Below are 1,153,433 nucleotides of genomic sequence, written 5' to 3' on the forward strand. Positions count from 1 at the left end.
ATAAAAAATCAGAAGAGAAAGTTATAATTATTTATAGATTATATAATTAGCCATATGGAAAACTCAAGAAAATAAAGTTGAGAAAATCCTGTTACATGTGACAGCACAGATGAACATTGAGAACATTATGCTAAGTGAAATAAGCTGGTTATGAAAAGATAAAAACTGTGTTCTCCCATTTAACGAAGCATCTAAAGTAGTCAAACCAATAAAAAGAGAAATTACTGGGACACCTGGGTGGCTCAGCAGTTGAATATCTGCCTTCAGCTCAGGGCATGATCCCGGGGTCCCAGAATCGAGTCCCACATTGAGCCCCTGCAGGGAAGCTGCTTCTCCCTCTGCCTGTGTCTCTGCCTTTCTCTCTGTGTCTCTCATGAATAAATAAAAAAAATCTTTAAAAAAGAGAAATTACAAGCAAGTAGCTGGGAAGGGGGAAATGGAATTGTTACTCAATGGATGTAGAGTTTTAGCTTTGCAAAGTGAGAAAATACTATAAATCTTCTTGCACAACAATATGCATATATTGTTATGAAACAAGTGTAAATATACTGCTGTACTATACATTTAAAATGCTTAAAATTGTACATTTTATCTTATGTGGCTTTTAAAAAAGATTTTATTTTTATTTTATTTTATTTCAGAACCTATTTAAACTAACTATAATTTTCTAGGTATGTCTAGCAACATTTTTCTAGATATGTATCCTTAGGCAAGGGAAAGAAAAACAAAAATAAACTATTGGGACCATATCAAAATAAAAAGCTTCTGTACAATGAAGGAAATGACCAACAAAACTAAAAGGCAGGGATCCCTGAGTGGCGCAGCGGTTTAGCGTCTGCCTTTGGCCCAGGGCGCGATCCTGGAGACCTGGGATCAAATCTCACGTCGGGCTCCCGGTGCATGGAGCCTGCTTCTCCCTCTGCCTATGTCTCTGCCTCTCTCTCTCTCTCTTTCTCTCTGACTATCATAAACAAATAAAAATTAAAAAAACATTGAAAAAAAACTAAAAGGCAATTATGGAATGGGAGACGATATTTGCAAATGACATACTCTTTCTTTTAAAAAGATTTTACTTATTTATTCATGAGAGACACACAGAGAGAGACACAGACACAGGCAGAGAGAGAAGCAGGCTCCCCACAGGGAGCCTAATGTGGGACTCAATCTCAGTACCTGGGATCATGACTTGAGCCAAAGGCAGACGCTCAACCACTGAACCACCCAGGCTTCCTGCAAATGATATATTCAATAAAGGATTAGTATACACAATATATAAAGAGTTTATACAAAACAACACCTAAACGAACAGACATTTTTCCAAAGACATCTGGATGGCCAACAGACACATGGAAAGTGGCTCAACATCACTCATCATATCACTTCAAACCTGTCAGAATGGCTAAAATCAACAACACAAGAAACACATGTTGGTGAGGATGTGGAGAAAAAGGAACCCTCTTGCACTGCTGGTGGGAATGCAAACTGGTGCAGCCACTGGGGAAAACAGTATGGAGATTCCTCAAAAAGTTAAGCACAGAACTATCCTATGATCTAGTAATTGTGCTATGGGGTATTTATCCAAAAAATACAAAAGCATTAATTCAGAGGCATACACGCACTTCTATGTTTATTGCAGCATAGCCAAATTATGGAAGAGCCCAAGTGTCCATCGATAGATTAATAGATAAAGAAGATGTAGTTACACACACACACACACACACACACACACCACGGAATATTACTCAGCCATAAAAAAGAATAAACTCAAGTCATATGCAATGACATGAATGGAACTAGAGAGTACAATGCTAAGTGAAATAACTCAGTCAGAGAAAGATCAAATACCATGTGATTTTACTCATTTGTGTAATTTAAGAAACAACAAATGAGCAGAAAGGAACAAACTCCTAACTATAGAGAACAAACTGATGGTTACTAAGGGGAGGATGGCACAGGGATGGGTTAAATAGGTGATGAGGATTAAGGAGGGCATTTGTGATGAGCACCAGATGTTGTATGTAAATGATGAATCACTAAATTCTACACCTGAGACTAATATAACACTCTATGTTAACTATATGGAAATCAAAACAAAATTAAAAAATTAAATAACTATAAAACTTTACTGAAGAACATAAATAAAAACTTGAATAAATGGTGAGACCCATTCATTTGGGGAATATAAAAAATAGTGAAAGGGAATAAAGGGGAAAGGAGGAAAGATGAATGGGAAATATCAGAAAGGGAGACAGAACATGAGAGACTCCTAACTCTGGGAAACGAACAAGGGGTAGTAGAAAGGGAGGTGGGCGGGGGGTGGGGGTGACTGGGTGACAGGCACTGAGGGGGGCACTTGATGGGATGAGCACTGGGTGTTATTCTGTATGTTGGCAAATTGAACACCAATAAAAATAAATAAAAAAAAAATAAAAGAATACCACAAAAAAATAAATAAATAAATAGTGAGACCTGGCATGTCCTTCTGAGATAAGGCTGATTACTATAAAGATGCAAATTCTTCTCAGACTAATCTATAAATTTAATGAAATTTCAATAAAAGTTCCAATTAGATATTTTAAAACTCAAATATAATTTTAAGACATCCAGAACATGAAGGTCTGAGAATAGTCTAGAACATATTTTAGAAGTATTATAAACAGTGCACAGGATACAGAGGTTGTTGTTCTACATGTTAGGTATTAGAACATATTATAAAACTATAGTAATTTTAACAATGTGGCACTGTGCATTTTCATTTTCAGAAAAGACAGGAAATTTTTTGACACGGAATGAAAGTTCAGGAACTTACTTAAGCATATAACAAACTTGATATATGATTCAAGATGCTGAGGAAAAGATCTAAGGTCCATTATCAATAATTTGAGCTGAGACAACTCGCTTATCTTTTGGGGAAAAAGTTAAATCCTTATTCTTTATGACATATCCAAATAAATTCCAAATGCTCCATGTATTTAAGTGTATAAAACAAATATTCAACTACTCATAGAATGGAAGAGGACTTCACAAGGTTGAATTCTGATACAGCTCTATAAGGAAAGGTTGACAAGTTAATATAAAATTAAAACTACAATGAAGAAAACATTAGGAACTTAATGAAAAGAAGCAAATGACAAGAGAAAACACATTTACATTACAATAGATCACCAAAAGGGAAAAAAAACCCTTCTTACAAATAAATGAAATGAACATTTACATAAGGAGAAATTCATAATATAATTCATAGAAATAGAAAATACACATCAGAAAAGATATTCAACTTCACTAGTAACTAAATAAATGCAACTTAAAATCAGAATTTGGGAGCCCCTGGGTGGCTTAATTGGTTAAGTGGTTAAGTATCCAACTCTTGGTTTTGGTTCAGGTCATCATCTCAGGGCCATAAGATGGAGCCCAATAATGGGCTCTGTGGTTAGCATGGAGTCTGCTTGAGAGTCTCTCCTCATCCCTCTGTGCCCCTCCCACTCATGCTCTCTCTCTAAAATTAGTACATCTTTAAAAAAAATCTTACAAAAAATAAAATTGGAATTTGTTTAAATCTTAAAAGCATTATCCACAGTATTCACCTTTGTTATGTTGACGGTAGATATGAATTCATACAACTTTAACAGGAAATCTGATAACACCCACTAAAACATCAGAAATATTTATATCTTTTGACTCAGAAATTTCCATCCAAAAAACTTACCTTAAAGAAAACATTGTTTGGGGATCCCTGGGTGGCTCAGTGGTTTGGCACCTGCCTTCAGCCCAGGGTGTGATCCTGGGGTCCTGGGATCGAGTCCCACATCGGGCTCCCTTCATGGAGCTTGCTTCTCCCTCTGCCTCTCTGTCTCTCATGAATAAATAAATAAAACCTTAAAAAAATAAAGAAAACATTGTTCAAGTGTGCAATCTGCAAGGATGTTCAATAGAGCATCATTTATAATTACAAAAACTTGGAAGCAGCTGAAATATTACATTGGTTTTAAAAATGTTTGAATGTACACACAATTTCATCCTTAGCAACCATTAAAATGACAGTGTAGGAAAGTATTTAATACCATAGAAAGCTGTTTATTTATTTATTTATTTATTTATTTATTTATTTATTTATTATTTTTTAGAAAGCTGTTTAAGGAGAAAAGTAGATGTACTATGTTACCATTTGGAAAAATTAACAAAAAATACAAAGAATGGAAATATACAAGTCAAAATGTTAATAGTGACTTTTTTATATCTGTATTATCTAAATTCTCAAACATGAAAATTTTCATTTAAAAATGATCTAACTGCATTGCTTACCTTGCCTATGTTGTTCTTATGTTACAGAGTAAATCTAATTATCTTCATGCATATGTGATTTTGTATGTCAAGCTTGGGCTATTTTTCTCATAGTGTATTCCAATTATTTATCTAAATATCTATATCCAGTAGACCATGATGGCCTGCAGACTTATTTATTTTCAGTATGTAATACAATATTCCTTATATGTGATGAATAAATACTTAAATTTGAAAAAAAATGATGCTTCACCAAATAAGAGATGAGGGTGACAAATAAACATGTCAAGATGCTCACTTTCAATAGTTATTTAAAGAAATACAAATTAAAACTAGAATGATATACCGTTTCATGGCTACTAGAATAATTGAAGATTTCTAAAATGACAAAACAGAGTTCTAGTACGATATATGAGAGATCTATGAGAGCTCATTGCTGTCTCATATGTCACTGGTAGGAATGCAAAATGGGAAGCCACTTCAGAAAACTTTGGCAGTTTCTTATAGGGTTAAATACACAATGCCCATAAGATACAGGTATTTATTCAAGAGATGTGAAAATACGTGTCTGCACAAAGACACGTATGCAAATGTTTATAGCAATTTTATCCATTGTCGACCAAAACTAGAGGTTAGCTCAGATGTCCATCCACTTGTGCATAAATAAGTTGTACTATGCCCCACACAATGGAACATTGCTCAACAATGAAAAGGAATAAATAATAGATACATGCAACAATATGGCTGAATCTCAAAAGCATGTTAAATGATGGAAGATAGACGTATGTTGGCTACATCATATATGGTTCTATCCATATGTCACTTTGGAAAAGTGAAAATCATAGTATCAGAAATCAGGTCACTGGTTGCCAAGGACTAGAAATAGTGAAAAGGATTTAACTTCAAGAGCACTTTCTGGGATGATGAAATATTCTAGATCTTGTTTGGCCACATAATTGTACATCTTTATTCTTACCAGATGTGTGGCTACAAAAGGGTGAATTCTGCTGTGTGTAAATTATACTTTAATAAACTTGACTTATAAAAACTTGACATACACAAGGTGCACTCGAAGTGTGCATATAGGCATTAAATGTGAGGAATTGCTATTTTACTCATTTTTAAATCTTGTTATGATTCAGGAGAGGCAAAAAGTCATGAGTGTAATAGCAATTCTGTATACCAATTGCGTGTAGGCACCCTTTCCATGAACTATATATACAGCTTTGTAATTCTTTTCTTTTACATATGTTGTTTAATTATATTAATAGAAACGTAATTTTATACCTAATAAACATTTCAATTTGTGTTTTACATGTCTTTGCTTTCTTTGTTTCATTTGCCTAGTACTTCATTGTTACTGCATTTGATATATTTATAGGTCTGTTATAGATTGAGAATAAAACAGAAAAACTGGTTCTTCACAGACACTTCTAGAAGCACCATTCTGGAAGCAGGTGTAGAGCCCCATCTGTGTCTGTGTGTGTTGATTCTCTTGCAACTGGCTTGGATCGCTGTCCATCCTGTAGACTCAATCTCCTCTTCATAAGCAGGTAATAATTCTAGAAATTCCACTGCGTCTCAAGCACAAGATTATTTTCCAGTCCAGCTCCACTGGCAATCTCTGACTAATTCTCAACTCTTTCTGAAATTAGTGTTTGTGGGAAGAAGTGGGAATGACTGGACACATCAAACTTTAACATGAAGATCCTTCCAGTGTTGAAACCCTCAGATTTTACCAAGGATTTGTTTAAAACAAACAAAAATAATGCTCAGGGTGTTTGCCAGAGTCAATACACAGAGAAATCTCCTTACCCTAGTCCTTTTCACCAATCCTAGACACTTCCTTCAATCTAGCCAAGAGTTATAGATACTTATTCTTTATTGGGTCCCTGCTCATGTAATAAGTTTATAATAGGGAAGATGAAGAAGGCAAAATCTGTGTCCTCTAAGAATGTAAATTTATGATAAGAATTGTTCTTCAAAACGGTGATTTCAAAGCCAGTAAGATCAATAATTATCAGGAAACATTCAGTTGGGTTTTCTTCCTTAGGCAACAAGCAATTAGATAATTGTTTATTATTTCCCTCCTAATGAAGTCAAGGATGACTTACTAGGTTTCTGGGGGAAAAATTTTTTTTTAAACAAAAATAAAAAAACTTCACAAACAACTAAAACCAGGTAGTGGGGAATTCTATTCCCCATGAAAATCTTAATGTAAAAATTTGAAAATAGCCTTTAAGAAAAGTTCAAAATAATATTCAAAGTATTTGGGCAACATGAATAATGATCAACATGTTTTCTTAAGGACAGCATAAAAAATTTTAACCAAAACCAAAATCTGGGTTTCAGATTTACCATGGAATACAAGCTTCATTAAAGATGATCCTATTTCCAATATCTCTTATACCCCCTGCAATAGTAACAAAACAATGTGAGCAAGCAACTGAAATGCCTGCCATCACACTCTGAAAGTTGGGCTTTTTCTAAACATCTTCATTTAAAAGTTCTCCAGTTGGTGTTATTTACTGTGGTCAGGCGATCAAATAGCAGGGTCTCTCACCTCGGGGACCCAGGGTGTAAATTAGAGAGAAAGCACAAGTGAACGGAGTTTGGTGGTCACTTGAGACCCTGATGGACATTTGTCTACCTCACAAAAGCCTCCGTACAATTGGGCTCAATTTGTCACAACTGACAGTTTCTGCTCTAAAGAGGCCCAGATCTGGAGTGGCACAGATGTTATAGTTTTTCTCATTCCTCCATTTGGAACATGGATGAAACTCACCCAGCAGAGCTAATCCTTCCAAGAAATCTGCACAACCCCATACAGGCACTTTTTCTATCTCTTTTCTTCCCATCTTCCCTGTGTTCAGATCAGTTTCCTTAGGGAGAGAGAAGCCCCTCCTGCCACTGCCACATCTGAGCAGCAGGAGACCAACAGGACACAATCAGCTCAGGAACCATTAGAAGGGGCTAAAAAATGCAAGCTGAGGAAACATCCCCACAGAAGTCTCTGAGCCGCTGGGAGGCAGACCCCAGCCTATCCATTGCTGTATCCCCTACCACAGTGCCCAACGTGGTTGATCTCAGAATAGGCCCTCCATAAATGTGACTTGGAATTGACAGAGGAGCTTGACATGTCACCTTATATGTCAATGAACCCATCTCATTCAAGTCCCCCTTACCCTAGTTTCAAAGAAAACCCAATTTGTAATCAGATATCTACATCAGGGCCATAAGAAGGTACAAGTGCAATTGTTTCTTGTGGCAAAACTCATCAAACTCCTGTGCTTTTTGTTCCCAGAAAAATGACCAAAGAAAACAAAAATTGTTGTGTAGGCACCTTGCAGTGAGTACAGTTTCCATATAATTGTCTTAAGAGTAATTGAATCTGTCCTTTAACAACTCACAAATTATCTCCTGACAACTTGAAATAATAGACCTTTTTGTTAAAAGGAGAAAGCTTGTGGAGACCAAAGGTTAAACAGGTCTTTTCATCATGATAAATCACTGGTTAATGAGGTCACTATTGTTGGGTATTATGACCATTCCCTTTAATGCCATTACCTCCTGGTTGTAAAGCTGACACTACTAATGGTCTGCTTTCTTTGAACTTCTCCACAATATTGACTGGCTTCTCAGAGCAGATGTTCCTCAGATGAGATGGCAAGACGGACTACAATTCTTAGTCATGGAAAGAGTTTCAACCAAGCTTATGGAATCCAGACGGTCCAGGCATTTGCAGAAGGGCAGTAAGATGTAGCAGAAAAAAAAAAAAAAAAAAAAGGACACAGCTTTAACTTGGTGATAATAACATCAATTTGCCAGGAGGACCCGAGGCGATGTAATGTGAACACCTAGTACCAAGAGCTTAATGGTCATTAATTAGAAGTAAGGTGATAGGAGCAATGAATATTTGTATTACTCCTTACACATCACAGTAGCATACACCATCTCCCTTATCCTTATGAAAACCCTGTACGTTGCATACGCTATTATCACTTTTAGATAAAGAGGCTGAAACTATCTTCCTAGGTCCTGCAGATACCAAATGATAAGGAAACACCGACTTCACACTTCTTGCTCTCCCATAGGGCCATTGCCACCAGGAGAAGAAACTAACCCGTTGTGCGCCAGACAATGTAGTATTAACATCCACTTCCGAGAGTTCCTTTCCAAATGCCAGTTCCACAATAGAGTAGTTCCTCCTTTGCATTTGATGACTGAACAGAAACACAACCATCTAATTTTCACAATTGAAAGATTTTAGGGATTAATGACATAGGGAACAGAGGCACACAGGCAGGCAACATAGCCACACTTGCAGCCAGGTGACAATGAATGCATCATCAATGTCAAATTTGCAGCAGCGTTCTCAGAGCAGAATGGCCTCCACACTTTTTTGCACTTTTGCACTTTTTGCACTTTTTGAATAGCAAAGTCTCCCTTCCTCTTTGTTGTTGTTGTTGTGTGGTTTTGTTTTGCTTTGTTTACCTGGGTCAAAAAATGAATTAGTAATCCAGATATCTTGTCAAAATGAAGTCAAATACGTGTGATAGCTTCCAAAGACACACGTGATTAGTATTATGTAGGCAAGATGTACAGGTATTTCGGCATCAATTATACATCCTATTCAACACCTACTGTCCACCGCCTTGTGAGAGAAAACAACGGAGCAATGCAATTGCCGTCACCCAAGTGCTAGTAGGCACTCAATAAACAGGAGTGGAGTTAAACTGAAAAATATTTGTATGAATTTATACCATTTTTGTTTCATAAAAACTCGAACCATTGAAATAATTTAAATGTTTTACTCTTTGAGTTGCTAAGAAAGAACTTTTTTTCCCAGGGGAATGAATATGGAATCACCAATGCTTGCTGCTTTTTCTCCTCTAGAAAGTAATTACATTACATCCACCACTTTAGCTGACCTTTATTTCTTCAACCTTGAGTCCAGCCAAAACAGTGTGGGTTTGTGTTGCTTTTGAGAGGACACTGAAGATTCAGAGAGGAAAAAAAAGTGATTAAAAAGAAAGAAGAGGGATGCCTGGGTGGCTCAGTGGTTAAGTGTCTGCCTTTGGCCCAAGGCATGATCCTGGAGTCCTGAGATCGAGTCCTGCATTGGGCTCCCGGCATGGAGCCTCCTTCTCCTCTCTCTGCCTGTGTCTCTGCCTCTCTCTCTGTGTGTCTCTCATGAATAAATAAATAAAATCTTTAAAAAAGAAAAAAAAAGAATTAAAAAACAAAAGAAAAAGAAAAAGAAAGAAGAGGCAACAGAACCATCTGCATCTAGCATACTGGACTCTCCCTAAAGACAAGAACTATATTTTATTCACTTTTCTACCCAGCAGATAGAAGAAATTCAATACATGTCTGGTGAATTAATTAACACATAAAGACACAAATGCATGAATGAAAACTTCACATACACACTATAGATAATAGCTTAATTACTTTAGACTTTCTTCTCTAAAGTGGGCTCACTTCAAGTGCTTAATATCCATGGGTCAGTAAGGTGGGGAATCATCTTGTCTATTTTGACAGATAAAGAAACAGATCCACAGAGTAGGGAACAAATGACACAAGAGTGAAATATTCACTTCAACAAGATTTTGTTCTATTTTTTTAAATTGTGAAAGGGAGACCGTTCAAAGTAAAATCGATCAAGTTAATGCAAGAGGCAGTTTCGGTTGTGTGTATTCCCGCAAAGAGGAAAGGGGATTCTGTTCTTGGAAAAAGAGTCAAAATCTTCCCTTTTGCACAACAAAGAATGGAACGTGGTATTGAAACATTAAGTTAATCTCCCAAATGCTTTGTCTCTGCACCACCAAAGACACTGAAATAGGGGAAAACTCTGGATGTCTGGACTCCTATATCAAAGCCCTAATAATTAGCTCTTTTTCACTTTTTTTTTTCCACAACCCTGGAACCACAGGGGGGATTAGGCAAATGTTAATTAGTAGGGCTTAATGTCCAAACCAAAGCTCAGACCAGGCCTTTTCAGCATTCAGATGAAATCCGAAAAAAAGTCAGGAACACTTTGCAATGCTTTGAAATATATGAATATTAAGTCCTGTATTGGTAAAATGGATATTCTGCTTGATTTCATTTTTTCACCACATTTAGGTATCACAGAGAGTCTAAACTGGAGATTACATCCCAGTAATCTTACTTTCACGGTTTGTAGAGCCTCAGTCTCTAATTAAACAAGTGATTCCAAGAAGCTTGGGATGAGTCAGTAGACAGTGATATGCTGGCAGGATGACGATTTACATTTCATTTGAACTCAACAACATTCTTGCATGGTGTTAGATCTGGCTGGTATAGTTATTCCTCTTTTAGATGAAGAAATTGAGGCTCAGAGGTAAAATGAGACTAGGACATACAACTACTAAAGAAAGACCCTCGCCTCTCTGCTTCAATGATTATGCAACTTTTCCAGTCCACAGCTCCATTTGGTGGTCAGCAGAATGGGATTTCCAATGTCTGCTGCCCCTTAAAATACCTCCATCTACTCTGTGTGACAGTATGGAGGGGCCAGATAGCTTCAACTGTAACTCCAAGGATGATCAGCTCATGGGGTATCAAGAATGCACTACCCACGAGTGGTCAGCTAATGCTATCTCAGAAAAGATATACTCCAGGAAAGGCCAAGTCATTCTTTTTTTTTTTTTTTAGGTCAAGTCATTCTTGATTGATAATTCATACATTGCTACTTGGTATAGGGGGAATCAAACAGGGGGATATTATCAGTGGAATACATATCCTGTTAAATAGTGTCATAAATGTTAGGAAACAGGTTCTCATTGGCACAGTGAGAGGCATTCAAGTTTCAGGGATGGGCTAAAATAGATTAGGGTCCCTCCCCATCCTTCTGTGTACAAAGTATAAGAATCTACTGAGGTTATATCCTGAATCCGTAAGGAATGGTAATCATGGCTTGCCTTCTCCTCACATGATCTATGCTCCCGGGGGCCTCACACACTCAGAGAGGTATTCACACCTGCAGCAGCATCGAGATCCAAGATCCCCATGACACTATTTTCATGTCACGATCTTAAGCACTACTTCTTGCTGCTTAATCCTTTTTCTGAATCTGGTCCCCCCAACTTGCCATCAATTTGTTGAACTACTTTGTTCTTTAAAGCATGTTCCTCTTTGGATTAAGTTTTCCAGAGATCATTTCCTGTGGCTTACAGCCAAGAGCCTAGAATGATTTACCAAACTAAGGCCTTATTTACCAATAAGGGCATCCCTGATGCCCCAGGAACAGAGCAAAATGGAAGAGATCCAAATACCCTGAGAAGCTTGCCTTTGAGGAGGTGTAGAAGACAGGTTTATAATCCATCAGACTTGGTGGCTCACCGCTGTGGTCACCTAGTGCTTACCTTTGGCCATAACATTGCCTCTGTCAACAGGATAAATTCTGATCTTCAAATTCACGGTATTCCCAGCATTTAGCATAGGGCTTGGCAGGGAGGTGGGTTCAATATGTGTTTGCTGAAGAAGTGAATGAGTAAATGAAAGAATATAACACAATGTGTCACTGGGGGGTCAGTCTTCCCTGATATTTCCATGCTGATCTGATCAGAAAAGGCAGGATTGATGCTTTATTCTATCTCTTTATTTATCAGTTTTTAAACTAATGAGTTGGTTCTTCCAAAGATCACAGATGAAGTTTTATTTTTGGAATTTTTTTAAAGGATTTATTTATTTACTCATGAGAAAGATGGAGAGAGAGGCAGAGACATAGAAAGATGGAGAAGCAGGGAACCCTGGGTGGCGCAGCGGTTTAGTGCCTGCCTTGGCCCAGGGCGCGATCCTGGAGACCTGGGATTGAATCCCACGTCGGGCTCCGGTGCATGGAGCCTGCTTCTCCCTCTGCCTATGTCTCTGCCTCTCTCTCTCTGTGTGACTATCATAAATAAATAAAAAATTAAAAAAAAAAAAAAAGAAAGATGGAGAAGCAGGCTCCTCCCAGGGAGCCTGATGTGGGACTCAATCCCCTGACCCGGGATCATGATGTGAGCCTAAGGCAGACGCTCAATCGCTGAGCTACCCAGACATCCCTGTTTTGGAACCTTTTGATTAACATTTTGAATTATGAATTTAATTATATTTAATGTGTTCAACCCATTGCTGTTATTAGTCTTACTGATCCTCAAATCATGTCAGCGTTGGCCAGTAGAACTCTTCAAGACTCTTAGCCTAATTAAGCAACTGCAGACAATTTAAGAATGCATTTGATTGTCAAGGTAAGTTGAGTTTGAGAGTCAGATCAGCAATTGTTTAAAACTTCTTTTTGGTCTTCTGTATTTTTCAACATTAAAGATGCTCTTTTTTCATTTTAAGAAAGTCATAAAAACTGCTCTGTGTTTAGGCTGGTGAATGGTACTCGTAAGTGTCTATATCTGTGTCTACTTTGGCCTAGAGATGAAGGAGGTGCAGACCAGAGCGCCCTCCTCCTGGTGTTTCCAGTTGGAAGTCTGGCTGATGCTGGGTCCCTGGGTTTTTGTGTCACCTGGCCTGCTGCACTCAGGACAGGAAGGGAGAGGGACAGTCTCACCGGCCAGGAGTTTCAGCGTTGTTGTCCTCCTCAGCAGCTGAGACAAAGGAGCAATTTTTTATGCTAATCGGCGTACATGAAATGAGCACTTTTTACAAATTTGACCCTCGCCTAGTAGAGGGTCTTTCCAACACAGTCCTTTGCAGGCCATGGCAACCTGCAAATATTGGGCAGTTCCAAAGCTATATCCATGAAATGACACAAATGACAATCACACAGACACAATGAGACCCTAAGGGAGTGCCACTGAGGTTGAAGGATGGTTAAATTAATTAAACAAGGAGACCATTAGACTCTGGTAGACTCTAATGCTGTGGCAACCTATGCAAGCAAACCAGAACCTAACTCTAAGCCTATAGACGCCTCAGGGTTGTGGCATCAAAACCTAAGGATAACTAATCAGAAACAGTCAACTAGGCTTTGAACTATAGCCAATCAAACAATTTCCTTGCTTTGCTTGCGCCTCCTCCCTGAAAGTCCTTCCTTGGCTCCTGTTGGTGGAGCACTCCTTTTTTAAAATTTAGTTATTATTTTTTATTATTTTTTATTTTTTGGTGAAGCACTCCTAACCACTTCTGGTTTGATGTAGCCCAACTGGAATCACTGTTTTCTCAGATAAACTCTTAACATTTTTATTATGCCTCAGTTTATCTTTGAACAGGAAGGAAAGATCACATCCCTTTCGATAAGGGGGAAATCAGGAAAATCTGGATGGGGGTGGGGGTGGGGGGGACAGTTGACTCAGAACATGAAGCAAATGCGTAAGATTGTGACAGATGATGTAAATAAGGCAGATGAACAAAGGCCACCACAGTGGTAGGGGAGCAACACGGGCAAGGGCAAAGCAGGGAATCTGGTGAGCCCACAGCCTGCTCGGCAGAAGCGTGAGCGCCTGGAAGGCTGGGAGGGGATCTAGGAATTGGTGACACATTGTGAAGGACAGAGAGTACCCACCAGAGTCTGGGTGAGTATTTTGCCTTTTCAAAGGACTTGCCTTATGCTGGAAGCCTTCCCCACATAGTTGTCTCGTGTAGCTCTGGTTAACGTGGGCTCTCTGCCTCTGATTTTGGAGACAACTCCCCTCTACTCCAATATGGATCATTCTCTCCTCAGAAAGGTGAGTGTATTAGTTTCATTCCCACAAAGACAGGGCCTGCTCACAAATGCATAGAGCCCCGAGATGTTGAAGAAGCAACTGAAGAGATCGCCAGGCCAGGTGGGTTTTATCAAGTCCTCCAGCACCTGCACGCAGTTTGGACCAAGGCCCCACCAGCTGGGTGCCTCTACTGAAGAATGTGGCTGTACAGGCTCTGCTCACGTATGGGGTTTCCAAGTGAAAGAAGTAAAATTTGTAAAAAAAAATGCTCATTTCAAGAACGCTGATTAGCATAAAATTGTTCCTTTGTCTCAGCTGCTGAGAAGGACAACAACGCTGAAACTCCTGGCCGGTGAGACTGTCCTTCTCCCTTCCTGTCCTGAGTGCAGCAGGCCAGGTGACACAAAGACCCCAGGGACTCAGCATCAGCCAGACTTCCAACTGGAAACACCAGGAGGAGGGCGCTCTGGTCTGCACCTCCTTCATCTCTAGGTGAAAGTAGAAAACAGGGCCTGGACACCTGGACAAAACAGAAAATACTCCTCCCCAGAGTGCAGCTTCTGCTCTCATTTAGGAGTTGAAGGTTAAGACATCAGATGCTTCATTTACTCATTTTTTCTTTCATTATTTATGCATTGGCTTCTGTGCCCTAGACACTTGCTGAGTGCTGATTTGTCCAGGCTCTTGAGAAAGAGATGGGAAATCACGAATCAAGTCAATGGTTTTTCCAAGAAGAACTTGGAAAAATCCACCAGCCCCATGATGCCAACACCTAAGTACACATATGTGATTCCAAAATGCACAATTTTCCCACATTTTAGTATCACTCAAATAGGGGTAAGTCCTATAACTAGTCACACCTGAAAATAATACATGGCAGGAATTTTTCTTTCTTGGTGGTATATAAAATAATGATGTGTATAGCAATTGAGAGTGTCTTGGATTAGGGGGAAAAAAACCTCACAGTGAAAGTTAATGACAAAACATTTGAAATGGATACACAAAGAAAAAAAAACCTGATGTTGGCAAACTCTGCCCATCTTAAAAGAATCTCTCTCCCCATCTTAACCCACCAAAGAAATATTTTCCAGAAGACAGAATTTCTTTTTGTCCATCTGAATATGAGACTGTATTTAAAATTCCCTAAGAGCACCTGGATCTAGCAAAACAGCAGGGAAACAGAATCAACTTTGGGCAGACAGACTTGGTACTGAGTTGTATTTCTGATACCTACTATTTGTTTTCCGTTTAGAAGCCCTCTTTCCTGATCTGTTAAAGGTAGATGACAACGTTTCCTTCCCAGAAGTTGTGGGGTTAAGTGAGATAAAGCATGGTACATAGGAGATGCTCAATAAATGCTACTTTTCTTTTTATATAGGATCATTTTTTATACTGGACATACGGCTCAAAAAAAAAAACAAAAACAAAAAACACCTCATTCAATCTGCAAACGATGCCCATCAGGTAAGAAACTGGTAACTTGAACAAGGTCACACACCTGGTCAAAGAGACTTGGCCGAGTTTCCAAACAGCCTAGTGCCCTATTTTCCAGGCAGCAGCCAACTCCATCAAAACCCTCATCACAGGCCCCAAGCCCCACACACTCTGGTTCCTGAAGAGCCACAACCTATTCAAAAGACGAAGCTCAGAATAAACAAATCCAAAGAATGACATTAAAATGGCTAGGCTATTTATAAGACATTGATTGATTCTAGTGAACATCTGTGGGAGTTATTGTGTCAAAGATGCTGGGGTCATAATTAGCTCTGATATGATCCCATGCCTGTGACCCTCTTCCTCTGACATCCTCTGGGGGCCACCAGTCCTGGCCCGACACAGCTGCTCTGCAACCCCAGTTTGCAGCTATATTGACACAGCCATTTTCATGGTAGGCCTGTTGTAAATTTGTTGCTACATGGTGCGTCTGCCCCAAATTGCACGGTGTACGTAAATTTTTGTGTGTGTGGCGGGCCTGGCACGGGGGTTGGGGGGGTACCGGGGCTGAATGGAGCGTGTGATGGGGCAACCCGCAGGAGACCTAACCCTGATAAATTGTTTACTTGTTAGCGATGGGGCTCAAGAGTGGGCCGGGGGCTGCAGGCTCAGCGGGACAGACGTAGAAGGTGGACCCACGCCAATTACCAGCCATTGTGGCGTCCCACCCCATGATTGACACCAATGTCTCCCCTCTCACCATGGGTCCTTTTACTATCCCGGACCCAACACAAGCCCCACTGTGCTAATACCATGGTGTCTTCAATTTCCTCTGCTGCCAGCAAAAATTAACCTAGGCCTTCGGTCTGTAGAAAACCTGAGGCCTTTATTTTATCATGCATTTTCCCCCAGTTTTTCAAGGATGAGTTAAAAAATAGAGGTTGCTAAGGCCAGTTGGGCAACAAAGGAAGCAAAGGGACAAACATTATCTTTGGATGACTGACTTCAAAGTTAATGATCTTCCCCACTGAATCGCGCCCTCCTCTCCTCAATGAGGTCTATGCCATCAGATAAAGAAGCGCTTCTTTAATCCACTAACACTTCTTTGTCCCTTTGTGGCAAAATGATCATTTCATCAGTTTCGGGTACTCTCTGCCCGGAGAGTTTTTAGCCTGAGTGATTCAGAGCAGGAGAGACAGAGAAGGGTATTTCTCTACTTCATTTTTCCTCAAGTGACGGCTGAATAACTATGCAAAAAAATTAAGGCATAATGACCCAGCAACAGTGACAAAACCTAATTAGTCACGGAGGCCACTGGGTAATGAGCCGCAAAACCCGGCTCTTGAGTGTGTAATAACTGTATTTTTCTCCATTTCTTCCCCTTTAGTCACAGCCTTGTGTGGCATTTTTAACAAACTAAAATGGCACCAGATGCAACAGGGTTCAGACATTTTAACTTGAATTAAGAAACCATATGTTCCGATAAGTCATGGTCTCTTCTTTCCCACAGACTAGGTCCTCCATCTGTGAGGTAACACTCCGGTGGCGAGGGAACGATGGCCATTGGGATGATAACCCCACGAAGATGACTGGGTCTTGGGGTTGGGAGTGGGGCCTCCAGAACCCTCTCTAGACAGAGGTTCTGGCTCCTGCAGGCGGCCTGCACATTCCAGACGTGGGGCAGACACAGCCCGGAGCACAGTTAGACTGAGAAGCTTAAGTAGGAAGAGAAGGTGGGAAGGAGCAGAGGTGGGAAGGACCCTGTGTCCAAACAGCAGAGCCCGGAAGGCTGAGCATTGCCTACAACCATTTATGACAACATTATCCACTTTCGAGTGGTTTAAGGCAAACATAAACCACGTCTGAGACTCCTAAGAACCCTGGGGTGTAGGACAGGCCTTATCACCTCCATCTTTTTGAGGTGAGGCAACCAAGGATCAGTGACATTCGCAAATGGCCTTAACATCCGGTTAGAAATGAAGACCTCAAGATAGGAAGCCACATCCATAGTCATTATCCCAGTATGTTTCCTATGTTTGCTGTCATTATTGTATTATTGTATTGTATTGTACAATACATTATTGTATTGTATTATTGTCATAATAATTTCCTCTTAAAATCAGAAAATGTTTAAAGGGTAGAAAGTTCACATATCTCAGAGTGTGGCATGATATCTCTCTTTGCCCCACCCCCCATGCCCCTAGATCCAAAGTCACCTAGATAAAATGTCATTAATACATAATCTTAATTTTGAGCAGGGCATCATCCAGGGTGTGCCCCTGGCCCCACTCTGGGTTTAGTACAGGAGCCTTCCAATCCCAGTCCAGCGAGACACTGCTCCACAGTGTCAATATGTGTTTCTCCTTGGCTTTCTGCAAATGTCATCTTATTTCTGGCTGTCACCAACTATGGCACTGCAATTGGGCTTATGAAACAGCAGGTATTATGATCTTTGTTCTCTGAGAGACAGGAAGGCTGACTTCTTTTGTCACTCTCCATATCTAGCGGACCAAGAAAAAGTCTCCCGAGAATGAAGCCAACTCCTCCTAGACGTCAGGAAGGACCTCATTTCCTCCGGAACCTCTGACCAGGGAGTCACATGAGAGCATCTTGAATGCGGAATCCCATGTGGAATATGGGGTATAGAATTAACCAGAGAGTGCAGACACAGGTTTGAACAAAGACCACTACTTCTTTGGGGTATTTTAAAACAGCATGCATTAAAAAAGAAAATCCAGCATCAGTTTTCTCCCTATAACAGGAAGAACACATAAAATGAACAAAACAAACACAAACAAAACAAAACAAAAATTCCAGGACTGGCTATACCAGTCATGGATTTATAAAATATAAATTATACTTTTAACTCCCCATATAATTCTGACACAGCAAGGCCTGGTGTCTGGGACTGTGTAATGTGACAACTCTTGGTCTCTTTAATCTGGGACCAGCTGTATAATTCGCTAGGCACAGGGCAAGATAAAAATGTGGGGTCCCCTGTTCAAATATTCTGAATTTCAAGTTGGCTAGAGCAGGGCATTCAACCAAGTGCAGGGCCCTTTCGAGCACAGGGTCCTGTGTGACTGCACGGGGCACACACCCTTTAAGCCGGCCCCGCAGAGAGCTGATGCGTAGGGATCATGTAGGAAAGGCATACATTCGACCACCGTGAACAGAGAAGGCCGCCCAGCATTATTCCAACTTCTCACTCATAACTGCTCAAAGTTGACTCTTTCTTCTCTAAACTTTGAACTTGAGAAAGTCTACTTTGGCATCTCAGAAGTACTGTATGGAAAACGGGGGGTCTCACCATGCAGACAATGCCATTTCTTCTTGACTCTTCTCCAAACTTTCATCTATTCTCGTCCCGGCAAGCTTGGCTGCTCTGTTCATTGGGCCTTTTCCTGCACTCAAGTCAAGTCATTATCCTCTTTTTATATACTGCACTTCGTGCCCTTGTGAACCTGTTGAAAAATACTGAAAGAGAGTTGAAAAGTACCACTGGCTCCTAAAAATAGTGCTGACTAGGAGGCAGAAAGGGGGAACTCCGGTTTTATTCAGTGCTAAAGATAACACCACCAGAATGATAGACTCCTCCGAATTGTTTGTCCCCACTGGCCATTGTCCCCTGAGCACTGAATGAGCCTCTTAGCAGCTCATGAGGGCCTGTCACAGGTAGGCACCCAACAGGGATAATTCCCAGCCTATGCTTGACTGCCCCTTTATAGACACTCACTCATGGTTCTGAAAGGGCTCAGACACTGTTGAATAAACTCCTACTCGCTTCCATAAACTTTTTCTCCCACTGAATTTTCCGGGGATGTGAGCAGCTTCCCAGCCTCGCCGGAGGATGCTTCTGAATGCACTCCTGTTCTGAATCAAAGCCTGACAGCCAAGCCTCTTTCCAAAACCAGAGAAAAAAACGGGGCCGTCCATCCCCAGCACGAATCTGTGCTTTCTTCTGCAGGTGAAGGCCAACTCCTGGCACCTCAGGCCTTCTTCCTCTTCTTCTTATGGGTTTATTTATTTGGGTTGGAGGAGACTCTTTTTTGCTCTCTGGGGGGAAAAAGCCTCTGTTTGTTGTCTGAGCCCTGTCTCTTTTGGTTTTGAAAAAGAAGGGCATCCCTACAGGGCATAGAGACCCGGAGGCATGTTTGTCTTCAGAATGTCCTAGAACAGCATGAGCTTTAGAGCTGTATGAAGCTGGATCTGAGTCCAAGCTCTACCTCCTACTAACACGTGGGGCCTTGGGCACGTCACTTGCCTTTCTGAGCCACAGTTTTCTCAACTATAACACACAGCTAATAATCGGCTATCTCACAGGCTCTTTTCTTTCAAAGGCTAAAACAGATCATGTATGTATTTAGTAAGATGCTCAGTAGGAAACAGAGGTCAATAGAAAGATAGATTTTATTATGATATTATTCCTCTGTTTTTCTTATGGTGTTCTTCAGATTTACCAGACTCTTGGGAGCCCTTTTAAGCCAGACACTGGATTCTGAAGGACATTCACCCACCTGCCGTTCAGAGCCCTCTAAATTGACTTCTAATTAAAGGAGATAATACTTCTTTCTTAATACTTATAACCCAACTCCTTAAAGTGTCCTAGATAGATGCATGTTGTTATATTTCTGTCTTAAAGTCACTAAGGAAACAGGCAGGAGAATACTTGGAAAGGAAATCATATGAGACTTTTATTTTTATTCTTTTGATTCTGTAGTCCTTGCTCATCTTCTATTTCATTGGGTGAAATAAACAAAGTGAATGCTTTGCCCTCCTCTTCCAAAAAGATAGAGAGATTCTTTTAGTCAGAAAGAGGAAGATGAGCCCAAGAGTAATGGAAGCATCCTCGTCCTTCCCTTCCCCCAGCATTTCCCTAGAACATCACTGATAGACAATATGCAAACTTCAAGGAGATCCATCTCTGAGATCTCAGTGTTTAAATACTAAGCACTTCCTTGATTAAACCAGAGGGGGTTTAATCTACATGCTGATTGGTGTGTGGATCTTCAAAAATCAGTAGGGTTGGGAGCGAGAGAGGGGGCTGCCCCACTGGGCCCATTAGCATTCTTTTTCTAATAAGAATAAACACATTTGTGCAGGATTCTCCCTGGGGCAAAGTACTACCTGGATTTCTGGGAAGTCAAACCAGCATGAAACTTGGTCCTTGTCCTCCCAGGGGTCACAGCCCTGCTTCTCGGTTGTCTTCTCTCACAACGCTATAATGTTAACATCCCCTTTATTTTGAAATATAGGTATTATCATACATGATAAAATCTACCTACATATATAATTTTTAAAAAATAATGATGCCCTATCAGTAATATAAAGGAGAAATAAAAATAAAATAATTTGTAATAAAACAACATATATTTTAATATGTGAATACTAAAGGTATGTTATGCTACTGCCTAAGAGAGGTTAGAAGTTTTCATCTACATATAGAATCATCATAGATGTAATTGGTATAAAAGCTGACTGTAATGTAATAGCTGCATTTGTTGGAGACTCCAATACCATAAGCAACACTGCCATCAGTAGATGTAATTTTCCGAAATGTTGAAAAGTTCTTGGCCAAAGACCAGGCTAAACAAAGCATAATCATCTTTTTCTTCCCCTTGTTAAACAATGGTCATTGTACTCCTGGAAAATTCTCCACATGTTAAAACTGTGCAGAGATCGCTACATGTCTATATTTAAAGCAGAGTTAGGTTTGAACCTTATGGATAATTATAAACAAGTGTTTAACTTTCAATGTCTACCGGAACATAGAAGAGTCTTGTGGGTTATGGGGTAATTTTTCATTGCCTGGAACTGTTTGTGCATTGCCCCTGCACAGGAAATAACGGTAATTCTCTTCAATCAATGTGATGATGATCAATCTCCACATGCATAAGTTTCCAAAATGCCTCCTAGGGACAGAGCCACACCCACTGAAAACTGTTAGCTTAGAGTTCAGTTGAGGGGGGAAGTTCACACCCCAAAAAACGATCAGTAGTATAAGTAAGCATCTGTTAAGTGTCAAATTAGTCATTCAGAATAGACATCAGGTACCATTCAAAGGAGGGCAAGAAATCCATGGGTTCAAGTCATCAGGAAATCCTTTACAACCAAGCATGGTTTCAGAAAAAGTATAGATTTTGAAGTCAGTCGCCCTGGGTTCAGAATCCCAACTTTGACATTTACTCCCTGGGCGAATATGAGTTGGTAATTTAATTTCTCCTGTAATTTAACTTCTTCTCCTACTGTAATAACTACAATAATTTAACTGTAGAATGAGAGTAATAATACCTCCTTTGAAATATACGGAGAAAGAATTAAATAAGATTGTATATATATGTAAAGTATCCAGGAGACTACCTAGTTCATGGCTGATGCCAAAAAAATATTAGCTGTCATTGGTATAAAGAAAGAGTCACTTCAGCTGTTGTCTGAAGGATGGTAGGAGTGAGGGAAAGGCAAGGTAGGCACAGCATGAGAAAGGCCTGGAATTTGTAGGATGGGTTTTGCAGCAAAGTAAATACTTTAGTCAGGCTGGCAAAGACAGTGAGAGTGGGAGGCAAGATTGGCAAGGTGGACACAATTAAGAGTGTGAAGCCTTGAATGCTTGGCTAAGGAGGTTGTCATTTGTTCTTGTTGGCTGAGAGAGCCAGTAAATGTGGACCAGGCTGAGACACAACTGGGGTGACAGCCAATAGCAGACAAGCCCAGCAAGAGCCACAGCCCCTCTGCTCTAAACAGGCCTATTCTGTACCACATACTCTACATGAACTGACATGAACTAAGGTGGATTTGGACTTGAGGGCAGCCTGTCCGTGACCATGGACCATGGACCATGACTTATGCTGTAAAAGTCTGCTAGTGAAATTGAGTTGAGCTCATCAGATTCTTCTTGAATCTTCCCAGTCCCTGAAGACTGGGAATTTGAAAAGAAAACAGGAGCAGAGAAATCTCAAAGCACACCTGAGGCCGGGGTATCCACCCGGACCATTGGCAGACTGAAGTCAGAAGGAAGCCAGGTGACAGACAGCTAGGAGACTGGCTCAGATATAAACAGAAGAGGCAACGTCATTACGAGAAGCCACATGGCCCGTAAGAGAGATGCAGAGAACAGATACCTGTGCTACAGGTAGTTTTCCGGTTCTAATTTCAGTTTAGGTGCATCCTTACAAAAATTCCCCTTTCCTTAAGATTAGTCCAGTGGGTTTATGATCCTACATGCCCAAACTTCTCTAAGCACAGTAGTATTTATTTCTTCTGGAGGTTCCTGGAAAAATTGATTCCAATCCCTTTAAAAGTCTTATGCACATTAATACCTCAACTTTGGATGCAGTCCAGTTGTAGAGGGATATGCCAGGGTATAATCTATGACACCATAGAAAGAAAAAGAATGGATTCTGACCAAAGAACATGATAGTAAGCCTTAAGTTTAACTTCCGCTTTTGCAACAAAAATTTACTAAAATTATCAAAGAAAATCAACTGTTATGAGGAAAAATCCATTTTCTCAGTGGAAACTAGGGAGTGGGGCTGTTCATGTGTCAACAACTTTAAGGAATTTCTTCAGATTCCTCCATATTTCTGGAGGGACCAATGATACGCCATGTGGGAAAAAAAAGACTGTCAGAGTTGTAAAGGAAGAGACCTCCTCTGTGGAGCCCAGATAACAATCCCGAGCATGCAGCATTTCTTGCAGAAGTCAAAAAAGGGACAAGTTTTGAGTTTGTTAAAGCTATAAAAGAGCAGAGTGCTATAATCCAAAAGGGATCAGGATCCTTCCATAAGAGACCATACCTGACATGGATGGATGGTCTCTTGAAACACACAGAAGAGTCTGTTAAAGGTAGTTCTTGTAAGTAAGAGAAAAAAATGTGATGAGGTTCATTTAGACAACTCCATCCAAGGAAGAAACAACTCACACACAAAAGTAAATATCCCTGCTTTGTTTGGCACCTCTGGTGGCTGTGTCCTTCTGCTCCATGAGGTGATCAGTGAAGACAGAGATTATGGGTTGCCCTTCATAGCCATTCTCCTCCTCTTCCTAGGTAGTGAAATGTTTAGTAGGGTTTATTGCTGCTTAGAATAAAAATAGAATTTCTAGCCTTCCTTCAGTTAGGATTCAGTCATGTGATTAAGTTCTGGCCAATGGGATATAAGTAGAAGTATCACACGGCAGCTTCCATAAACCACCTTTAGTGTCTTTTATCACCTTTCCTCCCTTTTGCTACTGGGAATGTAGGTGTGATGGCTACAACTCTACAGTGGGCCATGGAAATAAGGAATACACCTTTATAGTGACAAAGCTACAAGGAGCCTGTGTCCCTGAAGCCTTTCCAGTCTTAGACTGGTTATATCCAGATTTTTACATAAGACAGAAACAAATTTCTGTCTCATTTAAAATACTGTTATTTCATGTGTTTGACTCCGACAAACCTAATTCTAACTGATTCAAAGAGTAAAACTATGTAAGTCAGGACTGTGAGCTTTCTCCTTCATCTGAGCTTAAAGAGCTATTATAAAGGTTACACATAATTAATCAGGGAACTTTCAGTACTGGACACAACTTTCCACTATAAAGGTGAGCAAAAGAAGAGAGCTCCTTGCATTCACAGGAATATTCAGCAGTTCAAAAGAAAGAATCAGGGGATCCCTGGGTGGCTCAGTGGTTTAGCATCTGCCTCCGGCTCAGGTCGTGATCCTGGAGTTCCAGGATCGAGTCCCGTGTCGGGCTCTCTGCATGGAGCCTGCTTCTCCCTCTGCCTGTGTCTCTGCCTCTCTCTCTGTGTCTCTTAAGAATAAGTAAATAAAATCTTAAAAAAAAGAAAGAAAGAGCCAGTAAAAAGGAATGAGAAAATATGGAGGACCAAGAAACAAAGGAGAACTACAGGAACGACTCCAACCTGTACTGTCAATAAGCTCTAGAAGCTCTTGCATCTATAAGACAGGACAAAATCCACAAAAAAAGAAAAAGAACCTACATGGAGGAAAGTTCTCTTAAATGAAAGTATCACTAATGGATTTTAGAACATGTGGAAGGCAATAAACCACAGGTTTGGAACTGCAGAAACCTGGGTGTGCCTGTGTTGTACATCCTAAGCTTTTAATTCTTCAGGTTTCCACAGGCATCCCACTCTTCCCAGCATCTGACTTCACCTATTTCATGAAGAATATTAAATCTATTAGGTGTGAAATCTCTCCAGCTTTTCTCTACACACCTACACCCAATTCCTATCTACCTGTACTCTCACCTAAAAACCCTCAAATCTGAGAGGAAAGTGAGCAGGAACCTTCCTGCTTCAGGGCCAGTCTTTCATCTCTACCCCCTTCTCTGATTTCTCTAAGATTACAACCTTGCTCTTCCTCTGTCTTCTACCTCATTACCCTTTCATTCTTTGCCAAGTCCTTCTGTGCAGACTGTGGTAAGGTTCAAATCATCCATCTTTTTCATAATCCTGCAATTCTTCTTTTTCTTTTTTTTTTAAGTAATCTCTCCACCCAATGTGGGGTTTGAACTCATGACCCTGAGATCATGTGACTCTTGATTATGTGAATCTACTGACTGAGCCAACCAGATGTCCCCCAAATCCTGCAATTTTTCATCCTCTACTAGTATCATCTATCACCTCCTAGCCCAGACATGGTCCCCAAAGGAATAGGTGACACTGCTTCTATTTTCTCACTTCCTAAGCACTGTTCCCTAAATAAGTTGTTAAATAAATTGGTTTTCCCTGTTATGAAATATGTTAATTATAGAAATTTTGAAAAATGTAGAATGATACATTAAATAAAAATCATCCATTGATTTGTGACTCAACAATTACTGTGGCTATTTTGGAGATTTTTCTATGCATCCAGTCTTTATATAGTAGAATATTAAATCAGATCCTTCCTGTAATTACAGTTTTGTAGGCCTTTTCTCACTTTATGTAATACTTTGTAATTTTTCCATGCCATCTAATTTTCTACAAAAATATATTCACTTAAAGACTTGTACAAACATGTTCATAGCAGCACTATTCACCACAGCCTAAAAAAGATAAATAACTCAAATATTCATCAACTGATGAAAGGATAAACAAAATGTGTTCTAGCCATACAATGGAATATTCTTCATCCATAAAAGGGAATGACATACTGATGATATATGACACAACACGGATAAATCTTGAAAACATTACATTAAGTGAAAGAAACCAGGCACAAATAGCTCCACATATTATATGATTCTAAATACATGAAATGCCCAGAATAGGAAATCCAAGACAGAAAGTAGGTTTCTGGTTGCCAGGGGCTGGAGGGAATAGGGATGGGGAGTAATGTTTAATGGAGTAGAGAGTTTTCTTTTGGGATAATGAAAATATTCTGGAACTGGATGATGGTAATGATGGCACAACATTGTGAATGTAATAAATTCCATTGAATTATACATCTCAAAATGGCCTTAAAATAGTCCATTTTTGGATGCCTGGATGGCTCAGTGGTTGAGCATCTGCCTTCGGCTTAGGGCATGATCCTGGAGTCCCAGGATCGAGTCCCACATCAGGCTCCCCTCGAGGAGCCTGCTTCTCCCTCTGCCTGTGTCTCTGCCTCTCTCTGTGTCTCCCATGAATAAATAAATAAATGAATAAATCTTTAAAAAAATAAAATAGTCCATTTTAAGGTAATATGTATTTTACCAAAATTTTAAAAATGATACTCGATGGCTACAAATGATTACCTTGCATGGCCACACCATAATTTATTTAACGATTCTTTTATTGTAAACTATTTAAGTTTTGCTTTTAACTCAATATTACACTAAAGTTATTCTGTCATTAATCTGACTCAGAATGTTATAAATGACAGCTGGCTGGATATGCATTTTTAAAATTAGGTTACAGAAGTGTTAATCTACTCCTAGTATTCCAGGCATTTTAATCAGAAATAAGTCCTCAGTTTATCAAGTATCTTTTTGACCTTCAGTGACTTAGATTATCATACTTTTTTCTTGTTTGGCCGTAATATATTTTACTTATGTATTTTCTTATAGCAGACTATTCTTGCATTCCTGTTATACAGCTTACTGGGCCAAAAGGTGCAGTTGAATTCTGTGTACTAGCATTTTCAAAAAAATTATTCCACCCATATTCATAAATGAGGAGGTCCACAGCAGTGTTTCCACGCTGGTGTCTTAGAGTATCTGCAGAACATCAAACACATTTGGAAAACATTTGGGGAAATGCCTTCAACAGGGTCTGTTTATAGCAGAGAGCCTTAGAACCTTTAATATGCAAACATGCATTGTGAATCTCCCAGGGAAAGATATGAGAATTTCCCACATTTATCTGACTACAGGACACATTTTTCAGCTTGTACGTATTACTAGAACTGTGTTCCATAATGTGGAAGTGTGTTGCATGCAATACCGTTGGGAAATTCCAGCTGTATTTTTCTTGAGGGCTAAATTTGAGCATATTAATACTTTGTTTACTTCATAAAGTTGGGCACCGCTTTATCTTTTCCTGTGCTTTGAAACATATGTATTCTCACTCTGTCTCTCTCTCAATCTGACTTTACAAAGGCTTGTCTTTTTTATTGATTTTATCCAAGAACAGTTACTGCTTGATAACTGTAAATTCAGTCTCTGTCTTCTCTGATCCGGTGACTTGTGTTTTCATCTGCATTATTTCCTCCTATATCATCTAGTAGCCTACCCGGAAAATAGAAACCACAACAGTTTATGCAAACAGAGAGAATGTATCATAAGGAATCTGTAAAATAAGGATGCAAAGACTCACAGGGCAGGGGGTGGCCTCTGGGATGGCACAGTGCCGGGAAGTACAAACACAGCTGCCAGGCCCGGAGAGCAGAGGTGGACTTCGAGGTTTTAGAAGCTGGCACCCTAGAGGACGCAGCTCTGGGAAATTAGGGCCTAGTCTCTGAGGAGGGGCTGCTCAGAGGATCTTGGAGGGGGTATGATGATGTGGGCTCTGGGAGTGAGGATGGAAGCAGGAAACCGGCCACAACACAGCTGCCCGGTGTAGGACCTCGGTGAGGTGACAGGGAGAGAAGCAGCGAGCAACAGGGGACGCACATCACTCCCTCCTCCTCCTCCAGCTTTCCAATCTCCCCCCAAGTCCTCCTTATAGGTGCCCACTAGCAAAAGGGGAATGTGGTTTCCAAAATCCAGGTCCAGCATCACAAAGCAGGGCATAGAAGGATGAGCGTGGAGCAGAGACGGGACCTTAATGGCCAGTGCCCCTTCCTTTGCTCCCCTGTCTGAAAGCTGTCTCCTCTCCTCCTCTTCCTTCCTTGCATATTTTGTTATTAAGATATAGTTCACACGCCATATAATTCACTGCCCTCTTTTCCCACCCACCTTCCCTCTGGCAACCGCCAGTGCATTGCATTCTCTGTATTTAAGAGTCTATTTTCTTTGGTCTCTCTTTGGCTTATTCATTTGGTTTCTTTCTCAAATTCCACATATAACTGAAATCATATGGTATTTGTCTTTCTCTGACTGGCTGACTTCACTTAGCACTATCCCCTCTGGGTCCATCCATGTTGCAAATAGCAAGATCTCATTCTTTTTTTATGGCTTAGTAATATTCCATTATCTATCATCTATCTATCTATCTATCTATCTATCTATCTATCTATCTATCTATCTATATCTATCTACCTACCTACCTACCTAACTCACATCTTCTTTATCTGTTCATCTATTGATGGATACTCGGGTTGCTTCCATGTCAGAGACAAATATCTCCTAAAGGAAAGGGAGATGGAAAGACAGCTATCTGATCAATTCCCAGTTTCTATGGAGCTTAGTTGTACTTTCTATATTTTGTTACTGTGAGATTTCCTTGCCTCCTTTTTATAAACTTCCTTTAACTTTCATTAGTTTTGGTGGCCTTCTGTTTCTTGGATGAGCTCTGATTAAAATGGGGCCCAGAATAGATGCATATTTATCTGTAGCATAATGGATTTTCCAAAGAGGGAATGGCAATATCTCCTATACCATACACTCTTCTGGAACCTTGCTATTCTCAGTTAAAGGCTGAAATCTATGTCCTCTCCCACTCAGTATGGGTGGGTCTTGGTGACTGCTTCAACCAGTACTATGCTATGGAAGTGACACTACGTGAATTCCAAGGTTAGGTCGTAAAAATGTCTTGTCTTCTTGAAACCCAATTCCACACTGTAAAGAAGCTGAAGCAATTAGCAGAGAGGCCCATGGAGAGGAAAGCTGAAGGCCCCAGGCCACAGCCCCAGCTGCACTCCCCCCTGACAATCAGCATCAACTGACCAGCCAAGTGAAAGAGTCATTTTGAAAGTGGATCTTCCAGTCCTGAGTGAAGTTGCTCCAGCTGATACTTGAAGCATAGACGGAGCTGTTCCTACTAAGACTTGCCCTAATTGAAGATTCTTGAGAAAATAAATGATCATTGTTAAGCCAAAAAGTATGGGGCTTTTTCCTCCCCTTACGAATAGATAAGTGACACAAATAACACATTAGACCATAGTTATTCATTATTACATAGTTACTCCTTAGCAGGGACCTAACAAACTGGACATGGAGAAAGAGGCTGTAGGATGAGAAGGCAGAGAACAAACAAAGAGACAAAAAGCCGCGTTATGGTTGTCCAGAGAGTGCATTTTGACACCTAAAAGGCAGTTTAACAAAGAAATGGATGGAAAGGGGATAAAGATTAGAAAAGAGGAGGACTGTGGTTTACTTCCCTACGTTCATCAGCAGACATCCATGAGTGGCTTGGAGGAGATGAAGGAGGTGGTGATGGGAAGTACGAGACACTGGCTTGAACTATAAACCCCTACAGAGTATGCCCCCTGCCTTTTTCATACATTATTGTATCCACAGAGAATGGCACAATGTCACTGACATAGAGGTGTTCAATAAATGTTTTAAATTAAATTTACAAAAAGGAAATTTCTTAGTGCCCTAGTCATAATACTTGCTTGTAAAGAACAGAGATCTCACCAAATTAATTTAAGTCTAGGTGAGTTCAGTGTGAGGATAAAGGGGGGATAAATTGCTATAATCAAATTGCAGACATACAGCAGGGTCTCATGAAAACAGAAAAAAATATCCGCTGTTTCCCCATTATCTGGAGCCATGCGGATCTCTCACCTTGGCTTCTCTGTCCATATCTCATCTACTCTTCTATAAATTACTTTCCTCTGTCAAGCTTTTAGTTTCTATTCTTCCCAAATACCACTTGCATGAGGTTTTGAATAGTCATATAGGCTCCCTGACACGCCTACAGCTCCAACGACCAACAATGAAGACTGGCTCAATCTCTGCCTAAATTTCAACTCCCAGGAGAGAGACTCTAAACAGGTAATCTTGGGCCAGGTGTCTAAGCAGTTGTGACCAGACTGGATTTATGCAGTTCTTTGGGCTTCCTCTTCTAAACTGTGAGTGAGCCAGATTTCCTAAGGTGGGGTATTGGTGGAGGGGAAACGGTGATGCTGTGACATGGATAAGCACAGAATTAAGGGGATTGCTTTTCACCCTTCAAAGCTTTGGGCCACAGTCCATAGTCCTATGAAAATGGGTTTAGTATCTAAAACCAAAATATCCATAGAAATACCATCAGTAAGCTTCTATTAATTGGCATCACCTCTACACTACCCATTGTCACTCCCAGACTATTAGGGCCTACAGTCAGACAATGATCAAGATTGAAGTCTCTCTCTGATGGAGAAGTGCAATTAGCAATCCCCTTTCTGAACTTTCCAGGACTCCAACCTTCTAACAACATGCATAGAAGGACATAGGAACCAGTGTGTTAATTTGGATTACTCTGCCTTGTTGAAGAAGAAAAGAGAAGAGTAGCTTTCTGCAGCATACTCATCTAAGGCTCATGGTCTGGAAGGGGCTTCAGACTCTGCACGGGTCCCCTAGTGGCCTGAAGGGAGCAAAGCTACCTCTCATGCCCCATCTTATTCTTGAAGACTAGCTCACAACAAAGAAAATCTGGTTAATTATTTTTTACTATTTGAGCCACAAGTGAAAGAACACATAAGTTACAAAGTTAGATCCAGAAAAAGAATGACCTAAAAATAATATATTTTAATCGTCGCTTACATATATTGTTCTCATGAAGGGTGATCAACAGTCAAGTTGAATAGTTTTTAAAGATCGTACTTCTTTCATTCTGGTATTCTGTTGTGTGTTTTAATTAGTGTGATGATAAAAACCTCAAAAGCCATAATGTGGACTAAATTTACAAAATGATTTATTAGTGAAAGCTCCTGAATGCCAAATTTATATCAGATAGTTTTCAAAAATGTCTATAGCTAATGTATCATTTTTTTCTTAAAAAACAAAACCAAAAAAAAAAAAAAAAAAAAAAACACCAGAAACTCCGGTTCTTGCATCAAAATACTTTTAAAAAAATCTTTTTTAAATCTTTAAAGATCCAGGCTGTTGGTTAACTGAGAGAGTGCCTGGGTTGATTGACAGTATCTGTCAGAGGCAATGAACTCCACTTCAACGTTGCCTTTATGCTGGTGTGTCAAGTTGTTCAACTGTGACCCTTCCATCTGTTCCAGCTAATCTGAAAGTCATTTAGACCCGCTTCCCCATTCATTTGAAACACAGCACATTCTCCTGTTAACACACATATGCAAAGTTGTCTGCTGTCAGCAACCTATGGGTTTTTTTGAAAAGTCTCACTTACAACATCTGTATAAACATTTACACAACAGAAAATCCATTTATTGACTATTACTGCCTCCCTAACTTAATTTTTTCAGACATTTCTAAGTATAGGGTCATTTGGAACAGACATTTAGGAGTTTACTTCCTCAATTTACTTTTTAAGCAGGAATGATCACTTGCCTTTGACATGTCAAAAAAAATCTTTCTGTGTTATATCTTAAGACTTCTTAAGAATTCATAGTCTTATTTGAAACGGAAAATGCTTGCATATTCTCTGTTTTTAAACAAGTTTGGAAGGATGTAGTGAAGTTCATCTACTGAATAGGAATCTCTGGGGTGGGGCTCTGGGAATCTGTATATTCAAAAAGTCCTCCAAGTGATTTTGAGAATCAACAGCTCCGGTTAGAATCAACACTTTACTAAGATGCCTTATACTGCATGATTCTGCTTTCTTATTTGTATGACTCATGATCCTATTAAATAAAGTACTTAATGGAAGGTTAAAAAAAAAAAACAAAGAAAACAGAAAAGCTTATTGATTTACATGGATGTTTCTTCGCATTATTTGTAAATTGGAACTGCATTTAGATGCAACACAACAGGAATACTCATGTTATGCTAAATGAATTGAGACTTCCTTTGGTCCAGAACTTTAAATTTGCTTTGCTTTGCTTTAAACTGGCTTCTCTGTCCAGATCTCTACTGTATTTTTCAGGTCTGGCCTCTACCGTGACATTGAATCTCTATGTGACCTTGAATAAGTTAGCCCTGAGATGCAGTTTGTATGCAGTTAAAGATAATCTCTGAAGTCCCTTCCAGCTCTGGCATTCTCTAGGCATCTTAAACAAGTTCTATAAATCCTTTTCCTTTCTGACAAAATCACCTCCAGCCCAGAATATTCATTATCTCCAACCATACGCAATGGGAGCCCACAAAGATACAAGCTGATTAGGGTATTTTTGGAAAGTACTTCTGAGGTATAATTGCTTAAAGAACCACTGTTGATGAAATAGTCCTAAGATTTATTTTTTATTATTTTTTATTTTTTAAATAAGATTCATTTATTTACTTTGAGGGGGGAGGGACAGAGAGAGAGAGAAAAAGAGGGAATGGGAGAGAAGCAGACTCCCCTGCGGAGCACAGGGCCCCCAACATGGGACTCAATCTCAGGACCCTGAGATCACGACCTGAGCTGAAATCAAGAGTCAGATACTTAACTGACTAAGCCACCTACACGCCCCTTTCTAAATTTTAAAAAATAAGATTTTTTTATTTTTAAAGAGAGAGAGGGCACCTGGGTGGCTCAGTCAGGCCATGATTCTGGGGACCTAGGATTGACTCCCACATCAGGCTTCCTGCAGGGAGCCTGCTTCTCCCTCTGCCTATGTCTCTGTCTCTCTCTGTGCCTTTCATGAAGAAATATATAAAATCTTTAAAAGAGAGAGAGAGAGAGAGAGAGAGAATGAGAATGTTCCTAGAATTTAAATTTATACCTCTAGCTCTAATAGTTTTTTTTTAATTGATCTACACACAAAATATTCCATTGTCTCCTCTGAGGTTGTAGTTCCAATTTTCAAAGGTCATTTTTATTACATTCATTGTCTTTGTCCATTTCACCATCTCTTGTTTATTTTTGTATTTTCTTAAAGATTTATTTATTTATTCATGATAGACAGAGAGAGAGAGAGAGAGAGAGAGAGGCAGAGACACAGGAGGAGGGAGAAGCAGGCTCCATGCCGGGAGCCCGACGAGACTCGACCCCAAGACACCAGGATCGCGCCCTGGGCCAAAAGCAGGCGCTAAACCGCTGAGCCACCCAGGGATCCCTCTTGTTTATTTTTTTATTTTCAAATTCTGTTATTGAGATCTATTGACAAATATCATTATATTGGTTTCAGGTGTACAACATACTGCATATATCATGAAATGGCCATAATAAGTCTAGTTGACTCCATCACTACACATAGATATTGACAAATTTTTGTTTTATGATGAGAACTTTCAAAATTTACTCTCCTGTTCATTTTTGTATCTGATCCTCTTGCTGTAGTTAAAGATCATGTAAGCCTTCTGATGAGTTACATGATCTTGAACAAATCACTTAATCTTCTCCAGCTTTAGGTTTTTCATTTGTAAAACTGAAATCACATCTGCTTGAGTAGAAAAGGAAATAAGTTTCAAGAACAAAAGGAGGTGAGGCATGACTTTTAGTTGTAGAGATGCCATTACTACTGTCTTTGTCATAATTATTAACACTGCTGCTGCTCACAAGTTTGTCCTTTTCTGTATCACTTTCATAAATAAAATACCCATCTAATAAATTACTGTTTGGGACACCTATGAAGAAAAATGAAAGGGTATTGTAGACATGTGTATCAATAGCTTCAAAAACAACTTTTGGCACAATAATTTTACTTTTTTTTTTTTTTTAGATAGAGTATCTGCACATAAGCTGGAGGGGAGAGAGGTAGAGGGAGAAGGAGGAAGAGAATCTCAAGCAAAACCCTAGCATGGAGCTCCACATGGGGCTCAATATCATGACCTAAGCTGAAATCAAGAGTCAGACTCTCAACCAACTGAGGCACCTAGGCAACCCACAATAATTTTTCCTCTAAGAATGTATCAAAATACACATCCTATATGTTGTAGAAGGATGTCCATCAAAGCACTGTTTGTAACAGTCTATATTAAAACCAATCCAATGCCCATGAGAATCCAATGCCACAGTTATTTTCTAGTCATCACTGAAATACTTTGTAGCCAATCAAAAATGGTGTTTTGGCAAAGTATTTAATGACTTAGAAAATGCTCATATACTACACAGGAGCAAAAATAAGGTAAGATGCAGACTTGCATTACAGTACGATTTTAGTGTTATGGCAAAACACATTGTCTAAACAGATCTCAAAGAAAAGATATATTGATGTATTTACAGCATTTGTCAAAATTGGGAGCATAGATAACTTACATTTTCTACTTGTCTTTGTTTTCTAAGCTTTCTTTTTTAAAATGCATTATTTTTGCAAAACTAGAGTACATCCTCCCCTCCCAAGTTTCAAATTATGTATTCAATCACCCATCAAACACCTATTGAGTATCTCCTGTGTGTCTTTGCCTTCTGTTGGACATTATGGAGACAAGAAAGTATATAGCGTGGTCATAGGCTTTAAGGAGCTTATAGTCTAGAAGGAGAAATTGTTTCTTATACAGAGAAAGGCAGTAATGAGAAATGGGTCTTTAGAATAGCACAAGTGAATTGCTATAGAAATGAAGAGAAGTTTCTCTGCAGATATAACAGATAAACTTTAATAAGTCCTGCAAGGACTGTTATTGAGGTAATAAGCAGGTCACAGGAATATTTTGATCTGATTAGAGTCTCACAGACTATATCTTCCCAAGGAAACGGGATATTTTAGTTTAGTTTTTAACTACTCTAATGCTCTTGTCAAATTAAGTCCCAGCCCATTTTGCCTAAATAATAGATAAAATTTAATTCATCAGCTATCCATTGTTTGTTGGTGAGATACCCAGGAAAGAATGTGAAAAATCTTCAAATAGCATGAGGCCACCAAAACCATATGAGGGCATCTGGAGTCATCTAGTTACTCTTACTGAGTCCCCTAAACTCAGGAGTACAACTCCAAATAGAAAGGAGCTAATGTGAGGAGAAAAAGAACATTTTTTTATCCAGTCCAGTATCCTCTACCTAAGGGGGACAATAAATAAAATATAGTTGGAGCCTGTAACATTGGATCTATAATAGAAATACAAATAAAATTGTTCAGAGCTGTCTACCTTCTATCTTCCACAGCATCATCTTCTTATGATTAGACTGGGGCTAGAATATTCCATTTGGATGAGCATGTCTAAGTTTAAAGCATAAGGGTGATGAACTTCAGTTCCTTACAGAGGCCAAGCAGGTCATGTAGATATGTGGACTGGACAGACACAAGACACTAATGTGGAGATGCCCCAATAAATTGGAGAGTATGTGTCTCACCTAAAGGTATACAATTGAATATAAAAGGCACCATGCTGGCCCAATAATTTTACATCTGTAGGCTAGATTTATCTCCTTATCCTGCAGCTAGTTTGTCCCCTGCATAGAAGGGCCCATGGAGAAGCACATCCATTAGCCCATTATTCATGGTTCTAGATAGGGGCTATTGTTTTCCCACCAATTCCAGTTTCAGTTTTTGGAAATGATTCCTCCTCAGTGAGGAGCCTGGAATAAAGAGAAGCTGAGAGAGAGCCCCATGTTACCAGAGAGTCAGACAGGGCATAAGCCTTCATCAAGGAATATAAATAATGAGGGAAATCACACCAAACCATCAAAGGACTGAGCAGGAGTCATTGGTCTCTTTCTGGTGTCTCCAGATCATGAGACAAATTGCTCCATGCCACTGGCTCTGACTTGGGACAACTGTGCCCCCAGGGGCCATTGGGCAATGTCTAGAGACATTTTTGATGGTCACAACCTTGGATGAGGGCTGGGCGTGGCATGTGACTGGCATCTAGTCAGTAGAGACCAGGGATGCTGCTAAACATCACACAGTGCACAGGACAGTCCCCTACAACAACAACAAAAAATGTTAGCAGTGTGGAATATAAAGTGAGGGGCCTCTTTAAAGTGAGTGGTCAGGAAAGATATCTGAGGAGGTTACATTTGGGGTGAAATCTGATCCAGAAGAATAATCTTCCCCAGAAAGATCTGGGGGCAGAGTAGACAAGCAAGGGAAGCAGTAGGAGCAAAGATGCTAGGTGGGAACAAGCTCAGTATAGTTGAGGACAGAAATCCAACTGTTTCCCCTTGCCTTGTTTGCCATGGAATTTGCTGGACATAAAAATTAACTGAAACACAAATTTTAAATTCTTAATAGTATCTTAGCAATCATTTTATAAATGGAGAAACTGAGGCTCAGAGCATCAAAGTAAGGTCACAGAACAAATCAGTGGCAGAGAACATAGATCTGACTTCCATTTTTGCATCCTTCCGGGGCATGGTGGTTTCAACCATCCCCGATTTTGTTTTCTCTCCTCTTTCTACATAACATTTCTCTAAATAAAACTTAATATGCAAGTACTTTATGTATTCTTTTAAAAATGTGCTATCTTATAAAAGTGTACTGAAGTCTCTAATCATCACCATGATGCCCTAAAAGAGATATGAGTATCCCTGTTTTTACAGATGGTAACTTGGAGATTCAGAGAAGTGAGCATCTAGTCCAAGAGGACAGAGTTCATGAGCAGAAACAAGATGTAACCCAAATCTGGCTGGCTTTGAGTTCCTCTCCTGTGCAATAGGACATCTTGCAAATGTCACCCAAGTGGTTAGCCAGGGAAGATCTTCTGGAACTGTGGGCAGAAGAAAGGGGACTCACAGCTGACCATCAGGAGCACTCCATGATGCCATGTAGAAAGAAACTGTTTTTCAAAGGTTAAGTAGCCAGGGCCTCATGGGGTGTGATCCCCATCCCTCAGGTTTATTGAGGTATAGCTGACAAAATTGAATATATCAAATATATACAACATGATTTAATATACGTATACATTGTGAAATGATTTCCACAACCAAGTTATTTAACACATCCGTGACCTCTCATAGTACTGTGTGTGTGTGTGTGTGTGTGTGTGTGTGTCTGTGTGGTGGGAACATTTAAGATTACCCTCTGAGCAATACACTATTACTTACTGTGGTCACCATGTTGTATGTTGGATTCCCAGAACTTACACATCTTATAACTGGAAGTTTATATCCTCGGACTAACATCTCTCCACTTCCCCTACCATCCAGCCCTTGGCAACTACCATTCCATCCTCTGGTTTTGAGTTCAATTTTTTAGATTCTTCACATAACTGAGGCCAGACAACATTTCTCTTTCTCTATTTGGCTTATTTCACTCAGCACACTGTCCTCCAGTTTCATCCGTATTCCCCAAATGGCAGGATTTCCTTCCTTTTATGACTGAATAATATTCCATTGTGTATATATCACATTTTCTTTATGCATGTATCTGTTGACACTTAGGTTATTTCCATATTTACCTATTGTGAATGATGCTGTAATGAATATGGAAATGCAGATACCTCTTCGTGAAACTGATTTCATCTCCTCTGGATATATAACCAGGAATGAAACTGCTAGATCACATGGTAATTCTATTTTTTTTTTAATTTTTATTTATTTATGATAGTCACAGAGAGAGAGAGAGAGAGAGAGAGGTAGAGACACAGGCAGAAGGAGAAGCAGGCTCCATGCACCCGGAGCCTGATGTGGGATTCGATCCCGGGTCTCCAGGATCGCGCCCTGGGCCAAAGGCAGGCGCCAAACCACTGCGCCACCCAGGGATCCCGGTAATTCTATTTTTAACTTCTTATATTTCTCCATACTGTTTTCCATAATTGCTATACCAACTTGTCTCCCGACCAACAGTGTACAAGAGTTCCTTTTCTCCATATCTTCATTAATACTTGATATCTCTTGTCTTCTTGATAATAGTCGACCTAACCAGTATGAAATGATATCTCATTGTGGTTTTGATTTGCATTTTCCTGATAATTAGTGATGTTGAGGATTTATTTTTAAAGATTTTACTTATTTATTCATGAGAGACACAGAGAGAAAGAGAGGCAGAGACACAAGCAGAGGGAGAAGCAGGCTCCATGCAGGGAGCCTGGTGTGGGACTCGATCCCAGGTCTCCAGGATCATGCCCTGGGCCAAAGGCAGGGGCTAAACTGCTGAGCCACCTAGGGATCCTGATATTGAGGATCTTTTCATGAACCTGTTAGCCATCTGTATTTCTTCTTTTAGAAAAATGTCTGTTCAAGCCCTTTGCCTACTTTTTAATTGAGTTGTTTGTTTTTGGCTATTGAATTATATGAGTTTGTTATATATTTTATATGTTAACCCCTTATCAGATATATAGTTTACAAATATTTTCTCCTAGTTTGTAGGTTGCCTTCTATTTTGTCGATTAGTTCTTTTGCTGTACAGAAGCTTTTTGATTTAATGTAGTCCCACTTGTTTATTTTTGCTTTTGTTGCCTGTGCTTTTGGTGTCATATCCAAAAAAATCATTGTTAAGATTGATGTCAAGGAGCTTTCCCCCTATGTTTTCTTCTAGGAGTTTTATTGTTTCAGGTATTACATTTAAGTCTTTAATTCTTCTCAAGTTAATTCTTGTGTATGGTGTAAGATAAGGGTCCAATTTCATTCATTTGCATGTGGATCTCTGGGAATGCAAGGATAGTTTAACATATGCAAGCCAACAAATGTGATACATCATATTAACAGAATGGAGGATAAAAACCATATGATTATCTCAATTGATGCAGAAAAAGCATTTGACAAAATTCAACATCCCTTCATAATAAAACTCTCAACAAATTAAGTATAGAAGAAACATACCTCCATATAATAAAGGCCGTATATACAAGTTCACAGCTAGTATCATTTTCAATAGCAAAAAGCTGAAACCTTTTCTTCTAAGATCAGGAACAAGACAAGGGTGCGCACTTTTATCAATTCTATTCAACGTTGTACTAGCAGTCCTAGCCAGAGCAATTAGGCAAGAAAAAGAGGTGAAAGTCATAATATTTGGAAAGGAAGTTAAATTGTCTTTGTTTGCAGATGAAGTGATCTAACATTTGGAAAATCCTAAAGATCCCACTAAAAATTTGTTAGAACTAACAAACAAATTAGGTAAAGTTACAGAACACAAACTCAACATATAAAATCAGCTGTATTTCTAGACACTAACAACAAACTAACTGAAAAAAAGATTAAGAAAAAATATCCCACTAATGGCTATATCAAAAACAATAAAATAGGGCAGCCCGGGTGGCTCAGTGGTTTAGCGCTACCTTCAGCCCAGGGTGTGATCCTGGAGACCCAGGATTGAGTTCCACGTCGGGCTCCCTGCATGGAGCCTGCTTCTCCCTCTGCCTGTGTCTCTGCCTCTCTCTCTCTGTCTCTCATGAATAAATAAATAAAATCTTTAAAAAAAAAAAAACACCACCACAACAAAATAGTTAGGAATTAATTGAGCCAGAGTTCATAAAAGATATATACATTGAAAACAGTGTAAAGACTTTGATGAAAGAAATTGAAGAAGACACAAATAAGTGAAAAGGCTCTGTATTCTCAGATTAGAATAATTAATATTGTTCAAATGTCCACACTACTCAAAGTGATCTACAGATCCAATATAATCCCTATCAAAACTCCCACAGCATTTTTCACAGAAATAGAAAAAAACTACCCTAAAATTCATATGGACCCAGAAAGACCTCAAAAGCCAAAGCAATCTCAAGAAAGAAAAACAAAGATGGAGTCATCACACTTCCTAATTCCAAACTATATTAAAAAGCTATAGTAATCCACACATCATGGTACTGGCACAAAACTGACACACAGACCAATGGAACAGAGAGCCCAGAAATAAACCCACACCTATATGGTCAACTAATATTTGACAAGGGTTCCAAGAACACTCATTGGTGAAAGTATGGTCCCTAATAAATGACTGGGGAAACTGAGGTGTGATCTTAAGGGCCAGGGAAGGACTCATCACATCCATCTCAAACTCACCACACCCGTGTACGCACTCATACTTTGAATTCCTTAGCTTGAACCAGAGTCAGGTATTCTAGAACAAAAGAGTCAGCTTTAAATCTATGTCTCTGAGAGACTTACCATAGAGGTTTTTCATTCTAATGCTGAAGAACAAGATAGACGGGTACACTTCTGCCAGCAGACAGGGTTTGATGAGCTAAGGAAAGAGACAGTATGGAGCTGCTAATGCTGACATGGACACCGGGATGCCTGGGGGGCTCAGCAGTTGTGCATCTGCCTTTGGCTCAGGGCATGATCCTGGGATCCAGGATCGAGTCCCGCATTGGGCTCCTTGTGGGGAGCCTGCTTCTCCCTCCGCCTGTGTCTCTGCCCTTCTGTCTCTCATGAATGAATAAATAAAATCTAAAAAAAAAAAAAAAAAAGCTGGCATGGACATCAGATTCATCCCACTTCACCTCCCTGCCCCAGAGCCAGCACAGTAAAGGCTCTATCAACACTGGCTGAGCTGAGTGGAATTGCATTGGATTTACTCACCAAAAGATAATTACACGTCAGAGAGTTACTGGGACAGGCCTGGCTTATGCCTGTTGTCCCGGCATAATTATTCATAGCAGCCCCTTTACGCTCACACTGTCCCAAGTAGGATAATACATCATATGCTCAGGAGGCTCTAGGGCCTATGTCACACAGGAGCAGGGCAGCCCAGGGAATGTGAAGGGTGGCATCTGACTCAGTCTCAGCCTCTCTCCACCTAGACTCTGCCTATGGGGCAGTGAGCCAGCCAGAAAAACAGAACAGCAGTCAGCCAGGCGGAAGAAAGTTCTACTCATTATTTCCCACCATGTCCCTAATATAGCCACTGGGGACAATTATTGCTTTTCTCTTTCATTCCCACACCTTCTGGGAATGCTCCTTGACTGTGCTTAGGAAACCCCACTCCCATCACTATGAAGCCATGGGGACTCAGGCATGAACATGTGACCCAGGCTGGTCAATCATAGCATTCCAAATCCTCCATCGCAGTGTTTGGTTCAAGAATAGGACTGGAAAAAAAAAAAATAGGACTGAAACCCAAGCCTGGCCAATTACAGTTCAACGCTGGATTGCTCACATTGGAAAAAAAAATTATCAGCTACAGGATGCCAGATAACCCCAAAAAAGCAGAAGCTGGTCTGACTGCTGAGAAGTTAAGTGAGAGCCTGGTGTCACTGGCAACAAAATTTCCATCGCCAGAGGAAATCCTGCCCAAGAATGGGGTCAACACAGGTGAAAGGCGGAACAGAGCACAGGAGAGAAAGAGATGAACCGTAAAGACAGTTTTTTAATTCCAGCATCCAGTGGGGCCCAAAGCTAGCATTACCCTAAGTTTCTTTCTTTCTTTTTTTTTAATTTAAAGATTTTATTTATTCATTCATGAGAGACAGAGAGAGAGGCAGAGACACAGGCAGAGGGAGAAGCAGGCTCCATGCAGGGAGTCCAGTGTGGAACTCGATCCCAGGACTCCAGGATCATTCCCTGAGCCACCCAGGCATCCTGCCCTAAGTTTCTTAGGAGTGGTAAACTAGTAATTTCTTCCCCACCCCCCTTAATCCAATATAAACTGGATTTCTATCTCATGGAAAACAATGACAATCCTGGCTAATATCAGTGCACCTTTATGACTTAAGAAACTTGAGAACATGGGGCAGCCCTGGTGGCGCAGCGGTTTGGCGCCGCCTGCAGCCTGGGGCGTGATCCTGGAGACCCAGGATCGAGTCCCACGTCAGGCTCCCTGCATGGAGCCTGCTTCTCCCTCTGCCTGTGTCTCTGCCTTTCTCTCTCTGTGTCTATGAATAAATAAATAAAATCTTAAAAAAAAAAAACAAAAAACTTGAGAACAGATGCCAAGCAAGAGGAGTCACAGATTCCCAGCCTTGAGACATGATCGTAGCAGTTCATTCTGAGCTGAGCAATGGGCTCACTCCTGACGAGAGCTGCCCACGCTGCTTGAACTCTTCCTGTGATGCGAAACTCGCTTCCTGAAGCGCCCTCATCCGTGGCTGGCGGACTCAAGACACTCCACCTGAGCTGAAATCTTTCCCCCTGCACCTTCTACAAACAGCTTCTGAGTCAGTCCACTGCAGCCACCGAACACGCCTGCTTGCTTTTCCTTATGCAATGCTTCGGATATCTGAAGACAGATCTCTTGTTCCCCAGAGACAGCCACTCCCACAAGCCATGGTTCCAGAGCCTCCATCAGGTGTTTGGACTCCTTGGAGGTCTCAGAGAATGCACTCCCACCCTATAATCATAACCATTATCGTAAGAGCCAAGATAGATTAAGCATGTATTATTAGCCAGGCATTGTGCTCAATTTTTGCCACAAGCTTTATCTCAGTTAATGCTCACAACCACCCTAGAAAATGGAACCTAGGAGAACTGAATTCAGACTACACTCACCACGACACAACATGGCTTTTATGACCTGTGGCAAGGGGCCTTATGTTGCACATAGGAACTTGGGTAATGACTCTGCATCGTATTGCATGTGTACAGATAGCTATGTAATGCCAATACAGTATCTATGGGAAAACACCTAATACTGCTTTAAAGCCACCAAATTCGTGGCAATTTGTTATAGTGGCCACAGGAAGCTCACACAACTGCTAAGTAGTTTTGGATACTAATTGATTAAACCAATGATTAAACTGTATCACCCAATATTTGGCTGTAATATTAAAAAAATGTAAAAAAAAAAAAAAAAGCCCCAAAACACACCCTCTGCATGTAACCTCTAACATGTAGACCAAACACAGGATTCATCTATGTCATTGTCAGAGCGGGACTCTGGTTTCACAATAGCTATTACCAGACAAAGGGCTCCGTGGTTCAGTAAGGAAGTTTGGGAAATTGTGAGTTGAAAATATTTTTTAAAGCTTTTCTACCACAGGACTTCTCAGAACCTTTAACACGCTAATGGACACTGTGAGTGTCCAAGTAGGATGTGGTCTTTATCAAGCTTAGTTGATTATAATCATTCCAACCCTCAGGAACACACTTCTGAGGACGAGTGTTGAAAAGACCACAGTTAGAAGGAAAATGTGTAGCCCGACCACCTCATGGCCCTGATTATAACACTGAAGTCCAGGGCAGTTGCTTTGCCAAAGTCCTACTGCAGGTAGAGGCACCTGCAGAGCTCTAACCCAGGCCGCCTAACGTCCTGCCCAGTATTCCTCCTACAAAACATGCTGAACGTCTGAAAAGGAAGTGCTAAATGTTATCTTTAAAATAAAGGGAGGAGGGTTCTCCAAAGACGACTCTATTGAAAGGGACATTTTCTGCAATGAGTTAGCAGCTTATAGAATGCAGCAATGAGATATGAGGAAAGGTGGATTTTTTCCTGTCTTTTGTTATTGGCATTGACCCTGAAGGCCCTTAGTCCTCCCCAGAAGCTTAAGGGGCTTAGATCAAGGGCAGATTTTGAAATTGAATTTATTCAGATTAAGCAAAACCTCCAGTGAGAGGATTTACTCCCCACAAGCTGTTGCCAAGTTGGGGCTGGTGGGGCCAGGCCCATTTTCCTGAGCCACAGTCGACTCATTCCCAGGTTGCTGGCAGCCAGTTTCCTGGGACATTAAACATTCAGTTTCCTCGGGCTCCTGGGTCCTTCTCCGTTTCTCTGATATTTTCAAGCAGGGTTCTGGTAGGCTGCAGATTTTCTAACAATTGTACAAGGAGCTGATCCCAGGGAACACAGCCAGAGACTCAGAGTCTAGAACAATACTCCTTCCTTATCGGTTAGCATCTGACAAATCACAGTGAGCTCGTTCCTGGCGGGGACGTTTTGCCATAACACTCAGTCCCGGACACAGGGGAGCAGTCAGGAGCCCTGGGTTATAAGAAGCTGTTTGGGGGTTTTCTTTTAATGTCTCACACCTCTAGTTTGCCAGATGCTCCTTTTACTCCCCAAATCTGAGAAATTGTCACTGATTTTGAGACATGGATGTGGCTGGGCTAACAGCTGCAAGGCTACCTCTCGAAGTGGGGGTTCTACTCCCAGGACTCAGCATGATCCCCCCCTCTGTGTGCTCTGCCCTGGACACTGAGTTTCTCTCAGCATTGGGGAGGCCTCAAGTCTCAACTTCTCTTTTGTGTCTGTGTTGTTAAAAATAGCTTTTATGGGGTTTTTTCCTTCTAAAAAGTAATATATGTATTTTTAGAAATGTGAACATACAGGAAAAACATAAAGAAGAAAATAAAAACCCCCTATAGTCTCATCACTAAGCGATAGAGGGCATTAACATTTTAGGCTTCAAGTCCTTTTTTTTAATTATTTTTTTAAGATTTTATTTATTTATTCATGAGAGACACAGAGAGAATTTCACTTCTCTACATGCTCTACATCCTCAGCAGGACTTGGATTTGATTGTGATTTTTGAGAGTTTTTTAATTTTTTAAAATTTTATTTATTTATTCATGAGAGAGACAGAGAAAGAGGCAGAGACACAGGCAGAGGGAGAAGCAGGCTCCCTGCAGGGAGCCCAGTACGGGACTCGATCCCAGGACCCCAGGATCACGCCCTGAGCCGAAAGGAGACCGTCAACCACTGAGCCCCCCAGGCGTCCATTAAACTTCTTGACAGGGTGTTGGTGAGTACAAATGTTGAGGTTAGTCCCTCTAATCCCCGAAAGATGGAAGGCAGCCTGTACGGTTCAGGGCTGCATCAAGTACAAAGAGAACTGACAACAGTGTATTGAGCTACTATTTCCAGAAAAATCTTTGTCAATCTGGATAGGGTCTGAGAACCCCACGGAACAGGTGAGAAAACTGAGTGCTGGAGGGTAACTGCCTTCCCCATAACACCCGGCATCCCACAGGGAACGTGGGGACCAAGAAAACCATCTTCTGCTTCTCAATTTAGTGCTTTCTCCCCTCACTGTAACAGTTATCTCACTATCGAAGGAATTATAGTAATAAAATTCAATTTGAGTAAGAACATTTGGCTACGCCGAAAACTCAAAGCATGAGGAATTTTTATGTAGTAATTATTTGGCATTATGGACAAAGGGTCACATAAATAAAAATTTCCAAACTACTAACAGCCAGCTTTTTAGGCACAGAGACTTTGAGCTTAATTTTAACCAATTTCAATGGAAATTATTCTCAATATGCCATTTTAAAGACAGGCACATTTAATAACACTTAATCTCCTCTTGATTCGAAGTCATAATTATGAGCATCGGTTTCTAGTCTATGCTGTAATACAGTGAGACCTTCTGGGGTTGATAAATTGTAAAACCCTGAATGGCTCCAGACCGCTAAGCTTTCATCGTTTTATGTTTGCTTTATATGGATTTTCTGTCTCCCCCTTCACAATCAAGCTGTCAGCTATTATTTCTTGCTGTTCCCAATATGTCTGAGACCCTCTCTTCATTTGTTTCCCATCTGCTATGCTGCTTTTAATCTCTCGTGTGCTGGGTAGCAGACACCCGTGTTTGTTAGCAGTATTTGTAATATAAGAGTAAATAGGCTCTGAGTGAGTAGTGAAGGGCTCTCAGTCATGAAGTTAGTGAGCAGACTTAGGGACATATATTTTGATTGCTCGGAAGCCTTTTTAAGTTTGCTTTCTCTTTAGATTGGCAAATAAATCATGATACAGTACAGCACTTAAAAAAAATAGAAACAGATGTGAGGAATTCGGATACCTTTTGCTTATTCTACGCACATCGGTCTCTGCACCTAAATCTCTAAGCAATAGAGTGGGTTCTGGGTTCTTACGTTATTTCTTTCATTTCTTTTAAACTCCTAAAATCACTTTCCAATATAAAATTGGTCTTTTCTAAACTCCGGTGGAGAGCAAATGGGAATACAGCCGTGAGGGCCTGGCAAGTAGCGAGGACAAGGCCTGGGTCAGGGCTGCTTCTCCCCAGCAGCTGCAGTCCTCAACGAACCTTGCCAACACTGTCGCTTCTTCACTTGTCGCTTGCGTGTTTTGGGGAGGATTAAAACAAATTTCCAAAAAAAACACAAAAATTTCCCCTTTTCCAAACTTTTACCATTCTTTTACACACTCAAGAAGGAGGATTTTTCCTCCTCTGTCACAATGTTTTCTTCCAGATCCTAGATTTCTAAGAATACGCTCACCAAGACTAGACAATTACGTGAGGCCGACTAGTAAACAGCCAACATCCAAGCCCACGGGATTCTGAAATCATTTTTTAAAGCCCCCATTAGAAATGGTGCTGTGGGAGCAGCAAGGGCTGGAAAAGCCAAGCGATTTGCAAACTTATGCCAAGATGGGGCATTTCTCAATGCCAACACCTGCTACGGAGCGATTATCAAATTATCCACAGCGTAACTATGACCCTGCGAGTTGACTTTCCTTTTCCCCCCACTCCACGGTCGTTTGTATTTACCAGTAAACACCCGCAAGCCCCACACGCTGGTAAACCAAAAGGCCACATTGAGCAACTCACATGGGAGCTAATGAGGGGCTGTAATGAGACCACCAGGCCGGCAACGTTGGAAGGGGGCATGACCACCTGCGCGGGACCTCCACACACAGGATCTCGCCTGTGGCTGGAAATCACTGCACAGGAAGGCTGTTCCCTGGGAGAGGGGCCCTACCAATGAGTTTTTCCCCCAAATGTGTGACACTATCAAATAAAAAGTGAGGTTCAACTATAGGCCTAAGGTTCCCTTCCATTTCATCCCGCCGCCCCCCCCCCCCCCGCCACCACCTTTCTTTCCAGCTGTCAGTTTTTAAAGTGTATGTTTTAATTTTCCACGGTTGACCACATCCAAAGCTGTTTTAAGGGGCATGGGATTCTATTCTTCTCTAAAATCTATATGCAGCCGTGGATTACCACAGCTGGCTCTGGTAACATTTGCAAATTCTAACTTACTATCTAAGACTATTTCTAAGGCTATTGTGAGTGACATTAGGCCCGCTTCTGGCAAGAAATCCTCTAGTTGTAATGTATACCATCTTAAATGGTCTTTTTGTGATCATGGTCTCTACCCTTAAACAAATGCGGGGCATATTTTCCCTGATGGGTGTCCCAAGGAGAGCTTGGGAAGAAATGATCATTATCAAGGCGGTTCACCCAGACACACAGACTTGCTTGTTACCGTATTTAAAGAAGTGGCCACAAAGAAATAGTCATTGGATTTACAATAGGGGAAACCTAGTATGCATTTCCAAGGAATCACATTTTGGGGAGAATTACAGAATAATTACACATATGCTTAGATCACGAGCATTCAATGAAGCGGACAGTATTTTGAGGATTTAAGATGTTGGTGTTGTGGTCGTCTCTAAGAAACCGGGATAATTCAGACATTCAAATGCAAAACCGCACCATTTGGAGAGTGTAATGCGGTCTGTTCTGGTCACTGTTACAAATTCGGAAAGGATTCCCTGGCTGCAGACATTAGAGGCACTTAATACTTAAATCTGTTTCCAAATGTAAAGCATAGAACAAAAGTGCTGGGCATTAATGAAACGTATCCTAACACTGGTGTGCTGACACATTTCATTAAAGTGTCACTTTGGGAGAGTAAAAAATAATGACAAGAGCTTTGCTGTGTGCAACTCGATAAGGTCCTCAGATAAAATATCATTAACTAATAACACATTAAACATCCATTTTAACACTATCAGGGTTTTCAGATCGGGCATGAATGAATTTCATGCCTAGGATGTTGACTATAACCAATTACTAGAAATGAATCTCTTTTATGGGCCTAAATACTAATTGTTTATTCATGTTAGTTTTATTTTGACTGCCGGGAAATTGGGTATTATTGGAAATTATTGCAATTATCTTAAGAAAAATACTTTAAAATATCAAATGTCCTGTTTACATTTCAGAACAGCCATTGGTTATTTTCTGAAGGAGTATCTTGCATTTTAAAAAATACAGACTTTTCCCATTTTTTTGAATGACTGGCAAAATACTTGTCCACTAAACTCTAAAAAGTTCTAAGTGTTCTTCTAAGCTCCAAATAGTTTCTCTTCTTTAGACAAAAAAAGGTAGATAAAAGTAAGATTTCAACAAATTCAGACCAAAACTCAATATTTCATCATGTTGTCTAACAAAAAGACCTGCAATTTGATGTTCCAGTTTTAAAGCTAAGTAGTTTTCCATTCAGGAAAATTTTCCATGTGTAAATATATGTAATTCGTATTTTCAGTAAATTTTTGAAACTTCCCCCTCAAAGACCTTGTGTTCAAGGTATCAAAATAATAAGAACTTTGCTATTTTGGTTAACTACGTCAATACTCTTAACTGACAGATTTCTGTTGGATGCTTTCCAACATTTATAGATTTGTTTGATTTTGTGCACAAGAGTCATTCTATAAAATGTAGCAAGGCAAGAAATTCTCTCAAGCTGGGCCTCTGCAGCCAAGAATCGAGTTGCAAAATAACACAAAACAGAAGAGATGAAATAGAGAAATTAATCTAAAGCAAAACAAGAGAACTGCCCAAGAAACTTGGAGCTGGCAATCTCGCAATGTGAAAGGTTAATCACAAGATTTAAAATCTAATCTTGCTTTCAAAGGCAGCTCATGTAATTGCATACATTGTAAAGGGACATGAGAACAGTGGGAACAGAAAAAAAAAATTTAAACAAGCAGGCTTGATATAAGCCGTAAATTTAATATGGAGAAAAGCAGAAAATTAGCAAGAGCAGGCGCAGACCTCAGTAAAGGGTCAGCCAGGGAACTGGGACGGTAGGAATGGCCCCCACTAGACACGTCTAAAGAAAAGGGAACTTTAGTTTTGGATAAGTATGTATTTGAATGGAATACTCTCTAAAGATGTTTTAGATTAAATTGCACTCGTTCATGTTGTCCAACAAGTATTTATAGGGGGCCTGTCCCGTGCTGATACTGTAGGAATGCAAAAATAAATTGGACACCAGAGGAAGAAAGTCATAGATAGCTCCCTGGAACACAAAGCAGAAAGTACTAAGTGAGAGTTGAGAGGTGGGAGATGTCACTCCGTAAAGAGGATGCCATGTAAACGCTATCTGGAAGGATGGGCAGAGCTTGGCCATATGCAGGTGGGAAAGCGTGGAGGATGTGCAGGGGCCAGAAATGGTTCAGGCTGACTGGTAGCAAGGTCTACTACACACAGGAGCACGGTGTGCTGGAAAGGGACGTGTGGTAGAAGGCAGAGGACCTGGAGGTCCTGATGACTTCTCCGGAAAGTGAGAAACTTTTTAAAGTTGTTGAATCCCAGGAAAAGTGAGATGCTAACGGTGTTGGAGAAGGTTAACCTGGAGGAGGTTGGGGTGGGGGGAATCTAAAGGAGGAAGGAGAAAATGTAATCTCAGCAGGATATATTTCAGGACAGCAAAAATGAGAAGTTTGTATTCTTGGGCTAGAAAGTGTGGAAAGGATATGAGTTAGGTGTTTCTAAATTTCAAGACTGTCATTTCTCGCTAATTGGAAAAGCACTGAGGGATATACAGTTTATCAAAGAACCGTGGAAGCCCCTGGCTGGTGCGTATTCCTCAGGCCAAATCTGCTGGTTTCCCCAGAGAGAGAGGCAAGATCTGGGGTGCACGTCAAATGCCAGGGACTGAACAGATAATATACCCCCAAGGGTATATGTAATTCCTTATCAGATCAGAAATTAGGGTGAATCTCAGGCCCAACCATAACATACAACTGCTAGCCAATGTATAAGCAGCCTGCATGTGGAAGTGTGCTAACCAGGACAGAAACTTCATGAACACCAGGAAAGGGAAGCAGGCCTCACCACGTCAGCAAACATACTGAAAAGCTTTCAATTATAACCCTGTGGTGTTGGAGTTGAGGAGAGACATTACTAAAGCAGATAGTGTACCAGTGAGCAAAAAAAAAAAAAAAAAAAAGGTTTTTTTGGTTTTCATAGGGGCATTTGAAAAAAGTCTGTTATGTATTTCTTTATACTTTTCAAACTGACTTTTAAAGTATCATTTAAAATGATACTATTTCATTTCCCCTCAATAACCCCATTATTTTCATTTTACAGAAAGAGTTACAGAAACCCTGAGAGGTTGTGTGGTTTTCCCACAGACCTCACAACCACTCAGTAAAGGAGTGAACACCCAGGACACAGGTCTCTTGAATCTCCCTCCACTTCAACACCTGGCCCCCTCCTAATTACAATCAACAGACGTTTATTGGGCATCTATTCCACAGAAGCCATGCTTCTAAGTCTGAGGAAAGCCTCATGGTTTCCCGAGAGTTTCAACAGAAAAATCCTAGCAAGGTTTTGGGTGCTGAATGAAAACCTGGCTCTCTTCCCAGCATTAGGGCCCCCTGGTGGCAGGTAAAATAAGAGTTACAAGTTAGTATGTCTTGAGAAGCTTTTGGAACTAGACATTTTGAGAAGTTTTTAGGCTATGACTTTACGGAAGGATAAGAACACTGAAATATAGAAAATAATTTTTAGGACTTGTCTAATCCTGTCTCTCACATGACATATTAAAAAAATGATGTCCAGAGAGATTGAGCAATGTGTTCATGGCAGCACAGTAACCTAAGCTAGCGCTTCTTTCCAGTAAGAAAGGCACCCCTTGGCATCTTCCTTATTCACATTTCTCTTGGGGATTAACATTCATGTTACAGAAGAAACACTCTCCTTAGGAAGTACGACACAAAAAGTATAAGCTCCTGCTATTTGCCCAAATAATTATACAGATGGACACCTCCTGGCTCCTGCTTTTAATAGTTGCATGATCCATATGACTTCAACCTCCTCATGCCACTCTGAGCCTCAGTTTCCTCATTTGTAAAGTAGGAGTAGAGATAGTTCCCAGCAGATAGGATTGGTTTAAGGATTAAATGAAATAATGCAAGTGACACACTTAGCCCAAGCCTGGCATATAGTAAAGCTTTGATATACAGTTATTATTATTATTATTATTATTATTATTATTATTGTTACTATTGATTTAATTAAGATGAACTCTAATTTATATGTATATAAGAAAAGAATATCAATAGTTATCAATAGAATGCTTACTTGTACATTTGATGTTTAATTTATAAATGATAATAGCTGCTTTTTTTGAATGCCTCGATATTTTGCAAATATTATGAAATTAACTGACAAGAAACTAATAGGTCACTATTTACAGATGAAGCCTTTGAAGTTGAAGTAGGTACCATAACTTACTGACAGCCTTATTTCAAATCACTGGCAAAACCTAGTTCTTCAAGTTAAATCCAGCATTCTTTTCACTGTGTGACTAATAACTATGTCATTAAGAGATTTTTGTTTGTCTTTATGTCTTTTGGGATTGTTATATGGAACAATCCCGAATTTCACATGTGAAAAATTGAACATAACATCACCTGATGGGCACTTCACTTAGCCCGTAACTTTATATCCCTTCTGAGTCTCACATTTTTTGAAATACAGTAGGAAAAATAAGATCCTTCCCAAATAAAACTATTGGAAGTTTTCAAGATTCTTTAGAGAATTCAATCAAAGAAACGTGGTGGATATATGTTTTTCTAATAAATGCCTTGGCCCTGAATTTCTGTTCTATATCCAGAAGCTACATTAACTGATCTTGACAGAGGCATTTAAAAGAATGTTTGCTGTATCCACGTTCACAGTCTCAGGAGCCTATGGAACCTACAACAGAATGTGAACCTCTTACGTCCATGTAATTAATTATTAAGAGCACTCTCTTTTACTCTCAAAAGGTTGAAGGTTTAGACAGTAAATTATACAGCCATCCTACCAATAAAGCATTGAGTAAAGACAATTTCCTATCTTCTTTGAAATTAAAAAATGTAAGGAGAGGGGCATCTGGGTGGCACAGTCAGTTAAGTGTTTGCCTTCAGCTCAGGTTGTAATCTGGAGTCCCAGGATCAAGTCCCAGGATTGAGTTTTGGGATCAATTCCCCTGCTTGGCAGGGAGTCTACTACTCCCTCTGCCCCTGCCCCACTTGTGCTTGCTCTCTCTCTCTCTCAAATAAGTAAATAAAATTGTTTTTTAAAAAAGAACATTTAAAAACGAAATAAATGGAAGGAGAATTTGGACTAGCCCTTTTATCATAAACTATCATGAAAACTGGACAAAATATATGAAACAAGTACTTTCAGACATTGAACAACAGTCAGCTCAGGATTATGAGGTAAGCACTACGATTGTCCCAGATTTCTTCCCATAGGCATTTTCTAAACTTCAGTGCAGATACAGAGAATCAAAGCAGAGCACAATAGTCTCACTGAACAAAGGGGACAGAGGCCAGATTTCAGATAGGCTGAGACAACCAGAATTTGAGGGGGAAAAGTATGGGAAAGAAGCAAGGTACATAGTAGAAGATCCCTATAAATCTGTATGAGGTCCCATGGAGCTCTGACTCAATATTAAACTGCACATACATAGGGCAAGACACCACAGTCCAAGCAAAGAACAACTGCTGGAGTGCTGTAAGCTGAACAATACAGCACAGGGTTGAGAGTTGAGTTCTCCAGAGTGGTGAGACCTGATAGAACACCAAGGACATTACAGAGAGATTCCAAAAAGATCACTACTTAAAAGTAGGATTAAATTAATCTATAGGTAAAGGTTTTTCTAGTCTCACCCTAATAAAGCCTCACTTAAAAAAAGAAAAAAAAAGATCTTTACAGAATAAATCTGATCTTCCAGAAAAATAAGTACCTGAAAGAATAAAATTGAACATGCTTTAAAGGAAGACCACAAGATCCAGAATCTCAAAGATGTAGCATCCACAATGTCTAGAATATAATTTTAAAATTACTAGCCTATGCAGAGTCAGGAAAATACAATACATAACCTGTTAAAAAGTAAATCATTTAAACAGACTCAGAAATAAGAGAAAAGATGGAAGAAGTAGAAAAAGATCTTCAAACATCTATTGCAAACAAGTTCAAGAACTTAAAGGAAAACATCAACACAATGAGGAGGCGGATGGAAACTATAAAAGTGAAGTAAAAGGAAACTCTAGACTTTAAAAAGGTAATTTCTGAAATGAAAAAAAAATTCACTGGATAGACTTACTAGAAGATTAGATACTGCAGAAGAAAATACTAGTGAATTTATCATGGCATCCTAAATTATCAAAACTACTGCAATAGAGAAAAAAGGCTTAGAAATTTAACAGTGCTTCAGTGAACTGTGAAACATCAAGCAGTAATTGAATTTCCAGAAGGAGAGAAGATGGAGTGGTGGAAAAGGATAAAATTTGATGAATTGTGGCTGGAAATGTTCAAGGTTTAATTAAAATATATTAATCTACACACCCATAAAGCACAATGAATTCCAAAAAGAACACAAAAACACACAAGGCATATCTTAATCAAATTGCTGAAAAATAATTATAAAAAGACTACCTTAAGAGCAGTTGTGGGAGAGGGGAAAGACAATGCATATACAAGAATGAAGAGAAGGATAATCATTGATTTCACAATATAAACTATGCAAACCAAAAGATAATGGAATGACATTTTTTTAAATGCTGAAAGGAAAGGAAAAATGATGTTAAATCTGTATTACTAATATCACAAAAGCATCAAAAATATGAAAACCCAGGGATAAGTTTAACACAAAGGATCAATCAGCACAGTAAAAACAAAAAACCTCCGAATAATGGTAAAAATTAAAGAAGCCCCAAATGTTTATGGATCGGTAGACTCAGTATTACTAAAATGTCCATTTTTCATAGATCTATATATTCAAAGCAAATCAAATGAGCAGGTTTTTTTTTTAAGAAACTGAAAAGCTGATTCAAAAATGTATGTGGAAATGCAAAATAACAAGAACAATTATGACAATTTTAAAAAAGAAGAGTTAGAGGGCTTTAGTACCTGACTTTGACTCATAAAATTACAGCAATCAAGACGGTGTGCTAGTTGAGTAAGGATTGACATAAACAGAGAAGAAGAAAGAGGGTTCACCTGATTTTCAAAAATGGTATCAATAATATAATTCAATGGAAAAGAAAGGAATTCATTTCAACTAATGATTAATGGTGCTGGTACAACCGGATACCCCCAAGAAAATGAACTTTAACCACTACCTCTTACCTATACAAAAACAAACTCAAAATGGATTATAGGTTTAAATGTAAAAACTGAAACTATAAAATATCTAAAAGAAACAGAAGAAAATCTTCACCTTCTTGTGATAGGCAAAGATTTCTTTAACACAATACAAAACCACTAGCAATAAGAGAAAAATATTAACAAGTTGGATTTCACCAAAATTTAAAAGTCCGATTTTCCAAAAACACAAAAAAGAAATATCAGTCTTCATACTAGGGAAAAAATATCCATGATACATTTTTTGACAAAGGACTTGTGTCCAGAAAAAATACGAAGAACAGTTACAACTCAATAAGAAGAAAACCTACTTTAAAATTGGCAAACGAGAGACACCTGGGTGGCTCAGTGGTTGAGTGTCTGCCTTTGGCTCAGGTCATGATCCCAGGGTCCTGGGATCAAGTTCTGCATCGGGCTCCCTATAGGAAGCCTGCTTCTCTCTCTGCCTGTGTCTCTGCCTCTTTCTCTGTCTCTCTCATGAATAAATAAATAAAATTTTTAAAAAATTTAAAAACCTCAAAAATCACAATCAAATCTGAGTCCTGTTGAGGATGTAGAGCAAGTGAAACTCTCATACATTGTGAGTGGTACAACCACTCTGGAAAATAATTTGGCAGGATATTATAAAGTTGAACATACACTCTACATATAACACAACAATTTCACTCTTAGATGTTTCCTCAAGAGAAAAGAAAACATGTCCAGAAAAAAATTTACATATGCATGTCCATGGCAGCTTCATTCATAAAATTCATAATATCAACAAAGTGGAAATAACCCAAATGTTGTCAAAATCCAAATAATGTTATTATCAGATAAATGGATAAACCAATTCTGGTATATTCATATCGCAGAACACTGCTCAACCATAAAAAGGAGCATAGATCTCAAAAATATGACATTGAGCAAAAGTACTCAGCTGTACTCAGTATGATCCTAATATATGGCATTCTAGAACAGGAAAACTGAATCTAAAGTTATAGAAATTAGATTAGTGGTTGCTTGGAGGGGGATGGGGTGAGATGAGTAATTGACTTGGATACTTATGAGGGAATTTCCGGAGGTAATAAAAATGTTCTTAGCCTTATTGGTGGGTTAATCAAAACTCAATGAATAGCACATTTTTAAATGAGTGCATTTTATTATACCTTAATTATGATACAATAGTCATTTTTTTTATAAAGGGGAAGGAAAGAGGGGGAAAAGCTATGGAACATTATGCAGCTATTAGAAAATATGGTATATAAATATTTTGGAATGTAAAGATATAATATTAAGTGAAAAATGAAAGTTGTTGGATAGTACCATCGATCACTGACCATTGATTTTGTGTGTTTATATTGTATATATCACATTTTGTTTATCCATTCATGCATCCATGGGCACTTGGCTTCCTTCCATCCTTTGGCCATTGTGAATATGCCACTATGAACACTGTTGTACAAACATCTGGCCAAATTGCTGTTTTCTATTCTTTTGGGCATATACCTACAAGTAGAATGCTGACTCATGTGGATCATATAATTCTATGTTTAATTTTTCCCCCTCTTCTGTAAAATAGGTATGATAATCTCTGTTCTGTCCAAACCCTTGGGCTACTGGAACCAAATATAAAACCCCTTTATAAGTTGTTAAACATCAAATTCATGTAAGAGATTATGAGAAAGTACTTATGAGGAAGAGTACAACCCTAAAAATATGTGTCATATTTTTAATAAAAATTAAGAATAACTGTCATATTTTTAATAAAAATTAAGAATAACATTTTACTAAATAAATGTTAATAAATTAACATTTATTGAGTGCTTACATGTGCCAAGCACTGATCTAACCATTTTACAGGTCTTAGAAAACTTAAACCTCATAATAATCTTTTGAAGCAGGCATTCCTTTTATCATTTAAGATGTGAGAAAACCAAGGCACAGAAAAGCTACAATAACTTGCCCAGAGTCATACATACAGCTGATAAGTAGAAGACTGAGAAACAACTTCAAGGAGCAACGAATTTTCCCCACATGTCCGAGTTCTTTCAATATTCAGTAGGTTTTATCATACTTTACAATGACAAATTTTAAACTTTTTTTTAAAATAAATTTTTATTTATTTATGATAGTCACACAGGGAGAGAGAGACAGAGCAGAGACACAGGCAGAGGGAGAAGCAGGCTCCATGCACCAGGAGCCCAATGTGGGATTCGATCCCGGGTCTCCCGGATCGCACCCTGGGCCAAAGGCAGGCGCCAAACCACTGCGCCACCCAGGGATCCCAAATTTTAAAAGAATAAGTGCATTTATCTCATCCCAAAGCCACATGAGTAGTCTAGGAAATGCAGAGATAAATAAATCCGTTATTATAAATGCTACTTAAGTTTCCCCATCCATGGCTTCAACTTCGATTCTGGAAGGAAAGAAGAATCCAGATTTTTGAAGCTGACATTGTAGGGCAAAAAAAAAAAAAAAAAAAGGCTTTGGAGAAGATTTCAGCTTCCTTGTTACCTGAGGAGAGTGGGCCAGGGGAATGGGTGGGTGGAGCGTGGAAGGTGGGTGGTAAGTCTGTCCCTGACATCAACACGAAAGAAAGCAAAGGGAAGTCTACACCCAGAGGCATGTTCAGGCCAACAGGAGACACACCATATTTCTGATGAGGTCTTCGCGCCTTACTTGTCTTCAAGTGAAAACTGGAGCCATGAAATCCCCGTTTTGTTAACACGAAGATATGGTAATGCCAAGCATTCATGACCATAAGCATGGAAAATTGATGAAATTACAGTCTGTTCGGGGAAGTAATATGGGGATGAGAGAGAAATCCTTGCCTGTGTCAGAATCCTCATGGCAGCTTTTTTTAAAACAGGTGAACATTTTCTTCCTCCCTCTCTGCTGGAAAACATCCCTTTGTACAATATGCCAAGTGGCTGCTCATGGAAAAAGGCCAAAGGAAAAAAGAAAATGACACAAATAATTGAGATATTTTTACAGGCATGTAAGTCAGTGAGCATTTCATTAGTATCTTTGCAGCAATTTTCTGCTCTCAAAGAAGTAGCCAAATTGAAATTCTAGCCTACTACTTACTTAATGAGCAAAAGAATGTGATTATGTTGCCATAACATTAAGATTCGAGACGGTCATGTGACAGGCATGAAGAAAGTCAGGGTTAAAGAATCGAAGTAAAATTAACCCGGCCTTTTCCCATGAACGCTTCTCAACAGAATTCGTCAAAAAGTCATCAGTTTTTCATGAGCTACTAACAGCCAGCCACAAAGCAATGTTCAGAGCAACGCATTTCTAGCATATGCTGTACTGAAGTCTCAAGCAATTGAAAAGTGTTGCTATAGGTAATCACAGAGCACTCTGCTTCCATCTTAGGTATTATTTCTCAAGGTTCAAGGCTACCTCAAGGCTAGTTATGGCTGTTTACTAAGTCAACCCCAAATTGTGTAGCTTAAACAATTTTAGTTCTCATGAGTTACATTGCTGTGGATGAGATGTGGCTGATCTCAGGTTCACTCATAATGTCCATTGTGGGTTGACTGGTCTACCTACAATGCCTTTGGCCGGTCTGGTAGGACTTTGCCCCGCCCTTACATAGTGAGACATCCTCCAACTGGCTAGGCCAAGCTTTTGTTTAAGGCAATGGCAAAGTTCTGAGAAATAAGAATAAAAGCAAACAAGGCTTCTTGACATGTAGCCTCAGAACTGACACAAGGTCTGTTTACCACCCTCTATTGGCCCCAAATAAGACATAGGCCAGATTCAAAATGTAGAGAAACAGAGTCCATCTCTGGATGTGAGAAACTGCAAAATAACATTGCCAAGGGGAAGAATAGAAGCCACTATAATAATCCACTTGGAGGGGTGCCTGAGTGGCTCAGTGGGTTAAGTGACCAACTCTTGATTTGGCTCAGGTCATGATCTCGAGGTTGTGAGATACAGCCCTGCCTTGGGCTCCATGCTTGGCATGGACCCTGTTTGAGATTTTCTCTCTCCTTCTCCCTCTCTGACCCAGGTGTATGTGCTCACCCTCTCTCTCTCTCGTTTTCTCTCTCTCTAAAAAACAAACAAAAATAAAAACTATTTGGGAAAGGGTTGCCACAAATTGATAAATAGATTGGAATCCAGAAGTACACTGATACTCTATTATTTGACCCTTGGGATGCATATCCCTGAGATAACAAATGCTGAGTTAGGTTCCCAAGTTAATCAACAAGTCTACTATTACGTAAGGCTGAAGAAACAACTATGCATTGTCAATGTAATCTAAAAATAGATAATGTAGTTGGTAGTAAAATCTTTCACAAAGATGAAATTAGCATGAAATCAGAAATTGCATTTTATTTCTTGGATAAAGGTGCCTTAGGAGAGCAAGTTGTGTTAGAGGAGGATGACTATACAGATATTTGGAACCACTGAGATAGTAAGTGACCTCTGAGAAAATTAGGAGTGTCTTGTCTCCAATCCTTTCTTCACCATCTACTACCCTCACCGTTCTGTACCCAACAGACAGAAGTAGTTGGGTCCTAAGCCCCCATCCCACTCCAATCTCATTTTTGTACTTAACTCCTGAGAAATGCAGGTAACTGGAATAATGCTTAGGCTGGAAGCCTTGAGCCCAATGAAAATTTTTTGTGATGATTCCGAGGAGAACTTCTATTCACTTTCAAGTGATCAGAACTTAATGTCGCTTATTCCTTTCTTAAAATTTATTTATGTTTCAAACATAGGGAAAAATACAGAGAATCCCATAATAAACACTCCCATATCTACTGTCCAGCTCTACACAATCCTAAAATTGTTGTCATGCTTGCTTTATATTTCTTTTGAAGAAATAAAGCATTACTGACACAGTTGTCCCTGTGTTTCCCTCCCTGATCACAGTCCTCCCTCCTTCCTCTCTCTCCCTTCTTCCTCAGAAGTAACCAGTAACTTGAATTTTTTTTATCATTTATCAATCCAATGAATATTTTATACTTCTCCCTCTCTGTGTATTCATAAATACTAGTATATAGCTTTGTCTTATAAGTTTTAAGCTTATAGTTGCTATCATATTGTACCTATAGATCTATATCTTGCTTTATTCACTCAACATTTTTATTTTTCTTATTTTTTTATTTAAGTAATCTCTACACCCAACATGCAGCTCCAACTCATGACCTGGAGATCAAGAGTCACATGTTCTTCCAACTGAGCCAGCCAGGCGCCCCTCACGCAACATTTTTACTTTTATTTGTATTTATTTATTTGTCTTTAGAGAGAGAAAGAAAGGAGGAGGACAGGCAGAGAGACAGGAAGAGAGAGAATCTTAAGCAAGCTCCACACCCAGCACAGAGCCTGACACTGGGCTCAATCTCGCAACCCTGAGATCATGACCTGAGCTAAAATTAAGAGTCAGACGCTTAACTAACTGAGCCACCCAGGTGCCCCTTAACATTTTTAAAGGACTTTTCCATGTTGATGAACAACACTCGTTTACTAATTTTCAATGTTGAAGAGTTTTCAATTGCATGGGCTATGCCAGATGTGTTTTTCCATTCTCCTACTGACGGACATTAGGTTGCCTGCCATTTTCTCTGCTATAAACAATATTTTAATTAATATTCTTGTGCAGAATTTTGTATAATATGTACAAGAATTTATCTGGCATATATGCCTAGAAGTGGAACTTCTATATCTTAGTGTGGATCTTCAGCTCTATTAAACATTACCAAATTACTTCCACCAGCCGTGTTTGGGAGTTCTTGCTAACTCACGTCTAGGATTGTAGAATTGACAGTTTTTCATGTTTTGCAACTTGATGAGTATGGTACTGTATCTCAGTTTCTGAATTTTCCTCATTACTATGGAGATGAAATTTTTTTATGTTTATTGAACTCCTTATTCGTGAATCACCTGTTCATATCTCTTGTCCATTTGTTATTGTGTCATTTTTTCCCCTGTGGCTTTGTAGTCCTTTCAATGTGAATATCATTAACCATTTGTCACATATTTAACCATTTGTCACATAAATTGCAAATACTTTTTCCTTCTCTCACATTTAGCCTTTAACCAAGTTTATGGTGTTTTTGTTTTACAGAAACCTTTGTATTCCAGTGCACCAAAGTCTTCCCTAATGTTAATCAAGTGCCATTTTCCTTCCCGTCCCTTCCATCTTCACTACTCAAAATGTGCTCCACAGACCAGCAGCATCAATATCATCTGAGAATCACTGCTTGAGTAGCACCGTTCCAGTTCTCTCCCCTCTGACCCCCTCCAGGATGATACTCCTTCAGTTATTCCCTCTTTCTCTTGCATCATCTGGATCTTTGTCTCTATCTTTCCTGTTAGGATACAAGTATGCTCCAGTATACGCAGTCTCACACATTCCTTGTTCCAAATTCTCCTCCAGCTGCTGCTTCATTTTTTTGCTCCCTTTTTGGCAAAGCTTTTCCTACCAGCTGTCCAGATGCACGGTCCCCTCTTGATCAGATCTTGATCTCTCTCTAGCTACTTCTATCTGGCTTCTGCCTCCATCACTCCACTGAAACTGACTGTCAAAGTCAGCAGCAAGATCCCAACCGAAGAATCCAAAGGTCATTTTTCAATCACCTTAGATGATCTTTGAGCAGCAGTGGACCCCACTCTGCTTAAAACATATTTCTCTCTTTGCTTCTGTGAAACCAGACTCCTGATTTTCCTCCTACTTCACTGGCTGTTCTTTCTATGCTTCCTTTTCTGGTTTATCTTACTTTCCCTAACTCCTTACATGTCAGAATGTGGCAAGGTTTGGTCCTAGTCCTTTTTCTCCAGATGCATGTTCCTCCAAGGTTGCTTCAGCCATTCCCATGGCTTAAAATTGGAGGCATAACCAGGACAAGGCAGTAGGTGCCGCTCATCTCTGGTACAAGCAATAAGAGAATGCATGGTCTATAGAGATTTTCAAAACAATATGCCAATTATGCATGGGTCTGATTTTTAGTATCACCAATTCCAGATAGCATCAGTCATAAAATACTCCTTTTTTGAGGGAATGCTGTCTTTTATTGATGTATGTTCTAAACACTGGTTTAATTATTGTTGAGTTTTGATAAAAATATGAAATTTCAAATATTTGCATTACTTTTCTTTAGTAAGTGGGTATTCTCCATGGAGTTTGGGGGAAAAAAAAAACATTTATATAGTCAGCCCTTCTCTTCTCCCATAGAATACCTGCAGACTCAGTTGTGTGAATTCATATCAAGAGAGGTTCATAATACTTTGAAGTTATTCAATCTTTTGTCAGATACAGTTCATGTCTCTTACCCCTGGAGTATCACAGGAATATGTGGTAGGGAGTAGATTCAAAATAAGCAATGACAGCAAAGTGACTATAAAAATGACAAAATCAAATCAGTTATTTCATCTGTCATTGTATGTGAACATTCAGAATATTTGTCTTCCAAATTTAAAACATTAAAACTGAGTGTGAACTACAAAGTGTAATACTTTTGTTGGTAAGTGTAAAATAAAATTCATAAATATTTTACTGACTTTGGAGAATATCTTTAACATGAAAATGCAGTCTTGTCATTTTAATTGTTAACTTTTTATCTTAAAGCTAAAGACAAATCAAGAAAATGTGAGTATCGCCCATTATTATAGGATTATTGTGAAAAAATATTTTTGTCATATAAAGGAGGGAGTGTTAAAAAATGATCCACTCTGGGTATCAAGCAAATTATGTGTGCCACCACTTGACATACTGATCTATGCAAGCATTCCAAATTTCTGTGTCTAGCCTAGATGACTCCTAACAGCTCCAAATTAATGTATCCAAGTGACTGCCTAATAACTCTATCTGGATATTCTACAGACATTTCAAAATTAGTCCTCTAAATGGACCTGTTAGATTTTATTCCCATCCCATCACCCCAGCCTGTACCCCCTTCCAGGCTTTACAGTAAATGATACCACAATGACCTACCCAATTATTAAAGCCAAATTCCAGAGGACATTGTTGATTCTTCCCTTTCCCTCATATCCAAGTAATCCCCAAGGGAATTATACCAGTATCATCAGAGTTCTACAGATCTTCCTCAACTTACATTCCAATAAACCTACTGCAGGTTGAAAATATCATAAGTTGAATATAAATCTAACATAACTAACCTACTGAACAAAAGAGTTTAATCGTGCCTACCTTAAACGCGCTCAAAACACTTACATTAGGCCACAGTTGGGCCAAATCATCTAACGTAAAGCCTATTTTGTAGTAAAGCAGTGAATGTCTGACATAATTTATTGAATACTGTACTGAAAGTGGAAGACAGAATGGAAGGAAGTATATGGGTGTCTAGCCATGTGACTGCAGGGATGACCAGAGCTGTGGCTCGCTGCCACTGCCCAGCATTATGGGGGAGGATCCTACTGCATATCACTAGCCCACAGAAAGATCAAAATCCACACTTCGAAAATACAGTTTCTATGGAATGCACATTGCTTTCACACCATCGTAGAGCTGGGAAATTGTAAGTTGAACCATCGTTAATTGTGGACCATCTGTAAGCCCAAAGCTCCCAGACCCTCAACTTTGGCACCTACCTGTCCAATCCATGCCTCCCATACAACCCCTGGACCTGGTGATGCTGATGCCTCTCAAAACTTTCAGTGACCCCCCATTGCTGAGTGTCATTACTGTGTCCTGCGAGCATTTCCTGTCCGCTTTCACCCTCACTCACTCTGTCACTCAAAGGGCTTGCCTTGGATTCCCAGACACCCCACTCCTTCCCCCACAAGTCAGAGCCTTTGCACTTGATCTCTCCTGGTCCCAGAGAAGCCTGGGATGATTTTATTCTACTCTTACAAGGGCTCATTCATTGTCATCCTTCACTTGTAGTTTTTTTTTCTTTAAGATTTTATTTCTATATTCATGAGAGACACAGAGAGAGAGGCAGAGACATAGGCAGAGGGAGACGGCAGACTCCATGCAGGGAGCCTGATGCAGGACTTGTTCCTGGGACTCGGGGATCACGCCCTGAGCCAAAGGCAGATGCCCAACCACTGAGCCACCTAGGTGTCCCTTTACTTGTAGTTTAAATGCCACTTCTTCAGAAGCAGCTTTCTTCCACCTTATATATACCCATTATCAACTTAATACTGCTTATATGAAGCCAAAATATGAAAAGACCCCATATGTCCATCGACAAATGAATGGCTAAAGAAGATGTGATGTATATTACTCACCCATCAAAAAGATTTAAATCTTGCCATTTGGAATGATGTGGACGGAACTAAAGTGCATTATGCTAAGAGAAATAAGTCAGAGAAAGACAAATATATGATTTCACTCATATGTGGAATTTTGAAACAAAACAGGTGAACGTAGGGAAAGAGAAAGAAAAATAAGATGGTAACAGAGAGGGGGAAAAGCCTACAGTTCTTTCAACTCAGTGATAAAACTTTCTTACTGTTGGGGATCCCTGGGCGGCTCAGCGATTTAGCGCCTGCCTTTGGCCCAGGGCAGGATTCTGGAGTCCAGGGATCGAGTCCCATATCAGGCTTCTGCATGGAGCCTGCTTCTCCCTCTGCCTGTGTCTCTGCCTCTGTGTGTGTGTGTGTGTGTGTGTCTCATGAATAAATAAAATCTTAAAAAAAAAAAAACTTTCCTATTGTCAACAGAAGTCCTGATTGACAGTTACTCTTTGATGAACTAAACCACAAGAGAACTTAATGAAATGAAATGAAATGAAAAAAAATGAAAAAAAACACAAGAGACTCTTAACTCTAGGAAATAAATGGAGGCTTGTTGGAGGGGAGGTGGAAGGGGGGATGGCATAGCTGGGTCACAGGCATTAACGGGGGCACATGATGGAATGAGCACTGGGTGCTATATGCAAATGAGTCACTAAATTCTATCCCTGAAGCTAAGAATACACTATGTGTTAAATAAGTTGAATTTAAATTTTAAAATTACTGTTTATTTGGCTCCTAGTGAATGGTTTCTCTCCGTCATTATAATACAAGCTTCAAGAGTGCAGGTCTGCTTGTTCACCACCATCTCTCCAGTGTCTAGCACAATGTGGACACACATTAGACACAGGGTACACCCTTGTAAGAGCCAATTAATGAGCCCTCCTTCCTACTTACATCTATATGATTGTTGCAGAAGTTGCCATGCTTTTATGTGATTTTCCCCACTGGTCCAGGACGGACTATCTGGCTCCCACTGAAACACTGAATCTCTGCCTCAGGAATTTTGAAAATGGGATTGTAAGAGTCTTTCAATCCCTCTCAGGTAGATAAAGTTGCACCACAAAAACCCAGGGCCTCTCAATGGCTTTTTTTTTTTCACTGTGTAAGCCAGAAAAACAAAGGCAACAAACTGGCAGAGAAATTAGTAAAGCAGATACGCATAGAACAGGAAATGCAAAAGACAGAGAGTGTCCTAATGCCATTCGTGTGCCTGGTCCTAGGTGCTCTGAGGCTGCTGCAGCCCTGTCCTTGGCATCCACTAGATATAGCAGAAGCTACACACTAAAGACCCCTTTGCTTATGTTTGTTCAGATTGCGTTGCTCTCACTTGGAACCTTAAGAATACCATAAAAGCATACTTTTTTCATCAAGAAGTCACATGGATAAATGATGGCTATAAATTGCTGTGCTCATCAAGTGAGCAAGTCGAGAAGGTAAGGTTAAGTAGGTGGACATAAGTCAATGTCATTCTGAAAAAAAGGCATTAGCGATCTGACTGGCATTTACCAGCCAAAACAGACAGCAAGAAAATAAATGATCAAAGGACGCACTGGGAAGAGTCTGGTCTAATGGGCAGGAGGATGATGGCAGCAAGTAAGAAGGCATCCTCAGGAAGGAGCCAACGGCGGGGGGTGGGTGGTGATTACAGCACATGCCCTTTGGTAGACTTGGTGTAACAATGATGAAACTAGGTGATCTCACATCCTAGAGGACATTCATCCATCAGATATTCATCCATTAGATATTCACCCAGTCTCTCCTGTATGCAGAGTATTAGTAGGTCTGCATAGCTGGTTTGGAATGCAGTCTGCAGTGAACAAAAAGTGGGTAGGAGTGGTGATCCAAAATCCAGGCCGCAGCTTTCCAACTGTGAGCTTGTAGGAGCTGCCCAGAGGGGCCCCTGTTTAAAGTTCACACAAAGAACAGTAGAGGCCCTGAGGCCCAAAACTTCTTGAGAATGATCAAGGACAGGTCTCGCCTTTAGAGCACTCTTGCACTAAATCCATATGTTTTATATTGCAAAAGTCTTCCCCAGTAAGGGTCCTTTGGGCTAAATCTTGAACTATTTCAGGAAGTCAGGCAAGAGGGCTATGCATTTTGAGCAAGGGGACATCATGTATAAAAAACCATGACACGGGATGGTTTGTGTCAGGTTCTACAATCAAGTCAGAAAAGCTAGAGAAGTGGGTGCAGAGAAGAAATGGACAGGAACGATGCTAGAAAGGAAAGAATCCATCAGGAAGGGCCTTGTGTTCAATACTAAGGAGTCTGGTCTTTATCTTCTAGTCCACAGAGGCACGGAGGGGATGTAAGCCAGAAAGTGACCCGAATGGGGATGGTGGATGAATTAGAGAAGACTAGGCCTGGAAGCTGGGAGAGTAGGCTGGTATAACAGTCCAGGTCAGGGCTGATGGGGGCCAAACCAAAGCAGCGGCAAAGGCAACTGGCTGAGTGACATTTAAGGAGCATAATGGAGATAATTTGGATACCTTAGGTTCCCAGTTTGCCTAAGAAGTTTCAATTTATCTGTTGTCCTGGCCTAATTATTAACAGTACTCCCTTAGATTTACAAAAGTGTCTTGATTTGTGGGTTAAATTACATGCTTTCCCTAGGTATAGGACACAAAGGAGAGAGAGGAGAGTCTAGGCTGCCCATTGGGATCTGTCCTAGACAGCCCTGACCTTCATCATTCTAGTTAGTATTGTGGGGAATTGAAAAAAGAGCAAGTTTGGGCCAGAAAATACAAGATGATCATATACGGGCTTTAAGACGCTAGTAAGACACCCTGGGTGGCTCAGCAGTTTGGCGCCTGCCTTCAGCCCAGGGTGTGATCCTAGAGCCCCAGGATCGAGTCCCATGTCAGGCTTCTTGCATGGAGCCTGCTTCTCCCTCTGCCTGTGTCTCTGCCTCTCTCTCTCTCTGTCTCTCATGAGTAAATAAATAAAATCTTTAAAAAATTTTAAAAAAAGAAAGAGAAACTAAGGTTTCTCTTACATACATACATACATAATGTTTCCTCCCAAATACCAAGTAAATAGCTTTAAGTGTACTAAAATATAGTCTATAGAATGCTGTAACTCGGAAGACCGAAAGAGACTGAGACCATCTGTCTTGGTTACGCAATTCTTTCCCCTTAAATCTTCCTCTAATCCTCAAATGTATGAAGTCCTACATCAGAAACTCAAAATCACTGGTGAAAGTTGAGGGTACACCCACAACACACGGAGAGCAAAACCAATGGATTTCACCAATGGATACTGACAAAGAAATTCGGTTTCTCCTACCAAATCTTTTCCCAGTGGAAACCTTCCTACCTTGGATAGAAACGTTTTATAGAAATGTCAGTGTGCCCAAGCTCCCAGAGAAGGGATTTAAATTATATACCATAAGTCAATAAAGAAACTTTTCATGGAGTCATTTGAAGCTAAAACATAAAGGTGAAATGTTCACAGACTGCAATTAAAAAGTACTTTCCGCATTCTGGATTAAAATAAAATGAGGGCAGCCTGGGTGGCTCAGCGGTTTAGCGCCACCTTCAGCACAGGGCATGATCCTGGAGACCTGGGATCGAGTCCCACATCAGGCTCCCTGCATGGAGCCTGCTTCTCCCTCTGCCTGTGTCTCTGCCTCTATCTCTCTCTCTGTCTCTCATGAATAAATAAATAAATAATCTTTAAAATAAAATAAAATGAGAGGACTAACATAAGATAAGCTAAGAACTGGTTCCTTTTATGACCTTCACCACACACTCTACAGCTTCCTAAAATTTAGCACACTTCCTTAAGCAATCCCCACTCCCCCAAATACACACACACACACACCACTGATATGTGGGATGAACTTCAGGATAGAAACAATTTGTCACAGCACCAGCTAAAACTGGAAGTGTCAGCAAATTGATTAGACTCATTACTACAGGCTCCAGCACCCAACAGAACCATGATGACTGTGCCTTCTTACAGCATGGACTGGGGAGTAATAACCAGGAGAACCTGAAGGCCATGCAGACCAACAGCCCTCACTCATGGCTGGACCACTGGAGACGGCCCGGCCCAGCCCCCACCAACCTCTTCTTCTGACATGACCACTCTGCCCATCTTGCCCTCCCTATTACCCGCCTCATCAGACTCTATTTGCACCTGTACAATCCAAACCTTACACAGCAGTACCATCATGATCAATGAAGGAGAGTAGAGAGTACCAGAGAGTAGTTTTGCTCAATGAAATGCTTTTGAATTCCAGTGGTATATCTCCAACAAGGAGGGCAGAGAGTCCTAGATGTGCCCACTTCTCTCTTGCCTTTAATTAGTTATGGTTTAGAGAGGAAAGAAATTAGGGGCGGAGGATGAGAAGAGGGACTGAAAGATAATCTGGTTGAGCCCCTCAATTGACAAATGAGGAGATGCTAGCAAGAAAAATTGGCATAAACAGGTTTGGGAATAAACAAGTCACTCTCCGTAAGCATACAGCTCACGTGATGAGGGTAGAGTGCTCGGCAGGCCAAGAGTGTTCACGGGGCTGTATATTTAATAAAGAGAATGGAAGAAAGAATAAAGAGAGTGTTTTTTCAGAATTAGAGAAGTGACAGTAGTATAAGAGTGCTTCTGTAGGGGCCCTTTCCAGCAACATCATTCTACCATCCTCTTCCGCCTTGACCTTCAAAACTGATTTTTCAATGAAGGCAATGTCCACACATAGACCAGATTATTTAAGAAAGAGAAAATAAGGGATCCCTGGGTGGCTCAGTGGTTTGGCGCCTGCCTTCAGCCCAGGGTGTGATCCTGGAGTCCCAGATTCGAGTCCCACGTTGAGGTCCTTCTTCTCCCTTTGCCTGTGTCTCTGCCTCTCTCTCTCTCTCTCTCTCTCTGTCTCTCATGAATAAATAAATAAAATCTTTAAAAAATTAAAAAAAAAAGAGAAACTAAGGTCATACATAATGTTTCCTCCCAAATTCCAGGGGATTAGAGATCCTGAATCAAAAGTGAGGCTCAGAGGTTGGGGGCCTCTCAGTGTCGGTAATGGTTAGTTTTATGTGCCACCTTAGCTAGGTATCACACTGAGTTATTTAATCAAATGCCAATCTAGGTGTTGCTGTGAAGGTGTTCTGAAGAAGTGGCTAACACCTAAATCAGCTTTCCTTAAGGAAAAGGAGATGACACTTGACAATGTGGGTGGGTATCATTTAACCAGTTGAAAGTTCTAAGAGAAAAAATGGGTTTTTTTCTGAAAAAGGAATTGTATCTCCAAATTGCAGCATCAATTTTTGCATGAGTTTCTAGCCTGCCAGCCTGTCCTATGACTGCAGATTTGTTAGGTGCCAAGATTCTCTACTATATATAGTATATATAGTAGAATATATATGTATAGAATATATAGACATATAGAATATATGTCTATTCATGTATATATAAATATATGTACACACACGCATATATACATAAATGTGTGTATATTTGCACGTGTGTGTGTGTGTGTATGTGTGTGTATCCTATGGGTCTATTTTCCTGGAAACCCGTGGTGCATAAGAGGTTAGCAGGGAATAGGAGGAAGTTGATAATGTCCATTCTCGTTACAGGCTTAGTTTCTATCTCAGAAAGTAGCAAAAAAAGTAGACCAGGGGCTTTGACTTTAAAATTCTGTAGGGTTTAGGGCAGCCTGGGTGACTCAGTGTTTTAGCGCCGCCTTTGGCCCAGGGTGTGATCCTGGAGTCCGGGGATCGAGTCCCATGTCAGGCTCCCTGCATGGAGGCTGATTCTCCCTCAACCTGTGTCTCTGCCTCTCTCTGTGTCTCTTATGAATGAATAAATAAATAAGATCTTTAAGAAAAAATTTAAAATTATGTAGGGTTTAAATTCTCTGCAACATCCTCAAGTTGGCTACTTTTGTTATTTCCTGCCTGCTTTCCACATTATCAGTCATAAAATAGGTCGGTGCCAAAATGTCACAGCTAGTTTCAGATGTGGCATACAAGGGCAGGAGGCACCCTGCCTCCAAAAGCAGGAGGCACCCTGGTCTCTAGCTGCACTTATCAAGGAGAGAATTGCAACGGAGGAGAGTTCAGGGGGAGCACCTCAAGTCACAAGAGCAGGGGGGAGAAAACCATGACAAGGGGGAGCAAAGCATACAGGAAGGCAAACCGATGCCAGGTTCTAAGGCTTAGTGGCAGAGAGGCCCCGGATGTCTCCCCTTCCTCAAGAGTCCACGATCTCCAGCACTGGTGAGGGGGCGTATAGACATCATCTGAATGTCTTACTCTATCTCAAGTTTCTGTGCTGACTTACTGCACTGACTTGTAGGATATTAAGCATCTTGCAGCAAAAATCTACAAACGAGGCTGACAGGTGCGCCCACAACAAATTTAAGCTTTCTCAGGCAGTCAGGCTAAGAAAGCATTTATGTGTTGGGGCCAAAGGGACATCTTCAGCTGGTGACCCTTTCATTTTCCACTAATTCAATTTGTGTAGAAATAAGCATAGCTCATTGACTAAATCTGCCTTTCTTTTGGAGAGGAACTTGATATGGCTTGAAATTGCTAATTTAATTCTCATCTCCTCTTACAATCAGGAAGCTATATTTTTACTTGATTAAAATGAAGAAATCTGAGATCTGGAAAGGACTGTAGAATACATCAAGTTTAGCCTCTCCATTAATGGGGAGGCTCTGGAAGAGCGCAGAGGAACACCCGCAGAAGACATGGCAGGGAACGAGTGGCGGTATCAGAACCTATAGAGCGAGAGCAATCTAAGGTGCCCTGATGGACTGTCTATGCTGTGCAGGGTCAGGTGAAGGTGAAGATGGATGTTGGGGGTGACAGGGTGGATGCCCCATCTGCCAGCAGGAATGGCCCTCTGGTGGTCAGGTGCACGCTCTCCTGGGAAGCCCTTAGCACTCTCTCCAGCCTCTGCTTAAATACTTCTGGTTGATGGGGGGGGGGGGGGGTCTCACCATTTTGTTAGGCAGACCCCAAACAAAAGTTTGTTTTTGTCTTTCCCAGGTAGAATTGAATCTGTTTCCTTGAAATGTCATACCCGTTCCCTCAGTGGTTCTCACCTGGGCTGACATTTAGGCTTACCTGCAGAACTTCTTAAAAAATTTCGGCTACACACGAGGCCAGTCAAATCAGAATTCCTGAGGGTTGAACCCAGGCTAATGGCTATTACCTACAGCTCCTCAGAGGGTCCCATCTGGAAGCCAACTTTGAAAACCTCTGCATATGGCCCAGTTCCTATGTCTGACTGCTAGGGCTGCCATCACCAAATGCTGTAGACTCCATGGCTTAACCAATAGAAATTAATTTTCTCACAAGTACAGAGGCTGGAAGTCTAAGATCAAGGTGGGGGCCTCCCTCGTTGGCTTATAGATGGCTGTCTTCTCACTGTGTCCTCATGTGGCCTCACATGGCCTTTCCTCTATGTGTATCCCCGATGTCTGTCTCTCTCTCTTCCAACCATGCCCACCCTATTATCTCATTTAACCTTAATCACCCCCATAAAGACCCTGCCTCCAAGCACAGTCATGTTGGAGGGCAGGGCTTCGCAAATGAATGCAGGGGGATGGAGGACACAATTCTGTCCATAACAGTTTTGCTCGCTGACCAGAACTGTCTAAGTGAGAGCACTTACACAGCGCCACAGCACCCCAGTGTGCCATGTCAGCGTGTGGGGTGGCCAGTTGGATTCTGGGGCCATCAAGGGCACTGTGCAGCACCCATGCATCCTCTGAAAGAAGCACCACTGAGCAGGGCCAGATGCCATGACCAGCAGTCTCATGAACCCCCAAACCAGTCAACAAAATGAGCTGGTTTGGTCCTTGGATTGAGCCAAGACTCTCTCCCTTGGCAGAAGAGCACCTACAGAGTTCCAGGTGACCAAAGAGCATAGAACACAGGACAAAGCAGAGACAGAGGCGACATAGGTGTGGCTCCAGGTGGTGGCTTCTACCCTCAACCTTCACATATATCAGAGGACATATTGTGACAGACGAGCTAGTGGCAGACAAGCAGATTCTGCAAATTAGAGCTTCATTGTTATTTTGAAATACTAGCTATTTAGGTGCCTAGAACAGTACCTGCCCTTAGCAAGCCTCAATAAATAGTTGTTCAATGAACAAACAGATAAATGGAAATATTCTATTGGATTTTATTATTTTTTTAAAGATTTTATTTATTTATTCATGAGAGACACAGAGAAAGAGACAGAGACACAGGCAGAGGGAGAAGCAGGCTCCATGCAGGGAGCCTAATGTGGGACTCGATCCCAGGACTCCAGGATCACACCCTGGGCTGAAGGCAGAGATTAACCACTGAGCCACCCAGGGATTCCCTCTATTGGATTTTAAATCCACTAGAAATACTATAAGAGATTTCAATAAAGACCTTAAAAGCCCTTAAGTTTCATTTTAACTCTGAAAATGTTTGAATGGTTGGGAAAATATTTTTAGTTTTATCTCCTTTGTGAAAAATGTTTTATTGTCGTAATTTTTAAGAATTTGAAGAGCCTGTCATTAAAGTCTTTAAAAAAAAAGATTTTATTTATTTATTTATTTATTTATTTATTTATTTATTTATTTGGGAGAGGGAGTGAGTGAGACAGAGAGAGAGAGAGACAGAGCACAAGCTGGGGGAGAGGCAGAGGGAGAGGGGTAAGCCAACTCCCCGTTGAGTGGGGAGACCGACGTGGGGCTCGATCCCAGGACCTTGGGATCATGACCTGAGCCAAAGAAAAATGCTTAACCAATTGATCCACTCAGGCACCCTTCATTAAACAATCTTGATCAGAAATGTGTATAGCTACTTCAAGTTTAAAACCTGATACAAAAAAAAAGTCATGTTCACTGAGGTGACATAGCTCATTGTTTCCAAGTAGTGTTCTTTTTTTTTTTTTTAGATTTTATTTATTTATTCATGAGAGAGAGAGAGAGACAGGCAGAGAGAGAAGCAGGCTCCATAAGGAGCCCAATGTGGGACTCCATCCCGGGACCCCAGGATCACACCCTGGGCCAAAGGCAGGTGCTAAACTGCTGAGCCACCCAGGGTTCCCCATCCAAGTCGTGTTCTAAAGCAAATTCCTCATTATATTTTTTAAAAAGAATTTATTGGAGAGGTATTTTTAAACATATTTGCTATATCCTCCTTAATACTTTGTATTTTATTTTTCTTACCATAATTACATGATATAAAAGAAATATAATGAAAAATTTCACTAAACTTCACATAGGCATCGGCAAATCTCCTCTAGTTTTCTCACTGTATCTTACAAATGTTATTTTTTACGTGTTATAACATGAGGAAAAGTAAGGAGCCACTGCCTTTTACTTCTACTAGGAAATGATACCGCCATCGAAATTACTAATCTTAACTGGGAGTTACCTGATTTCTCTTTTTCCTTCATGTTCTAACTCAAATCCTCCAGCCAGTCCAGTTTTGGCTACTTTTAAAACTGTCCCTTCTTTATCCACTTCTGTCTCCAAGGCTTCTACTTGGACTAGGCCACCATCATTTCTTGTCTGGATTTATTGCAAAAGATTTTTTTAAAGATTTATTTATTTATTTGAAGGGGGTGGAGGCACAAAGGGAGGAGAGAGAAACTTAAGCAGACTCTGAGCTGAGCGTGGAGCCCACCACAGGGCTCGATCTCATGACCCTGAGATCATGACCTGAGCTGAAACCAAAAATCAGATGCTTAACCGACTGTGCCACCCAGGCGCCCCTGGATTATTGTAAAAGATTATTTTTTAAAAAAATTATGTATTTATTCATGAGAGACAGAGAGGCAGAGACACAGGCAGATGGAGAAGCAGGCTCCACGCAGGAAGCCCAACGTGGGACTCGATCCCGGGTCTCCAGGATCACACCCTGGGCTGAAGGCGGCACTAAACTGCTGAGCCACCCAGGCTGCTCATTGTAAAAGATTCTTAACTGAGCTTCCATTTTCTGTATTTCTCGCCTTTCTCCAATTCCTTCTCCACATGGCAGCTAGAGTGTTCTTTTAATGTCTTAGTTAGATCAGATAGACTAGACTCCTTCCCATGCCCTAAAGGCCCTCAAGATCTGGCCTTTGCCTTCCTCTCCAACCTTGTCTTTAGAGGCCTCCCACTCTTGCATGATTTGCTCCAACCACACTGGCCTTCTTTCTCATATGTAGGGAGAGAACATTCTGGGCTAAAAGGTCAAGGCCAAGGGAAGATACTAAGCAAGCAATTAGATGGATGAAGAATCTAGAGTTCTGGGAACATCTGAGCTGGAGCTATAACTTTGGGAGTCTCATAGGAAGCCACAAGGTAGAGGAGACCACCAAGGAAGTGAGTTTAGAAAGAGAGAGTACTAAAGACTGGTCCATGTCCACAGCAGTCAGACAACAAAAAGGAATAAAAGGCATCCAACTGGGTAAGGAAGAAGTAAGACTTTGCACTTTTTTCGCAAATGACATACTATATATAGAATATCCAAAAGACTCCACCAAAGAAATTACTAGAACTGATAAATGAATTCAGTAAAGTCACAGGATACAAAATCATCATACAGACATCTGTTGCATTTCTCTACACCGATAGTGAAGTGGCCGAAAGAGAAATAAGAAAATAATCCCATTTACAACTGCACCAAAAATAAGATAAGAATAAACCTAACCAAAGAGGTGAATGATCTTGCACTCTGAAAACTATGAAACACTGATGAAAGAAGTTCAAGACGACACAAAAACATGGAAAGACATTCCATGCTCACGGGTTGGAAGAACAAATATTGTTAAACTGTCTGTACTACCCAAAGCAATCTACACATTCAATGCAATCCCTATCAAAACACCAACAGCAATTTTTGAAAGAACTAGAACAATCTGCATGGAACCACAAAAAACCCCAAATAGCCACAGCAACCTTGAAAAAGAAAAGCAAAGCTGGAGGCATCACAATTCCAGACTTCCAAGTTGTATCACAAAGCTGCAGTAATGAAAACAGTACTAGTACAAAAACAGACACATCGATCAATAGAACAGAATAGAAAACTCACAAGTGAGTTTTATTATGGTCAACTATATATGGTCACAATTATATGGTCAACTAATCTTCGACAAAGCAAGAAAGAACATCCAGTGGGAAAAAGTCTCTTCAACAAACGGTGTTGGGAAACCAGAAAGTGACATGCCAAAGAATGAAACTGCACCACTTTCTGACACCATACACAAAAATAAATTCAAAATGGACTAAAGAGCTAAATGTGAGACCTGAAACCATAAAAATCCTAGAAGAGAGCCCACACAGTAACTTCTTTGGCGTTAGATGTAGCAATTTTTTTCTAGGGCCCCTGAGGCAAGGGAAACAAAAGTAAAAATCAACTATTGGGAATACATCAAAATACAAAGTTTCTGCACAGCGAAGGAAATAATGAACAAAACTAAAAGGCAACCCATGGAAAGGAAGAAGATATCTGAAATGACATATCCAGTAAAGGCTTAGTATCCAAAATATAAAAAGAGCTTATAAAACCCAATGGCCCAAACCAAATAATCCAAATTTTAAAATGTCCATGTCCCAATCCACGAACATTTCTCCAAAGAAGACATACAGAAAAAAAAAAAAAAAGAAGAAGAAGACATACAGATAACCAACAGACACATGAGAAGACGCTCCTTACCACCTACCATCAGGGAAATGCCAATCAAAGCTACAATGAGGCATCACCTCACACCTGTCAGAATGGCTAAAGTCAACAATACAAGAAACAGCAACTGTTGGTGAGGATGTGCCAGCAATCGAACCCTCCTGTGCTGTTGGTAGGAATGCAAGCTGGTGCAGCCTCTGTGGAAAACTGCACGAAGGATCCTCAAACAGTTAAACATACAACTACCCTATGATTACCCCAGTAATCACACTACTTGGTATTTACCCAAAGAATAAGAAAACACTAATTCAAAGGGGTACATGTTTATAGCAACATTATTTACAATAGCCAAATTATGGAAGGAGCCCAAGTGTCCACTGGTCGGAATAGATCAAGAAGAGGTGGTGTATGTGCATGTGTGTGGGGGGAGTGTTATTCAGCTATAAAAAAGAATGAAATCTTGCCATTAGCAATGACATGCATGGACTTAAAGAGCATAATGCTAAGTAAAATAAGTCCGACAATTCCACTCATGTGGAATTTCAAAAACAAACAAGCCAAGGGGAAAAAAAGAAAGACAAATCAAGAAACAGACTCTTCACTATAGAGAACAAACTGGTGGTCACCAGAGGGGAAGGGGGGGGCGATGGGGGAAATAGGTGATGGGGATGAAGGAGTGCGCTTGCTGTGATGAGCACTGGCTGATGTATGGAGGTGCGGAGTCACTCTGCTGTACATCTGAGACTTATGTAAGACTGTTAACTAACTGGGATTAAAATAAATCTTAAAAAAAAAAAAGGGAAGACTGAGCCACGGTGTTTTCTCATCCTTTAAAGGTAAGGGAGAGGGATCCCTGGGTGGTTCAGCGGTTTAGCGCCACCTTCAGCCCAGGGTGTGATCCTGGAGACACGGGATCAAGTCCCACGTCGGGCTCCTGCATGGAGCCTGCTTCTCCCTCTGCCTGTGTCTCTGCCTCTCTTTCTCATGAATAAATAAAAATAAATAAATAAAAGTCAGGGAGAGGGAAAGGAACCTGCGAGAGAGAGAGAGAGAGAGAGAGAGAGAGAGAGAAGTAGTAACTCGGGGCCTAGGGGGAAACCCAGGAGCCTTGGGAGCTCTCTGAGAAGCCTGTTAGATATATGCATTTTCAGAAATATCCATTAGAGTTTTCAGTACAAAGATGGACACCCAAAGTCTGGGTTTTTTGTTTTGTTTTAAAGCAAGCACTCCCAGTCTTGCTCCCATCAGAGAAGCCTAGGAAGAGCGTGGCCCAATGGGAAGAATCACCTTGGGGGGGGGTACGCTTTTCAAGCATTTACCTTTCAGGGACCTCACCCCCAAATACAAGGAATCTGAATCTCCAAGGGACTTAGAATTTGGAAGTTCATCATCCGAACGTTTTAATTTCTTCCTGGGACCTGCTCTAAAACAACCCACACAGCTTGGCTTTTGAAGCAAGGAATCGGTAGTTCTCTCTCTTCATTTACAAGGACTGATGTACCATCCGCACCCCCTCCTGCGCGGGAGATGCGCTCCCTAAGCCACATGGAACGAGCCCGGCCTACGGCGTAGGTTCAGGGCCTGGCAAGGCCTCAGGGGCTTGAGCTGGAATTAAAGCCAACAACCAAACAAGTGGGAATCCCCGCCGGCCGAGCCAACTACCAGGGTAGCTCTCCACTCAAATTTCCGGGCTGGCTTGGCTCGGGGCAGCGCACAGCTCACGCCCTGCAGCTTCTGGAGCTTCTGGAGCGTTCTGGGGCTGGCCGGGCCGCGGTGGGTCTCGCACCACCCGGGCCCCGGTGTCTGCAGCCCAACCTGCTCCACGTGGCTTTCGGAATTCCGTGAGCAGAGGCTCTTCCTCAATGTCCCTCCTCGGTTAAAGACCCTCCCCGACCACTTGATCGAAATGGGAACTTTCTGCCCTCCCCGACTGAAAGCATCGGTGTCGGCCACCTGATGGGTCCTGGGGGTTAATTAGAAAATCCCCATCAGGGGTTCAGAGGCCACTATCAGCTGTCAAAGTCCCGCATTCCGGGCTCTCCCCTCTTTCAAGTGCAAAACAACCTGCGTCTGAAGATGCGCCGGGATGAAAGGGCGCGCGGGGCGCGGGCTCCGGCGGCCCCAGGCGCGGCCCCAGGCGCCCCCCGGCTCCGCCCCGCCGCCCTGAATGCGGCCGAGCCCCACATGAAAGTCCTAATCTCCCCACCGCATTCAGCCTAAAGAGAAAAGGGCTTCCTTTTAACCTCCCCCCCCCCCTTTGTGTTAGGACGATCCTGAGAGCCGCGGAGGCTCCCCTCGCGCCCGGGAGGCCTCGACGGCACAGCGAGCGGCTGCGGGGGCGCCTCGGGCCTGGGCGCGGGAAGGAGCCTCGCGGCCCCTCGGCTTCCACCCCAGACCGGAGCGCGGTGCTCCCCGCCCCTCTGCGGGCACCTCGGCCGGCGTCCCCGGGGGGTGGGGGCTCCGGGCCGCGGCTCCAGGCCGGGCGCAGGCTCGGGCCCCGGCGCGCGTCTCCGGCGACCCCTGCGCGTGGGAAACCCGCGGCCCAGCCCCTCCACTCCTCTAGGGGGAAAGTCTAACAGGCACGACCGCCCCTTGTGTATTTCCTCCAAAGGGCCGCCCCGGAGGTCCGCGGTGAGCACCCGCGGCCCCTCCAAGGGCGCAGTTCGGAGCCCCACGCGCTGGGGGCCTGGGGTCGGCGCCTCGGTCTGGGGCCGCCCTCGCCCACGGGTTTCCGTCCGGCGGCAGGAGCTCCACGGGGCCTCGGGGCGCAGGGGGGAGGGGGGAGGGGGGAGCGGGGGAGGGGGGGCTGGAGGGAGGCGCGCACGGAGAAGGGGGAGGCGCATGGGGGGAGGGGGGAGGCTCACTCGGGGAGGGGAGGCGCGTGGGCGTGGGGGGTGTATGAGGGAGGCGAGGGTGGGTGGAGGAAGGCACGTGCAGAGGAGAGGGAAGGGGGAGGCAGGGGGCAGGGGTAGGGTCACGCGGGGAGGAGAGGCGTGCGGGGGCGGGGGGGGAGTATGGGGAGACGAGGGGGGAGGCGCCCGGGGGGATGGGGGAGGCGGGGGGGGGGAGGCAGGGGGGAGGCTCACGCGGGGAGGGGAAGCGCGGGGGAGCGGTGGGGGGAGGCTCACTCGGGGATGGAAGGTGGGGGGGCGCGGGGGGATGGGGAGGCGAGGGGCGGTGGAGGGAGGCACTTGCAGGGGGAAGGGGAGGCTGGGGGGAGCAGGGGGAGGCTCACGCGGGGAGGGGAGGCGTGGGGGGGGTGATGGGGAGACGGGAGGGGCGGGAGGCGCGCAGGGGGGCCCCCCCGAGCTGCGCCTGCGGTGCCTGGTCCCTGGTCCCTGCGGGGTCCCGGCCGCCTGTCCCGCCCCCTCCCCGACGCTGGTCCGCCCAGCCTGGCAGAGACATGTCCCTGTCCGCGGCAAAACGGGCTTTCCTGTGACGTGTCTCTTTCACAGACCTGCCTGTACACCGCCTCCTTCGCTCGCGGACTAGTCCTTCCTGCGGTGGGGTGGTCCCCAGGACGGGGACAGGCGGGGTGGGGGTTTACAAAGGGGTCTCAAATTGGTAAGTCTGAAAACACAGCCTCCAGCAGGGGTGGGGTGGAGGCGAGCAAAGGCCACATAGCACCTAAAATTATCACACGGACTCTGGTTGAGTGGCCTGCAGTAAGATGAGAAGCACATCCAGCGACTGGAAGCTTCCTTCCTTCTCATTTGCCGCTGGCAGAAGGCAGGTGTGGAGAAGGCTCCCCGCATCCGGTTCAGGCTGCGCAGGTACCGGCGCTGAGGGAGAGCGGGCTCCGCTGAAAATGCGGATGAGCCTTCCCCATCTGCATCCTAACCACGGTCCATATTAAAGAACGGAATGGATACGTGCCTCATTGAAGGTCTCTAAATTCTTTTCCAGTTCTAATCTACAAATAACGTTATTATGTCATTTTCCTAGTAATTCAAGTGAAACTATCTTTTTTAATAATCATAACTATCTGGATAAGTACACGAATGCAATAAAATTTGAGTACCAAGTTTAACACTTCTGAAAAGTTCTGTTTGTGCAAAATCACACTGCAAACGCACAAAAAAAATGCTGCATTTAAAAGAACGCTAGTGCACATTATTCTATAAAGTGAACAAGATCTTTCTAAAGGGAATGAATGCCCCCCCCATTGATCTGTTTTGTATGTCTGATTTTTCATACATCAGAGTTTTTTGAAAACCAGACATAGATTTCTCATACACAAATGTGGCTAAATTCATAAAATACTCAAATTAACAGTTTTTCAGAACCAAAGACAAACTGAATAGGTTGGTTGGCATTTCTTTTTTTGTAAGCAAGAACAAGGGGAGTCTAAATGTCATTTTTCTGATTCTGTCATAAATTTTAAATCATGTTGGTTTTAAAGACACTTGACATTTTCTCTCATTAAGGAAAATGACAAGAAATATAAAACCTAAGGATCTCTCTCCCGCCACTCCTTCCCCAGGATATATCTTGAGCAATGAAAGAAAAGTCACTCAGCAAAAATAAAGCTCTTTTGAACTCCTTCACAAAATATGTGTCAAATTTACATCTTCATGAGGAGGAAATAATCAAATTTAAGTATCCTATATTGTAGCTGAACTACGAGTAATATATCTTTTACATAGGTCGACTTAATGCGGCTCTTTGAGGAAAAGTTTTCATTTGATTTTGATGCTTTCTCCAGAGGTTTTAGAAAAGGGATAAAGGAAAAATAACAAATGCAGTTGCCTCTAAATTTCAATTAAAGCAAGGTGCAAGAAGAACAAAGTCGCAGGATATGCTGATATCCAAGCTTTGTCAGAACGATATCAGAACTCAGCAATTTGAAAATTAATTTGTGAATCTTGTCACAAATTGGAATGGTATTCCTCATCTAAACATTTTCTGCTTAAGAGAAAATGTGACCTGGTATAAGTCACCTGTTGTGCTACCTACCCAAGTCCAATTAGGCAAGTCTTTGGCCTTTGTGGGAATAATTATCCACATGAGTCATTAGTTTCAACTAACCGAATCTGAAAACCTCAGTCAGAGTGGTCTTTTCATGCTCACAGAGTCAGCAGGCATCTTGCCTCTCATAAAGCCTAAAATCTAGTAAGCACATGCAGAATAATTCACATCACTGCCCCCGAAACCCTTTGAAGCAAATAAACAGAAAAGAAAAGAAAAAGAAAAAGATTAAGATTTGATCTCAATTTAAACATGTTAACAGCAACCCTATATTATTCCAGATTTTACCCAGCTGTTTTGGATCTTTAGTGAATTTGAACAAGAGAGCCAACCTGTTTTAAGGATTAGAGGACATAAAGGTTCAAAAAGAGTCGAACCCTTTTCTGAACTACACGTCTCCTACCCTGCCTTCTCGCTTGGCAGACTTTTAGGATTCAGCATCATTGATTTGTTTCTCACTTTCTTTTGCTGCCATATAATTACTTCCCAAACCAGATCTCCCATATTCTTAAAAACCATAAACATTATGGGTCACACAGGGTGGCCTCGAAATCATTTGCCTCATGGGCACTGGGATTTATCTCTGAAGGCATTCATAATCATCTATGTCAAGTGCAATGAAAGAGAGCTTAGTTAGTTTTACTCCTTTTTTAGGAGTAAAACATGAGAAAGAAAAAAACTAAATATGACCACATTTGGGATAAAGTTGCAACCACTTGTCAACTAATCACTTCCCTAAAAAGAATGAATTTACTTAGTTTTCCCAGAAGTGTAGCAAAAAAGACATTCTCATGTACAAGAAAAGTTAATGTTTCGTAGAAGCTGATTCTGCAGATTGGGTTCACATGGAAAGCAAAAGGCAACTAAGTGTAACAGCAGGTAAAGAAGTTTGAAGATGAGTGACTGGAAGGGAACTCTTTGTATGAAGGATCAATCACTGTAACTTTGCTGATCAGAAGGGAGTTTGTCATTCCAAATGGATTAATCAAACTCCATAAAAGATACTTCAGGAGCTCCAGTGAAGGGTCATTCTCAAGCGTCCTTAATTTTGGGGTGAGAGTTGAAGTGCCTGGATAGATACACTTCATTAGTTTGGGAAAGGGAGAAATAAGGGTTTGGGGATAGAAGTGTACAGAAATATTTATTGAAGAATCCTACTATGCAGGTGATCATTACAAGAATTTTCTCTGACCCCCGTTTTTACACATGAGTAAAATGAGTTTGGAAAGTCTAAGTTGTGTTTTTTTTTTTTAAGATTTATCTATTTATTTATGATAGACATAGAGACAGAGGCAGAGGCACAGGAGGAGGGAGAAGCAGGCTCCATGCCAGGAGCCCGACATGGGACTCCATCCCCGGACTCCAGGATCCTGCCCTGGGCCAAAGGCAGGCGCTAAACCGCTGAGCCACCCATGGATCCCCAAAGTCTAAGTTTTTTGAACAAGGAGGATAGCGCCTACTTGGTGAGGCTGAAATTCTGATTTGGGGCTACTCTTTCCAAAATACCATGCTGCCGAAAAATATAAATAAATTACCATGCTGCCACTCTAATCAAGAATAAGGAGACACATATTAAGTGTTCATGGAAAGTAGTATATAGGATGCCTGGGTGGCTCAGTCAATGAAGAATCTGCCTTCGGCTCAGGTCATGACCCCTGGGTCCTGGGATTGAGCCCCACATCGGGCTCCCTGCTTAGTGGGGAGTCTGCTTCTCCCTCTACCTCTGCTCCTCCCCTGCTTGTGCTCTCTCTCACTCACTCTCTCAAATAAATTATATATATAATAATAATAATAATACTATATTACTACTACTACTATACTACTACTCCTACTATATATATAGTAGTATATAGAGAATTAGGTATTGCAGCTTCTTTTTCTGTTACCTGTTCTTGCATCATGCATTTCAGCAAGTTAATAAATATTCATTAAGCATCTTTTACTTTCCACTACTCCCAAAAGATATTTGGTAAAGGCTATATGCCTTGCCCACAGGTTCACAGAACCCAGGCAGTCAAACTAGAGTCCAAGCCCTTAATTAAGCATCATTCTTGACTGCTACTGTCGTAATCTTGCAAAATAAGTGATCTAGCCAAAGAAGGGGAGAACCTTGCACCAAGTGGAAATGATAAGAGGATGTGTACTTCCTAACTCAATGGGAAAGATGCCATTTGGGCAGGATTCTAGAGTGGCAAGAATAAATAATTGATAATAGCAAGGACGATGGAGACATCCAGGAAAACGGGATTGATTTCCTACAAAGCAAAAACAATAACATTAGTACTTCCCGGTTAGATTAAGAATAAGTGGAAAACTATGACACATGCAAAGAAACAAATAACATTTGGAAAATTTAGAAAATATAGAAAAATTGTAAGTTGAAAAGAAAAATAATCCATAGTCCTGTCACTCAGATTTTTGGTAACATACATATATATCTAGATATGTAGTCTACATGTATAGGTGCATTTTTTTATTTTTTTTAAGATTTTATTTATTTATTCACGAGAGACACAGAGAGAGAGAGAGAAAGAGAGGCAGAGACACAGGCAGAGGGAGGAGCAGGCTCCATACAGGGAGCCCGACGTGGGACTCAATCCCGGGACTCCAGGACCACACCCTGAGCCGAAGGCAGGCGCTCAACCGCTGAGCCACCCTATAGGTGCATTTTAAATGGAATATCTTATACACAATCTTAAAATTGACTTTTTCATCACTAATAATTATGTCAGATGCATTCTCTCATCCCATTGAAAAGCCTTTGGAAACATTCTTCTTTTTTAAAAAAAAGATTTATTTACTTATTTGAGAGAAACAGAGAGCACATGAGCAGAGCGGCAGAGGGGGAGAGAACCTCAAGCAGACTCCGGGGTGAGGGCTGCGTGTGGAACCTCATGCAGGGCTCCATCACACGATGCCAAGATCAGGACCTGCGCCAAAACCAAGTGTCAGTCACTCAACCAACTGTGCCACCCAGGCACCCCTAGAAAAATTACATGTCATAATTTATCAAACCAGAATTCCTAGGTGTATAGTTGGACACCTAGTAACTCTATTTTTTGCTACTCTAAGTTGTTTCATGTTGCACCAGTGTTTTGTATCTTTGTGGATATCTCTGATGATTTCATCAAGACTAAATAACACTTTTCAGGCTCCTGATACATACTGTCATAGTGTCTTCTAAAATGGTTGAGTCCATTTACCCTCCATGAACAAGATACAAGAACAATTTTTTTCAGTACTAGGGAATGATATATTTCTTTAAAAAATATTTTATTTATTTGTTCATGAGGGACACAGAGAGAGAAAGAGGCAGAGACACAGGCAGAGGGAGAAGTAGGCTCCCTGCGGGGAGCCTGAAGCCGGACTCGATCCCAGGACTCCGGGATCACGCCTTGAGCCAAAGGCAGATTCTCAACCGCTGAGCCACCCAGGAATCCCAGAAATGATATATTTCTTAAAATGTTTACAAACTGAATGGAGAAGAGAGAACATGTTATTACTTGAAGTTCCTTCATTATTAGGTTGAATATTTTAACTGGTTTCTTGATATTTTTGTCTTTTATGCATAATCTTTAGGTCCTTTGCCTTTTCTCTAATTGGAATATTTGACTTGTTGATTTTAAAGAGCTCTTTGCATATTAGGAATATTAAATAATTACCAAAAAAAGAATGTTAAATAATTGCATAGAACTACATTCTGACCTGTTTTTCAAGGCCCAGACCAAATTATGCATGTTTCATTGTGCCTTTCCGGACTCCTTCAACCCTAACTCCAATCTCCTGCTGCTGAAATCCCCATACAATATTCAATACCAAATTATACACTATTTACAATCCTTTAGAGCTTTTGCCTTTGTCCTCCATAAGAACCTTCCAGAGGAGAGTTTGTCTTCTAATAACTACAAAGATGACCAACTTGACATCTCTGAGTTCTCAGTGTCATTAGCTATGACACTTGTAATTTAACAGAAGGTGGAACTGCAGGTTAGCTCATACCATCAGCTACTACATGGTTATCCTAAGTATTTGACCAGACGTTCTGATTCTTCCTGCAGTGCGCCTCCCAATTTTCACGTTAGGATGTTTAAATTGAGATAAAAACCTAACCTTATTTTGGGGCACTTGGGTGGCTCAGTCAGTTAAGTGTCTGCCTTTGGCTCAGGTCATGATCTCAGGGTCCTGGGATTGAGCCCTGAGTAGGGCTCCCTGCTCCGTAGCAAGTCTGCTTCTCCCTCTCCCTATGCTTCTCCCGTAAGTTTTTGCCCTCTCTCTCTTGCTCACTCTCTCTCTCAAATAAATAAATAAAATCTTTTTAAAAATCCAAACCTTGGGCAGCCCGGGTGGCTCAGCAGTTTAGCGCCACCTTCAGCCCAGGGCATGATCCTGGGGTCCCGAGATCCAGTCCCACGTCAGGCTCCCTGCATGGAGCCTGCTTCTCCCTCTGCCTGTGTCTCTGCCTCTCTCTGTGTGTCTCGCATGAATAAATAAATAATAAAAATCATTCTCTCTGTATTTACAATAGCCAAATTATGGAAGGAGCCCAAGTGCCCATCAATCGATAGATAAAGTCAATGTGGTATATATGTATAATGGATTATTACTCAATCTTTAAAAAGAATGAAATCTTATCATTTGCAACAACATGGATGGAGCTAGAGTATAATGCTAAGTGAAATAAGACAAAGACAAATACCGTATGATTTCACGCATATGTGGAACTTAAGAAACAAAACAAATGAATAAAGGGGAAGGGGGAAAGAGAGTGAGATAAACCAAGAAACAGACTCTTAACTATAGAGAACACACTGATGGTTACCAGAGGGGAGGTGGTGGTGGGATGGGTGAAATAGGTGAAGGGGATTAAGAACTACATTTATCATGATGGGCACTGAGTAATATATAGAATTGTTGAATCACTGTATTGTACACTTTTCACGAATATTACACTGGATGTTAACTACACTGGAATTAAAATTCTTTTTAAATAAGAATTTTTTTAAATAAATAAAATAAAAATCACTCTCTCTGAAGTGGAGAAGACTCCAAGGATGGCTTAGAATCTAGAGAGGAATCTGAAAAGTCATTTCTTACTGTATGTGGTGGGGAGGTGGGGAGATAAAGAGGATCATACTCCATTTATGCACAAGGTATTATTTTCATGTAATCCAACGTGACCTAGCTAGGGAGAAAATGAATAAGGAGAAAGAAAAGGCCATTAGAAAAGATGAAATTCATGCCTCCTTTCTGGCGTTGGGCAGGTACGTGTTTTAGAAAGGCCTCCAAGGTTCTTCTAGAGAAAAGGCCTGATTTGAATGTTATTAACATGGCTGGACTTCCAGGCCTTCTAAAATGGTCTTTCATTTCCATGTGAATATTGGAAAATGCCCTTCTTGGGAGTGGGGAGTGTGGGCAGGGGGGACCAGACCTCTTTGCCTACATCTTGGCTAATTTACATGCTCTCCAATGGAGGTCATATCCATATGAGACCCAACCTCTGTCAGTTTTGCGGGTCCCTTAACGTGAGAGCCTTGAAGCCCATTGAGAGCTATTCATACTTGGCAGATTGATTTCTTTAGTCATTTTGTCATAGTAACTGACAATTCACTGCCATCCAAGTGTATCTGGGAGCACAATGCCCACATAAATATTGTTGGCAATTCTCAGCATATCCCTTTGTGGAAATAGTAGGTTAATTTACTTCTGCTGCTCGACTTTCTATAGCCATGTGTCAGAAGATCATTTCCTCTGCAACCATATAGCTGACAGACCTAGCAGGGTTGTTTCAAAGAAGTAGAGAGTTCAGAATCCCCCATCAGTGACTAATAAAATGAACCAAAACTCCCAACCCAGGTTAATCAGGAAGAGGAGACAGGAGGTCAACAAGAACACAAAACCTTTGATGAGAATCAGGTGCAGCCCAAGTCCTAAAGCTATTCTGGAGCATTTAGAGAACAGAAATACTAAACAGGAAAATATCTCTACTTAAAAAAAAATTGCTTGAAAGACAAAGGGTTGTGCATCCTTAATCACACCAGCTGATTTGAAAAGTGTGTTCTGGACTCTGCTGACGCTCAGGGCAGGTGGGACACTTCCCAAGAGCAGTGCAAAGAGCTCCAGGGTGGTCTTGGTCTACAGAGGATTTTCTTATTGCTGCCCTCGCTGTTAACTCAACCATCTCTGAACGGAGAGGTGGCTGCAGGTATGACACGGCAGAAAGAGCAAGGGTTTTGGCAGTAGACATTCCTGGATTTGATACCTGGCTCCACTGCTTAGCCAAGGAGACCTAAGTCCCTTAACCTTTCTGAACCCAGTTTCACCACCTGCAAAATGGGACTACAAAGGTACCCACTTGATGAGGTGGTCATAGGATTAAATGAGAAAGATTATTCGCTTGATAAATCTTTCCTGAGTTCCTTCTCTGCGTTAGGACTGGGAATTGAAAATATTTGAATTTAGGACTGGGAAATGAAAATATTTGAATTTAGGACTGGCCTCTTTCTTTGATTTTAGTGCATCCAATCAGAATGGAAAATAAAACTGCTTCAACATAAGAATTGACTTTCAGGGTTGTCTTGGAAAAGTCAGGGAGGACTTCTCAGAGAAGACAGCTCTGGAGATTTGAAAGTAGAGAAGTCTGCCAAGGAGACTGGCAGAAAGGAGACACCACAGGCAGACATGAGGGTGATACCGCTCTTATTGTTGCTGGAGTATCATGCGCAAGAAGCATGTGACAAAAGACAAGGCTGGGCAGGGAGAGGACCAAATCATAAAAAGCTTGTGTGCCCAATGCAGAAAAGTTCAGGTTTTTTTTTTTTTTTAAGATTTTATTTATTTATTCATGAAAAACAGAGAGAGAGAGGCAGAGACACAGGCAGAGGGAGAAGCAGGCTCCCTGCGGCGAACCCAATGCGGACTCGATCCCAGGACCTCAGGATCATGACCTGAGCTAAAGATAGATGCTCAACCCCTGAGCCACCCTGGCACCCGGCGAAGTTCAGTTTTTATCCTGCAGTCACAAGGAGCCTTGGAAACACGCCTGCCCCGTTGAGCACTGACACTGTCCCATGTGCGGTGCTCAATCACTGCGATACTCCTTGTCCTTGTCAAAGCTGAGGTCACCATGGGAGTGGATTTTTCCACTTAGTTCCTGGCGATGAAAATAGTGAACCAAGTTCATGTGCGGATGTGTGGGAAGGAGGGTGGCAGATAAACCCTTTGAAAACTTCTAAGAGGCGTGGCTCCACGTCCAGCTGCTTTCTTTACCTCTCTGAACCTTTCTCTGTCTCTGCTATGTAACACCTGCCAAGCTTCAGTGTAGACCTTTTACAGCGTAAGGGATTGCCTGCACCTTGAAAAATTAAATGCTACCTAAGGCTACAATCTGCTCCAATTTTCTCCTTCCTGTCTCCGGACTGTGTGACCAGGACACTTGAGTATCTGAAGAAGCCCAAGCTCCAAGAGAAGGGAGCCCCAAGCCTCCCAAGCCCAATCAAGCAGGATGTAAAATTCCCCAGAGAGAGATGGTTCCAGCCCCTAGTTCTGAGGCCCATGTAAGGAGATTCAGGACTCTTTGGGTACAAGGAAGACAAATCCCAGAAATCCAGACCTCGGCAAAGTCACATAACCACTGGCAGCTCCCGCTTCCTGACCTCAAACAAGGGCATCAGTGCTAATATTCGCCCTCTTGCTGCACGGTGCAGCAAGGTGTGTGATGACCGGGTGTCCGCGTTATCTACTGCTGCAGGACAATCACTCCGAAACATGAGGTCTTTAAACCACAGATTATTTTTTTCCCACCTATCTGCAGCCTGGACAGGGCTCAGTGGAGACCACTTATCTCTGCTCCACATGGCTGTGCCTCTAGGGCCACTGCATGGCTGGGGCTGGGATCTCAGGGGGTCACGGGCTCAGTGCGGACCGTCGTCTGTCCCAGTGCTACCTCGTGGTAGCAGGTTAGAGGACGAGTGTCTGCGACCGGCGGAGCACCCGGCCCAGCACACCGTCCTAGGATCTGGCCTCTGGTCAAGTAGCATCACTTGCTGCCATGTTGCATTAGTCACGACAGTCACAAGTCCCGCTGGGGTTCAAGGAGACGGGCACAGGCCCCACCTCTCCACAGGGGGAGTGCCGGGGACACTGTAGGCCTGGGATACAAGAGATGTTTGGAAAATACCATCTGCCAGGTTGTATAGAGGAACCAGCTTCGTTAAGGATAAAGCAGCATATGGATGGGGTTGCTGATACTCAAGCCTTCCCCTCCAGGGCTGTTTCACATATTTAACAAGTACTATTATTATTAGACTCTTTGTCTAATATCTATTGATATCTACTAAATGCAGGCACTGTCGAAAATGCTTTCAGGGGCACCTGGGTGGCTCAGTGGCTGACCATCTGTCTTTGGCTCAGGGCATGATCCCAGGGTCCTGGGATCGAGTCTCGCGTCGGGCTCCCTGCATGGAGCCTGCTTCTCCCTCTGCCTGTGTCTCTGCCTCTCTGTGTCTCTCATGAATAAATCAATAAAATCTTTAAAAAAAAAAAGATGCTTTCAGGTGCGGGGCTTTGTTTTACCCACATGACAAGCATGAGAAGTAGGATTCATGATCTCTATTTTAGAGTATAGTGGGACTCAGGGCGTTTAAGTGACAGCTTTCATTTGTTCACTCAGTAAACAGGTATTAAACATCTACTTTCTGTCAAGCAACAGGCTTAGAGGGAAATAACAGTAAACAAAAGAGACATGATCTCTGCCTCATCTAATGGAGGAAAAAAAATACAAAACCAAATAATCGTAAAATAAGTTGACTCTCATTGTGATCAACACTATAGTGGCGAGACACCCATGTAGACTGGAATTCAGGGAAAGCTTCCCTAAAAAATAACATTTTAAAAGACACCTGAAGAATGAATGAAATGAGATAGGCGTGGGGGTGTAGGAGAGCTTTCCAGATAGGGGGAGCAGGCCATGCAAGGGCCCTGTGGTAGAGATAAAGAGATACAGCTCGAGTAGAGACATGAGAATGAGCTTGCTTTAAGATGCAACCAGATGGATAAACAGACAAAACAAAACAAACAAAAAGCCACAACAGGGAGCACCTGGGTGACTCAGTCGGTTAAGCATCTGCCTTCAGCTCTGGTCATGATCCCAGGGTCCTGGGATGGACCCCACGTTGGGCTCCCTGCTCAATGGGGAGTCTGCTTCTCCCTGTGCCCCTACCCACCGCCCTCCTCCCCCCCGCTCATGCTTGTGTGCACTCTCTCTCCTCTCCTCTGAAATAAATAAAATCTTAAAAAATAAAAAAATAAAAAAAGCCACAACAGCATGCTGAGCCTTGTCCAGTCATATGCCAAAATCTGCAGACTCGGGTCCTGATCCTAGGGCTTCTGAGCACCCACGAAAGGGCTACCTCTAACCAGGACAACTGCCCGAATTGCATTAGGCAGAGAGCCACCATCCTGCCATCTCTAACAGATTATTATCCAGGTTGGGATAAGCCACATGTTTTCTCACTCAGGTGATAGGTGTTGAAGGGCTACATGTTCTTCCCCTGTGATCAGTCTCTGTATAGTACTGAAGCGTGGAGACTCAACAGACAATAAGTGCTTATTACTCAGCTAATTATTCCCAGCATGATAACGAATGATGCAAACCCCCTCATAGCAAACCCCCCAAAAGGCAGATACCCAGGGACTGATCTAAGAACAAGGAGGCTCCCTAGAATCTGGATGGCACCTTGGGGGGTGGGAATGAGAAAGAAGAATCTTTTCAAAGCCTCAATTTTACCTTTTGTGAAATGTGGGGGATTTTACTCAATTACTTCCTGTCTGGTTTATTAAAAATTAATTGCCCTGAATCTAATACAATTAGCTGAGTGCTGCATCCCCATGCAGGGACAACAGTCTGCTGTTTTTGTAGAAGAACCAGTAGGGTGAGGAGGGTAGCTCGGCAGGACTCCAGGGAGAGAGAGTCTCAGTGCAGAGTTGGACAGTCAGAACAGGATGTTTGCAGATTAAAACAGTACATATATATTTTTACAAAATATATTTTATATATTTTATTTTATATATTTTTACATGCTTCCCGTCAGCCTTCTGGCTCTCCTGCCCAGAGGCTAGAATTGTTTCCAAAAAGTTCTGTTTAGGCTTTTGAAAGAAAACAGCCTGGTTTCTCCTGGCAGCTGTTTAGGCTACTAGCGGCTTAGAAGTAAAAAAAAAAAATTTCTCCTTCTTTCTTTAGCAGAAGATAGGTGACTGGGTACTCAGCTACTACGAGAACAATGTTTTTTGGCTTTTTTGTTTGGAGATGGGCACTATGTACAAAGCATTCTGATTCACACTATCATTCATAATTATCAGGTTGGTTTTACTGTGGTTTCAAGTAATAGAATGATTAAACTATGATCCTCTATATAAATCTCTCCCCATGTGTTTATTCATAATTTAAAAAACCCAACTCAAATGACAGGCTTAGAATTACTCACTGAAGCCTGATAAAGCGAGCTTTACAGAGTTAAACAGAAAGGCCACCGCTTCCCGGATCGATTTCAGCAAACGGCTGAAAGTTTCATATAGTAACTGGGTCATTCTTCTGGGAACGAGCCCATAACTGTTTTCATCTTAAGCAGCTATTATTGACAAGCTACACCTGGAACTGCCAGGCACTCATAAGGATATTGTCATAACCTCACCACAAATTGCTCATCTGAGATAAAATCTGGTGAAATGATCCCCAACTCCCAAACCATCCAAATCGCCCCAGAGATGAAAGTAGGCTAGAAATAAGAAGGCAGTCAGGAAAAGAGATGCTCTTTGGGCAAAATATCCTCACTGTGGTCTTCCCTTTAGTGATCCTTTCACTGCACGGGGGACCTTGAACCCAGGAGCACCTGCTGATGTACTTCTGTCTACGACATTTCACACCACAGCCACCTAGCTTTTCTGGACATGCATCTGAATTCCCTATCAAGCTTAAGCACCAAAGTAGGTTATGCTTAAGTGTCATAAGGTGCTAATAAACTATCGTGAAAGGCTTAAAAAAGAAAGTGCATAAACAGATCTGATGCAGTGGTTAACTTGCTGTTTATAACTGAAAATACCAGAGAATGTAATTATGTTACATTGTTACCAGCATATTGAAATTTCCTGATATTTTCAGACTAACCTGTGTAACAGCTGTCGAACCAATCAATCAACACGCTGTTGACCCGATCTTCTAACTGGGAATTATAAATCACACATGTGGCAGCCCCGGCTGAGGTACGAACTTTATGGGAAATAGGGGGGAAATCCAGTGAAGGCCAGATGATCCCGGAGAGACTTCCATTAGCTGGTCCTAAGCAAAGGGCCTAAAAACCCTGTAGTCTATGGCCCTTGCTGTTTCGGAGACTACCTCTGACCATAAGCCAATCCTGTGATTACATTTTAACCAGCCCTCAGGGGCACCTGGGTGGCTCAGTCGGCTAAGCAATTGCCTTCAGCTCAGGTCATGATCCCAAGGTCCTAGGATCGAGCTCTGTGTAGGGCTCCTTGCTCAATGGGAAGTCTGCTTCTCCCTCTCCCTCTGCCCCCTGGCTCCTGCTCTCTCTCTCACTCTCTATCTAAATTAATAAATAAAATCTTACAAAAATAACCCAACCTTCACTTGGTTACACATGAGTAAATAATTACAATGTGAAAAAGTCATATGTCATAAAAATAATTATTTCCCATGGAGATGTAAATAAGAACTTAAGTATTATACTCATGGGACTAACATCTATACTTGGGCAAAACATCCATTCACCTATTTATTCTACCGTGACTTATCAGCCACAGGCTTGGGCTCTGGAGAGAAAGTAATAATCAAGATAGACACCATCACTGCCTCCATCATGGAACTAGATCCTGGGAGGAATGAATTCAGTGCACTTGTAAATTTAAGTGTGATATGTATTCTGAAAGAGAAATGCTGGATGCCATAGGACCAAATTTTTCTAGTGAGTGCAATTAGGTAAGGTTTCCTAGGAGAAATGGCATTGAAGCATCTGATGTTACCAAGAGGAGGTGGGGTAGTAGCGGGTCCCAGGCAGAGAGACCAGCATATATAACAGCCCCATGCGGAGAAAATGCCTTCTAAAACTGTTGGGAGAAACTGAAGGTGGTAGATGATATCCCACACTGCAAGAGTGTTGGGGGTAGGGAGGAGATGAAAGATGAATCTGGAGAAATTACCAGCCCCCCCCCAAAAAAAATGTGCAAAATTGCAGGCCAGGTAAAGGCATTTGGATTTTGTCCTAATTTCAATGGGAAGTCATTGAGTGTTTTTAAATAGAAGAGTGACAAGAGCAGATCTGCATTTCTATTCGCTTTAAAGATTTTATTATTTTTAAATAACCTCTATGCCCAACATGGGGCTCAAACTCACAACCTCGAGATCAAGAGTCATATGCTCTACCAACTGAGCCAGCCAGGGACCTCCAACAGATCTGCATTTTTAAAAGACCCCTCTGTCTACTGAAGAATGGAAAAGGGTTGGATCTGGGCCAGAGAGGATGGGGAGTAACCCTACAGAGGCTGTAGGGATAGCACAGGTAAGAGACAATGCTGATATAGACTAGGGCAGTGGCATTTGTTCTATTTATTTCTCCAGACTAATATAAACCACAATCTTCATGTTTTTATCTCATTATATAGCTTAATCAAACTATAGTAGACAAGTTTGACTAAATATTTTCATAGAATTCAATCCAACTATATTAAATGGATACAAACCAAGTGCTAAAATATCTAGATTTATAGAGACTTCTATGAAAATGGAGAAAAAACATTTAGAGAACTAGGGGTATATTACCTTGGTTCAATTATATCTACTCCTGAATCTAAAATTGTATGTATTCTAAATAGTAATGAATGAGAACACCTTCTGTAGCCTTTCTTTTCTTCCTTTTTCTTTCTTTTTTTTTTAACCCTATTACTGCCTTAGTAATGCTTGTTACTCACATGACATCCCAAGCTTGGGTGGAGCCAAAAGTCTTTACCTTCAAAAAAAGCCAGTGTAGGGTTCTCTGGATCTGATTCAATCAGTGAAGATTAAAAAAGTAATTAAAAAAAAAAAAAACAGGAGACAGGATTACAAGAGAAAGCTTCTCTAAACCCACCACTGGGCAAATGATTCAGAAGTAGTCCAAATAGCTAAAAGAATTGATGCTGGATTTAAGGTAGGGCACTAAGAGTATCATGTTTCCTATCAGATTGTGTTTAAATGTTGTATATGTTCAAATGGACTATTTCCTATTAAAACCCTAAACAAGAACAGTCATCAAACTACCTTCGTTCAGTCAAAATACTCACTATCTACCATGCACACGACAAGTTTTTACAGGAGTGATGATGTGAAATCCATTATTCTACATATTAACATCTATAACAGATTACAAAGTAAAAGGAATCTTAAAAGAGATTTTAAAGAAACGGGCTTCTTAAATCACAGCTATGATGAAGCTCAGCAGTTTTGAATACTAGGAATGGACAAATAAGAGCTGAAAATTTAAAAAGTCATAACTCAATACTTCTTATTAAAATTTGGGAGTGTTGATAACCAAAGATGATTCTAGAAATACTTACACGAAATTAAATATGTACTTTAAGGGAAAGGCTTGGAAAGTGTATGCAACATTATTAGGGAAATAAAAATATAGGCCAATATATCAAATTTAGTGTTAATTCAGAATGTTAACTTTCATACAAAATAGATCACCTCAGCAAACCAAATAGAATCTATAAAAATATAAATATTGCACCCTGTGGCCTAATTTCAAAATAACCTTCGTGGACTATAAACTTCTCAAGGGCAAAGTTGAGGTCTTATTTATACTTTTGTCTCTAGATTCGGGAAAAACCTTGGGTAAATTACTAAATCTTTAAAAGGTTGAAATACACCTAGTCTGGGAGTTCATTTATACTTAGCTATACCTATTACTTAAAACGATTGTTATGAAAGTTAGGAATGAGGAAAAAGCATAAATATATTTTCAAGATGAAAATGTCTTAAGAACCATTCAATCTTCAGAGCTCAAATGATAAAAAGTACTTTGAATTCCTGACCAAGTCCAGATCATCTGGTCTCAACATTCAAGGGTATTGATTCTTTGTTTTTTTTTGTTGGATACACAGTCTTCTTCCTAGAACATCTAAATCATATAATTTAAGGTCTGACTATCCAATTTGTAAATGATCAAAATCCATTTCCTGTCCTCATCTCTCCCCCACCCCCCGCCTCGTGGCCACTTTTCTGTACCTTTGTTTAATTTATCTATCTTCTTTTCTCCAGACTGGCATAGTAAAGGAAATTCAACTCAGTCAGCCATTCTCCTTCTACCTCTTGCTTTCTCTCTCTTTTCCTCTCCTTTTACCATTTTTGTTCATCTTTATTTATATCAAAGTAGTATGTGCACAAAACTGTAAGCATTCAACGGTACTACACAGCTTACATAATAATCCTCAGCCCCCTCCCATCGCATTCACTCTCCACCCTCTTTACTTACTCCCTAGATAGAACTATTTCCATATATTTTTAAGCAATTTCTTTTGGTATTTGCCTCCATGTGTCTAGACAGTTCACTTCTAGTTCTATTAATTGATTTGCACATTTTAGACATCATCTGTTGGATTTCTGTAATGGACGATGAAGGTTCACCCTTCTTGCTCAATGCTTCCCACCCATTCTCCTACAATAATTATGTCACTATTTTTGGTGCAATCACCATTACATGTTTGCTTTACTACAAGTGTGCAAATAGTGTGCATTGTTGAGCTAGTATTAGACTATAGTTAATTGCCTTTATTGTGCAACTTTTTATTTTTCCTATAGCTAATAATTTCTTCTTTCTACTTTATATAGTTCTCTGAGCTATCAGTATGCTCTTCTAAAACTCTCCCTCCAAATTACAAAACACCTCTAAATACTGTCCTCTTGTTCACAGAGTCCAATGAATCAAATGATCATCAGTTCCCTGACTTCTCCTGGGCCCTTGCACCCACATGCTTCTCTCTATATCCTAGTCCTGCTGCCCCAGACCTCTCTTTGTTTCTCTCCTTGGTTGGATCCTTTATTTCTAGGACCCTATATCTTCTTCCTTGGTTTATCCCCCTTTGATAAAGCATCTTCTTCTGAAGCTTCCAGAGAAAAATCAAAAGGAAAGTCTTCTCACTGTTAAGAATCCCACTTCTCATTTCTGAGAATCTTGCTCCGTCGCAAGCTCCTTTAAGGCAGAGACCACGTGCTATTTTTCTTCTTCTTCTTTTTTTATTTTATTTTTTTTTCTATTTTTCTTTTTAATCTCCCAGGTGGTACGCTATCTTTCCCCTTCTGTCATTACTCATCACTGGACCCTGAATTATCTTGGTCATTTATCTTTTTACTAATTTATCATTGTTCTGCCTTGTGTTCCTTATTTAACCAATGTGTCCTTAGTTCATGGTATCTGCCCACCCCATTCATACATAAATGAATAAAAATGTGCAGAAAGGGCATGAGTTTGAGAGTTGGACAGACTTGTACTCAAATATTAGCTTTGTACCTTAGTTCCGAGACTCAGAAATTTACTTGACATTTCCATTTTCTCATTTGTCAAATAAAAGTAACTACTTCTCATTTGTCAAATCAGTGATGATGCTAATGTATTTAGGGTTGAAATATGATAATATAACTTCCTTTCAAATGGTTCAGCTTCCTCCTCCCCAAGTACATGTATATACACAGAACAGATGGGACAAAATGGTAAAAATTAGGGAACACAGGTAAAGACTACACATTGTACTTTCAACTTTTCTCTAGGTTTTACATTTTTCAAAATACAAAGTTAAGAGGAGAAAAAAAAGCACAGATATCTCAGAGGGGCTTTATTAGAATTAAATAAATCTGATAATAAAGCACTTAGCACTGTGCCTGGCACTACCAGATGCCCAATAAATGTTAATGTGCTTTATTCTCTGGAACTAATCCTGACCACCTACAGTGGGCCTCCTTTGACTTCACAACCCAACTCCAGAAACTTCTCACTCAACTTCAGTCCAAATTGGTAAGCTGAAAAATGTGCCTCCCCACCATGTATCTGTTAAATACTTGGAGACTGTGAATGTTACTTCATTTGATAAAAGGCTCTTTATAGATGTACTTAAGTTATAAACCTTGAGATGAGATCATTTTGGATTATCTGAGTGGACTTTAAATCCAGTGACAAGTCTCCTTACAAGAGATACACTCAGGAAAAAAAGAAGAGAAGGGGGCAATATGAAGACAGAGGCAGAGATTGGAGGGATGTAGCCACAAGCCATGAAGCCAAGGGATGCTGACAACCACTGGTAGCTGGAAGAGGCAAAGAACGTGTCTTTCCCTTAGAGTCTCTAGAGAGAGCGTAGCTGTCCAGCACCATGGGCTTGGACCTGTGGGCCCCAGAACTATGAGAGAAGACATTTCTGTTATTTTAAGCCACCACCTTTTTGGTAATCTGTGATGGCAGCCCTAGGAAATGCATACACTCTCCCTGACCAAGTTCTCAACATGTGTTCCTATTCAGGCAGCCAGGCTCCTTTGTTTCTCTTCTGCTCCCCTGACAGCACCTCTGTCAGCTGTTGGCTGCAAGATCTCTCTGATGCCAGCTACCTGCTTGTCTCTCTTTGCATGGGACTTAGCCTTCTCTCAAGCCTCATTCTGTGAGGTCTAGTTCCGTGGCCCCTGGGGTCTAATCATCTCTGATCTAATTAACTCTATCAACTACCATGCCCCAGATTTGACATCTTTAATATTCAAAAATAATGAGCATAATAATCTATGGTGAAAAAAATGAAACAGTGGTTGCCTTTGAGGTGGGAATGCAAAGTAAGGAGGGAAGGGGTACAAGAGAACTTATCAAGGGTTATAGAAATAGTACAGATATTGATAAGAATCTGGGTTACATGGATGCTGGCATTTGCCAAAAGTGATCAAACTCTAACACTTAAGATCTGCATATTTCACTACCTGCAAATTATTCCTCAACAAAAAATAAAAAATTAAAAAGAAAAAGAACAAACCTGGAGTACCTGTGTGGCTCAGTTGGTTAAGTGGCTGCCTTTGGCTCAGGTCACGATCTCAGGGTCCTGAGACTGAGCCCCGCATCAGGCTCTCTGCTCCGTGGGGGTGTTTGCTTCTCCTTTTCCCTCTACCTCCTCCCTGCTGCTCATGCTCTGTCTCTGTCTCTCTCAAATAAATAAATAATAGACTTAGAAGAAAATGAGGGTCATTAGTTTAGTTCAGGGTTCCTCACCTTTGGCACTACTGACATTCTGGGTTAGACAATGCTTTGTGGACGGGTCCTAAGCACCAAATAGCAATATCCCTGGCCTCTCCTACTAGTTGCCAACAGCATTCTCCTGGGATCTACCCCCACAAGATTTGCAGCAACTAAACATGTCTCCAGGTCTTGCAAATGTCCCCTGGACATTGAGAATCACTGGGTCAGTTAATATGTCATATGTGACCGCAGCCATTCCATGCAGAGTGACTTGTGTCCAATATGATAAACTTGGGAGGGCCAAGTGAGTGACCTGCCGAAGAGTCTTTCCCTGAAAGGAAAAAAAAATTGGTTGCCAAGGATGTGAGCATGATCTGATATTTCTGTGCTTTTCAGTTCTGGTTGTAAAAAAGTAGAAAGATGACTATAGAATAAGAATAACCAAAATGGTAGTACAGCACCAGTTATTTTAGTAATTGTCGTGGGGGTGGTGACATAAAACCAACGATAACTAATATTTACATGTAGTATATGTTTTTAACTCCTAAGCAATTTATGTTTTAAAAGGTCACTGTCCCTGCTAGGTTGAGACTAGGTGGATTGGAGAGGGAACAATTAGAAAAGTCCTATTTATTTTCAGCCAAATATGGATGCCTCTACTGGCCCCAGTTCTACTTGCTTGGGGCCAGGTGGAATGGGCCTGTGTTCCTTCTGCGGGATTTTGCAGTCTTCAGAACCCCTCTCCACTTTCTTCTGTGCCTCTCCCATGCAGTTACCCAGGACTGAGTGCAGTGTCACAGCTGAGACCCACCCACAACAAAACCACAGTGTTCCAGGTTCCATGCCTGAAGCCTGAGATCCATTCCTAAGCCTGAGCAGCAGCTAGGATGAGCCTCTGCATGCTGCTGCTGCTCACAGGGCTTCATGCCCTGTCCAGCCTCAGGGACTTCTCCTTATCCCATCAGTTTCACCAAGCGAGCCCCACAACCATTTTGGGTCCCCCAGTCATAAGAGCTTCCCAGTAATGCTCAACCGGTCAGAATACAAGGATATGGGTGGGAATGCATTCCTTTTGTTTCCCTGATATGTAAGAAGATGTTGAAGGGAATGAGAATTGGTTCACTTCTCTCTCTGTGTAGCAAGTATAATTTTATATGTAGAAATTTACCATAAATAAATAAATAAATAAATAAATAAATAAGAAATTTACCAAGTGGCAGCTGGGTGGCTCAGTTGGTTAAACGTCTGACTCTTGGTTTTGGCTCAGTTCATGACCTCAGGATGCTCACCCTGGAACCTGCTTGAGGGTTCTCTCGCTCTCTCTGCCCCTACCCCCATGCCCTTGCTCTCTTTCTCCCAAATAAATAATATTTTTTTAAAAACTTACCAATACTTCTCTTTCAGAAGTAAGTATATCTTTTGACTTGTATCAGGGAAATGCAGATTAAAACAACAAGATACAACTACATACCTATTAGAATGAACAAAATCTGGAATCTTGACAACACCAAACACTGCTAAGAATCTGGCACAGGGCAGCTCCGGTGGCGCAGTGGTTTGGCGCCGCCTGCAGCCTGGGGTGTGATCCTGGAGACCCAGGATCGAGTCCCATGTTGGGCTCCCGGCATGGAACCTGCTTCTTCCTCTGCCTGTCTCTCTCTCTCTCTCAATAAATAAATAAAATCTTTAAAAAAAAATAAGAATCGGGCACAATAGGAACTCTCATACATTGCTGGTGGGAATATAAAATGATACAAGCCCTTAGGAAGACATTTTGGCGGTTTCTTACAAAACTAAACATATTCTTACAATACAATCCAGCAACTGTATTCCTTATAACTTACCCCAAAGGAGTTGAACACTTGTGTTCACAAAAACTTACACACAGATGTTTATAGCAGATTTATTCATAATTGTCCAAATTTGGAAACAATCAAGAGGTCCTTCTGTAGGGAAATGGATAAACTGTGGTACATCCAGACAATGGAATATTATTCAGTGCCAAAAAGAGATGAGCTATCAAGCCATGAAAAGACATGGAGGAACTTTAAATGCATGTTACTTACTAAGTGAAAGAAACCAATCTATATGATTTCAACCACATGGCATTCTAGAAAAGGCAAAATTTACAGAGACAGTAAGAAGATCAATGGTTGCCAGGGATGGGTGGAGAAAGAGATAAATAGGGAGAGGATTTTTAGGGTAGTGAAAATATTCTGGGTGATATTATGATGATGGATATATGTCATCATACATTTGTCCAAGCCCATAGAATGTGCAACACCAACAGTGAACCCTAAGGCAAACTGTAGCTCTTGGGTAACTGTGATGTGTCAGTGTAGGTTTATCCCTGGAAAAAATGTATAATTCTGAAAAATAATGTTGGTAATGGGGGAGACTATGCATATGTGGGAACAGGGATATATGGGAAATCTCTGTACTTTCTTCTCAATTTTGTTGTAAATCTAGGATTGCTCTAAAAAAAAAAAAGTCTCTTTTTTTAAAGAGGTTCACCCAGGGTGAGCTCAGTTAACTGACATCCAACTCTTGATTTCAGGTCAGGTCATGATCTCAAGGTTGTGAGATTGAGCCCTGTGTTGGGCTCCATATTCATTGGGGAATCTGCTTGAGATGCCCCCCTCTTTCTCTCTGCCCCTGTCCTCCTTCATGCACACTTTCTAAATAAACGAATTAAATATTTTTTTTAAAAAGAGGCTCACCATTGTTAATAGGAAATGGTGGATTAAAAATCCTAAAGAAAGGGGGTCCTATGCGGGGTGGAATTGTGTGAAACAGCCTTTCCCTCTCTGTTATATTAAGCTCTTGTTCCTTGATATTCCTATGTAACAAAAGCATTTGCTAATTGTCATCCTGGATGTATTTAAATAAAGACAAAGTGAAAGAAATATTTGTTGAGCATCTCACCATCGGCATTTCTTTTAGAGCATGAGGTTTTTATGATAAAATTTGGAATTAATCATGCAATCAATTAGAGAAAATAAGATTTGCTGTGCTAGTGTTTTTAAAGTATCTACATCTGGAACTTGTAGAAATAGAAGCATTTTAAGCCAACATGGCAGCTTCATTTGAATGGCTTTGGTGCTTTATTTGTCACAACAATAGATGATGAGGGAATAAAGGTAGTAAGAATGAGTAAGAAATACTAGAGATAGTATCTGTAGTCCTATGAAAAGAAAGCTCTTTATTCTTGAGCAAAGGCTGGAAGTGATCAAAGCTGGATTTGCAAAGTAATGTTTATAGCAATATTTAAAATTTCTTTCCTATTACTGAAATGTCTGGAGGAAAAATAACTTTGATATTGAAAATGTGAAACTCATGAATCCTTAGCCTCCTTTCTTCCATTCTGTTTTTATAATGTAGTTTCCTAAAATAATAGCACTGATCCCATTGGCACACCCACCATCACATACTGAGCCGGGCTGTGCTAAGCAGGTACTTACTAAACAAATGTACCGAGTCAAAATAGGTCATGAGTGGCCTGACTTTTATAAACCAAATTACTTTGTTTCTCTCTGGGATGGCAAATAGGCCTGAAATTCTTTTCAGAAATACCAGTGAAACTGAGTAAGTCAAAACTGAACCTGTCTGTATGTTTTCTGAAACTATGATGTCCTTCGACCAGAACCTGAACCCATGGGATATTTCACTCGGGGCAGACTGCCTCTTCCCCCCTCTGAACCTGATACTCCCATATGGGCCTAGAGCCAAGTCCCCCAAAACAAGCACCAGAAAAGGGCCTCAGAAGGAGGTGCTTCATCCTGGGAAGAGTTAAACTTCTTGCACGAATGGGCCTTGCTTCGACTCCAGAACACAGCTCTGGGAGCCCCAGAGGGGGCTTTTGCTGCTCTGACTTCTCACACACTCTTCTTTCAAATGAATTTAAACCTTTTCTTGTCCAAATCCCTACAGAAGAAAAAAAAAAAAAAAGTAACGACTCTGCAGTTTTTCTACTATTATGCAAATAAATTAATCAGGCAATGCTCCTGTGAGAATTAATTTATATTTGAATCCAATGAGGCCTGGATGCTTGCTAACTGAACCCCCAGGCCAAAGCCTCAGCTAGGTAGCACCTCATATTATTCCTTTGACGAAATGTGAACTGACATAAATACTATGGCCCCCTTTCAATCCGATTACCCCGTTACTTCACATCAATGCTACCCCAGCCATCAGATTCTGGCGTCTTTCCTTTCACCGGCTCCAGGAACAACAGACAACCCCTCCTTGATAAACAAGCACCCACGCTGCCACCTCGTACCCCCACTCTTAACCCATCATCCTCACTCAATGGGCTCTATTCGACAAGGTATTTTATTTTGTTTGTAGGAATCAAGGACTGAAAAACAGTTCAAAATCAGGCCTGGCTGAGGCTGTTCATTCAAAGCTGCCCTTTCACACAATCACTAAGAGCCTGTGGAAATAACACCCCTGAAGTATCCACCCTTTAATGGACGTCATTCCCTTGGGACGCTCCCCCCTCACACCCAACGGACTTCATCTCCCTCCATTACGTCTTATGGGCTCTTTTTAAAACACACAAAAAACAAACAGCAGCACAGGTTTCCCTTGGCTTGCGTGACCTGAAGCTCAGTCAAAATGAACCTACATTTTAAACCATACCTTTGTACTAAACTCATGTTGACAACCACTAAATTCTTTCCGTTGCTCTGCATAGAAACATAAAAAAAAAAAAAAAAAGATTCATTTCGCTCCCCACCCACCCCCCTAAATCTGCCCATTTAAAAAGCTTGGCTAAGTAATCCACCAGGTGGGGGGAAAGCTTTTCTATGGGGGCAGCTCAGTTTCTGGAGCCCCTACCTTGGTAATTAGATTAACAGGCAAATGTGAACAGCGGCAACCAAACACAGTCCCCACTCTTCATTCTTTATGCCATTTATTGCATGTAACTGATAGCAAAATATCTTGAATGGTGGCAGAAAAAAATATGGATTTGTGAACTGCTCTGTGCTGAAAGTGGAAAAGAAAGAAAGAATACAAAGCAAGCTTTATTTAAAAAAAAAAACAAAAACAAAACTTAAAGTAATTGTGATACTTGGTTTTTTTGTTTTTGTTTTTGTTTTGAGAAAAGGGCAGAAGTCATAAACTCCCCAGCTCATAAGCTACAGCTGTTGGTATGTTTGTTAGCTTTGCAGTTAATTAGTTTAAATATTTCGGTGCCTCCCTCTAGCACTGTCTGACATAGAGGACAGTGACCCCAGAGGCAAGACTGGTCTTTGGCCAACTACCTTCTGTAAGCACAATCCTTCGGCAGGCTCGGGATTTGAGAAACCCTTTAAAACATATTCTTTTTTTTTTTTTCTTTAAAACATATTCTAACTAAATGTGTATACTAAGAAGCCATTCACTTTTTAGAAATAAGACAAAGCAAAATAAGTAAAAGAATTGAAACATATGAACACTCACTCAGCAACCTACACAGAAAGTTATGGTTTTACCAAATGCCTTTCATATTTTTTTCAAAGCAACTTGCTTTCTGCTGTGTGAGGGGAGAACGTCTCTGTTTTCATACAGAGTAGACTTCTCTTCAAAAGAAAAGGAGGCACTGTGTGAATTTATTAGATTTGGTGATGAATTGTCACTAAAAGTGACACTCTCTTTTCCTTTCCCCCTAGCCCTGGTGCCTTTGCCCGAACATCTAAAATTTGCTGCCTGGGATCTGCCAAGTACAGGTTTAGAGGCTACTCAAGGATATACTCAAGAATATATACCATACTCTTACTCAAAAATAAGTGCAGCTGCTTTCTTCCCTTCCCTTGGCCTGGCCGTTCACTATTCGTTCAACAAACACTCCTTCCGTATCTCCTGATTGCTAGATGTAGCCACGGCGGCAGGCTCTCTTGCACTTAGGATGCTCAGGGTGGTAAAATCCTCACTCCACATCCTTCCTTTACCTACAATTTGGGGCTCCAGGAGTCTTCTGCTGCAAGCTCAGCCCTACTCAGTCCAGTCCCTTAACAGGAAACATCTAGAAGACCTAACTCATGAGCTTAGGGGATTCAGCATTTAGTCACCCTCCTTGTTGTTGCCTTCTTCATGTAACAGATGTCCCCAGACTACCGATATTGACCCCTTGCCCCCCTACGTGCCTGTACCGACCCTTTGTCTTCTTGTTCTTCAGTCCTTGCCCAGATCACCTACCTGTCCAGAATCAGAATCATTGCAGATACAGGGCCTGCCCTCCTCTAACTCCGTGGTCCTCAACCAGTCCCACTTCAGACTCCATGGAGGCATTTGGTTGTCATGACTCAGGGGGTGGCCCTAGCATCTCGTGGGGAGAGGTCACTGCTAAACATCCTACAGTGACCACATGGCACCCCAAACAAAAACTGAAGTTGAGAAACCTTGCTATCATCAGTCCCCTCCCCAATCTCATAGGCAGTGAAGGCTACTGAGTAGGAATGTGAACACGGAGTCAAATCTGCCTCTGCCACAACACTAACTACATGATGCCCGGCAGGCTACTGTCTGAGTCTCAAGTTCCTTTGTCTGTAAAATGGACTTGTTATGAGGAGACAAAGAAATTATACATCTATGAAGCACTAGCACAGCACTCACTAAATAGAAGCCATAATTATTGTTGAAACTATATTATCATCCCTAGAAATGTACCCCAAGATCCAATCCCCTGAGTCCTGTTACCTCCTATGAGCTTTCTCCCCACTGCCGACAGCTCTCACAGATGCTCTCTGGAGGCATGGATCTACCACTCTTGGCTCCACAGTCCTGGAGGCATTGTTAATTAGTAGCAGAATATTTTTCCACAAAACCCAGAATTGGTTTTAGAATCCTTCACTACACAGTACTTTATTTTTTATTTTTATTTTTTAGAGGCAGGGAGGGGCAGAGGGAGAGAGAATTTTAAGCAGGCTCTATACTCAGTACAGAGCCTGACAAGGGGCTCGATCTCACGACCCTGAGATTATGACCTGAGCTGAAATCAAGCTTAACCGACTGAGCCACTGAGTCCCCTCTATGTAGTGCGTTAGATGCAACTGCCATCTGTGAGATTTGGCACATGAACTGAAGTTTATTTGCCATTCTTAATTCATATGTTATCTCTTACTAATTAGAGGATATCTCTTGCTAGAAATACAGTGTACCCTATCACTGAAAGTGCTTCAGTAAGGCTACACGAAAGGGATTTCATTTTTAATATACATGGGATTTCATGGATATTAGGATAACCATCTTGGCAGCATGAGACATACATATCTGCAATCCATATGTTCACAATACAAGGTATGAGGGAGATGATTTTGATGAGCACATTAGTCAAGACAGGATAAATTCTCTGATAACCCCAAAATATTATAATAAAAACTTCTTTCTTATCTACGTCACAGTCCAATACAAGATAGATGGTTCCCCTCCAAGCCATGACTCAGGGATCTGCATTCATTATGCACTGTACCTCTCCCACTCCAATGTGGGACCTCCATGTCCCAACGGAAGAAAAGAGAAAAAGAATTGTGTATTAATTGTGTATGAGATTTCATATGCCAAGCCTGGAAATAATGCACATTACTTCTGTCCACACTCCATTGCCCAGAACTGAATCTATGGCTCCATCTAAGTATGAGGAAATCTAGGGAATGCTGTCTGTATGTCCATAATGAGGAGACAAATGGGTATCGGTGAGCATTAGCAGTATCTGCAATAATCATTAAAAATGTTTATATAACAAGGGTGCCTGAGTGGCTCAGTTAGTTAAACATTCAGCTCTTCCCTCTCTCTCTCTCTTTCTCTCTCAATCTCTCTCAAAAAAAGGGGGGGGTGAGGTGCCTGGGTGGCACAGGCAGCTGAGCTTCTGACTCTTGGTTTCTGCTCACATCATGATCTCAGGGTCCTGAGATCAAGCCCCGAGTTGGGCTCCTCACTCAGCACAGAGTCTGCTTGAGACTTTCTTTCCCTCTCCCTCTGCTCCTCCCTGCTGTACTCTCTCTTTCTCTCTCTCTCAAATAAATAAATAAACCTTTAAAAATATTATGAAACAGGAGTCAGACAGTAGTAAAGAGCAGCTACTAGGACTCAGTCATGAGTCTAACTTTGGGTAAGGCATATTCATGCACTATGCTTCAACATATAGTAATAGACACTATTGCACAGCTAAAGTCACATCCCTTTACCTTTGCTATTAGGGATCTTTTCTGATCAGAAACCCAATACTGGGATGTCTGGGTGGCTCAATGGTTGAGTGTCTGCCTTTGGCTCAGGTCGTGATCCCGGGGTCCTGGGGTTGAGTGCCGCACTAGGGTCCCTGAGGGGAGCCTACTTCTCCCTCCACCTATGTCTCTGCCTCTCTCTGTGCCTCTCATGAATAAATAAATAAATAATCTTAAAAAAAAGAAACCCAATACCTATATAATCTCCAAAAAAAAAAAAAAAAAAAGAAACCCAATACCTATATAATCTCCCCCCCCCAAAAAAAAGAAACCCAGTACCTATATAATCTCCAGGAAACTGACACTTTATTTATTTAATTACAAATGGCAATTCCATTTTCCTTACCAACAAATGGCTTAGACATGAGCAACTGGCACTATTCTGGCCAATGAGACAGGAGTAGACATCTTCCAGGCAGGCTTCTGGAGAAGACTTTTTCTCTGCTAATAAAAAGGAGAGAGGGGGATCCCTGGGTGGCGCAGTGGTTTAGCGCCTGCCTTTGGCCCAGGGCGCGATCCTGGGGACCCGGGATCGAATCCCATGTCGGGCTCCCGGTGCATGGAGCCTGCTTCTCCCTCTGCCTGTGTCTCTGCCTCTCTCTCTCAGTGTGACTATCATAAATTAAAAAATTAAAAAAAATAAAAAATAAAAAAAATAAAAATAAAAATAAAAAGGAGAGAGAAGACAATTCACCGACTCTCCTTCTACTGAATGTTATCATTTGCATGTGATGCCTGGAGCTGGGGCAGCCATTAGAGACCACAAGGGAGCCTGCCGCAGAGGACAAGTCAACATATTAAGGATAGCAGAGCAGGGAGACAGAAGGAAACTTGATTTTTAAAAAGAATGTATTTTGAGAGAGAGAGCAGGAGTAGGGAGAGGAACAGAGGGAGAGGGAGAAGTAGACTACCCACTGAGCAGGGAGCCTGACGTGGGGATCAATCCTAGGACCCTGAGATCGTGACCTGTGCTGAAGGCAGACATTTGACCAACTGAGCCACCCGGGTGCCCCCAAGAACCCTGGTTTTTGATACCAGCAAGACAATGAAATAACGAACTCTGGTCCTGTTGTGCTTCTGGAATTCTTGCTTCTCGTTGTAGTTTCCTCTATTTTTGAATAGGTGTTTTGCTAATGCAGCCAGAAGTATCCCGGCTGACAGATATGCGTGAGACACATTAGATATAAGCTCTCCAAAATGGAGCCAACCCGGACCATTTATATATAAATGGTTCATATATATCTACCTCAGAGCAGGGATAAGAGCTCCCCTAACTCTGGGCCCCTTGCCCCCACAAAGTTCACTCTTTAAAAATCTAATACCTAATAAAGTAGGTGTTTGAAATACTGCTTCTATTTCTTAAGATTATTGTGAAGATCAAATGACTTGATAGAGAAGCACTTAGAACAGCACCTGAAATTCAGTAAAGGCTAATATATACTCATATCATTATTACTAGTCGTAGTAGAAGTAGAATTTTTGATTTTTATAAACTAAGGTAAATTGTATCAGTTGCTGAATGCCCTTTCATCGTCAGTTTGGCCTATGAGCAAAATGACTTCTTAATCCCCACAGTACTTCAAAACAGAAGAAGAGGGCTCCAGACCTAGACTTTAAAGAACAGATTAGTTTCTTCAACCTGCAAAATCCCAACACTTTCTTTAGAGGTCGGTTCTGAGTCTGTACAGAATAAGGGCTATGAACATAGGTCCTTGGGTCAGATCGAGTTCCAAGCCTCGGCTCTGGTATTAACCGTGCGTCAGGATCTAATCAAAGAAGCAGAACCAGTAAGCACTCTAGCATATATATCAGATATGTATCAAGAGCAGGCTGGGATCCACAAACACAAGCTGGAACCCCACAAGAACAGGCTGGAATCTACGTCAGTCCCTGCTGCGTCTGACCCTGTGGGTGTGGATGTCCTGCAAAAGCCAGTGCCCTTCTCCAGGGGGGTTAACACACACACCTGGCTCAGGAGTCCAACAATCCAGAGAAGGTGGAGGACCTGCTGCCCCGCTGCTGCCTCACACCAATGAGGTGAGCCAGCGGGATGGCTACTGCTCTCCATCCACCCTCCAGACTGCTCAAGACTGTTTTGTGGCCCGTCCTGACTGGGACCATGTGGGAAAGGGAACTCTGAAAACTGGATTTCCGCCTAGTCAGGGTGACACGATGCAAAGCCCACACAGTTACGTGATTAAATTTTTCCAAGCTTCTGTGTCTTCTCTTGTAGATCCATGAGGATGATAATAGGATTCACCTCATAAGGCAGTTTTGAAGATTATTTTAAATAATGCACGGAAAATACTTAATACAGTACTAGGCATATTGTAAGTTCTCAAGAAAGCAAACTATGACTGTCATTATCATTATGCTGCTGTCATTGTTGTTTGGTGAAATGTCCTTCACTGACATTTAAGAGAAAATCAGGCACAGGATTAGGATATATAGTTTCCTGAGAGGAAAGGGCACTAAATTCCTTATGTATATAAATATTGGCCAGTCACTGTTCTAAGCGACATTTTAGAGAAGTATTATTATATCCATTTTAGATGAGGCAGTTGAAAAAAACTGAAGAATAAAAGAATAAAAAGGTTAGGTAACCAGGCCCAAGCTAGCAAAGTGATAATGGATGCGCTCTCACTCTCTCTCTCTCTTTCTCTCTCTCTCACGCCAAGAAGAAAAAATGGTCAGGTAATCAAAACTGAGGGATGAGAAAGTAGCATTTAAACTGCAATCTGAAAAAATAAAAATAAAAAAAATAAACTGCAATCTGGGGGATGCCTGGGTGGCTCTGCAGTTGAGCATCTGCCTTCAGCTCAGAGTATGATCCTGGAGTCCTGAGATCGAGTCCCGTTGTCGGGCTCCTTGCATGGAGCCTGCTTCTCCCTCTGCCTCTCTCTCTGTGTCTCTCATGAATAAATAAATAAAATTAAAAAAAAAAAACAAGTCTTGCAATCTGAAGGATGAGCAGGGGTTAACCAAATGAATCAAGCAGAGAGAAAAATACATGCAAAGGTACACTGATAAGAAAGAGTCTGGCATCTTAGAGGAGGGAAGAGAAGGGGGAAGCAAAACTGTGGTAGAGGAAGGGAGGGGAGGGGAGAGTCCCCTTCCTACTTCATCCTAAGTGGAATGGGAAGATTCGGGATGGCACCAGCTGTGTCTGTCTTGTTCACTCCAGTATTCCCAAACCTCGAATCATGCCTGCTGGTACACAGTGGAATTTCAGTAAATGTTTGTTGATTGAAGGAGAGGATGGGGTGATAGATATGATTTATATGTTAAAATCTCTAGTTGCTGTAAAGCATGCACCCTCCCTCTCTCTGGTTCCTTCTAGTAACACAAACTGGCTACTTATTTTCTTTCTCTTGGCAGCCCTTCAAATACTTGAATATGGCAGTCATATCCCTGGAGTCTCCATTCCCCCGAGCCAACAGCCTCAGCTTCTTGACATCAGTTTCCCATATTCAGGAGCTCTAGTCACTGCTGTCCAAAGAACTTGTGCAATGATGGAAATATTCTATTTATCGGTGCCATCCAATATGGTAGCCACTAGTCACAAGTGGCTACCGAGCATGTGAATGGTGGCTAATGTGACCAGGGAACTATACGCTAAATTTTATTTATTTTTAAGCTTTTAACTTATATTATTTAATTTTTGTTTATTTAACTAATTTCTATTTGAATAGTCCCACGTGGCTAATGGCTACTGAATTGGACAGCACAGCTTTAGCTCTACACTCTGACTCTTTTTCTGATAATAAGATGGACATCTCTATATTTTCTCTGAGCTTCCCATTTTCTTTACCTTCCTTTCTACCAGATTTAGCCAATTCTGATACCCCATGCCCTATAATGGGCTTCTGACTCATGTCAGCTGGTTTAGTACCCAAGGCCCAAAGATAAGCTGGAACCCCCTTTTTTGGGGAGGGAGGAACACCAGTTATCGGAGTAGCAACTGTTTGCTTTCTGGGTCACATAATTTCTCTTAGTGAAGAGTTCATTAAGATACATGTTTATACATATAGTTTCTGTCTAAGAACTTAAGTGGGGGTTGGGTAGGGGTCTACCAGTAGATTAATTCATTACACCATAAAAATTGAGCATTTTTTTCATCTAACGCTGTGAGACCAGTAGTTAGTATATATGTGTTACCCTGCGTGTGGTTCCTATGCTATGGAATTAGCTCTCTACCAAACATATTTGATCAACTAAGCATATTCATTGGGAATATCCACTAATGGCCAACAATACCAACTGAAATCATCACCTAATCATTCAAATCAGCAAAGAGGACCTAGGAGATACGAGTGAAAATCAGTCTTTTGGTAAGATCTGGAGCTTCCTAACTAACTACCATTCAAAGAACCAAACAGTATAAAATGAAGAGCTATGAATGATAAGACCTTAGAAGAGGTTAGAAGAGGGATCAGTGAATACACTACACTGAACTTTGGAGCAGGAAAGGTCCTTTTAGGTGAGACAAGACAGAGTGTTCCCAGAACTCGAAGGATTCATCACTCTGTATATATTCTCTGAATGCACGTCAGATACCAGGCACTTGGACACAGAGTCAAAGGATACAGTGTCCATCCTCAATGAGTCTATGGTCTACAGGGAGAAACAAATATGTAAATTATTCCAATAGGTACAGTTGCCAGATTTAGCAAATAAAAATACAGAATATCCTGTTAAATTTAAATTTCTGACAAATAATACATAGCTTTTTTTGGTATAGGTTTATCCCACATAATTTTGGGACATACTTACATGAAAAATAATATTTATTTGTTTGAAATTCAAATGTAACTGTGCATTCAATATTTCATCTGGCAACTCTAAATACAAGGTAATAGATGCAATGATTAAAGGGGGTACTAGGTACTTACTACAAGAAAATATCCAAGGGGTGCAGACCTCAGAGTACATGTAAGAGGAAGGTTACAGAGAAAGTAAGTCTTAAATCAAATCTTTTCCAACCAGCAGAAGTTAGCCAGGCAAAGAGAGTACAGAAGAAGTAATGTGCACAAAGGCATGGGAGTTTGAGAGAGCAGGGCACACTTGGGAAAGAGTAAGTAGCTCAACGGGGATAGAATAAATAATGGGTTATAATCTCAATTAACTAGAACAAAAGCCAAAGTCAGAATCCAGAAGAATTTCACAAGCTAAGGAATAAACAGAGAAAAGAGAGTTCATGAAGATAGCGAGAAGCATTCTAAGAAGGAAAAAGAAAACCGTGAGGCCAAGAAAGAGAGAGAAGTGCAGTGACAAATGCTACAGGCAGGCCAAGTAAGATTCGTTCATTGACTATGCCAACAGGGATGCCATCAGTGACACTGACAAAAGCCATTTCAGTGGGAGGTGATGGTGGCAGGTTGAGAAAGGTCATGGAGGTGGTTTGAATAAGAGAAGCCATGGTAGATGTTGTATTGAAAAGGTCTGACTGAAAAGAGTACCAGGCTTAAACATGGACAAGCAAGGAAGCTGTCTGGGCCTTGAACTTTAAAGAGGGCCCAGTCTGTCTCCTCTTCGGGTCCAGCTATGTTCACATGGCTGAGGGGACATGCTCACCTAGAGCCTGTTCACTCCCTTTTAGGCCTTGGATTTCTTACTCAAATGCAACCAAGTCTGTTATCAAAGACTACAAAAACCTCTTCCTAGGTCTCTCTTTCCAAGAGTCAGTCATGGCCCTAGCATGTTCATCCTTAAAACTGAGGCACAGATCAGGGGCTACTATTAGGCATGGAAGGATATGGAGGGATCTTGGACATGTGCATTAAATGTCCACACTCACGGATGCATGATCATTTGTGATATAGGATGGAGTGAGCATGGGAAGTGAAGTAGAGTGTGTTACAGGCTTCCACCTTCCATCTTATCTCAGGCCTTACAGAAGTTAGAGGAAACATGTATGAAGGACTTGTTAGTGATGGACATAAGGCCAAGAGAGCATGCTTTGGGAAATGAGCACTGTTTGATGTTTTGTTTTGTTTAAAGTAAACTCTATGGCCAATGTGGGGCTTGAACTCACGACCCTGAGATCCAGTCACATGCTCTACCAACTGAGCCAGGCAGGTGATCCCAAAATGAGCACTATTTGAAGGAATCTGTGGTAAAGGAGATACAGAAGCTATAGATAGAATAATGAAAAACAAGGTCCTTGCATCAGTGAGAAGTTCAGCAGCAAATGTTTCCAAGAAAGAAACCAATGACAGAAGTGTGAACAGGGTTAAGGGACTAAAGGAAGAGATGTTAATGCACCCAAAGACTAGCAACTGTGAGACACCATTATGTCCCCTTATATCTCTAGGCCTGAAAGGGCAATAGATTGGCAAGATAATATTGCCAGAGCCTAGGCAGCTTGGGAGCTGTGGCTATAGTCACCTGTAGAAATTCAATAAAGCAAGAAGAAAACAAGAGCAATACATACCCAACCTTTCTCTCCTTGGTGGCCATTGCCTCCCATGGACTGAAACCAACCAGAAGAAATCAGCCGGCAACGTATCCTGGGGTCAATGCATTCCCTAGAGGCCAGCTTCTTAATGCAAAAGCAGGTGGAGAAGGAAGTAGATTAGGAAGGGCAAATAAATAACTAATACTGTCCCGAAGGAGGCAGGAGAGCCCGAACTGAGTGGAAACGTGAATAGAATGGAGAGCAGGTTGGCAGGAAGGAAATGGTAGGCATTTCTGCCGAATAACCATCTCTTTTTCTCTCTGCAGTTAGAGAGGATGAGGGTAGGCAGGCAAGGGAATGTTTGGGATCAACTCTCACAGATGGCAGTTGGCTTAAGGCCTTTGGGTACGACAGGTAATACCCTAAGGCTTTTTGCCTATCCTTTCTCAGTGTGAGAGGGATGTCATTCTCCTATGCCTTCCTCTCCTTCCCCTACACGAAGCAGAGTCACAGAGCAGATAAAGTCATGGGGGATTTTTTCCTTCTCTCTTTCCTGAAATAACCCCTAGCACCACCTCACCCTGGGGACCACAGACCTCCAGCAACCTAGAAGCCCACACGCTTCAGAACACTTCCTTCTCAAACTGTGATTCATGATTCAAAACTGCCTTCCTGTCCAATAGGATTCTCCTCTGACCAACAAGACTCCCTATCTGTTAGAAGAAAAATAGTGTTTAAAACTAATTTTCATCACGTTGTAAACAACTAGTAGTCTTACCTCTAATCCTCCCATGGGTATCTATCTGGATTTGAAAAATACTTCTTTGTCCCCAAAGAGCAATCTCTAAATTTCAAACAGAAAAAATGAGCTGAAGAATTTGGGATGTTTAGAAACAAGGATATTTCTCTTTCTACCCTCTCCAACCCACTGTCCGTAAAGCTCCAAGTGACTCCTCATCTGTGTTTCAATACACACCATCTGGGGCACCTGGGTGGCTCAGTGGAGCATCCGCTTCTGCTCAGGTAATGATCCCAGGGTCCTGGAATGGAGTCCCCCATCGGGCTCCCTGCATGGAGCCTGCTTCTCCCTCTGCCTAAGTCTCTGTCTCTCTCTGTGTGTCTCTCATGAATAAATAAGCAAAATCTTTAAAAATAATAATAATAAAACACACTTTTTTAACATATAGAAAGGAAAAGGAGAAGGTGAAGAAAGATTCTGTTTCTGAGATTCTGAGAAGGGTGTCTCCGGGCGTAGGCAAACATCTTTATTCCCTTGCAGGCTCTTAAATGTTGGACAAGATGGGGATTAATAGCAAGACAACACGCCCAGGGTGGATGGGGCGGGGGTGGGGGGTGGGGGGGTGGGGGTGGGCAGCTTGAAGATTGATATAAACTTGGCAACATCACTTCTCACACCCGCTCACAGTAAACTAGACCAGTGTTCCCGGGAGCCCCCTGCCCCTGAAGCTGTGGGTGGCAGTGGGGGCTCCGGGATCTGTCACCCGGACCGCCCAGTCCCCGCACCCCGGGGGCCACCTGCACCCCAGCACAGAGCCAGCCTCGCTGGGAGGAGTCTGCTCCCCATCCCGGAGTCCTTGGGGCATGGAAAGAAGAGACATGCAAACTGTCTCTCCCGCCTCGACAGAAGGGGCCCTTTCAGGCGCGGACAAGGGTCCTGGGTGCCCCACCCAGCGCCCCACCCAGCCTCACCTCCATCCAAGCGTCTTTACGCAGAAGGACCCCGGGCCGGGAGTCCACAGCTTCAGCTTGAGGCGAGGGCAAGGGCGTTGGGGCGGCGGCGAGGAAGGGGTTCAAGGAGGAGCCCCTGGGAGGCGCCGCCCAGGACCAGGGAGCGAGTCGGGGAGGATCACCTGTTGGACACCTGGCGGCCGGCCACACCTGGCGGCGGGCCCTGCGCGGAGAGGAGCGCGCTGGCCGGGCGCTGCGGGGCTGGCCCCAACCCCGGTGGCCCCAGGCCTCTGCTCTCGGCACCTAGTGGATCCCGGGACCAGGCGCAGTCCTCCCGGGCTGGCCGCTCCCTCCCTCCCCTGGCCGCGTGCGCCCCGGGCACCCAGACAGGGCCTTTCCTGGGGTCTGATGGGGCCAGTCGCTGGGAGCAGTGGGGCCCGCGGTGGGGCGGCAGAGAGCGGAGCCTTCAAACTTCAGAAGGTCAGCTCTGAAAGGGCCTCCAGAGAGCTCGCCGGGGCGATCGCTCTTTCCACTCAGAGACCCAGGAGACAAGGACTGTCTCTAAGGACACCCAGTAAAACGAAATGGATCCACATGTGAGTTCAAAGGATATTGAACCCCGAAGGCTGAGGAGAACTGGTCCAGCCAGGAGAAGCGAAGGCAATCTAGTTGTAAGGCGAGAGAGTGGGAAACATTAACTTTGCAAAGAAACAATACAAAATTGATTTTCCAGACAAGGGGGTGAAGGGGTGGTGGGGAGCTGATGGAGAAGAAAAGTGCTCAAGGCCCGGCTCATCTCAATTTAATTTTGGTGGTTTGAATAGGCCGGGGTGGCCTGGGCCGCCGCCTCACCGGGTTGGTATCGCTGGGCCGCGGTGTCCAAGGCCAGAGTTAAACTCCCGCCAGGCGGCCACTGCTCGGAGCTGCTCTACAGAGATCCTCTTTCTTCGGGTTAAAAAAGAAGAAGAAGAAAAAGAAAACACAAAAAACCCACAAAAAAACACAACACACAGTTAACCACCTGTCAGGGCTGAGGATACAATGAGGCTCCTCGAAAAAGAGCTTTTCATGCATGCGTAATATATTTGTTCAGCTATTCACTTAATGAAGCTGATAAATGTGATGCAAGACAATAGTCAAGTTAATCTATTTAGTAAAATGTTTTGAGACTTTCAGGCTACGTTAAGGAGGGGAGCGTTCGGCGACATTTTCATTTAAATGCGCTCATCTCCTCTCTTAGGCTGCACAAGGGGGTTCAGGCAATCTATGTGAATATAATTTCTTATAAATGTGTCTTTAATGGGTTTAATTCACCCTTGCCAGCTGTTTTGGGGGCTATTTTGTAAGAGCAAAACAAACGTTTCAGGCTTGGAAAGCTAGTTAAAATTAGTTTCGGTCAGCGAGGCCAAGCTATATTTCCTGCAAACCATCTGCTTGATTGGCACAATAGACGGATTTTCAAGGAAGGGGGGGCTGGTGAGTGTGAAAGGAATGAGGGGTGGGGGAGACGCTAGAAAGGGCTGGGGAGGCCGGTAGTTCCTTGTGGTCTATTCTGAAGGTGAACCCCTTAGAGGTGTCTTAATAGAGCGGCTTGCCCGGAGGGCTGGGGCGGCTAGAAGGCTCTTTCAGCCCACACCTCGTCGCACTCCTCCTGCGCCCCGCCGGTCAGCTCCCCCTTTTTCCGCAGGACCCAAGCAGCCAGGCGCCCATTCCTCCTGCCGGGGCTGCCCCGCGTCCTGCCAAACCTGCGGGCGAGGCGAGCTCCACCCGGTGGGCAGCTCCAGCCCAGAGCGCCGCGGCTGGGGGGTTTGAACCCTTGCAAAGTGCCACCTAGGGGTCCCAATGTCCCCGAACCTAACGCTTCTTAACTTTTTGGAAGGCCCGAAGTCCTAAGCCACACTCTCTAGGAGAGCTTGGCGCGTGGGCCTGGGGCTGGGGGACAGGGGAGGGGGGGATGACAGTAATGAAGGACCCAGCTTCTATTGAACCTGATACCTTTAAGTGACATGTTGGATACTTGCATCTAAAGGGAACCTGGAAGACTGCCTATATCTCTTTCATAGTGACTTTCATCACCAAGGTTCCCAAAATCTGTGCACAAGTTCCCAAAACAACAATGTGCCTTTAGAAAAAAAAAAAATCTTCAGGCCTTCTCTGCCTCAGGTACTGTTGTAGGCACTTGGGTGGACACAGTAGATAGGAAACATAAACACATAAATGACACTGTTCTACAATTTTTAATTATTTCAAGCTCCCAAAATGATGCCAACCAGTTCACAAAAACTCCTTGGACTTTCACATCAGCTTGCCTTGTCCGAGCTGGCTCTGGCACATCAGGACATGAGGAACGAGGCAAGAATGATACGGACGGCACAGAGGAAAGGAGGCAAGAATGATGCGGATAGCACAAGGGCACAATTCATATTGTGAATCTCATGGACAGGATGTGGGATATGGGACAGGGAGAAATCCAGGATGACTCCAAGGTGGATGGTCCACATAAGCAGAAGTGGAATAAAGAAGTCTATCATGGAACACTGGGGTGGAGGGGAATCATTATGTTTCCGTAAGTTAGATTTGAGATGTCCATCAGACACAGAAGTGAAAAGACAACACCGAAGGGTTGAGCGGTCCGAGAGCGCACCCTGCGGCCCCAGGGAGGCTCTGAGGCTGCGGCCTCCTAGGCCCCCCGAGTCCGGGCGGTCTCAGCCCGGGCTCCCCCTGCGAGCAGCAGGGCCGGGGGCGCAGGCGAGGACCTTGACGCCGGCCCGGGCCTCGGGCTCGCACTTTTCCACCCGCGTTGTTTCCCTTGAAAGAGAAAATAGGCAACCCGGCTCTGGGAGAGAGGACGTGAGTGACTCCTTTGAAATACACTTGAAGATAACGACATTACCATGAATGGCAGGACGCACAAAACCCCATGGGCTCAGGTCAAACGGCATTAGTCACAGGTCTTAGCCGCAGCCGCGCGCCGCGCAGCCCCTTAGGCTATCGAGGGGTTTGAACAGACGCGTCCAAGGAGATCACTTAGAGTAAGATCCTTTCGTCCGATTTCTTGCTTCCTTAGGATTTATTTTGCCTTTTCACGGGGCGGCCAAGCCCTCGCCCCCGCCCTCACTTGTCCTCTCTGCGCCTTAGGAATGCTTCAGGGGGCTCGGCGGACAGACCGCTGGAGGCAGGGTCCACGTGGTTCGCAGCAAGGGGTTGCTTCCAAAATGTCAGGGCCCCCTTTTTAAAAGCAGAGGAGTTAGCAGCAGTTAGTCTCTAGTAAGGCAGAACGAAGGGGAGGGAGGGAGGGAGGGAGGGAGGGAGGGAGGGAGGGAGGGAGGGAGGGAGAGAGGGGGGTGTGCGCGCCGTAGTGGTGGGGGGGGGGCACGGAGCGTGTCGGTGGGCAGGATAACAACTAAAAACTACACCCAGAGAAATGCCCCAGGAGGAGAAGAGGCCTAGGGAAGAGGATGGCGCTAGGAGGGCTCCAGGCTGGCTTTGCGTTCTTAGCGCTCCTCCTTTCCCCTGCAAAAAAAGCCAGCAGACGGAGGCGCTACTCCGATCCTCCGGAAGACTGGGCCGGAGCTTCCTTGGTGGGTAATTCAACACCTGTTGTCACCACCTTCTGCTCCCGGTGGGAGCAGGAAAGAGGGAGGGAGAGAACGTAGCGGGAGGAGGAGGGAGGAGGAGGAGAATCGGAGATGAGAAGAGATGGAGGGAGAGAGTGCAAAAACCAGAGCCAGTCTTCCAGCTTCCAGAAGGCAGTCGGGGACAGGGCTAGTGGGGAACTGATTGCGATGGAAAACTTTGTCTTGTGGCAAGATTAGAATGCAGGTGTTCAAACAGTTGAGACTTTGCTCCCCTGTTTTATTGCAAAACTTCAAAAAGAGAAACTTTCTCGAAGCTCTCCACAGAGGTCCCTCGGTGGTTTCTGGGGACTCCAATTAACCCGAGCAATGCATTTCGCATATTTAAAATAGCCGCTTATTTAAAAGTTGTTCCTTTCCTTAGAGGTTTTCCACCGCCTGCCGCCCCATGCGCCTCCATAAGCGTCTTGGGCTCAGAAACTCCATACTTGCGTCATCTTTGAGCATTATAATTCGGCTCCAGAGCCCGGCCCTAAATAACTTTTTAATTTGAATCAAGGGAGAGCTTTAGCGGGCTCCGTTTCTGGTTTAATGTGATATAAATCGCAGATGCACTTTTATTGAATGGTTAAAGCAGCGACATGGAGATCATCAACACAAAACGCCCCGAACAAAACCATCGAGAGAAATAAAGCTGGTTAATAAGATTTTTGAGAAAGCTTTGTGTTAAAAAGCAAAAAGGAAAACCAGCTGAAGGTGACAGTTAGTTCATGGTTAATAGGATCAGGGCGGCCTGGCGGGGCTGCACACTTCTCTTTGGGGAGGTTCAGCCACACCAAAGAAATGAATGGGACGTTTAACACATCTGTTATCTCGCCGAACAGAGAAACGGGGGAATCGAGGCTCAGCGCCACCCCAGCCCCAACCCAGAGTAAAGCGCAGCACCGTCTCCAGGAAGAGTCTTGTTTGAGGCCCCAGATTAAGCATAGGCGCTCCCGTGGGCCAGCATCCTTGGGAACGGCGGTCTCCGTGCTGCTTCCCCGCGCTCGTAGGCTGCATGCAGTTCATTAAGAGGCTGCAAAACTTTGGCCGAGTTCAGCGCCCCGCATCGGGCAGAAGCTCAACTTTCGCGGCTGTGGTTTGAAAGTCCAGGCTGTAAGTTTCAAAGGCAACTGCTGAAGGCTCCTGGAGGTTGGAAGGGGGCCAGCGTAGCGTCCCGGCGTTCAGGTGGCCTGGCCCGAGGCTGCTTCCCGCAGGAGTAAACCCCCGGGGGAGTGGGATACCACCACCCAGCCCCGGTGCCTTGTAGCTCTCCGATCCTCCACCACGCGAGCTCCCCAGTGCTCCTTGGCGACACTTCTAGAGAAACGTCGCTGAAAATCGTTCTCCAGGTTGCTGGGAGTTTGCAGAAGGAGACGCCTTCTTATCCTTCAGGTACCTACCAACTCTCTCAAACTCCATTAGTTGCCCCGACACGAAATAAAGCCAAGACTTCCCCCTCCATCCTGATGGACCCACATCCAATAATCCCAAAGCATGAATTCCAGGCTCCCAGTGTTGCTCGAATGGCACCCCACAAACTCTGATTTTCCCCACCCCTCACATCTGCTTTATGCCTCAGCTGGAGTAACAGAGCGTATAGGGCTAGAGACCCAAGAAGGGAGTATATTTTCGTGTTCACTGACTTCAAATTTTCCATTGCCCACCCCACAAGGGGGAGGGTTATTTTACTGATTGCCTGGAGATGAATTTCTATGAATATTTATTGATTTATTTTCCAGGCTCAGCAGGGGAGCTGCAAATAAATTTAGTGCGTTCTTTAAATAATTCCTTTTCTATGAGGCAAGATGTCATCTGAAACTTCTAAATAGGCATTTAATTAGCTCGGGTGTTGCTTCGGAACAAAAACTCCCGGCGAGAGCTTTGGGGGCACACTGTATTGCAAAGAGGCGGTCGATATGCAGAATTGATGCGCGCCAGCCTTTGTTGCCGGCCCATTGTGCGGGCCATGCTTATGAAGACTAATCCAATCATAAATTGCACCCCTGCGCCAATCAGAGCGCCCAGAGCCTCCGGCGAATGAAGCTCGAGTGGAGAACTTTGTTGAACTTCATTGTCAGAGCTGTCACTTTTCAAAGCGCTTTAACGGGCGCGCCACTATAAAACCATCACCTCGACGGGAGGACCACGGAGGACTCGCAGACGCCCAAGTGGGATCTTTACTTGGAGACGTTTGCCCAAGAGAGAGGGCACCGCGGGGGCGGGAGGGGCGGGAAGCGAGGCATTTACCCTCCGGCCACTGGAAGAAGGGTTATTCTGCCCGCCCCGCGCCTAACATGATGTTCCCCGGCCTCCTCGCACCCCCCGCCGGGTACCCCAGCCTCCTTCGTCCCACGCCCACCTTAACGCTGCCCCAGTCCCTGCAGTCGGCGTTTTCTGGCCACTCGAGCTTCCTGGTGGAGGACCTGATCCGCATCAGCCGGCCTCCCGCTTACCTGCCTCGCAGCTTACCCACGGCCAGCATGTCACCCCCTAGGCAGGGGGCCCCCGCGACTCTCACAGACACCGGGACCTCAGACCTGGGCTCCCCGGGTGCGGGAAGCCGACCGGATGGTTCACCGCAGACAGCCGCCTCCCCTGCCACCGAGCCCACGTTTCTGAAGTTTGGGGTGAATGCCATCCTCTCCTCTGCGCCCAGAACCGGTAAGTGAGCGCAGAGCGCCGACGGGTGGTCCAGGTGCGAGTCCTTCTGGCTTCGGGCACCCACTCACACATGGGCGCACACCCCTCCGCAAGATCCCCGAAGCCCCACGTCGTGCAGTAGGAGACTTAGGTCCAGCCAATTCCCGGGAAGGAAAGCTCCAGGTTCGCGCCACCCTCATAATGAACTTGAGCACCTGTAGTGGGAGAGAGCGCCCGCCCCTAGGTGTCTGTGTTTCTGCCCTCCAACTTCTGGAAGCCAGTTTTTAAAACCCAAGACAATATATTTACTAGCTTAGCTAGCATTACGGACCTGCAGTTCTTTTCTTCCCCGCCCCAATACCATCTATCTTGTTAGTGCCCAGGATGAGATTGGGAACAGGGGGCCCGGGACTCTGAGATGGGTGGGGGGAGTGGGGTGACGGGGGCGATGAGTGGAAGGATTTCCACAGATGGCGCAGTGTTAGGAAAAGATGTCTTTTACTCTGCCAAAACACTGAGGAAGATGCCTATGAAGGCCGCTGAAGGGTTAATCATATCATGTTTCCAATGTTCTGTACAATAATCAAGTACCTAATCAAATTCCCTTTCTGCTTCCCTCCTCTTTTCCTTCCTCCTTTATTCTCTGCCAGAAACATCCCCCGCCTTGCTCCAGAGCGTTCCTCCCAAGACCTTCGCCTTTCCCTACTTTGAAGGCTCCTTCCAGCCTTTCATCAGATCTTCTTATTTCCCAGGTAGGTCTCGACCCCCTTCCTGGGGGGCGGCGCCCCAGCCCCAGCCCGTCGCTCTCCCTGCTCCGAAGCCATATTTCTCCGTCCACCCCTCGGGGTTATGCTCTGGTTCAGAGGTTGCGAGGCGTACAACATTCACGAATCCGTCGCGCCAATTTGATGCCCTATTTAGCACAAGCAGTGACTGCTTGACACTTTGCACCAATTCCCTGCTCTACAAATTAGCAGGAATTGTCATGGTCCCAATTTGAGGCGGTTCCCTTCCCGGCGAGGAGCTGTTGGCATCCCTTCACGCCGCCGTTTTCCCACAGAGTCAGTGCACTTGGCCACGATTCCCCACAAAGGTTTCAGCACCATGACCAATTGGTCAGCTCCTCCGGGCAGCCACACACAGATCGGCCCTCGCCCCTCCAGCCGCCCAGAGACACCTACCAGCCGGGGCTAATTTCTCTTTAAGACCCATTCAGGGCTTCGGGCTTTTCACAAGACCACATGGGGTGCCCTCTTGTGTGGGATGCCTGGGGTCGCCCAGGGGGAGGGGGACTAGATCCTCCCACAACCCCAACCTTCTACTTCCAACTTGATTTCCCAACCTCTTCTCTGATACCCTTCCCCCACCGCCTTATCTTTTCAAAGACCTTGAGCTCGCAAAAAAACGAGAAGTCTGAGGGAAGGCCCTGTAACCGGGTCCCAGTCTAAAGGAGAAACACCTTAAACAGTGTACTGTAGGTTTCCATGCTGGGATCCCAGTGGTGGCGACTCAAAACTATTGCTCAAAGACTCTGCAACCGGTCAAGACCCGGGAGGAGAGGAGAGCCTATAAAGAGAAGAGAGACTGGGCATGGGTGGTGGGGGATGGGTAAAACCACAACTCTCCCAAAAATCAGCAAAAGAAACAAGCAATTGATTTTTAAAAGGTGGAGAGTGAATTCACCAACAGCCCCCCACCACCATTCATGCTGCTGCTGATAATGGAATTTGCTCCCTTTCTCCCTCATCTCAATGCTCTAACAAAAACAACCCGAGCTTTATAAATAGCTTTTCATGTCCATTTAATGAAAATGATTCCGGGAAGAGAAGCCTCTGCCATCAGTATTCTCCCAATGGTCTTGGCCTGCAGTTGTGTTTAGTTTGAAAGTGTAAATCTCTTTTGTCCCAGTAATATATGGCTTTCGCTGCTTGTCCTCAGTCTTTTTCTGTTAGTTCATTACTACACAATTACCATTCACGCTTCATTAGAGTCTCTGTTTCTTTTTGGGTTTTTTCTTTCCCTCCCTTAAAGCAAAACTCTCCCCCTTTTTATCATGCCAATACCCATTGGGGAGCGGTCAATGTGCTAATTAGCTGCCACTTTTCATGTATTCTGGCCGAATTCTTTACGTTTTGTGGGGGAGGGGAGGAAAGATTAATATGAAAAAGATGAATGCTGATTGGATTTTTCAAAAAAAAAAAAATCCAAAGCGGATTTTCTTCTGTCAAATCAGTAAAGCACCTCATTTTCATCTACAGAATGTAAACGCCTCCAAGGTGATAAAAGCTGAAGGGGGAACCCCAGCGGCCTCAGCTGTACATTTTATTTTTATTTTTAATTTTTTGTAATTTATGTTTTTCTGTTGCTATTTTAGCCGATTTACGCAGCTGAGACTGTCCTCCTGAGCCCGTTGAATGGAAAAAAACGAAACAGGCTATTGTGGGGGCTGTTTTCTGTGTTTCCGTGGTTTTACCTAATCCGGGTTTGCTTGGTTGAAAGGCAAAGTTATTTGGGCGGAAAGCGCCTTTCACTCTCGCAGGTTTGTAGGTTCCTGGCCTATTCTCCAAGGGGAGAAAGAGGGGAGCTTTAAAGAGATGAAGGGATCAGAGAGAAAAACCGAGGGAGGCCCCTAGGGAGGGGCAGAGGCTGCGGCCCACTCACCCCCCCCCCCGCCCCCGCAGCATCCTCCAGCGTCGTGCCCATCCCGGGGACCTTCTCCTGGCCGCTGGCGGCCCGCGGCAAGCCTCGCCGGGGCATGCTGCGCCGGGCCGTGTTCTCCGACGTGCAGCGCAAGGCGCTCGAGAAGATGTTCCAGAAGCAGAAGTACATCAGCAAGCCCGACCGCAAGAAGCTGGCGGCCAAGCTGGGCTTGAAAGACTCACAAGTGAGGGCGATGTCCCCCCCCCCACAGCCCCAGTCTCCACGCTTCACCCCTCCGCCGCGCACCTACACCTGCGGGGGTGGGGGTGGGGGGTGGCTTCTGAAACCGGCTAGGTCCCATTGTGCGGATGGGGAAAAGTGAGGTCTAGAGAGGGAATGCGTGCACCTGCCGGCTTCCTCGGGGCCCCGGGTCCGCCCCCTGCACCCCCCTGCACCCCCCACCCCGCGGCCCTGCGGGTCAGGTGCAGGAGGAGCGGCGGGGGGGGGGTCGGGGGGTGCCTTAGGCGCTCTGCCTGCGCTCGCCTCACCTCTGCTTGCCTCCCTCCACCCCACCCCCCCCCGCCCCAGGTGAAAATCTGGTTCCAGAACCGACGCATGAAGTGGCGGAACTCCAAGGAGCGCGAGCTCCTGTCCAGCGGGGGCTGCCGCGAGCAGACCCTTCCCACCAAGCTGAACCCGCACCCGGACCTGAGCGACGTGGGCCAGAAGGGCGCGGGCGAGGACGAGGAGGCCGAGCGCCCCCGCAGCCCCCGCCGCCCCGCGCCCCCCGCGCCCCCCGCGGCGCCCCCGCCGCCCCTGCGCGCCCCGCGGCTGGACCGGCCGCCGCCCGCCTCGCCCGCGCCCTCGGGCAGCCCCGGCAAACCCTCGGACTTCTCGGACTCCGAGGACGAGGAGGAGGGCGAGGACGAGGAGATCACCGTGTCCTAGGAGCCCCCGCGCCCCGCTACTGCCGAGAAGCGCTCGGGGCCGACAGCGGGGGCCCGCCCAGCCCCCCTGCAGGGCCGGGCCGGGGCGGGGGCGCCCCCGTGGCCTTCCTGTCCCCCACACCTCCGCCCACAGCTCTGTGGTCCTCGCAAGGCAAGTCTAGCTCCTGGTCTCGGCCTTCGCTTTGCACCCGAGCGCAGGCCTGTCTGGCTGGTTGCAGGCTAGTCCAGACCCAGTGGGGTGTTCCCCGGCGAGCCAGGCCCCGGAGGGCTTTAGCAGCGAGCACGCAGCAAGGGAGGAAACCCTTCACCGCAGGGGAAACGCAGTTAGGAGTCACGACATCAAATACGGGAGCTGTGAGCTCGGAGGCCGCTGACTTCCTCGGTGGCTCCACCTCCCTGTCCTAGGTGGGAGGGCCTCCTCTCCAGGGGCTCCGGTAACCCAGTCTTTCCTAGGCGGCTCCCTCAGGAATGTCAAGTATGTTTTAAAAATTTACACACACACACACACACACACACACACACAAACACCTCTTCGGGTCTAAGGCACAACACGAATATTGAATCCTTTCTGTCATATTCCAAATGCTCCCTGGGCCAAGAAGGGAGTTGTTGAGGGAAGAGGCTGTCTCTGTTTCTGTATGCATGTCCTAAAGCTTTTCCTTAATAATTTCCATATCCATAGTATATGCACCAAGCACTCTACCTTGTGCCCTTTTATTATTTCTGGGGAGATTTCACTGACCTGCAAGGCTCTTGAGCACTGGACATGATGTGTGCAGAGAGAGAGAGAACCCACAAGCCTCTTTGATTTTGTTTTGTTTGTTTTGTTTTGTTTTGTTTTACTGAACTTTGCTGTCTTTGCACAGCTTTAACGAACTGTACACTGTTTTGTACACATGTGTTGTATGGATATTTTATACCAATGTTATTGTGAATGACTATAAAGGACTTGACTAGACTTTCTCTCTCTCTCTCTCTCTGCAATGGCTTTTAAACTTTAAAAAGGTAGCTGTTTAATTGCATAACTTATAAAGAAATACCTATTTTGTATTTTACCTTGTACAGATTTTTATATATGTATATATGTATCAAATGAACAAATGCCAAATAAAAAGTAGAATGGACACAGTGGTCAAGTGATCTCATTAATTCACAGAATGTCAGAGCTCAAAGGGATAGAGCTTCTAGTCCAAGTGCTACTGGAATTTATGGAAGGTAAGCTGATATTCAAGAGGGGTTGACACATGTCTAAAGCCACCCAGCTGCTTCGTGGCCAAGCTGGAACTAGAACCCATCTCTGACTCTCAGGCCAGTGCCTTTTCCGCTTGCCTGTACCATAAATAACCATATTTGCTATGGTTACAAGTAAATAGCTCCAGTAAAGTGGTACTAAGTTGAGTCTGCAGTAATCCTTCTCCTCTTCTCTAAGGACTGAAATGAAGGACTAAAAGAAATCAGCAAAAGGCAGTTCAAGCGGTTCAAGTTATAATACTTTTCCTTTCCCTCCTTAAAGGCTGTAGAGTTCCAGGAAAGCTCAAAGTTGCTCCTGACTTTTGTGTATAAACTGATTTTCTTAGGAATGTCATCTATAGCCATGACTTGGGAGCCCAGGTACAGACTCTGGGGTGCTCATGTGAAACTAAATTCCTTTAAAAACTGGCTTTCAACAGAAACCATTCATTTAACCAGCAACTGAGGAGTAAGGAACATCAAGTAGAACCCTGGTAAGGGTTTCTGTGTGCTTTAAGAGATTGGTCTCTTATTAGCCACAGAGACTCACATTTCTTTATTATCCTAACCCATACCCCAACAGTCGGGGGGGGCGGGGAAGTTAAGCTTAAATTTCAGTAGTTCATATCATCTTTGAGGTTTGAATTTTTCTATTCTCAGTGTAATTCTCTTTCCAAAGAACGCAAGGCCTCCCTCCACATAAGGGTTCTGCTGTGTTCCCCTGGCGGGCCTGTTCCTGACACTGGTGATCACTGTTTTCATTATTGTTTACACATGATCTTGGGAACTTGGAAAAAAAAATCTCCTCATTGTCGTAATTACCTTAATCCAGGAAATATTCCATGTTTTTTCCCCAATACATATGAAAGTACCTAGCATGACATTCTGTGCATGGTAGGCATATAACATTTTAGACAAGAAACTCTCTACTCTGAGTAATTCGGGAGGTTTTCTCCTTCCCCCCTGCTCTTGCCTGGACTTCCAGAGATGGGATTCTGACCAGAAGTGGCCCACTTTTAACCTCCCTTCTAGCTCAAGCCCACATTTCTTATTTACAGTCAAGAACTATTTTCAGGCATGGGGATGGATTAGTGTCTACATTTGGAGTCAAAGTACTTTGGAGGCACGCTCATGTTCATTGCAGCATTATTCACAATAGCCAAGAGGTATTCACATTCACGTCATTCACATTATGCACAATAGCTTCTGTAACCCAAATGTCCATCGATGGATGAGTGAATAAAGAAAATGTGGTATGTACACACAATGGATTATTATTCAGCTTTACGGAAAGAAATCTTGTCACATGCTCAACGTGAATGAAACTTGAGGGCATTATGCTAAGTGAAATAAGCTAATAATAAAAAGACAAATACTATATGATTCCACTTATATTAGGTATCTAACACAGTCAAATTTATATAAACAGAAAGTAGAATTGTGGTTGCCAAGGCCTGGGGTGAGGGGGAAATGGAATTGTGCAGTGGGTACAGAGTTTCAGTTTTACAAGATGAAAAAGTTCTAGGAATTTGTTGTGCAACGATGTGAATATGGCTAATATTATTAACTTTAAATTAAAAATGATTAAGGTGGAAAATCTTTATATGTGTTTTTAAATATCAATCAAAAAATATATATATATATTTTTAATTTAAGTACATTGGAAAATGTACTTAATCTTTATATGTGTTTTTAAATATCAATCAAAAATATATATATATTTTTAATTTAAGTACATTGGAAAAACAACTCACATGTTAGAAGAGTTAAAAATCCAGCAATGGGGATCCCTGGGTGGCCCAGCGGTTTAGCGCCTGCCTTTGGCCCAGGGCGCGATCCTGGAGACCCGGGATCGAATCCCACATCGGGCTCCTGGTACATGGAGCCTGCTTCTCCCTCTGCCTATGTCTCTGCCTCTCTCTCTCTCTGTGACTACCATAAATAAATAAAAAAATTAAAAAAAAAACAATAATTAAAAAAATATCCAGCAATGGTCAAAATTAGGACCAAATGAAAAAAATTGTGATAAATAATATTATCATAATACAATGTTGAATTCAAGGCAAGAAGCATTCTATGATGTAAATAAAGTTTTTCTATATTAAGAAAAGTTAATGGGGGACCTGGCTGGCTCAGTCAGTAGAGCATGCAACTCTTGGTCTCCAGGTGGTGAGTTCAGGCCCTGTGTTGGGGGTAGAGTTTGTGTGAAAAAAAAAAAGAAAGAGAGAACTTCCTCTTTTCCACAGCTGGCATCATGGAGGGTACAGAAGAGAAGAAAATAGGTTCCTGCTGTGAGAAAACCCTTAAAAATAAAAGCAAAGGGATTTCACAGAATTGAAGATAAAGTATCTGAGAAAGAAGTTTGCCCAAAAGATGCTTCAAATGGCAGGGAGGGGGCTTATCTATAAATCAGCTAAGCATTACCACAAGGAATTTAAGCAGAGTCTCAGAACTGAGATTCAAATGGGTAAGATGGCAAGAAAAGCTGGCAACTTCTACGTACCTGAAGAACCCAGACTGGCATTTGTCATCAGGAACAGAGCCAAAAGGTTTGAAAGGTGTTGCAGCTTCTTCATCTTTGCCAAATCATCAATTTTTTGTTGTTGTTGTTGTTAGGTTCTCCAAGGTGTCGATTAACATACCAAGGATTGTGGAACCATATAGAGCATGAGGGGACCCAAACCTGAAGTTGGTGAATGAATTGATCTACAAGCTTGGTTATGGAAAAATCAACAAGAAGCAGATCGCCCTGTAAGAGAACGCATTGATTGCTCCATCTCTTGGCAAATACAGCATCATCTGCATGAAGGATCTGATACCTGAGATCTATTCGGTTGAAAAACATGTCAAAGAAGCAAATAACTTCTTATGGCCTTTCAGTGATCTTCTCCACAAGGAGGCATGAAGAAAAACATCATCCATTTTGTAGGAGTTGGAGATGCTGGAAAGAGGGAAAACCAGATCAGTGGGCTTATTAGAAGGATGAGGAAGGTATCCATCATGATTACTTTTTAAAGTCTGGTTAATAAACAACTACTTTCCGGTAGACCGGGTGGCTCAGTGGTTTAGCTTCGCCTTCAGCCCAGGGCATGATCTTGGAGACTCTGGAATGAGTCCCATGTCAGGCTCCCTGCTTGGAGCCTGCTTCTGTCTCTGTCTCTGTCTCTGTCTCTGTCTCTCTCTCTCTCTCTCCCTCCCTCCCCCACCCTGTATCTCTCATGAATAAATAAATAAAATATAAAAAAAATAAATAACTACTTTCAAATTGGGAAAAAAAAGAAAGAGGGGGGGTAAGAGAGGTTAGAAAAACTCAGAAAAGGCAAAGCTACTCTGTAGGTTTTTTTTTAAAAAAGTGTATGTTACTCCCTGATATCCACAAAGCTTTACGTCTTGAGAACTACCTGTGCCACATTTCGGCTCATTATAGTGTCTCTTTTAGCTGAGTGTCACAAGTATGAGGACCATGTCCATTTTGGATACTCTTTCCCTAGTGGCATGCATAGTCACTAATGCATACTGGGTGGTTGATTTGTGTTGAGTAAATAAGTAAATTAAAAGGAGAGACAGAGACACTCTAGAGTCTAGACCATAGTCTGGGGATTACAGATCTTTCAGATGAGTTGAAGGATAACTTAGGTCAATGATTAAGAAAAAGAGACCAAATAAACTAGTCAAATGTGTTTTTCCACGTCAAACCAATTACTTTAGTCCCAAAGACTTAAACAGTTGTTATCTATCACCTGAAGAATAATAAATCAATACTAAACCATGTGGCAGGCAGGCAGTCTGCTGGGTAGGAATCTCACCAAAATGCCGACCATGATTCAGAGCTCTGATGTGCAGCATTGCTAACCGCCTGTTGGTTCATGGAACATACTTTAAGTAGCAAAGACTCACATGAATTGTAGTCTTACAGGAACCTGTCTAAGGTAGATGCTATTATCCCCACATACAGATGCCAAAACTAAGGCTGGGAGTTTGGGTGATTTTGCATGGTTACCTCAGCCGGAATTCAAATTCAGGTTCATCTAACTCTACTACGCCATCCTGCTCCCTTGACTAAACCCGCAAAAACTCACTTAACTAAGCCCCAAACGATAAGAACTCTTTCTCATAGAGCTTTATGCTTTTTGATATTCTGAAGTTACAAGAAAATAAAAAATCAATGGCTCTTTAAAACTATTATTATGCTCTTAAGTCTCCCACCCTACCACCGGCCTTTCTCTCTGTGGCCTAAACCAGTGATCCTCGAACTGTTATTAAAATCGCTTTATACGCTCAAACATCTAAAAGACTTTTTGTAACTATGGGTTTTATCTATCGATATATTCCGTATAAGAGATTGAGGCTGAGAAAAATAAAATATTTGTCACTTCATCTGAAAATAATTTAATCAAATAACAATATAAATGCCATGCTTTAAGAAAAGTATATATCACGAAATAAAAAAGAAATAAAAGAGTACCATTTGTTTTACATTTTGGCTAATCTCTATAATGGTTGGTTTAAGAAAAGACAGCTGGATTCTTTTATCTATTTCTTCCATCTGTTGTGATATGAAGGAAATTTGTCTTCATATAGATATGCAATTGGAGAGGGAGGAGTATTTGTACAGCTTTCTTTGGTAAGTGCGGCTATTCTTTGATGCAACAGCAAAACGTGACAAGCGATAGTTTTTTGTTTTTTTGGGTTTTTTTATGCGATAGTTTTTTTAAAGAATAGTTGCAAATTGGAATCTAAAATCCTATCGATGAACTTTCCAACTCTGATACACTACAATTTATCGGTCTATCTTGCATTTTGTTTTTTTGTTTTTTGTTTTTTGTTTTCTATCTTGCATTTTGAATGGCTGTTTTGCCCATGTATGATTTTATAACATCATGCATTGGCCATTTGGAAAATATTGGTTCACTGAGTTATGCAAATATTCTAACTGTTGACACTTTCATGTATTATCAAATAGCACATTTGTTCATTTTGCCTCCCATCTCCTCATCAAAGTCTTTTAGTATTGAGAAGCTGTCATGTTCATGCTGGTAGATACGAAGTTTCCAACATTTAAATTTTTATCTGAAAGCCCAACTTTTATTTTTGAGCAACAGTGGTTTTTTTTTTTCATATGAAAGTCTCACTTCATTAATTTTTGAGAAAATACCTATGAGATATTATTGTCAGTCACTCTTTCAAGTAAAAATGGAGTTCTGTGAAAAATGCGGCTAGTTCAAACAATTGCACAAGTGCTAGTCCTTGAAAAAATCATCACACTTCAGCATGCTGCAGAAGTGCTTTATGCACACTTCTCATTTCATCATGCATATTAAAAAATCATATATCTTATACCTATTGAAATTTAACGACAATAATTTTTACTGCCCCATCCTTATTCTTAAAACTGGCCCTCAATGGGGGGAGGGCAGTAGAGAATGTAGTGGCCACTAGAATAGTTTAACACCATTTCCTTGATTTATGCTAAGGTGTCAGCAGTTTTACTGACAACTGCTTTTGCACAATCAATAAAATGTCAGTATAGTTGTTCCAGGATAAAGCAAGAGATTCAGAAAGGCATTCCACACTTTAAATATTTCAGGAACACTTATGTTTGCTGTCAAGAATTCATGTAACTTCACTGATTATTTGTTGTTGTGGATACTAGACAAAGATAAGCAGAAAAGAAAGTCCAGGCACTTCTGAAGATTTGTCCCTTTCCTAAGCAAAAGTACAATTTTGCAGATCATTTGTTAACTCAGTCTCAGATGAGTTACTCTGTCACTGGAATGTGGCACTGTCATCATTTCTTTAACTGACTTTTCACCCAGCAGTGTCAAGTGTACAGGGTTTTAATTAGTCTCCCAGCTACTGAGTGTATACTTCCTTAGATAATGCAACATGCGAACTTACTCTGTAAGGTGCTTCAGTGGCCTTTTTGCTGTAACAAACAATTTCTAGTTCTCTCTCTCTCTCTCTCTTTTTTTAAAGATTTTATTTATTTATTCATGAGAGACACAGAGAGAGGCAGAGACATAGGCAGAGGGAGAAGCAGGCTCCCTCAGGTCCTCCCAGGACCTGAGGATCATGACCTGAGTCAAAGGTGGACGCTCAACCACTGAGCCACCCAGGGACCCCTTTAGTCCATGTCTTAAAAATTCAATTCTTTTCTTTAAACTCTGAATGGTTGGTTTTGAAATGATAGTGTGATTTCATTGGAACCATGATACTATCCCAAAATGGTCTCTTGTGTAAGACAATAAAAGTAAATTACTGACATCCATAAAGCTGAGAGGAAGAATAACTTTTGATATATTTTCTTTCTTATTTACAGTTGCATCCATTTTGGGGGGATTTCTTTGGGGGTATTTTCTCCTTTCTGTGAGTTAGGGAAACCCCTGATATGTCACTGTCATCTGTTTTATGTCTTTGGAAGTAGACAGTGCAGCTGTAGGTTGAGAAAGGGAGTCAGTCTTCTAGTCTCCCTTTCAAAAGCCAACAATTCAACCTTAAGCATAAGAAAAATATATGACAAACACATTTTCTTTTACTTTAAAATGAAATATAAAACTCTAAAACAACAGTGGTTTTTAGTAAAATCTTGCAGTGTAGGACATTTTCAAAAAAATTAAAATAATTATTGCTAAACAAGACAACAAAGTGTGCTCACTTCTTGTGTTTTGGCATAAACTCAAATGAAACTTGGGGTTTCAAGACAACAGTAACTGGAAGATAGTGAGGTTACTGATGCGACAGCAGGTATAACTGAAGAGGGTAAGCAAGAGCATAGTAGAAGTACTGAGGAAAAAACAGTTAATCACTAAAAATGCACATCAGGGGCACCCGGGTGGCTCAGTGGTTTAGCGCCGCCTTCAGCCCAGGGCATGATCCTGGAGACCCTGGATTGAGTCCCACCTTGGACTCCCTGTGTGGAGCCTGCTTCTCCCTCTGCCTGTGTCTCTGCCTCTCTCTCTCTCTTTCTCTGTGTCTCTCATGAATAAATAAATAAAATATTAAAAAAAAATAAAAAATAAAAATGCACATCAACCTAAATCCATCTTAGAAAATTCTCAGATACACGGAATCTACAAGCACATGTTCCCTCAGCCACCAGAAGGAGACACCACGGCACGCGTAACCTCTGGAAAGTCCCAGTGTACAGCTACGGGAGGGTCCTGGGGACTCCCGAGGTTCCCCAGATCACACTCTGAGAACCACTTCCTCAAACAGACAAAGTGCTTAGTGAGGAGGGAGGGCAGAAAAAGATGAGGTCCCTACCGCCCCATGTAGGAGCTCATCTCTAGCCACACCCAGGCTTTCCACACATCCTCATTTCACCCCGTCCTCTGTCAGCACTTCTTCCTGAAGGAACCCCTTCTCCATTGGCGTTCAGCCCATCTTTCTCATTGGCACCTTTCTATAAGCACTTAAAGATTTATTTATCTGTTTTAGAGAAAGAGCATGTGAGTGTGGGGAGGGGCAGAGGGCTGGGGAGAAGCCCAAGCAGACTGCCAGCTGAGTGAGGAGCCCACGGGGGGGGGGGGGGCTTCTCATGACCCTGAGACAAAACCAAGAGTCAGATGCTTAACCAACTGAGCCACTCAGGTGCCCCTCTACGAGCATTTAAACATGACCAAGCCTATACCTTCCCCCAAACATACTCTAAAACCTCTCTTTGCCCCATTTCCCTCTCACCACTGCCAGATGTCTCTCAGCCCCTGGAGCGAGCCCGCGGAGCCTCATTCTGGGACTCTTCACCTCTGCATTTCCCCGAACTGTCGATGTTCCTCAAAGGTTCTACCCTTAGCCCTTGCTGCTTCTACCTGTACAAGCGATGCTGGTGATCTTCTCTCCCCTCTGGATCCAGCAGACCTCTGTCTGACGATGAGTCCCAGTCTCAAAGATCTCTCTCCTCAGCTCCAGACCTAGATAGTCAACAAAGTTTGGTTACCTGGCCTTCCCAAGGACTTGTTTGATTCTACATGCCCAGGACTAAGCGCTGTGTCTTCTAGTTGCAACACTCCATTCAAACAAAGCAAAGCCAAACAAAACACTCTTGCCCCCAACTCCATGGACGCCTTCATCTCTCTTGCTCAAAAAACTTGCTGGAAAACCCAAGTGCTGTTCCTGATACCTCCTTTCTTGTCCACTCCATACAAAGAATCAACCACTAAGGCCCGTCCCTTAAGTCTTTAATAGATTTTCTACTCTTCTTTTCATTCTTAATGGTATTATCTGAAAGAAAAGCTATTTTATTTTTATTTTTATGTGCTAGATGCAGATTGGCATTTTATATATATAAGTTCCTTTAATCTACACTATGACTTTTTAATCCCATCTTGCAGATGAGGAACCAGACTCAGAGATCTTCCTTTATTACCCCCTTTCTCCAGTGCTGAGAGCATCCAGAGAGGCTTCATGGAGAAATTTGACCAGAGCCTTGAGGGATGGTATGTTTTTTTATGGGATAGGAAGAGAAAACCGCATGCCATACCGGTTCAAGAAGGATTTATAAGAAAAAGCAGAGGGAGGAATGTTTCTGGAATGTGTTTGCAGACATGCATGTTGTAAGGAGATAGTTCTACTTAAAGGCAATGAGTTAAAACAAGCAGCTGTGAAGCAAAACGTTTCCAAAATGCCTCTTTGCCTTTCTTTTTTTTTTTTTATTTATTTATGATAGTCACACAGAGAGAGAGGCAGAGACACAGGCAGAGGGAGAAGCAGGCTCCATGCACCAGGAGCCCGACGTGGGACTCGATCCCGGGTCTCCAGGATCTGCCCTGGGCCAAGGGCAGGCGCCAAACCGCTGCGCCACCCAGGGATCCCATGCCTTTCTTAATATAAAAGACTAACAACAATTAGGCTATCAAGTCCTAGCGTGCTGGGCATAACGCTAAAGCTTTCATTTACTTTGCATGTAACCTTTTCTACTATCTTTGCTACTGCCTGCTTGGGAGTATCAATATCTTCATGTGACAGAATGGGAAACTGAGGCTGAGTTACTTCCCGGCAGCTATCCAGATGGCAGAGATTCAAGCACATTTCCCTTAGTGAAAACTAAGGGCAGAGGCATCATAGAACCCAAATCCCCACCCCTTCCCCCACCAAGGCCTGCCTCTACCTGGGGCCCTTTCGGTAAATATTTACTCCTTTTCCTTTAAAAAGGTGTCTTTAGTTGGAGCCTCAAGATCCGAATTTGGAAAGACAGTAATAACTAGCACTGGAAATGGTTTTCCTGGCAAAGCCTGACATAAAGTCTGCGACTTTACACTCTTCAGAAAGAAAAACGTGTCCCTGATTTTAAGTTGATGGCTTAACTTGAAAAGAAAAAAAAAGACTTAAAAAAAAAAAAAAGAAAAAAGAAAAAAAAGACTTTTTTGGTGTTGGTGCAAAAACAAGCCCAGTTAAATGCAGCATGGAGTCCCAGTTGGATGCCGGAACAGAAAAAAGACGTTGGGTAAAAACTAAGGTCATTGGAATAAAGCACTGACGTTAGTTAATAATAATGTATCGATATTGGTCATGAATTGTGACAAACACGCCCCAGAAAGGTAAAGTGTCAGCACTAGGGAAAATGAGTGTCCAGCATAGGGGAACTCTCTGTACCATTTGTGCAGCTTTTTCTGTAAATCTAAAATTATCCCCAAGTAACATTTGTAAAAAAAAAAATCTAAATCTGTTTGCATAGATGTGTTGATAAGGAGAAAACATGGCCACATTCTACATAGTTTAAACGGCAAAAATACTGTCTGAATCCAATGCTCATAAAAAGGAAAAGTGGAGTTTCCATTCATTCTTTGGTAATCCAAAGCAACAAAAGTGTGCACTCCACCCCCTGCCTGAACTCCGTGGGGCTGATGATTCTATTATTTAACCCACTCATCCTTACTCACCCCCCCACACACCCCCCACCACCAGGATAATGCCTCCTGGAATTCTTTTTGGCACAAACATCTTGTTTTAGTACCATGTTTAGACTGTGATGGAAAGAGGATTATTTACACCACGTAGGCATCCCCAACGTGAAAGGACAGGCCACCCCCTACACTTTACTCAACTTTTCTGTAAATACCACACCCCAGCAATCACTAACAAACTAAGCAAAACAGATCAAGGGGTGAGAAAGCTGAGTTTTTTTTTTATCGTTCTTAGCCAAAAGTTTCATTTCAGCTAACAGCTGTCACTAAACTCCTCATTCTCAAGTCAAAAGGACTTTTTTTTTACTGGGATTGATGATTAAGTGGTGCTAAGGTTTGTATTGCAAGAAAACTCGCCGTTTAAAGCTGTAGTGATGGGAGGGGGGGAGGTGACCAGGAAGGAACAATGATTATTGACAAGGCCTTGGACAGACTAATTTACAGAGGCCTGTTTTATGTACAAGTATTTGAGAAAGTAGGTTCTCATACAAAGTTCTCACTCAAGATTTCCTTGCCCCAATAGTAAACTACCCCGCACGTTTGTTCAGAGCTTTAAAATTTTACCTCACATCATCTCATTTGATTTTTACAACAAAAAGTTGTAAAAATCTTACGAGATAATCAGGACAGGATTTATTCCCCCCATGTTCCATAGAGGCTCAGAATGGTTGACTGATTTCCCCAAGATGGCACAGCCTTTATATAATAAGGATGGTACTTGAACCAAGATTTCTGAACTGTCAGTCAGGGCTCCTTCATTTCACAAGTATTTATCTATTGATCTATTGATTGCCTCCTCTGTGTCTAGATGTCTGGTTGTTCCTGAGGATAGAGCAGTACTCAAAGTAAACACGGATCTTGGTCTCCGCACGCTCACAGTCCAGTGGAAGAGGAAGAGAATAACAAGTCAGTGAACAGTTGCGTATATAATGACAGATTGTGATAAAGGCCACCAAGAAAATAGGGGGCAACGCTAACCAGAGAACGTCTCTTTAAAGAGGTGGCACTTAAAAAAATAAAAAAGTAAAGAGGTGGCACTTTAGCCGAGACCACAAGGAACCAGTGGGGTGTGTATGGCAGAAAGAATGTTCCAGACTTCTGGTTACAAAGGCTGCAAAAGGCTTGACGAGGTGGAAAATGCTTGCAAGGAGCTAAGAAATGGGATGTGGTTAAAGAGAAAGATGGCATGGACCGAAATGGAGGTGGGGAAATGGGCAAAGAGGGAAGCCCGCAGAGCTTTATGGGCCCATGAAGGGGCTTAAATTTCATTCTACTTGGGTCAAGAAAGTACAGAGGGTTTTAAGTTTGGATTGACATGACTGTATGTGTGTATGTGTGTGTGTGTGTGTGTGTTTTAAGTCATCGGTGGGCAGCCCGGGTGGCTCAGCGGTTTAGCGCCTGCCTTCAGCCCAGGGCCTGATCCTGGAGACCCAGGATCGAGTCCCACGTCGGGCTCCCTGCATGGAGCCTGCTTCTCCCTCTGCCTGTGTCTCTACCTCTCTCTCTCTCTCTGTGTCTCTCATGAATAAATAAAATCTTTAAAAAAAATTGTCCTGAATACTAGGTGAAGAAAGGATTGAAGACTGATCTAGTTCTATCTATAGGCAAGAGTAGAAGAAAAAGGATCAGTTGGCATTAGTTAGGAATTAGGGTGGCCTGGACTAGGGGAGTGCAGAGAGGGTGGAGAGAGACTGGAGGCTAAAAGGAGAACCAACAGACTTTAGGAGTGGATTAAATGCAGGAGGGGAGGGAGCCAGAGGAATGTATTATTCAGAAAAAAAGCCAGCCACAGACCATACACGGATTCATTTATGAAAAAGAAAAGATGTATTTGTCAACAAAGATCCTAAAGAATATATAGCCTGAGTTCATAAGTCAGTTTTGAGTGTAAGAAAGAGACAAATCCCAAATGATAATGGTTTACAAAAATATGCGTATTTCTCTTCTATATACAAATATAGCGCTGGAATGGTGGCTCCAAGCTCATCAGCGTCTCAGGCCTTCTGGATCTTTCCGCCTTCCTCAATACCCAGTTCCCACCTTGGGGTCTGTGATATTGTGATTTATAGTAAGAAATATGTATTTGGTTTTCAGCCCAGAACTCCTAAAATCCTTGCAATTTCCTAAATGATTAGGACGGTAAAGGTCTTTACACTAATGAGGTGACTTTTGGAAAGCAACTAAAGATGAGAGCTGGTTGTCCAGGATGCCAACCATGTGATTAGAGGTTTGGAATGTTCAGTCCCACCTCATATCTGGGGGAGGGGTGAGAGGCCAGAGACTGAGTTTAATTTCCCATGATTTAATCAGTTGTGTTTACATAATGAAGCCTCCATAAAACCCCAGAAGGATGGGGTTTGGAGAGTTATGGGTTGGCGAGCATGTGGAGATTTGGGAGAGGGGTGAACTCAGAGACAGCACCCCCCACACACATACCTTGCCCTATGCACCTCTTCCACCTGGCTCTTCCTGAGTTATATCCTTTTGTAACACACTAGTAATGCAGCAAGTAAACTGGTCTCCTGAGTTCTGTGAGCCACTCTAACACGTTAATGGAGGGGGCTGGGGGAAGCTCCAACTTAGAGCCAATCAGTCAGAAGCACAGGTCACAGTGTAGACCTGCAGTTGGTATCTGAAGTAGGCATAGTCTCACAGGACTGAGCCCTTTACCTGTGGGATGTGACGCTGTCTCCAGATAGTATGAGAATTGAGTTGAATCGTAGGGTACCCAACTAGTGTCATGGAGAAGCTCCCCCCATATTGGAGGGGCCCAGTGGCTGCTCTGACTCTGGCCATCAAGCTGTTGAAGGGAGGGGTGCCTGTGTGGCTCAGTCCATTAGTGGCCTGGCCAACTTGCGATTTCAGCTCAGGTCATGATCTCATGGGTTGTGGGATTGAGCCCCACAGGGGGCTCCGTGCTCAGGGGGGAGTCTGCTTGGGATTCTCTCTCTCCCTCTCCTTCTGCCCCTCTCCTTATTCTCATATGCACATACTCCTCTCTCTCTCTCTCTCTCTCTCTCTAAAATAAATAAATACATCTTTTTAAAAAGTGGAAGGGAGAGGGGCCCCTGGGTGGCTCAGCGGTTGAGTGTCCGCCTTTGGCCCAGGGCATGATCCTGGAGTCCCGAGAACGAGTGCCACACTGGGCTTCCCGCAGGGTGCCTGCTTCTCCCTCTGCCTATGTCTCTGCCTCTCCCTATGTGTGTCTCTCATGAATAAATAAATAAAATCCTTTTTTTAAAAAAAGTAGAAGTGAGGAAGGAGAAAGGCATGTCCTTTCCCTCAAAGAAGAGTCCCTGCATTTGTACCCACCAATCCCACTTCTCCACCGGGAGCCAGAACTCACTCACAGAACTGCATAGAGCTGCAAGGGGTGGATGTATAATCCAGCTTCGAGGTGGTTCTGTGACAGAAGATGAAGGGGAGATTAGGTATTGGGGCAACTCTCATTCTCTGCTCCACATACCCAACTGTCTACAGTGCCTCTGTTCAGAAAGCAGGTGGTGGGTGGGGATGGAAGGAGATTTCATGTTTCCCCTTATGGCTAGGCCTTGCTTCATTTGTCCACTTTGTGTTATTTGTGCACTTTGTTTTTTTTAAAGCCAAAGAAGGGCTGGAGAAGGATAAGGGGCAAGGCACCTGGCTGGCTCATTGGTTGAGCATCTGCCTTTGGCTCAGGTCGTGATCCCGGGGTCCTGGGATCGAGTCCCGCATCGGACTCCCTGCATGGAGCCTGCTTCTCCCTCTGCCTGTGTCTCTGCCTCTCTCTCTCTCTCTCTGTGTCTCTCATGAATAAATAAATAAAATCTTTTTTTAAAAAAAGGAGAAGAAGCTTGTGCCAGCACCAGGTAAAATAGAAGGCACCAGCAAAGGAGATGGAAAGGAGGCAGCCCTCTAGCTGGGAAGGAGATATGTTGTCAGAGAGGCAAAAGGGAGAGAGGTTTCAAGTAGGGGCCTGCCAATTCTCCTGAAATTTCTGAAACAGCAACAAAGATGAGAATAGAAAGTGCTAGACTAGATAGAAATCATCAGAGATCCTGAGAGCAGAACTAGGTTTGCTTGACACATGGGGGTGTAAGCCAAGTGGAAGGGACTTGAGTAAGAGATGACCCAGAAATAGCCAAATGTACATGAAACCTTGCTGTTTGATAGAAAAGGTGTTTCAGATCCACGAAGAGAAGATGTGCACCTCCTTAAAGTGTGTTGGGATGACTGGCTCTCCAAAATGGTGCATATTTCTGACCCTTTGCATTCTATGCAGAAATTCACTCCAAAAGAATAAAAAACCTGAAAACTCAAAAAAAAAAAAAAAACCTGAAAACTCAAAGGTGAAATGCAAAATGTTCAAATGATTGGGAAAATACATCTATTGTGGATGCACATGGATTTAGTAAAAGTCTAAGACCACAGCCAGGATATGTATATACCCAGTTCTTGCCTCAAAAGCAGCAGGAAAAGAAATGAAAGAAAACAGAGAGCAGATAGGAGACGTGAATTTTGTCTTTTTTTTTTAAGATATGAAGGACATTTGACAGTGTTGACATTGTGAATTCTAAATGGTGACAACAAGGTTTATCATACTTTTCTCAGACCAGTGTTTTAAGACACGGAGACATTTCCTAATTCTGAAAAATTCAGTAAGAGAAGAGGAAGTGGGATAAAATTATAGGCCAGTGTCTTAGTTTGTTCAGATGGTTGTATCAAAAATACCATAGATGGGGGAGGGCTTATGAAGAACAGGCATGCAGTTCTCGAGTTCTGGAGGCTGCAAGTCCGAGGTCAGGGTGCTAGGGGTTGTCAGGTGAAGCCCACTGCCTGGTGCAGAAACAGCTGTTTTCTCAATCAGGAAGACAGCTTCCTCACAGGGAGGAGGCAGCAAGGGAACTTTCTGAGGCTCCTGTCAGAAGGGCACTAATCCCATTCACGAGAGCTTCACCCTCATGACACGATCACCCCACAAAGGCCCCACCTCCAAATATCATCACGCTGGGGTTTAGTTCTCAACCTATGAATTTGGTGAGGGCAGGGAAGCTGGACACCTCGTCCATAGCCTACAGACATGCAGTTGATAGCAGCCGGGTTCTTAAAAAATAAAACAGCAGAACACAGCATAGAACGGGATCGAGAATCTCAGTGTAAATCTCAACGAGCAATGCTTTATGAAATGCTTGTTTCAGATGCATAGTGTGTGTGTGTGTGTGTGTGTGTGACTCCGTGCACGCAGGTACATGTGCGTGACGGGTGTGCTTACCCAGTAAGGGTGTGCGTGGCTTCGTTGAACAGATTTCTTTGGGTTATAGTCAAAGGAATCTGAACGCCCCTGTGATGAGTGTAGACAAGTTTTCAAGCAGAGCAATGGAACAGCAGCTGAAAGGTGTTGTTCAACAGGGGAGGTTTTTGTTTGTGTTTTTTTCCTCTATATCTTAAGTCTGTAGATTCTGGAGCATATTTGTGAGTTGATGAGAGAGAAGTCAGTAGAGAAGCAGCGTTTGGGAATCAGGTTGGGGTGGTGGGTGGGAGTGAGGAGGAGAGTGGGGTGTGTGGTTGGACAGTGAGAGGTGTACACCCAGCAGCTCTGCTGGGCACTGCCCACACACACGGGGGAGTGTGTGTGTGTGTGTGTGTGTGTGCGAGGATGCAGAGAAAGACGGACACATTCCCATGCCCTGTAGCCCATGCCGTGGCTGACAGTCTGTGATGAGGCAAAGCAGCCGCACAGAGCAGGCTGGCCGGTAGGCAGGACAGAGCTCTGATGGCAGGTGCTTCGGGGGTTTAGGAAAGGCGAGAGGTGAAAGTGACCTAGGAGGTGAGCCTTCTCAGGGGCTGTGGACCTTGGGGTAGACTCAGGGATAGATGCTGAATAGGGCAGGAAGCAAAGGGGCATTGGGGAAATGGGATTTCCTGCAGAGGGAAGTGGGGAGAAAAAGGAAGTGCGTTGCTTTGGCAAAGGAGAACAGAGGAGAGACAGGCACAGGGCTTTAAATTCCAGTGTGGAGGTGGGGACCGGGACCTGGCACCTGGCACTCTCCTACTCAAGGTCAAGTTACAGGTAGACAGGGACGCCTGGGTGGCTCAGCGGTTGAGCGTCTGCCTCTGGCTCAGGTCGTGACCCTGGGATCCTGGGATCGAGTCCCACGTCGGGCTCCCTGCAGGGAGCCTGCTTCTCCCTCTGCCTGTGTCTCTGGCCCTCTCTCTCTCTGTGAGTCTCTCATGAATAAATAAATAAAATCTTTAAAAAAAAAAAGTTACAGGTAAACAGGGTAATAACATCTACATGCCTCTTATTGCCTAGTAGGTACTAGTCTACCAATCATGCATTTGTTTCTTATTCATCTGAACAACCCTAAGTGGTAGGTTTTAGTTAAAAAAAATTGTTTTACATTTACAGGTAGTGAAACTGAGGTGCAAAGTGTTAAGAAGCTTGCTGGAGGTCACACAACTAGCAAGCGGTAAAGCGGAGCTTCAGGTCTAAGCAATCCTGCCCCAGAGGCCATGTTCTTAACCATCACCAGTCTATACCCGCCTCCGACAGTTAGCTGCTCTGGGGCAGATGGCACATAGTTATTAGGGACACGACTGGATCACAGAAGGAAAGGCATCATTTGGAAAATAACAGAAGAGTCCCTTCCCCCATCTTTGTCCTATTGTGCCTCAAACGTTTGTTATTTGGCCTAAACTACACCCACAGGTCATTTGTTGAGCACGCGCTGTGTGCTGGGCACGCTATGGAAACTGGCTAGGGCATTGCCCGTGAACCCCGTGTTAAGCACGCTCGTATTTCCTGATTGGGAAGCAGAGCAAGACTTCCTTGATCTTGGACTAATTTTTAAGCTAAGATGTATCCTCAAAGAGGCAATACGTTACATGAGTGAGAAGACAGAGATCTTGGTTCACATCTCATCTCTGCCGTTTATTGCTGTGTGTACCTTGGCTAAGATACTCATTTTTTTTAGACCTCAGGGTTTCCATAATTAACATGGAAGATTATTGGCAGGGGCCCAGGAAAAAGAAAGAGAGAAAAAAGATCAGCTTGCTTAATTGGCTCTAAATGGTCTTATTTTGAACCATCAATTAGCATTGAGTAGGATTACACATTTCTGTTGAAGTAAGAAATGAATACAAACCAACAAGTCACCGGGCAGCTCACCTAGGATGGAAAGGCCTGTGGTCAATGCCGTGGTTCTTCATCAGGTGACCACGCCTGAAACCTGAGTCCGCTGGCGTGGTGTCCATGCTCTGCAGGTAGATGATTGCATACTAATAACTATTTCATACTCTCTTACCACTTTGCATCATCAACCTCTCTCATATTTTAAGGTTCCCTATCATTGGGAAAAAGGAGGTTTTCCTCCTAAATTCTTTCCAGCGGTCTGCATGGCAGTGGAACTACTATGGCCCTCCTACCACTGCAGCTGGTCATCACTCATTTCTTGGCTCACGGCCACTTAGGACTCTTGGACTCCTCTTCTCAGTAAGACACCCCCACCTCTCCATGGGCGCCGACGGAGGAGCACAGTGGACCGTGCTTCCGTGACTGCCCTGTCCCTGGGTACTGCACACCCCAACACCTGGAGTCAGTACAGGGGAAGGCATCCAGCTGTACAGCAACCAGGATGCCCCCTTGTCCACGGGAAAAGCAGCTGTACTAGCTAGGAGTGCTTTGGGATGCAAATCTCACTAACAGTGGCTTCAGTGGTAGGAACACTTATTATTGCCACACAAGAAAATCAGATACAGGGTGTCTTTGTGTTGAGTCAAGACCCATCTTCTGTTTTGCCTCCTACTCAACCTTCCTCAGCATGTTGGCTTTTGAGGTATCTTTTTTTAAAATTGAAAAGTAGTTGACATATTAAGTTTCAGGGGTACATCATCGTGACTCATCAACGGTACACATTATGCAATGCTCACCACGGTAAGTGCGGTTACCACCTGTCACCCTACAAAGTTGTTTCAAGATCGACCATGTGCCTTAAGCTGTTCTCTTCATCCCCAGGACTTATTTATAACTTATTTCATAGCTGGAAATTTGTACCTTTTAATCCCCTTCACCTATGTCACCCATCCCGTACCCATTTCCCCTTTGACAACCACTTGTTTGTTCTCTATGATTCTCTTTTGTTATTGTTGTTTGTTTTTTAGGTTTCATATATAAATGAAGTCACGAGCTATCTGTGTTTCTCTGACTTACTTCACTTAGTATAATACCCTCTAGGCCCATCCATGTGGTCATGAATAATGGCAAGATCTCATTCTTTTTATGGCTGAGTAATATTCCATTGTGTGTGTGCGTTTCACATTTTCTTTATCCAATCATCTGTTGATGGACACTTGGTTGCTTCCGTATCTTGGCTGTTGTAAATAATGCCACAATAAACATATGGGTGTATATGTCTTTCTGAATTGGTGTTTTTGTTTTCTTCTGGAAAATACCCAGTGGAATAACTGGATCATATAGTATTTCAGCTTTTAGTTCTTTTTCATACTGTTTTCCATAGTGGTTGTACCAATTTGCATTTCCACCAGTAGTGCACATGGGTTCCTTTCTCTTCACATCCTCACCAACACTTATTATTTATCTTTTTGGTACTTTTTGGTACCATTGACTAGCATGAGGCGATAGCTCATTGTGGTTTTGATATGCATTTCTCTGATAATTAGTGATGTTGAGCATCTTTTCATCTATCTGTCAGCCACATGTATGTCTTCTTTTGGAAAAATGAAATGTCTATTCAGGTCCTCTGCCCATTTTTTAAGCAGGTTTTTAATGTTTTGTTTTTGTTTTGTGTGTGTGTGTGTGTGTGTGTGTGTGTGTGTGTGTGTTGAGTTGTATAAATTCTTTTATGTATTTTGGATTCTAATCCCTTATCAGATATTTCATCTGCAAATATTTTCTTCCAGTCAGTAGGTTGTCTTTTTGTTTTGTTGGTTTCCTTTGCTGTGCAGGAGCTTTTTATTTTGGTATAGTCCCGATTGCTTAATTTTGCTTTTGTTTCTTTTGCCTCAGGGGACATATCTAGAAAGACATTGCTAAGGCCGATCCTAAGAGATTATTGCCTGTGTTTTCCTTTCAGGAATTTTATAGTTTCAGGACTTACATTTAGGTTTTAATCCATTTGGAGTCTATTTCTGGGTATGGTGTCTACCCAAACCCAAAGAAAGAAAGTGGTCAGTTTTATTCTGTTGCATGTAGCTGCCCAGTTTTCCCAGCACCATTTGTTGAGGAGACTTTCCCTGTTGTTTGTTCTTGTCTTGTTTCTCACAGAGGAGCTGACCATGTAAGCATGGGCTTGAATTTTTTTTTTTTTTTTTAATGGTGGGAATGTGTTTGTTGCAGCTCCAAGCATCGCTTCACACAACAGCTTTCATAATAGAAAACAAGAGGGACTATGGCCAAGAGAACTTTTTTCCGCTCACACGAATCTCTTTTACCTCAGTGGAAAGTCCATCCCAGAATCCTCCAGAGAACATCTTATGACCCGCTGGACAGAACTGGACCGTGTCCACGCCTACCTCGTCCACACCATGCCCATCACAGGCACAGGAGCTGCCAGCATGGCTTTGGCCACTTGGGATCACTGTCTCTGGTTGAGCACATTGTTCCTGAATGAAATCGGGGTTCTGTTAGTCAGAAGGGTAGGGTAACTATTGGGTTGACAACCACCAGGCTCTTCTGCAGCATTGAAGAACTTAACTCCTTCTCTCTGCTCTTAACCTTGCCCCTAACTCTACCTCATTATTATATTAGGTCTCTCCTCACAAAGCCTCCCTCTAGGAGCCCCTGGGTGGCTCCGTGGGTTAAGCATCCAACGCTTTGACTCTTTGCTTTGGCTCAGGTCAGGATCTCAGGGTTGTGAGATGGAGCCCGGCATCTGCATCTGCTGGACTCAGTGCAGAGTCTGCTTGAGATTCTTTCCCCCTCCCTCCCCCACCCCCTCTGCTCCCCACCCACCTCTGCGGGTGTGCACGTACTCTCTCTTAAATAAATAACATCTTTAAAAAAAAAAAAAAAGCCTCTCTCTTCACACATGGATCAGAAAGCTTCTTTTGAATTTTTGCAAAATTACTCCTTACCCTTAGGGAATGTTCTTCACTTCTAGGGGCTTCTCCAGTTTTATAGGATAATCCCCTCCCATCACCTGGAAGGAGGAAGAGAAGAGGCATCTGCCTGACAAATTGGGGAGGGGTGACTGGCCACTCCAGGTCCCTGAAGGGGGGGTTGCGGGGGAGAGAACTTTGATGCTCTCAATTTTTCTGTGACGTCCAGGAAGAGTCCCTCCAAATGTAGTTTCTACAAGTGGGAGCTCACCTCTTCATTTTCTCAATTCTGTTAAGAAATGTTGAATCCACTACTGTCGCTCACACACACACACACACACACACACGTGTCTCCTAAAGACGGACACCACCTCTCAGGGGCGGTGACAGACATCAGGGCAGGGGGGCTGGGCTGCGGGGGACTGCGGGGGGCTGGGGACTGCAGCACCCATTGAGCGGGCTCCAGCTCACAGTTCCCACGTGGACTTGCAGCTCAGACTGCCTGCCTCATAAGAGAACCTGGGAATCTAGTATTTAAGTGCAATTTCCTAATTAAAAGAAAAAAATGCTTAGCAAACATATCTGTAGGCTATTGCAGGATTGTAAGCCACTGGTCGTGGAGGCCTTGTCCAGTTCACAGGAAGGAAGATAAATTATCTCCTCATCTGGCCGCTCATCCTGCCTCTGTGGAGTCTCTACTTCGTGACACTGTAGAACTGTACGCTTCCTCTCCTTTTCCGCAGCTTCTTTGAAATGGTCCCTTTCATGCTCATCTGGCAAAAAGAAAGGCCTAGGGCTGAGCCCTACGCGTCCGAGCATCATGCCCCTAGCCTTCTGGGATCTAAAGGGACTCCCAGACGCCGGTTTCATTCAGTCATGTCATAGTTCATCGCCACTGGCATTTCTCCTGGGGCTCCGTTTTCTCCCATTACCAGCAGGAGCTCCTTGGAGGCAGCTCTAGTGTCCCTTCGCTAGGTGTCCAGGGGCCGGAGCCCTCCTGGGCTTCCCCGCACAGCGCATCAGGGCTCACCTTGTCCTTGTCCTTTTTCTGCCCTCCGCCTGGGATCAGCCACTTTTCCAGGTTTATTTTTTCTGAGTGGAGAATCGTATTTAGAAATAAAAGATCTGGCTGCCAAGTCAGCCTCGTTGTACTATAACATCATCACTTCTGAAGGCAGAGGGAGAGTTTTGCCAAGAGAAGTGGGGCCAGGTGAAGGACTGGCATTGCGTGGGCTTGGCTGCCCTCTCGTGGCCACCGTGGGGCATGAGAGGCGGCCCACGCGGAGGAAGGGCTGGAAGGAGGGAGGTGGGTCCCCCAGACCTCAGGGGAAGCCCGGGGCAGTTTTTGTCATGCTTTCTGGGCTGGCGGTGATGAGCCACACTGGAAGGCCGCTGAGCTGCTCCAACCTTTCATTAGACAAATGGGAACACTGTGGCCCTGAGAGTAGGCCACAGGACATCTCAAAGGCGGGCGGTCACTCAGGTCCCCAGACTCCAACACTCTTTCCACCGTGTCCTGCCTGAAGCAGCCCCACCAGGCAAGCTCGACTCCAGACACTACCTGGACTCACCTGCCAACCCGGGGAGGGGATCCCTCTGCTGCTACTGTATCAGGTGGTCCTCCCGCCTTCGCTTGGACTCCCACCCGGTTCCATCCTCTGAGGTGCCCCCAGCTCCAGCTTCTGCTGCAGCAGACCTTGCACGGCCCAGAGAAGCCGAAGCTGGGAGGACAAGGACAGTGGAGGAAGCACGTCCCTGGATCTGTGAGGCCGGTGTTAGCCCCATTTCACTCGAGGCGGCTTGAGGCACAGGGAGGCGGCCTTAACGTGTCCAGGCCCACACATCAGTAAATGTCGGGGTGCGTGGAAACCGTGCCTTTGATTTACAGGTTGAGGAATCGACTTCTGAGAATTCAAACCAGGAGCTAGTGGTGGGATCAGGGTCAAAACCTTAATCTGGGGCAGCCCCTGTGGCTCAGCAGTTTAGCACTACCTTCAGCCCAGGGCGTGATCCTGGGGTCCTGGGATCGAGTCCCACGTTGGGCTCCCTGCATGGAGCCTGCTTCCCCCTCTGCCTGTGTCTCTGCCTCTCTCTCTCATGAATAAATAAATAAAATATTTTAAAAAACCCACAAAACCTTAATCTGTTCGTTTTCAAGAACTGCATTCACAGGATGCAGTGGCCAGGAGGGCAGCCTGGGCTAGCGTCTACTTTCTCTAAACCTTATTATGAAGCACAACTTAGAAGAAAGTGCCCCAAAAGCAAAGGCACATGCAGCTCAATGATCTCTTACAAAGCAAGTGCTTGTGTGATCACCATCCAAGTCATCAAATAGGATGATGTCGACAACCCAGGGCCCTTTAATTCTCCTGACCGCTGCCCCTGCTCCATAGCTTACCGTCTATGCAGACACCCACCCCGGGTGGTGTAGCGTGCACTTTGTAATCATACTTTTGGCAGCTTTTCCTGTCTGTCTGGTCCTCTCAACATGCACCCAATATCTACCCACAGGTCTTTTTCTGCTGTGTGACACTGACCTATCACAATCTTATTTGTCCTTCCATGGTCGGCAGATGTGTGGGTTGTCTTTTGTTATAATGAACACAAGAACTGCTACGAACCACCGTGTACCTATTTCTTGGTAGGTGAGAACTTCAGCATATCCTTTTAGGGGGACACAATTCGATCCATAATAATAATTAAGAGTGGAATTGCTGAGTTGTCTTATCAGGTCCTGAGAAAGGACTTGAGTGTGGCCGGCTAATCTGTGCTGTGGTGTCAGGAAGCACGACTGAGGGCAGCACTGGGACCAGGGCGAGGTAAGTGAGGTGTCAGGGGTACAAAATTTAAGGCAGACTCACTCTCGGGGGTGTGTCCTCACAGCAGCTCTGAGGGCAGGAGTAGACGAGATGTGACAAGGAAGGGAGAAAGCTGATAAAGAGCTTCTTAATTGTCATGATGGGCGATCGGGGCTCAGTCCCATTGGGAGCCTCTGAAGAGCCCTGTCGCCCGCTTGTCCCACAGAGGAATGGGAATGCCGGGCACTCTTCCACTGACTCCTGGGCCTTCCTGGTCATAGATCATCCCTCAGGGCACTAAAACTCCTGTGGGCTGCTGTGCCCTGGGGCTGAGGGAGCTTCAGGGGCGCTGGGGAAAGGTCTCAGGCAGGGCAGCAGGACACACGGGGGCTCGCAGTGGCATGCTGTCAGCACGCCAGGTGCCCACGGCAGGCTCAGATGGATCGAGGCATCAACAGCATCTGCTACAGCCCACACCTTGCAACGCTCAGGCCGCTCATTTGGTGCATCGAGTCCATCGTGCTACAGACCTACGTGCCCCTGCACCCATTGTGCAGCCCGATGCGGGGCTGGATCCCAGGACCCTGAGATCATGACCTGAGCCGAGGATAGATGCTTAACTGACGGAGCCACCCAGGTGCCCAGGTGCCCCTGTATTAAGTCTTGATATCTGGTAGAGAAATCCCTCTTGGCTTTCTTCTTCATTGGCTATGCTTCGCCATTTGCATTTCTAAATAGATTTAAAGCCATCTTGTCAATTCCATAAAACTGTGTTGGTCTTTTGAGTGGGATTGCATCAAATCTATAGTTCGTTTTGGAAAAACTGATATCTTTCTAACATTGACTCTTCTAATCCACAAACATAATCTCCCCTTTTCTTTGGGTTTTCCTCAATTTCTTCCCAACTTTTTATATATTTCTGTATAGAAGGCTTGCGCATCTTACATTTCATTTATTCCCAAGTATTAGATATTTTTGACGCTCTTAAGTACCTTTTAAATTCTTAAACTTGGGGATCACTGGGTGGCTCAGCGGTTTAGCGCCTGCCTTCAGCCCAGGGCCTGATCCTGGAGACCCGGGATCAAGTCCCACGTCAGGCTCCCTGCATGGAGCCTGCTTCTCCCTCTGCCTGTCTCTCTCTCTCTCTCTCTCATGAATAAATAAAATCTTAATAAATAAATAAATTCTTAAACTTATGGCTGCATATAGATGTTGATTATTTTAATTTTTTTTTCAAGTAGGCTCTACCTCTAATGTGGTGCTTGAACTCACAACCCTGAGACCAAGAGTCACGTGCTCTACTGACTAAGCCAGTCAGGTGCCCCAGTTCAGCTGGTTTTCATGCATTGATTTTGTAACCCACTAAAGTACTCAACTCATTATTTCTAATTATCTATCTGTGAATTCTTTTGGATTCTCTAAGTACATAATGTTATCTGTGAATAAAAAGTTTAATTTTTTCCTTTCCAATCCTCTTGCTTCACTCCACTGGTTAAGGGTCTCTTACTGTGATGCTAAGTGGTGACAGGTGTCATCTTTACCTGCCTCCTAACCTAAATAAAGAATATTTTACATTTTATCATAAAATATGAGGCTTTCTGGGGAGCCTGCAACTCTTGGTCTCGGGGTTGTGAGTTTGAGCCCCACACACTGGTGTAGATTACTTAATAAAATAAAAGATGCTCTCTATAGTTCCTACTTCTATATATTCCTTGTAAATATTTAAGACCTGCTGATTGCAGCCTTGTGAGAAACTCCAAGTCAGACGACCCAGCTAAACCACATCCAGGCTACTGCTTCACACGAACTGAGAGAAAACGTTTGTTGTTTTAAACTAAACTTGGAGAGTTACACGGCAGTAGGTAATGGGCGCATAGACCTCCCCTCCCACCTAAGGAGACTGCAGCATCATGTGGCAGAAGGGGCGTGGGTTTTAGAACCCAATACAATGGTTTTGAAGTCATCGTACCCTTTACATATGCTGATCCTATTACCTAGAAAACATCAGAACAGATTGTGTAGCAATGGGTGGAATATTTGACATGGGAAATCTTAGAAATTCAGGATATCTGGTTGCTGAACCATTGTACCAGCAACCCTTCATTTTTTTTTTTTTTAAGATTTTATGTACTTGTGAGTAAGAGAGAACAGGAATGAGGTGGGCAGAGGTACAGAGGGAGAAGCAGACTCCCCATTAAGGGGAGGACTCGACCCCAGGACCCTCAGGTCATGACCTGAGCTGAAGGCAGGCACTTAACCGACTGAGTCACCCAGGTGCCCCTTCCCCTTCATTTTTTTTTTTTTTTTTTTTTGGCAGGCACTAAAAACTACCTGTGTTGAACATCTGGATTCTCTCTCTCCCAGTGGTTGGGCCACTGCGGTGCATTATGGGGGTTGTACCTTATGAGTTCGACCTCTCACGTCACCGGCAGTTGAGTTAGCTGTGGAGAAATTATTTCCCATCGAGCCCACAGGCCTCACTTCAAGCCTTTAAAATCTTTGTGGCTGCTGTTAAAAGCAACTGCTAAGAGGTGATATCATCTCCCACTGCCTATGCCCTGCAACGGATGCCAGCTGCTCTGTGGAACGGGGCCCCTAAGATTAGAGGCAGCCCGGTGAAGCAGGATTTGGATTTGGAAGATGGGGCTGGAACTCCACCTCCTCTCCCTCTTAGCTGACAAGTGGTTTTCTCTGGGCCTGTTTTGTTCACTTGTAAGATGGAAGTAAGAATATTTATCTCCTTGGGGTCCTTTTGCAGATTATACTGGAGCATTTGGGAAAGCAATTTGGCTATTAATAGATATTCAATATTTTTTTTTTTTTAAAAACACCTTTCATGTGCCAAAGCTGGACACTGATACAGCTTGCTGCTCCCAGCGTGGGTCATGTAGGGCCCAGAGCACGGGCATTGCCTGCACGTTGGTGAGACATCAAGACTCTGGCCACACCCTGGACCAATCAAGTCAGAATCTGCATTTCCGTAATATCCCCAGTGATTCATAAACTTGGAGAGGAATCCAAAGTTGTGCATTTCCAGGAAGCTCCACACAAGTAGCCACAAGTCAGATGAGAAGAAGGAGGAGGGATACAGATGGTCTAGTGACAAAGACAGGTTTGCTAGGGTTTGGGCCTCTCCCTGTTTACTGTATCCAAGGAAGAACGGCTCGCTGTTGGCGTGAAACTCAACTCCCACAAAGACTTGCTCTAGCACAGAAAAGCCAAACCACTAATCTGAATAAATAAGCATCAATTTTATTGAATCATGAATAATTTAAGACTGGTACAATCATCAGCTTTATTCTCTATGACGTGGGGCATGATCTCCAGTAGATCGATGGCAGATCCAAAAACCTCATGACAAATGAAAATTAAATAGGGAGGACGGGAGGGAAGGAGGAAGGAAACATACCGTACACAAAATACTCAATTCCTAGTTTTCTCTTTAAAAATGGCTAGAAAAAATTCATCAAAATGCAGCACTTTAATCGATTATTTACAATTTCTATGTTACAGTGAAAAAATGTACATCTTATAGGACATATTTCATAAACTGCTCCACTGGAAACAACTAGATTAAAACAGCAAACCTTCCATTTAATATCCACAAAGTTGGATTGTTTTTTTTTTTTCCTTTTGAAGTAGATTTACCACCATCAGATCTGAGTACACGGAATTCCGAAGTTGAAGCATCAACAGTAAAATAAAAAATGTCCCCAAGACACAACAAAGGTCTAGGCAAGTCTCGTTCCTTGTCCCACCCCTACCCCACCCCCAAACTTAAATTAAAAGATATTCCCATCTCATTTATGGCCTGTATAATTCTTGGCAGTTTGGGAAGAAGACTTTTGGCTTCCACTGGTAACTCAACGTAAGTGTTGCATAGAATTTCATATATTTTCAGAAAGTAGCCTAACTGTAGAAAAAGGCAAAATGGAAGCATTTCGGAACAGAGCCCTAAATGAGCACAAAGTCACTTTGTCAAAGGTGAGCGACACTAACGTAAAATATGACCGAAAGAAGAAATGTGCGTATCAGACAACCCTGCTTCCCGAAACTTGAGGAAGGACACGGAGTTGTGAATCACACGAGGGCTACGCGACTTCAAATCAACTGGTCACTAGTCAGGCAGCAGCAGAGACAAGAGGTCTCGGTTCTGAGCCTGGACCTGGTGGGAGGGAAGTCTGTAGGATAGGAGAGGGGAGGAGACAGAGAAGGTGTCCTAAAAACAAAAACAACAAAACAAAACAAAAAAAGGGTTTCAAATGATATTGGCAGGTGTCTACTCACAAGGTGACTGGGAAAACTGCCCCCAAGGAGAGGTCTATTTTACCTCCTCCCAAATTCACAGTATGAGCGTGTAAGGTCATCGCTGGGAAACAGATTGAGAAGGACCACTCTGTAGGTTTACCAGAAGGCTCAGGCTGTGGCCCGTGGTCACAGGCTAAATCCATGGTTGAAAATTTTTTTATGGAAAAAACAAAACAAAACAGGACAAGACACACTCACACACCCAGATGGCTAATGAAGGCTGCACGCGATAGCGTCTGAGTTTACGGAGATTAAATGAGCAAGGACAGCACGGAGAGGTCGTCCGTTCACCAGCTAGTGGGGTGCATCCTCCTTTTTCCTTTGAGGAGGAAGAAAATGGGTGTCATCCAACGTCATGCGAGCCGTTTCAGGTCAAGTTCTCGTGGTGAGAAAAATGAGACAAAGTGTACAGAGATGGACCTTCAGGAATAGAAATGTGGAAGTTGGAATAATAAAAAACCCTGATCGTGAACAGAGACACCCCCACTGGGGTCCAGTAGATTCTCCCTGTAAAGCAGAAACAAACCAACTTACAGATTTACCACTACTCTCTGTAAAGAAACTACCAGTATGTTGAAGACACGTGCTAGCAGGGTATGTATCAGCAAGGTCATGCGGACTTGTAGGAACTTTTGCCTTTTTCTGCGTCTGACAGATCGCTGTCCAGTCAGAGTGTTAGCTGGAGACCGATAAGAACCTAAAAAAAAAAATTCATCTTTTTTTTTTTTTTCCTTTTTCTTTTACCCATGGTCACGCATCCACACAAATGAGTCTTTCGGATGAGAAAAGTCACCGCAACTTGAGTTCGCCTAACGAGTAGATGACTTTTTTTTAGCCCTGTTTGCTCTGATGGGGAAAACAAAACAAGAAAACAAAACAAAACAAAACAAAACAAAAAAAAAATCATGGACCCCAGGCAGGCACAACACTCGTAAATGAACACGGTTAGTACAAAACCAGTAAGGCATCGCTTTGGGAAGGTCAGCACCGAAGAGGTCAGGCAAGACTCGTCCGGACGGAGGCCGGGGCTTCTGGAAGGGAGCGGCCTCCGGCCCCTCGTGGAGTTGCGTCACGTTGGTTCTGAGGAAAAGTGCAAGTCTTGTGCGAGGGGACCTCAGCACCCCACCTGAGGTTGGGGCTCGCACGCCTGAGGTGTCGATGTGCGTTCTGAAGCCTCGAGGACGAGAAGGCAAGGCCAGGTCCCGGCTCACCCGCGCGTGCAGGGTGGGGTCCTGGTCCACAAGAGGGGCCACGGCCACCCCCGGCCCCAGCAGGCCGCGGCGAGGGGCACAGCCGTGAGCGTGGACGCCCGGACAACCAGGACTCGGCAGGACCAAACCGAGACTCAACTCCTGCGGTTCTTTCTTTCACCAAAGGACTGATTCTGACCAAAGGTGGGGTGGGAGGCAGGGGGGTGGAGGGGGGGGCGGTCTTCCAAATCAAAGAGTCAGGAAAGGGAGAAACTCCCCCTCATCTGCAAGGGGGTAAACCAGTTCTCCGAACAGACCAGCTCCCGCTGTCCGCGGTGCTTGGGGGAGAAACACCTGCTCGGCCGCTCGCGCACCCCACTCACGCTCAGCTCAGCAACCGGCTGGAGGCCCACGGCCCCGAAAGGTGCGGCCGAGCTGGAACAGGTGAGGACACCTCTCGGGCAAGGAGAGCACCATTTAGAAGGCAAACCCGACCGGCGAGCGTGCTGGGTGTTGCCCTAAGGGTCGCCCCGCGCGCGGGCAGCTCTGGGGTCTGGCGGGGGTGACCAAGCGGCGCCCCAAGTTAGCACCAGCTCGCCCGGGGGGCCGGCTGGGTGGCAGAGGGGGCGTGGGGGGCGCTGGCGGCGAGACCGGCCTGGAGGGTCGGTGCCGAGGGGCGGCTGGGAGGCCCGCCGGTGGGCTTGGTGGGCTCCGGCCTCCTCCGCTCCGGGAGGCTCACGGCAGGATGCGCTTTGCTTTCAGGGCTTCACGTGGCTTCTTGGGGTGGTTTTGTTTTTTGTCTGCTTGTTTGTGTTCTTTGTCCCCTTTTCATCTCAACGGTGATGATGCTTCCCCGAGAAGTGTTCTTCAGTGTCTTAGGGAGGTCACAGCAACAAGGCAAACGATAAGGGAAATGAACAGAAGGTAGTGCAGGTTCTCACTGTGGAAGGAAGTGGGGCCGAGGCGGCGGCCTGGGAGGCCCGCACCCAGGTCGAGGCTGGCGGGTGAGGGGTTCCGGGGAGCCCTGCGGCTCTCGTCGAGCTGCGGCCGGGGGCTGGCTCAGGAGGGCATCGTTGGGATGGGGCAGGGCACGCAGGTGGAGCAGGGCCAGGGGTGGGGGGAGGCGGGCCGGCGCCACGGCTGGCCCCTGTCACAGAGTAGACTCCAGGGACGAGTCCAGGATGTCGTCATGATGGCTGTTGCTGTTGGAGTCGCTGTCATAGCTCTGGGGGCTGGAGTAGTTGGCGGCCTCCTGCAGCCTCATCAGCATGTTCATCTGGGGACAGGGAGAGAGGGGGAGAGGGAGAGCGTGAGCGGCCTCCAGGCTGCCAGCCCTCCACCTTGGGCCTTCTCCAAGCTCGCGCTCCATCCTCCGGACTCCCCCTGGGTTGCAGCCCACAACGGAGGCCGTGGACACAACACCCGTGGCCTCTGGGCCCGGCTTCCAGGGTCCAAATCCTGCCTCTGCCATGTATGAGCCGTCTAACCTTGGGGAAGTTACTTTTTCTTTTTTCTTTTAATATTGTCTTTATTTATTCATGAGAGACACAGCGAGAGAAGCGGAGACACAGGCAGAGGGAGAAGCAGGCTCCCCACGGAGGAGCCTGATGCAGGACTCGATCCCAGGATCCGGGGATCAGGCCCTGAGCTGAAGGCAGACACTCAACCACTGAGCCACCCAGGCGTCCCCAAATGCCCTCCTTGGGTAAGTTACTTAATCTTTTTGTGCCTTAGCTTCTTTGTTGGCCACGTGTGAATAATTGTACGTGTCCTACGACGTGGTGGGGGTGGACTGAATTAACATACGCAGAGCACAGAACACAAAATAGGAAGTCTTCTGTGAATACAATATTTATTTTTTATTTGGAAACAACACACTCTACCCAAGTGCGGCCCTCAAATGGGGTAAAGATGCCCCGAGCGTCCCTGCTGCTGGAACAGGTGCATTTAGCGCGGCTGCCATGGAGGCACATGGCTCCCCCTTTGGGGTACACCCAACCCGTGGGTACTTCTGGCTCTGGCCAGAGGGCGGCCTGGAGCCGGCAAGGCAGGGCCACCACGGGGGAGGCAAAGGACGGCACCAGTCACAAGCAGAGCCTCCAGGCACACAGAGGCCTAGATTTCAAGGAGGGAAACTCCGGGCCAATGACCTACGATCTCTGAGCCCCCAGACCCTCATCTGCAGAGCACCTGGATCTCCCAGGGCTGAAGTAGGGAATGAAATGACAGGATGCGCCTCAGAGCCTCAGCATAGGGCCTGGCGTGTCGCGTAGTAAGTGCTCAATAAATGAGATCTGCTGTTGTCCTCACCGTTGGACTTAAAGAGTTTAAAGAGTGTTCTTAAACCTTCCCTGTCTACAGTCTGTTGGTTATTTGCAAGTGAAAGGGGGGAACGAGGAACTAATTTTATTTGCAACGGTAAATTGTGTATTTTATGTGGCAAGGAAGCTAGAAAGTAGAGTCTCTCTGAGCGAAGGCCATGGAATCCAGCTGCTTCCTAGCCAGCTGCCCCTCAGATGCCGTGCGGTCTCCTGGGTGAGCCAAGGCACAGAACCACCATCGGGGGTGCCTACCTGCACCGCCACGACCGGGGGAGAGGTGGAGCCGGAGTACAGCGGGCGATCCTTTGCGGCTGCGATCGTTCACTCATCAAACGGCCCCAGTGTCCTTACGTACGTGTTCTCGAACAAGAACGAGTCAGTCCTATTTTCCTGGAGGCCTCAGTCTCATGAGCGAGAGAGAGGCCAGTAACCAAGAGAGCTATTCTAACAGAGGGACTTCTGGCCCTGGGCAGGGACAAACCCCAAGTATCTATTTGATAAGTGGCACAGCTCGCTTCTGGGGACCTGGGGTTGGAGGGCGAATTCTGTGTGACTATCTCAAGAGCTTCAGGTTTTACCTAAACGCCCTTAAGTTGGGTCAGTGACACAAATACTCCTGAGTAAGAAAAGAAGGCCTGGGATGAGGGAGTCCTTCTTCCCTCTAGGTATCTCCTAAATTTTATTTCTATGTAAGGAAAGAGCTCTTGAGCTTGCGGCCATAAGAATGTCTCCAGGACTCTGGTTTTAGCCATAATTAATGTTAGACATGGGCTTTTTAAAGTCTGATCCTTTTTATCTGCAAAACCATTGCCGTAAATACTATGCATTAGGTTGTGCGTAGTAACACATAACAACTCCCGTTTGAAATATAGTCCCTGTTTGGGACGCCTGGGTGGCTGGCTCAGTGGTTGGGTGCCTGCCTTCAGCCCGGGGCGTGATCTTGGAGACCCGAGATCGAGTCCCACGTCGGGTTCCCTGCATGGAGCCTGCTTCTCCCTCTGCCTGTGTCTCTGCACCTCCCTCCCCACCTCTCTCTCTCATGAATAAATAAATAAAATCTTTTTTAAAAATGTAAGATACTTGGGCAGCCAGGTGGCTCAGCAGTTAAGTGCTTGCCTTTGGCCCAGGGCATGATCCTGGAGTCCCAGGATTGAGCCCTGCATTGGGCTCCCTGCATGGAGCCTGCTTCTCCCACTGCCTGTGTCTCTGCTTCTCTCTGTGTATGTCTCTCATGAATGAATAAATAAAATCTTTAAAAATAAATTAAGTTAAACATTGTTCCTGTTTAAAAAAAGAAATCTCCACAGGACCACAGCTCCTGCCTGCCACTCAGGAGGATGGCAGACAAGCCAAAGCAGTGATGATGATGATGATGATGACTATTATTATCTAGCAAATCAATTAGTCATTAAGGACAGAACAAGTCAGCTCTCTTTGCATCCTGCTGCATCCCTTATGAATACGTTCTTTCATCAAGTAATGCCAAGTTAACATTTTCTGCTGTGTTTTTCCTCTTGCCTTGGCTGCCAAGGGAGCTCAAGGGTAACGTGAAGGCATGATAATGGTCACTTATGTAAGGGAGGCTCTGGGAGTTGTGCTTCCACCTTCTTTAATAGAGCTTTTGATTTATTAGGCTTAATTTTGCAGTATGACCGTGTGTGGGTCTCAGGCAGGTGGAGAAGGCCGTAATGACGGTGTCACCGTCCCTAGTCCAGATTCTCCTCAGAGGGCCTCTACCTGCTTTCACCGCCACGGTGGGGTAAACAGCAAGCTCAGGCAGTGTGCAAGGCTTTACTCCCGTCAAGGACCTGGGGACCCGTACTCAGGCTTCCCTGTCCTCGAACCTCTCCTGGCCTGTGCCCCCCGTCAGCTGGCTTGGGCTTCTGCTCCGCAGCCATCGCAGCCTCTGCTTTTACCAGTGGGAGAGATCAGTGGGGCAGGACAGTGCCTGACAGGGGTGGCACTCAAAGCAGACGGGACGTTTAGGTCGGGGAAAAACCCGCATCTGTGACCTTTCACCTTATACCAGAACAAGCTTCAGAGGGTCAGAGGCTGGAGCAAAAAACCGACACCATGGACGATACTACTGGCCGAAATGTGACTACCCTGGGGATGGGCCCCGCCTTCCAAAGCATGACCCTGGCTCAGTCCCATCTGTACTCCCAGCATGCCTTGTGTCATGACCAATATATAGTAAGTGCTCAGTGAATGCTGAGCTGCCCTGGGGGCTGAGGACTCACCAGCGGGTCCCCTTCAGCATCGCTGGGTGGCATCTGCTTGCTTGCAGACCCTTCCCGAGGCATGGAGTAGCCGTCGAAGCCGACATCCTCAGGCCGGAGCTGCAGCAGGGGAGGCCACTCGTGCTGCTGTGGGCTGGCGGCCCAGGGGTAGGTGTCCATCACCCACTTGGCGGGATCCTCCCAGGGGGCCCGCCTTCCATAGAGCTGAAAACAGGCAAAGAAGGAATAGTCAGAGAAGTGGCCCGACACCTCTTCCGCAGCCCCGGCTTTGCAGCTTTCTGAGGAACTCCACAAGCCCAGCATCACGCCTTCTGTGACGGGAGGAAATCCACTCCCAGAATTCCAAGGAAGGAAGTCACCCAAGCTACACACCGCTTGGCGTGCTAAGACTGAAGCCGACACGCCCGAGGGGTCACAGGTGCTGGCTTGGAGTGAGGCTGACCTGGGCCCGCATCTTAGCCCTGCCACTGCCCCGCCGTGTCACTCTCAACTCTCAGCGTTGCTGACCCAACCCGAAAAGTGGCCTCCACGGGGCGGGGCGGGGGGACCCCGTGTGATTTGAGGCGGTTGCCAACTCCTGTGGTGTAAATACTCCTACTATGGCCAAACTACCCGTGTGGAATTGCTGGACTTGGAGCTGGAAGGGGGTGCTGACTGCGAAGACGACCTCCCACACAGGCGGAGCGCTGGGCATCCACACCGCAGCGGTTACCAGCGGCCCCGGTGCGACGAGAGCCCATTTCTGGAAGCAGCTCGGACTCTCAGGGCCCCTCCAGCAGCTCTGGGCACTTTGAAAGCAGCGCACTGTTCAGAGGGTATGCGCGGGTGTCGGAATTTTAAGTCTCTCCCTCTCTCTAGTACTATCCTTCAAAACTGGCCATGACAACTAACAGAAAACTACTTTATCACTTAATTTAAGGCCTTTTCTTAAGCCTTAAATATTTAATGACGAAATTATTCCAGTGACTTTTACTATCAATGCCAGGAAACCTGTACCCTCTTTCGGGGACAGAAACCCCGGCTGCAGCACCTCCCCAGGCGGGGCTCTGTGGGAGACAGCCAGGCGTGTCTTCGTCCTCTCCCTCTCCGAATGCCACCACTGCACCCACATCTTAGAGCTGACGGGGTGTCTGCAGGGCTTTACAAATATCACGTCTACCTACCAGCTGACTCCAAGGGGAAGTACTACTACCCGAGTCCCCCAGGTGAGGGGACAGGCCCAGGGAGGAAAGGCTGCAGAACGGGAATCCGAGTCTGTCCCGCTCCTCGCGCCACTGAGTCTGAGACGTGGGAGGTGTGCTGGCTGTGGCTCTGGGAGGCACCCCCTCTACAGGGCGCCGCGGGGTATAAAGAGCAAAGACTCCCAGACCACAATGTCGGCTCCTTCTGCCCTCCCACGACTCCTACAGGTGAGAGACGAGAGGGGACTTGCTGAGAGAACACAGCTGAGCTCTGACTGTCCGGACAAACCACATCTATCCAGGTCAGAGGCTGCCCCAGCTGGAAGGAACTGGGGTCACCTGGCCTCACCTACCAGGTGGGGTTGTCAGGGCCTAAGCAGAAGCGCCAGGCATGAAAGGTTATGGAGAAGAGCTGGATTCAAACCCAGGACCTCAGCTTCCTTCTCTGGGCCTTTCTTTCCCGCTCCACCCCTCCTGACCGAGTCCACTTGGTATCTGCAAGAGCCTCACGACTCCGCCAAAACCAGAGCCGGGAGATGCAGACCAGGCTGTCCACCAGGTAAGGATGTGTCAACGTGGCTGACTCACGATCGCCCACGGCACCTCTGACCTTTATGTATGATTTGTCGGGGAAGCCTCCCACCCTGGCGGCCTGGCACACGGGCTTACCCACCGCTCCCCCATTAGCGACCGGCTCCTGCTGCACTCAAGACGCACGCAGCCTATGACCTCACTGCTTTCTCAGACACTTGCACCCCTCCCGTCTAGCACCCCGGCCCTGTCTGCCACTAAATCTTCCTTATCCTGGGGCAGTGGTGAGCTTCAGGCCTGAGAATTCAGTCTGGTGTTCTAAAGGCAATTCACAGTCTGGGCGAGAATGGATGACGTGAAGGTGTGCGTGTGTGCACATGTGGCTGTGCCAGGAGGGAGAGGACACACAAGCACTAGGGGGAGATTCAGAACGGAGGAAGGCTGTCCTCGATTAGAAATATTTTTGCAGTTTTAGAAGTTTCTCTCTCCAAAGGGAGGATTGGGCCACTTTTCCCAGGCCAGATCTCACGTGTGAGGCTGAACCAGGGTCTGACTTCTGGAGCCAGTCTGGAGGAGGAGAGGCTCAGGGCTGCAGAGCAAGAGGCTGAGACGTGGAGCTCGTCAAGTCCTTAGACATAATATGGCCCATCATATTTTTAAATACTGTCTCTTCCCCTGACCCTACCACTGAGTAGCCGGAGGACCTTCGGGGCTCCGCAGAAGCCAGCCGGAGAAAAAACTCTTCTAGTCTAAGCTTTTCAGATCACAGGGAACCTGAGGCCTGTAGACAGGAGACCTGCCCAGGGTCTCAGGTCGGGTCATCTGATTCATGGCCCAATGCTCTCTCCTTCCAGCAGGGGAACACAGGTCTCTGGAGTTGCTCCAGACTTTAGACACTTTAGACTAAATGTTTATAGTGATAGCTCCAAGGGGGAGCAGGACTGGAAACTGAGTCATAAGACAAATGTACGTCAGGCACACGTGAACATCATCTGCAAGAACAGAAAATATTTTTACAAGCCTCCACACTTGCCACTCGACATGTTCGAGACTGGGTGATGAATGGCTGGGTAAGTACCGTGGCAAGCAGAGGAATGATCATAAAAGCTCCCCCGCCCCATCGCGGAGCCCTGAGGCAGCTCTGCGGAGCACCGGAGACAGCTGGACAGAGACAGACAGATGGGACATTCACTTTCCCTTAGGCAGGGAGGGGCCTGGCATGCCCACTGACTCAGGGCTCAGACAATGAGAACTAAAACCTGGGCCTCTGTGAGCCTTCTGACTCCACAGAATGTACGGAGCTGCCAGGGGCACATGCCTACCGGCCCTGAGCCACAGTGCGTGGTCCTCATGGGCCCTGCATGCACATGTCAGGAGTCAAGGACCCTGCACATAATGAGCATGGACTCAGAGTAACCCAGGAGCAGTGGGGAATCAGACATTTTTTTTTTTTTTTTTTTAAAAGAGGAATCCTTTTGTTAAATGAAATCTGATGTGGAGAACCACTCTACAGAATACAATACTTTGTTCCCTGAGCTACCTGAGGCTTCTGGGAGTGATGGGGTTCCTCGGGGCAGCCTGAAAATCACAGAAGTAATGGAGTAGTCACCAGACCTGGCTCCAACGATGGCTCATCACACCCCACTGAGTGAACTTGGATAATCACCGAAAACTCTCATGAGCCTGGTCTTCTCATCTATGAGCCACTGAGTACTCACTGGGCCGTTAGAACTAAATGAGATCAAGCACATCGCAGCGTCCAGCAAGTAGCAGGCCCTCGGTAAGTGCCAGCAGACGTTCCTTCAAAGCCAGCGGCCTGAAGAACTCACCAGGTTTCCTCAGGAATCAGTAGATTCTGGGGTTTTCCTGGGCTTCTCGGGATCGTGAGGTCACAGGTTAGGGCAAGGTGGCTCACCTTTGAGCAACGTGGTACAGCGCTAACTCTGGCTGCCTCCCCTGCTTGATCCCACACTCTTGAAAGATGGTCTTTCAAAGGACCTCACAGCAAAGGGAAGCAATGACTTCTTGCCTCACGTTGAACTGGTAAGTCCCATGAGATGTGGCAGGTCTCTGTTCCCTGCCCCCGATGGCCTGTTCTAGAGCCATCCCCAAATCCTGTCAACCTGTTGCCTCCTCGCTCTTGGTGGGAAAGAGGCCCAATGCTCCTTTGCCGTGAACTCCAGGAAGGGCAGCTTAGACTCCACCTTTATAGCCGTGCCCCGAAGGCCGCCTTTGAAATTCAGGCCCAAAGGAGCAGGGTCTTGGCGCGTCCATCCTTGGTGAGGACCAACAAGGGGCCAGTTGATGCGTAGTTCAAGGCTGGAGCACAGTCCGTCTCCACTCCCGGCTTGTGCCTCACTGTGCATGGGAGGCCCTTGCGCAACAGAGCCCACGGCTTCTTCCAGGCACACCCTGAGGTCACTCCCTATCCCTCATCACAAGATAAATTCGGAGCAAAGCAGCAGCAGATGAACAAATGAAAGGTAAGGCAGAAATAAGAGGAAATGGAGGAAATGGTGCGCTTCCACCCCTAATTCCCTCTAATTGCGAGCCGTGTGGGGGTCTCCCGGGGAAGCCGGGCACACCGCAGCCCCTGGAAGTCAGTAATAGAGAGGAGAGGGGCTTCTGAAATGAAACAGACTTCCAGAATCCAGCATGTGGGAGATGCTTTCAGTGGCCTAAGAAGAGGAGTGACTGCATGGCTGCTGAGGTTTGTGGCCTCACAGATCATCTGACTAAAGACTAACTTGGGGTCTGTCGACCCAGGTCCCTGAATTTACCCACCCAGGGAGGTTCAAAGATCTGAAACCCCTCAGACCTCTCTTCATGAAAGCCACATGACGCAGGAGAAATGCTGCCATCAGTGAATGAGCTTCACACACGGCTAACCGAGGACTTGGGGCTGACCAAGTGACCGCCTAATTTCTTGTTACGTCGCCTTCACTACGCACTTCTACATCTACACAGTGGCCTGCATTTGCAGGACCCGTGTTCCCATTCAATGAAACAGCAGTCACAGAAAGCAGAGTACATTCTTTGCCCAGGTCTTCACGTCCCGAGCGCCTCTGAAACCATCGGCGCGGCTGCCTGTCACGTAGCAGTTGCATATTCGCCAGGCTTGGCCGGACGTACACAAATGACGAACAGAGACTGCAGCCATTCCCGGGCTCCACCCTACACGCACGTAGGCGTGCCCCCTCCTGTGTCCCGCACCGGCCCACGGCAGCCTCTTGTCTCTCCAACTGCCCAGGAGCCCCTGGGAACCGGGCTGCTTCCTGGATTCTTCAGCTGCGCCCGTCGCCTGCTCCAGCTGCCTGAAGGCTCCACAGCGACACTGTCGCAAGCTCCAATTTAGTGCTAAGCCTCTGGCATTCAACGCTGGGCTGAATGAGAAGTGAAGGATGCTGCCCTTCCAGCTGCAGGGCAGGGACATGCAGCCTCGTGGGCCCCAGGGGCATATGGGTGGGGGAGAGGTGGGGTGGGCACGGGTGTCCTGGTGGCAAGTGCTGAGTGCAATGGGGCTGAGGCCTCAGAACCTGGAATCCAAGCTAGAGGCCCGGACTCAAATCCCAGATTCCTTAAAGTGTCACTTTTATGACCTTGGGCGAGTCACTTACTCTCTTGGAGTCTTAATTTTCCCCTCCTGAAAAATGGAGGAAAAAAAAAAAAAATCTCTGCTCAAGACCCAGGATTGATGCAGGGCTTGAGCTGACCTGCAGACAGGAGAGTATTTTGCAAACTGTACGCTTCCATTTCTTGGGCACTCACTGTGCTGAGCACTGCGTGGCCGGGCCTGCATCTAACCCTCGCAATCACGCCTCGCGGTGGAGACCGCTGGCCTCCTCTCCCAGCAGCGAGGGCGCCGCGCACAGAGAGGCTGAACCGCTTGCCTGCGGTCACACGTAACAGTGGCAGAGCCAGGATTTGCATCTGTCCTACTCTGTGCTAGCCTGATGGCCTCCCCGCGGAGGGGTAGTCACGCCATGTCGGTCAGACGTCTGCAGGAGGAGGTAACGGCAGCTCCTCTGGTCCCCAGGACAGTCCCGGCCCCCCACCCGGCCTCCCAATTTTGAGGAGGCTGCTAGCAAGTGTGCCGCTCACCTGGAGTCCTTCTCTGACGGCTTCCAGGAGATAGGGGATAATGGAGTAGTTCCACAAATCGGTGAACCATACCCTCGAGCCATCCACATCGATGGGGCACGACAGGAAGAGCCGGGGGCCTGGGGACCACAGGGAAAATCAGTCAGAGCCGAAGTTGGGGGTTAAGAGAAGCCATGGTCCGAACAGACCCCGCAGGAGGGACCCCATGATTTTCCAGATGATGGCACAAGTACCAGCTGCCGGGTGGTGGGCACAGGGCAGGACACCTGGAACCCGTCACCCCACCCTCGGATCTCTCTCCCCCAGAAAGTCATCCAAAAGAGAGGAGGGGCTTTATGGAGGAAGGTGTTCACCGCAACAGGATTAACCCTGACTGCTGGCAAGAGAAGCACATTCCGTGTCCGAGAGAAGAGAAACGGTTTACGCAAATGGTGTACAGCCCCATTCGATTATCCTGCAGCCTTTGAGAGGGACTGTGAAAACGGAGCAGCAGCACAGTTGCTCAGGAGACAACGTGAGATAAAAAAGAGCATCCTGGGCAGCCCGGGGGGTGCAGCGGTTTAGTGCTGCCTTTGGCCCAGGGCCTGATCCTGGAGACCCGGGATCGAGTCCCACATCGGGTTCCCTGCATGGAGCCTGCTTCTCCCTCTGCCTGTGTCTCTGCCTCTCTGTGTCTCTCATGAATAAATAAATAAAATCTTCCAAAAAAAAAAAAAAAAGGGCATCTTGTGTGCATGCTATGTTTGCCACCACACAAAGCATATGCTTCTGGACGAGGGCAGAGAACAGAAGCTCAAATTAAAGCTAAGATGGTGGGATGATCGTCGTCTTTCCTTCTCTGAACCCTAAGCTTCAGGAATGTTGATGGCATTTTATTTTTAAAGTGGAGCCAATGTCGCCGGGTGGTTTGCGCTCGGGGGAGCCTCGTGGTGGGGGCTCCTCGCCCAGCCGGCAGTGTTTACATCAGCCCGGGCGGGATGCGGGTCTGTGCTGCTGATGAGCCCCGGTGCACTGGGCAAAGAGGGGGACAGAGACACAGCACCCAGGGTAGACGACCGGCAGTCCGGGGTCTGCCTCGGGCTGTGATCCTCCCTCTGTCCCCTTCTCATCCATGGCGACAGTGCGGCCTCTGGCTGACTTGCACCTGCCAGTGCTGTCCTGGCCAGGGCCCCAAGGACACTCATCTGAGGTGGCCGGAGTGCCAGGAGCAGTGCCTGTCCCCCCACCCCAGCCTCCCACCTACCTATGGTGACGTCTGAGGAGCTGTGAGCCTCCAGGAAGCGGTTGAGGTGATGCCAGACCTTGGGAATCCAGTCGATGATTTTCACCAGCTCCATGTTCCGCACCCGCCCACTGATCTCTGTTTCCATGAGCTTCCGCCTCAGGAACCGGCCTAGGAAGCCCTTCACGGGCTCCGTGTGGTTGGCACAAAGCACCCACCTGCAGGAGAGTCAGCAATGCTTTTCAATGATGAGGACTGACAAAAACGATCCCAGCCTCCCCAAAGCTCAGCTCCTCAGATCCGGAAGGCGTCTATGTTACTAGGACAGGCTTTACTGTGCACCCAACACTGCTCTGAAGGCTGCACACACAGCGGCCCTGTGATGGAGCTGTGACCGCCATCCCCCTTTCACAGACGGAGATGCTGAGGCACAGACAGGTTGCACCACTTATCCAGGACCAAAGGGCTACTTAATAGAAGGGCTAAGATCAGAACCAAGATGGTGCAGCTCCAGAGTCGGAGCTCTAACCACTGAGCCTGCTGCCTCTCGTGCTGGAAGTCAGGCCCTGGGCTGGCCTCTGGAGCTGCAACAAAGACTAAGACACAGTCCGGTTCCCCAGAAGCACACGGTCTAGTGGAGGAAGTAGATAAAGCAAACAGAGGAAGGAAACGTGGCAAAACCGGGCAATCAGAGAAGACTCTCAGAGGAGGGGAGGTCTGAGACCAGAGGGGTTTGGGGTGGGGGCAGAGACCATGCTGTGGCATCTGCACAGGCGCATGGGTATTTGGGGAAACTTCCAGAGAGTCAGCGTGACCAGTGTCATTCAGTGTTCAGACTTGACCCGCCAACCTAAGGAGTCTGATTCCATTTTGGAGGCAATAGGGAGCCACTGAAGGGCCTCAAGCATGAGGGTTTTACGATCAGATTTGAATTCTAGAATGCTCACTCAGCTGCCGCTGGCACAGCAGATGGCCTGGAGGGAGCCAAGTGCGGGCAGGCGCGGGGGTTACCCCAACAGCCTGCTGGGAGCTGTGGCGGTGGGGCGGGAGGAGAAAGCATGACGAGACAGGCCAGCCTGGATGCAGAGGTGGCCATGATCTCAGGCCTGGGGGAGTCGACATTTCTAATGATCACAATTCAGGTCCACTTTCAATAGATTTCCCTGAGAGATGCCTGCAGAGTGGCCAGGGGCCTACCACAGAGCAGCTTCTCAGCCGCATCCAAGGGCCCAGGCAGGAGAGGGGGGTGGTGCGGTCACCTGGGAGTCGGTGCAGGGCGTCCAGCCACGGCAAGGCAAATGGCAACGCGACTTTGTACCACGGAGCTGGACAGTCCTTCCTCATCCCCGCAGGAGGGCAGCCCGGCAGAGAGCTGGGCCACAGACCCAGCTCTGAGGGGACATTCATAAGTGACGGCCTCCACTGCTCTGACCCCCTGGGGCGGAGAGTCAGGGACACCCGGGCTCCAGTCTCAGCTCTCCACTGACCCTCCCACGTGAGTCAATTCTCTCAGCCTGCCTGTCCCCATTTGCAAAATAAATCTAACTGCTTGCGGCTGTCCAGGGAATTAAAGGAGCTGGCTGGGGAAAATGCTCAGCACGCTGCCCATTGCCGGCGCTCGAAAAGCAGTCCCTTACCTGAAGTTGTGATGAAGCTGCAGGTTGGGAGTAGAAGAGGTAGCCTGGTTCATTGTGCCAATTATGTAAGGGCTGTGGGGACACGGAGGACAAGAAGGCTCTGTGAGTCAAAGGCAAGCCAGACAAGGTGCTCACGGAAGCCCACGACACCCGCATGTCCACGCAGATAGCTGTTTGCCTCCCCCGCCCCCCACGCTGACCCCGGGCTGCACGTGCACCGTGCCCGCACCCCCACATCACATGGCTGCCGTCCTCTGGGGGCCATGAGGTCCGGAGCTGCCCTTTACCATTTATGGTCCTTGCAGTTAAGCAGCCCGTTGAAGATCTCGCCCAGGGAGCTGACGTGATGCAGGTTGTCCAGGATGATGACGAGGGGCATGTCCGCAGCATTGTTCTCACTGGTGCACTGGTCAGCAAGGTTGGACAGGTACTGGCGCAATTCCTGTGAACGAATAAAGTGGGTGAATGCACCCCAATAAAGATGTACATGCTCAGAGCCTTCACTTGGCGGGTCCCACAGCTGCGGAGGCCCTGCAGGAGGCCGTGTGGTGAATGTGTGCTGAGTGCCCCTCTGCTATGCAGCATCTATCTGGGGGCTCAGGAGACGTGGGGTGGGCAGGGGGTGAGGAAGGCCTGGGTCCTGCCTCCTGGAATTCACTAGGTAATAGAAAACCTGCCTTGGGCAAGAGCGCGGTGGGGTGCCCAGGCATGGTTTTGTATTCCTGCTCTATCGCTTCTCCAGAACTGTTCTTTCTTTTTGGGGGGAAGATTTTACTGATTTATTTGAGAGAGAGAGCAAGGGTGCACATGTGCTTGCACAAAGTGATAGGGGAGGGGCTGGGGGAGAAGCAGGCTCGATCCCCCTCGATCCTGAGATCATGACCTGAGCTGAAGGCAGATGCTTAACCGACTAAGCCACGCAGGTGCCCCAAGAAGGGTCATTTTTCTTGATTTTGCTTATGATGCGCACCTTCCAGTAAGCTCCCAAGGGCAGGTGCCTCATACGCTTCTGTACTTCCCCTGCACCTTCCTGAGAGCCAGAAGCCGTTGGTGGATCAATACAGCAAAGGACCCCTCCCCACTCACAGGCAAGCACTGCTGATTAGTGCCATCACAGACGGACAACCAACAGTGCAGGGGAGAGGGTCTACATGCAGAGGGGGCTCTGGAAGGTCTGGGTCAAAGGGTAAGCTCCGGGCTGAACTGTGGAGAAGAGGTAGGGGATTGGCTGGAGTTGGATGCAGCCCAGCACGGCTGGGGCGAGGGGTGTGTGTCAGAAGAGAAAGGGAAGGAAGATAGTGCAAAAGGAGAAAGGCTGAAATGGCGAGCGGAGGACCGGCCAGGGACCAGCATGCCTGCCTGCTAGTATGACCGTCACAGCAATAGCGCCCAGGGACTTGGAGCCTCACGTACAGAATTTCCGTAGCCCCACAGTGAGCTTCTTGGGTGGGCCCTGGGATTATCTCCATTTTACCAATGAGGAGGCTTGGGCACATCAAAATCAGGTGCCGGCCTGAGGTTGCACACACCGAGGGGAAGCAGCAGGGCTGGCTCCAGACTCAGGGCTTGCCTCCATGTGTGCCTCCCTTCTAAGTCAAAATGTGGCTTGCTAGCATCGGAAAAAGCCCCACTATTTATGCTACTAGTAATTTCTTCCTTTAGCCTCCTTTCCACAGAGGGCTCCTGGCTTCGGGCCCCTGACAAGCACAGAGCTTCCAGAGCTTTCCTTCCCCTACTCAGGCTCGTGGGGCACGGTTGGTGAGCTGGACTCTGCAGAGGGTGCTGGTCAAGGGGCAGGTGAGAGGGGGCTGAAGTCTAGCCTGGGCTCGACCCCCAGCCACGTGCCTGGGGTCCTCCTCTCACTGGCCCCAGGAGGGGGTGCCTTCCCTTAGCAGAATCCCACAGAGACTCTGGGGACCGGTACTCCGACAACTTCTCTCTATCCTACCCCTCCGTCAAAATCACCCAGCAATCCTGTGAACGGCACAGATTCCCGGCTCACCCGGGAAAAGCGATCATCTGGGAATGAGGTCTAGGAATCTGTCTCTTCGGGCACGCCAGGTGATTCGGAGGGCGGGAGAGTCATCTCCCAATCACCTTTGGCTCACCGGTCCCCTTGCTGGGGGCCAGCCAGAGCGCATGGTCCATCACCTCCCCACGTGTGAACAGTGAACGGGCTGAGAAAGCACTTGAGGATCTCGGCCCGGGACGTAGGACCAAACGTCTCTGCTGGTCCCCGTGAAGCAGGAGTGAATCTCTGTGCTGCCTCTGGAGTCCACCGCTCTGGACCACGTGAGCGGTCCTAGGCACGTGGCCACCTGCCTCGAGCCCAGGTCCCTCTTCTGTGACACGAGGGTAGCAACACCCTCTCCCTTGAGGCTGTCAGGAGGCCGTGCGCTGGTCATGGGCAAGCGGGTCTGTGAGGCGGGCTAGGATCATTAGTGTCATTGCTGTTCCTCAAGAGCATGTTTCATTTGGGAGAAACAACAGCACCAGGTAGGCACATGACAAATTCTTGGTAAACGGATACGGGTGCTTCTGGGGCGATCCTAAGCGTCAGAGCCAGCTCGTAGCGGGCAAGTGAGAAATGAACGAGCTCGCCTTATAGAGGGCACTCGGCGCGGGAAGTTGTGGGCTAGAGCCTTCCCTCCGCCACCCCACCCTGACGTCCTTCACCAGGCTCTCACGACCCCAAGGGAGAGCACGTGGGCAAGGCTGCTCTCCCATTGGGGCGCCGGCGGCATCCTCCGGACGACCCCCTCACCTTGCTGGACTTGTGGTCCACGTTGAAGGTGGCGATGACACCGTCTGTCAGCTCCCGCCCCTCCCGAAGCACCAAGTACTCGGACAGCCGGTTGGCCAGGTAGGTTTTCCCGGTGCCGCTGGGGCCGGAGAGGATGATCCGCCGGTGCTCCACCAGCAGGGAGACATAGCGCTGCAGGATGGGCTTGGGGATCAGAGACTCGAACACCAGGGAGTCCAGGCTGTTCTCCGCGAGCCCTGCATTGGAGAGGGACAGGAAGGGTTTGGAGCCACCTCTGTGCGTGCCACCCGGGACTGCCTGTCTCTTTCCATGGTGGCCACTCCTCTGAGACTGCTGCCCACCCAGGTATATGGGAGGCTGGGCGCTCGGCTCACGGGCACCGTGTGGGCTAGCACCTGGCTAGGCCTCCGAGGCTGACTTGCCCAGACTCAGACTCAACTTCAACACCCAGGCCCTCGGGCGCTGTCTGTTTTCTGCAGAATTCCTAAGACTCTGGGCTCTGCTTGCCTGTCTGAATTCACCAGGCTGCTGGGGTCTGCCCAAACCAGACCTGAGCCTCCCGTGTCTGCCAAGACCCTGGGGTCGCCCTGTCACCCTGTTCTCTCTTGTGCGCCACGGACCACTGCTGCCCACGCTCAGATATGCCATGAAGGTAGCAACACTTTCATCTTTATTTTATTTTTTTATAAGATTTTATTTATTTATTCATGAGACACACAGAGGCAGAGGGAGAAGCAGGCTCCCTGCAGGGAGCCCGATGCAGGACTCAATCCTGGGACTATAGGATCATGCCCTGGGCTGAAGGCAGAGGCTCAACTGCTAAGCCACCCAGGTGTCCCCACTTTCATCTTTAAAACAAAGGAATGTAATTGGTCTCAGGGATATGAGGACTATAGGTGAAGGCTGAGATGCCACCCACCAAGGGCTCAGAGCCTCAACAATGTCAAGAGGAAATGTAGCTTTCCCCTTTCCTACCTGAGACAACTCCACCAGTCAGGGCTGCTGGCTTTTTTATTTTAATTTTTTAACATTTGTTTAGTCATTTTTAATGAGACAATGTGCACATGTGCATGTGGGGGTAAGGCCAGAGGGAGACGGAGAGAAAGAGAACCTCTCCTTTTCTGCTGAGTGCTGGGCTGGACCCCACAACCTGAGATCATAACCTGAGCCGAAATCAAGAGTCAGGATGCTTAACTGAGCCACCCAGGTGCCCTGGCTGTTGGCTTTTTTATAAGAATTATTTTCTTGACATCATTCTCAAGAGAAGATCCATCCAAGGTTACTTGTCTGAAACCTAAGATAATTCTGTTAAAACTCACCTTAAGAAAACTAGTATATGTAGGTAAAAAAATAAAAAGCACTTATTCTATTTTTTTTAAAGATTTCATTTTTAAGTAATCTCTATAACCAACACGGGGCCTGAACTTACATGCCCGGGATCAAGAGTCTCATGCTCCACTGAGTGAGCCAGCCAGGTGCCCCTATTTATTCTGTTTTATAAGGGCGTATTATAATTTGACATAATTACTCACTTTGACTAATTATTCACTGCAAACAACCCCTCAAATGCATTTATATGCTTGTATCTAATCCTCCCCCCACGCCCCCCCCACCAAGAATGGCCACTATATGCGAGAGAGTATTCCAGAATGACCATGATGAAGGTTTCTAAATGACTTATCTTCTGGGTACAGGCCTCTCCTGGCACTGAGCTAAGTGTAGCTTACACTGGTTGAAACTTGATGCAAAGTACGTAAGGCAGGGTCTCTTGTCTAAACCTAATAATAAGAGAGGGGAAAACCCACAAAAACATCCCTCTCTACATATGTGCTGCTTTTTTAGCCTTTTGCCCTAAAACCCCCTGGGAGTGACTGCGCTGCTGATGAACTCACTTCAGGGCATGCCCAGTCACACCCCCGCCCCAACCCCGGGGGACCCTGGAGGGGACCATCCACAGCCCATGGATCTCTCAGCTCAAACTCTTGCATTGTTTACAGTGTCCTGAAGGCCTAAGTTTCAAGCACTGCCAGAAAATAGAAGTCAGGTGTTGCTTAAAAATAAACCTGAGCTGATCCCTCGAGATGCCGCACCACCTGACATGCTGACGGTTGCAGATCGGGCTCTGGGGGAGCGGGGAGGGTGGCACATTCCCCCTTGACAGACCACCTTGTCACGGTTCCTACAGAGGTCTGGTGTCTGCAACAGAGGGCTCCTTTCACCCCTCAGGATCTGCAGCTGCACCTACAAGTGACAATGCATGCTCCCCGGCGTGGACCAAATGCAGTCTGAACCTGTGACGTGTTCAGGCTTTCCCTGAAGGGTTCTTGTAGTGCAGCCCTGTTTTGGTGTGCCTGGTACCCCTTCCTCCTGCCCCTCATAGTCTGACTCTTCCTTCTTAAGGGGAGGTTATCCCAGGTGGTTCAAGAGGCGCTGACCCAGCACCTGCAGCCACCCAAGGTGCGGGCTTGCAGCCAGGCTTGGGCCAAACCCTCTCCCTACTCGTAATGACCGGGTCAGTGACGGCCATTTGACTCAGGTGGGCCCAGAATCATCTTGAAGAATTTTCTGTCACACTTTTCCAGAAGGACTTTCTCTCTCTTTTAGGTTGCCAAGCCAGAAGGATGAAGCAGGGCTACCAGGGCCATTTTGGCAGCCGCGTGCAAAGAGCTCAGAAAATACACAAGGCGGGGGCAGGCCTGGTTCTCACGTACTGTCGGGATGCCCGGATCCAGCAGTGTTTGAAGTGTATTCCTGCATTTTCCAGGTGCATTTAGAATTTCCGCTAAAGTTAATTTGGGGTAGGTGCCTGTCCCCTGCAGCCTGAGGCCACAGCTGTGCAATTTCACAGAAGGCTGTGCGTGAGGCTCGACTGGTAACATTAGACTTGTCACTGGCAGAGCCGGGTGGAAACTGCTGCTCCTAAAGAATGGTGGGGTGCTTCTGGAAAACCTTGCAACCAGGAAACAAGGTTTGCATCAAACAACCCCAATAGCACGCTGTTAAAACTCTAGTCCAGAGCTGCGCCTTATGGGGAAGTAAGAAACGGGACACCCTGAAGGTTGAGCTTTGTGCAGTGTTTATTAATCTATATTTTTGCGGGGGAGTTCATAAAATATAGGGGAAAAAGGAGTTCTGCAGTCAAATACATTTATGTCAGATTAAACAGCCTTCTTTTTTTTTTTTTTTTAAGATTTTATTTGGGCGGCCCGGGTGGCTCAGTGGTTTAGTGCCGCCATCAGCCCAGAGTGTGATCCTGGAGACCTGGGATTGAGTCCCACGTCGGGCTCCCTGCATGGAGCCTGCTTCTCCCTCTGCCTGTGTCTCTGCCTCTCTCTCTCAATCTGTGTCTCTCATGAATAAATAAATAAAATCTTAAAAAAAGGAGATTTTATTTATTTATTTGATAGAGAGCCAGAGAGCAGACGTGGAGGGAATGGCAGAGGGAGAGGGAGAAGAAGGTTCCCTGTCAAGCGGCGGCCTGATGCGGGGCTCGATTGCCTGATCCCGGGATCATGACCTGAGCTGAAGGCAGACACCCAACTGATTGAGCCACCCAGGTGCCCCTTAAACAGCCTTCTTAATGGCAGGAGTTGGCATATCTGGGGACGGAGTTGGTGCATCAATACACTCCTGTCTTCCTGTCCCCTACACACAGTTGGGTCTAATGATGTAGTTTTCTAGACTTATTTGGCCAGGAAACTTTTTCTCACCCCCTACCCCCCCACCCCCCCAAGATACGTTGTGGGCCTTGAGTTCTTTGGAACACACTTTGGCCTGGGGCCTCACATCCCTGCGTGATGAGGCAATCGGAAGCACCAGCAGCACGGTGCGTGGGCAAGAGAAGCTCCCACCTGTAGGACGCGAGCACATCCAAGGCCGGTTGGCAAGAATAACCCACTGGTCTCCGTGGAGCCCTGTTTCATCAGAGTTATTAAGATTCCAACATCTCAGAGTCATAAGGCTAATGGGACCTTTTGTTATATAATTTCAGCAATAAACTAAACCTGTTTGCTTCCGGTGGTGGTTGAAAAAGCTAAAGACCGTTGAACTTGCTTAGGTAAGAATGACTGTGGTTGCAGGGGGGAGAGAAACCAACCCACGCACATGTGGGCAAACAAAACTGTGGCCACGGTTTGCTACGCCAAGTCACAAAACAAAAACTGCAATTCCTGAAAACTCCGACCGACCTCCGCCATCCGCCGGATTTACCTTTGACGGTCACGGAGATGGTCGTGTTCTCGCCCACCAGATAGCCACAGGGCAGAAGCTCGGGGGTCTCGGAGGTGTTGCTGCGCTGGATCTCCCCGATGCTGTAGCCCAGAACACTGTCTGAGTTCAGCCCCAGCTGACTCACGGGGTCGACGTGGATGATGTATTCCTGGGAAGAGTAAAATCAAGACCCCATCAAAGACGTGGCTAGAAATCCGCCTGTGACTCATGTTTTCTTTGGGTGATTTATGACCATCTTCTTTCCCAGTTGATGCCTGGGTTGAAACCTGTGGAACGAGGGGAGGGAGGAGCTGACTTTCTACGGGGAGGATGCCCGAGGATCGCAGGCCTCTTCAAGTACAGATTTATTTGGTTAGTGACGTGGAGGGGAGCCCTGACACAATCGTGGACGTTTAGTCTGGATGAACCAGGCACGGAGAAGTGAGGCTGCTTTTCCTGAGTTCAGCTGAAGTCCTGAAGACACCAGGGCCTGTGACCAGTGCTCGAAAACTCACGAGAAAGTAATTCTGACGCCAAATCTCTCCACCAGCCCCTTCTCTTGGCCCAGAGCAAAGACCACGTTGATGACGACAAAGGGAGCAAACCCCAGGGAAAAAAAAAGGAGTTCTGCAGTCAGATACATTTATGTATTTGACTCCAGGACTGCACGAAAGAAGCAGCAGGAAAAATTGTGTTTAATTTGGAAAGTGTGCCCTCTGAGGTGAGTGACCAAAAGGTTTTAGGGGTCAGTGACCTTGGACCGAAGGTCTGTGGGCAGGAGGTGGCTGGAAGATGATGACGTGGAATATTGGTTAACAGCCTCTCTCCCTTTAATGGTCTCACTTCCTCACATGTGACGCCCCACAGGCTGTCTCCAGCCCAAACTGTTGTCTTTTTAAGCCAAGGATGTCCCGACTGCCCATCAGCAGACTCGAGGTTTTGGGTCCAGGCAGCGGGATTGGTCTGCCCTCAGCCATTCCCATCTCTTGCCCGGTCACATTTCCACAGCCCTCCAAGATGGGGAATGACCTTTGGCCAGAGAACAGGGCTTCCCGCGTGTGAAGCCACCAGCATCGAGATGCTAGAGATTGCACTTGTTAACTCGGGTTTTAAAGTCAGACCAACAGAACTAGACCAGCAGGGCTGAGTTCTGGCTCTGTGACCTTGGGCAAGTGACCTGCTCTGAGTCCTGCTTTTCCTCTAAATGTGAAAATAATAGGGCCTTCCTCACAGGCTTGGAGATAAACTGGGATCACGTTAGCAGGGTCTCTGGCACCAAAAATGCAGGGTACGAATACTGCTCAGGAGACATGATTAGCGAGCACTTATGACTGCGGACTCACTTAGGGACAGCAGAAAAGAAAGTACGAAAAGCTTCTTCCCGAACACCTTGCGCTTGCAGGTTCATCTCCGTACTCCTTAGTTATTCCTCCTGTGATCAACACCCACCCACTCCGGTGATGTGATTAGAACAAATGCAAGAATAACTTCAGTACCATCTTGGACTCTGGCCCCTGAACAGATGTTACTGTCGTGTGAAGCACAAATCACAGGCTCTGTGAGGTGTTGGCCAAGTTGGATCAAATGAAGAATGGAAATTTGCGGTCTTCGCCCTGCTCACAGGGCACTCACTCCAAAGCATATTCAATAGGACACAACTCTAAGGTGAGGGGAGGATTTGGACATGAGCAGCTCACCACGCGAGGCTCAAATAATTGCTCAGGGCCAGGGAAACGGCTCTCACTGGCTGGCCCATCACTGGTCTGTACTCACCAACCTCCTGTTACCTAAGTGGCCTGGGGACAAGTCCCAGCAACGCGAGGACAGGGGTGGGGAGCAGGCCCAAGGAGAGGCCCCGGTCAGGACACAAACTGCCCCCCCCCTCCCTCCCTCCCTTCCGCCCCAGGCCCCACTTTGGGCAGACCACTGCAGCCAGCCTCTCAGACACTTACTTTGAACAGTCGTCTAACCACCCCATCGAGCACATCCCACTTCGTCTTGCCACTAACTCCAATGCAGCCAATAAGAAAGAGGTGTGGTCTGGAATCCTAAAGGTAAGGAAATGCATGCAGGTGAAAACCAGGCGGATCCTTTCTGACACAGGTTAGCAAGGACTCAGATTGCCTTAGAACTCCACCAATGGTTTGAGAGGGGAATAAAAGTTCTATTTGTTACAACACCAGATACAACGTAGCTGGAATACAATAGTCTTTAAAAAAAAAACAAAAACAAAACTTTCCCTGCTGTCTTGGAAAAACAGCAATCCGTGGGTCAGGAAGAGAGGACCTCCTCTCTGGAATCTAGAAGCGTCTACTAGAGGTGTACCTTGGAGAGTGCACAGATCACATCGCTTGCCTGGAATGCTTCTCCCCTCTCCTGCCATCTCTCCTTTTCCAAACCTTGCTTGCAGGCTCACCTCTTCCAGGAAGCCTTCAGTGATTAACCCACCAGGCTCACGGTGCCCACTGCTTCACTGGTTCTACATATAACCTATCAACGTATTCTGTACTTGTTTACTTTTAGGTATTTAGGTCTATCTGTAAACCAAGTTTATCTCCTTGCTAGATCTTAAACTCCTTCAGGAGAGAATACATTCCTTTTTTTTTTTTCCTTAAACAACGCTGATTGCTTTTCTGCTAATTAAAGGTTAAATCATACTCAATTTAGAAAACAAGTAAAACTCTGAGAAGTTCACAATAAAGTATCTTTTTCCTACTTCTTTTCAACTTCGCCCAATAGGGCTCTCTGCACAAGGGGGGCAGGGGAGGAGATAACTAATCACAATGATTAAAGAAAAACTAATAGAACATTCCATCTTGTTGGATTTTAAAATCTCAGATCTGATGTGCTCATAAGGATACGGAATTGGAAGGGTGGGTGCAGGGAGTGCGGGCGGGGGTGTATGTGGCAGGTAAGTAAAAGCAGCCGAGAAAAGAGCACCAGTCTTGCCATCAGAAGACCCGGCCTCACCAGTTGCCCTGTCACCTGGGCGCCAGGTTCCTCAGTTACAAAACGGAGGTAACCTGGTCTGCTGGACCGATTCCTCTGGATGCTGTGGTGATCCAGAACAACACAATTTTTAAAAGGGACTCAAACTTTTATAAAACGTGACATCTATCTGTTCCTATTGAGGATCCCTAGAACAATGCACATCCCCAGGAACCCCCACCTGAATTTTTTATAAGGATGTTCTAAGGATGAATTTTTCCCCTTGATAGTCTTATCACTCCACTAGGTAAAGCTCTGAAAATGGATCTCTTGGGACGTCTGGGTGGCTCTTGAATGTCTGCCTTCAGCCCAGGGCGTGATCCCAGGGTCCCAGGATCGAGTCCCACGTCGGGCTCCCTGCATGGAGCCTGCTTCTCCTTCTGCCTGTGTCTCTGCCTCTCTCTCTGTGTGTGTGTCTCTCATGAATAAATAAATAAAATCTTTAAAAAAAAAGAAAATGAATCTCTTCATATTTATTTTTATATATAAAAAAATATATATATTTTTAGGCTAGATGAGGAGGAAATCATGGGCGGCTCCAAAACCTGGGTCTACCCCCTTCGACAAGAAGAGAGAGCCAGCCCTACTGTGGAATCCTCCTGCCAAGAGTCTGGCTGTAGATGCTCCGTTGCGGTGGGCACTGCGGGTCCCCCCAGGACTCCTAGACCACAGGCAGCGGGTCGGCACGGATGCTGGGAAACAACAAACAAGAGACTGAAGGGGACTTGAAGTAACGACTCCGGAAGTCTTTCCCCGCTTCTCTGAGAGAGGGTCACTACAGCATCAGGTGGATTTAATCAATGACTAAAGATTGTGCCAACCCCCTACCCCAAAAAAGCCCCTGGGGTGGGTGTGGCGTGACCTTCCTAGACCCCAGCAGGGAACAGGAACGACACAGAAAACTCAAGATTCCTCAGTCTCGGGGAGTCAGGAAGCCCGCCAGGATGCTTCCCCTTAGCCACCCGCGGGGCCTGGTCCCCTCGGCCTCCCACCTCGTCGGCGGCCTCTGAACACTGGACAAAACTGGTGCTCCTGGTCGGCTGAATTGGGGCAGCTTGCTTCTGTGCGAAGTGCTTTTGCAACACGTTAGATTCAGAAAAGCCATTCCTGACGGAGGTTAGCGCTTAGTTCCGCGAAAGCGCGGCACGGGGATATTTTTAGTACTTTATTAGACTTTCCAAATGCAAGAGGGAGGGAGGGTCATCTGGTCACTCTCGTCGTGTCAAACGCTGCCGGGGATGACGGGGAGTTAAGGGAAGCGTTAGGAGAACCCCCGAATCACCTCGGGCGCTCAGGTGACTCGGTCTGACGATGACATCGCTACGCTAGGCAGTTCTACCTGCAGAGGGGACACGCAGAGCAGGGAAAGGCATCCAACTAACCTCCTTCCACTTCATTTCCTCCTGAAAGCTGACAACTATCTTAACATGCCTGCCTCCTTCCTTCCGAGCCGAGCATTCACCAGTGTCATCCAGCAACATGTCTGCGAATGGAAAACATCAACAGCCTTAGGCACATGGGGACAGCAAAGCCGGCTTCCTGACACCCCCGCTGCTTGCTGGCACGGCAGCGGGACAAACCAGGTGTCGGGGTGCGGGGGGGGGCGGGTAGGGGAAGGGCAGAGGGCAGAATGGAGAATGCAACCACAGAAACCGATGGTGGACCGACCAAGAACCAGCAGGCTGACGATGTCCCTTGCCAAATGGAAGTGCGAGGCAGAGGCTCAACCAAAACGACAGCAACGCGGCATCATGGATAAGAAATCAAAGCGTCGGCCTCGATATGCTTACAAAGAAAACCTAGACCGTGTTCGCTCATTACTGTGCTGGCCTGGACTCCGTCCCGAAGGCAGGAAGACCACAGAGCGAGCCACCGCCCCAACTGGGACCCGCTGCTGTGGGGTTTCTATGCAGCATTCAGCTTGCAGGTCAGCCTCTTAAAAATGGACCAAACAGAACTCAGCAAGGTGGACAAGAGGATCCAAGCTCATGGCCCGGAGAAGTGGGGGCACTGGAGCAAAGCATGACAGCAGTCTAACGGCTGAGCTCATGTCGGTAGCAGACGCACACCCAGACACACACGCACCCCACGTGCACGCACGCCTGTTGCCTCTCCGTTTGATCTGTTCATCTGCTTATCTCGGGGCTCGTGCTTGGAGACTGGAGAGCCCGCTGCAGGCCCTGACCTGCGCCCAGCCCGGTGATGCCACTCACCCAGGCTGGTTGACTCGGTGAGGTTCAAGCTGTGCTGCGAGAGGCCCATGGACTGCCTAGGGGAGGCAGAGAGGGACACCTGGGAGGGTGCCCGGCTGCAGCCACTGCCTTGAGACTCTGACTTCAGCCGGTCATTCTCGGCTTTCAGCTTCTCTATTTCACTCTGCAAAGAGGAAGGGAGAGGCTCCCTTACTAGGTGGATGTAACGCGAACAGGTGTTTACCGCAGGAGGGACCAGAGAGCCCCCCACCGCCATCAAGTTGGGTATCCCAGCCGAGGCCCGGTCAGTCACACCATCGGAGAGCTTTGGCCGTGCTTGCTGCTCTTGGGTGCATACGAGACCTGTCCGGCAGGGCGAGGGCCATCGTTTTGGAGAGCTGGCCTTCGGAAAGACCTCAGCAATGTTTCCCACAGCCTGCTGCCTGAGTCTTAGCTGAAAAAGAGCCTTAGCATTCAAGGAGTTTGAGAGACTCTGGGCTTGACGGGTTTCATTCCTGCAAGACTTAGAGCCCTTAAGAACTGCTCTGCCTTGTGGGCCTTGCAGGGGGCACAGAGTGCAGAGCCTTCCTAAACAGTGGTGATCCAGGAGCTCTCCCTCCACAGAGCCTCTCGTGGAACATGTGTTCTGTGGCACCTCCTTTGGGAAATGCTGGTTCTCCAGCGAGGACCCATTTGGCAGGGCCCACAGGGCTCTTTCATCCTTACAGATATTTAGGGAAGACCTACCATGTGCAAAGCCCTGGGACTACCTCCAGAGAAAGGGATGCAAAAAAAAAAAAAAGAAAAAGAAAAATGAAAAATGAAAAAAGAAAGAAATAGCCAGAAGATGCAGATGCCTTCCAATCCAGGGTGGAAGGTGAGGGGCTGTGAGAACACATCTAGAGGAATTCAGTTGAGAGCACTAACTCTTCCAGAGGCGGGATCTGGAAAAGCTTTGCAGAAGGTGAGGCTAACCCTGGGGGAAGGGTCTGATTCGGCTGGGCAGGTCATCCCCTCGGAGGGAACGTTAGGAAACAGAAATTCCTGGTGCAAAGGGAGCAGTGAGGGGCTCCCTCTGACTGATGAGTCTGGGAGGTGAAACTGGGAGGCCTCAAGGGCCAGGCGAAGGAGACTGCTGCTCGCAGGAGGCGATGGCAGGGCCCCGGGAAGTCAGAGGCGGAGAGGCTTGGGCAATACCTGGGAGGGCACGGAAAGAGAAGGAGCCTTGCTCCTTTTGGAAAAGCAAGAGGAAAACGAAGGACCAGAGGAGAGCGGGGAGCTGCGAGCAAGGGGGGGCCCGGGCTCACCTGCATCCTGTTCATGGCCTCCCGCAGCTGGTCGAGCTGGTGCGCGGAGCTGAGCGCTTCCAGGCGGATGTCGGTCAGCTTCATCTCCTTGTCCCTCAGCTCGTTCCGGAGCTGCATGACTGTCTCGGCCTCACTGTCGATGCACTCGGAGATGCTGCGGGGAGAGGCGCTGCTGAGGAGACCAGCTCGGAGCTCGTGGCTTCAGGCCTCCCTGGCCGCCAGCCTGTGTCCCCCGCGTCCCCTGGCAGGTTTGTGCGCCTGTCACCCTGTCTGAGCAGCCGGCCAGCGCCTCCCGGGGCGCCAATGCCAAGGCCCCCGAAATCCAGACTGTGTTGCTTCTCTATGCTCTTTGCAGCACGCTGGCAATCAGGGTGGCTTTGGCGTGCCCCTCAGCCAAATTCCAATAATCTGGGATAAACAGGAGCCGGCAAAAGACAGCGGGAACCTTCCGGGTTTAAAACCGCCCCTTCGGTCCCAATGTGTACACAGCTGGGCCTCTATGGGGACACCGCATGGCCCTTGAGAGCTAAACCCACTCAGGGAAGGAAGGTCAACTGTCTGTTTTAAAGATTAGACACTCTAAGGTCAGACAGCTGAGGGGTGATTTTTATTTGCCCAAAAGTGAAGGTAACTGAAAGATTTGGGTGGAAGAGGTTATTTATTTTTGGTCACATTCTAAACCTCATTTCTTTCTTTCTTTTTTTTTTTTTTTTTTTAAGATTTTATTTATTGGGTGCCTGGGTGGCTCAGTGGTTGAGCATCTGCCTTCGGCTCAGGTTGTGATGCCTGGGTCCTGGGATCGAGTCCTGCAGGGAACCTACTTCTCTCTCTGCCATGTCTCTACCTTTCTCTCTGCGTCTCTCATGAAAAAACAAAATCTTAAAAAAAAAAATTGTTTATTTAAGAGAGAGAGAGAGAGAGCATGAGCTGAGGGTGGGGAGGGTCAGAGGTAGAGGGAGAAGCAGACTTCCTGCTGAACAGGGAGCCCCATGTGAGGCTCGATCCCAGGACCTCGGGATCATGACCCGAGCTGAAGGCAGATGCTTAACCGACTGAGTCACCCAGGCTACCCCTATAACTCAATCTTTTAAAAGTGTCTTAAAAAAGCAACATTCTTTCCTTCCCCTACCTGCCCACACTGCTTAATAAGCTCATGGCAAAAAAGAGAAACATGTCAGATCATAAGAGAGCGGACAGGGTGATATGACAAAGTCACAGATTTATGTGAAAATTGTACAACAGGGTGGCTCAGTGTCTACCTCTCCAGCCGCATGTCAGATCTTTGTCTTAAGAGGTGGCCCCTCTAGGCTGGGTTCCTTAGGTGATCAGTTAGTTTTGCTGTTCAGATACCTGGCGAGTCAGCACTAAGTGGAAGATCATCAAAGTCATGATGAATTGCCATGTTAGACAAGAGGACTTTCTTAAAAAAAAAAAAAAAAGTCTGTTGATTTCAAAGATCATTGGATCTGGTGTCAGGGGTGATCCAGAATAAGCAGGTTTGACATTTCTTGGACTGAAGATAGAAAAAATGAAAAAGAAAAAAAAAACCCACGTTCATAAAGTTACAAAGCTGAAGCTGATTATCTCCGAACGACATGGTGAGCACGTGGTCTCTGCAGAAATAATCGCGCAGCCCACTCTTCCAACACCAAGCCCTAGATTTGAGGCCAAGAAAAGCCTGACCTGTAAAACTGGTTGAGGGTGTGGAAATGTTCACTGCCAGAGGGAAACCATTTATAATTGTTAAAAGAGATGTAATTGTATTTTGGGGGCAGAAAGGACTAGAAGAAAAATTTAACACCAGAGTGGCCAAATCGTTTCGTTGTGATTTTCTCGACCTGCCCCTGAATGGCTTCAAGAGATGCACAGAGTAGAAAGCTACCTCCAGTTTTTAAAAGTTGTTGGCAGCCAAGGAAATGTCTCAGCTACAAAATCTTCCAAAACCCTTTAACAAATTCCTGAAAATCTTCTGAGTATCTCCACTCTATGCCTAGGGCAAACTGAGGCTAACAGATCTGGGATAAGAGGCTAGAAAATGTCTTGAGAATTCAGATCCTCCTCCCTTGGCCCTCCTCTCTCTGTGCTTTGACTAGCCTATGGTTTGTAGGGTTTAGCTACCTGGTCATGCCTTTTCTGGTCTGCAAGGTTTGCAGTGGGGGCTCGCAAACACTGGTTTCTTTTTGAGAGAGGAGTATGGTTTCCTGGCTTAAGTGGAGTGTAAAGTCTGAACAAAATTCCATCGTGACACTCCAGTCTTTGCTAAACCACGCCCTGCACAGACCTCGAAGGCTCCAATTCATTGCAGGGACTAGTTAGCTTGGATTCACACCATCAGTCTGCTGTATCGGGCCCTCTGGGGCAGACGTTTTGCCCCAGTCACCTTCACATGGTCTGCACCTTTTCCCCAGAGAGCTTTTGCAATCAAAGAGACACAAGACTTCCTGAGCACCCACTTTGTGGGATATATCACATGGGTGACCTCGCAGAGCTTGGCCAGTGACTTTACATAGAGAAGCAAACTAATAAAGTCTGTGTTGAGAGTAAGTCCTCCAGGAGTACTGTGCTCCCCCCAAAATAGCCCCGTTCTCAGGAACACACAACCGCAAGGTCACACGGGAGGGATGTCCTACCCAACACAAAGATGACGTTGAAAATCAAGTTAAGATTTAATTTTCCAGCAATCTTGACACCCAGTGTGGGGCTTGAACCCACAACCCCAAGATCAAGAGCCACATGCTCCACTGACTGAGCCAGCCAGGTTTCCCGAAAATCAAGTTCCTCTGCAGCAGGCCCGGCTAAGTTTTAGTCTCTATTCCTAGTGCTCAAGGCAGCACCTTTCCCTTGGTTCCTTCTGCACTAGGGTTCGGTTGTCTTCTTCAGGTCTCCTGCATGGCTGCCGGCTGCTCCGGGACCCGGGTTCTCTGCATCATTTCTGGAGCCTGATCACACTGATCGGCACATAAAAGGTGCTCAGCAAATGCTGACTGCCTACACGGACGACTGCGCCAGGCATCTGAACCTTACTAGTAATTTACTCCATCCACTACTAACTCCACAGAGATGTGATGTAATTATCTCCTTTTAAAAGGGGGGAGGCTGGGCAGCCCCGGTGGCGCAGTGGTTTGGCACCGCCTGTAGCCCAGGGCGTGATCTTGGGGACCCTGGATCGAGTCCCACGTCAGGCTCTCTGTATGATGCCTGCTTCTCCCTCTGCCTGTGTCTCTGCCTCTCTCTGTGTCTCTCATGAATGAATAAATAAAATCTTTAAAAAAAATTAAAAAAATAAAAACTAAAAGGGGGGAGGCTGAGTCCAACAGAGATGAACATGCCCATCATTAAAAAAAAGAAAGAAAGAAAATAATAAGGACAGAACCTGGGGGTGGGGGGGTGTACTTAACTCTAGAGCTCATGCGCCTGAACTGTATCCAGCAGGCACTCAATACGTGCTCATCTGCTTCGTGGGCTACTTATTGAGGCAACCTGATGGAGGTTTTCTGCTACTCAGTCCCTAACGTGTTACTCCCCAATTTCCACTGTCTGGGCTGGTGGCATACCTAATTTCAAACGTCTCGAGGGTGGGAAACACTGCCTTCCCACACCACCATTCCTTTCGCCCACAGGGTAGGAACTTTTCTGGGCCCCCGACTCCTCTGCCTTGGGTTACTTCTTTGAACTTCCTCTCACATCTAGATTTGCACATTCTTACAAACCCTTCAAGGTTGGAAAGAAGCATTTGCCCTCTGCCCACCCTCTGGAAAGCCAGACCCAAAACAAACATCTCCAGTGTGCACAGATGCTGTGGAATGTCAGAGAAGGGCAGCGGAGCCCAGAGTCGGCCCCACCCGATCCCTACGGGGAGAGCGGTTTGGAGGGAGCGTTCTCGCAATGGCCGCTGGGAATGCTGCTCAGCCAAGTGCCTCATCCACTCTCCCTCATCCTCCCCGGCTGCCCTGCAGCACTTGGCCCAGCTACCACCCCCCTCCCAGCAGTTTCTTTTCTCTGCTCCCAATTTCCTCCCACCTCCTCCCATCTCACTGGCTGCTCTTCCTTTCTCTTCAGAGCTCCCGGAGCTCAGCCCTTGGCCCTCTGGCTCCTCTCCATCTCTCTTCAACCCTGCGGAGAATCCTCTAGTTTCCCATATCCCAGTACCATCTGTGAGCCCACGTCTCCTGGATCTCTGTCTCTAGGAGTCCCAGGCTGGTTGGCATCTCCACAGGGATGTCTCCTGAGAAACTGGGCCTTAACATAGTCCAGCCAGAGCTCCTGATGTCCACCGTGCCCTGCAGATCTCAGCTGGCATGTCACCTCCTTTCCTGACCACCCGGTCCCTCCCACCCATTCCAGAAGCAATGCTTCCATATACTCAGGTACTCAAGTTGCAAATCTAGGAATATTCAAGGATTACTCTTCCCTTTCCCTCACACTTTATATCACCTTGTGCTGTCAGCGTGCTTCTAGAACACATCTTAAATCCATCCAGGGCTCACTACGACCATAAGTCACCATTTGTTTCACCTAGTATTTGAATGTCTGCAAATCCAGCAGTATCTACCTCCATGTAGCTTATCCTGCATGTTTTTTTGGGGTGGGGGTGGGGGGTCGGAGAACAAATAACTTGAGGAAATCTGCACGTCAGGTGGTGATGTGTGCCATGGTGAAAAATAAAACAGCGGAAAGGGGGATGATGGGGAGTGCAGGCTGTGGTGGGGGTGTTATTTTATGCAAAGTGCACAGGCAAGGCATTAGTGAGAACTAGAGCAGGGACTTGAAGGAAGAGCACATCTGAGGGAAGGTGCACCGGACAGAGGGCACAGAAAGGGCAAAGGCCTGGGGGTGTGTGAATAGAGTGTTCAAAGGACAGGAAACAGGCCAGAGTGGGGTGGACGGCGCTGCGGGAGGTACTCTTAGCTTCTTGTGTGGTTGCCTTACTTCCATTCCTGTTCCCCTGAGTGCCTTATCTGCAGAAAGGAGACTGATCTTTGTGAAACAGGAGTTCAGATGATCTTCTATTCCTGCCTAAAACTCTCCAAGGATGGGGCACCTGGCTGGCTCAGTCAGTAGCGCATGTGGCTCTTGATCCTCAGGTCATGAGTTTGAGCCCCACATCAGGTGCAAAGATTACTTAAATAAATCAAGCTAAAAGCAAAACACCTCTCTCCATGGGGTACCTGAGGGGCTCAGTCAGTTAGGCGTCCAACTCTTGATGTTGGTTCAAGTGAGATGGAGACTGAGCTCCGCGTCAGGCTCTGCACTCAGCAGGGGAGTCTGCTCAAGATTCTCTCTCTCCCTCTCCCCCTCCACCCCTATCCTGCACTGTCTGTCTCTAAAACAAAGAAATCTTAAAGACAAAACAAAAACAAAACCCTCTCCCATCACGCATAGAAACAGATGCAAATTTATTTTGACTTCAAAGATGCCCATGTTCTGGGCCTTACCTCCATGGCCTCCTTTCCTGCCACTTTCCTACTTCCCATCATGTGGCAGCCATGCTGGCCACATGCTGGCCATCCCTCCTTCCCAGACGCCCCCAGCCTGTCTGTTCCCCACAGTCTATTTCCTTTCCCTCCTGGTGCAGACGTGTCACTTATTCCCTTGTGGGTGGGACGGCCCCACTTGGCGGACTGTCTCCTCCAGGCCTGACCCATAAAACTCTCCTGCACTCTCTCCCCTCTCCCCCCGCCCCACCTGCTGGCTAGACACAGAGTACTCAGCAGAGGAGTCAGGACCTGTGGGATGGCTGGCGCACAAGGTGGAAGGAGCCTTTCACGGCAGGCCACCTGCTGATTGATGGACAAGGAATATCTGTGTCGAGTTCAGTGTGAACCAGAGATAAACAGTCATATGTCAACCCGCTGAGCTCTGGGACTGCATATGTTATAGCAGCCAGTGTTACCAACCAGAACTAACCAGTGGTCTCTCTTAGCATGCAGATCTCAGCTGGCATGTCACCTTTCCTGGCCACCCCGTCCACGGTGGCGACTCTGTATCCCAACACACTATTTTAATTCCGAGCATTAACCCTTAGCTGATCGTTTTCTAGTTTATTTGGATTTGTTTAATGTCTGCCTTTCGCCGGGGCATATAGGGTCTACCAGAATAGGAACCTCATCCGTACACGGTTGTAACCAGGGCCTGGCATGGAGCAGGAGCAGGAGCTCAGAAGTGAAATGAGCTATACTATGTTGTGTTCCCACTGATTCCTAATCCTAAGGGGTGGGATACTGCTTAACATCGACTTTGGTCTCTACAGAACACGGGTTGTGACAGCCAATGTTTAAATCCACAAATAATCAGTGAGGAGTCCCTTTTTCTCCTGGTCAGAGGAACTGAGATGTTGTGGGATGGCATGTTGTGAGTCATAGGCGACCTTTCCCCTATTTGCCTCTTAGGCACCCAGCAGGCAAATAGGGCTCACACTTTAGGGGATTTACCTAATTCTTTACACAAGAACACAGACCTGGGGCAGGCATCGCAGGGACGCACTGCAAGCCCATCCTCCACAGCATTCCACCCACCCTGGTTTGCACCTCGCTCACACAGGAAGCGCACATCCCCCACGGCCACCCTCTCACCAGTGCTCCTAGAGAGAAGAGGAGCTATTAAACTAATGAAGTAAAATAGCGGCCCCCAGCAGAGCCATGCTTCACGGGTTGCTGAGAAGTTGAGGTTCTGTGCTGTTTCCTGGCTTCCACTTCCTGTCCCCTGTGCTGTCCAGGCAGCTGCTGGGCTGCAAAGACCCAGCCAAGCTCCTTGCCCACACTGCCCGCACCCGTCTGGCAAGCCAGCCTTGGGACATGTGTATGGCTGCTGTCTTCAGCAGGATGGCCTGCTGGCTAAGTGGACTTAGGGACAGCTCCATAGACTTGGCCTCCTGAGACTGAAGGAGAAGGAGAGGAAGGAGGTCCTTCTTGCACAGTATCTGAGAGGGACCTCACAAGTATCCAGGGAAGTAGATGTAATTAATCTCATTTTCACCAGTGACAAAACTGAGGTGTTTACAACCACCTTCTGTCTTGTCCAACTCCAGCCACACTGGCTCTCTTCTGGGCACCATCCCATCTCACTAACTGTCCCACCTGAGCTCCAGTTCTTGTTTCACTCTTGGCCTGGTATACGGTGGTCTCCAAGGGAATTCAGTCCTATGGGGCAGGGGCAATCTTTCTCACTGCTACAGGGAGCTAGCCGTGCCATCCTCTAGCTGACGCCTGGGTCCCCACCTGTCCATCTCAAGCCATTCCTGAGGTGCTCCTGCCTCTACAGTCTGGGCTTTCTGTTCTTTAGATGAGGCACATGACTGTCTCCCTACACCCCTGATGATGCAATGATCAGTGGGGGGCTCACAGAAATCATGGGAGGTTGGCTGGGCAAGAGAAGATGACTCTTTCCATCTACGTACTTAGTTGCCAAGGAGAAGAGCACCTAAGCCAATGTCACATGAGCAAACACCTGTCTGACTTAACAGAAGCAGCTGTGTTCCTGAAGAGCTCTTTACAAATTGACTCCTTTAAAATTTACTAGGGGAGCCCCTGGTGATGAATCATTTTACCAAATACAGAACCCTTCGATAAAGAGAATTATCAGAGTCTTCTCCATTTTTTAAACTTCCGGTTGCTGAGTGCTGACCTTGGAGAAAGAGTCAACATCAAATTCTGATCAGAGAATAGTGTAATCCCTAAGTCTTGTCACGAAAATGAACTGGAATGTCAGCAAAAACTGTTAACACTCATCATACTATCCTCTCCCAGCAAGATGGTTGTAGCTCTTTCCCATCCATTTATCTCGTCCGATCCTCAGGATAGGATAAGTAGCCAACACCCAATTTGACAAGTAAAAAAATGGAAACAGAGAGGTTAAGCACTTGCCCATGGCCACCCACAGTGATGTTCCAGAACAACAGTGGAAGATTCCTTTCTCTTTCAACCTCTCTAGTCCTAAAACATTGGAAGAACGTGCCCAGTCCCATGAAAGCAAGATGAACAAAACCCCAGGGAGCAGATGTATACTAACAGGACACCTAGCCTGGAGGGTTCCTAGGGGCCAAAGGCATCGTCTGGCCAGTGAGCATCCCACACAGACAGACTTACAGGGAGTTGGAGTGGGAGCCCCTCAGCAGTGGAGTGGAACCCGTGGAACCGTTGTGTGGTAACTTTGGTGAGGAAGGCAGTGAAGAATCTGTCATCTCCTCGATGTCGGAATGAGAGGATGCAGACTTGGGGGACTTCTTCTTCCCAAAGGCTTGCTTGAAGGAGCTGCGTAACTGAACACATGACACTGTCAGCCTGGCCAGGGCTGCAACCGACCCTCAGGCCTTGGCAAAACAGAGACATGCAGACAAAAGAGCAATTAATTCTCCCCCCCACCAACCCCCCGTCCCCCCACCAACGACAAAGGTTCCCAACAGCTCTCTGGAATCAGTGCAGTAAGGGAAGAAGAGTTATCTGGTGCTGACAGCTCAAAGGACTGGACCTGTGGGTGACATTCCATGCCTACTCCTGCTTCGAGGCTAGATGCCAACAGCAAGACAGAGCCTGGCTCAGCGGATGGATGTCGAGAGTGTGAGGTTATGCAGCAACAAAGCAGGGTGCTCAGACACGGTGACGGATGCAGAGGGGATTAGTCAGATCAATGGATGGGTTAGCTTGGTATCTGACATTAGCGTTGGTCTTGCTTACCTCATTGACCTGCCAGGGAAAACGCAAGCAAAAAAATGGGGAAGGGGAAGGAAAAAAGACAATTTTTAACAGAGAAAGCCAGTGACAGGGAAAGCCTCGGACTTTTCAGACACGACATGGCTCATATATAAACACCACACACAGAGGAGTTTTCCAGGAGGAACACGAATCTTCCAGAGCGTTAGAAGCATCTTCCTTCAATTAGGAAAGGAAAGGAATAGCGCTTCTGGAAGTCCCTAGGATCCGAGTTCTTCCAGCTTCTTTGGCTGGCTGAAATGACTGCCCCCAACCTTCCTGTGCTTCTCACCCTTCTGTCTCTTATCAGCCATCTCTCTGTCCCTTAACTTTTTTTGGGGGGGAGGGGGGTATGTATGTGTCTTCTATTCGCAGCAAAAATAGCTTCACTGCTGCACTAGTCCCAACACGGCCGTACAGCCCTCTGATAGATCTACTTAGGAGTTCCTGCTGTACTTGCCTACACCCAAGATGATAGAATAAGCAGGGAATTAGTCACCTCACTTGTGACTCAAAAAGTAAGCGCTGGTAAGAAATTCATTAACTATATCGGGAAAACGGAATTGGAATATGACAAATTCCCCAAATCATGGGACAGATCTACAAACGCTAATGAGGAAAGAAGGAATTAAAGTGCAGGGTCTTCTCTGAAAGCCGTGATAAGCACATATTTTTCTAGACCAAAAAAATTAAGTTTTGTCTTGAGATAAGGTCTTTTAAAAAGTGATTTCCCGGGGGATCCCTGGGTGGCTCAGCGGTTTGGCACCTGCCTTCGGCCCAGGGCGTGATCCTGGAGACCCGGGATCGAGTCCCGCATCGAGTCCCGCATCGGGATCCCCGCATGGAGCCTGCTTCTCCCTCTGCCTGTGTTCTCTGCTTCTTTCTCTCTCTCTGTGTGTGTCTCATGAATAAATAAATAAAATCTTTTTAAAAAAGAAGTGATTTCTTTTTTTTGTAAAAATCTTTCTTTCCTTCTGAAAACATCCTGGGGGTTTTCTTAGCCATTAAGAAATTTTGAAACAGGCCACTCTGACATAATTAATGGGATATTTTTTTTTTTTTTACCCATCAGTATTACATCTATAAGGAATGGCATGTCCAACATGTGGTTGATTGATTGAGATCCCATTTCCTACTTTTCATCCTATTTCCACTTCCAGAAACAGAAGGACCTGGCACATAAACCATCAACCTAAATCCTTGCACCTACCTCTGGTACAGGGCCAGGTAGAAGAGGAGATTACAAAGATTAGATAGAAGTAAGCTTTGGGATCGTCTGAGAATGCCAATTATCCATCTTCCCCAATTCTACCGATAACCAAGATCTGTCTTCATGCAAGTAAGTAAGTTTTATTTCTTGAATTGGAGAAAATGGGTAAGCACTGTTTTTCATACAAAATAATTCTCTCTCATCACTTTGATAATCAAGTCAGACCATATTTTGCCAACAGTATATTAGAATCAGCAACATATGTTAATGCTCTTTAAGGCATAGCCAATGAGTTGACTGCAAGTCATTAGCAACAAAGGAAAAACTTGGTCAGAATAATGAGAGGGCCACACTGAACTGGCCTTACGGTCTTCCAGGGCAAGTCATCAGGAACCGGAATTACTCCAACCTCAACTGCTCTATTGCTAGACCTCGCCACCCATCCAAGATAACACAAAATGAGGGAGAAGGGTATGGAATGGATGAGGACATTGAAGCTACTATGAAAACACGATGTCGTCAGCACTGATGGATGGGGCCCTTTGAGCACTAGCCCACTTCAGATCAACCTGGGATATCCCTGCACTGAACACAGGGAGCAGCAAATGTCAATCCTCAGCCCAAAGTGAACTAAAAATAAGTTCGAGGGAGAGGGTGGGTGGTGGTGGTGCCGGGGAGCGGGTCCTGGCTGGCTCAGTCGGCACAGCACGCCACTCTTGATCTCGGGGTTGTGAGTTCAAGTCCCACATTGGGCACAGAACCTACTTGAAAAAGACTTGGGTGGGTGGGTGTAATATCCCCAGGAAAATAGGAAAAAAACTGCTCAAGACACCACTGTACAGAAATTCAAGAGGCTCACTGGGATTATGGAAATGTGGAGAAACAATGCATTGGAGACTGGGTCTATTAAATTTGCCATTTTGAAGTACAACGCCCCAGTTTAACACCTTTCACTAACACCTAATATCTACATGATGAAACTTTTACTTATAGGACACGGTCAAAAAGTGTTCAAAGAAAATTGGTTTCATGCTATCATTGGCAACTGTGTAAATAAACAGATAAGGGTCATGGATAACGATGGGATAACTAGTAATACCCACTCCCCCCCCCCCCCCCCCCAAATAACTAAGAAGAAACCACTCAAGAGTAACTTGGCTCTATTACCTGGCACTTTGTGGCTGACATATGAGGAGGACGAAATGACACATATATGAAATGAAAGAGGAGTATGTCACATAAAGTCTCATGAAACAGAAAAGCTATCAGGTGGTGGTAATTTCCTAGGTCCTGGTGTTTGGCTGAGCACAACACTGAATTTGGTAGAAAAAGATCCACAAGCTTCTTTGGATCCACTCGCAAAGCTCTATGCTCTGGAGTTAAGAGCTGGCCTGGGGGCTCCTTCTGGGCTGGGGAGAGGGGGACTCTGGCCTGTTAGCACCCACCAAAGTCTTTGGATGTACACTCACCCAATTCTTTCTCTTCTTTTTCTTGGAATCACTCTCGATGTTGCTGCCCACACTGGAGTGGCTGGTGGCACTGTTGATGCTGGAGACGCTGTCAGAGGAGTGCTGTCTGCGGATGCGGAGGTCTGCAGACTGGGAGGTACCGTTTCCTGGGGACCCAGGCCAGGACATCAGCAGCTGTGGCCTCGAGCCTGTTCCTCTGTCCCCGGGAATGACTCTTACACCTGGATCCAACACACCTGAGGACTCCTAGGTCTTTCTTATTGGACAGCACCTTCTGCTCTCAGCTGCTGGTTTTATGATCCTGGAGCAGGTGCACGGTATGCTCTTTTTACTTAATTAAATGAGGGCCCATTTTACCCACTTCACCAAACAGAAGTCAGAAGAAGCTCTGAGAAAGAGAACTCCCCTCCCTGACCTCCTCCTACACCCTGACACCAGCTCTCTTAAGCCTAAGATAGGCACCCGATTATGTTTTAGGGGGACTGTGGCACAGTCACCTGTGTTGTCTGGCTGCCCCTGCCCCAGTCCTCTCTACTCTCCTGCCTCACGAGCCTTTCTTGGCCCCTTGGAAATGCCGAGCCCATCTCATCTCAGAGCCTTAACGTGTTAATGTGCATTAGTCCCTCTTCCTTGAACGCTCTCTTCGCTTACTCAGGCTGGCCAGCTCTTGCTCATCCCTCCCATTTCAACTCGGTCATCACTTTTCAGAGGGCCTGGTATCCGAAGTAATGGTGATGCCAAATAAAGGTTGCGGCCGGTTTTCCACACAAAGGCGCAGCCTACTCTTTAAGAGCACGGGGTTTAGGGCAGCCCGGGTGGTTCAGTGGTTTGGTGCCACCTTCAGCTCAGGGTGTGATCCCAGGGTCCTGGGATTGAGTCCCATGTCAGGCTCCCTGCATGGAGCCTGCTTCTCCCTCTGCCTGTGTCTCTGCCTCTCTCTCTGTGTCTCTCATGAATAAATAAATAAAATTAAAAAAAAAAAAAAAAAAAGCATGGGTTCCAGAGAGACCCACGGCTAGTCCCACTTCTGCATCTTACTAATCTGCATCCTCTGGACGGGAATCTCCTCCCTGCAACTCAGGGTTCTCATCAGTGCACTGTGGAGAGGACCAGCACCACACTCAGGAGGTTGTCATGGGAGGAAAATGAGATCATGAACAACCGACAACATTGAGCAGCGTGCTTACAACACAATGAGTGTTCCACAAACGCTAGCTGTCACTGGGCCTTCTACCATTACCGTTAATATCGCTACAGCGGGAGGGAACTCGTCCTCACGGTTCCATTCCCGCCCCAGGTTAGGACGCATGAGCACAAAGCAATTTACTCAGAAGTTCCTCCCTGGACAAACATGGGATGCTCACTCCAGCTCAGCCCATGTCCACGTATCAGAGCGTAATAAGGGCACAAGTGAAGTGAAGTGAAACACTTTTGATACTTTGCCAATAGAAACAGATTTTCGTCCATTTTTGAGATACATCAGGGAAGAGGCTGAGCCAGGAGAGCGGTCTTCCCAGAGGCCTGGAGTTAGGGATTAAAAGTGTTTGCCTCCCAGGCCCTGTGTGACTGCCACACACACGCACCCCTGGGCAGGGAGGCTGCACTGCATGTTGTTGGGGGACGGCTCTAAGGGCAGGAAGGTCATTGGTCTGGAGGCTGCTCCTTCCTTTACCTTTGCAATTGAGCTCCGGTGTGTTAATGACCCCATTAATGGCAGCCTGGGCAGCTGCATTCTGTTTCTTCAGCAGCTCGATGGTTTTTCTTAACTCATTCAGTTCTGAATCCTGAGGAACAGAAAGAAATACTGGTTATCCTACAATCATTCTGTACAGAATTCAAATGAAGGACAATTCAGTTTCAGCCCAGGAGCTTAGGGCATGAAGGAGTTCCACAAACCCTGTCCCATACATTAGGGTGGATCAATTTTCAATGGGCACAGAAGCACATCAAAGCAGCAGAAATGGGGGGGGGGGGCGTCTGGGTGGTGCAGTTGGTTAAGCATCTGTCTTAGGCTCAAGTCATGATCTCAGGGTCTTGGGATCGAGCCCTGCATCAGGCTCCCTGCTCAGTGGGGAGCCTGCTTCTCCCTCTGCTCTGTGCTCGTTCTCTCTCTCAAATAAATAAAATCTTAAATGTAAAAAAAAAGTAGGAGAAATAGGATTGCGAGGTTTGTCACTGATGCTGCTGCGATCTGGGTCATATCTGCACTCAGAAGAGTACAACTCTTTATGATTTGATTCCAATAGCTCATATACACCAAAATCTATACCATTCTCTAGAACAAAAGAGAGTATTATTTTGAGGTTATTCATTCCAAGCAGGGAGGAGAAAAGCATCCTTTCTCGCTTTACCTTTTGCTCAGCTGTCATGGTCAAACTCTGGAGCCTGATTGTCATGTTTCCAAGACTCTGCTCAAAGGCTGCCACCAGGTGAGCCTGGGGGAGGAAAGACACCGTCTTAGTGACATGACCTTGCAAGGGAAGAGGGCCGGATGGGCGCTGGGTCTTAAAGGCTAAAACCCTCATGGGGGCCAAGTGAGCGAGCAGCCATCTAATTCTTCAGCCCCGGAGCCCCACTCCCCACCTCTCGTTGGGATCCAGTCATTCCAGCTTATCATGTCCTTAAAGATCCTGTGCTTCTTCCCACTTTACACATGCTTTTCCCTCTGCCTGGAATGCTCTTCCCCACCCCCACGTCCTTGTCTGATTCTACACATCCTTCTCAAGAGATCTCGGCTTGGGGCACCTGGGTGGCTCAGTGGTTGAGCATCTGCCTTTGCTCAGGGTGTGATCCCGGGGTCTTGGGACCAAGTCCCACATCAGGCTTCCCAGAGGGAGCCTGCTTCTCCCTCTGCTTGTGTCTCTACCTCTCTCTGCATCTCTTATAAATAAATAAAATCTAAAAAAAAATATAGAGATCTCGGCTCACGTCTTCATGACACCCCCAGACAGGTTGGTTCCCTCATGGTCACTCTCAAAAGGACGTGGACTGCTGGTCTACGTGCACTCTGGTATCACGCTTAGAGACACATGTGCTCTCACAACTGCTGCTTCACGTCTGTCTCCTCTGCTCCACTGTGCTTTGTTCACCAAGTGCCAAGCTCACAGCAGAGGCTCATATTGAGCGTGTTTGTAGAACGGATGAACAAAGTGGTTGGCATATTTTGCTTGTTATAATCCTGGTTAATAAAAAGCCACTGAAAGGCCCATCTGCTACCTCCTTGGAGAAACCTTCCCCTGTTCCTCCAGGGAGTTAGGACTTTCCCCCAAGGCCGCTCTCTACTTTTATATACCTCTCTTAGAACACGACATCAGACGCACCATTATTTTATACAGCACGAAGACATCCTGAGAAATGCTGCCAATTACAATCAAAATATGCATCCCACTTTCAGAAATGTTTAAAATGTAGGGGAAAAAAAAAACGTGTATCTTAGAATTGAGCAATGCGATGTTTTCCTGTCTGCTCCTTTCTCTGCAACCCTCTTGGAGGACAAGATGCAACCTGTGTCCTAACATGAAGCCTCCCCCTTCCTCCACAGAGCAGCAGGTGCTATATTGGTTGGTTGACTGAGGATGCTGATAATATGGTTGAAACCAAGACAAAGAAGGGGCAAGTGAGCTAATCCTCCTGACTGCAGTTTCTCCATCTATAAAATGGGTGCAATATCCATTTTCCTCCCAGGGTTATTGTGAGCAGTAAGTGAAACAGTATTGGTGAATGCAGGTCTATGAACACAGGAGTGAACGGACACTTTGGGGACGGGGGGAAGGAAAGGAAGAGGTTTGGAATTGGGAAAGTGACGAAAGATAGGATGAGAACACAGATGGGGAGAGACCAGGAGAGGGTTCTAGGAACAGGGTGGGCAGGTATAGGAGAAGAGCTGGCAAAGGAAATGTCTTGGGAGAATGGAGAAGTGAGATCTGATCATATGGTATGAACATTCTAGAGTAAAAGAGGACTGACGATGTACTCCATGAAGAATCAAAAGTGAGGTAACGGCCAGCGTATGGGTGGGACATCGGCCTGGGTCGTGAGGAGGGTCAGCAGACATTTCAATTTAAAGAGGAGAGCTCAGAGAAGTGAGTCCGAGGCCCCTGTCACTAGACTTCATCAAACAGGAACAGTTGAGGATACAACAGGTCTAGCATTCACCATTGGGCCTTTTTTTTTCCGACAGCAGCAGGAGTCAGCAGAGCAGGACTGCTTGTAACAGAAATGTGAAGTGGGCTGGCCAGTTTCTTTCTAATGGAGTGCCCTCTCCCTATTAAAAATTGAGAAAATGCGGGATCCCTGGGTGGCGCAGCGGTTTGGCGCCTGCCTTTGGCCCAGGGCGCGATCCTGGAGACCCGGGATCGAATCCCACGTCAGGCTCCCGGTGCATGGAGCCTGCTTCTCCCTCTGCCTGTGTCTCTGCCTCTCTCTCTCTCTCTCTCTCTGTGACTATCATAAATAAATAAAAATTAAAAAAAAAATCTTTAAAAAAATTGAGAAAATGCTATTGCATTTTAAAATTAAGAGATGGGGGCACCTGGGTGGCTCAGTGGTGGAGCAATTGCCTTTGGCTCCGGTCATATTCCCAGAGTCCTGGGATCGAGTCCCACATCGGCCTCCCCAGAGGGAGCCTGCTTTTCCCTCTGCCTGGGTCTCTGCCTCTCTCTGTGTCTCTCATGAATAAATAAATAAAATCTTTAAAAAATAATAAAATCAAGAGATATGCTTTAGTTTAGCTTGCCCGGGAGACTATGACAGAACAAAAGCTAAACAATTCAAGACAGTTTACACAGTCCATGAAGGATACAAGGTCAGGGCAGGAGGATGCTGAGAATTACTGCTAACCTTGCATTTCAAAGGAACGCCAAGGTCAAATCTAAATGGCCAAATTTTCATTTTCTTCAATTGTTTGATTGCCACCCCGAATTCTCTTTGTGGGGACTCATGCTTTCTATTCACTTAAAAACAAAAGCCTGACCCCAAGAAGACTGCTACTGGGGAAGTGTGTTTGCAAACTCAAGAAGCCATGTTTTCTCTGAAACAAAACAAAACAAAAAAACAGAGGTTCACATTTTGCTGTCGAGAGAAAGGACAGACTCTGGGTCACGAGCAACTGTGAAAACACGGGCCGAGAGGCAGTCGGGAGCCTCGTTCGGAGCCACACAACAGACTCCTTACCGAGTGCCATTCTCACATTCCCAGGAAAACAAACACGGATGGTATAAAAACACCCAGAGAAGGTGGCTTTGAGTAGTTTGTCCTAGAAAAACAAACACAGCTTGGCCTGTGAGAAAGATGGCAGACAATAAAACACGTTAGCACTGCCTGCGGTGTGTGGTGAGACTAAATATTTACTTTAAAACAATACTGGATTCAGTGGCTTTTGTGAGGAGCAAAACACACTTTTGGAATAATAATAATGTAAGGGAATCTCACTCTGACTCTTCTGGAACAGGGGGTAGAGTTCCACACGGCCCCCTGTAAGGTCTTTGGGGCAGCAAGAGTTCACTGGAGGAACTAACCCAAGTTTTTTGACTATTTTTTTGAGCACTGAGCAGTAAGGGACACCAGCTGACAGCAGTAATTCTTAAGGGGGTGGGGGAGTAGCTCTAAATCACCTGGGACAGGGGCTGCTGTCAACCTCACATTTGGATTATATCCAGATTGGCCCATTGGGTCTGGGGTTGGTCTTGGATTCGAATGGTACCCAGATGAAGGCTACTCACTGAAGAATTCCTCTGGATTTGCTTTTTTTTTTTTTTTTTAAATAAGAACTAAGCTTCAAAATTCAGATCTCACATCAAGTTTTGATGTTCTTTGATAGCATCACTGACGGCAGAAGAAGCAAAGAGAATTAAAAAGGATAATGAAACATACAGAGGCCTGATGTGTGAGGGTGTGGAAAAAATTCAAAGACTCCCAGAAATGTGAGAGAAGTCAGGAGAATGAATCGCAGTGAGAGAAGTTACGACGAGTTACTGAGCTTGTAATTAAGGTCAAGTGCTGCACGGGGCACTCCGTGTGCGGACTTTAGAGAGAAACGGTTTCCTTGGGTGGACTCGGGCTTAAGCCAGGAATTACCTGGGCAAAACCCCCAGGTAAATGATTAAGTCGAGCACTGACTCAGCTTCCTGGCCCCGGGAAGACAACCTTTTGAAGTTGCCTTTCATCTGAACAGCACGCTAAGGGGGTAGTGCGGGCTGCTTTCGGACAGGCTCGCACGCAAGTGTCTGTGGTCTCAGCCCGGCGTGCGCTCCCGGCAGGAGGCCTTGCTTCAGGGGCATCTCCACACCTTCTGCAAATCTCAGGCTCTGCCTTCGGAGCCTCAGCCCTCACCGGCTCACAGCTCTGCCGCAGGCCTCCTTTGCAGACCAGGAGTCTCCACCTCCATGCTGACCCCCTAATCATCTAACCACACCACGGTCAGGTCAGGAAGCTTCGGGAAGAGCAAACCGAACCGCCTCTCCTCTGCTTCAAAGGCACTGATGGGGCTCCACTACCTTCAGTGGGAAGCCCAAACTCTCCCCTTAAGAGCCGAGAGCCTCCGTGATGTGAGCATGATGTGACCTGCCCCTCGTTCTTCTTCGATGCCTCTCTTCCCCTCTAACCTGGCCTCTTCCCCCCATCCAAGCCGGAGATTCTAATTACATGGAGCTACTTACAGTTCCTAAAGGCACCAAGATCTGCACCCTGGGCTTTTGCACAAAAACACGTTTTTGCACAGTGGTTAGAATGCTGCCCTTCTCATGCATCCTCCCCTACGCAGCATCCCTCAGATGTCACCTCCTCCCCCAGAAGGCCTTTCCTGACCTCTCCCCCACACCACAAGACTGACTGAGGTGCTCCTCCTTACATATTCCCACAACCTTCTCCCTTTATCCCTCTCTTAACGGTCACCATGTCATAGCAAAACTGTTTTGTCTCTCTGCTGTGCCAGAGAAAGAACACTAAGATGACAGGGACTGGGCTTGCTTTGCTGTTGAACCCACAGTGCCCGGGGCAGAGCTGGCACTCAAACAGTTGTTGAATTGAATGCTGGTTGGCAGCACTTCCTTAACACGTAATTGTGTATATTATAATTATAGAACAGTCAGCTATTTATTCGGAGCCTTAGATTTCTTTTGCCTCGCTCCCCCCCACTCCCAACCTCTAAGATGAAAAGTTTCAGAAAGAGGAAGAAAAGGGAAATGAACAGTGCTGAGCACTTAACATGTTCCAGTACTGACCACATGACAACCCAGAGAGCTAAGCGTTACCATCCACCGTCGTACAGATGAGCGAATGCAGGCTCGGAGGTTAGGGAATTTTCCCCGAAGCACAGGGCCGAGAAGTGCCAGGGCTGACGCTCATGCTCACGATGCTAAAGCCATGCTCGCGGAGGGGGACAGGCAGCCGTGACATAACGGCTGTCAAAGGCAGCAGAGGCTGCCCCCCACGACCCCCCCCATGGCTACACCCCCCCCCCATATCTGTACTCACATTTGCGGTCAGCTGTGTGGTCAAAGCTGAAACCTTTTCCTGGGAGGCATCCAGCTCCCGCCGCAGTTTGCGAATCTAAAGATGGCAAGGGACAGAGTTACTTGCTCTAAGAGCCCATCCTCAGGTTGAGCGGGGTAAAGTGAGTGATGACAGGGAAGGAGGAAATCCACCCAGCAAACTGTTCCTTACCTCTGACTGGCATTTTTCTTCTGGCTGTAAAGAAATCATAAGGGAAATTAGACCAGTTGAGGAACAGAGAATGGTGCAGATGTAGCCTGTGGGGGACACCAGAGATTTGAATGCTTACAGCAGACCTGAAGACTCATTAGTTTCTTTCCGGGTGTATTTTTTCTGGATAAACTGGTTCAGTGAATTTGACCAATGAGAAAGGCCAAATACGAACAGCATATTATTATGAGAAATTAGGAGGAATGAGAACGATACTCCAATTATTTTGGCTGTGAGGAGCCCCCCCCCCCCTTCCCTGCTCCCTTGCGGAGATGCTAAGGTCAGGTGTGCTCAGAAGGTGTGATGAGGAGGGATGAGCCAGGGTCGGGACGCCCAAATGTAGCAAATAAAAATACAGGTTTAAGTACATCCCATAGGTACAAGGCACTGGGCACAACTTATACTAAACAATTATGAGTCGTTTGTGTGAATTTTGTTATTTGACTACTGGGTGTTCTGTAGTAAATCTGGCGATGCCAGCTGGGGGCAGGGAGGGCTGCCCATGGGTTAACCACCCGTTGTATCCCTCCTTATCTTCTCTCAGAAGCGCCACCCCAGGAGCAGCGGCAGGGCAGGAAGGCCTCCAAGGTGGGGGAGGCGGGGAGCCCCGTCAGCCAGCCTGGCGACTCCCCAGGCTCTGAGCACCTTCCTGCTGCCCCACCTCAAGGCCTGCAGTTACCTGTGACTCTGGGAAGGAAGGGTAAGGCCTGGGAGGGTCTTCCAGACTGGGCCCTGTGTCTGTGGATGGCCCAGCTATGTGCCAGCCAGAGACCTCAGGGCCACCCCACCCCGACCCCTCCTCTCCCACAAGGGGAAATCACAGTGGAGGGACCCTTTTGTTCTCCGTAGGTTCTCATGGCGGGTGGTCCATAAAACACAGTCCACATTCTGGGCAATGGTTGGAAGTGTTCCTACCTTCTGTCCACCCCATCATTTGCTCTTCCCTGGGGGTGGGGCAGTGACTGGGGAGCCAGGAAGGCAGTGGAAATCAGTAAAGACTCTGTTTTGTCCTTGAGTCCTAGATGCATGTCCCATCTAATTCTACTAGTGATAAACCTGCCATTTAAAAAAAATCAGCAGAAAAAAAAATAAAAATAAAATAAAAAAATCAGCAGGATGCCTGGGTGGCTCAGTGGTTGGGCATCTGCCTTTGGCTCAGGGTGTGATCCCAGTTGGGGATCAAGTCCCACATCGGGCTCCCTGTTAAGGACCCTGCTTCTCACTGCCTGTGTCTGCCTCTCTGTGTGTCTCTCATGAATAAATAAATAAAATTAAAAAAAAAAATCAGCATCTGACTCTGACTCTGGTGTCTACTTCTCTGTTAGCTCAGAATGCAGAGCGGTATGATTGGTTAGACCCTGCAGACCCTACGTCCATCAGCCGTGGTAGGTGGGGAGCTGGTTCCTGTCTGATGTCTCTTGGCCCCCTGCTCCCGACCCCACTGCCCTGACTCCTAATCCTGCCCAGGAGGGCCCTCCCTCCAGCTGGCTTCTAACAATGGCAACTGGTTTTTAGGACTATTGGGGCCAAACCATTTAATCCTTGCAATAAGCCAACAAAGTAGGTCTGTATTCCTTTTGAGACACAGAGAGGTTATAGCTTGCCTAAAGTCACAAGCTGGACAATCTCCTCATCTAAGGAATGCTTTCAGGGGATGCCTAGGTGGGTCACTGGTTGAGCATCTGCCTTTGGCTCAGGGTGTGATCCCAGAGTCCTGGGACGGAGTCCACTTCAGGCTCCCGATAGGGAGCCTGCTTCTCCCTCTGCCTATGTCTCTGCCTCTCAGTGTCCTCCATGAATAAATAGATAAAATCTTGAAAAAAAAAAAAAAAGAAGAAATGTTTTCAGGAGGACACTGGGAGATGTCTTCAGGGCTTACTCTTCCTTCTCTGAGACTATTCACCCTCTTTGTCTATCTGTTCATCCACTCAGGCCCACTACCACCACCTATCACACAATTATAGATTTCCTACCATGTGCCAGGCACAGTTTTAAGAACGTGGGTTACAGCTGTGAACATGACCACCGAGCCCCTCACCTCATGTTGCTTACCTTCCGGTAATAAGTGACTAAGCCCTTTCCACTCATTATTCATTGACTTCTCATAACACCCCCTTGAGTAGGTACTAATACTATTCACGTGTATTTTCCAAATGAGGAAACTGAGGCCCAGGGAGGTTGCCTAATTTGCCCATGGTCACAGCTGTTAAAAGGTGGAGCTGGGAGTGGACCCAAGGTAGTCTGGCTCTAGAGTTGATGATCTTAATGGGCACATTCTCCTGCTCTTTTACTACAGCCCCAATCTCATGGAGGCCTTCCAGAAATAAGGCCCCTGACTTCTGAGTCTGATCCAAAGAAGAAAGTTAATGGTGAGAATGTCACAGCTATCTAACATCTGGGAGGCTACTGGAGGTCTGTCAGCAGGCTGAACCACCCATATAGGAGGAGCCCTACTCCTCAGCACTTCTGTCCACGAGCCTCCTATTCCTTCCCCATCCCTGGGCCGCTGTCACTCAGCCCACCTGTCTTTAGGCTTGGGCTCCAGTTTTCAACCGCAGCCTGAAAAAAAATCTGGTGCTTTGCATCTTACTCCCCAGCTGCTGCTCTTCTGTGTACCTGGGAACTCTAAGCGAGGCTGGGAGCCTCTCTCCATTTAGCAGTTCCCCTGGGAACTCAACTGCTGCCCCCCTACCATCCAAGAAAGCCAGCCTAATGCCAAATGCAGCCTCTTGGAGTTTCTCTATCCAAGGGCTGGCAGTGACTTCTCCATGGCAGTTGCTTACCATCATGTTGCCTTTTCTTTCCTTTGTAACTAAAATTACAGGCAATTTTTAGCCAGAATGAGAATTCTTGAATATCCATGAATTACAGAGATTTCAGGGGATAAAACCCATGAACATTGAACAAGAGCCTTTAAGACACTCAGCCTTTAAACAGGCTCTTTGGTCTGGGTTGGTAGCAACGTAGGAAATCCCAACAATCTCCTTTTAGACAACAAATAGGAACTTGTTCACCTTAACATTTACAGAAGTGTCTGAGTTTCAGAATTCTACTATTTCCAAGTGGCCAATAATAGATAAAGGACCACACATTCATGCTTGATGTGATGCCAGATACAATCTGGAATTAGCAGACTACTCAAGCACAAAAACATTTAAATGTTAGGAGCACCTGAGTGGCTCAATTGGTTAAGCATCTGCTTTTGACTCAGGTCATGATCCCAGGGGCCTGGGATCGAGCCCTGCACTTGGCTCCCTGCTCAGCGGAGAGTCCACTTCTCCCTCTGCCCCTCCCCTTGCTCGTGCTTTCTCTCCCTCTTAAATAACAAAACTTAAAAAAAAAAATTAAAAAACCATTCAAATGTTAGACTATTTTTTTTTTATAAGAGTCTGCAAAAAGTAACCTATATGTTCAGAGAAGGCACAGATAAAGGACAGTAAAGGAGAGCCTTCGACATGGTCAGTGTCAGAAGTTGTGGGCACCCCGAGACCACCCGGCTCCCTGATTGCAAGGACAAAACTGACAGGTACCTGGAATAGTGAGGTCATTTGTACAAAGTCATACAGTGAGAAAAAACGAAGATAGGTTGTGGGTCTCTTGCTATCTAGTTAAACATGGAATTAAGGATCATTCTTAGGTCCTTGGTAATGAGCATACTGCTATCAACTCAGAAAGAATAATTTGAAATTTCCTGTCCACACACCCAGAACGAGAGCTACTGAGAGACCCCTGACTAGGTGATCTTGCTCGAAGACAGCGGAGCCAGGAAACGCGAGGGACGTTCCTACACCTGAACTCTCATGGTGGGAGAAGCTCATGGTCTTTCCCTCCAAGGCTGGCCGATGCAGCCCAGCCCCTGTTTTTCACTCTTCCAAAAAGAATCTAATCTACCCTCTCTGTGTTAACAGGAAACTTTGGCATTTCCACCAGGCACGGTGATGTCTGCAGTAGCTACTCTGCACCAACCCGGGGAAAGCGGAGTCCCCCCAACCCTGGGTGTCCTTGGTGCCTCTGGTTTTCTCCTTCAGCTGCAGGCTCCTCTCTCTACCTACATCCTGTCCTTGGGGCTTAGCCCAGAGCCTGACAAATGCATAGGACCAGGAAATCTTGTTGGAGAAGTAAATCTAGGTTTCAAAGTACCATCTTGGCACCCATGGCACAGATTTTCCCTCTTGAGGAAAGGACTTAATGTATGTACTAGTTGACAAAATGTCCTCTCTATGCTTTCTCAGTAGACAAAGGCTTTAATACTTCCCCTCTCTAAAGTCACTATATGCAAAGCCTTTAAAATGAAAAACAGGGTTCTGTGATGACATTTCAGACAAGATGACTGGCCAAAGAATGAGGTGTTTTGGAGGTGGGGGGGCAAGGTGGGTAGGAGCAGAAGGGATCATTTCAAGGTCCTTCAAATCAGACCACGTCAACAATCACTAAGGTCTATGTGCTCGCCATAGGCCTAAGAAAGAACAGTCAGGCCCTGGTCTCTTTCACTTGATTCCAGGGTGGCCTTTAACCTATAAGGGCCATACACAGTTTGTCCTGCTCCATATATGTAGCCCAGGAGCCTGGCGTTGCCAAAAAGTGAATTACCAAAACATCTGTCCTCCACGGATTTAAAGGGTTAAAGGATTTCCAATTCTCAATTAATAAAATTACTTTTTCTTATAGGAATTCCCAAAGTTTTTAAGATCAACAATATTACACACATAGCTATAAAAAAGCAAGCACCCCTGAACAAATCCAGAACGATATCTGATTACATGTGGCTTTTGTTCAATAGACCACTCATTGATGATAGCCAACACTTGTGAGCTTGCTCTGTGCACTATATTCAATCCTACGTGCATTTCTTATCTCATTCGAGCCTATTTTCTGAGCACCTACTATGTGCTAGGCTTTGTTCTAAGCGCCAGGAATAAAAACAGAAAAAGTCCTTGTCCTCAAAGGGCTTATATTGTAGTGAAATGTCATCTTCCTAACACTGGATCCTTATTATAGCTCCACAAGGTAGTGGCTGCTCTTCTCTCTACTTCACAAAGAGTCAGTTCCTGATTTACTGGTTGATACGTTATAATCAATAGCTGTTTGCGAATTTCAAATCTTGTTCCCTAATTAATCGAGCTCCTTCCATCAGAGATACTTTCTCTAGGAGAAGCGATTTTTTTTTTATCTTATTCTCAACCCTCTTGATAAAGGAGCCCCAGTTCTCATGCTCACAGCCACACAGCACTGATTTATACTCACTGTAGAATAAATTGATGACGTGCTGGAAACCAAGGAGAGCGAGGATCCGTGAACTATTAAAACAAAACAAAAAGAAGGTGAATTGCAGAGCTAGCTTCGATGGAGCCAAAAAGGGAGAGAGGAGGAGAAAGTCAGCGTTATAGGACACGACCAGGCAATTTAATCTCACCTTGACCCAACTTTTCCTGGTCTGGCAATAGGTCAGGGTCAAATACGGAATAATTTGCTAAGGGAATCTCTTTTCCTTTACCCCACACCCTCACTTTGCTCCCCTGCAAACTCTAAATCCCTTTTTCCCCCTGTGAAAATAATACATGATTACTAAATACAAGTTTTCAAGTACAGAGACGTGTTAAGAAAACATACTCCCTGCCACAACCTACACAGCTCAGAATTCTATTACCCACAGGCAACCTGTTACCCGCTCCATTCCAGCACATTTTACTCCCTTCTTTGTTTCTAGTGTATTCCTTTAGGCTTGAGACTGTGTTGCATAGATGTTGTATACCCTGCTAGCATCCGCCACTCGTGTATGCACAAAGATGAGCCGATTATTATGAACACAGGAGGCTGGCTGTGGGCCACAGTGCACTAAACTCATTCTAGATGAACACTTGGTTAGAAAACATTATCTACCGAAATAGAGATTTTTTTTCTTTTGGTTTCTACACAAACAAGCAGTGTCCTCTTTCCTGTGTCTGACTGGGACTTTTGACTTAGAACCACAACCACCGTCATACCCTCTTCACGCCCCTTCCTGCCCCCAGCCCAGTGGAGACATTCCACTGTCTTTATATAATTTTAAGTCACGGTCTTTTCCAGGACTAAGTATATTCTAACTGACTTCTCTTTCTGGAAACCAGATTCTTTAATGATCTTTTCCCTTAGTAATCTCTCAACAACTTTTTGAAAGACAAGAATATGCCCGTGGAGACATCAGAGACGTTTAATTGGGCACAGCTTTCCTGACCACGAGTGGAATGCTCTACCCCCCACACTTAGCCATCCCCGGTGGACCAGCTATCCCCTGTGGTCTGAGACTGGGAGGCTTGGGAGTAACATTCCCCGAGTGCTAAACGGCTTGCACTTACCACCCAAGAAGTGAACTCAACTTGGATCAGCATTCGGCAGAAGCTACCTGCCCACAAGATACCCGACAAACAGCTCAGCCCACGCCCCGCCCCACCCACGGTCCCAGGGGCCTCCGTGCTGTCTCCCTATAAACCTCCTGACCTGCTCCTCCTTTCTGTGCTCCTATCATGTTCGGAATCCTGCACTTCTCTCCCGAGCAGGCCCTGCATAGCACTTGGCTGCCTCGGAGTCTCCGCCTGTACAGTGCTGTTGGTTTAGGATGCTTCTCATTTCAGCCCGTTCTTGACCTGCCTGTCTGGCCCTCTTCTCTCTTACTTAGAAGATGCCTGCTTTTCTGAGGCATCTGATGCCTGCTTTTCTGAGGCGATCCCTACGCCATTACTCACATCCACCTTCCTTAGCAATGCCAAGGGTTCTAGATCTCTTCCTCCATTCTGCCATCCATGACTTCTCTGGCCCATGCACCATAAGGAATCAGTTTATGGTGTCAATGGCCAATAATGGCTTTCAGTGTTAACATGTAGACACATTAGCAGCCGCCGCTCATGCCCCAACCTAGTGGCCTGATATTCTAAAGCGGTTAATTTATGTTAGCCCATGAGACGGGCAAGTAGGGGCTACTTTGGATTATATTGGAGGCCCATGGGGGAAGAGACGGGGTAACACGTAGCCACCCTTAAGCTACACCTTTCCATCACACCACCTGCTCAGCTGGCACAGGCTGCCACATAGAACTAGGCTGCCCAAAGATGGAAGTTTGTCTCTTCTATCTGTCCAGCCCGTACACACACACTTACGGACGCTGCCTTCAGCAAAATCCTGATGCAAGCCCCGGGCTGCAGGCAAACGGTGTATCTGGCAGGCTTCAGTGGAGGTAATTATTTTTCTCTGTAATTAACTCCTCTCACTTGGTAAATAGCAAGAGCAAGGCTGTGGTCCAAAGAAAGATTCCTTGATTTCCAGAGTCAACACTACACTGAATGTGGCTTGCCCAAACCATGGCAGTTGGCCTTGCTCCAGCTGAGCTGAACCAAATCAGAGCCTGAGTTACGTGGCTTGGATACTCTTGGACAGCAAAATGCACGTGAGACTTACAAAGACAGAACAGCAAAAGCACACCATGTCTTTTTGCCCTATACCTGTGCCTCTAAAATTCTGAAGCCAAGAGGAACACAGAGACTTGTCTAGGCCATCTCTGCCCCTGAGGAATTTGAAATCCAGAGAGGTCTGGTAGACCAGGTGGTTCAGCGGTTTAGCACCGCCTTCAGGCCAGGGCGTCTCCCTCTGCCTGTGTCTCTGCCTCTGTGTCTCTCATGAATAAATAAATAAAATTAAAAAAAAAAAAAATCCAGAGAGGTCAAACGGCCTATTTAAGGTCACACAGCATTCAGAAACAGGATCTGCTGACCAGAAGTCTGCAGACTGGGGGGGATCCCTGGGTGGCTCAGTGGTTTGGCACCTGCCTTCAGCCCAGGGTGTGATCCTGGAGTCCCGGGATCAAGTCCCACATCGGGCTTCTTGCATGGAGCCTGCTTCTCTCTCTGCCTGTGTCTCTGCCTCTCTCTCTCTCTCTGTGTCTCTCATGAATAAATAAAATCTTAAAAAAAAAAAAAGAAGTCTGCAGACCGTTTTGCCCTTAAGAGACCTGATTTATGGGTTTCTGAAAGGTGGTTGTTGTTGCTTTTTATTTTTTTGGTAAAGGCTTTTGGTGTGTTTTAGAATGGTTTCCCCAGCCCCTCATCCAATCTACACAGATATAAACTCGGACCAAATGAGCAAGAAACACATGTCTGAGAAAATCATGATTTCACCCCTGCCTAGAGCACAGGTGATTACACGTCCACTCTGAAGACAGAACAAAACAACTGGGCATAGCATAGCCAGTAAAGCAATCAAATGCCCCTGATGCCACACTTGGCATCTCACATGTATCTTCAGCTTCATACCAATCAAAGCACTTTCTCATTTATAACTATTGCTTGAAGCGACCCTCAATATCAGAGAATTTGTAGGTAATATTCCCAGACAGGGCAGGAGTTTCTATCACTAATACACAAGTGATGTGGCCCAGCACACACAGCTAGTTAGGAGCGGAGTCTGCGCATCTAGCCACTGTATCCTTGTTCTTGCTCCACTGCTGGTACTATCAGGTATGACCAGGGAGAAGTAGACACAGTTCTGATGCTAACAGGCCACCCCCTGAACCAGCAAAGGAAACCAAACTAAAATCTGAAAACACGCTGATGAAGGATCAGAGTCCACCTCACACCGGTAAGAAAGCCCAGCTGTGACCAAGGCAGAGCCAAAGGTAAGGTAAGACTGAACAGGAGAACAGAGGGCTGAAAATCAAGAGTTTAGGACCTAGTCCTGGTGACACAAAGTCCCCAAAGCACTTCTTCTGGCTTCAATTTTGCCAGAAACAAAGCAGAGATGTAATGGCCCTTGGGGAGAAGGATAAAACAAAACACGACAATTATAACAATGGGTACCATTGACTGAGCCCTTACTGTAAACCTCTTTCCAAGTCGTTTTGCATTAGATGCTTTCCGGGATTTATCTCACCTAATCTTCACTTCAAATCCTCTAAAGCAGGCTCAATTATTTTCTGCCGTTTAGTGAAAAGGAAATAGGCTGAACAGAGTCAAGTCCCTTTCCCAAAGTCTCTTTGCTAGCAGTAGACATGTCAGGATTTCAATCACAAGTAGAACTCTGGGGCTGGAATCCCAAGTGAGTTGCAAAAAAAAAGAGATTTATTTATTAATAAGCTCCTCTGTTCCTATGGATTCCATATGAACTGCTTTATTTATTTATCTATCAATCAATCAATCAATCAATCATCCATATGAACTGCTTTAGATTACACTAGCAATTAGGGATGATTAGTAAAGTCCCTGGGCAAAGACCTCCATTTTAAAAATGCCTCAAGCATCTCCCTGAATGTATACTATTAAAGTTGACTTTAAGATTGCATAATGCATCTGATGGAAATTAATTTACCTGAAATAACTTTGAAAGGGTGCATGTGGGCCATGCCTGTATCTAATCTACATATTTATGACTCCCACTTCCTTCAAAATGGAAAGTGCTAATTAAATCCCACAAAAACCTCACACAAGTACTTGTGCTAATTCTTCTTAAATTTCTATCCTGCTTTCTGGCATATGATATACCCAACTGACTCTTACTTACAAGGAGGTTCTGTTTGGTCCAAACAGTAGATGTAAAATTTTCCCCCAACTGTCTCTACAACACTGGGGTTTATAAATTCAAAAGGTGGGAGGAGCCTTTACCCAATGGAATTAAAAACACCTAATTGCACGAGCTCGATTTTGTTTTCGTAACGTAATACCCCTGGAAGAAATAAAATCAATTTGATGCACAATTTCCCAAAAGATAAAAATGTTACGTGTTCCTAGCATATTGACAGCGGTTCCTACCTCCTAACCCCTCAATTTGATTTCCACCTCTGCCCTTCAGTTCCACGTCACCATGAATCATTAGGGTTTACAAAAGTCTAGACACTGCTTGTGGGCAAGCATTTTTTATCAATGTCACTTTGACATCCCAGATATTCCACAGTTGTGCTGCCTGACAGCTTGATTCCAGATGGAATAAATAAAAGCTCTCTGATGATGATACTGTAATGGTCCTGGATCTTTATGAGGCGAAGTGTGCTTGTTTGGACAAGTTTCAGTACTGAACACGGTTCACTCAGGTACACACTCCATATGTGAGTTGTCACCAGGAGGGCTGGGGAATGCTCTGTGGCCGTGCTTGGCTAGCACACTAACTAGATGAAAGTTCAAGGCAGACCTGCCTACGCCTTCACCTTGGGGTCCCTGTGCCCACCACCATGACTGCCCTGGGTGGTTACAGCACTCATTCCTAGCTCTTAAACCCAGTAAGGGACGCCTGGGTGGCTCAGCAGTTGAGCATCTATCTGCCTTTGGCCCAGGGTGTGGTTCTGGAGACCCAGGATTGAGTCCCGCATCACGCTCCGTGCATGGATCCTGCTTCTCTCTGCCTGTGTGTCTGTCTGTCTGTCTCTGTCTCTCATGAATAAATAAATAAAATCTTAAAAAAAAAAAAATCAACCCAGTAAGACCCTGTCAAAGGACCTCGGGCCCCAGCCCTCCGAAATCCTCTGTCCCAGCAGGTTCCCATATATGGATTTGCAGACTTGCTTGCTGTCGCTCACTGGATGTCTCTGGATGCAAGTGACATAAATCAGGGTGAAGGGGTGAAGTGGCTAGGAAGATGAACCAGGGGGCAAGCGCCCTGTCACTAAACTCTTCACAATTTTTGTGAACAAGTATGCTGGGCAAAAGCAGAAGGCTTTATTCTGTGTTTCTGTCCCTCTCAACTTGTTTAGAGATTTCTTAAACAAGACAAGCTTGTTCTCTCCTCTCAGGAGGATGCTGGGCTTATATTTTTCTCCCAGGGGCTGAGAGCAGAGGGAAGCACTCAGGGCTCCCTTCTCTCCCACCTTCTCTTCTGTTACTGGCAAAAAAAAAAAAAAAAAAAAAAAAAAAGGCACTGGTTGTGGGCTAAGGGCTATGGCCTTAGCCTGGACTCCAATTGCTCTGAGAGTACCCATCCCCTATCTGGGGAGCCCCAGGTGCCAGGACATCACTGCTGACGCAGAGTCTACAGGCTAGGACATGTTATAACATTTTCAGGTTAACGTTCATACCTATCGTTGAATTCTCCTAATTCCATGAGCTGGGTACTAGTATCATTCTCATTTTGTTAGTAAGAACACAGAAGCACAGAGAGGTGAAGTCATCCAAGATCACATACCAAAGAAATGGGTGAGCTGGAATTCAAACTCTGGTAGCCTTGCTCCACATTTTTTAACCACCACTCAATGAGTACTGACACCAATCTTTGGGAAGCTTTTCGGGGGTGTGGGGCTGTCCCCCCATAGCATTATGACTGCTTGCTTCCTTAACTCACACCTTGAGTAAAGGAACAAGGGGAAAGAGAGATGAACTAAGTGAGGAAGATGGCTGGGAAAGATGTCCACAGCTACTTTCTCTCAAAATTCTGATTAAAATAAACAAAGCACAAAAATCCAATCCAAAATATTCACAGTTAGCGAGCAAAGAAGGAAAAAGGGCATACATGAAGGGAAAGGGTATAACCCAATAAATTAAAAAAAAAAAAATTGGTGTGCTTGAGAAATAGAAAATTCTGGAGTAAAAAGAAAAAAAAAAAAGAAAATTCTGGAGTGCAATGGAGAGGCTGGCTGCCCACAGTCCTCAGAGCCACATGGGTACGTTAGCACAGGGAAATGAACTAACTCTCTCTGCCAGGATGGTGAGCCAGCAGCCGAACCTCAAGATGGAGGCCCATGCCAAGAAGTTGTGGCCCAAGTCCAAGACGGAGAAGCTGAGAGTGAGGCTCGGTCAGCGCCAAGTTCACTCATGTTTCTTCAGCAAGCTTCTTACCTTTAGTCCTGAGAGGTGAATGAAGAGCCAGACCCTGCTATCCAGAGTTCCCCAGCCCCAACCCCCAGAGCGAGAGAGCTAGAAACACGGACAGGTGGGCTCCCGGGTCGTGAGCTCGGTAGGCAGGGCCACTGACACCGTGGGTGACCTGAGATGGTAAACCTCCCTGCTTACCTTCTTCAAATCCATCCCGGAAGGAGCCTGAGCGGCTCATGGTTCTGCTCTTCTCATCCAGGGACATGGAGCTATTCCGGAATCGGCTATCGGTGTAGGGGTCATACTGCCCGTCGGCATTGGAGAGGCTGTGAGTCCTCAGCATGGTTGGGTTGGACAAGCTCATCTGGGTGACAGTGGTGGGACTCGCTGGAAAGAAAGGAATTGAAAGGTTGGAAAAATTCATGCCTCTGTTCAAATCCCGGATGGGGACGACAAGGGGACTGCTTAGTATCGGCCATATCAGTTCCCGCCAACTTCCCTCCCTTGTCTGTTTGCAAGAAGGTTGTCACATCAGCATCTGAATAACACGCTGAGAGCTAAAAATAAGGGAGGAAAGGTGGGTCACTTCCAAAGCAAGGCTCTCGGCCTCAGCTTTCCAACTTGGCACGTTCTGACAAGCTGGTGTCACCTTCCAGGCATGAGCTAATTACTCCCTGGGCTCATCTGGGACAACTCCCTCTAAAGGCAAAGCCTAAAATAGTCCAACGGGGCTTTTGATCAGATGGGAAGCATTTGTGCATGACAAGAAAGTCCTGCCTCAAAGAGCTACGGCTGGGAAAGAACAATGTGAACACAGGTCGCACGGCCTCCAATGGTTCATGCTTGGTGACAGTGCCTAAAGAGGTCCAGCGCCAAGGGGCACGTCCACCGTGGCCCGAATAGGCTTTTTAATGACAACCTTGTCCATTTCAGTAACATACAGTATTCCCAACAGTATCCACTGAGTTAATTAAAAAGGCAAAGTTAAGCCTTGATTACAAGTCACACCTGTCCTTACAGATCTCCTGTTTAGGGGCACCTGGGTGGCTCAGTGGTTGAGAGTCTGCCTTTAGCTCAGATCATGATCCCGAGGTCTTGGGATCGAGTCCCCCATTGGGCTCCCTGCAGGGAGCCTGGCTCTCCCTCTGCCTGTGTCTCTGCCTCTCTCTCTGTGTCTCTCATGAGTAAATAAATAAGTAAATCTTAAAAAAAAATTTAAAAAAGACCTCCCGCTTATTATTGACAATATTCAGAAAAGGCTGCCCCTCTAAAGAGAAAGACGAGAGTGAGCACGGTTTTGTTCCCCTGCATTAGTCTTTGGAGGCGCAGTGCCCATCCTTCCCGGTGATGCTAGCCAGGAACGAGCTTTCCTTTTTCCAAATACATAGAGTACTCAGTACCTGACTGTTGTCGGTTTTTAACGTGGTTTCATATAAAGCTTTGGATTGTTCTTGCTCACCCTGTTTATGAGTCTGTGTGGGTGTGTTTGTGTCTCTGAAAGAGAATCCATTAACATGTCAGCAGCAGCTGTGTTACAAACTCTTTTCCTTTCCCCACTGTGCCAGCCAAAGCATCATGTCAGTAGGAGGCATTTCCAAGAATACTTGTTCACTCACAACCTGATCTCTGTTTTCCAGCTTAATGGAGCAATGCGGGTGACCAGACACGGGATATGCTACTACTCTGTCAGATGTGAACCTACGTCTTCAGAGGTCCTAGAAACAGAATACATTCCTCTCAAAAATGGAGTGGTTTAGGGACGCCTGGGTGGCTCAGCGGTTGAGCGTCTGCCTTCAGCCCAGGGTGTGATCCTGGGGTCCAGGGATCGAGTCCCGCATCAGATTCCCCGCAGGGAGCCTGCTTCTCCCTCTGCCTGTATCTCTGCCTCTCTCTGTGTGCCTCTCATGAATAAATAAAAAAGATCTTAAAGGAAAAAAAAAATGGAGTGGTTGGCTCTTCGCAGTAACCCTACCTGTATCAACCACGTACATAAATTACTGATTAGAGTACCAAAATCTTTTCTACTTTCTCTCTTTCCTTTGCTGTCAATCTCCTATAATTATATTACATTGCTAAGGGCTGATCAGATCCTGAGAGTGACGGGACCACATGTGGATGGCCAAAGGCCTCCTTCAGGTTAACCTCTGCCCGTGGAGCTGATGCACACAGCTATAGCTAACGATCAGTGGCTACTCACCAAGCTGGGAAAAGTTGAATCTTGTTCCAGAGGGAGACGTCACGCTGGAGCCAGAGGAAAAGGGGGAATTGGCGGCGGTGTCCTGCAAGCCTCCCGCGGAGTGGGACCGTAACCATTCTTTTGCGTCTTCTTGTGTGCGAAGCTGGGAGGTGGGCGCATACCTGCACGGGCAGAAATGACGCTGGGATTAACTATGCACAGCGCGTATGAAAATGAACTCCGTGGAGCTGATGATCAATAGACAAAAAAATATATGTATATAATACAGATCCAAAGATGATGTTAAAAAATAATAATAATAATCACATCACTACACATCCTGAAACTTAGGAAGTTTCTCCAAACCCTTGTTTTGCTACTTGGGCCGCCTTTGGGGAAAACTGCAATTGCTTTCAGTTTGGAAGGAATACATAAAGGGAGCAAGATCGGTAAATGCTCAAAGGAGCCGTCCCTGGGCGTTTCTGGAACATGTTGATTCATGACAGTGTCATTTCAAAGCCCCCATCTTGACAGGACTGAAGCAACAAAGGAGCTGCTGTCAGAGCTTTGAGGAAGTTTTCATTAGATAGCTCAGGGCATCTGCATCCTCGAGCGCAACTAAGTGGCCGTGGGTATCCCAGCATATCAGAAACTAGATGTGACCAAAGGCGTGAGGACACCGATGCCTACAGTGTTTGCTGTAATGTTAGCATCAGTAAGTCTCCACAAAAAGAGCCCTGCATCTGGGCGCCACAGAAGTCACGGGGCCCACCTCCTCACTGAGTGTGTAACGTGTCTGGTAATGATGTACTGAATGTCTCCAATGTGCTGGGTGCCTTCCCAGACCTCTCGCCAACACCTCCCACCCCCCCAGCAACGCAGAGGCTGTTATTCCCATTTTCCATAAAGAAGGGGAGGGTCTGCCTCAAATCACGTGCTGAGATTTCAACCCGTTTTGTGTCAGATTCCAAAATCCATGCTCTTCTCATTGCGCCCACAGGCAGCATCTCAAATTTCCCAAGTGTGCAGTGGCCAGAGTGCCCTTGGACTTATACACAGATCACCGTGGGGCGACTACTGATTATGGAGACAGAGGGATTCTTTTGACTCAAGAAAGAGCTGTTGGCGTCATGGCATAGGACCTGAATGTGTCGGGGAGCTAGAAGGGAGAGGCAGAGGGAGGGGGGCAAAAAAATTTTGCTACAGGTGATGGACAGACAACTTTCTAGGCCACATCAGTTGCATAAAGATAGCCTAGCATGTATCTCTATTCTGAAATTTCAAAAAACAATTTTAAAACGCCAGAGCTATGGGATGCCTGGGTGGCTCAGCGGTTGAACGTCTGCCTTTGACTCAGGGTGTGGTCCCAGTCCAGGGATCGAGTCCCACATCCGGCTCCCTATGAGGAGTCTGCTTCTCCCTCTATGTCTCTGCCGCTCTCTCTGTGTGTCTCTTTGAATAAATAAATAAATAAATAAATAAATAAAATCTTAAAAAAGAAAGAAAAGCCAGGGCTACATCATTTTGATAGAACAGATCTACTGCAAAAATTAAATATGTGTGTGTGTGTGTGTGTATATACATACATATATATGAAATTGCAAAATGTTACTATTTAGAGGGGTTAGTTAACTTCCTCTCAGGAAGCAGGGCGGCAGTGTCAAACTCATCGTGAGAGTGGCCATGATCTAAGGATTAGCATGGGTGCTGACAAGAAGCCGTCACAGGCATGAAGAAAACTGTTAGCACAAAAGGCCTTGCCAACTCCCCCCTTCTATGGCCACAGTACTGAACTTCCTCCCATAGGACGTCTTGTTGGGGGATTTCAATACTTTTATTCTTAGATTCTCAGAATTGGCTTTACTCGAGTTCCTACTGAAAGGCAGCATTGATACCTACCTCGCATTACGGTTCAAAACACTCTCAGCCTTAAGAGCTGCAAATTATTAACTACAGACACACATGACAGCAATGATACATTTCATTCCAAGTTTTTGTTTTGTTTTGGTTTGGTTTTTTTTTTTGCAAAAGCACTTAATGCTCGGTGCAGGGTGAAGCAAATGCTACAAAGAACGAGGTGTCTCAAGAGCAGGAGAAATGACAGCTGCAGCCTTCATACAGTAGGACCATGGGGCAGGCGTTAGAACCGGAGTGCCTCTGGTTGGCAAAGTGAAGGAGATGGCATGAGCAATGGTCACTTACAGCATCTTGTTTAACCAGGACTTGCACCGAAAAAAAAAATGAGCCATGACTTAACGAGGATGAATGGAAGGACCTTCCTTCCTGGTGGTCTTTTCTTCCTTTACACCAAAGCCAATCACACCCATGTCTTGTCAGCCACCAAAAACCGACGTGGTTTTCGATGAGAGTATTTAGGACGTGCAAAGCATCTGCCTTTAGCAATTTTCAGTGGCCCGAAAAGTTAAACATTTCCCAATTTGGGGGAAATATTTCTCCCCTTTGCCCTTGTCCTGGCTAACCAACATGCTGTAGGTCATGTCCTTTCTTTAGAAGACAGCCATGAACAGGATGGTCATAGTGAAGTGAAGAGCTCATCGATTAAAGCCGCTGGCCCCAGGAGTAGCAGTAACCGCTCGCTGGGCTTGCCCAGGGGTGTTCTTCATGAGATGGTTTTCACCACAGTAAGCCTGAGAAAGCACAGCCTCTGCTCAAGCAAAAAAGCCAACAGATGGAGCAATGAGAATGAGAGGGTGCCGGGGGCGGGGGGAGCCATCGTTCAGAGGGTCCTGCTGCGGTGGCCAAAGCGGGGACCCCAGCCCAGCCCAGCCCGAACCCCCACCAGCCATGAGAGTCACGCAGCCAAGCCCCAAAGCCACACCAGATGGCACGGATGGAAGGAGGAAACGCAGATACCTGAGTCCTTTTTTAGGCAAAGTGTTCCTATCAAGGTGCGGGTCACTGTAGGAAAGTCAAAACAAAAATGAGAACTTGAGAGAAGCACAGGGAAAGCAGGCAAGGTAAGGCGGGAAAGGCTGAGGGGCCGGAGACCTGGAGCAAGAGACTCACTGCACCAGGGAGTGCGCCCCTACCCAGCTGCGCATGCAACACATCCATATCCACGGAAAACAGGAGGGACCTGATCCTGGGCCTGGCTGGCGCCAGTGCCTACCTTAGCCCGAGTACCAGGAGGCCTCAGCCATCCACTGGGCCCCAACTCTTCCTCCTCCCTTGCCACGGGGGCAAAGGAAAAACTCAGGGGCTGCCCCAGGTCAAAGCAGAGCCCACACCTTCTGCTGCCCGGCCACCCACCCTTGTACCAACACCGCTGCTCCTCGGAGAGGGCGAGGCCAGGTTCCCTGCACCCCCAACTCTGGCCTATACCCAAATGCCACTGACGATGACTTCAAGTGAGAGAAGGGACTTGTTGGAGGGTTTCAAGAGGCCAGCACCCTGCATATTTGGAATTCATCTGTAACAAAGCGAATTCCAGGTCCCTTAGTTTGGTGTAGCCAGGAGCTGAGCCCTGGGCCCGAGTCGGGGCACGTTACAACTTGCTGGCTGATAAAGTCAAGGCATCTGGATTTCCAAAGAACAAGGGTTGAAAGGGTTGGTCTGTGAATCTGACAAAACCAGAGTTTTTGCTGTTGACGGGGTGAAGAGGATTTTCATTAATTTTTTTTTTTTCTTAGCATGAGACAACATCTGGTTATTACGTTTGGCCAAGCTGTGGCTCCCCGACCAACTGAAGGTCAGGCTCCATCTCTGAGGCCCACCTACAGGGCAGCTAGGGGCAAGCAAGACTCTTAATCTCTGAAGCCTCAACACTCCACATAACCTTTTCCATTAGCGTTACAGGAAATGGGCACACGGAACACAACAGCCCGCAAGACGCAACAGCCAAACTGCAGGAAAGGACTCTGGATGGGAAAAGAGCCAGCTGCGTGGGGAGCAGGGGTGGGGGAGACAAAGGTGAGGGCCAGGCACCGCACAGTGGGTGGCAGGTGGGTTCTGGGCCGGGAGGGAGAGGGGAGAGATGGGGGGGAGCGGTGGGAAGCCGGGGAGCAGGAGCATGCCACAGGAAGGCAGAGATGCAAGTGAGGGCCCCCGCATCCCAGTGCAAGCGGCTGAGCTTCCTTCCCACGCTGGGGAGGGCGAGGCCGGCCCGACGCCACCGCTCCCAGGGCTTCAGCGGACAGTGGCACAAGACCCTCACTGGCATGTCTGGGGTCACAGGGTACACCAGAGCCACGAACACAAGCAGAAGCCTCAGGCCGACAGCCTCACACAAGACGTCTGGCTCGACACGGATGGGCAGAGGAACCCAGAGGCTCGGTGGGGTCCCCGGCCTGCGACGTCATTACCTGTCCTGTTTCCTGGGCAGAGTACTTCTGCAGAACTTAGGGCTAGCAGCAGGGGAAGAGAGAGGGCTAGAAGTCCAGGCAGGTAGGAAATAAGAAAAGGAACATTAAATGGGAAGCAAGGGGAGGTGTCGTCACACACAACGATTAGAACATTTTGCTCATTCCCAGTGCGGATCCCGGCGTTCTCGCCTACGTGGAGAAACTAGACACGGACCACGCTGCGGTGAAATCGGAGGCTGCTTTCGGTTCCTCGATGTCCCATCACTCTGGCTGGCGGCCCTTCCGTAGGAGGGGGTCTGCCCTGGTGACCACCGAGTCTACCTGGCTGCCTAAAAGCTCTCCTGCCTCCCCCTCCGGGGCCCCGGCCGGCCACCTACTCTGCCCGCACCGTGACGGGGGGAAGGGAAGCAAGCAGCTGGTGAGCCAACAGGATAAAACGGAAGGACCTCAGAGGAGGAAGGCCAGTTCCGATGGAAGGATTGCATCCGCCCCCCCAGGAGACCTCCAGCAGCTCCAAGCGCGAGAATAACCACACTGGAAGAGGTCAACGGGGAGGAGAGCCGAGCCGGATCCCACCCCAAACTGGCTTCCCCGCGGAAAGAGGCCAGAGAGAGCGAGCCATCTCCCAGGCAGAGGTGGATGAACACCTGGGACGCCTAACGTGACCCTCGGCCTTCTGGAAGGCGGCCTCTCTGGGAGGTCCAAGCGCGCGGCACCAACCTTTCCGACAGTGTGGTCTTCACGCTGTTGGTCCTGACGAAGGGAGTCAGGGAGTCGTCTTTAGAGGAGGCGATGAGGCCCGTGGAGGAATTGTGGCTCAGCCCCCCTCCGCTGCTGAGGGAGATGTCAATGGACTCGCAGCTGGTGTGCAGGCTGCTGACGGACTGGAAGCCCAAGCCGTCCTTGCTGACGGCGGACGAGCTGCTGGCGTTGGTGCCCCACGTGAGGCTGTTGGAAGGGCCCGAGTGGGCGGAGCTGGGGCTGGAGGCTAGAGGAGACTGGTTCATCTCCACATTCTTACTGTAGAGAGGGCTGCTGCTCCCGCTGCTCAGGACGCCGCTGCCCGAGGGGGACTCTAGGTTACCTTGCTGGGTCGAGGCGGCGTGCGGATTGGAGATCACCACGGAGTTTTTCATGCTTTCTGCTGTGGCAATGGGCACTTGCTTGTTAGGCTTCCCACCAAAGAGTCTGTGAAGAGACAAAGGGTTGGGCAAGTTGAACGGCCGGCGATGAGACGTGTGGAGCTGTTACAGTATCGGGGCGGGGAGGGCAGGTACAGGTGCGCTGGGAATCCTGGGGACGGGGCATGTAATGGGGCTCCACTGGGGACGGCCGCCAGGCAGGGGCCCGCACAGCGGCGTATCACAAGGCTCCAGCGCCAAGTTCTAGGCTGCAGCCGAGACCCCGGGGGCAGCGCGGATTAATTTTCTATAGGTCTAGCCATGGTGGTCCCAGATCTTGCCTCCCTTTATTTCCATAAATAGAGTAACCAGAAAATTGACCCGGCCTGGGAAACATCTAGAGGAAGAAAGAGCTGTCTTAATCATCTTTGTATCTGAAACCCCGGGGCGTGAAGCAGTTTATGACAGTTCAATCCCAAGGGTTTTGGCTGCTTTGGTCCCTAAGGAGGACATGAACAATCGAGAACATGAGTCTAGGTCTGGATGGGGCCTGGGAAAAGTTAGCGTTCACAGATTTCTCCTCCAGTGAATGCCCACCTACCTGAAAGATGGGAGGCTAGTGCTAATCGAGGATCTACACAGAAATCCTGCTGGGGTCACAAGACGTTAAGAGTAGACACCTTGCGGGACTACTCAGTGGTTGAGCATCTGCCTTCGGCTCAGGGAGTGATCCTGGGGTCCTGGGATCGAGTCCCACCTCGGGCTCCCCCAGGGAGCCTGCTTCTCCCTCTGCCTGTGTCTCTGCCTCTGTCTCTCTGTGTCTCTCATGAATAAATAAATAAAATCTTAAAAAAAAAGAGTCCTTGGGTCTTGGGAACAGAAATGTCATTCCATGTCATCGCCCCCTGCCGATGACCAAAACCAGATGATGTTAAAAATCAGAGAATGACCCACGTGTCTCTCTCTTCCTTTGGCCACAGGGCTCTCTAGAACAGCAGAATGGTCTAAAAGTCAAAGGGCGGGTACATGCTCTCGTAATGCAAGTGATCCCCTCCACCAAGGCCTCGTGGAACGTCTATCTCTGCAGTGATGAAATGACTACATATTATGGCAGGCAGGCTGCCTTGCACCAGCTACTTGACGGCGTGGTTTTCTCTGGGGGGTCCTTACGAATCCCAATATCGTAAGAACAAACACACACATGATCAATCCTCACTACAATATCTGGTGAGAGATTAGAAAACGTTTTTTGCCTGATGACAACCAGAGAATGAGATATCCCCTCGTATACTCTTGGCTCTGGCATGCTTGCATACTTCCAGTAACAGGAACCTCACCACTTGTGAGGGCGACTTACTCCATCGTCAAGCACTTCCAATCATTGGGAAACCAAAATCTGATCTCCCCTCTTCATTTTTACTCGTCGCCCCTAATTCTCTTTCGTGTAATTACACAGAAAAAAGACCAATGTTTTGTCTACTGGTCCTTCAAATCATTTGAGGAGAGCTATCCCTTCCTCTAATGTTTCTCTTCTCTGTACTAATGCAGAGAGAAAATTGAGAAAACCTCTTAATGATTTAGGAAAAATGTAATTAACAGGAATTGGCCAAAAGTTTGCTCAATGTCAAGCCTAAGAATCTGCATGCATTTTCAAGTATCCTATTATAGTAGCCTGAGGGTCTAGTAAAATACCTTTGTAGTTACTAAAGGAAATCTATAATACCAAAGAGAGAATATTACATATCATACTCGAGGCAAGAAGCAGAGAAAATGTTCATTTACAAGGCAATCTGTTAAAATAACAAAGAGCAGCCCAAGAGGACCTTTCCCTGAAAAAATAATCATTACTGAAATTCTAATAATCAAGTCTAGACAAAGAACAGTGAACCGCTTCATTACACCTTTCACATGGCATGCTTCTTCTGAAGTTTTTTCAGACATTCCTATTTACCCCCAAATATGTACGTGTGCACATAATTTTTATTTTTCACTACTTAATTTTCTATCCAGGACTTACATTCTTTCCTAAGATAAGATTATTTCCTGGGGGCACCTGGGTGGCTCTGTGGTTGACCGTCTGCCTTTGGCTCAGGTCGTGATCCCAGAGTCCTGGGATCGAGTCTCCCTCTGCCTGTGTCTCTACCTCTCTCTCTGTGTCTCTCATGAATAAATAAATAAAATCTTAAAAAAAAAAAAAAAAAAAGACACTTCCTGGGAAGGTAAGATAAGCTCTGTCCTATGCAGCTGGAAGTTTGAGGATGGTCCAGCAGATATAATAATGAGATAGGAGGAGCAAGCAAAACTCATGCACATTTAAAAAGGAACTGTTTAAAAAATTATAATATTTTCACATACAAATTTCCATTCAGTGTGGAAGTGTGGGAAAGTGCCTTTTTACAGAATAAGAAATTAATTTCTCTTTTTTCGGAAACACTTCTGCTTTAAAAGGTATGTGTGTGGGGGGGTAAAAGAAGCTAAAATTTCAGAAACAAACTTGGAATTAAACATGTAATATTGGTGCTCGCTTCGGCAGCACATATACTAAAATTGGAACGATACAGAGAAGATTAGCATGGCCCCTGCGCAAGGATGACACGCAAACATGTAATATTGGACACCTGGGTGGCTCAGTGGTTGAGCGTCTGCCTTCAGCTCAGGTCGTGATCCTGGGATTCGAGATCGAGTCCCACATTGGGCTCCCTGCGAAGAGCCTGCTTCTCCCTCTGTCTCTGCCTCTCTCTCTGTGTCTCTCATGAATTAATAAATAAAATCTTAAAAAAAATAAAAAATAAAAAAAAAGAATCTCAGCCACAGAACTAATAAGATAAGGAGGGGAAAAAAAATCCTGTCTTCCCCTCATATACCCACCCGGGTCTAGGGGTATATTAACATCTCATCTTGGATGGTAGCTAGCTTAGATGAGCACCTGCTACGGGTCAGATATAGAAACCGAAACAGAATTGTTAAGAAAGATACATGGCGGCTAATTAAGGTGGACCCAGGATTCGAACTCAGGGTGACTGATTCAGACACTTAGGTTTCTCATCCCAACTTGGGAAGAGAATCAGCTGACTACAAAATTGCTGGCAGGGTCTGACCAAACAGAAGTGGAGAGAAACAGAGGCTGTTTTCACCAAGGAGCAAAAATTTAGCTCAGGATGTCATTCCACGTACGCCAGTTGTGCTCGGCACCATCTACGCACTCACCTGCGGAGCGTGGGAGAGGCCACATCGGGGTACTTAGCCCCTGGCTGCAGAGTAGCTTGGGCCGCACTGGACATGGGCTGGGCAGCCGGGTTCACCTTCACAGAGTTACAGGAAGCCACGCTCTCGTTGTCGGAAGAGATGCCTTTCTCCTTATCCGTCTGGTTGACCAGACCAGGCAGAGAGCTGCCCAGGGCCGTCTTGGAAGGCTCCCTCAGCTTGGGCACCGGCAGGCCCGCCGACTTACTGCTGATGTTGGAATCTATGCTGCTGGTACTCGATCTGTTCCCAGCCCCGTTCCGGCTGGTGGACTTACTGGGCCTTGGCAAACTCCGGTACTGCAGGTTTGTCCGGGAGCTGAGAGCCAGATACCCATCATCCTGATTCTGAGCCCCGTCCATGCTCGTCTTCCGGCCAGTAGACCGACCGACCAGCGCAGACGACTTTGGGATTTTGCCCAGCGTGGCTGACCTGCTGGTGACAGTGGCCCCACTGGCTGTGATCATGGCCAGCCCAGCGGCCGAGCCACTCTGCTTCTTGAACCCAAAACTGTTGGCATTGGCAGAGGGTGTCCTGGAACTGCTGGAGAGGGGCTTTTTGGACTCGTCGCCACTGCTGCGGCCTGCGTCTGACGGGGAGCGCTTCACCTGGGAGGCTTTGGGAGACAGCCTTCCTTTCTCAGACACCTTTGCATCATCTGTTTTTCCTGAGAGAGAAAGCAGCAAGGTTAGCCTGCAAACCAAGAAGCCAGCTCGTACAGCTCCATCTGCTTAAAATCCTCCCCTCCTCCAAAGAGGTGGTTCACTTTTTATCCTTGGGGAAAGCAGTAGCTCTGGGAGGCAAAGGAGAGAGCTTTTTATAAAGATAATCCCGTCTACTACTGTCACCGTGAGCCTTCTAGGAGATGTCAGTGATTCCACTTACTCATTTGCAAAGCAGTCTCAATTTACCCAGAACAAAGCAAAGCCAGCCAATCACGGAAAAGTTTGGGAAAGAGATCCTGCCTTTTACTGCCCTTTCTTCCTCCTCTGTCCACTAAAAAGCTGTCCTTAACATTTTCAGGGGGCACCCCTGCCTTCCTGCAAAAAAACTACCCTTGCTCACACGCATCCCTAAATCGTGGACCACGTTAACTCGACATAAAGGCAGCTTGTAAACTCGTGTCCTTAAAATGCCTGCACGCAGGTGCGCTGGCTCTTCCTCAGCCCACGGTCAAAGCAACGCAGGTCCTCGGCCCCTGAACCATCCTCAAATCCGAGGTCTGCACCCTCATTCCCGGCTGGGAAAAGGTAGGGAGGGGAGCCTTTCCGAAAGCTAGTTAGGAGCAGAGTGCAAACTCCAAGTAGAGAGGTATCTGAGGGGACTTAAGGGGACTTAAGTCCCTGTGGGTTTTGGTCTGCAGACCGACAAATGCGGACGCGAGGCGGCGCAGCCTCTTACTCACCGGTTCCTGGGGTCTTGAGTGCACCTGCTGGGGCAGCCGCCTTGGTCCTCGGCATGGTGATGCCCACCTGAGCTGTCATGCCTCGCCGCCACGAGCCCGTCTGCGAGATGACCGAATTCTTCTTGCCCGACGTGCTTTTGTCAGACTCGTCGGACACGTCCGAGGGATTCCGTCTCCACTTAGACCCTGGCTCCATCTTTATGCCGCTGTCTGAGCCTCCGTCTGACTTCTTGACGTCATCGCCCGACCACAGGGAACCCCTCTCCACCTGTGAGTGCTTCTCAGCGTCGGTCTGCGGATGAGACTCTGGATTAGTCCTTTCGGAGTCCCAGGCCCGGGGCCCCGCAGCCCAGGCCGGGAACGCCGATTCGATGACAGGTAACTACTCGCAAAACGTCTGGGCCTCTACGGGCTGCTGATCTTGCAAGAAAGCCGGAGTTTTCTGGTTCAAGGCAAGTACAGAGTATAAGCGGGTCCTGGAAGGGAGGGAGGGTGGGGTGGGAGAGAGCAGGAGGGGCCAGGGCACAAAGGGGGACAGAGCCCCTGGGTGGGCGGGGTGGGGAGAAACGTGAGCAGAGGTGGCAAGAATTCAGCCACCAGCTCTCCGCCACTTGGCCACAAGCGTCTCTAACTCCGGAGACCTGTCTTCATCCAGCCTCCAGCCTCCTGGCCTGTTCCCCTTTGTTCTGCTGTCTTCCTATCACTCCACCCGCAGCAAGATCTTTGAATATAGCACAGCGCCCCAGTCTAACACACCGACCGACCCACCGAGCAAGCAAGCGAGGGTGGCTGCTAGCTTCACGGTGTTCAGGGAGGGAGGGAGGACGGGAGGGAGGGAGGGAAGGAGAAAGAGAGAGAGGCTGGCAGGAAACAAATCCTCAAAAGCCACGTCCCCCCCAGGGCTAAAGCCAGAGGTGCCTGCTTCCACCCCGCTCCATTTATATGCCACTGCATTCGTTGCTCCTCTTGTGGGATTTTGTTCAGACAAGGGATATAATTAGCTAGCTTTCTTTGGAAGAGCCCTGACCTGCAGGCCGTGGAACCCAGGAGGGGACAGAAGCATGATGTTAATGATTCACTGCAGTGAAAAGGCACAAAGCTAACCAGAATGCTTTGGGGGCCTCCCCAGGGGGTTGGGGCCCCGTGTGAGGGGATGCCAATCGGGAGAACCGGTGCAGTGAGTGTGGTGGGTGGGAGTCAGCAACACTTTAGGGCGGCCACGCGGAGTTTCAAGTCCTGTATTTGCCGACCTAACTACCAACAACGGGCAATGCCAGCAGGGCAAGAAACCAGAGTGATTACCGGGCAAGAATGGAGCCTGATGCCTTTCACCCAAGAGTTAGCAGGACCTATGCCTTCCTCTGTGGGTATACCGCCGAATGGGACAAAGCTGAACGCAGACAAGCAGCCCCAGTGGAATAACCTGTCGCCACCATGGCCTCTCTCTCCTTCTAAATTCCACTCTTCCATCGCAGCCCCCTAATGGGTGACTTCGCTTGTGTGGTCATTCAAACACAGAGTTCCCTCGGGGGATGAGGCACCAGAAATAGGATGGGGACAAAGCACTCCCCGACTGGGGGAAGCTCCCCCATTCAGGTCTGGCAAGGGACACAGGCAGGGTGTCCCCCCCATCTGAACACAGAGCAGGAGCCCCCTCAAGGCTTGATGCGTAAAGGAGGGAACCAATGAACACATGCCTTTCAAGCTACAGCGCGCTTCAGCAAGATGATCTCTGATCCTGACCACTCTGGTCAAGGAGCCTAACGACAATCTCGGGTTCACAGATGAGCTGAGGCTAGTTAGCCACTCCCTGTCCCAACCAGAATCTCCTCGAAGCCCCCTGTCTGCCAGGCGCCATGCTGGAAGGTCTCAGGATCTGCAGGTGAGATGAAGTCCCATCCCTTTTGGGGTTTACGATCCGGTGAAAGAGGCAGAGGTTGGATAAATAAATACAAATAAATGCATAATTGTGAATTATGAAGAATTCTTGAAGAATAAGGATAAGGGGTAGGAGAAAGAAATACATTGATGTAATTTAGCTGATGAGGAGGAGGATGGGGGACGGTGGTCAGGTAAGGAAGGCCTTTTTGAGGAAGTGCCCTGAAGAGTGAGAAGAAACTTAGTGTGGAGAGTTTAGGGAAGAGCATATGCAAAGGCCCTGAAGCAGGAAAGAGATTGGCTTTATTTACTGGGTGCTCCTATATGCCAGGCAGACTTATGGGGGGGCTGGGAATACTATAATGAATAGGAACAAGTACAAGTCACTACCTTCCTGGAGCTTATGTTCAAGCACATTCTGACACATTCCAACACACTCCAGGAGTACGGGAAACTTAGCACGCCACCACATTCCGGGTTCCTGTATTAGCTATTCTTCGCATGTTCCCATACCTTATTTTCCCTAATCAAACTGTAGTGATGCTAAGAGTAGTGGCAATGACAGCTAGCGTTACTAAGCACTTACTATGTGCTAGGTACTGGGCCAAAGGAAGTGCTTTTCACGGATCCTTTAATCCTCACCAAAAATCCATGAGGAAGTTAGAGTTCATAGACTCCATTTTACATAAGAAAACTGAGGCACAGAATATATTAAACAGGGAATGCCTGGGTGGCTGAGCAGTTGAGCATCTTCCTTCAGCTCAGGGTGTGATCCCAGGGTCCCGGGATCGAGTCCCACATTGGGCTCCGTGAATGGAGCCTGCTTCTCCCTCTGCCTGTGTCTCTGCCTCTCTCTCTGTGTCTCTCATGAATAAATCAAATCTTTGAAAAAAAAATAGAAGCCAGGACACTGCCCTCTTCGTGCCCACATGCCCTGCAGATCAAGAAGCTAAACTGGCTCAAGTGTCAACTGCAGTCATCACAGAAGTGACTATCGGCATCAGCATCATCACCTGCCACTTCTCTTGCTAGGGAGGCGCCGTGTCCTGCACACATTACTGGATCATCTAACCCTCTGAGCTTGTACTATAATCCATACTTTAGAGACCAGGAAAGTACAGGGGTGAAGAAGGAAAGTAAGTTGCCTAATGTCACAAGCAGCAGCACCGGACGGAGCAGGTGAGCAGAAGGGGCGCCCCTCCCTGCCCGCAGCCAAACCCTAACCCTGCATCAGCCCAATATCCAGGGAACATCTAGAGAGCTCCAGGCTCCCCCGAGGCCACACAGGACGGGAATCCTTGCCACAGGATTCAGAAATTTGCTTGAGTAAGCAAAAATTAAACTCACATGGAATGTGCGTTTCTCACTCCTCCCCCTGTATATTATAAACTTCACAGGCAGTGAAAATGAAAGGAATTTTGATATATGCTTCTCTGTACCTTGGCACCTGGAATGGAATCTTCCACAGACTAAAAGGAAATACTGAATGACCAAGGACATGAATGGATAGATGATGACGTGGGGGAGAGAGAGGTGTTTAAGTCCTCTGGCACTAACACACTGCCCTAGAAATAAAATGCTGCAAAATATAAAATGAGCTGCAAAATACATTAAGAACAGTCAAGCCTTGGTTACTGACATGAATGGAGGAAGGAGGCAGAGGGACCGGTAATCCAGAGGGAGGAAGGGAGGGAGGGAGGAAGGGAGGAAGGGAGGGAGGGAGGGAAGGAGGGAGGAAGAGAGAAAAAAAGAAACTTGTGAGCACCTACTGGGAATGAGACACTGTGAGAGCACATTCAGGTAATGTGTTTCCATGTCACTACCACACTCATCCTTCCAGACACCTCTAATTCCCATGATTTTACGGACTAGGAGGCAGAAGCTTGAAGAGGCTGATTGGCTTATCCAAGGATGCCACAGAACCAGGAGCTCAACCCCAACTTCATTTTTTTTTAAAGATTTTATTTATTTATTCATGAGACAGAGAGAGAGGCAGAGACACAGGCAGAGGGAGAAACAGGCTCTCCTGCGGGGAGACTGATGCAGGACTCGATCCCGGGACCCCGGGGTCACGACCTGAGCCAAAGGCAGGTGCTCAACCGCTGAGCCCCCCAGGGATCCCCTCCACCCCGACTTCATTCAGAGTCTTCACCTTCTCCCTGCCTCCCTGCCTCCCTGGTGTGGCCGCCCAACTCCCAGTCCCCAAGGGGGGTCCGGCAAGGGGCCATCGCACCTCCTGCAGGGACATCCTCTGCCCAGCGGAGGAGCAGTGATCGGAGGCCAGATGCCAGAGCCCTGGGCACGGGTGTCCCCCCCGAGGGCACCCTCAGCGCCCCTCAACACCCTGGGGGAGGACACTCACAGACAAAGGGGACTTTCACCCCTGGAGGACCGCTCCTCTGCCAGCCGCTCAGCTCACCAGGCTGCTCCTTAGACTTCGGGACCACAACCCCCGGTCCTTGGAGGGGTTTCCTCTTAGCTGATCCTCAGCAGCTTTTCCAGAACGCCAACCTGGCCAGGCTACCTGTCCTCAACTGCTCTCAGGGCAGCTGCGCCAGGCCAGGTGCTCTGGTCTGGGACGTGCCACCTGCCACCCGGCGGATCAGGGGAAACCAGTGTGACAGAAACGTGAACGAGCCTTGGGGAACGATGGCAGAGCACATCTTCCCGTTGCCTGGTGCTGCTCCTGCTCCGAGAGGAGTAATGGCCCTTAGCCTTCCTCGGAGTGGTAGGAGGGGAGGGGAGGGAGGGAGGGGGGAGGAGGGGAGGAGGCTGCCATTTACACGGATTCAAATATTTGGAGATACTCCCTGGACAGGAACAAAGGGATGCCCGAGAAACCACCTCCCTAGGAAACTCAGTTAACTATTGGTGCGAGTCTGCATTTATCTTATTCCAAGACCTGCTTGCTTAGTTTTTATTTAACTATTTTCAACTCAGGTGGTTTTATAGCAAAAAAATAAATAAATGCACCAAAAAATAAACCACAACCCAATGAATATTAAACTCCTTACATGCCTTGAAATTAACCTCCTGAACCTGATCAAAAGACATGTTTGTGGAGCCTTCTTGAACCTTTTCTGACGTGCCATTTTCTAGATGAAAGCAAAGAGCTGGTCAAGGAGGAAGGGGTTCTGGCGTTGACCCAATCTGAGTATATCAGATAGGAAGTCATCTGTAAATCCCAGATGCTTGCTCTGTATCAATGTGGAGAACAGATGCCAGTTCCAGCTTTGTGGGAGGGAAAGAAAGACAAGGAGATTTTCTAACACTGTGTTGTTGGCTCAACCTGCTTTGAGAAAAAAAAAAAAATCGAGAGGCTTCCTACCTCGAAAGTAAACAAAAGAGAAACCTAAAGATTTACTCCTCTCTCCCTCCCTCCCCACCTTCTTCCTCCCTCTCTCTCCACCCCTCTCCAACCCTGTCTATGGGTCTCTCTCCTGCCTTCCCTCCCCACCTTAGTATCTAAGGAGAGTCTAAAAGTTTGGTGGTTATTAGTCTTAGAAATTAGAAAGACTCTCAGAAAAAAAAAAAAAAAAGATTCATGTCCACAGAGGATAGGAAGGCTGGTGACTCTCCTGACAGTTGGCAGGGGGGGCAGGTGGCAGGGACACAGGCCGGCTGGCCATTTCTAACTGGAGTCTCATCATGGGTCCAGCAGTGATCACTCTCAGGTCACGTGGCTTAGGTGATTTTCTTTCTGTCTTAAACACCCTTGCATTTACTTATTTTTTAATCTAATGTATATGTTTATTTATATGGTGGCATGCATGTATGCTTCCTCATAATTGGGTTAACTCCTTAATTAAATCGATAATCATGTTTCCTTTTCCTCCTTATAGTCCCTAGCAGCTGGTAAAATATTATGCGGTAGCTCTTAAAAACATCTTTTTTTTTTTTCTTGGCTTAATCACCCTTTTAAGTTGAGGTATAGCATTCATATGCTATGTGCACAACCTTCAGTATGTTTTCTAAAATTAATACCCTTCCATAACTATCACTCAGATCAAGATACAGAAAGTCATCAGCACCCCCAAAGTCTTGCGCCTCCTTCTTTCGGGTAGTGTTTTTTCTTCCACCACCAGCATCAGCACCACAATTCGACTCTCCCTCAACAACAGTTAAAAATTCTGGCGAAAGGGCAGCTCGGGTGGCTCAGCGGTTTAGCGCCGCCTTCGGCCCAGAATGTGATCCTGGAGTCCCAGGTTCGAGTCCCACGTTGGGCTCCCTGCATGGAGCCTGCTTCTCCCTCTGCCTGTGTCTCTGCCTCTCTCTTTGTGTCTCTCATGAATAAATAAAATCTTAAAAAAAAATTCCGGCGAAAGCACAAATTTTCAAGAAGTCACAGGCAATCCCAGAGGTGACACCCAACGTATTTCCTCAGGCAGCCAGATGCCCACATTTCTGGTGGGACACGAGTACTCCCACACTCTGACGCATTCTTTATTTAGCTCTGTCCTCAAACAACAAACAACGGCAAAAGATACCTTGGAAAGCACAGAAATTTCCAAAGACTGCTCCTCTCTTCGCAGAGAAACAACTGAGAAAGGAAGCGGGTGTGGAAAAGATCCCATGCCACAGGAGCCAGCGCCACCACGGCTGACCAGTCCTCGGGCCCGCCGGTCCCAGCCTGGGGCCTGCCTAGGCGGGTGGCACCTCCCTCTTCCACTAGTGAAGTGGGCTTGCTAGAACCAGCCCCTCTGGCCACCCAGGAACGCTGTGAGGGGGAGCGAAAGCACCCACATGAAATGACTTCAGAAGCAAAGAGAAAGTAGCACGGTATCCGGACAGGAGATCTCAAGAGTGTTGAACACTCAAACCCCTCGGGGGCTGGCAGGTACGCGGAGGGTGCAGCTGGCCAGGAGCAGCGGTGGCACTCTGGGGCAAGGGCTCCCTGTCTGAAGGGGACAGACACTTGGATACGTGGTGGCTGTGGCCACGTGGAGAATGTAGGCTCGAGAGAGCAATATATTCTGATTTTTTTAGGGGAACCACAATCTCATTTTCATGTGAAATAATGCGATTTTTAAATTTGACCAAGGAATCTGGTCTGAAAAAAGAATGCTGCCATAAGCCAAAGGACAAATATCAGCACGAGGACGCGAGATTCAGACCAACAGTTCCCAACCTCCGGTCAGGACATGCTGGTCTCCCGGGCAGGGTTCTCAAGGTGTGCTCCCACCCCATCACTCTGGAGAGATCGGCATGTGCCCTGGACAGCAGTGGCTCGCTGTGGCTAGGAGGGGACACACACTCCAGGCGAAGAATGACCGAGTCCAGCCTCCTCTTTAAAACAAAACAATCCCCAAAACCAAAAAACAGATTCTGAAGCTGAGGTCCAGCAAGGAAATAGGGCTTTATCAAGGCCTTCACAGAGACAACGAGCACTCCCCATCCCCATCTCCAGGGCCCCATTGCCTGACCGCCCCCCTTCCTCAGCAGGCAGAGGTCGGGGCTAGTGAGATGAGAGCACAGGCCTCACTCATCTCGTGGACCTGGGGATGTTCCTCTCCCCTAAGGGGCCCCCTTGGTCCACCAGGCCAAGGCTCCCTGCTGGCAGGGGCACCGCGGGAGGAGCCCATCGCTTACCTGCACATCCAGGTTTTTGCGAGAGGAAGCAGGGGTGTTGGCATAGGAACTGATGGAGGAGCTGGTGTTGATGTCATCGGTGCTGAGGTTGTCTATGGTGTCGCTGATCCCGCTGCTGACGGAGCTGCTGTCATCCCAGCTGCCGAGACAAACACACCCTGAGCACTGGAACCACACGCTGGGTCAGCTCAAGCCAACAATACGGACCAGTGCATGCCATCCCCGAAGGCACCTTGTGTCACAAAGCCCCAGCCAGGGCCCTTTTGCCCCCAGTGTGACTCATCTCAAGGGCACCATCCATCCTTGTTCTGGACTGGCAGCTGGATGAAGAGGCTGAGACGCACATTACCCTCTAACAGAGGGTGCTCTCTTGAGCAGAGGGGGCTGCGGACTCTATGTACCTCCTACCCCATCCTCAATGCCATCCTGGGAACTCTGTGGAAGCCAAGGGCTATTTCCCAGACCTAGTGGCACAGTGGTGGGTGTGGGGACTACGGCTGGAAGCACTGCGGAGCCTCAAGAGCAGCACGCTCCCCGGGGGCACGGGAAAGATGAGCTGCTGGATGAAATTCTCAGGACTCCACTCCTGGAGTGGAATGCCAAGGGAAGGAAAGCTACCCAAGCCGGCAGAAACCTGTCAAGGCCCTTAGCACTTCTAACTTGCAGAGCACCCCAGGGTACACCTAAAATAGAGTTTACGTCCCCACCCACAAATCCAGAGGCTACCCCTGCCCCTCAACTCAAATCTCCAAGCAATGGTTTTTCTTCTTTCTCTTCCTCATCTCCCACCACCACCAAGTCCTTCAACCCATCACCTGGTCCTAAGCACCTCTACCTGCAAAATGTACGCCCCCCTCCCCCAATGCACTGGCCACCACCTCTGCTGGCGCCCCATGCTTCCAGCTGCTCCCAGGTCTGCCTGGGTTACTGCAAAGAGGCCACTGGGCTCCAAGGCAACTTCTCCCTACCAATCCATTCTCCTCACAGCAGCCAGGACCATCTTTCTGAAACACAAATCACATCCTATAGCTCCACTGCTTAATACCCTCCAGGGGCTTGGCAGACACTTAAAGCCCAAGCTCCTGACTCTGGCACTTAAGACCCTCTGATCTGGCCTCCCTCCTCAGTCCTGCCTCCTGCCCACCTCTTCATCGCCGGCTGGCTCTAGTCACATGGGCTCCTGCTCCTTCTATGCCAGCAGGGTTATTGTGTTCAAGACTCTACAGCCGGTGTCCCTCTTCCTGGACACTTGCCCTTGCCTCCTACTCAAGTGTCACCTGCTCAGAAAGGCCTCCCCTGGTCCCAGTATCTACAAGCCCAACCTCCCCATCCCAACCAAACCTGCTACATTTTCTCATTTGTTTGGCTGCAGGGTGGCAGGTATATAGCAGGTGCTCAGAAGATACTTGTGCATTTAAACTCAGGGAGCGAGGGGCACCTGGCTGCATCAGTCAATTGGGCGTCTGCCTTCAGCTCAAGTCATGATCTCGGGGGATTGAGCCTCACAACAGGTTCCCTGCCATGTGGGAAGTCTGCTTCTCCCTCCTCCCCTCTTTCTCAAAGATAAATTAAAAAACCTTTTTAAAAAAACCTCAAGGGAGTGAATAATTGAGTACAGTACAAAGTAAGCTTCCAACATAAATGTAACTTGATCTACTGGATCCAGTGGGGAAAAAAGTAAGTATTCTCGCTTATCTATTGTACAGGTGGAAATGCTAAGGCTTAGAAAAGTAGGAAAGGCAGGGTGCCTGGGTAGCTCGGTTGGTTGGGCGCCCGACTCTTAGTTCCGGCTCAGGCCGTGGTCTTGGGGTCGTGGGATCAAGCCAGGGTCATCTGTGTACTGAGTGCCTGAGATTCTTCTCCCCTTCCTCTCCCTCTGCTCCCCCCACCCCCACGTGTACTATCTCTCTCTCTCTCTAAAATTAAAAAAAAAAAAAAAAAAAAAAAAAGGTTAGAAAGGCAAAGTTGCACTAGACCAGACAGCCAGTAAAAGGTGGAATAGGACCGGGATCCAGCCGTTCTGACCCCAGAGCCACCTTCTTTACTGTGATGCCAAACAGCTTTCCATTATGTCAACTTCCAGAACAGACATGGCTCACTTTCTCAGGAGGAAGCCGAGGTTTGGAGGGCCTCCCCACAACGGCCAACTGCACATTCCTGTCTCCTGCTGCACAGTGATGCTGCAGCAGTGTCGACCTCACTTTGTGGGCCATGTCCCCTCCACTTTCAGGCACACAGTGCATGCTTATTAGACTCCTCTGGACCGAACTCATGTGGAGAGGAAAGACAGGTGACAGACAAAAAGTCACCCCCAGCTGTGGGCTCTGAGCTCAGCCCCCTCCCCCAGCTCATTCTTGGACAAGTCTCAACATCTATACCTCAGCTTCTTCGTAGGTGACGTGTGGATCATACCCCTAGGCTGGGAATCGTGTAAAGCTCAGAGAGCATGACCCAACAGATGGAAAAGGACCCAAATCTGTTCTCACGATTACCAAGAAGAAAAAAAAAAAGTCACAGGAGTCTTTAATTGCATCTGCTCTCTGGGGTTAGCAATTTAATACATCTAAAATGTCCTATAATCCAGGGAAGAAGAAAGGGGATTGAAGAGAGGAGTGTGGCTGGCAGGGAGGAAGGCGGGAAGTTAGCAACAGATGCCCATGAATCCAAGCCCTAGAGTTTTTGCTTTGAAATTGTACCCGTTCCTCCCGTATGGCCTTTCAACACCAAGCTGTTATTGCAGAGGGGCATGTGGCACTTATTGTACACACGATTCTTCTCACATCGGTGCCTGGAGCATCTTGGGGCTGCCCTGACTGAGCAGGCCCAGACGGGGAGAAGCCAGTGATTGACGCCATGGAAGGTGGGAGTGGGGACGCCAGTGATGAGGACGGAGGGGCAGTGACACCGAGGTGGCCCCGGCTGAGCAAGAGCTGTCTCTGTGCCAGACACCAGCTGTCCCCGCATTCGGAGAACCAGCCATGTCTCCCTCATTTCTGCATCTCTTGGGATACTGGCAAGTCCATTTAGATATAAAAATCGGTTACTCCGAACTTGTCCTTTCCCCCACATTTGGGGTGTAAGTACTTTTCTACGGAGCACTTAGTACTGAAAGTACTTCAGGAGATGCTCTGGGATAACAATGCTGCCCTCACAAGGGAATGTGGGCCAGATGCTGGCTCTTCTGTGCCCCTCTTAGACAGTTGTCCATAAACCTCTTCACAGCTGTCAAGGGCTGGAATAATCTCTAACTTGGCCTCAAATCCTCAAATTATATTCCCTCAACCTGTGTGACCACACAGGAGAGCTGAGAAGAATAAAGTGCAACTCTGGAAGAGATGCGGATGGGGCTTGAACCTCCAGGGGCCACTTCATCCTCACGTGCCTGGGAAGGCAGCTAGTACAGAGAGAAGCAGAGTCAAGAGGAATGATGTCATGTGAGCACCCATATCCAGCCGTACCTGAGGCCCTGGGAAGCCAGAAGCACCTCTTGGAGGCTAAAAGTGAGAATCAATAAATTCCTTTCTTTTGCTCAAAACTAGTTTGCTTCGGTTTCTGTCACTTGGTATACTGGTGCTACTAAGGGGGAACTGCCATTTGTCTGTAAAATGACTCCAGACAAGTGGCTGAAAAGTCAGCCGGGAGAAATGTAGAAAGTATGCAGAATTCATTCAGGCAGTAAGAACATTAGTGCATCCAATCAAGTGGCAAAGGAAGTTAGGTACAACCTGCACCCGGGGTACCAAAGTCCAATGACCCAGGTCCGGGTGAGCAATGTCGAAAAGGGTTACAGACATGGATTACAAGGGAAATGCGAAAGGAACACAGAGGATCTGTGTTTGCTGTGTGGTGAAACGAGATTCCAGCCAAGAGGCTCCAGGGACCCGGGTGACGCAGCAGAAAGAACTACAGTGTATTCAGCTACGGCTCTGGAACCATCATTCTGGAATACGACGTGACCATCCTTGCATCTTGCTCTTGAATCCAAATGAGAAACACCGTATGATGATAAGCCTATTCCCTTTCGTTGGGATCAAATGGCTTTAAATCCTCGGGAAGTTTTTAAAAAGAGGAAAGGAGATGAGGAAGTAAATCATAACATGAATACTTAAGTACAGGATGAAATCTCTGTGATCACTAGGATAAATCTCTGTATATTTATAATACTTAGAAGAATATGGGGCATATTAAAGAAGCTAAATAAAAACAGTCCTCTGATTTCAATTGTAAATGAGTCCTGATTTCTGATCTGAGATTTTTAAGATGAAAGGTTTAAGGATTGGGAGAGAGCCTGTAAAAAAGAATTACAGTGTTTGAGAAAACTTAATTTATGACATTTTAACTTTAGTTTATTTGATTTGCCAGAGTTAAGTGCTTACAAAGATTTTGCTTGTTAGGCTGGTAAGTCCACCCTGTCAGATGTTTGAAGAGCTTGAGGAAACCAAGCATGTTAAACTTATGAATGCACTCTAAAATATTTAAGGAAACTTAATTACCCAAGTTTCCAAACAGCACTAATTGTCAAAATTCAATTTGTTCAATCTAAATTAACAAAGTACTAATCAAACAACAAGTGGAAATCATCTTAATTGTTTTACAAAAATACTTGATTTATAGATGAGATGTGTAAGGAAACCTAGGTTTAAAAATCAAAGCTTTAGGGACACCTGGGTGGCTCAGTGGTTGAGCATCTGCCTTCGGCCCAGAGTGTGATCCTGGAGTCCCGGGATCGAGTCCCACATTGGGCTTCCTGCAGGGAGCCTGCTTCTCCCTCTGCCTGTGTCTCTGTCTTTCATGAATTAAAAAAAAAAAAAAAAAAATCAAAGCTTTAATAAATGGAATAGTAAAACCTAATGAATTCTAAGATGTTCTTTTGAGGCACAAAAGCACTCCTTAGACATTTAGAAAACTATTAGAGGAGGGGCACCTGGGTGGCTCAGTTGGTTAAGCATCTGCCTTTGGCTCAGGTCATGATCTGGGGGTCCTGGGATGGAGCCCATGGGCTCCCTGCTCATTGGGGAGCCTGTTTTTCCCTCTACCTCTGCCCCTTCCCCTGCTCATGCTTTTCTCTTTCTGTCTCTCTCAAATAAACACATAAAATCTTAAAAAAAAAAAAAAAAAGCTATTAGAGATTTCCTTTTGAGAATGAATTAATGATTTTTATAAGATTGACCAGAAGAATAAGTGAGCCCAAGAGAGCACACCTCCTCTCTTTACTAATTTTTCCCACTCATGTTCACCTTTGCTCTGCATTGCAAGACTTCTAAAGCTACTCCAAAGCTGCTCCCAAAATCTCAGGGGGAACACTGTATTCGACATCCTTGGGAGATGAGCAGAGCCCAGCAGAAGCTCAGGCTCTCCTCCTGCCTCACAGGCTATATGGTAGGAAATTGAGAGGAACATGGGATACAGACCTTGGATGGTTCCCCCCCCCCTTTTTTTTTTAAATTTCAAGACAGCATATTATGTTTATGTCCTATAAATTTTTTGGCAGAGACAGCTAGAAGATGCCTCCACTGATTCCTCAGAACCATCAATGCAAACACACTGCTTCTCTGCCAGATGAGGCACGCCCCTTTTTCTGTACTCCATGAAATGCCCCCATCGGTGCAGTCATACAATGACACAACTGAAGTTACAAGTGATCAGATATGAAAACCTTCACCTACTTGGAGCCAGTGGGTGGGTGGAAGGATGCCATCAAACATTTGCCATTGTCCTTCAAGACTCTTCAACTCAGTATTTTTGGATTCTGAGCCAGGGACCTTGGATTCATTTGTTCATCTTACCCAGTCGGCCAGTACCTCTATGTGTCGGGCATCATGTGAGGCACCGTAGGGTACAGCGATGACACCCAGTTGTCCCCACCCCTGACAGCGAGGGCAGTGGATGTGACACACACACAGACACAAGCCCAAACACAAATGTAAATGTAAAGCAGGGAGAAGAGCAAAGGGTACAACTAGAAACTGCACAGGTTCCACACATTTCTACAGCCTCTGATATCTCCTCAAGCCCCCAGCCAGGTGCCAGCACAGGCAATAGGAACAGTCTGCAGCGTGCTGGATCCCAGGCCCACCAACGCTCTCTGCTACGCCACAATCTCTTCAAGGCACGGAAGTGGCAAGAGCAAGGGACCAGGGGAGCCAGGCCCTGACCGCAGCCCTCCCCAGAACTACTACAGAGTTTGGGTACCTCATTTTCTCTGTAGGCCCCAGACTTCCATATAATGAGGGAGCTGGGTGCAGCCATCCCAAAGGTCACTTTCTAACTGACATCCTAAGAGTTTAAGCTCAGAGAAAAAGTTAGTACGGTGGCAAATGGGCACATGGAAGGTGCCTATGGTGGGGCGCCTGGGTGGCTCAGGTGATTGAGCATCTGCCTTCAGTTCAGGTCATGATCCCAGAGTCTTAGGATCAGGGTTCCCCCCACTACATTGGGCTCCCCACGGGGGGCCTGCTTCTCCCTCTGTCTCTACCTCTCTCATGAATAAATAAATAAAATATTAAAAAAAAAAAAAAAGAAATCGCCTGCTAGCCAACCTAATCACAAAAGAATCTCCACCAGCTGACAGCAATCAGGTGCATCAAGAAGAGACCCTATTTTGGCCAAAACCAAGGCCTCAACTGTTTGCCACTTCTAAAAATTCGGATGTGAAAAGAGCCTTGAACAGCAACCAGAAAATCCATTCAAAAATGGAAAGATCCCTAAAGCCAGGAGGCTCCTGTTTCAGTCTTACAAGACATGGCTGACATCACCTTGTCAGGAATTCAAATGCCACTCAAAAGGCTTAAAGCACAATTTTAACAACCAAACACAAGCTATCTGCTATGAAGAACGCAGGTGAAAGCATCATAAATTATTTTAGCTCCTCACACTCCCTGTTCTCCTCCCTGTCGTGGGGAGTGCACATTCCACAGAACCAAGGAGAGAAACCTGCCTCCTCCAGTACACCCCCTCCCTGAAAAACCACCTCTAAATCTGGACCCATTTGTAATAACAAGCTCTTCCGGGCAGTATCCAAACTGCAGCAGGAATTTGTAATGGTCCTGAATTACTGTGATTTCATAACTTCATCTCCCATGAAGCAAAAAAGCAAAAACGGAATCCCAGGGTTAGAGGGATGATTGAACGGATTTTTCCACTAGGATTTACACACCCATGCGTGAGGAATCCTGGGTTTCAGCAAAAGACTCCAACTCTGAGGAATTACCGAAGGTTCTGGAGGGTCATTACACTCCTCGAACGGACGCCCTGTGAGATAATGTTGTTGACTCAAGGGAAAGACATGCTAACCAATGTGGTAAAAGAAAAGAAAAGGAAAAATCAATCCCGTTGCAGATACAGAGGTGTTCTCTGCTCACTGATAAACCACAGCAGGTTAGCAGAGAGGAAGTACTGGCACTGTGGTTCTCAAAAGCAGTCTTCACAAGCAGCAGCTCCTAACAACCCTACCCCCAAGCCCCAAGACTGGGTCCACTTCCAGAAGGCCCCCAGCGCCCTCAGGCGCAGTCTGGGCCAGCCCCTGCCCCCCCTTCCAGCCTCTCTCCCGGGGGCTGAACGCACGCTGCAGAGCCACCTTGCAGCAGTGTCCCGGCCTTACCTGCTTACTTTTCAAGTTCTGCCCCAGAATCACAGCAGAGCTCCTTTCCCGGCCCCGTGCCCCTCGCCAGACAGCTGTATTCAGTTGCAAAAGCCCAGACTGGTGGAACTCGTTTTCTGGCTATTGTTCAAGGCAATTGTTCCCGTGAAACCCCAGGGCCCAAGCGGAATGAGATCCTTTGGTGTGGATGAGTGAGCAAGCCCAACTGGAGGCTTAGTAGTAACCCCTGGGGAAGGGAAAGGTTTTGGCTACCTTCATTTCCCACTAGACAGGTATGTTAACTATTTCCTTCCCGGGAGGTATTCTCAAGAGCATCACCTCCTCCGGCCACTGCAGGAGGGCCTACTAAGAAAATCCACCTTCAAAGAATGCAAAGAGCACTCCTGCGGAACCCCGCCTTTCTTTGCCAATCTGGGAATGATAATAAGAGAAGCAGCAACTTGGAAGTTCAAAGTTGTGCCAGACCTCATGCTAATTACATGCATTATTTCACTTAATCCTCACAACTCCGTGATACAAATAACACTCACTGATGGCTTGTTTATGTGCCAGGCCCTGTTACTTACATTTTCTCTGGGTACTAACACTATACCCATTTTAGAGATGAGACTATTGAGGCTTGGAAAGAAAGGCCCAAAGGTCATAAACTGCGAATGTTTACAGATCCAAGAGTGCGCAACCACCTTGTTCATTTATTCATCTGACTCACTTTACTCCACACCCATCAGGTGTACTGTAATGACTTCAATGTTTTCCACAAAAACGTTGCAAAAGCCCAGACTGTATCCCCAAAAAAAGGGATACAGTTACTCGAAAAAAGCCACAAGCAAGCCTCTTCTCTCTAGATTTCACCTTCTGAAATCAGCCTACAATGGTTTGCAAAATGGCCCAGAACTTGAGTTTGAATGAGAGTACGGGTAGAAACAAATCCCAGTAAATTTAGTCTCCTCTAGCAGCGGGACAGGGGCCACGAAGCCCTGGAGGCTCCCAAGGGAGGCAGCACAGCTCTAGAGAGAAAAGAAAGCAGATTTATTTGAACCTTGGCTCTACCATTTAGTTGGTCGGAGCACCCTCCCCCCCTCACCCCCCCCCCCCCCACTCTCGCTTCTGCTCCTCAGGAAACCCAGGCTGCCTTCTGTGTGATCCGGTGCTAACACCAGGCCTCATGAGCTTCTTGTGGGGACCAAATCAGATCTGCAGGCACTCAGGAGATAACCAGCTCATGTCAGCTGCAGCACAGAAGCTGGGGAGCCTGAAAAGAGCCGCAGGAAGGAGATACAGGCCCAGGTTACGAAATCGATGATAAAGTACTAGGGCAAGAACTTGCTGTGGCCACTGTGTCCCAGGGGAGAGAAGCAAGCTTCTACAGACGGTGCCAGGTGCAAGGCCAATCATTTGGGGGGGAGAAAGAGAGAGAGAAACAAGAGCCCCATAAAGAGGGCTGTGAGGGGATTTAGCAGCATTCAGAATGCCAGGGGTTGAGTTTCACCCCACAGCACCTTTGTCCCGTTTTGGTAACTCATTCCCCCGGAGCAAGTAGGTGGTCCCCTGAGTAAGCGTGAAATTCCTCCCTTTGGCTCCAGGGGCTGGTGGGGCTGGAAACCCCAGAGGGATGCCTTATGGCCTCATTGTTACAATAGGCACCGGCGTGTCTGCTGACCTCATCTACACAAAGCCCTCTCTCCTCCAAGGCTCCTCCAGAGAGGGCTGCTGACGCTTGGTCCACTGCCGGCCAGCTTTTGCCAAGAGACCGCAGCAAACCCATCCTGGTGTTCTCTTTACCAGAAGATGTGTGCTCCCCAAACACGAACAGACTTCAGCACGGGAGATATAGCTAAGGCAAATCATAGCCAACACTTACACAGAGTGACAACTCCCATCGTGGGATCTGGGCACCTCGGTAAGTACTCTACACACACTATTCACGCGCTCCTCTCTCTTACCCTATGAGGCACAAACTAGGAATGTTCCCTTTTCGTAAGTGTGGAAACTGAGGATTCTAGAGGCTAGGCAATCTGCCCAAGGTGCCAGAGCTAATAAATGCAGCTGGACGGCAACTTAGATCTGCCTGACTCTAAAACTCAAGCTCTTCATAACCACATTAATTCGACCAAAGAGCAGAGGGAAGGATACTTTAAAGTGGATCCCAGTCCTATAAGAATTTACAACTCCCACGTGGTACCCAAAAAGCCCAGGACACTTTTTAATGCAATCACATTATTATTAAAACATCTCCAAGAAGGCAAAGAAAAGGAGGAAGAGGCAAATCCCAGACAGGGCATTGGCTGGCTGCCTTAGGTCTGAAGTCGGTGGAGAGGGAAGTGGAATCCCACCATTCCCATTTCCTACCCCACCACACACTCTCACACACACACACACACACACACACACACACTCATGCTTAGTTCCCTACACATCTTAAGAGGTCTGGGAACCTGAATGCACAAAACAACTATAACCACCTTGGGGCGGCTGAGAGAGGCGGCTGGCCCCCAGAACCAATCCAGCCTCATTTTGCAGTTTGTCAGGGGCCTCTTCTGGGGTAATGGGGAAGGGAAGAGAAACACTTCCCACTCGGGGCGCCTGGCTGGTTCAGTCTGAAGAGCATGCGACTCTTGATTTCAGGGTCGTGAGTTTGAACCCTATACTGGGTGTAGAAATTATGGAAAATACAAACTAAAAACTAAAAGAAAAAAAAAAAAAAAACGAACCAGAAATAACCACTCAAAATCAGCTTTGCAACCCAAAAGCAGTTCAGACCTAGCTAATTAGCCAAGCCCAGCACACATGTGAGCTGCTAGTGCCAAGCTTGGGTCAGCATTAACATGCCGGGTGAACAACCTCTCCCTCCAGGACTCAATAAATCCAGCCTCTCGGGAGGCAGTCGGAGTTCCAGGGCACAGTCCCAGCAGCCCAAGGCCAGCTCCGAGGCCATCAGCTGTCCCAGATTTGACTTCTACTTGGGCTCCTGCCTTGCTGACCCAGGTACAAGCACAAATCCAGTCACAGGTCCATCCACCAGCCCAGAAGCCTCAAAGAGATCAGAGAACTCCCAGGTGGGTCCTGCTGCAAAGCAGAGCTGCTTCTTAAAATACCCCCCACACCCTCTCAGAAACAAGCAGAATCTGAAAAGCTCAGGAAGGCCACGCTTGCCAGGATCATGTACACTTTGGTGAGTCCTCTGCAACAAAAAGTGCCCTTCATTCAGCTGAACCCACGTTTAAACTTGTAGATTAAGCCATGCTGAGCCATCTGCCAAGCCCAACAAGGAAGGCAGAGTGGTGGGTAAACCTAGGTTCCCATGCCAGCTTCGCCTCTTATTAGCTGGGTGACCTAGAACGAGTTATTTAACCTCTCTTAGCTCCCACTGCCATGCCTCAAAATCGAGGTAATATCGCTGGCTTTGCAAAGAAAATTAAATGAGACCATGTCTGTGAGATGCTTGGCTAGCACTAGGCGATAATGAACATTGTTTTCTCTTCCCCTTGTCTGGCTTAAAAATAGAAACGTTTCTCTTTGGGCAGCTTTTATAGCAGCCCTAGCGAACAAGAAAAGTACTCATACTTAAATCTCCCATGCTCTCTCTCCTGGAGCCCAGTTTCCAGAAAAAAACCCACCCAGTAATTTGCAGTATTAGTAAACACAACCGCAAGTTCACCCGGCTTCTTAGATTCCAAACAAAACCTCCAACTGCTAGGCATTTTCATCAGGGCCCTCCGAACCACCGCAGCCCTTGCCGGGGCCCACACCGCCTCTCTCCAGCTCTGCCTCCGCCCTAACTGAAAGGTCTCCCTCCAAAAGCCTGGAGTAAGGATTTAAGGCAGCTGGGTGATCACCAACCGGTTTTTCAGTCTCAACAGCCTAAGATTTGATAAGACGGTCTGGAAAAGATTGACATTACTCAAACGTCCAGGTGGACCAAGGACATTTATTTGGGTTAATGCTCTGGGCTGCCCCAGAGCTATCAAGGCTAGAATGAAAGGAGCCGTGGTGGCTGAGAAAAGGATGCTGGATGCTGGATTCCTGGCCTGTGGCTCCCCCACCACAGAGCAACCCACTCCGCACCACCCCCCCCCCCCCCCCCAGGATTTTGGCAGCTACACCACTGGTTGCCCTGCTGGGTTTCCAGTATCATCCAAGGAACGGTAAGGCTGGACACACAGCACAACCCGCCCCAGGCCCCAGAAATTTTAGGAAATCATCCTACCTGGTCAGGTTCCCAGGCCAGAGCATTTCACTACATTGTGGTCCTTAGAGAAAGCGGACAAAGAAGCCGAATGAATCCCCCGGTGGCAACTCAACCCGCCAGCCAGCAGCCAGCAGCCAGCAGCCCGCCAGCCCACGTTAGGCCAGGGAATCCCGGGCACCCAGCAACTCCGCTACGAAAGGACCAGTCAGACGGGGATCACTGTTCCCCAGCCCGGGAAAGAAATCCGATCCACCAACAAAATTAACCCCTTAAGTGCCGAAGGAGCGAGAGGTCAGGCCCCAGCGCTGGTATCAAGTCAGCTGTGAAAAGTTTCAGCGAAGCAAAAGCTAACACCGAACTCCGAAACCATTACCGTAAAGCACCTAGTGGGAGGGCCTTCGCCGTGGTCCCTGGGGAATCTGCAACAATGGGTCAAGCTGAGTAACATCTAAATGTGAAAAAAAAATTTTTTTTTTAAATCCCCGTGGACTGTGCCAAAACGTTGGGGAGAAAAATTTTTTTTCAGCCAAAAGTGCTACTATCAACAATGACACAAAATCACTGATAACACTTCTTAGCTTATTCCACTGACAATTGAAAGGGAAGCATTTGATTGAAATGATCAGCCTACGAAGATAACTTCTGAACCTGAAAGGGAAAAGATACCTATCTGTACAGTAAGGGATGACGTATATAATTCCCGGAGATGTCAATTTTGATGCAGTGCCAACAAAAATACGCATTAATTCCTGATGCTACTTTTATTTTCAAAGGAAGCTCCGTCTATGCATCGCTGCTTTAAACATTACGGTACGAAGGCTGAGGGGAGGTGGGATGGGAGAGAGTCCCAGTTCTGGGATGGGAAGGGGTTGCACCGACTAATCCCTATTAAAACCTGTAATCAAGGAATTCAGAAGGAACTAAGTAAACAGATGCCGTGAACAATGAACAACTGTTTTACTCTTGAAAATTCAAAAGCGAAATTATGTTATATCCACAAGCTTTTATTTTAAAATGAAGAAGGATTAAGATGCTCTCCAAAACTCCAACTCCCTCTCCAAAAATCCTACCAGTTGGCTCCTGGCAGCTTTCAAAGACTTTCACGAAGAAAGGCTCCCTTCCCACCCCCACCCCTTGGCTTGGGCAGCCTCTCCAGAAGGATGGGGGCGTAGAGGACTGTGTGTGTGCGCGCGCCTGTGTGTGTGCACGCGCACTGGGGGGGCCGGGTAGTAATAATAGTGGCTCCAAGCAGGGTCTTGTGTGGTTAGAGTTTGCTCAGCAAACAGAAGCCTTTCAAAGGGGAACGAAGAGCCATTCCTCCCCCAACCAAGAGGGAGGGAATAAAGGGTCAGCTTGGAGAGGAAACAGGGTCTAGTGGGGCTTCCCAGGTGAATGCAAAGGCAAACGTGTCCAGGAGCATAGATTGTAATCTCGAAGGGGTCCCAACTGAAGTTAATCATTCACATCTCATCTCTCAGGGTCCTCCCCCGCTTGGAAAAAATGTTGCCAGCATCTGCAGTGGGGAGTGGGAGGCAGAGGCGAAGGGGTGGGGGAAGGATGAATTTGGGAGGCGGTGTGGTTCAGATTTATTGAGACAAAAAGTGAGGATGGATCCAAGCTCTGGCTGACAAAGATGTTTTAAACCATTTCGCGTATCTTCTGCATCGTCCCTGGAACTGGATGTATCTTCGTAACATGGCTTGAGAATCTGGCTGACCAATGTGTTAATTTGGGTGGAATGGGATGCTGACTATATACGTGGAGACCAATATATATGTATATATACGTACACATACAAAAGATTTCCACTGTTAGCTGTACTTGTTCCTTGTCCTTATTTTGGGCAAATATATGTAAAAATCCAGATTAACCACCAACACCAACATAAATTAAGGGCAGCCTATCCATTCAGTCATTCATTCAACTAACAGATATTTATTGAGCATGTGGTATATGCCAAATCACTGTTCTAACTGCTGAGGATACCATAGTCAAAAAATATATATAGACAAAAAATTCCCTATATTAATGGAACTTACCTTTTATTTTTATTTATTTATTTTTAAAAGATTTTATTTATTTATTCATGAGAAACAGAGAGGCAGAGACACAGACAGAGGGAGAAGCAGGCTCCATGCAGGGAACCCGGACATGGGACTCGATCCTGGTCTCCAGGATCACGCCTTAGGCTGAAGGCAGGCGCTAAACCGCTGAGCCACCTGGGCTTCCCTGGAACTTAACCTTTTAGTGGTAGAACTATAAATGAGAGAAAATATAAATTACACAGTATATTAGTGATAAATGCTAAGAAGAAAAAGTAATATAAGGAAGATGATGTGATTTGGGCGGGGGGGTGTTGTCTGAAATTTATCATAGGATAGTAAGGGAAAGCCTGCGGGGGGAGGGGGGGATGATTGTTACTACAGACCTGAATGAAGTATGTTAGTTGGTTATGTGAGTATCTGGGGGTAGCCCTTCCAAGAGAGGAAATGGTCAGTGCAAAGGTCCTGAGACAAGATACAACTTGCACATTCATTCCAAGAACCCAGAGCCAGGTGTGGCTAGAGCAGAGAGGAGAGTGAAGCAAGGGGAACCTAGGAGATCAGGTCAGAGGGGCCAAGCGAGAGGGAGATAGACACGAAGAGAAAAGGATGCTTAAGGAGAGCCTGGTGAGTTGCTGTAAGCATCTTGGCTTTTCCACTCACAGAGGAAAAAAAATTTTTTTAAGAAATCTTTTTTTTTTTTTTAAGATTTTATTTATTTATTCATGAGAGAGACAGAGAGAGAGGCAGAGGGAGAAGCAGGCTCCTGGCAGGGAACTCCCAGGCCCCAGGATCAAGACCTGAGCCGAAGGCAGACGCTCAGCCACTGAGCCACCCAGATGTCCCATCACAGAGGAAACTTTTTACAAGGTCAAGTTTATCACACAAGATGATGTACTGGGTGTGTGTGGGGTCATTTCTCAGTCCTCTTTCTGTGGTTAAAAGATTCACATCTTCAACACCAAACCCTCTAAATTCTTTGTAGCTAGAGGTTCAAATTTAGCCAGGGCTTTCCCAGGCTATGAGAGATACTAATCAGTGAGGTTAAGAGATCCAACCACAGAGGGAGGGGGAAAATCAGAAGGTGGGTCATCCACCTCCTTGAGAGCGGATGCCCTTTGGCGCTTTTCAAAGAGCCAATCCTCCTGTCACTTCTGACCCTGACTTCTAAACAGGGCAAATCCCAAAGACCTTCAAGAACTCACAGCCTTTTTCTCCACAGAAACAATGTTATCAATGCTCCCAAGGTTCCCAGGTTAATTCATAGGGCCATGTTGTAAACCAAAAAGGCGCTGATAAACCCTGCCCAGGTACTGGAGAGTAGAAGGAAATATTATGTAATGAGAGAAAACAAAACCACTGAAGTAAATCTAAAAAGCCGCTCACTTAGGTCTAACGAGTATTTTATTAAAGCAACAGTAAATCAGGGTACCTTGCTCATCTCCTCAACATCATCAGTTTTGCCCTTATTAGCTCTCTCCCACTGGCCGACTCACCAAACCAAACACAAATCCGCTTCAACCCCATGTCCCAGGGACGCCAGGGTGACTCAGTGGTTGAGCGTCTGCCTTCGGCTCAGGACGTGGTCCCAGAGTTTCAGGATCGAGTCCTGCATCGGGCTCCTGCAGGGAACCTGCTTCTCCCTCTGCCTGTGTCTCTGCCTCTTTCTGTGTGTCGCTCATGAATAAATTCTTTAAAATCTTAAAAAATAATAATAATAACCCCATGTCCCAATTCTCCTCCTGGACCACACCAGTCTTTGCTCCATGTTCCAACAAAACACGCTGTCGGTACTCCGGCTCCTGTGGCCTGTTCCCCCTCCAGTCACACTCGGTCCCCACCACTGCAATGGAAAAATGTTTTCTTTCTCCCGAGCGCCGATTGCTTCATTCCTGCCAAAGCCCGCGGCCTACACCCTGCTGGAGTTTTCAGAAGCACGTAGCGTAGTGGGCAGCTTGCTCCTCCTTGACTGGGTGCCCTGGGGGCTCCCCCGCCTGCATGGGCACCTGGTTTCTTTCTCCCTCACTGCCTGTGCCTCGGTCTCCTTTGCTCACCTCTTCTCCTCTCCAGATCTCGAGGGTTCTGGCCCTCGGCCCCTCTCTTCTCTACCCGGTTTTTTCCTAGGGGATCTCACCAAGGGCTTCACATTCTAGACACAGACGGGCAAGTCCCAAGTTTGATTCTCCAGCCTGGCCCTCTTGGGGTACGTGATGCATCTCTAATCTATCGCCCCTTGTACAAAACTCTTGCTTCCAAATGCCAGCTTGTCCGCACTCCCTCTCCCAGAGTCCTCCCGTCTCAGCCAACGTACAATTGTCCTTAGCCATCCTCAGTTCTCTCTTCCCTTACTGCCTTCTATATAATCCATTAACAAGTCCTTTTGGCTCAATTCCTCCCCAGTACCCCATGAACCTGGTCATTAGTCAGTATCTACGGGAAGAAAGCTGTGGTCCACGCCACCTCCCTGATCACTCAGCCTTCCCTCCTGCCCTGCTGGGCTCCATCCTCCACACAGCAGCAACGGGCACGTTCTTCAAGTGTACATCATGTTGGGTCGCCTTCTGCTCAAAGCCCTCCAGTAGTTTCCCAGGGAACTTGGAATAAAATCCAAATTCACTTAAAAGGTTCTACATAATCTGGCTCCTGTCTGCTCCCTCTGCCTCTCTGCCCCTCTCCTTCATTATGTGCAAATAATACAGGGCCTGGGCCTTCCAATGTACCACCTTCTTCCCATTTTAGAGGCCCTGCGCTGGGGCTCCTTCCTCCTGGAACGCCCTCCTCGTCCTCTCCGCAGGGCTGCCTCCTTCTTGTTCAGGTCTTGATTGGGGGGTCTCTTCCTCAGGGATATCTCCCTAGACTCTGGCCCAGTTACTTTCTACCCCATGATACTTCCTGGGGCTTACCAGTTAGCACATTATCTTCTTTGTTGAGGAGGGATGTTTGTATTTTTTCAAAAGTAAGCTCCTCGAGGACAGGAGTGAGGCCTGCTTTTGTTCTGAGGGATCTCCTCCCGGTGCCAGTGGAACCACTGATGTGGTCTTGGACCAACTGGGTACAGGAGGATTAAACAGGGCACTGAACACTCTGTGCGGTCTCCTGGGGACTCCTGGTATTTTCAAGGACTTTAGCTTCATGGTTCTTAATGTTTTATTTGGCCAAAGACCCCATTTAAGAATATGATAGAGGAGGGGCACCTGGGTGGCTCAGTGGTTGAGCATCTGCCTTTGTCTCAGGTCTTGATCCTGGGGTCCTGGGGTCAAGTCCTGCATCAGGCCCCCTGCAGGGAGCCTGCTACTCTCTCTGCCTGTGCCTCTGCCTTTCTCTCTGTGTCCCTGGTGAACGAATAAATAAAATCTTAAAAAAAAAAAAAAGAATCTGATAGAGGGGTACGGGAGGGGTGCAGCAGTTGCTTAAGCATCTGACTGTTGGTTTCAGCTCAGGGGTCATGGGATTGAGCCCCATGTTGGGCTCTGCACTCAGTGTGGAGCCTGCTTGATTTTCTCTTTCTGCCCCTTCCCTGCTCTAAAATGAATAAATAAATCTTAAAGAAAAAGAATCTGATAGAAGCAGTCTCTATCCTGTTACAGGTCAGCCTCTCTGTAACAAAAATGCATACAGACGTCCCTTTGCACTTAATTTCAGGGGATTCACTGACCCCCTGAGGCCTGTCCATAAACCCCAGGTTAAGAGCAACTGCTTCTGAGTTTTATGGCACTGACTTCACACAAGGTCCAGTCCCACTTTTATCCTATGCTTGTTTCCTTCTTTCAGGAGCTAGTCTTAGACTCACTTGTGTCACTTTCCACTGGCTTGCTAATAACAAAACAAAAAGAGAAGGCAGGCAGGCTCTCCTGGGTGGATGAAAAGAAGGGGAAGAGGTTAAAAGATCCATGCACACAAGAAGCATCTCATTCCTGCTGTGGAATTTTACGGAGTGTGATGGGCCCTAGATGATGGGAAGCGGAGAAATACTCTGGGGGGCTTTAGCCTTCAAAGCACAGGAGTTAAATTGGGAGTTTATGATTTTAACAAAAGTCATAAGAAACTAGGTAGCTTTGGGATAGAAAAAGAACAGCATTCAACAAATAGCCACCGAGTATCTAACCTGCACCAGACCAGACTTTAGGAAAAAGAGGGCAAGTGAAAGAAAATGTGGCAGCTCTGATGGGGCCACAGACTCAGAGGAGACAGACCAGGAAAATCATTCTGGATGTTATGGTAAAAGCGATGAAGGAAAGAAACAGGGTGCTGGGAGACGGAGCCACAGGAGGCGGCTCCTGGAAACAGAGCGGTCAGGAAGGCATCTCAGGAAGTGATATTTAAGCTAAGATGTGAAAGATGAGGGGGAGCCAGCCAGCCAGCCATGCCGAGGAGGGAAGCCAGGTGTTCCAGGAGGAGGGGACGTCAAGTGCGAAGGCCAGAGAAGGCCAGCAGGAGGGAAGAACTGTGTGTCTGAGGGACCGAAGGGTGGCTAGCATGTTTAGAGTGTGGGTGGGGAGGTGTTAATGGACAAGCAAGGTCAGCCCCTGCAGAACTCCAAACCCATTAGTAACAAGTGATCCCAGTGAGGCATCAACAGAGAACTTTGGAGATGTGGTCAGTGTGCCGCTGCCCCTCCAGCCTTCTTTCTCCACTTCCTCAGTTCCTTTCTGGGGTGCAGAATCTGCAGCATAACTAAGAAATCTGCCTTTCCCGTGGAGGTGCTTGTGCAGACTCTCTGCTTCCCCTTGTTCCTGGGCCCAGCGGACTCTTTGCACATACGTGCAGTAGGGTCCTGCCCTATTTCTCCAGTGGGGAGCTGATACTGCCCTCCAGTCTCATTACGGAGGGAGTGAGCTGCATTTCAGCTGCAAATCTTTCATCTTGTGGACTTGGAGTTTCTGTCACCTTCCACTGGTTAATTCTTGAGATTGTCTGGAGCCCACACTTGTGGGTCCTCACATGTAAAAGTAAACATACTCCTCGTCTTTAAACAAAAGGCTTGGGCAGCACCAATGGCCCAGCGGTTTAGCGCCGCCTTCAGCCCAGGGTGTGATCCTGAAGACCCGGGATCGAGTCCCACGTCGGGCTCCCTGCATGGAGCCTGCTTCCCTCTCTGCCTCTCTCTCTCTCTCTCTCTCTCATGAATAAATAAAAATCTTAAAAAATAAATAAACAAAAGGCTTTATTCATCAGGAAGAGTAAGTATCCAGTCTGTTCTTCCTGTTTACTCCCCTCCCATTCCAAATCTGAAACCCAAGGCTTGTTAACAAATCTTGGACAGGGAGGCCTGGGGGATGTGAACATTGGTTTCTCCATCTTTGGCCTAAAATCGAAATGCAGACATGCCATCCTCCATCCTCCATCCGAGGTGCCTTTTCTGACAAGATGTCTGTTGGTCAACTACAAATCAATTCCAAAATGATGGCTTTTCCAACAGAGGACACGAGGCCCAAGTTATTTTCAGTGACAACAATAATTCAAATGTATAGACTTTACCACCTACAGATCTCCCCTCATTTAATTCTCACAGCTATGCTAACATGTATCATTATCCACAAATCAGAGAAAAACAGACTGGAACTCAGAAAATTGACTCATAGTCATACAACTGCTAAGAGACAGATTGAAGACCATATCTTCAGATGCTTCGAATCTTGTTTGGCCGCCAGGACACCACATTGCTTAGGGTAGTGAACATTTCCAACAGATCCCACTAACACATTTAGTCGGCCAGGGCCACTGACAGGTTATCCCAAAGTCCTTCAGCCGCTTCTAAACACTCTTGGGCTTGGTCTGATTTAGATCTACTCTTACCAAATTCCATGATATCATGGCTTCTGCTGTATTTGAGGGGGCCATTCTCTTTAAGATACTGGCTGGATGTTGACTTTTATGTGCCAGGCATTGTGCCGGGTTAAGAGGGGTATGCAAAAGAGAGGAGGCCTGTCTCCTTGTCCTCATGAAGCTTATAGTCTGGTATGGGTGGGAGTGTCAGGCAGCCAAGTAAAAAACATACACATTTCACTGCAAACCATGAGGTATGCCATGAAAGAAGAGTAAAGCTGTGAGAGCATCTGACGGGAAAAGAGATTACTGTCTGTAAAGTCAGAAAAAATGTGTGCCTAGGCTGCCTGTAGAGGAATGCTGGAAGTTGACTCTCTGTGAAAATGTCCACATTTGTGCCTAGATAGCGCTTTCTATCCGGTAAAAATCCAGATTATCTCATAAAACCCCATCCAAACACCGCTGGCAACCAACAGCAGCCACAAAGATTCCTGTATCATTGTGCCCGTGGCTGATAGGAATAAGAGTAGGTTAGAAAGTTAGTTCCTCTAGTGTTTAGGAAACAGTTCAGAGCTAAGGCTTTCCTGTAACTTTGGTAATAAATGTGGTTATTTAGAAAAAAACATGAAAAAAACAGAAGCCCAAAGGGGCAAATCCATGCAGCAATTTGTTCTTTTAATAAACAGAAAAATTAAAGGAAATTTAAAATCATGTCATTGGCTATAAGGAACTATATTTCTATAATGGTGTTATAGGTACATAGGGAAAATCCCAAGACTTCAAATACTTATTTTTGCAGCTGCAAGATTCTCTCTATTAGAATGGATGGGTAATGAATACAATATTTGTAAAGTCACCTTTTGGCTTTTTCTAACGTGGCTCCAGCTACAAGGACATCCTTGAATGTGTCTGTGGCAGGGGGAGATAATGAGGGAGAGGGGTAGGCGGGACTGGGAAGGAGACTGGAAAGGAAACGTGGAGGGTAATGATCACGGGCAGCCTTGAGCAGACTGTGATGTAAGCCCCCCCGCCCTTGACCGTGGCAGCCCTCACATGTGGAGGGGACCGCAGAGCAGTGGAGAAAACACCACACAGGGGCTGGGTTTGACCAAATCACTTCCTGATGGTAGCCCTCAGACTGCTTGCCAGTTCAATGAGCTGGCTGTCCTCCCGAGGCCACCCCGAGGTTCTGGAAGATCCCTCCCCAAGCACCCACATTCTGTAAGTCTATATCCCTAGTCTCCCACTGGAATTCCTTTTCAAAAGAAAGTTCTTTTGCCTCGTGGATTTGAAGGACTGACCTCCCATCTGTCCCCTGCTGGGGACAACCGCCCTTGAACTTACTGCAGACCTTCTGGGTGTCAGGTGTTGCATCAAATGATAAAAACCTCATCCCACAGAACCCTTCCGACAACACCATTAGGTAGTCCCTCCCTTGTAAGAAAACCTGTTCTAGACTTTAGCTTTGGTATTTCATTGTTTCCTTTGTGAGTTTATAGGGGCTATAAAATAAGTTCACAAAACCTTTCACGATCTCTAAACCACAATCTTGTCTAAATCAAAGGGGGAAAAAAAAGTGAGTTTGGCAAAGAGCCCAGCTCATTCTAGGTATTTGCCTAGTCGTGACACTGGCTGAAAAGTTACAGACTGCTTAAGAATTAAACTCCTTCTGTTTGACCACGAGTTTCTGAGAGAAAAACTGTCCCGAGTGAGGGAAATAAAATAAAACAGAGTGACCAGCACATAGTAACTGCTTACAAATTTTGCTATGGGTACTGAAAACCAGCTGTGTGCCAGGGATTATACAGTGCTGATACTAAAAACTCACAATACCCCAGTAAGATAGATTTTATTATCTCTGATGATCCACAACTCTGAGAGCGGAGGTATGTTGTTCAAAGTCATGCAGCTAGGGACACCTGGGTGGCTCAGTGGTTGAGCAACTCCCTTCGGCTCAGGAAGGGTCCCGGATCGAGTCCCACATCGGGCTCCTTGCAGGGAGCCTGCTTCTCCCTCTGCCTGTGTCTCTGCCTCTCTCTCTTTGTGTCTCTCATGAATAGATAAATAAAATCTTAAAAAAAAAAAAGGTCACGTAGCTAAGAAGGGCTAAAGAACAAGTCTATCTGATTCATAAATCCGTATCCTTTAGGATTTTATTTTAAGCTCTCGTTTTCATTGAGTTCTTATTACGGAGGTTACTGTGTTTAAATTCTCTGGTCTTGTTTAATCCTTCTACCATTCCCTATGGAGTAGGTATTACCATCACCAGTCTACATGAGGAGATGAAGAAGCAGTGGGCTAGATAACTTACCCCAGGCCCCACTGCTGGTAAGAACCCACTAAGCAGAGTCCATCACTGAGACACCCCCCCCCCCCCCATTATCTCTGAATTGTTGCCTTGCACCAGGTATTTGGCACACTGGAGACAATTTTCATGATCTCACCAAAGCCACTTTGCTGGTGGAGCATTAAGAATGCATCGACAACCTTTACCCCTTGGTGCCCTCCCCTTCCTCGGTCTCTACGGAAGTAGGTGACTCCATGGGTAGGTAGCATCACAGTCCTAGTTCCCGACTTTCATTAAGTTCAGAGAAAAAGATAAAAACTCTCATTCAGTTCAGAGCCCAGTGCCAACTGATGCTACATTTGTAGGTTCAGCTGCGGGCAGCTAGCTGGCCTTAAACAGAAACTCCATTCTCCAGGCAACCTTCTCTCTCAAACATGGTACCAGGAACAATGGAGTATGGATACAAAAAGCGTGTGAATGGTTCAGGGCAGCCCTGTCACTAGTAGCCAGAACATACTTGAGCCTATGTTCTCCTACAATGCCTCAAGAGCCTCATCTGCACACACAAATGTCAGAATTATTAGGAAAATATAGAATACAGGCTTTATTTGCAGCCCAAGCTAGTGTGCATCCATTTAGTCCCAAGAATGGTCTTTGCATTGTTATTTATCTGAACAAAAGGAGTGGAACGTTATGAACATCTATCAGGAGGGAAAGAGTTAATCCAACTGTGGCTCCTTTAGAGAACAGAATGCTGTGGGGCCATTAAAAATGATATTGATAATCCTGATATAAAAAGATGTCCACGCTGTAGTGTCAAATTATAAAAGTAGATTATGAAACACTTCTCCTCTTTCAGAGGTTGTGTGGTGCAACTATTACAATTAAAGACTACAGAGGCATGCTTCCTGGCTCTGCACTCCTGGCTGGCTGACTCTGGACATGTTCCTTAAGCAGCGTCCATATCTGTTTCATCATCTGTACAATGGGTTCTTACTCCTAGAGTTACTGGAAAAATGGAATCAATATATGTAAAGAGCTTAGGACAGTGTCTGGCTCATAGCAATTGCCTGGCTCATAGCAAGTACTAAAGAGATTTTTTTGATTCTTTAAAAAAAATAAAATGATGGGCAGCCCCGGTGGCTCAATGGTGCAGCGCAGCCGTCAGCCCAGGGTGTGATCCTGGAGACCCGGGATCGAGTCTCTGTCAGGCTCCCTGCATGGAGCCTGCTTCTCCCTCTACCTGTGTCTCTGCCTCTCTCTCTCTGTGTCTCTCATGAAAAAATAAAATCTTTTTTTTTAAAAATAAATAAATAGAATAGAATAGAATAAAATAAAATAAAATAAAATAAAATAAAATAAAATAAAATAAAATGTGTAAGTGCTAACACGAAGAGAAAATTGTCTGGGAGGCACTAAGGTGCTAACAGTGGTCACAGCATATCACTTCATCATATGATATTATGACCTTGTATATTTCCCCCCTGTTTGCATATCTCTATTTTCTATTTTCCCATAATAAAACAGAAGCTCATTTTTTTCTAATAAGAAAGAAAATCACATTTAAATTTTTTTTTTAATCCTAAGCTTTCATGAGAAACAGAAACTTCACACAAACTTGTGTTTTAGAAAAGCCGTGGGTCAGGCTGGGTAATGCAAGACCTGGAGTCTTTGCAAAACTGCATGGTGTTTCCTGGTCCTTTCTAATTTGGTGCCCTAATAGCAAGAAAGAATTTGCACCCTAGCACCTTGGGCCTGAATATGCACAGGCGGGGCTGGGGAGAGGAAGAGAGCAGAGAGAGCAGAGACCGGGAAAGCCCGATTTCATTTAAAGCAATCCACTTAGTTTAAAATGTCAGGAAGTTTAGTGGATTAAGGGTATTACGGCCGCTATTCATGAAGGTGTTTTGTTAGAACTTCCAAATAGCAATCTGATGAAATAAGACTTGCACAGCCTTAAAATGAAAGCCTGTTACAGTACTTAAAGTTTCCTAGAGAAGAAAAAAAAGAGAAGAAAAAAGACCCCCAGGTATTAATTTACCTAAAGAGCAGCTGCCTGGAAGATACTGTAATGTATCCTATGCAGCCAAGCTATAAAAGAGGTTATCCGTCACAGAACTAGGAGGTGGGAGCCCAGATCACCCAGTGGTGGAACCGCAATTAACAGTAATGAGAGGTACGTCTGCACTCTGATAAGAGCCGCAGCTGTACACATATTACTGCGTCCCTTAGAAAATCCAAGGACATTTAAAGCTGCTGGAATCCAAGAGGCAGAAAGTGTGCTTGGTTTCAAAATTCAGTTTTTGTTTTTTAAAAAGTGGCCCACACACTTATCTCACGAGTGCAACTGGGATGGGAATGTGGTGGCAAATTCTAGGGATAAAATAAAAAGAGACTCACTTACTGAGCCCCCATCACACGGCGCGCCCCGCTAAGTCAATGGGCTAAGTCCTCCGTCTCACATACATGGGGCAAACAGTCTTGTCCACAGGGCTCTGAATCACATGATAGAAAAATTCTGTTTTTCCCCACTGTTTCTTATGAGATCACACGAGGTACCAAGGGACAAGGCTCCGTCACAATCGGGGGAAGGTCAGGTGAAGGTAAGAGCTTTTAAAGAGCATAGGAAATATAGGAAACGGGGGAGGGAGGTTGGAGATATGCAGACTTGGGGGTGCATTCTGGCTCTGCAGACAAACAGTGGTGTGAATGAGCTCCTCTACCTGTCTGAGCAGTTTCCCCATATAGCCTGAGTATTGAGAATACATTGGTGATAGGACAGGTCCTTGCTCTCAAGATGCTTCAAGTATAGACGAAGTGGCAGGGGAGCAGCAGACATTAATAATATGTGTTTGGCGCTATGATGAAGAAGAATTCAGGAGACTACAAAAGCAAAGAGGAGGGGTGCCCGGGTGGCTCAGTTAGTTAAGCATCTGCCTTCAGCTCAGGATCTCCAGGTCCTGGGATCCAGGCCTGTATGGGGCTTTCTGCTCAGCAGGGAGTCTGCTTCTCTTTCTCCCTCTCTCTCTGCCCCTCCCTACCACTCATTCTCTCTCAAATAAATAACTAAAATCTTAAAAAAAAAAAAGCAAGAGGAGGTCACCCAACCTGGTCTTGGGGATTGGGGTGGTTAGGGAAGACTTCCTAGAGGAGATAACATTTAATGTGAGCACTGAAGGATAAGAGCCACGCTGTGGGTGAGATGGGGTAAAGGTGGAGAAAATATTTTATGTAGAGGGAACAGCTTCCGCAAAGGCTGTGAATGGAGACAGAGGACACTATTTTGGGAAACGGCAAGTAGTTCAGGGTGGTTGGAGAGAGGAGAAGAAGGGCTAAGAAGAAATAATGGGGCCAGATATCACAGTAAGCCTCGTAAGGGAGTTTAAACTTCATCCTGAGGGAGACCTGGGGAGCTAGGATGCATTCATTGCTTCTGGAAAAGCCTGGAGAAGCAGGGATGCAAGTATACAAAGGAAAATCACCCCACCTCTGTTTCCCAGGTCAGAAATCTCCCTCTACTGCTCGCATCTTGTTCTTTTGGCAACCTCAGCATTTTTCAACTACATCCACCCCATGGAAAGCTCCAAGTCACAGCACTATCTCAGAGCTCATTTGCTGTAGAATCTCGAGTCTGCATTCTTGATCTCAACAAGCACCCACCTCCATGCAATTTATTTTCAATCATCAGATCTCAAATCTTAAGCAGGGATGGATATCTGGTAACTTGAGGTGACCCTAGAAGTTCAGATCTGAAGGGAAAACGTAGGAGCCACTGGGCTCTACTCCTGCATTTCATGAGTGAGAGCAAGTACCTTGCATGAGGTCACAGAGTTTAGTGGTAGATCCAAAGTCAGACCTCAGATTTCCAAGCCCTGACTCATGCTTTACTCACCTCCCACTTCTCGCTCCGTTTAGACCAGAGACGCCAAATTCCCATCCCAAAGTCAGAGAGGTCTCACGCACACCTGTGCAGCCAGGCGGGGACATGAAATCCCATTTGCCAGTAAACACCCGGGAAGGAACGGAAAAGATGGTTGAACAGGATGGAAATGATAAGAAGGGAAGCTGGTTAGAGTGATCTTATCCACTAAAAAAAAAAAAAGGAAACAGTAACATCACAGCAGTTGAGGAAAAGAATCAATTCCATTTACGCCGAGCGCTTTAAGGTAATGAAAAGTGCTTCCAGCATTACCCTATTTCAAGACATTTATCAGATGCCAGGGAAATTAAGCATGTGCAGGCATACACACCATTCTGTGCAAACGGTTTATCTAGCAAAATAACCAGGGGGAAGAATAGATCTGAGGAACTTCAATTTTCAAAGGCCAAGTGGATCAAAGCAGCAGAAAAAGAAATACTAAATTTAGTCATCCCCCACGCCGGGTAATTTCTTTTCCAGGTCTGAGTTGGCTGCTGCACGGACACAGCCATGGTGTGAATGATCATCTGAGCCCCTCTTTATCTTTGCCTGAGCAGAGTCCAAAGGGTCAAGCTGGAGGTGCTGATTGCAAGCAAGCTTTGCTTGTGCCCCTGAAATCTCTGTTGGCTATTGGGTGGGGGCGTGTTGGGGGGGAGGCGAGAAAGCTCTGGAAGTTTTTGGACCTCAAGAAGTAGCTGAGGAAAGGATAATAAAGGTGAGAGAGAAAAAGCGAATAGACAGATGCAGACAGACACACACACACCCATTTTAGTGAAGCTGAACATTCACTATGAGAGAACATTAGAAATGTTAATACAAATTTAAGTAAAAAAAAAAAAAAGAAAGAAAGAAAGGGGGGGTGGGGGTGAATGGGTGACAGGCACTGAGGGGGGCACTTGATGGGATGAGCACTGGGTGTTATTCTGTATGTTGGCAAATTGAACACCAATAAAAAATAAATGTATTTAAAAACAAACAAGAACAAGACGAAAGAAAGAAAGAAAGAAAAGAAAGAAAAGAAAGAAAAAGAAAGAAAGAAAGAAAGAAAGAAAAAGAAAGAAAGAAAGAAAGAAGAAAGAAAGAAAGAAAGAAAGAAAGAAAGAAAGAAAGAAAGAAAGAAAGAAAGAAAGAAAGAAAGAAAGAAAGAAAAAGAACGGGGCGCCTGGGTGGCTCCGTGGTTGAGCGTCTGCCTTTGCAGGGCATGATCCCGGGATCTGGGATCAAGTCCCACATCGGGCTCCCTGCATGGAGCCTGCTTTTTCCTCTGCCTGGGTCTCTGCCTCTCTCTCTCTCTCTGTCTCTCTATGTCTCTCATGAATAAATAAATAAATGTTTTTTTTTCTAAAGATTTTATTTATTTATTTAACGAGACACAAAGAGAGAGAGGTAGAGACCCAGGCAGAGGGAGAAGCAGGCTCCATGTAGAGGGAGCCCAATGTGGGACTCGATCCTGGGTCTCTAGGATCAGGCCCTGGGCTGAAGGCAGCTCACCCGGGCTGCCCCAATAAATAAATCTTAAAAAAAAAAAAAAAAAAAAAAAGAAAAGAAAAGAAAGAAAAAGATCTAGTAATGGAAAAGCAGAGTGACTGATTCAAGCTGAGATCCTGGAACACTTGGGTTCTGCTCCCCTGCCTGCACAAAACACGGCTCCTGCGTTGGACGGTCTCGTAGGACACGCACAAGGTGTAAAGCACAACGACCTTCTCCCATTCTGTGGACATAAAATCGTTTGACGAATTCTAAACAGCACCGTAAAACGAAGAACCCCAGGTGCGCAGCGGGGTGCAGGGGTTCTGCTGCTGGCTGACCTTGGGGGAGGCTCACAGCAGAGGTGCCGGCCAGTGACGGTTCTGCCTCCGGGTGGCCGGCACCCTGCGCACCTGCTGCGGCGGCCACCGCGCCAGGCTCCACGGAGAGACGGCCTGGCCTGCCTTTCAGAGGAGAACCGCTTTCTCTTCCAGGACTGGCTTTTGTCCTCCAGCCAACCTGTCAAACCTATCTTTCTCCTGGTGACCACGGATACACCGCGCTAAATTTAGACTCTGAGAACATTTTCAAACCTATCATCTCACTCCAGAGAAGCGCAGATCAGTTTCTTTCCTGGAAATAATACAGCCACCCAACCAGTGGGGGGTAGGGTGGGGGGGGAGGGGGGGGGAGGCGAGGCCCCAGGGCGGCCCCGGCGTCCTCTCATCTTCACCCTACACCTCCAGAAGAAATTCCTTCCATGCATCCTGGGTATATGGACAGTGAGCTTCATTTTGAAGATTTCTGGGACAGGAAGTGCCGCCATTTTACTTAACAACGGAATTCTTCTGTTTCAGAAACCTCATGGCTACCAAGTCCTTACTAATGCTTTCTGGGAGACAACAAGAAAGTGATCTTCGGAGACCGGGGTACCAGCCTCAGCCGCACCTCTAGCTGTGTGCAAATGATTTCACCTCTTTGTCCCTCAGTCCTTCATGTGTAAAATGAGCCTGGGTTGTCAAGAGGATTAAATGAGCAGATTTGGGGGAAGTGCCCAGCTCGTGGTAAGTACCATGTTGACGTCGTTGGTTGCCGTTACCACCGCTCTGACCACCGCCACTGCTGTTGCTGTGGCGTCAGGCAAGCTCACCTCTCAGAGCCTCGCCTTCGTTTCCTGACTTGAAAAGTGAAGGTTGCATGGAGTTCGCAGGAAGGGGCCTTGCAGGATGAGAGGAGGTAAAGTCCTCGGAGCGTTTCGCCCACTTCCAGGCACAGGGAGTGCTCAAAAATGTCGGTGGTCTTTGCCTGTGAAAACCTCTCTTGTTCCAGGTGGGAACATTTCCTCCTGTCATGTTGTTAAATAATGATTCCAAAATAAGCAGAACCACTTGGGATTGAACCTATTCACATTTACTGGGTTTCTAGTATGTGATGCTTTGAAAGTGTTTGGACAGCCAGCCAGGGTCTCTATTGCCAGAGGGCTTAGCATCTGGTGAGAATAAATCAGGAGACACTTCTGTTCCTGCCCTACCCCGGAGCTGAATCTTCCTTTAGAATAATAGCTACCATTTATTGGGTTTATCACAGGTAGGGCTCACACCTACCCCACCAAGAGGGACCTCTATTATCTGCATTCACTACCTCTAAGTCATTGAGTGAGTAAGTTGCTGAGCTGAGATTTGGTTATCCCAACCAAATTACTGGGGTAGGGCCTCAAGGTCTTGCATCAAAAAAGCATGAAAAGAAAAAGAAAGGCAGATGAAAAACTCAGACTCTGACAGCCCGGGTGGCTCAGCGGTTTAGCACCGCCTTCGGCCCAGGGAGTGATCCTGGGGACCCAGGATCGAGTCCTGCATCGGCTCCCTGCATGGAGCCTGCTTCTCCCTCTGCCTGTGTCTCTGCCTCTCTCTCTCTCTCTCCCTGCCTCTCGAATGAATAAATAAAATCTTAAAAAAAACAAAAACAAAAAAACCCTGACTCCCCAAAGCCCATCTGGTAGCTTCTGGAACAAGGGTCACCACCAGTACCAGCTGGGACTGGGGCTAATGCTTGGAATTTGAAAAGCAACTCAGCGGATCCAGCAGCTACCTTCCTTCAGCACCCCGTCACGTTGCACGGAGAGGGAATTTGGGAGAACAGCAAGGCCTAGCTTGTCAGGGAAGGAGGTTCTGAAAGAATTAACTGTAACCTGATTAGAACATCAAAACGGCCCAGCATTGAAGACCAGGGCTCTGTGTTCCATTACGTCTCACCATTTCCTCAGGGGCAGGAGGGTAGTCTGGCCAGGACCCTGCATTTGCAATGCTGCCTGTCTCCTAGGGGTGCAGCAAGCTTCATGGGAGGGGAAAGGCCAGGACTTCTGTGCCCATTTCACAGAAGGAGAAACTAAAGCACCAAAAAGGTGTGGATTACACTAGAAACACAGATTCTGAAACTCAAGGTTCTTCTTCAGAACATTTCAGCCTGGTAGGCTCCCCCTTTGACACGTAACACAGAGGGTACTAATTCAGCCTTTCCAGGTGCCATGGAGGAGACTGTAGGGCCAGCGCGGGAACAAGAGCAACTGGGAATTCCAGGTGAGCTTCTGGATGGCCAACAGGTGTCTCCACCATTGCACTTCAAAGAGCCCTGGTGTTTCAGAACCAAGTCTCAAGGATTCCTGGGGTTTGCCAACAAGCAAAGTTGCCAACTCACTTACACTAGATAGAATTCCAGGTGCTTTTTTTTTTTTAATTTTAAAAGATTTTATTTATTCATGAGACACACACACACACACACACAGAGGCAGAGACACAGGCAGAGGGAGAAGCAGGCTCCATGCAGGGAGCCCAATGTGGGACACGATCCCAGGACCCCAGGATCACACCCTGAGCTGAAGGCAGGTGCTCAACTGCTGAGCTACCCAGGGATCCCAAGATTTTATTTATTTTAGAGAGAGAGAGAGACTACACGAGCAGGGGGAGGGGCAGAAGAGGAGTAGAAGCAAACTCCCTGCTGAGTGCAGAGCCCAACATGGAGCCAAATCCCAGGACCCTGAGATCACAGCCTGAGCTGAAACCAAGAGTCAGATGCTCAACCAACTGAGCCACCCAGGAGCCCCAGGTCTAGCCCTTCTAAGCCATCAGGAAAAGAAATGGGCGGGTAGGTAGACATGAACCCCTCACCTTTCCTACCTGTAGGGCCTGGTGGCCTCCTTCTTGGAGGCAACAGGCAGAAGCAGGTGTGATTCTTCTACCAGTTGGACTTAAGTGCAGTTAGCTTAAAGACGGAGGAAGTGGTTATAGATAGAGTAGGAAAGGGATCCCTGGGTGGCACAGTGGTTTAGCGCCTGCCTTTGGCCCAGAGCGCGATCCTGGAGACCGGGGATCGATTCCCACGTCGGGCTCCCGGTGCATGGAGCCTGCTTCTCCCTCTGCCTGTGTCTCTGCCTCTCTCTCTCTCTCTCTGTGACTATCATTAAAAAAAAAAAAAAAAAAAAAAAAAAAGATACAGTAGGAAAGACAATGTCCCACATCTTGTACTTGGAGTCGCCTGACCCTGGGGATGGCCCAGGGCAAAGAGGAATCATTGGAGACAATGCAGAAGCTTCTGTTAGGGGGTCAGACAACTGGGTCCTAGTCCTGCTTACTGTGGGACTCCAGACAAATGACATAGTCTGAATCAGTTACATCATCTAACTTGAGGATGGTGGTGACAGCTTTCCCCTCATAGATGGGTATGCAGATGAAATGGAGCAGCAATACAGATCTTGTTTGAATCGAGGCCCATCAATTACTAGTTCTATTTAACCAACTATAAGCTCAAATCTACCAGGCTCTGGTGGATACTAAGGCACTGCATATTTCAAGCACCTGGCATAGGGGATGGGAGGAAGGCAGTCGTTTTTTTCCACTCTCTATGACCTCAGAACCCCAACTCTTTCCTCCCTGACCTCCCTCCTAGTTGCATAAAGGTCTGGATCTGTTCTTTCGGTGCCTGCTAGAGGATTTGTTGCTTAGGGCAGAAAGCATTTCTCCACCCTCACTTCCTCCCAGCTCACAGGACAGCTGCTCCCACCCTGGTTTACGACCCATTTATGGTGGGACACCCTGGTCCTTGGGTGTTTGTGTAGTGTTTAATCATTAGGAGGTGGCCAGCTCTGACACCGTGAGCCGCAGAACATCTACAAATAAGTCAGCTATTTGCTTCAGTCCCTCAGTATCTGTTTTCAGGAGGCTTCTCTTGAAGGACACAGGCATGACCCCTGATGCAGCCGGGAGCTGGGGGAGGTACTCCGGAAGGGTGCAGTGGGACACGACTACCAGGCCTTTAAGTGTCAGACTGAAGCACCCGCCAGCCTGGGAAAACAGTCAGCTTTCAGAGATGGGACTTCGTCTCCCAGAGATGAAATTCCTAGGCATTCCTCCTTCTCCGTGTCCCACTTCTCTCCCTGCCAAACCTGGATTGCTCTTTCTCCTCAACACTCACAAAGCCCAGCTGTTTTCCAAGATGCACCTAGAAGTTCCCTCCTCCAGGAATCCTTTTCCGTCTGCCCTTTGCTGTAGTGCTCTCGTTCTGAACTCTGAACCAAAAAGCACCGATATTCCACTGTTGGCACTACACACTCCCTCAGCTGCCCATGACCTGGTCTTTGAGACAAGGGAAAAGGTTGGTATCTTTAAAGAAGGCTCTGCTCCAGATCTCGGTGTCCCTACAGCACTAGCACAGCACCCCATACACAGTTTTTGGCAAGTGCCGTGCCAGCTGGGCAGGCCAGCCACACCCAAGTCGTCTTGTCAGACTTGCGTCTGATCCTCATGAAGATCTCTGTGCCAACCAGTGCTAAGATGAGAAATACAAGGGTGTTCGTAATGAAAAAGCTGGGGAAACATGGCTCATCTGGTCAAAACTGGGGTTCAGCTCAACAAGTATTGACCATGGACTACTACTACATGCTGGACATTGTATTATCAGGTCCTAAAACCCAGAGATAAATAAGATAATCCCTGCTTTCAAGCTTACTGTAGAGAAAAATAGAAAAAAAAAAAAGTCAAGATTTTGTTAGAAGTTAAAGGATTGCATGAGGTCCTTTGGGAGCACCAAGGAAGGAAACTTATTAAGTCTGAGAGGCCCAGCTGGGGGTCTTCAGAAGTGAATGCAGATAGAAGCCTATGTGTCAGTCTGGCAAAGTAGGGTCAGGAGAGGGCATTCCATGGGCAGAGACTCAAAACACCATGGAGTATGCTGGCGAGCGCTAAGAGTCTGGTGCTGTGGATTATGACGTGGGCAGTGAGGCTGGGGTGGCAGCAAGGGCCAAGGCTGGGTGGATCTCTGGAGGCTGGCACTCTGTCCTGTCTGTGATGTGGGGCCACAGAGGATTTTAAGCAGCCAAGTGATGCACACAGTCAGATCGCTGTGTCTATGCTGGGGACGATGTGCCAAGTAAGAGGACAGTGGCCCAGAGCAGATGGACCGTGCCAGGATTCACAGCACATGAGAAGATGCCAGGAAATGTGTGTGTGTGTGGTGGGGGGAGGTTTGGTGATGAGGGACAGAGAAAGAGTCCCAGCACTCTGGCTTCCACTTTGGTGGAGTTCAAATCTGCAATCTGGAAGCTGACCTCAGTGGCACCAGAGTGGCTGAGTCATTAGCATGACAAGTGCTGCTTGTGGACACAGGAGCTCTGCTACAGACTTCCTGCCGGGACATTCAAGGCCAGGGCTGCATTAGCCCCACCAGCTTGCTGGCTGTGCTCTCTACCCCTTTATTCCAGATCATTAAGAGCACAGCCCTCTGGGAGGCTACCTCGGGCCTCTGTTTAAAGTGAGAAGCAAGGGCATTTAATTGCCACGGCTAGACACCCTACTTGACTCTCTTCCCCCCTCCCCAACATACCCCCTGCCCAGCTCAGTACCCCAGACCCTCCCACAACAGCTTCATCATCCCACAGCATGTGTCTTGAAACATAATCAGAGCAGGATCCAAGGCCCTCCTCAAATTATGGCTCTGATCTTTACTTCCAAAAGCGAGCGGGAATTATAGCTTGGCTCAGAGAGATGTTCAAATCCACAGGGTCATAAATCCTTTCATGTTCTGTTTCAAGAGCTTTGCTGGGGATTTTTACAGGTTTGCACCTCTGATGTTGTTACATGGTGGTTAGTCTGCTGGTTCCAAAGACTGGGACTTCCTGCCAGGATGCGGTGTGCTACTTTGGCTCCTGCCACGTACCCATTGGGGTCTCAGGCCTTAGATGGCATCTTCTGCTTTTTCTCCTGACAGAGCATCCCAAGTACAGGAGAAGCAGGGGGACCAGAGCTGAATGAGCAGAATCATAAAGACAAGGGTACACTGAGGGATAGAGGGGCTGATGGCCGTGGTGCTGGACCTGGGGCTGCAAGGATTCCTACTTCCATCCTGGCTCCCCAATTTAGGCACGTGCACCTTTCTGTGACTCCCTTTCCTCACCTGAGCAACTGGCGTTCGAATTCCTTGCTACATAAAGCTTGCTGTCATCCATCGAGGGTGCGGACTGGGCCCAGCCACTATGTGACACTGTCCCTGCATTACCCCCATTCATGCTTCAACAGTTCCATGAAGTGGGCTCATTATTTTTTATTTTTCAGATGAGGTCACAGAGGCTTAGGATGGCTGAGTTAACTAACCTCTCATGTAGCTGAGAAGTCACGAAGCTGAGATGTGGAAAAGCTGGAATCTAAACATGTCAGGGGGTCAAAGGTTTGAGATCATTTTTCCTAAAAAGGTAGTAGACCAGGTCAAACCATTCAGTCTCCCGCAGGAGAAGCTGCTGGATACCAACAAACCCAGTTTTTGAAGGCTGGCTGGGGCCACAGTTAACTTATTCTGAGGCCTGGATGAGGACTCAGTGGGAGGGTTCACCATAAGCCAGAGAGCCCCAAGGCTAATTTTGTGCCATCATGAGTTGTTTGCTACTGCTAAGGCCTGATTGGCCAGTGCCTTGGTCTGGTTGGTCAGTCAGTGCCTTATTCTGGTTAGAGGATGCCTGTATCACATGGTTTTAAATATCTTGCATATTAGCCTGAGAGCTGGACAGTCATTCGCCCACTCATACATAGCACATGTAATGAGCAGCCCTCTGAGCCAGGCACCGTGCTAGGAAGGAGATGCCCTTGCCAAAAGAAGTTTGTTTTACTAATGCTTATGGTCATATGGGGAGTCATAATATACAAATAAAAATACGGGATGTGAAACACACTGAATGCCCTAAAAGACACTAACAGCGGAGACCTTTGTGAGATCGAGTGGTCAGGGACAGCACCTCTGTAAGGAGGGTGATGTGTGAGTTGAGACCTGAAGGATCCGATGATGAGTCAGCCTTAGTAGAGGCGAAGGAAGAGGGGTGGGAAGCACAGGCCAGAGGGAGGGAACCGCCTATGCAAAGGGTTTGGCAAATTCAAGGAACTGGATGGAGGTATGAATGAGGGAGGGGAAAGTGGGAGCAGGTGAGGCCAGAGAGATGGGCAGGAGCTAGAACATGTCCTATTTGGAGGCCATAGTAAGGAGTCTGGGTGTTTTTTTTTTTTTTTTTAAGATTTTATTTATTTATTCATGAGAGACACAGAGCACTAGAGGCAGAGACACAGGCAGAGGGAGAAGCAGGCTCCATGCAGGGAGCCTGACATGGGACTTGATCCTGGGTCTCCAGGATCAGGCCCTGGGCTGAAGGCAGGTGCTAAACCGCTGAGCCACCCAGGCTGCCCAGGAGTCTGGGTTTTATTCTCTGTGCAGTAGGAGTCCACTGAGGCTAAGTTTTAGGGAGGGGGCAGAGGGGATCTGACATATGTGTTAAGAAGATCCCAGTGGCTAGAGAATGTACTACATGGAGGCCACAGAGAAGACAACAAACCCAGTCAAGAGGCCACGGTGGGAGCTCAATGAGAGATAAGGGCAGCCTGGACCCATGGGATAGTAGATGGGTGGGGGGGATGGAGAGGGAGAGAAGGAGAGGGAGAGAAAGAGAGGGAGAAAGGGAGAGAGAGAGAGATTTGAGAGCATTTGGAGGGACTATGCCCAAGATTTGCCAATGGATGAGATGGAAAAGGAGAAGGCGTTTAAATATTCAGTAAGTCTTATTAATGATCCTTAGGATAATTTTTTTAAAAAAATATTTTATTTATTTATTCATGAGAGACACACAGAGAGAGGCAGAGACACAGGTAGAGGGAGAAGCAGGCTCCTCACAGGGAACCCAATGCAGGATTCCGTCCTAGGGCCCCAGGATCACACCCTGAGCCGAAGGTAGATGTTCAACTGCTGAGCCACGCAGGTGCCCCTGGTTCCTCTCTCTTAATTTGGCAGGGGAAACCACACTCCACAAAGCATATATTTTTTAAGTAAGCTCTATACCCACCATGGGGCTCGACCCCAAGATCAAGAGTCACATGCTCTACTGACTGAGCCAGCCAGGTGCCCCAGGGGAGACCACATTGCAAAGGCATGTTTCATGCTACTAGAGGTGAGGGGGAGAACCCAAGGGTATGAGAGACACCCAAAGGGACCTGTTTGGGGTGATGGGAGGAGGGGAGACGGCAGCCCAGGGAAGGTTGGAGCCAGTCTTGGAGCATGAGTGGAGGTTAATTGTGTAGAAACCTGGAGGTTATTCTTTCTCTTTTTCTTTCTTTCTTTTTTTTTTTTTTAAGAGGAGGAGGAGGGGAAGGTAGAAGGGGAGAGGGAGAGGGAGAGGGAGGGGTGGAGGGAGAGAATCTTAAGCACGCTCCATGCCCAGCATAGAGCCTGACATGGGGCTCGATCTCACAACCTTAGATCATGACCTAAGGTGAAATCTAGAGTTAGATGCTTAACCAGCTGAGCCACCAGGCCAGCCCTCAGAGGTTATTCCTGATTATTCCAAGAGAGAGCTATATTCTTGGACTAATTGTCATTGGCACGCCCCCACACCCACCTCATTTTAGAGACAGACATCATGATGCCCTGGAGAGAATATTGGCTTTGAAGTCAGACAGGCCTGGGTTGGAATTCAAGACTGCCTGTGTGCCCCTGGGCAAGTCACGTATGCTCGCTGACCCAGACTCCTCAGCTGTGAAATAAGGATGACTCCTGTCCTGTTGGGTCCCTTGGGATGTTAAAGCAAATACAGAAACCATCTGAGAGAAAACCTGGAACACAGCAGGTGCTCGGTGAGTGGGGGCTGTTGCTGCTAATGAGACTCAGAGCACAGACTGCAAACTGCGCAGACTCCCAAGGAACCTCCCTCCCAGGTATACCCAGAGCTCCTGTGGGTTGTTTCCATGCTGACTGTGGAGAAATGGATCCCTTCTCCCCACAGCAACTCCTACAGTACAAGTCCACCCTCCTCTGCCCCCACGGCACTCAGGCAGCGGAGCCAGCTCTGGCAGACCGGAGGACACCAGAGGGGCCCCAGTACTGGCCCCTAGTCCACTTGAGCACCCTGCAAAAGGCAACACAACAGACCCATTGCAACCCACATGCCCTGTGGCCCTGCTGCACGTCTTCATCTATTGCTTGCTCATCTACAGCAAGCACGTCATGAGAGCCCAAAGCAGAGGCCAGAGGGGACTGTTTTTCAAGCCCCAAGTCGCCACTGAGTCACACTCAGGGTAAGCTGAAGGAAAGACGGGGGTCCATGCCCACCGAGCCATGCAACCACCTCATTTCCCTCAGCCCCCTTTAATCTCCTCCGCGCAATCTTGCAACATCCCTCAAAATGTCAGTCTCCCTTCAGATCTCCTGTCAGGCAATTTTACAGTGCCGAGCATCACAGATTAATTAGGGAGATAAATCAAAGCGCACAGTGGACAAGGGCTGCCTCGGAGCAGACAAAGCCAGCCTCCTCTCCCCGCAGTAGAGACACAACAAAGCCACAGGGGTCTGCGACTCAAGGCAGACCCTGCAGGTCCAGGTGTGATCGCTGTGACAAAGGCAACTCTTAGGGCTCTGCTGGACGTTTTGGCATCCCTAAAATCCTCCCAAGCAAGGGACAGAGCTCCCTCAGCAGTTGCAGAGCCTGGCCTGACGCCGAGCTGCACTCTGGGTGTTCCTCTTGCTGCGCTGTCCGATGGGGGAAAACAAGACCTGGGAAAAAGATGGTCTTTCAGGTCAGCAGCCCAGAGGCTGCCACCTGTGCAAGTACCTGGACTGGTGCTAGGCACCGAGAAGATGCCCAGCGATTGCTCATGTAGCTCCAAGGGAGGTTCACCTCTGGAGGGCTGGAAACCCAGCCTTTGAACAGAGGAAGAGGCAAACACGATGACTGAAAGCAAAGGCTTTGTGCCCGGAGAGACCTGAATTCAGATCCCAAAGTTGCCCCTAATAGCCCTGGGACTATGGCGAAGGAATGTCACCTTTTGGAGCCTGTTCCCTTATGTAAAACCCAGTTTTCTCGTGGGAACCCACTCCAAGTGCTGCTCGGCTCTCTGGGACTCTGGCGTACATCGCGGAGCCTGCCAACTGGATGAACAATCACAGTACAGGGAAGTCACTCCAAGTCCCCGACACCGCCCGATCCCAAGGCTGACTGCCCCCACTCTGGACGGGCAGCTCCCACTCTTTGTGCTGATTTAGGGAACAACGTACATCCAAGACAAATTAAATCCTAAGTCAAAACACCCACCCAACCAAATACAATTCACTACTTAATCAGTCACTTGGGATTTTATCTCAAAGAAAATAAGACCACAATCCCCTAAGCTTCAACTCCTAATATGATTTTGGGGATGCTCCAAGTTAGAGCAAAATCCATTGCAGCGTACGACAGCAGAATTCCTCCAAAGTGCCAGAAAGGTCCACGGCCCCACAACTCTCATCCACAGCTCTGGCCACCCCATACTCCCCCCCCCCCCCGCCCCCTCTGGAAGATTTCATTCTGGCCATCAACTTTGGGCATTCCTCTGTATCTGCCATCGGCAACAACCACCCTCCTCTCTCATTCCTCGAAGTAAAGTGCGTGGCAGCTTAGTAGAGGCTTAGCTTTGAAGTGTGGTGAAGACAGACGCCTTGAGGCTTTCTCTCCTCTGGAAGAGGTCTGCTAGCAGAAGTGGGGGCGGAGGGGTGGCCCACAGCCCACTGGGTCTGCACACACCAGAGGCCTCAGGCAAGAGCCACACTCTTCATTGACATACCACCACACGATGACACCTGTCATCATGACTACCCGAGATGAAAAGTTCCTGGGGTCCCTGCCTGTGCAGATGAGCTACACTCATGAGTCATTCTGTTAACCCTGCCCTTCAAGTGATAAACATGAACAGTGACTCACAGGAGCCTGGGGACCTTAGGATCAGCCGGTCTGAAGGCACACAAAGAACCATGGGTGCGTAGGAGAAGCATCTTGCGCAAGATGTTCAGAGGTGGCAGAGCCACATCTAGGATGAGGTCTTCTGGTTCCTAGAGCACTCCTTCCCTTCCTGCATGGGCTCCGTTCATCAACATCATCAAACAGATAATGTGCTTTCAGTAGAGTTACTCTCCAGTTCATCCTTCCCAAACTCCCACTGAGATGAACCTGTTCCCTAAAGCTTGGAGGACAGAGTGGTCACTGGGTCACTAACGATTTCCCTGAGCCTCAGTTTCCTCTGGCAAAGGAAGAGGATTACAAATGGGGACTCTGACGGTCTCCTCCCTCCCGCCCCCCAACTTTGCTCTGTAAGATCTACTCAACTAGGCCTGGCTTGGGAGAGGCAGCCTGGAAAAAACACATTTACATGCAAGGTAACCTTGGGTAAAAATTCTGAGCTGGCACAGCCGTCCAGCGTGACCAGACTAAAGTTCACATCATAATCAGGGACATTTCACAGGTGAATGTAAGGACAGCCTATCCACAGGGCTTATTGAAATCAGCTCTTGCATTTCAGTAACAGAAGTCAAGGCTAGGTTGCTCTTCAAAAATGACAAGGGACATTAAAGGAAACAAGCCAAAAAAGAAATCTCAAACAGATGATGAGATAAGCGGGCCTCTCTTGACACTTAGGATCTTCCAAATCAACACCAGCAAGAAAAGAAACCTCCTCCAGTGTTTTATTATGATAACAAGTTTAGGATGACGTGTAGCCCCCAGGAATATTCCTGGTCCTTCCTGCTCCCATACTGCTGGCACTTGGCACAGTTAGCTGTGATGGCTTATTTGGCTTCTTTTTCTTTTTTTTTTTTTAGATTTTATTTATTTATTCATGAGAGAGGGGGGAGGGTGCACAGAGACATAGGCAGAGAGACGTAGGCAGGGAGACATAGGCAGGGAGAAACAGGCTCCATGCAGGGAGCCTGATGTGGGACTCGATCTCAGGTCTCCAGGATCACGCCCTGGGCTAAAGGCGTTGCTAAACCGCTAAGCCACCCAGGCTGCCCTTTTTTGGCTTCTCACCCCTCTACTTGATCACAAGCTTCTTGAGGGCAGAGAGCGGTAGACCATGTCCTACTCATCTTGAACCCCCAGGGCCTGGTACACAGTAGGTGCTCAGTTAATATTAAATAATCACTGGCATTCTCTATAAGCTGTCACATATCAAAACACAGTCCAAATACTCTGTTGAGATGCAACTGAGTCCTCACTATGGCAGCACATATCCTAAAACTGGAAATGCAACTGACCCATAGCATTGGTTGCCTTAACCAGCTCCATCATCATACACCTCATCTACGTGCTCACTCTTCCCAGAGAGGAGCTACTGAATGCCATGGGTAGTACTGGGTGGCACACTGCCTGGCAATGCATAGGTATAAAATATATCATGAGGGGATCCCTGGGTGGCTCAGCGGTTTAGCGCCTGCCTTTGACCCAGGGTGTGGTCCTGGAGTTATGGGATAGAGTCCCGCATCAGGCTTCTGGCATGGAGCCTGCTTCTCCCTCTGCCTGTGTCTCTGCCTCTCTCTCTATGTCTATCATGAATAAATAAATAAATAAAATCTTAAAAAACATATATATATAATGAACTGCATGATACAGAACTGGTTAAATAATGAGGAGGGGGTAGTACTGAGCTAGGACTGTTACTTACATGTAATAAAACAATGATAGTCACCAGTACCATTCACCATATGTCTTCTGTTCTCATAAGCACATAGTAGAATTGTGCTTTTATCCACCTTTTTTTTAATAAATTTATTTTTTATTGGTGTTCAATTTACCAACATACAGAATAACACCCAGTGCTCATCCCGTCAAGTGCCCCCCTCAGTGCCTGTCACCCATTCACCCCACCCCCCCACCCCCCTCCCCTTCCACCACCCCTAGTTCATTTCCCAGAGTTAGGAGTCTTTATGTTCTGTCTCCCTTTCTGATATTTCCCACACATTTCTTCTCCCTTCCCTTATATTCCCTTTCACTATTATTTATATTCCCCAAATGAATGAGAACATACACTGTTTGTCCTTCTTTGATTGACTTACTTCACTCAGCTTTTATCCACCTCTGAATTTAAGTGTAGCCTTGTGATATCTGGGGCCAACGACAAACCAGTGCAAGTTACCACAGGCCATTTCTGGGCAGAAGCTTTAAGAGATAGTGTATGGCTCACCACACTCTCCTTCTTGCCATGGTTTGCCAGTGCTTGAAATGATTAGTGCTCTGGCACCCTGGGCCCCAGAGTGACAGTCATGTACAACATCGCCTCCTACTGAGCAGCAACGGCCAGACTGGAGCTGCTTGTTACACAGCACAAACGATCCTAGGCTGACTAAGGCACAGACTTGCTCAAGTACCTGGATTAAAACACACGATGCCATTTTCTGTTGCAGGGCACAGATGTAGCCAGATTCTGACTTAGGGATGTGGGCCTAAGCTCTGGGTTGCTAAGGGAGTAAGCACAGTAGAAGGTGCCCCATTTTGGCTTTTCTCTTTGACCTCCCATTCTTGCTTTCCTATGCTTCTAGAGGTCTTCTCATACTTGGAACGACCACCAGGTCTACAGATTACCTGTAAACAAACACTGAAAAGGTACCAGTTTGGGGAAACATACTTGGGGAGAATGGCCATGCTCCCCACCCCAACGCACACACATGCACAGTCAGTGTGCTTCTGCCCAGTGTAACCTGGAACATGCTTACAAAGTTGGACAACGCTGGGAGTAAAGAGTAAACAATTCTCATGGGGCCACTATACTGCCCTTTTTTTTTTTTTTTAAGTGAAAACACCGCATGTATGTGAAATGCTACCCCACAGACTATTCATTCTCTTCTCTGTACAATCCCTCTGGGAGAATTCCTTTGTGGCTTAAAGTGCAGATGGTTTGCTTCCTGTCAGCACCACCCTTCTGCTCAGCACAGGTGGCCCCTGCCCACCCATTCCACAAGCAGCAGCTCTTACTTAAAAAGGAAGCCAGTGGCACCAGCAGCAAAGAGGCCTTTGGGAAAAGCCAATGCAGTAATTACTACCCTGTTACCACGGAAATAGAGATTTGCCTCTAAGGCTCCTTTTATGAGCTTTAAAATGAATGGGACTCTCACTCTCTCCTACTTTGTCTCCCTTCGCTGTCCACAGCAGGAGAGAATGGGAAGAGGGATACAAAGGAGATGCAGAGAGGATCATGGATGTTGGGTGCTGTGCTAGAGGCACTGTCTTGTCCCCAGAAGAGGAGCAGAAGCCTTAAATGCAGACCTAACACAATGCTCAGGGGCTCTAGTAGGTGTAACAGGCCGTCAAAAGAGGGAAGGAAAGATAGGAAAGACAGAGGAAGAGATGGAGGAGAGTGAGAGACCAGCTGGTCAACCCAAGCAAGGAAAGAAAGATCAAGGCAAAACAGTCTGGGCAAAGTCAGAAGGGAAGGGGAAGCAAGAGAGAGTTCACTCCACTTAGGCTGCTAGGAAGCTTGGTGCTAACTACCACTAGAATGTGCAACCACCTAGGACCTTATGGTGAATTTATCTGTATTCTCAGTTCTCTCCTCCCTCCCCTGCATGTCCTATTCTAACTCACCTCCCCACCCCACGCCCCACATCCCAACTCCATTCCCTAGTGCATCACTGCTTGAATCTACAATTGCACTTCTAGTATATGTGGTTACTCTATGTTGTCAGCAAAGAAGAGGGCTTAATTTTTTTTAGAAGAGGGCTTAATTACTAGTTAATTAATTAATAAAGAGAAAAGAGAGATGTGCCTGGGTGGCTCAGTCAGCTAAGCATCTGACTCCTTTTTTTTTTTTTTTTTTAAGATTTTATTTACTTATTCATGAGAGACACACAGAGAGGCAGAGACACAGGCAGAGGGAGAAGCAGGTTCCCTGCGGGGAGCCCAATGTGGGACTTGATCCTGGAATCCCAGGGTCATGTCCTGGGCTGAAGGCAGATGCCCAACCACTGAGCCACCCAGGCATCCCAGCATCTGACTCTTGATTTCAGCTCACGTCATGATCTCAGGGTTTTATGATCAAGCCTGCGTTGGGCTCCACACTCAGCACAAAGTCTGCTTGGGATTCCCTTTCTCCCTCTGCCCCTCCCCCGACTCACACTCAAATTAATTAATTAATTAATTAATTCTTTAAAAAAAAAAGAGAGAGAGAGAGTTGCACAGAGATAGTCCAGCTTGCTGAGTGGTTTGCAGGACGGAGGAATCCTCAAGAGTATCTATCTTTGCTTGGTACTTTACCACCACTTCCGCCACCTTCACCTCGTGTATTCCTCACAACCGTCCTGGGGGACCCCTGTGAGTACCGTCTTTATGTTATAGAGACAAACCCCCAAACCTCAGAGAGCTAAGGGACTTGTGTGGGAGTGAGGATGGGAACAAGGGTCTCCTTTCAGCCAACCCCGCCTCTTCCCTTCACTCCAGGGCTGCCACAACAGGGTGGTTTCTATAAAGTGCTGTCAAAAGCACCTTCTACAATGATGGAGATGTCCTGTCTACACTGCCTGGTGGGGTAGCCACGAACCACATGGGGCTTGAGAGCACTTGAAATGTGTGACTAGTGTGACTAAGAAACCCTGCTTTTAATTTTTGTTCATTTTACATTTCAATGGCCACATTTCATTGGTGGCTCTTATATTGGGCAGTGCTGATCTACATTCTCTCACTCCCAGCACATGACTGTAGGGGAAATGGAGTTCAAATGCAGACACCTTGAGATGGCATGAAGTGGGATTAAGAGTAAAAGAAGGAAAAATTCCCCCTTGCCTTACTGGTGAGGCATTAGGAACTCACAGTGCGGGGCAGACACAGAGGGGAGACAGTGAGTAGGGAGGGAGGAAGAACTGGGGGGACTTCTTAAATTATGGCCTAGCCATGGAAGCCTGTCAACCCCCAAGCTCTGGGTAGAGGAACTCCAGCAATGCCTCAGGGACCACAGAGTGGTTAGCCAGGACCAGGAAAGGGAACTTTTCAATGACTGCAGAATCCCTGCAGATGCTGGGGACCCCTGGATTTCTTGGATCACTAAAGGGAGGTCCTTACCCAGGGTCTTGAAACTGTGGGTTCCTCCCCTGGCCAACAACACAAGTTTACAGGAGATCAGAATTTAAGAAATGAACACCTCTGGTCCAAACCCTCAAGGAGGCCACGATAAACTGGCTCAGTTCTGCATAAGAAAAGGTCTTTTTCCTTGAGGTCTGAGACCAGTGATGGGAAAAACCGTGAGAGCAAGCCCACCTGCAGTGTCTAGGTGCCAAAAGTCTGGGATGAGGGGAGAGGAGTCATAAAATATCCCCCATTTCTCTCTTTCTCTCTTTTTATTTTTATTTATTTTTAAAGATTTTATTTATTTATTCATAGACACACACAGAGAGAGAGAGAGGCAGAGACATAGACAGAGGGAGAAGCAGGCTCCATGCAGGGAGCCCAATGTGGGACTGGATCCCAGGCCTCCAGGATCACACCCCAGGCTGCAGGCGGCGCCAAACCCCTGCGCCACTGGGGCTGCCCTCTCTCTCTTTTTAAAGCTTTTACTTGTTTATTTGAACCAGAGAGAGGGAGAGAGAGAAAGAGAGTGCATACATTGGGGGAGGAGCAGACTCCCTGCTGAGCAGAGATCCTGACACAGGGCTCCATCCCAGGTCCCTGAGATCTTGACCTGAGCCAAAGTCAGATGTGTAATTAACGGACTGAGCCACCCAGGTGCTCCCCTTCCTCTCTTTATGAAAACTGTTTTGCATGGTTCCCCAAGGTTCTAGTCCTTGCATTTTTATTTTTAAAAAAGATTTGAGAGGCTCACAGAAAGAGAGTGCATGTATGCACACAGGCTTGAGCAGGGGGGAGGAGCAGAGGGAGAGAAGTAGACTCCCCGCTGAGCGCTGAGCTGGACTCCAGGCTGTATCTCAGGACCCTGACATCAGGACCCAAGTTGAAATCAAGAATGGGACACTCAACTGACTGAGCCACCCAGGCATCCCATGTGCTTGCATTTTTAATGACTAGAGGCTCATTTAAAAAGATGACACCAGGATAAGGGCCCAGAGCCAGGGATAGAAAAACCTCTGTCCTGAGGACTCCCTAAAAAGGCAGTTGTGTGAAGTGGTTAGAACATCTGGGAGGGCCTGGTGGGCCTGGGGTCAAATCCAGGTGGACACCTGCCAGGTATGTATGTGACCTTCACCATGTCTACTGACCAGACCCGCCCAGAGCACCACTGCTTCAAGCCTATGAAACCAGGAGGATACCTCGTCTCATAGCAGTAGGGTTAGGAGGAAACGACATTATATTTGTAAGGTTCTTGGCACAGTTCCTAGCAGACAGGGGTCCATCAGGAAATGGTGACTATTTTGGTTTTTATAATTTTCTGGTCTGTAGTAGTTTCCTATTGCTGCTGTAACAAATTACTATAAATGTGGTAACAGAAACAATAAAAATGCACTATCAGTTCTGAGGGGCAGAAATCCAAGCTGAGGGGTGCCTGGGTGGCTCAGTGGTTGAGCGTCTGCCTTTGGCTCAGGGTGTGATCCCGGGGTCCTGGGATCGAGTTCCCCACTGGGTTCCCTGCAGGGAGCCTGCTTCTCCCTCTGCCTATGTCTCTGCCTTTCTCTGTATAAAATCTTTAAAAAAAAAAAAAAAAAAGAAAGAAAGAAATCCGAGCTGAGTTTCATGGACTACAAGCACAGGTGTTGGCAGGACTGTGCTCACTTCGGTGGCTCTAAAAAGTCTGTTCACCTGCCTTTTCCCCCTTTATTTTTTATTATTATTTTTTTCCTTTTCTCCTTTAGAGAGGCCATGTGCACCCTTTGGCTGGGGCCCCTACCTGTCTCCAGAGCCAGCAACTGGCAAGTGGAGTCCTTCTTAACAGCTCATGGCTCTGCTTCCTCCCCCACCCACCTCTTTTACTTTTAAGGACCTTGTGATCACACTGGGCCCACCAAGATAATCCAGGCTAATCTATGCAAACATCGGCTGATAAGCAACCATAATTCCTCCTGTCCACGTGGTATAACATATCCACAGGCTCTGGGGATTACGCTGTGGGCACTGTGGGGCCATCACCCTGCCTTCCATGGGCTTGGAAGGGAGGGCAAGGGAGTCGTTGCCATTTCTGCTTCCTGTCATCTGCACAAAGCAGGGGTTTTGTCTAAGAAACACCTGGGTTGGGGACCTACCACCACCTGGTAAGGGCTCCCACCAATTTCATCTGCTGGCCGGGGACCCCTGGCTGGATTCAACTCCTCTCTGCAAGTCAGGCCTGAATCTGTGAATACACTGCTTGGTGCCAGGAGGCTGCCTTGTTGCACACAAATCACAGAGCCCAGCGGTGCCCGGGGCTCTTGCGGGGAGCTTGTGACCTTCCCGGTGAGGAGGAGGACTGGGCTTGGCAGGCTGGTGAAATACCAGGTTGCATAGTTACATCCTCACACTGTGGGACTCTCAATTCAAGCTGAAACTGGGGCAGCTCCGAGCACCGCGGTCACGGCCCCAGCGGCAAACGGTGAAGTTTGTGCGGTGACCCCGAATCCTAATTGAAAGTGCAATCTCGATACCTAAAACATTCAGAGTTTGGAGGGCAATGAAAACCCTGCAACCAGAAGGAACAGAAACAGTTGCTTTTTCCTGCTTGGTTTCTTGGCATGACATCAGAGGGCAACTGTCATTTTGTTCAAGTCTCAGGTTGACATTTTACGGCCCAGCACTCGTGTTGTGCTATTTTTTTATTACTGCTTCAGTTAATAAGGGCCAGTGGGGCCCCATAAATATTCTAATGGTTTAGAAGAAAATTACCAAGTCATTCTGAAGCCCTCCTGCCGACCTAAAGGTGCACAAGGAGCCTGATTTCTGTCCTCTCGCCCTCAGGGACACTGGCACGAGCGGGGGACACCACTTAGAAGCACGGCCTGGTGGGGAGGCCAGCAAGGGCCCGAGCGGCACAGCGATGCTTCGGAGGGACGCCGAACGGTTCTTGGGAGTGGAAACTGCCAGGGCTAAGCTTGAAGCTCTGAAAGCACTCAGCTCTCGGGAGTTCAAGAACTTTTGATGGGTTCCAAGGGGACAGCACACGGGAGCTGGCAGGAGCTCCACAAACCATCTGATGGTCTGTGAGGCCGCTGCCCTGGCTCCCCGGGTCCTATTTCTTCTTCCCCCCAGGCTGCCAGCTCAGGGACCTCCATCCAACTCCTCTTTATTTGCCTGTTATCGGGGGCCCGTGACTTGAAACAAGCCACCTCTGTGTGTCCCCTTTGATCCTGCCCCCTCGGCCGGCGGGCTCTAGTTTGCTGAAGTGGCCACTGATGACTATCAGGTAAAAGCTGAAGTCCCAGGAGTGGCACCCCCACAGAGCGACAGGAGCTCAAGGGCAGACTTGGCATCGTGGACTCACTATCATCCTTTCTGACTCCTCCGACCCTGGCTGGTGACACACAAGACTCCCAAACAGACACGGTCCCTATCTCCCAGGCTCCGAAGGTACATATTCCTAATCAGTTACTTTTAATAGCCTTGAAGATACCCCAGCCACATCCTGTTGCAAACAGCCACGGGGTGTCTGGGAGGTCAGCGGCCTCCCGCCCGCTCCGAGCTGCTCTGCTGTGCTCTGGATGCTTCTCCTGCGGGCGCCGTGAGGCGAGGGGCCCTCCTTACACGCCTCTCCTCTCGGCTGCCGTCTAACCAGGCCTCGTCCCTCAGTACTTTTCCTCTTTCCTTCGTAGAAGTCATGCAGTCTGCTTCCGCTGCCTGTGTGCGAACCCTTCAGGACTGGGCTGTCTTTTTATAAAGAGTTTCCTAGAAATATCTCAGCTCTGGGACCTTCTTTTTTCAGGTTAAAAGGGAAGAATTCTGGAAAGGTGGTGTATTTTTTTTTTTGGGGGGGGGTCCATATTCTTTCACTTGTTTAATTTAAATAACTTAAAGAACATATTTTTCATTATAGGGATAAGAATACAATTACCTTGACCACAGCCATTTGCTTGCTTGCTTTTTTTTTTTTAAAAAGAAAACAAACATAACCTGCACACCATCTGTGATATTATTCCTTGATATTTCACGTTAAATTGTCTAATGCCGACATTCATCTTTACCCTAAACAGTACTTGCAAAATCTTGGGTTTGATGTATTAGTTATAAATTTTTTTAATAACACAGTTAAAACGTAAAAGAAATATTTCCCTATCTACTGTCTAAAATTATTTCCCATACCACTGATGTTAGTTAGCCTCCCACTTTGGGAAACACTCATCTAGAATATAGTTTTTGGAAGAGATTTACCTGAAGAATTTAGAGCAACAAATGTGCTACTACTTCAACTTAGCCAAAGATGAAGCAATTCTACGGTCTATTTACAGTAACTTTAAAGATGAATGAAATTTCACATATTCTAGAATAATGTAAAAATATCTCACTGCCTACAGGTCAAAACTTACATGAAATAGGAGATTCGTAAGCATTATTAGATCCCACTTAAAAAAAAAAAAAGCCACTTGAATTCTATCTCTAAAAGCTGGTCAGTTATCCTTTCAGTCTTAAATGATCACATCTGAGCATTCCAGTCTGGGGAGAACCAGAAGACACTGTGTTATCCAGTTGGTCCCATCAAAGAGGCTGAGCTGGACAGGATACCATACACTCTCTATCTTTCCAGATCCCACCCCAATCCTCCATTTCCCAAAGCAGGAACAAGCTCAGCTGTGATCTATAATAATTTCATTAACCCTGCAATGAAGCATTAAATTAAACTGCCTAGTGCACATTCTTCTTTTGCTACAAGGGAAATTGTACCTTGTAAATACTGAATTTCATGCTAATAGATTTACTAACCAGCTACATGTTTACAGGAGACTACAAATAAGCAAAATAACTAGGCAAATTGTGAAATCTCCAGTGGGGGTGTTACAACAACAGATTTTCTCCCTGATAATATGTCCTTTAAAGAGTTTAGTTATGGAGCGTTTTAGCCTTCAGAAGAACAGTTCTCTAGGGCACCTGGGTGGCTCAGTTGGCGAAGTGTCTGTCTCTCAGGTCATGATCTCAGGGTTGTGAAGTTGAGCCCCGTGTCAGGCTCTGTACTGGGCGTGGAGCCTGCCTGAGATTCTCTCTCTCCCTCTCCCTCTAACCCTCCCTGTCCTCCCTCCCTAAAAACAAAAAAATAAAAAACAAATTAAAAAGAAAAAAAAGAAGAGCAGTATTTAAAAAAAGAAAGAGCAGTTCTCAAAGGGTTCACCTTTCTATGGAATTTCCAAACCAATACTTTTAAACAAATTAATTACAGGAAGAAAGCTGACTTGAGTTGGCACTGTGGTGAAGAGCCTTTGTTATCCCTGGCATAAATCACCACCCTGGACACTGGGAGACTCTCAGAAGGGCATATTCAAGTTAGTGGCAGAGCCTGGGCCAGATCCCAAGTTCCTGACAACTGATTCAGTGTTCTCTACACCAGCCCAGGCTTCTCAGCCTTCCTGGACAGAAGGATCCTCTTGAGCAAATCCCATTCCTGGGGGTGACTTCAGCGTCTTTCTCCTTAGTGTACTGCCCTATTTCTCTTAAGCCACAGAACCGCAGACATCACTTAGCTCTTAGTAAAAAGTATATCCAGCTAAGAGGCCAGGAAGAAGCTGGGTTTGTGCTACAAGTGTGTGCGTTTCTGGTATACAAGGATGAACACCCCAAAATGTATGGCGACTTCAAACACCTGCATCTAAATTCCACGTTTTGTCTCATCAACACACATGGGGAAAGAGGTCAAGTAAGCCAGTAAAAATCCTTTGTGATCAGGTCATTAAAGGGTATCGAAATCTAGAAATACAGCATGTCAGAGCTGGAAGGGATCCTGGAGATCATCCAGTCCAAACCCTTTCTTTGATAGATTGCTCAAAGCCATAGAATCTGTTGTGTGTCAGAGTAAGGATTACCAAATAGTCTTCCGAAGCTCTTTTCTTGTCTGATGGTAGCTGCAGCCAAGACCAGTCAAGGGCTGTAGTGTCAGCTCCTCGGCATGTGGTGCATATACTACACCCTTGACCTTTGCTGCCTATTTCCAGGCCACAGGAGACTCACAGTGAAGCCAGCTCAGCCAAGGCCAGGAGTGCTCCCTCCTGCACACAGGCCTTCTGTGTGTCACCAGGGACTCTGTTCCAAGGTACAGTACCTCGAAAGCTGGCTAACAGGGAGTAAAGCAGGTCCCTGGGGCCTGAGAAACCGACAAAGATGCAATAGCAACAGTCAAAACAACCCAAACCACCTGAGCCTGAGCTCCCTCTATTCTTCCTGTGAGAAGCAACTTAACCAGAAGCAGGACCTGAGAAGACTTCGGCAGTGCTCTCCTACCTGCTGCACCAGCTCCTCACCCCAGGAACGCTTTCAAAGGCTCCCAACCCCTTCATGGGGCACGGCAGGTGCCTGTCTGCTCTCAGTAGCACACCCTTGCTTCTCAGGACACTCTGGAATGATCTCTGCACCTGGACAGTCCCAAGTGGAGCAAACTCACCTGTCGGCATCTCCAAGGCCCAGGGAGGTATTTCTTTGCAGGGTCTCCCGCACCACAGCCATCCCATCAGGGAGCCGGTTCAGGCGACGAGTGTAGAGGCCAAGTCCACCATCAGTCATGTACCTTTAACAGAAGCAGAGGATGATGCAGAGATATGGTCAAGGGCAATTCAGGCACAGTCTTGTTCACATCCAGAATCATTGCATGGCCATCCTGTGCTCAAAGGGGGAAGGAACTGAAGCTTTCTCGATGCTCTGTCACTGATCACAGCCCAGGAATAACTCAGCTGTTGATTCAACTCAAAGGATCACCCACTTGCTAGCAAAAATAGAGCTCGACTTAATTAACCCAAACTCATAGGAACCTATGAAGCAGAAGGGAACTAGTGAATAAAATTAACTGTCAGATGTATTCATGACCTCTTTTTTAATTTGGCAATTATACAAGCAGGTGTTTCACCTAAGGAATGTGAACAGAACTGATAATCGTTAGCAAATCATATGGAAAAAATATTACAGTACGGTACAGTGGAGAAAGTAGGCAAGCTTTTAAAAGAGATGGAAAGAAAACAGAGGACAGATGAGCCACCTTTGCCGTCATGGGCAAGTTGCTTCTCTGGGACTCTCATCTGAACTATGGGAATATCACAGCCTTCCTACATCCCAAGGCAGACATGAGAATTAGCCAGATAAGGCATAAGAAAGTGCTCTGCAATTCGTGTAACACCATATACATGGGGTTGTCATCATCTTGAGGCATCTACAAAGGTGAATTTCACCTTTGATATCGATGCCTTAAGAGTGTTGTCACAACTCTCCAAACAACACTCATACTAATTAAGTCTTCCAGTTTTCTCGGTGAGTCCATAAAGCTATCTTCTGACGGAGTCAGTACTATCAGAGGAGGGGGGTCCCCGGGATTTCTTCTGTATAGATAGCCATCTGCTACCCAGACCAGGTCCTGAGAGCTTAGCCACCAGTAGGAGGCAGCGCGGGTACAAAGCAGCTTTACTTCATCTACCCTGCCTCCTTCACAACATCCCATAAGGGATATTGCTTGTGCCATCACCCCCATCTTCAGAGGAGAACAGGAAGGCAAAACAAAACCTGGGCAGAGCAAGAAACTAAACCCAGATCCCTTTAATTCCTCCATGGGCCCCATCAGATAGACCTGTAAGCTGTCTGAAAATGTAGGTGTCTTACATTTCAAGTGAAATGACATGTATTAAGAAGATCACCAAGTGGTGATTTTCCTGAAATGGTGAACTGAGCTACATCACAGAATGTTTCACTGCATTTGGTCTTTTAGCTTTAGAATACATGAGGCATGAGGTAAATCCTAAGGGTTGTCAACTCTTGACTTTCTTCTACTTCTAGTTTGGGATCTTTTGCGGATATATTCTTAGAAAAGTGGAATTACAGGATGCTGTGGAGGTTGCCCACCACCAGTAAGTTTTAGTTAGGGGCAGAGAAAAAAGTTCTCACTGGAGCATCGTGGGGTAAAAAGCTTCCATAAGAGTCAAAAGAATTCTCCCTTAGGGCAGCTTCCAGGACACCAGGGCTAAGTGGAACTTCTCTGACCTCCTCCCCCCCATCCCTGCTTTATGACACTGATGATCACAAACAATGCAATGCCAATGTAATGTAAAGTTTGAGTTGTCAAGGCAATTGTTTGTGGTTGTGCCAACAAAATGACAACAGATTAGACTGAATTGTTCACTCTACTGTGTCATCTGAAAAAACAAACAAAAATTCTGTGAAAATACGAAAAACCACTCCATTATACACTTTTATTTATTTTTTTATTTTATTTTAAATATTTTATTTATTTACTCATGAGAGACACACAGAGAGAGGCAGAGACACAGGCAGAGGGAGAAGCAGGCTCCATGCAGGGAGCCCAACATGGGATTCCATCTGGGGTCTCGAGGATTACGCCCTGGGCGGAAGGCAGACCTAAACTGCTGAGCCACCAGGGCTGCTCCATTATACACTTTTAAAAGGGTGGATTTTATGAATCGTATCTCAATAAAACAAAAAACCTAGAGATTACAGCTTATAGTTAAATAATTATTTGTATAATTACCTTTTAGTGCTTATTTCCTACACTAGACAGTAAATTCCTTGAAGGCAGGCACTATTTTTACTATATCCCATGTGCCTAACACATATTAGGTGCTTACCACAAATTGTTTTTGTTGAATGAAGACCAAAGACACAGCCATAGGATGGGATTTAGCAAAATCTTTTCAGGAGGACACCAATTACAGGTTTGCTTTCTGCTTTTTATATTATTTGATTTTTTAAGATTTGATTTTTTAAAATAATATCTACACCCAATGTGAGGGTAGAACTCATGACCCAAGATAAAGAGTCACATGCTCCACCAAATGAGCCATTCAGGTGCCACTTCCTCTTTTTTTTTTCCAAAAATAAAGCAATTCTTTTTTTCTTTTGAACATTTGGTTTTTGTTTTTGTTTTTTTTTTTTTTGGTTTTGGTTTTTTTAGTAATCTCTACCCCAAACATGGGGCTCACAATCATGACCCCAAGATCAAGAGTTACATGCTCCAGTGACTGAGCCAGCCAGGCGCCCCACCCAGCTTTTCCTTCCTCTTAAATGTCACCAAACATGAACCTAAGATATATGGAAAGGCAAATTAAACTTTATCTGCTGGTTTACCCATCCATCTGTCCATCCAACCACCCACCCATTCAAGGTGACCCAGAGTCCAGTGGTAGGCACCGTGTACACATCCTAAGCCAGCACAAGGAGAAAAAACCCATTTACATCAAGATGCAGTGACTTTGCCAGAGGCTAAGACTTTCTATTTCAAATGTCCTTTCGAGGAGAATTCAGGGGAAGCTCTTCAAAACACAGTCTGTTGCACCATTAAGTAAGGCAGTTAATTTTGATTTCAGCAAAGCCCATCCAGCCATATAAACTAAAACTTTTCAACTGCAGGGATCTTGTCAAAGGACAAACAAATTCATTTTAGCATTCATTTCCCTGCTGGATTCTTATTGCTAGTGAAACAACACACACAGTTAGGCAATTAGACGCACCCAGGCGTGTAGATGAGGCCCACATGTACACAGCCTTCGCTTTCTGTGGAGGCGCAGGGCAGGGCCTAGAGAGTATTCCACAGACGAATGCCCAGACGTGCCGCAGCCTCCAACCCTGTAATATCCCAGCACAATGTGGTTTTGTCAAAAATGAAAACCAACAGCGGTGGGAAGGCCCTGGAGAGATGGGACTGGATGTGTCACCCTGGCCTGCCAACTGCTGCAGGAAATTCTGATTTTGTTTAGGGCAAAGAGGAGGGAAAAGGCAAGGATAAATCAAATCCTCTGCCCTCCCAAATGCACAGAGAACTGAAGAGCCAGGTAGCTGAATGCTGCTAATCTGACCGTGATCAAGCTTCATTTCAATTATTTCATTCACTGTGTGTGAGAGCAGCTGGGGCATGGGTGGGGGGGTGGGGAGTGGGTAAAAATGGTGAGGAAATGGGGAATGTACATCTTTTCCCAGACATTTGTAAAAACACATATCCAATCATATATTTTAAAAATAATATTCTTAAAAATTAATTGTTTTATGCCCTCTCACTAGGAGACAGCATAGCATTGGAGATAGTTGTCACTACAGCAGGCTCACACTCAAGGATCTAATTTATTTATTTAAAAAGATTTTTTAATTTATTTATTCATGAGAGACAGAGAGAGAGAGAGAGGCAGAGACACAGGCAGAGGGAGAAGCAGGCTCCACGCAGGGAGCCCAATGTGGGACTCGATCCTGGGACTCCAGGATCGTGCCCTGGGCCAAAGGCAGGCGCTAAACCGCTGGGCCACCCAGGGATCCCCCTCAAGGATCTCAAGGATCTAATTTAAAATATTTATTTCTATGAGCAGCCCAGGTGGCTCAGCGGTTTAGTGCCGCCTTCAGCCCACGGTGTGATCTCCAGACCCAGGATCGAGTCCCACGCCAGGCTCCCTGCATGGAGCCTGCTTCTCTGTCTGCCTGTGTCTGTTCCTCTCTCTGTGTCTGTCTCTCATGAATAAATAAATAAAAATCTTTAAAAAAATAAATATTTATTTCTAAATTATTACCCACTGATTCCAATAGTCTCATTTACAAAAAGCTCCCTATATATTTTTAAATAAGCTTCTACGCTCAATGAAAAACAGAATTTTGGTTTGACCCACATTTGCGTAGAACGGGCTACTGACTACATTAACACAGACTGCCTTCATCAAGTCAATCCCTTACAAAAGCATCATTACAGGTGAAACAGTCACTGGTGTGTCCACCTGAGTCGCTGGCCCTCGTCCAGCAGTGATTAGAAGGCTTGTGCTCAGGACGGCAGGGGTGGAGGTGAGGAAGTGGTGGCCGCCTGCCATCTCTGGGAGCTTTAGCAAGGCTCACACTGGGTAGAGATGAAAGGACTTGCCTGAGGTCACAAGGAGAGGAAGCAACAGATCCAGGGACTGGATCTTCCAGCACCAACACTGTAAGGTTCCTTCTCCTTGTGGAAATAAATAATTGATGCTGGAGCCTAATGATGTGCTGGTCATATCCTAATGTTTGCCTCCTGGGGTCCTGACTAAGCCAACAAGCAAATCAACAATTTCTACATTATCCTCTCGAGTTCTGCAGTGATGGGTGCAGGGGCTCTGCCTCCAGCTTCCACGGCCTTCCTAGAGGCCCCCGGATGGAGCCTGGGCTAATACGTAAGTTGTGTGGAAAATGTTTCCTTTTCTAGGCTGGGGATCCCTGGGCTGGCCCAGGAGCATAGGAACAAGCAATAGGGCTCTCTTGTTACGGAGACCTGGGTTTGGGCGCCGGAGCGGCTCGGTTGGTTAAGCATCTGCCTTCAGCTCAGGTCATGATCTCAGGGTCCTGGGATCGAGCCCTGCATTGGGCTCCTTCTTGTCAAAGGACAAACAAATTCATTTTAGCATTCATTTCCCTGCTGGATTTTTATGGCTAGTGAAACAACACACACAGTTAGGCAATTAGACGCCTAATTGCTGCTGCTCCTTCTCTCTCTCTCCCTGCTTATGCTTGCATGCTCTCTCTGTCAAATAAATAAAATCTAAAAAAATAAAAAATAAGAGAGCAAGCGATAGAGACCTGGGTTCAAATGTCTCCTCTGCCCCTGGCCAGCTGGGGGACCCTGTGTGCATCATTATTAATAAGAACTAATGATTATGGAGGCTGAGTACTGTGCTAAGTGCTTCCCATAAGTCATGACACGGTATCTTCAAGGCTCTCATCAAGTGTATTATCTGTTTTTCAGAAGAGGAAAATGAGATTGTGGTCAAGATCACAGTGCAGGTAGGTGGGTTCAAATTCCAGCTTTGTCACACTTCGTTGTGTAATTCGTTTGAGTTTCATTTCCTCAGCTACAAGATGGGTGAAAATATTGATTAACCTCATAGGGCTTCGGTGGGTTAAGGGCGCCAGTGCATACAAAGCCCAGTGCCTGGTGTGTCAGGAGCACTTCAAGCTTATTAGCTGCCGTGATTATCAACAGCAGCGACTGCCCGTATCACGGAGTAGTGACCGCACATCCCCTTCTTACTTCTTAATTGCACAACTGTTAGGTACCAGGCTCTGTACCAGGCTTGGGGTTACAGAGGTGGAAAGACCTAGATCCTGCCCTTGGGGAAGCTCAAAATCTACAAGGGACTCTGACATTGAAAAGATAATTCTACTACTACATGGAGAGTGGTATTATGGATGGATATAGGATAGGCTCAGAGCACACCAGGGGAGGAATCACAGAGGAGCTATGTAAGCTGGCCCTTGAAGGGTGCATAGGCATTTGCCAGCCACAGGACGAGGATCCATCTGGGCACATGAGTATCTCGTACAAAAGCAGAGAGAAATGGAGAGGCGGGTTCAGTTAGGAGAATGGCAAGTAGGTCACTGTGGCTGGAGCATCAGGAATAGACCGGAGCCGGGCAGCATGTGAACTGGGGCTCAGTCAGGCTGCGTTGTGACCTGTGGCTTCGAGCCAAGGAAGCAATGAAGGTACTGAGCAGATGACTCGCAGGCTCTGGCTTCTGTGTCCCAGAGAACACGGGCTCTTCACAACTTCTACCATTCAATGCTCCAGTTTGGGTGAGCATTTTCTCATCAATACTCCCTTCTACAGACTTCTCAAAATGCTCCTCCTGTCTGAATCCTGTCTGTGTCATCGCAGACCTCTGGGGCAATGACCAGGCTTGCAGGGTAGACTCACCATCCCTCAGGCCAAAAGAGACCTGTGAACACCACATGCCTATTAGGAGGAACTTTCTAGACAAAGTAGGTGCAGTCTACGTAACTGACACTACCTACGAAAGCGCTTTGGAATCTAATAGAACCTGTTAGAACAAATACACCAGATCTTGAATCCAAAGTTTAGTCAACAGATCTCTTCCTGAAACATAACGAGACAACAACGTGGAAGAAGCGAAAGTGGCTTTGTGAATCACCTTCGGAAGGAGGGCACGGCTCCTCATTCCCCTAGTTCACAGTTCAACACAACCTGAATAAGTAACACAGACTGACTTCCACTAATCGTGAAAGAAATCACCTTCTGTCAAGGACTGGGGGAGGGCAGAGTGGACAGGAAGGGGAAGAAATATATACTGACCTGATCTGGCTCAGTGCATTTCTAACGGAGCATGGTGTGAAAAGGCAAAACAAAACTACAACAGAAATACTCCGATGTAAGAAATGAAAGTAGTACAAAATGGGGGGGAAGGGGGGAATCCAGCCTAGGTGATTATTTTTTCTTCAAAGACGTGTCAACGGGATCCCTGGGTGGCTCAGTGGTTTGGCTCCTGCCTTCGGCCCGGGGCGTGATCCTGGAGTCCCGGGATCGAGTCCCACATCAGGCTCCCTGCATGGGACCTGCTTCTCCCTCTGCCTGTATCTCTGCCTCTCTCTCTCTCTCTCTGTGTCTCTCATCAATAAATAAATAAAATCTTAAAAAAAAAAAAAAAAGACGTGTCAACCTGCCTATGTGTTTTGGATGCACTTTTAAGTGGAAATTGCAAAAAAATAAAAATAAAAAAATGGAAGATTGCAAAAAAAATGGAATAAAAGAAAAAAATATATATTCACATACATTTACAATTCCCTGCCAATACCAATAAAGCTATGTGAGCGTGTATGCAACACACACTTTGTTGCATACGGTTAAAGGAAAATGATGCAGGCTGATGTCAAGTCCCTGCAGATGAGCATCTCACCAGGGTCCAGGACCCCCAGAGCACAGGCTTTCACAGCGCCCCTCTGCTCCACAGCAATGCAGCACCACGTGTACTCTGGGGGTTTATTAGCATGTAAGTTGAGTTTCTGGACAAACCTGTAAAAGTATGCCTTTAGTTTAGGGCCTCCTAGAAGTCAGATGAATAAACCTCACTCGGGGTCACAGAAGGACAAACCAGTCTAACAGAGCTGCCCATGCCCTTTTGAAGAAAGCCGATCTCTAGGACAGAAAAAAAGCTGTTCCATTTGACTTAAGGGGAGAGGAGAATGCATTTGCAATGCAAAAATAGAATTTTTTTGGGGGGGGGGGGAGTGGGCTTAATTTTTTTCAGCGCTATTTTTAAAAACTGTAGTACTAAAATTTAAGCAGACTTAAGATTCTACTGAAGAAACATTCGGAAACCACTCTGCCCTCAAAGTTTTTAGACACCAAAGCTGAGTCAAATGTGGTTTACTTCATTTATCCACTACCACCCTACTGCCACCCTGCACCCCAAATGGCAACTACAGAGACATGTTGACTCTAACACCTTCCTCATGACATATCTTTAATATTTTATTTTTTCATTTTTTAAAGATTTTTGCATATTTAAGTCATCTCTACACCTAACGTGGGGCTCAAACTTACAACCCTGAGATCAAGAGTTGCATGCTCTACTGACCAAGCTAGCCAGGCACCCCATCTTTAATATTTTATTAAGATTTTATTTATTTGGCAGAGAGAAGAGAAGAGAGAGAGCACAAGCAGCGGCAGGCAGAGAGGGAGAAGCGCACTCCCCTTGGAGCAGGGAGCCTGACATGGGACCCTGGGACCATGACCCAAGCCCAGGGCAGATGATTAACCAACTGAGCCACCCAGATGCTCCTATCTTTAATATTTTAAAATCAAATAAGTGAGCTCTAATCAAAGCACATGGTGCAGCTTCTCTATCATGGGTCATCTTAAACCACGCACAAGGAAACAAAGCCAACAGCTGCCTCTGGAGAAAGTCTAAGGGTCTGCATGTCTTTCTCAGTTAGGGTTCCCTATAACGACAGAACTTTAGCTATAAACAATCTGGACTAGACAATGCAAGTAATCAAGAAGCATTTCTTTGGCTTTCATGGCTTTTGGGGAACCCCTCCAATGACTCTGTTAGCACAAGTAGAGGGGAGATGTGGGCCCAGGGAACGGTTTCCTACCTTTCTGCTGGATGCAGAGTCGGGGTTACCTTTTAGCACCATTCCCCACTGTGCTGCACACCTGCGGGCTCTTCAGGACATCACCAAGATGGTATATTGATCTTTTTAGGAGGATGTGGGAGTTCACTTCTCGTCTCTAGCACAATCTTCCCCTATTTCGTTCAAGCCTGGAGCAGCTACCCAAGGCCATAGCAAGAGCCACCTCAGCTCAGAGCACAGAACACGACCTGAGCCACCAACTGGGAATACCTGCAGCTCAATGGGCACTGGCCCCTTCCCTGGCTCATCTGCATTTCACTTCCATTGCACCCAGTCCTGGCTGTAAGGCGAGCCGGACGACAGTATTATACGCTGGCTGGTGAGGACTCTCCGATCCTGGTGCGGCAGGAAGTCCTGCCTGCTGCAGAAGTGAGTCGGGCTCCGGAGGAGGCTAGCCTAGTCACCAGAGCAGGCCTCTCTGGGGACCACTAGGGAGACGTTGCTAAGCTAGTCAGACAAGAACTCAGCTTCAGCAGGCTATGGGGACAGGGGCAGGAGCAGGAAAAGGCAGGCCTGAGCAAAGGAGGAGACAAAGGGTCCCAGGGGTCCCCTTGAAGCCTCACCAGGAAATATGGGTACCAGAGTCTTTATCTCCTAAAGCTAGGTGCTACGAAGCTGCGTGAAGGGAACAGAAGGCCCGCACTGTGGAGGCTCCTGCAACAAAACTCAACCCGTGCCTCACCCTACCTGCTGCTCCTAATAGGGGCCGTGGACCAGCAGCTTCAGAGTCACCCCAGCAACTTTTTAGAACTGCGGTATCCCAGACCTCCTAAATCAGACTCTAGTTCAGGAAGACGCTCGGGTGGCTCTAACGCACATTACAGAGGGGGAGCCCTGGTCTCAGGCAGCGGGCCCTGCGGTGAGGAACATAAGGCGACCCATATGAGCAAAAACTAAAGGGCTTCTATTTGTATGCATTCCTTATCGTGTCCCTCCTAATCCCTATGTTTTGTGCAGGTTTTATAGTGTATGCAAGATTTCAGTGACGTGTTTCAATAAAAACAAGCACAAGGTCTCATGCAGGAAGAAGCTCTTCTTTTACACAATTAAGGACAATCTAGAGAACACTGTCTTGCTAAAGCAGAGATTCTGGGCAGCCCAGGTGGCTCAGCAGTTTAGTGCCGCCATCAGCCCAGGGCGTGATCCTGGAGACTCAGGATGGAGTCCCACGTCAGGCTCCCTGCATGGAGCCTGCTTCTCCCTCTGCCTGTGTCTTTGCCTCTCTCTCTGTCTCTCATGAATAAATAAAATTATTAAAAAAAAAAATAAAGCAGAGATTCCTAAATCTTCTTACATCATGCATGCCATCTCACACCGTGTACCCAGTGGGGCCAGCTCAAATGTCCCTGCCAGGTCCCATGCAATCAGTCCCTTGGAGTCGGGGCAGAAGGGGACCCTGGCTGAGTCAGCCCCTTCAGCATATCCTGCAAGTGTTCACACAGCAAGACTTTTGCTTGTGCTCGCCATAAGTGGACTCAGCCGCAGCACATGGCATGGCTGTAATGCACACGTCACCCTGAATTTTAGCACACAGACTCGAGCTCACCACTGCATAGGGCTGGTGCTTGCTCTCACCAAACTCCTAGCAGGAGTGATCGATCAAGTGGGAAAATTCTTGCAGGATGAAGAAACATGCTGCCAAGATCCTTGCGTCTTCTGTAAAATGCAATGTGAATATTCACAAGTTTGACAAAATTACATCTCGTGTGCATTTTCAGAGTATTTTGGGTAGCTTACTTAGGATGCAAAAAAATCCATAATTTGCTAATAAAATACATTCGATCCCACAGCAAGCTGGGGATTTTAACGGTGGATTTGTCACCCATATGTAAAGTTTTCACTATAATCCCTCACTATGCTTGCTTAAAATGGGGGTTGGCAGGGCATCTTTCTGAAGAAAGGCTCCACACTTTGGAAATCTGACAGTCCCTGCCTGTGTCTGGAATCTGGTCTGGCCTGAGTTATCTTTATTGTGTGGTTCAAGTGTCAGGGTGGGATTGTAACAAGTATCTCTAGCATTGGCAGGAAGCTTTTTGTCCACCTACTGAAAGATGACACACACTCTCACACACAGGACACAGTTCTCTAGACAAAGCCCCTTTAAGCTCTTTCTTGGAACGAAACAGATGGTGAGAGGAGACTGACTTATAATTCAGGAATTCTCCGACCTTAAAATCCACCTATATCACCTGGGGAACCAAAAATAGTGGAGATTCCAAGGCCTTAGCTTCACAAATGCAGGATGTCAATCCTGGGACTGAAACCTTGCATTTTTAAATAGACTTTTTTTTTTTAAAAAAAGAGCATTTTGTGGTTTACAGAGAACTTGCACAGAAAGCACAGTCCCCATATATCCCCTTTCCCTATTACTGACGCTCTGTATTAGTGTGGTCCGCTTGGTACAACTGAGGCACCAATACGGATGTACTATTATTAACCAAACTCCAGAGTTCACCTCAGGTCCACTCCATGTTGCATGGCTCTATAGGCTTTGGCAAGTGCGTAATTATCATGTTTCCTGCATTACAGTATCATACGGAATAGTGTTACTGCCTCCCAAGTGCTCTACGTTACCCCTATTCATCCCTCCCCCCAAGCCTGCATTTTTAACAGATATGTAAGTAATTCTCTAGCAGGTAGTCAGGGTCAGACAGTGAGAAATGCTGCCTTAAATCCTGAGGCTTGGAGGGAGGAGCTGTGAGCTAGACGGGCCTCAGTTTCCCTAAGAGAGCGTCGCCACAGTGTGACTACAATATAGTGATAACTTACATTTCAAATCCTCTTAATAACTAGTCTTGGCCCTCAGTACTAAGGGGACAGTGTCCATGTTCATAGCACCTGATCTCTGGTGCGCACTCCGTCTCAGATCAAAGCTAGGTAAGAGCTGTTAGAACTTGAACCTCTACTAAAGTACCAATTAACTCATGGCCTTGGACTTAGAGGTCTGCAGACCTCAGAATTTTGTAACTGTGGAAGCCCAGGCTAGGAGGGGATGGGAGGGGGAGGAAGGGGGTGGTGTCAGGCATGTGAGTACAGAGGACCACGGGCAATATGCAGGTGGCTCAGTGGAGGTGCCGTAATTCCATGTCTCTACCCTGGAAAAGCCTTCTGCTTTGCCTAGAGAATCCTTCCTCCCAGGCACTTCTTGTATGCTGGGGGCAGCATGTCTGTGAATCCTCTGGATGCTGCTACACCTTATCATCCTTATGATTTTTCTTTCTTTCCTTTTTTTTTTTTTTTAAAGATTTATTTATTTGAGAGAGAGAATGAGCACATGTGACCAGGGAAAGGGGCAGAGGGAGAGAATCTCAGGCAGACAGACCCCCAGCCGAGTGTGGAACCTGACATGGGGCTTGATCTCGCGACCCTGGGATCATGACCTGAGGTGAAATTAAAGAGCCAGATGCTCAACCGACTGAGCCACCTTGGTGCCCCATCATTCTTGGGATTTCCGATAGGACTCCCGAACCCCGAAGTGCTCTATGACACAAGCTCACCTTACACGTTAGGTCAGAGGAACTCATGTAGGCATTCAGGATGGCGGGACCCCTTCTGAAGAGGACTGGAACCCCAGGGTGGAATCAGACATCCAGTGTCTCTCTTCTGGTTTCACGAGTCAGCCCCAGGTAATAACCACAGTCATTACCAGACCAGGGAGAGGCCAGCTGGTGCTTTGGTTCAGGTTTGTGCAAGTTTTGCCCTGTCTTATTGAGACTACAGCTAAAAGCAACGTCAGGGTGTGTGAGAATAGATGGAGGAAGAAGGTGACCAACTTGCCAGTGGGAGGAAGACCCCTGCTGCAGCATGAGGCATGATGGAGCTCTGGGAAACGCCACCCAACATCTGCAAACAACCTGGATTCTGGAAGCACGTGAGGTTTGCAGGAAGCACTGCTGTCGAGTCACATGCAGGCTGTTGCTCTAGAGACGGCCCCCACTTTGAGGTGTGGCCATTTGTAAGACCCATTTACGCAGCCTCTACTGTGAGGCGGGCACTGGCCTGGGTGCGAGGGATGCAAGAATCAGACTTAGTCCTTGGACCGCAAAAGGCTTGGTGCAGATGTGCTAAGTTTGCATGGGGTTCAGCAAAGGCCAGACCTGGAGGGGGCTGAAAAGGCTTCTTAGAGCAAGAAATATGCAAGTGGCATCCCAAAGGATGAGAAGGGATTTGCCAGGCAGCCTTGAGTCAGGGCAAGGAAATTAGTTCACAGAGATACACATGTGCAAGTACAAAGGATCTAAAAAGGTACAGGGAATTCATTGTGCGGCTTAGATGTTAAAGTTCTATCAGGTAGCATTTTCATTAAAAAAAAAAAAAAAAAAATCATTTGGGGCAGCCCGGGTAGCTCGGCAGTTTTACGCCACCTTCAGCTTAGGGCGTGATCCTCGAGACCCCAGATTGAGTCCGACGTCAGGCTCCCTGCAGGGAGCCTGCTTCTCCCTTTGCCTGTGTCTCTGCTTCTCCCTCTCCCTCTGTCTCTCATGAATAAGTAAATAAAGTCTTTAAAAAAAAAATCATTTGGGATGCCTGCACGGCTTAGTGGTTGAGTGTCTGCCTTTGGCTCAGGTTATGATCCTGGGGTCCTGGGATTGAGTCCTGCATTGGGCTCCATGCCTCTGCCTATGTCTCTCTGCCTTTCTATGTCTCTCATGAATAAATAAATGAAATCTTAAAAAAAAAATCATTACTCTGGGAGCCCCTTGGTGGCTCAGTCGGTTAAGCATCTGACTATTGATTTCGGCTCAGGCCATGATCTCAAGGTCAAGAGATGGAGCCCCATGTCTGGCTCTACACTGAGTGTGGAGCCTGCTTACGAGTCTCTCTCTCTCCCCCTCTGCCTCTGGTCCTCCTTGCTCCTCTCTCTATCCCCCCCTCAAAAAAAAAAAAAATCATCCGGGCACTCATTCTAGATGGGATTCAGTAAATGTATTCCCATTCAAAGAAACAGATATGCAGGGTCTCTGGCCTTCAAGGGTAGGGATTAAGCCCAAACTGGGTGACCGCAGGGTGCTCAAGTTACCTGCCACTAAATCCAGCGAGACCAGGAGACACAACAGCTGACACACAGATGCCTGGCCCCGTTCACTCTTCCATGTGCCCGCATGCCCTGGGTGACCTTCAGACACGGCACCCAGGCGTCCCGGAACCCTGTGGGAGCGGGTGCATCTCGGGGGCAGGGTGGGAGTTTGAAAGTGCATATTTAATGTTACAGATTCACCATTTTACATGAATAAAAACACCACTGTTTTTTTTTTTTTAATTTTTGTTTTTGTTTTTTGTAATTTATTCTGTATGTAGGTAAAATTTGACAAAATCCCGGCGGGGGGGGGGGGAGGGGGGCGGTGTCAGTGGCTCAGTCGATTAAGTATCTCTCAGTTTCAGCTCAAATCTTGATCTAAGGGTCGTAAGATGGGGCCCCATGTTGGGCTCTGCCCTCAGCGGGGAGCCTGCACGTAATGGTCTTCCTTTCCCTCTGTGCCTCTCCCTGCACGTGCGGCCCCCTCTGTACTCTCTCTCTCTCAAATAAATAAATAAATCTTAAAAAAAAAATCCTGGTTGGTGTGGAGCTGTTAAAGATACATTGATTCTCAAAAGTCACACCTAGTCTTACACTTGCTACACCTCAAAAAAAAAAAATCAGTGTGAGGTCTTTATGCTACTCAGTAAGGGATTAAAGATTTTATTTATTTATTCAAGAGAGACACAGAGAGAGGGAGGCAGAGACACAGGCAGAGGGAGAAGCAGGCTCCATGCAGGGAGCCCAACGCGGGACTCGATCCCAGGTCCTCAGGATCAGGCCCTGGGCTGAAGGCGGCCCTAAACCGCTGAGCCACCCGGGCTGCCCCTCAATAAGGGATTAAAACAAACTTTCCAAGGTTTGGAAAACAGTGAGTTCAAATGTGTGAGCACGAGAACCAGCCATTTTCCCTCCTAGAGCTCAGACTTTGAACTAATACCTAAGCAGCAGGCCCCAGCCTACTAAGAGGCTCTCCAAAAACGTGTCGCACCTCCACGGATGGGGCACAGGCTCTCTTCCCGAGGAGGGCAGGGGCTGTGGCTGGGAGTGCAGAGGGGCACACTCACGTCGGCCGATCTCACACCTGCCACGTTGGGGCCCCAACGCCCTCAAAGAGCTGCCCTGCATCATCCTGGTAAAATAAGCCATGGTAGAAATTCCAAAGATCTTAAAAATACAACAAAATCCTCAAGTGAAAAGGCATTCTACGCAAACCAGTGACCAGTAGAAAACAGCCCAGCCACAGGCTAGGCACATCCGGAGAAACGCCTGAGTTCTTAGGTGAACTGGAGAAAAAATCCCCTTTTTCTGCCAAGGCCGGTAAAAGTGTGTCCTACTCGAAGGAGTGCCTGTGGGGGCTGACGTGGTACAGACTCCTACTACACACAGGTGACGCGCTCCGCAGCGCCGGAGCATCGTGCCCACCTGCCCCGACGTGGGGCGTCCTCAGGCCCCGGGCTCTGTGTCGCCACGCACGTTAGTGCCGAACCACAGAATGCCTCCGGAGACCACGTCCCCCACCCAGGATAAGGTCGTAGCTCTCAAACTTCACCTTCAGTGCAACTGGGCATTACACAAAACACCCACAATACGCAGGCTCCCGGGACGACAGAATATTGGTTCTGGGGGGAGATCCAATATTGGATCTCAAGATATTCTCAAAGATAAATGATTTGTCTGATGCAGGACTGAGATTCACGGAGTTTAAGGGATGTGCTCAGGGACACGCAGCTAGAGCGCAGACGCTGATGTGGTTTCATTCTAACGTGTTTTTGTGTTCAATCAATTCACCGGGCTCAACAGATCTATCTTTTATGATAAAATAGAAGTTTTGCTCCTTTATTTTACATTTTAGTATAACTGCTTATCCATCTCCTTGTGCTCCAGCCTCTCGCCCATCAAGTTCAATAATGGTAAGATCATTGTTGTTGTCATTATTATTTTAGGATCAGTACTTTTGCTTCGATATCCTAGTCCTTCGAGCTGTGCCCAGGACTTTTTTTTTTTTTTTTTGAGATTTTATTTATTTATTCATGAGAGACACAGAGAGAGAGACATAGGCAGAGGGAGAAGCAGGCTCCCTGCGGGGAGCCCGATGTGGGACTTGAGACCCGATGTGGGACCTGAGCCAAAGGCAGGCGCCAAACCGCTGAGTCCCCCAGGGATCCCCAGCACTCTTGAGATAGGTACCTGAGAACATGTTTTTGGTGGACTGAAAAAATAAATAACCACCAAGAATGTAATTGCTTTTACATCGAACATTCATGTTGAGCATCTGGGGGATGGAAAACTAAAACCTCCTCATGTCTGTTTAGAGATAAGCCAGACACTATTGACAATAGTGGGCTAGGTGACTCCAAAGGCTCCAAGGAAGACCCCTAGGAAGATGGGGGCCTTCCAGGCAGAGGAGGCGAGGAAGAAAAGACACAGAGGGAGGAGTCGCAGGTCCCATTCAAGGGACGGCACAGCTGGAGCCGAGTCTAGCACGCAGGGAGCGCTGTCAGCCGCCCTGGGTGGCATCTTGGGTGCCAGCCGATGGCAATCTCGTTGCCCGTGGCTGAAATCCTCCAGGTCCATGGTGTTTAAAGAGGGAGTGAGAATGAAAATCAGCGGGGCAGGGAGTTCAGTCTGAAAAGCAAAAACTGTTTCCCCCTAGAGTTCAACGTGTATGGGCCTGGATGGTGCCACAGGCATGTTCGTAGGAGGGACAGGTGTGGCGCACACCGTTGGCCAGCGTGACTCTGTGTGTAGCAAGGTGGCTGCTGGGGCTCTGCGGGTAACGGGGGGCATGACACCCCGCAGGCCAGCCTGCAGACCCGGAGCGGCCGGGAACCCCCCCAGAGGCAGCTGAAGCAGGAGGGAAGGCGGGCTATGAGCACACCCGCGTGCAGGGCAGTGACCTCCAGAGTAGGAATGAAGCAAGGCTGTTGCCTATAGGATTAGGATGCTCGGGTTACCTTCCATCACGCGGCCCAACAGCTGCCTGCTGTCACAAAGACAAAAGAACAGGGCCCCAGACTTTTCTCCGTCTTCGTCTTATTCCAGTGCTTTCACAAGAACAGCAGACGGGTCAGCTGAAGCAGTTGCTCAAACAGGGCAGGGGCAAGGCCAAGTTCCCTAGACCTGCCAAGTCAGAGTGAGCATATCCAGTATTCTAACGCTCGTACGCTCTCAAGACCTGCAGGTTTCATGACACGAGTTATAGATGGCAACATTCACTAACATCTGAGCTAGGGTGCACATCCCTGGCTTATGGCGATTCCCAGCAGCCCGGGTCCTCTCCGCCTCCGAACCCCCACCCACGTCACCCAGATCAGAGCCTGGGGCGGGGAAGGAGGCATGCACGGACTTGTGTGTTTATTAGAAGCAGGGTGAGGGGGAGAAATTTTTCAGAAAAAGCAACCTCAGTCCTACTCCCCCCCCCCCCCTCCACAGGCTGGGTGTGCAAACCCAGATGGCCAAAGAGACCTCTTCCTCTGCAACACAGCACCCAGCTGGGCTCCATCTATAATAGGTCCTCAGTTTCTCCTGTGGGGCCCTGGGCACCCTGGGCCTTAGGCCTGAAAGAACCTGTAAAGGTCTTCCCTCTCAGCTTCTCACCTCACACCAGAACCCCCTCTGCAACACGTGGACACGGTTTTCCACATCCTGCTTGATTACTCTCAGGAACAGGAGGCTCACGCCTTTGCAAAAGGGCCCACCCACTCTTTCGCAGGTCTCACGTTCAGCATGTTTTCTTTCCTAACACGGATGAATGGTTGCCATGGTGGGTAGAGAATGAAAATTAGAAGACCAACTTCCAACTACAGTGCAAGTATGGTCCTCTGGAACCTACTGCTTTTTCTAAGTATTTCCCATGCCAAAAATATCTAGTTTCTACAAATATTTCTATTATGTTTTGGATTTTGAACTCTTAGCCTTCCTGGTTACCCTTTCCTAAACAAACCTCTGCCAGATTCTGAACCCTTTAAAGCCTACCACCGAGAACAAAGCAGGCACTGCCTACCTCACAGTTACTCTATTGCTTCCTACATGACCATTCTATCAATCCAGGTGAGGGTTAGGCTTATACGGAGCTCTCTAAAACGTGGGAAACTCTTGGGGTCTCAGAGCCTAAAGCCTAGCAGGTGGCAGCACCAAAAGGGAAGAGATCTGGATCTCGAAGGCTAAGGGCTCAAGCTTCCCCAAATTGGCTGTACTCTTTAGCAGCTGTATGGCCTAGGACAGGTGACTTCTCTCATTTCCACTGGGGAAACCTGGCTTGCCAAAGGCTGGACTCCCACTGACTTCTCTCTCAATTTGCACATCCATAAAATGGGGATAATAACATGTTATAGGCCCTCTAGGATTTCTCTAAGAATTCAAAGAGATAATACCTGAAAAGGGCCTGTGCCATGTGGAAAAACACTCTATGAATAATGGCTCCCATTAGTACTATTAATAATTACTATTACTGGGATGCCTGAGTGGCTCGGCGGTTAAGCCTTTGCTCAGGGTGTGATCCTGGAATTCCAGGACTCCCTGCATGGGACCTGCTTCTCCCTCTGTCTCTGCCTCTCTCTCTCCCTCTCTCTCTTTCCTCTCTGTGTATTCTCATGAATAAATAAAATTTTTTATTATTTTTTTGAATAAATAAAATCTTAAAAAAAAAAAAAAAAGAATGGATTCACGCAAAGGCACAGAGGTATAAGAGCTTGGGGCCATTCGGGGATCCCTGGGTGGTGCAGGGGTTTGGCGCCTGCCTTTGGCCCAGGGCACGATCCTGGAGACCCGGGATCGAGTATCGAGTCCCACGTCGGGCTCCCAGTGCATGGAGCCTGCTTCTCCCTCTGCCTGTGTGTCTGCCTCTCTCTCTCTCTGTGTGACTATCATAAATAAATCAAAATTTGAAAAAAAAAAAAAAAAAAGAGCTTGGGGCCATGAGAAAATGCTCATGGTCCAGGACTAGTATGTAAATTAGGGAGAAGGGCGGGCAGTGAAGAGGAGATGAAAGGGAATGAGGCTGGGCAAGCAGATCCCTCATTAGCAGCCCAGATGTAAAGGAGGGCCTACTATGCACCATGCTGTGCTCGGAACAAGAGACCCACAGTAAGACAGACTAGGTCTGTGCCTCCACAACACTTACACTCCAGGGTGAGGACCACGGAGGGCCTTGTATGCCATGCTGGGCACTAGAGGGGGTAGGATGTGGCAGGCCATACTTTCCAGAAATGACCATAGCAACATCCCCGACCCCCACGGGCTCTTCTTCCTTGCCACCTTTCCACTGAGGGAGGACATCTATGTTCGCTTCTTTCCTCTTGAATCTGGAGGGCTAGGGCTGCTCTGACCAGTACAGTCTGGTAAAAGCGACTCCCAAGAGTAGTGCATAAAAGGTGATGCGGCTTTGCTTTGCTTCATCGTACCACCTGCCCTTGGAGCCTTAAATATCCAGGGGAAAAAGTCTGCCAATCATGTCGTGAGGAAGCTACGCCACATGGAGAGGCTGTGTTTGTCCTAACCTTCAAGTCTCCCCAGCCCAAGTGTTAGATGTACGAGGGAATGGGCTTCGGAACAGCATGGATCTCCACTATCAATCGGCTCCAGCCCTGGAGGCCTCGCAGCTGAGACTCCAGACACCATGGAGCAGAGGCAAGCTATCCCACTGGCCCTTGCAGCAATTCCTCATGCAGAGACCCCAGGAGCATCATAAAATAGTGGTTTCAGGCAGCTAGATTCTGGAGGCATTTGTCTTATAGCAACAGAAACTTACACACTAAATCTCCCCAGCAGGCAACCTGGGGCCACTGAGGAGTTCCAAGCAGGTGACAGTGTAGCCAGATATGGGCTCTAGAAAGATTTTTCTCACTCAAGTGTAGCATGGCTGTGTTGGATGGGCCTTGGGGTCAGAGGTAAGGAAAGCCACCAAGGGATGTGGGGGGGGACACGGGAGCCGTGAGCCTAGAGAGGACCACGGCATGGGATACTGCAGAGAGAATCCACCACGCTTAGCGACCGGTGTTCCAGAAATGAGGAACTGAAGAGCCTGAGATTCTTTGTGGGTTCTGGCTGTGGAAGGGAATGGATGTGGAAACACAGGAGGAGAAACAGGGTCGGGGGGAAGAAGAGGAGTCAGAGTTCCAACGTTTGCACGGCTCCTGTGAAAGGCCTGGAACACCGGGGCTGTGTTCCTGTTCTGTGGTCGGGCTGTGTGCCGCGGAGTCTGGGCTCCCGAATTCACCAGCTCTGTGACCTTGGGCGTGCTGCAGATGCCCTTTAAGGTCCCACCTCCTCATCGGGGGGATGGGAAGAAGAGCGCATGGACTAAAGAGAGGGTGAAATGAGGTAAAGCATACAAAGTGCTGCACACAGCACCTGGCATTCGGAAATGCTCCGTGAGTGGCAGTTGCTCTTGTTATCACAATGATCGTGATTATTTTCTTAAAATAGATTTTATTTACTTATTTGAGAGAGCATACGCAAGGGAGAAGCAGAGGGAAAAGGAGAAGCAGACTCCTTGCTGAGCAGGGAGCCAGACGCGGGACTCGATCCTAGGACCCTGGGATCATGATATGAGCCAAAGGCAGACCTGAGCCACGCCGGTGACCCGCAATGATCATGATTTTTTTTTTTTAAAGATTTTATTTATTTATTCATGAGAGACAGAGAGAGAGAGAGAGACGCAGAAACACAGGCAGAGGGAGAAGCAGGCTCCATGCAGGGAACCTGACGTGGGACTCGATCCCGGGTCTCCAGGATCAGGCCCTGAGCTGAAAGCGGCGCTAAACCACTGAGCCACCCGGGCTGCCCACTGATCATGGTTATTAACTGTTACGCGTACTTGGCCATTTTCTGCAGGGCAGTAAATGAAAGCTGTTCCCAGGGAACCTCATACACGTCTCTGGCGAGCGGTTTGTTCAACTGTAAAGTCCACGTCAACTTCTAAAATAGCTACACCGCCTGCCAAGGAGGAAAGCGTGTGAGCTGTCCCTCATCTCGGTCTCCCTTCCTCTTCCCAACTCAATGGTTGAGTGGTTTTAATTAACAACTCCCACAGAGTAAGGCAAAAGTCCCTCGATTAATAAAGCTCTACCTTGCCGTGCGTGGTCCTGAGGCCTCCGGGTGGCGTGGGCTTTGTAATCGTGTTTTGTTTGGGGTCACAGCAGGCGGGGGGGGGGGGGGGCTGCAGGAGGAGGATTTCCTTGGAGGAATTCAGGTATCACACTGACAAGGGCTGGAAACTGGAGGTGAGTGAAATGCCCACACCTAAAAAGTCCGCTAAATCTTCCCGCAAAACCGACTCCAGGTCTGGACCTTCCTGCCTCTGCCCAGCTCCTTAGGTCTCCCTTTCCAGTGTGCACAGAACCAGTCTGCACAGGCACCTGGCAAATGTTGACACGAGTGTTTCCAATGCTTCAGTAGAGGCCTGAGACATCGAAAAGAAATGAAACTCGTAATAATGCTTCTGGAAGCAAAGAAAGGGATCTGCCTTTGCCCCTGCCCCAGCCAGCACCATGGTTCTCGCTCCAGCACTCGCCAAGTATTTGCAAGTCCCCATGCAACTCGGCCCTCTGAGCCTGACCCTTCTTCTTCCTTTTTTTAAAGATTTATTTATTTGACAGCGAGCGAGCATGCACAAACGGGGGGGTGGTGGTAGGTAGTGGGAGAGGAAGAACCAGGCTCCCCATGGAGCAGGGAGCCCAATGTGGGGCTCCATCCCAGGACCCTGAGATCATGACCTGAGCCGAAGGCAGGTGCTTAACCGACTGACCCACCCAGGCACCCCTGAGCCTGACCCTTCTGAACCCCATCTCCCATCTCTCTTTCTCGTTCCCTGAAATAGCGCAGGGTAGGTATTCGGGGCTTCCCCTGCCCCTGGGGCACCCATGCTCCTTTTTCGGTCTTGCTTCCCATCTGATCATCTGATCAGAGCGTGGGATCTAGCCACAACCAAAGCCATGCTGCAGGGTTCTTGGAACAAGGGCTTTGAATTCAGCCCTTTCAAATACCTGGTTCCAGGAGTTACTACCCATGCGATCTGTTCAAGAAATTTAACCTCCCTGAGCTTGGGCTCCGTCACTGTAGAAAGAGGATGAAAAACAGACCCTCTCTCTCAAAGAACTGATGTGAAGAATGAGTGAGACAATGCACGGAAAGAACTCAGCTCAGAGCCCAGCACATCAAAGAGCCGCAGAGCGAGTCCAGCTTCAGGAACTCGCGCACCGGCACCGCCGCTGCGGGACCAGCAGAAGGACTGGTGGTGGCAGGCCCCAGAGGCGACTCCTCTGGCCGCCCCCTTCTCTGCAGAGCCAACACCACGTTTACTCTGTCCCATGCTGCTGACAACTTGAGTTGACTTTACCCAACTTCACTGTCCACGTATGTGAGATTTCTCATTTCAAAACAGAGGACTGGGTGGTCACGGGCTCCAAGCTCTGGGACCTGGGAGCGGGACGGGGTGAGGCAGCAGAGAACCAAGACGCCCTCTGTCCCTTGTCCGAAGATCGAGAAGTGAATGCGGGCTTGATTTAGGGCTGGAAGACTCTGGAGACACACCTGACCCTCTCCTTCATCTTGGAATTTTATTCTGCTTTGGTGGGGGGGATGTCTCAAAAATTTTCAGCTCTCCAGAAGCATCCTTGCCAGGGCATCTGCCTCACTCCACAGTGATTTCAGGACTTTTTAAAGATTTTATTTATTTATTCATGAGAGACACAGAGAAAGAGGCAGAGGGAGGAGAAGCAGGCTCCATGCAGGGAGCCGGACCTGGGACCTGATCCTGGATCTCTAAGATCATGCCCCGGGCCAAAGGCGGTGCTAAACCACTGAGCCTCCCGGGCTGCCCTGATTTCAGGATTAAGAGGAAAGGTCAAGCCCTCCATTTCTCAGGGAGATTTTTTTTTTCCAAGATTTTATTTATTTTTTTCATGAGAGACACACACACACACAGAGGCAGAGACACAGGCAGAGGGAGAAGCAGGCTCCATGCAGGGAGCCCGATGTGGGATTCGATCCTGGGAATGTGGGATCACACCCTGAGCCAAAGGCAGACGCTCAACCACTAAGCCACCCAGGCGTCCCTGGGATTTTTTTTTTTTTTTTTTACCCTGGGGATTCCAGAAGGGATGCACTGATTCTTCCAAGGCATGCACAGACTCTTGATTTGTGGTCATACCCCAGGCAGGACGCGTTAGTCTCGAGTCCTCACAGATGTTTCTACAACTGATGTGTTGCTGTCTCTGGGCCACAGGTAGCTGCCTCCGGCCCCCAGATGACTCACCCCCACTGATCCTACAAGGCCTGCTTGCAGACCATGCTGCTTAGTTTCCACGTCAACCTGGACCATCATACCAGATATCGAGGCAAACACCAGACTAGACGTTGCTCTAAAGGTACTTTTTAGAGGAGGATTAACATGGAAACCAATATAGACTTCCAGGAAAGCAGATTACCCTCCATAGCAGTGGTGTGCTTCATCGAAGCAGTTGAAAAAAAAGAGAGGAAAAAAAAAAAAAAGGCTGATATTCCCCAAGAAGGAGGAATTTCTGCGTCTAGACATCCTGTGGACTTGAACTGCCACACCAACTTTTTTTTGTGGAGGACACTAATACACAGATCAACTCTGACACAGCAAGCTGAAATGTGATCACTGCTCTCAAGAATAAGAAACGAAAAAAAAGAAAAAGGAAAGGCAGGAGATCATCTTAGCAAGAATATTCTCAGTAGGAGAAAAAAAATGAGTGAGGCAGATAAATGCAACTAGTCTGAGAAGACTAAAGGGAACCACCATCCCGTGTGTCAAACATTTTACACACAGTCTCTCTCTTTCCTTCCCACCACACACCTAAATGGTAGGCTGCCACCTAACAGATGGGAAGAGGCGCAGAGAATGAAGCGACCGCCCTGAGGTCACACAACTGGCAAGCAAAGAACATGAAGTCAGGTCCTCGGAGTCCAAAGCCTGAAGTTTCTTCCATCATACCATGCCTCCAGAGCAGCAGGATGAGAGGATCGTGAATTCCCAAGAAAACTTCAGTTTCTTATCTTGATCTGAGTAAAGGCACATATGGCTTTTTTTTTTTTTTTTTGAGTCTTTCAACATGGGTTTACTGACTTAGGGCCAAAATACTCCCAACCTCTCATCCAAATGTTTCTTTTCATATTCACCTCAACTCGAACTTCGTATTCTCCAACCTCACCATCATAAATCTATTGAGCCACTCTGTAGCTGCTGGCCCCTGAAAACTAACTGGGAAGGGTATTTTCAGGGATCTATATGCTTATGATAAAAATAAACATGGACTGGGTTCTCTAGACCTAGAGAGCTGTACCAAAGCTTAACAGGAAAACTAGGGGACCTTGGGGTCTGTGACACCTCGATGCTCTCCATTCAAGGTACGTTAGGGGCTTGCAGACCAGTGCACTTCGGCAAGGAGGGTGCATCATCCCGAAGGATGCAGGACCGAATAACCAACCACAGCAAAGCAACAAAGGTGCCAAAATCACTCTGAGATCCCAGCACACAGAGGGAAAGAAACAGTAAGATATGAGGCCATCTTTTTCATCTCTTCCATGGGCTTAAAACAATTAAGTAACAATATCCTCTTGTGTCTTCGTTTTCCTTAATTGTAAAATGAAAATATCATGTAAAGCCTGAGTCTGGGGGATAACGTAAGATACTCAGCATTCAGAGAGAGAGAGAGAGAGCAATACGTGTCAGCCCCTACCCTATCCCCTGTCATCTACTGAGAGCTTCGGAGTTGGAACACGTTTTTCCTGTAAGTACCCCTTGGTCCATGTGAGTTCATGGGTCCCAGGTTTACCCTGAGAAGGGCCTACAGTGATCAAAAGGGAGTCCCCCAAATACAGAGTACCCAATAGTCCAGGCCTGAGAACAAATCCTGCTGGGCATACGCCAGAGCACAGCCAGGGAAGGAGGTGGAACTTGCTCAAGATTTGTCAACTTGAGGGATCCGTGGGTGGCTCAGTGGTTTGGCGCCTGCCTTTGGCCCATGGCGCGATCCCGGAGTCCCAGGATCAATTCCCACATGGGGCTCCCTGCATGGAGCCTGCTTCTCCCTCTGCCTGTGTCTCTGCGCCCCCCCCTCTTTCTCTCTGTGTGTGTCTCTCATGAACGAATAAATAAAATCTTAAAAAAAAAAAAAAAGATTTGTCAACTTGAGAAAAATGCAGAGTCTCTTCGTAGCGCTGATGAATGGACCCCAGGTGGAAGTTCCCTTGGTTAAGCACCTGGGGCCAATCTGAGTAATACCCAGAAGCTGCTGTAGGTTTTGTTGATGCTGCTTACCAACGAAGGGCCTTGTGAAGGGCAGGAAGTCTATTCCGACCAGACAGCAGATAGTCCAGGTGGTGGGAAGGAAAGGAAGGAGCACCTTGCTCGGCCTGATTCATCACAGCACAGTGCTCTAACCTGACACGCGGGCTGTCGGCTGGAGTGTTTAGGGGTAGTGACATTTCCCACATGAGCATCAGTTATGGTCCTGCCCCAAACCCCATGCATCAAGAGGTCTCCCTGGGATTTGAGGATACGGAAAGATGGAAGAGAATGAAACACAGTGAACACTTTTACCCTGCACCAGACACTGAACTAGGTATTCTATGTACATCGTATCCCACTGAACCTCACCAACATCATCCCTAAGAGGATGATCCGGAAGGATTCACAATGCCCAGACACCATACCAGCATTCCTCGTGCGTTACCTCATTCGATCCATGGCAGGCAGCTCCTGGGCATGACTATTCTCATTTGCAGATGAGAAAAGCTGCCTTCCCCAAGGATAAGGTGAGAACATAAAGGACCCCTACAGGGCCTGCTCCATTCTCAGATCCTACTAGGAGCCCCCACACTTTGCTTCTCGATGCTAGCACAGATCACCACTTGCCTTGGGTTAGAATTAAGTGTTGACCAACGGGGCAACCTCCCCCACTGGGCCCTGAGCTATTTCAGGGCAAGGATTGGAAGGCTATGGGGTTGGAGTTTTCTTAAAACCCCTAGAGGTGCATTCTGTAGGCTGCCTTGTACTCTGCTTAAACACTCAGCCAGGGGCGCCTGGGTGGTTCAGCAGTTGAGCAACTGCCTTTGGCTCAGGGTGTGACCCTGGGGTCCTGGGATCGAGTCCCACATTGGGCTCCCTGCAGGGAGCCTGCTTCTCCCTTTGCCTGTGTCTCTGCCTCTCTCTGTGTATCTCACATAAAAAAAATTAATAAAATTAAAAAAAAAATCATTTAAAACACTCAGCCAGCCCTGATTTGGAGCTGGCTTGGAGCTAGCTTGGAGCTGGCTTGGGGACTGATGCAATGTGAGGGCCCTGGGTGGGTGCCCACATGCAAGAGGGAATTCTGGGATGGAGGGTATTAAGGACAAATGTCAACTTTTTCCCAGCCACTTCCAGCACAGGCTCAAACCTAGAAGTCGCCCTGGCGCCTTCACACCCTTTGCCCAACCACATCAGGCTGATTTCAACGTGAAACTCTTGGGTCCTTCTGCACGTCTCTTGCCACAGCCTCGGCCGTACCCAGAGCCGTATCACTGCTCTCTGGACTCTCACAGCTTCTGACCAGAGCCCAGCAATTCCTGTCTTCAATCTCTAACCCATCATAAAAACACTTGGGGCATCTGGCTGGCTCAGCCATTAAGCATCTACCTTTGGCTCAGGTCATGATCCTGGGGTCCTGGGATTGAGCCCCACATCGGGCTCCCTGCTCAGTGAGGAGTCTGCTTCTCCTTCTCCCTGTACCCCTCCACCCCACTTGTGCTCTCAAATAAATAAAAAATATTAAAAAAAAAAAAAAAACCAACACACCCATGCCCATATGTCTTCATGCCCTTGCTCTTGACTTTGGTCTGCTGCTTCTTTATCCTTTAAGACCCAGCTCACATGTCCTGAAGGTGCTGCAGCTGCTGGGTGCCATGGTAGTGAACGTCCCCTGGGTCCTCTGCTCGAGGACCCACATCTAAGGGTGCTGGAGCCAGGCACAGCATCCAGGCAGGACTGCACAGCCCACGCTCTGCCTGCCGCCCCTACCTCCCAGTCCTCTCTGCATCCCCCATGAGTGGTCCCCACAAAGCTCACTGCTTCCCTGCTGGGTCTCGAGGGCTCTCCATCTAATGACGTATGCACTTCCCTGTGCCATGAGCCTCTCTCTGTGACAGCAGGATCCAGGGGACTGGGTCTTGCTCATTTCTCTTGACCTCAGAGCCTTTAGCATAGTCTCTAATCCATAAACAAATCCAATAAACACATTTAAATAGAATTTTACTGTCTTTTACCTAGAGGCTCCTCGGAAGGCAGGCCTAAGGGGGCTTTCGTTTCCAACTTGACGAAAGCCCATGCTTTGGGACCCGTGCTGGTAAGAGTGACAGAGCAGGTGGTCAGAGCCCCTTCAAGGACCCTTCAAGGAGGCCTGAGGTATGGCTTTCTCCTCCCAAAGCACCCGGTTTTATTCCCTTTTCCCTCTCCTTTCCTGCAGAAAGGTGTAGGGAGGGGAGCGAGGGGAGTGAGGGGGAAGGTAGGAAGGGATTCAAATCCCAAAGCAAGCTAGGAAATTCTCAAGAAGTCAGGGCCTGGTTTCCTGAGAAGACAAGACATGCCCCCCCCCTCCCCTCTCTTCCCCATAAATTATGAGGCCAACATTTGTTATTAGTTATGAGTGGAGGTCTCGGCTGCCCATGCCGAAGCTGGACCACACGTCATTTCATGGAGCTGTTCCCAGTAAATCTTTCTTAAATCCTGGTCTCTGCCCCCTCCATCTATCGTCACCCACAGTGGCTGAAGTAGGCTCAGGAATTCTGGGGACTTTCTCCACTTTCAGGCTGTTGTCGGCTCGACTGTTCTTTCTTCTCTGATAAAACTGCCTACCCAGCTGCCAATAAGGGCTGATAGATTTCCCACACTCAGTAAATCAAGAGGGTCGACCGTGGATGGCAGGAGGACCCAGCTAAAGCCTCCCCGGCCCTCAGGGACAACTGATCTTGGTAGCCAGGGCCATCCATCCATCAAAGCGCCCACGTCAGATGACCTCACAACCAGGCAGGGGAAGCTGTCACTTGTTCTGCAACACTTGGGGAAATTAATCCTGCCCCCTGCACGACACTCTGTGCTCGCTTACTCTGAAGAGAGCTTCTTATGAAACAGGGGCCACTGTACTTGCCCGGGATATTTAACACCAGGGAAAATATCAGACAGGGCAAAGGGATTTATGGTTTCTGTGAATTCATACACCATTAAGACCTGTCAGCGAGGAAATGCTGAGGGAAGCAGAGAAGAATGAAAAGACCCCAACACTGGGACCTGGCCCAGCTCCGTCGACAGCCTACTGGGCTACTCTGGGCTTGTGGCTTCATGCTGGAGCTCCGCTGATGGTTTATAAGTGGGTGTGTGTCCGTGTGCATGTGGAGGCACGTGCACGTTAAGAGGATGGTGGTGCATGGGGAACAAGGGACTTGCCCAAGGTCTGTCTACGGAGCTGAGTCTACATTTCCAAGACAGCAAGACACTTTGAACCCCAGCAGAACCTGCCCAGGGGCTGACCGGCAACCTGGTCTTGCTGTGCCTTCTAAGGACCTTATGAATCGGCAAGATCGTTGCAGAGGGATCAACCCAGAGAAACAAGAGCCCGTCCTTTCCACATCCCAGAGGCGCCTGCCATACCCTGCGACGACCCAGGGCCTTTCAGGACAGCCTCACCTAAACTCATTTGTCTTGGCTCCAGGGTGCATTTTGGCTCCAAGGGGTATTTTGGCTTCCTCTCCTATCACTTTGCCAGGAACAACAGCCTAGCAAGGTCACTTCAGGTCTGGTCTGGACAGACCATGAGAACCATTTACCAGATAAGAAAGAGCCTTTCACGATACTGGTGCTGTCTTTTTGACTCATGGCCCCGTCTGCTGTGATCTACGCTGGCCTGGAGAGAAATATCTCCCACTTCTGTCCATGACGGTCATTGAGGAAGGAAGAGGAGAACAGGACCTCCACCTCCACAATCCCCCAGCGTGTGCCCTCGTGTGGTGGGCGGTCTCCTTTTCCTGTACCGTCAAGGTCCAGCTCACTGTGATGGAGGTGGCCAGAGGTGTGGAATGACAGCACAAGATAGGGCCAAGGAGAGGACAGATGCCAAGGCTGGGCCTGAAGCTCAAGGGGCTTTGATCTCAAGCCACTCCTCCAGGGCCATGGGACTGGGCTCACACTGCTGACGGCCCGGTGTAGCATTCACTCAACGAGCACTTACTACTTACTATTGAACAGGCATCGTGCCGACTGATGAAGATACAGGAACATCTACGACAGATCTGACTTTCACCTTTAAGAGCTTGTAACAGGTATGGGTTCTGTACTTTCTTCACAATCGACACACTGAAACAGTCTAAAAAATACTTTGGGGGCGTCTGGGTAGTTCAGCCGGTGAAGCATCCGCCTTCGGCTCAGGTCATGACCCCAGGGTCCTGGGATCAAGTCCCACGTCGGGCTCCCTGTTCAGCAGGGAGTCTGCTTCTCCCTTTCCCTCTCCCTCTCCCCTCTGTGCTCCCTCGTGCTTGCTCACTCACTCTCAAATAAATAAAATCTTTAAAAACATAAAAAAAAATAGAATAAAAAATATATTTTGTGTCTTGTTTGATTTGATACACATACACACATTTATAGTAATTCTGAGGTAGTATTATCAGCTCTATTACAGATAAGTTCAGAGGAAAGAACCACCGCCTGAGCTTAGACAGGAATCATGGAAAGCTTCTGGGAAGAGGTGACGGGGCAGTAATGATGGAAAAAGCAATCTAAACGCAGGTGTTGCGTGTGCAAATGATGTATGCAAGCATGGAACCCCTGTTACAGATTACGCGTGTGGCTCTGTAACTCCTGCCAATTCATATGTTTGTATGTTGTTCACATGTTGGATTACACCTGGGGGGTAAGTGGGTTTAATGAGGTCACGGAAAGGGTGGAGCCCTCAGGATGGGGTTTGTGTCCTTATAAGAGGAGGAGGACACTGCAAAGCCTCCTCTGCTGCCACGTGAGGACAGAGCGAGCCAGGAAGGGGGCTCACCAGAACCCATGCAGGCTGGCCCTCCGATCTGGGACTGAGAGCCTCCAGGGCTGTGAGAAATACATGTCTGTGGCTTAAGCCCCCGGCCTGTGGTGTTTTGCTCGAGTAGCCTGAACTAAGACACACTCTGATGTATTTATGGAGCTCTGAGCGATCCAGCAGGGGTGGGCGCCTCTCCTCCTGAAGTGAGAGCCCCAGCAGGTGCCAGTGCACAGGCACTATCTGTTGATGGAGAAATCCCTGACACCTAAATGGGGAAGACCGCGGCCGTCACGAAGCCAGCTCGGAGGACCACCCAGCTCACAGCCCCGCATTCTCTCCCACGCTGCACTCCAGGTCAAGCCACATTGGAAAGCAAACCAACTGCTACATGTGCCCCTTCCTCTGCCCCGGGGAACACCAGCCCTCAGTCCTGAGCCAACAGAAGACAAGAATTAAACAGCCCTCACAACCACAGCATCGCATCTCACGCTGGCCACTAGATGGGGCATACATCACACTAAAAAGACACCAGGGGTGAAGCAGATTTTTCTCCAAGTTGTGTAGATAGAATCACTGAGTTTCACAGCTGGTGGGGGCAAGCTCCACAAGCCCCAGGTCCTGCGAGGGTGGTGGAGCACAGACATTCATCAAATACCTACTTGTAAGTCTCTGAGTTCAGAAAAGTAAGGGGCACTGCCTGCCTTCCAGGAGCTTCACCTTTGGGGGAGGACAGAGAGACAGACACAGACTGCGAAACACACAGACAGAGGTAACTCTGCCTGGGGACTTCAGGAGCACATCACGGAGGAGGTGTTTCTTTTATTATTATGTTTTTGGAGGTGTTTATTTTTTCAGATCAGTCAGATGGGCTCGAGGGGAAAGGAACACCATCATGGAGAAAGAGCCACGTCCTGAAGCACCAAGCGTTACACATGCAGGACACAGCCTTTGGTACTGATCAGAGCAGTGATGAGCATGGGGCACGTGAGGTGGGATGTGGCCAGCGCTAAGGCAGGGCGGGCAGATGATGAAAAGACCATAAAGAGCCTCCCACGTTCAGTTGAGATCTGTTCCCACCAGAAATGGGAAGCCATCAAAGGTTCTTGGAAAAATTTCTGACATTAAATTTAAATGATCATTTTTCCCCCCTAGGAAGGGATGTATGCTTTGGAACAGGATACAACTCAGTGCCTCCTTTGAAAAGAAAAAAAAAATCATCTTTCCAAACATATGGATGCTAAGTCTGTCCCTTTAATTTTATTCTATACCATATGGCACTTTGAATTTTTAGAAGATCAGTAAATGGATTGACTTCACAGATCAAAACTCAGCAAGAGACATCTTCGTCTGTTATTTTAATTTCTTTTCCATTAAGTACAGCCAAAGCCCGATTTATCAGTCTAATAAAAGGAAGTGGTGAGGTCCGGCGACAACTTGTGAAGTACTCAGACATGCCTAGGGCATACCAAATGCAATGGAAGAGTTTAATAAATACCCACTCAAAAAGACAAAGGGCATTTGCTATTAGGTTCTTAGCAAAACTCAACAGAAATAAAGTAATTTCAGCCCCATCTTAGGGAGAACTGAACGATGCACACGGGTGCACTTGCACACGTAGCCAGTGGAGACAATGAACTAGAGACGGGGGAAAAAACAGCTGCTAAATACCAAGCTGGGGTCCAATGTATCATTTAAACTAAAAAAAAACAAAAACAAAAACAAAAACAAAAAAACACCAAGGTCATAGGTTTTCAGAAACTAGAATTTAACTTCCACGTCAGGCACTCTAAATAAACTCACTGTAAACTTTCACAAAAACTTTCCTTAAAGTGTCCCCAAAGGGATTTATGTATTACTCATACATCAAGGCTGTTCCCACTAAGCCAAACAAGCATCTGGATGAAAACTTTAATCATCTCACTGTTTTCAAGTGTCTGGATGTTTGAGGTTGATAAGACATCTAGACCGTGTCTGAAACTCTGTGTCTTCATCAGATACCTGCCATTAATCAGATACAACCTCAGAGAGAAAGATCTAATTGTGGAAGGTTAAAGACCGTATTAATTGCAGCGCTGCAAGGCTCAGGGGCAGTGAAGTGATGCACCGAATGTCGCGGCACTTGCAAGGGGCAGAGCAGGGCTCCAGCTTGGTTCGACGTCTCAGTCTGTTTTCTTTCCACCACATCAACTGCTTCAGGGGTAGGACTTAACTCAGCAGATCTCCCCAAGCACAGAAGAAGAGCCCAGTCCTTCAAGGACTACGTGTTGTCGTGTGTATAAGAGGAAGAAGAAATGAGCACGAAGGGCATTAAAGCTGCCCTGGACCCAGTATATGAAGGGAAACGGGTAACTTGGCCCCAAAGCAGAAACTCGCATGCATTTCCATGGAGTGTTCCAGAGTGTTACAACTCAACGGAGCATTCGATACCATCTGGGCTTCCGCCCTCCTCATCTTGAAGGAGAAATTCTTACATTAAAAGAAATGGGGAAGAAAAACCAGACCAGAGTTCTCCAATTTCAATAATTGGGTGGTTTGCTTACATTTCTGTACTTTTATCTACACTTGCTCTGAGCATATCTCACTTGCTAAAAGTGTACGGCTTCCCGAGGCAGGAACTGCAATGTAAACACTTGTGCTGTTTCCCTGGGATAAAGGCTCACCGTTGAGGCGCTAACTGGGACGTCCCGGGATGCCGCTAAGGTTCCGCGGACAGCGTTTCAACGTCTCCACCTTGTGGAAACTGTCAATACTGCATCAAGACCAGACCCCACCTATTAAGGGTTAAGACTGGCTTGACAATAAAATCAACTCTTACAAAAAAATTAAAAAATAAAATAAAAAAATAAAAATAAATCAACTCTTACAGGATCACACACACACACACACACACACACACACAAAATCTCAAAATAGCTCAAAAATACTTCGGGAGCATAGTACAGTGGGAATTGATGGTGATAATCTTGAGGCCATGCTGGATACCAAAAGTCTTCCAGATAATAATAAAAAGGTTAAAGTACAATGCAGTTTGAGTTTAGTAACAGGTATATGTGATTATGGTTTGTGCTTATAGAAAACCAGAAACACAGGGACGCCTGGGTGGCTCAGCAGTTGAGCGTCTGCCTTCAGCTCAGGGCGTGATCCCGGGATCCTGGGATCGAGTCCCGCATCGGGCTCCCTGCATGGAGCCTGCTTCTCCCTCTGCCTGTGTCTCTGCCTCTCTGTCATTCATGAATAAATACATAAAATCTTAAAAAAAATAATAATAAATAAAATAAAGGACCAGCATCATAGATTTGTTTCCACAAGTCACTCTGGCTGCTGGTGGAGCCTTGCTAGGACCCCTCGGCTGGTCACCGGCGAAAGCCTGGCCTGCAGCCCGCGTCTGGTGACTCGCAGCCCAGAAGGGTCCCCTCCGCCCCACACGGCCTCTGACAGAGCAGAAAGTGAAGTAGACAGCTTGATCTCCGTCGGAGAACTTTAAACAAAGCCCTACAAAAGAGGAACCAGCTGCCGAGCCTCCGCGCGCCCCGCGGAAGAGAGCGCGGCCCAGCCCGGGTACTCACCCGCTTGTGATGTCGTCCGTGCGGATGTTCTTGCTCAGGACGTCCCCGTCACTCATGTAGCCGGGGGCGTCCATGCGGATGCCTTCCAGGTCCATCTCCTCGGCGGCCTTGTCGGACACGTCCACGTGGCACACGCTGCTTCCCCTGGAGGCCAGCTGCCTCCTCAGAGGGGCAGAGTACACGTAGCGGCCCGACTCGGTGTTGATGAACCGGCTGGCGTTGGCTCGAGGTGGGTACCCGTTGCCCATAGAGGGGGCGTCGCCCGCCTGGAGCCGAGGGCTGGACTGGCCGAGTCTCCAGGACAGGGGGGTGGGTCTGCCCGTCAAGCTGAGGATGCTGCGCCCGCTTATCTCCGTGGTGACGTTGGTGTCAAATGTGGTTTCCAACGTGCTGAAAACATAAAACCGGCCTTGGCTTAGACCCCCACGGGCTTCGTATCCTTTGCGGTTTACAGGCTCTTGAAATTCTTTTTGGAATTATGAACTATTTCCCATCTACAAAATAGGATCAAATAACAGCCACGCATGTACCACGCGGCGTGTGTCCTCTGTGAAAAACGCAAAGATGCTGGTGCACATCTGCGGAACACTGCCAAGGCCAGCAGAGACTTTCCCCCTCAGACATGGTACGAGATAACCCACTACCAGTTTCTTTCATTAAATGGTCTTAACTATTGGAGCCCAAGAAAGACAAGAGAAAATGATGAAACGACAACGAGAGGCCCTAAAGTCCCCAAGGGCGTGCATGTTCTCAGACACTGTGTCGCAGCTCCCGCTTCTACTCCGGAGCTCCCAGTGTCACCTGTCACACGCTCAGCTCCCTCTGGACCAAGCAGGTGGCAAGAACCCTGATTTCCTAACTCTAAGCAAAATTTCCTCCACTCTTTGGCTTCTCCCCCATTTTATCCTAAAGGACAAATACACTCCGAGGGTAAAAGGCTGGGAGAGTAGTCAATACCCCGGCTTGAGGTCCACTGAGGATGCCTGAATTACAAGCACCCGCATCTGCCAGGAGACTGAGCTCATCCCTGGCCCTTGGAAACCCTCCCGTACCCACTCTTTCCAGCCCTGCAGCTCTTGTGGTACAAGCACGCTGGTCGGTGTACCTCCAAAGAGCGTGCTGGGGTCTCCCGACTGAGCAGAGACGGTATTTCCTGCAGAAAAACCACTGAAGGTCCCCCCACTGTCATCATCACCATCCTAGCCCATCCCAAGAAAGCCATTGAACAGTCACATCCCCCAGCAAGTCACTTTTGGTGATTAGGGTGGAGAGAGGATGTTTCGTCCTCCAAAGAGGATCACAGAGGCACAGGGTCCAGTGGGTGGCTCCATGCCATCACATACCTAAAGGTTTGGTGGGGAGGGGCCACCACAGTACCACCCCCTAAGTGTACCATCCTCCGGAAGAACGAGTTTGGTGCCTCAACTGTTTTTGTTTCCCTTCGATCCTAGAAACGGCCTTCCTATCCTCCTACTTAGGGGACCCCCAAGGTTCAGGCCCGTCTTCTTTAAGACAGAACTCACAGTCCTTCATCCCGATTTGCCAAAGCTGCCGGGAGTGCGGAAGCCCTGCTGTCCCCTTGCTCTCTTCGTTTATCAAAGAGACTGAAATCGGAGACACACAGGAGACACCCTGGGAGTTCACTGGGATAACCAGGACTTCGCCTTCATTATCAAAGCCCAACACCAACCGTAAAGCTTGGTTCTGCCAAAATCCACCAAGGGGTGTCTGAGGGTTGCATCCTCTTCAGCTTCTTGCTCAACCATGAAAACAACCTGATGAATGTTTCCAATGTAATCCTAGATTTCATCCAACTAAATCATACTTTAAACACAATCGTAGGTTCTTATAAATATTTCCTTACGTGATCTACACGCGGGCATGACTAACAACATTACAGAGTGTTGTGTATCAGAGGACTCGGTAGGAATTTAAGTTATTTGCTTTATCACGCAGGTCAAATACAGTTCACCTGCTCATTTGAACAGCACACTACAGGCTTGGAAAATGCAAGGAAAGCGAAACTTAAATGGAACCGGTCTACAATATCTACCGTCGAGCGGATTAATCACCTTCTGCTTTGGGGAGGAACTAGTCTACACTAATTTTTGCTCCTGACAGTTCTCTTCTGCACGTCGTATGGCATTCTCTGTGAGTTCCAGCACATCTGGGGATCAAAGGTATCTACTCCATTATTAGCCAAACCGCCCTGCTAGTGGCATGCACACACACGGGAGAAGCTGCGTGAAAACCAGGCAGCCTGCAATTTGGCGAAGAAATTCACGCTTTCGGTACCTGTGCGTGACCTGAGTCCCCCGTAAACTAGACATGGTCTCCTCCAAATTCTGCCGCAGGTCAGCGATGTTCTTCACCGTTCGCAGACGCCGAGCCTCAGGATCTTCCCCTGGAAAGAGGAGGGTCAAGACTTTAAATTCTCTGATTGATCATGAGCTCCATGAAACGCAGTGTGTTCCAGGCTCAGGGCCTGGCTCACTGTGGGCGCTTAAGGATTTGAGAACGAATGGGAGGATGGACGACCAAGTGAGTTGTTAAATCTAAGAAGTCTTTCTTCTCCTTCCAGGTCTCTCCTGAAGTAGGTAACGTCTAGCTTGTAGGAGAAGCAAGGCAAGGCACCTAGTCTGGGGTACATTTTTGAACCGTCTCCAATAAAGGAACACATGTAAGTTAGGTCTAAGCACTCCCTGCGAATCATTTCCTGCCCTTGCCAAAGTGTGGGTGAGGCATTTTATTTGCTCACCCATTGGTGATAACACACTGTTATCTACTAGCCCTACTTCATGACTGGGATGTGCACAGTGGCTGAAAGATCTTTATTTCCTAGTCACAAGTATTTCTACAGAGAGAGGCTTGCCTCTTCCTGTTAGATTTACTATGTCACCTCAAATTCTGGTTCCTCTGAATCACTGGCTGTGTGATTGTGGGGAAGGTGCTGACCCTCTCCGTGCTTCAGATTCCATGGTACTAAAATGAGGACAGCAAGAGTACCCAGCTCATAGGGCAGCTGTGGGGACTCGGTGGGAGAGGGCCTGGGGAGCCCCTGAGCACAGCGCCCACCTCGAGCACCAACTCATACCAGCTGCTGCTGCGGAGCGGGAAGCCAGCAAGTAGGCCGAAGGCTTTTCTTCGGAGGGGACAAGAGACTTCCATTCTCTGGGCAAGATTTTCCACAGGACACCTGGCCAGGTGGAGGCTGAGCTGGCCCAAGTGTTCCCAGCAGAAACAGGCCACACACAAGCTAGGAAACCACGTGCCCTCAAGAGTCACCTGCTCTGGGTTCACTGGCTCTTGTGCTTTGTTTGGGCTTAGATGGCGCAGAGGAGATGGGGAGTAAGTATAAGAATGATGAAAGGAAGCAGGTACCTTTCACTCGGAGTAATTCCAAGGAGGGCCAAGAAGACCACAGAACCATAGTCAATGCTCTTTAAAAGCCTGTGACTGGGAAGCCTACGTGGCTCAGCCGTTGAGCATCTGCCTTCGGCTCAGGGCGGGATCCAGGATCGAGTCCCACATCGGGCTTCTTGCAGGGAGCCTGCTTCTCCCTCTGCCTGTGTCTCTGCCCAACCCCCCATGAATAAATAAATAAAATCTTAAAAAAAAAAAAAAAAAAAAGCCCGTGACTATCTCAAGCGTCGAGCAACATTTTGAAAGAAATTTCCGCGTCAAACGCAGTACACAGGGGCAGTGGCGAGTGGGAGTTACATCAGATGCTAAGTAAAACTCCCAGCGGTTGTCATTAATAAGGCAACAGGCAGCTAAGAAACGTCATAGAACCGACTTCCTTCCTGAGACGGAACAGCTTCCATAGGGTTGTTCTCGACACGGTGGTGCCTGGAGGCTGGCTGATGGACCGAACAATACGTGTGTGATTTTATGGAGGAAATTTGTTCTAGCCAACTCTCTTGTCCTTGCAAATGCCAAGTGGTTTCAATTTTCTCCCCCTTTTGAACCAAGAGAAAGTTGCAAGGCATTTTTCTCTTATCTGGAAAGTGGTCCAGCTTGCATTTCCCACCCGATTATTTAGAAATACATCTACGTGTGTGTTTTGAAATGAAAGCAGGGATGAATGTCTACTTACCTTCCCCGTGTGGCCCTGGAAAAATGTACCTGTGTCCGTCTCCTGGGGCCATCAGGTAAGTATCGTTTGCTGACAGTTCGGCCGCATCCTAGCTATGGCCAAAGGCCGAAAAGGTATTGAGCCTTTGGACAGCTCTAGCCTCCGCAGCACACATGTATTTACCAAAGCTAAATCTAGGCACACGCTTTCAAATTAATGTGTTAACTTAATCACATACCAAAGTATCATAATTATACTCATTTCTCCAAGTCTCTCCTAATTGACATGTCTGCCCGCTAACTCTCCTTTAGACATTCAAAGATCTTCGAGATGGGATGGTATCTCACCCTTACTCTTAGTAACCGTCACACAAATCCATAGATGCCTGAGACGTATTTATTGTCTAAAAATGTGTGGTCAGCGCAGAGTCAAAGATAAAGCACAGACTCTCTGCATTTCAACAGATAAAGGCCTGAATCCTGGCACTGCTGCTGATTAGCCACTTGACTTTGAGTAAGTCACTTATCTTTCTGAATGCCATCTGTAAAATGGGAACAAAAACCTTCCCTGAAAGGGTCGGTTGGAGGATCAAATGAAGATGCATATGATATGCCTGGCACAAAATGATATACCTGGCTTGTTGGACTTGAGTTTCCTGTTTCCCTCGGGCCAGGGGTAGGGTGCGGGGGGTTCTGCTGGGAAATGTCTGCTCCCCTCAGAGCTCTACACACACCAGATTCCAAGAGCAAAGCAGATAAGGCAAACCAGTAACACACCTGCCTTGCTTAGGTGATGGCATCCTGTTGTCAATTGTGCCTCCTTAGACGATGTGAGACTCCCCTACCAACTCACAGCCTGAACAAAATAAAAACACAGCCGTGCTCCGATGGAAATAGAGGCCACTTCTGCTCATACACAGAGATCTGGAGCTATTCCGTGTCTCTCTGTGGCTCTCCCATATCTGCAAGGTCAGCCCTCCCTTAGGCCACTGGCCGTGATGGATACAACGCCCCATTCTAATCACGTAGGCCTGAATTTGGAGGATGTCAGGGTGTTATAAGATGAACCTGGGAGGAACCTGTCTGAAGGAAGAAGCCGTTGTATGACAAAAGATGGAAATTATCCATGGGCTACAGGAAGATGGCTTATATCCAGTGATTAGAAAGGAAGGAATAAAGAATTCTGTTACTAAAGTCAACAAAAAAGTGGAAGGGCTGCCTCATGAAGAAATAACCTCCTGTCACAAATATTCAGGCAGAGACTGAAAGACATTTTTCATCAGTGACGGACAGAAGGGATCCATGGACCAGATAATAAACAGGTGTGCGTGCTCCCTTCTAACCTCACGACCCAAGATGCAGGGCTCAGCTGTAACGCACAGCACCATGTAGATGACAGAGCACCATGGGGAAACATGGAAATCCATCTGATTCCCCACCTTAGGAGGGGAAGAACAGAGCAATTGGTCAAATAGTCTCCTAAATGTTCATTTCCTTTTTTTCCGTTTTCTTTTTTTGAGAGAGAATGTGAGTGGGGGCAGGGGAGAAGAAGGAGGAGAGAAAGACTATTAAGCAGGCTCCACGTGCTCAGCGCAGAGCCTAAAGCAGGGCTCGATCTCAGCACCATGAGACACGACCTGAGCCCAAATCAAGAGTCAGATGCTCAACCCACGGAGTCATCCAAACGCCCCCTGAATGTTTGCAAATAAACCTACTACTCATTGTCATTTCCAGGGATCAGCTGTGGATAAGTTAATTTAACCTTGTCCTACTATTCATGGTCTCCATAAAATAATTCCCAGTACAGTCACACATGTGATTTCTGCTGCTTCAGGGCAGACAGGCTACTCTGATTCCGATCAGAAAAAGAGAGAGAGAGAGAGAGAGAGAAAGAAAGGAAAAAGGAAAAACAAAATTCCCAGCAGCAACCCATGCCACCAGACTTCATAGAAAGCAGAGTGCTTGATCAGGCAAGACTGGCTGCACAGATCTGTCCCCCAAACCAACTGCAGCACCTCAGGTTCTCTGTGCAACTCCTTGGCCGCACAGGCCTGTTGCAGAGGAGACACATGGAGAAAGAGAAAAACTGGTGAAAGATCACAGGCTGTAATCTGTCACTCTGAAATGTAAGTGTGATGTGGAATGTTCTCTGGCTGATGCTTCTGCTTTTCAAATGTGAATTTTGCCGAGCCTCAGCGTCTGACACGAATCCCCGCTACTCCGCGGGACACACATCTGATACATGCCGGGCTCTGGGAGCACTGGCCCAGCTCCTTTGATGTGTGCACATAAGAACACGGTCTGGAATGCGTGCGGAGACCTGAGCAGTCGCCGAACGCCACGCCCTGCTCGTAGCGGGGCTTTTGCTGGAACTATTCATGTCCTCAGATGCAAGGGGGCTACAAAGCTTGGAGAGAAGGAAGCGCAAAATCAATCCCAAATGTGGGGCCCTGAGCCACTTGCAAGATGGATCACTTGTAAATGGCTTGCAAAGTTGGCCCCGTCACTGTGCCCGGCCGGCAGAACCAGAAGGAAACAGTTAAATCGCTCAGATCCTCTGAAATGAATACTCGGAGCTAATGGTGAGATGGGTACGATTCCATCACGTGGGCTGCAGACCAATTCCCCAGCTGTAATGTGGCTATTAAAATGGTGTGGTCATGGGTATTTAGTCTAATAAGTGGATTTTAAACATGGATTCAATTTTTAACCCAACTCTGGAAGTGGTAAGATATGCGAGGAATAACACAACCTCTGCTAAATATGTGGTTTACCACTTACTTCCCTGATTAGAAGTTGCTGGAACAGAGGGTACAGAGCTGGGGACCAGGGAAGACAGAGGAGGTGGTAACTCAAAATGTGCCACAGTCGGAATCCAAACTCACATGTTAACTTTTCTCCTTTAAGACTGTGACAGTGTAAGGTTAATAAATCGATATCTGTGGAGGTCACTACATGATAACTGTGGAGTTTATGTTTTCCCATAATACCCCTAAAATCAGCATCATCTAGGTTATACTTAAGTAAAATTTAGATTTGCTTGTTTCTTTTTTTTGGTAGAATAGGCATGCTGTATTCTTCTTTCCGATTAATGGAGGAAGCCAAGAATGCATTTTCAATCAGCGCTTCCACACGAGAAAGAAAAAAAAAAAAAAAAAGACAGTATTTTATAGTTCTAGATCCTGTTTGAAAGTGACTTTATCTGAGGAGTAAACAAGGAGGTTCAAGATCTTTTAAAAAAATTTTTTTTTAAGATTTTATTTATTTGAAAGAGAGAGAGACAGAGCACAAGCCAGGTGAGAGGCAGAAGGAGAAGCAGACTCCTGATGTGGGGCTCGATCCCGGGACCCTGGGATCATGACCTGAGCCAAAGGCAGATGCTTAGCCTACTGCACCACCCAGGCAAACAAGAAAACAAGAAAATTCAAGGTTAAGTGTCACAGCAGCCCAGATGCCCTATGCACATGAACAAAATAGAATAGATATTAGGGATCCCTGGGTGGCGCAGCGGTTTGGCGCCTGCCTTTGGCCCAGGGCGCGATCCTGGAGACCCCGGATCGAATCCCACGTCGGGCTCCCGGTGCATGGAGCCTGCTTCTCCCTCTGCCTGTGTCTCTGCCTCTCTCTCTCTCTCTCTGTGTGTGACTATCATAAATAAATAAAAATTAAAAAAAAATAGAATAGATATTAAAATAGGATTTTCTAATCAGTAAGAGACTTATTTGCAATTCTGGGGACAAGGGAGTGGATTGTGTGAGAGAGGATAGGGCAAAAAAGAAGAGAAGGAAAATAATAAAAAAAAAAAAAAAAAGAGAGAGAGAGAAAAAGAAAAGTTTGTTTGGCTCATCCATCAATGCAACAGTAAACGAACTTCGAATCAAGCTGGGTCCGTGCCCTCCAGCAGGTGGTCACACGGGAGGTCCCATCACCAGCAGACACAGACTTTCTGGGGCTCCATACTCACCAGTGAGTTCTTCCAAAGCAGGCTGTCCACTCTTGGTGTAGTGGCTGGGCTCCATGCTTACACCCGCGGAGCTGGATTCAGCAGTAACATTCCCTTCGGTGTCCGTCTGGGACCTTCACACATAAGCGAAAGCAGACACACTTGTCACGAGCAGTAGCTACCCCATCTGGACCACCGTGCTCTGACCACAGCACCCACCATCACTCCCTTCAACAAGAAGCTTTAGAACAGAGCAGACCAGCAGACTAACTCTAAATAATTCATCAGTGCACGTGGCGCTATGTCCCAGAAACAGAGAGAGCCACCGAACTGTAAAAGATGAAATATTCATTGCCCAAATGGAGGGTCTGCAATCCTTCACCGGGGATTGCTCCTCTGAATCCCCATCAGGGAGCCAGGTCTAGCCAGAAAAACGCTGGAGAGTACCGTGTGGTTTGGATCATTTAACCTCTGCCAAAGAGCAACTTCTAAGTACTCAGCAATGCCAGCAAGTCAAGCATAAAGATGACTCCATTAACAGCCCTGCGGCCCTCCCCAGATCTTCCTGACATGGCTCTCTCTGAAAAGGTGACTATAAAACCAGTCAGGAGTGGGTGCCAAGCAGGTGTGTTTGCCCTCTGCGTCTCCTGATTCAGGGCTCAGATCTTCTGAGATGAAAGGTCTCATTGATCATTATTTCAACACTTGACTGAAATCTGTACTTCCCCAGACCTTCTCCGTGCCCTTGTTTGTCGAGCAAATCAAGGCAACCGCCTCGTGCAATGCGTTCTTGCCACAACTACCTCTGCTGACTTGGGCACGGCATGCAAATGTGTGGTTACACTCAGATGCATGACCCTGGGTGAAGCATTATTAATTCATTAGCATCCTGCACTCATTCGGCCAGATTTCACTCTCTATGAAGAAAGCGTTTGCCAAGAATGTGAACTGTCTTAAATGTGGGGGATGTACTGAGAAACCTCAAGTCATCCATCCCGCCCCGCCTTACTGCCTTCCAAAGGAAGCCATGGGTTCCAAGTTCCTGCAGTCTCCACCTTTGAGGATTTCTGGACCCCCAACTGCTCCTCTTGACCCACCCCTGCTGCCCCGGCCAGAGTCCAGGCTCTCGCCACCTCCGCCCCGCAAGCACTGCATAAGCAGGTTCACTGCCTCCAGCCTGGAGATGGCAAGTGGCAGCCGCGGTTTGGAACCAACCCACAGATTCCTCCTCTCAGTGTAGTATTTTAAGATGCTTTGAATTCATGTCCACATTTTAAAATGGGGAGATTTTGCAAGAAATATCTGGGCTTCTGCCTCTTTCTCTTTCTTTTCTTTTCTTTCTTTCTTTCTTTTTCTTTTCTTTCTTTCCTTTCTTTCTTTCTTTCTTCTTAAAATTTATTTATGATAGACATAGAGGCAGAGACACAGGAGGAAGGAGAAGCAGGCTCCATGCCGGGAGCCCGACATGGGACTCGATCCTAGGACTCCAGGATCGTGCCCTGGGCCAAAGGCAGGCACCAAACCACTGAGCCACCCAGGGATCCCCCTTTCTCTGCTTTCACTTTCAGGACAAACAAGAGTTTTTCCCGACATTCTTGCAGGGTGACACCTGCTGGTTGGTGCCCAGTGATGGCTGCTTCCCCCAGAGAGCCCAGGGCTCCCTCTGCCAGCCCCTTTACCCCAAGCCGCTCATTTATACTACACCTTTTGGGTCTGAATCGGGCATCTGATCTGGGACCTCTACTCTAGACTGTTCGTAGGTCTGGTCTACTTCCCACACCATCCTCCACGGATCTGATGATACTGATGTGATCACATCACTCTGATCAAAGGCCTCTCGGATAGTTTCCATGGCCTACAGAGGAAGCCCTTAAGTCCTTACTGTGGGGGACACTGTCCCACATGGGCACGTCTTCCTTCACCTCCAGCCCTGTCTCCTGCCACTCCTGCCCTTACGCAGAGCCCTGCCCTACGTTCCAACGGCGTCTTCTCTCTGTTGAGATCACATCATGCCCTGAGCAGGTTTGTCTTTGTAGTGATTGTGACCTGTGCCCGAAGACTCTTTTTCCTCCTGCTCCCTCACTTTGCTCCTAATCTCCCTTGAACACGCGGTTCCCATGTCACGGAGGCCAGGAAGCCTCCCCGGACTGCGCTAGCTGGTTGCTCCACCTTGTGTTTCTACAGCGCTCGTACTCGCCTGCTGCCGATCTATCACAACGGGATCCAGCTGATACACCTTTCCTCGCCCAGAGAGCTCTCTGAAAGCAAAGACTGGTTTTTTCGATGTGTATGTACAAGAACTCGAGCTGATCAAGTTCACACGTAGAGCACTTAGGCCGGCGTGGAAAACGGACAAATGAGAAATGTTTAAGTCTAGGGACGCCTGGGTGGCTCAGTGGTCGAGCGTCTGCCTTCGGCTCAGGGAGTGACCCTGGGGTCCTGGGATCGAGTCCTGCATCAGGCTCCTGCAGGCAGCCTGCTTCTCCCTCTGCCTGTGTCTCTGCCTCTGTCTCTCATGAATAAAGAAATAACATCTTAAAGAAAAATAAAAGGAATTTTTAAGTCTAGAAAGATGCTGGCTACAAGAAGGAGCCTTAGACTCGAAGCCCGAACCCTAAGAGCCATAGGAGTGTGGCTGGCTGTAGGGAGCCACGTAGGTCTGGGACGTCACCTCCCGCCTCTGCCCCGCAGGCCCCCATCTGTACAGCAGGGCTTACGACAGCGACCTTCTCTGGCTGCTGCAAGAATCACATGTGATAGATAGGACACAGAAGCATGCAGTCAAGCGGAAAGTGATCGATGTTACTTCTGAATTGATATATAGAACTCATCCAGAGTGACTTTACAAGATGATTTATCTTTCTTTTATGCCTTGATAACATCACTAATATGGACAGTTCTCAGGGGGTGGAGGGGAGAGCACTGCAAATTATCTGCAGTGAGCCATGAACTTGAGTGAATTTTAGAGCACAAGGGGAGGCTAAACCATTTAATTAAAAAAATTTTTTTTAAGATTTTATTTATTTATTCATGAGAGACACATACAGAGAGGCAGAGACATAGGCAGAGGGAGAAGCAGGCTCCATGCAGGGAGCCTGAAGAGGGACTCGATCCCAGGACCCTGGGATCACGCCCTGAGCCAAAGGCAGATACACTCAACCACTAAGCCACCCAGGCGCCCCGAGACTAACCCATTAAAAAAAAAAAATCCTCTCATTTCACCCAATCTCTGTACAGATTCGGACGAGGTTCAGAGAGATGCAGTGATTTAGAGTCAAGACTGTTTCGTGCTTAAGAACTTGGTCCCTCTCATTAGTCAGACTCAGGTTTAAACACAAGCTCTTCTCGCTATTAGCTCTGGACTTGGGTACAAGCTACCTAATTACTCTGAGCCTCAGAGTGCTTACCGGCAGGATGGGGATTTCAAAAGCAGCCAGCTCATGGAGTCTCGGGCATGATCACAGGGGCCAAGGCACGAGAAGCCCTTAGCTGGTCTCTGCATGGACCTGGCGCACATTCCACAGCTGACCCTGCAGGCAGGGCCCCCGACTACACGGCTTGGCACAAGCCAGTGAAAGGCCTCAGAGCCCAGGCACCCCGATTCCCATCCTGGCTCACCTCAGACAGGAAGGCCCGTCACAGGGGCCAGAAGGGCTTCGCATGGGTGAATGAGAACGTGGAAATGTAGCCTGACAGATACCATGACATTTTCTCATTCCTCCCGGATGTCAGACATTTGCTCTTTTGTTAAGAGTTTTCCTCTCACAGAAAAGCTTGAAATTTTAAGAGGTTAAATGTTTTACAATCTTTCAAATGATTATAGAAAAAGAGAAAGAGGGAGTGAAATGGATGGTGACCAAAGACTGTCATATATTTTAATTTCAAATATGCAAATCAAGGATCTGGGTGCAGCAGGCTTGAATATGCATGATCTCCGGACTATTAGCGTTATTGGAACGATAAAAATTTCATGGGGAGCAATTCAGTTGCCTCCATGGCTCAGAGAACAACTGTATTCCAAGCCGGGCATGGAGACGAGCGCTGAGTCATTATCCAAGCCCTGGCACCCTTCTCCAACGGTTAGCTGAGCTGATGACTTGATGGAATACAAAGAGGACCTTCCAACTAAGAAGTCTGGGCATGACCCCTGCTGAAGGGGGAGGGTGAGCCCAAGAGAAGGAAAGAGACAGGAGGAGAGGCCTGGCTTCCCCTCCCTGGCGGGACCTGCCTGGCTTTACTCTGAATCACTCAGGCCAGCGTCTCTCCGGCCGCTGTTGGCAGGAAGAGTAACAGGGCCTACCCGAGAGCAACCCAGGCAGGGAGAGAGGGGCTATCCAATTCTCAGAGGAACCACAGAAACACAGGGAGCTGAAAGTGTGGGCGTGCACCAGTCGACGCACCCGAACAGGGAAACATAAATACAAATGTGCGTATGCGCACTAGCATTTTATAAAGAAATGTGAACTTGTGTCCATACTTGTTGCTGGCAACGTATGTCCCTGCCTCTAGGTGTACAGGTGTGCGTGTCCAGAGTATGGGTGTACACACTCAGGGCAGAAGCTGTGCAGTAAGTGCCTAGAACATGGCCTTCAGTCTTCGGTCCCCTCTCGCTATGCAGGGGTATTGTTAACATTCAGCTGTGCAGAGTGGCCAAAGGTATGGCACGTCTCAAGGACAGGCCCGCTGAGCACTCTGCAAAGCTTCGGGATTCCCTTAAAAGTGGTGCTAGGGGAGCTTCCACCTGCTGGAGAGGACTCATCCATGTGTGTCAAGCACCACCCAGAGCCAGTGTCCTCCATTCCACAAAGGTGCATGGCACAGGCGGAGCAACCGGAGGCTCTCGCGGGCTACGGGCACACCTAGCAGGCAGCGTCCTATGGATGTGCCATTAGGGACAGAGAGGGACCCGGGGGACAGATAACGGAAGGACAGAGTCAGACAAGCAAATGTCTGGGCCTGTCTCAATCGAATCTGGTCCTCTTGTTCTTCCAGAACCGGTTCCTTCTCCTCCTTGTCCCACTGTCCTCTCAAAACAGTCTAGCACACAGCAAGGACTGAAAAAAAAAAAATACTTCATACGTGTGATGGAGTAAGAAACTGTGAGCATCTGGAAGTTCAAGACCAACCCCTCCGAGAAGGGTCAGTTATTCAGCAAGGTGGCTTTTGCGTTTTTCACTTATGGAAGCACAATCAGGATCCTATAGGGCTACTGCTGGGGCCACTCCTGTTGAGCAATACCAAGGCACCTGACTCATGTCTGCTTGGGCTACGTCTGCTCCTGTAAATGCCCCTGGGTCCCCCCATGCCTGGCCAGCTCCTCCTCATCCTGGGGACCAATTTTGCCTCCTCTCTTTAGCCTTCTCTCACCACCCCCTCCGCCCCCCACCCGACCGTGTTGTATTTGCTGTGCCCTCACACGCCCATGGGTAGCTCTACTAGGCACGGATCGAGGGGTACCCGGGCTGGCGGCTTTCACGCTCCTGGAAGGCAGGCCCGACTCCTGCCCTCAAAGACCTCGAAGCTACCAGAGCGGCTCTGGGGTCCGCGGCCCATGGCAGGCGGGCGGCCGCACCTACCTGTACAGGAAAGGCGCGACGGTGGCAGTGTTGGGGTGGTTATATTGCTGCTGGGGCTGAGGTAGCTGAACACTGACGGTATTGCTTCCCGTGGTCTGCGTGGTCCCGACGGACCCGCTGACGGTCTGGCTGCTGATGCTGTGGTTCAGGGTGGTCCCTCCGGGGCCTTTTCCCTCTGAGGACGCCAGGCTGGAGGAGGAGCTGGAGTGTCTGCCATCCAGCTGGGGCTTCTGCTGGGGGAGCCCCGAGCTCGGCTTCCCACCCCGGCTCCGCTCCACCTCCTTGGAAGGGGCAGGGGCACTTGGGGATTTTCCGGGCATGCTCTTCATTCCGGGTTTGGGGATCCCACTGTGGGAAGGGGCGGCAGCCTCTTTCTTGGCACTGTTGAGCTTCCCCCCTTTGGGGATGAAGCTGGCGATCTTGGAGGACTTTTTTGGCACCTCGGTCACCACCGCCACACTGGGGTCTTCTTTTGGCGCCTCTCTGAGCTCCGGCCTTTCTGTCACAGAGGCTCTCTTGGCGAGGTCCTTGCTTTTCTCCTTTTCCTTCTCCCGCTGTTGTTTCTCCTTCTCCTTGTCGCTGCCTTTTGGGGAACTCTTCTTGTTGGTCAGCGCCCGGCTGAAAGTTCTCTGGGCGATGCCCTTGAGCGCAATCTTGGGGCTGTTGGACGCAGGACCCGCCACGGACAGCGAGCGCCCGGTGGCCTCCATCTCCTCGCTCTCTTCGAAGGTGGGAAGGATCTCGAGCCGCTCACAGCTCGTGTCCCGCGACCCCGGGCCCTCGCCTGCCTTGGAAGCCCCTTTGCTGTTGAAAAGCTTTAGTTTTTCCAGCATGGACTTCTGATTGTTGGGGGCCGGCTTCATGGCTTCGGGGGTGGGCCTGGGGGTCTCGGGCACGGGCTGCTTGACGGAGAGCATGGACGACGTGGCGCTGTGCTTCACGCTGACCGACTTACTGCGCCAGGGCTTGGAGGCAGCGCCGGGCTGGGGGATGGCCGAGGAGGCGCTGCTGTTAGCGGGGGTGGAAGTGCCGCCACTCTCCAGAGGAGCAGGTGCATTTTCGCTCATTCCGGGGTGGGAGGATGCTGGGCTCGCCAATGGCTCTGCGGAGATGGGGAAGAGAAGGAAAGGCGAGTTATGCCCACGGACCTGCACCGAGGGGGAGGGAGAGGGAGGGCCCAGCACTCTCAACCCAGATGCCAGATGGCTCCGTCACCCGCCTCGTGCACTACCTGTGGTTAAGTTTTAAGTCCTACCTTCCTTCTGCTCTCCCATCACACACCGTTCACCTCCGCCGTCACATTCCGCGCAAGGCACACCGATCTTAACGTCAACGTGTGCAACGCACAATCAAGCATACGTTTATGGAAAAACCAACAGAAACCTGCATCAGCACTACGGGGTGGAGGGAAGTCGTAGGAAACGCCTACTGCCTTGAATCATTCAACCCACAACCCAAGTTCCCAGTTATGCGAAATAATTGGGAATTAGCCAACTTTATGAAAATGCAGGAGAGACATTAAAATGGGACAAAAGAAAGAGAGAGAGAAAGAGAGAGAGAGAGAGAGAGAGAGAGAGAGAAACCAAGCAAAATCTTTGAAGAATGATTACCCGAGGAAGTTGCTAGGTCCTATCAAAGCATAGATGTTTTTCCTATGCAGACACTTTGAAAGAGGTACAGACATGATTCAGGCAAGTCTTAAAAAAAGAAGAATTTTCAGCTCAAGAGTATCAACTGCACAAGGCTTCACCGTAGGCATGAAAACACACAGGTCATCTGAAAGTCAAGGCTTCCCCCTTGGCGCTCGGGGAGGCTTTCCCCAGCCAGACTCTTTTCTCAGAAAAGCCGCAAGCCATTTCCAAGCTAGGATCAGAACGCTGCCGAGCAGGCTGGGTTCCGAACCGGAGTTCGGCTCCCGACCAAGGCGGCCCGTGTTCCAGAACCGGGGCCCGCGACGGCCTCCTCGGGGGGCACGGAGACCCACGCAGCCCGTCGCCCACCTTGGGGCAGCTGCCCGCCGGCTGCACGGGGGCAGACAGGAGGCGCCGCTCCAGCCCCCCACGGGCACGTCCGCGTCTGCAAAGTCACCGTGACGGGACTTACCTAGCAGCGGCCACTTTCTCCCGCAACGGTTCCCCAGGAAAAATTCTCCAACCGGAGAGGCTGCTCTTCCAATTGTCACAAGTGTTTTCAGTTAAACTGCTCATGTTTCTAATTAACTTTTGTCATCCGCAACTGCTCCAGTGCCCAGAAGCCTGGCGGGATTAACGGCTGCTTCTTCTGCCTTTTTTTTTTTTTTTTAATACCTAGGTTCCGCTGCCTTCTAGCAACAGAGTAAACTGTGTATAGAGCGGCTTTTTATGATTTAAAAGTCAACGGCCGCCAAAGCCGAGTGCAGGGAGCCCCCGCGTGGGACCCGCGCACCGAGCCCAGAGCGCTCCCGGCAGAGGAACCCTTCCCTCCTCTCGCTCCCAGCTGCTCCGGGAAGCCACAGCTCCAGGGTGATCCAAAGCAGACCTCCCAATGTTTTAAAACACATACATCTTCCTGACTTACTGGGGATTTGGGTTGGGAGCGGGGGGTGCTGCACAATCCTCCCTAACAAAACTCACGGGGCGTTGTTGGATCTTTTCCTGGGGAGAGCCGGAGACTGGCTTGGAAACAGGCTCATGAACCCACCCACACAGCCTGCCTGTCAGAGGGTCTCCACAGGCCTGACGCTGCCTCCGGAGGGCCTCCTGGTAACAGGAGGCGCGGTGCTAGGCACACAGCGAAGAGGGGTTCAGTGCCTCCCTCTTAGGAGTAAGGAAACTGAGGCTCAAAGGAAGGCTAACAGCTGCCCTGAAAACCCATAGCTGGACGTGGACACTGCTGGGACTTGAGCCCAAGTCTCCTGACACAGTGCTCTCGGGACTGCATCATCACACCTACCTCCTTTGATGAAGGACGTATTTCAACAAGGGCCCCTTGAGAGTGCTTTTTAGGTATCAACTTTCCCGCTGCTCAGGTACCTTCACGACAGCCTCAGCGGGGCACAAACCAGCCCAGCCCCTGGAAAGGAGGCACCTACCCTGCAGAGGCCGGCTCTCTGGAGGAAATACCAGTGATCTCCAATTCCGAGTTCCAGTTCTCTTAGGACAACAGGTCTTCCCCTTTACCTGGGCTCAGATCACTCGTGCCAACATTCATTCATTCAGTGCGTATGTCAGACACTGTTCTCGGTACTTGGGATAGATACATCAGTGCAAAACAACACGGCCCCTGCCTTCATGGAGTTTACGTTCCAGCAGAGAGGAACAGGTGATAATTTTTTTTAAAGATTTTATTTATTTATTCATGAGAGACGCAGAGAGAGAGGCAGAGACACAGGCAGACGGAGGAGGAGCAGGCTCCCTGCGGGGACCCTGATGTGTGACTCAATCCCGAGACCCCAGGATCACACCCTGAGCCACCCAGGTATCCAGGAACAGATGATAATTAACGTAGATAATACATTTTATCATTTGTTGGAAAATAAGTGCTAAACAAAAGGGGGCCTTCGGGGGGCAGGATGTGACAATGTCCTCACAGGAACTACATCACACTCAGAGGTGCGCCCCTCTTCCCTGAAGAAGTCTTAGGCACGTTCCACTGAGCGTATGTACATGGATCAGTACGACTTCTCTGCTCCCACACATTCCTTGGAACTTCTATAAAGCCTACTTGAGATGGTTTTGACAAATGCCCCTACCTAGCATGTCTGTGTATTTGTAACACTAACATACACGGCTAGGAATTAACCTAGGACTCACTAGCTAACGACTGATCCAGATGTAAAGAGACACCTGGTTCCCCTACGTGATATGTACAGACCAAGCTGAAGGAAAGGGCTCACAGGCCGTAGGCATGACGAATACTCACACTGTCCCTTCTCAGGCTGTGCCACAACGGCCCCCCTGAAACTCCCACTTGTCTTTTAAACCCCTGCTCAAATGCCTTCTCTGTGACGGTGAGACCCTACAGCTGAATGAATCACTTGGTTTATATCACATGGCATTTTTCCCTACTCTTTATTTTCCTCAGACATTGTTCATACCTTCCCATAAATGGATTGTAGAGGTCCACCTATTTACACTAGGTTCTGGGAATACAGGGGGATAAAACACAGCTCCTGCCCTCAAGGAACTCACTGTCCAAAGAGGCAACAAGCCTCAAACACAGAACAGACAATACAAAGGACTGTAGACGGCTGTACGATGTACCACGAGGCCTAAGGGTCGGGATCCATCAATTCTCCCATTTGGGAAACCTTCATGGAGCCAAGGACCTCTGAATTGTCATACCGTATTTCTGCTCTAGGTTGGCTGGCTATCCCCCTGTGTCCACTCTCCCTGGCTCATCTTTGTGTGCTATAGCCTGTCAGAGCATAGGAAACACTCGTGACTTTGGGGTTTTTTTGTTTTTGTTTTTAAAGATTTTATTTATTTATTCATGAGAGACACACAGAGAGAGGCAGAGACATAGGCAGAGGGAGAAGCAGGCTCCATGCAGGGAGCCCGATGTGGGACTCGATCCCAGGACTCCGGGATCACAACCCAAGCAGGAGGCAGATGCTCAATCACTGAGCCACCCAGGCATCCCCATATGTGGCTTTTGAATTATAGGTTGGTAGTTTTGGCTTTTGCTATTCACATTTAAGGCAACAGAGACACAGCCTTAGAGTCATTAGAGTTTTATCATAACTTTTTAGCCTAAACTCCAGCAAAAACAAAAAACAAGATCAGGACTCAGGGCTTCAGGATTCCTACTTGGTATTTAGCTTGGGCTCCCCTGGTTATGGAATCATGGGGACATGTCAAGGCTACTCGTCATAGCTGGAAAAGGTAGAGATGATCTGAATTTGGTTTCTAGAACAGGAGTCTCCTGAGTAGGGCAACAGGACACCAGAGCACCTGAGGATAAGACCACCTACACTTTGCACTTAGGTCATGGCTAGAAATCCCCTTAATCCTGAGAGGATCTCCAGGTCATGAGTGGTCTTGACATGTTCCCATCATTCTGAAGGTATCACATCAGTGACGTTGGCTGAAGAGGCTGTTTGGGGGCTGTTCCTCTTTCTTTGGAAAGCAGCCATTTCTAATGCCAGGATTTTGTGATTCCTAGCACAAGACTGTCCCTACCATGCTTCTGAGATAGTGAAATAAATATGAGAGATGTGGGTAGGTGAGCCAAGCCTTAAGCCTTGTCACCAACCAACACTGTGACCCTAGCTGTGCCATTTTGCCCTTCTGGGCCTCAGTCGCCCCATTTGTAAGAAAGAGGATGAGCTATTTCTCTAGAGCCTTTTCAGCTCTGCTTCCATTTACATCTCAGTGAGTCTCCAAAGGCCCAGTGAGGCTGGGGCCAGAGAACGCAGCCCTCCCTAAGTTTTGTCATTACTCCGTGCTCTGACATAACAGGTGTTTCTTTACCTTCAAGCATTCCACCTCCATGGTTCTCTTAAGATGTTTACTAGTGAATGTTAGAGAAAACTGGCTGGGTCAAGGAAGAGTCAGCTTTGAATGAGGAGCTTGTGAATTCAGAAATGCTAGTATTCTATGAAAACAAGCCTGGGGGAGGGAATGTGGGGAGAGGTCTTTAAAATCAAGAGGACTTCTCTCCCTAATAAGGACCAGCTCTAGTTTCTGTTCTCATGTATACAAACCTTTGTTAGAGCAAAGGAATCTAAGAGGGAGAAAAGAGAGAAGCATAAAAGAATGTTCTGAATATCAGCATTTCTCCAGCAATGGTATGTGGGCCACGGAAAGTAGGGGAGACTATTTTCAATGGCACATGGATAAATATATTTTTTTAAATTTTGTATTTGAACTCATTTTAATTAACATATACTGTATTATTAGTTTCAGAGGCAGAGGAGTATTTTTTTGTTTTGTTTTCAAGAATTTTTTTTTAATAATAAATTTAATTTTTTTATTGGTGTTCAATTTGCCAACATACAGAATAACACCCAGTGCTCATCCCGTCAAGTGCCCCCAGAGGAGTATTTTTATATTATAAAAGCCGTACTTATTTTATTGCAGCATTAGAAGAAATAATTAGAGTTCATATATAAATTAACAGTTTCATGGATATTAGATGTAGATTTAAAATTTGAGTCGATTTAAGGAAAATATAAAACAAAAATATGAGCAGTTCACAAATTTGGCAAAACTCACTCAAGTTTGTGAAAGACTGAAGTTGGGGAAACACTTTTCCATTAAATCAAGAAATACTTATTTTATGTATACATATTTAATAAATATAAGTACCTCCTTATTTGAAATCCACTGTTTTTGGAAAATGTAATCAACAAACTAGAAATCAAATCAGAAGTCCCAAATTAGAACTAGTCAGGTTCAAACTAATCCGAAATGGTTACTTTTTAGAGTTTTATTTATTTGTATTTGTTTAGCACCCATTCTGCTGAGAATGGCAAACATGACCAGGCCTTGTTTAGCCAAAGAAAATTTAAAGAATAACGGCTTTAACAAGTTTTAACTACCAAACAGTTAAGAATGGCACATTATGGGACGCCCAGGGGACTCAGAGGTTAAGCGCCTGCCTTCCGCCCAGGGCATGATCCTGGGGTCCAGGATCGAGTCCCACATCGGGCACCCCGCCTGCTTCTCCCTCTACCTATGTCTCTGCCTCTCTGTGTCTCCCATGAATAAACAAATAAAATCTTAAAAAAAAAAAAAAAGTGACACATTACATCACATCCAACAAACATTCAAACATGCACACGCAAAACTGAAAAATATCAAGACACACTCTTTTTACATGCAATAAACTCTAATATACTCTACCCTAATTCATTTTTTTAAATGCCTATCACAGAGCCCCTGAACAGATTTTATGAGCCTAGAGGGGATTGCTCCCTGCAGCCTGAACATCTCATTTCTAAAAGACCAGCTTCCAAGGTTCACCCACCACCAACTGACAAACCACCACAAGAAGGAAAAGTCTCATTTGAAACACTCCAGACAGGATGTCTTTGAAGAAGAGAAAAGGCTTTTTTTTTTTTTTTTTTTTTAAGGGTTTAGGGAGAACATTAATCCTCCTGTGGGGAGGGGGAAAGTTTGGTTTTTCTGGCATCCAGCCTTAACCTTCCCTGACAGTAACCAAAATACTTTCTAAATGAAAATACTGTCTAAGGCAGATAAATAAGCATTTCTTCCTCTCTCCCTCCAGGAGGGCCAACACTGGCCCCCAGTCCCTTCTGTCCCCAGCCTCCCAGTTAGGGAGACGTTGGTGGTCCGGTCCTGATGCCAGCAGGGGCACAGGGAATGTGTTCTAGGCAGGCTGATCCCAGCTCCTGTCACCCCCACTGTGATTTTAAACCTGCCCTGGGGACTTTTCCCGCCTAAATCCTCCCAATACTCTTCAAGAAAAGACCTGATAATTGGGTCTGGGAAAATGTTTGTAATTCCCTGTAATTTGTCAAGGTGTCAATCTTGAGCATTCAAATTTGTTAGAATAATTGAAACCAGTTTTTTCTGTTTTTTCTTTCTTTTTTTTTTTTTTTTTTTTTGGAAAGTCCATGGACTCTAGCCACACAAGCTGGAGATGGTTTTCAATGTTGCTCAGTTCAATTTCTCTACAATTTTGTTAGTCAGTCACTAGACCACAGAGGGACACAGGAGCCTCGCTCAATCCATTAAGTGGTTCTGACCTTGAACCTGACCAGGGAGCATTCTCAGCAATGCTATGATCAATGTCTAATATTAAGGGGATGGGCTTAAATATAGTTTTCTGTTCAATCCTTCTTGCAGAGGATCATTGCAGATACAGAAAGAGAAAGGGGGCATGAGAACCACCAAGGAAAATGGGCAGGAAAATACCAGGATATAGAGTAAGAAGAAGCTAGCTTTGGGACCCAAACTCTAAGAACCTTCTTCTGTCTACAATTCCATAGACTCTGAGAACATCCAAGTTAGAATAAGGATGATGATCTACATAAATATTTTTAGAAAGTTGCACTATTAACGCAGTCCCTATCAACAATAATCTGATGGAAAAATGGGCAAATGGACATTTCTCCAAAGAAGATATACAAATGGCCAATTTGCACAGGGAAAGATGTTCAATATCACTAATCATCATGGAATACAAGTCAGAAATACACTAAGATAGCACTTCACACCCACTAGGGTGGCTATCATTAAAAAAAGAAAAAGAAAAGTCTTCGTAGAAGACATTGAGAAATTAGAACTCTTGCGTGCTACTGTGGGGATATAAGATGGGACGGCCACTGTGGAAAACAAAATGGCAGTTTCTCAAAAAAATAAACATGAAATACAACCCAGCAATTCCACTTCTAGGTATATACCCAAAAGAAGTGAAAGCAGGAGCTTAAACAGATATCTGTACACCTATGTTCACAGCAGCATTATTCATAATAGTCAAAAGGTAGAAGCGATCCAAGCATCCATCAGAGGTTAAACAATGGATAGCGTTTGGATAAATAAATGGATAAACTAAATATAGCATGGACACGCAATGAAATATTATTTCAGTCTTCAAAAGGAAGAATATTCTGACACACGGTACAACATAGATGAACCCTGAAGACATTATGCCAAGCAAAATCAACCAGTCACGAAAGGACAAACGCTGTATGAGTCCACTTGCAAGAAGTCCCTGGGGTGATCAAATTCATAGATACGAAAGTAGAAGGATGAGGGCCAGGAGCTGACAGGAGGAGGGAATAATGAGTATACAGTTTCAGTTGGGGAGGACGAAAAGTTCTGGAGATGGGGGTCGTGGTTGCACGACAGCGTGAATGTACTTAATGTCATGGAACTAAACATTTTAAAAATGTTCATGGAACTGAAAATCTTTTAAAAAGATTTATTTATTCATTTGAAATATAGAGAGAGTGAGCGAGCATGAGCCAGGGGAGAGGGAGAAGCAGGCTCCTCGCTGAGCAGAGAGCCCAATGCAGGACTCGATCCCAGGACCGAGATCATGACCTAATCTGAAGGCAGACACTGGAACTGTACATTTTTTAAATGGTTAAAATGATAAATATTATAGTAGGTGTATTTTAACCACAATGAAAACAATCAGACTGTTACTTGGCCGCAAGTGACACACTATTCTGGCCATCATGACCTAAACCTTATTCCCAGTTCTTAGCATGGGACTGGCACACACTGAAATCTCAATAAATGTTTGCTAAATTTCTTTTTAAAGATTTGCATTTATTTATTCATGAGAGACACAGAGAGAGAGAGGCAGAGACACAGGCAGAGGGAGAAGCAGGCTCCATGCAGGGAGCCCAACGTGGGACTCGATCCCGGGACCCTGGGATCATGCCCTGGGCCAAAGGCAGACGCTCAACCGCTGAGCCACCCAGGGGTCCCAATGTTCGCTAAATTAAAGAAAAAGCATCTCTGCTAGTTAACGAATCGCATGAGATTGTATAGTTTAGACTATTACTTCATTAGTATTCTTTTACCCTAGCTTGAAAACAATTTCTGCTTCAAAGGAATAAGGATCCTCTTTAATAGACTCTAGAAGGCAAGCAAATTACACCACTTGAATTCTTCTTCCTTAAACTGGCCATCACCAGCTCTGTGGTCAAGCTGTTTGCGACGAGGACTGGCATGCCTTGTCATCCTCGTCGCCCCCCTTGCCCCCCACCACACCCACCCTCAGCCCCTGCTTTACCTTCCATACCTCCCATTCCAGGAAACCTCCAGAGTCCCCAAACCAGAGGCCATCGCTTTCTATTGGAAGAGCCTTACGACTCTGTTGAGGCTTCTCTGGGGTCCCTGGCACTGGCCTGCGGGCACTGTGGTGAGCAGCTGCACTTAGCTTACTTGGGAGAACGGCTGATGTGCTAGTGGGTGCCCAGAAATGGTCGCTGGAAAAACCAACAAACAAATAAAAACTCTTCCCCATGCTCAATCCCTCCATGTGGCTCAAAATTAAAAGCAGGTGCGCCTCGCTTTCGCCTCTTGGCTCATTATGCCAGTTTGTTCCCCTTAGAGCTAAGTGAACCGTAAAGATTAGAAACTTCGGTGATGCTTTTAGTGGTTTTTTGCTTCTACGTGTGGTGGAAATTTTGCTGCCACAGGTCACTGAAAAGGTCAGGTCCAAATACTCCAGTGTCCTGTGAGGGTGTGGCCAGAAAGAAATGTGCAGAATGCGAAAGTGTATTATCCTGCTAGACGGCAGCCAGCTCTTCCCCGTGAGCCACAGGCTTCCCGGTCCTCCTCGGTGACTTTTCCACCCCAGAGGAAGGGGAAGAAGGGGCTCTCAACAGCTGGAACAACTGCAGTTGCTTTTTTAATATATGACAAGGTCATTCTTTTCCTTCGGTGGCTTATTTTGGGTAAAACAGGTGTGACACCATGGGTCACGAAATCAATTGTTTCTCTCCTGGTAGTGAAAAGGCCGCGGACGAAAATAACCGTGGTCCTACACAGCGTTCACTACGTTGTCTCCAGTTTTACAAGGTACTTCTCTTCCAATCACCCTTCATGCCATAAAGAGCTGGGAAAGCTAAACAAAGGTTAACCTCCTGGAAATACCACTATCCAGTTGCGCTTACATCTGACCTTGTAGTAAAGTCTTATGAGAGAATTCTTAAAAATCTCTCCCTCCCTCCCCCATATACTTGATATATCACAAGGTGTCCTGCACATATTTTTAAAAGCCTCCCATCTCGGCTGGATAAGGAGGCAAATCATTTTCTGACAGCTGAAGGAAGATACCTTTGAAAATAAACTGTTCCTCTTCTTTATCTTTGTTTTGTGAAGGCACATCACCCTCACAACACCCCCTTCCCCTCTCTTGAACTCTTTGCTCGAAATCCCAAGTAATAGGTTTCAGGAGAAAGCTTTTGTTTTAATTGGTCAAGCCATTTCTCTGTCTTGTACCATATATGGCTATGAGAAAGCACAAAACTGGACGCAGAAAACGGTCTCCCTTGTGTTAAGGGTGTATGAAATTTCAGAGAGATTATAAATAGTTTACAAGGGGCAAATCCTATTCTTGCAAGAGGTCACTGTCCACAGCTAACAGCTCTTTGGCAGAGCACGATGGTCGTATGCTATTGTAAATACATCCCTCTAAGAGTGAGTTAAGGAATTCTGCAGGCTTTCTCCCCTAAGATGCCAGCCCAATCTTCCTGCTTTCTCTTGGGGCAGAAGGTGGGCACTTAAAATAGGAGCCTTCAAACCAGTGTTAGGCCAGAAAGCTTTCCGATGAACAATGGAAACAGGCATTTATAGAGACAAGGGGTTCCAAGGTCAGGTACGCTTGGAAAATGGAGGGCTCAGTAGTGGTCAGTTTCCTTGCATTGCAGGACTTTTTTTTTTTTTTAATTAAAGATTTTATTCATCCTTTAGAGAGAGAGAGAGAGAGAGAGAGAAAGACAGAAGGAGCAGAGGGAGGGGCAGATTCCCTGCTGTTCAGGGAGCCCAACATGGGGCTCGATCCCCCAATTCCAGGATCATGACCTGAGCTGAAGGCAGATGCCCAACTGACTGAGCCACCCGGGTGCTCCACCTTGCAGGACTTCTAAGATTCTTTACTAGGCTTACTTGCACTAGGCAAATCCAAAATGATAACACAATAGTTATCATTTCTTTTTTTTTTTTTAAGATTTTATTTATTTATTCATGGACACACACACACAGAGAGGTGGAGACACAGGTAGAGGGAGAAGCAGGCTCCATGCAGGGAGCCCGACATGGGACTCGATCCTAGGTCTCTAGGATCATACCCCAGGCTGCAAGCGGCGCCAAATCGCTGCGCCACTGGGGCTGCCTTGGTTATGATTTCTGAATGTGTTTTGCCCTAAACTGATTTTATGGGATAGTTTAAGGTAATAGCATATCATGGCATGCATTTTGGTAAACACGGTGTTAATGGAGAGAGCCAAAAATGGGCACCCCACCTAAGTCAGTTAAGACAGCTGTCCAATAGGTAAGAGTCTAACCAGACTCTTACTATACAAGGGAGAGGATGTACCCGCTTTCCCCCTGTGAAGTTACAATCTCGTAGATCTCAGAATACTTTCATGATACGCATTCTGAGCATTAACTACCCTTAATGTGTAATCTTCTCCCTTTTATTTCAAGAAGATTCATCTAAGGCTCTGCACTAACACCAAAAGACCGCATGAAAACGAAGCAGGCATAACAGCTGCACCGTGGCATGCCTGAAGATTTCTCTCAACAGTTAGGCTCACTGTAACGCAGTCCTACAACACGACCGCGACGGAAACGGATGCGATCTTGGCCTGTGTTAATACGAGAATGACATTCAGAACAAGAGAGGTGAGGATCTTGCCCTGTGGCACCCAGCTCAGACCAGGGGAGAACGATGCAATCCTCAAAATGTTGGACCTGGGAAGAGATCCGCTACTTCAGTCATTCATTTCCCAGGAAGGGAACAGACCTCTGGGGGCAGGTAATGACTTCTCCAAGGTCTCACAGTTGGTCAGTGAACGACACAGCTGTGGATGAACTCAGGGCTCTGAAATAAAGTCGCTTGGCTGGCACTGCTCCCAAACCTGGTTATTCGGCATCCCTGGGGATGGACCCGAGCAGCTGGACCTTTAACTGGCTCCTCGGGTGACTGCCGTCCACATGAGCTTGGAAGACCACGTGCTAAAGAATGCGAACCTGGGCACCTGGGTGGCTCTGTGGTTGAGCATCTACCTTTGGCTCAGGGTGTGATCCTGGGGTCCTGGGATGGAGTCCCACACCGGGGTCCCCACAGGGAGCCTGCTTCTCCCTCTGCCTGTGTCTCTGCTTCTCTCATGAATGAATGGATGGGATCTTTAAAAAAAGAAAGACATTCTCTGAAGAATGTGAGCCTTACTACTTCACACCAAGGAACGGCAGCTCTCCCCACATAAGGGATAGAATCTGAGGACGACTGTAAACCACTTCCACAAGGAAAGGCTGAAAGTGACGGAGACACTCAATTTGGTCAAGAGAGGACTTAGAAGCAGGCAAGAGCAGAAGAGCTCTTACTAGCAAGGTGGCTGGCTTCTCCCTTTGACCTTCCTGCCCCCAACACTGAACAGCAGGAAAAAAAGGGTTAAAGCTACACCTGTCAGACAGGCCCATGACTCAGGTGGGCTCTGAACAAGAGTGTATGTGGTCTGCGAAAGGCCAAGGACCCTTTAGAGCACTGAGGGTGCAGAGCCCGAGGTCCACAGAGCAGCTCAGGGGGCGGCCAGGGGGTGAGAGGGGGGATGCTGAAAGCAATTATGGAAAGAGGGATTTGGGCCAACCTCCTTTTATATGTTCTCTGCTCTGCTCCTACCAGAGCAGCTCGCTTTACATGTAAGATTTTATTTGACAAAAGGTTTCTATGGAAAAAACCCCTCTAACAATATTAATAATCATATATTAATAACAGCCAACATCTACGGAGCTTACACTTTGATACCGTGCCAGAAAGCTTTTTTTTATTATACCTTCTCTTTTTTATTTGCAGGATAAATCCAATGAGGTAGGTAATAATGACTCCATTTCACCAATGAGGAAACTGAGGCACCGAGCTTGAGAAGGTCACCGAAGATCAAACACGTTACTGCCAAGCACCTTCTGTTTTTTGTTTTTTTTTTTATTTTTTAGAGATTTTACTTATTTATTCATGAGAGACATAGACATAGGCAGAGGGAGAAGCAGACTCCCCGTGGGGGAGCCTGATGCAGAACTCGGTCCCAGGACCCTGGGATCACGCCCTGAGCTGAAGGCAGACGCTCAACCACTGAGCCACGCAAGCATCCCACCAAGCACCTTTTATCTCGAGGTCCACATAGGTTAGCCACACGCCCAGTGACCCTACCCCAAGAAGAGACAATGAACTGACTCTCAAAGTACATGCTCCTTTCTTGGTACACGATATACAGTATTTTCATCAAGTCTCTGTCAACAGCTTGCAGAGACTCTACAGCAAAGTTCCCTGACCCTGTAACTTCTTTCCTGAGGAAAAAGAGCATTTTTCCCTCCAGGAAGGTTTTTTTTTTTTTTTTTTTTTTTTTAAATGGGACCGTCAAATGACTGAGCAATAATTTGAGTATGGTTCTTGTTCTTCAAAATTTAGGATGCTGGCAAAACGTAATCTTTCTGCTGTTATTTTTTCTGCCAATCAAAATCAGAAGCCAACCAAAGAACCAGCTTATTGTATTTCTCTGGGGGAAATCAGCGCAGAGGCCGAGAGCTGAATTGGACTATTATTCACCATCTATGACTGTATTATGCCAAATGTGCAGGAACAGAAGGAAAAAAAGCAGTCATTTATTCTGATTCTGCCAAATATGCAGACACGTGGTATCAGATAGATCAAATAATTTCAGGGCTTCACGGATGTCACTGATCCACACAGACTTCTGAGCCTTTTCGCCTGACGGTTGTCTCCTTAATGAAAAGACAGGATTTTTCTTCTGAAACAAATGAAATACGCTGAGGTAGAAAATGCCCCCAGAGACTGCTCACCGGCTTTACTCACCCAAATCAGGAAGCAATTTCCTCCAGGTGCCTCTGTTTTGTTTTATACAACAGCCTCGGCTGTGACAAGTTGGGGGTAGATTAAATTTTTGTAACCAGAGCGCTCATTCAGATGGATCCCAGTAACTCTTCTGTGAGGCTAAGGTATCATTTAAAAACAAAGATAATCCTGATGAGCTGGAAAAGAATGCCACGGTAGAGGTCTTATGCTGCTCTGTGCTCGTCGTCCCACCTGGAGAATTCTGGAATCACAGAACTCTGTGGATGGGTTCAAGTCCAACTTAATAGCTTGGTAACCTGGAGTTACTTGCTTAGCCTGCCTGAGCTTCAGGTTGTACTCAGAAGTAATAATAAAACCAACACCAATAACTACCATTTGCTGAGCACCAACCATGCACCCGGTACTGTACGAAGCAGTTTAAAAATTCCATCTAACCAATCCACTTCATGATTTCATGAGTTCATGCATAAGCATCTTATGAAGTGGATTTACTGCAGCTCCGAGATGTCATTATGGCTGGGAAATGGTAGAGCAAGAGTTTAAACGCTGAAGCCCATGTTCTCAATCCATGGACTCCAGTGAACGAAAATGGTGACCAAAGCTTGCTTTCTTTGCCAAGAGCAGCAAAGGCATAAAGACAGAAGAGCATCCTGCAAGAAGTTCTGCATACAGATTCATCATCTTCCCCCCTGCTAACACCGGGCTCAGAGCGAGGTACAGCTGTGCCAATTACGGTGCCACTTCCCTCGCTGGACTGGCACCGGCGGGTACCCCAGCAGCCCTATCTGACCTGGCTCTATGGAGAAGACAGAACTGCCCTTCTGAGGCCCCGTGCGTTTGAAAGCTCCCACCTTTTGCAAATAGCTCCCTACGGCCCCACCCAGGCCAGCTGCAGGTTGTGGGAAGCTCCCCCTTTGTCTCTCTCCAAACCAGGGCCGGGTGCGAGGCAAGCTTTGGCCCGTGTGCCTCATCCACCTCACCAGGCTTGCTGGAGGCAGCCCAGTGAACACACAGCTCTCACTGTCTGGTGAGATGACTCAGACACTCCTGGCAACATCTGCTCTGTTTCTGTAAGACTCAGAGGGCTCTTCACATGAATGACGGTGAAAAGGGATCCAAGGAGCTTCTCACCCGTCTGCAGGGCTGTGAGATATAATGTGGAAACCAGGCCGCTCACGGACCAGCTTGGAGGTTTTAATGCACACTTATGCATGCCAAAGCTTATTAAATGTTGTTCCAGGGGATCTTTGTCATCTTGAATAATGAATTCTGGAGGTACAGTAACCAGGGATAGGATTGGGGCTCAAAGTTATTTGGCGATGTTTCTCCTTGGAATCCTGAAACCACCTCAACGTTGAGTGTTTGGTCCTCCATCGGTCCTATCTCATCCCATCATTCCAATATTTTTGACACTTCTGTTCCAGGTCCCTCCCCAGGTGTTGGAGGTATAGCTACACAGAGAACACAGGAGGTTTTCTATGCCTTTAAGAAGTTCTAAGTCTCGTAGCTGAGACTGATCATAAAGCAGAAGTAACAAGTATGAACTGTGTGATAAGGGAATGTTTATGGACCTGTGGATCACAAAGGGGGTCACCTAACCTAGAGCGGGAACAAGGTGGGGGATGAAGAAAGCCTTTCAAGCCAGGTTTTACCACCCCTGCATAAAGCTTTTAGAACATGATTCCTTACAAAGTATTAAAAGGAAAGAAGGATCTAGTGATTCAAATCAAGTGCACAAGGACAAAATTATATAGATTCTCTGCTTGATCGGGGTAATATCTGGTCAGCCAAATGCATTCGTGATCCTAATCATATCCTGGCATATCCATTGCACCCAGGCATAATGAAAAATGGGACATATAACTCAATCAGAATGTGATTCTTCCCTGCTCACCCCACACGCACATACTCTTCACTCAGTGCACGTACTGAATTTATTTCCACAGTGACGGATCCCTTACAAGCCACCTCCTGGAAAAAAAAAAAACAGGCATGCAGACTCTTTTCTTTCACTCTTTTCTGAACCTTGATGACAAGCTGAAAGCAAAGCTGATGTTTTCAAATAATATAAATCAGAGCACTGATCTAGTCACTTTGCGCTGTCAATCCAGACACCACAAGTTCAAGGCTAACCTTCCTCTATCAAGAGACATCTATCACAGTAATGAAAAAGTAAATGAGTGACAGAGACCCAGTTTTATATTCCCAATTTGGGACCTAACGGAGGAAATGGAGGCAGGAAAAGACAATCAGCATTAACCTCCACCAACTAGGATTCAGTGGGGCAGCCGGGTGCTCTTCCTGAATCTTTGAAAATACCCCCGAGGAGGGTGGCACCAAGCCCATGACTCAGGCTTAGGGAGGCTGAGTCACTGGCCTGATATCACACATCTGGTGACTGCAAAGGTGAGACTGAAGCCAAGGTCTCTCCACCAGGTTATAGCTTGTGGCCTTAGCCTCATTCTCTGTAATAGACCTATGAGAGCAAAGCTGTAACCATGGGGGGTGGAGCAGGGAGGGGGAGGATTGTGGAATGAGAACAGGTAGCAAAATATTTGTGGAAGCCACTGTGTGTTAGGGTAATGAGAGGACCAGAGTTTCTGTTGGGATGGGAGAGAGGTCTCCAGTAGGACAACCACTTGATCCACTTGATCAACCACTTGGGCTGGAAGCTGAAGCCCTAGACAGCGCACCTGTGTTGCAGTACAAGGAGTAAATTGCCTGGTTACATCAAACAGAGAGAAAAGAGGTAAAGGAAGTGAGTGGGACAAGCAAGCCAGGGGCTGTGATATGCAACATTTCTGTCCCTGTGACATCACAATAAACCATCACAAAAGTTACTGAACGATAGGAAACGCTGGCTTCTGGATCAGGATGCTGGGGTGGAATGGAGACAAGTTTCACAGAGATTGGCTGCGGGAAAGCAGCCTATGGGAACCCGCAGAAATCCAGAGGTAGGGTCTCGACCGGTCAGTAAGATCTCCCAGGAGCGGGAAGGTCTTTGCGAGTATCTGGCCTGGTTGGTGCAGCTCCAGGACCAGCGGAGATCTCTTAGCTACACCAGTTTCTGCAACAGGGGCCAACCCTGCAGCTCCTCCTCCTGGCCTTCGTTAGCTGTCCTCTGCCTCATACAGCACCGCCACTTCCCTAAGCTCTTCCCCCTGTGAGGGTCACGGCCCCACTCAGCCTCTTCTCATCAACCATCCTCTGTCCCTTACAGGTCTTAGCCCTTGGTGCTTACTGCTAGCCCGGTGCAGACTCAGCTCACTTTAAGTACTCCTCCTCTGGTAGAGAGGTCAGCAACTAGGGCCTGAAGGCCAAACGTGGCCTACCATCTACTTTCGTAAATAAAGTTTTATTGTAACAGTCATGCTCATTCATTGACATCGTGTCTATGGCTGCTTTCTCACTACAGTGGAAGAACTGAGTTACTGCGACAGAGACTCCATGGCCCGCAGAGCCTTAAATACCTACCATCTGGCCATATAAGGGAGAATTTGCTAAGCCTCACTCCTGAATATTAATTCCTTGATGCCAGGGGTTCTGTTTCATCTTATCTCCAGTACCTGATACCAGATAAATGCTGCTTGACTAAGTGGGCGAATGCCTGCATGAGGGATAAACATCATGAAGTCAGGAGCCTAATAGAGTGGTTACCGCAAAGACGCTAATTAAAAATGCTTTAAACCACTAAAAAGAGATATTCTGGTTATCTGTACTTTCTAGTTAATAGCAACAAGATTTTTCATGTTTTACCATACATTGATTTGTTTTGTTTGTATGTTATTCCATTTCTCTTCCTTACTAAACGTGGGTTTAATTGAGAACCCTCTGTGACGGCACCAGGGTGCATTTCTGAGTATTAGTATCCACGACTGAAAAATCACAGACACAGGTCTAGATGTTATTTGGAAATAGGATAATTAAAAAGGAAATAAGATAATTAGTCTTCCAGTTAAATACTGGAAGTTACTGCTTTTTGGTACATACACCAAAAATATCAGCTTATCTCCTTATTTGCTCTTCTAATTTCAATCATTACATATGATTAATCATTAACAATAACTTACTGAGCACATACTGTGTAAAAGTCACTGTGCTAAGTGCTTTACTTGCGTTGCCTAATCTAACTCTTCACAATAACCCTGAGAAGTAAATATTTACACATCCCCATTTTACAGATGAGAAAACTGAAGCCTGGAAAGATTAAGTAGCTTGCTCCATATCAAATGACAGGTACATAGCTGCTGGCTCCCATGTCTGAGCTGCAAATAATTACTCTCTGGCTCATCCACACATTTATTTACTCTCCCGGCAAATATTTATCTTACGTCTCTGTATACCATGTTCTACGATGGAAATAGAGAATAAGGTTCAGTCCCGCATCTCAAGGAGCCAATCTGCCAGTGAAGTACTGGCAGGATAACCACAGATATGAGTGAGTTGCTGTGGGCTCTCGGAGAAGGGGTCTCAAACTCAGTCTCAGGAGTCAGGAAAGGCTTTCTGGAGGGAACAGAATCTAACCTGAAATATTCAAAAGATGTGGTGGGAAGGAGGAGGAATGAGGAGCGTGAGCATTTCCAACAGAGGGCAGCACTGGCGGACTGGATGGGAGAACCCCCCTCCCACTGTTCTATGCACTCTGCAGGGAGCCGTGTGGGAAAGCAGCCAGCTCACAGGGGTTTCCTAGGCTATGGTGATGGGACTGCACCCTCCAAATGGTCCAGCGCAGAGCAGAAATGGTAACTCAGTGTTCCAAGGTTCACCTTCTACAGGGTCACTGGACTCTAAGATTCCCCCTTCTCAACAAATGTCATTCTCTTCTTTAGGAAAATCAGGTAACTTCTGACTGGGGATTCCACGCCCCCTCCCCATATCCCCCACCCTCCCCCAATACTAAGCCCCTGATGAACTCCATCACACATTCATGGCAGGTGGAAACTCACCACTCCATAAATGTGCGCCAAGTGAATGTGCTGGATTGGTGTGGCAAAGCTGTGTATCAACCTTGAGTTAAAATGAATTAACTGGAGGCAGGCAGCAACTGAGCTTTGGAGATGGGGGAATGAGAAAAAAAAAATGATTTTACCAGCTGATAATCAGAGGTCCTCTTAGGAGCTCTAGTTAAGAAATGCCCTCGACAGCCCAGGTGGCTCAGCGGTTTAGCACCGCCTTTGACTCAAGGTGTGATCCTGGAGTCCCGGGATCAAGTCCCACGTTGGGCTCCCTGCATGGAGCCTGCTTCTCCCTCTGCCTGTGTCTCTGCCTCTCTCTCTCTCTGTCTCTCATGAATAAATAAATAAAATCTTAAAAAAAAAAAAAAAGAACGGGAGAGGGTGAGAAGGGCAGCTGATCAACACAGGAGGCAGGAATCTTAAAGACAATATGGCCACTGAGAAATTCCCGGTGGCAGGGAAGCTGAAGGACTCTTAAGAATAGGAACATCCAATATTCAATGTTAAGCTGTTTGCATTGGAACACTGTAACCCCTCCATGGCCTTAAACTTTCAGGAAAAATCTATGCCCAAAGCTCCTCATCACTCTTTTGAGGAGAGAATGAGTTGGGGCAGTCGCAGTGGGTAAGAGGGGGATATTGCACATAGAAGGGTAAGATATTTGATCTACAAGCTCAAGTATTTCAGTTTTAAAAAATATTTTATTTATTCCTGAGAGACACAGAGAGAGAGGCAGAGACACAGGCAGAGGGAGGAGGCTCCCTGCGGGGAGCCCGATGTGGGACTCCATCCGGGACTCTGGGATCACGCCCTGAGCCTAAGGCAGATGCTCAACCACTCAGCCACCCAGGCATCTCAAGCTCAAGTATTTCAGCAAAACAGCAACAGGAAGAAATACTGACCCACAGTAATGTAACCCCATCCTCATCCCAGCAAAACAAAATACTCCCAGAAAGATCTGAAAGGACACTGAGTCTTCTTCCACCTGTTACAGTTGGCGGATCAACTTCATTTGCCTCTCAGTGGTAGGCTGGTGAGTGTCTAACAACTGATTCTCTAAAGAAAAACAAGAAAAGTTGTCCTTTATAGTTTGCTCAATTCTGTGGTGTAAATACTCCCACCAGGGAAGATTTCAAACTACCAACATGGATGGCATCAACAGTCTTGGGAAACTCCTAAACATTTCTAAATTGGCTCTCGTGAGCCAGCACAAGCTGGTGCAGCCTATGTTGGCTTGGCGAGTCCGCAGCTGGTATCTAGGTTAAAGGCAGTTTCCAAGGATTAAGTCCTTGTTTTGGCTTTGGCAAGAACAAGTTTCATCCAGAGTTACATTAGCTTTTGGAGACTGGGCAATACCTATAGGAGAGTAAGGAAGGCAAAGGGCTGAGAAAGGCATAGAAATGGGCACCATGCATCAGGGAGCCATTGAGTGATCAATGTACATTAGAGCTGAAAGGAAACACGGTGGTGGGGGTGGGGTTGGGGGGGTAGTGCCTGGCTGCTTAACAGGTAGAGTGGACTTTTGATCTCAGGATCCTGAGTTGTGAGTTCAAGCCCCATGTTCGGCGTGGAGCTTATTTCAAAATAAATAAATAAATAAATAAAAAGAACATTCAGGTCAGTCAGTGCGATGCCCCTTCTGAGAGAGAAGGAATCCGAGACCCAGAGAGCACGAATACTACTCAGGATCACTCCTTGAATTAGCAGCAGACCTAGAACTAGAGTGAGGGCTGCCAGCCAGAGAAAGGCAGGTGTGAGCGCCGCTTGAGCCTGGGTGGGGGCATGCACAGGCTTACCATTTGGAGAACTTCTGACTCTGTGAAGGGCAAGAGCACTGTCAGAGATCTGGGTGAGCTTAAGAAAACCAGCCAGAGACCCAGCAGACAGCAAGAGGGGCCCAAGTGGGGTGGGGTGGGCCAGCAGCAAAGGAGTGAATGGACCAGCTTCTCCAAGAATTTCCAGTGGGTGGAAGCAGTGGGTTGAGGGGATATCCCTGATGGTGAAAGGGCCCCCCCCACTCCCACGCTGATTAGCAGGAACCAGGAGGGGCAGAAAAGGGAGGTCCTTGGATGTTCCTCATCAACCTCCACACACAAAATGTACCAGGCAATGCCTCCCTCTCAATGAAAAGATTCAAATGATTTCTGGCCTGGTTATGTTACAGAAAACAGGGCAGGGTGATTCAAACCTGCTGTCAATACAGAGTGCGGGGGAGAAAAAATGCCAGCTATTTTGCAGCTGTCCGGCCGGGGTCCTGGAGGAACGGCTTTCAAGACCACTCTGATGCGCAGAAACAAGCCAACTTCCAGAGCAGGAGTTAAACCAAATAAACCTGAAGGATATCAGTTTAGAAGGAGAGTCTTAAAATAGCAGCCAGGAATGCATGGATTCCCTTGGACAACTCCGAATACATGCCCTGTCTCTGCCTTTAGTAAAACTGCACCCAAAGTGTCGGTCTCAATAGTTTCTCTCTCAGCTGGCAGTAAGTTTTCAGCCCACAGAAATCAGCGTGGAGGCAAACAGGCCGGGCGAGCAAATGTCTGACAAAGGGATCCTCCCTGGAAGGGTGCGTCGGGCACCGAGAGTGGGAAGGCCGGGTCCCCAGGAAACTTATTCAAGGGTTGGAAAGAGACACACCCCCAGGGCCATGTTCCCAAGGGTAAGGATCGCCAGTTGGACTAATGAGATGGTCCTTCGTGAAGGCGGGTGTGTGATGTGGACTCTGCAGGATGGATTCTTTCACTTAATGAGTGTCTACTCCACGCCACGTTATGAGGACCCAAAGATCAGTAGTCGCCAGTCTCGTGGGGTGGACAAGGAGTCAGGCATCCTGAAAAATTACATTTAAACACTTTTTCTTCTGTTTCCTTTATTTAACATTTTAGGAACCAGCAGCGCGGACGTTGAAGTCCAAATGTGTTTAAGTAGAAGATAAACATTTGCTCAAAGTTGTGGGTGTTTGAAAGCAAAGCAGCCTTGGTCAAGAAATGCAGGCTTTTTGGGGTACTTTTTCTACAAGTGAAGAAGCAAAAATGTCCTAGGGTCCAGATAAAAATTCCATTTCCACTTTTTACATTAGCTCCTCTTGCCTTTGACAGTTCATTAATTTTTATTTAATGAGGGAAAGTTAAAGAATTACCACCACAGACGTTTTGCTTAAAAATTAGAGCATAAGCACCAAAAGAAGTTACTCAGCGGAGACCGTTCCTAGCAGACGCTCAATGATGAATCCCTGCTACCTATCATCCCAGCAGTTAGAACGGCCGCCCTGGCTGTCCAGGTCACCACACACGCTCACGGGGGCAGGGCTGCCTTTTGCTAACAGACACTGAAACTTACTGGGATTTAAGTGGCCCAGGACTTCATCACCACAGAGATGTACGTCCACAAATAAACCTGCCACCAGATCTGATGTCCCTTCCTTTCTTACCGTAAGCCCACCAGGGCCACAAAGCCCCTTGCACAGAACTTTTGAGTTTCTCCATCCCTGCTGCAGCTCTGCCCCTGGGATTTCTTACTCTAGTGCTATGAAAATGGGCCATGACTGGCCTGTGTAAGCATACTAGGCCATTACAAGCATTCGGGGAGATGGTAGGGGTGGGAGAGGGAGGGTAGGGGTAGGTGGCATCCCCACATGCCCAAGCAATTCTCCTACACCAACTGGGTGTCCTCCAATTCCACTCAGTTCTGACATTATTTACCCAGATCTAGCATCAGATCCCATGGGTTAAGGGCTCAGTCCCATAACACTGTCCCCTCCCAACCCCCTGACAATTGAGACGCCAGTCAGAAAGCACAAGTTGACACCTGTGCTTCTGAACAACTGGCTATAGATTGGAGGTACCCAAGACCCCTCTTTGGGTTTGACTAATTTGCTAGAGCAGCTCACAGAACTCAGAGAAATGTTTTACTTACTAGATTACTGGACTATTAGGGCCAGATGTAACTCAGGAATAGCCAGACGGGACAAATGCATAGGGAAAGGCAGGAGGAAGGGCATGGCGCTTCCATGACACCACTCTCCCCACATTTCCATGTGTACACCAACCTAAGCTATCTAAATCCTGTCCTTTGGGTTTTTATGGAGACTTCATTACTTAGGCATGGTTGATGGCATCACTGGCCACTAGTGATTGAACTCAATCCCCAGCCCCTCACTTCTACCCTGAGGTTAAGGGGTGAGACTGTGGGTTTCAACCCTTCAGTCTCATGGCTGGCTCCACCGGCAAACCAGCTCCCATCCCCAGGTGTGGTGCCCAGCGCCTCATTAGCGTAAAGACAGACACCTTGATCGCACTCATCACTTAGGAAGTTCCAAGAGTTGTAGGAGCTCTGTGCTGGAAATGGGGAGGAAGACCAAAAACATACATTTTTTTAAATTATTATTATAAATCCCAATACTACAGGCATCCACTGTCCAAGGCCAACTCGCAATTGTCCAAGGGTTCCCTAAGTGATGTCACCGGCCAGAATGCTAAACAGATTCAGGAGACCTGGGTTCTAATCCCATGTTGGCTACCTTTCATTCTTTCAGCAAGCGTTTCTTGGACGTGACAGCTTGCTCCCTGCCCTCACAGAACTGTGCTAGCACTGATTTGTGGAGTGGAACTGAGGAAGTCATTTTGCCTGCTTCAGACAGACACGTACACACATTTCGTTTCCTTGATCATGCCATACTCTTCCCTTATCCCCTCGTCTCGGGGCACGCTATTCTGTCTAGAATATTCTTCCCTTCTTCTGTGTAGTTAATCCACCACTCATCTGGCCCTTACTGGTTTTGGTCATTGCTTGCACTGATTTGCAAATTAACTCCTGACACAAAAAGGAGCTCAATGATTAGTGAGTTTAGTCGAAGCTGGCTTGTGGGATCGTATGATGGTTAACAGCAAAATACCAGCTTCAGAATCATGCAGATCCTCGTTCAAATCTCAGCTCTGGCCTTATCAGCTGCACGATGGAGGCAACTGATTTAACCTTGAGCCTCAGTTTCTGCATCTGTAAAATGGAGAAGATACTACAGACACTCCTTGGTGTGAGGGATTAAATGAGGCCAGCATGCAAAGTACCTAAAGTAACTCTAGGCACAAACGAATACCTAGTAACCAGCAGGTACCACTGCCATCGTTTCATTGTCACAGTGGCCCTTTCCGTTCACAGCCCATCATCCCCTGACCTACATTAAGTAAGTAGGCCCTAAAGTTATTTATAAGGCAGGCATTTGTAACATCCCCGTGTCGACACACTACAGGCTTTGCGATAGCAAAGAAGAGGAGGACAACGATAATAGTAACAATTACTTCCTCCAATGTCACTGATTTGTGACCCTTTGACGGGCCTTTGTTTTCGAAAGCCCCTATGAGGAGTGGGAGAGGAAACAGACCAGCTCAAGCCTGCTCCTGAAGAATGTACTTCCCAGAAATTCCACAGGATCCCCTAAACCACAAACTGTGAAAAACTGGAAGACATTTTATAACCAGGAATCTCCTCCTTGCCCCCTGGGAATCTGCTTGCGGAGGGTATGGAAAGCCATTTCTGTGCATTCGATCAATTGACAGCGCAAAGCTACAAATCTTTTTATCTGGATCAAAGGCAAAAAGATAAATATCTTAGCTGTTACCTAAAATTCCTAGACCAGCACCAAAGGCTCTTTGCACCATGGTTCCGGAGGGAATGGACAGAGCAGAGTGGTCTGCTCACTCCCTGCTCAAAGCTCTGTCTGCTGCCTGGGGCTCTCCTGGAACCGGGTTCCCAGAAAAATGGGGTGCATTCTCTATCCCCAGGACCATACAACCTGAACTGGGCTAAAGTTAAAATGATGCAAGGAAAGGAAGACCACAAGTTTTCTTCTTTGCTACCACCCTTGAGGCAAAGGGAATATTTTATCTAAGGGAATATTATCTTATCTAAGGGAAACCGAGGCCCAGGGAAGGGTAGGTACTTAGCCACACACACTACCAGGTAGGAACAGAGCTAGAGTCAGAACATCTACTTGGATATGGCAGGAAAGCAGACTATTAAAAAAAAACAACAACAACCAAAAATCCTTACTGAGATAGAATTCACATACTGTAACACTTGTCCATGTTAAGCGTGTGACTCAATTCTTTCTAGTATTTTAGTGAAGTTGTGCCACCATCGCCACAATCTAATTTTAAAACACTTTATTACGGCCAAAAGAAACTCTATAGCCATTAGCAGTCACCCCCTCTGCAGCCCACCCTGACCCCCAGCCCTGGCAACCACTACTCAACCTTCCATCACTAGAGATTGGCCTAGTCTGGAGATTTCATATAAATGGAATCAAGCAATATTTGGTCTTTCCTGTTGAGGAAGCCATTTTTAAATGGCCTTTTTTTTTTTTTTTTTTTTTAAAGTAGGCTCCACACCCAGCATGGTACCCAATATGGGGCTTGAACTCATGATCCTGAGATCAAGAGTCAGATGCTTCACTGAATGAGCCAACCAGGGGCCCCTAAATGACAGACTTTATTCAGAGATACTGTCAAATACTGTAGCCACTAGCCACATGTGACTATCTAGATGAATTAAAATTGAATACATTAAAAATTTGGTCCTGCGTTCTCACCAGCCACATTTCAAGTGTCTTATGGCCCTGTGTAGCTGGTGGCTAGCCTACCAGCACAGATACAGAGTATTAGCATCACTGAAGAAAGGTCTGTTGGACAGTCTGGCCTAAAGCATACAGAGGCATTTGTCATTGACCCAGACTCGCTCTCTGGGAAACGTCTGCTCTTCCTGGTGTTGGGAAGTTACCCCCTCAGATGGGAGAGTGACAGCAAGAACAGCTTCAAGGAGGAGAAAGAGGGGCACCTGGATGTCTCAGCTGGCAAAGCGTCTGCCTTCCACTCAGGTCATGATCCTGGGGTTCTGGGATCGAGCCCCCAGTCGGCCTGCTGCTCAGCAAGGAGTCTGCTTCTCCCTCTCCCTCTGCTCATTCTCTCTCTCTCTCTCTCTCTCAAATAAATACAGTCTTTAAAAAAAAAAAAAAAAAAGGAAGAGAAGGGAGGGAGTCAGCAGTGGGCCAGGAAGAGCCAACTCCCTCTTCCCACCCTTCCTCCGGCCTCCTCACTGTGAGTCCCAGGGCCCGGGGTGTTCCTGCCACTCAGACACCAGACCTGAAAAGCTCTCCGTTTAGTTAGGCTCATCCAAATGGCAGCTATGCCAAAGCCTTTGGAAGCACTTCAAGGAATCCAGCTTCAACCTCAGCTGTTTGATGGTTTCTGGAGCGTTTCATGCCAGGAGGTGATCTGAGGGGCGCCTTAATGAAACTGAACAGTCCTGGTCAGCTTCCGGCCAGCAGGGGCTACTCTGGTTGCCCAGCCGTGACCGCAAAGGCTGACCAGCACCCCAAGGCCAGAGCCACGGCATCCTCGTACGCTCAGGCATGGCCGCACTCAGGGCTGGCACCCCAACCTCTTCCTTGGACCGTTCATTAGCTCAGCTACACTGTCTCTCCTTTCATTGCCCAAAGATGCTCCAGTCGCCACTCCCAGGAGTGGGGCAGCAGGTTATTTTCAACTGTGGGTTTGGATGCATTAAGAAGATCAGAGAACGTGGACTGAAGGATGATGGACAAACAGAAGGAAAAACAGAATCACATTCTGGGGGGAGGGAAAAAAAAAAAACCCCTTTACTAATCAAAGGGGCCTTTGTTCCAAAATACTGTGCAAAAACCATCAATCATGACCTTTAACGTTGCTTTAGGAGTATAATTAAGTTGGCTAATATCCTTTTGTTTAAAAATATCCTTTTGTTCAAAACCCTGCTGAAAGATGTGTCTTCTTTCTTCCACTCCAGTGGCCAATTTATGAAAAATAAAAACGGCAACCTAACAAATGCTTCTTCCATTATGTTAGCCTGTCTAAATCAATACTTTTATCCTGAATCCCCCTCCCTCAATGAGTGGCTATTGGGGGGGGATTTTGAAAATCAATAGGTTACTCACTTCTAAGATAACCAAGCTATGGCAAGTGTTCATTTGCTAAGAAGCTGCTTTTTCAGTGAAAGTCACTCTGGGTTTCTTGGTCCCTTTGTTTTTTGTTTTTTTTTTTGTTTTTTTTTGTAATTTTAAAGATTTTATTTATTTATTCATGAGACACATAGGCAGAGGGAGAAGCAGGCTCCATGCAGGGAGTCCCATGCAGGACTCGATCCCGGGACCCTGGGATCACACCCTGGGCTGAAGGCAGACACTCAATCACTGAGCCACCCAGGCGTCCCCTCTTAGGTTTTCAAAAGCAGCCTTCACCATAGTTTATCCACGAGAGACATAGCTTGGCAAGATGTGGTGATCTGGGCACTTTAGACTTTTGATCTGAAGCAAAAGACAAGGAGTAGAGAACTGGCTGGAGGAGAGTCCAGCTGCTGCGGTTACTCTGCCCGTAAGAAGCCATTTTAGACTGTGCACACTCATGATTTAATTCATGCATATGACATACAAAATTCAGACTTTTCCCACATATTTCATCTCATGTAATCCTCGTGTTGACTTTATGAGGTTGGTGCTCTTCTCACTTCCATTTTAGAGCCAAGGAATTGGAAGCTCAGAGATTATAAAGACCTACCATCAAAGTCACATGGTCATCAAGTGGAATTGCTAGGAAGAGACCCCTGGTGTCCCAAACCCCAGTATGGCACCTGGACCTTCATCATACAACTTGTACCAGTTAGTACAGAAAAGAGAAAGCAGAGGAGCATGGGTATCTGAAGACCAAGGACCCCAGAGACCCGAGAACAGGCTGACACGGGGCCAGTCAGGTTCTGCAGGGTGCCACTGTGGCTCTGCAGCTCCTCCCTCACTTGGTACAGGAGGATTCCCAACCCCATGTACTTGGCCGGGCTGTGTGACTTGCTCTGGCCAACAGAATGCAGCAGAAAGAGAACCAATATCCCTTTCTGGAGCACAGGCTTCAATGGGCTGTGCACTTTGGGCTTGGAACTCGTCCACCATGAGGATGGCCTTGGACTGGCCTGCTGGAGGATCAAAGATAGAAAAGGGAAGCAGGGGCATCTCTGCTGAGAGCCAGCATCCAGCCAACACCCAGAGGACCACAATGCGTGAGCCAACCCACATCACTCGAGCCTGGCACAGCTCCACTGAACTGTCCTGTCAATCTGTAGGCTTGTGTCTACATGGCTATTATTTGAAGCCATAATTTCTAGGGCCTGGGGAGATGGGGATCAAGAAGTCACAACCTGCTGGACCAACTCTCTCAAGGCTAGAGGATCCAGAAAAAGGTTCACTCCCACAAGTTTCACTATCATTTACGATTTCCTGGGCAATAACAGGTTTGGAGCAGTTCTGGGGGAAATAGTCACTATTTCTTTTCTTTTTTTTTAAGATTTTATTTACTTATTCATGAGAGACACACAGAGAGAAGCAGAGACATAGGCAAAGGGAGAAGCAGGCTCCCTGCGGGGAGTCCGATGCGGGACTCGATCTCAGGACCCCAGGGTCACCCCCTGAGCCTAAGGCAGATGCTCCACTGAGCCACCCAGGCGTCCCAGAGTCACTATTTCTGACTGGAGGGTGAGTAGACTGCAATGGCTCAGAACATGGCTAAAGACCACAAGCTGGGTGTTGGATGATCTGGGAAGGAATCTGCACCTTGGCACATACATCCCATGTGGAAAAGTCACTCTCCCTCACAGATGCTCACTGGTATAGACTCCACACAAGAAAAATTACGTATGAGGCAAGGGGATCCTGGGCCCCTAAGGAGTGTTATCACCAAAGAGCCAGAAGCTCATCCATTTATATGAATAACAGAACAGAACAAGCACCTCTGGTGCACAGAGATCTTTACAAACAGGGCCAAGTTTCTTCCCTATAAGGTCTAAAAAATTCCTCTCTTCCAAGGGCCGTTCCCTGGCTTTCCCTAATGAATGCTGCCCCCTACAGCATGTATGTAAAATCGATTTTTAGAAATAATTCTGCCTGTAGGTATTTTTCTATCTGGCTCTTCTCAGGAGAGGACAAGGAAACGAATCCAAGCGTTAAATGATTGAAACCATCCATGAACAACTTCTCAGCCAGGAGCCACGACTTCTTTTACACAGCAGAAATCCTTGCCTGTGGCCTCCCTGATGGCTTCAGAGTAGCAGCAAGTCCTAAGACAACTTACCTGAAGTTACGGGAGACATCTTCCCCAACTACGTGAATGGAAGAAGATAAGTCATCACAAACTGTACCCAGGCCATTATCTACATAAAATGCAACTTTTTTGTTCAGTACAGAAGTAAATCCTGGAATGGAAGCAGCACCATCTGGAATAAGGTGCATTTCTGCAATGAAAGAATACCTTCAAAGGAACCAATCCAATGGTAAGCCTTTGGGAACTCGGGTCAACTATGAGGGATATGTGTCATCATCAGGCCTTTCCAGAACCCAATAAAATCCTACCAACTCTACCCTTAGCCAAGGATAATCAAATACTCTATCTGCAAGGGATTTTAGAGAATATCCAACCCAGTCTACTTTGCTAATATAGGAAACCCCACCTTTAGTGACCTCCACGAGTGACGACCTAGCTTCTGTTTCTGTTGCTGTGAGGTCAGGAAACCCCCTACTCCCGTGAGGCCCCGTTCAACTGTGGGAAGGCAAATGTGAATACATTCTTTTTTTTTTAATAGGCAGGGAAAGTTTGAGTCCCTGTAATTTTTTAGTTCTCTTGTGATCAGAGAGGAGGGGAAAAAAAAAAAAAAAGCTAGCCCAGGATACAGATTTTCATTTCCAAAGGAAACTGATCTCTCTCTACAAAACTGTTTCCTAAAACATCCTTTGTTTCTGGCCACTATGGGACAGAGTGAGTGTTCTGTGCAAAATGGTCTCCTGAAGACTTTGTCTCTGGGTCTCACGCCGATGAGCATCTACCTAACCCACGGAACTGGTTCCATCTCTCGTTTATGCTCCCTCATAGCACCTAATATTCTTCTTGAAAGCAGTTAACACAAAAGGTCATGAGATTATCTGTGGTTTAATATCAGTGTCTTCCACTAGACTTTAAGTTCCTCGAGGGCAAAGATCATTATCGATTTTTTCACTTTTGAGTACTTAGTGTGACTCGCATGATGCCAGAAATATAGAAGGCACCTGATAACGTGCTAAATAGATGAAAGACTGAGTTCCAAGCACATGCATGCATAATAAGAAGGGAGACGCACGTACTCCATACTGTACAGTCTGGTTGGAATGATTAAAAATAAAGCCAAATCTAGCAGAACATTTCTTGTAGCAAAAAAAAAAAAAAAAAAAATCAACCAGTGCCTTCACAGATCCTTATTCTTAGGACTAAACCAGATTCTTCAATCCACCAGCTGGTGGCTGCTGAAGGGAGGGGGTGGACGGCCCTGCAGAGATGATTCTAGCTCAGGCCTGCTGTCAGACCTTCACCATGCCACATGAACCCCGTCATACCCACAATGTGGATTTTCTTCCATCCACATGCAATTCTCTCAAGCCGAGGAAACAAATGTGGGGAGACTCTGGAAGAAAACACTGGGACAATCTCAAGTCATTATCCTCCCAAACTGAGTGCCCTGAGAGCGCCAGGTTAGAAACCAAGTCTACCCAGAGACCCAATATATAAAACCTGGGCAGTAGGGGGCAGCAGAGACTCAATGTCTGCACCATCCTGAGCCAGTCTTTTTTTTTTTTTTTAACTGCTTTACCCCTGGTGAGTTATTATAGGTCACTGATGCCCTGACTCCATTTCACATTTCATAAAATGCTTTGATTCTCTCATTTTGAAAAAAAAAACAAAGGGAGCATATTGAGGCACCTTCTTTACCTTTGCTCTTAGGACAGAAGTAGGCCAAGCCACAGATTTCCATCAGCAGCTTAGTCGCAGCTAGTACCTGTGGAACATCCACAAAGTTCAGGGGGCCTTGTTAATCACCTGAATCAGCATGACTGCAGCCAAGGATTCATGACAGGAGCTCCTAGGACACTAAGAATGTAAACTGTGATCCTAGTGCCTTGGCACAAACCACTCGGCGGCATGACCGTCAACTCGGCCCAACACCTGCCAACAGCCCGTGCATCAGTCTTACCATGATGTGGTTGTCTTGTGACCGTTATCTTGGAAACACATGTTCTCCGTGGGACCCCCTCATTTTTCATTATCATCAGGAGAAGACAGATTCCCTGGCACAGGCGTTATGTGCTGGTATCCTAACCAAGTACACACTGACAGAGTGGTCAAGGCACACAGTGGAGAAACAGGCATTTTCTCCATTAGGGTCAGGTAAGCCTGAGAATGCCCAGTCTTCAACACAGAGAGGAGCCACGCGTGCATGCACAAGCAACTCCCTGTCGAGTTGCTGCAGCTACACTCGCTGTCGGGTTTTATTGCTCAGGAGCTCTCCCCTTGTTCTGACCAGCATTCTCTTCTTGTCCATTTGAACAAAACGGTGTTCGTTCCGTGCATTGTCGTTATGGGCCATACGTGCTCAGAGAAAAGGTAATTGCGTTTTATCCCAAAATGTATTTATCTTCTGTGCTAATAAACTGTCAAATACTTAAAGGAAAAAAAAAAAAACACATTTAGATGAATGACAACTAATCCTTGACTGCAGATGACACCTGGATAAAAATGATGAAAGCACCCAGAAACATAAATACTTTCCCCTACCAATGATCCTTGAAATTAGATTGAATTCATGTACATGTGACCCTTTCCACATAGCAGATGGAAGCAAAAGAAATGGTGAGATTTATCCCCTGAAGATCGGGTGAACGACAAACAAGGCATTTTCTATTCCTGACACAAACTAATCAAATAGGTCTTTTACCTTCTGAAATGATTTATTTTCTCTCTACTTTTCTCTATTCATTCTTCTTCTTACAAAAAGCCAGGTTTATCGTATTTTAGAAACAGGATACACAGCAGAATCATAAGCTCACCCGCTGGCTTTGAAACACATACATATGTAGAGGAAAGTAAACATGGTTATATCCTTCTTATTTCTGTGAAAAAGGATGTCCTTAGCATTAAAGGCTGTTTCCCACACAAGAAGGACTGACCCATCTCCTTCTCTGAAGGCTCTTCTGAATTACAGAGTAGATCAAGCAAATGGCTTCCAAAGGTGGCCAGAGGGACTATATCAGATAGGATTCCTTTCACCTTCATGACTGACTTTAATTTAATGCTACAGGTTAAGGACACAACAGCTAAGATGGAGTACGGCTAGGAAGCTTTATGAGGGATCATCCGTCCTCCAAAAAAGATAGCGCTCTGATAAAGTAACGTCAAGCTCTTCAAGTGCCAAGCAGAGAGAGTCATCTTCGAGATGATTTTCCAATCAGAGAAAGGTAGCTGACTTTTCCCTTCAAGCACCCTCCTTGCACCACATTACCTTTGCTACGGTATCTAGACCCCACAAGCGATGCTATCTTTTTCATACTTCCAGGCTAAGTATGAGATCAGAGTCCTTTTCCCTGCTTTCTATTAGCTCAATTGAAATGAGGTAATATTGGGACGCCTGGGTGGCTCAGCCGTTGAGTGTCTGCCTTTGGCTCAGGGCGTGATCTTGGAGTCTTGTCTTTCGTGAATAAATAAATAAAATCTTTAAAAATAAAGGAAATGAGGTAATATTGAAATTTTAAAGAAATCACAATAAGAAGGGCTCAGTTGGTTAAGCATCTGACTCTTGATTTCAGCGCAGGTCATGATCTCAGGGTCATGAGATCAAGACCCATGTCAGGCTCGGTGCTGGGCATGGAGCCTGCTTAAAATTCTCCATCTCTCTCTGCCCCTCCCTGGCCTCTCTTTAAAAAGAAGAAAGAAGAAAGAAGAAAGAAGAAAGAAGAAAGAAGAAGAAAGAAGAAGAAGAAAAAAAGAAGTTACAATAAGAATTTCACTGAAGATTAGAGAGACAACAGAATGGAGCCAAAATAAAATACGAAGATCTACACAAATATGGAAGTCTACCCAGTATAAGTTACTGGCTCTGAGAAGAATTTTAAATATATGTACAACAAAATGTATATGCAAATTTAAATGGTTTCCCATTTACTGAGCTCCTGCTGTATGCCAGGCATTAGTCTGGGTGTCTTAACGACATTATCTCCGTTCCCCATAATGACACACTAACAAAGTGGTTGCTGCAAATGGAAGGGCAACCAGAAGGCAGCATGCTCTTTCAAAGGTGACCCAGAAGTCCTTCTAGGAGAGATCTCAGACTTCAGTGGTCTAAGCATATCAGGGGTGCAAACTGTAGATTTCCAGGTTCTCATTCAGAAGGACTCACTTAGAAGGACTAGGTCTACAAAGTCTCGGGATTTGTGTTTCTAGCAATTACTGCAAAGGATGCTGGTTGCCATGGTCTATTACTCATACCTTGAGAAACAACAGTCTAGAGTTTTGAGTCTACTGTCCCACCAGAGCATGGGACTTGAGCTGTATGCTCTAGGCTTAATAGAGACTCACCAGGCTGCCCTTTCTTGGAATGTTCGTGGGCAACCTGCATACACTGTGCCTGAGTGGAACAATGTTAATGGCTTGAGGCATTATTTGAGAGACCCGAAACCATGTGTTTTAGGACTATCTTTTCATTTAGATCGTGTCAAAACGTTGTTTAGAACAAAAGGAAACTGGTGTAAAATGAAAACGGAGAAAATGAAACTTGCCTTTACTGCAGAAGCTGTTAACCTCCACCTGCCCACTTGTGAAAGGGCACCATGAACAGAGAGCAAATGAGCTGACTGTACAATATTTTGAAAAATCAGAACTTGGCAATTTTTTTCACCCCGTGCAAATGAAACCCACGCTGTCAATGAGCTCCAGCTATCAGGAAACAAGAAGTCATAATATTCCATAGTGATATCCACACTCAGTAGAAGCAACAAGGACAGAACATATGAATTGTGCTACAGAAAAAAATATTAGAGACAGTGCTTCTCATCTGACTTGCCACCATCATTTGGGCTAGGGCAGCCTGATGCCACTTCACAGATAAATACACTGAATCTCTGAGCGGTGAGCTGACCTACTGTTGGAAAAGGATTAACAAAATCTTTTCCCTTTCTGCATGAGAATTTAGCCTTTGGTTAACCTTGTGACTGTGTTCCCCTGGAAACTTGATAAAGATAGAATGTCAGCTATGTTACCAAGCAACATTGCTCATGGTAAAAATGACCCTTGATAGTTAAACCACATCTGGACTGGAAGAGCTATAAATGAAGTATTGTCCCTCTTGGGGGACACCATCATTTTGGGTTTCTCCAAGTACTGTGACTACTAATCAGACCTAATCCTTGTGGGAACCCTAGGAGTTATGCATTTGGAGCTTTTGCAAGAGATATTGACTCCCACAGGATAGGTGCTTTTAAGCTAGAGTGACTCTTGCACCTGCCTTGTGTGAGTCTTACATCCTCACACCTGAGTGGTCCCTTAGGTGGGAGGGGGCAGTGACAGCACCTGGATGGCCATGTGGACTGCTATAACCACTGCTACAGGACCATGCCCATGGAAGAGAAACACTTTCACTGCCCTGCCAGCCACCTGCAGTGCCAAATGTGGCTTATGATGGTCCTCTGAGGGTGACCCTGAGCAGATGCCCTGGTGAGCACTGCACTTGCCCCAAAGGCCACACTTCTGGGAAGCGGCAAGGCCAGAACTCTAATGCAGTTGCCTGCTTGAGTGTAAACACTTTCTCTTTAATTGTAGGGCCCTCAACATTTCTTCCCCAGGTAACTATATTCTGGTCCAAGAAACCACTGCAACTTCTCAAACGCTTGCTAGGCTGTTTTTTTTTTTTCTTTCTAGTGCCATGTGTGACATCTCTAAGTTTGGTAGCTTTTAATTCATCCTGCCTATCTAGCTTCAAAGGCTGACCTAATAGTTCACTGAACTTCATTTCTAGATGATCCCCCAAAGACTCCTTTAATTTTTTTTTATTTTTATTTATTTATTTATTTATTTTTTATTTTATTTTTTGGCAGGTGAGACACAAGAATCTGTGTTTTTTGTTTTTTAAGATTTTATTTGTTCATGAGAGACACAGAGAGAGAAGCAGAGACACAGGCAGAGGAAGAAGCAGCCTCCATGCAGGGAGCCTAACGTGGGACTTGATCCTGGGTCTCTAGGATCAGGCCCTGGGCCAAAGACAGTGCTAAACCACTGAGCCACCCAGGCTGCCCTCCTTTAATTTTTTTAAAAAGATTTTATTTATTTATTTGAGAGAGAGAGAGACAGAGCATGAGCAGGAGGGAGGAGACAGAGGGGAAGGGAGAAGCAGCCTCCCCACTGAGCAGGAAACCTTATGTGGGCTCAGGACCCTGAGATCACAACCTGAGCCAAAAGCAGATGTTTAAGTGACTTAGCCACCCAGGCGTCCCTCCCAGACAGTCCTTTAAAACCAGTGATGCCTCCTTGGTTCAAATCCTTAAGCTGGCTTTTTAAGCTCGCAGACATTTATGGCTTCTGCTTGGAGGCTCAAGGCAACTTCACAGCCGATTCTCTAACAGAGATGATTACCACCTACCCAGCACGGACAACAAGCACCTGAGCTGTCGGCCCAGGATAACAGCTCTGGAATGGCAGGGGTCTCCTTATGGCCAAGGGAGGCTCTACCCAACCTCTTAAATGATCTTGTACAAGTTTCCCCTCTACAGGTCCTCCATAGGACATGAGTGTCTTAACACAGAGACCGCAGCAGATATCCTGTCAGATTCACACCTGGACCCAAACAGCAGGATGAGTCAATCCTTTCCAGCCTTCCCTTCTCTCTCTCCACAAAAATATGGAGCTGAAAACCACTGCAAATGCTGTCACTCCTCTCAAGTCCCCTCTGGAGTCTTCCTGGCTAAGTCTATCTTTTTTGTCACGACTTTGAGCATTTCTCTCTCATAAGACTTGTGAGCATCGCCCCTCCCCTGAGGCTGACAGCCCCAGAAAGCAGAGTCTGTGTGTCTCAGTCTCAAAATGGACAAATAAGAGAAACAACTTGAAACAGAGGCACCCAACCGTATTCTTTTCTGTGTGACTTGGACCACTGAGTTAATCCCATCTGATCTATAATTTTATGTCAGGATCCTGGTTAATGGTGGGCCATGGGCAACTTCTTCACAGTCAGCTCTCCCAATCATTAACTCAGATAAATAACTTGCTTCACCAACCATAAAGTGACAAGTTTACAGAGATTCTAAATCAATGGCTCTAATGTTGCTCAGACAGGACATGGCGCTGAAGGCTGTAAAACTCTGTCTCCACCCACGTCTGGCTCTTCTTTTTTACCCAGGATGGGCTGGAATGAACAAGAGGAAGTAAATGACACAGGATGAAGACCAGGCGGGGAGCCTATCAGAAAGCGCTCATGGGGCTCCCATCAGACAAGACCAAAGGGCCAGGGAAAATAAGCATTCACGCCTCACAGTGGCTTGGTGATGGACGACCTCAGAATGACTTTACAGAAGGGGAAACTGAGGCCCAGAGAAATTAAGTGTCTTGAGTGAGATCACGCCAGCTGGCAGACTGCTTGCTCTCAAGCCCAAGTGCTTTGTGTGCCATGCCAAAGCCACTAGCTGTAACTCATAGCAAAGCATCAGTAAAAAGTGCCAATTTTTAGCAAATGATCTTGTTATTTCAGCTTCTTAAAATAATTTGCCTCATTTCAAAGACAGGGTATTTTTTTGCCCAGGAGAGTAAAAACAGAAGTGGTGTCAAGGGTGTAGGGAAACTAGCCTCTCACACATTGTTGATGGGAACAGACATAGGTATAAGCCTTCTGGAAGCAAAATTTGGCAATGTTAAAACGGCCATAAAATGTGTATACCCTATAACGTAGCAATTCCACTGAAATGGTGTATACATGCAAAAAAGATACGAGCGTGTTAATTTTAACACTAACAATAAAAAAAAAAAAAAAAACAGAAGCAACCAAAAAGAAAGTCATTAAAAATATTAAGGTAAATTCATGCAATGGAGTACTCTGCATCTATTAAAGAGAGAAAAACCTATAAAAAGGCTGGCCATGATCTGTTGATTTTATTTATAAGTTTTTTTTTTAGTTTTTTTTTATTCATTTATGATAGTCACACAAAGAGAGAGAGAGAGAGAGAGGCAGAGACACAGGCAGAGGGAGAAGCAGGCTCCATGCACCGGGAGCCCGATGTGGGATTCGATCCTGGGTCTCCAGGATCGTGCTCTGGGCCAAAGGCAGGCGCCAAACTGCTGCGCCACCCAGGGATCCCTATTTATAAGTTTTTAAGTCCCATACAATGTGTGTGCGTGTACGTGGGAGTGGGTATGTACAGAGCTCCTGTGAGAATTATTACTTATAAAACCCGTAGAACAGTGCTTGACAAACACTAAACATTAGGAAAAATTTATCAAAATATGATAGTATAAAAAATATGGTAGTATAGGCATAAAGAAAATGCAGAAGAATACAAACTAAGTGATAAACTTAATGAGAGGTGAGGTTACATAGGGCTCCTTTTCTTTCAATACATTTGTGTTTGACATTTTTTTACAGGATGATTTTTATCATGTATAATAAAGATATGCTTTCTCCCAAGTGAAGAAAACCCTATTATTCATGAGAGAACATCTTTCATTTGCATAGAATGTAGGGTAGGAATACTAAACATTTCAAAGTCATATATGATGGACCAAACACTTTAGAAATGTAGGAGATTTCCAGCAGGGCTAACCCATTCAGAGGATGGAAGTAAAGGGATGGAAGGAAAAGATAATGTCACAAATGTTGAATATGACAGCTATTTCCTCTCCCTTGAAAATCTGTGATTCTGGTCTGGAGCCTGAGGGCCACTCAGAGCCAACAGAGGAAGTGAGGGGCCGTCGGGCTTCCAGGCCATCCCTTGACAGACAGATGTTTTGCGGAGGATCCTGCTCACAACATCCCGCAGGCCTTAAGGTAAGGAGGCACCTGACTGCTGCCCACAGGAGCGAGAGGATGAAGCCAAAGTCAAACCCGACCACGCTAGTGACAACTACACAGCAATTAGCAGGTTTTCCTAAAGGCGAAGGATCTGTAGCTTTTCTCTAAACCTCACAGGCAAAAATCTGAGACGTGAGTCTTTAGGGAAATTAAAATAGGTTATGTTGCTGTACAGGGATATTCTTGAGTTTTATAAGTCAACCATGTACTTGGTCACCTCACTGAAAGGAGCTAGTAAATTGTGTGTGTGTGTGTCCCCGTCCCTAGGCTTTTTCTGTGACCTATTTCATATATCTATTACTTTTCTTCTGTTTCACATCTCAGTTCAGTGTGATCAGAACTAAATTCAGTCATGGCAGGAGGGCATGATTGGACGTGATTTTAAGAGGAATCTTTTAGTATTTCCTCACAAGGAATTAAGTGCTCTGGAGCTTTGGAAAAGTTACCTTTTATAAAATTTCCTTTTACTCCTCTTTATCCTTTTGGAAAAAAAAAAAATCAGGGCTCGGTGTTGAAATACTTTTGTCATTTATGGAGAGAATACTGAACTTCTCATCCCCCTTACTGGTGGGATCAGTTCCTAAAAGGAGAATTCCTGGCCCAGGGGGTCACATACACAAGCCTATGGATTGGTTTACCTGAGAGTGAAATGCCAGCACGTGATACTACCGGGGCCTGGCTGACTTGCAAGAAAGCTTCGAGAAGGACAGGTCATGGGATTATATCATGGACTTTAACTCATCTGAAAGCAGTCTTTACCTCAACCATAGCACCAACCTCGCTGAGCTACAATTTCTCTGCTCGCTGGCTTGCATCTCTCCAAGACTTCTCAAGGTGTGGGGGATGCCATCTTAGACACCCAGGAATCTGCTGTGCCTCCCACATGGCCAGGTGGTGGAGCTACTTCTCTCCCTGCATACTGGCCGTTGGGTGGATCTGGCTACCTCACAGGGGCAATCAGCAGGGAACACAGGGACAGTGAGCAAGGAGGAGGACATACCAAAGCCTCTGAAGGTAAAATTGCAATGTCCCTTTACCTCAGGAGGGTGGGAAAGTATTAGTATAAAAAATAGCCAGGTCCAGGGATACCTGGGTGGCTCAGTGGTTGAGGATCTGCCTTCAGCCCAGGCCGTGATCCTGGGGTCCTGGGATCGAGTCCCACATCGGGCTCTCGCAGGGAGCCTGCTTCTCCCTCTGCCCGTGTCTCTGCCTCTCTCTCGGTGTCTCTCATGAATAAATAAAATCTTTAAAAAAAAAAAAAAATACCCCAGTCTGCCTCAAGTCTGCTTTACCGAAGCTCTCCAGGATTGGAGAAGAAAAATCAATGCACTCCCCTTCCATGCACCTGGAACCGGGCTCGGTTATTTTTTATCATTCTAAAAGCGAATCCTTAGTGGATTTTATGAGAGTCAGAGCTCACAAAACATTCTCACACTACCTCACTTGATCCTCGCTGCAGACCTCCCAGGGACAGGACAGAGCCAGAGTTCAAATCCAGGAGTCAAACCTTGATAGGAATTCCAGTGCTCAATTACCAGGGCAGGCAAGTGACTAAGTCTCAATTAGCCTCACTTATCTGTAAAACTGGGTTAATAATATTTACCATACAGAACATTTGTGAAGATCAAGTAACACAGAGTAAATCAAAGCCTCTGGCAAATAATATCTGCTCAGTAAATAAGCAGGACTTCTCTTTCTTCTGATCCCACAGTCCTTCCCTGGGGCGATGACTGTTAGAACTCAAGCCACCGTCCTTTCACAGGACTGTGGCTCTCGAGCTGCTCTGTGTGCACATGGCAGCCCCTGCCCAGGACAGGGGCAGACTGGTGACTGTCCTAGCACCCAGGGGGCTGCCCGAGGGGCTCTGCATCCGGGGTGGGCTCTGGGACGAGGTTCCAGCTGCCAACGCTTCATCCTCCCCTATCTGTTCTACCCATGGGCAACTTTTCTTTCCTTCCTCAATCTTTTGGATATAGGTCTTACATCCATCCTTCAGACTTTTTGTTGACAGCTCCTCCCCAGATGACCATGGGACAAGGGCGGGCTGGCCCAGCAGAGGGCCATGCACAGGTTGCCTTCTTAGCTCCTCTTGCTCGACTTGCACGTCTCCAGACTTCAATGGGCCAGGCTCTGAGAATTTTTTTTCCACTTGCTGGAAAAGCACAGTATTAACCATGCTGGAACCAAGGTACCTGGGTTTAGATCCAACTCCACCTCTCACCATCTCTGCTGTGGCCTCAGCAAGGGTTTAACCTCCCTTTGCCTTAATCTCATGCCTTGTAAGATGGGGATAACAACATAGCTTGTGGGGGGATTCAATGAGGCACATAGTAGGTACTCAATAAAATGTAGCTTTTATTTATATAAAAACCACCTTTCTATATATACTGTGCATGTGTGAGTGTGTGTAAAAGTACTGTGAAATTAGTTCCAGAAGAATATACATAGGATGGTTTATATTAGTATCCTTCGGGGAGCATGCAAAGGAGAACTTTTATTTGACATGTACTTATACTATTTTACAAGCATATGTTATTTTTGCAGTTAAAACACTTTTAAAAAGAATACACTTTGGAAAAGAACACACTTTTGAAAAGACCACATTTGGGTATGGTTGAAGAAAAGAAAAAAGGAGGAGAGGGGAGGGGGGAGGAGAAAAGAAGATGAAGAAAAAGGAGTTTAAGGCACAAGCCAAGGGCTGGATCACAAAGAATCCTGACTGGTGGACACATCCTATGCCAGTTGCAGAGTTTCTAATGCCCTGTAGGCAAAACCCTCTGCCATATATACGTCAGCCATATAAAAATTTCCTCCATGTTTTTTCAAGTATTCTAGGTGGGAGTAGGGAAGAAACCCAGCTCCACTGAACCAGGTCATCCTGGACTGCAGGGGTAGGCTGGGGAGGCTCTGATCTCGTTCACAGTGGGAGGACTGTCCAGGCTCCTGGACCACTGTAGGGAGTGGGAGGCAGCTCTCCTGTGTCTGGGGGAAGTTGAGGGACACATCTAGGGCAAATCCTACCAAACAGAAAATGCTTCCAAGAGATCTGAGCATGTTCTTCCCACTCCCCACCAAGAAGTCTAAACCACTGAGTCTGGGAGGAATGAAGGAGGGCTCATCCTCTTACTGTAGAATCTTCTAAGCTGACTCAGACTGAAGCAAGCAAAGGTTTGTTTCACTACCTTCTGTGCAATAACCCCCATAAGGTTATTCACCATTTCCCCCCTCCTAAAATCTCAGGGCTATGTACAGCAAAAAATCATATCCTCTTTTGGTGAAAGTTACATCATCAAAACACCAAGATTAATGTTGCATATTCCTTACATGTATCCAAGATATTCATCTGGCCAACCCTCATGTCTTTTACAAAGGGTGAAAAACCCCTTGTTTTTAACTCCCCTCATAGCCCCTCTGATGGGTAAGAACCTTATCAGTTCACACAATGCACACTCCAAGAAGCTTGCATTTCTGAAAACCATCTACTATACAGAACATGTTCTATGAAAGTTTATTTTCAAATTGTAAATGTTATATTGCTTCTCTCTGTAGTCAGGCGTCTTCTGGACCCCCACTGAAACAAACACAGGTATCCCTGCCAGCAACCATTAACATATTTCCCCCACTTTATTAATGCCTCTGATAACAAAGTTCCTGCCAGCCAAGTATGTCCTGTGGCCCATGCCCACCATCCTATTAGCACCCTGCTCCCAACCCTGACCACACTCACCCAAAGGAACTGGATCTGCTATAAAGAAGATACCAAAAAGGACCCTCAAGAAGTCGACTTACCTTTCTCATGGCTGCTTGGTGGTGGTGGTGGAAGTGGGGAGGTGACTGGTTTGGACTTGTCATAGTTGTTAAAGCTCTGGCTGCGTCGGTTGTTAGCAGTGGCTGACCCTCCACGTGTTTTGGCTTCGCTGCCTGCAGCGGATACCCTTGCAGTAGGACCTGGAAGCCTAAAATGCAAAAGCAACAGAATAATGGATTCGGTCTAAGGAGAATAGCAGTGTCTCAGAAGAAGGAACTGCAACCATGCAGGAGGTAAAGGAAACCATTCAAGACATTGGGTCTGTGGACGTTTGCCAATCAAAAGATTTAGTGGAACACTACAAATGTCTAGGCTACTAATGACCCCTGCAAAGTCCAACAGCAAAATCTGAGTTTGCCTTTGAGCAAAGAGAAATTCTGAAGGAAGAGTAAACCAATATGTTTGCTGAGTGCAGCCTGGTGGCTCAGCGGTTTAGTGCCACCTTCGGCCCAGGGCATGATCCTGGAGACCCGGGATCGAGTCCCACGTCGGGCTCCCTACCTGAAGTCTGCTTCTCCCTCCACTTGTGCCTCTGCCTCTCTGTGTCTCTCATGAATAAATAAATAAATCTTAAAAAAAATTCTAAACTTTTTTTACCTTATTATGTGTATACTCTTCTGGCAGGTATTAATATGGTGTTTGTCATAATTCAGGATTGCAGAATCAAGAAAATTATGTAATTATCATGGTCAGAAAGAGAACTGCTAGCACTCAGAACCCAATACATCTACAATGAAAAAACTTATGGCCTGGATGAAAACACGTGTTCAGATATGCATTTTCCTTCAACACCTGACAACTTGTCTCCATAGGCATTACTTAGAGGCTGAAGCCCAGTTTCTCTGCACAGTAGATGGATAAAATCAGATGTTCTTTCTGTAGAACCATCAGGAAACTATTAACCTAAAGACAAACATACACTTTCTCTTTAAATAAAGTACCTCATTTGGGGTGGTTTGGGAAATAAAGTTAGCAGACATCTTTGTAATATGTCTAAAGATATTATGGCCTCCTCCCCAAAGAGTTAAGGCTAAGACTCCCCAGATCAGAATTTTGGTTCAAACACTACTAAGCAGGCTGTTTCTAATCATTAAAAGTTGAAAGATGAATAAATAATGAAATAGTTATAACTTTCAGCTAAAACCCACTTAACTGTGTTTAAAAGCCACTGGAACCTCTGCTGACTAGCATTAGATCTAGTGATAAGCCTGAACTTTCAACTCATAAAGCTTTCAACTTTCTCTTTCCACACAAATCTGTAAGCACCAAAGAAGTCTGCAGTCTGGAAGCATTTTAGATATAAGCAGGCAATCACTTTAAACTTTTTCTTGCTGGCTGAGCAAGAAAGATGGTTGTAGAGTAAACAGAACATGAGCTGGTGTGAGAGGACTGTAAAATTTATACAGCTAAGAAGAAGGTGGCCCAATTCCCTGAGTAGGAACTAGGAGAGAAGGAAGGGGTTGAGTTCTCCCCCACCAAGGTGACAGAGGGTAGTACACTTCCCAGTGCACTAGGAGGATTTGTCCCTTGTTAATTTACCCCATCTTGTTTGGAGAAAATATTCACCCCACAAGGACAGACACAGAGTAGGGTATAAAACCAGAAGTGCCAGGGTCTATATATGGGTATCAGACACGGTCACCACAACTGAATATGCAGGTCCAGCAATGGGATGTGGTACCTCTTGATTCTGCTTTGCAAACAAACAGCATCTAGTATGTCCTCCAAAGTCAGTTTTAGCAGAGTATGCACAGCCAATGGTAGAGCTTCTGCAGGTGCAGACATGGGGTCCTTTGGGCCGGACTCCTTTAACCCAGCTATAGTTTACAGGAGTCTTATTCCAAGATGATGTCACAGCAATGGTGTAAAGTGGTATAGGGTAAAAGGCCACAGCATTCTACTTCGGTAGGGAATTTTGTAAGGAGGAGGGAAGCAAAAAGCAACAAGAAGAAAAAACATACATTCCTTCCAGAGATGCTGAGGAGCCTCCACTGCCCTGACCCAGGGATGGACCACAGATTTTTCAGGGCAGTCAGGGCCTTTACAGAAAGATGATCAAAGCATGGGATGGGATGAGTACAATCTTGAACTGGGTAGGCAAATCTAGTCCTCTGTGAGGCAGTGTGGGATAATGGATAAAATATGGCCTTTTCCATACACATGACACTGGACCAGTATTATGAGCTAAGATTCATGTTCCAGATCAGTTAACTTTGGAATAATAATAAACTCTCCAATAGGACAGTTATTTGTTTGGAATGGGGCTTAATGTCTGGCCTATTGTATGAACTCAATGCATGTTAATTCCCCTTCCTATCCTCTCTGCTGAGCATAAATTCATAAATGAATTTGGCATTATAATAAAGGAAACATGCTTTGGTACAAAAAGGAATCAAATAATAAAGCAAATCAATGAATCTAGATGAAACTATCAGAAGAGAACAGACAAAAATCAACACAGAAGAGTCTGAGATCTACATTTTCAAAGAGGCAAGCCAGGCTTTGGCAGATGGTCCTCATTTCCCTAAGAAACATTCCAGAAGAGAAATAGCTTCATCCAAGTATCTGTGACTGAGACCTTATACTGAGGGTACCTCGGAGCCATCTGTAGGCTCCGATCCCCACAGTGAAACATTCCTGTTCTTGGAGCAACTAAGACAATTCTGGTTTCCTATGGGTGGTCATCATCAGATTCTCTGCACTAAGTCAGGATCTAGAGGAAGTGGCATAGCCTTCAAGTGGCTACAGGGTTGTGTCTTTCTAAGAAATTTAGAAGAAATGGAGAAGGAATTCTTGAAGGCCTTGAGGGCAGCTGACATGAAAAAAAAAAAATGGTTGGCACATATTTAGGCACCAAAAGCCACCCCAAAGCTCAAGGCAATTCATGTCACCTTCTACCCCCATCACTGTTAACACCCTAGTCAGGACTGCTCCTTCAACTTGACCAAATGGGAAGACTAGGTGGAGACCAAATAATTGCCTTCAAGTTTCAGAGGGTGTCTAGGACAACTCAAGGCCTTAAAACTTGGGTTTTGTTGTGAATGAGCTTGAATAGTTGCTTGCTCCAAAGCCAGCCCTCCTCTATCCCTCTGAAATTTTCAGCAAAGTCTACCTCACATACAAAGGACATGAATGAATATGTGGTGGGTAGGAAGTAAGGAAAAAGGCTTGTTTGGATCTACCCGTGAGGGAACCCAAACATTCTTTGGGATAATCAGTTCACCTGAATTAATTCAAAGCGAATTAGAAGATTTCAAATGTAGTATTTCAAAGACAAAGGTGACCCTGAGGACCTAAGGTACATGAGCAACCATGGGGAAGGCACTGGACTTTCTGCAAATTAAAGAGTTTTCTATGGTGTGAATGTTTCTGACCCCACCTCAAATTCATATGTGGGAATCCAATTGCTCGGTATGATGGCATTAGGAGGTGGGGCCTTTGGGGGGTGATTAGGCCATTACACAGAACCCTCATGAATGACATTAATGTCCTCATAAAAGGCGATGTAGAATGCTAGCTGGCCCCTGCCACCATGTGAGGACAGAGTGAGAAAGCCATCAGCAGCCTAGAAGGCAGTGCTCACGAGAACCCAACAAGGCTGGCATCCCGATCTTGGACTTCTAGCTTCAAGAAATGTGAGCAATAAAGGTCTGCTGTTTACCAGCCATTGAGTTTGTGGTATTTTACTATGGCAGCCCTAACAGACTAAGACAGGGCTCTAATTCAATCTCATCTAGATCTTCAGGGGCGGATTTATTTCAGATGACACTTAAATTATACACATATTGATAAAAAAAAAATATGCAAAGGCCAGAAGTCCTTGAAAGAAGGAAAATGATAACCTTAGAAGTTGACAGGATGGTCAGGGAGGGTTCCAAATAGATGTGACGATCCCAGAGCAAGATGCAGCACGTGGAACGGAAATGTGAGTGGAGGGTAAGAGAGTATGGAGTCATGGTGAGAGGGAGAGGTCTTCTGCAGAGGAAAGGAGGAAGGGCTGGTGTGTGTGGGGGAGTGGGGGACAGGCTGGGAGGAAATAGAGCTGGAGAATCAGGCAGGGCCAGAGTAGAGAGAGCCTCGGATGCCACAGTATGAATCTGGACTTTGTCCTGCCCTCCAGCTAGGAGGCATTCTTTAGGGAGGCTGAGAGCAGGGCTAGAGTGGAAAAGCAGAGTATCCTCTAGTTCACAGCAACACAGACCCTCGGCCTCCAGCTCACATTCTCATTACTATTAACATTGTCGTGCATCACAAGAACTTCTATCAAGTCCCAGTCTGGAAACAGTCACTGCCTGAACATCAGCATCCCTCTCCACAGAAGAATGAATGGGGTCTTGCTCACGTGGAACAGCCATGGGTACCACGACAGATGCTGCCCAAGGTGCCTGCCTCACTGAAGAAAAGCAGGGAGAGGGGCGCACATCAAGTCAACACTGGGTCATTTATGGTGCCAGAAAGTTCCAAGGACTCCTCTGCAAGAACAACTCTACTTCTTGAGATCGTGCCAGGTTCCAAAACAGAGTTACAAAAGGACAGAGGGCATAGATGGGTTCTTTGAAACACACACGTTGCCTTTTTTTGTTTTTTTAAATAAGTTTAAAGGAAGTGGTGTAAAAAAAGAGGTAGACAAGAACTTCTCCTGCTGTTGGAGCCATTGGTCAATGTCTTCACCACGCGCAGAGCCAAGCAGGCAGGGTGGTAAACTGTCATTCCTTCCTGGCATATAACCCGTGAGCACATCCCGGCTCCAAGCGCTCTGCGTGCTGATGGGAAGAAAGCAGTATTCCCTGCCACCCTCCCCCCCTTCCCCCCCCCCCCCCCGGCAAAGCCACTTCAAAGGTGGGGAGAAGATGACCCTTCCAGGAAGGATGACAGCTGTGTGCACATGCTTGGGACCTCAGATGGCAGGTGTTGTGATCGGAGAGGCTTTTAGCCAGAGATCATTAAATGCTAAGTCTCTCACACCTCTCACCTCCATGGCCTCTGCTTTCCAGCAGCTGGACAAAGAGAATAGAAGTATTAGCCCTACCGCTTCCCCTCCACAAGATGGTCGTGTAGATCAACTCCGTCGGGCTTTGCGAGTGGTGGCCTGGTGGCCCTAGCTGGCCCAGATCAACCCCCAACACCAACATCACTGTATAGGCTGGTTACGGTGCACTCATTATAGACCAGATATTAAAGGACTGGAAATGACTTTATTTGACCCACATAACACTGGGAATGAGGCAGTGCTACCCCATTTTGCCAGTGAGGAAACACAGGCTTCTAGAGAATAATCTGCCCAGGTGACATGGTTAAGTGGTAAACATGGGCTTTCACTAGGTTTGACCAGCTGCACTCAGAGCCGCCGTGCTTCCTTGCCTCCGCAGATGGAGCACGCCTACATACCCGGGGCCTACCGGGGTTGCCAAGGGACGATCATTGTAGTCAGAGGCAGAAATTCATGGAAATCCTTCGTCCCTGTGCTGCTTCCCTCTCTAAGCCTCTTCTCTGCATCCAGACTCACGAGTGAGGCTTCCCACCCTGTTCGACATCCCTGGTACCTATCAAGGTGTTTGACTCTGGCCGATGTTCAAGGTTTGCAGTTGAGTAAAAGACCTATTTCCAGGGCTCTGGGAGGGGTGTCTGGCTCCGTCAGCAGGGGTAAGGCTATTTCTTTTGGCAGCTAACTTTACTGCTACATCTGGTGATGCCTGGATCAGCTAAAATGCTTATCAGAATTGTGCTCAAGGCTGGGGGTGGGAAATGCAGGGGGGTTAGGGACCACAAGGAGGAGCATTAGGCAAATAATGAAACAAAGAACATCCTTTTCACTGGCCTCAGCAGAGACAAAAATGTATCCAAAAGAAACTCGAGGTGAGAGATGTGGCCCTGAACGGAAGCCAGACCTTGACTTTCAATCAGCTCGGAATTCTGTACCCGGCACACCCTGGGGGCCAGGGGCAGACATGGCCTCACCCTCCAGCCCTTCCTTTCTTCCCACTGCCTCCCAGCCACAGCCTCCTTCCATCATCGGGGACTGATAACAAACCGCGCTCGGGATGGGCATGGGCCTCCAAGTAGATATTTTCCCAGCTAGCTCCTGTTTGCTTTATCTTCTAGAACCAAGCACATCGTGGGAACAAACGCTGGATTTCGGGTTCCCTCCAAGCTTACTCCCCTCCTTTCCTTTCATCTGTGAAAGAATTTCAATCTACAACAGACCTGGAGAGGAGGAAATGGAGGATCTCATGCCCGTGTCCTCAGAAGAACAGCACTTAAGAACGGAGAGTCTGATTTCCCATAAATGTCTGACTTACAGAATATAGAAACTTATCAAAAAAAAAAAAAAAAAAAAAAAAAGAAACTTATCTCCTGACCAGTGAATATCTGCCAAGAATCCCTCTCCAGCCTCAAACTGAAGAACTTACTGCTTGGACTCTGGGGGCACTTGCCCCTCTTGCACTCCAGGTGCATCAATACAGCACACCCCAAGCCCTCAAAAGACTCACTTGTTTCTTGCTCTGGCATGCATTTCTCAAACTGCACTTCCTCTGCTATTTCCAAATAAACTCAATTTGAGTCTGGCAATTTGAGCTCACCTCCATTTACCTCCTTATTTAGGTTGACACCTAAATCTGCACAACATTGGAAGATCTGGGAACCCCGTGTGCCCTGCAGTGAGTATCCAAGTCGGACCCCATGTTATTTTTCAGGGGAAGCAGGTGCTCTCTCGCATAGTGTTATGAATTGTGTATTTATGTCCCACCTGCCCCTGCCCCTATTCAGGTGTCATAACCCTAATCCCTAGGGACAGTATCTGGAAATGGGGCTTATGGGAGGCACTTAGGTCATGAGGTTAAAGATCTCATAATGGGATTAGTGCCTCATAAGAAGAAAATGGAGAGGGCTTGCTTCCTCTCTCGCTGCTTGCCATGGGAGGACATAGCAGGAACACGGCCATCTGGAAACCAGGAACAGGGCTCTCCTTAGAACCCCACTGTGCTGGCATCTCAGACTTCCCAGCTTCCAGAACCATAAGGAAAACATTTCTGTGGTTTAAATCACCCCGTTTATGGTGATCTGTTCTAGCAGCCCAAACCGACAAAGACACAGGATTCTGAGAACCGCTGATACACGTGGGTGCCCTCCTGTTCCCCAAAATCAAGTCTGGGCAACATATGGACTTGTTCTACAGAGAAGCAACTGCCCTGTGCCTTCTCCCCATCAGCCAGGTAGACTCCGAGTTGGGTCTATGTGTAGCCTTTTAGAAAAGAAAAAGGGAACACTGGCTAGCAAAGGCACCTAGAGCTTGACAGCGTAGGGCAACAGGCAGACATGCAGTATGGATTTTCGTCACACGGATACAGATACAAATGTAGTGTGGGTATCCCGTTAGAATTCAATGAAAATGAAGAGATTCCACCCCAGCATCAGGTTCTGGGGTGCTGGGATGGTGCACAGGGCAGGGTGAGGCAAAAGACTGAGAGTAAGGGCTGAAATCTAAGAGTTTTAAAAGCAGCGTCGACAATCCCATAAGGACGAGATTTCAAGGGGAAGGAAGAGGAGAGTAACACAGCTGTTAAGGTGAGGGGCCTGGAGTCAGATCACCTGGGCTCAAATCCTGATTTTTTTTCCCCCCACTTTTTTGGGTAACTTACCTAACTTCCTGGATTTTAGTTCTCTCATCTGTAAAATGGGGGTAATGAGGTCACCTGCTGCATGAAGACTGCCGGGAGGATTAAATTAGGATAATGCATTCCAATTGGTACATTATGAGCATTCAGTGAATATTAGCTATTGCCACTTTCACAGTAACAGTAGATCCCAAAGATATGACTGGCATTTTCCATACCCTGGAATGGGTTCTCATAGGAGGCAGTAGATGCCAAACTCTATGTCAAGTTAGTGAGCAAGGCTAATTTGTATTTTTAGGTAACCGAAGCAATCTCTCCAAGGTACAAAAAAGCATCCAGAAACTAAAATGAGACATAGCTGCCTTGCTGCTTTGTCTCCTTGGACCAATTGGATTCATGCTTTAGGTCTTTATCATTCAAAAGAAAACTAATCCCACATTAGTAATTTTAGCAATAACAGCAACAATAAGAAGCACCACACACACACACACACACACACACACAAGGAGATGCAGGTGAGGCGGGAGGATCAGGGCCAGGCCAGAGCAGGGAGCCAAACTCATCATAAAACCACTACAAAATCTACCTAGAAACTTACCTCTCCCTAAATCAAAAAAGGATTCTGATGGCCGAGCAACCAAAGCCCAAATCAGTGAAATGCAGAAGGAGTATGTACACCCTCATGTCACGTACACTCTGACACACACATACACACTCCTTTTCAATGAAGCTCCTCCCCCTCCTCCCCACACTCTCAAAACTCTCCAACATTGGATCATTAGCCAAAGCATGTTTGGTTTTCTCAAACTGCAAACATGAAATGAGGAAAGGGACCCAAAGGAAACTTAGCCAGGACAGAGGGATCAATGAGTTGGGTTGAAACCATGCTTTGCAGGACACAGAGAAAAGTCTAACCTAGAGATCTTTTTCTGACCCAGAGTGAAGCGGATGATTTTGCTTTGAGATGAGTCCTTGGATGATGCACTGCATGACGGGAAAGAAAAAAAAGTGGAAGAGATGAGTGAGGGGAGAGAAGATATGTTAGATGCACGCATCACTAACAGGCGTCTATGACAAGGGGGATGCGCCTGGTTGGCCCTCTGCCCACGTTTCCTACAATACACAGTCTTCCTTCCAGGTCTAACTTTTCTGACATGACAAAATTCCAATACAAAGAAATTGCTATCAAGATTATCTAAGAACTTTCGTTATTTTTTTTTAATCACCTAAGAGTATCTAGATACTTCTATTTGCTTATTCTACTAGGGTGCTTTTCAGAGAAAGGTGCCATAAAATGCTGACCCAAAACAAGGGTATAGAGGTTGGCAAGTTTCGCTGGTGTTGGGAATACTTGCTCTCAATGGTATAGAGATGCTCATTTAAGGGGCACCTGGGTGGCAGTCAGTTAAGCATCTGACTCTTGGTTCGGCTCAAGTTGTGATCTCAGGATGGTGGGATCAAGACTCACATCAGGGTCCATGCTCCGCTCAGAGTCTGCTTAAGATTCTCTCTCTCTCCCTCTCTTTCCATCCCTTCCCCCCAGCCCCTGAGCTTGCTCTCTTTCTTGCTCTCTCTCAAATAAATTAACCTTTTTTTTTTTTAAAGAAATGTTCACTTAAAGTCTTCTGAACTTCCTAAATTCTAGGTTTTGGATGAAAAATTTGTACATGTGAAGAATCTTGATTGGGCTTAATTGAAAGGTAAACTTGTTTACTGCCTTATAAAAAGGTAGAACTATTTACCTTTCTCGTATCCATACACCCTACACCCTGTTGATCCTGTGCCAACGTGTGTTTCTCAACATGCGTTGTTTGGAACCCTATGCAGTGATCTGAGGTGGGAAAGACAATGCTGGAAGTGAAGGAGGAGACAGGAGAGAGCGCAGAAGGAAAAAAATGAAGCAATTGTCTGAATTTTTCCTCAACAGCCGAATATTGATAGTATGTAAGGTAGACACAGATGGAGAAGAAAGGGAGTCTTGGGGACTGTGCTCCTCTCCTGGACTCTGCACTGGTGAGGGATTTCATGAGGCAAAATATGGAGCCAGTTCTTAGCCTCACAGAAATTAATAAGAGCTGAAGTGAAGAGGTAAACGTGAGTCTCCACTGGGCCATCATGGAGGAGTCGCTCTGATTAACTCATGCCGGCTGCGCAAATTTCCTTTGCCAGCTTCCATGACTCCTTTCTTAACAAATTTCATGGAAAAGCTGCCAGGTTTTAGTGTTTCCTACCCCAACAGGTACAGTGTTCAGGCATTTCTGTATCTGGCAAAGTTGTAACAGAGGACTAAGATACCCAGCGTCCAGGGCTTGGCTTGCGTCAACACTCAACACTGATGATCAAGGTCCAAGCCATGACCCTTGGGACTCTGGTTATCAAAGCCAAAATGCGGGGTAGAAATACAATGGGACTAAGCCAGTGATGCCATTTTAACTAGACTTATATTTACAGCCAGAGTGTAAGCATGGGATAGCAGATCCCTAAAACTTTGAGAATAAGATTGCCTTCTGGAAATAGAATTAGAAAGAATCAGTATAAAATGTGTGAAACCAGTCATCTGCAGAAGTAACCCAATCTGGGCCAGATAAAGGACAAGAGAGGACATAGAGCAACTCCAAAGGCCACTCCATGGCACCGCAGCACAGAGTCAGGGGGCCTTGATGGCAGGAATCTCTCTGGAATAAATGGTTATAAAAACCTGGCTCAAGTAAGTTTGGCTCTTCTTTAGGTAAAGCATTTATTAATAGTAGGATGTTTTTCCTTACTGGGAGATGGGTGTCCTGACTGGAACATCTGGTTCTTGTAAGAAAACAAACGCCTTCCATGGAAATGGGTGCCTCGGGCTAGCATAGCTTAGTGACACAAGCCCAGGGTTGCTCAACACATGTTCCTTGCAATCCTATGTGCAGTGAGATGCTCTACGAAGGAAGTTCTGTGGCGAAGTTTGAGGAATGCTTTCTGCGTCCTCTTCGGAAGACTCCGTGCACCCGTGTTCCTCTCCCAGGTGCCCTCATCTCAACGACTGGCACCATTTACCACTGCTCAGGCCAGAAATCTGAACTTTATCTGGAATTCTCTCCCTCACTCCAGATAGTCCATCTATTCATAGTCCTGTTGGCGTGTAAAGTGGCCCATCAACAGGTCTGCTCTACCTTGGTCCAAGCCACTGTCACCTGGAGGACTCCAAACGCCTCTTACCTGGGGTCCTGCCTTTCATCTCTACCATCCCAGAGAAGCCAAGATTTTTTTTTTAAACTAAATCAAATCAAGTTTCTCTCTTGATCAAGAAGACCCCCCCCCCCCCCCCAGTGGCTTCCTGTTACCTATAAAATGAAATGCAAACTCTTTACCCAGTTTAGCTAGTGCTCTGTGACTGGACCTCAGGGCCGCAGGACCATGCAACCCCAGGGACCACCGGTCATACTGTCTTGCATGTAAACGGAGGCTTTGCTTACAGGTACCTTACTTTATCATTTTCCAACTCCCCTCACCCACTGAGCTCCAGCCACACCAGCCCTCTTTCTGGTCCTCCAACCTGCCAGGCTTACTCTTACACCACAGGACCTTTGCACCAGCTGCTCTCACTGGCTGATCTATTCTACGCCTAAACTTTGCCCGGCCTGCTCCATGTCCTTCCTCTCTCCACTCTGGTGTCCTGTCCCCAGAGAGAATTTCTTATCAACCCAACCTATCAACCTAACCCTTCTGAATCCCCTCATCTTATTGTACTCTGAGCGTTATCTTCCCACTTGCCTGCCTCCTCCAGGAAAATGCAAAGAATGAGCACACTGGGGGTCTCATTCATCTGTGAACTCCAAGTGCCTAGAACAGTGCCTGGCACATGGAAGGCATTCAAGCTACGTAACTACATTTTGGCAGATTCAAGGATGAGTAAGAACAGTTCTAACAACTCAACCCAGATTTACCAACTTTCCCCACTATAGAACCCTTCCCTTGCCAGTTACCATCCAGGAAATAAGCTCTCTATAGAATACAGTAGGAAATGATATCCTGGTCATTCAATCATCCAGGGCCGCCAGGGACCTCCAATCAGAGGATGGCTCTCACTCAGGTGGTTCTTCAGGTCAGGGTACAGAAGCTCGCTGCCTGTTCCCCATTACTAGTCCGGGCATTTCGGCTAGCCTACATATTTCCATAATGTAAGTTGGATATAATTAGATAATTAATTAGGGGATCTGATTTACAGCACATCCATCACTGCGGGATTTTAACACCATCACAAACGGGAAGTAGCACTTCTCATGGGAAGGAAAAAGCTGTAACCGTCTATAAGGCACCTGTTGTGTCTGGACTGATTTGTGCTTTGTCCAACTACACTGGGCTGCTGAAGGCATGAACGTGAGCGAGAAGCCCAGCCCTATGATTATTAATGCTGATGCTTTTGGGGAACCAGAAAAGCCATTACTCTTTGGCAAACATTAAATGAAATCTAGCAATTAGTGACATTCAGAGGATTTGATAATTAAGGGTTTATAGCTTTAAGCAACAATTATTGTGGACTTTTCTCTAGAATTTTACCATGAGTCAAAAACTTCCTAGCTCCTAATCCCCTTCCCTTTCCCTCTCTTTGCCATTAAAATTAATGTTTTACAAGGTGATCTTCTGCAGAGTCGTTTAAGAATGCCAACTACTCCCATAGTGACACAGTAGATGGTAACTGCCCTGGAGCTCTGAGTGCACATCATTCTATGGCCAGAGTCCCACTGGCACCATCAGTCCCTCTGGGAGCATCAGCAAGATCTAAGCCCTAATCCCACACAACAGAGGACCACAGCTGGGGCCACTACCAACTCCCCAAGGTTAACAAAACCTAGCCTGTGGTCCCCTCAGGGAAAGTGGCCGCCCCCTTCCTTGCTAAGGATTTCCCATCTTTCTTCTGCACTCTGGATATTTCTCTTCTGCTAAAGCAGAGGCATCCACAGCATAACTTTAGCCTACAGTAAGTAAAATGACTCACACATATAACACTGAACACTCAGCTCCTAGGCAAACATGCCAAACAAGTCTGGGGTCTATTTTCGGGGCTGTTTATGGCAAAGGAGCATGTGCATAATAGGCCAGCGCTAAGGCAAGAGCAGCTAATTAGCTTTGGCTGCTGGCCATCATGACCCATAAAAGTACACATCTCCGCCAGGCACAGGAGGCAGCCCCTCTGCATCCACTTCAAGGTCATGCTAATCCCCCACTAGCAGTGGTTCTCGCACTGAAGAGGCCCAAGCGACAACACGCTCGGCCCAGGCTACCATTTGGCCCGTGTGGAGGATGCCCCACGAAACACAGGATTATCACTCGGCAAGGAGTCCCCACCTGGACTGCATTTCAGCTTGTGCTTTTGACTGCTGATGCGGCGCCGGCTGGAGAGGCTGGCCCGGGGCTTGGGGAGTGGCTGGCACCTGTTGCTGAGGAGTGCCAGCCTGGCACTGGGGGGGCGCCCCGGCCGCCTGGGCCACGGCAGGCGGCGGCGGTGCAGAAAGGTGCTGCTTCTGGGGCTGCTGCTGCTGCTGCTGCTTGTAGCGGGAGAGGCTGAAGAAGAGGCCTAGGATGGCCTTGAGGTTACCATTCCTGATTTCTGCAAGACAATAAAGAGATTCTTTTAGAGGAGGAGGCCCGCCTTGGGAGCCCTTTCTTGCTCAGGAGCTTCATTTCTCTAGGACAGGCCAGACTTCCCCAACACGTGGTTGGAATCACACCGTCAATTAAAGTCAGGCCTCAGCCGCAGAGAAGCGAGCTGATCCTCCCCCGTGGGGATGCGAGCGGATCCGTGAGGCAAGTTGCGACTGGATGTCTGGCAAGTGCCGGGAGGAAATTTTCAGCAAGGACACAACCAGAAAAAGTCAGGCTCCTGAGCAAGACCGTGCTTGTCCTCAGGCAGAGCAGCCAATCCGGGACAGAGGTGCTCTCGGGCGCTGGGGGGAAACACCGCTCTCCGCTTCCAGCCACTTCGTGCATGCCAAGTGGCCCCCACCCCACTCCCAAATCCTCACCTTGCTCTATCCCACCAGCCTTCCCTCAAACACATGGCTCTGTGTCTCCCTTGCCTACTAAATCACTAACTTTAATTTGGGATGGGTGTGGGGACAAGCCATAGGACTCGCTTTCATAAAGAACTCACACAAAAATTCTGTATTAAAAAAAAAATGTGAACAGAGTTGAGGGGGAGCAGAAAAGTTTTATTCAAAACAGAATCTCTTAGACGTTAAAATGCATTTGCCAAAAAATAAAAATAAAAAATAAAATAAAATGCATTTGCCTCGAGGCATGCATAAAAAGCTGCAGAGAAAGAATAAAATATTGATGCATAGGCCGAGGCTATGGATCGAGGGTGTTTCTCCCTGGGGAATCCTTCCTTGTATGTTCTCAACACCAGACGCGAAGGCCTGGGCCTGCGCTGACCCCGAGGGTGAAGTACTACGGCCACCCAGCTTGAAGGACAGGAAGATGGAATTTTGGGGGCTCCCTCTGCTTTGCTTCCACCTGAGGCTGGATTTCCTTCTCTGAACTGGCAAGGGGAGCATCTCCTGTGTGGAGAACGTCCACGTCCAGGTTAGCCCCGGGCCGGGAAGAGACTGCTCATAGAGGAGCCAGAGCTTCCTCCAGGACCAGTCGCAGCGCAGAGGCTATGAATGGGGTCCTTTCAGAGACAAGCCCCATTCCCTGAACGCCTGCCAGTGTCCTGGGCGTGATCTGACAAGGCCGGGCTGAGTGACTGCCAGCCCTGAAGAAACGGAGATGACAATACAGACAGGGGTTCCTGTCTGTACTCCGGCAGGTGCTAGCTGTGCAACTCCAGGCAAGTCACTTGATCTCTCCGGGCCTCGCTGGCAATATTGACTCAGTTTCCCCATCACACAAGGTTGTTTCTGCTGGTCCAGTAAAAGCATACCTGTGAAAGCACAGCGTGAATGGGGCTGTACTCCCCAGGCTCGGCTACTCATCACCGTAGCCCCCAGAATCCTGTAGGAGATTCCCATACAGGTCCAGGTTCGTGCCTTAGAAACAGTTTTTATTGTGGTCAGCGTAGGACTTCTCTTGCAAACCGTGATACTTCTGAGCGTGAAAGCGGGGAGCTTTTAATGATGCCAGGTGGACAGGTGTAAACGAGGACAGGCCCAGACAAAGGAAGATGCTTATAAACCATTCTGGGCAACACGAGGAGCAAAGAAAGCCGCCCAGAGCTGGCTGAGGCCCCCCGTTTCTGGCTCTAGCCCTGCATCTCTGCTTCCTTCTCCATCCTACGGAAACCAAAAGGGCAGCACACGCACTCCTGTGGTTTTGTTCCATTTCTGCTTCTAAATGTTCTTACAGGCACATCAGAGTCACGGATTGTGAGGTTGGGATGGGGGAGTGGTCAGCTGGCTCTGGAGCGTGAAGGGACGCACCCGTGGTCACCCAGCTGGGCCCCGCAGGCAGTTGGGACAGAATCAAAAGCTGGCATGCTGGGCACCTGTTAAGGAACTCGGGAAACCATGCCCCCGCAAAATTGACTTCACCGGAGGGAGAAAGTAGAGCTAATCATGTGGACTGGTAAAATCTATGTAAGATTTATTTTTTCGTGCCTTTTATAGCTATCGGGTTATATGGTTTACAAGAACAGGGACTACTACTAATTAGTATGTATCAGGTTAAGCTCTTAATGAGCATGATCTCATTCAGTCCCTACAACTTTGGAAGTGAGTATTAATGTCTCTCTTTTAAAGAAAAACAGCAGCTCAGAATGGTTTTATGACCTCTCCAAGAGAGTACGTGATGGAGTTGGGATTTGGGATTTCAACTTAGGTTTGTCCAGCTCCAAGCCGGGTCTCCCAACCCGGTGTAACTCGGGTTACTTGTATACCCATCATGTGTGGCAAATTTAAAAGCACACCAAATGAGGTTTTATTTATTAAGCTAGCTGGTGGGCATATATGTATTCTTTAGTCTTCTCGAAGTATTCTATTATTATGGAATGTTGGCACATTCCATGCTACATTTTTTTTTTTTTTTTTTTTGGAACCACGTAAGAAAAACAAAAAAGGGAGGAACTAAAAATTTGGCATACCCAAGGGCGGACTGGTTGTCCACAGCAAGAGGCAGGCATGTCTGCTTCAGCACCTCGTGGCAGCCCAAGCCAGGGCAAACAGAGACAGCTTTGTCATATGCTCTACCCACCGTGGTTGCTAAGTCACTTACTGTTCATGACTCAGCATCGGTCCCTAAGGCATCATTTTCTCTGTCCAGGAGCACAGTCTTCTCAAAAACATGCTTCTTAAGCAGGTAGTATTTTTATTATAAAGATCACAGATTCTTTGAGCCAGAAAGACCTGGGTTTGAATCTCTACAGTTCGTCCTGGATAGACTGGGTTTTCAGAAGACTCCATCTCTCTAGGCCTCTGTTTTCCTTCTTAAAATGGGCATATGCCCCACTGCAGCTTCCCTACAGGCTTGTTACGAGAATTCAGTGAAGGTTGAATAGAAAATGAGGGCAAAACACCCAGGACACTGCCTGACTCTACTTCCAATTTTGGTTCAGAAAATATGGCCACGCCCCCTCCAGCCTCCTCAGACCTCCCACCAAGGGCTCTGCACCTAAAGGAAACCTAAGAAGCTCCCATTCTCCATCCTCCTTCCCACTTTTGCCCCAGTCACAGGCATCAAGAAGGAAACGAATGACAAATGATCTCAAATTAGACAAATGTCAATGGTGAGCTTCTGGGTTTTTGTGTTTGAGAGAGAGCGCATGCGTGAGTGAGCAGGCTGGGGGCCAAGGGGCAGAGGGAGAAGGAGAGAGAATCTCAAGCAGACACCACACCCAGCACAGAGCCTGACGTGGGAATCGATCTCATGACCCTGGGATCACAACCCGAGCTGCAATCAAGAGTCAGATGCTAAACTGACTGTACTACCCAGGCGGCCCCCGCCCCCCGCCATCCGCAAAATTTCTTTTTTAAACAGCTTTTCCCCAAGTGTAATTTGCATCCAGAAAATTCAGTGCACAACGATTTTCAGTAAATTCTAATCTTACACCATTTCCATCACCCTAAAAAGAGTCCTCACGCTCACTGGCAGTCATCCCCAAACCCGTTCCCAGGCAATGTTGAATCTGCTTTCTGTTTCTACAATGTCTGTCTCTGCTGGACACCTCCTCTAAGTGGAGCCATGGAATATGTGGCCTTTTGCATGTAGCTTCTTTCACTAAGCATGTTTTTAAGGCTGACCCACTTTAGAGCATGTATCATTCGTCTGTGTCTCCCTATTGCTGAGTAACAGCCCATTGTATGGATATACCACATCTTGTTTACCCACCCACCAGTTGGCGGGGGTCTGGGCTGCTTCATTTTCTTTTCAGAGCACAGAAACTAGAGAGTGGCAGATGCTCTGTTTGGGGTTGGAAGCCACACAGTTTCTGCCATGGGTGGTCCATAACAGACAGTATCCAAAATAGCTAGAACTGTATTCTTTCCACATTTCCAAGTGGCATGTGTCTGTGTTCCATGAGGCTTGGTAAGCCGGCGGCACCAACGGGCTAGAAACAAAATCCATCAGCCCACAAAAATGTTACCCTCATGACATTTCCCAAGGTTTGGAAAAAGAGCATCGTTTAGTGTCTAATCAACTATCCTCACTCTCTTGATTTCTAGACAAAGAAGATGAAGAAAACACATAGACCTCGCTAGAATGGACACTAGCTAGCTGGCACCTAAACCTGCAGGAGACCCGGACTGCCCTTCTCTACCTGTGCCCACACCCATGAATAATGAACAAAGTACCGAGGCCAATTTTTCAATTTCCATTAGAATTCAGTATTGCCAGGGCACCTGGATGGCTCAGTTGGTTAAGCATCTGCCTCCAGCTTAGGGCATGATCTCAGGGTCCTCAGCTCAGCAGGGAGTCTGTTCCTCCCCTTACCCCTCTGCCCCCTCCCTACTCCTGTTCTCTCTCTCATGCACGCGCTCTCTCTCTCCTTCCTCTCAAATAAATAAATCTTAAAAAAAAGAAAAAAAAAGAATTCAGTATTGCCTTGACTCTTAATTCCCTTGGATTCTGATTTCTTTGCTCCCACTGGCTGGTATGAATCTGCACAGATGCTGTACAGGATGTTGGGCATGAAGGTTAGGAAAAACAGTTCTTTTCTTTCAGCATTATTTCAGAGAAACCTCAGGCCTGGTTTACAAAGGCACAAACACTGGAACAATCTAATGCAAAGAAAGCTGCTTCGTAGGGAAGAAGGGACGGGGCGGGGGGTGAGGCACAGAGGGAGGGCTAGCCCAGATCAGACTGCAGAGTCAGAATTCCTAGGCGGTTCCCTTAGCCCAGGGCACCATACAGCTCACCCAGCTGACTCGGGACTGTGGATTCCGGAGCACTGTGCCTCCAGATGGGCCATCTACATAACCTACATTCACCACATAACTTCCCACCCCATTCCTGCAGCCCTTCTAGGTCCTGCTCATCAAACCAGTCAATGACTGTACCCACAGGGGACATGGGACAGATGAGGGGTGTGAGAGCCTACAGGGCCCCTTTTGGTAACAGAATCAGGTCCACACTGCCAAAGAGGTGATGTGGGTAGGAGGAAATGGAAACAATCCGCCTGCTGCTTTTCTTCTAATGGTCTGCTCTCTGGCTTAGAATAAAAGGGGAAGAAGCTCAGCATCTAGGTTTCTGGCCAAGCCAGGTCTGAGCTCATCAAGTCAGCAACCAACTTCATTCCTTCCTGGAGGCACCTGGAAGGCTCTTCCTGCCTCTGTCCCTCTAATCCTCAAGGTTGACAAAGACATAATCTTTGCTCCTGTCATATTATCTATATGCCTCGTCTTTGGTCTAGATTTCCCACGGCCTCCCTTTCCTGTTTGGTGAATGCCTGATTTACCCTGTCAAACCCAGGGGAAACATCACTGCCTCCAGAAAGCCCCCAACTGCCCAGGCAAAGCCAGTCACTGCCTTTCTTTGGCCACCACTGCGTACATACCACTAGTACAGCTCTTTTACTAACTGAAATTAAACCTAATTTTGCATGACTGATATACTATGCCTAGTATACAGGATGTGCCCAGGAAATGTTTGCTGGATTAAAATAGGATATGCCTCACCCCCTAGACCTGCACTTCTCCATGACAGGAGGATGGGCTCAGGGCTAGGTGTTCTCAGAACTCCCAAGGATACAGGCCATCCTTCCTCACAGGACAGGTGTACAGATGGTCGAGACAGGTGGAGTGTGTCGGGGAGGGGTTGAAGGGACCTTGAAAATCACCCAGGCTGGGGTGAGGCCCAAGCTCACTTGACAATGGATAGGTCCAACCTTCTGGAACACAGAGGGGACGGGAAGACCTAGTCCAGGGGAAGTGCCCCAAACCAGTAGCGTCTGCATGGGGCTCATCTGGGCCTGCAGCCTCTACCCTGGAACAAAGGCTCTCTGTGGTCCTCTGGCAGGCAGGTTGGGGCAGGGCACGATCTGCTGCAATGTTTCAAAGACAGGTGCATACACCCTCCTGGGGTTCCAAACCCTGCTTTAGTCATTGAAAAAGGCAGACAAGTACCTGTGGGGCTTTCCAACCACTGATGTTTTTCATCAGAGGAGAAGCCTCGGGGCACTCAATCATCTTCAAAAGGAAAACAAAAAGCATTAAAACTACATTATTTCTTTAAACACAATAATGCTTTTCTAGTAATTAGGCAGGTGGTTAGAAGTGTAAACGGTGGGGAGAGACAAAATACCAGGCCTCTGAAACAGGCATGAGTAGCTTAGCCACAGCAGATCTTGTAGACCTCCCATGTGGGACTTAATCTCTCTGGGCCTTAGTTTCCTCATCTGTATGATGAGGATAATATGAATACTGGTCTCAAAAGGTTGCTGGGGCGGGGGGGACGGACACCTGGGTGGCTCAGCAGATGGGCGTCTGTCTGCCTTTGGCTTGGGGCGTGATCCTGGGTCCGGGCATCAAGTCCCACATTGGGCTCCCTGAGGGGAGCCTGGTTCTCTCTTTGCCTATGTCTCTCTCTCTCTCATGAATAAATTAATTAAAAAACAAACAAAAAAACAAAAAAAAATTTTTAAAAGGTTGCTGAGGGGGGGATTAAATAAGATATAAAACACATACAGCCCTTAGCTCAGTGCCTGCCACCTAGGTTCTCCAAAAATGGCTCCTATCCTACAATTTAAACAGTATGCCAAGTGAGAGGGCTCTTGTAACCCTGAAATTGAATAAAGTGAATAAAGCCTATTTGAGTATAAAAGTCTCTATGTACTTTTCCTCTGTAAGTTCTGGGAGTTGACAAAACTCAGGGCCAGGCACCTTCCCACAAGACTGCACTAGTCCAGAACCAGTCTTACTATCAAACACCATCATCACCCCCTACCCCAAAAAGTCAAGGTAAGAAGATCTAGAGGACTCTTTCTGCCATCTTTCCATGCCACTGTAATGTGATTTCCCATAAACTCCACATTAACGTCCTGAAAGATGCTCTAAGAGCTTTAACAAGGCCGAAAAGAGAGGCAAACACCAGGCTCTTATTCAGCCGTGCTCCAAAGTTATCCTTCAGTTTCTACATGTGACAATGAAGCACAGTTACATCGGCAATTTGAAATCCCTGATGAACACAGAGCTGGGAAAATCGTTGTGAACCTCATGGGCAGGTTAAACAAGTATGGAGGGATCAGCCCCAGACTGGATATACAACTCAAAGATTAAGAAAAATGGCAGGATAATCTGCTCCTGTCCCACCAGTTTGGTTTCATTGTACGGACAACCTCAGCTGGCACCACGGACCATGACGATGCAAGGTGAAAACACACAGGAGGGAAAATCCTGGGATTCCTTTTCTCGGGATGTAATACATACTTGCAAATAAAATGCCTCAATGGATGAAAGACAACAACAAACCAACGAAAACAAAGAACACAGAACATCCAGGTGAAAAAGTGTCACAGAGCAGGGAGCGTGGTCATGTCTGACGATCACAGAGTCTGCATATTTCGCCCCCTCACCAAGGAAAAGAAGGTGGAGTCCTTGCGCTCCTCGAAGATAAAAGAGTAGAGGCGCCAAGAGAATCACTCCAAGTCGGGTGCTGGCATTCCAGGCCCTGGATGGATATCTACTCAGCTCAGACTTGGCAGGTCTGCCTCTTGGCCACCTAGGTCGGGGAGGGACAAGCTGGAGAGAAGCTGTGTGGAGGGGGCTTCCAGGTGACAGAAGATGGAGCCCACACATTCCTGCCAGTTCTGTAGCGGATAATGCAGGGATGAGCAGACGAAAGTCTGCTAGGACCACCTTACGTGGGGACCACGAGGGCCCCGAGTCAGGGAGTGCCTGATATAAATGTTACCCACTGAGGGAGAGCCAGGATTGCTGGACAATGTCTCGAAAGACTACAAATGTCCTGGGAGCATCATGGGAGGAAGTCCATGGGCAGTGGGGCAGGCAGAGACTCCCGCTCGGGGACAGCAGCCATTCTGGCCACCTAAGAGGCCAGCAACATCACTAGCAGTAGCATTATGCTTGCTGTATCTGCCCCAGGCCTAGGGGCTCTGGCAAAGGGAGGGGGGTGGGCAGAGGTCATTAGGCCCCATCTCTCTTCAATCTCCTTCCTTTTTTCCTTCTATTTTTTTAAATCAATTTTTCTTTTGAAAGAGGGGAAAAGAGAGGAGAGAGAGAGAGAGAGAGAGAGTGCATGGGTGCATGCATGAGCTGGGAAGGGGCGGGGAAGAGAAATGCAAGGCTTGATCCAGGACCTTGAGATCATGACCTGAGCCGAGACAGAGGTGGATGCTTAACCGACTGAGCCACCCAGCTCCACCGCCTTCAATCTTCTAAAGCCATTTGCTCTGGGGCATATGGGTGAAAAAGAGCTCTTTGAGCAGCATTTGAAAGTGAAGTTTAAAAACAAGACCAAAACTAAAAGGCAACCAACCTACAGAATGGGAGAATATATTTGCAAATGTCTAATCAGATAAAGGGCTAGCATTCAAAATCTATAAAGGACTGATCAAACTCAACACCCAAAAAACAATCCAGTCAAGAAATGGGCAGAAGACATGAACAGACACTACTCCAGAGAAGACATACACATGGCCAAACAGACATAAAAAAAAATGCTCCACATCACTCGGCATCAGGGAAATACCAACCAAAACCACAACGAGATACCACCTCACACTAGTCAGAGTGACTAAAATTAACAACTCAGGAAACAACCAATGTTGGTGAGGATGTAGAGAAAGGAGAGCCCTTTTGCACTGCTGGTGGGAATGCAAGCTGGTGCAGCCACTCTGGAAAACAGTGTGGAGGTTGCTCAAAAACTTAAAAATAGAGCCACCCTATGACCCAGCAATTGCACCACTATGGTATATTTATTCAAAGGATACAAACATAGTGATTCGAAAGGTCACCTGCATCTCATGTAATAGCAGCAATGTCCACAGTAGCCAAACTATGGAAAGAGCCCAGATGTCCATTGACAGATGAATGGATAAAGAAGATATGTGGTGGATGTGTGTGTATGGTATATGTAAAAATTTTTGTATATGTGTGTATATATATGGTATACATACACACACACACACACACACACACACACACACACACAATGGAATACTACTCAGCCATCAGAAAGAATGAAATCTTGCCATTTGCAATGATGTGGATGGAACTAGGGGGTATTATGTTAAGCAAAATAAGTCAGAGAAAAACAAATACCATATGATCTCACTCATATGTGGAATTTAAGAAACCAGACAGATGAACATAGGGGAAAGGAAGGAAAAATAAAGCAAGACAGAAACAGGGTGAACAAACCACAAGAGATTCTTAACTGTAGGAAACAAACTGAGGGTTGCTGGAGCAGAGGTGGGTGGGGAGATGGGGTAACTGGGTGATGGCCACGAAGGAGGGCACTTGATGTGATGAGCATTGGGTGTTACATGCAACTGATGAATCACTAAATTCTACCCCTGAAACTAATAATACGCTATGTGTTAATTAAATTGAATTTAAAGAAAAAATTAAAAAGCAAAACCGTTGTAAACATTAGCATAAAACTGTTCTAATCACTGACCACGACTGACGAGTTATGCATTCTGGCCAAGACATCAATCAGGAAGTGAGTCTCTACTCAGCAGGGAAGATGGGTGGGTTCAACAACATGGGGCAGGGTGGGAGGCCAGTTACTGAAACAGCATGAAGCCTCTTCACAGTTGTGCCCCATGATGGATACCTCACTGGTTCAGTGCCCCCTCCAGGGCCACATCCTAATCTTCTGTGCACAGAGACCCTTTAAGGCCACATCCTAACATGGATGAGGCTGGGGCTGAGCATCTGCACGATATGCCTCTGTGGGCTGCACGACATCCTCTGAGACAGTGTTCCAGCCAACAGAGTTCTAAATCGTTTCTGGTTTCTTTCACCTGTACGTGACACACCTCGATTTCATCCACCTGCTGTCCCAAAAGACACCACAAATACAAGTTCTGAAATCACAGAGGCCTGGGTTCAGCTCTGGCTCTGCTGCTCACTAGGTACAGGCTTTGAGGAGGTCACTCATAACCTCTTGAAGCCAAGCTTTTCTCCTCTGTAAACTCAAGCTATTATAAATTCCCACCTCAGTTGTGAATGCTGGAGCTGCTACACATAAAAACCTTTTTAAAAAGCACAGGTGGAAAAAAAATTAAAAAAATAAAAATAAAATAAAATAAAAAGCACAGGTTGGGGGAATCCCTGGGTGGCTCAGCGGTTTAGCGCCTGCCTTCGGCCCAGGGCATGACCCTGGATCAAATCTTCCTGGGATCAAATCCTGCATCAGGCTCCCTGCGTGGAGCCTGCTTCTCTCTCTCTCTCTCTCTCTCTCTCATTAAAAAAGAAAAAAAAAAAAAGCGCAGGTGGTTTATTCAAAAGTATTTACTGGGATCCCTGGGTGGCGCAGCGGTTTGGCACCTGCCTTTGGCCCAGGGCGCGATCCTGGAGACCCGGGATCAAATCCCACATCGGGCTCCCGGTGCATGGAGCCTGCTTCTCCCTCTGCCTATGTCTCTGCCTCTCTCTCTCTCTCTCTGTGTGACTATCATAAAAATTAAAAAAAAAAAAAAAATGTTAAAAAAAAGTATTTACTGAAAAACCTATGCCTTAAGGTATAAAGAGTTGGGGGAGGGATGGCGCCTGGGTGGCTCAGTTTGTTAAATGTCTGCCTTCAGCTCAGATCATGATTCTGGGGTGCTGGGATCGAGCCCCACAGTGGGCTCCCTGCTCAGTGGGGAGTCTGCTTCTCCCTCTGCCTGCCGCTCTCCCTGCTTGTGCTGTTAAACACATAGAATCTCAAAAAAAAAAAAAAAAAAAAAAGATGGGGTAGGTGTAGGGGAGCAAGGCAGAAGGCAAGAGAACGCTTAGATAGATGGCAGTGTGGCCAGGTGTCACCTCCAGGCCACATGGGGTGAAGCTGACCTACACAGAGTCCACATTCCCCAGAGTCCTTTGTGCTGAGCAGGACTCTGTGAAAGTCCCTACTGATGGCCTGCCAGGGGGCACAGGCCTGGGGCCTGACGACTTCCCAGAAACCCGAGGCGTGTGTGCCTGTCACCCACCAGCCAGCGCAGGAACTCCGCCAGAAGGAAATGATGCTCCTCAAATGGGAATTTGCACCTCCCTACCTATGTGTGGAAACACCACACCAACCCCCCCACCCCCCCACCCCCCCACCCCAGCAATGTGCGTTCCATATGTCATTCAGCCCAGATCTCAGCTCCACAGTGGAGGGCCCCTCCCCAAGGGCAAAGGATTCCTCAAAGGACCTCCCCTCCCAGAGCGGGACTACCCAGCAGCAGCCAAGGAAACCTCTGGAAGCGGTGTGTCCAGCCCCGACCTGGGACAGGCCCGGCACCTGAGAGGTCACCGCATTCAGACGTGACACGCCTACGAGGCACCAACGGTAGCCACCCGCCCCCAGTACCGTCCACACAGCCAGGAACACCAAGCTTTCGCCCCATAGCAGGGCAGCGGCGAGGAACGGGCCCCAGGCGGGCCGCACTGGCCCACTTACCTGTTCCGCTGGGCTGTTTCCTCCCTCACTGGCCCCCCAGCCCCCCTGACCACCTGAGTCGCTACTAATAGGCATCTTTTCAACAAGCAGCCTCGCTAGGGAAAGGTGGTGTCATGTGAGGCCCAAACTGCTTTACCTGTTCTGGGACAACTGGAGGCAGGTGCAGCCTAATGAGCCTGGGAGGATGCCGGGGCCTGTGGCAGCTCCTGAGCTGGCAGCTGCTGGTATTTACAAACAGGAGAGAGCGCAGAAGATTCCAGGGCGAGATGTTGCCTGAGGTGGCTGAGAATTCGGACCAGCCATCTCCAGACCAATACTTAATTGAATAGCAAACCACCAGCACACGCTAATGTGCTAATTAGCCACCCAATTGGAGTTAATTAAAAACTAATCAGGATGTCAAAACGTAGCCTCTCATTAATATATCACGTGTTTTCTTTCTTTTTATTTATTTATTTTTTTCTTTTTGAGCTAGGAGAAGTGCTGCTTCTTCTAATAAAAGTAAGAGATAAGGATTCGGCATTTTTCCCTGGGAACTGTACAACTTAAATATGTGCTGTGGCTAAGCGTTCTCTCTCCCACAGATAAGGCCTGGCTTGATAATTAACTGAATTGCTAGCCGGGTGAATCGAATCAGCATTGTTTGATTAAGCTCTCCTCCAGAGCAGCAGCTCCATTTCCAGGACTCTCGCAGACATGGCCCAGACTGAGCTCCCTCAGTCTCTCGCAGACATGGCCAGCATGGTTGAACCTACATTCCTGGAGTGATTCTTTAGGTGTCAGAAAGTTGGCATCCTCGAGTCTAGACAGGCCTCGAGCAGCCTTAAAACCAGGAAGAAAACAAAACCAGAAGAGCCCACCAGCACCCCTGGGCTTAACTGTATTAAAGGCATCAGTAAGGAACAGGTGGGCATTTCTAACGATGAAAAGGCAGCTTTATGACAAGTGTTCTGACTCACCTTCTGCAGACAGCCCCTGGATGTTTATTCCCTTAGCTGCCAGGAAATTCAAGCAGGCATCTATGTTTTCAATCTAGGAAAAGAAAAAAAAAACAACAACAACAACAACATACACTCAATCAATGTTCAGCCTTCTCCAGAGCCACCTTTTATCAGGAACAAAGGGCGATGTCAGAGAGAGGGTTCATTGTGCATTTGCTAAGGTTCCCAACGACGAAAAAGGACGTGTGAACGGCAGATGGATGGATGGATGGGTGCAGGTCAGGACTCTTTGTCTGTACTTGCACAGGAAAAAGTTACCTAATATCCCAACCACACAGCTCCAGAAGTCAAGGCCCTGGCTTGCTCATGGCTGCCAAAAATAACCAGAGTGGAATGAGAGAGCCTATGTGCACCACTGTCACTAGAACTATCCTGAAAATTTGAGCAGCTGCCAGAAAAATGGAGGTGGGGACGAAGGGGACAGTAGACCCACCTGACCACTGGCAGCTGGGAGAAATTTCCAGTACCAAGGAGACATGCCATCAAACGTGAGACAGCAAACGGGGGTTTCAGCAGGGCTCTGGGCCGCATTTTCTCACAAAATTCTCAGGAAGGCAGGCACTGCAGATGACGAGGGAGGGCTGTGGCCTCAACGAGCCCCTCTGCCCTTTTTGTTTTCTGTGACAACAAGGAACCCACCTGCCAGAGTCTGGGAGGCCTCCGGGCTTGCCAGGGCTGATGCCACGGCCAAGGGCAAGCAAATGTCCAGCCCTCGGGAAAGAACAATTAGGTCATTCCCAAAGGTCTGATTTGACTTCACTTGTCAGGACTAATGATTTTTTGGTCTACAGGAAGATGTTCAGGCTCGATTAATGTCAACGGTGACCATAAATAAAAGAAACTGCTTTTGACCTGGCACAAGGATCTTTGAAGTTCACACGGTTTGCATTTCACAGGGGAGACCCCCCTCCACCGCCCACCTGCCTTCCTAGGCTCTAGTCAGCATTCTTAGAAACTCAGACTGTGTTTAACCCTGAGACCACGCTCCGTCCCTCTCCCCAGGGGATATTCCGAAGAAGGCTACTTCCCAGCCACAGAGCAAAGCATCTACGGTGTGAGACCTCTAATTTGAGTCCAGTCTGGCTCCGAAGCAGGCTTCCCGAAATGCATGTCCTCCTCCCCCATGTCGGGCATTCGCCTTCCCTGCTCCCAGTCTTCAGACCTCCCAAACACGAAGTTAGGCTGTGGGACACCCGAATAAAACTGGTCTCCTATTATAAGACCCTCCTCCACGCTGAGCCTGAGGTTGCTCCATCCTTGCAGCTTTCAGCACAGGTTCCCGCCTCTCTCCCAGCCTCCAGCTCACCCTCAAAGATGGGCATCCGGGAGACGTCTCCCCCCATCTCTAGGAAAAGGGGCAAAATGCAATTTCCTGCAAACTATAGAAATGCTGATGTTACGAGTTATGCCTGCCACCATTGCAGAAAATAATTTCTTATAAAAAGGGAGGCAAGGGGCACCTGGGTGGCTCAGTGGTTGAGTATCTGCCTTTGTCCCAGGTCATGATCCCAGGTTCCCAGGATCAAGCTCCCCGCAGGAAGCCTGCTTCTCCCTCTGCCTGTGTCTCTGCCTCTCTCTCTCTCTAATAAATAAGTAAAATCTTAAAAAAAAAAGGGGGGGGGCAATCTTGTTTTGCTCCTCCCATCCCCACTTTTTTTTTTTTTTTTAAGATTTTACTTATTTATTCCTGAGAGACACAGAGAGGCAGAGACACAGGCAGAGGGAGAAGCAGGCGCCACACAGGGAGCCCGACATGGGACTCGATCCTGGGACTCCAGGATCACACCCTGCGCCGAAGGCAGGCTCCAAACCGCTGAGCCATCCAGGCTGCCCACAAGATTGCTTTTTAAGTCTTCCTTCCTTCCAAGCCAGAATGACTGACAGGGACAATCAGGTGCCACCAACATGGAAGGAAGGGGGAGGGGAAAGGAGGAAGAGAATGGCAGGAAGGGCCCCACACACACACTTCGTGGAAAGTGTTGCAAAGCAATCTGCTTACATTTGTAAGTAATCAAAATTACATCTCTAAACACTATTTCCCCCTGTTACAAAATCCCGCTTTGGAGAAAGAGAACTTTGAGTCCTGATTTCCTCTACTGTACACAACGGCAATGTACCCAAACCACACAAAAGCTTTGTTGCCTCCACAAAGAGGCACTGATACTTAAATCATGATAAAATTATAAAAATCTTCTACCCACCCCCCCTTTTTTTTTCTTTGAATAGTCCTATCCTGCTTCTTCAGTAGATCTTGCACATGGCTGATAAGGGAGGTTTCGGCAATTACATCCCCGTGGGAATTGAGATAAAAAGCTGACCGCCCGGAATCTGTTAATGTAAAATCAAAAATAGTACACTTGGTATCTATCCTGGCAAGCGTCATGGAGGTGTGCTGACGTGGGTAGGTTAAGTTTTTTTCAACAGTGCAGCAGAGGGACATGGATTAAAAAAGAAAAAAAAAAGACATCCACCAACATATTTAAGAAAAGCTCTGCTTCTACTACAACATTGTAATTCTATAGAGATTCCTTCCAAGAAGCATAGTGCACATTCACTTGGCACATTCATGGGACATTCAATGCATATAGTATCATTTAAAGAACATGGTCATTTCTTCCTGCAAGGCTTCCTTGCTTCCTTTCAATTTGGTCATCTACTGGGTTTTCTTTTAATGTTAAATTCTATTAAAGGAATAATTATAAATAGGTTGCCTAGACTACTTCTTCCTCCTGTTGCTTTTTTAAATCCCTATCATTCTTTCAAAGAATTTCATAATTTAGATCAGTTCTCCACAGGGCAGGGAGGGTGGGAGAGAAGGGGTAATGATCTTGCCACCCCAGGGGACACCTGGCTGGTGACATTCTGTGTTATCACAATGTTGGGAGGGCGTGCTACTGGCATCTAGCAGCTGAGATGCTGCTAGATGAGGCCAAGGATGATGCTGAACATCCTATGATGCACAGGACTGCCCTCCCCCTGCCCCAATAACAACGAAAAATCCTACCCAAAAGGTCAATAGTGCCAAGGTTGAGAAACCTGCGATTCTTTTCACCAATCAATATAACTGTGGAGATGTCGGCTCTGTTCCAGGCACCGTGCTTGATTCTTCTGACCGTGCTGGTGCAGAGTCCTCCTTCCTGTCCAGGAGCCCACATTTATATAACCCTTCTCCTTAGGGTCCACAGAGCCAACTGACATGCACACCAATCCCCAGGCATTTCAGGGAGAATCAGAGCATTAAGCAAAGAAGCATCAGGATATTCCTTCATTAAGTGAAGAGAGAAGGCCTAAGGGCACCAAGAATGCTTTCTCCTAAAGAGGAGATGAAACAGGGAGCAGTATCTGGATGGTCAGATTGCACTCCTGGAATATGTTAAAACCAAAAATAAGACCTTGGGTCATCATTTAAGAGACGATTCATAAGCCCATCAAGCGCCTTGAATTTTTTTCCTCTACTATGATTTCTCTGCTCACAGAAGGAGTTCAAAAAACATTCCTCAAGTCTCAAATCCACTCTTTAATAATGTTCCATTAAGGTTAAAAATCACTCCTGACAAGGCTGCTGAGACCCACGCTCTTTTCATCTGCACCCCGGGAAGAGAGCAGGGCTGGGAAGCAGAATAGGGTCAGATGTGGATTCCAACCTCCTGGCTTCACTTGGAATGAGATCAGAAGGGGAGAATGTTTCTTTGATCCAGCCTCTCTTGTGATCGAAATTCACCTTAAGGTTTTCTTCTAAGTACCATACAGGTGAACAATCAATCCGTCCCCCTGCACTGCTAAAACTGCCAACTGCCACCACGCCCGGTGAGGGGAATGGCCGGGCCCCCATTACAGCACAAGAGTGTCCTCATGTCCATCTTTAATGAGGCCCATGGCTCATGTGCTATCCAGACACACAGTGCGAGAGGCGGATCTGATTAAAGCTGGGAATGCAGAGTGATGGGAAAGGCTCTTAACCAGCAAAGTATGTAAATACGACCAAAGTTGTTCATTAACACATAGCAGCCAATATAAACTACTTTCCAAAATTAGCCGAAAAAAATCTGTGCAAAGCCTGACATTCCAGTGTTGCCGAGGGGTGGTGGGAGCTGTACTTTGAGCTGGGGGAGAAAGCTGTTCCAGTAGTTGCTGCCACAGAAATGGGTCCAAGAGCTTGGAGGGAGTTCTCGGAGTTTCAGCTGGGCGGGGTGGGGGGAAGCCCAGAGGTGGGACCACCATGTGGCATGGCTTGGGGTCCCTGGGAGCAGAACGGGGCTGCATGAAGGCATGGGTGGAGTAAGGGGACCAACCAAGATCAAGGCGCACTTCCGTCGTCTTCCCTTGGTTTGGGGCCACGTGTGGCTTCCACCGTGCACAGTCAGTGATGATCCAGGAGGAAAAGGCAACAGTGAAGGCTCTCTCCCAGTCTCAGCTGAGATCTCCATCCCAAAGTTGGATGGTTTCTCAACAATCTCTGAACTTGAGACTAGGAGGGCAACTTCCACCAACTGTGTGTGTTGTAGTCTTTGCTTCCCACATCCAAGAGCACATCTCCACCCCAGGACAACCAGAAAGCAAGGAAAATCAAAACAAACGCCAAACAACTGGAAAGAGAATGGGAGGGATGGGAGGCAAATGGAAAACTTCACATTTCAACCACGATTAAGGCTGGACTGGGTCGCATGATAAAGTAAAATATGCAAACCTCGGAAGAACGGCTGTATATCTCCTCTGTAGCTTAGAGACTGATCAAATACCATCTGTTGTGGCAGTTGTCATGGCAGCATTTTTCTCTGAATACCAGTGTAGCTGAGTGCAAAGCACACAAAAATGATTAATACAAATTAAGGCCACCTCTATGGGCGGTACCTGGGCCAAGGGGAAGATGGGGCTCCAGGCAAGCAGGTAAATGGGGTGCTAGTTTTCATGAGTTAAGACTTTCTCACCAAGTCCCTTGGAGATCTCCATCCCGGGAGGAAAGGCAAACAGTCGCTGCAGTAAAGTCAGGCACAGCTACAACCTTTTTTTTTTTTAAATGATACCTAAAGAGATACCTAAAGCCTCAGCAATGGTGGACCCAGACCCCGGACAAGGCTGACCAAGAACGTGCGAGTTCTGCGCACTGTAAAAGCACAGTGCAGCTTCTTCGTGAGCCTCATACATCAGTTCAAACAACTTCCATCCAGGAGTGTGACCCTCATGCCTGATACTGCTACTTGTCAACAAAAATCATCATTCATTCATTCTTTTACCCATTCCTTGACCCATATCAACTGAGCACCTGCTGGGTACACGGTGGTGTTTAATCCCTAACCTCACAGAAGGGGACAGTTTAACACTGGGGACTGGGCATAAGTCAATAATGCACAAGGGAGGACAGACAACATCTGTCAGGTACTAGTCCTGATCTAGCCAGGGGATTGCAGGAGGAGGGGGTTGGATAAATGTGGTTTTTTAAAAAAAGATTTTATTTATTTATTTATGAGAGACACAGAGAGAGAGGCAGAGACACAGGCAGAGGGAGAAGCAGGCTCCATGCAGGGAGCCTGATGTGGGACTTGATCCCAGGACCCCGGGGTCATGCCCTGAGCTGAAGGCAGACGCTCAACCGCTGAGCCACCCAGGCTTCCCCCCACCCCCCATTTTATTTTTTAAGGATGGATAAAAATTTCTTAAGGAAGAGAGAGCATGCTTGTTCAAAGAGGCAGGGCTTTTGGTTCACCTATTCACTGATATAGCCCCAGCTATGTACTCCTCACTGGACACTCAACATTTGTTGCCTGAAGGGGAATTTGAGCTGAGACCTAAGAGTTAGCTGGATACTGAAAGTGGGGAGAAAAAAGTACACCCAACCTAGTAAACCTAAAGCATAAAAGATTCCACGCAGCATGTAGCATACAACGTTCTGGCAACCAAGAGAGAGTCAAAAAGGTGGGAGGATAGCAGGCAGAGAAGACGTGCTAGGAGATAGGATGCTGAGCAAGAGCAGAGGGCTGGCCACACCAGGCCACATCCAAGAGCTCACAGCAGAGAAAAGGCAGCGGTCCTTCCAGCTCTTATGGAGGAACAGTACTACCTCCCCAACCATCACCAGGACGACCGTAGTCAGGCCAAACCCTTCCAAGCTGAAAGCTTGAGGACAGGCTATTTTGTGTCAGGGATGGCTCAAGAGGGGTCCTTGAAGTGGGGGCTTCAATGACCACTGGGCTGGGCATGGAGACAGGGAGGGATGGGAAGGGGAAGTCAGCATCGGTGGTCACATGCACTAGGAACATCTGCTTGCTAACCAACAGGCCTCCATGCCTTTCTTACTCCTTCCTCTGCCCCTTTCCAAAAATAAAAATAGAAAAGGGGGGGGGGGTCGGAGAGGAGGGGAAGAAGTCCAATCATGAAACCAAACCAAAAAGCAAAATGAACTCTGGAGAAATGCCCTCCTAAATGCCTGTCTCATCTGTGTTGTCTCTTTCCTCTGCGTTCCTAGGCCATGACCTGGTGCAGGATTTGTCCAGCTGACTATTTTTTTTGGACACCTCTATCAGTGTTGGAGTCCAGTATCATCTCATGATCCCATGGCTCATGGGCCACAGCGTGGTTCTGGAGACACAGTCCCATGGAACTAAGCTGGTGGGGCCTGGCCATCATCTTAGGATACTCCAGAAACAAGGGATGCCTGGGTGGCTCAGTGGTTGAACATCTGCCTTTCGCTCAGGTCATGATCCTGGAATCCCAGGATTGAGTCCTGCATTGGGCTCCCTGGAGGGAGGTTGCTTCTCCTCCCTCTGCCTATGTCTCTGCCTCTCTCTCTGTGTCTCTCATGAATAAATAAATAACATCTAAAAAAAAAAAAAAAACCCCACCCCAGAAGATACTCCAGAAACGAGGGAAATCTATATGGTGGCACATCAACTTCTCTTAGGTGGGGAGTTATTTAAGAGCATCTCTCCCTGTGAACCCTGTAAGTTGCCGCTTGCTTGGTTGATGCACGATGCCCTCCTAGCCCAGTAGCACAAGGGGTTCCAGACCCTCTGTCCCATCTTTGGCCCTTCAGCACATCAGCTTTAGCTTTCGTGGCAGCTGTGAAACAGAAAGCTGAAGAATGTAGAACTCAGGGGCTGCATGGGGCTTCGGTCCCTGTGTCTGTTTCTCTTGCTGCTTCAACGCCTTGCCCCGCCTCTTCTTTTGATTTGGCAACTTTATCCACCTTATTGTATATGATATTTATAACTTCAGCTTTCCAAGATGTTGTCAAGTGTTCTAAAAAAAAAAAAAAACTTTATAGGAGTCTCTCTGCTGCTATAGCAATTGGGTAAGTCCATATGGATTAAAAAAAAAAAAAAACTCTTGCTGGAGGAGAAAAAAAAATTGAAAACAAGAATCTCAAATTCCTCCAGTGACTATCTTTTTCCACTTTGCTTCCAAATGCTTAGAATATTTCATTTCCCTATTATATTCTGACTTCTCAATTTTTCCCTCGAGACAAAGAGAAATCTGGAAAGAGAGGGGTAGCTAAAGTTCTAGAAATCAGTCCTTACTCTGGAGGCTCCCATAATGGACCCTTCACAGTTGAGCTCTGTGGAGTATCCCCTTTGAGAGAGGATGGGGAAGTTCTACTGTGGATCTGCAAGGTCAGAAAGGCCCAGCGGATGCCCCTGTGCGCATCCCTTCAGCATGCCGTCGCTAACATCATTTCCCCACTACAGTTTCAGAGTCATGCTGCCTAGCTTCCCAGTGCTCCCCACAAAGGGTCTGTTCCAAGTTGAGGCCTCCAAGTTAGGAGCTGGATACAAGTGCTACAGGGGAACAGATTAGGGCTAAGGAGTGGCATTCAGGGACAAACACAGGCTTTGGAGTCAGACAAATCCGGGTTCCAATCCTGATTCTGCCGTTGACTAAATTATGATCTGCATTAGGTTACCTCAGGGGCCTGACCTGTGGAACGGGCACTGCACCACTTATCACACAGGGTGGTGGTGGTCATTACGTGAGAGGATGCTTTATGTGTGGTGCTTCGCAAGTGCCCAATAACTGGCAGTGTTTGTTCCCGTGTTGCCATTTTTGACATGACGTCCCTGGGCTATACTTCTGAGGCCACGACATGCCCAAAGCTACGTCTGGAGTTGGCCCCTGGCAAAGAGTTTGACGAGCTTACCTGGGCCGCCTTGCATTTGCTCCTGGCTTTCCCCTCAAGCCCGGCTATCCAGGGCTCTGGGTGCTCTTCATCCCCTAACGTCGGGCCTATGTCTCAGCAGGCCCGCTCTTGAAGAGATGGCAGTACACTAAATCACACCAGGGCAGAAGGACCACTACTGGCTTCCCAAGGGTCACCTCTCCCACGGGTACCTATATTCTATCACAATTATTGGGCGACAGTTATCTGTCAAAAGAATATGGGCTCTGGACTCCTCTCCATTGGATTCTGGTTCCCACAGACTACCCATAAGACCCAAGCAAAATTAGTAACCGCTTCCAGCCTCCAATTCATCTGGAACATAGGGATGTGGATACCTATCTCAACAGAGATACTGAGGCATAGATGGGTTGACCTGGGTCAAGAGTCTGGAACTTCACGTGGCCAGAATTTTAAAAGACTCCTTCTTCATATAATTCCGTAAACCGCAGAATAAGAGCGATCACCGGCCTCTCCTGCAAGTGAGGGATCATGTTGGAGTTGTGAGACACTCTGAGGCTCGCTGCATTACACGACACTAGCACGGCCTCTCTATGAATGGGTTCCTTAGAGCTAGAATTAATTCACTTCAACTCTGCTAGAATCAGCACTTTCTGTCCCAAAAGATTTCTGGTCAAAATCTCTTTTACTTAGTTACATAAAAAAAAACCCGAAGAAAACAGTTTCTTAAGAAGGAGCAAGGGTCTTCTGCAGAAAACCCTGGCTTTTCCTACAGAGAAGGCTACTGACTCGGATGCCAACTTCAACAAGGAAGCCCTGCCTTCTGGACCGCAAATGTGTGGCTGCCTCTTGAACCAACAGAGGAGAGCAGTGCCGTGGACACTTGCTAGAGAATTTCACCCAAGGAACTAACTACAACTTGGTAGCCCCAACCATTCTTTGATGAATAATGACCAATTACTCTCGTGCAGTCTTTCTCTGCTCTAGGGGAAGGGGAAAGCGAGGTGGGAAGCCAGCATGGTCCTTCCTCACGCGGCACACAGCCTCTTACACAAAAGCAGACTTGAAGCAAGTATCTCCCCACTCGACACAGGTCACAAACGTGGTAAGGGTTAACTCACACCTCTCACTATTTTTAATCTAGTTCTTTTTTGCATCTTTGCCATATCTACATCCTTAAACCCATAAACCAACCACAAAGTCTTCAAGAGGCAGAACAGAAACATAATACGAAACAAACCAGCAGATCCTTCATATACTTCTTGAATGCAGCAAATCCTCAGTTTTGGAAATGCCACTAGAATAGATCATTTTACCTGCAAAGCAAGTACATGTAAACAAATAGGGAAACGGGATCATTTGCAGACGAAGGGCAAGAGCCACACTTGTCCACCAGTGCGGGGGCCGGTTCCCTTGTACCAGCCTGTGAAGGCAGCTCTGCGGTGCAGCCAGTTCCCCGCGATCTGTAGCTAGGGTTCTTCTGGGTTGCTCGTGAGCAGTCAGTCGGTGGGTTTCGACCCTGCAACTCCAAGGATAGCCTGCACGCAAGTGCAAGACACACCCTGGCAGCACCACCAGCCAAGAAAGCAAAGCCAAGCACAGTGCCTTACTACTCAGTTCAGAATCCTGCAAGACTTTGCCCTCCCGCCAGTGAAGGCTGCGATGAAGGCATCTGCTCTGTCGTCCTGTGCCTGCATCTATCACCCTGTAGTGCTCTTTTCTGCGGGAGATGTAATTCAAAACTTGCCCTTCCCTGTCCACTCCAAGTCCAGATGCTGCTAGCAATTAGTGGGTTATTATTATATATATATTATATATATATAATATTATATGCCAGGCACACTACTATATAGCACCTTTTGTATGTATACATTACCTCAATCTATTTCTTTTTTTTTTTTTTTAATTTTAAAAAGCTATTAGGTATGGCTACAGATGGAGCCTGAACTCTAGACTGCCCTGGTGATGATTAACACATAATTTGGGAGCTTTTGCAAGTGGTACACAAAATATACCAAGAACCTAGATTTGATTAATAGTTACAGATTCTAAAATTTGTGACCTAAGCAAAGTGCCACATGCCAGCCTACCAGAAATCATGTTATCCAAAATTACAAATGCTATGAATAATTAAAATAATTCTCAACTCTGTTCACTGCCATAGGCAGAATGTCAGAGACGCAAAGCCCACCGGAAGAAGAGAACAGACTAGACAAGGAAGGTCTCTATTACAGGATATCCTTGAGCTTTCCAAGGCTACAAGATATCTAATGCACCTGGGAAGAAACAGTGGACAATTTTTAACTTGTCATATAATGCTAATCTCTGTTACTATTTCTGTCCTTGTCAAGTATTCCATTGAACCGGATAGGATTGCAATTTTTGGAGGTAAAAGAAAAGGTTAAATATTGGGCCTTTCAAACAATTCTATCTATATTATTAGGAAAATACACTCCCCCTGAAGGTTAAAATTAAACTGTTGGGTGACTATAAAAATAGAGCACTTTAGAGCTAGTCATAAATAAAGTACCAGTACATCTGAAGCTCAGAATAAAATCTCCACAAGTCTCTCTGAAAGGAGTCGCACAAGACAGGGGGGTAAACATCAAGTCAAAAGAAACACGCCAGCTGCAGGCTAACCCTTAAAAGGCACTTTGCTTTAGAGCTTCTTCCGCTGCAGGATCCCCTTTGAGAAGCAGAACAGGGCCCGGGAAAGGCTTTAATTCCCATTTGATTTCTCTCAAAATCTCCCAGGAAAGGGAGCTAGTTACCCTTCACAACAGGGAAGGGAATCCAGGCTGCATGTCCTCCTCCTCTCGTCTTCCTCCTCCTTCAGAGGAAATGTGTGAGACAGAGGAGGTTTTTGCCACCAGCTTCCATCTTCTCCTGCAGATAAAGCTCATGTCAAAGTGTTGTCATCTGCATCGTGACTGGAGCCATTACTAAGAGGAGATTTTACCCTCCCAGAGAGAGGGATTAGGGATGGCACAGAACCAGAGGGGAAGCCTGTGGATTTCTCAGCTCCTTGGCTCTCCCAGGGTAAGGCCCTTGACTTCCCTAAGCTTCAGTTTTCCTTTCAGAGAAATAGGGATAATTATCCCTTTCCCAAAAGCCTTACAGAGTACCTTCCAAGAAACCGATACCTACATGTTCAGAAAACGTGAAACACTGAGATAAATTCTTTGGCAGACATTATTATTTCAGTTCATTTTCACCAGTAGGTGAGGTAAACACTATCACTGTTTTCCAAATGGGGAAATGGAAGCACAGGGTACTAAAGTGACCTCCGAAAACTGTAGTTACTAAATAAATGGTAGAGGTGGAATTGGAACAACTTAATGGAAAGAGGTTTAAAGCTGTGAAGCCCTCTACAAACATGGAAGTTAACCACCAAATGGCAAGAGCTTCACTATTGTTCTGGACCACTCTGTTTGGTCACCTCCCCTACCCTGGGGGCTTAGGCTGACCCTGTGACCATGTGACCAGGCAAATAATGGGTCCCTCCAAACCAAATCCCATCTTCCTATCAAAAGGACAAAGGGGGGATCCCTGGGTGGCGCAGGGGTTTGGCGCCTGCCTTTGGCCCAGGGCGCGATCCTGGAGACCCGGGATCGAATCCCACGTCGGGCTCCCGGTGCATGGAGTCTGCTTCTCGCTCTGCTTCTCTCTCTCTCTCTGTGACTCTCATGAATAAATAAATAAAATCTTTAAAAAAAAAAAAAAAGGACAAAGGGCACTTCATAGAGGAAGGAGCTGGCTTTTCCCACTTTCTCCTGTACATGTTTTGTGAGAGATATTTATGCCCTTTTCTAGTGTTTGAAATCTTCAGGAGCAGAAATGATTCATATAAACATTGATGGGCATTATTTTGAAGTCAAAATGCTCCCCCAACAAGGATCTTTCAAAGCCCCCTAGGCCAGTGCTTAGGATCCCTGAGGAAGTTCATGACAATCATAAGAATACAATAGTTGGAGGATCACAAACCTCAAATGCGTGTAATGAATGAATAACAAAAGCTGCGCGTAAGACTAGAGGGAATGAGGAATAGGACAAATGCAGCCCACACCCACCTCGAGGGGGCGGCTGCTGGCTGTTTTAGCCAATTGTGGCCTGAGGAGTGCCAACCCAGCACTAACAGATCATCAGGTCTTTTCTGAAAGGAAGGAAGGCAGAAAGGAAGAAAGAGAGAGTGAGGGAGAGAGGAAGAAGAAGAAAGAAGGAAGGAAGGAAGGAAGGAAGGAAGGAAGGAAGGAAGGAAGGAAGGAAGGAAGGAAGGAAGGAAGGAAGAAAGAAAGAAAGAAAGAAAGAAAGAAAGAAAGAAAGAAAGAAAGAAAGAAAGAAAGAAAGAAAGAAAGAAAGAAAGAAAAAAGAAAAAAAGCTGGAAGATCAGTTTTTATGAAGTACATTGATTTTCATCTATTGGCATTGACTCAGTTTTTATTCTAGTTTTAAAAGGTCTTCTGGGACCTGACCTGAGCTTGTTGGCAAGCGACCTCCTCCCCTTGCTGGGGTTGAGCACACTGGCATGCACCTACTGACCAGTCCCCAACTCGAGGCTGACCGGGCTTTAACCAAGTACAGAGAGGGAGTCCTTGCTCTGTTCTGCTTCTGGGGAAAAAAACAACAACAACAACAAACAAACACACATACAAAAACACCCCTTTGATGCTAGGCTGAAACATAAGAACCGCATGAAGACATATGCAAGGAGGTGGATCCAAGCATGAGGCCCAGATGGCTGTTCCATAAACCACAATCTACATGGTTATAAATCACCATCCGATTTCTCTTTTAGCTCAGGAAGATGTGTAGCTATTCTCCCTCCGCTTATGCTCACGTTTGCTAAGTTCCTTAACCTTACTGAGCACCGCCAGTGCCTTGCTCCCAAGGCAGGTGTGCTGAGCGCTTCTTTAGTGAATACGCACGGAGCATCTACCAGGTGCCAGGCCATATGGGCACAGCGACAGATGCAACATCGCCCTCAAAGACGTTAATGTCTACTGAGATACAGGCAGCGAAGGACAATGTGCTAAAGGATTATCGCTTCAATTTTTCAATAGAGGAACACACGGGTCACACAGGTTAAGTGAGCTAGAAGGGACACAGAACACATTAGCAGACTCCAAGACCATGGCCATGTGCACGATTCAGATCTTATCCACTCAGAGCTCACTACAGTTCTCGGGCAGGACGATGTCTAAAGCATCTTAACCTTCCCAAAAAGGCAAACCGACTCATTCAAAATCCTTAAATTTAAATAAACCCTTCAGAGATCCTGTTAATTTTTAAAATTTTAAACAACTTTGCCAGCTAATTTATGTTTACCTGCCTGTTTTCACAGGCAGAGCCTGAAAGAGGCTTTTTGTACTTGGCTTGAAGACAACCTTTGACAGAGTGTGGTCACCAGACCAGCAGCATCGGCATCCCCACCCAAGATTTGCTCGTGAAAAATGCAAATACTCCAGCTCCACCCCAGGCCTACTGAATCAGCAGCTCTGGAAGTGGGGCCCAGCACTGTTGGGACAAGCTCTCCAGGTGACTCCCCTGTGCACTCAGAAGCGAGCAGCACTGCCCTGGGAGGCCTTGCCAAACCAAACACTGCTTCCTTCATCAAATAAAAATAACCTGCTATAAGGGGGTCTTTTCGACATGCCTTTGTAACTCAGTTAAAATATAAAATAGTGAGAGAAGATTCGAGAGAATTTCTTGGCTGAGGACCACTCTAGTTTCTTTATAGCGTTGAAAAATACAAAAGACATATCCCATATGTGACATATTAAAATTTGAGGGGTAACATCACCCTCACTCTCTGGGAAAGCTCCTGACCAGTTGGGCCATTAATTGTTTAGCTCATCCATCTAAGAAACATGAGCCGAGGGATCCCTGGGTGGCGCAGTGGTTTGGCGCCTGCCTTTGGCCCAGGGCGCGATCCTGGAGACCCGGGATCGAGTCCCACGTCGGGCTCCCGGTGCATGGAGCCTGCTCTCCCTCTGCCTGTGTCTCTGCCTCTCTCTCTCTCTCTGTGTGACTATCATAAATAAATAAAAATTAAAAAAAAAAAAAAAAAAGAAAAGAAACATGAGCCGAGCACTTCCAATGTACCTAGCACCATGCCAGGTGCTGGGAACACGGAGATTTTTATTGAACCCAAAAGTGAAACACACACTATACATATTACAAAGCTTTGATGTTAATAAAATATGATAAATATCTCAATATTGGTTTAAACATATTAGTAACAAGACAGACACGCATCAGTTGGGGAACGCAGTCCCTACTCATCAGTGTATGTTCACGAAGAGGTCAGGAATACCTGGAGCCCAACTTGTGATTGGCACCTGTGGCTCCCGAGACAACTTAGTGCCTGAAGTGATCCGTGATATGGCTGCACGGTGCTGGAAACTTACTGTGGGGCTCCCTTCTCCCCCTACCTCCCTACAGTAGTCTGCTTCGAATTTAGCACAAACTTCATTCTCAAATGTCCTAATGATGGAAGCAACTTCCGGTCAACTCCGAAATCCAAGGGGCTTGTAGGAGCAGCATGAGCCTCCACTAGAAACTCCAACAGCTTACTGTCTAATGCAGCAAGAATTATTTTGGTTGAATCCCAGAGAGTATTAGTTTCCTACTTCGGCTGTCACAAGTGACCAAAATGTAGTGGCTTAAAGCAATCTGAAATTATCTTGTAGTTCCAGAGGAAAATCAGTCTCGGGGAGCTACAATAAATGAGTTGGCCAGCTGTACCCATTCTGGAGGCTCTAGGGAAGAATCGGTTTCCTTCTCTTTTCTAGCTTGTAGAGGCCACCTGCGTGCCTTGGTTCACGGCCCCTTCTAACATCTTCAGAGCCAGAGAACAACATCTTCCAATCTCTTGCCTCCCACTCCCGCAGTCACATGTCCTCAACTCACCTTGTCGCCCTTAGAAGGATTCTGGTGATCCCACTGGGCCTGCCCAGATAATCCAGGATAAGCTTCCTATCTCAAAACCCTTAATTTAGTCACACCTGCACAGGCCCTTTTGTTACATAAGATAACATACTCACACAAGTTTGTAAGATTAGTATGTGGACACCTTTGGTGGGTCCACTGCTCAGCCTACCACACTGGGTGCCTACTTTGAGTATGAAAAAAACCTTTCGATGCACAATAGTTAGGATATACATGACTCATAAACAGAGAAGGGAATGAACAGCTAATGTGCTATGAGCCAGTATGATACCAGGTGCTTATTATGCCATAGCTCACCGATCCCCGGCAGGGACCCTGGGAGGCAGCTTCCAGTATAATCTCCCTCTCACAACTGAGGGAAGGCTCAGATTGAGTAACCTGCCCAACACACATGGCCCGGGGTCGGGAGACCCAGGTCTGGCCGATTCTAGTCGTCATCTTCTTCCTCAAACCAAATCTCCTTCCCAGGAAGGAAGGCCTCATCCCCAAGCTCCACCCACAGTGTAGAAGGGCCAGTATTACAGATATAATGCTTGTACCTCCAGGTCACAGTCCATCTCTTCTCTTCTTTAGTTTCCTTATACATAGAGGAGCCTAGCAGTTAAGGGAATAGACTCCAGAGCCAGACTTCATATCCCAGCTTGTCGCTTATTAGTTGTCTGACCTCATGCTCATTACTAAACCTCTGTTTCCTCATCTGTGAAATGGAAATAAAGGTAACTGCTCTCCCAGGATTTTATGAAGATAAAAATCTGTCATTGCAGGTGTCTAAAGCATCACCCGGTTATAAGTCTATGAGATATGTGCTTGCTATTCTTCCGTAAGACTGAGTCTGAGACAAAGGCAATAACCCCAGGCTCTACAGCGTGAGGGGAAGAGGAGAGATTCTCTAACATGACTTATATTTAGCCCCTAGCAGAGCGCAGCAAATGGCATCAGGCTCTAAGGTCTCCATACCATTCATTCAATGGAATGAACAAGATCTACTTCTCTTTCTATGAGAATAAAAGGAGTTAAAACTTGTAAAGCACTTTTTTTTTTTTTTTTAGATTTTTATTTATGGATTTACTTAGAGAGAGACAGAGAGAGAGACCTTGAGCAGGGGGTTAAAGCAGAGGGAGAGGGAGAAGCAGACTCCCTGCTGAACAGCTAACCTGATGCGGGGCTCAATCCCAGGACCCCAAGATCTTGACCTGACCCCAATGTGGACACTTAACTGACCAAGCCATCCAGGTGCCCCAAGCACTTAACCATTTTTACTATCAATGTCAGTAATCTCTGGTGGTTGTAAGGATGCTTAAAAATGCTTATCTCAAGCAACATTAAAGAACTCAGTAAACTAAAAATCAACTACACTGACTAGGGTTCTCTGGATAAACCAAGAAAAAAAGGAATTAAGAGAAGGAAAGATACTCCTAGGAAAATGCTAAGGAACTTCCAGTACCCAATCACAGACATAGATAAGATGTGACAATGTATACTACAGTCCTGTAGTCACATAGATAAGTCCAGGCCAGCTCCCTTCTTGGTCCTTCTTGGTCCTTCCAGCCATCCGTCTGCCCATCCATCCCACATTTATTAAACACCTACTAGGTGCCAGTCATCTAAGTATACCCTATGTTAGGATACTCAGGTGAAAGACATGGCATCTCCCTCAAGAAGACAGTTGAGCAGACAACCACAAGGGAGTGCTATGAGAAACGCAAACACAGAATATCAGGGGAAACAGAAGACAACAGGTACCTAATTATCTCAACCACTTGAGATGACAATTGACCTGAAGATGAAAGGTCACATTATCCAGGTGGGACAATCATCAGCTCTTCCAGGCAGCCTGGACAGCATGTAGCTAAGTACAGAGACAGGAGTGCACAGCCTCTTTGGGGGTCCCCCATGTTCCAGTATGCCTGGGGTATAGAGTGGCCCAGCGGCCAAGAAATGATGGTAACTGGGTTGTGAAGGACCTTTGAGTGAGTGTTCAAGAGTATGGAAAGGGAAGTGTATAGCCCACAACAGTTTAAACAGGGGTGTGACCAAAGAGGCAGAGAGATAGACATGGGTGTTGCCTCCGTGTTGAAAGAGGCTATGGGCCCAACCATAAGCAGTGACAGGGGATGTGGCCCTGAGAGGGAAGTAGTGGATGCTTCCTGCTGATCTCGGCTCTGGACTCTTTCCACTTTGCTTTAAATTCTAAGTGGCCTGTGGACTTTTTCCTCATTCCCTCTTGGTTCTGTAACATGTGTGTGCCCTTAGGGTGGTATAAAAATAGGCCCAGGGGCCTAGGGAAGAGGCTACTCAGCTGCCCAAGGATCTCAGGCACTCCCGAGGCATGTGGCCTGCTCTCTCTCAGCTGTTGGGAGGGCTCAAGGTCACTGGGCCTGGAAACCTGATTCTGTTGCAGATGGCCTTTCCTTGGCCCAGGAAGCTCTGTGGAGAACACAGTGGGAGGTACCTGGCACCAGGGCTGTCCAGGGCCATCTCAAGAGGCTGCCTCTCACTAGGGGCCTCCCGCTCCTTTTTCAGCTCTTGAGGTTCCATCAACAGGTCAACTCAGGCCCTTTCCAGAAATACTCAGTCTCCTCCCTTCTGCAGATTCTGCTATATCCACAAAGGAAAAACAAGAGCAGGGGTTGGGGAGGTAGAGACTATTTTTATTACACCCCTTCTCTGTCACAGAAGTGAACACCACAGGCTCTTAAACTAGACAGGCCTGGGTTCGAGCTGCACGTCTGCTTCCTACGTTGAGTAATCTGGGACAAAAAAAGAGACGTTGTAAAGCCTCAGTCCCCGTGTGCAATTTTTTAGGGCAGGGAAAAAAGGGATTCTGCTCATAGAATGTAAGTGTGAAAATCACTGCTCAGCCCTTCTCGTCTACAAGCAAACTCCTATTGTTTGGGGAACTCAGGAGCTCCCACGTCCCTGGGGACTCCTGGAAGGGCAGGGTAGGGGGCAGAGCTGTGCCCTAAGCAGCAGGGGTGCTGAACTTTGGGTCTCTGAAGCCCCAGGGGACTCATAACCTAGTCAGGCTGTGTGCAAAATTCTGGGTGTGCATGATCTGGGGAGGAAAGGAAGGGCTGGGCTGCACTTAGCCTGGCACCTGGCACAACACAAACACTCGACAGGCCCTAGCTGTACTTTACCATTGTAATCAGTACTATCCATTCTTATCCCTTTCGTTGGCTCATTAGTACTACAAAAACTTTATGAGCTATGTATTATCAACCCCACTCTATAGAACAGGAAATAGAGCCCTCACAAAGTTAAATAACCAGCTCACAGCCACAGAATAGCAGAAAACGAAATTGGACTTAGCCTACATGGTTCCCAAGCCCAGCTGGCCCTCAATCTAGAAGCACTGCAGGAAGGGGGCACCTGGGTGGCTCAGTAGGTTGAGCATCCGACTCTTGGTTTCAGTTCAGGCCATGGTCTCAGGGTCGTGAGATCGAGCTCCACCTTGGGCTCCACGCTCAGCTGGGAGTCTGCTTGAGGTTCTCCCCCTCCCCACTCCACCCCCTGTTCTCTTGCTCTCTAAAAATAAATAAATAAAATCTTTAATATAAAAAATAAAAGATAAAAAAAATAGAAGCACAAGGGAAGAGGGCAGGGCGCTCGGAGAGCTCAGAAGTGGCTGTGCGCTGGGAGGCCTCAGATGACCCCGGGCCTGAGACCAGGGACCAGAGGGATAAACAGGCCCGGGGCTTTCCACTGAAAGGGCCAGCAGGCCTTGCTAACTTTGCACCTTCCTAACGGCCACCAGAAAGCCAAGCCGTGTAAAATAACAATGATCAAAAAGGAAAACCAGCCCCTGCAGCAGCCATTCATCAGCTCCAAAGTGAGGCAACGTCTCGGAGCCCAGGGGTTCAGAGGAGAGGCAGTGCCCTCGGGCCAGGCCCCGGGCTAGGTTTCTCCTTCCAAACCAATGCACAACTCTGCTGAACACAGCACTTGAAAGCCAGAAAGATGCCCCTGGGTTGCCATGGCAATGCCTAACAGACAAAACATCTGAACCAGCTCTAACGCACACACACAAACTCATTTAAAGGGCCAGATGGACGGATGGTGGGTGAGAGGGGGCGGGAGCGTTTCTATGCCCCTTCTCCAAGGCCAGGGACCCAAAAGTGTCTAGGGCAGCCTGAAGCTGGCCAAAGGACTCCTTCAACTGAGGCCAGCTCGCTAGGGAAAGGAAAGTCGCTGCCATGCCTCTCTGCCTCGTGCTCATGGTCACAGTCCGGTCCTAGGGCCACCAGGGGGTCACAGTATATGCTAATGGTTCTGCTCCACCTCTCCCTGGGACCACCCTCCACCACCTGGCACTTGCTTGGGGAAAGAGGGACGGGTTATGCGGGCCCACAGCAGCATCAGGAGGATGGGATATGCCCCTAAGTATGAAGGGGCTCACAAACCTTGCGGCACCGAGCAGAGATAAGTCAGACCTAATAATAAAATCACCATCATTTCTTACTATGTGGCCTCAGTTCCCAGATCCCATGACTGAACTTCCCTCTACAGGGCTGGATGACCATGGGTATTTTCCTTTAAAAAAAACAAACAAACAAACACTTCCACTCCAGGGCCCAGTAGGGGGTCGCTCTCCAAAATGTGGCAACCTGGGTAGTGATGAAGAATGCAGAAGACTTGTCCCAGACCTGAAGACCCCCGTGCCTATGGGGTCTGTTGTACTGTGGGCTCTTCATGCCCCACTCCTTATCGCAGAAGAGGAGTCTCAGCAGATACAGCTCATGGCACTTCGGGAAGATCCTAAGCAAATGCTGCAAAACCTGCCTTTGCAGAGTCCAGGACTAGCTGCAGTAAAGAGATGCTCCAGGAATGTGAATCCTTTTCCACCCATCACTCCCCTATGGCAAACCCTCTTGCCTTTCAGACTCACCCTTAGGAATTACTCTTAAATCTCCCTTGTTCTCAGGTGGAATGAGCCCCCACTGCACTACGCACAGATGTTTGTGTAACCGCTGTGCTATTCTTCTCTGGTCTCCTGCCCGCTCATCACAGAGTTCCTGGAGGGCAGGGATCACATCTTGTTCACCTGAGCATTCACCTGGCCCACCCCAGTGCCCGGCATTAGTGAGCACTCTGCAAATGTTTGCCGATCGCACTGTGCATCAGTGCCCTTGGGATTTTCTAGTGCCTGTGCCAGAGCTAACTGCTCTCACTTCCCCATCCTCCTGGGAAAGAACATTTGAAGCAGAGCCCGGAGTGCAGGGATTTGAGACCTGAGCCACTGGGCAGCCTGGTGGGTCAGGAGAAGTGAGGGGGCTGTGCCTCCCCCTCCCCCACAAAAATCAAAGCTCTTGGCCCTACTCACAGATTAGCTGATGGACTGAACTTACCCCTTGAAAACCAGAACAGCACCCATTCCTCCTTCTCTAAAACAGGATTGCTTTACTCTGGCTCCTTCATTCAAGGCTCCCAAAGGGGTTCTGTTACTTTAGGGAGCGAGGACATCAACTCTGCTGGTTATTTTCAAGGGATAGACAGTTATCCTCTGAACAGGTGCACTCCCCAAGTTCTTGCCTCATTGCGTGTCATCCTCCTCTTACCAACATGGTGCTCCCCGCATGCCTTCCCCTCTGTCCCCTCCAACTAGGCAATTTTTAGCAAACAGCAGCAAATCTCTATCATGGACTACCCTCGGTAAAGCCTAATTGGGAGTCTGACCTTCTAGGAATCTATGTGCCACCCACTGTGCCATATTCCCAAAGTATGCTTCCTAGGAGTAGAAATGCATTAACCGTGTATATGCTCGTACAGGTGCATGTGGGTGCACCCGCACACACGCGCTCAGGGGTCCTAGTAGATGGGACAATGTCTGTGCTTGTCTAAGAAGCACCTCCTGTGTGCTCTGGGTAAGGTTCTGTCTTATGGATTTGTCACAGTTTGTGATGTAGGGCTAACAACAATGGCCCTGTTGTCTTTATCATCCTTCTCATTTCCTACAGAATGGAATGGCTGTGGCAGAGGTTTTCACATTTTCCTAGACTCACATCCTGTATGCTGAACTATTCTCTGCTACGTTTGCCACCAGACCGTGTCTGCCTCCCCGCCCCTAAGCTGGAACTAATTATCACAGACAATTATAGGATTTCATATTCCTGTGTTCTAAAAAAAAAAAAAAAAAAAACACCCACAGGCCATGAAAAGAAAAAAAAGAAAACAATACTTTCACAGCTGAAAGAGTTAGAGAAACCACAAAATTGCATTGGTGCCATTGGTAGCATTTATAAATAACATTTGGCATATTGAACTAAATTTGCACCAAAGAATCTGAGGTGACATTATTATTTCACAATCTTGAAAGTGGACTTTGACACCTCCAACAGAAAGTGCAGAAAATACAAAACTGCCAAATAGAATAAAAGGTTCATTACCTTCAAATGTCAGGTCTACATACGCATTATAATGGGCTGGGACAAATGCATCGGTATCTTTCCCAAGGGGAAGTCCTGCATCTCTTTCATGTAAAGATATGACTGCATGTGTAAAATGCTTGCACTAAATTAAGTCTTCTTTCTTCCAAATTTTCTCAATTATTAATACACTAGACAGCTGCAGTAGCTCGAGCAAAAATAGCAGCCAAGCTTTCCCAAAAGTCAAAGCAGCCATGAGATGTCTGCATGGGGACTTTCCTATGTAAGGAGTGATTGCTTTCTAGATCAAACAAAAAGAAACAAAAATCTCCAGTGAAATGACAAAAAAAGAGAAACTTGTTTCAGAATGTAAACTGAAGGACTCCCTACCACACACACACACTCCTCTTTAAAATAAAAAATGTGTTTTTATGCATGAAAAGTAAACTTGACCGAAGAGGTTATCTGTCCAAATCATTAGGATAACAAACACTTGGGAAAATTAAAAGGGAAAACCAAGGAATGCCAATCGCTTTGATATGTTCTGGAATGACACTATCAAATTGTGTCAACTCAAAAGGAGTAGGGGAAGGTCAGAGAAAAACAGATTATGCCTTTTTCTTAGGTTTCTGAAAGCAAATTAACAACCTGCAAAAATAAAAAGTTGTCACCTTCGTATTTAAACAGGTAGTATTTTAAACAGTCTGATATATACATACTTGGTGTAAAGATTGCTTGAAAAGCATGTTGAAGGGAAAAACCAGGTACTTAGGGCATCACAATTGAATGTTTTCTGAACTCGATAGTGATCGTGAATTTTAATTCAAAGATTATGCACAGGACATATAAAAAGAACAGATGTTAAAAGATTTGTTTTTGGTTTTTTTTTTTTTTAAAAGCTCAAGTATCAGAGCTTAAGCGTTATCACACCAGGGAGACTACCGCTTGCGAAGGTTAAGAATGGTTTGGATACGATTATACATTTCACGTCTCCTGTCACCATTGTGATTTCGCATCATTCTAACCTTTAAAGGCAATCAGACCACATGCCCCGATTTCTGAGTAAGATACCATGACCTCATCTGTGCCTCAGCGCCACACACAAACAGAGATCGTCGTGTGTCTTTGAGAAAGCGGAATGAGTCACAATGGTCCAAATTCTCAACAAGTGCATGTTTGCACCAGGTCTGCATAATTTGTTTCTGAAAGAAAGGGCAGTATTCCATATTCCCTGTCTCGCCATCTACGTAAAAATCACGGCCACGTTTCAGTAAATGCCAACAAATGTCAGAGAAGCCGACCACGGCTACTTGGAAATAGCTGTTAGTTTATTACTACGATCCCCTAGAGGAAAGCCTATGGTGTGAATGTTTTCAGGATGGTCAGTACCATTGAGAGGCAGGACGTACTTCCACCACGCAAACCCTCGCCAGCCGTGTACCACTTACCATTTGCGATCTGTTCTTCGGACAGCCATTAATGTCTTCAATCTTCTCGTTTGCTGAAAAAGGAAACACGAGTCAGAAAAAAAAATTCACCCCCAGACACTTTGAGTAGTGATGCTCAGGACCCTTGAGGCCAACCAAGTCCTAAGGCCCATCCTGGGGTCCGTCCAATCAGCGCAGCCCCGCGAAATGCCGAGACGCAGCTAGCAAGCTTCAGGACTTACTCATCGAGCCGCCGTCCTCCAGGGACAGCTGGGGCAAGGTCATCGGCATCTAAAGCAGAGACAACTGCACTGACGACAGTCCCGGAGTGATGGGGCATCATAGAAACGTGCGGAGACTGAGAAATAGACTGAGCTGTGACTCTGCTTGAGGCTCCTCTTAGGAAGGCAATTAGGACCCCCACTCCCCCAAATACACACACACACACACACACACACACACACACACACACACAAGATGGGATGGTTCAGAATGGATCGGTCCAGCCACAGTTCCACTCCTGGGGATGGAAGGCATAGATGGTAGCATCTCACCTCGTCTTTTTCTTTTTGTTAATTTTTTTTAAAAAAAAATTTTAATTCCAGTGTAGTTAATGTACAGTGTGATGTTAGTTTCAGGGGTACAATATAGCAATTCAACAGTTCTATACATGACTCAGCGCTCATCACAAGTACAGTCCTCAATCCCCATCACCTATTTCCCCCGTCCCCCATCCGTCTTCCCTCTAGTCACCATCAGTTTGTTCTCTGGAGTTTAGAGTCCAGTTTTTCATCTGTCTCTTGTGTTTCCCTTTGTTTGCTTTGTTTCTGAAATTCCACAAGTGAAGTCATCCGGTATTTGTCTTTCTCTGATTTATTTCACCTAGTAGTATATTCTCTAGCTCCATCCATATTGTTGCAAATGGCGAGACTTCATTCTTTTTTATGGCTGGATAATATTACACACACACACACACACACACACACACACACACACACACACACCTTCTTTATCCATTCATGTATCGATAAAGACTTGGGCTGCTTCCATAGTTTGGCTATTGTATATAATGATGCCATAAACAGGTGCCTGTATCCCTTTGAGTTAGTGGTTTTTGTATTCTTTGGGTAAATATCCAGTAATGGAATTACTGGATCATATGGTAATCCTATTTTTAACTTTTTGAGGAACCTGTTTTCCATAGTGGCTGCACCAGTTTGCATTCCCACCAACAGTGCACAAGGATTCCTTCTTCTCCACGTCCTCGCCAACACTTGTTTCTGGTGTTTTTGATATTAGCTAGTCCAACAGGTGTGAAGTGATTTCACTGTGGTTTTGATTTGCATTTCCCTGATGAGTAGAGCACCACTTCATGTGTCTGTTGGCCGTCTCACCTCATCTTTAGCCAGAAATGCTAATATTGCTTAATGCCAATAGGATGAATAATAATCCTATTCCCAAAGTGGCAGCACACAGAGAAAATAAGAGAGTGAGGTTTTTTTTAAGATTTTATTTATTCACAAGAGACACACAGAGAGAGGCAGAGACACAGGCAGAGGGAGAAGCAGGCTCCCTGCAGGGACCCCAATGTGGGACTCCATCCCGGGTCTCCAGGGTCATGCCCTGAGCTGAAGGCAGACACTCAACCACTGAGCCCCCCAGGCATCCCGAAAGAGTGAGATTTAAAAATGGCTTATCCAAAGCCACAGAGTAAGTCCAAGTTAGCTCTGAAACACACTCTTAGGAGTCATAATCTCACCTAGCTCCTTAGAGAGGTGGGAAAAAAAGGTTTTGTTGAATTAACTAGAAATCAATACCAGTGACAAGGGGCAAAGGTTCTCACGGTAAAGTATCGGGGAATCCCTGTAAGATAACAGCCTAAGTTATCTCTGGGGGGTGGAGGGGTTGAGTTTGCCACAGCAGCACCACAAAAAGGCAATATATGTAGAGGTCAGGGCGCTGCCTTTGGAGGCAAAGACACCCCAGTTTGAATCTCAGCTCTACAGCTTCTTAGCTGTGTGATCTTCACCGTGTCACTCAACCTCTCTGGGCTACAGTTTCTTCATCTACAAGGTGGAGCTAATACTACCTGGGATCACACCCTGGGCTGCAGGCAGACGCTCAACCACGAAGCCACCCAGGTGTCCCACTCTGTGAAGCCTTCATAACTTCCTTCCCTGTCTGCTGTCCTTCCACCCCCCAACCCCCACTGACCCAGGTGGAGAAACACCTGCAGGTCTCTCTTCACTCAGCACAGGTGTACCTATCTCTGCTTTGCTCTTAATCATCTAAGGTGAAAAGAAAAAAAAAATCATCTAAGGTGTAACTCCTTTTCTCATCTCCCCCACCTATGCTGTTCACGGCCTGGCAGACATGGAGATTTTGGTTTTCACATCTGTGTCCTCAGGGCTCAAGAAATGCTTATAAAACTGAATTTAAAAAAAAAAACAAAACTATTACACCAGATTTTAACAAATACGATGCCAAAAACTTCCATGAAAAGATATTAAAAACTATCTGAAAAGGATAACAGAATCAAAGTGTCCAAGCCTCCATTTTATAACACCTGACTCTACATATAGCTCACCATTACCTCAATGGGGCTTCTTTTTTCTCTAGCGTTTCTACCTTGAGAGAGAAGGTAAGCTAGGGGTAAGAAAATCTTTAAAATCACCACTATATGTTGGCAAATTGAACTTAATTTTTTTTATGTAAAAATAAATAAATAAATAAATAAATAAATAAATAAATAAATAAATAAATAAATCTAATCACCATGAGTCAGTCCAGTTAGTATATAGTCAGTCTAACCTACACCTTTAGAATTTGTGCAGAATAATAGATACTGAGTCTTATGCTCCACCTCTGAAGATACCAATCTTCAGAGATTCGACTCTTAAGCACACTAGGACAGACATTTGAGGAAGCTTTTTCCACCTGCTTCCCTTACTCCCAAAAGAGGTACCATAGAGCCTTTAAAAAACATGTTAAGAAATGTCCCATGGATGGGATGACTCTCAGATATTTGTTCTTTAGTTCGCTAGAGAATGCCAAAATTACGATCACCCGGAACAGATCACTAGTGCGTAAACTCCAGCAGAACACGTTCTATCACTTGCTCTTTCCCACTGTAACCCCAGAGCTGGTGATAGCGCCTCACACACAGTAGCCACTCAAATATTTTTTGAGAGGAACTAAGGAATGAGTATTCTGAACATTTCAAAGAATCAAAGTTTTATGTCTATTTTGAGGCAGTTGTCCTTTCACTTGTCAATATACACATACATACTTAAGTTGGAGAAAAAAAAAAAGATCCTTGACAAATGGCACTTCTTCAAGGGAAATTATATCAGGCCTGCACTCAGACCTTGGGTTTTGATATAGAACACTGGAGAATAAATATGTGGCTTTTGAGAATTCAGGCCATTCAAGGTATCTTCCAACTGGATACTCATGATGGCCAAAAGTCATAAGTCATCAGATTTCAATCAATACCCAATTCAGCATTAGGTCATTAATGCTCATTAAAGTGAAGGATGGAACTGTGATCCTAAGAAATCATTTTAAAGATTCTTTATATACCATCTGGATAAAAAAAAAACCCAAAGGGCTTGGACTAATTACTAATACTAATTACTAATTACTACTCTACTTCCTTTTCACGGTCAGTCACCTAAACTACGGTCAGGTACCACCTGAATTCAAATATCTCAGCTCCTATAAGCTTCATGCCATTTTACAACATTCAAAATAAGCCAATGGAGTGGAGCCTATGGATGACTACCCTAAAGATATACAGGAAGAGATAAATCAAATGCTCAAACCCAAACTCACATGCTTAATAAAAATGCAAAACAAATCTTGAACCTCCTAGTTTCCAGTTTCATGTAACTTAAATACTTCTCCTTTGCTTAAATTCTCAAGAATTTCTATGGCTGTCATAAATACTTAGAGCAGTAACAGCAGCTCTGATTCTGTTGATAAGAAGGAAGAAGAGCTTGGTCTTCTGAACCGAATTTATTAACTTGTCGTAGGGGGTCTTTGGCTGCAACCCAAAAGCAGATAACCAAAGAAGCAGAGGCATTTGTCCCTGAAGTCCTCAACTATGATTAAAACTGGCATCCCTAAGTGCCAGGGCTAATTTATTTATTCCAGCATGCTCAAGACATTCTCAGCACACGAATACAGTAACCTGCCTGCACACAAGGTGACAAGTTAGTAATCGGAAAGCTTTTTAAGTAAGAAGAGTGGCACCAAGCTCACTGCTTTCCAAAGGAAAGGGTTGAGAGCATTTCACCAGCCCATGCATCTATGCCTGGGGCAGTCGGCAGCCCTGCCAACAGGAAGAGAGAGAAACTGGATGCCCAGAAGGGCAGAGGACTTACCCAAAGGTGCACAATGGTAGTAGGTCATCAATGGAAAAGGGCACAGTCCTGGGTCTGAATTCCCGGCTGATCAGAGGCAGCCCACATGGTGGTGGAAAAGGAGCTGTTATCAGCTCTCTTCACTTCTAATAGGAAAGCTCTTCCCCTGTCTTCTGTCCTTGCTCCTCCTCAATCCTCTTTTGTTCATTCTGTTTCCCTCCTTTCTCTCTCTATCCTTTCCTCCCTGCCTCCCACCCCTTCTCTCCCTCCAACCCCTTCTGGCACTCTCCCTGAGTGACAGCAATGTAAGCAGGAGGAGGGAGGCCTGTCTCTCCCTCTTGATTCATGCTGTTTATCCTGGCCTCGTAAACCTTTCTAATAACTCATGGCAATGGCACTGTGATGGGCTGGCAGGCAACTGCCGGCTTCGGGCAGCTCATGACTCAGGGAGATAATCACACTAATAAGAGGTTCGATGGAGACCGGACCCTCGGTCATGAAAGGCAAGAGGTCCGTTTCTGCCTCACAGGCAGAAGGCAATGGTAGAAGAGTGTGGGCCCCACAACATGCCACCATCTGAGAAGCCCAAATCCTGGGACAGACAGATGGACTCTAGAATTGATCTATCTCGGGTAGCTGAAGACTCAGGATCAGTGTCTGTGCTCTAACCACTGAAGGCTTGCCTTCAAGCCACACATCTGATCATGGCACTGCCCGACGTGAAAAGTCAACTCTTCAGCCACTAGCCTTCACGCTTAGGCAAAGCCCATAATCCACTGCCCTGTGTCTGGTAGCCTGGTCTCATGTTGCCTTGTTGACCCTTTGGCTCTCTAGCCTCCCAGCCTCTCTGCACGCTATTTTCTCTGCCAGGAATGCCCTCCTGACTGCTTCACCTAGCCAACTGCAAGTTTCAGGTCTTGGCTTGAAGGTAAATACATTCCTCAAGGAGCCCTTCCTTGATTCTACCTCCTAGAATCAGGCTTTTATGGTCTCACAGCACCACTGGTCCTCAATCAGGATGTGCTACATTTCTCCCAGGACTCAAAAGGAATGGTCCCCTCAAAAGGGACAATCTCCCTGACTGCAAGTTTCAAGGGGCCTTCATTTAGATATGTTAACTACTTTGAAATAACTTCATACGGGGGTGCCTGAGTGGCTTAGTCAGTTAGGCACCCGACTCTTGATTTTGGCTCAGGTCCTGATCTCGGAGTCATGAGATTGGGCCCCATGTCAGGCTCCGTGCTTGGTGAGGAGTCTGCTTGAGACTCTGTCTCTCCCTCTACCCTTCTCCTGGGCTCACATGCTCACTCTCCCTAAAATATATAAATAAAACCTTAAAAAAAAAAAAAAAAAAAAAAACAAAACCTTCAAATGGACAGAAAAGTCCCAGGAATAATACAGAGGATTCCCACACACTATCCTTTCTCCTTTTCTCCCCCCATCTCTGTACAGGTATACAGATTTTTTTTTTCTGAATCATTTTCATGTGGACTACATAGATCACGTCCTTTATCCCTTAGATTTAGTATGCATTTATGAAGAACAAGAAAATTATCCCCTGGTTACAATTATAAAATTCAAAAAAACTTAACATTGATATAATCCCAATTTTGGCAATAGACTCAAAAATGTCCTTTGCAGCATTTTATTCCCTGACATAGGATCCAGTCCAGGATCTTGTAGTACATTTAGTTGTCACATCTCTTTAATCTCCTCTATTCTGGAACAATTTCTCAGCCTTGGTCTTTCAGAGAGCTGACATTTTTGAACAATACAGGCCAGTTGTTTTTTTTTTTTTTTTCTTTTGTTTTTGTTTTTAAATAGAATGTTCCACGATTTGAATTTGTCTATAATTCTTCATGATTAGTTTCAGGTTTTCATTCCCTGCCTGGAATTCAGCATAAGCGATGTTATGTTCTTCTCGGGTATCACACATCAGCAAGCACGATACCCATTTACCCCTTGCCAGTGACAGAATTTTGATCTCCTGGTCATGACATGATTCTCCCTCATGCAGATACACTTCCCCCCTTGCAACTAATAAGCAATCAGTGAAGAGACACTTTGAGGCCATGCAAATAGCTTGCTCCTCAAACTCTCTCCTCCAGATGTCAGCATCCATTGCTTCTCGCCTTAACTGATCTTCACCGTCATGGTTGCAACTCCCTCTCCATTTGTCAGTCTGTGTTCTCCAATACAGTGGAGTTCTTTCTTCTCCACTGAGGGATGTAGCTGTCGGTGCAGACTTGTAGATTCCTATTTTATTCCAGAGTTATGATCTACAACTTTCCTCAATTTTGAAGCTCTTGTGGTCTCAGATTATGGTCATTCTTTGTCGCCACGGAGGGCAGAAGGAGTACTCATCGGGAGATACTACCAAGGAGGTAGGGGCAGATTTTTGACCTAGTGAAAGGAAAGCTTCGGGAGGATTCCAACTCCCCATCATTAGAAATAGCTAACTAGAGAAGCAGTAAGCTGCCCATCACGGGAAGTATTTAACAGTCTATTGACTACTCTTCATAAAAGAAATGCATGCATCAGGTTGGGGCTTTTAGAGGTCCTTTCCAAACCTTTGAGTTGAGACCTGCAACAGAATCCTGGAAAGGAGGAGAGTGTGGCATCCAGTTTAGATGCATGTTCAGGAAATACTAACTGCTGAGAAGGGGAAAATCCAGTAGGCCACCTGTCGGAAACAATCCAACCAGGCTTGCAGATTTTTCTCGAACATCATTGCTCACCAACCACCATGCTAAGTGTTATATGCCAAAAAAGAAAGACAACTCAGCCCCAGGGTTCATACAGAAGCCAGTGGAATGACAGAGGAGGGTCCCTCCAGCGCTGCAGTGGGGGGAGCTAGGAAAGATGTGGTCTTTTCCAGATGAATGGGGGCTCGTCAGCCAAAGAACAATTGCAACACTAAAATTCTGTCCCGCACATGGTGGACTCCAATTCTTGGAAAATTTTAGATAGACCAATAGAGGCACATACACATGTATATGTATATGTCAAACACATGTACACATACAAATGTATCTTTTTAGGTTTTATTTTAAAGGACACGTGTGGGAGAAAGCACGGGCTTCAAAGCAAAACGTACAATCGGTCAATAGTTCAACAGCTTGGTCAGAAAATGCTGCTCTCTCTCCCTCACCAAGAGATGTGTCTTCACAAGATACTCTAAATGCTCTGAATGGGCTGAGAAACAATCTAGAGAAGTAGTTGTGCAGGATTCCTACGTGTCGCTACCTTTTCAGCCCTCATTTTCTGGGTCTCTTTTCTCCACAGCCAGAGCAGAGGGTGTGAGCCCAGCACAGTCAAGGACAGAGACAGGTGCTAACATCTGGTCTTATTCTTTTTTTTTTTTTTAATTCTTTTTTTTTTAATTTTTTAAAATTTATTTATGATAGTCACACAGAGAGAGAGAGAGAGAGAGAGAGGCAGAGACATAGGCAGAGGGAGAAGCAGGCTCCATGCACTGGGAGCCCAACGTGGGACTCGATCCTGGGTCTCCAGGATCGTGCCCTGGGCCAAAGGCAGGCGCTAAACCGCTGCACCACCCAGGGATCCCTGGTCTTATTCTATTACTAGATTCCCCAGCCTCTCTCAGAGGGCTAAGGGAGAGCAAGCTGGGGCCTCAGGCACTGGCACTGGTAGCCAGGCACTGGTTCTAACTTGAGGCCCTGAGATCAGTCCAGTAGCTCAGGCCCAGCAAGGCCACTGTCATCTAGGGAGGTTCATGTCATCCAAACAGATTCAGGATAACATCATCCTGAGCAAGGATAAAAACTGTGCTGGCTACATTCTGTAGCACTGTGCATAGTAAATTCATGGCATACATGCAAAGTTCATTTATTTTGAGCCCATGACAGACATAATGAATCTATCATGATACCCCCTAACATGGATATCAAGGCCCTGTCATCCTCGTACTCGTACCTTTCTAGGAGGTGGCTACCAAGTGCTATCTGAGAACACTTTAGATTCCAAATACATGTCATGTTTGCTACCTACCTTCCATTTCCTAAGACTGCCACAAATACCAGGCTGTGCCCATTTTAAAGACAGAGAAACAGGGGGAGCAGAGGAAAAGGACTCTGAGGTCCCACGGTTGGGAACAATGAAGCAGGGATGAGAGCAAGGCCTCTCGGTTCCATCCTTTCCCACTTTCTCTCTTGTCCCTGGTGCTGAAACCTGAGAAGGTCCTGGTAGAAATACTGCACAGCCCCAAGATTCAGTGATAGTAGTACCTAACGTGACACTGCTGATGTGGAGATCAAAACTCAGCCCAAGTGCAAGTCCTCTCTTCTATGAAGACCTCACTAAGAAGATGCTACTCCTTCGTCCAAGGTCACAGGCCTTGCACACTTATCTCTTTATTCCTAGCTTGGAGCACAATGCTGGCACATAGTCAGTGCTCCACAAATGGCTACTGAACTAAAGTGACGGGGGGCAGATCCTTGTACTGAGTTCCGTGACTCTGGTTTGAGAGGGGGTATAATAAAGCAGGGCAAAGAACAGAGGCTTTAGAAGCAAACTAACCCAGGTCAGAATCCCCTTGCAGACTAATTGTGTGATATTGAGCTACTGAGATTCGCTGAACCTCAGCTTCTATGGGTATAAAATGGGGCAAGTGTCACCTACTTCATAGGGATGTTGAGGAAATGGAGAGAAATTTGCAGAAGACTGGTGAGAGTGATAAAGAGTAGGAGGAAGAGAAATAGGTTCTAGTCCAAGATGTCTACGTAGGAAGAGGAAGGGGGTAGGGGGGAGTAGGCAAAATGGGTGAAAGGGAGTGGGAGACACAGGCTTCCAGTTTCAGAATGGTTAAGTCATGGAGATGAAAGGCACAGCACAGGGAGTTAAGCCAATGATGCTGTAATAGCGCTTCATGGTGACAGATGGCAGCTATACTTGTAGTGAGCAAAGCATCGTGGATAGAAATGGTGCATCACTATGTTGTACACCTGAAACCAATGTAACATTGGGTGTCAGCCATGGTTTCTAGAACCATGAAAGTTCTAAAAACTTCCATCCTGAGAAGAGCTGGAGAAAAAAAAAAAAGTAGAAAGAGGAAGAGGAGGAAAAGGAAGTATAGCAGACAGACTTCTAGGTCACCCCCAACGATCCTCCTGGTTGATTCTAAGCCCTTGTACCACCACCACCACCCCCAGCCCCGTTGAGTATGATGGATCCAAGGATTTGCTTGTAACCAACAACATGTGGCAAAGGCGATGGGATGGTACCCCCCCAGTCATGTTACACAGCAGAAGATGACAACTTGCTAGCCGATTCGTTCTAGAAACTTTCTCCCTTGCTGCTCAATCAAAGCAACTACACTGGAAGATCCACATGGCAAGGAGCAGAGAGGGGCTTCTAAGAGCTAAGACCTCCAGCCAATAGTCAGTGAGAAGTCAGGGCTCACCACCTCCTACAATAGCAAGGAAATGAATCTGCCAACGCAGAGTGAACCCGGCCCCTTCCCCAGTCAAGCCTCCACGTGAGGACTCAGCCGAGCCAACATCCTAACTGCAGCCTTGCAGAGACACCAGCTAAGCCATGCCTGCACGTCGGACACCCAGAAGCTATGAGATAATACGTACATGCTAAGTCTGTGGCAATGACTTATACAGCAACAGACAACTAACACAGGGTGGACAGAAAGACAAAGAAGGGGAGCCAGCACAAGCCTATCTTCAGAAATCAATCTTAGGACAGCAGGGATACCTGGATCTGAGTGGCAGCGGCAGTCCAAAAGTTTCCAGCTAAGGCCAACTCAACTTGCCTGTGTTTTCAGGTACAATCTCCACAGATGTGAGCGAGGCTACAACTCTAAAAAGCCACTTTTTTCCGACTTGAAAGATAAATAACTTTCCCACAATAACGCACACCCAAGGGGCTGGGGCTTCTGTCCTTGTGCCTTTTCCTTTGGCGTGAGGCCGCCACCATAGCTGCCAGCGACAACAATCAGCCTAATGCCATCTAATTGACCTCCTGCCTCCTCTGTCTGAGCTCTCGGGCAGGGCTGCGGGGGACGCTTCCCTTAAGTCTTAAGGCTCAAGGCAGAGCTGTGTCCAGCCTGTGCCCACCTGCCTTCCCGGGATGAACCCACTCTTCCCGGCACACGGCCCCCAAATCCCTTCCCCCAGTGTTAAAACCAGAGCCGACCCTCTGTGAAGTTTGATCCTTTGATTTCTCGGACCCAGTTAGAGTTGGCAGGACTAAACCACTCCTGTGGTACATTTTTTTGGTTTGTTTTTGGTAAATATTTCCAAAGTAATCCACAAAAAAAATGTAACATCAGACGGGGGAAAGGAGAGCCAGAAAGACAGGAGGCAAGAAAGGGGCAGAGAGCCCTCCTCAGACTTCCCTCTAACCCTTCTGCTGAGAGCATCAAGAGGGTCCTCTTACCAGGAAAAGCAAGCTGGTACCCATGCTCCCCAAGCACAGGACATTATCAAATAAACCGTCATCACATGCAACAGAAACGCTGTATCCTCCTGGGAGATTTCGGGGTTCCAGGCCCTGTGTCCAGCCCCGTCCCCTTCTGGGTCTCCACTGTAACTCCTCGATCCCAGAGTCAAACCCACTCTTACCCACAACCTGGATAATCTGAGCCAGGAGGACGCCGTCCGTCACATCTTGCTGGAGGTCCTTGATGAGGCGTTTGTGGCCTGATTTGGCTAAATAATGATTGGCCCAGTCCGTGTAGATCTGCAAAAGAAAAGCAAACAGGCAACTTTAGGAACAGACTCAGACCCTGGCTCTGTGTCGGAGGCAGCCGCGGGGGGCTGTGCAGTCACCCCCGTCCCGCCAGCGCACTGTCCTGGGCCAGCCAGTGCCATTAACATGCAGAGCCCGGTGCAGAGGGACCATTCAGCTCCCCAGGCTGGGCTTTTGCCTATTGAGAGATCTGCCATCAAGACGCAGGGAAAAGCTAAAGAAAGCTTCAAAGCATGCAAAGGCCTGAATGGGACGGGGACACAGAACTAAACAGCCTGCTCCAGACGGCTTTGAGAGGCTGTGGCTCGAAATGCAAGAGGAGCCTCCCCCAGCCCGCTGCTGCCACCACCCCACCCCTTCCCATCTTTTTCTCTTTATTGAGAAAACGTATGGGGAGGTTACCACCCAACAGGCCTCTTTTAATGGGCCATTTCAGGGTAAGGAGGGCTATTGAGCTAGCGGAGCTCTCAGGGGCCTGGGTCCCTTGTAAAGAAGCCAAGTTCACCAACACAGAGCCCTTCAATTACTCGTGTGTGAGTGGCGTTATTGATGACCTCGCAATCAGCTCAAATGTAATCTGTTTAATTTAAAAGCATCATTTTCACTGTTGGGATTCTAGGACTATTAAGAATTTTAAAAACCCGGCAAATTCCAACATATTTAAACACAGCATGGGGGGCACCTGTGTGGCTCAGTGGGCTTGGGGCGTGATCCCGGGGTCCTGGGATCGAGTCCCACAACAGGTTCCCTGAAAGGAGCCTGCTTCTCCCTCTGCCCATGTCTCTGCCTCTCCCTCTGTGCCTCTCATGAATAAATAAATAAAAATCTTAAAACAAAACAAAAACACAGCATGGGTGTGGACAGCAGCCTGAAAGGCAGAGGCTGGGCCACCTGTGGGATCAGGAGAGCAGATCCCTTTAGGGGACACCGGATGTGCTCCTCTGTCACAGACCTGCTCCTCTCTGTCCGCACAAGAGGATCTTTTACTTTCAAAACAGGCCTATAGTGATGCACAAGAAAACTCACCTGGAAACTTTCTCCCTAACTGAAATAAGCCAAAACACAAACAGAATTAGAAGCCTCATCGACTGTGAGTGCTAGGTTCTAGGACAGGTTTGTGAGTCTGCGGAGGGACGTGCAGGCCCTACACATCAGCACCTCTCCCCACCCCTACAGTGATAGGAACAAATGACGGCTCTAAGGGAACACGCCACCTCGACTCTCCACAAACTAGTAGCAAGAAGTTCATATACTAACGCATACGATGTCTCCACCAAAATGATGGAGGTGATCGTTTCTCTCCAGCAGGCCTGCTCTGAGACCTTGTGTGTGACTCCCAGAGCAGTGGGAGGCCTACCCTCATCCGGGCCCTCCTCCACTCTGTCCTTCCGACAAGCCCAGAGTAATCTCACACAAGGGGCGCTACCCCCCACCCCCGCCCGCCGCCAGGGATCACAGAATGGGGACAGCAGGCCAGGGGCTGGCCTCGCGGAGTAGGACCCTTCTGGGAGGCAGCACCCCTGGCTATTCCACCTGGGATGGCGAGAGCCTCATCGGGTCAAGGTGGGCTGCACTTTCCACTTCATCAAGAGCTGAGAATAGACACTGCCCCCCGTCCCGGAGGCTTCATCCACACCTCATTCTCGGTCTTCCACTGTAGAGACCCACTGCCGAAGAGGCACACTGCAGGATGGGTCTATTTCCCAGCTGAGTCCAAGGTATCTAATCCTGAAATCCATGTTACTTTCCTTCCCTAGGATTCCCAAGTTGTCAGAGATCAAAAGTCTAGCAAAGCACCATCATTTTCAATTTTGTAAGTACTGAGAAAGCTGAGGAAGTGGGGCACCATTTTGGTCATTAAATGGCCAATCCTAAATGGCAATGATTATTGAATTGTTATAAAAGGAAGAGAAAAAAAAAACATTAAAAGGAAAAAAGGCAGACTTGGGTTCAAGTCCCAGTTCTGGAGGTTCCACGGGGTAGGGATTTAGACCTGTTTTGTTCTGTGATGTATCCAAGGTGCCTACAGCATTAACACATTAGTCCGCGATACGTATCTGTGGATGAGTGGATGTAGGACCTCGGCCAAGCTATTTAACTTTGCTGAGGCTAGGTTTTCTTATCTGTGAAATTGGGATCAATAACATCTACTTGTCCCTTATTATGAGGACTGAGTGATGAAACATTTGGAAAAGAAAAGGGGACCTGGGTGGCTCAGTCGGTTGATCATCTGACTCTTGATTTCAGCTCACATCAAGATCTCAGGGTTGTGGGTATCAAGGCCCACATCAAGGTAGGGCTCCGCATTCAGCACAGAGTCTGCTTGTCCCTCTCCCTCTACTCTTCCCCCGCCACCATCTCTCCTCAAATAAATAAAATCTTTAAAAAAATTTTTTTGGAAAAAAGGGCCTTATACAGAGTAGAAACTTAATATCCAACATAGAGTGCCTACTACGTGCCAGACACTGGTATAAACATTTCACATGTATTCATTTAATCCTCATTCTATGAGGTAGATACTACTAGCGTGTCTGTTTTTCAGAGGAGAAATTTGAAATGTAGAGAGGTAAAGCCACTTGTCCAAGACCATAAGTAAGTGGCAGAGCCAGGATTTGAACTCGGGCTGACTCTAGAATCCCTCAGATGTCCCACTCTGCTGCTTCTCTGAATACAAATACCAATGTTACTCAAATCAGTTACTTTCTCCAGGACACCCTCCTATCCTAGGCTCATTCTTCTATTCAGTTATGTTCTTACTGAAAGAATTTAAAAATAAGTAAAAACCCAAAACCTAGTTCTATCCCTTGCTGCCTCAATGCCCTTGGGCAAATTACATAACTTTTCTGAGTTTCACTTTATTCAGCTGTAAAATGGGCATAATAAGGCCTACTTCAAAAGGTGGTTGGGAAGACTTAGAAGCCCCGAGCCTAACCCACAATGGGGGTTAGGAGGTGGAGACAGTGGAGTGAGATGGTAAAGAAGGGAGCTTTGGAATCAACACACTTGCTTTAAATCTTAGCTGTCATGATGCCATTTACCTCTGTACTTTTTGGCCCAGTGTTTTTGTTTGTACGATGTGGATAATACTACCTACATCATCGGGCTATTATGAAAATAAAATGAGCTCATATATATAAAGAACACAGAATGCACCACATGCTAAGTGTTCAGTAAATAAAATAATTACAGATTTGTAATGATTATACTATGCATTATAAAATGGGGCATAACAAAACCAGCCCAGCCTCTACCTTGGACCTCCAGGACATAAATGACTCAAGGACTCACTCTCTTTCTCCTTCACAAGGTATAATTTCAGGAGTCAAGCACCCGCCTTTTGGAATCACAAACTATGGTAGACAAAGAAAGGCAGGTCAGAAACTTGCCAGGCTGGTTCAAAGAGCAAGGTTTCCTTTCCTTGCTAGGAGAGGCACCCACAATGCCCTCAAGCCCTGCAGGGATCCCACAAGCTATGTCTCAGGGACTGTGAAAACATTCCAAAGCTTACAGCCACCTGCTCCAAGACCATCAGCTGAGGGGAGAAGGGGATCATGGATAAGGACACTACTGAGTGGAAGGAGATGCTGGTACCCCTGCTCATTGTCCTCCTGGAGGTTAAAGGTATTTCAAAATAGATCTACTCTCTAAAACCAGTCCTCTCTGTGTCCACACAATCCAAAGGAAACGAACGTTAAGCAACCTTCTTTCAATAAATACTCGTACGTACACGCACGGACACACATACACACACCTTGGAGCCATGGTAAGGCCCTGTGGGCATCTGTTTAAAGTTCTACTGGGGTCAGAAATGGCTTCGCCAAAGAACTGAACTTCCCTACTCCAAACTATTGATTTTTATTTATTTATTTATTTATTTAACGCCAAACTATTTAAAAAAAGAGCCCTTCCTTCAACTTCAGCCTACCTACACACGACTGCCAACTTAGTCTCCCCAGAGCACAGCTCTAATCCTATCACTTGCTCAAAAAATCATCAACGGCTCCACACTTTCCACTGAATTAAAGTCAGACTTTTTACACTGCGATTCACGGCAGTCTAATCCACCCACTCTTCCCCAGACCGTGTCCAACCCTCATGGGGGAAGATAGTGTACGTGGAGGCTAAGAGGATGGGCTTTGGAAACGACCATGTCAAGTTGGCTCTCGGCTCTGGACAAGCAAGTTTCTATGAACCTTTCTGTATCTCAGTCTTACCTTCCATAAAATGGGGATTATATCAAATGCATAATAAAACAGACTGGTAACCCGTGACCCAGGCCCAATCCGTTGACCATATGTTTTTGTAAACGAAGCTCTGTTGGAACACAGCCACACTCACTTGTCATCTTTAGCTGCTTTCCTGCCACAGGAGCACAGCTGAGTAGTTGTGACAGAGAGCTTTTGGCCCACAAAGCTCCAAATATTTACTATCCGGCTCTTTACAGAAAAGACCTGCCAGTCTGTTGGGAGGACGGAATGAGATAACAGGCCTACCGTACCAAATGCTCAGGAGCAATAATCGAGATTGCCTTCAGGAAGACTCAACCTTGCACTTGCCCACCTCTGAATTCATGCCACCTTGCCTGCCTGAGTCCCTCCACCTGGGGTCACTCACCAAGGCTCCACTCCTAGATCAGTCCCTCCACCAAGTCACTCTGGATTTCCCAAGTGTATCCTGAGCTGCCCGTGATGCAGAGATTGCAGATACCGTGCACACTGCCACCACCTTCCCACTCTTCCCACCAGATGTGGGTGGAGACCAGGTCCCACCCGTCCTTGCTGCTCAGTAGCACCTCCCCAGGTAGGGACACTGGGCCACAGGGAAGGATGCAGTTGCCAGGTTGAGCTGAACAGAGAGCAAGAGGGCAAATCTCTGGGAAACTGATAACATTTGAGATAAATAATAATGGAGGCTGTCAGCAAATCCTCACACTGGAATCTCAAATCTCCTTATTGATTCAAAGAGGAAGGGACAGAGAAAATAAATCACTCCATGGCCCAAGCTCATTAATCAGGACCCATCCAACGAGAATCATTAACTATCTGGAGTTTCCCCTCCCCTCTCCTCTCGACTTCTTAAAGAAGTCACGAGAAAACACCTGCATTTATTGGGAGGATCTGTTTTCAGAGGCTATGCTAAGCCTGGGCATAATTCAGCCCCATCTTTCTCACTTGCTCTTTCAGTGGCTCATGCAGTGAGTGCCAATCTTTCGGGAGGCATCCTTGGAAAATCAACTCACAATATCTGTAATCAGGGACTCCATCAGAGCAGGCAACTTGCAAAAATGCAGCAGTGTGCATTTCCAAGATTCTAAGCAAGGGCTAAAGCATGCAGATCTTCCTGTCCAGTTTTCTGGTTTCTAGAATCCATTGCTCCAGAGCCTCACCATCCCCCCAAGTTCTTGAGGCTTGAGGTTGCTGATGCTCCTACCCTGACACCCACTGATCCTTGTTCTGAGCTTCTTAGTAGCAACAGACAAGAAAAAGAACTCCAGGCGCCTGGAGGGCTCAGTGGTTGAGAGTCTGCCTTTTGCTCAGGACCCTGCGTGATCCCAGGGTCCTGGGATCGAGTCCCGTATTGGGCTCCCCGCATGGAGCCTGCTTCTCCCTCTGCCTGTGTCTCTGCCACTCTCTCTCTCTCTCTGTGTGTGTCTCTCATGAATAAATAAAATCTTAAAAAAAAAAAAAAGGAAAGGAAAGATAAAGAATTGCACAGTAGGAAAGAATACAACGACCAGTCTCACCTCCAGGGCCAAAGTTCTAGAATAACTTCACACCAGTATCTGAGGAGCCTTTTCCGCTCTGCTTCCTTCATCTCACTGTCTGCCCCCCCCAAACCCCCTGCAACAGGGGAGCCAGCACTCCAAAAGCTGCTGTCAGAGGCCTGAAGAGATAAAAGGGGGAAGGAAGGCAGTGACAGCTGATGAGCAAATTCGTTTTGATTCACTTATTACCCCTGACAGATTTTCAAGGGCTGCGTCATTTGTTTGCTTAGAACTCCACATCACTCTGTATCGCAGAGGCTGGAATCAAAGAGGGAGACTTTTGACAGATCAATTGAAGTAAAAAAAAAACCTGATTATTAGCTGTAACAAGAAAACCAATAATAATTGCACTGTGTTACATCAACGGGAAGAAGACTGTTGCTAAATTTATACTGCAATTAGCCCTCAGTGAAGGGGTGGGGGAAGCCCTCTAGGAAACCCAAGAACAACTTCAGAGAGCAACACACCAAAAGTCGGTACCATTAGCCACGGAGCTGTAGACCCAGACCAACCTGCCGGACAGCCTGATGGCCCCCGAAGGCGGCGGATGGCACGAGGGTAGCCTTTCCAGGAGGAAGAGAATAAAATGTATCCCTTGGACACGGAAGTGCCAGCGTGGAGGTTAGAGCACACCAGTCATGCAGCATCAGAGGCAGTGTGCAGTCCATCAGAAAGGAACCACCGTCGGGCCTCCACCCAGGGGGTCTGGCTCCAGACGTCGGCCGCAGTATTTCCACGACTAGGCGGTATGTGGTGACGCACGCGACTTAGTTCTGATGGCTCTGAAGTCTAACATGATACTGGGGCAGCCCCGGTGGCACAGCGGTTTAGCACCTGCCTTCAGCCCAGGGCGTGATCCTGGAGACCCGGGAATGAGTCCCCCGTCGGGCTCCCTGCATGGAGCCTGCTTCTCCCTCTGCCTGTGTCTCTGCCTCTCTGTGTGTGTCTCTCATGAATAAATAAATAAAATCTTAAAAAATAAAAATAATAAAATAATAAACATGATACTGCACCAGATGGAACGTCCCTCAGTACCTGAATACCGCAAGGAAGGACTGTTCGATTACTAGCAATTTGAAGAAAACCAAAATGCACCAAGGGCAAAGCTGGAAACACAGTCACTGCACATCTCCAGCATCTTGCAAGGAGCACGGCACCAACTCCACAGGTGTAGCCACAGGTCCACGGAACCCTTTGGCCGCTTGGGATGGGTCATGGGCTTTGTCAAAGTAGCTGCCGGCTTTTCCCCCCACTTCCCCTCTCTCAATGTAGATGCCTGCTTTCATTTAAAACCACTGCCTTGGGATCCCTGGGTGGCACAGTGGTTTAGCACCTCCCTTTGGCCCAGGGCGCGATCCTGGAGACCCGGGATCGAATCCCACGTCGGGCTCCCGGTGCATGGAGCCTGCTTCTCCCTCTGCCTATGTCTCTGCCTCTCTCTCTCTGTGTGTGTGTGTGACCATCATAAATAAATAAAAATTTAAAAAAAATAAAAAATAAAAATAAAAAATAAATAAATAAATAAAACCACTGCCTAGAAAAGCTCCAATGGGTGAAATGGACCCATTTCAAATGGTCCCTACACATTAGAGAAAGGGGTGGAGCACAGAGAACTCAATCTTTTTTTCTCAAGATCACACAGCAGAGCAGGGGCCCAGCCAGGCCACCAGCCCCGCTCCCTGGTTTTCCTGCAGAAGAGTCCAGGTCTGCTCAGCGTCCTTGGTGCCCACCAGATGCCCACCCTGAAGGGCAAGGACTCTCCTTCCACCCCCATCTTTGCCATCTGATGCATTACACAGGTCATTTGTGGATTTTCCATCAACTGCAGTCATCACAAGGGCAGTGTGTCTACAGTCCCAGGAGCTGGCACGGACCAGGGCAGGGATCTGGCTCTGCCTCTTACCAGCTGGGTGGCCTTGGTGAGTCATGCCCCCGCCGAGCATCCGTGTCCCTCACTTGTGCAGCCGTGATGTACGGGGTTGCTTTATGAACTAAATGAGAGCACGTATGTAAGTGGTTAGCCCAGTGTCTGGCACATGGAATGAAATAAGGGGTGGTTATTAGTATTCAAATTAATGAACACTTGGCCAAGTTTGAGGGGAATAAGTCATTCTAGATTGCTGAGAGTTTATATTTCGGAAAGCCATACATATTTAGCTATTCCATTGGGAATTTTTCCCACATGGGTTATTATGATCCGTGCTTTTTAAATTAATCTAATTTTACTTCTTCTTGAAGGCCCACAGAATTACTATGAATAATAGTGTTTTGATGCATATAAGGATGCCTTCAGGGCCTATTGAACCTTCCTTAAAAGATCCAGAATCCTTTAAAATGGAATATAAAGTTACTGTTCATGCAAGAATCCCAAAGAGACTTCTCCGACAGATACACAGGAGTAGAAGGATTCTGTGGCACACCTGTGAGCTGCTCCAAGGTTCAGAAGGGAAGGCTTTTTGGCCAGTCTCCAGACCAGTAAGGATGCTTTAAAAAAAAAGCTGGGTTCTGGGAGCACTGAGTGAGACGTGCCTGGGTTTTCCATTCCCTACCCGAGCACATTGCAGAATGGTCCTGCCAGCTCAACTCTCAACATACCTCTTGTAACGTGGGTCACATGAACTTATTTATATGCATCCCTCTCCGGAGCCAGAAGATAGGAGCGTTGGGAGGGAGGAGCCCACTGCTGGATTTCATCACTCAGGATTTCCACCTTCCTTCATATCCTGGCACCATCTTTACTCCTACTTGAGCTCTGACTAGCAAGTCAAGCTCAGTTGCTTAGGAGCCACATGCACCCCTGGACGCATTAAGCCAACACTGTCTGAGCACCCACCTGCACTGGGTTCTGCTCATGCTGTAGTCTTGTGTAGGACAGCAACTCCCATCAGTCAAATGTCTACGACGAATCAAGTAAAAGAACAACTTCTAGAGTCAACCTGCCTTAGTTCCAGCCACGCCTTGACCACTTCCCAGCAGAATAATCCTAGGCAAGTGACTTAAACTATCTGAGCTAAATTTCCTCCTTTGTAAAATGGATCAACCACCTATTCAGGTTATTCTAAGATGGAAATGAGAGGGTCTAACAATGCCTGGCACATCGTAAGAGTGCTGGCCAGGATCCCAATTACCCTGAAGACCATCACCCACAACGTGAGCACTTTGCAAACAACGGACTCCTTTAGTGCCCCACTGGCTTGTGAGCAAGATATAATTTCCCCCACTCCACAGGTGAAAAAGTTGAGGCTAGGCGAGCTGAAATGACTCTCCTGATGTCACCCGAAATATATGCAGGGTTTAAAAGCAGTGACTCTGGCTCCTAGGAATGCTAGACTGCTACAGAGAGGTCCACACAGGAACCACAATTCACAGAAGGTCAACGGTCCTGGCAGTGTGGGAAAAGCATCAAGAGGGCAAGGCTGATTGCATCATGGCCATTACAGTGTCACCATCTCCTGCCCCTGGAAACAGAGCTGGCCGCTTCTCACTCAGGACTCGCAGCTCTAAGGGGGAGCTGACACCTCCCCATGTCACCCAAGCACAAAGCAAACATGATTTCACAGCAGCATCACTACGGTAAAAACTGAAATGCCAATAGAACACGAGTTACCACTGCATGGCTGTCTGTGCATCGGGCAATGCTCAGGAGGTTAGGTGCCCCAGTTCTTCTGGTCTGGAGCCGGGCAAGGTTGGCCCGGGACTCTGTGCAGCAGATCCAAGGGCTAGGCCTGGGAACAGGCCCACAGCCATACAACGGTAGCATTGTCTGTCAGGAGCACCGGCCAGCCACAGGTGGGCGTGCACAGCAACACCAGAGGTTTTGAAACTGTGCCTTCAGAAAAATAAACCAGGCTGGTGGTGAACAAGCTGGGATGGACTGGTGAGATCTCAAGGATGAGCACACAGGTTCCTGCTTATCCCACTCCATGGAGGAATGCCTACAACCCCCGTCCTTGCCCCTCTGTTCTCCTGGACCAGGCGATGTTCCGCACCACACTTCTCGGGACACACAGCACTGTCCCCTTCACTTCCTCCTATCCAGAGGGGGTGTGTGTTTGTGTTGAGGGCCTGCTGGGTGCCAAGTGTCTCATACCTGTGATCTCATCTACAATCTCTCCCCACTGGAGTGGGAGATCCCAGAGGACAGGAATTCTTATCTGTTCTCCTCACCTCATTTCCCCGAACATCTAGCGGAGTGTCTAGCACATAGTAGGTGCTTCCTAAGTATATTTATTGAATAAATGAATGACCATCTCCACATCACACACTGGAAAACACAAGCTCTACAAGGTTAAGTCACACAGCTAATAGAAGGGGACACTCCACTCGACCCAGGAGGCCCAGCCCCACAGCACCTCTCACAACAGCAAAATGTGTATCCGAGTCTCCCTCTGTCCTCCCTGGAAAGTCAAGTAAGGCCACTTAAGGATCGGGGCTGGAATGCTTCCTGGGTGCTTCAGAACCAAAGCGGGCACCCCCCTGCAATACTTCCTCTCACCCACTGCAGACTTCGGAGCAGGACCAGAACCACATTCAACCACAGGTCTGGTGGCCCCAAGAAAGCCAAAGGTCTGAGCCCACCTGAAAGTTCTCGAGTATTTTCTCTCCCTATGTGCGTTAGCTACTAACTACATGTGTGCTTCCGCTATGGCTAGGAGGGGAATCAGGCCCTTCCCGGAGGCAGGGGCCACTGACACAAACACCCTTTTTGATACCAAACATCCCAAAACTCCACGAGAGCTTTTCAGCGATGCCTGGCACGGCAGCTACACCTAAGGCACGGACGACAACCTGAGTGACAATTCGGGCCTCTCTCCAGGCTGTTGGTAAACACACCTTTCACATAGTAGCCTCCATCCGCCTCCAAACCTCCGCAGCACCCCCTTCACTCTGCAGACTGCGGGTAAAGGGGTACCAGTGATGGTGTTTCCCAGCCACCCCATCCAGACCAAAGGCCTCAGCTCAGCTCAATAGGTGCAGCACCCCCATCCCACCCCCACTCCCCCAGGAGTTTCGGCCCCACCAGGCCCAAGACCTCGGAGTCCTGCGTGATCTCTGACACCTCCGTTTCCTCTTCACAGGGTCGAGTGGATAGAAGACCTCAAAAATGTTTAGACACAGAGCACACCAGGGCTCTGTGACCATGGGCAAACCACTTCTCTCCGAGCCTCAGCTTCAACTTCTGGAAAATGGGCTATTCATCTGTTATCTACTGAAAGGACTATTGTACCTATTGTGAGAACTGACCTGTTTCTAACGTGCTTAGCACAGTGCCTGGCACACACATGGTACCTTTAAAATGTTTCTTTCTTTCCTGCCTTGTCTGCATGCCCCCAACTACAGATCCCCTGGTCCATGGCTCACACTACAGGCTCCGTGCTGTATTAACCTTCAGTCCCCACTGGTGGGTTAGGTTTCACTGTTCTGACGTGTCCTCCCTCATCCCCTCCACTTGGGAGGATGTCCCCTTCTCCCAGAAACCAAACCCGATCACCAGCCTTCTCTCCCTTTTCGGAAATCCTGGGGTCCTCACACTTCCCACATCCTGTGTGCTGGCTCCCCGAGCCCTATACCCTTGCGCACAGTCTTCTCTGCTAGCAGTGCCACCACTACCCCACTGCCTGGGGTGGTGTCTTAAAACCCGGCCCAAGGGTCAACCCCTATAAGGCCATTCCCAACCCACTTTTCACCCCTAACACAGAGTTACTGCTTCCTTCTTCTTGGATCCAAAAGCACTTTGCATCCGATTTTTATCGTGGCTACTCTAAAAGAACAAATTTTTTAACATCTTTGAAACACTAGCACAATGCCTGGTGCACAGCAGGGGCTTCATAAACAAATACGCATTGACTTAATGAGGGTAAATGGGTGGGTGAGTGGAAGCAAAATAAAGGAACAGACGGGTGAATGTTCAGATGGGTGGACATATGGATGGGTAGGTGGGAGAAAGGATAGGTGAATGATTACATGGGGAGAGGAGTGGACAGATGGGTAGAAGCAATGGGTGAATAAATCTGTTCCCCTTCACTGCCTAGATTATAAAGTCCATGAAATCACCATGGTGTTTCCTCTATCTTTCAGACCAGTCAGAGCACAAGGTACAGAATGAGAACTGGTAGGGGACATTCTGCTGAGACAATTTCCAGGAGCGTAGAAGCAGGACCCACTTGATGGTGGGTGTTTAAGTGCTATTTCCCAAGATACAAACATACACACACAAAATACACAATGGTCCCCTACAGTAGGCTCGTACTGCCTCAGGAGAGTTGATGGCTCAATTTTAGGGGACTCTGCAACCTGGTTGTTAAAGGTAGCCCTTACTTGTAAGGAAAACAATGCCATTTACCATTGCATCAAAAAGAACAAAATACTTGGGGATAAACATAACCACCAAGGTAAAAAGACCTGTATACTGAAAACTACAAGACATTAGTGAAAGAAGTTGAAAGAGAGAGGCGCCCGGGTGGCTCAGTCAGTTAAGCATCTGACTCCTGGTTTGGGCTCAGGTCATGATCTCGGGGTTGTGGGACCCAGCTCGCATCAAGGTTCCCTGCTGGGCATGGAGTCCACTTGAGATTCTTTTGCCCTTCCTCTTCCTCCCCCTCTGCTCTTCCTCTGCCCCTAGTGCTCTTTCTAAATAAATAAAATGTTAAGAAATTGAAAGAGACACAAATGGAAAGATATTCCATGCTCATGGATTGGAAAGACACCATTAAGACGTCCATACTACCCAATACGCATTCAATGCCATCACTGTCAAAATTGCAATGATGTTTTTCACTTTAGAAAGAGAACAATGTTGAAATTTGTATGGAGCCACACAAGAACCTGAATAGCCAAGGCAGTCTTGAGAAAGAACAAAGCTGGAGGCATCACTCAGTCTGATTTCAAACTGTATCACAAAGCTAGAGTAATCAAAACAGTATGGTATCCGCGTAAAAACATTTGACATTTGACAGCCGCATGCGAATGAATGAAACTGGACCACTGCACAGCATACCCAAAAAGTACCTCAAAATGGATTAAAGACTTGAATGTAAGACCTGAAACCATAAAAGTCTTAGAAGAAAACAAGGAGGTCAGCTCCCTGCCACAGGTCTTGGCAATGATCTATAGAATCAGACACCAAAAGCAATGGCAAAAAAAAAGCAAAAACAAACGATTGGTGGTTGCCAGAGGTAAAGGGGGAAGAGGGTGAACAGGTGAAGGAGGATCAAGAAATACAAACTTCCACTTAAAGAAGTCAGGAGGGGTAAGGTACAGCATGAGGGATACAGTCAGTAATAGCGTATTAACTTTGCGTGCTGTTGTATCCCCGGGCTTACTGTGGTGACGGTTTTGCAATGTACACAAATACTGAATCACTGTCTGTCGTCCACCCGAAACTAATATTGTACGTGAATTACACCTCGATTAAAAAAATAAACAAGTGGACTGCATTAAACTAAAAGGCTTCTGCACAAAGAAAATCATCAACAAAAAAAAAGGCAACTCCCTGAATGGGAGAAAATTTTTGCTTACAAATCATGTATCTCATTAAGGGGCTAATATCCACAATCTATTAGGAACTCCTACAACTCAATAACAAAAAAGTGAATCTGATTAAACACTAGGCAGGAGGTCTGAACAGACGTTTTTCCAAAGACAGCATACAGATGGCCAACAGGTACTCGAAAAGGTCCTCATCATCATGAAGCGTCAGGGGAATGCAAATCAAAACCACCATGAGAGTTCACCTCACACCTGTGAGAACTTTTATCAAAACATAAGAAATAACAAGGATTTGGGAGGATGTGGAGAAAAGGGAACCCTCATGCTCTGTTGGTGGGAATGTAAATCGGTGCAGCCCCTATGGAAAGCCGTGTGGAGGTGCCTCGAAAAATTAAAAATAGAATGACCCTATGGTCCAGCAATTCCACATCTGGGGATTTATCTGAACAAAACAAAAACACTAACTTGAAATGATATCTGAGCCCTCATGTCCACTGCAGCATTATTTACAATAGCCAAGATATGGAAGCGAACTAAGGGTCCATCACTGGATAAATGGATAAAGAAACAGATACACACATAGGAGTATTATTCAGCAACTGAAAGGAATGAAATCTTGCCATTTGTTATAACATGGATGGGCCTGGAGGGAATATGCTTAAGTAAAATAAGTCAGAGAAAGACAAATACCAGATCATCTCTCCTATATGTGGAATCTTAAATAAGCTCATAGAAAGAATGGATTGGTGGGGATGGGGGGAATGGGTGAACTAGTTTTGTTTAAATAAAGAATAAAATATTAGACAAAGACTGGGTTTTCATTGTTGAGCGGTTTTTCAGTTGTTCAACTTCGCATTACCAAATTGACCTAAAATCATTCAAAATAGTCTCTGAAAGGAGTAATATGATCTGTATGAGTAGATATTCCTAATCTCCCTCCAGTGTTCTTTTATGGGGTGATCCTGAATCCCTAAAGACCACTTTATCCACAATTACAGAATCGGTGATAAAAGAACCTGTGGTGATCTGATACAATTCTAAATTTATAGTGGAAATGAGGCCAATAGAAATGGAATTATTTTTATATTATCTCCAACCCTAAATATACAGCAATGTGTGTTCCTAAAAATAAATATGCAGGCAAATAATTCATCCCTTTGCAGCACCTAATGGGGGATTTGCCATGTATTTTAAAAATGCATGAAGCCAAAATGTAGCTCTTATGTACCTTTAAGCTTAACTTAGAAAGATGAACAGTCTGAAAAACATTTAAAATTGTTTAATTAAAATTCCTTTTCCATGTTTACTGAGATTTAATTGACGTACCACAACCTGCATATATTTGAAATGCACAAGTGGATGAGTTCTAACCTACATACACCCATAAAACCATCACCGCAGTCAAGGTGAGAGGCATTTCTCCCAAGCCCAAGAACTTTCTTGAAGCCTTTTATAATCTATCCCTCACTTTACTGCAGTTGCAAAGCCCACTGATCTGCTCTGTGTCATTCAGGCTTTCTAAAATTGTATATGTTTCTGAAAGATTATATAAAACAAATTTTCTAAAGGTGATACTACTCAAAACTCATCGCTTATTCCATGACATTTTGCTGTTGTTTATGATCCTGAGGTTATTTTTACCTATTAGCTCTGTATGAAGGAAACAGGATATAATGGGGTACTATAGTACCTCTCTCCCCAACTCTATTCAGAAAGGTCATGTTGGTAGATTAAAGTCAGCCTTGGTAGAAGGAATTACCCCCGAAGTCCCAAGGGCTAAGCATCAGGATTTTTTTCCTTGAAAAATCAATTGTTAAATGCCACTGGGTATACACAGGTGAGACTTGGGAAAAATTATGTTACTTACTCCCACACCCCCTCCCCCAAGGAGGTTTCTTTGTTATGCAGAATGACCAGCCAGATGATGCAAACGTAGGGGAGTGGAGACAGAGCTGAAATGCTTTGCATGAGAAAAAGGGAATTCAAGAAGAGGAAGAGGAGGTCTGGAACCTGGGAGCTCGGGAAGTAAGAGATGCTGTGGAGTGGGAGGAGAAAGAAGCCCTGGAGGCAAAATCTGGAGGCATTTAAGGAAGCTGTACACAATCTGAACGCTCCCCTCTGAAATCTTCAATAAAATCTATGCTCTTACCCGTGCTTTCTAGGGCGAGTGGAATCCTTCCGAGGAAGGCCAAGAGATGCCAAGTCCTGCCTCCCAGTGGGTGAAGGGACGGGACAGAGTGAGCCACAGCCAAGGTTAGGTTACTCCAGGTAAAGGGAGTGAGGTTTATCCACAGGGCCAAGTGGGTAAGTGGTGAGTTCATGGTGTCCCACTACAGCACCTAATGGGGAACTTGTCATGGGGCACTTGCTCAAGGAATACTGGCTGAAAGGTTCTCTTGGCTGCCTCATCCCTCCTCCCACACAGGCCTCTTGGGTTTTTGGCGAAGGTTTCCCTAACATTTATGGTGCACAGCTGCCTGGCTCTTCCTGGCTCCCCACACTGACTCCACCTCCCCACCCCCGCTGCCGAAGATGTCCCAACCGGCCAGCCCTGCTCACCCTTCCCAGACTTCAGGCCTGACCCATCTCAGCCTGACCCAGGTGCCCAAAACTCACCCGACTCTCCTTCCGCTCCATCAGGCTTGCTAGGTCCCAGGCAGGCAGCACTGCCAGGGACCGCCTGGTGAGAGTCACTGTTCCCAGCTAACATTTACATCTCCAGTGGAATCCTGATGCTTTAAAGGCCAGAGACTGAGGTGAGTTAATGTAATCACTCTGGCAAGCTAGCAAGAGAGTTTTGATTTTTTTTTTTTTTTTTAATGCTAAAAAGGTCTGTTGTTTTGGTTGGGGTTTCTTAGGGCCAATCCTGGACCACTGCGGGTGAGTGGCTATGTAACCTGTAGATTGCTTATTACAATTTACAACTCCCGATACAAACCATGTGCATGCTTGTTGATGATTTGAGGATACTCCCTTGCCCAGGAAGCCTGAGTAGTGGGTGATAGTTTAAGGATTAACCCTGGGTCAGGTTTCTTGAGAAGATTATAGAGCAGCCTGATTTACCTGGGAGAAGCCACCCAGAGAGGACCCCAAGCATTAGGTGCGGACAGTCCCCTTTCCTGCAGGAGGGGCTGTGATCGAAGGCAAAGCAAAAAAAGCAAGGTGGTGGGGTCCTCCTGTAGTTTCACTTAGAAAGAGGGAGGTGGAAGACCTTAGGAAGGGGTCCTGGGAAGTAAATGGAGCAGCAGGTCTCCTTATCCTCCCACCGCCAAGCAGGTTTATGGTTGGCACATCAAGGATAACTTCCATAAACGTCTCTGTATTCTGTGACAAGGAAAAAATGTTGTCCAGTGGTTGCAAGCGTGAAGTCAGATCAAACCCGTGTTGAAAACAAGACAATGGGCCCCCAAACGGAGTCACTTATGCTAAGCCCCACATCACCAAACTGAGACTTAATTACAGTTTTGCCTCTCCCAGAAAGGCATCTTAAACCAGCCAGTCAGGAATCACCTGGTGAGTACTAGTTAGTAACCTGCCTGATAAACTCCCTTGACCGCACTCCCTTCTGCCTATAAAAGTCTTTCATTTTGTAAAGCTCCCGTGGAACCCTTTCCATCCGCTAGATTGGACACAGTCCGATTCTAAGATGTTTAAAAGGCCTCAGTTGATCTTTTAATACCCTGGCTTCTCCTTTTAAGGTATACAGGTCCAGGTAAATCACTTAGACTCAAGCTCGGTATTCTTCATCTGCAAAATGGAGATAATAGAACCTCACCCACACGTCTACTCATCAAAGGAGGAAAAAATGTGAAGCACTGTGAGCATGCACAGGTACTCAATGAAGGCTAAAGGCGGCCTAGGCACTCAAAGCCACCAGGCCCAGGGGTGCTGTAGAAGGTCTGACATCCTCATAAATGGTCAGAGAGCTACAGCCCAATGGGTAGAGTGCAGGCCACAGACTCTGCTGTGCCACTGGTGGTTAAGAAATACAGGCTTTAGTTAAAAATAGATCTGCCCTACGACCCAGCAATTGCACTGCTGGGGATTTACCCCAAAGATACAGATGCAGTGAAACGCCGGGACACCTGCACCCCGATGTTTATAGCAGCAATGTCCACAATAGCCAGACTGTGGAAGGAGCCTCGGTGTCCACCGACAGATGATGGATAAAGAAGCTGTGGTCTATGTATGCAATGAAATATTCCTCAGCCATTAGAAACGACAAATACCCACCATTTGCTTCGACGTGGATGGAACTGGAGGGTATTATGCTGAGTGAAGTAAGTCAATCGGAAAAGGACAAACATTATATGGTCTCATTCATTTGGGGAATATAAAAATTAGTGAAAAGGAATAAAGGGAAAGGAGAGAAAATGAGTGAAAGTATCAATGAGGGTGACAAAACATAAGAGACTCCTAACTCTGGGAAATGAACAAGGGGTAATGGAAGGGGAGGTGGTGGAGGGATGGGGTGACAGGGTGATGGGCACTGAGGGGGGCACTTGGCGGGATGAGCACTGGGTGTTATGCTATATGTTGGCAAATTGAACTCCAATTAAAAAAAAGAAATAAAGAAAGAAAAGAAATACAGGCTTTAAAATATCTGGAGGGCCGGCAGTTCCCAGCAGTGGCTGGCATTGCCCTGCCCTAGGAAACGCTGCCCTGCTCCTTCCCTACTCAGCAACTTTATGGCCAAGAGACTTGGCCACAGTAGAAATGGCCGTTGTGCCTCGGGCCCTTCTCCAAGCCCAGAAGTCAGAGCTCTCAGGCCTGGGGCATGTCAGGTTTCTTGTGTTTTGTATTTTTATAATAGGCCTTCACTAGCAGGACTCCCAGATACCAAGCTGGCACCCAGGAAAGAAGGGGCGTCTCCCCTACCCCGGGGGACAACCTGGCCCAGAGCACAAAGATACTATTTATTCTATAAGGTCCTGGAAGAAAGCCCGATTGATTCATCTCAAGAATAATAAAGTTCTGGGGATCCCTGGGTGGCGCAGCGGTTTAGCGCCTGCCTTTGGCCCAGGGCGCAATCCTGGAGACCCGGGATCGAATCCCACGTCGGGCTCCCGGTGCATGGAGCCTGCTTCTCCCTCTGCCTGTGTCTCTGCCTCTCTCTCTCTCTGTGACTATCATAAATAAATAAAAATTTAAAAAAAAAAAAAAAAAAAAAAAAAGAATAATAAAGTTCTAACAACAGAAGGGCCTCAGCCTGCCATCTGCAGTCAGTGCTTACAACTGGAATGGCTCTTTCATGAACACAACATAATCTGAGCCACACGTTCTTCCCATTTTACAGATGGAGAAAGGGAGACCTCAGCTGGATACAATTTTAGCATCAGCACTTGCAGCCCAGCTACTCAAACTCAGTCCGGCCATCTCGGGCAGGAGGGCTGGGGTCACACAGCAGTTATAAAAACCAGGGCAGGGCGCTGGACAGCCAGGATAGGGGGGGAGTTCTAGGATGTAACTGGAGAGTCTTCTCTTCCAGAGAAAATAGAAACTGGAGGTCGGTGTCTATCCAGGTTCAGCAGGAGACGGAAATCCCCGTGCAGTCTGTGAGATGTGTTCATCAAAGCTCGGAACAACATACCGTAGCTCCCTCCTAGGAGATGTCTATTTTTAACACCTTACCTCAAAAGGAATCTCTTCTGCAGGGCAGTGAGTCTAGATCCTGGAGCGAAAAAAATAATAACCATCCAAGACATCCCCATTAATCGTGCCTCGCCTGGGTAGTGTTAGCCACACCAGTGTCCAGTATCCCAGCAGCCTTCCACCTTCTATGAGCCAACAAGGTGGAGGAGGGAGGCCACAAGGCGATGGAAATACTTAGCTCAGCAGAGTGGTTCACCTGGGAAATGGCCTCAAAAACGCGTCAAAAGGTAGCTTTCTGCAGTGAGTTTTCCTGTGTCGTTCCGACCAACACCATTCAGATACACGGAATATCTGCTCACCTAAGCAAATGCTTTGGGGGCTTAGATGTTTTATAGTGACCCATTCTAAAGTCAGTTACACAGCAATCACTGAGCCAATCGGAGAAGCGCACTGTACCCCAGAAACTAAGCCCTTACTGAGCCTCATAACGTGAATGTCACCTAGGACTTTGGATTAGGTGTGGGGGGAAGAGGGACAAACTACCTCGTTTCTGCAAACCACACCAAAGTGACCAGTCTGGTGATCAAGCCAGAGTGCCACTCCACCACAAGCAGCAGGACTATGGTTAGCCCCAGGATTACGTGAACCCCAGGGCTGAAGGGCAAGGAGGCGTAAAAGAAATCCTGCCTTTGGGCCGAGTACTGCAAGCTCTCACACCGATCCCCGCCCCGAGTGGCAAGCCACGGAGGCAGCGACTAGCTGGCTTGAAAGAGGCCCCGGCCTGGGTGGGGGGGCAGCAGCGCCCCTCCTGGGCCCCGCAGAATGAGAGGTCGCTTCCAGTTGCCCCGGAACACACCCCCTACAGCAGAGGCCTCCAGAATACGCCCCTCTGTCCCCAAGGCCCTACCAGAGGTCAGTCGCTCACCCCATTTGCACCTGCCCAGGCCCACAGGTGACGAAACACACCCCACCTGTCGGCCTCTGCGATTGTATTTAAGGCCGTCGACAACTTCCGGACAAACCCCTCGACCTGCTCTGAAAATGCACCCCCGCACCCCCGCCCCCCCCCCCAGGGCAGCTGGCTGGGCGAAGGGGCGTCCGGACAAGGGCAAGGCTCCAGGCCGGGAGCTGCCAGCTGGGCAGGGCCCTTTCGCTCGGTAACGGTTGCGGGAGCCCCGCGCTGGCCCCGCGGGCGGAGGCGATGGGCACGGCCGACCCGCAGCCCGCAGCGTGGCCCGGCGCCTAGTTCCGTGGAGGCGCGTGCGGCCCGGGGTTAGGTTTAGCTGAAGTCCCCTCCCGCGGGTCGGATTCCCTGCCCCGGGCACCCCCCCAAGAGCAGCCGCTTCTGGTCCCCGGCCCGCCGGCGGCCCTCGGCCCCGACAAGAGGGCCACGCTCCCCCCAGGTCCCCTCCAAAATAACCGGACTCTCCGTGCTTACATTTTCATGACACACTCGAGGGAAAGGAGTCACGGTTCCTTTGGCTGGGCCGGGCAAGCAGACCCAAGCGGACCGGGGGTGGCTCCCCGCGCCCAGGCTTGGCAGAGGCCGAGCAAGGCGGCGCGGCCGGCGGGGGCCACACAGGAGCGAACCCCGGGCGCCTTCGCCTCCTGCCGCGGGGCTCCGACCACCCCTGCCTGGGCCTGGCGCCCACGCGGTCTCCCAGAGAGGCGCACAGCCGCGCCTGTCCTTGGGTTCCCGGAGAGGCTGATGGAGGGGAGGAATCTGCATGTTGCCACCCAAAGGTCTCACTCCTGCAAAGCTCAAAGAGAGTGTGAGCCCCCCGCGTGACCTTGCAGAGGTTTGGAAAAGGCTATCCGGGCGCCCCCACGGCCGTGGGTTCCAGATCTTAGTGGGTGGATGAGTGTAGACAGCGTATACGGGAAGAAGGTCAACAGAAGCAGCCGGTTTCAGACCCTGTGTCCTGCCAAGCTCGGTGATCGGGACCTGGCAACTTAGCGACCAGCCTAGGTGCTCAAGGGTTGGCTGCCTGCCTGAGGGATTTCTGATCTGCCCTGGGGATGGCCTTTTCCCATGCGGACAGGACCACGGGAAGGCTATGCAACAATTAAACAAATCCAAAGTGATGGGTTTGTTAAACACACCTGTGCCAGGACCCGTGTCTTGAGGTTGATTTAGATGCTCATTTGGGGCCTGGGCATCTGTATTTTAGTAAGCTAGATAGACTGAATATCTATTTGTTGTGATCTCCCAACAAATCGCACAGCTTCTACCCTTGCAAGCAAAGCGCCGGTGTGCAGTGTTTGCCGTAGGTGTTACGGCCACACCCAGAAACCGCTCCGTGTAGGATGCAGTGGAATGTCTTTACCCCACCTGAGGTCTACCTGTTTCACTCCCATGGCCTCCTTCGTCTCTCCTCTGTAACACTCCTTATGCTTGTGAGGACTTCATTTATTCAAGTACTTAGTGTGTACTCTGTAGCAGGTACTTTTCTAGACTAAGAGGGAAAGTGCTCTCCTGTACCTTTAATTCTATTGAGGATGAGAGGTGGGAGAGAGAGACGGAATGGCAATAAGCTGACAAGCCAGCTAATACCAGAGACTGTTAAATACTATGAAGAAAATGCGATAGAGACTGCATGGCAAAGGGTGGAGGGATATGATGTAGGGAAATCAAGAATGGCCTCTAAGGAGGGGACATGTAGAGATCTAACTGGTAAGAGGAGGGAAACCACGCAAAGACAAAGGGCAGTGGTTCTCCCAGAGCAGTGTCAGCATCACAGGAACCGGTTAGACATGCAGATTCCCAGGATTCAGTCCAGACCTCCTGAATCCCAAACTCTGAGAGCCGGCCCCGGCAGTCTGGGTTTGAACAAACTCTCTGGATGATTCTTATACACACTACAGTTTGGGACCCACTGATGTCAGGGAAGAACATTCCAGGTGGAGGACTCTATGCACAACAGGGATCTATGGTTTTGCTCACCGCTAGAATCCCCAGCCACATGTCCTACCACATGGCAGGAAGCCAATATATAATTCTGCTTGCTCTTAGAAATAATTCCCAGCCCCTAGAACCCAGATAAAAATCACAGAAAGATATAAATTGCAAAAATGTTATGTTCAGGGGCACCTGGGTGGCACAGTTGGTTAAGTGTCTGACTCTTGGTTTCGGCTCAGGTCGTGATCTCAGGGTCGTGAGATGGAGCCCCATGTTGCAGAGTCTGCTTGAGATTCTTTCTCTCTCTCCCTCTGCCCCTCCTGCTCCCTCTCAAATAAATTTAAAAAAATCTTTTCTTAAAATGTTATATTCCTCAAACTTCAGCAAAAGCACCCACCAAGGAAGTGAGGAAGGTCATTTTGAATCCAGGTGGCCAGAACTTCTCAGAAAGTGAGAAGCTTTCTGTAGTGCCTGAAAACTGCCAGCCGCTAACACTGACTTTTCCCAATCTAATAAAACTTGGCATCACAAAGTTGGCAATTAGATTTCCTGTAAAAGGCTAAATGCGGTGGCCTTCTGCTTCCTGATTCTGAAACTCAGTAAGAAAGGCATTAGTGTGTGGCAGCTGGGATAATCATTTAATTGATCTTTTCCACCCATAGAAGCCTCCCTTCTCTGCTCCAACCCACTGAATTGTAAATCAATGTCACCTTCATTGTGAGCATGAAAAGGAAGGAAAAAACACAGCTCTCCCCAAACCAAATTGGAGTCAATTTCCTAATGGGGCCTCGGTAAGACTCTAAATGGGTGCTGCCATTTCTCCCCCTCTGGCCTCCTCCTGGGCCACCCACACAGCTCCATCAGGGCCAGTGGCAGTTCCAGTGACATGCAAAGCAGGAAACGGGGCTTCCTATGGTAGGATCTCCATAACAGAAAGGGCCTGGATTCTGTTGTCAGCCAGGCAGGATTCAAATCCCCAAACTGGACAGTATTTCGAAAGCATCTAGAAAGGTGTTGGGAAATGTAGGAAGGGGTCTATAAATCATGTTTCTTCTCCTTTCCCTCATTATTGCTGTATATAATTTCATTCACGGGTCTAACAAATATTTACAGTGCCTGTGCACTATGGGCCCTCACTGGGGGATACAGAGTGATGAGCGTCACAGACATGGAGCTTACTGTCTTGAGGGAGTGACAGACATTAATCATATAAGGATGTCAAATAAAGACATAAAAAGATGTCAGAGGGCAATTGTGACAAAAAGCTGTAAAGATGAGTACCTGGCACCGTGAGCCTATAATGGGGTTATTCAATCTATCTAGTTTATTAAAATACAGATGCCCAGGCCCCAAATGAGCATCTAAATCAACCTCAAGACATGGGCCCTGGCACAGGTGTATTTAACAAACTTCACAGACGTTTCTCACTGTTGGGAGTTGGGGTTACAGGCAAGTGGCAGGCAGGGTTGGGGCAGAATGATCCATGTGGTAAGTGATGGAGTTGGAAACACTATATAAATTATAAGCTAAGTTTATAAACTAAACGATGATATAGTTTAGCGGTATAGACTATATACTAGTTTATCTTGATATAATATTTGTAGATATGGGTATATACATCGATTAGTATGCACACCTTTATCTCTTCATTTTGCCAACTGTAAAGATCTAAAAACAATGACACCCACTAGGAACAAGCACATTCAGTGGCCGTATCTTGGTTTCTAATACCAATCTCCAATATAAGGAACCAGGGATCCTCAGAGAAACGGATTCTTGGACTGAGATGGGAAATATTCAAAATGAGTCTGGAGCACTTATGGTGCCAGAGAGTAAAGATGTGTGCCCATGCCCAACATTGATGGCAGTATGTCAAGGAAACACAGGAGCTATCTGAAAGAGCTCCCAATGGCCAAAGCTAGAACAATTTAGGCAACAAAGTGGTATTGGATTAAAACCCCAAATCTGAAACAGATATTCATGAGTTCATACTGGTACAGGTTAAGTGACTGACTGAGTGAATGAATGGATGAATAGATAAATAAATAGAATAAAAAGATTTCCAAATAATTTATGTAGATATTCTGTTCTTAAGGAAGTAGAGTATGAACTGCCACTCTTTGAGTGTGGGCTGCCCAGAGAACAGTATGGGAAGGCGGCAAAGGGTAACTTTGTAGGAGTGAAACCTGACAAATCCCATGTCAGCCAGATGGGTCCAGATGAACCTCACCATAGATAAGTCATGTGGATGGCATGCGCCCCTGATAAGGTGCATTTTGCGTCTGTGGTTCTTCCCTCCAAAACCCACAGTCCCAGTCTACTCATGAGAAAAGCACGAGACAAATCTCAGGGCGGGGAGCGGGGGTTGGCATTCTACAAAATACCTGACCAATACTCCTCAAAACTGTCCCAAAGCATCAAAACAAGGGATGTTTGAGAGACTATCACAGCCAAGAGGAACCTAAGGAGATAGGACAACTAAACCTAACGTGGCATCCTGGATAAGATCCTGGAACAAAGTTCCTTAGATTAGAAAAGACTAAGGGGATCTAAGTAAACCATACACTTCAGTTCATGATAATTTTTAAATTTTGGTTCATTAATTGTGGCGAAAGTACCACAGTAAAAGAAGTTAACAGGAAGAGAAACTGGATGTGGGATGAACGGGAGCTTTCTGTACTATCTTCACAACGTCTCCGTAAATTTAAATCTATTGTAAAGTTGCAAGTCTACTTGAGATGACCAAATGCAAAGCTCCTCAATTGAGGAGTACCGGGTCTGAACTCTTAAATGCCCCGCGGGTAGCATGTAGATTTGGCCATTCCAAGGGGAGAATGTCTTGCCTGAAGTTAGATTTGAGATCGCAAGACTCCAGAAACAGCATTCACTTGTATACACACACACACACAACACACATGGACATATGCATAACGTTTATACTCTAGTTACATGCACCCGAAGCTCTTCCAGCTTGGGTGAATTTGCTGGAATGCTCATTAGTAACTGTGAAGGATAAAAGGACTTAACAAAAGAGAAGCCATTCAAAACTCCAGGTTTTGCTTTGATCCTTTCAAAAGAGCCATGAAAAGAACTATTTGTGACCAAAGAGTAAGTGTCCGGAATCTCCCAGTTAACAACCCCCGGAGCCCTATCTCAAAAGATCCTATTTGTTTCTAAGGATTTTGCTTTTGATTCTTCCTCACCTTTAAGAGAAGGAATCAAAATGCCCGAGGCTCCCCCAAATGAACCAGATCAAAGGTGATGGGAGACACTGTAATTAACAAGGTAAGTTAGAAAACACCAGATTCCAAGAACTTTAGTGGAGTAAAAACGTCTCCAAAATGAATTTAATACTCAATGGCCCACGGTCTGAAGATGTTTTTTCAGGAAAATTTCAAAGATCCTCCATGTGCTTGGAAACCTAAGCCAGCTTTTACCAGCAATAGGTGGCAGCATTTCTGTTCTCTTGGCCACATTCTACATAATTTACTATTAATAGACAATTAGAATACAAAGGTTTTTCAAGGTCCTAGCACCTCTCTTGCTTTCCATTAAAGGAGAAATTTTCTCTACAAATTGCTTTTACCAGAGACAAAATCACATCTTTTAAGAAAAAAAAAAAAAAAAAAGAACAAAAAATAAAGTGACAAATTAATTTCCCTAAATGTAATAAAACTAATTTCATCATCTTGTCCCAGCCATCTGCTTCGTAGACGCAAATCTATGCCTGATAACGTGCTTAATTCAGTTAGTTAGCTCCTGTGACCCTGCTTTTGTGAACAGTCCTCCAGGAGACCTTCCCCTGGTGACTTCTACGTAAGGAACCGGCTGAGCCAGAAGAGTGTTGCTCCGTGGAGCTGCGGCGACGCAGCCCCTGTCCAGCTGGCTGTCCACCCGTGAGTGAAGTTTTAACGAAGCCAGCTATGATGTCTAGAGCCTTAGCTGGGCTGGGTTGGGGAATGGGTACCATGGATCACCTCCTGGGTGTCAGGCACAAAGCCCTTTATGGGCACCTGTCGCATTGAACCCTTACAACCTCGGACTTAGTTTCCCTGACTGGTCCCATGGTACTCCTGAGAAATCAGAGGTCCACACAGGTTAAACCGCTTGCTTAAGGCTCTCCAAACCAACCCCATCTGACCCAGCAGTCTCAGCCTTTGGCCCCTATTCAGGTAACAGTGAAGACAGAGCGAGCCGCTTCTAAGCCTGGGCTTCAACAGAAGCACCAAGGTAAGTGTGAGACAAATGTGCAAAATGCAGGATTTCAAGGGAATATCAGAAAGCCGGTTTCAAGACATTTCCTGCTCTATCAGATGGAGGCTATAAAGAGAGGAAAGTGTGGTGAGAGAGGATTCTTTGAGGAGGAGAACTCCGTGCTGTAAGCCACTCCTCTACCCACCTGCCCAAACCTGGTACTTCAGGGGGGTCATAGTGGGGCTTGAGATGAACACTCCTGTCCTGGTGCAGGAGGCTGTGGTCCTGGATCTGCCTCCTGCCCAGGGAATCTTGAGGGGGAGAGAGGGCATGGCTGCTGGTTCCAGGGGTGGAGCCAGAGACCATTATAGGATGGGATTGGTCTGTAGCCTCCACTGTTGGGGCAAGAAAATTGAGTGTTTCCTTGGAGAGATGGCACCTGGCAGTTCATCTCAGGTTCTAGAAAAGAGCCCTTGAGGTGCCCCACAAAAGAAAACCAGAGCTTCCAAGAGAGCAGGAAACCAGCTTAGGTACCACCCCAACAGGCATCTTTCTGGGTGCATAGCTCCCTGGGAGTAGAAGGGGAAGGCCGACTACTTTTACTCTCCCTCTACAGGGTCCTGATCAGAATTCAAATTCTGGGCTTTGATTAGTATTATAGGGAAAGATATTCTAATTCCTCATTTGAGACTACCTTTGCAAATTATTGTGACCACAGGGCTTTCTATGAATAAGCAGAAAGGCCATGGGCTTGGACAACCTTAGTCTCGTGGCAGGGAAAAAAACCCAAGAGGCTTTGTCCACAATCCACACATCATACTTGCCTTATTTGCTGGTTATCCTAGTCTCAAATCTCGCTGCCTGTCAGACTCCCCTGGGGAGCTTTTACAAAACATAGATGTCAAAGAAAAAAAAATAGATGTCTAGGCCCCACCTTTGAAGAATAATTCAGTAGGTCTGAATGACCCACACATCTGCCCTTTCTCTCTCCCTCTCTTTCTCTCCTCTCTCTCTCTTTTCAAAGTTGTCTAGAGAATTCTGAAGCCCAGGCAGGGTTAAGAATGATCATCTCGGGGATCCCTGGGTGGCTCAGCAGTTTAGTGCCTGCCTATAGCCTGGGATGTGACCCTGGGGTCCCGGGATCGAGTCCCATGTCAGGCTCCCTGCATGGAGCCTGCTTCTCCCTCTGCCTGTGTCTCTGCCTCTGTGTGTGTGTGTGTGTGTGTGTGTGTGTGTCTCTCATGAATAAATAAACACGATCTTTAAAAAAAAAAAAGAAGAAGAAGAAGTACACTGAAAATTCAGCCACCTACAAAATACATTAGACTATCAAGCCTGAAGGGATCTTGTCTGACATCTTAGGGCTTTGTTTATTTTCCTGGAAGGTTGTGGGCAAGAAGCTGTGTAAGGATGGCGCACTGTGACCACTGAGGCAAATCCAGGATGAATGAGCTTCTAAAAAAAACGCACGTGCAATCGACTACTGAGCTCTGGGTGAACGAGACGTGAGGGGACAAAATAAATAAATAAAACCCTCTGTAGTGACATTCCAGGTGCAGAAATCAGACACGCATGGTTTCGTGAAAATTACCCCGGCTTTGATTCCAGACGGTAGTCGGTTTGAACTCTGGCTCTGTCACTTACCAACTGACCCGGTGACTCTGAGTAAGCCATTTAGCCTTTGGAAAATCCCCGCAGCCAGGACACAGGAGTCCCTCAAGATGTCATTGCTCATCTTTTTTAAGAACCTAGACCAACCTGGTTACATATTTCAAACAAATGGAAAGAGACAGCCCGATAAGGCAAGGCAGCTTCACTGCACATGAAAATTTAACGTCAGTGACAGCTCAGGTTTGGCCCTAGTCAATAGGAAGCATAAATAGCTGTCACCTAATGGCCAGGTCCTCTTGAAAACGGGTTATTCATCTAAGCCCATCTCCCAGGGGACAGCTGCAAATACCATCAATAGTGGCACTAAGCAACGGCCTTATTTATAGCCAAGGAACAGATTCCAAAGATAGAAGAGGTCATGGAGGCCGAAGCCCCTTCTCCAAACTCCCAGATTCCTAGCCGGTTAAGAAGGGAGGCGGGAAAACAGGTCTTACAGGATTGTCTGAAGACAGTGGGAAAACTGTGGATAAAAGTGAGACAAACTGAAAAGGAGAGGTTTGAAAAGAAAGAAGCCACGAGAGGAGGAGACGTAGGTGGTGTTCTATCTGCTGCTGCTGCTGCATCGGGCACCACCCCGCAGTGAGACTAACCCATCTTTCAGTGAATACCTAATCTCTGTGAAGTAGAAGGCTCCTCAAAATCTTTCAGCAGGCATTCAGGTTCAAGTGAGGGCCCCCCAGGTTCCTTGGCCACACCTGCCAGGTAGGCATTCTCTGATGCCTACAGAATCAAGTCCCAGATCCTTAACTTGACTTGCAAGAGCTGCTGCTGCCATAGATGCCCCTAACGGCCCACTCTTCCCCTCGCTTCAGCCCAGTGTGCTACTGGCGATTCCTCATACAGAACTGCCTCTTGCCAGCCCTCAAGGCCTTCACTCCCACTGTAAGAAGGCACAGTCTTCACAAACGGGGATCCTGCCTATTTATCAAAGAGCAGTGGTTCAAATACCACTCTTTGCTCTCCCACCAACCTCAAATTTTTTCCTTGAGTTTCTTCATCCAGGTACTTAAGTGTCTTGATTTCTATTTTTCATTTTAAGGTCTCTAGGGACAGGATCTAGGATCATTACCTCCATACCCCTTGCAGGGTAGTGCCAACTCAAGTGCCAAGAGGTGTTTGTTGGATAGATGGATGGATGGATGGAAAGAAGGACAGGAAGAATGGATGGATTGGATGGATTATAAAGAAACCAGCAGGGAACACATTATTCACCTTGTCACTGCCATCCTATAAAGCCAGCAAATAGGGCAGCCTGGATAGCTCAGCGGTTTAGCAGGGTGTGATCCTGGAGACTCAGGATCCAGTCCCACGTTGGGTTCCCTGCTGGAGCCTGCTTCTCCCTCTGCCTGTCTCTCTCTCTCTCTCTCTCTCTGTGTCTCTCATGAATAAATAAATAAATCTTAAAAAAAAAAAAAAAAGCCAGCAAATGGAAGGTCCCGGTTATCACAATATCCTGATGAATCCGGTGCTCCTTCCACAACACCATTCACAGACTAGACCACTGGTAACTATCCCATGACTGGAATAAAATCTACCTTACACTTCAAATGGAAGAAACAAGACTGTCTTTGGTTGACGATTCCCAAAGCACTTGGATATCTTCCAAGACTCAGGGTGGGGGTTCTCACAATTGCTGCCGTACTGTGGCGTGCGAGAGGGATGGTTTGCAGAACACTCATTAAAAGCATCATAGGTAACTAGACATAAGGCTGGTGAAAACACAACTGAAAGTACATACTTTCTCTATATTCCCTTCTTCAGTGGAGTCTTAGAAAACTCGGATGAACATTATATAAACTTTTAACTAGATGACACTACAAATCAGCAGAGGCACGGGACACACACACACACACACACACACACACCCCAAACGGCAGGCGGTCTGGCTCTTCCCACTCCGACCCAATCAGCAGACCTGAATTCACAACGTCAAGAGTAGAGGTCATTAAGCACACTGGCCAGAGATCACATTATAATAACATCCCTCTCCTGTCTCCTCCTTAATCCCAGACCTCTCCTGCCTTCAAGCTCCTCTCACCCCGGTCAAATGTCCCTACACCCAGCCCAGGACCACTTCCCAAAGCTACCAGCCACAGATGGGGTGAGGTGGAGGCAACACACATCCAAGTCAGGCCGCTGTTATTTTTAACGTTGCTCCTTTGTGCTCAATGGGTAGAACCAGTTCTGTTGGACACAGCTTCTCTGTCACCGAAGCAGGGAGATGAGCGAGGGCCTCCCTGGCTTGTACCTTATCCTCCACGCCAAGGTTCCCAGCAGCTCCCTACCCTAAGCACGCTCCTGTGTCACAGCACTCTGCTTTCTCTCAATCAGAGATGGCATCTCAATGAATCGGCACATCTTCTGAGGCAGGGACTGCTACCCCCTCATACAGAGGAGAGAACTGACACTCGAGAGATAAGTGACTCACCTCAGCTGCACGGGATTTGAACCCCCATCTGCCCTCACCATTAAGCTAGGCTCCCACATCTCAGCAGGTAACGCGGAAGGATACAGCATTCCAGGCTGCTACGTGCTCTCGTCCTCTGCCCCTGTCCCCAACTGAGTAGCCGTGACAGCCTCTGTAGCTAGAGAGGGACGTGAAAGGTGAGCTGAACTCACCGGAGGAAGTGTCCCCTGGCCTGATTCCCAGGGCAAAGCTGACACACTGGCTACAATCAGAGGCTCCGTCCGAGTTAAACAGATGCGCTGGTGGTGATTCCCCTGTATGGTTTTGATACATGGCCCCAAGCACAATATGCCCACCTGGGAGCTTTTCGGTGCCAAGAACAAACAGAAGGGAATGCATTGCAGAAATATTAACCTTGGCAGTCTCCTGCCACAGTAAACCGCTGGTTGAGCTTTAATGAAATCTTGCACAAGAGCAGAAACATCTGTATCGCTGGTAAAAATAAACCCCAGTCGGGAACACATGACCTTCTTTGCACAGGGACGTGACAAACCTGGAGAGGAATGGAAGGGAAGGAAGCCTTTCTCTGTGAACAGAATGATTGTTTATAACAAACAGAGAGGACAGGGCTCCTCCCCTCTACCTGTGTCCTCTGGTTAGGCCCGCGGGCTCCTGTCCTCATGAAGACACATCCTAAGTTTGTGCAACTCAGGCTTTCCTAGCCACCTTCTTGGTATGAGAGAGCAGAAGTCCTGCAAACTGTCAGTCCCCACTGACTTGTTCTTGTCCCCACAAAACCATTCACCAGGATGAATAAACACGGACATACTACTTTGAGCCTGGCCCACAATGAGGGCTAACTGCTTGAAGTATCCTGAATTAATCATTCAGCCAAGCCAAGCATAAGAGCAGGGACACTGTCCCCTGTAAAAGATGTAACAAGGAGAAGCCAGTTCTCAGACCACAGGTGGTCAGGGCAAGGCCAAATAATCACATAGTCAACATCACTGTATAAGCAGGGAGTGTGGCACCTTCAGCTAAGTGGCTTTCCCTAAAAAACAAACAGTGTGCAGACTCCAGAGAGTCCCCTTAACCTCTCTCCCTCCTCCTTGATGCACAAATCCCCTATACAAGCCCCATGCCAAGTTTCCCAAAAATCCCAAAATGATTTGCTCCTAAGGGAGCCATCTCACACTACCTTAAAAAGCTCTTCCTTCCACTAAGTTAAATTTTGGTCTTGGTTTGGTGCGAAGAAGCCCAGAGCTGAACCCTTCCAGCCCTTCAGCATCATGTCTCCTCCATGACTCTTCATATGATAAAAGTGTTGCACTTTCCTGTGAATACTCTTCATAGGACAAGGCTTTGGTCCTCTCACTCCCTGGCTGTTTTTCACCAAACAGGGTGACGATGAATAATGATGACAACGATGATGATGAAAATAAAAACAAGGATATTAGCTCTTCTTCATTAGGCACGTACTCTACGGCATACGCTACACTCAGCATTTTATAGGCATTTCTAATGCAATACTCACAGCAACCCTGGCAGTTCACAACTATCATTCTGGTCATGTTACTTACACTTTGGAGAAATGGAAGCTTATATGCAACATAACTTGCCCAGGGTCCCAGAGTTAGTAAGTGATGGTGTTGGCAATGGAACTGAGACTCACTCTGGAGACTGCCCTCGTCACCGCCCTGCCGGAACAAGGGCCTCTTCCAACTCAGCCACATCCTGCTAAAATGGTCCTTGAAATGGCCAGCCCACTTCATATACGCAGCACTGCCAATGTCCATGTACTTAACACCATACCAGCTCTGGGGGACCCCCAAACTGCCTTCCTCTTACTGGGAAGACACAGATCTTGCACAACCACGGTGGCGCTCTTCGTCTCGATAGAAGCAAACGTGAAAGAGGGTCCAGCAAACAAAAGCGGAAGACAGATTGTCTATCGTTTGACGGTCTGGAGAGAAGCTGGGCCTGCAGAAGACACAGCGAAGGTAGAGGTGTCCGTGCGTGCAGAAAGGCGCATCCCTGTGGCAGGAGGGGGCTGGCCAAGGAAGCTGCTTCGCGGGAGCCCCAGTGGGGGGCGTGGGGAGAGGGGGTGGTCACGGGCTGGCTGACTCCGTGCCCACCAGTCTCCACTCCCCACGCTGGGACGGGCCCCTGCTGTTGCCAAACTGGTTGGACTAAGTCACAGACAGTAAAAATGACCTGTCTGGCTGCCATATCCCTGATCAAAGCGGACTCGTTTCAAAGGCGAACTGTCAGCGACCAGGGAGATTGCAATCAGACAAGGAAAAATAAACGATAAGGTTACCTCAGGGGTTAAAAAAAAGAAAAAAGAAAAAGAAACTCCCTGAAAAAATAAAGTTCCCCTTTGTGCTTCTGAAATTCTCAGTCCTCGTAACTCCGTGAGGAAACACAGACACTAATTATGGGATATGTGTGGGTGCTGGGTGAGACTCTAATGTTCACTTGGCCCCGTGCTTTGTCTAAGGCGGGGAAATTTTCTGAAGCCGAGAGCTTAAATAGCCCCTACCCAACACGAGACATCAGCCTGGGATGCCAGCTGTGTGGACAGCCCAGCTTTTCTCCCACACACCCTCTTGTGCTCCTCGCCGTACAGTGAATGCACAAAAGATTCCCAAGGACACATACACACACACGAATGCACGTATACACACACGCACGCAGACACACACAGACATCTGTTCTCCTTCCTTTTCACCCTCTTACGTAAGACAAGGAACCTCCAAGCCACCAAGCTAGAGTCACACTAAACTTACACCCCAGGATAGCTGGGTTTCAGATCAGGTCAGGGCCCGGACTTTCAGAGTAAAACAATTTGGTCAGGAAAGGACTTGACTGGGCCGGTCTCAGGGTGTCTCTGTAGAAATGGGAAGAAGAGCTACTTTACATGTGATTCAGGACTTCATCTTGAGGGCAATGGGATGCCTTGATACACGTGTGTGTCTACGTGCATTCGTGTGTGGGTATGTGTTTTCACAGGAGAGTGACATGAATCCACTTTAGCAGTTATTCATGGCCTGCTCAGTGGCAGAGAGGTGCTAGTCCCCGTCCCCTTCCTGGTGGTGGATTGAAAGCATTCTTATGCACACGGGAACTCTCAGAGAGTCCACTGTTAGGCCGTGAGCTTAGTGTGTGCAGAAAGGCTCATCCTTTCTGGGGGAGGTGGAAAATGGAAACTTCTCTTGCTTCTCAAGCCCTGGGGACTTGCTAACACCTATAAAACCTACAGGTGTGCCCAGCAAGGGGGCAGCTTTGCCTGGAAACCAACTGCAGTCTTCTCTTTCCCTTGCGGAGCTGTGGGCACCCCCAAGTGCTGAGACATCCAGAGGACACACACAGCCCAGGCTTGTCGCAAGTGGACCCAGCACCACACTCTGTACAGAACTGCCAGTGAGGACAGTACACCTGATTCTGGGGCGGGGGGGGGACTTCAGTCTCGCTGTGGGGAGGACGGAGGTGCAGCAGGGGGTGATGGTGGTGGTTGGGGGGGAAGCACTATAAAACCATCGCTAAGGTCACATCTGCAATAATGAAACAAAGTGTGTCAGTTTAGCAAAAGATGAGGGGCTCCCCTGGGCTCCGGGAAGCTGCCAAGATATGCTCTTTTATCCAAGTTTGAGGCTCTGGGCTGAAACCCAGGGGCAGGCAGTGAAAACAATTTCTCCATCAAATTACTCTCCTGAAAAGGAGCATGTTCCGGCCTCCTCTTGGCTGCTGAAAGTCACATGGGTCCGCACAAAGTAGAGTCTCTCGGGGCTCTGGTGCTCTCGCCAATATATGTGGAATAAAGCATGGAGAAGGCAAAGGAAGGGGCCTGAACAGCACCCACACACCTGCCCTCTCTCCTTGCTGCTGGCGCTGCTGCAGTGTCTGGGACTCCAGTCCCTTCGCAGTTTGCAGAAGCTCTGTAGGAGAACAAGCAAATGCTGGGCTGTCCTGGCAGAGGCAGGCCATAGGCTTTCTGAAGCTCAAGGGATTCCCCTAGTCCCCCGCTCCCCACACCAGTACAGCAGATGTCCTGGCCAGCTGCTGCCCAGCACGCAAGGTGGCCAGTCTTGGCAGGCACCAGATTCACTGCAAAGGGCCACTGATTCCAAATCGCACACTGCCCACACTGAGACCCACTGGCTGGTTCGCTCCAACCGCCTGGGGTTGCTGCTTCATGGCAGGGTTTTGGGGACAGGGACACAGCAGTCTGGGTATTTACAGAACGGATTCAGTGAAGATCTGTAATCTGGAATGTCCTCTGTACTCTTCGTCACCTTTCTAGATGCCATAAAAATATTCCATACTGGCAGGTTCCCCCCACCAGGGGGCTTAGGATCCCTGGGGTCCTTGCAGGCCTAACAGTGGACTCTCTGAGAGTTCCCATGTGCCTAAGAATGCTTTCAGTGGTGATGACCAGGAAGGGGACAGGGACTAGCACCTCTCTGCCACTGAGCAGGCCATGAATAACTGCTAAAGTGGATTCATGTCACTTTCCTGTGAAAACACATACCCAGACATGAATGCACGTAGACACACACGTGTATCAAGGCATCCCATTGCCCTCAAGGCATCCCATTGCCCTCAAGATGAAGTCCCAACTACTCCTAAGCCCTTGGCAAAGTCAAGGCCCAGGTTGTGCTCACCCCTCCTGCCTTAACCTCTATCCACCCAGGTAGTCCCCATGTTCCAGATCTATGGATTTGGGGGTTTTGCTTCCGTAAATTAATGGGAGGCAGACAGGTATACTGGAAAATCCCCTCTCCACCTCCCATTCGGTAATCTCAGGCAAGTCACTTAAAAGATCTGAACCTCAGCGTTTCTCTCCCTAGACAATGGGTGTCATGGGAAGGGAACGGAGGGATAACGTAGGTAAAGCACCCACCACAGTGCGAGTCTGCGATCCCAAAGCCCCGGTGGGGGCTTCCAAAGCAGAGTTACCCTAAAGCAGGGCTTGATCCGCAGTCAGAAACAAGTGCCACCTCGCCATGCACAGCCTCCCTCCCAGCAGGCCCCGTGCACTCTCGGGTCATCCCCACACACGCGCAAACCGGCCTCTCCCTGTGTCTCTTTCAAGCCATTTTCCCACAGCAGATGTGACTGGCAGTGATGATTTCAAACCAGATTTATGAAAACCCATAACTGGAAGATTAAAATTCCGAATGTCATCTGGCTAAGGCAGGCCAGATGCTTGGAGAACTGCAAAAGCCTCAAGCTCTTCGCACTGGCAGAGAGGTGGGAGTGGTCAAGGAGCTCCCGGCCCAAGGTTTCGCTCAACTGAGAAGGGAGAGCACATTGTCTATGACAGGAAATAAGAGACACATTGTAAGTGGACCGAGTGGATACGGTGCACCTGCTAGATGAACTCAAACACCATTGACTGGCGTTTGCTGTGGGCTCCTATTCACTGGGAGGTAGCAATGTTGCAGGGTTGGCTCACCAGCCCTTTTCCTGGGTGGGTCTGGAACATATCTGTCTACCCTAGGGCCTGTGCCAGGACCCGATGAAGGGAATCAGGGCAGGACCACTAAATAGGAGAGGAAAGCCCTAGCGGCTAAATCATTAGGACCAGGTTCACACCAACTGGCTTTCAGCTGGTCAGAACCACCTCCCACAAGTCCCAGAAAGCTGAAAGGGAAGGTGACAACTATTTCCAGAACTCTACCATATCCAAGCCCACACATGGCCTCACCTGACAACAACCAGGTGAGGGTCAGCACTGTTATCCTGACTCCGCACAGGAGCAGACAGGTGCTCAGAGAAGCTCAGCAAGTCTCCCAAATACCATAAGCACCAAACACAAAGTAGCAGAGTAGGCATCTGAACCAGGTATTTTTTTTTAAGATTTACTTATTTGAGTGGGAGAAGGAGAAAGCATATGAGTGGGAGGAGCAGAGGGAGAGGAAGAGATCTCGAGCAGACCCCACACTGAGTGTGGAGCCTGACGTGGGGCTCGATCTCACAACCCTGAGATCACGCCCTGAGCTGAAGCCAGGAGTCGGACATAGGACTATGGTGTAAGAATGATGATGTTTGAGTGACACAGACTTAAATCTTACAAAATATATTTCCCGGGGAATTTCAAATATCTAATCTACTTGGCTTATCAGGATAGTATGAGAAAGCTCGGAGAATGTTTGCAATTCATTTTAAATACTGTTCTGTCCCACTTCTCTTTGGGAGCTCTTAGAGGAAGACGGTTGGATGAAGTGAGGAATTTCGATAGCCATTTGCAGACGGAGGGGCAGGTGAGTGAACCCCATTTGCTTCACCCCTGTGCCCGGGGAAAGGCAGCCAGTGAACCTGCCTGCTTCCTCCACAGGGTACTGAGGAGGGCAGATGGAAGCACGACACCATCTAAATTAAATCATTCATTTTTTTTTCTTTTTTTTTTTTTTTAATTTATGATAGTCACATACAGAGAGAGAGAGAGAGGCAGAGACACAGGCAGAGGGAGAAGCAGGCTCCATGCACCGGGAGCCCAAAGTGGGATTTGATCCCGGGTCTCCAGGATCGCGCCCTGGGCCAAAGGCAGGCGCTAAACCGCTGCGCCACCCAGGGATCCCTAAATCATTCATTTCAATGGTTGTTTTTAGTTGAACTTACTTCTCTAAATGCAGTGTGTGTGTGTGTGTGTGTGTGTGTGTGTGTGTTTTCCTAGAGTTGGGGGGAGGAAAAAGATACGCAATAAATTATTTGAATGGGACACCTGGGTGGCTCAGTGGTTGAGCGTCTGCCCTTGGCCCAGGGCATGATCCCGGAGTCCCAGGATCGAGTCCCGCATTGGGCTCCCTGCAGGGAGCCTGACTCTCCCTCTGCCTGTGTCTCTGCCTCTCTCTCTGTCTCATGAATAAATAAATAGAATCTTTAAAAAAATAAAATAAATTATTCGAATAAATGAATGTTAACAGTGAAACATGGGTATCTGGATATACTCTTTTTAGAAATACCTACACCTAAAAAAAATAAATAAAAAATAAAAAATAAAAATACCTACACCTGTTTGAGTCCTTATGAATAATCATAAACATAAATGACACTGAGGCTGAAACATACAGCCTCCTGCCTTTCCTTCTAGTATAGAGAAGGGGATCAGAAGTTTCTAGGCAATTCTCTGACTCATGGGCTTCTCCAGTTCCTACCAGATGTGACAAAACGAAGGAGAGATACACACACACATACACACACTAAAGCTGAAATGGGGGTGCCCATCGTGGAATGCAAATGGACTAGCTCTCTTTTTAGGATGTGGCTTCCAAAGAAGTCAGGAAACAATAGCTGTGTTAGCGTGTGGTTGGCACTAAACAGAAGTAGTACTAGGCGATGGCCGACTTCCTTAGCCACAGTTATGGCTGCGGAGCTAAGGGAGCTCCAGGATGCAGATTCACAATCATAAAAGGGAAAGGAAGTGGGTGACTTTCCCTGCATGGGAAGCCATGCCATGAAGATGCTACTGGCAACTAGGGTTCCCCCCCAATTCAGCATAAGAGGGAATAAGAGAAAAGGCTAGAAACAATGCCAAGGAAGTGACTCACCACCAACAGCGCAGGATAAGACCAAATTCCTTGTGGGTCTACCACAGTCATTTTTAGCAGAGATGTCACAAATCACATCCTAGAATATGTTTGGATCAGGGAAAATGTCTTCCGGAGAAATAGCTGCTATCCTCCCTATAAATAACACCTTGGCTCACCATGAATTTTTGGAGGGCAGGGCCACACCTGCTACAGACAGCAACTGAGTTGGGCTCTTCAGCAGCCACAAAGCCTATCCACAAAACTAGGACCTCAGCACGCGAGAAACACAATATCAGAAAGATACCGCAACCCAATATAACCAACGTAACCACAGTATACCTGGTGTAGGATCCTAACAGTCGGTAGGGGGAGGAAGCCTTGCTGGCTTGGGGGAGGTAAGAAGGAAGCCTCCTTCAACTCCAAACACAGGTGTTCCATTTCAGAAGACCCTGCTCAAGTAGTTTGCCTGCTTGTTCAGTTATTTGACAAATATTTTGGGGCCCCACCTCTGGACCAGATATCGCACTAGGTACCAGGAATTCAGGAGGAAATCAGACATGTCCCTCAAGTCATGGAACTTACCTACAAGTTGTGTGAGATGGATGATCAACAGGCTAAGGCCTTTATAAAAGACCATTTCAGTGTACATGGAGTGTTACGAGGGAAGGACAGAGAGTGATATGAGGTAGTGGATGAGTGATTAGGGGGTCAGGGAGACTTTTCTGAAGATAAGATGAGAAGGAAGCATCATGTGAAGAGCTAGGTGAGAATATTCAGGGCAAGGGAACAGCCAAGGGAAAGGCTTGGAGGTAGCAAAGAGCCAGGAATTGTGAAAATTCCTGGAAAGGAAAGGAAAAAAGAGAAGAAGAAAAAAAAAAAAAAAAAGAAGAACAGAAAGGAATCCCCGGTGCCTGCCCACAAAGAAAAAAAGGTAAGATGGGACAACATCAGGTGGCAGGTAGGGGCTAGATGACGTGGGCCCTCCCAAGCCGTGATGGTGCGGTTGGAGTTTGGTCTACATGCAATGGGCAGTCCCGGGAAGGTTTAAACAGGGAGCAACCATGATCTAAGTTTTCAAAAGGTCACTCTGGCCACCCGTGGGAAGACTGGATGGAGGGTTGGGGTCAGGACTGGATGCAGGCAGCCCAGGTACTTGGCTAGTGGAACAGTCCAGGTGCAAGAGGACTTGGGCCAGGTGATGGTAGTGGAGACCACAGAAAGTGAGAAAAAACAACCAGGAAAGACTGGGCACACTTGCGCATGGAATCAAAGCTTCCTGAAAGAATAAATTAGGACTCGGCTGAGTTGGTCGCCTTTCCTAAACTCAATCATCGTGAGAGGGAAATGGAATAGACATACAGCCACTAATTCTGGAAGCAGAGATGAACAACATACGCCTTCACGTGTAGCAATCACCGATTGGCATATAAGACATGCATTCGGACAAGCTCAAGGCAGCATCTCCATCCTTATCCAAGAAAAACGGCTCACTCAGAAATAAGCACCCTGTCTTCCTCTGCCTCCCCCCCCACCATAACCTGAGCCCAGTCCAACTCTGTGGTTTCAAAGTCAAGAGCCTGAAACCTCCCCAGAACAAACTGTAACTTCCAGGGAGGAATGTGCTCTGGCATTATGCTTCAGTAAACCCAGAAGGCGTGCTGAGATAAGAGTATTAAAGGTACCTATTAATGAGGCCGGAAGTCCTGAATAAAGAAGAGATGTCCCAAAGGGAGACATAAACCAGAGCCCGCATCCCGACAGAGGCTGAGTTCCATAGCAGCTGGCAAGCTTGCAGAGAAGGCCTTTGCTTCCCAGCTTCCTCAGAGAGCAGCAGAGGGGTGGCAGCAAGGAGGAGCGGAGGCTTTATTTACTCCATCCTTCCTGACGCCTGGCGTGCATGCCAGACGGTAGAGCTTGAGTCTTTGGTGGTCCTAGAAAAGGGACCACTGTTCTTATTTAAAAGGAGTGCTGTTGGGATGCCTGGGTGGCTCAGCAGTTGAGCATCTGCCTTGGGCCCAGGGCATAACCCCGGGGTCCTGGGATCAAGTCCCACATCAGGCTCCCTGCATGGAGCATGCTTCTCCCTCTGCCTCTGTCTCTGCCTCTCTCTGTGTGTCTTTCATGAATGAATAAATAAAATATTTAAAATAAATCATAAATAAATAAATATAAACGGACTGCTGCCCCCTGCAGCAGACCACAGGATTGGGCTTGGCACCAAGATGGAACCATGCCCTCCATGGCTTCAAACCAAATCCCCCCGGGAGCAAGGGCTTGGACTTCCAGAGGAAAGGAGAGAGGCTGAGGGCAGACAGAAGTGTCAGGACTTAGGTGTTCCTCAAGCCTGAGACCTGGACCTAAGTATGTGTGTGTTAGGGAGACCGGCAGGAAAGGAGGCTCTCCCTTCATTCTCTGAATTGAATCACCTCCTGCCACCATTTAGGTCTACGAATTAGCCATGTGTACATGTGAAAAACAGGTCCCCCCACCCCATGCCCATGGTGGTCCTTCCCTCATGGGGGCCCAGCAGCAGGGCTATACAGAGAAGGCAGGAGAGGACGAACACCTGCACCCATCTCCTATGGGCTCAGCACCGTGTTAGCATCTCTGCTCACATAAGGCCTTTCCAGAACTCCACGAGAAATCATAGGTGGGAAGGACTGGCCATCTCCATTCTAGAGGAGAGGGAATGAGGCCCAGATCCAGGTAATCGGCGCACAGCAGAGATGAAACGTGGAGTCGATCCCATTTCCCATATGCTTGCCACACCTACCAAGCACCGCCACAGCTCTGCTCTTCCCAGCCCTACTCTCCTCCAGGAGGCCTGGGGGCCTGCTCTCTGGATGGACGCAGCCCCAGCTTCTATCCCAACCACTTGGCTTGCCCCCAAACACTTACCGAGCTTAAGAAAGGTGACGAGTCACGGATGTTCTCACTCAGAAACTCTTTCTAAGGGAAAGAAAGAACTCTACAGCATCCCCAACTCTGCTACTGTGTGCATTCACCAACCGCAAAGGGATGGGGTCTCTCTGCAGATTAAGGTGGTCCTTTGAGAGGCTCCAGGCACCGCTTCCTGCTGCCTAGTGCGGGGTGTGGAGACCTGCTATGCCAACATCGGCTTCCCACGAGCTCTGCACCTGGCCAGGAAGGGAACTTGGCGGGCTTGACACGCTCACAGGCTGCAGCAGATTGGTGCACGCAGTGTGTGGGGTGGGGTGGGAAGGCAAGGGGAGGGGTTCCTTTGCCATGCCCTCTTCATCTGGCAGCCGGTGAGGTGGTAATGGTTAACCCGGGAGGGGTGCTCCATCCTCCTCTGGTGTCGTTGGTATGAGTACCGTCAACCCCTGCAGGCCTCATCTGCCACCAGGGCCTGGCACGGTTCCTAGCAGTGAGTGGTGAAGGGTACAGATTTTTCAGTCCAGATTGATCCGGGGTCAATCATTGTGGCTCCCCTTCTCACTAGGGATGGGACTCAGGGTAAGTCACTATCTTTGGGGATTCAGTATCTTTATGTATACAGTGTGGATAACAACAGCACTGATGTCACTGAGCTGTCGTGCAGAGTAAATGAGATGATGCATGTAAAGGAACAGTTAACAGGACTTGCCGCCTCGCAAGTGCTCAGAGCCTGTTCACTCATAGAAAATAGAAGTACTTTTTAAACAAATGTCACTGAAGTCAAAGGGCTTCCTTGGAAGCAGCAGCAGATCCAACTCTAATAGCCCCTCTCTTTCACAAACAGAAAAAGGAACAATTTAGGCACCCACCCGGTGGCAGACGCTGTGAGGACCACCCACAAGCTCAGCATCCTCACCCCTAGGGAAGCAGTAAGAGATCCGGCCCTTGATCAGCACCTCCTATACGGGCCGGTGCCTTCATATGTGCCACCTCAAATCTACTGACCAATCCTGCAGAGCCAGAATTATTCCTACGGAGGGGGAGTCTGAGCCTCTGAGATGTCAGATAACTTGCCCAGGGTCACACAGTCAGCATGCGGCTGGGATTCACACGGTGACAAGAATATTTTGTGGCCCTTACACTGTGCCAAGTGTTTTTCTGAGACCTTAGGTATATTAATCCATTTACTCCTCAGCACACGGGGCAGTACACAATATCACAATTATCCCTATTTCACAGAGGAGAATGACTGAGGTCCAGATGGGTTACGCAAGGTCACATGGTCAACAGCTAGGCTGGAACAGGAGCCAAGGCAGGCCTTGCTTTAACCATTGCCCAAAGTGCCCTAATTACCTCCCAAAAGACAAAAAACAACAACAAAAAAAAAAAAAAAAAAAAAAACCAACCCTTGTTCTGCTCACTACACCATCCTGCCCCTAAGAATGAAACTCGTGGGTGCTGAGAACACTTTTCTAATAAGAGACAACTGTGTTGGAATCAAAAACGCGCTGGGCTGGAAGTCAGGAGACTTTGGGCTGTGACCTTAGGCAAATCACTTTTCCTCTCTGGATTTCAGTTGGCCCAAGTATAAAGGATTGGTTTGGATTAGAACTTTGCCCTGAAGACTTACAGCTTTAACAGTATATGGTTCTCTGGAATGGGCCTTCCCCCCTTCCTGAGGAAGACCATGAGGTCCATGGAAATGTGGGCTGAGGTTGCTGACAGGCCCTTCCCAGAGCAGCCAAAGCACGTCTGATGGAAGGAGCCGGCAAGCGGCCGCGTGTATGAGGGCCGGCCCACAAGTGAGCATCTGAGGCTGGGAGATCCTGGGCAATTTACCAGACTCTTGGTTTTTCCCCTTTGGCAAAGACAGGGAAATAACTTGCCTTAGTGGGTTGCTTTGAGGTCATAAAAATGGCCATAAAGCATTTTCCCAGATTCAAAGTCCGGGTTTGCAAAATGCTCTTGAACTCAGCCATGAGAAGAGTAATCAGAGAAGAAGTCGGGACTTTGCAGGATTCCCAGAAAGCAGTCTGAGAATGTAAAGAATCTTCATTACTTCTCCATGCTTCTTACGGCTGAGAGTCTGGTCCAGAAAGAAGAGAAAAAAGCCCTAATACTAATTCAAAGCAACTCAGAAGATACTCAAAATAGTACTTTGCTGCTTAGTAGATGTATATGCTATCCTGTTCTCCAAAGTCTGCATCTCTCTCCCCTTGGATAGTAAACTCTCAGGGATATGAAATTTGCCTGGCTCTCATCAAGACCTGCTGAGTTCCTGATTTGTTTCCAAGGCAAGACATAAGTACGCCTCCCTATATAAAAACTCACCTAATTCTCTTCTCTTTTTCGTCAGTGCCTCGATGATTCAACTCAAGTCAACAAACACGCATTGATCATGTACTAGGGGCCAGGTAGTATGCCATTTGTACACTCTGGCTGAATAATGCCTGAAAATAGCCTCAGTGCCTTAGACTTGCAGCTAGGCATGAGGATGGGGGATCAAACCTTCCCTATAGAGGTCTGAGAAGGTCGAAGAATGACCTTGGGGTTTCGACTACTTGCTTAAAGTCTGTTTATGTTCATCATTACGTATTCACGTGACATTTATTACATAAATGCTTCATGTAAGAATGAGTGATTGATTCACTTATTCAAAGATTATTTCTTTGGCAGTTACTCTTTATCAGGCATTTGCTGACAGTCCTGAGAGGTTCCAAGAAGAAAATTGGCATATTACTTATTTTATCAGAAGTCTAATTCCAGAGATGTGCTGTTACCAATTTTAAACTAGATTAATGGCATCTCTGGACGCCTGGGTGGCTCAGTGGATGAACATCTGCCTTCGGCTCAGGGCGTGATCCCGGGGTCCTGGGATCCAGGCTGCACTGGGTTCCCCACAGGGAGCCTGCTTCTCCCCCTGCTTCTGTCTCTGCCTCTCTCTGTGTGTCTCTCGTGAATAATTTTTTTATAAGATCAATGGCATCTCTCTTTCTTAATTCGTTTATTTAGTCAGCACATATTGGGCACCTATCTTGTGCCTGGTAGTGGAGACATGTTCAAAAGCAGTTAAGCAGGATTCTTGCCTTCATGGGGGCCAGCAATCTGATGAAGGAGAGATGTTTGAAGGAAAAAACAAGGGACTGAGATTTTGGAGAAGACACTCCTACATGAGACAGCTGGACAAGCCAGGGAAGGTCTCCATGAAGGAGCTCCACTAGGTTGGGTTCTAACGGATGGGAAAGAGCCAGTCATATGAAAAGTGGGAAGAGCACTCAGGCCAAGGTGATAGTCTAGGTGCGCTCCTAGGAGGGAAGGGAAAGATTTGGTGAGTTCAAGGCAAGACGGTGCAGCTGGAGGCTGGCGAGCAAGCTAAGAGGATACAGAAGAGAGAGGAGAAGAGGCAAAGGAGATAGTATAGGGTCTTCTAAGCCACGGCGAAGAGTTAGGGTTTTATTCTTTGTGGAAAGTGAAGCCACTGAAATGTACTTGAAGCAGGAACGCCAAGTGGCGCCTTTTCTATTTTTGTCACCCCTCGGGTACTCCACAGACATTGGACTAAAAGCAGACAATAGTGAGACTATGAGGACTTGTTAGGAGACCACCGAAGCTCTCTGAGGTTGAAGATGATGGTGTCCTGTCCCAGAGAAAACGAGAAGTGGTCCAGCTTGAGACCCGCTGGGGAGGTGCAAACAGAAGTACCACCTACTGGAACGAAGGTGTGTAGGAAAAGGAGGAATCGAGGAGTCCAGGGAGAGACGCAGCTCTGGCTTGAGCAGCTGGGAAATGGCAAGGCTCGTTGCTGCAGTGGTTCTAACATGCAGTGATTTTGCCCCCTAAGGGGACATCCGGAAACTCAGGGAATCACTTCTGATCATCCCCACTAGAGGCCTACTAAATATTCTATAATATTCTATAATATTCTGTAATATTTAGTAGGGATGAAGAAGCCAGGGATGCTGCTAAACATCCCACAATGCCCAGAACAGCCCCCAATGACAAATACTTACTGGGCCCCACATGTGCACGGTGCGGAGGCTGAGAACGCCTGGCTTACAGAAGTGCAAAGAGCGAGGTACGGAGATGGTCGGAGGGGCTTACTCAGCCCCACATCTGGGACATATTAAATTTGAAATATTCGTGTTAAATCGTCCTTGGAACCGCACTGCTCAGAATGGAGAAGGTAAAAAAGCGAGACCAGTATCCTGGGTCCTTTGAGGAGAACAGCGAGGCCTCTATCTCTGAGCTCAGAGAACCAGGTGGTCTTATTCATAATCCTCTCTCCTGCTAACTTGTGAGAGAAATTTCATAAAATCAAGAAAATGTGAGTCTTTACACTTGCCACTCACCCTATTGGCAACCCTTCCTTTCTCCTGCTCCAAATCCTGCTCATTCTGCAAGCCCAGCACCAGGTCCGAGATGTGCGAGGCTCCCCTAAGGACGCCCACCCTGGCCGTGTCTGAAGTCAGGGAAGTCCGACTTTTCCAGCACTTGCTACGTGCCAGCCCTTCTGTAGGTATGCCGTCATGTTATCACACACATAGCTCTTTAAGATTTCTGACATTCTTGGCAAGAAAAGATTCCACCAACCTTCCAGACACAGAAACTGAAGCCTAGGCGAGTCAAGTAATGATCTGGACCAAGTTCTTTTGGTTTCCAGAATCCAGGCACGATCCAGGCTGTCTCCCTCTGATCTCCTGGAGCACTTCATCTACACCCTCTGGAGGATCACTAGGTCCCGCCTCAGACCACAGCTCCCCGGAACACAGCCTCCCTGTGCATGCGAGTAGCTGGCACACAGCTCTGGCTCGATGATTTGTACAAGTGTTCCCCCTGTGTCAGTCCGGCCTCCCCGGCTGGTCTGTTAAGAACTTGAAGGCAGGGAGCCTGTTGAGGACCTTCTCCATCTTCCCTCTTTCCCAAGACCCCTCTTGGATTCCCCGAAGAAGGAAGCACCCTCTGTGTTTCTGGCTTCCCTCTCCACCCGCCATGGGAGATGCGGCATCTAATCTGACCTGGCAAAGATCAGTACTCTTAAGCGGGGTTCAAAGGCAGGAATTAGAGCAAAGGCTCCTTGCAGTCTCCTTCACTTCTGGAGCGTAGGTACCCCTGGCCCTCTTTTCTTCTCTGTTTAGCACGTCCACCTGGGAGCCCAGGTGGCAGGTGACATTAGCTCGACCTTGTGACCCATGCGTGGGAGAGAAGGCAGGAAGCCTTCCTTTGGACTCGGACCTGAGTCATATTCTCTAAAATTTATCACAAGTGCTGGAGTTGGGGAGTTATAAGGTGCTTCACGAGGTGAATAAAGGCCACTTGTCTCTGTCCCCAGGAAAGAGAAGGGATGAGGGCTCAGTTTTGATTTATGTCGCATTCCCATCCTCCTGCATGGGTTGGACCACAGTTTAGATGAGCATTCAGTAAAACCTGAAAAATGATATAAATAACTTCTAGCATGGTCCTGCCAAACCAACCCGTAATGTCTCAATCCCCTGTCTTTCCAACCTGGTCCTCCTGGCTCTCTGGCTCCTCTCAGTGACACTGCCGCAGTCCAAATTCCCCAGGCTAGGGGAATCTCCGGAAGCTTTAAACCCCACTCTTTGTTTGTGACCATCAGTGGGCCAGCCCTGTCGACTCTGCCTCCACAAGACTCCTGCCCAAAGAATGCCTCTCCCATGCCAACACCTTAGCTTTGACTTACTCTATCGAGAGAAGCCCACCAAAGCATAAACCCTGGGAGGAAAGCTAGGACATCTCCATCATCTCTGCATTCCTCAGAACTGAACCCAGCACCTAGGACACACCAAAAGCTGACAACCTGGAGCAACTGTGAAACCACCACTCCAACAGTCTCAGGCCATGAAATTGAAACAGGGACAGGTGGAATGGGCTGCAGTGTTTCTTCTTCCTAATGCAACATTAACTATCAGAATCAATCAGACCCCCACACTCCTCTGCTGCCAAAGCACAGCTATACCTCACATATAGTACCTCACCTTCAATCAGTAACTACGAGCCGGGGACACACAGTAAAAGCCAGAGATAGTTGACAGTAGCTTGACTTCATGATAGCTTGACTTCCAATATTAAAGGCCTGGTTATTTGCTCCAGACCTCAGTCCAGAACCCCAGTTTCTGATGACAGTAAGTCAAGATCTTGTGTTATGTGCATGTGTGTGTCTGTGTGTGTGCATCATAAAGGAGGGTGGAGGGGAAGGAAGGGGAGACAGGGAAACGACCACTCTCTCCTCCTTGGAAGGTACAAGGCGGATCTCCACATCCCTTGTATTTCCTGGGCCCAATCTACCTGGGGAGCCACCCAGGAGCCAGCACAGCGGGGAAACTCCTAGAATAACTGCCACTGCCTTAGACATCCCAAGCAGCTACAAACGCAGAAACACTCAACCAACACTGGATCTGGAGTGGACCTCTACTGCCAGGGAGCCAGACTGCACCTTGAACCAACATCCAGAGACCCCTGCCAGTGACTGCTCAGACCCACTCGAGTTATTTCATTAACCTTACAACAAACAACCCAGCATTTTAGGTGATTCAACTTTCCATTATGTTGACACATCAGAATGGTGAGGTTAGAACTGCCCCATTCGCTGAACACATAATGTGTGCCAGGTGCTGTGGTGGGGATGATGGAGAGTCAATTGCTGTCCCTCCACCACCATCCTCCCACCTGCCAACCAGGGCTTATGCTTTAATGGGTGTCTGCAGAGAGTCAAGGTAGGCTGAAAGCAAGGGGGTAGCATGGAAAGTGGGATTGTTTATCCACAGCAGCTACTGTGAAGACAAAATCAATAGGGCTTAGCTCCTGAAACATCCTGGAACTGTACCATAGATGGTCTCCTTAGTGTTCTCCAACAGCCTCCTTGAAGAAGCCTATTTGACTCATAAATCAATCTCCATAGTCTTATAATACTGGAAACTTCCAGGAATTAAGTGAAAGGATAATGCACCAAACTCCAAACTCCTAACATTATCTAATTATACTCATGCTCTTTTTCTTTTCTTGACCAACTTGCTGTCCAAGAGTGTCCATGGATGAGAACTTTTCTCCTCCTTACCTGGCGTAAGGCAGGAAGGCAGCCAACCTTTACAGAGTCATAAGCATCTTGGGAAGGCAGGAGAGAAGAGAGAACATGGCACGTACTCAAGAAGTACAACGGGAAACAAACCTACTTGGTCCCCAAATTGTCCTGGGTCCAGAAATCAATTAATTCAGAAGGGGTCCTCCTTGAACCATAATGTGGCTCAATTTGCAAGAGGGCGTAACAAGGGAAGCAGTGAGGCAACCTCTAAAAACTGAAGGCTACTGTGTCTACAGCTCCCCGCTCCTCCCCATACAGCAGCCAGACATTACTTGGCAGAGAGAACACTTACTATGGCAGTTAGCATTTAAAAATAAAATTTAAAAAAAAAAAGCCAACCGATGCAATAAACTCAGTTCATTTAATTTCAAAACATGAACTCACTGCTATCTCAGGAAATATCACCTTACTCTTTGGATGAAAAGTTACCCCAAGTCTAGGAGGCATTCAACAGTGAGAAAGTAACGTACTTTAGTTGGCTTCCCCAGGCTTAAGTTTCACCAAAACAAGTTTCGTACCAAGATTAGCCGAGTACCGGGTAATGGGATACGGCAAGGTTACGTCATCTGTGGCCCATTTCCAGAGAAACATGGCTTTTCCAGGTGGAATTCTAAGTGCTCCCCTCTTGCTCTGTACAAACTTGGCTACAGCCGTTTGCAGGGTGGGTAATGGCAGACGCATTAAAACCGGTTACAGGCGAGGAGACCTTGGGCAGGTCATTTCATCTCTCTGGGTCCCTGTTTCCTCCATTGTGAAGTGGATTGTTGGGGGCCACTGGTCGTGGGCCCCTTCCTGAAGTAACTTCCCAAGATTGTTAGTCCTGGATTGGACGGACTGTCTAATTCTTCCCGTGGCTGCCCCCGCATGCTGTCCCCTATCTGAGCTTGGAGTCAAACACCCAAGCGCTTGTGAGTCTTACTTTCTACGAGTATGGATGGAAGCAACTATTTGGCAAGTCAAGTCAGCTCACCTCCCAAGGGCACTGCTTAGCTGAATTTCCAACCCCTGCGTTAATGAATCCACCTTGCACATCCCTAACCCCTTCCCAGGCACAGCAAAAGGTACGAGGAAGAACAATTTTTGCCCTTGGGGATGACAATGATGGTAGTGAATTTTTATTGACAGCCTGTGAGGTGTCAGGTCCTACACTGAATGCTTTACTTGCATTCCCTCATTTAATTCTCACTAAAACCCTATTACATATGCATAACAGATGAGGGAACCGACATGTAAAGAGATGAAAGGAGTCACCCAAGACCTCACAGCTAGAATGTAGCGGAGCCCAGGATGTGAATCTAGGTCTGTCTGACACCACACTATCTTTTAAGTCAATCTCTATATTTGGAATAAGGAAGTTTACGTACCAAGGCATCTCACTTTGCCCAGGACAGGCCCAGTTTACACCCATATCCCACTGCAATTATTGATAGCGCCCCCTTCCACTCAGAGAAGTATCCTGGCTTGGATAATCAATTATACGGGCACATACTTACAACATCTCCCTGAGGAGTAATAGTAATGATTACAGTCACGTCACAATTGCAGCAAATCCCTCCTCGACTACGCTATGTAAAATAGTGACCGCCCCCAGACTCCCTACCCTCTTACCCTGATGTATTTTTCTCCATAGCACTTAGCACCGTAGAAAAGGAATATATATTTTATCATTTGATTCTTTCACTAAAATACAGATATTTTAAAATACTTCTAGGGAGTTCCTATTATGCCACCTTACTGTTATGAAACACCTACACTGATACTTGTTTTCACCAACCAAAACAACATGAGAAGGGGATCTTCATTTTTACAAAAAAAAAAAAAAAAAAAAAGGGGGGAAACTGAAAATAGCATTCTGCATTTGTTTTGCAGGAAGCCCTGACAGAGGCGGTGCCTCTCCCGAGGAGCGAGTGGTGCCACCGAGCTCCCTACCCGGGAACTAAGCGTTTCAGCATCAAGCCCACAGCTCTGAACTGTGTCTGTGAGCATCTGTGCTCTCTCTCGATTTATTTTGTGTCTCTATTAGCAAGATAGATGTCCTCAGGTATCAGAAAAGCCTAAGAGAACGCTGTCTTTTGGATCTGGGAATACTCAAAAAATTTCCATACAAATTAATGATAATTGCTTCTTCGCTTTTTTCTTTTTTCTTTTTTGTCTTATGAAAGGTTTCATAGGAATACTCTACTTTCAGATAGAGCGGGGAGCCTGTATAAATGCCAGGCAGGCAAAAATTTCTTTTTGTTTAGCAGCATCTCCCCTGGTATGCAGTAAATGTTTCATCATTAATTATATCAATGCTTGCTGGCTGAATGAATGAATGTAGCAGCAGCATCATAACAAAAGCTGACATTTATTGAGCATTTACTATGTGCTGGGTGCTGCTCAAAAGACCTATTTTATCAAGCAACCCCCAACAGACCCAAGTTTGGAACAGTTATCACCATCGCGAAGAAAAAGCCTCAGAGAAATGAGGAAGTAGCCCGCTCAAGGGCCCAGTGCGGGAGGTGGTGGAGCTGGGAGGAGACTGAGGCTGGCTGCTTATACTCCTAACCTGGCTCTGGCAGCACAGCTCGGGAGTTAGGGCCCTGTGCGACGGAACGCGGGCCAGCAGTGCTGCCGGCCAGGGGGTGGGGTGGTCAGGCAGGGCTTCCCGGAGGGCAGGGGACTTGATCTGAGCTTCGGAAGATAGGATGGTACATGGACGAGTGGAAGAAGCATTCAGTCCCAGGGAGCGGTGAAGGCGCGAAGTCCCAGGGCCCACCACGCTGATTGCACTGAACAACCTCCACCTGGAGGCCCGGCGCGGTAAGATTCAGGGCGCTGCTGTCACCTCGAGGGCCCCGTATCCCTGGAGGGGTCAGACTTCATCCACTAGTGAGCAGGATTCCACAAAAGCTTTCTGACCCGGAACAAGTTAGTCTGCAGTCTGAATTCTGGAAACTTCCTAACAATGCCAGAGAAGCTGCCAGGAGCTGCGGCTGAGGACCAAGCCCCAGCCCCGGACCGGCTGCAGACAGGGCACACACTGGAGCTGGCAAGAATCCCCATAAGAAGCACCTGCCTATGGATTCAGGTGTGTTTAGGATCCTGCCCTGGTCCCCGTGAGCACGCAGTCCTTCTCTCCGTGACCAAGACCCCGTCTCACGCAGGGGCTAGCTCCTGTCCCACGCCACAGCATCACAACCACAGGCCATTTGCATCTTCGGTGGCAAGGACAACCGTCTCCTACAGCCCAGGCTTCCCAACTCTCTCCACCACTTTCTTGTTTCCCTGGTTAATCAGCCCCTGTCGACTCATTCTAACCCCTCACCTCGTTTCACGGCCTCTCCGTCTCCCTGGCTGCATCTCCTAGAACGTCACATCTGCCACACCTGAGTCAAAAAGAACCACCCCTGGGAACAGCCCATGTGGCACCAGCCAGGAGCATCAGGCAGTCTGGTCCCCACGTCCTGGACAACCCAACAAGCCGAGAGACCTAAGGCTTAGCCACACACGCCTTCTGGGTGGTTGGCAATATATGACAGAAGCCAGAAACAAAACCGAGGAAAGGAAAAAGAGAAATTTTCTTTCTGAGTCCACGCAAGACAGCTGCGTCACCAGAGAAACCAATTATAAACCTCTGTGTCTCCATTAACACCAAAATGAAGGAAAATGATCCCTCAAAATGCCATCTAAAGGAAGCCACTTACTACTTTCAGGGTTTTTCTTTCTTCCCTTCCCAATATTTAAGTCCTTATTTTCCCAGTAATTAACCAGACCCAAACCTTCCTTATATGCTTTGGTTTCAATTCCAAAAAGTGTATCAAGGTTATGATGGCTCATTACCCACCGCAGAAATACACGTGGAAACATTCCTGTGTATTTTAACCTGGTTTCTCCAGGAAAGAACAGAATTTCTTCTCTTGAGACTTTTTTTGCAATTAACAGAAAATGGACATGATTTCAGTACCTGGGAGATGGATAAAACCTACGCCAGTCATAATTAATGGAAAGCAGGAGAAAGTTCTCCAAGTCCCTGAGAGTACAAACGACCGATATTTTCCAGCAGAAGAGGGGAGCACCTCCAGATGAGAGGTAAACGAGCTTTATGCAGAAAAAAACCTAGAAGTTGTTAAGAGAATCAGTTTCTGCACAGAAAGATGAGGAAGAGCTGTAAGACCACTGATGTTAAACACGGACCCGGGAGCCCAGGACCCGCAGAGTCCATGGCATCCTTGCCTTTGGGAGGGAGCAATGTAACTGCAGAAAGGCAGCCAGGGCCCTTTAACCCACTGACCTCTTTTAATCTGCTTGTTAGCCTGGCTTCGGGACAGGCCCAGGGGGTCTTTGACCAACCTCAGGGGGGAAAGGTCAAAGGTCAGAGGCACATTCCCTGATCATCATTATTCTCAATTATTCTTCATTCTGAGCCACTCTCTCCTTCATTTTGAGGAAGGGCCCCATTAAGTGTTTTCCAGGACACTGAGGGGCAATGATCCAACCCAGGTCTGCTCACTGCATTCCCTTTTCCTTTCCACTTCAATCACAGCATCTCCCTGGGCAAAGAGGGGACACAGGGGGTAGCAACTGATAGAGGCACCCAGCCCTGTACAGCATAGGCATACTCATATCTCATATACAGAGCTCAGCAGAAGCCCCAGCCGCTCTCCAGGATGTACCCAGGCTATTACAATAGAAGAATTCGAAGCACAGACTTTGCCATCAGACAACGCAGAGGTTCTACAAGTTTCTGTTCCTGGAAATTTAGGCAACTCACTTAACTCTCTGAGCCTTAACGTCCTCATCTGAATAATGGGGTTAATAATAGCTTCTACTTCACAGGATTATGGTGACGATGAAGTGGAATAAAGCTTAAAGTAAAGGCTCAGCATATGTTAGCTATTAATAGGATTATTTTTAGCAGTAACATTTTTTATCTTTCCTTGATAAATACAATGTATGGTTATTGGCTAAATCTGGAAAATGAGGAAAAGTATGGGCCAAAAAAAAAAAAAAATCCCTGGTAATCTCCCCCAAGAGTTCAGCACTGTTAATTAACACCGGGAGTATTTCTGTTGTGTCTTTAATCCATGGAGACGTGCAACACTACTTGGCCATCTTTCAATCCTGAGAGTGACCATGCACCGCCTGTCAAATACACTTCTTCCCAATTCTCACAGTAGGAGGCTATGCAACTGGCCCAGTCACAGGATAGCACTTCCTGAGCAGAGCTGTGACTGCAGGTCTCTCTGGCTGGAACACTTAGCTCTGTTCCCAGGGCAGGTAAGGCTGCTAGGGTGGCCGCTCTCAGGGCCTGTTCTCTCCCCATTCTTTGGCTCTGCTGCTTCTCAGATATAAGCTGTTCCAGAAGGGGCCTCACTGCTTCTCCTTGCCCCTCCCAAGCTGGAAGGATCTAAAAGAAAGGGACCTGAAAAGGATGTCAGAACCACCCATGTCATGCTCTGGGGGTATGCCCCGAGCTTACCCCTCCCAGTGGGTGTTTTAGGTCTGAGCAGTCAGCCCCTCTCATTTCTGTCAAAGGCCCAGTTGACCCTGTCAGGTGGGATTTGGGCAGATGTAAGATCTGCTGGCTACTGCCTTCTACGCTAGGTGGGCAGGTGCATTTCTGACATTCCCCTGCAGAGATAAGACACCAAGATTCAAGTTTTGCCTCTAATTACTCTTGGCCTTATTTTGATCCAATTAGCCTTAAAATAGAAGATAAAGCAAAACCTTTGGTTCCATTATTCAATCAGAATGGTGAATTTTCTCAAGCTGTGGGTTAACTGACTTCATGTTTACTGAACTGCAGCAGTGATAAAAGTTCAGACACTCACCTCTGGCCCCCGGCTGCATTCTGGGACGCTTATTCACACACAATTGACTTCCAAGATGTTCCCAAAAAGCTCCTTCCTACTGAGGGCCACTCATGATTCAAAGGTAAGAAAGGTTTCTTTTCCCCAAGCTCATTAGAAGACCAAACCATTCACCCAACAGCACAATGGAGGGAAAATAATAATAATAAGCAAACAACAGCTGTTCCCAGTACAGACACCCCTGTCTCAACAGACTCTGCTGGATCCTGTTTCTGTATTCTCATTTCATCTTTTCACAACCTGGGAAAGAGGAAAACTGATTCAAAGATTAGTAAGTGACCAGACTGGAATTCGAACCAAGGATCATCGGAGAGCGAAGCCTTCCCCCACCCGCCCCCAGGAGCACAGCTTCCCAGCACCGCCGGGCTCTGCGCACAGTAAGTACATGAATTACAGATTATTGGCAAATCGTCCAGCCAGTCAGTGACCAAACGAGAGGCAAACTAACCATGTGTCATCTAATGGTGTGGCCATGCTCTCCAGGATTCTGCAGAAAAGCAGAGGCCTCAGCGTGAGGCTCTGTGAATGCAGAGACGCAGCCATCACCTTTCCTGCCTGGGGGCTGGGGACACCAGGACAGTACGGGCTGCCCTACCAGAGCTTCCTGGTACAACTTGGAGTGGGCCCCTCCCCCACGGGCTAGAGGAGTAGTCTGGTGGACCTCGACTACCCTTGGGTGGTCCTCACAGTTAATTTGAAAAGTGAGACTCAGGTCTAAAGACCCAGACAGACCCAATAAAGGCTGACCTTTGACCCACACTGGGGAAAGCTCCCTCCATAGGGTAAAAAGGAGGCTATATTGAAGCAATGAGGACACATCCCGGCCCTTGCCACAGCCACCTGCCACCAAGCTCTGTCCCCCGGGCTGCTCCACATTTCCCCTGCCTGCCAAGTCATTCTTCTCTTCCTCAGAAGCATCTGGATCTGGCAGCCCAAGGCTAGCTAGTCCACCCTGGGCCCCACCTTTCCCCTTGCTACCGTCTAGAGTAGCATCTCAGGTGTGGCTCGGAGAGAAAATGCGTAAAACTCTGGGTTCTCCCACAACAGTCTGGTTGGAAAAAGATTCCAGGAAAGGATTAGGCAACTGGAGTCCTGACATAGTGCAGCAAAGGTGCATAACGTCTGCTAATGTTACAGCACATTAAAAGAAGCTGTAAAATAGTAGCTTTAAGTTAGGCAGGCCAAACATAACACAAGAAGTATGAAAAGCAAGGTGCCATTTTTCCAACAAATAAGTTCATTATACGAAAAACCAGCTGAGCTTGTTTTTGCATCTTGATATTCAATGTAGCGGCTTGTGACTTTTTTGGTAGCATCATTAAAGAGCACAATCAGTATGAATTCCAGCTTATTAATGATAACCTATTCCTTACTGAGCTCTCATTACGTGCCAGGAAAATTTCAAATACGGTTTCTTATCCTCACACCCGCGGCAATACAAGGTGAGAACGTGCCCCATTTTCCTCAGGAGGAAGCCGACATCCGAGTGGGTAGCTAACTTGGCCGGAGCACTGGCGGACTTCAATGGGGAATTAGGGTCCTCTTGAGACCATCAGATTAAAAAAAAAAAATCACAAAAGCAAAACCCAGAGAAGAGCCTTCTGATTACATTTGGGCTGGAGAAACAAGTCAGGCTTCCTGGAGCAGAGAGAGGAAGGCTGCTCTCCTAAGCCCTCCCAGGAGCGGTGAGCGGTTATTTTTGAAAACGGAGGAGGGAAAAGTACCTGCAGCCTGATGGTTCTTGCACGCTGGAGAGAAAACTAAGCCATTGTGAGAGGCGGGAGAACAGGACTCAGATGCTTATTCAAGCTGGGCTCCCGGGTTCCACCCCCCCCCCCAAACCCCAAACAAGCCAGAGGGCAAGAGGCATCAACACCGGCCTGCATCCCCAAGTATCCCACACAATGGGGCCCGGGACGGGTGGGGATGGCGCAGACCTCCTCGCAGGACGCCCTCCCCGAGCGCAGCCCAGGGCACCCCCGGGGATCTGGAGGTGGAAGGGACCCGGGAAACTGCACCCGTCCCCACCCCCCACCCCCCCCACACACACACACACACATGCACACATCGACTTTCCCGGTTTAAAAAAAAGCCTCAAATCCAGCTTCCAAACAATAAGGGAAGCAACAAGCACGAAATGCATTTCAGGGGCTTTCCACGGTGGGAGGCAGTTCCCGGGGTGGGGGGGGGGGGGAACCAGTGTCCCCCGGGGCGAGGGGTCTGCAGTGCACCTTACCAGCTTCATGGTGGTGTTATTCTGCTCCCAGCGCCACAGCATCACGCTCATCTTACTTCAGGGCGAGGAGGGAGGGGGAAGCAGGAGGGCACGGGAGGGCGGCGAAGCACCTGCCCGCGCGCCCCGCAGGTCCGGCCGGCCCGTCCGCGCAGGTCCCCGCGCGCCCGGCCGCGCATCCCCGCCCGCCCCGGCGGCCGAGCGCGCTGCGGATGGGGCCCCGCGCCCCGGCCCCGGCCCCGGCCCCCCGCCCCGGCCCCCGCCCCGGCCCCCGCCCCGCCTCCGCCAAATCCAACAACTCCCCCTGCGGCCGAGCGCCCGCGCCTCGCCGCGCGGAGGCCAATGGGGCCGCGCCGGGGCGGGGGCCGGGGCGGGGGCGGGGGCGGGGGCGGGAGTCGCGGCCCCGGGCTCCCCGCCCCCTCGCCGGCCCGCGGGCCGCCCGCCGAGGCCCCCGGCGCAGCGCTGGGGCGGGGAGGGCCCGAGGGCTGCAGGGGAGCCGCTTAACTCTTTCGGGGACGCGCGCGCCCAGGGTCCCCGGGGTCCGTGCGCGGCCGGGGGTGCGCGCTCCGCGGCTGCCGGGTCCGCAGCCCGCGCCTCTCCCCGCGCGCCCCGCCGCGCCCGCCCAACTCCCCCAAGCTGCGTGGCAGGAGCCGCTCGGGGACCCCCCCCCGGCCCCCCACCCCCGCACCTGCCCCGGCCCGGCCCCCTTCCTGCTACGTGAAGGATGGGGCTCGAGTGTTCTCCAACACACCTGGCCGCTGCCACGGGGAGGACATCCGTGGCCCTCGGGGAGGAGGGGGGCAGGTGATGACAGGGGAGGCAGCCAGGGGAAGAGGCTGTGTGGCCTTTGTTTCCTCTTCTGCGCGCCCCACCTGCTGCACGCTCTTTCTCCGAGGGGGGGCTGCCCCTGTACCCCTGTGGCTTCCTCTGAGACTGTAGGGGCCCCTCACCTTCCAGTCCAACCCTTGGCAGGGGGGAGGGGGTCCCCCACCCCCACCCCCACCCCGGCCACTTTCAGGATGGTGAAGAGGCTCAGGAATCAAGGCAAGATGGCACAGGCTGCCCAGACCTGAGTGCTGGTGTCTGACTTGGGCAACCGTGACATTTTAGGATGGGCACCTGCTGTCCCCCAATGGAGAGCAATGATGAGAATTCACGGAATTGCTTTATTTCACATTCATTCCAGTATTCGAAACCGTTCCAGGTGAGGGGAGGTGGTAAAATGGGTCCTGACCCTTTGAAAGTGATCTTCCAAACATGCCAACTAGATCGAAATGTTGCTCTGCCTAAAGCTGTCAGGATTTGGTTTCCCTTCATAGATGAAAAATCCCATCCGTGTTTTATGACCTACAACTTCATCCCCCACCCTCTTCCCTTAGCCTATAGTGCTCTAACCACAGTGGCTGTCTTTCTTCTTCTCTAACATTCCACTGAAATCCTTCCCACCTCAGGACCTTTGCACCTGACAGTGCCTCTCCCTGGAGCGCTGATCCCCCTAGACCTGCCTATGGTCTCATTTCTCATGTCACCTCCTCAAAGGGACTTTTGACTTTTAATGGAGTGACCTTCTCCTTCCCACACTCTTCTATTACTGCTTTCCTTTGTCCTGTTCACTGTGTGACCATAGTTTACTTGTATTCTTTTCTTTTTTTTTCTTTTTTTGAGATTTTATTTATTTATTCATGGGCGATGCAGAGACGCAGGCGGAGGGAGAAGCAGGCTCCCTGTGGGGAGCTCGCTTTGGGACTCAATCCTGAGATCCCAGGATCACCACATGAGCCTAAGGCAGGTGCTCAACCACTGAGCCCCCCAGGTGTCCCACTAACTTGTATTCTTGTTTATTTTCTGCCTTGTCCCAGTGGACTATAAATTCCAGGAGAGCAGGGGCCTTGTCTCTTTTGCTCCCACATGGTATCTCCAAGTGCCTGGAACAGTGTAGCACATAGTGGGAGCTCAGTAGAATGTTTCCCAAATGAAAGTCTGTTGACAACGTCCTAAATTCCTGCAGCTTCCTCTGCAACAGGACAGAGCCAGACCAGGGCAGCACATCCCACATCCTGCCTGGGCCCTGACCTATACTGACTGACTGCAAAAGACCCTGTTATGTCCATCTCCCCACATATTTCTGGAGAGGGAAACATGGGCAGGGATATATGCTACTTAAACAGACGGGGCACATCCTAGGGAAACGCAGAAGGGGGACAGCATATGTCATGTGAGAAAGCGTATTCCGTAGTGAAGTATACCTATGGCTTTGGAAAACGATATTTTAAAATAACCATTTTTTTTCCTCTGAAAATAAAGCTGGACAAAATCTTGTTGGCGAAGAGAGCAAAACATGAGTTATCTCTCACAGCTGTGTTAAGCCAGGGGCTCTTGGAGCTGGGTGGGAGGATGTGCAGTCCAGGAACCTTTTCATTGTAGGAAAATGCTAGGACACTGGGCATTTATGCTTTCTGAGGAAGCATCTATAGGTGTAGCATGTTCTCTAGGATGCCCCAAAAACTTCAAAAAATGACACATCCCCAGAAAAAAAAGTCATTGAATGAGCAGTTAGTTCCCGATCAAAATCTTTGCTGGTCAGAGGTGGAAAACACTACTCATGGTACAAGGAAGCAGCAGGGGGTGGAGGTAGAGAGGGTAATGAGCTCTAATGAAAAAGAATGAATCCTGTGGCCTTGCCTTTCAGATCTCATAGACCATAGGTATCCTGACTCATTTGGCAAACATTCCTTGAACATCTACCATATGCGTGTACCCAGCTCTGTGCTGGGTATTGAGAATCAGAGGGGAGTCCCTACTACACACACACATGGTCTATTGAACGATGGACACACACACCGACGGTTGCAGGGCCATGTGGCAGGTGCGACGAAGGGGGCTGTATGCCTGTATGCCAGACAAATGGGCCATAAAAAAAAAGGTATAAACAAGACTGGGGAGCATAGAATAACTTCACAGACATGACACTGACCTGCATCTGAAAGGATGCAGGAAGGTTCAACAAGAGGAAAGCATCCCAGGAAGGTGGAGCAGCACGTGTAAGGGTAGAAAGTGGTGAAAAAGTGTGGCAGGTGCTGTGTGATCAGGAGGAGAAGATCAAGGGGCAGGAAATGGGGCTATTTGTAAGGCTGGAGCAGGTTAGGTCCCTGTAAAGGAGATCCTACCCTTCCTCCTTATAAACCAGAGGAATGATTTGACTGGTTTCCCATTTTAGGAGACACCTCTCTAGTAGCAGCAAGAAGGTAAGTTTGGAAAGTTTGAGGCTGGAGGGAGGGAGACCGGTTAGAAGGCTGTTGAAATCACACAGGGGATAGAGAATGAGGACCTGGGTAAGGAGTGGTGTAGAGAAAATGCCACTGACAGCACCAGCAATCTGCTGATGCAGCGGGTGGCTCCAAGGGGTCTCATGGCTTTGAGTTCACCCAAGCAGGTGTCAGGACCCTGCAGATTTTCAGAATACAAGCAGCCCCTTAAAACCTCCTACACCTTGGAGAGCTTTTCATCCTGCCCCACGCTGCCTCTCCCAGCACCCTTCTTCTCCTTCCTCCTATTTCTGTGATCTTCCACCAAGTCCTTTGATGTGAATTAAGGGAAAGAGATCAGCCCGTGCTGACCACATGGGCCAAAGCCAGGGGAACAATGCTTGTGAAGGTCTACCCTGAATGTGTGGTCTTGTCCCTCTGAATGGTTGGCCTCTTTTTTCAGCTCATGGCTTTCAGATCCATTTCTTGGACCTGACTGTTCAGTGCTGACACTTGCAGGCAGTGACCCCTAGCTGAGCCCAGATCCCTGATGGTGACCTCTCTTGTACTCTCATGGTAGCCACAAGGTAGAGCCCTAGGTCCCAGTACTGCACAACCCTTGGTGGTAGTCACCCCCCAGAGGCCGGATCTGCCCTTTGCTGACAGTATCCTGTTCCAGACCTTCCCTTCCCCAGCATCCAAGGGATGTGCCCCACATGGCCCAGCACTTGCTTACTTCCACGTCTGTCTTGCCCACTCTCACATTTCTCTGAATTCTCGGCGCCTCCTCAGCTAGGGGAGGCATGTGACAGGTATCTCCTGAATGAAAGCTGGAGGGTCTATCTTGTTCCTCAAGGCAGAAGGAAGAGGGGAAGAGATTCAGGCCAGAAGGTGAAGTTTGGGGCCAGGCATCCACCAAACCTGCTCATTCCCAGACCTCCTTTCCCTCACCTCTAAAATGATGATCTGTAAAGTTCCTTTTCCCTCCTACATTCTGCAAGCCCAGCCCCCGTCTGATAAACTAATTTGTGTCCAGCTGTTAATGGCTTAATGTGTTTCCCAGATAACGTATTCCAGTTTAACAGGGGTCTTCCACTCTTTGAGCCAAAGCAGTGACGAATGGGGAAAGTTCAGACGCTGCGGGGGCCAGCCCCGGGGAACATCAGACGGAATGGGCTCTCTAGAATGCCCCAAACGAACGTGGGCTGATCCCTTTCCGCCCACACAAGAGGCTCACTGTGGACAGTTGTCTGCTTTTACATGGCACAAGGATGACAAAGGAAAGACCAGGAACAGTGTGCCACCTCAGGGGGAAGGAATACTCTAATAGCTTACCATAGGGAGCCCATGATATTTTTTTCCCCAAATAACTGGGCATGAGTAGTAAAATAGCACAGAAGAGTTTAGCATCCTCTGTCAAGGGAAAATCCTAGCCCTATTAGCGGCTATTTATCAAGCAGCGCACAGGGCACCTTTCACTTACTCATCACCGCAATGCTAAGAGAAGTGATTTTTCTCATTTTGCAGACACAGGCTCAGAGAAGGAGAGTGACTGGCTCTGTTCAGTCAGCTCCAAAACCGCCAAACAGGAGCATCCCTGGGGGGGAGGGGGGAGGCCTGCCCACCCCCCAGCTCTGCAGTGTCCACATTATTGTCATACTATACACAGGAAAGGAAGTCTCAGAAATGCCATCCCCGGGAGGATGAAGACAATCTGCAAACAGACATTTTGGCAAATGGCTTTCAGGCTTATTTTAAGTCTCCTTCCCTTTCTGGGAGGGCCTGGAGCAGTTGGATACGGAGGAAGATATATAAAAGTGCAAATAAAAGACTCCTGGACGTACACAGCTGGCAGGCCTTTTAGGAATTGGGAGTCAGATTTAAGCAAAGCACTAATCCTTCCTGGAGAAGAAAGCTGGGACAAGGAGGGTGAGCCCGGGAGGTGCCATCTCCCCTCTGGCAGCCTTGGAGGCGAGTGAGCCTCCCCGGCCAAAAGGTCACTGGGAACACTGGGGTCTGCAGGGGGTCCCAGGCGATTGGAGAGTTTGAAAGTAAGATGTATGGCTCTCTGGAGGGCAGACACAATGTCACACTGACAAGCCCGCAAATGAATGAATCCGCCCCTAGAAAGGGCTGGGCTGGGCTGGCAAAGGATTTCTCTCCCTCCCCCACCCGTTTTCTTTTTTCCTTTGGATAAAGAATTATGTAAAGGCATCTCGCCTCCAGTGTGTTCCCTGGACGGGGTTGAATGTGTTGCTTTCTGGCTCCCCCCTCCCCAATGCACTTTCTTCCCTCCAGTGATGGGGGTCAGTGTCTGAGGGGCACAGGGTCTCCCGTCCCTGTGGGCTGCTCACTCTCCCTTGCACACCTTTGTTCAGACTGTTCCCCGTGCATGGAAGTGCTCTTCCCTCCATTCTCTACTAAATGATATTGTGCAGGTCTGTCAGGTCCAAAGCAAAATTAACTTAGTTGGTGAACTTGTCTTGGATCCCTCCCCTTTGAGAACTCCCCCTCACCTCTAGGGTTTCCAGCTCTTTGTTTCTCGCCTTCTTGCCAGCCTTGGTAATCCTCCTGCGGGGGGTGGGGTGGGGGGGTATCATCGGCTGTTAGATGCGTTAGTATTGATAGGAGCATTATTACTACTGAATTACAAATCGCTTAGGAACAGGCACTCTGTCTTATTCATCCTTGTACACTCAGAATAGTGTTTGGCTTAGTGTTGGTATTATCAACCGGAGTGAATATATTCAGACGGTCAGGACTATAGGGGGCTTAACGTTCATCCAATCCTGCCTCCAACCCCCCATTATTGTCCAGGAAAATCCAGGTCCCCTCTATGGAACGCCTTCCACTGTACTGTGTGAAATGCACTGAAAAGAAACCCGACGGAACTGGGAAGCTGGAGACAGGGCAGGATGGCATCTCGGGGAGGCTCTCAGAAATCCACGGTGACCCTGCCAGGCTAAAGATTCACTTGCTCGCTGGGCATCTGGAGACCGCACATTTCCTTCTAAGCATTACCAGAAGAAGAGCTTTTGGAGAGTGAGGATTAGGCCTTATTTTTCTCCATAGCCTCCCAAACACTGCTGAACACAGAAGGAGCTCAGGGTAAAAAATAAGTTTCAGGAAGAATGAATGCTTAAAGACCAACTTTAAAGCTCTGGAGTAAGAGGCTTTCGACTTATACAAAGCAGCGGGACTGGTCCCAAGCAGCCTAGGACACGGTTTGGAAGAGCGGTTTGGAAGAGCAGCCGTGCTTCTCCCTCCCCAGATCCCAGGGTTGCCAGGTGCCCCTGGTATTTATTTGCTCTATTCAACATCCTAGGCCCAGGGGCTCCTCCTCCAGCCCCCTCCACTCCTGCTACTTCAGTGAAGCAGATAAGGGTGGAAATTGTGCAATCTCTGGGTGACCTCTGACCCCCCTTTGAAGGGCCTCCCTGCTGCCAGGCCTCCCTCCTCCCTCATCCTCCTACCCTCTGAGCCCAGCTCCTGCTCTGACCCACTGCTCTGACCCACGAGGTGTGTTTTGGAGGTTGCCTAAAGACCTATTTAGGCTTCTCCAGGCCTCTCAGTTAGGCCAGGGGTTCACATGAGGTGAAGTAAAACTGTTCAAAGCAATAATAATAATAATAATAATAATAATAGTAAAATAACAAATGTTTTCAAAGATTCCACCACCGAACTATGGGCACAGAGACATGGGGAGCTTTTGTCAAAACACTTAAGAAAGATAAATGGCTTCTAATTTTTGTCTTCTGTTCTGGTTTTGCGACCGAATGATTCAGAGATGGGGTCTGGAAGGGAGTCGTCCTCAAACTCTCCCCGGGCTGCGCGTTGGTTTGTTTTGTTTTCAGTGGTTGTGGTTTGGTGGGGGAGAGGGTGGTGTGGTTTTGTTTATTTTATTGTCCCTGTGGGATCAGCCCTTTCATCCTGGGCCAGTCCTGGTCACCAGGGATGACGGTTAGCTTAGCCGAGTAAGAGGCAGCATCTTTCCCCAGGGGCTGCGCTCTCCGCTTCCCGGGCACCGTGGAGGAACTCAGCGCCTCCCTCATAAACCTGTAGGAAAGGCCACTGCTTTCTTTTATGTGTGTTTGTGTGTGTGTGTGTGTGTGTGTGTGTGTTTAAGGCCACTGCTTTCATGACTGAGAGATGAAAGGAACACACATGCCCTCGAAGTGGGTTAAATATTATTCCCCGATGGGGGCTCTGGAGGCCAGCTTTTCCCTTGGAACAAAAGCCGCAGGTAAATTGATTCCGCTTTTGTTAGGCATCCTGATCTCACAGGAGATTGCCACACACACACACACACACACACACCCCTCTGAGGGCCTCCTCCCTCTCCCCCACACCCCCCACACCCCCGGGCCCAGGACAGGGCACCCTGATGATTGCCCCTGGGGAGGTGAGGGAGGCTCAGGGCTGGCCCTGGGGGTCTGGCACACAGGGCAGGAGATGAGGGTAAACAGGAGGAAACAGATGCCTGAGATGCACCGGCCCAGACAGTGTGTGCAGACAACCCCCCTCTATTCCAAAGTCAACAAGGACAACCCGGGAAATCCCAGAATGAGGGCACCATTGTTTAGCAAAGGAAAACTCTCAGCACTGCTAATGACTGGCTTCTGGCTCCCGAGCAGGCCCATGACACTGCCACCCTTGATCACTGGGCCTGGGCACTTCTGGGCACCTCCCAGACCCCAGAGCACCACCCTGAGAGCGGTGCTTCCTCCCTGCGCAGCTCCAGTCGCTCGGGGACGCGGGGGACTCAGGGTGGCCTAGGTTTATGTCTGTCAAAGGGCTTCCACAGCACCCGTCCAGGTGGTTATTCTTAGAACCATTCTGTGAGCGGGGCTAGTTGGCTGGCGTGATCCCATTTTCCGAGGCACACACTGAGGCACAGAGAGGCTTAGTGAGCAGGCCAAGGTGAGTCTCAGGCCTACGGGCTCCGACGTAAACACCCGTGGGCTCTCAAGACAAGTGGGCTTCACGTAGTATTCTTATCATTAACCAAAGTAACAGCAGCAACAATAGCGGATACTTGCAGAAGCGAGTCTTCTGCGTCGGGTGCCATTCTGAGACGTCTGCGTGTGGCATCTCATTGGATCATCATAGAAACCTTATGACACAGGTGTGAAGATCACATTTCACAGAGGGGAAACCAGGCCCAGAAAAGTTCAATCACTTGCCCAAGGTCCCAGAGTCAGCAGGTGACACTACTTGGATTCAAACACCGTCTAGCGAAGAATCTACGTTCTTAACCTGTGTTGTCCCATCTCTCTGTGTAGTGACATCGTAACCATAAGGTGGGCCCAAGGTCAAAAGTAAAATAAATACACTTCACTGAAAGGGTTAATAGGTGCCATGCCCAGTTAGTGGGTTTTTGGGGAAGGGGGGAGGTTGGTTTTTTTTTTTTTTTTTTTTTGCTTATTTTTTAGTTTTGTTTGGTTTTAATGATTGTGGCCACTACAAATAAACTTCCATCATATGGAGGAATTCTTTACCAGATCATGCAATTGTAGAGGGTATTTTACACAGCCCTGTGACCCGGGGCAGGTTGTAAACCTCTCTGCATCTCAGCCTCCTCTTTGTAAAATAGGCATGGTCATACTTACCTCTTAGGATTATTTTGAAAATCAGGTGAGATATTATACATGAAGTCCCCTGAAAAATCATAAATTCCTAGAACTGGTTTCCCCAAATTAATTGATGGGAAACAAACTTGAGGATGTTCAACAGCCTTACTGTTGCTGTGTCTTATCTGGAGGACATTCGGGAAGCTTCCTTAGGCTAGTGAGCACCCTGGAGCTCTAAGCAGGCAGTTGGAAATGGAGTACTTCCCAAGTTTATTTGACTGCAGAACCCTTTGGGTAGAGCACTTCTCAAGCTATTACTCCAAGGAACCCACTTCAGGGGCAGCACCCTACAAGGCTGAACCTGGCATGAATTTTCCCTGCAGGTCTCCCTCTTTGGCAACATTCAAAGCAGCCTGAGTCCATCTGAAGCCACCCCTAGATTTGCTCACTTAATTTTGAGACCCTGCAGCAGGAGACTCAAGCCCGCACTCCTGTCATTACAACTATCAGGCCAAAGACCACAGGATATGAGTGATGAGACAATGGGGGCCTTGGGGCTCCAACAGAAACATGACAAGAGAACTCAGATGACCCCACCCCTGTGTCCTACACACAATCTGGTTTCTATCAGGCAGGCTTTATGCAGAGTCACACTGAAAGCCAGTCATTCAGAATGTGTGGCTGGCCCCTGACACAAAACCGAGATTTGAAGGATGGCCTTAGTGATAATGAATCCTCATCCTTGCAGCATGGAGCAGATGGTAAGGAATAACAATGGGATGGGCCCTACACCGGGGGCACAGTGGGAGGAGGATGTGTGCCTTTGCTCCGACACTACTGTCCTACAGAGGTAGACGTAGAGTGTCTGAAATAGCCATCATCTTATTCTGATAATAAGAATTGCTGATATTTATTGAGTATTTGGATACTCGGCATGACCCAGACACTAAGCTATGTATATAAATCACCATCATCAATCCTCACAACAGACCTCTGCAAGTAGTACCATCACCAGTATCCAGAGCAGGTAACAGAAGCACAGAGATGTTAGGGAAATTACCTATGGTCGCACAGCTCATAAATGGTGGGATTCCAACAGGGGTCGTCTGAATCCATAGCCTTGTACCCATGGTCATGGGCCTTAGAGATCTTCTGGAGCGGTGGCTCTCAAAGTGTGGAACCCGGACCTACAGCATCAGTGACACCTGGGAACTTGTTACATAGGCAAATTCTTGGGCACCACCACAGAACTACTGAAGGAGACTCTGGTAGGACCCAGCAGTCTGTGCTTTGTTGCTGTTGTTTCATTAGGCCTGTAGCTCATTCTGATGCCCACTAAAGATTGAGAACCACTGCTCCAGGAGAAACAGCCTTGTACCCAGGCCGAGGCATCGCGTCACTTGAGAAAGCCCCAGAATGAGTCACCTGGCCCACTCTCCAGGAGCGTCACCCAGCAACAAGCAGGGCACAGAAGGGCAGGGTGTGGGGCCAGTAGTTATCCTAGGAGGAAAAAGTAATAGTGAGGCCTGGCAGTCGCAGGGCAGGAGGGCCGACACAGAACCAGGAGGGAGAGCGGAGGTCCAGTGAGAAGGTGGGAGAGGCCAGCCTGACGCACGTCTGCACTGCATATGCCAGGCCGTTCCCATCCCACGTCCCCTGCCCCTTTTCAGGGCCACAGGTTTATAGAGGGCTGGGCAGGCCTCTCCCTACCAGTGCACACACCCCTACTTTAGCAAGGCCCCTGCCAAGAGGGTCTCCTGCCTCTGCCTGAACCCCTGCAGTGACCGAGAGCTCAGCGGCCCCAGGGCAGTTCTTTTTCCTTCTGTGGGGATTTCTGGTTCTTTCAATAATTCCTCTTCTACCTGTTTTCATGTCCTTTCACAGTCCCAGTCCATCTGAAAAGGCTCCCGAGGTATTCTCAGGGAGGGATGCCCAGAAGCCCCTATGGACCACTCTCCCTTGGCCGGACTCCACAAAGTCCAAGGAACAGCATGACATCAGGCAAGCTGAGCAAACGGCCCTGGGCCGCCCGCCTGGCCACACTGTCTGGAACGAGGGGCCCGGGGAAGGGGACGCTGACTGCCTTTCCTTCTCTTCTTCCTGCTGAGGGCATGGAAAGCACCAGCTGTCCTTCAGAGATTTCCTAGAGGAAGCAGAGGCAGGGAGGCAATGTTTCTCCAAGACCCACTCACTGTGCAGCGAGGGAGGCCTATCCTGGACGGAGAAGTAGTCCCCCCACGCACCTCCTCAGCAGAATCCAGGGGAGCCCCTGCTCCCTGGCATCTGCCCCTCCTCCTCCCGAGGATTGGCAGGGCTCCACCATTTCCACTGGAACCCTTGGCTCTTGGAAGGGGTAAACATCAGGACCCGCACTCTCTCCGCGGTTGGCAGGGATTGACCTCTCTGCAAGGAAGAGATAGTGATGGGTCTATTTTCCCTGGACGGACTTGTGGTTATCTTCCTGGAGGAAGCCAAGAGGGGGGTGGGGGGTGGGGGTGGGCTGCTGGGTTGGGAGCCCGGAGATCTGGGTTACAGGCCCTCAAGGTTCTGGTGCACACTCCCAGGGTGTCCTCCAGAGACCAGCTGCTTAAATTCAGAGTCTCGTCCCCCTGGTTCGTGGTGTGACCTGGGGCAGGTTATTTAACTTCTTCGAATCTGAGGACCTCATCTCTTCATGGAAATGATAACAGTGCCAGTGTCTCAACAGCGAGGCCCATGTGACACATGCATGTGGTAGCTGGCACCTGGTCCATGCTCATTGGATGTTAGTTGCTGCTCTTGGCATACCGCTCTCTACACTTGGTTAGGGATCAAGTTATACATGACTAGAGCCTTTCTAGCTTCACAAAGACTTTATTCTCTTGTTTGATTCCAATAACTCATGAGATGGCAACGTCAAGTTGTACCATTACCACTGTGTACCTGAAAATACTGAAGCCCAGAAAGGTCAAGTGACTAGTCCAAGGTCATACAGCAGACCCATCGACAGATCCCAGACCATCGGACCTTCTGCCTTGGGCTCCTGAGACGTGGCTAGACAGTTTGATTTATCCTACCAGTGTGTTTCCGCTCATATTATACAGCTGTCTTATTTTCTAAATCAAGGGTTAGACTTGTGGTCTTGGACATAAAACCCCCCATCTGAACAGTACACAGGCTCCCCTGTCCTGCGCCTCCCACTTTCTATCCTAAAGGGTGTCCAAGGAAGACATTCCTCTGTCTCTTCACCCCCAGACCCAGCTCCTGGGCCAGGACTCTCTAGGCCCTGCCTATGTAAGTTTACAGCCAGGCACACTGCCCAATCTGAGGCTCACTGACCGTGAGCTAGACCTTGAAGGTGCACACCACCAAGCCCTCTGGAGACCTCCACAGGATGCCCCATGCAGTGCACCTCCTGAGCAGCCTCCTGCAATGCCCCCAGGATGGGGCCCAGACTCACTTTTGCAATGACACCCATCCAAGCCCATTTCTCCTAAGGTTTCTACACTGGAGCACAGCGGCGGGGGGTGGGGTGGGTGGGTATAGAAGAAGAGTATACCCTTCTGGCTGCTCCAGATGCACCCCTCTAGCTTGCCAATCCCACAGCCCCGAGAAGGAGATTCTGGGAGATTTGTGCCTAGGGCTGGGAGTCGCCAGGTTCTCTTCAGTGGCTCCAGAAATACCAGATTTTTTCCACCATGTCCCATCTGGGCCCAACAAGCACCATCCCTTCCGTGTTTCCACTAAGTGGTTTGCAGACTGTCTTGGCGGTGTGTCCCTGGGAAGGACAATTTATCTCCATGCTCTTCCTCTGACTCTATGAGATGCTTCTCTCCCTCAAGAGAAATCAGGCATGGGCTCCACGGAGCACTTAACACCCAGGGACGCTCCATCGACATCAGTTGCTGCGAGCTGGGCAGTTCCCCTCACCTTGGAGCCTGGCTTTGCTCCCCTTCCTCCCCCCTGTGCCTCCCCACACCCATGTTCACACTTGGATTCATCCTGCAGACCCCGACGGCACATGGAAGTGGGTTCTCATGGTCCCCACTCTCACTCAGAGCGCAGCGTGGTGCTGTTACCAGAGAGCCAACGGGGCTGAGAATTTATAAAGAGGGCCGCCTCGTTGCAGATGAGTGGTATTGCAGGGGCTGAAAATGAGCCCCAGGACGGAATTGTTCTTAAATTTATTAATGCATGCAGCAAATATTTCTTGAGCGGCCACTAAGTGCCCCATTCTTTTCTGGGCGTCGGGGAGACAGAGTGTTGAACAGGACAGAGGAGATTACACACAAGGGCCTCAAAAGTGACAGGCAAGTAACATACAGTAAGTACTTCCAGAAGAATAGCCAGGTGAGGGACAGCATGTGCCTGGGGTTGGGGTGGGGGATGAGAGCTGTAGAAAGTCAGCTCAGAGAGGCTTCCCCAGGAGGCACCTACCAGCAGAGATGCAAACGAAGGAAGGGAGTCCGTGGCAGACCTGAGCCACAGCATCAGGGCAGAGGGACAGGAGGGCAGGCCCCCCAGGGAGAACGCAGCAGGTGCTCAGGGACAGCAGGAAGGCCCCTGAGGCTGGAGCACAGCGAGCAGGGCAGAGGCCGAGGGCAGGCGAGCTGGAGAGGAGTCGCCGGCAGCGCACGAAGCGCAAGAGTCCGCAAACCAGGGCCCGGGCGCGCTCCGCGGCCCCTGAGCTAGCAACAGTGCCTGCGTTTTGAAAGGGTCAGAAGAAGAAGGAAACAGATGGAGACGGAAATGAAGACAAAGAAGGAGAAGATGATGGCGGTGCGACAGACTTCTAGGTGGCCTGCGAGACCTGAACCGCTTACGGCCTGGCCCTTTCCAGAAGAGGTCGGCTTATGCCCCAGACAGAGCCCCGAGGACAGTGAACCACCGGGCTCTTCCTGAGCAAGGAGGTGGCACAGCCCGAGGGGCGCATGTCAGCGCTCACTTGGGCTCCCCCGTGGAGAGCTGGCCGGGGGATCGGGGTGCCGGGTGCAGTAGGTAGTGAGAGGCCGGTGGCTTTGTCTGGCATGGGGGGCAGTGGCTGTCAAAAGAAGGGGCTGGTGGGGACTCCTGGGTGGCTCGGCGGTTTGGCACCTGCCTTCAGCCCAGGGTGTGATCCTGGAGACCCAGGATTGATTCCCGCATCAGGCTCCCTGCATGGAGCTGCTTCTCCTCCCTCTGCCTGTGTCTCTGTCTCTGTCTCTCTCTCTCTGTCTCTCATCCAGAAATAAATACAATCTTTAAGAAAAAAACAAACAAACCAGAGAAGAGGCTAATTTTGAGACCGATCAGCATTGTTGTCACACTGGGTATAGGTCATGATGGAAAGAGGAGCAAAGGAGGACTCTCAGGATTTGAGGATTGAGGTGGAACCCCTAGGGGAGCGTTGGCCCCATTTACCCAAGTGCAGGACACTAGGGGAGGAGTGGCTGGCGGGATGGGTTTGCGGAATCAAGAGCTCTCCTTTGGCCACAATCGGGTTGAGATGATGATTCGACATCAAAGTGCAGACATTTGCATATACATTTATATATACACGCACGTGCAAAAGGCACGCACATATACCGTAAAGGATGACGACGTCACTGATGCTATTGGGAATACAAAGAAGATAAGAATGCGTGGAAGACTTACTGTGACGTGTGAAGGATTTGGTACTCATTCCCACAACTATCTGTAAGGAAAAGTCTCTCCACTTGTCTCTCCCACTTTACTGATGAGAAACCTGGGGCTGGAATAGGTTGAGCAATGTTCCCAAAGTTGCACAGGGAGCTGGGTAGTGGGGGTGCTGGGAGATGCAGCCAGGAGTCCCCATTCCTAACCCCACATCTACCAAACAGAACAGCACATCCGAGCCCACTCAGGGGTGCAGCCTTCCTTTCTTGGTGCCTGTGTTTAGGCATTTTTATTATGGACAAATTGAGCTCTCCCAGTTTCCCAGAACGGACTCTACAGACCAGACATAATAAAATGTGCTTGTTTCCTACCTCTGAATTTAGCAAAATGGAATAAACACATTTTTATTACAATATTTTTTCTTATTTGGCCATTTTTGTTTGTTTTTAAAAAGATTTTATTTATTTATTCATGAGAGGCACACAGAGAGAGGCAGAGACACAGACAGAGGGAGAAGCAGGCTCCCTGCGGGGAACCCAGTGTAGGACTCGATCCCAGGACCCCGGGATCACGACCTGAGCTGAAGGCAGATGCTCAACCACTGAGCCACCCAGGGGTCCCATTATTCGGTCCTTTTTAAATGATGAAGTGACACATGCTTATTAATTGAAATTAAAAATATGGAAAAATTGGAAGGGAGGAAATTAGTAATATCCCCAATCCTTAAATAAAGCCATGATTGAATATTCCTGGGGCTTCTTAGAGGCTGCACTTGACCACTATATAGTTAGCAAGTTAGTTTCTGGGGTTCAGGACTGTGGGCTCAGAAAGAGAAGAGGACCCTGAAGGAACCAACACACTATAGGGCAGGGGAGCCAGGTAAGAATAAAAATGCCTGCCTTTTATGAAAACAACAGGTAGGTGTGTGCCAAGAATTGTGCCACGTGCTCTAACTGCATGACCTCCTTTAATTCTCACACCCCATTTTACAGTTGAAGACACTGAGGCTTTTGTCACCCCCAAGCAGCAGACTTGAGAGGTTAACCTCGGGTTCATGAATCCCAGAGCAGGAGCTCTTCAATCTCGTGTCATTCTACGTCTAGACAACAAGACGTAGAAGGCTAAGATGAATCTTGCTTTTTTTTTTTCCACCCAAGGTTTTCGTGTAATTTTAGAATTTACATCAACTTTGGATTCAGCTAACACAGGCCATCACATTGCTGACCTCGACAAATATCTTGAACAACAACAATAAAAACCCCTAAAATCTGATTAAATCCAGAACAAAATGAAGAAGAGGAAGACAGAGTGAAGCGGGGCAACCCAGAACAGACTAATTGATTCAACCATTCAATGAGTATTTATTGAGTATCTACTATGGGTCAAGCACTGAGCTAGACACTGGGGACCAGTGGTGGACACAGACAGACTAAAATCCTGGCCTCGTGGTGGGTTGTAGTGGATGGATCACCAGGGTTGGTGGCTCAGTGTGTGAAGCATTTGCCTTTGGCTCGGGGTCATGATCCTGGGGTCCTAGGATCGAGCCCCACGTCGGGCTCCCTGCTCAGTGGGGAGTCTGCTTCTCCCTCTCCCTCTGCCTCCCACCCTTGCTCCCCTCTTGTGCTCTCTCTCAAATAAATAAATAAAATCTTTTAAAAATCAATCAATCAATTTGGGGAAGTACTCAGAGCGGCTTCCCCTCGGCGCCCAGAGGTCTGCCTTATTTGACTCTGGTGCAACTGGTCGCCCTGTGCCAACCACATTGTTCTACAAAGCAAAGACCTTCAGGAACACAAAATCCTAATTACAGAGTGCCTCCATTGTATTCCTTAGACCAGACGTCGTCTACCTTGTGCTCCCATGTCATCTCTGCCTAGCTTATTTCTGCTCGACTTCCAACCGGACCCACTCACTGGAATTTGTAACCCGAGGCTATGGCGCTCTGGGGGTCTCAGTGGACGAGAGGACATTATACGGATATGTATTTTGCAGAGGGTCAAGGGGCACGAACCATGAACGGGAGCAAGGGTCTGATGCCGCTGTCAGATTTTCAAAGGGGCACATAACCTCAAAAACGTAAAAATCCATGGCTCTCCTCTTTTTCCACGTCAGTGGTATTTCCCATAGTCTGCAAATGTTGACTCCTTTTCCCTGCAGCTCTCCTAGAGCTGAGACTGAGTGGCATTTGGGGTTTGCTTACAGAAACGAGGCGAGTGCAGCGCTGGTATTTTTCCAGGCACGGCATAAAACGGAACTTAATTCATTCACTTCCACATTGACACAAGGGGGAATGTTCCAATTCCTCAGCCGCTGAGAAAGGCAATGTCCCCCACCAGGCTTCACACAACCCTCTTCCACTTGATTATTATTTGAGTCTCACCCCTGGCCCCGGCTCCACACTGCGGGTCTACACCGTTTCCCTGAGTACACAGAGTCTTCGACTCCTTTGGGCCAAAGAAAATAACACTGTTCTGATAGTCGAAGGCAAGAACAGGCTTCCTAAGCAGGTTGTCCATCTGCCAGAGTTCCTGCTTGCTATGCTTATTCTCGAACTCCAGATATCAATCACCATCTCTATAGGGTAGAGAAATGGAACAGAAAATACAGACGGTCTCCTGTTATTTCACTTCATTGAAAGCAAGTAGCACTTGCAAGCGGAACACGTGAGAGTCGAGGTCTTTGGGAGCACTCATTCCTTCACTGCTTCCGCAAATACGTATCAGGTGTCTACAGCACGGCAGACACTTTCCAAGTGCTGAGGACCCCGGAATGGACAGGCCAGGCGTGGTTCCCGCCCTCCTGGAGCTCATGGACTGGTGCAGGGAAGAGGCATCACAAATAAACAGCAGCGTGTTGAGAGCTGTGACAATAAACATGACGTGCTACTGGGAACACGCAACCAAAGACCCTCCGTAGTATCGCAGCATGGACGAACAAGGAAGACAGCCCTGCTGAAAGTAACAGATATGCCGAGGCCTGAGCAGGAGCTGCTGAGGCCAGGGTGTATGGATGGAGAAGACAAGAAGAGCCCCTGAGGTCTGTGCAAAGGCCCTGAGGCCAAAACCAGTACAGCCTATTGAAGGAACTGAAGAAAGCCTATGTAGCCAGAGCACAAAGTAGAGCCACAGTGGCTGGAAACAAGAAGAAACAAGGGTTCTGTATACATAGGGCCCTGCATTTCATTGTGGGGGTTTGGGTCCTAATCCTGACAGCCATGGGGGAGTCATGGAAAAGTATGGAGGAGGTGTGCAGGACATGATTAGAGCTGAGGTTTTATTTTGTTTCAAAGCTTTTCTTTTCAAGTAATCTCCATACCCACCGGGTATGTGGGGCCTGAACTCATGCCCTCAGAGATCAAGAGTCACATGCTCCCCCGACTGAGCTTGCCAGGCACCCCTAGATCTGAGGTTTTAAGTGATCATTCTGACCACAGTGTGGAGAACAGACCAGGGATGGGCAAGACCATGCATGAGGAGCCAGTTTCAGAGGCTTTTCCAGCAGACCTGGGGAGAGATGCCAGTGGTTTGAACCAGGGTGAAGGCGGTGGACATGAAGAGAAAGGGACTTCCTAAGAGAAAACAGGGAGCATGAGCCCACAGACTTGATGGTGGGCTCGATGTGGAGGTGAGGAGGATGGAATCAATCATTCCTCTAATCAATCGTTTTTCCTTGTCTCCAAAGCAGCTCGAGACACTCCTTCCTACCCTGCCTCCAGGAGGTGGCTCTCTGAGTGGACTCTGCAGTTGGGGTGACAGCTCGCCAGGGGTGAATCTGGAAGGAGCCACAAATTCATGAGGCTCCAGAGACACTGGCCATTGTTGTGTGCATTGAAAGAACCACAGCTGGGCAGCCCGGGTGGCTCAGGGGTTTAGCGCCACCTTCAGCCCAGGGTGTGACCTGGAGACCCGGGATGGAGTCCCTCATCAGGCTCCCTACATGGAGCCTGCTCCTCCCTCTGCCTGTGTCTCTGCCTCTCTCTCTCTCTCTCTCTCTCTCTCTCTCTCTGTGTGTGTGTCTCTCGTGAATAGATAAATAAAATCTTAAAAAAAAAAAAAAAAGAGCGAGCCACAGCTGTCCCCAGCCACAGCCCTTGTGTTGGTGAGTCCACCCCATGGATCAGGCTTGCCTGGTCTTCCCACGGCTGGTGCTTCAGACCTAACGTGGTCTAACATCACCCCCAGTCGCTCTTGAACACATTGCCCTGCTCTACTGTCTCCACAGCACTTGCTACTCTTTGAAAGAAACTTCTTAATTTGCTTCCCTGTGTTTTGTCTGTATCTCCCCACAAGACGGTGAGTTCCACGACGACAGAAACCCTGCTCTTCTGGTTCACGTGCCTAGAACAGTGCCTGGTACACAGCAGGTGCTCAGTACCAAGAAGACAGAGGAGTAAACAACTCCGCAAAGGCCAAAGACCTTCCCTCCTCCCACACCAAGTGCCCTCTCCCTGGGCCATGTGGACCTCCTTGGCTCCGGGCTGTGCCACAGACTGAGCAGCCCTTGTGCTCAGATGCCCCACGAGTCCTGGGCACACTCACTCTGAGCCTTCATCTGGGCCTAGGGCTCCAGGTGAGTAACGGTTTTCCAAGAAACAGCGCTCTCATGGGAATTTCCTTCGCTTTATTCCCCCAAGCAGAAGAACTGCCAGGGCTGGTATTTTTCCAAATTCCACACCTTGGGGCATGAAGCAAACTCCGCAGGACCCCGGGACAGAATTATGTATTCACGCACACGACTAAAAGAGCTCACAAGCAAACATCGCTGGTGCTGCTGATTCATTACTATTTCTTTTTCTAGTTTTCCCTACAGATCTCAGGGCCAAAGTCAACTGCATTTGTACTTGGGAGCTGGTTCTTTTTAACCCAGGATATTAGACAGGATTTGGTTCTCCTAGCTAAATTCCTTCTTGGAAAGGGTTCTTCATTCTTCTTACTCTTCTAATTTTATTTAAAATTAAAAAAAAAATGCTTCCTAACATGAAGATGGGAACTGCATTCAGCAGAGGGGAAAGAAACAGGACATGGTGAGGCTCAGCCAGGCTCCTGCAGAGCCCACCAAAGGGACGAGTCAACGCTGAGTCACCATGAATGGTCAGTTCTCGGAGCCTGAGTCAGTGGCTGCTGGGCATAGGGCTTCTGATCCCTTCCACGTGCCTACAGTCTCCTCCCAGGCCAGGAGGGAAATGACTAATAACACCTCATGGTCCAGTGATGCTTTCACCTGATATCATAACAGGATACCTGTGGGATAGGGTGAGCTGTCATCTTACAAATGTTCCATATTGCCCTGACATTGGGTTGAGGTGGGACAAAGGATGGGGTCCTACTACTGTGGGTGAGGCCAGGTACTGTTCTCCAACCTGCCCCTCACGGCAGCGGTGTCTAGGCTCACACATTGGCAGAGGTACTGGGGCTGCAGGCAAAATCAAGTCAAAACTCAGTTGTAAAACTCTAATTCACACGCCAGAAGTCTCACCAACTAGGGAATATTTTCTCTTAGAAATTGCCTTTTAGGAAACAGAGGCAAATGGTAAGATCAACTTTGGTGGTGGTGGGCGGGGGGGGGGGCATTAATAAAAATCAACTCTGAGGGATGTTATGGAGGCTTGAGCTCAAGAGAACAGCAGCGCCATGTGTAGGCCAGCCTGCCATTCCCCAGCATTTATTTTTTAAAGATTTTTATTTATTTATTCATGAGAGACACAGAGAGAGAGGAAGAAACACAGGCAGAGGGAGAAGCAGGCTCCCTGTGGGGAGCCCAATGTGGGACTCGATCCTAGGACCCCAGGATCACGCCTGGAGCTGAAGGCAGATGCTCAATTGCTGAGCCAGCCAGGCAGCCCTCCTCTTTAGAATATATGCCAGCAATTCTCTATAGAGAGTGGGATTCCTACAAAATCCCCAGAGGAGATTATTAATAAGATGGACACTCTCCCTGGCAGGAGAGTGTAAGAAGGTGGGCGGTAGAAGCTGCCCTGCCTTCCTGGGAAGATCTTGCTCCCACTTTGGCAGCCAGCTGGGTCCAGTCATGGGGTGATGACCAGCCGTGCCAATTCCTGGATGGGTGACTAGCCCGTGTGTGTGTGGAGGGAAGCCCCCTGGCCGGCCACCTGCTTGCCCTGCAGCAAAGCAGCGAGGGTTCCACAGGCTCCAAGCTGGAGCTCACCCACCAAGCCAAGGACACTACTCACCAGCCCACGCTGCCCTGCCCGGGCCTGGGCCTTGCCCGGGCCATCAGCCCTCACCGGGCACGTGGCTGACAACACGGCAACACAGGTACTCCGAGGAATTGGTGTCAGCGAGAGAGGGTCCTGGGCCTCACTGCCTCTTGTAAGAGTCACCTCTTATTCAGAAGACCCCCTAGCACATATTGCGTCCTCCGCAAATGTAAGCTATTAACCACGTACCAGACCGAGGGGTCGCATTTTCTGTTACACCCTCCCGCTGCACACCCTGCACCTGCAAAGCACTTTCACAGAAACCCTCTCACTCGTGCTTCTGAAACCCGCGGAGGGCCGGGAATTACCCACTCTATCTCCCAGGCTCAGAGCAGCTTGCCTGAGATCGCACAGCTCAGGAGCAGAGGACAGAAAGCCTCCGATGGAGGAGTCCCAACTCTCTTCTTGTCACCACGCTACCTACGCTTGCTTCTTCGCCCAACCTGCAGCCCCAGACAGCATCTGAAGACGTGGTTAGGCCCAGTATGGAGACACCCTGCCATGCGGCTTGGGTGTCCCTGCTCAGAACAGATGGAAGCCCCGGGCCTCTGCACACTCCGGGGGCCAACCGTGCCTCTTCCAAGCCCGCTCTCGTAGGCCAGTTGAGGGTTTGGCAAGGCCACCAAGGCGAGGGAGCCTGTGGCTTCCGCCACTAGAGCAGGCCCAGAGTGCTAGGACTCTCCCAGCATCAAGGCACATCAAAATAGCCCGGGGCTCCTGGGGGTAGGAGTGGGTCAGGGCGGGACACTGAAGAGGTCACCCGAGGCTTTTTCAGCTGCTTCCAGCAGGCATGGGGTATTCTCTGAACATGGGGCCTTTCCTGCGAATCAGCCAGCCTCGCCACCCCTCCTGCTCTGACCCCCTGGCCTGCCTTAGCCCCTGGCCGTGTCCTCGGAAAGGTTTTCAGGGGTGCCCTGCCTTGCCCTTGGCCACTCCGCCCGCATCAGGGACAACTCAGGAAAGGGACTTGAGGCCTGAGGTCCAAGGAATCTAAAAGACTCCGTGCAAATGACGTGAGGGGCAAAACAAACTTCGCTTACAGAAAAGAAGCTGGCGCCCTGTTCAGTCTTTTCAACTCCCAGTGGGAGCAGGTTTGTTGTGACTAATGCATCAGGCTTGAAATCGCTTCAAGCAGCATACTGATTAGCCCAAGGCACAACAGAGGCAAGTGCAAAGTACCTCCCAAAGTGCAATGGTTCCAACAGAAAGAAAAGGCTGCCACTCTCAGGAAACAACTCACCTGCTAGCAGACCCCACCCCCCCCCACCCCCCCACCCCCGCCCACTACTCAGTTTGATTCCTTAGCAAAGCACCAAGGCCTAAGGAGCTCTGGTGGGCAGCAACTCAGACAGAGCCAGATTTGAGGGGAGGGATTTTTGGCTGGATCCTGCCATCCTCCTCCCCCTCCTCCTTCTCCTCCTCCTCCTCCTCCTCCTAAACCTTCATGATTTTTCCCTGCCCACAGCCTACACTGCTCAGCATTACTCTCTAGGACCCTTATGAACTGGCCCTTATGAACGCTGGGTTGAATGGTGTCGCATCAAAACTCTCTATCCTCCTGGAACCTCAGAGTGTGACCTTAATTGGAAGTAGGGTTTTGGCAGATGTAATCAGTTAAAATGAGCTCATAAGGGATGAGGATGGGCCCGAAATCCAATGGCCGGTATCCTCATAACAAGACCGTGTCTTCGAAGACACAGAGACACACAGAGAGAAGAACGCCGGCTGAAAACGAGGACAGAGTTCTGAGCACCGCATCTACATGCCAAGAATCGCCAGCAACCGCCAGCAGGTAAGAAAGAGGCATGAAGCAGATTCTCCCTCAAAAGGAAGGCTCCTGGAGAAACCCTCCAGAAGGAACCAACCTCACTCATGCCCTGATTTTGGACTCCTAGCCTCCAAAACTATGAGAGAATACATTTCTATTGTTTGAAGCCGCTCTGTTGTGGTATTTTCTTTTTTTTTTTTTTTTTTTTTTATGGCAGCCCCAGGAACCTAACACAGGTCCCAATGCACTTGTCTAGCCCTATCCTATCAAAGTCATCCTCCTCACATCCCCTGTGTAAGAGGTGGCTGTTATACATTTAAAACAAGTAATAGAGTTCAGGTCTCATCTTTGCCTTGTTGGCCGCCGTGTGACTTTGGGCAAACCAATTCACTTCTCTTATTTTCAGTTGTCTAATCTATACCATGAAGATAATAGAAGGGCAGTTGTGGGAGTTGGAAAGAGAAAATATGTGTGTAACAAGAGGGAGACTAGATCAGCCACAGAATTTCTCTTGGGGGAGGCATTACACTGGTTCAGAAAATAGAGCCAAATAAACCTCCTCGCAGGAGGGTGGATCCCAAGGGCTAAGATCAAGAAATTGGGGGGCCCTGTTGACTAACATGATGTATTGGTATAAGTTGGGTGGTAGTTGGCTAAAGAATGAGAAAGGTAAAGTTCACAGGGAAGAATCCAGGAGACATAAAGGGCCAATAAGAGCGAAACTGAGGGAAGGAGGGAGCGAGACCTCTCCACACCCCCGTGTGGCTAGGGAGTTTGGGGGGGTGGGGTGTGGATAGAAACATCTGATGGATATTTCTAGTTGTTCATGGTGAAGCATACAAGATAAGCCCAGACCTCCATCTCTTCTACAAAATATGCAGTGAACTCTAAATTGGGTTCTAACATTTTTATGATCACAGATTCTTTGCATTTGATTTTGGAGGCTGGGTTGTCATGGGGGTACAGTGAAGAGAGCCCACACCGACACATGAGCTGGAGAACCAGGGGGGCCTGGGGGCATCTGGTTTACCAAGTGGGCAGCACTTTATGAACATTATGCATAAATGTTTGCCTCGGCCTCATTCCTCACCTTCCTGACCATCACTTGCTCCTGCCTGAGCTGGCGATGACTTCTCCCCTTCCTCTACCACTTCTCCAGCTATCCGAATCCTACCCACCCTTCCAGCATCAGCTGCCTCCTGCGTGAAGCTTTCACCACCTTCCCAGCTGGAGGGACGATCGTCCAGCTCTCAGCTCTGTGCAGTGGGTATTCCCATGGAACAGGTACCATCTTCCTTCTGGAGTTAGAGCAGAGCAGTAAAAAACAAGACAAAAAGTCCTGCAGAGGCAGATAAGGGAAGGTGAACACAGAACAAAGAGAAAGACCCAGAAGGGAGTGGGGGGAGGGGAGAAGGTGGGAGGAGGAAACTCTAAAAAGCTTTCCCGGCCCAATTCACTCCCAGTCACTGTATCAGGGCGGGGTTGCAGGGCCACTGGGAAATGTGATATCTCCAGCAGGCCCTTTTGTAAAGCTGAAATTCAAGCATTTCCCCTGAGTCTTGAGTGTCATTGTGAGGCACCCTGAATACAACTGCTACGATGGTAACTGGTTTCTTGCAAGCTCTCTATAGCCATGAAGGCATGAATTATCCCAACTTCCGCCTGCTAAGCTTTCTCCCCACCCTCCCTCAGAGCAAATAAATATACCCACCTGGATGGGCATTAACCTCAAAGGGTGGGCAGGTGAAATGCTCCGACCTACACACAAAGGGCTCCCCATGGCCTGGAACGAGGAAATAACTCCATTTACCCATTCAGTGGGGAAGGAAGCAATCACCTACCCCTTGCCCTCCGCACCTAACCTGGAGCCCAGGCTACTGAGCCTCTGGGAGCTGGTTATATAGGAACAAAAAATACATGTTTGCTGTTCTCAGGAAGGTCCTTGTCCAGAGGGAGACAAATGAGCCAGCAAGTGCCATGCAGTGTGAGGGCTGCAAGGAGAAGGTGGCCCAAGGGTTACAATAACTCAGGAATTACTATCTGGGCTCTACTGTGCTTTAAAGGGTGAAAAAAGAATTATGTCTACAACTCTACAACTACTACCACAAATCCACACATTGGCTGTTAGATTCATCACCTTTCTAAATATTAAAATGTAAGGAAATGTATGACTTAGGACAACAGGAAGAACCTATGATAATCAGACTAAGAAGCCTAGAAAGGGTCATTCCCAAGGAGAGGGAATATGCAAAGGTCCAGAGGTATAAAGTCATGGTTGCCATATAGACACCATTCTAGTAACTATTTGTGGAAGATTCAGTGAAGTAGCTATTCTAACAATGCCCAGAGGCTGGATGGCTTAGACAACAGACATTTATTTCTCACAGTTCTGGAGGCTGCGTGCCAACGTGGTGGGGTTCTTGGTGAGGGCTCTCTTCTTGGTTGATGGATGGCTGTTTTCTCACTGTATCTTCAATGGTGGAGAGAGCAAGCTCAGGTCCCTTTATCTCCTTATAAGGAGATACAACTAACGCCATCATGGGGCTCCACTCTCATGACCTTATCTAAATCTAATTATCTCCAAAGGGCCCACTTCCTAATACCAATATGTTGGGGATCAAGACTTCAACACATGCACTCGGGGTAGGAGGCGGCACAAACATCCAGTCCATAGACTGAGTTTGCAGTAATTAACATCAATGGACTATGAGAATAATCACTATTTGTCCAAGACGTACCAACTTGAAATTCTATCCCAGTATTAATAATGTAGAGTTGGAAACAACATAAGTGCCCAACGGTTAGGGATGCATGAAATAAATTACTTGCATACAACTAAATATGCTACAGCTAGTAAAAGCAGCTGGGTAGAAACATACTAATCACATGGAAAGATGTCCATGATGTATGATGTTTTTAAAAATGTAGGTCAGAAAATATATAGATGTTAATCAATAGGGAAAATAAGACTGGGAAAGAAAAACTGACCTGGGATGCCTGGGTGGCTCAGTGCTTGAGCATCTGCCTTGGCTCAGAGCGTGATCCCAGTCCTGGGATCCAGTTCTGCATCAGGCTCCCCGTGGGGAGCCTGCTTCTCCCTCTGTCTGTGTCTCTGCCTCTCTCTCTGTGTCTCTCATGAATAAATAAAATCTTAAAAAAAATAAAACTGACCCAAATATTCACAACTCATCTAGAGGTGAGATTTACAAGCAGTTTTTAACTGTTCTTTTACCCTGGTTGTATATTCTAAAATTTCTACAATAAATATGCAAGATGTTCGTGTGTGAGAGTGATTGTGTATTTACTGCCAGACATGACCCAGGAAATGGGAGAAAGGGCATCAGTATCACCCTGCAGGTCAGAGTGAGTGCATACACCCAGCCCAGAATCCCTGCAGCCACTCCCATTGTGGACTATTACCTGAATCCCTTCACATTTTCTTCTCAAAGGTCACCTCAATCAGCCCCAACCATCCTCTTGGTCAGTTTCCATGGCATAGCCACATGTACCTTCCAAGATAGAAATGTAATTAGCTCTTGGAGTCAAAAGACTGGGTGGCCTGGGTGGCTCAGACAGTTGGGCATCTGCTTCGGCATGGGCCAGGATCTCAGGGTTCCGGGATCGAGCCCCATGTCGTTGGGCATCGTGCCCAGCAGGGAGTCTGCTGGAGATTCTCCGCGTCTCCCTCTGCCCTTCTCCCCCTCTCTCTCTCTAAAAAAAAAAGTTTAATAATTATTTATCAGCAAATACACATTGACAGATGTGAATGTTGGCCTATTTTGGGGAGTGGGGTGGGAATAAGAAAGAAGCAGCTCCAAGGTAGATGGAAAGTGGTTGTAGATTTTGAAGAGCCCATGAGGTCAGAGGGCCAAAGAGAAAGCCCTTTGCCTTTATAAGTGAATAGCTAAGCTAGTAGTTGACCACCTAAGGCATAGCTAAGAAAGACAAGTGGAAGAGAGTAACAGCTGAGATTTATTATTTCATCCATCCCATCCCACCCTTTTCTACACTCTGACACTATACTGTGAGCACAACACAGTTCTAACCCTCGTGGAGCTTGCATGCCACCAGAGAGAAAGATGGAAAGGAAAGGCATCGTGCTGTGAAGACAGGCAGCGATAAGTACTATGAACATAAACTACAGGAAGTGAACAAAGACCGCGGCGGTGCTATTTTAGATGGGTTGGTCAAGGAAGAGCACGGCCAAGGAGGACGTGAGGGGGCAAGCTCTGCGTTTACCTGTGGAAAGGCATTAGGGCCGTGGGAACAGCAAAAGAGGTCCTGAGTTGCAAGTGTGATTGGAAAACTTAAAAACAGGAAGGAAGCCTGTGCATTGGAGCAGAGTGAGGTCTGGGAAATGCAACCAGGTGTGCTCCCTCTGGATACGGGTATCTCTGCTACCATCCTAGGTTTCAGACCCAAAGAAGCTGCTTCTATCCCACCGCCTCCAGTCACAGGGGGACTGAGTCTCTGAAAACCTGGCTTAGTTGACTCACAGTATAGGGAGATGGTTAAGAGCTCAGGCTTTGAAGTCAGACACCTGTGGGTGAAGGTCCCAGCTCCTTCCCATCCCTGCTGTGTGTCCCCACGCAAGCTGCTTTGCTGATACGAAGCCCAGAGGTGTGCTGGTAAGTCGGATCTCCTGGGGTAGAGGGTGCAGGACATGGAGAAAAGCCTCAGTTTGTAGCATTTGCCAATTTCTGTGGTAGAAATACATCCACTGCAGCCAATTTCAGCTAGCAACACGGAATCGCCGAACACAGAATTAGGAAGAGACACACACACACACACACACAACGGGCTCTCAAGAGCCAGGACCAACCAGCTCCAGCACATCATCAGCTCAGTTTCTTTCATCTGTGAAAACAGATTTCGCCTCATGCAGTACTTGGTGAGAATTACATGAGGTGTATATAAAAAGCACTTAGCATAATGCATGGTGTGTAGCTAATGCTCCATAAGTGAGAGCTGTGATTCTTGCTCATTAAGGACGTGGGATTCTGGTCTGGCACTTGCACGCAGAAATGAATTCTCAAAGGACAGAGCAAAGGGTCACCGGGAGGGCTGGGGCCTTATTCTGACTCTGTCTCTGCCTCCTGTGTGACTCGGGGCAAGTTGCTTTCCCTCTCTGGGCTTCCGTTACTCTATCCGAAGTGAGGCACAGAACGAGTTACAGAGTTCCTTCCAGACTGGACATTCTGCAACTTCCTACTTTGGGGACTGTTCTGGAAGCCCCCATGGAAAGAATGGGTGGGTACAGGTTACCAAGGCATCATTAGGGGTGAGATGGAGTTCCCTGGATTCTTGCCAATCTTAAAAGCTACCTGGACAGATGTGTGCAGAGTCTAGGACAGAAAGCCTGAGTGAGTTCTCTCCTGGCAAAGACCACAGAACTGTTCAAAAAATCAAGAGAGGGGAATCCCTGGGTGGCTCAGCGGTTTAGCGCCTGCCTTTGGCCCAGGACGCAATCCTGGAGTCCCGGGATTGAGTCCCACGTTAGGCTCCCGGTGCATGGAGCCTGCTTCTCCCTCTGCCTGTGTCTCTGCCTCTCTCTCTCTCTCTCTATGTCTATCATAAATAAATAAATAAACAAATCTTAAAAAAAAAAATCAAGAGAAAAACACCTAAACGAGAGGGAAGGGGGTAGAGGGGACACTGGGTGGCTCAGCAGTTGAGCATCTGCCTTTGGCTCAGGGCGTGACCCTGGGGTCCTGGGATCAAGTTCCGCATCGGGCTTCCTTGAGGAGCCTGCTTCTCCCTCTGCCTGTGTCTCTGCCTCTCTCTGTGTGTCTCTTGTGAATAAATAAATAAAATCTAAAAAAAAAAAAAAAAAAACAGAGAGAGAGAGAGAGAGGCATATACATGACAGTGGGGAGAGAAAAAAGAGATCTAAGGGAGTAGTTTGAGGATTAATAGGTTCTCAGAAAATGTCTTCAATACACATTTTAGGAAGGAAGGCCCTGTGTGCCAAAGCTTTCATGTAAAGGGAGAAAGGAGCCATAGACATAATGTGGGGTGAGATGAGCGTAGCAGAGGCAAAGGGGGGGGACCACAGGTGAGGATGACCAGGCCCTGTGACAGGGGAGCAAGCGGCGGGCTGGAGGGGCCGGGCCACGCCAGCTTCGCGGGATGGCAGCCGGGATCTGCACAGCCCAGTTCCTTGTGCCTCCAACGTCCTCATTAGAATCCCTTTGAAGTACATCAGACTATAATTTTCAGGAGTCAAGAGCAAAGCTCCCTGTAGCCTTTGGCTCGCTCGGACCGTCAGCGGGAGGGAGCGCAGTGTCTGACGCAGCCCCCTCAAGGCCACAGACGCGAGGCAGGCCTGCCCGCAGAGGACAGGCGGCCCCAAAGATTTTGCGGACTTTGTACGTTTGGCGGTCAGCGTCTCTGGACTGGCCCACATCCCTTCTCGGGGGACGAATGGGGCCCCAGCCCCGGGGCCCCCAGCGCCGCGATCGCCTCCCTGGCTGGCAGCTCCGTTTTCCTCCCCGGGAAGTACTTAGCTCGAGCAGCCCGGGCGCTCTGGGCGCTGCCTCGGTCGCGACAAGTGGGTGACTTCACTGAATGACCATCTCGGTCGTCCCCGATCCATTTTTGGGTCACCTATTGTTCCCCTAAGGAGCTTAGTTCCGACGCCTCGACACCCAGGGACATGAAAGGCGCTGGTTGGAGCGCACGTTTCCCTGCGACTGGAGCTAAACCCTGACAGGTGAGCTTAATTATTGGCTGCCTCCAGCTCCTCGGCAGCCGGCTTGGACGGAAAGAAGAAAGTCATAGTAAAAACGTCATGACATTCTAGTCAAGCCGGGGACCACGGCCCCACAGCCGGTGACTTGCGGTGGCACAGCCGAGGCCCAAGAGAGGTGGGGACGAGCCCGGGCCAGGGGCGCCCCGCCCATGCCCACCTCTTAACGAGGACACCCGGAGTCCCAGGCCCGGGTCGGGAGCCACAAAGGCGGCGTTGATTCCGCCCATAAACGATGATCAACCACAGCCTTTAAGCTTATTAAAAATAAGCCGAGCAAGGACTCAATCATCATCAAATGCTCAGTGTGAGGTTGCTTCTAAAAATAAGAGTCCATCTGAAATTCTAACAGCATCTTACGGTGGATGGCTACACAATCTGTTGGCAAAATGCAAACGAGCAAAAGAAACCTCAGAATCGCCCAGAAATGACACTCTGGGAGCTGGGGGGGCCCCGGGTTCCAATCCCGCCTTTCGCCGCCCGCTGTGCCCCGCCATCCCCTTGACCTCGTTTGCCCGTGGAAGATCCACCAGCCTCGGACGCTGGCCCAGGGCCGCCCTGGCTGCCCGTGCAGGTGGCACCGGCCCCCCGTGCTCCCCACGGGCCCCCAACCGCGTGTTTTCCCCGCGCGCCGCCGCTGATGCTCACGGCCACGCTCCGTCCTTTCCCTGGCGTTCAGTGCCACGGGCGTGGCGGCAGGCGGGACACCAGGCAGGCCCGGGGAGCGGTGTGACCATATGCCCACTGTCCAGGGTAGGGCACCGAGGCCCAGGAAAGGCCGAAGAGCGGGAAGCGGCAGAGCTGGAATGCGAAGGCCCGGCTCCCTCTGCCTGAGCACGTGAGAAAGATGCTGGCTGAACTGACTCCTCCCGCCTTGGGCCCCTGGTGTCAAATGCGGGCGAGGAGGGGGGCCGGGCGGGGGCAGCTATGTGATGCGAGGTGCTGTGCTCCTGTGCTCCGTGGGAAATGCACCCCCAGCTCACGCTGCTGCTCAGCTCTGCCCCCCGGGCGACCCGGGCACAGTCCTCCCCGCAAAGCTCCCGGCAGGTCCTGCCCTCCCTGGCCCGTGGATCCTGCAGGTGCCACCGCCCTGGGGCCAGCCACGCCCTCCCTGTCGCCAGCCAGCGGGGCTCGCCTGAACAGTGAGTTCCCGGTCCCCAGATGGGCTCCCGGGTCCTTCCTGGGGGAGATCAGTGCTGAGGGGAAGCAATCTGTGAACAGTCCACACCAACTCCACCTTGATTTGCAGTTTTAAAAGAGCAGACGACCGAGATCAGATCAATACGACTGCCTGGAGGCGGTCAGGGGGAAGCGAAGAGGGCCGGGCACTGGACAAAGTTGACTGGCCTCCCTCCAAGGGCAGCTCGGGCACCGGATGGCCCAAGCACGGAGGTTCGGCGCTTGCCCTAGGTCCCATCTGCTCCTGGTCGTTTAGTTGGGCTTGCCTTATGGAGCCCTTTCTTTCTTTTTTTTTTTTCTTTTTTTAAGATTTTATTTATTTATTCATGAGAGAGGCAGAGACACAGGCAGAGGGAGAAGCAGGCTCCATGCAGGGAGCCCGATGTGGAACTCGATCCTGGGACTCCAGGATCAGGCCCGGGGCCAAAGGCGCCGCTATAAGCAGCCCTTTCTGACTGCTAGCCTGTCTGAGAATGGCACAGTGTGATGGAAGGGGATTAGTCTGAGTCCTCTATCTGTGCTGTGTGACTTCAAACCACTGACTCGACCTCTCGGAGCCTCAAGTTTCACACCTATCAACTGGGTATAATTATTCCTGCCCCAACGTGTTATTGGAAGGTAAAATAATACGAGTGATGACACGGTAAGTGTTCAATACAAGGCGGACAATAATGGTAATAATCACAATGGCTTTTTTAAGAGGGGAAGACACGGTGAGAGCCTCGCCTTAGCAACCTTAACCTGCGGTCACCCTCAGTCTCGTGAATGCAGATTGTGGGGAGCATCCCAGAGGTGGATATGACTGACACTGTGCACAGGACAACAGGAGAGAATGGAAGCAGGATTCCTAGGAGACACACAGAGGGGGCAGGTGGCAAAGGGGATAGATAAATCAGGAGAATGCGGAAATGAGGCGAACTATGAATAAAAAAGAAACCCACTTCTAATTTTGCTATCCACAATGACTTATTAAATCCACCTTCTTTTGATTAATTGTCCTTCCACGTCCTTCCAGCATCCTCCTCGTTAACAACAGCAAACGCATTCCATAAATAAAACCACAGTCGAGAGGTAATTAATGCTGAGCCATCTAATTCCGAATTTCAAATCATGCTCTACTTACATTAAAATAAGATTGCAGGCATGTGTGACAATCAATTTTACTCTAATTTAAAAAAAAAAAAACATACACACACAAACTGAAGTCAGTTATTTAGGGAGAGACTTGGGAAGCATGGCTGCAATTGGCTTCCGTATGTCGCCCAAATATGTGGAGCTGAGCTTGGGCGCCTGTCGGGACGTGGCACTGTCATTGCCTTGTCTTCTGCAAAGTCACACACGTGACCAGGTTCAAAGGACATGTATCCTGGTACCTGGGTTGAGCCAGGCCAGCAGCAGAGAGCTGGCCGGGCAGGAGGGTGTGAAGCGGGCCAAGGCTGCAGTTTCTAGAACTCTATTTCTTAACTGACTCTATGTCTTGGACAAGACACCTCCCTTTTCTCTATCTCACTGTCCCCACTTCCTAATCTGTAAAACGGGCGTAATATTTTAAGATAGCCGCGTGGGCGAGATACTCTGGAAACTGCAATTTTCTGCTGCTGTGAGTGGTTATTATCAGCCCTGACCTGGTCCAAATGTTACTCTGTGCTTTCTGGATGGCCAGTTATAGTCAAGTGGCCTGAATTTCATGTCTTTCCAGTGTCAAAGCCAAGGCGAAGGAAGAAGACAACAGGTCAACAGGTAGGGAAGCAGGTGCGTGGAGGGCTAACCTGGGGAACAAGTTAAGGGCTATGTGATCCATTAGGCACAGTGCTTAGGGCCTATGATATTTGTAGAACGCATGGAAATGTTTTAATTTCTCTTTTTTGTAACCAGAAGGAACAATGAATACAATTCAGCCTGGATTATGCTTGTTTTATACCAAGGCAGTCATTAAATAAACTTTTCAATCTCTCTCTCTCTCTCTCTCTCTCTCTCTTTTTAATGGAGGAAGAGGTCTACAAAGCCAGAAATTCCAAGGGCTCATGAAAATCATGGCCCTGACCAAGCCCACTGCTTACGAATGCAGCAGGCTTTCCTTGCTACCCTTCCCAGAGCCCAGATCAGTTCCTCTGGAGCTGAGATGTCTCCTCCTAGACATCTGAGCCCTCTGGAGACGATACCAGGAGGTAATGTCAATTCCAGGTCAAGGAGTGGGTAAGAGTTCCTGACAGCATGGCAGGCCAGAAGGGAAGAGTCTTGAAGAGGGTAGGGGGAGTGGTTCCTGGGTACCCCTGGAATCATGCATTCTACACCAGTGTCCAAACTCACTACTGGACTGACTCATCTTCCAGGTGGAGATACTTACTCCTCCCGCTATCGGTGGGAGTACAACCTGGTACACACTTGCCAGAGAGCCATTTGGCGGTGTTTAGCAACATCTGAAAGTATGGACTTTGACCCAACAATTCTGCTTCCAGGAATGCATCTCATAGTTCTTCCTGTGAGATGGTACAAAGATAAAGGTATAATGATGTTCATGATGGTAAAAACCCAGGATGGCCAAAACGTCCGCCAGGAGGGCAACAGCCAATAAATTGCGTAGAGCCAACAGCCATACAAGAGTCTGTAATGGAGAAGTTAAACAGAGGGCATCTGATCTGTGTGTCAAGAGATGGTGAAGAGTGAAGAAAGACCTCTGTGAGCATGGAGAGATTCCAACTGGGGGAGGAGAGATGTATGCCGGTTTTTGTGCAAAAATTTCTGGAATGATGCACAAGCAACTATTCTCAGAAGTGATTGCTAGGATAGTGGGAATGAGGTTGGTTGGGAGGGCAGGCCCTTGCCCGGGTGAGGGTGGCAGGGGTGCATTTCAGGCAGTCTCTGGCAAAGTACGTCGTCATCGGGATCCTCTCCTCTACTCAGTGAAGCCTGGGACTCACCCCTAGTTTAGGCCTTCATTCTAGTTCTCGTTCTGGAAGGTCTTTGCATTCTTAGATGGCATCAAGACAAGCAAGCAAAAAGTTTGAGCTGAAAACCCAGCTCCCACTTTACTAACTGCATGGCAATCTCTGGAAGCCTCAGTTTCTTCCTCTGTAGCAGATGAACTACCTTAAGGAAGAAATGAGACAGTATTTGTGGTAATATTCAACACAACGTCTAGCACATATTAGATACTCAATAAACACTGATTGCCCCTGAAGCCAGTGGAAGGGAGGGGGATGCAATGTGCAGGGGAGCACATCAACCAGAAGAGGACCCTGATGGCCTGAGGATGGGGATGGCCCTAGCCTGACCCAAACCCTCCACGGCTAATGGGGCAACCAGACAGTCCAGGCTTCCCAGGCTGGTTCAGTCCAGACAGCTGCCACAGCAGGACAGCAAGCAACTTCTGGGATGACTGGCTGACCGGGGGGCCCTGTGTCCTTCAGCAGGAAGGGATGAGCTGGTACTTCGTGACCAGGTCCAGATACCACCTCATTCCCAGCGCTGAGTCCAGCCCACCTCGGCCTCATTTCCGAGTGCTGTGTCTTATCCCTCATTCAGATTCAGATTTTGTCCTTGGGGGAAACCCAGCCACAAACTCGATTCCTAGAACCAAGAACTGCAGGCTCTAGGCATTCTCCACCTGTAGCTGCCTCTAGGTGAGGAGGCCACAGGCAAGGCCCAGGAGGGGAAAAGGCCTGGTGCACATGGCCAGGGTGAAAGACGTCAGTGTGTCCCCTGCCCCTAAAGTTATGCTGGGCCAGCAAAGAGGGAGGGCCCACATCCAGTCCTGCTCCTGTCTAACCACTCAGCTGGGGTGGTCCGTGGTCCCTCCCAACTGGGTTGAGGGAGATGTTCGGCCTGAAGCCCGACTCCCAAGCTCAGGAGCAGTGACATGGCTTTGCAGCAGCAACCTCAGAACCACCACCTTCCCTACTTCTCCCCCTTGCAAAGTGCTTTGAAGTGTACGGAGTCCTTCACAGGGGCCTCACAACGCCCTTGTGGGGAGATGTGGATTTTCACCACGTTTTAGGTAAGAAACAGACTCCTACCAGTTCAGTCGTTTGTCCGAAATCCCACTTAGGGGAGTTGGGATGTGAACCTAGGTCGCACGACCCCTCCCGCAGAACTCCTTCTCCTGAACCTCTGGCCCTCTGGATCCCAGCTTTGTCCTCGTCCTGTGAACAGACTGAAGTGGGTCTTTACTGTCCAGGCTGCCCTGAGCTCCGGGCCCTGGAAGGAGACTGCCCACATCCCTGTGCATGTGTTGCTGCGACACGCCACCAGGTGGCAACAGCAGCCAGGGCTTCCCGGGCGGCGGCCGAGGCAGCGGGGAGCGCGGGTTGGTGCGCGGCCCACAAGGTTCGGGCCCTAGAGCTGCAGCTTCTACTGCACACCGGGCGGCTTCTTGCCTCCCTGCCTGTCTGGGCACCGAGACCACAGGAAGGCTGCTCCCACTATCTAGACACTGGCAGGGCTGACCCCAGGCCAGGCCCCAGGAGGGGCGCGAACCAGCAGTAGTAAGCCTCCTGGCACCGGGGCCCCATCTATGTGCACAGGCACCCCGCGGAGCAAGGGCGCATCAGCTGTCAGCGTCTGGCCCGGCCTGGAGCACCGCACATGGAGGAGAGCCCTCAGTTCACCAGCCCTGGCTCAGACCACACCCCACTCTTGCCAGTCCTGCACCTACGCGATGGCCGCTTGTGGAATGATTTCTGTGCGCCACAGTCCGACATCCCTCGTGCTGCTGTTGGAAAGAGCACTGGACCGAGGTTAGGAGCACGGGCCCTGGGCCAGACCGCCGGTCTCACTAGCTAGCTGAGCCTGGATGGGACCCTGAGCTCTTTGCGTCGGCTTACTCATCTTCAGACGTGACAACAAGTGTCCACCCCATATGCGCTTGCTGAGGATCAGAGGAGGTGATATATGTGTAACGTGCTTTTAACCTCCCCCGGGTATATAGTAAGTGCTCCATAAACGCTTGCTACTATCAATGAAGGGCCTACCAAAGCAAGTATCGTCTGCTGCTTGCTTCTCTGGTCGTGCTCCACCCTTCCATATCTTCCAGAACATCAGTGACTCCCCTTCCCTGAATGCCTCGCATGATTTCTGACCTCTGTGCCTCGGCGCGTCATATTCTCTCTACCTGGAAAGCCCCTTACCCTACCTCTTTTGAACACACCCCTCCAAATTTCAGGCCCACCACAAATTAGTAGTCTGCCTTGAATTAGTTCTTTATGAGTTTTATTGTCCCTAGATGCATGCAGGGATCCCTCCCAGAATTCCACACAGTACTTCGTTCATAGGAGGTGCCCCCAAAAGCGTACAGTACAAATAACACCTTGCCAAAGGCTGGAAGGCTACAAGGTGTGCCTGCTTGGAGCACTGACATATATATGGGAGAACTTTTCTTTTCCTCTCCAAGGACAGGATAAAGCATTTCCCCCTGCACTATCCTCTTCAGATATACTATGAAACTTGAATTCATGACAGCTGACTTTTGAGCATAAAAGTAAACCTAAGGCCTCAGGTGTTCCTCAACACTCTCAAGTCTGGGACAGCTAGCAGCCCTTCTCCCCTCTTAACAGGGAAAAAGAGAGCGTTCTCTTCCAAGGACACTTGTCAATCCCCGACTCAAGCAAGAGAAAGGTTTGGCCAACTGTTCATTCAAATTCCTAAAGGGGCAAGCAGCTGACTAGGCGTAAGACAACGGGGAGTGGTGCGGCCTGTGGCAAATAGAAAACACAACCTAAGGTCATCCCTCAAATTTTTAAACCACCGTACCAAATGAACAAATGCATCCACAGACATCAGTTAGCCTGAGGGATGTCAGCTTGCCAACTTTACCTTAAACATCTGCCACTGACCCTCCAAATAGGGGGCTCCAGGGAACTCGGCGTAAGCTCTGAATAATGAAAGGGGACAAGACCTGAGAGTGAATCCTTGCTCTGTCGCTTCCTAGCTGTGTGACCTTGGACATCATACCTTCTCTTGGCCCATTTTCTCATCATTAAAGTAGGTATAAAAGGAGAACCTACCTCGTGGGGTTGCCCCAGTGATTAAATGAAAACATAAGTAGACTAACAGAGAACCTGATGTATGTGAAGGTCAATAAATGACTTTAAATTTTCCTGACCAAGTGGGAGGATTATAAGTGAAGGGGGTAAGATCTGTGTGTTTCTAAGCACACTGCACCTGCTGGTACTAGCTGTGTGCTCTCCCAGCTACTGCCTCTCCTCCCGACAGGTGCCACCGTGCGGCCCAGGGGACGGGCCCTAACTGGCCAAGCTCCAGCATACAGCTCTGCACTGCTCTAGGCAGCCAGGCATTGCGGCAGCAGAAGCCTTCCACCTGCAGGAGTAAAATGTCTTCAAAGGGCTGTCGTAGAGCCCACACACTCAAAGCTATGTGACCTCTGCTACGGGGGAGAGTCTCATCACAGTAGCCAGGAATGTCCTCCCTGGTCTCCCCGAACCAACAAGCTCCATCTGCCAACTTCACCCACCACGTCAAGGGGTAGCATATCAGGTTTAGGTGTCTACGTTAGCTGTGAACACCTTCTCTCCACTTGAAAACTCGGCCACAAGTTTCCCACTAGGAAAGGCCGCCATCCACTTATCGTGGTCTCCGTACTTTCTCCAGAACCAAACAGACAGAGTTGTCTTTTCATCTCCCGGATGGGCCTCTCCCACATCTGTCACCCACATTTAAGATCTACATCTCTAAAACTGGAGATCCGGCCCGGACAAGGCTGACAGGCTCCGGATGGCTCCTCCGCAGACCTACGTCTAAGGGCTCCTATTCTCTGCGTTGGGCCCGGACCACAGGGCGTGGAAAGCATAACTGGTACCGAAACCTTTATTTTTATTTATTTATTTATTTATAATTTATGATAGTCACACAGAGAGAGAGAGAGAGGCAGAGACACAGGCAGAGGGAGAAGCAGGCTCCGTGCACCGGGAGCCTGACGTGGGATTCGATCCCGGGTCTCCAGGATCGCGCCCTGGGTGAAAGGCAGGCGCCAAACCACTGCGCCACCCAGGGATCCCCCGAAACCTTTATCTTAGCGTTCTATATTATACATTCTCATCTTCCCAAACATCAGAGTGCATTGAACGGAAGTTTACCTCTTCTTCATGACCCAGGAAGCATCAAAACCATCATCAATCGCTCCAAGGACGACTGATAAGACTGTGGATTTTTTGGTCCCCTCTTCCTTTGCTGTCAAGCTGTCAGCGGTTTCACTGTGTGCTGTTGACTGGGCTGTCAGAGCACCTACTTATCCCAACCCTTCTAATCAGCTGCTTTGGACCTGCTTGGGTCCTGAGACATCAGAGGATGACTAGTAAAAGCCACCATTCACTGGGCGCTGCATGTGTGCCAGACTTCCTGCTAAATGCTTTCCAAGAGCAACTTCACTGGACAACCCCCAAGCACCCGGGGAAGTGGAAATCTTATCCTCGTCTTTCAGATGAGGAAACTAAGCTTTGAGTTGAATAGAAAGGAGCAAAGACGGTTCCTGAATCCAGTCTCTTTGACCCCAAAGGCTGTGATCATAATATACCGCCTTCCACCATGTTACCCCGCTTTGGAATTGCCTATTGGGACAGTCGGGCCCCCTTCCTCCCTCCCCATCTCCTTGGGATGATGTGATTCCCACAGCAGGCTGTAAGGCCCATGAAAGCCTGAATTCTATCCTTCTTGTCTACCCTGCACCACCCTCTCCCTCCCCATGCTGCCAAACACTGGACCAGGCACACAGAAGAGGTCTAATACATAGCATCACTCCCTTCTTCCTTTCTTTCCCTCATATTTTCTTACTCACGACTATCCTTAAAACCAGGCTCTGGATTGCCTTACTAGAACTTTTCAGTCTCCTTCCGGGGGCTGGGAGTGGCTACGGTACCCCAACTCTAACCTGAAATCGTCGGGGGGCCTGTCCCCAGTTCTCCCATCAGGACCCCCTCTGAACATCCATCCATTCATGGTGCCACGCAGAGGCCCCAAAGAGCTCCAGCAATGACCCCAATGGCATTGCCTTGGGCTCCATGGCTGGGCCTTGATTCCAGAAGACCAAGAATATGCTCCTTTTGGCTGGCACTCAAGTTCTTTCATGGGACTATGCGAGGTCGGCCTGTCTAAATGATTGCTGGCACAGAGTTTTCACAAAAAAACTGCTTTGTCATAGGTAGGGAATCCCTCAACAATATTTGTCAGGGGCCCTAAATATCCTAGGAGGAGCTGTTTCCCTGCTAGCCCTAAAGGAAGACCCCACCGATATGTTTATAGTGATGAGATCTGTGTGAAGAGACACCCAGGGCAGCTGGAATCAGCTTCCAGAACAGCAGAGCTGGGGGAGGTGTCCTGCAAGTCTGGACTTCAGAGAAAGCAGATGTGAGTTCCAATCCCAGCTCTGCCATTTGCCAGCTGAGTGGACCCTGGACCAGTCCCTTCCCACCTGCCTGTGGACTCAAGCACTTTGGTGTAGGAGCTTTATGATAGCTTTTTTTTCAAGTCCCAAATCTTGGGGTGCTTGGGTGGCTCAGCTGGTCAAGCGTCTGCCTTCAGCTCAGGTCACCATCACAGGGTCCTGGGATCCAGCCCTGGGTCAGGCTCCCTGCTCCGTGGGGAGCCTGCTTTTCCCTCTGCCTCCGCTGCTCCTCACCCCTCTTGTACTCTCTCTTTCTCTTTCTCTCACTAAAATAAATAAAATCTTTTAAAATAAGGTCCCAAATCTTTCCAAATTACAGTTGACCTTGGACATGGTTTTGAACTGCATGACTTCACTTATATGTGGACTTTTTTCGATAAATACGATGTAAATGTGTTTTTTCTCCCTTATGATTTTCTTAATAACATTTTCTTTCATCTGGTTTACTCGAAGCCAGCATATAATATATATACACAGTACATGTTAATCAACTGTTTATGTTATCGGTGAGGCTTCTGGGCAACAGTAGGCTATTAGTAGTTAAGTTTGGGGGGAGTCACAGTTATACATGGGTTTTCAACTCTTCAGAGGGCTGGTGCCCCTAACTCCCACGTTGTCCACTGGGCTCACATTTCCAGATGGCTGAGGAGAGCAAGCTGGCAAAGCGATGATGAGTGTGGACACCTGGTCCAAATCCCAGCTCTTCCACCAGCTAGTTCTCCGATCCTTAGCAAGTCAATTATAAAAAGTAACTCTCGGTTATCCCTTCTGCAAAATGGACATTATTTCCTTATAAGCTAATTAGGAGCATGACATGAGAAACCTTATATATTTAAAAAAAAAAAAAAAAAACCACAAACCTCAGCCCATGATAAGCATTTGAAAAATTATGGTTATTAAATTTGAACCTGACCTTCGAGTCAATCAAGATTTTATTTAGCACGTACCTAACACAGATGCTAGGTGCCCCAGGAAACCCAAGCCTAAAGACCAGATACTCCCTGAGAAGGATTAGAATGTTTCCCTGAATGTTTAATGCTGAAAACTATTCTCACGGAAGCTCAGCAGATCAAGTTCTATTAAATATGCCGGGTAAGGCTTTGCTCTTGTCCTTTGACCTTCCGCTTCGGCGAAGCTCCAGAGCCTGGGATAGCCAGGGAGGTCCTCCTAATTGTCCCCTGTGCCCACCAGTCCTGGAATCCAGTGAGAGGTGGCCCAGAAGGCAGAATGACAGTGAGTAGCTCCAGTTTTCCTAAAAGGAAGCTATTTTTAATCCTCACGGCAATGGAAACTGCATATATTAACATAATCTCAACCCCACCAACTACTTCCAGTCTTTCATTTTTTTAAAACAGGCTTCGTGATCAAAAAAGCCATGCCCAGTTTGTGTCTGGAGCTGGTTGATATAAGGACAGAGGCGGATATGGTCACTGCTGCACGCTATGAACGGACAACAGGTTTGGAAGCGGCACCCCGCCCCGCCCCCCCACCTCCTCCCATGGACCTCTCTCTGCCCCTGGAGCTGCCTTGGGCCTAAGGCTCTTTGGAAGAGCCTCTGTTCCTGAAGGCTGGTGCTGGGGGCTGGACAAGTGCCGGCAGGTCAGGCTGATGTTGCCCTCGAGTTGGGCAGATGGCAGCAGACGGGCAGGTGGCCACCCCCCACACTCAAGCTCCTTCCTCCCCACAATGTCAGCCTCCCCACAGGCTCCATTTGTTCTCCCATCCTGGAAGGTTATTTTTACCACGGGGGAAAAAAAAGTGATGCTATTTCTCTGCATTCTACCCTGAAACAAGTCACACCAGCTCCCTCAAAAAAAGCACCCAACAGATGGCTCTGGTCCCCTGTGCTCAGAGAAACAGCAAACCTCCTGGGCTGTTGGCAGGTTATTAAAATCTCATGCATCGTGCAGAAGTAATGGCTTGAAACTCCTCGGCCCGGAACAGCATAGAGGTTAGGAGTTTGAGTCCTACCTCTGGTTTTGGCTATCCGACTCCAAGCACTAGCAAGTGACTGAGCCGCGCTGTGCCTCTGTTTCCTCCTGTGTAAAATGGGAATCACAAGAATGTTTATTTTACAGAATGGTTGTGAGGACTGAATTAATCAGTCCAGTGCCAGGCACCCAGGAGCTGCTCTATGAGTAACGGCTAGAAGTACTATGACCTCTGGTGTAAATCTTCATGGGGCTAGAAGAGGCAACATTGACCCCCCAGGACTCCACGTATAGTCACAGAGAGAGCCACGGAGAACAGGCCCAGGCTGAGCTCACGGCTGCCCTGCAACCAGTGGCACTGAGCTGCCAGGTACCCGGCTTAGTGACAACGCCCATGGAGAAGTCGTAGATCTTCTAGAGAGGTTCCGAGCGGGTGCAGGCAACAGGGCAGCTTACACTTAGTGAACACTTAGTAGGTGCAGGGCCTGGGATCAGCACACTATAGGGCTTCTCTGGTCTCATCCTCTCAACACCATAAGGAAAGTACGATCATTATCCCCATTTTGCAAATGAGACAACTAAGGTCACCCAGGAAGTAAGCACACGAGGCCAGGACCCAACTCTGGCCCAGCTGACTGGAGAGCCCACGCTTGCAATGACTACATCCCACCCGGGTGGGACTGGAGGGTGAGGGCTGCTTTCTACGCCAGCCTGAAAGGGGGATCATGGGCCTGGCCCCACCTTCCATGGCTGAGTGTGCGGTGCATGACTTTACTGGGGATCTGGATTCCAGGCACCGCTGGTGTGAAGCACACGCAGAGACTCCAGCTCTCTCACTCTCCAGTATTTAGGGGAGTGGCAGGGAGGGAATGCGTAAATCTCTCCTCCCCCTGCCCCTGCCCAGCTCACAGCGATTGCTCCCATCACAGCCTCCATCAGCCAAACTTCTGAAAGTCTGTTAAGATGCCAACGTGCGACCTGGGAGGAGGGATTACTAACCCCGCGTTGGCTGTAAACGCTTGAGCGTGAGTTGCTTTGCGTCAGGCTGAGTGTGAGTGGGAAGGAAGGGCAAGAGGGTCAAGAGAAAGGGACCCAAGGCAGTCAGGTGTTGAGGTGGCACGCCCTCCTGGAAGACGCTGGCTGGCACAAGTCTTCTCAAAAGTGACCCCCCTGGAGTCCCCTTGTCGTAAGCTGTCCTCCCTCTACTGAAGCTGAAGATCTTACTCATGTTGAGGTGTCTGTGTCGGCCGCTGATTTATTATAGTCTCCCTTTTGAATATCTCATTTACCTTTTAACACAGGCGTTAAGGAAATTGCTACCTTGCCTCTCTGCCGGCCAGGTGGTAACTTCACCAATAACTACCGCCAGCATATGGGCACCTATAAAAATGCAAGAGCTTACTGTAGGAGTCACTACAGGGCACCACGTCCTGCACTCATCCTCCCTTTGATGGTCTTAGATCTACTTGTTCCCCTTCAGCCTCACTGCCCACCCCTATTCTGGGCCTTTACTGTCAGTGGGTGCCACGGTCACTTCATCTATAGAAAGGTGCTGATAGTTCCTTCCTTTTAAGACTATTGCAATGATTAAATACGTGAATACACGTAGAATTCTTAAAATAGCACCCAGCACAGAGTAAACACTCATCAAACGTTGGCCGTCACCACCATCATCAGTAGTAGTCCCGGGATTACCGATGATCCCCGCTCAGGCCTGCCTCCAGGATCCATCCTGTTCAGTGTCCTGAGGCGAATCCCTTATATACTATTTTCAGCCTGCCTTTCCCTATTTGGAATCCCATCAGGGTTCCCACTTTCTGGGATTGAGACCAGATGTCCCTGACTGTCTCCAAGGCCCTCATTCTCCAGCGTCCAGCCTGCCTTGCGCCATCACTTTCCCGTACCGACGCAGTCAGAGCAGGTCTCCTCATATCATCCCTCGCTGCACGATGCTCCCTGTCCTCAGAAATCCTTCTCTTCTCCCTCCACGTATTCAAAATCTTTTATCCTCTTTAAGAAAAGAGGGGAGATCAGAATGCAGCCCTTGTCCTGTCTCTCCCTGTCTTCCGTTCTGAAGCTGGGTACCATTGGTGCCAGGTGGCCCCACACCCATCGTGTGGCAGGTGGGGCACCTTATGTCCTTAGCGGAAACCTTGCAGGTGAGCTGGGGGCATGGGTGCACGGGTGATAGCAAAGCAGGGACTCCCCAGCCACCCCTGAGCTCAAAAGCTGGGGCTCCCATTTACCAGCCACTTGACTTGGATCAAACCAACCAGCCTCTCTAGTTCATGTTACTTATCTGCAAACTGGATCGAAGGCCTAACCCCGGAGGGTAGTTGGGGCACCTAGTCAGACGCTGTAGAAGCCCCACCACAGTGCTGCTCGCAGTGAGTGCTCAGTAAAGGGCAGCTCGCTTCTCCTTCCCTTCAAGGAACAATCAGGAACATTAATGGGTTGTTGATTATCATTCTATTAGAAACCAGAGCACCGCCCAAAGGAGCAGTTTAATGCACCTGCTCCCACGGGGGGGGGGGGGGGGGGGGGGGGGGGACGTGGTCGGCGGAAGTTTGCCTTCTGCCCTGAGAGGCCCACATCCAGCCTCTCCCCAGAAATGCCCCCTCTTCTCAAAGCTGCTTTTGTGCTCAAGACAATAAAACTAGCATCCATGCCAACAACATAATTGTGCGGGCATCAGTTAACAAAAAGGTTTAAGAGGGTAATAAAAACGCCCACAGCTCAGACTTCAAGCCCAGCAAAGGAAGAATGGATATGTGAGGGCATAAATCCTCAGATTCCTAAAGGATGCTCTTTCTCCCCGCCTCCCAGGAGGCTGGACAGGGCGAGGCTTAACACAAATGGGCGTGCCAGGATCTCCAGAAGACACCCAGAGCACCACCGGGTGAGGGAGCCTGAGGGTGGCCAGACCCTGGAAGGGCCAGGGTCTGAGAGCTGGAGGCACAGTCTCCTGAACGCTAGCTAACTAAAGGCCTCCTCCGAAGCCCGGGGTTTATTCTCTCCACAGCCACCCCTTCTGGCTGTGCCTCTCTGGGCTGGTTACCTAACCTCTCTGAGCTTCGTTCGCCACCTGACAATTACAATATCTCGCAAGGTTGTTATCATAAAAAAAAAAAAAAAAAACCTCTTAACAGTTTGCTCACTTCTGGGGCATTTGCTTCGTGCCGGGGTCCAGGCTAAGCACTTTATGTGAATGATTTCTTTTCATCCTCTCAACCATGCCATGAGGCTCCATTTTACAGACGAGCGAACCAAGGCACCGAGGTTAACTAAGGTTAAGTCCTTACCTGAGGTCACAGAGTAGAGACAGGGTTTGAACCCAGGCCTGTGTGCATCCCCAACCATGCTCTTAAACACTGTGCTTTGCCAACAATAAAACACTGTGTAAACCCCTGGTATCACTGTTATTCACCTGAGACGGACGGAAAATGTTACACAAGGCTGACAATAAGGCCCAGAGATGTAAGTAGAGGCACAGAACTCGCGTCCTGAGGGGGATGGTATGCAGAGGCATGGGGCAGGCATGGGACCCAAGCGTTCCTACCCACCCCTACACCCCTGTTCCTACCTACCCTCCTCAACTCCTACCTCCATTCACCGACACGCACGCATGTTCCATCCAGAACCACACTGTGGGCAGTACAAGTTCACATTCATCACAATACTTGGAACCTCACAGTGGTCCCTGGAGGCAAGGCATAGTGTTTCCACCTTATAAATGAGGAAGACGTTGAATGACATGCCCAGGGCCACACAGGTCAGCCCTGTGACCTAGCCCAGCATGTCAGCTTGGATCTTCTACTTGAAGGCCCATTCTCTGTGCTAGTCCAGCCCTGCAGGTGTGGGTGAGATGTCCTTCTGGGATTTCAGAGCCCCTCTGGGACTCCCTCCTCCCACCCACCCACAGTGTTTAAGGTTTGCCGAATTCATGGCTGCTTTTCGTTCACTGCTGTCTCCCCTACTGGCCTGTAAGCTCTTTTCAGAGCAGAGACCAGGTGTGGCGCGCCCACCGTTAAGTCAACAGGGTTTAGCCAATGTGAAATCGGAGGCTCAATACAGAATCACCAACTGGAAACACACTTCAAAGCTTCCCTTCTCACCACGGGAGTTGGGGGAAAGAGATCCGGCTCCTGGAAGTGGGGGGTGGAAAACAAGGGGACAATAGTGTCCTGAAAGGTGATGCATTTTATGTCTGGGAAGTAGGACGTGGGTATCGGGGCCGGGAGAGGCTTCTTCTCCCATGCCCAGCTCGGAGGCATCCCAGAAAAACTCGCTGAGTCCTAGTGACCCCACATATATGCCCATATGGCTCCTTTTGGCTCGGGTTATCAGATTTAGCAACTGAAAATAGAGGATACCCAGTTCAATTGAAATTTCAGATAAACAACCAATAATTCTTTGTTTTTTTTTTTTTCAGATTTTATTTTATTTATTCATGAGAGACAGAGACAGAGAGAGAGAGAGATTGAGAGAGAGGCAGAGACACAGGCAGAGGGAGAAGCAGGCTCCATGCAGGGAGTCTGCTGTGGGACTCGATCCCAGGACCCCAGGATCACAACCTGAGCCAAAGGCAGATGCTCAACCACTAAGCCACCCAGGTGCCCCAACAACCAATAATTCTTTGTGTCCCATGACACACCAAATGGACCTGTATCTTGGTTCAGCTTTTATCATTCATTAATATTTGTTACAAATGGAAACATTATTATTTATCTGACATCCAGATTGAACTGCATTTTATCCAGCAACCCCAGCTGAGGGTGCCCTGAGTTGTTGGAAGGGATGTTATTTCTCCAAAGGAGCTGAGAAAGATGCCCCTGAGAACCACAGGGACACTGGGAAGGGCCAACCTCAGGCCCCAGGATCAAAGAAGCAGGGCCCATCCCAGAGGGAGGTGAGCAGGGAAAAAGCTGAGGCCCGGCCATGGCCTAGGGAACGGGGTTCACGCGGTCTTCCTGGCATGGGGAGGAATGTGGAGCCCGCCCCAGCTGCTCCCCATTAAGCAGAGCTGGCATTTCAGAGCACGTCAGAGGCGCTGGCTCACAGCCCTGGAAGTCAGCATCTGGCCTCTGAGCCAGCGCTGCCTGGCCAGCCCCAGCCCTCTCACCTCAGTGGACCCTGACTGAGGGCCCCAACAGGCCCATTGTCATCCTGTCCAGCCTCAATGGGGCCATTCAGGGGCTCTGCAACCGGCCCCTCTGGAGGCCACTTCCTCCTCCTTCTAGAGTGCCCTTGGCCACAGCCTTCGCCTGTGTGGGTGGGGGGCCTGGCTGTGGTGAGAGCAGCCGGCAGCCAGGGCAATAGTACTGAGGACTGGATTGTTGACAGAGGGCACGGAACAGAGTCCCCACATGTCACGGGACTCCAGGGCGCTCTGCCCACACTGTAGCCCTCCCCCAGCTGAGGCCGCCGGGCTCCCCGGGGGCCCGCACCTGCGGATGGGGCAGCAGGGCCTCCCCTGCACATGCACTGAGAAGCTGAGGGGATTCGCTGGAGCCACATATAGCAAGGCCAAGCCCAGGCTTTGCCAAGTCCTAGATGCGCAGCTCAGGCAAGTTGCTTCACCTCTCTGGGCCTTTCCTTCTCATCTATAAAGTGAGACTGACAATACCTACCGCCTAAGGTGGACGTGGGAGGAGACCTAAGTGTGGAGCCTGGAGCCTGGCACCTTCCCCTCTATGCCTTCTTAACTCTAGCTCTTTTTGATCCACCGAAGACCCCAGAAAATGTGCTCTCCCACGACTGGCAGATCCAAAGGCCACTGATGGGGGGTATCTTGATTCAGACTTTATCAAGGGGACACTGGCCCTTTGTAGACCTGGGACTCCAGCCGAGGCCCCTCGCAGCTCAAGGAGCCCTGGCATCCAAACGCCATCTCCTCCTCTCCTCCCTGCTGCTCCTTCGGCCTCCCCTCTCTGGCGGCCTGAGTATCTCATATCCACTTCACGCTTCCAGATCTCCTGCCCCAGGTTGCTCGCACGCTCTGATTGCTGAATGAGCACACAGAGCAACAGATGCTGAAATCTCTGGGCACTGCCAAGCAACTTAAAGAGAGCCGGCTTGGGCCTTAAACAGAGGACAAAGGGACATACACTCTGGGTTTGTCACCCCTCCCCAGGCGTCCTGGCTAACCCTGCCCAGTGGCTGCCATCCTAGTGTGCCACCCGCCCCACATGGCAATGCTAGCCGCTGGTGGCAGGGACAAGAGCCAGAGCTCCATGTTCACCAGAGCCCTCTGCCATCTGCTCACCACACCAAGTCCAAAATACGCTACCCTGTTGTCTCCAAATCCTGCATGTGTGCACTCAATCCTCAGCTCCTCTCACTTCGTCTAGGACCCCATTCTTGCCTGGCCACTCCAACCCAGCTCCCCCTTCTCTTAGTCACCCAATGTGATCTCTTACTCAGGACCAGCCTTTGTCAGAGCAGGGGCTGCAGACCGTCTCCTGCACATTCGCGTGGTCTGACCTGTCAAAAATACAAATTCACGGGCCTTGCCCAGATCTGCAAAATCGGAGGCTCTGAGGCCAGGGGCAGGGCTCAGGTTTGTGCCTATTTAACAAGTAGCCAGGCAATACGGATGCACAGTGAAGTTTAAGAATCACTATCGTGAGGGATCCCTGGGTGGCGCAGCAGTTTGGCGCCTGCCTTTGGCCCAGGGCGCGATCCTGGAGACCCGGGATCGAATCCCACATCGGGCTCCCGGTGCATGGAGCCTGCTTCTCCCTCTGCCTGTGTCTCTGCCTCTCTCTCTCTCTGTGTGTGTGACTATCATAAATAAATAAAAATTAAAAAAAAAAAAGAATCACTATCGTGGAGCAAGAGAGGCACACTTGGCCGCTCCCTCTGGCCCCATTTGACCTTTCTTTGTACCCTCCCTTGCCTATTAGTAACTATGACAAGGAATGCATGCACTGGTTTCCTTATTGCCAAATTACACAAATATAACTGAACACTGCCATCTCGTTTCCCTACTGCATTCCACCTTGGACTTATTGGAGCATCTTCCATCCATATATTAGGGTACAGCGAAAAATACACAACACACACACACACACACACACACACACACACACACCTGAGACCTAACATTTATGGAGCTTGCTACATGCTTCATATATTTTGTGGCATTTAATGCTCAGAGCCCTGTGAGGTCACTAATCTCATGCCCCTAGAGCAGATGAGGAAGCAGGGGCAAATCTAGCAACTCACCTAAGGCTGTATCCTATGTGGACAGGGCCAGGATCCAAACCCTGGTCTGTGTGGCCATGACCACCTGCTCTTATTCACTTAATTCTCTTGTCTTCTCTGAGGGAGCTGGTCTCAAAGCCAGGAAATCTTACCCCAAAGTGTGCCTTGGGGTCTGCTGCAGAACCCTAAGAAATACAGATGCTGAAGCCTCCCCCCAGGCCTGCATCTGCAAGGGAGACGTCTGGACATGTGTACTATTGTAATAACTCCACATGCTCCTGGCAAAGAACCAATGGACATGTGTCTGGGTCATGCAGCTTGTTAAAGGAAGGTCTAGAAAGAGAACTCCAGTTTCTTGACTCCAAGCACAGTGCTCTTTCAGCCGCCCCACACTGCCTCACTGCTATGGTGCTGCCAGGGGTTAAAATAGATATCCTACAGCCTCTCAAAGAGCATCTGGACACACACATGCACACACATGCACACATGCCTGTGCACACACACACAGCAAATGTGCCTTTGCACACACGTCTGCATGCACACACAAGCACTCACACGCATATATGCACCTATGCATGCACACACAAACACTTATTCGGTATCAGGTTCATCATCTTTCAGGCATAGGGCAGTTTCCCTGTCCCCACCCAGGGCCAGGTATGGACTTGAGAGTGGCTGGAGATGCCCTCCTCCACGTGGCTGGGATGGGGTTATGTAAGAGTCTAGGGGAGCTGGGGATGGGGAGAAAGCCCCCTTTGATTCCCTCCGCCACCTTCCTTCCTCCTGCAGACTGCCAAGAGGTGACCAAGCTTCTTCCTCCTGCAGTGGTCCTGCAGTGGTCCACGCCTGACTGAGACGAGTGTGCACAAAGACCACGTGACCAGTGACTCTATGAGCAGCTTTCAAATAGTCCCGATTTACACAGAATGCAGCAAAAAAGCTCCAACATCAGCATTACACAATAATTTCACCATGATTCAGAGGCTGAGTTAATCTGCTCTTATCAATGGGCTTTCCCCAAATCAATACACAGCCGCAGCATGATTGAAAGAAATGCCTCAGCAGGTAGGCGGACTGCAGACTGAGAAGGCTTCCCTCCGCAGAGTGGGAGGACTGGGAAGACGCAGCGCGCCACTGCAGCAGGCCCCTCCCCTTGGTGCTCAGAGGATGCATTCTGCTCCTTCCCCACCACATGCTGCAGTCCTGCAATGCAATTCCCAACTGCAATTCAAGGAGAATGGGAAGGAGATTTCCAAGCAGCAAGGGACTGTGGGAGCTGGGCTCTGTTCAGCCGTGGGAATGGCTGTCTCCCTTTGCTGAAGAGTCTAGAAAGGATCTCACAGCCCATCTGTGAGAAGGGCTGGGAGGGAACTGCCTCCAGCTCCTGGGAGATGCCATCTCAGTCAGCCCAGAGCACACTCAGCAGGGTGGAGAGCTGGGGCCCTCAAATTCTGAGCTCCCATGTAAAGGCCAGAACTCCCCTCCTTCTGCAGTTACCAGACAGATTACAGTCTCCTTTCATGTTGACCAAACATTAGCTGCAAAGTCCAATGCACAGGTAAGACAGAGCAATGTAAGAAACGGAGCCGGAACGGATTCTAGAAGTCTCTTTTATGATACCTTCTTCCTCTAGGGCTGTCCTGTCTATCCCTCCCATCGCTATTCATGGCATAAAATAATTAGAGGTGAGGGGGCCTGTACCTCTAGACAGAGGTGGCAACTGAATACTTTAAATAAGAGGGCTTTTCTTAAGTGCTGTTCCTCTCCTTCTTAAACTTTAATTTATCTGTGATCTGGAGGTCTTGCTAAAGTGCAAATCTAATTAAGAAGGCTGGGTCTAGGCCCAAGATTCCTCATTTCTACCAAGCTTCCAGTGATGCCATTGCTGCTGGCCCACAGTCCATACTGTTACTAACAGAGATTAAAGCACAATAAGAGGGGATCCCTGGGTGGCGCAGCGGTTTGGCGCCTGCCTTTGGCCCAGGGCGTGATCCTGGAGACCCGGGATCGAATCCCACGTCGGGCTCCCGGTGCATGGAGCCTGCTTCTCCCTCTGCCTGTGTCTCTGCCTCTCTCTCCCTCTCTCTGTGTGACTATCATAAATAAATAAAAAAAAAAAAATTTATAAAAAAAAAAAAAAAAAGCACAATAAGAGGAAGGAAGGAAGGAAGGAAGGAAGGAAGGAAGGAAGGAAGGAAGGAAGGGAAACTGAAGACAAAATGGAACGAGTGCATGTTGGCAAACCCAATTCTTACTCCCACATTCTACTGTGGGCATCTCAGAGCCAGCCCTAAACTTGGATAAAGTAAGAATCTGCTCACAGGGTAAGGATTCCCCAACCTGGCAAACATATTAGCCTTTCCTGGCCAACCTAACTCACCTCATCCTTATGTTAAGACATTGACTTTTGTGCTAAGACACTCGCCCACCCTTTGAACTAAGAGGCCCCGTGAAAGAAGCAAAACTGCCCAAAGGATGATATTTAGACCTATTAGCATCTTAAGGGACACACCGTAGATTTCTTAGTGGGGTCTGAAGAAATAGCGTAAGAGCCCTAGGCTGGGAGTCATACCTGGATGCTAGTCTTCACTCTGCCTGAAATCTTGCATGAGTCCCTGCCACTTATTCACTAAATATTTAGTAAGCACTTAGCCTGTGCTGAGGATACAGCTGTGAACAAGCTGAACAAATCCCTTGTTCCCATGGAGCTGAAAGTCTAGTAGAGGAAAGCACATGATAAACACGAAACATGTCAGAAGACTGCTCAGGTTCTGGAGAAAAATAAAGCAAGCAAGGCGACATAAGAGGACAGATTGCTATTTTATATAGGGTGGTCAGAAAAGGTACCTTTGATAAAGTGACTTCTGAGCAGAGACCAAAGGTAAAGGAGTGAGCCATGTCCATATCTGGGAAGACATTTCAGGCAGAAAGAACAGCAAGTGCAAAGGCCCTGAGGTTCAGCTTTCTCATCTACAAAATCAAGGGCTAAGAAAACAGGGTCTTTGTGATATAGCTCTAGGGTTCCCAAGTCTGCACATCAGGAGCAGGAGAGGCTTTGATGGTTGGGGAAAAGACCTACTCTGTGTGCGAGAGTCAGGGTGGTAAAACCAAGAGGACATCTCCCCAGTCTCTCCTTTTTTTTTTTTTTTTTAATAGTCCTATACATTTCTATTTCCAGCTCTGTTTCGAGGAGTAAACTACCAGTTGTTTTTAAGAAACAAAAATAATCTGCCCTGTTAAGGGCGAGATATTTTAAAATCACTGAATGGATTTTTCCTTCCCCGTTTTTTTTTTTATTATTATTATTGATACATCTCCTCTCCTTCCAGTTCTAAAATAAGCACCCTGTCTGCCCATACACGAGTCCAAAGGCAACACACCACAGATGGCGTGGGCCTGGGGAGAGCCAGATGGAGGTCGCCTGGAAGGCACTAGACCTGGAGAATACACCGAGGCAGCCTGGCCAGGCTGGCCTCACCCATGGCCTGCTTCCTCCGAATCCAGGTGACGAGACGCTCTTAAAAACAGCAGTGGAATGTGGTGAGAGTTGGCATTTGCAAATGACAAATTTCTGACCGAATTCCAGTTCTTTGGAATGGAAAACCAGCAGCTTCCTGTTACAAAATGTACCAACAGTTCATGCCTAATACATGGGTGTGGGCAATTCATATATTTCGAATCTAAGTTTGGCTAAAAATATCACAAAGCCGGCATATTTTTAGCCAGGTAAACATTTCTAGGGACTAGGTCAAATTTATATTGGTTTCTGCTCTGCAATCCAGAGAAGGAATGATTCCAAATGAGTGAGAAGCAGGGGCCCAAGGGGAAAGTCACACAGTCCACCAGGCAGTTGGGAGTACTGATTCTTGGTGACGGCGTCTGGTCTGGGACAGCTTCCTGGGGCAAAATCGTTTGTCCCTTCCCCTTAGAGAGGCAGCGCCTTTTAAAGAACTAAGGCCCACGCTACTGTAGAAGGCAAGTCTTTCTTGGGTTTTATTACTTTTCACCCCGGAGAGCCTTAGGCAAGTCACTTCCCCTGCATGTGCCCTCAGTTGCCCGAGTCTCTCTTCCCCAGCCTCAGCTAGATGCGAGCTTAGTGAGAAGCAGCACAGAGGGAGGACCATGCAATGGCTGAAGATTCAGGCTCTGCAGGTTCTGCTTGAGTTTCAGGCCTGGCCCTTCCACTTTAGGTGGGGGACCCTGGGCAAGTAGCTGAGGCTGTAATGCCTATAATTCATCTATAAAGCGGAGACGATCACTAAAGTGCCTACCTCAGAGGTTATTGCTTTGGTGATGATGAAGCTGCAAAATCCACAGAAAATGCTTAGAAGACTGCCCAGCACATAGTAAGTGCTCAGTAAATACCAGCATCTACCCCACACCAGGCATTTTTACGCATGCTAATTGCTTTAATCCGAGTGACCCACTGAAATGCTGCACTTGCCCTGGGGAAACTCAGGCGAGGTGGAAGTGCCTTGTCTAAGCTGCGGTTCGACAACTATTTATCAGGCCTACGGTGTCCCAGGCCCCACGCTAACACTGGGGAAGTTGGCCGCCTGGGCGATAAATGGGGAGGCAAGATTTTTAACCCAGGTCTCTCTGACTTCTAGCTTCGGAGGAGACGGGGGCTCTAAGAGGGTGGACAGAAAGAGTAGGGACACAAATCAGAGTGCTTAAGTAAGATGATGTATATAAAGTGTCTGGCCCACGGGAGGTGTTCAGTGGTGGTGTCCTGATACAGTGACACCATCCACATAGAGGTCCTGGCTTTCTGATCCATTGAGTCAAATGCAAAAGCTTTCTGATAGGAAGGGATTAAGAGTACTTTACCACTTGGTAGAAGGAGGAGGAAAAAACAGAGTTTAGGGCTGGATCCACTTCTTTAAACCACCAGGTCATTCATTCAGAGTGGACCCTCTGGCCGCCAAGAGTGGGGTGGAAAGGATACTGGGGCCAGAAGATGGGAGGCCTAGGTTCCAGTTTTGCTCTGGCCTTGTTGCCTGGCTGTGGGCAAGTCACACCCCTCTCTGGGCCATGGTTTCCCCATCCGTACAGTGGAGCTGTGAGAATAGGTGGCCTCCAAGGGCTACACTGGCTCAGATGTCTCAAGTGTCTAGTCCGGAGAGGCACAGATCACTAAGCAGACATCCTAAGTAAGCCTGGTTATTTTAAAGCTGGTTTTGTCACCTAAATCGTGCTTTCCACCCCCCAGAGCTATCTTCTTCTGTCCAGAGGCAGCTAACAACCAAAGTTTCCACACCGGAAGGTCTAACAGCTCTGGAATACTTGTGGCTCACACATTCTGACGTAAACATGCGTCACTCCCAGGTCTGAAAAGAATCAAAGCAAATCAGCATGAAATGGGGACTGTCTGCAGAGCTGCGCCAAGCGGCCTATGGCAGGAGGACAGGAAGGGAAGTCCTGCCAGCTGTTAAGCACATGGACCCCGCTGGGCCCTGCAACACAGGGGTGACCTGGGGGGGGTAGAGGGGGAGGCAGCCACGGCAGTGAGAGAACAAGATCGTGCCCAGATTGCAGCAGTGTGTGGGCAAAAGCCAAAGGGGCCCCTCACTCGATAAACACGGAGCCTCCAGAGACAGGCTGGGACAGGCACAGGAGGCCAAGGCCAGGGAGGTGGGGAACAGGCTCCCAGGAGAAGAGGGTTTGGACATTTGGTTGTCTAAAGCTACATCTCAGCACGGGACTCAGGCCTCCTCCGGTTACTGGCAGAAGAAGGCAGTGGTTAAGAGGTTTTGAGCTTAAGATACACCCAAGTTTGAATCCTGTCACCGTCCATAGCAGTCGTGCGGCTTGAGGAAGTTCCAGGACCCCTCTCCGGCTGGTCTCCCTAGTGACTCCTCATGCATCTCCTTGCTGGTAAAACAGGATCAATACTGAGTCAGAAGGTTTGTGTGAGGACTGAATGAGATTACATATGGAAATGGCACGTAAACGATTGCTGTCCTCATTACTCCTGGCAGGCTGTCCCATCCTGGGACTCTCTGAGCCCTCCCCTTTTCTTCACCAGCTAAAATCCTTCAGAACCCATGTCAGGTCCCCCTTCCTGTGTGTGTGCGTGCGTGCGTGCATGCATGTGTAGGCCAAAGCCCTCCAAAGCCCCTGGTGTTCTCTCCCCCTCAACCCCTCCAGCCGATCGTACAGTCACTGTCACATCCTGATAGATCTTCCACTGGAGCAGCAGACCATTGGGACGTTATAAACAGCCTTGCATAAGGGACTCGGCCTCCTCCTTCTATCCAGCCAGCCCACGCGTGCTTCCCTAAGAGCCCGGGTCGCAGAGCTTTGAGGCTGGCCTTAGCCAAGGTTCAGGTCGTCCCGTGTCTCCGACACTTGGCCACCCACCGTCACGTGATCTGCACAGTTCACATGCCAGGAGGGAGTTCTGCAGAACACATGGCTTCATGAACACAGCTGGTGTTCCATATCTACTTACTCCTGTTTTTCAATTCCTTCTTTCATCTTCCCCCTCCCATCCCTCTTTTTGTCTGCAAATATCAACCAGGAACCTACTATGTGCTGACCCTGTCTCAGCAGAGATAAAAAAAGACACATCCCTGACCACATGGAAGCCATGGTCTGGCTAAGTAAGCAATCCCAGGCCAAGCCATGGGGGCTCTACGGCAGGCTGGGAGCATCTAGTAGAGACGCTACCCTGGTGATGGCGGAAGGCGTATTGGAAGAGGTCACATTAGGCCTGAGCTTGAATGGGTAGGATGGGGAGGATTTAGGCAGGCAAAGGAGCCCGAAGCAGTGGGTAAGGAAAAAGCGTTGAAGCAGAGAAAGGAGCTTGCTTCCACTCATGCTCCTCACCTTCTCACTGCCTAGATGAGGAGGACTCAACCAGGGGTTTTAATATTTTTAAATTTTTCCTCATTAAAAGCAATTTCTTTTATATCTTCGACTTTGGAAACATCCTAGATTTTTACAAGAGATGCTCAAATCAACTCGGATCTTGTGATTGCACCAAAATGTCAGCAACGATTCTCATGAAAGAATAGGAATTAAGCCAAGATTCTCACACTACACCAGAAAGGAGATAAGGACTCCAGATCCGAAACCCAGGGAAATAAACTTGGCCAGGCTATTTATTGTCAGTACACACACACACACACACACACACACACACACACTCCTATCTCATTTATGTTCTCGTGGGTGTACTCTAGATGTCAAGGGGAACTGCTAACCTATACTCTTTAGCCAGGGTTTGGTATTGTTTCTCAACATTTTATTTTGGAAAATTTCAAACAGAAACATTGAAAGAATTGCACACGTATCTTTACCTGATTTACCAGTTGTTAACGTTTTGTGACATTTACTTTCTCCTCTCTGCAGACATACTAACCTTTCCCCCTCGAACTCTTTAAGTTAGTTGCTGACACCAATACACTTTATCTCTAAATATCTCCGCATGTATCTCCCAAAGAAAAAGGACATTTTCTTACATAACCCCAATACTGTAAACATCAATAGAATAATACTATCTAATACACCATCTGAATTCAAATCTCTCTAATCGTCCCCAAAAGGAACTTTTCAGAATTTGTAGTTTTGCTTATCCAGGTTCCAGTCAAGGATCGCTCCCTGGATTTGGTCATCATAGCTCTTCGGTCTATTTTTCTCCATCTACCTTTTAAAACGTTTTGTCTTTCTTGACATTGTCAGTTTTGAAGATACCAGGACTATTGTCTTAAAGATTGATCCATAATCTGAATTTATCTGATTGTTTCCTCATGCCAACAAAGGATTCAAAACAAATCCCCCATTTTTTTCAGATTTAATTTTTCATTTATTTATTTATAGCAAGCACATGCACAGAGGGAGAGGTAAAGGGAGAGGGAGGGGAGAGAATCTAAAGCAGACTCTTCACTGAGTGCTGAGTGCAGAGCCCAGTGTGGGGCTGGATCTCACAACCCTGAGATCATGACCTGAGTCAAAACCAAGAGTCAGTCACCTAACTGACTGAGCCACCAAAACTCCCCTCAAATTCCCCATTTTTCCCTTCTTCTCTCCAGGATCAGCCCTGCCAGCTACACAGTGATGACATTTAGTGGACCTTGCGGCCTCAGAGCACTTGGAATTTTACAAATCCCAGAGAAGTTTAACTGCTATTATTGAGCAACTAATATTTATTTAATATCTAAAGAATATTTTCAATGTCTCCAAACCTTTGGGGCAAAAGGGAGGAGTCAAACATCATATGTAACAACCCAAAGGAAATTTTATAGCAATTTACAATTTACTTTGATTTGTATTAACAATGTCTTTTCAGATTTTTTTTTTTCAAAGTGCTTTTACACGTGCTATTTAAAAACTTTGACTTTGGGTTAAGGGGTACCCAGCCAGCTCAATTAGTAAAGTGTGCAACTCTTGATCTCGGGATTGTAACTGTAAGCCCCTTGTTGGGTGCAGATTACCTAAAAATAAAATCTTTGGGAAAAGAAAAGAATTTTGACTTCAGAGTCAATCAGATATGGGCTCTAAGTCTAGGTCTACCACTTACTAGCCGTGTTACTTGGAAAAGTAGCTAACCTCTCTCAGCCTTGGTTTCCTTAAAGGGTATTTATGGTGTAAGGCGCCTCAACCACTGTCTCCGTCCTAATAATTGCTTCTGTTGAGCTTCACAAGAACCCTTCAAAAAAGAGAGAGCAAGAATTATCCTCTCCATTTTATAGGTCAGGTAACTGAGGCTTGAAAGACAATGTGATTTGTTGAAGATCATGCAGCAAAGCATCCAAAGAGACAGAACTAGAACCGAAGTTGCTGACTCTCAGAGCTGTCCCTTCCATTTCTCTTCCTCAGGGGATGTCGTGAGGATTAAATGACATGATACGTGTCTGGTGCCATGCACTATACAGGTATGGAGGCTTTGCCCAGTCAGTGTCAGAGAGTCTCAGCATCATTATTTTTCCTTTGTCACACCTCTGTGAGTAACTGATTTTGTTCAGAGGCCCTAAAAGAACTCTGGGAGCCAGGCTCATAATTATCTTGACTCCTACCACGACGGGAAAGGGGTTGGAACAACCTAAAATTCACTGAAGGTACTAGTGTTTCACTTGGAAGGAAAGACAAAATATTCTGAGGCTATGGGGCCAGTGTTTGCAAAACATAAGAGAGGGTCTGTTTTCCTTGGGAAAGAGACACTAAATCATGAGTCATTCTTTAGGTTCTGTGTGGGTGACTTGAGGTTCCTGAGAAAACTTCTGTGTCACTCACTATTGTGAGTGTGGACTGAAACACAAAAAGCCTGACCCAGTTTTATTCCTCAAATCACATGACCCATTCTGCCCAAGACATTCTAGGAACACATTGTCCATCTCCTTGAACAATGCGACCAAGAGACAGAGCAGCCATTGAAATTGGCTCTGAGGCAATTAGTAAAACACCGTTGGGCAGCTGGCCATGCCTTGGGGCACCTCAATGACCAAACTGATCACAAGGCCCGGCTCCCACCATAATCATGCCAGCCTAATGGAAGAGGGCTTTCCTTCTGCCCTCAAAACAATAAGTAGCCATTCAGAAGCCCAACCAATGGGACTGTCCCTTCGTCATAATGGCAAGGCCATTATATTGTCCAGTGACTACAGTGCTAGCTCAGACGAGGTCTTACCAAGAAGGCTTCCCATAAGTTTGGTTTGCAATGGATCCCTTGGCTTGGTTGGTGCTATAGGGATGACACGTCTGGAACCAAAATGTGGGGGTTTCATTTCACAACTCTGGATATGACTCATTTAGTGGACATTATTCTTAATTTACCCTTGCTCCCCATTCAATCTAACCAAAGTCCTGCTATGTTTTCTGCTTTCATGATGCTATTCATCTGCTGTTCCATGTAATCAACCGTGCACCTGGGAGGCAATTGGGAGAGGGGCAGGGTGGAAAGAACATGAGCTTGTTATGAGGCAGATCTGGTTTCCAAACTTGGCTCTGATCTTGTGGAATAAAAATAGGCAATATCACATATTCCTTGCTTATGACATGCCAGACATCATGCCCAGTAACCTACCTGTATACCAACTTCTACTTTACTGGTGAAGATGCAATATTGGGAGATATTAAGTGACTTGCCTGAAGCTTGGATTCAAACTCTGGTCTATCTCTCAGTGAAGCCTGACCTACCTACTGTGTAAAACTGCCTCCAAGTGCAAACTCCCTTTGCTCTCAGCTTCCTCATATAAAATGCATAGACTGCTTTACATTTTACCCACTTCTTGTGTCTCAAATTATACATAAATAAATATATATACCAATATATAAAACAAATATGTATATCAAGTCATATATATGTACACACAAAACATATATATATGTGTATATTTTATACATATATAGCAGCAGAGACTACCTGGCACATAGCAGATGCTCCATAGATGTTCCCTTCCCCGCTGTTTAAGCAGATTCTAAGAAAGAAGAATCTCTCTGACCTCAAGCCAAAATCTCCCTGGGTGGTTCGGCTTTTTCAGACTAGCTGCAGGGGATTCACTAAGTCTTAATTAAAACACCTCCCTCAGGGTGCCTGGGTGGCTCAGTGAGTTAGGCATCTGCCTTCTCAGCTCTCTGGTCGGGATCCCAAGATTCTGGACCTTGTGCTCAGTGGGGAGTCTGCTTCCCCCCGCCCCCCGCCTGTCTCTCTCTCTCTCTCTCTCTCTCACTCTCTCAAATAAATAAATAAATGAAATCTTAAAAATAAATAAAACCCCTCTCTCAAGGCCACATCTCTTCTGTCTTCTAAGTAGGTAACACGGACACCAAGATTTAGTGCTTTGGTCTTGGTCACAGAGGAAGCGAGTGTGAGAAGTGGGAAGCACGTCGAGCTATTCTGAAGGCTGGAAGTTGGGCTGTAATTCCGCCAGCCTTGGCCTTTGATGTGTGTGCGCTTACATGTGCTCATTACTTTAAGCTGTTCCATGTGTATATATTTGTATATGTGTGTGCGTGTGTATGCGTGTATATACACACACCCTGAAGTAGATGGCTTTATATACATACATATATACACACCCGTAATGATATCCTAAATAAGCCACCCGTCCCACCTTTCAAGTGTCTTCAGAAAATTAACCCGTGGAATAAGCAATAATATGCGAAATATAAACATTCTTGCATGTTGGCGGATAACCATGCTATACATTCCCCTCTAAGAACGGAGAAAGAGAAGAGAGGCAATAACACAATAGCAGAAAAATGCACTAATCAAATCCATAATCAACTCTGATGATGGAGCAAGGATTCTAATCAAAACACAATGGGGCAAAGTTGCAACAGGTTGTAAGCTTAGAGCTGCACTCTCTTCCCAAGGGCCTCGCCTGCTCTTTCTTTTTAAACATCTAAAACACCCACAGAGGATTTCAATCACTTCTAATTACTTTTTTAAAGAAATGAGCTGCAAGTTGAACACCAGGCTCCTAAAAACAGGAAATATCAAAGTATTATATATATAATTTTTTTTTCCTGCAGCTGCTTCTTAAAAATAAGCTAACCTCTCCTCAAATAGCTCATGCGCATTCCTTATCTGAAGGTCGACTGGCCAGGGTTTCTGAACTAACGCAGAGCATGCCTCTGAAACAATTCTTTGCATATGGTCATAATTTATACACCACGTTAACAGAGCAGATGCTATAAATGTTCACTCTTGGGGGAAGGCCCAGGTATCCCAGCAAGAGGAAGGGAATTCGGGAGGGATGAGCTGCTGCAGAGCACAGCAAACCCCACCCCCACCCCGCCCCCCCAGTTAGGGTAGAGCCCAGCTGTAGGTTTGTGGGAGAGGTTCAAGGTGAGGGGCCCAGGGAGTTGACAGTGGGCCTAAGCTTTTTTGACCTAAAGCTTTTTTGCTGGCTACCTTAGGTCTTTTCACACTTGATGGACATGGAGAACAGGCTTGGGGGGACAGGGCTGGACTGGCTGAACACAGCTGCTGCATAATAAAAGAAGCCGTGAGAACCACCTCCCTTCCCCTGTAACTACCATGTTGAATATTCTCAACCTCAAGCTAATAACAATAATGACTGTCATTTTCCCAAGGGTCTGTTATGAACCAGGTCTTTATGGACACCACTTCCCACCTTCTCCTAAGGAGCCTGCATGCCCAGAATTCTTATCCACCAGCCAGCAGGCAGAGCCAAGCCTTCAACTGCGAGATGCTTTTGTTCGGCTCCCTGCCTTTTAAAAGGAAGATGCTATTTTTTAATATTTATATTTATATTTATATTTATATTTATATTTATATTTATATTAAAAATAAATAAATATAAAAATGGCATCTTCCTTTTAAAAGGCAGGGAGCCGAACAAAAGCATCTCACAGTTGAAGGAGTGAAAGGAAATAAAGGGGAAAGGAGAAAAAAATGAGTGGGAAATATCAGAAAAGGAGACAGAACATGAGAGACTCCTAACTCTGGGAAACAAACTAGGGGTGGTGGGAAGGGGAGGTGGGCGGGGGGTGGGGGTGACTGGGTGACAGGCACTGAGGGGGGCACTTGATGGGATGAGCACTGGGTGTTATTCTGTATGTTGGCAAGTTGAACACCAATAAAAAATAGATTTATTAAAATAAAAAAATAAAAGGAAGATGCTAGATACAGAGCAATTACCCGTTGCATGAAAGTGCAGCTTCCCTGTGGTGACATCATCTTCTGCTTTGTACCACAGCATGGCCTGCTCCTCATCCTTCCCTCTCATGCTCTTCTCACCTCCTCTTCTCCCCACAAAGCCAGTCCTGCCCATTTCTGAAGCCCAGCCTCCTCCAGGAGGCTGTCTGGTTTTCTCCAGCCATGGTGGCCCTTCCCTTCCTTTGGACCCCAAGCATACCTTTCAGCCCTCTCTGTATTGTGTCCTGTTGCCCTTGGTACATCAGTGAAACCTCCCAACTAGACTATACAATCCCCAAGGGCCCAGGCCATGTCTTATTTACCCCATGCTCCTGCCAGGGTAAATGATGGAGGGAGGCAGCTATGAAGGCTGTGAAGACCACCAGCCTTGAAGCTAGACCAACCTGAGCTGGACTCTGTTCCATCACACTGAAGCAGGATGACCTGGAGCAAGTTACTCTACCTTGTTGAACCTCACTTCACTCTTCCAGCTCAATGGTTAGAGCAGGGGTCTTACCAGGGCAAGTAAGCCAGAAGCCTCTGTGGTTATCTCTGTAGAGCCCAGCAGTTGAGGGCATGGAATCCAGAGCCAGACTGTCCAAGTTCTAAGTCTACTTCAGCTACTCACAAGCTTACCAACCCAGTCTTTGCCTCAGTTTCCTCATGTGCAAAGTGGGAATAATAACACGTATATCATATGGTTTGTCAGATAAATCAAATGAGGTTTTTTACATATAGTCTTTAGAACAATTCCTGGCATGTAGGAAGTGATTTTATATTTGATTTGCCATTATTATATTATTCATTTGTCATTATTATATTATTTAACTTGCCATTATTATATTATTTGATTGCCATTATTATATTATTATAGAAAATTATTGCTATAGAAATTGTTGTCATGTCTGCTTTTAAGTGGTACTGTGAGGACGAAATAATGTCAAATGTAAAGAGCCAGGCACTAAACAAGTGGCTGTGCCCTTCATCTTCTGGCCATGCCTGGTACTGATTGATGCTCTATAAATTCTTTTTTTCTTTAAGATTTTATTTATTTATTCATGATCGACAGCGAGCGAGAGAGAGAGAGAGAGAGGCAGAGACACAGGCAGAGGGAGAAGCAGGCTCCATGCCAGGAGCCTGATGTGGGACTCGATCCCGGGACTCCAGGATCGCGCCCTAGGCCAAAGGCAGGCGCCAAACCGCTGAGCCACCCAGGGTTCCCCTGATGCTCTATAAATTCTTATAAACCGATTAATACCTTTTCAAGGGCTAGAGAGATAATCTATGCCTTTTCTCACTTAGAGGCTAGTAGATCCAGGTTCTACATGCCTTATCTCTTGGTTCAGCAATATAAATAGCTGATTATATTAAGTGTTCCTTATTTGCCAGATACTGGGTTAAACACCTCACATGTTATTCTTCTTAATCCTTACAATTTCTGTGGTTGTTTATGCCCATTTTTACAGAGGGAAACACTGAGGCCCAGAAAAGTTAATTGACTAGGTCATCCACCTAGGCAGAGACTTCAAAACCTCTGCTAGTGACCACTGCACAGCCCAGCCCTCCACCAAAAACTCCTTGAATAAAAGGGAGTCAGAGGCCCCAAGATATCATCTGCCATGTAACTCATCCTTTCCAGACTATCTTCTTCTTTTTTTTTTTTTTTTAAAGATTTTATTTATTCATTCATGACAGAGAGAGAGAGGCAGAGACACAGGCAGAGGGAGAAGCAGGCTCCATGCAGGGAGCCTGACGCAGGACTCGATCCCGGGTCTCCAGGATCATACCCCGGGCTGAAGGCAGCGCTAAACCGCTGGGCCACCAGGGCTGCCCACCTGACTATCTTCTAGTGATAAACACCAGGTTTTGGATTAGGGACTACAGACATCAAGCCAGACAGTTCTCAAGCCATCATAGAGAGGCTTTCCTGGATGGTGAATGGGCACCATGTTAGGTAGAATGAAGGGAAGCCCTGTCCAAAGAAGGGAAAACTGCCTTTGCCAAGGTCACTTTGATGCCAAGGTGGGCCAGTGAGAACAAGAATCTGCCACCTGCCACAGAGAAGAACCCTCAGGATGCCCCAACACGGACAAGGAAAGAGCAGGCTGGTAAAACATAGAAGAGCCCATCAGGAAGTAGCCAATGTCCTTAGCAGTCCATCCAAACCATCCTCTGATTAGCACACAAGGCCCCACCGAGGGTAAGTCAGGTGCAGTGGGGGCATCCTGGGGATGTGGGCCAAGAGTAAGAAAGGAAAGCAAAGCTTTGAGGGACTAGGACCCTGCCAGCTGGAAAACATTTCTTTTTTAGAAAAGAGGGTGATGAATCACCTTTCCAGAACCTGCTCACGGCAAGTCCTCAACAATGTGTGTTAAATATAGGGTCAAATGGACAAAGGCCAGAAACAATCTCAGTGTCTACTTTCCCTCTCATTCCTCAGGTCCTCCTCATCAGGCTGGAAGGTGTGTGTCACAGCCCAGAGTCACTGCTCTGGCCTCCCACATACCACCCACCATACCTCATAAACCTCAGCTCCAAGGATGGATAGGAAAACCTCACCAGAATGTACCCTTGAGCCCATTCCCGATCGGAGCCCACTGGACAAATCCCGTGGCTAATGACAGAAAAAACGAGAACAGAACACAAAACCCTAGCAGAGACAGCCCCCCCGCCCCAACACAGGGGGAAATCTTGCCTTCCTCCCACACGCCATCACTCAAATCTGTCAGCTTCCAAAAATGTTTAGCAAGTGCAGCAGCAAGGGGCATGCTTATCAGCCTGGTGTGGGAGCTTAATCTGCTTGGAGGGCCTTCTCCAGCCCAGAGTTCCAAAAGTCTGCTTACGATTAGCTCCCAGCTCCAGTTCCTCCATCGGAAAGGCTAGCAACGTGTTGAGTTCTAGCCTCTGATCAGAGAAAGCTCCAGGAGAAGGTGGAGACAGTGTCAGCAGAGAAGAAAGTGCCAAAAAGGTCAGCTGGTCTGTTGCCACTTCCCTGACACCAGCCCCAAACCACCTCCCCCTCTGGCTTCCCGCCTCTCCTGACTGGGACAGTCACATCCGTCAGGTCAGCCTGTCCCCAAAAGTCCCTGCTGACCGACTGCCAAGGAAAAAAAAAAAAAAAAAACCAGCATGCCCCGGCTCCCTCCTAGCAGATGGGGGTGGGGGGGAGGAGCAGGGAAGGCAGGAAGCCAAGAGAACCTGATTGGCCCTTGCTGATTTCCTTAAAAGAGATTGCAGGGCCGGGGCCTGTCACCCAGCCCAACTGGGTGATGCGGACTGTCTGGAAAGGTAAAAGTCCCCAGTTCTCTTCAAGCCCAAGGCATCCCCCATCCCCAGACCCAGTCACCCGGGCTAGTAGCGCCGGGATCTACTACCAGGGAAGGAGGGGCTTCGTTTGGAGGCAGCCACCCCACCGCCACCGCCACCGCCACCGCCACCCCCACCCCCGCCGCAACAGGCAGCCAGGACGCCAGGAGTCTCAGCTGGTGCACCGGGCGGTCCTATGGGGGTCCTAGCACAGTGCCTGGCGTCCTTGGGGCCGAGGGACCGGCAGGGGCAGGCCGTCGTCAAGCCGACGGGAGCCGGTGGATTGCAACTCCCGGACCCCCTTTCCCGAGGTCCTGCGGCCAGCCCGGGGGCATCGCGCCCAGGGAGGCCTCAGGCCCTTCCTTGGCAGAGACAGATCTCTGCACACCCGACAAACGGCCGGCCGTCGCAGCAGACCCTGCCTTCCCGAGGCCGAGCTCTCAGCAGGCAGGACCTGCCATTTCCAGGGCTGCTGCACGGTCTTCGCGCCTTGGTGGCCGCGCCCCCCGTGCCCCGGGTCTCGGCGGCTCCCTAAGGCCTCGGGCGCCGGCCACACCCACCCGGGCCGGCCCCCTCTCCTCGCGCAGCTCAGACCTGCCAGCCCGAGCGGGCCGGCCCTTCCCCCTCCAGCCGTCCACCTGCCCCCCGGCAAGCGGGCGCCCGCCCTCCCGACAGTGCCCCGCCGCACGCCGCCTCTCACCTGGGTATCGAACCCGTTTTCCACGGAGCCGCTCTTCCGCAGCGGGAGCCCCTCCCCCGCCGGCTCCTGCAGCGCCTGGGACTTCAGGGGGATCTGGCTGGGGTAGGTGGTCTTGCTCACCTCCACCTTGCTTCCTAACTTGAGGTAGCAGGGCTGGGGGCCGGCCCGGGCCGGGGGCACGTGCAGGATGGGCGCGGCGCTGTGCACGGGTTTGGGCAGCCCCGACTTCATTTTGGAGGCGACCAGGATGGCCGGCATCTTCTCCCGGGGCTTCGGCTTTCCCAGCACGTCCCTGGCAGAGGCGGCGGCGGCAACCGCTAACGGCAGCGCGGGGAGCAGAGCAGGCGCCGGGCCTCGGCCCGCAGGCGCCCACCACCAGCAGAGGGGGGGAAAAAAAGAAGAAGAAGAAGAAGAAGAAGAAGGAAAAAAAAAAATTCCCGGGGTCGGGGAGCCCGCGGCAGCCCGGGGTGCGGGGTGGAGCGAGGCGGGTCGCGGCGCTCCGCGGCGCCCACCTGGACGGATGCTGCAGGCGCCTTCACGCCCCCCCGGGCGGCCTGCTCAGGGGACCTGGGCGTTCAGGGGCTGCTCCCTCCTCGGCGTCTCCTCCTGGGAACCCGAGGCGTGCACGCCCATAGTCACTTGTCACTGCATCTCCGGAGTGAGGAGGCCCCTCTGCAGGAGGAACGGCGGGGACCGCGGCTCCGGCTCGGCTCCGGCTCGGCTCCGGCTGGGCTCCGGGGGCTGCGGCTGTGCGCCGGCGAGGGAAGGAGCGAGCCGCGGGGGGGCGGGGGGCAGGAGCGGGCGGAGCAGGAGGGAGGGCGAGGACGCCCGCACCGACGGAGCCGCTGCCCCGATGGCGAGCACCGCAGTGCCCCCCGCGACGCACAGGCGCGGCCACAGCCCCCGCGAGGGCCCTGCAGGCGTGACAGTCGGCGCCGCTCCCAGGCCCCCCGGGCAGGCAGCTCCGCGCCGGCAGGTCTGCACGCGCTCCGTGAGCTCCCGCGCAGCGAGGCCGTGGCGTGGGGCGCGGGCGCCCGGACGCGCGGCGGGCGGGCTGGGCAGGGCTGGCTCGCGAGCGGCGGCCGCTTCCCGGGCAGGCGGCGCGGGCTGCGGGGCTCCGGGCAGGGGAGGACGCGGCGGCCGGCGCGGCTGCGGCTGCGGCGCGCGCTGACAGCCCGGGCCGCCCCGGCGCGCCCATTGGTCCGCGGCCGGCCAATCAGCGCCCGCCGTTCTCCTGCAAAGGGGGCGTGGCCTCGAGGCCCGGGGCCGCGGCGCTCGGTCCCGGGGTCCCCAGGCGGCCGGCGGCGGCTCCGCGCTGCAGCGGGCCCCGCGCGCTCCCCGTCCCCGCCCGGGCCGCCCGCGCCGCCGAGACGCGCTTTTGAAAAATGCCCTTTCGAATGCAAAGCCCGCCTCGGGGCCCCGCGGGCCAGGCCGGGGGGCGGGCGCGGGGGCGCGGAGGGGCTGGGGAGGGAGTTCGTTTCCTTTTTCAAATTGCTCTGGTCACCTTAACGGTTTGAATCTTCCGGAATCGCGCCCGCCGCCCCGCGGCCCCCATCTGGACTGGGCAGGGCTCTTCCTCGGCTCCGGCGCTAAGGCCCCGCCAGCCATTTCCCCGCCTTTCTGCCCGCACGTCCAGGCGGGCCGGGGTGGGGGCCTCCCAGGAGCTTCCTCTCCGGCTTTCAAAGGCTGCACTTTTCACTGGACTATTTGAAGGGTTTGCAGGCAAACGCACGCACCCCGGGAGGCCTCCCTTCCCGGGCCCCCCTTCCCCCACCCCGGCCACCCAGCACGGACCCCGCCGTTAGCAGCGGGGGGCGGGGGGAGCCGGGAGGGGCCCCGCTGCGATTCAAGGAGCAGCCCCTCCCTGTCCGCCCTCGGACGCGCTGGCCTCGCAGGTTCCTCGACTTTGATGCGCGCGAGGATCCCTCTCCTCTCTGTTGCTCCTGGGGTTCCTCGCTGACGCACAGTGTATGAGAAGTGCAAAGCATGATCCGGGCAGGCCCAAAGCCTCGCGGTGCGCGGACGAGGAGCCCCCGCGCTGGACAACTGCCTGGATCTGAGCTGGGCGAGTTAGTTCTAGAATCGTACCTGCACCCTTACAGAGCCGCGGTGTGCCCGTGGAGTCGGGAGGAGGCCTGACCACAGGGGTATCATGCGCCCTTGTCTGGGTTAAATGAGATAGCGCATGACAGTTGTTAAGCATGAGTACCTGTCAGTGTAAGGGGTCATAGAAGTTGGGCATTATTATCCTTATTATCAAATTACTGCTACTTCCTCCCCCCCCCTCCTTCATCTCTGCTTATAAGCTGCTTGTCTTTTTTCTGTGTCTCTAAGATAACAGGCTTTCCCTGTATGTCCACCCTGGAGCATGATTTACAACGCTGATATAGCACTGATTTATCATGATCCAGACCAAAGGAAAACTGAAAGTTTTAAAACAACCCCTGAAAGCAGCATTAAGAAAAGAGAAGGTGCCTTCTTACCCTGGCCTGCTTCCTCCCCCACCTTATCTTCCACAGGCTCTCTGATAGACTTTCTACACTGGCTAGGCTGAAACACATAGTCTTATATATATAATTCCAGGTAGTTTCCCTCTCTCTGAAATTATTATTATTTTTTAAAGATTTTATTTTATTTATTCATGAGAGACACACAGAGAAAGAGAGAGATATAGGCAGAGGGAGAAGCAGGCTCCATGCAAGGAGCCCGATGTGGGGCTTGATCCTGGGACTCAAGGATCACGCCCTGGGCAGAAGACAGGCACTAAACTGCTGAGCGACCCAGGAATCCCCCCTTCTCTCTGAAATTAAATCATACATGGTCTGTGCCACTTACTTAGCACTCAGCCCTTTGCCATCTGATGCTACCTTGTTATTTATCATTCTGTGTTTATTTTCTTCTTAGAAGATAAGCCTCATGAAATTAGGAACTGCAGTTTTAACTTCCATTTGAGTTTCTCGGCAGCAAGTATAATGCTGTGGACAGAACAGCTACCCAGATGGTCACTGCATAAATGAGTGAATGACGTTAGTAGGGATCCTCCAGGAGGAGAACCTTTTAGAGTCAAGTACATAGTGTCATAAGGAATGTTATACTATATTAAGCCTTAGGACTCCCTTACCCAGAACCCTTGTTCATACAGATACACCAAGAGTCATGGAGAGATATTTGCAGTCTTCGACTTTAAAGTTCACAGAGCTACTCCGAAGCAGTTCCATGGCAGTGGTTCTCAAAGTATGGTTCCCAGACCAGTAGCAGCAGCAGCAGCACCTGAACACTTGTTTGAAAACCCCACCCCGACCAACTCAACCAGAAGCTCTGGAGGTGGGGCCCAGCAATCTAGGTTGAACAAGTGCTTAAGTCAGGGATTCTGATGCAGGCTGAAGTTTGAGAGCTTCCACCCTAATGAATACTGTCCTGCACTTACTGCTCTTCCAGGGCCTCCTAAACCTTAATGTGCATAGGAATTACTGGAGATTTGGCTAAAATGCAGATTCTGATTCAGTAGGTCTGGAAGAGGCCTGAGATTCTGCTTTCAGAATAAGCAGCTCCATGATGCCTGTGCTGGTTGGTGGTTTGGAGATCACACTTTGAGAAGTAAGGCTGAACCATAGGTAACAAAAGGCTCTCATTGCAAGGGTCATCTGGAAGTAAGTGATTTTCTGTCACACTGTGCATCCATCTAGTTTAGTTGAAAACAGCAACCTAATCAATTAGTAATGTCTGTTATGGGCACAGAAAAGAAATAGTGATAGTCATGCTAAGTATTTGCCATCTTTGATCTCCTGTTTAAATCGTATTTGCTGCCCGGGTCATTTTTGGGGTTCTTGGACCCTCAACTATGTGCAAATATGAAAAACAGTACATTCTTTTTGAACCTCTTACCTAATCCTCTAGATTTGGTAAACATACGAGCATCCACCTTAACCCTTTCTGAGTTTTATGACTAAAGACTGCTAATTTGTCATCTGCCTTGATGGAAGATGAGTGACCCTTTTAGTCTATTTTCAATTTCTTTTCCTCATCCTTTAATAATGTTATGTGCTCTTTCCAGGAACATTTTTTTATCTTCCTTTATATCTTTCCTGTTATCCCTCATTTTCCTTATTTAAAGCAAAACAATTTATCTTCAGAACCAGACAAGGAGGGGAAAGCTTCCCCCCCCCCCCCCCCGGGGCAAAAGAAGTAATTGCAAGATTCCTCCTTAAGTAGGATCATCTCAAATTATAAAAATGCCCTCTAAAGTTACTCCTTCCATATGTATGCTGTTAACATGAAAGAAATCACTTTAAATCAATATGTTTGGCAAGCCCTGGTAGCTAAAGTAGTTACTGGTTCAGATAATGGCAAACTGCTTTGGAAAGAACAAACCGCCTGGGTTTCAAAAAAAAATTTTTTTTTTAAATTGGATGCATTGTGGACAGCCCACCATTTAAAATCTTAACGTTGACAGCCCTCCTCTCTTCTTCTTTTGTCTAACTTTAAACTTTCAAACTCACCCACATGTCAGTGATGGGCCAATTTGAAACTTATTACCGAAGTGCTCAGGATCACTGGATCATCCTGAGTTCAGAGTTCCCTGGTTCTAAGAGCCATCCTCACATCAGAATGGGCCAGCTGCTTTGCTTTCTGATCCTTCACATCAGCCACCAGTGATTAGTTGAGTGCGAATTGGGCTTCAGAGCTGACCTGCCAGTGACCAGCCCCATCAACCCATCCTTCAACTGAGTGAAAGACCCCTGACTGTGCCTGACCTCCCAAGAAGACAGTCCTGTGAAGAACCTGAAACATCTAAACTCGAGCCTATCACAAAAAAAAAAAAAGGAAGGATCTTAAGAAAAAGTCAGCAGCCTCTTGGAAACCCTTGACTAGAAACGATGAAGGGAAATGTTGCAAGTCTCTGGAATAATATGAAAAGCATTCATGAGTTTATTTGGGCGTAAAAAAAAAAATCACACTAGTTTATTTTCAAAAACACACTTCTTGTTAGTTTTCTATGACATGGGTTGATAACCTATGACACATATCTCAGAGATGGCACAAATGCCCATGTTTTGGTAACAGCCGAATAGAGAGCCTATCCATCTCAGACTGCAGAGAAGCCAGGGTACAAACCTCAGCAGAGCTCTTTAGAGAGACTGCTCACTCTGCCCCCCACTCACTTCTAACCTACCTTCCAGACGGCTCTGTGTGCAGATCAATACGCACAATGATAAAACTGTGGGCTCTCCCCCCTGCACATGCTGGAGTTTGAGAAGCATGTGTGAATGAATATGTGTGTGTGCGTGCATGCACACATCAGCCAAATAGGGAGTGGCTCAATCATTAATTCCATGAATAAATTGTTGAAAGCCATTTATGTGCCAGGCTTTGGGCATTATGACAGCAAATAAGAATAAATTCTTGTTCCGTGCTCTCAAGGTTCAAAGAATGATGCACCTGCTGTTTCCCAGCCAGAGCATCACCCTTTATCACAACTGAAAAACTGAAAGAACTCACACAGGGAAATAAATGACAAGTTGTAAAACGAATAATAGAAGTGGGGCAAAATATAGTGCAATAAATGAGGCACCAAAGGAGAATCAACTATCCATGAGGTTAGCAGCTGCTTTGATTAACGCAACTTTCTTTTTTCCAATGAATTGTATTCTTTGTTATTAAGGGTGGTGGAAACAAAATATACACAGCCAATTCCTCACCATTTGTTACTCCTTACACTTAAAAGTAAATTTTCTGTTAAAAAAATAATAGATTATCAATCTCCCCTGAAGGATTTCAGAAAACCTTCATATTAAAAAGGCATTGATCTGCTAAAGAAGGAATTTTTTTTTTCTGTAGCTTTAATGAAACTACAGAAAACTTTCTAACCAACAAAAAAAAAAAAAAAAAAAAAAAAAACAGAAGGAGAGTGGAAAGAAATCTCCTCCTCAATGGTTAGTGTTGAAACTCTAGGACATATTGGTCCATTCTCCCATCTTTGTAAGTGAAGTCTAGAAAATATTCTTTTGTTGACATCTTGCCTCATTCCACAAAGGATTTGAGGAAAACCCACATTCGGTGAAATAATGACTAAATAAGAATAAATGTGACAGAAGAAAAACATTCTTATTTAAAACCTGACTGTGATGGCTTTTGCCTTTGGTAGATAGGGGGAGGATGTGTAAATAAACCATAGCAGTGGGAATATAAATTGCACATCACTGCCAAATTGAGGCAATATATTCAATAGGCAAATCTGAAATCCCCAAAGCAGCCAGTTCCCGGGCTACTCAAGAAAGAGCCTCCGACCATGTGGTCTGAGAGATGACATTAGTGATCACTTGAATATGCAAAGGCCAGCACAGAGCCCAGGAGTCAAGCTATATGATTGTCCATGGAGAGAGAGATTCAGTTTCCTGGGAGAGGTTTCGGGTGAAGGACCCCCCAAAAACCAGTAGCCAGAGCACCGGGAAGAGACTCCTGACAGAACAGAAAAAGCAGAGCAGAGAGGCATTAGAAAACCCTTTATTTTCCCCAAAATAGCAAGCAATAAAGCCCACTATGCTACCAAATGCTTGAGTGCTGAGATTTTTCTTTTGAAGGGGGGAGAATTATTCTTAAAAAAGAGCTGAGTTTTGAATCTGGGTTCTTTTTGAAGTAGAAGAGAGAGAATAGAGGGAAGAGTGAGATTCTGAGTTTAATGGAAGCAGAAATTCAGAGTCAGGAATACCATGAGAATGAGAACTGCCTCCCTGGCCATCTTTACCCTGCTCCCCAACTCAGTGATTTGCAGAACTCTGGGGAGGATTGTCAAACACATTTCAATAAGAATATCTCCTGACTTGGGGAGCCTGAGGTGTTCCATCAGTTAGGCCTCTGACTCTTGATTTCAGCTCAGCTCATGATCTCAGGGTCCTGAGATCGAGCCCCACATTGAGTCCCGTCCCTCACCGGGCTCCACACTGAGCATGGAGCCTGTTTTGGATTCTCTCTCTCCCTCTCCCTCTGCCCTTCCCTTGCTCTCTCTCTCCCTCCAAAATTAAAGAAAAGAAAAGAATGTCTCCTGGCAAAGAGATGGTACCAGGGGAAATGTAAATAAAAGATGAATATTGAGATTGTATGTGTGGGCAAAGAGGTAAAGTAGGAGAAGAGAATGAAAATGTCTGGATTCTCTAGTCCATGCCACTGGCTATAGCCACCTCAGTACTAGCGGCTTCGTTCAAATCTTCCTGTACTGTGGAGTGAGCACCACCGAGGACTAATACCTACAGGTAGTAAAGGTGAAGGGCACTGAGCTGAATATGTCTGGATTATAGCTGGATCCTACCTTTAAGCTTTTTGGTTTGCTTGTTACTTGTAATCGTCTTCATTTTTTCACTATCGCAGATTAAAAATACATAGTGATTGAAAGATCTGGTTAATCGAGTTTCAAGCTGACCTTTTAAAAAAATTATATTCCTCGTTTTGTATTACCCATTGTTCATCCCACAGATTAGACCAGACAGTCAGAGTTGACACAACAGTAATGATGACGCTGATAAGAACTATAGTTCATGAGGTTATTCTTGCTATGTGCCAGGGACTACGATAAGCATTTACATACTTCAGCTCTGATTCTCGTAACCATCCCACGAGGTGGATCATTATTGTCATTTCCTTTATACAGAAGAGAAAACCAAGGCCCAGAAAGAGGGCTCGGTATCTTATCTAAGTCCCCACAGTTAATTAAGCAAAAAAGTTGGATTTGAACCCAGGAACTCAAACTCAAGAGCCTGGACTCTGAACACCCAACAGTCTACTGTCCACAGACCACCTTCATAACACTAACAGTGGAGCATTCCTATATGGTGGCACAACTGCTCCATTTTGCAGCTGGGGAAACAGACGAGAGGTGTGGTAACCACCCAGGTTGTGAATGATGGTGGTCTTAGTATCCAGGCAAAGAATGAGCTCCGGGCCAGTTATGGGAGCCTGTTTGCATGATGCTCGGGTTCTGAGACAGAGCTGCCTGCTGGTGTCCACGGGGAGGCAAAGACAACGGGACCAGTGGTAATCACCAAGGGTGCCTGTTAAAAGGGCAGATCCCTAAACACCCCTTCCCTCCAAAAAGCCCCTAGAATGCCGAATCCATGAATTCACATTTTAAAGGCTGAGTCTGAATCAGCCAGTCCTCACTCTTTGCTTTGCAGCCCTGTCCGTCCTTGAAAGTCACCTGGGGAATTCATAAAGGAAGGCTGCCCAGGCCCCACCCCGGACCAGCTAAATCAGGCTCTCTGGGAATGGGGCCCAGACATTTGCATGTTAATAAAGCTCTGCAGGTGTAGGCAAATTGAAAAGCACTGCTTTAAGAAATGCTACAGAGGCTTTGTGCTCGCAATGCTTTAGAGTGGAGGATTATTATTACGGCAATAACGTGGGTAGTTCTAATCAATAACAGCCAATCTGGAAAGACTCGAGCCCTTCTACTGCTTTCCGAGCTGGATTTTCTTTCTGAGAGACCCACTCGGCCAGGTCAGCTCCCTGTAACCCCAGTGCAGCTGGGCTAGGTGCCCAAATGCTGCCTGGAGTCAGCTCGCCAGCTGCTCGGTGTGGGCCTCGGGGCGCTGAGCTGCGCGCCTTCCCGCCGCTCCCTCTGCCGCATTTCCTCTTTTGGTGACTGCGATCACCCTGGGAGCCCTCGTGCCTACCCTCTGGCTCTGCCCCAGGCCCGGAGCCCGGTGAGCATCCGCTGGGAGGTTAGCAGAGGCGCTCCTGGCTGCTCTCGGGCCCAAGGCCGCGGGGCCCAGGGCCCAGGGCTCTCAGAGCAAGGCCTGGAGCACACTTAACTCTTGCAGGCCCGTGCTCCTAAAAGGGCGTGCTGGTGGGAAACATCCTGGCAGTGGATAACTTAAAAAAGAAACCACTTAGAGCTTTGGTATGCACTTTGTGATTTTTTTTTTTAATTTAAAATGTATTCTCAGTGGGGGTATTTTATTTACATGTATGTTTCACTACTATTAAAGTTTACACATATATTTGTGTGTTTGCATTACAAATCCATAAATATGTTTATAAAGAAGGAAAAGGAAGGAATCCCATTAAACTGTCAAGAGAGGGACACCTGGGTGGCTCAGCGGTTGGGCATCTCTGCCTTTGGCTCGGGGCATGGTTCTGGGGTCCCGGGATCCAGTCCCATGTCGGGCTCCTCGCAAGGAGCCTGCTTCTCCCTGTCTGTGTCTCTGCCTCTCTCTCTCTCTCATGAATAAATAAACAAAATTTAAAAAAAAAAAACTGTCAAGAGAAGTTATTTCTGAGGGGCAGTTTAGGAGACCAGTAATTTCTTCTTATTGTATATCATTGTTTCAAAGGGTTGGAATTGGGACTCCCGGGTGGCTCAGTGGTTGAGCATCTGCCTTCGGCTCAGGGCATGTCCCGGGGTCCTGCGATCGAGTCCCGCATCGGGCTCCCTGCATGGAGGCTGCTTCTCCCTCTGCCTGTGTCTCTGCCTCTCTCTCTGAGTCTCTCATAAATAAATAAATAGAATCTTAAAAAATAAAATAAAGGGTTGGAATTGTGATTTTTAGCATCCTTTTCCATGGCATTTTCTGTATGTTTGAATAAACATACTTGTTTTAACCTTTTATTTACTCAGGAAACACTTATTCACCTGTAGTGACCCAAGCGCTGTGCCAAAGGTTCACAATAGGGAAGTTAGCTAGTGTATCTTCAACTCTGCCCTCTGCCTTTGCAGGCAAGTGAAGAGGACCCTTCTCCACAACAAACAAAAAAACCCCAAATGCTCTGTTAGCTGTCAAAGATTAAGAATCCAGGCTTAGGGCAGCCTGGGTGGCTCAGTGGTTTAGCGCTGCCTTCAGCCGAGGGTGTGATCATCAGACCTAGGATCGAGTCCCACGTCGGGCTCCCTGCATGGGGCCTGCTTCTCCCTCTGCCTGTGTCTCTGCCTCTTTCTGTCTGTGTGTCTCTCATGAATAAATAAATAAAATCTTAAAAAAAAAAGAATCCAGGCTTAATGAAAAATTATCTATGTATGTATAACAAAGTCACTGAAAACAGGGTTCTCTCCTTCTAAGAAAACCAGGACCTGTTACCCCAGAGACCCCAAGTAGCCTCCCTTCCTTCCAAGGAAGCAGCTCCGCACAGAATCATCCTCTACAGAAGTGCCAAGACCACCCCCGAGCAGAGGGACTAAGAAACCGATTCCTTGCTGCCGCTCCTACCAAGCTACCTCTATAACCAGCAATGCTGAAGACAGAGTCCTGCTCCTGCACAAAGAGACCTGAGGAACCCGGGCCGGTATGGCTAAAACAAACTCAGCCAGGCACTTGTAAAAGGGAATTCTAGTTCACGCTACCCTTGGCTGAGCTTAAAGCTGGTCTAAAAACTGTCAACAAAGCAGAGACACCCATGAGGATCTTTTGCGCCCTGAGATCATTCGAAGCCACTAAACATAAACAGCTGTGTGGATTTCCGCTCATTCTCCAAACCCCAGGCAAATAAAACCTCAAAGCTCAAGATGGGTGGAAAACAGCAAAATACACAGGGATTTTCTTTTTATTTTTTTGGCTTAGGAATATGTTATTTTACAAACAGTGGGTCAAGACACCATTAAATCTCACACACAAAAAAAAAAATTTTTTTTTTTTTTTTTTGGCCTGGCAACTTTCTTGAAGCTCCATGTTATGCAAGAATTTTAGACATTCACTGATAAATATATCAGAATGTTCTCCTCAAGGCAGTCTGGACATGCTTCAAATGTGAATCTAACAAAGTTAGTCTCTCTAAAGACTGCATCTGAGATTGTCAAGCATGGTCTTCCTGGTTTCCACAAACACCATCTTCTCAAACTTCGGGATGTTGAATGAACTCCCATTCAGAATCATTTGCTTGTTAGGGTTTTATCCTTCCCGAAGGGGGAGGAGGGCATAAAGGGTTGGGTCTAGAGATGGAGAATCCAGCGTTCAAAGGCATCTGGCCTGCAAAGCTGACTTCCTGCTGAGTTATCAAAGACAGGTTTCTAGAACCCCCCTCCCATGGCCATTTTAGTTCTTTCCTTGCCTTTGATCCTTTATTCTTGACTTTCATTCCTGTCTGATCACCACAACCCCATTTTCTTCTGTTTTTTTACCCAGAGGAGGAAATTTGGCAGAGCCCCTTTATCACGATCCCTTGTTTCCAGTTTCCTTTTTGATAAAGAAAACAGAGGGGGTGGAGTCAGGCAGGCCTGGGTGTGAATCCTGACTTCACCTGGGATTGACTAAGCCAGGATCACTTCGCTTTTCCGACTCTGTTTAACAGTAAAATGGACATGACGATGACTATTTCACAGGGTTGTTGCAACGATTTGAGATAATGGAGGCAGAGGGCCTGGTGTGAGTCTAGGATCTTACAGGTGCTATACTCATTCATTCATTTAAATAGTATTTTAGTGCTACTGAATGCCAGACACCATGCTAATCGCTGGTGATATAATATTAGTAAGAACCAAAGTTCTTTTCTCATAGAGCTTATAATGCAATCAGGGAAATGGACAATAATTGCATAATCACATGAGTGAATTGTATAATTACCAAGTGAGGCAAGTGCTATGTTGTCAGATAAGGAACCCAGACCCCTTCAGACTGTCAAGGCCCCAAGGCTTCCCTGGAGAAGTGATGTTTGGGGTGAGGTGGGAATGAGTTCTGAATGGTAAAGAGGGTAGCCAGGCAAGAATGGGGGTTTTTATGCCTGCCTGCCAGTGTCACCAGCTAGACCTCAAGAGCTCATCTTTATTCCTCACCTGCTTGTACCCACAGAAACTTTGTCCCACATTGTCCTTTAAGCTCTTCTTCCCAGCTCATCTCTTCACTCAGGCAAAAGACCCGAGGGACCTCACATCCTGTGAGGCACCGAAACTACCCCTTCAGCAGTAATGACTGCCTGGACAGGAGCTGTGTCAGCCCAGGTGGCCCAGACCAGTTTGAGCTCAACCTCTGACTCACACCTGTGCAGATGGACCAGGGAGTGACCAATAGTTACCTGCACCTCATTACGATACTGAAATCTCCACCCAAGGAGCAGCACAAGCCTCCTTTACATAACATACAACGTACATATGAGCAGGTTTCCTTAGGGCGCACATGCAACCTTTGCCCACCTCTACATACCTCTATATGACAAGGCTCCCCTATCTAAATATGCATCCTGACTGTAAATAAAAGAAACCCATTCATCCTTGCTCGAGTAGTCACAGCTTTGGAAATTATTCCCCGTGATCTCCTTATTTGCTGCAAATAGGTCTCCCTTGTGCGACAGCTCACCTGGGGTAGCTCCTCTCTGTGGCTCACCAAGGAGCAAACTCACATTAGCTGGGTTACACCAGTGTGCTTGGGGTAAGAGGTTTGGACTGGGTCCAGCCACTCCCACCCCCATATTCTCCTCCCTTTTACCCTTGGAATAAGTAAGACTCAATGTCAAGGTTTCAGTTGCTCCTTTGGAAGCCCCTCAGTGAACTGGAAAGAGCCTGATAGATGTGCACAGACATTTAACTGGTTGTGTGATCTCGGCCGAGTCATTTAAACTCTCTGAGCCTCAGTTTCCCCACCTATGTCATTAGTGAGATATATCTCCTGAGACTTTGGGGGAAAATTAAATGTGAGGCAGTGAAGCAGGACAGAGTGGTTAAAACGATGACAGCTTTGGAGTTTGCCTGAGTTTGACCACATGGTTTGGAGCTCTGCCAATTACTAGCAGTGAAACCTTGAACAAATGACTTAACCTCTCTGTAGCTCGGGTTTCTCACCTGTAAAATGGGGCTAATAACATTACCTCCCTCACAGGGTTAAAGGAAGGATTAAATGAATTAATATGTATAAAGCACTAAATCAGTGCTTGATACTTGGCCATTGCCAATGCCACCATGGTTATCATCGTTCCTGGCACACAGTAAGTGTTCAGGCCACAGCTCCTTTCCTACCCCATGACCCCTTGTTGTAGGTATATCCACGTGTGGAAATCTCTGTTGCTAAGACATCGAGGGAAGATCCAGAACCTGAGGCTATGAGCCTAATGGGGAACGATGCCTCTCTGAGCAGAGCTGAGGCACCATCTAGCATCCTGGGGAAGGGATCTGTGTCCCCAGAACTGAGCATCCAGACTGGACCAGGCAGGGAAGAGAAGCTAGAGAGAGGGTGATGGAAGCTCTCTGTAAGCACTTCCCTTGCGATCCGCAGGCCATAAGAGGCACCACTTCTCTCATGGCAGTCTGGGCTCACACCTGGCCACTCCTCACCTGGCCTCCTGCCAGACTGAGTTAGTAAAAATGTACATGATCTGAGCATATCTGTTTCCTCTGAGACATTTCTTCAGGGTGCCATGCCTTTCTTCCTCCATGGGGTATCAAATGCAGGTGTCTCGCCATTATACCAATGGCCTGAGGTCATCATCCCCAGGGGATATGCCTCTGCTTGGGAGACAGGCTTGTTTTCAGCAACCACCCTCTTCATCCTGGCATTGTTGGACTTGTCCAAATCCACAATTACAATCAACACATCATGGCCCAGCCACCAAAGTAATCCAGTGCAGAAGGCCATTGGGATGGTGGCAAGGTTTGGGGTAGCAATGAAAGCAGCTATGTTTCAGACTCCATCTCACTTAATGTCTCCAAATAGTACCTGGGAGTAATATTTCTTCCTTTTACAGATGAAGAAACAGAGGCACAGACAGGCAAAGTAGGAATTTTGCTGTGACCACATAGCTAGGTAGCAGTAGGACTGGGATTTGAACCCTAAATTGTCTAATTCCACATCCACACTTTCTCCATGACACCTTATTTGACACCAGCAACTTGAGACTGAGTCCCTGACTCTGCTGCTTGGTTGCTCAAGTTGGGGCAAATCACTGCCCCTCAGCAGTGTGAAACTGATTTGCTGTGGGCCACAGAGTGGGGAGCCTGGGCCAGGCACCTTTGCTCACACCTTCCTCCAGCAGGTGGCTGCAAGTGGGACGCAGAGGACCTGCGGAGGAAGAGAGCATTTCTGTGTGCACCATAGTGCAGGGGGAGCTAAGCCACAGGGCACATGAGCTCAGTATGGAAATAGTCTCTGGAAAATCCAAAGTCTCCATGTGCTCTTTTCCCTACTCCTCCCTTTCCTTACTTCTCTCTCTCCCTCTCTCTCTCTCTCTCTCTCTCACACACACACACACACACACACACACACACATATGCACGCACACACTGTCCTCATGCAACTTGCATCTGGCAGGGAGGCATGCCAACTGAGGTGTTGAAATCCGTGGAGAGTCATGATTTGGCACCTGTGGAGTACTTTTCAGCACCCTGGAATGACAGCTTATTCGTCCACACAACCCTTCCAGAAAGGTCGTAGCTGTGCTGTCATGGAGGGGGAAATCAGAGCAAAGGCTGTCAGTGATTGCAGCCGAGCTGGAATGGAACTTCTCACCCCTTGCTCAGTGAGGCCTCCCACAGGTACTTCTTGCTCCTGGTTCTGCTGTTCAAATTGCAGGTGACCTTGGAAAAGCCACTGGTCCCTTTCAGGCCTCAGTTTTCTCAGCTGCAAATAAGGGGGTTGTTCAGTGGCTCTCAGTCTGAGCTGTTTGGACCCACAGGGCCTTCGGATGTGGCAATGGCACATTCATCAGGCATGATAACAGCTGCCATTGATGGAGGGCCCTAGACACGTCTGTTAGGTATCTTATGACTGTCTCCAATTCTTAAAACAAACCTGCAAGGTAGGAATTGCCACCTCATTTTATAGATGAAAAAATTGATCTTCATAGAGATGAATGACTTGCCCAAAGTTGCACAGTGAGCAGTAGAGCTGGGATTTGAACCCAGACTTACTTGTGCAAATATTACCACCTAATGCTTCCCAGGGAGTAGCTTCTCTCCTGGCTTAGGTAATGGGCAAGGACGTGGGTTTCCAGCAGGGCCGCCTCCTCAGCACTCAGTCCTGTGCCCTGTGATGAGCCGGCCCTGGACAATGACATGGAAGGCTCTGGTGGGCTTGATGAGCAGAGTGGGTATAGGCACTGGGTAGATAGCGTGGCTTCCAGGGAAGGAAGGCATGGAGCCAGCTGCCCTGGGGCTGCCCTCAGAGGTGCGAGTAACGTGTGGAAGCAAGAGTTCAGTGGGGCAAGGGGAGGGAGGCCTTTCTTGTATCCCTCCCTACTCAGCACGGAGCTCCTGTCAGAACCAATTGCCATCACAGAGTGCCTGTACCTCACAGCTCTCTTCCAAAGACACTGACCTACTTTTTGTTGTGTAGACATGCATCCCAAACCCCCCAGCTACTGCCTTCTTACTCTAGGTCAGAGCTATACTGATCATCCACTGGATAAAACCCCACCTTTGAGTCTGGGTTCCCACAGCCCTTCCTGCCCTGCTCTTGTCCACATCTCCAGCTCCTTCTTCTAGTTTTTCCTGCCATGTTTGGACACGCTGCCTCACTCGTGCTGCCACTCATGAAGAGGCTGGATGCTTCAGAGCTACACTGAGCTCTCGGAAGGCAGATGGCCTGTGGTCCTGTTCTACTTCTGTGATGCTGTGTACCCGTGCCTCAGTTTCCTCCTCTACAAAATGAGTACAATAGCAGCATCTATTTTGTAGGATTATTGTGAGGATTAAAAGAAAATGCATGTAAAGAGTACTTTTTAAAAGCCCCACGGTGATTCCACTGTGCAGTCAGGGTGAGAGACCCTTTAGTATCAGAATAATCTTTAAGAGAGGAGAGAAGAAGGCAGCCTGTGTGGCTCAGCGGTTTAGCACTGCCTTCAGCCCAGGGCCTGATCCTGGAGTCCTGGGATCGAGTGCCACGTCGAGTTCCCTGCATGGAGCCTGCTTCTCTCTCTGCCTGTGTCCCTGCCTCTCTGTGTGTGTGTGTGTCTCTCATGAATAAATAAATAAAACCTTAAAAAAAAAAAAAAGGAAAGGAAAGGAAAGTTAAAAAAAGAAGGGGGGGAGAAGACATCTCACTGTGTGTACTGCAAGGCTGACGTGCTTCAGGGCACAGTGCCTTGCACAAGACCAGCCTCCTAGAAATAGTTTTTTTTTTTTTTTTAAGATTTATTTATTTATTTATTCATGAGAGACACAGAGAGAGACACAGAGACACAGGCAGAAGGAGAAGCAGGCTCCCTGCAGGTAGCCCGATGCAGGACTCGATCCTGAGACCCCAGGATCATGCCCTGAGCTAAAGGCAGATGCTCAACTACTGTGCCACCCAGGTGTCCCTAGAAACAGATTTTTGAATGAAATGGATGATTCTATTTATTTGGAAGATTGAAGAGTGACAATCTTTGCCCCAAAGCCGGATGTCCAATCACTACCGAAACCCAGTTTCAGCCTGAAACCAGCAGACCATGGTCTTGATCATGAAAAGGTCCTGCTGGTTGAGGGTGCTGCTATGTGAGATGCTCGGCTGACAGGGCCCCGTCCCAGGAAGTAAAGTAGATCTGCAAAACTGACACCTGGACACACTAAGGAGAACAGACTAAATGAGCTCCACATAACACACAAGAGAGAAGACTTTCCCCATGAGACCGGGTTTTGGTAAGCCACCACTTGGTTGTTTAGGTTTCTTGTTTTTGTGTCAGGCTTCCAGGTTTTAGGGATCATGTCAGCTTCAGACTTGAAATGGACAAATGCACTTTCTGAATCCTCATACCTAATTCCAGATGGAAATACTGGGAAGTAAGTGGTTCTGACCAGCTTGGCTGCCAGTATAGAAGTTATTCTTAGCACAATGGTGTGGGTGGCAAAGGAGGTTTTTTTTTTTTTTTTCCTTATGTGACTGATGTTCAATTAGGCTGCTGAAAACTGGGGCAGCATTTCTATGTATGGGGGATAAGGGTGGAGTGGGGCATGACCCAGCATCTCAGTGTCATGTAGCATTTTGCTTTTTCTCTTGTGGTATGCTGTCCAAAAGGGCCTCGTGGGGAGCTATTAACATATGGAGTATAATGAAATTCAGTGAAGAAGGCCAGGTGCTAGCTTTGCATTAGTCAAGATCGATGGAAAAAAAAAAAGCAGGCCATCCAGTGTTCTTTGATAGAACAGTAACCCAGAAAGGACAAAACCTTTCAAAACACAGGACAATAAAGGACACACTTCTCTAGCTTGTACCCTGCACCCAATTAAGACCAGGGCTGCTAGGCTGTATTAAATGCATATAGTAACCCAAAGTTAAGACAGATGATGTGACAGGAAACAATGCCCACATAGCCTAGAAAAAAAAAAAAAAAAAAAAAAAAGCCTGGGACCAAACATTGCTAATGCCCACTCTGTGGTAGGCACTTACAGATAACATCTCATTTCATCTTTGCAGGGTAGAGTACTGTCATTTCCTGTTTAGATAACAGAATTGACATATGAAGAAATGAAATAACCACTTTAGTTAGTACGTGACCATGAACTTGGATCCCAGCCTCTGGAGTCTATATCCTTCCTTCTTGAGCAGAAGGTTCTGACTCAGCTCCCTCAGGAAGGCCATCTTTGGCTGCCAAATAAGGCAGGTGGCTGCACCTGGCTGGGGGAGTGCAGCAGCGGGTGGTGATCCTCTCACCAGGTGTCCTGGTGTCAGTGTGTCCCTTGGCCTTGTTCAGCTGGGAGTGAGCTCCTCACCCAAGAGCAAGAAGCCTCTCAGGCATTGGCATTGGAGGGCTCTTTGGCCACAGCCATGGAGAGTAGAAGGTCATACTTGCCTGTGCCGAGGGGCACTTGAGTGGGAGGACAAGCTCCAGGGATAGTGGGGGAACATATCAGTAGATCTCACAGAGCTGGGGACAGGAAAGGGCCCCTTCCTAACCTAAAGAGGTATAAGGGAGAGCTTAGACAAGCTATGGTTGCTGGGGTGGCCCCTCCAAATTCATCGGCATGAGCGAAGTGGGCTCTAAAATCTCATTCTAAGGGAAGGAGGAGCCAGGTACGACCAGCTTGACTCCAGAGACCAAGGACATTGGAGGTGACACTGAGAATATATGTTAGTGGCCAATTCAGGATAACAGAGCTCTGGTTCTACTTCTTTGTGATCAGTGCGGAATTACCTTGACTCTTCTGAATCTCAGTTGCTTCATGTGCAAAAATGGTGATAAAACTAACATCTGTCTCCAGTGGACTCCCAAGATGCTCTGTCAAGGCCCATGGCCATCTCTTAGCATTTCCATGGGCCTCCTTCCCACAGCTGCTATGTGCTTGGCCCCTAGTGGACAGCACTGTAGTCTTGCTCAGAGGCCTGCCTTCAGGCTCCTAGAGTCTTCACCCAGGCATGCGAAGAGCTGCATGATCTGAGTGTCTACGCCCTGGGGGAGGTTCATGGCCAGTGAAGGACTGCAGGCTCATGAGAGCCCGGCTTGATGTCTTGAGGTGGGACAAATGCCGAGGTGTAACTGAAGCTCCAGAGATCCCGGCAGGATGAGGCTGAGACTGAGACCTTGCCTGATGGTCTCCCTCCCTTGGCTTCGTCCCTATCTCTGTCTTGCTCTTGTCCTAGGAGCAAGTCTCTAATAAATCACGAATCCTCATCTTAGAATCTACTTTCAGGGACTGAGCCTAAGATGCCACTCCGCTGGGTTCCTGTGGACACTGAACAATAGAATTCCTGTAAAGCGCTTAGCTCAATGCCTGCTACACAGCCAGTGATCAATAAATGGTAATTGCTCTTTATTTTTAGATGGATACCAGATGAAATTGCCAATACTGTTTTTGATTAAAAAATGATAATTCTATGGATCAACCTAATGATATTTTATAGTCCTGTCTCCTAGCATTCTCCCGTCAGCTACAATGAGAATGTTTTTCTAACGAGGACTGTAGCCAGTCCTGGTGGATTCCCAACTCAGTGCATTTTGGCTCTGTTCTATTCTCCCTAGAATAGAGCTGGCCTCAAATATCTCCCTCGTTGCTAGCATTTGGGCTTTACTGGGCTGGGGCTGGGCCCAGATGCACTTGTTATTTCACCAGACAACCATGTGAATTGGAGCCCCACCCAATTCACCCAAAACAGGAGAAAGGGCAGGGGTGTGGGTAGGGGAGAGTAATCAATATTTGTGAAGCAGAAAAGAGCAGATCATAAATAGGAAAAATGTTTTCAACTTCCCCTAAGAGTAATATTTTGTAAATATATTTTTATTTTATTTTCCTGAAAAGATGACTTTGGTGGCTAGCCACTGTAGACCAAAGCTTTGAACGGCCATGGTGTACTGGTGGTACATTTTAACTTCAAACCCTGGACAAATGAGGACTGTGTTCACGTCAGCATGGCACTCCTGGCTGACAGAGACATAAAAAGTGCATGGAAAATTGTTGTTTATATTTCCTCTAGCTATCGCTGCTCCAACCTCATGACGCTAGGGAAAGTTTACGGCACAAACAACCCCTCTGCTATCTCACCCCAAACACAGCATCCCCTCCCTTCCCATCATGAGAGGACTCTGTGGAGGTGAGAGTCACCCACAGTCATGGCTTCAAACACAGGAAACTAAGGGCTGGGCAGAGACAGGCTGGTGGCAAGTAAGTGAAAGAGGGACATGAATCTGAAAACATGGGGGGAGGAGGACACCAAATGACCTGCTTAATTGGCAAATCCCAGCCACTGGTAAACAGGGAGCTCTTGGGCATGGAAAGAAGGTCTTGGGCAGGCAGCGAAACCTGCCTTGGTGGTGGTGGTGGAGGAGGGGGCGGGGGATGTGCAGTCTGTTGTCTGGGAACCTTGTCTGTTCCGTGACCTCAGTTCGGAGTCCGCCAAGCGTATGCGGTGCACAGTATACTTTCCACCTGGTATAATCTGTGCACTACTCGCCTGTTAATTGTCCATCCCTGTCCCTCCCCTCACAGCGACACATATGAGCACATTTGGAGATATGCCCCAGAAGGGCAGAGATGTTTTCCTGATGCACCCCCAGAGCCTAGACCAACATCTGGCACATGACGGGCACTCAGTACGTATCTGTTGATTGAATGAATGAAATATGATTGCCTGTAGGGTCAATACACAAAAATGACTGTGGAGGGAACTGATGATACTGAAGCAACAGACAACATCTTGCTCATTATACTCTGCTTCCTAAGGCAGGAAAAACTCAATCCAAGTTTAGAAGGACTTGCAACAATAAGAAGTGAAGCAGGAACAGTTTTTGCCTTACCAGAAAATGCCATTAACGAGAACATCCCTATGTGGATGTTTTGTCTGTAGAGCACAGCGTATTTAGATGTTTCCAGATATTCATATGTTTAGCATTAGGTAGCACCAGGCTAAGAGTTTTCTCAAACAAAAGCAAGCAAAAGCAAACATTTGGTTGAGGAGCCAAACGACCAGTTTCTCAGACGTGGGTTTCCAGGGGGTACGAGTGAACGGAAGTGCCTGCTGAGTTACCTGCAGGTCACAGATTGGGGAAGAAGCTTGTAGTTTTGCTTCTGGCTTAGACAAGACAAGCCCCCGAGCCCCCACAGTGAGACCCTGAGCAGGTGTGGGGATTTCTCCCAGTGAGTCTGTGAGCGCGGCTAGAGCTGTCGATGGTCCCACTGACGTCCCTCTGGCAGGAGAGCTTCACCCGAAGTCACAGAGGGCCAACAGATGTCACGCTGGCACCCTGCCATGGAATCACGGCCTATGTCTCTGGCCATCATGGTTGGCCCCATACAAAACCCTTCAAGCTACCAGGCCAGTCAGTGGCAGGGCCTGAGCCATGTGGAAAGTATTCTCAGTCCCCCTTCCCTAATTGAGAGCAGAGTGCACAGGCTTTCAAGCATTTGATGGTATATTCCAACTCCACGGTGCCAGTCAGACAGAAGCCTTTTGGCTCAGATAAACCAAGGGTTACCCAGAAATAAAGGACGGAAGGTGGGTTTGGGCCTTCCTTGCCCTTATCTCTATCCAGGCTATTGCATTCCCAGGAAGCTGGGGTCGAGTGGGAGTCAGGGCTGCTGTTGTTCCTCATGGCTTAGGGCTGGAGTAGACCTCACCCATGACTGGGGCACAAGAGTAGGCTAGGTAGGTCTGCCACGGTGGGAAAAGCCAGAGGAAGACCAAGAAGATTGTCTCATGTGGCTGGTGTAGAGGATGGGGGAAGGGGGCTGGAGTCCCCTGAGTGGGTGCCAGACCTGCCCTAGAGCCACTAGCCACATGTGGCAACTTCATAATTGAATGTGGCAAGTCCAAATGGAGATACCCTCTAAGTGTTAAATGCATATGGGATTTTGAAGAGTTTCGTATGAAAAAAAAAAAGAATGTCAAGTATCTCGATAATTTTTATGTTAATTATATGTTGAAATGAGAATATTTTGGATATGTTAGATGACATGAAATATATTAAAGTGACTGTCATCTGTTTCTTCTTTCATGTTGCTACTACAAAATTTAACTACAGATGTGGCTCATATGCTATTTCTATTGGACAGCACTGGCCTAGAGCCTTGTTATTCTTTTTGTTTTGTTTTGTTTTGGTTTTGTTTTGTTTAAGATTTTTTTAAAAATGTAATCTCTACATCCAACATAGGGCTTGAACCTCAAGCCCCAAGATCAAGAGTCACATGCATTACGGACTGAGCCAGCCACATGTGCCCCCAGAGCCTTGTTATTCTAAGTGTGACTCTCCGGGGAGCGGTAGCAGTTTCCCCTGGGAGCTTGTCAGAAATGCAGATTCTCAGGCTCCACCCTAGAGCTATTGAAAGAGAATTTACATTTTTAACGATGATTGATTGATTGATTGATTGATTGATTTAGAGCGCAGGCAGGCACAGGGTGAGATGGAGAAGTAGACTCCTTGGTGAGCAGGGAGCCTGACGCGGGGCTTGATCCCAGAACCCAGAAATCATGACCTGAGCCAAAGGCAGATAGATGCTGAATCAACTGAGCTACCCAGGCACCCTTGGAATTTACATTTTTAACAAAACGATCCAGGTGATGTGTTTGCACAGTGAAGTTCAAGAAGCTCTAGCTTAGGTCATTCCTTGGGATTCTTGACTTAGTCACCATGGGTGGTTGGGACAGCTTTGAGGACCAGGGCAGAACAGACCCCAAGAGAGCAACTTCTGGTCTGTGCAGTATTATGGCCGTCGTTCGAAGTCATGGATCTCGGTTCTATTCCTGGCTCTGCCTTGAGATTGCTATATGACTTTGGATGAGTCACTGCCCCTGTGGGGCCAGTTCCTCATTCTGCAAATGTAGAACCTGGAGTAGAAGAAGACCTTCAAAGCTCCTGCAAGAGTTTCCCCTCGCACCAGCTGGTGTGACTGGAACGCCCTCCTTTTACCAAGGTTCCAAGACAAATCCCTGGCAGGGTTTTGATTTCACCTTGGCTTTTGTATCCATCCCGGTCAGAATGGTCACATACAATGGGGAACTGATACGTATGTTCTAGGAAGTCCTTCTTTGGGTCTTGAGAACTTTATTGTAATTAATTAATATTTTTGTTACAATATGTTGAGCAGATGCTATGTGCTGGGACTGATTCTAAATGCTTTACATGTGTTATCTCTCTTTTTAAAGATTTTATTTATTTTTTTGAGAGACAGAGACAGATCCTGAGCAAAGGGGAGGAAATAAGAGCGCGCTCTCTCTCTCTTTAGATTTTATTTATTTGACACAGAGAGAGAGAGTAAGCAAGAATAAGCAGGGAGACAGTGAGAGGGAGAAGCAAACTCCCCACTGGACAGGGAGCCTGTTATGGGGTTTGATCCCAGGACCCTGGGATCATGACCTGACTCAAAGGCAGATGCTTAACCGGCTGAGCCACCCAGGCGCCCCGTGTTATCTCTTTTAATACCTTGCAATGACCTCAAGAGATAGGGTTCTGTATAACTTCTTTATGTATGAGTCAAAGAACAAAGAGGTCATTTACGTTGCCCAAGATCATACAGCTGGTAGGTATGTCAAATCCAGATTTTATTCCAGGTAAGCCCAACACTTCATTCTTGACCAAAACAATAGACTCTCTTTGGGCTATTCTGAAACTCCTCGGACGTGTTTTCAGCCCCCAGCCTGCCAGGGATGCCTATTCTCAACTTGCCCCATTTGCTTCTAGTTTCCAGGCTCCAAAATCTAACCCCCTCCCCCCTCCCCCGCGACATCACTGACATCAACGCCCCAGAGGACATCATCCTCGTTAGTTGTCCCCTCAGCCTCCCGGCCCCCATCTGAATGAGATGAGCCTCCCGGCCCCCATCTCACTGTGTCCCGGGAGCAAGCCCTCCACCCAGTGTTGATCGCTGACCAGGGCTCCCAGCCTCGAGCCATGTGGTCATGACTGGCGAGGCGAGGAGCAGCCTGAGACTGTGGGGTGGCAAAAAGAGGAATGAGAAAAGGAAGCATTAAAATAGATGTCTGTGAATCCAGCCCGGGCACAAGAGCAAGGTCGCCCGGTTCCTTCTGCAGCACTGGCTCGATCCTCAGCGAGGGCCAACACCGTGCACCTGGCAACCCTGGCGATGTCCCTATTTCAACCTGGTGCCCCCAGCACAGAAGCCTCACGGGAAAGACACTGCCCGGCGGCTGCTGTGACACCCGGTACCCACACTCTGGCAAGCTTCGTTCCAATACATGGGCCGGGCTGATTAACTTGTCCCCAAGGAAATGATCTGAAAAGGGTGCAGGCTAAAATAGCCCCTTCCTTTTTTAAGATCCCTGTCTTCTCTCATGAATAATTTTTTTTTCTATAAAAATAACTACATGTAAGTTCATCACAGCGACGCACCGAAGCCAGAAGCCGAGGGGCACTCGGGTTGGCCGAGTGTGACTGGGCTCGATGCCTACGCCCCAGCCAGGCCGCACCTCCTCACGCCAGCCCTCAGCCGCTGGGACTGTCCCAGCCCTGGCCAGCTCCGCCTGAGCCCTGCTGCCCACACCCTGCTGCCCCCACCTCAGACCACGCTTCCCACCCTGGTCCCCCCACTCCTGGCTGCGGGTTTCTGGTCTCATCTGGCGAGGTCTTGGTACTCATCTCTTGGAACGGACACATCATTTTGATTTTGGAATGCCAGCCTCACCGACTACACTGTGCCTTGTTCCCGGGAACCATCCCTCCCTGGCTGCTCAGGGACTGGCCCTGGCTGACTGTCCCAGCATTGTCACATGCCCTTTAGCCAGAGCAAGTTTGCCTTGACCAAGGGGGCCCAGAAGGGACCACTGAGAGTGACCATATCAGGACTCTTCCTCCTTCTAGATCCCCAAAGTCTCCAGGAGCTCTTCCAGGGCTGGGGCACACAGGGCTCTCCCTTGATTTATTTTTTTTTTAAAGATTTTACTTATTTATTCATGAGACACACACGCACACACACACACACACACACACACAGAGGCAGAGACACAGGCAGAGGGAGACACAGGCTCCCTGTGGGGACCCTGATGCGGGACTCAATCCTGGGACTCTGGGATCACACCCAGGACCAAAGGTAGACGCTCAACCGCTGAGCCACCCAGGCATCCCAAGGCCCTCCCTTTACTGAGTTACTTCCAGCCAGATACTGTGCTTCCAGGCCTCCTCCTCTGGTCTTCCTGGGTTTTCATAGCTAAAAAGACCATATGATTTTTCATTCGAATTGGGCTCTTTTGGCAGTAGAAGAAGATGCTATTAATAATGATGTCTGGGCAACAGGCACAAACAGGGACCGTCCCAGGCTAACTGGAGTGTAAAGTACCCTTACTCACAGCTCAACTTTCTTCTCAGCCATAAAGCCTGAGAATAACTATATCCCTCTGCTGTGTAATACATAGCGATTACTTCTCTGTCTAGTATCACTCAGACTGGTTCACAAAAGTACCCTTTTAGCAGAGGAGAGCTCCCATTTATTCCCTCTGGGCGACAGGTCCATAGTACGAAGGGACCACCAAAAGCCTCTCGACAGCACAGCTTTTCTCTGAAGTCTCAAAAGGGCATACGAATTTTGTGATTCTACTTTACTAATATATTCCTGTTTCCTCTCTTTAAAAAATCATATATATATATATATGTACACAAATATACTATATATAAATATATTATAAATATTATAATATTTATATATAAATATTATATATATTATAAATATAAATTTATATATATATTTGTCTCAGAATTTAAAGTGAAATTGATGTCCAGGAAGAGGCCTGCCCCATGGTTTTGTGTACCTTCTGGTCTACACTGCCATCTGGAAAACGAAGAACATGACATGACAATAGCCGCTCACTCAGTGGCGGTGGGTAAGCGGGCAGGGCACAGCTCACACTCCGCACATCTGAAGCATTTGTTGGAATGAATGAGAATTCCACAGATCAAGGTGTAGCTCAGACTCTACGCTTGTCTGAGCACAGACTTTCCCCTCTACTGAGTCCTTCTGTTCTGCTATGTACAGCACATATAAGGCCAATAAACCCCCCTTGAGAGTCTTAAGAGGCTTCCTGATACACTCAAGGCCCGAGATGGGCTTCTTCGTCCTTCATGTAGAGATCCTTGAGCTTGCCAACAGGCCAACTCTGTAGGAGACCCTCTCCAAAAGGGAGGTGATTGTGTGGGCCCCGTTTCTTCTTCCATCCTGTTCCATAGTTTCTGGAGAAACCCAAGGACAGCTCCCCCCACAGGCATACCTGCTGGAATCTGCAACCCTTTCATCGGGATGGAGGACGGGGGCCAGGCTGGGGCACAGAGGCACTGGGTCAAATCTAGACTCAGCCAAGCATGGCCTTCCTAGTGAGACCTGACCTTGCTCTGTAGATAGGGTGAAGCACTCATCTTCTGTGACACCACAGTCTCCCTGTGCACCCCTCCTACCTAGCAATGTCCTACACCGCACGCACACACACGCGCACGCACACAGGGTCTGGTCCAAGAACGTCAAGTCTCTCCTCCTTTTTTCTGGCACCTGCAGCCCTTTGCCATATCTGAGGGTTTAGTACAGCTTAGGTTGAGTTCCTCCCCTCCTCCACCTCATTCCTACAGACTTACAAGTCCCCCTGGAGATGAAAGGATAATTTGAAAATTAACTTCTTATTTTCAGCCTTTCTCCACAGCTCCAGGGAATAGTCTCAGATCAAAACGCACAGGGGCTGGAAGGTAATGATTAGGAGGGGGCACGATGGAGGCTCTGGGTTGCCGGTAATGTTCTGTGCCTTGACCTGGGTGGTGGCTACACGGGTGTGTTCATTTCGAGACGATTTGTTCAGCTGTGTATATATACTATGTGCTCTTTTCTGAATGCATGTGCTACGCAATGAAAATTGAAATCGAAAAACAAGGACAGAAAGACGAAAAGAAAGAAAAAGAAAAGAAAGGAAAAGAAAAACAAGGACAGGGCCTAGTTGTAGCTGAAAGGGAAGGCCGTAACCTGGAGACCTGCTATCTGGGTAGGAGATATTTCTAGCTCTATTCTGTTTCTCCCGTGTGAACGCAGCCCGCAGCTGCTGGAGTCCTTCCAGGGCCGCCAGAGCTCCAACGTTCCTTCAGGCCTGCACTGTCTCCCTGCTTCCAGGGAGGAAGCTGCATGAGGAGCGTACTGGTCTTAGGCCTCACACGGCCCCTTCTGAGGCTCTGGGCCGATTCACACTCCTAAGATAATGAGTCAGGAGGTCCTTAGAGGCGAGGCAAAATGGTTAAGAGCTGAGCATCTGGAGTCAAGCAGATGAAACTGTGTCCAAACCCTGGTTCTACCACTTTCTAGCCATGTGACCTTGGGAAAGTTCTATAAGCTTTCTAATCTTCAGCTTTCCCATCTGTAAAATGGGGCTAATAACAGTGCCTGCCCCATATGGTCGCGGTGGGAGTTACTTGTACTGCACATAAAGACGTTAGCCCAGGGCCTGGCAAAAATGTAAGTGCTCATTAAAGACTCAATGTTATAATTGAGAGCAACCCCCTCACTTTATATGAGGAAACCAAGCCCCTGAGAAGGGAGCATCTGCTGAAGGTCCCAGAGCCAGGATGGGACAATGACAAGGACCAGTGTGTTGCCTTTTGCCCACACTGGGGGACCCGAGCAGGACCCTGCTGCCATACTGGACTCGGGAGGCACTGTGGTTTCCCCTGCAGGACACGCAACTTGTAGACAGGGGCCTGGGGTGAGAGCAGTTTTACTGGTGGGCAGACCCCCAGGATGAGGAGAGCTGGGGGGTTGGTGAGCACCACGACAGGAGGGCTTCGCTGTGAGCCACAGCCTGACACCAAGCAGCAGGAGAGTTCAGGGGGCCAGCGAGCCTCGTCTAGTAAACGTGGAGGGTCTGCATGGTGGCCAGACCAGGTGCTGGGGATGACATGCAGGGCAAGAAGGGCCCTGCCTTCCTGGAGCTCACGGTCTGGAAGGGGGTGGGCAGACAGACGGGGATGCCAAGAGATGGGTTAGTTACTCAAAGGAAAACCAAAGGAACATATCACACGGGTGGGGTGCCTAAGAGAAATGAAGAGGGCAGAGAAGAACCTGCGGGAAGCCACTGGGGCAGGGCGGGTGTGGGCATGAAGAATTGGAGAATAAAGGGCTGGCGTTGCATGAGCACGGGGGGCCAGGGAGAGTGTGTGAGACCTCCTGAGCCATGCCGGGAATTCTGGACTTTATCCTACGGGATGTGAAAAGCCGCCACAGGGTTTTAAGTTGGGAAGTGACCTGAAGAGAGCTGCCTTTCAGAAAATCCCTGAGCCCTGAGAGTCAGCCCCGTCCAAAGGCACCAGCTGGTGCAGTTCCCAGGGTCACAGCAGCAGGGACGTGTAGGGACTGATGCGTTTGCCTTTGACAGAAGGGGAAACTGAGGACCAGAGTGACTTATCTAGGGTCACTCAGCAACTGAGAGGCAGGACAGGTGTAGTTCCCAGGTCTCCAGGCGCAGTCCCTGTTGCACTTGAAGCCAGGCCCCTGCCTTGCATGGCTGCTCCCTCGCTAGATTGTGTGGAAGGCTTGCAACTCCAGATGGACCGACAGGCTCCATTAAGGAGCAGGGGCATTTCCTTCCATTTAGAGGCACTAAACACATCTCTGCAGAATGAAGGAATTTAAGTGCATGACCTTTGATGTGGACCCGGGATCTTCTCCCCTTCCCTCCATTCTTCCTTCCTCCTCTTCTTTACAGTATCCTGGGGCCTGCAGAGCCTGATGCCCCAGCCTGGCCACACCTGCAGGCCTGTCCAAGTAGAGACTGGGAAGAGTGTGGCCATGGGGCCGGTTCCAGCGGCGCTGCCTGAAGCCTGATTCCCTCCACCCCACTGCTGGCATCTGGAAATTCCCAAGGCTTTTGGTCCCCACTGACAGATGATATCATGGACCTTTGAAATAAGAGGAAACCTCCCACTAGGCTGGAAATTAAGGTGATGTAAAGCCAGATGGCAGAGCTTCTGAACAGAGAGGGCAGGACAAGTCATCCAAACATCCCAAGCTGAGAGGCCGGCTGGGCTTTCTGGAAGGAAGGTGTTGGGGTTGTGGTGGAGGCAGGGCCGGGGCCTGGGGGTGGGGGTGGGGGTGGGGGAGGAGCTTCATGGGCCTCCTCTCAGGGTCAGGACCAGGGTCAGCATTTGCACCTTGCTCCCATCCCGCCCCAAACCCACGTTAACCACAGGTAGACTCTGGCTTTTCCTGAGGGAGATTCCCCGGTCCATCCCAGGCCTACCTGAACCTGTGCTCTCACGGAGTGAAGGACTCCCAACGGGAAGAGGGGAAAGCAAGACTCGCCAGCATCTTCGATGTGCCAGGCACTGTGCTGAGGAGCCCTGGGTGACAATGACCTCAATAGCGGCCCTCTGGCCACAGGGACAAGATCAGCCCTAAACGTAGGGGAGGGCTCTCCCCTGGGAAGGAGTGGTGCTCCCATAGTTGTCCTTCCTGGAAGGAGCAGGAAATGTGAGGAGCCCTTAGGCCCAGGGGAGGGAGACCTGTACTCCTCCCTGGGGCACCTGTGGGACCTGCAGGCTACGTGCAATTTGTCCAGGGCCCCGGGCAGCACCTTGCTGCCGCCGTGCACCCTGGTGGGAGCAGCAGCAGCTCAAAGAAGCGGCACATTTTGGTGATAATCAGCATTTAGGCAACACTCCAGGGGCGTGTCTGTGTGCCTGCCCCTCTTCTGGGTGGAGAGAGCTACCGGGACTGACCCTTGGATGGCCTCCGGGGCCTCAGAGACAGCCAGGGCGGTGACACCTGGGCCAGCCAAGTGGTGACCTCACACGGGCATTGAAAACCTGACGGTGGTGTAGGGACAAGAGGGACACCATGGAACAGAAAGGCCTCAAGGGACACCTGGGTGGCTCAGTGGCTGAGCATCTGCCTTCGACTCAGGGCATGATCCTGGGGTCCCGGGATCGAGTCCCGCATCAGGGTCCCTGCATGGAGCCTGCTTCTCCCTCTGCCTATGTCTCTGTCTCTCTCTGTGTGTCTCGCATGAATAAATAAATAAAATCAAAAGAAAGAAGAAGAAAGAAAGAAAGAAAGAAAGAAAGAAAGAAAGAAAGAAAGAAAAAGAAAGAAAAGAAAGAAAGAAAGAAAGAAAGAAAGAAAGAAAGAAAGAAAAGAAAAGAAAAGAAAAGAAAAGAAAAGAAAGAAAAGAAAAGAAAGAAAAGAAAAGAAAGAAATGAAAGAAAGACCATCCTCAGGGCTGTCTCTGGAGCACACGTGAGCCAATGAAACTGAGAGAACTCTCAGAAATGGAGGGAGAGGGGGACATGGTGACAAGGCTGTCATAGTTGGCATGAAAAGGAAATATACTTCTACTGAGCTCAGGAACATAGATTACATAGTACCTCACTTTTTTTTTAAGATTTTATTTATTTATTTGAGAGAGAGAACAAGCAAGAGGAGGGAGAGGGAGAAGCAGACTCTCCGCTGAGCAGGGAGGCCAACATGGGGCTGGACCCCACCACCCCAGGTCATGACCCGAGCCGAAGGCAGACGCTTAACTGACTGAGCCGCCCAGGCGCCCCTTACCTCACTTATCAAGGGAAATGGCACTAATTATTATTCCCAACTTGCAGATGAAGAAACTAGTATTCGGGGAAGCTATGTCAGGGATTTCCAGTTTTTAGAGTTCACAAATAAGCAGGTTAAAAAACATCAGGGAGGAGACGTAGGTTGGTAACTTTAATTTTTCTCAGAAATGAGAAAACCCCACTCCGCTACGTTTATGTTTGCCATCACTTTTTGGTAAAAGAAAAGGTGTTTTCATGTCAAAAACCTAGAGGCCGGGATCCCTGGGTGATGCAGCGGTTTAGCACCTGCCTTTGGCCCAGGGCGTGATCCTGGAGTCCCAGGATCGAGTCCCACGTCGGGCTCCCCGCATGGAGCCTGCTTCTCCCTCTGCCTGTGTCTCTGCCTCTCTCTCTCTCTCTCTCTGTCTCTCATGAATAAATAAATAAAATCTTAAAAAAAAAAAAAACCTAGAGGCCATCAATCCAAATAAAGGTTGATCATTTAATAAACTTATATTGTTGAAGGCTCAATGGAATGTCCTTATTTTTCTCACCACCCTGGGGACCCACAAGGCGTGGCCTTGCCCTTGTGCTGGTTTGTGGAGGTTGGGACCCCAAGCGCTGAGTGACTTGCCCCACCGGAAAGGGGCAGAGCTAGGTCATGCCAGACCTGACTCAGCCGGGCCCTTCCGGGTGCCCCACAAGCTGAGCTCCGCTGTGCCAGGGCGAGGAGCCCCACGGCCCACCCAGGTGCTCTCCAGGGTGCTGCAGGAGCGTCTGCGACGTGTCTGTCCTGCCCACAGGCCTCTTCAGTGGGCTCAGCCAGCCATTCGGAATCACCTAGTAGCCACAGAGGACTTGACTGAACGCATGGTTTCCACCGCATCAAATAGCAGCCCACAGAAATTCAGCCCTCGCCGGGACACAAGCAGCCACAGAGGAAGACAGTCCGACTCACCCTTTCCTCTTCTAGGAAAACACGTCCCTGAACCTGCATTCCCAAGCTGCTGCCATGAGGCTTTCTGCTTCCCGGACAACCTGCCTGGAGGTTTGAAACACAAAACTGTGCTTTCTCCCCGGCCTTCCCACGTCCAACGGGCATAGAAGGGTCCCAGAACCAGGAGTGTTTCCAAACTCCAGGTCATTCTTGCTTCCTCAGAGGATCACACGCTATTAGCACCGCAAGGAGCCTGAAGGATTATTTAATCCACACCCGCATTTTATACTCGAGGCAAAGCTGCCATGAAAACCCAGGCCTTCCAGCATCTAGCCAGAGCCAGGGTGGCCGAGCTGGCAATCCATGGAGAAATTTAGGTCTGAGACTAGGTGTCCCTCATCCTAGCTGTGTGGCCTGGGACAAACCTTCGCTCCTCCGAACCTCAGGGTTTCCATCTGGAAGGTAGACAGGATAAGTACCGGCCTCCCAGGGTTCTCACGGGGCTTGGTTAGGCCACGCATGGCTGGGCATGTTGTCCACACCGCCATCAGTCCATGTTTCCTGCTGGGCATGTTACTAACATCTCTAAGGCTCAATACCCCTGCCTGTTAAGTGGGGATGATGATTGGATTACAGGACCTAATGAACGTGTGTAAAAGGGTTAGCCCCGTGCTCAGCGCATAACAGGCCCGTGGGAGCAATTATTATTAGCTTTATTATCACCAGCAGCTCCTCTTCTCCTTCCCCCTCTCGAGTCTCCCAGTCCTGGATGCAGAGAGGTGAAAAAGGCACCAAGTAAGATGTACCAAGAGTAAGTACATCGTAGGGTGGGGTCAGGGGTCAAGGGGAGTGGGCTGACTGGTCGGCCTGAGGCTCTGGCGGGGGCAGCAGCCCTGGAGTCCCCCAGGGTGAACTCCCCAGGCTCGCACGTCCCGAATCCTGTGTGAGGCTGTCGGCCACCTGACACATCCCATCTCCACAGGAATTCCACTCAGATGTGCTGTGGGGTCTCTCGGCAGCATCCCGAAGCGGCTTCCTGACCATCTGGTCTGGAGGAAATGCTCCCTAGACACTGGTGAGAGGCTCTGGACACTGCAGACACCTCCTGTGCAAAGGGGATTGCAGGGCTCCAAACCGTCCCTCTCTGGGGGCTGGTCAGATCCTCCGGGAGCCCACAGACCATTGGCCTGGAGACCCCAGCGGGGAGCTGTTGCTGGAGCCCATCGGACTGGTCTCTTGTCTGGGCGCGGGGGCGGGGGGAGCTGTAGGCAGGCCCGGGGGTCATTAGGGACGAGCAGTCGCTTCAGCCAGCTTCCAAAGCACGACACCAACCTGCTGCCAGCCCAAGTCACTCATTTCACCCAGACTGTGAGGCCCGCTTGGGTTCGAGCGCCGACTCCGCCACTAAGTGACTCTGTTTCCTCCCTGCTCAAAACCTCAACTTCTCATCGGTAAAGTGAAGGCCATCAAAACCGTCTTTACGAAGTGCCGTGGAGGTTGAACGGAAAGGTGGGGGTGCTCAGGACGGTGCCTGCCACACTGTGGGTATGTGACGATGATCCACTTAGGCCCGGCACGTCCCCGCGAGGCTCCTGCTGCCATGCGTGACTCTGTCTCCCGAAGGCAGATCGTCTCTAGTCAAACCCTGGCTCTGCCTCTCCGTCTAGCAGGCCGGTTTCTGGGCCTCAGTTTCTCTGTATGGCAATGCGGATGATAAAAATGCCTGCTTTCACAGGGGCTTATGATGATTACTTTCTCAATGCAAGAAGCTTCGGCCAGCACCTGGCACACGGGAAGCGCTCGGTGATGTTGCTGTCCCCACCGGAACCCCACGAGTGGCCGGCGACCTGAAGTAAACTCCCCCGGCAGCAGCCTCCGGCAGCCCATTATTGTTCTGCCTTTCTGAAAAGGCAGGTGGGCAGAAGCCCGAGACCCACGCCTGCCTGAGCTCCTTCCTCAGCAGAGGAGCTCACCTTTTTGACCATTAGTACCATTCCTAGGGCGCCTGCCACGAGCCCCTTGGCCTTACAGGCTGCCTCCAATCCTCCTCATAGCCCCCGAGACCGGCGTCCTTAGCCCTATTTTACAGATAAGGAGGCCGAGGTGCAGAGGGGCGAAGCGACTGGCTCCAGGGAGCCCAGCGGGCAGGGGTGGACGCGGGCTTCAGACCCCAGCTTCACCTGGCTCCGTCGGCCGGGCGCCCCGCTTCCCCGAACGCAACGGGGCTCCGTGGCCCGCATGTGTGTGGGTGTGTCCCGCAGCTCTGCTGGCCCGGCTGAGGCGGTTGATATTTAAAAACTGGACGGTAGGGGAAAAAAAACCCCAAAAACAATAAACGGTGATTCAGACTGAGTCTTTACTCAGGCAGTTACGGGAAGCCGGCGGGAAGTGACAGCCTTAGTCACTGAGGAATGGCTGAGCCCCTGAGTCATGGGCAGCAGGTCACGCTGCTCGGGACAGAAGCCAGCAGCGCGCTCAGTGCCAAGGAGGCAGGAATAAGGCGGGGGGAGGGGGGGGATTGGATGGAATGATGACCTGGGCCAGAGCGGCTTCTACAAGTGAGGGGCCAGGCTTTCCCTGGTTCCAGAAACAAGGTCCAGCTCCCATGTTTGCTGGCCTGGCCTGTCCGTAGCTGCCCTCGCCTCTTTCGACCAGTATCTCTCTGTTCTCATCCAAACAGACGGGACGCTCCACCGTGCCAGGGATGCACCCTGGCTCCCTTTCCCTCCTGGAATGTCCTTACCCCTTGTTCCAGGTGTCTCACCCCCCGCTCTTGGGCCGGCTGTGTGTGCGGCCTCCACTGGGCCCCCGCCTGCCTTCAGCTTGGAATTTGGTCCCCCCATTCCTCAAATATTCAATGGAGCACATCCCATGAGTTAAGTTCTGTGGTAGCTGCTGGAAGTACTAAGGTGGGGACAGTGTCTACTATACCTAGATAACTGGACAATAACCTCCCCCAAGAAGGGCTCTGATGGAGGGAGCATAGAGCACTCCAGGGGTGGGGGGCGGGGGTGCTCTGACTCACTCTGGGAACTGGGGAGTTTCCCTGGAGGAGGTGATGTTTGGGTTGAATCTTGAAGAGTGGGATTTTGGAGATGGTGGATTGGGGAAGAATACAATCACTCTCAAAAAAAAAAAAAAAGGACTTAGGCAAATAATAGAAGTTTATTGTACAAAAAAGGAGAAAAGGGAAGAAAAAACAAAGCAAAATAATAGCCCCCTAAATCTTATTAAAATTATGGATTGATTCCTTCTTTCTCTTTGTATTTCTTCTTTTTTTAAAAAAAAGATTTATTTATTTATTTATTTATTTATTTATTTGAGAGAGAGAGAGAGAGAGAGAGAGCAAGTGCATGCGAGTCAGAGACAGAGGCAGAGGAAGAGAGAATCTCACGCTGACTCATGGGGCTTGATCCCACAACCCTGAGATCATGACCTGAGCCAAAATCAAGAGTTGGACACTCAACTGACTGAGCCACCCAGGTGAGCCTGTGAATTTCTATCTGTATAGACAGATACATTTCTTTCAGATACATTTCAAAAAAACCCCAAACATCAGAATGCCTGGGTGGCTCAGTGGCTGAGCATCTGCCTTTGGCTCAGGTCATGATCCTGAGGTCCTGAGGTTGAGTCCCACATCGGGCTCCCTGCATGGAGCCTGCTTCTCCCTCTGCCTGATTCTCTGTCTCTCTGTCTCTCTCTCTGTCTCTCATGAATAAATAAATAAAATCTTAAAAAATAACCCATGATGATGTGACTGTTTTTTTACAATATATTATGGACTCCTTCCATGTCAGTAAATAATAGTCACAGCTTATCTGGCCCGAGAGGAGTTTCGATTGGCCCTTGGGGGTGCTGGAAAATCCTGCATGTGAACATCTAGCACTGGAGAACGTGCTAGCCAGTTCTCCGCAGACCCCACCTTCCCTTGCTGTCTTACACAAACGAGACCTGCTTCTTTGTTGACAACACCTGCCTGGCTGATCCAGGCACTGGCCTCCTGGCCCCTGATCCCAAACACTTAAGTGGCTCTTTGGTATTCCAGAACACGACACACCTTGATTTTCCTGACCGCCTACTCGTGCTTCTCTTTTGACACGGCCAGTTTCTACTACAGATCGTGATTAATCATCCACAAGTCACATTCGATTATCCCAGGCACCCAGGGACAACTCCTCTGCTGAGTGCAAGGTGGCAGGTAGGCTGGGTGTGGTGTCACCCAGTTTGTCTTGGAGGCTCCAGGGAAGTGGAGCTTCCCCCTCTACGAGGCCAACCTGAGCGCCCGGCCTCGCAGCCTGTACTGTGCCCCTCAGAGGCACTGCCCTCACTCCCGGCATGGTTCACATGCACGCACCCTCACACACACACGCACATGACCACAGGACATTCTTGTGGTCTTTACGTCTTATGTTTCAAAGATCTAAGAAGAGTCAGGAAGCTCTCCAGACCCAACCAAATGCTGCTTTTATCCCCATTAAAAAAAAAAAAAAAAAAAGAAGGCCAGCTGCTCTGGCCTGACCCACAGTGAAGCCGGCCTTTAGAAGATGAATAGAGTCACTGGTGGGGAACCAAGCATCCTTGTGGCCTGACCACTAAGGGACAGGCTTGGGGTAGCCTCAGTGCACTGGGAGCCCAGGTGCCAATGACAACGATACCAGCATCAGCCTGGGCAGTTGTACCCAGCAGATGCCTCCACCCCACAGAATGCATGACTCCCATATCTTCCCTGGGGTATTGGAATAACAAAGGCTGTGTCCCAGCACTATTGTACAGCCCGGGAAGGCCGGAAACCAAGCTGCAGGAAACTGGTTGCTATGGTTTCCTTCAGTGTAATGCCATAGAAATTGCTTTCTTAAAAAAAAAAAAAAATTTTTTTTAAAGATTTCTGTTGCTTTTTTTCAGGGAGAGGTGGGGAGGGAAACGTTTATTTCAGTATTTACTATAAGCCAAGCGTTGAGATAGGTTCTAAGTCCTCATAGCAAACCACTATGCTTAGTGATATTATCTCCACCGTGCAAATAAAAATCTAGAAGCCCAGAGAGGCTGAGACACCTGCTCACAGACACACAGCTAGAAGGTGCCAGAGCCAGTTTTGAACTCCATGTTGTCATACTCCACCGCCTGCTTTTTTTCTAATCCATATACCAGGGTTCGGGAGATCCTGCAACCCAGATTAGTCCTATCATGAGGCGAGGGCCTGGAGCAGGGAGTGGGACAGAGGAGCAAGGGCCCAGGGAAGGAGCTCAATAGGAAATGAGAGAGCAGAGGAACGAGGACCCTGCTAGCTTCTGATGTACCAGTGCCAGGTTCTCAGGGTAGATGGAAAGATCACAGGATTTGGCACCAAAGGGCCCGAGGATGAGGTCCGTTTTCCCTGTTTCCGGTCTAGGTCTCAGTTCCCCCTTCTATAAAGTGGTGTGACAGCCCTATCTGCCTCGTGGAGTCGTAAGTATTAAGGGAAACCATACACGTCGAACGTCTGGCACGGAGCAAGCACTCTGCAGATGTTAGCATTCTGACCACTGTTACCATGAATGTTTGTGAAAACTTGTAAATTCCGAATTGCTGGGCAAACAGCAAACATCAATTAATTTAAGAGGGTCTTGGGTAACTTTGGGGAGGGACTCCGGGACTAGCCACGCTGGGGGTACGCTGACCACCCAGAGTGGCCCCAGTCTATCGGAGGACATGAGGAAGCTCCCCAGCACGCGTCCCCCAAGAACAGCGAGGACAGCGAGGCATGCACCAGTCCCACAGGCTTTTACTGAGCATCTAGCAGGTGCTGTGTCCTGTGCCAGGAGGAATCCAGGGAGAGGGCACGGCCCCTCTCCAGAGCTCAAGGCTGTGAAGGAGACAGAAGAGGTGCACACGCTGGCTGTTCATTCAGGGTGATGCCTCATATGGGGGTCTGGGGGGGCACACCCTACAGGGAGTGTGTGTGTGTGCGTGTGTGTGCGTGTGTGTGTAACGGTGGGCAGGGAAGGCTCATCTGAGAAGGGGGCATTTACATTAGGCCTTGCAAGATACAGAAGGGTTTATTAAGTGAGAAGCGGGAGAGAGCTGACCAGGAGCAAGGCACCTACAAGGACAGCGGGGCACTATGGGAACAAGAGATGAGTTTCCAGAGCATGGACATGGCAGAGAGTTGGAGAAGCTGGAGGAACAGGGAGGGTGAGAGATGAAATGCTGAAGAGGGCCAGGGCCAAGTGGCGTAGGCCCCTTACACTGGGCTGTTGAGACAAGAGAAGGAGGCAGTGATGGGGAAGGGACTGGCCAGGCTCTGGGGGGGTTGGCGTCAGAGCCTGAGGCTAAGGGAAGAGCCACCCTAGTTCTGGGGCCCTGATTCTCTGCGGGGCACCCTGCTGAGCTCTTTCCAAGGACTCCCTCCTTTCATCCTTGCCTCAACTCCACTACGTGGTCCAACTATTCTCGCATTTTGCAGATGAGGAAACAGGCTTGGCAAGAGCCTACCCCAGATCTGAACCTAGGCCGGCTGGCTCTTTCCCCCCAGTCCTGGCTTCTGAGTTCTCCTGCAGATGGGGAGCACATTCCCAAGAGGCCGGGAGAGAAGCATGGTGTCTGAAGGAGGGCAGCAGGCCTGGGGGCAGGGGGGCTGAGGGTGGAAAGCCTGACCCTCCAGGCAGAGAAGGGAAGACATAACAGTGAGCCTGACACTCAGGAAAGCCTGCCTGTCCATGTGACCTCAGTTGCAGAAACTTCTAGCTGTCACCACATATCCCCTGAGATTCCTTCCTGGGCCTGCGCCCACTTTTCCCTGGGAGAAGGTAAGCTGGGCCTGGGACAACGTCTCTGAGAACAACCCTGCAGCTCCAGAGCTGCAGGAAGGGAGCAGGGAATTCAACTTTCCCCGCTGGTTGCTTGTGATGTGCCATTGAGGAAAATCGCTGGCTGGGAGCTGCAGCCATTCCTGCCTGTCAGGGTGGCTCTTGGGCCCAAGGACGGCACCCAGAAGGGTTGTCTTCCTGGGCAATAAGATGCATGCATATGCTCCCCCCCCCCCAGAGCTGGTCCTCACATCCCTCTTATGCAAAAGTCACCACAGAGTGGACATGGTAGGAACATCTGGGGTCTGGTGGTCCTCGGGCCAGGCTCGGGAGGTTTCTAGGTAGCTCAGGGAAGAAGTGGCTTCACGTGTTCCCGATGAGAGGGGACAGGGAAGGTGAGCCAGGAGCGGCAGGAGAGAGGGCCGAGGAAGAGCTTGACACCGAGCCAGGAGCTCCCTTCACAGCCCCGGCCAGAGGCACTTGGCTCTGTGGCCCAGGCCTGATGACGACCAGAGCTGCTCTCCAAGTGCCCCTGCGCTGCTGTTACTTAATTAGCTCCATGGCCATAAAAGGCTGGCTCAGCTCAGAGGAGGCACCCAGGGCCCGAGAGGCAGCAAACTGAAGTGTCATAAAAACACAGGCCCAAGAAGGGGAAAGGGCCGGGCCGGGTCGTAGATTCAAATCATCCCAGGTATGTTGTTGCAAACAGTTGCTGCCCACCCCGGCCTGAAAGGATGCTGGGTCCCGGCCCCTGAGCCCCGCTGTGCCCAGGCTGAGCTCGTCCCGAAAGGAAGGTGACAGGTCCCCGGGGGTGAAAGACATGGGCCAAGGGCTTCGGTCCATGTGTCTTTTATCAAAACCAAAGACAATGAACAAAAACTTTCACCCTCCATCTAAAACCAATTCTAAGCTTTCTGGAAAATTGCCTACCATGTCATTCAATGTCCCCTTCTCCCCCTAGTTAAGACTCCACGTGAGAAATTTCTTACAGAATTTAGCTGTTCTCAGAGAAGTTGCTTTCACAAGGTGGTGAAAGAGGAGGTTTAGAAGCAAACTCTTCTGGGTCTGAATCTCGCCGTGAGCACCTACTAGCTGTGTGATGCTGAGGAAATCACTTCACCTCTCTGATCTTCATTGGTTTCCTCATCTGTTAAATGAGGAAACAATAAATATAACATCTATTTCTGAGAATGGTGAAAAGAATGAACATTCTGTGTGTGAGACGTTCAGCACGCTGCCGGCCACATGGTGGATACTCAATAGACACAGGCACCCAGGAGTATATTTTTAAAGCACCACGTAGCCTCTCTCACTTCTTGGTCCTAAAGATGGAAACAGTAATACTGATCATCATGGGACTGCCGCATGCAAATGCCCTCCGGGACAGTGGTGCTCACATATTCTCAGCATTAGCTCCTGTTCTTTCCCTTGCCTCTGCTTATGCCTCAGCTGCTCAGAGATCCTGAGCTAAATCCAATGTTTAATCCAGCTCCTGGGCGATGGCTGGTCCTCCCTTCTCCGGCCGTCACACCATATGCATGTCGTTTGTGGCAACCTGTCTCAGATTCCTTTTTGGGAAGGGCCAGAAGCAAATAAACATACAAACACTCACAAATCTACATTCTGCACCATAAGCACATTTTCTGTCCCTCTGTCTGCCTCTCTAGGACAAATCCTTTTGCTTGGAAGGTGCCACAGCTGCTGGCAGGGAGCTGCACGGGCCCCTGGTCCCTGCAGGGCCCTGAGGCAGAGGGCACTCTGCCTTGTGTGCAGGCCCATCCTGATCCTGGCTGGCGCGGGATGTGTCAGCTCTCTGCTTCTCTTAGGCATCTTCCCCATGCGTGCCCTCTGCCGCCGGGTCTGTGCGTCCCTCTTGCCCGAATGCTGGTCACCATTTGCAACTAACTCCTCAAAGCATGTCCAAGCGGCAGGCCTCATCATCATGCCCACCTGCAGGTAGAAAGTTAACACTTCAGAGCCAGAATAACTTGTTCAGTCGAGGTCAGTTTAGTGAAGAGCTAGGAATAGAACCCAGGGCCAACGGTGCCCCTCTGGGTTGCACTGATACCCAGGTGGACCTGCCTCACAGCTTAGGATCAGATGGAGACTCAGGCTCTGCGCCTTTATGAAAATAAAAGAAACTGCGAAGAAAAACAAGCACACACCAGGCTCAGGACTGGTGTTGAGCTGGAGACTGATGGGGGCCGCTCAGTGCAGCGCCCGTTCTTTGAGCACTTACTGTGTGCCAGCTTCTGTGCTTAGCACCCTCCACCTGGAGTTCCCAGGACACGCAGTGCTGGTTCACGCCTCCATGCCCTTGCTCTGCTCTTCCCTCTGCCTTGTTTTCATTCCTCCTCCTTTCCATTTCATTCCAAGATGATCAGTCTCACTCAACAATCTCCCCAGACAGTCTGCATTCCCACACTCATCTTGTGGCACCCATCACGCCGTGGCCTATTGATGGATGTCTCTCCTTCCAGGCAGCGTCTTCCCTGTGGACACGGGTTGTGCTTGGTACATCCTTGTATTTCTCACACATAGAATCATGCTAAGCACACAGCAGCGGTGCCTACAGGTTTGTTTACCTAAATCAGGAGTTGGCAAACTGTGCCCCATGGGCCAAATCTAGCCTTTTGGCCTGGTTTTGTATGACCCCTGAGCTAAGAATGAGTTTTATATTTTCACAAAGTCGTAAACAAACAAAAACGAAAATATGCAACAGAGACCATATGAGGCCCTGCAAAAACCCCAAATATTTACTATCTGGCCCTTTACAGAAAAAAAATTACCAATCCCTGCTCTAAACTGTTGAAATTCAATCTCGAGGGGCAAGTGGAACAGTGGAGCTACTGGGATGAGTGGGTTCAGTCTGACCCTCCAGGAGTTTATCTGACTGTGGGAGAGGACAGGAGGCAGAAGGAACAGGGGACGGAGTGAATAATGTCAGCATGCAGCCGGAGCAGGCAGTGTCCGAGAGAGATTTCACGTAGCAAGCTGAGTTCAAAGGGTGAATACTATTTCCAAAATCACCATGAATAAGAGGTATTCCCAGCGGAAGGATAGGACATAAAAGCAAAAGGAAATAAGAGGCCCTGTATAAAGAAGATGATACCCAGGCAATCACACCATATCCATGGAGGGATGTATCTATGAAGGTGTGTACACGTGTGTTAGAGACTGTTCAGTACGTGTAATGAGTTTTTAGAGCACATGCAAGTTGTTGGTGGGACAAGAACAGAGCAAAAAATCCAAAACAAGGCGGATCACAAGAACTAGATCAGAGATACAGAGCAAAGGGCATTCACTGTCCACCACCCTCTTTTATAATAGGCTTACATGCTTCTCACCCCAAGCTCCAGCCCCCTCGGCCCATTTGGAGTTGAGGCACGAGACGTAACCTACTTGGCGTCCCCAGACTCGTCACAGCAAGGGCTTTGAGGATAGGAGTCAAGAGGGCTGACCTAGCCAGGGTGACACGAGGGCGGAGGGGAGCTGGACGGACGCGCAGGGCTCCTCCATTAGCTGCCCTGGCACTCCAAGGGGGCCGGATGAACCAGATTGTGGCTAGAAAGTGCTTAGGCCAGGCTGTCAGGGAAGACAGGGTGTCATTATTTATCCACACAAAGTGCTCCGCGGTTGTTATTTCTTTATTAATAATTTCCTGTGGGCTCAGAGGTGCCCATGGCCATGGCATCACCTCATTGGCTGCTCCCACCCCCTCCGTGGCCCAGCTGCAGCTTCAAAGGCTGGGCCTTTCTTTGGGTGTGGAGGGACCAGGCAATTAGCACCCGCCTCCTCCCTCCTCTGCTCAGTGAGTCAGAGAGATGCTTGGTCAGCAGCCCCTTTCTGCTGGCCTGGCCCCTGAGGACTCCATACATCCTCAGTGCGGAGCTGTGGACAGCCTGGGGTGAGGAGCCATAGCGCAGCTGTAGCGTCTCCTTGGAATGCCATGGAAGAGCGCACACTGTCCCCTCTCTGCAGAGCTCCTGAAGCAATGCAAAGGCAGGCACCTCATCCCATGGGTACTCACTGAGCCCACCCTGTATAGAGTCACAGCAGAGACATCAGGGACACGGCAATGAAGAGGAAAGGCCTGTGCCTTTCCTCCTGGAGCTCACTGGGAATCCAGCAAGCCCGAGACTTACCCAGTGAGTTCAGGATTAGGCAAGGAGGCAGCACACTCAGACTTTGGGGGTTGAGACTTGCTGGAGGAGGTGAGGCCCAACCAGAGACATAATGCAGCAAGGGAAGTTACTGGAGGTGAATTTGGGGATGTGGGTGTACGGTACTCAAGGCAGAGGGAGTGTGTGTATAAGCGGGGGTCAGACAAAGCGTGCGTCCCCTGAGGGACTGAGGTTCAGAGAGACTAGGTCATAGAGTGCAAGGTGGGCATGATAAGGAAGAGCTGGAGTCCCTAATCTATGTGGGCAGGAACTAAATCACATGGGACTGTGTGACTAGCCGAAAGCATTAGGACTTTTTCCTGAGTTTATCAGCGGTCAAATGCAGGGAAGTGGTGTGATTAGATTAGCACTTTAGAGAAACTTAAAATCTGGATGCCAAGTAGGATTCCATGTCTGACCTACAAGGCATCACCCAACACAAGAGAGGAAGGAGTCTCACTCACTGTGAGCCATCATGGACACCCGAAAGTCAACTTGTGAGTACCTGGACTTAACAGTATGTTGAATGACATGGAATTTATTAAAAGAAAAGGGAATAGGATAGGGTAGGATCCTCTAATCAAGCTCTAAACCCTCAGCCAGGTTGAGGAACAACAAGGATAGGTTAATTAAATCAGGAGCTGGTTGCTTAAAAAAGATAAACAAAATTGACGATCTTTAGGCAGACTCATCAAGAAAAAAGAGAGAGTAGGCAAATAAATAAAATCAGAAGTAAAGGAGGAGAAATAACAACCAACACCACGAAAATATAAAGGATTCTAAGAGGATATTATGAAAAATGATATGTCAACAATGGAACCACCATTGGTTATAGAAGAAATATATACCTTTCAAAACGGAATCAGGAAGAAACAGAAAATCTGAGCAGACCAATCTGAACACTAATAGAATTGAATCAGTAACCAAAAAAAACTCCCAACAGAGGTCCAGGGTTAGATGGCTTCACAACTGAATTCTACCAAACATTTAAAGAGGACTTAATACCTAGTCTTCTCAAACTATGTAGTATCAAAGACACTACAAAAATCAGCAAACAAACAAACAAACAAATAAAACTACAGGCCAATATTTTTGATGAGCATAGATGCAAAAATCCTCAACAAAATATTAGCAAACCAAATCCAACAATACATTTAAAAGTATCATTCACCACGATCAAGCGGCATTTATTCCAGGGATGCAAGAGTAGTTCAAAATTTCCAAGTCAATCCACATGATGTATCACATTAACAAGAGAAAGGAAAAACCACATCCATTTATGATAAAATCCTCAACAAAGTAGCTATAGAGGAAAAATACCCCAACATAATTAAGCTCATATATGAAAAACCAAGAGCCAACATCATACTCAATGGTAAATAATTGAGAGCCTTCCCCTAAGATCAGGAAAAAGACAAGGATGTTCACTCTCACTATTTTCATTCAACATAATACTAGAAGTCCTTGCTACAGCAGTCAGACAAGAAAAAGATATAAAACCACCCAAATTGGTAAGAGAGAAGTAAAACTTTCACTATTTGCAGATGAAAAGCTACTATATATAGAAAATCCTAGAAATCCCACCAAAGAAACCTACTAGAACTGGTAGATAAATTCAGTAAAGTCACAGGATACAAAATAATATGCAAAAATCTGTTGCACCTTTATACATTAACAGTGAAGTAGCAGAAAGAGAAATTAAGAAAACAATCCCATTTTTGGGTGCCTAGGTGGCTTAGTCAGTTGAGCGTCCTGCTCTTGATTTTGGCTCAGGTCATGATCTCAGGGTGGTGGGACTGAGACCTATGTTGGGCTTCATGCTCAGTGGGGAGTCTGCTTGAGGATTCTCTCCCTCTGCCCCTCACCCACTTGCTCTCTCTCTCTCTCTCTCAAATAAATTTAAAAAAAATTTAAAAGAATCCCATTTACAATTGTACCAAAAAGAATAAAATACTTAGGAATAAACTTAATCAAGAAGATGAAAGCCCTGTACTCTAAAAACTGTAAAACGCTGATGAAAGAAATTGAAGATGACACAAGCAAATGGAAAGATAGTCCATGCTCATGGATTGGAGGAAACAATATTGTTAAAATGTCTATACTACCCAATGAAATCTACAGATTTAATGCAATCTCTAAAAAGTACCAACAACATTTTTCACAGAACTAGAACAAATTGTCCTAAAATGTGTATGGAACCACAAAAAAGACCCTGAATAGCCAAAGCAATCTTGAGAAAGATTGCATCACAATCCCAGATTTCAAGACATACTCTAGAGCTGTAGTAATGAAAACAGTGTGGTACTGGCACAAAAATAGACACATAGATCAATAGAACAGACTAGAGAATCCAGAAATAAACCCATGCATATATGGTCAATTAATCTATAACAAAGGAGGCAAGAATATACAATGGGAAAAAGCCTCTTCAATGAATGGTGCTAGGAAAACTGGACAGTTGCATGCACAAGAATGGAAGTGAACCTTTTTCTTATACCATACATGGAAATAAACTCAAAATGGATTAAGACCTAAATGTGAGATCTGAAGCCATAAAATCGCTAGAAGAAAGCATAGGCAGTAATTTCTTTGACATCAGCTGTAGAAAAATTTTTCTAGATGTGTCTCCTCAGGCAAAGGAAATAAAAACAAAATCAAACTATTAGGACTACATCAAAATAAGTGCAAAAACTTGCACAGTGAAGAAAACTATCAACAAAATTTAAAAAGACAACCTACTGAATGGGACAAGATATTCACTAATCATATATCTGCCCAGGGGCTAATATAAAAAATATATAAAAACTTATACAACTCAATACCAAAACAATGAATAATCTAATTAAAAATGGGCAGGAGGAAAAAAAGTGGTATGCAACCATAGAAAATTTACTATTATAAGGGGCTCCTGGCTTGTTTAGTTGGTAGAGCATGTGGCTCTCAATCTTGGGGTCGTGAGCTCAAGCCCCACATTGGGCATAGAGCCTACTTTAAAAAAAATGGACAGAGGACCTAAATAGACATTTTTTTCCAAAGAAGACCTACACATGGCCAACAGACACATGAAAAGATGCTCAACAACACTAATCAGGGAAATGGCAATCAAAACCACAATCACCTTACACCTGTCGGAAGGGCTAAAGTCAAAAACACAAGAAATAACAAGTGTTGGCAAGGATATAGAGAAAAGGGAGCCCCCATGCCCTGTTGGTGGGAATGCAAACTGGTACAACCGCTGTGGAAAGCAGGATGGAGCTCCCTCAAAAATTAAGAATAGAACTACCATCTGCTCCAGTAACTCCACTCCTGGGTATTTACCCAAAGAAAACAAAAACATTAATTTGAAAAGATCGACACATCCCTATGTTTATTGGAGCATTGTTTACAATAGCCAAGATATGGAAGCCGCCCAAGTGTCCATCCAAAGATGGATGGATAAAGATGTGATGTGTATGTGTTTTACGGGATATTACTCAGCCATAAAAATGAAGGAGATCTTGCCATTTGCAACAACATGGATGCACCTAGAAGGTATAATGCTAAGTGAAATAAGAAAAATAAAAGGAGGGGGTGTTGAATGACCTGCAGTTTGCTAAGAGAAAAGGGAACAGGATAGGGTAGGACCCTGTGACCCAGCTCAAACCCCTCAGCCAGACACCCCTGGCTCAAAGCCACAAGTACTGAACTACATCACAGGCAGGAAATCACCAGTGAAGGAAGAGGAGGAAGGCTGGGAACCGCACGGCGCCCAATTCCTGGCACTTAGTAGGTGCTCTATCCAGGCAGCACTTACACGGAACACACTGTGCGCCATGCATTGTGCTTTACATATACTAACTCATTCTATCCCCCCAAGTCGCTATGAGAGAGGTGCTATTGTTATCCACATTTTACGGGTGGTGACAGTGAGGCCCACAGAGGATAAGTAGTTTGTCCAAAGCTGTACAATCCACCACTTACTACATAACCAAGTAAGTGGAGAAACCATTTTAAATGAAAAAAAGTGAAAGAAGGAAGAAAGGAACAAGAAAGGTCGTTGGGGGCTGAGGAATAGGAAAGCGAGATGAAGAGCCAAGAAGATGGCAGTGCGTGGAGGCTCTGGCGTGTCTGGAGCTGTGGGGACATGGACCGCGGAGCCCACCGGCGATGTCTTGTGCAACTCAACGGCCTTTCCTCGAATGGCCCCGTGCAGCTTCTGACACCACGGAGCAGCTCACTACATCTTGGCCGCTGGCTGCACCTGTCTTTGCAGCAGGTGCATCGGCTGGAGCTACTCGCCTCTCTAGCTGCTGTGCGTGCTGGTCACCTGTCCATCTCTCCGTTCGCCCACCTGTCCACCGGCTTGTCCTTCATTTTACCAGTCCCCCGAGAGGAGGCACCATAGATAAAACCCCAAGGTTTCCTAATTGTCTCCCATGGGCCTCAAGTGTAGAGGGAATCCCTGATGAGGATTCTGCTCGGCTACAAGAGTTCTGCCTCCCCAGGAGCCCATGTAATACCCCAGGGAGGGAGTCCGGGAGCCGGCAAGTGTCCCCTCTGATCCAGGGAGCAGATGAGTTGACAGGAAAGAGCCTGAGTTCTGGGCAGCTGGGTGAGGTGGCTCAGTGCCCCTCTCCTCTTCTCAGCCTCAAAACAGGGCTAAATCAAGGCCTGAAAGAGGAGGGAGGGAAAGAGGGGGATCACACCCTGGCCTGAAATGATGTGAGCACCCACAGAACTGCGGACATACTTCAGATCTCTGGATTTGAGAAGACAAGGTTACTTTTTGAGGCGACTGATGGAAATAGTGGTTCACATGGGAGGCGCAAGCCTTATTTACAGGTGATAAAAACATTCCCCTCCTTCTCTGCTGCTCAGATGCCCTCCTGCCTCTGTCCTCTCTCCTCCTGGGTGGTGTCCTCTGGATGCGGGAGGACAGGGAGAGGGGGGACGATCAGGGGGGCCCTGATCTGGGGCTGGGGGACTGGGCAGGCTCTGGCTACGACGGGCTCCAAGGGCTCTGAGAGGGACAAGGGCCGTGGATGGGAGTGTTGAGATCAGCCGACAGGCACCTCCGCGGGTTTTACGTCTCTTCCGCCGTGTTTGGGAGATACAAACCAAGGACCTGAGTAATGTTGAAGTTTCTTTTGGCTTCTGAAATGTTCTTTCCATCATGACACTGCTCCAGGCCTGAAGGCCGTGGGTCACTGTTTTACAAACTGCGTTCTTTTAACTAAATCTCACGGCAAAGAAATCTAAAAAACACACCTTGACACGTGCCCAGTAGAGCTCTCCTGTTCCTGAGACTAGATCTGCCTCATTCTATCATGTATGCATCAATTCGCTCAACAAGCTCTCCTCAGGCACCCAGCAAGTTCCTCCCCCGGCCCCCTGCCCCTCCCCTGCTCTAGTCCCGGGCCCCATAACTCACCAACTGGGCTGCCTCCTCATTTTTACTCTCCTTCCCCACGTCCGGGTACCCTCAAGGCACACCCACAGGTGTCCTGACTGGGTCCTCAGGCCTGAAGGCAGCGCCCACCCTCCATCTGTGCCTCTGGTCAGATGCTGCATCATAGTAACTTGTTCACACGTCTGTCTTCCCTGCCTGACTTGGAACATCTCAAGGTCAAGGGCCATGTTGTACTCAGCCTTACATCCCTAGAGCCCAGCACAGGATCTGGCACCGAGCAGCCATCAGTGAGGAGCTGTAGAATTTCAGAATATCTGTTTGGTCCCATTCCATCGGCTAGTCAATCAGAACAGGGACATCCTTAGGTACATACACGGCACACACAGTCCCTCTGCCCAAGAGCTAACAGCTTCTGGGGACACTGACTGGCTTCTAGTCTGTGGGTGGGGGTGTCGAGGTAGCCTTGGAGGTACACTGAGGAAGGGCTTCTGCAGGAGGTGACATTTGAATCCAGTGGAACTCACTAGAATCAGCAATTTTCAATACTAGTTGCATGTAAAAAAACCAAACCCTGAAGACCAACATAAAAATACCAGTGACATTCCCAGAAATTCTAATTCAGTTGGTCTAGAGTGAGGCCTGAACATCATCTTTTTTGTTTTGTTATAGTTAATTAATTAAAATTTTAAGTCCCTCTAACTATTCTAATGTGGAGGCCAGGGTGGAGCCTCATTAAGCGCCATGAAGGGGGAGTGGAGGTAGCTGCGTGCAGTGAGCAAGAAGAACCTTCTAGGGCAGCATCTGTGAGGGTCCTGAGCTGAAAAAAGAGCTCGGCATAGTCCAGGAAGGCAAAGAAGCATGGTGAGGTGGCGGTGAAGACCAAGAGGGAGGCAACATCTCAGACCAGGGCCCGCATCAGGATGCCAGAAATTCTGCAAGCTGCCTGGGAGGCTGCAGGGGAAAAGCACACTTTCTGGGCTGTAGCCTCCCAGGTGCAAGGCCGTCACCCCAGATCGCTCTTGATGATAGCCATGATAGCCATACTCAGTGGTGGCTATTTTCTGCTGCATACAGGCTGCTGGCGAAGGCATTGTGAAGGACACCTGGCCAGGTGGGGGCTGTACCGAGGCCATCAGCGGTGACCAGGGCAGGTGGGGGCTGTGCTGAGGCCACGAGCAGCAACCAGCAGTTTCTGCAAAGGTTTAAGGTGGCCTTTCTACAACGTCCCGGGTACTGCTGGAAGGGACCCTGGCTTCTATTGTATGTGTTGGGCCCCAACCCAGACCCCCTGAATCAGAAACCCTGCTGGTGGGGCCGGTGAAAAACACACACAAAATACTGGAAGCCGGCTGATACAGTAGGGAAAGCATGTGCTTTTAGAATCAGAGAGAACGAGGTTTAAATTCTAGCCCCGAGACTTTGCCATTTGAAGTTACACGGTTATGTAACGTCTCAAAGAAGACCCAGTTTTCTTTGAGTTGCAAAAGGAAAGGAGATTGACGGTCTTCACTTGTAGGCACGTGGGGGATTTGAGAATAACAACGCGGAGGGTCCAATTCCTTAGATGGAAGATTGTCATAGTGGTGATGGTGATGGTGACGATGACGGAGGTGATGCTGTTTCATTCTTTGAAATTATGTTGTGATTCATAACCGTGGAGTGAAGTAATCTTCAATTATGCTTGTAATTGATTATAAATATCATATTCACATTTCACACTTAGGCTGATTAAAAAAAGCTCTTTATATGAAAAGTGATAAGAACACTCTGCCAAATGTTTCATTATTAAATCGATTCTTTCATGCTTTTCTGCTCTTCCCAGAGAAGATGATAAGTATTTTTGACGGTGAGAAGTCTGAGATATATTTATCCCCAAATCTATATCTTAATGAATCAGAAATCAAGAGATAATAACAGTTTAAAGGCGATGGAGTGTCTGTAATCTCCTAAGGCTTTTACATATATTGATTTTTATATAAGCAACAACCTTTCCAGGTAAATTTTAATACCTCCATTTTATAAAAGGGTCAGTTCCTTAGAATGAATAAGCCACAACACAAGCCTCTCCCTGGGCTAGGCTTCTGGAACGGAGCGACCGTGAGGACAACGAGAGTCTAGAGAGCTCTGAGCAGGGGTCTTAGGCAGCCGGCCCCTAGATCTTGCCCCATCTGCTTCATGCATCCACCCCCTTCTCATACCCATCCAGCCTTAGAAACAGCATCTGCTCCAGAGGCCCAAAGGGCTGCTGGGTCATCATGAGCTGGGGAAGAAAGGGGACCCCTGCTGGTCATTTGCAGCCCAGGGAGCTCTGGGAGCTGCTGTCCCTGGAGTGGAAAACAAGCGTGCCTCTTGTTTTCCTGGGTTTGAGCGGTCATTGCTGTTCTTCTTAGTGCTGGTCTCCACAATGGCTTTCTCTGTGCTCAGTTCTTTAGCTCAGCCTCTCCGGCCTGGGGCTGCCTCTCCCCGGGAGACCCCACAGGAAATAGAGGTGATAAGCTCCTCAACTGGCTTTCGACTTTCCCAGTGCATTCACGAGGATCTAAATTCCAGGTCTGCTACTCACCAGCTGGGTGGCTTGTGCAAATTACTTACTTTCTCTGAGTCCTAGGTTTTTCTTCTGTGAGGGGAGAGACCATCGATCCCTCATGCAACTATTCTGAGGTTTGAACGTGAGAATGGATATAAATATGTCTTGCATATTACAAGCACATCGTTGGTGCTCAATAAATGTTCATCCATACCCCTTCCTTCTTTGGGCAGGTGGAGGTCAACATTCTCCTCCACGGCAAGAGCTTCCCTTGAAGCCCTTAGGATGCAGCTACTGGTTCAAACACAAGCAAGCTGAAGCTCAAGAATTGGGTGATGTCTGGATCTCGGTTTCTGCTGAGATTCAGAGTTCTAAAATTCACCCCATTTTCAGAGCTTGCCAACAGCTCTAAGGATGGCAGACCCAGTCTCCTCCGGGAGACTCACTTCTCTGGTCAACACTGTCACCATCCCATTGACTTGGGGGAGGGGGTGCTTCTCTAAATGGTTCTCAATTAAGCTTGGACTCGTGACCATCAATGTCTTGCCAATCAGTCATAACCGACACGCAACATGACTGCTACAGGTTCAGACGTAGCAACAGGGAGACGAGGCAGTGCTAAGAAATCGGCAAATCTGGCTTGTCTCCAGCTTGGAGTCCTCAACAGCTGCCTCCAGGCCCAGCTGTGAGACCCGCATCCATGTGACAAGGAGTCAACCTTCTTTTCTCACTCAAGAGAGCCTTTGACCCAAACAGATGAGGCTGAAGAGAGAGGCCAGAGAAAGGATGTGAGGGCCAGTAGAAGGCCCATCTTTTAAGTCTGGTCTCCTCCAGTCACTGAGGTTGGGTTTCACCTTTCCCTTCAAAGGGCGGTCTGGTCTCATTTCTGTAGAGTCATGGCTTCACCCGATGGGAGGGAAGGAAGGAAGAAGGTTTCATTTCATCAACTGGCCAGATGGGTTGGCAGTGGCTTTCTTTCTTTCTGGTGCTCCGTGCTGTGGATACTGAAGCTGCGTGGGCTCCGCAGAAAGGAGTGCTGTCATTAATTAGTCCTGTCTGCCACGGGTACAGGAGCGGGGAGTGGCAGCCACATGCCACACACTTGTCATCCCAAGGAGTGCTGTCATTAATTAGTTATATCTGCCACGGGTATGGGAGCGGGGAGTGGAAGCCACATGCCACACACTTGTGTATTGTAAGATGAGTCCACACCCCTAACCTCAAAGGTGTGTGGATGTGATTATACATGAGGCCATCTGTTCTGCCGAGAACTCTGATGGAATCCGAGTTAGAAGAGGAGGTTGGGAGCAAAGGGCTGGGGAGGCTAGAATTGTTCTGAACGATAGAAGGAGAAAATATTGGAGTTTCCACACTCATCCAGAAGGAAGGAGATGAGCATAAGGATTGAGGATGGGGAGAGAAGAGAATCAGAATCTGTCACTAGACTGGTGTAGGGCTGGGGGGCTACATGGCCAAGCAGACAGTGAAAGATCCAAGCCAGTCAAGGTGGGAGGCTAGGGACCACAGGAGTAGTTGGGGGGACAGGCTTGGAGCCAGACTGCCTGAGTTCAACCTCTCAGCCCTGCTACGTCCCAGCTGTGTAACCTTGAACAAGTTTCTTATCCCCTCTAAGCCTCCGTTTCATTCGTAAATGAGACATAACAATAGTGTCTAATTCGTAGGGTCATGGGGACAATCAAATCAGATAATGTAAATATAGTGCGCAGCACAATGCCTACTATATAATAAGCACCCCGTAAACACCAGCTTTGGTTCTTTTTATTTATCACACACACGGTACTAATATTCAGTCGGAAATTAATCCATTTCTGAAATACATACCCCCTCTTTGTCTCACCCGCAAATCTTTAGTATGCTCTACACATAAACACGTGGTTTTACGCAAAGGGGATGGGGTTTTCCAACCCGGGAAATGTGATGCAGAATCAACACGGGCACCTGCGAAAAGGACCATCCAGCTAAGGAGGCAACAGTGTGGGACATGAGCAGACTGTGCCAATGGCTTTCTTACCAGGACCCCAGCCAGGAATTGATGGAAATTGTGAAGAGCTTTGGATTTCCATGGGGGCATGGAATGTGGGCTCAAGCTAATGGTGCGTGGGCCTGTGAATCAGGAGGGCTCTGGCCGGCTTCAGGTCACATATCCACAAAAATCAGGTAGCAGTGCAGCAAGAGGTGGGCACACCAGGCCAGGGAAGATACAAAATGCATAGGGCACTTGCCACTGGGCCTGGGGTCTGAGTGTCTCAGGCACGGCTGTGCCGCTGCAGGAACCTCCTGTGAACCAATGGCACAGCTTCAGCACCAGAAAGTGGCTGCATGGGAAGGAGGCTCAAAGGCAGGCCTGTGTGGAGCCACTAGGGTGCCAAGGGTGCAGGGTCACACAACGTCCTTCAGCTACTTGGCTCCTTGGTGGTTAGCAGGAAGGACACACAGGGGATGAGGCCCACTTGAAATCTGAAAGGTTGAAAGGCAGGTGGAAGGAAAATCGTCATTCTTTCCCCAAGAACACAGGAATCTGCTCTTAAATGCAATGGATCTTGCCCGTCAGTCTCTATCATGATCCCACTGCCTGGCTCTGGGGCCATCCTTGAAGTGTGGGCAGGACGTGAGGCCTCCTTGGGAAGGCTGCCTCTTTACTCGGAAGCCCAGAGGCGCTCTGACAACAGCAAGTACCCTTTCTGGTGTGGGATCCGCCGCCAGTCATAATATTGTTTTTAGAAGCTTTGGACAAGAACCTTCTGGTCTTTGATGGTAGGCAACTAGAAATCTAACATTTACGTAATCATTTTTCTCTATTATCTTTGCAATAAACATGTTTCTAAAAACACACGGCAGAGGTTCCTTCTTTTCAAAAGTTTGAAGGACAATCCTTTCTAAAATACTGTACACCGTAATCTAGGCCCGGGGTAGCAGATACGTATGGGGCTGCCAGGTCCCTCTGTCCCGTTCCCATACCCGGGGCAGCCATTGCTAATCAAGCACAACACTCTTCCACCGCATTCCAGGCAGCCCCTGGCAAGCGCTTGGGGTTTGGCATATAGTGTGCTTTGCTTCCTGATTATCCCTTATCTGAAAAACAGGAGAACTGGGTTCTAATCTGACCGTGGCCATTAATTAACTGAGTGTTTTAGTTTCCTTACCCATGATTATTATTTTTTTTAACTATTTTTATTTTTTATTTATTCATGAGAGACACAGAGAGAGAGAGAGGCAGAGACACAGGCCGAGGGACAAGCAGGCTCCATGCCCGGAGCCTGACGTGGGACTCGATCCTGGGACCCCAGGACCGCGCCCTGGGCCAAAGGCAGGCGCCAAACCGCTGAGCCACCCAGGGATCCCCTAAAAAAAGCTGATACTGTTTAAAATCTCCATTTCCCCTCAGTTGTTAGAAATTTGCACAGAAATAGCGATTATTATTACTACTATTGTCATCAGAAGGCAGTTCTTCATTCTCAACTGGGGCCACGCCACCTTCACGCTCATGTTCATGATCAATTTAGAATTGTAGAGTAGATACATATTCAATATTGTAGTTTGTTTATTACAGAGAGAGAGAGAGAGAGAGAGAGAGAGGTGAAGTGGGGAGGGAGAGAGAGAATCCCAGGCAGGCTCCACACCCAGCGTGGAGCCTGACACCAGCCTTGATTTCACAACCCTGAGATCATGAGCTGAAACCAAGAGTCGGACGCTTAACCGACTGTACCACCCAGGTGCCCCTCAGTACTGCGGTTTTATGTTTAGAAAGCAAACAGAGTTACCTAGTCCTTGTGTAATATGCCCATTCCGAATCTCCCAGGCCGCTGGGCCATAGGGCCAGAGGGCCAGAGGGCTGAGAAACCTTGAGTCAAGACGTCGGAAGCTGGAGGCGGCTGGGAATCTCAGCTTCTGTTAGGATCTGCTGTCCCTTCCCATTCTTTCCTTTCTCTCCACCCCAGGGTCCTGCAGACCTCCAATTACTCCTGACATAGCCTAGTATTACTGTCCCCCACTGCCCACTGGGTTGCTTTCTTCACGACCCCACCTCTTGTGGCTGCCTGGATGTCAAGTTCAAGAGCCTGTGAATCATAATGTCCAGGCCAGGAAGTGGTGAGTGATAGTGGTGACTCACCCCACGCCACACCAGAAAAGGGACCAGACAGCCCAGGTGATGAGGTTGCAGACAGAGGCCCCACCTGCCGGGGTGGTCCACCCTGCTGGGGCAGCCCCTGGGACGCAGTGACCTGGCAAGGTCAGCACAAAGCGAGCCTGTTTCCTCCTGTCCAGCAGGGGTGTGTGTCTGGCCTTTGCTGTGCTGCCTAACCTGATATTTTCTGGGGCACTGGACCTGTGTTTATTTTGAACAGCTTCGCCTGCCAAACTCATGCAGGGGAAGGGAACACAAACAGAGGACGCCTGCGGTATTCCCTCCAGAACATTTTCTTTCCAAACAAGAGTTGTTTGCCTTCAAAGACTCAATCTCTTGATGGCAGACAGAGAAATCATCAATAGACTAATCAAAATGGCAAGCGTTCCTTTTTTTTGGTGTGGTGCTCGCTAAATGCAGGTATTATACTAAGCACTTGATACAAAAGAACTCGTTGAAACATCACAGCAACCCCGTGCAGAAGAACTCTATCTTACTGTTGGGGAAACAGAGGCCCGTGGAGGTTGAGTCACTTGCCGGGGCTACAGGGCTGGTAAGGGGTATGTTCTCTCCATTTGAACTCAGGGAGTCGGGTTCAGGCCTCTCGTCTTCAAGGTCTCAAGGAAACTGAGCCCTAGATGAGGGATACATCCTTCGTCCTCCCCTCTCTCTTGCCTTAAAGGCCGCATTAACCTGTCAGCTTGTTCTATTGACTCTACTCCTAAAATAGATCTCAAATGTGTCTCCCTCTAGTCCAGGCCACCATCATCTCTGGCCTGAATTCCCCCAATTCCCTCTTAAGAGATCTCTCTGCTTCTGCTCTGACCACTCTCCTGCCAGTTCACGTTCCATGCCCATGCCAAAGTCACCTTTCATTATCAGAGGTCGAAACATGTTTCCACCCCCGACCCCGCTAACTCCCATGTGAAACCATCTCCAAAAGCTTCCCGCTGCACCACACCCCTTCCCATGGCCCACAGGACCTCATCTACTCACATCTTGTGCTCCTTTGCTCCCTTGCCCACCACCCACTGCACCTGAACTGGCCTCCAATGTTTGCCACGCTTCTTCCCAGCACTTGACCTTCACATGCCTTCTTCCATCTCCTGGGTCTTGCTGGCTTCTTTTCATCCCGAAGATCTCTGGTTTAAAGGTCCACCCCTTACAGTCTATCTTCCTTACCTCCTTATACAATTAGATTCTCCTCTGTCTCCTTCATAATGTCACAACTTGAAAATGCACAAACACACACACACATTTACATATATATGTTTTTGTTATCTATCTTACCCACTGGACTGTAAGGCTCACAAGATCATAGATAAGTCTACTAAAGTCACTGATAGGGGCGCCTGAGCGGCTCAGTCCATTGAGTGTCTGCCTTCAGCTCAGGTCATGATCCTGAGGTCCTAAGATCAAGCCCCACATCAGGCTCCCTGTTCAGCAGAGAGTCTGCTTCCCCCTCTGCCCCTCCCATGCTTGTGCTCTTTCTAGCTTGTGTGCTCATTCTCTCTCTCTCTCTCTCTCTCTAGTAAATAAATAAAATCTTTAAAGAAATAAATAAGGGGCACTGGGTGGCTCAGACAGTTAGGTGTCTGCCTTTCAGCTCAGGTCATGATCCCAGGGTCCTGGGATCGAGCCCCATGTTGGGCTCCGTGCTCAGCAGGGAGTCGCTTCTCCCTCTCCCTCTGCTCCTCCCCCTGCTTGTGCTCTCTCTCTGCCTCACTATCTCTCTCTCAAATAAACAAAATACCCTTAATCTGGGGTACTTTATAAAGAAAGAAATAAAAATACAGTTACTGATACATTTCCAGGGCCTAATCCCATGACAGTAGGGCATACTTGAGCTGCTAAGCATGCATTTGCAGAATGTCTTTGCTGATTTCCATCTCCCCAAGGCCCGTGGAGAGATGTACCTGGTTTTCTGATTCCACAACCCTCCTCTGGCGCCAACAGAGTGCACTTGATTGCAAATGTCAGCTCGAGTCTAATCAGTGGTATTCTGGTACCCGAGAAAAAAAATAATCCCTGATTTGTAGCACTTGCTGATTTCCATGGTGTGATCACTCCCACTGTAGCTAATTTCAAGCAACCAACGTGATGTCAGTGAAAGCAGAGCTGGAAAGAATGTGTGCAGGATTAGCTCTCGGGAGCCAACGAGCCTGGTTCTGCACAGCGCTGGGCTCCTCGGGTTTCGGGCCCATCTGACTCTCAGTAAGGGATTCAAGGACTTTGACCTCCGCACTCAAAGGGCTCAGTGTGAAGCCCCCCCTTGCCAGCTCCACCGTTGGCCACGTGGCACGGATCTGGTGCCACAGCTGGTGGTTCAACGTTTGGACGTCGGTGTCTGTAATCCAGCTCCCCTGCCTCCCAGCTACTTGGCCTCAAACGGTTCACACAGCCTCTCCTAAGATGCACTTTCCTCCTATGTCAAGTGGAGATAGTAATGGTACCTACGTGGTTGCCATGACGATGGAGTGAGTTTCTATGTGTCAAGGGCTTACTACAGAGTAGGGATTAAAAGCCTAAAATCCAGAGCCAGACAGCCTAGGTTCAAATCCTGGTTCTGCCTCTCATTAGCTGTGTGACCTTGGGCAGGTTAAACTTTGTGTCTCAGGTTCTGAGGTTGTAAAATGGAATAATAATAGTACCTGCCTCATAGACTCGTGAAGATTGAGTTCGTAAATGTATAATGTCTAGTAGAGTAAAAGCTACCGTTGTTGGGGACTACATGTCATAGTCCATATGCGAGTCCTCAGCACAGTACCTGGCACACAGGAAGTGCTTGATAAAGAGGAGGAGCTTTCATGATTAATAACGCCTGATGTCGGGCCGTGTCCCCAACCCAAGTCCTCAGCTGCGCCCCAGATCTAATACGGGTCACTCAGAGCTTCTGTCTTCATCCAATGATGTGTCCACAAAAGCTGCTCTCATCTGTCACCCCCGACTTCTCTTCCTGGGGCGGTCTCATTGCTTGGAAACTGCTGTTTGTCCAGACCTCGCGGGACACCCAGCTCCCTGTCTCACTTCCCGCCTGCATAGGGCCCTGGAGCCCCAGGGCAGCAGATGAGCCTCGCTTGGGTGGTGAGCGACACGAGCACAGTCCTTCACCCAAGGTCCTCCCCATCTGGTCCAACCTGTCTGCTGTCACTAACTCATGTCTTCCTGGCCTTCTCAGGATGTAGGGTGGGAGTGCTTTCAAAGAGCTTAAGGAAGTAGGCAGCACAGGATGTGGAAAATGGGCAACATTTCAGACATAGGCACATTTCTCTAATATACAGAATCGACTAGAAGATCAGCCGCGGGTGGGGCATAATCCAAAGAACACAGACATTGAAAGTTGACCTGAGTTCAAATCTTTGGCACCATTCCTACCCTCTCTGAACCACAGACTTTTTCTGTACTTTTTTGGGGTATATTAGATGTGTAAAACATCTAATAGGGCTGCTGCTCAGTTGTATTCAGAAGTACAGACAAATCAAAATCACACTTACGTACCTGCCATAGGTTATATGCTCAAAAAGGAGTAGCCATGATGGGAGCCTTCCTAGGCTACCCTAGACTCTCCTGCTTTCTCCGACTCTAAATAGTGGAAGGCCAGGTTGAGCTCGTGGCCTTACTCTATTCCACTCACACTAGTTAGAATTTCCCGTGGATTTTTATCGTCAGGTTTATATCCCCAGCCCTGACCCTTGCCCTCAACTCTGAATCTGTAGAGCCAATGGCACCACTTGAAAGTCTAGAGGGCATCTCAAACGTATCACAATCAAGACGCAACTCAGGTGTCCCCCTCCTCGCCATGGGCCTTCCCTCCAGGCCTTCTCCATCTTGAGTAAATAACTGATGCCTCCATTCACCTAGTGGTTTAGGCTGAAATGGGCTTTTGACCTAGGGGTGAGAGCCTTTGATTCTTTTGTCAGACACCCCCACACCCAAATTATTAGCAAACATTGTCAGCTCTACCTTTATTTTATTTTTTTTAGTAGTCCCGCAGCACAATTTTAATAGTTTTACTGGTAACTGAACAATTTATTCAATATGGCAGGGATATGACAAGCGTGGTTGTAAAGTAGCTGGTCTTATAGGTCAGGAGCTATGATCCTGGACCCACTGCTCAATCCACTTCAGTATCTGTGATGTTATCTTCTAGATCTTTTGGTTTATTGCTGGGCAACTGATGTACTATTTCTTCTTTGTAAGATGCTAATGCTTCCTCATAAAGAATTTGAAAAATTTCACACTGAATATTGTCTTTTGGTTTCTTCTCATTATAACCCCTTGTTTCGAGTCTTTTGTACAATACACTGTTATCTGCTTGCAGCACAAAAACTATATGGAACCAGCGTTCCGGGAAGAAATCACAACCATGGTAATCAACAATAACTCCACCTTCACTCATTTGGTTTTCTAATTCATCAACTACTCTGTCTTCATCTAAAATGGGGCAATCATACTCTTCATCGTAGCCATCATATAATTGCCTTTCTTGAGCTAAATCACCCACATTAATGTATTTCAGTCCTGATCTCGATGCATGTTCTTTGCCCTAGTGTGGTTTTTCCAACCCCCGGGGTACCGGTGAGCAGGATGTTCAGAAGCAACATGGTCCTCGGCACACTGGCTCCCAGCTCTACCCTTAAAATATATCCTGAATCTGACCACTTCTTAGCCTCCCCACCATCCCCAACTTAGTCCAGGGACCATCACCTCTCTTGAGAGTGGTTCTTCTCGAAGGGATCACCTGAGGATGTAGATTCTGAGTCAGTGGGTCTGGGTGAAGCCTGAGGGTCCGCATTTCTAGCACATTCCCAGGTGATGTGGGAGCCACAGTGAGAAGCACTGATGCCTCTGACAAGCCACCCCGCTTCCACTCTTGCCCGCTTCCTCCTGGGCAGCCAGCAGCATAATATTAAAATGTGAAGCAGATAATATCGATCCCCCTTACCCAACCCCTCTCCCAACTAATTTCTTCCCTTCCAACTTGGAGGGAAATCCCAACCCGCAAGTCTCAGCACAGTCTGGCTCCAGGCTCCCCTCTCCAACCTCCTGTCTGCTACCTCTCCCTTGCTCACAGCACTTTAGCCTCCTTTCTATTCCTCAAGCACAGCAAGCTGCCTCCAGTCTCAGGGGCCTTGCATTTTCTGGTCCTTCCGCTAGACTAATGCTGAGCTGGAGAGCCCGGTATGGTGCAAAGATCTATGAAAACAGGTGAAATGGACTTATTCCTGAGATGGGGATGGGCCTCTGCCCCCAGAGAGCTGATCCTACAGCTCCTGCAGCCTTTCTCCCCAGAAATGCGAAATGTGTCACCTCCTCACAATCCCTCTGTGCTCTGCATTTTGTCATTTGGTTGCTATTTAGAGAGAAACTTAGCTGGAAGCCGTGATGTGAGATAACCACAGCGCAGCAAGGCCGCTGACTCACTGAGCCCCTACTCAGAACATTCTCAAGGCAAACCCTCTGTGCCCCCCATCAGACTCCTGGCTCCTTGGAAACCAAGAGAGCAGCTGGACAATCTTCCTTCTCCAACCAGTGGCCCAGAGGAGTGCGAAGCTGGGTGATCTTTGCAGTCACCCCTAAGGTTCTGTCCCGTAGGGTTATCCAGGCAAGAAGCAAGAAGGTACAGTGGCTCTGCCCAGGGGGCCTGGGCTAGCCTGCTTGGGGTCGAGTCCCAGCTCTGCAGCTAGGACTGCGTTACCACAGGCCAGTTACAAGAGATCTCCAAGCCTGTGCTCCTTGTCTGTAAAGTGGGCGTAACAGGGGTTCCCTCCTCACCTGCTCATAACCGTGTTCAATTGTCTTGTGAGCTTGGCACCCAGTGAGAGCCCAGTAAGTGCCAGCTATTATCCTCAGGCTTCATTATCCCCCATGTCTTCCAATAATGCAGCAACCGGGGCGGCGGAGTCAATGGGAAGAGCATGAGTTTTTGATGCCAGGCACGTCTGGCTGTGAAGCCCAGCCCTGCCGGTCTGCACGTCCCTGGGTGGGTGGCCGACCTCAGTCTGGTCATCTGCAGAATGAGGAGACCACGGCAACGTCCTGAGTGCACATGGGGGCATTAATCGCAAACATCTGGCACTTAGTGGGGGCCTCATAAATGTTCCTGCTCCCCCCTTGCCCCCCTTTACCTCCCTCTGCAGCTCGCCTCTGCATTCACAGTACTTCCCCCTTTTACTGTCACACTGAAGAAGTGAATACATGAGGTCAGCGCCAGCAGGTGCTCGAAGAATCCAGGCTGGTGCATTTCCCAGGTCGCACCGCCATCCGTCACGAAACACTATCAAGAGCCAGGAAGTGGCTCAAAGAGACACAGCGGGACTCCTCGTGGCCCTTCCGTTCTTGTGCCCAGTGTCACAGGTCAGTAGGCCGAGGGCCCGAGAGGCTGGGTGAGGGGGAGCCCGAAGCAGAGCACGGAAACAGGATGATGGCCGAGAAGCTCCCCGTGGGGCGAGCTAGGGTTCCATGCCGGGCAGCCTCCCGCCCTCTCTCGAGCTTTGCAAGTAAAAACCAACGCTTTGTAGTCTCAAAAAAAGGTGGCAACGGCATAAATACTCATCAGCAGGAAGCCAGTTAAAGAAATTATAGTCCATGCAAAGTATGAAATGCTTTGCCTCCATTAGAAGGGAAGAAGTGAATTTATAGGGGCTGCCGTGGAAAGCTGCCAAGCGAAAAGGCAAGGCGGAGAATGCTCGGTACGGGATGGTTCCACTTATGCTAACAAAGCTCTAGAGTGGGGTATGGACATAAACGCATGTAAATGCATGAGCTGCGCACCAAACCGTTCACTGTGGTTACCTCCAGGCAGGGGGAAGGGCACTCCGGGCAAGCATGAAGGTGGAAGCCCTGCTCTTGCTTTATGCCACCTACACTTCCGTGCTACTGGTTGCTGTACACATGCAGGACTTGGGGAGTTCAGGAAGAAAAAGAAAAAAAGAAAGGAGAGGAAAGCCGATCATTCTCTGTCCACAAATCCAAGCGCGTCCAGGGGAGGATGCTGAGCGTCTGTGGGAAGCCTTGGCCTCTCACTCGAGTCATGGCTGATTCAGAGCAACGTCCAGGCAACCACATCCCTCGCTGCCGATCCTGGGCCTGCTTCTTCGGCGCCTTTTACAGAGGGGCTGGGGTTGGGGCTGCCTTGACCCAGGGCTCTACCCGAAACCCATCCTGTGGCTCAGCCGTGCCCGCTCAGGCCAGAGCAGCCCTAGGAGGAAGCTGGTCCTAAGGGTGCTGGTGCTAAGCCAAGATCCCTCTGCGCACTCCTGCCCAGAGCCCCCAGCTCTGGTATAGACTCCAGGTGACGGCTCCTGTGAGCTATGCTCATAGGGACACAGACTGTATTTTTCCCAGTAAGATTGATTTAATTGGTTAATATCCTAGATTCATCTTCGTCAGGTCACGCTTTGCTCCAGGATGTTCTCTGGTCCTCGATTACAACACAGGACGTGGAACACAGCACGAACTCCTTACCCTGGCACTCAAGGTCCCCCAGGGTCTGGCCCAACGAGATACTCATCCTTCTAGGTCAGAAAGAAGGCATATCCTGTTACGCTTTGTGACTCATCTTGCCAGAAATGGTTTTCAGAAACAGATGCCACCTGTCAAAGCTGCCATCTGCCCTGTCTTTGCTCTGAAGTCTAAGGTGGATAACCACCGGGCCTACCCACCTCACTTTTTCACTTGAATCATCCGCAGACTCTTAAATGAAGCAGGATGGGTAAGAATAATTCAAATGATAAAACAAGCTCCCACACATCGAGCTTTTACCTTGTGCTCCGACGCGCTAAGCGCTTCATGTATATGATTGCGCTTCTTTCTCAGCAAAATTTCAAAGCAATATCATGCGCTCCTTTTACAGATGATGAAACTGAGGCCCAGCAAGCATCAGGTGAAAGGGGTTCTTGACCACTCAGCAGTACTGCCTCTCAGCAGTACTCTTCAGCGGGAGCTCACGGATACGTGGGCACCTCTGCAGTCACGGTGGCCTGCTGAGGTGTGCAGAGGAGGATATTCCACGGAGCACGGCCCGCGGACTTGCCACGCCGCGTGTCCCACTGTGCAGTACACGTCCCGGCGTTCCCGCCCCTCTGTCCCACGGGGAAGTGCACCTGGGCCTCTCTTCCCCGCGCGGGGCCTGGCAGGTTGAAAATGCTTGAGTCAAGCTCTTACTTAATCTCTGTGCTCTTACAGGACCCTTGAGAGAAGACATCCTCCCTGATGAGCTGTGAAGAATGCCTTCCAGGGAAAAGCTCTTCAAGTGTGTCAAGAGGGTCTGCGTAGCACACCTAAGGGCTTTGCACGGCAACCCCGGTGGGATGGTTTTTTTCCTCCCAAGAGCTGTCTTGAACTGAGACTCAGATAATGGCACTCACATTCTTTCTTGGCCATCAGAACTGTGTGACCCTGGGCAAACAGCTCTCCCATTTCAGGCCAACTTTATTGAGAAATAGCTTACGTACAGAGAATAAAATGCGCCCACTTGAAGTGTTCAGTTCAATGAGTTTTTTAAATGTGACATTGTAACCACCACCCCACTCAGGATAGAGCCATTTCCATCACTAAAAGCTCCACCTTCTGCTTTTGGTCATTAGGGATTAAATGTGTCTTTTTCAGTATTTCACATGGATGGAATTATTCTCTACGGCGTCTTTCTGTTTGGCTTCTATCATCCTGCATGTTTCTGAGGTTGGTTCATGTTGGCACACGCACTGGTAGTTCGTTCCTTTTAATTGGTGGCTAGTGTTCTATTGTATGGCTGTAACACAATTTGCATATCCATCACTTGTTGGCTATTTGGACTGTTTCTAGTTTGGAGCTATTACGAATAAAGCTGCTACGCTCATATGTAGAGAAGTCTTTTGTGTGACTCCGTATTTTCATTTCTCTTAGTTAAATACCTAGGCAGGGAAGTTCTGGGTCACATGTGTATCTACTTTCCTAGGACTGTCGAATAAAGTACCACCAACTGGGTGGCTTAAAACAACAGAAATCTATTGTCTCGCGGTGCTGTAGGTTGGAAATCCGAAATCCAGGTGTTGGCAAGGCCCTGCTCCCTAAGGACCCTCTGGAAGAGAGTCATTCTTGCCTCATCCAGTTTCTGGCAGCCTCAGCTCCAGTCCCTGGCTTGTGGCAGCAAAACTCCAGCCTCTGCCTGTTTTCACGGGGCCACCTTCCCTCTTTGTCTGTGTCTTCACTTCGCATGCTCTTCTGTGCGTCTGTGTCTACATTTCGCTTCCTATAGAAGGACCCTTGGGATTAGGGCCACCCTAATGACCTCATCTTAACTGGAGGATGTCTGAAAAGAGCCTGTTTCCAAATAAGGTCCCATTCACAGGTGCCAGGGGTTAGGACTTCAACATAGTTTTTTGTTGTTGTTGTTTTTGTTTTGTTTTGTTTTGCTTTTTAGGGGGTGGATACAATTCAACCCATAACACACGATGAATATATGTTTAACTCGGCAAGAACTGCTAAACTATTTTGGAGAGTGGTGGCATTATTTCACATTCCTACCAGCAACAGAAAAAAGTTCTAGTTGCTTCACATCCTTGCCAGTATTCATCATGCTGTTGTGGTTTAGTGTTCCAATGGGTATGTAGAGGTAGCTCGTTATGGTTTTATTTTGCATTTCCCTGGTTATCAGTGGTGTTGAGTGTCCTTTTAGGTGCTTATTTGCCACTCAAACATCTTCTTTGGTCAAGTGTCTGTTCAAATCCTTTGTTCAATTTTTAACTATTGTTTATCTTATTATTATTGAGCTATAGATGTTCTTTTAAAAATTATCATATAGTATATTATTAGTTTCAGAGTGGAGGTCAGTGAATCATCGTTTGCATACAACACCCAGTGCTCATTGCATCACGTGCCTTCCTTAATACCCATCACCCAGTTACCCCATCCCCTGACCCACCTCCCATCCAGCAACCCTCAGTTTCTTTCCTAGAGCTAACCCTCTCTAATGGTTTGTCTCCCAAACCATCTAATTTCGTCCTATTTTATTTTTCCTTCCCTTCCCCTGAGTTCATCTGTTTTGTTTCTTAGAGTTATTAAGTGTCCATTACAATCTATTCTCTCCAGACCATAAAAACAGGAGTGATAGTCTCATTCTAAAATTTTTTAGACTGCTTTGTTTCAATCTCAGATTAAGTGGTGGAAGTAGAGGGAACATTTAACCCACTGACCAGATGCAGATATGGAAGTGTATTATACCCTTGAACACAGCAATCTTACTCTAGAGAATTTATCCAGAGGAAACAGACTAGGATTCATTGGAAGAATATTCCTTTCTGGCACGGAAAAACAGGAATAAACCTAACTGCTCCAAAATAGGAGGCATCCATAGTCTATATGATAGAACACTATACGGCCACTGAAATAAAAAAAAAATTAACATGAGAAGATGCTTCTAATGTTGAATGAAGAAAAGGCCAGTTACAAAACTTATGGATAATATTATCCTTCAAGAGGGTTCACAAACAAGGTAGGAAGATAGGTAGGTGATCATTCCTAGACGGTGGAAATTTGGGTAATTCTTACTTCCTTTTGACTTATCTGTACTCTCTGACTTCCCTACTCTTAGTAATTGTACAAGTGTTGACTTGTGTTGCTGCCAGGGTGTGATAGTCAGAGGTCAAAGGTGTGACATGGCCTTGTTACCCTAAAGGCCGACCGGAGCGGAGTGGAAAGAGCACGGCCTGGTGCTGTCTCAGGGGTCCCCATCAGCGGGCACTCTCCAGGACTGGTCCCGCCGAGCACATCTTTGCTCCACCGGCAGCGACAGTGAGACAGAGCTCGCTGCCCAGCCAGGCGAAGGGCCGTCCTCCCTGGGGACTGAGCTACCAGACTCATGACCCTGGGCCCCTTTCCCCCGGATTACCGGGCTGTCCTGAAACATGCCACAGTCGAGGCCTATCAGGCAAGACTGTGCAGATAAATGTTAAACAGCTGGCTGTCCAGGAAAAAGAAAACCAGCCCTGATTTGGAGTGTCTGCTTCTTTCTGTGGTATAAATACCCACACATGGCCCATTTCCAGCTACCGATGGGACATCTTTGAATGTGGCGTTGGGAAGGGATGTGCGGAACTAGCCATCATAGAGAACGTTTTAAATAGCATCTCCATCACCGTGAAACAGCAGATGTAAATAACCGCAAGTGCAAACAGGGGATTAAAGTTATTAAGAAAGTGATGAAAGTGATGGGTTTTGAGTTATCGCCTTCGTTTTTAATACAGTGCACTTCACTGTCAGGTTATATAATTTAATTTTTAATCACGACCGTCTTGAACACAGAGCTCACAAAATTCCTGAGACTTTAGCCACTGCTCAGGTGCGCAGGCACCGGCCAGCCCTCGCAGACACGCTCTGCCCCACGCGCGCTCCGGAAGCTCGTAAACTGCCTCAGCCGCTCAGTGTCCTCATTTTTCTGTAAGAGAGACTAATACTCTAACTCGCAGCCATGGGGTGGGGTGGGGTGGAGTGGGGGGGATTAACGTGAAAGTCCTACACTGTGTCTGGCACACAATAGATGCTCCGTGACCATTCCTTCCCAGGCATTCCCTGAAGCAGGTGCGGGATGCAGAGCTCGCCCCAGCTCTGCCCCCCCAGGACCCACCTCCTCTGTCCCCTTCTGCTGCCCCACTTCAGGAAAGGGTGTGTCGGGCGGCCTGACTCTGCATCCATTCCACCTTAGTCAGGGGTCAGGGCACAGCCCCTAAGAGGGACTGGCCACAGGGACAGCAAGGTGTGGAGGGGGCATCTGGGGTTGAGAGCTGGAACATCTGGATGCAGGTGCTGGTGCTGCCACTTGCTTGTTGCAGACACGAGTTATCTAACTTTCCCGAGCCTCAGTTTCCTTGTCTGTGGAAGGGGCTGTGTCTGTGTGAGGCTGCCTGCCTCACAGTCAGAATGACGATGGAGGATGGTTCCAGAGCTGCTGGTGAGGGCGGAGACCAACTGCCCAGCAGATGCTCATTTCGTATTGAAGTTAGGTTTCTGAATTTCCAGGCTTGGTGGGGATCAAGGGGGCAGGGGCATTTCAACGAGCAGAGGGTATCTTTGGCCCTAGGTCTGACCCGAGGACTGTTCTGCACGCTTCCAGGGAGGCACCAACTGATGCACGGGGCCCGCATCTCCATGACTGCTGGGAGCCCAACGAAAGAGCCCAACCGGAATCTGCAACAGTGGACAAACACACACGTGTGCAGGCATGTGTATGCTCAGCCCCAGCCCTAGCCCCAGCCCCATCAGGGCTGTGGTTTTTCCATGTGCTGGGGGGCAGTTTGCTGCAGGAGCTGTATCGGGGCCGTCCAGACCACAGACCAGGGGGAGACAGCTACAGCAGTTCAAGCCAGAGAGACCTGGAGGGAAAGCAGCACCTCCTACCCTGCCTCTGCTTTGTGCAGAAGAGGCTGGCAATGCCTGGCCCCCTGGCCCCTGCCTGCCGTGGAACCTTTAGAAATTCTTGAGGCTCGGGCTTGAAGGGGTCAGTGTTCTCCTGCAATACTTGAGGAGACGTGGCTATAGAGTAAGTCACAGCTTAGCTCAAGTCCTGGCTTTGCCACATTCAAGCTGTGTGATTTTGTACAAGCTACTTGACCTTTCTGGGCCTCCTGTTCCATATCTGTAAACCGGGGAAATGGATAATACATACCTGATGGTGTTGTTGCTAGGATTCATGACTTTATATATAAAGCACCTAGCATAGTGCCTAGGTCTCTGAAAATTGCTGTATGAGTCCTTCTAAATATTGGTCCTGTCACAGTTGCCCCTGGCCAGCACCCTGGCCCTAAAATACACTCCAGCATGACCTGACCCTTGTAAGCTCCCCAGGCCCTGCACCCTCCTGACCCTGAGCCCACCCTCCCTTCTGCCCTCTGCCCTCTGGCCAGTCTGGGGGTACATGGCACATACCACCTGCTCAGATGGGGCCATACAGCCACATCCCTGCCTGCCACGGGTGACCGTCCAGCACTGCACAAAAGACAAAAAGCAGGAGGAAGCCAGCCTGCTTGCCTCTTCTGCTCCATTTCGAACAGTTCTGATGCACTGATTAGAATATTTGTATTAAAAACAAAACAAAAAAGCAACCAGAGCTCCCACTCCACACCTCCATTTTTTTCTCAGCCAGCTTCACTCCACAGCCCCTCAAGGTCGGTAATAAAGACATTTGGAACGCAAACCACGTTCAGGCAAAGTCACACTCAGAGATGCTGGGTGTGCACTTCCTGACATTTGCAAGGGAGGCCATTAGCATTTCTGCTGATAGGGCCGAAGCCCCCAGCCCTGGCCTCTCACTCAACCCCACTTGCCAAGCTGGGGGATAATCTGCAAGGTGGGCACGGCTCCAGAGAAGAGCTCCGTGTCAGGCAGTGTCATCGATCCAGGGCGGCTCCACTGCCTGTGCAGCCAGCTCCATTCTAAAGGAGACTGTGGCCCCAGCAGAAGCTGCTCCATCCTCTGCCTCGGCCAGGGTGCAAAGGTTTTGCATTTCTCCCTTGTCATTTGCCAGCTGGGTGACGTTGGGTGAGCCGCATGACCTCCCTGGCCTTTGGTTTTCTCTGCTGTAAAATACTAGTTACCTGTTCATCCAAAGAGTTGTGATGCTAACGAATGGGACATGCCTCTGAGTCACATAGCAGGTGCCTGGTGTAGAGTGAAGGCTCGATAAATGTCAGTCCCTTTTTTCTCCTGTCTCCTGCCTTACCCCACCTGCCTGTCAATGTCCCTTATCCAACTCTACCTGTAACCAGGTACCAGATCAGGGATGGGGAGTGCCTGGCATTCGTATCCCCCCAAACTCCTATGAGGGCCCTGGCAGACATTACTAATCTGTCCCTACTGTAGTAGGCAGGATTGTGGCCCCTCAACGATGTCCACACAGTAACCTCTGAGCTCTGTGACTGCGGTAGGTGCCACGGCAAGAGGAAATCTGCAGATGTGACTATTATCAGGATCTCGAGATAGATGATACGGATGACCTGGGTGGGCCCAACATAATCACAAAGGTCCTCGTACGTGCGAGAGGGAGATAGGAGAGCTGCTATCGGGGAGATGCGGCGTGAGCAAGCTCAACTGGCCAGTGAAGACGGAGGAAGGGGCCACAGGCCGAGAAATATGACCAGCGGCTAGAATCTGAAACGGGCAAGGAGACAGTCGGCCCCCACCCCACCCCACCCCACCAGGGCCTCCAGAAGGAACGCGGCCCTCCTGACACCTTGATCTTACCCCAGTGAGACCTATGTTGGACTTCTGACTTTCAGAATTGGAAGAGACCACATTTGCGTGTTACAAGCCACCAGATTTCTGTCATTGGTTATAGGAGGAACAGGAAACTGATCTACCCATCCTCATCCTTCCTTGGCCTGAGAGTTCTTCTTCTCAATATAGCGCTCCAGGAAAGTACCACTGAGAAATAGCAGGTGTGACCCTCAGCCAACCCCCCTCCCCCCACCCCCACACGCCCGCTCCGGGCACACATAATGCCACTAACTGGTTCATCTTGCAGTGCTCTGATTATAGTCCTCCCTGGCCTGATGGCGCATCTGTCGGATTTGGGACCTTTTCAGGTCCTCCCTCTGGTACCTACTCTCCCCTTAGCTTAAAACCCAACCACTCCAACCATCTCTGGACCTCTTCCTAGAAGCTCAGAACCCCTTTAGGGCCCTAGAAAAAAAGACTACTCCCTCCCAGGGCTTTATTCTCTAGTTCTAGTGAAGGTCTAGCCTCCACGGCTCCTGTGACCCAGAGCTGGGGGATCCTCTGAGCAAAGGAACGCACACGAATGGCTGGATCCTAAGGAATGTTAGACCACAGCCTGCCTCCCAGCTCCCACATCTCTCGGCATCAGTACAAAAGCCTTAAGCACAAGGGGTTATATTAGATGCATAAATTCATATCCATTGGCCTGTGGCCACCATAGGAACAAAGGCTTCTTGGAGCAACACCCAGCTCGCACAGAGGAATGCTTCCTATGGAGGAACAAAGGGTCTCCAAGAGAGATGGGTATTTTTTCCACTTATGAATGCGGAGGAGCTATAGACGAGGGCCAAGCTCCCAGGGGATGGGCACCGAAGGGAAGACAATAATAACTTACAGTTCAAAATGCCCTGACATCAGACACCTTTTTCCCCAGTGTTCATTTCTGGATTTCACCCCTTGCAAATGTAACGCACGTGCATTCTCCTGTTGGTGCATATACCAGCCCCCTCCAGGATCCCAACCCAGCAGAAGACAGCCAGTGTACACGTGCATGTGTGCACACCACCCAACGTGCCAACCCATGGATACCTGTGTGCACGCACACAGCCCCAAGCATTGACGGGCTCATCCCTGTGATGAGAGAGCACGCACGAAGGCATCGCAGCGCGTAAATACAGGGTGGCTGCATGTAGGCACATCGCTAAACACATAGTTTAACACGTAGTTAAACATCTATGTGTTTATGCAGAAGTGGTTGAATCCCAACTTTGCGGGAAGCCTGTGCCCAAATACGTCACGGCACTTAGACACCTAGACCCATCCATGCTGGGGCCCTCACGCAACTGCAGGTGGGATCGGTACCTCAAAACCATGGTGATTCCCACTCCATGCACAAACCCGAGGCCCACACCAGATGGACGGACATGCAGAATGCAACCTGGCACACAGTCTCCAAATGTCTTAGTGAAAACAAGTGAAAGCCAAGTAAATAGAAGCAAAGGCCTTTGATGTTTTTGTTTCTCCAACAGAACTGCCTCTTGATTCGAGGCGCTGACTGCTGCAGGCTGCCCACCCGCTCTCAGCAGGCAGCCGCCGCGAGCACAGAGCTGGTGCACACTGGTGGCATGGTAATCGTCTCCCGGGGGCCTTGGGTGCCCATATTAACAGGGGTGTGTGCTCGTGCACACACACACACACACACACACACACACACACACCCCTGACTGTTTGCAGCTGCCTTGCCTTTTCTTTTTAAATCTCTCATATAATGCACTTTGCAATCCAGCCCCCCTCCTGCTCGGCTGGGCTAAACTATTTTGGGAATTGGCGCAGATGCTGAGAGCAAAGATATTATTCCGAGATGCTCAACAGAGATCAAAGCTGCTTAATCAAAGCCGTCAACTCCGTGCACAGCGCCTTGGCGCATCCAGGGCCCAGGTGGAGAGGAAGCAGTCGGAGCGACCGGTTAGGAGTCAGGGAGAGCCCAGCAGCGCAGCTCCAGGTCTGACACCTGAGGTCATCTACGTCTCTAAGCTCCTCTCGCTTGCCATCTCCAGACAGAAGTCCGCTCCACACAGCCCCAGAAGGATGAGAGTCTCTCTGCTTAAAAGGCCCTCCAGGAAGGAAGATTTCCTAACCCTGTGCTGAGCAATTCTCACACGAGGAAAGGGCTCTGTGTCTCGGCGCAGGGCTGATGAAACAGTCCAGAACTTTCGAGGACCAGCCCTCTCCGGGGAGTGCTGCTGGGTGGGGCTGGATGACACTGGAAGGCGGTGGCGGGAATGGGAAAGCCACCACCAAGGGTGCAGCTCCTGTGGGAAAGTGGGCACAGAGGGGGCTCCAGGGGATTCCTCGGGGCCTTCTATTTGCCACCACACTGCTCTCTCTGAGAATACAGCACAAACAAAGCAAAGTCTCTGCCTCTAGGGAGCTCACATTTTAGATGGAAACCGGAGGGAGGGATGGGGGAGACAGGTCAGGCTGTAAGTAAACAGAACTTGTATTTTAGATTGTTTTAAGTGGTAGGAAGGAAACAAAGTGCTCTGAAAAACAGAGAGAGCAGCTGCATGCTGTGGGGATGGAAGGCTGTGTTCCCCTAGAGAGGGTGACGTGTGAGCCCAAACCTGAAGGGTGAGAAGGACCAGCCACCAGCCACGTGAGGAGCACAGGGAGCTGTGTCTCACACAGCAGGTGCACACGCCGGCAGGGGGTGGGAGCCTGCTGCTGTGTCTGCTCGGGGAAGGCTTTGTGGGTCACGGGGAGGACTGTGCCCTTCTTCCAAGAGGCTGAAGTCCCTGATTGTTGTGAGGCACAGTTTAAAAGAAGACAAGAGGGGATCCCTGGGTGGCTCAGCGGTTTAGCACCTGTCTTTGGCCCAGGGCGCGATCCTGGGGTCCCGGGATGGAGTCCAATGTTGGGCTCCCGGCATGGAGCTTGCTTCTCCCTCCTCCTGTGTCTCTGCCTCTCTCTCTCTATGTCTATCATGAATAAATAAATAAATCTTTAAAAAAATAAATAAAAAAAATTAAAGAGGACAAGAGTTGAAGCAGACAGACCAGCTCAGAGGTCCCTGCAGTGCTCCAGACAGAAGATGACGGCCACCTGGACTAGCACAGCACCAGGAGAGGTAGATCCATAAGGGTGGGTTGGAGAGTCACCTGTAGGTAGAAATGAGGGGCTTGCCGATGGGTTGAATGTTAGCAGGTAAGGGGACCGGGGAATGTTGCTGCCGGTCAATTTTACAGAGTTGAACCACCGATACTCAGAAGTCCCGGGGCTGGGGGCACCTGGGTGGCTCAGTGGTTGAGGGTCCTGGGATGGAGACCCGCACTGGGCTCCCTGCAGGGAGCCTGCTTCTCCCTCTGCCTGTGTCTCTGCCTCTCTCTGTCTCTCATGAATAAATAAATAACATCTTAAAAAAAAAAAAAAAGACATCCCAGGGCTGGGAGAGACTTTGGAGATCACTTCTCACTCAGAGTTTAAACAGCCCCCCGGCCCCCCAGGAGGACATCAGCCCCTGCTTGCACAGGATGGTGAGCTGACCAGCTAGAGGGCCCATCTATCTACCTGATAGACAGCAGGGATCCCGGGAGAGCTGTCCCTCGGGTGTGCTGAACTCCGTTGGTGCCACAAGATCCCTTTACAAGAGCAGCACCTGGCTGTGGGTGTCAGACTTCAGCACAACCAGGTTTTAGAGAATCCCTAAAGGGCCCAAAGCCGGTACGTCATCTTTCTGGAGCCCTACATTTGTATCCCTTAGCTCACAACCCAGCCACTTGGCCCAGAAAACTGGGCTGGCTAAAGCCCGTCCCTATTCTCTTAGGCCTTGGAGATGGGGTGACACCATCTGAAACTGTTTCCTAAAGTAGGCCCTGAAACGATGGTCCCATAAGATACTGCATAGCAGGAGATCCTCGGGTGAATAGGTCTGGGCAATGCTGTGTATTATGGACAGTATCATATATAGGTTATTTGTATTTATATATATATACGTATACCGCAAACTTCTCTTAGGGTTTCACAATGCACATGCGCAGGCTCTGACAAGTCCCGCAGTAAAGATACCCACTCAACTCTGTTGACTCGTACGTTACCCAAACTTATTGACCAAAGCCACGTCTCTTCCCAGAACACCTACTATTAATAGCTCCGCTTCGGGAAATACCATTCCAGATGACCGAGCTATGAGATGGAATTTGTTAAATGGGTAACTTCAGCCCCAAGTCGCACTTTGCTCTGAACCATTTAGATGTTTTAAAGCCCAAATGGTGTTTTCGAAGGCAATAACCTGCTGCGTGGGTTCTGTCTTTTTTGTTGGCACCTGTAGACCCGGCTTCATTTACACATACACACTGATTTTGATGAACAAGCAGGAGGCTATTAGTTGCCTTTCCTCCTTCCTCTCAGCCCCGCTGAATTTAAATACGCCATCCCATGGCTGACAACCAAGTTTTAGATAGAACTGAATGTCTACACTCTGTTGCCCATTCCTAGGAGGGGATCCAGGGGTTGGGCCCTTTCTCCACGCTTCCCCACATCCTACTCCACCTTCCTGAGCACACACAAGGCTGGCCTGTCAGTGCAGGGTCCTGTGGCTTCACCACTGTGCCCGGCCCTGCCACCAGGCCTCATTCCACCCTGGGCCGCCCGTGAGACACCCAGAAAATCTCTTTCCTCTGGGCCTCCATTTCCTCCTCTGAGAAGGAAGCAGGAGACCATGAAGGCCTCCACCAGCAACAGGCTTCTTTCTGCTACTCGACACCAGTGGGCCTGTGGTGCTCAGTTTCCCAGAAAAGCAACCTAAAAATACAGCAGCGGAAAGTGTCCTCCCCACGCACAACCTTATTAAAAACTGGAAAACCTCTTGAAATAAATACTTCCTCTGTTGATAAAATATCTAGAAATACTTTGCCATTCTCCATAGGATGCCAGTCCTAGAGTACAATTATCAGAGGAGTAAAAATAGTCATGGTGGTGGCGGTGGAAGGGCTCCAGGGGCCTCTGCTTGCAGGCTGTGCCCTCCCTATGGGGCCGGTCACAGAAGGTCTCTTCTGTAGGCGCTGCTGGTGGCTAAACCCTCCCCAAGCAGTGAATCGAATTCATCCTCTCCTTCATGCAACAAAGCCGCAGTAGAGATGGGTCAGGAGCCTCAAGCAAAAGCCATGTTGTTTGCACAAATGTTTTAGGCATGGTGAACCACCCTTCCCTTATCAAGGAATAGAGGGGTCCCTCCAGGAATCCACCAGACAAAGGCCAACGTTCAGAAGGTCAGCAGTCTCAGCCTGCTGTGCTAACTCTTCTCTGCACCAGGGCCAGTACTCTCCCTATTTCCAGGTGGGTAGGTTAAGGCTTAAGAGATGCATCTGACCGCCTGTGTACATTCAGGCACGTCAACTCTGCTGGGCCTTTGCGTCCTTGTGGGTAAAAGTGTCCTTGTGGGATAACGGAAACTACCTTCTGTCCTTAAGAGGACAAATGCAGAGTGCATATAAGTCCACGTTTGGAGGAATGCCTGGTAGGTAGCAAGGACTTAATAAGTGTTCGATAATATGAGTGTTAATAGTATCAGTCCAAGCCACACGGTTAGTCACTGGCAAAGCAAAGCTCCAAAGCCCGGTCTGTCTCACATCTATCTTACTCTACCACATTATTGCTTCCAGAAAGTTCTGTTTTCTCAAGCCCAAGGCTTGTTTTTTTGGTTCATGCAGTAGAAAGCATGGCTATGGAAGGTCCCTGTGTTTCACTCATTACTGTCCAGACACTGAGAGAGAGACTGATCTCCTCTCAGTCCCAGTACCAAACTTCCCAGGGAAGGGAACAACTGGCTCTGCCTTTTTCCACTGCTCACTCTGGGATCACTCATGTGGGCGCAAGGGGTGGGTCACACAGAAACCAGGTAGTTCCTGCTGAAACCATACAGATTTGCAGAAGGAGCTTCCAGAAAAGGGGGCTTGAAGCACACAATCCTTTAAGTGTCCCTTATAAGCCGGGTAACGATATGTACCCCCCCAGGATTACCGTGAGGGCTTGATAGGATGACATGTGTAGCGTGTTTAGCATCACCCCGTAAGTGTTCAATAAATGATAACTACAGCTATTCTTATTTTGCCACAAATTTGTAACTGAAATAAAAGTAATTCACTAGCCTGGCTTAAGAAGTCTCCTGGAAATGAAGAGAACAAAACCCTCACTAGTTGCAAAGGACCCCAGATCACCTTACAGGTGTCGGCATTGACAGGCAGGTTGGGAAAGGGAACAGCGTCAGGGGTCATGAGCACAGAGGTAAGCTGGGACTAGTGCAGAGTCTGAAGGCAGACACAAGGCCGGTAGCCAGGGAATACAGAAGCTAGAAGTCATGGCCCTTCATGTCGCCAGGAGAACAAACCCCAACTCCTGAATGGACAGAAACAAGAAGGTTTAGAAGTCCTTTCACCTGTACCTCCAAGAAGCCATACTTTCGAACCGATGAGCTGTACTAGGACCACATTTGACCCATTTGAATATTTTCAGCTCCCAGCGCTGAAGCTCCCTTTTCTCGAGAGGAAACTCATGATCGCATTTCACAAGGTATGAGTCTATACCAAGTGGCTCTGGACCGACCAGGTCTTTTATCTTAACCTGGAAAGTGTGGACAACCTGAAGTTTCAGCATCCTTCAGGGTGAGTAAAAGACTCAAAGATTTCAAGAAAAAAACTACTTGCAGGGACTTGGATCTCTTCTTTCTTCCAGCATGAAGCAAGTGGCCCAGCCTCCCAGACTCAAGAACTGTGGGCAACAGGGCCCCTTCTTGGTGAGTGTCCCTGAGTTAGAGGGAGCCTTCTGGAGAATAGAGAGCCATGGACCCAGAACCCTTTCCAAGGGCAAGCAAACCTCCATCTTCCTACAGATACTCAGAGGCAAGTCCTTGCTTCTCTAGGGGGAGACAAAGGTATTGAGAAACTGACCTAGAGAACAGAGCACGACCCAGAAAGAAAGACACAGATGTTCAGAGAACAACACAAACATGTCTGATGCCTTCAAAAGCTAGCAAATGTGTTGTCCAAATCTATTGACCGCATCCCTAACAGATGAGATTCAGGCTGGTGGAAACAGCACTCAAACAAGCTGCTCTGTATTGACTATAATTTCATGAGCATGAGGTTCAATTAGCCATTGAACTAGATACGGACCTGAAAGCTATTTGAAGCTTTGCCCCGATGCAGATGCCAATCGATGACCCAGACTGCCTCCTAGGATGACTTCCAATCCCCGCGCTTCTTTGCAACCCCCATCTGCCCGCTATCCTTATGGCAGGACGGCCTGGATCACCAGAGTACCTATCTCACTGGTTCCACTCCCCCCAGTCTCTCTCCTCCACACTGCAGCTGGAGTAATTAGTCTAAAAAGCAAAATCTGATGTGTCACTCCCTGCTTAAAAATTTCTGGTGACTCTGCACTACTCTCAGGATAAAATCCAGACTCCTCAGCTTGGCTTATCTCACCTGCACGCTCTGGTCTTCCTCCTAAGTACAACTGCATCTCTCGCCACTCTGTTGCGTAACTTCTTCCAACTTTCCCCAGCTCCTGGAAATTTTTCACATGGGCTGATGGATACGACTCTGTACTCACTAAAAGGCCCTTCATTTTCTTCCTGGGGACATGGCTAGCAGTGGTAGATTCTGAGGCTCTAAAGGATAGCAGAGTCATGGACAGGAGGTGCCTGGGTCCCTGGATCATTGTTTGGAAGAGAGCATCTAGAACCACCCAGTTAACTGGGAACACCAGTACTGGACCTTTCCCATGAGCGAGAAACATAGTTTTATTGTATGACATCACTTGGGGACATTTGTTATGGTAGGTGGCAAATTCTAACTAGTACATATGCACATGTTCTTGGGAGCCCAAAGGCCTTTGTATGTTCTCTTTAGAAAGTACCTGGTTATCCCTTAATACTCTGGCAGCACCTCTTCTGGGAAGCCTACCTTGGTTCTCCAGGGTGAGTGTGGAGCCTCATCTCTGAAGTATTCCATAAATCTGTACTTCTCCCAATGTACCTCACCCAGGAATCTTCTCTCTTCACGCGTCCATCTGCTCCAGCAACTAGATTCTGGGCAGAGACTGTGTCTTGTTCATGTCTGCATTCCTGGGATCCCTTCCCAGGGTAAAAGTGAGTAAATGTTTTATGAACGAATGGATGGACGCATGGAGTAGGCCAATACGTAGATTTGTTATTGGGCTGCTTCCTGATAAGAGCCTGTGTGTTCACATAATGCCGCCTCCCTCACTTGTGTGTGCTGAGGACAATGCGGGGGCAATCAGGTGCAGCAGGCCAGACTGTAGGGAAGCCTACGTAGCAAACTTGCTGTACCGTGGCTGGTTTAGAAGCAGGAGCTCTGGGTTCTCTGCACCCTGTGGACACAAGTGAGAGGCAAGAGAAAGTCTGGAAACCTTGGTGTGATGGGCAAGGAGAAAGGAATGTACCTTTATTGAGCATCTACTATGTGCTAGGCAATTTGAACACATTATTTCACCCTGTAAGTTTGCTATTATTAACACCATTTGGCAAATAAGGACACAGGCTCAGAGAAGTTAAGTGACTCACCCCAGGCCACACCACTGGTAAGTGTCAGCTGGAATCCAAGCCAGGCCTGTCTGTCTTCTGAGCAGGGGCTCTTCCCAATGCATCTCAACAGACAAAGGTGGAAACCAGACATGCTTAGCTTCTCCGTGACACCCAGGGCTTGGGCCCCGCATAGGTATGAGGCCCGTGCATCAGTCCTGGTCCCAGCAAAAACACACAGAAGGCTTCCCGTGTCAGCAGCCTGTTGAACATGGACTGGAGGCGAGGGTAAAGAACAGGCCGCTTTTCCCTGGGCCCAGGCCCTGTCAGGCAGGCCTGATTTGTATGGCTGCTCCAGACACTGCAGAAACAAACACGAGGCTGTTGGGTCAGGTTCCGTTGTTTCTCAGATGAAGGAGCCAGACTGGAGCCAGCACATTTCTCAACCCTCAGGCAACCAGCGACCAGGCCTCCTGGGCTCTGTCTCCACTGGCAGCTGTGAGTGGCGCAGCCTCTTGGCGGGCTGAGCGGCCCCCGGCCCTGCTGGCAGGTAAGGCCAGGGTCCTGCCTGCCAGGGACCTCCCCCTCTGTCTGGGAAGACGGATCCAGGAGCTCGGCCAGGAGCCCCAGGCCCCGGTCAAGCCTTCGCTTGCCTCAACAACCTGGCAGCTGAGCAGAGGCCCCTGAATTTCTGGCAGGCGGATCAGGAAGGCAGAGGTCCTTCTGGGATGTGACTAGGAGGGGAGGCTAGCGCGGAGAGACTGGGAGGAGTCTGGGCCCCAGAATGCGCTATCTCAGTGGTCAGCGTCTGAGGAGGGGGCTTCTGCTGGGCACTAGGGTGAAAAGAGCTGGCTCCTGCCCCCGAGGAGCTCAGACCTGGAAGGGGAGGTGGACGCAGGGCAGACAACCTCAGTACAGTGTCAAAGGGACGCAGCTTCTTCAGGCTTGCACAGCTCACCAGCTCTGTGGCCTTGGGCAAGGGACAAACTCTCTGGGCCTCAGTTTTCTCAGGTGTGAAGTAGGACTAATAATATCCACTTAAAAGCATGTGAGCCTAAGTGCTCTGCTCCCAGAATGGTGCTTGCTATGGGGTCTCTGCCCTCCTGATCCGATGGATTCTGTGGACGTCCGGGACCTGAGCTTCTATTTCTTTTACAGCACCCCCGGTCTCTTACTTATTTTCCCAAGTAAGTCAGAGGTTGAATGAGTATCCCAAAGGGAGAGAAACAACCGCCATCAATGATAACCTCAGGGTGCAAGTCTATCCCTACTGGGCTTGCTCCAGGGAATCAGCCTCTTTGAACTGACCAAGATGAAAACCACAAAACAGGCCACAGCAGGCAGGAAGGGGTTGGCCGGTCTAATAATCTCATAATAATGAGTCTGCACAATCCAAACTTGATAAAACCTTGAATAATTGAGGACAGACTGCAATTATGAGAATTACTCCTATCTGGACAGCACTTCCAGTCTGCAGAGCTCTACCATGGGCATCATTTCATCTGGGGGACCCGGTAAATATGTGTTGAAGGACCGACCTTGCAACAGTCTCTTGGATCCTGGTTTACCTGCTGAGGAAGCCGAGGCTCCGAGAGGTGAATGAAATTGCTAGACAAAGGTGGGTCCTGTTCGATGCCAAACTTAGTGCCCTTCACACCACACCACACCTTCCCTACAACCAGATGGTACAAGGGGGTAATGCAGTCCCTGGCCCTCCCCTGAGCCAGACGGGAGCTCCAACCAATACAGCAGCTCTCAGCGTGCTGGTCTTGGAGATGGGTCTTTGAAGCAACATGTCAAAGTTATCCCCTGCACCCTCACCCTGCCTGCCAGCAGGCAAGTTCCCTGGTGGGTGGGAACCGTGGGAAGACGAGAAGGGGGCAATTGGCACAGCTGGAATGCAAACAAACAATGAGGCTGGTGAAAGATTGGCCCGGGTCTTTTTTGCTGATGGAGGGTGTATAAAATATGGAAATAAAAATTACACAACTGAGCTGTCTCCTGGGAAGACGATGGCTAATTAGATGTCTCACAGCACACTGGTTCCTAATCATGGAGCAATCTTTACCTCCGGGTTGCAAACCCCAGCCACGAGCCAGGCGTGACGCCCAGGGAGGCTCCTGGGGCTGCAGTGGTCGCCGAAGCCACCGCTCAGAGCACACTTTCCGGGTGCCATGCTCTGTGCTGGGGATTTGCATCACTCACTGAATACAAGTCTCCTTAAAAACCCCAAGAGTGGAAAAAAAAAAACAAACCAAAACAAAACCCCAAGAGTGAAGTGCTCAAGCATCCTCATTTGGAGATGAGGAAGTCCAGGCAAGGGGAGGTTAGAGGACCCCCCTAGTCTTGGTGGGGGGGGGGTGTGTGAAAGGTGACTGACTTTCAGAAACAAAAGGAAAGATATCCCTAAATCCATAAAGAAAGAATTATTTTTGTTTTCTCTTTGCATGGGCATCTTATGGGGTGACCCAGATGACAAATCCTGGCTTGTCAGGGCTGGAAAGGCCCTCTCAAAGCATGTAGGCCAGGGTTTTACAAAGTTTTCTTTTTCCTTTTTTAGCAGCAGGACCCTTTGTCAGAAGGTAATCCTGTGTGTGGAACCGCAGTTGATAAAACCGAGCAAGGAGGAGCTGCCCTCGCAGCAGCGGGCCCCACCCAGCAGCCATCACCTCTTCCCTTCTCGCCTTTGCTCTCTCCGTCATCTCTTTCTGCAACCCTACGGTTCCTCAGAATCCAGTTTGAAAAACCACTGTCCTTGTTCAACTCCTGTCTCTCCTTATTCCACGTGAAAAAACAGAGATCTGGAGAAGCTAAGTGATGTGTCCAGTGTCAAAAAAGCCAACGAGTGATAGAGGCAGAACCAAGAATCAGGCTTCCTGTTGTGCAGGTCAAGGACTTTGGCTGGGCCAGGGCAGCCCTCCCTGCTCTGAACTATACTCTGCAGATGGTCTGCAGATGATGTAGATATTATCACGTACAGATCCAGAGAAATGAAGATAAAGGTACATAATTTATTGAGTGTTCCTTGTGCCAGGCTATGAGGGGGCCCGAGGTTGGGGGAGCACAGGCCTTATTCCTCAGGAGCTGCCCCTCAAACTGGAAGGTGGAGGAAATCTTACCCAAAGTGCCCATGACCGCCCATGCGGGGTGCCGAGGGGGAGAGAGTCCTTCTGGACTGACACAGGGGTGAGGGCTTTCGAAAAGGGGGTACTTGGACCAGCAGAGTTGGGAGCATTGATGGGACCATAACAGGGAGGGGTGCCGAGAGCAAAGGCAGGAGAGTGCCAGGCGTGATGGCCGATCCACTGGCACCGTCCAGAACAGACCAGCTCAGCCTCCGCCCTGTCCCCTTGGCTAACAGGATTTGTCCTTCCCACCCGAGCCCACCTTGCCTTTCTGGGATCTGTGTGCACCCTCTTCCCTTCCAGCAACTGTCCTGAGGATGGGAGGGAGAAGAGGGGGAGAGCAAGAAAAGAGAAAATTAATTCTCCAAGACGGCTGTGTGAGTGTGAGTGTGAGTGTAGGTAAGAAAAAACGCCAGTGACAGCCAACACCCCCTGAAGCTACTTCTCCCTGCTTTCAGACAGAGGCACAATCACCTTTGGGGGAGTTGCTCCAACATGGCTCAATTATCAACATTACTGTTCTTCTTCTTCTTCTAGGAAAATGCCGTGACGGCCCCTCTGGTCCCCCTGGCCTGGCAGGGGAAGGAGAAACACCGGAGAAGGGTACATCGCTCTGCCTAGGAGGACGTTTGAGCTCTGCTCCCCGGAACCCCGCACCCGAGGGAGGCTGGGTGGGTGTGGGCTGGGCAGTGGGGCTGGGCGCCGGGGCTCAGAGGCGGAGGGAGAGAGGAGGGCGACAAGGGAAAGGGACACGGAGCCCCAAACCAGAGCAGGAGGCACGTACGGAAAGGGAGACAGGGAAGGCCCACCCTGTTTCCGAGAAGGTAGAGCTGGTTTTGCCTACTCCTGTATTTCCAGCGGACGTCTGGTGGGAATAGAGGCCATGTCACGTTGGGGGCACAGGTGAGGAGGGTGCTGAGAGCCAGGTCAGGAGACCGATGCCCCCGGGATGGAGCAGAAGAACGCCTGGGAGTGCTGGGGGGACAGGGCGTGTGCTGTGTTATCTGGAGACTATAGCGATGGATGCTTCCAGAAGGCTAACCGGTGAGGGGGTTTGGTGTACCTGGTTATGTGGGTGTGTGTGCATGGGATGCAGATTTATGTAAGTGTGCTCGTGAGTGCCCGTCCCCGTGTGGGGACCCGTGAGTCGGGGTAAGCACACGGGGATGGAGAAATGCCCCCCGTGTGTGTGAGTATGTGCATAGGGCCCCACCGCTCCCCCCCCTCGGCTTCGGACGTGCGAGGGACGTGGGTGCAAACGAATACAGATGAAGCCTGGCCATGTGCGTGTGGGTGTGGGTGTGAGTGCAGATTTGTGTCACCGCGTGTGTTGGACCATGGGGACATGTGCAAATGCGGGAGGCCCACACCCCGTGTGCGCAGGGCCCCCTCTCTGGCCAGCGGGGAAGGGCCGAGACGGCGGGCCGCTTGCCCCACTTGCCCCGCAGCCCTGCTCCCTGCCCGGGAACATCCCCACTCCCATTCCTGGGAAGGAACATAATGTCCACTGGCTCGGCTCCTGCCTGACGAGTCCAACTCCCTTGTCTTGGGCGGCGAGGCGCTTCCTGACCAGGACAGGGAGCATCCAGGGAGCCAAACCCCGGGGGCAGCGTGGGCGGGAGACGCACCGGCTCCCGGGGTGTCAGCAACGGGAGATCTTCCCGGGGAGATTAAGGTCGCGCGGCATTTACTGGGCCTTTGCCATGCGCCAGCCCCGCGCGCAGCGTTTCGCGTGAATCGGCTCACCTAAGCCTCCCCCCAGCCGTGGTTGCTGGGGGCTCCCGCGACCTCCTGTTGGCAGATGAGGACACTAAGGCTCAGGTTAGGGAACTCGTACAATGTGGTACAGGCAAGAGCTGGGATGGGGCCCAAGCTCTCGATCCTGCAGGCGGGACCAGGACCTCCCGTCCAGCTCCCCCCACCCCCCCGCCCCGAATGCTCAGCCGGGGGTCACCAGGGGCTGCCTCCCTCTCTGGGCTGTCCTCCAGGAGGTCCTGGACACGGGTGGGCTGGCACCGCCGCAGGGAGCCTTGGAGACCCCACCTTGGAGGGTGATCAACCTCCCCAGGCGGGAAGGGCCACATGTGAGAGTCCAGGGCTCCCCTTTGCTGGGAGGGCGCAGGTGCGAAGTGTGCGCTCCCACAGCCAGCACGGCCCCCCAGCCCCGGCCCAGCACAGCAGGCACCGAGCTTGTGGCCCCAACCGATCCTACACGCCTCAGCCAGCCTCACCTTTTCCAAATGTCCTCTTGGCCCCTGCAGGCCCCTGAGGGCCAGGCCACGGGCTGAGCCCTTTCATAGCATAAACGACACATACTACACTCTCCCCGGTTGTCTCATCTCATCTTCCGGACCTGTACTATAAGGCGGATGCGATTCCCCTTGACCATGAAAGAAGCCGAGGAACAGAGAGGTCACGTCACTTTCCCAAGGATACACAGCTTGTAAAAGCCGGACCCAGAATTTTGAACTTGAGCCTGACTCCAAAGCCTGTTGTTGTTGTTTTTTTTTAAACAATTAGATTGTTGCATTTCAGCCCTACGATACACTCGTGAAGGAGGGAATATTCGGCCCAGGCTCAGAGACAGGGCACAGAACCGTTAGGTAACTTGCTCAAGGATACATACTGAGTAAGGAGCAGAGACAGGACAGGAACCCAGGCCTGTGGGAACAGCAATGCTCTCCTGTAGCCAGACATCTGAGACTGCATTAGAAGAACGTGGTCAGGTGTGGGGGGTGGGGGTGGGGGTGGGGGTGGGGGTGGGGATCTTTCCATCCTCTTCCTGCCACTCCGGCCCCTCAGCTCTAGCCAAGATGGATCTCTCTCCTCTGGGTCCCAGGGAGCCCATCCTCCTCCTCACTGTGCTCGTCTCTGTCCCTCTCGCACCCCTAACTCTCTCCCCTTCTCACATTTCTCATGGTCCTCAGACCACGTAACTCCCCTCGGAGCCCTGTTCTCTTCAACCCGACGCAAGTTTTTTCAGCTGGTTTTTCTTTGTCCTATCCCATCTCTGTGTCAGATCTGATGGGTGTCCCCATCACCATAGCTTAGCATAGGGCTAGGCCCATGGTAGAGACTCAGACGGTACTCACTGCTTCTCCTGATGACAAAGGTGAGCCTTGAGTTACCAGGGACCCATCTCTCCAACCATCCATCCATCCATCAATCCATCCAATAAATATTTATTAAATAACTACTATACCCCAGGTGCAGTCCTAGGTACTCGTTAACATCAAAGAATAAAACAAAAATAAGACCAAAAAACCCCCGCCCTTATGGGCCTTATAGGAGGGAGAGAAAGACAAATGATAAATAAGTAAAGAGTACGTTGGAAGATGATGACTATGGGAAAAAAATAGCACAGGGTAAGGGAGGATCCAGAGCCCATGGAGAAGGAGATCTTTAAGGAAGACTTCACTTCACAGAGGGAGTGAGTTAGCCACGCGGCTATCCATGAGAATATGCTCTGGGTAGAATGGATTGCAAGTGCAAAGGCCCTGAGGTAGGTGTGTGCCAGGATGGCTGGAGTGGCATGACTGGGGGAAAGTCATAGAGAAGCAAGTCAGAGGGTGCAGGGACTTGACAGCCACTGTGAGGACTTGGCCCTGACTCTGAAGAAGAGGAGGGCTTTAGAAGCTCCCCCTCCCCAGATCTTCGTTTTGCTGTCTTTTTATCATTCAGGTTGCACCAAAGCTATCGCCTCAGGACCTGTCCTAGGACCACCTTATCCAAGTGGAACCCCGCATCTCACCACTCACTCTTCACCAACAACCACCATATTTAGTCTTTTTCATAGCACTCGCTGTTCTGGAAACTAGCCAATGTGGATTTTCTTGGTTCCTGTGTTTATCTCGTGTCTTCATCCACCAGGGTGCCAGGGTCTGGAGGGCAGGGCTTACACCTGTCTTGTTACTGGGAAGGCCCACGGCCTAGAACAGCTCCTCCCAGCACCAGAGTGCTGCACGGCGACGCACCAAGTCGCCTGTCACCCCGGCTCCCAGTGCATGAACTCGCGTGACGTTCCCCAGGGGGGCTGGTTACCAGCTCATCAACCTGGCTCCTGTTGGGAAGGCAGGTGCATGCCTTCTGCAGGAACTCCATCCTGCCCCTCCTCCAGCTGCCACCTTCCTCCTAAAATGCCCTCCCAACACCCACTAAAATCCAATGTCAGAGTTTAAACTCAAGTTACAGTAAGTCCAAAGAAGCCATTTGCAAAGCTGAGCCTCCCTTCTCTGCCCCTCAACTAGGTCATCAGAAATAAACAGCTCTCTTCCTAGAGATCCACGGCATTGCCCTGCTGGTCCAGTCATAAAGCTGTTACCCCGAGAATTCCACAACAAAAGGGGGGGCAAGAAGTCATAGAGAACCTACTAAGTGCTTTCCATAGAGTTCATCACGTAGGCTCCTGAACGAGTCTGAGATGTGGTATGTTTACACCTATTTTCCAGATAAGGAAATCGAGGCTCAGACCTTTAGCAACTGTCCCTGTCCCAAGATCATGGGTCCATTAACAACAGAACCAGCTTTCAGTCTTAGCTCCGCCAAACACCTGCCGCCTTCAGTACATGCTGACGCCAGCCCAGCTTCAATTCTGCCCAGAAATCTATTCTTCAGAGGACTAAAAAGAACCAAGAAAAGGAAAAGAAGGAAGGTAAGGCACCTGTCTCAACGGGAGCGGGGTTGGCTCGGAGCCGGCCCGGTACTCATGCCAGGGGAGCTGCCCTGAGCCCAGCCCGGCCCAGGCAGGAGGTCCCGTGCCTCGGGGAGCCCCGTCTCCCCCATGGTCCAGGGCCCTGGGAGCAGCCCTGGGCTGCGCGCCCTCCTGGGTCCTCCACAGGGAGTCTCGGCTGCGGCCTGCCTGCCAGACTAAACATTCCTCTCCCAGCCACCCCGCCCCGCCGGCCCGAGTGTCCTGGGACAGGGCGACAGCAGAAGAGAGGGATAGTTTACACGTGTCTGTGGACACCCTTGGGAGAGAGGTGGGCATGCACCCAGCCTTCCAAACACACACGCACGGGGATGAGTGTGCCCTTGGACACTGCTGGAGGAGGCAGGCCGGCCCACAGACCCACAGTGACCACACACACACACACACACACACACACACACACACACACAGAGGCAGAAATGGTTATCTCTGAATACTGATAAAGAGAGGTGGGCACTAAACACACACACGTAAATACCCAGACGCCACGTGCTCCGGGCCTCTGGCCCCCCAGCGGGGGCGTGCAAGACTAAATGTGGACACATACACAGTGTACAGGGCTATATTTTGGAAAATAGGGGAAAGGACCCTGCCAATGTTTCCACTGTGTGCCGCTTATAAAAATTCTGCAGCCAGGGGAGATGCCCCCAGAGCTGTGCAGCTACGTGTGGACTGTCAGATAAAGTGGGGATCATGCAAACAAACGGCTCCGAGGGCACGTGGGGTGGGGGCGGGACGGCACTTTGCTGACAGGGTTGGGGCAAGGGCTGCATGACAGCAGGGTCCCCCCAGTGGCTGATACAGAGGCAGCTGGAGCCTCCAGCTGAAAGGCTTATGGCTTCAATTTCCTGAAAGGAAAAAAAAAACAAAAACAAAAAAAACACAAAAACCCACAAGCCTTCCCTGATGGTTGCTTTGGGAAGAGTCACTGGAATCACCTTTGAGGCACTGCGCCCAGCACATTATAGGCCCTGCATACATGAAAGCTGTGAGTGTGATGAAGCTCACAATCCCACAGGTGATAAGGACATGGATCATTCCACTGTCGCCTTTGATGCTGTCCCTTTTTGAGCAGATTCCTTATAGCTTTGTATGTCTCAGAAGTATTTTATATAACGGTTATGTGTATGAGATGCATTTCTAATAGCAAATCCGTACAAAACCGACCACCAATATCTACTGAATAGTCACTCAGTGCCAGGCATTGTCCTGAGCGCTTTCTATGTGCTCTCATGTTTGACTTTCACAACAACCACAGGAGGAGGTACTATTTTATACCCATTTTACAGATGAGGAAATTTTCCCAAGAGGAGTTTGAATATGAATGTAAATCCACCTAAGTGCTGAAACTCTGTGTGTGTGTGCATGTGTGTGCATGTCGAGGACATACTCATGGTCCAGGAGGTCAACCAGAACAATCAAGTGAGCACTGACAATCCCAGCCTCTCAGGCAATGAATTCTGAGCTTTCCTCAGTTTAGGGACATGCAGCCCTTCTGGTGACTCTATTACAGTTCTCTTTTGGATGTGATTTCGAGCACGAAGACATGGTACAGGAGGCAGTCCAGAAGTCATGAAGGAGAGGACCATGCTGGATGTTAAAAATGAGAACTTTGTGGTGGCCAGAGGGGTCTTTAAGGAAAACTTCCAAAAAACAGAGGGCACACTGGGAATGGGGAAAGTTCTGATCCTAATTCTCACTGTGGCCTGGAGAGCTTGGCCATCCGTCATATAAAAGGAGCCAAGGGAAATTCCAGACAGAGGCTCTGAGAACAGGACAGCCATAGGCACCTCTACTTAGCATGACCTCTGCCTTCTGGCCCACAGGGCTGGGGGCCTAGGGCCCCTAGCGTTCAGACATGTACCCACTATACCAATGGGATGTATGTTTAAAGGCAATGGGGTACCAAGACTGAACCCTAATGGAAATGATGCACTTTCGGTGATAATGCACCACGCTGGTGCAGAAAGTTGATAGCATGGAAGGCTGCCTATATGTGGGGACACGGGTATATGGGAGCATATGGGAACACTCTGTACTTCCTCTCATTTTTGCTATAAAAGTAAAGCTGCTCTAAAAATAGACTTTATTAATTAAGAAAGGAGAGAGAGGAAATGAAAGAGAGAGAGAGAGATGTCTGTGGAGCCCAAAGAAAGACATAAGCCACGCCAGGTCCAAGGGTTTCAACCGGGTTCTAAGTAGCCAAGGGGTTTCTGGGCCCCAGGGCTGGGGATGGAGCAGAGAGCAACAGCGCCAGCAGGGGAGCAGGATGCAGCCCCTTGCTATGTCTCCCTCCTACCCAAGCAGCCAGAGCTGCCCTATTTTTGTTTGTTTATTCAACTGGAGTTCTGCATAAACTCCAATGGAAGAAGGGTTGTGCTGCTGGTGGAGTTTTCAAGAGCTCTGCTTCAGAGGCTCCAATGCGGGTGAGACCACACCCCTTCCTCTGATCTGTACAACCTGACATCTGCAAAGCCCTCTACCAGATGGCCCCAAAGGCAGGCAGCTCACCTCTAGGACCTCGGGCCAGGTAGGGGCACATAGAAAGTGTTCAATAATTATTTATTGCATGAATGAATGGCTCATTTGAGTTTTACAGCAAATTTAAGAGGTGGGCAAGGCAATTTGGGGCACTTTTTTTTTTTTTACCCATCTTATGTCACATTTATTGAGTTGCTGACATTAGGCCAGGCACTGTGTTGATCGCTCCACATCAATTAATTCATTTAATCCTCATTACCAACCTGTGAGGTAAGATTATTATTGGTAAAACAAGGGCACAGCAAAGTTCACTGATTTGCCAAAGGTCACACAGCCAGTAAACTGCAGGGATTCCAACTCCGGCAGCTTGGCTCTTAACTACCACGAAAAGTTGTTTTTCAACCCAGCAAAACCTGGGCTGGGAGAGTGGTAGTGGACCCGCAGGTCCAAGTGAAGGTTATTGGTGAGGCCCAGGCTTGGATCCCGAGAACAGTTCAGATGTCCTCTCACCACAACATGACGCTGTGGCTACAGCCCGGGCAGGGCAGGGGATGGCCAGCTCCCCACCACCTAGTAAACAACAGGACACGCCAAGCCTGGGAGGCCACGGGCGGCGCTTTCCAGGAGATCCACCCATACCCAAGGCCTGTCTGATGCAGCAACAAGCTGGGAAAAGAAACAGGAAGACATATTCAGAACAATAATAAAAGAAGAAAAATTAAAAACACATCTCTTTTCCTAAAGCTTCCCATCCCATCCACAGCCTCAGCTCAGACACTGGGTGGACCTCAGTCACTTGTGGGATTTGCTGGGTAGGTCCCTCTGATCTGGGAGGGGGCTGATCTGAGCCCAGAGGGAGATGAGGTGGTCTTAACGTCCAGGCACGTAGGCAGGGAGACCTAGGCTCCTACACTGCATCCATCCATCCGTCTGTCCATCCATCCATCCATCCATCCATCCACCCATTCAGCTGATGGAACTACAGATGTAAGTGCCAATGTCTGTTCTTAAGCTGGTTGATCTCTGGGCCTCCTCTCTAAGACCATAGGCCGCCATTTGAGAACTGGATGTAGCCAGGCTATGACAAAGCTCTCCACAGGATGCGGCATTTTACCTGTGTGAGGTTATGTTATGTACATTTTATAAAGCAATAGGAGGAGGTTTCTGGAACTTTGAAGGGAGTTTATCTTATGGAAAGCTCAGAGCCACAATTAGAGCCCACATCCATGCAGCATGGTTGAGCCTATGAGCACTCATTGCCTTGGAAACAATTTCCTGATTTCCTCTCTCTTTATTTTCCTCCAATACTCTGACTTTCTTGACTGCATATAGGTTATTACCATGCCTTAAGCTTATATATTTTAAGCTTCCTCCCATCCCTTTTGGAATAAAGTTGAATCATGAAAGAGAGAAAATGACTGAATTAAATTCATGCAGATGGAATAAAGAAGGGATTTATTTCAAGAAGTGAGATGCGCTCCCCGGCAAAAACCCCCAAATGGAGATTTCAACATTCCCTGTTACCCTTGTAACTTGTGTCCCTGAGGACATAACTGCTGTCACATGAAGGATGGCCTCTTGCTGGCCAAGGGATGGCAGCCTGTCAAAAGCAACAGTCAGAGACGTGACTGCGGGCATCTGAGGAGGAGGCCCCTGCCTCAGTGGTCTCACTGTGAAATGGGGATTCTAGTAGTTGCCGGCCCACAGGACTGCTGGGAAGAAGAAGTGGCAAGAGCTGTGTAAGGGCTAATTGTTATAGCCGGTGGGTTTCAGCTGACCATGACCCTTTAAGCCAAGTATAAATCTTTGCACCAGAGCCCATGTGTACAGTCTGAGCATCGCCTTCTCCCTTCCACTCGGGCTTTGAAAGTAGAGCAGGAGTAGAATCTTTGAGAGCTCAGAGGCTCACATGGGCAAGAACCAATTGTTCAATCAGTCCTAGATAGTGAATGGTAACAGCTTCCCTGGCAAAGGCTGGAGGAGGCTTGCAGGGGTCGGGCTGCCTGCTAAGCCCTCGGGGGCACACAGAAGTCAAGACATGGTCCCTGCTCTCAAAGAGCTCAGTGTCTGCAGAGGGAGACCAACCTGCAAACCACCAGCCCCAGCCCCAGGAGGACCGAGCTGTCTGGGGGGCTCCACTTGGCCTTTAGGCCTTTGCCCCATGCGTCCCCTCCACTTCTAACACCGTCCCTCTACTCTCCCTTCAAATCTCTCTCCTCTGCAAGTCTTCCTTAACTTGTGCTTCTACACACCTGTTCTTGATGTACTGTGCGATGCTTTCCTCTTTCTCCTCTCCTTTCCGTTCTGCCAACTATTTGTCCCAATTTTATATTTGGAATTGGTTACTGTCCTTTTGGTGGTCACGCAAATGGCTAAAACGCGCCTGCATTTTATGAATTCATTGATCCGTCTCATGTGTTATCTGCTTGTACAAAAGCCTATGCTGGTGTGGGAGGCAAAAGCAACGGCCCTCTGAGGTCCCCACGACCTGCTTCCCTGAACCTGGGAAGATGTTATTTTATAGGACAAAAGAAATTTTGCAGATGTGATTAAGGATCTTGATATAGGGAGAAAATCCTGGATTATCCAGGTGGACCCAGTGTAATCACAAGGGTCCTCGAAGATGGAAGAGAGAGGTGGGAGGAGCCGTGACAACACAGGTCCCCCTGATAGGCTGGATTGCAGGCCGAGGACCCCTGAAGAGGGATGTGGGGAGCCTCAGGACTCTGGGAAAGGCGAGGAAAGAGTCTCCCCTACAGCCTCCCAAAGCCCTGTTGACGTCTTGATTTTAGACTCTGACATCTAGAATAAATTCGTGTCGCTTTAAGCCACAAAGTTAGTGGTGGTTCGTCACAGTAGCCGTCGGAAACCCATACAGCTGCTTCAGAAGAGAGATGAAGACTGTTTCTCACAGGACAGTTCATACGTCCTAGTGTCAGTACAACCAGGCTGTGTGCATGTGCGTTGTGTGATGGGACTTGCCCATGTGGCATAAGGACATCTTTTCTCCCCCAGATCGCGGGTGACACAATACAGGTTTCCTCAAAATAAAGGGAAGCTCTCATCTCAATCGAACCTTTGTGTGCGAGGGGCTCACACGCTGAAGTGGATTTGGCCTGCACACCCCTTCCCCTGAAAAACGTCAAGGGCATCATTGTGTTCACGCACTAATAAGCACTGCCGGGCAGTTGGCTTTGCTCGTCTTGTGCTTTCTTTTCGCAGTGACATCTGCGGGTCTTCAGCTGGCATCCCGGGAACCGTGCAAGAGAGGGCATGAGGGTGGGCGCGGTGGGGGCCCGAGGAGAGGCAGCGGTCCCAGTGGCATTTTACCCATTCCTAAACGTACCTGCATTTTCACTGCTAAAACCCGCCTTCCACAAGAAGGACCCCAGATCTCTTATTTGATAAGTGGAATTCTGAAAAGTCCTAAAATAGCCCATTTTCTTTGTTGGGATGCAGAATGTAGTAGAGCATGGTGATGCAGAAGGGTGCCAACAGCTGGATTTGAATACTGGCTCCTACTCGCCGTGGCCCCTGGGGTTGTCCCTGTTCTTTCCTCACCTGTGCAATGTGAGAACAGGGTGGTAGGGGGCACACAAGGACAAGCTGCTGCATTTATGTGGATAGCGCAGCCCGCCTCCCGCCGGGTGAAATAGCTCAGTACATGGTGCCTCCCGCACTTGGTCCCCTGATCTGGTGTCAAAATGAAGGATGGTAAAGAAGTAAGACGAGGGTTCTCTGGGCAGGTATCTTGGTGGAGCAATCTCTGCTGAAAGGCTTCCGAAAGGCAGGAAATATTTTTTCCTTGGTTCCTTCTAGGCGTGAAGTATCTCTTCCATGCTGTGATTAGAAGCCTGTAATCGGAGCTTCCCATCCTGCATCCTGCTCAGTGGGCCTGTTTTCTCTCTCACCCCCCAACAGTGTTCTCAGGCCAGCTGTACCCCTTCATCAGAGGCTCTGAGGCCCATAAGGGAAAGGGCTGAGCCATGAGTGGAGAAGTCAGCCTGCAAGAAGTAGCCACTTCCTCTTGCCTTTGGAGCAAGAAGTACAATCTGCCGCCCGCCGGGGCAGGAAACCTTTCGGGATGAGGTTAAGTAGTGGCAGGTACATTTAAATGCAGTGTCCTTCATCCCTGGGCCGCAACCTCAAATGGCAGCTGTCCCAGCTCTGCCTAGAAAGGCAACGAAGGCCTCTGCGCTCACCAGGTGGAGCTGCCTTGCAGAACTGGTCCCCGTGCCTCGCTCAGAGGCAGCAGGAAAGCTGAGAAGAATCATCCTGTTTCTGCTCTGGGCCAGGAAGGCTCCTGGATCCAAGGCCGGACAAGAGGGAGATCTGTGAAAGAAGTCAGGATTAGGGGTCATGCTCATCCCCAGGGGCCCCTCTGAGCAAAAGCTAAAGGGCTGTGAGGCTGGGGTCATGCCCCCACTGTGCCCTCACCAGATGCCAAGGGTCACAAAACAAGTGAGGGCCTCTAACCTGCAAGGAGGGGAATAGAGCCTAGCTGTGGGCCAAGCTCTGCTCCCTCCCCTGGTCTGGGGCTGACCGCATGTGGATGCGAAGGCAGTAAGTACACCAGCTAGAGCAGCTCCCCTCTAGCTGCAGGGCGTATGCTCTGAATCACTCAGGGTCTTGCTAAAATGCAGATTCTTTCTAAGTGGATCCCCGCAGAGGTAATTTAGAGGGCTCTCACTTCTCCTGGCCTTTGGGGCTCCCGATATGTTATTCTAGAGAGAGAGGAGGGCCAGGGCAGTGCTCAGGGATTTGGATTTGGATTTGACTCACATCAGGTACCTGCTGGGAGCAGCTCCAGGGGCAGAGACGGGGGCTGGGAGGGTGGTGGTGGGAGGGAGAAAAGAGAGAGAAAGGTGCAAAGGACAGAGGTGCTACGGTGGGGTCACGGAGGAACACTGGGGTCTGACCCTCAGCAGCTGTGACCCCTGGGGTAGGCTGACTCTCTGAGCCTCAGTTTCCTCATCTTTATGAGTGAATCATAAAGACTTAGACTTCAGGATTAGAACAAGGATTAAATAAAGCAACAAATGTGAAAGTAGCCAGCGAATTGCCTGGCCCATAATAGTATCCAATATCCAATACATTGTGAAATAAAAAGCAAATAAGCCCATGCAGGATCTTGACAGCCAAACAAAGGAGCTTGGCTTGTGCTGCCAAGAAGGCAGTCACAAATTATTCCCAACTCTTCAATAAAGCTAGCCAGCCCCCCTCCTTCATCCCTGCTGAACTGCCTCTGAGCAATTATGAGTACTTAAATGGAACTCAAACAGATAAAATTATAGAATTCAAAACCAGTCCTGAATGCAGACCTCTCGCTAATTCTCATTAATCTTTTGCTTTGGTCTGTCTGCCTTGGTGTGATTTCCACAGACCCCGATTTCCTGGAACAATCGGCCAGCCCTCTCAGCTAACAGCCTCCCAGATGAGCAGCGGGTTGCAGGAGATGGCACAGGAACAGGGCATCCTGGGGACAGAGCACAGCCTGGGCCCTGGGCCTTGAATCTGAAATCCGAGGAAGCTAAAGAAAGAAATGACCCATTTTGCAGGGTCCTCAGAAAAAGGCAGCCTCCAGAATGCACCCCTTTCCAGTCAAACACATAAAGCAAAGGAGGCAGCGCTGCCAGGAAGGAGGTTGTCTCGAGGCCTCCTCTCTGCTCTCCCAGCCTCAGCCGCTCGGTTGCTCAGGCCTCCCGAGCTAGGCAGAGGGTCAGCCACTTTTCATTATTCTTTTCTTTTTTAAAAATAATATTTAGAAAGGGCTTTGGACCCGGAAACTTAAACATTTCCACCGAGTCATTTTTCCCGCCCCTGCGGTGTATTTTTTTTTTTTTTAAAGTAGAGAGAAACAAAGCCAGCATTTCACAAACAGAATACGAGGGAATGATGATAAATACACTTAAAATCAGCACAGAGGAATGCTCCTTTACCCTCCTTGTGAGAGAATCTTAGATGGGGCTGGGATGCAGGGTCAGGAGTTTCTCCCGAAGATGGAAAGATCTAGATGAGAACCGGGGGGCGGGGGATGCAGGGAGGCTGGGTGTAGGCCTATCAGCACCTCCTCCTCCGGCCGTGTTTCTGCCAAATATCCCTTGCCCTGGACAGCCCCGGTGGCTCCGCGGTTTAGCGCCTGCCTTCGGCCCAGGGCGTGATCCTGGAGACCCGGGATCAAGTCCCACATCGGGCTGCCTGCGTGGAGCCTGCTTCTCCCTCTGCCTGTGTCTCTGCCTCTGTGTGTGTGTCTCTCATGCATAAACAAATAAAATCTTAAAAAAGAAAATTATCCCTTGCCCTCCCTCCTCCCCTGGGCCTCTCAAAAAAAAAAAACAGTGGCAGCCCTGTGTAGTGGTCGGGAACTTCTCTGGGCTCACTTCTCTGTGCCCCAGTGTCCTCACCAGTAAGTGGGGGCATCTTGCTGGAGGAGGCATGGAACTGCCACCTCCCCAGAACCTTCATGGGGGGCAGGACCCTGCCAACACCTTGATTTTGGACTTCTGGCCTCCACAACTGTGAGAGGCTAGGCTGTCATTTTAAGGCACCAAGTTTGTGGTCATCTGCTATGACAGCTCCAGGAAATTAATATACTCCCTTTCCAAACCGTTGTAGAGATGCAGTCCTTGCCTCCCAGCCCAGCAGGGTTTGAGGTGACACTTTTGTACTTAGGTGCCCCTGCCTCCCGGGCCAAAGCTGCTAGACCGAGGATGGACAGGTGGCCCAGGCTGGGCTGGTCAGTGTCACCAGCATTGGGAACCGTGCGGTGAGGCCCCAGGGTGCTGGTGAGTGAGGGACGGTCATACAGGCTCAGAGCGGGGCCACGTGGGGTCGTGCGGGGGAAAGGGAGCCGAGCAGAGAAGAGCAGGATGGACACACAGCAGAGGAAGCCAAGGGTCCTGACCGCTCTCTGGCTCCCACAGAGCAAGTCCTGCTCTTTGCTTCCAGAAGATTCCCTTGTATTTCTCCAATAGCCATTCTCCCTCTGCCCTACTTTTCCTTGACCTGGCTTTGCCTTGAGAAGCCTGCTTTTCCTTGCAGCCAAATCCACCCTGAAGGAACAGCTGAGCTCCAGTGTCACCTCTGTGAAGGCTTCCCTGACTCCACCACATGGGGACAGAGGCCTAGACTCCTGCACCCTCAGCTCTGTGTCCCCACCGACACTCACTGTCATGGTTAGTGATGTCTCCCTGCCATTCTCCCTGCAGGCTGGGCTCCTCTGGTCAGGGAATGATCTTATTGTGTGTGTCCCAATTTCCCAATTAATTACCCAACAGGGTACAGTGGTTGGTACCGCAATGGATGGACAAACAAAGGAATGAATGCTACTCAGCTCTGTCCCCAAACTTGGGCTGAGGGTGGGGAGTGAGCAGGGCCTGGGGGGCATGTGATGGGGTACACATGGGAGTGGGGGTGGGAGCAAGTTGAGGGACGCTCTGAGCCCAGAGGGTGGTCGGGGCAGGGTGGGCGGTCAGTGCTGGGGGTCACAAGGGAAAGGAGAAACTGTGGGGGCGATGGCATGGGTGACAATGGCCACTGGAGGGGCCAGAAGGCAGTGGGGAGCAGGGAGGACTTCTGACGGCGGGGGGGTGGCAGGGGGCAGAAGGATCTGGGAGGAGGGAGAGGCAGCACTGGAGGCAAGTGGCAGAGAGGGCCTGACTTGAGCAGAAGTCCTAAGGTGGGAGCTCTGACGGGGGCGGGGGGGGTGTCAGGGAGGCCCATCCTGGGGCCTCCAGCAACCCATCCACTTAGCTGGCGTCCAGCCAGGCTCTGTGCCCAGTGCCAGCTATGGAGCGGTGACAAAAAGCAGAATTCAAACACCAGACTGGAGCTCTTAAGAGAACAAGACTGTATCTGCTGTTACAAGGACCAGGACATAGCACACAACCAAAGCCTTTGTGGAGCACTTTACAGTTTATAAAGTGCTTTCCCACATTATTAATGAATACGTCACAGTGGCGCAGTGGAAAAGTGGTGCCTGTTGCTGCAGAGAGCCCGAGGTAAGGTCTTGCGTCCACCATTTGGTGGCTGTGGAGGCTTCAGCGTACGATAGCCCACTGGAGCTTCCCTTTCCTAGTCTGTAGACTGCCACCAACGGCTAGCATTTATTGAACACCTAATGTATGCCGGCTACTGTTGTAAGTGCGTTTTTGTGCACCAGCTAACTTTATCTTTATCTTTTTTTTTTTTTTTTTTGCACCAGCTATCTTGATCATCAAAACAACCTATAAAATCTAGGGACTATTGTTACCTCCATTTTGCAGGTGTCAACCCTGAGGCCCCAAGAGGCTAAGTAACTTGCCTGAGTCACACAGCTGCTCAGCCAAAGAGATTTGAGCCCATTTATTCCGCTTCCAGAATCGGTGTCCTCAGCTGCAGTGCTACACAGCCCTACCTCCAAGGCTTTGGGGGATCGGTCAGATTAATGCACTCAGAACTAGTTAGAGGTTAGACCTAACTACTGGCCATGATTGTTCTTTCATCCCATGTGCGTGGTGGCATCAGACCCTTTGGTTGCTTGAGCAGACACCCTGACCCCTGGCATCACTGACCCAACGCCTAGGCCCGCAGTCACTCGCTCAGGGCATTCCTGGAACTCTGGGACATGAGCATAGAATGGGCATCAAATACGCACAAATAAGCTCTGCATGTGTAAGTAAACTGAGGCCCGGCTTCATGTGGATGTTTTCTTTTCTCCCCACCCACCCACACTCCTCCGCTCAAAGGCCACGCTTGTTTGCTTACATCCTTAATCCCAAACCCTCTGCACCTTCAAAGGGCCCCTTTGTGCCTGGGATGAAGCGGAGCATTCCTGCCTTGCCTACGTGGTTTTCCAAATGAACTTCCAAACACAGAAGAGCCCAGATTATTAACAATAGGCTTGCACCAGGATCCGGGCTGGTGGATTAAACGAACAGGAGGCAAGAGGAGGCATTTTCAGCAGGTTCCTCCAGAGGAACAGTTTGCAGTTTCACTGGAAAGGATGCTCAGGAGGAAAGAGACCAAAGGGCAGGGTGGGGAGGAAAGCAAACTACTGGCTCAGCAATGTGGCTTCTTCCCTTGACAAGATGGTCGTGAGGGAACAGGGATGGGACACATTGAAGGGGGCTGAGAGCTGGCCAGCATGACGGGGAAGGCGACTGTCACCCCACAGTGAAGGTGGCTTGAGTCCCAGCCCCTGGGCTAGATCCAAAAGGTTCATCACTGAAGCTGCAGAAACACTGGGAACAGAGGGTATCCGGCTGGAACATCCCTGCAAGGTCCACATGGGGAGAAGCTTTCAGAGAACATAGCTGGAGTGAAAAATCAGCACAAGAATTAAAAAAAGAAGAAAGAAAGAAAGAAAGAAAGAAAGAAAGAAAGAAAGAAAGAAAGAAAGAAAGAAAGGAAGGAAGGAAGGAAGGAAGGAAGGAAGGAAGGAAGGAAGGAAGGAAGGAAGGAAGGAAGGAAGGAAGGAAGAAAACCTGGCCATGAAAGAAAATATTTTTTTTTGAAAGAAAATATTATTCAGAACTGACCAAAAAGTGAGATCCCCAGGTGGCTCAGTGGGTTTAACGTCTGCCTTCGGCCCAGGGCGTGATCCTAGAAACCCGGGATCGAGTCCTGCATGGGGCTCCCTGCATGGAGCCTGCTTCTCCCTCTGCCTGTGTCTCCGCCTCTTGCTCTCTCTGTGTGTCTCTCATGAATGAATAAATAAAATCTTAAAAAAAAAAAAAAAGAACCGACCAAAGAAAACTCAGGGTGAGGATATTACCCCTTCCCCAGTGGCTCCAGTTCTTCCAATAGGAGGCAGGATTACCTAGTGGGCAGGAGCTTGGCTGTGGGGTCAAACCGCCTGGAAAGGAGTCCCCAGCTGTGCCACTGATGTGCTAGGTGACCTTGGGCAAATGCCTGACTTTTCTGTGTGTTTTCGTTTCTGTATTTGCAAATCGGGGCTGATGATCATAAATGTACTTACTCCAGAGAGTTACCTGTGAAGATTCAATGAGCGAGTCTGCCAAAAGCCCCGCCACAAGGAGCGGACAGACGAGAAGCACCTGCTGCGGGCTAGCTGTCACTACCACCCGGTCCCAGTAGACGGTGGCCCCTGGGCCCCACAGTACTCTCACACGTGCAACAGAATAAAAGTCTCAAAAAGGCAAAGCGGCACTAGAGCAGGTCAGACCAAAGCAGGATTCCGGGAAGCTAGAGACAAAGCCGCAGACGACGGCCTTACCTGCTCGCAACCCCGAGGGAGCACGGGCGGCGGGTCCCTATGCAGGCTGCGGGTGCAAGGGGGGCTGGGAGGGCTCCCCGGCATTTCTAAGTTCTCGCGGCTGCAGAAAGGCCGAGTCAGGCTGCAGATCGGGAGTGTGGCCCGGCCCGGGGCTCTGTCCCCGCAGCGGACACTGTCCTCCTTGCCCGGGACGGCAGCTCTGCCATCGGGCTGTGCTGTCGCTGTTAGCATCCCGGGCCCAGGGGCGGCAGAGGGGCAGGGCGCAGGCACGGTTCCCAGCCGGAGGCCAGCAGCTCCCTGGTCTCCCTGCGTGGCCGGTGACCTGGCTCGGGCCCGGGCGCCCCTGGAGCAAACCCCGGCTCCATCCTTCGCGGAGATCAAGCCCCCGGGCTCTTCCCCGCGGGGCGACCTTCAGGGGCGATGAGTGGCCGTTGCAGACAGACGCGCGCACCCCAGCTAAAGCCACGGTTCTGTGCAATCATTCCTCACGCCCCCCCCGAACCCCAATTCTTTTCATCGAGCCTGATGTAGCTTGAGAACGAAGCTGGAATTGAACAAAGACCAAGGGCCACGACCAGTAATTATGTCTGAAGTAACGAGCAACTAATTGGGACTCACTGTCATTAAAACCCTATACTGCGGGCGGTAATTACACTGCGGCTCACGGGGGGCTCCGCACCGGCTCCGCGGCCACCGCCCCGCTGCCCTCGGCTCCGGCGCAGGGGTCTGTAGTTAGAGGACAGATGAATGGCCTCTTCATAGTCCTCCACGAGATTTGAGTAATCCCAGGGATTTCTGCCGGGGGAGTCAGCGTGGCCGGGCAGCGGGTGGGACTGGAGCAGGGGTGAGAAGCCTAGGAGCACACGGAGGCTTGTAGCTGGGCTGTCATCCCTCTCAGGATGATGACATCATGCCTTTGGGAGATGGCTGCAGGGTCCTATCAAGTCAGTGGGAAAAGAGCCGAATTGGCCCTTTTATAAATAGATTTATTGAGCACCTCTAACGGATCAGGAGCTCCAAGAGCTGCATTTATACACATCAATTCATTCGCTCCCCTAACTGCCTTAGGAAGGAGGTGCCTCTAGGAACTGCTTCATAGGTGAGGGCACTTGGCTCAGAGAGGCGATGTCACCTGGCCGCGACACAGAGGGAAGCCAGGGTTGGAACCCAGAAGGAAGGGGAACACGGCGGTGTGAGGCAGGTGTAGAGTGAGTGGGGACAGCTGGCTGTGACCACTTTCTCGTCGAGCCACCCAAACATTCCATGCCTTAGTCTCTGCATCTGCAGAGCGGGGATAATCGTGCCTCTCTAGGGGGTTTGCGGTAAAGACCACACAACATGCTGCATATAATGCATTCAGCACAGTGCTTAGTGCAGGATAAGTGTTCAATAAACGTCAGCTGTATTATAGGTGCTGCTCAGAATCTCTCCAAAGCAGCACTGAGCGCTGGATGAAACGCATCCTCTGAGCGTGGCGGAGCTTTTGCACTAGTGGAGGCCACGGAGGTCCTAGTAGAGTGTCTGTCTGCCTCTGTCTCTTGGGAAGGGGGCAGACAAACCCAGAGGGCTGGCTCTGCTCTGAGGCCACTGCCCTGGTGTTCGGGGCAGCGGGAAGCTGGCCAAGCTCCCAGACAGCCTGTCTCGGGCCGGGAGCACAGAGCCGTTGCCTCACCAGCTTGTAATGAGCTGCGTCTCCATCCTGATTAGGGGAACAATCTTCACTCAGAAAGACTCAGGGGAAGGAAGTGACAGCGTCGTGGGGACAGGGCATAACCTTGCCTCCCAAGGAGGGCTTGGCTTCTGGAAAGCTGGTGACTTGAAGGTCACAGCCCAGGACGGTGCCCATCTCCAGGGAGGGGGCTGCGCAGACCCCACCGGAGCAAGCCTGGGTCAGAGCGGGAGACACACTGGGGCCAACACTGGGGCCAGCCCAAGCCTCTGTCTGCAAGCCTGGGAGGCAGCTGCTCGCAAGCTCTGGTGTGCCAGGAAGGCAAGCAAGGAAACCAACATTCTCTGGGCACCTTCTGGGCACCAGGCCCGATGCCAGCCTTATGACATCACCACTGCCATCAACATTGTCCTCGTAAATAGAACGTTAGGGCACCGTCTTTTCCAACACTGTGGATTGCAGCCCATTACTGGGTTATGAAAACAGTTTAGTGGGTGACAAATAGCATTTTAAAAATAACATGATAAAAAAGAAACGGGGGGAAAAAAAGCCCAGGAAATTTCAGAGTGCACTGCACAGAGTGAGGATTAGTATTTTCCTGCAGAAGCTGCATTTCTTTAGTGGGTGTGTGTTTGGGGACTGTGTTGTAATGGGGATGGAAATCATGCCCATTTCATAGAATTGTGGTAGGGGCTGAACGAGTTAATGCTCTAAGTGGTTGAAGCAGTGGAGTGGAGGCTGCACCGTCCGTGTCCCCCTGGAGACAGTCCAGTTTCCCCGTGCGCACCAACAGCATCCTGAGTCTCTCTCTTTCTCTCTCGAAGGTGCTCTCTGGCTGTGGGAATACACTCAGCCCAAGCACGGGGCAGGTAAAAGTGTGGTGGAGTAGATACCCCAGGAGCAGCTCTCAGCCTCTGAGGACGGGGAGATGGTGGATGAACACCTCCCCCTGCACTGATTCTGAGCGTCCCCCTCCCAGTCTCTTAGAGGGTGTGCAGTGGGGCTGAGTCCCCGTGGCCCACAGGAGCACTCCCTTCCTTGTCTCCCTGCCCCTCACTCACTCTGCTTCCTGGGGTCCCCTCCCAAATCCATTTCTTACATCTATATCCTTGTCTGGTGAGTAATCTTATCTTGGATGAACCTAACTTAAGACAAGCAGATCTGGTACAAAGCAAGTGCTCAAAAAAAAAAAATTAGTTTGTATGAATCCTGCTCATCTTGTGATAGGATCTGTGTAAATATTTGATAGGCATCATCTCATCTTGAACCCTATAAGGTAGAAACTGTGATTGTCCCCATTTTCCAGATAAGGAAACTGAGGCTTAGAAAACTTAGGCTCCTTGATCAAGGTTACATAGAAACCTTCCAGAGGAATCCACAGAAAGAGGAGAGCTCCATTCCGAACTCATGAGTGTTACCAAAGCCCTCGTTCTCAACCTCTGCCCTCCATTTAATCTGCACAACCAGGCTGCCAGTTAATGCCATTGCTTCTCCCATTTGACAGATGTGCAGGTGTGAAGTCCAGGGAAGAGAAGCAGTTGGTTCCCACACTAGTCACTGCCAGGCTGGGGCCAGCGCTGGGCATTCTGACCCTTGGCCCTGTGCTTCCCATGACAGCAGGCTGCCTCCCAGCACCCTGGGAAGGGCAGGCTTGGGAGAAATCCCCTTCCTTATAAACAGGACCTGAGGTGGAAACTGGCCAGCTGTCCATTAAACCTGCAGTTCAGGAGAGAGGTAGGGTGCAGATGAAAAGAAAAATCTTAGCAGGTTTACTGGGATTTCCAGACAGATTTCCAGAGAAGCCTGTTCTAATGCTCATACCTCAATGTTTCAGCCTGATCCGTGGGGCTCATGGGCAGGTATCATGGCCTCCACTCACTGCTGGCTTCTACTTGCATCTTCTTATCCTTATCTCCAGCAGCCCCACCACTTCCACCAAAGTACCAGGAGTGTATGTGCCTTCGGTGTGGCTCCACCCGCGTAAAGCTCCCCATGATTATTTGCTAGACATCTGCTGTGTGCTGGGCATCATGCTAACCTCTCAGTGCCTCAACTGCCTCTTCTAGTAAATTGAAATAACCTTAGTAACCTCTTCATGAGAATGTTATGAGGTCTACCTGAGCAGATTGTGCAAACCACATCTGTAGCAGAGGACTCCTATCGAGTACATATAAGGACTCCCAAAATTCTGCACTAAAAGAACCAACAATTCATTAGAATGTGAGCAAATGACATCAAAGACAAAGCGGATTTTACCAAAGAGGAAGTATAGTGGAAAATAAGCACACAAAAAGGTATGCAGCATCACTAGCTATTGGGGAAATGCAAAATAAGACCATGGTGAGATGCTACTAGTAGAACCAGCTGAAATTTAAAAAAAAAAAATAGTGACAACACCAAATGCTGGTGAAGATGTGAGGAAACTCAATCAGTCACACACTGCTGGTGGAAATGTAAAATGGCACAGCCACTCTGGGAACCAGTTGACTGTTTCTCAAAAACTAAACATACACTCACCAAAAAAACCCAAGAACTGTACTCCTGGGCATTTATCCTTGAGAAATGAAGACTTATGTTCAAGTAACACCTAGATATGAATGTTTATAGCAGCTTTATTTGTAATAGCCCCACACTGGAAACAACCCAGATGTCTTTCAGTGGTTGAACTGTGGTACATCCATATACCACAGAATGTTATTCAGCGACAACCCAAGAATGAACCATTGATCTACACACAACAACTTGGCTAGATGATGCTGAGTGGGAAAAGTCCAATCTTACAAGGTCACATAGGGCGTCATTCCATTCAGATAACACTGTGGAAATGAGAAAAGTCTAGGATGGAGAATCTACTAATGGTTGCCAGGCGTTAAGGATGGTAGAGGGGAGACGGCTGAGTATTTCTATCAAGGGGTAGCACACGGGAGGTCTTTTTTTTTTAATTTTTATTTATTTACTTATGATAGTCACAGAGAGAGAGAGAGAGGCAGAGACACAGGCAGAGGGAGAAGCAGGCTCCATGCACTGGGAGTCCGACATGGGATTCGATCCCGGGTCTCCAGGATCGCGCCCTGGGCCAAAGGCAGTCGCCAAACCGCTGCGCCACCCAGGGATCCCCACGGGAGGTCTTTATCAAGATAAAATAGATCTGCATCTTGATGTGGTGGTGGTGACACGAGTCTACACAAGGGAGGAAACCACACATAACTACATGCACACGTCATCATCACACATCAGTTTCCTAGTTTTGATACTGAGCTACAAAGATAAGATGTAACCATCGCAGAAAACTGCTGAAGGGATGAGGGAGTCTCTGCATGATTTTGCCATGTCCTGCAAATCTATGATTTTTTTTAAATGTTTTTTAAAAAATAGATTTTGTTTATTTATCTGAGAGAAAGAGAGAGAGTGAGAAAGGGCACAAGCAGGGGCAGGGGAGTGGCAGAGGGAGAAACAGACTCCCTGCCAAGCAGAGAGCCTGACACGGGGCTCAATCTCAGGACCCCCAGATTGTGACTCGAGCCGAAGGCAGGTGCCCAACCAACTGAGCCACCCGAGTGCCCTGCAAATCTATGTTTTAAGTGAGTAGTAAAGAGTTTAGATCAGTGCCTAAGTGAGTACTTAATCAATATTAGCTTTCTCAGGCAGCCCCAGTGGCTCAGTGGTTTAGCGCCGCCTTCAGCCCAGGACGTGATCCTGGAGACCCGGGATCGAGTCCCATGTCAGGCTCCCTGCATGGAGCCTGCTTCTCCCTCTGCCTGTGTCTCTGCCTCTCTCTCTCTCTCTATGTCTATCATAAATAATAAATAAAAAAATATTTAGAAAACTTGTTCAAGTTCACATACCCAGAAAGACCCGGAAATTAAAGCTGAAATCCACAGACTTCCCATATACATATGGGTCCAAAGGCCAGTAAGATAAAAATCTTTGCTCTAGTCAAGCTTATAATACAGGACTGACATAAGAGATATAATTCAAACCCAAGCAGAATGTCATACAGTCTGTGTGAGTTCTGTGGGAGGATAGGAGGTGGAGGAGAGAAAAAAAATCCAAGAAGAGATCTAGGAAGGCTACCTGAAGGAGGCGGCATATGGGATTGTTTTGAAAAATGAGTAGGAGCTCAGTAGGTGTGGAAGGGAGTGGTGGTGCAGGAACAGTCATGTCAAGCAGAAAGAACCCGATCGTTAAGGCGTGGGAGTGCTTGGAGAAGAGCAACAAGCCCAAGGTAGCTAAGGCAGCTGGCATGTGACCAGCGTCAGATGCAGATTAAGGAAATGCAGGGAGGAGTCGACGAAAATGACCTCTGAATGATAGGCGGGGGACTGGGCTTGTTTTCCCAGCTTTGGTTCACTGTAAGCTCCAAAGTCTGCAGTGGACATTGAAGAGGCATTTATTTTATTTTATTATTTTTAAAGATTTTATTTATCTATTCATGAGAGACACAGAGAGAGAGAGAGAGAGAGAGAGGCAGAGACACAGGCAGAGGGAGAAGCAGGCTCCATGCAGGGAGCCCAATGTGGGACTCGATCCCGGGTCTCCAGGATCACGCCCTGGGCCAAAGGCAGGAGCTCAACCGCTGAGCGATCCAGGCGTCCCAAGAAAGAAGCGTTTAATGTGCAGTTAAAACAATGTACACAACACGGGGCCAGGCTTCTGGTTGTGTTGAAACAGTCAGGCCGAGCTACACAAGGGGTTCTGGGCTCCCAGGAAGCAAGGGGGTCCTTCAGATCTATTTAAGGACCTCAGGATAAAGTTTTCCCAGGTCCCTCCGAGGCCCGGCCCCAGTAGATCCTGATGACAACCTCTGCATCTTGTGTGTCCTGGGGCCCCACGACAGTTACCCTGGGCTTGGGAATTTCATTTCTTAACCGTAAGTTAGGAACCCTATCCCACTTGGACTCATTTATCTTTCTTCTCTGGCAGTAACTTCTGTGCGGTCAGGATCCGAGACTATCTGTGTCGTCGTTGAGCCCCGCTTGGAGTTGACTGCCTAGCGGTGTCCAGATTCGATTCCATTCAATTGATCCAGCGTTGATTTATCAGGCACCTGCTAAACGCAGAGACTGCGCTAGGGATTGGAGTCAAAGAACAAAACGCAGTCCCTTGGCGGAGAAGAGACAACTGTGGTGCACCACGCACTGGGCCGTGTCAGTGCCAGTGGTCTAGTGGCAAAGGGACAGGAAACTATCCAAACTGTGACCAGGGAAGACAGTCACATCTGCACAACTTATCTTTTAAAATGTGGAGGTGAAGCCTCATTTTCCACGAGAATGGGCACTGCTGGTTGCGTGTCACGGAATTCCTAATGTGGCTAAACTGAGACCATAGACCATGTTTCCAGCTCAGGAAATGTACTGCAAGGGTGACGATGAGACCTGTAATTTTTTTTTTTTTTGCTCAGGTTGTGAGTGAAATTTGGAAGTAACATGACCTCCATATTAGAAACGTGTGAAGGAACAATGCATTTTAGATCATTAGCCAAAATAGCGATACTTCCTGCAATCCGGCTTCCAGAGCTCTAAGGTGAGTCATTTGAAGAAACTGGAGTTCAAAGACTCTAGGTGGGAAACTGATGAAGTTGTCGTCACTATGTCCACATTCAAGTGGAGAGAAAAGAAGCTCAGCTAAGAGAACCGTGACAAGGCTGCCTGACAATGTCGGGGGAAACACGAGCTCTTTCGGAAAGGCCTACCTTGAAGACAAGTTGACTCAGCCTTTGCAGGAGCTAAGGTGACTTTGATGGGTAATGGAATGAATCATAACATGTACGAATAAGAATAATTTTTAAATAAAAATGTACTGAGTTAAAAAATAACTCAATGGAGTGGAGCTGGTACCTGGTTGTCTGTGGGTGTTTGCAGGCAGGATTGTTGTCCGAATGTCCACTTTGCTCTGCCTTTACTGGACTATTGGGGCCCGGCTCAGCTGATGCTTTTGGAAAATAATTTTGAGCTGTATGGATAGCTTTTCCCGATGCACACCCAAGCTACAGAAGGAAGAATTAAATTAAAAAGGAGCAGCTGACAGGGACCTCAAAGATCCCCCAGGACAACTGCTTTCGACCTTGGTTTTCTGGAGCCTCAGGGTTCCAGGTGGGCTGGGAGCTCTGGGCAAGGGGATGCTGAGGGCCTGGGCTCAGGGTCTCCTGCCTCAACCCAAACAGCTCGGTGTAACCTTTTTTGCACATTGACGTTCCAAATAGGTTGAAAGAAAGGTTCCGTGATTTAAGGTTCAAACCCCACTAAGTTAGTCCTGCACAACCACCACCACCATCATTACCATCACCACCATCTCTGCCAATAGCGGATTTGGGGCATGTCATGTGTGCCAGATGCCATTAAAAGTGCTTCGCATGCCTTATCTATAACCCTCACAGCAACTCTAAAAGGTAGGTACCACTATTACCGCATTCTACATAGAAGACTTAGCCTGGAGGGTATGGGATTTGGCCAAAGGACACAAATCATAAGCAATGGAGCCCAGCTCTGAACCCATGCAACTTGCTCCTGCACCCCCACGGTTTTCCTCTACCCGGTATGAGGAACGTGGGGTCCAGACAGAGGCAGGGACTTGTCCCAAACCCCATAGTGTGCTCAGCGGGGGCAGAGCCATTCCCACTCAGAGCTTCTTCCCCCTGACATGCTCCTTCTCTGTCTCCCTTTTCATCCTCAGGGCGCCTTCTAGAACTAACTCACAAGTGGCTTTAAATAGACCATCTCCTGGTTGCCATGCATCTGTGCTCCCATTCTGGGAGCGGCTGACGGAGAGGAGCTGCGATGGCTGGTCTGCTTCAGGGAACAGGGCTGGGGCTTTCTCCCTCTTGGCCTGTGGCTTCATTTCTCACCCTCTGCTCTAAATGAAGTAGGCTTCGGGCATGGCCTTCCAGGCACTTCACAAGCTGCTTTGTCCATCCTCACCTCTGCTTGCTCTTCTACACACACTGTAGCCATTGCAGTTAAGTCTATACCCTGCCCCTTTGCCGGTGCTATTCCCTCTGCTGAGAATACCCTCCCTGACTTGTTGGCCTGGTGTACTCCTTCTCAGATGTCCCCTCTCTAGCGTCCTGACCTCCCGCGAAGGCGGAAACAATCACAACCCCCCAATGCCCTCCCTGTAACAGCACACGCCACCTGGCATTCTAACCATGGACTGACTCCACGTCCTTGATTCAAAGACATGCAGGTGATCTCATTTTTACTTTACTAAAATCAGGAAGGCTCTGACAATCCATGCTTCTCATTAATTTGGGGGTGTTTATTGCCTCCTGAACACCATGGTTGAATCGATAATGTATTTTGGAATCAGTGCCATCTTAGGATCTGGGGAACACAGGGCTTCTCTTTCTCCCTCCAGACTGAGCTCACCTGGGTTGGGGTCATAACCCTTGTGTTTCTGGATCCCCCCCAGCAGGCAGCACAGGGAGGGACAGAGGAGGGAGCGTTGGTGGTGAGGTGTGGTGACTTTGTGTCTAGGTCACCATGGGATGCCTGCAGGGCTTTAAACTCCAGCCATTTGCCCATTGCCCATTGAGTTCACGCAACTCCCTTGTGGTACATGCCCTAGCGAGAAAGACAGGCAAGAACAGCAGACTTCATTTCCCCGTTGTGTTAGCTTGCTAGGGCTGCCATAACAAAGTACCACAGACTTGGTGGCTTGAACAACAGAAGCTTCTTTTCTCACAATTCTGGAGGCTGGAAATCTAAGACTGAGGTGTCAACAGAGTTAGTCTCTTCTGAGGCGTCTTTCCTTGGCTTGTAGATGGCCGTCTACTCCTTGCATCTTCACGTGGTCTTCCCTCTGTTCCTTTATCTGCGTCCTAATCTCCTCTTCTTGTAAGGACACTAGGCATATTAGACTAGACTCCACTCCAATGACCTCATTTTAACTTAATTACCTCTTCAAAGACCCTATCTCAGAACACAGTCATGTTCTAAGGTACTGGATGCTAGGACTTCAACATATGAATTTGAGGGATACAGTTTGGACCGTAACAGCCCCCCTAAGGTTGATCAAGCTCAGTAGGAAGCCTGTCAGCCGCAAGATCCAAACTATGCCTCACCCTGTGCTCTGCCTCCACTTTTCTCTCTCAGAAGTAGCCACCATAGACCAGTCCCTCACCCTTGGCTCCCCTAAATTTCCAAGAGGACTTTCCAACATACCTTCTTCTGATCTCTGTTATCATCTATTTAGTTCCTGGCTCTAATTACCTCCTCATCCAGGCTTTCAGATGGAAATCTCCAAAGGCAGCTGCCCACCATTTCTCCACCATTTCTCATTTCTTGAGCCTCACCCCTATATATAAATTATGGGGATCTTAGGCTTGATAGGACTTCTCAAAAATTTAGCTTTCCATTGGCCTTCCCCTTGCCTGTAGTACAAATCACTAGTCAATCCCAGCATATTTTCCTGAAGAATCTAATGCCAGGCAGCCACTGCCAAGTGCGTTAGCTTGTGAGTTGGGTCATATCTGCAGTTATAGGTCTAGATGTCCTTGAAGGGATCTTCTAATCAGAAATCCTGTGGATCCTTGGGTAGACCATCCATACACTAGATCTTGTAGGATAGTCCCAAATGTATATGATTTTTACTCTCCTCAGTAAAAGCACCTTATAGAGTATTGAATAAGTAACTGTAAGTGTCTGGGTTCTTTGGGGGGCAATATTTGGCCAACCCTTACACTCCAGGCCCAATAGGTACACCCTCAATGGATCCAGTTGACCAGGAATCTGACCTTTCTATTAGATGGCCCAAGCTAGGTAACAAAGGAATAGAATTGGTAGGACATTCATCTACTCACTTATTCCTTTCACAGACATTTACTGAGCATCTACGACCTGCTTGGCACTGCTCTAAGGGATGGGGATTCACAAAGATAGTTATGGTCTTCACTGTTGGCCAGGTGCTAGACCCGATGGCATCCTATCTATATTTGATCTTTTATGGCCTCAATTTTGATACATTTCCTTTCTATAGCAAACATTGCTCAGTGTCCACTAAAATTCATGTACTCTGTTCCATTGCACATATTTGTCCATGTGAAGGGGTTTCCCAGCAAGCAACATCAGGCTCCGGCCCCCTTGGCATCTAGGTGTAGCCACGTCCTTCACTGATGGAATATAAGATGTGACGAGAGTCACTTTTCGGCTGAGGTTTATATGAAGGGGGTGATCCTGTCCCGAGTTCATTTTCACCTTCCATTGGCTAGATGCAGATTACTTCAAGGCTCTAGAGAGGATGGTGAGGCCATAAGGTAAAAGGAGCCAGGATTCCTAAATCACTGGGTGGATGAAAGCCACCCACTGTGATCAGATATATCAGTCTTGGACTATGATCTGAACAAGAAATCAATTTCTATTGCATTTGAGCCTTTATATATTTTGGAATCTTTTTGTTATAGAAACTTATGTTACCCTAACCAACACAACTGTTAAGTGAAGTCAGTCTCACTGCTACACCAACTGAGACATATTTTTATAGCTCCATTGACTACCTTCAAAAGAGCTCTTGGATGCAGGCACCCAAGGAAACGTCCCTCAGCCAGGAATCAGCTTTTGACGCAGACTATGAGTGTTTTCTATGCAAGGGGCTTAAGCAGCTTGAGGAAAAACAAGCTTTCAAAATTTAAGAGTGAACTGTAAAGCTTCCCTGAGAAATTCCCAAGCACCATATTCCTTTGCCTGGGAAATCAGTCTGGAGCCTGGACAATTTTTTAAGCAGCCAGAAACCCGTTCCTGGGTCTCCGGACCCACTGGCTGTGGCTCACTGAGGGAGCAGGCAAAGGAAGGACCACCTGGCAGAGAGGAAGGAGCGAGTAATGGAAGCCCAGCCCCGCCACTGAATCAACAGCATGAGTCAGAGTGCTACAGAAATAAAGAAATCCCATTCATAAATTTTCTCTCACCCCAGCTTAAGAGCTTTCGAAGTCATAAAGTCTACATAAAGCCAGAAGACCTACAATTGTCCAATTAGAGGTTTTATCCAGGAAAAGACACATTTTCAAAGTCACTATTTGGTCCCCATGTCAGGAGTGTAGTGGGCTGCTTTGGCGTGCGGTGCCTCTGGGTTTTATAGAACTTTCCACTTCAGTGAGACAACACAGAGGACTTCTCAGAGAGACTCTCACCCCCGAGGTGTCATCCACCAGGGGCCTAGAGACACCCACAGCCACCATTCTTGGGACAACTGGGGAAAAGCTGGACCCGACTTGAAGCAGCTCACCTGGGAGCAGAGGAAGAAGTGAGGGCCGACTGTTAGCTATTCTGGCGTGCCAGGTCCTCTCCTGAATACACGGCACACATTACTGCATCTAATCTTTATTACTACCCTGCAAGGAAGGGTCTGTTTTCCCCTCCACCTTTCAGGTAAAGAAAGTGAGGCTCGGAAAGGTCAACCGACACGCTGAAGGTCATGTGGCTCAGTGAGTAACAAGGCCAAGATCTGAACTACTGCTTCTAAAGCACTTCAACCCCGACGTCCTGTTGCCACTCCCGATCCCAGGACCCTTACTCTCTCTGTCCCCATGCAAGCTGCACAGGAAGGACATTCAGACAGAGGCCAGGGTACAGCATGTCATTACCAGTGAGAGCTCCACTGAAAAGTGTGACCAATGAGAGGAGCCAGGACTGGAGAGGGAGAGCTCCCAATATTTGTCGGGCACTGTCCTGGCATTTTACTTAGATTAAATGCTAAACCCTCGTCACGGTCCTACAAAAGAAATATTATTACACCCATGTCAAACTGATGCTCAGAAAAGTGAAGTGCTTTCCTGGAGCCACATGGCTAGGGCATGGTACAGGGTCTACCTGAATAGAGACCTTGCTCAGGGCCGTTATGCTGCACACTGAGTTTACCCACCTCTGCATCAAATGGCTTTTATTCTTGGGAGGGATTTCTCTCTTAGCAAATTCCAACTCTACCTGTGCACATTTCATTGAGAAGACCCCTGAAGGTCCAAGATATTGAGGCACATTCATTTTTACCTTTAGGCCACTTCCCGGCTGAGTAATCTTGAAAGTGTTCCTAAACCTTTCGTGGGATTCACCAGATAGACCAAAGGTTGGTAGCTTTTTCCTTTAAAGAGCCAAAGAGTCAATATTTTAGGTTTTAGGGTCCAGCCAACCTCTGCGTGGCCACTGCTTAGCTCTGCCACTGAATTGTGAGCCACAAACCCTACAGAAATAGATGCATCGTTGGCTGGGCCAACTCTGGCCATGATCTACATGGCCAAAGGATCCCACAAATAAGCGCTAAATTCCCACTGTGTAAGTGCTCCAGAGAAGAGGGAGCACTGAGCTCTGAGAGCTTCTTCTCCGGGAGCCCGTCTCAGGGTGGGATGAGGTTGGATGAGGGCACTCTGTGAGTGCACCCAGGGCTAAGACAGGGGTCCAGGGGTCCTGCTCTTCCCTTGGGACTCCCCCTGGCGCCCGTGGCCTCCCTGGCCATCGGGGAGTCTCCTCTGGAAGCTGAGGCCCGGCCTGCAAGTCCCTGCCGGGGGCAGGGGGGTGGCAGGCTCCCCGGAGAGCAGCTAGGGATCTCTGCAAAGGCTGGCATAGCCTGGGCCCAGGGGCAAACCGCCGCCTCATTTCCCTCCGGCGGGCCCGGCCCTCCCGGAACCTTCTGGATTGCTGTCACAGCAGCTGCAGCAGGCTCGCCCTGGTGCTAATTTAAGAAAAGCCGGGCCTGGGATCCCTGGGTGGCGCAGCGGTTTAGCGCCTGCCTTTGGCCCAGGGCGCGATCCTGGAGACCCGGGATCGAATCCCACGTCGGGCTCCCGGTGCATGGAGCCTGCTTCTCCCTCTGCCTGTGTCTCTGCCTCTCTCTCTCTCTGTGTGACTATCATAAATAAATAAAAAAATTAAAAAAAAAAAAAAAAAAGAAAAGCCGGGCGCAGGGCGCAGGGCGCAGGAGTGGAGGATGGAGGAGGAGGCCGGGCTGGCCGCCCAGGCTCAAGGCCCTTCGCCCCTCCCGCAGCCGCAGCCGCAGCCGCAGCCGCAGCCGCAGGAGCAAGTGCTGGCGAGGACTCCGAGAGGCGGTGGTCGGTGGGGGCCGCCGCCGGAGTCAATGGCGAGAATCCGAGTCGTTTGTCTTATTGTAAAAAAGATGTGTGTTTGGACGCAGAGACGCTCTGGATCCCTTCTTTCCCCTCCAGGCATGAGAAGCTGCAGAGAACAAAGCGCTGCTGGCCCCGAGGCTATTTCGGGCGCCTGTCGCTGGTCGCCCGCTCCGAGGCCCTGGCACACGCCGCCGTCTCGGAGGACGGTTTTCGACCAGCTGCAACGGGGCCTGAACGAGCAGCTTGCCGCCCCCCGCCCCCCGTCCCCCGCCCCCCGGGCCGCGCCCCAGGTGCCCGCCGCCGGCCTCCTGCCCGCGCCCAGCCTGCAGGCGCCGAGCTGCGCCGCCCAGCCCGTGCCAGGGAGCTGGTGACCCAAGGAAATAGCTCTGATAAGGCCGTAAAAATAGCCCGCGGCGCTGGAAAACCTTCTGTGGAGAGGTCTGTTGACAAGAGGGGAAACGGAGCCGCGAAAAAGATAGGCGGGAAGGACGCGGGCGGGACGCGGAGCCCACGGCGCCGGCCGGGCACCCGGGAGCGGCAGGGACCGAGCCCCGCGACCGCACGGCTGCTGGCGGCCCGACTGCGCTGGCCCTCGGTGGCCCCCGGCCTGTGCCGTGTCACCCGGCCTCCGGGCCATTCTGCTCACGGAGGACGGCCGGCGGAGGCCGCGGGTCCCAAGTTCAGCCCCACGGGGACGCAGGTAGAGAACGGGGGCCGGGCTAACCCCCACTGACCCACGCGGGGACCGTGGGCCTCAGTCCCCTGCTGTGATAAACACAGTGTTCGACCCAGGTCACGGGGCCGTGCCGCCCTTACCTGCGTTCTAAGTGCCAGGGCTGCAGCCCTGGGATCATTTAGACTCTCACAAACGTGGACTGGGGACATCCTGTGTGCCGGGCACGGTGCTGCGAGCCGGGGACACTTCGATGCGGAAGATAAAGCCCCACTGTGAGGTATTTCAGTTCCTTAGGGGACACAGCAGAGAACAGAGAGCCCTCCTTTGGAATATAGAACCAGCACTGCTTGCCCTGAAACAGCTGAAATGAAGAGCCCCAGAACACCGTTTTGGGGCCACAGAGACATTCCTTCCAACTCTACATATGCATTATGTCCTGGAGAAAGAATAACAGAAAGTCTCGGTTTGTCCTTTTAAAACAGCAGGTGAACAGATACATGTCATTGGGCACAAAAAGGGCCATAAGAGAGTTAAGTTTAAGAAAGCACCGTGAACACTGGGAGCAGCAGGGAAGGCCTCACGGAGGAGGTGACATGGGCCAACTCTTGAAGGACGTGCAGGAGCTGGCCAGGCAGAAAGGAGAGGAAAGCATTCCCATGAGAAGGAACAGACAGCATAGTGTTTCTGAGAACAGTGTCTGTAGCTGGAGATGGCTGGTGTGCACGATACAAGGACTGGCGATACTCAAAACATTCTCAAATTGCCATGGCAAGGGACCAACCAGGCAACAGGTGCTGGCCACAGTGCTGGAGAACACGGTCCTAGAGCCCGTCCGTGTGCGCGGACCAGCCCCACTGGCTGCTGGACTGCTGAGAGGTCTAGGGCGCTGTGGCAGGGGCTGGGTGGTTGGAGGCTATTGAGCAGGAAGGCAGGTAGAGGGCTCAGGACAGAAGATGCCACCAACTGGTTGGGATGTGTTATACCGATGTGTGCCAGCCAAGTGTCTGCCCCCAAATGGAGGAAGAAGTAGAGGGAGAGGAACCCTAAGGATGGGTACAGGGTCTCCTGAACCCACTGGGAGATAATGGGGCAGAGATTTGGGACCCCCCACTATGACTTTTGCCAAAACAAAATATAAACCTTGACAGAGAACCTGTTTATAGGTGGATCTCCCATTCCAGATTTCACCTAGAGGAAGCATTTTGATGTTAAAAAGATGACTCGTGCAACATAGATTCTGTTCTTTGTTGAGCATATTGGACATCTGAATGGCCTCCCGCAGCCTTTGCCACCATGCCGTGGAAGGGTGTATCTCAAAAGGCTCTAAAGTCATTCTTTCTTCTTCATTCCCACGGCAACCACCCCAGTTCAGGCCTTGTCAGCTCTTCTCTGGACCAGCACAATTATTTTCTCCTTGCGGTGAGCCTTCCTCTTCCCTGTCCTGCCTCCTTCAATCCATGCTCCAAGCGATGGCCAAAGTGATCTTCCAAAAATATGCATCTGATTGCACCGCTGCCCCCCAAGAGTTCCCCTGGCTTTCAGAAGAAAATACAACTTCCTTAGTCTGACATCCAAGGTTCTTCATGGCCAAGTGTCACTTTAAAGTGTATCCCATGTCAACCATCCCTGCCGGGTTGAGGCGGGATGGCCTCATCAAGGCAAGACTTGTGTCTGGGTCAGTTACAGCACGCGGACTCTGTCCATCCAAGAGGGGCTAGGGGTTGTTATGGGCTGGATTATGTCCCCCCAGAAACTCATTAACCTGAATCCTGTCCTTCTAAGAAGAGGAAATGAGGACACACAGGGAGACATCAGGGGGCATGATGTGAAGAGGCAGGGAGAGGTCAGCCATCTACGCGCCAAGGAGAGGGGACTCGGGGGAAACCAAGTGTGCCAGCACCTTCATCTTAGACTTCCAGCCTCCAGAATGGAGACAACACAAACTTTTATTGGCTAAGCCATTCTATTTCTGGTGTATTGTTATGGCAGCCCTTGAAAATTAATACAAGCGACAATAAAAGCCTAAAGGAAGAGTAGCGAGCTTGTCACCTTGTCAGACTGCCTTAGCCCGATTCCATTAAGAATTTTGGGTTTAGAATTCCTATGGTCTGATTCCACGCCCAGCCAGCAGCCTTCTGATTATATTTAGCTTCCCACACTGCTGTTCTATGCGGCGTGAATTCACTGATGAAGCCAAGCTCCAAAGGGAGCTTTCCAGACCCTGCAATGGTTACATTTCTCCCTGTGTGACAGACACAGAGATGCATGGCTCAAATCCTCCTGCAAAAAAGGACCTGATGGCCAGCGGCAGGGAGTGTGGTGTGATTTCGGGCGTGCTTTCCTCTGGGCAGCCCTGACCAGTCCCTGAGCAAGGCGAAACCGGGGCCCAGCTACTGTTGTCCAATGTGGGACCCCTGTGGTGGCAACCTCTGCTGGGGCACTTGCTTTGTCCCGGGCTGTCAGAGGCTTTGTCCCATCTGCAGCACAATCCAGGCTCCCCCTGCACAAGCATGCTTTCTGTCCTTTCCTTTTCAACGTGTCACACCCTGGGACACCATTTACACCTCCTATCCCATCTCAATCTGCAGAATCCAGCATGCAACACCCTGCAGATCAATGTCTGCAGTATCGACTGGTTTGTGGGAGGTGGTTGGTATGAGTCACTTCTGAGCCCTACGAGCTGAGGGTCAGGCCAAGGCTGCCGTAATCGTGACAAGAGATCTATTTTGGGAGGCCTTGTGGCCGGCAGCCAATAATGGGTATCTCCTGGGGACTCCACAACCTCAGATCCTATTTCTTTCTTTCAACTGCTGTGACTGGTAGAGCTCTTAGCTAGCTGATCTTCTGCGGCCCTTCCCCTCCTCTGAACGTTGAGGTCTCGCAGCAACCAGAGAAGCATCCGGAATATAGGGATAAGCCCACTCCCTGTGAGTCTTCCAGGGGCTGGTCTAGGGTTTGGTCCATCAGAGGGCTTGATAAAGAAATGATGGTGGCACCCAGTGGATGGCCATTCAGTCATCCCTGCTTGGCCATCTCTAAGGGCAACATGGGTGTTCTCTCTGAGGCTTCTGATAAGGCCACAGAGACTGTGATAGGGAGAAAGAACATACACCCTGAAAGCAGGCCGACTAGGAGTTCAGTCCCAGGCCCAGTCCATCCTAGCTCCATGCTCTTGGTCACAGGGCTTACTGGTCTTGCCTCATTGATTTTATTTTATTTTTTCTTTTTTAAATCTGTAAAATGGAAATAAGAACAATAATCCTCTGATGGGTCACCATCAGGATAAGTGAGAGAGCGTCTGTTTTATCACATGGGTTTTGGTCTTGCCTTGTCAGTATGACGAGTGTTAGTTACAGCCGGGCACACAGTAGCTGTGCAATCTGAGCCAGTTCTTTCCCTCTTTCTTTCTTTGAGATTTCCAGGCACTAGAGTGTGCAAATCTTTACAAGCTAAATATAAAAGTCCATCATATTCATGTATTTGCATAAATTAAGAAGCAGGAATTATGTATTGTAGCAACTTCTAAATAAAATCCCAAAATAACTATCTCAATACACCAATACATTAACAATGGTTATTTCGAGATAGTGAAATTATGGGCAATTTGTCTTTTCTCTCCAAATTTTCTACAATTAGTATGCATTATTTTGAAATAAGGGGGGAAAAAAAAAGCAATAACCGCGAGTAAGAATAAAGCTGTCCCACAATCCCCTGTGGTGGGAAATCTGTTCGCTGGCCTTGGATTCTGCTGACAGTCTCTGTGACTCCAAGGACCTGGTGAGTCATCAAGAGTTTGAAGTAGCTTGGAAATAGAAGATTTTGCAGTGGAATGTGGCAAGGCTGCCCAGGCTTTGGGCAAGTGGGCCCAATACTTTCCCATATTACTCTGTGGAGCAAGAGCAGATAGGAGTGTGCTAACTTGGAGGTGTACAGAGGAGGGGAGCCCACTGGGGTCCCGATGTAGGCCCACGGGTGCTAGTCATCACTTGCTCTGAGAAGCCTTCCCGGGCACCCCTTACAAGAGCATGCACCCTGATGTGCTCAGGCCTCTGTGTTACAACGGTCTCCTAGTGGCCTGTCCCTGGTACTAGGCTTGGAACAGCTGAAGAACAAGGGGCATGCTCTGCCCCCGGCTGTTTCCCCTCCGCCTCTCGTGGTGCCTGGTACAGAGTAAACCCTCAGTAAGCATTTGCAGAACGAATGACTGAATGACCCGTGAGCCTGTGCATGGCCCAGGACCAGCAGAGATGCACACCTAGAGACCCCGCCCTCGAGGCGCTCACACTGTAAGTGGAACTCAGTCTCCCCCACTCGACTGACACTATGGCCAATGCCCCACTCAATTGATACTATGGCCAATGTCTTAGGGGCATATGAGAAACTAGGAGAATTTGAGCAGAGCCCAGAAAAATGAGTAGACCCTCCCCTGTGAGGACAGAAGGCAAAGTAGGCAAAGGCACCGAGCCAGGGAGGAGGGTGCACACAGAGAGGAAGGATCAGGGGCAAGGTGGGGGCCAAGCACACAGTGCCTCGGATGGGAGGCCGGCTTTCCGGCTGCAGCAGGGAGCCCGACTGGCTTAGCTGGGGGAGGTTGATGGGGTCTGACTTGCTTCTCCCTGGACTGGCAGGACCAGGCATCGCTCACCTGCACTAGATGATGCCAGGCTCGGCCAGCATTCTTTCACCTGCCCATTACGAAGGCTCGGAAACAGGACCAGTTTGGAATCCAGTCTTGAACAAACAATCCCTCTAATTTAAACCAGCATCTGTGAGAAGGGCGGGCCTTGGCACAGGCCCCGAGAAACGTGAACATGATTAACCTCTGCCAGTTGCAGCAAATTAGCTGCAGAAAGGACATCCTGGGAGCAGGATCTTAAGTGTGGCCAACACTTAAAGATGAAGCCCGCCTGCCTTGCCTGAGCTGGAGGAGCAGGGTTGCAGCTGCATTTTGGGCCCACCGTTCCCACTCAAAAAGCACATCCCTCCCCAGGGCCTTTGTGCGTGCTGCTCCTGCAGCCTGAAACCCCTCCTCCCAATGTTGAGCATGGTTGGCTTATCTGATCTTTCAGGTCTTGGTTCAAATATTGCTCCCTTAGTGATCCCTTTCCTGGTTCCCCACTTAAAGGAGGTTTACTATCCCCTCTTCATCAGCTGCTAGTATATGCTTCTATTTTCTGCTTTCATAATGCTTATTTTTATTTTCTTGTACATTTATTTACTTTTTTCCCCCTTATCGGATCCCAAGTAGACTTAAGTTCCATGATAGCAGGGATCTTGTCTTGCTCACAGCACCTAGCACAGTGTCTGACACTTAGTAGGTACTCAGTAAAAAAAATGATTTGAGAAGAAGGAAGAAAGGGGGGGGGAAGGAGGGGAGAGAGAAAAGAAGGAAGAAGGAGGGGGCTTCTAACACAATAGTCCTAAAATAACCATCCCAGCTCCCAGCCACACTGCTCTGAGGAGATGGCCCATCAACCACGAGCCCACAGAACACCTCCAGCAGGGCCAGGGGTGTCACATCTCCAGGGGAAATATAGGTCTGGAACTTGGTGCTGAAGGACAGGAAGGGGAAGACGAAGGGGATTGACTTTTATTTAGCACCTACTGTGTGCCGGGCCTATTCTGCTGAACAAAACCTTTCATTTTACGTTTTACGGGTAAGGAGGCGGCAGCTTGCAACAAATAAACACAAAATAGCTACCATTTATTTTGCACAGGTAAGCCTGCTACCTGTATGGTCTCATGGATCATCCCCACAAGCTTGGGAGGTACACACGGACTCCTGCTGAGACCGTATGAGTTGGGGGTGGGGAGATGCAGGGATAGTCAGTCAACGTAGTCAGTTTTACACAACTAGTCAGTGGCAGAGCCAAGATCAGAACCCAGATCTTTCTAACTCTTGTCTAATATCTTCCTTTGGCAGAAAACACCCTTCATGCTCTCGTGCTGCCTGTCCTGGCCTGGCCTGGCCTGGCCATGGTTCTCAGCAGACTTTTCAGACAATCCCCAGTGCATCCACCGGCTGCTCCTGGAGCTGATAATTAGCCTGCCACCTCCAACTGCTGAAAGCTGCTTGGGCCACCTGACTCCGCGCACATGCCAAAAGCGCCTACGCATACAGACAGGTGAGGAGGGATGGGCCTTCTGGCCCGGCAAAGCAGCCAGCTCAGAAACCACCCAGGGAGGCCTCCCCCACAAGCTGGGGTGCAGGGAAGGGCCAAGGCATTGCTTTCTGCCCAGGATGGAAGGGCACAGTCCTTCGGCTCTGTTGCTCAGTGACAGATAAGTTTCTTAATCTCTCCAAGCCCCAACCTTCTGCTGCATAAGGCTAATGTGAAGATGGAATGAACTGACATATGTCAAGCACTGCCCAAGGCTGGCCCGGAGAGACAGCTCAGCAAAGATTGGTTTTCTCTATTAAGCATAGACCCACACCAGGTGAGTTCCAAATTCAGGACCTGCCAATAAATCCTCCTTCCCAGCTGTACGCTCAAACACGTAACAAACATGCACGGAACCCATGCTCTGTGCCTGGCATGTTCTGGGCACTGGAGAAAAGGCAAAGAGCAAAGTGGCAAAAAAAGTCCTTGACTTCAAAGCCCTTACCATGTAGTTCGGGGGCTGAAGAAGGAGAGGGGACAATCAACAAGATAAAGAAATAGATAATACGGTGTGTCAGATAATGTGCCGAGAAGGAAAAAGCACAGCTGAGAGGGTGGATAGGAAGCAGAGCGGAGGCAGCTGGAATTTCAGCGAGGGTACTCAGGGATGACCCCCTGAGAAGGTGACTCCTGGGAAGAGAAGTAGAGGCAGTGATGAAGGCGGTCTCAGACTTCAGTGTGGAGGGGGAGTGGGGGTACTTTCCAGAGAGTGGAGGCAGCAGGTGCACACCTGAAGGAAAGGGGATTGTCTCCTGAGCCCAAGCGCCAAGGCATTGTCCTCACTGGGTTTCAAAGACCAGGCGTTGCCCAAACAAACAAACAAAAATAAAATCAAGGAGAAAATTAGATTTTGCAAAATGCGATTTGTGGCCGGCTCTTCAAAAGGAATAATGTTGTCCCCTGTTGCTTCGGTGGTTTGCTGTTTCTGGGAGGGAAACTGTTCTTGGCAAGCCTCGGCATGTTCGTGTAGGCTTCCCCAGGTGGTTACACTAATTAAGATCATGGCGAGACTTTTAACGGAATCACTGTCATTTATTAAGGCCTTAGCACGTGCCAGGCATGGTGCGGGAAGCTTTGGTGTGCGCCATTACCACCTCCCCTTTATAGATGAGGAAACTGAGGCACAGAGAGACGAGCCCTTTAACCAGACACACACTGATTGTTAGGCGTGAAGCATGGGGGTGGGTGCGTCAGGCCGAGGAACCACGGGGGCAAATGAGTACAGAGACTTACTCCCTCGCTTGCTCACTCACACCGTCGTCCACTCAGTGTTTGCTGAGCACCTCCTAGGGGTCCGGCCCTGCGTCCGTGCTGGGGTTGCGGCTGTAAGGAAGGCCCTGCCCTCAGAGAGCTCACAGGGGGGATCAGAAAAGGAAATAAGAACTCACATTAAGTGAATCAGAGGTAGGATGAGGAGCGGGATTTGTGCAGGAGTGAGACAGAGGGCAGGGTATGTGTACAAGGGGGGCAGGTGGATCAGTGCTAGGAGACCCCTCAAAGTCGGGCCCTTTAAGCTGAGCATGACTGCAAGAAGGTTCCATGAAGACTTTTTTTTTTTTTTTTTTTTCAGAGAGGATACCACGAAAAAGAGAATCCCAGGCTACAGGAGCAGCCTGTGCAAGATCTAAAGACAAGGAAGAGTGTTTGTTGGAGGGACCGACAAACAGCATGGCCAGAGCAGAGAGGGCCACAGGGAGAAGCCCAAGGATGAGCCCTGGGACAAGGGCAGGCGCAGCTCACCAAGGGCCTTAGGATTATAGAGCAGTGGCAAGGCCATCCCTTGGGGGGGGGGTGGCAGAAAGGCAGAGCTCCCCAGTTGTGTGGCCTTGGGCAAGCCAGTCAACCTTCCGAGAGGTGCTGATGAGGCAGGAGAGAAGGGAACGGAGGGCGGCACCTTATAGTAGTAAGTGTGCAAGCCGACGCCGGAGGACCGTGTGCCTTGACCCCCCAGCGTGGCTCTCGGGCAGCTGAGCCTTCTTCCCCCAGGATTCCCACGGGGGACCAACCTGATGCCTCCCCAGGGCTGGACCCGGTGGGGTCACCCATTGCCCTTTCTTCCTTGGGCTGCAAGAAGTCCACAGTCAAAAGCGAAAAGAGCCAGTTGTGCCTGGCCATGCTGTGGCCGGCAAAGGCGAAATGCTCGGGAGGAAAGAAAAAAGCAGTATCTGTGAAGCTGTCAACTGGGAAATTCTGGACTGATGGAGACAGAAATATTTACTTTGCAGGGATAAATATTTCAGAAACAACCTTCCGTCGTCCAGTCTCTGGTCTGACGTAGCTTTCCCTCCCCAGGAGGGCGTTCCCGCTGCCTGCAGGAATGACGGCAACAGAAGCCTGGGACCCTTTCCATAGAACAAATGGAGACACCTCTGGGATACTTGGCAAATTCCATCTCACGGGCGGTAGTGAAAAATGCATGGATTGGAGTTAGACCTACCTCGGTTTGCTCCTGGAACCTTCCTGGGCTACTCAGTTGCCCACAGACTCATAACTGTGCCTCCGTAGGCCTCAGTTTCCCTGCATCTGATATGTAGATGGAGCTTATACAAATGTCTTCAGGATGTGACTATAAGGATGGGACGCCCAGAATAACGTCTGGAGTAAGTCCTCTTCCTCTGCTCTTCTTCCTCTCTGCCACATGAACTTCCTACGTGACCCTGGGCACTACCAAGGCTGGGCCATTTGCCACCAGCGGCCGGGGCTCCCGGTCTCTCCGGCACAGGGGTGGCTGTCACGATGAGAGGAAGAATCTTGTAACCGAGCCAGATGGTGTTCCCAGAACTCGAGTTTACAGATAAACTTGCCCCAGACCCCTGTGGATTCACAGAGGTCATTCATTACAGACCAGAGTCTGTGTTCCCGCCGGTAACACCTGCAAATGATAATGAGGGGACGAGGGCACCGCCTCCGTGGACCAACGTCAGGGCTCACCAGCGTGAACTGGAGCAAGCCCAGCAGCCCAGGAGGGGAAACCAAGGCCCCGAGCCCCTTCCCTCCAGCTGCCATCACACATCAGGCCACAGCTGGCGTCGCCGGTGGATGGAGACCGCCAGGAGGAAAACTGAAAACGTCTGGTGGCTACCTCGCTGCTGCCCCTGCAAAAAACACATCTCGGGGGCAGCTCGCAAAGGCAAGCACGTCTGCTCGCGACGCAGGCTGTCTGGGCGGAGCGTTCACGGCAGCGGGCGCCGGGCGGTCCTGCGCTGCAGGAACTACTGCGAAACTAGGACTGTCAACCGATCACCGTAGTCACTCCCGCTGGAGCCCACGCCAGAGAGCCAGGAGACGGGGGCACCAGGAAACGGGCTTCTCGGGCCATAAAGTAGCCCCTTCTCAAGATGCTCTGACTTGTGGGCTTCGGGGGGCAGAGCTGAGCAAGGAATTGGCACTTTCAAGACTAGGGATTTCAGGCAAAGCGAACACTGGGAATAGGATGAGGCCCCATTGCCACTCTCACCAACGTACTCTTGGGTAAGAGAGAAGAGGGGACTTCAAATTGTGGGACAAATGGGGATTTTAGTAATTGAAAGACTGGAGACTTGGGAGTCCATTGAAGGGTTTCGAGGCAGTGTGGAGTCGAGGCCAGAACAGGGGCTTTAGGGTTCACAGACACCGGGGTTTGCAAATGTGGCTGTTGCAGGACTGGACGTATGTGATGTGACTGCCACCAAGCCCCCAATCTGTGAGTCTCTCTAGACCCTCACACGCCCACCCCACTCTTCACCCCCGCTCTGAGGTGCAGGAAGGCTGCTAAGTATGGTGAGCCACCCCACACGCTTGCGCTCCTTCAGATGGAAAAAAGAACCCGAGGCCCAGATCACTGCTCTGCCAAGAGTCTCCTTAGAGAGGCGCCGCGGCCAGCACTCTGCGGCGGGCCTGCCAGGGCCAGACTGGGTGGTGAAAATAAAATCAACAGCTAAGGAGGTGCTTTCTGAAGCCTCGGGGGAGAGACCCAGCATCAAGCCAGCTCGAGATCTCACTGTCCCAGCAGCAAGAGGAAAAGCAGCACCTTGTCTTGCGAATAGTCCTCTCTGCAGTGGGAGGAAGATTCTAGAAAACACACTGGTCCCAGCTTCAGCCCGTTCCCCTCAGGGATTCCCGCCAGCGGAGCGCTGAAATGTGGGTGTGTGGCTCCCCCTGCAGGTGTCCATTGTCACTGCACCCACCAAGACCCTGGCCACAGAGTTGGGTGCTGGGTGGGCAGTGGGGGAGGGGGGGGTGTTTCCAAGACTTCTTGCACTAGCACATCTCCCCTGAGAGGGGTGGAGTAGGATAGAGTGAAGGACTGGCTCTTGAGACCCCCAGGACCCCCATGTGGCCTCCAGATGGACAGCTGAAAACAGGGACTAGTTTAATAAGTGCCAGTAGCAGCTAGTACTTATTAAGCACGTTCTAGACGCCAAGCACTTGGTCTGCTTTACCTCCCTGAACTCTCTCAATAAGCCCATGTGGTAATCAGGATTACTATCCCCTCATGTTACAGGTGAGGATCCCAAAGCTCACGGGGTGCTGAGGCCACACATTTGGTAACTGGCAGAGCTGGGGTTAGAACCCAGGGACGCTGGACTCCAGGGCTTGTGTCCCATCACAGTGATGATTCTCCAACTTCGGGGCGGAAGCAGATCACTTAAGGTGCGTGTCAAAATGCCAGTTCCAGGGTCTCATCCCCATAGATCAGGATTCAGAGGGTCTTGGGGGGAAAATCCAAGAGTTTGCATTTTTTAATGAGCACATTGGTGAATTCCGGGCGGGGGGGCGGGGATTCATAGACCCTACTTCAAGGTCTACTGCAGGGCGTGGGGCTCCCTCACTGTCCCAGGGCTTGACCAGCAACCAAGGTGGTTATTTTATTATTTTATTTTATTTTATTTTATTTTATTATTTTATTTTATTTTATTTTATTTTATTTATTTTGATTGATTGATTTATGATAGACATAGAGAGAGAGAGAGAGACACAGGAGGAGGGAGAAGCAGGCTCCATGCCGGGAGCACAACGTGGGACTCGATTCCAGGACTCCAGGATCGCACCCTGGGCCAAAGGCAGGCGCCAAACTGCTGAGCCACCCAGGGATCCCCGGTTATTTTAATTTATGGTTGTTACGGGCAGAGAAATGGACTGTGGTCTCTAAAGGTCCCTCGGTGTCAGAAGGGGACAATGAGTAAATTCCACCTTCGGCCTCCATGTCTATCTATAGAATCTACCCAGACTGTGCTGGGACTCTGCTGCTAGAGTCCTGCCCACCCCCTCCACCCCACTCAGTGATCCACCAGGAAGGCAGCCCCTGAGGGGCGAGACTGAGAAAGTAATAGAGAGCAGCCCCCACAACCGGGTAGTTGTGGAAAAGGCACTTCTCCTCCTGGTCTTGGTTTATCCATCTAAGCAATAAGAGGATTGGAGATCTCTAGGTTTTGAAAATTCTATATGCCCACATTCCAAGCCTTTGCATTTCTTTTGGCATCCTGCCAGTTCTTGGAGCAATCACAGTTAGCTGTCCAATGTCTCAGTTTCTGCTTCCTGATGGGTCCAGATGCTAAGTTAATTAGGGCTTTGCCGTTAATACCTTCGCTGGGTAGGTAAGGCATCTTAGCAGGACCCACGCCAAGTTTTAAGGGTGATGTTATTTCAGAATCCAGGGTGAACTCATTGGATTAGATCAGTGGTCAAGGGAGTGGAAGGATGGCCAGTGACTCCTTGATATCCCACCAATCGCACCACCAACCATACGGTTGGCTTTGAGTGGAAACGGGATTACGAAGCGGCCTTGTCTTCTGGCTCTGAGTGAAGCAGGTGGATATACCAGGAGATAGACAACCTGAGCTCCCGCCCAGAACTACTGCTGTGGTGCTGGGTGAACCTCCACCGAGTTAGGCCTTCCTTTCCCTTCTTTGTAAATGAGGCACTGGGCTTTGTTTCACATGGTCCCTTCCTTCCTTCCTGGGTTCTGAGATTACATTGGCTAGCTCTAGCAGACCTAATCCCTATTCAAACATCTTAGAATCCTCTCCTGTTGCTGATTTAGTGCCCCACCCCCATTCAGCTCCAGGGCCACCAAAACCTGAAATGGAAAAAAGGGAAGGTGGGGGACAACTCCAAACCAACAAGGGTCAAAGAGGTTAAGTGAAGACTTAGCCCATGTCTCAAAGAGGATGGTTATTGTAAAGGTTTGGGTTTCCCTAAAGGACACCTGATACCCACCCGCCCCGAGATGTCCCAAAAGCTTGTATGGAACCATCGGGGGTTACTCTGATTGTCCACAAGGCTTGCTGCCCTCCAGGAAGAGATCTGGCCCCAAAGTGTTGGGAGTTGGGCCTAACTTGGTCACTGTCATGCTAAATCTGCTCACTAGGAAGTGCTGTGTTTCCTGTAAAGGGGCAGGAGGAGAAATGAGACAATATAGATTAACACTCGGTACACAAGTCAGAGCGCCCTAAACGTCAGCTGTGGTGGTATTTTTGTTATTTTTACTAGTTAACCTGTTTGATGGTATAATAATGGCATCCTCTGCTTTTCGAAAGTTTGCATTACACCGCTTTGCTTTCACAAAAGACTTCCATTAGTACCTCTTCGGGCTAACTGAAAGAAATCTGAGGTGGGTTTTTGCTTTTACGAAAAAAGACGGAAAGCGAAAACAGCATTCAGCATCTCCTTAGCAGGCAGCCCTCACAGAGGCATTGAACGCTGCCGCCAGCAAGAGCGGCGCCACCAGGCCCCTTCCCCGGGAACTCGGCGCCGCATCTCGGCATCCAGCCCCAGAGCTCTGAACTGTGTCCTCAAGCATCTGTGCTCTCTCTCTCGATTTATTTCGTGCAGCCATTACCAAGCTGTGCCCTAAGCTATCAGAAAAGCCTAAGAGAGGTGATTTGGGGGTCTGGGAATGCTGAGAAATGTTTCCTTATAAATTATATGTTTATATATATATATAAATTATATATGTTTCCTTATAAATTAATGCTAATCGCTTCTTTGCTTTGCCCCATTTTGGCTCGGGGAGGGTCTCCCAGGAGCGCTTTACTTTGGGATTGCAGGGGCCACCTGTATTACCACTGCCAGGGAAATGGCTGGGATATTAAACGAAACAAAGTATGAAGGCACGAGGTTATCCCCTTCGGGGAGGCTCGATGCCTGCATCTCTGGATGGGGAGCACCCCGGCCCAGGTGAGGGCAGAAGGGAAGGGAAGAATGGAGTGGAGCCGTGTCAGAGACCTGAGCTCACATCTCCAGGAGCCTCCCCCAGGGATGGCGGCCTGGGGTGGTGGAGAAGCCTCTCAGGTTAGGCCCGGCTCGGCGCCAAAGCTGACTCAGCCTGACCTACCTACGGGCTGTGGGATCTCAGCCAAGTCTCAGACCCAAGGAGGTTAAAAGAGGGTTCAGGGCAGAGGTCCCACTCCACCCAGTGTCCAAGAGATATAAGAAGCAGAAATCTTGGGAAGGCCATTAGCTGCGTGTAGGCTATGGAATTTGGGGTTCAGAGCAATTTAACTGAGATCCCAGGGACTCCCCCACCATATATCTGAATTCAACAAGCTGATGAAAGCGATGAAGTAACTTTGGGATGCCTAGTAATAGTGGGTGCTTGTAAGTTGTTCACTGATTTACTTTTCCTCTTTGACTCAAGGGGAGACACTGAGTCAAAGCATTAGTGCAATAAAAGCAAAAGTCAGCCTCAAATGGCCTTTGGCGCAGGCCTCGGATTTCTGAACCCCACCCTTGTTGTGCCAACGTTGAGCCCAGCACCTACTAAGCTCAGGTGATTGCTGGATTTCCCTGAAGAACAGATGGGCCCCAGCACCCTGCCCCCATCCTGGCCTCCCACCCGACTCCCCCCATGACTGTCTCCGATGGAAGCTCAGTTGGGATCATCTCCAGCCAGACATGTCTTCACCGATAGCTGGCCACACCAAGCTCTCCTGTCATATGAGTAGCATTAGTCGTAATTTTGGTGAAAATCAACACTAAGAGGGAAAAACCCACACTTCCTGCCATTTATCATCTAGGAGAAATTCCTCTTTCTGGCCATACAGACCCAAGCAAAATCGAGGGCTGGCCAAACGTCAGAATTGGAAGGGATGGTTGAGATGAGGCGGGGAACTTGCCGGATGCATTCAGTAGAACTCTAGTCTTGGTGGGAAAAGGGGTCTGCGGTCAGAGAAGCCTGGAAAACACTACACACATCTGCTCTCCTTCCGTTAGTCACTGCGCAGGCGAGATTTCCAAGGTTCAGAGGAGTCCTATAGAGATACCTGTTCTGGGACGCCTGGGTGGCTCAGCAGTGGAGCACCTGGGGCTCAGGGCGTGATCCTGGGGTCCTGGGATCGAGTCCTGCATCAGGGTCCCTGCATGGAGCCTGCTTCTCCCTCTGCCTGTGTCTCTGCCTCTCTCTGTGGGTCTCTCATGAACAAATAAGATAAAATCTAATTTAAAAAAGATACCTGTTCAATTTTGTTTACTTCAGAGTTTCCCAAACTTAGTTGACTTTGAAACTTTTTCTCCTATGCGCCCCCCCCCCTTTTTAAATAGTAATATCTATTAACATAACATTTCTTCTACTGGCTGCACTTTACTCACTTCTAGAACTTCCCTGCCTGTCAAAGGCAACTGAGTTGGCGACCCGTTATCTAGCCCAGATATCTGGAAAGCTAAAGTGAGCTACCCAAGGCCATGCAGCTAATTATTCTTAATAGTAATAAAAACCAGTGTTTGCATAGTGCTTTCGAGTTTCCCCTGCACTCATACCACTTTTTCACGGTATTTCATTTTATCCTCAGAATGTAATAAGAGTTGTCAGTGTTGAGGGCGTTCTCCAGGGCAGGGCTTTTACAGGTAGGACCTCTGTCGAGCTACACAGCGGACCTCGGAAGTATGTGCTTATCTTTCTCATTGTAAAGATGAAGGCACTGAGGCCCAGAGAATCTGATTGATGTGCCCGAGATCACACAGCTGGGAGAGAGCAGAGCCAAGGTTTGAACCCAGAAGGTCTGTAAAGCCCAACCCCCAGGGTCCCCCACCCCAGCCCAGCCCAAGGAGAGGTTGTTGTCCTGTGTGCAGGAAGCAGATGTCTGCACTGCTGATAACCTGGGAATACCAGGGTTTTTCCAAAGCTGTGATGAGTTATCAGATGTCTCAGGAAGCATATCCTTGCTCTTTTATTCTTTTCAAATGGGGGCAATAATCAAAGGAGGCCAAATCATCAAGAAAGCAGGGGCTATTTTACCACTGATTCTGAGTGAAGCAACGAAAAACAGCTTCAGCGAAGAGCTAATTAGGAAGTCCTAGCTTGGAAAACCACCAAATGCAATTTTGATGAGGATGAAATTTAATAAAAGCACAGCTTCTGGTTCCTGCAGCTACCACAGAGCGGGCACGTGAGGTGCATGGCTAACACAGAGGCCATTCAAGACCTGGAGACTCCAGGTAGACCGGGCAAGGCTGGAGGGCCACTCGTCTGTCCGCCCTCCAAAGAGCAGAAGGGCCCGGGGCACAGGGTCGGCTGACAAGGAGGCTCTGGAGACTCACCAGGCGAGATGCTACAAAAACCAGACCGGCCTTGGGAAAGAGAAAAGGCCAGAGGCTTCACAGGAAAGCAACTTCCTGTCTCCAGACTCATCTTCCATATCAAGAGGTTCTTGAGAACTTCCTAACCAAACAGATCCGAGCCGCCGGTAATTACATTCGTGTCAACGGCTGCCTCCCAAAGGCTTGGGGATGCCCACTGCTCGTGCGCTAAGCAGCGTACCCCACCACTGCCGTCCACCCTCACTCACCCCGGTTTCACTGCTCCTGTCAAGGAAGGTCAACATGAATCCAGATCCTACCAGCAAGAGACAAATTCGGATATATGAGGTTCAGAGGAAAATCTTAAAATAACACAGGCCCCTGCAGTGCTTCAGAGCGCATCAGGTGCTTTCTTGAGCGTGCCTTGCTTTAGTCTTGACGATAGTTTTAGGAGGTGGCTGTCTTTACTATATCCAGCTGACATCGCATGAAGAAAAAGCGGCTCAGAGAGGTTAAGTGACTTGGCCAAAGGCACAGAGCTTGTATGCATGATGTGGTTAAGTGAATGTGCTTTGGATTCAGAAAGGCCTGGGTTTAAATTCCAGTTCTACCCTTCCCAGCTGTGTGACCTTGGGAAAAATCTCTGAAGTGTCCCTCAGCCTTGGCCTGCTCAGCGGCAACAGCGGCCACTGTCTATGGCGCGCTGCCCCTGTGCCAGGCACTGTTCTAAGTACCTGTGCTGGATTGTTTGTGGAGATGGCCACCAAGATTTCTTCCCGTCGCTGAAGTGTAAGTCACTACTCCCAGCAAGCAACGGAGCCCCTGTCTCTTCTCCTTGAATCTGGGCTGGTCTCGTAACTTGCTTGACTTACAGAATCTGGTGCAAGTGCCTCTGGGCTGGCTCCTCGTCTAGGCCTTAGGAGGGTGGCAGCTTTCGTACTCCTACCGCTGGAGTCCTGAGGCATCACGTAAACACACACCCTGCTGGAAAGAGAGGCCCCCAAGGCCCTAGCTGAGGTGCCATAGTTTGAGGAAGGCCTCTTGCCTCATCCAGCCCCGCTGGAGCTGTCCCCGCCAACCCTGTGTGGCAATGACGGTGGTGCCCCACAGACCTCTGCCCTGGTTGCAGAACCGTGAGCACATAAATAGTTGCTGTTTCACGTGGTTTGTTTGCAAAAGTAGACAAATAAAACAGTGCCTAATTTGTAATATTCCTCTCATCTTCATAGCTACCCTATGGAGAAACTGAGGCACAGAAAGTCTGAGTAACTTGCCTAGAGCTACACACCCAATAGATGGCAGAGCTGTGTTTAAACCCAGGCAGGTTAACTCCACCGTCCACGTGTGTGAGCACAGCTTCCTATGCCTCTTTGTAGAAAGGACAGGGCAATATACACGTTTAATGCAATCCCTATCAAAATACCATGGACTTTCTTCAGAGAGTTAGAACAAATTATTTTAAGATTTGTGTGGAATCAGAAAAGACCCCGAATAGCCCGGGGAATTTTAAAAAAGAAAACCATATCTGGGGGCATCACAATGCCAGATTTCAGGTTGTACTACAAAGCTGTGGTCATCAAGACAGTGTGGTACTGGCACAAAAACAGACACATAGATCAGTGGAACAGAATAGAGAATCCAAAAGTGGACCCTCAACTTTATGGTCAACTAATATTCGACAAAGGAGGAAAGACTATCCATTGGAAGAAAGACAGTCTCTTCAATAAATGGTGCTGGGAAAATTGGACATCCACATGCAGAAGAATGAAACTAGACCACTCTCTTTCACCATACACAAAGATAAACTCAAAATGGATGAAAGATCTAAATGTGAGACAAGATTCCATCAAAATCCTAGAGAAGAACACAGGCAACACCCTTTTTGAACTCGGCCACAGTAACTTCTTGCAAGATACATCCACGAAGGCAAAAGAAACAAAAGCAAAAATGAACTATTGGGACTTCATCAAGATAAGAAGCTTTTGCACAGCAAAGGATACAGTCAACAAAACTCAAAGACAACCTACAGAATGGGAGAAGATATTTGCAAATGACATATCAGATAAAGGGCTAGTTTCCAAGATCTATAAAGAACTTATTAAACTCAACACCAAAGAAACAAACAATCCAATCATGAAATGGGCAAAAGACATGAACAGAAATCTCACAGAGGAAGACATAGACATGGCCAACATGCATATGAGAAAATGCTCTGCATCACTTGCCATCAGGGAAATACAAATCAAAACTACAATGAGATACCACCTCACACCAGTGAGAATGGGGAAAATTAACAAGGCAGGAAACAACAAATGTTGGAGAGGATGAGGAGAAAGGGGAACCCTCTTACACTGTTGGTGGGAATGTGAACTGGTGCAGCCACTCTGGAAAACTGTGTGGAGGTTCCTCAAACAGTTAAAAATAGACCTGCCCTACGACCCAGCAATTGCACTGTTGGGGATTTACCCCAAAGATACAAATGCAATGAAACGCCGGGACACCTGCACCCCGATGTTTCTAGCAGCAATGGCCACGATAGCCAAACTGTGGAAGGAGCCTTGGTGTCCAACGAAAGATGAATGGATAAAGAAGATGTGGTTTATGTATACAATGGAATATTACTCAGCTATTAGAAATGACAAATACCCACCATTTGCTTCAACGTGGATGGAACTGGAGGGTCTTATGCTGAGTGAAGTAAGTCAGTCGGAGAAGGACAAACATTATATGTTCTCATTCATTTGGGGAATATAAATAATAGTGAAAGGGAAAATAAGGGAAGGGAGAAGAAATGTGTGGGAAATATCAGAAAGGGAGACAGAACGTAAAGACTGCTAACTCTGGGAAACGAACTAGGGGTGGTAGAAGGGGAGGAGGGCGGGGGGTGGGAGTGAATGGGTGACGGGCACTGGGTGTTATTCTGTATGTTAGTAAATTGAACACCAATTAAAAAAAAAAAAAAAAAAAAAAAAAAAAAGGACAAACCTTACAGAGGCATTAAAGACTGTCCGTCCCCAGGGTGGCCCCAGGGGCGTCCCCGCCTCCCAGAGGAAGCTCCCCACGAGCTCCTGGGTTAACCAGGCCGAGAGCGCCCCGATTCCCGACTCGATGCTGCCCTCCAGTGGCCCCGCGAGCTAAAGAAGGCAGTTTCAAGAATCCGTCATTCTTTCTGGAACCCGCTTGACCCCACCCCATCCTTTCCAACTGGAGCTGCAGCTCCCTTCTGTTCTGTTTGGATCTTGCTTTAGCCACGGCTTGTCATGTTCACTGCTCAGAAGAAAGCATCGCACCTGAAGCTCAAGCCAAGGTGCCTCTGGACTCCTTCCTACGGGAGGTCTGATAGAGCCTTTGAGGCACGAGAATGCCCCCTACTCAACTCATCAGCAGTTTGAAGCCCCCTTAGTTTTCTTATTCCAAACCCAGAGTACCATCAGCTGTCCAGGAATTGCAGAGACAACTTTCGATCAAAGGGAGCTGTGTGTACACGGGAGACGTTCACGTTGAAATCATCGGCTACGATAAGTCAAACACAAATGCAGCATTCAACTTGCTCATCATTAGCTGCGACTGTAAGATTCAGTAGATTCTCACAGCTAAAAGTCTGGACTCTTGGAAGACAGACGGGGGTTCAAGTTCTGGTTCCATCATCTGGTTGTGCGACCTTGGACAAGTCCCTCAACCTCCCTTGGCTTCGAAGTCTTCATCCGCCAAATGGCTATATGGATGGCATCGCTCTCACAGAGCAAATCGGGGAGTAGATGATATGACACCTGAGAACACAAGTGACTGAGAGGTCTGGACCATATTTGCTTTGTTCATTTGCTTATTTAGTTCTAATTTTCCCCCGAATATTTTACATTATAGAAGTAATGCATGTTTATTACATAAAATTTGGAAAATGAAAGAGAGAGGGAGGGGGAGAGAGAGAGAGAGGAAGAGAGGGGGAAAGGAAAGAAGGAAGGAAGGAAGGAAGGAAGGAAGGAAGGAAGGAAGGAAGGAAGGAAGGAAGGAAGGAGAAAGAAAGAAGAAAGAAAGAAAGAAAGAAAGAGAGAGAGAGAAAGAAAGAAAGAAAGAAAGAAAGAAAGAAAGAAGAAAGAAAGAAAGAAAGAAAGAAAGAAAGAAAGAAAAAAGAAAGAAAGAAAGAAAGAAAGAAAGAAGAAAGAAAGAAAGAAAGAAAGAAAGAAAGAAAGAAAGAGAGAGGAAGGAAAGACTCCATTGGATGGGTTTGAAAATCAGGATCCATTCAGAGGCACGTGAACGAGGATGGGAAAAGTGACATAGGTATTTCATCAGGCTCTAACTCGAATGCAGCCTTTCCATCCATTATGAATACAGGCATCAGATCACAGTGAGTCTTAGCTATACGAGCTGCACTGTCTTTGATAGAAATCTCAGGCATTTTTATGCCACATTTTCATCTTTGCAGGTACCTGAAATCCTATTTGCCTTCCTCAGCTCCTTCATCCCTGTGGTAGTTATTTGACCTCCTGCTAGATAATCCTTATTATTCAAGGTAGCAAAAAGAAGTGCACACATTACTAAACTGCAAGTTTGTTTTAATATTTTGATACTCGTCTTTCAATATCATTGGTGTCCTTCAGATTCTCTGTTTTATATTTCATGCATTTAAAAACATGCTGAGGGACGCCAGGGTGGCTCAATGGTTGAGCATCTGTCTTTGGCTCGGGGTGTGATCCTGGTCCTGGGATCGAGTCCCACATCGGGCTCCCTGCAGGGAGCCTACTTCTCCCTCTGCCTCTCTCTCTGCCTCTCTCTGTGTTTCTCATGAATAAATAAATAAAATCTTAAAAATAAGATAAGATAAATAATAAAATAAAATAAAGTAAAATAAATAAAAAAATAAAATAAAATAAAATAAATAAAATAATGCTGAGAGGGACCCACAGGCTCACCAAGCAGCCAAAAGGACTTTTTGTGGCATAGAGAGTTAAGACCCACCTGCTATGGTGCCTCCACCCAAGCCCATGAAGAGTTTAGGTTCACCTCCCAGTCTTTAACTGTTACTTATTTCATATTGTTGTGATCTGGTTGTGTAATACAATTCTGCAGCCTGCATTGTTAACCACAAATATGTTTTCATGATATTTCTTGCCATATAATTTTTAATAGTCTAATAGTCCATTTTGTTGATGCACCATAACACACCATTCCCCTATAGTTTGCTGCCATCAGGATGGTTTGAGTCTGTCACTTATAAATGATCGGAATGAGCATCTTCCTGCATAAAGGATCTTCCATTTTTTAGATTGTTTCCCTCGGCAAGTTTTCCAGTAGTGGCAAAGTAACATTTTCAAAGCCTTGACATTCTCCCTGGATCCCAGGGAGCCGAACGCACAGACATTCAGGAGGAAGGGAGATGAGAGAAGGCTTTGAAAGGTAGAGGAAAGGGAGGCCAGGGCTGCATGGACAGGTGTGCAGCCTGTGCCCTGATCAAGGGTGTCTGATCCAAGTGATAAGCATGGGCTGAGCTCCACTCGGTCTCCGCTACAAGCTATGTAATGGGGCTGGGGCTGGCAGCCCAGAGGAAGGCACATTTTCCCAAAGACATCATGGGAACAGAAGCAGACCTACTGGAGGAATCCACCATTGCTCCCTGGTGGTGGCATCTCCTTAGGCTTTCTGGTTTATCAAAACCACATCCTCAGAGAATGCTAGAAAGGAGGAATCATATTTCCAGCCTGGGGTCCTTGGGCCTATCGTATCTGGGAAAGCAAAAATGTGGGCTCATGAGCATGTTTTACTTCCAAAGCATCGAATAAAAATTAATTAAATTAGGCCTTATGTGTACATCTTCTATAGGTTATAGGTCATGCTGCCTCTTGCTGCTTAGGAACATACAGTTGTAGTGGATCTTACACTGTGCTGCCCAGAGCCCGACCCAGGACAGAGGTGCTCATGTCCCCAGCTCCACTGATGGCCCAAATCTCCCCAGGAATTGTGGCGGCCTGAAGGGACCTGTCTTACCCAAGCTTGCGACCCTTGCCTGATTGATGTTGGGTCCACAGGCCTGACGCCTCACCCAGCGGAGGCAGCTCTGCAGCCCCTCAGCTCAACACTGCATGCGGATGGGCTGAGGCCTTCATTTTATTTATTTATTTTTAAGATGTTATTTATTTGTTCATGAGAGACACACAGGGGGGCAGAGACACAGGCAGAGGGAGAAGCAGGCTCCATGCAGGGAGCCCGACGTGGGACTCGATCCCAGATCCTGGGATCACGGCCTGGGCCAAAGGCAGGCGCTCAACCGCTGAGTCACCCAGGCATCCCTGGGGTCTTTGTTTTAAGCGTGTCTCATCCGACTCTTGGGCCCTCTCCCACTGCCGTCCCTTACTCCCTCATGGATGGATGGCTTGCCAGGGCCAGCCCCAAATTCCTGTGTTCTCTGCAAACCCCATCTAAGACAGTTACAGATCTTTATTTAATTAAAATGAGAGAAGGAATAAATTATTACAACACATATTGGTAGAGAAGATTTTTTTTTCAAAACATGGTGTCCATGAAGTAGAGAATCTTTTTTTTTTTTTAAGAAATGCAATGGGTGGGGTGTGCAGAGGAAGAAAAGATCTCAAGCAGACTGTACTAAGCATAGAGCTCAATGCAGGGCTTAATCCCACAACCCTGAGATCATGACCTGAGCCAAAATCAAAGTCAGATGCTTAACTGATTGAACCACCCAGGTGCCCCAAAGTAGAAAATCATTTTTAGAAAGGTCCTTGCTGGTTAAAACAACAGTATCTTATTCCAGGCCTCACCCAGTCCCTCATTTATAGATAAGAAAACAGAATGCCAGAAGACAAGGGACTCGAAGGTCACGTGGCCTATACACATCAGAGCTAGGACTCAAAGCCAGGCTGGCAGTGCTTCTGTCCCACAAGGCTGCCTCTCACTCGCTTTGTTCAAAATAACCCATTATCTAGACAGTTTATTCCATCAGTGGGGAGAAGCAGGGCCCTGCAGCCTTGTGTCTCCCCGAAAGGATGTAGCATCTCCCCTGCCCTCACCCCAACATCCAGAGAGAAATACTATCCTGTAAGGTGGTCCTCGTGTGGGCATTGGTATCAGACACTCTGACCTCAGCCCTGCTCTGCTCCTTGCTAGCTGGGTGTCTTCAGGACAGTTTAGTTACTTCACTGAGCCAAACGTTACAATAAAATCCTCTATGCAGGTTTTTCAGAACTTCCAGACGCTCAGAGGGCACGACCCAGCCTTAGTTTCCTTGGGCGCCCCCCTCCCCATCTTGCATGACCTCCTAGGCACGGAGCAAAAGGAGGGAACACTCGCAGCCTCTCAGGAGGCAGTTAGAGCAAATGCTCTGGCCCCTCTCTCGTTTCTGGGGGAAGGCAGCCTCCCTGTATTCGGAGGGCAAGGCCCGCGGAGCCCAGGAGGGGCAGTGACTTAGCTCAGACTCGCCAGCAGAGGGCACCCCCACTCTGCCGAAAGCCCAGAGGAGTTGCCACCCCTGCCTCCACCATCTGATTGCATCCCAGACTCCCACAGAGAGCTTGGGTCAGCCCTGAACCCCTCGTTCCGCGGAGCCGAGCCGCTATGTGGCGTGTCTCCAGCAGCCGAGGCTGGATTTGACCTGCCAGGCCAAAGTGTGCCTGAGTGTGCCCTTCCGTTAAACACATCCGTTTGTTATGGACAGTGCAGCCCGGCCGTGGAGATCCAAAGCCGACTGAGGCCACCAGCAGCCCCAGCTCAGGCCTTCCTGGGCATCTGGCATCCTGGCGGTCAATGGCTTTGCTCAGCCATCCTAGGGGCGGGGGGTGAGGGAGTGACAAAGTGTGTGTGCGTGTGAGTGCACGCTTTGTCTTCATGTGAGCATACCGATGCGGGGCAGGCCATGAGCCCCGAGTGGAAGGCACCAGGAGGGAGCAGGGCGTGAAGCAGGCGCGCCCCCCAACCCTTTCTTCCTCCTTCCACAGGGAATTTGGACAAACTCTGCAGCAGAGCCCTCACATTCCCCGAAGAGAGGAGAGTCCTGCTCAGGTCGGTGCAATTAATAAGTGAGAAGCCCCGAGCTGGGGAGGGAGGGCATGGTGACTTCCTGTAGCTCAGGTTCTAGGGGTGGCAGGAAGGTTTGGGGGACCTTCTAGGAAGAGGCTCTGGCTGAGGGGCCTTTTGGGCTGGGCCAGGGCCAAGCAACCCAGAGTGCTGCCCCCCTCGAGAATCCATGTGAGCAGGGCTCTTTCAAGGGACAGGGCCAGCCTCCCCCTCACCCTGTGACATTGTCCTGTACCGTGTGTCCATGGAGAGCATCTCATACGGCCTTGCAGAGGGCAGAGGCAGGGCTGCCAAAATGTGCCTTCTTTTTCACTCCACTGATGCGGCGGACAGGAAGAATTTCTGCTTACACATTAATTTTGCCATCCCGAGTAGAACACACACACTCTCTCTCTCTCTCTCTCACACACACACACACACACACACGCACAGGCACACGCACACCCACAATCCACAATGCAACATTAACGCTAAAGGAGTAAGCAAATTCTTCCTTGGGTGGAACTGCTGCCCAGGAAACAGCTCCTCGGAGAAAGCTACTTTCAGGCAGAAAATCCTCGCAGCACGCTGGCCAATGAATGCGGTTCGGCTCTTTCAGACTACAGTGCTGAAATCATCTTTTTTCCCCCCACTTTCTCTCCAAAATGCTGATAATACCCGCAGGACTGAATAATTGACGGTTCTGCTTGTCCTTCATGCCACAAAGTGGTTCCAGGTCATGTTGTTCCACGGCCTTGTGACACATGGAGCCTCCTCTTGGTTCTTTGACCCAAGTGGGAATCTGGCTGCGGAGGCCGAGGCCCCGCTGTGGCCGGGGGGGGGGGGGGGGGGGGGGGGGAAGCAGGGGGGGGGGGAAGCAGGGGGGGGGCTGGGGAGCTGGGGGGGCTGGGGAGCTGGGGCTCACACCTCCTGAGCGCCGCAGCCCAAGGCCCGGGAAGGCAGGCCCCCGCTTCCAGAACCGCCTAGCCCTGACGGTGCAGCCCCTGGGTTTCTAAGAATCGGCTCAGGGAAGCAGAAGTGGGGTGCAGTGAGCACGCTGACACTCCGTGGCTGTAAACGGTGGATTCCTCATAGATGCATCCCGTACCCCCTGCCCTCCCCCGGCTCCCTCATCCCTGGATGCCCAGTTACCCCAGGTGACCCAACCAGAAAACCATGGGTGACGATCACTTTCCCCCTGGCCAGCCCCTGCCATACGCACCCCGCGGGCTCCCCAGCTCCAGGGGCCTGGGCCTCCACACTGCGGAGCCTCATCAATTATTCACCAGCCTCCCCTCTGCTCCTCAGACAAAGAGAAGGGGAATCTGCAGGCCTGCGAAGGCCCTGGAACCCGGGGTGGTGGAGTCAGGAGGCCCAAGTCCTCTCCAAGGGAGGGGAGAGGTGGGGAGAGCCAGGAGAGAGAGAGAGAGAGAGAGAGAGAGAGAGAGAGAGCGGGGGAGGGGGTGCAGGGAGGAGGAAGGAAGGTTGAGGAAGGGCAGGCAAGGCCACCGACCCGGAATAGGGTTCCGGGAACGTACCCTCCCCAGGGACCAAAGCACATTTCCCCCCACTGCTGTTTTCCCCCAGAAACGAGAGGAAGCAGGACACGGCTGGGTTTCACAGACTATTTCTTCACAGTTTCTTATTCTGTTTTGACAGGACATCTGCTCCAGCTACTAGTCGGAGCCCGCGCAGCGAGCCGCGCCAGCCCTGCCAAGTCCAATGTGGTGCAGCCGAGCGCAGGGCAGCTGACGGCGGGCACACCTGGCGGCTGCCCGGGGGAGGGGGGCCACCCGGGGGGCTGCCCGGGTCCTCAGCTGCGCAGGGGGGACACCCCACTGACGGGGGCGGGGAGGGCAGGTCCTGCAACCTGTCAGGCTCAGCCTGGCCTCCCACCCTCCTGGGGGTGACAGTAAGGGGTCCCGGCGTCAGGGGGCACGTGCTCTGTGCACCCCCCCCCCCCGCAGCACGAAGAGCCCGGATCACAAGCACGAATGAGCCTGCCACCCGCATGGCCTTGTGCAAGTTGCAGAAAGGAGGACACGGGAGCTGCTCCGAGTGCCCACCGGGCCGCTCTAAGCACCTACCTGCCGAGCACCCACGAGAAGTCAGAGCAGTGAGCGCGCCTACGGAGCTCCTGCCTGTGTGGGGGGCCAGTCCCGTGGACCTGCCCTCAGGAGAGTCGCCCGACCCCTAGGGCTCTGTCTCCTTATCTATGAAACAGAGGTTGTGAATTGTGAAGCCCAAACCCGTGGGACTGTTGGGAGGATGGGGGGGGGGGGTGTTGTAGGACCAGGGTTCTAGCATTTAGTGCCTGCATTCAGTAAGTGGTTAATGGATGTGCATCCTCTGCTCCTCACTCCTATTACAAGGAAGAGGTCTTGAGGGGCTGTGGAAGGACGTACAGAGCCTCTCATTGATGGCCTTCATGTGGCCCGTTATTAAACGAAGCAGGAAGAGCTTTATCCTTCTCTCCCTTCAGATATTGCCCTGTCCAATTTCCCTTCCTCGTCCACCGACAGTATCTCAAGCAGGTCCCACGGTTTTTCTGGTCACCTCTGGGTATTTGAACAATCTCATTTTCAGGTAATAAAAAGTCTAGTGCAAGCTAAATCAAAACGTGGCTCCTTTCCCCACTCTGGGTGTCCTCCGTCCCCAGCTGAGGTGTCAGCTGTGGATCCAGACAGCAGAAGAAGGCAGAAGAGGGGTCTACTGTTCTGCTTTCCGAGTCCCATCTCCCCTCCGCTTGCCTTCCTGGTTCTGCCCCACCCCCCAGGGCTGGGGGCGAGGGGATGGGAGACCATGGGGAAGGGCAGATTCTGACACTGTCATCTGGCTCAGGGAGCCCTGAGATGACCTAGCGCTCACGGGGTGAGGTGGGGGGGGTGGGGGGGCTCCCCTGGGGCCTCCACATCCTGTGCGGTGGCCTCTCACGCCCCCTGGGAGCCTGCCCTCAGCACTCCCCGGAAATGCTACTCCTAGAGCCTCCTCTCCCCCCATGGGCAGCCCTCCCTCCAGGGCAGGGTCCTGAAATATGACTCAGCCTGGCTACCACTCGCTGTCCACCTGCCACAGGATTAAGGAAAGATCACACTCACTCATATTTCCTGTCCCCCCAGCTCTGGAGGCAGGGGCATCTCTTCTTGTCAGGGTGAACCTCCAAGCTCTTGAGGACATTTGACCTTCAATCCCAAGAGACAGCACAAGGTGGAGATTTGACACTGAGTATCCATGAGGCCTGGCCGTCATCTGGCTGGGAATAAGATGCCAGTCTCTCTTCTTGAAGGCAACCTCCATCTCTCTGAATGGTTCCAGAGGACCTCCCTTATTACTCACCCCAGGCTGCCTTTATTCACCCTGGGGTAGAAGCCCCATGGGTGGCACTAGTCCCCTTTAAGCCAGTCCAGTGAGGACAGCTCAGTCCCTGCTTTACGAAGTGTAGACACCTGGCCTCAGCTCAGGAGCCTCAGACAAGACTCCAAGAGAATAAGAAACATCCTTCTTAACATCCCTTCATGTTCACAAAGAGAAGAATGACTTTGGGTCCCAAAAGCTGAGACATTCACCTGCGTGGGGGCCCAGAAGGCCTCTGAACCCTCCTTGCTTGGGGCACCGGTCATTTTGAGAGAGAGGCCGTCTCACCTCTCTGGTCTGTCACCCTGGCTCAGACCAGAAGGGGGTATGAAGACAGTCACCTCTACTTAACACAAAGGATCTCATCTTCGAGGAGCTTACACATGTTTCAACACTCTCCTTTAGAATGTTTTTGAATTTTCTATTACTCACGGTTGGCAGCTAATTGGCGAAGGGCACCCTCTTTGGTTACAAGGGCAAACTGTAGCCCGAGACAATATGAGTCCGTGAAGCCCCACTCTTCCACTGTCAGCGTGGCCTTGGGACAATGACTCGACATCTCTCTCCCTCCGCTAGCACATCTGCAAGACGGAGAAGAAAACGGGTCCCACCTCCTGGGGCAGAGGAGGCCACATCACTCAGAATTAGACCTGGCACCCCGGATGCACTGCAAGGGGGGGGTTGCTGGTGGGAGCAAAGGGCAGCAACTGAATTTCCCCTTCATCTGCCTTCCCTTTGATTGCTCACGTTTGCGGGTTCAGGATTTCACTGTATTGTTATGCCCTTTGCTTAAGTTTCTTTCCTTTTTCTTCCTGGGGAACAGCTCCTCCAGATCCTCCTTACAGCCAGCCACGGGATCGTCAAGTACAGACGGCAGGGCTAACGCCACCCTGTGAACACAGGACCTGGGGGAGGACCGATGGCAGCCAGACCTGGCACCCCAGATCTCAGACGTTTCTTACGGACCCACCAAGTTGCAGACACTGAAAGGTTACTCTCCAGGCTCCCTTGCTTGTTTTAATCAGCAATGGATCGGAGGCCAGAAACATCTCGGCCAGCCCAGTCCTGCCATGAAAGTGAGTTCTCACGCCCTTTGCTATTCCTTTACCATCATCATCATCATCATCATCATCATCATCATCATCACCATCCTGGCTAGCCCGAAAGCAAGGATGGGCAAGCCTTGGAGCCAGGGAGAACGTGCGGGGTGGGGTCCTCCTTCTCCCTCCTGCCTCTCAGCCCCCACCATTTCCTTGTAAAGGGCCCCAAAGGAAGGCAAGAAGAAAGAAAAACCTGGGAAGCCACAGAAGAGGGAGAGAAGACGGGAACTGCCCATGCCTGACTGCCCGGCCTGCAAAGCGAGAACACCCTACAGCCACGGCCCCCAAGGGGGACACTGGGAGAGCCCTGGTGGGAGAGGGACACAGGCAGGGAAACCAGCTCCGAGCACTCATCCAGAGTCCGCAGTCAGAAGAAGCAGAAGGAAGCTCTTTTCATGTCAGAGTAGTGTGTTTCATGGTGAAGTGCCGCTTTGATTTGGCGTTACATGGGAGGTGGGCCAGGGGGCTCAAGTGTTTCCAGCCTCTTTTGAGCCTCCCATCTGCCGGGCCTCCTTCTGGCCCTCCCTGGGCTCCACAGATGGCTTCACGGGCCTCGCCTACCTTTAATTATCAACGGCTCCCCAACCTGAGGGTTGGCCTCCAAAGTCACAGTAGGATCACCAGCCCCCAGGGCAGCATGCAGGATACAGTCTCGGTGCACCCACCCCTGATTCTTTACGGTCCATTCAGAAGGAAGGTACAAAGGCTAAGCTAAGCTTCTAGAATCCAGGTATCAACTATGGCCCACATTTCAACTGATTTCCCAGACCCTGACCTAAAAATGAGTCAGAGGTTGTATGGCTAGAGGGGACCCAGAGGCTGCTCATTGTATAGATGGGGAGAAGTTTGCACCTGGGGGTTAGAAAGTGAGATGTGTTAGGACTAGAGCTTCCCGTTGCAAGGAGAAAAATGGAGAAAAAATGAGTTTACATGGTCACATTTACTTTGGGGGAACTTGAGAGAGAGAGAGAGAGAGAGGAGATTGCTCAAAACCTGGGAAATAAGAGCTTTTCTACATTCCCCAAGGCTATTTAAATTATAGAAAACACCTCCAAATAGCCCAGGGTAATTAACACTGGAGTTTGGACAACAGAGGGTGGTTACCATGGGAACCAACCCCTCCTTTGGTGCATCCCCCTCCCCCCATTCTCGCAAAGTCAGCCCACCCTGCAGGTGGCTTTGGAGAGCCTGGGATTCTGAGCAGAGGCAGTCGGGCAGGCTCCACTCCCCAGCTGCCAGGCTGTCCTCCTACCTGCCCCCAGCGGCTCAGCCTTCGCCACCCAGGCCCCATACCCAGGGCCCCCAGCATGGGCCACCACAGGGCTTGCATTAGTCACGGCAGCCGGACCCCCGCCGGTAGCCAGGCCGTCCCGCCCTCAGTATGGCCTCAGTTATAAAACAGCCCAGCTTGAAAGAGGAGGAAGTGGCTGAGCTGGGGCTCAGCCTCCTCTGTCATCTGCTCTTCAGAAACCCGTCGGGCCTTGTTAGAGACTCCAAATTAAGACCAAATGGGGATGAGATTTCTTTTCAAGAAAACGTCTATTTGTTTCCATGCCTGCTTGAACACAGTTTGGTGTGGCTGCCTGGAGAAGGACTTTCATTGGTTTTGAAACAGAGCTCCATGGAATTCTAGGTTTCTCTGGAAGCACCTGTTGGGAACTTCTCAGCGGAGGGGAGATGCCCAACCCACCTGGAGCTGCTCTGCCTTCAGTTGCGGCACAGATTTGTACACCGTGACGACTGCATACCATTTTATTTGGGGACAAACAACAGAAGGCTTCTTCTGCTTAAAAAGGGTAACAACTATTAGATCATTTCCACCAAATGTTTAGTACCTTCAAGGGGAAAAAAAAATGGCACTTTGGCCTATTCATTCTAAGCTAAACTGACAAGGAACTGACTCCTGGCTCTTCACTGCCGCCCCTCCTGGTCCAGGCAGGAGCTCCACTGCGAAGGTGACACCACTGCCAGGACCTTCTTCCTTGGACCATCCACATGGTGGTGCAGGTGTCCTGTAGGAAGGAACTCTGTCCCTGGAGGCCACACCCAGCACAAAGGTCAGTCGTTACAGCAAACAAGAGTCTCCGAGGGAGGGAAAGAGATTAAGATAAAGCACACGTGCAGCAAATAATTCCGCGGGCTGCCATGCCCAAACCGAGGTCCCTGGAGGCAGTGTTGAGACACCCATCTGCCCACCTTATGACACCTTACGACAGCTGCCAGTTAGGGCCGGGCAGCAGCTTGGCCCCCTGGGAGCTCCCAATAATAAATGCCCACCTTAGCTGAGAGGGCCAGGCATCAGGGCTCTCTAAGCCCTCGAGAAAATAAATGATGGATGAGAACCATCAGAGCAGCTTCACTTGGAGGAAAGGGTCTGAACATGGTGACTTCTCCAGCCTGAATTGGCTTCGCAGCCTCCTGTGCTGAAAGCAGGGTGGAGAGGTGGAGAACCTAGCATTGACTACCGTCTAGGCATGTGCTAGGTGCTCTGCACATGTGGACACGAGTCGTCCTTGCAAACTTTTGATGAGGCAGGCATTAGGATTTCCATTCCCGTCCCTTTGCTTTGAGTCATTTGCAAGGCTTTAAGGCTGAGGGAGAGGTTGGAAGATTTGCCTGTGGTCTTGCAGCTAGCAGGTGGCAAAGCCAGGCTCCCTGTAGCTCTGCCTGGCTCCAAAGTCAGGGCTCACCCTGCTGCACTCAATTCCCCGCTCTGGCTTCCCATGCTTTGTTGTCTCCAGGAAGATAAAGTGGCCAGGTAAGTGGTACCTCCCATAAGACACGGCCCACCCAACTCCTGACCGGCTTCGACTTCCCATGTGTGGAATGGTGACTCCCGGGAGACAGAACCCAGCCAAAGCCTCAATGGTCACTCGAAACATTCGGTTTCCAACACAGCCTAACTAGGGCCCCAGAACCAGTGAGCACTGGGGATGACAGATTTGAACCTGGCCTTTATGGTGACCTCTGTCTACACTGTCACCCTTGAAACCTGTGGCTGGCTTACATCATGGATCCCATTCTGCTCATATTGGAAACTCACAGTAGAAAGAAGTCAAGAGTTTGAGGGTCTAAAACCAAAGTCTTTCTCCTTGTCACATCCCTTAAGTCACCTAGGTTAGATGGCAGCCGGCTCTGCCCATGTCACTGCTACCTTGAAGAAGCAGTAATGCATTCATTCACTTATTCAGCAAGCACTTACTATATACCAGGCAGGTACCAATCACTACACACCTCCAAGATACTCAAGAAATATGATCTGAATTGATCTGAATGCACAGTGCAAATCATATTGCTATACCAATGTACTTAATTCACAAGAGTTGGCCTGGAAGGACAAAAGAAGTGGTTTACATTGGACCCATACTTTTTTATAAGACTATAAAGTACACTGGTGTCCAATATAACACTTGATAGATTATTCTTCAGCTCAAACTGAGAGTGTAAGCCTGGAAACACAAGAGGAAGCGCAGGTGACAAATGGTATTTCATGCCACTGCGAGGTCAGCCCCAGAGTTAGCCAAAGTAAGAGGGCAGAGGGCGAGGAATAGAAAGAGAAATAATGTTTTGCTACTACTTTAAATATGTCTTTAACCCTGAATGACTCTCGTTTGGGGAGGCAGGCCCAGCCAGGCTAACTGACTTGTATGACATCATACACCCCAAGATGGCAAAAACACTTGACTCCAAGGCCCGTCGATTTTAACTCCTACAGTTAAAGGGCCGAGCCTTTCTTAAAAGAGGAGGCCTTAGGCAAACCCCTGAATTTCCCGAGTCTCGGTTTCTAGAAGAGCAGCACTATAGCTTTTGACAGTGGCTCTGCTGGTGACTTTGGTTGAATCACAGTCTCTGGGCACTTCAGTCCTTATTTCTAAAATGGGTGTGCTACGGACTACCTGACAGCCTGTTACAATGAAAGGGGACCGTATGGAGGGAATACCTCAACACACGGCCTGCCTCCTAGTACACGCTCGGTGCCCATCCGCTCTTCTTACCCAAGGCTGAAAGCAAAGTGTGTAAGAGCCCTGGGACGATCCTTCCTGAATTTACCAGCCCCATCACGTACTGCCTGAGGGACCCTGAACAACTTCCTTAACCCTCTGTGACTTGTTTTACTCACTCTTCAAAATGGGGATAATGAGAGTATCTGCCCTAGAGGGTTATTATGAAGATTAAATAAGACATGCATATGAATTGCCTAGCATAGTCTGGTAGGTGGTGAGTGTTCCTTAAAGAGCACAATGATTAACTCCAATGGGGTCAAAGTTACTGAGAAGTTGGCCAACAGCAGGTAGGTCTGCACAGTGAGGGAGTGAGCTCCCTGTCAGTGGTGGTGCTCAGCCAGGGGCTAAAGACCATCTGCCGAGGGTTAGGTGGAAGGGATTCCCATACGAGGTCAACGGCGGGCCTCGCTGACCTCTGAAACCCTGCCTGTCGCTCCCATGCTGTGACTCTCAGTTTGAATTAATAGAGAAGACACCGACCCATCAGTCCAACAAATCCGAAGTGGAGAAATCACTTCCTGGCTTAGTTTTAAAAATCAAAGCCCCCTTTTCAGCCAAAGGCAATTACAGAGTGATCCGCAGTAAGGGAGAAGCATATTTCAATTGAAAAATGGCATCTTCCTAGCTGTTGCCATATGGAGTCAGGACACCAGGTGGCCCAGGGCTGAGACCAATCACAGGGTCCAATTGGAACTAAATAAAATGACCCCCTGGAGGAAATGGCTCCAGCGAGGCCCACAAATCCCCATGACATGTCATCTTGGCATGTCCCACGTCAGCCCGGACCTCGTGCTCTGCCTGACGCCGGAGGCTCCGTCCCTTCCCTCCGGTGGGACAAAGAGATGTGGGGCCTCAGCTGTGAGTGCCTCCCAGTGTAGAGGGGGAGCCCCCGGGCACAGCGGAGGAGCCCCGGCCTCAGCCTGCTGCTGTCGAGAGCCCAGGGACAGCCGGGCCCACCTGGGACTCCGCTGTGGGCCACCAGCCCAGAGGGGGACCACAGGACCCAACGCTGTCATCTGCAGGACAACTCTGGCCCCGGTGAATTTTAGCTCCTTCTCAGGGACGTGAAGTCTCGGGACAACCTCTATCTCTCCGCCCTTGTATTCTGGAACAATTTGCCTCTGCTCCGTTATGGGAAAGCAGGTCACGTGTTGGGTGTACAGGGTGGGACAGTAGATGCTGGAAGGAGGAGCTTTGTGCACTCCCAGAGCGTCGTGAGGGGACGTGGCTGTGCTGCCCTCGTCAGCCCCACAAACCCAAAGCATCAGGCGGCAGCTCTGCCTCCATTGCTGGCTTAGGAAGGCTCTGAGGGCAAGAGCGGGACCCAGCTAGAACTTCCTCTGGCTGGCCTCCCTGCATGAAGACAGTGTGGGCCAGCGCTTGACCAAGGGTGATCGGGGTTGTGCAAAAAAAGGGATATGTACCTGGTATATGATGAGTTCAGCAAGCTCACAGGTTTCCTTCTTGCAGGACTTCCAGAACTTTTAAGAAACGAAAGTGCACTGGGAATCTCCAAGAAAGCGACTGGGGCAGAGCGAGCAGGTCTCTTGCAGAGCCTTTCTCAAACTTTGTCTCAGAGTGTCTTGAGGGAAACACTAGCAGAATGCGGAGTGGCATTTGGACACTGAGTGGCCCTGGGGGTTTGAAACAGTCCGACAACCTACCAGATACCTGGCTTACCTGCGGCTCTGTTCTACCTTGTGTAATGGGAACAACTGTATTTACCCTGCAGATTACCAGGAGCATTTGTAGCTAAATGCGTCAATGTATATAAAACGCTTAGTGCCCGGGCTAATAATAAGTGCTCAATAAATGGTTGCGATTCCTATTGTTGATACTGGTAGGATTTCATTGTGAAAGCAAACTAAAAAAGGGTCTTTGGTTTTGTCTTTAGAAAGAGTGAGAAGCAAGGAGGACAGGGGGTGGGAGGACTTCCTGCAACTAGTCTTGGCTGTAACTTCTGGAGATGCCCCAGAGACAGGTGGCCCCTGGAGGTGAGGGGTGGCAGCCTCTGAAGAAGGCAGGCCACGTCCTCCATCCTTCAGCTCTGCAGCCTAACAAAGAAAGGGCTTTGGGGGCTAAGCCGGGCCCTTCATGGATGGTGGCTGGGAATAGCCAATCGTGTTTACCCTCTCAGTTGCTGGGAACAATTGTCCCTCTCAGACGGCCTATTGTCTCCAGTAACACAAGCACATAACTCCCATTGGCGCTGATGGGATTATGCGTTCCTATCGGGCAAGAAACAGAGCCCAGGCTTGGATAAGGGATGGGGGTGCAGTGGGTCCCCCCTGCGACCTATCTCAATGTAGCCATTCGTTTGATTATCAGCTGAACACAGTGAGGCCTCTTTCAAGAGAACTATTCAACCCTGAGCATTTGTAGCCTGGCTGCTTCTTGATAACTTCTCAGGGAGTAGACTAATTGCATCAAATTTGGGATGCAGTAAAAATGCTTCAAAATGCCAATGACATTAAATCTCGAATCAAAATGGCAGCTGATAATGGCTTTCCAAATGGCTGTGTTGTGTCAGTAGTCTTCAATCTTTTTGCTCCCGTTCCCCATACAAGAATGTTGAAAAAAAAAAGTGTGAATTATTAGACTGATTATCTAAAAGTTGTCATCATTCATGTACACAGGTTTACTTTGTGTGAATAGGAAGGAGAAAATAGTATGTGTTTTATAAGATGAAAACAGAAGTAGGTATAATTGGAATAAGTATTTCGGGTTGTGACAAAAAAAAGTAAGTTTGAATAACCCTAACAGAATAAAGCACATCAAATAGGAAAGAGATCACGTATACTTTTATCCATGGATTTTACCATTATAGCTTAAAAGAAAATGGTAGTCTTGAAAAACATCCAAGCACCTGGAGAAGATCAATACTACCAACCTGTACTGCTTTGTGTGTTCTGGATTCAAAGCATCTCAACACAAGCTCAAAGACCTCTATTTCCAGCACTATGCTTTGCCTACAACAGGAATGTGCACAGTTCAGGGAAAGACAGGAAGCTCTGATTAACTAATATTAAGTATTGGTATTACTAATACTAATACTTAACTGTGTATTAACACACTTAACTGTGTATTAACTACTTAGTATTAGTATTACCAATGGTTTGAAATCCAAGGGCAAAACATCCTAGTAAGATTTGGGACGAGAGAGGTCTACTTTTTGTCAAGCGGGAGAAGAGCCTCCATGAACCCTTCTTGGTAGGTCTCCTTCTTGGGCAGATCAGTCTCGGAAGAGTAGAAAAAACAAGCTGAGTACCTGGCAGTTGATGCCCTTCAAGCGATCTGTGCATACTTACCCCTGGAAAAATCTTTACCCCAGCCTGAAGACTAACTATCACAATGAGACTCAGCACACAGAACATAGAGAAACTTGTGACTTTTCAGAGGTAAGGCTGCCTGGGTATCACAGAGGAGACACTTAAAGACTGAGGGGAGAGAAGGAACAGATGAAGAATGACACAGGGCTCTTGCGTTACATTTTTAAATTCATATAGTTAGTTAGCAAACGTTTACTAATACCCTTCCGCATGTCAGGCACGGTTCCAGATGTTGAGAATATTGTTCTGAACAAGTCAAAATCACTGATGCAATGGCCTTATTTGCTAAGGGAAAGAAAATTTTTAAAAGATTTATTTGGGAGAGCGAGCGTGCACAAGCAGAAGGGGCAGAGGGAGAGGGACAGACTCTCCTCTATGCGGGGCTCAATCTCAAGACACGGAGATCATGACCTGAGCTGAAAACCAAGAGTCAGATGCTTAACCAACTGCATCACCCAGGTGCCCCAGAAAGATATTCTTTTTTTAAAAAAAAATACGCAATGTCAGCATCTTAGTTTTGATTTTACACTACAATTTTGCATGTTTTGAGCATTGGGGGACGCTGGATAAAGGGCAAAGAGGACCTCTCTGCATTATTTCTTAGAGCAGCATGTGAATTATTTCAAAATAACAAGTTTAAAAAAGATAGACATTAAATAAATAAAACGTTATGACATGAAGCATAAAAGTATAAATAAGAAAGCTGTAATTGGAAAATAAAACAGAGGCCTGTATTAGGATGGGAACAGTGAGCTTCCAAAGATTGATTAGCCAGAGGAGACCTCTCAGGAAAGGTCACAGTTAAGCTGAAAGATAGATGAGAGCCATCCGGGCCAGGCCACTCTCAAGAAGTCGCAGCTTGGCTGGGTCACTGGACCTCACCTGGGCCCTTCCAATGTCAATGATATTTAAAGACAATGGGAACGAAAAAGCAAAGCAGGATTCTCCAACCAGCTGAGCTGCTTTCTGTATGGCATTTTCACATCAAACCCACAGCGGAGCACAAGTGTTACAGAAGGTGCTATAAGGTAAGGGCCCCAGGTCCGGGTTCTGGCCCCTCCTCTGAGGAGTCTCATAACCTTGCCAAGTTGCTCCTTTCTCTGGAACTCATGTGCTTTCCCAGCAAAATGCAAACCCCAGGCCAATTCTTTCACATATATTTTACCTCTCAATCCTCATAGCACCCCTGAGGGAGGTGCTCTCATTATTTCCATACTTCCATAGACAGAGAAGTAACTCGCTGAGGCCACACCAAAAAATGGCAAAGCCAGGACTTGAACTCAGGTTGATTTGACTTGAAAAAGGCACCTGCGGACTAGATCTGATACAGCTGTGAGTTTGTCCAGAACTCGAGAAAGTCAACCTGGAAATGGATAGTAAAGGTGACCACATCCAGAATTCACATAAGAGCGGGAGGGAAAAGACAGAGTCTGCTCGGTGGCTGCTGACACATGGCCAATTCTAAAGCCCCAATCCTGAAACACTGAAATGTGACTGTCAGCCTCAATGGCATGGCCAACAGAAGCCAAGTGGCAGGAGGGGCAGGGTGCTGTGGAAACAAAGGACACTTGGAGCCCGCCTGGGGGGCTCAGCAGTTAAGAAGGAAGGAAGGAAGGAAGGAAGGAAGGAAGGAAGGAAGGAAGGAAGGAAGGACGGACACTTGGGAGAAGGGTGTGAGTCGGGGCTCCACTATTTATCAGGTCAGGTGCCTTGGGCAAGTCACTTACTCTCCCTGAGTCCCCCTTTCCTCAGCTGTAAAATGGGGGTGATAAACAGACCTAATTACAGACCTTCCTCATAAAGTTTTAGGAAGCTGGCTTAGAACATCAGCTGCCCAGAATGGGCAGTTTCCTCATGTTGGATGCTATTATTACTATTAATATTACATGTTGCTGTTATTACAGTGTCGGTGAGAATTAAATAAATACTGCATGTGGCAGCACCTATACCAGCATTCTCCTGTGGTTCTGTGGGCTTTCTTTTTTTTTTAACTTCAAATTTCTCATTTTATTTTTCTAGCCTTATTGAGCTAAAATGGACAAACACCATTATATAAGTTTAAAGTGTATGATGTAATTATTTGATATCCATATGTATTGCAACATGATTACCGGGATAGGTCTAGTTAGCATATCCATCATCTCAGGTAGTTATATTTTGCATGTGTGTGGTGGGAGCTTTTAAGATCTACTGTCTTAGCAGCTGTCTACTATACGATATACCACATGGTTAACTGTGGTCACCACCCTGTCCATTACATCCCCAGGACTTATTCATCCTAGAACTAGAAGTTTGTACCCTTTGATCACCTTCACTCACTCCCTCCCTCCCTCCATCCCCCATTTCCCACTCCCTACATCTGCTAACTACCAGTCTGTTCTCTATGTGTTTGATTTCTTCAGATCCCACACATAAGTGAGATCATATAGCATTTGTCTTTGTCTGATTTATTTTACATAATATAATGCTCTCAAGATCCATCCACAGTGTTACAAATGGCAGATTCCCTTCTCTTTTATGGCCAAATAATATTCCAGTGTGTGTTTGTGTCTGTGTGTGTGTGTGTGTGTGTGTGTCTTTATCCACTCATCCATCAATAAGCATTTGGTTGTATATTGTAAATAGTGCTGAAGTGAATATGGGAGTGCAGATATCTTTTCACGTCAATGTCTTCTATTCCCTTTGAATAAATATCCAGGAGTGGAATCACTCAATCATATGTTAGTTCTAGTTCCAACTTTTCGAGGAACTTCCATACTGTTTTCTATAGTGGCCATACCAGTTGACATCCCCATCAATAGTGCACAAGGGTTCCCTATTCTCCACATGCTTCCCGGCGCTTGTTATCTCTTGTCTTTTTGATAATAGCCATTTTAACAGATGTGACATAATACCTCATTGTGGCTTTGATTTGCATTTGGCCTGATGGTTAGTGAAGTTGGTCCACTGGCTTTCTTCTTCAACACAAATGAGAAGTTGTTACTAGACCCCTAGAGACTCCTTTTATAAAAATCTCCTTCCCACTATGAACCTTGCAATTTGAAAGCCATTGTCTCCTATAACAAGTCAATTTTTGGAAGGTAATTAACTAATATTTCCATTTTTCATTAATCAAGGATATACGATGGCCAATTCAAACTCCTGCTCTCCAGGGAATAACCTGTTTCCATGCTGGCCAGTTATAATTCTTGCCAAAAGCAAAGACATTTATCGCCCAAGTTTATGTCCCTACAATCTGACTAGGATAAAGTAGAAGATACCAGTTGGGCTTTGGGGAATGCCAGAGATGGTTTCAAGTAGCCACTGCCTTCATCCTGAAGCCCAAGGACACCAACCTAAAAATATGGGATAATCTTAGACCTTAACTTCTAGAATCCAGTTCAGGGCCAAGGTTAGGGACCACATCTGGATTCTGACACTAACTGCATCAAAGACCTGGGAGAGGTCGCCTAACTTTTCCATGTTTGTTCAGCTGGAATAACACTGACCTTGGAAGGCTCATGAGGGTTTAGTAGTAGGTACCAAACAAATATCAAATCTCCAATTTGTTTCCCAAACTTTAGTGAATATTGGAACTACCTGAGGATCTTGTAAAATGCAGATTCTTTACATGTTTGGGTTGGGGACAGAGATTCTGCATTTGTAACATGAACCCAAGTGAGCTGATGGCACTGGTCCCTGGGCCACAGCTTTGGTAGCAAGGGTCCCATATACTTCCAGATAGGGTCTTAAAAGACAGGTCAGTGGGGTTCAATCCAGGAGATCCTGGTTCTAATTCAGACAGCATGGTGCAGTCAACAGAGAGAGAGGTCTTTGAGATTGGACAGACCTTGATTTTAATACCAGTAGAACTCTTGCCAGTTGGGTAACATTAGGGAAGTTGGTTAATTTCACCAAGACTTGGTTTTCTCTCTTGGAGACTGGAGACAAAACTATCTACACCTCATTAGATGGCTTGGAAGAGTCCCAGGGACCATGTACATAAAGCCCTTAACATAGGACTTGGCACATAGTAGATGCCCAAGGAAATGTTAGTCTCTATTGAATCCCTAACCTTCGACTCCCTGCATTTGCAACCTGAATCAGGTTACTTAACCTTTCTTGGCCTGGGGTTGAAGCCTGTGAGCTATGCCACAGCTTCTCTGCTTCTCTGCTTCTCTGCTTCTGTTTTCCTAGCTATGGTCCTGGGTCCTAATACACCTATGGCTACAGCCTCAGGCCTATCTCCCTAATTTAGGTACTTCCTCAAAAGGTCTGCCCCGAAGGAGCCCACGCTCTTGACCTCAGAGGCACATATGCCCTATGCTCACCTGGGGCCCTACTGGGCAGCAAGAAGATGGATCTCTGCATTGTTGGGAGCTGAGTTGAGAACCCTAATTTTCAAACCCCTAGTTTGGGCCTGTTACACCCTAAATGTCAACATGGAATGGAGTTCAGCTCAGAAATGATGAGACTCTGTGATCAAAGGAGGTGGATGAAACTACTGACATATAATTTATTAATAAGAGATAAAGAGAATGCTAATTAGGGCAGAGCTTGCAAGAAGGCGAATTCCCACAGTAAAACTTTAAGGAATGCTCAAATGATTACCATTTTAATTAAAAGTATATCACCCATGCAAACGGCAAGCCACCCCTTCTCCGGTGAGAACTGTCTGAAGTGCAGGGCTGGCTGCGTCTTCCAGGCACGCAGAGGCCATCAGCTGCCCACATCGGGCCGAGCAGCAGTCCCCACCTGGTCCTCACCGAGGTGTCCATTAAACTGAGGTCAGAAGTGGGGGCTCCTCCTCTACCCTGCGCCCTTCCTTTGAGGGGCAAAGTATGGCCATACCTCATGCCCCAGTAGATATTCCAGGTCCTAAGGGGCCCCATGCCCCCTCCCCAGCCTCCCTTTCCATTCCAGCAAGCTCCTAACTGTTCTCCCCGCTTCCCATCTCACCTGCTGTTCCCGTGGCTGCCTGAGCGATCTTGCTAACGTGCTAATCTAGCACATCTCTCGTCTGTCTGGAAAACCTCTAGTATCTCCTTGTTAACCACACCGGTAGGAATAGCAATGAGTTCCTGAGTACTCTCTATGAGCCAGGCACTGTACTAAGCACTCATTTCATATTCACAACAACCTAACAAGATAAATGTTAATCCCATTTCAAAAATGAGAAAATTGAGGTTAAAAGGTGTGACATTTCTGGGACAGTCACGCAGTTCGGTAGTGTCAGAGTAAGGACTTGAACCAAGATCTGAAATGAACTTCAAAGCCTACCTTCTTAACCATTAGCCTATGCTGTCTCTGTGGCTGCTTTTTGCTATGGGGTAAAGTCACAGTTTCCTCATATGCGAGTCCAGGCCTCTCACAGTTGGCCTCACATGCTCCACACCCTCACCTCCTGTGGGTCAGACATTGCCTGGTGCTCCTGCAGCACAGAGCTGTGGGCTATGCTCCTGCCCTGTGGCCTCGGTGTCATCCATGACCCCCCATATCTCCAGGACTGTGCAGATGCTCTGCATTCCCACTTTCCCCCTAACTTCCTCCCCAGAGATCTTTCCTCACCTTCCAGGCAGGTTTACCCTTTCCCTTTCCATGCTCCTATACTACCCTACCCTCACTCCCTGCACAGCTCTCCCTCCACAAGGCGCAGAGTTCCCAGGAGGCAGGGACTGTGCTATGCACCTTGGCATTCTCGGCCCCTAGCCCAGTGCCCAGTACCGAGTAGGTGCTCTGTAAGTGTTCACCAAAATTGTTCAACCAACAATTAGCCATGCACTGCAGCTGGCACTGTGGATACAGCAAGGAACGGACTAGACCAGGTCTCTGTCCTTGGGCAGCTTACCAGACAGTGGGAGGAGGAATGCAAGAGACAAATAAGCAGATTAATGAACAAGATGATACCAGAGGATGGAAAATGCTCTGTAGGAGGTCAAGCAGAGAAATACAATAAATTGTAACCAGAATAATAACCAAGAAGGGACCACAAGATGGTGCAATGTAAGTAAGAGACCTGAACGATGAGAAGGAGACACACAGCAGGGTGGGGGGATCTACAAGTGCAAACGTCCTGGGGTGGGAACACATTTGGTGGGCCTGAGGATAAGAAGAAGGTATCTGATAGGGATAGAGAAGAGGGAGAGAAAGCACCTGTCCCAGAGAAGGTTCCACTGTGAGCTGGTTCCAGGGAACAATTATCAAGAGGATAGACAGAACCTGGTTATATTGGAGTCCAGCTTTCTCTCAGCCCTGTGGTCACATGCCACACGGAGAATTCCCAGTAAGTCCCTGGGACATGCAAGGAAGCGGTTAGCTGATGACCTTCTTAGGAAGGTGAGGAAATTGTTCACACCAATGGTTCTCAAGCCTGGGGAAGGGGTTGGTTCCTCAGGGAACACTTGGCAATGTCTCGAGATATTTTTTTGTTCTCTCACCTGGGTTTGTGGGTAAAGTGCAGAGATGCTGCTAAACATCCTACAATGTACAGGACAGTCCCCAGTGCCAAGAGTTACACTACAGCCTTAACTCACTGAAGGGCTCACAGCAACGGACTCTGGTCAGCTCTGTGACTAGGCCTGGGCCAATAGCCAGCTCTGTCCCATCACTCAAACTCCCTCAAATTCACTTTTTCCTCCCACCTCCTGCTCAAGAAGTCTTCTCATGGTAACAGAGAAGACCAGACAACCTTTGCCAGCCCCTCTCTGATCAAGGGAACTCCATTTAGCACCACTCTGGGTGGACACCAGCCCTTGACATGCAAAAATGTGGTCTAAGAGATCACTGGACTCTGAGTCCACAGGATTGGGTATGAGTTACCTCCACACCCAATGTCAGAGGTCTCTCTTCCTATTGACCTATCCAGGGGCCACTCCATTTCCCATAAGAGCATAGGAGACCCTGAAACAAATTATCTTCCTCATTTATGAAGGGCAACATGATTCGTCACATTATGGGAAGGGGTTGCCCTGGTGCTCTTGAGTTCAAGAAGTTGCCTGCAGTGCTACTACTAAGTTTAGTTCAAGAATTACACATCAGGGCAGCCCTGGTGGCTCAGGGGTTTAGCACCGCCTTCAGCCCAGGGCAGGATCCTGGAGACCCGGGATCGAGTCCCATGTCGGGCTCCCTGCACGGAGCCTGCTTCTCCCTCTGCCTGTGTCTTTGCCTCTCTCTCTAGGTCTATCATGAATAAATAAATAAATCTTAAAAAAAAAAAAAAAGAATTACACATCAGTGCTAGCAGGGAGGCAGGGGGTTTGGAATCCAGAGCTCTTGCCTTTATTTTTTTTTTAAGATTTTATTTATTTATTTGAGAGAGAGAGAGAGAGAGAGAAGCAGACCCCCCACTGAGAGGGGGAGCCCTACCTGGGGCTCCATCTCAAGACCCCGGGATTATGACCTGAGCCCAAGGCAGAGGCTAAACCAACTGAGCCACCAGGTGCCTCTGGAGCCCCGGGCTTGAGATAGCTTGCTTTGCAACCTGGTGCTTCTCAACCTCAGCTACTTCATTTGTGAAATGAGACTAATAATATATCCTGAATGCCCCCCTCCCTTTTTTTTTAGTGTAAAAGAGTAAAACATTTTTATTGTATTTTTTTTTCCTCTGAGAAAAACAGATGTGTGATAAAGGCTGTGTGTGGCAAAGTCTTGAAGGGATCAAAACTGGGCAGGGTTTTTCCAAGCCAGCATGCTCCAGTTTTGTAGAACAGCTTGAGAACAGCAGCCACCCTTGAAGATTGCATTAATACCCACCAGACAGATTGCAGCCAGCATTGCACACCTGGATCGTAGCATTTCAGGCCTTCCAGCCCTGAGAGGGAGCCTCGGAGGGAGGGAGCCAGTGCATCTGGACATGCAGCGAAGCAGGATAGGGGAAAGTGGGAGGAGAGAGAGCAAGTGCTAACTCTGATGGGGACACAGGGTAAGGGGGGCCCACGCATCGTCGGGGCTACTCGGGCAGAGTGTAGGCACTTGTAGGCTCATATGCTGCCCGGCAATGAACTGAGTGTTCATCTGTTTCTCTCAAAGGAAAAAAAAATACAATAAAAATGTTTTACTCTTTCACTCTGTCCAACAGCTTCATTTTGTTGGTGCAGGAATGGAGGCCCAGAAAAAGAAGAAACGGGCTTGTTTTCTGGGTTTGAGGAGGGTAGGGCAGATGTTATATGCATGTAGCACGGGTAAGGAAACCGAGGCCAAGCCTGACCCCAGGGGAGCCTTCCTGGATGACACCACGTCGTAGCAGGTGCCAGGTGATGTCGTGCGTGGTACCGCGGGCCCTGACCCTGAGCTCCACATTCTGGGGCTAAAACCTCTCTCAGGGAGGGATGCAATGGGATCTGCCTGTGAAGAGGAGCTTTAGCTGCCCAACTTGGCCTTTGGCTGGAAGGGGGCCACGCTCACGCCGGCTTGGAACGTGGCTGTCCAGTGGGCGGAGCCTTCATATTTCCATTTCTGGTCTCTCTGGGCTCCATCCCTCCCTTGGTGACTCCATTCCCTCCCACCACCTTTAGTTCCACCTCTATACTGGAAACTCCCAAACTGACTATATCCTGTTGATTCTGAGACACATTCTAATATCTTTGAAGTTGGGATGTGCCTCAGTTCAACTAGCAGTGCTCTTTCATAGGAGTCCGTAACATACTGGTGGTCCCACAGTCAGCGGCGTCTTATATGTGATGAAATGTGGTGCATATTGACTGCAGATCGCCGTCTGCACTCCAGACTCATAAATCACGGTGGCTTTTCAACATCTCCCCTTGCATGGGGAATAAACACCTCAAACACAAATAATAAGATTGAATTCCTGACCTGCTGGCCTTGCCCATCTCAACAACCGGTAATTCCATCCCTACAGTCATTCAGGCCAAAATCTGGGAGTCACCCTTGACCTCTCACTTTCTTTCCCAATCTACCTCCAATCCATCAACGAGTCTTACTGAGTCACTTCAAAATAAATCCTGAATCCGCCCACCTCTCACCGATTCACCTCCGACCGCCCTGATCAAGCCACGCCCGTCCCTTACCTGGATTCTGGCAATCGCCTCTGTCCGGGACCATGTCCAGTCTCCACTCAGTGAGCAACCAGAGGGGGCCTACAGTTAAGACAGCGCCCCCCACCCCACAACCTCCCCAGCTCTGTGCCACCTTCACCCCTGTCTCGTTACTCTGTGTAATTTTTAACATCATTAGCTGAGATTGCACAAAGTCATTGTTTTTTGCATTTACTATTTTTTCCATCAGAATGTGAGCTCCACAAAGATGAGGATTTTGTCTCCCTTGTTTAGTGCCTAATCTCTACCCTCTGAAACAGTGCCTGGCATGTAGCAGGTGTTCTATAAAGATTGCTTGAATGAACTGTTTCTCACAGGATGATGCTTTCGAGGGAGCACTGAAGTCAGACCAACCCGGGTTCAAATTCTGAACCTACCGCTCTGTGACTGTGGGACTTGGGCGATTCATTCGGACTCTGAGCCTGTTTCTCACCTGCATGACGGGGATGAGAATACGGACCTCTCAGGGCCGACGTGAGGATTAACTGAGTTAATGTTCACAAAGCATCTGCACAGGGCCTGACGCTCAGCAGGCACCCCCTTGTCATTTATTACCAGTATTACTATTGTTATTCCAACCTCTAGAGCTGGAGCACTGGGGCTTGTCACCAAACCAGGGCACATCTTAGGGGGAGGTGAGCCCGGAGGTGTGCGTGCCCTGAGTGGGAGGGAGGGAGGGCAGGCTGGGATTCGGGTCCCCACGATGTCATACATCAGCAGCGTGACCTCGGGGGAGCTGTCTCGCCCCTCTGAGCTTCGGTGTTCTCACGCATGAAGAGGAGATAATGACCGCATCTATTTTCTCCGATTGTTACGAGCATCGCTGGTGCACGCACGCAGCACATGGCAAATTCTAAGCAAACATTTACTCACATTATTACCATCTAACCAGCTTCTCCCACAAACACAGAGCCCGCTCCCTGGAACCTGATGCCCAGGGCGGGGCTCTGACCTCCCCGTCAGCCTGCCTTCCTGGACCTCCCACGGTAGAAGGAGCCTGCGGTCACTTTTCTGTAGCTACAGCAATCCCCCGAGAGACAACCTCCCCGGCCCCAGGCCCCCCCCATACAGAGGCAGCCCCCACACCTGCCTCCTTGCCAGGGTGGCAGGGATGCGAATACTGGGCTCTGGTCCTCCTGCCTGCGACCTCCCCCACCATTTCCGGCAGCAGCCTGGTGAGGGTGGTCCCCCTGCTGCCACCAGCGTGCTTCGCTGGGCTCCCCGACTTCCTCCGGAGGAAGGGCAGTGGGGAGCCTCTGAGTTTTCCATTCTAAATTATTCCCCATGACCTTCCAGCAACCTCTACACCCTCAGCAAAGGAGCTAAATGGCAGAAAGCAGATCCCCCCCACCCCTTCATCTAAAGAAACACTATTGTTCCAAATTATTTTCCTCACTGGAACTCCAATGACTCAGAAACCAAGTCAGACATTTAAAGGAGAGTGTCTCCCAACCTCCTCACCTGACCACTGGGTGATTGGAGGAGGTTGTGCACAGTGTGAGACCCAGGGGACTGGAGCCCTGCATCCCAAGCCGTGCCCCAACCCCAGGATCCCACCCTCCCCCAACCACCCTAGGGGAGCCTCCCCCTTGGAGCCCCCCCCCCCTTCCTCTGCAAGGGAGCTCCAGCGGTGAATCAGGCAAGAAAGATTCGTGCACTCCTGGGGCTTACATTCTAGAGAGCAGGGATGGGCCACAAAGGAAGACACAAAGACATAAACAAAGAAATGTCCACGAAGGCAAGAGCTCTGATGAAAAACAACAAAGGTGACATGTTAGAGAATGACTGGGAATGGTGAGGGGTGAGGGGCTCAGCTGCCACTCTGCGTGGGGGGGTCTGGGAGGGCCTCCCTAAGGAGGTGACATTTCCATATCCGTCACTTAAGTGCGCACTCCCTCGAGGTCAGGGAGCCAGGTGTGTCCCCGCGCCGGCCCAGGGCCCAGCGAGAACCAGGCAGTCCACGCCCGCATGTTAAACATTGACGTCAGTAAATTGAGCGAGAAGCAGCTGTTTGCAAACCTGACTACACTTAACCTAGTGACGAATGTAGCAACTCCAGCTCGTGCTTTCCAAGCTTTAATCCAAGAACAGGCTCCAGGGAAGTCTTAACGTGTCGCCAACAAAATGAGAAAAGTAAGGACAGTGGTGGGAGTTCTCACACAAAAACCTAAATTCTACTTAGCGTAAAGGGCTGTTGTTTGCTCTGAGACTAGGTTCCTTCCTCCTTGGTGTCCGAGTGTGTGTGTGCATGTGTACGTGTGTGTGTTCTAAGATGCCCTTTCTTATATGAAATGATGGTGCTAGGAAATGGTCATTTTTAAGGCTTCTTTTTTCTTCGATGTCCTTGGTTGGCAAAATAAGTTTCCTTCCCGTTCTTAAAAAAATTTATGGGTCTGTGAAATCCAAAGACAGGGGAACCCCCGCCCTCCTAGCCCTTCTCCTTGGCAGCCTCAAGGTTAGAGGAAACAGGCTCCATTCTGGACGGCGACGGTGAAGGCTCCTGGATGCCTCTGCGCACCTGCCAGATTTGTCCCTGGCTTGGGGCCGGGCCGCTGGGGCTGCAGGCCTGTGACGGCAGCCGGTGCACGTGAGAGGTACAGTCCTCTGCGGGCTGAGCAAAACACTCCTCATCGTTCCCCAGCACGGGGCAGGGTGACACGCCGAGTCCCCCAGGCAGATTTATAGGGGGCTCATGCCAAAGGTCTTCCTCTAAAGCACCCCCTTCTTGTTTTCTCGTTCTGTCATTGCTTTATCACTCCCTTTGCCGCTCCCTGGCCCCCTCCTAGATCAGAAAAGTGCAGCTGGGGGTGTGGGGGGGCAGGCAGTAGAGCGTGCTGCGTGCTGTTTCCTTGATGCCAAAGTTCCTGACCCTTCAGGGCTGCCACCGTGCCACGGAGCAGCGAGTGGCCACGGTTCGCTTTCACCGAGCTCCTGCAGACATGCCCCATCCGTGCGCCAACCATCTGTGAAGAGCAACAACTGTGGCCCGATCCTCAGGACGATGCCCAGGACAGGGACGTGGGGGTCGTCTCCTGTGCCCCGGCTGCTCAGCCTCCTCTCCCCTCAGAGGAGACTTCAGGGAGCCTGAGGAGGTCTCCACTGTGGGCGTTCTGGTCCCACCGGCCCAGCCCAGGGACTGGGGGCACACTTCAGCCAAGACCCCAAGACAGACGAAAAGACAGCATGTATTTTGCGCAGTGCGGTGAAGGCCAAGATGCAGACGTTCGTGGTCAGCGTCTGAGGACTTCCAGAGGGTTCTGGATTCGGGGAGAGCTGCGGGGCAGGCGGAGGGCGCCCTGGCCTCACGCTTGGGGAAAGCAGCTGGAATGTGCTGGAGAGCCCGCAGTGTGTCCAGCCAGTGGGGACTGGAGGCTCACGGGGCTGGTGCCTGATGCAGGCCGTTCGAGAGAACTGAAGGCAAGGGGGCAGGGTTGTCAGCAGAGACAGACAGACAGACAGAGATGCTGCTGCTGCATGCAGCGAAACCCAACTGTCCGTCCCGCAGCGGTCAAGGAGGCACGAACCTCAGGGACCAGCTAGACCGAGGGGGAGTCCCTGCAGCTCTCCTCCCACGGTGGGTGGGTACAAACCCGGCTGCGACCTCAGCAGAAAGGAGGCTTCAGGCTTGCCGTCGGGCGCCGGGCCAGCAGGGACCTCGGGGTCAGTGCAGGCCGCCTGGGCCAGGAGCACTGGAGCAGGAGCAACCCCGGGGGCAGTGAGAGCCAGCGGGCGCCCCCCGGCTGGTGGGGGCTCAAGTGTGGGCCCGCGGAGGAGCCGGAGCCGCTGCCACCCACAGCAGCTTGCCTGCTTGCTTGCTTGTTTGCTCATTTATTCATTCATTCATTCATCAGAGGCACAGAGAGAGGCAGAGAAACAGGCCGAGGGAGAAGCAGGCTCCCTGCAGGGAGCCCAACTCAGGACTCGGTCCCAGGACCCCGGGGTCACGCCCTGGGCCCAAGGCAGCCGTTCAACCGCTGAGCCCCCCAGGTACCCCCAGCCCTCGGCAGTTTAGCGAGAACTTTCCCTGCTCCTGCCCCTCCTGGAGCTGGCGGTCAGTAGACCGAGGCCGAAGGAAGAAGAGAGAGAAATGTGACCTCCCCACGGCCCACGACGAGGCTGCGCCGGGGGAAGGCGACGCCTACCTGGACCCCGGGGCCGCGTGCCCCCAACGCACGGCTATTCTTTGTGACACTCGAGGGAAGGAGAAAGGCGGGGTCGAGACAAAAATGAAGCTGCTCCGTTCATCCCAAGGGCTGTGCTTGAGGAGGAGCGTCCCGCCGGCTGTCCCGCGGCGGCCGTGACAGTGGCCCGGCCCAGGCTGCCCTTGCGAGGTGGTCGTGCAAACCGCTACGATCGGGGACCCTGTGGGAGCCCTGGCAGGCACCTGGCAGGGCCTGGCCACCCCCTGGCTCTCCCCTGCCTGCCCTCCCCAAGCCTGGCAGGTCCACGGGCTCCCTCAAATCCTATCAATGAATTCATTTCCTTATCGCGGCAGGAGCACTTTCTGTGTCTTGTTGTCGGGAACCCTGACCAGCGTGCCCTTCCTCCCCAGCTCCTCTACACCTGCCCCCGGAGCCGGTCTCAAGTCCTCCTCCAGCACCCCCAGCCATCTGTCTTGCTTTCCTCCAGCTGGAGACCCCAGATCTCACCTTTACCCAGGCTGGAGCTTTGCTTAGGCGACTCTGGCCCGGATCCCACCTCTGGCCCTTCCTGTCCCGGTGACCATGTCACACAAAGACAATGAGGCAAGAACTCTTCCCCATCTGTACAGTGGGCACACCAATCCTCCAAAGGATAATGTCAGGACTAGAAGGAAGTACGACATTTCAAGCACAGAGCACACGGCCTGGCACACAGCATAGGCAATGAATGCGAGCGAGGAATAGCAGCAGTCGCCGTGGCAGAGCGGTGCAGTAGTGGTGGTGGTTGTAAAGGGAGACATCTCTGGGCTCTCACATCAAAGAAAACTCAACTTCTGTTCTGTTTAAACCACTGGTTTTAGGGTTTCTTTGTTAAACAAAGTAACAAAAGCTTGTTCTGAGCCCTGATAGAGCATGCAAGTGAATTTTCTAAATTTTAAAGATACAAAAAGGTTATATTTCTATTACAGTTAGAATTATGTGAAATATATACGCCCACGAAAGACAAGAAGGACAAACTGTTACGATAAGATGGCAGGCGGGGTTATAGGAGAAATATTTTTCCCATTGAAATTTCCTCCTGTTACCTATATATTTTGATTAAAAAACTGTCTGCAAAGAAGAAAAAAAAAAAAAAAGAAAGTGTCCCTGAGACTGGATACATTTTGATCACGTTCCCTAAGAGGGAAACATGTGCCTGAACCCTCCTTCTACTGCAGCACCCTGGGACAAATTTTTAAGAAGAAAAAGACCAAAAAAATTAAATTAAATTAAATATAGAAAGACCAAGAGAGGGGCATCTGGCTGGCTCATTTGGTAGGGCATGTGACTCTTGATCTTGGGGTTGTGAGTTCAAGCCCCATGCTGAGTATAGAGATGACTTAAAAAAAATTTTTTAGGTTAAGAAAAATAAAATAAAAAATAAAAAGACAAAAATAGGAAGGACAGGTGTGTCCCGGTGACAACTGGAAATGGGGCCGTGGACACTCTTAGCATGAGTGAGAGAATGAACTCTTCTTTCCAGGCCAACATTCTACAATGCCCACCTAAGCCTTGGCATCCTCTGACAGGCAGGTGGGCAACATTAGCAGGAGAGGTGGGACCTGTCCATGGGTCACCGAGACCACGTGGACCTTAGCTCTCAGACATTCATCGCAGGAATCCCTTCTTCTCTGCCCTGGTGACCAGTTACACGTAAGCCTCAAGATGCAGGAGGACCAAGATTCCTGCTCACAGTGACCTCAGCAGGTCATCACATAAACACCTCGGATTACAGATCAACGAGGGAGGAAGGTGAGACCTCCTACAGAGCACAGGAAGCGTAGGAAGGTTCTCTCTGCGGAGCCGGTCTGCTGGGTAAGAAGAGGCAGGTCAAGGGCAGGTTATTACACCATGTGTATTTCTCCTCCTGGCACTGAGGGGAACCAGGCCCCCATCTGCCCGCAGGCCCCCACCCAAGAGAAGTGCCAAACTGCCAAGGCTTCCCACCAGGGGACTTCTCAACCTTAGCTCACATTCTTCTCCAGCGGGGCTCCTTGTCAACACTTCTCAAAACAAGATGTGGGGTTTCTGCATGGCTAATAACAGACCACAGCCTGCCTCAGTCTACACCCTCCCCTCTTTCACTCAGACTCAGTTTGTTGACGGACCATGAAGGAAGCATAGCCTGTACCTGTTCAAGAATTTCTGCTAGAGTGGTTTGGGGTTGGCACATGGCAAAGCTTGACAGCATTTCTGATGATCTGGAACATGGTGTAGGGAAGAGGTTCCAGCTGGCCACTAGCTTGCTGGGTGCTCCTGGACAAATGAATGGACCTGTCTGGGTCCTAGTTTCCCCGTGTGTGGGGTTTGGACAAGAAGATTTTTCTAGCTCTATATCTTGGGATAGCAGGATAACACTGAGATGGATTCCAGTTCTGTGAAATCTACTCTGGTTTAGGACATTGCACTCGGGCTTGAATTTACGACCAAGACAGCCATTTGAATGCCAATTTGATATTTCTTTCATGGAGAAATGAATATCATTTACAAGGTAATAACCCCTGAGCCAATTCAAAGCAGGGATTAACAGGAAGAAAAAAATTCTCTCCCCATAGCCGCTTAAATATAATTGTGTTTACACAAACACAGGCCTTACACGATTCTGAAACACTAAATTCTAAGTGTCTGTTACTTAAGCCAAGGGGCCTGGTCATTACAATTCTACATAATAATTGTAGAAAGCCCAGAAGCTTCTAAGGAATAGGAAAGGGACACCAACATCTGGAGAATTTCCTAGAGCTACGTGGCTTAAGAAAATTTAGGGGTGCTGTGCGAGGGCTTCCAAATATGAAATTCAGATCTTAAAAAAATAAGTCCTAGGATTAGAATGGAAGCAGGACACCCTCCCTAACCTTTCCAAGTGCTAGTTCCAAGGCCTGGCCCTTTTAGGCCCAGCCCCCACCAATGCCGAGGTTGACGTCAGCTCCCTGTCTCCACAGCCGGCAGCCCTGGGAGCTCAGACTTGCTAGATCAATGAAAACATCAACCTTGCCAGACGTGTCTGCCCCACTCCAAGCCCACCGTGCAGCCAGGGGTTCAGGCACGCAGCCGGACCATCTGTCATTAGGCACCGCTGTTAATTGCCGTGCTAATGAACAAGGTTTGAATTGGAAGCACGAAATGCACATGCAGATTTAGACACAGTTCCACAGTTCTGGGTCCTGTCCCCTAACAGCCTGGCACAGTCTCCAGGATGCAAAGGCAAAAGTGGCCGAGTCACATCATAGGCACAGACGCTGTATAACTCAGTCAGCACATACTTCAAAGAGCAAGTGTTGAGAATTTTTGAGCCCGGCACTTATCCGACCATTCATCCATCTATCCACTCAACAACCACTGGCTTTATGGTGAACACTGCATCAAATGCATAGTTCTGTGACCTAGTCCCTGCCCCCAGGGGATATAGCCTAGCAGTCAAGATAGACCACTGGACAAATACAGGAAATGCGTTGTGACAAAGCTAGGAGAGGTCAGCAGAGGAGCTAGGGGAATATGGAAGAGGGGTCTCTAACCAGCCTGGAATAGCAGGGAAGACTTCCTGGAGGAGGAGAGAAAGTCTGAGCCAAATCTCAAAGGAGGAGCAAAAGTTACCCAGGAAAAGGAGAGAGGAGGTTAATACAGACAGAAGGAGTAGGAGGTAGGAGAGAACACTGATGTCTGAGGAAGCACAGGCAGTTGGCCATGGTGGGGCACAGGTGTGCGATGGGGGAGTGCAGGGTGAAGACACCGGGGGTGCAGAGTGAGAGTGCTGAGGGAGAGAAGGCATAGGTGGCAAAGAACCCCGAAGAGCAATCACTCCACAAATCCTGAGCTTGAGAATAGAATTAGGTCAATGTTGTCCTCTGCCTTCGAGGGAGAGGATGAGCAAGGGACAGGGTGTTGGCACAGAGTGGGGTGGAAGAGGAAATGTCAACAGACAGCATTACGGTGAAGTTCTCAGGGTAGTGGATGCCAGAACCAGGCATCCAGCGCTAGGCAGAACTTGGACAGGGGGGGTCAGTGTCACCATCCAGATGCTTTGCGAAAGTTGACTCATGGAATCAAGGAGGTCATGCCATGCTCCCATTTTCCAGGTGGAGAAACTCAGGTCCAGGGAGCTGAAATAGTTGGGAGCTGGGAAGCGGTATGGCCAGAATCCCAGTCCGTGGTGTGCCTGACTCTAGAGCCTGTGCCCTGCCCGTTACACCATGCTGCTTCCCAAGGACTTCCTGGTAGAGGAACAGCATGAGCTGGCTTGAGGGAAGCTGGCGGAAGGCACACGGGAGACCACGGGAGTCAAGAGAAGGAAGAAAAGATTGGGGCCGTGGATGTAGGGGTGATGGTCACGCAGAGTGACCCAGGCTTGAGCTCTGGAGTCCAACAGCCTCTGGACTTGGCCTCCCTTGGCCTCAGTCTCCTCACTGGAGAATGGGGACCTAACCTCTACTTCCTGTGGTTGACCTTAGCATTCAGTGAGGTAACACAAGTAAAGCACTTCGGAGGTTGCCTCTAGCCCCGTGAGTCCTCAAACGTGGACGATTATGTCAATCAACAGTCACCATTATTCCCCATAATAATAATAACTGGCAGCACAACCTCAGAGGTAGGTCGGGGTACGTGGGGAATATTGAGTGCCAGCGCCGGCACGTGGTCTTGATCCTGTTGATGTGGGGGGACCGCGGGGGAAGGTCTTTAGCACAGACATGAAACCACAAGGGTACTAGCACATTTTCTCCTCTCCTGCAGGATGACACAGCAATCCCTGCTTCAGAAGTTCATGATTTTTCTCCAACGTGGAAAGATTGCGCTGCAGTGAAGAAAGGCCCTTTTGATACCTGCAAACGCAGGCCATATGGTGCCAGCGGAGGGTTGGTGGCTGTCTGGGTGCATACCACAGGGAGCACGAGAAGGGCTGGGGGGGGCTCCTGTGGGGGTTGGGGGCTCGGGTGCCCCCAACTGGTGATAAAGGGAAGGAGGAGGCATCTCCATGTCCCTTGGCCAACTGGCCCACTCTGTGAGCCTCGTAAGGGTGTCAGGCACCCTCCCCTTGGCCACTCATCACCAAATCAGAAGCCTCCAGAGGCCTCGCTCCTGTAACCATAGAAACAGGTGCTCTCTGGACCACCCCTCTCTCTATTAAAAAGGGTAAGATGCTGTGTCCTCGGAATGGAGATGGTTGATGAAGGGCAGGCCTTTGTGAGGGGCCCTCTCTGGCTTCATGTCCAGTCTGCCCCCAGCCCTCCTCATGGCCTGCAGAGGCGGCTCTGTGGAGAACTCCAAGCTGCACAGCTGCCCCTGAGGAAAAGCTGGCATCTCTCCGGGCCCTAGCACATCTTTGAATTCTTCTGCTCCCTTGTGACCTCTCTGTGAGGCAGACCTTATCTTCATTTTACAAATAGGGAAGTGTGATCCAAAGAGGGCAAATGACTGTCTGAGCCATGTAGCTAGGAAGAGCTGGGCTGGATCCAAGCCCCCAGCTGTCTGAACTCCAAAGCCCTGGTTTAACTCCTGCTGCATTCCACCTATCAGAGCAGGGGGTGGACAGATAATGTTGGCTAGAGCTCTTCAGAAAAAGAACCAGATGATAGTGGCCCAAGAGTAAGGAAGGATCCAGCTGACCTCTGGTTCCAAGCCGGGCAGAGGGACAGTCCCAGGTTTGCACCTTCCTGAGTGACCTTGGACAGGTTACTTACCCTCCCTGATTCCTGGATCCTCATCTGGAAAATGGATCTCAGAGGACCTACCTGCAGGGTGTTGGCAATGATCAGAGGTATGTTCTGTAAGCTCTGGCCTTCAAAAAGTGCTCCCTAATGGCAGCTCTGACAAATGGTTAGTAGTGCGGAGCTGCAGATAGGATGGGGGCTCCTCAAACAGCCTCACTAACATGCAACACAAGCCAAGAATGGAACTGTGAGCTGAGCAGGGCGGGAGAACCTTCTCCCCCACACACACAACGGGCTCTTGGAAGCCATCCTTTATTGCTAAGCACCTAGGCACATTATGGAATTTCATCTTCCCCACAACCCAGGGAGGCAAGGATTACTCTCATGTTACAAATGACGAAACTGAGATTTGGAGATGAAGTGACCTGTCACTCAAAGCTACCTGCTCCTGCTTGTCAGGCTCCTGAGCCTGTGCTCCTCCGAGCCCCACTGCCTGCTGCTGTGGCTCCCCGTGGCCACCCAGCACCTGGGGACTGGCCTCTGGGCCCATGGTCTCCAGAAGGGAAGTCCCTTCTCTGCCCTCGGTCCTACACTCTCCTCTGGATGGTTAGCTCAGCAGCCACACGTGACCCAACCATTCTTCTGAGCCCAGTAGGAACCACTGACCGCCCGATGTGAATGATCCAAGCTGCCGATTTCACTAAGACGTAGGAGAAGCACGATTTGACCTGGAATCTGTGGGTCCCCACCCTCCCTGCCTCATCACCAAATGGTTACAGGACCCAGACTCAGGCCTGCAGGACCCAAATGAACCAGCCAGGCAGACACATGGGCATCTTGAAGGGATTCCCAGGCCGGCCTTCCTTCCCCCCCCCCTCCATCAAAGCACTGCCACGGCTCCCAATGAGGGCCGGGGGAGCTGTAAAATCCCCATTTGCCACAATTAGCAGATGAGTAATGAAATGGCAGTGGCAGCTGGCAGTGGCCTCTGCTCTCCCGAGGCCCACAGCCCTGCCTCCTGTGAATGCCAGATCGTGACAGAAAGCAGCAGAATGTCTGGTACCCAGAGATACCTAGACACACACCACTGGGCCATCCTGCTCTTCCTCCTGGAAATCCAGACCATGTTTCACGGGGAACTCCTGTTCTTTGCAAGAGGCCTGCACTCAGGATCACCAAAGACAGAGTGAAAGAGGGGAGGGGAGCCCCAAAGGAGGAGAAAGGAGGAAGCAAGGAGGTGGAAGGAACAGTGTTTGCAAGGACCCTGGGCCAGAAGGGAGCCGGCATGAGAACAGAATGCATGCAGTGTGGGTGGAGCTCCGGTTACCCTCCAGTAGGAGGATGGGGAAAGGGCTGGCTGTGTGGGGGAGGCAGTCGGGGAGCCCACGGGCCACGGGGAGCATTTTGCCATGCCACAGGCGTCCCGTGGCTTGTTCCTTTCTGCCCCAGCAAGTCCTTTAATGCTTTTCTAGGTTTCAGCAACATTTTTAACTTATAGCAACATTTTAACTTAACATCTATAGATGGCCATGCTTGCCTGAAAACAGCATGCATGGCGTTGGCTTCTGGGCCATCGTCCGGTAAAATTGCCATGTGTGTTCATTTACAGGCGCGTGGCACATAGAGAGGTTAGAGGCATCCGTCACCCCAGTGGTCCCTAAAGCCAAGGGCTGCCTGAGCGGCAGGAGGGCCCAGCTCCAGGTGCCCCGCCAGAAACCCTCTGCCTTCTCAGGTCCAGGAAAGAAAGGACCTCAGGGCCCTCAGGCCCAAAGAGAGTTAAAGGAAGTCTCAGCCAGAGAGAAAGAGCTATTTCCTCAAACTGCTCCTGTCCAGCTCAGTTCATCAAATCTCCTTTATGTAGCACAAAATAAACACAACCCTAATTAGCAGGTTTGTGTTGCAGCTGAATTTTCAAAAGTGCATCCAGCTTCCAGCCTCAGCATCCCCAGAGAAGGCGCAGCGGCTCCCCAAGAGGCTGGCCGGTGTTTGTGGAATCATCAGTCTTCTGACGTTCACACAGTTTGCCTCATTTCCTCCAAAGAGTTATTAGCTGAAAGGCATCTCCTCCAGGTCTGAGCTCAATGAACTCCCAGGCCCTGGCCACGTCTGGTTAGACAGGAGGAATAATACGGGGCGTCAACGTGCTGGGCTGGATCACTAGCAAGTGCAGGTAGAGGCAGGGAAAGCCCTGAAGGCCAGAACTGGAAAGGGGCATCCTTGCGTTCCCTCCTTCATTGAGCAAATATTTATGGAGTGGCCACGATCTTTTAGGTGGTGGGAGGCAGCAGGGTGTACAATCACTGCTGGCGTTTCTAGAGCTACATGGTCAGAGTTCAAATCCTAATTCTATCACCCACTTATAACCAAATTACTTTCTCCCCTGGACCCTAATTGGTTTCCTCACCTGTGAAAGGTGCTGGGCATACCAGGGTGGGGGCCATGGAACCCCGATTGAGAACTACTCCTTTAGCCACTTCACCTGTTAGGTATGTCTTTGGGTCCCGTGCTACTTCTGGATAAGCCTGGTCAAGAGCCTCATCCAGCTCTGTGGCTTGACCTGGAATTTGGAATGACTCCCAGGCCTTTGGTGCTCAACCACCCCCTCCTTGTAGGTTTAAAAATAGTCACTGGCAGGCAAGATAGACGTGAGTTTGGAGTGCATGATACCAAACTGAACACCAGGCACTGATGAGCCATTCGTGGGCACCGTTTTATTTCCCTCTTCTAGACACTGAGACTGGAAGAGATTTGGTGATTTGCCCAAGGACATGCGAGTGCCCAGGATCAGAACCAGGAAGTGTGGAATGAAGGAAGAGATCCTACAGAAGAGCCCCCACCAAAGACATGCTCACAGCCAGGGCCCCTCCGGGCTAGTGCTCGGGTGGCCGTGCATTTCTGCAAGATGCAAGTCTGAGATGACCATCCAACAACCGAGAAAGTGGCCTGTGGGGCCAAAGGAAAGGAATGAGCAATTATTCCTTCTGTCCCTTTCTCACCAACCCAAATTCATTCTGCTGGGTGCCAGACACTGTGCAACGTGCCTTCTAAATATGCTCACATTTATTCTTCACACTAGCGGTCCCAGGTTTGGTGTAACTTGCCCCACTGCCACTGTGCAATTTGCCCAGAAGCACAGGGCTGGTCATGCTCAGAGCTGGTGGTCAAGCCCCAAAGTCCACGCACTTCACTGCTATTTTCTTACTCCACGAAGTCAGGAGTTTAGTGGCAGTGGAGAACCTAAGTTCCCAAGCTCCCCACTCAGCTTGTCCCATTTTAAAACAGAAGGTGGGTATGCTCGGAGGCCCCTCAACTCTTGTTTTCCGGGCCTGGCCTCAGCCTGTCACACAGCCGGGGCCAGCCGGGGCCTGCCCAGGCCACACCGCCCGCTCTGATCCGGCTCCTGAGTCCAGAGCTTCTCCTCATAAAAGCAGCAGCTGCTACAAGGAAGGCTTCCAGAGAGCATGGAGCTCTGCTGAGGATGGCCAACCAGCCAACCGGCCTGGGAGGCAGAGTTCGCCCCAGGCAGCCCTACCTGCTACCCAGAATCCTCTCTTCAGTGATTCTGTCCCAGGCGGTGAATGCATAGTTGATTTAGGGAGCGTCTCCTAGGGTTAGATGTCGAGTACACCTTCAAATCAAACATCAGCTGCTCTCTCTGAGATGAGGAAAAAGTGGACTCTGGTCCCATCAGCAGCTTCTAGGCTACGTGGGAGGGAGCCACACCTGAGGGACTCATGTGGCCTGATGGAGAGAACTGGGTGGGGGGGGACAAAGAATTTCACCTAAAATGTCTTTTAAAAAAGTAAGGTTAACAGCCTGCTTCTCCCTCTGCCTTGTGTCTCTGCCTCTCTCTCTGGGTCTCTTATGAATAAATAAATAAAATCTTAAAAAAAAAACAGCAATGTTAAGGCATCGTCTAGCTGATGAAAGAAGGTAAGTTAAACCCTGGGGGACCTGAATTGTCCTAGTTCTGAGGACAACAGTCCCACCTTGGAGCTTGAAGTTGAGCAAATTAACATTTCCCTGCTCCAGGCACCCACGAAACCAGCACAGCGGGGACCGGCGCAGAGCGCAGAGCACCACAAAACCATCTTGAGAAAGAATGGCCCGCAGGCCTGGGGGCCCGGATGCTGACCTCAGTGCAGGTATTAGAATTTTTAAAGAAAAAATACAGGTCAGGCTGCAAGGGTGGGGGCGTGGTGGGAGCCTGCGTATTAGTGTTCGGGGCCACTGTAACAAGGTATACTACCTGGGTGGCTTCCAGCAACGTTTATTGTCTTAACAGCTCTGGAGGCCAGAAATCCCAAAGCAAGGCGTCGGCAGGCGGTGCTCCCTCTGGGACTCTGGGTGGAATCCTCCCTTGCCTGCTCCCGGCTTCTGGCGGTGGCCAGCAGCCCTGACATTCCTTGGCTGGCAGCCGCACCACTCCGACGTCTGCCTCCAACGTCACATGGCAGTCTGCTCCCCGTGTGTCTCTCCTCTTCTTATAAGGGCACAAGTCATACTGGATCAAGGGCCCATTCTTTTTTTTTTTTTTTTTAAGATTTTATTTATTTATTCTTGAGAGACACAGAGAGGCAGAGACACAGGCAGAGGGAGACGCAGGCTCCCCACGAAGGAGCCCGATGCGGAACTCGATCCTAGGACCAAAGGCAGACAGATGCTCACCGCTGAGCCACCCAAGTGCCCCAAGGGCCCATCCTATTCCAATATGACCTCATGCGAATGAATTCCATCTTGCAATGACCCTACATCCCAAGCAGGTTGCATTCTGAGGTCGTGAGAGTTAGGACTTCAACCTATCTTTGGGGGGATGTAATTCAACCCATAATAAGTGGCCACCGAAGAAATAAAATAATGGGAGCCTGAGGGCAGGGCATGTGTACAACGTGCATCGCGGTGCCCTGGCCCGTCCGCCGGAGCCCCGGTCTGCAGCCTGGCCCAGGAATGTCTGGCCGCCCCCCTTCACAGAGACACCCCCTTGCTGCTGCTCAATGACGGGAGCATGTGGCAGCCACCTCTCACCCTCCCTAGGGGACCCTGGCCCTCACCACATAGTTTTCCATACAAACAGCTGACTTGAGATGATTAGGGTCTTCCTTCCATTTGCTCTTTGATGCTGCTGGGTCCCAACTTTTTGGGGTTGAGAATAACGCCCCTTCAAATACAAAAGCTGTGGATGACACACTCCTTGTAAGGGAGAGAAAGATGTGAAGCATCGTCAGCTGAGCTGGTGATAATTGCATGGATGCTGCTGCAACACAACCAAGTCTCCCCCTTCCTGTAGAGGTGCCCCGTCATCCCCCTTGTCACGCAGGGGCTGTCACGCAGCCTGACTCGCCGTGGCGGAGAGGAGTCCTTTGGTGCCCTTTCCGTGCTCTCCTCCGGAGGAGTGTCCAAGCCAAGTTCTCGCATCGCTCTCAAGTCACTCGTGACCACTAACTTTCCACTTCTTACTCACAGCAGGTCGCACCCCCCCCTTCTTTGTAGCAAGGCCCAAACCAGTGGGAACTGGTCCATGGGTCCCCTTATTGCAAACATCAGCTTCCCTTGTGGATCTGATCTACATGCGGTGGACACGCCTGCGAAGGGATGTGTAGGGCCGGACACGGAGACACGCTGCTGGAAAGCCACGCAAGGCCGACAAGCAGGAGACGAGGAGAACCCCTAAACTCTTTTCCAGCAAAGCTTGAACACGGAGAAATAGTTTCTGCCTGAGTTAGCTAGCAATTCAAATGAGCCGTTCTGCCCCGTCCTGAGGAGCCGAGCCTCTACTGCGAGGCCTGCGGTCCGATGTGAGCTGTGCAGGCTGCAGCTACCCTGGGATGCGAGCCCAGCATCCGCGGAGGGGACTCGCTCTTTCCCTCTGCCCTCCGCTCCTGGCTCCCCAGACACTGGACCACTTGGCAGTTGGCCCCTCCGACCACTTCGCATAGCTCCCTCCCCTCTCAGCCTTCCCTCCTACCTGCATCTCTAATTAAGTCCCAGAGCCTGTGCTCCGGCTGCCCAGGAGAGGAAGCTGCCAGCTATGGGTTTCAGTTACAACGAAAGAAAGAGCCTATTTTCCCCAGAGACAAAGTCAGAGGAGTCTGCAAAGGACCACCCAGCCCCTTCTCCGCGGCCTCCAGCTCTCAGCGTTGGCCGGACACCCCCACCTCCCCCCCATCCTCAGAGGAAGATGCACCTAAGGGTCCCAGCAGAACCTCCTGGGTGGAGCGCTCCCCAGGGAATGGGGTGATTTCCTGATGGGAATCCAGAAAATAGAGTTTGTCTATTTCCCTTGGAATCTGTCCAGGCCGAGCAATGTCAAAGCCTGGGCTGGGGTACAAAAGGCATTAGGCAGGGCCCCCAGAGGACGGCGTGCAGAATTCTGGCCATCAGACACCAGAATGTGTTGTTACTGGCTACATCCACTCCTACTTGGCAAATGCAGTTTTTGGATAGGACTTTGTTTTTCAGTCTGGGTTGGATGTGCAAAGTGCCCTGGGTCAGAAGGGAAAGGCTGGGCCAGATGGCAAGGCCTGAGGCCAGGGACAGGCTATCGGGCTCTCCGGGGCCCCAGGCAAGGGCACAGGCCCCATGGGGTGGTCCCAGGGCACTAGGCCTGGGTGATGAGGGCAGCGATCCCCTCCAGCATCACCTCCCGGGCCTGAGCAGAAGGGTGATGGAGACTGGCAGAGAAACAGCAATTGTTCGACGAGAAGTCCACAGTGTCTGCTTCTGGAGGCTTCATGGACCCGAAAGGCTGCAGGCCAATCCCACTCTCAGCCTGGCACTGCTCACCTACCTGCCCTCCTGCTCCACACCCCCAAATGCCTTCCTCGTGTTTGTTTAGATAACAGCAGCTCTACTGATAGCATCACGCTCATGCAATTCATCCAATGAAGGTGTACAACTCAGTGGTTTTTAGTACATTCAGAGTTGTGTAACCATCGCCATGACCAATTTTAGAACATTTTCACCCCCTGTAAGGAAAAAACAAAAGAAAATAAAAAAAACCCACATCCCCTAGCAGTTACTCCTGTCCCCGCCCATTCTTCCCCAACTCTGGGCCACCATGAACCTACTTTCTGTTTCTACACTTGCCTGCTCTGGGTGTTTCATGGAAGTGGAATCTGACTTCCCTCACTTTTTAAGGCCCCCCCCCGCCCCCCGGGACTTGGTTCAAGCATCCTGGAGCCAGGGCCTGACAAGACCCACAGACCTGGAGCCAGGAAATATGGGTGCAGGGACATTGCCATTTCCTGACTGTGAGACCCTGATAAAGCCTCCTGGACCTGCCTCTCGGCAGCAAACTAAGATCAATAAATAAATGCCCCACAGCCTCGCCGTGAGGACACACCAAGACGTGGTGTGTGAACACACACATCGTACATGATAAAGCACATCACGTCCAAATAAATGCAGCACAATCCCAGCTCCTTTTGAGTTTATAAACAAAGTAAAGAGCTGGTCTTCCTACCCCGATAATTCTAAGTCCTCTCCGCCAGCGCCCACCTTTATTCTTCTGTGTTCTTTGCTCTGTGTGCCTAGGACACAGCTGCCAAGGAAAACTCGAGAGAGGAAAAGAAGAAGCCCACTTCTCAGTGCTCTTTGGTGAGAAAACAAAAGGATTAGTCCTCGCTGGGCAGGGGGTCACACAGAAGTTGCTGTGCGGTGACCAAGAGCAGGATAGTACTGGCCCTTAGGGCTGGGTCTGTTCTATCACCTGTGGCAGCCCAATTAATCTCCTCTCACCTGTCCCCTCACCTGTACAATCTGGAATAAAAATAGGTTCATCTGGGGCAGCCCAGGTGGCTCAGAGGTCTAGCTCCGCCTTCGGCCCAAGGCGTGATCCTGGAGACACGGGATGGAGTCCCGCATCGGGCTCCCTCCATGGAGCCTGCTTCTCCCTCTGCCTGTGTCTCTGCCTCTCTCTCTCTGTCTCTGTCTCTGTCTCTCTCTCTCTCTCTGTCTCTCATGAATAAATAAATAAAATCTTTAACAAAAAATAGGTTCATCCTCCTGGGGTGTGTGCTAGGATTCCCTGAGATAGGACTTAGCCCAGAGCAGGGCTCATGGTCAACAGTAAATTGTGGCCACCACTGTCAGTACCATCATGGTCGTACTCACCACTGCCATTATCAGAGGGTAAATCTAGCTATCTGGTGAAGAGCGCTGGCTCCTACCTCTTTTTGCCTCAGTTTCCTCATGTTTAAAATGGACACATACAGTATCAAACTTATAGTGTAACTGTGAGGGTCGGCGGGCTCATCCACACAGTGTGCTTGGAGCAGTGCCTGGCATACTGCGCTATGGGGGATTAGTTACTTACTATTACTTCCTAAAAAGGTTTTCCTCGTTCCCTCACAGGCCAACAACAACTCCTGGGTATCCTCTCACACTTTCTCCCTGTACCCCTTTCTCTAAAGTGTCCTTCCAGTATTTTCCCAACTTGTAAAATAGCCTCTGTTTTTCCAGTGTAACAGTCTGTTTGCACGACTGAAGTCAAGGAACTAAACTCACTAGATAGCTCCTCCTGGAAAATGCTAATGCCCAGAGGAAAAAACACCCCCAGAAAGGAGAAAAGGCCCTCTGACCCATTCCCTGGGATGTAAGGTCTGTAAGATCTAGCTCATTACATTTCTGGCTGAATGTTCTGGGCCAGATTAAAGCAATTCCAGCAAATATCAAGGGTTTAATAGTCCAGCCTCCAGAATAAAATTCCATTTCTTCCTTGGAGTTCTAGGGGCAGCAAATCAGTGGCTCACAGAGGTAAACACTGATGAAATCCAGAGAACCAGCAAAAAAAAAAAAAAAAAAAAAAGGTGGGACAACTGAGTCTCTTCCCATCTTGCCTCTGCTGATTGCATTATCATTTATCACAGCTCAGCAGGAAAAAGCTAGGAAAAGCATCTGATGATCTTGGGTTGGCTAAATATTCCAACTATCAGGCCTGGGAATACAAGCCTGATTCAGCCAAATCTTAAATGCATTTGCCTCTCATCCCTTTAGCATCCTTCCCATGGCGTGGTATAAAAGCTGGACAAGACACTCCAGCCTTCCCAGGCTGCACAGGACATGGACACTCCCACCCGAACCTTGGGACATCATTATCCAAGGCTGGGTGCTCCTCTGGGAGCTTGCAGCCCCGGCACTCATGCCAGACAGTGTTCCTGTCCCAGATGATTCTGTGTCCTTACACCCTCACGCACGTACACAGATCCACATCAGGGGACTAAACCTCAGTCGGAGGAGGACCGAGTTGGAAGGGATCTTTAGGGCTGCCTCAGCCACCTATCCCCCCTTTGTGCTACGGGATGGGACACTGGGCTCCAGAGTAAGGACTGACGTGCCCTAATTCATGCTGTGTTCTCTCTTCTGTTTCCTCATTTGCCAAACGCAGATCATTTCCCTATATCGCCCGGGTTACAAGGCCTAAATTAGAAATGCAATCGATGCTTAGTAATTTTACCTTTCCCTTCCTTCCCACAACTGACCTGCTACGTGATGGATTTTGTTTTATTTGTTTCCTCTTGAACACTTAGAAGGACCATAGTCAACCTACCAGATACTGAGGAAGCTGGGAGAGCGACGACGACGTTCCCACTTCACAAGGCACAAGCTTCCCTGCCGCCGCACCCCCCCCCCCCCAGTGCAGCTAGTGGGGCTTTGGACATTATTATCCATTCATCTATTTATTCAGCAAATTCAGAGCCAGCCATTGTTATAAGCATTCAGGGATACAATAGTAATAAAAGATTTATTGAGAAAGACAGATCTTAATCAAATCATTATACTCATAATTAATTAAACTTAGGATAAATGCTACAAAAGGCAGACAGGTGGCTGTAGTAGTGTGACAAGAGGACTTAACAGAGCCTGGGGTGGGGGTAGTCAGGGAAGGCTTCCCTGAGGAAGTAACGTTTCCCTCAGATATGAAGGATGGTTAGGAATTTGTGGAACAATGAGTGGGGCTAGGAGGGAAGGCTGGGGGGAGCAGCTCAAGAAGCAAGAGCAACGTGTGTAAAGGTGTTGGGGAGAGTACCTGCCATATTTGGGGAAGCAGGGTTACAGAGAAGTCCGAGAGGCTGGTTTTGTGCTTGAATATTTATTTGTTTGGAGGAAGACGAAGATCAGCAGCCCCAGAGCCCTGGGGTGGGGTGGGGGGCAGGCGGGGAAGGACCATTAGAGGGGGAAGACAGTGAGTCAGCCCACGGATCCTAACTCTGATCCTAACCCGTAATTAGGACCAGGGTAGGAGTTGCTGCAACTCCAGAGGAACAGGTGCGACGGTCCTAGGAAGAGATGTTTGAACCCCTGGGACCGAGCAAGGCTGGTGCACAGAGCAGCCCCCACCAGTAGACGCCTATTCAAGCACCCTCCTCCCCCACTCTTGCATCACCATTGCCTTTGCCATAGAAAGAGATGTATTCCCTGGTTCCCTATTTCCTTAAGAACCAATCTTCCAGAAGCAACTTGAAATCTAGAAGACTGTTTATCTTTCAGCATTTTGGGGGGTTTCATGTCTTTACTAGTCCCCGTCCCAGGGGCACTGTGTTTAGCACTTAAGAGATTGGGCTCTGTAGTTAGACTGCAGGGGTTTGAATCCTGACATTGTCATTTACCAGCTGTGTGACTTCAGGCAAGTCTCTTAACCTCTCTGTATCCTCATCTATAAAATGAAGATAACAATTTACTTACTTATAGGGTTGCTATAAAAATTAAATGAAATAGAGGGACTCCTGGGTGGCTCAGTGTTTAAGCATCTGCCTCTGGCTCAGGGCGTGACCCTGGAGTCCTGGGATCGAGTCCCACATCAGGTTCCCCTTGAAAAGCCTGCTTCTCTCTCTCTGCCTGTGTCTCTGCCTCTCTCTCTGTCTCTCATGAGTAAATAAATAAAATCTTTTTAAAAAATTAAATGAAATAAAGATTAAATGAAATAATGCAGATATTCATTGGGATACATTGGTGGAAATACTCAGGAAATGGAAACTTTATTATTATTATTATTAATCATTTCATTAATATCACCACCATAGCAACTATATAATACGTGTCCACAATATTCCAGAAACTGAACGAAGTATTTCATATACTTTATTTTGAATGCTCCCATAGTTTTTGGTATAACGATCCTGATTTTCTAAATGGGGAACTGAGGCTCAGAGGAAGCTGAGAATAGCTGAAGAATAGCTGAGCCACTCGCCTATTAAGTGACAAGTGAGGATTCAGAGCCAGGCTCCCAAAGCAGCCCACTCTCTACGTTGCTATCCCAAATTGGTCACTTCTCCTCAACACGCTGTACGATCCTGTTAATTACAACTAATGAGAATGAGGTTCTATGCACTACCTGTTCGTTGATTTGCAGATTTTTAATATCATTCCTTGCCCCAGGAGGACTCTCCAGGGGACCATCATTACCATACAATTCTTTGGGGGAAATGAAACAACAGCTGGCCCTGCCAATCACCATGGCAACACTCCTGTAAGTACATAGAATGGCATCAACAGAATAAAAATGTCTATATGTGTCTATGTTCTATATTCGCCCTTTAATGCTCTATGTTATACATTGACTTGCTGACGACAGCATCAGGGACTCAGGTGGAGGCATTTTCAATCAGCTCCAAAATCTCTCCCCCTCCTGGGATGTTTCCAAGACCCCATCAAGCTGACCCAGGCGGGGAGCGAGGTTGCTAGGGAAAAGAGCTCACTGCCAAGCTCTGGCCCAGCAGCACATGCTTCACCCTGACAGTGTGGAAATGCGGGGACAGGGCTGGTGTCGCGGACGTGTGACCTACGTAGTGGGATAGGGCTCTGCACTCAGAAGGGCCCCACAATTGCTTTAATGCTCTGCTCGTGCCATCTTCAAAATCTTAACACTTCTTTAAACAAGGGGCCCCGCGTTGTCCATTTTGCAGTGATCCCCACGAATCATGTGGCAGGTCCCATGTGAGGAATGAGCAATAGGCAGATACTTTATGAATTTCCTTTCCGGCTGGCATTTTCTCCCTCTTTTTGCCTCTCTCTCTCAGACCTGCCGACCCGCCCGATATTCTAGCTCAAGGGTTATCAAAATTCATGGGAATGCAGCCATGTGAATGTGACCAGAACTGAGCAATTCCTGACCCTACAAATAATGGTTGCTCTCTATTTCGGGCTGGCTGGGTGCCAGGCACCCAAGGGGAACTGATACGACTTCTGATCTGGAAGATGGGTGGGTGCTATCAAACCCATTTTGCAGTTGAGGACACGGAGGCTCCGAGAAGTGCAGGGACTTCCCAAAGTCACACAGCACCTGGGACATAGGTCTTATGAACGCACCCAAAGGTCTCCTTGGGGGCTGCTCCCCCTGCCTCGGCTGCTTCGGCGCCTGGCGTGGGCCCGGGCCGTTGGGCCGTGGGCGGCCCACCCCTCATCAGTCCTAGGAGCGCGGCCCGGCCCGGCCACACGCACTCTCCTCCCTCCCCCATCCAAGGACGGCTTCACGACGGCCTCTCCTGGCCACCAGTCCACGAGGTCCCTTGTGGGAGCCGTGAGATCTCGTGTGGTGACCTGTGGTGTTTCTCCGTGGCTCTCTGTGAGGCAGTAGCCATCAAGCTAACATGCCACTGAGCATCCTTTCACGTCCTCTCACCTCATTTCCCTTTTGTCTGACCTTTGCCACCTGGGTGTGTGACCACTCCCCCCTCCAAAGGAAGCATCTAAGGCTGAATCCTTGCCTCAGGCTCTGTATTCTGGAAAGCTGGTCTAAAACACACTTGTAGGCAGATTGCCTTCTCACTCAGCCTACGGGGTTGAACTTGGAAGTGAGATGTGATCTGTGGCTCTGTGGTCCTGCCCTGAGCCGTGGGAATGGCCCCCCCGCTAAGAGATCCGGTGCTCATCTTCCTTCTTGTCCCCCTGCCCACTCCATCCTACTCGTACAGGGACCCTCCTGCCCACCCCCAAGCCATGGTTAATCGGTCCCCTGGGGACACCTGATCCAAGCCAAACCAACAAATACCTCCCTTCCTTGGGATTTTTTTTTAAGCTTGGGACTAAGTGATTCTGTCTTTCTTTACACCCACTCTCCAAAACTCACACCTCCATTGTCTACAGCTGGACGTAAAAAGTCTTGGGAATGGTTAGTGGCCATGCTTTCTGCCACCTAGATAAGGTCGGTCCTCAGCATGAAAGAATTTCACCAACATACAGGGAGATACCAAGGCAGGAGCTACACAAAGAGCCCTACTGGCTGTCCCAGGCATGGCTTCCTTCCTGTGTTTCTTTAGCTCCACTGCCCTTTTATTTCCCTTGGGGTTTACTTGCTCTACGTGCTTCTCTAGTACCTTCCACCTAATGCCCCTTGTTGCCTGATGCCATCCTGAGTTTCTGTCATGTGTCACCAAAGGAAGCCCAGTTAGCACAGTATACTCCCACTGAGGGGAATGGAACACAGAAGTGGGAAGAGGCTGAGTTTTGGAACCCTATAAGCCTGGGTATGAATCTTGAACTCCATTGCAAGTAATTTAATCTCTCTGTGCCTCAGTTTCCTCCTCTAAGAAATCAGGAGAACAATACCATCTTCCTACCAAGGCAGGTGTGAGAGCTTAATCATACTTAACACAGCTCCCATTCCCCAATATCTGCTCAAAATGCTGATTCCCTTTTCCTGTCTTCCTTGTTGGTGGTGGGGACTATCTGTGGAGGCAGGTTTTGCTTCAGTCCCCAGCCCCATTGGGTATAGTTACAAAGCCCTGTGAGTCATTCCAAACTGTCCTCATTCCTAGCACTCTGGACTGAGAAAACAAGACCTAGAGGCGTTCCCCAGAAATCAAAGATTCATAAACATTTCCAAAGTATGCCCCACAGGTCACATAGCTTCACCTTTCATATTGGCCCACTTTGAACATCTTTAAGGAGTGATCGTTTAGCTTAGACCTGAATATCTTTAGTGATGGGACCCTCACTCCCTCACAAAGGTAGACATTCCTTTTTTACATAGCTCTGGCGTGAACAAAACATTTAGCTTGCCTCCTCCGTCAGGCTTACAATTGTTGACAGGTTGGAAGCTCCAGATTTCTATAACACAGTGGGATCCAAGCCCGGAAGCTCCTATATCTATGTTACCATCATGAGCCTAGATGAGATCTTTGAAAAAGACAACAGATAGCTCACTTCAACAAGCACCATGTTACACAGTACTTTGTATCCACACACCATGATCCTAAGGCCAGAATCGGATTAAAGGTTGCAAACTTTTTGACAAACCTCTCATCCAGAGGTGAAGTCTATGTCCTAATCCCTTGAATCTGGGTGGGCTTCTATTTTCACTCTGACCAACAGAATGATGCAGAAGTGACACTGCACTGGTTCCCAAAGCCAGAATTTAGGAAGGTGACAGCTCCCATCCTCTGTCATTTGGAACACTGTCTCTGGAGCATCGAACTTCAAACCCTAAAGCTACCACGTTGATGCAATGACATATAAGTGCTCCAGCTGAGAGGTCCACCCAGCCCAGCTGCCGGGGCAGCTCTCCAGCCAGGCACCATACATGGGAGTGAAACCACCTGTACTCCCCAGATGAGCTCATCACTGGTTAAATTCCACAAGTGACCTTAGTCCACATGATGCCACGTGCAAGCAAAGGATCACTCACCAGAGCCCTGTCCGGATTCCTGACCCAAAAAGTTGTAACTTATAATAAAATGGTTGTCATTTTAAGGTACTAAATTTGGGGGTGATTTGTGTTTTATGTATATATTAATATAACTGGAACAATCATTATCCCATCTGACAGATGAGGAAACAGAGGCAGAGGTAGGTAAATGAATTATCTAGACATTTGGGCAAGACTGAAATCCAAGACTTCTCATTTGTAGTCTTATTTTTCTACTTTATCTTGATGACACTGTGAATACCAAAACCATCATCAGCAAAGAGCACTCACCATTCATTATAATCTTAGCTAAAGTAACTTTCTCTGGCACTTTCATAGCCTGTGTCAGTAGAGCTCTTTGGCTTGGTTCTATATGCTGTATTCCCATTTACTCATTTAATCGTCACAACAACCCTATGAGGTGTTATTATAATCTCTAATCTGTAGATGGGGAAACTGAGGCACAGAATGACTAAGTGACTTGCCGAAGGTCATGTGGCCAGAGAAGAACAGAGGAGGGATTTGAACACAGATACTCGGCTCCTGAGACCCATGTTCCTAACTAACCACTGAAAACACTGTCATTCAAAAGAGCCAGGCCATCTTAGGTCAAGTCAGAGGTGATCTGAACTCATGGCCATGATATGTGGCTCAATGCCATATTGACTTCCACCCCAAGCTCTCAATCCTAAAAGGTTTTCAGAAGCTTTTAGACTTGAGACCCACCCATTGTTCACTTACAATATGGAGCAAAGCTATTAAGGACATGGATGTTTTATATCCAGTTGGGTGAAGGGAAGCATCTTTGTGTCTGCCTGAAACCCTGACAGAGAAGCCGGGGCCACCCAATGAATGCCACAATTAATTTCCCAGTGCGCAATATTGCCTGTGGGGAGAGGAGGCACCGGTTCATTTCTTATTCATGAAGTCACACTGCCAAGCTTCATTTGCATGAAGTAATTTCTGCTGCTGCTACCCCGCCATAAAATAAATCCGTTTCTCCTACAGGATCTGGTCTCTTTACACCAAGAGAGATGAGTAAGCAATAAATGCTGAAGGAACACACCCTTTGGATCATTTTAATCAGAAACATGTCTGCAGCTAACAATAAGTGATTTTATAGGAATATAAAATACCTTGGACTCAAAGTACTTGAATGCAACTCTGCCTCAAGATCTGTTTTGGGGAAAGTGTTTAGCATTTTTGTCTGCTTGGCCAAACACTGAGATTTTATAACCAGTAGAGATGAGGGACTATGGTTGTCCAGGAAAAAAAAAAGAAAGAAAGAAAGAAAAGAAAAAGAAGAAGAAGAAGAAGAAGAAAGGGGGAGAGGTTGATAACCTGCCAAAGCCTGAGGAGATGAGAGACTGGAAATGACCCTTTGTATGGCAGGCAAAACAGAGGTCCTGCAAAGGTGTCCACCTCCTAGCTTCTGGCATCTGTGAGTCTCTTACTTCACCTGCAGGCAAGACTTTGCAAAATGGAAGACCTTGACACGGGGAGAGAATTCTGGATTACCAGGTGAGCCCAATGTAGTCACATGAATCCTTAAAAGTGGAGGAACTTTCTTGACTGTCGTCAGAGAAATATGACCACAGATGAATGGTCAGAGAAGTGCAACATTGCTGGCTTTGATGACGGAGGAAGGGAACCAGGAACCAAGGAACGTGGGCCAGAAAAATCAAGGGAACAGATTTACTCTTGGATCCTCCAGAAAACAAACAAACAAACACATAGCCTTCCAGAAATCTTGATTTCAAGACCTTTTCAGACTTCTAGCCTAAAGAATAGTAAAATAATAAATTTGTGTTCTTTTAAACCTCTGTTTGTGACAATTTGTTACAGCAGCCATAGAAAGCGAATAGAGAACTCTTGTAATCCTACTCATTGGCTGTATGACTCTGCCCTGGGTCACCTCGCCTAACAGAAATAGGGAAAGTTTTATATGGCTTCAAGTGCATTGTGGAGGTAAGATTTTTAATATCATTAATATTATTATTCCAGCTGACTACCCTCTATGCAATAGACAGCCCTACAGGGATGTCTGGGACTTCCTAATTAAAAATCATTTAAGCAATTAATGCCAGCTTTCTCCTGACCAAATATTTTACCAGGCGTGATTTTTAAAAATGACAAGAAGTGTTTCATTATTTTTCCTGGCCACTTTTGAAGATCCATCTCAGATATTAATTAGGGAGGCTTGTATCCCGCTATCTATTGCCACAATAATGCTATGTAATAAAATACCTGAGAAGTCTGCTGCTGAAAATGGGAAGCATTTATTTCCTTTATGAGCCTGTGGGTCTGTGATTTAGGCTGGGCTTGGCTGGGCAGTGGCTTAGCTCATGCCCGTGACTGGTGGTCAGATGGCTGTTGGATGACCCAGTTCTTCTCTTCATGCCTCTCACCCTCCACCAGGCTACCATGAGCATCTTCTTGTGGCAACAGAATTGGAGCAAGAGAAGAGAGGTGCCAATGTCTCCTCAAGCCTCTGCATCTGTCACATTCTCACTGTAACTTCTCATTGGCCAAAGCATGTCACATGTCCAGTCTTAGAGCCAAGTAAGTGGTTCTTTATTGAAAGAAAACGCAGACACATAGCAAAGGGCATGGATATAGTGGTGTGTGTGTATGTGTGTGTGTGAGTGTGTGTATGCATGCACACGCATGTGAAGAATTGGAGCCATTGATACAGTTAACCTACCACAGAGAAGAAAGGCAAAGAGAACTGGTTCATCTTTTTTTAAAAAAATATTTTATTTATTCATGAGAGACACACACAGAGAGAAAGAGAGAGAGAGGCAGAGACACAGGCAGAGGGAGAAGCAGGCTCCATGCAGGGAGCCTGACGTGGGACTCGATCCTGGGTCTCCAAGATCATACCCTGGGCTGAAGGTGGCACTAAACAGATGAGCCACCGGGGCTGCCCAAGAGCTGGCTCATCTTATTTGAGATTAAGCACCTACTATAAGCCAGAAACTCATCTAAAAGACACAGAGGTAAACAAAACCTATTCTGTGGAGGGCACTTACATTCCCATGGGCTAAGATGAGTGCTTCAGGAGCAAAAGGTCAGGCCAAGGGACGCCTGGGTGGCTCAGTGGTTGAGCAGCTGCCTTCAGCTCAGAATGTGATCCTGGGATCTGGGATCGAGTCCCACATCGGGCTCCCTGTGAGGAGCCTGCTTCTCCCTCTGTCTGTGTCTCTGCCTCTCTCTCTCTGTCTCTCACGAATATATAAAAAAACCTTAAAAAAAAAAAAAAGGCCAGGCCAATCACTGGGGACACAGCTGTGAACATTATGTTATCTCACTGACTCTACACAGTAGCTCTGAAAGGTGCTCACTATGCTCATTCCTATGAGGCATAGGCAGGGAAGTCAAAGCTGAGCAAGGTAAAGCTGTGTATATACCCAAGTTCAAGATACTGAGCTTCATCTACTTCATTCTGAAACCCAGATTCATGCTACTCTACTCTGAAAAGCATTCTTTCTTTGGCTCAAAAGGTATTCATTTTTCTTTAAAGATTTTATTTATTTACTCATGAGAGACACAGAGAGAGAGAGGCAGAGACAGGCAGAGGGAGAAGCAGGCTCCATGCAGGGAGCCCGACGTGGGACTCGATCCCGGGTCTCCAGGATGAGGCCCTGGGCCAAAGGCAGGCACTACACCGCTGAGCCAACCAGGCTGCCCTCAACAGATATTTAAATGCCAAGTACTGTTTATATCTCCTTAGAAAAAAAAAAAAGAAATGACTCAGGACCCTTTTCCCTCCCAGCATCTACCAGACATCACCAACTGCAAAGAGAATCCCTACCTTCTCTCATCTTTACCCTGATGTGGGGTCATCATGGTTGAGAGATGCTAACTACCTCCTTTAACACACACACACACACACACACACACACACACACCAATAAAAACCTTCTAGGAGAAACAATTCATCATCATTACCGCAACCTCTGGTTCACTTCAATCTTAGGTTCCCCGCCTTTTATTTATAGTGCCTTCAAAGAGGTTCCACGTCATTAATTGCTCACCATTTAGACCAATTAGATGAGGTGAGCACTGCTAGAGAAATCACACTACCCAGGTGGCAAAGGCAGCTGTGCCTGCCTGGGGTGTTGGCTCTGCCCTCTAGGAAATATATATATAACAGCCCAGAGGTGGTCTGAGCACGTTGGCTGGACCGCATGGTTCAAACAAAATGAATGAGCTATAGACAAACGTCGACTGTGGATTTATTTCAACAACACAGATTTGAACATGATGAGAGGTTAAACTAATGGTTTAACCATAGTACCTTGCTACTAAGTGAGGAAAAACCTTGGGGAAAAGCTACTTTAATAACAGAGCTGTCAACCTAGTGAATTAAACCTGACTGAGCAAGGCTTTGTACATCTGATCGTGATGCGACACTCAACAGCACATGCCGAGCCCAGATTAGGAACTGCTTGAGAACAAGGACCTTCGTCTTCCCATCTTTGGAAGACAGCAGACGGTAAGAGCTACATCAGTATTTGAGTGAATGAATGTGCAGATGGGCAAATGGGTGGACAGGAGGAGGATGGCCAGGCAGATGGATGGATGAATGAATGTAACAGGATAAATCTGGGCATCAACGGGTAGCAGTAAATGTTTACGGAATAAATCAATGGGTTTTGATTTTTTTTTAAGCAGAGCTCCACAATATTTATGGGGTTGGGTGGGAACAAGAAGAAAACATTTACTGAGTACCTTGTGTGTATCAACATGATATATATTTTTTTCTCATTCAGTTCTAACTGCACATACGCCCCCCCACCCCCCTCCACCCTGCTCCCCGTAGATAGCTTAATAATCCTCTGTATATAGAAAAGGACACTGAGGCTCAGAAAGGTGACTCAGGGACCTGGCCAAAGAAGCCAGGGTTCAAACCTAAGTCTGCCAAATTCCTACATCCTGTGCCCTGCTCACCGGGAGTTGGGAGGACATTGAGGGATCTGGTTTTGTAGTTGAGGAAACTGAGGCAGGGGGAGGCACAACAATTTGACCACAGCCACCAGCAGGCCAGCATCTAATAAGAACCAGGGAACTGCCTGGGTCTGATGTCCTCTTCTCCAGAGGAGCCATATGGTGCATGGGGACAGCCCGGAGAGACTGGAGCCACCAGGGTAGCATATAGAGAGCCTGGAGTCTGGGCTCTGGAGTCAGGCTGCCTGTGTTTGAATCCCAGCTCTCTCTCTTCCCAAGTGTGTGTTCTTATGCAAGCTACTGAACTTCTTGCTGCCTCAGTTTCCTTATCTGTAAAATTAAGACAATGATAAAATGACCTCAGGATGACTATGAACACTAAAACGAGCCCTGATAGTATCTGGCTGAGACTAAACAAGCCACGGACATGAGCGACTTCTCTCAGAGTCAGCTGCTCCCACCCTGACAACCCCCAGCTCGATATTTGAGCAGAAAGGGCCTTGTGGGGGAATCTTCTGCTAGTTGATGGTTAGGAGCAAGACATTCTGAAAGGGAACTGCATTTTCTCTCTGTGGCTTTCAGGTCACAAGTTCATGTGATGGGCTCACCTCCTGGTTAGCAAAATTCATTCACTCCCACCCCATGATTAATGACTCCTGGATGCTCAGAGCCATGTGGACCCTGGGGCCTGGGCTTGCAGCTGTTTGTCTAACTGTGGAAAAATAAGGATGAAATTTTAAACTAGGAAGAGAGCCTGGAAAATGTGAGGCTGTGAAAAGCCAAGGAATAGCAAACATGTTAGACCACTGCAAGGAGGCTCCCATCTCATATAATAAAGATGCCCACTCAACCAGGAGAATGAACCTTTTTTTTTCCCTAGTATGTTCTGGTACCTTCACAGGGCAAAAGTCTAGATGGAGGGGAGAGAGTTACCCATTATTAAACACCTACTATACACAAAGACTATTTTCTTTCACAAATACTCATATAGCACTTAGGACGTGTCAGACACGGTGCTAGGCACTTCATAAAAATGCTCATTCAATCCTCCTAACAATCCCATGAAGCAGAGACTATGATTCTTGCCATTTTACAGAAGTGGAGAGGCAAAAAGAAGCTTTCTCAGAGTCAAATGGCCCATATCTGCTACCCACCAGGATTCCACCCTTTACCTTCTACACACGGGGATGGGTATTGCTCCCTGTTAGTCCTAAGAGCAACCAGGAAAGTGGCTATTATTACTCTCCCTTTGGATAAAGTGAGGGATCCAAGGCACAGGAAGATTAAGTAATATGTCCATGCACAACAAGTGAAATTCTGAATTAACCCTAAATTTGGATGAACTCAAAGCCTGTCCCCCCTCTTTTGTCATTAGGAGCCCACTTGTTCTGAAGCAATAATAGTTAAGCAGAATGAGATTTTAGGGTTTTTTTTTTTTTTTGGATGACTTATCAGAAATTTCCTAGAATAATACTAATTTCATGTCATTTTAAAAACATATTTTTCTTAGTTGCCCATTTTGGGAGCCAGTCTCCAAGACAGCCCCCAGGGAGCCTTGTCTCCTGGTAGTCACACCCTTCTGTAGCTTTCTCCCACACTGAACAGGACTGAGCTGTGTAATAAATACTATGCTATAGATCTGACGTTCCATGGCTTCTGAGGCTAGATCACAAAATACGTTAGGGTTTCTGTCTTGTTCCTTCTTGAGTCACTTGCTTTGGACAAAGTCAATCGCCATGTTGTCAGGACATTCAAGCAGCCCTTTGGAGAGGTCCACCTGACACGGACCTTCTCCAACCATCACCACCAACATGTCAGGCATGTGGCTGAATCATCTTAGAGGGGGAGCCTCTGGCCCCGGTCGAGCCTTCAGATCAACACAGCCCTGTCCAACATCTCTGCTGCAACTTCCCGAGAGTTGCTCCATTACAACCACCCAGCCAGGCAGCTCCCAGATTCCTGGCCCTCAGAAACTGTGAGATAACAAATGTTTATAGTTTTAAGTCACTAAATTTTTGAGTAATTTATTGCACAGGAACAGACTACTAAGCACATGTTTAAACATGGGTTTTTAACCCTTTGAAAAGCGCTTTTTTTTAATCAGAAATTTTCTGATTAACATATCAATATTTTATTTGGAAAAAAAAATCACATCGTGACTCTGATTTTCACCCAATGCCATAGCCCCCAGTCTTTCTCTATCCCTGATCTGGGGAGAAGCTCCCTCTTCATTTTTTCTATTCCTAAAGCACCCCCCTTTGGGTCTGAGCTGTACCCACTGTGTTAGATGAGAAGTGGGGACAACGTAATCTCTAAATCCAATAGTAGACCAGCCCCCTTCATTCTCTCTCCTCTCTCTCCTCTTCTCCTCTCTGTCTCAGTGGCCCTCCCTCACCCCTGCTTAAATATCACCTTATCAGAGAAGCCTTGACAGCAATGTCTACCACTGCCCCTCCCCCAGCACTGCCTATTCTCCTTCCTAGGTTTACCTTTTTTTCTATAAGTCTGATTACCATCACACACACACACACACACACACACACACACACACACACACATTATTTAAATGTATCATATCCCTGCATTTAAGCTTTGAGGACAGAGACACAGCTATGCCTAAAATAGTTCCTGGAACATGTGGGTTCACGTGGGTTCACCTCCTGGTTAGCAAAATTCATTCACTCCCACTCCATGATTAATGACTCCCTTTGCAAATGTTTGCAGAATGAATAAAAGGCAGCTTGTTTATGTTTAAGTACTCCTATATGTTCTGCAATATAGATGTTATTCGGTATACCTAACAAGCTGCACGTCACTAGCCAGTGGCACCTCCTCCAGGCAGCTTCCCCTTTGCCAGTCTTAATTGCAACCCCCACCCCCACCCCCGTGTTCTTATATTTGCTTCCATTTCTCATAGCAGAAAACACAGCAGACCACATAGTGGTCTGTTTATAGTCCGTCATGCCCATTTGAGTCTGTGCATCGGGACTCTGCTTCATTTCTGGCTGCTTTAAGGGACGGCCTGGTGCTCCCTTGCTAAATGAAGGAGACAGGCAAAGTGAGATAAGAAAAGAACAAACAGAGAACAAGAGAATTCAGCTGTCACGGGCTGAGCAGACAGCTGGGTTCACATTGTGACCTGGGACTGACGAGTGTTCCCCTCCCAACTCCCCAGCCACAGGGTTACCCCCAGGTCCCCGGGAGACCAGGGCCCCAGAAAGTCAGCATGAATTTCCCTGCCAGGCAGCCCAGATCCATTCCCACAACTCTCCTCTAAGGGACAAAGATGAGACTCAGCAGAAGCAGGGGGAAAATGGGGTGCAGTGGTCCTGATTAGCAGCCCCAGCACCAGTTAGCCCAGCGGTCAGCCGGGGCCTGCAGGAGGCTAACCAGGAGTGGGGAGAGAAGGACTTGGAAGGGGATGGCAGGGCCCTGAGCACCAGCTCAGCTACATACTCCACAGTCACCATGGTCTCTTATGCTCAGGGCCCCAGCCCCTGTAGGATCGAGTGGACTGAGCCATGCAGGGCAGAGCCACTCAGGGTTCTGGGGCTCCCTGGTGACCTTCAGCCAGGCTGCACATTACATCATGTGCAAGACAGTGATTCAGGAAACCGGGGATGGGGCCCTGCACTCTCTATAATTAACAAGCTCCTCGGGTGACTCCGACGTGTGACCCAGGCTGAGCCCTCCACATTTTGAGCACAAGCTTTGCTCAAACCCTGGTTCGGCTACTAATGATCTGTGCAGTATTAACTCTCTGAGCCTTACTTTCCTCATCTGGCAAATGGGGACAACTTGCAAACAACCTACATTTGCAAACAAGCCAACGTAGGTTGCATCCAATGTAGGAAGATATGAGGAGTAAATGACATATTGACATTGCCTGGTAAAGAGCACGGATTTATTAAGTGTATGGTAAGTACCAGGACATGGTAACTCAAGGAAAAATGGTTTGGGAAAAAGAGGAACCTATAAGCCAAACTGCTGCCACCTATGAGCCAGAAGATCCCAGATCCTAGAGGGCCTAGCCTGAGTCCCTGGGCAATTAAAGTGAATAACAACTTTAACAACAGGAGGCCCCCAGTCGGTGGGTGCTCCTGCCCACAGCGGCCCAGCTGGGCCCCTCCGCTGCCCTGCTTCTATCTCACTCAGCTGTGCTGTCTTCTGTTCTCCAAGGCAGTCAAACTAGGGACTTAAACACCATGGCACCTGGGTCAGCTGCTCATCTGCCAGGGGCCCATGGCCCAAAGGCCATTCCTCGGTGGCTTTCGGCTGGGTCTGCAGGGGCCAGGCCAGCATCTGCCAGCACCGCAGCTGCAGACCCAGCCAGAGGGGAGATAAAACAATTCCCTACTAAGAGGATTTGCAAAATACCCAGCACATTAACTTAAGCATATGTAGTTAGTGGGCTAACGTCCTGCTTTCTTTCCTGCCTTTTTCTTTTTCTTTTCTTTTTTTTTCTTTTTTTGGCAAATAACTTTTCTTCCTCATAGAGAACAGAGAATTGAACTCCACTCTCTGGCTGGCATTCAGTAGGTGCAGGAGCCCTTCCTCCAGGTCAGAGAAGAGGCTGGAAGGGAATGCTCAGAAAGGATGATAGGGAAAGTAGCAGTTTTCCCTGGCAGCTGTACCTAGAGACCTGTCCCTCCAAGCCCTCCTGCCACCTGCCCTACCATGAAGGCTCCATCTGGCCCGAGAGGACCAGTCAGCCACCTGGGGGCTTCCTACGCACCAGCCCCCTACAGAACCAGCTCCTCTAAGGCTTGGGATGGCCAGGGATGCCTGGCTTTTTAATTTATTATTATTATTCTTTAAAGATTTTATTTATTTATTTATTCATGAGCGACACACAGAGAGAGGCAAAGACACAGGCAGAGGGAGAAGCAGGCTCCATGCAGGGAGCCTGATGTGGGACTTGATCCCAGGACCTCAGGATCTCGCCCTGAGCCTAAGGCAGATGCTTGATCACTTGAGCCACCCAGGTGTCCTTCCTGGCTTTTTTAATAATAGGGAAATAATAAGTTATGTTTAATGATAAATCGTGCCAATATTTCATCTCCATTGTCATAATGTAGACATTACAGAGAGCCTGAAAGAACAAGGGAAAATCACTAAAATCCACATCTTAGAGATGAGCACTGTGGGTGTTTCCTTCCAGACTTTTCTACAGATACATACACACTTCTAGAATCATGCTGTACAAGTATGTGTGCAATGTGCTTTCTAATTTCCAGTAAAATATCTTTTGATCATCTTTACTGTGTTAGTAGAAGTGGTGGTGGTGTAACTACCAGGATCGTACCCCACTGGGGGGAGAAGGGAAATGGAGGAGGAGAATAGAGGGGAGGGAGAGGAGAGAAGGACTGCTGGCTTTTACCCAGTGATTACACCAAGTTAGGCGCTATGCTAATGCTCTACATTATTTTATTTTATCCTTCTGACAACATTGTAGACCCACCCTCTTATTATCAGCCTGCATCATAAATCAGCAAACAACTCACAGAGGTGAAGTAGAAGTGGCTCCAGTCACAGAGCCTGTAAGGGGCCGGGGTGAGGATCAGACCCAGGTCTCTAACCCCTTAACTCTCAGCCCCTGCTCTATTATGTACCGTGTTCCCGCTAACCTCTCCTCTACCGGTGGAAATATAGGTTGCATCCATTCCTTTTGTAATAATAAAAAAAATAATTATACTGAGTATCTTTTTCCACATGGCTTTAAGCATTGTCTCATTATGCCTTTTGGATAAATTCCTGGAAGACAAGGACTTTAACCCTTTTGGAAAACAGAGCTTTTCTATCTGTATCTATCTTGGGATGAGGTTTTTTGCTACATATAACAGAGAAGTAAACATAGAAGTGGTTTAAGTGAAGCAGGGGTTTATTCTTACATAAAGAAGTCTGAAGATAGACATTGTATGCTGGCACATGAGGGAGTCAGGCTCCTTCCACCCCACCATCTGCCCACCCGCACCCCCCACCCTGGGTATGAATTTTATCCTCATCGTCCAAAATGGCTGTGAGAGCTGCAGCCATCACATCCAAATTCCAGGCAGCTGGATGACATGCCAAGAAGAGTGTGGCCCATATCTTTAAACATCTACTGGTATATAACTTAGTAAACCTAGTAACATGTCCATGTTTTGCTGCAGAGGAAGCTGAGAAGTATAGTGTTTCCCAGGGTGGGAATATGAGCCCAGATAAATATTAAGAGTTCTGGGACTGTGGGAGGAAAAAGAATGTCTTTTCCAGCGTTCCTGCAGATCGCATGGCGGTGTCCTTCTCAGGAGACAGTGGGAAAATCGTGGACCTAGAAGTCAGGCATGAATTGGGGGAAGAAAGCTATCTTCCTAAGAAACATCATAACCGTGATAGTTAGCACTTACCCAGAACCTAGATACGTCCCAACACTCCCCAAGAGACAGTTCTCACATCATTTCTGATTTCCCAGGACACAGCTGAGAATCAGGCTCAGTGCTTCTCCATCATTCACGGAGCACCTACTCTGTGCATCTCATTTTAACTCCTGACATCCAGGCTGCTGCTTTGCCTCTCAGCGTGTCCTCCTGCCAGCCTGGGACTGGACTCCCGTTCACGGATGGAGACTGGAGATGCAGAGACGTAAAGGTTCCCCAGACAGCCTGCGGCTGCTGAAGCTAGAATTAAACACCATGGTGCTGGAAACCAGAATCTCTGACTTTTCCAGTAATGCAGAGTATTGCTTTCTTTTCAAAGAAACATATGATTAGACGTGACAGCAGAGGAAGAAAGCACCACGATTTTCAGACTACAGAATACCTTCCTTCCCCACCCGCCCCTCCTGGGGCTTAAGACTGTCGGGTCCTTGGAGTTCAGGTGATTTGCAGGTGGCGTTTCACCTCGGGTATGGATCTCTGGGGAAGGGATGGGAGCCTTGGATCTTCCCAGCCCTAGAGAGACCACCCACCACCCTCCTCAGCTGAGACAGTTCACCCCCTCTGCTGGGGCTGGGGACACCTCTGGACAGGACCCAGGGAGAAACAGATCCTTGGAGGGCAGAAGAGATGCAGGATCCTGGGCCCAGGAAACACTTGTGCGACAGACTCCTGAGAGCATGTCCCGTAGAGGGTGGCCTGTCCAAGTGACCCACAGCCTTCCAGAAAACTGTCTGCTTTACCCCCAAATAGAGGAGGACCAGCAGGGCCGCCCTCCAGACTGGAAGTCCTATAGGTTGGCATCTGAGATAACTACACCAAGAGTTTGGCCCCAGGCCTTGCACGTAGTAAACACTCAATAAATTGCTGCTATTTGTACATTAGTACGTCAATAATGATGCAAAGATAAATGCTCGTTGTTTGAGTCATTACTAGCACTATCCAGCTGCTAACTTCGTTCTGTGTATTACCTAATTTAATTCTTATCGCAACACTGGATGGTGAGTGTTAATGATCCCCACTTCAGAGAGGATGAAGTGGCACATGGCCGAGAAGGAGCAGACCTGGGAATGTGAACCCCAGGCCGACAGCACCGTCCTCACCCTCACTTTCACTTTGCCACCTGTATACTTGTGCCATTGAGTCCCAAATGGCCTGACTTCGTTGTTCTCAACAAGAACACCCTCCAGCCTTCGTCATTCCCTGCCCAGCAACGCCTACAGGTTGAATCAGTAAAAGGGATGACAGATCCTCAAATATTTGGAAGTGCTGTTGTGACTAATAATGCTGGTCAGCAGCACTGCGGGATTTAGAGCAGCGTCTTGTCATTTTTTGGTCATCTTTTCCATCAATGGAAATGGGAAGCAAAGTTATTAAGGTGGAGGAAGGCGAAGTTCCCTGAAATGTTGAAGTTGTGTTTCACCAAGGTCATCGTGCTAACCCACCCCCGTCTTTTACACATGGAGAAACTGAGGCAGGAAAGGGGCAGTGCCATGTCTGAGATCACTTAGTGACACCATATGATGTTCTCTTGACTTCTCTGAAGTTGGAGAAGGAACTTCCTAATTTTTAGGCTCTCTCGGTTTTAGGGCTTCCACCCATGGCTCCCTAAAACTCTGGGAGCATGTATTAGTTATCTATCCTGTAACAAATTATCCCCAAACTTAAGTGGCTTGAAACAATTTCCACGGGTCAGTAATCCATGCACAAATTAACAGGGTCCTCTACTGTGGTGTCTCCTACAGGCTTCAAGCCAGGGGCCAGCTGAGTGGCTGCCATGTCAGAGGTCAACTGGGGAAGGATGTACTTAGAAGTTCCCTCACACGGCTGTTGGCATGATTAGTTCCTGGAACACGATTGAACTAAGAGCCTTAGCTTCTCACTGGCAGTTGGCCAGAGGCTGCCCCCAGTTCTTGCCACTTGGGCCTTTCCAATATGGTGGTTTGCTCCACCAAAGCAAGAACGCTGCGAAACCAAATAAGGGAATCCAGCAAGACAGAGGTCACAGGTTTTTGTAACCTGATATGAATGTGGTATCTCTACATCATTGTCATCTTCTACTTTCTAGAAGCAAGTCACAAGGGAGGGGAACCACAACAGGCAGTGAATCCCAGAAGGCAGGGGTCACCGGGAACATGTTGGAAGCTACCCAGAGCAGAGCACCACCGGCGATCCCCATTTTGTGAAGCTGTTTCTTTTCCTTAGGAGGAAGATCTTAAACGGGGATGCCTCTCTGCATTGAATCAACGGCATCGCTTCTGGTGTCCAATCAAACGGCACCTGGCAGGTGTCAAATCTTTGCATTTTAAAACCACTATGTCAGCCTCTCCCCTGCTTTGGGATGCAGGCTCCAGGAGCAGCACAGCTGGAAGGGGTCCCAACGTCCTCTAGGCATTTTCTAGATAAAGGCACCCAGAAGGGGAAGCAATTTACCCAGGGAATGTGCCTAAGCCCTATCCTTGGGTCTTTGAGCCCAGGACCACTCTGAGTAGGGTGCGTCCACCCTAATCCTGATCACCCTCTCAGGTCCAGGAGAGAACTTGCAGCTTGCAACTATGCAATTTTCCCTAGGCACCCTGTGGGGCCTCCAGGAGCTCTCTGAGGCTGCAGGATCCTAGAAAGTGCTTTGTTAGATTGAGGATCATTCTAGATCTGAGGAACTATGCACATTCATTCCTTCACTCACTCACTGGCAGGAGGCTTCAGAGAGAAGAGCCTGAGCTGAGTCTCGCAGGATGAGAGGCAGGGAAGGCGACTGAGACAGAAGAACTTGTACGACCTCAGGCCTAAGGATTGAGAGAATGGTGGGGAAGCCCATTAGCGGCAGCTTCGGAGACATGGGGTCCCAGGGGGAGCTCCTTTCCCCGGCCCTGCAGCCTGGCTCAGGCCTGCCGTGCACAGCGCAGTTCCACAGGGCCTACTGTTGGCACAATTAGGAACCGGAGCATCTCCACGCCACAGCATCGCCCCTGCACACTCTGCGCCTTAACACTCAAACCATCCCCTGACCTGCCCACACCATTCCTTCCTCCTTTCCTCCTTTCCTCCTTTCCTCCCTCCCTCCCTTCCTTCCTTTTTCCCTCCCTCTTCTTTCTTTCTTTCTTTCTTTCTTTCTTTCTTTCTTTCTTTCTTTCTTTCTTTCTTTTCTTTCTCTTTCTTTCTTTTTCTTTCTTTCTTTCTTTCTTTTTCTTTCTTTCTTTCTTTTTCTTTCTTTCTTTCTTTCTTTTCTTTCTTTCTTTCTTTCTTTCTTTCTTTCTTTCTTTCTTTCTTTCTTTCTCTTTCTTTCTTTCTTCTTCCTTTCCTTTCCTTTCCTTTCCTTTCCTTTCCTTTCCTTTCCTTTCCTTTCCTTTCCTTCTTCTCCTTCTTTCCTTCTCTCTCTCTCTTCCATAACAGGATAAGAATAAAATTAATTCCACCCATGTAGTCCTTCAAGAGTCTGCTGCACAAAAAAAAAAAAAAAAAAGAGTCTGCTTCACAGGAAACAAATTCAATCTGTTGGTAGTTAATGAGTGGGAGTGAGTTTATTCAACTCACTTCCCAAGTACCATATTTAAATGTTGGCAGGTGATTCTGGATACCACATGTCCCCCAAAGAGTGACCGTAGTTGTTGAATTAACTGGGGTGGAGGAGATACTGGAGGTGGATGGGCCTTTCGACGTCTCCCAAATCAAGCCCAGTATGGCGGTAGCATTCCAGTAGTCTGATCCCAGGCAGAAGGGAGGGCAGAGACAGATGAAGTGGGCTTATTTTCCTCTACTCCCTCAATTCCCACCATCTTGATCCCCAGGGGAAATCTCGAGTCGGTGAGTTCTGGCAATAAAAAGCCAGGACCAGAAAAAGCCTTGGATACCCACCTGGCCTCAAGACTCCTCCAGAAGCCCACACATGCCCTTGGTGGATGGGAAGATCAGTACCCAAGCCAGGGAAGTGACTTGCCTAAGGTCACATAGCAAGTGTGTAGCAAAGCGAGGATCCTGGGACTCTGGAATCCCAGGCCTGTGCCTCGTCCAACGCACCATGCTGATTTCCAGAGGGGCCCATGGGAGGTGCCTGTGAGAAATTCTAAGGCAGAGCTGAAGTGGGATATCAGACAACTGGGTTTGCAGACCAGGCCTCCAGTACACAGGAAGGACTGAAGGCATCCTAAGAAGCAGGGATTTCTCCTGGCCTTGGGCGCAGAGCCGTCTCATCACCCCATATGCAGGTCCCCTCCCAGCCCTGTCTGGATGGGTGCTGGGTGGGGCAGGAACGTGGGCAGGAGAGCAGACAGATGAAAGCCGGGCCCCCGGGCAGCTGCCGGAGACTCAACAGTGAGCGGTCTTCCTCGCACCTGCTGGCTCATCCATCAGCCCTTTGCCTGCCTGACCCCAGCAGCCGGCAGCTGTGGAGCTGGCGAGGGTGTGGGCTGCAGGGTCGATGGCTCCGGCGCTGGCAGGCCCATGAGGGAGGAGTTGGGGTCAGGATGGACAAAGCCTATTGCCGCCTCCTTCCAGAAAAGAAAAAAGACCAGAAGCTGGAACTTCCCCCAAGGGGGCCCACCTTTGGGAACAGGGAACAATCACAGCCCAAGGTCTGAAAGAATAGACACTTCAGGTTCTGAAAGAATAGACACTTCAGGCTCCAAGCAAAGGCTTCTCAGGGTCAAGAGCTAGAGTGTCCCTTCCTCTTCACAGAAAAACGCCAGTGGGCTGAACTGCTCATCTGGGCCAAGGTTTTCCAGGGGACTGTGATGGTTCCCTAGGGAGAGATGCTTTCTAGCAGCCAGGGCTTTGCAACAGTGGAAGCAGCAGGGACCTCCCCGTCATCAGAGGGGTACAGAAGTGGTTGGAGCAGTATCTGAGGATCCTGAGGAGGTAACCAACCGCAAAGTACCCCTAATGTCTCGAAGCAAGGGGTCTACACAGCGTGCAAGGGAAAGAGCCAGCCTTTACCTAATATATTCATTCTTCAAGGGAGTGTGTGTGTGTGTGTGTGTGTGTGTGTGTGTGTGTACATGAAGAGCAGTCACAAATCCAAGGTCATGCAGGGCAGGGAGGGGAGAGAGAACAGCATAACTAGACTCAGAGGCAAAAGAGGCAGTACTTTATTTAGCAACAAGGTGCTTGAAGCCCACCTCACAGTGGCCTACTGCACCCAGACAGGTGGGACCCCGTGGATAAGAGCTGCTGAGTACGAAGCCTGGGCTTCAGAATCAGGAGACTTCGGTGTGAATTCTGGCCCTCCTACTTCTTGGGCAAGTTGCTTCCACCTTTTCTTCTGAAAACCAATTCGGATCACAGTATCGACTCACCTCCAACAGGTGGCTCAGGGGCTGGTTGGATGAGAGGCGGCCTCAAAGGCTTGCACAATGCCCGGCACACAGTCAGCTGGGCTCAGTAAATGGAAGCGGGTGTTTATGCGAGGGCATGGGTGCAGGGCCTAGCAGGGGCGCACGGTAGCAAAGAGAGGCATGGCGGGAACATTAGCTGCTACCCCTGCACCAGCCCCTCCCCAGGAAAACCCAAACACACAGGCACTCATGCACACATACTCACACTCACGCACGTGTGCACACGTGACTCCCCGGAACACTTAGGGAGAGGCTGACGTTTATCCCACGTGCCTGAAAGACGATACTCAGTAGCCCTGTGATGAACAGCAGTAAGGTATGCTGGGTGCTGCTCAGCTGGTCCTGGCCGGGATTCCAGGTCCCCACCCGCCTGGCCAGCCCAGGCTGACCCCCGAGCCTCTCAGGGCCTTGCCCGGCCTATGCCAACAGCCCTGGCTTACAAAGGAGAGGGCTGTGCTGAGTGGTCAGAGTGGCTCACGTCATCTAAGGGTCGATGACCCTTCCTGGTCACCGACATCAACACACCAGCTCCATTCAGAGTGAGTTTACACACGCCTGTGAGTACTGCTTCGCCCATGGCCTGACTCACGGAAAACTGCCTCCTTATCCCACAGGCAGCAATAACCCAGGGGTCCTGAGGGCCTTCCATCCTGGTCCAGACCATTGAGTTTAGATGGGGACGGCTCCGTTAACAGGTTACTAACTCAGCAGCACATTCTCATGACTGGAGGCTTCATACAGAATCGAGAGGCTAACCACGGAGCAGCAGAGAGCGTGTAGAGGAAATTCATCTTGGAGTTGATTGTGGAGCCAATGTCATCCTCTTTCCAGTGACCATGTAGATGGCCTTTAGTTTCATCATCCGTAAAATGGGGATGATAATGGCACTTGCCTTCTGGGGCTATTGTGACATATCCTTCGATTACAGTGAAGTTCTGGGCAAAGTGCTCATACAGAGCAGGTTTTCAATAAATGAAAAATAAATTTCAAATTACAAAGGTGACATATTTTTCTTTTTCAATGATCTGTCTCCATGGAAAGCATTAAGAATTTTCCCCCTGGGCCAGATCTTTTGATTATTTTGCCCAGGATTCTTTCTTTGAAAGCAACAGAGGGACATGCTATCAGTGATACTATGAAAGCCACCTATCATTGACCACTGACTCTTAAAGTGACCGGTGTTCAGTCAGTGCCCCTCCCCACCTTTGTGGGATGCCCCTGAGACCCACTATTGATATTCAATAGCCTTCCAGCGCTTCAGTAGACATGCCATATTAATATAATCTACCACAGGTTGCGTCTTAAGGCATACCTGGCATAGAATAAAAAATTTATCATTAAGAGCAGCCTCAATGTATTGACCATTTACTTTGTGCCAGGCACTGTTCTAGATGCTTCACATGTATTATTTCATTTAACTTTCCAAATAAGTTCATGGACAAGGCTGTTACTATGACCCCATTTCATAGATGGTAAAGCAGAGGTTTCAAGGGGTTAAGTAACTTGCCCGAGGTCACCCAATTATTAATTGGAAAAGATAGAACTTGAACCCAGGTCCTTCTGCCTTCAGAACTCCATCTCTTAACCACTCTTAACCACAGCTCTTAACCACCCTTCAGGTATTTAGCAAGAAATAGCTACAAGACAAAAATGAGGCTTCAGGACTCTACAGAGCGGTGGTACAGATCCACACTTGAGGTCTCACCAAGCTGTCAGAAACAGCTCTTGCAAGAACTTCCTCTTTTCCATGGAGCCTTGAACTGGTTTTCAAGCCAGAGTTCATAGGTCCAGCCCAGGGGCCAGGTCCCCATCTCACTCCTGGCTCTTCTACCGGTCAGAAGCCACTGCTGCCCTTATCTATCCAGTACAGATGCCAGGAGCTAGAGATTTTCCAGGACCCCTTGGGGAATATTTGAGAGTGTAGCTCTCTTGAGGATACGGGAGGTCCGATTCAGTAGTGGACCAACGATTGCAAACGGCCCTATGGTCCATCTCTACAAACCATCCACTGGTCACCAGTCTGCACTGCAGGAGCTGGAGACCCCCATGGCTGAGGTCTCAAGACTTGACTTCCAGGCCGCCTATCTGTTCACCCCCACACCACTGTCCCTTTTGGGTAGGCTCCATCTGCGGAGGGCATGGCTGACCAGTGAGCAGCTCCAAAGAGGATTCTAGAGAGGGAAAGCGTGAGTGGGAAAAGAAAGACAGACAGACAAAGAGCTCAGCGGCAGCTGGTCGGGGAGGCTGGATTCGCACCTCTAATCTGCTTCTGCAGATTATGCTTCATGCAGTCAATAGGGGAGAAATGCCACGATTTACATGACAAGAACCAAAGGAGAGAATTATAGCAAATCAATTCTGCATGAGGAGATAAAGCCCCATATTTAATGTATGCAGTGAAAGGTAGAAATTCAATTCTCATAATGTCAGATGATACTGATTAAACCTGACATTCATTATTAGTAGGATGATTTTTCCTTCTCTTCTTGGGCTTGAAGAACAAACAGGCCACATAAAGACAGGGTTGTAGAACATCATTGTAATCGAACAACTGAATGAGGAAGAGGCTGCTCCGGCCACCACCGCGGACGACCCCCTCAGGAGAAGGAGCCCCTGGAACTGCACCAATCACTCTGACCGAAGCTGCCAAAGGGCGAATGGTACAGCACAGCCTTGGGAAACTCTTGGGATGGAAATCAGGTCCTGGCGCAGACACCCACAAGTTGCGTGCCTTTGGGCCACTTCTTCTCTCCGAGCCCCTCTTTTCCTTGACCAAATGACAGATCAGTCTCCAGCAGCGTTTCCCAAAGCTCAAGGATGCCTCGTGGAAAGGGGGTCCTCTAGTCAAATAGGTCAGGACTTGCTACATCCTGTGTAGTATATGGCCTTCTCTCAGACCTTCGCAACGTCTGATGGGTCGTGCAACAAAGAAACCTATTTAATTTTGCATCGCCCTGGGTTCCTCGTGTCAGGGTAGACAAACTTTTTGTGAACAGGGTCAGACAGTAAATGTTTTAGGCTCGGCAGGCCATCCCGACTGTAATAACTCTTCAACTCTGCTGTTACAGTGGGAAGCAGCCATAGACAATACGTAAACAGAAAGGTGTGCCCACGTTCCAATAAAACTTTATTTAAAATACAGCTGGTGGGTCGGTCTGCTAATCTTTGCCCTAGAACATGAACTACCCCAGCCCCAGCCTTCTTTTCTAGGCAAGACCTACTAGAAGGTCAAATAACACAGCAGGTGAGAGTTTAGGTCCAAACCCCAGTTTCTGCCAGTTAGTGATTCTGAATCTCTGGTGAATGACTTAGGTCTGTGACAGCTCCGGGCGTACAGATGGGGAGTCAACGTGACAGTTTATTGAAAGACTATAAAGCACTTGGCATAGCCACTGGCACGTAAGCGCTCACTGATTTATTCATGTCGTTGGTGACAGCTTTAGTTGTTATTATTAATATTATTGCCCAGCAGTGGAGTGTTCTTTGAAACACCCAGAAGAAACAATCTCCAAAGAGGCCCCCTGGGTGCTCGCATTCTGTTAGAAGGTGAGGAGCGGGGAGGACTAGCTACCGGTATGCCACCAGAACCGTGGAGGCAAAGCCCTCTCGTGGAGTTTCCAGACTCTCATCATTAATTTCCCATCAGAGTTCATCCTTTCTGACCTCCCTGTCAGAGAAGTTTCTTTAGCCTCCTTTCAGCTCAGTTAATTATACCCGACACAGTGACCCGGCCACCAAATGAACTACGGCTTGCCTCACAGCTGCCCTCTAGACTCAGCCCCACCCAGTTGGCTGGGACAACCTGGTGAAAAAGCCCACCCACCTCTGGAGGCCCAGTCCAGACTGCCAACGTCACGGGCCACCTCCGGAAGCTGGGAACTATGCTACAAATGTACACCTGTCTCAGGTGATGGAAAACAGTTCCTCGGGTGCCTGGCAAAGCCTCCTTTTTAATTATCCCATTATGGGATAAGCCTTGTTTCCTTAGTAGACATTGTATGTGCATCAGAATTTCAGACCTGACAAGTAAGGGGCCTTGCCTTGGGGCAGAGGAGGGATGCCCGGTAATGTTTCTGGAAGCCAGCAGGAACAGGAGATGGAGATGCGTGTGCAATGTGCACGCGTGAGTGTGATCGTGCACATGTGCGTGCGTAGAGCAGAGGGGCCAGGGCACAGGCAAGACCACGGCTCTCCTCTTGGGCGGTGGGGGCGTGCATTGGGCCCTGTCATCTTGTACCATTATCTCAGTCCTGGCAGCAGTAAATACCAAGCCTGACACACAGTAGGTGCTTAATAAATTTTTGTTGACTGATTGACTGAAATATTTGATTATTAATTAGTTAATAAGCCCCTCTTTTTCTCTTCTACTTTGGTCTGCGAGGCCCTGGCTGTTCTCCTCCTCAGTGAACTCCCAACCTGTCTGCTCTTCCATCGCCTTGACATTGACTCCTGCAAACCCCCACCCATTCCTCTCCCATCCCCTCGCACTGAAAGCTCTCCATCAGCGGTTCTTGCAGGCACCTGGCTCCGGATGTGGCTGTCCAGTCACCCTGAATGACCCAGACTCCCCTCTGCTTTGCTGATGCAGAGCTTTGTTCTCATGGTTTCCTCTGTCCTTCCCCCCTGCTGCGCCCCCATGTGAACCCCACCTCCCAGAGGGGGCTCTCGCTCCTGTGCCTACCCTCTCCCCGCCCCTGACACGCACACACCCTCTCTAGTTGATCTTGACCACTTTCTACCTGATAAAACTCTTTGTAATGGACACAGGTTATTATCCCTACAAAGGCTATTCGAGGTCAGGGCTCTAGGACGCCTTTCTAGGAAAGATCCTTGCTCATAGCAATACATGCGGAGTCTGGCACGACAACAGTACACCAGCCTGTGTGCTAAATGGTGTTTGCATCTGGCAAAGCACTGTCACACGGCAGCGGGTGCTGTGCTAGAGGCCACCCAGAATGTAGAATAGAAGGTCTGAACTTTAAATCTTGGTTTCCCACTATCCTCTTGGCTGAGAAACCTCTGGCAAGGACTTAGACCTCTCTGAGCTTCCATTTCCTCATTTGTAAAACACAGATGGTCCCGATCCTGGCCTCACCTACCTCAGGGAGAATGCAGTAAGATGATGTTCATGAAAGAAGCCTCTAGCAAACCTTCAGGCATCACGACAACCGCAATCTCCTCTAGCCTGCTACGTGCCAGGCTCTGTGCTGGGAATCCTCGCGAAGGCTGTGACGGTGCCAGTCGGATCCCCCATTTGACAGATGCGAAAACTGAGGCTCAGAGAGAAGTGATGGGATGGGACTCTGATTGCAGGGTCTGCAGCTTCCACCCTGCCAGGCGGTGGGCATTTTGCTATTTGTGACTCGAAGGTGGGAGCCTACACCTGAGGGGCCAGCCACCCCACTCAACACATCCTTCTTGATTAGCTGTTTGAATGCACAGGCTATCATAAATAATGCAAATAAAATCAATGCAGCTCCCTGCCCTCCAGGACTTCTGGTGTATCGCAAGCAGCCAACACGGTAGGAGACAGAGAACAGCAGAGTCCGACAGAAAGGGCCGCAAACAAGACGAGTTTTACACGCTTTGCAATTTTTTCTTACCAATGCCCTCACCAGTGTTCATCTGCCAACATCAGTGAAGGGCCGTGTGAGCGCCCGATTCACCTTGGGAAACGTCTAAATAGCCTTATCCAAGAGGGTCGCCCAGCTTCACCCAAGACTGTCCACTTTTATCCTACTGTGGCGCAGAGCGGGAGCGAAGGCCCCTGAGGAACGCGGCTTGATGGGAGGGTGAGGATTTCTACCTTCCAGACTCCCTGATGGCCACTGGGAAACCGGGAGCAGGACGATGGAAGCTACGCGGCCTGCTGGTCCCGGGCAGGGTGCCCTGATGTTGGCCGAGGCCCGGGCGAGCCAAACCCGGGCACCGAGCCTCCCTGCCCGGCAGGCCCTTGGCCATCCTCCTTCCCATGGCTAGGCTCCAAGCCACAGAACTCTCGTGACCCAGGGTGCTCCAAGCACCCAAGGGTGCTTCCGAGGTCAGTTCATTTGGGAAACTGATGCACATCACGGCGTTCAGAGCTCTGGAAAGGCCCGTGTCTGGGGACTCACCGAACTTACTTTGTCTAACAGCACTTCCCAGTACACTGGGTCACGGAACCCTATTTATGTCCCACAGAGCTAATGCTACTTGGAAGGCAGTTCCATCCAGTTTGGGATGCTCTTTCTTTTTACATACGGGGACACTGGAACCCAAAGTGGGGGAGCAGAGAGGCTGCTTGCCTGCGATCAGCTGGTGAAGAACTTAGCCCGATGTCCAGGCCTAGCGGCTTCCGCAGTAGCTCAGTACCCCTCGGGCAACGCAAGCACCCGTGGGGTAAAGCGGGCTATGAGACAAAGGCCTCCGGACGGTCTAACTCACACCACCTCACATTTTAGCATGCCATGGGCTTGCCTAAATAAATATTTGAGGCAACAATGATAAATCACAGCACAAGAGTGATATGCTCGGAATGGCAGCTGGCATTCACCTGAGGGCTGGGGAGTAAAGGGGAGTGGTAGAGACTGCGGCTAACACGAATGCCCTGGCCTCAGGTACAGCCACGCTTGGGCTCCTGTGATACGGCCACGCGAGAGCGTGGGTCAACTGTTGGTGCTGTCCTGATTTCTCAAGAGAACCAGGATAGACAGACTTACACGGTATGATTTCCTTTGCAGGCTGATTTTTTTTTTTTTTTTTTGCCCATCGGTCCCCAGTTTGTCTGAGCTGGAGCCTTCTCCTCCCGTCTCCGTCCCTGTCGCCGTGCAGACAGCGCTCAGGCAGCGTGGGCAGAGCCAGGCGGGTCAGCAGGAGGCAAGGGTTTCCCTTGCCAGCTTGCTTTGCTTGGAGGGATTCCCCACGGAGATAAACGGGGACAACAGTACTCGGCAAGCAGCAGTTTTCAACATAAATATTGCCAGGTTTGAGCTAATGTAATATCGGCCCGGCCTGTAATCCAAACAAAATAGATCATTGTCCTGTGATTATTTTTCCTGGGGACAAAAGGCTCTGAGCACTTGGTTTCCCATTTTGTAACCTCTGTATTTATGGGCCATGTTAATTTAATTCAGCAGCTCCGCCTTCAACACGGTTCAAAAGCAGCCAGAATTTGCATTTCATGATTTCAAAGCCTTTCTGGTCTGCTGGGCTTCGCTGAGAGGGAGGCTTTGTCCTCTTCGTTCTGAGAAAGAAGAGCACAGAAAAACCACCCGAACCCTTTGACATAATACAAAATACATCCTCGGCAGCTACACAAGCCGCTGCTCATACCCCAGAAACCGAGGCCCAGTCCCAGAACACCTGGAGCGTTCTGGAACAGTCTGTGGCGGCTGCGAGCAGGGAAGGCAGCCCTCCCGGTGCCCGTGGCTGCTGCCCCAGGGCCCAGCGGAACGTCGTCTACGCCGCTGGCCACTGGCCACTCGGGCTGGGCCAGCCCGTTGTGCATTTGGCCAGCCTGACCCTCTGTCAAGAACGGCCAGGCTGCTCTCTCCAGACGCAGGGCGCTCCCTGCTTGAAGTCTGTTGGCTCCTTCTTCACGGTGTGCACTAACGGCTTCCTAAATACCACCTTCCTCGACCTTGCAACTTAGGAGAGGAGGCTTGTGGCTGCCGTTTCACAGATGGGGAAACTGAGGCTACAGAGGTACAGTGATTTAGCCACCATCTCAAGGCCTCTTGAAATGAAAATAAAGGATTTTCTTTGGAAAGCAAAGCTGGCTTTTTCTCATCCGTCCTCAGGAGATGACTTGGACTGTGATCCTCATGACTGAGGATGGATTTCTTTTTATTTTTTTATATATGAATTTCTTTCTTTTTTAATTTTTTAAAGATTTTATTTATTTATTCATGAGAGACACAGAGAGAGAGGCAGAGACACAGGCAGAGGGAAAAGCAGGCTCCATGCAGGGAGCCCGACGTGGGACTCGATCCCGGGTCTCCAGGATCACGCCCTGGGCTAAAGGCAGACGCTCAACTGCTGAGCCACCCAGGTGCCCCTAAATATGAATTTCTAACAAAACCGGGCACCTGGGTGGCTCAGATGGCTTTGGCTCAGATCGTGACCCCGGGGTCCTGGGATCGAGCCCTGCATCGGGCTCCCAGCTCAGCAGGCAGTCAGCTTGGCCCTCTCCCGCTGCCCACCCCCCTTCACTTGTGCTCTCTCACTCGCTATCTTTCTCTCAAATAAACAGAATCTTTAAAATATTCTAATGAAATAAATAAGCCATGTATGTATGCTAATGTATTCTTTTTACAAAACACGACAGATAAAGCTTAAAGCTCCTTACGTCACCCTACTCCATCTCCTCACCCCGCCCCTACACTCACACACGCGACTCTCTCCTCTCCTTCCCAAAGTCAACCACTCCGAGAAGCTTCTACGGTAATCTTCCACTGTTTTTCTGAACATTTATAATTCCATGGCTACGCATTTGTGTAGTGTGTGTCATTTTTTTAATAAAATGATAATCATATTGTGTGTATATATTTCCACAATTTACTTCTTATACTCAATAAACTCTTGGGGAATATAGAATGCAGCAAATCTAGAACTTTCTCAGTCTCCTTAACACGCTCCATAGTACAGCTATGCCGGGATTCGTTAGCTGTTCACTGATTTTGCTCTCACCAACCACACTGTGTTGCTTCCTGGGGCTCATTTGCAAGTGTTTTTTTTCAGAGCTGATGTGAGAAGTGGGATTGTAGCAGGTGACAAGGACTACTTGCTGCTGACATCCTTCCACCTCTCATATGGTTTAAAACACAGATTTCTTAATTTGGGTTCCCTGAAACTGTCTCTGGTGTAGGTTACTGCCCTGGGATGTGCTCTAGGGAGGGCCATCTGTAGGAAGTGAGGAGGGTGAGACTGGGCCTGCGGTGCCCTTTCAACTGGGCCCCTGTGGACCCCGACAGGTCCTCTGGAGCTGGAAGGAAGGACCCTCCAGAGTTATCAAGGAGGCCAGAACCTTTTAAGCCTGCATAATCAAATTATTGGCAAAATAGCCTCCCTTTTTCGAAGGGGTAAAATCTTGGGCAAGATGGTTCCCTGCAACTCTGGGCAATGACCAGAGAGACACCACTGGGTACCATCAGTCCCCGACACTCGCAGCAGCTGGGGAAGGCTATGTCAGCCCTGGCAAGGGGACCCGGGCCATAGAGCCTCCACCGTGTCCACTTCTAGAACAGCAATTCCATTTCTCAGGTCTGAGCACAGCTAAGTGCAAGCGACCAGGTTTTGGCCAACAGGACCCAGCAGGTCCACCCATAAAGGGATCATTTCAGACTTTTGTAGGAAAGAAAAGTGAACATGAGTGCTATTTAGATCCATTTTATTTGAAGTTTCTCTGAAAAACAGCTTAAAGTATATATTAAGGTACAAAGTCATTGGGTAGGCACTTTTAAACAAGTTTAAAATAAGTTTAATAGCTATAGTACTATTTGGCCGCACCCCCTTCACCCATGCCTGTGCCAATTTATACACCTCTCTGCAGAGTATGAGCATGTCCACTTCACAGAAATGACTTTCAACTGAGCTCTCTGTACCCTCCAACCTGGGCCCATTTCTGACCTATCTGCAAGAATTCTAGCAATGGTTAAAGATTCGGTCAGATGCATAAACAAAGCAAGCCTAACTTGGCAGGAAATAGACCCACCAAGCCACATTAGCTTGCAGATTCAGCTGGCTCTGATCTCAAAAAACATAGCCCGGAGAATCAGGACCAAAGATGCAAATATGGGTCTGAGCCAGAACACCAAACTCTGAAAGCTTGGCTCCAATCCTAGCTAGGATGCTCCCTCGGGAGCCCTGGGAAGATTTCCATGAGTCCTCGGTCTTCTCATCTGGAAAATGGAGGCTACTGCCCTGCAGCACAAAGGGTGGGCCCTGCACCCAGACCTGGAAAGCCTCCGGTTATCTGTGGTGCTTGTGTGAGCCACACAGCCGAGCTGCTGGGGGGCCCCACATCAGGGGGCCCCAGGCTCGGCTGCCTCAAGGATAGTTTCACCATTGAAACTTCAGGCAGAGCTTCAACTGCCCTGCAGGAACCACTGAGTTTATGAACACCACAGCCTCAGCTGACTGAGAAGCAAGGGCCTTGGAGAAAGCGTCATGGGAGGGAGGTGGCAGTACTGACTGAAGTCCTATTATGAGCCAGACACTCACAAATAACATCCTATTTACTCTTCCTGACACTCTGTGAGACCTAGGTCTGACCATGGATAGGGATATCGGGTTCCAGAGTGATTGATGAGTTTGCTGGGGCTGACCGAGTGAGGCTCCAGGTCAGTCCTATGTGGCCCTGGACTCAATAATAACAGTGGTATTACGACTACTAACATCAATAGCTCACACTTACATGCTGCATCTATGTTAGGTATTATATTAAGCACTTTGCATATATCAGCTACTGAATTTTCAGGATGACACTATAAGGTAAATGTTCCAATTACCCCCCACTTTACAGATAAGGAAACTAAGCACTGAGAGCACAGAGCAAGTACAGTTGGAGCTGAGATCTGACTCAAAAGCCTGGCTTTGGAATCCGTGTGCTTATCCACTATGCCATCTGGCCTCACTGCCTCCCATTTCTCCTCCACACTCTCAGCTTGCCATAGAATGTTGGAGCTGAAGGGGCTAGCCAATGCCCCCATTCTATAGACAGACAAATCGAGAACCAGAGATGAAAAGAGACTTGCCCACCACACACGGATGAGAACCACGCCGGGAGCAGAGCCAAGATCTAGGAAAGGGGGAGGAATTCAAGATTAAGTTTAAAAGCAAAGCACTCTTTACCCCTTGAACTTCATTTTTTATTTCAACAGATACGGGAATCTGGCAGGTCTAACTGGTATTCAGTGAAGGTACCTGTAGGAGGGAGGATCTGAGGACAGCACCTATGGGAAGAGAAGCAGAATGAAGGTGGCAGTGGAAAAGCTTCTAGTAACTCTGGAAGCCAGATAGATGGGTACCAGGGCAGCCCCCACCAGGCACAGCAAAGGCTATAATACTACCAGGTTCACTCACTGAGCTTAGCAATGCCCTCCTCATGCTAACTGTTTGCTAATTGAAAAATCAAAGGTGAATACCTAGTGAGGATGAGGATGGTTATGTATTCACTATTGAGAAGCAGCAGAGGGTAAGGGTTTTTTTTTTTGTTTTTGTTTTTAAATTCATGAGAAACATCGAGAGAGGCAGAGAAGTAGGCAGAGGGAGAAGCAGGTGAGCCTGATGCAAGACTCAATCCCAGGACCCTGGGATCATGACCTGAGCTGAAGGCAGACACTCAACCACTGCACCACCCAGGCGCCCTCAGGGTAAGGGTTATAAGAATAAAGTCCTGAGGTCAGCTTTCTCATTTCCTCTCAGCATGACTACGGACAGCTGCTTAATCTCTACCCCTCACGTCCTGCATGGATAAAGTCGTGATGGAAAGAGGCCCTCGTCCACCAGAGAGAACTCAATCCACAGATGGTCCTCAAATCCATAGCATATGCCCAGTACAGAGTAAGTGCTCAAGAAATAGTTGTTGCTGTTGCCAACTATTAATGCTGCTACTTGACGGGCACTGACCACATGCCAGGCACTGGCTGAGGGCATTATAAACATTTCCTCATCCCAACCACCTGCAGCGGAAGGTAGCACTATCTCCAATCTACAGACAAACGGCGACTTGGAAAGGTTAAGTGACTTGCACAGAGGAACCAACTGACTCCTTGGTGTGAGTGCTTTGCACGGAGCCCTATCGCTCCCATAGAGCAGTGTTCAAAAGGACACTGATATCACGAGGAGGCAGCCATGGGTGCTAGGAAAGTCATCCAGAGAAAGGCCAAGGGGAAAGAGAGATACGAGGCAAGTTTCAAAGCAAGGGCAAATGACATTCATTAAAACCAGAGACTTTGGGGTGAGGGGTGGTGGCTGATTTTCTCCTTTGCCCCGCCACCCCCACCTGATCCAGTCTGCACCTGCCTAGTTTGGTGGTTCAGGAGACTGCAGACTGCCTTACCCAGTCTCCCTCGCCCTCTAGGTCAGTGAGAGCACCGACTAACATGAGAAGAGGGAGAGAAGAGACCAAGGAGTTATTCCCCAGCTCCCTCCTTGCCGAGCTGTCTCCTACTCCTGCCCAAGGCTAGGGATGCTCTGGGGCAGCCCCTGCCCAGGGCTAGAGATCTCTCCCCTCAATTCCCTCCTAGAGGCTAGAATAGCTCCTGCTTTTTTGGTTCCTGTTGGTTCCCTTATCCCTACCCAGGCCTTTGTAAACAGCCCCTCAGTTAAGCCCCCTCCAATCACTTCTTCCCAGTGTGCCGCCCCCTTCCTACAGGAACCCTCATTGACGCTTCCAAGACTGCAGGGAGTTTATAGCACAGAAACATCACTGGAGTCATTCTGACTTTCCTGGAGGCTGTCTAGGGAACAGTCCAGAAACCTCCAGGAGGTCATCACAGCAACCAACAGCTCTTGGAAGCCCCATGGCTCGGCCAACACTGATTCATTGGCCCCTCTGGGTCTGTCACCCCTACCTCCACTCAAGGGGGACAGGAAATGTCTGCAGAAACAAACCCCCATAAACCCCTGTAAGGGCTACCTGGTATGGCCTGGGCTGACCCTCTAGCCAGAGGCAAGCTCAGTGTCAAGCTACCTCGAGGTCATCTGGCAACCCTCCTCTCTTAGCGTTAATAAAGATACTGAGGTGACAGACAAGGCACAGGGCCTGCCTTATTTTGCATTCGTGCCTCCTTCTAAAAAGACAGAGAACCAAAGTAAGAGCCTCTCAGAGGGCTTTAGCACAGCTGGCCAGAGTTGCCTAGTCGGAAAAATTCAATATGGCAAGAAAAAAAATATAACTAAAAGTGGTCTCATAAGAAGGTATAGAACAGGTTGAATGCAGGACAGCCAGAAACAAATGTGGCCGGATCAGGAAAATAGCTTTTGGATCTCCACGGTTTTCTTCCTTTTTTCACCTATTCTTTCTAGTGCCTGCCAAGTGTGCCAAAAAAAGGCCGGCCAGGATCCTGCAAGCAGGTGGCAGTCCACCCGGTAAGGTGAGATGAGAGGTGCTGGAGATGAGAGAACACAGGAACCAACACCACTGGCCACATGAGGTTGACCAGATGGCTTTATTAGCAGGGTCAGTGGAACTGGGCCCTAGGAATGGTGGGTCTTTCCTGCCCAGTCTGGAAGAGATAGCAGCGAACACTCAGTCCTCTGGAAGCCAGAGGCCAATCTTTTAAGCCCTGTGCTATCTTTCACCCCACCCTCATGAAGTTGATAGAAAAGGCCCTAGACCATATTCTGAAGAGAAGGCCTCCCCACCTCTTTTGCCTCATCCCGGATATGGAGGGGCCTGCCTCAGCTTTTTCTGGACTCACATTCACACACAGGCATCCTTGGGACCAAAACCAGAACCAGAGCCAGGGGAACAGTCACCAATTTTGGGGATGCAGTGGGTTCCCTGGAAAGGGTGAAAGTTGGACATTGCACTTGTCTGGGGTGTGTGGTCCCAGCTCTGCCACTTGAACAAAATGACTACCAGCTTTTGAGTACTTTCCACATGCCAGGGACTATGCTAGGAGCATTACGTGAAGTTCTCTCATTTGAGCCTCAGGGGAACTCATGACCAGCCTACAGTCAAGTTTGATCATCCCTGTTATGCTGCTCCAAGGTCACTGACATCGTATGTGAACATTCAAACTGCAGCTCTTTGCCTCCTCAATCTCTGCATCCAACCATTACAGGATCTGTATTTCACATCACCTCTTTGCACCTCAATTTCCTCTTCAAAAAAGGGGGGACAAATAGCTACCCCAAAATGCAATAACAACAGAGATAGGCCTAGCTACATGGCAACAGGAATCACAGCTTCCAATGATGGCTTCCAATTTTTTCGCTTTACTGCAGCCTGCCACTGGACTATGAGTTTTATGTCAACTCAGTCCTCCTAACCAACCTGTAATGGGTTAAATTGTGTCCCCAAAAAAGACGTGCTGAGGAGAGAATATATGACTTCTGTGTTAAACCTCTAGAAGTGAGCACTTTTCCATTAAATATATTATGAAAGGTGTTCCTCTACTTATTTTGGATAATAGGTAGAGAATCCCAAACACAGAAAACACCTGTCATTGCTAAAATACCATGAGGTCCTAAACCCCAGTATCTCAGAATATGACCTTATTTGGAAATAGGGTCATTGTAGCTATAATCAGTTAAGATGTGGGTATTTTGGAGGTGGATGTGCCCTCAGTGGATGGTGCCTTTCTAAGAAGAGGAGAGAGAGATCCAGAGAGGAAAGGGACACGTGAAGACACAGGGACGTCCAGAGAGGGGGCAGAGGCAGATCGAAGTTATGCTGTCACAGGCCATGAAGGGCCTGGAATCCCAGAAACTGGAAGAGGAAAGGAAAGATCCTCCCTGAGAGGCTTCAGAGGGAGCATGGCCCTACCAACTCCTTGATGTGGGACCTCTAGTCTCCAGAATGAATTTCCATTGTTTTGAGTCGCCGAGCTAATTGTTATAGCAGTCCTGGGAAACTAATGTACAACCCTAGGCAACTTTCTTCCCCTATTTTTTAGAAAAGATTTTATTTATTTATTCATGAAAGACACACAGAGAGAGGCAGAGACACAGGCAGAGGGAGAAGCAGGCTCCCTGTGGGGATCCTGGTGCGGGACTCGATCCCGGGATCACGCCCTGAGCCAAAGGCAGATGCTCAACCACTGAGCCACCCAGGCGCCCCCTTTCCCCCCCCTATTTTTATAGATAAGAAACATGAGGAGGCTCAGAGGAGTTAACTAACTTGTCCAAGATCACACAGAGAGTGAGTAGTGGAGTGGAGGTTCTGGAGGCTGCTCCACCACCAAGCCCACAGCCCATCTGTAGGAGGAGCTCAGCACCTGCTAACTCCCTTCCATGCACCTCTGCCCTCACAGTTCCTGCAGCCCACCCCAAGGTGCCTTTGCTCCATGGCCCACCTCCTCTTGGAAGGCCTCCCTGTTGACTCTTGCCCCCCGCTGGCCTCTTCCTGCTTGGAGTTCCCATGCCTCCACCAAGCATGCATGGCCATGTGGCACCTTTCTTTATGCCATCCTCATCGGCAGGCCCTCTTCAGTTTGGGGCGAGCCTGAGCTCCATCATTAGACCAAAAGCTCTTTTGGGCGAGGACCAGGGGAGATCTGCTGCTGCTCTGCCCAGAGCTAAGGGCAAGGAGTTCAGGCTCACCCAGCACTTGCCCATCCAGGGGCAGGTGCCGAGTCTGGAGGCAAGAAGTCATTCTGATCCACTCAAAGATCTGAGAGATTTGCAGATGCTCATGAGAAACAAAATATTTCCCATGTGTCTTGGGCAACTGGACATCAGGTCTCTCCCTTCAACTTACTCTAAATTCAACGCTGTTTCTTCAGGAAAAAATCTGTGTCCCTCTTGGGTACAATGAAACAAGTTCGTTGACCCTAAAGGAAATGTAAATTGGTACGAATTTCCTGGAAAGCAAGTCAGCCACGAGTATCACAAGTGGCTTTTTTTCTTTCTTTGAAGTTCATAGTTTTTACCCACTTCTAAAAATCTTCCCTAAGAACATGATCAGAAATGCCAACTGAGATTTGTGTTCAAAGATGCTTACTGAAACACTATTATTTTGAAAACAGCCTAAATGTCTGACAAAAGGGAATGGTTTAAACTGTGGTATATTCATAGAATATTACGCCTTTCTGATTTAAAAAATTCTTAACAATTAAGCCTCCAACCTGGCATATTAAAATTATGAATGCTGAAGACAATGCAATATCATGGGACAATATGGATGCTGTATGGCTAAGTGAAAATATTAAGCTACCAAGTTGTACATACAATATGACCCCAATTTGGGCTATAGGAAGGAAAGAAAGAGAAAGAAAGAAAAACAAATAGATGGGGGATAAGAGGGGTGAAGGACAGAGAGACTTTCTCAGATGTACAAAGGAAATACATTGAAAAAAATCCTTTTGAGTAGCGGACTAGAAGTGAATGTCTTCTCCTCTCTGTAATTTTCTGCATTTTCTAAGCTCTGTACAATGTTTTATAACTGGAGGGGAAGCAGCGAAGTGGCATCTCTGCCCAGTGCAATGTCTCCAGATAACCAGCCTTTGCCCTCCCTGCTCTAACTGGCCGATTACGCGGGGCTCCACCCATGGCTCATTCAGAGCCACGTGGAGCTTAGGCTAAGCAAACGCCAATGCATTCAAGAGTCAAAGAGTGGGCATAGTGAATGGACAATTTTCCGGTGAATCTCTCTGTACCACACGAACAATTCATCAGCTGGGACGATTTCCAAGAAAAGGCTCATCTGCTCTGAGCAGCAGCTGGCTCCGGCACCTGCACACCTCTTACCTTGTTCTCAGACATAAAGAAACAAAAGCTAGGAGGGACTGCGGGCAAGCCCATTCACCCCCGAACTGGTAACCGGCCCTCCCAAGTGTGTCACCACCAGCCACGCATCTCAGGGACGAGCACCATAGAGGCACTTGGTGGGAGAAACAAGGGATTGTAGACGAGTGCAAATGCATTTTCCCCAGCGAGGTCACAGGAGGAGAAATCCCACCAATACAGACAAAATGAATCATCTAACTCATTGCTTTGGCCTATCACCCAGGGCAGCAACGAGGCTTTTATGAATGCTGCCTGTCTTCCCATCTGGCACGTTGCTATAAAAATTTAAATCAAATGCCAAACACACATAGCACCAATATTATCATCATCATCACTCTCTCATGGAAACAAGAAATTCAACTAAATGAACTCTCCACTGTGAACTACATTTTAATGATGCTCACATTCACCTGCATCCCCGGACCTCTGGGTTTCTCCAGGAAGCACCACACATCACAGGGACCAGTTGGTGCTCTTCCAACAAGGGCATTGACTGTTTAATTTTCCCTCTACTGATTACCTTCTGGGTTCATTCCTTAGGACAAAGCCCATTTCTAATTCTAAAATACTAGAAAGAGTCAAGGAATCAGGCAGCCAGGTTGGAATTGCAGCTCCACCACGAGTGAGCTAAACCTCAATTTCCCCAACTATAAAACACCTACATCACAGGGTGGCTCTGAGGAGAAAATGAAATAATAAGTGTAAATTGTGGCTGGCCCACAGCACATCCTCAAATGAGTATGTTTTACGCTCTACCACCTTCTATCCTTCGAGTTTGGTCACTTTCTCAAAAGCCCTACACATGGGACTTTCTCTCAAGTTCCTCTTCTCACAGCTTTCCAACACATAAAAAGTCCAGAGTTCCTTTCTTAGTCTTTTATTACAAATCTGAAATTTTCATTCATCTAATAACAATTAAAATCTTTTGGAAAGATAATGGGTATTTAATAGAAAAAAAAAGCTCTTTTATTTTTTGAAACAATTACCATCTTTGATTCTACTCTGCCTGTAGGTACAGACAAATCTTGAAATAGAAATGTTGGCTTTTGGGCAGCCCGGGTGGCTCAGCGGTTTAGTGCCGCCTTCAGCCCAGGGCGTGATCCTGGAGACCCAGGATCGAGTCCCACGTCGGGCTCCCCCATGCAGCCTGCTTCTCCCTCTGCCTCTCTCTCTCTTTCATAAATAAATAAATAAAATCTTTTTAAAAAAAAAATAGAAATGTTGGCTTTTGTGGCTACCACAGCAGGCCAGTCCTCCCTCCAACAGGGAGCTCCCTTCTCTTTGGGCAATGAGAAGCACTCAAACCTTGTCACCACAGTTGACATGTCTGTAGGAGAAAATATATAGGCCCTACACACACACACACACACACACACACTCCCCCACCCCTATGTCCTCTTACCCCAAGGGAAGTAGAAAATGCTATTTTATAGATGCTTTCCTGGGCCTGCCTATAAGATGGTTTCATTCCCAAGCCAGCCTGTCAAAATCAACACTATTCCAAACCCATCCAAAGAAACGGACTAGTCCATAGACGCCCCATCAAAACAGTACTATTCCAGGCTAGTTATGAAAGAGCCTGGCTCCAGGCTACTCCACAGAAATGGTTTTATTATCAGCTTAGTCACATAAAACTAATATTATGTTATTATGTTAGTTCCACTAAAGGCTAAAGAGGGGTTTGAGTGTGTTTCTTTCCTTTCTTTTCTTTATTTCTTTATTTTTTTTTTTTGGTAGGTTGGCCAAGAAAGTTACCTCCAAGTTGAATATTCCCTGGAAAGTGCATTCTGAGTTTGACCTAAGAGACCCAAACACCGACTGTAGGAGCACAGCGCACGTTTCGGCCGGGACCTGCCAGCAGTGGCTAACCTTCTCGCACCACACAGTTTGCTTGTGATCACAGCAGCAGATGTGGGCTGAGGCGAGCTCGCTGTATGCATCCCTCTGTCTGATGGATGAGGACCGACAGAGCCTGGAAACTTTGCTGACCAAACTCCCTATGAACCAAATCTCCCAGGCAATTGCTGTCTAAACGAGGAACATTATAGACAGCAGGAAACATAGACAGTACGATTGCAACTTCTCTGTCCTGCAGGTGGAAAACTGAGGCCCAGGGAAGGGAGGGGTCTTGCTCAGGGTCCGGCAGGCGTGAGTCCGAATGCCAGACGGAGAGGAGTGCTGTCTCTTTGCATCACTCTGCTCTAGCCAGCGGATATCTCCCTACATCCACTCACTTCCTTTCTACTCCCTCAACCCTAAAAAGCTTATTAACCAGAAAGCTCTGCAGCCAAAATTCAAAGGCAATCACCCCCAAGGGTGGGCCTTGAATATTTTTTCCAGCCCTGTCCCCTCACAGTAGCAACAGAGCTTTTGGGCTCCATGAGAATGACATTCTTTTCCAGCAGGGATGGTATTTTTTTTTTTTAAACAAACAATCCCATTAGAGTGTAGCCTGCAGTCAGCTCGTGATGGAAACGGGTGCTCTGGGCTGCTTTGGCCCAGCACTAATCAGGTTCCATGCTTGATCCGGAGGGACCTGGATTACTACCATATGAAATAGAGAAATGCCTCCATTATCCCTTAAATCTTCTCACTGGATTCAGGGGTTTTCACACAGAGCAGGAATATTTCTAGCCTGTTGGCTTCTTTTCTGCAGGTTAATCCGCATCGGTTCAGCTTGCTCCCCTAACGCAGCATAGCCGGGGCCACTGGGCAGCCTTGCGGGGAGCTGGGGACACTCACCAGCTGGCGTCCAGGGGCACAGAGGTGGTCCACAGGTGGCCCCTCCTTGCTGCCCCCATCTTAAGAGCACTCTCTCCTCCCTCTCCATCCTTTCCGGTCCCCAAACGCTTGCCTCCAAGAACTGTTTGTTCTTCTTGTTCCTGCTTGCCTCCAGAACGAGGATGTGGAATAGGGAGATAGGTATCTGCCTGCCTGTCTGTCTGTTTTGTGTGTAGAAATGAGCGAGTGCTGTCCTCCCTTCTCTCTGACTACCACCCCTCCTTCAAACCTCATAAGCTCCTATTTGTCCTTCCAGACTCAGTCCTTCTGGAAGCCTTGCACATCATGCTCCCCCCGGGGGAATTAAGCAACCATCACCCAGCTCCTGGAGAACCTCTGTACTCTCCCAGTGACATTTTCACACATCCCATAAATTGTCCACTTCTAGGTCTCACTCACTAATCTAAGGAAGGCAGAGAAAGCGCTGGCTTATGCCCACTCCATCTGCTGGGTAGCACTGCCCAAACTGTCGTGTCGAGACTGATGCTAAGGCTGCACGTGGAGCTGTGACAGGATACAACAATCAGTTAACCCACGGGCCCAGGGTTCAGAGACTGGAGCCAGATGTGCCAGGTGACATTACCCTGGGAGCTGCCTAAAGGCAGGGGTAGGGCCATGTTCAGCTTTGTGGCTTTGGCACACATAGGACGGTGTGTGAAACGGAGTAGGTGCTCAAGAAACATTTGCCAGTGGTCTAAGACCATCTGCTATACCAATTCACTCCCCCATTCTGGGTATTAAGGCGCTCATCTAAATGATGAGGGGGTTGGGCTTGCAAATGCCATGTTTGTTCTATCTTAGGCTATTTATATGGGACTTAGAAAATGCAAACGCACACAAAATATACGGAGAGGAATTCTTGCCAGATCCTAATCACTGAAGACGGATTATTTCCAAACCCAAAGTAAGGACAGCACGGTTTACCGTTTTGGGGTCCTGCAGATTGGGTCTGCATCCTAGCTCTTAACTGTACCAACTGTGGACCATGGTGGGTGACTGACTTTCTCTGAATTTCAGCCTCCTCTCTCACCTTACGAGATGGGGATAATTAGGCCAGTAACTTGGCATGAGCAGCAGAGCAGCACCTGAAAACATGTTAACAAATTTTTAGGCCCCACTCAGGCCTATTTAATCAGAAATGATAGGGATAGGATGGAGCATGCCGCTTTAGCAGGCCCCCAGGAGATTCTGACGTACACGAAAGCTTGAGAAGCACTAGAATAGGCCCATTACGTTCACACTTTTCTCACCCAGCCCCCAGTAAAAAATGTATTTGCCGTCATAACCTAGTACTCGAACACGCACACGTTATATTCATAACTGAGACACAAGTTTCACGTAACATTCTTCCCCTTGCTACTTGCAATGCTTTCTGATATTTGCCCTTCTGCTTCCTATCATTTTGCTCCATTTCATTTTTTAAATTGCTGGTTCCAGTCCTTTAGATTGATTTCATGACCCATGAGTGGATCTCCAGCTACGGTTTGAAAAGAAACAATGATCCAAGCAGTCCCTTCCAAGCTGTGCTGCTCAGAAGAGATGTTTGTGAAATACCCGCCACATTGCCTGTTGCACGGGTTCTCCTTTACTGGTAGCTCTCCTCCTCCTCCTCCTCATCATCATTAACAAAGTGCACCAGGTAGACAATTACGAACTATTTTATGCGAAGTGAAATTCATGTTCGCGTCTAAAACCACATAAAATGCTCAAATCCCAAACCTCTTCCTTCATATGTGCTTATGCATAAATCTGAGTGCATCTTTTCCTAGGAAATCCCTCCGAAAGTTATAATTACTCTGCTTCCTGGCAATAAAATAATCATAGCGCTAGAAAATCCCCACGCAGGGGTGTTGGCGATGGACCAGGGAGGGGGGAGGCCAGGTCGGAGATGATCATTCTGTGGGGGCTAAGAAAGGCAATCTCCTGGCGCCCTGAGCTCTGACGGGTGAATTTCGACTTTCCCGTGGCATTTACTCAGCACGGTAGTTGCCAACAAAACAGATCTCCACTAAAGGGACCAGATGGCTGCGAGGGAGCCAAATGGGAAGGTGCTGGTTACAAATTAAAATCACAGCACCTGAACTCTGCAGACGGAAGCCGCTGCAGTTGCTAATCGCCCCCTCCTGGAAAATCAGACCCGAATTTAATTCTAAGGACCCGAAATTATGAATCCCATCCGAAGAACGCTGCAAGTCTCAAATCCCTCTGTTGCACGTGGAAGGAAATGAAGAGCGTCAAGAACTCCGCCCGTCGAACAACCGGGAGTCTCTCCGGTAGGGCGGCCAGGTGGGATGCTCACATTCCTAGTAAGCTCATCTTTGCTCTCCCTGCCCAGCAATTGTTTTAAAAGATGATTTCTAACCACTGCTATCTGGGGGTCACCCACTACGTGCCAGGCAGGCAGCACGCTGAGCTCTCTTTGTTGTGAATTAAGTTTCCAGATGAGGACAGAGGCTCAGAGAGGTCGACCCATTGGCCGCGGCCCCACAGCTGGTAAACAGGGAGGCTGGATTTGGTCCAGGCCGCTGGCTTCGAAGCCCAAGCGCACACTCTAGGTCGGTACCTGCTTCCTCAAACTCCTCGGCCTAATCGATCACAGGAAGAGGAAGAGGGGAGAGAAAAGAAACCAGTATTTGCTGCATGCTGGCGGCGTGCAGCGCTCCGTGCCAGGTGCTTGCAGAAATTTGGCAAATCACGATATTCTGTTCAGATCGAGGTTTTATCTCATTTTCCAGGTAAGAAAACTGAAGGAAAGGAAGGGTGAGCATTTGGCCCAGGGTCACACAGCTTAAAAGTGGAGGAGCCAGACTTTAATCCCACTCTCTGAGCCTTCTCTTGCTTTCTCTACTACACCACCCGGATCAGAATGTTGGAAGGTCTTCCCCTTCCCACTTCCAACCCGCCCTCTAGGTTATGTGGTTTTCATCATTCTAAAGCACAATTCAGGCTATCGCCCTCTCTTGCTCAAAAGCATTCTATGGCTCCCGAGCACTTAGAGAATGATGCCTAAAATCCTCAGCCTGGCTTCAGGCTCTCCTCAGCCTAGACGCAAACAGTATTTCCAACATTCATACCCAACAGGACTCTCAAGCACAAGAAGATTCCCACCCACCCCGCCCCGCCCCGCCATCTCCCTGCCCCGGCCCATTTTCATGCCACCATCAAAGCGATCTTTCTAAAATATTTCTTGATTTCACCACTCGTTTGCTTGAACAAGGCTGTCTGGAGACATCTGTTGTATTTGCTGCCGTCATTTGTCCTTCTCCTGGTAATAGAGGTGGCTGTCCTGCCCCCTCGGGGTGAGCCTGTGACCGGGCCTGGCCAACCAGAGCACCACACCCCGCAAGCCACAGCGACAGGTTCAGGTATGGGCGAGTTACCTAAACCACGCCAATCCCAGCCCCAGAGCTAACCCAGGACCGGGCTCAGGCAAAAGCCTTCTCTGTTCTTGGTAATTTTAAGGACAGGGCCATTGACAGTTCCCTTGTCACCCCAGGGGAGACTGTGTAAGACAGTGCAGCCTGCGGAGAGGAGATGCACACTCTTGATGACACGGTGTGTCACCTCTGGATCTAGCCTGGCCTGAAACTCCTTTATCCCTGGATATTTCTCCTTATGCTGAAGCTAGTTTGGGTTGGACTTTCTCATAACTGATAACTGGAAGCCTCCTTAGAAACTGGGAGCTAAGATTGACATGGCTCTTCTCTGCCTTTAGCATGAAATTCCATCTCGGAGGGACCCTGAAGACGGAATGAAGGGAGCCCGGCCTACCTTTCCAGGCTCTTTGCCTATGGCTTCCCGTCCCCCCTGCGGCACCAGTGTCATCACCTGTATTCACACACTCCAGCCTCTCCCTGCCAAAGGCCAAGCTGCCCTCTGCCCGAGTAACCTGCCCCTCCCCTCACCCCGGCACCCCGCTAGCGAGGCACCTCCCTAGGGAGGCTAGGTCAGGACTTGAATCTGCACTCCTGCATCTCGGCATCTGAATGCATAAAACCACCCACTGTGTGGAAGATTGCCTTTCAGAGGTGGGAGATGTGACTGGAAGGTGGCATGAGGGACCAAGGAGCATAGAGTAGCACCAAGAGAGGACTCTGGGCTCTATTCTTCATTTGCTGTGCATAGAGAACTAGTGTAGCTAGTGTACATGGGGGCTCGGGCGCAGACTTCTTGGGTTTAAATCCTGACTCTGCCTCTTAGTAGCTGTGGGACTTAAACATCTTAACCACTCTGTGCCTTGGTTTCCTGTTCTATAAATCAGTGGTGACAACAGATTCTACTTTAAAGGCTCGTTGTAAGGATTAAATAAGTTAACAGACACAAGCACTTAGCACAATGCTTGATACATACCAAGTGCAATCTATGTCTCATCTGCAGGACACAGGGAGCCATGAAATGTTCCCGGGCAGGTTTCAGGGGCATGCGCAGGTACAGGAAGGCTTTGGTGAATTCTGTGCACAAGTGGAGGCCTCCCACCATTCGGACCTGACTTCCACAGGAAGGGGCCTTGAGAGCAGCCACAGCTGCTGGTCACCTGCACGTCCCCTCGACTCCTCAGCATAAACACCCTCTGCTCCCAGCTGCATGCTTTAGGAGCAGGGCATGAGCCACTCCTTGGATGACAGCCACAGGCACCAGGCCCGAAGGCCACCGCAGGGCCTCCTCTTCCTACGAAGCTTCCGCCTCCCGGGTGCTCTCATCTGGCTGGGCTTGCAGACTGGACGAGAGCAGGATGCCTGGCACGCAGGTGCCATACCTGTCACCAAACCATCAGGGAGACAGGAGACCAGACAGGAGCTGTGGGGCCAGAAAGGAGCAGAAAGGAGGCAAGTGGGCCTGGAAGGGAAGACTCCCTGCCTGCCTGCCTGCCTGCCTGCCTTCCTTCTCTAATTCCTCACTCACCTGTGGACTATTTATTCCATGCTCCCCACCACCCACTCCTGCGTTTCCTTCTCTTCAATTCTGTATCATTATTTCATGGGGATAAAACACAAGTTGCAACTGGTCTGTACGGTCCTTTAGGGCAGGAGCCTCATCACACCCTTCTCTGTTCCCCCCACTGCCCAGTACACTCCTGCCCTAGAAGTTATCATAAAATCCGTCTTCTCTCCACATTGCCTGTTGTACCCTAGCTGGGGACATCTCCTGCAGGGATGACTGGCCTTCCTGCCCCCACCCCCACCCCCACCCCCTATAATTTCTCCTTCCTGTGGTAGCCCAAGTGACCTTTTAAAAATGCAAATCAGAGGGTGTCATTCGCTGCTTTTAAATCTCTCAAATGGCCTCCCATCCTAATTAAAATGAAACCCAAACTCACCAGAGCCAACAAGGCCTTCCAGGAGCTGGCTCTGTCCATCTCCTCCCTCACTCTTCCCAGTGATATGACTACTGCTTCCGGCCTCCTACTCAGCCAGCCTCAGAGCATCGACCCTTGCTCCTCCTCTGCCTGGCACCTAGGTCTTCACAGTACTGGCTGCTTCTTGCCTCCTAGAGACAGGCTTCCCCTCCACCCAGTCCCAGGCAGCCCCCACCCCACACAGCCTTTCCTATCATGTCCTCTGACTTTGGTTTCTCCCCGGGGTTTAGCATTACTCCCCAGAACGATGGGGGCGGGGGGACAGCACTGTTTTCCTTCTCTTCCATCTTATTCACCTTTTGCTTATACTCCTCCCGTATAGGAACATGAATTCTATGAGAGCTGAGATGTTATCTGTTTCATGTCCCCCTCTAATCCCCAGAGCTTTGAACAGGGTCTAGCACATAGTAGAAGCTCCACAACTATTTTTGATAAATGAAAGGACCTAATAAGTCTCCTGAGCAACCCCTGCCTTGATCACATTTTACAGAAGAGCTGAGTCCTGGAGAAGCGACAAGAGAAAGGGCACATCAGAGGACAGGACGACAGGCACTTTGGTCTGAAAGGTCTTGAGTTCATCTCTGACTCTCCTCCCGTCTCTGGCCTGGAGAGATCACGGAAGCAGGCCGGCCAAGCCATCCCAGAAGACTGCCCGGAGGGGAGGGCTTGGGGTGGAGCAGGGAGCGGCGCTCTGTTGCGGGGCAGAGCAGGTCTCTCTCCGATACTTCCACCTGAGAGGCCAGGTAGGCTCCTCCTCTGCTCTCCAGCCCCAGGAACCTTGTCTGCGGTGTAACAGCTACTTTACAAGTTGTTGCGCACAATCGATGTTACTTATTGATAATCATTATTAGTACCTCTCAAAGGTATTGGAGGATGAAATAGTGCCAGTAGACCCACTGTGGCACCTGGGACACGGTAGGTGCTCTTAACTAGCTGATGTGACTTGTGATCCCATTAGGGAATAGCCCAGCAACACCCGGGATGTCACATGTATCCTTGAAATGCATGTTGTTTTACTTTCCTTTTTCTTCCTACAGCAGCAGACCTTCTGATTGTGATCTCCAGAGCTGGGCCCTCACCTGGTTGGGAGGAGCTGACAGGAGCATCCAGGTTGCTCAAATCACCCCAGCACACTTCTGAGTACTCCAGCCCTGGCCATCAGGAGCTGCTGGCACTGCTGCCTGTCTGGGCCTCCTCCCTTCCCCCTCTGCAGGGCCGGCCCCACCATGAATATGCACACTCAGGCCTCAGCCGCAGCCCCGAGGATGCCTCTGCCTTCAATAGGTCAAACACCATGGCAACCCGGCAGGCCCCCAAATATCCCGGCCTTTTGATGTTGTGGCTCTGGTGCAGTTGCTGGAAGCTGAGAACCGTTCTCAGAGGACTGTTTTCACCCGCACAGACATTACCCTGGAATTCTACTGGTGATTGTTCTGAAGCGGCACAAAGGTAAAAGGACAAAGGAGGGAGGAGTTAACATAGTCCTGAAGAGCTTGGCTTCAGAATCGAGCCTACGCCTCGGGCTCTGGGAGGAAGACAACTTACTTACCCTTTATAATGTTTCACCTCTTGCAAAATGGGAATAATATTAGGGCCCGTTCATAGTGATGCTGCGGTGACATTCGCTTACTCATTTGACAAATATTCCTCTGTGCCTGGTACCGGTTCTGGCCTTGTAGAAACCACAGCAGAGCAGCAGAGACATACCAACAATTATGCACAAAGTCACTCACTTCCAAATGTGGCAAATGCTCAGAATGGAACTACAGGATGCCCTGCGAGGAGTAGCAGTCTACACCGTGATCATTCCGTCAATAAAGATTTCCTAAACATCTATCCACATTGCCTGTTGTGGAAAGGCAATGTTCTAGGTGCTAGGGATAGTGGTCAACGGCCTCCTGCCCGGTCTCCCATCTCCCCTTGTCTGCACCCCCTACCCCTCCATCACTTCCCCACACAGCAGCCAGAGGAATTGAAAATTAAAGATCACATCGTGTGGTCCGAGTGCTGAAGATCCTTCGGGGACTCTCTAGAACTTAACAGCTAAAGGTGCTGTGGTCCCTCCCCTGGCCGTCCCAGAGGTCACTGCTCACTACGCCCCAGCCCAGTGGGCTCCTGACCCTGACGTGTGTCACGGTCACCCAGAGGGCTGGCTGGGCCCCACCCCCTGACTCGGTGGGCCTGAGAATCTGCATTTCTAGCCTGTTCTCTGGCGATACTGATGCTGCGGGTCTACGGGTCCACGGAGAGCTGCTGCTGCAGCCGCCAGCCTTCATCGTATTCCTTGAATAAAGGTCTGTTGCATCCCAGGCCCTGCTCGCGCTCCCCGCTCAGTCTGGCCCCCCACCCCCAGCTCTCCCTCCCTGGCCGCCCCTTCTCATGAGGTGCCCCCTCCCCAGAAGTGTCCTCTCCAGCCATCGGCCTCCCTCACTGCTTCCAGCTCTGCGGCCGGTAGCTCCTGGTCCGGCCTGTTCCCGAGCCGTTCCCTTGGGTTACCCCAAGCGGCCCTATGGGCCTCGCCCCGCCGCAAGGGGCTCAGTGAGGGCACAAGGGTGACGGGAAGGCGACGGCGGCTCCGACGGGCTCCCGCTGCCCCCGTCCACAGAGCTGCCTCTGGCCTTGAGCACGAGACAAAACCTTAGAGGAGTCATTTTTTAAAAAAGAAAGGGTTTCTCCGTGAGAGGCTTAGGCTCCCGGCTGGCAGGAGGAGGTGGAGGAGAGGGCAGCCGAGGGGTGGGGGCCCCGCTCTGAGGCCCAGGGGTGCGGGAGGCCCCGGCGGCCCCGGCCAGCTCCGCCACAGGCTCTGCGCAGCCCCTCGGCCACCACTGTGAGCTGTTTTCAGAGCAAGTTCTTTAGCCGGGGAGGGGACAGGTCCAGAGGCAGCTGGAGCCCTCGGGGTGCCGGGAGGAGGGCCCTTCGGGGAAGGAAGGGCCTCCCGGATGGGGCCACAGAGCTCAGCAGCAGGTGGCCATGTGCCTGGGCCTGGCTGTGGCATCCGCTGCGCAGCCTCCAGGCCACGCCGAAAAGCCGTCGAGAGGACATGCAGCCCGTGGGGGTCTCCAGAGCCCGTCTGGAGGACACATCCACACGCCAAAAAATGTTAGTAAGGTCAAGGATCCTCCAAGTACCCCTCTAATATCCAGATTAAGACTAATTATCGGGGCTCAGGGGTCGAGCATCTGCCTTCGGCTCAGGGTGTGATCCCGGGGACCCAGGATCGAGTCCCGCATCGGGCTCCCTGCATGGAGCCTGCTTCTCCCTCTGCCCGTGTCTCTGCCTCTCTGTGTCTCTCATGAATGAATAAAATCTTTTTAAAAAATGCTATTTTCCTGAACTAATCTAAATCTCTCCGGCCAGCAGAACTTTGTCAAGTCTCGACCACAGTCCTCCTTAGGGACCTCCTCAGGGGCCTCCCAGCCCGAGAGGTTTGCTGTCCTTTGGGGCCCCAGATCTGTTGACCAGGATCTTACTTTGCCTTTATCTGCAATCGGCAAGTCTCTGCATGTTTATTTTAAACACTTGTGACGCACCAGGTACCACACCAAGTGCTGGGGATCTAGAGGAACAAAGTAGACGTGGTGTCTAATGTCAACATACAGAAGGGAATTCAGAGCAGGAAACAGTTGAATACAGGCAATGCGCTGTCACAGTTACGTCCCGCCTCTGGACTCAGACTGTCTGGGGTCAAACCCCAGCTCTGACACTCGCCAGCCATACGACTTTGGGTTCATATGAAACAGACCAAATTGCTTCATGTCTCTGTGCCTCAGTTTCAACATCTATAAAATGGGGATGACAAGTGCCTTTGTCACGGGGTTGTTCTGAGGGCTGAGTTAATACATGAAAACCCCGTACCATCCGGGAACCACTGCGTAAGCGCTTGTTAACTCGTTGCTACTGTCCAAGTGGAAACACACAGGACTGTGGAAGAGGGAGCATTTGGCATCCAGACAGCTTAGAGGAGGGGACTGGGGAAAGAACATGTTCTGGGGCAGCGGGTAACATTTTTGGAAGAGAGGGAGGGACACCCTGACTTCTGTTGTGGTCATTTGTTCGTGGTCCTTTCCCCTCCCTGTGTGCTGTGTCCTCATCATTGGTCTCCATATCTCAGGGCCCGGCGTGGCCTGGAGTGTGGCAGGTGCTCAGTAACTATTTAGCATCTTATGTGAGTTTTTAGAAAGGATTTCTTTAAATTTGCCTTTGGTTGGGCTGATTTTTGGAGGGTTATCCACTCAGATGGAAGGAATAGAAAGGAAATGAGAAGGGGATCTTTGGCTTCACACACATACACAGTTTTAACCTAACAGCACTGACCAGGCACTCTTGCATATCACAGGACAGCGGAACCATGTAATGAGGACGGAGGCTGATACCACAGTTACGGGGATACGTTATGGGAAGATACTTCCTTTCTCAACCCTCTCCAGTGACCCCTCTCTTTTAGGATAAAGACCCCTGCCCTCGGTCTGGCCTGCAGGGTTGTGCTACTCTGGTCCTTGCCAACCTCGGCAGCTGTTGCCCATCCCTCAGCCTCCAGGCTCCAGCCAAGTCCTGACTTGGCTTACCTCCTTCCTGCCTCAAGGACTTGGAACAAGCTGGAAAGCTATTCCTTTCTTTGGAGCTTTGTTCCTCTCCCCTTTCTTCCGTCCAGGAAACTCCAGCCTATCCTCCACCTTAGCAGGAATATCCTCAGGGCAGGGAAAACTCAGATTCCCCAGCCAGCATCACTGACACTGGTGGCTCTGGCATCCTGCGCCTCTCCACAGCAGTCATGTCACCTGTAAGGTTCACGTGGGCACGTTGGCTGTGTTACCTCCCTCTCCACCCCAGAGTATGGGCTCCACTGCTGTGTTCTTATAGCCCAGTGCAGAGCAGACCAGTAGCAGGTACTCACTAGATAAACTGCAGGCAGGCAGGCAGGCAGGCAGGAAGGAAGGAAGGAAGGAAGGAAGGAAGGAAGGAAGGAAGGAAGGAAGGAAGGAAAAACGTGTATCATTTAGAGAGAGGTGTAGACAGACAATGAGTCCATCAGAAAAGGATATGCTTTCCCTTCTGGGGTGTCACAGCTTCTGCGCTGCTAGGGGGACAGTGGTAGATCTCTAGGAATACCTGGGAGTTAAAGAAAGGAAGAGTTGGGGAGGGCCAGGGAACGGAGAAGAGAGGGAGACAGTACACAGCAGCCTTGGGACTCCATTCTGGAGCAAGAGGAAGAAGGCCGCAGACACAATTAAGGGCCAGACAAAGCTACTAGATCTCTTTGTCCTATCAGCTCCTTCCATGCTTCCAGATGGAGTTGATTTGGGGTGAGCTAAAGCTTCTGTCCCTGTGTATTCTGGGAGAGTAACTGGAGGAGTCCCTACTACGTGATTATTTACTAGGTGGCCACTCCTATCAGAGGCCTCCAAGTTATTCTCTCTGACCTTAAGCCCAAACCTTATTCAGAAATTGCTATAAAACTCTACCCCACCCAGCAGGCCCAAATAATCCCCTGCCAGCTGGCACCCACAGTGCTCGGGTGGCCCAGACTAGGGAGCTCACATACACTGAGTACAGCCAGTCCACACATGACCTTGATCCTGAGAAAAAAGAATTGATGCTACTTGGTGGAAACTGTGCTTGGCCACGTTCCTACCTCAAACAAAACCGATGAAGCCAATCTAGCTGTAGGATTTTGCCACGAACGATGAAGTTGCATAAGTGACTTGGGCAAATCTTATTCACTCAACACTCAGGAGACCAGACCTTCAATTCAAAAGTCAAAAGGAGACTACGGATGTGACAGTTTCTGATATTTTTATTAATAGGGCATTTCTGTCAGCTGGGAAACAGCACAAGTTTTTATTTATGTGCTGCTTGGAGTAAGCTATTAACAGATTAGGAGAGAGTTTTGTTTTGATTTATGGGGTGTTGTTTGGTTTGGTTTTGCTATGTATGCAAATGGACAGAGCAAATGTCTTCAGGGTTTAGAACCAATGATTCGCCTGGGCCGGCTTTGGCCAAAAAAATGACAGACTAAGCCATTTTTCTGCAACCGGAGGGGTTTCCTCTAGTGCTTCGTAACTCAGAGGAGCTGGTCTGTGGACACTGACTGATAAAGCAGGAAATGAAAGGGGAAAGAAATCAGGGGATCCTGCAGCTCTGAATGCTGCTGATTGCAAGTGACCATCTGCCATCAAGGGGTTGAATCACTGGCTGCTACGCAGGGAAATTGCCTGCTGCTTGACTTCCGATGTGCCTCAGAAGGGGATTTTTGAAAATCCATATATACCAGGCCTGCTCACTCTGGCACCTCCTCTGTATGGCACTAAATGGACTTCTAAGTTGCTTGGCCAGATCCTCACTGTCACCATTGAAGGTCTTCTTTTCCCCATTCCAAACACTTAGGCAGTTCATTTTTTTTTAATGAAGTCCCAGTGGTGAGTTGAAAATGATATGATTTTCAGGTCAGCAGCCCTTCCTGTCATGCCTTTCCTCAGAAAAGCAAATAAGGCTCTTTGCTGCTCTCTGCTCTGGATGTCTGGTTAGTTCTCACCATAACAGGATGAAGCCACAAGTCTTCAAGGTTGAGGGCAGGATGCAAGAGAAGATTGCAGAAGGAAGAGGGGCCACTGGAGCCCACAATTGTTTTCTTAACACCACCATTGACTTGCTCTGGGCCAGACCCTGCGCCGGGTCTCAGGGATGTAGAAGACACTGCTATGGTCCAGCCCTGCCCTCAAGGACCACACAGCCTGGCAGGGGAGGCAGACAGGGAAACAGACTAATGGTAAAAGCGCACCCCACCGCATGTTCTTACCTCTGCCCACCCACACACACATTCCACATTAGCTTCCCCTTTGTCCTCAGTGAAGAGGGAGGAGGATCAGCTGGGAGAGGTGGAAAAGATGGAAGCAGTATCCATAGGCAGCAAAGTGCATCCCCTGAGCTCACGGCCCTCCCTGCAGGGCTGGCACCCATACAGTCTGCATGATGGTTACTTCTCAACTCCCACATTTCAAACCAGCCCTCCATGCTCCTCAGAAGACTCCCTTAGGGAGTGTTTCAAGAGTTCCCCCCACCCCCACATACACCACCATGGACAAAGCCATGTGTGTGTCCTTCCTCAGCACAGAGCCCACCTAGCTGGGTCCAGCTCCCCACACTGGAGCCAAAGCCCAGGATGGCTTATCAGATGCAGGGGCTGAGGCTAGGGCTGGGAAGGAGGGGGTAGGGAGAGGTAAAAATAATCACTCAGTTTCAGGCTTGCTCCAGGCTAAGTGAATTTAATAATCCATAGATCATGTTATACAAATTGCATTTCACAGTTTGAAAAAAAAATAATCCCATACTGTGTACAATCCTGGGTGGTTTATTTTACAAATAAATAACTGCACTCTAAACAGCTCTATTTCCTTAGCTATCACTCTTAGCAGATTGACTCTCTGGCTCCCCTCTCTCTCGCCTTCACAGACTCTAATTTCATTGCCAAAGAGGCTTTATTTATACAACTAATCATTACATGAACAAAACAGAAAACAGACAGTTCCTGTGGAGTGCTCACTATATGCTAGGTAACATGCAGCACGTGTACACACATTATTACATTTAATGCTCTTAATACGAAGTAAGGATTTTTGTCTCATTTTACAGATCAAGAAAGTGAGGATCACCGAGGTCAGGCAACTTACTCAAGTTTACATAATCAATACTCATAGCCCAGAGCACAAAACACAATGTCCCCGTGCAAAATTGTCCAGATAAATAGCAAATGGCCTTCTCCAGGAGAATCATGTACCAGGATCCAGCATAAAATGGACTTGCAGTGGGGTAAGGATCCAGAACTCCAAGGGTGTCCCGGCCCCAGGCGCCCTTGCCATCTTGCTCTCTGGGGAAAAGGGACATGACCACCACCTCTGAGTATATTGCTTATCTTCCAATCCATGCAATGAGACACCCAAGCCTGGGGGGGGCAGGGGGGTACTAAGGAGCACCCAGGCCACATTGATCACCTTCAACCATTTCCCATCACTTGTGATGGGCAAATAGCTCAGGCTAAACCAGGGTGCAGGAATGTTTGGTCCAAAGAAAGGGAAAGAAGGTGGGATGGTGTGGATTCATGTGTTCTGAATTGTACCTCACCTTTCATGCCTCCCTGCAAGAGCCCAGCAGGACTGGCTCATTGAACATCAAGGATAAGAAGACAGAAGTCCTTCTGGGACATCTTCACAAATCAACCCAAGTTCCTACTTGGTCCAGAAATCGACCTCCTGTGACTTTCTCTAAGTGAAAGGAGATAGGTTGTCTGGCCATGAGGCAAGCTTGTATTTGAAGTCAAGGATACATACTATTTCTCTTAATAACTCATAGATTATTACCTCATAGTTCATAGTAGTGTAAGAATTATTTATAGTGATAATAACAGCAGCGAAGTAGATGCTAAACCCCGAGCTTAATGCTTTAAAGGCATCCTCTCATTTCATCTTCCCCCAAACCCCTGTGAGATAGGAATTACTATCTCCACGGTGCCGATCAGGAAGCCAAGGCTGAGCACATGGGTCCTGGTGTCTCGGCCAGGAAGTGGGGGAGCTGGGCTGGACCCACCCCGTCAGATTCCAGAGCCCAGGCTCTGACCCTCCTCCCTGCACACACTGCTCCAACGAGGATAAGTGAGAGTGTTTTGAAAACCATGAAGCAAGATACGAATGCCACCGGTCACTCGGGTCTCCACAGGACAGTCTGCTGGAAAATCTACCAGCTACGCTTTGAAAAGAGCCAACCCACTCAGCTTCAGGGAAGCCACGAGTGAGCGAAAAAGAGACTGCCAGTGTCTTGTTTGCAACTGGTTTGTCCATCTGGAAAAGGCTTTCAGGTTAGGATCAGAAGGGAGAGAACCCTCTCTGACCTCAGGGTACTCCGAGGTACCTGAGTGGATCTTGGTACCTCAAATTGTACGACGAGTGGGTGCAAACCCACCTAGGTTCTGAGAAGAGAATGCACAGAACTCCCTTCTGGCCCAACTGGCAGCAGCATAACCTCACTGGCTCACACTGTGCTCTTTTTCTCACTATTGATTTCCTCTCTTTGGTGAGAAATTGAATCACACTTGCCTGAAGGACTCTTAGGACATTTGAGGGCCTGGGCTGACACTGGTTGTCTCGCTCCACTGGGCCCAGGATATATCAACATGTGTTCCACACAGATCCATGTCTGGAAGCTGTGGGACCCCAGTCTGTAGATGTAGATGGCCATATTCCATGGGTACCCTTCCAATGCCCCAGTTCTCTCTCTCGTTTCCATGCACCCAAGAGCCCTGAGCAGCTCAGCAGTTCAGCTGCTTGTATTAATGATGACTCGGGCGGGCGGGTGGCACACTGTGAGATGCGGTCCCCACTCTTGTTATCAAATCCCCTAAAGCGATCGCTGACACCCTGCTATCACCTGGCAGCCCCAAGCAGCTCATTAAGAGGCAGAAAACTTCCTGCTCAAGTCCAAAAACTCCATTCCCTGGAGATCTGTCCGCTGAAGCAGACACATCCCCAAGTTGCATCTACTTTCTCTTAAATCCGAACAACTCCTGGTCCTGTTCTCTGTGCTCGGTGGGCCTTGGTCAATGACACAAAACACACACAGTAGAAGATGAGGGTTGGGTGGTAGTGGAAGGGCATGAATTAGCAATGAAATTGAAATTCTGAGTCCCCATCCTTAAAGAAATAGAGGAAGCTCAGTGCCCACAGCTAGGATGCGGGCAGGGCAGCAGCAGGAAGAGAGGGGTTCGCAGCCAGAAGAACCAAGACCCCTGGCCCTGTGCTTCAAATGGGGCTACTTGGCTCTGCTTCCATGATCTTAGGCTTATTCAAGTTTCTGGTTTCCTTGAAGTTCTGCAAAAAGAAGACTGAGTCAATTAAAAGCTGAAGTCTTGAAGTCACGCAATGTTGGGCGGGGGGTGGGGGGGTGGGGGGGCACAATAACCTGGGACTTCCGGCCACCAAAACATTGTTGACACACATGCCGAGGAGGTTGGCTATGCCACAGGGGTTTGGGAAGTGACTTAATCTCTCTTTGGGTCTCAGTTTTCCATCAACATCACCTACCTTGTAAATGTTGGAAGGATAATGGGTTAGTTATGTCCTCAAAGAAACCAGTGTGGCACCTGACACATGTGGCTTCTCTTCATAGCTTTTTCCCTCTTATTAAAAAAAAAATGCATCAGAGACAATAAAGTGACTTGTTAAATGCCACAGTGTCAGCTACTGGTAAAGATAAAGCAAGTACGTGGCTACCGACATTCCTTGCCTTTCCCCAGCAACCTTCTGAAATTCTGCTGGATTTGCTTTGGCAAATGGATGTGCTCAAGAGACTAGTACAGTCTCTACCCAGTTAAGATTCAAATCTCAACTCCACAATTTACCATGTGATTCTGGGCAAGTCCCATGGAGGCCTGTGCATCAGCTTCCTCATTCGCAAAATGGGCATCTTAGCTACTTCATGAGGTTTGGTGGAGTAACCACACCCAGTCCCAGGCCCGGTGTACTCTGGGTGCTTGGAGTCCTCCTTCACGCCTTCCTCTTCTCCTCCGCATCTCCCACAGTGCCCAGAGCCGTGCTCCATCCACAGCAGGCTCTCAGAAGACGCTTATCGCCCAGTAGGACTAATACCTCTTCCAGAAGACCGTGGCCTGCTCCTCACCAAATTGTGAAGTGGGCCCTGTCTGTCTTCAGAACTGTATCACCTCATCTTCCCGCTGCTCCACGGCCTTTCTCAAAGTTTTGAATCTTCATGCCCCTCTTCAACCCGAGGGCCAGACTATGGACCCATTTACTCAGCCCCCAATCCACTGGCAAGTGACAACGGTGGTGGTGGCGAGGATGGTGACGATGTTAACTTTTATTGAAGTCATTCTCTGCCAGAAACTGTCCTATTCGTCATATAGGTTTCCTTATCCAATTCTCACAACACCCTACGACCCACCTTATAAAGCAATTTGGCTCAGAAGTAGCACAGCAAGGAGAGTGATGAAGCTGGAGCTCACCTGCAGGCGTTCTAACGCTAGAGACCACATCCCTGATCACGAGGAAGGCCTTTAGAGCCTCCTAGAGAAGGGGGAGAAAGCCTTACTCTGTATAATAACAAATGACAGCCACAGCGGCAACAACAGTGTAATTAGAGTGACTCTATCCGCTACAACAGATAAGATCCAAAACCTGGTAGCTCAACACAAAAGGAATTCATTTCTTGCTCAGCAAAGCCCAACGGCGGAGGGGTGAACAGGAAGGCCCCGCTCTGCAGCCATTCGGGGCTCCGGGTGATGGATACTCTGCTGACTTCAGCACATGGTTCAACCGTAGCAAGAAAGAACATTTTATGGGCCAGGCCTGGGTGAGGCATTACATCACCTCGCCCCACATTCCACTGACTAGAACTCGGGAACGTGGCTTTCCTGAGATTCAAGGAAGGCTGAAGAATGACGTCCCTGATTGGACAGGGCTTCTGAGCAGTAACTCTTCATTGTGGAAGGGGTCTTTGGGGGACAGCTAGCCATTTCTGTTACCAACAACAACAATGGCAATAATGAAGACAATAAAAGAAGCCGTCTTGAATTGAGCGCTCACTATGCATACACACCAGGCTCTGTGCAAAGCCCTTATATACATTACAGCTACTTTTCACACTCTAAAAGGTAGAGGGTATTATCCCTATTCTGTAGCAAAGAAAATTGACAATGTAGGAGATTGGGAGATCTCAAATCTCACCCCATGAGAGAACATCTTTCTCCCCACAGTGGAAGGAGCAGCTGAAATCACAATATTAGGAACACAGGTCAGTCTACCTGTGAAGCTTCTTTGGTCAAGGGAAATGAGCCACCCACCTGAAAATGGTGGTTGAGAGTGACAGGGTGATCCTTTTGATGTAGCCCATTGTCACGCCCATCTTAAAGACTGGAACTCTGAGACCAGGGGCAGCAAAAGGGCATCTTGTCCAAGTTCATGCAGCCAATTGGTGGCAGGGTGGAACCAGAGCTCTGGGCCTTTTCTATGATGCCACCATCTCCCGAACTCTGTGGGCTTCTGCAGACCACCACTGCCCTGACCCTAACTTCGGCCAGCCCTACAACGCCCGGACTCCCCAAGCAGGAGCAGAGAATGGTCATCTCCCCACATTGAGAAATGTACCTCCTTTCATACACAACTTACCACAGGATATGAGTCATTTTCTTTGGGGAAAGCCCTCCTCTGAGGTGAAATACCTTTGGTTTTGAGGGATTCCAAACCCACATACATAATTATCCCTGTTGATCAGCTGGCCTAATCCCAAAAAGGCAGCAGCTTGTCCATGCTGCCCACAAAACGCAGATAGGAGCGAAGGGCCTGCTTTGAAGACAAGAAGCAAGAAAGGAGAAACAAGAGTGGCAGCCCAGCCTCCCACGTGAGCCCCCTTCCCTCAACCCATTAGCGTTCCCTGGAGGGCCTCTGGGGAGACCAGGAGCAGGGGGCACCCAGATGGGGTTGGCTGCGGTTTCCCCACAACAGCGCCCTGGCCCTCGGAGCTCCACTCCATTTCAGCTGTGACAGTCCCTGTTTGTGAAACTGGAGCTTTCTTAAGAGAAGGGAAGGCAGGCCCAAATGGGTAGTTGCGAGCTGCCGCGCCCCCTGCCAGGCCATTAGGAGGCGGATTGAGATGATGGGGCGTCGGGGCCGCCACAATTAGGCCAGCACATCACTATCTCTGCAAATGGCATGAGCAGTGTGATTTAACAGCTCATTATTAACGGGAAAAATGAGATAAGGACCAGGTTCGGTGTCCAAGGGGAGCTCCTCTACCAAATTGAATACGTGCTAATGCTCACTCTCTAGCCAACGCTGACACGGGGGTGAATTCCACTGCTGTCCAACTTTTACACCCCCAGCCCGGGCCCTCCCCGCACACCAAGGGAGGAAATGGGCCCTGATAAGAGCACATTATCTGCTGTGACCCACAAGGTCTCCCTGAGAGTAACAACTGCATGGGGAGTGCGGTCTCCCTCGGTTCACGGAATTGGTTAAAAACTAAATAGCAAGTAGCAGCCCTCTTTCCAGGGGCAGCTTCAATGCAGGATGAGGAGCTGGGTCACTTCAGAAAGACCACAAAGAAGAAATGTGGAGATTTCAGGCCCCTGTTACCAGAGCTCCAGCTGGGGCCCCTACGGCTCGCTGTACTCGAGTCCGTCAGACAGGCTGGAGGCTGTGTGTGTGTGCATATGTGTGTGTGCGTGGTGATGAGCATGTGAAAGGGAGTGCGTCCGTGTGTGCACTTATGAGTGTGTGAGAGTGAGGTGCATGAATGCGTCTGAGTGTCCTTCCTGGCTCCCCTCCAATCTGATTGCCACACAGCAGCCAGTGTCACTGATCACGTCTCTCCCCTAAACCTCCCAAGTGGTTCCCAGTTCTCTTAGGCCAAGGATCAAAATCTCTAACCTGGCTGAGCTTCCGCCTCGGGTTCCAGCCCATCCCCACCCTGGGTCCAGCGACACCGGCCTTGCGTCGTGTCCTTGAACACGCTCTGCTCTTCCCTGTCTTGGAGACCTTGCATCCACTCCTCCTTCTGCCTGAGACATTCTTCCCACCTTGATTTGCCCCCTCAGAGTCTCAAGCAAACAGCAATTTCTAAGAAAGCTTTTCTTGGCCCTTTTATGGACCTTTACATCATCCCGTACATCTTCTTTGTATCGTGTGTCACCATTTTAATTACATAATTATTTGTGTGCCTGGTTATTTAATGCCCGTCTTCCTCCTTCCACTGTGAGCTCCATGGCAGCAAGGTCAAACTGCATTTTCTCTGTGCTGATTTCCAGAATGCTCTATGGGAGGATTGGCCTACATGGCGATGAGGTAGAGGTGTTTCCAGATGTGTATGCAGCACAGACTAACGGGAACAGCTCGAATAGCTACTGAGTAAAGAGAGTTGAACCATTTTCCCCCATTCCCTCATTTGTTAAGTCACCACATGCTCACCAAATGCCCACTTGGCGCCAGGGGATGTTGCGTGCTGTGCCCTCAGCGTCCATCGGCTAACAACATAGGCAAGGACCACGCGCAAGGCACAGTTCATATGTCCTGTCCTCTCCAGAGTCATTTTTGAGACTTTTACGTCCCAAGTTGAATTATGGCTCCTTCCTTAATGATCTCTCTATGATCTGTGCCCGTCTCTTACCCCTACCATGTTTGACTACACCAACATGACTCTGTTCCCCACTGAGTGTGGGAATCCTCCAGCCATCCTGATGCCAAATAAATGGCCAATGAAACAATGTAAGGATGAATGGCTAGAGCCCCACAAGCCTCTCTTAGAGAGTCAGGAGCATGACCTGGCCCTTCTTCTCTACCCTTTCTCAATCCCCCTGGAACTCCCATTCTCTGTTCTGACCACCCTGACCCCAGCACTCTGGACAACCCTAGGTGCACTCTTGCACAGGCTGTGTCTCACAAATAGAAAATCTTACTTTTTGGGATCCCTGGGTGGCGCAGTGGTTTGGCGCCTGCCTTTGGCTCAGGGCGTGATCCTGGAGACCTGGGATCGAATCCCACGTCGGGCTCCCGGTGCATGGAGCCTGCTTCTCCCTCTGCCTATGTCTCTGCCTCTCTCTCTCTCTCTCTCTCTGGGTGACTATCATAAATAAATAAAAATTAAAAAAAAAAAAAAGAAAATCTTACTTTTGTCTGGCTCCAACTCATCCTGAAGCTCACTTCACCTAAGCATCACTTCCTGCAGAATGCCATCCCTGTCCTGATCATCACCACCTTCACGCTTGCCAGTCACCAAGCCCAGACTAGGTAGGAACTCCTGACATGGCTTCCCATAGTTCCCAGAACATCCCCTACCAATCGTCTGTCTTCCCCTCTTCATGTAGACAGCAACCACATCTATGCATCTCATCACCATCCCATTGCCTGACACATAGTAGGCTCTGAATGAATGATTGTACAAATACATGAGTAGCAATTACATATAAAACATGCTTCTAATATCTTGCCTTCAATGATATAACTGCAAATATACAGGCATTTTGCTGAAGGTCTTAAAGTTCACATTTGGAATTAATTTTTTTTTAACCAATTTGCATGTTATTCTCAATATCCTACATCATTCTTGGCTATACCTGCAGGCCTCGGTAATGAGGACTGATGTTCGGAATGAATCAAAGATTAAATCATGCTCACTGCATGTAAGAAAAATGGGTTCTGACATTTTCTAAGTATTTTTAACAAGGGTTGGAACAAAAGAGGATTTCTAATTAACCCTCAGTTACCTAGGAAATTATATCCATCATGGCGTTCATTCACAAAACTATATTTCTTGATCATGTACTGTGTGAATGATTAAAGGCCAAATATGTGAGTGAGCATATGTGGGGGCAGGAAGTAAACATGGCAGTATGTTGAGCCTGTTACATAAATTACCCCACCTAAACCTCGCAACCTCTCTGTGAGGTCAATTATTATTGCCATCACTTCTAAACTAGGGAAACCGACGCAGAAAAATTGAATAATTCTCCCAGGATCACACAGCCAATAAAGGCTGGAGACAGGATTTTAATTTAGGTCCGTGTGAATTCAGACCTGAGCTCTTCCTAACCCTCTGACTTTGCACACGTCATGGCTGAGGTCATGTCAACAAGGTCATGTCAGCAATCCTAACACAGCACAGAGGGTATAAGCAGGCAGGCAAACACGGTTCAAACCCTGACCCATCACTAACTGTGATTCAGACACATGAACCTCTGGAAGGCTCAGTTTCTACAACTGTAAACTGGGATGATGAAGGCACCGTTCTCAAAGGGTTGCTGTAAGGATCAACGAGATCAGCCACGTAGGGAGTGGTGTACGGTAAAGCCAATGATGATGCCTCAGCAAAGGACTCTTTTAACCCCACAAATCAAATGCTTAGGAGATAAAGGATGGGGAGAATCAGAAGTAAGTGAAGCAGGAGTCAAAAGTAGACTCACTCTACATAATTGCCAAGGCAGCGGAAAGGCCCGGCACCGATGGGTTTTCATTTTAAGAATTCGTTTCAGAAAAAAAAAAAAAAAGAATTCGTTTCAGAAACATGAAACCACCAGTGCTTATGTTGACATTGCCAGAGAACGATATTCTGTGGGAAAACACACATATGGATTACTCAAAAAGTAATTCGGAAATCTCAGGCTCTAATTGGAGACATTTTTGGAATCTCATACTCAATTTATCTTGCCTATGTCTTTTTTATGTGAGCACGGGAGCGATATGATAGAAAGCTATGTCTAATTAAATATAAGAGAACTCTCTCAGTAAGTAGAAACATTCTAAGTGATGAGAATGCATCGTGTCATGGTTTAATTGGCAGTCAATTTTTTTCTGAGTGGCACATAAAACTGCTGTGAATTCTACAACCAATGGTGTTTGAGATTTGATGAAACTCAATAACTCAGAGACATTTGGTATATGACCCATTTGCAAGGTTTAGCTGCCAGAAAAATGGGAATTCACCCTAAAGTATAAAGGACTGCTCTCCTTTATGTCTCCAATACTCCCCATAGTTAATTTGGCTGGAAAAGGAGGGAGCTATAAAGATGAGAGAAGGAAAGGGATAGAAAAGAAAGATGAGCAGCAGAGTGTACGGTGGTGTCAGAGGCAAATGTTGTATAATTATCACCTGTATACAGGGCCAAACCTAACAGGAATCAATATTTAGAAGACTGACCCCAAGATACTGAAATTCTCAGTTTTCAAGCAAAGATTCTATCACATTTACCACATATGTTTGGAAAAGAAAGTGGATTTAGAGTTACTGACAAGCTTGCAAGGACTGGAAGCAAGACTTTTCTTGTTAGCCTCAGATACCCGGAAATATATGAATCTTGGGCATTCCAGTTAAATGAGAGTTGAGGATGGTAGTAGCTTCAGCTCATGAGTGGTCCCTGTCTCCTTTGTGACAGACCACATGTTCTAGAACACCCTGCTGTCCCTTCTGCACTCCACTTGCCTCATTCTCCCACTGACAGGTTGGCACCTTCAAGATTTAAGAGAACCGGGGTCAGTTGAAAAGTCAAAACAGATTTGGGGAGCATGAAGAACTTGTTACCTTCTCTGGAAAGAACCTTGGCAAAAGTCCCTCACAGGCTTTTGTTTCTTTCCTGTGCTTCGTTTGACCATAGAAGTATGAGAGATTAGGGGCACCTGGCTGGCTCAGTCAGTTAAGCTCCCGACTTGATTTTGGTGCAGGTCGTGATCTCAGGGTCATGAGTTCAAGCCCTGAGTTGGGTTCTGCGCTGGGTGTGGAGCCTGCTTATGATTCTTTCCTCCCTCTCTCTTTGCCCCTCCCTACTCTCTCTCTCCCCCTCTTAGAAAAAAAAAAAAGGTATGAGAGATTCAAATTACGATGATATTTCCATGTATATGTCAATGAACATATTTTTTGATATTTGAAGGCTCATTTATAACAAAGCCAAGGTGCTAGCTTCCACCTCCCAGCCTAGAATAATTTGATTGCAGAAGACAGGAAAATACCTTGAGACCTGTTAAAGACAGTACTTTAACCTCCTGAAGAAGCTAAAGAAGAAATATGTAATAAGAGTCCTTGTGGTTTTAGAACAGGTGATAAAATGCACATAGAACTTACACACAAATGAGTACAGGTTTAGGAGGAGGAGGAGGGAAAAGAAGAAATGAGCTCCAAACACGGGGATTAACCACTGTGGATCCACACATGGCAACTCCATGCAAAGCCCAGGAAGGCAGCTGCTCACTCAGTTATGGATTCCATGCTTCCACTGGGGCCTGAGCTCCTTCCTGCTTCCCAAGGCTGCACTGCAAAACTACCCTCCCTCCCTTCCTTCTCTCCTGGTTCTTAATTCCTCTTTTTCTAATTATTGATAATAAAACATTGGCCATTCTGACATATTATTTCTTCTCTGAAAAGTGCTTCATTCCTTCATCACTACATTGTACAGAAACGACCGTCAATACCACTTCCTCCCTTCAGAGACCAAGATGGCGCACAATCTTTAATGTCCACATCATCAACAGCCACCGATCACCGACCCTGTGTAAAATCAGATGCTTGGCTCCAGTTTCACTGATAAAACTGTAACATCCATCTCTTGAGTCATATCCTCTGTTTCTTATGAGAGACTGCTGGTATTTACCAAAATTCATGTTATCCTTTCTTCTTTGGCCTATTTCCCAGGCCCCTTTTTTCAAGTGAGGCCATGTGATTATTTTGCACAAGTGGAGCATGGGCAAAGGGACTAACACCACTTCCAGCCTGGTACCTAAACCTCCTGCATAATCATTACGCTTTCTCTTCTGTAGCCTATTGGCCAGATGCTAAAGATCTAGTAGATTATCCTGGAGAGGGATCAGTAAGGTCAACAATAGTTTCGTGGCATGGAGGGTGCTAACAGGCCCTGGGTGATGTATGTGGTAGGTGAGCGCTGGGTTGGAAGAATGTTCCTTGAATGTTCCTATGGAGCACAGCCCCTTACTGATCTACTTGAAACCATGGCGTGAATGAGAAATATACCTTTATTTTGTTAAGGTATTGAGATTGTTAAGGTTTATCTGTTATAGCAGCTAACACTATTTACTCTAACATAATTCTATTTTTTTGAGAACTCTTTTCTAACGTAGATTTTGTGTGTTTTATTTGTGCTTAAACATTTCAATTGGATTTGAGGTTTGTTGTTATTGTTGTTGTTGTTTTGAAAAGCAATGATCTGCCTTCGAGTTGGGGGAAATGCAATTTGCCAACGGCGGTCACACTAGCAAGGAGTTAATATAAAACTCCCAACTAGATTCTGGAGCCTAATCAGGCAGTCCCTGGGTAGCTAACATCCTTCAACAGGCAACTGTGCTGCCAGTTCATAGAACGCTTGGTCCATACCACTGCCTTTCACTTGAGCAGATGGGGGTTTTGATATAAATTGTGCTGGCATTTGCTGCTCTGAAAATAGATCTGGTTGTGCCTGCTTCCGAACTCAGTTTTAAAAAGCAACAGTCAACACGTCCCATTCCCTCCCTCAAGGCAGGTCAGCAGGATTAGACCTGTTTTCTATTAAAAAGCACAGGAATAAAGAATCTAAGCATCTCAGACTTGTGAGGACTCTTGGGCTTCATCTTATTGCCCAATCAATGCAGAAATGCCCTCTCGAGCATTTCAGATGGAGCACCCAACCTGTGTTTGCTTGCCCTCACTGATGGGGAGCTCACCACGCAGTGAGGAAGCACGCTCTAGCACTGAAGACCACTGCAACTGGAAAGCTGAAGTGGCCACCACAGTTTCATTCTTCAGTCCCATATCTGCCCTTTAGAGGTATACCCCCTCAAAAAAATGCAATGCCAGCTCTACAACTTGGCCATATTAACTCTTCATGCATGTGAAGACAGAATTGAGCACTGAACACTTATCTTTTTCTTATCTCTGTCCCCAAGTCCTCTCTTCTCCATACAGCACAATGTCTAGGACCCTTCCTCAGAACATACTCCAGCTCTTCAATATCCTGTGAGAACAGGTGCCAGCAAGAGCCACGAGGCTGACAGATATGGAGAGGTATGGGGGTGTCATCCAAGGTGTTCCAAACACCATGGTTCTGAGTGAGGCAGCTCTTCTGATTGAGTATGAACGGCATCAATGCACAGCAAGACTCTCCTCAGCAGTAAAGTCCACTGGGAAGATAAAAATGAAGATGAAGAAGCAAGAGCTTGGAGCTCATGGAAACCCTGGAATGGATTAGCACCAGGATATGCTTTGAAAGTACAGGGTAACTCGGAATGATGCCTTCTTACTGCACAGATGCCTGAGGGGCTCCTCAGGGGCCCCAGCCCCAGCCTGTCCCACCTGCCTGCTGCTCCTGAACCCGTCCACCAACTCCTTCACCCTCCACTTCTCAGGTCTGCTCCCATCTGCTTACTCCTGGCTGACACCCGCTCACGCCCATGATGGCTCTTAGCTTCTCCCGCCCGCCTCTTCTGTGTGTGGGTGGCCTGTGGTCTTTCCCAACATGTTCTCTGTGACTTAAAACTTCCACAGGGAGAGAACTTGATATTTTCACTTAATCACCATCAACCCAGTCGTGCCCAGTTTTAGCAGCAGGCCGCCCTATCACCTGCCAACTGGCCTCAAATACTCTCCTCTAACCCACCAATGTAGAGAGGGGCGGGTGACTTTTATACAAGGAACTCCGTGAGGGTCTTAGCAAAATGGACCTAACCTGGCTCACCCTGCCATATACCACGTTCATGAATCCAGGCGGATCAACACTCTGGACAGCCCCAGTGCCCTCTAAGCCTCCCAGAAAACCCTGCAGTTATGCCTTTACCAGCTGCTGCTAAGCCACGATTCTTCACCCTGCACCTATGTGTGCAAATCTTACAATTTGCCTTCATAGATTCTGCTCAAGATCCCAGGCCTGCAAGTTCTCTCTTCCTCTGGACTCTGTCTTGACACTGGGCTTTTTATCTCTGTCCCATAAACCCCAAAGGCTCCCAAGAGCCATGAAGGAACCATGAAGGAAGGAGACAGAATGAGAGGGCTGGAGTCGGCACCCAGCCCCACCCCTACATTGGCCAGAAATACTGTTGATCACAATTAAATTCCAGCTAAGAGTTTGTAGGAACGGTGGTGTCTGAAATAAAAACAAAACTTGAAAACCACGCAGGCCAGGCCCCTCCTGGGCTTCTGTGCTCGGTGGCTGGTGTCATTTTTCAGCGCACGCACAATCCTCCAGGCCCCCTCCTGGGCAAGCTGAAGCCAGCGGGGACACTCCATCTCCCTGTTGCAGCTCCAGCAGTCATTACATGCAGCAAAGAGCTGGAAAAATGACTGCTGCCCTGCGTGCTCCAGGAAGCAGGGCCCGCTGCGCCGCTTCGCACTCTAGGCCTTAACCAGCACCGACCCAGCCCAGCTCGAACAGAGGAGCCTTCATATCCGGCACCATCGGACCACCAGGGGCAGAGGGCCAGCAGGTGAAACTGGCTGTTGACAACTCCCAGGTGGGAGATGAGATGCCTCTCTGCCTGCACTTCCACATTGCCTTTCATCAAGCTAAAAATAAGCCAGGTACCCATTGTAAAGGCTTCACAGGCTATAGAAGGGGGCTTTTTCCTGTTGTGTCCAAATCTTGGTTAAAGCCTCAAACTAAAGGTGATGTTCTAGAGAGCTGCTTGATACACCTCAGCAGCACTTACTGAGAGATGGCAAAGCTAGCTCTGAGGTCCCTTCTCCACTCAGGCTGTGTGAGAGGAGGCTGGAGATTCAGTGAGGAGCAGACCTTTCTATTTATCTATCTATAAATAGAATCTATCTATCTACAAATTATCTATCTATAAATCTCTCTGAGAGAGAGAGCAAGAGAGCGTGCACGCACACACACACAAGTGTGAGGTAGGGGGAGAAGCAGAGGGAGAGGGAGAAAGAGAAACTCAAGCAGATTCCATGCTGAGCGTGGAGCCGGATGCAGGGCTCCGGATCTCACGACCCTGAGATCACAACCTGAGCCAACACCCAAGAGTTGGATACTTCACTGACTGCACCACCCAGGCACTCTGGGAGCAGAGGCTGGAGGACACTTGTAGAGGAGTGGGAAGGGAGAGAACGGTGGTGCTTCCTACCCTCACCCCTCATTGGCCAGCTGAGGGAGGCCCAGAAGAGCCATACGGAGATGGAGGACCCACACAGGAGCGGGAGAATGGCTTCTCCCCTCCTTAAATGGATGTGTGCTGAAACTTGTGAAAACAAATCCTGGGCGTTAATGGAGCGGACAGATGTAATAAAGTATCTGGGAACTCAGCAAGCCAGCAGGAGTCTGGAAGTGTGCATAAAGTGAAAGCTGCTGCCACGGGCTGAGCTTGAGGCTGCCGTGACGGCAGGGCAAGGGCACCAGCGGGTAGGCTGCTCATTCACTTTTCAGCCCAGCAAGGATGCGCTGTGCCCATGGGACAGAGAACACTGGTGAAGGCCATCTGGGCTTGAATTGTCTCAGAATCTCCTGCCCCAAAGCCAATCTTTTTTCTACTAAGCCCTTGGACATTTCCATAATAGCTCAGTGAAGATCTATTGATTTATTAATTGACTGAGTGATTGAAAAGTAACCAGAGGCCTGACCCCCTTGGCAGGGCCACCAGCTGCTGAATAAATGAATGCACTGGTGCAAGTTTTTGATCACCCAGCAAACCTTTACCAAGCACCAGCCCTGTGCCAGGAACTGTGAGTGGGGCTGATACGAATCTGGAAACCACTGTCTCTATTCTAATTGAGCTCCCAACGCCACTGATGGAGGCAGAAGACTCTCAGTATACCTGGGGGATTCTAGAAAGTCTTCACAGAGGGGTTCGTGAGCTTGTGCGATGGACAGAAAAGAAGAGAGGTCCATTCAGGATCTTCCCTGGTCCCCTCCTCCCCAGGACACCTCTCTTTCAGGGAATCCAATTTTGGTTTCACCAGCTCCATGATCAGACAGGCAGAAAGTCCTCTCTCCTCTTACTTTTGCTTCCACATACCTTAAGGCCCTGCACAGAAGTCAAGGTTCTTAAGCAAGAGCTTTCTTGATTCAGATGAAGGGAGAATCACATGGGAAAGTGTTTGCCAACAATTAGTTTGTACATCTCCACTCATTTCATACCTTAACAGCCCTCCTAAGCAGCCCTTCTCTTCTTAGCCTGATTCCCTGCTTATAAATTTTACAACAGGAGATGACTGAGTGGTGGTGAGAAAAGGTGACTGTAAGACCCGGGACTTCCCTGAAGAAGGCAAAGAGAATAGAGCCGAAGGTTTAGTTCCTGGTCAGGGTATTGAACTTCACGTTTGAATAGCACCATTTGCCCAGTGATCTCAAAGCTTAGGGGAAAGGGGAATCAGGTCATCCAAACCTGAATTCAGGGTCCACATAAGTAATACCAGTGATAATCACTTACTTCTCTGGGTGCAAAACCAATGACATAGAGCCAAGGCAGTACAGTGGCTGCATGTGTCAAGGAGATAATTCCCAGCGATGCCTAATCGGATTAGCCCCTATCTGCAGCTGGCAAAACTTTCAGTGGCTGTCACAGCTCAATACTGGCCAGTAGACAAACCCTCTAAGCCAAAGGCACTGTAGACAGACCAAAGGCTTCCATACAAATTGGGAAATGACCAGAAAGACACCGTGGAAATGAAGATGTACTTTAGCAATAGCACACCTAGAGGTGCCCAGTTATTTGACATTTTCCAGCAGGATGACAGTCTGGTCTCAAACCAGAGACTACAGATCTGGGGTCCATAGGCCAAATCCAGCCCATGTATATGTTTTGTTAGGCCAATATAACATGTGTATATGTTATTCGAGTTAAGTTGCCAATATTAACAACAAGAATATTTAACCAAAAAAATCTGACTTCTGGGGTTAATTAAAAACTTGGAAGAACTCAAGGATTTGAAAGTATAAAAGGAAACCATTATAATATAATAAGAAATCATTGGAGAATTCTATTGTAACCTCGAGATAAAGAAGGCTTTCCTAAGGAAAGTTTCTAGAAGTAATAAAAAAATGATTGATAAATTTGACTACATAAGAATCAAAACCACCATAAACAAAGTCAAAAAGACAACAGATTAGGGAAAACTGCAGCTCGTATTCCACAGGTAGACCTCTCTAATACCAAATGCTTCAAGAAATCGATAAGTAAAAGATCAACAACCCAGTAAGAAATAAGTAAATGATATAAACTGACACTTCACAGATAATGATATACTAGTGGCTCTTAAATGTAAAAACGATGTTCAGCTCCACTCATAATTTAAAGAAAAAAAAGTTAAATTACATTAAGATGCCACTTTTCACATTTTCGAATGGCAAATATCCAAATCCTTGATATTACCCACTGCTGGCAGGAGTGTGGGAGACTCAACTCCTCCTCCTGACAATTAAACGACACAACTATTTTGTGCCACAGTCCAGAAACCATCTGACTTTTAATCGTGTGAGCCAATGATGAGATGCCCTTCAGAGTTTCCTAGCTGCATTCTGAAGACGGAAACAAGAACTTTGTCTGGATCCTATTTGGCATTTAATTTTCACATGCTGCTCTCCTATAATAAGCAAGGTTCTGGTTAAAAATAAAAGAGTTCCTGTAGCATTATTTATAACAGCCAAGATACGGAAGCAACCTAAGTGTCCATGGATAGATGAATGGATCAAGAAGACGTGGTACATACACACCACGTATGTAATATTACACAGCCACAAAAAAGGATGGGATCTTGCTATTTGCCACAACATGGATGGACCTAGAGGGTATTATGCTAAGTAAAATAAGTCAGATTGAGAAAGACAACTACCATATGATCTCATTCACATGGGATCTAAAAAAGAAAAAAAAACAAAATTAATTACTAAACAAACAAAAAAGCAGAATCAGACCTTAAATCACAGAGAACAAAATGATGGTTGTTAGAGGGACGGGGGTTGGCAGAGGATGAACAAAATGGGTGAAGGGGAGTAGGAGATCGACGTTTCCAGTTACGGCACGAGTAAGTCATGGAGATAAAAGTTACAGCATAGGGCATACAATTAATGATATTGTAATCGCAAAAAAAAAAAAAATGATATTGTAATCGCAGTGTCTGGTGACAGATGGTAGCTACACTTGTGGTGAACACAGCACAACGTTTACAGCAGCTGAATCACTATGTGGTGCCCCTGAAACTAATGTCATGTTGTGTGTCAACTACACTCAAATACCCAAATTTAAAAAACAATAATACAAATAAATAAATAAGTTTCCTCAATAATCCTAGCTGCACGTGCTCTTCCATTTCTTATTAAAATGGGAGCAAGAAAGGGAGAAGCAGCAGGAGGGCAGGAGGTCTAGCACCGTTGCAAGCTCACTGTACACCAGGAGCCACGCAGAGCTTCGTGTGCATGATCTCTTTTTATCCCCAGCCACAACCCCAAGCGCATCGTCATCCTCTTTTTATAGGGGAGGACACAGATTCAGAGCAGCCATGTGACTTGACCTTCTTTGGCAGATGTGTATAGGGAGTTGCTGAACAAGGGAGCCACAGCTTGGGTCCATGTGGAGGAGAAGCTTACTTTCATATGGGTCGTTTCGGTTGAATGAGTGAAAGGAAATCCGGAAGCTAAGAGTGTCCTTGACAGCTGCTGAGATGTCTCAGTCACACTGTCACAGGGTGCCATGCCAGGGATTTAATTTGTGCTTTTCTTTAATCCCCTTCTTCAGTGAGAGAGGTGCCAAGACCAGTCTTAGATGGCTGCTCTGGGTAACAGAAATAGCAGGAGTGAACCCCCTCAAACCCCATTGCTTCCTCTGGTTAGAAGCAGAAAGCATGACCGACCCTATGCACCGCATAAATCATCAGGCTTCTGGACAATGTGGTGGGGTGGGCAGTCAGGTCCCACGGCAAGAGGGACACGAATTTCCTACTATAATAGAGCACCTGGGGGAGGAGGATTCAATCAATTTGTTGGAAAACAAAAAAGGATATCACTTTGCACTTTGGGATCGTGAAGAGGGTCTCACTGGTTACAGCCTATTTAGCTTCCGTCTTCCCATGGCTCGAATCATATTCCTCTCTTGGCAAGTTGGCCATGAGAGACACCAGGATTCCCGCTGACCTGTCCCTCCTCATTAATGGAACATTTACGGGCAGACGTTGTTATCCTTGGCAAGAGAATATCTTTGGAAACCAGCTTCTAGAGTGGAAAGGCCAATATTTTTTCTGTGACCAAGGAGCATCCCTGATTTATTTCTTCATGGGGTCCTTCGTGGAGTATCGGGTTGTGATGGCAAAAATTCCCAGAGAAGAGTGATGGGGAAGAAGCCACTCGGTGGCCCTGGGAAAGCGGGTTCCTTCTGAGAGTGCCAGCAGCACTTCTCTGAGACACCTCCCTTGTGACCCAGCCCAGCCCCCCTTTGGGGGAAGAGACAGCTCTTTGCATCTAGAGCTGTGATGCAAATTGCTTTGTGGAATGCTCTGAACATGATTGAAAGAAACCACAGAGTAAGGGAGAGGGTAGGCAGGAAGCTGTCAAATTTTGCAGAAAACCACATTCCCAGAGTCTCTCCAAACCCAAACTCGTGTTTCCTCTCACCATTACTCAAAATCACTGAGCCGGAGTTGTCCAAATAGCGCATTTCTCTGAAATAGTACAACTTCAGTTAATCAAACCTTGCTATATCAGAGCCCTCAGTAACTCAGAAGCTGTATCTACTTCCCTCTTTACCTCTGTCATGAAAACAAAAAGGCAAAAAGAGAAGAAAACCGTCTAACCTCAGGGCTCCGCACAATCACTTTTAGAAGCTATCTTGGGCTTGGCGTCAACAATAAAGAGCTGTAAGAACTGATGCTCAGAATTATTAGGCCTGGGGTCCTTTAACATCTTTAATCACCCTCCCCCCAAAAGGGCAGGGGATTTGATATGAGCCTTATACTCTATCTACTAGAGTATGAAAAAGAACTCAGAACTAACAAGGCTTGAGACCAAAAGGGTTTTCTGGATAAGCATCTATCATCCAGAGCCATTCCTGTCTGCAAGTTTAGCAATTAATACAAGTGGCGCCGTAACTTCCCATGACTGGAGGCATGCTTCTTGGCCCTTATTCTGTGACGTAATGGATCAGAACTATATAAAATGCACAGAAGACTAATCCACAAAGCCTATAACCAACTAATTAAATGCCGTCATAACTCTCTGGCTCTTAGCTTCCCTACCTGGTGTAAGACAAGCCAGTTGAATTAGCACAGGCTGAACTTGGATGGGAGGAAAGAAGGATCAGAAGGGCAAGGGGACCTACCCGGTTGCAAGAAGGAAAAGGCTTAAAAAAAAAAAAAAAAAAAAAAAAAAAGAAGGAAAAGGCTTTCTTGAAGAAGGGAAGAGCATGATTAAAGACTTGTCAGTGGTAAAGAGTGTTGCTATTTTCCTTGGATCTGGTGACCCTATCTTCACTCTTCTTGGATATGGATTGGCTGTCCCTTCTCCAAGAATACTATTTCTTTCTTTTTGCACATGACTACATTCTAGGCAACCTTAAAGGTCCAGTTGAAAAGTCATGTCCGTACTCTCTCTTCTACAAATAACCTCTTTACTAAACTGTTCCAGCACTGATTTGCCTCAATTATGATATTATCACTTTGCCTTATATTAAAATATTCTATACTGAACTGTAGTCTTCTGGACACAAGGCTGGATTTCATATTTGCGTACCTGATACCGCCTAATCATAATGCTCTGTGCTTAACAGGTTCTCAAATTACTGTAGAATGACTGAATGAATGGAAGAATAGAATCCCATAATGTCTGGACGTAGCAAAATTACTCCACTTTAACTTACATACTTGAAATAAACATTTTTAGTTTGGAATTCTGGCTTAAGTCTTCTTGTAAAAATACTGGAATAATCCCATTCCAAATTCTATGGCTTAGTTATGGGTCCCCCATCTGACCACTTCCTAGAGCATAGAAGACCTTTTAATTTCTGACAGTGAAATCTTTGATGAGCGCCCTGCATAGTGCTCTTCTCGTTGCTCTCAAATAAACGTCCATGACAACATTTCAGCTCAAGCCTGCTGGGAAAATTTAATTCCTCTCTTGCAGCCTCACCTCCCAAGAACCAGAAAATAATACTTAGAGAACCAGTAATCTTTGTTCAACACAAATAGGGAGGAAAACAATACCCAAGGCTCCTTAAAGCTGTGTATTAGCCACACTGCAGAAAGTATCTCATTGATATTAATGTGCTTACAGCTTATTACATAAAAATTAATTAAAAATGAATAAGGCCAGAGCTTAAAATTTTGCATGTCTAATTTCCCTGCCAAGGAGCTCAGACAATGAATAGCTAAAATTCTAAGAGCATTAGTTTATCGCAGAGCAGCATACAACTTCCATTACAGATCACCCCTTTCACAGGAAATAGGGGCTCTGGGGCTTTACAGGTCCTCCATTAACGTGGCATCTTTACACAGGGGGGTTAGATCTAAATGGACTTGATGCTATTTTATGATTCCAACCTCATGCTTTAACCCCTAAGGAGATGCCCCATTATTTCTGAACCACAAATAGCCCATCCCAGGCCAGATGGAAAAACCTGCCAGAAGTCTCCCCTGACCCCAGATATCTCTGCAGACTCATGAGTAACTCAGAGGAAGGAAACCCATAGCAAGTTCGATCATGCTGACCCCTACATTCAGGCCCTTGGTCACTCCTACCCTCCACCTCTGCTCCCCGGGAAAAGAGAGGAGCCGTGTGAAGTAAGGAGATCCTGAACACTGGACATGGACAGACATTAGCAAGCAGCCTGGGTCTCTGAACTGCAGGTCCTCACATAATACCTACCTCATAGGCTTGTGTCTGAGCTAAATGGGATAGTGTGTATGTTGTGCCCCAGCACAGAGGAGATGCTCAATAAATACTCTTCCCACTTCAGACAAAACCCACAGTTTCAGTCCAGCAATTTGGCAGCTTCAGCTTCATTTAGTTTCTTCCTCACAATATAAAATATTCACAAGCCTCTTGCCTGTTGAGTCTACTAGACAGCAAATTCTTAAAGAGCCAAGTCTCATTCATCTTTGTGTTTTCAGCACCTTGCATAGAGCCTGGCACAGCTGTCGGCTGAGAAATGTCTACAGAATGAACGAACGAATGAATGAATGAATGAATGGAAAAGAACAGCCAGAAGTTATTGCATGCTTACCACCACACATTAGCTCATTTGATCCACATAGTAACTCCCTGAGGTAGATACTCTCTGTTTTGCACTTGAGGATACAAAAGCTCAAAGAGATTTGGCATGACAACATCACAGGGGCTACATAAGTAATAGAGAAATCATATGAAATTACCTATATTCCACCTTTAAAAAACTACAAGTGAGTATTTACTATGTATCAGGCACTGAGCTAAAGACCCCGCACGCATTATAATTTAAGCGTTACAACCTTGTGAGACAAATTACAGACGGGGAAACTGAGGCCCAGAAGGGTTAAGCAACCTGCCTATGCCAGAACTCCACACAGGTAGCCACCTCCATTGGGGCTGGCATCACAGGGGCATTGCTTCCCTTTGAGGCGACCCTAAACGCCTCCCCACAGCAGTGGGGGCCGCCCCCTCCAGCTAGAACCCCATGTGGCTGGTCAGACCCAGCTCACTATTCCAAGGTTCACTCATGAAGCCTCCTTAAAATAACTGATGCTCTCACCACTGGCAGTGGGGCCAGCCCGGCAGAGATCAAGGTAAACCACACTGCTGCTCTCCTCCTGGCTGGCAGTGGGCCACCAAAGCAAGGACTTGCAGAATTGGGGCCAGGAGGGTGGCTCCTCAGAGCAGAGAACGCTGGGTTCCAGGTCTGGCTCTGCCTCTCAACACTGCCTTATTAGAATCCCTCCTCTCTCCAGCAATAGAGACGGACCAGCTGTGGGCCTGGCACTTGATCATCTCTTTTAAGCCTTACGATAACACCATGATGCCCATAGAAGGTTTTCCATGACAGATAAGGAACCTGCAGCCCCGGGAGGTTAAGTAACATGTACCATGAAACCAGGGAGTTGGGATGTGACTCCAGATTGATCTGGCTTTGAAGCCTACGTTCTCATCACTGCCCCATCCTCTGATGGACTCTGCTCTCTTGTTTGTGGTAAAGGATGATGGTCATTATCCTAACCTCTAGTACTGGGGCAAATCTATCTTTTAAGAAAAGATGGGTGGCTCAACTGGTTAAACTGGTTAAACGTCTGCCTTTGGCTCAGGTCATGATCCTTGGGTCCTGGGATCAAGCCTCATGTCAGGCTTCCTGTTCACCAGGGAGTCTGCTTCTCTCTCTCTCTCTCTCTCTCCCTCTCTCTCTCTCTCTGTAATAAATAAAATCTGGAAAAGAAGGGAAGAAGGGAGGATGGAAGGAAGGAGACAAACCTTTCTCTCAAGGCACGTACTGGGCACCAAGTGCAGGATCGATGTTAGGAGTCAGAATCATTATGTTGTTCCTCCCATCTCAGGCCTCGGTTTCCCCATTATAAACTGAGGAAATTCAATTAGGGTTTCCCAAACCTCCACCTTCATGACTTTCACCATATCCTTATACCACATTTACTAATGTTTAATGTTGTCTTTAAATCAAATTTAAATCAAGTATTTTAACATTTTTAGCATCATCCTAAGCAATAATATATATGAATCAAGATTGTAAAGTACTTAAAAAAAAAAAAAAAAAGACTGCAGGGGCATCTGAGTGGCTCAGTGGTTGAGCATCTGCCTTCAGCTCAGGGCGTAATCCTGGGGTCCTGGGATCAAGTCCCACATCAGGCTTCCCATGAGGGGCCTGCTTCTCTTTCTGCCTGTGTTTCTGCCTCTCTCTGTGTGTCTCTCATGAATAAATAAATAAAATCTTTTAAAAAAACTACTGTAATGCACTGATTATATTCTTTCCTAATACACAATAAAATAATAATTACATTACAACTCCAGGTAACACTTAGAGAAGCATCCGTCAGAGGCAAGTGAGCCTTGTTTAGGGAAAATGACCTAAACTCAGTGACCTCTGAGCTTCCATCCAGCTCCTGCTCTGAGTTTGCCCCTCTCCACCAGTATGGGTGTGTGTGTATGTGTGTGTGTGTGTGTGTGTGTGTATGTGACTTAGATCTGTGTCATTACTTTTTTTTTTTTAAGGTTTTATTTATTTGAGAGAAAGAGAAAATGAACAGGTGGGAGGAACAGAGGGAGAAGGAGAAGCAGACTCCTCGCCAAGGAGGGAGCACCACATGGGGCTCGGTCCCAGGACCCCAGGATCATGACCTGAGCTGAAGGCAGATGCTTAACCAACTGAGCCACCCAGGTGCCCCTGGATCTGTGTCATTTCCCAGTCATGTGGTCTGGTCCTCTATGGTGGATGCCCAGCTGGCATGGGGGCAGCTATGTGCTGGGAACAGGGGCTGCAGCGGACAGGCGAAGGAGGCAGGAATTGATCTCTGAGAACCTGAGCAGAGCATTGTTTCCAGCTGGGATACAGCCAGAGGGGGCTGCAGGAGCTGGCCTGGGGTAGGTGATCGGTGAGCATGAAGGGGTGGAGAACAGGAGAGGGGCAGGGTCCCCAGCCACACATCAAACCCGAATCTGGCTTCCCACAGTGTGAGGCTAAGGTGAGCAACTGGCCAGTGCTTTCAGGGATCTAATTATGGCAGGAGGTGGGGCATGGGGGGTGAGAGGAGGCACCACAAGTGCCCTGTCACACACTGTGGAATGCACCCTTTAGTTGCATGTAGCTTAAGCCTGTTTGTTCTCATTGGTAGATAATAGCCCATTATGTATATATACACATCTACTACGGTCCATTCATTCTGTGCTCACTGGGTATTTATATAGTACTCAGATTTTGGCTGTTATCATGTTGCTCTGAACATTCTAGCACAACATTTGCCTTCAGTCCTCTTGGGTATATGCACTGGAATGGACTAGCTCACTCATGGTGTGTGTACGAGTACAGGCGTAGTGGTTGCTGATGCTTTTCCCAAGTGGTTGCACCAAGTTCCAGTCCCACCAGTAGTATGTGAGCATTTTAGGTGTTCCACATCCTTACCAACACTTGGCATTTCTTATCCTTTTAATTTCAGCCATTCTGGTAGGTTTACAAATCATCCATATTTCAATTCTGTCCAAACTGCAGAGCAAGCCCATTGGTCGATGTCATTTCTCAGAAGCACTGCGGTCTAGCAGAGTGCTGAGACCCTGACTCGGAAGACCCAGCCTTACTGTCTGCTCTCCAGCTACCAGCTTGATGCCATTAGAAACAACTGCCAAAAAAAAAAAAAAAAAAAGAGAGAAAGAAAGAAAAGAAAAGAAACAACTGCCACTGGTCTTTGCAAAGTCCCTACTCAAGCCTTTGCTCATTCATCTGACCCTCCCTCCCAACAAACTGATGCAGGCAGGCTAAACGCTTATAGAACCTGTGAAGTGAGTAACGGACACAAAATTCAGGCCTGTTTTCTTCTGATTCCAGTCCAATGTCCTTTCACTGAGCTTACACTGATTCAATTCACTAATTCCCCATTTCTAAGAAGAAAGTAGTGAACTATGTGATCCCTGATGTTCTTTCCAGTTTAAATATGGGCTTATTTAGGTCCATAAGCACTCTCTGAAATACCATCGCACCTCAAATACCATCAAGCACTGCATCCTACAAACTATCTGTCTCTGGAATCCACCCGCTGCTTTGACACCTTACTGCCGCCACCTGGGGCCAGCCCACCATCCTCCTCCTACCTCCCACAGCAGCCTCCTAAGGGGTCTCCTTGCCTCCACCCTACCCCTTCAGCCGCATTCTAGATGTGAATCTGATCACATTACCCTGCTGCCATGAACCCTCCAATGGCTCTGAACGGCCTTTAGAAAAACGTTCCCAATCCTTTTGATCTGGCTGCTGCCTCCCTTTCCAGCCTCATCTCAGTCTCTTCCCTTGACTTATTTTGCACTAGACCCACAGTGTTTCAGTTCCCTAATATGCTCTCCTCTCTCCTACCGGCAGACCTTCACATATGCTGGTCTCTGCTTGAAAGGTCTTTTCTCTGTCCATCATCTCCTAAGTCACCAGTATTCATTTTTTAAATATAGATTTCTTTTTTTAGATTTTATTTATTTATTCATGAGAGACACACAGAGAGAGGCAGAGACACAGGCAGAGGGAGAAGCAGGCTCCCTGCAAGGAGCATGATGCAGGGCTCCATCCCAGGACCCTGGGATCACGACCGAGCCCAAGGCAGATGTTTAACCACTGAGGCACCCAGGTGCCCCACCAGTATTCATTCTTGAGTAAGAGTTTCAGCTTGGACACTAGTTTGTCAGTAAGTTCTTACCAGAGCCCAAAGTGAGGGGTGAGCCCTGTGCCATAAGCCTCATAGCAGCCTCCTGTACCCCCCTCAGCAGTGCTCATCCTGTTGGCTCTTCTTCTTGTGCTTGGCCTCCCTCCTAGGATGCAGGCTCCCCGAAAGCTGGCACCATGTAGATCTTCCCCACTGCTGACCCACGGTTCCTAACAGGCAGGCTCCCAGATAGGAGGCTCTCAATAAACACTGATGAGTTGAGAGCTTTGAGTGATCGACTGATGGACTACAAGCGCTCAGCTTGATGTCAGAGTCAAAACAAGGCTTTAGAATCTTGTTCTAAAGACACTGGGGGTTCTTTCCAAACTCTGGCCTATACAAAAGCCATGTTACCTTGGGCAGATGATTTCACCTTGCTGAACCTTAATTTCTTCATCTTTACATTTAAAGTAGCAATACCTGCCCTTTCTGCCTCATGGATGCTGTGCCAAGAAATGGGATAGCAGCTGTGAAGATGCTTCACACAAAGAAGACACCCAAACAGGGCAGATCCAGCAGCAGGGCTGTGCTCCAGAATAAGTGTGATATCTCTGGTCTTCTTCTCGCCAGATGGAAAGGAATGGTCCCCATGTCACCTCTCCCCATACCCCATCCCTTAGTTCATCCCCAGGGCACCTTGGGATTGGGCTAAAAGCCTCTTAATAAATAATAAATAGGACACAATGAGAAGGAGGAAAGCCAGATGAGATTGCCAGGAGACAAAGACACCCTAGCCACACACCCACACCCACACGCTCCTGGTCGTCCATGTCTCTGGGGTTTTATAATGAAGGAGAAAGACTCTAGATACATTTGGAAAGGGGAAGGAAATGCTATTGATGGCATGTGGGTAGAAAATGTATTCTGGTTACTAGAAAGTCCTTTAAACATCACATAACCGAAGGGCTTTCGATTGCCTCAGGAGTTCAAATGGGTTCACAGGGTGGCCTGGAATGGAAGCACCTTTTGCTGCTGACACAGTGGTGTTCAAAGTGCAGATCCCAAAGCAGCAGCAGCAGCAGCCTTGGGAAACTTGTTAAAATTCAGATTCTCAGGACTCACTTCGCCTTAATAAATCAGAAACTCGGGGAGTGGCACCTGAAGTGCCTGAAAACCCTCCAGGTGACTCTGCTACACACCCAGAAGAACATGAAAGATCTGGAGATGCCATGGAGGGTCCCACAGGTGTGGGAATATGCCCTCCAGCACCACCAACACCTGTTCCCCTGTATCGCAGACTACCTAAGGCAGATCTGGAAGTTAGTTGCTCTGTGCACACATCCTTGACTCTCTTCATTGTAAAAAAAAAAAAAAAAAAAAAAAATCCTGGAACTCAACCAGAGCCATGAATATAGGGGCTCAATAAGCAAGCAGATAAGCATGCCTCCTGCCCTTCTTCCTCCCCATTACCTCAGGAAACACAGGCTACAAGGGATGAACTGCCCAATGCCTACTCAGTCTAGAGGGTCTCACAATGGAGAGGACTGGAGCCTAGGAGTGATGCGACAAAAACTGGTTGACTCTAAGTGTTTTGGTGTTTATATTTACCTTCACCTCATTAAGAACCCTGCATTGCCATCTTGGTTTTCCTGCTTCCTTCTCTTAAAAAAAATAGATTTTTACTTGCTAGGGAAAAAACTACATCCATAGACAAGGAATAGAGAACACACAGAGGGAAGAAAGAGAAAATTCTTGCACATCGTGTGTTATGAGATTTGGGGTTTGAGGCAGGGAGAGGGGTTGGCTCTAACCGGAGAGGAGAGAAAAGGGAATTTTGCCAAAGATTGCGGTAGATGATGATGAGTATCGCTGGTGTCTCCAGGACATGTAAGTAAAGTAAATTTTAGTTACTTTATAATTTGAATTTAATTACTTTAAAATTTTAATTTTGATTGTTAATCCTTGGGTACAACAATGCTCCAGAGCTGGAGCATGTGCTTGCTTAGTCTTACTAGGGTTACTCGGATAACTCTGCCAAGCCCAGCACTCCTACACCGCTATAGGGACAACACGCTGTGCACAGAGCACTCTGCCCAGGCCAGGCAGGGAGGGTTTCTCTATAGAGGAGACAGCAACCCCAGGTCTGGAAGAATGAACAGAGGTCAGTCGGGTAATGAAGGGCAACTGATCAAATGATAGAGGACCTGTATTTCTAAGGAGCAATTTGGCAGAAAAAAAAAAAAAAAAGGACCAACAGCTCTCAACAAGAGAGAGAGCTACCACTCTAAATATTGTGGGTGACAAAAAGCACAGCCAGGTCCTCCTTGGGCAAATGGCATCCGCCTCAATTGTGTTGGGAGAATTTATGACTAGCCAAGCAGACATCTCCAGATGCCTGGGACCACTATTAAGTGGAGCCCGCCAGTGCTGAGGCACCTCTTCTTACCCTTTGCCACACCACTTAAGAATATAACCCTTGGCTAGAAATCTGGCCTTGTGCTCCTGCCATCTGGGTCTTTGGAAAATTATCATGTTCCATCAGTGTTCATTTCTTTTTTTTTTTTTTTAAGATTTTATTTATTTATTCATGAGAGACACAGAGAGAGAGAGGCAGAGACACAGGCAGAGGGAGAAGCGGGCTCCATGCAGGGAGCCCCATGTGGGACTTGATCCCAGGACCCCGGGACCAACGCCCTGAGCCGAAGGCAGAGGCTCAACCGCTGAGCCACCCAGGGGTCCCATCATCAGTGTTCATTTCTAATGGCAGCAGCTGCATTCGATTCTCAGTTACTGAGAGCTGGGCCTGTTTTAAAAGAACACTGAGAGCTAGATAATAATGTAATGTTATTCCCACTTTACAGATGAAAAAACTGAGGCACCGTTGGTTTGCACTGGAGCCAGACTGAATCAAGGTAAAGATGGTGCCAAAGCCTGGTCTCTTACCCACCAAGCTCTACTGACCCTCCACCCCAAGCCTTAACATGCACGGTCCCTTCATCTGCCCACTACTCTATTATGACATTCCTAAGTGAAGAGGTTTCATTTCAGTCCTCACCACCCAACACAGTGCCTGGTATATACTAGGTGCTCGGGAAACATCTGTTCAGTGATTAATTAAAGGAAAGAGTCCTTCCTGTGTCAAAGAAGCCTGGCCCTAAGGGAGGTCAGGCCTCCTCACTGAGTCTGAAGTGTCATGTGAAGAACACGGGCACGCAGCCCTGCTTCCAAACATCGGCCCTACTATGCAACAGTCCATTCATGAAACCTTCATTATTCAGGCCCGGAAGTATTTTTCAATTTTTCAATTTTTCTTTGGAACGAAAATATCCCATGAGAGAGTTGTCAGGAGCATCAGCACAGTGTTGTAGTCAGGAGGAGTCCAGAGGCTGGAGCCATATCCTTCAGGCTCAAATTCCAGCTTAGCCATGTCCCAACTGTGTTGTCTTGCAGAAGTTCATTAACCTCTCCACGCCTCAGTTTCCTTATTTGCAAAATAGAGATAATAATATTTATTTAGGAGGTGTCTGGATGGCACAGCTGGTTAAGTGTCTGATTCTTGGTTTCAGCTCAGGTCGTGATCTCAGGGGCGTGAAATCGAACCCTGCACGGGGCTCTGTGCTCAGTGCAGAGTCTGCTTAAGACTCTCTCTCTCCTCTCCCGCTGTCCCTCCCCACTCTCTAAAATAAATAAAGAAAGAATTTTAAAAATAATATCTACTTAGTCGAGTAGCTATGGAGATTAAATGAGTTGGTGTTTGTAAAGTGCTTAGGATAATACCCAGCACACTTAACACTATTTAAGTGTGTGTGGAATACATAAATCAGCAGGGATGAGGGGATCCCTGCGTGGCTCAGTGGTTTAGTGCCTGCCTTCAGCAGGGATGAGATGAAAACCAGAGGAAAGTCAAAATAAAGTTCTATATGATAGATGAAATGGAGGGAAGGGCTCCAGTAAAAGGATGTAGGAGTTGTGTGATACAAAAAATTTGCCACCTTTATAAGACGTCCTATAACACGGCACTGCCCAACCTGTTCCCAATCTCTCGGGAAGGTCCCCCTTCCATCGGTGTGCCCTAAAGCTGGGCAGGTGGAGAAGCAGCTCCACAGAGGACGCTGGGGCACAGCAATGCTGTGCTATCCTGGGTTCTCTCTGTAGGGTCCAATCTCCTTGGGCCCCACTCCTGGACCCCAGTCTGGCCCCAGGGCTCTCACCACCGGCCCCTCCCCCCCGCCAGAATCCTGACTCCTGGCCCAGCCCAGAACATGCAGTCATCTCTCTCCAACTCCAAGTCAAGTCAAGATCCCAAACTTGGGAACCAATTAGATTTGGTTCAAGTCCCAAGTCTGCAACAGATTATGTGTGTGACCTTGAGTAACTTAACTACTCTCCCGGAGTCTCTTTCTTCAACTTTAGAAGTGAGGTGGGGTAATAAAGTCGACCTTCAAGGGTTTTTGAGAAAACTAAATTAAATAGCCACGGTAGATCCTGGGGCACGGAGCCTGGAGTGTCCTAGGGGTTCTATGAGGATTTGCTGAATGAATGAAAGAATGAATGATCGGTCACACAGATCAGACTCTCAGACGCTGGCTCATGGCCTGCACTTCATGTAGCGAGGAGGAGACCCTAGCACCAAATCATTTCTCCTTTCATCCTTGCTAACGTCCCTCCAGGCAGCCCAGGCCCATTTAAACCTAGCGAGGGGAGGAGGAGGAGAGCTTCCAGATGCCACCCACTACCTAAGAATGTGGCTGAGAGCTTAGGGGACAACCAGCAGTGGCTCGTAGTTTGGAAGAAAACCAAGTTCTGTTAATGAAAGATTAGAAAAGGCAACATCCAAATGAGTCTCCATGCTTTGTTGAATCTGGAAGTCACATTTAGTAAAACACCAGGGGACTCTTCCTTACTTTTCCTTTCTTAAACCCTCAAACACCATTCAGCTTTTTTACTTGCAGAGTACACCATGTTTCTAGCTTCCTGGAGGCCCCAGCTGACACGGGGATGGCCAATGATTTGCTCACCAAGGGACGCTGATTTTCCCAAAGGGGGAAAATAAGGCGTGTGATTTACATGGCTTAATATACTCATTAAAGGTTTAATTGGAGTCACTTTGCCACTGATCCTCCAACAGCCCCCTTTCTTCCCCATTTAATTAACAGAGTAACCTTTAGCTTCACAACTCATAAAGAAAGCCAAGTATAAAAGAGGGAGCTCCATCCACTTCTCCATCCTGATCCTACCAGGCAGCTTAAAACCCCAGTGAGACTCAAGTTCGGCGGGGGTGGGGGGGGTGGGGGTGCCTGTCTCCAGTCTGGAGTATTAACATCTTCAGAAAAAAGGAGGCTGAAGACTGAGTCAGCCAGGCCCAGGTTCAAATCCTAGCTCTGTCATTCATTAGCTGTGATCTGGGCGAGATACTTAAATATCTTTGGCCTCAGTTCCCTCATCTGTAAAATAGGGATAATAATTAAACAGATAATCCACGGAGTCATGAGGTTCAAATGAGTGTAACATTTGTGGTGACTTAGCACAGGGCCTGGCATGTGGTAAAAATGTCCAAAAAAGGTTGGCAGTTTGCTCTTATCGCTGAAGTCACAACTATGGAGTGCGATGAATTCTGGGGTTGCAGGAACTGGACTGACAGGGGACTTTCCACAGAATGATAAATTCTTATTTGGCCTTATGGGGTCACCAAACAGTTTCTGAGAAACCACGTAAAAAATGTCTAGCAAAAATTATTTGGAATACTGCACGCGATTACTCGTCCTCAATCAAGTTTAGAATATTTTAGCCGCTTGGTATGGTCCCAACTGGTCGGCCGTCCCTCTCCCAACCTCCCCCCTTCCTGCCCTTTCTCTGCCCGCTTGCAACATGAAGTATAAATAATTAATGCTATCCAATTACCTAAGCCAAAAATAAATAAAGCTTCAAGGGTGTATTGGATTTCCACGCGAACCCACCATTAGGAAGATGATGCATTCTACGTGCAGGTGTCTGCATCCCGAAAGCCATTTGTGATGGGGCCGCTCAGTGGGTACCAGGGTTAGTTAAAGCTCGCTTCATTATGGTTGCATCGGGGCAGATGGGAACTGGCGGCGCTGGCTTGTTTTCATAGGGAAATGTGCACCAAGTCCCAGGTCAGAGCGGTGATAAATGGGCTTGCCGACAATTTGCTGGGAGCATGCATCTTGGGGGACTCCGGAGGTCATGAAATGTCTGCTGTTAAGCTACACAATTTTCTTTACTTATCAGTCCCAACCACATCGCAGACACATATTTGAACAATGAAACAAAGGAGGACACGCATTATCAGGCCCCAGCCAGGGAACGGAGCGGCACTAAGCCAGCCGGTGCTGATTGGACAAAGCCTGGGACACACTAAACGCCAAGTGTGGAAGGGAAGGAAGACTGGCATCTCGTTTTGAAGTAGCAAGTTGGAAGGGGGGGCGGTGCCGGGGGGCTGTGGGGTGGGGGCATTCTCTAAAGAGCGTAAGTTCCAAGGGCTGAGGTCATCTATCACCACCACAGCCTGGGCGCTGGCTCCATCACCACCCCGCAGCAGCAGGGACCGCTCCAGAATGCAAATCTGTTGTTTCCAACCATCCCGTGGCTCCCCATTGTTCACAGGAGAAAGTCCAAACTGTTTTTCTCACGTCTACACACCCTTCCATGTTCTGGACCCTGCTTGCACCACTTGCATCCCTCCACCCTCAGCCAGGCTCCTGCCACACTTCACTCGCTTAGATGCCTGCGGTGGGTCCCTGCAACACTCTTTTCTCCATTCTTTCGTGGGGCTAACTCCTAGTCGTCCTTTATGTCCCATCCGTGATGGGCTTCCTCCGGGAAGTCTTCCCTGACCACCATTACATTGGGATTTGGTGCTCCCCGTTGGCCTCTCACAGCACCTCGCAGTTTGGCTGTCGTCGAAGCCTCATTACTTTTCCCTAGACTGTCTGCTCCACTGGGCCGGGGACTGCCTTATTTGTCACATTTCCAGTACCCTACCCCATGCCAGGCACAGAGTAAATGCTTGAAACTGTCCATAAAATGAATGAGTAAATATGCAGAGAAAGAGCCCTCAATGCCGGCAGGATGCAGGAGCCCTAGGTGGGCCACGCGTCCTGCCAAGGTAAGGCCAGGATCCCCACCTCCTCCTCCGCCCTCATCCAAATGAGGTTCCATCTGGCACTGGAAGGCAGAGACCAAATGAGTTAACAAAGCTGAAAGCCATACAGGACACCAGACACAAAACCTCTAGGGGGGAGCTTGGACGTTACCCTAAAATAGGGGAGCAGAGGTAGATACGGTATTTGGCATGTGAAGCAGAAGTGTGGGGCCAGAGAGATAAGAGATGGTGCCGGAGAATTAGGAGCAGATGGAGAAGAAGGGGATTCCAGGGAATTTCCCAAAACAGTCATGAGCACATGCTGCCTTTACGAATGTGTTTTAAAAGCCGGGAGCAAATTAGACCTTCTTGGCCGGAGGGTGCTCAGGCAGTGAGGCCCACAGTCCCTTCGAGGCGATGGTGACAGTAGGGACGCCAAGAGAAAAAGGAGCTTGGTTGATTGCAAGAAAGAAGAGGGGAAATAGGAAGACTCCCAGGGCCATGAGCTCACCCTAAGGGAACGAGCAGGTCCAGGGAGACACCCAGACGAGTGCCAGGATGCCTCTGAGCAGGCCAGCCTCAAGAACAGAGCCGCGGCTTTCAGCAAGCGGCTGACCGGCTCTGGGATCCCTCTTGCTTTTCTGGAAAACATCCCCCTCCATGGCATTCTTTTTTAAAGATTTTATTTATTAAAAATAAATAAAATAAAGATTTTATTTATTTATTCATGAGAGACAGAGAGAGACAGAGAGAGAGAGAGAGAGAGAGAGGCAGAAGCACAGGCAGAGGGAGAAGCAGGCCCCACGCAGGGAACCCGACATGGGACTCGAACCTGGGACTCCAGGATCACGCCCTGGGCCGAAAGCAGGTGCTGAACCACTGAGCCACCCAGGGATCCCCGTCCCTCCATGGTTTTTGCTTAGCACCTTGTCACTCTTCAGGGGCCCTTCCTCGTTGATACCTTTTACTCTTCCCACACGCTAGGTTCATAAGTCCCTCTTCCACCAGATGAGGAATCAGGATCAGAGGTTCACCCAGCAAACCAGTGGCCACACTCGGTCCAAACCCCCCACGATGTCGAGCCTGGCAGGCTGCCGGGTGGCCCGAGCTGCCGGGTGAGCACACAGGAGCCAGGCCAGCCACCCGAAGTCGGCAAAACTGCTCCACCTCATAGGTGCCCAAGAGCTCTTCCCAGATATTTGTTTCTTTGTACCCAGCAGCAAACTGCATATCCCCCCAATCTCACACACTCATACACACTCACACACACACAATGCCTTGCTTCTCCTGCTCTCACCACAGCCCAGTCTTGTCTATGTAATAAGGAACCCACACGCGGGTGACTATGGGTGACAGCATCATATAGCATCGCTCCTAAATAACCCTTTTGCAGTGTTACGGGCTCTCTTTGGAGACCCAACACCTTCCCCCGAAGACCTAACGAAAATAGAGAAAAGGAGAACAACCACTATTCTCTGAGAGGCCCAGCCCTACCCTGTCCTAGGCACGCAGACGGATATTATAAAGCAAGTACTGCCAATCCCATCTGACAGATGAGGACACTGAGTTCTGGAAAAATTCAATAACTCGTCTAGTGGCACAGCTAGGAAGTAGCAGAGTGACACTTCCAACCTAGGCCTGTATGAACCTCAAATGTGGCTTATTCCACTGTGTCAAGCTGCCTTTCAGTGGGAGTGGTGTTTTGAAGTACCTGTGGGTATGTGGGGGACGGGGTTTAAGGGTGGTTCGCTGGCAGTGCGCAGAGGGAGGGGCTTTCAGGACAGACAAACCTTTGGAAAGCTTCCACGTCAGTCCTTCATGCAAGCGGAAAAACAGCCCTGACTGCAGAAAGAACTCAGTGGAGAACAGAAGCAACCACTGCAGAAAGGAAGGGAGCATTTATCATGGAGGGGTTGGGGGATGGAGACCCAGGTGGGAAAAGAGAAGGGGAGGGAGTCAGCCCAGTGTCAAAATTTGGGTGAAAAACTATCAATTTCCTGGCAGGCCCCTCCCAAACATCTGCTTCCCTATCTGTTTGGGAGGACCTGGCGGTCTAAAGCCAGCAGCCCTCAGCAATCATGTCAATGAATATTTCTCCTCTTATTCATGGACGTTCAGAGGCATCGGGATCCTGAGCTCTCCTAGGATGGTTAAAACCAACTCTTCTCTTCCAGGCACTCACGACAAATTATCTAGGATGGGCAGGTCAGCCCCTTTTGCCTCTGTCCTTGCTCCACACCCCCTGTACCCTGCCTTGTGTGGCTGGCAATCCAGGTGGATGACGCAGACGGAATAGAGAAGGCAGGTGCTCAGCAATGGGGTTTTGAGGACCAGACAGACAGCACTTCTAAATTAAAACTTAAAAATAGAAAAAGGAGGAAAAAAAAGTCATCTTACCCTGTGTTCTGTGATCCCCTGCTGAATAGGAGTGTGGGTTTAAAATTTAATCATGAATTTATGCGAAGGAAAGAAATCATGAAGTAAGTGTTTAAGGTGCAAAATCACTGAGCTCTTGGGTTGTGATCACTCAACTTAGCATAAAAATTAAGAATGTTTTCCAAGAACAGAGAAAAAGGCGCATTTAAAAAAATTTTAATGACAGATGACATTATTTTTTTTTTTTTAAATAACAATCTGACTTGTGACACAGCATGTGGCATAAAAATGACTCCGTATTACAAACCCGGGCTTGGAGCTGCAGAAATTGTACCCCTGAGAGCATCACAGAGAGCCGCAAGGTGCTTTCTCACTATTGGCCTCTTGGGCTTCTGCAACTGAATTCTGGCCTTTGTCACCCACAATTCAGTTCGGGAGGCAAGGCTTACCCCAAGTGACGTGCTGGCCAGGCCTTGGAGGGAAGGGAACTTGCCAAGAGTGAAGGGGACAGATGCAGGTGAAATGGGCTCTGCTCCCCAGCCCCCTGCCGAGTTCAGGCCTCCCTCCTCTCTCACCTCCGCGGCCCCACGAGCCCCTCACTTGACTCCCATCCCCTCCGATGAACTCTCAATGCAGCGTTATCATTGTCAAACACAGCATCATCCCATTGCTCATGATTAAAATCTTTCCATGGTTCCCTGGCCCTCGGGAGGGAAATCCAGCCATGTGGCATTGCTCATACCAGGGCCCCAAGCAATCGGAACCCCCAGCCGCTCTGTCATCCTTCCTGCTCTGTGTTCAAGGGTTCCACCTGTCATCCCAAGGCCCAACAGCATCCGGCCACGCCTTGGCCTGACCGCCTCCCACTCTGCCCTCTTGCGCCCCCCAGACTGGCTTCTTAGGCGTCTCCCCAACTGTCTCCTCGGACCAGTGTCTACTTGGAGAGTCACATGGCTCCCTCCTTCGCTTAGTTCAGGTTCTGTACAAATGTCACTTCTCGAAGAGGCCTTCCCTACCACCCCCATCTAAAATAAGAGCCCTTCCCCTAACCACACGCCCTATTATCCCTTACTGTGCTTTATCTTCCCCCCAGAGTGTCCGTGGCTACCTGACACAGGGTACCCACTCCAGTTTACTGTCTGTCTCCCCCGTGCAAGAATAGAGGCGTCACGACACCAGGGACTTAGCCCATTTTGTTCTCTGCTCTATCCTCAGTGCGCACACATTGTTGGTGCTCAGTGAATATTGACAGAATGAATTAAAGGGATGAATGGCATCCCGTTCTGTCTGCTGTTCCCAAGCAGAGTGTGAATGCCTCCCTATCTGAACACGTTCCTTTATGGGGAATGCCCTTCCTCCCATTTCCATTACTAGGCTAACCTCAGCTTTTCTTCAACGCCCTTCCCCACCCTTTCCTGTGCCTCAGACCCAGGCCTGGCGAGGGTGCCAGCCCTATCCCCAGGCTGATTCTATTACACCAGAGTAGAGCTGGGATGTGCTTCTCTATCTCTCCTAGGAGATGCTGACCTCCCCATGGGGGGAGTGTATTGTTTGTTCTGTGTATTGTGGGCACCGAGCAAGGGCCTGGCAGATAGTAAATACTCTATAAATGTTTGCTGGATTAGCAAATACATGATAATTACGGCTGTCGTCTATTGAGCATGTACTCTTTGCCTGCCAGTGCTCTAAGCACTTTGCAGAGGTTAACTCCCCATCCTTCCAACAACCCTATAAAGTAGGTGTTAATATAATCCCATATTTCAGTAGGTAAATAGGGCATAGAGAGCTTAAGTTAGTGCCCCAAATTCACACAGTGTAAGTGGCTGAAATGCGGCTTGACCCCAGCTTTGTATTCTTGGCTCTTCACCAACACCCCCTAATTGCCTTTGGAATGAATGAACAGGTAAGTGTCACAAATGTTGGACCTTAAATATTATCCTTTCTCCTCTTCCCTCTTCTCTCTGTGCTCCCTGTTATTCTTAGTCTCTCCCTTCTCCATATAAGCATTTGTACATCCAATTAACATGCGCTTATTGAGAACCCCCGATGTGCCAGGCACAGTGCTGAGGGATAGAGAGAACTCCTGTGATATTCTCATGAAGCTTCCTGTGTAGGAGAGAGACAGATGCTATTTAATCATATGACTACACAGGGACAGATTATAATAAGGGCTGGCCATTCATTCATTCATTCATTCATTCCTGCAGTAAATGTCTGTTGATGGCTTACCATGTGCCAGGAGCCATTCTAAGTATTGGGGATGAAGCAGTATCTGTTTACACTGAAATAGACCAAAGTAATTAAGCAAACAAACATACAGTCAGGATAATTTCAAAGATATATCAATTACATTATAGGCGTAATGAAGGAGAAAAAAAACAGACTGAGAAGAAAATACACAAAGAACTATGAAAGCACATAGCAGGGGGCCTTGATCTAGACACACAATGACAGAAGCCAATATATCCAAAGTACTTCCTATGTGTCAAGTACCAAACTCCCCATTTGTCAGTCCCTTTATTATTCACACCAACAAGTCTGTGTGGGTGCTATTGTTATCCTCATTTTTACACATGAGGAAATTTCAGGTATAGAAGGATAAAGTGCTTGCTCAAGGTCAAACCGCCAATAAGTAGCAAACCGACTATATGAACCAAAGCGGTCTTGCTCCAGAGGCTACACTCCCCTATGCTAAGTGAACACTTTCTTCTACCATCTGGAAAGGTGGTATTGGGCGAAGGTCCCAGGAGCTCTGTGACCATGGGCAGGCCACCACTTCTTTATGCTTCAGCATTCTGGAGTGAAAGAGAAGACTGCTGGACTAGATCAGAGCCAAAAGTCCTCTGTAGGGGATGAAGGACCCTCTGAAATCAAGTAAAGAATTTTGTACGCATATAAATATGATCACATTTCTTAAGTGTGGCACCATGGTTTAAATTTTCCCAGCACTCTGTAGACCCCTAAAAAGTGCAGTAAATTATTCCTTCCAGAACGTAGTGTTCCATGGAATATTCCAAGAAACAACCTTTGTGTATTTTTCTATAGATCCTACCATGCCTACTCACAGAAAAACCCAAGTGTCTACAGTACTTTCTGTCTGGAAGGTGAATTCTGACTCCAGCTTAAACAGTTTGCCCTGCATCTCCCAGGTTGTTCTGGTTCTCTTTGATCTGTAGTCACTCCTCCTTTGACTGCAACGTTCTGTACATTGAAGATCCAGACACAACCCTCCCCGGCCCTAGTATCATTAAGGCCAAATAAAGCTGAGCTGTAGAGTTGTGATTTCATAAACATGTCCAGTAAATCCAACAGTGAAACACTCTATTAGGTGGGAAGCATCATACATAAGTTATTTATTTGCCCATCCAAATGCAAATAAAACAACTTCATGGTACCAGGGTATAGCCGCATTCCACAGCTGTCGACTCATGGCTGACAGCATGGTTCGCGAGCTTTGGCTTTGTCTCTATATTTTACATTTATATCACACAGAAAAATACGTTTGGTCCTTCAATGTTCGGGTAGGTCTTAAGACACTTAACATTATAAGCACCTTTCAATAATGCATTAACATATAAAATATATTCTTAAAGACAAACAGAGAGAATTAATATTTTATGGGCTACAACCCACAAATGTCTTTAGAAGCATTGATTGCTTCCTAAATCCATTAGGTTCTATTTTGATCTCCAACGGCTGGAGACAGTCTGCTCTGTGGTAGGAGTTATTTTGGCAGCCCAATAATTTAGAGATGGCCAACGTTGTGATGACCTTCAGTTTTTGACATTGAGTGTTAAAGGAGTTCTAATAAGAAGGCACAGCTCCTGCCTGTCACACCCCTGCCTGTTGCCATGATTATATATTAGCTGGTCAGGGGAAAAATGTTCTTCTGTGATGAAATTAGATTAATCAGGCATCAGGTTGATCCAACTAACCCACTAAAAGGTCAGGCTGGAGCTATTTTCCACCAAGGTGATAATAATAATTACAGTAGTGGCAGCTATCATTTACCATATAGATAATGTGTTATCATCCTACATAACCAGAAGGAACACCATGCACATCATAGGCCAGAAGATGACAATAAAGTGTTGTGAGGAAGGGATATCTTTCCCTCATTCTAACTCCTATAAAGGCACTCTAAAGCTAGTCATCCTCCAGTGACATACAAGTTAGTGACCATTATCCCCATTCTCCACCTGGGGAAATGGACTTAGGCAACCCCACAGTTGGCCAAGATTGATGCTGAGATTCAAATTCAGTCCCCCGGGCTTCAAATCCTGTCTACGTTGTTTCCCCTGCACCACCCTGGACAGCATACAAGCTGACCAGAAGGAGGGACCAATGTAACTCCAGGAGACTGAGGGAAGATACCAGCTGGAACAGATGGGAATGCCAGGGCCTTGCTACCTCACGATGCAGATAGCTAGCTGGAGCCAGCAAAGCCCCTCACCAGAGCCTCCATCTGGAACATGATGAGGATATCTACATGAAGACAACTCATCTCTTTCTTCTTGACTCATGATCTAGCAGATTCTCCAAAATTAAACTCTGGCTTATCAGGTTTGTCTCTACTATGAGAAGCTTCTCTTCAGTGCTGCCACAGCCCCTTTGCCCATCCTATCAGAGAACACACCACATCTCAAACACCCTCCAGGCCTGGAGTGGTTGAGGACAAAAATTTCTTGTTATTTTTCTCTGCCATAGTTCCCAACAATTTTCTGTTGAATGAATGAACAGGTTCAAATTAAGTGGATTTTCAGTGAACTGTCTCCCCTCTAGACAATCCAGAACTAAATGTAGAGGTGCCATCTCTCTCCAAGTTAACCATCCATACTCTCTGCCCATCCTTTTTGGCTCAGCCCAGATCACAGGCCATGCCTGAAACCTCCCCTCTCCCCTCAGACTATCTCCCACCACAGGAATCTTTTAGTATGCTCCCATGCAAGCAGCTTTGTGTCTCCAAAAGGATTGAAGAGTCCTTGTGAGAGAGGACTATTTTCAGAGTCAGAGGTACATATAATATGCCTGCAATATATGCCATTTAACTTTCCTAAAAAGCCCCAGAGGAAAGCAAACAAAATCAACTGACCCTCCTGGAACTAATATTACACTATATGTTAACTAACTGGAATTTAAATAAAAATACAGTGACAAATACACGTTTTTCCCTTAACTGGTTTTAAAAGCAACTGCATAAAAATCAAATCAAATCAAATCAACTGACCCTAACTAAGTCCCACAGCTAACAAGCCACTCTGCACACATTAAATTCTTTAAATGTCTCTGCAAGTAGGGGGAAATTACACCCATTTTATAGATGAAAAAACTGAGATCCGAGTTCTTAAGTAGTCAAGACAGATGACTAACGAGGAGCACATCTGGAATTTGAACCAAGATTGGGGCTCTTATTCTTTCCAAGACACCAGGCTACATTCTGATGGAAGTAATATAATAGTGTCTTCTTTCCAATACTTTCTACTGAAGTCCCAGCAGTTCAGTACGTGAAAGGTAGTCCTGATTCCTCCCGGCCAAAAGACCAATGGATCTCCCTAGAAACTCACTCAGTACATATGACAGGATGCGGACTCTGCATCTCTGAGTCTGCTGTGATACAGTCTTACGTAAGCCCTGTTACATCTGCAGGAGAAGCTCAAAGTTAGAGACCCGAAATGCATAGAAGAAGCAGAGAACGTCAAGGAATCATATTTTTCTGATGTGGGTTACAATGGGACACATCTCTTGCTTTTCTTCCCATTTCACTAGTTGTTCCTTCTCTTTCCTGCACTGTTGCTCTTCATCTTCTTGACATTTTAATGTTGGCATGAGCACCCAGAAATCAGTCTTCAGATCTCTTTTCTAACTATACTTATTCCCAGTGTCATGGTTTTAACACGACTTACACAGACTTGATGACTTCCAAATGTATATATCGGGACTGGACTCCTCTGAACCTCAGACTCCTAACCCAACTGCCTACTCAACACCTCCACTTGGAGATCTAGTAGACATTCCACCCTTAGTGTGTCCAGACCTTAACCTTCTGCATTTTCTTCTCCCCACATCTGCTTCTTCAACTGGATTCCCAGGTTCGTTAAATAACAGCTCCATTTTTCCACCGGCTCAGGCCAAAAATTTCAGTCTTCCCTAACTTCTTGCTTTCTCTCATCCAGAACTAATCTACCAACAAGTATGATTTGTCATATATTCAAAACATATCCAGAATCGGTCTGCTTCTCTACCTCCATGGCTACAACCACAGTTCAGGTCACCCTTACCACTCACAGCGATCACCGTGACCATCTTCTCCTAACTACTCTCCTTATGCCCTCTTCCCCCTTCCAGCCACTGTCCACACCACAGTTCCAATGAATCCTTGAAAACGTAAGCCAGATGTTGTGTTTCCCCTGCTCAGAACCCTCTACTAGGTTTTCATTTCATCTCAGTGTAAAAGCAAAGTCCTTATCATTGCCTACAAAGAAGGCCCCAAGCACCCACTGATGTCCCCTAGCTCCTGCTCTGCTCCAGCCACACTTGGCTCCCTGTTCATCCTTGAGACACCAAACACATTCTCACTGCAAGGCCTTTGTGTTTGCTAGTCTCTCCTCCCTAGACACCCTCATGCCTCACTCTGTCACCTCAGTACTCCATGGCCATGTCCATGAGGCCTTCTCTGACCAGACTGTGTAACATGCCACCAGCAATCTGTCACCACATTTCTAATCTTTGTTCCTGACTTCATTTTTGTCCACAGAGCTTAAGACCATCTAACACATTATATATTTTATTCACTTTATCTTGATTATTCATTATCTCCAGTCCTCCTTGAGTATAAGCCCAGAAGGACAGGACCCATCTATTTTTGTCCACCAGTGCATCCCCAGTACCTAGGACAGTGCCCAGTACACAAGAGAAGTGCAGGGAGTCATTTTCTAATGAATAAAAGAATGATAGGAAAATGTTCAGATCCCAGGAAACTAACCAAAAATATCCCCCCAGTCCAAAATAGTCCTCAGAGTTTAGAAATGCCCAACATGCCATACTCATGGCCCAGTCCATGCTGTGCCTTCCCCCAGTGATGAGTAGGAAGGATCTGGCATCTTCCCTAGAGGTTGTCCTTAGTAGAGTATTTACCCAGAAGACTCTCTAGTCTTATTACAGAACTCTTACCCAGAGTTATCTTTGCAAAGGGGTGAAATGCTACAGTGGTGGATCTTTGAGGGATACTTGTGCCCATGAAAGATGACCCCAGAGGCACAAAAATTTAGTTAGTAGCAAATAGGGGAGGAAATAACCTCTTCTCCCCACTTCTCTGTCATTCCCCATTGAGAAAGCCCACCATACCAAAGAGTAAATCAGTGTTGGGGGCACCATCTCCAGGTGGGTGCTGGCATCCCTGTTTACCGCAGGGGTAGAGGGGAAGAAACACAGGGAAGTGAGTCTGGCATAGGAATATGGGAAGAGGTGGCTCTTTGGGATACCTCCCCATCCTCCTGAATCCACAGCCGTCCCTGGACTCACCCTAGTACCCACTGCAATTATCTCTAAGCACACCCGTTGAATAACAGGCGCAAACCCTTTTTTGCCCTAGCCTTGAAAAGCTGCCTCAAGGCCAACTGGTCTCTCAGATCCACATGCAAGAGTCTGTCATTTGACAGCACTAACCTGCTACTGAGAACCATTCATGGGATGCTTACTGAAGTGGAAATGGCATTCAGGGAGGTTGGCTACACAAACTAAAGATGCTTTTCTATCACCTAGCGCCTGGGCCTGGGGCTTCTCTGGGTGCTGAGGGGGCAGTACCATATGTGGGGTAATGAGCTAGCTGACTACAGAGGCAGGCGGATCTGATTCCAGCCTCAGCTCCACCACTGGCCCTGGGCATGTGAACCTCTCTTTGGCTCAGTTTCCTCAGCCTATATGCAGTTGCTCATAGTACCTAGAGCTTAGGATGTTAGAGAGAATGCACATAGACTACTTAGCACGGGGCCCCCATCTATCCCAGCAGCACAGAGGGAAGAAGGGGGCTCTGACCACATCTCCCTATATCTTCATCTCCCCACTGGAGGCCTGCAGGCTCTGAGGTCAGGAGCCCTGTCATGTTCCTCTGTGTCTATTCACAACGTGCCTGGCACAGAGCAAGGCCACCAACAAGGACTTGCTGAACAGCACAGAATTGAAAATACCCAGGCTGAGCGGTAGACAACCTTGGAGGCTTGTAGGAGAGAAGAGAGGCGCCCGTGTTACTACCCAGAGAAATTACCATTCTGGTAATGTCGGGGCTGAAATAAAGAGCTGCTGACGGGCTTTCCAGGTTGGAATCTGACTTCTGAAGGTGGCAGGGAGTGCAGCGCGGGAGAGAGAGTTCTGATTTTTTTTTTTTCCTTGCAAAATTCATCACAGACACTCAGCCTAAGACACAGGGGAAAACAGAACTGTGTTTTGACTTCTAATTTATCTTCTTAATATCCACTTCCCCGTGTCCTGGACCAGAGCCAATAAGTCTCAAAGATCACATTTCACCAGCGACCTTGAAAGTGTGATTCAACATCTCTTTTTGCAGTAATAAGATCTTTTAACCAAAAGTGACCATTTTATGAGGCTGATACATTACAAAGGAGCCAATAGGCAAACTGAAGCTCAGGGTTATTAAGGCCCTGGGAGAAATCAATGCGCTCTGAAGTCAGCATCCAGCTGTGTCTCAAGCAATAGTGACCTGGGGTTCAGGAAAGGTGTTTGCCAGGGGCCGAGGCTGTGTCCAAAAGCTGCTCACCCACCAACTATGCACATGTCCATGGGTGAAGGAAAGGGCCCAAATCTTCCTCCCCTGCAGGGGTGGGGCTGTCAGAGGGGGCTAGGGCAGGCTGCTGCTCAGGAGGGGCCACTTCACGGGGCTGAGACTAGCAGGGCACCTCTTAGTCCCCAATTGGGGGTCCATCCAGGATCCAGAGGCTGAGCAGAGCTGAGAGTCCAAAGGGAAAGTAGGTTTCAGTGGCAAGGGAAGGGCCTCCAGGTAGATGGGAGAATGGAAGCAGGGGTGAGAGGTTCAGGGATAGGAGAGCAGAGGGCTGGGTGGAGCACCGAGGGCAGTCAGGAAGGACAAGCCAGAGCGTAGCTAAGGCTGGCAGCTCTGCTTCCCCGGGGCGGGGAAGGGGGTGCCAGGGTGGGCGCGGAGCAGAAGCATGATGCACAGGAAAGCCAGCTGTGTTTAAAGAGACAGAGCCGGGGATCCCTGGGTGGCTCAGTGGTTTAGCGCCTGCCTTTGGCCCAGGTTGTGATCCTAGAGACCCGGGATTGAGTCCTACATGGGGCTCCCAGCATGGAGCCTGCTTCTCCCTCTGTCTGTATCTCTGCTCCTCCCTCCCTCCCTCCCTCCCTCCCTCCCTCTCTCTCTCTCTCTCTCATGAATAAATAAAATCTTTAAAAAATAAATAAAGAAAAATAAAGAACAGAGCCTGGCCAACAAAAGTGGAAGCCAGCAGTGCCATCTCTGAGGCCGGCTTCTCCAAAAGCCAGCTCTCCAGGCATCATGGAGTTTCCGGGACACTGATGTGGTGCCAGCACTTGCCACACATCTCCCAGACCGGGGGCACTCAGGGAATGGAGCAGTCCTGACAAGGTGCACGCAGTTCAAGGACACATGTTCCTTTGCTTCCCCAGCCCCATGATACAGAGATACTGGTGTTGCCCTTTCTCCTTTTGTACCCCCCAGCCCCTGCAGCCAACCTGCACATCAGAGCTCTAGAGCCCATGCTTAGCATACACAGCCCCATCCCCCTTCTACAGATGGGCAAACTGAGCCCAGAGGGGAATTGTACCCTGCCCGGTCACAGGGAGAGGATGAAGCGAGGCTGAGGCCAGACCCCAGGTCTCCTGACTTGTAATCCACCAATCTTTCTTCCGTGACGTGGAATTCAAAGGCAACCTTAATTCAGGGTGGAATTTTATTCTATTTTTTATTATAAAATCAATGCTTGCTCATCATAACAAATTCAACTTAAATATGCATAAATAAAAATATCGAGAAGATGTACTCCCCCGCTCACCCACACACCATCAGTAACCACTACAACAGTTTGGAACGTCAGGGGTCAGGAGTCTATAGCCCCCTTTCAGGAGGCAGGAACAAGGACAGCGTCCTCAACACCACACACACACACACACACACACACACACACACACACACACACACACATACACACACACACCTCAGAGAACCCAACCTTCTCTACAACTGCCCTGCCAAGTGGTTGCTCAGCCTTAACAGTCTTAACTTGTGTACCCCCGGGACTAAGAGAGATCATGGCTTCTGGAAGTATCCTGCCTACTGGTCGATAACTCTGATAATCAGAGAGGTCGTCTTTTAGCTGAACAGAAAACCTTGTCCACCTATAGCCCTAGTGCAGCCCTTTTAGCAACCCCACACACACTGTTCCTCTGTTTAAGGGGGCCCTCAAGCATCTAAGAATAATAATACCGGAAGCCCTCTAAGTCTTCTCCTCACAGGCCAACCATCACTGGTTCTGTCCGTGGTCACCTGCAGGATGTGGTCAGAATCACCTGTCATCGCAAACATCACCCGAGCACAGAAAACCACAGGGTGACATGCACATCTCTTACTCCCTCATCCCTCAATGTTCCCCTTAAAACAAGGCAGCCGTCTCCACTGAAGACCCACGGGACCCACTGTAGGACGACCCAGTGTCCCTAAATCCAAATGTAACGGCCTAACCACCCCGGAAGGAGGATTCGCTTGGATGGCTCGAGTTCTTTTGGAAAGTGAAGACCCGCCCTAGCAGAGCGCCCCGCTGCATCACCCGGCCACACGCCACAGAGGGTCCCACTCCACACACGAACTGCAGGCCCCACGGGCCACCCCTTAGCCTAACGTCAGCCAAACCTCCTCACCCGGGAATACCTGGGAAGGGGGGCGCTGGCAGAGAGCCTGAGAGCTGGCACACAGCGGAGACTCCCTGTCCAGGTGAGGTGCCCCGGGAGGGAAGGAGCACAAGGCTCCTTCTGGAACCCCTACGGACTTCGCGGTCCCACAATGTGGCCCTGGCCGTGAGAATGACGGCGACAGCGCATTCTGGATAACGCGGAAAGTCTTCCAGCGCGTAGATGGCCTCGCAGGTTGTGTGGTAGCGGTCGTACATCACACAGCGACGCACAGACCTCCCTGGGGCCGAGGCCTGGGGCCGTGCACCCCTCTGCCCACACCTCAGGCCATTGCCCAAGTCTGAGTAACTGTCTCCACGCCTCCGCACCGCGTGATCTGGGTTAACATACAAGGTGCTCAGCGTCAGCGAGTGGTCGTAGCAGGGACTTAAGCCGCAGAGGTTCCGCTCACCGGAAGCCACTCGCTCACCTGTATCCTCAGAGCTGCCGACACTGGTTCTTCCTAATGACATTGTCACTTATTAGGGATTGATTCGAGCATGCCAGCCGGGGCTCTGGGCCCTATCCGTTCATCATCTCAGCTAATCCTCACAAGACCCCAGCAAGTGGGCATTTGTGCCCACGTACAGATGAGGACGCTCTCCATTCCTGCGAGGCCGATGGAGAAAGCGCCCCACTTAAGCCTTTGTGGGGAGCTGTGAGGCGGGGACCAGTCTGCCCGGGCTGGGGCCGGTTAGGAAATAAGACTCAGGGGTGATGACAGGAACGCTCTGGGGTGAAGGGACAGGGCAGGGGCAGAAATAAAAACAGACACCGAGAGGAGAAGAGTGCGGGGAGGGACAGTGCACTGGGTTGGCCTCCAAATGACGCCCAGAACCCCGGGTGGGCTCAGCCCCTCCCCTCCCCGGCCCCCTCCTGCCCCGAGCACAGGGTGGACTGTCACAGGAGGCACCGGGAGGCACAGGGTCCTTGGCACTCCTACAAAGCTGGTGCCTCCCTGGCCAGCACTCGGGCAGACGTAGCAGCCTGTGAGCAAAGGCTTGGCTGGGGGCAGCTCCTCGGGGCCTGAGCCCCGCCTGGACGGCCTCCTGGGGCAGGGCTGTCAGAGGGGAGGCCCTCGCTGAATGAATGCACGCTGAATGAATGAAGGACGGTGACGCGAGCGCTGTCCAAGGTAGCGGAAGGTGTACCTACGAGGGGGCTTCCTCTCCCCTTTCCAGAAACATCTTTGTGTCAACAATCAAGCACATCCCCGTGGGGGGGGGGGGGGCGGCAGACGCGGACTCGCAGACACCCGGACACCCGCCCATGGGCCTCATTCTTCCTCCCTGAGCCCGGGCACAGCCCCAGAAGATTCCAAGATACTTTGTGAAGCCAAGGGCAGGGCAGCTGCACGCCCAAAGGTCACGGGAGCCGCTTGCTTTCCGGCTGCTGACAAGAGGGGCCTGGAAGCTCCCGCCCCTGCGATCTGGCCACTCCGGGGTCCCCCACCACCCCTCCCTCACCTGCAGGTGGCACAGGCCCCTCGCTGAGTCCTCAGGCAAAGACCTAACCTTCCCCACCGGCTGCAGCGCTCCCGGGTGTCCCTGCCACCTCTCCTCCTTCCCGCACAAGGGCTCCATCCCCACCGCATCCAGCCTTCCTCGGGCCTCAAGCCTCCGCTTCCTCTTGACACTGGGCTTTTCGCCCCACGCTCTTCCTTCTGCGGGGCACCCCTCTCCCCTTGCACTCCTACCTCCTCTCCTGCCTGCACGGTTCAGCTCAGGGGAGCCTTATCTCCCCCTTCCCACCTGGGTCAGATCCCCCCTTCCTACTCTCCAATGGCACCCACATCCCTGGGTGTTCCCTTCCTGTGAGCTCCTCGGATTACTGCTGTCACCCGCACACATTCTAAACTCCGTAAGGGCAGGGGCCACAGCTCCTTATGTCCGCAGAGTCTAGCACAGTGCCTGAAACATAGGAGGTACCTCAGAAAATACTGGCTGAAGGGATAAATGAATAGTTGCCCAATGACCCCAGAAACAGTCACTACAAGCAGTAATCCTTCAGGTGTTGTGGTTTCGTTTTTAAATCAATGGTTTTTTAAAAATAAAAAATAAACAGGGGATCCCCGGGTGGCTCATTGGTTTGGCACCTGCCTTTGGCCCAGGGCGCGATCCTGGAGTCCCGGGATCAAGTCCCGTATCAGGCTCCCTGCATGGAGCCTGCTTCTCCTCCTGTGTCTCTGCCTCTCTCTCTCTCTATCATAAATAAATAAAATCTTTAAAAAATAAAAAAATAAACAAATAAATCAAAGGTTTTCTTTCCCCTAATAAAAGCAGTAGCTACACCATAAAGAAAAATAGAAAGTGGAAAATACTCTCTTTCTCGATACCCCAAGTTGTTCACCAAACAATAAAATCCTTAGGTGTCACTGCACAAAGTACCCAGAAGGCAAAGAGGACCCAACAACTTCCCTGGCTGTGATGTGGCCACTGGGAGGGGAATCACACAGGGGAGTTTGGGTTTTATTTTCCAGGAGAGACCTAGGACGTGTCCCTCCTCCTCACACTTCACGTCCCTCGTCCCATAAAGCAGGTCTCCAGCATTGCTGCCTCTGGAAAAGCTAAGGGTTCACGGCCCAAATGGAAAGAGAAGTTCCTGATACAAGAATCTACGTGAGCTTCACACTTTCACCAGTGAGATGTGACTTCAAAAAACACCTTAAGTCACAAGTTCCCCCCCTTTAAACACAACTAATAATTTGGAGCAAAACAGCTCTGAGGTCAGTACATTTTAAATTTAAAACAAGCAAATTGCTACTGGGAGAGAAAAATAACCAGACACGTAGGGGAGAAGAAAAGGAAGACAATCAAAATGAAAAAGCCGCCGATAGTGGCCCAAATCACATGGTCTTCTTTCTCAGGTTTGTCTACAAAGGGTACTTTTCATTTCAAGGAGGAAGAATAAATTTTAACCTGACAGCTGATATGATTCCCATTGTAAAATTAAAACACATTTTGTCGATTTTTTTTCCAAAAAAAAAATTTTATTGACACATATAATTTCACGCTGCAGACATAGCTCCTATTTTACAAGCCCTGTAAACAGACAAAGGGATCCACACCCTCCCTCTAAATCAACGGAGCACAGCGAGTGGAGTGGGGCGGAAATGTTTTAAAGACACAGATCAGCCCAACTGAGTTAAGGGTGAATGTGGAAAACAGGAGCTTCTAGGGCAAGCCAACAGACTGTAGAAGCGTCTCGAGGTACAAGGGGGTACTGGGCACCGTGGGGGGATGGACATACAGGCCTGTCTGGCCCCTTCAGCCAATGCCTGCTGGACAGCAGCCTGAGAAACTTGGGACTCACCGTCTCATTGTGGCCTTCCCTCAGCAGGGCGCACGGGGCAAAACCAAAATAGTGCAACCCCCACCTGATCAACAGGGCCCTTTGCAAAGAAGACAGAAGGATGGACACTCTGGGAAAGGGGGGCAAAGGACCTCAGGCTGCAGAGTTTAGCTCATACTATGACAGATCCTCTCCCTGTACAGGGACAGCATATCTCAACACGACCCCACGTGCAAACATGCTCAGTGACGTCCGTGTGGCTTGCTGGCCTGTCTGGTGGAGAGACCAGTGCAGAGACCAGTCTCCGCGCTGGCGCTCACTGGGAACCTGGGCTGGCCATTAAACCCCTAGAGCCCCAGTTTCATCAGCTGCAAGCTGCAAGTGGGACGAACTGCATAAAGCTGTTGTTACACCCTTGTGCCAGACACTGTGCTTGCCTTTACTGCCCGCTGACATCCAAATCCTCACGACAGCCCCAACGAGGTAGGAACTCTGTGGGTTTTAAGCAGGGCTTCCAAGTATTTTCCTCCCCTAGCAAAAGGTGGAATCCAATTCCCACCGCCACCACCACCGCCACCGCCACCACCACCCCTCCTTGTACAGGCCAGACTTCTTCTAATGAATAGACTGTAGACTCCCTTCTGATGAATAGAATGTAGCAGACATGATGTGGGGTGAATTCTGAGGTAGGCCACTAAAGGCAGTCCATCTGCTGTCTACCACCCCCCCCCCCGAGTCTTTGGGCTCCAGTCACCATGTGGCGAGGTAGCCCAGGCCACACAGAGGCCACACGGAGGCCCAGCTAGACCCCTAGCTCACAGCCACCACCAACTACCTGATATATGAGTGAGCAAATGAACCTTTGGATGATCCCAGCTTCCATCCCAGCTGATGCTGACTGGAGCAAAGAAAACTATCCCGCCAAATGTGGCCCAAATCACAGATTGTGAGCAAGATAAAGGCTGTCATTGCTCTAAATCATCGTTGGGATGGTTCTTTACATAGCAACAGATTCCCGGAACAAATTATTACACCCATTTTACAGATGGGAAGGCTGAGGCTTAGAGTGATGCCCCTGCCTCACACAGCCAGCAATTGGCACTGTCAGGACTTGAACCCAGCTGGCCAACTTATGCCCATATATCCACGACACAGGGCCTTCTCGGCCTGCTTCTCCATCATCCAGTCATAGGCTTAACCAGAGAGAGTCTGATCAATTCTCAGTTTTCAGAAAACATTAACCTGGACTCTCCATTCCCTGGGCATTCTGGTCACGACTTTAATGCGCTCCCTCCTTTGCCATCGTTTGTTAATCATTACTGCATTTTTAGCTTTATTTAAATATTGTTTTCTTCCAGGAGAGCAACTTTAAAATAAACACAGATTCAGGAGACCTGGTTAAGCTGCTGTGGGCTAAGCTTCAGGGGGTGGGGAGGGTGTTAGGAAAGAACGAACATTTTATTAGCACCTTCTGTGTGCACAGCACTGGGCTAAGTAGCTGTCCTTCATTATCCTAAATTCATAAAATAGATTAAAAAGTTACAGTTAAGACTGAACTCCAGAGGTAGTTTCAACACACATATAAACCCCCCTTCTGTACCCGTCCCTGCTCCTCCCCCACTGCCCCGAGCCCCACTGATAGGTGTTAAAATCCCCATTACTCTCTTACTGTGATGCCATTAGCAACACCCAAATTCAAAATCATCACCCACTGTTTCTGCTACTTATCTTTTTTAAAGATTTTATTTATTTATTCATGAGAGACACAGAGAGAGAGAGAGAGGCAGAGATACAGGCAGAGGGAGAAGCAGGCTCCACGCAGGGAGCCCGACGTGGGACTCCATCCCGGGTCTCCAGGATCACACCGTGGGCTGAAGGCAGCGCTAAACCACTGCGCCACCCGGGCTGCCCTGTTTCTGCTACCTAAGGCACAGGACTCTTTCCAGGACGCTTGTTAACAGTGAATATCTTGCTCACTCCTGTGTCCTCCTCACATTCAAGGGGGTCCTCCTTAACGTCCTTCACTAATAAGGCTTAAAATACCTGAGGTCCTCTGAAGCTCAGAGCATCCAAACTCACTGAAGGTTTGACTCAAGGGTGATGAGGAAGTCATGGACAGGACGATTCTTCTGGCAAAGGTGAGTGAACAGGACAGGTAGAAACCAGGCTGAGGGGACACCTGGGTGGCCCAGTGGTTGAGCATCTGCCTTTGGCTCAGGGCGTGATCCTGGTCCCGGGATCAAGTCCCACATCGGTCTCCCTGCGTGGAGCCTGCTTCTCCCTCTGCCTGTGTCTCTGCCTCTCTCTCTCTCTCTCTCTCTCTCTCTCTCTGTATGCCTCATGCATAAATAAAATCTTAAAACAAAAGAAACCAGGCTGAGGGCTTTGGGAACAGGTGAAATGCAACCAGGAAGGAAGAGAGGTGAAACGTGGGAAAGGAACCAACTCAGTGCTGGGCGCAAGGCAGTGGGGACAGGCCAGAAGGGGCATGGGGGGCGGGCTCTGATAGGGGAAGGGGTGATAGACGGGGGTGCCTCCTTGGAGGCAAGCATAGTAAAGACGGGAGGTGCAGTTTCATCCAAAAGGAGGCAGTGTGGGGCACTGAGCACCAGAAGACAAAGGCCACGGAGAACCCGATAAAATGCTGGACCTACCACTCACTTGGGCGTGGGAGGCCTGGGGACAAGTTACTTAGTCCCCCCACCTCCGAGCTTCTTCATCCTTAAAGCGGGAGTGAGACCAGAGTCTCTCCCATGTGTTGAGTCCCTGGAAGGGTCAATGTTATTAATTTATTCATAGGATGGATTAGGAACCACACACAGAGCCTGGCACTTACTTACTGCACCATAAATAGTTGCTGTTCTCAAACCCACCGCACTCACTCCCACCTCGGCACTTCTTGTCTCTGCTGCTCCTTTGCCCCCAAGATCTTCTGGCTCCGGAGCAGGAGGGTCTACTGGGAGGTCCAGTCCCTGGAGGAGCCTTCCCTCACCACATCCTGGCGCCCCCTGCCAAGCTCTCACCGGCTTTACTTTCCCCAGGGCAGGCAAACCAGAGGCCTCACTCATTTGTTCCCAGTTATGAGACAGGCCATCAACCCCGCGTCTCCCCTCTCTGACCATCTGGTCTGATGTTTCCTTTCCAGCCCCCACTGGACTGAAACTTTATGATTTATTTCTTCATTTTACTTGTTTATTATATCAGGGCTTCATCTATTGTAGTTGCCCTGAACCCCCAGGACTAGCACATAGTAGGTGTTGAGTGAATGCTTGCAGAAGGGTGGAATTCATACTGATTACCGTTTGGCAGGCAGGGAAGCGGGATGGGGGCATTCAGGGCAGCTCGGAGAGTCCTCCACCAAAGATGGAAAGCCGAGGCAGAAAGCTGTGGGTCGGGGACCAGCCATCATGAGAGGCCACAGAGGGGTTGAGGGAAAGTCAGGAGAGCCAAAGCAGAATCACTGCAGCTTCAGGCTGCTGGGACCCACACAGCGGGGCCCGGGGGAAACAGAGAGCCACAGGGAGGACTCTGGAACGGGCCCCAAGCCCCGGAAGATTATCATTTAATTGGGCTCCATATGTAAACTGTCCTCCAAATTTATGAGCCTGCACAAACAATTGTTTCCTGGAATGTTTGTACAAATGGTGCAGATTACAAAATTCTGGCCGAAGGATAAAAATATCACATGTGGCCAGGGACACAGAGCAGCCTGGGCCACTGAAGAGAAGATGGGGTCCTACCTTGGCCTGCAGGCCACAGTTTACCTGGTCTGACCAGCTCCCAGGTCAGAGGTGCTGTAGGAACACGGCCAGTCCCACCACTGCTTCCAGCTTAGGCCTATGGGCTGGGCTGAAGGCTTCCCGGGAAGTTCCAAAGGCTTGGGCCAACCTGCCTCACCCCCAGAAGCTCAGATGAGATGTTTGGGAAGAGCAAAGCTTTGAAAACAGTAAAGACTAAGTACTCGGGAATCCTTACACATTTTAAAGCAAGTACTGTGTGCCCTGCGTTGTGTTGGTTCCTTCACGTCCATCATGGCATTTGACCCTCACAACTGCTCCGTGAGATGCCTTGTCCTTGGTTCTTCATGATCCACACGAGGAACCTGAGACTCAGGGACGAAAGTGGGTCTGTTCAGCATCACAAAGCTGGTGTATGCGGGAGCGAGACTCAAATCCAGACATCCTGAGCCCAGACTCTGTGCCCTTTCTGCTATGCTGCAGCAGCCTCTGAAACGGAAGACACTTTGCAAAGGCACACGGTGCTGCCGAGATGCTAGTCCGTGTGTGCAGGTGCGTGGGGGATGTATCCAGTTCCCCAGCTCCATAAGACCAAAGACCCCGTCTTAATAACTCCTCCCTCTCTCTGGGGCCGAGAGCCCTGCCTCGTGCACGGTAGCTATCTACCCAATGTCGGTGGAATCGGCTGGCCGGTAGGTTGACCTGTTACCGAATGGGATGGACGGCAGGCCACGTCACTGTTCAACCTCTACCTGCCTGTAGATGAACATGTTTATGAGACTTGCTCCCACTCATTGAGAAAGAAAGCTGGTGGGCCCTGTGGCACGTGCTGCCAAAAATGAGCCCGACTCACAATGGACAACTGAGGGCAGAGTAAAGAGAGCATCGCTCCGGGGTCAAAAGGGCCTGGATTCAAATGCCGGCATCCCTGCTATGGCTTTAGACAGGGCATTTAATTGTTCTGAACCTTGGCTTCCTCACCTCCAAATGGGGATAATGCCACCTGCCTTGTGCGATTGTTGTAGATAATGTATGGAAAGTCTGCAACACAGACTAGGTGTTTGCTACACCGTAGCTATTATGAATTTTAGGAATGATACCAATGACAGAGCCTGATTTCGCAGGCTTCGTTTTGTGCAGCGTGCCCACACTGTTAATGCTTATCTTATGATCAATCACTACAAACACAGCCATTCTCCAAATCCACCCAAATCCACCACCACCACCACCACCACCACCACCACCCACTCTCCCTCAGACTTCCTCCCAGCAGCAAAGCCTCCTCTCATCTATAATTCAATCTTTCTGTACAGATTACATTACAGGACGTTTAGAAAAACAGATTCTCAGATGGAATATATGTTACACGGGTGTTTTTAATACCCAGCAATTAAAATCCTCAAAACGAGAAAAAGGATCAGCAGGCAAGCTTTCAACATCTCCAGTGAGGCTCGACCTCGAAGAAGCCAGACTTGGGACATCGGATGTTAAAGCTGGTTTTTCTGGGATTGGGAACAGCTGGAGAAAGCCATCGCCTTGCAAGGTCTGTCAGAGATGAGCGATGTGCCTGCAAGGGGAGTCACACATGTCCTATTATCCTGAGAAACTCCAACATGCAATTTATAATCTGCTGTCCTATAAAGTATTCCAAAACAAAGATTTACACATTGTTCTAAAATCCTGTAACTCCCTTTCCTTCCATTCCAAAGTGTGAGGTTTCTAGCACGGCGATCTCAAGGTCCCACCTTCTGGAAGGCTGGCCTTGCCTTCTATCACTATCTATTTTTTTCATGCCCATCATCTGCATTCAAATCACCTGAGGCTGGGACGTCTGGGTGGCTCAGTGGTTGAGCATCTGTCTGCCTTCGACTCAGGGCGTGACCCCGGGGGCCCGGGATCGAGTTCCGCATCGGGCTCCCTGCACGGAGCCTGCCTCTCCCTCTACCTGTGTCTCTGCTTCTCTCTCTCTGTGCTCTCATGAATAAATAAAATCTTAAAATAAAAAAAAGAAGGGTGCTCTTAAGGGAGGCCTGAAAATTTAAGAACTCTAAGTCAAATTACAACAAAGAGCAAGATTTAAAGAAAATTGATGACTTGTCCACGGTCGTTACTCTGAACCAGATTCCATTTTCATTGACATTAGAAAGTCCCCTGTCCTCTATTCACAGTGTCTAGGACTCTCTGGGTCAGGCGTCCTAAAGTCCACCGTTCCCTGGACAGCCAGGGCCCCTGTGCTTCATGCTACTTGGCAGCCTCACTCAACAGCCAGCACCTACCCAGTCCTGCCCTGGCACTCCAACAGAGGAAGAAAATACCTTTCTGTTCCACTTGGTTGGCAAAACTGGGAAGAGAAAGAAAATGTCCCATGGAGGAAAAGATGTGTGAGGTTCGGCAGCATCTCTGCTTCACCCCCCATGTCCCACCTCACAGTCTGTGCTCCTGCCTCAGCCACAGGAAGTTTCTTCAATGTTCTATGCTTCTCCATCCCCAGGCTACCCCACCTGCTGTTCCTCCTCCTGGAAATGCCTTTCCACCCTGAGAACTCCCTTTCTTTATGCAGCCTGGTGCTGGTGCCCTCACCCAGCCTTAGGCTGAGCTCAGGGAAGCTCTTGGTACCCTGGGTCTCAGCCTGTGCCTTCCCTATTGCTACTCCTCCCTTCCAGTTCAGCAGGAAGTCTGCTTGAGATTCTCTCTCTCCCATTCCCTCTGCCCTTCCCCTACCCCTCTAAAAAAAATAAATAAATAAAAGCTGGGCCATCCCAATCTTGAACTTTGTAATACAGGTTCTGCACTGTCCCCTGTTGTCTCTGAGAATCTGTTCAAGCACATCTTGGGTCTCTATTGAGGTTCAGATTCAACATGCATTCCTGGAGCATCCATCACATGGTGGGGTTTTTTTTTTTCACAGGATCCATTAAATCAACCATATGAGATAGGTAGTATTATACTCATTCCACCCAGGAGAAAACAGAGGCTCAGACAATTAAGATGACTCACCCAAGATCACGTAGCTAAGACTGTGCAGGGCCATGCTTCAGCCCACATCCCTAACTTCAGAGCTCTTCTCATTATAAATTTATATCACTTTCTCATATCAGAGCTGTTCCTTCTATGTCACCCCACAGCGCCCAGCTCAACGCTGGGAACAAAAGAAATTTTATTGAGTGGTTTAACTTTTGTCTTGTATCCAGGCTTTTGGCAAGTAAATAAAGCCCTGACAACTTATGGCTTAAGACTGTATCAATCTAAGATAATTTTCTTAGATTGAGAGGTCAAAATGCAGCTATATTTAAGAAGAGACTTGGCGGGAAGAGGGGGAGCATGAACAGATGGAACAATATCATCATTAATACCATGCACTCCCATGCACTTCTTTTCAAAACATTTAAACGTGTAGGCAAAGTGCAAAAAGGTAAAAATTGTCTGTTTCCTGAGGAAGCCAGGCCCAAGTGTGAAAAAATGACATGCAGACAAAGATGCCTGGAGACTCTTATTTTTGGTACAAAAAAACATTTCTTTTCAGTTATTAGATTAATTTTGAAATTGCTTATACACTAGTACATATATCTGAGAATCAAGAAAATATGGGTAATAACACTAGCTATGTGGTGGCTGACTTAACGAGGCTTCACTTTGCAAAGTATCTATATATGGTCCTTGAAGACATGAACTCTGTTTCATCCATCATGAACTCCACGCAATCGTCGTATCAGTGCATGAATAAATAAACATATTTATCCAGAAACTACCTTATCACATGAATCAAATGATTTTGAACAGAATACATATGAACGAAAATTTAAATTGATTCCAAACAGCAATGAACTGAGATCTTAGTTGCACTGTAACCTTACCAACTTTGGGAATCATCATACTTTTTTTGTTTTGTTAAGCCATTCTAACGGGTATGAAATCGTATTTCATTGTGGCTTTAAATTGCATTTTCCTGTTTCCTAATGCTGAGGAACTCCTTTTATGTGCTTATTAGTCATTCCTGTATGTTCTTCTCAGAAGTGCTTATTCAAGTTTTTACCCCCTTTTTATTGAGTTGCCTTTTTATTGTCAATTTGTAGGAAATCTTTATATATACCAGATGGGAGTCCTTTTGCCAGATGTAGGCATTGAAAATATTTTCTCCCAATCTGTGGTTCACTTATTTCTGCAAAAGTGTGTTTTTGACAAGCTTGAAACACACTCCTATATATCCATCGGTCCCCGGCTCAGGGCAGAGGGGGGTGGGGTTGGGGGTGTAAGAAAGCCAGTGGTGAGTGTGTATCAAGCCCAGGGAAGGCTGCTGCACCACGTGCTTCCGAGCCAGATGCCTTGTTATATTAAGGCTGGGAGTTTCCATTCTTCATCTTGCGGTCCTTAGTCTGTCCCAAGGAGCTCATGTCCACTGGGTACCTGGAGAGTGTCTCAGGGTACACAGACATTAGGGTCAAGGACAAGGTTTACACCAGCAGCAGCACTCTCTGGGCAAAGGGAGGAGTAGAAAGTTCCATGTGCGCATGTGTCCCACATGCACATGATACCCATGATATTAGACATCCAACAACCAGCACCCAACTAAACCACAAATGACAGCAATACAACCCCATTCTAGATATTTCCAGAGATACCCTGTGTCAATTCACATTTGTTTTTGTCTCTCACATAGTCCAAGAACAGTCACACACGGTGATAAGGCCTGTCATGGCTAATGCAGACAAGGCCAAAAAAAAAAAGAGTTTGTATAACTTAGTTTTTTTTTTCTTTTTATCAAAATAATGCCTCTGTAGAATAGGAAACCTAGAAAGTACAAATAAGCAAAGGAGAGAAAAAACTCAAAACTCACAACCGCACTCCCCAAAGATTAACTCTTTAATATTTTAGGGTATAAACTTTTAGTCTCTTCTTTTGTATATATGTATCTATGCTTTTGTTTTTGTTTTTGAAAAATGGGTTCATGGAATATACACTATTTTGTAATTTGGTTGCTCCACATTCTTACTGTGAATATTTTTTTCATATCATTGCATGTCCTTCTATTCCATAATGTTTAATGGCTGGGTGGTTCTCAATTGAATAGATGCGCCACAGTTTAACCAATTTCCTACTGCTGAAAATTTAGCTTGCTTCCAATTTTTCACTTAAATGCAACACTGAGATAAACATTTTAATAGCTAAATCTTTGAGCATCCAAGATTATTTTCTTAGAATAAATTCCCAGAAGTAGAATTGCTTGGTTAATAGCCATGCAAACATTTTGGGTTTTGACACATATTGGACAACTGCTGTTTTACTAAAGGGAAAAATCTTTAACATTTATGAAGCTAGTATGCACCGGGTGCACCGTGCTAGAGGCTTTAGTTGCATTATGTCTCGCTCACAACAACCCAGCTGAGGCACAGGGCTGCTGAGGCACAAGCCGGGATCAGAACTCACTTGTGTCCCACCTAAAGCCTGTGCTGTTTCGAAACCCCACTCTCTCGGCCTCTATTTAATGTGGTACACAAGTGGGCTAAGGCCCTTCTGGGGACACTTGGGTGGCTTAGCAGTTGGGCATCTGCCTTTGGCTCAGGGCTTGATCCTGGAGTCCTGGGATCCCACATCGGGCTCCCTGCAGGGAGCCTGCTTCTCCCTCTGCCTGTGTCCCTACCTCTCTCTCTGTGTGTCTCTCATGAATAAATAAATAAAATTTAAAACAAAAAAACAAAAAAGGCCCTTCTTAAGGGCTTTTATAAAAGCTCTATGTTATTGGTGGAGGAGAAGCTGACCACTATAGTAGTATATCTCAGTGACTTAACCCAATAGAGACGGCCCCATGTTTTCATCATAAGGCCAGCAAGGTGGGCAGGGGGGAGGTCATGGCAGGAGGTGTTCCATGCAGTCATTCAGGCTCCCAGGCTCCTACCACCTGTGACTCTCCTTTAAGTCTTCTAGGATCACAGACAGGAGGATTATTTTGGGCTGGAAGCAAGTATGTGGTACACATCCCTTCTGCTCCTATTCTGTTGGCTAGCATTCATTGGCATGGCCCCACTTCCCTGCAAAGGAGGCAGGGACGTGCAATGGGGCTGTGAGCCCAGAAAGAAAACACAGATACGACCAGGCTCTAACAGGATCTGCCACTGTGTTGACGGCAACTGGCTGTTCTTACTAACCCCCAGTTAATTGGCAAAATCCACAAATCCCTCCCTCAGCCTAATAAAGACGTTCAGTGCACTCCCAAGCTGTGTGCTTTGGGGGCGTGGGGAGCTGATAACAGTAACAGAAGCTAATGGTTATGTAGTGTGCTCTGTATACAAGGGAGTATCCTAAATGGGTGAGCACTCTAACTTTGGAGTCAGCCTACCTAGGTTCGAAATCTGGCTGTTAACTTACTAGCTGTGTGGCCTTGGGCAAGCTCCTTAACCCTCGGCTTCAGGTTCCTCATCTGGAAAATGGGGCGAATAATGGCACCCATATCACAGGTGGTTGTAAGGATTATATGTGCCATATCTTTAAAGTACTTGGGACGGGGGCACCTGGGTGGCTCAGTGGTTGAGCGTCTGCCTTCAGCTCAAGTTGTGATCCTGGAGACGCGGGATCGAGTCCCACATCAGGCTCCCTGCATGGAGACTGCTTCTCCTTCTGCCTGTTATTAGGGATAACATAAGGGATGCCTATTTATTTATGAATAAATAAATAAAATCTTTAAAAATAATCATAATAAAGTACTTGGCACAATGGCTGGCACAGATCAAACCTCATCTGAAATTTAGCTACCGTGGCTGGGATGCCTTGCCAGGCGTCATGCTAAGTGCTCTGAAGTTATCAGACTTCTCTGGGCCACGGTGGTCTCCTCTATAAAGTGGGAGTGATCATTTCTTGCCACTGGGCTCTTGTTGCAACATAGTGAAGTCATTCACGTACAGCACAGCCCAGCGTCTGGCCAGAGCGAGCCGCTCGGTGGACGGCAGGCCTGCTTGATGCCCCCGACATGTTCTGATTCATCGGGGGCGGCACAGTCGCCTCACCCACCCTGTGTTGCCGTCGAAGGTCACTGCCGACAATTCCAGGCTCTCATTCACTATTGGCCGAGGGGAAAAGAATTCTATAACCAAAGCCATCTCCTGCACTCAGCCCCTGTCCCATTGTGCACGGCGAGCATGGTGCTGCAAGCACATTATTCCACTCCTGAGGACGCCGTGCCCTTCCCCCTCGGGCTCCTATTCAGCTTAGATTAAAAAGGCACTGCCTTTCCCAGCTGCCTTTCTGAAATATTCATCCTGCACACAGAATTCCAGTGCACAAGGCAGCCCCTTCAGAAGCCTGGGAGACTTCTTTTTCCAGCAGCGTGCCCACCAGGAGGCCAGGTGGTGACGGGCCCACTGAGCAGCCTGTGGACTAGTCCTGGCCACCACCCAGCTGGCGCAGGACATGCTGCCCACACCAGCCTTCATCCTCTTAGGTCCTGCTTGGTGGCCTCACAGCTCCCTCTGCCCTTAGACACCCAGACAGGGCCTCTCTAAAAGGAATCTCATAAGTTCTGTGTCCTGGTCACCTTCCTAGATCTCCTACCTCCCTCTCTGTCTCTCCCCCAACCCAACCCCTATTTGGGCAGACATCCTAGATAAGCATATCTCTTTGGCCCCAAAGAGCCAAATCACCAATAACCGTCCATCTGCCCTGATGTTATATTTGGTTCACTTATGCCCGGGATGTCCTCTCTCTCTCCCCATCCCAGCTCCCGGGACACCAGCATGCGTCAGAGCCTCAGACTGCCAACACTCTCATTCAATATCCTCTCCCCAGCCCCAGTCCCATTTTCCCTGGACAGTATGTTTGGTGGCCCTAAGCCACCTTGTCCCTCAAAAGACTCAGGGCCTCCCTATCTCCCATGAACTGCTCCACATGCTTGTCGGTAGAATGCCAGTGCACAGTTTTGCAAGTCCACCGATGCCTGAACTGTATTTAAATTCATCCATTCATGCCTTAAACTTACGAGTAAGGAAAATAACGATTCGGGGTGACGCCCGAATCCTCACTGCTAATGTGAGACGAATTTTTGAGCGGGTAAAGGTCGCCCCTAAAGTGACCCACCTACTTTGTGGGATGCCTGGGAGCCAAACGATCTGCCCAGATTTAAAAAAAAAAAAAAAATTCATCCATTCACTCAAATATTTAAAGAGTTAAGAAAAATCTTTTAATTAATCATTTAAGGAATGCCTATGTCCAGTCACTGTGCTAGGTGCCAGGAGTACCGAGTCTAATAGGTCATATTCCTGCCTCCACCAAGCTCCCAGTCCAGTGGTGGAGAGAGACCAGGAAATAGATAATGAAGGGATAGCCCGACAGCTGTGAGGATGAGGACATGCTCAGACAGGAGAAATGCCCCAGCTTACAGGGTCAGCAACGGCTTCCCAGATGAGGCTATCCCTAGCTGAGTCTTAAACGAAGAGGAAAATCAGGCCCACAGGGTTGCTGGGGCAGCCTTCCAGGCAGCCAAGAGCAAGGGTGTAGGCAAAGAGGCAGGAAACAGCAAGGAACCATTACAACCCAGTTTGAACCACTAGATGGAGAGGTGTAGGAATTGGGGCTGCAGAGGGGTGAGCCTAGGTTGTGGTTACAGGGAGGGCCCACTCAGCCAATTTGCCCTGACTTTCCTTTTTCAGCACTGAGAGTCCCACATCCTAGGAATCCCATCCCCGCCCCCCCCCCGCCCCAGTGTCAAGCAAAGTGGGGCAGCTAGTCACCCTCATCGAAGAGCTCTTTGTTGAGTTGAAGGGCTTGGACATTTTGTAGAGGTGACCAGGAGCCCACGGAGGATCACAAGCAGGCAAGACACGATCAGATTTGTATTTACAACCTACGCAGAAGACCTGCTCCAACTGCTTCCGCAGCTGGGCCCAGTGGGCACATCAACCACGGCGTCATAACCTTAGAGCACACCGACCACCGATACTTTGCCCTGAAATCGAAGGCTCCGTCACTTGCTGCTGGCCTGCAGTCACAGAGGACACCACGGAGGGTCGCTGGAGATGGAAGCTCCTCCTCCTTGCACACCCACGCGGCTCACGGTAACCTCCTCCGAAGCACTCCACTTCCTGAGCGTTAGATGACAAAACATAGAAATTCCGGAGACAGTCCAAGCATGTCGTGGTCCAGCACGACTTCCAGCTAGTGCCAGACTTTCAGAGCCCCGGGGATAATATATCTAATGCAAGGGGACACCAGTTGCCTAAGGAAATCCGATATGGAGAGAATCCCACTGTCACAGGCTTGATGGATATCAATATTGCTGTGTGGGTTCAGATCTCATTGAGGCCAACTAGATTGTTTCCAGAGCAAAGAGAAGACGTACTCTATTATTTATTAGTTTTATTTGTTTGCATAAAAAGATTCCGCTTACATGGCTAATTGCAAGTAATACAACAACCAGGGGGTGAGGAGGATCAGAACAAAAGGGATGTCGGGAAGGTAAAAACCATCCCGGCAGTATTTATCCCTTCCGCAACTATAGTTCAGGATATTAATTATATAACGTTATTATAAATGTCTATAATTATAGACATTATAGCTACCCAAAATATTCATTAAATCTGTCCTTTGAGATGTTCTGTGGGTGCTGCGGAGGGGCCTGTTAAGCTCCCGGTGCTGGTGGAGGCAGGAAGTGCTCCCTGGGGAGGCTCGGTGGGCAGGTGAGTGGGGCTGCCGGGTCCCACGCAGACAGCAGAGGCAGGAGGAAGGCACGCGGGTCTCGGGGGTCCCTGGCAACGCAGGCCGTCTGGAGGGAGGCGGAGAAACCCCCCTGAGAAGTACCCACGGGCATGCGGTCAGCACCCCAGGGACACGGCCGGTCGGGCGATGCTAGGGGAGAGAAGAACCAGGGCGGCGGAGGGGGCCAGGCCCAGCAGGCGTCGGGGCCAAGGCGACTGCCACTGTCCCGTCCCTACCCCTCCCTCCATAGCGGCCCCTCAGGCGTCTGCTTCAGAACATGACCAGCAAACGGAAAGGAGACGGACATTTCCTAGTGACCGAGTGTCAGGCCTGGGCACACACTTCTTCCAGAGGTCACTTGGAATTTCTCCGGTCACTGTCACGGCTTCGTGGCTCCCCACCCGACTGCCATCCTCTGTCGGGTAACGGGCCTTGCGCTTACTCTCTCTCCAACCCTCCCGGCTTCTGCACCCTGTCCCCGGCCGTGGGCGACCCGCTCCCTGACCCCCTCCACGTGGCCTGCCTGACCCTGACCCACGGGGCAAGCCCGCCGGCCTCCCTAGCGGCTACATGAGCCCAGGGAGCTGACCTCCCCTGCACGCCGTGCAGCTCCGCTGCCGCCGCCGCCTCCGTTAGGACGCAGTCTGGGGGCAGCCTGGGGGGCTCAGCGGTTTAGCGCTGCCTTCGGCCCAGGGCGTGATCCTGGAGACCCGGGATCGAGTCCCACATCGGGCTCCCTGCGTGGAGCCTGCTTCTCCCTCTGCCTGTGTCTCTGCCTCTCTCTCTCTCTCTCTCTCTCTCTCTCTCTGTCTCTCTCTCATGAATGAATAAATTAAAAAAAAAAAAAAAAAAGACTCCGTTTGGGCAGCAGCATCCCCAGGAAACCTCTCTGGGCCGGTCCCGGCACGCGCTGGGAGAGGAAATCAGGAGAGGGCAAGCGGCTTGCCTGACCACACCAACACGGAGCGGGCAGGGCTGGCCCCAGGCCCACGAGCACCCGCAGAGCCACGTGCCTGACGCGAGCCCGGAGCCCGGGTTGCGGACCCCAGAACTACAACAGACGCCCCGTCCCCAGGGTGCTCAGCGGCTGGCCCGGCCCACTTCTTGCCAGAACCCCCTCACAGGGCCCGGAATGTGCGTACGGATCATCCATTCTCTCCGGGCAGAAAGACACAACCAAAGGTAGCGCCCAACCTGTTCTGGGCCGGGCACCTGGAGGCTCCGGGGGACAAAGTCGGCCTCTGCAACAGGGAGCGCTTTCCGGGCCAGCGGCTCCCCCCGGGCTCCCCCGGGCACCCCACCCCGCGCTCCACAGGCCATTCCCGTGGCGATCGGAGCAGCATTTGTCCCCAGCTTTGCACTAGGCCAGCTATCAGGGACCCGGTGCACACACGGCGCCGCCACCCCGCGCCTGCCAGGGCGCTGATAAGGTGCCCTCGCGGGGTCTGGACCAGCAGCAGCAGCCCGGGAAGCGCGGGGGCCCCGTGGAGCCAGAGGCACGCTGCCAAGGCATCAGGTCAGGGGTAGAGCAACAAAGAACGAAATAACACCCCAAAGCACCGAGGGCTGCACACAAGAATGAAGCAGGCCCCCCCAGCAGCCCGCCCCACCCTGTTTTCCGATGGCTTCAAAGGGTCCCCTGCAACTTGGAAGTGGGAATCCAGATGCCAGGGCAGGGGGAGAGGTGTGTGTGCAGTACACACCACTTCACGGCGCTGGGAGCTGGTCTCCCACACGCTCCGGGAAACCCTCTCGGCCCTCCCCAGAGAGGAGCTGTTAGTTCCAGGCCCAGGCAGCTCCGCCCCGTCAAATGCTGCCCCCCTCATCTTCCACCTGCCTCCCCCAGCCCCACCGTCTTAATCTATTCAGAAGGCTGTTACCCAAATGAATCTTCACTCGCTTCCCATCCTTCTCCACAAGCTGTTAGACCCTGGCTCCTGACTCCTTCAGGTTTCCCAGAGAAAACGCCTCCTCTAGTTTCCCAAAGGAGTGAGACGAGGTGGAAATCCTGGGGGTCTTGGTGGGATGGCCCAAGCTTTGCACTAGGAAGCAGAGACCCGGCTGGCCATTGTCAGTAAATCCCCTAACCTCTCTGGGCTTTGAGAGTTTTGTCTGTACGTTAGGTACGAAAGTACTTTATTCTGAATACCCAAGTCATGTTTGGAAACTTCTTCCAACTCAAAGGTCTATGATCAAACCCAAGTCCACGGTCCACCACCTTTCATCCATACATTCTATGTGCGAGGAACACAGAGGGAAGAGGGGTGGTCACACCCCCACAGAGCCCATGCCTAATGGAGAGTCAAGCATGCAACTATCCAAACACGGTAAGAGGCACAGGCACGTTGTAGCCCAGGGCTCTGTGGGAGCTGAGAAGAGCCTCCATATCTGCCTGGAAATGGGCAGAACAGAGCAGGGGATGAACTAGAGGTTAATGGATGGGCAAGATGGGCAAAGGCTCTCCAGGCTGAAGGAAGAGCCAGTGCAAAGGCATGAGGCTACTGGAGAGCTGGGGCAGCACCCCACCAAGCTCCTGGACCACATCCCTATGTCCCCTGTTCTTATTACCTGCTTGAGACAGCACAGTCAATACTTTTCAGCTTTTTACAGGTCCAGACCCTTTGTGCTACTAACAAGAAAGTAAGATCTGGAAAAAAAGATAGGATCAGAACCATGTCCTTCTTGTCTGGTGCCCTTTGCCCACCTCATGCGTTCACAGACTTCTCTGGGCCACCTTATCACTTAAAGTTCGAGAACACTGGGAATGTTATTCCTTCTGGAACTATCTCCACCCCACTACTTTCTGGACAACTGAGCTCAACATAGAGTGCCATAATGGGAGGGCAGAAAAGTGGTGCATAGGAAACATACCACTCAGGGAAAATAAATGCTTATTAAATACACAAACATGTCAAACCTCTGCTTTAGCATCACTTCCTCCTTGAAGCTTTCCCTGACTACTGATTCAGGCCAGGTGTCCCTCCTTTATTTTCCCAGAGCCCGGATGCTAATGCCTGAGCACCTGTCATACTTTTCTATAACTATCCCTCTATTCACTCACTACCTTCCCTGCCAAACTGGGCATTCTAGACATTGTCTGGTATACAGTAGGTCCTCAATGAATGGTTTTGGATGCATGGATGGATAGATGGGCAGAAAAACAAGCCTATTTCCTTGTGAGACAGTGTGAAATTGTAGGAAGAACTTGAAACCCAAAGGGAAGACTTAGATTCAAGTGCAGGTCCACCACCATTGGCAATATGGCTCTGGATGGCTTTCCCATCCCTCAGAACCTCCGGCCCCTCTTCTGTGCTAAGGGAATCTGAATGTACCTACAACCTGGTCATGAGATTTGAATGTGATCACCCCTGTGAAGGTGCTTTGTAACCTACCGAGTGTTGGGTACATGGTACCTGTATTTACCAATTAGGATGCTTCCAACAGCAAACAAAAGAAAACCCATTTTAACTTAGCTTAAACAAGGAAATGTCTTGGCCCGCCTGACCAGATATGCATGACTAGGAAACATTTTGAGCAGGAATTATAGAAAGTAGAAAACATGAATTTTCCTAAAACAATCTCCGTAAACTTGCCTTTTCCTCCGTGGCATGTCTGGCTTTAAAACAGCAAGCTTTTAGCAGTCACACCCAACCTGAATGAGAACTAGAGGCCACCTATAAGAAAAAAGTCTGTGGCTGTATTGTAGCTGTTTGTTTAAGCAACAGGTTACGCCTAGAGACATTCAATTCTTTTGCCTCGTCTCTCCCGAAATCCTCTTCAGCCACCCTGCCTAGATATTTACAGTGATATCTGTGTTTTTAATAAAAATGAATCTTGGGAGGAAAGGCTAATAAAATAATCATAAGCACATACCCACCTACCATCAGCACCAGAAGATAAAAAAATAAAGAGCTACAGGAATGCCAAGAGACAATAACATGGGATTCTTTTGTTGAGACCTTCCAGGGGACCTTAGTGTTTTGTTAGGTAAGGGTGACGGGACCTGAACACCTGCACAGATGAAAGCACGAGGCTCTCATGTAATTCTGTAGATACATCCAGATGCATGCAAGCCACAGCACCCAGCAGGTCATGCACAGAGACTGCCAACTGTACTCCCCAGAACAGCGTCAGCTGTTGGAAACTTCTAGTACCTAATTTAATAGGAGGGCAAGGCTTGGAGAACAGGAAATTCAGACTGATGCAGAACAAGAGCTGAGCTTGAAGGGGAGGGGGTAGTAATTAAAATGCAAACCCTAGGAAAAGAACAGCCCAGAAGCATTCTGCTGGAATGGAAGGAAAGGGAGCAGCAATGCAGTCATTGCCTTGCTTTCTCAATGCGTGGTCTCTGGTCTATACCCACCTTCCTCCAGGGTGAATTTAGACATGTCTGATTTTGAGCAGCTGCAGCGAGAAAATGGTGCTCCTGTAGGCATCTCCTGCCATAACTTCATGAAGAATCTTTACCCAGATGTGTAGAGGGGATTGTGGAAAGGCACAACTGGTTGCCACCAACCAAGAAGTTGGACAAATGTCCAAGAAGTTGGACAAGAAGTAGGGAGTGGCTCCAGGTAGCCTGCCTTGGGCTAAAATTTGCAAGTGTCATCGTCCAGGAGCAGCTGTCGATGTGGCCAGAGAGGCGGACGTCAGGGTCCTAGTCCCCATCCAAAGGCTGGGTGAGCCAGGCAGCATCCAACCGAAAGCGTCAGATACAATCAAAGTCCGTCTTTGTGTGCCAGAAGGACCGCCAGTCAGAAGGGAGGTGGGGCAAGGTCCTGATAAAGGCACAGGGATAAGCATCAAATCCAAAGAGAAGAAAAACCCTTGTAGGGGGATTAAGCGATATCAAGGACGCCAAAGTGCCAGGTAGGACAAACAGCGGGGGGACAAGGTGAGGGGAAGGTTACATATTCTGAATATCCAGATTCTGAACTGTCCTGGATTCATGATATTTCCAGAGTTCAGCCTTCTTAAGATCAAAAGGAGAGACGGTTAAAATAAAAAGAAAGAAGGAAAGGAGTTGACCCAGCTCAGCAGCTTCTAATTGGATTCTCTTGCTGTTTCTTCCTATTGTGCAGGGTAAGAATGGATACATAAAATATGCTTAGATAATTGCAACATAAAAGCTCAAAATAACCGGCTTCTGCAGAAGCACAGGGAGTGACTGGGGATCCCTCAACTCTGTGCCACGCGAGGATACACCATGGTGCCCCAGGACCATCCAATTGACCCTAGGTCACCCCCATTATCCTGCACCAGGCACTGTGACAAATCATCCTTAGGCGAGGACAGTGACGAGGGGTTTTGTATAAACAGATCATTATTTTTAAAGACCTTTTAAGAAAAATTATCTTTGAATGCATCGGGTATTTAGATTCCTAGATAAATGGTCATCTATTGGAGCTGACAAAGAGTTACAAGTGCCAATTACTGTACACATAATAAATAAGACAACGAGATTATTTGTGAAGTCAGAAAAGTGCATGTTTCAGGGGTAAAAACAGATTGGTCATACGTGTGGTAAATTATGGTCATAATACACTACCTGCATTGCTATGAAATGCACATACTGAGTTTTGCTGTCTGGGCAGCCAAGAGAGATCTATCCGTGTTTAAGGATTTGATAATACATTTGATATGATCATAATTAATTTGATAATATAAATTATTATCAGAATAACTCAATGTAGTGTTATCATGTAGGTGATCTTGATTAAAACCATTATACCTTTTCTGAGGGGGGAAAAAGCCTGTGGTTTGGGGTTTATCACCTCCTTCAGCCTCCACTTGCTCACCTATAAAACTGGGTACCTTACTGCTCTTCTGATTCTTTCATTCGACATCTAACAAACATTCATCAGCCCCTGACCACGTGCAGCCACATCCCAGGTACAGAGGTGAACAGGATAATGCATTCGCCTTTGTGGATTTTACATGGGTGGGTGGGGGGAGACCATCAGCAAACAAGTATACAAATCAGCATGCGATGCCACGGTAGATAGGGTAAGTGCTCTGACCAAAAAACAAGGGCAGGGTACAGGCACAGAGTGGAAGTAGGGGTCCTGCAGGAGGAGCTGGTTTGGATGACGTATCCAGTCCACATCTTTCAGGGGAGGTGCCCTGAAGGGAGGGCAAGGCAGCCATGCGAACACTGGGGGAAGCGTTTCCAGGCATGGGGAATGGCAGGTGCAAAGACTTTAAGGTATGGAAGTCACAGACAGGTTCAAGGAATGGCCCAAAGGTCACTGTGCCTCATGGTAAGTGAAAAGAGGGTGAAGAGGCAGGCAGAAGCAAAGCTTTCTTTTAGACTTCCAGGTGGGGTGTATGAGCCCGGGGCACAGGTGTACACTTGGGTCTGGAGGCATACACAGATGTTAACACAGCAAGGATGGAAGGTAAAGCCTAAGGGCTGGACAAGCTCACCTATGAAGTCCTCGAGAAGAGAAAAAAAGGACTGAGGACTGAGCCTAGGGGCACGTGACATTCAGAGAAAGAGCCAATGAAAGAGGCTGAACGTTATTAGTTCAGGTGAAACTGGACTAATGAGGTGAAACCATTAGTATGGCAGAAAAAGCAAGAGAATGTGAATATTGCAAGGAGAGGGAGCGATCTGGTTTTGCAGGAATGATACAGGGTAACATAGGTTAAAGTTTTAGCACAGTGTCCAGCAAAGAGAGGACTCTCGAAAATGTTACCTGCCTCCTCTAGTTTCAGAGAGAATCCGGTAGCACAGGATTTCAGATGAGGGGGAAATCAGCAGAGACTGGAGAAAGAACCAGTATTCCCCACCCCAGTTTAAAAAAAAAAAAAGACTGGTTAGGGTTAACACGAATTTCTCCTAGAAACCCCAACAGCCCAAATGGCCAAATGTTGTGAAATGTTTATGATACGCTGCTGCCGCAGCAGGGAGGCCCTGAAACCTGGTATCTGTAGCCACTTCTCAGCATTACTTATTACCCAAACCTCACAGGCCTGGCCTTTCCACCAGCTCGGGCGGCGGGCTGGGATTCTGAAGCAGGGTTCAGGCTCACTCAGCATGGAGCCATTCTTTTTTGTGCACCATCCTTCAAGCTCGGGGACATGGGGACCTGGTGCTGGAGGCCCCCCCGCTCCCCTCTGCAGGCATTCACAGACATCCGGAGGAAGCAATGGCAGCCCAGCTCTGTTGTCCCTCTGAGCAGCTAGAAAAGGTCTCGCTGACAACCATTTAAGATCCAGGCCACGCTCCATCCGAAGAAAATACAAACCCAGCTGTCATCTAACTCACAACAAATGTGGGCCCTCCAGTGGTGATCTGAATGGATGGAGCACCAGAGAAAGCTGCCAGACTTCAAAGGATAAAGGGACCTAATGGAAAGAACCAAAATAATCCCTCGTTGAGCACTTTTCAGCTGGGGAAGCACATGCACATTCATGGTTTCATAAGATCTGTGGCCATAAATAGGATGCTACCCCGCTTTTACAAACAAGGAAACTGAGACAGAGGGGAACTGGTTTACCTGAAAGCACATGATGCATTTAATAGCAAAGCTAGGATTATATGCAGGTTTCCTGGCTCCTTGCCTGCAGGGCTACCACGAGGATTGAGTGAGATATGGAAATGGGTGTGTGTAGGATGCTGAGATGCCAGGCCTCACAAACCAGAATTAGGAGAACTGAATTTTGGAGCTGAAATCCCGACTAACTAATCACCAGACAAGTTACCCTTAACCTCCCCAGCCTTCAAGTACCTCACCTGATGGTACCGCCCTCCTTTTCGAACCATGGTAAAAATCAAATGAGAAAATGGAAAGCACACTCTCTGGTACACCCTAAGCGCTCAATAGGTATTTTCAATAGCAATAACAATTATTTTCCACTATTTGAGCGGCCTTGGGCAAGTTGCTTCTCTTTGTTTTTTTTGGGAGTTAGAGGTGTCCTTACCTAGAAAACGAGGGGAAGCTAAACTAGGCTCAGTCAGAAGGTGGTAAGAACATGGTGATTCGGAATGAAGATTGGCATCAGGTGGTGAGGTTTGGGTGCAGGCTCCTCTGAAAGTTACTGTCTCAAAACCACATTGCCCCATCAGTAAAGTGAAGATGAGAAACAGTACCTACCAGCTGAGGTTTTTCTGAAGATTACATGAAATAACGCACATGGAATTTTTAGTATGGAGTAACACATGATAATAATAAGTGCACAATAAAACTTGGTTAATGAAGTTGTTTCCACTTTTCTGCAGTTCTTTTCCAACAATGGCAAGATCATACAAGACAATGTGCTTAAGGACCACCACCCCCCACCCCAGTCTTCCATCTGTAAAATGGGGGCTTGGTCTATAGGGTCTCAAAGATCCTCCACCACTGACATTCTCTGGGGTTATGGGTATCTCAAGGCAATGCCTCTTCCCAAGGAGCTGCAGAGTCTACCCAAAACTCAGAGTTGGAGAGCCCAGCTGACTGCTGTTACACAGCTTGGAAGCCACTTCTCCTGGCACATGTCCCCTTAGCGTTAACTGTCAGCAAACCCAGCCTTTGAAGCAACTGCAAATGATGTATCTGTGCAGGATGGAGAGTCAGCAAGTGCCGGCGCCATGTCCTCCTCCATGCTTACCCAACTCCATCCTCTGACTTAGCACATTCCTGGGTCATTTCAGGACACAAAGTTTCAGAGGAAAGAGAGGACGGTTCTCCCCCTTCCTTCCTAAATATATACTCGACTCCCTGTTGTAATTACTCTCCTTTCGGTCCAAAATATTTAGCAGAAACATTTGAGAAGCGGGCGAGCACCTGCCACCAAGCGATGTCACATGAGGCCTCTACTGCTCAGAGTCCCCTGATATCAGATGACATACTCTCTCCTGCACAAAAGCTGCATCTGGGTAATTAGAATCAGACTCTGCAGCAGAGTTTGAGCAAAACTTGCTGAACAAAATGTTATCATGCAGCTCCCTCGCTTCCCCCATCTCCCAAGACCAACTCAATGAAAAGACTTGTCCAATAAGAAGACTTAACCATTTCCTCATTAGCCATTCTTTCACCCATTCAGGCCAAATTGGTATTTGATGCAACAGGGAAATGTGTCGAGTACATTATTAATCAAGTTCAGCAAAGGAAAGGTCAGGGGGGTTACGGGCACAATTACGGGATATGGGCAACAGGCCAATGAGAGAGCGCGTCGGGGAGGAGGGGGAATCTATGGCAATGAAATTATGGAGGGTTATGAATAGTTGGAGGCAACTGAAGGGCTGATATTCTGCCCAAGCTGGACACGTGCGAGGCTTCTCTCAACTGTTTTCAACTGTTTATTATTATTATGGGGAAAACGTCTTGGCTCCAAGGCAACCAGTACAGAGAAGTGAACCCAGAAGGCCTCAACCTGGTCTTGGGAACAAGAATCACTCGCTGCCAAAAATTCAATTGGAAATGTATCAGACTGGTTAGAGCTCCAACGAGGAAAAAGATGTCAAGGTGCCCACCGAAGGAAACTAGGCTTGTTACCTTTCGATTTTCTGATGCAGGTGCTCGATATTCTCAACAGCCCCGGGGGGTGGAGGGGTGGGGCATGGGTCTCCAAAAGACTTTTCCAGATAAAGTATGCTGGGGTCTGGAAATGGCCCCCGAACTGCCTTAACTGGGCATTGATTCTTTAGAATCGATGTGCATTTAATTCTACACACACACACACAAATGGTAGCAAAACCATCAAGAAGGTCTCCCAAGGGCACAGCACAAAGAAAATCTCTGAGGAAGTCCCCAAAGTTTGCAAAGGATGTTGCACCAGAAGTCAACCACACAGCGTTAAAACCCTCAATCCCTGTAAACAGGCGTGGCTATGGAAAAAGGGCTCACGTTAAACTATAGCACAGAGAGGATGATCCATCTAGTTTATCAAACACAGAGAACACCAGGCAGAAACGAAGTTGCGGTCATTTTATAAAGGTTCTTAGATTATTAATCTGAATCGTCAATGAAAGCTTTCATTAAGTTGCACCCTAGGAATTGATTTGCAATGGGTCGCTCCAATGTGCTATGCAAACTTGCTGTAGAAAATTAGTCATCCTAGACTCCCTAAAGAATACAGACATGACATCCGGGCATCTGTTAAGTTTGCTCAAAAACATATGCGAGCCTTTTTTTAAAGAACCATAATTACATCCTGCTGAAACCTCCAAGGACCCCGCTAACTGCCTTTGTATTACAACATCCATTTCCCACTTAGGCAGGCTCGGCTCTGCTATTTAGATGTGCGTTGCAATCTGCTTGCTCCTCCAGCACACTTTCTTGGCTTGAGGCTACAAACGGTCAGGTCCTTCATGCTCAAGACACCGGACTTAGAAGAAGCAAGAGTCACAGGGTGGTGTGCGCATGCACCCTTTGTTAAAATGAAAGCAGGAATGTAAAGCCAAAAGGGAATTTTAGCACTAATCTAGACCAAGTCTCTCATTTCAGATGCTACTCTCAAGACCAGAGAGGCAAGTGGAAGGCCCAATGTCACACAGCTTAAACATGAAATGGCAGAGCAATGAAAAGATTAGGCTCTGGTAAGACAAACAACAAATCCATGTGCTATTATTTATTTGCTGTGTGGCTTTGAGCAAAGCACTTCACTTCCCCGAGTCTCAGGTCTTTCATTTATAAATGGAAACAGTGTCTGGGATTAAAGAAGCACCCAAGGAACATGAGCTGTCAGTCTCCTTTTCACTGTCACAAGCATGACCTATTTCATCCTCCAAACAATGTTACAAGGGGCGGGGGGGACTGGAATTACCTAGCCTCGTCATACAGACGAGAAAGCAGGGGCTCACAGTAGCAGAATGACTCTTCCAAGGTCACACATCCCCAGGTCCAGCTTCTCACAATCCTGCTGAAGTGGGGGGGGGGAGCTGAGCCCCATTCTGTGTCCTACCGGTTTGCTTGACTTTACCCAAAGATGAACAAGCAGGTTTGGCTTGGAAGGAGGAAGCCTGCTTATTTGTGTCTGTAGGAGAGCAGAATTATCATGGCCACCATTCTCAGGGCTTCAAATCCTGCAGGGCCTCTGGGTCTGGCTGGCTGTTCCCTGCCCCGGGGAAGGGAAGAGAAGAGTTGCATCCCCGAACCTGCTACTGGAGGTTGGGAGCATGTGTATGGCCGGGGGCGGGGGGGGGGGGGGGGGGGACATATTACTTCCTCAGGACTCTCCTGCATGTTTTAAAGCTGACATCAGAGTACTTGTCAATGCTCCATCAGCCTGCCCTCCTGACCCCTAAATCTGGCCTTTGGGAAAAATCTAATTGCCTACTCTGAGTGACACCAGAGCCACGTGAGAGATAAAGTTATATACAGTCATTTTGTGATTATGTTTCCTAATGGGAGGAGAAATGCATTGAACGCATTGAATGAATGCATGAGTGAATGAATGAATGCACACCAGGATTATTTATGCTAAGCTCTGGAGTGCAATAGAATGATGTCTCCATTACTGTGTCTTCTGGGAACTCAGCCCCTGTAAGGCCGTTAGTCAAGGACGGAGCCACGAGGAAGCCGCTGGGGCTGTCTTTAATACAGACCCTAAATATCAGGCCTCTCTAAGCTTCACTTTGGGAAGGTTTCCAGTCCTTAGGCCCACAAGGATGGAAACACAGCTCAGGCAGGATGGGTTACTAGGGGGGATACCATCCCACAGGGAGGCAGAGAAGCCTCCAAGGGCAGATGGGCTAGAGGTATGTCATCTTATTTAATAGAGCCTATCGGAGGCTTTCTGAAAAAGCTACCACCATAGGCAATACCCTATATCCTTGCATTTGTCCATTTAGTGATTCATTCACTGCATGAAAAGTTCTTAGAGAACCTACAATGTGCCAGATATGAGGCCAGAAATACACGAACAAGTAAGACTTGGCCTGAATCTTTGAAAAGCTCATTCCTAAGTAGGAGAGACAGACAAGGAAACAGCTGTCCACAATGAAGTGTGAGAAGTCCACCACAGGGGTCAGCTCTAGGGGCCCTGGAAGTACAGGGGAGGGGCCCCCAACCCAGCCAGGAAGAAGGTGGCCAGAGAAGGCTTCCCAGAAGTGACTCCTGATCTGAATCTTCAAGGAGGACAAAAAGATCTAGCATGGTCAGTAGGTGGTTGCTGAGGGAACAGCAAATACAAATTACAGATGGTGCTGTGTGACAAGGATTGAGGGCCTGGTCCTGGGTTCCTCTGGGCATGACAATTCTGGGCCTCAGGGTCCTTGTGTACACAACAATGACTCTAGATTTAAAGCCCCAAATATCAAAGCGGGGAAACCAACCAGACCTAAGAAACCTGCCCTCAATGGTGCCCCCCCAAAAAAGTGCATAGCTGACACAAGCCATGGTTGGAACAGTCTAGCAGCTACTAAACTATAGCTATTTATTAAACCCTAGCTAGTTGTCTGTTTAATATTTGGGAGTAGTGGGATAGAGTCAGGCGTAGCAAGGAGCTGCTATGTATCAAGCTCTCACTATGCCTTAGACGGTCTCAGTGTTCTCTGAGAAGCATTTTTCTCCCCATTTTACAGATGAAGAAACAGGCCCAGAGCCGAGAAGCAATTTGGATAGGGTCCTAGCCCAGGGGTCTGTTGGGTTGTGGATCCAGCTCTTCCCAGGACATCCGTCTGCCTCCCACCCACCAATGGCCACTGGAGCAAGCCCATCCCAGGGACCCGAAGCCTTTCCTCAACTCAACACCCACGTTCTTGTCCAGGTAGGAGCTCCTGGCTCCCCTCTGCAAACCGGCCTCACAGGGAAAGCTGCAGAAACGCAACTCTCCTAGGCGAACTGAGCAGAGAGAGCAGCCCTGGCCCCCCTACAAGTGAGGGGCGCCCCTCGACAGCCCTCCCTCTGACCTCCCAGAGCTGCAGACCTAGAAGAGCCCCATGGGGCATGTACAGCCCTCAGGCGCCACTGCTGCCTCTCTGCACCACCAGCCCTGAGCTCCAGGGAGCCACAGTCTCCTGACATCATGCCTCCTGGTAACCCGACCCCTGATGACCGCTCCCTCCTCAGCCCTTTTGGGCCCATTGTAAGGGCACAGGGGAGAGAGGTCAGCCCCCAAGGGGAAGGAGCCAGGTGGGGATCTTGTGAGTGGCCGCTGAAATGAGAGATAATTTTGGTTATTGGCATCTCCCACAGGACTTCCCCATTCTCAGAGCTGCTTCTAATTCTCTGGCTGCTTGGAGAACAAGACCTGCTTCAGTTCACACTAAAAGAGCAAGGGTGGCTCTCCCTCTGGGCTTACCCTCTGCATTAGCTGGCCAAGCGCAGAAGCAGGTTTAGTCAGGTGCTTTTTTACTCTAAGAAGATAAACACTTGTGAATAGACCCTTTATTTAATCACTGACACGTGCCCTCTGTAGGGTCTAAGTACCGGGCAAACATTAAATTTATTTAAATACAATTCTAATTCAGCAGACATAAGGGAAAGCTTGAAATTTATAACTTCTTTAAGTCCCCCGGGTATTTATGGAGCACTGCTGTAAGCGCGGCCTATGACCAACTCTGGAGGATAAAAACAAAAACGAGACTCAGTCGCTGCTCTCCAGCATCTTACACTCTAGCTGGGAATCCAACTCCCATCACTACCACCGTCTCTGCTCCTGTCAGCATTTCCTGGATAGTTACCATCTACCGGGTACCCGCTAAACATTTGTATTATCTCATTTGATCCTAATAGGGTCAGGATATGGCCGCTATTGTTTTTCCCACTGAACAGAGAAGTAAGGTGAGGCAGAGAGATGAAGTCCCTTTGTGAAGGCCACGGAGCAGAGATTTTCATCGTTCGACTCCATCGTTCAACTCCAAGCTCATGGTCTTAACCCACATGCGACTCAATGAAATAAAGGCCCAGGTAGGAAAAAGAAAGAGACAGTTGAATAGAGTCGGAGAAGAAAGAACAAGAGAGGAGGGCCTGGGTGGGTCATGATCTCAGGGTCCTGGGCCTGAGCCCCACATTGGGCTCTGTGCTTATGTGGAGTCTGCTGAAGCCTGTCTCCGTCTCCCTCTGCCCCTTTCTCTCCCATTCCCCCCCAAATAAATAAATAAAATCTTTTTAAAAAGAAAAGAACAAGAGAGAAGAGATAGGGACGGTTTCAAGTGGAGGCAAATCTTGGAGAGTGGCTAGGGGTGGCTGGTTGGAGAAAAGGGGGCGATATGGTACAAGTGGACAGATACCACCTCTGTTTCCCTGAGGAAACAGTCCTGTCCACAACAGCCCAAACACAAGCTCTGCCTCTACGTACTACGTCATCCATATCCTTGGAAACTGTGCTCTAGACACACCTGAAAAAACACCTCAGGTAGAATCATTTCTAGTTCATTCTTTCCAAAAGAAGGAGAGAGGTGAAGTTCTTGCCCTCAAAAGGAATCTCAGGTGTGCTTAATGATAAGACTTTGCCCAGAGATCTTCCTATGAAAGGCGATAAAAAGTCAAAAAACGTTGTAGGGTAAACCTCGCTTTGCATATTGAAGAAATTCATCCAAAGTAACAAGAGACCACAATTTTCTAAAGTTCTGAGTGAAAGAGCTCTACAGTGGCATCTGTAAAGGAGGCCATGATTTTCTACAATGGAAAACAGGTCCTTAACTCCCGTACCTTGGAAAGCAAGTTGCCTGTGGACGAGGCTTTGTTAGCATTCATGCTTACTGCTATGGGAGCATCTACCTGGCTCAGGTCACTGGGCCCACACGTGTCGACTGCCCACTACGTGCAGGGGCTCCAGGAGTCTGGGTGCATACTGTGGGGGATGCAAAGATGCTGTGGTCACAACAGGTGAACTGTAGCGGAAGACCTACGCACACACAACTAGAACCAAAGTTGGAAGACAGGGATAGACAGGGTGCCCCTGGCTGCTTTCAGAAAACTAGGTGAGGAGGTTCAGTCGGCCCGAGAGGATGAGGTCTGGCCATGTGTCTGAGAAATAAGTGGGTAGGCATCGCTCTTTTGGGAAGCAGGGCTTCCCTTCATGGCGAGGCAGTAATGGCAGATGGTAGAGTAAATTAAAACAAAACAGCTAAGGCTTCTATGACACTGTGATATAATAAGAAATACATATTTGGCCCTGATCCCCAGCTCCTGGCACAGAGCTTCAAAAACCCTTGGAATTTCCTGAGAGGGATGTGGTATACCTGGGTATCAGCTAATCAGGTGCTAATGAGATGACTCTTGGGGGGTGGGGGGGCAGGTAGCTTTAGGATGGGGCTGGTTACCAGAGAAACCAACCGTGTGATTAGAGGGTTGGAACTTTTAACCCCCTGCCCCTCAACCTCCAGGAAGGGAAGAGAGGTTGGAGACTGACTTACTCTCCAATGGTCAGTGGTTTAATCAATTGCGCCTATGCAATGGAACCTCCATAAAAATCCCTGAGCAATGGGGTTTGGGGAGCCTCAAAGTTGGTGTACGCATTGAGGTGATGGGAGGGTGGCACACCCAGAAAAGGCATGGAAGCTCCACACCCCTTTCACACACCTTGCCCTATGCACCTCTTCCATTTGGTGGTTGTATCCTTCATAATAAGCTGACGATAGTAATATCGTTCTCCCGAGTTTTGTAAGCCATTCCCATGAATTATCGAACCCAAGGAGAGGATCACAGGAACCCACAATCTAACGCTGGTTGGTCAGACGTACGGGTGGTCTGGACTTATAATTGGCATCCGAAGCAGGGGCAGTCTTGTGGGACCCAGCCCTAAACTTGTGAGGTCTGACACTAACTCCAGGTAGGTAGTGTCAGAATTCAACTGAATTGAAGGATACCCAGCTGGTGTCAGAGAATTGGTCAGTGTGGGGGAAAATAAAATAAAAACCTGGCGTCAAAAAAAAAAAAAAATCCCACAACCCACATTTGGGGTCAGAAGAAGTGTTCTGTGGGTAGCAGAGCTTTAAATATACCTGGGCTTGATTTTCAGCTTCCTCACATCTGAGCTGTGGGAAACTGGGGGAAATTACACCCGCTAAGTTTCCCTATCTGTAAAATGAAGAGGGCAGCAATAGTAATACCCACATCATTGGGATTGCTGAGAAGATTATACCAGAATGGTCTCTGATGTTCAAATATTAGCTGTCGAATATATGGATGATTGGATAAATGAATGAATAATCGCTAATACTTCACGGCATTCAGTTAAGCGCAAGGCACTCTTCTAAGTGTTATTAACCTACTGGGTTCTCAAAACAGCTCTAGAAGGTTGTTACCATCCCCGTTGCACAGATGAGGAAACTGAGGTACAGAGGAGCTAACTAGGTCACTGAAAGTCCCACAGCAAGGAAGTGGCAGGTTTGAGTTTCAAACCCAGGGCTGACCACAGAGCCTGTGTTCTACTCCGCTAGGATAGGCTGCGTTTGCACAGTGTTTGGCACATGGTAAGTGTTCAACACTTGGGAGCTGCTACTGTTGTTACATTGTTATTTATGTACAGGACACTGTTTCCCAAACTGAGGTTCCTTTTTAAAAATGTAGTGGCCATGGGGCCCCTGGGTGGCTCAGTTGGTTGAGCATCCAACTCTGGGTTTCAACATCTGGCTCTTGGTTTTGGCTCAGGTCATGATCTCAGGGTGGTGAGGCCGGTGTCTGCTTGAGTTTCTCTCTCCCTCTCCCTATGCTCCTCCCCAATACACACTCTCCCTCGCTCTTTCTCTTTCTCTCTCAAATTAATACATAAATCTTTAAAAATTGTAAAATGAAAAAAAATTAAAATGTCAGGGCCATGGTTTTATGATAATGGATATTAGAAAGAAGAAATAAGTAGCCCATCAAATCCAGGATTTCACTTACGTTATCCTGTGACAAGCTACATTTTTTTTTTAAGTGAGTCAATTTAAAGACAGATATGGGATAATAATCACATGGCAGAAATCAGGTCAGTGGTATATTAACATCCGAGAATCAATGGTGTTTGATGGAAAGGGGCACAGGCTTTGAAGCCATGCAGACAGAGCTGGCTTTAACACCCAGTCTACCGCTCTCAGCTGTTGAACCAAGAGAAAGATACCTAGCTTCTCTGAGCCTTTATTTTCCTATCTGTAAAATGGGTACAATGGTGCCCCCTCTCGTGTCCTATTGAAATAAGGATTCAAGTTAAAGTGTCCTGAAAGCACCTGTACCCCAAGGCCTCAGAGGCAATGGCCTCTCCAGTCCACTCCTACTTTCCCATCTGCATTGACCTCACTCGGGTCCCCTGTACCTCTACCCCATTCTCCTTAATCTAGCCGAGATCCACCATCCGTTGTTGGACACCATCCTGCGGGCCCAGGATTCTCCTTACACCTCGACTCCAGGGGGTGAATCCCTTCTGCCTCCTCAGTTGTGTTCATAGTAAGATCTGGAGACTCCTAGGAATCCAAATGGAAAGATACTCCAGGGACATGGACAGAAAATAGATTTTTTTTTTCAATTACCATAGCAAAGCGCTTCATGTTGTTCTAGTAACGCAAACTGCTTATTTGCCAGTTCCCTCTTTACAGTCCTACCCTGGCCCTGCCGGTGACTGACGGCCATGAGAAAGGGCAGCGTGTGCATCCAGAGCTCCCATTTTCAAGCACCCTTGATCTCAATCAGCAAAGTGAGCTGGTTCCCTGGGTGTAGGGTAATGGCCTCAGGATCATGGAAGGTGGTCGGGGAGGGAGACGCTCTACAGCCGGGACCTTTCCTCACCTTATGAGCAGAAGGATCCCCCCAAAGTGACCCACATACCAGATGCCAGCAAAAGGCTGGACCAGCGAGTCAAAGAATTTCCCACACAAGTGCAATAGAAACAGAGGCCCAGGGAGAGGCAAGACTCGCCCAGTCATAACCGTCACTCCAAGCGATGGACCAGGATTAGCATCCAAGACTTCTCAAAAGTGTGGCTCTTCTCCAGACTTCTGTAGACAAGGAACGGTGGTCCCAAAGCAGACCCCTAAGACCTCAATAATGAAGTGCAACTTCTCATGGCTTAGCACGAACTCAGAGACGGGTAAAGGAGAATTCACTTTCGGTCAGCACCAGTGCAAATGCCAGGTGCTATGTACACATTATTTCATGTAATATACCCTATAAGGTAGAAACCAGTAGTATCCACTTTCTCTGAGTGGGGCTCAGAGATGTTAAAAAAAACTGGCCCAAGATCAAGAAGCCAGTACTTCCTGAGGCGGAGACTGAACCCCGGATTGTTCTAATTGCACTTTCCTAATTGCTGTCTGGCTTCCCGCTTTCCACTGTGGCAAGCTCCACCTTCCCTGATATATCCCATTTGTCAATTTTAGGACCCAAGTAGAGATTTGCTTCACTATTCATTTAATGCCTGGTTACTCTGTTGGGCTCTGAGCTTCGTGAAGTCAAGGACAATCCAGTGAGAAAGACCAACATTCAACAGATGATTCCATCACTGCCCTGACTGTCCACCCCTTCTCCCCTCCAGCCTCCTCTACCAAATTCTATCCAATGGTGAAGGGATGTGAACCACTACCTTCTGTGCATGCCTCCTCTTGGAGGACTCTACCCTCCATGGCTATGTACCTTGTGACCTGTGTCACCAAAGCCATAGCTGATTGGCCCAGGAACAGACATAGAACTCATGAGTAGCCAATCTAGAGGCTGACCCCCATCTCTGGGCTCGCTTCTACACTGGACAAGTTGAGATGGGCTGATTAGATTATCTCATGGCTCTGAACAAAGAAACACAGAGGGAAGTTCTTGGTGGACAGGGATATTGAGAGAGATAGGTGGCAATGGTGGGTAGAGGTGATAAAGGTCAGCCTTGAAGCTAAGAGGGAAGCGAGAGAAGCTATGGAGAGCAATGGAGGAAAGGTGTCAGGAAGAAGAGAAAAGAATGGATGTTCCAACAGAGGCAGAGAGGTGACATGACAGCCAAGAAGGAAAGAATGGCCAGGACCTAGAGTTGCCTTATTTCCTGTCCTTTCTGAAGACTGGTTCTTAAAATTTCTGTGGATTCCTAAGCACATGTGTCTTTCTACTATCAAAAAACAATAAACTTTTTTTTTCCCTAAGAGAACTTAAGTGAAAGCTCGTGCAATTACATAAAAATGCTTTTCCTCCAACCCATTCCTGCAGACTCTGATTTTGGTGTTAATGGAAGTGGTCACAGGTTTTAATCCATTTGTGAAAGCAGTTCTTGAACTTCAGTGCACATTAGAATCACCGAATGCATTTTTAAATGCAGCTTCCCAGACATTCTAATTTGGTGGGTATGGATCAGAACTGCTTTTTTTCAGGTAATTCTGATGCAAATGCTGTAGGACCAAACAGTAACAACCCTTGCATCTAATGATTTTTTTTTTCTTGTCCATTGTATTATTGTATTTTGTCAATTGAGGTAACTATTAACCATCACACATAACAACACACTTTGCCCAATAAAGGTCTCTGTGATTCCAGGGTGTTATTAGTCAGCATTTGCAGCTACATACCAACCAGCCAAAAAAAAAAAAAAAAAATCTCAACAATGTACAAAAACAAGCACTTATTTCTCACTCACAGGTCTACATGTTTGACGGGCAGCTCCGCCTCAGGTCTGTTCCTGTGTTTCTGAGGCTCAGGATGGAATGGCAGCAGCTAGCTGGCACATGTTCTTCTCACAAAGAAGTCAGAAGCTCCCAGAAGGGCAAGTGGAAACAAGTTATGCCTCTCAAGGCCAATGCTTGGAGCTAGCACACTGAGTTTCTATCCACACTCCACTAGTCAAGCGGGTCACTGGCCAAGTCCAATGCCAGCGGGGCAGGAAAGTACCCTCCTTTCACAGGAGTTTGGCAAGAGAGAAATGACTATTAGTAGAATAATAATCTAATTCACAGCATGGGGCATGCAGTCTACTGTGGCACTTTGATCAGTGAGGTCATTGGGTCATACTAGGATCAAACCACCTTGGCTAACATTCAAAGGACCAACCTCAGCCAGTGCCTCTTGCACAAAACTCCTCCCTTTGAATGCCATCCCATTGCTCTGCAAGAATCACCAAGAAGAATGGCACCATAAACCTACCAGTATACACCCTCTCTTCTGGACAAACAGGGCCCAGGTAGGACCAGGTATTTCTAATCAATGGCTCTGTCATTAGTCTCCATTTTAGAACATTCCACAGGCTTCAACAGGATACTGTCTCCATCCTTAACTCATTACTCGCTCTCATAATTTGTCCCATGGTGCTGCAATATGTAAGGGCATATTTTGTGCTTATTTATTCAGTACATGCCCTTTTGGGTGCATCTGAACCACTGTCCCTGCCTCTAATCTCACCTCTAAATGATCAACTCACACAGACATCAATGAAGTGACCTTCCAGGTCACCTGTCACCATGGACCCACGGAAACTCAAAGAAAAAAGGCACATCTCTGCTGGGAGCGGAGGTGGGGGCAGATAATAGATTCACCGTAATAAAACTAGGTCTTCGCAGTTAAGAGACCCCATACACAAAGACACACAAATGCAAGATATTTACCTCTAAGCAATCCTTCCAGACACTCTTTCTCGCATGACAAAACCAAAGACAATTAAAGCCTGCTCCTTTCTAACATGCTATGCTCTATGTCACCGAGTCCAGCAGAGTGTCAGGAGACAGCTGTAACTTTCCCTTTCTACCTGGCCCCCAACCCATTCAGGACGTTGACTCCCATTCATTCATTCATTCCGCAAATATTTACTGATCCCCTCCCAAGTGCCAAACAATGCAGTATTGCTAAGATTATAAAAATAAACGTGAAACTGAGTGGCTTGGGAAGAAGAAAGACTTTATGCAATTGATGAAACACAGGTTTACAGGAGTGAGATGCACAAGATGTAAGAACGACAATTCTTTGTGATACTTTTTGCCTTTCATTAAGATTTTCCCATGTCATTGAGGATTTCTGCTTATTACATCTTTAATTATATCAGTGAAAAAGAGAGAGAGAAATATTTTAACTTAAACTAAGAATCACTTACTCCAGGGGAGCCTCTCATCTACAGTCTACCCTTTGGTGGACATGGCGGGGGAGGGGGTGGCACTGGAGGGAACTCACTCACCTAAGAAACTAGCAAAAACCTAGAGTCTGAGCCTAATGGCACTATGTTCCCAGATGTCCAGAGTGGTACTTCCGTAAGAACTGCACAAGAGATGAGAGACGTAGGACCCTGCCAGTTGTAATTGAGAGGTTGATTCCTGTCCCTGAAGTCCCACTGTGACCCCAGAGGTTCAAGGGAATGTGGATGTAGGAAATGGATAAGGCTTTGACTAACTCTGTCTGTACTTACTCAGCTTAACCAAGGGAGAAATCCCCACATACACCCAAATATACTTCTCGACCTCCCTCTCCAATACAGTTACACAGCTCGGTTCATTCCCCAAATGACCCCATGTCAGGAGCCACCGTGCTCTGTCCCCATCAGCTACCTTGCCCCCATCCTGATCCTTGCCTCTGCTTCCCCCCCCCACCCCGCCACACACACAAACACAAACTGGGAATGTACACACAAAGCTTCAGTTGCTCCCTCCCCTCCTTGGAAGAGGCTGCATTATACAAACATTCACTCTTGCTCTGCCATCCGCCATCTCATCCCCTTTCTCTTCCCAGCCCCCACATCCCCCCCCTCTCTCTAATTATCCCAAAGAGAAGTAAGATTAAAAATTAATGCCCTGAGGATGGGAGTCAGAGATGTCATTACTGTGATTCAAACTGCAGGCATGGAAAAGAATCTGATCTAAGCTTTAGGAGCAAAGTCAACTAGGACGGGATATAGAAAACCTTGATTAATTGGAACTCACCTCTACATAACCAGATTTTTTTCCCCTGGTGCTGAGGTTTTAGAGGATGCCACAACGCATAATAAATGAAATGTGTAAAACATATTCAAGTAAAAATGCAATTTGCAGGGGGGTTGTTTTGGAATCACACAAAAGGTTTAGCCAATTCCCATACGCCAGATTCCTATAAACTGTAATTTAGTGTGTGGAACGATGAGGTCAAGGTAGTTCCTACAGGATTGCTACACAAAGGAAGATTTCACTGTTTTCACTGCACTCTAAAGCAGAAAAGCAGACTTTCTTTTAGAAAGATGTGCAGTAACAAAAGTTTAAACTAGAAGGAATGTTATGTGACCTTCCGTTAAGCAAAAAAAGTAAACTCAAACGAACTAGCAGCAGTCACCCATCCTCCCTCATCCCGTTTTATTCCCCAAATATGCCACTTAACGGATTTTGCCAAATGAGCAAAGAGAAACATAGGAGAAGAGTTATAATAGCTATCATTTAATACTTAAATGTGTGCTAAGTACTGTGTTAAATACTTCAAGTGTATTATATCCCATAATCCTCACCAAAGGTTTTATTATCATCACTCTAATTTTCATGATGAAGAAGCACAGGCTAAAAGGGTAAGTCCATTACCCAATGTAACAAGGTCTCAAGGTTGTGTTATTAACAAATACCAAACAACCTAGGCGATATTGCCACTTTTTCCCTCCTGTTTAAAACCATACCTAAGACAGCTGAAGAAAGGAATGAGTGGGATATAGTATAGACCAACAGGAAAAAGTGAAGTTTAAAGAGATCGGTTAAATAAAAGAGCTTTCACAAATATGCCAATCCTAGATACTCACAGAGGATACCGGCCAGAAAGCTGGCTACCCGAATCTATCAAATAAATGGAGGTGCCTGCATTATCGTTCACTTTCTAGCATCTAAAGTTCCAAAAAATAACCTAACCTTTCCAGCATCTTTGAATCCAAAAAATGTCATCTTTTTTTCCCATTGAAAATTAAGCAATAATAATAATGATAATAACAAAACATCAGCATTCATTTCTGCTGATTGAAGACGGCAATTTTACTCCCTGGAAAGTGACCCTAAATTGGAGAAGTAGACCCTAAGTTGGAAGAGAAGAGCACAAGAGATCTTCGCCCTTAGCTGGTGTGTGACATTGGGCAGGTCACTGTGCCTATTCATGCCTCACTTACCTCAGCTGCCAAATGGGGATGGCATCACCTGCTGCGTTAGGAGGTGCAGGAGATCACAGCGCATCCAGGGCGCATTAGGGAGCCGTGATCCAAAGAGCCACTGGGCTATTGGACACCATCCACCAGACACAGAAGGGAGGCTCTAAACCTTAGGCTCCACGTCACCAGGACAGGAATCAACCATCCACAGGTGCTGGCCCAGTTCTACTCCTCCAATTCTATCCCTTCGTATCTGGGCTCATCTTCCCCTTCCCTCTGTCTCCGCCCCGGAGTGGAAGTTATCACCGAGTGTCTGCCCGCATCACTACCCGGCCTCCTAACTGGTCCCCTTGACCCCAGCCTCTCCCACCTACACTGCTACCCTCACTCCTTCTGATCTGCCCCACTTTATTAGGAAATCTTCCCGAGTCCCACTTTCACCCAGTCCCGAATTCTGACGCCCGCAGTGATTTCTCAATGCCTACAGGATAAAATCCCAAATGTTCACATGGGCTGTCCCACTTCTCCATTCTTCTCCTTCATTCTTTCCACTCCTGCCTTTGCTCACTAAACAAATATTTACAAAACACACAGCAAGCATCAGGCAGTGTGTTAGATACTAGGGCACAGATTTAGTCAGGGTTGTTGTAGACAAAAGAGCTTTAGCCGCCTCTCTCTCTCCCACCGTGCACCCTGGTATTTGTCTGCTAGGGCAACCCTAACAAAATACCACTAACGAGGTAGCTTAAACAGAAACGTATTTTCTCAGAGTGCTGGAGGCTGGAAGTCCAAGATCTAGGTATCAGCCGGTTTAGCTTCTCCTGGGGCCTCTCTGCTTGGCTTGCAGACAGTGCCTCGTTGCTCTGTCCTCATATGGCCTTTCCTCCGTGCACACACTTCGCTGGTGGGTCTTCTTCTTATAAGGATGCCAGTCAGAGTAGATTAGGGCCCCACCCTCATGACCTCACTTAACCTTAATTACCTCATTAAAATGCCCTGTCCCCCAAACACAGTCGCACTGGGGGTTAGAGCCTCAATATGAAAGGGGGGGGGCACAATTCAGCACACCCTGGGAGCTCCGGTCTGCTTCTCACGAGGCCTTGCAGAGACAGAGCTCAATCCCCACCACCACCACCACCACCTCTAGGGAAGCCTCCCCTGACCTCATGTCACCACGCTGCTGGCTGGACTGACTCCTCCAAGACACCAAAAGGGCCCAGAGATTGGGGACTATGTCCTAGCTCATCATTATAACCCTGGTGCCCATGCGTGTGGCTGACTGGCATACAGTAGGTACTCAGTAAATAATAATTCATGCGGGATGAATGAATGAATGAGACTGATCTTGTACTGTCTCACATTCTCTCCATTGAAATGAAGGCAGGGCATTGGCCTGGCCCCTTTCCTATTCCTTCTCCTGCACCTGAAGAGGGCCTCCCAACTGACTGAACGGAGTTCCCTCTGGCTGCAGTCTCTTCCCACCCTCTTCAATGACATGTGAAATGTGCTGTGGTCGGTCTTCAGCATCCGTCCTCTGAGCACTTGGTTACTACCCCCCTCCACTCAGGCCGGGAAGACACGCAGGCCAACCAGCAGGGCGCTGGCAGGAGGCAGATCAGCTTGTAACAGCTGCTACCTCAGACTCCAAAGGGGGGCTGGCAGCACACAGGCCCCTGGCCCAAGAGTCAGCTTTCAGCTCAGCAGGAAAGCCACTCAGGGAGCTGGGCCTGGAGCTGCATCCTCACCTGACACGTGAGCATCCATCCGTCCAGAGCCCCGTCCACAGGATCAGCACCTCAGAGCTCAGATCACCAGGGCGGAGACCTCCCCTGCTGGGGCTCAGCGTCACTACAGCCTGTGGCCGCCCTTGGGTGGGGAGTGGCTTGTAGTGCTGATGCGATGAATAATACGGACCCGGTTCCCAAGTGAACAAACACCTGTAAGATATCACAAAGGCCAGTCCTGCTGTGGTGTATGCGTGTGTGCATGTCCGTGCATGCACATGCGTATGGCCGGAAGGAAAAAATGACTTTTCAAGCAAAATCTGATTTAAAAATTTTAGAGATATGGGACACCTGGGTGGCTCAGTGGTTGAGCATCTGCCTTTGGCCCAGGGTATGATCCCAGGGTCCTAGGATCGAGTCCGGCATCGGGCTCCCCTCAAGAAGTCTGCTTTTCCCTCTGCCCGTGTCTCAGCCTCTCTGTGTGTCTCTCATGAATAAATAAATAAAATATTTTTTTATTTTTTTTTATTTTTTATTTTTTTTTTTTTATTTTTTAAAATTTTTATTTATTTATGATAGTCACACAGAGAGAGAGAGAGGCAGAGACACAGGCAGAGGGAGAAGCAGGCTCCATGCACCGGGAGCCCGATGTGGGATTCGATCCCGGGTCTCCAGGATCGCGCCCTGGGCTGAAGGCAGGCGCCAAACCGCTGCGCCACCCAGGGATCCCTAAAATATTTTTTTAAAAATTTAGAGATATAATCCTAGTGGCAAGGTGAAATGAGAGTGAAGTGTTGGAGTCTAGCAGACAAAACAAGCCGTGGATCCTTGGAGAAGGACCTCTCATCCTAGCTCTTGTATCTGTAAAATGGATTGGTTATATCTATATCAATATCTAAATGAGATCAAAGGGGTGCCCAGTACACTCTCTGGCACAAAGCGGTTGTTCAACATGTTGCTTTCTCTTTCTTTAGCAACGAATCTCTAGTTAGTTAGAATCTAATTTCTTAATTAGATCTAATTTCTTAATCCTTTCTGAAAAATTCACTAAATCTAGTCATGTGTGCCTGGGAAAACGACCTTAAAATATGCATGTGTTGACTTCCTTATTGGTCTGAAAATAAACAACTGCTCGCTCCTACTGGTGCAAACCAAGTGAAGAGAACTCCTGCCAAGATAAGCAATCAGAAGGTGTCATGACTTCAAACCCCCTCGGAGACCCTCCAGCCACCAAGATACTAAAGCTCAGTACCATCTTAGACTCAGCCCTCTCCGCCAGTCTGGTGACTACTCTAGCCAGGAACCCGAGCTCTCTTCCTTCTTACTTTAAAACATTGCTCCAATAAACCTGATTTTTTTTCTATTCCACTCACCGGGCCCAATCTAGCCTCCCTTAATCAAACATATCAATCACTGCACAGACCTCCCAAGCATCTCCTTGAATCTTATTTCTCCCCCTTCTTTCTAGAACAGTGGATATATTAAACCAGTCACTTGAGAAGAGTAGATTCGGCTCCAGGACCACAGGAAAAGAGGAATCTCAAAGCGACAATATTCAACTGGTATTTTATGGGAGCCTGCAGTGTGCCAGTGGATAAAGAGGGGGATGAGGCTGTCTCCAGGGAGCTGACAGTCTGGTGCAGGGGCATGATGTGTGAAAGGACATGTGGGCCACGAAGAAACATGGTGAACTACGACCCTGGCAGCGTTTGAGAAAGGCACGGGAACGTGAGGATGATCCACTCTTCACAGAGGACGGCGAGGGGCCTCAAGGGAGCAACCTCCAGGTGGACACAAGGTGTAAGCAAAGACTCAGGGTTTGGGGGGGTGGAAATGTACTGGTTGTTCGTGCAACAGCAATCAGAGTTTGGCAAGAAGACGGGGTGAGAGACAACGGGAGACTATGACAGTCAGGGCAGTCCCCACTTCTGCTTCCTCACTCCATGCCAGGCCCGGTGCTCAGCACCCTACAACCTATGAGTAAATACCACTGGGGAACACAGCCCAGGGAGGCTACAGAACTTCTCCAGGCTTGAAGCTGAGGTCAACAAGCCTCCCATGAGATTCAGGCTCTTCTTACCCGTGACACCCCAGAGGTTGGGGGCTGCGGCATGAAGTGCCAGGAGCTAGGAACAGCATCTTCTGAGGACACAGTAGGGAAATCCTTAACGAGGTGGTAACAACTGGGTTCTGGGAAGAGTCATCTGGCTAGGAGGGGAGGATGGACCAAAGGAGAAATGGAAACAAAAGAGCCAGCCAGGAAGCGATGCCACCAACCAGGCAAGAATTCCTGAGCCTCAGACTCGACAGTGAGATCAGAGAGGAGACAGCTGCCAGATATATAGCAGCATGGAGCAAGTGCAGCTGATGCCCGCATGGCAATGTCGTGGGCGGGGGTGGGGGGAGAGGGCAGGGGAGGGGGGGAGCAGAAGGCCAAATGATCCCGAGCTCAACCACAGGTGACAGGGAAGTTGGGGGTGCCGTTAATAAAAAATGAAGAGGAGAAGCCGATAGGGCAGTAGGATACAACACTCCCCTTTGCAGGGCAGGAGTTGGCAATCCACAGCGGTTCAGCCAACCTTGGAGATTTTAATTACACTAAGCCTCAGTTCACCCTCTCCAAAGTCATTTTTTTAAAAAACTGTCTCCAGGAGGCTTTCATGCTGCGAAGCTGACAGCCAGGAGAATTCACACTAAACCATCTTTGTCACCACTCAGTCATCAAGCATCTTAAAAAACCCTGAACAATTCTTATTTTACAGTGTTCATCCTCTGTGGGAAAGCTCCATCTGTGAAGGACAAACTTCTAAGGAGGAGTAGAGAAAAATCAATCACAGAGTCATTCCCCTGACTGATCAATAGGTGTCTGTCAGGGAAATTCTACTTCTCCCATCTATGCTAGTTAAGTGGGTTCTTGCAGCACTGAACAATACTTACCGCACTGAATTTCTCTCCATGGCAATTTGCAGCCCTGGGCCTCTCTAGATTTTTCCCTGACTTCAGCACAGAATTTAAATTTGACAAGTGCTGGGCATGCATGAGACCCACTGTCCATAAGTGGTGCCAAGATAAGTCACCCCAGGGGAAGTTCTGAGGGGCACCCCCCTGAAAGGCAGGGCGAGAGCGGGCGTGCTCACATCTAAAATCTGCGGTCTGATCTTCCCGTGGCCAGCTGCTTCTTATCAGTGAGGTCCCCACTCAGAGACGCGCCCTCAGGGAGGCATCCCCTAGGCTCAGCTAGCTCGGCCCTCGTGGGAGCCAGGAATTGCCTCCCTCTCAATCTGCAGGGTAGCTGCACAGGTGTATAAGAGGCATAAAAGTCCACCAAGCTGTAAACGTAAGCAGCATGCATTTTACTGGATGTAAGTCATCTCTCTATTAAAAAGGAAATTGAAATGATTATAAATATGAAAGGCACCCCTCCCCTCACCCGTTACACCACTATGCCCTATTTATTTTCCTTAGAGCATAAACTGTTGTCCACAAATAAATGACGTTGTTACTTGCCTATGGCTCACTGTGCAGGGAGGCACTCACTCCCCAGCACAGTAGCCGCTAGTCACATGTGTTTATTTCAGTTTAAATAAACTAAATGAGATTTAAAATTAAGGTCCTCAGTCACACTAGCCACATCTCAATTGCTCCGTGGCCCGCTATGGCTAGAGGCTACTATTTTGTTCGGTGCAGGAACAGAACATTTCCATCACTGCAGAAAGTTATATGGGACAGTGCTGGTCTAAAATGTGAGCTTCAGGACAGAGGCCTTGTCTGTCTAGTTTATGCCAGGCTCCTAGGAGAGCAGTAGGCACATGGAAGGCACTTAGTATAAATACTTGTTGAAAGGACGAATAAAGGAATTTTGTTATACTAAAAAAAAAAAAAATTGCGGAGCAAAAACAAAAACCTGGAAACCTCCTAAATGTGCATCTGTAAGGGATTAATTAAATAAATTTTGGCACATTCTATACTGGGACTCTATTCAGTCGTGGAAAGGCACAGAGAAGGCGTGTATATAATGACTCAGATATCTACGCTATATTAAGTGAAAGAGCAAGTTTCTTAAAAATATGTACAGCGCGATTCCGTTTTTTATTAAGAAACACAAACCCAAACTAGTCACGAGCGACACATACCCAACTGTTAAAAGCAGTCGGTGCTGGGTAGAATTAGAGAGGAGAGGCATCTGCATTCTATGTTCTTCTGTAATGTCTGAACGTGTAATGAGTATGTATTACTTGAGGGTTCTTTTTGAGATTTAAAACAAAATTACATGCAGCCCTCTAAGAACAAAAAGAGGGAAAAAAAACCCACATTGCAAACTGTCCCTAGAATATACAGAACATTTCTTACATAATTACCAAGTGCCAAATTCATTACCAGCTTTATTTCATTTAATCTTAACAACCCTGTAATTAAATACCATCATCAGCCGTTAAAAATGTAAATCTAAAGATCAGACAGGTTAAGTAGCTTTCCCGGGGTTGCACAGCCAGCACGCAACACAACTGGCATTGAACCCAACTCTCTGGGCACTCTTCACCACAGAAAGCACAGGCAAATACCACCCAGAAAAGCCCAGAACTAGCCACTCCAACTATATGAAACTCCAAACAAGGGCCAAGTTACATTGAGTTGCAGGAAACCAACCAACCGAACCCTGGAGAAGGCGGCGTGTGCTGCTCAGGACAGTCGGAAATAGAGCAAAATTGAGGCCAGCCACTCTCCCTCCGCCTTGTCTCCCAAGCTCCCCACAATTGTCCTCGGTGCACACACACACACAAACACAGACACACGCATGCACACATGCATGCACGCACAGACTGCCAGCAACGCCACAAGGATCTGGTGCCAATGCACGCCTGGTAACTTAAGCATGCTGGTGGAGACGTCCCAGCTCCCCAGCAGATGCCTTGATTGTGCCTTTGTTGGATTTTCAGCCAATCCCCCCTAAAGAGGAGTTTTCAGCTCACCCGAGATATCTGAGCCAAAACACCGCAGAGTCGCCTTTCAGCTCGGTGGACAAGGCATTCCAGGCTGCAAGCCGGGAGGCTTGTTTAGCTTCACACTTGACGCAAATGGGGTGTGTGTTTACCCACAAACACACACATGCACACACCAACAGAAGCTGCCGCCGCCAACAGAAGCTGCTGCAAGAGGCAGTATTTCTAGAAGCCCAGGAACTGTACTCGAGTAAAACCGTACTTGAGCAACACAGAACTGGATCACGACGCCTATCAGGAAAAACGATCTCACTCCTCCTGAGCAAAGTTTCAACCACAGCCTGGAAAATTCAGTAGGAGATGAAATGTAATACTCTATTAAGCCTTATTTTGCCAGCACAAGTGAGAGCTCACTCAAGCATGGAGAGTCATTAAAATGGATCTTACATATATCATTATAAATTTAATAATCGCCATGACGGCTAGAGTTCAAGTTAAAATGAATGTCAGCTGAGCATGACCAATTGATGTTACCCCAGCTGCCACAGAGCCTCACTTGGGGTTATATTCCACTTCTAGAGGCTCCATAGTACATGTGGACCCAACACAGCCAGAGCCAAGAACAGATGGGAAATGCAGACATCTACACCTAGCCAAGGAGAGGCCGTCATAATTGCATATTATCTCGGTGTACCAGCCCAATTAAAATTTTCTACAGTGTCAGAGGTCCCAAATGTTCCTCCACTAAGTGTCTGGATACCAAACTTGGCTGACACTTAGCAAAATGCAGTCAATCCCAGGAGCTGTTCACAACAGTTATCAATTTTCCTCCTATCTCTCAGAAAGCTCCTGCAGAAATCCTGGTAGGTTATACGCTGAGTAAGTCAAACACCACAAAACAAATTTACTTATCTAGGCGCCTAAGATCGTGGGCATTCTTCCTACGTCCTGGGAAGGGTAGTTTCAGGAGTGGAATCTTTTTCTTTAGGAATGGAGTCAGTATCTAGGTTTATAAGATGAAATTTGTTTCCGTTTATTTTTATCCCTTGAAGGCAGAGCGAAACCTCATACAAAACCCTACTCACTCACACACATGCGTAGAGCCATCTAAAATCTAGGGGAAAGTTCCAAGGCTACTTTTCCCCTCCGCGTGGATTTCATACCGGGAAGAAATGGGTTTTGAGACACAGAAGGAGAGGGAATACTCCACACAGGAAACACCACAAGTTTTTCTACCATCCGCAATATCTTCCGAGGAAATATCAGAAATTATTTTCAGATTAACACAGGTTCTGGCTCTGCTTGAGCTGTGTTTAACCCTTGCCGCTCCTGGCCCTAGCAACTCCCCTGGGAGTGGGGAGACACAGCTCCAGCTCTCCTTCTAGACAGCCGGCCACTCGATGCTCTTCCTGAACATCTGGCTTTTTAAAGACAAGTTGAACTTTAACTGGTACACAGGTCCTGGGTGGCTGCAGCTTTCACACCGATGACAGCAAATGACCTACACTCAACAGGCCTTTTTAAACGGCTGTGACATTCTCACAGATGGGGCCAAAGACCGGAGTCCGATAGGTTTTTGATCCATCAACACAAGAGCCAGCAGACCACACGGAGAAAACCTCAAACGAAACCACGGCTTGTCAGGAGCCCCATTTCCAAAAGGTGCTAAGAGTGCGTGAATCCCAAAGGGGGCCTCAGTGCGAGGAAGCCCAGATTCGACGGAGAGGACGCACGACACTTTTGGTTTGTTAACTCCCGGGGTTGTGAAAGCATACGAATCCTTGACTTTCTGGCTCCCGGGATCAAATGCTGTCCCCTGCCCTTCTCCTCTTCCTCTTGTCCCCTTGCCCACCTCAAGCCCAGCACCCGGACCTGCCAGAGCGGGAGCCGCCACCCCACCTGCTCAACCGGGAGAGACGCAGCAGCGAGCACAACGGGGACAACCAGGTCCTGCCCCGACACGGCCACCCGGGCTCTCGGCATCGTGCTGAGCAACTCCAGCGCCGGAGGCCAAGCGACGCAGTTGTGGCACTTACCCTCTTTTGATCTTCCAGCCCATGGGTCACCAGCTTTCTCTTCTGCTGTTGGCCGGGCTCAGAAACCGGTTCCATTTCCCAGGAGTAAAATCCCTCTCTCCTTCAGCGATGCTTCCAAATCCACGGAGGAAGAGAATAAGGCAGGCCGAAGGGCTGCATGCGCGCCGCCCGACTCGGCCCTCTCCGGCCCAGGCAGCCCACGCGACCTCTTCAAAGGTCTTCCCGGCTTCTGGAAATCCACTCGGGGACCTCGCTCGCCATCACTGCCCGAGCCATGAGGGCGGCTGCCGCCGGCATGGTGAGAGCTGGGGACCGGGGCTCGACTTCAGTTCCACGACTGGCTTCCCGAGAGCCCGGGGCACAGATCTGGGCAAAGGCGAGTCCATGTCCTGGGGCCCGGGCCACATTACTGCCCCTGAAGTCCCTTCCCTCGCTGTCTCCTTGGCACCGGGAATTTATATGTCAATAACACCGTGAATGGGCATTTAATCCCCCGCGCCGCCAGCATCCACATCCCTCTCCGGCAGCCCCTGGCTCCCATAAATCACCGCAGAGGCTGCGCGGAAAGCCGCCCCCCACGGCTCCTGCGGGCGTTCATCACAGAGGCTGCTGTCGTCTTTCCTCACCGACTGACACCCATACCTGCGGAGACAGTGGTCAACAGTCAGATGTGTGTCTCGGGGAGAGCTCAGGGGTGAGCTGTCCTGCCCACCGGCTGGAGCCCCAACCACGCAGCAGCCAGCGATCCTCCTCCGAGCCTCTCAGTCCCCCCAGCACGTCCATGGACAGGCGACCGGGTGGGGGCCTCATGGGCCCCCCACTGCTCCCGATGGGAGGCACACAGAGGACCCTGTTCTTGAAATAGGCCCACCAGGGCCCGAAAGGGGGTCTTTCAAACCCATGTGGGGCGCACCAGCAGCAGCAGCAGCATCACAGGAAGAAGGCACCCAGGTACGATGAGACAGGGAAGCAATGGGCTGTGAAGCAAAAAAGCATCAACATTTCCCCCTCAATTACAGCTGCGGAGGCAGCGGAGGCAGCGTGCGGCAGGCGAGACGCCGGGGGCCGCCGGGGACGTGGAAAAGAGCAGCGTGGATCAGCTGCGGCTGGAAAGGGAAAGGCGGGGTGTGCTACAGAGCTGCATTCCCTGCCTCGGAACCTGCAGGCTGAGCAGACACCCAGTCACCTCCCAGCTGACGTCACAGCAGCTGAAGGGGCCGGGAGGGGGGAAAGGGGAGGGACCTCCCCACCCAGGACAGCAGTTCGCTCGGGGTGTGCCCCTCCTGGCCCGCACCTGAGAGGTGGGAACCCATTTGAGAATTGCCTCGAAGATGCACCACCCAGTAAATGCGAATGCGTCTCCCCCGACACAGAACCAGCAGCCCCAGGAAAGAAAGAGAAGAGGGGAAAAAGCCCTTCAGTAAGAAGGCACTAGCTTCTTGCCAGCGTTTCTAATCAACTCACTGGCCACCCTACAATTCAGGCCGCGCCAGCCTCCGGGAGAGCCGTGGGCAGATCCGGCCGCAGCGGGCACGAGACAGAGGCCCTCAGACCATCCCTTGCAGCTGTCCTGACCGGTGGCCACTTTGGAATGAGGCCGAAGCCATCGCCTATCACAAAGGGCTTCCGCAGCACGGCTCAGTGCCAAAGCAGGTTAAAAGGGGGACAAGAGACTCAGCCACAAAGGGCTTGTGAGGAGGAAGACGGGAAATGCTTCTCTTAGGGAGAGGAGTCGCAGAAAGGTTGAAGGCTTATCCTAACCCACAGAAAACCCTCCGCTGGGGCAGATTTTGGCAAGTGAGTTCCCAAGTCACAAATGTTCTGAATTTGGCAAGAATGGATGAGAGCAGAATGTCCAGAAGAGGGGCACCTCTTCTAGCCCAGGGCACTGACATGAAAGGCAGCTTGAAGGGCGCCTGGGTGGCTCCGTCAGTTAAAGCATCCAACTCTTGATATCAGCTCAGGTCACGATCTCAGGGGCGTGGGATCGAGCCCTGTGACAGGCTCTGTGTGCAGTATGGTGTCCGCTTGTCCCTCTTCCTCTGTTCCTCCCCCCCTTTCACTCTCCTCTCTCTCAAATAAATAAAATCTTAAAAAAAAAAAAAAAAAAAAAAAAAAGACAGCATGAGTGAAGCCCTCTGCTAGCCCAGGAAATAGCTGAGCTTCCAGAGAAGTAGGCACGTCTGGTTGCCAACTACCACCGCCATCTCCAAAGCCCCTTCATGGGATCCCTGGCAAAAGCGAGACCTCAGATCCATTCTTTTATTATTCTAGATCCCAACGCAAATAAACTCTGGCCAAGTGGCTTTCAATAGTACCCTTTTCTGAATCTAACCTGAGATTTCAAACTAGGAGGCTCAGACGGATCTGAATCTTTGCAGCTTAATTCATTCCAGGTGTCGCCTGGAGCAAGTAACTTACCCTCTCCGAGCCTCAGTGTTCTCATCTGTAAAGCGGGGGTAATAACACACAAGCGTGGAAAGATGGATCACCTACTGACCAGAGTAGGTGTCGGAACGTCAGTAGCTGCTAGCCAGACACTGTCTGCTGTTCGACACATTCATCCAACAAATCTCTATCCAGTCATCTTTCTTCAGTTGGGATTCTCAGCCTAGCGTTACAGATGAGACAACTGACGATAAGGAAGGTCAAGGAAGTTGCCTGAAGTCACACAGTCCGTAAACTGCAGGGCTGAAATTTGAACCCAGGTCTGACTTCACATCCTTGCTCATATCCGTGCCTCTCTGGCCGGATCACTGCTCTGTGGCTTTTCACCAGCAGCCTGAATCCAGAGTCCACACTTTTTACAGCTCCTGGCTCTCCGCATGAATAATAATTAAAGAAAAAGACAGGTGCCAAAGGGTCCTCTACTTGGAAGGGCCTTCTCCAGAGGGACTGCTCCATTCACAGCTCTGGGCTCCTTCCATCTAGGAGGACAGCTCTGCACTCTGCACCAGGCACTACCTCTCTCCCGGGTGAGACCCTGTCACATCCCATCATGCCAGCCGGTGCACACGCCCCAAGCATACATGGGGACAGACGTTCTCACCGCAGAAGTCCCTCCCCATCGGTGGGGAGCGAGAGGATGTTCAACACCTCTTGGGAGCTTTTTCTTTTTTCTGGGAGCCAGTCTCCTCCAGTTCTGGGGCTATTATTATTCTGGTGCTGGGCATGGTGGTAGTAGAGGGGGGAGTATACAGGGGACCCAAGAAAGGGGAGAAGCAAGGATGCTGCTGTCACTAGCTGCGGTATCCAATCTGTCTCTTGATTGAGGAGGGCAGGCTTCATTGGAGCAAGTCCTGATGTAAAAGCTCTCATTTCTCTCTGCCCAGAGAAATCTCAGGAAGTCAAAACACACTTGAACTTAAAAACAAACAAACCTGACTGGGTTTGGGCGGGACTAAGAGAACGTTTACCCAGATTGTTGAAAAGGCAGCATGTTTGCTGAAATGGCCCCTAAATGCAACAACTCGTCACTAGCTTCTCTGTGCACAAGTCTGCCAGGAGCCGCTGTTAAGAGAAGGGGGAACAAGGCGAAGGCTGGACCCAACTGCACTGTAAGATGGGGGATGGGACATTTAGGGCAAGTCCCTGCCTGCCCCCTAAAGTCCAGAAGACAAATCTAGTCATATTGAAGACATTCTGAACACACCACCAGGGCTTCCTCCTGCCTGGACCAAACACAGTCTCCAAAATCCCTTCAGTTTCCATTCCACATCTGCTCAAACCCTTCCTGCTGTCTGGGTCATCCCCAAGTGAAAAAAGCTATAAAGACTGCCTTGGAGGTCGAGTCCAGAATATGGGGATCCAGAAAAAGGATCTAGTCTCAGACGTAGAGGCATCCTTCCAAGAAGGCCCACAGAGGCTCCTTCCTGTAATAAAACGCTATTCCTTGATAAATGCCAGTTGGGGGGTTCCAGGTGCTAGACAAGTCACAGGCCAGGCCAGGTGGAGTGCACTCCTTCCTTCCACCCTAGGTGTTGGAATCCAGAGCCCATATTACATGTTTTTGTAAAACGTCCTTCTCAAATTCCCCCAAAGTTTTTTAAAATTTGGCAAAGCCCCTTTGGTCTTCTCATCACCTCTCTCCCCGTCTCTAGCTACTCCTGCCCCACCAAACCTCCCTCCCCCAGGTGGCTCTAAGACTGGGGAAACTGGTTTTAAACCTGGATTCAAGGCCTGGTGGGGAAGGGGGTTCGGGGTGACGGTGAGAAGGGAAGCCTGACCTGTTTCATCTCATAACTAGAGTTCAGCTTCCTAAACCGGGGTGCATCCGTCTTTCCAATGGTCTAATTAACACTCATCACCAACACAGCGTTTTTAATTAGTCTTCGGTGCCAATAGGGGAAACGAGGAGCTTCTTGGAAGCGTAGCCTTTCATTAATCAATCAATCAATAAGTTACATAAGATGGAAGAAAGAGAGCCAAGGAGGTGTGGGGGGTTTCCAGGCCGGGATTTTAACGCGGGGGCTTTCTTGCTGCCCCAGGGGAGTCGGCCGAGCCCGCTTCTGCTCCAGCCGGGAGGGAGGAGGGCTGACCCAGCCAGCAACCCCCGCCTTTATTTGCGCACGGCCAGCGAGCGGAGCGTGCTCCCGCCTCTTCCCCGAAGAAAAGAAAGGATCACACACAAAAATAAGTCACTAGGGCCCCAGCTGGGCGGGCGGGCTGCCGCCGTCGCCCGGGTCCCTTTGCCCGCAAGAAAGGAGCCGCCTCGGCGGAGCGCGCACCCCACGCCCGGGAGGCGCCCGGCGCCCCTCCCGCCCCTCCCGCCCCTCCCGGCCCTCCCCGGGCCTCCCTCCGCCTGCAGCTACCCCGCGCCAGCGTGGGAGGGACCCACGGGGAACCGCGAGGCGCCGGGCTCGGGTCCACCCACACACGGGCACGGACCCCGTGCAGAGCCTCAGACGGACACGGGCGTAGTGGGCACTCGCGGAGATCCAGGCACACACCCCCACGCGCACCCCGATACCTACAGAAGCTGGGGCCACGCACCGAGATGCACGTCCGCGCGGGGAGGGCCCCACGCAAACAGGCTCCAGACCCGCATTCGCGGACAGAGGTGGGCAGGGAGAGAGACAGAGACGGAAAACACGCGCGCACCCGCGCACTCACACACACACGCACACGCCCCGAAAATACATGGAAACGCCGGCAGAAGGCTCGACAGATCGGCAGACGCAGGCACCCGAGAGGGGCGTTCACAGACACCCGCGCCGGCAGCAAACGCAGGGGGGACCCAGGCGCGAGGGTCCCCGGGGACGCGGTCACGCGGGGCGGAACGCGCGCACACACGCGAGGCGCCCCGAGGCGCAGCACCCGCACCAGGAGATCCACCCAGCCGCGGGCATGCACGCCCGGAGGGATGCGCACCCACTCGGGCTGGGGGGGGGGGGCGGCGCCCGGCCGGGGAAAGTGCGCCCCGAGCCCGCAGCCCCGCCCCGCGCGCCCAGCCCGCAGCTGCCGGGGAGACCCCGCCGGCCGGTCTCGGAACAAGGCGGCCGCCGAGCGCACGGCCGCAGGGTCCCCGAGGCGCGGCCGCGCGGGCTGGGGTCGGGGAGGGGGGGCCTCCGCCGGGGTCCCGGAGCCGAGGAGCGGCCCCAGCCCCGCAGCGCATCCCCAGCCCCGCGGCGCATCCCCAGCCCCGCAGCCCCAGCCCCGCGGCGCATCCCCAGCCCCCTCCGCGCCCGTCCCGCGGCGCCGCAAACTTTCCCGGCCGCTCCCCGCGCGGGGCGGGGCGCCCCAAGCCCGGGCCTGCGAGGGCGCGCGGGGCGGCGGGGGCTCCTACCTGCGCCCACGCGGCCCCGCCGAGCCGCAGCCTCCAGCCGGTCTCGCCGCGCTCGGGCCGGCGCTCCCCAGCCCGGGCCGCCGCCGCCGCGCCTGCCCCTCCGTTACCCGGGAAACCGCCTCCTCCTCCCCCCGCCGGCCAACCAGCGGCGTTCACATGGCGCCTGGCAGCCAATGCGCGACCTCGCCATCCCGGTCCCCTGGCAGGGTCCCGAGCCCTTTCCCAGGCTAGGGGACCGAAGAGAGGCCGGCTCTCCGCGCTGCTGCTACTCTAAGGGGGGCCCGGGGAGGAGGGAGGAGGGGGCCGGGGGCCGGGGGCCGGGGCAGGCGTCTGGGCCTATCTGGCGTCCTATCTGGCGTCCTTCTTCCGGACCTGACACTTTAAGGGAGACCTGCATCGCTGGAGAACCTGAGTTGAAAGCACATCAGGGCACCTAGCGCAGTTTTCCCCTAAATCCAGAAATGTAATGGGGTAGCTTGCCATCAGGGCGCCGTGCAGCCTGCGGACACCCCCCGGGGGGGGGGGCGCTCACAATCCCGCCCCCCAAGGCAATGCTTACTTAGGAACCCCCCCCCCTTGTAGAGCTCTGACTGGGGGCAAGTTCTCTTCAACACGGAACTGCAGGCCGCCTCCGTGCCAAGATCCCTTTCTGTTCTCTTGAACACACAGAACAAGTTTTCTTGGCCAGCTAACAGGACGTCAGAAACTAGAAGGCAGTGCGAAGGCAGTGCATCCTAGTCCCTGGTGACCCTTTTTTTTTTTATTTTCTTTTAATGTAGTGAATTTTTTAAAGATTTTATTTATTTATTCATGAGACAGAGAGAGAGAGAGAGAGAGGCAGAGACACAGGCAGAGGGAGAAGCAGGCTCCATGCAGGGCGCCTGACGTGGGACTCGATCCTGCGTCCCTAGGATCATGCCCTAGGCGGTGCTAAACCTGGGCGGTGCTAAACCGATGAGCCACCCGGGTTGCCCCCCCTCCCCCGTGACCCTTCTTCAGAAAGTTCTCATTCATCTCTGTCTTCCATCAGGTCCGTTTCAAAACAAGAGAGGTTTGTGTTCCATTGTGTCCCTCTGTCCCTCTTCTATGAGGTGGTCTAGTTATATAAATGCCTGGAAGGGAGGAATCTCAGGATCCAAGCAGTATTTGCAAATAAGATCTGGACTGGGGGAGGAAAAAAATCTCCCATCTCCTAAAATGAGGCCAGTTCCCAAAACCTCTAGTAAAAGGAGAGGTGCTAGGGTGAACACCTTGGTCTCTGAAGACTTCATGTTTCCCTATTTTCTCCTCCAATCAAAACTTGCTCCATCACACGGGGTATCCAAGGGGAGAAGGCAAGGAGTCTTACTGGTCCTGGCAAGACAGTGGTCTGCCCTTTCCAAAGCCTACAGATGCCACCAAGCTGCAGGGTCTGTCCACCAGCTCCCCAGAACAGGAGCTCAGGACAGAGACCAAAACGGAAGGCCAGTTCTGCTGCTGACTGGGGCGTGGGAGGAGATTCAAGCTCAGAAAGAAGGGTGGGCTCATCTGCCATCAGAGCAGGAGGGATTGACGAGGTCCACACAGTACTCAGCCAGACGTGCACCAGCTCCAATTACTACTCCCCAGGTCTGGTAGTAGGAAAGGTGCAGAAGCCTTCTTATTTTGGGGGGCGGGGTGCTCATGCCCACTCAAACACATACTCAGGTGTGTGATACACCTGAGTCGTGTCCAGTTCATTTAGAACTGGAAAATAGTCTACAGCCCTACCACCCTGAACACACCCAATCTCATCTGATCTCAGAAGCTAAGCGGGGTGAGGCCTGCTTAGTACTTGAGTGGGAGAACTGAGAAATGAAAACCATGCCACTTTTCTTAGCCAATTCCTGCAAGTGTCTCTGAGGTCATGCAAGCCAAAAGACCAGCAGGGGAATGGTAGGGAGTAACATCATGTTCCCAGTTGTAGGGAGTGTGATATAGTGAGAAGAATACATAACTAAATCAAACAGCTTAGGCCGGAATCCCCTCTCTGTCATTTATCAGTCTTACATTCTTATCGCTGAACCTCAGTTTCCTCATCTGTAAAAGAGGGAAGCTACTAGTCCTCCTGACAGAGCTGTCCTGAAGATCAGATGTGACCACGAATGCTTTGTAAGCAATAATGTACCTTGCAGAGGAGGGCTTTTGCCAACAGACCCAGTTTGCCCCTGTGATGGTTAATTTTGTGTGTCAACTTGGCTAGGCCGTGGTACTAAGGTTTTGGTCAAATACCAGGCTAGATGTCACTGTGAAGGTAATTTTTAAAGGTGATCAACGCTTAAATCAGTAGACTGAGTAAAATAAATTACCCTCCGTAATGTTGATGGTCCTCATCTAGTTAGTCAAACCCTGATGAGAAAAGACTGAGATCCCTCAAGAAAGAAGAAATTCTTCCTCCGTACTTGTCTTTGGACTCAAGACTGCAACATCAACTCTTCCACATTCCAGTTTTTTTTTTTTTTACTTGAGTTACAAAGAGAGCTTCTCAATTGAGGGACCATCTCTTAGTTCTCTTCCTCTCCCCTCACCTAGGAAGGAATCAAGCACATTGAATGCTGATGATGGATGGATGGATGGATGGATGGATGGATGGATGGATGGATGAATCCTTTACAAACACCTTACTCAGATTAGCCTGAGGGAAAAAATCCTATGGAGCTAGCAGGGAGAGAGGAGTATCCACTCCTCCTCTTTTCTATATCCTTGTATGATACCAACTTTATCATCACCACCATCTTTCCCTTCTTTTAAGACTTAGCTCATTTTGTCTCTTCCAACATACCTCGATTTAATCTAAAATACCTCAAATCAGTTTTACTCTCTGCCCTCTCACTTCATCCTTTCATAGTTATATTACACCTGTGTGATTATATTTTCTTGCTCCTTCATTTAGTTGATAGATTTTATTGAGTGCCTATATATGCCAAGAATTTTCATGTCTGTACAGTATGATCTCACTGCTGAGAACACATGAAGAATCAGAAAATCACTGAGGAGTCAAAAAAGAGGATACAGGGGGATCCCTAGGTGGCTCAGTGGTTGAGCACCTGCCTTCGGCCCAGGGCGTGATCCTGGGGACCCGGGATCAAGTCCCACATCAGGCTGCCTTCATGGAACCTGCTTCTCCCTCTGCCTATGTCTCTGCCTCAGTCTCTCTCTGTCTCTCATGAATAAATAAATAAAATCTTAAAAAAAAAAAAGAAAGAAAAGGGATACAAAGGTTTGCAATAAAAGATATAGCCTTTCGGATCCTCATTCAAAGCCTGTATGCTCTTGGTTTACTCACACTTTTAATGGGGCTGGTTTTTTAGTTTCCAAAACCACAGCAAATCAGAGGAAGGCATTTATCCCTAGCAGTTGGCAGACTGACAACTCTAAGAAGTCAGAGAGGACAATCTGTCAGCAAGAGAGGAGGCCAATAAACCTGCGAAAAACAAAACAAAAGGTGCAGGCAATCTGGGACCATTTAGTGAATAGGCAATCAATCTTCCACATCTCATCCATTCATTAAACTGCATGGACCCATCATAATGCTGACTCAATTCAACGGAGGTCTTACAAGACAGGGTAGATTTTAGTATCTTAGAAAGCTTTTCATACAAATTGACTAAATGGAACTTAGTGGCTACTAGGAAAGTTCAACTGCCAAAAATGGTTCAAATTCTGGACAGCCAATATTTTATGCTGATGGAATTATTAATTTATTAAGCAAGTCTAAGACATGCCTGTTGCTTTAAATACTTGATTGCACTCAAGCCCCACAATAACCCTGTGAAGGGGATACTGTTATTATTCTTGTTTTCTGAAGGGAGAAAGGGAAAGAAATAAGCTCAGAGGGGTTGAGTAACTTACCTTTGGTCACAAAGCTGGTTAGTAGATCCTTTATGACCAAATCAAAAGATGGAAAGAGTAGACAATATTTTTTTTTTTTTATTCCTCTTAAGGCTTAGCATAGATCTGGGCCTATGATACGTACTCAAAGTAAGGGCTCAGGTTTCATCCATCCAATAAATTTGTCCCAGGAATTGTGCTAGTATCTGGAGATACACTGGAGAGTAAGCCAGGCACAGACCCTGTCCTCTGGATAGTGCCACACCTTTGTGGCAGATGGATAAATCCCTTTGTGGCAGATGGGGGTGGGGGGTGGAAGGGTATCAATTTGCTGTGATCATAGTAAATAAGACTCTTATTCTGAGTCTTTGGGAAGCAGCTGAAGTTTCATTCTTGTAAAACCTAAGTTCAGATAACCCTAGTTAGAGGTGTGCATGTGAAGAAAAGCCACCCCCCCACCTCTACTGTCCCCATTTCTCAGGCAGCCGGTGCCCCTCATGCCATGCTGCCCCCCTCTGCAACTTCACTGAAGAGTGACTCAATGCAAGCCCCTTCAGCATCCTCATCTGCAGAATGGTTTCGGCGGTGGTGGCAGGGCGGGGAGAGATGGATGAGCTGGGACATTCTGGTCCTCTCTCCTCTCCTGGCTCTGGCAGGTTCTTCTCAAACTTCTCACTCACCGTCCTTTCCTCAGCACCACCACAGCTGTGAGTAGCTAGAGTAGATGTGGGGAGACTGTTTACCCGACTGTGATGGTTGGAGACAATGCCACATTGTCTAAAATAGACAGTGGCTGGGAGGGAGTTTATTGTCAGCTGGCAAGGGGTGGAAGCAGGGGGTGGACCAGTTCTGGTTTCCCAGCCCCAGCACTTCTACAAGCATGGGAGGATGCTATAAAAACAAGCCTGCTGAGAACCTCCCACGGGTGACATGAGCACATCAGTTGAGAGCTCTGGAGGAGTCAAGTGTAGAGAAAGGGGCTCGGAGTGCTAGCAAGGTTGAAATGGGTAAGAAAATCCAAGCTATTAGTTAATTTTAGTAGGTTCGTTTGATTTCAAGATACCTATAAGAAAAGAGGGGACAGGGATCCCTGGGTGGTGCAGCGGTTTGGTGCCTGCCTTTGGCCCAGGGCGCGATCCTGGAGACCCGGGATCGAATCCCACATCGGGCTCCCGGTGCATGGAGCCTGCTTCTCCCTCTGCCTATGTCTCTACCTCTCTCTCTCTCTCTCTCTCTCACTGTGTGCCTATCATGAATAAATAAAATAAAAAAAAAAAAGAAAAGGGGACATATGTGGGCAAGAAATGGTGTGAAAACTGTAATTTAAAACAAATTCAGTGATTTATTGAGTGCCTACTATATGCTCTGTTTTCCAGTGCTACTGTCACTGCTGGAAATACCATAGTGAACATGACAGGTAAATTTCTTCCCCTTAAGGAATTTATATCCTAGCAGTGGAACCAGTCATTAAACAGAAAAGCAAATAAATAACCTAGATAATTTTTAAAAGGACCAACTTTGACAAAGGAAGTAGAACAGGGTGGTGTGATAAACAATGACTGAGGTGACAGAGAGCAGTATTTCATAGGGTAACCAGGGAGGGCCTGGTCTAATTCCAATTAGACCAGAGGGAACCAGCCAAATGCAGGTCCTGAGCGGGGGGGGGGGGGGGGGGGTCCCTGGGTGGCTCAGGGGTTGGGCGCCTGCCTTCAGCCCGGGGTGTGATCCTGGACACCCGGGATCGAGTCCCACGTCGGGCTCCCTGCATGGAGCCTGCTTCTCCCTCTGCCTGTGTCTCTCATGAGTGAATAAGTATTTTAAAACAACAAATGCAGGTCCTGAGGATGTACCTCACAGACAGAGCAAATAGCAAGTTCAGAGGCCCTGAGACCACCATGAGTTTGAGACATTCAGGAAACCAACGTGGCTAGAGAGTGGGGAATGACCAGGGGAGAGCTACGAAATTAGGCCAGAGATGTCCATTCTCAGTGCAATGGGAAGGTTTTAAGGGAGCATGTTTTCAGAAGGCTACTTTGGCTGTACTACTGGGACTGGATTGAAAGGGATAAGAGAGGGACCAGTTAGAAGGCCACCAAAGTCACCAGATAAGACACAGCAGTGGCCTAGAGTGGAGATGAACATAAGAGGACAGATTTAGAATATATTTTGGAAAGAGTGGCATCAAGGGGGGTAGGGGTGGGCAGGAAAGTCAGCAGGAGCCTGGCAGCTTTAGGGAGGAACCACCCACACTAGCACTGAATAAGCCTCTCTCGGCTCCACCTCCTTTTTGCCCAGTGAGATTCCTCTATTTACACACTGAGTTCCCTGGGACCTCAGTTTACCTGCTGTTCACCTAGACCCAGAGCTTCCCTCCAGCCTCACTTCACACTGACACTGGATGAGTCTAGCTCAGGTGCCAGGAGGAGGATCTGATCAACCCAGCTTGTCTGCTCACACCAGGACATCCTACAAGCTACCTCCTCTCTGAGTCGGGTGCTCACCTCTAGGGCAGGTTGGGGAGGCAGGGCCACCGCAGTGCCATAGCCAGAGGCTGTGGTGGGTCCGTCTCTCTTGAAAGGTGCTGCGTACTGCAGGCCACCCATAGGAGGTCCAGCAGGAATCTCAGCTAGCACCTCCATATCACTCATCATTCCAGGCACTGTTCTAAGTTTTATAATAATAACTAATTTAATCTTTATAACTATACTATGAAATAAAAACTATTATTATCTTCATTTGCAGACAAGGAAACAGGCACAGAGAGGCAGGGTGACCTTTCTAACATCACACAGCTCATAAGGGGCAGGGTTGTGATTCAAGCACAAGTAGTCTGGCTGTAGAGGTCTTGATCTTAGGCCTCTGCCGAAATCATTTCTAAGCTTTAGATCAGACTTTACCGAGAAGGGATCTTGAACATGGATGTTGAAAAATATGGGATTGTTTTGTTGTTGCCACAGCTGCTGAGGCTGCTAATGATAATGTCTTATCTAGTGAAGCCAAGAGGAGACTTATTGCGCTGCCTGATTTCAGCTCCAGGTCTTCCATTTACTATTTCCATGATCTGGGTAAAGAATGGTAACTTCCTGGAACCCCAAATTTCTCATCTAAAAAAAAAATAGTTAATAACATCTATCCTAGTTGTTTCACGACCATTGTTTGTAAAACAATCATTGTGATGCAATGGGAAAGGTGCATTGATGACTGAAGAGATTTGGGGGAAGCAAAGAGGAAGAACAAATTAGAGGAAGAAGAAATCTGGGGGGTCCAGCACAGGAAACTCTGCATCCAAAGGCCTGGGAACTGAGCCAGCAGCCTCAAGTGCCATGCTTCCTCCTAAAGGCCATAGGGAGCCACTGAAGGATTTTCAGCAGGAGGAGGAGTGATGTGGTCAGATGGGCTGTTTAAAAAGAGATCTCTGGTGGCCAGTGTGGAGAACGGACTAGAGCAGGGAAGACTGCAGACGCAGAGACAGGAGTGGGGGACAGCAGTGCAAGCGAGAGAGGGGGAGGATATGGACTCAAGCGATGGGAGAAATATTTAGGCATGTCACCAAGAGAATGTGGCAGTCCAGGAGCCCACTACTTCCAAATCTAGAGCAAGCCTATTGTATGGAGGAGAACGGCTGTGTCCCCTCCTATTTTGAATAAAAGTTTCACAGTTACTTCCTATCTGAATAGTATTTGTTTCCTGGGAGTGTGACTCTCCACTGATACTTTGTTTCTCTAAATCCTTCAAAGGGAAGGCTCTTTGCTTTGATGGCAGGGCCCACCCTGGCTTCCTGGGTGTGGATCCATGGCAGCCTTTCCTGGGAAGGCAGGTGTGGGGCCTCTGGCTTGGCTACTTTGCATAGCACATTGGAAGTATTTGCATTTCTAGAATTTGTTTCTCCATTAAAAAGGGCCCCATTCAATTTATTTATTTATTTTATTTTATTAAATATTTTATTTATTTATTCATGAGAGACACAGGCAGAGAGAGAAGCAGGCTCCCCCAAGGAGCCTGATGTGGGACTCGATCCCAAAGTCCCGGGATCACAACCTGAGCCCAAGGCAGACACTCAACTACTGAGCCACCCAGGCGTCCCTATTTTATATTTTATTTTATTTTATTTTATTTTTATTTTATTTTATTTTATTTTTTTGGTCCTGTAGCATCAAATGAACATGGCCTGGAAATCAAAGAAAAAGGGGGATGGGGAACCAAACCTCTTCTTTCTGGGTCAATAAATTAGCTTTGTGGGGGAAAAACAAAAACAAAAACAAAAAAACCCCAAAGATGTAGCCTTCATGGTAAAGTATATCCACGAAGTGCTGCTGCATGAATCTCATTGTCTTCCTTTACCTGTAGAATTCACCCATGGGGATGGGGTGCTAGGCTCTACGTGAGTGTAAGCAGGTTCAGGTCATAGCTCCACTTCAGGGAATCTCTGAAACCACAGATCCCAGTTTTATAAGAGCTTATTCCTGACTAGCTTTAGTTTTGAGAATGGTTTTTAAATATTTAGGGCCAACTCCAGCAGGCTTATTAAGCATTAGGGAATAGAAGGTGAGATGAGTTTAAATGTGGGAACTGTTATATTTGCCATCAAACAGGGAAAAAAATTTTTTTAAGTCATAGCACTATTGGTGAGGGCATAGGGAAACAAATTCAATTAATATTTATTAAGAACCTACTCTGTGCTGGGCATTGCTCTAGGCCACAGTCACTGTGGTATCGTACATAATGGACAAAATCCTTGCTTCCTGAAATGTACGTTCTGATACAGCTCGTTGTGCTAGAAATGCACACACCTCCTGGAACACAGAATGCATCAAAGCCTTAAAAAGCATGTAAACATGTAACACCTGGATGGCCCAGTGGTTGAGTATCTGCCTTGGGCTCAGGTCACAATCCCGAGGTCCTGGGATCGAGTCCCACATCGGGGGGCGGGGGGCTGCCTCTCCCTCTGCCTCTCTCTGTGTCTCTCATGAATAAATAAATACAGTCTTTTAAAAAAACATGTAAATGTACCTTTTAGGTGGACAGTTGTGCATCCATATATGTACAAGACTAAAGTTGTTTAGAAGAATAAGAAGGTTAAGGGAAAAAACCCTAAATGTATAACATTAAGAAACTAATGAAATTAATTACAGTCCACTCTTACAATTGAATACCCTACCGCTATGAAAATAATGTTGAAGAATATGTATTGATTTGGGAAAACATTAATGATGTATTACTACACCAAAAAAGTAGGTTACAAAACAATAGGTAGAGTGTGATTCTGTGTACTAAATGGATTGGAAAAAATTAAGTGAAAGGTTATTAATTTAGCAGTATCTACTGAGTACTTACAATGTGCTGGGGCCCTGGAGTTACAGAAGAGGACAAAATTAGCAGAGTCCTTTCTCCTGTGGAATTCATGGTGGTTGTCTCTGAATGGTAGACTTTGGGGTAACTTTAATTTTCCCATTTCTTTTTCTGTGTCTTCCATGTCTTCTAAGCTGACCACATATTCCTTTTAAAATTACTCTAAAATTGGGATGCCTGCCTGGCTCAGTCCAAGGAGCGTGAGACTCTTGATCTTGGGGTCATGAGTTTGAGTCCCAGGTTGGGTGTAGAGATTATGTAAATTAAAAAAAAAACAAACTTAAAAATAAATTATTTTAAAATTAAACCTATTTTTTAAGGATTTATTTATTTATTTATTTATTTATTTACTTATTTATTTATTTATAGAGATAAAGAGAGAATACAAGCCATGGGGAGGGGCCGAGGGAGAGAGAGAATTCTCAAGAAGAGTCTCCACTGAGCACAGAGCCCAGATGTGAGGCTCCATCCAGGCCTGAGATCGCAACCTGAGCCAAAATCAAAAGTGGGACGCTTAACCAAGTGAGCCACCCAGGTGCCCTCAAAACATAAATTTAAAAATAAACTTTAGAGGTAATAACCTTGGGGTTGGGGTTAGAACATGGACCTTAGGAATTAAAGCCCACCTTGTCTGCCCTTCCTCCTTCTGGGGAAGTAACCCAAAATGTCCAAGAGCGGTATAACCAGAGAACAAGAACCAAAAAGACAGTGTGAGACAGGGCCAGCATTGAAAAAAGGTCACATCCTTAGCCAGGATCTGGTGTGAAGCAGAGACTAGGACTGAGGGGTAGGGAGAGTGAGCACAAAATGGAAGCCAAGGAGCAAAAGTCTCACCTTTTTGCCACGAGCAGGGCTCAAGTGCCCCAGGCTCCTCTTTGTACTGGCTTTAAGGTGCAGGAGGTGGGGGAAGGCAGCGGGAGGTAAAGGCACAGGGTCAGGTGGGCATCTTCGGCCACCTTTATAAACACACACCCACTAGTAAAACACTGAAAACCACCCAAACACCCAATAAGGCAATGGTTAAGTAAGTTAAGGCTCCTTTAATACGTATCCATACAAAAACAGCCCAATAAAAATTTGAGGTGTTACCTAATTTTTTTTTTCCTTAATGTTCCTTAGGGCCTTGGAAATGAAGTGACAGTGTTAGGTATTGGTGGGTATCCTGAGACAGAAGTCCCATGCCCTCACCCCCACCATCCTTCCTCTGCTTCCACCCCCAAGGTCAAGCCCTGGAAGGAGTAGAAACAATTTTTTAAAATAGGGTTGGGGCAATTTGAGAGGCAAGGACATCCATGCCTCACTACCTTAGGGAAGCTCAGGGAGATTGTCCCCACCATTCCTGCCCTAGCAGGTTTTCACACAGTGGGATCGCCATGGTGGCAGGACAGAATTAGAGCAAGCCTGGGGTGGTCCCTTAAGTCTCCTGTGACATCCTCCCCCACTCCAGAACATGATGAATTATCCAAAATTTGCCATAACCTCCAAGATGAGTGTACAAGGCTGGAAAGGGGTCCAATGGATTTGAAAGGGTCTTAGAGAGGGAACAAGGAAATAAAGAGTCTGTAGGCCAATAACTAGAGGCCACTACTGGCCCATGGACATCTCAGTGGAGGCCAGCATAAATGGATGCCAGCCATCAAAGATCAGAAAGGGAGGTGGGGGTGGGGGGAAATGCCTGGGTGGCTCAGTGGTTGAGCGTCTGCCTTCGGCTCAGGTCATGATCCTGGGGTCCTGGGATCAAGTCTTGTGTCGGGCTCCCTCAGGGAGCCTGCTTCTCCCTCTGCCTGTATCTCTGCCTCTCTCTGTGTGTCTCTCAGGAATAAATAAGTAAAATATTTTTATAAAAAGATCAGAGAGGGCCTGGTTCTTCCTCAACAGACGTCAGCATAGGTCAATGACATCAGGCTTGCTCATTGGTCTAGTCTCACATCCACTTCCTGCTGCCTTCTGTTTCTGCTATTACAGGAAATACAATTCCCAGGCTCCTTTGCCAACTGGCTTGGACAATGAGAAGCACTGGGGGGAAGGCTGAAGTGATGGAGCAGTCTGTCTGCCCACCTCAGGTGAAACCCTAGCTCCTCTGGTGGCTGTCTCTTTTGATTCTAGCTCCTGCCAAATGGCCCCTCGTATGCAGGTCCTTGCAGCCTCTGCCATGGTTCTAGTCTCCGGGCTCCCTAACACCACCATCTTACTACTGCATCCCTCCAACGCTAATGGTGACGGGAGCTTCCCTGCAGCTAATCTCTTTCTCCGTTTGGCTTCTCAGTGCTTCCATAATTGATGCATCCCATTTTCTGTATTATGTTTGGCTCCTTTTTCCTAACTGTACTTTGACTAATGAGGATCAAAAGCTTCCGTCACCTTCAACTGAAGTCTTAATGCCATGGGAGACCCCTGGGAATTTATCACAGTCTCAGAGGGAAGGATGGAGGTAGAGGATTCTAAATCAACTGAATCATACCTGAAAGAGGCCTAAGAAAACTTTGGATGATTTTCTATAGAATTGATTAAATTTGGTAAGTTTTTATGTGTGTACATCTTTGTTTTTGTCACCAGGCGTAAAGGAAATTCAAAATAGAGATTTAAGTTATAGAAAAAAAAGAGATCCCTGGGTAGCTCAGAGGTTGAGCATCTGCCTTTGGCGCAGGTCATGATCCTGGGGGTCCCAGGATCGGGTTCCACATCAGGCTCCCTGCAGGGAGCCTGCTTCTTCCTCTGCCTGTGTCTCTGCCTCTGTGTCTCTCATGAATAAATAAAATCTTTAAAAAATAAAATAAAAAAGTCATAGAAAAAAGAAAATAACCAACTTTGCACACTTAAACATATAGCTTCTGAAATTCTTACTCACTGCATTAGGTGTAAATGTCAAATGAATGTAGGCCATCACCATGACTAAGTAAAATTTATATACATGTGGACAAAGACAAGGGAGGAAATAGAACAAATGAATTCCTTGTAATGAAGTGGGAAGATGATATGTGATTTTTTTTAAAGATTTTATTTAAAGAGAGAGAGAGAAAAAATACATGTGTACATGAGCAAGGGGAGGGCCAGAGGGAAAGGAAGAGAGAGAGAATCTCAAACAGACTCCATGCTGAGCACAGAGCTCAACATGGGGCTCGATCTCACGACCATGAGATCATGACCGGAGCCAAAATCAAGAGTCTGATGCTCAAACCAGCCAGGTGTCCCAAATACGTGATTTTTTTAAAAATCTATATTATCCATTTAAAAGGATATTTTTTCTTTTTCTTTTTCTTTTTTTTTTTTTTAAGGATTTTAATTATTTATTCATGAGAGACACAGAGAGAGAGGCAGAGACACAGGCAGAGGGAGAAGCAGGCTCCATGCCAGGAGCCCAATGTGGGACTCGAGCCCTGGACTACAGGATCATGCCCTGAGCTGAAGTCGGATGCTCAACTGCTGGGCCACCCAGGCGTCCCTAAAATGATATGTTTTCAAAGAAAACTTTAGGGTCACCTGGAGTCTTCATAAAACAGACCTCTCCATCCCAGAGTCAACATCTTTGGAAAGTGGTAAATATTCTTCCTCTGGAGCAGCACCAGGTGACGGGGCATTTCAGCTCTTTGGAAAAGCTGAGAGAACCTGAAGTGTTAAGTTAAAAATACAGGCAAGCAGCAAGGAATAGCAGAGGTGTTAATACACAAGCATCAGGAGCAAGTGTTAGAACCTTCCTAAAGTCACTTCATAATGCAAGTAGGGCACATGGAAGGCGTTGACAACACAAGACTGATGAGGGGTGCAGAGCCAAGGCATCCCCAGAAAATGGAGGCAGTTTTGTCCAACTCGGGGTCACCTCCCTGCAGAGATTAGAGGCATGGCTCTGGAAGCTAACAAACCCGCCCTCGGTACTCCCTTGACAGACACAGTCTTGGGCTGCAGCAGCTGACCTGTATGTCCTCCACGACCTCACAGCCAAAGGATAGATGAATGGTCTCTGTAGAAAATTTTGAAAAGGACACACCTAAGACGTAATGGCCCACTAGGAGACAGTCCAGCACAGTGGTCCTGACTGTGGATCTGGAGCCCGGCAGACCCGGCCTCGATCCCAGCTAACTCCATGCGGCAGATGGGACCCCAAAATAGTCTTCAACCTCACCATAGCCTTAGGCTCTCCATCCTTAGGATGGAGATAAGAATAGGACCTACTCCTCGAGGAGGAGTAAATGAGATAAGACTGGTAAAAAGGTTGGTACAGGGCAGCCCAGGTGGCTCAGCAGTTAGTGCCGCCTTCAGCCCAAGGTGTGATCCTGGAGACCCAGGATCGAGTCCCACGTCAGGCTCCCTGCATGGGGCCTGCTTCTCCCTCTGCCTGTCTTTCTCTCTCTCTCTCTCTCTCATGAATAAATAAAATCTTAAAAAAAAAAAAAAAAAGCTTAGTACAGAAGAGCTCGATTAACATTTTCTCCCATAATTATTTTAGAAACAGAATCTCTAAATTAGGTGTCTCTGAATAAACGAAGGTGTCAAATGCGATAAATACTGAGCCACAGACCCTATACCAGTCACAATGGAAGGCTCTGAAACTCCTGTTAAACCTCTTTCTCCGTTCACTGTTGACTGGAGACTGGGAGGCTCACAAGGGGGGCAAGAAACCATAAAACCCAATCAGAAAACCTGAAGACCCAAAAGAAGGCCAAGCTGCAGGTGATAAGGGTTTTGACTACCAGGGAACTGGGCGTACTGAGAGGTCCTCATCTATTTTATTATTTTATTTTATTTTATTTTATTTTATTTTATTTTATTTTATTATTTTATTTTATTTTATTTTATTTTTTTTCCTCATCTATTTTATAAGCAGCTCTTCCCTCAGAGTTGAGATAAAAAGGATTTTCAGGCCACTCAGAGCAGAGCAAAGAGTCTGGGTCCTTGGCTCTGCCACTCAGTGTAAGAGAAGCTTGGGTAGACCTGCCCAAGTCAACTTGCTCCTGTGCTCCCTCACCCAGGGCTCCTTCGTGGACTTGGGCAGAGAGGCTTTGGATAGGTAGGGAGGACGGGCCACTGGGAAATTGGCTTTTTTAGGCCACACCGACAATCTTAAGACATTAAATTCCAGATCCAGGGACACCTGGGTGGCTCAGCAGTGGGGCGTCTCCCTTTGGCTCAGGGCGTGATCCCAGAGTCCTGGGATCGAGTCCCGCATTGGGCTACCAGCATGGACCCTGCTTCTCCCTCTGCCTGTGTCTCTGCCTCTCTCTCTCTCTCTCTCCCTGGGTCTCTCATGAATAAATAAATAAAATTTTTTTATTAAAATAAATAAAATTCCAGATCCAAACCTAATGCTTCCCGAGCCTGTGATTCTTAGCATTTTGAAATGTCAATACTCCTGAAAACCTGACGAAGACTTTGGATCCCTCCCCAGAAAAATACACACATGCAGATACGTATACTATTTTACACATTATTTCAGAATATCTATGAAGTCTAAAGCCTAGAGGTATGCAGACATATAGTCCATGGCAAGACTTTTTAATCCTTGAGCAGAAAAACCCAAGTGTCGTCTACTTAGGATAGGTGACAGTGTAAACACACACGTAACACACGCACGATACACAAAGTGCGTCGTGTCTGTAGCAAAGACCAGCTGCTCTCCCTACCAGAGTTTTTGTGGGACCCTTACAAATTTCAGAGACTCGTGCGGTGAAGCCCAATCTCCGCTCACATTCCAAAATCCAACCCGTCCCTCACGGGATGGACTTCCCTCCGAATGTTTGCCGTCCTGTGACATCCCCAAGGCACACCCCAGTGGTCCCCTCCTAACCAGCTGGGCAGTCAAAGCCAGCCTCATTGCGGAACTGTCAAGGCAAAGGCAAGAGGTTACATCATTCCAATTAGCAGAAGCCCCACCGCTTCTCAACAGCTCCTACCACTTCATCATCTCTCCCCTCCAAGGAAATAATCACAATTGCCACCAACATCCTGGAAACAAAAGGCGACAGAATAAACATGGTGCTCGCCCGGCAGACCCCAGGATTAAAATGTAATCTCAAAATAAAGTCTAATAACTTTCCCTCTTTTGAACACACTTGGAATAAAATTAGCATATAAATCAAAGCTTAATTAGGACATTGTAACAATGAACAGCACCGGCTGGTGTTAAGGGTTTCAGGCCCAATATGATGCATCGAATAAACACCGTAATTACAGAACAAAATCAGGGGGTCTCCTGGTAATCAATCACCCAGCTAGGTTCAAGCCTTCCAACTCGAGGGTCACCCCTGTTTTTTGTCTTGCGAATCTTGCCTTCCAGCTAGTCTCTCCCCAAGAGACCTCAGGCACCTCCCGGGCCGCTGGCACATCTCTAGCTCCTGGCGCTCCGAGGGGCGCCCTGGCCCTGACCAGGAACAGGAGAGGCTTGCGGGTTGCTCAGAACAAAGCCTGTGGGCCTCCGGGATGACGCGTGTACCTGCTCTCCGAGCTGGACCAGACTCCTCAGCGGCTGTCTTCAGCCAACCCACACGAATATCTTTCTGTTCATTTTTTAAAAATATTTTATTTATTTATTCAGGAGAGACAGAGAGAGAGAGAGAGAGGCGCAGAGACACAGGCAGAGGGAGAAGCAGGCCCCATGCAGGGAGCCCAATGTGGGACTTGAACCCAGGACCCCGGGATCACACCCTGAGCCACCCAGGCGTCCCCCATCCAGCTCTTTCTACTAAAACGTCACTTCATCAGAGAGCTCTTCCTCATCCCTCCTCTCACCCTGGAACGCTCTTCGCTGGAAAGTGGGAGGGGCCCCTCGGTAGCACCCTTCACCCCACATTAATTCTGATTCAACAGCAAAACAAGGTGGGGAAAAGCAAGGTGGAGGAGAAAACCAAATTTCACCTTCCTTTCCGACAGAATGACGTCAGAAAATGGGGCTTCTCCGTGTGGGCAAGCAGGCCCCGGGGTACCGCCCGGCAGCCTGGTACCGCTGGGCTGGGCAGCAGAGGCACCCCGGAGGGAAGGCGGGAGGAGCGGGGGCGCCGGGGCTCGCAGGGGCAGCTCTGCACCCAGCAGCGTGGGAAGGAGCAGCGCAGAACCCATTCTTGATGGCACATCCCAGGAGTGGACCACCCGGCCTCCCCGGAGGAATGTTCCACAGGGCCAGGCGCTCCCACGGCAGAGCGGGGAGACGAGGAGGGGAAGATGTGGCCCCTACGGCCGTGCCCCCTCTATTTTTCTTCATAGCTCTTATCACCACCCTGGGGTGTAGGTCAGTATTTGCCTATTTGCTATCTTCCCACGCTACCTGCAAACGTCAGGAGGGGGATGCTTTGCCACAGGTGCACCCGGAGACCTCCCCGGGGCCTAGAACCATGCCTGGTAAACAGCGGGCTTTCGGGAAATCTCTATGGAACCAAGGATAGGTGAGGGAGGCTTTACTAGCATCTTTGAAGAAACACTGCGTTCTGGGGCTGCCAAGTGCCTGGGCTGTGGCTCCTCCAATCCTGTCACCACCAGGACTTGTTCTTAAGAGTCATTGCTGAAGGACCAGAGCTTTTCCTATGATCTCCTTGACCAGTGTGACCTGATTTCTTACTGGGTTCAGCTTTCCTGGCCTCTGATCCTGTAGCTGAAGCTCCCTGAACACAAGGCGCTGTCTGTCCTGCTCGCTGCTGTGTCCCCTGCACCGCACGTGGTATCTGGCGCAGTAAAATGTGCCAGCAGGAGGGAAGGTGGGAAGGAGGAAGGAAAGATGGAAAGAAAGATGGATCCCCTTTCTTCTAAGCCCCCTTCCCCAGGGCTGGTCCTCCCCTCTAAAGAGAGCAGGGGGCCCAGCCTGCTGCACTGAGAGAAGACGTCATCACCATCATATAACAGAAGAAGCCAGAAGCCCAGAGACGGTGAGCCCCTGCCCCAGGCCACAGAGTAGAGGGGTGGGGGGGGACTAGGACCCAAACCTTCTGACTCCAGGGACAGTGCTTATCATGTGACACCTGCTGTCTTAGGATCATGGGCCACGAGTGCCTAGGTCATGCAAATGTCGCTCTGGAGAGGCCCCGATGAGGGCACTTCAGTGTCCAGTGAGAGAGGAGCCCTTGGGGCCTGAAACTGGGCTTGGGCCCCCAGTCACCTGGGGCTGGGTCCTCGGTCTGAGGTGGTGCTGGAGCTCGAGTAGAGGCTGTTTCATCCTATCTGCCTCCCCCCACCTCCTCCTCCACGTGTCTTCTGGCCCCAGCCCACCAGAGCCCTGCATGGAAGCAGAGACTCCTGCCCAAGTCACATTACCAGAGCAGCTATCTGGGCTCCATCCAGGCTCTGACGCTGCTAGGGCTCTGCAGTGTCACATCTGAAGTGTCACAGCCCATGCCCAGAGGGGATCCAGCCTAGTGAGGGAGGCAGAGGCATAGACAACTATCCTGGGTCTGCAGACCTCCCTTTTTTTGCGTTAGACTGACCGACTGGTGGTGCTGTCTCTGAGTATCCACCAGGGGCCAAACATCCATCAGCTCCATCCATCCATGCTCTGAAGCAGGTGCTATTACTGTCCCATTTCACAGATGAGGAAACTGAGACCGGGAAAGGTAAATTAGTTGTTGAAAGACCCGCAGGTGGTGAGTAGTGAGGTCAGGCTGCAAGTCCAGGTCTAACTCCAAAGCTGAAGCTCTTCCTGCCTGTCATGTCATCTCCTGGGTCTGTCTTTCCTCGGGCTGCCTCTCCCCGTGCCCACTGAGAACAAGGGATGAATGAGCAGAAACCCTTCAGGGCGGCAGCACCCCAGCCTCCAGCCCCTTCCACATATATGGTTTTCCAAACACTCAATGCTCCACACCTTTGCTCATGCCTCACCTCTGCATGGAAACCCCCTTCCCCCTCCTACAAGACCCTGCCTGTCCTTCAGGACCCACTTCAAATGTCCCCGCCAGTGTGACCACTCTCCCCGAGTCTAATCCAATCACGCTGCCTCCCCCTACCCTAGAACACGCCTCTATCCCAGTGACTCTCCAGCTACAGTCCTGAGACCAGGAGGGCCCACTGTACCTAGGACTTGTTAGAAATGCCAGTTCTAGAGATGCCACTGGATCAGAAACTCTGGGACTAGGGCCAGCAATCTGTGCCTTAACAAATGTGCAGCTCAGCCCGATACATCCAAAAGTTAGAAAACCACTGCCCTGTTCTAACACATGAGGACCGCTGGCATGTGTTTGCAGAAATTACTAGGCTGTGAGGGGCTGCCGGGCCGGACTGGATGGTGTGCAGGGCTCGTCCCACAGCAGGTGCACTGCTGACTTTGAGAGGGCTTCCTTGCCCGGTGCTCTCCGGGCCTCTGACTTAGTGACAGCAAGGACAGGCTCTCGGGCAGGCGGAGCGTGGAGGCATTTCGTCCAGGGGGCCTTCCTGTGTTCTCCGCAGCGGGCCTCCTCCCTCAGTACCACACCTGTTGTTGGAGAAAAGCCCCGCACCTCCTCATTCATTCCTTTGACATAAATGCGTTGAGAGCCCACCAGAGGCCAGACACCCCAGGCTATCAGGGACATAACGATGAGTGAGATACAGACTCTGTGTCTCATCCCCACGGAGCTTAAGAGCTAGTGGAGGAGACACACATCCATCAAACAACTATAGCGAACTTCAAGCGGCATTCACGTTTATTGAATTATTAAATTCTCACAACTACTGTTCTCATCCTTTTCTACAGACGGGGAAGTGAATATCGAAAGGCACAATACCTTGCCCAGGTTCATACCGCTTGTAGAGGGCAGAATGGGTATCACAATCACAACCCAATGCTGTCCCCAAGTCCTTACAGAATAATATCTTAAACTGTGATCATCACCGTGGAGAAAAAAGCACGCAAGGATGCCCGAAAGGGAAAAATGATTATCATGGTGGGGGGAAGCGAAAGTCACCAAAACTTCCTGGAAGAAGTCACAGCTGAGCCGGGGCCCAAAGGGTAAGTGAGAGTTAATAAGACCAATCAGTGAGGTGAGGGTGGGGTCCAGGCGAGACCTTTCCACGCAGAAGACCACCACTTACAAAGGCCTTGAGGAGGAGATCTAGCAGAAACCAGCAGGGCCCCAGCACCGGCCGTGGGGAGCGGGGCTGGCGAGGATGGAGATGTGGGCAGCGCCAGTCAGGCCGGCACCTACGGGCCATGTCAACCGTCCTTATGTGTGGTCCACTTTTCCAAAGAAGTGTTGTCACACCGAAGGTAACCAAGTGAACGAACGTGTGAAATTAGTTAAGTTGGAAATCCAGAAGTCTCATCATTCACATTTCATTCATCTGGACACATTGGCTGAGTGCCCGCCATGACCCCCACACACCTTATTGTAGGTGTTGGGGACACGGCCCCATCCTCCCGGAGCGCATCCAATGTGTGGCCACGGAGAGAGAACTCTCTGGACTGCCATTTGCACTCCTTCACCAGCACTGAGCAGGGACTGGGGGCCGGGCACTGCGTAGGGTGTTCTACTGAAGGCTCTGGTTCACCTTTTAATGACCAATCAAAGCCATGCTCCAAAATCCGGGCTAGAGCCCCTAGTCACCCAATGGACATCTCTTAACAATTCCGTTAGCCACTTACAGTTCATGGGATTTGAAACATTTCTTAAGAAGCCACCATAGGATAAATCAGGTTGGGCTGCTCCACAAGGCGAATTTTGCTAATAGAATCTATTTCTATTGAAATGAGCGTCTACAGACCTGTAATTCATTCTGCATAACATTTACACACTCTACGCCGCTGAAAGGACTTATTATAGGACTTTAGTCAGCAGAGCTCAGCGTAAAGAGGAGGTGGAGAGCTAATACGGATTGGTTCAAAAAGGCCTTCAGAGTATTTTCAAAAATCTGTCTGCATCGCCACTAGATTATTCTACGTTTCTATGGAATGAGACGGGTGGTATCGTTGTGACATCTCAGTTTCTCATCGCTTGCGGGATAAAAACCAACTCCTCTGCTTTTTCTTTAAGGCCTTGTGCAACTGGACCAACCCCCATTCGCGATACTCCAACTTTCCCCTCGCTCACTTCTCCAAACCAGGCTTCTTTGTGCAACTCAAGTGAGCCAAGCTCATTCCCGCCTCAGAGCCTCTTCTTGCTGTTCCTCCTCCCCAAGTGCTTTTCCCTCAGATACTCACATGGGTGACCCCCGATCTTCACTAATGTCACAACTCAAATGTCACCTCCTCCTCAGAGAGGCGCTCGCTGATTACCTCAGGTCCCCCCCTTTGGCATTTGCCCCTCTTGGAAATTACGTTGCTTTTAAAATGTACTCGTCTCTTCTTCGGTCTATCTCCCCCTACTGACATAAAAGCATCATTTTGAGCAAAGACCTTGACTTATCACCAGTGGAGCATGTTGACCTTGAAAGCTTCCCCGGGCGGGAGAGCTGCTGCGTAATTATAAACAATCATTTCAGATTTCACATGAGATTAGGGGGTTACCTGTTACATTAGCAAGCATTCCTTAACTAATTCAATACTTTTGGGCCATTTTTCATCAGACCATTTGCACTTTTCCAATTGATGGCTAAGAATCTTTTATATCCTGGACAGAAATCCTTTTCAGTCATACAACTTATATTTTTCTCCTGGTCTGGCCACCTTTGTCTATGGTATCTTTTGTTGTTCAGATAGTCAACGTTTTTACCTGTCAGTCTTTTGTATCATAGTAGGGACCCCAGTATATTTTAAGAAAAGCTTCCTGCGTATCAAGAGGATTAAAAAAAAAAAATACTCTCCAATAGTTCCTTTGGGTTCTGCTTAGATTTTTTTCTAAGTGGCTAGAGTTCATTGTCCTAATGATATTTAAATCGCCTATTCTGGTCACCGCTGACTTGAACTTCGGGAATTTGCTGATTTCCTATAGATTGCCTATTCTGTTCCACTAGCCTAGCTCTGCCGACACCAGCATCGTACTGTTTGAATCACTGGAGATTTATACTTTTGTGCTAGTATTTGGGAATGAAAGTGTGTTTTTTTCACCTCAGTTTCTCAGCTGTTCATATTTATTCTTTCAAATTCTAGAATAAAATTCTGACTTCACCAAAAATGTCCCACTGCGTTCTTTATATGAAGTTAAACTCACGCACTCATTTAAGAATTATCATCTTTACAATGTTGAGCCTTCCCACACAGAAATATGGTGTGTTTTGCTATTTGTTTCAAGCCTTCTCTTGCATACAAAGAAGTCTTAGGATTTTCTTCATACTGGTCTTAAAAATTTCCAGGCACAATTACTCCCATGTATTCTATAGATAATACTGTTGTGAGAGCTTTTTCCCTGTTGTGCCACCTAGCTAAACATCACTAATATGTACAAAGGTCATGTGTTTTTATGTTTCCCTTGTACCCAGCACCTCAAGTAAGAAATTTCTCAGATAAAAGGTTTATAAATTTTTTATTGAAGTATAATTGACATATAAATGTCCTTTCATTTCAGGTGTACATCCTAGTGATTCAATATTTTCATACATTATGAAATGATCCCCATAAGACCGGTTAGCACCTGTCACCAAAGTTATCACCACTAAAAATTCCTAGTAGTTGATCTTAGATAGTTCAGCCATACAATCTTAGTTTGGCCATACAAATACGTAGTTCAAATAATTATGATTTTGTCTCTTTCCTCCAATATTTGTACCTCGCATTTCTTTCTCTTATCCCATTTCTTTGGCTAGGACTCTGGTACCCTCCTGACTAATCCCAGAGACAGTAGTAGGTCCCTTAGACTATCCTTGTCTTTACGAGAGAAGCCTCTATTATTGTGCCACTAAATGTGATGTTTGAAAAAATAAATAAAAATAAATGGGGATTCCCTGGGTGGCGCAGCGGTTTGGCGCCTGCCTTTGGCCCAGGGCGCGATCCTGGAGACCCGGGATCGAATCCCACCATCAGGCTCCCGGTGCATGGAGCCTGCTTCTCCCTCTGCCTGTGTCTCTGCCTCTCTCTCTCTGTGACTATCATAAATAAAAATTAAAAAAAAACATTAAAAATAAATGATGTTTGCTGCGCACTTATGCTCCATTTTAAAACGTTGCTCCTCCTCAGAACTTAAGTTTTGATTAAGAAAAGATATTTCCTAATGTTGAGCCATATTGTCATCCCTGGAACAAAATTTTACTCTATCGTGGTTATATTTTCAATATTTTCCCGGATTGCATTTGCTAACATTCTACAGAGAAGGATTTGCATCTACATTCATAATCATAGGTAGCCATTTGGGGCCCATCCTCTTGAATGCTATAAAAATATCCTACAGAAAATAGGGAAATTTCTAATTTTCCTAATCACCTAACCTTTCCTAATATTCCTAATAACCATCCTTATGAATTCGGTGGTTTTTTAAAAAGATACACGGAGAGAGTAACAACACTTGTAGGCATATTTGAGACTGGTGGTCAACCTATCTTGCCAAGCCAGTCTACTCTCTCACGTTAGAGGTGTTGCCCTGACCTGCTGAACCTCTGGACTGGAAGAGAGGTCTGGAACACGTGAGAAATTTGAGTTTTGACGAATTTCGAAGGTGAAGAGGTATTCGATCATTTCAATAAAAGCTAATACAGGATGTGACCAAAGAAGAAACCCAGATGGTATCCACTTACCCAAGCCATCCTTCTCTGGCTGAGAATGGGCAGGGAAAAAAAATTGCAGAGAAGGAAATTATGGACACTTTTCCTTTGGGATTGTATGTGCAAAAGGAATTTCGTTTTGAAATTTAATGTCTCGATGGAATCTTAAAAGGGAAGAGAGCTCATGTTCGAACTTGGAATGTCTCATATTAACTCGGTTCATTGTATATTTTTCTGCACTAGAGTAGATGACATGGCTGGGCACGATTTGAGATGAGAAATGAAGGAGCAAATTTTTAGGTAATGTACACTTACAACTTGACATATTCCCAAGAGTGACCCCAAGTTAAAGAATGCTCAACTTTGATCCATTTTAGAGGCTGCACTGCCCACCTGGTCCCAGGAGGACAGACAAAACAGCAGATTTCAGGTGAGCAGCTGCACAGAGGGGAGGCCCTCCTGGTGAGGAGAGCCCTGGCTGCTAAGAACTGTGAATTAAGACAGAACAAAAAGAGAGGAATGCAGAGGGAGGAGAAGCTTTGACCCCCAGTGCCCATGAATCCAAACTCTGTGCACTCCCTTGTCAGCTTCACTACTGACTACTAAAGGGGCTGTCAATGGGTGACTTGATGGGGCCGAGCCCAGAATCTTCGGTGGGAAATTTTTGGATGCAGTAATTACTTTTCTTTAAAGGTCAATAGCTATTTACAGGGTTCTCTCCTCCATGTCTCACTTCCAACTGGGCCTTCCTATCCTTGGGAAAATCTGACCATGGCCCTTTTCTGTTATCTCTGCACCAGCAAAAACAATTAAGATGGAGTCCATTCCACAGGCTGCTAGTCTGTTCAATCTATCTTTTTTTTCCCCCTCCCTCCACCCTCCACTATGATCTATCCATCCATCCCTCCCTCCACACAATTCAACTTTGGCCACAAGGCCTATCTGTAAACACCTGTACGAATATTGATAAGGTTATGCTTGGATTCTCATTCCTGTTTCTGGGTAGTACACATGTCCTCAGTTGCATAAAAAGAAGTCAGGGTCTAGCTATCTTCTGACCTTCCAATCATCACGAGGACCAAACATCTCCAACTGCAACTGGACAAGAGCCCACCTATCTCCCACCAGGGTGCACTCTCTCAATGGCTGCATTAGACCACAGCCAAGCTTTGCGAGCTCCATTGCTCAACGTCACGGTTTCTTGTGTACTGGTCTTCCTCCTGGTTGAGTGTCTTGTACTAATTCTTTTTTCAGTTGGCTCGAGAGCTTCTGTAAGGAATTATCTTTTAAAGGTTTTGTGGGTGGCAAGCATACTTTTTGAGTCTTGTACATTTTTCTTATGCCTTCACATAAGTAGAATTTGAGTGGTTATATCGAGGGTCCTTATATTCCCCCTCTAACTCCTAGGGTAGCATTTAATGTTACAGATGAGAAATCCAATACTAGTGTGACCTTTCCTCCTTTGTAGCTGATTTACTTTTCCTGTTTAAAAGATTATAGGATTTTTCTCTTGGTTAGAATTCCAAAACTTCAGATAGACACCAGTGTGTGCCTTGATAAAATTGAGACTTTTCCATCTAGATTCATGCATTTCTTCTATTAGGAAAACTTTTTCCCCCCTTGATTTGCTGTTTTCTACTTCAGTATTCTCATTTTGTAGATCTTGGACCTGCTAGCTTTATTTTATAGGTTTCTCACCCTTTATCATCATAACTCCCATCTCTTGGTCTTTCGTGCTCTGCGTTCTGGAAAATTTCTCCAAGTTGTCTTTGAATTGAACTAATCCTATTTTCAGCTGTAGCCCCTTTCTACTAGTCAATATTGACTTCTGGTTTTATTTTTTTCTTAGAACACTTGTGTTTGCGGATTTCCTCTCTTTTTCAACAGCCTTTTCTTTATTGATTTGGTATCTTTTAAAATACCTCTGAGGATAATTATTAGACACATTTTTTTTCTTCCGTTTCCTACATTCATTCTGTTTCAGTCAGAAATATTTGCTCTGAATATTCAGCTTGATCTCCTCTTTGGAATTGCTGATTCTCCTTGTTGTTCTGATACAGCTCTTGGTCTTTTCTGTAATTATAAATGAAGACCTATAATGGTCAGGACTGGTCGCAACTGTAGAGCTCACTATTTGAGTTCCTCTCCAAAGCCAGTTGGGCTGAGTTAGCAGGAATGGGTTTTGAGATGGGCCTCTTTTTTGGGTCCACAGGACAAGGGCAGGCGAGTGGACAGATGACCCCCTAGGGGCCCATGAATGACATCAGAGGCCCCCACCAAGCCCCTACCACAAACAGTGTTCACACCTATGCAGCCTGGGGATGAAGGCTGTGGTCAGTTTCTCTGTGTGAGGCTGGCACAAACCCCCCAAATTCTCCAGCCTGATCCCTACTTCTGCACAATGACACCTTTGCTTCCCACTCCCTGCACCTAATGCTCACCCTGAATTTCACAGTGACCCCACATCCACCCTCGATGGCTGTGAGCCAGTCAGCATGAACGACCCATCTGCATCATTTGGCAACTGCCAGGCTTGGGAGGGAGCAGGAAGGCCACAGGGGAATGCACAGCCTTCCTGTCCAGACAATGGGTGTGTCCCCCGAGAGACCGCAGGCCAGCGGGGAGCAAACACGGGGTCTTTCATCCCTCCGCTGTCTTTTACCTTGCACAGTGCCCCCACATGCTTGGTAAGGGACGCTGAATGAAGGACGTGCATTCATTCCCAAGCCCACGGGCTTTTGTTCCAATTTTGCTGTGGTTTGGCATGTCCTTCCCACCCCCACTGTTACTCTCACATCCAGGCTCAACCATCTTTGGCTCAGACTTCAAGGTTCAGCTCAAATAACACCTCAAAAGGAAGACTTCTCTGCCCCTTCCCCTGGGCCTCCACAGCTTCCATCACTGCACCTGTCATACTCTGTGCATTTGTGCACAACTATTCAGGCTCGTGGTAGATGCAAAACAAACGTGTAAGGGAACAAATGTGCAAATAAATCAATCCTCAGTAAGCTGGGAGCCCAAGGCAGGGATCACATCTCATTCAAGTTCACATCACTGGTGAGAGTGGCACCTGGGACAGAACAGCCAAATATCATGTAATGGAACTGAATAATACACAGGGGATGATCATCCTCAAATTGGGTATTTCCTAGAGTCTGAAAATCCTATGGAGGTTAAAAATTCCTAATGGTAGAATCTCAGGCAGAAAAGGGAAGAAAGGAAATTTGTCATTGAGCAACTTAATATATGCCCGGCACTGTACCAGGTGCTCTCATCATCACAAGACAGGACCTACTTTTAACTGAGTATTCACTTATGCCAAACAATATTTTGGGTATTTTACATATGACGTGTTAGGAGAGAGATGTTAATATGGTCTCTGCTTTCCAATAGAGTTCACTCAAACCAGGAGGCAGTTAACTTGCTCAAAAGTGCAGAGCTAGCAAGTGGCAGAGCTTGGATTTAAACGCAGGCAGTCTGGTCCTAGAATCTGGCTGGGTTCCTGATCACTACGGTACATCGGTTCATTCATTTAGTGTCCACACCAGCCCTGATAAGTACTACCTCCCTGACGTATTACAGGCTAGGGGACTGAGGCTCACATGACATCCCAATGACATTTACTGAGGTCTGACTCTGGCACAGGGTGGGAAGCCGGGTCTGCCTGACTTCTAAACGGACACCACCTCCAATCCCAGCCTCCCTGGAATGGGGGCACAGAGGGCAGCCTCCTGGCTGAGCATCACACCACAATCCCCACATGCTATTTGTGGGATGGTGCCAAGGAAGTCAGGGTGCCAATGGCATCCCTGAATCCTTGGCTGTCCTGAGCAGATGGGGGCCTGGGCACACGGACATTTAGAAAAACCAGTGAGCTGAAGACTTGGCATTAAAAATCACTTCCATTTCCTGAGGGCTGGCTATGGGCCTGAGACATTATTTACATTTGGCATCTCTTCATTCTCCCCACAATCTGCTGAGACAGGTAGGATACCACAACAACCACCACCACCACCACCACCACCACCACCACCACCACCACCCCCATTTTACAGCTAAAACTAGGGCTAGAAAAGAGGAAGCGTGTGCCCAAGTTCAGTTGGCCAGTCAGGTCAACTTGGTAGATCTTGATTCCAGGTGTGTCTGCTGCCAGAGTCAGTGATCCTGACCTTAGGAAGAGCAGCCTGATTTTCACCTAGACATTTCCCCGTATACCTGCAGGTCCTGGTCCAGAGCTGCTGTCAAGGCTGTGAAAGTCGATGGGAAGAACAGGGAAGTGGTTCAGATTTGGGTCAGGAGTGAAAAGGACAAGAAGCAAGAAATGACAGGGCACAGGGAGAAGGGCTGGGAGAGGCACAGAGTCCACGGAGGACGGTACGCATGTGGGGTCCTCCCGGGGCCACCTGCCTGAGGGCCATGGGCAAGGGGGCCGGGCCGAGGAGCCCCGATCTGGCGTCTGGCGTGCCCGGGGAGGGCCTGCTGCTGGGTGCATGTGGGGCCAAGGCGGGGGCACCTTCCTGCTCTGTGCAGGAGGACCCTCGGCCTCGGGCTCACAGGCAGAAGCCTCGGCAGGTGTGCCCACTTCCAGCTCACCCAGAGCACCTGCCACTAGGCCCCGGCCCGGCCCAAGGCTCCCTCCCAGGGACTGCAGTGCAGGCCCTGTTGGTGGGGAGCCCCTGCTGGCTCTGGGGCCCCTCGGCCTGGGCATCACACACGGTCCCAAGCCTCCTGGCCTCCAGCCTAATCAGCCTGGGCCCCTGGGGCCTAGGAAACCAGAGGCCTGCTCCTGGCAAAGGCAGGCGCTGGTGAGAAGTTCCTCTTCCACCCCCTCCCTAGGGCCGACTCAGGCCCAGTGTGGCCATCTCGGCCCGGGCACCTCCTCCCCAGCCCTTACCTGGCCTACGGTGTATCTCAAGTCACCACAGAGCCGTTCGGGAAGCTGAAATGCCCGGCATTGTGCAGCCTGCAGCTGAGAGCAGGAGCGGTTGAGGCCTCAGCCCTGCCCTCGAGGAATTAAACCCACAACAGCAACAATAGAAACAGTTGCCATCCAGTCAGCGCCCGTCCACCACACGTTAGCACGCATTTTAATCATTAACAAAATTATAGCAGAGACAGTCCCCTGTACTTCATGCCTCAGTGTCCCCGTCTGTGACAGGACTGCAAGACGTGTTCGACTGCTATTAGAGTCACAAAGTAATGAAGCATCCAGTCACCAAGTGCCCTACAATCAAGAGGGGATAATCTGATCGCAGCCAAAACACTAAAAAATGAAAATCAAAATAATTTAAAAGTTAAGAACACCTGAAAGCCCCATCTCACCTTTATCAAGGTGAATCAGAAACCAAAGGTTAGAGAAGGTGAGCAGTATGTTAGCAAGCAAATGCCTGCATGGGTGCCTGGGTGGCTCAGTCAGTGACGTGTCTGCCCTCCGCTCAGGTCATGACCTTGGGGTCCTGGGATTGAGCCCCACATCGGGCTCCTGCTCCAAGGGGAGCCTACTTCTCCCTCTCTCTCCCACTCTCCCTGCTTGTGTGCTCTCTCTCAAATAGATAAAAACTTTAATAAAAATTTTAAAAAAAGAAATGCCTGCATGAGACTCACGTCACAGCTGGGTGGCCCATTGCATGCCCAGGACTCAAGATCTCGGAGATCGGCTGGGAAAAGCACACTGCACCCATGAGCTCGGGAAAATCATGAAGGAAGCGGAGAATGTCAGGGGCTGATCTGTGACAACCCGGTGGGAGTACCTGGCGCCCGAAGTCCTGCCAGTGTAGACCACCTGTGTGTGACCCGTGCTGGGCTTCAGTGTTCTCCTCTATAAAACAAAGGAACTAGACAACACCAGCAGTTCTTTAACCACTGGGAGTGTATGGATCCTTCTGGTAACCTGAAAGTTATGGATGTATCTCAAGTCACCACAGAGCCGTTCGGGAATTGCTTCTCAGGAATAAAATACATATATACTTGGCATAAAATACCAGGGATGTTTCTGGCACCATCCCCCCTACCCCAGGAGCCCAGGTAACAACCGCTGGGTTAGGAGATCCCTAATGATACTTGAGGTCTAGACTAAGTTGCGGTTCTACAGAGAGGAACCTGCCAGGCTCAGGCAGTAGTAAGCCATGGAAGGTAATAGCCAGGGGATGATGCGCTGACCCAGAACACCTGGGGTGCTCAGCGGCTGAGCTCCTGCCTTTGGCTCAGGGAGTGATCCCGGGGTCCTGGGATGGAGTTCCGCCTCAGGCTCCCTGCATGGAGCCTGCTTCTCCCTCTGCCTGTGTCTCTGCCTTTCTCTCTGTGTCTCTCATGAATAAAGAAATAAAATCTTTAAAAAAAAAAAGTCTCCACAGATCCAAGTTCTTCACTAGGGACCCAGGACCAAGCAAGCTTCATGTGCAACCGGCAGCAGACTTATGGAGGCCTGTTTGCTATGGAAGCTAGAGGAATTCTTTGCTGTTGATCCCAAGTGACCCAATGGCCTGAATTCCCCAGAAGAATTGCATCTTTCTGACCCCGCAACAGCAGGTAAATAACTCCGTCTCATAGCGCTCACCAGCAAACGTGGGCATCCTGCCCTTTAGACGCAAGATGCTCCTTGGTTCTCTGGGCAGCTTGTGGCTGCATATGCTTACCTGGCTGTCCTGCTCAGGAGACATCTGTCGCTCACCCCAGTCCAGGCTGCCAGTTGGCCTTGAGGGTTGGAACAGAAAACCAGGACCCCACTGACATCATGAATTAGGTTTTCCACTTCCTGCTTAAGATGTCAGGCCAGAACTAAAGTCTTGTCTTCGTGGAAACTTATCTCTTTTTGGGGGGATCATGAGGGAAAGGGGCCTGTGGGCTTTGAGAGCACATTGCAAGAAAAACCCATGTGAGGCGGGAGGAGACCTCAGCCCACGGTTCTTAACCCCCCTGGCTGCACAGTAGCGTCACCTGGGGAGCTTGCCAACTATACTGATGCTGACCCACGTGGCCAGGTGAGGCGAAGGTTCCTCAGGTGAGTCGAATCTGCAGCCGAGGCTGAGAACCACCGTCGTAGGCAATCCCAGCATGGAATAAAGAGCCCTGATGAGAAGCAATCCGGGGGGAGTAGCAGGAGCTCCATGGGGTGCCCGGGAAAAAGTTCAGTTCCCACCTGAGAAGGGTTCTCAAAAGGTTGGAAGCCAGGTGTGTCCACAGGCAGATAAGGAAGGGAGGGCACTGCAAGGATCCAAGGTTGGGGGAGACGACTGGAAATCGAGGTCCTGTGCTCTTCTGGGTCTTGTCTCACCAAATAAGCTCTAAAATGCCTTGTATCACAAGCCTGGCCCCACGGCTCCTGCATTCTTTGAGGCAGAGCGTTCCCGCTTCTGTGCTTGATTCTTTGTTCTTGTAAAGGACTGTTCTGGAATAGAAACTGGAGGTGAAGGAGGATGGGGTGGTGGATTTTGGAGTAATTGTAAAAGCTTTTTCACACTGATTTTGTTCTTCATTCACTCCTGGGAAATCCTTGGGACGTGGGCAAGAAAACTGTCACCAGCATGATGACAAAAGAGGACACGAGCAAAGGTCAGGTCCCCTGCTGAAGGCCACGCAGGTGGCTGCCATAAGAGGAAGTTCTAGAGGGCGCCTGGGTGGTTCAGTCGGTTTAAGGGTCCGACTCTTGGTTTCAGCTGAGATCATGATCTCAGGGTCCTGAGATTGAGCCCTACATTGGGTTCCACGCTGGTGTGGAACCTGCTTAAGATCCTCTCTCTCCCTCTTTTCCCACTCCCCCTCCCCCCATCCATATGCTCTCTAAGTAAATAAATAAAATAAAATTATGCTTTTGAAGAATACTTGTTGACATTGGCAAATGCTCCCTCTATCATGGTAAATAAAAGTAGATCTAAGTGCATGGCACTATGAGTTAAATCCACTCATTCTACAAATGTGCCAGGCACTGTTCTGGGCACAAATGAATTAGCAGTGAACAAAACCATGGGAGTCCCTCCGTCTGTCAAGCTTCTTTTCTGGAAAGGGAGACAGACAATAACCACATAAACAACGAAAAGATAGGGGGCATCAGACAGTAGTAAGTGCAATCATGAAAGATGAATCAAGAAGGGGGGGGTGATGGGATTTTTTTTCCTTGTGCTTTAATATATTTTCTAACAAATATTGTAGTTATGATGAGAAAAATACTTTAAGGGAAAGCAACACCCACACAGTGATTGAGTTAGGAGCTGAAGTTAGCTCACAACTTGGACCCCAGCTGGGAATCAGCCACGTGTCTCTGTTGGTAGACTGCTGGGTGGGGGAGACAGACAGACATCAGCTGGCCAAAGACGGCAGGTACTTGGTCTGCGGGGACCCAGGGGACAAGGCAGTTACTGGGGCAGCAGCCCAGTTCACAGAGCCAGTCTCGGATTCAGGAATGTGGCATTAGTAGAGTTCTCAGAACTGGGGGCAGTGCTGATAGTAAGGTGTCCCTGGTGCCAACGCCCCCAAGCCCACCCCCCAAAATTTCAAATGTGCATGCATAGTGACCCCTAAGTGAGGCCAGCTTGATTTCTGAGCCCAGGTGGTGCTGAGCCTGCAGGGGGTGAGGTGGGTTCTAATCCCTCTCCTGCCCCTGTCCTTCCAAGGTGACATAACTACCCCCCAGGTGGGTGATGAAATCACCAGCCTCGCTGGTGAGCACTTGAAAGCTCCATCCAAGTTGCCACAGTCTTTCTTCCTACCTCTTTCTGGGACTGTCCTTTGCCACGGCTCCAGGCCACACACAGCAGATTCACTATTTAGGTCACTGAATACAAAATAAATAGATGCACAGAATGAGGGACACAGAAGAACAAATCAGAGCTTTAAATGGGGCAGAGGTAGGAAGGGGCTTCTAAGAGTGGGTCGCTCGGGGCCAGGTGTTCTCGGTTCTACCACAGGCTGGTACTCTGCTCCCTCACTCCCCCAGCCGGAGGGCTTCTCGGGTAGACATGCCATGAGATGCCATCTCACTGAGAGATTCCACCCCATCCACATCACTCATGGGCACCTTCACCATGGTCCAGGTTCCCACCCTGGCCCTGCCTGGAATGGTGAATGGATCCCACAAGCCAATGAGGTGGCTAAATATGAGGCATCCATGGCCCGCAGGAGAGAAGAGACCTCACCAGGAAGGCTGTTTGCCTTTTCTGGGGCCCAAAGAACTCCCCCAGGACAGCCAAACACCACGGGCAGCTTCCTGCCTCCTTCCTGGAAGGGCATCATACGTAACTCAGAGGTCTGAGCAGATGAGAGTCCAACTTTTAGCTCAACCCCTGCTTAGCCGTGTGGTCTTGGGCAAGTTACTTAACCACTCCTGGCCCCTGTTTGCTCATCTGTAACCTAGAGGTTCACCTACCTTGAGTAGCCTTTGAAAAAGTGAATGCAAAGAGCAGTCACAGAGGGCCTGACACCTTATAGGTGCTCGGTAAATAGTATCTGTCACTCATTCTTTCTTATTCTTTCTCCTCCCTCCTACTCTCACAGCAGCTTGGTATCTAACAGCAGCTTTTCTCCACCTGAACCATGAAGAAAGCCTCCCTCCCTCTGGCCTTTCTTGCTGTGCCCTTGGATCACACCACTGGATGCGAGTCCACAAGGATGCTCTTTCCAAGGAAGTAGAAGACTGGATGGTTCTCTTGGGGCCTGGGCAGCCCAAGCCAGCCAGGCTCTTCTCTGCTGTCTGCTGCCCCCTGTTGGTTCAGAGCCTGAAGAGCCAGTTGCCCACTTTGGGGGTGGGGGAGTTCTTTATACCTTTCACCGAGGTGATCATAGAAAGACAACTCCAAGCAGGTAAAAAAAAAAAAAAAATTGACAAAAAAAACTCTCAGAGTTTGTAGACACGAGTCTCAGAGCCAGTCCTGCCCAGTCATGCCTGGCTGCTTTGGGGTACTAACTGCTCAGGTACCCCTGTGACCCGAGGCTTTGACATAAAGGGGAAACCACTTTGCTTTACCACCTGGGCATCTGTACCTTGTCTGCCCCCACCCATGACCCAGGTCCCAGGGCAGGACAGGTGGGGCATCTGAGAGCAGAGACCACAAGACTCACTCCGGGCAGGTGACAAGTCTGGCTGTTTTCCCTCCCAGAACCAAGCAGGGAAGGGAAAATTAAGTAGGAATGGTTGCAATAAATAGAACCTTCTGTGTTTTTCTACACTAGAGTGACACAAACCTAATCTCAGTGAAATTTCATTCACTCTGGCATATTTTCTTTTTCTTTTTAACTCTTCTCTTTTTTTAAAATTTTATTTATTTATTCATGAGAGACATAGAGAGAGAGGCAGAGACACAGGCAGAGAGAGAAGCAGGCTCCATGCAGGGAGCCCGACTTGGGACTCGATCCCGGGTCTCCAGGATCATGGCCTGGGCTGAAGATGGTGCTAAACCACTGAGCCACCCGGGCTGCGCTTTAGCTCTTCTCTTTAATGTTGTTTATTTTGTTTGGGGATACCAAAGCACGGGGGAAAGAGGTGTCTGCAGTCATCACCTGGCCCACCGTCATCCACTAGGATGCTCTTGGGCCCATTTGGTCTCTGGATGTCAGTTCACATAAATGGCTACCCCCGTGGCCTTGGCCCAAGGCCTGCGGAGTCTCCGTGTCCTGCTGCGTTCTACTGCTTTCCGTGCTTTGTGTGAGCGTGTGAGGACCCCAAGAGGCTGTGACCACTTGCCCCGAACACACACAGTGTGACCTTAGGTAACTCCCCACACCTCAGTTCCCTCGTCTATAGAACGGGGTTCACAAGAGCCTGTACCTCATAGAGTTGCTGTGACAACTAAATGAACGGGCACAGTTTAAGTGTCCACAGCCCTACAAACGTGTCCATTCACAGGACTCCTTGCTACTCACACCAAAGGGGTTGGTGTTGGAAAGGCTCCCTATGCAAATACCAAATATGTAATATTTATCACAGGCATTCTGATGTGTTTCCTGGGTGGGAGAGAAAGTCTGAGGCTGGGCCAGGGCTCTAGCAATAGCACACCACACAACGCTGGAAAGTGCTGGTATTCCAAGGCGGACCCAGCAGATCTGTCCCACAGTCTGCCTCTGCTCCAGGCATGGCTTTCGGTTGCTGGATGGAGACGTGAGGGAGGTCCTGGTGTGAAGGGCAGGTGGCCACAGCAGTAGGAGCGGAAGAAGAAGTGGAGGCCTCCAGGGCCTCTTGGATCAACCAAGGTTAGACCCGTTCACTCTTGCAGCCAGCACGGCCTTTCCCATGTGAGCCATCTGGCTCGCTGCCCTGGCCCCAGGCACACCCACAGGGATGTCCTGTGCATCTGAGGCCGTTGTCATGAGGCTGGACCCACCAGTGAGAGCAGGAGAAGCAGGGGCTGGTTACACTGCCCCTCAGCTGGCCGCTCAGTCAAGGTACCAGGTAAAGAGAGGGCACAGGCTTGAGTCCAGCTGGCACCAGATGTCAGCCTGACCGAACACCCTGGAGTCAACTTAGCAGCCCTCTTAGTGCAAGACCCGCACCCAGTTGGCATAAATTGGAAATGGGGCTTGTCCTGGACCAGGTGGCCACCCCTGTGGCTCTCAGATTCCGCACTCCTCAAACCCTCCCCTCGGCCTAATGCCCAAGGTGCTTCTCTGGCCGAGTCTTACCTTCTGCACTTTGGTTTCCATTTGCAACTGCCCCTTGGGTCGCATCAGCCTCTGGAGGAATGCCCCAGGCCAAAGATGGTAAGTAGGTCTTATTTTTTTGTGCCAACTTACATTTGCTGATAGTACGTGCCTGGGATTTAGTGCTTGGACAGTGGCCACCTTGGGGAGTCAGGATCACTTAGCACTGAGTGCCCCAGGGCCAGGGCACAAAAGAGGCAGCAGGCGTGTGGTATGCTGGTCATCTCTGCCCCAGGCCCAGCTTTCCGAGGGAGGATTCTTCACCCCCTGTGGGAGAGAACAGGACACATGGATAAAGAAAAGGGAAAAGGAGAGGGACAAAATTGGGCTCTGAGGGGCCCAAGTTATTGCCAGAGGTGGGTTCACCCAAATCCAGATACAATGAGCAGAGCCTTTGCAATGAGCAAATCTACCAGGTGGTGGCCTGGGACTGCCTGTCTGGCCCGAGTCCTGAAAGGTGGGTTGACCGACCACCCCACTTAGCCCAGGACTGTCTGATTTGCACACTGAAAGTCTCACACGCCAGGAAACCCTTCAGTCCGGGGCCACAGGGACAGGAGGTATAAAAGCTTTACCTGCACGGGCCCCAGGCCGATCCTGTAGCTTAGCAACCAGGAGCACACAGTCCTCTTTAGAAAGAGAGATGTGCCAGGTGCCCTCCAAGAGCTCATCCCTGGACGCACCCAGTGGCTCTTACATGAAATGTTTATGTAAGAGCCTAAGGACTTTCAATCTCCCCTGATGCTTCCTGTGAATGAAGATGAAGTACGGGGGGCCTTGGGAAGACAGCCATTTGAAGCCAGTGTGCTCAGTGGCTCTCACTTTTTCCAGGGAATAAGACCCAAGACACTCACGCACACACACCAGGCGCTCTGGCCCCGGGCTTGAGCAAGCCTCTCTCCCCTGCAGAGGGACACGAGTCTCGCTCCGCCGCTCCTCCTTTCCCCGGCCCTGCTGAGCACAAGGAGACCTTCCCTTTAAGTTCCCAACTGCTGGCACCCATAAGCCGGCAGCCCCTAACAAGAATGCCTTTCAGGTGCTCAAAAGACCTCGTTCTGTGGCATCCAGGAAAGAGGAAAACATTCCTTCTTGCTTGTCTCCAAAAATGTACTTTTCAAAGCCAATAAAGGGGAAAGAGGGAGAAGAGAGGGGCGAGATCAGGGCCCAGAGTAAAATCATTTGCATTGGTCAAATGTTCAGAATTAGCTCTCCAAAGGAAAGGAGGGAATCTGAAAAGTAACCAAGGCTCCCTGGTTTGTTGTGTCCTTCCCACCCGCAACTTGCTGAGAAGAATCTGCACTTGCACCAGGCTATGTCTGCTCAGGGGGACACCTGTCAACCTGGGAGTTTAATTGTCGGCAAGAGTACTTCCCTGTTACTCAGGCACCACACAAATAGCATAAATATGACTTAACCACCCTTGCCAGAAATCACAAATTTGCAGCGTGCACGCTGAACGCTGAGACTGATTAGCACAAAATTTAATTTTCGCTAATATCAGCCCGAGACAAGTAGAGCATGAAATTAACCTGATGTGTTAATATCGAGCTTCGCGGTCCCAAGCGCCTCGCCTCGTGGAGCTGCTCGCGCTGGAGACAGGTGCTCAGGGAAGAGCTCCCGCCGTGGGCGCTGTCTGCGGGGCGCAGAGCTGGCCCGGGGGGGCGTGTCCTGCTGCCGCAGGCGCTCGGGGACACACGGGGTGACCACGCAGGGAAGCGCTGAGGGCAGGTGGATGTTACGGTGGGAACTAATGACTAGGAGCCCCAGTGGTCCTTTTGGATCCTGGAGCTCTGGGGATTTTAAATCTTGGGAGAGCTTCCGTAGGTCGGTTGTTAGTACTTAAGACAAGGGTGGACAAACGGCAGCCTGCGGACTAAATCCAGCCCCGTTGCCTTGTTTGCACAGCCCATGAGCTAAAAATTATTTTTATGTATTTAAATAGCTGGGAGGAAAATCAAAAGATGTCATCATGGTGTGAAAATTCTATGAAAGTCAAAGTTCGGTGTCCGTTCAGATGGCGGCTACACGCGTGGTGGGCTCAGCGCAGCCTGCAGAGAAGGGAATGGCCGTGCTGCACCCCTGAAGCTAATGGAACAGCCCATGTCGACTATATGGAAACGAACGGAAAACTTTTTAAACACAAAGTCCAGTGTCCACAAATTAAGTTTGTTTAGAACTCAGCCATGCCATTCGTTTTCCTATGGTTTATGGTTTTCCTATGGTTTATGGTTTATAGCTACTTCGGGGCCCTAAGGGCAGAGCCCAGTAGCTGCTACAGCGACCAAAGGAACTGGAAAGCTCTAAGTATTTACTCTCTGGCTCATACTGCGAAAGTTTGCCAACTCCTGATCTGCGACAACAATAATTTTCAAACAGGCTCTTTGGAGAATGGATCAAGGGCATCAAGGAGACATGGAGCTCCGGGCTTTAGCTCTTTATCGGTTATACCCAACATGCTTTTGTTTGAAGAAAAGGATTACAGCTAAAAATGGTTCAGGATACATATGAGAGTTCAAAATGTTTTCCCTTTGGAAAGGCACATCGTGGGCTGTGAACTATGGGCTGTAAGTGGCCCCAAATCTCCAAAAGATCCCAGACTAGACCAAAGTTGTGTGTGTATATGTGTGTGCATGCTGGCGTGTGTGTACATGTGCATGAATGCATGTGTTCCTCCAACCAAGGAGTTTGGGGTCAGGGCCAAATATACCATGAAATATATTATAATCCTCATGAAGCACATTCCAGGGTTTTCCTGTATATGTAGACTTCCCTTTCCCTGTGCCTAGCAAACACCTACTTAGCAATTTTTAAGAAACTGATCCATATTATTAATTTCTTTTTTTAAGATTTTATTTATTTATTCATGAGAGACACACACAGAGAGAGAGGCAGAGACACAGGCAGAAGGAGAAGCAGGCTCCATGAGTCCCAATGTGGGACTCGATCCCAGGACCTCAGGATCACACCCTGGGCTGAAGGCGGCGCTAAACCACTAAGCCACCGGGGTTGCTCAATATTATTAATTTCAATTAGACCATTTGTGGTAGGCAAATGTCTACATCAGATCCCTGGGACCTGTGAATGTTGCCTATTTTGGAAAAAGGGTCTTTGCTGATATAATTAAGAATTTTGAGATAAGGAGAGAGTCCTGAATTATCCAGGTGGGCCCTAACGGCCATCCCAAGTATCCTTATAAAAGAGAAACACAGAGGAGGCAAAGTGACAACAGGTGCAGAAACTGGAATGTTGTGGCCAAGGAATGCCAAGGCAGCGACTGGAAGCTGCATTTTTTTTTTTTTTCAAGAACCTGCTGGATTTCAGACTTCTTAGAGAATAAATCTGTGTTGCATTAAACCACCGAGTTTGTGTTAATTTGCTACAGCAGCCCCTGGAAACTAATACACCGTCACAAAAGTGCTTTATTATAACTAGTCCCGTGATCCTGAAATCATTATTTTCATTACTTTGCTTTGAGTACCCACATGTCACTCAAAGCTCTCCTGTCTCATAAATTATGATATGGGAAGAGAAAGCAGGACCAAATGAGGTAACCTATTTAAAGCACTTGGCACATACTAGACGCCCTGTACATGCGAATTCTCCTCTTTCTGTTCCCAGCGGAATCAGTTGCCCCTTCCTCTGAGGTCCCACAGCACTTCACACATATACTTTTTAATGGAAGTATGGTTGACATGCTATATCAGTTCCAGGTGTACAACATAGTGATTTGACAATTACATACAATACAAAATGCTCAGCACAGTAAATGTAGTTACGACCCGTCACCCTACAACATTATTACGATATTATTGACTGTATTTCCTATGCTGTACTTTTCATCTCTGTGGCTTAATTTATTTTATTACTGGAAATTTGTACCTTTGAATCCCTTTTACATATTGCATCCATCCCCCACCTGCCTGCCCCCTGGCAACCACCAGTTCTCTGTATGGATAAGTCTGTTTGGATTTCTTGTATATTTGTTTTGTTCTTTAGATTCTACAAGTAAGTGAAATCATATGGTATTTATCTTGGACTTATTTCACTTAGCATAATGCCTTCTAAGTGCATCCATGCTGTCATGAATGGAGATTTCATTTTTTTTATGAGTAACAGTCCAGTGTGTGTGTGTGTGTGTGTATCCCCACATCTTTATCCATTCATCTGTGGATGGGCCCTTTATATATATTTTTATTAGCATTTATCCTTCTTAACTATACTTCTGTGGATTTTTATAAATTTAAGGCTCCGGGCTGGGCATGGAGCCCAACACAGGTTTGAACTCCTGACTCCGGGATCAAGACCTGAGCTGAAATCAAGAGCCGGATGCTTATCTGACGGAGCCACCCAGGTGCCCCTGTACTTCTGTGTGTTTAATGTCAGCCACCTCCCTTCCCCCTCCTGGTGGGCTAGGAACTTCTTAGAAGCAATGATCATGTTTCATTCTTTCTAATTTTCTTTGATTTACTCTTCACTGAGGTTTAACATACAGTAAAGAGCCTATATCTTCAGTGTATAGTCCTATATCTTCAGTGTATGGACAGATCATTTAGAAATGTTTACGCCTGGGTAGCTACCACCCAGATCAAGAGAGAAAACACTGCTAGCACTACCAGGCCCCTCCCAATCAACACCTCCCAGAAGAGGCGGTGTTATTCTGACATCTTTGACCATAGATTGGTTTTGCCTATTCTTGAACATCATATAAATGAAATCATACAGTACCTATTCTTTTGAATAGGGCCTCTCTCACACAGCGTAATGTTTTTGAGATGCATCCACACGGTTACAGGTAGCAATCATATTCTTCTCTGTTGCACGAAATTACCACAACTTACCGATTCGCTGTATTGTGAATGGATGCTGGGGACTTGCCAGTGTGACTGTAACCAGCAGTGCCACCAAGGAGATTCCTTTGCATGTCCTGTCATGGAAACAAGTATTCATTTCTGTTGGGTATGAGCATGAGTAGAACTCCTGGATCGCAGGGTAAGTCTATGACCAACTTTAGTAGATGCTGCTGAATCGTGTTTCCTAACTGGTTGTGCAGATTTTCATTTAACTCCAGCGATGTATGAAATCGGAGCACTGCACCAAACCCTCACCAACCTTTGTTGGTCTTTTTGATTTGAGTCATTCTTTTTGTTTTTTTAATTCATTGGAGACACACAGAGAGAGGCAGAGACATAGGCAGAGGCAGAAGCAGGTGAGCCTGATGTGAGACTCAATCCCAGGACCCTGGGATCACGGCCTGAGCCGAAGGCAGACGCTCAACCACTAAGCCACCCAGGTGGCTCAATTTTAGTCAATTTTAGTCAATCTGGTAGTAGCCACTTCATCTTTTTGTTTATAATTTTACTGAGGTATAACTGATATTCACAATGGTGAGATATTGAGTGTGCATCATTGTGACTTGATTTACGTATACAGTGTGAAAGCCTTAACCCATCTGGTTAATTAAAACATCCCATAACCTTATATATTCATCTTTTTGTGAGTGCGAACATTTAAGTTCTACTCTGTTAACAAATTTCAGTTATAAAATACAGTGTTTTCAACTATGGTCACGTTATACATTGGATCCTCAAACCTTATTCATCTAATAGCTGAAAGTTTGCACCCCTTTACCAACCTCTCTCTAGCCCCCCTTCCACTTCCCAGTCCCTGCCAACCACTTTTCTATTCTCTAAGAGTCTTTTTTTTTTCTTTCTTTCCTTTTTTATTCCACATATAAGTGATACCACGCACTTTTTAGCTTTCTTTGCCTGGCCTATTTCACTTTAGCTAATTCACCTTTATATCCTTCATGTACCAGGCCAAAATTTGTACTGTGTGACCCAGACTTCCTCCGTGGCCAAGAGTGGCCAGACACAAACATTTGGCCAAAAGCCCAGTAAATCATCAGCCAAGTACCAACCAATACCACCTCCTATGAAAAAATGAGCTGGGTCGATTAGATCCCCTCTTCCAGAAATTAAAGCAACAAGTCTTCAACAGGAGCAAGTAATGAAAAGCTGGAATGGCTATGATGGATCAATACAAGCCAAGAATAGGGAAAATTATAAGGAAGCAGAAGCAATGGCAAAGAGATGAAGGAGTGGGAGCCAGCCAAGGCCAGGACAGAAGGAAGCAGGTATGGTGAGAACAGCACCAGAGCATAGAGCCCAGGCCAAGTTCTGGGGTCACTGAGCAGCCTTAGATCCAGAACCACCCTCCAGCCCCCAGCTCTATAACGCCCTGGGATAGGACCTATTCTACAATCTCCAGGGGGGCACCTAGTGGCTCAGTGGTTGAGCATCCAATGACTTAGGATTTCGGCTCAGGTTGTGATCTCGTGGGTCATAGGATCCAGCCTGAGGAGTGGGGAGTCTACTTGAAATTCCCTCTGCCCACCCCCAACTCATGCTCACACATGCATGTGAGATCTCTCTCACTCTCTCAAATAAATAAATAAATCTTAAAAAAGAAAGAATCTGCAGGATAATCTACCTTCCTTTTCTCACAGTAAATATCCTTAGCATAAACCCCTCCTCACTGTAGTTGAACTAACAGGAGTGAGTGCCTGCTTCTTACAACCAAGACCATCCAACTGCCACACCTGGTACGCATTGTCGGTGGTGTGCTGGGATGTTTAACAACCAACGCTCCAGGATGAAAGCCCTGATTTGAAATGCTTGCTGATATCTATGGTATAAATACTCCTTCTGTGACCGATTTCAAGCTACCAACACGACACCACTGAAAACAGACGGAAGAGATGGGAAATAGCACACCATCGCACAGTATTTTCACCACACAGATACAACTAATGTAAATGACCTCAAAAGCACATAGAGTCATAAAATAATCAGTTGAGTATTTATATTCAGCATGAATATCGTTATTTGTTACCTTTGTTTTTAATATAATTCATTGTTATAAGTCTACATAAATTTTCATAATGGCTGCATTTAATAACTGGCTTGCAAAGTTCCTGAAAATTTGACAGTTGAGGCAGCTCTAGCACATCACTGAAGTAGATGCTCAGTCAATGTCTGAATCTTTTCCTGCCTTCTGTGCAAAATGCATTCTAGAAGACTCCTCACTGTGTAGGGTTCAGCCACCTGGCTCCTGAGCCGGTGGCATATCCAAACATGAGTAAAACGAATCATGTGACAAAAGTGTTGTACTCAATTTTCCACTGTAGATTTCCACGGGTGATATTCTAAACCATGGAAATAGACATGTCATGGCTATATTTACGCAGATAAAAGCGTCACAGCTTTTTGGTTTGGGAATCTGGTTTGTTTTTGTTTTGCCTAACAGCAGAACACAAGAAAGCATGTACTGTAGTATGTTAAACAGTCACAGGAACTTTTGACTCACCGAAATGGTCCCCGGATCAAACATTCAGCAACTATCCAAGCTTCTTCTATAAGCCTACCGTGGTGCTGGCCATCACGGTCATGTCAGGGAAGTAAGAGCTGTAGTTTCGCTCTTAAAGGGCTTTTAACGATAATGATGCGGATGATGAGAATTGACATTTATTAAGTACCCACTGTATAACAAGAGTCCTTGAAATCTTACCATTTGCAATGACACGGATGGAACTAGAAGGTATCATGCTAAGCGAAATAAGTCAGAGAAAGACAAGTACCATATGAATTTAAGAAATTTAAGAAACAAAACAGGTGACATAGCGGAAGGGAGGGAAAAATAAAAGATGAAATCAGAGAAGACAAACTAAAAGAGACTCTTAACTACAGGAAACAAACTGAGGGTTGCTGTAGGGAAGGGGTGGGGGGTTGGGGTATCTGGGTGATGGACTTTAAGGAGGGCACATGATGTAATGAGCATTGGGTGTCGTATGCAACTGATAAATCAACAAACTCTACCTCTGAAACTAATAATACACTATATGTTAACTGATTTTTTTTAAGATTTTATTTCTTTATTCATGATAGACATTGAGAGAGAGAGAGAGAGGCAGAGACACAGGCAGAGGGAGACGCAGGCTCCATGACGGAGCGTGACACGGGACTTGATCCCAGGACTCCAGGATCACACCCTGGGCCAAAGGCAGGCGCTAAACAACTGAGCCACCGAGGGATCCCCTAAATAATTGATTTTTAAATAAAAAGAAATAAGAATTCTTTTCTAAGTGCTCTATGTGGATAAATCCAATTAATCCTCACAACAACCCTTTGTGGAAGATATATTATTTCCCCAATCTTACAAATGAGGAGTATGAGGCACAGAGACGTTAAGTGGAAGCCTGAGGTTAATATATGAACCCAAGTATACAACTCCAGAGCACCTGCTGCTAACCACTGGGCCACCTTATCTTAGGATAATAAGATACAAATGTTGTACGAGTAAACAGAAAAGACTTCAAGAGGCTATATATAAGTACATTAGTATCAGGGGAGGTGGCAGGTGTACGCTGGATTCTTCTCAAAGAATAACTTTACTATTTTTTATGAGATTCATACAGATAATTGTTTTAAAGATTTTATTTATTTATTTGACAGACAGAGAGAGAGCACAGGTAGGGGGAGCCACAGGCAGAAGGGAGAAGCAGACTCCCTGCTGAGCAGAAGGCCCAACTTTGCTCAATCCCAGGACCCTGGGATCATGACCTGAGCCAAAGGCAGACCTGAGCCACCCAGGCGCCCCCAAAGAATAACTTTAAAAGTCCCATTAGCCGTTTGGGGAGTTAAACGAGGCACTTGAGAGAGGGGCAGGATTTGGGCAGACCCAAAGGACGAGGCCGGTAGCTTTGGGAGAGGAGAAGTTAAGAGTAGCAACAAGCACCAGGTGCCAGGGCGGCTGAGGGGATCTGCAAGTGTGCCCAGGGCAGTGGGAGGGGAGGTTGAGGAAAGGAGGGAGGCCAAATGACAGAAGGGAAGGACTGTGAGGGACTGTGAGGACACTTTCAGGGTGGCAGCTATGTGCCCAATCTTGATCATGGTGATGATATCACAAATGTATACCTACATCAACACTTATCAAATTATATATCTTAAATACATACAGTACATTAGATGTCAATTATACCTCAATAACACTGCTTTTATTTTTATTTTTTTAAGATTTATTTATTTATTCATGAGAGACAGAGACACAGAGAGGCAGAGACACAGGCAGAGGGAGAAGCAGGCTCCATGCGGGGAGCCCGATGCGAGACTCGATCCTAGGACCCCGGGATCACGCCCTGGGCCCGAGGCAGGCGCTCAACCACTGAGCCACCCAGGTCAATAACACTGCTTTTAAAACTGAAAAAGTAAGGTTCCATGCCATATGATTTGATTTATATGACATTCTGGAAAAGGCAAAATAGAGGCAAAACACAGACGATAGTTGCCAGGGGCTAGAGTTGGGGAAGAGGATCAGGGCTGAAGAAGCAGGAGGGACTTCGGAGGAGGAAGGCTTAATAGATGGGATGAGAGGGTCACTTCACCTCAGTTGTCTTCCTCCCCAAAACCCATAACCCCCAGTCTAAGCATCAGGCAAACCCAAACTAAGGAACATTCTATTAAGTACCCATACTCCCCAAACCCATCGAAGTGGTCAAAAACAAAAGAGACTGAGAAACAGCCGCAGACCGGAGGAGACTAAGGAGACACCATGCTTGCATGTAATATGGTATCCTAGATGAAATTCTGGAACAGGAAAAGCACATAAATGGGCAAATTAATGAAATCGGAATAAAGACTTAAAATGCTAGTAATATGCCAGTGTTGGCACCTGACTTCCAAGGAAGGCCGTAGGGCGTTACAGCAATAGGAACACAGGGACAGGAGCCTGCCAGAGCGCTGTGGACTCTCCTTGCAACTTTTAGATCACTGAACACTGACAGTCTTCCAAATCCACTGAAACTATATGAAAATAAAAAAGTGTATTTAAAAACATCTTCAGGGGGCAGCCCTGATGGCTCAGCAGGTTTAGAGCCACCTTCGGCCCAGGGCGTGATCCTGGGGTCCCGGGATCGAGTCCCGCATCAGGCTCCCTGCATGGAGCCTGCTTCTCCCTCTGCCTGTGTCTCTGCCTCTCTCTCTGTGTGTGTCTCTCATGAATAAATAAATAAAATCTTTAAAAATAAATAAATAAATAAATAAATAAATAAATAAATAAATAAATAAATAAATAAATAAAATCAATCAGACATCTTCAGTGGAGGCACTTTTGTTCTTCTTGGATCTTCCCCCCCAGAAGTCAAGAACATAGTTTATTTTTCAGCCCGGAATGAATTTCCAAGCCAAAGGCAGGAGCTTCTCTGCTTTGATTCATAAAGCCCTACAGCGGGCAGCCTGGTGGGGGGGGAATGGGGGGCTGTTTCCCACCTCCTCCCCCACCGGGGCCCCTCTGCCTTCTCCTCCATCAGCAGCCCCAGCAGCAGTTTGAACACAACAAAGGCATCCTGGTCACACAGGGATCCAGACAGCCGAGGGGCAGGGGGCAGTGGTGCCTCCATCCTGCTCTCTTGAAGTCCCACTGGTCAGATCTGTGCTGGGTGGGACCCCTGCTGGGGGAGGAGGGGAGGGGAGGGGAGAGGGGGTCCCAGCAGAGGCTGAGGAATTTCCAGCACCCCCTGTGTGTGTGTGTGAGACAGACAGACAGACAGAGGAACAGAGCACCGACTGAGGATGTTAGGGCGAGTGACCTGAACCAAGCTCCTGGAAATAATCTCTCAGTGGGGAAGCAGCGAGTCCTTTTGGAAACCACTGAAGCAAGAAAGTGGTGTTGACCAGCCTATTGTGCGGGCCTTTTTTATTATGTGTAAGTAAATGAAAGGCTGACACTGTCCTAATAATCTTCCTGATGCCCCGCCTCTCCCCACCCCCAGCCCCTGCAGCCAGCGGTGACCAGTCCCCACCCCGGCCTTCTGCAATACCTCCTCCCCAGAAACTGTCCCTTTGGACCCTCCTCTCTCCACAGACTTTCCTCTCTAACTCTTCCTTCTCCTCTCCGCCCCGTCCTCAAGGGTGATTCTGCTCCCCCAGTGTGGCCCTGCCTGCCCCCTGGAGCAGCCCTAGCCCTGGGGGCACACTCAGGGGCCAGGTGGTCTCCCCCCAGCTGCTTCTGGGGAGTCTACACGGGGCATCGGGATGGAGAGCAGACTCCCAGCGTCCTTTGTCCTGGGTAGCGCTGACATCTTCGCCCATAACATGAAGGTGTCCCTCTCAAGTTGCTCATTTAGGAAAAGCAGAGTGTGCGTGTAGTATTGGACAGGGTATAGAAAAAAAAGAAAGAAAAAAGAAGAGAAGGACAGAAAGAAAGAGAAGAAAGAAAGAAAGAAAGAAAGAAAGAAAGAAAGAAAGAAAGAAAGAAAGAAAGAAAGAGGGATCCCTGTGTGACGCAGCGGTTTGGCGCCTGCCTTTGGCCCAGGGTGCGATCTTGGAGACCTGGGATCGAATCCCACATCGGGCTCCCGGTGCATGGAGCCTGCTTCTCCCTCTGCCTGTGCCTCTGCCTCTCTCTCTCTCTCTCTCTCTCTGTGTGACTATCATAAATAAATAAAAATGTTTAAAAAAATTTTTAAAAAAAGAAAGAAAGAAAGAAAGAAGAAAGAAAGAAAGAAAGAAAGAAAGAAAGAAAGAAAGAAAGAAAGAAAGAAGAAAAAAGAAAAATTCATAATATTAATAGAGATAATCTGTGCACAGCTTATTGTGGTGATGACTGTAGAACATATCCATGTATGAAACCATTACATTGTACTTTATTTTTTTTCATTGTACACTTTAGACCTAGACAATGTTGTACGTCGATAATCTCCAGAGAAAACTGGGGCGGTGGGAGGTGGGGGTGGAGAGTTATTCCATTCACCAGGAATTAGAACATTGAGACAGCAAAAAGAGGACACTGAAATGTCTCCAAACTGACTGCAGGAAGGAGCTCTAACTCCGGCTGCCGAGGCTGGAGGAGCTAAGGCACGAGGCTGGGGCTCTAGGGCCCAGGAGCACGGAGGAGGCCCCCCAGAGATGGAACCCAAACCTCTGAGGAAGGCCTGCCAACAGGCTGGGGCTAGGGTCTCCAAGGAGGGACAAGGAGACGAGTTTTGAGATTGTGAGACTAAGAACTGAAACCAGGGTCAGCCGCCAGTACTGAAGTCAATTGCCGCCAAGGTGAGTGGGGCGATGCCTGGCAGGAACTGGGAGCACCAGGAGGGAATACATCGCTCTTCCCTCCTCCTGCCTTCCAGTCCCCATCTAACACCCCCTGCTGGCAGAGCCTGATATGGATCCTGCTGGCCAAGGAGCTCCGGGTTTACCGGTCACAGCCCCAGCATCACAAAGCTGCTATACAAAGTATAAGAAGTAGCATTGAGACTCAATGGCATTATAAGAGAACCAGAAGGAAGAAGAGGTATAAGCTGGCACTTTATCAGGTGCCTGTTCCACAGATCCACACGTGAATGTACAAGCATGTGTGAGTGTAGGGGTATAAGGAGCACCTCTGATTACGAGCATCGTATTGGATGGCAGCTCCCTATTTCTAATAATAGTATCTAATTTTTACTAAGAGGTTGCCAGGTACGAGGCAAGTGCTAACCTCTTCACATCAGTGATCTAATTTAGCACTCACGAGAACCTAAGGAGGTTGATACCAAAAGAATTTTAATTTTACAGACGTGAAAAATTAAGATGTAGAGAGGTTAAGTAGCTTCCTCATAAAGATCAGAAAGCAGCAGGTCCAAGACCCGGTTCCATAAAGTTCACGTGACCTCCCTGCTTCACCTCTTACCCATGGGGCACCTTCTACCCTCGCCTCTCCCTTCCCCTGACATGGGCAGGAGCTCTGGCAACAAAGGGGGTAACAGACTCCTCAGTTCTCTTTGCTCAGATGCACTCTACAACTCCAACTCCCTGGTGCACGAAACACAGGATTAGAGCACGTGCAACCTTGAAGCATACACGCCACCACCAAACCAGAAGAACGGCGGAAGAGCGGAAAGAGGGCTCACATCCCAGTACGATAGTATGACATGCAGACGGTAAAATTGTGGGGTCGACAAGCACGTATTGACATGGGAGGGTAACCATTGCCAATATTTAATGAGAGATTCCCATGTTCTGGGCACTGTGTCATGGGCTTTTTTGTATGAACACATTTAATCCTCACGACTAGATGCAGTGGATCCCATCATTATCATGTCCATCTTACAGATGAGGAAATTGAGGCACTAGAGAGGTTATATAACTTGCCCAAGGGCATGTAGCTTGTCATTGATAAAAGTCAGTATCTGAAACAAGACAGTCAAGCTTCAGAGCTCACGATGTTGACACCACACTAGTCTGACTCCAGCAGAGTGTAAAACTGACGTGACCAACCATTCGGCTAAAAAGAAAACAGACAACAGACTAGTGTATTATAGTACTTTGCCATGTCTGTTTCAAATATACACATAGGAAATTTTTATATATATGAATTACTATGGTCTGTCTCACCAACTTAACTCTGCTATTGTAGGGCACAAACAGCCACAGATAATCCAGAACGGAATGAGCATGGCCTGTTCTAAGAAAAATGTATTCATAAAAGCAGATGGCGTGCTATATACATATATATTTATTAATATACATATTAAATATATATATTTATTTAATTTTAGTCCATAAAGGAAAGTCTGGAAGGGTTTATTTTATTTTTTTTGGAAGGGTTTATAATAAAATATGAACAATGGTTATCTCGGAGTGGTAGTTTGATTTTTTGCTTTCTTATTTTTAAATAACTGTATGTTCTGATTTTTCTACAATACACATATTCGTTTTTGTAATAAAGTTCTCTTTTTTTTTTTTAAGAAATGAGGGTAATTTCAGGGAAAAGGATCTGGCAACGTGAACAGCTTCCTAATATTTTGGGTGGATAAGAAAAGGAATCTTCTGCTCCCACTACACAACTGTAATAGAAAAGAGATTCAAAAGCATCTACTTCATCCTGGCAAGGAAATAAAATGCTCCCTGGCAATCATCCCATACCTGAATAGTCCCAGGAACCAAGTCCTGTGCATTGTTTTAAGCATGTTCCCTTTCCCCTGCCCTATATGGAGGGCTCGCAAATTTATGGAACATGGGCACTATTATTCCACTTTGAAACTCCAGCCTCCTAGATCCTAATCAAGATGACAGGGTCCCTCTGAACATCCGACATTTGTACGCAGGATAGCATTGTTGTGGTAGCTGTGATGTTATCCTTTTGCATCGAGAGTATTCTCTCCAATTTCCCCCAAGCCATGTGTTGCCTTGGAAACATCATGATTCTTATAGAGATCTAAGCAAAGGGAAATAATAAAAATAATAAAATCTTACAGTTGAAGTCTATCTTTCATGCCACCAAGCCGCACTGCTAAACCCTTCCCCTAGATAAAAAGACAGGCAAGCAGAATGGCTCATACCATGTGTCATCCTGATAATTAACAATTAGAGAAAACACGTTGATCTCTGTTCTCCAGATATTTCAGGTCAAAGTGGTTTTCCACCTGAATTAAGCAGATTGTCAAGGCCAACAGTTTTATGAATGGGAAGATTTCATCCCATCTCCAAAGATGCTGGCATGTAAGAGGTCTCTGGGCTGGGAAGCAACAAAGCCTCTTGGCATCGTGGCATCAACTCACGTGAATGAAAGGTCTGAAGTAATGTGGACAATCTTCCCTTTAGAGCAGCAGTTGGTGAACTTTTCTGTGAAGGCCCAGCTAGTAAAAATGTTCAGCTCTGTAGGCTCTATTGTCTGTCTCACCACTTAACTCTGCTATTGTGCAAACAGCCACAGATAATCCAGAACAGAATGAGCATGGTCATGTTCTAAGAAAAATGTGTTCATAAAAGCACATGGCGTGCTAGATGGGACTCTGAGGCCATCATGTTGCACACCTGTTACTCTACAGTGTAGATGGGGGATCCTCAAGGTGTGTCTGCAATAGTCAAGGGTTCCCCTCAGGAGAAGTGCAAAGTTGACAAAGTTATTTCTCATTTGTTTCCTCAATGACGTGGATTACATTCCTTCAGTGAGCCACGGTTGGGCTTAAGTATTGCAAGTCAGAAGTAGAAAAGCAAGTAAAGTCCCTAGAGTTTCCATCTGACAGAGGAAAACATACTAACCCAGTAAACAAGCAAATGAGAACATTTTTAGTATTGATGGGTTCTAGAAATAAGATAAATAAAATAATAGTGAGAGACGGGGAGCCCGGTTTGGCCAGAGTGGTCAGGGAAGGCCTCCGAGGAAGGTGTTTAGTAGCTCGCATCAGAGTGGAGAGAAGTTGCTCACATGCAAAGATCTGGACAAGAAACGGACTGTCAAGAGCAGAAATGCCAGGAGCCCGGTGGCAGGAACAGGGTTAGTGGGTCTGAGGAACAGAAAGACCTGCCAGAAAGTAACGAGAGCATGGAGAGCATGGTTTGGGGAGCATGGAGAGCATGATTTGAGGATGAGGCTAAGAGGCAGTCAAGGGTCATGGCAGACATAGCCTTCTGAGCCCTTTAGAGCCATAGGGCCTGGCGTGGACCTCACCTTGCCCTTGTCCAGCATTCCTGGCTCTCACTGTCACCTCACCTGGACACCTTGCTCAGGCTCACTGCATTCATCAGGTGTGGCAAGTCTAGAAGTATTCTAAAAATCATGTGAGCAGGCTCCCCTACTGAGGAAAACACACCTATTTTCACTGGCAACAATAGCAGACAGATTAAAATAAATTTGTGCATAAGTAAGATATTAGGCACCTGATCAAGTGACTTCTTAGCTTCCCCGTTTCTTAAACATCAATGTTCAAACCAGGAAGAATAAGGAGGTGACTGGCCGAGTGTATCAGGCATGCTCACAGATGGAGAAAAAAAAAAGCCTTAATTCCTTTAGCTCTAATAGAATATACACACTTAGGAAGCCACTGAACATAAGGTAGAGAGAACTGGTAAGACAGTCTTCAGCTATTTTAAATGAGCTGGATGCACCAAGCCCGCACCCATGAACCCACAGTGAGCCTTAGGTAGGGAGGCATCTCCAGTTTCAGTGGTATAATGTCCTGGGATCTGTGAGGCCAGGTGAGGAGCCAGAAAAGAAAAGGTTGTTCTTTTCAGAATAAGTAAAGAGGCATATTCCAAAAGCTACAACCCATGAGTTGAATATCCATCCCTACAAAAATCCTGTAAGGGATGATGAAATAACATTTCATGAGCAAGAGGGAAGCGGTGAGCACTACAACCAATGTGGGTTGCTGGGAACAAATCTCATGGGATCATTCTCATTTCTTCCTTTGAGAGGATGGCTACACTCAACAAATGTGCATCATGCAACATCTAAGTTCTTACACATGGGCTGCTGTGTGAACGAGACAGATGCAGTGCCTCTCTACATCAGCGGAGGTCTTTAGAAATATGCCACTGGGCTTTCTCCTGGATCCTATCTTGTTCAACATTCTTATCAATTAGTTGGATGAAGACATGGGAGACACGACACAGTGGAGTCCAAAATGGGTTAAGCCTAATGAGAAATGAATGAATATCCAATCTCGTTCAAGTTAATTCTAGGGGTGCCTGGGTTGCTCAGTCAGTGAAGTGTCGGCCTTCAGCTCAGGTCATGATCCCAAAGTCCAGGGGTGGAGCCCCACATCAGGCTCCCTGCTCAGTAGGAGCCTGCTTCTCCCTCTCCCGCTCCCCCAGCTTGTGTTCTCTCTCTCTCTCTCTTTCTCTCAAATAAATAAATAAATAAAACCTTTTTAAAAAATGATCTGTTAAAAAAATAAATAAATAAATAAAAAATAAAAAATGATCTGTTGATCACAAACATTTAGCTGCTTTCACTCCTAGGCAAGGAGAACGGGACAGTGGATGAGAGATCTCATTAACTTTTTGACAGGGGAGAAGTTATCAGAAGAGTGGTGAATGATGTAGCAGGGCAGAGAAAGACACAAATTAAAACGTTTGCAGAAGAGGCTAAGGGAGAAGATCTCCAGTTTGCCTCACAGAACCCTAGAGAAGCTCTAAATTTGATTAAAACTGCCACCGAGAGGGGCAGGGGCAGTGCAGAGCTACAGACCTTCTGTATCTGAACACTGGAACCCCTAGTCCTTCTTTCCTACCAGATATGCAGGACACCAGCAGCTAGACATGCACACCACCCTCCCCTGGGGGGAGAGATCAGGAAATTCTTCTCTGGAAAATCGGAACAGTCCCAAAGAAACAGACTGTTGTTAGGGTTTCCCCCAGGGCCAGCCTCCCACCCAATCACCCACAGTGAAGTCTGCCAATTGACAAACCCCTATATCCACACTCATATACAGAGCCGTCCATCAGCTTTTTAATGCCTTACAATTAGATAGGAATGACAACCAAGATCTTTGACAATGTGAAGAGAGGCTAAAGTCAATCCATTAGAGAAAAGGAAACTGAAGGAAATGAATTTAATACAGGAAACAAAGACTTAGAGAAAAAAAAAAGTACATCTGGTCAGTTCCCTCAAAATAACTGATTATTGCATATCAAAAAGCCAAGATGAGAATATTATGAAAAAGAGGCAATCAGAAAACTAAGAATGAGCTTTTGGTTTGTTTGTTTGTTTTTTAAAGATTTTTATTAATTTATTTGAGAGACAGTGAGAGTGAGAGAGATCACAGAGTTAAAGGAAGAAGCAGACTCACCACTGAACAAGGGGCCGATGCGGGACAGATCCCAGGACCTTGAGATCACAACCTGAGCCAAAGGCAGACACGCAAGGGACTGAGCCACCCAGGCACCCCAAGAATGAGCTTTTGAAATTAAAGTGATGACAGTATAGGGGCATCTGGCTGGCTCAGTCTATGGAGTGTGTGACTCTTGATCTTGGGGATGTGGGGTTGATTCCCACTTTGCGGGTAGAGATCACTTAAAAATAGAATCTTAAAAAAAAAGATTATATATATATATATATATATATATATATATATATATATATATAATAAATGATAGCCTAAATAAATAAATGAAAGCATTGGAAGACAAAGTTGAAGACTCTTACAAGAAGTAAAACAAAAAGAAGAAGAGATTGAAAATATTGGGACAAATTAAAAATCCAGCATATGAAGCAGGAGGCCCAACATCCAACTAACAAGAACTCCAGAAAAACAGAGTAAGGAGAGAGAGAAAAAGTTCCTATGTATGAATGAATGAGTGAGTGAGTGAGTGAGTGAGTGAGTGAATGAGTCTCCAGGTTAAAGGACCCAATGGGCGCCCAGCACAATGAATGACGAAAGGCCCCCCGCTAAGATTTCTCATAGTGAAATTCTGACCCTTAGGGAGAAGGAGGAGACCCTGAAAGCTGCAGAGCGAAAAACTCACTACTCACAAAATACCGAGACCAGACTGCCAACAGGACTTCTCCAGAACAACGGATGCTAGACCAGTGCTCTCAAACCACGAGCCCGAGACTCGGCGTTGCTGTCAATCCGTCACTGACCACAACTTTTATAAAGTAGAGTAGAAACAATTACTAGGCAAAAATTCACAAATTAAAAGCCAAATTAAAATGTTATCATCAGCTTCAAGAGACATAAAACGACACAGTCAAATTAGTCTAAGTTCTGAAAAGCTTACTCTGAATTTCTGTGCTTATCTCATCACAGCTGGATGGCGGTTTGCAGACTGACACTGGTGCGTGGACCAGACCGTGAGTAGCAACGCGGGACAAGAAATTATCTTTACGATTCTAGTTCTCAGCCCCGAATTATATGCCCAAACCGTATCACCCGTGAGAGAACGGACAATGGGATGCGAGGCTGGCCAAAATGAAGACCATTCATCCTCTTGGACCCTTTTGTATAAAATGTTCGAGCAAAATGAAGGAATAAATGCAGAAAGTGTAAGACACGTCCAGTCAGGGGAGCCAAGGGTGGAGTCCCATCCATGCCCACCTGGGCCGCTGGTGGGTGACACCCTCCCTGCTCCCACCCACCCGGAGCCCCCCTCTCCTACAGTCTCCCGAGTCTAAACCCACAGGTGCGACCTGTGATGGGGTGGAGGTATTTGCACACTCATCAGAGAGAAACTGTGACAACCAGCCCAGGAAAGTGCCAGAGAAACAAGGGCCTCGACTTCACCTGTGCCTTTGCAGGGCCTTTCTGACCTCCGAGCCCGCCCAGTGGCGCCAGTGGGCTGTAGCCCTCCCGCTACACCCAGTCTCAAACCTGGAGGTTGCTTCTTCTGGAGACGGTCGGTCAGAAGGGCAGGCATGGAAAGGGGGTGCGAGCTCCCCACTCGGTGCCTGCTGTCTCCTAATCTCTGCTGGTGCTTATTTCACTCTCTCCCTTCCACTCTGACGGTCCTGGGGAACAAAAAAAAAAAAAAAAAAAAAACTAAAATATTTGCATTCCATCCGAGTTAATACCACATTGTCTGTAATTATCCCCACTGCTAAAATCATTTTCTCGTGTGCTTTTTGAGCAAGAAGGGAGGGGCTGGGGGGGGAGCAAATTAATTCCTTGGCAACAAAAATCTAATTAATCACAAACGGTTCTGAGTCACTCAGAGCTTCTCTGGTCCAGGAAAACAGCAGCCAAAGGGGAGCAGGAACACCTAGGTTAGCAGGAAGGAAAAAAAAATCGGCACTTCTTCAGGTAGCAGTGTTTGTGAATGTGCAAGGGAGAGGCAAGGTAATGAGAATAAGAGCAGGGGCTTTGAGGTCAGTCGAAGTTGGGGTGGAATCCCAGGTGCATCATTTCCTGCTGCGTCACCCCCGAGTGAGTTACCTTGTCCCGTGGGGCCTCAGTGCTCCCATCTGTAAAGTGGGGATAACCACACTGTCTTATAAAGCCAGTGGGGGAACTGAGATGCTGTCTGTAAAGCCCTTACAATGGTCGGCACACGGGAAACACTAAGGGTCGGTGATGCTCTGTTAGCATCCTCGAGCACCAGTGCTGTGCTATCAGTTACAAACCTTCAGGAGACATTTTTTCCAGCTTTTTCAAAAGCTGTTTTTAAGTAGCTTCCACGAGATGTATTATATTTTCATGAATACATACTAAAGAAATAGTGAGAGAAGTACAAAGACGTTTCGTTGTAGGAATGCCCATCACGCTGATCACTCTAATAGAAAAAAAGAAAACTATCAAAATGTCCTAAAACGGGAATTGGTAAAATAAATCAGGGTACATCCATGGAATGAATAATCGCTCTTAAAGTGGGTATCAAAAGGGAATGCTTGGGACGCCCGGGTGGCTCAGCGGTTGAGCGTCTGCCTTTGGCTCAGAGTGTGATCCCAGGGGTCCTGGGATCGAGTCCCGCATCGGGCTCCCCCAGAGGGAGCCTGCTTCTCCCTCTGCCTACGTCTCTGCCTCTCTCTGTGTGCCTCTGATGAGCAAATAAAAAAAATATTTAAAAACAACAACAGCAAAAAAAGGGAATGCTTACTGATGGAAACGTCGGGGTTTGGCGGTAGGAAGTAGTGTAGAAAGCAAATTACCAGCTGGTAAAGTATAAACCATATTTCCTTGCCTCAAAACACTTTCTACCTGTGGGTATATATGTGCAGAGAAAAATTTCTGAAAGTATGATGAAGGCTTTTTTTTTTTGGAGTATTTGCTCTCTTCTTTTAGCCATTTGTATTTTTCCATTTCTTTATCATGAGCATACTCTTTATGATCTAAAAATTTTGAACTTTTAACTAAAGTGAGAAAAAAATAACCAAAAAAATAAAAATGTTGAACTTTTACTTTTTATAGAGAACCATAGATTTCCTAATTCTACCCACAACCTCAGAGCTCTCTGGACGCGACCCCTGAATGATTTAAAGACCACCTGGAGGCTCTGCAAACACAGGGGCCGCACAGTTATCTGGGCCCCAGGGGTCAGCCTGGCTGCCGGCACTGTGGCTCCCCGGTTAATAGGCAATAGCCCCTGTGAAAGAAACAGTCTCACACTGACGTTAAGGGGAGTCCCCAGTGGAGCATGGGGTTTATTTGCTGAGCCATACCTGCTGGTTTACCCTCTTTGGGGAGGAGGAGGAGGGGACCCAGTTTGCCTGCCCCTGGCTTCCCCTTTACTCCCCTGGGGAAGGTGTCAGCTCTAAGCAGGACTGGGCTGCCAGGCCCCCTCTCTGCTTCTCTGCAGCCCTCAGCTGCCACCTGCCCGCACGAACCCAGGGCCACCAGAGGACTATGACCCCCTCCTCCTCCTCAGCCGGGGCCCCATGCTCTGCTGAGGAACCAGCCTTTTCCTGCCCCTCTTCCCACAAAAAACCCCACCCGTTCCTACCTGCAGGGGGAAGACAGCTGTGGTGTCCATCAACTGCAGTCTCAGGGCAGCAACTGGAGAGGCACAGGGCTAAGTACCAGCAGCTCTCAAATGTCTCAAGACAGGCCCCAAGGCTTTGGTTTCAGGTCCCCTGTCACCTCCGTGCACAGTCTGCAGAATGCACAAAGAGGGAAAAAAAATCCCTAAGCTTTGAGCTTGGCTGGGCAAAGCAGAAAGGTGATGTTGTCCTAAGAGTTGAAGGCTCTGACGGAAGTTCGATGACATGCCTTCGGGGCTTCTAAGAGCTTCCCCCCAGAGGTTCCCCAGGGCATGAAGCAGGTGCCCACGATGAAATGGCATCATTGAATCTCTGATGGAAGAAACAAACCTTGAGGCAAAGCAATGAAGCAGAACAGGTTGGCTGCAGAAGTTAAAGAGAAAATAGCGAGTGGAAAATTGGGAGAATAATAATAAAACCCTCAAAACAGCTGGAGTTGGATTGATTTGTTTTTAATCAGTCGACTCCACAAACACTGTGTGTGTCTCCGCGGGTTGGGCCTGCAAGCATTACAGATATTAGGCCCAAGTCGCCCTGGTGAGCTCCCCGCACCTCCTGGGTGCGTTCCTTCGGGTTCCTTCAGGTGGCCGGTTGTGTTTTCTGGAAACAGGCAGCCGAAGCAGTGTTTCTGCTCAGACATTTCCTTCCCAAACCCTGCTACCCCTCCATCAAAATGCGGAGCCTGTTCCCCTCCCCAGGGGCTCACACAGTCCCCTGGGACGGCCCCTGGGACGGCCTTGACAAGTAAGAAGCATCACAGGACAGAAGGGACACTGCCTTCCTTCTGCGGCTGGGTCATAAAAGCAGGGATGACGTCTGCCTGCTTCTCACTCTCCTCTCTGGACCCTCAAATGCAGATGCCACCATGTCGGGAGGAAGCCCAAACTAGTCTGCGCTCAGACGAGCTGGGGGCCCCAGCTGCAGGTCAGCCTCGGGCGGCAGCGTAGGAATAAGTGAGCCTGCGGCTGGGCACGGCGTCCAGCCTTTGAGTCCTCCAGCTGAGCTCCAGACACCGTGCAGCGGAAGCAAGGCCTCCCTGCTGTGCCCTCTCTGCGTTTAGACGTGAGCCCAACAGACGGTTGTCTTATGCCCCTCAACTTGGGAGAAATTTGTTCCTCCGTCATAGTGACCAGAACATCTTGGTTTCGTGAACAGAACTTGGGTTTTCAGAGCCATGCAGACTCGTTTTTAAATCCCAGCCCTGCCGTGCCCCAGTTAAGGGATGCAGGCAAAGTCACTTAATCCGTCTGAGCCTCACCTTGCCCCTCTGCAAAATGGGAAGAACATCCGCCTCCCTTGGAATAAGTGCCACGGCGAGCATGGAGCAGCTAGCCCAGTGCTGTGGACACAGGGGCGGCTGCGAGCAGCCTGGGCGGAGTGGTCGTCCACACGGCCAGAGCCACGAGGCGAGCATCCTTCAGAGAGGCGAGATGAGCACAGGCTTGAAGAGTCTGGGCAGGAGAGGAGGTGCAAGGCTTCCCGATGGAAACTCTCCCCGGGGCGCCCCCTCCATAGCCAGCTCTGGATGGGCCTGCCTGGCTGCCTGCCCCTGGGGCCCTGTAGTCTCTGATCCAGCGGCTACTTGACAGTCACCTGGAGCTTCCCCTTTGCTCTGGAAACAATTCTGGCCTAAACCAGGGGGATGGCAATTTAGATGCCCCACTTTCTGCCCAGCCTCCCCAGCAGACAGCTAATAAAGACGGCTGCCCGGAAGCCAGAACACCTCCTGGCGACCGTGCAGGGCCTCCCCATGTCTCTGAGGCCCCACTCGCTTCTGACCTGAGCTTTGTCTCACTTTCATTCCTGCACCTGTTCTTTGCATTTGAAGAGGGATCTTGGCTCCTTCACATCCTCTGGTTCTTTCAGCATGACCCCAACCTCAACACCAGCCTCGCCTTAATGATAAAGACTAGCCACCATTTATTGACCTTGTAAACCTCCAATCATCTTCTGAAGTTGGTACCGTGGGTCCCTTTTAAGATGAGGGAATACATACCTACTCAGAGACGTTCAATCATTACCCCAAAGACACCAACAAGCCAGTGGCAAAGGCTCTGGGACCCCCAAGATCCACACGTCATTACCCCTGATAGTGCATTACCGGACTCGGCCTATGTGACAAGCCACACCCACCCCACAGCCCGCAGGTGCTTCAGATCATTTCCTGCTGGTTCCCTCCCTCCTTCTGGCCTGGAATCCTCCCTGGCATCCAACAAGTAGCTGTCTGGACACGGACACTCCAATGTTGCCTGTTCATCTTGCTTTTCCACTCAGTATCAAGGATCCTCCTGCTCCAATGGCCAGGCCATCTGGGATGATGCAGGTGCCAGCAGTGGGTCAGCTACAGGTGATGCGAACAAGGTGGGCTGAGATAAGGGAACTCAGAGCATCCAAAGAACTTGGAGGCAGGCAGTCCCCGAGGGTGGCTTCCCCAGGCCTGGCCGCTCCCAGGACATCACTATGAGGCATTTGGTAGTCACTCAGACCTGTGGATAAGGCTCCAGCCCCGAAACCTTCAGAACCCTGTTTCTTAGGTAGAGAATGAAAGTATGTCTTTCTCATTTGTCAATTATCAAAGCAACTATCAAGCTGTTTATTGAAAACGGCCCCCACCTCGAACAACTAAGGTGGAAAGAGTTTACTCCAACCATCATAAATCTTGGTCAAGGGGCACCTGGGTGGCTCAGTGGTTGAGCATCTGCCTTTGGCTCAGATCAGGGTCCTGGGATCGAGTTCCCTACAGGGAACCTGCTTCTCCCCCTGCTTATGTCTCTGCCTCTCTCTGTGTGTCTCTCATGAATAAACAAACACATAAAATCTTTTAAAAAAGAGAAAGAAAGAAAGAAAGAAAGAAAGAAAGAAAGAAAGAAAGGAAGAAAGAAAGAAAGAAGAAAGAAAGAAAGAAAGAAAGAAAGAAAGAAAGAAAGAAAGAAAGAAAGAAAGAAAGAAAGAAAGAAAGAAAGAAAGAAAGAAAGAAATCTTGGTCAACTAGACAAAGTCAACATAGTAGGTGCTCACTAAATACTTGAATTAATGGATGGAAGCACACACTAAACTGTAAGCTCCATGAGGAGAGATACCAGGTCTGCTTTGCCCATCACTGCACTCCCAATGCCAGCACTGTCCCATGTAATAACGCCTTTTGGGGACAGGGGTTATTGTAGGCCAGGGGTGGGCTGATGAGGACCTGGGCCTCAGGGTGGCAGAAGGCAGGCACAGATGAGAGAGGCTGTGGAAAAGAAAAAACTGGCAGACAGGATGATAAATTTAGCACACGGGAAAGAGCAGACTCTCAGATACCCCTGAGTTCAGTGGGAGGGGGAGAAGGCACAGGACAGTCTGGCCCATCAGGTGGTGAAGAGAGGGCATGCTGACAGGAAGGGGCGCTGGCCCAGGGTGAGCGCTCGGTGGAGAGTTGGTGGAGGACAGGAAGGAGAGCAGGCTGAGCTCTAGAGCCTGGAAGGATGTCACCAGAACATGTCCTCGGGTGGCTGGCCAGACAAGGGCGAACTTCTAGGGAGTCATCTGCAGAAGCATTATTTGAGGCTGGTGGAGAATCGAGGAGGGAAGGAAGTCACTGGGGACAGAGTGGGGTGCCAAGGGGGGCTTGTTTAGGGAGGAGATGAACCACCTTGAGGTCGCAGAAGGACTTTCATGTGAGTGAGGGGTCCTGGCAGGAGGCATCTAGGGAAGGGGCAGTCGGCCAACCCTAGGATTTCAGAACTTCTACCTAAAGCAGCAGGGCATCGAGCTCTCCTTCCTCTACCTCTTAGGTCTCTGTCCAATCTGTGTGAGATCCAAGAGGTAGAGGAAGGAGAGTTCAAAAGCATCAAACCATAAAGCTCAAAGTGATATCAAAACAAATGAGGCCAGGAGTCTGGAAGAAAGGGGAGGCTGCTCAGGGAATAGAGAGCAAACAAGAAAGGGCTGGACAACGGTCAGGGAGAGGGGCTCAAAACACCAGAGCGGGCATGTGGCCGCAAGAGGAACAGGACCAGGGAGATGAAACCACAGGGATGCAGATTCCAGCTCAGCAGCAAATATTTTTCGCACCCAAAGATGGGCCAGAGTAATTGGGAAGATGTGTACCTCCCATCAGTAGGGGAATTTGGCCCAAGGCAGGATGCCCTTGAACTAGACATGCAGAGGGCAGCCCGGGTGGCTCAGCGGTTTAAGTGACGCCTTCAGCCCAGGGCCTGATCCTGGAGACCCGGGATCGAGTCCCACATCGGGCTCCCTGCATGGAGCCTGTTTCTCCCTCTGCCTGTGTCTCTGCCTCTCTCTCTCTCTCTCTCTCTAATGAATAAATAAATAAATAAGTATTAAAAAAAAAAGAAAAGAAAAGAACTAGACATGCAGAGCACCAGGCTCTTCACCTGAAGCACTGGAACCCAGGAATTTTAGAGTCTGGCCCATCCCGAGACCCCAACTGTCACCAGCCACCCTGCCATCTTCAGAATGCTGCCCTGTGTTAATGCTCGGCACTGCCCTGTCCCTAGGTGATAGTTTCCTTCTGCATTTACATCCGTCCTATTCTATTCATCTGTATTTATAGTTTATAATCCCCTCCCCCTACTATTATCATTGATGACATATCGAATTGTCCCACAGTTTAGTGGCCTACAACCTTTACTATCTCACAGTTACTGTGGGTCAGGAATCCAGGGTGGCTGGGTCCTCTGGCTTTGGGTTTCACACTCCGTCATGGTGTTGAGTGGCCCACAGGCCCCTCAAGGCTGAGCTGGGGGGAGGGCTTCCTGGCTCACTCACGTACTCATTGACAAGATTCAGTTCCTTGTGGTGTTGGACTGAGGCCTCAGTTTCTCAGGAGCTATTAGTCAGAGGAGGCCACCTTTGGTTCTTTGCCAGATAGGTCTCTCCATGGAGCATCTCACAGCATGGCAGCTTGCTGCGACAAAGGGAGGGAGATGGGGGGCAGAGGGAGAGGAGAGAGAGAGAGAGGGAGAGAGAGAGGGCACTAATGAGATGAAAGTCACAATCTTTGTAATCTAATCCGAAGGGTCACCCCATGACTGTGGCTATACTCTATTTCTTAGAAGTAAATCACTGGGTCCAGCCTACACTCAAGAGTTGGGAATTAGGCAGAGCTTTTTTCCAAAAGTCATGGCTTCACCCAGGCCTCCCAAAGTTCCATGAGAGCAGGAACCTCACGCACCCACCGTTTTCGTCTCCCTATGCCAGCACCTGAAACATAGATGTTCAATGTATATTTTTATTTTATTTTAATGGTTTTTCAATGTATATTTTTAAATGAATGAACAAGGTAAACCGCAAGCTCCGTGAGCTCTGAGTGCTGCACTGCGGAATACACGCTTATTGAATGAATCAGGGAATGAATGAATGAGTGGATGAATAAGCTAAATATCCCTTAGTAAACACTTGACACAGTCCCTAAATCACTATTAAAAAATAAATTTAGGAGACTGAGTGGCTTAGTAGGTACCGTAAAAAAAAAAAAAAAAAAAAAAAAAAAAGGAGCTTTCAGGCCTAATTACCCATGATGTCCTCTTTCCAAACCGTGCGTTCCATGAGGCCATTTTGAAGATGCGTAGATAAGTTAGGGAGCCCCCAGAAGCCATGTGGCAAGAAGGCCTGCTGCCTCTAGGGAATAGGATGGGAGGCAGACCTTTATCCTCTTGCCAGGTCATGGCAGAGGCTCCAGAGAATTTAAATTTGCATAATTGTTTCCCCCTGACTGGCTCCCCTCCCTGCTAAGGCTAATGTCCTGGAGATGCCTTTCCAAGTGACAAGTATATTGTCAACGCAGAGCAGATCCGTGCACTAGGCCCGCTGATTGGCAGGCCTATCAAATCACAAAGGAGGCCCCAAATAAGCAACTTTGGGGACCCGCAGGAAGAGGCTGGTGAGAACATGTTCTCCCCACCCCCACCCCACCCCTACTATGGCTGTTAATTGAGAAGGGGAGCCTCAATAAATTATATTGAAAACAGATAAACAACTCAAGCTGTGTTTATTAAAGAAATAGCAAGTGGCACGATGCCAGCACGAATGAGCTTCGCTGTAATCAGTGTATTTATTTCACCGAAAAAAAGCCTGTCTGGGCTTCTTTTAAGCCTGATAAATTCATTATGCTAAGTTTCAACCTCCATAGAACTGAGGCTTTTCTATATGTTAATTCATTTTAGTAAATAATTATTCTGTTTGGCTGAGGGAATGCATGTCTCTGTAATTTAATAATTGGGAGGGTTATTACATGTGATTAATAGGAATCATAAGCAAATACTGAGAGTATAATAAAGGAGGTCAGTGGGGAGGTGGGGAAGAGTCTCCATTCCCTGCTCTCACTCCTTCTCCCTTTGCAGAGTTAGGGATTCGGTATTTGGAATAGAGATTGCCTTCCTTACTCATCTGAGAGCCATTTCGGATACTTGGCACACTTCTCTTTGGAGCTTTGAAATGTGCCTCTGCGTGTCTGTATATAAGAGGTGAGAAAGGAGAAGAGAGAAGACCTGGAGAAGGAGAGAGAGAGAGGCAGGACCTTGAGTGACTCCAGGCCAGAGGCTCCCAGATGCCCATCAGAGCCCCAATCTGTCCCTTCAGTGCCAACCAGAGGTGTTTTCAACCATCCTCAGTGAAATGAGAACAATAAAAACCATGCAATGGCTTTTCCAGAGTCAAAACGTCCCCAATTTTTCTTTTTAATTCTGGGATCATCCCTCACCCAACTGGAGTATTAAAAAATGTCCTTTTGTGAAATAAGGATCATTAGTAATGTCGCTCTCTATCTCCTTACTTGGAAAAATGAAAAGCTGGCAACTTTTGGCCTCTTTCCTCCGGTGTGTTTTGGCATTTTTAATTAAGAAATGTGCCAGTCTGGGATGGCTGCGTGGCTCTGCCTCAGGGCGTGATCTTGGGGTCCCAGGATTGAGTCCCACATTGGACTCCTCACGGAGCCCTGCTTCTCCCTCTGCCTATGTCTCTGCCTCTCTCTCTGTGTCTCTCATGAATAAATAAAATCTTTTTTTAAAAATTTTTATTTATTTATGATAGTCACACGGAGGGGGGAGGGCAGAGACACAGGCAGAGGGAGAAGCAGGCTCCATGCACCGGGAGCCCAACGTGGGATTCGATCCCAGGTGTCCAGGATCACGCCCTGGGCCAAAGGAGGCGCCAAACCACTGCACCACCCAGGGATCCCCTAAATAAAATCTTTAAAAAAAAAAAAAAGAATTGTGTCAGTCTGTGAAACCCCAAACTCTTATAACCTTTGCTTTAGACCAGAGCCTTCTGGCCCCAAGAGTGAGACCATCCTGGGACCAGACTTCCATACCTGATTTTCCTAGAATCGCTCCTTGTTTATTAAATGGAGAAACTGATGAACCTATATATTAGCCCAATAATTCAAAAATATTGAGCATCTACTATGTGACAAGCACTGTTCTTAGCACTGATGATAAAGCACCTGATACATTTTTTAAACAATCAATTTCATTGAAGAAATGTTACCCCGTAAGTGTAGAGATTTGCTGTACGTGACCACGGGGACAAGGGCAATGAGCGGCTCTTGGTGAAGGATCCATAGTGTTTGTTGACTACACGAATGAATAGTTGATGGGACAATAGATATAAAAGCTCTTCGCATATTTCAATATTTTTGTTGTTGTCCTCATTCCTGCCAAAAAAGGAAATGGACCTTTTGGGCTCAGCCAGGGCCAGCTGGGAAGCCCTAAGGGATCAACGCTGACACCCCCATTATCATTCCAGACATGGCCACCATGCAGCCTTGCCAGTTGGCCCCCCCCACAGCCTGCTTCCCCTCCCGACCTACACACAAGACCTGCTCTCTGACTCCTGCTGTCCTGATCCCGACCCCAGCCTTTCCAGGCCCTGCCCACCCTCACCTGGCCCTGGGTCCATGTCCAGCCTCAGGATGCTTCCCCCACTGCTTCCCAGACTGGAACACGACGGTTTGGGTGGAGGTCTCTGGGGCTGGGGCTGCTTCTTGCCAAACATGCCTCCTCTGTCCAAGGGACCAATGAACCTAACAAAGTACAAGTCCTGATGCCTTGTAGGTATCGGCAAGGTAGGCCAGGACGAGGGTTCTTATGACGTGGCTCATAGCAGTTGTACAGTGGCAAAAGCTTCAAAACGTATTAATTCCTTCAAGAAATAGATTCAACGTGTACCTAATATATACCAGTCACTGTGCAAGGTGCTGAGCAGACAGCCATGAGCAAACAGGCAAAAGTCCCTGCCCCCAGGATGCTTAATTTTTAGCAAACAGATACAAATATGTATGATAGAATTCCAGAGAGTGATCAATGTTACGAAGAAAAATAAAACAGGAGAATGGGATAAGGTGGCAGAAAGGGTCTCTTTGAGGAGGTGACATTTGATTGCGTATCATCTAGGAGAAAGGCATTTCAGGCAGAGGGAAGTGCAAAGGCCCTGAGGCCTAAGCATGCTGGAATGTTTCAGAGATGGCAAAGAAGGTCAATACAGTAAGACCTGGAGGTGTTGCAGACCGACAGGAGGGAGGATAATGGGCAGTCACTTCGCGTGGCACTGAGATGACAATTGTGAGGACTCTGGATTTATTCTAAGTATTTAAGAAACTAATTAAAAATTTTCTGATAAATCGAAAGTAAGGGGATGCTCAAGCCAAGGCCTGGCCTGGCCAACTGCATAGCTGTTCAAAAGGATTCCTGTCTTCAAGGAACTCATTCTAGCCTCTTATTCCTCCTATACCCTCCAGCCCCACCTGACACCCTTCTTACCACCTGCCCCTCCCCCCCCCAGATCTTTTGTCGTCTCTCATTCGCAGTACTCATTTTGGTCACTGACTCGTCAGCAAACAATCCTGAAGGTGGACGATGGCCACCATGTGCTGAGCACCACGCCATACCAGGGTCGGTTGTCCCCAGAAGACAGCCTGGTTTGATAGACAGTCCCCGACATGGGATCAGAGCCGTTGGTTCTAGTCCAGCTTTGCCATTTAACAGCTGGGTGACCTTGCACACGTCGCTTAACCTCTCTGGCCGTCTTTGTCCGTAAGTGGCAATTGTAACAACTGCTCTGCTAACCTCCTGTGGTGGTGAGGACCCAGAGTGACAGTGCCTCAGGTAAAGTGTCTGCAACCGGATTCTAACCGCCAAAACCTGAGCCTGCCTCTTCGCTCTGGCCCTCATGCCTGAATGGCCTTCCAGCACCATCCTTCCTGACCTCCCTGGGTCCCAGGCCCCAGAGCCATCTCATCTCCACTCCTTCCTTCAAACTAATATGAGTCACCGCTTCTCGACACTCAGAAACACTGACTCTTGAGATCTCGAAGGGCACAGAAAACACGTATGACGCGTGCAGGGCTGGGCTGGGCTCTCCTCCAGCTGCCTACCTAGCAGCCTTACGCATAGACAGACATGTGCGCATACACACACACACACACACACACACACACACACACGCCAAGAGGGCCCTTGATCACACTCCTGTCGGGGAGGATGGGAGATCCTTTGTTTGTTCATTTATTCAGTCAGGCAGTCGGGCAGGCAGGCATCAAACCCGTGTTTAGAGGCTTCTCTGGTCCAGGCTCCGTGCTAGGCCCAGAGGCCTCACAGTGAGCTAGGCGGGCCTGACCCGGGCCTGAGGGGAGCTCAGCCAAAGCTATGGTCAGTTTACCAGCACCCAGGGATCGGGGGGCGGGGGGGGACTGCACCCATCCGAGGGCTCAGGGTGGCTCAGGATGGGCTTGGGCTCCTCCGGGGACATGTCTGTCACCTCTCCAAAAACCACGCTCACCATCTGGCGGAGCCATGCATGGCACCGGAGCTTCTCCACAAGAGCGGCCACCCCTGCAGCCCGGCAGTGACCGGGGATTCCATTCTGGCTCCATCAGGCCTCTGACACGTCCCTTCTGCTCTCTGTCCCAGGAAGAGCTACAGCAGCCAAGACCTCAGGGGTCCTGGAACCCTTCTGACAGCTGTCCCGTACACCCCTGCCACCTCCAGTTCACTCATCTTTATTTAACACTTACTGAGACAGCCCTTAGCATGAGCTGGGAAATGTACGAGCTTTATGTGTGGCCACTTAACTGTCTGAACACCTCTATGAAGCGGCTCCTGTTTTACAGACAAGGAAACTGGAGCACAGCAAAGTACCTGCCGTCCTCCCACAGCTCGTGACCGTGGAGTGGGAAGGCCACTCAGGCGAGATGGCATCGGAGCTCGTTCCCTTCACCGCTACGGTACGCTACGGCTCTCAATATTTTTCTTTCAGCCAATTCACTTTTTAATGCCGATTTCTTTTTCAAAGGCTTGTATATCATGTCCATCTAGTGGAAAGCTATGTGACGTGTCATAAATAGAACAGACACATTAAAATGCATAACTATTAAATCTAAAACTCAGTATCTCTCCGTGCGGCTCCTAAGATCATCTCTCAGACCACAGGGGGACACTCAGGGGACCCCTCCCCTGGAGGGGACATGCTGATGGCCTTTCCAGGCCCATTAACTGTGACTTTCTGTCACTTCCAGGCACCTGCGGGCTTCCCGGGGCAGGAGCCTGGGGGGCAGACAGCCTTATACCTCTATGGCCCTCCTCTCCTGCCCACGAGATTGCCGCTCAGCCACGCACACTGTGGGGGCTTCCAGAGGATTCGGCGGCTGCCAGCCTGGGGCTTCGATGACTCATCTACCTCCTCCCTTGAGGGTAAAGCGCCCACACGGGGGCTAGCAAGGCCCCCGCTGAGGTTCCCTTTGTGCTTTGCTTTCTCGAAAGACAACCCACTGGAGGTGTGTTCAACCTCCTGCCAGAGTAATAGACAGTTTCCATTGCCCTGGGTTCACGGGGCTGAAACTGCAGGTGCAGGGGCAGGGGGCGGGGGTTCGGGGCAGGGGTGCAGGCCTCGCTGCCAGGACCCCTGCAGGACAGGGATTTGCAGGGTAACAGGCATTAATCACACCTCTTTCTTGGGAGTATAAATTCACTTAGCACTGAGGGGAACCAAACCCCGCAAATGCCAACGCCCAGCCGGCTGGCTGCCACAGTGCCCAGCTAGCTACCACTCAGTGCGCACAGCTGATTCACAGAGAGAGGAAACACAGAGATTGTAAACCCCCCCCACACACACACCCCCCGAGGTTGAATCCTGTCTCTACCACTCTGGCAAGCGCGACTGTGAACTTGGGCAAGTCATTTATTCTCTTTTGGCTGCCACCTCATCTTTAAGACGGGGATAACATCCGGGGGCCTGTCCAGCTCAAGGAGACATTGTTGGGACAGATGAGAGGTGGCTCTGAATGTGTCGTGCAAGCAGTGAAACCCCCTGCGCATGGGGGAGTATGACATGGTGAGATGTTAACCACCATCACCCGGTGACACCACACCTGGTGCCGGGGGCAAGCTGGTTTCAGATTTGCCCTCTGAAAATGAGGGCACGGTCCTACCCACCTCTGTGGCTATAGCAATTTGTCCAATGAGGCATCATGTAACCCATTAGACAGCCAGCCTCTCAGGAGGGCAGGATGCTAACGAAACGAAGTCTTGACTTAAGCAGGGTTGAAAATATTTTCAGACTCCTTATTTTGTCCTAGAATGAAATAAAGGTTTGGTTCTCATTGCATCTAGCATTCCAAGTAAAATTGGCTTAGGCAGGAGGGAACAACTTTGGAAATTCCAAGAGATGGCAGATAGTTGGGGTTCACTTTGGGTTCCAAGCAGGAGGGCTGTTTGCCCCCGTTGGGGTTTAGAGTCTGTTGCATCTGGGTCCCCCGGCCCCTTGTAACGGGGTCTGGCTGAGCAAGTGACGTTCACATGCTGTGCTTTTCCAGCACGTTTGCAAGTCGGAATCCATTTGAGAGACGACACACAGCCTTGGCTGTCCCTACTAGAACACGCTGGCATAGCGGCTTACCCAGGCAGATGGAGCATCCACCCACTGCTCTATTCACTCAATCACTCATACATTCATTCAACAAACATGTATTAAACTCCTCCTGTGCCAGGCCCTCTCCACAATGCTGGGAAAATAAAGATAGCACTTAGCCCCTGATCTCAAGAAGCTCACAGTGAGGCGAGAAACAGGCTCATAGAGAACTATATTACAATGCAGCGTGTCAAGAGCTATGGTCTGTAGCACAGAACACAGAACAGGACAAGGACAGAGACTCAAAGCAGGAGTGTGGGCCAGGTGAGCCTTCCGGGATAAGGTGGCCCCTGGGCTGGACCTTGGAAGATGAGTAGTTCACCAGCTACGTGACATTTACCGCATTCTGATGTATATTTACGTTCATGGATGTGTTCATTTCTGCACAAGTGCACACACACACACACACACACACCCCACTAGAACATCAGCACCGAGAAGGCAGGGTCTTGTTTCCTGCTACCCCCCAGCACCTAGACAATGCATGGCATGTATTTGTTAAGTGAGTAATAGGTAGGAGGTATTCCAGTCAAAGAGTGAACAAAGCATTGTTCAAAGTAGACATTAAGAGGAACCGAGTATAAGGGACAGAGAAGGGGCGCCTGTGTGGCTCAGTCGGTTAAGCCTCGGCCTTCAGCTCAGGTCATGATCCTGGGATTGAGCCCCACACTCTGGCTCCCTGCTCAGCCAGGAGGCTGCCTCTTCCTCTCCCCCTGCCTGCCGCTCCCTGGCTTGTGCTCCTGCACTCTCCGTCAAATAAATAAATAAAATATTTTTAAAAATAATTAAAAACGGGGATCCCTCAGTGGCTCAGTGGTTTAGCGCCTGCCTTTGGCCTAGGGCGTGATCCTGGAGACCCCGGATTGAGTCCCTCATTGCGGGTGGGAGCCTCCTTCTGCCTCCGCCTGTGTCTCTGCCTCTCTCTCGGTCTCTGTCTCTCATGAATAAATAAATAAAGTCTTTAAAAAATAAAAATAATAAAAATAAAAAGGATAAGGAAGACAATTTCCACTGATGGTGGAAGAGGAAACCGGTGGACTGCTCAGGGACAGGCCGCTGCTCAAATGTTCCACCGCGGCAGCGCATCTGCAAAGGAAGGAGCTACCTGACAAAGAGAGGTGGTTGCTGAGGCTTTCCAAGTCGCTCTGCTTTTTAGAGGGGTTCAGGTTCCCTACCATCACCCCCCACCCTCCCACCCACACACACATTCACTTCTGCACTAAATTTGCAGGAAATAGGCAGCTTGAGAAGGTTGGCACCAGCCTGGGGGCAAGAGCATCAAGCAGTAAACGGTGAAAAATAAAAGGCAAAAAAGGATTGTTGGTCCTCACAGGATCCTTCCTCCCCGGACAAGCCGAAGCCCTGGGAGGGGCTAAGGTGACAGCCCCCCAGCAAGGAGGCCGCGCCCACCGCACTCGCCATGGCAGCAGGGGGGCCGATACCGGTCACCTCCCAGCAGCCGGGGCCTGGAGGGAGAGCGGTCTACACCCGGAGGCGCCCTGACCGCTTCCAGCGAGGTCACCAGGCCTCCGGCAGCAGGGCCCAGCCGCAAACCAGGGGGGCCCCGCGCATGGGGGCGGGTCACGTCGGGAGAACAAGGGGCCCGGGGGCTGGCGTGCCCGGGGTGCGAGGGCGGGGGGCGTGGGGGGCGCTCCTGGTCCTCCAGGCAGACCCGCTGGTGGAGGCCCGCGCGGCCGGGCAGGGCAGGGCAGGGCAGGGCAGGGCAGCCCGGCTCCCCAGGAGGGCCGCGGCCGCGGGGAGGAGCGCACACGGGCGGCGCAAAGCCCTGGAGCCGGGAGGGGCTCCCGCGGGGCGCGAGCACCGGGCGCCCACCGTCACCCGCGCCCGGGAAACCACGGCAGGGGCACTGCGCGAGGCCCAGGCGTCCGGCCGCGGAGTCAGGACCGGGGCCTTCAGCCCGCCACCCCGTGTCCGCCCCGCACCCGCCCCGCGCCCGCCCCGCGCGCCCACCCCGCACAGCCCGCAAACCCATCCCGCCCCTCGCCCATCCTGCGCCCCCACCCCGCACACCCGCCCACCCCGCACCCATCCCGCGCCCGCCCCGCGCCCCCACCCCACGCGCCCGCCCACCTCGCGCCCATCCCGCGCTCCCACCCCGCGCGCCCCCCGCGCCCCCCCGCGCCCGCCCCGCGCCCATCCCTCGCCCCCTCCCCACGCGCCCTCCGAGCCCGCCCCGCGCCCATCCCGCGCGCCCCCCACGCGCCCCTACCCCGCACCCCCCACCCCACGCTCCCCCCGCGCCCGCCCCGAGCCCGCCCCGCGCCCCCGCCCCGCGCCCATCCCGCGCTCCCACCCCGCGCGCCCCCTGCGCCCGCCCCGCGCCCCCACCTCACGCGCCCGCCCCGCGCCCATCCGGCGCCCCCACCCCGCGCGCCCCCCGCGCTCCCACCCGCCCCCCACCCCACGCGCCCGCCCCGCGCCCCCACCCCGCGCGACCCCCGCGCCCGCCCCGCGCCCATCCGGCGCCCCTACCCCGCACCCCCACCCCACGCGCCCTCCGCGCCCGCCCTGCGCCCATCCCGCGCCCCCACCCCGCACCCCCACCCCACGCGCCCGCCCCGCGCCCATCCCGCGCCCCTACCCCGCGCGCCCCTACCCCGCACCCCCACCCCACGCGCCCATCCGGCGCCCCCACCCCGCACCCCCACCCCGCACCCCCACCCCACGCGCCCCCCGCGCCCGCCCCGCGCCCATCTCGCGCCCACCCCGCGCGCCCACGAGGCAGGGAGGCAGGGGGGCCCCGGGGCACACGCCTCTTTAGGAGAAGCACCGCGCTGCGAGTCCTCGGCTGGAAGCTGCAGTGGGACGTCCAGGCATGGCCCCTGGGTGCTGCGACGCCCACACAGCAGATGCGAGGTCGCCTGGACAGCGCAGGCGTCTTCCCGTATTTCCAACAGGTGAGGGCGCTGGGGGTCCCCGAAGTGAGGACCTTGAAGCCCAAGAAATCAGCAGATGGGAAGCAAAACTACAATTCCTGTGCTAAAGGACAGCAACTCGGGGCACCTGGGGGGCTCGGGGTGTGACCCCGGGGTCCCCGGATCGAGTCCCACGTCGGGGCCCCTGCAGGGAGCCCGCTTCTCCCTCTACCTGTGTCTCTGCCTCTCTGTGTGGCTCTCATGAATAAATAAATAGAATCTTTAAAAATAAATAAAAAATAAAAAAGAACAGAAATTCAACTTAGGTAAATTTGAAGATCTGGCTCTATGAAGCGGTTCATAAACCGGGTATCATCTTCCCATCTAGCAAGTAGGAGGAGCTCGGAAAGAGCCGTAGACAATGGGGGGTTTGGTTTGGTTTCTTTGGGTTTTGTTTGTTTGTTTGTTTGTTTGTTTACAGGAATGAGGGTAGAGCAAGGAGTTACTCGTAAAAGAAAAGCAAGGATCTTTTTCAGGCAAGTTCACCTTCCCTTATGGGGTCTTATTAGGTGGATTACATCATCTTTTCTTGGAGGATGGAGAGGGCCCATTGGGACAGATGACCTCATTGATGCTCATCAGAAAATTCCTGACTGACCAGCTAAAACTACATTTCAGGGCGGAAACTGAAACTACAATGAGGTTAAGCATTAAGTCCTGGCTTTGCAGCTTGGCCTAAGCGATACCACGTTAGGCCTGTGACGTTCTTTTTAACGCCTGACTTCGCACTCGGTGCTCTTTCTCCTAAGCCATGCCTACCAACACGTAAAGGCCTTGTGATTATTTCATGGGTCCACAGCCTGTCCCCTCGGTAAGTTTCCCTGCCACGAGGATTATGGGCTCTACATGGTTCTCGATACTTAGCAACAGCAGCCAACACGTGCGGAGTCATTACAGTGCGTTAGGCTTTAGCCTAAGTGATTTTCCTGCCCTAACTCATCTTATCCACACATCAGATCGATGAGGTGAAGTATTCTCGTCATCTCCAGCATTACAGAGGAGGAAGCTGCACACAGGTTAAGAAACCAGCCCGAGATCACCCAGCCAGTAGGTTGGTGAGATTTCCTGACTCACCAAGGCAGTCTGACTAGGAGCAGAAGCACTGGTGTCACACAGAGTTGGCTGTGTCCCCTGGGGAAGCCTGGCACAGCGTTTGTGCATGCCAGGGACACCATCAGTTGTGCTTTCCCTTGACCTGAAGAAAATCTTGTGATAAAATATTAGCCATGTGCCACCCTGGTGCTGGCTTCCTGCTACCGGGATGTCCGGGAGGTGCCTCCCTCCTTCCTTCCTCTCACAAATGACACGAGGAGATTTGTACTGAAATGTGACAGTCACAAAGGGATGTTAGCAAGTAGGGAGAAACCTTCAACCTTACTGAGAGTAAAATAAATAAATAAGTAAGTAAGTAAATAAATAAGTAAATAAATAAATAAATAAAAATAGATTTAGGTGCTCTTTTCACCCATCAAATTAGAAAAGTTTTTTTTTTAAGATTTTTATTTATTCATTTGACAGAGAGAGCACAAGCAGGAGGAGGGTCAGAGAGAGAGGGAGGGAAGCAAGCTCCCCGCTAAGCAGGGAAGCCAATGCAGGACTCAATCCCAGGGTCCCAGGATCATGACCTGAGTCAAAAGCAGATGCTTAACCCACTGAGCCACCTGGGCACTCCGGAAAAGAATTTTTTTTTAAGATTTTTTTTTTTTTTTAATGATAGACTCTAATGCTGCCAGATGAGGAGTAAAGCACGCATTCTTACACCCTGCTAGTAGCAGAGCACATCGATTGTACTTCTCCGGAAAGTTATATTTTGTAAAGTCACCACAAAAAGTGAATTAGCAGGTCCTGAACCACTGTCCCTAGAGGGAAGGACAAGGTTAGACTACGGTGAGCCTCTCTCCCAGCAGTTTCGTCCACCCATCAATACACACGTACCTCGTTTTACATGTGTTTGTTTAAAGCCACTCTACCGAATAGACTGTATATTGTTGATCCGTTGACATTGGACTCGCAGCCAACAGCACGACACCCCGGGCATGAGCAAAGCTTATCAAACACGGGTATTTTCTCCGTAAGGCACATCACAGCGTTCCTGAGCTTAGAAACACTAGCCAGCACTTCAGTACTATGCTTGGGGCACATGTTGTGCTGCTGTTGTGTTGCTTGGCCCTCCTGTGCTCGCCAGAAGACATATTTTCAGTACTGCTCACTTTGATTGACATCAGTGGAAGATTTGGGGAGGCTTCTCGTTTTTCTCTAGAACCTAAAAAAATATATATATTTTATTGAAATATCATCAACATATAACAACGTATTGGTTTCTGGTGTGCACGTTCCAAAATTTGTGTACACTGCAAAATGGTCACCGTGGTACACACTGCGAAGTGAGAAGTCAAATTAACAACCATCAGCACACATCGCTACAATTTTTTTTCTCTTGACGAGAACTTTTAAGATACTGTCTTAGCAACTTTCAAATATACAACACGGTATTCCTACCTATAGTCACCATGAGGGTGGTTTTAACACAGAAACTATGATACTTTCTATTTTTTTTATACTATTTGAAAACTATTTCTCTTGTTAACTCTAATTTAAAAAAAAATACATTAGGAAAATGAGAAATGCTTCAACATTTTGTATTGGTTGCATCTCTACTTTTCTTCCCACCCACTGCTATGCTTTTGTAAGGCCCATCCTCAAAGGGTTTTCAGTGTAATGGGGATAAGGCTATGGGCACTTTTCAGGGTCTACCCTCTGCAGTAGTCCTTGGTTTCTGAAAAAGCACAAGGTGAGGGGGGCCAGGGGGATTAAGCTGCTGAGATTAGTAGACCGGATTCGTTGGCTCAACAGAACCTTCAACTTTAAAACTTCAGGAAATAAATGAAGGATTTTAAACTGAGTCAATAATTTGATCATATTTATCCCTTAGAAATATAACTCAGAAATCACAAAGGAAGGATTAGTGAGAGAAGACTGATGGTTGAGAAATCAATTTTTAATATTTGCATCTTTTTGAAGAACTGCTGTTTCAATATAAGGTAGTCTCTGTTCTCTAATTATATTATGTAAAAGAGATACAATTTTTGTTTTCTTTCCACCTTCTGACCCCCTTTTCCCACCCACTCTGGCAACCACAGTCTGTTCTCTGTGTCTATGAGCCTGGTTTGGGAGTTGCTGGGTTTTTGTTTTTGTTTTGTTTTGTTTCAGATTCCACATATAAGGGATCATATGGCATTCGTCTCCTTCTGTCTGATTGATTCCCTTAGCCTAGAGCCCTCGAGGTCCATGCACATTGCTGCAAATGGCAAGATTTCATTCTTTTTACGGTTGAGTGATACACTGTGTACATATACACAATTTCTTTATCTATTCATCCATAGATAGACAGTTTGTCTTCATATCTTGGCTATTGTAAATAATGCTGCAATAAACGTGGGGGTACACATATATTTTTTGGTGTTTTCATTTTCTTTGAATAAATACCCAGAAGTGGAATTTCTGCATCAGAGGGTAGATGTATTTTTATTTTGAGGAACTTCCATACTGTTTCCCCCAGTGGCTGCACCAGTTTACGTTCCCACCAACAGGGCTCAAGGGTTACTTACCTTTTCTCCACATCCTCGCCAGCACTTGTTATTTCTTGTCTTTTTGATGCTACCCATCTGGCAGGTGAGGTGATGCCCAATTTGCATTTTCCTGATGATTGGTGGTGTCGATCATCTCTTCACGTACCTGTTGGCCATCTGCATGTCTTCTTTGGAAAGATGTCTATTCAGATCCTCTGTCCATTTTTTAATGAGATTGTTTTGGGGTTTCTTTGCCATTGAGTTGGAGTTCTTTATCTATTTTGAATATTTGCCCCTTACCAGATATATGATTTTCAAATATCTTTTCCCATTTAGGAGGTTGCTTTTTCATTTGGTGGATGGTTTCCTGTACTGTGTAGAAGCTTTTTAGTATGACACAGTTCCAGTGATTTATTTATGCATTTGGTGCTTCTCCTTTTGGTGTCAGATTCAAAAAATCTTCACCAAGACCAATGTCAATGAGGTTACCACCTATATTTTGTTCAAGGAGTTTTATGGTTTCACATCTCATATTCAGGTCTTTATCCATTTTGAGTTCATTTTCGTGTAGGTGAAAGAAAGGGGTCTAGTTTCATTCTTTTGCATGTGGCTGTCCAGTTTTCCCGACACCATTTATTGAAGACACATTTTAAGCAGCAAAATCACCAACAAAAAAGCACAAAAACGAAAAAAGCAGAGCCATAAGTAGACTGCAAAAGGCTAATTGTTTACTGCATACCTGAAACAGCAAAACAGAGCGTCACTTTGCTCCACGACACTGGGAATACACGTGATGCGCACCTCAAACTTCTCCACTGTGCCTGTTAGCGAGTGACCGTGAAAGCCCAGCGAGTAGTGATTTGGAAGTTACAATTAATTTCAGCAAGTAGGTGAGTCCGCAAATATAGAATAGAATAAGGACTGACTATATCTGTTAAGAACCTAAAAAGGTGGGCAGCCCAGGTGGTTCAGTGGTTTTGCGCCGCCTTCGGCCCAGGGTGTGATCCTGGAGAGCCGGGATCGAGTCCCACGTCGGGCTCCCTGCATGGAGCCCGCTTCTCCCTCTGCCTGTGTCTCTGCCTCTCTCTCTCTGTGTCTCTCATGAATAAATAAATAAAATCTTAAAAAAAAAAAAAAAGAACCTAAAAAGTTCACCCATGTTGAAAGGGAATAGGTAACACAGATCCAAACCTATTTCACCAATGTCCTTTGCCCTGGTCCTATTTCAGGTGAAAAAGATCCATCTGAGGGGCTGGGGTGGAAAAAGCCGCTGTGCATCCCACGCTGCGCACTGCAGCAAGGAGAGTTAAAGGTCCGCCTGTTGGATTTGAGGGCAGGGAGCATCGTAAAGCCAAGCACAGGCTCCCCTGCTCCTCACAGACTCAAAGCTCTATCCTCGTGGAGCAACTGCCCACCAAGGATCAAGCTCTTCTCAAGTGTGTGCTGAACCTGTAGTTCTGCCAATGGCTCAGAGGTCAAAGCCCCTTCTCCTGTTCTGGCTTATCTCCTGCCCCCTCCCCGCCCCGCCCCTTCTCTAAATTGTTTCTGTCACACTGGCCTCTTTGCTGTCCCTTGAACATACCAGGCAGGGGATGACCCCCACCTCAGGGCCTTTGCACGTGCTGTCTGTACAGATTAAGACTCTCTGTCTCCAGATACTTAGTTGCCCCTCTCCCTTACCTCTTTCCATTCAGCTCAGTGAGGCGTCTCTGCCTGTCGCTATCCATTCCTCCTCTCCTCTCCCCTGTTTTGTCTCCATAGCCATTCCTTTAACTTGTTCATTTATGGTTCTCTCTCCCCACAACATCTAGGAGGAAGGGATTTTTTATCTTTTTTATTTTAATCCCCCATTCCTAGCAGGCCTACCACATACTAGGCACTAACTAAATACCTGTTGATCAACTGAATATATGTAAGATACCATTAGTAGTACGATGGGAGTTAATATTTTTCCACCACTCACTCACTGTACTGGGTGCTTTATATATGTTACGTCATTGATGGTGCAAAATCTTAACAGGTGGGCCATGTTATGCCTTTTTTTTTAAGATTGGTTTTATTTATTTGAGAGAAAGAGAGAACAAGCAGGGAAAGGGACAAAGGGAGAAGTAGGCTCTCCACTGAGCAGGGAGCCTGACTAGGGGCTTGCTCCCAGCACCTCGGGATCATGACCTGAGCCAAAGGCAGATGCTTAACCTACTGAGCCACTCAGGTGGCCCTATGCCCATCTTATTTTATTATTTTTTCCTTGATTTATTTTTTTCGGATAGATTATACAGTTACAGAGTTCTAAACTCAGAAGATACTAAAGAATGTAATAGTAAAAAGTCTCCTCAGCACATATTCCCTTCTCCCATTCCCTACCCGGGAGGGTCCCTGGTACATGGGTTCTTGGGAGGTCTTCCAGAGAGATTCTCTGCTGTGTGTGCCTCCACATTTCCCTAGCCTCCATCCTGCACACAATTTGTAACACATGTTATACTCAAACTGCAGCCTGCTGCCCATTTTTGTAAATAAATTTGACTGACCCCATGCCTCATCCAAACTTGCCATTCATTGTTTTTATGGCCACTTTGTATCTACAATGGTAGAAACGAGACCCTTCCACAGAGGGTATATATGGTCTGCAAAACCTAAAATATTTACCTATGGAAAATAATATTTATGGAAATAATATTACCTTTCCAGAAAGAGTTTGCTGACCTCTATACTGAACTTTGCATTTACTTTTTTCTTAATAGAGTTTGGTGATTTTACCAGTTAAATACATAAAGACTTTACTCATTCTTTTCTTTTTAGATTTATATTTATTTTAAAGAGAGAGAGAGAGCACGTGAGCACAGTGGGGAGGGGCAGAGGGAGAGAGAATCTCAAGCAGACTCCCAGTGGCGGGAGGAACCCTACACAAGGCTCGATGTCACACCCCTGAAATCATGACCTGAGTCAAACCAAGAGTCAGATGTTTAATCAACTGTGCCATGCAGGTGCCCCATTTTAAAAAATGTTTATTTAAATTTAATTTAGATAACATATAGTGTATTTTTAGTTTCAGGGGTAGAATTTAGTGATTCATCAGTTGCATATAATACCCAATGCTCATTACAAGTGCCCTCCTTAATGCCCATCACTTAATTACCCCATCCCCCCAACCACCCCCCTCCAGCAACCCTGGTTGTCCCCCATAGTTAAGAATCTCTTATGGCTTGCCTCCCTCTCTGTTTTTATTTATTTTATTTTTCCTTCCCTTCCCCTATGTTTATCTGTTTTGTTTCTTAAATTCCACTTGAGTGAAATCATGTGGCATTTGTCTTTCTCTGACTGACTTGCTTAGCATAATAGTCTCTAGTTCCATCTACGTCATTGCAAGTGGCAAGGTTTCATTCTGTTTGATGGTTGAGTAAAGCAACCTCTTTGACCTCAGTCACAAGAACTTCTTGCTAGATACATCTCCAAAGGCAAGGGAAACAAGCAAAAACGAACTATTGGGGCTTCATCAGGATAAAAAGCTTTTGCACAGCAAAGAAAACAGTCAACAAAACTAAAAGGCAACCTACAGAATGGGAGAAAATATTCGCAAATGACATACCAGATAAAGGGCTAGTATCCAAAATCTCTAAAGAACTTATCAAACTCAACACCCAAAGAACAATCCAGTCATGAAATGAGCAGAGGACATGAACAGACATTTCTCCAAAGAAGATCTACAAATGGCTAATAGACATACGAGAATATGCTCAACATCACTCAGCATCAGAGAAATACAAATCAAAACCACAATAAGATGCCAGCTCACCAGGCCTGAACGGCTAAAATTAGCAACTCAGAAACAACAGACATTGGTGAGGATGCAGAGAAAGGGGAACCCTCCTGCACCATTGGTGGGAATGCAAACTGGTGCAGCCACTCTGGAAAACAGTATAGAGCCTCCTCAAAAAGTTAAAAATAGAGCCACCCTATGACCCATCAATTGCACTCCTATGTTCATCCAAAGGATAAAAAACAGTGATTTGAAGGGGCACCTGCACCCCAATGTTTATAGCAGCAATGTCCATAACACCCAAAATATGGAAGAAACCCAGATGTCCATTGGCAGATGAATGGATAAAGATGGTGTGTTATGCCCATTTTATTGGTGAAGACACCAAGACACAGGGAGATTATACAATTTAATTAAAGACAATCAGCTAGAAAGATTGAGCTACAATAAATCACAGATTTTCCTGATTCTAAAGCTTCTGTGCCAATGCTTCTTAAGCTACCTGGTGAAGGACCGGTTGGGCGATAAAAGTGAAATGGGGAAAAAAAATTTTAAATACCATTATGTGATTGGATGTCATGACAATATCATTTTTTTTAAACACCAGTAGTGTCTGTACTCTACGTCACACAGCGTAGTAGAAACACTTTGGTCCAGACTGGATTCTTGAGTAGCTCTGTACTACCAATTCTTCTGAATTGGATATTCTTGAGTTTCCAGGTGGTCTGGGACTGGGGTTGAAGCTCCATGAGAAAAGTTCAGAATCTCTTTTACCTGCAGGGAACTTGATAATTTCACAAATGAACTTTCCTTCATTTGACACCTTACAGTTCTGGGTTTTCTCCCCCCACACCCCTACCCTGTCCTCAGATAAGAAACCTTGCTTTTTTCCCTCTGGCCAGGACACCCCTTCCCAGGTTGACTCTTCATCGGCCTTGGGGTCTCTGCTCGGCATCACGTCCTTGGAGTAGTCTTCCCCAACCGCCTCCTCCAGAGAGCACCTCTGACCCTTCCCGTCACCATGCCCTGTTTCACTCCATCACCATCAGAAATTGTCTATTTGTTTACCGGCCTATTTTCTCTCTTCCTTTTTTATAAGACAAAGTTCAAAAGGGCAGAAACCTCTCAGCTCATGGGGTTTCTCCATGGTACAGGCAGAGCGAGGCTCCCTGAAGGATTTGTTGAATGAATTCAGTAAGGACACAGAACCGCAGAGCGGTAAAATACGGCGTACCTAAGGTCAAAATAAGTAAGTGCAGGACCTGGAAATCAAACCCATTCGGTGATTCTCCAGACAATGTTTATGTGTCTCCTTCTCAGAGTTGGGCATCAAGCTGGGCCCTGGGATGGGGGTGGGCAAGAGAAGCAAGCTCCCTGTCCTGCTGGGGCGGACAGACGCAGTTCCAAACCTAGGAGTCCTCCTTTCTGCCTTTCTGGCTCTTTCTGGTTTCTTTCATCTGTACATACTCTTCTGCCAACGATGAGCACTTTCTCACAAACAACTGTGTTATCTCGTAAGCAGGGATTATTACTACATCCCTTTTTTAGGGTTGCCAGTTGAAATACAGTGATGCTTGAATTGCAAATGAACAATGAGCAATTCTTTAGGATAAGTGTGTCCCATGCAATCCTCAGGAAATACTAAGAAATATTTCATTGTTATCTGAAATTCAAATTTAACTAGATGTTCTGGGTTTTGTTTTGTTTTTTCTTTTTTGTCTTTTCAATCTGGTAATGCTACATTTTGACAGAAAAGGAGTCAGGGGCTTAGTGAAAGCAAGCTGACTTAGAAGGCTTGCCCCGAGGGCACCCAATCCATGGGAGAGCCCCCACCAGCCTATCCAAAATTAGCTAACTCCTCATTCTCTCTCAAAAACTCTGCTTCTGGGCCCAAGCCAATTCCTGCTGTCTCCATCCATGTACTCTGAGGATTATCTTGCAGTTCAAATATCTCCTTTACCTCCAGCAAAAAAGTTGTTTTCATGTCTATATTTAATTACTTTTTAAAATCTTTTCTGATTATAGAAATGTGTACCTGCAAAACCTTCATTATGATGGAATACTACACATCTGTGAAAAGGGACAGGTTTCTGCTACACACAACAACCAGATTAGTGAGTTTTTGTGTATTTATACACATCAACTTAGAGAAATGATATTGAACCAGATTCCAGATACAAAAGAGGAGGTCCTGTACAATTCCATGTATATGAAGTTCCAAAATAGTGAAAAATGATTCCTGGGGGGATGGAGTAGTCTGACTACAAAGGGAAGGTGAGGGAACTTTTTGGGGTTTTGATAATGTATATCTTAATTTGGCTGAAGGTTACATACGTATATAAATAAATAAATCCAAGCTGTTTTTTTTAAAAAGATTTTATTTATTTATCCATGAGAGACACACAGAGAAAGAGGCAGAGACACAGGCAGAGGGAGAAGAAGCAGGCTCCTTGCAGGGAGTCTGACCCCGTGATCACACCTTGAGCCTAAGGCAGATGCGCAACTGCTGAGCCACCCAGGCGTCCCAATCCAAGCTGTTTGGTTGAGATTTGCACACTTTTCTTTGTAGATTATACTTCGATGAAAAACTAAAATAATAATAATAATACACGCCCACCGTTGAAAACGAATGAAGTACAGACAAATGTAAAAGAAAATAAGAAGTCTGTGTTCTCACGCCTGGGAGACTGCACAAGCAACATCCTACAGTGTATCCTTCCAGATATTTTCCCCAGCAGCATTAACTTTCATGAGCATTTCCTACGAAAGGACTTCGGGAGCTAGTACCAATCACTAGACATACTAATTTATTTAGGAATCTAAATTTCTGGGCAAGTCTTTCACTTACCCAGAAAGCCCTGACACAACTAGATTTAATTTGACCATTTTTAGAAGAGCATGGAACAATTAACATCAAATAAATGGAATTAAAATCAAATTGAACACAATCTTTCAATGATACGACTTAGAATTTGATTTTAAGTACAGTAATGAATATAAAATGAAAGCGTGAAGGCTGAAAAGAGCTCCGGGGGCCTCCTGGGACCCAGAGTGCCACCTGCTGGTCCCGGTCCTCAATGACACCCCGCCGCCCCATCAGGTAAAGCAGGGCCTCCCCACTTACAGGCCCCAAATGTGATACCTCCTTTCTTCGCATATACGTTTGTGTCTCTCCCAGAAGTCTCGATGCTTCCCTCATGTACTGCACAGTTCCTAAATAAATATTAATAAATATTTGTTAAAGAATGAATGAAAGGATCGATGAAGGATGGACAGACCAAAGGACAGAGGGGCATTCTTGTGCATCACTATGAAACAAGGAAGTAATCTCTGCCCTACTCATCTCTTTGTTTTTATTTTTATTTTTTAAAAAGATTTTATTTATTCATGAAAGACACAGAGAGAGAGGCAGAGACACAGGCAGAGGAAGAAGCAGGCTGCCTGCAGGGAGCCCGATGTAGGACTTGATCCTGGGACTCCTGGATCACGCCCTGAGCCAAAGGCAGATGCTCAACCGCTGAGCCAGCCAGGCGTCCCCTCTTTGTTTCTAACCAAAATGATGATTTGATATACACATATGTACTAGAGATGATTACTGGCCAAACTAATATATCTCTTCACGTAGTTACCGTTTTGTGGTGAGAGCACTTACGTTCTACTGTGAACATATTTCCAGTATTTAACAGTCCTATTAAGGAGAGCCATCATGCTGCCCATAGTCATCCTGCATTACTGCAACTCTGTGCTCTTTGACCAACATTTCCCCCACCTCCCCGCCCCTGTTAACCATGGTTCAACAATGCTGCTTCTATATATTTGACTTCTGCACATTCCACATTTAAGTGAGCATGCAGGGTTTTCTTCTTTCTTCATGGGCTTTTTTCGGGAAAGCAGATAACCCATGGGGGAGACCAGACGAATGTGAGGGATTATGATGACAACCCAACAGCAGAGGGTAGAGGAGTCAAACAGTGACCAGGGTGAGCAGCGAGGCTGCAGAAACAGGCAGTGCGTTAAAAACAGGAAAGAAATATATGTGATACGTCTTGAGCCAGACACTTAATAGGCATCTTTTCCCTTTCCTCTTCCTCCTTTGCGGTCCAGCTCACAAGTCCTTTCCACAGGCCCCGGCAAGCTAGACACAGAGATGTGTCCTTTCCTGGGCCCACTCAGAGGTGGGGTGATGTTCGATGTTTGGTACCAGTTCTGAAGAGGCCAGGGTCACCGCGCCTGCTGGTGTGAGCTGGCCTGTCAAAGCCCTCCTGAGTTAGGGAAGGTGGTTTCTGAGACATCGCTGTCGGGCTGTCTGATAGCGAGGTGCCCATCTGAGCGTGTCCACTGTTGACAGCAGTTGACGAGCGTCACGCTGGTCTTGCTTTTAGATGCTGCACAGTGGGGCTCTGGCCTGCATAAAGGCGGTGCGATGCAGCGGAAAGAGTGCGGACAAGGGGTCGGGAAGGCTGGGCTCACTAGCTAGGTGACCTTGAGCAAGTCAGCTTGCCCTTGCTGGTATACAAACCATCTCATTAGGACGGTGTAATGAGATAATGCTTGGGAAAACACTATGTGAACCAAAGCACTAGACCTCGGTTAAGGTGTAGCTGTTAACAAAACCCCAAATGAACATTAGACCCCAGATGTGACCTGAGTGAGCTCCAAAACTACAGGGAGTGTCGCCTGCGTTGGCCTGGACCCAGCTTTTACTTATGGAATCGAATCCCATTTTAGCAGCTATATCACCATCTTATTCACATGGAGCTTATGGCCCACCAAGCCCCACCTCCTGCTGGCTTCTTAAAATATGGGCTGCGCCCCCAAAACCACTCTTTCTTTGGGCAATCGACCTTTTGAAACTACATGTAGACTTTGTGTTACATTTGCACTAGGTAAAGTTAATCTTATTGCTCTGGCCCTCTATAGAGGCTATTAAAATTTTTAATTTTAATTACTTTGGCAATTCCGTATGCTCTCTCTCCCTGCCAACTTGATGACAGCCCCCCATTTCAACAGTGTACAATCCATGCAATCGTTCATTCAATGCATTTGCTGAGCACCTCCCGTTGCCTAGACAGTGATAGGAGTCAGGAGATACAGAGGATCTATCTGATAGAGGGTGGCAAGTGCCATAGCAGTGGTCACAGTGCCGTGGCTGCTAGAGGCTCAGAGAGCAGGGCATTCCTTTTGCTGCCAGCAGCAGTGGGAAGGTTTTCCAGTTCAGAAGATTTGGCAGTGGTCAGAGGCCGTTCTCCTCTTCTTTCTGAGCACACCCTCAACTATATTTTCCAGCCCTGATGATTCTTGGTGTTTCCATATTAATGACCAGGTCTTTCTTCCTGGGCAGGTGAAGAGATAAAGTCCATTGTGACAAGCCTCTCATGATTTCCTCCACCTTCCAAGCCAAGAAACTGCAGGTAGCAATAGCTAGCCTCCTCTTACCTTTCTACTTCCTCCCATCCTCATCCCCTGGCCAGTGCACACACTCTTTCTGCAAATATCAGCAGAATTCCTGCTGTATTGGGCTCCACTGCGTCCTCTTAAATCCTGAGTCCAGAATCTCCACAATGGGGAGCAGGTGCCTTCTCCACTGGGGGGACCCTCTCCCCTAGCCCTTTCATCTCAGCCCAAATGAAGATCTGAGCCTCAGCATCCCTATAGCCCTGGCTTAGCACTCCCAGGCATGACGTAAAGGTGCTGAGGGAGGGAGGAAAGTGTGAGATGTCGACATGCCTTGTCCTCTGTGTCCCTTCCTTAGAAGAATGCTGTGATGAGAAAAGCCCAAATTCTGAGTAAAGAGACACAGGCTTGAGTCCCAGGTCTGCCACCAACCAATGCTGTGCCTGTAGATACCACCTGCAGAGCAAGCTCTAGACCAGATCTTCGGGTCCCCATTCAGCTCTAATATTCTGACTCCTTCTATGCTAATCCCTAATTCCTGGATGGATCTTCCACCCTCTTCTGGTCTAACTTTATAGAGGAATAAAAAAAATCTTACAAAAAAGAGGCAGAAGGAAGGGAAAAGAGGTTAGCCAGCCTCCCTTCCAATGCAGCACATGCTGGCAGTGAGCCCCCCTGACGCTGAGGACCAACTGCTGAGGGCTATAACTTCAGGATCGCCTAAGATTCCTCCTCACCAGAAACTCGATTTCTTTTAGGCCTGGCCTCATCTCGTCCAGACTCAAGTTCCATGCTAATTGTCAAGACTGGCTTGAATTATTCATGGGATTTCTACACGGGAATGGTTTGGGGGATACTCTTTGCAGATGTATTCATCCTTACAGGCCTTCAGCACTTCTCCGGACTGAGCCATCTGAATAGGAGTCCCTTCATTTTCTCGGGCTTTGTTTCCTCACCTGTAAACAAGAAAGGCTGTTCCTCCCAACTCTCCAGTGCTGTGGTTCTACCGTGGTGGGAGCCTCAGCCTGTGATTCCACATGCGGCTCGCAACCAGCAGCAAGCCAGGGAGACACACACGCACACACATACACACACACACACGTACGCAAAAAGGATGCCATCTGACGATGAAATGCAAAAGGAATTATGCAATTAGCAAAGGATGTTGATCACACAACATGTGAGCCTAATTGCAGCACATGCACATGTTTGTTAAATTAGATAAATACGGGTTTGCAGTCACTCTGGCACACAGATTGAGCTGTAAAGTTAAGGAAAATATAGAAGCTGATTACGAGACAGGAGCGATAAACACAGGGTATGTGCGCTAGGCCGATTAGGATTATTAACCAAGTCATCACCTCGCACCTAACGTGGAGTGTTCTAGGAGCCCCAGGCCCGTAGTCTGACTGCAAAGTCACCATGTTTCCTAGAACACGAAACACACCCTTCACTTTTACACTGCACTTCGTCACCTGGGGAACTCCAGCGCCTGGGACTGGTTATATTGGCTCACCAACCCACCCAGTGCACGCTGCTGAGGCAGGCAAGGCTTCGCGTACTGACATAGACAAGAAAGCCTGGATCCTCACCGTTCTCAGGCTCTCCTGAACCTGTTATGAATGATAAATCTTGGGCAGCCCCAGTGGCGCAGTGGTTTAGTGCCGCCTGCAGCCCGGAGTGTGATCCTGGAGACCCAGGATCGAGTCCCATGTCAGGCTCCCTACATGGAGCCTGCTTCTCCCTCTGCCTGTGTCTCTGCCTCCCTCTCTCTCTCTCTCTCTGAATAAATAAATAAATCTTAAGAAAACAAAAACAAACAAACAAAAAAAACGAATGATAAATCTTTCAGCCCAGGAAGCAGCTCTTATGTGAGTGAACCTATCAGGCTCAGGACCATCCGTGGAGAGGTAGCCATAGTGACAACCTAGCTTCTGGAGACAGCCCATGTGAATTTGAATCCTGGGTCCATCATTGATTCTTTGATAACTTAGGTCAACTCGTGGTACCCTGGTTTCCTCACTTCTGTCCTGGGGACAATAGTATCACCTATCTTGTGGGGTAGATACAAGGGTTAAAGGAATTATTAGCTGAGAAAGTACTAAGAACACTGTCTGGCATGTAGTGAACGCCCAAAAAGTAGATTATTTCTTCCCATTTAGTTTCCCCTCTTCATCAGCTCATTTGTTCAACCAAGTAAGGGCCCACTATGTACAAGGCACCACGCTAATGACAATGAGCATAGCAGGGACCTGTGCATGCATGCACGCACACATATAGGGGTTCCATCGTCACACTGGGATTAGAGAGGAAGCACTGGCACACAGGTAAGTGCAGTGAAGTTACGTGTGACGTGTACTATTTACGTGTTACAAAATGCGCCGGGGGCGTCATTTCTGCAAAGCCACCGGAAAAGGATTCACGGAAGACAGGCCAGGATGAGATTTTAAGAGAGGAGACTGAGTAGAAGGATGTGTAACATTCTAGGCAGAAGGTGCAGCAGCACAGGTAAAGATGCTGAGTCAGAAGACCCAAGGCAGGCGGCGCCTGGGTGGTGTAGTGGGCTAGCTGCCGGACTCTTGGTTTCGGCTCACATCGTGATCTCAGGGTCATGAGATCGAGCCTTGCATCGGTTTCACACTCAGCACAGGGTCTACTTAGGATTCCCTCTCCCTCTCCCTCTGCCTCTCCCACTCATGCTCTCTCTCTCTAACATAAATAAATCTCAAAAATAAAAAAGATAACATTCAAGGAAAAAAAAAGATCCAAGGCAACATCAAGTTATTGCCAGAAGTGATGGGTGAGGCCAGAAAGCAACTTTGAGGTCCTCTGTGGCTGGGAGTGGGGATCTGGGGTGGGAGGTGGTCTCAATTTCAAGCCGTGAGTATTAACTTTATCCTGTGAGCCACAGAAAGTCCCTGGAACATTTTAAATGACACATTTTAGGACAAAGCAGTGGTAAAGGAAGATGAATCTGGCAGGGTGAGCAGGAAGGATAGAAAAGGAGAAGACTGGTGACAACGGGAGCTAGGAGGATACTGCAGCAGTCCAAGCATGAAGTCACAGGGGTAAGAATGAAATGTCAGGGACACTGAGGAGGGCAAACTGGCAGGACTCAATGACCAAGAAGATGTGCTAAGCAAGGATAAAGAGGAGAAAGAGGCAACTGTATGGTTCTGAATGTGAGTAACACGGACAGAAAAGGAGGCTTGATGGTCAGCGAAAGATTCTGATTCCCAGTGGCATAGAGTAGAAGTTCTGAACAGGGGCTTGAGGGTGGAACAGTTAGGGATTACCTGCTATGCTATTTGCTAGCTGCATCACTCTCAGCCAGTTTTAACCTCCCAGAGCTTTTCTCATTTGCAAAATAGGAATAAAAACAACATACTTCTTAAGGATGTGAAGACTAAGATAATAATGTGATGATAATGTAAAGCACTTGCAAAGTACCTGCCCAAAGAGAGCGTGAAGTACATGCCCAACAAAAAAATACCAGGTATTTTGTATACCCCAAATAGACGATACAAAAATACTTAATGATACACTGCACTCAAATTCTCCTGAACAGATATTCACACTTTGATGATTCATAAGCTCCTTCCAGATCTTGCAGAACCACCAACATCACAACATACTGTCACTATGTGAAAGCCCCAAAAAAGCACTGGTTAGCACATACTCGATTCAGGTTAAAAATAAACCGGCTCACTGTAGGGCTTTAGAGACAGAAGGAGAAAGAGCAGTGAGGAACAATCCCTGCTAATGGAAGTGGACTGTGAATTCGGGTAAATTCCTCCCGTATTCTCATCAAAGACCCCATCATTTTCCTCTTCGCGCCTCTTGGGCAACACCGGCTTCCACATACCTTTTCCTGATTTCCTGTGACAAACGTGGTGAAGATGATGCCGACCAGTCAGCTGGGGAGTGTGAACTTCAAAGGCCTATTGACACAGCTGCAGGCCACTGGCCAGGGGCCAGGGGGGCAGGCCTGTCTGCAATGCTTGAGCCACACCTTGAGAGCAGCAAAATGGCAAAGGGACCAATAAACCATCCCAGTTCTTGGAAGGAGCACTGTTATCTAGGCCACAAAAATTCAACGTGCCAAAGCAAACTGGTTCTATCCAATGGGCCTCCAGAGTTTGGAAATTACAGACCTAAATCATGGTCTAATCCATTTTCTGTTACTGCAGAGCTCGGCTCACAGCTGATGTCCTGTTGCAGGCAACACCGCCCTTGAGCCAAACTGCTGTGAAGTTTTCAAAAATACCCGGAACCCTCTGAGACAATCCTCTAAGGGTCCAAAAAAACAAAAAGCAAGCTATGAAGCAGCCCATCAGTCTGCCAGACTTCAAAGCCTGTGCCTTTCCCAGTTTTCAAGGGGAACTCACCATCAGCATTGAAATCAATCATATACTGTTAGAAGATTCGGGCAATGAGTCTGCTCCCCTCCATATCGCAGGAGAAGTGTCTGCAGCTCAGGAGCTGGGCGGCGTGTCTAAGATCACACAGCGCGTGGCCGTTCCCGTGGTGGAAATCAATAAGCTATTGGATCATATTAAAAAGATGATTTCCTTATAATCAAATGACGATTAATGTTTTCAAACACTCTTTTTTTTTTTTTTTAACATTTGTTGCCTCAGTTGGTCCCCATCATCAATGAAGTCTTTACATCACTGACATTTCCAGCCCCTTTCACAGAAAAGGAATCTGAGGTTCAGAGAGGTACATGGCTTACCCTAGGCCACAGAGCTAGCTAGCGGGTACCACAGCCAGGGCTAGAGCCAGAGTCCTTGGCTTCTAAGCCGGTTGGCCAGTACTAACCAAATCCAATTCGATGCCCCGGGCCGTGCCTAGAGTAATTAGGTTGTTTATGTGCTGGGAAAAGAGATACAGAAGAGCAGAGAGCAGAAGAGGCCATATGTACGAATAGAGCCCACAAATTAGATGAGAAACCTTAAATTATGATGCACTTACTAATTCTACTAGGAGATAAGAGTATGTTATTTTAGAGCATTTTTTCTTGTTCAATGTATCTTTCTCAAGCATTTCTGTAAATTAAGTGTCCCCCCCACCAAAAAAAATGATAAAGCTAGTGGTAGGTTTCCAAAGGCCTGGCCCACAGCGGAGCACTGAGCACAGCTGTACCGTCGCAGGGATGGAGGGAGGTAGCACAAGAAGGCAGAGGATGCAGTTGGTCAGGAGGAATAATTTCCTGGCCAAACAGTCTGGCTCCTGGGAACCTCTTTCCCCAGAGTGATTACAACCAGAAAAAAATAAAAACAAAAGCAAATACTGATTTGTCTGATTATAATAGTGTACGATAACTATTACTTGCTGCTTACCCTAACGTGCCAATGTTGTGCTAAGTCCTTTACGCCCATTATCCCATCTCACCCCCAGGGCAACCCTACAAGGTGGGTACTTTGATCCCCATTTACACTGAGGAGGAGAATGTAGGGCTCAGAGAGGTTAAGTAATTTACCTAAGGTCACACAGATGTAATGATGAGGGGACTTTGAACCAAGTTCTATTTCCCTCCAAAGTCCTGACTTGTATCCACATCCTAACCTCGTGCAAAGAAGTGATCGTACTAGATGCCTCTCCCTTCTCTAAACCCTGAGTTTTCCTAAGAGGGGACCATCTAGGACATGACACAGATAGGACATTATCACAATGACGCCAAGACAGTGAGCATCTAAAAATTTTGGTTAACCAGCATCTTTCCCTTTTTTAATAATAATTTTAAAAAGTATCATTTTGTATTATTCAAACCAACTTAAAAACAATTCTAGATTCTTACTTCAAAGACGGAACTTGGAACAAAGCTTAGCACTATTTAAAAAGCACATGTAGGGATCCCTGGGTGGCACAGCGGTTTAGCGCCTGCCTTTGGCCCAGGGCGCGATCCTGGAGACCCGGGATCGAATCCCACGTCGGGCTCCCGGTGCATGGAGCCTGCTTCTCCCTCTGCCTATGTCTCTGCCTCTCTCTCTCTCTCTCTCTCTCTCTCTCTCTCTCTCTGTGTGCGTGTGTGCGTGTGTGTGTGTGTGACTATCATAAATAAATAAAAATTTACAAAAAAAAAAAATTTTAAAAAGCACATGTAAAAGTCTCCATTTTGTGGGCAGATCCGAATGCAATTACCGCAACCGATTTCTATACTGCCAAATGCTGAGAGTTTTTATTGAGCATTTGCAGTTAAAGCTGAGAGGGAAGCTATCTGCTTCTTTTCCGAGGATCCTGAGTGTTTTGCCAACAAAATGAATTATGTAGGTCCTGGTCAATTTCTGTTCCATATGATAAAGCAGCACAGCGAACAGCTGATTTCTACCAAATTATATCTGGGTATTGTTGAGATATATTAGGTCAGACTAGATCCTGGAAACCATGAATTTATGGGGAACTCACCAGTGCCAAGGCGGGAGAAGACGCCTGCCGGAGGAAGAAGGGGGGTGTCGGAGGGCTCGGTGACAGCTTGTAACACTGTGGGGGGATGCCCCCCAGCCTACCTTGGCTGACCAGGAACCTGTTCTGTCTTCCTGGCTCCCCACTCCAGGACACAACTGCGAGCCGGCCAAGGTTTAACTAACTCATGTAGGCTGACTTCAGTGATCATTCCAGGAGAAACCAGGCCTCTTTCAGGGGCTCTGAAAGCAGTGGTTTGAAAAGGCTCAGAAGGAAAGCAAACGATTTCTCCAAATGAAGGCCATGTCCCTGGAAAAGAAAGAGAGAAAGAAGAGTGGTAAGTGAAAAGTTGGCTTTGTTGCCATAATCCCAGGGCAGCCACTGTGCCCTGTGGCTGGTGCCAGCACAGTCCCTAGGCTCAGAGCAAGTGACACATGCATGTGGCTGAAAGGAGGAAAGAAGAGAACTTGGGTTCCTAGGGAAGAAAAATACCCACAGAAAATTAAATAAGTAACTACAATAGAGGAAGAACATGGAAAAAATGTCATGTTAGGGGCACCTGGGTGGCTCAGTAGTTGAGCCTCTGACTTCGGCTCAGGTCCTGATCCCAGGGTCTTAGGATTGAGTCCCACATGAGGCTCCCCAAAGGGAGCCTACTTCTCCCTCTGCCTATGTCTCTACCTCTCTTTCTCTGCATCTCTCATGAATAAATAAAAACTTTTAAAAAGTCACGTTTGCTAAATTGAGGAGTGACAAACAGGTCTCACATTTGCAGAAGAAAAGCAAAATAATGGGATGCCTGGGTGGCTCAGCGGTTTAGCGCCTGCCTTCAGCCCAAGGTGTGATCCTGGAGTCCCAGGATGGAGTCCCACATGGGGCTCCCAGCATGGAGCCTGCTTCTCCCTCTGCCTGTGTCTCTGCCTCTGTGTGTCTCTCTCAGGAATAAATAAACAAAATCTTTTTTAAAAAAAGCAAAATAATAATGATAATAATAGTAGTTACCACTTGCTGTTCTACTGCTTGATCTGGCAACACAGTAGGCATTCAGGTTACTATGCTCAAGTAAATGAATAGATAAAACAGAGTTGTGAGTATGGGAGGGGAGTGGAAATAGTATTTAGCTAAAGTGAAAAAAAAATTTAAATGGATGGTAATTACAAGTTCATTTTCTCCAACACTGAGAACCAAGCAGGTGTGAGACATTGAACTTGGCGCTGATCATAAAGAGGTTAGAAGACAGGGTATCTTCTGGGCTTGGTGAGATGGCACTCAAAACTAGAGCGTTATTAGGGGGATCCCTGGGTGGCTCAGCGGTTCAACGCCTGCCTTTGGCCCCAGGGCAAAAGGTGTGATCCTAGAGTCCCAGGATCGAGTCCCAAGTCGGGCTCCCTGCATGGAGCCTGCTTTTCCCACTGCCTGTGTCTGCCTCTCTCTGTGTGTGTCTCTCATGAATAAATAAATAAAATCTTAAAAAAAAAAAAAAAAAACTAGAGCATTATTCAATGAACCAACATTTATCAAGCCCCTGCTCTGGGCCAGGCACCCAGCTGGGCACTGGGGGGAGAGAGAGATAAGGAAGTCCCTCTCCCTGCCCTGCAGGAGCCCACAGTGGTAATAGGAGGGGTGTCTGTAACAGAGATGGATGTACAGGGCTGTGATCAAGACAGGGAGAGAGGAACCTGTCTCAAGGGGATCACGACAGTCACCCTTCCTCACCAGACTTCAAACAAAGGGTTATAATTGCTGGTCAGGAAGGTTATGGGATTCCTCCACTGATTGGGACATTTTCTTTTTTTTTAAGATTTTATTTATTTACTCATGAGAAACACACACAGAGAAAGAGAGAGGCAGAGACACAGGCAGAGGGAGAAGCAGGCTCCCTGCAGGGAGCCTGACGTGGGACTCGATCCGGGGTCTCCCGGATCAGGCCCTGGGCCAAAGGTGGAGCTAAACCGCTGAGCCCAATTGGGACATTTTCATGTGATAAATTCCTGCCCGCCCCCCACTCCCAGGAATCTGTGTGTGTGTGTGTGTGTGTGTGTGTGTACAGGTATATATACATTTTAATGCTCTAGAACCTGGAAAAAAGTGGGTTCCTCCAACCTACAAATAAGCATTAAGACTACATGATCCTCAGCTCCGTGACGATTTTAAGATCAGATGATACAATAATACAATGAGGGCAGAACTCAGACTCCAATTCTGTAGAAGGGTCATCAGTATTTTGTGTTCAATCATCCCCCAAAGCATTTAAAAAATTTAGATGTGGTAATTGCTCGATATGTGGCAGCAACTGTTGCTGCTGCAGCTGAGTCCGGGGCTGCAAGCATCCATCCAGGGCTCATCAGTTGAGAGGTCTCCCCAAAGGAGGTCAAGGAGAGCTGAGGGGGACGTCCTCTTACACAGCTCAGCTGCCTGCCGCTGCCAGCGGCTCCGACCAAACCTAGCTCCGCGGTGGGCACAAGCCAGCCCCAGGCTGTCCCACCTCCTGCGTCCCTTATATCCACCCGCTTTAAACCTTGCCCAGGTTGGACCCACCACAATTCTTTTGGGGACAGAGTAACTAGTTAAAAGAACCCCGGGGGGGAGTGGGATCTGGTCATGAGCAGCTGTGATCTAACCCAGCACACGGGGATCTGTGCCATTTAAAGCTCTAGGCAGCTGTTTTGTGGCGGCCGTGCCAACCCAAGCTGCCGAAATAGCACAACCCTGAGTTGCCCCACGGGGCCAAACGTGGGAGGTGTGGCAGCAAGACAAAAAAGTCTGGGAGCCCCCCAGTTAGAGCACCTCCCTTGCTAGCCCTGGGCCTGCCTGGCTGGGGGTGGGGTGCTGCTCTTCTCACCTCCCGCCACCCGCCACCTGGATGAGGCTCTGGTGATGATGGAAACACCCTAATTCCCAAATCCTGAGCGTTACCTTGGAATCTAGACACGTCGGGTGACACTCATCTTTCCCCCTTTACGTCTTTTCTCCTTTTTGAGTGCTTGACACATTACACAACACGTCTCCCTCCGAGTTGTGCAAACCATAAGGGTAGCAGCAGAGAGTGGAAAAACTGGTCTAACTTCAGTGAGACACACATTACACAACATGGTGAGCGAAAGACCAGAAACAAATGAACAAATATTCCCTTGGATTTGATAAACTAATGAACGGAAAACACATCTGGTGGGAAAGTCACAAAAAAAAAAAAGATTTCAGCCTGTCCTTCTCCTCCGCCTTCCTTCTCGGCTCTGCAGTGACCGTGGAAGTCTTCAGCAGTCCTGCCGCTTCCCTTCGCATTCTTGCTGAGCTTCACATCGGCACACGATATGGGGTTGAGGGGAAATGCTTCAGCTTTTTTTTTTTTTTTTCATTACCTTCACAGAAAAGACCTGGTAAGACTTTAAAACTATCTCATTTCACTCTTACTAGACCTACTTCTCATCAGTCAGTGACTTGGATTTTAATTTCACATGCTTCAGTAGGAGACAATTGTCATTAAAACAAGATTTACTAACACAAATTATTATTTTGTTGCGCTGGGGGCACGGGGAGGGACAGGTGCTTAAAGACGGGTCTCAGGTGCCGCGGACGTTGTTTTCACAGGAACTTTTCGGAGGCAGTGAAACTGGATATATGAACTGGGAGCAAGCAGCCCTGGATCCCAGTTCTGACTCGACAGCTAACCTGCAGCCACTCACCTACCCCTGTTCTGTGACGCGGGCCACAACTGTCCCGTGGAGTAAGTGAGGGTGCCACCAGCCCAGCGGAGATCACGGCTTCCCGTGGAAAGCCCTTAGCAGTAACAGACTAGGCTTCAAATCCCAGCCCTGTCCCTTAGGGCCGGTTACCGAAAAACGCTCTACTTCGCTTTCCCAGCCCATGCTTAACACTGGGGCGGAGCATTACATGACATGCCCCCTGTGCAGTGTCACCAGAGGGGGCTGCTCCTTGCACTGTTTGCCTTATAGGTCCTTGGCACTCAGACACCTGTGGCATCGATGGCCAGGTAGGTCAGATAGGAACCCATTAGTTACTGCCTCTGAACACAGGGGAGCAGGAGCACTATCAGTGCTGGGGATGAGGGAGCAATGGGGGGGGGACAATCTGTGAAACCGTGGCCAAAGCAGAAACACCACCTGGCCCCCTTTTCCTGATGTAAAAGCACACCTTGCTCCGGAAAAGGTGGACCCGGGCTCAGTAAGAACCAGCTGCTTAGTGCCGTCGGGGGTGAGAGCTCTGCCCGGTGACCCCCGCTTTGGTTTAAATCGGAGACCTTCTGCACAGCACCCCAGAAGGCGGGCTCCCAGGTGGAAGGGCCCCGGCAGCATCTGCCTCGGGTCGATGTGGGAGGGGAGGACGCGGGTGCCGCGGCCCTAACCGTCGGGACGGCCACCCCGCGCAGCCCAGGGTCGCTCTCCGCGGGGAAGGGAGCCCCGGCCCTGGGTGGGTCGCTGCAGCCCCGCCCTGCTCTGCGGTGGGGACTGTGAGCGCGTCCCGCGCTGCAGGGCTGCACTGGAGATTCGCGGGCACGTGAGTGGCCTGGGAGATCGTGGACGGGGGCCTTGCTGGAGCTTAGAGACGCGAGACTGCAGGGGGAAGGGCTCCAGCCAAACCGTCGGTAGATGGGCGCCCTGAGCTCCGCGCTTGGGCAACACGGGCCGCGCCGCGGCTCCCGCGCGGGTCCCCCCGAGAAAAGGGGAAACGCTCCGCGGCGGGGGCGGCGCGGCAGGCGGACACGCGCGCGCACGGCCCGGGCACCCGCCAGGCAGCCCGGCCGCCCCGGGCCTCGGTTTCCCCGTCTGCGCAAACGAGGGCTTTGCACCAGAGCGCCTCCCAATCCTGCTGGCCGTCTAGAACTCCCCGATATTCCACGCCCAAGCTGTCCGAGGCTCGGAGACCGGAAAAAGAGGGGAAAGAGAGGAAAGACGACAAGGCGGAGGAAAGGGAGGAGCGGGTGGGAGACCACGAGAGGGAAGCCGGCCGGAGGGCGCCCGGCACAGGCTTGGCGGGTTTTCGACCTTCCTCCTCCTCCTCCTCCTCCCCACACCTGAGCTCTCGCGTCTCGGCCAGGACCCCCGCGCCCATCGAGCGTGCGCACCAGTGGTCAAGCGTCGCCCTCTACACACCAGTTTCTGGGAGCCGTGGGGCAGGTGGTGGGCAGCGCGGTAGTGCACGCGGGAGATGCAAGGGGCAGTGGTCCCGGCCCGGGTCCCCGGGGCAGGTGAGTGCATCCGAGCCGGGCGGCAGCGCAGGCGCCCGGGTCTCAGCCCGCGTGCCCCGGGAGGGCCAAACCTCATTCCCCAACTGCAGCCAGGGGAGGGGGTGTTCGGGGCCGGGGGGGGGGGGGAAGGAAAAAAAAAAAAGTTGCTGAACTTTTCCCCCAACTCCGCGGCGGAGGCGGGCCCCGAGGGCGGTGCCTGCAGCCTGATTCGCCGGCGGCTCGGGCCTGGAGGCTCCGATTGGCGCGCGGGGCCGGGGCCGGGACGGGCGGCGTGGGGGAGGGGAGCGGCCCTCCCAGCCCGCGGGATCGCCTCGCGCCGGGAGCGGGTTAATTTCAAATCGGGGGCTCGGCTGCTCCGGGACGGTCACGCTCCCTCCGCCCGCCCGCCGGCCCCCCAGTCCCGGTCCCGGCGTTGCCCTCCGCGGCACCCACCTCGGCGCGGCGAGAGGACCGACTGACGGCCGGACGCGCGGGCTCCCGGACCCGGGAGGGGAAGGGGCGCCGGGGGGGTCCCCGCTCGCTCAGCCCCCCCCCCGCCAGCTCCAACCGTGAGGTGAACTGACAGGTCAGCGGGACGCACCGGGACGCGGCGCCCAGCCGGCCCGGCCCCGGGAGCGGGCTCGGCAGGGCCGCGGCCGCGACGGCCGTTTCCCGCCTCTCGCTCCGCCGGGGGCCGTGGAGGGAGGAGCTGAGCTCCCGCGCAGAGGGGAGGGGGCGGGCGAGGGGGAGGGGCGGGGACACCGTGGTTCCGGGCGCGGGTTTGCCCGCGCTCAGGCCCCGCGCAGCCGAGGGGCGGCGCCGGCCACGGCCCGGCTTTCCGCGCCAAATTTTTAAATCGAAGGCGCAAGGTCCGGCCCCGCCCCCGGCGGCCGCCGCCAATCACAGCCCGGCGCCCCGCTCCCTGATTGGTCGGGAGTCGTTGCCTGGTAACGGCGGCGAAGCCGTCCGGGAACTGCAGGGCCGGCGGCGCGCGGGCCGCGCGGGGGGAGGGGCAGGCGGCGGGGCGGAGGGGGAAGTGCGCGGGGCGCGGGCCGGCCGCGGGGCGCCTACCTGGTGGCTTTGCTGCACCGACGCGTCCTCGGGGAGGGGGGCGGGGGGATCCAGCACCCGACACTGAGCACACGGCGCTTTGCATCTTTAAGGATGTCTTAAAAAAAAGAGAGAGAGAAAGTCTTAAGCATCCGGCGCTCTTTAAATACCCGGAGGACTTTTTGGAGCTTGAAGGACTGAATTTGGAAGCTCCCTATCAAGCTGTTTCCCAAGACTTTGCAGCTGACCCTGTGCACGTGTGTGTGTCAAGGGCAAAAATTCAGGCATCTAGATGCAGACGTTGATCCAGATGCTTGGGGTCGTGTCCGCTCAGCCGGAGGCGGGCTCGGGGCCGGGGCGCTGACCTGGGAACAGGTGGGTGCTCGTGCTAGCTGCGGTCCCCGCGGTGAGGGCCGGGAATGGCGCGCCTTCTGTGAAGGTGGGAGACCACTGTCACTGGGAGCTTTGTGGTTTGCTTTAAGTCTCACGACAGCGGATCGGTTTGCTGGAGTTTACAGGCGTTTGATGGAGGTTCTCGGCCCGGCGGGGCTTAAGCTCTGGGACGGAATAAAATGTACATGTAATTTGTCATTTTTCGTTAGTCTTTGTTTAAGTGGCCTAGCGGTGTCCATGAAGGAATATTCAACGGAGCTCCTGGTTTTATTTTTCTTTTAACTGTATCTGTTTCCTTTTCTTTTTAAGGAAAATAAACTTTTTAATAGAATTGATTGGACTACTTAAACCATCTCAGGGTGTTGGGAGAAACTCCAGATTTTTCATTTTTAAAGAGACTCTAAATGTATGAGAAATTTACAGAATGGAGAATGAAAAGGTACCTTTCTAACTTTAGTATTCCTCCTTGCAGTTTGAAATGCGATATCACCCTGATTTCACCCCATCATTTTTCCACATCCAATATCGTATTAATGCCACATCCCTTTTTAGTTAGCTTCTGTAAAAACCCCGAAGGAAGGGAAATTTAATTTTTAAAGAGGGGAAGAGTTTGGCCAGAGGTAAAGTAATCCAAAGTTTTTAACGGTTTGATTCCAAACGGAAGTCCCAGAGATAAGCAGAGAGAAAAGGCATTTTTAAGAATAATAAAATTGGTTGGCTGCATTGTGATATTTCTCAGAATTCTTGGACAGTTAGAATTCAGAGAGGGCATTTGACAAGATTTGAGATCGGATTTCTTTTAAGGTAATTTCCTACCAAATCGGCAGCTTCTTAAACTTGAGGTAGACATTTTGCAAAATAACAACAGGTTTTTCAGTAAGGGTATCTTGACTGGTGTCCAACTACTGATAGATTAAAAAAATGAAAAAAAAAAAGCAAGTTCCTCAAGTAAGAGAATTGCTATAGTTTCTGATAGTCTGAGGCAGAGAACTTTAGAGAAATGCCTTTAGAGAAACGCCATTCTAGGTTAGCACCTCTTGGGTGCACATGCTTGGGAGGGTCCTCCGTTGTGCCCATCAGGCTGATTTCCTTGTAAGAACACTATAGTTGGATTGAGGATATTCCGGTTTAAAGCCTGTGCAACCTCTCTCAGCCAGGGTCTCCTCTTCTGCAGAATGGGACTACAGGATTTGGTGAAAATACAAATGGAAAAGCTCTTGACAAATCCCAAGGAGTCAGAGACGTGTTAAACAGCCTCATTAATCTTTGTTCCTAAAGTCACTGAGGAACCAGAGTCTCTGTGTTCTTTCATGTATTGCCATTCCAAGCATTTTCTCTAAAATAGCCACAGATAGTAAGAATGTATGGAGTCCCCAGTGGCGGAAAGTAAAAGAAACATAATCTCCATTCATCCTATTTGTAAACTGCTATTAATTTACCCTCATGCTTCAGTGGCAGTCCTACCTCTGCTAGGAACTAGCTTTGTGACTTTGAATAACTAATTTTATTTCTCTGGGCCCCATTTTTCCTTTTATAAAGTGAGAGGGGTAAATATTCAAAGAGCAGACTTTTCTTTGCTCTGGATTTTGCTCCCTACTAGGTTTTGCCTACCAGTATGACCATGGTGTGACCTCACCCTTGTCCCCTTGGCTTTCTGCCTCTTCCACATCAATGGCATTTTACCTCTTTAGCCTTCGGTGCATGTAGCCACTGTGTCAGATGGACACACAGAGGAATGGGACACGGTTTCTGCCGTGTAGGCCTTGACTTATTGCAGTGTCCTGTGTAAAAGTCACTCCTAGGAGGTTTGGGTCGCTTACAATCATCAGTCCTATTAGGGAAAGCTGAGTGAAGGGTATATAGGAACACTCTATACTACCTGCAACACTCTTCTAAATCAAAAATTATGTCAAAAAGGCTGTAAAATTAGGCTTTGAAGGGTTTTTCGTTTTTTGATTCTTGGAACATAAGAAAAATTTAAGTCTGTGCTTTACTGCAAGATTAAAATGGCAGTTTAGCTAGCAAAAAGACCATAAGCGTCAAGTGATCATTGGAATACAGTTACTAATTTAAGTGACTCTCCAACCTCATTAGGCAATTTTTTCCTTAGCAATATTCTATTTATTGTACAATTTCTAAACTCAAAAGCTATCTGATCCTGTTTTATAGTGGATTTAATTTTTAACTTGTTTTAAACCAGGAAAATCTCTTTTTTGAGCCACATAAAAGAGGACTAATGAAAACACCCCTGAAAGAATCCACTGCAGCAAATATAGTGTTGCCAGACATCCAGCCCGACTTGGGCCCTTTGACCACACCCACCAAACCCAAGGAAATCTCCCAGGGAGAACCGTGGACACCAACAGCCAACCTGAAAATGCTCATCAGTGCCGTGAGCCCCGAGATACGAAACAGAGATCAGAAAAGGGGGTTGTTTGACAGCAGAAATGGATTACCTGAGGCCAAAGATTGTTTACACGTAGGTTTGCAGAAAACTGGGTGGAGACTGGTGGGCACCGACAGGCCCGTGGGTGTGTGTGTGTGTGTGTGTGTGTAGGGGAGGAAGGAGGTGCTATTACAAAAGTACCAGCAATTTAAGCATCTCCACCTACAGACTGTTACTAGCTGCCTTCAGAGCACAGGAAACGTTTTGACTCCCTCAAATACAACACTAGAAATTTTGAGCCTTTGACTTATTTTCAGTTCAAGCTTCCTTTTTAGATCTGTCAAGCAGTTTATCTTGGCTCACACCTCCCCCCACTCCAAAATTTTGCAGCTAAGCGTGTTAGCCATCGAGTGCAGGCGACCTTAATAAACCTGTCAAGCTTTATTTCTGGTTCAGACATTACTGACCTCTTCTTTTGTAGGAACACTTATCCGGAGATGAATATGAGAAATCCCAACCAAGTCGAAAAGAGAAGAGTTTAGGATTGTTGTGTCATAAGTTCTTAGCACGATATCCTAACTATCCCAACCCCGCTGTGAATAATGACATCTGCCTTGACGAAGTCGCCGAGGAACTTAGTAAGTGTGCAGAGAGCTCACTGAGACGGTTAATAATTAAAAGTGACTTCATGGACTTGCTCCTTCAGACCCATGCTCATCTAGCCAGTGTTTGTCATGACGCAGCGATGCCACGTAGGAATGATAAATCTCTAAAGCCCTGTCAATCTAAGAATAAAGGCATAGAGTTTCCACTTTGAGTAAGTCTTCAAACAGAAGTAAAAAAATCACAATGGAGATTGCTTCTGATTGCATTTCGAAAGCTCTGAGGCTGTAAGGGAAAGCAACATTGTTTTATGACTTGTTTCATAAACAGCTGCAACTTTGAACTTCTGTCTCGGTTCTCGCCCTGAAGAGCTGGGCTGAGGAACGGTCTCTTCACAGTTTATGATGAGGATGTGCTGCTGTGAGTGGAAGCAGGGCTTTAGCGCTCCCTGCACTCTGCTCTCCTGAGGACCAGTACATTTCTGTGTTTGGTAAAAGTTACTGTGTTCCTCCTACCCCTTTACTCCCTGAATCTAGTTACAGCTAAAAAGGGGTCTGTGTCAAATGTGGGATATCTTTGGAGTTGTGACAATACTATAATCTGGCACTAAAGAGATGATGCAGGAGATTTTTTTTTAAAGGCTTTATTCCTTTGAGAGCGAGCGAGAGAGAGAGATACAGAGACAGTAAGAGAAAGCAGACGCAGGGAAGAGAGGGAGAAGCAGGCTCCCCACTAGGCAGGGAGCCTGACACAGGGCTCCATCCCAGGACCCCGAGATCATGACCTGAGCTGAAGGCAAATGCCTAACCAGCTGAGCCACCCAGGAGCCCCAGTGCAGGAGATTTTAATATATAGCTATCATTCCACGAAGAAAGTTTTACTTTCCAGATACATGTTTATAAATATCAACTTGATTTCACATTTTAAGAATATGCCATTTTGGGCAGCCCGGGTGGCTCAGTGGTTTAGTGCCACCTTCGGCCCAGGGCATGATCCTGGGGACCCGGGATCGAGTCCCACATCGGGCTCCCTGCATGGAGTCTGCTTCTCCCTCTACCTGTGTCTCTGCCTCTCTCTCTCTCTCTCTCTGTCTCTCTGTCTCTCATGAGTGAATAAAATCTTTAAAAAAAAAAAAAGAATATGCCATTTAGATTCATCAGTTGACATATGCTTTATCATTTCCATGTAGGCTATACCTTTAATTCAGCAGGTAGCTGTTGACCACCTACTGTGTGCCAGGCAATGTTGTAGGAGCTTCAGATGACATCAGTGAATGAAAAGAATAAAATCTTTCCTCCTCTGGAACCTACTTTCTAGTGGGGTCCAATAGAGAGGTACACAAAGGACAGATAGTAAGGAGAGCTAATGATAGGTATTATACGAAGCACATAGTAAGCAAGTGGTAATAATGTATGTTAGAAGGTAGCACATGCTGTGGGAAAAATAAAATGTAGAACAGGGTAAAGGGGAACCAGGAGTGCTGGGTGTGTGCTTAAATTAGGTGGTCAGGTCAGGCCTCATTGAGAAGGTAACATCTAGGCAAGAACTTGAAAGAGTGGAGGTGGGGAGCAATGAAGGCATCTGGAACAGGAATTCCAGGCAGAGTAGCCTACTACAAAGGCCTTCAGACAGGGGCATATCTGGCAGGGTCCAGGAACAGCAAGAAATCACAGTGTTTTATACCTATCATCTGACAGCTGTGTGTGTCTGTGTGACACACACATGTGCATGCATGCCCACATGCCCACGCAAGCTTTGAAGAGTAATAGAAAAAACAGGTCATGATATGTGGAATTTAGAGCATTAAAGACTTGTGTTTGCCACTTACTGGCTCTGTACCTTGGGGTGAGCTGCGTCTCCAGCCTAAGCTTCTATTTCCTCGTCAGTAAAATGTGAATAGTAACACCCGCCTCACCAGTTTATTGTAAACGTTTCCTAAAGCTGTATGGCACACAGTAGGCCCTTAATGAAGGTTACCTGTCTAATTCATATTCTTTGTACACTATGAGAGCAGAAACATGTCTTTCTCACCTTCACACTCTCTATTGAGTGTAAATAAAGTTATATCATCCAGACCCCGCTGGTCAATAGATCAGGGTCGAAAAAGTTACTCCGTTCTATACACATTACAAAATCTGATCCTAGTACGTACAATTGCTCGTTCTTTGCAGATGTTGAGCGGCGACGCATTTACGATATTGTGAACGTCCTAGAGAGCTTACACATGGTGAGCCGCCTCGCCAAAAACAGGTACACCTGGCATGGGCGACATAACCTCAACAAAACCCTGGGGACTCTGAAAAGCGTCGGGGAGGAGAACAAGTATGCGGAGCAGATTATGATGATCAAAAAGAAAGAATATGAACAAGAGTTTGACTTTAGTAAGACTTACAGTATAGAGGATCATATCATCAAATCAAACACTGGCCAGAATGGACACCCAGACATGTGTTTTGTCGAACTCCCTGGAGTGGAATTTCGGGCAGGTGAGCAGTGGTTCGAAGAGCCGGGCTACATAGCGCTTCTCAGAGGCCTAAGGGAAAAGGTTCCTTACAGAACACTGTTCTAAAGCTGCTGCTGCCTTTCAACATGTTAAAATGCTGCAGTTGTCAACTGTCTGATGAGGTTGTGGTATTTTTAGCCTTGTTACTTTAGAAGTCACTTGTCCCTTCATGAATTTTAATTCTCTAATCCTCATCCTTCTCCAAAGCTTCTGTAAACAGCCGCAAAGATAAGTCTTTAAGAGTGATGAGCCAGAAATTTGTGATGCTGTTTTTGGTGTCAACGCCTCAGATAGTAAGCCTAGAAATTGCTGCCAAGATTTTAATTGGGGAAGACCACGTGGAAGATCTGGATAGAAGCAAGTTTAAAAGTAAGTGTGGTGACTGTCATGGGCTTTTGGACCTCATCTTAGACTGTAAAATCTTACTTCTCAACTGATTTCCAAATACATTTCCTAGCCTGACATCTTCTCTAATTATGCTTTTGTACCTTCACTTTTCCCCAGAAGCCACGATTATACTGATTATACCGGTTTTTGCTAACATGCAGGATTCAAAGATACATATATAACGAGTCTTATTTGTCCAGCACTTTGGCTTATAAACAGTTCCTTAAAAGTTACCTCCTTCGATACTGTAACACCGTCCCCATTTTGCACACGTGGGCCCTGTGGGTGCCTGAAGTCTAAATGAGCAGTAAATTGTAAAGTGGGTCTGGAACCCAGATCTCTGCTCTCATATATATGGGTAGAAATAAGTAACTCTTCTAAGATTGTTCCTAGAAGTGACCTACCTGCAGCACAGTTGGTTGGCCATTTTGAAAACAATGGTCTTAGCCAGGCCTGCTCAAAGTAGGAAAGGGGCCTGCACTGGGTTCCTGACGCAGAGCTCAGCCCGCACCTCAGTGACAGGCTTTGCAGGAGGCTCCAGGAAGAGATGCATGCAGAAAGAAGTACTTAGCAGATGGGAAGGACCTGCTGCATGCCTACCTCTCCCCACAAGGCACGAGGCTAGCCTCAACAGGGGACCCGCTGCAGGGAGGGGGGGCCAGGAGTTGTCACCCAGACTCCTTTCCCATCCCTGTAAACCACCCTAGTCCTGAGAAAGTAAATTCAGATATCTCCAGGTTGATAGTGTCTCTATAAGACAAAATTAAGTCGAGGGTAAAGGCAATAATACTGGCAATTGCCTTGGGAGACGATGGGATTTCAGAAAACACGTCCCGGGACTCTTGATGGGCTGCCTGTTTTTTCTGACTCCCCAGACAGTTTTCAGCCCTCCATTTCACTGGTTAGTCACAGCGCTGGAAACCATTCCAGGAACTGCAGATGTATAACTTGCTGAATCCCCAGGGAATTCAGAACTTTCTGGCATGGCTGTGAAGAAGGGGCCCAATTTCTAATTTTGTACTATCAAGCTGGAAGTAAAGGCAGGCTTCTTGTAACAAACTTTTTTAAGATATGTAAAATTTGTAGAATTAACTAATCTCTGCATTGCCTCTCACGTAAGGACAATGATAAAACTATACAAATTTTGATGGGGTATAGAATCCTCTATGCTTATGGTAGTGAATAAGTCTCATTGTTATAAACTCTCCCAAGTGGGAAAGCGATACATTTATCATCAGTGCTTTATTTCGATTCCTAGAACTCTTCTGAATCCTCATTAGAAGATTCCCAGCAGTGGGAACTTTGTATTCAAAAATCTGTAACGTAGTTCCCAATAGGGTGATCTCATGAAGTCATTTTTTCCTTTTTCAACCTTTGTCATTTCAAAATTCGGTACCCGCAGCAACTGAAGTCTTTTCAATATTTAAACCTGTTTTTTTGTGTGAGTTAAAGCAGTAGCACCAGAATAACTTGAAAGGGTCCCATTTTCCTCTGTTTGACGTTGATGGCTAGGATAGCTCTTTGAATATACGTGACGTCCTTAGGAAGCAGAGTCCTTTGATCTTTCGTTATTCCATTAAGTGGTATATATACCTTTTATTTTCCAGCAAAAATTAGGAGGTTGTATGATATAGCTAATGTTCTGAGTAGCCTGAATCTTATCAAGAAAGTTCATGTTACAGAAGAAAGAGGCCGAAAACCAGCTTTTAAATGGACAGGCCCAGAGATCAGTCCAAGTCCCAGTGGTATGTATTTGCTTCCCTTCATTCTTCGCTTCATTGTTCTGAATTAATGCACATTGGGAGATAGTCTCCCTTTCTCTCCCCACCCACACTCCCACGTGGCAAGACTGTAAGTTGCTGGAGAGACAGAGACGAGCGCCAATATGGAAAGCGCGGCGGCTGGTTCCATCAGCGACCCCAAGATCCAAAACGCCTCTTACCCTGTACCCAACAGGCAGAGCCTGTGTGAAAGGATCTGAAAAAGTTGAAAATCTCAGAAAATCCATAAGAAACTATTGCTTAATGATTATCCTGTTCAGCGACCATAAAGGAGCCCACACACACTGAGAATATGAAATGAATTCATTCCAGTATCGATACTCTGGTCTCCATCTCAATTCTGGGGTTCTGACATTTTGCATTCCACCAAAGATCCCAAGCCGAGGTGTTTGGTGGCAAGAACACAAGGCCACGGAGGTGGAGGGAAGCTCATTAGCTGTGTGGCCTGGAGCAAGTGATAGGTCCAAGGCTGTTTCCTCCCCGTGCAATGGGAAGAACAGTGGTTTGTTTCCAAGGTTATTGTGATTTTCAATATATGTTGACTCTTGAACAACACAGGCATTAGGGGTGTAATCAAAAACCTGCATATGACTTTAGAATCCCCCAAAACTTAACTACTAAAATAGCCTATAGCATTGACCAGAAGACTTAGCAATACCATAAAGTCAACACATACTTTGTATGTTATATGTATCCTATACTATATTCTTACAATGAAGTAAGCTAGAAAATGTTACTAAGAAATCATGAGGAAAAGAAAACACATTTACAGTACTGCAGTGAAAAAAAAAAAAAATCTGTGTATACGTGGACTTCTACAGTTCAAGAGTGGGCTGGGACCTCAGAGAGAGGTCCTTTGGTGCAGGGATGCAGAGTGTAGGCTCTAGGGCCAGACTGGCTGGTTCATATCCCAGACTCACGTTCTACTAGCTGAGAGACCAAGGTGAGTGGCTGAGTGTCTCTGAGGTGGGGCTGCATTTCCCAAGAATTACCTACCTCATGGAGTTGTTGACAGTGTCTTAGTCTGGTTCAGGCTGCTGTAACCAAATACCTTAGACTGGGTGGCTTACAAGCAACAGAAGTTTATTTCTCACGGTTCTGGAGGCCGGGAAGTCCGAGATTGTGGCACCAACATATCCAGAGCCTGCTTTGTAGACGGCCGTCTTTTTGTCATGACCTCACAAGGCAGAAGGGAGTAGAGAGCACGGTGGGGCCTCTTTTATAGGAGCCTGAATCCTGTTCAGGAGGGCTCCGCCCTCCTGACCTAAGCACCTCCCAAGGCCCCACCTCCTAACACCATCGCCTTGGGGGTTAGGATCTCAACCTGTGAACTTGAGGGGCCCAAATATTCAGCCCACGGCAGTGAGGTTTGCCATCTGTCATCGGGTTAGGACTCTACGGATTAGAAGATGCACAATTTTGTGTCTGTATCCGTAAGAAAGAGAAACCACTAATGATTACACTCTACTACACTACTGGTTGGTTGTAGGATGCAGTGGGTTTCAGAGATGTTAAAGCTTGAAATCTTACCTCAGAATTCAGTTAAAATAAGATGAACAAGGTCTGTGCATAAGGCACATCAGACAGGGTCTGGCCCCAGGTCAGTGCTTTATACCTGTGGATGCTTTCATTCCTAACATCGATCTCGGACTACACTTGGACTTCATCTTCCACGGGGAGGCCGAGCCAGCCGGGTTTTGACCTCCTGCCCTTCTCTCTTTCAGGCCGGGGCCCAGTCCTCCCTCTCCCCTGCTCCGATCTGGAGGCGAAGCATCCTTCGAAAGACAACTGTGCCAAAAACCTCTTCTCCACGCGTGGGAAACCGAACTTCACTCGACACCCATCTCTTATTAAACTGGTAAAGAGCATCGAAAGTGACCGGAGAAAGATCAATTCTGCCCCCAGCAGCCCCATCAAGACCAACAAAGGTATGTTTTCATTAAGGTTTTGGGCTCCGCTCAGAAGAATTCCTTTTTATCGGCTTCTTTAGCTTAGTTGATCCCTACGGTACTCGTTAGAGAACTGTTTTCAATACCCTTCTACCCAGACCCACTTGAAGCCTAACTCCTGTATGAATGAAAGGATCAAAAGGAATTGGTGGGCTTTATCGTTTAATTGCTGTGTGATTTGGGGGGGAGGTGCAGGTTTTCTGTTCCTTTGTCTTCAGTGACGTTTCATCTGTGTGAGCATTCAGTTTTTTGCTTTGACCAACGCTCTTCCCCCACCCTTTTCTGTTTTACCAGCTGAGAGTTCTCAGAATTCAGCACCTTTCCCAAGTAAAATGGCTCAACTCGCAGCTATTTGCAAAATGCAGTTAGAAGAGCAATCAAGGTAGGTGGTAATACTCTTTAGTGGCAGGATGAATTAGTTTTACGTCGCATCATTAGGATTACTTATTTTATATAAAACTCCTTGCTAGCCTGGGAAACTGGTGAGATAATCTTTTCTATAACTCTTAGGCAGTCATTACAGACGCGAGCTGCTAGTTTCATGAATGCATGGCTTCAATCTAGGCCAATCTAAAGTGGTGGAACATTCTAGAGAAAAAGTGTTTCCAGTGTGTCATGTTGGAAATCTTGTCTTTTAGTGAACCCAGAAAGAAAGTGAAAGTCCAGCTGGCAAGATCTGGGCACTGCAAACCTGTGGCCCCTCTGGACACCCCAGCAAATGCTGAGCTGGAACTGACGGCACCGTCCCTCATCCAGCCCCTGGGGGTGGTCCCCCTCCTCCCCAGCCCCTTGTCACCTGCGGTGCCGGTGATCCTACCTCAGGCCCCTTCAGGCCCGTCCTATGCCATCTACCTGCAGCCTGCCCAAGCCCAGACCATGACGTCACCCCAAGGCCTGAGCCCCACAGTCTGCCCCACTCCCTCTTCTAAAGCTACACGATCAAAAGATGCCACAGATGCCACCACCGAGAAGGCAGCGAGTGATGCCGCCAAGGCCAGTGCGTCCACCAGGCCCGGAAGCTTGCTGCCAGTGCCGGAGAGACCAGGTGCCAAGACCCGAGACAAGGAGCCGGCTGGAGAAAGAGGCTCAAAGAGGGCAAGCACGCTTGAGGACGGTGGTTCCAAAAAGAAATTTAAAGAGGACCTAAAAGGACTTGAAAATGTCTCCGCGGTAAGTACAGCCTTGAACTGTGTCAGGCTTTAGAAACTCCGCAGTTGGTCAGAGGAGAATTCAGTAGCTCGTGAAATTTATCAGAGCAAAGGGCAGTTTCTCAGAAGATGAGGAACCGTTCCTTAGCATCCCATAATCCAAACAAAGCCCCAGACAGCTAATCCCCTGACGGGGATGACGACAGGGACATTTTTAACCTTTGGAGGAAGGGATTATTTGTTCGCTTTTTAAAGCACCACGGGTGGTTGTCCTTAAGTCCATTTCTCTGTCACATACTGGAATGCAAACACCTGTCATGAAAGTCTTAAATAATTTACAAGCAGACGTAACCCCAGATGAATGGATTGGATGCATAGGGTTCCTCTAACTCCTGCTTTCTGAGTCATTACCTAATGTTTGTTTGATGTCACTTACCTGGCATCTGTCGCCTGGCAGACAAACTGTACCCTCTGTTTTTCCTTCCCACCTCAAAATTTAAACCAAAATTTCTGTTTTGTGTAATAGAATAGTCAAGCTTATCTTGGCCGATGGTAGGTAGATTCGATGCGCCGGCTCCCAGGGATTTCCGTGTTCCAGATCATTTTTTTCCTGGGTGGGGTTAAGTTTAGGAAGGAATGGACATTTGTTAGCTGCCTACCAGTAGGCACTCTTATACACCTCATCTCCTTTTTTCTCCCTCAAGACAATTATATATGGAAGGATGTTATCACCAAATAAACAGAGGCAGAAGTTAGTCCCTCATTTTGTCCCTGTTATTAACTTATTTTACTTCTCTACATCTTTTTTTTGCACATCCGTGAAGAATTTATCCTACCAGTGTTTTCCTGATCATCGCCTGGGTATAAAAGCACTGTGGTCTGGAGCAAATCAGACCCAGCACCTGCCTTTGGTGACTGTTGCTTTTGAATACTTGCCCCAGGGCCATGTTGCAGTTTTTGTGAGGTTAAGTGAATTTATTACATGATAATATACATAAAGGGGCCTGTGATCCTTTTAAGGCGCTGTATAAGCTAAAGGGTATTATCCCTAACTGTTGTTATTAAAGAGGCTTTAGAGTTTGTCAAATCTTCCCCGAGGATGGCCTCATGGTAACCATTCAAAACATCTATTATCTTCTCTAGTATCATTTTGCATTTAATGTACATGCGAAGGGGAAAATCACAAGGCTCTGGCTTGATTCAATTTTCTGGGAGGTCCATAATCTCTTTGGGCCAATGGATATGATTTAATAATGGTCCCCTGTTGCCCACTTAGTCATTCAGGATTAGGATTCTCAGTAGATAGATTTTCCACGTCCCTTTGCTTCTTTTTTCGTCTCTGTGACTTCATGTTGACCATTTCTTTTCAGCATGGACTGAGCGGAACAAAGAAAATCAGAGATTCCTGTGTTAATTCATTCAGCAAACATTACTGAGAATCTGTACACTTCTACGGGTGGAGAGAAGACAGTGTACAAATAAACAGAAATATGTTAGGTAGTGAATGACAAGAAATAGTAAAAAAATAAAACAGGTTGATGGAACAGGAGAAAGGGGAAAGAGGGCTGATGTAGCCTAGATGACAAACATGCAAGCTGAAATATACCAAATTCATTCATCCTGCTAATTAATTAATAGCTCTGGTTTAAAAAAAAAAAAAAAAAGAAAAGGAATTGACATTATATAGGTTAAAAGATTTTTTTTGAAGAATGCAGCTTGTAGAAAATTGAAAAATAATTATTAGTAGAGGTTTTGCTGAAGATTTGAAAGAATTAAACCAGCAACCAGAGTAACTTGTACTTTGAGAGAGTATGATTAACGGTGGCAAAGAACAGCTATTTGTAAAATGCCTAAATCCACCCCATTAAAAGTTTCTATTCCTGCAGCTTTCGAGGAACCAGCCAGTAAAGCTGTGGAACGGTACCAGACATTTAAGAAGCAAAATTGATAAAGAAACAACAGTGTCTTGGGGGCACTGTGAGCGAGGATTGCAGGCTCTGCATTCACTGGTTCCCAAGGAAAAGATGGGACCTATTAACAGCTAGATCAAAGTGCAGGGTGTTGTTTTGACAATGGCGAGAAGAAATATCTGGAGGAAGATAAAAGGAGGGCCCCCCAGGTTACAAGAGCTGCTTTTAGCTTTTGCCAGGCCCGCTCATGGTAAGGCGGAAACAGACGTCTCAGGCAGTAGCCCCCCAGGCAGGCAGGCTGTTTGGAGAAGTGCAGCGACCAAGCAGGCTTGCTGAGGGGATACACACAGCCCAACACTGGCCATTTCTGTTTAGAATGTGACTTAATTGCCTAAAGCTTTTGCTCTGTGACTTGTGGGTCTCCAGTATGAACCATCCAGTTCTCTTTTTCTTGTTATCTGTAGGTTCTGAACTCTGGGGCCCTGCCCTGTAGTTGTACGTTATCAAGAGCATTTGCTTGGTATCCGCTGGGACCTAAGGTCCTGGGGAAAAACCCACAGTTGTATAACTACTTAGTTCTTAATGAGGGGTCAGCACATTTTTTCTGGGAAGGGCCAGCTACTAAAGATTTTTGGCTTTGCAGGCCATATGGTCTCGGTGCTGCCTATGCACTTCTGCTGTTATTAGAAATGTAAGAAAGCAGCTATAGCCAGAGCATAAATAAATGGACGTAGCTGTGTTCTAGTAAAACTTTATTTCTAAAAGTAGCCCAGAAGCCGCATTTTGGCCTATGATTTTGGCAGCCAGCCCCCTTCTCTAAATCACCATTTCTTAAAATGTTTCCCTTGAATACCAACACTACCAAAAATGTAGCTGCCAAGTTGCCCAGGAAATGCTATATGCTGGATGCCCCCCTGGAGATTTATAATGCGTTCCATCATTACAGCCCCTCAGAAATTCTCTAATAAAGTCACCATTTTTTTTTCCTTTGTTCAACCCAGTATTTCCAAGACCCATTCGACCATGATTCAAGTAGGGCTAACTTGCATCCCATGGAACCAGGGTTCCCTAGAACACTCTCTGGGAAATGACCGTCCTGCATAATTCAAGAACAATCCTATAACAAATACAGCAGCACCACCATGGTGCCCCGCTGCATTAAATGTAATTCTGACATTTAGCGCCACTTCATACCAAAAAGTCTGATAGCGGGACTTAGGATGTCAGTGTGAGGGGGTGTGTTGGGCACATCCTACCTCTAAGCAGGCTCACTGCTAGCTTTAGGACCCTTCCGGAGACCACAGACAGCAATGGAGAAACACATGGCTTTTAACAGGACGGGTATTGGAATGGGAGGGAGCGAAATCGTCTTCCAGTAGCTGCATAGGTGGCCTGCCCGTAGCCCATACCACTGGATGCTTTGGTCTGATAAGACAAACAACCGCTAAGGGATATGAGTCCTGGCACAGGTACCTGTCCATTTTCCTTCCATATTCATATGTAAAATAAATCCTCCTTGTTTTCTAGACCCTGTTTCCATCAGGATACCTAATCCCTCTCACCCAGTGCTCGTCCCTGGGGGCAGAGTCCATTCTGTCTAGTAAAGAAAACTCCAGTACACTTTCCCCAAACCACAGGATCTACAGCTCCCCCATCACAGGTGAGTGTCTCTAAAACACTATGCAAACGTGGGTCAGGCCCAAGTTCACTTAAGCCTTATAAGCCTCTCCGACAAATGCCTGTGCTTTTAAGATATTTTCCCCCCTTGTCTTTCCAGGTGTTATTCCAGTGACGTCATCCGAACTCACTGCTGTTAATTTTCCCTCTTTTCATGTAACACCTTTGAAGTTAATGGTCTCACCAACTTCGGTGGCAGCCGTGCCTGTCGGGAACAGCCCGGCTCTCGCTGCGAGCCACCCTGTTCCCGGTCAGACCCCAAGCTCAGCCATTGTAAACTTCACACTGCAGCACTTGGGACTCCTCTCCCCCAGTATGCAGGTGTCCGCCAGCCCTGGAGCTGTTCCCGTGTCTCCAAGACTAGAGGGCATTAGTGTCGTGCCGGAAAGTGCAGGCACTCAGCAAGGAAGGGCCACCAGGTACGACTCGCCAGTGCCAGGCCAGAACCAACCAAATGGACAATCAGTTGCTGTGACGGGTTCACAACAGGTGAGAGCATTTCCATCCAACGGGTTTTTTTTTTTTTCCTTTGGGTCACTGAGGCCCAACTATCATCAGTATCACAGAAGACTCACTTTTGCTTCCCTTCCTTGAAGAAGGAAAGGATGGGAGGGGGAGACTGAAGGCCTAGCTGCCTTCCAAACCCAGCAAGAGTACCCAAGGAGTCCACCGAGCCATTTGTAAAATCTGCTGGGCTCCCACCGTGTGCCACACCCTTCCGGCCCGGCCCTGTGAGGCTATCAAAGCCATGCCTCCCTGTGCAGGTTTGACTTGTCTTTCCTGTTCTCTTTCCCATTAGCCGGTTCCGATGACACCCAAAGGGTCACAGTCAGTGGCCGAAAGTTTCTTCCGGACCCCGGGTGGACCAGTGAAGCCGACAGGCCCATCCTGCATGGATTTCGATGGTGCTAAGAAAACCTCTGTAGGAGCTCTCTTTGTCCCACAGAGAAAACTGGAAGTCTCAACAGAGGATGTCCATTAATTGACAAATTGGGCTTCATTTAATTTTCTAAAAAGTTGTTTAATAGAGAAAAAGTAATCAGACTGATTTGGAGAACACAGTCTCTGAAAATACTGTAAATATGTTGGGACTTTACTTAATTTCAAAGCAGATACTTGTTTTCCTTCTTATACACACACACACACACACACATCTATCTATATATATATATGTTTGTACTAAGCTAATTTCAACTATCAGACCTACCAGATAAAAGCAAAATGTTGAACTAAGGTGTATTAACTTTCTGGGAGAAAGGATTTATTCTCTGAGCTGTGCCTATGCTATTATGCCAAGTAACCGTATTAAAGTTTACTTCCCTCTGACTGAATATGTGACATGCGCGGTGCCGCATTCTCATCACCTTTGCACAATGGAAACGCTGTGATGTGGAATGTTGTATTTTTAAATGGGATGGCTGTAGCTCTGTTTTTTGTAATTCCTTTAATCTGTTCTTGTTGCCGTGTGTCCTTTTGTAAAGTTTGCAATGATCCTCAATCAAGTCTATGGAAAAATTATTTATAAAGTGTATTTTTAATCATAAGTTGTTCAAATTAAAACTTTTCTAAATGTATTTCACATTTTCATTTGGCCGGTTAGAGCGCTGCTGGGAGAAAAGGAAACGCTCACTAACCGGGGAGGCGGATGCTTGGTAAGGACAGTGCCTTCGGGGTTCCTTTAGATGTGCCACGTTTATGAAATGTTCCTACCATCTTCCCTGTGGCTTGACTTTTCAGCGGTGAAAATGGCTTTGGAGAGGCTGTTGTGTGGCTACAGACACCCAGCAGAGTCTCCCATGCTTTCCACCATGCCCTGGGAGATTAGAAAATGAAAGGTGTAAGGGTGCTGCTCCCTACACTGGCCTGGCACTTCCAGCTCCGGCCCCGTCTCCTGCCGTCTGCAGGCTCCAGTCCTCCCACCACACTTCCAAGCAGGGGATAGGAAAGTAGCAGTAAGGATTCTAATTTGCTCAAGGAGCTACCGCAATAAAGTCCCATGAGCTCCAAGAGAAGGAACGAGCTGCACGGGGGTTAAGCATGCATTTCCTTGACCCCCGTGTTATGGGATGAACTGCACTTTCACAATGACCCGGGCTTTCCCCGGTCAGGGTCTTAAAGGATCATCATGATAGCTATTTCCTGTATATTTACTACATGCTAGTAGGTACTGTGCTATACATTTTTAAAGCATTAGCTCCAGAAGCTAAAAGGATGAGGTCACTGAGGCTCACTGGGATTAAAGCGAGAAGCCCAGATTCACTCTGCTAGAATACGTAATGACTCACGGGTACCGGTCTCTATCTGTTCCCCATCCACTAACACGTGAGCCCAGCTGCTGCGGTAGGAGCCAGGCACACTCAGGGTAATGGGAGCATTGGTAAGGTCATCCCTTTCAAATATACGTGTTTTGTTTGCACAGCCGAGTACAGCGAAGAGCAGATTTTCACACTGATCTGCAGACTCCCCTTCCTTCACGCTAGAGAACCAATCTGAGCTATTAATTCCAAAGGACCTCTCTGCCTTTGCTGTTACGCTACCTCGGGGTCCTGTGAACGGTTCCTGATAGAACAAATGGCTCCTGCCTTTAAGGTACTTACAGTTGAGGAAGACAGGATGTATGTGTGAATAAGTGGAGAAGCATTTCCATGCAGGAAAGAGGTGGTAACTTGCCAAATGGTAAAGACAAGCAAAGGATGCCAGTCAGTGGAGGCCACTAGATTCAACTACACGCAGACCACTGAGAAACCCACCCGGTCGTGGTAGCTCTGAGGCGCTGAAGCCCCTTGCATCCCCTCGCCCTCCCCTAAAGCTGGGTTTGAGAGACGAGGCCGAGACTTTGTTCTGCCCCCTTACTGGTTCCTTCCCAGGATGCAGGTTTGGGGAAATCAGATGCACAGAAAGAAGGAGCTGTGTTCGACTCCAAGACAGCTCGAGATCGTCCCACTCAGTTCTTCCACTGGACATTCATAAGTTTGCCCCCAAGCCCCACTTCCTGGTGTGCATGCCTTCATGGGATCCTCTCCCATTGAGTGTGGGTGAGCCCTATGTCTTCCTTCAAACTAATAGGATACGGCAAAGGGGATGGAGCGTGCATGATTACATGTACGTGGTTATGAGCTTACATTACGTAAGATTGTAGTGTCACCCAATTAGGGAAGCCCGGCACAGCCTTGGAGCTGAGGGGAGCCTGCAGCTAACACCTAACAAGGAACCAAAATCCTCCATCCTAACCTAGAACCACAAGGCACTGAATTCTTCTAGCCACCTGAGTGAGCTCACAAACTGCTCAGTTTACCTGCTTAAGTTCATTTAACTTAATGTAAGCTTAACTTAGGTTGCAAGATGAGCTTGCAAATGGATCTTTCCCCAGTCGGGCCTCAGATGAGACTGCAACTCAAGAATGACACTTTGATCGCAGCCCTGGGAGACCCCAGGCAGAGAACCCAGACAAGCTGCTCCCGGGCTCCCGACCCACATAAACTGTGGCGTGGTAAAGCTGTGCTGTTTTAAGATGCCAAGTTTGTGGTAATATGCTGTGCAGCAACCGATAACTGATACAACCACTATTACACAGCGATGAATTCATCGGCAGTGGGACAACTGGTAACCCATCGGTTCTCCTAATTGTCATCTTCCAGTTTGTCTTATGGTTCGTTGGTTTTATAGACATTCATAGGAGCACAGAGCACTGGGACATGGTAACCTGGAAGGCTTTCATGGGAGAAGCAGTGTCCAATCATTTTAAAGCAGGAATCAGGGCAGCCCCGGTGGCGCAGCGGTTTGGCGCCGCCTGCAGCCTGGGGTGTGATCCTGGAGACCCGGGATCGAGTCCCATGTCGGGCTCCCTGCGTGAAGCCTGCTTCTCCCTCTGCCTGTGTCTCTGCCTCTCAGTCTCTCTCTCTGAATAAAATAAATAAATCTTTAAAAAAAAAAAAAAAAGCAGGAATCAACTTTAAAGATGCAAGCAACAGCATAGTAGCGGACAAAGTTATCTGTCCAGAGTGCCATTTCTCTTCCTAAGCTGCTTCCTAATTTCCTCTTAGGGAATTACTAGGTGGAGCCCACAGACTGTAACTGGGGGCCCTACCCACATCTAGTAAGAGTAGGCATATCACCCAGCCTCAGTCAACCTCCCTGGGATTTGATGTTCCATTTCACCCTAGCAGGGACTCTCACTGCATGCCATTCTGGCTGCCAGGCTGGGGATCCTGCATCCCAGCTTCTAGAAAGGCCATGGTACCTCCTCCTGTGCAAGCCTAATTTTCAGCCATCCACTGACTCTGCGAGGCTTTGGCGTCCTTCCAATAAGTTTCCTTGGCTTAAAGTTGCCAATCATTTCCACTCTTGGTAACTAAAGGGCTCTTACCAAACCATGGAGGGAACCCCATAGCCAAGGCCTCCCAATTCCCTGGGCAGATCATTCCCTGTTCCCTGGACCTGATGGAATCCAGCCAAGGATCGAATAGATAAGGTCTTAGGGAATGCTTATCTCACCAGCAATGCAAGCAACTCACCTAAGTTCAAATGAACGCCAAGTGCCATTTAAAACACCTGAAAGAAGAGATGCAGGGACCCCAGGAAACCGATAGAATTTGATACAAGAAAATTCTTTTAGTCTTGGCTTTAAAACAACTTCCCTTAGCCCTGTCCTTTTCAAGCGATTAGTGTTCCTGCAGATAAAGGATAAAGAGATTTTCAGAACTTAAGCAGATAAGCTGTCTGAGCAATCCTATTAATTATATAGAAGAGTGTGGGGTGACTGCAGAATCCCTACAGTGTGTATCACCAACTGGTAGTTTTCAAATCTTGAGGGCCTAAAATAAGAGATAAGTTGGAAGGAAAAGTGTCATCATTTTGTTTTTGTTTTTGTTTAAAAAAAAAACTATCAATTTTTAAATCAACTTTTAAAGAAGTGATTTTACACCTCAGTGTCCTATTTGAGTACATTCAGGTCAATTATTTGCTGGATCGGATCAGTAACTAAATGAGGATGTGTCATAAGGGCCAACATTTTGTAGGAAAATACAGGTAAGGAGTATATTATCAGTGTCCCCTGACAGTCAAGTGATAAATTGCAGTTTTGATAGGCTGCAAGAGAATCTTCCATATTCCATGAGTAAGGCTCAGTCTGATTTGCCCTGTATAAACCGAATTTTACTTAAAAAACTCTTTTTTTTTTTTTTTTTTTTTTAGCTTTTACCACTTGCTTAGCACTGTGTTATGCAAGATAGGGCCTATTGTCCTACTTTGGATAAGAAGAGATCCTTTGTGTGCAAATCTTCTAGAAGTTTATCCTGAATAAAAACTTCCAGTTACTGGGGCACCTGTGTGGCTCAGTGGTTGAGCATCGGCCTTTGGCTCCTAATGTGATACCAGGATCCGGGATCGTGTCCCACATCGGACTCCTTGCACGGAGCCTGCTTCTCCCTCTGCCTATGTCTCTGCCTCTTGTGTCTTTCATGAATAAGTAAATTAAAAATCTAAAAAAAAAAAAAAAAATACCCGCAAGATTTCTAGTTACTAATGACTAAAATCTTTCTAAAATAATAATATAGCCCCCAGATTATTTCATTTTTAATTTATCTTTTTTAAAGATTTTTATTTATTTATTCATGAGAGACACACAGAGAGAGAGAGGCAGAGACACAGGCAGAGGGAGAAGCGGGCTCCATGCAGGGAGCCTGATGTGGGACTCGATCCCGGGTCTCCAGGTTCACACCCTGAGCCAAAGGCAGACACCCAACTGCTGAGCCACCCAGGCATCTCAAACCCCCAGATTCCTAAGTAGAGTACTTGGAATCAAATTTTTCTTCATGTGCCAGAAACTCATGAGCACTATTGTTTTAATTTCAAAGTCAACCAACAATGGAGACCATCTATGATACAGTAATACCCTTGGGGGCTATTTGACATGTAGGTCTGTATGCTCCTAAAATAACTGGCTCCAGAGTACTATGCCTTTCAAGCTCTATTTTTATGGTCTTTGTTTCCAACGTTGATAGCAGCTTCCGCTTGCCTCTTCTGCTCTACCCTCATGAAAGAACCTCTCTTCTAACCCAGAAAAACCGGAGGATTCCAAGGAACTGAGGTCACCACACTTGCTTTTATGAAGCATTCCAAGTTGATAGATTTCAAACTACTTAGGGAATGTTCTATCTTTCCCTTTGGGGTTGGGGGGTGGTGAAGGCCATGAGCTTCATCTCAGGTGTTCCCCTTGCCAATCCATGGTCTTTCACAGTGTCCACATGAATCCAAACTTGTTCGTACTGAGAATCTGGGACCGTGGTTGAAGGCCAGGAACATAAAATATAAATTATATACCTATATTCATTATCAAAATCCATCACTTAGGCAATAAGGGCTTTTCCATATGAAGATATTCTATGAAATAGGACATGTCCTAGGTGTACTGGGGGAAAGAGTGTACTCAAGAGTTAAAAGGAATCATTTTTATTGAGTGTCTATTATTAAACCAACTTCAGAACAATGTTATAAGGTGGTTACTACTGGCCCCGTTTTACAAATGAGGAAGCTAATCTCAGAAAGCTGGAAGAAGGTCCCAGTCACCACCTAAGGAGGCAGAGCCAGCATGACGTCCAGGTCTGCCTGGCAACAACACCGCATCGATTCCAGAATACCACACTCCCGAGTGCCACCGTGCTAAAGCCGTCACACATTTCCAGATTGTAGTAAGACAGGCTGGTTCCAGATTTTTCACTGGAAAATGAGAACAGAGCTCCAAGAGCATTACTCCTGAGGTGTCTCTGATTTTCAGTGTTCCACCCGTAATGATTTATACCGCACGGAGTTATGTAAGCCAGAACAACACTCCGCAAAAACCCCTTCATGTTATTATGGTTGTGCTTTTGAGTGGGCCCACAGAGGAATGCTTGGTTTTTCAGATTGAGTGGTTGGTGACTGCTCCGATTCTCCAACCCTCTCTTTTAGGACTTTACTTCCCCAGCTCTTCCTACAATTGTGCGTGGTCTAGTTCCTATAAGACAGCCCTTCTATCATAACTCATCATGGTTCTGCTTCCCTGATTAAACTCTGACCATGCATGCGGCACTCTGGGGAGGACATGGGATGGGGGATGTTCCAGAGGTGGTCAGGGGCTGGCTCCTTCCCAGTGCCCAGAGAATAGGCTATGCCGGCAAGTCGGCACTTTACAAGTGGTGGATCGTTTTGGTTGCCAATATTTTCCCCACCACAAATCTAGGCGCTAAAGCATTTTTAGGTCATAGTGCCCTTTACAAATGCATTGCATGGAACTCAGCCACTGCCCAGCGCAGCTGTCTGACTCAGCTCAGTTATGATGCCAGGACACTCTGCATCCAAAGACTCACCTGACTCACTCAGCTCAGACAGAAAGTGCATGGCTGAGAAGCCAAAGTTAGGCTTCGAGTCCCAGCTCTGACCCCCCAAACAAAACACTTCACTTCTCAGGTCTGGTTTCTTTTTCCATAGACATGAGCTCAAGGAAATACCTTCTGAGATCCCTTAGAAATAAATTTTCATGAAAAGCAAATTTAAACTCACCGGTGATTCCTAGCACATAGGAAGATATAACCCTCAGCCAAAAGAATTTCGTCAAATATATGGGAAAGGATTAGTCCTAGGGAGGAAAGGAGGCTCCAAATGAAACCACTAATCCTCAGACTTTAGTATAACCCATATTCCTCCTGGCTAACACTAAATAAAGCAGACTTCGAATTTATTGCTGCTATTATTCCAAGAAGTTGTAATTTCCACAAAACTAATCTTACAGGTTGGGAGTCCATTTGGTTTATTGGTTTTAATATCTTGACTTTGTCTATTAGTTCTATTTTTTTTCCTGCTCTGTGACGTTATTTGAGATGTCCTGTGTCATCTACAGCTTGAGGGAAGTGAGTGGACTGGCAACTCACTTAAGAAGCTTTATGAATGCATATTCTGAATGTAGAGCTTGGGCACCTCAGCGTTGGATAGAAATTTGGAGATCATCTCATCCAGGGGTTTCCAAATTTCCAGTATGGACCCCCACATTGGGCCCTTGAAACCAGTGCCAAGCTGGCTATATCAGAAACCCGGAAGCATTTTCTACAGATTCTTGGGTTCCTATCCTCAGAGATGAGTCTGAGGTAGGGCCCTGGAATCGTTGGGGTTTTTTGTAAGTTTCCCCGATTAATTCAAAGTGGTTGCTAGGTTTGAGAATAACAGTCTGGAGGAACCTTCATCTGGTATTTAAATTGTCATTATAGAACCTCTGGTCCTATTCAAGGCAGAGTAAGTCCATTACAACCTATCTCTCCCATTGATTATAAGTAAAACCTCTGGACAGAATACAAAAGCAATTAGCTGAGGACTCTGAAAAGTAAACAGTAGCAAATAGATTGAAAGGGGAAGTCAAAACTTGGAGAACAGCTGCTATGGCAGTGAACTTAACCTGGTTTTTCTTTCCTTCTTTAGTTCTTGGCTTTAGTTAGACGGTGGGCAGAGGCCTGGAGCTGAGCCACAGTATGACAGCAAAAAATCCCAAGGGAACCCCCTGTTCTAGCCGGAGGATCAGGAAAAGGGGCCCTTTAAGCAAAAGATGGAGAGAATCGCTTTAATTTTCCTATTTTTATTCTTTTCTTTTCTTTTCCTCCTTCGGGGTCCTCCTAGCCCGGAAGTGGCACTGTCATGGCGGCAGCAGCAGCACTGGCATGGGTCCCTAAAACTCTAAGACAACCATCCCTCAGTGCCCAGGGACTGGAAAAAGGAATCTCAAGGGTCCAGAGAGTATGGGATTCCAATTACTTTCTTCTCTTCTTTCTCTTCAGGTTGCCCTGAGGCACCCCTGGTGCTCAGAATTTGTGTCCAAGTGCATAGGCTAAAATCTGAGAGAAATACTGGCTTTCTAGTCAGAAGGCTAGGAAACAGGACCCCTGAGAGTCAGAGTGTCAGGGAAATTCCAAGGATGAGAAAGTTAGAGAAGAAAATCCCTTAATTTTGTATATGAACTGCCACTAGTCTTAGATTCACCCCTAAATTATGCATGCACAGAACAGACCCAAACAAGAATAGGGAAGGCTTTGAGAACCAAATGATAGCAATCACTACCCAACTAACAGATTAACTCCTGAATGGGGTATATGTTGGGCAGACACACACAGCACAGCAAAAATTTTGAAAACTAAACTGACTTTGGGACCACCGCTCTCAGAAGGCAAGACACAATTCGAGCTATGAACCAAACCAGGTATACTGCCCGCTAAAATAAACCATGTAAAAATTAATGTCCTCCAGAGGATTTTATAATAGGACCCAGAGTCTCACAACATAATATTCAAAATTCCAGGATACAATTCAAAATTACTTGACTTACAAAGAAACACAGAAAAGAGAAAAATCTGCTCAGTTTTCAAAGGAAAAGACAATTGACAGACCTGAAACCCAAGATGATCTGGGTATTAGAATCACAAAGATTTTAGAGTGGCTATTGTAACCATGCTCCATGCAGTACACAGATGCTCTTGAACTGAACAGAAATAGAGATGTTCTGATTAGAAAAATAGAAACTGTAAAAAAAGAACAAAGTGGAAACTTTAGATCTTAAAAATACTATTTCTGAAATAAAAAGAAATTCATTGGATGGACTCAATAGTACCAACAAAAATGAACATTCTCCAGAGATTTTGTTTTTCTCCAGAGATTTTAGCAAGACTGAGAATCAATAGAGTCCAGAAATAGACCTATGCAAATACAGTCAATTGATTTTTTTTAACAAAGTGCAAAGGGACTTAAATGGAAAAAGAATAGTTATTTCAACAAATAGTGTCAACATAGTTGGACACCCATACCCACAAAAAAGTAAACATCATCATACACTTCATACCTTATACAAAAATAAACTCAACATGGACAGTATGCCTGAATGTAAAATATAAACCTATCAAACATTTAAAAGAAAACATAGGAGAAAACCTGTGTTGCTTTCAGTTAGGCAAAAAGTTCATGGATATAACCCTGAAAGCATGATTCATGAAAGATACATTTTTATTCATTTTTTTAAAGTAATCTCTACACCCAGCATAGGGCTCAAACTCACAAACCCAAGATCAAGAGTCACATTCACATGCTCCACCAACTGAGCTAACCAGGTGCCCCAAAGGACAAATTATTAAATAGGACTATCAAAAAGAAAAATGTGTACCCAAAGAAAAGCTTTAAAAATATTTTTTAAATGAAAAGACCAGTCACAGGCTTGGCAAAAATATTTGCAAATTACCTGACAAAGCACTTGTATGCTAGATATAAAAGGAATTCTCAAAAATCAATGATACAATTTGGTTCTTTTTTTTTTTTTTTTAGCTTCTTTTAAGTGTTTATTTCTTTTTTAAAGTAATCTCTGCACCCAACATGGGGGTTAAACTCATGATCCTGAGATCAAGAATTGCATGTTACACTGACTGAGCCAGTGGGCACCCCAGAATGATCTGATTTTTTAAGTAAGCGAAAGATTTGAAATGTCGGCTTGCTATAGAAAATAGATGGATGGCACACAAGAAGATTCTCTACATCATTGTTCATTGAAGAAATGCAAATTTAAACTACATTAAAATACCACTATTAGAATGGTTCAAATACTAAAAACAGGAGATCCCTGGGTGGCTCGGTGGTTTAGCACCGCCTTCCGCCCAAGGCGTGATCCTGGAGACTCGGCATGGAGTCCCACGTCGGGCTCCCTGCATGGAGCCTGCTTCTCCCTCTGCCTGTGTCTCTGCCTCTCTCTCTCTCTCTCTCTCTCTCTCTCATGAATAAATAAATAAAATTTAAAAAAATACTAAAAACAAAAAGTTGATCATGCCAAAGGCTGATGCGAATGCAGAGCAACTGGAACTCTCATTCATTGCTGATGGGAATGCAAAATGATACACATGCTTTGGAAAATGAAGTGATAGTTTCTTATAAAGTTAAACATGGACTTACCTTATGACTCACAATTTACAGTCTGAGGTATTTACTTTAAAAAATGAAGATTTATGTTCACACAAAACCTTTATATTAAATGTTTGTAGCATATTTATTCCTATTCACTCAAAAAATAAAAAATAAACAACCCATATATTCTTGGCATTTATCCTTTGTGGTGTTCTCTGGGCTACCTAGATCTGTGGTTTGGTGTCTGACATTAATTTGAGGGAAATTCTGTTTTAATCCTTTCACGTATTTCTTCTGTTCCTTTCTCTCTTCTCCACACATTCTCATCATGCATATGCTACAGTTTTTGTAGTTGTCCCACGGCTCTTGAGTATTCTGTTCCACTTTCTTCAGTTGTTTCCTCCTTTGCTTTTCAATTTTGGAAACTTCTATTGACATATCCTCATGCTCATTGATTCTTTCCTCAGTTGTGTCCAGTTTACTAATGAACCCACCAAAGTTATTCATTCTTTACAGTATTTTGGATTTCTAGCATTTCTTCATTCTTTCTTAGAATTTCCATCTCTCAAGGGAAACCTTTTTACTCTGTTGGTGGGAATGCAAGCTGGTACAGCCACTCTAGAAAACAGTATGGAAGTTCCTCAAAGAGTTGAAAATAGAGCTACCCTAAGACCCAGAGATTACACTATTTTATGTTTACCCCAAAGATACAAATGCAGTGATCCCAAGGGGCACCTGTACCCCAATGTTTATAGCAGCAATGTCCACAAGAGCCAATCTATGGAAAGAGCCCAGATGTCCTTTGACAGATAAGTAGATAAAGAAGATGTGGTATATATCTATATCTATATATTACTCAGTTATCAAAAAAAAACCAACAATTCACCATTTGCAACAACATGGATAGAACTAGAGGGTATTAGGCTAAGCAAAATAAGTCAATCAGAGAAAGATAATTACCATATGAGTTTACTCATATGTGGAATTTAAGAAACAAAACAGAGGAGCATAGGAGAAGGGAGGAAAAAATAAAATAAGATGAAATCAGGGTGGGAGACAAACCATAAGAGACTCTTAATCACAGGAACAAACTGAGGGTTGCTGAGGGTGGGGGATGGGGTAACTGGGTGTTGAATATTAAGGAGGAGGATACTAAGGATATTACACGTGATGTGACAAGCACTGGGCGTTACATAAGACTGATAAATCACTGAACTCTACCTCTGAAACTAATATTCTTTTTTTTTTTTATGATAGTCACACAGAGAGAGAGAGAGAGAGAGGCAGAGACATAGGCAGAGGGAAAAGCAGGCTCCATGCACTGGGAGCCCGACGTGGGATTTGATCCCGGGTCTCCAGGATCGCACCCTGGGCCAAAGGCAGGCACCAAACCGCTGCGCCACCCAGGGATCCCTGAAACTAATATTCTATATGTTAATTAATTAAATTTAAATTTAAAAAGTGAAAAAATTTTTTATCTCTCTTCTTACATTACCTATCTGTTCTTGCACATTGTTTACTTTTTCCATTAAAGCTCTTATTTACCATAGTTATTTCAAATTTCTGGACAGATAATTGCAACACCTTTACCATATCTGACCCTTCAAACTCTCTTTTTTGCCTATTGATACATCTTCTAATTGTTGTTAAGAGTTGGACATGATATAACGGGTAAAGGAAACCTCGTACTTGTTTACATGGATGTTTCTTTTTTTTTAAGATTTTTTAAATTTATTCCTGAGAGACACAGAGAAAGAGGTAGAGACATAGGCAGAGGGAGAAGCAGACTCCCTGTGGGGAACCTGATGTGGGACTCAATCCCAGGACCCTAGGATCATGACCTGAGCTGAAGGCAGACACTCAAACATCGAACCACCCAGGTGCCCCTACATGGATGTTTCCCTTCTAGTAAATTGTGATTCTCTGTATCCACCTGACTTCCTCTCCAGTTTGGGGGGCAGCAGTTTGTCCCGTGATCTGCATTCTCTAACGGATCTAAGAAAAGTTGTTGATTTTCAGTTTGTTAAGCTTTTTACTTGCTGACGACTTCTAAACTCCTTACATTCTGTACTAGAAACCAGAAGTCCCTCAAATATTCTTCAACTGGTGAATGGATGGACATGATGGTAGATCTATACAATGGAATATTATTCAGGAATAAAAAAGAAAAAACCATGGATAAGTTAACAACATGGATAAATCTCAAATACAGTCTTCAAAGTGAAAGAAACTCAACTTAAAAAGCTGCATACTATGTAATTCCATTTATATAACATACTCAAAAAGGCAAAACTATAGAGATAGAGAACAGACAAGTGGTTGCCAGTGGTTAGGGATGGAGGTGGATTTGACTATAAAGGGGAAGTACAAAAGAATTGGGTGGGGGGCGGAATTATTCAGTATTATTATTGTTATGTGAGTCTATGCATTTTTCAGAATTCATAAAACCATACAATAAAAAGTCTATGAATTTTAAAGAATTTTTAAAAATTGCCATTACAACACTCCATCTGAGTTGTTTCCTAACTCTACTTGAAGATTTCCTGTGATGGGGAATTTACTCTTTTCAGAGACCATTGATGCTATCATTACAGAGCCTCCTAATCACTATGCTGTGAATGGGTTACTAAGACATTAAATATCTCAGTCCTCAGCCATGTAGGAGTCATTGGACTACTCTTATCCATCCACAGTGGGCCGTAAAATTCTTCCATTTTCTATTATTTCCATAAAATGAAAAAGGATCCACTATGTTATTAGATAATTCAGATTTTCTTATGCTTTGAAACAATATCAGCCTCTCTTCAAGGTGTACCCTTATTGGTCCTAGTTTTTCTCTTTCTTGGGACAAATTTATTCCTTCCTTATATATGTGACAATTTATCATACACTTGAAGATTTGCTGTTCATTTTCATATTCCCACTATCACCAACTCTTCTCTGAGTAAATGTGTCAGGTTCTTTGAGCTGCTCCTCACATGGCAGATGTTTTAAAATTCATGTCCCCTGAAACATGATCTTTATGTTCAATATTTCTTCCCAGTCTCCAGAATAGACCATGATATTTAATTTTCAGCTTTCATAGGATCTACAAAGAAAAAAATTTTATTGAAAATGGTCCCATGATTTCTGCCTTCACACATCCAACAGAGAATATATAATGCAATCTTTCTTTGAAGACTGAAAATATTACAGGGTCTCATGCTCCTCAAGTTCTGTGGTCTAACTGAACTGCCTCTATATCCTCTGAGAGTTCTTGGAGCACTTTCAAATTCTAGTTTGGGGACAACCTAATAGAAGGAACTCATAGACTTAAAATATCACCAAACAAGTCAACAATAACTACAACACAACCACCAGCACCATATCTCAGCATCTATAAAAGGATCCACATCTATAAAAAGATCCACAGTTGTCACACCATATACTTAGCCCCCTCCAGCACTATGTCATTCTGTGACTAGAGGTCTTTATTGCCCTGACCACATTCTCTCAAATACTCACGAGGCCAAGTCCTCCCATCTTCCAGGAAATAGGAGACCTTTCTTATTCTCCAGCAAATCTCAGGAAATTGTTTCTCACTTACAAGGCATCTCACCCTCTACTTTCAGGGGACAGACATTGCTATAACAGTATGTATAGTCAGTAAGAAATGTTATCTCCTGTGGGTTTATAGAACGTTAGTTGAAATCTTTTGGTTAATGATCCCAGAAGCGAAAAAAAACTGGTTTAAGAAATTGTGTTGAAGTCAGCTAACCCCAAGACATCCCTCAATGGATGTTTGAAACACATATTGCAAATTTGACCACAGATGGTTTTTCTAAATTCTATTTCTATTAATTTCTAAGTCAAGGAAATATAAGTAAAACAAAGCCTATTTCCATAGGCTAGAAAGAAATTTCTAGTTAAGCGATATTTCTGCTAAAACAACTTAAATGTAGAATTTTGTTTGAGTGCGTCTATGAGCAATGAGAATAACAGCTTTGTGAAAGACACTGATAAGAGAATGAGAAGACAAACCACAGACTGGGAGAAAATATTTGCAAGACACTGTTATCCAAAATATAAAAAGAACTCATGAATCAATAAGAAAATGAATAATCCAATTAATATTGTTAGGTGTTCAAAGGAATGAGCTATCAGGCTATGAAAAGAAATGGAGGAAACCTAACTGTATCTTACTCAGTGAAAGATGCTAATCATGAAAGGCTACATATGATTCCAACTATATGACTTTCCGGAAAAGGCAAAACCATGAAGACAGTAAGAGGGTACCTGGATGGTTCAGTCAGTTAAACAACTGATTTTGGCTCAGCTCATCTCAGGATCCTGGGATAGCACCCTGCCCAGTGGGAAAAGTCTGCTTGTCCCTCTGCCCCTCCCTCTGCTCATCTTCTTTCTCTTTCTCTCTCAAATAAATAAATAAAATCTAAAAACAAACTATGAAGACGATAAAAAGATCAGTGGCTTCCAGAGGTTAGGGGACAAAAGGAGATGAATATAGGCAGAGCACAGAGAATTTTTAGGGCACTGAACCTATTCTGTGTGATACTTTGATGATGATACAAGTCATTATACATCTGCCAAAGCTCGGAGAATGTAAAACACCAACAGTGAACCCTGATGTAAACTCTGGAATTTGGGTGATAATGATGTGTCAGTGTAGGTTTGATTTTAACAAATGTAAGCCTCTGGTGCAGGATATTGATATTGGGGGAGGCTGTGCATGTGTAGAGGCAGGGGTGTATGGGAACTCTTTACCTTCTGCTCAATTTTTCTGTGAACCTAAAATTGATTTTTAAAAAATAAAGCTTATTTTTAAAAATGGGTAGAACAGCATTTCAAAATATTGGGGGACTTCAGGTTATACAAAGGGAAATTGTCACAGCATCTAGCAGGAACCAGCGACACAGCTGCACTCACTAGCTTGAAGCCTTCCCATTCGCTTTGTACCTGTGACATATTATAGAATGCTTTCCCTGAAGACCTGAGTTTAAAACTCAACATCCAAGTACCTTTCCCTTCCTCTGCAAACCATTTTCATGTATGACTTGACCACTATTCTCTCCTCTATCTTTATGAACCTAAGATTAGATCAACTCCTCTTCTGAGGTCTTTTAGCCTGATGCCTAGTCTTTCAAATTTAAAGGGGCAGAGCCCTGATGCTTTAGCAGCAAGGAGTATTTTATTTGTTGTTTTTGCTTTTTTTTTCTTTTAAGATTTATTTATTTATTTGGGAGACAGGGAGTGTGTAAGTGGGAGGAGGGGCAGGGGAGAGAATCTTCAAGCAGACACCCTGCTGAGCATGGAGGCTTGACCAATTGAGTCATCCAGGTGTCCCTATTTTGAATTATTTCTTAAAAAAAAAAAAAGATTTTATTTATTTATTCATGAGAGACACACAGCGAGAGGCAGAGACATAGGCAGAGGGAGAAGCAGGCTCCCCGCAGGGCACGATATCAGACTGGATCCCAGGACCCCGGGATCATGCCCTGAGCCAAAGGCAGATGCTCCACCACTGAGCCACCCTGGCACCCCTTGAATTATTTCTAATATCCCAATTTTATGTAATTGGGCCATGGTACAGTTAAGTGTTTTTATGACAATATAGAATGTCTCCTCTTACTGTTAAGGGACCATCACAGTCAAAGGGAAATAAAGACTTGGTTTTCCGAACTAGAAAATAAGAATCATCAACTTTTAGAATTAGAAGATAGCTTGAAAGTCATTTTGTTCAGCATGAACATTTGACAGATAAAGACATCAGAAAGGGGAACTGACTTGTCAAAGGGCACACAGCAGTTAAGAGCAGAGCTGAGGCTAGAAAGAAACTTCGTATGTGTCCATTACAACCCATTGCTATTTCCACTTTAGGCACAGCGTGAATGTTTTGGGGAAGTCAATAAAAAGCTTCCAGCTATTCTAAAAATGCCTCCAATCCTTATTTTTAAATTTTAGATGGCGTGGCTATTGCTTAAATAAGTAATTTCTTCTTGCTGAATTTGTGCTTTGTCTTTTGCTGCTTATTCCAGATCTGATAGAAATATAGCCCGTGTGAGATCTCTCAAAACTGCTCAGCTATATAAATAAATTCAACCAAAAACTTCAAATGCCTACTAGGTGCCAACACTGAGGACACAAACATAAATAAGATGCTCTCTGTTCCCCTAAGGAGTCCACTACCTAATGAGCCAAAAGGACACGTGAACAACCAGCCCAAGTTCCTTGTAATAAGAAGCATGAAGTGTTTGGGGGGAGCCCAGCACAGAGAGTGGAAAGGGGTGGGTGTGGAGGTCGGCACTGAAGAGACAGCATTTGATCTGCTTTTGAAAGGAGAAGGAAGATCCCACCAGAGGGGGCAGGTTAAGGAGGCGGAGGACATTCCAGGCACAGGACAGAACATGAGCAAAGCAGAGAGGCATGAAAGTGCTGGCTATTTTTGGAGACCAGTGATTAGATTGGAAAGGCTGGAAGATAGGATAAAGGGAAGTGAGGTGGTGGGAGAAAAAAGTGGAAGTTAATTGGGGCAAGATGAAGAAACCTGAACGCCACGTCGAAATTGTTTAACATGATCTCATAGTAACGGGAGGCTAACGGCAGCCTTGAGGCTAAAGGTGCCATCATCAGATGTGGTAACAGTGTGAGAGGTGGAAAAAAGGTGGAGAGATAGAGGCTTCTGAAAAAGTCTAGGCAGGACATCAGAACCCGGGCAGTAAGAGGAGCAGGGATAAATAGAAGGGCTGGATTCAAAAGGGTTGTTTAAATATCTGTTGCTGACACAGATGAGCAGTCATAGACTCTACTCAACCCATGGAAATATCTCCTAAGAAGAGAGTCCCGCTGATCCACTTCTGAACCTCTGCGAGTTGATTTGCACTTGTCCATTTGCTGGCCCTGTGATTCCCTTCAGGAGCTTGTACTGCTTCTGGCTTTGTACTTGCTAAGTAACAAGTGTAGGACAGCATCTACTAAACCCAAGGGACCGTTGATGGAAAGCCCTCCTGATCTCTCAGTGCAGGATGAAGTTGAGTTGGTAGTTGGGCTATGGAGGTTCTCAGACCTGGGGTGATTCTCAGACCTACAGTATCCTCTCTTCCAACTATATAGAGCCAATCGGCTTAGTTAAAATTTCCCACAGAGCACTGGCTCTAGCATAGAGAACCTGGTTCAGATCCTGACTTTGCCATATACTATCTGTGTGACTTAACCCCTCAAGCTGGACCCTTCATCTAGAAAGTGGGATAATAATACCTATATCTAAAAAATAATAATAATACCTATATCTTCCCACTGCTTGTGAGAGACACAGAAACAGAGAGAGAGAGGAACAGAAAGAGAGAAAGAAAGAGGAAAGATATCACACCCAAGAGAATCAAACATATGGCAATGCTTTTAAGCTGAAAAACATTATGTAGGGAACACTGTTACTACTATAATCAGCAAGTGATAAATGGCTATAAAAACAAGAAGACCAATAAAAAAATCTGGATGATGCAAGTAAATCAAGTGTTTGTTTCACCAAGTCTCACTTCATTTCAGTGACAATGATAATATTTGGGTTTTTTCTCTCTCTCTTGGGAAAAAAAGAAACATCTTGATGTGCTCAAGTGTTGCTTTGCCCATTTCTTTGCCTTTCATGATGGGACACATGGCCAGGAGCAGCCTTTGAATGGTAGTTTAAAATTAATTCTCTCTTTGAAATAAGAGTCAATGACAAATGTCAGACCACTGGTGCATAGAAATAGTGAAAAGCCCTAGTTACTCAAAGAATGTGGCTGACATTGAATACATTATGGTCCAATTATGTTTCTTTTCAAAGTAGTTTGGATGAGCAGATGAAAGCTGAGACTCCCAGGCCTATAATTTCTTCCACAGCGCATTCGCTCTGTGTGGCATGGTTCAGAGCAGTGGCCCCCAAAGTAGAAGACGGGCCAGGGAACACGTGAAATAATACTGGAGCATGAAAAAAAGAATCAGAACTTTTATTATGTGTATTATTTATTATCTTTTTTAGTGTGCGGTTTGGGATATGTTTCATAAGTAGAAATTATTAGACTAATATAGTTAATAATTTATAAATATATACATATACACACATACACTTATTTACTTACAAGTGTGTATGTGCATGTGTGTGTGTGTGTGTGTGTGTGTGTTGCTCAAACATGTTTACTGAGGGACCGTGATCAAATAAATTTGGGAACCGCTATTGTAGAAGGATTTTGGAGTTAGATCTGGATTTAAATTTCCCTGTCATCCTAGTGACCTGTGTTTACCCAAGGCTTACCAGGTTTTAGTTATTTTAGACTAAAGATGAGTAGGAAGCAGTAGATTCTAGTCCTGACATTGCCATTGACTCACTGTTGACACAACTGTGTGGCCTTGGAGGAGTTACTTAGCTTTCATGAGCTGCATTTACTTCATTCCTTATTCAGACAATGGGTAAAATAATACCTTCTTTACAAAGTTATTGAGAGTATTAAATACAATAACGTTTATTCCGATTTGGGGTATAAAGGTAGTGTTTTAAGGCATGGGTTTAAGATTGCCCCCATTGTCCCACCTCACTGTCCTGCCCAGTGTTCTTCATGTCCTATGTTTCACAATGGTGTGCTCATTTATGGTTATTCTGGGGCAACAATCGGGTGAGAACAGTGGATCTTAGTCCTAATACTACCATTCGTTTACTGCTGAGCTAACATTCAGCTAGTTTTGACTGAGCCCCCTGCTATGAGTCCAACACATGCTTAATATTATCTAATCTTCACAGAATCCAATAGAAGAGTGCTTCATTTTTCAGATGAAGAAAACTCTAGAGCACTGCTATCCAATAGAACTCCTTCAATGATGGAAACATGCTATATCTATAGTGTCAACGTATAGGCACCAGCCACATATGGATATTGAACACTCGGCACATGGTGACTGTGACTAAGGAACAACTCAACTGCTAATTTCATTTTAAATAATTTCAATTTAAATAGCCACATGTGACCATGGGCTACTATATTGTACAGTACAACTCTGAACTAGCATTCAAGTATAAGGCAAAATTAAGATTGTTATGGGATGAACTGTGTCCCCTCCAAATTCATATGTTCCCAATCTCCAGTATCACAGAATGTAGCTGTATTTGAAGGTAGAGTTTTTATGTCTTTTTTAATATTTATTTATTTATTTATTTATTTATTTATTTAAAGATTTTATTTATTTGTTCATGAGAGACAGAGAGAGAGAGAGAGAGAGTGAGTGAGGCAGAGACAGAAACAAGCTCCATGCCAGGAACCCAATGTGGGACTTGATCCCAGGTCTCCAGCCCTGAGCCAAAGGCAGGCACTAAACCACTGAGCCACCCAGGGATCCCCGAAGGTAGAGTCTTTAAAAGTAGAAAGAGATTATATGAGTGGGCCCTAGTCGAATATGACTGGTGTCCTTACAAGAAGATGAGATTAGGACACAGACACACACAGGGGGACTATGGGTACATGTGGAGAAGATGACTATCTACAACCCAAAGAGAGACTTCAGAAGAAAGAAACCCTGCTGACACCTTAATCTTGGACTTCAAGCCTCCGGAACTATGAAAAAATAAATTTCTATTGTATAAGCCATCCAGTGTAGGGTACTTGTTAAAGCAGTCTATCAAGTCTACTAGAAAGGGCTTTTCAATTATGTGAGAATTCACTTCATTTACAATAGATTTCCTCAATGAATTCGTCAAGAACACATTCTATCCCACATACACTCACAGAATTAAAAATGGAAGATATAAAAATATACAAGAAACAGTATTGAATGAAAAAAGCAGTCATATTTATAATTAGGCTTAAACAACTAGTGATACATAATGAACAAAGCTGATCACAACCTGGAAGCAAAATCCCAAATGATTTACAAGCGGGATGTGGTGGGCAGGTGTCTAAGTACAAGGCCAATGTGAAGGGAGAGGGTGAGGTGGTGATAATGAGAGTGTGCTGAGGTTCTTATAAGTTTCCCATCTCATGGAAAAAACAGAATAGAGATACCAAATAAATCTAGATGTCAATAAAATATATATATTTATCGTGGCATTAGTTTTTTAAATTAGAGGGAGACTATCATTTCTAAATTATAAGAGAAAAACATGGCACAAAGAAAACTATTAAATTCAATAAAAGGCCAGAAGAAAGAAATATTATAAAAATAAAACATAAAATATGGGGCACCTGGGTGGCTCAGTCAGTTAAGCATCTGCCTTCGGCTAAGGTCATGATCCTAGGGTCCTGGGATTGAGTTCTGTGAACAGGCAGCCTGCTTCTCCCTCTCCTTCCCACCCATGCTCTCTCTTGCTATCTCTGTCTCTCTCAAATAAATAAATAAAATCTGAAAATAAAATAAAACATAAAATAAGATGAAGGGGATAAGTCTATATATATCCACAGTCACAATAAATGTGAATGGGCTAAAATCTCCTTTTAAAAGATGACTCAAATTAGGTAAAACTCAAAATACTGTCAGTTATTAACTCTAGGAAAAAGAGTGGGATTATTGGAAGGCACTTTTACATTTTACCCTAAATACATCCTTCTTGTTTAGTCTTTCACAGTAAAAATGCATTCCAGTGTTATTTATCTAATTAAAAAATATTTTATTTAAGGTCAGAAGTATTAGACTCAACCCCAGATTTTCTGGCTCTGTAAATAATTTGCAATATCCCTTTGAACAAGTGATATCCCTTCTTTGGACCTTAATATCTATATTTATAAAATGAAAGTGGTGGGCTACACCTGTGACTTTTAAACCTTGCCCAAAGAAGTATTTTATTTGTATTTGTTTATTTACTTATCTTATTTTTAAGTAATCTCTACACCCAATGTAGGTCTCAAACTCACAACTCCAAGATCAAGAATCTCATGCTCTACAGACTAAGCCAGCCAGGCATCCCACAAAGAAGTAGTTGAGAAGCCACTTTAGGGGATTCAGGAAAAGGCTAGGTGAATGTGACCCTGAGACCACCTACTTAATTCAAGCAGTGAAGTTTCTCTTTTATCTGCTTTATTATTGATGCTCCATTTAAGATTATCTATAGAAAAAAGGTATTATTCTTCTAAAAAAAAACCCAACCCACAAATGTTTGCAAGCTCCTCTCTTAGAAAACTTCTAAAGTCCCCTCTAACTTTAACATTCTAGAGCACTTGCCCTTTACCCATTTCTATGACAAATACTTTTGCAGGTAAATGTAGATCAAGGACATCCTATATGAGGTTGTGCTGTGTCCATATTTACGAAATTACCCCAACCTTCTTTACAGTGAAATATTCAATTACTCAACCAATTGCTTTTGTGGGCATGTAATGAAAGGCTAATATGGCTGCATTTCATAGACCTCTTGGTTGGGTACTACTTACACTTAACCTCAACATTCAGGTCAACGCGGGTGGTTAAGTGTCTTTGCTGGAGAGATGGATGACCTGAATTTCGATCCAGAACCTGCCAATCTGCCTGGAACCTGGCCCGAGCAAGGTAGGTGCCTCAGTTTCCTCGGTGGCAATATGAAAAATTGGTCTATGAAATCCCGAACTTCTTGTCACCTATCACATTCTATAATTCACATGTGTCCTTGATGTTTGATCAAAGCCAAAAATATGTACATATCAGGCAAAGGGAAATTAGGCCTCCAAAGAAAACATGGTTTCAGAGAGACTTATCAAGATTTGTCATAAATATGACATGCTGCCATGTTAAATTCTTAAGTAGAAAAAGAGGATGAACATAGTAATTCAAGACTTTTCTTCATAGGATGGCGGGCCATGAAGTGCCAGGACCCTGATGATTAGCTGACCTTTCTTTCCCCAAGTTTCTTTGAAGAGATTATCTAAGTATCATTTCAGACACCCATCACTCTTATTTTTAGCTCTGAGTTCTCTTCACGGGTGTTGTGACCTGTGTCTCAGAGTTCCAGAGGGCTCCCAGATATGGCTCATGATTCATTTGCAGGTAACTTGCATTGATTTCCAGGAAGGTCAGGGGAGTAGGAGCCTGGAAAAATGATTTTAGATGTAAAAATCCCTCTTCACTCTTGTTGGTGTTTCAACCACTTGATCAGAAGTTCATGCTCCACCAATCGATCCCCAAGGCCATGGGCAATTGGCAATTAAAACAGAACCCAAGCAATATCGTTCTCTCAGGGCCTCACAGCTGGCGTAGGGGGGAACAAAACTCAGGGCTTTGGTCACAGGCTATTTTCAGCCTCTGATAGCAGTTGTGTTACTCATGTCTCATTCACCCTCTCCCCTCGGCCTCCCTCCCGCCCTGCCCTCCACAGGCCAGTGCTGGGGACGGCCTCCATGTATTTAAAGAGGATGAGAGCCCCCGTACTCAGTTGAGCCGACAGAGACCACACAGGCAGGTACGTGGAGCGAAGCAGACATTGGGGTGGGGGGGCCGGGGTAGGCGTGGGAGGTGGGCTGGCTCGGTGGCCAGTTGGGACTCTGAAGGGTCCCATTGAGGAAGGGTGTGCGTCATGTCCCAGGTGCCAGTGGCCACTCTGGTTCTGTGTGAAGAGGCTCCAGTTGTGTGCGATTCTGGTGTGGACCTAGTTGCTTAAAAAACTCTTAAGGGTGGGATTCGCATTTGTGGGTTTGAGGGAACCTCACAGAGAAACGACTAAGGGATTATGTTGGACCTAAGACTATTCCCATGTTGGAGTGTTTCCCAAAGACGTGACACCAGTCCTAGAGCCACCACATAATGACTGGATGTGTGACTTCGGCAAACTTCCTGCCCTCGGGTCTCCTCTGGGAGGCTCAGGATGGAAGCCGGGATATATATTTTTTTCCAAACTATAAAGTACGGCACAGTTACAAAGAGGTTGTTAGAGATACGCTACAGCTGAAGCCAGCTTTCCCATGCTCAAAGCACAAGGAACTGTGCTCTCCAAAAGGTGTGGGTGAAGGACGGAGATTTCTGTAGTTCGCCACACGGTCTCGCACGTGGGAAATGCTCAGTGCAATTTGCTGGTTTAAAATAGATTTCAAAAAAAATAAATAAATAAAAATAAAATAAAATAGATTTCATATCCCAAGAATGTTCAGCAACAGGCTTGCTTCTAATAATTTAAAATTGATCAAAACCCTCAAAAAGGGACCCAAAAAAGACACAGTGACACTGAAAAATCCATTAAAAGCTCTCCTCAAGGGGAGGAAAATTCTCCGCGGAGGGTGAGGGGTGATTTCCAGAGTTTCCTCTGAGTTTTAGCCCAGCATTTGAATGACAGGCATGAGTGTGATGGAGAATGAGAAGTGGTTTTAAGCACTGGTCTGAGTGGAGATGCCGCCCCAAGATCAGAGCCGCCACCTCTAATTTCTGTTGCCGTCCCTGGGCCGGTGACATCCCCGAGGAGGAGCAGCTGGGTGACAGGCCTGAGGAACTCTGCCTCTCTGCAGCACAATTCAGCGCAACTGAGTGAGCGTGTGTTGACCATCGTCTGTGCTGGGGCTGCGGTGGGATGGGGGGCGAGGCAGCACTAATGCAGGGAAGGGGGAAACAGGGAGATCCCGTGTCCTCAGTTACTTTTGGGACCTAAATCTCAATGCTGCTTACATCCAACTCATTACAAAGTACATAAAATTGCTTTACTACCCAGAGAATGTAAAGGATTCCTTCTACCAGCTTTGGTTCCAGCTTCCGTTCCTTTCTGAACAAGTCAATCATTAGAATGAGCCCAAGTATTGGCAGGGAGTGGGGGGCCGGGGGTGCAGGGGAAGGGGAGACAGACAAGGAGGCAGAGATAGGGAGCAAGAGAAGGCAAGAGCGAGCAGGATCACTCAGCCAGCAAATAGCCAAAATCCTCTTGAAAGAGGTGGAGACAGAATCTTGAAAGAACACACACTCAGAAATCCTGGGGATCTGAAGAAGGAAATACAAGGAAAGGCATCTGTCATTGAGAAGGTTCAAAACCCCACTTTGGACGTCGCTGAACTTCTCTGAGCTTCCATTCTCTGAACAATGAAATGAGGCTAAGGCCCCCGTCCCAAAGGGATCTGTTAGCATCAGATGAGATAAAATATAGGAAGTACTCTGTGAAGCCACCTAAAAGTGTACCAGTGTGGGGGGCCTTCCAGAAAAGACCCCCGGGGCCCGGCCCTGCGGCCGGCGGGAGGGTTTCCTGCTAAGTACCAGTGTGATGAAGGAAGCCCAGAGGTCAGAGTGGATAACAAGGTGCCCAGGAGTTAGAAGGTGATTAAGTTGCTTCACAGGAGGAAAGACCGAGACAGGGAATCCAACACCGAGGAAACACAACTCCCGCGGCTGGCCGACTTCCAGTGATAGGCCTGCTGCTCAGACGTCTGGGAACACGGGAGCCAGGGTTGGGCCTCAGGCCTGAAGAGAAATGTGATGGCTTCAGGGGTGAAAAGCTGTAGTTATTCGTCACAGCGAAGGCAAAGCAGGAGGGGAGCAGGGACGGTCACGAGGGCCACCGGCTGTGAAGCCTTTTCTGAGCCTCAGCGTGCACCTCGTCGTGGGAAAGGATTGAGCGTGGTTTGTGGGTTGTTTACTGCCCTTGCAGGCGCGGAGCAGTAGTCACTTATTTGACTGCCACAAAAAGTCCTGTGAGGTCACTCTTCAGAGGAAGAAGCAAAAGTCCAAGGAAGCAAAGGAATTACCCAGGGTCACATGGTAGAGCCAGGTGATAAATCGGGGTGCAACATGGTCTTCAGAAACACGTTGCAAGGGCCAAAAGAGAACCAAGTAAAACTCGGCCACACTGTAGAGATAATTTCAGAAATGGTGTGATTTAATCCGTGTATCACAGCTATAGTGCAATGGGCAGGTGTCTCTACCCTGAGTCTTAAAGGGGGATGGGGTCAATACTCGGGCTTAGTACTGTGCTGGGAATAAGCAGCCTAGGCTTCCCGGACTTTGGGAAAGGGCCTCCAGATAGATAGGGGACTTCACACATCTGTTCAGAAGTTTAGGGCAAAGCCACTGACTGACCTTGAGTATCCTACATGGAGGAGCTGAAGGACATGGTCCCCCTGGGCCATGAGGACTCTGCTCAGGTTTGCTGCTTCCCTCCTCCGTCCCCATCGCCAGCGAGGTCAGCGGGTGTTAGGCACCAGGGCTGCCAAAGCGAGGAAGCAGCTGTCCTGGGGCACAGGCTTAGGACTTTGCCTGACATGTCACCTCTGGCCCCCACCCCCGGGGGAGCTCTCTCCCTGGCCTGGCTCCCTGCTGCCTCTGCTCCTCCGTGCAGCACACGCCAAAGACTGAGAAACAGAGTTGGTTCACCGTCTGAGCCAGGAGGGCCACAGAGAAGAAGCAAGGAAAGCTTTGCTTGTTTTAAGAAAATGGATTTAAAAGCTGAAGGTAAAATAATAATAGTAATAAGGAAAGCAACAAGATTATTAGACACCCTGCCATGTATTATGCATTTGTGTATACAGTGCCTTAGCTATTATGATTATCTTATCTAACCTGGAAACAACCTTTGAAGGCAGGCCTTCTCATCTGTCCTCCTGTGCATGAGGACAGGACGCGGGGCTCAGACATTTTGAGCATTTTGCCCAAGGTCCAAAAGAGCCTGGCCTGGTTCTTTCCATAGCCCGCACTGTTCCAGGATCCCACACTATCTCTTCTACCTGGATTAAGAGAGTAGAGAAAAGGCAGTGCTTGAGAGGGGATTGCCCCCGGAAAGCATTTCTGCAAGGTGAGGCTCCAGTCACTGTTCAGACACCGACATCTGTCTCCGGGCTCAAAGGATCCTTGAAGGGCCTTCACAACGTTGCAGTCACATGGACAACCATCCCCAGCTGAGCTCAAGTCAAGAGTGAAAGGGAACTCTCCAGCCTCAAAGGAGCTCTTTGCGTGTCTAAATGGCAATGATTCTTACAGAGGCTCTTATTTTACTGAATTAAATTCAGGCTCCCTGATACTCCCGCCCATGAGTACTCTCTGTCCCATGGAGAGACAACGGGGTCAGTCAGATCCCAGTTCTCATCAACTAGGAAGTTTGGCTAATGGAGGTGCTGACTCTCCTCCCCTCCCTGGCATGTTATAAATGGGGACGTGGAATACAGACCCAGCTTCACTTGGGTCTGAATTGCGGCTCTGCCACTTACTAGCTGTGTGATCTCAGGCAAGTCGCTCAAGTCCTCTGAGTCTCAGTTTTCTCATCTGCAAAATGGAGATGACAAGCTTTGCTCTGTGGGGCTGTTGTATTACAGATGGTACGTACAAAGCAACTAACACATAGTAAACCATAAATAGATAAATAGTACCTAATCTTAATATAAGAACACAGCTTTGGAGTCAAAGACCTAAAATCCAATCTAGCCACGTGAGCGTGGGCAACATAATTTCCCCAAGACTCCATTTCCCCAAAAGTTAACAAAAGGCAATGTTTGTGATAGTGCCTACCCTCAAGGTCTGTGAAGATGGAATGAGATAAAGCTCAGTGCCTGGCCCGAGGGACTCCACATGCTTCAGCTCCGATAATAACATTATTAGATTGGTAATGACTATACCTTGCATTCCAGATATATGCTGTTATGATACAAAATCTTGGCCTTGGCCAGTGTAGACAATTCAACTCGCTGTGTAGAAGCAGGCATCTAATAGGATGACCACACGAACCAACACTGAGTTGAAAATGGCATTGTCACTAATAGTCTCTGCACAACGTCTTGACGACCTAAGGTCAAGGCCACATTCTTTAATGAGCCCTACAAAGAAGAAACTGAGTCACTAAGTGCCCATTTTATCTCCCCCCACCCACTTTTGCCCTAAGGTGTCACCTCTCAGCTCCACAGTTGATAAGCAACAAAAAAAAACAGTGAGTGCTGGCATAGGAAGATGGTGGCAAGATGCACAGCACGGTTATTCTTTTAAAAGTTCAGATCGATATGTGACAGTTCATGGTTATTGCAGATCTGATTAGCTCTCACATTTTATAATACTCAACCGTTTACAAAGTGATTTGATGTACTTGAAGTGTTACAAGCCTCCCAGCTGTAGTGGAACAGATGAGACTCTTAAGCCCATTTTAGAGACTGTTTCCTGAAGTTCAGAGAGCTTTGCCGGTTTTCCCAGATCACACAGCTCTGAGGAGGCGAGACGGAACTAGAACTCGGGCCTCCTGCATCTGATCCAGAGCTTTCCCCAGTGCTCACTATGGCACATCCCCAATATAATCGTTTCTACAGCATTACTCGTGAAGAAAATTGATACAGACCATCTCTCTTTGGGATCTGGGTATCCAGAAGTGTGGGGTCCACTCTCCTCCCAGCTGATGTTGCGGAGCTTGCAATCTAGCTCATCTTCAGGAACCCCAAACTGTCCTCCGTTTCAGTCCTGAGCCTCAACTTCATCAGTGACAACACGGCCATCTCCGGGACCGGCCCCAGGGAGTAATGCCAGGTGATGTGATGGAGATTGTGACCAGGTGGCAGATGGGGCTGAGTGACGGGCAAGCCTATATTTGGCATCCTACCTTCAATGACCTTTGCCTGTGCCAGGCAACGCCGATAAACAAATGGCCCATCCGCTGGTATCTCGCCAGCATAAACTCCCATTCTGGGCCAGGAATTCCAAAGCAATGCGGGAGGCTGAAGAGGTTATGTACGCGAGCCAGGACTTAAATGCGCTTTCAAATCACAGTGACTTAATTGGCAGATTGGTGCTACTTGAATAACCTGAAGGAAAGTGGGTAACGAACGATGACTTGCCTTTGACTAGCTCCTCAATACTGCTTTACATTCCGTCATATTTCACCCGAAGGGCAAGGTCACAAGGACAAGATAAGAACCCGTGTCTTCCAATTCAGGATGCTTTAGATCACCCTCTGCCTTTTGGGCTTTGAGCATTGGAAGAAGAAATCAGAGATGCCTTCTGTGTTTAGCCTCCGCAGCTACATCTCCAACTTTAAAAATGGGACTCAGCACCTGTTTGATAAAATGCTTATGGATTTCTATTCTGGGTTTCCAGGCCTAATATATGTATGTCGGATATTTTATGATCACTTAAAAAATAACCTGTGCTAGGATCCATTACTTTGTGAAGAAGGTGTTATCTGTAATCTTATCCTCACTTTGAAAAGTATCATGTGTAGGCAATTGCTGAATGCACACACACACACACACACACACACACACACACAATCCTCCCCAGGGCCGTCTCTATCTACCATTAACTTGCAGGACATGCCAATGAGGTCTCCGCCAAAGACTTGAGATAAGAAATTTGACCTAGGCTTGTTTTCATTGAAAATTTCCATCTCATTAATTTCACAAGTGTCACTGTCTTATTCCCAGGTATATATTACATTTCTCATCTATTTTATATTATATTAAAATCCAGGATCCAAACGAACATGAACAAAATAATGTGATTCTACCCTTTTCCAGAGAATGTATCATCTTTAATCAAAGAAGGGTGAATCTTAGAAAAAGAAAATTAGCTAAGAAAATACTCCCAAATGTTTACTTCTTTTGCCTTAATTGTTCATAAATGAGGGGGTTGGTCAATCTTGAAAATCTGTTCCAACTGTAGAGACCTAAAAATTTTAATGGAATCAAAAATAAACAATTTGGGCTCTGTTAGGAGATAGTAAGATATTCCTTTCTGTATGATCTTTTCTCTGCCTGGAATGTCCTTCCCCTGTTTATCTCTCTGGTATACTCCTATTCACCATGCAAAAACCCTATTTGGATGTGACATCTGTAACCCTGCAACAGCTCACTGCTTTCACCTCCAGTCTAAATGTGGGTAGCCATACTCTCCTTTGAGTTTCCATGATACTCATAAAGCTGGTCTTTGCTACAGAGTATTCTGGTTCCTGCCTCTTCCTCATTAGAATGTGGACTTCTCATTCTAGGTCACATAAATTACTTATTGTTATAAGTTTTCCTCCCCTTGATCTGTCACCAAGTCCTTAGTACAGTGACTGACACATGATAGGTAGGTAGTAAATGTATGGTAAATGAATGATGTAGCCTTGTTCCCAAGGCTTTCATTTCAAAATCCACTATATTTCCCTCTATACTAAACAACCTGAACCATAGAAATAGAAGGACTAAATGTTTCCTTTATAAAAAAAGTTAAAATTGTATTTTCTAAAATTTTATTGAAAAAGAAGAGCCTGCTTCTTTGAGAGGAAGGATAAGATGTTCCTGGCTAATCTCACACTGTTTTTGTAAAGGGGAAAGCTCTTCACAGGAACATTTAGGTAGGGATGTTCCCTTTGGTCTTGGTATCAGGTTCAGTGGTCTGTTTGCTATTTACCTTCTGTTTCTTAGCAAAACCTGTCTTTGTTATGAGGCTGGAAGCACAATCCAGACCAGTTGACCCAGAAGGGCTTAATGTTAATCGCCAACTATTATAAGAAGGTGACTGGCTTCCCAGAAGGGAAAGAGAAGGTCAGAAGCAGCCACTTGGAATGGCCTGACAGTGGTTGGTGTCAATGACAAGATGACATACCAGGCTTCTTAGAAACCAAAGGATCTCAGAGAAAATTTGGCCCTCTGGGGCGGGCAGGATTTCAGGAATTTCACGGAGTATCGATGGCTGATTTTAGTTCTGCTCTGGGAAAACGGACAACTGGATTCATACGCACAGACGCAGAAAGAAAGGGAAAGTTGTTTTTTGATGGCCCTGCTTGTCTGGTATCTCTTTCACAAATGTTCTGGTGAGGAGACAACGATGGCAATGGCGTGGCGCTGTGACTATCAGCCGCTGTTTGCAGTGGAATGTCCTGGAAGGGTGTGGGAGGGCACGCAGCCTCATCACCTGGCTCCTGTGATCACACCTGGCACTGTGCACTCCGCCAAGTACCTTCCTGCACGTCGTGTCAGTTAGTCCTCTATACAACACTGTGGGGCGGCAAGGGAAAGAATGACTCTCTTCATAGTACAGGCGGGAAGAGAGACGTAGGAGAAGCCCTGCAGCTCATCTCACTGCGCACGGCAAGGGGCGGTAGCCCTGAAGGCAGAAGGCAGGTTTCCAGACTACTCAGCTACTGTAGGTCCATGATAGCTTATTGCTTGGGTCTAAGGAATTGGAGGAATAAATCTGAATAGGAGATTTTATATATCATAGATTTTTATCAGCAAGATTGACTAAGGTTTCGCGACCCAAAGGGTGGTCCCCAACTAGTAGCTTCAGCATTGCCCGGAAACTGTTAGAAATGCAGAATTTCCTGTCTCTTCCACATCTACCAAACCAGCATCTGCATAGCAGCAAGAACTGATGTGATTTGAGAAGCACTGAGCTAGATAAAAAGATATGCCGTTTTCACAGATTATTTCCACTTCTGATGGAATGTTTAAAACCTTAGATACAAAAAATTATATTTAATATTTGCATATAATTTTATATACGGAAAATTAGCTCATCTCTTCCTTCCGAGAACTTTGTGAGGTACACAGGGACAGGTGTTACTGAAATTTAACAGAAGAGGAAACTGAGTCCTACATTGTGAAGTGACTTGCTCAGAGCCATCTGAGTGTGCGAGCCTATTCAATGATGGTGCTTGCAGTAACTATTTGCTGAATGAATGGATGAATGAATGAATGAATGAATGAACTATCAAATGCACTGGCACTGGATCCTGGTGTGTTTTTTTTTTTAATTTATTCATGAGAGACACAGAAAGAAAGAGAGAGACAGAGACACAGGCAGAGGGAGGAGACACAGGCTTCATGCAGAGAGCCCCATGCAGGACTCGAACCGGGGTCTCCAGGATCACTCCCTGGGCTGAAAGTGGTGCTAAACCGCTGAACCACCCGGGCTGCCCCTGGATTCCGGTCTTAAGACCACAGTATTACTAGGCATTGGTTCACTCCTGAAGTTGCCTACATTTAGGGTATTTGTTTTATATCCTGTTAGACTTGACCTTGGTCAGAAGGTCTTCAAGATGCCAAACTGGGGCGGAGGAGCGAAATGTGGCGCCTGTGAAAAGACAGTCTACCACGCAGAAGAAATCCAGTGCAATGGAAGGAGTTTCCACAAGACCTGCTTCCACTGCAGTGAGTTGGGTGAACACCATGAGAGCCCCGCAGCATCCAGGGGGCATTTTCAAGTTCACATTTAGCTGCAGATACTGTATATCGGTGGTCCTCGGGGTCTGGTCCTGGGACCAGCAGCACCAGCATCACCTGGGAACTTAGAAATAGCACTTTGGGGGTGCCTGGGTGGCTCAGTCAGTTAAGCATCTGACTCTTGATCTCAGCTCAGGTCTTGATTTCAGGATCATGAGTTCAAGCCCCACATTGGGCTTGGGGCTTGGGGCCTACTTTAAAAAAAACTAGAAATAACACTTCGGGGTCCCACATGAAAGGATGGTATTCTCCTGAGTAACCCTCTAGCCAACCACATGCTCAGCTCAAAGGCCATTTCCCCGCCACTCAAAGTCACAACAAGCTGACCTGCGGCTGCCATCGTGGTGAAAACCTTGACCCAGTGGCAACATTTACAAAGCGTGACTTGGCAGAGAAAGGAAGCCATCGCTTATCTGGAGCCAGGATGGATTTGGCTCTATGGTGTTCCCACTGGCCAATGTTACCGAAGCCAGCTGAGACTGGTCTTTTCAAAAGAACCTGTGTCAGGCGAGGGGCAATGGATGCCAATTCTGTAACAGCTGAAAAGGGAAGAGTTTGGGGCCTGGGCACCAGTAGCCTGATGAAGGGAATCTTTACCACCACTTGCTGGACATAGATGCACAAACATTGAAACTGGGGGGGAATACAAACCTTGGGGTCCACCTGGAAGCCTAGCTTTGTCTGACCCATGACTTTGGACAAATCATTTCTCATTTCTAAGCACCTGCAGCAGGGCCAGCAGTAGAACTTGTACCTTCAGACCCTCAGTCCAGTCCTTTCAACATGACTTCATTCTAGAGTTTCCCATGGCCAGTCCAGTTCTAGGAGAGCAGTCTCTTTTTTTGGCCACTTACCTTCCCTGTTTTGCTCCAGTAAATGTGGCTTAAGGGCTAGCTTTGCTGGACATTTGGCAGCCCTGCTCCCCATACCACCCTCATGATTTTGCCCAGTGGCTACAAGGCATCGCATCGCCCCAGTTTCAAACAGAACTTCAAGGATTGGACTCCATCTGTTAAAGCATGGAGGCACTTTGTCCTTAAGCCACCAGAAATAGTAACGGTTTACCTGCTGCAGGAGTTTCCATGATCTCTTACCTTCCATGGTAAACAGAATTCTCACCGAACAGCAGGAGGAAGCATGGCTCTGAGTGACTGGGTTGGCAATTTACTAAAGCCTTGGGTTCTAATTACGGGTAATTTTTTTTTAAGGGGAGGCAGAGGGAGAGACTGAATCCTAAGCTGGGCATGGAGCTTGATGTGGGGCTCAATCCTACAACCCTGAGATCATGCCCTGAGCCGAAATCAGGGGTTGGATACTTAATCAACTAAGCTAGCCTGATGCCCCAATGGGTAATTACTTTAAGTCCTCATACACATCCAATCAGGTTCATCATTATTATTACAATTATCTAGAAGCATTGCTCAAGGGTCCCTTCTGTAACCTTCTGGCTTTTGTCTCAAAACAGCTAATGCTCTTTAAAAAGACTAGGCATGAGGAATAACGGAAAAACCACTGGAATTAAAGTACAAATGACTAGGTTTGAATCTAGACCCTGCCATGTAATAATGGTGTGACCTTGGGCAAGTGATTTCACCATCATGAGCCTCCATTATCCCATCTGTAAACTGGAAATGACAGTAGCCACCACACAGCTGGTCACAAGATGAAAACTGGGGTTCTGGATCAGGCCTCTAATTCTCCTCTGATCAACTTTATTATTATTTTTTAATAATAAATTTATTTTTTATTGGTGTTCAATTTGCCAACATACAGAATAACACCCAGTGCTCATCCCATCAAGTGCCCCCCTCTGATCAACTTTAATATCTGAGAACAGGATGTGGCAGGGAAGCTCTCCATGGTCAGGGGTGTCTCGTTTTCCCCAGGTAGCAGGAAGATGCCCTGTTCAACGGAGCCATGGTAGAAAGGATATGAGCATTTGCTGGTACATCTCTTTTAACACTTTCATATTTTCCTTAGAACTTGTGGGTGGGATGAGGATCTGAGCAGTACACATTTCTGTGGCAGGGAACAGAAGGATCATGGAGAGGAGCATGCTTTTCTTTCTTATCACCCCAGGACCTGCCTGTCTACAGGCCAACCAGTAGTTGTCCTAAATGGGCTTTAGGAAGGCACAGCCTACCTTAGTTTGTCCCTGGCCAGTGTTCCCAAACTTGTAGACAAATCTTAATCCTCCTTACCAGTGCTGTCCAAAAGAAATATAATGTAAGCCACATATATAAATTTAACTTTTCTACTTGGCATATTTTTAGAAAGGTTATGTAATGAGCACTGGGTGTTATATAAGACTGATGAATCACTGACCTCTACCTCTGAAACCAATAATATATTATAGGATAATTAACTGAATTTGAATTTAAAATAAATAAATAAATGCCAAAAAGAGAACGGTATAAAGAAATTATCCACATCACATACACTACGGAGGTGGCCAGCACACTGCTACCACGCTTGTGTATGAAAGCTGGTCAGGAGCCAGGGGGTGGCTATAGAAAGGGCCCAGGCAGGATAGGGCATGCACAGTCCCAGAGCAATGGACTGGAGCAGGGGTCAGGGGACCTGAGGCCAGTCATGGCTCTGCAACTTACTGCTGTAGAATCCTGGACAAGTCACTGACCATCCATCATTCCCATGTGCATGCATGCATTCAACTACTTACTCATTCCTTCATTCAACAAACGTTTACAGAGGACTAACTCTGGGCCAGGCCCCATGCTATGTTCTGAGGATATTAAAATACAAGTGTTGCCCTCAAGGAACCCAGAGTCTAGAATATCAATGAACATTTGAGATGTTTTTCTGGAAGCAAAAGTAACAAGAAAGGTGGAGATAGGTGTATACGTTACATGCTCAAATGTAAGGCATTTTTCTCTCAAAAGTATTCCTCACAAAAAGGGTTTGGCTTGTGTTTAAAGCCTTATGAAGTATCTCATGCTAGAGGACAATCTCTGAATTTTTTTTTTACAGAGAATTTTTTTTAACACATACAATGCTGACATAATTGTTTAATGAATTTCCATACACTCCCTTCCCCATCCGCACAACCACCAACCCCTCATCCACAACCTTGTCTTCCCCCCACTATCATATTCAATTACTTTATGTTTTTAGATAAAATACTATTTCAGGAAGGCATATTACCCTGCAACAACTTCAATGCTAGATTGCTTATAAAGATCACCTGAACTGGTTAAAAACAAAAAAGGAAGCAAATAAACTGAGTGCACGCGCATTACTCGTTTTTGGGGCCACGACCTCACTGTTATAAGCAGTGAGTACCGCCATAAACAACTTTTGAGGATCCCTGCTAAAAAGCAATTTAGCAAATTATTAAGTTATGGAAATCCTTCATATTTTAAAAAATATTTTATTTGTTTATTTTGAGGGAAAGCACATGAGCAAGGATAGGGGCAGAGGGAGAGAGAGTATCTCAAGCGGACTGCATGCCAAGCATGGAGCCCAATCCAGGGCTCAATCCCACCTGAGATCATGACCTGAGCCGAAATCGATAGTCAAGGAGTTTAACCGACTGAACCATGCAGGAGCCCCCCCACTATGTATTTTTTAAAGCTGCCCAAATGTTATGCTAACAGGAGCTTCTGGTAGAGATACAAAATCCAGGTGACAGCCTCCTGCTCAGGTACAAACAGGGCCGACCCTCAAAGAGACAGATAGAAGTGAGGAGCAGGACAGCTGAGTCCGCTGCCTCAAAAAGACACCAGTGATAGGGAGATGCTGACGGTGAAGATGCAGATGAAGGACTTGGATACACGCATTTCCTGAATTTGTGTCAGGTTAGAAAAAGGAAACTCTCCAAATCAATATATTATTGATCTATATTATTAAATTAAATAATATAAGTGTTAAATACACTTTCATTTACATCTGTAAAAGTTTATTGTACTGAATGATGGTCAGTGACTTGTCCACGATTCTACTAAAAAAAAAAAACCCAAACAACAAAAAACAACCCTTTCCTTTATATCTTCTTTTTGGAAAATGGAGGCTTGTCTTATATACTTGATATAATGGGGGACACTTTCTATTGGGTAGTATACAGTGACTGGGGGGCTTAAGCCAATATAAGCCTAAGGTCAACGAGACAGGTCCACCCCTTCACCACCTCCCGCTTCCAGAACTGGACCAAAGTAGCCTCAGTGGTAACTGTCTTCTTGCGGGTCGTAGTGCTCTTCGGAGGCCACGGTGAGTAGAGAAACTGCTCGGCCCTGATTCTGATATGATTAAGGATAAATAAACTCATCCCCAGCCCCAGCACCTTATCCCCTACACAGCCCCACACGCGCGGACACACACTCTCCTGATGTCACCGGGGCCGCTCAGGGATGCAGGTTGTTCGGATTCGGGGCCAATATTCTTAGCCGGTTCTCATCCTGGCCTCCCGCTCTTTCTAGCCGGGCTCCACAGAGCACATTATGTCCCTTTTCTGCTCCCCGGTTTCCTCACCCATGAAATCAGGGGTGCCGTGGAATCACGGCTCAGGGTGCTCTGGCCAGGAATCGAACCTGTGCTCTTGGCCAACGGCCCCTCCTGGGTCTCCTGGCCCTGAGCATGGGTGGCATCAAGGCTGCAGGGAAGGGGGAGGGACCGTGGCCCCAGCCCCCTGACCCCCCGGCCCCCTTCCTTGGCAGTGGCCTGCAGGAAGGCTCTGGACAGCACCACGGTTGCCGCGCACGAGTCGGAGATCTACTGTAAGGTGTGCTACGGGCGCAGGTACGGCCCCAAGGGGATCGGGTACGGCCAAGGCGCCGGCTGCCTCAGCACGGACACAGGCGAGCATCTGGGCCTCCAGTTCCAACAGTGAGTCACTCCCCGCTCCTCCCGCCCCTAGAGCCCCGGCTATCAGGACAGGTCATCCCGTCCCCATAGCAACGTTTTCTGGAAGTGGGAGAACGGACTCCACTGTTCCTTGCCAACAATGCGGCCGCGCAGTCTGACCAAGGTCGAACAATGTGCCATCTCTCGGGAGACTCTCTTCAAATGACCCCCCTTTCTAAAGGGCAATTACTTTCAGGCCACGGCTCTTGGTTTGCATGTCAAGAGAAGACCCAGAAAGTACAGATTTTCCCATTGTTGACCTCTGCTAAACTGCACGGAGTCCCTTTCCTTCCCCTTTGAGCGTTTCTGTGTAAATCACGCAACCGTGGCAGGGAAGCGACGGCCGTTCTCTGTGGGCTGGTCACGCAAGGAGTCCTCCCTCAGGCTGTAAGAGGACGGATGTCCCCATCACCGGGGACAGGGCTGCGGGAGGCCGGGGTCGGGAGTAAGCAATCAATGCCACTCCCGAGCTGCCTGCCACGCCGCGGGCCCCGCCTTGTGGAGGGAAGCGGGCCAGGCCCTGCCACCTCCCGGGCCGACGTGGTCACGCGGACCTCCAGGCCGGCCCTGAGCTCACAGGCCGCAGCTGCTGTGTGGCCAGCTGGGATCCGGGCTCAGCTCTGCGGTGGGGCTGCCACCTGCCACGGTGGCCCAGGGAAGGCCTCCCCCAGGGAGCCGCAGTTAGGCCAGCCGAGGCGTCACCTGGCCCCTTGCAGAGAGAGCGGCCCATGGCCGGCGCTGGGCAAATAGTGCACGGAGGTACGATTAGCCATTTGGATTCTTCTCGTTACTCCATCCCAACCAGACACTGTTTAGCGAAGAAGGATGAAAGCAATCGTGTTCTCAGCCACGCATTACCCAGAGCCACGCATTACCCAGGGCCTTCTGGTGATGCCGCCCAGAGAGGAACAAGAGTCCACAGACCTGGGTTTCGTCCCAGCTCCACCACTTAGGACCTTGGGCAGTTGCCCGACCTTGGGCAGTTACCCCTCAACCCTTGCTCCCCTCCACCCAGCCCTGCCTATCTTAGAGGTGATGATGTGATGCCAGTGATAAGCATGCACGGAAACACCAAAAGGTATGGAGGTAATGGGGTGCTTTCCTGACCTCTATCGTGGACGTAGCTCACAGGGGGACAGGTGACCTCTCCGTGCAGGATGACAACCTGAACTGTGACAAGGAATGCATCAGTTTATTGGACTGTGGCTTTTTTACCATCAAGATCCCATCTTGCACTATATCTTCACAACTCACCCCATGAAGCAGACCAGTGAGCTTCAAGATGGTACAGAAAAATCTAAACACCAGCAGCAATAATAACACGACAACAACACAAGCTAACACACACGGAACACTTGCTGAATGCTTTAGGACAGAAAGGAAAGGTTTAAGCCAATTAGGGATAGGTTTGCCAACCCTTACTACGTGCCAGGTGACGGTCAGACTTCTAAGTGCTTTACTCACGTCCCCTCATCAACCCTGTTGAGGAAGGCACCATGATTAGCCCCATTTTCCAGATGAGGAGTCTGAAGCACAGAGAAGTTAAGTAACTCGCTCCAGGTCACACAGCTAAGTACTCTTTGCCAGCAAGGTCTGTAGGTTTCATTCATTGGTCTGTTCCCACCAGGTCCCCAAAGCCTGCACGCTCAGCCACCACCAGCAACCCTTCCAAGTTCACTGCGAAGTTTGGAGAGTCGGAGAAGTGCCCCCGATGCGGAAAGTCAGTCTATGCCGCCGAGAAGGTGATGGGAGGCGGTAAGGTAAGGACTGCTGTGCGGGCCAGATGGGACTTGCTCATCTGCACAGGATCAGTCGGGAGGAATGAGAGAGGAAATGAGGAAGTGTGGGCAGGTGGGAGCCAGGCCCTTGATTCTCCTTTGCTCCCAGGAGCCACATTAGAGCCACCCATCCTCGTCCACTTTCCTGGGCTGTGACTGTCACTCTGCAGAGCCCTTGGAAACTAGAACTGGTACAATTCGATGCAACAAGTCTTAGTCCGCTAGGGGGAAGGTACCCAGCTGGGAGCTCTGGAGATACAAAGGTCCATAATCCTTCCAGAAAGGTATCAGCCCTGTGAGCCCATCACCACTGCATAGCTCGATCTGTAGCTGGCATCACCACTGATGGACAGAGCAGACACCTCACAGCAGGGAGAAGCATCCTTGCTCACAAGGCTTGGCAATCGGGGGGAGTCATCCAGTGCCGGAGACAGCACGGCACACTTGCTCTACAAGCTCTGGTTCCAGGGTACTCACCAAAGGGTTTGGGCCCAACGAAGGAAAAGAAAAACCTGATTATGCCCCAGTGGAGTGGGGGCGGGTGGAAATAAGGGTCATGGAGAGTGTCGGACTTCCAATATGACGGCGGCCGCCACCCGAGACCAGCTACTTGAAGGTGGATGAGAACCCCTAGGCCTGCCTGGTGGACCTGCAGGTGCGCAGAAGAGGCCATCTTCTGATGACCCAAGCCTCACAACTCTCCTCTGTGAGAAGGACACACAGTTCAAGCAAAGCTGAATTACCTGGCTAATCGCCCTCTTTCTTTACTTCTTCTCTTAACTTTATATCCAATGTAAATGAATGTATTCACTGCCCCGCATCTGAGTTCCTTTCTATTTATTCCTTGATCTTCTAGAAGGGGGAAGCCCTTTTCTATCTAGTCCATTCTGAAGGAATACATTTGGTGATTACTTTGATAAATTCATTTTTAGGGGTTCTGAGAATTGGGGGCCGAATCCGTAGCATCTCATTTTCTCCAAACCCCTGGAAAACTTACTCTGGGGTCAATTAGATATGTGCATGGGTAAGACACTGGCACTCCTGTATACGCGGCTGGTGAGATTTAACATGGAAACAGACTATGCTGCCGGCGGCCCTAAGGTAACTCTCCTGCTCTCCTGCGCCCCCCAGCCTTGGCACAAGACCTGTTTCCGCTGCGCCATCTGCGGGAAGAGTCTAGAGTCCACGAACGTCACTGACAAAGATGGGGAACTTTACTGCAAAGGTGAGTGGTTCTGGGGACCCTCTTGAGAGGTCTTCCCCAGGAGGAGCCTTGGAGGGTAAGCTGTGTCCAGCCAAGAGGCTTGTGTTTGCCAGGAGGCATGACTGCCCGGCCTGAGCACAGTTCGGGCTCTCAGGATGGAAAGAAAAACTGCCAAAGGGAAAGAATTCTCCCCAACCCAGCTCTGGCCCTCTCTGTTGGAGCATGTGGGGTGGGGGGACTGGATGCTTGCAGATGCTCAGTGGCTCAGGGCAGCTGGGCACCCTGGGCGGAGAGAGGGTGAGGAGGAAGCAGTGTCCTGCACCAGTCCTGGAAGAGGTCACAAGCCTTGATAAACAGCATCACGTCGCCTTCTGGAAGCCCAAATACCCTCTGTCTGCCTGAGTGGTAGGGGTGACTGGGGGAGGACGACCTCTCTTTGGTTTACCAAGACATATCTATATCCTTGCTCCCATCCCTCCTCTCTCCCTCCTTCCATCCCGACATTTCTGTCTCTCATGCTACATATCACTTAGTGATCGCAGGGACACAACTGAGTAACAGGTTTTCCTTCTGGTCCTCACAGCTCTACCCCCAGATGCCTCCACAACCCCCTGTCTTGTGGAGAAGCAGTAGAGCTTAGCTCCTTTCTGATGTTACAAAAAGGAAGGGATGCATTAGGGCCAAGATCACTGTCCTCAACCTGAGAGCATCTCCTGGGCCTATAGTTTCTCATTGGGGTCCTCCCACCTTTCCACGCAATGATGGTGTCTCCAGGCCTCCACGTGTGTGTGTTGGTATGGAGTGAGAAGAGGGATGGGAAGGGGGAAACGCCAAAGCTGTGCCCACGGTGAGACAGAATGTGAATAAGCACATGACCCAACAGGAGGTGCATCCTCCCGACAGTGGAGGAGACAGGGTCCTCAGCATTCACAGGGCCAACACCCCTAAACTGTCGCTGCAGCCAGCAGAGAGATCAACATGAAGACAAGTAACTAATGCCAAGGGGGGAAAGCTCCGCAGTACACAGTGCCCTAGCACACGAAGGGGCAAGTGACCAACTTGGGGTATTAGGGAAGTCTTCTTAGAAGACAAGCCTTGTCTGGGTCTGGAAGGGTGACTGCGGGCTTTGGTGGGGGACATTCCGGGAACGGGGAGCAGTGCGTGCCACGGCACCAAAGCCAGGCCATCGTGGTTCATTCCAGGGACTGAGAGTAGCTCCACATGCCCGGAGTGTCGGGGAAGGAGGCAGAGAGGCAGCAGGGGACGAGGCTGGGCAGGCACGCAGGGGCCAGATGATGCTGACTCAAACAAGAAAATGCCTGTGAACACTTACTGCTAAGTGGCCAGAAGTATGAACAATTCTTATCAGCAGATCCCAAGTCAATGAAGTTCAATATACTTAAAAGTTAACTTAGGAGTACATTTATCGCAAGGATGCCTCCCACGGGTGTCCAGAGGCAAGGAAGTGCAATCACCGTCTAACCAACCCATTCTCTCTCCCCCTTCCCCCCCTCTCGTTCACAGTTTGCTACGCCAAAAATTTTGGCCCTACAGGTATTGGGTTTGGAGGCCTAACACAACAAGTGGAGAAGAAAGAGTGAAGACCGTGCCACACTTCCACCAGCCTCAAGCATTGGCCACGTCATCCTGCCAGACGGAAACCCTTGCCCGAACATCCTCTCGTGGGGCGGTCGGGCACTATTTCTCTTCAGAAGTGCTCATAGTCTTTACCCAAAGTTAGAAAAACGCTTTTGGAAGAAAAGTATTAAAAGTTCAGCCTGTAACAAATGCGTCAGGATTTTTGATCCCTGGGGCGGAAGAGGCATTTAATAAATAAATGTTTTAGCGGCACCTGGTGCATCTCCAGATCTTTTCTTTAGAGGGAATTTTTTAAAAACTAGAGAGATGTTTCGAGAAACTCACTGCAGAGGAGGTGGTGGATCTTGGTGTGGCCTGGGGGAGGCAGGGGAAAGCAGGCTCCCAGGACCTGTCCGCTGAGCTTCCTTCTCGTTACTAACGGGGAAGGAAACGGGGTTCTGGAGGAAGCAGACAACAGGAGAGCAAATTCTGGAAGGAAAATCAAAACTAATGAAACTGCTGAAGACTCAGTCCTTTTGTCCTATGAGGGGCTTTGCAATCTTCACACATTTCATGAAAACCCAGAAACGGCAACAAAATGCGGAGTTTGCTTCTGTGCTGGGAACAACGGGAGGATGATTTTCTTTTATTCTGGGAAAATTCCCTAGGGTTTAGCAATTTTCTTAAAACCTCTCCTACGTCAAATTGCCAGCCTCACCGATGAAATGCAGCCAATTAAGGGTGTCTCGCTGCCTCCTCAGCAAGTTCTCAGCAGCCCAGGCGTGCGGATTTTCTTGGGGCTCCGCTTTTAACAACCGCCGCATCTCTCCCGCCCCCACGCAATCCTGAATTATTGGAGGCGATGAAAGCAAGCGACTCTCGAGACCAAACCCCGGGCTCTTCTATGCTCCGCGTCTCAAAAAGGGTTTCTTTAAAACGAGCGCTTATTCGGGGTTGCTTACACGTGCTGTCAGGGACAAGGCCCCACACTGCCTTTATTATGTTTATCTACTAGTTTTTTGATGCTCAAAATGCAATTACATTTTATCATTTTTTCAACTTGATGGGCATTAGTAGAATGGCTCAGAGGAAAACAAAGAGCTTCAGAGGTTGTGGCCTGTTCCACTTTCCAAGAGACAACGGAGAAGTGTGCTTTATTTGTCCGGGGACCACTGCCGGAGTAATTGAGCCACAGAGCTCCACCAAAATGACCTGAGGGTCGAAATACTGTACATCTTGCATTCCCTGGGGAAGGTGGCATAGGGCAGTTATTTTCAATTTGTAGGCTTTTGGCCACAGCTGTATGGGATTCCATCAATGTCAATCAAACAATTAATAACACCAGTGATAACTGAATTAAGTCAATCGAGTCCCCTTTAACCTGCACGGATTTTAAAAGCAACATAGTACCTTGGCCTTCACTAGGAAGTCCCCTACCCTAGAGACTTCCAGGCTTGCAGAGGGGTAGGATACACACGTGACGGGACGCCTGGGTGGCTCAGTGGTTGAGCGTCTGCCTTTGGCTCAGGTTGTGATCCTGGAGTCCCAGGACTGAGTTCTGCATTGGGCTCCCCGCAGAGAACTTGTTTTTCCCTCTACCTGTGTCTCTGCCTCTCTCTCTCTCTCTCTCTCTCTCGAATAAATAAAATCTTAAAAAAAAGATACACACATGAAAAATTATCACTGGACAGTACAACCTTCTCCTGCTCTACCACATTTCCCAGTTACCAGCCCCACCATCCATCCACCCAGGAGACTCAGCTAAAAACCTGAGTCATCCTTAGCTTTACCCTGTCCCTTACCCTCCCTTGCCTCACTCCCCGAGCCTCCTTGATTCTGACTCCAACATGTCTCTAGAATACACCCCTTCCATTCCTCCCCCTTGGCATATGTATTAGTCAGCTAGGGCTTCCACAACGAAGGATCACGGACTGGGTGGCTCAAACAACAGAAATTACTTTGGCACACTTCCAGTGGCTAGAAGTCTGAGATTAAGGTGTCGGCAGAGTTGGTTCTTCTGAGGACCTCTCTCCTCAACTCGTAGATGGCCACCTTCTTCTCCCTGTGGCAACCCATGGCCTTCTCTCTGTGTGTCTGTGTCCTAATTTCCTCTTCCTATAAGGACACTAGTCTCATTGCATCAGGGACTTATTTTAACTTAATAACCTCTGTTAAGATCCTATCTTCAAATACATCACATTCTGAGGTTCTGGGGGTTAGGACTTCAACACAGAGATGTGGGGCCAAGGGGAGGGACAGAATTTGGTCCATAATAGTATGTCATATAAGGACTTTCACAAGTTGATCTTGGACTTAGCCTTCAACTTAGCTTTAGACCATCCCTTCAGGAGAGCTGCAGCTACACACACAGACTTGAAGCTTTCCAAACAGGCCAAGTATCCTCACCCATCATGCTTTTGCTGAAATTGCTTTTTGCCTAAAGCATCTAGAAGATGAAGCCCCCCACTCCGTCTTCAGCACCTAACCCAACTTCTCTGCCTGGCGAACTCCTGTAATCAAGTCATGGGTCAAATGCCATCTCCTCTGCAAAATCTTTCCTGAACTTCCAGAGCAGAATTAATCCACCTCCATGTTTCCATTGCCATTATATAAATGACATAGTACTGCTCTCTTTACCTTAAAATTCTGAATTCCCATCTGCTTCCTTGTTAGAATGTAACATATGTGTATTCATAGTGTCTAGGAACAGGTGGGCACTTTGTAAACATTTGTTGAGTGAGTGATGTGGGAGAGAGTGTAGGCTGTATTAAAAGCAAATTCTGCAAGAATGTAAAAGAAGAGATTATTATACATGGAGTGGAGGAGTTTGGAAATAAAAAAAACAAAAAACAAAGAAAGAAGCCTATTGTTGTTTTAGCAGTCTCTGCATTTCCCGACTTCCTGGACAACATTATCTCCATTTTCCAGGCTCACCTGTCACTGACTGGGACACAGGGCTGAGACTGGCCAATGGAGCCCTGGCCCCCAACACCTCCAAGACGGTCTCCATTCTCTTTACCCATCTGTGGATGCAGAAGGGCCACTGGGCACCCAGGCTCTAGGAAATGGAGGAAGCACCAGCCAGGAGGGAGGTAGCTTGGATCCCTGTGGGGGAGACTGTCTACAAACAGCTGAACAGACTGGAACAAGAGGGGGGAAATAAGCCTTATGTTGTGTTAAGCCAGTGAGATTTGGGGGGCGGTGATTACTGCCTTAACTGCTTGGGCTGAAATACTCCCAGCTGCAATACTGGATGTGCTATAGCCAAGATATTCCCCTTCTCACTGTTCAGTGTCCAGCCAGTCTGCTAAGTCACAGGGAGCATCCTCAGGATTTTGCCTAACAGCTGTGGAAGGGATTCAAATGCACGGTCTCTGATGAGACTACACAGATATTCGGGGAAAGGAATGAAGTTCTGGCATCACCGCAGAAGACTCACTTTCCCTGGGGCCCTGACAAACAAAACAAAGCCCAAACACAAGAATTCTTGAATTCTATGCTACTGTACTCTCATGAGTATCCTCTCATCCAGCCTCCTCCCTGGGCCCTCCCACTCTTCTCCAGCTCCCTAATCCAAATTCTGTTCCTGTTCCCCACCCCCCTCACATTTTCTTTGTTTGCATGGGTTGTCATCTTTGGTCTCTTTCTAGAATTGATTGTCCCATTTCAGGTGGGCAACTCCCCTTCTCTTTTTCATCTCATTTTTCCACCTCTGTCCTGTGACAACCTCATCCATCTGTGCTCATGACTCCCATCTACATCCTGGTCTCTTTACAGCTGCCTCCCAGACTTTTCCACTGTACAGCCTGCAATATCTCAAACTCGGTAGCCCCCAACCACCAAACTCATCACCTGGTCTCCCCATAGTTTTCTTTACTTCTCAGAGGAGCACTGCCACCCTCTCATTCACTGGGTTCAGAGTCGTCTTTGACTCTCCCTTCTCTTCTGCACATTCGATCAGTAGTCTGGGCCTTCATTACTTCTTGCCTAGGCCATTATTAAATGCTTATCTGTAACATTCTATATCCATCAGGGTCCAGCCAGAAAAACAGAAACCACACTAGGTTTTTTGGGTTTGTTTTTGTTTTTTAACAGAGAGAAAATAATAGAGGGAATTGACTAAGCGGGTGCTAATATTTTTCAAAAAGTAAAGAGGAGCATACTGACTTGGCACAGAGGTGGTAAACGCAGGAAACGCCTGGGGCTGGAAAAACGAAGAGAAGAGATGGGAGCACCCTCATTTAGATGCCTCCAGGGCAAGGAGTCAGGCCTCAGAGCCGAGAGCCCTGCCTGCTTCCTGCTGGGGCTTCTAAGGGAGGGCAATGGAGGTGGTCTGGGGAATGTGGGAGGAAAGCTATGGACAGTGATTCCAGCTCCCAGCAACAGGGTGAAGGGCCACTGTGGGAACAACACGGAGAGGAAAGCTGGCAAGAGGAGTGTAGTTAAGTCTCTTCGCCCCTCCTCCTTGTCTACTGGCAGAATTTGATGGAAAATCAGCCAACAAGGAAAACTGTAGTTTTGAGAATCCTAGCCCCCAAACACAGAGTATGGAAGGGTGAATATGGCACACTGCCTTACCTCTAGTCAATTTTCCAAAGAGCTCTGAATTTACAGCATTTATTGAGCATTTATTATGTGCCTAGTATAATTCTAAGCACTTTATATATGATTAATACATTTAATCCTCATCACAACATTTAGAGGTATTACTAGTATTATCCACATGATACAAATGAGAAAACTGGGGCATTATAAAGGTTAAGTCACTTGTTCAGAGGTAAAAGGCACTTATGATAATCGGCAAATCCAGGATTCAGACCCAGGGTGCCTAGCTATAAAACACTTGCTCTCAATATTTTTTTTTTTTTGAAACTTTCACACCAATGTGTACCTGAGGAAAAAGCCTCAGTAAAATGGTGGAAGTAAGAGTCTTTATGTAAATGATCCTTAAACTGTATCACGTAAATGTAAGAATCATTTGGGGAGATTCTGAGACTCACTCCGCAGAGAATGATCTGGAAGTTCTGAGAAGAGGAATTTGAATTTTAAACAAGTGGTCCCCAGACATCAGCCCCATCACCACCCCACGTCAGTTATTCTGATGTAAATGGTCAACGGACCCCAGTTTGAGAATAATTACTTGGCAGGGGTTGATGAGAGCAGAGGATAGAACTTGAAAAAGTCTTTCTGTTGCTCAGTTGAGAATCAGTCCTCAAACACAATTCTGATCACATCATGCCCTGCCTCAAATCCCTTCAGTTCATTCAACAAGCTCATGCAACAGATTAATTTAGATATTTACTGAACACATAGTATGTGCTAGGCAATATTCTGGGTTCTTGGGATACATCAGTGAACAAATCAGCGATGCCTCAGGGACCTTATATCCTATGGGTTGGGGAGGGAGACGGTATGCAGCAGACGAGCTAAATTATATAGTATGTTAAAAAGCAGCTAAGTGCTAGGGGAAAATGCAGGGTAGCAAAGAGGAGGAATAGTGCAAGGGAAGGATAACTTTCCAGAAGTTGGTGAGCACAGGCTGCATTTGAGAAGTTAGCATTTGGGGAAAAAAAAAAACTCAGGGGAAAGGCACTTCACCCTGTGGGTATCTGGTGGAAGAGCATTCCAGGCAGAGAGGAGCAGGGAGAGGCTTGAGACAGAAGCACGCCTAGCGTGGAGGCATTCCTGAGAGGTAAAGCAGAAGTGGTCAGATCCTGTAGGGCCTTGCAGGCCACTATCGGGGCTTTGGTTCTTCCTCTGGTGAACTGAAGAGCCACTCGAGGGTCCTAAGCAGAACAACAACATGATCCAATTTGTCTAAGGATCACTCTGGGTGTTTGTAGCAGGGTGATGGTGGAAGCAGGGAGACCAAACAAGAAGGCTTTAGTAATCCAGGCAAGAGGCAGTAACTCAGAACTACAGGGGCCATGGTGGCCAGAAGCATTCAATTCTGGATGTATCTTCAAGATAGAGCCATGGGATTTCTCAAAGAAATCTGAATCTGGTGTGTGAGGAGAGAAAGTCATCATGAAAAGATTCTAAATGAGTATGAGGAAGACTGATGGTAGGGAATAGGGTTGTTTACTTTTTATTTATCTTTAAATTTATTACATGTTTTACTTAATTCATAATTGAGGGTAAGGTGGAAATCTGAAGTTTCAATCTTGGACATGTTAAGTTTAAGATGTCTGTTAGACAGTTAAGTGGATAGGTCAGGAACACAGTCTGCAGAGTCTGAGATGGAAGTCTGAACTGGAGTTAAAAATCTGGGGTGTTTTGGCATATAGACCTTATATCCAATCACACAATTGGAGGAGATTATCAAGGAAGAGAAAGGAAGTTTAGATAAAGAACAAGAAGGCTAAGCACTAGACACTGGGACATCCCCACATTAAATGGTAGGAGAGGAAAAAGAGCAAAGGAGACTTCTCATGAGCAACCTGTGGGATTAAAAGGAAACTCAGGGGTGCTGTCTCCTGGAGGCAGAGTGAGGACAGTGTATTTGGGAAGAGGGAGTGGCCACTGTCAAATGCTGCTGAGCAGTTTCCCTGGAGTGCAGGGCTGAAAACCTGACTGTGGTGGACGTAAAAGATGGGAGGAGAGGAATTGGAGATAGTGACTATACATAATGTCTTCAAGGACTTTTTACTGACAAGTGAGTAAAGAAATCGCGCCTCACTGCTCACTTAAATACAGCTCAAATACTTAGCTTAACATTCAAGGCCCCTGGAGATCTAGTCCCAATCAACAAGTCTAATTTACGAACCAAGCTCCCCACTTTAAACGCCCTATAGACTCATGGTTCCAACTATACTTCAGACTTCCCCATTGTCTTCCTTGTAGAGTCATTGACTTCCAATTCTGTATTTCCAAACTCAATATTGAGAGACCCTTTTAATGCCTTATTGTCCATAAATACTTACTTGATCACATCTACTGAGGCCCTCTCCATCCTCTAACAATATTTTATTTGTACTGCTTTTATGGCTTTTAATATTCTCTACATTATGCTGTACGTTCATTTATCTTAGCTTTCCCTCTAGACTGCAAGCTCGGTGATTAGTATGCCCAATTAAATGTTTTATGGCCTAAAAGACCTATCATGGTGCTCAATAAATACCTGTGGAATAATTTAAATTAATGAAACGTGCTTTTTCTTGTCACATATCAGTTAGAAGTACTGGAATGTAATAGTTTGGAAGGTGTGAAGTGAGGTATTTGAATTTTAAACAAGTGAGCCCCTGCCACATCCCTGTAATTCTGATTAAATGGTGTACGGACCACAATTTGAGAATATATACTTCGCAGGGTTTGAAGAGAGAGAAAGGGAAAGGATATAGCTTGAGAAAGTCCTTCTGTCATCCAATTGAGAAATCAGTCTTTAAACGATTATGATCGCATCACATCCTGCTTAAAAACCATTCATTCATTCATTCAACAAATTTAAGTGTTTATTGAACACACAATGTATCAGGCTGTATCCAAGGTAACTTGGCATTCTAGAATGGCTACCCCATTTAGTATCTAAGTGACTTTGGAAAAGAAGATATGAACTTCTTTAGGCTTTAGTCTCCTTATTTGCAAAGGCTCTGTAAAGGAAAGGACAGATCCTTGAAAAACTGAAAGGTCAGTGTGGTTAGAGTACAAAGCGTGGTCCAGAATGAGACTGGTAAACAAAATAAGGATATAGTATTCAAGGCCTTGGAGGTCATGATGAGGATTGTAGCCTTTACCTAAGAGCAATGGAACCTTAAGGAAGGGTTTTCAGCAGGAAGGTACCATGCCCAGGGGTATTTAAATACAATATCACGAGTTAAAGCTGAATTAGTTTTTCCTCCAGAATAAGGGAAATTAGTAATTACCATCGCATCAGCCCAATATTTTGAGAGTACTAAGTAAAAACAGTAATCTTTAAGACTTCCTCTGTTTAATTTCCTGAGTAAGATGGAAAACTAAATTAAATCTTGCTTACTGGTGTTAACAGTGAGCTCAACTCATTCCTGGAATCGTGAGTCAGTTTCTTTACGACCTATATACACCTTTTCTCAATTTAAGATTCTAAAAGTGTTAGTGTCAGAAATGAAATCTCAACTACAAAAAAAAATTTATTAAGTGTGAAAGCAAAACAGGTACATCTATTTAAATATTTTTTTACATATTTATAGATAAAACAAACACAAATAACTTATCAAAAATTACAAGTTTAAAGAATAGTACTATTTTGAAACAACCAATAAAAGTATTTGAAAATACCACATTTTATCCATAATTAGTTAATATTATCTCCAAAAAAATGTAACTTGTATTTTCTTGTGAAAAATATATGTTTTTTTTAGATGTCTGGCAAGATTGTTCAGGAACAGTCCATCTTGCTAAATCTAAAAGTGTAATGCCTTTATTGAGAACTTCTGCTTTTACCAAATGGCTTTAAAAACCACTTGCGTTTTCCTTTGGGCTTAGGTGAACTCTGAATCTTCACTTCACTTGCAGACCACAGGGCATCAACATAAACACAGTCAAGTCAGAGTGAGAGTTTGGGGTTGCTTTTCTTCATACTGATCGAAGGACCTTCTCCTTTGCCGGGTGGAAGACCATGGTGTATTGTGATGTCCAATCTACTGCACAGGGCTTCACCAAGCCAAAGCAGCCACACTGAAAGAAATCTGCGAGGTTCTGTGTGAACCCAAGGCTGCCAAGGAAGGAAGAGAACACATCTTACTACATTTCCTGTTTACCTTTTGACAAACATTCATTCAAACCAGAAACATTCACTGAGAGTTTAGAATATACAACGTCCTTTGAAGATCCTGTAGCAGGAATCCATAGATGAATCAGAGAGTTCCCCAGCTTACAGGCCATTAAAACTGAAGCCCAGTTCCATTTCTGGACCTGAATCCCTATTTTGAGATTCCCTGGCTTCTGCCCAGCAACTTAATTTCCTTCTGAGTCCCCCACTCACTGCAACAGTGGCTGGCATCAATAAGTGTCCTTCTTTCCATTCCCACTGCCCTGATTCAGATTTTGATAATCTCAAAGGCCAGATAGGCCAGAAACATTATAGTCAACAAAATGGGTTTTTTCCTAAACTTTTTTTTAAAGATTTTATTTATTTATTCATGAGGCAGAGAGAGAGAAAGAGAGAGATAGAGGCAGAAACAGAAGCAGGCTCCATGCAGGGAGCCTGATGTGGGACTCGATCCCGGGTCTCCAGGATCATGCCCTGAAGGCGGTGCTAAACTGCTGAGCCACCCGGGCTGCCCTTTCCTAAACTTCCTAAGTAAAACATGGCTGTGTCTTAATTCCTTCCAATTATTATTATTTTTTAATAATACAGGTCTTTTGTCTTTTTTTCAGACCCATCATACCATGAATTCAGAGGGAATGGGTTCCAGCAGCTCAGGGTCCTTTCTATTGGCTCTCACAAAGTGCAGCACTTCTCTGGGTGGAGCAGGCTGGCGCTTCAGTTGAAGCCGAGTACCTTTCCCCTTGGCTTCCTTCTTTTTCTGATCATTTTCCTTCACATGCTTCAGGAAGCTATCTCAGCTCCTAGAGTGCTTGATATGCTCACTAAGTACGTTAGTTTTCTTGGCAGGAATCTTGTCCTTGTGTGTTTACGACAATGCCAACAGCATGCTGGGTGACACCGTAGACTCTCATGGTTCTGCCCTGGTAACATTCATGGGGCGCTGCATTCTGAACAGCGCCCCTTCCCTTGATGTCTATGTTATCACCTTTCTTGTAGATTCACATGTATGTGGCCAAAGAAACAACTCCATGTTTTCTGAAAGGCCTAGAGAACATATGGTGGGTGCCTCTCTTCTTTTCTGCGGTGCTGGCGAATTACTGGAAGATGGTGATTCCAGCCAAAAGGAAGGAGCTCCTTCCAATTAATCTTACCTATAGGACACTGTCTGGTCCTCTAAAACCCAAACCCAACCCCTTATCAAAACCCACCCCCGCTGTACACATTAAAACATAACTGTGCACGAGGATGATTATGCCATGGCTGCTGCTGTGAGAGTCATCAGGAAAGTATCATCACCACTCCTAGAAGAGCGGCTCCAGAGCTACTGTATGAGTAAGAGTAACTTAGGGTAAGAGAGACAAGACAAATCTTCAACTTGGGTAGGTTTTTGGAAGCTAGATGCGAAGAAGCTCTAAAGCTTTCCCATTTGCTCCCCCAGCTTGCGCTGCCATTACTCAGTAATCCCCAGCTCTCTCATCTCAGGCTCTTAGTTCCAACATGCCCAGCTCTCTCATCTCAGGCTCTTAGTTCCCTCTTTAGGGCCTGAAATACCCTCCAGTCCCTCTCCATCAAGCCCGACCCCACATCTTTCAGGGCTCAGCTGAAAATTCCAACTCAGTAACAAAGGCTTTCATCCTTTAATGGAGTAAATATTTATCCCTCTGGTTAAACTAGGGAAAAAGGGACTTTATTATCATTGCCAATCTGAAACAATCGTCACAAGCTTAGCACCACTGGTCACCCTCCATCACCTTAGTCATCTCTTCCCATTTAAGTCAATTCCTCTCCTCTCTAAACACAGATCACAGTCATATCCCAGGCTCTGATTTCCTCGTCTAACAGCCTAACAGTTTCATCTTGTACCACCGGTGTGCTTTAAAATAGACTGCTCGTGAGATATGCAAGTGAGCGTTAAATCCCCGGAGGGCTCAGGGTCACCTCTGCAGCACTCCCAGCCTCCAAGACCCCGATATACATGACAGGGAGATAAGCTTCAAAGCCCGATCATTCATATCGTAAGATGACAGCCTTCCTACAAACATTCTCATTTTCAACGGAGGACAGGTTTTATACAACCAGTACTCTGGAGAAAACACACCCCAAACCTGAAACACTAGCTTCTCCCTGACACAGGTGGGCACATTAAGCACAGGGCTGAAAGAATTATGGCGATAGAAAGGCAGGTTGAAAATCTTGGCAGAGCTCACAATCTAATGCTTTCTGCAGAGGGCCCTGTGGCTGGAATTCTCAGCCACGTGTTTGATTATCTCACACTGACTTTGTGCCAGCAACATGCAATCTTGTGACCATGTGGCTGGACTTGAGAGATTCCCCATCTTGGCAAAACTTCAAAGTCATTTAACTATTTGTGCTGAGCCCAGGAGACTAAGTCTTAAATTCCCACCACCTCGGGGCTCATGACCTTGCCTCTCACCTCCTGTCACCGAGGCTTCCAAGACTCCACCAGACGGCAGGTCAGAGAGCAACACTGCCTGGGTGCTGGCAGGAGGCTGGGAAACCAATGGCTAGGCTAGCATCCTCCATAGGACACAGTGGCCAAAATACCTCTGACTTACTTGTATGGGGTCCTCCTGAGGGACAATGTCTGTTTCATATGTCGGCTCTGCTTCAGCAGGCTGGTTCTCTCGTGGGAGGTCAGGCCCAGAAAAGCAATCTGCAAAACAAGGTTGGAAGGTACATGAAAAATCCCATTCTGCTGAGGGTCTGTCACAATTAGTGCATCACAGGACAGCAGTAAAATACAGTATGACCTAGCCTTCTAGCCCAGGACCACAGTGAGGACAATGACTCAGCAACTCCAAATGAGACTAAGTAAATCTAGTAGTTGAGCATTTTTTTTAAAAAGTTCATTTATTTTTCAGTAATCTCTACACCCAACATGGGGCTGGAACTCACAACCCCAAGATTAAGAGTCCCACGCTCTTCCAACTGAGCCAGCCAGGTGCCCCGAGCACTTATTTTTTTGATTGTCTGTTTTTAATTATCCTTCAACAAAGCAGTCCTGAAATAATTGCTTTGGCAATTCAAGCCATGGCTGACAAGCCTATTTAGATTCTCAACACATTCAGCATGTAAGTTTTAGATGAATACAACTATATAAGGTCAGTATTACTGCAATTATCTCAACTTGTACATGCTGCTTCTCATCTCTTTGGAAAGGGCCAAATGAAAAGGTTAATCTGAAGTGAAGGACGTTTAAATCCTCTGGGGAAGGGTAAAAGTTAAGGTAACTTAAAAACTCCCAAATCATTAAAACCTTACTATTCACTGCGTTACTCCATTTAATCCTCAAAACAACTCAAACATCAAGTTCCTTATTCATAAAACAGAGATTACGACACCATCCTCCTTCATCAGATTGTTGAGGGATCTGACATAATATATTTAAAATACCCAGTGGAGAGGCTTCTAGAGTTGAAGTAACTGGTCCAAGGTCACATAGCTTTGAAAGTAGCAGAACTGAGATGGACACCTCAGTCAGTGTGAGAATCAAGTTCATGGTCCTTACCACAGTCTTTGCTCAGTTTGACTTGCTGTACATAGTCAAACCCATGACTCACTAGAACAGTCAGCAAATGAAAGGCTTCAAACTGAACTGTTTTACTAAGAAAGCAACTTTACTCTGAATTCCTGTATCTGAAAACTATCCAAAACTCTGAGTTCATTTTCCTACCTTAGAAAGTATAAAAAACACTAAGCTTTCTTTAAAAAATTGAGCTATAGTCTCACATACATCTGTACTTGTTCTAAGAGTCCAGAAGAGTAGAAAGAGAATTAGACCTGATGTCTCAAATCTTCAGCTCTACTTCTAATTTCACCTCTCACCCACCCTATGGCCAAAACAAGGCACTCAACCTCTCACAGATTTAGTTTTCTCATCTACAAAATGGAGATGCTGCTTTGGCACAGTCTGTACCTCAAATGTTTGTCAGCAAAGTGCTTTGGAGTAGGTAACGCATATGTAACTATTAGGCATTATAAGATATTAATAACCATCAGTGGTGCTAATACTTATTCTTCCTGCCTGAATTCATAGATACCAGAGGGGCAATAGTTGAAGATGAACATTCGGAAGCCTCAATGCGTTAGTATTACCAGCTTCATTCCTTTCTTTAGAATTTTTTTCCTTTGTCCATCTTTATTTACTATTATTATTATTATTGTAGAATTGGTTACTTCCCTATAAAAGTGGAATGCATTTTGCTTTCAATGAGTAACATTCTAATTATCTGAGGTCATGGTGATTGGCTCAGACTGATCACACCTCTCTAGACCATGAGGGCAGGCTATGGCAACACCTAGAATTGGGTTATGCTCACAGGGAAAGGAAGGCAACAGGGAAAGGACAGCAGCTTCATGGGAAGCTGAACGTGGTTACTGCCCTGGAGCATGAACCTTCTAATGGCCATGACCCTCTCTGGAAATATAATTACCATGTCCACTAATTGGTGATGGATTTTGCGTTCTCCCTCCCCTTCTACCCACTTAAGCACTCATAATAAACAGGATAACACACAGGGTTGGAAAAAAAGAGGGAAGATAATCACCTCACAAACGTTTTTAAAAGCATCTCACAATGCTTTTTATATTTTATATCACGTTTTCACACACCATATAAGTATATGATGAAAAAAGCCTTGGAAAAAAGCCTTCCAGTTCTGATTTCACTACTCACTGAGTGACCATGAGCAATCCAATTCACCTCTCTGCAACTCTATCCGTAAAATAAAAAGGTGAGATTAGATCGTTCCTAGGGACATGCTAACAACTTATGCTAACCTTTAAACTATTCTGTGAGTAGCATTATCAACTCCATTTTACAGACAAGGAAACTGAAATTCAAGGGTCAAATGACATGCCTACACCCAAAAGAGTAAGTGACAGAGGTGGAACTAAGACCCAAAAGCCTTCCGACTTAAAATTCAAGTCTATTACAGGCTACTGAAAATTTTACTCAAAGGCATTATAGGAAGACAAATAAATACCTGAAAGAGTTGATTTAATAATAAAAATGTTGACCATGAGAAGTGGAAAGCTGCTAGCATGAAGATATATAAAACCCAAGGGGAACAGGCCACAATCTGATTGAGGTAGGTCCATAGTCCATCTTCTCTGAATGTTGTGGTACAATGATTTGACCAATCTGTGAATTCAAAAAAAAAAAAAAAAAAAAAAGGAACTCATTATTTAAAAAGGCAGCAAACTCATGATCATTCTTCAAGAAGATAAAATCACTGCATTTCTATTCAGGGAGAAAATAAGACATGACAACACATACTAGAACCCAAATTTTAAGAATTTATCTTCCAAATGCCAGCTTAACCAACAAAGTAAACAAACAGTACCTCACTGCTCATAAGGGCTATGACAGCACTGCACTGGTGGGGTGGGCAATAAAGGAATAAAAGCAAAAATGGTCCATAAGACCACCACTAAAACCATCATAATCAGCATAAAATAAACTCTCCAAAGTTAACTCTTCAAGGACTTGATAACAGAGAATAGCTATATTTAATAAATATCTTAGAAAATTCATCATCTTATCCAGGATACACAGCAAGACAGGAGTCTGTTATAGCACTGAATAAACTCTTAAGGGTTCCTATTAACAGGCCATTGCTGTAGGCACAAGAAATCCTCTAAGCACCCAGATATCATCAGAACACAACCTGACGGCATAAGGTTACTGAGTACATTTCTGCGTTGGCACCATGATTTACACTGTAGAGAGAAAAAGTCCAGGTAAGGGAATCATGAGACATCCTAGGAAAAGAATAAAGACCAAGATGCATATGGTCAGTTTCTCCCTAGAAAACCCATATGTCAATTCAAACAGAGGACTTCCCTATGGCCTTCATGACCCCTAAGTCAATCTTCAAGGTTTTGTAAAGCCAATGACTTTTGTGGGCACCATGACCATTTACAAAGGGTGAATTATTTTTGAAATAAGAATTCTGTAAATTTGCACCTTGAGGTTTCATATATGCCTCTGACAATTTGATAAGTAATTTCAGACATTTTCCCAAAGCAGCACTTTAAGAGCTCCTAGGACAGAAAGAAAATGAGTCCCTGACTTTTACTATCACCTGTCTGTCCATTTTAGTCTTAAAAATCTATGCTTTCCCCTTGAGTCTCATTTGGTTCCTAACCATCTTTCATGACTGTATGTCAGAAACATACTAAGGGCAATCATCACGAGTAACAATCAAGGCAACAAGTTAAGGCAAATTATGCTTTCTTTAGAGCTTCTCATTAGGAGAGCAGACAAAGATGCATCCCATGCACCTGATGTGACAAAAAAAAAAAGAATATAATTCCCAACAGCAGGCAGAGGAAACAGCTGCTGCATGGTAAAGAATACCTATTTGCTCCCAGCTTATATTTCTACTGCTCTCTTCTGGGAATCTTTGTGATAATACAGCATGACCTCAAAGTGAAATTTTCATAGGAGTGATTTCAGATTTAATGTCAAGATTTGGCTACAAATGGCCACGTATGTTAATCTTATGCAATGTAAAACTGTAATATGTAAAAATAACACGTTCTGGTCTGGTGGTCATTGGCTAATGATAGGGGACTCGTACTATTCCAAGCTGACCGTTCTCATCTTCAGATAGATCTGACAGTTACGATGTGATCTTTCTAAACACTGATCTAAAATCTTTCTCCCTGTACCTTGTAGGATGCTGACACTTTCTGGGTGTCCACACCCTGAAAGTAGACCTCACAAATGATGAAATGGATGGAGGCTGCCCAGAGCTGGAAGTAGCTGCAGCTGGCTCACATGAGGGAAGAGTGTGCACATCAAGGCTTTGGCAACAGCAATGTGAGTGGTAAACAAAGAGGGTGGGATGGCAGTGAGACCTCCTTAGAAAAATGAAGCACAAGTTCATTTTTTTTCCAACTGTGAAATAATGATAAATGACACAATGTACTCATTGAGTGTAAAGAAATATTGTCAGGAGACAAATGGGATAAAGGTAACAAAACATGTTCAGCCAGTCTACATGGTTGCACGCGAATATAAAGTGGGGCCATTTCCTAAGAAACAAAATATAAAATTGGATCAGAGCCAGAGAATAGAGAGAAAGAAGAGGGAAGAACCGATGCATGTAATAAGAAAGCAACTTGGAAAGAATGAAAGTGATGGAAAATTCCTTTTATCCTTTTCAATAATACAGTCTTACACTGGACACAGCCATCAAACAAAGGTGACTATTTTTAGTGAAGAGAGAAGCGGGAGAGACAAGAGTGTAAAATCTGGCTCCTCTCCTTGAGGATCAAGTCCAAGGGACAAGCTGGTCCATGGGCCAGCTTAAAAAGGTTTTCCAGGAATACCTTTTATTGTGAGGCCTTAAAAGGGCAGCTCTTTCATCAGAAAGATGCACCATCAAGAAATCTTTTATTCCTTACCCCACAGGATGTAATTTAAGAGGTTTCTGAATTCCAGAGCTCAGGATTACAGATGGCCTTTGACGAGAAAAGAGATCAGGATCAGTTAGATCTCTGACAACCAGATCCATTTGAGATGGTGATGGTAACACTGAGCTACAAAAGCATTCCCTACTGATCACAGACGCCCAAAGTGCCAGACAGGGAAAGGAGCTAGCAAGGTAACTGAAGCCCTCTCCATGCCTGTGGCAGGGCAAAAAGAAACCATTTCACATAGATATTAAGAATCTCTAAATATGAAACCCCGAACAAAACAAAACTTGTTAATACTGGAGGTTTCTGGGGAAGGGAACTGGGAGGCTTACGGGCAGAGTAGGAGGATTTATTTTTCAAACACTAAACAGAAGTTCAAACAAAGAAATGGGGAAGGTAAGAAGCGGTGGTACTTAGGATGCTAAGGGAAAGAGAAAATAAAGTAGAGAGAACATTTCTAACATCTTCCTGAATCATCCCAGGTTTAGTTCAGGAACTAAAACAGTATTCTACTGGCAAAACCTAAGACCAGAACATCAATGTAACATGGATTATAAGAAGTGGTCAGCAGATTCATAGTGAGGCCAAATTCTCCCAAAGCCTTCAAAATAAATAAATAAATAAATGATCAACAGCTAAGGCCAAAATAAACTACCAGCACCATAGGTTTTCCCAGATAGGTAACCCACTTCAAGATTTGCAAAGCATAGCCATGTAATTGCTCAGAGCTAAGCTAAAACCCTTCTTGCTTCAATTTAAACCTTGCTCTTCTGGGTTAATCACCTTGGGATAGTCGGATGTCACTCCCTACATGAGCCCCCTACATGCCTGTTCACGCTGCTACTGAGAAGTTATTTTCCCTTCTTAGGGATGCAGAATAAATAAATGGTCTACGGTTTTCTTCCAAGTCATTATTTCCAAACTTCCAGTGACTATTAGTTGGCCCATAAGCTCTAAGCTGTGATTGGACATTTACCAAATGGCACAGACATTTAGGGTTTTGTTCCTTCTCTCCATGACCACTTCCTCCCAACTTCAACCTCTCCACTGCCAATCTGTTCTTTTTCCTATTTTATTTACTTATCACTTCCCTTGCTCTGTTCCTGAACAGCTAATTTTTCCTCACTTCACTAGGTGATAAATCTATACTTTGCCTCAAATGAATTTGTATTGCTGACCACTTCTCAATTTATCACTTTAGGTGAGGTACAATCTTTTCCCAAGGGCTGACAACTAACCTCTTTCAAGCATTTCTTGCAGCTTCCCATTGCTGAGTCTCAGAGGCAGCCATCTTACTTTTATCAGGAGTATGTTTTATAGTCACCCAGTCAGAATGTGAATATACAAAAATTTACCAAGAAAAATTCGTGTGGGTACGTGTTTATGAGTTTGCTATATGAAAATATTATACTTACAGATGAAAGACTCGTACATAATCCAATCACAAACGATGGAAAGAAAAAATAAGAAGAATATGTAATAGCGATGATTGCCAAAACCTATATCAAAAAGAAAAAACACATTTAATACTTTCTTACAATGATTTTCCAGATCAAGCCTTTTTAATCACTTTCCTGTCAAAAGCCTTCACCAAATTAAAAGTAAATAAGCTTATGCTTTGCTTTTAAATAATATTAAACCAAAACCAAATAGCTCTGTTACATCATGGTCAACTGTCCATGATAACTGAACTAATATTTATTTGTTGTTTACCGAAAAGACATCTTTCTTGAACAGAACAAGATTTACTAAACACGTGTAGTTCTAGGATGGTCTATACTGCATTGGAGGAAGGGGAGAAGGAAGGACTTTGGGCAAATCATACCCTATCTCTTCCTTCCTTCCATGTAACAAGTTTAAGAAGTATAATTTCTGTAAATCAAGGATCCACTTGATAAGGGTAATAGAAAAAATGAATGTAAGAGCAGCAAAAAGATATGCTGCAGAAGACTAAACACAGGAAAAACGGGTCAACCTGCAGGCTAAGGTGTACAGAAGTGAAGTACGGGCGAGGGTGCCAAGCAACCAAGTCTCACTGTTGTGTATGTGGCTCTCTAGACGCTGGAGTTGAGAGCACTTCGATGCTAATGACACAGAAGTACCACCATGTCCCCACTTTCTATGGCAGCAATGCCTAGCAGAAGGAACAATGCCCACTGCAATGGGAAGACCTAGGTTCAAAGAGGAGTAGTTGTGTTAAGTATTTAAGTTAATGCCTTAACTTCTCTGATCCAGTGTTCTTGTTTTTAATCTGGGGATAAGATCTCTTCTGCCTGCTTCATAGGCCTATGGCAACCAAATAAGAGGATGCATGTGAGACCACTAAGTTAAACGTAGCGTAATAAAAATACATGGGCTCAACACTGTTGCTTTTTCCATGTCCATTCCAAGCTGCTATAATGCTAACCATCCCATCTTTACGGTGGGATGAGGTCCACGAAGCTTGGAGCTCTAGAATAGAGCATCAAATGCACCAAAGAAACCTGAGTAAAGCCACCTTTTGTTCAAGATTATAAAAGAATATCCTCTGTTGAAGACAATGACCACAGTTCCTCTGAAGTTCCTCATAATAAACCCCTGGTTTTTACAGTGACCACTCAGAGGAAACTTGGGGCTACAGACCACGACAAGGAATACTCCCTATTATCTCTGGTTCTGGCTCCTACCTGAGCTTTGAAGGAGACAAGTGGAGAAGTAAATGAGAGAGACAAGTCACAAGACATGGTAAGAACCTGGTAATTTGGTATAGAAGACTGACATTACTAAAATAACCTCAAGCAAATAATTTACCTTTTCTATTTTTTCACCTCTAAAATGCAGATAGTAATACCAACCACACAGGTTGTGCCCTGATGATCAAATAGGATACTATATTCAAAAGTGCTTTATAAATTCTAAAATACTATACAAATGACATTATTATTATCAACATTGACAGCTTTCTAAAAGTGTTATACCATGAAGATTCTCTGACAAGGAAGAGCTACAAAATGCACCCCCCTTAGATGCCCTTCCATTTTTTTCTATGAATCATAGACATAGCTAAATATACACTTAACTTCATAGTGTTAACTGAAAAAATTCAATCTCTCACCTATGCACCGTCCAGTCCACAGACAATGCTGATCATATCGAGCGACACAGGAGTTACACACGTGGCAATGAAGTGACCTTAATGGCTTCCTTATCTAAGTGGGCAATTAAGACAGGTCCAAGCAAAAATCAGTGTCTTAAAGTGGTGACAAATCACAAGCAAAATCTTACTCCTAAGTCATAAAGACATGGGCACAAATAATCCTAAATAGATCATCAGTTCACGCAGAGGCTCTGGCATGCCTTATTAATATTTACACTTCCATGTATCTGATTTTGATTAGGCCATCATTAGAAGGGATTGGACTTCCAGAACCTATTCACACTGATGAAGGGGAAGTGAGGCAGTACCAGGCAGCAGAATGAGCACTGGATTAAGAAAAAGGAAAAAGGACACCCAGTTACAATTCCAGCTCTGCCAATAATCTGGGGGAAGTTAATTCCTCCCTCTAGGCCTTGATTCATCAATTGCAAAATGACAGGTTTCAGTATGTGGTTTCTAGGGTCATTGTGAGCCTCTGACTTGAAGTTAGTTTTAATATATGCTTTATGGCAGGAAAAAGCAATCAAAACACACTACGGATCATTCACAGATTTAACCATAGGCAACTTTAAAAAACTATGAACATCATTCCCTCAATATGCTTAAGGCAGAAAACTATCCTGATAGTAATACAAAATTAGAAGCTGGTAGAAACAAAGGTGTACAAATATACCATGAAGATTTAACAAAGGCTTACATGACAAATGCTACCAAGAATTTGCTTTCTTACTATAGGAAAAAATTATTTAAAAAAAGACTCACAAGACATGATGTACAAAATGTTCTGAAGTCCAGACAGCCAGTCTCTGCAAGGGTGATGATATTCTGAAAGGCATGAAATTTGACCTTATGATTTCGTTTGCTAAGAAATACATAATGCATGGTTATATACCATTCTCACAGCTCTCTCTCCAAACTGAAGCAGCCAGAAAAGCAATTTGGAATACTTGCCACCAAATCATTCTGTACCTGAAAATAATGTGACTTTTCAAGGCTGCATTTTCAACCATAGCCAATAAATTAGAATGCACAAAAATTATACCTCCCCTTCTCTCCATGAATGGCAAGCACTTTCCAGTTATAATCTGCTAGGGAAAAATAAACACACACATATATACCCATAAAAAAGAAACAAAACCCATCAGTATACATCAGAACTGATGGTTATAAGCACCATGGACTCCTTTCAGGAACACTGGCTAGAGGAACACAGACAACAATGCTCTCCCCAATTTCTAAACCTTTGCAAGCAAAGGATAATAGTCAACTGATACCTTCACATCTGAGGAAGAGGAAGGTCAATGAGGTGCCCTCTTGCCCCTGCTTGGTTACTCTCCATGTATTTTGCTGAGGAACTGAAATGATCATTATCTAAGTGTGTTACTAAAAAGAAATTTAGATCAGGTTCACTAACAAATTACATTTGAAGAAGTCTTGGTGGGTATGACTTTAAGAGAAAATAAAAATGTCTTAAAACTTTCACATAAATAAATGAAAGCGTAACTAACAGTGGACACATCTCAACTTTGTTGATATATGTTGCATCTATTACATGCTGGGCACTAGAGAGGCAGCCATGGCAAACATGAACGTTACTAATTTAAAAAAAAAAGTAACATTACAAAGAAAGCTCACCGTTTTCCTTTCTTCTTCTGAAGCTTTGGTGAAGCCTGGATCAGTTGCCCAAGTCTTGTAGAAAAAGTAGAGGAAGCCTATTATGCTGAGAAGGAAAGCAAAATAGAAAGGAGTGCCTGCTAGATGTGAAAGCCTCGTTAAGGAATATATCAGCTTCCATTAAGAACAGTATAATTATGACATAAGCAAATTTCATCACTGGTGCCTAAGAATCTCTCTGCATTCTATCCTCACTTTCCATTATCTATACACATCCCTGCCCCCAAACCTGGCCCCATCCTATGTTCTAAACCTCCAGGAATTTGCTCATAGTTGCTAATAATTAATCCCTCCTGATTAGCTGAAACTCATGAAATATTGATAGGGATAGTTGCAATCTATGAGGTACATCCTGAGGGCTTAAAACCATTCTAGATCCAAATAAAGTAATCTCTGACGGTGTAACTATGACTCTCCTGTAAGCATCTAAAAGAATATTTTATCATTTTAACAAAATAATTCGAAGAAACAAACCACTTGATTCAGATTCCAACTAAAAATATTTCTTTACACATTAGATTAATGCTTGCAAAAATTTCCTAATAGAAAGTTTAATAATGAATCCCTGTCATCTTTTAGGCTGCATTAATTTAGAAATACACACAAAAAATTGCTTTTTGCAAAGTAATTACAAATCAAATTCTGTTTGGGGAAAAGAATACATTACGGGCACATTAAGATAAAAAGTATTTCAAGGATAAATATTACCCATTTTGAAATGGTACAAATTCGTTGTATAAAATGTAAAATTTTGCTCCAGGGAAAGAATGAAGGTGCACTGAGCAATAAGCCAATGCACCAGTAGTAAACCAATTCTCCTTGCCCAATTTAAATCATTATCAACACAGTAACTATCTGCCTTCCAAGGACTTATCAAGCTGTCTTTAAAAAAAAAAAAAAAAAAGAGGGGATCTCTGGGTGGCTCAGCGGTTTCGCGCCTGCCTTTGGCCCAGGGCACGATCCTGGAGACCCGGGATCGAGTCCCACGTCGGGCTCCCTGCATGGAGCCTGCTTCTCCCTCTGCCTGTATCTCTGCCTCTCTCTCTGTGTCTATCATAAATAAATAAAAATAAATCTTTAAAAAAAATATTTTATTTATTTATTTGGAGGAAGAAAGAGAGAGCTCGAGCATGAGCACAAGCAGGGAGGGGGTGGAGGGCAGAGGGAGAGGGAGAAGCAGGCTTCCCGGTGAGCAGGTGAGCAGGAAGCCTGATGAGGGACTTGATCCCAGGACCCTGAGATCATGACCTGAACTGAAGGTAGGCACTCAACCAACTGAGCCACCCAGGTGCCTGTAGAATGGTCTTAAGCCAAACTCTGGACTGGAACAGGTGGCCATGAAATAGACTCTAAACCCCTGCTATTCAAAGTATGGTCCATGGAACCACAGCAATGGCTTTACCTGGTAGCTTATGAGAAAGGCAGAACTTCAGACCTCACTCCAGATCTGTAGAACCAAACTCTAGATCCTTAGGGGATCCATGCACATAATACAGTTCGAGAAGCACTGATCTGACCCCAGAAAAACCAGCCAACAACCACATCTGGCTCAGGTAGGTTAAATGCTGGTTAAATGTATCAGTTGGCCTGCAGAAAGGTCTGGCTTTAAGATAGGATCTAGAAGAGTTGTGTGGCATTCAATTCCAACAAATAAAGCTTACTTAGAATGGATTAAGAATACTGTTACAGAGTACATAAGTCAAGACCTTTAAAGAAACACATCCTTTCTTCCGTAGAAATCTTGAAGATTTCCAGAATCTTGATCAACACACATGACACATCCTCAAAAATATATTCAGTTGAATCATGATTCCACATACTGAACTGAACAGAACTGTGAGCTTCTGTTCTGAATAACTTTCCAAAGAAATCCCAGGAGGTTCCCTGGAGCTTCCCTGAGTAAAATGAATGCATTCTATGCCCTCACATAAAAGTCAAACATTCCTTGCTTCCATGCCCTTGCTTAGTGTCGTAACTCAAATGCTCCCCACTGCCCCCATCTACACTTTGAGGATGTCCAAGCCCTAACTACCTTTTAAGACCTAACTTGGGAAGCCTGGGTGGCTTAGCGGTTTAGCACCTGCCTTCAGCCCAGGGCCTGATCCCGGAGACCTGGGATCGAGTCCCACGTCAGGCTCCCTACATGGAGCCTGCTTCTCCCTCTGCCTGTGCCTCTGTGTGTGTGTGTCATGAATGAATATTTTTTTTAAATTTACTTATTCATGAGACACAGAAGAGAAAGAGAGAGGCAGAGACACAGGCAGAGGGAGAAGCAGGCTCCATGTAGGTTGCCCGACGTAGGACACCATCCAGGGACTCCAGGATCACGCCCTGGGCTGAAGACGGTGCTAAACCGCTGAGCCACCCGGGCTGTCCAAGACCTAACTTATATTCTCCTTCCCCTTGAAGTCTCTTTTCTTTCCTCTTTTTCTTTCTTTCTTTCTTTTCTCATCTGAGAGAGAGAGAGAGAGAGAGCGCGCAAGCATGAGTTGAAGGTGGAGGACAAAGGGGCAGAGGGAGAAGCAGACTCCCCACTGAGCAGGGAGGCTGATGTGGGGCTTGATCCCAGGACCTCATGACCTGAGCCAAAGGCAGATGGTTAACTGAGCTACCCAGGTGCCCCAAAGATCTTTCCTGACTCCCTATAGAGAATTCTTTCCCTTCCCTGAATCTAAAAATGCCTGTTCTGTGGTACTTGGACCTTATACACACCTCAGCCTCCCCAGTTAACTGTGACTCTCTGCAGTTCAAGTCTCTCAATATGGAGCTGAAGTTTGCCTTTCTGTAACCTGGACTGTTTTTCATCCTCTAGGTGGTTTTGGCTCTACACTGAAAATCTACACTACAGCTGTCCTTAGATCTACCTTACAGAATCCTATTTCTCATCTGTTCAATAGTTTTATTGAAGGTCCATTCCGTACAGTACACTGACTTCCAAATGATAGACTTCCAAACCCTTGACATTGGAAGGCAGTGCTCACACCTCCAGGATAAGCAGCAACTTTGTTCCTTATACAGCACAGTTCCTTTATGCTCCTGTTTGGTCAATGCCTCTCTCAAAAGAACAGAATTCAAAACACAGCAAGCATACCACAGGGTGGTCCTGACCAGTGCCAGAGACAGTGTGACTGCTGCTGTCCCTCACATGGACATTCAAATCCTTGTATCCCTTGTGGGGAGTACAGTGGCTTCCTTGGCAGCTGTGTCACTCCCTCCCTGAGGCTATTGGCCAAAGAGCTTACTCTTGAACTTGATCTGAAACTGTGTTACTCCCTCTGCAGCAGGCCAGAACCACAGACATAATTTCTGTGCTTCACCATTTCTGAGTTTTAATCTTCCCTCCAGACACATCAGGAAGGTCATACCTTTTCTATTTGATCCTGCTTCATAAAAGCCAAATATATTAATTGCCTAACATATAAAAGACACCAAAAAGAAGTGATCTTCTGAGGAACCAATCTAGAGCTTCCCTTAAAATTAATTTCAACATGCAGCCTTTCACACAGATTTTATCCATAAGAGTAACTAACAATGAAATAGCTATTATTTATAAAATGCCAATTAGGCAATGGGGTCAGCATTTTACAGACATCATAACATAATAATCCTTGCAGCCATCCTGTGAACTTGTATGGTTATCCCTCAGGTTTGGGGGTTTTTTTAATAGCAAAACTGAGACTCAGTGAAATTAAATAACGTACCCAATGGTACCTGACGAGTAAGAAAAAGAGCCAAACTCAAACTCATTTTGTCTGATTTCGAAGATGGTAGTCTTTCCACAGTGCCCCAGACACTCATCTCTTAACAGACTGTGAGAGGGGAAGCTCCCACACGATCCAGGATTGGCAACCTGAGACAAGATTAGTCTAAATAGGGATCCCTGGGTGGCGCAGCGGTTTGGTGCCTGCCTTTGGCCCAGGGCACGATCCTGAAGACCCGGGATCGAATCCCACATCGGGCTCCCAGTGCATGGAGCCTGCTTCTCCCTCTGCCTGTGTCTCTGCCTCTCTCTCTCTGTGTGACTATCATAAATAAATAAAAATTTATAAAAAAAAAATTTTAAGATTAGTCTAAATACTCAGGATGGGTCTTTACAGGGTAGCACAACCCAGGGCCATTCTAACAGCATTTAACATTCAGGCTCCAAAAACACTGATCTGAAGGCAAAGTGTGCCACCTACTGACTGACATGCGCTTGCCAGTAGCAGGTTCATATGGGTGCCCAGATCAAAGGGTTTTCTGCTGTACCTGCAAGTAAAATACCCCATCCTGTCCACTCTGACATCGTAAGAATCTGTCTAGCTTTGGAAATCAATTCTTCTGATGTAATGGCATCTTCACAAATGGGTGACCTGCCTGCGATGAAACTCACTTGAACGCTAAGTTCTGTAGCTGAGGCTCTCAGACTACAGTGGAGCTACATTCCTGTTGATACTGCTTCTGCAATGTTGAAATAATGCAATATAAAAAGTATCTCACTTTTTGTGCAAAAAGCGAAATAATGTGAATTTCTCAAAATTTAAAAGTTCATCAAGGAACAATTTTAAAACTGTGTTTACTCCACTACCACATGGGTTGGTAAACAAAAATATGAGCCATCCCTTAGAATCATGTCAGTTATCCTAGAATTTACCAGCCTTGAGATTTCTGCGAGTGGTTTGTGTTGTATATTGTGCTGTTGTTTTATACAGTCGTGGTTACTTATAAAGTATTTTTATATCACATATCATCCAAACCTTCATTAAGTAGTGGTTGTAAGACTAGTGCTTAAAAAGCTGCTCCCAAATCAGTAATCATAAGACAAAGGCTATACATAATAACATCTGTGAAAGAAGTCAAATGAACTCCATGATATGCTGCACCATTCATTTACACTACAGGAAACTGAAAAATATTAGAAATAATGCTCAGAAACAAAAAGCATCATTGAAGTATAAACATGCTATAACGAAATGTATGCACTCTGAGAATTCATATGCCCCTCTCACTTTACACTGATTCCCACGAAAAAAATATTTCTGCATTAAGTGTATGCATCTCTCCTACAAACACTACTTTCTTTTCAAAATTGCCATTACCAAAAAGGGACACAACACAGAAGTTAAAGGAATTGTTGCAGGTCCATTTCTCTCCATCACATTCCTTCTACCCTGTAAAGAAAATAAGGTTATAATGGCTTTCTAGAATCTCCAGAAAGGAACCTGAAAAGAGGTAGGAAGATAAAAAGGCCTCCCTCCTAATGGGAGCTATAAATAGCTATAAAACCAAGAAGTATCCCCTATCCCCACTTCTGGTGATGAGGTTTGGTCAACCCTAAGAGCACAACACACCCTTACACTGGCCTTGGCCTAAGCCCGGCTCCTCAAGTGATAAACCTATTTCTTAGAGGAGTTTTTTTTTGTTTAAAACTATGGGCTGCCATCCATTAGTAAGCCATATAAGAATTAAGTGGGCTGTGACTAGCATTTTTTAAAAAGGAAAAGAGAATAGGATAGAGTAACACAATTTCAGAATAAAGCATACAGCAGGAGTACTGTCTTGTTTCACGTGTTTTGGGTGGCAGTGTAAATGTTTTTTTACTGTGGATTGAGACTCACTGCTGTGGACGGCAGCACTGCGCTGACCACTGCTGAGGAGGACATATTTCCCCCAATATCCCTCCCATACAGGCCATCTTGGTACCCAGAAGATTTATTAATCAACTGTAACTGCCAACCAAGTTAAAAGAACCATCTGACCTTGAAGAGAGTATCTCAAGGCAATACAACAAATTTTTATGGATCCAAGTAAACAATAATTCATTCTACTGTTTCTTTCCTGTGAGTAATACTAGACACTACCACTTCCATGGTGTGCTCTGAGATTATTTTCAGAATTGAAAAGATTTCCAACACTAAACATCGGCAACCAGAATAATTAAAATGAATACAAATATGAGTTGTATTCCTTGGATCTCTCCTAATATCTAAATTTCTAATACTGGCACTACTACTGTTTAAAGGCAAAATGAGATACGTGTTTAAATTTCAGCTTGAAGGATATGAGGAAAGAATAAGATGAACCAAGTCACAAATATCCAAAAAATGGAACTCAGCAGGAAGACTGTTGGTAAGTATATAAGGCTCTTATACCCGACCAAGAACCTAGAAGGAAAAAGGATAAACATATGGTTTTAGCGAAAACAAGTATGGTCCATATTAACTTTAGTTCTAAACACCCTTAAATAATAACATTAATAATAACACTCCCACCCACCCCCAAGTAACAACAATGGTTTTCGGTACTGAGTGCTTCCTATGTGCCTCTTTCCAAGTGGTATAATCAAGAGTTCGCCACCGCCTTGCCCCATTTGACATATGAGAAAAGTAAAGCACTCAGAGATGCATGTTCTAGTTCTTGTAACTAACTTCTACATTATTTCATTCTCCATAACTTTCTATTTGCAATGAATCTTTATTTCTATTGAGATGTATCACATTTGTATTTCTCTTTTTGGCATATCATGTTTCAAATATTCTAAAATGCAAAAATTTTAAATACATGGGAGATTGACCTCCACGTCTAACAAACTTCCTTCCAGGGACTAGCAGCGTATTTCTAAAACAAAACAGATGTACACAACCTTAAGTAGTTTCATCCCACAATCAGCCTGAGAAGCTGACACGGGATATAAAAAGATATATAAGGCCTAAAAGTGGTAAAGTCGTCAGAACTCTAACCCTCTTGCTTGGGTAACAAGCAATATGGAAGTCCATATACAATTTACTCAAATGTTAATACTGTAGTTTCAAAAAGGAAAAAAAAAATTTCTTTCATGTTAAATAATCAATATAGAAAATCTGTGCATGAATAGAGTTTACCTGGATCTATTTTAAAATGTATGCCAGGAAAAAAACAATGGTTGATGAGAGGTAGGAAAAGGATTTTTTAAAAAGCTATCAACTCACTGATAAGCTTTTATAATTATGCATATGATAAAATATTTCAGAAAAACTAAAGATCCCAAACTTCAGGCATATAAAATGCTGCCAGAGCAGGCCAAATGGAGCCCATGTAACCTCCACAGCATGACTTGTTTTGAGATTTTGCAGCACCAATGTGTTTGGCCTAATTAAGTAGTTTGCAGTGAACTACCTAATTTGTAAGTGCCTGCTACCATGACCTGTCTACTTCTAACAGGCATCAGACAACAGCCTGGATCAATAAGCAACTGCCTCTGGAGCCTAAATAACAGTGGAAGTTTGCAGCTGCCTCGCTCCATGAAACCGAGTTTCTACAGAAAGTTATGAGAGAAATAAAAGCAGTATGGATAAAGCTGCCATATGCATTTGTCTCCCATTTGAATTGTGTCCATATGCCAAGCCTAGCAAACAAAGCCCGCAACTCACTGTCAGCAAAAACAAAAGTTTCATGTAACTTTTTTATAATGTGGGTTCCTACTAAAATAAACAAAATCTCAAATGCTCCTATCCTAGGTGGGTAGATATTGCCAGCCCTTGCTTTCCTTCTGAAAACACAAAAGCAAAAGCCAAAACCCCAAAGTGATGATTGAGATTCCTGGTGATTTGGCTTAAAATTTCTTTGGCAACAGAGTCAATCAAATTAATGGAAAATGAGTAAAAATCTCTAAGTTACAAGTTTTCTGAATAGCAGACAATTTTAGGCATTTTGCTATTTTTCAAAAATATAAGTTTTTACTTTACATTTATATTCTAATTCATTTCCAACCGTCCTGCTCTTGAATGACCAAGAGATAAGACTCCTCTAATACTTTGTTTTTTCTTATGACTCAAGCAGCTTAAGCAGTCATGTTTACTTATTCCAGAAAATGCTGGCAAGCAAAAAAAAAGGGGGGGGGGTGTGCATAGGAATACTCAACATCACACCCTGAAGAGAGCGATACTATATTTCCTTATAGATCTTTTCCTATGGATCATCATCATTACATTTTTCTTTCATTCAGTAAATGAAAATAATGAACAGGAGAAACAAGTTTCCTGCTTGTATGGGCCCTAACACTCCAGGAAATGGTAATTAAATGCTATGAAGAAAAACGAATAGGTGACACAGAGAGTGGGTCAGGGACGGTCTAAGGAGGTGACACTGGACCCGAGGACTGATTGGTTATGTCTCCTGCTATACAACGATATGGTATTGGAACACTTCTGACAAAGACAGAAGCAAGAGCCAAGGCCCTGGGGGTGTGGGGAATGAGCTCGATGTGTTCTAGAAACAGAAGGTAGGAGAGCAGAGAAGGGAAGAGAGGAAAGAGATGAAATCAAAGAGGAGATCGAATCACATAATACCTCACAGGCAAGGAGTTTGGATTTTATTTTGAAGACACAGAAAAGGCACTGGAGGGCTTTAAGTAGGGAGAAAAGACAGAAACTGATTTATTTGCCTCTTTAAAAGACCATACTAATTGCTAAGCAGGGCTGAACTATGAAGAGAGAAAAGCTGAAGAGCTGAAGTCAGGAGAGCAGTTAGGAACCCTGGTCTAGGGCACTGGCCATGGAGATGGAGAGAGCGGATTAGACAAAAAGCAGGAAGGATTTGATGATGAGCTGGATGTAGGAAGGAAAGAATCGAGGATGATAGTAACCCAACGATGATACTCATAACTCACACAGGGAACTGGATGCCATTTTACTGAAAAAGGGAAGCGAGAAGAGATTGTGGTGTAACATGCTTATTGAGTACTGTGTGTTGTCCATGATTCTGACCATTGTATATGTATTAACCATGAAGCAGACACTGTCACAATTATTATCATCATTTTACAGATAAACAAAGTGAGGCCCAGAGAGCTAAAGCAATCTGTTCAAGGTCAGACTGCCATGTGGTAAAGCCTGACTAGAACCCACCAACCTGACTCTCAACCATGACTATATATAATCATGTGTAATATTTTCCTAAACATAAAACTGTACCTCAGCCACTATTTTATAATTTCCTATAATTTAATTAGATTGTTTCAACTAAAAAGCATTAGGAGCAAATATAATGAGCCTAAAATGAGATTAAGGAAAAAATAAAATTTCTGAAAAATGGGCAAAAATGCCTTAAGAAACAAAACAGTTACAAAAATCTTCTCATTATTTACAAAATCAACAACTCAGACAGTGAGCTAGAAACTTTATTTTCCACCAATTATCAATTCAAATTACTGGGTTGACCAATTTGCTTTTAGCTAAATCATATGCTACCAAAGCTGTTCCCTCCCACTACCCCTGAAGAGGTTTTTATGTGGTAAGTAACATTCATAGCTCAATAAAAAAATCTATGATTCCAGCTAATCAACAATAGAAATAGGCAATCAAATGGAAATGCGGTAACTAGCCTTGCAAAGACTAATATACACACCTTGGAAGCAAAGATGTCAGAAAAAACAATGTTAATAGAAGACATCCTTTTAAAAGCCAAGAATCTGAATTGAAGTCCAGTATGTATCCAACAGCCCACATGGTAATCACAGAAAGCATCAGCAGCAGGAAGAGCTATTAAGAGATTGAGAATTTTAGAACCTTATGGATTTTACATCCTATGTTTCTAACAATGATTAGTACAACAAAAGAACTATTTCCTAAATTTGTAACAATTAACACAACAGCAGAATACAGTTTTTCTTAGAAATTAATGATCAATAAATTTGAAGTTTGAGAAATCACAATCTTGGAAACAATATTTTTAAAGCTTTAGATTTTAAAAAATATTGCTTACACATGTTTCGGGGTCTTTTTGTTGTTGTTGTTTTTGGTTTTGCTTTCTTCCCCTCCAAGAAATGGTGGTCTTTTAGAAAAGTGCTAATGAGAGCTGATGTTTTTAAAAATACTTTCTTTCAAACAGTAACTATAGGTCAGAAAGTATAAAGCAAAACAAAAGAACCACAGAAAAATCAATGCACTCAAGACTCAATGAGGAGAGTACAGGAGTTCCAGTCTGGACACCAGATGGTGCCATCCCCTAATAAAGAAGGTCAGAGAGAACAAGTTTACAGAAAAGATGACAGTTTAGGGCATGTGAAATTTCAGATACCTATGGGTATCTAGGAGATACCCAAGAGGCAATCAGAAAAGCAGGTCTACCACTCAGAAAACTTTGTATTCATCAGTATATAGGCTGGAAAGCCATGAATGAACAATATCTCAAGGACTATGTATGTAGAAAGGGGAAGAATCTTGGCCAACACAAACATTTAAGGGGAAAAAAGCTAAGTTATCAAGGGTAACTAAGAAAGAATGATCAGTGTAAGCAGAAAGGCAGGATGAGAACCAAGAGAAAGAAAGGTCCCAGTGGAGCCAGAAAAGAGTTTCAAAAAAGGAGTAGTTCTCAGTTGTCAAATATCACCCAGAGGCCAATGACTGAAATAAATCCTCAGGATGCTAATAATTCAGGTTTATTCTGGCAAAGTAAGAATGAAGTGTCTAGGGGTGCCTGAGTGACTTGGTCAGTTAAACGTCTGCCTTCAGCTCAGGTCATGATCCTGGGGTCCTGGGATTGAGCCCCACATTGGGCCGCCTGCTCAGCGGGGAGTCTGCTTCTCCCTTACTCTCTGCCCCTCCCCCTGCTTTTGCGCGCGCTCTCTCAAACAAAATCTTAAAAAAAACAAAAACAAAACCAAAAAAAAAAACATAGAAGTACATAAAATCACCAAGGGTTAAAAAAGAGGTCAAGAGGGACGCCCGGGTGGCTCAGCAGTTGAGCATCTGCCTTTGGCTCAGGGTATGATCCTGGGTCTGGGGAATCGAGTCCCACATCGGGCTCCCTATAAGGAGCCTGCTTCTCCCTCTGTATGAGTCTCTGCCTTTCTGTCTCTCATGAATAAATAAAATCTTAAAAAAAAAAAAAAAAAAGGAGGAGATCAAGAACAAAATCCTGGGGCGCCCTACCAATAAGGGGTAGAGGAGAAGCAGAGGAGCTGGCAAAGAATATTGAGGAGTAACAGCCCATTCGTGCAAAATAGGTGCAATATTTGTGATGACCCTCTGCATAGAAATCTGGTGTCTGTGAATCTAGAGTCATGCTGAGGATATAATTACTAAGTTTGATTAGACAAGATGATGCCATCTGTCATATGTGAAAACATTAAAAATAGTAGAATCAACTCAATACCTCATTTTAACAACCTGAAATCATATTCACTAGTACGACTTTGATTTTTTTGGCCTTCAGCTGAACTTCCTACCTTTATCTACTAATTCACTTTTAAGTTCAGAGAACATCACTCAGAAGAACTGTCAGGTTAAAGAATAAACTTGGGGTACATCTCTTGAAATTCTAGTTTTCATTTTGTGGAGAGCCATCACATGCTGAAAGTCTGCAACATTGTTATTTTTAAAGTCTAACTCCTCCATGTTGAATGTTACCATTTTCCTCTTGAAAAAAATTTCAATAAAAATAAGTTCTTAAAGAAAACCAAATTTCCTTGCAACAATGTGTTTTCCCTTTTGCTTCTTTATGAATCTAAACCAACCGTTTTCAATTCATTCATTCATTAAGTGTGGAGGTATGCTAGGAGATTCACAAGATAACATGTAGCTTTAGAGCCATCTAGCTGAGGACCAATTGTAAATTGCTAATGAACGCGCCAAATTTCCAACTCTGGGCTATGGGTTGTGCGAGGAAAGATGTGATTAGCAGATGTAATGCAGCACTACGCCAACTTCCTGGTTTTGCCCTGGCTTCCTCCCCGATTTGCCTTAAAAAACAAACACAAACGAATAAAACAATTCTTAGAGCCTGCAGAACAGGACCCATATGAAAATACCTCGCATTTCTGCAGCCACCTCCAAAGTCTGAACTTTTCGTTGGCTCTCATTTTGGCTTCTGTTTTTAGCATGTGAATAATGAGCCGATTTTTATTTTGTAGAGCCATATCAAGAGGTGTTTCACCCTTAAAAAAAGGAGAGAGAAAGAGAAAGTTCAATTATATTTCCCATAGAGTATGGGAAAATGCTAAACATTTTATAAGAAATCAGCAGGGGGATCCCTGGGTGGCTCAGTGGTTTGGCGCCTGCCTTCAGCCCAAGAGTCCTGGGATCGAGTCCCACATCGGGCTCCCTGCATGGAGCCTGCTTCTCCCTCTGCCTGTATCTCTGCCCCTCTCTCTGCATCTCTCATGAATAAATAATACAAAATCTTAAAAAAAAAAAAGAAAGAAATCAGCAGAATCATAGACTCAATGTATTCATCCTGAGAGCAGCCAGCTATTGTGGATGGTTATTTCTCATCGTAATTGAAAATGTATATATAGCTTATGTTTATATTGATGTTCTAGTTTTCTAACTGAAGACATAATAAACTAAGGGAGATAAATACCTGGTCATACCTTAACATTTCGGATATCCAGTCTAGAACCAGCTTCCAGAAGTTTATCGACTGCATTAACATTTCCGGCTGCAACTGCCCAGTGGAGTGGAGTGTTTTGGTGTGTTTTATCAACCACATTGAGAGATGGATTAAACTTTAAAAGAAATCCAGTTGGTTCTGGCCTGTCTCAAAACAATAAAGTACCATGGAGTATTAGAGAGATGAATGATTTCAAGGGTAAATGCAAAATAATGAATCTCTTAAGCAAATGTATAAATTGACCAATCAGTTAAGCAAACTGAAAACCGAGAAATCTTTGTGCAGAGTTCTAGTCCAGGGGTAACAGGAGAGATGCACCCCCAAAAAAGACATCTATTAATTGACAGGCTGTTACACAGATAATATAATTTCAACGTCAATAGAGTGGAAAAACTGCCTTTTGTTTTTCAAACTTTTACTTCCACGTTGTTGTTCTATCGGTTAATATATATTTTTTAAATTATGAATTTAACTTTGGTCAATGCTATGTTATTTACCTAATTAAACACTAAATGAACATTATATTTGAGGAGATAAACCAAAGCTGACTTTCCATGTTCCCTTTAACCAATTATTAAATAAAGCAGGTATAAATAATGTCCTAAAGTATTTATCTTAGAAACCTATGGACTAGAAGGCAGAATTCAATTATTTTTACTTTACCGTCAATACCTTCCCTTCCTTCGTGACTTTCAAAGACTCTTTTAATAAAGCAGTATTCTACTTTACTTATTCTATCAACATCTTTAAACGCTATTATCTGACTTCAGAGTTGTCAACAAAAAAGATGAAATGCTTTTTAACAAATTCAGCCCCCAGCCCCAGCACTCCATAAACAAAAAGGAAATGGCATCACAACTAACTTAGTTCCTAGCAGAGAGGTCCTAAGTAAAAGCAGAGTCAGAAATTAAGTACAACATTGGAAACAAATCCATAAAGGTATCTGAGAAGAAAGAATACCAGAAATTGGGACTATATGCTGGTCATTAATCACGTTTGTTTATACAATACACAGAAAAACTTAAAGAAAAACTTGATATAAACATATAAAGAGACTATATTCATAAATATAATTAATATTTTCAGGGCAGTCAACATTGTCAGAGAACATCAAAATGTACTGTTTTCTGAAAAGATTCTATCATCTAGATTTCAAATTATGAAAACAGTTACACTTGGAGCCATTTTTTTTAAAATGCAAACTGAGAAATATAAGTCACATTAACAAGTATATGCTACGGAGTCTCTACTTGTTCTGTAAGGAAAATTCTTTCTTATTAGTAGCTTTCAAACTTTTTTCCCCAAAGTTATCAGGAAAGAGAAAATTTATTTCAGTGGTGCCTTTCTAACCACAACTACATTAAAAGTCCCTATCAATCACAGGGTGGAAAATCTTCCTTTCTTCTTCAGAACATAGTATCATTTCAACATAGACTAAGATACTTAAAATAATGCACACAAAAATTAGAACTAAGAATCAAAATGAGGCAATTCAGTTAAACAGACTTACCCAAGTACTTTGTGAGCTGATAACATAAGAGGCGTCTGTCCATTTAAATCTGTCATATTGACACTCTGTTCAAAAAGAAGAGTCAACTAGACTTACTGTAAACATAATCAAAATTCTCTCTTCTCTCCATAGAAGTAACTCTCTAATACATTCAACATTACCATTGTGTTTACGAGAAGGGTTCAAATATCATTTGAACAAAAGAATGTTCTACTTCACGTCCACAGGGTAAAAATCTATTGATTTCCACAAAATATTCTTTTTTCTACAAAATATTCTTGAAGGGAAAATCTGAATATATGGTTTAAAATGTATGATGTGAATGGAAGAGCGCTAAGGGAAAGGGAAAAACACTGATAATGTCCATCAAATATAAGAGACTCCAGAGACCCTAGGAATCATCCAGTTTACACCTTAAATGACACAGTAATTCAAACTATCTTGTCTTACACAAAGGCACCCAATCTTTACATAAACACTTCAAGTGACAGTGAAATGTCTATCTTTTCTGAGGCAACTCACTGGATTTTTGGATTTATACCTCAAAGAGTGAAAAATGAAAAATTCTTTTCTATTTTCTAGAATATAGGGAGAAAAAAGGAAACTGTATCTCCACAAGGATACACTCCTTTTTTAAAATGGGCCCAGGTTAGAGGCACACAATAATGGTTCCATCCAAGTCAAAGAAAGAATTTCAGTTACTGAGGAAGTCTTTTGGACTTGGAGGAATATAACTTGGGAAAAAACCCCAAAGAGAGGCAGACAAGGCTCCTCCTCAAATGTCTTCCCAAAATGAGACCCAAGAGGTTATAATTATTCTACTTCAGTTGGCTAAGTGAGAGAAAGTGCTTATTTAAAAAGAACACAATCATTCTGAGAGCATTTGTGCAAACATGTTTCCACGCCTGGAGAGTCTGCTGATATATAAACTACTTTGTTACCAGAAAGCAAATCCCAGACAAGTACAGCTGACAGTGAAACTCCCACCCCCAACACCCTATAATTTAACCTGTGCCATAAATGGATGTCTCTTAAGGCAAGTCATTTTTCATGGAATTACTTTAGAGAATAAGAAGCACACATTCAAATTGGTCTCCCATTTGGACTCAAATAATGAAACCAAATGATGGGTTAATTTAGTGATCTGACTACCATTTCTACATTCAACCAGAAGAAAAATACAGGCTTTTGAAGTCATGTTTTTGAAAAACTCTGCAAATTACTAGGATCATAAGGAAAACTATTACAGGCTTACAAATTTCAAAAATATTATATGTTACTGTACTAAATGACCTGTCCTTTTTGCTCCAATGAAGCTAGAAAAGCAGCATTCAATAGCTAGACTTACTGAGGCTAATATTTGAATATTTTGGCATCTGTAACTTCTATGTTAAAAATGAGGACATACTATTACTCATCATCCTCCCATCTCTGATTCATAATAGCTGAGTCTAAAATAGGTTTCAAAACATACCTGTCCTTTTGAGATGAGATATGCTATGATGGGCATGTGTTGAAATAATACTGCCAGGTGGATGCTGCTGAAGCCTTCCCCATCAATGAGAGTGGGGTCTGCTCCATACTGTAGTAATAATATGACCATAGGCAAATGCCCTTGTCTGTAAATAGAGGATAAAAAATTATACTGTTTTTTGTAGCATGCAGAAAAAGAAAACCTTCAGGGAGAAACTGATATCCTTAAGACATGAGAGATTTTGGTTCAATATAAAGAGTATTTCCTAATAGACTTTCAAAACACTGGAGATTCTCTCAACATATTTCACTTTGATGCTCCAAACTTAGAGCTATCTGGAAAGTCCTTCTTGAGTGCTGGTAATACACTTAATAACCTCTCAATCTACTATAAACCCGATGTTGCTACCATGTATAAATAATAATTTTACATAACTAATGCCCAAAATGAAAACTTTAAAACCACTTAGACTTCACTCTTGCTCTTTTAAAAACAAGAAATAATCATGAGCCAGATACACTAAAGTACAACATTCACAGACTACAGGTATGCCGTGGTATTATTATTCTTAGGAACTGCACACTTTTACACTTGAATATGGCTCATTTTCCATGTAAAGCATTTACCTTGCTAGCTTAAAAGGGATGAGTTAACCTTAGATTCTTCAAAATTCTTGGCTATGGAAAAGTTTCCACTCCTTTTTTTTAAATGAACCATTATTCATTTTAGTTTTGGGTTCATGCCAACCCCACCAACCAGAGACTGGGGTTAAAATGACATATGAAGAAACAGTTAAGTATCAGGACAGACAGGTTATTAACTTCAGCTTCAAATGGCCAATATATACCAGAGAAAAGAACTCACTGAGATGGGTATTAAGGAAGGCACTTGTTATAATGTGCACTGGGTGTTATATATAAGTAAAGAATTACTGAATTATACTCCTGAAACCAATATTGTACTGTATGTTAGCTAACTAGAATTTAAACAAAAATGTGAAAAAAAAGGAACTGAGTTTACAGTTCATTGAACTATTGCTTCATCCATGTGATCAGATATAAAAAATACTTATTGTGATTATAAGAAGGCGTAATACACATATTTGAATTTTAACATCATAATGGAACCCTAACTTAAAAAAAAAAAAAAAAAACACTGTCTCTGGAAACTCCCAACTCCTTACTACATATGTAGACAGTATATGTATGTATGTATGTATAGTTTATACCAGATGTATAAATATATATATTTTTTAAATGAAGGGGAAAAAAGGAAAAAGAAGTCTTTCAAATGGTCTAAAACAGCAATTTCCAATATGGTAGTTACTAGCCACATGTGGCTATTTAAATTCAAATTAGTTAAAATTAAATAAAATTAAAATTTCATTTCCTTAGTTGCATTAGCCACATTTCACATGTGGCTACTGGCCACCACATTGGAGAACAGAAAACAGAACATATGCATCATTACAAAAAAATTCTTTAAGAAAATGCTAGTCTACGAGATTCAGAAAATGAACCTAAGTCACTCTGATTCTGAATAGCAATTTCAATGTTCAAAGATATCTTTACCTGATGGCCCAGTGAAGAGGAGTCGAATTTAAATCTCCACCCAACTGATCTACTACAGCACCTTTTGAAATATAATACCTATTAAAAGCAGACATAAATGAAAATAAGATTTAAAACTTAAAATTTATATTGAGAAAGAAAACATTAATTTTTCTTAGTAATAAATACATGAAAACAGAAATTATAATAATTAACTCTCCCTAAAAGCACTCAGACTTACAGAAGTCTGAGATTCACACCATAGCATCAAGCAGATCCCCGATGAAATATTCTCAGCATATCAGTAATTACTCTTGCTGTCAGGAGCATTCCATTACAACCAACATACGAAATGCACGATAACTATTCTTCACATATTCTAATCACCCAGCACTCTTAAAATGGTTTATATTCAAAACATTTAGGATCACACAGATAATCTACTTAACTTGCAAGAAGAAAGGCAGATTTATGTCAATTTTAACAGTTCAGAATTAGAGTTACTGAGTGGGATTGAATTCTAAAGTAAGTAGTAAAAAATTAAATCAAAATCCTTTCCCTTTCAGAAAGTTAAACATTTTGCATATTTGGCTTTCTATTTCAGGGTCACAGGTGTGATATACTGCATCAAATAAAATTATTTTCTTCTGTGGTTTATATGAAATTAGTCTCGTTATTTTAAAGTCGTGCTTCATATATCATTATCTAAATAATATTCTAGTTTATTTCCACAGAAAAGGAGTTTGCCTGTGAGGATGAGTGTTTTTATTAGTATTATTTTAAATGCTAGTACATACTTTCTTAAACTCCAAGGTTTTTAAATATTATATGATACAAAATATATACACATACACACACACACATTTATTTTACATGCCAAGGGATAAAATAAGCAAAAAAACCCTGGGTAGGACAGGAGTGCTTTATGAAGGAGAAATACTTTATACAATCTAACTCATGTGTACTTAAAAATATATTCCATATGTAGTTAAAAATATGGTTAAATCATTCCCCTATTTGTCCATTACTACTGGGATTATTACAAAGTAAAATATTTCAATGTTTCTTCCTGTTCTATCCTGAGACAGTTTATGCTATGCTTTTCCTTTTCAAAAAATGTTCAGCATGGGTGCCTGGGTGGCATAGTTGGCTGAGCGTCTGACTATTGGTTTCGCTCAGGTTGTGACCTCAGGGTTATGAGATTAAGCCCCGAGTTGGGCTCTGAGCTCAGTGTGGAGTCTGCTTGAGACTCTCTCTCTCCCTCTGCTCCTCCTCCTCCCTCTAAAATAAATAAACCTTAAAAAAAAAAAAAAAAAAGGTTCAGGATGCCTGATTGCCTCAGTCAATAGAGCATGCAACTCCTGATCTTTAGCTTATGAGTTCAAGCCCCACATCAGGCCTAGAGCTTACTTAGAAAAGAAAAACAAACAAACAAAAATGTTCCATTTCACTGCCTGAACTCTATCTTTACAATGGGCTCCCATGGCTTTATCTTTAATTTTTCTTTTTGGGCCAGTAAGAGTCCTGGACTAATGATAACTAAGGTTCTTTTCAACACTATGATAACCGATGTGTGTGGCACCACGTTTCAGGTATTCGTTCATAATATGAAATGACAGATGGTACAACATTCATTCTTGTACTTGAAGAAAAAGACAAACGAGGAGAGGCCTAGAATAACAAACACACAACTAATACACATCTTACTTTACAAGATCCAGCCTGTTGTTTATAGCAGCCCAATGAAGAAGCGACACATTTTCTTTGTCTGGTTGCCGGACATCGTATCCTGCTTCTACCAACTCTTTGCAACGTTCAAAAATCCCGTATCTCAGATAAGGGGGAAAAAAAAAGGAGCAAAATTGATACCATTAAAATAATTCCAAATACCAAAATTTCTTCCTTTGACCATGTCTTTATCCAATCTTTCAGCTGACATAGAAATACAGTAATTAACAAAGATATACACCGAGGGCATACTGTTAAGCCAAACAACAAAAGTAAACCTTATTTACTAACTGATCAGATCAATCCACTTGGAGTTGAACTTGATTTTCTTAACTAAACTTCAACATTCACATTTGTGGTCCCTTTAATAAATTTCATTTTATCCTCTGCTATATGCTAGGAAGGCATACTGCTGGCCCGACCACAATCCTATCCCTTAATAAGGGAGAGAGACTAATAGAAAACTTGGAACGGGATAAATTCAATGATACAATGTGGACGTGGTATAGCTATAGCAAAGAAAAGCAAGATTAGACCTTCTTGAAGATGAAGCATGATATGTATGAGCCGTTTTATAGGTTAAAGGAAGGGCATTTGAGGCTGAGGAAATAGCACAGACAAAAATTAGAGATGTGAAACTGCATGATGTTCAGAGAAATATAAGCAAGTTAGCACAGCAGAAGCATAAAGCCTAAAGAAAGGGCATGGCAAGAGACAAGGCTAGAAGAGGGAGGCAAAGACTACATGAGCCTTCTATGCCATGTTATGCAGTTTAGACTTCATGGCTCAAAGGGAAGCCACTGAAGGTTTTAAAGAGGAAAGCACACACACTTTGAGTTTTAAGAAAGATCACATTAGTGGTGGTATGGAAGCTAATTAGTAGAGGGACTCTTGTATGGAAATACAGGTAAGAGGCAATGAGAACCTAAACTAAGAGATGGAAAAAGGGAATGAACTTGAGGAATATTTAAAAGGTTATTTAATTAACTATCAGAATGAGAAATGTCTCTTTCTAATACTATAGTAATTTTAAAATCATTCATTAGATTTCTTTCTTACAGCAACTACTAAGTCCCCAACAGACCATTTAGCACTTTCTTTGAGACTTATTTCTATTCAGAGGGACCTCAATGTTTCAATAGGTCCTTAAGGGTCAAAATCACATTGTTAGATTAAATAATTTCTGCCTCACCAAAATGTGTGCCCTTATCAGTCTGTCTTTATGGCACTTTTTATAAGATGGCAATAACTTATTTGACAATGTTATGTGAAAATAATAAGACAGTGAACTGTAGATAATGATACATATTTATATTCCCCATGTTTTAAACGTCAACTTTAACATTTTACTGAAAAAGACATACTCCTTTTGTGTGAGAAATGTAAGAATACACACTAATTAGGATTTTGGTAATTTAGAGAATGAATATGTCTTAAGCTCTCTTTTGCCCTTTCCAAATACTACCTAATGATAGACCCACAACCACTTAAGAAGGTCCAGGACCTGAAGGAAATTTTACGAAAGATATAAAATGTGAATTTTTACTGTTATTCCCTGTGAATGTAGCCTAATTTCCTACAACTATCATAACAGATGATGTTTACTGGCAACAGAGAAACATTTAAATGCTTTTATGCTAATTAAAGCAAATATTTACCTTAAGAATACTGTCATCATCATATAATAAGAATATAAATAATATAAAAAAATATTCAGCTAAAGTAGCAGTGCCAAGGGCCTCTAGAGTTCATATAAATTAGTAATTAGAATACTCAAATAACTGTGGATTATTTTTTGACATAAATAATACATCATCTTTGTTAAGGCCTAAAAGGCTAATTAATCACCAAATATCTTTGCTTTTGACAGAAATTATACCAAGTTAGTGTGATAACATTAGTTCCTTAACATGCTGATTAGAAGCTCTGATGGCAGATTTATATGATTACTAAGAAAATGTAGTGGTCAATTAATGTAGCGTGGTAGACAAAATATTTCAAAATATGTTCAATGCAAGAGGTGAGGTAGATGTTAATGGACACTGAGATCCTTGAGAGTGAAAATGTTATAAACAATTTAACACAAATACACACATATGAAGATCTTAAGGGAAAACCTTCAAAACATACTTTCATTTTCAGCGGAAGCAAATAACCTACCCTTTTGTTTCAAGTGGTCAGAAAACCTATTTTACTTTACTGACAGTCTTCCAGTGTACCCAGCACAATAGGTACATAGAAAGTACTCAATAAATAATTGTTTAAAATATCCACAAATGTGTAAGTTGATATTTTTCCATCTCATCAACCTATTTAGGTTGTAGTACATTTTTAAAAACTCAGATTTGTGTTTCATACTCCTAGTCTAGTTTTAGTATCATTTATAATCATTCATTCACTCAACAAACATTTATTCAGCACCTGATACAAGACAAGAATTATGCAAAAGCACTGGGTGACAAGGATGAAAATGACATGCTTTTGCTAAGAAGCTGCTCATGATATAATGAGAGAGACTGGTAATAAACAGCTAATGAGGTGCACTGTATTAAGTGCTCTGACGTTGGCAGGACAAACACACTAGCGCTAGAGTATGAACTAAGGAAGGTATATACTTGGGTGCCATGAACTGCACAAACATTATAATTCAACAGAACACAGGATAAAATGAAACACTGGGGAGACTTACTGAGTAGCTTTTACGATGTCACAGTTACTAGAGTCCTCTATAAGAGGAAGAGCTTCTCTCGCCTTGGCAAGTTCTTTGCTTTCATATGCACAGATTCCATGTCGACCAAATCCTGGAGGGTGGAGGCCATGGCTGTGATTCCTGCACTGAAGAATAAGAGTAATTTGACAAAGCATAGTAGGAGAATTAATGTCACACTCAATTACATATGAAGCATCTGCTCTTGTCAATAGTACCCATGTTATTGAATTAGAATTTCTTTCAGTCTTAAAAGGTATATCCTACGGAAGAAAATCTTCCGTATTAAGATTTTCATAAGATATTAAGATTTTCATCTTAATTCTATTCACTAAGATGAGATGCTTATTATGAGAAAATTTCAAATTATATATTTTGTCATAAAACTAACGTCATCTGCAAAGGCACAAATGGACCTTATTATCTATAGTAGGTGGAAGGTTATGGCTACTGCCACAGTAGAAAGGTTGCCAAGCCTCTGCTTTGGGGAGTTGTGGCAGACATAGCCTATGGATACCCCCTAACCTCCCAATACATCAAGTTCTTGAATATGTGTAGCTGGAGTCTCACGAGAAAGGAGGAGGAAATATTTTTAAATATTTGACTGGTGTGCCTGGGTGGCTCAGTTAGTTAAGCATCCAACTCTTGATTTGGGCTCAGGTCATGATCTCAGGGTCGTGAAATAGAGCCTCATACTGGACTCTGTGCTGAGCATGGAGCCTGCTTAAGATTCTCTCTCTCCCTTTCCCTCTCCCATACCCAGCTTGCATGCACAAGCCTTCTCTCTCTCTCTAAAAAATATATATATATCTATATATATATTTAATACATAATACATACATACATATATATATATATATAAAATACATAAAAATATTTATTTGAGGGATGCCTGAGTGGCTCAGTGGTTGTCTGCCTTTGGCTAAGGTTGTGATCCTGGGGTCCTGGGACTGAGTCTCGCAATGGGCTTCCTGCAGGGAGACTGCTTCTCCCTCTGCCTGTGTTTCCGCTTCTCTGTGTCTCTCATGAATAAATAAATCAAATCTAAAAAATATATATATTTGACTAAATAGCAAAAATCTTTCAAATTTGATGAAAATTATAAACCCACAGCTCCTAAAAGCTCAACAAACCCAAGCAGGATAAACTTCAAAACTGTACATGAAGACATATTATAATCAAATCACTAAAAACCAACGTTGAAGAGATAATCTTAAGAGCAGCCTAAGGAAAAAGACACATTATGTTCAAAAAAACAAAGATAAGAATGAATTCAGGCTTCTTATCATAAGTGCAAGCCAGAAAACAAAACACAGTAGTTTTAAAGAGATTAATGAACTGCAAACTGGAAACACCACAGCAAAACTATTCTTCAAAAATGGGATGAAATATACACTTTTCCAGACAAACAAAAGATGAGAAAATTGCCAAATAAACTCATACTCAAAGAAATGATAAAAGTCCTCCAGGCTTAAATGAAAATAATACAAGATGGCAATCTGAAATGATACAAAGGAACAGAGTGCCAGACCACATGGGTAAATATGTATAATTATGTAGGTAAACATAACAGACTTTTTCTCATTTTTTAATTTCTTGATGATAGTAGAGAAATAGAAGTATACTTGTAAGTAGTGGCTATGTTAATATAAGACAAAGTAGACACTAAAACAAGAAATATTACCAGAGATGTGTAATTTCACAACATTAAAGAAGCCAATTCATGGGGCACTTGGGTAGCTCAGTGCTTGAGCATTTGCCTTTGGCTCAGGTTGTGATCCTAGGGTCCTGGAATCGAGTCCCACACTTCTCCCTCTGCCTATGTCTCTGCCCCTCTTTCTCTGTCTCTCATGAATAAATAAAAAAAATTTAAAAAATTTAAAAGCCAATTCATCAAGAAGACAGAACAATCTTCAATGTGTATGCACGCATAAAGAACTTTAAAATTTGTGAAGCAAATGCTGATGGAACTAAAAAAAATAGAAATTTTCACAATTACATTTGGATATTTCAAAACTTCTAGTAACTTGAAAGAGTAAACAGAAAATCATAGTGGATAGAGAAAAGGATAGAGAAGACCTTCAAAGCTATTCACCAGCTTGATCCAATACATTTTCATAAAGCTCCACCCAATGGAGTATGTTCTCTCACTACAATGAAATTAAATCAGAAATCAATAACCAAAGGGGATGCAGAAAAGTCTCAAAGATTTGGAAACTACACATTTCTAAATAACCTATAGGTCATAGAAAAAAACAAAAAATTAGAAAATATTTTGAATTGAATGAAAATATATTGAAATGTGTAGGATGAAGCCTAAGCAGCATTCAGAGTGAATTTTTTATTTTAAATGGCCAACAGGCAAAAAGAAAAATCTAAAATAAATAATCTAAGCTTTCATTTTAAGAATCTAGAGAAAGAGGGGCACTTGGGTGGCTCAGTTAAACATCCGACTCTTTGATTTCGGCTCAGGTCATGATTCAGGGTCCTGGAATGGAGCTCCACCTTGGGCTCCGCACTCAGTTCAGTCTGCTAGAGATGCTCTTCCTCTCCCTCTTGCTCTGCCTCTCCCCCCTCTTGTGTGCACGTTTGTTCTATCTCTGAAAATAAATAAATCTTAAAAAAAAAAAAAAAACTAGAGAAAGAAAATTAAACTCAACACAGAATGAAGAAAACAGTAAATAAAGATAGTAGAAATCCATGAAATACAAGAAGAAAAACAATGCAGAATATCACTGAAACCAAAAACTTGTTCTTTGGAAAGAATAAATCAATAAAATTGATAAACCTCTAGTCAAACTGATCAAGAAAAAAGTCAATAAGTAGCAGGCTTAAAAAGGGGACATCATTAAGGGAGTCTATGAACATTAAAAGGGTAATAAGGCAATAATTCCAAGAACATCTTTATGTCAATAAATTCAACTTAGATGGAACGCAAAAATATCTCAAAAGACACAGGTTATCAAAATGGGCTTAAAAAGACATGAGTCATGCTCTAGTTATTAAAAAGATTTAATTCATAATTTTAAAACTTCCCGTTAAAGAAACAAAATAACCACAGGCCCATATACCTTTTAACTGGTGAACTCTACCAAAATAATTAAGAAAGAAATGATATTAACTCATTCAGAAATTACAGGAAATGTTTCTCAGCTCACTTTAGAAGGCAGTATTATCCTGATACTTAAATCAACAAGTATTACATAAAAAAGTAACTCTAGGGATCCCTGGGTGGCGCAGCGGTTTAGCGCCTGCCTTTGGCCCAGGGCGCGATCCTGGAGACCCGGGATCGAATCCCACGTCAGGCTCCCGGTGCATGGAGCCTGCTTCTCCCTCTGCCTGTGTCTCTGCCTCTCTCTCTCTCTCTCTGTGACTATCATAAAATAAATAAAAATTTAAAAAAAAAAAAAAAAAAAAAAAAAAAAAAAAAAAAGTAACTCTAGATTCAATATCCTTCATAAACACAGATACAAAGATCCTTAAACAAAATATTGGGTACACTTTGTACCCAGTAACACGTAAAAAGAATAATATATATTATGACCAAGCTTAAATATTCTAAAACAAATCATATTAGCAGAATAAAGGAAAAAAATCATATACTGATTTCAGTGGAATAAAGGAGTCGACAAAATTCAACACTCACGCATAATAAAAACTCTTGGATAAAAATTCTTGGCCTAGGGAAAGAAGAGAACTTCTTCAAAGTGATAAAGGAGTAAACTGTAAGAAATCTAGCTACCACACAATCTGTGGTAAAAGACTGCATACTGCAACTCTAAAGACTGAAAACAGAGCAAGGATGCTATAAATTTTTTTTTTTTTTTAACGTAAGCTCTACACCCAACATGGGGCTCAAACTCACAACCCCAAGATCAAGAGTCCCATGCTCCACTGACCAAGCCAGCCAGGAGCCCCACTTCTAATCAACATTGTACTGAAGTCCTAGACAGAATAATAGGGAATGGAAAAGAAGTAAAATGCATAGGATTTAGAAAAGAACCAAGTCCATCTTTATTTGCAGATAACATGATCACATAAAAGAAACCTAAGAAAACTTTGATAAAATTTATAATAGCATCAAAAATATAAAATATAAAATACAGGGGGGGTACCTGGGTATCTCAGTCTGTTAAGTGTCCTAACTCTAGATTTTGGCTCAGGTCAGTATCTCAGGGTCCTGAGATCAAGTCCTGCATATGGCTCCAAGCTCAGTGGGGAATCTGCTTAGGATTCTCTCCCCCCCCCACCAGCGACTCATGCACACATGCATGCTCTCAAAATCTTTTTAATAAAAAATAAAAATAATAAAATACCATATCTAGCATTTATTTTTAGTTACATTCAAGGGGGGAAGTTCAGATCAAATATCTAGCAAACCATTCCTAGAAATTGAGCTAATTATTTCATCATTCCCTCTTGTTCTTTACCATGAAGCTGTTACCCAGCCTTCACCCACCTTGTTCATCAGACCTGTCTGTCTGAAAACAATTTTTCACTGTTTACAATCAGATAAAACAAAAACACCATCCTCAAAGGATATACATTCGGAATAGAAAAGTTGAAAATATGTGAAATAATGTGCCTAAGTCAGTTCCCCAGGAATTCCAAAAATGGTTTAAGAAATGATAGTTTCACTGAAGGAAGTCTATAACCCCTCAATGGATTTGGTGAAGGGGCAAATGCTTTTTCTAAGTTAACTTACAATAAAATTAACTTTTTGGTAGGTAGTTCTATGAGTTGTAACACATTATGTATAGAGTTGTGTAACGACCACCAATATCAGGATACAGGACAGTTCCAAAAGTTCAAAAAACTCCCCTGGGATATTGCTTTGTAGTCACACTCTCCCCCTACCTCAACTCCTGGCAATCTCTGATATGTTCATCACTAGTTTCATCTTTCTCAGAATGTCACATATGGAATTATACAGCATATAATATTCTAAGATTGGCTTAACATAATGCCTCTGAGACTCACTCAAGTGGTTTTTGTGTTATTAATAGTTCTTTCTCTGTTGTATAGTATTCCATTATATGAATGTATCAGTTTTTCTGTTCCAACAACCTATGTAAGTTGTTTCCAGCTTTGGCAATTTTAAGTAGAGCTACTATAAGCATTCCTGTACAAAGCTTTTGGATGAACATATGTTTTTGCTTCTAAGAGTGAGATTGCTTGGCCATCTGGTGAGTATATGTAGAATTTATAAGAAATCTCTAAACTATTCTCCAGAGCAGCTGTACCACTTTGCATTGCCACTAGCAACGTATGAGAGTTCAAACCACTCTACATGCTCACTGGCCCCTGCTACGGTCAGTATAATAGATATGTAGCAATATATCATCATAGTCTGAATTTGCATATCCCTAGTAGCTGAAGTTGAGTATCTTCTCCTGTGCTTATTTGTCATCTATGTATCTTCTTCGGTGAATTATCTTTTACCCATTTTTAAATTGGGCTATTAGTTTTCTTACCATTAAGTTTTGAGCATTCTTTACATTATACATTCCAGACACAAGTCCTTCGTGTCTAGATTGGCAAATGTTTTCTCCCAGTCTGTAACTTATCTTCCCATTCTTTAAAAGTCTCTTCCACATACAAAAATTTTTAATGTTGATGAAGTCCGGTTTATTTTTCACTTTTATATATATCATGCTTTTGGTGTCCCTTCTAAGAACAGCTGTCTTGGCACCACAACTCCTCTGTTCAAAGAGGAAGTTCTCCTCTCAGAGTTTCAGGCACCTGAGCTGCCAGGAGACTTCCTTCTTGCTCCTGAAACCTCACCTAGAAAGCTGCTCCTGGAGAGCCCTGTCTGCACTGATGCTCACCTCATGGTTCAAGTTCAGGCATAGCAGTGAACAGTGGAGGGGGCCCAGTGGGGAAAAAAATCCCCACGTAAATTAGCTCCTGGTTCAGTGGTTTCTTGAATTCTGGTCTTCCCCACCCCAATAACTTACTTTTCAAAATCCTTAAATAGCTGCTACTTACATTCGGCCCAGTGCCTTCAGTGGGACAGGCAGGGTGGTAGTGTGCTTACTACATTTTACTCAGAACCAGAACCACAAATGCTCTTTGAATAGATAAGTTCTGCTTATCTGGTGAATTCAACCTCACTTCTTGATACTCTTTACATACGAGCATACTCCCACACAGCTAAAAATAAACATACAGGTAGGTAGACGAAAACATAAATAAGAACATTACTATAGGATTCTTTTCATCATATCACAGCAATTATAATTATATCCAACTGGAAGAAGATGAACTGTTGAGGAAGAGTTGAATTATACTTGGAATTACTATAATATACAGTCATCCCCCCCACCCCTTGTGACAATTCAACTTTTTCAACTTTTTTTTTTTTAATTCTTAAATTTCTACCTTGAGGATCAAGGACAACCTATTTTTTTAATAAATGTCTGGGTAAAAAAAAAAATGTCTGGGTAGTTCTGAACTTAAATCAGTTACAGTGTCAGTAAATAGCAGATGATGTAGTTAAAATTGACAGACCAGTCTACTTTTTTACATCAACATTTTTTTTTTTAATTTTTATTTATTTATGATAGTCACAGAGAGAGAGAGAGAGAGAGGCAGAGACACAGGCAGAGGGAGAAGCAGGCTCCATGCACTGAGAGCCCGATGTGGGATTCGATCCCGGGTCTCCAAGATCGCGCCCTGGGCCAAAGGCAGGCGCCAAACCGCTGCGCCACCCAGGGATCCCCAACATTAATTTTTTTAATTATAAAATGATTCATATCCATTTTAAAGATCTAGCAATATAAAAGTGAGCAAAGGGTAAACAAATCTGGACTATTTTCCTTTCAATCTTGCTGAACCAGAAATACCATTATGAGCAGTTTGGAGTATCCAATCTCGCTGTGTCTGTAGTTGACCCTTAAAAACAACACAGGATTGAACTAAACAGGCCCACATACACACAGATGTTTGTCGATAAATACAGTATAATACTGAAATGTATTTTCTCTTCCTTATGATTTTAACACTTTCTTTTCTCTAGCTTACTTTAAGATACAGAACATGATATCTAACATACAAAATACATATTAATCAACTGTTCAGTTAGCAGCAAGGCTTCTGGTCAAAAGCAGGCTATTAGTGGTTGAGTTTTTAGGGAGTCAAAAGCTACACATGGATTCTTTTATTGCATGGGGGGGGGGGGGTCAGTGCCCCAAACTGGTGCTGTTCAATGATGCAGGCTGATTCAGCCTTCACCTCTATAAAGAGCCCTACAACCAACACCCTGTCCATTCTACAGCATTGACTCCCCAAAGTAGGATTGCTGGGTCAGAAAATATATGCACTTAAACATAAAGAGATACTGAGCAACTACTTTCCCCATTTCACACACCAAACACCGAGTATGTAAATGCTCTTCTTTCCCTACAAGCCTCCCCGTAACTGAACATTCTCAATCATTTTAAAATCTTGTTAATTCAATGGCTAATAAATGGCATCATGGCATTTTTCATTTGCATGCCCCTAGTTGCTAACGAATCTGAGTGTTTGTTATGTTTACTGGCTCTCATATATTTCTTTTGTGGGCTCCCTTTTCAGTCTACTGTCTTTCTAATTGGATTGTATATCTTTTCTCATTTGTATGTTAGGAAGATTAACCCTTATTTTTATACAGATTTTTTACCACAGGAAATTGATGCATTCCACAGATACCAATTTGTTGCTTCTTATAATGCCTTAAGGCATTAAGGACATCAGCTTCAGTTTTCATGTAGAAAGATGAGGAGGATTACATCTTTTGATGTAAAGAATATAAGAGCATTTTTCAGCAATTAATTACTGTGTATTTACAATGTACAAAGTATTATGCTAGGGGCACAGAAGACAGGTGTCTATCCTCCAGGAGTTTATAATAGAGTCTAATAGAGATGAACAGACTAAAGTGACAATGGAAGGCAACATGTGATTAAGTGGCAAAAACGGGTGGTAAAGACTAAAGGACAGGAGGTACCCTTTATTCACATCATCATTTTTTGCCAAAATCCAAATCAGAGTAGAACCTAAAAAAATGATTATATAAACTCAAAGCTTGTTTTGGAAGTCAGTGGTTTCCAAAGTTAGGCAAGGCCACTCGAGGCCACATATGCAGTGACCCACTGGGTAACAGGAGAATATGTTCAAGCTTCTGTTACTATGACTTTTATCCTTTTTTTTTTTTTTAAAAAAAAAGGGAACATCACAAAAATTTACAGATACAGTTCTTTAAGCTTTATTAATTTTAGCACTGCCAGCTTCTGTGATTTGTATGTCAAGCACGTCACTCTTTTATAGTCTGTTTATAAGGTGACCTGGGGACAGAGTCAAAGTTCTACTACCCCCAGGGCTTGACGGTGGGACCTTCAGCAGACTGCCGTATACATCAGGTTAAGTTTATTTTCAAGTTACATTATCTAATTTTAACTGTTACCCCTCTCAAAATAAGCAAGCCGCTTAAACGGATTCCTACAGAGAAGCATAAAATGGGACAATAATAATAGCATAACTACAAGCAAACAAGATGACAAAGTTGACACCTCTATGTATAGTATCTTCAGTATCACCTGAAGTAAAAACAATCCAATGTGATCTAACAAAGCCAGCCTCCCTCTAAAAAAAATTAAAAAAAAAAAAAATCAAGGTACACCTGGGTGGCTCAGCAGTTGAGCATCTTGCCTTTGCTTCAGAGCCTGATTCTGGATTCCCAGGATGGAATCTGGCATCGGGCTCCCTGCATGGAGCCTGCTTCTCCTCCCTCTGCCTGTGTCTCTGCTTCTCTTTCTGTGTCTCTCATGAATAAATAAATAAAATCTTTAAAACAAATAAAATTTTAAAAATAAAAATCAGAATTATCAAAAAGGCTAATTTCAAACAGGTTTATATTAGCTTTAATTCAAAACCTCACCACTGGGTATGTATGTGTATATATATACACATATATATACCGTATGTTTATATTTAAAATTTTTTTAAAAAAGAAATATATATATACACAACACATATATATATTTCTTTTTTAAAAAATTTTTATGTATTCATTCATGAGAGACACAGAGAGAGAGAGAGAGAGAGAGAGGCAGAGGCACAGGCAGAGGGAGAAGCAGGCTCCCTGCGGGGAGCCCGATGTGGGACTAGATCCCGGGTCTCCAGGATCACACCCTGGGCCAAAAGCAGGCACTAGACCGCTGAGCCACCTGGGCATCCCAACCACTGAGTATATATTGAGCTATCAATCAAGGAATATAATTTAGAAACATTGCCATACTTCATAACAACATGCCCTGTGACAATACAAATTTGGCAGTTGGCTCCTGTCCCCAGCCCCCGTGTACATCAAACAGATGGAAGCTAAACTTTTTTAAGTCCCAGCTGACCACATTGACACAAAAACCATCCCATCAATGTATAAGTTAGAGTGACCAATTGCCAACAAGTGATGACAAACTGCAGTCAGTGCCTGGATGACTTGGACTATGCATCTGCAGCCAAGCTCCCGGCCAGCATGCACTGCAGGCTTCATTTATTCCTCCGTTAATCTCATAATACATGATGTTTTACAAAAATGAAAATTTAGGATCCTACTTTTCACATTATAGTAGGGTTTTACTCTAAGAGTATAAGCTCAAAAGTGTTTTACTGATAGAACTGCATGATCAAAACAGCTTCAAGACCACAGCTCTAAGTTATCTCAATTTGCTCTAGATATCACACCCTCCCAAAACTTTACAAAAGCTACAGGTGAGAAAAGGAATGACCTGCTTTTGGAGAGGTCAACTTTGAAGAGAGACACATAAAGATGTGTAAGGAAAACAACTATACATTCCCATCACCAAGACCGAAGCAAAGCTATGTCAAGATACTAAATCCTTCTTAGAAATTAGTCTCTGGTTACAAAAAAAAAAAAAAAAAAAAAAGTGTTTTTCTTTTTCTTTTCTTTTCTTTTTTTTTTTTTTTTAAGTATTCTCTAGTTGTTTCATTTTTACCATGTTGAAATGCAAATCCCTTGAGAACAAGGCCAAAGTCTCAGATTTCATGCTGACTGAATGATGGTGATTAATCATCTCTATTTTTGGCTTCGGTTTTTACATTTGTAAAATGGAAGGAGCAGGTCAATATAGCTATAATGTTCCTTCCACATTCCTTCCATGACTGTACGGGTCTAAGAGGAGCTGATACGACAGGCATTATTAAAATGTGCACTGACAGGGATCCCTGGGTGGCTCAGCAGTTTAGCACCTGCCTTTGGCTCAGGGAGTGATCCTGGAGTCCCAGGATGGACTTCCACGTTGGGCTCCCAGCATGGGACCTGCTTCTTCTCTGCCTGTGTCTCTGCCTCTCTCTCTTTCTGTGTCTATCATGAATAAATAAATAAATAAATCTTAAAAAAAAAATTTTTTTTTAAATGTGCACTGACAAAGATTTCATATAAACCCTCTATGGTGGTAGAAGTTCAACCGCTACATGGTTACCTGCAATGTTAAGGTAACAGGTGAGAGGGGCGCCTGGGTGGCTCAAGTCAGTTAATCATCTGACTTCAGCTCAGGTCATTATCTCAGGGCACTGGGATTGAGCCCCATGTTGCTTCCCTTGTCCCTCTCCGTCTCTCCATGTTTGTCCTCTCTGTGTCTCTCTCTCTCCAAAATAAATAAATCTTTTTTTAAAAAAGTAACAGAAGAGACCAAGCAAATTCTCAAATTCTCACGATACTAGCAAACTCATAAGAGTTTTCATTAATCATTCGTTCAGAAAAAATGTAAAAAAACACCTGCTATATACCAATCACAACATGATCCCCAACTTACAATAGTTCAACTTAGGATTTTTCAACTTTATGATGGTGTGAAAATAATATGCATTCAGTAAAAGCTGTACTTCACATTTTGATTTTTTTCCAGGCCTAGTGATATGTTGTATGGCACTTGCAGTGCTTGTCAGAAGTGAGCTCCCACTCAGCCACACACTCACAACAGTGAATAGCCAATACACTTGCAAGCACTGTGTACCCAGCGCAACCACTCTTTCACTTTCAAGACTGCATTCAGTAAATTACATGAGATATTCAACACTTTGTTATAAAATAGGCTTTGTGTTGGATAATTTTGCCCAGCTACAGGCTCAGGTTAGTGTTCTGAACACATTTAAGGTGAGCTAGGCTATGTTCAGTAGGTTAGGTGTATTAAATGTATTTTCAACTTAGGATGGGTTTATTGGATATAACCCCCTTGTAACTTGGCAAAGATCTGTAGGAGATGATTAGGGAATAAGACGCAATTCCTGCTGCAATCCGTTCATCCATTCATTCCTCAGATATTACTGAATGCCCTCTCTGCCAGGCGCTGCTCTAGACACAAGGATATGGCAGTGAACACAATAGGCAAGATTTCAAGAAAGAAACTTGTAGCTAGATGAATACCCTCCCTTACAGGGGAGAAAAAGATATTATGAAAATTATGTAAAAGAGATATGGATACATCTGTGGTGGTTCTTACAACAGAGTCCCTAAATTCTTTGATACTCTTCCATTGGGAAGAGAGGGTCTGTGTCCCTTGCTCTCAAATCTAAGCTCTGTGACTGTCTCACTAGTAAAATACGGCAAAAGTAAGGTGCCACCAGTTTGCAGGCCCAGCCTTAGAACCTGGCAGCTTCTTCCTCTGTCTCTTGAGATGTTCACTCTTAGAACCCAGCCACCAAGACATGCAGAGGCCCAGGCCACGTGTAGGTGTCCCTGCTCAAAATCAACATCAACTGCCAGAAATGTGAGTGAAGACGTCACCTGATGACACCAATCCCAGCTATGAAGTATCTCAACTTATGAGTCTTTCTAGAAAAAGGTCCAGACACAGTGGAGCAGAAACAAACCATCCCTGCTATACCCTGTCCAAATTCCTGACCCACACAGTCCATGAACGTGACAATGGCTGTTTCACACCACCATGTTTTGGGGTGGTTTTTTACATAGCAATAGAAAACTAGAACAATCTTTAAAAAAAAAAAAAAAAAAAGAAAGAAAAGAAAACTAGAACAATTTTAAGATATAAGGGATCATATATTTTTTCACATGGAGATATCATGAATCATATTATTTCTCTAAATATTAAATAAGGACTGTTAAAGTGGGCATTAATTGAAGACAAGCCCAAGATCTAAAAAAATCATATGCAAACTCTGATGAAGGTCACTGTCACGCCAGATCATCATGTAAAACAGAGATCCAACAGATAACTATTAAAATTTGTTGTGACATCAACAGAAGTACCAGAGCTCAGTTTCCAAGTTCATTCATTGGACAATTGTTTACAGAGTACCCACCAGTGCCAGGGATCGTTGTAGATGCTAGGCACACACAGCAGTCAACATAACTGATAAACATGACTGCCCTCATAGAACTCACATGCGGTGGAAGCAAAGACACAACAAATGAAATCAAGAAGTATGTTAAATGGTATTAAATGCTGAGGAGAAATATAAAACAAGAACGGAGACTAGGGAATGTTGCCAGTAGTGGCAACGATGAGGAGGGGTTGCGGCACTGAGGGGACATCTGCATCAAAGCCCTAAAGTGGTAGGGGAATAAGCCATGCGGGTATTTGAGGGAAAAGTACTCCAGACAGAATAGAAGGGTAGGTACAGAGTCTTGAGGCCAGTGTGGCTGGGGTTGATTAAGCAAGCAAGATAGTAGTTTAAAAACAAAAAAAACAACGAGGTCAGAGAGGAAACTGGGGGCCAGATGGCATAAGCAAATTCTAGCAATATCTAACACTGAAATCGGGAGAATCAAATCCAACCAGAGCAAGAATGTTTCTCTAACACCTGTAACAACACCTTGCAGAATGAATGAAATCTCGGCTCTATCACTCAGCAGCTGTTTGACTTTTAACAAAAGATTGATTTTTTGAGCCTCAGTTCCAATCTTTAAAACTAGAGTAACAGGGCAGCCCCGGTGGCTCTGGGGTTTAGCACCGCCTTCAGCCCAGGTCGTGATCCCAAAGTCCTGGGTTCGAGTCCTACATTGGGCTCCCTGCGTGGAGCCTACTTCTCCCTCTGCCTGTGTCTCTGCCTCTCTGTGTCTCTCATGAATAAATAAATAAAATCTTAAAAATTTTTTTAAAAACCAGAGTAACAATCTCTCCCCACCTCACAGTGATCAAGAAGAGGGAAATATTTTGCAAACTGTAGAGCACCATATACAGGTGAAATCTTTACTACTGGAAAACAATTATTATTATGATATTATTATTAACAACAATTATTATTAACAATGACTACTCTACATTGCCCCATTAATTTCAACCTCTGAATCATTCTCTTTCCTCCCTCCGTCATGAAACTGGGGCAGGGCTATCTTCCCTTCAGCACGAGGGAGTGGACCTTAAGTACTTGAAGGCTTTTGCAAACGAGTGGCAGTAATTAAGATACGCTAGTTATCAACTTTTCCTTGAGATTCTTTGAGGGGAAAAAAAATGCGACAGAGTTTTCACGCGAAGATTCTACACCCTTTTGTAAAATCCAGTCAGCTTGCAAAGCTTTTTTTTTTTTCCCCTGTCAAAATGCAAGAATACCTAATATAAGAATGACTTAACAGATTCTCCGCTACTTTATTCTTTCTCTTGAACCTACATCAAATTGTTGAAAGGAGGACAGGAATGGGGGGAGCATGAGAAACACCCTAAGGATGGGAAAGACTTTTTTTTTTTTTTTTTTTTAAGAGGCCGACTCATCCAATCATCTCAAACTGCTTGGATCCCACTAGAGACAGAGCATCTACCACCTAACGCAGTCCAACTGGAGACAGCTTCGGTTTCCCCATCAGTGAAAAGGAGATAATATCACCTTTTTTTTTTTTTTTAAGGATTATATTTATTTATTCATGAGAGACACAGAGAGAGAGGCAGAGACACAGGCGGTGGGAGAAGCAGGCTCCTTGCAGGGAGCCCGACGTGGGAACTGATCCTGGGTCTCCAGGGTCACGCCCTGGGCCGGAGGCAGGTGCTAACCCGCTGAGCCACCCAGGGATCCCCTAATACCATCTTCTTAAGGATGCTGCAGTCCCTCAATAAAATAATGCATGTAAAAGCATCTGGCATAAACTAAGCACTCACTGGATATTCTTCATTCATTCGACACATACGGAGTGAACAGCTACAACCACTCTGGGACCTGGAAAAGGGCCATAAGCCAAGAGGACCGCAACCTTTTCCCCTTGGAACGTCCTGTTACCTCCCTGGCCTCCTCCCCAGAAGGGCGTCCTGCGGGGGCTCCGCCGGCGGCCGGCACGCACCTGCCCCCGCCCCCCCGCGCCAGCAGCCTCGGCTCGGCTCTCCGAAGGAGCACGCCCGGGGATGCGGGAACCCCGACAGGCCTGGGCGGGGCGGAGCCGGGTGTCCAGGCAACTCCATCGAGGGGGAAAAAAAATATATAAAAAAATAAAGCAAGCAAGCAAGCCAGGGAACCGCACGGGTTCCAGGCCAAGGTCAATCAAGACGGGCTGGTCCAACTCAGGTGCGTCACGTGACGCGTCTCCCGGGAACGGCCGCGCCGCCCTCCCGAGCCCCCGGGCGAGCGGTCCCCGCCGGGCCCGGGTGCCGGCCTCCGAGGAGGTGGAGGGCCCGCGGGGCACCCACCCAGGGGCCCTCGCCCCGTCCTTCCGGCCGCCGCGGGGAGAACTCCCGCATCATTCCCGGAGGCCCCCGGCCTCCTCCTCCCCCGCCCAGGCCCCTCCGCCCCCCGAGGCTCCCCCACCCCGGCCCCGGCCCCCTCTCCCCGCGGCCGCCGCCCCCCGCCGCCCAGCGCCCGGCCGCACTCACCTGCGAGCCCAGCCCCGGCCCCTCCATCTCGGCACCGGCGGCCGCCACCCGGGAAAGCGGAGGCAGCAGCCCGCCCGCCCGCCCGCCGGCCCGCGCCCGCCGCCGCCTCCACTACCGCTTCCTGCTCGCGGCCCCGCCCCCGCCGCGGTCGCGCCCCGGGCCCTCGGGAGAGCCAATCCCTGCCCTCCTCGAGGCTGGGGGCGGGGCTTGGCCGCCGAGGCTGCTGGGGGCCCGCGAGGCCGAGGCCCCGCCCCCAGGCCCGCCCCCAGGCCCGCCCCCAGCGGCGCCCGCGCGGCTGGGCGTGCACCTGTGCTCCGCGCCCCCGGCCCCAGCGCGGGTCCCTATCAGGCTGCGCTTCCACCGCCACCACCGCCTCCTGAGAGCAGATGCAGGCTTGGCTGCTCAACGGCTGGGTAGCCCGCGGAAGCCTCTTCTTCCTTTCCTCGTCTGTGAAACGGGGCAAAATAAGGATACGTACTTCGCGGATTGTCAGGATTAAATGAGAGAAAAGCGTGTAAAGCTCCTCAGCCAATGTTTGAATTGCAATAATGAGTCAGTAAATGTGAACTGTTAAAACAGGTGGGAGCACGTGGGTGGCTCAGTGGTTGAGCACCTGCCTTCGGCTCAGGGCATGATCCTGGGGTCCGGGGATCGAGTCCCGCATCGGGCTCCCTGCAGGGAGCCTGCTTCTCCCTCTGCCTGTGTCTCTGCCTCTCTCTATGTCTTTCATAAATAAATAAATAAAATCTTAAAAAGAGAAAGAGTCCGCAGACCTGGCCTCTCATCCTAACTTTGCCATCACGTACTATATGCATCAGAATAAATAAATAAATAAAATATTTTTAAAAAATTGTCACTCTCCACTTTTGTGATCTTGAGTGAACCGTTTCACCATCTGGGCCTCTGTTTTTTTTCATACAGAAGAGAAAATAACTGAATTTCATTGCTCAGGCTGGTGGAAGATTGGGCAAGAGCCCCCTACCTGCATTCCCCAGCACCTTTGTGGACTGCACTGAAGGAGCTGGCATCTACTGTCCAGCTCCCTGCGCTTGGGTAGCTCCAGTGGGGCCATGGGGCTCTCCTACTTCACACCCCAGAAAACACTGGAGTTTTCTAGCCAAGTGCTTAACACGGCCTTTGTAATTATTCCTTAATGCATCTGTTGCCAAACCGAACCAGATGAAGACCTTTAGGGGTTAAGCTGGAAAGGAACAGAAAACATTATGACTCCCTTATTCTATAAAAATACTTTTAATCACAAAATAAGTGTCTAGAAATCCAACAAAGTGCTAGGTTTTCCCACAATAAATACCATAATACAATATAATTATTAAAAAATTTTATCTTTATTACTCTTATAATTATAGTATCCCCTGCCTGTTGGGCCCGGCAGCCCTGAGTTACCCCCAAAGCTCAACCTCTTTGAGTTCATAGGCAAAAAGGACAAAAACCTTGATCTCTTGGAACACCCTCCTGCTATCTCCTGTAATATGCCCCACTGGCCCGTTTTGTTCTCTGGAACTACACCTGGCTTCTGGTGTGTATCTGCTCCACAGAGTAGTGTCCTTTGGGGTTCTGCAGAGAGCTATCACATATTTATCTTTCCACCCACCTTTCCCCCAGCCTAAACTAACAGCCTCAGTTCTTTGAAGGAGTAGGCAAGGATGTGGGAACAAGAGCTAAACCAGGGCCAGTTGGGGCAAAAGGGGGCACCCAGGCATCCATGTCTGAACTCTCAGGGCCCAGCACTGAGATTGGACAATGGTTAGTATAATTTTGTTGGGATTGGACAATGGGGTTGGACAATGGTTAGTATAATTTTGTTGATGGACGGATGGATGGTAAGTGTGTCATCAACTGCTATGACGTAAGGAAGGACAAATAGAAGTGTAAACAACTTCCTGTGAGAGCCAGAGCAGTGAGCAATTAATTTGGACCAGATAGGTTGGAGACATTAGGCAAGGCTTCAAAGAGGAGAAAGCCTTTGGGTACGGTCATTTTGCTTAACTAATTAAGAGCTGTGTTTATTGATCACCATGTATTGGTGCCTAGGACAGTGTTTTTGCATATATTGTGTCTAATATATGAAAGAAGTGTTCGTTTTCCCATCTCCCAGAAGAAAAAACTGACGTTCCCATTCAATATATCAACCTCAAGTCATGCAGCTGTAAGTGGTCGAGAGAGGATTCAAACCTCGGTCTCTCACAGCGAAGTGCTTTCACTGAAGTGGTTTGGTTTCACTTTCAAAGAGTGAATTAGAAGGTGTTTTGGAACTTGTGGGGCTCTTGAAGTCCGCTATTTCAGTGCTTCTGCATCGATATCCTAACACATGGGAAGATTCTGGAACAAATAAATGCTAACACTCTTTAGTAAGGCTCCTGCTCCCCTCTGCCCACTTGGTTCATACCTCCCCTGAACCACTTCAGATTGGGATTAGTGTAGCCACAACTGATGGCTATTTGAAAGCAAACCCAGGGGGATCCCTGGGTGGCTCAGCAGTTTAGCGCCTGCCTTCGGCCCAGGGCGTGATTCTGGAGTCGAGTCCCACGTCGGGCTCCCTACATGGAGCCTGCTTCTCCCTCTGCCTGTGTCTCAAATAAATAAATAAATAAATAAATAAATAAATAAATAAATAAATAAATAAAATCTTAAAAAAAAAAAAAATGAAAGCAAACCCAGGGGCACCTGGGTGGCTCAGTGGTTGAGTGTCTGCCTTCGGCCCAGGTCATGATCCCGGGGTCCTGGGATCAAGTCCCACACCAGGCTCCTCACAGGGGACCTGCTTCTCCCTTTGCCTATGTCTCTGCCTCTCTCTGTGTCTCTCATAAATAAATAAATAAAATCTTTAAAAGAGAGGTAGAGAGAGATTCAGCAGACTTGGCCTCTCATCCTAACTTTGCCATCAGGTACTATGTATCAGGTCTCTTAGGGCTGCCATAGCAAAGTACCACACATGACGGGGGAAGGGGCTAAACAACAGAAGTTTATTTTTTCCCAATTCTAGAAGGCAAAAGTCCAGGATCACAGTGTTACACTAACAGGACTGTTTCTCCTGAGGCCTCTCTCCTTGGCTGGTAGATAGCCATCTTCTCTCTGTGTCTTCTTCACAAGGTCTTCCCTCTGTATGTACCTGTGTTCTAATCCCGTCTTCTTATAAGGACAGGAGTCATATAGATTAAGACCCACACATATGACTGCTTTTTAATTTACTTGCCTCTTTAAAGACCCCCGTTTCAAATACTGTCACATTCTCAGCTACTGGGTGTTAAGACTCCAACATAGGAATGGGACAGGAGGACAAAATTCAGCCCCTAACTCTGTGTGACCCTGAGCAAATCACTTTCTTTCTCTCTCTGTGACAGTTTCCTCATTTGTAAAATGAGGCTGAGCCTGGCTGCAGGAAACACTAACCTCAATGGTCCCTCTTAGTTTTGATCATGTAATTTCCCCCACTGAGACTAAGCACCACCTCTCCATTCCCCATAGCACCTTTTGGATCTCTTTTAGATGATACTAATACTCATTCTGCAACTGTAGATGGAGTTCTTACTATGGACCACACATCATTCAATATTGAGCAAGACTGAAAAGAAAAAAAAAATGAGTCTCTGGTTTCCTGGGGCTTACTGTTCAGTAGCATTCACAGATTTTAATCAAATGGGCTCACAGATACTGATCAGCTCTGCAGCTCTTGGATAGATGTCCTTCCCTCTACTGGCCCCTGGATTCCTGGCGCACAGCCATCCTTATGCCCTCACCAGGCTCCTCAAGGCCTGGCACACTGAAAAGCTTGAAAAGAAGTGCTGTCCAAACAAATGAACAAATGAATGAACACAGCTAAAGTAACGGTTTACAAAAGGCAATCAAAGGTTCCACTTCATAAATCACTGTTAGAAGTGCTGGTTTCACAATGTTTAACAATTCTTGGCGATGAAGAAAAATTCCACATTAGGGTTTGCTAATCCCCACTGTCACACTATGGGTGGCAACTAACTGACTGAACTTCTGACTCTGGCCTCATTTCTTCTGTGACCTTAGAAGGGACAAAAGTATTTTGGGGGGGATCCCTGGGTGGCGCAGCGGTTTAGAGCCTGCCTTTGGCCCAGGGCGCGATCCTGGAGACCCGGGATCGAGTCCCCGTCAGGCTCCCTGTGCATGGAGCCTGTTTCTCCCTCTGCCTGTGTCTCTGCCCCCCTCTCTCTCTGTGTGTGTGTGTGTGTGACTATCATAAAAAAAAGTGTTTTTTGGAACAGGGGCTTATGTTTGTAATTATTTCAAAGGCACTGTAGTGATCCTTTGGAATGTCACAAACCTCCACACATCTGTCAGCACAGAGCTTTTCACAGACACCAGTTAGAAAACCCTGGTGCTCACTGGTATCAAGCCAGCAGAGCTGGGCTGGGGATGAGTGCTCCCTGAGAACATTTGGGCAACAAATGTTTATTGACCTCCTACTATGTGCTAGGTACAGGCTAAAACACATGAGTACAGTGGCAAACAGCGGAGTCTCTGCTCTCCTGAAGGTCAAGTCTTTGGGGGAGGGCAAATACTGATAGAGCTAGATAAATCTTTTTTTAAAAAAGATTTTATTTATTTATTCATGAGAGACAGAAAGAGAGAGAGAGAGAGAGAGGCAGAGAGGCAGAAGGAGAAGCAGGCTCTATGCAGGGGCCTGACCTGACGTGGGACTTGATCCCGGGTCTCCAGGATCAGGCCCTGGGCTGAAGACAGCACTAAACCGCTGAGCCACTCAGGCTGCCCCCCCCCACCTTTTTTTAAGAGAAAAAGTAGAGACAAAAATCAGTGCTAACCAGGAAATAAAACGCAGGGACCCACCTTAGTCTGGGGAGATAGGGTTCTCCCTCTCTTTCCATAAATTCATAAAACTAGTTCAAGAAGACTTCCCCAACTTCCTCTATTTATAGATGGGGAAACTGAGGCTGAGAGAGGGAAATGATTTCTCCAGGACCATTCTACAAGTTAGTGGAGAAGATAGGATTAGGGCGACTCTTCTGACCCCGCCTCAAGGCTATCTCACCAGCCCTCAAGGAGCCTCAGTTTCTAACTGTAACCAACCTCACAGATTTTCAGGGCTGGGGCTTGCAGGATGGGGCAGGGATTGCTTAGAAGTCTGGCTTGGTCTCTTCTATGCATGAAAAGCTTCACAGTTAAAAAGTGAAAGTGACTTTCCCCCTTTATATAAAATAAAGGGGAAAAAACACCAAGATTTGGTAATAAGGTACTCTAAGTCAATATGGTCTGGCTCAGGAGACCATGGTGCACATCTTATATTTTACTTGCCACATTAACCAGATTCATGTGTGTGTGTGTGAAAAAAGAGAGAGAGAGAAGAGGTAAAGCAGGAAGTATTCCTACTACTTTTTCTTGGTTGCTATTTTGAGTCTTGGTCGCCTACTTGCAGTCACATATTTAAATATTTATTCCTATGGAAATTTTTCTGAATGTTTCCAAAGTGTGACAGCAACATTTGGGATTGGGTAATAAATCTACCTTGACTTTAATATAGGTGTGGCAAGATTCGCCTCCGTACCTTCTCTATCCATCTATCATAGCTCTGTATTTATTGATTTATATACCCACTTCCTTCTTAGTCTCCGTGCTCATAGAGAACACTTAAATATCACTTCCTCGGGGAGTCCTGGACCCCTAGATCAGGTTAGCACTCCTTGGAAATGCCCCCATAGCACCTGCAGTTTTTCTAACAGCACCCATGGAACATTATTGAATTCACATTTTGAACATCTATCTTCTCTGCACACCAGGAGCAGTCCTGTGAGCCCTGGTTCAGACATAGATGCATTCCAGTGGGTAGCGTGGTACCTGGCCCATGGGAACTCAGTTCAATATTCAGTTGTGGAATAACTTCTTATACTAATTAATTTTTATTTATATCCCTGGCACCTAGCACATTTCCTGACCTAGGCTAAGGGCTCAAAAAAATGTTGACTTGAGTTGAAGAATCCTATCTATGGCTTCATACAGTTCGCAAAACACGTCTGCTTTTACTTAGTTTGAGACTCATAACATCCTTGTGAAGTGAGCAGAGCAGGGATTAGCACTCCACTTTAATAGACTATGATTCAGGAAGCTTCAGCAATTGCCCCAGGGTGTCAGGTTTGAGACTGTGGAAGAGCCCAGGCCAAGAGCTTCGGGTGACAGGGGCAGGGCTGTCTCTCATGTGACAAGGCTGTGACCTTGGCAATACAGACACTGACAAGAAATAAGTTTGGAGACTAGGAACCATCTACAGGTTCAGGAACTTTCAAATTTCACACTGGTATTTTTTTCAGAAATATCTTCAAACTCCCCACCTACTTGGAGGAATCAAGGTGGGACATGGGTTTTAGAGGCTCATTTTTCATGTGCTCTTAAGCAAGAGACCTTACCACTTCGAGCCTACATGCTCTCATCTGTAAAATGGGACTAGTAAGAGAACCTACTTCATAGGATAGTTGTCTGGATTAAATGAAAGAATGTATGTAATGTACATACAATAAGTGCTCTGTAAATGTTGGTCAGCATTGGATACTAAGACAACTAGAAAAGCTGAGATCTTAGGGAAAACTCAGCCTTACCAATGATTATGATCTAATTCTGAAATGTTCATGACTTCACAGGAAATATAATGACCACAGTTCCACTGGTCAACATTTATTCCTTGTTCCGACAAGGACGTTGATTTATGACATTTTATAGGAGTAATTGTTCTTCCCTTTCCATCACCACCCTGCCCTACACACTAAACTATTGGCGTTGATGAGGAGAGCTGCATTCCCGTCAGCTGTGCCTTCACTAGAAGACAAGAAACCAGTTAAATCTGCTGTTAGCTGCTGCCCAGCGGGCTCCAATTATAGTGGCAGTGGTGTCCATGGTAACGGGCCAAGCTGGCTTGCTGTGGTGCAAGTTGTTCGAGGATATAGAAGAGACCATGGGAGGCCTAATTGGTTAACTGTCATCACAGTTTCTAAATGAAAGAATTCCACCCTGGGCTTTGGATGGATGGTGAATCCAGACAAAATCTGGATTTCCCAAGCTGAAGGCACTGAGGTCATTCCCCATCTGAGTTCCAGATGAATAGTTTATCAGCAGGGTAGTAGGTGAGATGGCAGGAGAGGTAGATCACTGAATAAAATGATAACATGAAATTCCCCCCATTCCCTTGAACCTTCTGTGGCTCCCGATTGCCTGTGGCAAAGTCCTTTGCAGACTTGGAGTTGAGCAGTGAGGCACCCTTAAGAACCAAGGTAGGCAAAAAAAAAAAAAAAAAAAAGAACCAAAGTAGGCATGGTCACTAGTTTCTCTCTCTTGTCTCTATGCCTCTGGACATCTCTCCCTGTAGAGTGGGGTCCTCTGTGTACTCTGTACTCAGAACTCCTGCTTTCCCACCACTTCTGTTTATATGTGACATTGACTCCACCCCTGACTCTCTACAAGATCTTACAGACCCGGCACTTGCTACCTGCTTGTCACCGACTGGAAGAGCTCTCAAGGCCGGAATATACCCAAGGTGTGGAGGGGAGGGTACAGATCAGAAAAGAGAATCAAGACTGGTGACTTGTATACAGGACCTGCCATGCCCCCTGGCCACACTCGCATGCCGGAGAACCAGCGGCTAGAGACACTGAGCAATCTGCTCCAGAGCCAGAGCCAGTTGCTACGTGAGCTAGTGCTGCTGCCTGCTGGGGCCGACTCACTGAAGGCCCAGGGCCATCGTGCTGAGCTGGACCGGAAGCTGGCACAGGTAGAGGAAGCCATCGAGATCTTTTCTCGCCCCAAGGTTTTCGTGAAGATGGACGCCTGAGCCCTTTTATGGGGATAGTTATGGGGGTCCTCATCAGGGATCGCCGCACAGTTGCAAAGGGCAGGATCAGGCCCCATTGTAGAATGGAGTCTGAAGACAGAAGCTGTGGGGTGGGCAGTATCCCCGGAGCACTCTTCCCAACCACTGGTTGTAGAAGGGTCAGCCCAGCCTCTTAACCCCTTTGTCAAAATTAAACCTTTTGTACACAGTGGAAAAAAAAAAAAAAAAAAAAAGCCCAGGCCTCCAGCTGTGATCAGAGCTGGGTCACAGACCCACAGAAATCCTGAGGCAAGAGCCTGGCCCTTCCCTTGCTCGGCTTCCTCCTCCATCAGCCATGCCCCTGAGCAGCTGGTGAAGGAGATGTGTGGGACAGTGCAAGGAGCCAGGCCAGCAGTCAGAAGGGCCAGCTTTCAAGCGGTCAGTTATCAGCTGAGGTCTCTGGCAAGACATCAATCCTCTATGGGTTTCCCGACCTGCAAATGAAACTTTGGCCACAGCACACCTGAGCAGTACTTAGAAGTATGTGCCATGGAAATATCTGCATAGTGTGTCATATGCCACAGACAAAAAAGGAGTCCTGAATTTCCAAGGCCAAGTTAGTTTGATTCCAGTTCCAAACATGGGACTGTGGACACTTAGGGGTGATTCTCTTCATGTGAAACAAGCCAGACTCCTGCCTTGGGAAGGAAGAAATAGTTCCCCATCATTCCTTTAGTGCAACACTGGAGTAATGGACCTAGGGGCACAGAAGGAAGCTCCCTGAGATGCCCCTCAGACAAGACACAGGCTCTGCGCTCAGTCCCATTGCATCCTTTTCTCAGGCAATTCACGTAGAGTCTGAGGCAGAGTATTAAAATTAGTAAAAAATTTTCAGACAAGCAGTCTAGTCTTAACTGGATAGGCATGGAGTACTTTTTAAATGACAAAATGAAATTAAAAAGTCTGGAGATGTCTCAGGCAGACTAAATTGCTTGAATTGCACGAAAGTTTGCAAAACGTCCCCATGGTGTGTCTATATTACCAATATACGGTTTTGTGGTTTGTTTGTTTGTTTGTTTGTTTGTTTGTTTGTTTTTAACAACCAATGTGTCATTTTGACACATTTGAATTACCTAATTTTTTTAATCAATTTACCTTCTGGAGTTGACCCAGAATCTCGGGGGAGCCTCGTGAAAACTGTAACTTCAAGAAATGGGGTGAGCAGAAAGCAAGGAGGGGTTTCATGGCTGTAGGATCTTTAAAATCCCTCTGCCCAATCTGCTCCCTGAGTCAGGATTTTCTCGTTCTTCCACATCCCTCAAAAGCTGCCCCATCACTATCTCCTTGAACACTCACATCACCTTCTACCTTTGGGGTTATATTGAGCAGAGCTTCAGCTCACTGTAACTTACATAGTTGGTGCTGTTTCTGGCTCTTGGGGCCACAAAAATTCCAGTGAATTCTCTCTTCTACCTCATAGCCCATTGGATATTTAGATGAACAGTGACATCCCTGTGTGTGCTGTCCTACTGGTTAACATCTCTAGTTCTTTCAACCATCCCCCCACTAGTGTGAAGACAATACGGGGGAGATGCTGCTGTTGGGGGAGCCAAACCAAGGTAGCTTTGTATCCCGGCTTTCACAAGGTAGCTACATACCTAGGCCAAGTGACACAATCTTTCTGGGACACTACTGCTATTTTGTAAGGTTGTGAAGAAGAGTAAATGAGAGCATGTGTGTAAAACATCTGGTATGGTGTCATGGTGTCTGCCTCGCCGTGGGTGCTTTGTATGTGCCAAGGTTGTTATGGGACCAGGAAAAACTTGCTTGTGATCACCCCCCTTGAGGACGATTTTACATCAAAAAGGAATGGAGCTGAGATATTTAGAAGTGGAAAGAAAACAAAGGCTGATGTGACTTGGCTAAAGGGAGTTGGGCAGACAAGGCTTTGAGTCCAAAAGGAAAGAACATGCAGGTCACCAGGAGGCCAAAGAAGATTGTAAGGTGAAGATGAAAATGCCTGCTTCACGGTGGCTGGCATCATGAGGAACAAATTACATGGTGTATGTGAATGTGTTTCGTAGAATAAATGCTCCCCTGTGCTCCTAGAACACTTGATACTTCACCTCATCACATGACAATAATTTGTCAAGATGTCTATTTCCCTCTGAAGATTGTAAAGGTATCATAGTGGGAAAATGTTGGGGTTTTTTCTGCCCAGCTCCCTCTTTCACTGGGGGAGTGTGTCTGCCTCACTCCGAGTGGTTCACATGGGACAGTCAATGTCAATACCCTGCCTGTGATGAGCTGTAGGGCTGAGTCCGTGATCAGTGTGCTCCAGTCCTTTGTCCAGAGAGATTGGTCCAAGGCACAGAGGGGCATGTGGCCCAGCCAGGGCCAACTAGAGTCCTTCCATTTAATTTGATCATTGGATGCTGGAGAAGATGTTTCTTTCTTTTGAATTATGAGCTCTAAGAACATTAGCTTCGCAATACAATTTATTCATTCAACAAGTATATATTGAGGACCAAAATATTGAATCAGAGTTGAGAGGATCCAGTCATAAGACATATACCTCTCTGGATATATTAAACAGAGTGAATTTAATATAGAAAAGTGACTCTATAATGTTGGAAGGGCCCAGGAGGTAAAAAAAAAAAAAAAAAAAAAAGGGACTTTGAGCTAATCCAGAGCTTAATGACACAGAAAGAAGCTACCACCCCTAAGAGTGGAACAACAGCAAGATAGATGTGGTGTGAGCGGAGTCCAGAACCTGGGAGGACGGGAGGCTGGGCTGGTGCTTTGAGCCATAAGATTTCCCAAAGGTGGCCAGATCACGATGGGGCTACACTGCAGGCTGGTGCCAGAACCATGTTCGGGCTCCGAGGAAGAAGCTTCACATGCAGGTGCTGGAAGTGCCAAAAATTCCCTATTGCACTCTGTGCCTGCTGGGGAGACACTGACGCAAGTCCAGAGCAGGAAAAGAGCCTCCCCGTCAACTCTTTCTGCCAAACTTCCACCGTTGCCTAATTGATAGAGACGATCTGAAAGCCTCTTGGCAAGAAAGTCTGGAAAATGCGGTTACAGCGTCCAAGCCTCCCTAAGATACATAGCAGAACAAAGCAGAGCGGACATGGAGTCTGAGAGCAACCAGGCAAAGCACCAGCGAAAGTACACTACAAAGTAGTGCTATGTGCTAGGTCTTGTTCTAGGGACTCGGGTTACAGCAGTAAGCACAACAGAAAACACCCCGCTCTCCAGGAACTTACTTCTAGAGGGGGAGGGTAGACAATACAAAAGCAAGCCAAAAGCAAACGAAGTAGTACAGCAGGACCCAAAGCATCAGTTGGTCTTAGCACAGTTCCTTAGAAGCAGAGTATGAGGTGAGGATTAATATAAAAGTGATTCAGTAAGGGCATGCTCTCAGGAACACCTGATAAGGTGAGAGGATGTGATGCTTAATTTTATGTGTCACCTTGGCTAGACTGTGGTAAGCAGTTGTTTGGTCAAACACTAGTCTAGATGTTGCTCTAAAGGTATATGTCTAGATGGGATTAACATTTATAATCAGTTGACTTTAAGTAAAGAAGATGATCCTATATAGTATGGGTGGGCCTCGTCCAATCAGTTGAAGGCCTTAAGAGCAAAGATGGAGTTTTCCTGAAGAAGGAACTCTGCCTCCAGACTTAAATATAGAAATTCTAACCCTCAGACACAAGACTGCAACCTCAACTCACCTAAATCTCCATCCTGCCAGCCCTAACAATTGTGAGCCACCTTAAGATATTTCTCTCCCTCCTTCTTTCTCTCTCTCTCTCTCTCTCAGTTTTGTTTCTCTGAGGAATTTTGACTAATGTGGCAAGGGAGAGGAGGAGAAACAGAACAAGGATGTGGTCTCAGCCGGATGTCATGGGGAGCTCTGGAGCGTACATTGCACCAGACTTTGCCGTGCCTGAGACAAAGGAGTTGGGCTTTGTACACATGCATCAGTCGGTTCCCAGGCAACCCTTCAGAGAAGGTTGTGGGTCCAAGTTATACACATACTTCAACGCTTGGGAATTTCTTTTATCTATTTGTTAAGGTCATGTTATTTTATTTCCAGAGGGTAACAGAGACTCCTGGGAGGAATAATTATTTCTCCATTGTCCATTGACAAACTAAAAGGGATTCCTTTAATTAGGAAACTATCTTTGTGTTTTGTGGGACATAGGACTTGGTTAAGGACTGAGATGATCTGGTTTCAGGTTCCAGCTTGGGTAAAGCACTGTGTGATTTTTTTTTTAATATTTTACTTATTCATGAGAGACACAGAGAGAGATGCAGAGACACAGGCAGAGGGAGAAGCAGGCTCCCTGCAGGGAGGCCGAGGCAGGACTCAGGATCATGACCTGAGCCAAAGGCAGACGCTCAACCACTGAGCCACCCAGGGGTCCCCTCACTGTGTGGTCTTAAAAAAAAAAGTGGGGCATCTGGGTGGCTCAGTCGGTTAAGCATCTGTCTGTGGCTCTGGTTGTGATTTCAGTGTCCTGAAATTGAGATAGAGCCCTACATAGGGCTCCCTGCTCAGCAGGGTGTCTGCTTCTCCCTCTCCCTGTGCCCCTCCCCACCTAGTGCACGCTCGCTCGCTCACTCACTCGCTCTCTCAGGTAAATAAATACAATCTTAAAGGAAAAAAAAAAAAGGTGCTTGTCTTCTTTGAACTTTACCTCCTATAGATATATAGGATAGATATATATATATATGCCAGAGAGCTAGGCAAGACAGTTAAAAGCTCTACTCAACCCTGTTTCCCCACTTATACCCTCCCTATCTCTACTGTTTGCCACTACCAGGTAAATAGCACTTCTGGAAGCTTCCCTGATCTCTCCAGGAGGGCAGCCCAAGTGGGGTTCCTTTAGGGTTTCTGAATATAAAGACAGCTCTGGTTGGAGGTATGTTGGGCCAGAGAAGATTTGGCTTAACTAAAAGGCTACTGAAGCTGCTCGTTCCCAGGGCTTCTGGTGCCCTAACATAATTCCCCCAAGGTAACTGCAGGCCCCTAATGAACCAGATCAGCACACTCAAAACGGTATTTTTTTTTTCCCTACGCCTTCAAATATAAAGCGGCCAGTTTCTTCATCGTACCCAGCAAACGCCTGTACAGATTAACCCGATTCCGGAGGGGTGTGAGGAAGGCTGGAGCCGAGGCCCACCTTGGCTTTCACGGGACAAGCAGAGTGCGTGCCCTGGGCCGCCCGTGGTCGCTAGGGAGGGGCATAGGCTTAGGAGCACAGTTTCTACCACACAGTAACTCCCTGTAGCCCACTCAGCTTGGGCTCTCCAAGCCTCAGGCCCCTCATCTGTGAAATGGGGTACAAGGGGCTGGATTAAATACGTTCAGCGCAGGAGAGCACCCAGAACTACTGGCCGGCCACCAGGCCACCAGGATGTCCAGCCTGGTGGAAAATCTTCCCTGAGGCTCTTTTGACAACGATTTTCCCAAAGGCTCTTCTGTGTCTTCTGGCAGCAGGTGTTTTCTCCTGAGCGCAGCATGTGCAGAATATTTAATTAAAAAAAAAAGTGGCACAGTGACTCACATTTTAATACTTGCATTGCGATTATCTATGACAGCCGTCTTCTGAATCCTCAGATATTAACATTCCAAACCTCTCCCGAGTCCGATTTCATAACCTCCCCAACACACATCCATCATGAAGATGATTTCATTATTAAAAATTCCATTTCTCACAATGGATTTTTTTTTTTCTAATGTGGGCTCCACGGGCAAGGCGCCGAGATGACATGATTGACTGCTTCCACCTTGCCGGCCTTGGATACCAGCTCCGCCTGGTATGAATGTTGTGGCCGGTTGAACTTCTGCTTCTTGACCAGCTTCTTCCCACAGGAGGAAAAACTGCAGCACCTAATACCTTCAAAACAAACAAACCAAAGCACGCCCAGAAGGTCGAGGCACGCCTTGCCCTTAACACAGAGCTCACATTTGTTCTGGATGCTCTTCTACTGTCCATGGCCCCTTGAATAAAATCTCAGAAAAATAACTGCTCTGGTAGGAAATGGAGCGGACTGATTACTTTCTAATTAGCATCCTTGTAAACATCCTTGTGCCGGAAGCATCTACGTGGTCCTAATGGGCATTAGATTTTGCCTTGAACATATTTACTCGTAATGGAGGTCTTCCTTCCTGGCAATGAAATAAATATGGAAATACATGTTATTCATTATATAATACATGTGCATGTGTACTTTCTAGAGCTCAGAAGGACTTTGAAGAGAGGGAAAATTAGTATCTACTCCGTATATTAGTTTCCTGGGGCTGCCATAACAAATCACCACAAACTTGGCAGCTTCAAACAACAGAAATGTATTCTCCACCAGTCCTAAAAGCCAGAGATTCGAAATCAGTGTCACTGGGTCAAAATCAAGGTGTTGGCAGGGCTGCATGCCCTCCAGAGCCTCTAGAGAAGAATCCATGCCTTGTTGCCTCCAACCCCTGGTGGCTGTCAGTGTTCCTTGACTTGTGGACACATCTCCAAATCTCTTGAAGCTCTTTCACATCACCTTCTCCTCTGTGTGCAAAATCTCTCTCTGCTTCCCTTTTAGAATAAGTGCACACGTGATTGCATCTAGGGCCCACTTGGATGATCCAGAATAATCTCCCCACCTTGAAATCCTTAATGTAATCACATCTGCAAAGACCATCCCCCCATTATTGTTCTGCCATATAAGGTAACATTCACAGATTCTAGGGATTAGGAGACATCTTTTGGCCATTTGCAGCCTACCAACTGAGCATTTACTCTGTGCTATTTTCTACCTGTGTCTCTATACCTGCATGCATCTCCTTCCACAAGGGGAACATGCAGCAGGGAAAGAATCTGGGACTGCAAGTCAGGAAATCTGAGTTTGTTAGGTGTTTGTTTGTTTGGGGTTTTTTTTGTTTTGTTCTTGTTTTTTAGATAGGGAGAGAAAAAGGGAGGGGGAGGGGCCAAGGGAGAGGGATAGAATCCCTGCGGCCTGGGGTTCAATCTCATGACCCTGAGATCATGACCTGAGCTGAAATCAAGAGTCAGACCCTTAACTGACAGAGCCACCATGTGCCCTGGGAAAACAGGTTCTTTAACACACCAGCACGAGTGCCATTACCTTCCTATTCGGTCCCCAGGGCAGACATTGCTAACTGATCACAGCACTGGTTTTTGCCAAACCCCTGAACTCAGAGCCCTCAATGCAATGTTGCAGAAAGTCAAAGTGAATTGAAAGCTATTTGTCACCCCTACCTTGAACCCTCAGTCTTCTCGTGTGTAAAATGGGAGTACCTTTCTGCACATCTACTTTCTAAGGGCAGCCTAAGGATCAAATGACATAATGGGTGGGAAAGCACTTATAAATGCTTAAAGTAAGTGACTAAAAGAGATATGTCCCCAACAGGAACTCATGGGGAGAGTGTCAAAGCAGCCTTGCCTAGAAAGGTAGAGGGCTCTCAGTGCAAGGAGATTATGATGGTCAGGTTCAAGAGTAGTGAAGATAGATGATCATTCTTCTTTTTCATCCAATAAAATAGCATAAGCAAACACAGCCTATGCATTCAGTAAGGATAGCTTTAAAATAACATCACCAAGCACATAAATCTTACACTAGTGTCTCCTTGGCTCACAATAGCCGTCTGGTATGTGTCAGCCTAAAGTCAGGGCTATATACTTACTAGGCATCCAGCACCACCAACTGTTTTCAAATTATATCAACCCTTCCAGGGTTGTACCCTTCCAGAAAGTTTTCCCTGATATATGGCAGAAGGGGGTCTCTCCCAACTCCACATACATTTTTGTCATTTTGCATATGCATTTTAAGGTCCCCTTAGATGGAGAAAGGGACAATTCATTCTTGTCTGCATAGATGTTTCATGGGCTCTTGCCAAAAAGCTTTTAAGTGAAGACCCTAAATCCCCAACCAGAACATCAAAGTGTCTCTTCTTCCTTTCCACTTTTGGAGTCAGAAAACTACCTCTAGGGATCCCTGGGTGGTGCAGCGGTTTGGCGCCTGCCTTTGGCCCGGGGCGCGATCCTAGAGACCCAGGATCGAATCCCATGTTGGGCTTCCGGTGCATGGGGCCTGCTTCTCCCTCTGCCTGTGTCTCTGCCACTCTCTCTCTGTGTGTGTGTGACTATCATAAATAAATAAAAATTTAAAAGAAAACTACCTCTAAACATTTTGGTCACCTCTTCAGATGCCAGGTCTAGCTGGCCTGCCTTCCCTGGGATCTGGCTGTAGGCTTTATTCTGCTTACAGCCCAGCCACGTGATCTTGACAAGGTCTGAGACTCAGTTTGCTCTTCTATAAAATGAGAAAGGTGTGGAACACTGCCCTCCCTGCCTCTCAGGGTTGACTAAGAAGACAGGCTTTGTTGCATACAGACTGGTTCAAATCCCAGCTCATTTATATTTACATCCCAGGTGGGAACTTGGGAAAGTTGCTAAACCTCGATGAGCCAGTTCTTTTCACCTGTGAAATGGGAATGCCTACCTTCTAGGACTATTAGTGAGAATAATACCTGTTTAATGCCTAGCGCAGTACTTGACATCTAATAAGTGTTCAACACATGTTAGCAAGGGTTGTTATTTTAAAGAAACTGCTTCAGTTGGAAGATAGGTGTTGTCAAAGTAGAGATACAGTTAGGCAGAAGAGAGGCATCTGGGGCTAGGCAGGAGCAGGCAGGTCTAGGAAGGGGGATCTTAAGTCTGAAGTTCAAGATCAGGCAGGTTGTGTTGAAGTAATTGTAATGGTAACAATCGACACCCATGATGGAATTGTCCTAGGCATTGGCAACTCTCTTCCCATTCCCCTTACCCTCCACTCAAGATTCCAGGTGTTTCTGGGACCCAGCCTGATAGGAATTAAGAATATGTGAAACATGGTTATCAAGTACACGGTGAAGATCTCAACTGGATCTTGTAAGCAAGGACTTGTTCTTAGGAGCTAAACAGGACCCTGTTTATACTCGTGGAAGTCCAGCACTAAGGCAGCAATCCCCTGGTGAAAGTGAGGCCACAGCATGTCTACCTGGATGTTTCCTAGAGGTAAGTGTTCTAACAGAAGACGGTGATATTTTACAGATGAAGAAATCAAGACTCAGAGATGTTAAATGACTTGCCTAAAGGTCACACAACCCTTAAGTGGCAGAGCCATCCATTGTCTCCAGGTCTTTTGAGGTCTCACCCTTGGCTTTCTCTGCTACATGATGCTATCCTGCGATTCCAGGAGAGAAATGGGTAGACCCGCTTCACTTTCTCCCCTTTCTGAGCATTTTCTGTCTCTACTGGATTTACTGCTTTGATATCACTGGTCAGTAGTATGTCTGCGGGGGAGCCTCATCTCACCCTGCAAATCTTTTCCTCCTGAGAGTCCTTACAGCTTACCTGGAACCTGAGAGAAGAGGGGAGCAGTTTGGGGGCTGATTGAAAAATTGAGAGTTACATTGCTGGAGATATATAAATTGGTATGTGTTTTCTAGAGAGGTGGTAGCAATATGTACCAAAATCTTAACAATATGGATATGCTTTGATTCAGCAATTCCACTACTAGAAATTTATCCTGAGGAAATAATCCAACAAGTATATAAAAATACAAACAAATGCAAAAAAAAAAAAAAGAAAAAAGAAAGAAAAGAAAAGAAATAGAAAGCAAGGTCTAAAAGGTCCTAGTAAGGGATTAGGCAAAGGTAGCATATCTGTACAATGAAATACTATATAATCATTCAAAGGGATAATGTTGCATTATATTTATTGTTACGAAAATAAACAATATGACCAACCAAAAAATAAGCCATATGGGTAGTGTGATCTCATCTTTTGTAAATAAATTATATTCGTGTGTGTATATACATTGTGATCTCTCCTGATTGGCATTCAACCACTTAGCTGACTCCCCACTTGAGTCAGCCCTTCCCTTCCACCTGAAAAGCCCTAGGACTGATGCCCAGATTGACTGAAGGTTCTGGATGGAAGGCTGTGCCTTTTTATTCCCCACTTGTGCTCCCACTAGACAGCTCACATCATCAGCAAGTGCCAGTTTTATGGTTTTCTAGCCTCTTTATTTTAATGTCCTTGTTACTAGAATTTCATAGTTAAATATTATGTAAATTGAAAAAACTGAGTGAAAGCAGAAAAAAGATCCTTTAAAAACCTGAACGGAACGCTTTGAAGAATTCAACCACTCTTGTAGTAATGTAGTTACAACGGATTGGCAGGGTGGAGTAGGGGGGGTCAGAAAAATTCAAGATTCTGCTCTCAGAATGCTTTCTTCTTCAAAGAGGCCAAAACAGAAATTCGGAGACACCAACCATCGTGGTGTCTATAGAAGAAAGACAAAGGCGATAGTAACATAAAAGGCTATATTAAAACATTGATACATTTGAAGCTAAAATAAAAGATTTAAAGGATGTATATATCTTGGGGCTAATTATCATTCATTATTTCAGCTAACTTTTTTGCTTAACCCACTAAGCAATGTCTCAACAATATCAGATAAAAAGACTTCTGGTACATAGGTCTAGAAAAAGGAAGGATATAATGATATATCTGGAAGATTATAGTGAGATTATGGTTATTTTTACTCCTGTGCTTTTCTACACTTTAAAATATAAAAGTACCTCTTGTTTAAAAATCAGAAAATACCATAAAGCCATCACTATCTGGAGAAAGGAAAACAGAAGGAAGAACTTGAGGATGAGGATGAGGGAATGATGTGCTGATGCTGACAGAGTGCCCTGGGGAGACCCCCCGTCTGTCTTCCTCTGATGACTGGAGCTGGTAGGATTATTTTGCTATAAATCATGATAGTGATCATGAGTGACTCCTTGGTTTCACCCTATCCCGAGGGTCAGGTTGACATCAGCACTTGGACATCCCAATACACTTAATTGCCATGGGAAGGGGGCGCAGGGACTACTCCAGCAGAGCAGGTCTGGGGAGGAGAGATGGGACATACCCAGGTGACACAAGCCAGGTTGGGGGTGGGGGGCACATGAATAAGCCAGATCAGAATCACTATGCAAAACGGAGGGCAACAGTCCTGAGCACCTCAAGTTACTGTCATTCACAGAGGTTACAGCAAGTTGCTTAACATGCAGCCTTGCACAAAGATGAGCTCAACTTCCTTATATATGAAAAAGCCCAACAGCTTCATCTTTATTTTTTTTATAAATATTATGTTCTTTCCATAGAAACTTTTAACTAATTCTTCATTCTTGACTTATAGAAATATTTGTTGAAAATCAAACTCTGACTATGTTAATATTAAAAGGGAACCCACAGGACCCCAAATGGCATTACCTAGGCCAAGTTACCAAACCGGGGCTTAAGACTTAATTGCACTTTTAAGCTCTTCCAGAAATGTAGTCTTAACCAGTCAGTCAGGAATTTTCTGGCCAGCACCAACACGATAACCTGTCACATGGGCCCTCTCTATCCCCAAAATGAAGATGAGATAATCTCACCTATGAGGACACATTGGACCCCAGATGGAGATGATCTCATCTGAAATATTCCTTTTTCTGTTTACGACGTCCTTGTCCTGCTTTAGAAAACCTTCTCCTTTCGGTAGCCCTTTGGAGTTCCCCTCTACTTGCTGGATGGGGTGCTCTCTAGTTCATGAACTGTTTAGTAAAGCCAATTAGATCTTCAAGTTTACTGAGTTGAATTTTGTTTTGTTTTGTTTTATCAATAACTGATTTCAAAATTACAATAAAGTCTTTCAAAGTCTTGCATTAAAAATATTTTATTTATTTATGAGAGATACACAGAGAGAGAAGCAGAGTCACAGGCAGAGGGAGAAGCAGGCTCCCTGCAGGGAGCCTGACGTGGGACTCAATCTGGGGACCCTAGAATCACACCCCGAGTTGAATCCTTGAGCCACCCAGGCATCCCTAAAGTCTTGCATTTTAAAAGAACAGCCACCATCAAATGGGAACAAAAATGTGTTCTCTTTCCAACACCTCTGCATAATACACTCTGCTCCAGCGCTGGCAAGGCCCGGACCGTGGGACAGACAAAAAGAAACCCTGACAGGTTTGCCGTCCTGCCCTTGCCAATAGGATTCTTCATTGTGCAAGGAAATTCTGGGGGGGTGGAATTTAGCAGCTGCTCAAAGAGAAAAGATTCAGGGCTGTTCTTGGAATGGGTGCTCAAGGCAGGGGTCACACACAAGCACACTGAAGTCCTCCTTGCTCGCGGTCCAGCTGTGACTGGCGCAGGCCTGCCCGTGCCCAGAGGAGCGGGGCGGAGGTGGAGATCACCCGCCCTTCCAGCCTGCTCTTAGGAGTGCAGGCACTTCGCAGTCTGGGATGAGAGCTGCAATTGCAATCCCATTCCAGGCACTATTAGGTGAGTTAACTTCACTCTGATGCTGAGCAATGGGCTTTGGGGTGAGCCAGACTGAGATTCACATCCTGGCTCTACCACACATGAGTTCTTTAACACAGATTTTTAAAACCAATTCAAATAGAGGGGGTGTTGGAGGGCACTTGTGCTAAAATTCAGTTAATATGTCATTTTATGTAACTTAATGTCCCTGGAGTTGACACGCAGAGCAAGTGCTGAGTCCAATGCATGAAGGGCACGCACCCTCTTTCTATCCTATGCACACACATAAAATCAATGTAACCCGTTAGACTCAAACAAAAGCATCACTTTTTAAATCTTTCTGAATCAACCTAACTCTTGCTCAGCTCCCACTGCCTGGTTGGCAGAGTCAGGAGGTAGAATCTTGGCCTTTTGGAAGGTTGTGCCCTGTTGCTTGTGACTGTGCATGCATTTTGAACTTGCACAGTCCAGGAATTCTGAGGAGGCAGCTTGATTCTCACACAGCCATGCAGACGCTGACGACCAAGCCAGTGTGTGTGTGGTGCATTTCAGGGCAGTGGCTTTACTAGTGGCACTGGTACCATCTCAGGCACTCTTGGCCACTGGGCCTCATGTGGCTCTAAGGGCATAGTGTCCTATGATTAGTACTTGGGCAGCCCTGTAGCCCTCCTCACTGTTAAAAATCCTGCTACCTACAGGGAGGTGGGGAGAGGGGGTGTGAGGGCTTCCCAGCCTTCCAGTTATCCTGATCCTGTATTCCCAGCTCCCCCAGGCTGGGCCAACACTCCTCTTACTTTGGTTGCTCAAAGCCTCTACCCTCTCTGATGGACCCAGCTACCTGCCCCCTACATCTCAGAGCTGAAACAGAAAAGCCATCACCTCCCCAGAACCATCCAGGTCAGAGGAGCCCAGAACTGAGAACAGAATCCCCAAAGGTACTTACTGGGAGGAGAAAGGAAAGTTTAACTACCCCCCACACTTTTATTTCAAACTTCTTTCTTTCTCTCTGTTTCCTCTTAGCACAACTGAAAGGATGACATAAATTAATTTCTCTATAACTCAGTGTCTTTTTAATGAGAAAACCCTGTGGCAAATCCTCCAATAGAGTAAAAACATCCTCTAAAGATTTGGTTCATAGTCACCTCCCAATATAGTTGCTTTGCAGCTAGTTTTTTTGGTAAGTGGCAAAACCAATAAAGTAAACACGATGGTCACATGATACTTAAAAATTTTTGGAGGCAACATCGGCTTTGAAGTCAGTGGCCGTAGTTTTGATTCCAATTCCATCACTTACCAGTGTGTGATCTTGGGCAAGTCACTCCATCTTCCTGAGCTAGACGGCAAATATCGAAAAGGCAGTTACCACGTGCTTACCTTTGTATCGGTACATAGAATGTGTCGGATAAATGAGTAAGCTAAAACCACTTAGTACAAGCTAGATATTTAGTAAGTATGAGGTTCCTTTGCCTCTTCCTTCCCAGTCCGTTTTTCACCTTTTTATTTTGAAATAGTTACAGACTCACAAGAAGTTCCAAAAATAGTATAGAGAGGTCTCACGTACCCATCACCCAACTACCTGCTGTGGTGACATTTTACATGCCTGTAAAGCACTACCAAGTGACTGGCATGATAGCTTCACCAGTTTCTGCAATGCACCTTTCTTTTGGTCTGTCTTTGCATTTGTATAATTTGTAGAACAACCGCCAAAGCAAGACCCAGAACTGCCCATCGCCACAAAACAGCTGTTTAATGTTTCCCCTAATGGTCATATTCCTCTTCCCATCCCAAGCCCCTGGCACCCACTTATCTCTTCTCCACAATCTGAGAGTGTTTTATAAATGAAATTATACAATATCTAACCTTTTAAGATTGGCTCTTTCCACTCAGCATAACACCTTTAAGATATATCCAGGTGGTTGCATGTATCAATAACTCATTCCTTTTTATTTCTGGGGAGGGTTCCAGGGTGTGGAGGTGCCACAGGGTGTGGTGGTGCCACCACAAGGTGTTTAACCTTCACCCCCTTGAAGGCCACCTGGCTTGTTTCCAGTTTGTGGCTACTGCAGATAAAGCTGCTATGACCGTTTGTGGGTAAGACATTGTGTGTGAACACATTCTGTGAACATTTTATCTGAAACATGTTTGTCTGGAAAAAATGCACTATGATGAACATTTTGTGTGAATGTAAATTCTAATGGTTCTGAAATAAATGTCCAGGAATGGGAATCATAGGTCATATAGCAAGTGTATGTTAAACTTTTAAAGAAATTGCCTACTTCCTGAGTGGCTATACCATTTTTACATGCCCACCAAGGACATAGGCAAGATCTGGTTTCTCCACATCCTTGCCAGCATTTGTTTTATCAATATTCTTTATTTTAGCCATTCTAATGGGTAGTAGAATCTTATTGTGGCTTTAATTTGCATTTCCTGGATAATCAGTGATGTTGAAGATCTTTTCATGTGTTTATTAGCCATCTATAGATCTTCTCTAGTGAAGGGTCCAAGTCCTTTGTTCATTTTCTAATTGGATTATTTTCTTACCATTGAGTTGAGAAAGATCTTCATTCTGAAAACTAGTCTTTTGTCAGATAAGTAATTTGCAGGTGTTTTCTCCCAGTAGATACTTATCATCTCATGTCTCAACCAAATCTTTCACAAAGCAAAGGGTTTGAATTCTAATAAAATCCAGTTACTTATTCTTTTCTTTCATGGGCTATGCATCTTGGACCTCTTCTCCTATCAGCTCATGAAGATTTTGCTCCTATGTTCTCTTCTAAGAGTGTTACGGTGTTACATTTTACACTTAGGTCTATGATCCACTCTGAGTTTATTTTGTACAAGGTGTGAGGTGTAGGTCAAGGTTCATTTTATCAGCTATTAATGTTCTATTTGTTTCTATCAAGTGAGATAACAGCACCAGATTCTGGAGTCATAGAAGTAAGATGATATCCAGGGAAATGGAATATCTGAACATAATCCCCTGCAGAAGATTAATTACCCCAATAAGCTTGATGCTATAGCAGCCAAACACTTCACCACTGAGTCTTCAGAAACCGTGTTGTGCAACTAAATGCCGTTCATACTGGATCCCTGAGGAGAGTCCTGCTGCCTCTTGCATCACAGCCTGGGGCATGTTTCTGTTTGAAGCAGGAAGTAAGCATTCCTGTTTGCAAATTCCTGTTGCACATGATAACATATTATGTGTAAGGACAGGAAAGGGCGTGTCTTATAGAAACATGGTCCCAAAGGTGGAAAGGGCCCAAAGTAGGAAATCCCTTCTATAGTCTCTTGGAAAGGATGACCCTTCATTCAACAAATATATACGGACAGAGCAGCTACTATGTGTTAGGAACTAGACAAGAAAGATGCAGAGTGAAAAAAACAGATATGGTTCCCTCCCTCAGGTGGGGAAGAGGAGGGGAGTATAGGTGATTATACATACATACACAATTCTGTATGCCAAAAGCTAGTGGACGGATGCAGAGGTAATATGTGGCAGAGACATCTAATCTAGACCTGGGGAGGGTGGGGGAGTGGTAGGAATAAAGAAGAGTCTTCCAAGTGAGGAGGAGCAGCACATGCAAAGGCCCAGAGGTGGGAATGAGGGTGCTGGGGCATGGATCCAAAGCATCCAGTATTGCTAGTGTGTAAAGTGCAAGGGGGAAAGCACAAGGGATGAAGCTGCTATGTCAGACCACGAAGGGCTTTCCAAGTCATAGTAAGGGATCCAGTCATTTCATGAGGATAACAGGAATCCACTGGGAGGAGTATAACAGGGGAGTAATGGATACACATCTGTAATTTAGAAGTCACACTCTGACAACATGAAGGCAGGTAGCTGACTGAGGCATTGGTTAGAAGACTGTTGGAAGAGGTGATGAGACCAGAATGGGGGCAGTGGAGAATGTTCCATGTGTTTACATCAGAGTAGGATCTGAGGCTTAAGGGCTGGAGATGAAGCTTTAAAGATTGCTCTGAGAAATGAGGGGAAAGAGTTGTATGGAGAAACAGAGGTAAGTGGCTGAGTTGAAGATCAGTTGGGGAGGAAACTTTATGTAGGCACTCCGAGCAGGGAGAGCGAACTTATTATTCCCTCCCCCTTAAGCCTCTTCCATGTTGAACAGTCCTGCTTCAGCAGGACTCTGCTTCCCTATAACTTTCCTGTCCTGGCCCTACTTCAGCCCTGAGGGGCCACACAGAAGGAGTCCATCTTCACTAGTCGATGTTAGCCTTTGACCATTTTAAAGATGTGGGTCACATTCTCTCAAGCTTTCTTTTCTTTCCTTTTTAAAAGATTTTATTTATTTATTTATTTATTTATTTATTTATTTAAGATAAAATGAGAGAGAAAGAGAGCACAAGCGGGGGTGGAAGGGTCGAGAGAGAGAGGGAGAAGCAGATTCCCTGCTGAGTAGGTTGCCTGACACAGGCCTTGATACCAGGCCCCTGGGACCATGACCTGAGCCAAAGCCAGACATTTGACCGACTGAGCCACCCAGGCACCCATCAAGATTTCTATTCTCCTAGAAGAAGAGAAATCGTGCCTAGTTCTTACAACCGCTTCCCATTTGGCAGCGGTTCTCAACCCTTCCTCTTCCTGGTAATCCTTCTACCTCCAGCCTTTTATCTAATAATGTGGTATCTACACTCTGGATAGAGTCTGGTCAGCCAGAAAACAGTAAGCATTGCCTTCTGGAGCCTGGACACTACCCCTGGCATCCCCACATACTTCTGCCCTTGTAGGGAAAGTTGCCTCCCTTCCTTGGACATTTGAGCTGATATCCCCTGGTGAGATCTGTGGTCACCATGGGCATTGGGGCCAGCTCAGCTCAGAGCCTCAGCTGGGGAACAGGTTTAATGAGCTCCTCACTGGCTCACCTCCAACAGCAGGCAAACTGGGTCTGGGAGCACATGACCCAACCTTACCTGGAAATGGATTTTCTCCTCTCCTGAGAAAACAAGACACCAGCAACAATTCACTGACCACATTTAGATGTGTGGCTTAGTGAGGAGAACAGATGTGGGACACCAGCTCTGACTTCAGGAACCACACAGCTTTGTAGGGAAAGAGGATACAGAATGGGCAGTCAGAGAAGACCTTTTACAGAGGAGATGGGGCCACAGCTAGGTCTTAATGGACAGAAGAAAAATCAACTGATGATAAAAATAAGGCAGTGCACTAGGATGGAAAGGAGAAACGCAGAGATCAAAGTATCTAAGATGGACCTGGGGGAAAAAACATACTGTGGTCTAAGTGCAGACTATGTATGTGAACATTGAGAGAAAATCCTGCAAAAGTAAGCTGGACCCATGTTGAGATGCCAGCTATAGAAGCTGGGCTTCCTCTAGGACGGTATCTGCCAAAGGCTCTTGAACCAGAGATGGAAATGTTTGAAGTGGCTGATGGTTTGGTTTCTGATCTGGCGAAGCTGGATAGATGAATGCATACTCTGTTGTGACCCAGGAGGACAAAGCTTCATGATATCTAGGGAAGATAAAACCCCTCCATGAAGTGATCCAGGGAATACAGAGAAGCACCTAGCTGGCCTAGAAGATTGCCTTCAGGTAATTTTTCCAATGGCCCTTCCTATGGGGATAAAGATAGAGAGAACAGTAAACTATACATATGAAGGAGACCCATATGTGGGACCCCTTTGCTTACAAATTATTAAGAATTTCAAGGTGGCAACACTAAACCAAACATGAGGCCCTTCTAAGCATAGAATCCTGTGCAACTTTACAGGTTGGATGCCCATGATGTTATCTCTGTCTGAAGACAAAGATGAGGGCAAATTCTTACCCAAATGCATGCAATGGGTATGCAAGTGGTTCCCACATTCAGAAGGCCCACAGGCAGTCATTTCCCTCTCTTTCCTGGGCAGGTGATAACCCAGCATTCTAGCCCAGGCAGTCAACTTATAGCTGTTAGCTTCATGAAAAGAACAGTAGATGAGGACAGGATATCTGAGTTCTAATCCTGGTTTTGCTTCAAGATTGATGTGAGTCATTTTTATACCTTAGTTTTGTGACTTATATTAAGTGTTCAGTAAGTATTGCTTTTCTTTCCTCCCATATAGAAATCCCAATTGTAGGATCTCTACCATATGGCTTCTTGCCAGAGTATTTGAAAGAAGATACAGGTACCAATGATCAGTCTGGGGTTGTAGGAAAATCTCAGTGAAATGCATTTGTATTTCAGAGCAAACTCCTAATACCACTCTGTATCCTAATACCTACAACTTCACTAGAAAAGTCACCTTTAGCCATTCTCTGACAAAGATATAACTTAAGAGACTTCAGGCCTTTCCTTAGCTGTCCTGCAAGTTTTCTGTAGAACCACAAGCAACTGATTTCCTCTCCTTATGTCTCAGTTTCCCCTTCTGTAAAATGTGAGAATTGACAAGGTGATCTCCAAAATCCTGGTCCAGCAATTGTCATCACCTGGTGTTGAGATGAACTTATCTGTCTGCATCAATAGAAAGTAGCCTCACTGAGACCAAGAATGATTGCAATCCATCTCTGAATCTCCATTTCCTGGCACAGCACCTTGCACTCAATTATGTGTTGAGCTATCAATGGATGGACAAGATTGCCCAGAGAGAAACTTAAAACGAATGAGCCAAGGAAGTGAAAACAGAGATATAATCAGAAAAAGCAGAATAATGTGCAAAGGGAAGAAAGAGAATCAGGTCAACATTGTATTAAGGGAGATTGAGTACTGGGTGACCAACATTTCAAATAATGCAAAGGAAATATAAAATTTTAGGTTAAAAAAAAAAACACCACGGACAACTGGGTTGCACAGTTGATTAGGTGTCTGACTCTTGATTTTGGCTCAGGTCTGATCTCAGGTGGTGAGATCAAGCCCCGAGTCAGGTTCTGCACAAAGTCTGCTAAGGATTCTCTCTCCCTCTCCCTCTGCCCCTCCTGCTCATGCTCTCTCTCTCTCTCATAAATAAATAAATAAATAAATAAATAAATAAATAAATAAATAAATAAACTCTTTTTAAGGTACCAAACTTCATAATTAAGATGTCATTGGTGTCTTCTGAAAGAATCAGGCAGCCAAAAGTTAAGAAGTGGGTGGATCATGAAGTGTGGACAGCAAGCATAAAGGAGTCAAGAAATTTAGTGGAAGCACAGAGAAAGGTAAGAAGGTCTCTATGCATGTGACATTGAAAGAAGACTTACTGCTTGTTTATTGGCTTCTTCATTTTAGAAAAAAGAGAAGGAGAGAGAGCCAAAATATTTGTTAACCAAGAGGAAGGAGTGAAGGAGAGAGACTAAAGATTTTAGAGAAGGGTAGAAGAGGCCATTGATGGATTGACATCTTGGAGTCGTCTTCTGACTCTCTTCTGAGAGGACTAAAAGCATAACCTCTTCAACTCCACCACCTACACATCTAGCAGATGCATCACCAGGGGCTATAGAGGAAGTCCCAATATCAGGAGGGGGTTGGACAACCCAACTACTAAGAGCCCTTTCCACCAATTCTGTGACCACCGTGTCCATGCATCCTTATGTGCCATGTGACCCACAAGCAGATAATAAGAGACAATTATTGAAAAAAATCTTTGCAATATGGCCCAGTGCCTGAAGTATTTCTTGACCTACCAATGCCAGTAACTGATCAAAAAGGAAAAATGAGCCCCTGGAGACAAACTCTATCTGCTTTGGAATGTGCCCCAACAAGGGATAGTGGCATCACAGGAAAAGAACCAGACTGAGGGTCAGGAGTTTGGATCTAGTCTCTCCTTGTAATTCCCTATGTGCCCTTGTGTTTTTGACACACACTTTCTTCTCTGAGTTGGTTTTTCTTGGAAAACGGGAGGTCAAGATAGGAGATTGACGTATTTATATGTGTTCTGACTCTTGAAAGTTACAGAATCATCCTGAAAGAGTTGGCACTTGCCTCCATGGTTCTTGGGCAGCTCTGTATTCAATGTGGCTTCTGTGATACAAGGAACAAAAGTGAGGCTAGAGTTAGTAAGCCCTCTTTGGCAATTCACAATGACATCACCACAGAGCTCAGAGTATTTCCAACAGCTCCAACAGGAAAATCCACATGCTTGTCAATGACATTCTGGACTTTCTTGTTTGGGCTGTGCCACCAGCGTGACTGAATCCTGTTTAGCAAAAGAAGGGTCATGTCTGTCCATGTGCTGATGACACTAATGAAATTCAGCATTGCCTTGGGGGACTGAGTTCCAGACTGAATTCCAAGTTCTGAGTTCAAAACTTGGTTTGTACTTTGTTGACCAATCTCCACTAGGATTAAAGGGAGGTGGATGTATCTTTGTCATCAAATATATCATGATAATTAGCCATCTGTTAATTCATCTAAAATACATGGTGCAACTGCTTTATTTATTAAATGTATGTGTATTGGATGGATTGATGGATGGATGGATCATGGATGGATGGATAGACTGATGATAGATGAATGGATGGATGGATGGACGGATGGATGGATGGGTTATGGGTGGATGATGGATAATGGATGGGTGATAGATTGATGGATGATGGTTGAGAAGACCCAGGATCTGGTTCACAATATTACTCACCAGATAGGCATATGAGCCAGAATTTTTTCAGTTACAAGTGACAGAAAACTCAATCTAAGTAGTTTAAGAGGAAATTTTTTAAAAGAAATGTGTTGACTTACATATCTGAGAAATTATCAAGAGTAGCAATGTCCCACTTGTCTTGCAGCTCTGGTTTCTTGTGTTTGAGCTTCAACTTTAAATGGTCTTTCCCCCACCTGGTAGCCAGTTTCACAACCAGCAGCTTCACGCTTATATTCTTCTAGCTTTACAATCCCAAAGGAAAGAGTGCCATTCCCCCAAGAGTTCTACAAGAAGTCCTTAAGAGGGTCCTCACTGGCCGATGTTGGGTCACCTAGTCATCCCTGAGCAAATTCTGTGGCCAGGAGGCTGCAGCTTTCTGATTCGCTGGGTCTGAGTCTAGAGGTGATGGCAGCTCCAATGAAACACACAGACTGAGAGAGAAAACAAGGTGGCATTCCCAGAAGAGAAGGGAATGGACACTGGGCAGGCAAAACCCAGGAATATGCCCTCTCACTAGATAACTATGCTCCCCTGATTGTCCTCACCGCACAGGCTTCATGTAATGGGAAAGCCCTTTGACAAGGTGGGCGGCTATTCTTTTCACTCATCATTTATGAGTAACCACCACGGCTCCTCCTCCCTCTTGAAGCCTTCCCCGGCATCTTGGCCTCCAGGTTCCTTCCTTTTCTGATCTAGGCCATGTAACCTTTCATGCCATCCAATGTAACAACTAATCATCAAGTGTATCTGGAGCAGTAAAAAGTACCTAGGATTTCATCAGGCCCAACACGAAATATGGCCATGAATAAGACTCTCTCTCTACGTGGGAAACTCCCAATCTAGTCAGTGATAAATCTCTTTGCATTGTTCTCTAATAGCTCTTGTGTATAAATCTAATCTCTACAACAAACTGCCGGCTCCTTGTGAGCAAGGCCATGCCTCCTCCTTCTCTCAGGTCATTCATATCCCTCCAGGTTGTATCATCCTGAGAGTACCTTCATGGACCCTTGAAGCTCCCATCAGTGAAAAATCTGAATCCTTCCCTGTAAGTCTCCACCTTCGTGCTAAAGGATTCCCATGCTCCCAGCAGCCAGGTCAGTCCTCCTCCTTGATGCCTCATACCACGTGCCTTGCTTCCCACACCATCTCGCTCTGGGGTCCTTGGCCACTGCATCACTGGCACCCTTATCCCCAGCTTAACAGTGTCTTCTGTCTTTGGCTTCTAAAGTCATTGGAGTCGCGTGGCCCTGGCTGTCCTTTGGATCTAGCCATCCGCAAGCTGAGGAAGGAAAGCATCCTTCTCTAGCCTCTGTTGACCATCCTGCAAGGCTAGAAACAGGGTGGCAGCTTCATGATCTGCTGTGTTGGTCACCAAATATGTGCTGAGCATCCACTTCTCTGTGCCCAGAACATGTGCTGAGGAAACTGGTGAACAGGCAGGCAGGGTTCTGCCCTCCAGGATCTCACAGACCAGAAGGAAAGACTGTAGGCCCCTCACCCAACCCTGGGACAGTGAAGCTTCTTGTCATCCGCAGTGATCTCTTCTATCTATTCATTGGAATGGGGATGAAAGGAACTTGGGACAAGTACCACAGTGGCTTGGTTATGGTGCAGGGGACTGCGGAGGGAAGGAGAGGAGTGGCCCTCGTGGGAAACTGCTCAAAACAGTCCTTCTATGTCATTCATCAGTCAGGTCCCTGGACTTAGCATATGGACCCAGACTCATCCCCTCTCCTCCAACTGCCAGGGAGGTGTTGGGGCAGCAGCTGGCCACATGCTGGGGCATCTTAGCTTTGGCTTCAGCCATTCATTTAAGGCAGCCAATCAGGACTCTCCTGGGAGGTTCCTGGACCCCTTGCTTGCACCAGTGTGCCCAAACCTGCAATGGGTACAGTCTGAGACCTTGCTTCTTCCATCACTGAGCACAGGCCTGTGTGCTGGGGATCAGCCTAAAGGACACCTGATGAAAAAGTCTAAAGTGAAATGAAGCAGATCAAATTGAACCAAGCCAAATTGAATGGCCCTCTCTTAGGCACTCACAGACAGAAGGTGATCTTTTAAGAAGGAGGAACATTCCCTGATCCATCTGCTCTTCACTAAATAGCCCTTGAATTCCGTCTGAAAGTGAACATTTCTTTTGCATGTGTCTCTTCTCTCCTTTGAACTCAGAGGTGAAATTGCTCCCAGGATCTCAGTCCCTTTCTCTCTGCCCCCATCTCTTCTTTCTTTTCCTTCCTTCCTTCCTTCCTTCCTTCCTTCCTTCCTTCCTTCCTTCCTTTCTTCTTTTTCTTTTTTTTTTTTTTTTTAAAGATTTCATTTATCTATTTGGGAGAGAGAGAGAGAGAGAGAGAGAGAGAGGGAGGGAGCACAAGCAGGGGGAGGGCCAGAGGGAGAAGCAGACTCCCCGCTGAGCAGGGAGCCCCATTAAGGCCGGATCCCAGGCCCCTGGGATCATGACCTGAGCTGAAGTCATACACAACCAATTGAGCCACCCAGGCGCCCCTCACCTCTTCTTTCTGACATTAAAATCAGTCCCTGCCTTTCATATCCACATGGGAGGGGGTGGGGCTTCACTAATGAATGTTTGAGAAGCCCTTTGAGATCTTGGATGAAAGGCACCTTATAAAATACAATTAAAAATAATAGGGGTAATTACTAGCTAGGTTAGTCCCTGTAGGTTAATTAGAGAGTTTTCTTCTGGCAGATTCTGAATCTGTGCAGAAACACACGGGTTCAAAAGGCAAAACAGATTTGAGATGTCAAGGGCCACTGTTATGCTTCTTCCATTCCAGGATCACGCACTGGCATCTTTTTTTTTGAAATTGGAGGAGCATTGCAGCAGTCCAGAGCTGGAAAAGATCTTTCAGATAATCTGTCCAACTTTCTTGGTTTGCTGATGAAGCTAGTGAGGCCCAGAGGGGTGATGTGACTGGCTCAAAGTGGCACAGCAAGTGTAACACAACCACAGCTCTGGAAGTCCAGTCCCTGGACACCCCAGTTGGGGTCGTGAAGGGGACCTCTGTCACCACTCCTAATCAATGATGTACTTTATCCAACCTGTGCGTACTGGTGACCTTCTATTGCATAGTAGAGCATTGCAAAAGAGTCAGACAAAGCTGAGTTAAAATCCTAGCTCTGATACAGTGCCTAGCGAGTGAGCCTCAGTTTCCTCATGTGTAAAATGGGGTAATAATACCTGCCTCAGAGGGTTGCTGGGAAGAACCAATGAGCAATGCATCCCAAAGCACCTGGCATGGAGCATGTATTCAGTCAATGCTGCTTGAATGAGCACTGCAAGAATGAATCTTGGCATTGCTAGGGTTTGACCTGCAGTCCTTGCTTTACACACCTAAGTTCAGCCTATATTTAATGAGCCCCTATTACGTGCTGAACACTGGGCTAAGCTCTCCAGGACTTTATTTCATTTAATCACCATGATATCCCCATGAGGTTAGCTGTGTGCACCTGAGGATCAGAGAGGTTAGCTAAGTCATCCAAGGCCATGTAGCTGAAGAAGGGGCAGGAATTGAACCCATGCTGTCTGCCACAATGAAACTGCCTACCTTTGTGAAAAGAAGCATGACCATTGTCATGACCACAATGGAGCCCCCAAAGGATTTTCTGCTGTGATACTGGAGACAAGTGATGGAGGACATCAGGGAACAGGTATAACCTAAGATATCCATTGAAGCATTTTTGTTTTCAAGGTTACGAAAACTAAACTCTTCTCCTTATCTAATATTTATTTATTTTTAGCATCTGCACTGATGCAAGAAGTTAAATGACCTTCCTCAAGAAAAACAGTAGCTGTAACTGAATTTAAAATCAAGAAATCTAGATTCACCTCCTTAGAAAACATGTGCCTTTGGTCAAGCTTCTTAACTTCTCTATCTTCAGAGTCTCGTGGTCCTGGTCTGTAGCATGGGGATGAATCTATGAATCTTCAGAGGCTCAAGTGGCATGAACACAGATGTACTTTGTCGGTTGCAGCCCTTTACAAATGTAAATAGTTACTGTATTATTCACAATATAGAAGGTTTTCACAGAGATGAAGGAGGTAGTTGGAAGTCCCAGGCCAGAGGACGTCAAGAAAACTGACTCAGTGCCTGTCTCCAAAAGACAGTTCAGAGCATTCATAGCACTAAGCTCAGATTATCTGGTCGAAAGAGAGCACTTTAGGGGACCAGTCCTTTGAGATTCAATCGTAAATCATAATAGGTTCCATTTATTTGAGAATGAAGTTTTTTCCCACCTGAATCCCAAAATCAAAACCTGTTGTCACATTTTCTACTTCTGTGTGTGAAGAAGAAACATGGCCCCTATGAAAGGCTGCTCGGTAAGGCCAGCAAAAGAGGAAAGAAGCTGACCTTGAGTCATTCTCCCCATGATTTCCTCATCAATCAAACCTTTTCCAAATATCTTCTCGAAACTAGAATAACCAGGATTATATTCTTCTGTACTATTCTTTCAGAACGGATGGCTCTGAGTCATCCTCTCTAGGATTTCTAGAGCTGACCAAGAGAATGATTTTTGGGCCTTCTGGAAAGACAGTCATCTAACACCCCCAGTGATGGGGCACACACTCCTTCACTTTGTCAGACACTTGCTAAATGTTCCCTATCTCTGGCCACCATCTACGTCCATGTAATTCTCACTGCTCAAGAGACTGCCCTCTGGAGTCACAGGAACAGATATTCCCCTCTCCGACACCACTAGTTACGTGTCATCCCTGAGACACCCCTTCCCAAGACTAGATTTCCCATGTTAGAGGGATGGGATGATGCAAACAAAAACACGTGGCTCTAAGCATCAGAAAGAAAGGCTTACGTTCAAATCCCAGTCCAACAACTCATTAGCTGCATGACTTTGGGAAATTTACTTCACCTCTCTGAACTTTATTTTCTTACCTTTCAAACAGATAATTATCAATACCTCTCTGGACTGTTATAAGGATTTGAACCAACGTGTTCACACATAGTAGGCATTCAACAAGCAGCAGTCTTTACATGGCAAGATTCATTCATAAGACATTTATGAGGGCTTACTTTGTGCCAGGCACTTTGTTTGGGTACTTCCCAAAAGGGAGCAGAAAGAGAATGGTTTGTGGTGTCAAAGACCAGGGTTCTAATCCAAAATCTATCAGATTTATCAATCCTGTGATCTCAGACAATGGACTGAGTGAAGCTCATCGTCTCATCCCTGCACAGGTATTCCTGAGCCTTACCTGTCTCATTATCTGCAAAGGGATGTTGTGGGGATTAAATGAGATGATGCATATCAAACACTGAGCCCAGCACCTGGTTTGGTATGAGGACTCAGTAGGTGGCCACATTATTGAAAGAGTCAAGGATACTGAATACATAATGAAGTTAATGCAAGGCCTTGGGCCTGCAAGCAGGACAGCACAGACCTCTGGGTCCATCCTCTGGGCGGTCATGCCCAGCTTGGATCTGCCCAGGGCTTAGTCTGCCATTTCAGGGTCTCTGTGGGGCTGAGGAAGGCAGCAGCGGCTGACAGAGATGTCACCACAAATCCTAGTCTTTCTCTCCATTTGAGCCACCGGAGAAACATATGGAGGAGAAAGGAATAGGTTTGGTTTTGTCACTATCCTAGAACATCTGAGCAAAGTGTCCATCCTAGTCCTGTTCAGCTTGGTGACTACACTTAGTCATCCTGTGGTGCATACTTGAAAGTTGCTAAGACAGAAGATCTTAAAATTCCTCATCGCACACACACAAATTTGAAACTATCTGTGGTGATGGATGCTAACTAGCTTTACTGTGGCGATCACTTAAAAATATATACAAATATTGAATCATGGGATCCCTGGGTGGCTCAGCGGTTTGGCTCCTGCCTTTGGCCCAGGGCGTGATACTGGAGACCCGGGATCGAATCCCACGTCGGGCTCCCGGTGCATGGAGCCTGCTTCTCCCTCTGCCTATGTCTCTGCCTCTCTCTCTCTCTCTGTGTGTGACTATCATAAATAAATAAAAATTTTAAAAAAACAAATATTGAATCATTATGTTGTACACTTAAAACTGTTATAATGTTATATGTCAATTATATCCCGATTTAAAAAAAATGTTTCTAACGGAGTGACTATTCTACTCCTGTTTTAGGCAATATGATAAAGGAAAGCCATGCTTTTCAACCCCTGTAAGTCACCCGGGGTCTGCCGAACATGCAGATTCTGATTCTGTGGATCTGGATGGAGCCCCAAATTCTGCGTGTCTGAAAAGTTTCCAGGTGAGGCTGGAACTCTGAAACTCTCTATCTAGGAAATATATCAAAATGTTGGGGAAAAATAATCTTTTTTCTTTAAGATTTTCAAAATTTATTCATGAGAGACACAGACAGAGGGAGAAGCAGGCTCCCTGCGGGGAGCCCGATGTGGGACTCGATCCCAGGACCCTGGGAGCATGACCTGAGCCAAAGGCAGATGCTCAACCACTGACTCACCCAGGAAAAAAAATCCTTTTTAAAAAATGCTTTCCAGCCAATGGTAGAGACTTGAAGGAAGGGAAACCTGGAGCCAGAAGTGAAGCCAGACCCTAGTCCAAGTAGATACATGTGAAAAGAAACGGTCATATCGTCTAGGAAATTTTGCACAGTTCTGTGGCCTAGACTCATTATGCATAGAACTTTGCTAGGAAGAGGAGGGTGACGCTTAGCACTAGTTCTTGTACCTGTACAGGGGGCAGGGGTCAAACTGGAGAGCCCTCCTCATAAAGCAGAACTCAGGAAAGTCTATACGCTGAGAAAAAAAAAAAAGGTGATCAGTATAAATAAAAACAAAAACAGAGAAGTGTCTGTCAGCCTTGATTTGGAGTAGTTGGGGGAAAAAAAGTCATTGAGATTTTAGAGCTACTGGATGACCCTTGCATGATGTGAGAGTCTGAAATGACACTGGTAGCATGGTCGTAAAACCCCCCAAATGATCATTTAAATCTAAAGCAAAAAATAATAAAATAAAATAAAATAAAATAAAATAAAATAAAATAAAATAAAATAGAATAAAGCGGGCCCTGGCCTGTTATCAGCATGTCCTGATGCCCCACTGAAACAATCACAAAATCCTCCCTGCAGGAATGCACCTCAAAACCAGGCCATATAGAATTCTCATAAGATTCTTTAAAAATAGGGGCTCACAATTGAAAGTTCAATGCATACAAGGCAACAGAGTGCCATGAATGGGAGGCAGCAGGAACAGCCAACCTTAGAGTCAGGCCCTCACAGATGTCAGATACTGGGATACAAAACATAAGACAATTATATTTAATGTGTTTGGAGAAATAAAAGAATAAAAAGTGAGTAAAGAGCACGAGACCACAGTAACCCCCCTTTATCCACAGTCTGGGTTTGCATAGTTATAGTTACCCAGGGGTCAGTCGAGGCCCAGAAGCAGACAACCTGCCCCCCCATGTGACATCAGGTCAGTAGCAGCCTAACGGTACCTCACGATGCCCCCATTGTTCGCCTCGCTTCCTCCCATCACATAGGCATTTTATCATCTCACGTCATCACAAGAAGAGGGGTGGGGGGTCTGGTCCAATAAAATATTTTGAGAGAGAGACCACACTCACGTAACGTTTATCACTCTGCGGTGGCATGATTGTTCCACTGTATTACTGTAGTTGTGACTCTTACCAGGCCCAATCTGTAACTGAACTTCATCGAAACGGTGGATGTGTTGGAAAAAACACAGCATGTATAGGGTTCAGTACCATCTACAGCTTCAGGCATCCACTGGGGATCTTGGAACGTGTCCCCACAGATAAGGGGTGGGGGGAATCACGGTGTAAAAAATGAACAGGTAGTTTTGAAAAAAATGATCAAAATGCCTACTAATGATAAATCAGTATCCCTATCTGCCTATATTACAGCCAGAACACCTTCTACTAGAAAAACGTTGGGAACTTTGTCCGCCCCATCCCTGGCCACTAAGCAAGCTGCCCATGTCTGCCCTGTGTCGCAGCGGGGAATGCTATCAAAAATATTTTTCATCATCTTGTGCTACTTCTCCTCTCTGGGGTGCCCTGGCTCTCTCCTCCAGGTCCCAGCTTCTGGCCCTCCTCCTTGTTGAAGTGACGTGTCCAGACACTCCCCCTCCCAAATGCACACGAGTCCCTGTCTCAGGACGGCACCCGCAGTCTGAGTGGCAGGGGTCTCTAGCAGCGGCCCTAATCCCCCCCCATTCTGCCTTCACAACCCGCATACCCATTTACAGAGCGCCTTTCCTGTCCCCAAGAGCACTGTCGTCCTCACAGACGGAGGAGACGGGCTCAGGGTTACTGTCATTTGGCTAGAAATCTACAGAACCAGAATTCAAAACAGGCCTCGCCCCCATGCCTGTACTGTGGCCCGGGGCTGGTTCTTGTCCACAGCTCATCCACTCAGCAGTGATCGGTGACCAACCAGTACCCGTCTGTTCCTTCATTATGGTGAACCCTTGCCAGCCTTCCTCAAACTGAATTGACATCTTACTCTTACCCAGTTGATTGGGGAATCTCTGGGTCATTGCCAAAGGTGGACTTATGCTCAAGGATGTTAATTTACGTTCCATATTTCTGAAGATAAGCCATCTCTGGTTGTAGTCCATAGAGACATAAGTACAGGTTCTCTCCAACAAAGGCCTAAACCCAGGGAAGGAAGACAGGGTCCCCATGCGTCTCCCCTCCTCCCGTCCCCAGGTAATATCTTGAAGTCCCACAGATAAACATTTTTTAACTCTCAAAAATATTAAAAAAAAAAAAAAAAAACACAAAACATGAGCACCTGGGTGGTTCAGTCAATCAGTTAAGCGTCGGGCTCTTGACTTCCACCTAGGCTGTGATCTCAGGGTCCTGGGATCAAGCCCTGTGTTGGGCTCTGTGCTGCACGTGGAGCCTGCTTGAGAGTCTCTCTGCCCCTGCCCCCACCATCTCCCTCTCTCTCTCTAAATAAATAAGTAAAAAAATCTTTAAAAAAAAATTTTTCTCTTTCTACCTCTCCTTCTGCCCCTCCCTGCCTGGCACATGCTCTCTCTCTCTCTCTCAAACAAAACAAAACAAAACCACACCTCACAAAACATGACTGTATGTGGTGGGCCCAGTAGGAGGATGAGCCAGCAGAGGCCTGGTTCGCAGGGCATCTGGGCATCCTTGGAAAGGTTCCTAGGTGTGTTGGAAATCTTTTATGCCCCACTTCACATATCCTAGGCTCACCTTTTAAATTTAGCCAATACTGTGGTAACCCAGCTGTACAACAGGTGCACAGAATAGAATACCTCTTGCTTTCTGACAGCTACTACTGTGCGATCCTGGGCAATTCCTCAACCTCTTTGTGTCCCAGTTTCATTATCTGGAAAAAAGGGTGGTAATGGCACTCACTTCATATGGTGGTAGTGAGGATTATATGAGTTAATAAATGTAGGGTATGTATAACAGGACCTGGCACAGCGTAGGAATCATAAAAAAGATAGACATTGCTATTATTATAATTGTCATTATTATTTCATTTTTCTTCTTATGCTATCTGGGGCTGCTTGCTAGAAGAGGAAGACTGGGCTTCCTAGCTCTGAGTCTGCTAAATTGGAGGCTAACTCGCCATGATTGGGAGTTGACTTCAGCCCTCAGGCCTCAGGAGTAGGAGGAGTGGGGTAGGAAGGACAAGAATCCCATTTACTGAAGGTGCAGGAGCTCAGGGAATTCTCACAACACCTCAGGGAGAAGGTGTTCTTACTACCTCCTTTTTAGATGTGAGGAAATCAAGGTTGAGAGAGGTTGGAAGACTTGCCTGAGGTCACGTGGCCAGGAGTGGCGACCAGATGTGACCCACGGAGCCTGGGCCTGCTACCTGGGGCTACCATGTGAGGCTGCAGAGGCGGTGAAGGGAAGGGCATGTTTCTATTGTTACCTGATTGATACTCTTTGGGAAGAAGAGGGAAGTCACAGGGAGGTGCCTCCCAGTCACCCGTACCTGCCCACAAATGCCACAGGGGATCACCTGTCAGGGCTCTAAGAGGAAGAGGGGCCCTGAGTACTCCTTCCTAAAGTACAACCTGGGCTTCAGGTGAGGTGGGCGGGAAGCAGAGGGTCTGTTGGAAAGGGCACTGGGCCAGGAATCAGGACCTGGATTTCAGGGCAGGCTCCCTGGGCAAATTCTGACACCCAAAACAGGGCCTGCCATGCAATGGGTGCTCCATGGTTATGATCAAATGAATGAATGAACCAATGAATGACTAACAGGGTCCCTGCTCTCAGAGGGTTTCCAACCTGGAGAACATGCTCATAAGTGTCCCTATAGAGCAGCCTGTGCTGTGTCAAACCTATAAGGCAGACCACAGGGGTTGTGGGTTCAGCCCCGGGAAATTGCCCCTGTGAACTGGGATCTATTCCAACAGGGGAACCTGACTGGGCCAAAAGGCTAAGGAGACTTCCGGGAGGCAGAGGAGGGGAAGAGCACAGACCATGCAGCCTGTACGCAGAGACACAGAGGCTGGGGCAGTTTAGTATTTGAAAGGCATGTGAGACGGTGCGATCCTTCTATCCTGCAGCATAGTCCGCTCTCGCCCCTTCCTTCCGTTCTCCTAAAGAGTAGCTCCCAACTGTGCAGCTATCTGGAAATCGGGCATGTGCCCAGCTCCCCAGCGCTGGTTTTCTGAAGTTTGGCCTCATACAAGGAGCTGGTTTAAAAAGAGATCTGGGGATGCCTGGGTGGCTCAGTGGTTGAGCGTCTGCCTTCAACTTAGGTCGTGATCCCGGAGTCCTGGGATCGAGTCCCGCATTAGTCTCCCTACAGGGAACCTGCTTCTCCCTCTGCCTGCGTCTCTGCCTCTCTCTGTGTCTCCCGTGAATGAATAAATAAAATCTTTTAAAAAATAAAATAAAACAGAGATCCGTCAACTCCCAGGCCCCAAGGTTCTTCTCCATCCAGCAACTGTAACAAGGCCTGGGACCAACCCAGCCCTCAGGGAGCTGCAGGTTTAAACCAAAGCCAGGTCTGGGCCTGGACCTCTGTCCTCCTTGGCTGCCCAACCCAACCCAACCCGGGTGTTTACACATACCCTCCCCACTCCCTGGCAGCAAGGCCCACTGCCTCTCCCTGTTCCCCCCTGGCAAAATGCCACTACCTCTCCCCACCCCGCCCTGGCCAAACACCAGCAGCCGAAGCTGGAGAAAACTAGACCAGCAGGCCCCACCAGGTGACAGCCAGGAAGAAGAGGGTGACATGGAGGTCACTGGGGTTCCCTGAAGCCAGAAAGACACAGAGAGGAGCTGGCGTCTGCTGCAAGCTAAAGAGCAGCGAGTCTTGCCCTGTTTTGCTCCCCAACAAACGTTCCTGTGAGAGTTAAGAGAGTTATTGTAGCCATAATGATCCTTTACATTTTTATAGGGCTTTATTAGTTCACAGCCCCTGCTTACATGAGGTATCTACTCTCATAGAGATGCCAGCGACAGGAGTGGAAATGGGGTTCACCCTCAGTCACACAAAGGCAGGTGGAAGGGCCTGGGCCAGTCCCCCAGAGCTCGCCTTGGCTGATGTGTGCTGAGTAGCTTCAGACCCTGAGGGTCTAGGGAACTGGGAGGTCAAGACCAAGCTTCAGAGGCCTTGTGGGATTCCGGGGAAGGAGCGTGAGGATCCTGATGACCACGATGAGCATTTCTTGACAGTCTTAGAGCTCCTCCCACATGCCAAGCCCTCACTCGTGTCTTTGAGTAAGCACCTCACAACAACTCTGTGGGCAGACATCAATCACCATTTCACTGAGGTAACTGAGGGTTAGTGAGATGAAGCAATTTAACCGTTAGTAAGGTTCAGGTCGTTAGTAATCCTGTTGGAACTGGGATTTAAGACCAGGAATGACCATTCCAGAGCTTGGTCTCATAGACCCTCACTGCCCCCCTCCCCGTGAATAACCATCCAGAAATAACATGGCTCCCCTTCCCTCTTCCAATTTTAGGTTGGACCTCTTCCCCAGCTTCAGGGCCCGGGCCTCCTGCTGGCCAGCCAAGGGTTACAGGATCCCCACAGTAATCACTGACTACCACCTAGTGGCGCCACGTGGAATGTCGCATTCCTATCCCTCCATCTGAGTTTCCTGACGTTCCAGGCCTTCTTACTCCCAGGGCCTACAACCGTGCTGGGCACAAAGTAGACACGCAATAGACTCTTGGTGAGTGCACGTAGCCATCCTTAGAGGAAAAAGAAATATCAACTAGGAAAACGAGAGCATTGGCCGTCCCAACTTTTTTAGTTCTAGAAACTTCCCCAGGCCCATATTTCCTGTTTCCTGACAGCAGATCTGAAGGAACGAAGAACCAGACAGAGAAAGAGGTTTGGCTTTCCTCAGTCAGACGAAAATGGCTGCGGGCTTCCCTGACCACACAGCTGCTAGAAGCCCCGGGACTCCTATCTCCATGATCCTCTGACCTTCTGAAGAACTAGCCCTTGTCTGAGCAAGAGCAGTTTGACCTCATGAGGCGCAGGAATGGAAAGAAAAGAATTCAAGAGCTTTTGCTTTCCGTGTCTCCTCTGCTCCAGTAGAAAGTGAGCTCAGAGCTGCCCGCAGGCAGGAAGTCCTTCCTGGAGCTCCTGACTCTAAAATGAACTTCCGGTCCTCTCGCTAGAGAGCCCTGTGGAAGTTGCTGCCTTATTTGGTGTCATCAAGGGCCTAAGAAGCCGGGTGATTCCTTATGCAAGGACTGTGAACACCCAGACGTGGAGGAGAGAAGCACTGCGCCCTCACCCCCTCACCGGGGAGCCCCTCCTTCCTGGCTCCTCTGCTCTCCCCGGATGGCTTCTCTTCCCTCTCTGAAGTCTTGGGGCTGTTCTGTCCTCCATCCAGCCAGTTCAGGTTGACCTTGACCCGTTTCCTCCAGCAGGCACCCCACCCCTGAGCCACCATAAGGCCGCCATCCTTCTGACGCTGCAGTCACAGTCCTCCAGCCCTGGTGGAGACGAGGCAAGAGATTGGTGAGGCCCACCCTCAGTGGGGGTTTTATAAAAAGGATCCTGTAACCGGGTGACTGTCCTGTCCCCACTCCCAACTCCAGCTTATTCTGCTCCCACGTTCCTGGACTCCCCTGTGATTCTCTGTGTCACAGTGGCCTGCTCCCCATTCCTTCAGAACGCCGCTTCCCAAATGGGACCCTCACAGAGAAGTGAATCTAAGTCAACCACAGATGAGTTCTGTTTCCCACAGGAACTGGGCTTCTTAAATGTTGTGTACGCTTTAAAGCGGACTGTACCCTGTCAAATATTTTTTTTTTATCTGCGTCTTGTTTTGTTCTTCTATGGGTGAGTGTTTAAAGCCCCAAAGTTGGGCTTTAAAATTCTCCGCCTCGAGTGACTGCAATCCTCACTTCTCCGAGTCATTTGTTCAGTCTCGAATTCACTCATCCTTGCAGATCCAAATGCATACACTTAAATTTTTTTTTTTTGCTGAGTGTTGAGTCAGATACTGTCCCCGGCACTGCGACTCGAACACATGTTCATTATTCTCAAGGCACTCACAGTGCAATAGGAGAGAAATATGTCCTCAGATGCTGAAAGTACTATGTGATCAATGCTTTAATATGGGCATATTTGTGGCTGTGTGAGCAAAGAACAGGACCAAATTAAATTATTTTTAGCAAAAATAGACATTATTGGTTCCAACTACTGAGAGGTGGCAAGACAACCTGGCTCCAGGCATAGTGGGACTCAGAGTTCAGATGATACCATCAAGATGTGCCCCCACCCCACCATCCTCCCCACAACACCCCCCACCTTGGTTTCATTGCATGTGCTTGGCTTTCAGCTCTGGTGCTACCTGCGTGGGATGGAATGAGAAGAGGCTCTGATACAGGGATGAGCCACACCCTCCCAAAATATAACTGCAAGTTCACATAGTGAAATCAGCTACACATACGTACTCACACTCTTCCACACACACCACACACACAGACACAATAGACAACAAAACCGTTCTTTACAGGGACTTTCTAAATGACATTGCCCTGCATGCTCAACTCTACTGAAAAGAGTTCATAACACAAAATTTTGGGGTGTGGAGGGTGCCTAGACTGATGAGTGTAACACTCAGAGATGAAGAGGGGAGCCTCTGGGAACCATTAAGGACCTAATAGATGAGAGTCACTTTGGGATCAGATTTGGCCTTGGGAGAGAGCCCTGTTTGAGGTCTCCATTCTCCTTGGCACAGAACAGATCCAAGGGGGGTGGAGGAGGGCACATGAGGAGAGAGGCCTCCACAGGCCCCAGGGATTTCTTAGCTGTAGATTCATCACAGCTGGAAGGCATCTCATTTTACAGATGAGGACCCGAGATCAAAGAGATTCCATAATTAATAATTATTAAATTGGAAATATACTACACATTACAAAGCAGAAACAGTTGTATATTTTGTGTGCATACACCGAAGTGTTTGTGCAGTTGTTTCTATTGTAGAAGTATGAGCGGAGATTTATATTTTCATTTATAGCCTATATATTCTCCTCTTGGCAGCCTGAGAGACTTTCCCGAAGCACAGAGCTGATAAAGTTACTTCCTTTAATGGAATGCCCTCTGCTCTCAGAAGGAGATTCATATTTCCTATTATGGCTTCTAGAAGATGGAGTTTTAAGACAAGGCAAAGGTCAGAAATCTAAGAGAAGTGCCCCCAAGAAAAGTTGGGACCTCCAAAGACTAAACCTTTAGTGTATTCCTCATTAGTGAGAAATAAACCACCAAGAAATTGCTTGATCAAGCTTGACTTTTATCTTTTGTGAGGGCACTCGATATTCCCTGCTGCTGTTATTGACAAGCCAAGAGCAGAGGTGTAGTTTTATTATACAAAGCTATGGTATTAGCGTGTACAAGAACTAAGAAGGGAAACTAGAAACACTGGTTGCTAATGGGGAATGAGATTGGGAAAGACTTCACATTTCACTTTCTACACCCCAGCGTCATTTGAAATAAAATGAATGTGCATACAGTGCTTCCGTGATTAAATTTAAAAAGATCAAGTGAGCCAGGCCATGCAGGGCCTTGAATGCCAAGCAAACAATTCTGAAGCTATGGGAGGAAGCTCATGCTGCTTGGTGGCTGGTTTACTGCCTAGACACAGAGGGCAGCAAAAGGCTCCAGGACAGCCGTTCCTCACAAGGACAGGGGCCGGCTGGGGTAGACCGTAGGAGGCCGAGATAAGGGGCTGGAGTCACAGCAAATGAGAAACATCTCGTGAAGTTTCTTGTCTGTCACGTCTCCAGGATCTCATGTGCCAGTGCATTTTGGGGACAGGAAATCACAGGGGTTGGCCAGCATCTTGATAAGCCTCGGGCGGTCACCAGATTACACGCTTGCTGCTGCAGACCCCTTGCCTTCCAGAGGGTAGAGAAGCATCCTCTGCTGTTCCTCAGTTCTCAGGAAAGCTTTTCCTTCTCTATCCTCTACCTCCAGCAAGAAGAATGGTGCTCAGGTAAGAGTTTCTTTCAAAGGCAGTTTTGATTCCTTCCTCTTAGTCCACACACTTGTGAATTCATCTTAAGGTAGAGCATGCAGGAAGCCAGGGCCACCCCACCGCAAATCAAGAGGCACGAAGCTCCCTCATGGGAGCCTTTGGATGCTGGGAACTTGGGCTGTGGAAGAGCCAAACAGGGTCCACCAGGCTCTCTTGGCTTCTTTCCTATCTCCGCATACTCTCTCTTTCTCTCCAAACTTCAATCCGCAACTATGGAGAGATGTATGTTGCTAATTCTAATTTAGAGAGCAAGATGGCATCTTGACAAGACATTCCAAAGCTAAATTGTTTTAATAATATCAGGATCCACAAATTTGCTTGCTATCCAAAGGTGGTTTTTTTCCCCTTTGTATCCTTGTATATAACATTGTCCAAGCAGAATCTATAGGGCACAGTCTAATGGGATAATTGAGGAGAGTAATGAAAGGACTGGTTACACAGGTATGGGCAGAGCTAAGGGGAATCTGTAGAGGGTACTGACTGAAGACCCCAGGGACACAGCCTGAAGGGTGAAGGGGAAGAAGTTACCAGAACTCGGGAGGGCTGTGGCTGTAGGTGTAGTTGGAGCTGTGGCTGTAGCAAAGGCCATTAGACCGGGGTGAAGCCCTTAGGCAGAGTAACACCTCCACTGCTAACTCACAGCCTGGCAGAGAGAAAAAGCTAGAAAGCCACAAACCCCCAGCCACCCTCCTCCTGCCCTCCAGCTCTGGTCTGTGTCTTCCTTTGGCTGAAAGCAACACTGAGCCAGAGAGAGAGGGAGCCCCTGGATGAGGACTGTGAGGATGCAGAGGAGGGTAAGAAGATGGAAATGAGATTTGATGGAGAAATGGACAAAATCCATTTCTCTCTTTTTAAGATTTTATTTATTTATTTGAGAGAGAGAGAAAGAGAGAGAGAGAGGAGTCGAGAGAAACAGACTCCCTGCTGAGCAGAGAGCCCTATTCGGGGTTCCAACCGAGAACCCTAAGATCACAGCCTGAGCCAAAGGCAGACACTTAATCGACTGAGCTACCTAGGTATCCCAAAATCTCTCTCTTCTTATGCCCTCCTCAAAGTTGGGATTTTCTGGGATTTTCTCTGTGTATTTGGATCAATTTCTCATGGTACTCCTCAGGAAGTTCATTTGACCCTCTGCATGGATCTGGTGTCACTTCAGAATGATCTCTCATTATCATCATAAATGCCTTGAGAATGGGGGCGCCCGGGTGGCTCAGTTAGTAAGTGTCGGCCTCTGCTCAGGTCATGATCTCAGGGTCCTGGGATAGAGCCCTGCTTCAGGCTCCCTGCTTAGTAGGGAGTCTGCTTCTCCCTCTGCCTCTCCCCTCTGCTGGTGCTCCCTCTCTCTCTCTCTCTCTCTCATAAATAAATAAATAAATAAATAAATAAATAAATAAATAAATAAATAAATGCATGCCTTGAGAATGGAACATAGTTTTGTGAAGGGTTTTTTGTTTGTTTTTTAAAGGTCGGGTACACAAATATTTTATAAGTATTTTAAATTTATGATTTTTGACTGCTCTAGGAAGAAATCCATTGTAAGAGTGACTTAGAGTGTCTCCCCTGCAACAGAGCAGGGCACTGGGGACACACTAATGGACAGGAGGAAAGTATTTCCTGTCCTCATAAAGCTGACTTGCTGGGCCATTTCTGGCCAAGAGGGTTAGCCATACTCATACCTGTCATTGCAAAAGGTCACATTCTCTTCATAACCCTAACTCATGATCGCTTTTCTAGTGGATGGACCACCTTCAGTCACTGAGATTGTCCATAGGTCTTGGCCTGGGTCTTCCAACTTCCTGGCCCCTAAAAGGAAAATCTCAGTCCCAGGCAGAAGGAATGCAGAGCTCAGAGTCCCGTCGTCACCACACATAACCTGTCCAGACTTTTCTCCTCCTGCCTCCTGCAGATCTGACATGGTCTGGGAGGTTAAGAAGTGTTTGAACCCTAGAATATCCCCATGTCAGTAGAAGGTCTGACTCCAGGTTCCAGAACTGCAAAGCAGTGTGGTGTTCGGCAAGTATCTTAGTCTCTGCAAGCCTCCTTTTCCCTCCTCTGTAACGTGGACACGGTAATCCCCCACGTAGCAGGGTGGCCCTGAGAATCAGTGAGCACACAGCCGGTGCTCAAGTCTCTTTTGTGTTCCCAGGAATACCAGTGGGGGGTTTCTGAGCATCGATCCCACGGGCCCAGCCTGGGAAAGCACCTTCACGCCAAAGAATGCAAGTGACCAGCCCTTTCTGCAAACCCCCAACGTGCAGACCGTGATCACGGCCTCGCTGAGCCTCACATTTGCCCTAGGTGGGCTGGCAGGAAACGTGATCGTGCTCTGGTTCCTGGGCTTCCGCATGCGGAGGAACGCCTTCTCCGTCTACATCCTCAACCTGGCAGGAGCCGACTTCCTCTACCTCTCCTTCCAGACCGTATATTCCCTGGAGCAACTCGTCAACTTCCACTCCACGCCCCTCGCGATCCCCAGCTTCTTCACCACCGTGTGGACCTTCGCCTACATCGCGAGCCTGAGCATTCTCAGTGCCATTAGCCTGGAGCGCTGCCTGTCGGCCCTGTGTCCCATCTGGTACCGCTGCCACCGCCCAAAACACACGTCAGCTGTGATGTGCGCCCTGCTCTGGGCCCTGTCTCTGCTGCTCAGCATCCTGGAGGGGCAGTACTGTGGCTTCCTGTTTCTGGATTTGGACTATGGTTGGTGTCGGGCATTTGACTTCATCACCGCCACCTGGCTCATCTTCTTATTTGTGCTTCTCTCTGGCTCCAGCCTGGCCCTGCTGACCAGACTGCTGTGCAGCTCCCAGCGGGTGCCGCTGACCAGGCTGTACGTGACCGTGGTCCTTACGGTACTGGCCTTCCTCCTCTGCGGCCTGCCCTTTGGCATTCACTGGTTCCTCTTATTTTGGATTCAGACGAGGTCTCATGTCATCCTCTGGCATCTTTATCTGGTTGCGCTTGTCCTGTCCTGTGTCAACAGCTGTGCCAACCCCGTCATTTACTTCTTCGTTGGCTCCTTTAGACAGCGGTGGCCACGGCGACAGAAGACCCTCAAGATGGTCCTCCAGCGGGCTCTGCAGGACGTAACCGGAGGGGATGACAGTGAAGTCAGCAGCCCTCAGGAACATCTGGAGATGTCGGGAAACAGTCTGGTATTCTGACTCAGAGCCTCCTCCGTCGGATAAATGGTGGCTTTGAGAGCCAACTTTCTCCCCATCAGTTTGGAGGGTTTTCTGGACTTCTCTCAGCCTCTGGGCACTCCGATCTTAAGACCTTAAGGTTTTCAGATATAGCTTAAGTTTGAGATAACGATCCTCCGCATGAGGACTGGGACAGCACCCGTCAAGCAGGCACTGAGTGCAGCGGCTCAAGGACCGCCTGGACCAGGGCCTTCACACCATCCCAAGCTTTGTCAACTCTGGGGTCCCCTTCTGAAGAATCCCACCTTCAGCGGAGGCTGAAAGCAGTGCAGGAAAGGTCTAGATTTATTTGGTCACTGCACTCAGGACGGACTAGGAGAACATTCCATCACAAGTGTCTGTGGTCACCCTCCTGTCATCTGTCTCCATAAAATTAAAAGAATTAAAGTGCAGTCTGGCCCCAAAGAGTAATTTTCTTTGATTTGGCAAGGCCCTAGAATATCTCCCTAGTTTAATGAATGCTTACTGAATAAATGACTTAATGCATGAATAAATGATGGATTTTTAAACCGAGCCTGTGCTAAACATCCATTTACCAGATGTGAGTCACCGTCTGTTTCTTCCTTGCACCATTTCCAGTTTGTGCAAGCACAAAGCCGGACAAATCGATGTCAAAGCGCACTTAAGGTTTGAAGTAGGTTGTCTTGCTGTGACTTCTTGTCCCACGCCCTCCAGGGGTACCCCATGTGCATGCTTTCTCATTCCTGCCCCCTGAGCCTTTGCCCCGGCTCTCCCTCTCTGGAGCTCTCTGACCCATCATGGCACATTTCCAATGGGCCTTCCTAGACTGTGTTCCCCGAGGACAGGATCTCCGTCAGATTTACCTCTTACTCCACAGAGCTTGCAATATTTATTTTGTGAATTTGATTATGGAAAAATCTTTCTAAAGTGACATGTTCTGTAAAAAGAATGTGTAAAGTTTAAGTGTTGCCTCGTCTAATAATTTTTTAGTCCTTTAACTGAGGGACAGTGAGGAGAGAGTGATGGCACAGATCGGAAGTGTACAGTGCAGCGAGTTCTGGCAATGAATTGAATTTGAATGAAATGAATTTGAGTCACCCATGTGACTCAAACCCCAAGCAAAACACAGCACAGTTTTTATCACCTCTGAAAGTTTTCTCATATCCCTCTCAGACATTCCTTCTGTCCGAGGGGCAATTAAAATTCCTACTTCTATCCCCAAAGATTAGTTTTTCCTGACCTTTGATTTCATATACTTAGGGTCGCTCAATGTACTCTTGTGTTCCTACCTTGTGTCACTCAGCATAATATTTTTAGGACTCACCCAGGCCACGGCATTGCATACTATCAGGAGTTTGTCCTTTTGATGAAGCTGAGTACTGTTTCCACTGTACGGGTGGACCACTCTTTACTTTCTTTTTTTTTTTTTTTTTCACTCTTTACTTTCATATTGACAGATGTCTGTGTAGTATTTCGTTACTGGTTATTTTGAATAAAGATACTGCGACCATTCTTATTCAAATCTTTTTCTGGATACATGTTTTTATTTCTCTCGGATAAATAACCTGAAGTGGTATTGCCGGGTCACAGAAAGATGTGTGCTTGACTCTGAGAAATTCTTAAGCTCTTTTCTAAAGTGACTGTGCTATTGCACATCCCCCCAGCCATGTCTGAAAGTACCAGTTGCTCCAAATCCTTCCTAACAAACATTGCCAGTCCTTTGAATTTTAGTCATTCTAATGAGTATAAAGTGGTAGCTCATTGTGTTTTAATTTGCATTTCCAAAGTGACTTATGAAATTGGCATCTTTCCATGTGCTTGTTGGCTACTTGTATTTTTTTTTGAAGTGTCTAAATTTTGCCCACTTTTATTAAGTGTTTCCTTTTTCTTTTTTAAGTGTTTCCCTTTTTTGTTATTGATTTGTAGGAGTTTTTATTTGTGCCGAATGAGTCTTTCCTTAATTATGTGTGTTATAAATATTCACCCGGTTGGTGGCTTGCCTATTCATTTTTAATGAATCTTGTATTTTAGAGCACTTTCAGATTTATGGAAAAATTTCACAGAAAGTACAGAGGGTTCCCATATACTCCCTCTTCCCATACCCCCCCACCCACCCCCCCACACACAGTTTCTCCTATCACTAGAACCCTCCATTAATTTGGCACACTTATTAAAATTGACGCATCAATACAGATACATTATTATAAACTGAAGTCCATAGTTGACTTGAGATTTCTTGTATAGCTCAATAGATTTGACAAATGCACAATATATAATATCATATAGAGTAGTTTCTCTGCCCCAGAAATGAATTGAATAAGGTTTTTTTAAAATTTATTATTATTTATTCTGGTTCAGGTTCTCTGAGCTTCCCGAATCTGTGATTTGGTGCCTGCAAATAATTTAAAAAGCTCTTGGCCACTATTATTTCAAATACATCTTCCATTCCTTTCTTTCTCCTCTTTCTGAGATCCCTATGCTATATATCCTATACCTTTTGTCATCATCCCATAGCTCTCAAACACTCCTTTCCATGTTTTGTCTTTCCTTCTCTTTGCTTTTCAGTTTGGGAAGTTTCTAGTAAGTTATCTTGAGGCTCACTGATTCTTTGAAAAACTGTAGCTAGTCTACTGATGAGACCATCAAGGGCATTCTTCACTTATGTTTTTCATTCTTCACAATGTTTTTATTTTTAACATTTCCTTTTTCTTAGACTCTCCATCTTTCTGCTTATAGTGTTCGTCTGCTCTTGCATATTGCCCACTTTTTCCATTAGATTCCTTAGCATATTAATCACAGTTATTTTAAATTCTCAATCTTATAATTCCAGATTCTTGGCCATGTCCTAAATTCTTTACATCTTATATGAGGAATAAGTTGATCCTGTTGTTAATACTGATAAGTTAAAACACAGAAATACTAGTTTACTAATCAAATCTATAATTAATAAAAGATGTGGAAGAAATGTAGAAGAAAAACCTAAATAAATCATTGCTTCTGGAGAATAGGATTCAGGAAGTCTTTTGTGGTTTATTGGGCACACTTTTATGTCAACTGGAAAGAAAATGTAAATCCACATGTGTCACTAACTATGACAATGAAAAAGTATGGAATGGGCCATGGAGGGCCTTGAATGACAAGTGAGGAGAGTGTGCTTTATTCTTAGTTGTGAAACCTCCTCACACAGGCTCATATTGCTTGCCATTGCTACCCAGGCACACAGTTGGCAGCAAATGCCACAAAACAACACTCCCTTGTAGGCATGGGCACCGGATGGGCTGGGATGGGCAGAAGTTGAGAGATAGGAGTAGAGTCAGATCAAATGTTGAGAAACATCTCATGAGCGATCATGACTCGGAGAACCCCACACTCTCACTTGCCAGCAGATCTCTGGACAGGAAATCACGAGGGCTGTTTAGCACCTCGATAAGCCTTACTACAGCTCCAGGCTTCACCCCTGCTCCTGTTGGCACCTCTCCACGGCAGAGAAGTGTCCCGTAGTGGCAGTCAGTCGCAGCACACTTTCTCTTCGGCACAGATCAGCTTGTCACCTCCTGCAAAAAGAATGGAGGAAAGGCACCTCGATCAAGTATTTATTTCCAAAACCACCGTTAGGCTTTTCCTCCTAGTTCACACCCATGTAACTTGATCTGGGAGTGAAGTATTCAGAGGCTCCAACAGGAAAAGACCTTCTGCCACTTTGTGTCCGGGCAGCCTCAACTGTGGAAATCGGAATTAGTACATCCACCTTGTTTCCCCCCTTAGACCCTTGTTCCTTTTGCTCCTCCATCCCAACAATTCAAATTGTGCTGTCATGGTGAGAAATCTGTTGCTTTCCTTAATTTAGGGAGCAAGATTGGGAACACGCACGCATCCCAAAGCTAAAGTGCTGTGAATAACCTAGTCATCTGTTTTACTTGCTTTTTGAAATTTACGTTCCTTTCAGTATCTCTCAGGATGCCAGCAGAAAACAGATGGCTTAAAATGGGATAATTCAGAAGAGTTTAATTAAGGTACAATCTACCAATATGGACAGATTTAGAGAAGATTACATGAGATGGTGACCACCACCCCCTAAGGAAAGTAATAGGAGGAGCCTTAAAATCACTAGGCTTGAAAGACAAGGGGATCAGAACTCAGACAAGTTACCAGAACTCGGGAGGGCTGTGGCTGTAGGTGTAGTTGGAGCTGTGGCTGTAGGAAAGGCCATTAGACCAGGGTGAAGCCCTTAGGCAGGGTAACACCTCCACTGTTAACTCACAGCCTGGCAGAGAGAAAAAGCTAGAAAGCCACAAACCCCCAATCGCCCTCCTCCTGCCCTCCAGCTCCAGTCTGTGTCTCCCTTTGGCTGAAAGCAACACAGAGAGAGAGGGAACCCATGGATGAGGACTCTGAGGACACAGAGGAGGGTAAGAAGATGGAAATGAGATTTGATGGCAAATGAAGAAAATCCATCTCTTCTAATAGCCTCCTCACAGTTGGCATTTCCTGGGACTTTCTCTCTGTGTGTGATTGGATCAATTCCTCATGGTACTCCTCAGAATTTGATTGTTTAATGTCACTTCTTGGGAATAATCTCTCTTGGGAATTATCAACATAGATGCTTTGAGAATGGAATGTATTGGCTTTTCTTTTTTTTAAGAAGATGGGGGTACATAGGTATTTATAAGAGCTTTGACCTTATGATTTTTGTTGCTTTAGAAAGCTACCCATTATAATAGTGACTTAAGCAAGAGAGGTTACCAGGACTGAACTGGTCTCCACGGCATCAGACACAGAGTGTTTCACACTTAATGCTACGCATCCCTGGAGGTGGCTCTACATGGCTCTTGGACATTTTAGTTTTCCACCCAGAGGTGAGAAAAAGGAAAGACACAACCCAGGAATTGGTAACATTGCTTCTGCTCACTTCCCATTGGCCAACGCCAAGTTCCATGGCGCCATCCAGCATTAAGGTGGGCTGGGATTAGGATCCTTTTTCTAGTCTAAAACTCACAGAATTAAAAAAAAAAAAAAAAAAAAAAAAAAACCTCACAGAATTCTTATGTGAAAGAGGAGGGAAATGGATATTTGGATCAACTAGCAGTTTCTATACCCCTGAATCTGTCTCACATTCTGAGCTCACATGGGGTATCTTGGGAGGAGCTTCTCTCATAATGACTGATGTGGCAGAGAATGATGGGAAAGCCTCAGGCAGGACTCCGGGAAACCAAGGCTGATATCAGCCCTGCTATTCACAATGTGATCTCAGAAAAATCCCTTTGACTTTTTAAGCCTCAACTTTTTCCCGTGTTAAATGAGGATATTAGAAGAGATGGTCTCTAAGGGACATGCACTGGATGCTGGGGACATCGTAGTGAACAACATCAACCTTGTTTGATGAAACTAGGAAACCTAAGCAGGTCTAGGCATTACAACCTTTGAGTTTAAGGGAGATGAAGAAAATAAAAAGACAAACAAATTAGAGCTTCAAATTGTGTCCAGTTCCGTAAGTAAAAACGCCATGGTGCCCTGATGGAGGACAGCAGAGCTTGTGGTTTTCCTCCATCTCCTCAGGCCAACTAGGGCTGCAGGAACTAAGAGTGATGGGTAACACAGTCCACGATGCTAACTCTGTGGCCCAGTGGGGCCCACCTGCTTCCATGCTGTTACTCCTGCCCTGTGTAGCCCTGGCCAGTCAGGACTGATGGGGACTTTTTAGAGGCAAAAAGGGCCTACTGGGTGTTGTGGTTGGTTCTCAGCTGTCCTCTACCCACTCTTCTTTTTTCCATATCGGAGGGCTTCACTTCCTTGCTGTTTACGCAGTTTGCCTATTCTAGTTAATAAAACACACAAGTAGTTGCCATTCTAGATTTGTCCCTGAGAGTTACTTGCTTCTTCCCTGCGCTACCTTCCATATGCAGTGGACATATCACCCTGGTCGTGGGGCTGCAGGGCTTAGGAAGGGTAAGGACTTGACACAGACCTCTACGTGGATTTGTTACCAAAATCCAAGTTCAGCAGCTTGCCACTAGAAAGCCAGTACTCAAGAGGTAAGTGTTGGTTGAAAAGGAAAGGTTGCTCTATTCAGGAGGCCAGCACCCTGGGGAGATCAAGAACTGACGTTCAAATCATCCCTGAGATTCTGGGCTAAGGATTAAGCAGGTTTGTTTGTTTGTTTGTTTGTTTGTTTGTTTGTTTGTTTATTGAGAGAGAGAGCACTCATGCACACTTGAGTAGTGGGGAGAGAGAGAACCCCAAGCAGACTCCCTGCCCAGTACAAAGACCCACAGGGGGTCCAATCCCGCACCCCGAGACCACTACCCCATGACCAAGATCTGAGCCAAAATCAAGAGTCTAATGCTCAACTGACTATGCCAGCTAGGATCCCCTTAAGTGAGGTTTTTAAAGAGGAAATTCAGGGTAGGAGATTACATGCATATTGATGAAAAGGGTTGAGAAATGTATGACTATTCATGAGGAGAGGTGGAGCATGCACATTGAGCAAACAATGTAACACATCTGTGTTCACTTTGGGGTGAAAACAACATCTGAAAGAAGCAAAATTCAGCCGCTCACTCAGGAAGTTATCTTAGGACAAGGGGAAGGGGCTATGGGCAAGCTCAGAGAGACAGTATAAACTGGACGGGGTCCTAGGCTCCTTATCTCAGGTAAGGAATGCAAGGCCTTGCTTGTTCCTAGGCTGGAACCATGTCAGTTGAATTTGAGTTAAGGCTTCTACAGAGTATGACCTAAAGCATGATTTCCTCTCTCCTTGATGGGTGGTTCTCTTTCAGTCCCTGAGATTATCCCTTGTTCATGCCTAAGCCTTCTGACTTCCTGGCCCTGAGCAGAAGCCATTGTCCCAGAGCAGAAGTAATGCTGGGCCCAGATTCCTGTTGTCATCCCACACAGCCTGTCCAGATATATCTCCTCCTGCCTCCAGGGGACATGTCATGGCCTAGGGCAGTCAGTGGGGATATTTGGATCACAGAACATTTCCATGTCAGTAGAAGGTCTGTGTTGCAGTAGAGAGCCCAGGCTTTAAAGTTGGAGAGAACTGCGTTTGGGTTCAGGTTCCAAGACTCCAAAGCTGTGTAGCCTTCAATATGTATCTTAATCTCTGTGAACCTTCATTCCCTCCTCTGTAACATGAAGGCAGTAATTTCCATGTCTTCGGGTGGCCCTGAGAATCCATGAGCATACAGCAGGTCCTCAAGTTTTGTTTGTTTTCCCAGGGATATCAGTGGAGGATGCCCCTGGGAGTACATTCAGGTCAGTGATGAAGAGTCTCAGAAACGACTTTGAGAGTCAACACTGCCCTGTCAGACTTGGCAATCACCCACTCTTCTCTCAACCTCGTGCCTCCAGAATGCCTCAGTGATTCCTCAAAGTCTTCAAATTGATGGTTTTTAATATGGCTTTTCCAGTTTTTCTCAGAGAAAGTATTAATCTTCTGAATCTTCCCTATCAAATGCTTTTTCTTTCTTTTTCTTTTCTTTTTGGCAAATTTTCCCTGCATTGGAAGAGATCGCTGTCCAAAAATCATAAAACCCTTGTTCATAATTGTTTGCTGATAGTATAGGAAAAGAAGAACCCTTATTTTTCCCTCAGACTATGTTCCCCTAAGATTCACATTTGGTCCCATGGCTGAGGACACTCTGCAGGTAGAAAGTTTGAATAAGTGAGTTCTGCTATTTTTAACCTCATTGGATTCTCTGGGTTTGGGGTAAATGATGTCCTTTGAAGCGTACTCTCACCTGCATAAGAATAGTCCAGGTAGTTCAGTTTATGAGAAGTCATCTGGTGGCATTTGTCCATGGCATGGTGACAGCTAGCCTTAGGTTCTAATAAAGAAAACCATGGCTTTTGCCCTTGAGAATTGGTAAATGGTTATTCAGCTCTGGCTTCAACCAGTGTAGAGTCAATGGCCAATTTGGCCATTGCAACCTGTATTGATTTCAAAATAGAAATTATCTTGGGAACCACTTAGTATTAGCTTACAGATATTAAGTTTGGGAACACTCTGTAAACCTCAAGGTTTTGAACCAGTTGTTCTGGCTATGGCTTTTTAGTCAGTTTCATGGCCAGTCCCCATAAGGAGCAGGATTGAAAACATCTGATCCTTCCATAGTCACGTCAGTCGTATTGATAAAAAATTAGATTCAGTACAGAATTCTGGACTATTCTCTGCTAGTGGTTACTCACTCCTCATAGAACTCAGCAGACAGGGAGGGGCCACCGTGAGATGGTGGGGAGAGGAGATGTCTCCTCACAGCGAGACTGCCTTCAGATTTACCTTCAGAGAGAGGAGCTAACAAATGAACACTGAGTACTCAGGAGACAGCACAAGGTAGCTATGAAAATGATGCCAACCACAGTTTTCTATTTTTCCAACCAAGTATATCAATCATTACTGAAATGCAGTTCAGTACTCAGGACTCTGGCTCCTGACTCCAGATCCAATGCTCTTCTCTGTCCAGCACCCAGCTGATTGTGCATCCGTGTGCATTTCTTGATTTCCAAACATGGTAGTAGGGCTTGGTCATAGGTTTGGCTCAGCTAGAGTGCAGGGTAGCAGGAGGAGGTAGGAAGAGATGGCTGTAGCCTATGCACCAGACAGGTGCTACTATGATGCCACTGACTTATACTGAGGGTTCCTATGACGGTCAGTCCTGGGAGTCTTGTGATATCATCAATTGCACAGCTTTGGCTAAATCCATCCATCACGAGGAGGTCTATAGAGAAGTTTCATCCAGTGTGTGAATCAAAGACTGTTGGCCTTCACCTAGGCAACTGGTTCTTTTGCTGTCAGTGGCATTCCTCTTCATATTGGCTGCAAGGAAACAGAGTTCCTGGATGCTTAAGCCTAGCCACTGCAGCCCACACTGAACTTGCTTGACCCTGACATCTCTCTATTATAGCACTTACAACATTGTGCCGCGATGATTCATTTGTCTGTCTCCCCCTCCACCACACTGCGAAATCTTTTAAGAATGGATAGCGTGTCTTTGAATCCCTAGCACATGGGGTTTGTCCTGCAATTGTGAAGATGCTTAGCAATTATTTTTCTCAAGTAACTCCTCCCTGAAAATCATGGTGTTGTCCAGCTTCTTGAAAAGACTGTCACCAGGCACCACTGCAGTGGGAGATGCTCAGGAGAACAGAAAGTGTCCTCTGGAGGCGGTCAGTCTGAGAAGGGCTCTTCCCTTTCATTGCAGGTCTGTTTGCTGCCTCTGGGAAGCAAAGAATGAGGGAAGGAAAGTGTGTCTGCTCATGAGCCCCTTCTCCCCAAAGCTGATGATGATTTTTCTTGTAGTTTCACCTTGGAGTGGGTCATGCAGGACATCCAGGAGTTCCCTTCAGGGAGAGAGAAAAGTCTCTCATGTCACCTTTGGGAGCTGACATCCACAACTGTTTATGCACAAATTCAACAAACATGATTTAAACCTACTTTATCCAGCACTGTGCTATTTCTGTGTAAACATCTTTAAATAAGCCTCTGCTTAACAGACTCTAGCTTTTTAACCAGTCCTATTCATTCTACCTCAAACATGTCCAGTAAACGCTGAGCCCTCGGTGCCATTCACTAATTCTCTAGTACACCTGGACACAGGAGCACTGATTTACCTGCTTCATGAGAACCAACTGGGTCTGTTTCCAATCCTTCTTATGCCAGTTGGACTTGTTCATGTAATTACCTAACTTAACAAAATACAATGTAAATCAATGTAATAAGAGAATGAAAGGAGAAATATGATTTCAATGAAAATTACTATGAATGTTTGAAAGGGCAATAAAAGCTAGTCTCAAAATTATTGTTATTAAATTAGCCTGACAACTATACTAGATTGAAAATAAATCTAGCAATATTGGAAAATATCTTTGGGCGGAATGCTATACATAAGATGTTATGCTCTCCACTTTAGTAAATCCAACTGCAAATCACAGACAATGCTTAATGGATGTGCTTTCTGCAAGATAGACAGTAGAACTCTATTTGCTAATCCACATTCGAAGGGAAGTCCTTCTTTCTCCTTCATTTTCGGTGAATGAACTTCTAGGTAAAAATAAAATATTTATACAAATGCATCCTTTTTTATCATTGCCATTTAACAGATCTTTGCAATTAACCTATCCACTTGTAGGCTTGAATATATCGTTAAGTGGGCTTTTCATAGCAGTCACTCAGTCATTCTTCTGTTGATTCTATAAATAATAACTGAACATCTTCTATGTTCTAGCCCCTGTGCCAGGCACTGGAGATCCAAAGGCAACATACTCATCTTCAAGGAGCTCACAGTCTGTGGAAGGAAGGAGCCCACTGCAAGACAGATTGCTGCACAATGTCGGGGGGAAGGGGGTGGGAGGGGACATAGTTCAGCCCATAACAAGATCCTTATCAAATATGTGCTTGAATATATCCATTGAAGAATTTTTCTGAATATCTGAAATAGTTTCTAATTCGAATGACATATTTTTTAAAAAAAGATATGTAGCTTAATTTGACTTGTAGCATGAGGCACACAAAAAAGAAGTATATGGGATGTAAGACTTAAGTTTTTTAATATCTGCACCAAATAAAACTAAATATAAAACATTTCATGGAGGGCAGCCTGGGTGGCTCAGCGGTTTAGCACCTGCCTTTGGCCCAGGGTGTGATTCTGGAGCCGGGATCAAGTCCCACATCGGACTCCTTGCATGGAGCCTGCTTCTCCCTCTGCCCATGTCTCTGCCTCTCTCTCTCTTTCTCTCGTGAATAAATAAATAAAATCTTTTAAAAAAAACATTTCATGGAGTGTAGGAAGAAGAATATGTTATGTGTGCTGAACTCTTTACATTTTTTATAAGAGAAGTCACTTGATCCACTTGATGCTAATAAACTAAAAATAGAAATATAGCTATTCTGGGAAGCACCTGAATGGCTCAGTGGTTAAGCATCTGCCTTTGGCTCAGGTGGTGATCCCGGGGTCCTGGGATAGAGTCCTGCATCAGGGTCCTCACAGGGAGCCTTAATCTCACTCTGATAGTGTTTCTGCCTCTCTCTCTCTCTCTCTGTGTGTGTCTCTCATGAATAAATAAATTAAAAATCTTATAAAAAAAAGAAGAAGAAGAAAAAAGAAATATAGCTATTCTGAGCTAATAAGAGTAAAAGAAACAAGAATGGAAACTGTCATAAGTGGTGGCCTCTGGAGAAGGGGACTCGGATACTGTCACTGTATACATTTCTCTATCATTTGGAATGAAATCATACACATGAATGCATTACTACTATGATTTTAAAAACTCAAAAAAGAAATGGGGTCAGGCCATGGTGAACTTTCAATCACTCTATAATACACTTTATTCTTTAGTCATAAAGCCTCACAAGGCAAGCACACACTGCCTCATGTTGCTACCCAGTTTATGAGACCTGGTTTGAATACTCCAAGGCCTTCAGACACCAGCACTCCTTCCGACTTGCTGCTCCTGTCTCTGCTAGAGGCCTTAGGGTCCTACATGTCTCCTGGCCACATCAGCATTTAGCCCCATTCAGCCCCAGAGCAGGGACTAGGGGTGGGGGGAAGCCATGCTCCTTCTGTAAAAACCCTAACCCAGGAGTTAGTTACATCACCTCTGCTCAAGTCTCATTGGCCAGCGCCTAGTCACATGGTGCCATCTGCTTCAAGGGAGTTGGGAGATGAGGTCCTTTCTCTGGAAAACTCTCAGCATTCTTACCTGACAAAGGAGGAAAATAGATATTGGGGACAGTGTCTGCACCCCTTGATCATCTCTAACGTTCTGTGATTCTGTTGAATCCATTAATTTATTTTGAAATAATTAACATCTTAGAATAAAGAGTCTTTAAATTCATACACATGGTATGACTTGCTATTTACTTAGTTCTTTCTTAATTTTTCTCAGCAACTCTTATATAGTTCCCACTACACAAGTCTTGCACACCTTTTGTCAAATTAGTATTTTGTGTGTTCTAATGCTGTTGTACATGATATTTTTTACTTCATTTTCTGATTGCTCATTGCTAGAGTATAGAAATACAATGAAGAGTGAGATGGCTGGATAGGAGGCTCCTGACTCGCCCTCCTCCCAGGGAGGATCAATTCCCCTCTGAGAGAAATCCAGAAAGGAGTTGACTGACTCCTACACATCAGGCAACTGAGAAAATATGAAGAGTTTATTTTTGCTTATGAGAAAGAAGGAAAGAAAAAGAGAAGAAAGAGGAAGAGGGGAACTAGAAACATGGCAGATGGCTGGCTGAGTATCCCATAGGACAAAAGGGCCAGTGAGAAATCCCTAGTGAGGGAAAATAGAAATGTGTAATAGTTATACAGAGATCATTTGTTTGCTTGACATATGACCTCTCCTCGTGACCCTCAAATCTTCAATGAAGTCTACATCGCAGTTACAAATAACGTGGGTAGGTTGGTGAGGGAGGAGGGAGTTGTGTGCGGGGGTGTGTGCAAATCAAGTTAGACAAGCTTTCTTCTGGAAAGATGTATCAGAGAAAAAAGAGGTCAAGTATAAAACAGATCCTGGAGACAGAGGTGATGGAAGAAGGCAAGGCTCCCGATGACATCCAGGTTACCCGTGACAGTATGAATTAAACATGGGGCAAAAAATAAAAGAAAGACACTCAGGGTTGGAGACAAAGTGATGCCAGGAATGAGACTGAAGTGCCTATCACGCAAACCCCTTAGGGCTCCGAGTTTTCCAGCAGGCCTGAAGACCGAAGTCCTGTCAGTCACACATTCATTTTATATATATATATTATTTATATTATATATTTTTATATATTATATATATAAATATAATTTATATTATATATTTAATATACGTTATTTTATATATTTATATTTTATATATTATTTTATATATAAATATAATTTTATATTATATATTTTTATATTATATATTTATATATATTTATATATAAATATTTATTTATATATTTTATTTATATATTTATATATATTTTATATATATATATATATATATATATATATATATATATATATGAATAGGCCAACTTCCCAGGAGAACTGCTATTTTACTTTGTCTCAAGATCAGAATGGACTCTGCCCCCGGGACACTCTCACATAACTCAACATTCTCAAGTACACCCTGACAGAAGACACAAACGTGAGCCTCTGTGATGACCTCTGACACCGACCATCTGGAGTCGGGCCAAGCTGCGCAGGTGAAGGGCACAGTCCTCACGAGACTGCCTTCACCTCAGACACCAGCCGCAAGGGTGGGGGACCTCTGGCCAACCTCACTTCTAAGCAGCCGGCTATTAATTCAGTACTTTGCACTATCCCCTCAGGTTTAATAATTCTCCGGAATGACTCACAAAACTCAGAAAAGCACTGTACTTATGATTACAGTTTTATTATAGCAAAAGGATACAAATCAGAACCAGACCAAAAAAAAAAAAAAAAAGAGGCATATTGTGCAAGGTCTGGGACGTGAAGTTTCCATCATCCTCAGGAATGTGTCACCCTCCTCCTGGCACACCAGTATGTGGTGATATGCAGAGTATCATCAACTAGAGAAAATTCCTTTGAGCTTCAGAATCCAGAGGTGTTTGGTTTTTTTTTTTTTAAGATTTTATTTATTTATTTATGAGAGACACAGAGACACAGGCAAAGGGAGAAGCAGGCTCCACGCCAGGGAGCCTGATGTGGGACTCGATTCGGGGTCTCCAGAATCACGACCTGAGCCAAAGGCAGACGCTTCAACCGCTGAGCCACCCAGGTATCCCAAATAAAGAGTTTTTATTGGAGCTACATTATACAGGCATGATCAATTGACTCACTGGCCAACTGATGGACCTGACCCTCCCCAGGACTCAAAGCCCCAAGCCTCTAACCACATGGTTGGTCTTTCTAGCATGGTTAGCTTCCATTCTGAATCATCTAATTAGCATTAGTTGTCTAGGGCCTACCACAAGTCACCCCATTACCATAAACTATAGGTGTGGTCTGAAAGGCTCACTATGAATAACAAATATACTCCTATCCCTCAGGAGATTCTCAAGGGTTTAGATGCTACCTCCCAAGAACCAGGGACAAAGGGCAGCCAAATTCTTTATTACACAGCTTCTCATTGGTTGCTCCTAACAACAGCCCTCAAACTAGAAATGGTAACATCAGATCAAAACACAAACCAGAAAAAAAAAAAGAAAGAAAAATTATTCTTAACTGAGAGCTATAGCTGGCTGCTTACAGTGGAACAAATGAAGCCCTCTCTTTCAAAATTCTGGGGAGGGGCCTTTTCTCAGCCTCAGGACAGCATCTGGGAAGGGAAGTAGGATTTAAAAGATTTAACAGGATTTAAAGTTAACTTGGTGCAAAGTGCACTAAGATCAAGTATTGACCCCTCATGCATCAACTCCTTGGGTAAACTTGGGCTCACCCCTCTTCTGTCTGCCTTCAGCATCCCCGTCCATAGAAGGAGGGGTTGGGATGACATGGCCTCCACACACCTTCCATTCAGGGATTGATGGCTTTTTACTTTCAGGGCTGGCAGACAGCAGGATCTTAGACTACCTGGGTAGCTTAGACCTTCTGTCCCTTTGCCTGATCTCCAAGAATCAGATTTCCTCTCACTTGTTCTCCCACTTAATTCTAAGGCAATGCCCTCCTAACACACACACTCACGCTTCTGGTTGCTGAGAGTAATTTTCTTTTTGGGTGGTTCCTCCTGGTTCAAGCTTTTACCCACAAGGTGTATCAAGCTGGATTGCTGTTAGGCATCAAGCTCAGAATGCCACTGGAAGGCTCCGTGGTTGGGTCTCCCCAGCTTCCAGTCACCTATCCATACCCCAGCCCACTCAGCTATGACCTGAAATATCTAATCCTCTTCTCTCACCTCTACCTCAAAAGAAATTTAATCTGCCTTCATCTTTTACTCAAGTACAGGAGTCAACAAATATTTTCTGCAAACAGCCAGATAATACTAATGGTTGCCACTTACTCAAGTGTATCATGAGATGCCGTACCTCTTTGAACCCTCACAACAACTCTAAGAAATGAGTGACAGCAACTAGAAAAGGCATTGAGCCCTATTACCAGGGTGGTATGAGGGAAAGTCGCGGGTGCAGGTAGATCCAGGAGCCAGAGGGCAAGGCCACAGCTAACAATGATGGAACACCCCACATGTGCCAGGCACTGGGTACATTTTTCTCATTCAATGTTCAAAATAACCCTGAGAGGGGAGGGCTAACATTATTGTCTCTTTTCAGACAGGACTGGAGTCACAAAGCATTAACGGAGGCACAAGGTCACGAAGTCTTAGGTTCGGAGCCCAGATTTATTCCCAGACAGCCTATCTGCAGAACCCCCAACCACAGGCACTGTGCTCTCCTGCTTCTCCAGCTGTGCTTCCACTGGGCTACACATAAAGAAAAACAGGTGGGGCACCTGGGTGGTTCAGTCAGTGAAGTGTACGCCTTTGGCACAGGTCATGATCTCAGGGTCCTGGGATCAAGTCCTGAATCCGGCTCTCTGCTCAGTTGGGGAATCTGCTTCTCCTCTCCCTCTGCCTGCTGCTCCCCCTTCTTGTGTGCTTATGCTCTCTCTCTGTCAAATAAATAAATAAAATTTTCAAAAAAGAAAAATTTATCATTTCCAGTCCACAATAACACAAAATAGCCAACTGGAAATTACATGAGTGTGTCTGTACTCATGTGAGTGAATGTTTATGCAAGCGTCTGTGCGTGAGCGTGTGTGAGTATGTGGGGGAGGGAGGATGTTGAAGTTACCAGGAGGCAAATTGCAGAAGCAGGAGAATGGTCAATAAAATCTTGAGCTAGAAATAGGTGGGTGAAAGCCATTGCTGAAAGGAAAAGCATCCTGGAGTCTTCTCTCCCCCAGAAAAGCAGTCTCCAAGGCGATGGGCAAGAGATTATCATAGGAAGGAAGTCTGGGGTGGAAAGAACACCATGGAGTCTGAGAAGCAAACGTTGGCAGGAGCACCGAAGGGCACAGGATGAGATCTCTTGCCGAGGCAGTCATTCCTCAGAGGATTGGCCTGCTCACCCACATTCTGCAGTGTCAAGTTAGTCATCCAGTTTGAGAGGGCTGTACACATGCTCGGAAATATTCTGATGTCCCTGTGAGCACAAATAATGGTTAGTCATCTGCTGGAGGAAATACTGTCCATTGTTGCTCCCATTTCACAGATTTGAACGTTTGGAGGGAACAAAGCAATAGAGAAAAGTGGACCAGAAGAGAGAAAAATTCTGGTTACACTAGTCAGATCTCCCACTGCCAAGTTCGCCAGCACCCAAAGCTGTCAGGTGGTTGTTTCCTGCCTCCTGCCTCTTCCTGGGGGAGCCCCACACGTACTACCCCAAGGTGCAGTCAAAGATGTGAACTAATTGGAAAAACTATCACTGGCTTTGAAAGTAAGTTAAATCCTTAAGCAAATCCCTACCTTTCCTCCTCCGTTCGTTTCACTGGACCATGCAGAAAAGGAGTTTAACTTGTCAGAAGGTGACTGTAGGAGCTCCAGTGGAAGCTGGTACCTAAGGAAGGCTTATCAAGATGCCAGACAGCTCCAGTGACTTCCTTCCCAGGAGCCTGCTGGCTGCCGGAGGCCCAGATTCTTTGGACGCACAAAACCTCACAAGATGTTAATCAGCCTCAGCCTCTGCCTACCACTACCCATCCAGTGCCTTCTTGCACAGAATTGCTTTTCCAGAGCCTTCACAGCCAATGGCGAGCCTGGGCGTCACTGCCAAGCAACATGAGCCCAGACCAGGAGGCTTTATAATTAAAGAATAAAGTGCACTCACCTTTGTTTGATATTCAAGGCCTCCATGGCTTGGCCCACCCTATTCTTTGTTCTGTTAGACCATTTTCTTTTAATCATAGGAGTAAGATACAGAAGGATTTGAAGTATTTTCTTCAAATGATACAGGCTGGCATAAAATAAAAGATAAAAGCCCTTGTATTCCATTCCCTTGCAGGAGGTGGGGGCGGGGAATCAACTATTTAGAGCTTCCATTCTTATTTTTTAGTAGTTATCTTTATAACTTTTTTAAAAGATTTTATTTATTTATTCATGAGAGACACACGGAGAGGCAGAGACACAGGCAGAGGGAGAAGCAGGCTTCATGCAGGGAGCCCGACGCGGGACTCGATCCCGGGTCCCCAGGATCACGCCCTGGGCCAAAGGCAGGTGCTTAACCACCGAGCCCCCCCAGGCGTCCCTATCTTTATAACTTTAAATGACAAATTTACAAGTTAAGCTCACAGCTCTCTATATCAGGCACAATCTACTGACTTCTCCTAAAAGATAAGGGAGGGATTTAGCACATACTTCTTCCAACTCATGACTCTTGTCAGCGATACGTTTTCAGTTTGTCAAATGCCAGGAAACATTTTCAGTTTTATGTCCCATGTCTTCGTTTTAACAGCTTCATGTTGCAGCCAAATCGAGCGACTTTCATCTTTTTAAAAATTATTTAATAATTAAATATATCAAACTTCAAGAAGATTTCATTCAAGTTTGACAAGATAGACTCTATCCAGACTCATGATATTTAAAGTCCCAATCAATTTAAAAGGACTAAAAGCATACGGTGTATTTTCTCTGAACAGAAAATAATTAAATTAAATATCAATAACTAAAAGATATTTGGGGGCAGCCCGGGTGGCTCAGCGGTTTAGTGGTGCCTTTAGCCCAGGGCCTGATCCTGGGGTCCTGGGATCGAGTTCTGCATTGGGCTCTCTGCGTGGAGTCTGCTTCTCCCTCTGCCTGTGTCTCTGCCCCTCTCTCTCTCTCTCTGGGTGTCTCTCATGAATAAATACATAAAATCTTTCTAAAAAAAAGATATTTGGGAAATATTCAATATTTGGGAATTAAGTAATGTGGCTCTAAATAACTCATGTTTGAAGGAGGAGAAGAAAGAGGAAGAGGAGGAGAGAAAACTAGGGAAGTTAGAGAATATTCCAAATTGAATGGAAACATGAAGGGTTAGAAAGAAATGAGAGGAAGTGGAACATTTACATGTTGTTGGTGGGGGTGTAATATGGTACAATTACTTTGGAAAAAGAGGTTGGCATGTTTTTATAAACATATACTTCTGCACATGGTCCTACAACCCCACTCCACGGTATTTGTCTAAGAGATGTAAAAATATATATGTTCAAAGCAGCTTATTCACAACATCTAAAGACTTGAAATGGTCCAAATATTCAACAACAAGTGAATGGATAAATAAATTTTGGTAAATTTATGCAATGGAGTATACTCAGCAACAAAAAGAAAGAAGTCATGGATACATGAAGGAAAGAAACAGGACAGGGGTGCCTGGGTGGTACAGTTGGTTAAGTGATGACTCTCAGTTTCAGCTCAGGTCAAGATCTCTGGATTGTGAGATCGAGCCCCATGCCAGGCTCCACATCCAGCATTAAAGTGGAGTCTGCTTGAGATTTTCTCTCTCCCTCTCCCTGCCCCTCTGCCCCTCCTGCTCATGCTCTCTCCTACTCTCTCTAAAATAAATACATAATTTTTTTTTAAAAAAGAGAGAGAGAGAAAGAAACAGGACACAAATGGTGAGATAATGTAATAGTCCATTCTAAATCAGAAAAAAATCACTCCTTAGTAACAAAATACAGACAAGTGGTTGTCTGAGATAGTGGGTGGGGTTGGGAGACTGATCACAACAAAACATGAAGAAGCTTTTTTGGGTAATAGAAAAGTTCTGTATCTTGACCGATGGTTGTGGTTATAAAGATGTATATATTTGCCAAAACTCACTTTGATTATACATCATGTACACAAAATGGTAAATTTATTATATGTAAATTTCAGTTCAATAAAGTTGATTAGAAAAATATGGAGAGGACATGGGGCACCTGGGTGACTCAGTTATTTGAGCATCTGATTCTTAGTTTCGGCTCAGGTCACGATCTCAGGGTCATGAGATCTGACTCCACAATCAATGGGGAGTCTGCTTCAAGTGTCTCTCCCTCTGCCCGTCCCCCCTTCTCTCTCTTTCTCTCTCTCAAATAAATAAATCTTTAAAAAAGAGAAAAATAGGGCAGCCCCGGTGCCTCAGCGGTTTAACGCCGTCTTCAGACCCGGGATCGAGTCCCATGTCGGGCTCCCTGCATGGAGCCCGCTTCTCCCTCTGCCTGTGTCTCTGCCTCTCTCTCTCTCTCTCTCTCTCTCTCTCTCTCTGTGTGTGTGTGTGTGTCTCTAATAAATAAAAAAAAATCTTTAAAAAAAAAAGAAAAATATGGAGAGGACAAACTCAAAGTATAAAAAATAGCCTTTAGATCTAACTTTATTGAATAACAAAAGATAATAATGGCACAGACTTTTAACCCATGTTTATACTAGCTCAGAAGGTTGTTCAGGAATCAAATGTGTTTATATATAAGGTGATTAGACTGTTAGTGATACATAAATGTTAGTAATTATTATTATCAAATTACATCCTAGTTTCTGCTATTTGATAAACAATGGGACCAATTCCCACAGACACCAAAACCTAATTAAAGTTTATTACACTAGTCAAGATTCTGTACGAACTTTTAACACGTGAGCTGGTGTGAAAACCACATTAAAAAAAAGAGCTGAAAGCAAGGGCTCGGGGACAGAAGTGGCCATGAGAACAAAAGTCCACTGTGACTCAGCAACTAAAAGTGCAATAGGAAAGAGGCATCGGGGTGGCTCAGTCAGTTAGGTGTCCAACTCTTGGAACTTGGGGTCGTGAGTTCAAGCCCCACATTGGGCTCCACACTCAGTATAGAGGCTGCTTTTTTTTTTTTTTAAAGTGCAACAAGAGACAGAAAGAGAAGAACAAAGGTGGGGTCCATGGTAAGCCAGGTATAGTCTTTAAATTAATACCAAGATTCCTGCCCCTCTGTGGGACTGTTTCACATTTTCCTTTGAAGTATGCACATAGCCCATGCGAACATAGAAGTCTTGTTGGTGAATCCCATTCACCATAACACTTTTTAAAGTCCCTCAAA

At 47.3% G+C, this 1,153,433-nt stretch overlaps 7 protein-coding genes, 5 long non-coding RNA genes, 4 other non-coding genes and 1 pseudogene across 41 annotated transcripts; 10 read left to right on the forward strand and 7 right to left on the reverse strand.

The window, feature by feature from the left end:
* Positions 1-118,894: 118,894 nt before the first annotated feature.
* DBX1 (developing brain homeobox 1) lies at positions 118,895-123,840 on the forward strand. Its single transcript, XM_072795260.1, has 4 exons — positions 118,895-119,261; positions 119,891-119,992; positions 121,922-122,124; positions 122,469-123,840. The coding sequence occupies exons 1-4, from the start codon at positions 118,895-118,897 to the stop codon at positions 122,826-122,828; spliced, it is 1,032 nt and encodes a 343-aa protein (XP_072651361.1). The 3' UTR covers positions 122,829-123,840.
* A 26,182-nt stretch (positions 123,841-150,022) lies between these two features.
* Positions 150,023-877,106, reverse strand: NAV2 (neuron navigator 2). Of its 7 annotated transcripts, XM_072793786.1 has the most exons (40): positions 877,055-877,106; positions 871,270-871,911; positions 427,947-428,064; positions 417,011-417,063; positions 394,098-394,170; positions 381,442-381,703; positions 377,029-377,097; positions 368,479-368,645; positions 326,315-327,416; positions 320,760-320,872; positions 315,017-315,125; positions 312,722-313,111; positions 279,631-279,753; positions 229,547-229,685; positions 222,080-222,371; positions 220,639-221,341; positions 217,031-217,498; positions 216,311-216,376; positions 214,863-214,907; positions 212,010-212,170; positions 210,011-210,199; positions 203,295-203,347; positions 198,012-198,035; positions 197,823-197,897; positions 192,701-192,784; positions 192,022-192,133; positions 190,350-190,495; positions 187,068-187,240; positions 178,984-179,137; positions 177,698-177,860; positions 176,867-176,967; positions 174,449-174,544; positions 172,497-172,665; positions 168,288-168,523; positions 165,811-165,965; positions 165,524-165,595; positions 163,908-164,104; positions 162,665-162,783; positions 156,852-157,055; positions 150,023-153,566 (listed from the first exon to the last, which is right to left on the reverse strand). In XM_072793786.1, exons 2-40 carry the CDS (start codon positions 871,342-871,344, stop codon positions 153,441-153,443), a joined length of 7,176 nt encoding a protein of 2,391 aa, XP_072649887.1. In that variant the 5' UTR covers positions 871,345-871,911; positions 877,055-877,106; the 3' UTR covers positions 150,023-153,440. The 7 variants fall into 7 exon arrangements, with proteins under 7 accessions (XP_072649887.1, XP_072649882.1, XP_072649888.1 ...); XM_072793781.1 differs by lacking the exons at positions 871,270-871,911; positions 877,055-877,106 and adding an exon at positions 548,170-549,097; XM_072793787.1 differs by lacking the exons at positions 871,270-871,911; positions 877,055-877,106 and adding an exon at positions 468,522-468,717.
* On the forward strand, positions 219,949-220,055 carry LOC140615666 (U6 spliceosomal RNA). The gene has a single exon (XR_012016149.1). It is a non-coding gene; the product is annotated as a U6 spliceosomal RNA (small nuclear RNA).
* Positions 499,267-499,338, reverse strand: LOC140615627 (small nucleolar RNA SNORD45). Its single transcript, XR_012016122.1, has one exon. It is a non-coding gene; the product is annotated as a small nucleolar RNA SNORD45 (small nucleolar RNA).
* On the reverse strand, positions 606,024-606,556 carry LOC140615385 (adenylate kinase isoenzyme 6-like; annotated as a pseudogene).
* Positions 625,846-629,697, forward strand: LOC140615386 (uncharacterized). Its single transcript, XR_012016055.1, has 3 exons — positions 625,846-626,284; positions 627,227-627,668; positions 628,329-629,697. It is a non-coding gene; the product is annotated as an uncharacterized lncRNA (long non-coding RNA).
* LOC140615635 (small nucleolar RNA SNORA1) lies at positions 652,117-652,251 on the forward strand. Its single transcript, XR_012016130.1, has one exon. It is a non-coding gene; the product is annotated as a small nucleolar RNA SNORA1 (small nucleolar RNA).
* Positions 715,070-717,793, forward strand: LOC140615387 (uncharacterized). The gene is made up of 2 exons (XR_012016056.1): positions 715,070-715,228; positions 716,624-717,793. It is a non-coding gene; the product is annotated as an uncharacterized lncRNA (long non-coding RNA).
* LOC140615649 (U12 minor spliceosomal RNA) lies at positions 837,950-838,101 on the forward strand. Its single transcript, XR_012016141.1, has one exon. It is a non-coding gene; the product is annotated as a U12 minor spliceosomal RNA (small nuclear RNA).
* A 71,887-nt stretch (positions 877,107-948,993) lies between the features above and the next one.
* On the reverse strand, positions 948,994-972,487 carry LOC140614678 (uncharacterized). Of its 12 annotated transcripts, none has more exons than XR_012015470.1 (6): positions 969,514-971,670; positions 966,601-966,906; positions 964,581-964,734; positions 961,075-961,148; positions 957,941-958,011; positions 957,159-957,386 (listed from the first exon to the last, which is right to left on the reverse strand). XR_012015470.1 is itself a non-coding variant. In XM_072793801.1 (5 exons), the coding sequence occupies exons 1-5, from the start codon at positions 971,877-971,879 to the stop codon at positions 949,554-949,556; spliced, it is 699 nt and encodes a 232-aa protein (XP_072649902.1). In that variant the 5' UTR covers positions 971,880-971,906; the 3' UTR covers positions 948,994-949,553. The 12 variants fall into 12 exon arrangements, 1 of the variants encoding a protein (XP_072649902.1); XR_012015471.1 differs by having other exon boundaries at positions 957,923-958,011; XR_012015468.1 differs by lacking the exon at positions 961,075-961,148 and adding an exon at positions 964,058-964,204.
* On the forward strand, positions 971,533-989,143 carry E2F8 (E2F transcription factor 8). 5 transcript variants are annotated; one of them, XM_072793791.1, is made up of 13 exons: positions 971,533-971,803; positions 973,535-973,664; positions 975,426-975,704; positions 976,093-976,249; positions 978,386-978,700; positions 978,925-979,086; positions 980,712-980,849; positions 982,610-982,813; positions 983,129-983,216; positions 983,473-984,004; positions 987,420-987,552; positions 987,670-988,058; positions 988,369-989,143. In XM_072793791.1, exons 2-13 carry the CDS (start codon positions 973,650-973,652, stop codon positions 988,549-988,551), a joined length of 2,595 nt encoding a protein of 864 aa, XP_072649892.1. In that variant the 5' UTR covers positions 971,533-971,803; positions 973,535-973,649; the 3' UTR covers positions 988,552-989,143. The 5 variants fall into 5 exon arrangements, with proteins under 5 accessions (XP_072649892.1, XP_072649895.1, XP_072649891.1 ...); XM_072793794.1 differs by lacking the exon at positions 971,533-971,803 and adding an exon at positions 972,112-972,368 and having other exon boundaries at positions 980,787-980,849; XM_072793790.1 differs by lacking the exon at positions 971,533-971,803 and adding an exon at positions 972,114-972,368.
* On the reverse strand, positions 985,334-1,086,228 carry ZDHHC13 (zDHHC palmitoyltransferase 13). Of its 5 annotated transcripts, none has more exons than XM_072793798.1 (17): positions 1,086,098-1,086,222; positions 1,071,264-1,071,409; positions 1,068,554-1,068,676; positions 1,066,868-1,066,945; positions 1,065,297-1,065,441; positions 1,063,823-1,063,908; positions 1,062,293-1,062,455; positions 1,061,732-1,061,857; positions 1,059,328-1,059,461; positions 1,056,005-1,056,107; positions 1,049,926-1,050,048; positions 1,049,053-1,049,115; positions 1,048,249-1,048,342; positions 1,046,570-1,046,653; positions 1,042,715-1,042,872; positions 1,040,285-1,040,382; positions 985,334-985,358 (listed from the first exon to the last, which is right to left on the reverse strand). In XM_072793798.1, exons 1-17 carry the CDS (start codon positions 1,086,122-1,086,124, stop codon positions 985,349-985,351), a joined length of 1,761 nt encoding a protein of 586 aa, XP_072649899.1. In that variant the 5' UTR covers positions 1,086,125-1,086,222; the 3' UTR covers positions 985,334-985,348. The 5 variants fall into 5 exon arrangements, with proteins under 5 accessions (XP_072649899.1, XP_072649900.1, XP_072649898.1 ...); XM_072793799.1 differs by lacking the exon at positions 985,334-985,358 and adding an exon at positions 1,037,055-1,037,651 and having other exon boundaries at positions 1,049,926-1,050,050; positions 1,056,007-1,056,107; positions 1,063,823-1,063,887; positions 1,071,264-1,071,404; positions 1,086,098-1,086,228; XM_072793797.1 differs by lacking the exon at positions 985,334-985,358 and adding an exon at positions 1,037,055-1,037,651 and having other exon boundaries at positions 1,049,926-1,050,050; positions 1,056,007-1,056,107; positions 1,063,823-1,063,887.
* Positions 1,010,701-1,029,235, forward strand: CSRP3 (cysteine and glycine rich protein 3). Its single transcript, XM_072793802.1, has 6 exons — positions 1,010,701-1,010,859; positions 1,019,334-1,019,473; positions 1,024,216-1,024,384; positions 1,026,030-1,026,162; positions 1,027,312-1,027,405; positions 1,028,909-1,029,235. Exons 2-6 carry the CDS (start codon positions 1,019,362-1,019,364, stop codon positions 1,028,983-1,028,985), a joined length of 585 nt encoding a protein of 194 aa, XP_072649903.1. The 5' UTR covers positions 1,010,701-1,010,859; positions 1,019,334-1,019,361; the 3' UTR covers positions 1,028,986-1,029,235.
* On the reverse strand, positions 1,014,986-1,024,184 carry LOC140614682 (uncharacterized). The gene is made up of 2 exons (XR_012015478.1): positions 1,015,684-1,024,184; positions 1,014,986-1,015,174 (listed from the first exon to the last, which is right to left on the reverse strand). It is a non-coding gene; the product is annotated as an uncharacterized lncRNA (long non-coding RNA).
* LOC140614681 (uncharacterized) lies at positions 1,036,491-1,055,830 on the forward strand. The gene is made up of 5 exons (XR_012015477.1): positions 1,036,491-1,036,588; positions 1,041,766-1,041,813; positions 1,044,412-1,044,555; positions 1,047,745-1,047,878; positions 1,055,634-1,055,830. It is a non-coding gene; the product is annotated as an uncharacterized lncRNA (long non-coding RNA).
* A 16,578-nt stretch (positions 1,086,229-1,102,806) lies between the features above and the next one.
* MRGPRX2 (MAS related GPR family member X2) lies at positions 1,102,807-1,133,545 on the forward strand. Its single transcript, XM_072793689.1, has 5 exons — positions 1,102,807-1,102,846; positions 1,115,703-1,115,918; positions 1,126,359-1,126,520; positions 1,127,688-1,127,778; positions 1,132,449-1,133,545. Exons 1-5 carry the CDS (start codon positions 1,102,807-1,102,809, stop codon positions 1,133,464-1,133,466), a joined length of 1,527 nt encoding a protein of 508 aa, XP_072649790.1. The 3' UTR covers positions 1,133,467-1,133,545.
* Positions 1,133,546-1,149,047: 15,502 nt separating this feature from the next.
* LOC140615388 (uncharacterized) lies at positions 1,149,048-1,150,060 on the reverse strand. The gene is made up of 2 exons (XR_012016057.1): positions 1,149,883-1,150,060; positions 1,149,048-1,149,559 (listed from the first exon to the last, which is right to left on the reverse strand). It is a non-coding gene; the product is annotated as an uncharacterized lncRNA (long non-coding RNA).
* Between the last annotated feature and the right edge of the window lie 3,373 nt (positions 1,150,061-1,153,433).

Source organism: Canis lupus, chromosome 23 (assembly GCF_048164855.1).
Source record: "Canis lupus baileyi chromosome 23, mCanLup2.hap1, whole genome shotgun sequence".
Taxonomy (NCBI): domain Eukaryota; kingdom Metazoa; phylum Chordata; class Mammalia; order Carnivora; family Canidae; genus Canis; species Canis lupus.

Coding starts and splice junctions, on each gene's coding strand:
- DBX1 (XM_072795260.1), top strand. CDS start 118,895: ATGATGTTCCCCGGCCTCCTCGCACCCCCCGCCGGGTACCCCAGCCTC. Junction 119,262..119,890: donor CTCCTCTGCGCCCAGAACCG/GTAAGTGAGCGC, acceptor ATTCTCTGCCAG/AAACATCCCCCGCCTTGCTC. Junction 122,125..122,468: donor TGGGCTTGAAAGACTCACAA/GTGAGGGCGATG, acceptor CCCCCGCCCCAG/GTGAAAATCTGGTTCCAGAA.
- NAV2 (XM_072793781.1), bottom strand. CDS start 548,427: ATGCCGGCCATCCTGGTCGCCTCCAAAATGAAGTCGGGGCTGCCCAAA. Junction 192,785..197,822: donor CCACACAGCTGACCGCAAAT/GTGAGTACAGAT, acceptor TTCCTCCCCCAG/GCTCACCTGGTGGCAGCCTT. Junction 165,966..168,287: donor TGGACCACAAGTCCAGCAAG/GTGAGGGGGTCG, acceptor ATTCGTTCACAG/GAATTGCGCCAGTACCTGTC.
- LOC140614678 (XM_072793801.1), bottom strand. CDS start 971,879: ATGAGGTTTGGCCCTCCCGGGGCACGCGGGCTGAGACCCGGGCGCCTG. Junction 958,012..966,600: donor CTTCTCCCGCCTTGGCACTG/GTGAGTTCCCCA, acceptor ATATTTATTTAG/GAACTGTGCAGTACATGAGG. Junction 949,736..957,922: donor AGGTATCACATTTGGGGCCT/GTAAGTGGGGAG, acceptor ATATTTTTTTAG/GTTCTAGAGAAAAACGAGAA.
- E2F8 (XM_072793791.1), top strand. Junction 979,087..980,711: donor GGATAGAAGCAAGTTTAAAA/GTAAGTGTGGTG, acceptor TTTATTTTCCAG/CAAAAATTAGGAGGTTGTAT. Junction 984,005..987,419: donor GACTTGAAAATGTCTCCGCG/GTAAGTACAGCC, acceptor CTTGTTTTCTAG/ACCCTGTTTCCATCAGGATA.
- CSRP3 (XM_072793802.1), top strand. CDS start 1,019,362: ATGCCAAACTGGGGCGGAGGAGCGAAATGTGGCGCCTGTGAAAAGACA. Junction 1,019,474..1,024,215: donor CAAGACCTGCTTCCACTGCA/GTGAGTTGGGTG, acceptor CTTCCTTGGCAG/TGGCCTGCAGGAAGGCTCTG. Junction 1,026,163..1,027,311: donor AGGTGATGGGAGGCGGTAAG/GTAAGGACTGCT, acceptor TGCGCCCCCCAG/CCTTGGCACAAGACCTGTTT.
- ZDHHC13 (XM_072793796.1), bottom strand. CDS start 1,086,124: ATGGAGGGGCCGGGGCTGGGCTCGCAG. Junction 1,065,442..1,066,867: donor CCTCTTCACTGGGCCATCAG/GTAAAGATATCT, acceptor CTCTATTTACAG/ACAAGGGCATTTGCCTATGG. Junction 1,042,873..1,046,569: donor TATGTACGAGTCTTTCATCT/GTAAGTATAATA, acceptor TTGAATTCACAG/ATTGGTCAAATCATTGTACC.
- MRGPRX2 (XM_072793689.1), top strand. CDS start 1,102,807: ATGGTTATCAAGTACACGGTGAAGATCTCAACTGGATCTT. Junction 1,115,919..1,126,358: donor CCCATGCTCCCAGCAGCCAG/GTCAGTCCTCCT, acceptor TGTGCTGAGTAG/CTTCAGACCCTGAGGGTCTA. Junction 1,127,779..1,132,448: donor GGAGACGAGGCAAGAGATTG/GTGAGGCCCACC, acceptor TTGTGTTCCCAG/GAATACCAGTGGGGGGTTTC.